Genomic DNA, 1,153,433 nt, shown 5'->3' with positions numbered 1-1,153,433 from the left:
AAGCTTTCAACGCACATAGCTAAATGTCCATCCAGGAAGTTTCCTGGGATGAAAAGGTCCGGAGCAATAGTTCTCAACCTGTGGGGCCACGACCCCTTTAGGGGTTGACCGGCCCTGTCACAGGGGTTGCAGATAAGATAATCTGCATTATCAGATATTTACATTACGACTCATAACAGTAGCAAAATTACAGTTCCGAAGTAGCAATGAAATGATGTTATGGTTGGGGGTCAGCAGGACATGAGGAGCTATGTTAAAGGGTCGCAGGGTTAGGAAGGTTGAGAACCGCTGCTCTAGAGGCTTGCCCTCATCAGGGAAGTTCACTGTTCAGTCTCTACCCTAGGAGGAGAACAGTGGGATGGAGGTTAAGTTCGGACCCTGTGAGATCCACCTCCACACCCTAACTTCCCACGTACGTTTTCCTCAGATATGCGGCCCGAGACAAGAGCCGGCTGATCCAACTGGGCATCACCCACGTTGTGAATGTCGCTGCAGGCAAGTTTCAAGTGGACACAGGTGCCAAGTTTTACCGTGGAACACCTCTGGAGTACTATGGCATCGAGGCTGACGACAATCCCTTCTTTGACCTCAGTGTCTACTTTTTGCCTGTTGCTCGATACATCAGAGAAGCCCTCAATACTCCCCGAAGTGAGCTGCTGGGGAAGGGACCGGGCAGGTTGGGGTCAGGGTGGGATGAGCCACTATGCATTTCTCCAGTAGCCCCGATGGGTAGGGAGTCCACGGCACCAACCCCATCAGGGACCCTCCCACTCTAGGGAGCAGATGGCTATTATCATTTGATGAGTATATCACGGAAACCAACAATTGCAGATATAACTGAGATTCAGCGTGGGGGCTGGAGAGAAGGCTCAGTTGGTAGTTTGCTGTGCAAGTGGAAGATCTATGTTCGGTCCCCGGAACCTACATGGAAAAAGCAGGCGTGGTAACATGTGCTTGCTATGGCAGCGTTAGGGAGACACACACACACACACACACTCCGTTATCGTCACTAGTATAACCATACCCTTTAGAAAGAGGCCAGCCCACTAGGCAGAAACCACAAGACCTAGCAAAGACTCAGAGAGGAAATACAGGTAGCTGAAAGGCTCCATGAGCAGGAAGAGAACAGGGCCGAGAGAGAAGAAGAGGGTATTCCCTGTGGTGTAAATCCAAGGGACTCCAGAAGTTTGGGGACCCTCTCCTAGAGCTGCAATGGCTATCAGAGGAAGCCCCTCTGGACCCGAAGGGGCCCAGCTGCCCACCTTAGCCATACGCTAAATTGCTGTGTGACCTTGAGCCTCTGTGGCCCCATGTGACAATGAGGACAGTGTCGGGTTTTCCAGGGTGTTGAGACAGGTGGACAAAAGGGATGGCCAGAGCTGTCCCTTCTTCCCGAAGGTGAGGTGGGTGCAGGCGGCCAATGCTAGGTTTGGTCTTCCTACAGGCCGCGTGCTGGTCCACTGCGCCATGGGGGTAAGCCGATCTGCCACAGTTGTCCTGGCCTTCCTCATGATCTGCGAGAACATGACACTGGTAGACGCTATCCAGACGGTGCAGGCCCACCGAGATATCTGCCCCAACTCAGGCTTTCTCCGACAGCTCCAGGTTCTGGACAACAGGCTGAGGCGGGAATCAGGGCAACTCTGACTTAGGGAACGCCCGAAGCCCTGACCCCTCCATCCAGCGTAGCCCAGCCTGACCTGCCTGGCCTTGGGGATGGCAGTCTCAGCCGTTTCCAGAGACCCTGAGATGTCACCAGCAAGTCAGGGCTCCGCTGAGGCATCCTTCAGCAGGTGGAGTCCCTTGACCCAATATAAAAATTCTTTATGCACAAGAAAATTCAGTCTGTCTCTATAATAAAAAGTTCATCATAATGAAGATGCTTGTGAGATGATGGCTTTATTGTCCCGACGGCCACAAGCCTGGGGATGGCTTGCCAGCTCTGACTCAGCAGCCTGGAGGGGAAAGGAACCTGAGGATCTGACAAGGCCCAAAGAGGAGAGAGCTCAGGGTGGGATCAGTCGGTGATAATGTTCTGGGTTCAAGAGGAGGTTTGGTGCAGTGCTGAGGACCGGCAACTTCTTCCTCGTCCCGTCCCTTTTATACCCTTGCCCAAAGCTAAGGTTGTTCCAAGTGTCACATCCTCTCCAGGCCACCGTCAACATTCACTTCTGGGGGCCAGTGAGACGGCCCATCAAGTAAAAGATTTTGTGGCACCAGCCCCGACAACCTGAGTTCACTCTTCCACCTTATAAGGGTGGAGAGCGAGAACGGACTCCACAAAGGTGTCCTCTGACCTTAGACCACATTCATGCTCTGGCACATACGCACACCCTAACACATCATGCCTACACACAGTAATAGTAAATAAAATAAAGTTTATTTTCAAATAAAGCAAATGAAGGTCTAATGAGACAGCAGGACAGGGAAAGGTTTTTGCTGGCAAGCTGGATTGATGACTTGAGTTCAGTCCCTGGGACCCACATGGCAGACAGAAAGAACCGTCTCCCACAAACTGTCCTCGCTCCTCCACACACTTAGTGTGACATGAATACACTACCCCGGAAAGACAAGTATAATAGCACAAAAGAATGGTCTTAAAAATTAAAGACTGGAGCTAGGCGGCGGCGGCGGCGGCGGCGGCGGACGCCTTTAATCCCAGCACTCGGGAGACAGAGCCAGGTGGATCTCTGTGAGTTCGAGGCCAGCCTGGTCTACAGAGCAAGATCCAGGACAGGCACTAAAGCTACACAGAGAAACCCTGTCTCGGGGAAAAAAAACAATTAAAGCCTCACTGTTGGCGCTGGGGATGTAGTGCAGTGATGAAGCACATGCCCAGCATGTGTACACCTCTGGGTTTGATCCACGGCACCATAAACAATGAAGCAGCAAGGCTAGCCTGGACTACATAGTAAGTTCCAGGCCAGGGGCTGGGGAATGTAGCTCTGTTGGTAGAGTGCTTGCCTAGTGTGGGTGAGTCTTTAGGTTTGCTCCCCAGGGTCTTAGTCAGGGTTTCTGTTGCTGTGAAGAGGCAACTCTCATAAAACATTTAATTGGCGCTGGCTTAGAGTTTTCAGAGGTTTAGTCCATTATTGTCAGGGTGGGAAGCACGGTGGCACTCAGGCGGACATGGTGCTGGAGAGGTGGCTTAGATCTCCACATCTGGATCAGCAGGCAGCAGGAAAAGAAAGTGACTGCGGGCCGGGCTTGAGCATTTGAAATCTCAGAGCCTGCCCCCAGGGACACACTTCCTCCAACAAGGCCACACCTCCTAATAGTGTTACTTATTCAAACCATCATACCCAGCATGACATAAACCGTGTGGGCAGTGTCTCAGCCCTGTAATCCCAGCACTTAGAAGGCAGAGACAGAAGGACCAGAAGTTCAAGGTCATCCCCAGTACATAGTGAGTTTGAGGCCAGGCTGGGCTACACGAGAAAAGGAAGGAGACAGGACAGAAAGTTCCCCTTGGGTTCCTCCCTGGTGAACTGCAGAGCCCAGGCCTGGTTTTGAGGGTGAATTGATTGGTTTTCCTCCTCCTCTCTGGATGCTCCCATTTATCCTACTTCCTCTGACTGACGCTAGAACGTGAAGGCTTCTCCAGGTTCTGTCCTCTTGCCTCCCTGATGCTCCTACTCTTCTGGGTGAGCCTCAGCCCCCACAGCCTCAGGGAACGTCTCCAGGCTAAAGGCCCAGACAGAGATGGCCTAGTTCTCCCTCCTGTGCTCACAACCTTTACATCCCACTAGCCACCTCCATTTGTATATTATTCTTGAACTTCAGACTCAGCAGAACTTTCCATTCATCATCATCCCGTACTGCCTCCCCACCCTCTCTTCTTGCTGGTTCCCTAAACTTTTAGCAGAGTTTCCCAACCATTGTTGCCATGCCTATGACAGGTAGTTGTGCAAAATACCTGAGAGAAGTCACTTAAAGGAAGACATCATTATTATGGTGCACGGTTTCTGAGGGAAGTCATGGTAGCTCCATCTGGGGCAGCAGTAGTGTGAGGCTACTCACACTGTATGACAAGGAGTCAGAGAACTCAGTGTGGTGGTTTGAATGAGAATGGCCCCCATAGGCTCATATGTTTGAATGCTTGGTCCCCATTTAGTGGAACTTTTTGGGAAGGATTAGGAGGTGTGGCCTTGTTGGAGGAGGTGTGTCACTGGGGATGGGTTTTGAGGTTTCAAAAGCCCACATCGGGCCCAGGCCCAGGCTCAGTCTCTTTCTCTCTGCCTCCTGCCTGAAGATCAAGTTGTAAAGCTCTCAGCTACTGCTCCAGCACATGCCTGTCTGCTTCCTGCCCTGATGACCATGGACTAACCCTCTAAAACCATAAGCAAGCAAGCCTCAAGTTAAATGCTTTCTTTTATAAGAACTGCCTTGGTCATGGTGTCTTTACACAGCAACAGAGCAGTGACTATGACATCAGGCTAGATGCAGAGATCTCAGGCTGGAATCAGAAGAAGGTAGAGCAGATGCCTGTCACCCATAACCCATCTCCATGTCCCAAAGGTTCAAAAACCTCCCCAGACAGCACCACCAGCTGGGGACCAAACATTCAAACAGATGAGCCTGGATGGGATATTTCAGACTCAAACCATAAGAGCTGTCATCCTGGACACGGTTCCTCCAATCCCTTCAGGTGCGGCTCTGTGGGTCCATGGGGCATCAGCTGTGGGTTCACATCACGTTACCTGGCCTGTAACAAGGGCCGTGAAAGAGACTGGATCCTGACATGTCTTGGGACTGGATGGCCTCTCTGCCCCAGCTGCACCTGCATGCAATGTCTCCCATCCAGCTCGCCTGACACTCTCCCGCCACATATATAACTCATAAGGCCCCTGAATTCTTCAGAGTCCCCACCAAGACTGCAGAGCCAGCTCTGACTTCTTCTGGGGGGGCTTAAGGAACATTTCCCTTCTCTGCTCCATTCCTGGAGGGTGAGTGCTTCTCCTCTGTGCAAATAAGAACAGGTATCCTGTCCAAGGAAGCACATTTATGGACAGAAGCACTCCTGAGCAATCAGCTGCATGAAAGAGAATGTATCCCTTCCTCCTAAGTGGACAGTGGCCTAAGTCAGGGAACCTGGCAGGATGAAGCTGACCTGGACTGGACCTTAGCTTCCCTTTATTTCATTTGCAGTTCAGAATGTACATAAAAGTGTTCTGGCTTGGTAGGTATGCATTCACACTCCCATTTTACAGATGAGCAAACTGAGGCTCTGAGGAAGACATCAGAATGGGATGTGGGTTCAGGCTTTAGGACAAGCGCTGCCAGCTGACTCTGTCACATCTCTGGGGCACTAAGTCCCAGTTCGAGATGGCTGTTAGCTGCTCCAGTGTACAGGAGGCTTTATATCCTAGCTGGAAAATGGCAGAAAGCTCATGCTGTTGTGCCCAGCGTCATCCCAGAATCTAGGCCAGACCATACATGGCTGCTCCAACTCAGGGGAGAGACAGCTGTTTCCAGTTCAACCCGGAGTTGGTAGGGCCTGGAATTATCCAGATCAAACCCAGTCCTAGGGAGCAGCCCAACCTGCTTACCCCCAATGCCCAGAGGTTCTTCTCCCAACAGACAACTCAGCCCTTGTTGCTATTTCTTGCTCATACACTGTCAGCAACACCCAAAATAGTGGCTCCAGAGGCCAGTCCCAGTCATCCTGGCCTGTGCATGTGGGCAGCCTGCCCCTGCTGCCTAGGCTGGGGTGTCTAGAGGCTGGGACAGAACCTTCTCTTTGGCCTGGAGCTCAGGTTTCAGCAGGGCACATTCTTGGGACTCTGTAGACAGAGTTCAGAATCTGGGGCTGCAGTGGGAAGAGGTAGGGGGAGCCATAAGGATCCAGGTGGCAGAGAAGGCAACCATTTCCCAGTCCCCCGAGGAAACAGGCTGGCCTGGGGAAGGAAAAGGAAGCTGACGGAAGTTTGTTAGGTGAGTATAAGCATGTGACTACACCTCAGCCAATGAGACAGAGTGGAGGTATTGCATAGAACTCCAGAGAAGCCTCTTTCAAAGGAAATGGTGTGTTAGCCAGGCATGGCTGTGCACGCCCTTAATCCCAGCACTTGGGAGGCAGAGGCAGGCAGATCTCTGTGATTTTAAGACCAGCCTGGTCTACATAGTGAGTTCCAGGCCAGCCAGACACACATAGTAAAATCCTATCTTTAAAAAAAAAAAAAAAAAAGAATGGTATGGGGTGGGGAGATGGCTCAGTGGGTAAAGTACTTGTGAAGGCCTGAGAAGTAGAGTTGAGGTCCCCAGCACCCACATAAAAGCCAGGGATGAGGGCCACATCTGTAACCACAGCACAGGAGCATCAAAGACAGGCAGGACCTGGGGACTCTTTGGCCACCCCGCCCACCTAAAACAGTGAGCTCCAGGTTCAGTGAGAGACCTTGAGGGAGAGCAATAGAGAAAGGCCCTCACACACACACACACACACACACACACACACACACACACACACACTAAACACGAAACACAAAAACGTTTGGCTTCCACCTCCCTGGTCCTATATGGAGTGTGAGTGGGATTGTGGAGCTCTGGTCCTGGACAGTCTCTGCCTCCACATTTCCTTTACATGAAAAGAGAAAGAAATATGTTTTTTTTTTAATTCTCTCATACATTATACCCTGACTGGTTTCCCTTCCCTCCACTCCTCTCGGTACCCCCCCCCCGACCTCCCCTCTCCCCCAGATCCACTCCTCCTCTGTTTCCCTTACATCTATCTTTTCTGAAGTGTGTGTTTTGCCTGTGTGTATGGCTGGCCAACACATTTGTGCAGTACCTGCAGATGCCAGGAGGGGGCTCTGGATCCTCCGGAACTGGAGTTACAGACTTGTTAGAGGTCACATGGTAGCTGGGAGCCAACCTTGGGTCCTCTGCAAGACCAGCAACCACTCTTAACCACTGAGCCATCTCTTCATCCCCAAAACTCCCTCTCTTGTTGATACCACCATTTTTGAAGTCTTTGTTACTTCTCATCATCTTCGGTCTTAATTACTGTATGTTCTGATCCACAAGTTGCCCAGAGAGTTTTGAGGCACTCTAATATAAGACATGTCATCGGTAGGGGCTCTTTGCTGAATGGGGAATGCCAGCCTGAGGAGACTTTCTGGGTGGGGGGTGGTGGGAATGAACCAGAGTCAAAGGTCATCGGACATAGAGGGGTATGTGGAGAGACATGGGGAGCAGGAGCCATGAAGCAGCAGGAGTCAGGAATGGAGAAGCGAGAAGAAACCGCTGGGGACAAGAGCACCCACCATCAGAGGCAAGGCACAGAAGAATGAAGTCCCCCATTCAGCCAGAGTCTGGGAAAATGCTGCAGTCTATACCCAAGGACATCAGAGTTGTCACGTAAGTCAGGGAAGCTTCCCAGGAGACAGTCCCATCTCCCATAACAATCTTGGCTTTCTTTTTTTTGGATTATTGGTGGTGGCTTATTTTGAAACAGGATCTCACATATCCCAGGCTGGCCCTGACCCCACTCATGCAGTTCAGGATGACCTTTAACTTCTGATCTTCCTGCCTCTACCTCCCGACTGCTGGGATTACAGATACGCAAGACCACGCCAGACTGACAGGGTTGTGGAGATCATGTCCAGGGCTCCGGAATGGCAGGCAAGAGCTCTATCAACTGAGCTACATCCTCAGCTATACCATGGGAGGTCCCAAAGAGATTCTCCAAGTGCATCTCTGAGGTCACGTGAAGACACCTCATCCGTTTACAGAATTCAGTCAGATTGCAGACAGTGTCTGACAAGGCTGACTGAGTGCCTTGGAGAGACGATTGGTCAGCACATTCAAATTGGAGCCAAGCACTCCTCCTTTCCCCTGTTTATGGGATGAGATCTTACGATGTAGCCCAGGCTGCTCTTAAACTCAAGACCTTTACTCAGCAGCCTCGAGTGGCAGAATTACAGGCATGAACCCCTATGGCCAGCTCCTCTCTTGTTTCTGGTTTTGCCTTGCTTCATTTGTCTTTTGTTACTTATGTTGTGTAGATGTGCATGCCATAGTGCATGTGTGGAGGTCACAGGGTAACTTGTGAGACTGGCTTCTCTCCTTCATCATGGGGGTCCCAGGGACTGAACTCAGACTGAGGAGCCTTAGTGGAAGTATCTTCCCCTGTTGAGCCCTCTCCCTGGTCTGGATTTGGGCTTTTGAGGCAGGCTTTGAGGCAGCAGCTCAAAGAGAGGAAGCTGGCCTTGAACTTGCTATGTAGCTGAGGATAACCTTGAATTCTTTTCTTTTGTTGTTTTCGTTTGTTTTTTTCGAGACAATGTTTCTCTGTGTAGCCCTTGCTGTCCTGGAACTCACTCTGTAGACCGGGCTGGCCTCGAACTCAGTGATCTGCCTGCCTCTGCTTCCCAAGCTGGGATTAAAGGCATGAGCCACCACTGCCTGGCTAACCTTGAACTCTTAATCCTCCTGCCTCCACCTCCCAAGTGCTTTAATTGCAGGTGTGCCCCCAAACCCTGTCTTATTCTTGGTCCAGTTCTGTTCCTTTAGAGAAGCACCAATGTTTCTGGACAAAGATGTTTATTATATTGCTGACTACCCTGACCACCCGACCTGCCTGACCACCCATGTGACCACCTGACCGCCCACACAACATCTGACCACCCACATGACCACCCATGTGACATGATCTCCTGACCATCCACCTGATCACCATCTCCACACCTGAGCTAAGCTGCTATGTGGGGTGATGTAATAGTCATGTTTACATTGCTGTGATAAAATACCCTGACAAAGCAGATTAAGGAAAGAAGGCTGAGTCTTGGCTTACAGAGCCAGAGGGGAGACAGTCCATCATGGTGGGAAGGCACAGAAGTAGGATCCTGAGGCCTACCTGGGAGTCAGGAGGCAGACTGATAACATTTTCATCAGCACACAGGAAGCAGAACAGGGAGTAGGGGCGGGCCTTAAACCTTAAGGTCCTTCTCGAATGGTGTACTTCCTCTAGATGACTCCACCTCCAAAGGTTCCACAGCCTTCCCACCACCAAGTGTTCAAATACATCAGCCTACAGGGTATAGAGATTTGCATAAGAAATGTCCCCCAAAGGGTCTAATTTGAATACTCCGTCTCCAGTTGGTGCTGTTTGGGAAGTCTTAAGTGGTGCAGAAAGAGGACTTTGAAAGTGAAAATCCTTCACCACTTCCAGTTCACTCTGAATTGAGGATGTGATCAACAGCCTTCCTGCTGGCCTGCTGACATGCTTCCCCGCCATGATGGACTCCCAGCCCTTTGGAACTGTAAGCCCAAACAAACTCTTTTTTCTACAAGTTGCCTTGGTCACAGTGTTTACTCACACTAATATGGGGAGACATTTCTCACTTAAACCACAACAGGCTGAAATGGAGCCGTAGGAGCCTGGACACACAAACACTGAGGTTTCTATTCCAATGTCAACCTCCGACCAGCTGCAGAAACCAGCAGATACGAAATCCTATGAACCTTGAGTTCCTCAAGGGTTTGTATAACATTAACTGCACTGTAGGTCGACTGTGAATGTGGTAATAAACAAGCAGGTCCAGGGGTCAGGTGTGGTTGTATACACCTTTAGTCCCAGCACTCAGGAGTCTGAGGCAGGGGGATCTCTGTGAGGCCCAGGCCAGCCAGGAATACATAGTGAGATCCTGTCTCAAGAAACAGAACAAGGGCCGGGCAGTGGTGGCGCACGCCTTTAATCCCAGCACTCGGGAGGCAGAGCCAGGCGGATCTCTGTGAGTTCGAGGCCAGCCCGGGCTACCAAGTGAGTTCCAGGAAAAGGCGCAAAGCTACACAGAGAAACCCTGTCTCGAAAAACAAAAAAAAAACCAAAAAACAAAAAAAAAACAAAACAGAACAAGGGGTTGGGGATTTAGCTCAGCGGTAGAGCACTTGTCTAGCAAGAGCAAGGCCCTGGGTTGGGTCCTCAGCTCTGAAAAAAAAGAAAAAGAAAGAAACAGAGCAAGGGGCTGGAGAGGTGGCTCAGAGGTTAAGAGCACTGGCTGCTTCCAGAAGTTCTGAGTTCAATTCCCAGCAACCACAGGGTGGCTCACAACCATCTATAGTGGGATCTGATGCCCTCCTCTGGCATAAAGGCAGACATGTAGATAGAGCACTGTATACATTAAATAAATCTTTAAAACAAAAAAGCCAAACAAAACAAAAACCAAACAAATAAAACTAAACCAAACAAATGAAAAAGTAGCCCAGAGACTAACACACAGTAGGTGTTGAATAAAAGCTTGGGTTTCTTCCCTTCTTTCTGAGACAATCAGGGCTTGGAAGAAACATCTGTGTATCCAGAAGTTTTCTCCGGTCCTGCAGAATCTTTCCCATCCACGTCCTGTAGCCACTTGGCCCCAAATAAACACACCCAGGCTTATGTTATTTATAAACTATGGCCATGGCAGGCTTCATGCAAGCTATCTCTTATATCTTAAATTAACCCATTTCTGTAAATCTATACTTTGCCACGTGGCTTGAGGCTTACTGGCATTTTTACATCTTGCTTCTCTTGGCAGGGCTGGCAACATCTACTTGCCTCTCCTTTCTCTTCCTGTCTATCTGTTTGGATTTCCTGCCTGCTTCTAAGCTGACTTGCCATAGGCCAAACAGCTTTATTTGTCAACCAATCAGAGCAACACATATTCACAGCATACAGAAAGATATCCACAGCACATCTGTATGTCTATATTCCCTGAGTAGGGATGGGAGGGCTGGCCACACAGAACTCAGCTTTTTCCTGTCACTTCTCAGAACACTGGGGCCCAACAGGATGATCGAGGTTAGCCTGTTTCTAAAAAGTTACTGCCTAGATTTTTCTTTCTTTCTTTCTTTCTTTCTTTCTTTCTTTCTTTCTTTCTTTCTTTCTTTCTTTCTTTCTTTCTTTCTTTCTTTCTTGTTAATGCCAAATGCCGTTTATTGAATGAGGGAGGAGGTCTTAAATACAGGCTTACAGCACAATGGGAGAACCCCAGAGGGCAGAAGTTCTCTACCAATGTTTTACAATCTTGCATCTAAGCTGTTAATGCCCATTATGCAGGATACACAGACAAGGAACTTCCCTTAAGCATTCAGGAGGATGGAACCCAGCAGGGAATTAGCATAGGGAGGATATTAAGGTCAAGGTCAGCAAGCAAGGCAACAGTTACCCAAAACCAGGGCCCTACAGGTCCCCCTTTTACTAAAAAATGAGCTTCTGACTTAGGTTGTGTGGGCCGTCAGCAGGTCGCCTTACCCATCATGGAGACGCCTGCTCAGGCCACACAGGCGCTCTGTCTTAGGTTGGAAATGCGCAAAGCTACACAGAGGAACCCTGTCTCTAAAAACAACAAAAACAACAACAAAATTGTTTTGTTTGTTTGTTTGTTTGTTTGTTTTTCGAGACAGAGTTTCTCTGTGTGGCTCTGGCTGTCCTGGAACTCACTCTGTAGATCTGGCTGGCCTTGAACTCAGAGATCTGCCTGCATCTGCCACCAAAGTGCTGGGATTAAAGGCATGGGCTACCATGCTGGGCTTAAAATTTTTAATAAAAAAATAAAGATTTTATTATTATTTTAAAATTATGTGTATGGATGTTTTGCCTGCATGCCTGTCTGAGCACCACATGCATGCCTGGTGCTCACAGAGGTCAGAAGACTGAGTCAGACTTCCTGGGACTGGAGTTACAAACTGTTGTGAGCCATCACGTGGATACTGGGAATCGAACCCCAGTTCTCTGGGAGAGCAGCCAGTGTTCTCAACTGCTGAGCTAGCCCTCCAGCCCTAATTATTTTTATTTTAAATTATGTGTATTTGTGTGTCTGTCTGTGGGTCTATGAACATGTTTATGGTGCCCAAAGAGACGTAACGTGGCCATCAATCCCCTGGAGCTGGAGTTTGTGAGCCACGGGTGCTGGGAACAAAACTCCCGCCCTCTGGAAGCACAGTATGTACTCTTAACCACCGAGCCATCTCTCCAGCACTATGGATTTATTTTCATATTCTCTTAATTATTTTTATATGATTTATAACTGCTGCCAAGAAGTTTTATATGCAAAGCTAACTGTACTCTCTTAGAGTTTTCTTAAATAGACTGACATTAGGATTCTGTAATGTCAAATGCAGGCCTGCTCTGCAAATCCCCAGTCCTCCAAAGACGAGAGAATATTTGATTTAATGGAAAGGGTTTTATAGTTGCTGTAGACCTGGCTGAACCCAATTCTGGTCTTTAACTTAGAGAAGAGTTAATATCCTTTACAAAAACCTCGATGTTTTCCTTAACTTTGGTATGGTCTGGCAGTATTAGGAGTATTCACACACACAGACACAGACAGACAGACAGACAGACAGACACACACACACACACACACACACATGCATGCATGCACGCACATGCATGCACGCACATGCATGCATGCACACTCCTGAAGACTTATGAGTAAAACCTGGAATGTCTAAGAGGTTTTTTATCCCCTCTTTTCAATTACAACTCAAAAAAAAAAAAAAAAAAAATCCTCGTAAAATCCCTGGGTAAGCAATTGCTTGCTGGCAGGGGGAGGCTCCCCACACTCTGAGAGAGCCCTCTTGGTGCGATTAGGGCAGAAGGACAGTCAGTTCCTTCTGCATCCTCCTCCTTCCCTGTCACCCTGTCCCTTCACACACAATGGGCTCCTTGAGGACCGGGATCCATGCCCACCAGAGAGCAAGTATAGGAAGCCTTCTTTATTCTGAAGCCCAAGTCTCTCCAGCCAAGAACTGGGAAGCTCTGTATTCAGCACAGTATTTAGAAATTATTAAGTGTTTTTTTTTTTTTTTTGTTTTCATTCACTTTCCCCACAAGCACATTTCTTGAGGGTACTACTGGAAACAAAATATAAGACATTCAGTTACATTTCAATTTAAGAAACAAATATTTTAAAACATAAATTTGCCCCAAATATTACATGGAACATAATTATGTGAAAACTGTATTTCCCATCCAGGTGTTGTGGCACATGTATGTAATCTCAACACAGGAATATTAGGAATTCAAGGTCAGCCTCAGTTGTATGAGTTTTGGGCCAGCCTGAGCTACATGAGACTCCCCCCACCCCCAATCCTTGCCCAACTCCATCTGCCCCAACCACATGAACCCCTGTATTTATCAAGTGGTCACTCCTACCTGGAAGTTGTTTTGTTATTATAGTCCCAGAGAGAAGGGAGAAATTCAGTAGAGGGCAACCGATAGACTGCGTCGGCGAGACAGGAGATGGAAATGGATGGATGTGCTGCTCAGCTTCGCACCACCGGAACCAACGCCTGAGACAGCCCACTTCAAAAAAGCAAAGGCTTGTGGTGGCTCACAGAGTCGGACATTTCCACCGTCAGCTGGCATGTTGCTTTGGAGCCTGGGTCTGGGTAGCACATCCTGCTGGCAGCCTGGAGCCAAGGAGCTGATCACCTCATGGCAGCCTGGGAGAGAGAAAGGAAGGGACGAGAGTGCCATTTTTGTTTCCAAAGAAAGCCTCCCAATAACCTAACTTCTTCCCCTTTCTTAAAGTTTCTACTGCCTGCCAACAGTACCATAGGCTATACCAGCCAACAGTACCACAGGCTATGCCTGCCAACAAACAAACAGTACCACAGGCTATACCAGCCAACAGTACCACAGGCTACACCAGCAAACAGTACCACAGGCTATGCCTGCCAACCAACAGTACCACAGGCTGTACCTGCCAACCCTACCACAGGCAGGAGACCAAGATTCCAAAACACAGCCCACTGGCAGACATTTTAGTTCTAAACTTCAACAGTCAATGGTTGAAGGAATACGTAGCGAGACTGGACTCAAAGTGGGTCCATACTCTGCTGGACTAGGGGAGAGGGCAGTCAGCAGAGTGGCTCATGTGTAGTGCCCACTCTTCTCTAAGACACTGCTCCAGACAGAGGTGGGGGTGCCCAGGTGTAGACTGGGGGGAGGGTGGCAGGAAGCTTTGTTCTGTACCTGTTTAGGTTTCTGGAGGAGGCAATTATACAGCCAACACAGGTGAGCAGCACCCAGGCTCAAGGGCCCCCCAGCACCCAGGCGCCTCTTCATCTGACCAAGTGCAATCAGCACTGAGGTATACCAACATCCATCCTGGGCAAGAACAGGAGATTCCAGGAGCTTGATCTTTTAACCAAGAAGGGACTGCCATGCTACCATTTAGTAACTAAAGCATCCTTAATTCCAGCAGCGTGACACAGGACCTTTGAGAAAGGCTAAGAAATAAAAAAAAAAAAATCGATGACTAGCTGTTTTTGTGTATCCCAGTACAGAGAACAGCAGAACAGTGACACAATATATCTTCCTGTCATACTCCCGCCATTCTATGGTATTCTGCAGCTTGTAGGAGGCACTCAGCCACTCCTTGCTGGGCAGGGCCAGGCAGAGCACAGGTAGCAGCTGTGAGGGGCTCCCCGGGTCCTCGGCCAGGCTTGCTGACACCCCTCCCTCCTGAGACTAGCCTCAGGGACAGTTTGAGAACGCGTTAAAAGCCACCAAAGTAGTGAGCTGTTTCCTTAATCCAATTCGAAGGCATTTTATGGCAGATTAGACACACCATCAGAATCAGGGAGCTTTTAGTGCATAATAGTGATACCCTTGGGCCTGGAAGAACTTTGTATTTTTCACTTAAGAACCCTACAAAGTCAACTTAATCAAGCAATCCTTTATACACTACCATCAAAATCATGTCTAGCATCTAACCCATTTCTCCCATCTGACCCTTGCCGCTATCACTCTTAACGAAGGTGACCAGCACCTCTTACCTGGACATTTACAACATCCTCCTCACTGGTCTCCTAGGCCCTGGCTTTAATTTTGCTACATTCCACTCTCCACCCACAAAGCTGGGTGTGGTGGCAGACTCCCGAGGCAAGGCAGGTGGGTCTCAAAGGCCAGGCTGGTCCAACATGGTGAATTCCAGACCAGCCAGGGCTACATAGTGAGACCTTGTCTCAAACAAACATAAAATGCAATTCAGGTCATGCAACCATCCTCCCTAGAATAAAATCCCAACTCTTTTCCGTGGCCTACAAAGCCCTATGAGTTACAGCTCTATGAGTTACCTGCAATCATTTTGCCCATCAGCTGCTCTATTCTATCAGCTGAGTTGGCCTATGAACACATAAACAGTGTGGGAGGCCACTACCACAGGAACTTTAGAACACAGTCTAAGCATCTGCCTATTTCTCTCTCACATCACAGTACAGAAGTAGATGGGCAGTCCAGATAGGTGAGGAGACAAGGCTCCAGAAGCTCAGTCAGGGGCCCAGGTTCCTTCCACCTTTTTCCTCTGCCATCTCTGAGAAGGCTGTCTTCATTTTCTGGGACATGACTTTCCACAGTTGCTGTCTCCTAGGCATGTCCTTGTAAGACTGTTCTCCCTGTGCATTCCACTTATTGACTCAGTTTACCCTTCTATGATGAATTCTGCTTCTTGTTGGTTTCTGACCAAAACAAGATTCATTGCATACTATATGGATGTCCATTCCTTCCTAGCAATTAGCCTTGGGCCATCCTGTTATTTTCCTCCTTCCCAGGCAAATAATTATATTTGTTTGTTTGTTTTGTGTCTATGTGGTGTTGCAGATAGAACTCAGGCCTCAGGACATGCCAGGTAAGGGCTTGGTTGCTGAGCTGCATTTCCAGGCCAAAGCCCCTGAGATTTGACTGGGATTGATTCAAGGTCCTGGGCACAACTCAACTATTATGGGTGGCTAATTCTTATCCCAGAACCAAAATATCCATGGCAGCTTGATATAGTACCACTGTCTGTGTGACAAGTGTTTGCTTTGTCCTATAGGGCTCAAGGGCAATCAGCATATTATATGACAGTTTCATTAGTCTCCCCTTGGTGTCAAGGTGGGCCTCTTCCAAAGCTTTTCCTTTGAGTCTCCTGGCTGTTCTGGGCAGCCCTCACTCACAGAGGAGCCTTTTCGTCACTGGACAGTGAATTCACCTGAGACAGACCCTGACATCCTGTCTTACTGCAAGCTGGAACAGAGACTGGACACAGGCTGGGGCCTCAGGTGTGGGAATGTCAGCTGCATCCCCAGGCTGAGTCCAGACCCAATGGACTGTTCATTTTCAATAGAGATTCCAAAGAGCTAAGGTAATTAACTAGAATCTAGTTAAGCACAGATAGAAAGAATAGCTGTGGTTAGTATGTCATCAAGCCAAGAGCTCTGAATGGATTATGTTGTTTAATCCACAATAAGTGCCTCCCATTATTATTTCCAACCTATGGACTTGGGGATGGCTTGAAGTCAGGACACCAGGACCAGCTTAGAGCTAAGTGGCAGAGGCAGGAATTGAACACATTTTTTTGGGGGGGGGGGGGGGCGGCGTTTCAAGACAGGGTTTCTCTGTGTAGTTTTGGTGCCTGTCCTGGATCTCGCTCTGTAAACCAGGCTGGCCTCGAACTCACAGAGATCCGCCTGGCTCTGCCTCCCGAGTGCTGGGATTAAAATGCACCACCACTGCCCGGCAGAACACATTTTTGTGTGTGTGTGTTTGGAGAGCATGTGCCGTTTATTTCTGTGCTCTCCAGTCTGTGCCACACAAGCTCCCTGTCAAGCCTCATCAATGTCACCGTGGTACACTAACAGGCTGTGAAGAGGAACAGCCATCAAGCCGTAAAATAAACAATCCCTGGCATGAAGACCGAGGTGCTAATGGAGACACAATTGACCGATTTGCTTGAGATCACTGACAGGCTGGAGAGGGACTCAAAAGGCATTGGTCCTCTGGGAGATGGGGGTAGATTAGAAAGGCCCCTGTGTATAGCCCAGGACCTGGACCCCAAGGGCTCAAGTGCCCCTGAACAGAAAGCTCACAGCAGGCATTCCCAGTGTTTTGACAGCCAGGGTGATAAACAGTGGTATCGATTTCAGAGAAACATCCCCGGTCCTTAGGCCTTCTCTCCAAACACATGTCCTCACATAGCTCACCCATCAAAGTCAAGAGTGACAGTTCTACAGCAAATGAGGGCTGGCCAGCCACCAGCTGACTCCCAGGCATGCGCACAGAGAGTGGGCTTTAGGAACTGAGATCAACAGGACTTGGGGAGAAGGGAAGGGCTGTTATTATGTGCAAGGTGTCCTTTTGGGGGAGGGAGATGAAAGGGGGGGTTGTCTTGCACTTGGGCAGAGGGACAAATGGAAGTCCCAAGCCTAGGTTCCTGTCACCACGCTGTTGCGTTCTATTCTCGTGAATCTAGACCAGCCCCGTGGGGCTACTGAGCTCCCGAAACATAACTGTTCTAAATTGAGACGGGCTGTAATACTCAGACGTTTAAAATATACTTCAAAGGATTTCTACAGGGAAAAAAAAACCAGTAGTGCCAAATAATTGCTCCAGTAAATTTTCATTCTGATTACATGTTGAAATGATAATATCTGGGATATATTCTGTAGAATAAAATATCCAAATTAATTTCACCTGTTTCTTTTTACTATTTTTTTTAATGTGGCTCCTAAAAATTGAAAAAACAGAAAACATGGCTCACATTATGTTTCTCTTGGACAGTGCTGCTCTAATGAATCTGAAGTAAAATTGTCTACTGAATATTCCAAGTGCAAAACATGCGAACACATCTATATCAAAATACAAATGAGTAAAAACAATAAAGAGGGAAGGTTATTTCACTGTGTATTTCCTCTTTTTTTTCTTCTTCTTCTTCCCTTTTTTTTTTGGACAGGGTTTCTTTCTATAGGCCTGTTCTGGAATTCGCTCTCTAGACTCGAACTCAGAGATCTGCCTGACTCTGCCTCCTGAGTGCTGGGAATTAGAGGCATGTGCCAGCACATCTGGCTCGCTATGTATCTTCAAAAGGGTTCTTTTGCAAATCTTACGCTTATTTTATTATTGTGTGTGTGTGCATGATATGTGTATGGGGGCACGAATGCCAGATGTACATGAGAAGTCAGGACAGCTTTGTGTAATCCACCTTTATGTCGGTTCTAGAGATCAAACACAGGTCGCCTTGGGTGAGGACCTCTCACTGATCCTTAAGAGAACTTACTCTTCTAAAATGGTTTCCATGAACAAAATGGAATAACCATTGGATAAAGTTGACCAAAATGACTTAAGTGAACCTGAAAATCTTTTTTTTTTCCCCTTTGGTTTTTCGAGAAAGGGTTTCTCTGTGTAGTTTTGCGCCTCTCCTGGAACTCACTTTGTAGACCAGGCTGGCCTCGAACTCACAGAGATCCACCTGCCTCTGCCTCCCGAGTGCTGGGAATAAAGGCATGCGCCACCACCGCCCGGCGAACCTGAAAATCTTAACTCATGTTTTTTGAAAATGTTAATGCATAAAATATTGTCATAAAAATTAAATGATTTAACAGGGCATGGTGGCACATGCCTTTAATCCCAGCACTTGAGAAGCAGAGTCAGGTGGATCTCTGTGAGTTTGAGGCTGGTCTGGTCTGCAGAGAGAGTTCCAGAACACTTGGGGCTAAGTAGAGAGACCTTGTCTCAAAAACAAAACAAAACCAAAAAACAACAACAACAAAACCCCAAACCAAACCAACCAACCAAATAAATAAGTGGTTTATAAGTCTAGTAGTCAATGTAAAGAAAGGTCACTATGGGTTACATTTATTACACCTAGACCCACTGCTTCACATATTAAAGAATATGAGGAGGGGCCAGGGGAGACAGCCCAGTCAATAAAGTGCATATTTCAAAATAATAAGGATCTGAGTTTCATCCCCAGAATCCACACAAAAATGCCAGGTATGGTGCCACACATTTGTAATCACAGCCCTGAGGAGGTGGAGACGGGAGCAGCCCCAGGGCACCATGCCAAGAACAGACCCTGTTGCAAAGGAAACATGGTGTTCCTGGGGATGGCACTGGAGGCTGGCCTCTCTCCTCCATATGAACGTGCACACATGTGCACTAACACCCATAAATATGCACATGACTGTTTGCACACACACACACACACACACACACACACACACACACATTTATTTAAAAAAAAAAAAAAAAGGAGGCTGGGTGTCCTGGTGCACGCCTGTAATCCCACACCTGGGAGACAGGGCAGGCTGATTGAGAGTCAAGGCTACTGTGGGGTATATAGCAAAACTGTCACAAAGTAAGAATGGTGGTGGACAGATGGCTCAGTGGTTAAGTGCACATACTGCATTCTGGAGGACCTGAGTTCAGTTCCCAGCACCAGCCCCTGGCAGCTCACAGCCACCTGTAACTCCAGCTCTAGGGCATCTTACACCCTCTTCTGACCACTGCAGACACCCACACACTTGTGGCATATCCACACACAGAGAGAAACACATATATACCCAAAGAAGTAAAATAAATAAAACCACACACACAAAAAGAATATTATGAGGCCAGGCATTGTAGTGCATGCAAGTAATAGCAGCATTTAAGAGGCTGAGGCAAGAGGGTCAGAAGTTCAAGGCTAGGCTGGGCTACATCATGAAGTTTTATCTCAAAAAACAAACATATATGTATATACGTGCATATATATTATATATATATATATATATATATATATATATATAATATTATTTGTTGGAATTCCAGGCTCATTCTAGGGCATTCCAGAACTATTAGGCAGAGTTAATAAAACAGCACTGTCAGGTTCTGCATATCATCTTGGTACCCAGACTTGACAGGGAGAATCAATTGTCCTTCACTGAGGTACCTCCACAGCTCAAATCCTTCCCACACTGCCTCCAAAGTCAGTGGCAAGACAGCCTATCCACCTTCCCAGAATTCAGACTCTGTCCCCCTTTTGTTCTAAGGACACAGAACAAGAGAAGAGAAAACGCTTCCCTGGCCTGGAAGGTGTGCGTCACAAAGCTAGATAGAGTTACAGGTCATACTTGGCCGGCACTGACAGCTGGATCCAGAGCAACCAAAAGCATCTACAAGTCCCAGGGGCTTATACACTGACAGGCATCAAAATGCACCCTTCTTGATAGAACTTTATTGGCAATGAGAAGTGCTGTGTACCCATCCCTATGACCAAGACAGAATAGCCCAGATCTCCTGAAATTCTTACCATTCAACATTATGATTTTTTTAAATTTATTTTTAGTTATTCTAAAAGATCTGTAAACATCTCTCCCTGCCCCTATAGCTGTGTGTGTGTGTGTGTGTGTGTGTGTGTGTGTGTGTGTGTGTGTGTTATATATGTGTGTGGGGGTATATATGTGGGGGGGTATATATGTGTGTGTATATGTGGGTGGTATATATGTGTGTGGGGGTGTATGTGGGGGGGAACATATGTGTGGGGGGTATATATGTGTGTGTGTGGGGGGGTATATATATGTGTGGGGTATATGTATGTGTGGGTAATATGTGTGTGTGTGTGGAGGGGGTATGAGTGTGTGGGGGGGGGTGTTTGTGTGTTATAGGGACCCTCTAAAAATGCAAACTCAGAATAAGACCTTCTGTTTTGGGGTTCTATAGGCAACTGTATTGGGGAAGGTCAAAAAAAATCTCCCTTGTTTGATAGGTTACTAGGAAAATGGCGTGCATGGTAAAGAGACAGGGGCGAGAAAACCCAGATAGGGAAAAAGGAAAGCTGTGTCTATAGTACACATTGTGAGTCTTGAAATACTGGTGGGTACAGGGACACAAGTCTCCAGAGAGAAAAGCTCTCTGGGGATGGGGCTCAGCCCAAAAATTTTCAAAGAATGGATCAGTCGAGCATCAAACTCAGAGCTGCTCCGTGCTGTGGTTGGTCCCCTCTGCCCCACACATGGCCTTGGGAGAGTGGTACTTCAGAAAAGTAATAGAAGATGGTGGCAAGAAGGGATGTGAAGATGTGGGAATGGACTAGAGGTGCTAGCAGGGTGAAGGGGTTGAAGACCACAGTGGAACCGGCCCAGGAGTTGGACCAAACATCCTACCCTGACTTCTTCAAAGCTAAAACATGGAGGCCTCTGGGCAGCCTATAGAACACAAATTAAATGTTTCACTCTCTTGCAGGGTGGTGGTGGCGCAGCCTTTAATCCCAGCACTTGGGAAGCAGAGGCAGGTGGATCTCTGTGAGTTCGAGGCCAGCCTGAGCTACAGAGTGAGTTCCAGGAAAGGTGCAAAGCTACACAGAGAAACCCTGTCTCGAAAAAAAAAAATGTTTCGCTCTCTCTATCCCAGAAATATGGAAGGCAGGGGAGACTTCCAGAAGAGAGAAGGCCTTCCAGCTGCTGAACTCTGGGCTCTGTGGCAGGGAAACCTCTGTCCCAACCTTGCCTCACTCAGTCCCAGCAAAATTCATCCCTAAGTGTGATCACATTTGGAGATAAGGGCGTTAGTAGACAATGGAACGCAAATGAAATGAGGTCAGAAGGACGGTGTCCTATCTGATAAGATTAGTGCCTTAAGGAGAGATGAGACCGTGCAAGTGATGGTTCCCCTGTTGTCCTTGTACACTGAGAACACAGCAAGAAGGTGGCCATCCACAGGTCAGGAAGACAGGAAGACTACACGTGAGCCTTGCCAAAACCTTGGTCTTGGACTTTTCAGGCTCGACTGTGTGGGAAATCTGTTTCTGTTGCTTAAGCCTCCCGGGTTATGAGTTTTGTTATCACAGCTAGAGTTGACTAGATACACATGGAGGGGAAAAGCAAGATGTCAACAGGAGCTGCTTCCTTCTCAGAGGTTCCAGGGAAGAATCTACTTCCTGGTCTTATTTAGCTTCCGGAAGCTACCTTCCAGCATGGGACCCTTCCAGTCTTCAAAGTCAACGGCAGTAGGTCCACCGTTTTCCCATCATGCCACGCTTTCCACTTCCTCCCTCTCCTATTTGAAGAAACTTTTGAGTACATTGGGCCCACCCGGATGATGAGGCTAACCAGCCTACTTTAAGGTCAGATATGAGTGGTCTTAATTCCTGGACCCTTAATTCTTATTTATTTATTTATTTTTGGTTTTTCGAGACAGGGTTTCTCTGTGTAGCTTTGCGCCTTTCCTGGAACTCACTCTGTAGACCAGGCTGGCCTCGAACTCACAGGGATCCGCCTGCCTCTGCCTCCCGAGTGCTGGAATTAAAGGCGTGGGCCACCACCGCCTGGCCCCTTAATTCTTTTTGCCATGTTACAATGTATTCCTCACAGGTCTCAGGAATCAGGAGGAGGTGGAGGCAGAACATTATTCTGCCCCCTCACATCTTACTTTTGAGCCACCATGAGATTTCAACCCAGAGCACTGGGAAAGGACAGTGTCTACCATCTCTGAAACTGGAGAAAATTGGTAAAAGGGGGGTCCTGAGGGAAAAGAGTTTGCCAATGAAAATCACATGGATTGGAAGGAAGAGCTGGTACTCATGTCAAAAGGACCCCAGCTATTACAAATCCGTAAGAAGCTACCTGAATGCAAGAGCGCTTTCAGAAGCCAGCTGTGTGCACATCCTGGGGGCATCCTCTAGAGGTTGGCATTAGCTGGATACCTCTGGGTTGGGCTCATGGGTTGCCTGGCTCACTCACATCCTGACGACATGCTGTTTGCTTCACCCACATGAGGAGGTATGGGGGTGTCCTCCCATGGCTCCCATTCTGCCGTCAGAGTTAAGCAGAGAATGGTGTTGTACCTAACAGACTCGTCTCTTCGGCTTCTAAAGGATAGCCCAGGTGTCCCCTATAAATGCCACCACTTTTCTAATTAGTCTTCCCAGGATTCCTGGAGTTCTCAATGGAAAATGATGGGGGTTTCCACCCTTCCCCAACCTGCTAGTCTATTCGGAGCATAGTGTTTGGCATTTCGAATGTGTGTGTGTGTGTGTGTGTGTGTGTGTGTGTGTGTGTGTGTGTGTGTGTGTGTTATTGAGACAGGTCTTTCCTTGTATTTCTGGCTGTCCTTAGTCTCACTGTGTAGATCAGGCTGGCTTTGAACTCACAGAGATCCTCTGCCTCTGCCTCTCAAGTACTGGGATTAAAGGTGAGCCATTATGCCTGGCACAGAGCATAGTTTAAAATATGAAGGACTAAAAGAAAGTGGAGAGGCCCACCATTTTTCTAGCTCATCACTTAGGGTCTGTCTAGTGGAGGTGAGAATCATTTCTCTAGCTCATCATTTACGGTCTGTCTAGTGAAGGTGAGACTCATTTCTCTAGCTCATCATTTACAGTCTGTCCAGTGGAGGTGAGAATCATTTCTCTAGCTCATCATTTACGGTCTGTCTAGTGGAGGTGAGACTCAACAGTCCCTCTGTATTCGTTGTTTTTCTCATCACTGCAACCAAATTCCTGAGAAGAAACAACTTAAAGGAAGAGTTTATTGAGGATCACAGTTGGAGGGGATATGGTCCACCAGGGTGAGGAAGGCATGGCAGCTCTGTGGTAGATGGGAAACAGAGTGTGCTCCATCTGAGATAGATACGGATATCCCCCTCAGGACAGCACCACACCCTACCGCTCCCTGCCCAGTGACCCACTTTCTCCAGCTAGGCCCTACCTCTTTGTTTGTTTGTTTGTTTGTTTGTTTGTTTGTTTGTTTGAAACAGTGTTTCTCTGGTAGCCCTGGCTATCCTGGAACTCCATCTGTAGACCAGGTTGGCTTTGAACTCATAGAGATCCGCCTGCCTCTGCCTCCGAGTGCTGGGATTAGTGTGCACCACCACGTCTGGCTAGGCCCTATGTCTTAAGAGTCCCCAATCTCTCAAAACAGTTCTACCAGCCTGTGAGGAGCCTTTCACATCTAAATTGTAACCCGCCTCACAGCCTTCTTTTGGCTTTATGTAACTCTACTACATCTACCATCTTAGATGGGAAGAAATATTTCTTTCATTGATCTATCCTCAATCCATCTATATATCATCTAGCTATCCTAAATGTCTTCAGATATTGATTGGCAGATGGATTCATCACTTGTTTTACATTTATTTATTTGCTCTGTGTGCAGGCCTGCACGGGCGTACCTGTAGATCAGAGGACACCTGCAGGAATGTTTTCTCTTTCCCCGACATGAGTTCATTTGTTTTGAGACACAGTGATGGCTAAGTAGTTCTGGTTGACTTAATCACAGTATAGACCAGGCTGGTGTTGAACTTAGGGCTGTTCGCCTGCCTCCTGGGGTTACAGATGCATGCCACCATACCTGGCTTAGCTATTTGATCCCCCCCCACACACACACACACTGCTGACCCCACATTTTCAGAGGTCTCTCTTGCCAATTCAGCCCTGTCTTAGGCCAGGACCTTGAGTGTCCTGTCAAGCCTCCCTGCAAAGAAGTCTTTTATCTCGATTTTTTTCAATCTTAGCACCTCTGACTCCTTTATTTCTTAGGATAATTACTGAAGCGTCTGGTCAAGACCCTGTTGTTTTGACTCCAGGGAACATTTGGGCCTTGGGGCACTTTCAGATTCTCTTTCCTTTCCGACCCAATAAAAGCTGCATTACTGGGCAGCTTCACAATGGATCAGACTAGCATTAACAATCACGGTCAGTTACAGCAGCCGTGGGTAACCCTGCTAGGTGTAAGAAAGATTTATTGAACAAAGCTGCCCAAGACAGTGCAAGGACCTCATTAACGGAAGGATAGAGGAGACTGGTGGCCTTCTCCCCATCTCCCCCCACACCCACGATGAGTGACAAGGATGAGAAAGAATAGAAAAACCACATGGTAGCTGGGTGGTGGCAGCGGCGGCGGAGGTGGTGGTGGCGGCGGCGCGCCGCACGCCTTTAATCCCAGCACTCGGGAGGCAGAGGCAGGGGGATCTCTGTGAGTTTGAGGCCAGCCTGGTCTACAGAGTGAGTTCCAGGAAAGGCGCAAAGCTACACAGAGAAATCCTGTCTCAAAAAGAAAAAGGAAAAAAAGAAACGAAAAAAGAAAAACCACATCGTTCATGAGAAGTTGTAGCAAGCCCTAATTCTACTAGGAGATTAAGGGTACTGCATGGGTCTCTTCCCCTTGACATTAAAGAGGAGGGCTATCGTGGTGGGACTTCATGAGGCTGGACCAATAGAAGCGGGAGGGCGAGAAAAGAGAGATAGAACACCAACAGCATCTAGAATGTTCTACGTGTCATCACGGCCAGGCACTTGCTAAGTGCTCTCTACACTTTCTCTCCTTCGATGCTCATAATTATATAAGAGGGTAGGCTTGTGACCACTGTCCTCACTGAAGCTGAGAAAGGTTGGGGACTTGGTGGGAGATTTGCAGAAAATAGTATGACAGTGTTTGCCCACCAGGCTGTTTCTCAGGGTTTCATGGATCCCTCTTCATGATGTGGTATCCATCCCATCCATTCCCCCAAGAGATAGCTCTCCAAACGCTCAGAGAAGACTACAGGAGAGTTCTTCATGCTATGGACCCTGAGGCCTCCTATGGACCCCATGCCAGCAAGCAAACCTCCCCCATCCCAGCCATTCTGGGACAGAGCCCATGGCAGGGCCGACAGACACCTGGCTTTATCCAGCCTAAGGAAACAAAGCTGGGGGATTCCCCATCTGTCGCCACCCTGGCGGCCACATGTCCTGTATCTGTGGCTGGGCCAGGGACAAACACGTGGTCCTCCAGGTATGGGACCTGCTTAAGTCAAGGGTTTCGGGTCACACTGGCGAATCATTTTGCAAACAAATGCCACAGGTCTCCTCTCAGACTGGACAGCTTGCAAGGTCAGTGTCAGCAGATCTGACCCTAAAAATAGACCCTCTGAGCCAGTCTGGAGGTTTCGTGTAAGGCTGCTACACACATACGGACCGGTACCTCTTAACCCAGCCGGGCACCCAGGGCACCCAGGTAAGGTCCTTGAATGGGAAGGCTGTTGCCTCTGGGGTTTAGCCAAATGTTCTTTGAGAAAATGGCTGTGGAGATTGGAAACCTCACTTCCGCAGTTTCTGGAGCTGTGGAGAACATCCTTTTCGTATGAAAGGCTTCTCGCTAGCCCAGCATTCTCTGGAGACACCACTGAATTGCTTTCTCTTTCCTTACCTCTAAATCTGAATTTCTGGCGCTGCAACTGTTTCTAGGGGATAACTGAGTGGGTTGCGGTTCTTAGACCCTCTCTGAAACACTGGATGCTCTGTATTGAATTTCATACTCTAGCAAGGTTGTACCTGTGTCCATCCAGCTGGTTAGAGTCAGGGGGCAAGGGAAATAGAGGTACCAGATTCCCTCGGCTCACGTTGTAGGGCAGAGCAAATTACAAACCAGCACTCAAGCCTCGGGTGTCCTGGTGAGCGTAAGCCATCCTCAAAATAAGATACTCCTTACAGATCTCCCACTCTTGAGGGGAACACAGGGCTGGGGTGGAAACACCCCAGTAGAGATGGGGGGGCTGGATGATGGAGAGATAGAGCCACTCAGCTTACACAGCGTGCATGTGAGGCAGGACCGAAGGGGATCTCTCGTGTCTCAGATCCCAGTGCCCTTGTCCTGCGGCCCCAGTCGTCACTGGTGGGCCAAGAGCTGTTGGGACTACCAGGCACTGACTGTTAAGAAGCTGAAAATACTCCAAGAGGGGGACATGAGGGTCGTATGTGAGGAGGTCGCCAGCCCCTGGGGGACCCCGCATGCGCCATGTTCTTTCTGCTGCTTTGACAATTTCCCTGTGGCCCCTGCTTGTTCTCACTGTATGGATCATACGGACAAGCTGGAGGAGTCTGACGTCTACGTACCAGCAGCGGGACTTGAGGGGCTTCTGAGGGAGCACTCTGGGCATGGAGGTGGGAAGAGGGAGGAACTCAGAGGAGAATTAGGGAAGGCCAGGCAGCTCTAAAGCCACCTCAAGGGCAAAGGCAGATCTAGGCTAAGGAGAGAGGAGCAGCAGCAGTCTCTCATCAGTGAGCCAGACGCCATGGCTGAGGATGTCTCAGCCCTGGGGTAACAGTGGAGCTGGAGGAGCACTGGGGCCTGGGTGAGGGTAGACTGTCTGTCTCACCACAGATGAAAGGCAGCGCGGTGTTGTGCGCAGGCCCAAGGCCGGTCACCAGCCACAGAACACTCTGAGGGGTTTCCATGTCCCCAGTACCCCTGGTCCTGGGGTTATAGGCATGCACCTGGTCCCCACAACAGTTTCGAGAGCTTTCCTTTTAAGTACTAACGCATTTCCTCTAGTCCACGTTGTCTCCCTCTTCAGATGAGGGAACCGAGGCACAGTGAGTCACGTGGTTTGCCCTCGGTCACACAGCTCGGGCAGTGGTAGACTGGAGCCCAATGTACCTCAGAGCCTGAAGGTATACCTACCTTGTTCTGGTGCCACGGATGTTCAGGCAGCAACAGGGGCCTCTCGCTTGGCTGTTCTGTTCTGGATGCTACCCAGGGATGTGTGGGCCTGGGAGAACAGCACCAGGGCCTGCGCTAGGGGATGTAACTGCATTTGTCCTCAGCCCGGCTCCAGAGCAGATGACGTTTGACTTCTGTTCTGGTGACCCTGGATGGGTCCTGTGTCTTCCATTTCCACAGTAAAGAGGTGGTGAAGGCTCTTGACAGCCTGGCAAGTCCAGGAGAAATGAACTATCTCGGAAAAGCCTCTCTTGACTTCACACAGGATCTAATGAATCCCACCACCCAAAGGAGGGTGCCGAGGCGAGTTGTGCCTGTATTTCCTTCTGTGACTGGTCCACCATCACCTTCAGCCCTGGCCACATGACTTACTCTCTCTTCCCTTGGTTTAGAACATCACTCACCTCCCTCCTTCATCCACGTCTCTGCTCTGTGGGGTGTTCTTCAAGCTGATGTGGTGGGGCTAAGATGATCTCATTTAATTCCCCGGCCATTATAGTATCCCCATTTCTACGAGGAAGCTGGGCACTAGGTGTATAAAACTCCCAGGCCCGGGAGAACACGCAAGTGGTACAATTCTTCCCAACATCAGGAGGGAGAGGATTCAGTGGCTAAAGTTCTTTTTTTTTTTTTTTTTTTTTTTTTTTTTGGTTTTTTCAAGACAGGGTTTCTCTGTGTAGCTTTGCGCCTTTCCTGGAACTCGCTTTGGAGACCAGGCTGGCCTCGAACTCACAGAGATCCGCCTGCCTCTGCCTCCCAAGTGCTGGGATTAAAGGCGTGCGCCACCACCGCCCGCAGTGGCTAAAGTTCTTGCTCCACAAACAGAAAGCTGAGAGTTCAGATCCCAGCTCCCTGTAATCCCTGCACTAGGGGACAGGAGATCCCTAGGTCAGGCTGGCTAGCTAGACTAGCTGGGATCCACGAACTCTGAGTACAGCAAGAGACCCTGACTCAGAAAATAAAATGGAGAGTGATCAAAGATACCCAGTGTCGACTTTGGGCTGCCACACAGAGGCACACGCACCTGTACCTGAACACGTGTGCCCACACACATGCACACAGACATATCTTTAAAAAAAAAAAAATTGCCAGGCAGTGGTGGTGCACGCCTTTAATCCCAGCACTCGGGAGGCAGAGGCAGGTGGATCTCTGTGAGTTCGGGGCCAGCCTGGTCTACAGAGTTTCAGGACAGCCAAGGCTGCACAGAGAAACACTGTCTCGAGAAAAAAAAAAAAATCAAGCAGTATAGGCTCATCCATGAGCGCATATTCTGAATAGGAATGTGGTCAACTCTGTTGACGTAGTTAGGATGCAAGACTGCTGAGCGAAGTACCCCACTTACTACCTTGGTGTCATCTCTCTTACATTTTCTTTTCTTTTTCCTCCAACATCCCTCCCACCGCCCCACTCCTCCACCCCCACCCACCCACACACCCTGCCCCTCCTCGCCTTTTGGTTGTGAGACAGGATTTCTCTGGGTGGCTCTTGGCTGTTTGGAACTCGCTCTGCAGACCAGGTAGATCCACCTGCCTCTGCCTCCCAATTGCTGGGATTAAAGACGCGCGCCACCATGCCTGGCTGATGTCATTTTTCCTAGTCAGTCTGATTTTTGTTTTCCTTCAGGTTTTAATGTGGTGCACTCATGCCCCATCTAGGTTTTGAGAACAGACATTCCCCGGGAATACAAAGAGTGAGGCCACCCGCGTGCTCATTCCTCGGAGTCTGGCCAGTTCTGGGATTTCTCTGAGGACTTCCGTGGTGGTTTTATGAGAACAGCCTTGGCCCTGGGCCTTGCCAAGGTCCTTAGCCTTCCCAGTGTGGCATTTGAAAGGCAGACCTAGGGAGGAACAGTGGTCCAGACAGGAAGCAGAGAGGGCTCCCAGTGGGAGCCACAGCGCCCGCCCTCCCCCACCCCCTGCCCCCCAGTATGAACCCTCCTTTACCCTTCTCTGGCCGGGGCTCCTTCTGAGGTGACACTCTGTGGGAAATCCTTCTTGAACGTCTGTCACGCTGGGAAACTGCCTGCAGCGTTGCAGCGTTCTCACAGGTCTCAAGAGCAGGCAAAGACCCAGCTCCTCGGGGGTCGGGGACCACAACTGGCCGGGGCAGGCGTCACCAGCATCCTGGACCTCATCTCCCTTGACAGAGTCCCCTCCGTCGTTGGGTAATGTCCATCCCGGCTGGTTCTTTTGTCTGAGAGGGGAGCGGGAAGTGTGGGCCTCCAGCCCCCTCACATCTCCGGGAGGCCCACCTTTGCCCAACCAAGACTGGGAAAATCAATTAGGAGCTCATAAATTACCACCCAAAGCATTGTGAACCATTTGAAGAGTTAATCAAACGAGTTCATGACATCGTCGCCACTGGAGAAGTAATATTAAATTTCCGCTTAAGCGAAGGCTTCTCTGTTTTTTTTTTTTTAATAAAAGGATTTTATATTATTTCACATAATTGCCTCCTGTTAACATACTTGCCAGAATCCAAAAGAAAAAAAATCTGTTACATTTGGATTACGTCTGATACATTAAGAATTAAATTATAGGCAACAGCAACAACAAAAATTCCTGGGTTTTCTTGTCCAAGTTTTAATTTAAAAAAAAAAAAACTCACATATTTTATGTTCTGGTTGGGCTCATTTTTGGTAGATTCAAAATGCATAAAGACTTGAGGCAAATTGAAAATATGTATATACTTATATTTGGACACTCCTGCCAAATCCAACATTCAGCAGTAGGTATTATTCCACTAACAGAGTCATTATGCAACAATGTTCTCACCCACTCCTTACAGAGAACATTCCAGACCCAACTTGTGATGTTGAGGAAGCAATGTGGTTTACATCGCATTTAAATTTGAACTAACTTTCCCCCAGGAATACAAATATCCACAGGTATTTCTGAAGAGAGGGTAGACTTTTCTAAAAACTGCATAAATGTGGGGCGGGGGGAGGTGTGTGATATGTGCACGTGGCCAGAGGCCATGTTGGGTGTCCTGCTTTACCATCCTTTGTCTTAGTCCTTTGAGAAATAGGTTCTCTTACTGAACCTGGAGCTGGAGCTGCAGTCAGCAACCCCGGCAATCCTCCTGCCTCTGCCCCCACAGTGCTGGGGTGACAGGCTCATGCTCAGCTTTGTACATGGCGCCTGGAGATTCAGACTCAAGTTTTTGTTTTGTTTTGTTTTCTGATTTATTTATTTTATGTATATGAGTACTCTATCTGCATGTACAACTTTATGCCAGAAGAGAGCATCAGATCCCACTCTAGATGGTTGTGAGCCACCATGTGTTTGCTGGGAACTGAACTCAGAGCCTCTGGAAGAGCAGCAGTCAGTGCTCTTAACCACTGAGCCATCTCTCCAGGTCCCAGACTCAAATTTTTGCAGCAAAACCAATTCTCTCCAGTCCAGGGGGCAGATTGAAAAAAAAAAAAAATCATAAACTATTCTGTTAGATCAAAAACTTCTATAAGCCAGAGATCTTTGGGGCTCAGCCTAGCCAACGTGTACCCAATCCTCTCTCACGTGACCTGGCTGGCCATGTTCTGTGGTTGATATGAGACACACACGAAAAGCTTTGGCCTAACTTGGAAGGTCAAGTCACAGAGGAAATGGTGCTGCTTCCCAGCTATACCGATGACCCCAGAGTGTCCTTGAGGACACTGGTTCTGACTAACCCCAGATCGGCTGAAGGGAAGTCCCGGGCCCTGGCTCTGCCAGTGGGAGTGGGAGGGACTGCCCTCTGCAGCTGCTGGCAGAAGAGGGAGGAGTTTCCCCAGGGGTGGGAGGTCCTTTTCCCCTGAAGCATCAGAACCACATCCCTGCATGAGGTCTTGGGCTTGCTTACCAGGCTTTGCTTTTCCTAAAGATATTGGGCCATCTGTGGGGCCTCTCCAGACTGGAATCCCCACGGTTCCCCAGGAAGCACAGGGGACTAGAGCAGCCTGACAGAAGGTAGGGCCAGACAGTCCTAAGTAAGGCCTGTAGGATAACGCAGGACTGCTCTAGAGCCCCCAAGAAAGCCGCCACCAGTTTCAGGGCAAGCACCTTCTCCATACCTAACAACCCTAACACAGAACTTGCATGGGATTTGGGGTGATTTTCCCCTCCGTATGCTGAAGTAATGCGTAATGCAGTTATGGCTATGTGCTCCAGAGACTAGGGATTTTTTTTTTTCTTTTTTCTTTTTTGGTTTTTTGAGACAGGGTTTCTCTGTGTAGCTTTGCGTCTTTCCTGGAACTCACTCTGTAGACCAGGCTGGCCTCGAACTCACAGAGATCCGCCTGCCTCTACTTCCTGAGTGCTGGGATTAAAGGTGTACGCCACTACCGCCCTGCAATAATGCATTTATATCATAGACACTATAAAGAATATAGTTACTTAAAAGAAAGGAAAATCAGACATAATTTCAGATCACTACAACAAGCACATAGCCAATGTTTTTTTGTTGTCGTTGCTTTTGTTTTTTGTTTGTTTGTTTGTTTTTCGACACAGGGTTCTGTGTAGCTTTGGAGCCTGTCCTGGAACTCACTCTGTAGACCATGCTGGCCTCGAACTCACTGAGATCCACCTGCATCTGCCTCCCGCATGCTGGGATTAAAGGCATGCGCCACCAGGCCTGGCTAGAGAAAAGATTTTGATCTGATTTCAGAACTGTAAAACTTTAAGCTCGTCGTGGTGGCTGGTACCTGCAATCCCCCGGGACTTGGGAGGCTGGGCAGGAGGACAGCTCAAAGTCCAAGGCATATTTGGTCTACATAGTGGATTTCTAGACCAGGACTACACATTGATGTCCCCTCTCAAAAGCAGAACAAAGTAAAATACTTTCTAAGACTCTGGCGGCTCTACGGCATTTTAGAAAAATATCAGAAAATGGACGGCTAGATGACTCGGTATGTAAAAGCACTTGCTGGCAAGCCTAACAATCTGAGTTTGATTCCCCAGGCCCCACAAGGTAGAAGGAGAGAACAGATCCCTCATGCTGTCCTCTGACAACACATTTTCACACACCCTCACCCCCCCCCACATACACACAAAACAATTTTAAAAAATATATTCCAAACCAGCAAGACGGCTCAACAGGTAAAGATACTTGCTGCCAAGCCTGGGTTCAGTCACCAGAACCAAATGGTGGAAGAAGGGATCCAACTCCCACTCTCTATCCTCTACGCCTGTGCTTTGACACACACCCCCAATAAATAAAATCTTTCAACGATATCAGAAAAATCTGGATTGCATTCCTACATGGAACGGCAGGTCGCTGTCCCATGTCAGGGGGGGGCAACGGCTCTCTAGTGTGCCACGGCCCCCACTATCCCCTAATGTCTCTTCCTTGCCACCAATAATCAAATTAGTGTTTGATCTTTAGTGTCCAGCTACTTCCTTCCACTGTGTTATGTCATCCACTTGTCCCCTTTGTGAAGGAGCCCAGGTTGGCTTCTGTCCCCCTGAGAAGGATGCTCACACAGGCCAAGAAGCCTTCGGAGCTGGCATGTGATTCCTCGGGTCCAAATCTTTAAGTATGAAGCTGTAACTGGAATCTGGAAGCCTGTCTTGACAACCTGCCCAGCTCTCATTATGACATTTAGCCTGTGATTGATACGGTGTGTCATGGAGACCTTGGCAGTTAATCTCTCTGTCGAATCTATGGAAACCAAACAGAAGAGGTTTGCTTCCCCGCCCCCCACACCCCTCCCCTTTTGGCTGTGATCTGGGAAACAGACTCGCCCTGCCTCTAGAAGAACAAGGGATTTGGGAGCTGTGCGGGCAGGGTTTGGGGGTGCACGGGCCGTCTTCAGGGTTTGGAAAGATTACAGGGCTGTGGTTTCTGGACAGCCCCTTGCTTTGGTCTGTTCCCCAGCACCGCGCTGGGGGATAATAGATCCCAGAGCCCCTCTAAGTGCCAAGGCGCTCCGGGTAGACCTCACCACTTCCTCTTCTGTCTGGAAATGCAGCCGAGGTTTTAAATGTAGGGCCCGAGCTGGGGATGGTTCCCGCCACAGCCTAATGAGGAGAAAGAGGCCTCACCACGAGTGAGGCCAGCGTCAGGGATCAAAGGAGGCAGACGGAGTTTCCACAATGCAATGGACTCTAGCATCTCCCTAAAATCGTATCTTCCCGAGTCCCCTGAGTGACAAGCAGGACCCAAAGGAACCTAAATCCACAGTATTTAGGAATATGACGCCTAACTTAGAAATAAGATGAGTGAGTGCCGTGGATGCACTGAGCAGTAGGTCTTTGTGATTAAGGCTGCTGCGGACCTAAAAGGAAAGTTGTAGCTGTGTCTTAGGAGTGTGGGCTGGTTCCTGCAAGAGAAGACTCAGCCAGGCCCTGCGATATCACACTACTGCTCCCCAAACCCCAGCAGGCAGTCCCAAGAGTCAAGTTCAGGCCTCATCAACCACCCCTGGGAGGAGGCACAGTTCACCCTGTGCTCTGCACTTCCTTCCCCCGAACCCAGTAGGGTCACCAGAGCCTCAGTCCTGTAGGTGACCCAAGCCCTTCTTTTCCCAGGCCTGTGTCTGCAGCGGGAGCCAATGACCTGGTCCCCTTTCAGTGAGAAGACAGAAGGCATTTTGGGCACCTTACAACCTTTCTCTCGACTCTTCAGACACATGCCAGCCAGTGATGATGAACTGTCAGCGGGCCAGACTCTGCTGGGATCTTGTTAAAATACAGACTCTCAGGCCCCTGCTGCCAGTATACAATCCGGAATCTGTATTTTCAGCTGGTGCCAGCGACTCTAGTGGAGATGGTCTTCACACCACACTGGCAGGCTCCAGAGCAGGGTCCCCTCTGCCCCACATGGTCCCTACTCTAGGAAGCAGGCCGTTGTAAGGAAGAAGTCACAAAACCTGGCCTCCCCCCATCCCCATGGGCAGACACTGCTAGCTACTGATCTTTTCACACACCTACTGTGTGCATCTGGGAGAATTGAATTGCTGGTGCAATGGTTTTGGTCTTTTCATTGTCCTTTAAAATTTTTATTTTTCTTAAGAGACTAGGGTCTCATTCTCAACTCTTAGATTCTGAAACATCCTCCCAGAATATTTTGGACCATAGGTTTGTGTCACTGTGCCCAGCACTGTCAAAAAATGCATTATAGAGAATTCCAAACACATACAAAGAGAAACAGTAGTGTCCTAGTTAGGATTCCTATTGCTGTGAAGAGATACCATGACCATGGCAACTCTTTTTTTTTTTAAGATTTATTTATTTATTATGTATACAGTGCTCTGTCTGCATGTATGCCTGCAGGCCAGAAGAGGGTGCCAGATCTCATTACAGATGGCTGTGAGCCACCATGGACCACAGCAACTCTTATAAGGAAAACATTTAATCGAGGTGGCTTACAGTTTCAGAGGTTCAGTCCATCATCATCATGGTGAGACGTAGTGGTGTGCAGGCAGACATGGTGCTGGAGAAGTAGCCAAGTGTCCTACATCTTTACTTGCAGGCAACGGGATGTGGTCGTCTGAGATACTGGACGGTATCTTGAGCATATATGAGACCTCAAAGCCCACCCCCACAGTGACACACTTCCTCCAACAAGGCCCCACCTACTCCAACAAGGCCACACCTCCTAACAGTGCCACTCCCTATGAGATTATGGGGGCCAGTTACATTCAGACGATCACAAGTAGCTACTTTGCAACCTTCATCCAAACCCAATCATCATCATTCCTAGCCAGTCCTGTGTCCCACACCTCCATCAATACCCTATTCTCCAACACTGTCTTTTTGCATTTATCCAACTATACTTTTATATGTGCACATACCCCAGCTCATGTGTGACAGTCAGAGAAAAACTCTGGTGTCTACTTCCTTTTTCATGTGGCTCCTGGGAATTGAACTCAGGTCTCCATTCAGGTCTCCAGGCTTAGATGGCAAGCACTTTACCTGCTGAGCCATCTCGCTGGTCCTCCAACTACATTGTTTTGATGCAAATTCTAGGCATTACATCATTGTACCCGTGAATAGTTTATCTTTTTTTTCTCTCTTTTTTCTTTTCTTTTCTTTCTTTCTTTTTTTTTTTTTTTTTTTTTTTTTTAGACAGGGTTTCTTCTCTGTGTAGTCCTGGCTGTCCTGAAATTTGTTCTGTAGACCAGGCTGGCCTTGAACTCAGAGATCTGCCAGCCTATGCCTTCCCAGTACTGGGATTAAACTGTCATCATACCCAGCTTAAAGATTTATTTTGAATTACGCATATGTGTGTATGTGTGTAGAATGTACACATGGGAGCAGGTCCTGGCAATATCTAGAAGAGGAAAACGGATCCCCTTGGAGTTCAAGTTACAGGTGGATGTGAGCCATCTGACATGTGGGTCCTGGGAACTGAACTCAGGTCCTGTGAAGGAGCAGTTCAGGTTCTAAACTGCTGAGCCATCTCTCCAAGCTGTGAACCTGTTTTAAGTATCATTACCATTTAAGTGTTTAATGTGTTTGAATCCCCTGGAGTTATTTTTAGTCCGTCCGTCCAAAATGTCCTTTTCTGAGAAGCACGAGCCTTTCAAACTGTATTCTGTGTAGTCTTTCATCCGGATGTTCTTTGAAGCTCCCAGCCTTTGTAACATTCTTTGATTTCTTCTATCACAACGTCGTCTACACCAGCCTCTCTCTCAGCAGACTGGAGCTGTATGAGCCAAGCATCTTCACCTTATCATTTCTCTCAGAAGGGAAGTGGGGACCATGGCACCTTTTACACAGCTAAGATGACTTAGTGACTCTAAAGGAACTGGAATGACAGCACCTGTCACAAAACAAGAGATATATAAGCATGGTCCTCCCTCAGTACCCACGAAGGAGTGGTTCTATGCCCTCAGGGTACCAGAATCCACAGATGTTCAAGTCCCTCCTATAAAATGGCACAGTTGGGTTGGGAGAGAGCTTGCCTACCATGCACAGAGCCCTGGGTTTGATCCTAAGCACCCTATAAACTGGGCGTGGCGCTACAGGCCTATAATGTCAGTACTATGGAGGGGGAGGGAAAAGATTAGAAATTCAGGATCACTCCTCTATACATAGCAAATCTGAGGTCAGCTTGGGCTACAGGAGACCCTATCTCAAAAGGGGGCGGGACCCAATATTTGCATATGGAGATTTTAAATCATCTCTGGGTTACTGTAACACCTGATACAGTGTATGTAGTGTGTGAACACGGTTGAACTATATCAATTAGGGAGTAATGACAACAGAGGAAGTCTGCGCAGGGTCAGAACAGGCGCCCTGTTCTCATTTGAGTGTTTTGATCCTTGAATCTTTGGGTTTGGAGCTGTGTGGATGAGCAGTTACGGAAGTCCGATTTACTTGTCAAACCAACAAGATTCCTGGGTGACGATGGAAACATTTCTTCCACGTCCCACCAGCAGAGCCTGACACACGGTCCCCAAACAGTTTTCAATCAGCAGACACGGCTGTCTAGCTGGGACATCTCTTTTGACATCTGACAGGACAGAGCAGCAAGAGCCAGACTTCCAGCATGAGAGCCACGAATACAATCTCAACTACCCTAAGATGACTGACGCTCACATTGACAACCTTCCTTCCACCCCAAGGCCGCAGAAGTCCTGCTTCTGTGAACGGCATGCAGAACCAAAACCTCACCTGCTCTAGATTCAGCCATGTGCCTTTTCTGCTGGACAGTCTCTTCCTGAAGATTTTGAGAGCGCCACAGACCTGAGGGAGTCAATGCCTCCCTAATCGGGTTCAAAATGTCCCAAACTAGGCATGTTCCAGTCAGATAAAGAAAGAAGTGGGCGCCTGGGTGGTGGTGGCTCATGCCTTTGATTCCAGAGCTAGGGAGGCAGAGGCAGACAGATCTCTGAGTTCAAGGCCAGCCTGGTCTATAGAAGTTCCAGGACAGCCAGGGCTACACAGACAAACCCTGTCTTCTATAAACCAAAAATAAATAAATAGATAAATAAATAAAACGGGGTGGGGTGGGGGCGTGGACTGACTGCTGAGGGGAATTTCTTAGGCTCAGATCTGCTCTTGGGTCTGCTGTAGATCGGCCTCAGCCCCCAGCCCTTTGCTGTGTGAACACTGGAATGTTGGGGAGTGTCGTTTAACTGTCGCCATGGTCTTCCTCATTTACCTTTGTGGCCTGGGGTGAGCAAGAGGGGGCACAGCAGGGGAGGGACATGCCACCAAACTAAGCTCTGTTCCTCATCACCTCCTATAATCCCACCATTCCCTGCTAACCCCATCCTCACCTCCTACAATCCCACCATTGCCTGCTAACCCCATCCTCACCTCCTACAATCCCACCATTGCCTGCTAACCCCATCCTCACCTCCTACAATCCCACCATTCCCTGCTAACCCTATCCTCATCTCCTATAATCCCACCATTCCCTGCTAACCCCATCCTCACCTCCTATAATCCATTCCCTGCTAACCCCATCCTCACCTCCTACAATCCATTCCCTGCTAAACCCATCTTCACCTCCTACAATCCCATCATTGCCTGCTAACGCCATCCTCACCTCCTACAATCCCACCATTGCCTGCTAACCCCATCCTCACCTCCTATAATGCCCACCGTTCCCTGCTAACCCCATCCTCACCTCCTACAATCCCACCATTGCCTGCTAACGCCATCCTCACCTCCTACAATCCCACCATTCCCTGCTAACCCCATCCTCACCTCCTATAATACCCACCATTGCCTGCTAACTCCATCCTCACCTCCTATAATGCCCACCGTTTCCTGCTAACCCCATCCTCACCTCCTTCTATAATGACCACTGTTCCCTGCTAACCCCATCCTTACACTGAGTACATTGAGTTCCTATAATGCCCACCGTTCCCTGCTAATCTCATCCTCACCTCCTGTAATGCTCACCATTCTCTGCTAACCCCATCCTCACCTCCTTCTATAATGACCACTGTTCCCTGCTAATCTCATCCTCACCTCCTATAATGCTCACCATTCTCTGCTAACCCCATCCTTACCTCCTTCTATAATGACCACTGTTTCATGCTAACTCTATCCTGACCTTCTTTCATGCAGAAAGGAAAGAAAATCCCTTGACTCCAAAATGGCATCCGGAGATACAAAGACAAGCCTCAAGGATGCCTACCCCTCTGCCAAGAGGCTGTCCCTGCAGGAGGAGGAGGAGGGAGAGGTTGAGGACTACTGCACCCCTGGACCCTTCGAGCTGGAGCGCCTCTTCTGGAAGGGCAGCCCCCAGTACACACACGTCAACGAGGTCTGGCCCAGACTCCACATTGGTGATGAGTAAGTTCCAGGCCCAGCCTTACGTCACCCTGGGAAAGGCACAAGGGCTTCCTCAATTACTCTGTACCAACTCCTAGTCACAGGCGTTGTCAGTTGATCTATGAGAAGTATATTAGTTAGGGCTCATCTCCTAACTTTTTACAGAAAACTCAGAAAAAGAGCCTTAAGCAAGGCAGGCTTATTTTTCTCTTATGTACAAGTCCAAAGGAGGGCTAGGTGGGGCAACCATGGTGACTACAGGGGTGCCGAGATGAGAGCTTCTGTGCATTGCTTCACCATCATCTAACGTCCTTCTTCAAGGTTGCTCAGGACCCAGAATCCTCACAGGGATCTGCTATGAACCATAGGATCCAGACAAAAGGAAAGTCAGGAGAAAGGAAGTCAGGAAGGGCAGCTTTCCAAGGAGAAATCTAGCCCAAGACTTGCCCTGCACCTAGCTGCAAGAGAGGCTGGGATATGCAGTCTTCTATTTTACTGACTATTAACAACAGAAGGAATAGGAGTTTGGCACAGGAGTACCCCAAACTATGTGTCTGAACAACAGTAGTCAAAATTGAGGTCACTGCCCCTTTCTAGGTCTTATAGTCAGTTTCCCCACTTCACAAACAACGGAGAAATATCTATGGTAGGTGAGGATGAGAATGGTGGTGATGATGATGATGACGATGACCATCATTAGGGACCACTGTATGGTAGGCACTATGCTTAGAACCCTGCAAACACAACCTCATTTGGCCCATGATAACCCAATGAGAGAGAATCTCTCAAGGTAAGGAACCTGAGTCACAGAGCTGTTTAGTTAGTACCCTCTATCCTGAAATCTTGATGACAGAGAGCTGAAGCTCATGACTTCTACTTTACCCCCCCCCCACTATCATCCTTCTGAACTTCATGCCCTGCCTGTCCTTAGAGCAGATGTGCAGGACCCCTGTGCATGTTACTCTTAATACCCAGCTGGCCACTTACAAACCAGAGGTAAATTATCTAGCATGGGCAATAGCCCTTGTTATATTTTTCCCTTAATCTTTTTTTTTTTTTTAAGCCATGAGAAGTTAGAAAAATTGCATGCCCTTACCTACTAAGTTAAACATGGGGGTTATAAAAGCAAACTATAAACCAAACATGGTGCAGCATGCCTATAATCCTAGTGCTTTTGAGGTACAGACAGGAAGATTAGAAGTTCAAGGTCAACCTTTGCTACATAGTAAATTCAAGGCTAGCCTGGGCTCATCAAACTCTGTCTCAAACAAAACAGAAACAAACAAATGTACAACCTCTCTTTTTCCACTCTTAACAAGTATTAAGACAATATTAATATATTTATGTCAAGTATTATGACAATATTTTCAATATTTATTCATTTATTTTTAATATATGAGTGCTCTGTCAGCATGTATGCCTGCATGCCAGAAGAGGGCATCAGATCCCGTTATAATAGATGGCTGTGAGCCACCATGTGGTTGTTGGGACTTGAACTCGGGACCTCTGGAAGAGCAGCCAGGGCTCTTAACCACTGAGCCACCTCTCCAGCCCCCTTTTAAAAGCATTTTTTTTTGGGTCTTTTTTTTGTTTTTGAGACAGGGTTTCTCTGTGTAGCTTTGCGCCTTTCCTGGAACTCACTCTGTAGCCCAGGCTGGCCTCGAACTCACAGAGATCCTCCTGCCTCTGCCTCCCAAGTGCTGGGATTAAAGGCGTGCGCCACCACCGCCCGGCTTAAAAGCATTTTTATTGTGTGTGTGTGTGTGTGTGTGTGTGTGTGTGTGTATGTGTGTGTGTATGTGTGTGTGTGTGTGTGTGTGTGTGTGTATGTGTGTGTGTATGTGTATGCATGTGAGTACAAGTGCCAGCCACAATGTATGCATGGAGGTCAGAGGATAATTAGCTGAAGTTGGTTCTCTCTCCACCAAGCGGGAACTACGGATTGAACTCAGGCCAAGCAAGCACCTTTACCCACTGAACATCTTGCTAGCCCCCATCGATCAAGTTCATGTGCTATTTCTGCTTTCCATGTGCTTTTTCAAACATAAGGAAACATATACACACACATACGAGGCATCTGCATTTCTTCTCTTCTAAAGATTTATTTTCATTACGTACACATACGTATGCCTGGGGTTGGGGGATGCGTATGAATGCAGGTACCAGCAGAGGCCAGGGTGTCAGAGGCGTCAGATGCCCTGGAGCTGTAGTTATGGGCAGTTAAGTGGCCCAAGGTGGGTGCTGGGAACCACCGGGGTCCTCTTTAAGAGCAGTATGAGCTCTTACCTGCTGAGCCAACTCTGTAGCTCCACAAACGGGTGTTTCATTTTGTTTGTTGAGACAGAGTCTCAGTAGCAGCCTTCAACTCCTGCTTTTCCTGCCTCATCCCATCAAGCATTGGGATCAGAGGCACACACTACCATGTCTGGCTTAAACACTTTCTTCTTAAAAAACAAATCCCACCATGCATGCTGTTCTGCATTTTTAATATTCCACAGTATAACTACGGTACAATTTGTCCAGTCGTTTCCCAGTTGAGAACATTAGGGGGACTCAGGCGAGGGGTGCACAGAACTCAATGTACTGTTCCCTCTTAGAACTCAGCTCTATTGGGATATAATTCATATACCAGAAAACCAAGCCTCCTAAGTCGTACAACTCAGTGATTTTATGATATCTGCAGAGTTGTGCAACCATTACCACTATCTAATTGCAGAACATTTTTATCATCATCTCCAGAGGAAACCAGGATCCATTAAGCAGTCACTCCCCACTCCCCACCTTCCTCAGGCCCCCCGCAGGCACCCGTCTACCTTCTGGTTTTATACCTTGGCCTAGTCTGGACATTGTATGGCAATGGAATCCTACGACCTGGTGGGCTTTTGTAACTGGCTTGTTTTTCCTCTACATACTCTTCACAGTTCATCTACCCTGTGGCATGCACTGATGTTGCACTTGCTTTTCATTCCTACCAAACAACCTCTGTGTTACATCTGTAAGTTCTCCATAAGTCAAATTTAGCTTTCGTCAAAGAGGTGTGCACGCACTTTGACCTCAGCTATCACTTTAGGAAACATAATTCACCGACACAGGAGCGCTAATACATAAGGGTGCAAGCCCAATAACTGTTTATACTAAGACTGACACAGAAAACAATGGAACACTGGGGACACCTTCAGGTCTGGGATTAAGCCAAACTCTATGCAGTCTGCTTAGACCCAATGAAACAGGCCACTCCCATATCTCAGGACCTTCAACATAGCAATTTATTTCTCAGTGTTACAGTCCACTCTGATTCCACATTTCCTGCTCCATGGTCAATGGAGTCCAGGCTCCAGACTGACAAGGCAACCCCCATGGGGGACTGCTGGGATATTTTTCTCTCTTGCAGCAGAGCGAAAAGAAAGGCACGGTTAAATGGTGACCTGACTTACCCATGATGCATGCCATGGGTTTTGTTTGTTTGTCTATAGGGTACTCTCATGTAGCTGAGGCTGCTTTCCCAACTCCTAATCTTCCTACCTCTGCTCCCAAGTGCTGAGATTACAGCCATGCACCCCCAGACCCAGCTGACCCATGACCAAGCAAGTCCATGTCAAAGCCTCCTGGTGACAGGGTCAGAAAAGCAGAACCCACCCCTGACGAGGGAGAACAAACATTCTAAATGACGGTACAACTTACCATGGCCCCCTGGGAGGGTGTGGTGGCTTTTGGACAGGGCCTTTTACCTCTCTGGACCTATGTCCTCACTTTTAAAATAGTTGCTGAGAAACTTCAAAGCCAAAAGAAAGCATTTTGGAAACAGTAAAGAGACAGACAAATGCAAATGTCACTGTCACTGTTGTTAGGGAAACACAGGTGAAGGCCAGCCTGTGGAAGGCTGGGTGCCAGGTAAGGGTGGCTCTCACAGAAGCATCGAGAGTGTCTGAGAATGGACACACTCTGCTTAAGAGGGTGTGCCAGACAATGGCACCTGCCCACAAGCTTCCTTGGCCTTTGATTATAACCCTGCTTCTTTCAATCAAGAAAATGTCAGCCTTTTCAATTCAATTAAACTCTGCGCGCGCGCGCACACACACACACACACACACACACACACACACACACACACCTACCTTACACTCAGAGGCCAGGCAGCTCCAAGGTCAGTTGTGTGACCTAAGCACAGCAGGGGCCGGAATCAGCTCAACCTCGTGCTTGACTCTGATCCTGGGTTCAGGGTGTGACACCCACTAATCAAGGTTCACAGACTTCAAAGGGCCATGGATTTCATGGCAGTACAACCAAGCGAGACTATAAACCCAGCTGCAGGATGACAGGAATGCCTGAATTTCTTGGCCTCTCTGGAGGTATTGCCCAACGCCCGAAGCTGGCCCCACGGGCTTTAACGCCTACACTTTCATTTAATATTTACATTGAGGACGAGTTTTTCTTTTATCCATAAAGCCCTTAAGATTTCTGAAAGCCAGGCACCAGATTCTGGAGGACAGTTTGGAAGGCAATCCAGACACAGGAGTAAGGACAGATGGGTGGATGTTCTGGGCCACCAAGACCACCCACCATCTATTGCTGGAGCCTAGGCCAGTGACTCTTGGGAGTGGCCAGATTTATCCCCAAGAATTATCTCTATTCTTTCTCCTCCAGGCCTTCTTTACAGAAACCAGCAGGTAGTTGAGCTCTTGGGCCACAATGTGTGGTTTCTGTAGGACTTTGGCGGGGCTATCAAGTTCTCTGAGGTTCAATTTCTTCATCTACATGATTTAGGTTTTAATATGTTAAGACATATCGGAGCTTATTGCAATGCCTAGTACACTCAAGTATGAACTATTACAGACGAGACGGTTTCTAGAAATTTGACAGAATGTGAAAAAAAAAGCACAGGTTAAAGCATGAGTTTTTGTGGTGAGGGGTCTTCTTGCCCTGAGGACAGCCTGGAGACAAACCAATCCATATTCAGCCTAAGGCATGAGGAGGAAATGCCTGTGAATCTGTGGGTTTCGGGATTTCTAAACATGTGCTCAGTCCCAGGTTGTCCCAATGGGTTCAGCCCCATTGGGATGTCTAAAAACCCCAAGTCCCCATGATGTATCAGCCCCACAGGTCTGCTGGGTTAGTAGAGGATTGAGGCACAGTACAACAGGCCACCTTGTGGATGTCCCCCTGGGGAACTCTTCCTCAGTCACCGCCCATTCCCCATAACTTGCTAGGGAACTAAGTCTGCCCCAGTGGGAAGCACAGGCTTCTAGAAAGTGACGCAAAGGCCCCCATTTGATATCCAGGGCACAGAGTTCAAATCCTCACTGTGTGTGGCCACTAAATGTCTGGCCTTTAGCAAAACATGCTATTGTTCTGGGACTTTGTTTCTTTATTTATTAAATAAAGGATGACTTCAAAGGTCCCTGTCTGGCTGTAACATACAGTTCTTCTAAAACGTCCTATTTAATAAATTAGGCTTTATTAGGTTCAAGCACATACTTGTGTTATTATTCTTAAGTCATTTAAATTAGATTCAAATTAGGTTAACCAAGTGTTGCCCTCCAGAGAGGCAGGGACTAGGAGATAAGAATAATTCATAGCCTCTTATCAATCAGCAGTCCCTAAATGGGTGCTTGAAGAACTGCTTGAGCATGCTTGAAAAGCACCACGAGTCTGTAATTTAAATATTCTCACTTTAAATCTCCTTCACATCTTTCATTTGCTTAGCAAAACCTTTCTTTCTTTTCCCTCACCACCCAGTCAGTGAGAAGGGCACTATCTTACTACCGTGAAGGGACTGAACAGTCCTAGGCAGAGCAGCCTTTGATAACGCGGGCCTGAGAGCAAGTAACTGAGAACTCTCCCTTTCCCCAGCGGTATCCCTGCGCTCTTAAACTATGCTGCCCTTTAGATGTCTGGGGCCTGAGGCAACTCCCTACCTTTATTAACTGTAGCTACCTCCAAGGCCTCCCTTCAGAGGGCCAGCAACAGCCCAAAACTCTTCCCAAAGAGCCAGGTCCCCCACAGGCAAGTGCCTGTCTGTGCCCAGCTCCCCAGCATGCAGCAGCCTATGGCCTGGGATCTCCATCCTGTCCTTTCTGGTTCCTTTGCTCCCAACCAGCTAGCCATCTCAAAAGCCAGAGGCATCTATTCCCTAGGCCTACAGATGGGGAGCCTAGAAAGGGAGAAGGGAGTCTCCCATTGATGTGTCTGGACAGCTGTGACCCTCTTGCACACACACACACACACACACACACACACACACACACACACACTCACAATTATTGTGGCCCCAAAGCACCAAGCAAAGCTGACATTGGCCTGCTACTCCAAGGTGAGGCGTGGCCAGGGCAGGATGCAGCAAAAAATATGCCAGCATTAACAATTTGCAGGGTGGGTATTTCCCAAAGGAACCAGAAAACCCGGACTTCGAACCTTCAACTATTGCAAGTGGACACGAGTCATGGGCAAGGTAGCCAGAGAGAGATGGCCGAGGCCCTGGCCAGGCCCTCTCCTGTTAGCCAAAGCTTTCTTAGGCAAGGTTCAAACAGTGTGAAAGGCTTTGATGGCACGATAAGCCAAGGGTCTAGTTTAATTACTAATACATGGGGTTCAAACACGGCTCCAGCACTTCATTGTTGGGGGATGAAGAATAGAGAATAAAACAGCATGGGAAATGTTTCTGGGGCTGTTGTTTTGTTTTTGAGACAGGGTTTCTCTATGTAACCCTGTCTGTCCTGGAACTCATTTGTAGACCAGGCTGGCCTTGAACTCACAGAGATCCGCCCGCCTCTGTCTCCTGAGTGCTGGGATTAAAGGGGTGCGCCACTACACCCAGCTGAGGTTTCTATTTTCTAACATAGTGTCTTGTTGTGTAGCCTTTCCTCCTGCCTCACCATCCTCCTGCCTCACCATCCTGAGTGCTAGGAAATGACAGGTCGGCCTCACCATGGTCAGTGGGAGGAGATTTCTAACAGGAATTAAAAATCCACCCCATGTCTCTGTAATAATCAGTCTCTCCTGAGTACTAAGGAAATAATATCAGTAAAGTCATAGTACACATTTACATAGTAAATGATTATGGGTGCTCATTGCCGAATTAACAAAACACAGACCAAAAGGAAAAAAGAAATCCGAATTCCCTGTTACGGCATTATCCGAAGATAAAGATTTTGATGTGCAATTTCCCATTGCTCCCCCACTGAATTTCTTGAATCTGGCAAAGACACTTGAGCACAGCTCAGCTCAATTTCACAAGTCCCGTAGAGAAAGCGTTATCTGTGTAATTGGGTCTATGCAGCCAGCCAACAAAAGGAAGGCCCCCCGAGGCTTCAGTTTAGAACAGCATTCTCAACCTTCCTAACGTTGGGACCCTTTAACAGCTCCTCATGTTGTGCTGACCCCCAACCATAACATTATTTTGTTGCTGCTTCATAACTAATTTTGCTACTCTCATGAACTGTAACTTAAATATCCTTTTTTTCCCATGGTCTTAGGCCACGCCCACCGTGAAAGGTTCATTCAGCCAGCCCCCAAAGGGGTGGTAACCCAAAGGCTGAGAACCAACAGTTTAGAGGTTTTAGGTCATGTAGCAGTTTAAGTGTTGCCCTGAATGGCCTCAGCGTACCCAAGAACCAGCGGGCCAGTGAGCGGGTGGGCTTCATTTTCTTTCGCACCCAGTGACCTAATGAGGCAGAAGCATGGGAAAATTACGGGCTGCTCCAAAGTCCACCCCAGAGGGCGCACATAGCCCGACTCCACGGGAGGACAATGGCATCAAGGCCATGTCCAGGAGTGACACCACCGCCACTACAGTGTTCCTGACAACAGATAAAAGATTTGGCAGGTTGCATGGCACAGACCATAAGCCAATAGGCCCTCGAGACCACACACACACAGGCTGACCTCTACAGACACGGGAATGGGAAGCAGCCTTGCCTCCAGGGGACTGTCCTCGATGCCCAGTACAGAACGCTGAGCCACGAAAGAAGGTGACGGATGGTCTGCCTGGACCTGTGGACCTCTGCACAAGAGCTTGTGGGGAAATGGTCTTGGCTGCCAGGGGATGTGGGTGGGGATCAGGACACCGAAGTCTCAGAGTGTGTGATCCAAGGAGATGTTCTAGTGTGCTTGTTTTCTTTGCTTTCTTTCTTTCTTTTCATTTTTATTTATCTATTTATTTTTCTATTATCAGCTTGATACAGTATAAATTCTTATCCTAATAGTGAAATGTTTCACTGTAGCTTGCCCAGTAATTGAGTAAAACCAAAATTTATTCTAAGCCACAGTCAACTTAGGGTCCCCCCTGCTATATAGCCTCCCTGGTTCTGTGGGTTGCAGTCTGATTGTTCTTTGCTTTATATCTAGAATCCACTTATGAGTGAGTACATATCATATTTGTCCTTCTGGGTTTGGGTTACCTCACTCAGGATGATATTTTCTAGTTCCATCCATTTGCCTGCAAATTTCATGATGTCATTGTTTTTCTCTGCTGAGTAGTACACCATTGTGTATATGTACCACATTTCCTTAATCCATTCTTCAGTTGACGGGCATCTAGGTTGTTTCCAGGTTCTGGCTATTACAAATAGTGCTGCTGTGAACATAGTTGAGCATGTATCTTTGTGGTATGATTGAGTATTCCTTGGGTATATGCCGAAGAGTGGTATGACTGGGTCTTGAGGTAGATCGATTCCTAATTTTCTGAGAAACCGCCATACTGATTTCCACAGTGGTTGTACAAGTTTGCATTCCCACCAACAGTGGAAGAGTGTTCCCTTTGCTCTGCATCCTCTCCAACATAGACTGTCATTAGTGTTTTTGATCATAGCTATTCTGACAGGTGTAAGGTAGTATCTCAGAGTCATTTTGATTTGCATTTCTCTGCTGATTAAGGATGTTGAGCATTTCCTTAAATGCCTTTCAGCCATTTGAGATTCTTCTTTTGAGAATTCTCTGTTTAGCTCTTTAGCCCATTTTTTAATTGGATTGTTCAGTATTTTGATGTCTAGTTTCTTTTCTTTTCTTTCTTTCTTTCTTTCTTTTTTTTTGTTTTTGTTTTGTTTTGTTTTGTTTTGTTTTGTTTTTCGAGACAGGGTTTCTCTGTGTTGCTTTGCACCTTTCCTGGAACTCACTCTGTAGTCCAGGTTGGCCTCGAACTCACAGAGATCCACCTGCCTCTGCCTCCCGAGTGCTGTGATTAAAGGTGTGTGCCACCACTGCCCGGCCTGATGTCTAGTTTCTTGAGTTCTTTATATATTTTGGAGATCAGTCCTCTGCCAGATGTGGGGCTGGTGAAGGTCTTTTCCCATTTTGTAGGCTGTCTTTTGGTCTTATTAACCATGTCTTTTGCCCTACAAAAGCTTCCCAGTTTCAAGAGGTCCCATTTATTTATTTATATGTTTATTTTATTTATTTAAAATTTTTTAAAGATTTATTTATTTATTATGTATACAGTGTTCTGTCCGCATGTACACCTGCAGGCCAGAAGAGGGCACCAGATCTCATTACAGATGGTTGTGAGTTACCATGTGGTTGCTGGAAATTGAACTCAGGACCGCTGGAAGAACAGTCAGTGCTCTTAACCTCTGAGCCATCTCTCCAGCCCCAAAAATTGTTTTGTTTTTGTTTTTCGAGACAGGGTTTCTCTGTGTAGCTTTGTGCCTTTCCTGGATCTCGCTCTGTAGACCAGGCTGGCCTTGAACTCAAAGATCCACCTGCCTCTGCCTCCCAAGTGCTAGAATTAAAGGCGTGCGCCACCACCGCCCGGTGAGGTCCCATTATTAATTGTTGTGCTCAGGGTCTGTGCTGCCTTTGCTTTCTTTTTGTTTTTGCGTTGTTTTGTTTTGAGATAAGGGCTCTCTCTATTCTGTAGCTCTGCCTGTCTTGGAACTCACTCTGTAGACCAGGCTGGCCTAGAACTCAGAGATCCACCTGCTTCTGCCTCCTGAGTGCTGGGATTAAAGGCATGCGCCACCACCGCCCAGCCTGGCTTGCTGTCTGTTGCTGTGAAACTGTAATGACCAAAGCACCATGGAGAGGAAAGGGTTTAGCTGGCTCACAGGTGACAGCCCGTCATCAGAAGACACCAAGGCAGGAAGCCAGGGAAGAGAAGCAGACACCACAGAGGAGTACTGCTTCACAGACAGCTCAATTATCTGTCTTTTCTTTTTCCTTTCTCTCCTTTTTTTGTTTTGTTTTGTGTTTTTGAGACGGGTTTTGTTAATCCCACTGGTCAAGAATAAGACCACTATTATCACAGTTTAAAGCCAAATTTAAAGCAAGCTTTAATTAAATACTGGCCAGGTGGATGGACTCTCTGGCAAGGTCCAACTCTGGGTTTCCAGAAAATGGCCCTGAGTCACTGTTTGCAGGGGCTTAAAGTATTCCCATCAGGTCCAATCAGGAGCAAGCGAACATCCTGATATATTTTCTGCCTGTGAACTTACCACCCACATGTGATCAAACACATCTGTTGTTGGTTTATTCATTCATTCATTCATTCATTTATTTTCAGTTTTTCAAGACAGGGTTTCTCCTTGTAGTTTTGGTGCATGTCCTGGATCTCGCTCTGTAGACTAGGCTGGCCTTGAACTCACAGAAATCCCCTGGCTCTGCCCCCTGGGTGCTGGGATTAAAGGCGTTCACCACCATCGCCCAGCTATTTTTGTTTGGTTTTGTTTTTTGTTTTTTTTTCAAAGGTTTATTTATTTATTATGTGTACAGTGTTCTGCCTGCATGTTTGCCTACAAGCCAGACCAGGGGCACCAGATCTCATTATAGATGGTTGTGAGCCACCATGTGGTTGCTGGGAATTGAACTCAGGACCTCCGGAAGAGCAGTCATTGCTCTTAACCTCTTGGGCCATCTCTCCAGCCTCTTGCCAGCTTTTCTAAAATTATCCAGTCTATCTTTTGCCTCTGGGTTTTTATCTTTCTCTATTTCTTTCTTTCCTTCTTATTTCATGTCTGGCTGTGTGGCTGCCCCCCTGGCATCCTCCTCCTCCTCCTCTTGCTTCTCAATCTTTCCTCCCATATTTCTTCTATTTATTCTCTCTGCCTGCCAGCCCTGCCTATCCTTTCTTGTCCTACATATGGCCGTTCAGCTCTTTATTAGACCAATCAGGTGTTTTAGACAGGCAAAGTAACACAGCTTCACAGAGTTAAACAAATCCAACATAAAAGAACACAACACATCTTTGCATCATTAAACAAACGTAGCATACCTTTAATTGATATTCTACAACACAAATCCAGTGCAGATGGTTCACACAAACTTGTTTAGGGGAGTGAAAACATGTGACTTGTTATCTCCCATAAACAATATCCTCCAACATTTCAGAAACTATCTGTCCTTGGGCAAGGGCCTTGCAGATCAGAGGTATTTTTGTTTTATGGATCTCTTAGGCATAGTAATTAAAACTTAGAATGTAACTTAAGCTCTCATAGTTTTTCTGTGTATCCCTGGCTGTCCTGGAACTCACTCTATAGACCAGGTTGGCCTCGAACTTAAGAGATCCGCCTGCCTCTGCTGGGATTAAAGGTGTGCACCACCACTGCCCGGCTCAATTACCTTCCTTATACAGCCCAGGCCTACCTGATTAGGGATAGTACCTCCCACAGTGAGCCAGGCCCTCCTACATCAATTAAGAAAATGTCTCACAGACATGGCCACAGGCCAATCTGGCCTGGTCAGTTCTTCATGTGAAGTTCCCTCTTACCGAGTGGCTCTAGGTTTGTGTCAAGTTGACAGCTGAAGTGGATTGAAGGAGTTTGAAACAAGCCTGCAGGGGCCGACCCTAGAGGGACTGGCTGGATGCTGGACCGGGGATGAGAAGGAAGGGAAGGCTCTGACTGAGGAAACCTGGCCATGGGAGAAGAGTTTACTTCTTCAGTCTCTCAACTGCAGTGAGAATCCAGAGCTTGGCCAGGGGGTTGCAGGGAGGGAATTAAGGAGACTTTAGTCAAATGAGGGATTGATGATGCTCTCAGAATAAACTGCACAGACCAGGGATAGAGGTGCTTGCCAGTAATCCCAGCAGTCAGGAGGTTAAGGCAGGAAGGTCACAGGTTCAAGCCCCACCTGAGCTACATATAGAGACCCTGTCAATAACAACTAAATGGAGCAAACCACATGAGTCTAACAGGCCATGTGTGACAAAATGTTCCACCTCATTCCTAAGGCAAGTTAATGAAAAGGACACCCATTATTCGCCTGGTGTCTTAATTAGGATTTCTAGGAACATGTATCTCTGGCTCATTCTTTCTTTCATTTCTAGGAAGACTGTAATTGAATGAGCAGGCCAGTTACAAACATGGCCTCCTCATTCAATCACATCTTCACCAGCTTCCTGTTTTCCATGGTTTCCTTCACTGCCTAAGCCTGGCTGTCGTGAATCTCAATCTGTAGACCAGGCTGGCCTCAAACTCAGAGATCCGCCTACCTCTGCCTCCTGATTAAAGGTGTGCACCACCACACCTGGACCTAAACTGTTCTTTAATTCCATTTTACAAGTTGGAAGCTTAGCTGGGTGGGTCTTGTCCTGAGGTAACCACTCCATTTATTCCATTTCTTAATCTGTTTATCTCCTCAAACACAGCATTTAGTTCTATTCCACTTTTTGGTACCCCGTTTCTCCTCAATCTGTATGTTTTCTATTTTTCCTTGTTCAGCTGCTCCTTATCATTATAGATACTCGTAAGAGTAAACACTAATAACCACATGACAGAGTCCATACTAGGCTGATTTGAGATCTCCTCTGCCAATGCAATTAATCCAAAACTCTTCAATTTAGCCTCAGGCAGACCTTTTGCACAAGGGCAGAAAGCAGCCACACTCTTTGCCAAAACATCACAAGAACAGTCTCTCGACCATATACTAATATTCTTCTCCTCTGAAATCTCTTGAGCCAGGTCCCGACAGTTTAAATCACCCTCGGTACCACTGTCTTCCATTTTCCTGGTAGGGTGGCCCATTACACCCCACTTAAAGTGTTCAACTGCTTTTCTAATCCAAAGTCCCAAAGTCCATATTCCTTCAAACATAACCATGGTCAGGCCCAGCACAGCAATACCTTACTCCTGGTACCAACTTCTGTCTTAGTTAGGGTTTCTATTGCTGTGAAGAGATACCATGACCACGGCAACTCTTCTAAAGGAAAACATTTAATTGGGGCTGGCTTACAGTTTCAGAGGTTTAGTCCATGATCATCGTGGTGGGAAGCATGGCAGTGTGCAGGCAGACAGGGTGCTGGAGAAAGAGCTGAGTTCTACACCTTGATCCGAAGGCAGCAGGGAAAGAATGTGCGCCCTGAGCCTGGGCTTGACCATCTGAAGCCTCAAAGCCCGCCCCCACAGTGACACACTTCCTCCAACAAGACCATACTTCCTCATTGTACCACTCCCTGTGGGCCAAGCATTCAAGCACATAAGTCTACCTATGGGGGCCATTCCTATTCAAACCACCATGCCTACGAAATTCACAAATAATAAAAATTAGAACGTAGGAGAGAGTTGAGATGACTCAGTGGTTCACAGCATTTGTTGCTCTTCCTGAGGACCCAGGTTTGAGTCCCAGCGACTGCCGGGTATCACACGACTGTCTTTAATTCCCCTTATGGTGATCCAAAGCCCTCTTCTGGCCTCTTCAGGCACCATGAATGCTTTAGTGCACTGACACACATTCATGCAAAACATCCATACGCATACAAACATATACAATTAAAATTTCTTTCTTTTAAATGGACTGTAAATCTGAGCCAGGTTTTCTTAAGGGCCACTTAGGAATGAGTAATGGACGCAGCTTTCCTAATTATTATTAGTGTGTGTGTGTGTGTGTGTGTGTGTGTGTGTGTGTGTGTGTGTATGTATTCTGTGTGTACGTGTGTGTGCGTATGTGTATGCTGTGTGTGCGTGTGTGTGTATGTATTCTGTGTGTACGTGTGTGTGTGCATATGTGTATGCTGTGTATGCGTGTGCGTGTGCGTGTGCGTGTGCGTGTGTGTGTGTGTGTGTGTGTGTGTGTGGTGAAGGGTATGTGAGGCACATGGACAGCCCAAATGTACAGAGGACAACTCTGTGGAGTCAGTTCTCTCCTTCCACCTTTACGTGGGTTCTCGCGATGCAACTCAGCTGGTCAAGCTTGCATGGCAATTGCCTTTACCCACCGAACCATCTCACCAAATCTCAGACATAATTTAAATTGTCCACTCCCCTGGCCTAACAATTCTACTTTTAAAAGTCTCTTGCATGAGGCAGTGGTGGTGCACACCTTTAATCCCAGCACTTGGGAGGCAGAGGCAGGCAGATCTCTGAGTTCAAGGCCAGCCTGGTCTACAGAGCCAGTTCCAGGACAGCTGGGGCTTTACAGAGAAACTCTGTCTCAAAAAAACCAAACAAATAAAGTCTCTTGCAACAACATAATCAGATGTGCAAAAAAAGTCCTGGCCAAAATGACAGCGGGATGCATGCAGCTACTGAAGGCCATGACGTGCCATCTGATGCTCAAGGTACACTGCCAATATCAAAGGTTTTGAACTGTATGTACAGGTGTCCTTCAGAGACACCTCTGGCTCCAACTACCACAATAAATATCGAAATAAAGCAAGCCTTTTGAATTCTTTGGTCTCCCAGCACATGTGAACTCCTTACAATATTCCATATTAGGTATGTCCAGCCCTTTTTTGCTTGCTTGTTTGTTTGTTTTTGTGGGGCCAGGGTTTCTGTGTAATAGCCCTGGTTGTCCTGGAACTTGCTTTGTAAACCAGGCTGGCATCAAACTCACAGAGATTCACCTGCCTCTGTCTCCTGAGTGCTGGGATTAAAGATGTGCACCACCACTGCCTGGCTCCACACAACCCCCTTTTAGAACATTTTAAATTTGCTTTTATTTACTGTGTATGGTGTTTTGCCTGCATGTACATCTGTGTACATGTGTGTAGTGCCCTCAGGGACCAGAAGAGGGTGCCAAATCCTCTGGAACTGGAGTTACAGGTAGGTATGAGCTGCCGTGTAGGTGGTGGGACCTGAACCCAGGTCCTCTGGAAAAGCACCAATGCCCTTAACCACTGAGCCATCCCTCCAGCTCCATTGTTCAGCCATTTGAACTGAAACTCAACAGTGTCATCTACAGAGTTCATGCTTGAGAACTGTGCAATCAAATTACAAACAAACTCATGTTTTAAGTCAACCAGTGATTTTGTGTTGGACCTCCATAGCTGTCCCTGGTCATATGCAGCTCTGGGTTGGGCGCATCTACTAGTCTATATTAAGAAATGGCATTATATAGGACAATGTACATCTTTCAGCTAATTTTAGCTTAAAAAAATTCTACCTGTCATCTGAGCTGTTGGGAGAATGGCATTGATAGATTTAGCTTGCTGTGGGATTGCCATATGTCTCAAACTGTTAAAAAAAAAAATGTAGCCTCTGTGCTAGGAGAAGAGCTCAGTGGTAGATAGAGCTTGGCTTCTTGCTGGAGGCCTTGGGTTCAATCCCCAGCACCATACACACACACACACACACACACACACACACACAAATGTGCACACTCAAGCACATAAGCACACATACATGCACATGTATACACACTATGCACAAACACACACACATACACACAGACACATGCACGCACATGCACGCACACACACACACACACACACACACACACACATATATATATATGATCTTTGAAGGACAATACAACAAGGTATGGCCGCGTGGTGGTAGCATATACCTTTAATCCCAGCAATCAGGCGGCAGGGGCAGCCTGGTCTACAAACCAAGTTCCAGGATAGCTAGGGCTACACAGAGAAACCCTGTCTTGAAAAAAAAAAAAAAGTAAATAAATAAATAAAAATTAATATAAAACAAAGTATGAATCAGGCCCAACTGTGCAGGCCTGCAATCCCAGATACTCAAGAGACTGAAGCAGAAGGTCACAAATTCAAGAACTGCCTGGGACACAGAGCTAGTTTAAGGCCAGGTTGGGCAACTTAATGAGAGCCTGTCTTAAAATAAAAAGTGGAAAGAAGGCCACGGATGCAGCTCAGAGATAAAGCACACATCCAGCATGTGCAAGGCCTTAGGTTTCATCTCCACTACTGCAAATGAAAATAAAATAAGAGGTATGCTGTACGGTATTACTTCAAAAGCGTGTCTTTATAAAACAAAAATAAAAACAACCCTATGCACAGACAAACAGCTGGAAGGGGCTGGAGAGATGGCTCAGTGGTTAGGAGCAGAGGTCCTGGGTTCAATTCCCGGCAATCACATGGTGGCTCAGAACCCACTATGGTGGGGACCTGATGCCCTCTTCTGGTATAAAGTTGTACATGCAGACAGAGCACTCATACACAAAATAAATAAATCTTTTTTTAAAAAAAAGTAAAGGAAAAACAACTACAAGATCTTACATCAAAATACTAATAATATAATCTTTATCTTTAGCGGGTAGAAAGACTGGTGAATTTTTGTGGGGTTTTATTTTCCACATTCTTGCTGGGCATGTTATTTCTGGAAGGAGCTGACATGCGGTTTTGATTTTTTTTTTTTAAACACATTACTTAGAACTAGAATTTTAAAACATATCCAGACATTGAGGCCCCTTTATCATCTAAATTATTTTGCGTGTGCATGTTCATATGTGTGCACCTGCATGCTCTATGTATGTGTGCATGTGTGGGAGGGTAAAAAGTACTCTTGTGTGCACATGTGTAGGCCATAGGCAGATAGCAAATGACCTTCTCCATCTGCTCCACTTTATTTTTTTGAGACAAGGTCTCTCACTGAACCTAGTGCCCATCAATTCAGTTAGACTAGCAAGCCGGCAAACCGCAGGGATCCTGCCTCTGCCTCCCCAATGCTGAGATTGGAAGCACACCACTGAACCTAGCTTTGGTGTGGGTGCTGGGGATCATGTCTTCCTGGCAAGCACTGTACTAACTGAGACACTCCCTCAGTCCCTCATCGTCCAGACTCTCGAAGTAAATTCCTCAATCTGTTTGTTGTTGGTTCCCCAAAGTCTTTTCCCATGATCAGAGGCAGGCCCAGAAGACAGACACACATGGTCTTCTCCCTCTGTGTCATCTCAAAACATCCCGGGGTTTCTTAGTTCCTTTCCCACATAACCTATCTGAGCCAATTATGTATCTGGCCCACAAATTTAAAACAAAACAAAACAAAACAAAAACAAAAACACAGTGCCAGACGTGACCCTCCATCCACACTCCCATTTCAGTAACTGCTTGTTGCTGGGTCCTAATGGCTCCCTCTGGTGAGGGAGTGAGAAGGGGCGGAGTCAACGGCACAGACCACCGGGAGTCAGGTAAAATGCAAACAGCAGACTGTTTATTCAGCAGTGGGAAGAGCCTTATAGACCCTTCTCCCAGCACCCAGGCTGCGTCCCAACCCGGTGACATTGCGTGTTCGCCCCTCATTGGCTAGGCACGATCAGGACCTCTGACAGCACCTGTTGCTAGGCCCTCAGGCAGGCCCAGGTTGGCTCATCTCTTGCCTCACAGGCCTTATCTTCCTACAACTGCTGAGCTGGGTAGGCAGGTAGTGTCCAATCTAGGAAACACTAGCTTTTATTTGCAGATTTCCCAATCTGCTGTGGGTGCTCTTTCAAGGTCTCAAGCTGACTCTCAGCTGAGAGAACCCCCCAGAGTGGTGTATGAGGACATCACGCACCCACCCACCCACCCACCCACCCCCCACCCGCTCCCAGCTCAATCAGATAGAGCCCTGAGAACTACCTGATGGACCTCAGAGGCTAAGATGGACCCAATGCTCTCATGAGCCCTTTTCTTCCCAGACACAACCAAAGCCAGCTGGGTGGGATGAGTGGAGCCGTATCACTCAGTGTGTGCCATCTCCCCTTGATTCTTGACCCCCAAAGCCGCGAAGGGCAAACTGCAACTTATTCAAAACTGCCCTCGGATTCTGTGGAGACTCTGTGGCTGAACCCAGAATGAAGTGTTTCTGGGGGTGGCGGTGGGGGTGAGGGGCGTTAGAGCTTCCTGTCAAGGACAGTTAATTTTAATTTTTCCACTGAACTCAACCTCAAAGTGAGGCTGATTGCCCCTCAGCAGGACGGGCTGTGTTAGTGGAGGCTTTAATTGAGTGCAGATCTGTGCCCCCAAAGGCTAACCTTTGTTGTATACATATTTTGGGACAAGAGGGAAAAAATGAAAAACAGGCCTTTTGAAGGAAAATGATGAAAGTGGAATGTGTTCTATATCCAGGATGCCAGCACCAAGGGCCAGCGGCAGGGAGCTCCATGGGACCCCAACTCCCCACCCAGCACCCCCCCACACACACTCCTGCTCATTTTTGAGACAGGATCTCACTGTGCAGACCTAGCTGATCTGGAACTCACTATTGAGACCAGGCCGGCCTCAAAATCACAAAGGTCCACCTGCTTCTGTAGTGTGCCACCAAACTGGGTCCCCACTCTTCTGCTTGCTTCAGGCCTCACTCTAGTTTAGGCTGGCCTGGCACTTGTAACAATCCCCCTGTCTCAGTCTCCCGAGTGCTGGGATTGAAGACACGAGCTAGCACACCCGGTGTCACACACAAACAGCAGCTCCAATAGGGCTCTTTGAAAAACCTTTCCACGGGCCCAACACCTGTGCTCAAACCTTTCCCAAACACTGACTACCGAGATGCCTCTCATGGGGAACAAGGGCACTAAGGAGGGATGGAGGCACATTGGCAGAGGACTCGGCACGTTTCTGACGCGAGGCTCCTCCTGGCCCAGGCTGTCGGTCCTTACTTGTGTCCAATATGGTTACTTCTGCCACACCATTTTGTCAGTGGTTTTGCTATGTGTGATGGCTAATCTCGGTTGTGAACGTGACACACCAGGGAAGAAGAACTCTCAACTGAGGCATTAGCCTGGCTTATGGGAATGTCTGAGGCGGTATTTTTCTGATTGCCAATTGATGGGGAGAGTGGGGGGTGGGGTGGGAATACAACCCACTGTGGTGGTACTGGGTCTAGGCAGATGGGCTACATAAGAAAGGTAGTTGATTGTGAGCCTGGGGCTCCCCGTGGTCTCTGCCTCAGTTCCTGCCTCAGATTCCTGTCTTAAGCTCTTGCTTCCCTCGATGATGGACTGTAACCTGTAAACTCAAATAAAGCCTGTCCTCACCAGGCTGCTTTTGATAACAGTATCTATCACAGCAACAGAACAACTCGGAACAGCCTGGGTCTTCACAGGAAGCATACCACTCCTCTGGTGCTCTAATGTAAAGGTCTGAAATCTCGTTACCCTTCCCTGAGCGACAGCTGGTCTTTGTGCCAGTGAAGGACATGTCTTCTTATAGCCAAACTACTGCTCTCTTCAAACACGGACTAAAGCCCCCAATACCAAAGCCTATATTCCCTCCAAATCTTCCTCCCCTCCCCCATCATACACTCTGGTCTCCCCTCCCCTCCCCCATCACACACTCTGGTCCCCCCCTCCTCTCCCTCCCCCATCACACACTCTGGTCCCCTCCTCCCCTCCCCCATCACACACTCTGGTCCCCTCCTCCCCTCCCCCATCACACACTCTGGTCCCCTCCTCCCCTCCCCCATCACACACTCTGGTCCCCTCCTCCTCTCCCCTCCCCCATCATACACTCTGATTCCCTCCTCCTCTCCCCATTCCCACACTGCTGAGACATCAGTGCAGACCAAGCTTCCTTCCTCTCTTGATTATACAACAGCAGACCTTTCTTGCTTCTGCTTTTCATCCCCCTCCAATCCATCTTGACACATCAACTAGTCTGATCTTTAAACAAGGCTCACCCCTTTCTTAAACCATCTATGGCCAGACTAATATCCAAACCCCTCTTCTCGGTGGCCCAGGGCCCACCCCGCCCCCACCCTGCCCATTCATTCCTTCCCATTCCTTCAGCCTGGATGAAACATTGTTGCCCCAGTCTGTTTCCGGCCTTACTCCAATGCCACCTACCCACAGAAGTCTGCCAAGCACCCTTCCAAATGTAGTCTCATGGCCGTGCTGTATCGTGTCATGTGGCCTTAGTGTCTCTACAGCTCCTGTTGTTCATTTGTTATCGGCACACCGAAGAATCTCCATCATTACTTGGGGATAAATGAACGAGAGTACAGAAGTCACGAAGGTTTCCTTCATCACCCTCAGCCTCCACACCTTAGGTTGTGGTTATTTCCTTGACGTGGCCTGCCTCGACTCCCTCTTCCTCTCCACATTAATTGTTGACCCTTGTAGTAAATAAATGCCCACCCTTGTAGTAGGTCCCCCCGCCCCGCCCCCCAAACACTCCCTCTAGGAATAATTGCTTGCTCTGATACTCTAGCCAATGGCCTTTTTGTCTAGCTCTGTCTAACTACCTCAAAGCAACCTTATTTTTGTTCCTAGAAATTCTTCTGCTGAAAATCAAGACTCGGACCTGGAGAAAAGTAGGTCCTTGAAACAGGGCAAGCCCAGCTAGGCAAAGGGTTCAACAAAGCGTTAAGTCCCTATCCATAGCGTCCTCCAACCCTGCCAGCATCCATTCAAGAATTTTATCCAACCCTAACGAAATCCTCCCACAGAATCACCGGCTTGAAGCCGTTTTCCCCAGCTATGACCCCCAAACCCATAAATGTTTGGAGGCTTCAGAGTAGAGGCCTCTTTTAAAGGGTCTCCTGGGGCTCTGTGAAGCAGACCCAGACGAAGAGGTTATTTCAGTTGCCTCTGGGGAGATCTGGCAGGTTCAGCCCCAGGACCTGCAGGATCAGGTGAATGATCCAAAGTGAAAGAAAGGGCAAATGCCCAGCCCGCGCCTACTCCTGGGGATTGCTTTCTCATCCTTGGAAAAAACCAAACTATGCCCAGCGGCCTGGGGCTCAGGAAGAGAGGCGCTTTGGGTCTTTGCTTGTAATCGCCTTGCACTGGGAAGGCCCAGGGTCCTGCGAAGAAAGCCGTGCACCCCCCGAAGCACACGGCGTCCACCGACTGCCCCTTCTCCCTGCCCCAGGGCCACAGCGCTGGACCGCTACGGGCTGCAGAAGGCGGGCTTCACGCACGTGCTGAACGCCGCGCACGGCCGCTGGAACGTGGACACCGGGCCAGACTACTACCGCGACATGGCCATCGAGTACCACGGCGTCGAGGCCGACGACGTGCCCACCTTCGACCTCAGCGTCTTCTTCCACTCGGCTGCCGCCTTCATCGACTCCGCTCTCCGAGACGACCACAGTAAGAGACACTCTCCTCCCTGACCTGACAAGCCCCTCCCCCCGCCGAGGCCCCGCCCCCAGGCATAGAGCACGCCCCCAGGGCGAGACCCCGCCCCCGCCCGGCCAAGGTCCACTCGCACCCCGCACCCCCAACTCCCGGGAAAGGCCCTGCCCCTCTACTGTAGGCCTCGCCCCAGGAAGAAGCCTCCCTCCAGCCAGCCCGGTCCTGCCCCCAGGGTGGCAAGCAGGATCTACAAGCCGGGAAGCGTTTCTCAAACCTGGGGTGCAGGGCATTGTCGCCGGGGATTGGCTGAGCTAACCGCCGCCACTACTTCTGTTGCTTGTGGGGTTCTGGGCTTGATAGCCACTGTCGGGAAAGGAAAGGGGGAGGTTGACAAGGCAGGGCTTCTGGTCAGAGTCTTGGTCACCGAGGGAACGGCCATCCTTGAAAAGGCCTAGGTGGTCTAGGAGTCCTCGACGCTGAGAACTGCAGCCAGAAAGCTAATCACGCTTGGGCCCAAACTTGACTAGAGCCAAAGGCTTCAATGCCGGAAAACTTCTAAGGAGCTGGCTTGCTTGAGCACCCATGAACAGACTTGAAATACTTCTGCTAACTACGCAAACCCACAGACTGCCCCCTAAGGCACACCCCTTTTGAAAGCTGAGGGCCCTGTATAAACTATAGTAGAGGATCTGGGTGTTGCACCCACAGTGTCCCAATTTCCCAATGTCACTTACCCATCTTCTAAAGTCAAAGGACTAGTCCTTGCCCTTTAAATGCAGTTTTGGCTGCTCGAACGCAGCAAAGCTACAGGTCTATTTTGGAGAGCAGGGCGCAGTCTGGGCTTGCACCATGGGTAAGACAGTACGCAGTTACTGCCGCCCCGGATGCCCTTCAGCACATTCCGCAGAGGCCAAAGGGACATCACCTTCCTAGTGGGCGCTCTGACTTCAGCCTCATGTGTCACACTCCTAAGGGAGTCATCACATAACTCAGGGTATCCAGTTACTGAAAAGAAGCCTTTCTTGCCAGAAGAGGTTGGGATTACAAGGCTCACTGACCGACTGACCTCCTTCAGGAACTTGCAACCTGGGTCTAGGCCTAGGCCGAGTCTGCCAGACAGTGGACCTTGATGGCACCATTGGCTCCAGGGCCAGCCACAGAATTTGTCATCATTTTGGATCAGAAGACGCTATGCATTGAAAAACACCCACGGGGTCAAAGTGCTTAAATTAGAGGGATGTATCATTTCTGACCTGTCCTTTTATGATTCTATTTACGGATGTCTTTTGTATTTGGTACATTCTGAGTTTCCACACAGGATCACAAAAGCAACTGGACTCTAATTCATCACCACGAGGTAAAATTCACCTCGTGGTATTTGAAGTTAACTGAAAACATATTGGTGGTGGTGTGCTGTGGGGGGGCGGGTGACGTTGTACAGCAATCCAGTCCTTCAGTATCTGTTCCATGTGCTCGGCTGCCATTTTTATGTCTTAGAACTCCCTCCTTAATGGAAGGAGCCTGGCAGGCCTGGGAGAAGACAAGGCCAGATTCAGCTTCTCATCACAAAACTCAGTAATGATGTGATTCCTCCAGTGATGAAAACATTTACCTTGAGCAGCTATAATGAGGAGCAGCGGCGGCGGAATCCATAAAGCTCTTGGCATAGAACCTGGAGCGCAGGAGGCCCACGGACGCACTTGATAGAGAGAGGCTGTGCACGGCGAAGCATGTAACCACGCCAGCATGTGCGCCTCATCATCGTAAAGTTTCCGATCCTAAAAAGAAAAGAGAAAGAGAGAGAGAGAGAGAAAAAAAAAAAAAAAGACATTCCGACTTTGAACTTGTATGATGCACTCACATGAAAGCTTGTTTTAGGATCCCAGCACACGGTTTGAGAAGCTGCCCTCACTGCCAAATTGGGAAAAGATTTGGGCTCCGGAGTGAGATGTTTCAAGGGCTGATGGGCGGATCACAACATCAGCCGGAAAGCATCACCCTGGTGTTAGACCGGGTGCACCCAGTAAAGGGCGGGTCAAGAGGAAAGAGTATATACAGACGTCAGAGCGTGCACAGGAGACGGATGGGTGAAGTGTGGTCATAAACAAGCTGCCTGGAGTTAGAGGGCAGATAACCCCTCTGGGGATGGGAGATTGGGCTCCATTCTTAATGACCTTTGAATTTTGCACGTCTAAAGACTTTCCCAAGCCAGGGCCTGAAATGCCAGCCCCTTCAGAACCAAGCGTCCTATGAATGAATGGCGCTGGATGTCTTGGGCAGTGGGATGGAGGTATGGGGTGTCTCCTTAGAAGGAGGCAGCTGCTCTTCAGCCCCCACCTGTGTTTCTTGTGAGACTCGACACCAGTGTGGCAGAACTTCTGACTTTTTCAGGGAAAACCTCCGATCTGGATTTTACTTCGCGCCGCTCACATTTTAAGTGCTGGCAGAAGGTGAACAAAAGTGTCTTGATCATCCGCTTGTCGTCTGTGTCCCGAGTGGTCCAAGTAACAAAAGAGAATGCTAATTAGCTCAGCTCCAGCATTACCACAGACTGTAGAAGAAGTGGATGACAGGTATCTGGCCTGCCTGCCACATGCAGGGGGTGGCCTAACAGTGTCCAGTCATGCACTGGAAAGCCAAGGGACACAGTGGTGGCATTTCCCAGCCAGACGTGGTCGCATGTTCCCTATTATGCTCCTGATGTAAGAGGTGTTGATGGACAGTCCTTTCTTTTTCTCCCTCTTGCCTTTCTTGCCCTCTGTTGGCAAGTCTCAGCCCCAAACACATCAGCTGTGCCCTACCCCTCACTGCCAATTATGTTCACACTTCTGTTATTTTGTTAATTTGATCCTATTTTTCGTGATGCTGGGGATTGAACCCAGGGCCCTGCATCTGCTGTGTGGTTTTCCTTTTGCTTTTTCATGTGTCATTTTGTTTGTTGGACACAGAGTCTTGTTACATAGCCCAGGCTATCCTGGAATTTAGGATCCTCCTGCCTCAGTTTGGGATTACAGGCTTATACCACTGTACCTGGTTTCCTGATTTCTTTCTTTTTCTTTTCTTTTCTTTTTTTTTTTTTTGGTTTTTCAAGACAGAGTTTCTTCATGTAGTTTTGGCACCTGTCTTGGATCTCGCTCTGTAGACCAGGCGGGCCTCGAACTCACAGAGATCTACCTGGCTCTGCCTCCCGAATTCTGGGATTAAAGGCATGCGCCACTACCCGACAAACATGTGTAGACCAAGCTGGATTCGTACTTGTGATCCTCCCACCTCCACCTCCTTCAGCAAATCCTTCTGGCATGAGCCACCACAACCAGCTGTACCTGGTTTCTTTTTTAATATTATCTTTTGAAGTGGTGTGGAGCTATACCCACAGCCTGTCACCAGCCTCTGGGGTCCACTCTTCCCCCCATTCTATACCAATTTGACCTTCCAAAAGAACTAGGAAACGGGCTGGAGAGATGGCTCAGCAGTTAAGAGCACTGGCTGCTCTCCCAGAGGACCCAGGTTTAATTCCAGCACCCTCATGGCAGCTCACAACTGTCTGTAACTTTAGTCCCCGGGGATCTGACACCTTCACACCAATGCACATAAAATAAATTTGAAACAAACAAACACACAAACAAAAAAACAAACAAACAAACTAGGAAACCTGCATCATGGTGGATAGATGGGAGTGGTAACTCAGTCCACTGTCCTGCCTGGTAGCTGAGAAAACAAACCCTGAGAAACCAGGTGCTGTGCCCAGGGTCACAGAACTCATCAGAGGCAGCACCCAGTTAGCAGGAAGGAGCCCTTCCCTCAACCCAGCCCCACAGAAGACTCTTGTCCTTAATGTGAGTATCTCTTTGGTGACTGTGTTATTTAAGAGATGTCACAGACGTGGAGGTAAGCCAGCTGGCTATAGGATTTGACACACATGAACTCATCCTGCTTCCCTGGGGGAAAAAAACTGACAAGACATTGCCACGGAGCCTGGTGTGGATGCTCATGGGGCACTCGGAAGCATCTAGTTTGATGAAATCTCCTAAGAAAGGCCAGATGTCACCTGCTCCGAAGATCGGGTTTCAGCATCACAGCTGGCTGGCCCATCACTCACTCTCAGTCTTAAACAGGCCACAGCCTACATCTGAAGCCATCACAGGTTCTATGACAGGGACTGCAGATGTTGCTGGGTAGGACACCATTTACTTAGACTTGGGGTGGATCTCCAGCATTTCTCGGCGGGGAAAAAGTATCCCTGAAATCCCAGCACTCAAGAGGCACAGGCAGACGGAGCTATGTGAGTTTGCGGTCAGCCTGGTCTACACAGCAAGCTCCAGGCCAGCCAGAGCTACATTGCGAGACCCTGTGATAAACAGTTGAAAAATAAAACCCAGGCTGGGAAGACAGCTCAGCTGGTATAGTGTGTGTCAAGAAAAGCACGAGGCTCTCGGTTCATGTGAGACCCCATGTGAAAAGACAAATAAGCAAACAAGCAAAAAACCAGATGTGCTGATGTGCCCTTGCAGTATCAGGGCTGGGGACACGGAGACAGGCTCATCCCTGGGGTCTGTAGCCAGCCTAGCCTATGGGGCAAGGTCCAAGCCAGTGAGAGACCTTGTCACAAAAAGTAAGGTGGGCAGGGCCTGAGGAACAACATCTGAGGCAAACCTTTGGTCTCCATTCGCACTCATGCACGTGCGCATGCTACAGACCAAGTGGGTATGATTACAGAGTTGAAATCATCTTTCTAGCAGGCGATGTCCAGATTGTCCTCAAGTGTTATACGGTCCCCTTCCTTTCTGCTGGACTCACACCTTGTCCTCATTCTCTGAGGCTCGCTATATCCCCACATCAGTCTTGGATGGAGCAGGAAGTCTTTCTCCCTGTACAGGTCTCTGAGGATGGCAGCTTCCAAGGCAGTGAGTGGGGAGCAGGCAAGGGCAGTCCCTAAAAAACAAGGAAGGGGGTGCTGATGAGGGTACACATTAGGCCTGGGCAGCAGGTAGGGTTTGTGGGTCACAGGCTTGGCAGTTATGTGTTCCTAAACATTTTATCATCATCATCGTCATCATCATCATCATCATCATCACCGTCAATCATCATTGTGTGTCGGTGATGTGTGCACAGGGGTGCACATCTGTAGAGGTCAGAGGACAGCTTGCAGGAGATGGTTCTCTCCTTCTACCCAGTGGGTTCTGGGGACAGCACTCAGCAGTTTACCCAGGGAACCATGTCACTGCACTGGCTCCTGACACACCTCATTTCAGTGACAGAAGCTCACCTCTTGGTCACCACTGAAAACAAGCAATTGGATGTGGCAGGGATTTTTTTTTTTTTCTTGAGATAAGGTTTTACTCTGTAAACCAAGCTGGCCTCAGATCTTGGATTCATGAGAATCTTGACGCCCCAGCCTTATAGGTATGAGCGAGATACATTAGAAATTCCGAATTTAGAGTTTCTCCTCAAAATGACAGCATTTCCTCTTCTGGCAAACATTTGGTCGAAGCCAGCACTTTTCAGACATAGACTGCGACCTATCGGTGGGTCATAAAATCAACATCATGGATGTGCCCTTGTTTCTTTTCTTTTAAATTGGATAGATGAGAAAGAGTAGAGGATAACAGCACACGTTGCATGTAGCTGCGGTACATATTATTGGCAAAACTTTTATCCGGTGCGTACACACCGGCAGCAGCTCTGGTGTCCCTACTGCCTGGGCTTGGAGCGTGGCCTGCCATTCACTGGCTGTGACTGGGACAAGCCACTTCTCTGCACACCCTTCAGTGACCTCATGTGTAGAACGGCAATGATAATTTGATGGAAGCCACTGGGCAGTTGTGAGAATTGACCGTAAGGAAATACGTGAAGTGCAGGGCCACTAGGCATATTTGTGCACACTTGTGACCCTAGCACTCCGAGGGAGCTGAGGTGGGAAGATTGAGAGTCCAAGGCCAGGCGTCAGTGATGTAGCAGGACCCCATCTCAAAAGCACATAAACAAAACGAACAACCCATCAAGTACCCAGAATACCCAGGGCGAGCGAGGTCACCTAGGAGTCAGCTCTGAATTGAACTAGAAAACATTGGTACCAATAGCACTCCCTGCCTCGGGACCCTGCTAGGGCCGGTGTCACAGTCATAGAGCCTCCTGGTTTCTTGAAGTTCAGGCAAGGACTGGGAACAGGCTTCCCTCACTGCCCCAGTTTTCCTCCACCAAACTGGGGCCTCAACGGTGGTACTTGGCAGAGCCCCAGAGCCAAGAGGGTACAGAACCCTGAGGGGCTGGGGACAGGAAAGTGGTGGGGCCCAGGGGCACCTGAGACCTCCAGAGAACAACCTGGTCTTACCCTGGGGAAGTTGGCCTCCCTTTCCGGGCTGACGGCACTAATGAGAACCACATTTGGTTCCAAGAGCTCCAGCCAGAGCTGAGCACCCCTTCATTCCTTCCCAACCGCACCACCCCCCCTAATTTTTTTCCCCACTCCACCTCTTCACCTTCCTTCCCTGTTTCCTCTCTGTCTTCCCTCTACAGACTTCAGACTCCTCCAAAAGCTTTCATCTGCTGCACATGTTTAGTTATGACAGGAGAGGAAGAAACACATTAGCTATCAGCAGAGCTGGCCGGGAGCCAGGCAGCCAGGAGTGTTCCATCTAGCAGAGGTAGATGTTCATCCGCTTGGATGTTCATGCTGGATGAGAGTGTGGACCAGTGCCCTCTACACGGCAGAGCCGCAAAGCGGGCAGCTTCCCGCCCTCCTCGCTGGCTGGGGTAGACAGAGAGAGGCACTAGTTGTGATGAATTGGAGGACACTTCTGTGCCAGGCCCCCCTGTGGTCCTTGAAACTGGTCACGGGGCGCGCAGGTCTTCCTATCCCAGGTGGAGCGAAACAGGAAAACTGGGGTGCCTACTGTGCAGAGGTTCTTGTGTTTCTTACGTTGTCCTGGCTTCTGGACTTTGTCGTTGTCCCATGAGGAAGGGAGGGCTTAAAAGGACAGAGAGCCACGTCCACGCAGAAGCTGTCCACAGGTAGCTTCCTGTTTCATCTCTCCAGGCATCAGGCGGAGAGGCAGGAAGACACACAGCACAGTACTGCGGTCACGCAGCTCCAGACACCCCAACCAGTTGAACCTCAGCAGAGTATCCTATGGGCCCCAGGAGACAGCCACCACTGAGGGAGACCAAAGGGCCAAACCTCAGAGCACAGTGGCACACACTGAGGGCCTCGAACACGTTTTGCATTAAGCAGCTTCTTGTGGCGTCAGCCTTGTGGGTGACCTCTGGAGAGGCATTTCACTTCCTGAACGTGTTCTCCAGCTGTGAAGCAGGGACAATGATATCCTAGGAGGTTTAAATCAAAGCTGAAATGAGACCGGGCCAGTGGGTGTCCCGGGTGGGCTCTAGAGCGCCGCCAAGTGGAGACCGGCGGGACCGGGCCGCTTGTGCATCGTGGCTGTGGATATGGGTGATACTCCCCTGAACAGCATACGTTTCAGAACATTTCATACTCATAAAAATCAGTGGAGAGTTCACTTTCTGTTTATAGGTAATATCTATCAAAGCTCACTCCGTTGAAAATAAGAATTGAGAAATTTCAAATATTCAATAAAAAAAGTATGGGCCGGGCGGTGGTGGCGCACGCCTTTAATCCCAGCACTCGGGAGGCAGAGCCAGGTGGATCTCTGTGAGTTCGAGGCCAGCCTGGGCTACCAAGTGAGTTCCAGGAAAGGCGCAAAGCTACACAGAGAAACCCTGTCTCGAGAAAAAAAAAAGTATGGATTGGGGATCTCTGGCGTCCTGTAAATTGAGCATTCTCATACTTGTAAATCCCAGCACTGAAGGCAGAAGAAGCAGGAGGATTAGAAGTTCAAGGCCAGCCGGGCGGTGGCCCACACCTTTAGTTCCAACACTCAGCCAGGCAGACCTTTGTGAGTTTGAGGCCAGCCTGGTCTACAGAGCGAGATCCAGGACAGGCACCAAAACTACACAGAGAAGCTCTGTCTCGAGAAAAAAAAAAAAAAAAAAAAAAAAAAAAAAAGTTCAAGGCCATTCTCAGCTATGTAGGGAGTTCAAGACCAGTCTGGGGCCCATGAAACCTTGTCTTAGAAACAAAAACAAACCCACCGGGAGCCTTGCACTTTGAATGGCTCCTTTGTCACGATTCTGTAGTTCTACCGGTCACAGTTCTTATACTTGGCATTTGAAAATTGTGGTTCACCGAAGTCCGTGAGCCTTTCAAGTGCCCTGCCTTCCACTGTACATCACTGATCCAAGTTTGCTCACCTCACCAGCCCCACCTTTTTTTATTGCTCTTTTTTATTGGCCTGTTTGGTTGGTTATGGAGAAAGGGTCACTATATAGTTTGGCTGACCTGGAGCTAGCTCACTATGTAGCCCAGGCTGGCCTTGAACTCGCAGTAACCCTTCTGCCTCTGCCTCCCATGTGCTGGAATTAGAGGTAGGCAACACCATGCCTGCCCCACAACACCCATCCGAATGGGAGACTCTTGAGGAATTAGGAAACTCAGCATCGTGGTACAGACAGAGATTTAGAATTCTGACTCCTGCCTGAAAGCTTGCATTTTTTTTTTTTTTTTTTTTTTTTTGGTTTTTCTAGACAGGGTTTCTCTGTGTAGCTTTGCACCTTTCCTGGAACTCACTTGGTAGCCCAGGCTGGCCTCGAACTCACAGAGATCTGCCTGCCTCTGCCTCCCGAGTGCTGGGATTAAAGGCGTGCGCCACCACAGCCCGGCGAAAGCTTGCATTTTTATCTCCGACAACACACGCATCACAATTTCTTTGAAATGACAGACTGCCTTGGTTTACTTTTTTTTATTTCCAGATAGGTAGGCTTAAGTGGCCTGGATAACTATGTAGACCAAGCTGTCCTCAAATTCACAGTAGTCCCTCTGTCTCTGCCTTCTGAGTGCTGGGCCACCACAGGCATATGCCACCACAATTGGGCCTCACACATTCACTTTTTTGTTTGTTTTCGAGACAGGGTTTCTCTGTGTAGTTTTGGTGCCTGTCCTGGATCTCGCTCTGTAGACCAGGCTGGCCTTGAACTCACAGAGATCCACCTGGCTCTGCCTCCCGAGTGCTGGGATTAAAGGTGTGCGCCACCTTGCTTTTCCTCGAGCAAGCCAATGTTTGTCGTTTGCATTTAGCATGCTTTGTATGTATGTCTCATAGAACATTAAGAAGTGTACCCCGGGCCTGAAATTGGATAAGACTTCATTTTCAGCCAGGTGGTGGTGGCGCACACCTTTAGTCCCAGCACACAGGAGGCAGAGGCAGGCAGATCTCTGTGAGTTCGAGGCCAGCCTGGTCTACAAAGCGAGTTCCAGGAAAGGCGCAAAGCTACACAGAGAAACCCTGTCTCAAAAACAACAACAACAACAACAACAAAAAAAGACTTCATTTTCACTGTTGCATTGAGGAAGGCTGTTCTCCGGAATTGTCTGCCCCCTCCCCGGTGTGTGGTGGTGGAGAGGGCAGTGATGATTGCCATAGTTGTTGCCTGTGACATCATTCACACTAAGGCACCACTGCCTTCGTGAATGTCACAAGGACAAAGTCACCATGTGTGTTAACACAGTCAAAAGAGTCAATGTAGACAGGTACTATTAGCAGGGTATGAGGATGCATGCCTGTAATCTCTGAATCCTGGAGGTGGAGGCAGGAGGACCAGGTGATTGAAAAATATCCTGAGGTACATGGTGGATTCAAGGCCAGCCTGGGATACATAAGGCCCGTCTAAAACCACACCAAACCACACCACAAAACCCTCCAGAACTAGTGTGGAGACAGGGCTTCGTTAATGTTAGTTTTGGGGATAGTACAGTGAAACTACTTTCACTGTTTAGCTGGGCGGAGGTAGCACACGCCTTCAATCCCAGCACTCAGGAGGCAGACAGCAGGTGCAGGTGGATCTCTGTGAGTTCAAGACCAGCCTGGTCTACGATCGAATTCCAGGACAGCCAGAGCTGTTACACAGAGAAACTCTGTCTCAAAAAACCAAAACCAGAGCCAGGCGGATCTCTGTGAGTTCGAGGCCAGCCTGGGCTACCAAGTGAGTTCCAGGAAAGGCTCCAAAGCTACACAGAGAAACCTTGTCTCGAAAAACCAAAAACCAAAAACAAACAAACAAAAAAAATCAAAACCAACCAACCAACCAAACAAACAAACAAAAGACCCCAAGCGACTTTCACTGTTTAAAAGCCTGATGGGCCATGTGCCTTTTTCCTGCATCGATTTTACTCACTGCTCATCTGATTCTGCCCCTCCACTTGACAGTTAAGGAAATTAAGGCTTAGGAGGCTGAGCGGTTCTCTCATTTGTCACCCAGTTGGCAGTTAGTAGCAGAAGGAAGTCTGGGTCTCATGTCTGTAAGTCAGCAGGCTCCCTTGTGTCCTGAATCCAGACCTCACAAAGGATCTTGTTCGAGCTCTGGCACATTCATAGTCAAAGCCAGCAGTGTTCCATAGGTGCAGAAGGCAGGCACACCTTTGTCCTGCACGGCCAGTCCAAAGACAGGATGGCCATTCCAGGGTCATCCTAGGGGGGGTCATCCTGTTGGTTAGCGGCGGCGGCGGCGCTCGTGGCTGACTACTGGATGCTGTGGTGGCGGAAGAATCACGAACCATGGTTACCTTTCTAGAGCTTTATTGGGAGACAGGGAGAGGGAGGAGAGGGAGAGGGAGAGGGGGAGGGGGAGGGGGAGGGGGAGGGGGAGGGGGAGAGAGAGAGAGAGAGAGAGAGAGAGAATACGGAAGGAGAGAGTGTGGAAAGAGAGAGGGCACGCCCACTTTTTAGGCTGGGACACCCTCGCAGGCTGGTGACGTAATTTAAGGACAGAATCCTCACACATCCTAGGTGTGGAGTGCACTCTATTTAAATTGTTTAATCCCGGCACTTGAGGGACTAGGGCAGAAGAATATTGAGTTTGAAACCATCCTGGGTTACACAGGAAAACTCTGTCCCCCCGCCCCCCCCAAAAAATAGTTAAAATAGTAGCTTGCAAGGGCCAGGGGTCTAGCTCAGTGGAATGATGGGTGCCGAGCACATTCAAGGCCCTGTATATGATCCCTAGCATCAAAAAAGAAAGAAGGCATACGTTTTGGAAATAATTTTTGCTGGGGATGTAGGTTGAGCTTGTGTATTATGTGTAAGGTCTTGGGTTTTCTTCCCAGCATGGTGACAGCTGGGGTGGGAGGGCGGGGAGGGTTAAGAAAAAAGAAAAGAGAACTATTCATAACTGATATATAGAGATCTCCAATGTAAACTGTTAAACGAAATAGCAAGCTAGAGAAAAGGTCTTTGAAAGTCTGGAGTGTAGTTCAGTGCTTGTCTGGGAGGCATAAAGCCCTGGTTTCCACCCACAGTAGAAGAGACGAGAAGGGAGGGAGGGAGGGAGGGAGGGAAGGAGGGATTTGGGGGGAGAATCTAAAGCTTGTGGGTTTGGGAGTCAAGAAGGAAGAGTGAGTCGGCTCTTCGAGGCAGAGTTTTCTCTAGAAGAACAGATGGGGGAAAGGGGGACCTGTTGCTCAGGAGTCAAGGAACCCTGTGGGAGGGGGTTTCTCATCAGTCTCCTGGGGTACGCTTTGACATTTGAACCCTGCTGAACACGACTGACTAAACATTCAAACAGACAAAAGCTTCCAGGAGGCTTGGTGCGGTCTCCTCTGCCCGAGCAATGGTTGTAATGTTCCCCAATCCTATCACACACCAGTCAGCAGACAGGTCTATTGGACACAAACTGCCTTCCCACCCCCACCCACCGTGAAAGAGACGAGTGACTGTGTCCCCACTTTGCGGGTGGGGAGCTGTGGCCCAACCCGAACGGTGGGCCACAGGGAGAGTGAATGTGGGTTCAGGAGCCTCACCCCCATTCACTCTGGCTTTCCTGTCCCCCTCCACCTGCAGGTAAGATCCTGGTTCACTGTGCCATGGGCCGAAGCCGGTCGGCGACCCTGGTCCTGGCCTACCTGATGATCCACAAGAACATGACCTTGGTGGACGCCATCCAACAGGTGGCTAAGAACCGCTGTGTCCTGCCCAACCGGGGCTTCCTGAAGCAGCTCCGAGAGCTGGACAAGCAGCTGGTGAAGCAGCGGCGACAGGCTGGGCAAGGGGACAGCGAGCTGGGGAGGTAGGGGCCCGCCCCAGGGAGGATCGGGGACCCTGGCGCCCAGAGCGGAGGAAGGCTGACGGGTGTCTGCTCCGAGGCTTTGTCGGTCATGGAGATGGGGCAGTGAAATTAAAAGGCTGGGTACAGGGAGGATGCCCAGCTGTCTCCTCCAAGTCTAGTTCTCCATCTCACGGTGGGCCAGGCCGGCTGCAGGGGGACCTGGGTTCCGATGAGTACCACTGTGGTCCCCTGTCCTTTACGCTGGAAGCAGAGAGGTTTTTTTTGTTTTTTGTTTTTTTGTTGTTTTTTTTTTTGTTTTTTTAAAAATGTGTGGGCATTGTGTTGTGATTAAATGTATGGCTCTGAAAGAAAAAAAAATCACATTCTTATAAAAAAATAACTTAAAATAGAACTTGATTTTTTAACCACAGAAAACTGCCTGACAAGCTGTGTCACAAGACGGCCTTTACCACTTACGAGGAGCCTCAGAGCATCCATGTTTCTTTGTCCATGGTTTTGTGTGTGTGAGTATGTGTGTGTGTGTGTGTGTGTGTGTGTGTGTGTGTGTGTGTGTGTAAGGGGTGGCATGGAGTCCCTTCCTTACATCACAGCCAGAGTCGTCACCATCCAAATAAGCTGTGGTCAATTTGGACAAGGAAGAGTGTAACCTCACAATTTGGGAGAAAGAGAGACACATGAGACACTTAATTTGAGGGGACCTGAACGCCTCTTTCCTTTTAGCTCCAGGAAGGGCACAATGGTGGTTCATTCTCACTCACAGCCTGAATTACTTGCAAATGTCTGGTTTGCATGGAACTGGAGGGCAGGGCAGCCAGGTGAGCGCAGGTGTGAGCTGGCCTCTCTTGAGAGTGGAGTCACTACCACGAAGGCCATTCTTCACTCAAGGAAACAGCAGCAGCACAGCAGTGTGGTGACTTCCAGAAGCGGGAGCCCGGAAAAGATGGAACCGAGAGAGAGGCTTGCTGAGAGAGACCAGCGGTGGAGTACCACCAATGATGGTGTCCTGGAGAGAGCAGAGAGGGCCTGAGGCCTTGGGGGAACGGCGGGAAGGAGGCCATGCTTCCTTCCAGTGTGAACTAGAGGGTCCAAGAGGATGCTCTCGCTGGAGGGATGCTGAAGTCCAGGGAAGCTGGGTAAATGTCACTGTGACATCCGGGGGAGCTGTCTTGCTTTCGTGCCACTTGTAGTTTGGGATCTTGTGGTTAGGCTGGTCTCCTGGGACTCTCCCGAGAATGCTCTGGGTGTCACCTTTGTCCAGGAGGAGGCTGGGTCCTTATCTTAACATAGGCATGGGAGATTACCTCAAGACTCCCTTACAGTTACAATATTGGCCTTGTAATAAAACAAACAAACAAAAAACCCAAAACATTGCTGAAAAGTTGAAACCAAACACACACACATAGTCACCTGGTCTTGCCAGGCGGCAAGCCTGAAGTGGAGATGATGCTAAGCTGAGATGCCTGGCTGGATGAACCCCAAGTCATGACTGTGAGGGAAAGCACACCGGAGTAGCACACCTACCAAGGACAGACTCGCTTGAGGACTCAATTTGGTGTCCTGGGAGCCACAGGCTCTTGGGAGAGGGACCTGGGGTCAGAGTAGTCTCTACGTGGGCTTTTCATCAGAGCATCCTGATGACCCCTTCTGAACTCAGTTCTCTGTTAGTCTTAGCCATTCAGTGTCCAGACAAGTCAGTATTTCTATTTTCACGATGCACTTGCGTTGTGAACTCATATGCAGGAGACGTAGGACGTACATAGTTCCATTGAGGTTTTCTTAAGCCACTGACCCTGTACTTCCTCTCTGTGGAGTACCCCATACCCCACCTCTCTGTGGAGTAGAGTCCTGTTGAAGCAAAGAACCTAATGTTGCATGCCTGGACTCTTCCTGGTGACTCCTGGGACTTAGAGGTAAGAGAAAGGAGGAACAGAAATGTTAGCAACAGTGTTTAAAGACTTCATAAGCAATGTTTGCACTCAGTTAAATAGCATTATTGAGACTTAGCACATTCCCAAACCCGGGTTAAGGGGCCAAATTAACACATGCAGATGGCACTAAAATGCAGTGTGGGACATGGGAGAAGAGGTAACCGGTGGAGAAGCCCACTCTGGATGAGTTAGTGTGGTGTTGGGAAAGAATATGCCTCCAAGTGTGCAGTGAAACAGAGAGGAACCGGTCAAGGCCGTTTCTTATCACAAAAAGTGTGCCTCAACCCAAACGGGGTTGGCAAGCAGCACAGATAGCCAAGGTGGACTCCATCTTTTATCCTTAATGCAAGTGGGAGCTTGGCTTCCTCGCTGGCTGAGGTTCAGCCTCATAGTCTACCCTGGACTGGCTAATTTGGAAAGAGGAAAATGTTTAAGTTCCAGGAATGTAATAAGTTTTACAAGGTAAAGGAGATGAAAAGATCTGAATAAAAGTTTTACAAGGTGGGGTAGGTAACTCAGGGAATATTGGCTCTTGGTGGGCTAGCCACCTTTGATAGAAAAAAAAAACAAAACAAAACAAACCCCGTTTCTCACAGGGAAACCTTTATTGAACGGAAGAGGGTCTTGGGACAGCAGCTCACTGTGTAGCCCAGGTTGGTTTTGAATTCATGACCTCAGCTGGAGAGTTGGCTCAGCGGTTAAGAGCACCCAGGTTTGATTCCTAGCACCCACATGGTGGCTCACAACTGTCTGTAACTCCAGTTCCAGGGCATCCGATGGCTCTTCTGGCTTCCATGAGCACCAAGCACATATACACAGTACAGGAAAAACACATTGAAAGAAAGAAAGAAAGAAAGAAAGAAAGAAAGAAAGAAAGAAAGAAAGAAAGAAAGAAAGAAAGAAAGAAAGAAAGAAAGAAAGATTCCAAAAAGAACCCACCGTCCTCTCTCCCAGCAGGAGGGGGAATCTCACCGAGGACACAAGAGGAGCTTGTCCTTGGAGGGCACCTTCCAAAGGGGTAGGAGATTCTAGAATTTTGATTTGGAACGCTGATGACTGCAGGGAAATACAATTCTGGGAGTCTTCTGTCATCACACTGGATGAGATAAAGAGGAAGAAAAGATGCCCCCGAGCCCAGGGCTTGCAGAACAGTTCTGGGTGGAGGAGGAAGATGCAGGAAAACCATCCCAGAAAGCGATGGCAGGAGCCTGCTCCATGGCAGATCCCCGACGCTAACGGCTGGGCAAGGCTTGCTCGCGATAAAGGAACCTGCATCCACAGAGCCGATTTGACATCATCAGGTGATCGATCATCCGCTGGGCCTTCACATCAGAGGTGACAAATCTGGGCCTTTTCAGACTAGTGTTTCCGAAAGCTGATTCAGCCATCCGGGTATATTGCAGCTTAAAATTTCCGGCTGAGTTGGGGGCAATTAACTTTTTGTTTTTTCTACCTCCTGACCAACGGGTGTGGGTTATGTAGGAGGACCGTTGACAAGTGCTGAGTCATCATTTCTCATGTTGGCAAGCAGGGCCTGTAGACCTGAGCTACTTAAGTGAAGCTGGCATCAGATGACCACTCTTACAAAGCAAACGCTGTTGGTCTTAAAGATGTGGGCAATGAGCAGATGGATACCAACCTAAGCGCAGTTGTATTGTTATGATGGATCTAAGCCATATCCCAGGATTTGTGGGGTGGCTTTTCCAGTGAGGCCCCAGCCAACTCAGCTGGACAGTTCTTTCCCAACACAGCCTGTTTCCTTAGGGGATATTTGGACTCTGCTGTTCTGAGGTGTGGGTGTGGAACAGTGATTAGGAACTGATCCATAAAGCTCCTTTGGACTGTGAAGCGAGAGAGCATTGGGACCCAGACTTCCTACAACCCAAAGGTATGTTAACAGGCTATACTCAAAGGGAAAGGGGGTGTCTGGGCCCCCAGACTCTAAACAAAAGAAGGCACTAAATTAGCACATAAATGTTTCAAAGAGGGGCTTGGAGGGTGTCTCTGTGGGGTTCCTAGACAGGGACAACAGCTTCCTGTCAGATGTGTGGTCCACTGCCCTGCCGGGACCCTCAGCCACTCCTAACCTGCTCTTGAGACTGGTTCAGACAAACTGCACACAATCACCTGCTTCTCAGAAGATAGTATGTTTTCCTTCCCCATGAATTACATTCTGTACCCCGCTTTGCTTTACCAGCCCGTGCAGGAGGGTCTCCTTACAAGCACTCACGCCTTCCCCATCTACTTCAGCTATTATCAGCTATTATCAGCTATTATCAGCTCCTTGGCAGAAGCTGAAGGCTCGAAGGTAAAGTGTGGATGCCAACCCCAGCATACACCCTAGCCAGACCCCAGCGGGCTTCCTCTGTTGGGGTGGCCTTTTGTTCTGGCATGTATGGACTGTCCCACCTGGTTGAGCCCCAGTTATGGTTTGTGTCAGTGATGTGCAGAGTTGTGAGCTCCTGTGCACAGACGATGCCTTGAAAACTCCGTGGGCCAGTCACACAGAGGTGCCAAGCCATCAAATATTTTAACTCGCAGTCAAAACTTTCTCTGAATGCCACGAAATGTGTATAAACATTCACTTTTGGGTGTGTGTGTGTGTGTTAAACTATAAACACTATAAGGGAACATCCAGCCATTCACAAGTGAGTGAAACTTTCACACTTTTTAAAAGAAATGAACTTTGAAATATACCACCCCCAACTGGGTGTTTGTGACAGCAGTCTTTGAAAAAAAGCAGCTTGCTAGTGTGGTGCCAGGCCCTCAGGGGTTTCTGCAGATGGTACAAGTGAGGCAACTGGACATCCTTGTGGGAGCTTTGGGCAAATGAAGATCAAAGTCAAAAGAAAAAAACAAACTCACTTTATTTTAAAGACAAGAATTGGCATACAGAAGGTATGCACTAGCATAAAGTAAACTTTCATGAAAAGCATTAAAATCCATTATAAATTAATTTATTAAATAGGTATTTGGTATATGTGATGGTTTTATTAGATATTACTCTTATTTATTGCCAACCCCTCCCCCAAAGTCAAAACAAATCAGAAAAATCCCCTAACTCCAATTTACACTAAATAATTTATTTCCCCAATGTGTATGTGTTCCGAGATGTGATACAGGATAACAGTTCAGCTGGCCATTCTCCATCAATCATAATATGACAGGACACAAGAGGCTAAAAATGGCTCATCATAATTTATTTTATGTTAAAATGTACAGCTTTTTTTGTTTTTTCTTTCTTTTTTGAAGGAACTGACTAAAAAGAGGACAGATAAATACGCGAGTGCTGTTGGCTCCTATTTTATACAAGGTTACACCTCTGCTTGGCCCTCACTGTCACCTCGATAGGTACAAAGGCTACAAAAGGAAGCAATATAAACAGACACAAATAACTTTTCTGCTTTTTTACATGCGATTTGTAAGCTTAGTTTGAGCTATTCACAAGCTACTTTTCTATTTTTCCTTAAAAAATAACTCCAATATTTTATAAAGATAGAAAAATCTACAGATGGAATGAAAATGTAAAGTTAGAGGCATTTCCATAAAATAGCAACTTTACACCAAATTCACTATTTTTTTTTTAAATCCTGCCAAGTATTTGGACATATATGAAATGCTTCAAAACCTGACAGATAAACACTGAGATATGCTTCATTCAATAAACAGAAGTGTGCATTTATAAAACAGAAAGCTGCCTTTCCCCAAAGGAACCTGCCACCAAAATGGAAAAGGGTCTCAACTTTACAGCCAACGTTTAGCAATAAACCCCCTTGACTAACCAGATGGGGTAGCTCTGATAGCTCTTTACAGTTTTATAATTAACAAAAATAGAGTTGTTTTTTTTTTTTTTAAACCCTCAAATTAGGGTACCCTAATCAAGGCAAAAAACTTAAGAAATGGCTTACCGTTAGCACAACACTTGTACAGTACTACAAAATGCACTGTCACTAACAAAGACATTAGCGGCATGCTGAAGTGTCACCTTAAACAAAATATACAGTAATTGAAATGCTAAAGGCATTTACATGGAGTGGACAAGGAAGGAAAAAGCTCCGGGTTCAATATTAAAACAGGTGATCTGGGGCGGGGCTTGTATCCACACTGTTTGACGGAAGCAGGCCCAAAGAGTGCCTGCCGCCGAGCTGTAGTCCTAGGGAGGCCTTCCTTTGCAGAGAATTTTATATAAAAGTAACAGAAACCAAGGTACCAAAAAGGAAAAAAGAAAAACAACTTGTATAAGGCTTTCTGCTGCATACAGCTTTTTTTTTTTTTTTTTTTTTTTTAAATAAATGGTGCCAGCAATGTTTTTGCATTCACACCAATGCTGGTTTTGAAATCGTACTCTTCAAAGGTATTTGTGCAGATCAATCCAACAGTGCGGCCCAGGGGGGTCTGTGGGCTGCCGGGCTTGCCTACCTTCTCATGTAGGACCCATTGAGAGACTGTTTGGACATGCCTGTGTTCATGTAGCCGTGGTGTCCGGGGGCCGTGTACATCATGTTACTGTGGGGTGGGGTCTGCATTGGCTGCTGGGCGTACGCCTGGGTTCCCATCATGCCCATCTGCATCTGCATAGGGTACTGGGGCGTTTGATTCATGTAGCCATGGTTGCTGTGGTAGCCGCTGTTCATCATTGGCTGGGACATGCTGTACCCGTTCATGGCGTTGAGAGTGTTCATGTTCATGTTCACAGAGTTGACATTGTAGGCTGGCGCTGGCATCAAGTTTACACTCATGTTCATGCCCCTCTGCATCGTCAAAGTCCGTGTGGGACCCTGCATGGCTACAGTCTGGGAACGCCCATAGATCTGTGACTGATGGGGGGCAGCGGCTGGTGACAGAGATGCCGACTTGGTTCTCATGGAGACGTGGCCCTTGCTGGCAATCTGAGTCTGCAGTCTTTGGCTGTGGGAGATGCCAATGTTCGAAGCAGCCATGTTCCGCTGCAAGAGAGGTGGCGGCAGATTCATGGGAGGAGGAGTCAGGTTAGGGGGCGGGGTCATGGTCGCTTGTGCTTGGGATCCCCCAGGGACGGAGTGTGGAGACTGAGAAAGCTGAACAAGCCCTGTGTTACTTAGTGGTGTGGACAAAGAGGCACTGTTTGCATAGGAGGTCACAGCAGCGGAATGGCTGTAAGGCAATGAATGGTCAATAAGTGTGTTAGTTAACTGCTGTAGTTTGGCAAGGCTGAAGGTGGCAGATGGCTGTGGGTAGTGCCCAGCCCCAAAGTCACTCTGACCCATTCGCTCATATAAGCCAATGTTGGCATTGCTGGTCTCAGGGATGTCGGCCAGCTGCATGGGTGGGGTGAAGTTGGCGGCCATGCTGCACTGAGCTAGCTGCTGGCTGCTGCTGGGAGGCCTCTCCACCACACAGCCTTGGGGGGACTTGACACTGCAGGTCGGAGGGGAGCTGATACTGGTCTGCTGCAGCATGCTGCAGCTCCCGCTGATGTTGGACATCTGCTGGGTGACGGCACAGCTGCTCTGTGTCAGATTGCTAGAGGTGAGGCCGCTGTAGGGACAGCTGTTCTGGGAAGAGCTGTTCCCGCAGATGCTGCCTCCCATGGTTGAGTCGTAGCTGCTCGGGTTTTCGTAGTTCTCAGTTGTGCTCTCGATGCTGCCCAGGTCACTAAAGCCACTGTCAACGACTTGCTGTGAGTGGTCGGAGACTGACGGCACGTCCATCATCGGACTGGTCTCCATGCTCTGCAGAGGCGGCACTGTGATAGCAGTCTGGTCGGGACTGATTTGGGCATAGCTGTTCTCTAGGGCGGGGACGTTGGGGCTGTTGACAGAACGGACTGACTGGCCAGGATGGGAATGGACGGACGAAATCGGGCTGTGGTCTGACTGTTGGCATTCGTCCAGAGTGGCGGCAATTTGAGGACTTTGGTCTGTATGTGTATAGTTCTGCAGGCTTCTACAGGCCTCTTGTGTCTCGGCACAATCCTGAAAGGTGTCGTCGTGTTCCCCGTTTTCTTGGGTCAAAGACTGGACAGCCTGGGCGGTCTCCGAGTCAATTTCCACAGGGGCTGTGCCTCCCTCTTTGAGCTCAGCATCGACGCCATCACTGTTCTTCTGGTCCTGCTTCTGTGTCTGCTCTTCTGAGGGCTCCTCATCAGATTCAGGCGCAGTTCCAGTGTCCCCAGCAAGCTCCTTCGGCTCACTGTCACACGCAACGGCAAGGTCAACGCCGCAGTCCATCAGGACCTCCGGGCTGGAGTGACTCGGCTGAGCACTAAGGTCTAAAAAAGCTTCCTGGCTCTCTAGCGCATCCTTGAAGGCTTCTTTGGGGAGGTCACCCCTCTCCACGTCGGCGGACTCCATGTGGCTGTCATCCTCGTCATCTGCGTCATGGTCCTCATTGTGGGATGGCTCTTCCTCCTCTTCCTCCTCCTCCTCGTGATCATCCAAATGCACGGGGTCTTCCTTCTCCATGGAGATTTCTGGTTCCTCTTTTTCTTTACTTTGAGCACCATCCTGGTCTTTTTCTGCAGTTCCTTCCTCCTCCTCCTCCTCCTCCTCCCGCTCTTCCTCCTCTTCCTCCTCCTCCTCCTCCTCACCTTTGATGGGGTCCTCCTCATCTACCTTTTTACCTGGTGACTTACAGGGACTCACGGGTGCGCCTGTCTCCTCCCTTCTCTTTCCGTCCTGCGGTAGCAGGGCTTCCATGGTCTCCGTCACCTCCCGCTCTGTCCCCACAGGGCTGACCTTGTCGTCTGAGACCTCCTTCTGCTCCCCCACGGTCACCGGGTCGTCTGGCTCCATGGGCGTCTCTGGTGGGGTGTACAGGTTCAGTTTGAACCCTGTCTTCCTCTCCTTGCTTTGCTTCCACTTGGAGAGGCCGCGCTTGGTCCCTTTCGACCAGACTTGTTTGCACTTCAGAGGTTCAGGATTGTCTTTGCTGCCTTCTTTCAAGTTTCCTGCATTATCGTCCACATTGTCTTAATGAGGAGACACAGAGAGAGAAAAGCACAAGTTTTAGAAAGTCTAACCACACACGACACATATCTCTAACTCATTAGCAAGCATGGCTTTCAGTTTCGCACTTGAAGAGTTGATGGGAAAGGCAGTCGAGAACACTGTGGTGTAAACCAAGCTGAGTAACCTAGGCTTGGGAAAGTAAATGACATTCTAGGATGCAAAAGCTGGGAGTTCCACAATACTAAAAAAACAAACCTGAAGCCCAATTTCAACATGGACAAATCTGGAAATGCAGCGGGACAGGAGTAACGCCAGCTTCTAGTCCAATTGTCACTGCACTGGGAAATGAAGGGGATTAACTCGCGGCCCACCGGCGGAAAGGACCTCTTGGTGGACATTTGCTAGATTTAAATGATCTCAGATGACATTACCCCCCCCCAATAATTTTATTTTTATTTTATGTGTGTGGGTGTTTTGCTTGCATGTATGTCTATGCACTAAGTGCATGCCTGGTGCCAGAGGAGGCCAGAAGAGGGCATCAGATCCTCTGGAAAGCAGCCAGTGCTCTAACCACTGAGCCATCTCTCCAGCCCTAGCTATTACTTATTTTGACATAAAAGCATACTTGTATATGAAACAAAGGAGTAACTACACAGAACAGTGCATCTGTAATCATCATTATAAATGTCATTCATGATTTATGAATGACACAACCTACAATATAATCACTGTAGCATTTCAAATACAGGTTGTTTTCTTTTTAATCAGAGATTCTGCCCACAGTATATCTGGGATCAGTTTGCTGTTTAGATGTCAGAGTGACTAAGGGGCTGGAATGGTTGCTGCCCTCTGCCCCCAGCATCTATGGCTGGACAGTGGCTCAGCTCTGGCACCTAAGTGACCTCTGAGACCCCAGCTGCTCTTCTGTGACTGTGGTCATGCATTTTGTTGGTCAGCTGGTCACCATGCCGATGGGCCACCTGGGTCCTAGAATGTTCTAGACGTGCTGAGTCCTGGAGCAGAGCAGAGCTGTGCTCCTGCGGGTTATCACACAGCAAAATCAATAAACTACTTGGTAACAACAACAAATGTCAAGTCTGAATTAGACAATTAGAAATGGGGTGTAATTGAACATTTTGTTGCAATTCCAAAACCTATTCTTCTGCACCTATATGTACATGGAAATATTAATGTTTGTTTATACAAATACAGCAAATATACTTATGAATAAGTATGCACACATAAAATACCCAGGCCGTAACATCTTTAAGAGATTAAGAATCAAATCAAGAATCAGTGGTCAATTTAAAGGGAAAGTTTCATGAAGAGTGACTTTTTTTTTTTTTTTTTTGATTTTTCGAGACAGGGTTTCTCTGTGTAGCTTTGCGCCTTTCCTGGAACTTGCTTTGGAGACCAGGCTGGCCTCGAACTCACAGAGATCCGCCTGCCTCTGCCTCCCAAGTGCTGGGATTAAAGGCGTGCGCCACCACCGCCCGGCAAGAGTGACCTTCTTATTAGAAATACCATTTTAGCTGGATATGGTGGTACCTGGTCTATATAGTGAGTTTCTGGACAGCCTATATAGCTATAAAAAGAGACCCTGTCTCATAAACGAACAAACCAACAAAAAGCAATTTTAGAGAACAAAAATAAACAGTCATGGCTACAGTAGACACCAGCATAGAACAAGTTAGCCAGGTTATGTCAGCTACATCATGAAATGACTGCACATAACTTCCCTACAAGCATCACACTCACTGGCTCAGGACATGCATATGATCCAGGGTGTTTCCGTGGAAGTGTCAATCAAGCTCCAGGCCTTGGCCAGCTTTCTAAGGAAGTGCAGGCCATTTCCCTCCTGTTCACAATGGCAGGTATCGGCCATGTCAATGTCCCTAGACTCTACATCTTTTTTTTTTTTCTTTTCGAGACAGGGTTTCTGTGTGTAGTTTTGGTGCCTGTCCTGGATCTCGGGATCTTGCTCTGTAGACCAGACTGGCCACAATCTCACAGAGATCTGCCTGATCCGTCTCCCGAGTGCTGGGATTAGAGGCGGGCACCACCACCCCCAGAAAAGTTTGTTACTTTTATATGTGAGTATGTGTGTCTAAGTTTGAGGACAATTTGCAGAACTTGGTTTTCTCCTTCCACCGTGTGAGTTTGGGAGATCAAAAATCAGGTTGTCAGGCTTGGTAGCAAGTGCCTTTGCCCTGTTTTATCCTGTGTGCCACTGTTCCTACCAGCTTCTATACGGGTACATCCCTAAATGAGAAACTGAGCTTTCTGAGAATTACCTTCAGGAAAGGAGAGGCCCTGAAGGAGATGTGGTAGAATGACCAGCAAAGGTAAAGCGCACAGAGCAGAGGAGAGAGGCCGTGACAGTTGACTACAGGCTTCTAAGCAGACGGCCGGAAGTGGAAAGGCGGCATTTCCACACTGGGAACGCCTCTCCCTGCAGCTGGTCTCCCATGTAGACAAGAGGGCGGGAAAACGGCTCAGTGGGTAAAGCACTTGCCACACAATCCCGAGGACCGAGTTCAGATCCCCTGAACCCACACGAAGGCCAGGTGGGATACCTTGTGCCTGGAACCTCAGTACTGAGGTGGCAAAGACAGACAGATCCTGGGGGCTCGCTGGGCAAAGGGCTAGCTGAAACAGGTTGGGTTCCAACTAAAAGTGAGATACACCGTCTCAAGAGGGGCGGGGCGGGGCGGGGCTCGCTGTGGTGTGTAAACCTCCGGTCCCAGCACCTGGGAGGCAGAGGAAGGCTGACTCTGAGTTTGAGGCCAGTGTGTCTATGAAGTGAGTTCCAGGTAAGCTGGGGCTACACTGTGGGAGACTGTCTTTAAAAAAGAAAAGGAGGAAATTGAAAAAGGATAAAAAGGAGAACAATAGATATTCACTGAGGAAGTCAAGGAGGCGCTAGCTTATGTTCTTAAAATCAGCTACAGACGGCAACTCCTGCAGTCCAGAGAAAGCAGACGGCCATTCTAGGCCGCAGCAAGGCTTAGGCACAGTCACTTCAGCTCCCCGGCTACAGAGAGGCTGTCCCACAAATCCTTATCCTTCATCTTGGAGTACCTGTGCTAACAGGGCAAGGGATGCTTTCAACAGGGCATCAAAGACAATTCACGGATCTCTGGTACGTTTGTAGATGATGGGGGAAGAGGGTGTCCCGTCAACTTCAAAGGAAAGCCCGTCTTTGGGATTTCTGGGTCACCCCACCTCAGCAAAGCGGATGCTGATGGTGTGGGTCAGTTCAGATGGCTCTGGACATCAAACTCTGCTGAATGGTTAAGATGCACCCTGGTGTACTGAGAAGCTGTTTTCAAGGAAAACAGAACTGCACCCTCACTGCTCACATTGGCAACATATACCCCGATGTCCAAAAATACTAAGTAGAAAGCCACACAGCAGCTTCGAGGAACCTGCACTGTGTTTCTTACTAGTCTTCAAAGGTTTTGAGGATGAGCCAACATCTACAGAGTAAGAGAAATAGTCTAGTTTAGAAACTGTCTAACACAAAACCTCACTAAAAGGGAAGAAAGGTGGGCCGGCATTTCTCAGCTGCACAGGCACACCCTGTGGACAGCAGCGTAAAGCCCATGCAGGCCTTCACTTACTTCTACAAAGGGCAGCATTCTTGAAGAAATGATTGTCTTTTCCTTCCTCTTCCTCTGCCTGCCGTTTCTTCCCCGGCTGATGCTGGAATGCTTTTCTCAGAAGTGGCTTCCTGCCCTCCTCCTCCACCTCGATCTCACAGGTCGGCTCCAGCCGCGGCATCGGCCTCTCCTCGTCTGAGTGCTCAAAGGGTTCATTCAGGACTTCCGTTGTCTCGGAAATGGTCTCGGTGGTTACACTGCTGTTGATCCTTCTGCGTTTACGACCCCTTTTCTTCTTTACTACAAAAGGCCTCTGAAATGAATTCCAAACAATGCACGTAAGTGCTCCTGAGAAATTAACTGGGTGAGGCAATGCGCAGCCAATGTGGACTGATGTGAGAGCCGTACATGGCGGGACTTCGCAATGCCTTTGTACTTTACCTTCCTTTTTGATGTTTAACATCCCTCTTGGGCGCCAAGAACACAGGCAAGTGTTTTCCAAACAAAACACTTGTTTACTCAAGCCGGGGCTCTGAGAGAGAGCATCCTAGCAACTTGACTGCAGATTTTAAAAGCTGAGTACTGCTTTTCTAGTGTGTGTTTTCTAAGTGGCACTTGCCAGCTTCAATATCTGGCTTATCACAGACTGTTTGTATAAACAGTGTTTTTATAAATGCTGCAATAATCAGCTATCAGGTCAATCATCTATTACCTGCTAACTGCTATGGAGATGTCCACTTCATGACAGGCACCATGGGAAATATGGTGGGGCAAGACTAACTTCCTTGTCCCAGAAATGAAAGGGTGCTTGAGGGAACAATTACTCTACTGATTAGAAGACAACAGAGTTAGAGATTGGTGGCTGCTGGGATGTGAGCAATTAATAATTTTATAGACTATTTTGATATGGAAGATCCCCTAAAAAAGTGATAAAATCTTTCTGTCTAAGATAATGGAACAAATGATATCCCACAGTTGCAATGATAAGCTATCTTTCCAAGAAAAGAAGTACCTAATAACACAAAATTCAAATAAAGGAACAGGTAGATCCAATGCTAAGATATGTATCAATGAGCCATGAAATTGATGGGCCTACTCTGTGAGGGGGTTCAGTATGTTTACATGATGCCAGCCTCTGTGTCTGGGTTGTAGCTCACTGCAGCACACTTACCTCTCATGTACAAGGCACTGGGCTCCATTCCCGGCACAGTGAGGGGCAGGGGCACTATCTCCAGATAAGCAGTACCAAAGAATCACTGTATCTTATATTTTTAATTCTTTCAATGTTCTTAAAGAACCATCTAGGCCTATTAATAATTCTAAAATTTAACCACATTAGTAATTTAACATTTGATGTTATTAGTTCCCTCCATCCCCTTACCCTCTCTAAGCAACTAGACTTTGCCCAGATACAAGTGCAGCCAATATAAAGAGTTGGTTCCCTCCAGGTTGAATCTGAGTGGACAGCAGTGGTCCATGTCACGCCTTGGACAATTCTGGCTTTTCATGTTTTTACATTGAGTTCCTCTCATTATACTCATAATACATGAATGCATTCTCTGTATAAGAAATTTAAGTGCTCAGGAGACAGCAGCGCACTTCATGGGATGCTCCCTCTGCTCCCTCCAACTGTGGGGTCAGAAGCAAGGACCCAGGGCAGTGGGACCAGCACACTGCCTGCCCAAGCCTCTGAGGACAGCCGTGGGGATGAGCCTTCGTTGGCACCATGCTATCACCACTTGCCATGGCTCTCCTAATGGTATCTGGTCCTGCTGTATGTCAGAGGCAGAGAATGCAGATGAAGACAGCAGATGTGGGAGAACAATTACCCACAGACAAAAATCAATGCTCCACTGGGCATGAGCTGCTGTGTCTGGGGGAACTACTAATGTGTGCTTGGCCACATGGGAAGCACCAGCAGCAAAGTCAAGGGTATGAAATGCCACACAACTCTGCGAGAATGAGGGACATTAAAGGCTGGAGCGCTGGCTTGGAGTTCTGAGACGAGGCTAGCTCTCTAGTGAGTCATGTGACCTTGTCATGTCTGACCTCCTCGGGCCCTGAAGGGTGGTTATGTACGCACTCTCTGAGGTGTCCTCCTGGTTATCGTGACTGGATTTACTCTTGTCCTGGAGAGCAGCAGGTGGCAGTGACCACCAGACTAGGGGCTAGCATGCTGCTAACGCCAGGAAACACAGCCTCAACTGTAAGAGAAGTGGTTATGACACTGGACCAGAGAGACTGCACACACACAAGCTACATCCACAGAGAGTGAGACAGGTAAAGAACACCGCCAGGATGCGTCAGCTGGACAGAAAACAGCTCAGGGGCTGAAGCTCACCACACACACCTTTCTCTTCATGGAAACTGACTGTGGTTTGGTCAACCGTGGGGGAGACGTCTGAATGTTCTCTTCCTCGTCCTCATCTTCGTCCTCTTCGTCCTCGTCCTCCTCGTCCTCTTCGTCCTCCTCCTCCTCTTCCTCACTACTCTCTTTGGACAGCTCTAACAGCTGTCCTCGCTCCCCGGCCACTGGCCGCCTCTCTGGAGAGTGCAAGTATTTATTTTTCGAGTGTACTTTTGCAGGTGACGGCCTACTGTTAACTCTAGATGACAGGGTCTCTTGCTCCTCCTTTTCCCAGCAGCTGGCTTGTTCTATTAGTCGTTCCGCCTGGGGTGGGGTGGGGGTAAAACGGCAATTGGTGAGAGGGGGGGGTCACACAGCTGGAGCCTCTAGATCAATGGGAAGGGGTCTCTAAGCAAGGTCTGGAGGGGCAGTCAGCTGACGGAGCAAATGGGAGCTGCAGCATCTCAGGACCCTCTGCATCAGACAGGATAACCGAGCTAAGAGGACCGGGTTTCATGGGATATTTAGCAGTATTAATGATGCAGTGAATTGATTCGAGTCCTTTATCACTACATTACATGCTCACTGGAATGGAGCATTCCAAGCAAGTTCATAAACACAAGGAATCGATTGACATGGCAGCAGTGACGCTCAGCACCACATCTGATCTGATTACATGCTGTCAGCGGTGAAAACGCTGCTTTGTGATCAATGACAAATGTCTCATGCTTCATACTCAACTCAATAGAATTACCATGTCTTCTCAGTTGGGATAAATTAGTGCTTTATCATTTCATAAGCTCTGTCTATATAACCAAGCTTTCACAATGATGCTAATGACTTAGCTTAAGCAAGCTACCAGACTGAAGTCACAATTCAGGACGCTAGAGCACATCATTACCTCCTTTTCAGCTTCCCGCTCTTCTTCAGAAACCACGGCATTAGAAATTAAAATGGGGGTCCACCTCAGACTCTCTGGATCAAGTTCATTAGTTCTGGAACAGCTTCTCAGCTTTTCCATGTGGCCCAATATCAACTTTTCCCTTCTAATGATCACAAACCTGTAACACAGCAAGAAAGACAAAGTGAATTAAAACGTCGACAGCTAGCTGGCTGTGGTGGCCCACACCTTTAATCCCAGCACTTGGGAGGCAGAGGCGGGAGGCCAGCCTGGTCTACAGAGTGAGTTTTAGACCAGCCCTGCAGGGTGACATACTGAGATCTTGTCTAAAAAAACAAACACAAACAACTCAGGGTTAGCTGGTACATAGCTGTAATCCCAGCATTCAGGAAGCAGAGGCAGGAGGATCACCATGAGTTTGATGCCTGCCTGGGCTACATCTTGAGAGCCTGTCTTAAAACACAAAGCAGAGCACGTGGGAGCGCCTCACCTCCCCAGAGACCATGGCACACACCTGCCCTCTCTCCGGTCGATCATGTGGAGGTGCTGCAGAGTGGTGGCAATGTCGTGTGGGCACATGCCTGTGGCTCTGCTAATGGCCTTGATGCTGATGTGCCTCTCATGGTGGTGGTAGAGATATTCCAAGATGACGCTTTTCCAGTAGGCCAGGTAGGAGAGACGGCCAAGATCAGAAAGTGGCTTTTCAGGAGACCCTGCTTGGCCCTCTCTTCTAGAAAGCAAATAGCCTAGGGCAGAAGAAGCAAAACTCCAGTCATTCTGAGTGTTTCCAGAGCCAGGTCCAGGAGCCACTAGAAATTGTATAATAATGGCAGGGTGAAAGCATCACACAGGTGAAGTGCATCCTGTCAAGCATGTCGTCTCTTCCAATTACTGTGATGTCACCTCGTCAAATTTCTGCTTGTCAATCTTTATGGTGGCACCACAAGCCAATTCCCACACAGCTGGCGGCAGCAAACATACATGGTGGTGTATGTCACAGAGACTGAAAGCTAAGACTAACGACATGACTTCTGGTGAGTCTCAACACATAAATCTCCTGCAAGCTTGAAATGCTTCCCCATACTCAATGTCAGGCACTCAGGAATCCTGTGGAGGGACCACCCCTGCATTAATGGGCAGGTTGTTTTCCACAGGAGGACCGATGACCCCTCTGACAGCTGGGGTTTAATAAAAGAGAAGGACTTTGGCTAACAGTCTGTATCACTAGTTCCATTTAACCAGCTGTAATCTGAGCTGTTACAGGACTAATAAACATTGTCTTTCAAGTCAATGGTGGCAACTCCCATCTGCTTTGTGAGCTCTGTTTTCGTCCTTTTCATGAAAATTAACTTATAAACCAACCCCAAAACGTTGCGCCTACAAATTACAAATAAAATACACGGAACAAGAAAACCCAAACTTTGAAGCACACTGTTCCATGTGCGCACTGAAAACCCCTGAGCACACGGGAGCTTGAACGACAGGATAGAGGCTCTCTGGCAAAGGAACTCTGAAATGAGAAAACTTCAAGCCCACTTGGAGGAAATGAATGAAAGCTGGCGGCTGTCTCGGTAATTAAGAGCCACTTACGGAGTAAAGCAGAAACGCGGTCTGTCAAGTAATGATGTCTTCTTTGCTCTAATTATTTCAAGAGCCTCACCTTCGTGAACTTCCCGGATTTAAACAAACATCGACCACATACAGTAGGTGGCAGCAATTACCAAACCAGGCCGCTCCACAACCACCCAAATCTTCAGCTCTCTCTTCTTTATCTACATTTCCAAAATGGCTGCACTTGCAAGAATTCTGTTTTAGGTTTTTGTTGTTGTTACAAAGAGAAATCAATGCCTCTGATCCATTTTTCCTGTTTCTCAAAACCCACTGCAAATAATGCAGAAATCCAGAACAAGATATACTACCTCAACAGCATTCTGCATCTTGATGCCTTTACCCTGAATGTCATCATAGAGAATAGAAATAAAATAAACATCGGGTTTCGCCTAAGAGATTTGGAGTAAGTCCTCTGGTCATGTTTACGTGCAAAGCATCTGACTGAATGCAAACAGACACCGGAGCTCACAGTCCAAGCACTGTCGACGCGTCCCTCGCTCCAGCCCGAGCCTTTCTTTCCCAGCAGGGTCAGGAATGCTAACAGAGATGGCTGCTGTGCCGAAGCCAGCCCACATCAACACTGTCAACATGGGGAGCGCTTTGCTGCCAGAACAGCCAAGGAAGCCCAAACCTCAGAACACAGATAATTGGCACATCGATCACCTGTTTTCTAAGTGCTTGCCACATTCTGAGAATTTATTTAGTCAGCTGGGGACCCCAGATCTGTACTCCTGTGCTTGTGTATGGGGGTGTGTGTGACACCATGGAACCATGGATGAGAACTGTCCCCCTTGTCCATGAGATTCTACAATTAAAAGTTTCCTGCAGTGACTGTGGGAGTTCCCAGGCCCTCGTTGGTTCCTGTGAACCCCATTGTTGAAGGTAGAGATGTGATGTGGCCCATGAGAAAGGTCTGTGCACAGCAGAAGGCTGGTGGCGCAGCTCACCCTGCCTGCCTATGCTCCCTACACAGGGCTACCCTCCCCAGGAAGCATGTGTTCTTTGTTCTGTGTGTTCCCACACTCCCAACCTCCCTCCACTTCACCTAGCTGTTCCTGTACTTGCACCAGGTGACTTGGGCCCCTGGGGAGCATGGGAGTATAAGCCTTTCACCACCATGTCAAAAGGCTGTCTCCTTGGACACTTCCGGGAACCCTTGACTATAGCCTATGATTGACACTGCTCCAGGGTAACAAGCTCTAATGTGGGTAACAAGCTCTAATGTGCGGTAGGTACGGAGCCCACTGGTCTTTCTCAGCAAACACCCTCCTGCTTTGCAAGCAAAGGCTGAGAGGAGGCAGGAATATGCAAGCATCTCAGGATGCTGAGGACAAACAACCAGAAACCCACCCTTCAGTCAGAACCCACCACTCGCATTTCAGGGATGACATGTACCAACAGCACACACCACACAAAGCCAAAGCCCCAAGATACCAGCAAGTGTTTCCCCCTCCTCTAGGAATCTAGAGACCCTCAAGGAACTTAAAGCCAGCGGGAAGAAAATGGCACTTCTGCAAAGAGCCATTTGGAAGTCGATAAAATCTCCCCCTGGAGGAGGATGTTCTAATGTTAAACAGAGTCCACCAGGAACAATCAAAATGACCGTGAATAAATTCCTTATTTCTTATTAGTTGAGTGAAATCACATGCAGAATGATAATCTACGCCGTTAAGAAAGGGGTCACGCCTACCAGTTGTGCACTGATTGACAGAAGACAGACTCTACATGTCATCTGCGGCGGCAGCGGGCACTCGCCTGGAAGGGGCTGAACTGCTGGCACTGAACTACCTTCACAACATGGGGTGTCAAGTAAGGGGCTTCTTGCCCCCTCTTGTTCCTTCCTACTTCTTCTTGGCTCTTCAAAGTACAGTAACAATATAGAGCAGACACAATAATTTTTGGTAAGAACATTTGACTTATTAAGTAATTACAGAGATGTGATGGTGTAAGCTCTTAAATTTAACTTACCAAAAAGATTCCAAATAATTGATCTAAGATGCAGGGAAATAAAAAGCACTTATCTTGGAAGCCGGTGTATTGTCCTGAAGCATCTGAAACAAGTACAATACACCCCTGGTGAATAGATTCCCACGGCGTGCTAACACCTCTCCTTAACGCAGGGTACTTTCAATCAGAAACCGCCAACTACCCCGGGAAACCTCCTGCCTCCGATGGAAAACAAAGTGGTGTGTGGAAGGCAAATCCCAGTGCTGCGGTGTGATTAACCACTGGTGAAATAGTCCCCTCAACTCGCCTGTGAGCCAAGGTGCCGGTGAACAGCACTCATGAGTGGGAGCTCTGACACTGAAAACTGAGTGACCCTTACGTACATTAACTGTCCTCACACAGCACAATCGGGCTCTCTCTGCTTGGCTGGAGCTGCTGAACGGGAAAGGTGAGGTCAGAGCGCCATTGTAAGCCTTACATGCTTACTTCAAGAGACGACCCTCTTGAAGGCACAGTGAGCGCTGTGGTGTTTCCGAGCGCAGGGCCCAGTGCAGCCCCACCTCTGTTGAGGATGGCCTCAAGTGACATCTGTCACGTTACCGGCCCTGATCCGAGACCGAAGTGATTAACTAACCGCCTCTAGGGAAGCAGGATAGATCCACTTTCAGGAAGTAACTGTTGAGGTCAAAGTTTGTTCCGCAGACATGAATAAATGAAAATCAACTAGATGCTCAGCATGCAATGCTAACCATCATTTTCTGTGAAAATTCCCTCCTTGTGAACAAGCACTATTCACGATGACCCAGCGGAGCAGGAGTAAACGTGTTCTCAGGCAAGGGTGTGTGTGACAGAGATGAAAGTCAGTCACCAACAGTGTCACCCATCATCTCTGCACACTTCCATCTGTCAGCTGATTCCAAACCATCTGAACTTCCCCAGACACGGAAGTATAAACTTTGGCTAGCTCCTCAAACCCCAACTCCCATCTGTCTGGATTATGTGAATTCCGAGTCTTCAGCTGCTTTTAGGGGAAGATAATCTCCAAGGATTACACCCCTTTCACCAAACACCTGTTTAGTTTAGCAGGCTCCACTGAGAGGCCCCCAGCAGAGGTCAGCCTGGCCTTTGCAGGCCTGGGAACTGACGCCAGGCCATGGGCTTATGGCAACTTAAGAGAGGAGGAAACCCAACGCCTTCAGCCACACAGCCCCTCGGGGGTGGCAGTTCACTGGGCCATGCCGTCTGTTGTTTGTTTCCTGGGCTAGCAGCACTGGCATGGGTGAGGGGCTGCCTATACTCTGTTTAAATTCAGTGCATGAGTCTATGGGCCTATGTAACTATGTAACAACCGGACTAAACACCCAGCAACCACTAGACTAGCAGCTCTTAGCCCCCGCCCCCCAGCTACAAATCTGAATCTCTAGAGGCAGTAGCCCCTGTGCTTTCACTAGGCCCCAAGGGTGACTCAAGGTCAATGTCCTTGAGGACCACTCTGGAGCTGCTAGGGAACAGGCTTGTGAAGTGGGAGAAACACGAGCCACACAATGGGATGGATGAATAAGGCCTGCCAGTTTCTGGCCGTGGAGAACAGAACAGAATGGGTTTTTAAAAGCCCTCCAGGCCACGTGTTAGCCAGAGTCACCGAGTGGCTGATTGCTCCATTCTATGCCTGGGTGTTACTCTACAAGGCGAAGAACTCTGGCTACAACAGGAATTCCAACTTGGAAGGTCCCGAGGGAGGCCGAGGGCACGCATCTCTAACCAGGTCTCCTACCACAGAGATACACTCAAGCAGCCAGGGTTGGTATACTATAAATCAGTGGTTCTAAGACATCTATCTGGCTTGGCTTCAGGACTTTGTATTTTAAACCCTTATTTAAGACTCCAAAGAGCTTTTGTTTATAAAGACTATATCTGTTGGTTTTACTGAGAAGTGACATTTATTAAATTTAAAACAGCAATAAACCTTATGATGTTACTATAATTTTAGATAATAAAAAGTACCTTCCCTGTATTTTCTAAAATATAAACAAAATAGTGAGGCGAAGGCTTGCTTTACATTTTTACATTCTAGTCAGTGTCTACTTTTGTCCTTAATCTGTTTGTTGTGTTTATCACAGGTCATGTCAGATCTGGAAAATTCCACTTTATAGTCATGAATGAAGAGGAGTTAAAGGGGAAAGTGACATACTTATGGCACTGTGGACTGCCTGGATTGTACCTTGAGACTACCTGTATTATATGAAAAGTGAGAACTCTTCCAAGCTGGGCCAGGACCATAGGAACTTCAGACTGTCATCTATGGAACAGACAGAGGCAGCTCACAAGGAAGGAGCCAGGCACTCAGGCTCTGGAGCCAACACTGCAGTGGACGACTTCAGGACCCACCATGTAGCAGCAATGTGACCCACAGACATTGATGTAAGCTCTGCGCAGGCCTGAGTCCTCACTCACACTAGGCCGCTAATAGTCACATTTGTCTCTTCACGTTACTGGAAGCATTACAAGGGTTAATAAAAAGCACACAGATAGTGCTGGCCTTAAAGATGAGCTATTAAGAGTTATTCACCATAATGAATGAGTACAATCTAGAGGCGATCGTTTAGACGATAAAAACCCTAACAGGGGAAATAAAGAAAATGTGGACAGAAAGGAGTCAAATTGCTCTTTGGAGTCTGACAGAGATGAGCCTCCTTCCTGTTCCTCTATTCGCTCGAGACGCCCGAAGACCAGTTACTGTCTTAAGTTTCCCACCACCCAAAATACAAATTTAATTAAAGAGCCCCTCCCCCTTTGGCCTCAGGAATAATCTCCAGAAATTAGTTACTGAAAATTCCCGGCAAACATCGTTTGCACCCCAATTCCTTTCGGCTGTCAAGCACTTAACTTCAATGACTACCCTGAAGAAACAACTAGCCCGTGAAGCCACAAACACAATGATTGCCTCAGGCTTTAGCAGAACCATGAGCTGTCCCCAGACAAATATAACAAAGACTCACATATTCTAGAAGGCTCAAGTGTGTCCTGGGAAATGGCCTGAGCCAGGGAAAGCGAGGGAGTAGAGACAGCATGTCTTTGGGGAAGGTCTGTTGGCTGCCCTGGGTCACATCTCAGGCTGTTTCTTTAAGTCATACTCTTATTCATCTTTTCTCAAAGATGCACTAGCTTCCTGGATACCACTACAGCGCTAAGGTCTTCCTCAGTTACATGGAATGAGGCGACTAGTTTTCCTTACTGAGTATCCCCTACTGCCCAACTACTATTCCAGAGAGGAGTGGTCTTCTTCAAGTTCCTCCCAAAGGGAGGCTTATACTGGAGTCGTGACTTCCTGGTGCCATGTAGTATATGTGTTCAAGCCTACAGACCATGCTGGGGTTTGTCAAAAAGTTTCCATGGTTCCCTGATGGCCGTGGACACTCTTGAAGGCGTTGTCAATCTGCATCAGTACCAAGGGAAGAGGTGTTTAGCCACCCACTCACAGATGGCCAGCAAAGGGTCTCTCCTCTCTCTGCAGTACCTATCACGGAGGGTGCTGCCCATGTGTGACGTACAGCTGAGTTGATGGCCAGGCAGCATCTGCTGCATGAAGCAGCCAGAGACAAATCCCCATGACAAAGCCACATAACGAAGATGAGCCAACACTGTCTTGTAAAAACGCCGTCTTGTAACTGATCACCCAGTGGAATGGGAGGTCTCCCCAGCTCCCTTCCCTGGCCTTTGGTCTAGCTATGGGTCTCATCCATAGTTGGACAGTAGAGTCACTTCCAGGTGTATAAAAAAAACTTCATGTCACTCTCAACTCTTGTTTATCTCAGGACAGCTTGATTTCAGATATTATTAAGTAAAAGTCTTGAGGACTGCCCTTAAGCCAGAATCTTAAAAGGGTACAGCATCAAGCCCCTGCCAAAGGTGGTGGCAGGGTTGTCTAGTGAGAGACTTGAGCAGAAGGTAAAGCACAGCCAGGAAGAGGGCGTGCGGGATGCATTTCATGGGCCTCTTTCAGTTGAACCCAACTGAAGGCCGGTGATCTCCTAGTTTCCCTTTCTGTGGCTGTGACAAAGCACTCTAAACAAAAGCAACTCAGGGAAAGAGGGGTATATATGGCTTGCATTCTAGGAAAAAGTTTATCTGAGGCAAGTCAGGGCGGGAACTGAACCCGAAACCACTGGTGAAATACTGCTAACTGGCTCATTCCGGGCCATGCTCAGCTAGCTTTCTTCTTTTTTTCTTTTCTAAATTTTTTGAGACAGGGTCTCTCCATGTAGTCCTGGCTTTCCTAGAGGTCATTATGTATATGGCTTCGCACTCACAGCGATCCTCCTGCCTTTGCCTCCCAAGTGCTGGGATTAAAGGTGTGTGCCACCATCTGTGGCTGCTAAACTATCTTTCTTATAAAACCTGTGTGGGGGTGGTGCTGCCCACACTGGGCTGGGCCCTCCGACATCAGTCATTGATCACGACAATCCCTCACAGACAGGGCCACAGGCCGAGCTAATCTTTCTTAGATGACTCTGGCTGTGTCACGCTGACAGCTGAAGCTAACTAGGACAGTTTGTTAATGTAAGGTGTGACACTACCAGCTAGATCCTGGTTCAGCGGATGAGATAACTTTTATTTTCCTGAGATGATCAATCACGAAATGAATCCAATCTCTAATATCCTTGTTAGGGAAATAAGGCCCTGGGATACAGGACAAAATGGTGTAGAATGAGAGACGAACACTCTGCCAACATCACGTGACCAAACTAAAATCATTTCAAGATTTTTAAAATGTTTAGAATTGAAAAAAAGTAAAATGTTGACATAAACGTATTTTGCGAGTAACCGAACTGCTCACACAGCCAACCACCTTTCCCAAACATCAGTCAAGCGGATCTGTCCCTCGAGGCATTTTTTGGGAGATGGTAGAGTACTAGGAGCCGCAGCTTTTGACAGGATGGGAAATGCCGCTTTTAAGTTCTGCAGGTCAAAGTGCTTGCTGACAACCTGAGCTGAACCCCTGGTCCCCACGTAGTAGGAGAGAACTGCCTTCCACAAACTGCCCTCTGACTCCACATAGGCACCAAGACAAAGGCATGCACACACACCCCCCCCCATACAGTAAATGCAACAATGTTATTTTAAATTCTAAAATATCTTAGGAGGAGCAAAAGTTTATAAAAAACAAATGTTAAGAAGTAATCTAACATTTCAAACTTATTTACTTAGAAAAAAAATTTATCACACTAGAGACTGAAGAAATATTTTATATATATATGTGTGTGTGTGTATGTTTATCATCAAAACAGGATCCTAAATTGCTGTTCTCCACCCACCTGGGATTGCTACCCAAACAGAAACCTAAACAAAATTGTCACAAGTAAGTACAAAATCCTGACGAGCCTTTCCTACTGAACAGCTACAGGATTTCCAATCCTCCACTGAGCTCTCACACTTGGTGTGAATACTGTCACACTGTCAGCAAATGGCTGTGTGCACCTACAACACAACACCCACGACACCATCTTGGTGCCGAGATATCACAACTGAATTGACCTATAAATACCACCACTAAAAGCAAAGGTGGGCTTCCTTCTGGCCACTTTTATAGGCCTAAAGCTCTATAGGGGCAGCTGAGCTAGTTGAGTTCAGTCCCTAAGCATCTCAGGTGCTGCCACTGTTTCTGAATCAGGCTCAGGAGCCAGCCTGGTGGCACAGCCTGTACATCCTAGCAATTGAGGAAGTTATGGAAGGAGGATTGAAAGCTCAAGGCCAGCCTGGGCAATTTATTGATATCAATAGTAAAAAGGGGTGGGGTGGGGTGGGGATGTAGTTCAGTGGAGAGTGGTTACCTAGCATGTGCAAAGCTAGGTTCAGCGCCCAACACCACAAAAACAAAACCCAGGTTCTAGAAGACAAGGCAGCTGGAAGTTAGAAGTGTAACTCCATTTCTTTTTCTCCATCCACATTCCTCTCTTTCATGACCTCCAAATACACTCTGTGTGTGCGCGTGTGTGTACACACACCAGCACCCAGATGTGGAAACTGAGCTTTCACTTGGCAAACACAGACTGTATACGATGCTGCTTCGGGAGAAGTGGGAGAACAAATCTCTTTCCATTTTCCCTTTGTTTTCAAACAAAGTACATCTCAAGAAGGAGTTGTCAGCCTTTGAGACAACTTGCTAAAATCCAAGCCCAGCCTTCTGAGACCTGACCGATGAACAGTTTAAGGTGGAAGGCTCAGGAACATCCTTGGTGTGCCCAGGTCAGCTAAGCAAATCCTTCCACCCCTCCCTCAGTTACCTCTCAATGCTTCGAACGTAGTTTGAGGCACAAAGCTGCTGGCAATACACAGCTGTGTCAGGGTTATGGCTCGGCCCACTACTGATGTGGGAGTGTATGCTGGGTGTGAGAACCAGGGTAGAGTGGGACATGCAGTTAAGTGACTGGCTGACTTGCCAGGGCTTTGGTCATGGAGAGAGATTTAAGTTTAGTCTGGCTGTGTTAGATGTATCAGTGGGAAAAACAAGAACATATGCAATATCACACTAGGAGGGTTTTCAGTTACATGTATAGCTGAAGCAATAACAAGGATTTATTATTATTATTATTATTATTATTATTATTATTATTATTATTATTATTTCTTTTGAGACAAGGTATCACTATGTGGCTCTAGCTGGCCTGGAACTTGCTTTGTAGACCAGATTGGCCTCCATCTTACAGAGATCCACCTGTCTCCATCTCCCAAGTGTGAGGATCTATTTTTTAAAGACAGGATCTTGCTATGGAACAGTCTCAGCCTTCGGTGCACTGGCATTAGTGTGTGCCTCTGTGCCCAGCCCATTACTGGCAGTATTAAAAGACATCGGTGACTCATCTTTGAGCCTGCAGACAGTACGTTTGTCTGAGTCCTTTGAATGAGACACAATTCTGTCTGCTGCTCAGATTGATGCCAACGCTGGAAGCAGCTAGAGTTGAGTAACAGCAGTATCATAACAACATATTAATATGAGCACAGCATCAGCCACAGTATCATAATTATCATTCCCATGAGTCTTTATATTGTGTAGTCACTGTTAATCCCCAAGTCTCCAACTTTCAGAGTACCGGAATGTACCGTGAAGGCTTCGGTGGTTGAGTATCTGAGTGCACACACATTAGGCACCGTTCTGGTTACACTGCCCGACTCTGCTCTCCATATTTAACTAGAGACAAAGCTCAGCGAGTTTAATTTGTTCACTACCAGGCAACTGTTAAATCCAAGAGCCACAAACCATGTAAACAACAAGAACTCAAACACATGGTAATGGCTACAGCTGAAGTTTCATTACTGAAAACTCAACTCAATGCTACACTGTCAACGATCACATGGCAATCACCATTTACAAGTCAAAGGGCAGTGACAATCTCAGGAGGGTATGTATGCCAAGGTGGGAGTGTGTGATTATGGACGAGGACACTGAACTGTAAATTATGTAACTGTCTCTTGTAATTACCCTGCTGCAGAACAGAAACAAACTTCCCATGCAATCTGCAGAGAAATGGAGACTGAGACACGCAATCACCGTTTCCTTGGCTTTAACCGGTTAGCAGCTATTTAATTATGTCTGATGAGGTCAAAGCAAGTTAATTTATGAAAACTTGGCAGGAAGGTATTTCAAAGACAATTCTCTGAAAAGCTCCCAGTCGTACTGAAACCCGGTGACTTCTCTTCAGGAAAGAGCTATCTAAACGGTTAGCATTCTAAATGATGTTTAAAACAAACCCACAAGTGCCATCCCTCTTCTCTCTTCACTAAAAACACTTGTTATGGTCTGTAAGCTTTTAACCAGAGACAAGTGAAAAGCTGCAGGGTGGAAGGCAGGCTGGCAGAGTCCTCTGATGAACCTTCTGCTATGGTAGGAAAACCATTACTAACTTCCTTGACTTCATGGAGAAAGATCCAGCAGTGGGGCAAAGCACAGAGCAGGACTTTAGACTGAAGAACACAAGGCCATCTTCTGTGTGTGAGCATGTGTGTGTGTGAGCACACACGCGTGCACAGATACAAGCTACAGGCCAACTCTGGGTGTGCTCTCACCCAGCTCAGCTTCATTTTGGCAACTGAACCCTTTTTTTCCCATTTTCTCTTCTGTAAGCACCATCTACTAAATGCCCAGATTTCACAAGTGCACTTGACCCGGGATCCTAGGAGGAGGAAGGGCATTCCTTACTCACTCTGGCAGTGTGTGCCAGGAGTACATGTGTTACGTTTGGATATTAAGAAACAGAAAGTGAACAGAGCACCAATCCTAAGGCTGTAATGTCTCTTCATTTCTCTGGCCTCAGGTATGGAGTTTCCCTCCAGCCCAGCCCGCTGTACAAACATTTCTTTATTATCATTTCAATTTTAAAGTTGTTTTTATTATTTCTTATGCTTTGCCTACATGTAGTGTCTGTGCACTTTGTGAGTGCCCAGTGCCTATGGAGGCGAAAGAGGGAGGATGGATGCCCTGGAACTGGAGTCACAGATGGCTGTGAGCCACATGTGGGTTCTGGGAACCAAGCCCCAGTCCTGTGGGAGAGGAGCCATCTCTCAGGCCCCCATATAAATATTTCTTGTCTCAATATCCCATGTCATCACTCTTCACCCTTCAATTATATTCAAGGGCAGAAGCAGAAGTTACGGAAGAAGGCCATCTCTTCTAAGAAACTTGAGCCCTGAGGATCTGAGCCCAGTGATGTTTGGTACACCCCCTTCACGCTTATACAAACAGCTGTGCAAAGGCTGACAGGAAGCAGGCGCCAAGCACCAAGCACTTACACACTTAACACTTCTTATGTAAAGCAGTAAAGGTGAAAAACTATCTCTCTTTACAACACCCCTGATGTAATACCACCATAAATATAAAAGGCTGTCCAATTTTAAGAGTCACAGCCATCAAACAGATGCTATAGGGCGTGTGACCTCCCACATTAAAACAATGGTTTAAGACAAAACATGCCCCCACAAACACAGAAAAGTACACACAATGTACAACTTAGTGGATTACCGCATGACAACTGTCCTTGGAACTATCACCTAGGACCATGACATAGAATTTGCTGATCACCACCAAGAAACCTTGTTTGTCCCAAGCAATCTCCCCTCCTCTCTCTCTCATAAGTAACCACTATCAGGTCTTTTTCTGGCAATCCCTGATAGGTTATTATTATTCCTACTAATAGATTTATTTATTTTATGAAGAGTTTGCTTGCATGGAAGTCTGTGCACCACATGCATGCCTGGTGCCCAGAGGCCAGAGGGGGGCTCTGGATCCCCTGGAACTGGAGTTATAAATGGTTGCGAGCCACCATGTGGGAGCTGGGAATTGAACCTGTGTCCTCTGGAAAAGAAGCCAGTGCTATTAACCACGGAGGCATCTCTCTAGCCCCTATTATTATTATTGTTATACTTTCACCACCAAAATATCCAGGTGCTAATACAGTTTTGTCTATTAAGAAAAAACTTAATTTCTTTTCATGTGTGGACCTCTCCTTCTACTCCCTCCCCCCCATCTCTTCTTGATCTTGGGGCTCCCCTAGTGGCACACTTGTTACTGCTCAGTGTGTTCTACGCCATTTCCTCCAAAGCAGCAGCAGCAGTTTGATTCTGTCTGTCTGCCCCTCTTTTTGCGGTTTGCAGCTACTGACATTCACCGTGTGGACCCACCCATGAACTCATGGAAGGAGACTGCACAAGCTACTACATTTTTTCCTTGTGACTACTTGGTCACCTATTGGTACAGCTCACAGAAGAAAGGCATTCATTTACCAGTTTCAGGACAATGGCCTGGTTCTTCTCATTGTTCAGATTAGTTTTCAGTCTCATTATTACTTCTGAATTTGACATGTCTCAGTCTATTATAATAATCATCTTTATTAACATACTTATTGCCAAGGAGGCTTTTCAAGGTAACTCCTGAGTTCTTCTAATATGATCCAAATAATTTTTACTTCCTTACTTCCCAGAATAACAGGGACATTTTTTTTTTTTTTTTTTTTTTGACCCATAGGTTAGCTCTGGGTGTCTTCCTTGATCTCTCTTCTACCTCACTTTTTTTGAGACAGGGACTCGCGGAATCTGGAGCTCACCTGTTTGGCTAGGCTGCCTGGCCAGTGGGCTCCAGGCATCTACCCCTCTCTCCTTGCAACTCACTTCTGCCAGCCCCGAGGTTATAGTGTGGAATACTGCACTGGGCTTTCATGGGGATGCTAGACAAGTAAGCTCAGGACCTCATGCTTGTACATCAGGCACTGTAAGCAAAGGGCCATCTCCGCAGCCCAGAACACTTTTCCACACAAAGATTCTACCTAGTTCCTAGATCCACCTGCATTATATTTTCTCACAATTTTAGAAACATTATTTTTGGTTCCTTCAACAGCATAGCTATGCTGCATATTTGTTTCAATATGGACAAGTGGCTATATAAATAAAGCAATTTTTAAAATACTCTCAATTACTTTTATGCACTTTAAAAAACAGTAAAACACTTTGTTGAAGAAAGGTTCTAATGTTAATTCAAAGCAAGACTCAAATAATTATAAAAAATAAGTTTTTATATTGTTAAAAACAATACAAAACTATAAAAAATTATATTTTATGATATTAGCATAAAACTATGTTAAACACAAATTTAGTATGTCAATATTATCCCTAACTGTATTTCTCTAACACAATTCTAAGCAAATAAAGAAAAACTTTTCTCCCAAAACAAGTATTTTTTTCTTTTAAAAGTGGCAAGCAAGAAAAACTTTTGGCCATCTGAAGATATCTGTGTTATTCAGAACTGTCCTGAAGGGGTAAGCATCCCTTTATAGGAAAATGTTTTTGCTTTTAATTATTTATTTTTTATGTAAAGCTGACTGCTTCTCTTATAAGCTGGAAAATACATTTAAGGGTAACAGTCACCTTGGAACCAAAACTAGGCAGAGCACTAATTTCAACCAATAAAAACAAAGTCTTGCTGATAGCAGCGAACGCCTTTGATCCTGTATTTCTGAGTTTGAGGCCAGCTTGGCCTACAGAACAAGTTCCAGGACAACCAGGGCTACACAGAGAAACCCTGCCTTTAAAAAAAAAAAGAACAAAGCCTTGTATGATCTTGTTCTAACAGTGGAAAAACTGCCTTACAAATAAATACTTGAGCTGGGCCAGTGAAAGAGAGTTGGAAGCATTTCCCACTGCAGAGCCCCGTGCGTAACCCCTCACACCCAGTACTTCAGGGATGAGAAATGAACCCTACGCATGTCTGTAGAAGGAGGGACAAAGATGTACATGTGACAAGACAAAGACAGTCACAAAGCTCAGATCAAGAACTGATTTCGTCAGAAGCTAGCTGGGTGTACCTGCGAGGTGCTACCATCGATCCAAAGGAGGGTCGGGCATTCTGTTATTCCCTTAACAGATCTTTACTGCATGCCCACTGTGTGACAAGCACTGTGCTTAGGGCTGGGTATTCAACACTGAACAAATTCCTGTCCTCAGGACACCACTGCCAAGGCTCCACTCAACTGCCCCTGACCGGGCTGTTGCTCACTTGTTATCCGAATGCAATTTGTCCAGTCGTGGGTTCCAACGTGACTCACTGAAAATGCCTACTGCTTAGCAATCCGAACAAAGATCTGACAACAAAACCCACCTGCATGCCAAAACCTGAAAAATTCCAAGCTCTGTAAAGCAAAAAGTAGCTTTCAGAAAAAAATGAGACTGCAGACCGTATGTTTCATATTTACAATGTTTTCATTGAAGCAATGAATACAAACTATTCTATACAAACTATTTATTTGCTCTCATTTATGACAAACTTAGTTTCTTTGAAAAAAGATACATAAATAAATCACTGGCTGCACCGCCTCATGCAACGCATTTCAATGCATTCAGTAACAGTCAACTGCTGAATAAATCACCACAAACTCAATTTTCAGCCTTGATGTTATCTTTATCATACTAAAATACATCACACACCACCTCCATGTACTAAAACATTAGTGGCAAAGGCTTTTAGTGAAACATATTACAATGAGAAAATAAGGAAAAACAGTCATTTTCTTTCTTATATTACAAACCAGCATCTATTAAAATGTCATCATTACACTTGATTACACAGATCAGAACAAATCTTCCAGGGACCTGAAACCCAATGACAGCGGAGGGCCTAGGATCTTCCAAGTGTCACGGGAGATGTCCCTATCTCAGAGCCGGAAGGACCAGAGCACCTCTGGACAAGGACATCTTATTTTGCTTTAATGATTGCCTTGACGGCCCTGGCCAGGGAGGGCAGCTGCAGGGAAAAGGAGCAGTGAGCACTTGCTTGACAGTTTCTGAGGACTAACACTGGAGTTTCCTTCCAAAATAAATGCGACAAGAAACGTACTGTCTGATAAGAGAAAAGGAAGGGGAAGATAAGAGCCCCTTCAACCGACTGAGTGTACATGTGACTTCGGTCACCCGGCCCCGGCAGTGGGGAATGACAATCCTTTCTCTCTCTAAGGAGAGCCTGTGTTCCCACAGAAGCCCCAGACCTCAGAGGGCAGGCTGGTCAGCTTCCCCGGGAAGAGATGTGCCCCTAAGAATCACACGAAAGAAAAGAGTGAGCTGATCAAGTTCTTCTTGCAGTAATTCAGTAATCATTTGCTGCAGATAATAAAGGGCCAGTGAGTGCAGGGCTCTTCTGGAAAGCTTTCTTTTGGTGAGAGACAATGACAAAACCCAACACATATACATAATATCTATCAAAAGACTTTCTTTCTGCTCAGCTGAAAGCTTTTTTTTTTTTTATCTTTTAAAAATGGTTAGTGCCACTTTAAAAAACGTAACTATTAAAACAAAACTGCCGTAAGCAGCACATGTGAACTCCACAGGACCATCATTCATTCAGTCCACTAACACTGCGCAGGACCATCATTCATTCAGTTCACTAACACTGCGCAGGACCATCATTCATTCAGTTCACTCACACTGCGCAGGACCATCATTCATTCAGTTCACTCACACTGCGCAGAGGATGTTTGCAGCCATGTAACATCACCCTTAGAGTCAGCCATTCTCCCTTCTAAACACACCCTGAAATATCTGGCCTCCCAGGCTCAGATGGCTGGGGTGACATACCTTCTTGGAAGTCTACCCACGAGAGAATAAGACCACGACCTATCATGTACTATGCCAAATCTATCTGGCTCTCAGGGTAAAGAGATAAGGTCACCAGGACAAGATGACAAGTATTGGAATTCTGGTCACCTCAACTATTTCTTACCACAGGGATCCATTCTTGAGTCATTGATGAAAAAGTGACTAAGTCATCCACATACGCAAGCTGCCCAGAAACCCTCACTGGAGAAGTGTGGTGTCTCAGCACAGCCCAGTACAGCTAGGAACAGCTTCTAACAACATGCGCACACTTGTCCTTTGAGACAGGCGAGTGGATCTGCACAGCCCTGTTACAACAGACTGCCCATGGGACTCAAATCTTCCTCCTCCTCCTCCTCTTCTTCTTTTTAAATTTTTATTTACTTTTATGTTATGTGCATTGGTGTTTTGCCTGCAGGTCAGATCTTTGAGTTACAGACAGTTGTTAGCTGCCATGTGGGTGCTGGGATTTGAACCCAGTTCCTTTGGGAGAGCAGTCAGTGCCCTTAACCACTGAGCCATCTTTCCAGCCCCTAATTTTTTTTTTAAGATTTTCTTTTCTTTTTTTCTTTTTCTTTTTAAGATTTATTTATTTATTATGTATACAATGTTCTGTCTGCTCATATCCCTTCAGGCACTAGATCTCATTACAGATGGTTGTGAGCCACCATGTGGTTGCTGGGAATTGAACTCAGGACCTCTGGAAGAGCAGCCAGTGCTCTTAACCTCTGAGCCATCTCTTTAGCCCCAAACCCTACTTCTTACAAGAGACAAGCCAACATTAAACTTTATTTGAAAAATAAAATCAGTTATTAGAAGATTGAAATCGGGCTTGGGGATTTAGCTCAGTGGTAGAGTGCTTGCCTAGCAAGCGCAAGGCCCTGGGTTCGGTCCTCAGCTCCAGCGGGTGGGAGGAAGAAGACTGAAATCATTTGAGATTTCTGACTAAAAGCATTTTTAAGTTTTACGTTAATTGTGGAGGCTCTTAAGAAAAACAGCAGCCTACTCTTTTTGCTTGTTTGAGAGGGTCTCAGTGTGCGGCCTAGCTTTCCTGGAACTTTATGTATAGACCAGGCTGGCCTCGAACTCAACGACCTTCTTGCCTCTGTCTTCTGAGTACTGGGATTAAAGACATGTGCCACCAGGCCTGGCAAGCAGCCTGGTTTTTTTTCTTTTTGTTCCCTTAATTTTTATTTTATGTGTATGGGTGTTTGGCCCCCATGTATGCCTGTTCACCACGTGCCTGATGCCCAAGGAGGCCAAAAGAGGGTATTGAATGTCCTGGAATTGGGGGTACAGAAACTTGTGAGAGACTATGTAGGTGCTGGGAACTGGACCTGGGTCCTCTGGAAGAACAGCCTGTGCTCATAACCACTGGTCCATCTCTGCCACCCTGAAGCAGACATTTTTAAAGGAATATATATAATGTGTGTGTGTGTATGATGTATATATAAGTTTTTTCCTATAAAAAATATTTTTGGTCTTTAGAGACAGGGTTTCTCTGTGTAACTAGCCTTGGCTGTCCTGGAACTCACTTTGTAGACCAGGCTGGTATCAAACTCATAGAGATCTACCTGCCTCTGCCTCCTGAGTGCTGGAACTAAAGGTGTGCGCCACCACTGCTAGAGCCCTCGTAAGAAGCAGGCGGATCTCTGTGAGTTCGAGGCCAGTCTGGTCTATAGAGTGAGTATCAGGACAGGCACCAAAACTACAGAGAGATTCTGTCTTGAAAGACACCCCCTTAAAATAACTTCATCACCCTCATCATTGTGGATGTGTATGTCAGCCGACTTAGTACTGGAGTACACCCGGAGGTCCGAAGGTACCTGTCAGCAATCAGTTCCCCTCTCACCCTTAGGTCATCAGGGTCATCCAGCAAGCCCTTTCACCTACGGAGCTAGCTATCTTGACAACCCTAGAATCTACAATTCCAGTTAGCAGCTTTTCAGGGTGGTAGCTAAGGAAGTATAATTAATTTCACTGAACGTCTTTTATGATTTTGTAATAAAAATTGCATTTGGATATTAGTTTTGTTTTCATTTCAATCATTTTTATCAGCATTGCCTAACACGTATGTCCACACACACACACACACACACACACACACACACACACACACAAGTCCCAGTGTCCCAGTCTTACAGTTTAAAAATGAAAACCATGGGGGCTGGAGAGATGGCTCAGAGGTTAAGAGCATCAGGAAGCTCTTCCAGAGGTCCTGAGTTCAATTACCGACAACCACATGGTGGCTCCCAACCATCTGTAATGAGATCTGGCGCCCTCTTCTGTCATGCAGGCATACATGCAAACATAACACTGTATATATAATAAATAAATTAAATCTTAAAAAAAAGAAAAATTGAAAACTACACCCACATTGCTCCCAGCTCTGGAAGGCCAAGCGTTCTGAACCAGTTCTCCCTGCTCTCTGCTCTGTTTTTTTGAGACAGGGTCTCATTTTGTAGTCCAAGCTGGCGTAGAACCCATAGCAATTGTCCTGCCTCAGTTTGGAATTACAGATGTTAGCCATCATTCTGGAGTAAATCCACTTATTTTTAGAATTTTACTTTGTGTGTCCTCTGTGTGTGTGTGTGTGTGTGTGTGTGTGTGTGTGTGTGTGTGTGCGCGGGGGCTGGGTGGTGGGTGGTGGGTGGTACACCTTTTTGGACTCAGATCTCTCCTTCTGCCATGGATTCCATCCAGGCGACCAAACTCAGGTTGTCAGTCTTGCACATTACATACTTTTACCCACTAAGCCCCTCGCCAGCCCCGAACTCATTTCTTTTCTTTCTGTCTAAGTCACAGTCCTCCGAGTACACCACTTTCCCTTTCCTTTTGGGACACTGAAGGTCTATGACAGGTTTCTTGATGTCTCTGTGCTCCCCAAGCCACTCTGCTCACAGTCTCCTGTGGGCTCTGACCGCACACTACACAACACGCTGCATATACAGCCGCCGCTGGCTGACAAGTCCACACGGACACTGGCAAGGGCGTCCTCACTTCAGTCGCTGGTACTCGGGTACTCAGTGGAGCGCACATCAGTATCCCAATCATTGAGGCCTGAGACAGGTGAAGGCCGGGAGCCAAGCATGGCTCAGGCCTTTAAGAATGATAACTTTACCTCCAAGGGCCCAAGTTCAGTTGCCAAGACCCGTGTAGAGTAGTAGCTCGCAACCTCCGGTAACACCAGCTCCAGGGGACCTCAAGTCTCTGACCTCCGAGGGAACCCGTATTTACAAGCACACACACATACATGCAATCAAAATAAAATACATCTTAAGGTCCCTGGCCTCCATGTTCGCTAGGTATGTGATGTTTATGCACCTATATGTACACATAGACTCGTGTGCGAACACATAGCAAAAAACTAGAAATAACCTATATACGCATACGGATAGATGACTAAACCACATACATACACACAATGTGCATCAAGAGAATTTTTATATCAAGTAATCAATTTAAAGACTAATACATGAAAAAGAACAAAATTCAAAAGGCTATAGTGTGATATGTTTCATGTTAAAAAAATAATAAAAAAATGAGAAAACATACACCTACGTGTTTGTCTGTACAGACAGACAGGCCAGGAGGGACAAACTAGAAATGAAGACGGCTGGTAACCTACAGGAAAGGAAAAGGTCAGGCAATGGGTGGAAGGTCAAGGGAGTGGGGGGACGTCACTCTTAATACAACTTTCATATGCTGTTAACTTAAAAACAAAACCAAAAACCCACCATGCACGGAGAAAAACCCTCTAACTGGAAAACGAAAGACAGAAACCTAACCATTTCTTGGTGTGTGCACACGAGCTGGAGGCTGCTGCTGAGCATCTCCCTCTACCAAGCTCTACCTTTTAAACATTTTATTATTTATTATTCTTATGGGTTTGGGTATTTTGTCTGTGTGCATATCTGTGTGCCATGGAAGTGCCTGGTGCCCACAGAAGCCAGAAGAGGGCAGCAGATCCCCATGGAACTGGAATCACAAACAGTTGTGGGGCACCATGGGGGGACCCGGGAACTGAACTCAGGTCTTCTCTAAGAGCAGCCAGTGCTCTTGACTGCCAAGCCAGCTCTCCAGTCCCTGGGAAACTTTTTTAAGATAAGAATCATAAACAGAGTTGGGCACGGTGGTACACACCTGCCACCCTTGCACTCAGAAGGTGGGAAGGAGGATCAGAAGTCAAGGTTATGTGAGGCCCTGCCTCCAAACACCAAATTAAAAAAAAAATTCTCATAAATGAAACCAAGAAACAGGTACTTAGGTACTCTCAAGGCGTCTTCTTACCAGACACTAATTACACGGTGGTGTGGCAGGTACCACCCGAACTTCGTGACAGGGAAGTAATTTTCATGCACTGGGGACACACCTTAGTGTCCTGGTAGTTCTCCCCTAAAGCTTACCACCCACATCCAATAATGATGGAACATCAGAGAAGCCCCAATAGAAAGACAGGCGCTATACAGAATGTGTCTTGTGTACTTCACAGTATCCCAGGACCTAACTTTAAAACAGACACGCAGATACCATTCCAGATCTCGGGAAATTGAGGAGACTAAATGCGGTAAGAGATAAGGACCATATGGAACATGGAAACCGACACTGGGGTATTCCCTGCTAGAAAAGACAGAGGAAAAGCCGGCAAGACAAAATCAGAATCTAGCGTGTGCGGCAGGACAGTGCAGAGCCAACAGGAATATCTTGACTTTGATAGTCTGTGGGGGCCTGGAGAAGAACGTCTTCGAAGGACTAACACACGCAGCTCCCCCTCACCACAGTCCAGGAGACACACGTGGGTGAAACACTGAGAATACAAGAGCGGACACAATGAACGCCAAAGCCCAGGGGATCCAGGTAAAGAACATATGGAAATTCTGGGCACAATTTCCTAACTTTCCTGTCGAGGCTGAAATTTCTTTCAAAATAAAGAGGGAAACAATAAGGAAGGCATTGCTGGGCAGCTGGAACCGCAGGAACAGGCCAGGGCTCAGGAAGGAACATTCTAGCACCCCAGTGCCTAGCTGTTCCCCGTGGGAAGAGCAGCTATTTTCCTTGTCCGTGGGCGGCCAAGAGTGCCAGAAGTTTTGTGGGAAGTGGGCTTCTCTGAAGTCTTGACATGTCTGGTGAGGGTGGAGAGTTGTCTGCGTGTGTGTAGGAGGGCTTTAAAGTTTTTTTGACTCAAGGGGAAGAAATTTCAGAATCCAGGAGAAAAGGATGTGGAATCAACTTCAGCTCGTGTCTATCACTCTCCCCTGCAAGAAGTGAGATGTGAGGCTGTCCTGAAGCCCATGAGTTAGTTTGTGAGCAGGATGGGCATGGTACCTTTCAGTTACTCTGGCCAAGTTGTGCAAACAGCTTCTGGGAAACCTCACCTTAAAAAACCCCAGGTAGACCGAACTAGGCCTTCTGAATGTGGGTGACAGTTATGTGGCTTGATGTGTTTGTGGGGCCCCTGGCAGTGGGACCAGGACTTATCCCGGGTACATGAACTGGCTTTTTAGAGCCCATTCCCTATGGTGGGACACTTTGCTCTTTCTTGACACAGGGAAGGTCTTGGTCCTGCCCCAACTTGGTATGCCAGCCTGTGTTGACTCCCCAAAGGAGGCCTTACTCCCCCACAAGGAGTGGATGGGGAGGGTGAGGGGGAGGTGGGGGGGGGACAGGAAGGAGGGGGAACTGTGGTTGGTATGTAAAATGAAAAAAAATTTAAATAAAAAAAAATCCCAAGTAGGCTTCCCCAGAAGAAAGAGACAACTTTTTCTAAGATCAGCATTTGCTCCTGTGAACAACTTTCCTTACTCTACTGGACACCACCACCAAAGCCTTGTGCCTTCAGTTCTTCATACACACATCCTATATTGGACCATATCCACAGTCCAAGGGCAGATGGGCAGCCATAACCTCCTCTCTGCCTATATGTTGGCTAAATTACAATCATTATTGACAAGGACTTCCCTACTTTATAGTTTATCTGACTTAATGAAAATGCAACCTTGATCCAAAGATCCCAGGCTCATACAATGGAACCCAACCATCAAGAGTTCCTTTTAACTAAACAGATCATATTTTAGAAACCTTCCAACCTCTGTTTATCTTTCTTACCCAGAACACAGAATTATGAGGCAAAATTGATGAGAGGTCATATGCTCCGCCCCCCCCTCCCCGCCTTCCGTAAAAGACTAGATCTACATAGTTCTGGAAAGATATTTATCTGTGGTTATTTTAAGTGACTCCCAAGGAGATGCTATCAATTTTTTCAACAGCATACTCTGTCTTCTTTAAAATGGTCAGCCAAGGGACTCTTCTGGTTTTAAATTGAATTTTTATTGGGCTTTCTTACACCAGTTCCCATTTTCTTTTGAGTACTGTGAAACTCTGAGAGAACATCACCAGTGCCCTTTGGACCACTCCCCAGTCCCATCCCTTTCGGAGCCAATAGGGATGGATTCTAGGGCCTGTGCTTATTAAGCACAAGCTCTACCACTGAGCCACATCCCCAGTCCTCCCTCCCAACAACACTCCCAACAACACTCACACTGCGTAATCACTCCAGTGGAGAAACAATGCCAATCATTCTACAATACTGTCAGGACTACTGAGTCTAGTCACATCCAGTGGGTAGCATTCATCACATCACCCTAAACATCCCAGAGAAGGTTCTATTGTGTTCTGTATTTCACGCCTGAAATTACAGTGTGGGGACTGGGGGATAGCAGTGCACGCTTCTAATATCAGCACTCGGGAGGTGGAGGCAGGCATCTCTGGGAGTTCAAGGCCAGCCTGGGAGGCATAGTGAATTCCAGGCCAGCCAGAACTATAACATGAGACGTTGTCTCAAAGGAAAGAAAGTTCAAGTCACCTTGTTTTTCATGTCTTGCACTGAACTTTTAAATAGTTTAAAATAAAGATTTAGCACTTAAAGGGAATGTCTGTTACCTGGGTTGTTCATTTGCATAGAAGGCTGCGAGGCCAGATTATGCTGTACCGTGCTAAACACACGATGACCGTATTTAGAGCTTGACTTTTTACCTGGTGGTACCAGTTCCTGTAGAATTTAAGTATCACTTTAGAGATCTTCATATCACTTTGGGGTTTCCCTTCCTATCAACAAAACCATCTAATACAGACTGCTATGGGAACTATCCCACGAGGTCATGATGACTGGGAGGCATGACACTGGTGACAACCACAGAAGTGGAATAAAGCTCAAGTATGCTTGTCCAGTGTATGGCTGAGAAGGTCCGAGACAGACCTCAAGAAGACGGCATTAAAGAGAAGAGGTTCTCGAAAAAGAAAGGTTCTTGAGTTCTTACCAAATGAGCATGGTTTTGAATAGGCGGAGTAGGAGAGAGGAAGCGGCCACGACAGGAAAGGGGGATGCAGACAAAGGACGGAGAGATGGTGTCATGCTCAAGGTGCTTAAGAAAAAGCTTCAAAGGCAGCCTGGAGCTGGATGCTGGAGAGTCCCTTTATTCTACAGGCACAAGAACACTGTCCCAAGTTTTAGCCCTGCACAGCTGTGATGCATACCAGAGAGCAGAACTGTAGAGGAGCACCTCCTGGATGGCGACTACCAAACACTCCAGCACAAGACAGGCAGAAATAACTGTGGCAGGGCGCCACTGTCTTCAGTTGTGTGCCCGCTGGTCTACACCAGGTGCTAAAGGCACACGGATGGCCCTGGTCAAATCCAGAGGGGCCCCAAAAGATGACATGAACGCACAAGTAGCAGGCAAGGGGATGACGAGGGAGAGGGAGAGATGGTGGAAGAAGGAGCCATCAGAGTGCATTATATATATGCATGAAAGCGTCAAAGTTTGATTAAAAAAAAAAGGAAAAAGAAGTTAATTATAGCTAGAACTCTGCAGGGTAAAAATAGTGAGCCAGTAAGGCAGCATTCCTTGGCATAATTAGTCTACTGGATAACTAGGCCAGAAGAAGAGTAAGACTAGGAAAATAAATTAATGACTAGAAACGTTATCTGAAAGTATAAAAATAATCAACCCAAAATATTTCTTTTTCAAAAATTTTATCTTTCTGTGCCAGTAAATTATACAAATCAGTCCAAAATTATTAGGTTATTTTATCTGCAGACTTCAACATTTCAGTATCTAATGATACAGATTTAGAGTCAACATACTTTCTTATGGACCCTTGTAGCATATTTACATTGAGGGTCTTGTATTTCCTGTGTATATACTCCAAATTTCTTTATCCAGCTACCAATGAGAGGAACTACAATCTCTGCATCAACATGCACAGGGCTCTAAGTGACAGATTCTCATATAGCTGGAGGCCACCATCATCATAGGACACCCGACTCGCATGTTACTATCTCTAGATAATTGGAATCAACTCTCCAAATGTAGTCTCAGCCTTCCTTACATTTATTTCATCCAATATCATGTAAGCAAGAAAGAAAAAAAAAAAAAGACCCATTAAAAAAATAACATAACCAGTGCATTATTGTGAGCACCCAAAGAGGCTCAGCAGATACAAGTACAGGGAAAACAAGCATTTCTTGGGGAACTTTCTGATACAAACACTAATAACTTTTGTAACAGTAAAGGGAAAGGAACGGAGTCGGAGCTTTCCTTCAGGTGGGGAGGCTGGCTCTCTAGTGGTGATACCCCTGGTCTCCTTTGCTCCACACCGATTACTTGACAAAATTTTAGAAAGCTAAAAGTCCTTGTAACTAACGATCCCTCATGCTTAAATCACAAATGATGACCTATTTGGTGCCGCTGAGCACAGGCATCACAGAATGGAACACACGTCTACCAGTTCACTTCAGGCGATGGCTTTCTGAGCCAGTGGCACTGTGGGAAGAGCTATTGGTTCCCTAGAGTGTAACAACTGGGTGCCAGGGAAAGTTTCACTTGAGGAAGATCTTCTAACTCATGTAAATACAAACAGAAGACCCATTATCCATTGACAAACAACAACAACAACACAGCAGTTTAAATAAAGCTTTATGTGTTACTGTTTCCTGTAACAGCCATCAGCTATTATGAAAATAAATAAAGTACTCCACTTACTGAAATCAATGAGAAACCGTCCATACCCTTGCCTTTGGTGCTGGGGCATGATCATTATGCAGGAGACATTATACTTCTGCTGGCAAAGCTTTTCCTGAGAGAAAGAGAAACAGATCAAGTATGTCAAAGCTCTGCTGCAGTGGGCAATTCCCTGCACCTGCCACTGTCCTTGTAAAACTGTCCACCGAGGTGAAACAGTGGCTGAGGTCAGGACCAACCAGAGTAATCCTACTGTGCTCATCCAACTATCAACGGACAACAAACCGTCCACGCTGGCCATGCTTCTCAGGCGTATCTTTAGTCTACCAAGTCAGGACCATAAAATACAAATAACCAATCTAGGAAATATGAACGGAGTGAGACCACAGCGACAGTCCGGAATGACTGCTCTCCTTGCTCACCCAGCTCGAGAGATGGAGAAACACTAGGCAGAGTCGCCCAGTGGAGGAGGCTAGGATTTGGCGGGCAGCCCCGCTAAATGATAATCTACAACTCTGTAACGGCAATCTGTCTTCTGCCTTGGAGCAAATGCCCCAGTGAAACGGAAATAGTAGACGTGCGAGTGGATGTGCGCAAATGCATTTCTCCTGTGAATAGAAGGCAAAGTGAAAAGCTACAGAAATAATTAATCTGCATCTCAAACCAGGAAAATCAAACAACAAAGACAACCAGAAACCCCAAAGCCTCTGAACAACAGGGAGACCAAAACACTACCAACAGTCTAAAGCCAGGAGGGAGCTAGGGAAAGAGACAGCGCTAGGAATTAAAGAATTCGACATTTTCACAGACTGTAGCATCAGGGTAGCAATATTTTATTCACAGTACACAGACGCCACGAAAACCTACACAGAGAAGATCTGGAAAAGGCTTCTAAGGCTGTGAGTGCTCTGGCCAAATATAAACCATAAATGAGGCTGACCACAAATAGAACCACATCAGAGAATTACTTTAGAACCCCCAGATCTTTAACGAACTGGCTTCAAAGACCACAGGAAACGACTGTAGAAAAAAGTCTAAAGGGCAGAATTAAAGATTTCGTTGTGAAAGAAGATGAACCCCCAGCTTTTGTGTATTTGTAGCTGTCTGTGGCATCTCTAAAATATGAAGAGGAAGTAACAATGTCCGTGCGTTTTCTCTAGAAGACAAATTGCCCATCACTGAATGTGTACGCCAATGGCAAAGGCTCAAATAATTAATTTTACTGTGCAAAGTAAGATAAATGGGTCACTCTATCTAAAAAGAGATGTACTCTAGGCAAAGAGGATTTATATCCTTGATGCCGTTCCTTTTTCTGGCCAGAACTGTCCCCACCTCGGATGGCTTATTGAAATGTAATCCAATGGCCATCGCCCTTTCTTATAGATGTTCCTGGGCTGGGAAGAGCGCCCAGCGGATAAGGTGCCTGCTGTACCGGCGTGGGCCTTCCACAAGCATGAGCCTTAACCACATCATAATAATAAGAAAGCTGGGCGTGGTGGCGCAGCCTTTAATTCCTAGCATTTAGGAGGCAGAGACAGGTGGATCTCTGTGAGTTCCAGGGCTACAAAAAGAAACCTGTTTTGAGATAGGGCCTCAAAACAAACAAACCAACAAATAAAAACAAAAACAAAGAAAAAAGAAAGAAAAAGTCAGGCAGAGCGATTCACACTCATAATCCCAGGGAGGATCTCTGGAGCTTGTTGACGAGCACACTAGCCTAATTAGTAGTCCCAGGTCAGTGAACACACACACACACACACACACACACACACACACACACACACACACGTGACTGCTACTAAACTCTAGTCTGTACACTACAAGTGTGCCTCCTTGGCTCCAGTCTGAAGATGCATTAATATTTGCAGAAAACCTGCCAAGGTTGTCTTGGATACTCTGTGGCTGTTCTTGAATGGTTTTGATAACAACCTCTGAAATTCTGTTTAGTATGTAGCCTACAGGGCCAAAGGTTTCCACATTGCCATTTATATGTTAGAATATAGTTTAATTTGCACTTCTAGTACTAATGTGGTTACTTCTTAGATCGTTTTTTATTCTTCTGTCAAAAGTATTTGTATTTCATAATTGTAAGAAATGACCACAGTGGCTACCACAGTAGAGAGAAAAAGTTGAGCTTGTTCTGGTAAAATATCTGGGCACCCAGGAAGTCAGGCAGGGGATCAAGACTCTAAGAGTCCCTACCAATTGTTCCTGTTCCTGTCCAGGGGCCAAAGCAGGTTCACGATGAGGATAATTAAAAGACAGACAATCACAACCAAGGCATCATTAAACCCCATGTTTGAATTTACACACATTTAAAGAAATTACTCTCTAACTGGAAGGATAGTATGAGAACTACTATTAAAAGTACTTTTTGGAGAAAAATATCATCACAAGCCTCTAAAAAAACATTGTCTTTTTTTTTTTTTTTTTTTTTTTTTAATTATGTGGCTTTGCTACTGTAGCATTCTGAGTTAACTCTGGCCACTTTGGATGTAGAAGGTGCAGAGCTTTAAGCAATGTGTATACAGGAACACTGAGGCAGCATCTCATGAGCACTGGTCCTTCCTCCTGTTCAGTTCCGGGACTGTTTCACAGATTTAAAGTAGCCAGGCTGCAGAGTTCATATATACTGTACATCCCTCTCATTTCTTTCTTCTTTTTGGGGGTGGTGGTAAGTGGACATGGAGGGCTAGAGAGTGGGAACAGAGTCCCACAAACTTGTGATCCTCCTGCCTCAGCCTTCTGAGTGTTAAGATGAGAAGCATGTGCCACTACACGAGGCAGATGTTCCATCTTCTTATCACTTGTGAAAACATCCCTTCTATGGAGTGTTTCATGAACATTACAGAAAAGCAGATCCAATGAAAGTCACTCATCTGCTGGGCCTTCTCTGTTTATGTAACCATTTTCTTAGGCGCACACCTAAAGAAAAGTTGAACACCTGGCAAACACTTGCAAAATCAGTTCTTTTTTAATTCGTGTGAGTTATCAACATCAGCTTCTGAGAAGAAAAATTTGAAGGAAGAGCTCAAATCAGGTGAAAAAAATAAGCCATTGGTCCTGAGTATGCAGATCTTTCTTCTCCAGGCTGACTGCTAAAGACAGGTAGGTCTCCTCTGGCGAGGCTGCTCTAGAAGTGAAAATTGCAGCATGCAGCATGAGAGCCGATGGTATCAAACCAGTCACCTATCGCTTGAACCATCAATGGCCAGTGTTGTTTTTATTTTTAAACTATGTCGGTGTGTGCATGTGGACAACTTCTGGGAGTCAGCTCTCTCCTACCACATGGGGCCTGGCCTTTCTTCACTGAGCCATCTCAGAAGCCCCACAAACACCAGTTCTAACACACTGGCTATTGTTGACCACTGAGGGAAGGAAATGAGTCAGAGACTGAGGTCGTAAACGCTACATCACAGAAACCCTCATGTTGACACCACTTAAAAGGAGGAACAAGCTTAACATGTGGAAATCGAGGCTGCTAGGCAGTCTACAAGATGGCACTGAGACGTCCATCACCCGGACACCGTCAGCGTGGCACATGGTGCTGGTGTCCTCTACACACTGCCTAGGCACCTTTCCTGTTGTTTTCTTTTTGTCTTTTCAAACGAGCTCTAAACAAAAAGCTGAGGCTTTCAGAAACATGAGCCACTTACTCAAATTATCATCATAAAAAAGCCCTGTTCAGAGAACTGGGCTCCACTCAAACCATCTGAGGAAGCAAAGGAAGGTCGTGCTGGCGCGTGTTTTACCTTAGAGAAGTATCCAACCAGATGGCACCCTTTCTCATCATTTTTTGTAAGGACATAAAAAAGGAACGGCTCGACATCATAATACAACGTTTTGTGGTCCAGGAAGAGCTTGGCTAACAAGCAAAGGTTCTGGCAATAAATTTTGCTCATATTCCCATCAACCTAGCAAAAGAAAAACAGACAACATTATTTAACATAAAAATACCACTAGGATATAAACTTGTTTCTTCTGTATATAATTTTAAAAAGTATATAATTTTATTTCTAAATCCTAACCTGTAAGATTAAAATACTCCATCAAAGACAGCAGTAAACAGAAAAGAGCTATTACTTGGAAAATCAGAATTCCACGTTTCTTCTTGTTAAGGTAAATTCAAGACAGCTAAAGTCTCCTTAAGCTTGTTCAAGAAACAGCAATGCTAGCAAAAAAGTCATTTCCACTTGCAGTCTATCGAGTTAAAATTTGTCAGGCATGCCCTCTTATTTTTAAAGTGAAGCCAAATAAATCTGAATTGAAGAAACAAATAAAAAATTTTATCATGTATGTTAAACTTCTGTTATTTTCAAATAAAAATAAAATAAATGAGCTGCATTATTCTGGTCCTTCAAAAGTGTGGATTAACAGCAAAGGCCTCCATTTGGTTTTATCCCAACTATCATTTTAAATATGATTGGGGAAGATAAAATCTCTGTGTTGGGAATACTTACAGAGAGAGTGAGATGAATCTCAACCTACAGTAAGTGCCATGATTACAGTCTACTTCTCTTCAAAATAAAAGACTCAAGCTGTGACACTGACAGCTCCCGACAGGAGCTGGGCACAGATGCCAATTTCTTTGATCAAATGTAGTGACTTGCTAAAACAGGGAGCCAACCAGACCCTGCATCCTTCTTCGGGGAGATGGGCCTTTGCTAACCTGAGCTCTTTAACAATGAACTTGACCATTCTCCAGTCTCCTGTGGACCATACAGGTTCTCACACTGCACAAATTATTTTTAGATTTCATATAACTATTTCCCTGGTATAGAACCTCAGTCCCACACATAGCAACATAATCAAATATAGGCAATGGGCACTGAGGATACAATTCTCTCTTTAATTAAAGGAAGTTTTGATATATTTGGCAGTATGGTCCTTTTGGAAATGGTGCTGTATTATATATAAAAAAGATGGAGATGTGTATCTGTATATCAGAAACGGAAATGAAATGCTGAAACAAACTCTGATCAAATGAAAATAAATAAAAGGAACAGACACAGAAGAGACTCACAAAATCCCCAGTAATCTGTGATTATTATTTACTTGTTTTTAAGTCACAGAAAATATTGAATAGTTTTTCCTGTAACTGATATATTCAATCAAGATGCTAGAAGAGGGCTTTAGGACTTATTTCACACCCTTAAGTGTATAAATAAACTACAAACCCACTTTCATCTCTGTGCTGTCCAAACACATGCCTAACAAGATGGATTATCTTGCCCCAAGAAGACCTCTTGATGTATTAGAGCTCCCACCACGGGCTTACTCAGGCTGACTTATTTAATAATTACCCAAGGCAAACAATGCCATTCGCCGTCTGGGAAAAAAGGAACAGCATTTCAAGTTTCTTTTAGTTAGAAGGCATCCAAGGCATCAGGGAAGGAGGGAAGGGCCAAGCTGACACTCCTCAAAGTGTCATGAGGCCATGAGACCAGCTCTGTACCTCCTCACTGGGGCTGGCAGAGCGGCACCCTAACATTAACACTACCAAGTAGGGTAACCTCTACTTGGCTTTCCCTCACATCAGGGAGCCTCACTAGGAACAATTTCTCCCACTTCTGCTCAGGGATGTGTGGCTATGACGGGAGGCATTCTGGTTGTCACCAGTGGATGGAGTGGGGCACCTGGGGGTTAGATGGCAGGATGTAACCACCTTCCAATGTACACTATAGTCCCTATAAAACGTATTATTCAGCTCTAAATGGCAGCAGTGCTCAGGCTGAGAAGCCTATGCTTGGCCTTTAGTGAGAACTAACAGGGCAACCTCACAAAGAATTCCCTTGCCCTTCAAACTTGCTGGAAAGAGCAGGAAAGGGCTTTAAATTAAAAAAAAAAAAACAAAAAACAAAACAAAACAAAACAAAAAAAAAACCATGTACCACAGCCAAAGTTTCCTGACCAGTCTTGAGAAAAAAACAAAAAACTGTGACCCTAAGCATGTCTGCGAGGGCTCTTAGTTCACATGAGAAACTCACGATCTTCGCTTTGTTACCGATGGCTGAGAAACACTGCAGGCCAGAGGAAAAAGCAACTGTAGAGCAGTTGATAGACTGCAGCCTGAGCATTCCAGAGGCCCCTACAGTACAGTGGTTTTCAGAAAGAGGCCAGCACGTCTGCTGTAGGAGGAAGGCTTGATCTGAGAACCCGGAATGTAGCACAGTCCTCCGGGATGGGCCACAGGGACGACAACAGAGCAAGGCGACAGAAGTGTCTCACTGGAGGGAAGTGAACAGTCCCAAGAAAAGAAAGCTTGATGTGCTCAACATATAACTGACCCAGCTAAACTAGATCCCCGAGATTGACAGGAGAAGCCCGGTTAAACACTGAAAATGAAGACTTTCTCTGCTAAGTCAATTCTGAAAACACAAACTGTCTTCAAGAAACCTACAATGGCAGACATGTGACCATGAGGGATTCTTGGGAAGAGCAGAGTTCTCTGGGACTGGGGAGAATCCTCACATCTGCTGGGATCTCACCCAAAGGATTTATCCACCCTGGTAGAACAGGATGGAAACACAGGTGTCTGTGTACTAAGCAGGTACATACAGCCGCTCAATTCCCAGGAAGACTGAGTAGCTGCCAGACGCTGGCTAGAGCTGCTAAACAAAGCTCATTTCTCCTGCCAAAGAATGTGCAATTTACAAAGAACCAAGGAGATCATAAATTCACTGGTGGATATATTTGTGTAGACCGGGATTGGGAAAAGACAAAAAAGTCAATGTGATGAAGCAGGAATTCTCCATCGGTCTAAAAGGTGGCTTAACGTGGTTAAATATTCCAAAACATGGAGCTATTTTTAAAAAGTGTGAATTTCAATGCCAAAACTGAACACATACTGCACTGTCTACACACAAACCACCCAAGTACACATTTAATAATTAAGAATAGTAGGGTTCAAAAGGATGCTTTTGTTCACATATGCTTACCTCAAATACTGAAAGGTCTTTTCTTCGGTAAATTTCATTCGCTGGAGGATGAAACCATCCACACTTTTTTGAGTGTCTTAGCAAAATATTTTTACTCTTCATATATTTAAGACAGAATTCACACAGGTAAAGCTTTGGTAATCTGTTTAAAAATCAAAGAATCTATCAGAATGATCACACTGTTCAAGGCAGAAAAGCTAAACGTTCAGTTCTCTCTAAGACAATGCAGCTATAAAATCTTTTGAAACTACTTTACAAAAAAAAGGGAAAAGCAGCTAAGTATGGTTGTGGACGCTGTTAACACCAGCAGCTGGAAGTCTCTATGAACCTGAGGCCAGCCTGATCTACATATCTAGTCCAGGCCAGCCTGAGCTACATAGTGAGACCCTGTCTCTCAAGAAAAAAAAAAGAAAGGGGGGGGGGGAGGCCAGTAATAAAGACATATAAAGACCTTAAAACATTTTTAATAAAATTTGTAATGTGATCTGACTCTACTTTGTAATCAATTAGCTAATTATTTAGAATAGTCCTATAGAAAGAAGGATTCTCAGACCTGGAGCCACCACCCCTTTAAAAAAAAAAAAAATTCGGAATGCCATCCTTCAGGGTGACCAAAGATATTTTTTTGAAGTTCAGATTTGAAGTCGTATTTCCAATAGTGTTAATGCATAGTGCTGTACCTATAACAATCTTTTATTTATAAGTGAACTTACTATTTTAAAAATCATCTGGATACCTATGAGGCAGAGGTCCTAAAATGTGGCTTCTATATCTGCTTCTGGATGAGAAAGCTGAAGTTTATCGTGTATGTGTGTGTGTGTGTGTATGTATAATATAGTTTATCACATATAATCTGAAGTAGTCAGTGCAGGGCTGACAGTGAAAAGCCCATATTTGTTTTCCACCAATTCCACTGCAGTTTTAAATTTTAAATTAGAAAGTGTTGTGGGTTTCATTTTTGTCTGCATTATTATATTCTTTAATCTGTACTCAATGATGCAGAAATTACAAACCACGTACTCTTTTTTTTAAAAGATATATTTATTTAATGCATACAGTGTTCTGCCTGCATGTCATGCCTACACACCAGATCTCATCATAGATGGTTGTGAGCCACCATGTGATTGGTGGGAATTGAACTCAGGACCTCTGGAGGAGCTGCCAGTGCTCTTAACCTCTGTCTGGGCCATCTTTCTAGCCCAGACCACGCATGCTCTACCCTTCTGAAACTAATAGTACTTTTACATAGCAGTAAGAGAGGGATGATGTGCTCACTCACATACAGACATGTACTTCAGTGATCTGGCCATTCAATCTTTCCAGACAAAGCCAATCAGAGAGCCTCTAGGTCAGGCTGCTTTCAGCTGTACATACATATTATGCAGATATGTAAATGATGCATACACATTTATGTACAGATGTGGTATCTAGTGACACATGACAATATATAGGCATTAGGTGGACCAAGTCCTCACTCTGTAGATTCCGTACTGACCTTGTCATCACTTCAGGAAATCTTAGCTGAGCTGTTCTTCCATTGAGAATTATGATTTTCTTTTTTTATTTTCCTTTTTTTTTTTTTTTTTTTCCAAGACAGGGTTTCTCTGTGTAGCTTTGCGCCTTTCCTAGAACTCACTTGGTAGCCCAGGTTGGCCTCGAACTCATAGAGATCCGCCTGCCTCTGCCTCCCAAGTGCTGGGATTAAAGATATGCACCACCACTGCCCAGCGATTTTCTGTTTTTATTAAAAGATTTTTTTGAGATGTAATTTCACTTGGTTGTCTAGGCTGGCAAGGGTAAAATGCCATGTGCCTTGATGTGGGTAACAAAAATGTTGGGGAATATGGTTGCCAAAACGTTCTCATAGTTAATCTCAGTTCAAGAAAAATGAGAAACTCTGATGGCATTATTTTCTCTTATTTTTTAATAAGTTGGCCAGAAATGGTTTTAAGTAATTTGGGGAAGGGTCTCCTAAAGTTATCTGCCACCCACTACTTCCTCCTATTTTTTCTATTATGCTAAATTTCTGGGGGAAAAAAACTTGAAAATAAAATGTGAGGAATTAGAAATAAAATTTACATCCTTAACTAGAAGAAAGCAAGTAGGGGAGGAAGTCTAGCAAGTACGATTAAATGGCTATTGTTTTTTCTGATTTGGTTTCATAAAAAAACAGCATTTGTCCTACTAACCAAATAAAACCAGCATGGCCTAGGAATTCAAAGAGAAACGTACAAGCTGTGGTTCCTAACGCTGAAGGAATACGCACGAATGTACAAAAACAAGCCAGCAAAAGTAAGCACGTGGCAGCAAACACTTTCAACTGACTACCAAAATTAATGTTGGTTATAGTTATTCATTCATTATTTCTGGAGACAAGTTTTCATGGCCATCAACTCAATATGCAAGGCCAAAGATGACCCTGACCTTCTGATCCTTCCGCCTCCACCTCCCAGGGGCTGGAGTTACAGGTACACACCACGACCTGTTTATATGGGACTAGGAGATAGAACCCGGGCCTCCTGCACACTAGGCAAGCACTTCCCCCACTGAGTGACGTCCTCAGACCTCAGGTTTACTCTCAAAATCATCCCTGCTTTAGAATCCAGTGTCTTCCTTGGTTCCCAGGGCCTCCAGGCTTGGTCCGTACCTTGCATATTCCTGTGGGTAAGGCGAGGAGTACCAGGTCTGGATTTCATATTTTCCAAACTCTATCACTGAAGGGTACCGACCACAGTCTTCCACTCCACTTTCACACTCTATTTTCTGATGAACAACAACAACAAGTACAATCAAGGTAAAACACAAGTACCAAGAAGAGAGCGTATTTCATTTACATGTTTTTTCATTTGAGGCTATTCAATCATATTGTTGACCTTAATTATTAATTTTCATGTCGTTAAAACAGGAAATATTAAGCATTTGTTTACATAATGCATAGGCATGCAAAATAATACCCTAACAAATATGTCAAAGATGGGTAATAAATGTGACGCAAGTACATCCCAAAGTCTATACAACCGGGTATCACAACAGACTGCAACGCATTCAAGTGACATAACAAGATGACGCGGCCACTACTAAGCCACTCGCAGTCCCCTGCTCCTATAGGAAGTTACATTTAAGCACCAGGGAGTTATCATCTATGCCGGGAAGTGGCGGAGTCCTGTTATCTCCCCTCCTCCCATGAAGTAAGCTACACAAGCCCCCGTAATCACTGTGGTAGCCTCAGTGTCTAGGATAGTACCTGATGTATGAAAAGAAATGTTTCTTGAACCCAAAACCTCAGCTTTGGGGCTGGTGAGATGGCTTGGCAGGTAAGGCATTTGCCGCCAAGGCTGATAAGCTGAATCTCATTTTTGGAACCCACATGAAGGAAGAAAGAGAATTAATTCTTGTAAACTGTCCTCTGACCTCTACACCTCCGCCATGGCACCGGTATGTGCCTCCCCTCCGCCCCTGCCCCCAAAGAGATTAATGTAATTTTAAAAATGAGCTTTGCCATGCTGTAAAGAAAGGGCCTTGAGTTAGCGCCGTCTGTCAGATAGCAACTTCTGTCCCTCACCCCCAGCCCGCACACAAAGGACGGTAACAAAGAGGGGAACCTGGCGTCGGCTTTAGCTGAAGAAGAGCAAACACCAAGGTCTGCCGAGGGCAGGATAAGGAATGAAAAGACACACTCGTTTCTGAGATCAAACCCCCAGAAGTCTTTAGCCTGACAGGACGCTGCTAAAAACAAAGCTAGAAGCCCACTGTGGACAATGTGACCTCCTTAAAGGGCAGAGGCAGGGCGGGACCCAACAGTAACGGCCACACACGACTGTCTCCTGACAGTCAAAAACAGCAATTACTTGTAAATATGTCTAAGAAGTCTATAGCCTTACTCTTGCATGTCTGCTGACAGTAACTGAAGTTGAGCTGACATGTTAAGTGGAACCATTTAGAGAAATTACTAGACAGTAAAAATAAAGACGACTTCGATTGATTATAAAACACAACATTTCACTCATCAATGCCAAAAAGTTAAAAACTGACGCGTTTTCATATGGCTGGCCATCTGCGTCAGACGAAGTATGGGTGAATTAGAAAGTGATGTGCTTTTTGGTTACAATTTGAAATTGTTATTTTACAAGTGTGGGGAAAAATTATCAGAAACTTCTTTAAAGCTACATCTTATTCTTTGTGTCTGAGTGAGCATTGAGTGTGCACGTATATGCCACGCTTCTGTGTAGGTCAGAGGACAACTTTCTGGAGCTGGCTCTCTCTCCCACCACGGGTTTAGGGATTGAACTTGGGTTGTCAGGTTTGCAGAGCCAAGTGCTTTTGCCCACTGAGCCATCTTGCTATCGCTACCACTATTTTTATTATTACTGAGACTGGGTCTCTCTGTATTATCCTAGTTGTCCTGGAAATTGCTTTGTAAACCAGGCTGGCATAAACTCACAGAGATCAGTCTGCTTCTGCCTCCCAAATGCTGAGATTAAAGGCGTGTGCCACCATGCCCAGCTAATTATTACTATATCTGTATATAGCACTACTCTGGTCTATTCTGTGAGACCAGTTGAGTCTTTTTTCTATATTGAAAATAGATAATTCTACAGTTATTGCTACAGTTAAAAAGATGGGCATAAACATTAAAAGAACCATGAAGGATATTGAGGGGATACTCTACAGCCTCAAGGTAATGATTGGAAGTTGTACAACTCTGGTTACTGCTACGTGGGATCTAGGCCTTACCTCCCAAGACAGTTCCTGGGCCTGCTTAAAAACGTCCAGATCCTCTTCAGTCACGACATCCTTGTTTCCGAAAACATTTACATCTGTACTTTCTTGTTTGATGCTTATTTTAATTTCAGTATCTGTCATTTAAAACCAGCAGAAAGTGTATTCACTGATTTGAAGCATGGGTGGCCGGTGTACATTAGCAAAATGGTACCGAATTAGCACAGTGGGCAATCAGGGATCTTTCTCCATTGAGCTGTATAATCTCGTACAGCTAAGCATGGCTCACAGATCCAACAGTAATTCTTTCCCTACTACAACTAAATTTTCAATTGAACATACATCACTGTCATCTTTTTATAATACATACGAGGGAAAGTAGGAATAATACAAGCAAAACATATTTTTCAACCAAGATTAGAAGTTATGTCTAGTTACAGCATTCTCATCATTAGTTTTGAGCTCATAAAATCTACCAATTTTTCCAAACAGCATATTTTGGCTTTTTGTTGTATAAAGGGTAACAAATGTAATGGGCCAATTTGTTCAATGAAATTTTGAAATCGGTTTTCTCCCTAAGGTGGATGGATACACACGCAAACACACTCAACCCCAATGCACACTTCACAGAATCACAGATCAGGCTCTGTGGAGACGGAAGCAGGATGAACTTCGTCATGAGAAAGCAATGGAGCAGAGAGAGAGGCAGGGCTGAAACACCTGGCTGCGGGCACTGCCAGCATACGCAGGGGCACTGGCTACAGAGGCGGCACGGGAGAACATGGCGGAAGCTGGACAGTGGCTGTTCATGCGGACTACAAAGCCAGAAGCAAGCTACGGAGGCATCTGGGGGCAGGAGTGCCTAGTGCCACTACGAATGGAAATAAATAAACAGTAGAAGGCCGGAGAGCATTAGTTGGAAGAACAACATTTTGGAGGTCTAGTCGGCATTAGGAAAAGGTCAAAGTCTCACTGCACGTGTGTGAAAGTGGAGAGGACAGAGAAACAGTAGAGCCTAGGTCACAGACAGGAGTTGATTTCTTGGTTCTCTCGGGGTTGGGGGAAGGGTGGGGCGCGGGTTTGGCTGGAGCCTCCACCTTTTGCTTACCATCATCCTGATCAGGGTTAATCCTTCCGTCTGCCAAGCTCCCCTTCCCTGGTGACGGGGTCCCCATCTGAGGGGTCACTTTATATTTTAATCTGCCTAGTATCCTGTGCTTTTTAAGAAAAGTTGTTCGCTTGAAGTGAGCAATGGCTTTAAAAATATGTCCTCTAGTCATCCCCCAGCTAGAGGAGGAGCGAGCAAGAAACCTGCTCCTAACGTCTCTTTTTCCAAAGAAACGGGCTTTAGCTTTTGCCGTGGAAGAGAATTCAGTTTTACGACGCATGCGTTTGGGTGCTGCATAACTCGGGTGTCCCTTTTTGCGAGACTGTCCCTGAGTGGCATAGATATGAGAAAGTCCATCAAAGAGTGCCTTCAGCTGGCTGTTGTTAGTAAGACTGCTAAAGGAGGGCTCACTGGACAGGCTGGAAGAACTCTGGGGAGAGGTAGAAGAGGAACTGCTGGACTTTTGTGAACTGGGGCTCTGACCAGAGATGGGGGTTGGGGGTGGAAGTGAAGAAGGTGGAGGTTTTAACTTTTGTGTGGTACCTGTGGCCAACACATGAGAAGTGCATGACTGTTTCTGAGAGACCTTTTTCCTTGGACGATAGTGCTTTGAAAAGTCTATTATTTCACCTCGTGATCTGCGACCATCAGGTGATGGTGTAAAAAACTTAGTAAGGCCATCAATGAGCCCTTTGGTTTTCTTGTTAACTTTAAGTGTAGAGGCAGAAATGTAGGTGGAGGTGGTGGTGATTTTGGTGGTGGCACCAGGCCGAGTGGGGTCTGTAACAGCCAATCTGCTGCTTGAGTCCTTCCCAGACGCAGCATGACCAGATGGAGGTGTGGTACAGACTTTAGTCTTTTGACCCCTACCAGGTGACCCCCTTCCTGTGAATGCATTCATGGATCCTTCATCACTGGTTACAGACCTAGGCAAAAATTTAGAGAATAGTATCAGCATTAAGCAATAGAATTATAAAGTTATCTAATAACAAATCTATAGAAACTAGATGCATAGTCAATGTACTTGAACTTAAAATTAATTGCAACCTCAAGAATGTTTTTTTTGTGTGTGTGTGTACCACCACCTACATGTTTCTTGGCTGGAAAAGATAACAGAACCTACTTCGTGTGTGATGACCCCCAGGGCCCACTCAACAGGTACTAGGAGAATCCATGTGGACCCAAGCGTAGTACAAGGAAGAAAACACCCAATGATTTCATTACAATTAGACAAAAAAATAAGTCATCCCCAGTGTTGTTATAAGTAATAATGATTTCTTAGAATGTCCTTTAAGAAGTATTAGAGGAAGTAGGTCAGATGTGTGATCCAGAGTAAAAGTATATACTTATTTATAGTTAGAAACAATTTTTCACTTAGTCTGGAAACTTACAGAAGCAGAATTTGGGTGTGTTTATAAATTTGTACTAAAAATAAAAAGAAAGGATCCTCTTCTAGCAGTTTGTGCTCGGGATGATAAAACAGCCAATAATACTCTCCTAGGAGAGAAGACAATTACAGCATAAAATATTGCTGAAAAAAAGGACAATTGCAAAAAACAAAAACAAAAACTGAAGAAATGATTAAAGAGAAGCCGCGGCAGGTCAGACATGACATGGGGGTCTGGCGGAGAAGCAGCACATTTACCATGGTCATTATCAGACACTTGGCATCAAGACCTCTGCCTCCTACTTTGACTGACATTTCGCTTCGTGTGATGGTGTGGTCTGGCCATACTGCTGTAGGAGGCCACTCCACAAACACAGCTGCCTACATGAATGGCAGCTGACTGCCTGCACCTCAGGCCAAGACTTGGGAAGCTCCCCATGTTGCAGGAGGAATTTATACACTAGAAACATTTGCATATGAGTATGGCAGTGCTGAGGCTCACAGTTACCAATTTAGCTGAAAGCTAATGGAGAAATGGAAGCCTGAGAATGGTATGATAACAAATTACCAAAAGACCTTAAATAATTACAAATAGAACACATTTTCGTGCCTATATTGTACACAAAGATTTAATGAACCAATTTCTGTAAGGTTCATCTGAGGTGGCTCAGTTGCCAGGATCTTTGCCCGGTACCACTATTTCAGCCAAATCAGATGAACGCAGGAGATCTCTGGTGTCACTACAAGACACAGTGAGGGTTACGAACAAACAAGTTATCCAGGCTGGAATGTCTGCATTAAAATGCTGCATCTGGACTGGAGCTAGAATAGACCGCCCAGAAAAGACAATATGCTTATAAAGCATGTAAAAGAAAATCTCCCTAGACTATCTTAAAAATTCCTGAGCTCAAAGGACAATTTTGGACAAACATAAAGTTAGGATTGGTGCCAGGTGCAATTTTCAGCTGTGTCCTTTGTTTAAAAAGTTTATATCCTAATTTTCATTTTATAATTGGACCCTGAGGATATGGTCCCATTTCAAGAACAATGCCTACACAGGACAAATGAAAAAACACAATTTCTACTTTAAATGATATGAAAATGAAGATTTTATTCATAAATATTTTATATTTGTTTCTAGGAAGCAACAACTAAAAATCCATTTAAAATGTCTAGCCTACCAGTTAAAGGGCTTTCATTAATTTCATAGAAAGTTCTAGAAAGGAGCCTGCACTTTCTACTTTTCCTTTGGTGGACAGTGCGGAAGCACTTCTCAGAGCACACAATGCAGTGAACTACTTCAGGTGACAAAAGGTGGGCGGGGGACCTGCTCATGTACAAAGCACAAGGCCCCTGTCCTTAAGCCCCCAAGACAGCCCTGGCTGTCCTAGAACTCCCTCTGTAGTCCAGGCTGGCCTCGAACTCAGAGATCCATCTGCCTCTGTCTCCCAAGTGCTGGGATTAAAGGGGTGTGTCACCACACTCAGCCCTGTCTATGTGTTTCTTAATACTACAGGTCGTCAAATCTATACTCTATGTGTTAAACACACATTCACTTAATCCTTTCTCAGCTAGGCTTTAATGGCAATTACACAACAAAAGAAGTTGGAAACGAGGCTATCAGAGGAGAACTGTGGTTTACTGCAAAATACTGTATCTGTATTTCTGCACATAGCTGCACCTGCCAAAAGGACCTGTCTAACTCTATAGGGACAAACAGTCATTTATAGGTTTCTCAGAAGCTACTATTTTGGGAAAGAAATCATAAAAAGTGGTGATATTACATTGGCATCAGAAGGGATTGTTATCTATTACTCTCTGTTTTAAGAAGCTCCTGTGAAAATATTTATAAAACTGAGCTGTTTTAATGCTCAACCAATAAAAGGGCTGAGGAAGTTTGCAGTTCTTACAACACTTCCATTTTGCTGCTTGAAATATGTCACTCGGTATCATAGCTACTGCCAAGAGAAGACCCCAAAATACCAACTGTAATTAAAAAATGTTATTTTGGGGGGAAAATCCCACAGCTTATGCAAAAGGAAAATATTCCTCATTGAGTTTAGAAAAATTATGCTAAAAAAAAATCTAACAAAATTCAAGGGGATTACAATTACCTACATTTTTTAAAGCACAACATATAAGATTTCTTTTAATAAGATCTCAACCTACAACAATCGTTGCTTTAATTTATTTTTCGGTCGTCCAATGGGTTTTGCATATCGTCGTTTTATTTGTGCGGCTTTCTCATGGAGTAGTTTTCTTCCCTTTTTCTTTGGTCTGCAGACTTGGCAAATCCACATCCCTGAATTAATATATATATGAAAAGACATTTTAATGTTTCACTTAAGGAGAAGGTATTAAATATAAACCTGCAGCTGTAGTAACCTGACCAAGGGTGCCTGTATGCAGAACTTTCCGTGGACAGGGGGTCACTCTGTTGTTCTCTTCAGAAAGCCATTGCTAAGGGTCAAAGGCCCCTGGTGAAGGGAGAGCAGAGCTGGCCCTAGCTATCGCCCATGGCACTCAGCCTCCCACCACCCCACAGTCACCCTGGAAACTGTGTGTGTGTGTGTGTGTGTGTGTGTGTGTGTGTGTGTGTGTGTGTGTGTGTGCACGGATCTATGCCATGTATACACACCTAAGAAGGCCAAAGAAGCATTGGATCCCCTGGAACTAGAGTTACAGGCAGTTGTAAGCTGCCTGGTCCTCTGGAAAAGCAGCAAGGTTCTTAACCATGGAGCTATCTCTCCAGCCCAAATCTTTTATTCCTTTCTTATTATCACTTGGGAAGGAAAATTTTCAAGTCAATCAGACTTCTGAACTTGTATAGGGAAAAAAGACGTTTGGTTTGTTTATCAATTGCTTTTGGAAATTTCAAACATTGAAAATGATGAGTTTAAATATTTTAAAATTAAAACAACAACTTTAAGTTCTCTGGCATGATAATAATTGAAAAATTATATGTCTGGCCTATGGTAATTGGTCAATTGAAAAAACAGAAGCTGTGACTATTATAGACAAGTTTAGTCTATCAAAAAGTCCCAATTCCAATCAGTGGGAAGTAAGCACGGGACTTAGTCCACTATCCGGAAGGAGAAGAACTACTTCCTCGTCTTCACAAGAATGGTTCACTCGTTTCCTTTCCCTCTTCATTAGATGAGGCCTCAAGTGACCTAGGATGGCCTTGAACTCTAGAGCCTCCTGCCTCAGTCTCCCAAGTGTTGGGATAACAGGTGTAAGCCACCACAAGCACTTACAAAAAGTTTATACACTAACTAAAAAAAAAAAAAGGTTTTTTTAAAAAATGATCCAATGCATACATAGCTCCCTAGTAAAATATAATTTCCATGGGGGTAGGGAAGGATAGAACCATAAAAACCTAGGCAAAGAATACTCTGTGAAAAAACAAAATGTTGCAGATATCAGGAATCTAAATCTGGTTAATATTTATGTAAAACTGAAGCTGTAAGTACTTGAACCTGAACAGAAATAAATGATTCAAGTATAAAACAGGTACTTCACAAATGATAATATAGTCAATAACCAAAAAAAGTTCAGTGTCTCCTTAATGAAAAGGGAAAAACTATCACAATTTTTTGCTTACTATCAAATTGATTTAAAATATTAACTAAGACTAGTTTTATCAAATCTAAGATAGTACTAGTCATAAGACGAAAATCATTTTAAAGATGTTAGAACGTAAAAAAGTATGTCTCAGCCTCAGTGAATCTACTGGTGTTGAGTGTCATGAATATAATTCCTCACACTGGTGGTCAGCGTAAAAACTGACAGCCTTTCAAGTAAGTGGCCTCTAATTAGACGACTCCTCTCTACGAATTCATCTTCAGGAGTGAGGGAAACACTTGCAACATTAAGTATCTACCGTAGAGAATTGGTTAATTAAATCAATTATGGTTCATTTATATATGAGGTTGCAAAATCAAGTACCTCCAGGAAGCGCCGTGACGGCAAATGACTAACGCAAATTAGAACACGTGACAACAGGGAGCGTGAGAGGGTGGCAGACCAAAGCATGCATGCCCCGCCGAGACAACTCAAGACCAAAAGTTCAAAAATATCGTGCCGACAAAGCTCCTCCATGGCCCAGAAGCAGGTTGGAACCCCTGCTCTATATTATGGTGCTGAGCATGACTCTTCTAAAATCATGTTTAGGAGAGCAAGCAATGATATGAGGATGCTTACAATCTGTTACTAAGAAGGAGAAATCGCAAAAAGTTACATACGCATGTGCAGCAGCACGCTCCTTTGGAAAGGGAGTGTAGAGGCAGGGAAAGCATTGGCAATTATTTTTTTCTCTGTTCCTCTTATGCTTGTTATTTTCTATACCTTTCACAATGTCAATGTATATACAGTATAATAAAAAGGCAAGGTCATTTTTATCATTTTTAAATGCTTAACATATTGCAGACTGTGAGGAGGGCAGGGGAAGGCTGGGCATGGCTGACTTACACAAAACAGAGAAGGACGCTCCAAATTAAACCAGATGCAAGAAAATTCACATGGTCATGCTTTGAACCATCAACCAATAGCCGAAGCCTGGTGACGGCCCCCTGTTGAAGTACTCTCAAGCACGAGAACTCACTTCCTTTACTGGAGAATACAGTGATGTGAAGTCTTACTAACTAGGGAGCTGTTGCAGGGGAAGAGAGTCCTCCCAGGTCTGAATTAGAATGTTACACATGTCATCCCAAACCAAATAATTTTATAATACTCTTCTATTCACAACCTGCAAGAATGTGGGTGTGAGGAGGGGGAACTCCTAGACATCAAAATAAGGTTAATAAATAAGTAAGAAACTATTTTGTTTGTTTCACAGTGCTGGGAATTGAATTAGAACCTCAAACATGCTAGGCCAGCGCTCTACCACTGAGTTACATTCCCAGCCCTACATTTTTAATATGGTTTAAAAGTTCACCTTTTGGCATTCTGGAAAGTGGTGGGTCACAGCACTCCATATGGAATCCTCTATCACAGGAATCACAAAAAAGCATATTATCCTGTAATATAACATATTAGAGACTAATTGAGACCAAGACCAACTATAGAACACCAACATCCTCAAGTTACCAGGTTAGCAGTAAAATGTAATGAAGGAGCACCAATTTCCCGGGTGTGGTGTACCATTCCCATGGTTTAAACACGTAACCATTCTGTCAGAGGAAAGCCTGAGCGCCAGGATCTCTCCCCCCTGTGCTGGGACGTGGACAGCATAGTCACTGCATTTTTGCCCTGGCCCCGACATGCGCTGGGACGTGGAAAGCATACTCACTGCATTTTTGCCCTGGACCCGACATGCGCTGCATGTCTTGCACTCGATGCACTGCCACCTCAAGGCCTTCACATTGGCGGTTAATTCAGGACAAAATTTCAAACAGGATGGGTGTCCTGCAATAAAAAGCATATTACTCTATGTCAATAGTGTCTCAGTTTTTGGTTTAAAAAAAAAAGGGTTTTTTTAATTAAAAAAATTTATTTATTCTTATTTTTAAAAATTTCCTTTATTCACTGTCCACTGGTGCCAACCAGTGAGCCTTAGGAACTTGAGACAAAATAGGTCAGAGACTTTGAGCTCTACAAGAGACTTCTCTTCTCTCTCTCATGTCTGTCTTCTTCCCCTGCCTATACAGAACGATTGTGTGAATCTGTTCCGGGAGAAAGCTGGACATGTATCCCAGTTCCAACCATCAGTCTTACCGGACTTGAAGACTGCATATGTGTTCTGTTAGCATTCCTGCCCTGTCATCTCCCCCAGCCACCGTGTGCCCACAGCTCTTGAGTACGCTACACAGTATACTGCTCTCTGTGTGATGAAATCACACATTAACAAAAGATGGCTAAAGGAAAAGCGAGCTGAGCTTAGTGTGGTGGTACACACCTGTGGTAACAGAACGCAGGAGTCTGACTTGTACAAAGCAAGATCCTGTCTTAACAAAGACCTGGGGCTGTTTGAGAAGCCACAGCTCCAAGCGGCTTAACTAATTCACTCATCTAATGCTACATAAAGAACACTTACTACCGAGGCAGACCCAGAACATCCCACTGCCACCCAGGTCCTGAAAGGTAGGGACCAAGCATGGAATTTGTGAGTTGAAGAAGACAGAAGAAGATAGAGTAGGCTGAGAAGCCACCTTCAGCAGGCTCCCTCATTCTTCTAGAGCAGTGTGCTTTCCACACAACTTGGGGTACTTTTTACCCAGCAACGTTCTACATGGCCAGTCTGCAGAATCCCCAGCGGAAGGAGACCAGGGTTCCATGAGTGAGAGAGGAGAGTGTGAGCTGAGCCTCTGGAAAGCGGCTCCACTTAAAAACTAATGGCTTTTTATCACCCAACCCCAAGGAGATATCCAAACTTGATTATTATTTCTTTTTTAAAAATCTGCTCTTTAAAGAGTAAGAGCATTAGCAAATCCCATGTGAGAGAACTTATAACCAAGCTGCACAAGGAAATCTGAGGGGTAATAAAAAAAGCAGATTCTGTAATTTCCAAACTGTTTTATAATTTCCTGACTTTGGCAGCTTCATTGTTTAAATATGTATTTTGGGTTCCTGCCAAGAAGGTTCTCCTCCCTAAAGCTTAACAGGTGCTTTCATAAAACTCCACTCACCAGGAGATCTGGCTTTTTGAAGAAAAACATTCAATATCAATCATCAATACCATTAATAAAAGTTCACAATTCCCTACTCTTAAAAAAAAAGTCAAAACATCTGTATTTAAGATGTTGAGAAAATCACATGTTGCCAAATGATTATAACCCCAGGCTGGGAGAGACACCCAGGCAGATACAGTTAACCTCTGGCATGGTCTTCACCAAGAGCTTCCCAATGAAATGAACAGGAGAAGAAGGGTTAAATATAGAAAAGTGACATTGATCACCTCTCCCTGCTCAGGACCAGCAAATAAAGACAGCTCACTTGTTTACCTTGAAGAGTATGCCCAGAACAGAGAGGCAGGAAGCTACTTTGATCAGCTCACCCCCTCATGCTGAGGGACTAAAAACTCAACTTTTAAAGAACAGCAATTTAAATTCCACCCTTAAAATGGATCCTATCAGCTTAAAAATATACCATTTACTCCTTCCCTCCTCTTTATTACTTCCTGTAAGTCATACATCACCAGCACATATGACCTCAATTTCATGCACTGAATTTTTCCTCTACATTAGAATCTCCTTTTGCGCTTTGTAGCTTAGTCTTCAGTAACTAAGGTAATTCATATCATATTACAGCTTACTATTTATTCCTATAGATATCATACAATAGAGACTTTTAATAATTTTGCATTTTCAAAAGTAATAGATTCTGGCCATTTTCGATCAAAAGCATGGAACATTTTTCCTCTTAATGCTTTCTTCCACTTTAAGCAATAGTATCTCAAACTACTACTATTTAAGCTGTCCTATCCAATTCCAAAACCCTCAGCCCATCTTTCTTTTAGGAAGCAATCTTCCCTTTATTTAGCTTAAGAGAATTGGCTATAGATCCTTCCAGTTCTACATTTCTATGGTTCTGTAAAAGACGCTGAGCAATGAAGAGACATTTCCATTTTCCTTGCTCACATTAACTTTAAAATAAAAGATTGTAACTGAGTCTTGATGTATTGCTGTACGATCTACAGCAATGATGCTAGGACTCGATGGTATTGAGAATGTAATCCCTTACCTCCTACTGAGCCATTCCACAGACTTAGCGGTCCTCTAAAATCCTTGTTCTCTCTGCTGAGAGAATTCATGACGGGTTGTCTTTCTGGAAACGGTTTTACTACTTTGGTTTGCAATGTATCAGAGAACCATGTTAAGTCTTCATTCATTTATTCGTTGTTATATAAGCACATAAGTATTCATAGTTTATAATAACTTTTTCTAGTAAAATTGAAGGAAAATGGTTTAAAATTAGGAGCCACAAACCAGGAGGAAATGCTTGAGAAGAAAAACCACATGAAGTAAATACAACAATGACTCTGAGAGACATCTATCCCCCAATCCCCACACCACGTAGAGAAAGCAACTCTACAGGCCTGGGCACAACTAAGGGACAGACTTCGTGAGTGGAAAAGAAGAGATGTTGGGAGCACGCAACAATCTCCACTTGTCACAGCAGCCTCTAAAAATGCAGGAAGGAAAGCCAGAAACAAATACTGAGGTTGGCCTCTGGCAGCTGGGAAGGGGATTCACCTGCCAGCAAGGCATGGGCTTACCAAACAACTAACTGACTCCTACCACAACCAATGGACTAGGGTATGGACCTTCTCTCCCTAGTTTCTCTAGAAAGCAGCCAACCCTTCTGACAACTTGACTGTACTCTGTTGAGTCCTACAACAGAGTTCTGTCCTATAGCTGTAAAATATTAAATATGCTGTTTCAAACCACTAAACTGTTGCAATCTGTTACAGCGCCAATAGAGAAATAAATACATACTTACATACATAAATACATACATGGCTGGGGATGTAGCACCATAACAGAGCACTACCTAGCATGCACGAGGCTCTGGATTCAATGAGGGTGGGAGGGAAGGAGGGAAGAACAGAGGAAGGAAAGGCTAACAGTCAGAGAGCAGCCCCTGAGAGCAGTTACTCAGCCATCAGCAAGTGTGCACGCCCTTCCTTCAGTTGACATCTAACAAGCATTAGAAACAGAGAGAAGAAGATGGATGTGAGTCCTACCTTTTGGGTCATGTTATATAGCATTAATGCACTCCAGAAGCAGAGACAGGTGAACTGAAAGTTCAAGACCAGCCTGGGCTACAGGGCAAAACCTGACTTAAAAAAACCAAAGTTCAGAGACATAGCTCAATGAGACAATGCTTACACCAAGCATGCTCAAGTTTGGTCCCCAGCACCACAAACACTAACAACAAATCTTAGCAAAGAAATACCTTTCTAAGCTGGATGGTGGTGGTGCACGCCTTTAATCCCGTCACTCGGGAGGCAGAGGCAGGTGGATCTCTGTGAGTTTGAGGCCAGCCTGGTCTACAAAGCGAGATCCAGGACAGGCACCAAAACAACACAGAGAAACTGTCGTGAAAAACAAAAAAACAAAAACAAACAAACAAACAAACAAAAAAACCAAAACCAAACAAATAAAAAACCCCAAAACCTTCCTGCTCTTGGAGCAACCGGCATCCTACGTATGGGCACACAGTCAGTTACTGAAAAAGAAAACATCCACTGTCCTATTCTCACACATCAAAGGATCACCAAAACCACTTTGATTCTATGTCCTAACCAAAATCCTGCATGCTAAACAGATCCACATTTCTCCATCAGACACAGAGATTTGCTGCTATAATATCCTAGAGCTCATCTTGACGTAACTTTGCATCAGTTATTCCAATGCAGCCTAAGTGACCTGTGTAGCTTCTAAATCTGACCACAGAATTTTCTCTGTCCACCATAAAGTCTTAGGAAAAATGTAATTCTTTCATATAGGCCACAAAACCCTTCCAAACTGGACCTCTGTTAACTCTATTCCATACCACTGAATCCTTTGTATTCTGCACTAATACTCATCAGATCTTCTCTCCCAAGTACATGGAGCTCTTCTCTACCTCTGTGCACGCCCCCTTCTCCCTTCCAGCCTGCCCTCCTCTGACCCCGCCTTCTACTCCCACTCTTGTGAAGGAACCCCTTCTCTTTTCTCACAGTGACTTCTTGGATTACCCAGGAGCCACACGTGTGTTGGTTCTTGACAGCATCAGCAGGGAACCAGGCTTCTGATGTTGTGATGCTCAGCCTCACCTGAGGTCCAAAGCAATGGAGCCAGCTGACTGTAGACTAAAACCCCCAAACTACGATCCCAAATCAACTTCTGACTCGTCAATTTCTTATTCAGATTGTCTGGTGACAGTAAACAAAACTCTAACAGCATGTACCCAACAAGAAGATTTCTGCTTCTTGCCTCTCACTGTGGATGGCTCACTGCTGCAGCGACTTCTGGAGAGTAGGGCTCCCCTTCTTCCCCCTCCTCTTCCTATTTACTCTTCCTTTGAGGTGAGGCTCTCATTCCTCTTCTTTCTATGTATTCCTCTTGGAATTTCCTTCTAGTCAAGACTCTCCTTTCCAACCCAATGATCCAATCTGTGTCTAGTCAGTGTGAAACTAGATGACTAACAAACTGCTCCCTGAGGCATTTATACATAACATCCCTAAGAAACCAGTGCTTTGGAAAAAAAAAGAAGCCTGGAGAGCAAAGACCGCACCTCACCAGCTCCCCCAGCACCAAGTCTTTCAGGACTGACACGGGGGTAAAGAGGAACTCAGGGTGGGCGCCAGAGCTCCTGAGTGTGGGCTGCTACTCTACCCATAGCTCTCACTCCTGTTCTGCGGAGGGGTTCTCCCCCTCTCCCAGCTGCACCACAGCAGCCTCTCCTGCCTCCTGTTTCAATGAGCTCCCACTTAGTACGATGCTGTAATTTTGAACTGTACACTTATCTTAGATTTGCTAATTTGAAAACACACATGCACACAACTCATCTGTAAGTAAGATTTAACCACCCGGCAATCTGAGCAGCAGACACAAAATTTCATTTGGTATAATATCTAATACTTATGTGAAGCTAATTAAAGATAATTTGGCCTTAATGAGGCAAGGAGAATATAACAGTGTTAATTTCAAAGTAGGCTGATCCATGAAAGTCAAGTAAAATCACTCCCCAGCCTCAGCATTTCCTCAGACCTGAGGACTGTCTCACAGTTCCCAAATTCCTGAGTGGCTAGGATAAGCCCCTGATGTGTGTCACACCGCTGACCATCTTCACAGGACCATTTACTACCCTCATGGTGGTCCTGTTATTCTTCACATTGTACAGAAAGAGAAAAGTACAGTTATAGCCAGCAGGGAAGAGAAACGGGGCCCAGGGCTGGGGACACCACATTTGGGGCACCTCTATGCACCTCACCTCACCTCACATTTTAACTTGACTACATATGAACTTGAGCACTTTTTTTAAAAAAGGACTTCTGGCAGGGGGAGAAGTAAGAAAGAGTTCTGGTCATTTGTAATTCAGTCATCTTAGAAATGGAGAAAAGGCCAATGAGCTGACTTCAGGGTGGAAGCAGAAGGAACCAGTTACACTCCTGTCTCTGAAGCTCAGCACAGTGCAGTCTTCCCCACACAAACGGTGCTGCAGAGAGAGGTGACTGAAAGCACTGAGCACATATGGGAAACACATTGAATAATCATCTTCCTTATGGCTGCATCTGGACTTCCTTTTTCTGGTTTTATACTGCTCATGGACATTTTTCTTTTTTAACAAAAATATCTTATGTGCAGAATCCCTTTGATCCTTATAAACAGTCCCAACTCCATCCTGGAACCAATAGGTCCTTCTGAGTATGAGAAGGCAGCCATCTCCACAAGGTCAACTGGAGGACCAAGTGTTTTAGTCCCACTGGAGCTGCAGGACTGGACTGGACCAGCATGGCTCCCACCAGGACAGGGCCCTGCAGAAGCATGAGGTCCATCATCTGTTTTCATCATAAATAACCAGGTGTCAAGACATAGCTTAAAACACAAGGACTCCAGTACCTCCTAGAATTTGGCACATTTTATTTTGATGCTTCAATTTTAAGAGGAAAAAAAGAACATAGGCTGCTTGCCTAATTGACCAGAATACGTGTCTACACAGTATTTCACAACAGGGATCTTCTCCCAGTCACTGAAGTAGTCGAATGCAAGGCGCTACACTCACAGAAGATGAAGTGAACTGCCACACAGCAGCAGTGCTCCACTTTAGAGTCTGGAGAGGCACCTCCAGGCATCGTCTGTGCTCTCCAGACAGACACAATGCCCTAGGGCTTAGATTTCTGCCAGTGACAGAAGTAGACATGATCCTGGGACAGAAACCCTCAACCCATTCTGCACTTGTTAGAAAACAAAGGGTACTTTTGAGGACACAAAAGGAACCAATGCACCAAACAGCCCTAGCCCGACCCTAGGAAGTATGAATGGAAAAGTACGAAGCTTCGGCGGAGAAAAAGACATTTCAGCAACTTCAGTGCAGAGGGGGTCAGACCTCCCTCTGGCGGGTCTTCAATCTGGAAAACCAGGGGAAGTTGATTCTATCAGAAAGTCTGAGATTGAGACCTTATGAGGAAGGCCTTGAAGTTTTGATAAAATCCTGGATTCCTTAGCAACTCAGCAGGGCTGAGTGTGTCACTAGCGGCAAGGAATACATAAAGAGAGCTTCTCTTCCCACATTTCAATACCTCCACAACCTGTCTAGGTGCCCAGATAAAGAGATGCTAAGGAAAATGAAACGATGGAGAACATTTTTAAAAGTAAGCTTAAACTCCACAGCTAAACACCAGATAGGTGAATACCATAAACTTGATCAGGCAGTGACAAACAAACAAGAATAATTCATCTGAAATGAGCCAATGAGAAGACCTACAAGCTAGGTAAAGTCAGAACTGATGAGTGGGGCACTCCCTCGCCAGCACAGCGGGGAGATCATAGGGTTGAAGTGTATTACACGGAACACACAGATAATGTTTCTGGGCTCTCGTCACTATCCATGACACCACAGCCAAGTCAGAGAATGTTAGTGAATCTGTAAAGTCCATCAAGAAGGCTGTCAGAGTACATTCTTCAGGTAGGGTTTGAAATGTCTGCCGAACCACAAATGGCCTATCAAGTTAAATCTCTGCATTATGAGTAAGAATCATTTCACAACATTAACATTCCTCAGTATGGAATATTTCCTCTATCCAACCATCAAGCAGCTGTCCAAAGTGGTGCTAACATTTTAAAGTATTTACAGCAATCAAGAATGACAACAGGAAGTGTTGGGAAGCGTTACAATGGGTGGCTCATTTATGGTCTACAGCTCGTGTGGACTACGCACTTGGCTGTTTAGTTCTTTACGTCTAGAGGTAAGTGCCATCATTTCTAGTGAGGGCAGCACCTCACGGAATGACTAGGTGACTGGATGGAAGGAAAGGGTCTAGGCTGGGGCTGGCTCTGCGTAAGAGCATGGTACAGGTTCTCCAGGGCTGGTTTTGCTTCCAGTGAGAGGGATTGAACCTAGGATCTTAGGCAACTGCTTTACCATGGAAATAAAATTCCAGCTGTTAGTTATAAATTTGAAAATAAAATTTTTGAGGAGGAAAAATGTTTCAGTACCTGGGAGAAAAACAAGAGTCCAGCGCGGAAACATTACCTTTTAAAAACCCTGGACTGGGGACGTAACTCAGTAGTAGTGTTTGCTTAGCATGTATAAGGCCTTCAGGTTGACCCCCAAAAAACATTAACAAAAAAAGGGTGCATGGGGGGACCTAGTATCATCATTTTATGTGTAGGGAAGTGTGTGTATGCGAATGTAACCTGGGTGACTTCTATGTACTGAATCAAAAAGACTATCCAGTTAAAAAAAATTAAAGCATAAATACTATAAAGCCTTTCTAGTTTTGAATATAAAACTGGAGGCATAATCTTAAACTCTACGGTAAGAACACAGAAGAGACACCTCCCTCCGGAGCATTTGGGGCAGTGTAACTGGTTCACAGCTGCCCAAGGTTCTTCCGCAGCTCCTCCACTCCTTCCCATACCAAGCACCCGCATCTACCTTGTTCCAAACAACCCCAATCTCCCTTGCATCTTAGGATTTTATGGTTCCTGTCCCTTCTATTCAGTCACACAGAGCTGAGCTGAAATACTGCATTTCACCAGTAGGTGTCACAGCCTGAAACACTACAGACTTCAGAGTCTGAGATTCTGGAAAACAGAAGCGACTCTGTATTTAGCTTAACTCTCTGCTGTGAGCTAGGCATGATAATGGTTGGACTTGGGAAGGTGAGTTCTGAGACCGACTGAGATCAGGATTTAGGAGTGTGGCCCAGGGAACATACTGAGATTCCAACATTTCTAAAAGCTCAGATGTGGCACATACTACTCCTGAAACCTCAGCAAGTACAGCGAGTTTGAAGCCAGCCTGGGCTACATGAAGAGACATCTCAAAAAACAGACAAAAACCAAAATCTCTACTATGATTTCACTTATGACACTGAAGTCTCCACACTGAATTATCCATATAGGTTTTTTTTTTTTTTTTTTTTTTTCCGAGACAGGGTTTCTCTGTGTAGCTTTGTGCCTTTCCTAGAACTCACTTGGTAGCCCAGGCTGGCCTCGAACTCACAGAGATCCGCCTGCCTCTGCCTCCCGAGTGCTGGGATTAAAGGTGTGCGCCACCACCGCCCGGCTCCATATAGGTTTGAAACTGGAACTTGGTTACAAATATTATTGAACAGTATTGTGTAAGCGTAACATATGTTGTACTGATACATTCCTATTTCACCCTTGACCTGTATAACATTCTTACATTTAAAGACTATTCCATCAGCAAATGATTTCTCTAAGTGACGAAGAATACCGTGTGGTTTGCTAGAGATTTATCTTTAGAGCACGAAGCTCTAACAGTGGAGTCAGTGGAGAAGGCACACCATCCCTGGACTCACCGCTGCTGCCACAGTCTGCACAGGACAGGAGCTCTTCCGGTTTCTTCTCACGATTGGACTCCTTAGTCCCCAGACAGAAGCTACAGATTGGAATGGGATCGGCACGGGGCTGTGAGGAATTCAAAAAATACACATATATTGTTAGCCCTCCTTTAAAACTTAAATAACTAAATTAAAAGCTTCTGACAATATTTCTTAAGGAAACCCTGATAAATTAAGTATTCAAATCAACACTTTCTAATAAAAAAATCATCATAAATTATTTGGTAGCAAAGCAGTATCTAAATACCTTTAAATGTAGCTATTAGATCCAGAAGTAACTTTTAGGAATTCAGTGACACCTAATACTTTGAAATATCATAGAGCCTTCAGAATGAACATTAAGGATTCATCTGCGATCCCAAGTGTTCCCATAATCTGTATGCCTATAATAAACTGATTCATCTATTCAGCATTAAAGACCATGGATATCATGCAGTTAATTAAGTGAGGTTATTTAACTAAACGTTATCAAGTGTCCTAATTATTCACCTATTAAACACTAGACATGAAATGTATGTTTCAGATGGCACATGAACAGAGAATAAGCAGGAACTGAAATTCTGTTGGACTGGAGAAGATCAAAAGGCTATTAACAAGGCCTCTCTGGCACCAAGGGCTTCAAAGAAAAGCAGGGCACACAAAGGAGATAAACCCTCCGTCTCTGGCATTCACACTTTATAAAAGAAACAACAAAACATTTGTCTACCCCCTGGCACCCTTTAACTCTCTATGGCAATGGCTTTTAACAATGTGTAAATCTACATACATTCTGTGTCTCCTGTTCACTACTGCCAGCAGGGCCGGCATTTCTATCCATATGAATGCAGTTGACTGTGCCTGCAGATCTGGTTACATTATCTTCAACAGCCAAAACTGTACAAAAACTAAAATGTTATTGCACATTCCAAGCCTTCACACGTGTTGTCTGCTGGCTCTCTGAATGTTACTACGGAGTCTTTATCCTGAGTCTCGTGAATCAAAAATTCAGGGCAAGAAAATTCAACATAATCACAAATGTTTTTATATGTAAATCACAAACAAGATTGTGTTAGATCTAATTCTCTAAGTCTACAGCAGCACAGAATGAACCTCATTTGGGCAACTACTCAATCCCAAATGCCTAATACATAGCTTGGTTCACAGTAGGCACTCAAAATATGTTTGCTGGTTGAATAAATAAGCAACTGCCAGTTAAAAAGAAAAATCAACCACTTCTTTAAGATAATATTTTGAATGGTTATAATGAGTCATCAAATGTCTTGGTTCCCTCTAACAACATGCCATGAAAGTCAAGAACTCATCTTATGGCCAAGAATTCACAAACTTGTTTAATATGACTGGGACTCTCATCTTACAATATGAGTGTTCATTATCCTGCCCTTATTTTCAGCTTAATTTGTTCTATTAATATGTACATGCTTTACTTTCGGAGGTAGCTTTACAAATGAATTTTTGTAGCTCTGTTAAAAAGGCACAGTGTGAAACATTCTGTACTAGGAAAACCAAAAAAAGACAAGCTACAACAAATTGGTCACTGACTCTAGCCACAGTTTTTGAAATGCCAGATAATCAGCACTGCATAATTATGGATCCATAGTTATTACTTGCAACTGCTCAGCTGCAGTACCTAGGGAACACTTTTGTTCCTTTAAATAGCAATTAAAAGAACAATCTGGTTTTAAAGTGACAACATTCCCCTGATAGATTCTGGCTAAAGCACAGTCTTTGTACTAATGGGATTCTTGCTTTCATTTGACAGAACAATGTTCAAGCCACTGCCGCCACCCTTGCAGTGATAAATAATTTACAGAATGTCACATATCATTCATGCAATGAAATAAATCCAAATCTGCAGCTCCATTTCTCTTTCCCAGGTGAATTTTTAGCTGAAAGGGAGACATGGCCACCAGCCAGCATTCATGCTCATTTTTCGTTTTTAACTAAAGGTAACACAAAGGACAAAGGTTGCTAGTAGTTCACGGCCAGAAAGACTGATGCCCCGCACCCTGCCCAATAATAGAAGCAGAGATGCTATCACTTCACGCCACATCCAAGTGAACCCCGCCATGCTGACGTATGCTCACAACCATTTATTTTAAGGATAACTATCTCACAATACTCTATAAAACCACCGCATTATACAGAAATGTCTGCCCTGCTGAATTATTGATAACTCAAAGCACTTTTTGCTAACCTCAGTGTAGCCGAGTCTAATTAACTTTAAAAAATTGTCACTTGTATGAAATGAAACTTTTACAGTAATGCTTGTAAATGGGTCACAGAATTATTTTTATTCATTATTCTCAGACTACATATAAACTGTTTTTTTTTTTTTTAAATAATCCCTTAAAGTAAAATGGATTGCCGTCAAAAAGAGGTCTAGGTAAATAGCAATTTGATTCCATACAGATCTACTAAAGACAAATGGTGTTTAAGAAGTTTGAAAACAGAAGCCCAAGTTGATCATAGTGGCATCATACACCTGTAACCCTAGCACTCTGGAATCGGAGGCAGGACTGAAATGATTTCAAGGCTAGGTAGTCTGAGTTTGAAGGCCAGCCTGTACCACACAGTGAAATACTCGTAACACTCCCCTCAAAAGAAAAACAAGGGGCTGGAGAGTTGGCTCAGGGGTTAGGAGCACTGCCTGCTCTTCCAGAGGTCCTGAGTTCAATTCCCAGCAACCACATGGTGGCTCACAACCATCTATAATGAGATCTGGTGCCCTCTTCTGACCTGCAGGCAGAACACTGTATACATAATAAACAAATAAAATCTTAAAAAAAAAAAAAAGAAAAAGAAAAAAAGAAAAAAAAAGCAAAACACCCAACCTTATTTGAAAATTCGGAATTCCTTTCTTTGACATCTGGGGTGGGGTGGGGGGTGGGGGAGCAACATAGCCATCTTGGTGGGTAAACTGAAGCCTGACAGCCTGAGTTCAATACTGGGAACCCACATTAATAGATACGAGGGGAAAACTAACTCAAGAATTGTTCTCTTCTGACCTCTAGCATGCGTGCATGCATGCACACACAATGCAGTAATCAATGAAATAAATATTTGAAATTAAAAAGCAAAAGAAAAGCCAGGCAGTGGTGGCGCACACCTTTCATCCCAGCACTTGGGAGGCAGAGGCAGGTGAATCTCTGTGAGTTCGAGGCTAGCCTGGTCTACAAAGCCAGTTCCAGGACAGCCAGGCCTATTACACAGAGAAACTCTGTCTCGAAAAAGAAAAGAAAAAAAAAAGAAATCTCATAAAGGCATCCAGCTTGTTGGTCACATTTTCTAGTGTCTGGTAATGCCAGAGTAGTAGGAAACCTGAGGACAACACCGGGGAAGATGTGAGGATGGAAAGGAGCCGACTGCCCTGTGAGCACCTCTCCAGCCTGCCGCAGCCCCGGCGGAGTAATGGCCTGGAGGCAGTGGGGAAGCCAGAGGCCACTTCCACTGCTACCTCACTTACTCACCTTGACCAGGCAAGATATATGGCATTATCCCCACTGTAAGGAGGAAACTGAGGGTCTCGGGGATGGGGGGGGGGGGGCCTTCTCTAAACTTGCATAGGTTCAAGTGGAGATCTGGATTGATACACAAGTCCGTGTTGTGTCCCCAGGGCCCATTTCTTAACATCACTACCTCCCTCCACTCCTCTCTCAGAAAACCAGAGGCCAAAAATTGATCTTCCCACCAGGAACAACACACTTTTTAAGGTGTTCATCATCTCTTCCAGCACCAATAGCATGTTTTAAAGTACTTAAAAGGATGCCACTATAATGCTATATTGTTACTAATCACACCGGGACAGGTACGAAGGGAAACCTGGCAGACAATCCTTTAACAAATACGGGGCTAGCACCACGTGCCTCCAAGTGTTTCCATAAAGCGCACAGCACTGCCCATCTCACTCTTAATGAATCTATCAGGAAGAGAAACAATCAGGCAAATTAAAATTGAAGAATTCTTTATAAAACAACTTCTCTCGACTCTTCAAAGAATGGCAGTCACGTGAGATATAAAGCTCATGGAAATTAAATATAATCCATGACCCTTGGTTACATTGTTGATTTAAAAACATTTATTGACGCATGTATGTGTGACATGTGTGGGCCCAGTGTTTTCAGAAGCTGGAAGAGGGTGTGGGTCCCCTGTAACTACAGTTACGGAAAGGTTGTGAGCCATCACATGACTGCTGGGTGCCAAACCTGAGCCCTCCACAGTGCTCTTAACGACAAGCCATCATTCGTCCAGCACCTTGAATTCTCGAGTCGCCATAAATAATTTTACTGGTATAATTAGAGGCATATGTACTAAATATCAGGTACTATACGTAAGTACACACGAATTTCTTAAGTGGACATACGATCATGTTGGGCCATGGCCAACAATGACAGTTCTCGAGAGATGTGAGCAAATACTTATAAGACTTATGGTATCTTAGTTGGGGTCATCATTGTAGATTAGTGGGAGTTTCCTTTACACCAGGTTTCTACCTGACCCCAAAATGCCCGCCTCCAATCAAGACTTCTCTTTCATAATAGGTATCCTGAACTGGCCATCTCCTGTAATCAGATTAGTGACTATCCCAGTTGTCATCAGAAAGCCTTTATCCAGTGACTGATGGAAACAGATGCAGAGACCCACAGCCAAGCACTGGGCTGAGCTCAGGGAATCCTGGGGAAGAGCAGGAGGAAGGTCAAAGTCATCACAAGGGAACCCACAGAAACAACTAACCTGGGCTCATAGGAGCTCACAGACTCTGGACTGACAGCTAGAGAGCCTGAATGGGCTCTACATATGTGTAGAGGCCCTGTACATATGTGTGACAGTTGTGTGGCTTGATCTCCTTGTGGGACTCTTAGTGGTAGAGCAGGGTCTGTCCCTAACACTTCAACTGGCTTCCAAGAACCTAGTCCTCATGCTGGATTGCCTTGCCCAGGCTTAACACAAGGGGAGGAGCTTAGTCTTAGCTTAACTGGATATGCCATGCTTTGTTGACACCCATGGGAGGCCTGCCCCTTTCTGAATAGAAACAGAGGAGTGGATTTGGGAGTAGGGGGTGGGAGAAGGGAGGAAAGAGGGGGAAACTGTGTTCTGGACATAAAATAAAAGAATTACTTTAACTAATAATAATGAAAAAGAAGTGCTGTGGTACATCTGTAACTCTCAAATGATCCTGAAAACACCACCACACCTAAGTATGCTATGGTGGTTATACAGCAGAATGCCCAGAGGCAGCCATAGAAATGAAATGCATGCAGGCATTCCACATCATTCCTTCAAATTTCTGCCATTTCCAACTTTTCAAGCAAAAGTATGGGGGCGGGGGGAGAGGCATTCCTCTGCTCTCAAAAGAAGTCCAGAACAAATTATTATCAGCTGGATTATAAGCATACATGGAGTCCTCCATCCAATCACCAATTCACAGGAAATACAGATGACAGGTGAACATACAGGGAAAGGAGACGAGATGTCAGCACCACGGTCACAGTGGACAAATGACCCACTTTCTTCAAAATTCAATTAAAAGGGAGGCAGAGGAACAGGTGAGCAAGATGTAGAGCTCAGGAGAGTGAAAGGAAAAGCAGGGAACTGTAATGTGTACGTTCCATGTAGGTTAGACTGTCCTTACATTATGGAGCTCAGACTGGCCCCAAACTCACTACCCTCCTGCCTCAGCCTCCTGAGTGTTATAGCTGCAGGTATGTGTCACTATGTCTGACCTTAAAAGGCCTTTCTCTTGATCATGATTTTAAGTGTAAAAAGAAAAAAAATTATAAATAAGCTGGGCATGTTAGTGCATGACTTTAATTCCAGCACTAGGGAGACAGAGGCAGTCGAATCTCTGTGAGTTCGAGGCCAGCCTGGTCTATACAGTGAGTTCTAGGACAGCCAATGCTGCACAGAGAGAATCCGCCTCATAAACAAACAAAAATTATGAAGGAACTGGGGCTGTTTATCCTTAAACATTGGGAAGTGGCAAGATGGGTATTTTCATGCAGGTGGAAGGGTTAGATTTTATCCTCATGGTTCCAGCATACAAAGTACAGACCAACAGAAGCAGAATAGAAAAGTGCTATCTCGCAGAAAGACCTACAATCGCTGCCCCTGTCATGAACACTCTTCTGAAAAGTACGGTTCAACAGGGAACCCATGGGCTGGGGAGACAGCCACTCAATGGGAAAGCTGCTTGCTGTACAAGGTGAGGGCCTCAGCCTGAATCCCTAGAACCCATGTAAACCAAGACGCTGTCTGTCGGTCCGATGGTAAGAGGGGAGGTGGGAACAGGAGAGTTCCTGAAACCTCGTGGGCCGCTGGCCTGACATACACAGCTAACATAGCCCGTGTGGGTCAGTGAGATGGCTCAGCGGGTTAAAAAAAAAAAAAAAAGTACTCCATGCCAAGCTTGACAAGCTGAGTTCAATCCCAGAAAGCCACATGGTAGACAGAACTAACAACTCCCACAAGTTGTTCCCTAACCTCCATACACACATCCCGGCAAATAATTATGCGCGCACACACACACACACACACACACACACACACACACACACACACACACACACGAAGCTAATGACTCACATCTAAGGCTGTCCTCTGACTACCACATGAAGTCTGTGGCATGAGCACACCGCATGCACATGTACATATACACACAAAGATAAATGTACACACAACCATGCGTGTAACATAAAATTTACCAGTTTAACAAACTTTAAAGGTGCCTTCAGTGGCAACATTCATAATCTCGTGGACACATCATTACCACCCATTTGTACGATACTTTCCATCTTCCCTAAATGCTAATCTACACACCCAGTAAACACTAACTAACTCCCTTTGCTCTCTCCTGGGCTCGGGTAATGAACATTTCCTTTCTATCCCTAGACAGCTGCATGTTCTCGGTACCTCACACAAATGAGGTCACACAGATTCCATGGAAGCACTTTTGAGGGACAAGAGCTGCCTGTCATGAGAAGAGGCGTCCACGTCAGGACATAACAGTAAACAGAACCATCACACTCAAGCTGGGCATCTAGGTCTCCTCAAGCTTCTTTCCAGATCCAGCGTCTCCATGGCTCTACGGATAACTAACTGCTATGGCCCTTCTCTGTTCTAATATTTTATTGAGAATATCGCATCCAAGGCATTTGAGTCTTTAGATCCTCTGATCTAAAAATAAAAGAGCTCTTTTCTGAGGAAACATTCTTTCAGTACATGCAATGTGCATACGAGAAGCTTTCTCTTCAGTCACGATGACTTTTGTTCCTGCCCTGACGGAAACTACGTATTTGTTACTCTTGTTAGTCTAAGGTATCAGACAAAAATAAATGCAAATTTATACACTAGGACAGAGCCAGAGGTATCCAGGCTTGCATCCTCTTCCTGACAATGACAAACGAGAGTGTGTGTGTGCACGTGCATGTGCACAAATGCACATGCAGGGGTGAGGAGGGGTGTTACAAGCTACTTCTTCAGCCTATGTACACAAGCAGGGACATGTGGCGGGGGCACTCTTTCTGTATCCCTATGGATCTGAACCTTCTCTGATGTCCTTGGAACTACTGGAACACAAGCTTGGTGAGCCCAGTTTGACAAATGGAGCAGTCCCACACTCTCCATTTGTGTGGGACTGCTCAGACTTGTATGATGGAAATGACTGAGACTTCAACATATTCCTGGAGCCTAGAGTTTCATCACCTGTGAAAGTATACAATGGCCAGGTGGTGGTGGTGGTGCACGCCTTTAATCCCAGCACAGATCTCTGTGAGTTCAAGGCCAGCCTGGACTACGGAGTGAGTTCCAGGCTCCAAAGCTATCCAGAGAAACCCTGGGGGGGGGGGGGGCGGGGGGGGCGGAGTATACAATGTACTCATCTTGTCCAGGGTGGCTGAAAGTTCAAATGTGACTGAGTGTGGAAAGTATTTAAGTCTGACTCAAGTATCTCTTAATTATTGCCCAATTCACTCTAGTTATAAAGACTTAACAGCTTCAAGTCCTTAACAAATGTTAGCACAAATATGTTGTTATGGAATTTTAAATTATTCTATGAAAGAAACGGATTCTCTCAGTCCCTGTGATGAATATTAATTTTACAGGATTTCTTTTAAAAGAACCACCTGAGCAGCAGCCACAGGAACAAGGCAGAGAGCATGGCAACCAAAAGCAGAGGGTTTGAGCAATGTAATAAAGGAAGAGAAAAAATGTCAGCCGAAGAAAACAAATACAAGGAATAGAGAACCAAATTCAAAATCTTAAATAAAACAAACAAACAAACAAACAACTTAAACCAAGCATGAATATAAATTCATGACCACTACATGGAGAACAATTTATTGTAGAAAATGTCTATATTTAAGCCCAGATGATTCAACTGATTCTCAAAAATCTCACCCCGTTCATCAAAGACTCTTCCTCGGTACTTTTATCCATGTTCTTTGCTCAGACTGTGCTGCAATCTGAAGTCTGGCTCTTGTTTCTGCTCACCACTGCTTTGCCCAAGTGTATCTGGTACTAACCCAGCAGGCCTGGAGCTCCCAGGCTGTTTCCCACCTCCCCCGCCGGTCACATGGAAATTATTACACAAGGATTCTGGCCACACGATTCCAAGCCCTCCCTGACATGTTGTCCTATGTATCATTTGGAGTTTGGTTTAGGCATCCCATCATCTCTAAAATTATTCACTGGTCTGGTCTAGAACTGTCCACACCTTGATTGCTTTGCTTCTGAGCACTGGTCTCTATGCAGTGACGGATCATCAGGCTGATTTATTTTGCTTCTATTACTCAACCTTGAGTGTCTTCATGAGAGGAATGGCACTCATTGATGAAGCCCCAGCCACAGAATAGATTTTAGTGAAGCAATGAATGAACAAATCCGTGAGACTGTTCCTTTAATTCAACAAGTCTCAAAATACTGATCACTACCATTTATTTTCATGTATCTATATCTCTATATATCTTTAATGACTAAAAACACTTCAAGTAAGGCAACCATCAGCGGTAAGGTGAGTTCATCACTTCTTGAATCATCCTACTCTGACACATAAGTTATGTTTGCCATATACTTCACTGGGCATAATCTGACAAGACATGACCAAAGGTTGCAAAACCACCCAGAGGAAAGTTATCATAAATATTAACTTTTAGGGCTTATCCAGAAATATCCACTACAATTTTATATATTATCACTTTGGATACAAAGCGGGAGGTGGTATTGCAGAGACCCAGAGAGAGTGGGAAGGGAGAACCTAGGTTGAATATGATCAAACACATTGCATACATGCATGAAATTATTAAAGAATAAATGAAAACATAAAATAAATATATAATAATACACATGAATTTATGAAACCAGGGCTGGTTGCCAGGATCTACTAGTATCTAGTATCTAGAGGTGGGTAGCCTCTACCCACCACCTTTCCTTCTCAAAAAAGAGAAGGAAAAGAGGAAAAATAAAGAAGCCGAGTGAGCTGGAAGCCCAGTGATAGCAGCACACTGTAAGAAGAGTGTAATCTGTTCATCTTTTTCTGTTTTTGAGGCCCCATCTCATAATAGGCTGGTGTCTTGATCTCCCTATGCAGTTGAGACTGGCCTTGAACTCCTGATCCTTCTGCCTCTGAGAGCTGGGATCATATCTACCTCTCTACTTATCTGCCTATCTGCCACCCATCCATCCATCCATCCATCCATCCATCCATCCATCCATCCATCCATCCATTGAGACAGGGTTTCATTGGGTAGCCCTGGCTGGCCTGGAACTCAGGGATACGACAGCCTCTGCCTCCCAAGTACCAGAACTAAAATACCCCACCATGACTGGTTCAATCTGTTTTAAAAGAAAGTACTTTATATACATTGGTACTTTATGACAGATAATGTGCTATTGTCCGGAACTTTGTAACAGACAGTACAGTGACATCACAGGTTGAAAATGCTCTTGTTGTTTAGAGTAACTCACTAACATCCTTTGCTCCCACTCCAGTACTCAATGTGACATTTATCTAATAAAGAACTGAACTTCATTTCTTGCCACTTAGCCACTTACTCAACTGATGTCTGCTATAATGGATCAGGCCTAGTCCTAATTAGGACACAGATCATGCACACTCGGGATTTTCCTTTACAGCAATCAGCTTAACGTGGTCTTTGGGAACACACAAAGCCTAAAAGTCAGGACTTCCTGTGATGATCTAAAGCATCTTCTTTCTTCTGAGCTTATCACGGTGCCATGGGTCAGTAACTGTGGTCAGTACAGCCACTGCTCAGCAAGCAGGTTTGGAGCCCAGCACCCACCAAAGCAGCAGGGTCTACTTCAGATCCTTCTGGGCAGTACAGGACAACATGCTCAGAGCCATTTTCTCTGTGTTCACATACCCTTTTGTTAAAGTCTTTTAAGTCTTTCCTTGCAATTCATAAGTTTGGACTTGAGAAGATGCTAAGTAATTTTTTTCCAGAAGGTAATTGGAGATACACTTACTACAAGATGTTACACAGGCAACAATTTTATCTTAATTTTACTCCTGCTCTATGGATCTCCACTGTCTCACCTCTCCTGCTCATTATGCTCCTTGGTGGGTAATTGGTTCTGTGAGGGAACAGTGTAGCATCTCCACCAGCTCTGCGAATTGGGCTTCTTTATCACTCTGAGCGTAAGGATTTATGTTGGTAATGTGTGGAGATCTTGAACGTGATGGTTGTATTTTAGCTCCTTGTCACAGTGATGAATGGTATCAGTATTTAAAAGTTACAGTTAAAAAAAGCCGAATAAAACAAATATTTAAAGTATTTCTGCATATGTGCATAAAATATTACCATCTTTTCTTTCATTTAAAAGCAAACCCCTATCAATGACCACATACTACAGGGAAATAAATGCCCACGATCAAAGGAGGCTTCAGAAGTAAAAAACAATAAAAGCTCAGCCACAGAGGAAGGAGAAGTGAGGGACACTCTCAGAACATCAGCCCGCTTACCCATTGTGTGGAGCTAATTGAAATGCTCACACTGTATCCTGGAGTCTAGAACTTGTTCTAATTAGGCAGGTGTGCCATTTAGAAGCATGCTGATTAAGGAGAGTGATTCTACTGGAAGAAAACAAATCTAATCCTGCACACTGAGCTTAACAAAACCCTCCACTGCTAGATGAAGCCGACACATGAAAAAAATGACAACGAAATAATTAGTTTCCCCAGGGCCTTCAGTTTCTTATCTGGACAGGGCCTTGGCTTTTAAGATTGCATCTGAACAGCTCTCTTCCACCCCTGCCATTAGAAACTGCAGACATTGCATTTATCTTCCTAAGAGGGATCAAAGTCTGATTCAACACAGCTGGAAATCCGACATACGGTTACAGGAAGACTGTTGAGGATTTACAAACTGTTCATGTTGGCAAGCACGTCACAATATTAGAACTATAAACTCCACATTATATTATATTAGCACTATAAACTTGAGATTTATAAAAATAGAATGTTCAAATCAACTTACATTCAGGTATCACAATTCTTTAGTTTTTCCTTTACAAAAAAAAAAAAAAAAATTGAGTACCTCCCAAGTGATTCCCAGCTTCGGTGTTTAAAGAGTGTTGGCAAAGGTGAGTCCAGGCTTTAAAACCACTATTTCTTTAAGGCTCAGAAACTGTCAGGAGGTGGGACTGGGGAGTGCCACCTGCCATGTCAGCGTTAGGAGCAGCTCCAAGAGTTTGAGCCTAGTCTGGGCTGCAGAGGGAGAGGCAATCTCAAGACAAACAAAACCAAACCAACAAGAAGACAGGGTTCTAGAGAACTCCTGTCTTAAAGATGGCACAAGGGACTGGGGGTGGGATGGGGGTGTTTGTAGTAAAGCACCTATGTGCACAAATGTGACTCCCAGCACCCACATAAAAATGAACTGGGTTATGGTGGCTTTTGCTTGGAAACCTAGGGCTGCGGAAATGGAGACGATCCTTGGAGTGTACTGGTCAGCCAGTCTAGCCTAATTGGTGAGCGCCAAACTAATGAAAGACTGTTTCAAAAGAAGTAGACAGCATTTCTGTGGATGACAGCTAAGGTTATCCTCTGGCACCCACACGCACATGTACCTGCACACATCACACATACACACACACACACACACACACACACACACACACACACACACACACACACCCCTGAGTAAAATATGGCATTAAAAAAACCAACACTGGCACTAACTTCTGAAAATTATTCCTAAGTAAAACTAGAGCACAGCAGCAATGGCTAACTTAAAAAGAGGCATGTGATGGAGTTGACTGTCCGCAGAGAAAAGGACAGCTTCTGCACATCCACTTTAGACCCGGTTCTCAACCTTGCCGTGGCATGATGGGAGCTAAATGCAGACATCTCCATACCAAAGAGAACCGTGCACCAACTGCTATGAGACACAGGCAATGCAGCTGTACCCAATAAATAACACCCAAAGCTGGGAACAAAATGCAGAGGGGAGGCAGGCCGGCCACTAACAGTCTAGAAAAGCCACACATTAGACCTCTTCCTTTCTCCATTCCCTTCCCCTTCCCCTTCTTCCCCTTCCCTTCCCTCCTTTTCTTTTTCTTTCTTTCCTTTTTCTATTTTGGGACAGAGTTTCTCTGTGTAGCCCTGGCTGTCCTGGAACTCCCTCTGTAGACCAGGCTGGCCTCGAACTCCCAAGCACTAAGACTAAAAGCATGTGTCACCACGCCTGGCTTTACACATATTTCTCTAACACCATCCTTAACAGAACTTCACATGCTGAGATCTGTGAAGTCAGTGAGACACTATACACAACTCAGGGTGTTACTACTATTACTTAGCACCCAAAGTATACTCGGCCAGAGTGTTATTGGTACTCTCAGGGCTTGTCCTCACAGAAGCAGTCAGCAGTGTGATTCTATCACCACACTTAATTCTCAGTTGTCCTCTGGGCACACAAGCCATCCATGGACAGTATTTCCCAGCCCCTGCCTGCTCTGCATTTGTTTTCCTCGCTTCCTCTGCCCTTTCAATTACAGTATTCATAAGCAGGGAGGCAAGAGAGTTGCTTGGATAATTACTATCCAAATGTCAAGAGCTCGGATCTATCTTGCCGTGTATGCAGCAACTCCATCCCCTAGGTCTCTGTTGTGGTAGAAGTTCCAGATGCACTAATGCTTTGGGCCAGGCATTACTCTGGGACCAGAGCATCACTGCCAGAGGTGGAGAGCCATACAAGCCCCTCATGCTCCCTAGGAAGCTACAGCAGGGCTAGGAAGAAACAGCTTCCCCATCAGGTCAGGAGGTTTCCAAACTTAATTTCCTGGAAGTTTTAAGTGTACACAAGGCCACTACAACAATACAATAGGAAGAAAAATAAGGAAAAATTTTGATACATTAAATCAATGCTTAGTACACTCTGCCTCCCCATGGATTACAGGAGGGCCACATGCCCACCAGGCCACATAATCACATCTAAGTGTACAGGCTAGTGGCACTCAGGATATTCATACTGTTGTACACATACACACACACACACAAAGGTGCATTTTACATATAATGAAATGGCTGCATCAATGAAGGTTCAAAACCCATCCCTCATCAAAATACAGAACTCTGAAACTTCTAGAAGTTCTGCTTCTCGCCCTGCTTTCCTACTCCTCTTTGATAGCAGCCACTACTTTTATTTTAATAATTTATTTAAATTTATTTTATGTGCATTGGTGTGAAGGTGTCAGACCTCCTGGACCTGTAGTTACAGACAGTTGTGAGTTGCCATGTGGTTGCTGGGAATTGAACCCAGGTCCTCTGGAAGAGCAGTCAGTGCTCTTAACTGCTGAGCCATACCTCCAGCCTCTAGCAGCCACTACTTTTCATCTCTATTACAATAAATTAATTTTATTGCTCACTTATTTTGTATAATGGAGCCTGGCAGTGTGAGTTGCTCTGTTTAGGGTTCCTGTCATGGTCCATGTTTTTGAGATTCTCACAGTATATTGTTTTTATCAGTCACTATTCTATTACTGAATAGCATTTACTGTAAATAAAGGGTTACTGAATCTGCCTCATTGCAAAGGCAGAGTCAGGCCCACATAAGCTACTTGTTCCCACCAAAGGTGACTGGCATTCGTTTTTAGTTATAGCTAAACTAAAACTGTTAAGAACATCCTTTCTTAAAATTATCTTTTTAAAAAACTACCTAGACAAGGTGTCACTATGTAGCTCAGGCTGACCTAGAAGTCATAATCCTCCTGCTTCAGTTTCCTGAGTGCTGGAGATTACAGGCATGTGTGTTTTTATACAAGTACTTTTGTAGTCCTGTGAAAGTACATTTTAATTTCTGCAGATTAAATATCTCAGACTGGTACTTCTAGGTTACAGGATAGATTAATGTTTAAAAACACCAGAAATGTCTCACTAGACTAAATGAGAAGGGGGCGGGGGATGGAAAAATACATGGTAGGAGGAGATATTACCACAGAATTTGAAAATACTATAACAAAAGGAAATATAGATAGTTTTATGTTTAAAAATGAGCTTAGACTGGGTGGTGGTGGCAAACACCTTTAATTCCAGAACTTGGGAGGCAGAGGCAGGCTAATCTCCGAGTTTGAGGCCAGTCTGGTCTACAGGACAGCCAGGGCTACACAGAGAAGCCCTCTCAAAAGGTAGTTAAACAAACACATTAATAAATAGCTTAGGTGAAATGGGTAATTGCATCTATAAACCAAAATTACTTAAGCAAAAGAAAATCTGACTGTCGAGCTGGGGCTCTGGCTCAGTAGGTAGCCTGCCGGCCTGCATGTACAAAGCACAACGCAGACATGGTGACGCACCCCAGGAATCCTAGCACTCAAAGGGCAGAAGCAGGAGGGTCCCAAGTTCCAAGTGTTTTCCAATGCTTCCAACCAAGATGCCAAGCCTAAAATATCTACCATTTTCCCAGCATGTATGCCTTGCCGTAAGAATTCTTTACTGGGTACATCCTCCCCATGTGTACTGTATGTATATGAAGAGTATAATAACATACAGGATATACTTTCTTAATAATTTATTGAATTTGAATTTTTGAAGTAGTACCACTGATCAATTTTTTTACTTTATATTCAGTTTGCAAGAATAAAACCAGTTTGTGGTGGTGGTGTTTTTTAAAGTCTAGAAACATTTTTAATTTAATTTTGTGTGTTTGGTGGGATATGGGGTAAGGTCACAGAACTGTGTTAATGAGCTTACCAATATCTAAGAAAAAAAGCTGAGTAAAATTGTTCTAGGATGATTTTTACTCTATCCATGAGGTGGAGAAAGACTGTATTATGACACCATAGAAGTCCTCCAACACAATAGAGATGAGTATTTACATGTTTAGGTCTTTAGATTATTTCAACCATTTATTGATTTTTTTAACATAATGCATATTTTGTTCACATTTCCCAAATTTATGTGTGTGTGCAGGTATGAATGCATGATTTGTGGAAATGCTGGGAACTGAACTAAAGACCTTGTACATGCTTATAATAAGTACGTGCTCTACCACTAAGTTACACTCCCTAGCCTATTACCCCATGCATTTTCCTGCTATCTGATGCTTGATGTTACTGTATATATTGAGGGGTGAATATGATAGAAACATTTATATATATGATTACCAAAGAATTACAATTAATTAAATTGTTATGAACATTGACTTGGGGTGCATATGGAAGTGAGAGAACAACTTTTTAGAGGCAGTTGTCTCTTCCCACGTTTACAGTCTCCTGGGACTGAACTCAGGTCACCACCTTCAAATGGCAAACTTTTCCCCTCCTTAGCTACCTTGCCAGCCTAGCGTCCTGGTTTCTGAGTGATCGTTGCTACTGTGTAGAAATATGACTGATGATGTTTCTTGCAGTCTTTGTTTCCTGTCAACTTGCTAACTCTTCTCTGGCTTTAGTAACCTTTCTTAAGTACAACTTCAGATTTCCATATGGGTCTTCTTGTAGCTTTGGTCCTTTCTCCCTGGACTGTGGTGAGGAAGTATAAGCAGAACAAACCATCTCCTCTTCAAGGTGCTTTGGGTCATGATGTTTTATTCCAGCAAGAGTGACCCTAACTAGGACACGTGCCTTTCTTTCTTCCTTCCCCACTCCCTCTTTCCTTCTAATCACCTGCCCTGTGTCTGTTTCGGGACTCTGGTTAACAAATGACCATCATCTCCAGATTATTAAGATGAGGTTGGGGATAGTTGGGGACATATAATAGAGCAATGTTTCTCAGATTTTACTATGTGAACCTGAATTTGTGTAAACGGTAGACTCTGATTCAGTGCTTCTAAGGTAAAGCTGAAACCCTGCGTTCTAAACAAGTTCCCAGGTAGTATCGGTACAGCTGGTCTGTGACCCACACATCTGAATACTAAGAATATAGATAATTTAAAAATAGCTGGGGCGGGGGTGTGAGGTGGGGGTGCACGCCTTTAATCCCAGCACTCAGGAGGCGGAGGCAGGAGGATCTCTGTGAGTTTGAGGCCAGCCTGGTCTACATCAAAAGATCCAGGACAGTCAGAGATGGTACACAGAGATCCACTGTCTCGAAAAAAGAAAAGAAAAAAAGAGAAAAAAAGAAAAAAAGAGAAAAAAGGAAAAGAAAAAAAATAAAAGCTGAGGAGACAGCTTAGTAAATGCTCGACACACAAGCATGAGGACCCAAGTTTGATCCTCAGCACCCATGTAAGAGGCTGGGTGTGGAGGCACATGTCTGCAATCCCAGTCAGTACTGGGGAGGTAGAAAGGGAACTCTTGCCTTGTAGGTCTGGGCAGCATAGATGAACATATGAGCTCTAGGTTCAGTACGAGACTCTGACACACAAAAATAAAGTAGACAGTGACTAAGAAAGACACCCAAAGTTGATTCCTAGCCTTCACACATGTGCACGTGTACACACACACACACACACACACACACACACACACACACACACACTACCCAAGCCATGCATAGATTCACACCCCTGTAATCCCAACATCTGGCAGGTAGAGGCAGAAGGATCATCAGGAGTTCAAGTTCATCCTCAGTCACATAGGAACTTTGAGGCCAACCTGGGGTACCCAAGACCCTAACCCACGGGAGGGAGAAAGGGGGAGCTGGGGGGAGAACAAAACAATTAAGGGCTAGGCCAGAATGAGATGGTCTCAACGCCTCTCAAAGCCTAAATCTACATGTCCCAAAATAACCAATACTCAACTTTGAGACATGCTTTACCATTTCAGTTATAAAGCCCCCAGTGCTCAAGAGACACGGGGTGCAAAGAAGGTAGCAGCCAGAGCATGGGCAGATCTGCAGCCACTGCACCCATGACCTCACTGCAGCCGTGGCTATCTGCACAGGCTGGCTCCCTCAGTAACACACCACGGTGGGAGGGGACATGGGGCCCTCACCGCTGTTGGAGGAGGGAGTGTCGCTTTTCTCAGTGGTATAGCCTTTTCTCCAGTTATTTCTCTCCAACCTGGGGTAGGGCAAGGAGCTCTGACCGAATCAGTAGGCTACACACTGTAGGGCACGAGAGTAGGAGAGACACTTGCTGACCAGAAGGGGACCTGGGTGGCAGTGAAAACTACTATAATTACATAAATGTACGAAACTGCCGAGCAATAAATATTTTTTTTTAAAGATTTATTTATTACATATACAGCATATATGACTGAAGGCCAGAAGAGGGCACCAGATCTCATTACAGATGGCTGTGAGCCACCATGTGGTTGCTGGGAATTGAACTCAGGACCTCTGGAAGAGCAGTCAGTGCTCTTAACCTCTGAGCCATCTCTCCAGCCCCCGCAATAAATATTTTAAAGGAATACAAACTATGCGTCAAGGTCAGGTGACCACTCAGTACATACTAAGATGCCACAAGTGGGTACTGTAGTCTCCATTCTCCAGACAAGGGGAATGAAACTAACTTTCTCAAAACAGTCAGGCTCTAAGCAACTGAGCTACCATCTCTTGAGGCCTCGAGTTCAGTATTAAGCACAGCTGGCCATGGGTATTTGCGGGGATTGGCTCTAGGATCTCCTTCAAACAAAAACCTGTGGATGCTCAAGTCCCTGATGCAGGAGGATGTGCTACACAATGTGCATAGTAGTGAATTATGTAAGTTATCTATCTCTACGGAGTTGGGGATTTAGCTCAGTGGTAGAGCGCTTGCCTAACAAGCGCAAGGCCCTGGGTTTGGTCCTCAGCTCCAGGGGAAAAAAAAAAGAAAAAGAAAAAAAAAAAGAAGACTCACATCACTCACTTACCATGATCTAGATTTCCCTCAGTGTAAACAATTGTATTTCAACACTGTGCCTAGCACAATATGCACCCAGTAGGAGCTCAATAAAATCTTTATTTAAAAAAAAAAGTTATCTATCTCTAAATTACTTCCAATACCTAACAGTAAAAACACTGTGACTGGGAAAAATGGCGGGGGATGGGGGTTCTGTACATAGTCAGTTCAGATGCAATGTCCCTCCCCCACCCCAACTTTTCTATCTGTAGTTGGTAAGATTGGAGCTGTGGGATCTACAGATACAAAGAACCAACTGCATTGTTGGTAATGAATGTCATCGTTTCTCAAGTTGACACACCAGGAGGCATTGTTTAAAGGCCTTCTTTGCTAGCTCCTGTAAAGCCCAGCTTAGACAAATAAATAGAGCAGTGTAACCGATCGGTTAAGGTCAGGGTCGGGAAGAATTTAAACTAGTATTTGACAAGTCAGACAATCTACTCTTGCATAATCTAGACTGACTCTGCTTGTAGAGGCTATTAGAATGATGACGATGTTTCAAACCTCTTGGCTTTATTTGTTAACTAAGGTGTGACAGAGTGGAACTGATTGCTTTTGAAGTTTTTCTAAGACTGACCTTGGTTACAATATGAATTCCAGCACACTTGGCTTGGAAGCAACGATTTATGCTTTTTAGAGATCAAGCTAAACATACATTTCTCAGTCAAAAAGCCCTGTAGAGTAATCCAATCTGAGCAGGGGCACTTTAACCCACAGCCAAATAAAAAGCATGATTGCCTTTTTCCACACACAAATACCATTCTAGGTTTAGGCCAATTAATCATGAATATAACTTTTCAGACATTACATAATTTCACATAGACTTGCTTCTAGTGCCTGCCAAAGAAAACAGCAATTTGTATCACTAGGAATAAATCTACACTTGACCAGAAATAAAAGTTACAAACCGAAAGAGCAAAACTCTGGCCACCTCTTTCACGCCACCCTCCTCTATGATGTCGCTAATAATTTTACTTTTTAAAAAACCAACATTAGTGAAACAGCTTAGAACGACATATGCTGTTAAATCACATGAATAAGGTGAAAATGAGGTAAATTCAAATAGTTTTTGTGTCCACAAGAAGAGTGGCAGTCTCAAAGATATGAGGGATGATACCAGGAATCAGGAAAAATCAAGTCAAACATAATGAACAGGACACCTGGGCTCTCCAGAGTCTCAGCGCCTCTGTCTCTGTCAGCCTCTCTCTTCCCTCCCTCTCCCTCAGCACTGATGTACTAAATCATATTCCTGTATTTTTAAGTGTCTTTAATTTTTTTTTTTTTTTTTTAATTTTTGAGGCAGGGTCTCATATCTCAGGCTGGCCTCAAACTCACTATGTAGCTAAAACTGTTGTTGAATTCTGGATCCTTTGGTCTCCACCTCCTCCTATCTCTACCTCCCGAGGGCTGGAATCAGGTATGTGCCCTCATGCCCAGTTTATTTATTACTATTTTTTCAAGATTTCATTTTCTTATCTAAAAATCACTCATTGGGGCCAGAAAGAGACGGCTTAGCAGTTAAGAGTGTACACTCATCTTATAGAAAACCCAGGATTGATTCCCAGCACTTGGGTTGGTGGGCTCACAATTGCCTACAACTACAGCTCCAGGGGAATCTGTTGCCCTCTTCTGGCCACTGTGGGTACTGAGAAACACATGTAAAGCATGCACTCACACACACGTATACACACATTAAAAAATAATTTATTTTTTAAATAAAACATTTAACTGATATATATCTGGTAAATAAAAAGTAACTGATTTGAAATTAATTCACCAATATCTACATTTAACGTTTTCAAATACAAATAACCAACACAAACCTATTAAATTATTTTAATAAGGAACTAATCAGCCTGGATTGCCTTCAGCAAAAATATGCAACAGGATATTTATAAGCAATAAAAACAAGAAACAAATGCAATACACCATTTGAAATAATGGCTGAAGCTATATGAGATTTCAAAGGAGGTATGTATAGACTTACAGCATACTTGTTTGCAGTTCCATTCCAGTTATTTTTAGGGTTCCCCCCTTTACATTATCCTTTTAAAAACAAAATAAATTTCTCTTCCACTTACTTAAAATTGGTTCTATGAATGCCTTCTTTTGAATTTTTCCCCAAGGAAAATATATTACCACCACCACCACCACCCTCACCCCCCAAAAGTATGCAAGTGCCCATGCATACATATGGCATTCCTGTGCTTTTCCAAACACCAAACCACTAACATCAGACTGGCGTATCAGGGAGAAACAAGTGGCACAGTGCTTCGCTCCTTTTGGGCAAACCTAGCCTCGTAGACAAGCGCTTTGTTCAAATTTAGTTTGTGTTTTGCATTTGAATATTCTTTTTTTTTCCATTTTCTAAAAAAGGTACATTATAATTTTAGGTGTTTTTCCTACATTATAACACCACGGAGGTTTGTGTATACATGTATATATAAATATGTGCACACATATTAAGAATAATGAATGTGGAGGGGCATGCTTTGTTCTCACCTCCCTCAATAATAATAATATCTAATGTTTATTGTACATCCACTATACGGCAATTATTGCATTAGAAGCTTAAACTGTTTCAAAAATCCAATGCAGTCGATGTTGCTATAGCCTCAGTCTTTCTGAGGAGACAGTGGGGGGGGGGGGTGCCACAGGGAGGTTAGGCCCACAGGCATGGCTGCAAGTAAAAATGAACAGGAGCCAGAGAGGTTTAGGGTGCGCACTATATTTAACTGATCAACAAGAATCATTCTGGAAGTGGGAAGCAGTATATCAGGGGAAGGAACTAAAGAGTGTGGAGCCTTTGACTGCCGGAAGATTTGGAGGCCATCAGTTCTCTGCTTGATCAGTAGAGGGCTTAAGAAAATGATGGTGTATTGGGAAGGCTCACGCTGGCTGTGGAGAGGGAAGGAGGCAGTCTGAGCAGATGACAGGGATGAGAGGATTCATGGCCTGCTAGTGGCAGCCGTGTGCACAGGCAGACAGGGAAATCCGGTGAAGAGGGGAAGAGAAGCCACTTGGAAGGGGAAGAGCTGAGGAAGGGCGTAAGAAGAGGTCATGTGGTAGTTCTATGAACTGAAGAGAAGGCAAGCCGAAGGCAAAGAATAGGAGGCCTGGACCCAGAAGTGATGGAGCTTGGAGGACTTCCGGAGGATTCCTAAAGACTGATTTTATCCGTGGCAAGTCTGTATTGTTGAGGGGGGCAGTCACTCAGAAAAGTATTCTAAATTCAACAGTGCTCAGAAAAAGTGCCGTGACAGGAAGCTCTCTTGTGACTCACTCTGCCAGCACAGATAATTGCTTAGCAATTACTGGTCATGTTCGTCATAGAGACTGTAGACATGTTTACACTGTGGGGATCTATGTCTTGAAACTTCTATTAGTATTTAGATAGACTCTAAGCAAAGTTCTCTACCCAAGCCATCCGAATAAAAATGAGAATTTTCCAAAGAAAACTTACTATGGCCTCCATTAAGGCACAGTTATCTTCCATTAGGATGCACATATGAATAATTTATCCTCACCTGGAATGGTTAACACATGGACTGTCCTGAAGACACACACAGCTAGTTTTCTTAACAGGCCAGATCATAGAAATTCCTAACAGCTTTTCTCATTTAGAAAGGGGAATCAAACACCAACATTTACAAGGAAAGCCAACTTCAGCAGTTTATTGATTTAGCTTTAGGAGTATTTCACAACTGAGTCCTTTTTAACTGCATACAACCAGGAGCATGTGTCTAATCGATACTGAACATCCACCTTGCAGTTGGGGCTCATGAATTAATCAACATCTGCTCCAACTCAAAACCATCAGGCAAAAATCAGCACTGACCTACATCTCTTTGAACATTATAAAACCTGACTGAAACAATGTTACTATCTGTAACAACAAGAAAGTCAAATCCACCCACAAGGGCCAAAACTGGGAGTGTCTACATGTGAGCTATGCATGTCTATGTTACCTCTCTCGACTATAATCTGGCACTAGGGTCCTTACCGATGATATGTCCTGTATGGCTGGACATATGTCCTCTATGATTATACATCATATAATGTATAAACCAAGGACGGGGGTTAGCACAAGCCACACCAAACTTGAGTGTGAGGAGAATGTGGCTACCCAACATCTAAGCAACGGTCAATGATTAGGCCCAATGACCACTTCCTCAGGAAAAAATAGTGGGTAAGCAGAGGTCTGTCCATGAGAGCTGCAAACTGTTTAAGAAGGTTGTTATTTCTAGTTATGGTCACAAGAGTGTGATTACAGACACTTTGAGGAGAAGAGCCTGTTTGTTCTCCCTGGTGTGAGCAACTCACTGACTCAGTCAGGCTCTGAAGCCAGCAGCCAAGCGGCAGTGGCATGGATCCAGCGGTTCCTGGAGGAGAACAGATGGGCAGCCATTCTAAAAAAGGGCTCCCTGATGTCACCAGCAATGAGACATGAGGGCTCGATAAATACATCACCCTCCTCAGGTAGCACATGTAAGAAACAGTTCACAGTATATATAAGGAGATATTTTTCTTACTGGGTAGCAGACTACAGCAGACAATGCTATGCTTTGGTGTCCCTATTAATCCCCCCTCCTTCTCCCTCTCCCCCACCTCCCAATGAGGCATATCCAAGGCTCCCCATCAACTCTATCAAAAGACTATGTTTTTAAAAACACACACTTATCTTGGTTATAGAACGTTTATATTTCTTCTATGTAACAGAACTTATTCAAAGACTCTAAACGATCATTGACCCACAGCATGGTAAAGGAACTAAAAGGCACAGAATCTGGAATCAGACTCACTGGTTAGATTCTGAACTCTGTACTTCCAGTTGTGTGAACTTGGCCAAGGGTTTGACTACTTTAGCTTTTTGATTCCACATCTATAAAATGTAACAATCACTGGGATGAGACCTGAATCATACACACACACACACACACACACACACACACACACACACACACACACCCATCCCCCCCATGTGTGTATGCATATGCCCCCACATCATACATGAAAACAGAATCCCACACACTACATATATGCTTAAGACATGCATAGCTTTTAGCAACTACTCAAGATACGTCAGGAAAAAGAGAGTGGAAAAATAAGAACATATGACTTATGCTTTGCAGAGTTCACAAATTACACACAAACCATAGACACAATTAAAAAACCCAAGACAACATAATCCCACAATCATATTTCTTGCATTTTTTCAACACAACAGTCTGTGGAAAGTTGGCAAGTTACATGGGAAATGGTCAGTTCCTATACTCCTTAGAAACCAAAGTTATGGGGCTCAGATGGTGGAGTACTTGGCAAGCACGCTCGATGTCCTGAGTTCCATCCTCACAGCAGCACAAAAGTGGGCAAGGTGGCACATCTGTAAAATCCAGTGTTGGGGATGTAGAGGCTAAAGGATCAGAAGTTCGAGGTCGTGCTTGGTTACACAGTGAGTGAGAGTGAGAGGCCAGGGGTAACTGAGATCTTGTCTAAAAAAAGAGAAAGAAAGAGGCCAGCAAGACGCTTAGCAGTTTAAGGCCAGTCTCTGCTCCAGAGTAAGCCCAATGCTAGCCTGGGCTACATCTGACACACCACTTCTCTCCTAAAAAATTAATTCAAAACAAAACAAAACAACAAAAACAAAAGAAAAAACAAACAAACAAAAACAAAAGAAAAAACCTGAGCCAACCCCAAATCTCCAGACCCTCTCCACCATGCACTCAAAAACCTGTACTACAGTATGGAAATTTAAATCTAGAATTACCATGTCCACTTCCACTAAGTCTATGCAAATCAAAACTGAGGTAGGTTAAACACAAATCTGTTACATATCTGCCCACAACCCCAATCTCCACAATGAACTTCAACAGGCATCTTGTACGGTGCACCTTCTTCTTTCCTTTCTTTTTGTTGTTGTTGCTATTGTTTATTTGGTTGGTTTTTTGAGACAGGGTTTCTCTGTGTAGCCCAGGCTGTCCTGGAACTCACTCTGTGGACCAGGCTGGCCTCGAACTCAGAGATCTGCCTGCCTCTGCCTCCCAAGTGCTGGGATTAAAAGCATGCACTATCACTGCCTGGCTTAATAGGCATTATTTTCAAAGTATCTTAAAATAATTAAGAAAAGGTAACAACATTTAAGGAAAGTTTGGTCTGTGAAATGCAGATATTTTTAAAAATAATATAACCTGTCACTGATTGATTATCAAAACATTCTTTGATTTTTAAAAATCTTCCTGGACATACACCTTATCTCCTCTTATTTCTTGCCTAGTTCACAAATTTCTTCTTTCCAAGTCCCCCCAGCTTTCATGGCCTGTGTGTCTCCACTGCGTTAGTGAGGGCTGCCTGAACCTAGGGCTATCTGCTGAGTGAACGCAATCTCTCAGTGGCTGCACCGCTGAGGTGAGTCCTTCCCTTTTCCACCCGTGAGCAAATGTTGATGGGCCCAGAATGTGCAGGTAGGACTGTCCCAAGCCCCAGCTCTTAGTCCCTTCCACATCCTCTTCTGAGATGTTCCCCGAGCCTGAAGGGGGATGTAGACATCCCATTTAGCACCGAGCATTTAACAGCACTGACTGATTTTTAAGACCTAAATGTTATCATTATCACAAAGAAAAGTATCATTTATTTGTGCTTATCTCTTTGCCCGAGTAGGTTAAAATGCAGGTGAGAATTAAGCCAAGGATGTATTAGTAATGAGATGTTATCTAGTGTGAATTCTTTTGTACACACTGCTTACAGAATGTCTATGTATAAAATAGCACCTTACCATGAGCCACACATATTTCTATTAATTACCTATAGCAGGTTTGTTGTTTGAGACAGGGTCTCTCTACATAGTCCAAGCTGCCCTGGAATTTACAATGTAAACCAGGCTGGCTCGAACTCACAGAGATCCACCTCCCTCCGGAGTGCTGGGATTAAAGGCGTGTGATGCCATGCCCAGCCCCCATACCAGGTTATTAATCACAACTGCAAACAATTTGCTCCATTGACAGTTCCTTGGTTTTGTTTTGACTTGATCGCTTCACAGATAATTAGACTGTGGAATCAATCTGGATTACGCTGGACCGTATCCTATACATGATGATACTTACCCTGGCAGCATTCAGTCAATGCATAATAATACTGACATTCAAGAATATTTTAAATACTTTATGTTAACTGAAAAATATTTATTAGAAGATTTCACTGTATGGAAAAGCATATGCAACCCAGGGTAGAAATGGGATGTTTCAAAATAGAGTGCCTGGAAACACGAGCCAGAACACAGGCCAGCCAGTATATATAAATATTTTTTTGGTAGGCACTTAAGATAGATCAGATATTTTGATTAGAAAACTAAAGACCCAGCATGGGTAGAAGAAACTAATTTCATTTAAATGGCTACTTTCTTACTTATTAAAAGGAAAATAATCTCTGGTAAATCAAGGCATAATGTCATGAAAGATATGTAAGTGCTGAGGCCCAAACCACTACCGCCAAGTATCTGCAGCATCTCCCAGGCTAGAGCACAAAGAACTTAGCAAATCGTCATGTAAATTAATGATCACTAAACAACCCCAGACAAGAAACAGTCTGAGTGTCATTGTCAGCTCGAAGTTCTAGCTCATAACAACAGTAAGACATATTCAGTGGGGAAACAAAAGTTCTTGGCTACAAGCTCTACTCACCATCTTGTCCTCATCAAAGTCATCTGAACAGACATTAATCCGGGTTGTTTTACTATTGTCTAAAAGCTGAAGAATGTACATGTCATAAATACTTACTGGCTTCATTTCTTAATTTTTCAGGAAAGGGTTATAAAACCTCTAATGTTTTTAAAGTCATGTAAAAACTAAATCTCTTTTCTGAAAAAGTTACAGTCACACAGCAAATGATGTCAATAAGCTAAGATACAGGACCCGGTGGGGTAGCACACGCCTTTCATCCTAGCACTTGGGAGGCAGAGGCAGGAGGATATCTGTGAGTTCCAGACCAGCATTGATATACACAGTAAGCTCCAGAACAGTCAGGGATATATAGAAGTTGTCTCCAAAAACAAAACAAAAGAAAAAAGCTATTAAAAAATTAATTTTAAGGTACAGACTAAAAAACAAACAAACCAACCAACCAACCACAACAACACAACACAAAACAAAACCCAGTTATAACATGGGGGCACATGCCTGTAATTTGCACATGGAGCAAACCAGAGTGCCCTGAGCTCAAGGCCAACCTGATCTCATGGGGAGACCCTGGCTTACAGCAACAGCAAAAGCAATAACGGCAGTTATTACAATTCTCAGTAGACTTTGCTTATTTGTTTTTCATCTGCACTTCCATTGGGGGCAGGTATGCTGAAAAGTGAAGTAACAGTGGCATAGTGTTGACTGTCATGACTCCACTGCCTTGCACTTACTGAATATACTTCACTCTTACCTCAGCTGACCCTGAGGATAAGGACTACAAAATAAAGAAACTGGATACATAGCTAACTTGACTAAAAGTCACTGTTTCATGGGAGAGCCTCTGGTGTATACTGAGAAAGAAACCTAAATGATACATTCATTTAGTAAAGAAACTCTGTCCCGTTCCACAAGCTCCACATACACAGCAAGTTCCATGCCCCAGTGAGATCATCACCATCACCATCACCACCATCACCATCATCATCTCATCATCAGGTGGCACTTTGGGCTGGTCTTTCTTTTTTTTAAAATATATATATATATTTATTTATTTATTTGTTATGTATACAGTGTTTTGCCGTGAAGAGGGCACCAGATCTCATTATAGATGGTTGTGAGCCACCATTGGGCTGGTCTTAAAGGGTGGGCATGCATTGCTCCAAAACAAAACCAGATCATGAGCAGAGAAACAGAACTAAGACAGGGCCTGGGTTGGGTTATTAAAAATCAGCCATGGGCTGGAGAGGTGGCTCTGCAGTTAAGAACACTTGCTGGGTTTGGTTCCTAGTACCAACATGGTGACTAATGACAATCTGTAATTCCAATTCTTAGGACCCTCTTCTGGCCTCCATGGGCATTGCATGTATGTACATGGTACATTTACAAGCATATATGCAGGCAAAACAGTGATACACATAAATTAAAAGTAAATAAATCTTTAAAAGTCAGTCAGTCCATCAGACATGCTGACACATGCCAATAATTCCAGCACTTGGGAGGTGGAGGAAGGGTTGCTTCCCTGGTTCCTGTAAGGCTTGTAGGTCTGCTCCCTACTACTGGCAGAATAGGATACTTCAAATAAGCAGTTTGCATTTTCTGCTATAGACAATGTAGGTACAAGAATTGGATTTTAAAGCCGGGCAGTGGTGGCTCACGCCTTTAATCCCAGCACTCGGGAGGCCAGCCTGGTCTACAGAATGAGATCCAGGCCAGGCACTAAAACTACACAGAGAAACCCTGTTTCGAAAAATTAAAAAAAAAAAAAAAAAAAAAAAATTAAAAAAAAAGAAAGAAAAAAGAAGAATTGGGTTTTACTAGTCTAAAATCTAATGTCTATTTAATTTCGAAATCTAATTCAACAATTGTTCACTGAATATCCGAACATACACATCAATACACATAGTATAGTAGGTTCTTCTTTGTGTCTCATAGGATCTTTCATCATGCCTTCTACCTATCAAAATTGTGATTGTCAGGCCAGAACCAGGGTTATGACTTGCCCACCCCAATATCCAACCCTATCTATGATCTGATGGAGCATGTGAAGGGATGGAGCACGTAAAGGGGCCAGTCCTGCAGACCAAAAGCTACAGGATCTCCATGACACAAGACAACAGCAGGATATCCAAGAGGAGTCCCAGTGAGGGCCCAGCATCGATAGTGTAGCAGAAACCAGAGGCCTCAAACCAGACCAATGACTTTGCAATGAACACTTGCAAGTAAAGATATAGGGATAAAAGAGTTTACTGCGTGACTTACTATGTCACACTACAGTTTCCATGATGAAATTTTTCCCTTTTCTTTCTTTCTTTTTTTTTCCTCATAAATTTTATTTTATTTTAGAGGGGGGATTGCAAGGTCAGAAGGCAGATATGAAGGGTTGGGAAATAAACGAGATCGAGATGCATGATGTGAAAGACACAAAGAAAGAATAAAAAAGTTTTTTAAAATTGTGGTTGTGATTATCTGCTTATACTTGCTGCCTGGCTCCCTTTCCCTCCACCAGTGGGGGCTCTAAGCGCAGCCACACAAACTGCCTGTTCTGCCTACTGCTCGAGCGCCTGACCACTCTACATGCAATACAGAGAGCCTCAGATTCATCCTTTGTTGTTGTTTTTCAAGACAGGGTTTGTTTTGGTGCCTGTCCTGGACCTCACTCTGTAGACCAGGCTGGCCTCGAACTCACAGAGATCCGCCTGCCTCTGCCTCCCAAGTGTTGGGATTAAAGGCGTGTGCCACCCCACCCGGCATGGATTCATTCTTTCTAGGCATTGCACTAAGCAGAATGATACCTCAAGTTGACACTGGTACCCTGTAATGAGTATTGTATTGATTTTTTTTTTTTAAAAAAAAAAAAGCTTTAAAATCGCAGGAAAAGGAAATGATCTTGTTCAGACATCTTCTAACACATCAGCCTGTGTAGAGGTTTCTACCTCGTATTAATTTGCTTTTAAAACAAACATTCCTCTGACAAAACCTGTGTTTGTCTGTGAGGAAAAACGTGAACAGAAGTGACACAAGGCTTCACAAAATGCTTTATTACCCACCAGCCACTTTGATTACCACTGTCCTTTTGGGCTTATGGGAAAGAAATATTACTATAAAGAAAGACTAAGCAAGCCTCTTTAATGGTGCTGGGTAGAGACTGGGGGATACAGCAGAGGGAGAGGGAGTGTGGACTACTACAGTAGAAAAAGTCTTCATTTTAGTTTGGCCATGGAGTCTAAAAGATCTCTTCAACTATCCCATAAATTCCAATATTAGACCTTTGAGCTTTCAGATGTTAAGAAATAGTTTATTCCCCAAAGGGCAGTTAGAAGGAAGTTGAAAGAAAGAAGAAGTTCAATAGAGCAAACTGGCCGATTCCACCATCTGAGCTCATCACAGAGCAGTAAGCAGTCTGTAACTGGCCTGTGGAGAGATAAAAGTGCTTCTCTTGGCTGGAAGGCACAAAATCAAGCTGTCCCTTTTCTCTGAACAAAAGAATATCCGGTCAACATATTAGGAAGCAAGCCACAAAACTTTCAAGTCTTAAAAGCTCCATGCTTAAGAAACGAGCCAGAGACAGATCTCATTTGGCAGGTAGAGTGCTTGCCTAGCATGCCTGAGGCCCTGGGCTGGATCCCAGTACTGCCTAGTCCATCACTCAGGAGGTAGGAGAGATTCAGTTTAAGGTTGAAGTTGAAGTTGAAGGTTGTCTTTGGTCTGTCTGGGTTACTGAAAACTGTCCAGAAACAATCCATAGGCTTAGAAAGCTAGCTCAGTGGGTAAGGCACTTGCTGCTGAGGCTGACAAGCTGAGTTTGCTCTGCAGAGCACACACTGCAGGAGAACCGAGTCTCTCTCAGTGCATATGCCCTCCACATGCACGCTACTGCATGCAAATGCTCCCGCATTCTACCCCATAAACAATCATAAAAATAATTCTCAGCCGGGCAGTGGTGGCGCACGCCTTTAATCCCAGCACTCGGGAGGCAAAGGCAGGCGGATCTCTGTGAGTTCGAGGCCAGCCTGGTCTCCAAAGCGAGTTCCAGGAAAGGCACAAAGCTACACAGAGAAACCCTGTCTCGAAAAACCATTAAAAAAAAAAAAAAATTCTCAAAGAATAAAAATACATTTTCAAGACATTTACTTGAAAAGGAAGAAACTATTTTTTTAAAATAAATAATGTTTTGAGGTGGGTCTGCTGCCCAAGGCCCCAAATCCAAGCCATTATGAGGCTAAGGCTGACCTGCAGAATAAGGCCAGCCTGGGCAGTTTAGCAAGAACCTGTTGAAAAGGGAAAAGTTAAAAGGGCAGCTCAGTGGTAGAGCATTGATTGACCTAGCGCATATAGGTCCTATCCACCATCCTTAGTATGTATGACAAAACCCCAAAACAACAACAGATGCTGTGGTGACAAAGTTGACATTTTTAAAACCCAACAATGAATAGTAAAGGAACATTCAACCAAGATAGTTCTTTGCAAGAGTGATGCCCCCTCCTCACAGGCCGAACTCTTCAATATTCACAGGGCTTGTAATATGGCTTTTAGTCATTTCATTCTTTGAATCTGCCGAAGACAGCTCTCATTTGGGTGCATCCCTGCCATGTATGTTTATAAGGGTACCTTGCCATTAACCTCTAACCCAAATAGTCATCAAACTGGCAGCCTAGACTGCTATCTGGAAGCCAACGGCTTAGAAGGAAGTTAAAAACAAACCCAAACCAAAAACCCTGAACCAAATGAGATCTACTATGACCATTTTATTTATAGTTTTGACAGAAGTATTCCAGGAAATCTATCTACAGCAATAAATTCAAAGAAGCAGCAAGTATCAGGCCCTGTGCACAGAGCCACAGTAGAGTTTATCCTAAGTACAAGCTCCTAGCATGTACTCTCTTCTCTCCTCTCCACGTGAGTACTAATTTTTGTTCATCTCAGTACTAACTCCACCTTCTAGTTATTCAAGACCAACCCTGGAACCTTTAGGTGTCCTAACATTTGCGCCAAGTCTGTCACAGTACTGGTCACCTGCACTTCCACACACACACACAGCACCTGGCCTTTACTCACCATCCCACGACTCTATGCTGCTGTGTCACCTCCGCTGGGTTCACAGCAGTCCTCCCCAGCTGCCTCCTAGGTGCCACCTTATAGCTCATTCTGAACACAGCAGCTGAAACATTTATTAAAAGTTCTGAGTCTTTCCCTAAGATGAGTGAGGCTCTGCGTTCAATTCCCAAAACAACTCCACTGGGGGGTGGGGTAGAATCAGTCAAATCATGTTTTACCTGTGCTCAAAACCCTGCAGAAGACCCTCCCCCGCCCTCAGCATCAGCAAGAGCCTTATGATGGCTCCTGAGACTGGAACACCTGGGCTGGAGTCTCCGCCATCATCTCCTCCTCCATCTCCTCCTCCCCGCTCTCTGCTCTGACTCCAAGCCACATACCCAGCCTCCAATATTTCCAAAGGATCACGGAACTCGCTCTGTCAGGGTCCTTGCGCTTGCTATTCCCAACATCCAGAATGACACACTCACTTCCTTTTGAAGTTGGATTAAATGGCATTTAATCAAACTACTTAAAATAGAAATGCTGTCTTCCCGCCCCCATCACTCCATACCTGTCTTCCACTGCTTTTCCACAGCAGTTATTGCCAGCTGATATATGGTATAATTACTTGTTATTATCCGTCTCTTCTCATTTGAATGAAAGTGAATTTCATGAGGGCAAAGATTTATGTGTTTTGTTCTTTGATCAGTTCACCAGTGTCTGGAACAGCGCCTGACACACAAGAGGCACTCAGGAAATAGTGGTAGGTACACAAGTAACAATGAATGCCAGACTTCTTCCCACTCCTTTTCACCACTGTTTTATTTGTCTGTCTGTCACCTGTCTGTCTCTTTGGTTGGGTTTTAAGCAGGCATAGTGTATCCAGACCTAGATAACCCTACTTTCAATAGAATTATGTGCTCATGACTTACCAATAAAGTTGCCTTGCATTTATTTCTCAAAGACCTATTTTAAATATTGCTTTTACGTTTTCCTATCTGACTCTGCACCCAACATGTAAACAAGAGCTTAAGAAACCATTTACAGGCAAGGCATGGTGGCACGTGCCTGTAGCCCCCAGTGTAGCTTGGGCTACAGAACAACCTAAAAGCATGCGCGGGTACCTAGCAATACCCTGCCTAAAAACACAATTTTTTTTTTTTAAAAAAAAAAAAAAAAAGCAAGAAAGAAACCAACCTAACAGGGCTAGGATGAAGCTCATGGGTAGTATGTTTGCCTGCAAAGTTTAAATCCCTGAGTTTCATTCCCAGCACCAAAAGGAGAAAAGAAACAAAAAAACCCTCACACCAATTTAACTTCTAGTTAAACAGTAGACAATTTAAATCTTTCCAGTGACCAGGTTTGTTGGGCCCCAGTTTCTTCTGCCAGTATGCATCTGAGCTCGGGGTTTGCTAACTCTAAGACATTCCCAGAGACTTTTTTGTGTGGCAGCTTAAATGAGATGTCTCAGACAGTTGAATACTTGTTCCCCATTTGGTGGCTATTTGAGAGGACTAGAAGGTGTGGCCTTCTTAGAGGACCTGTGTCACTAGAGCGGGCTTTGAGGTTCCAGAAGATTTAAGCCATTTAAGTGTGCCTTCTATCTGTATATCAAGGTGCAAGCTCTCAGCTGCTGCTCCAGATCAACCTTCTGCAAGTTTCCATCCACGGTGTTTATCTCGGTGATAGAAAAGTAACTAACACGTCTGTGTTACTACTTAAAACAAGTAACTTTCAACTGGTTCAATTTTTAGTTTAAAAAAAAAAAAAGCATACATGGGTTAGGGATTTAGCTCAGTGGTAGAGTGGGGGGAGAGGAGAGAGAGAGAGAGAGAGAGAGAGAGAGAGAGAGAGAGAGAGAGAGAGAGAGAGAGAGAGAGAACAACAAACATACATGCCAGGAAGTGCTGGCCCACACCTTTAATACTAGCTCTCAGGAGGCAGAGGCCGAGGCAGGAGGATCACTATGACTTCGAGGCTTGCCTGGTCTACAGAGTGAGTTCCAGGACAGCCAGGACTACACAGAGAAACCCTGTCTACACAGAGAAACCCTGTCGGGGGTCGGGGCAGGGGGAATGGCACGGACGACGACAACCAAAACCCAACAGCAGCAAAAACCCAAGAAAGGACTACTATGGCCAGACTGGGGAGATGGCTCAGTAGCTAAGAGCCTGGCTGCACTGCCTGTGGACCTGAGTTGGATTCCTAGAACACACGTGGCAGGCAGCTCACAACCATCTGTAACTCTGGTTCCAGGGAACCTGACACCCTCTTCTTCTGGCCTCCATGACAGCTGCACACACGTAGTGTACGAACAAGCACACAGGCAAAACACCCACACATATAAAATAAAATAAATCTTTTCAGAAAAGAAATACTATACTTGAAAGCATAAGTTTAAGACAGTGAGATTTCTCTCCTACAATACATCAAAATGAAAGTATGGCTACGAAAATAAAGGGTTTGTTGATGGTCCACCCCCAATTCTGCATATACAACATCCTGCGGTTCACTATTAGCTAAAAAAGATTTCCATGAAGACATGAAATAAATGTTTAAGAAGTTACACATGCTCGCTCTCTCTCTCTCTCCTCTCTCTCTCTCTCTCTCTCTCTCTCTCTCTCTCTCTCTCTCTCTCTCTCTCTCTCTCTCCTCTATGTAAATTAAGAACAAAAGTCATGTCAAACATGTAATCTCAGCACTTGAGAAGCTGAGGCAGTAGGACTTCTTCAAGTTCTATCTAGAAAATCTGGGCTAGAGAGCAAGACTAACATTCTCTCCCCCGAAGACCCCTCAAGTCACAATAGAATCAGAATATCTACTAGCTTGAAAGACATCATGAAGAGAAGTCTCAACTCCTGATTTAGGCCATCGAAATTGAGATCTTAAACAGGGAAATACATTCAATAAAGTCTGTTGTGTCATTTGTAAATTGTGACCTGCTAAAATGCTTTCATAAATAAAATGCTTGTGTATATAGATATATAGATATATAGATATCAATCCCTCTGTCTCCCCCCTCCCTCAGAAGGTTAGCTGAGACTGGTTGGATAAAGGGCACAGAAGACATTTCCTAAATTCTTCGTAACAGCAATTCTGCAGGTGCCACCCCCCACTAGTGCTCTATCAACTTTAACCTCTAGAACTGGGAGGTGGTTCAGTGAGTGCTTAAGATCAGGACTTCTCTTCCAGAGGACATAGGGTGGTTCCCAGGACCCAACCACACAGGGAAGCTCATAACTGTCAGCTTCGAGCAATCTGATGCCTCTGTGGGCATCTGCACTCAAGGGGGGCATACATTCACACACAGATGCATACACATAAATAAAATAAGAAACAGGTTAATTTTTAAAATGTGGGCTTCTATTGCTCACATTTCTCTATTTTATTTTAAAGAATTATATATATTTAAATCTCTGGTCTGAAACAATGCTCTGTACATTGAAACATCTTTACATTGAAACACACCTTAAAACATTAGCTGTATTCTACACTTGCTTCAGACAACCCATACAACCCCAAGTTACTTTAAGGAAGACTGAGTGCGACACAGCTCCAGACCCTAATAACATGAACGTGCTGGTCTTCAATGAAAAGGTTGCCGACCTATCTATCAGTAGGAGTCGGCTTCGCTTCCTGTCCTCATCTCTGCCCTCCCACTCAATGCCCATTGCCAGCTACAGCACACATGTTCAAGACAGCTGGAGAGGGAGATCAGGCTCTGTGGCCGATGGCACTCAGAGGTCCGACCTAAGACCCACACCTCATTAGCACTTCACTCTAAGCAACAGGCTGCCACAGAAATCAACTCTGGCTTAAGCGATTTGTTTACAAGTGAAACAAACCAGGGCAAGCTGACAAGGGCCTTCAAAAGCTCCCAGTGAATTGTCAACAGCACCCAGGAGCCAGCAGTGAGGAGTGAGGAACCTGCTGGACGGGTTTCTGGGGTGAGAACATGAGGCACACCCACCTCTAACACATCAGGTATTAACACACATTCACTGAAGGCAAAAACAATTTAAAGGAACATGCAGACAGTCCCCTCAGTGATACCCGTTACTCCAGGGTTAGACTAGCCTCCATAAACACATAAAAAGGAGAAAGGGACAACTTGTTCTCAGAAACTGCAAGGCTAGACATCCTATACTCCAAAAATATCTATTACAGAGACCCAAGTACATTAGCAATCCATTCGGTACAAAGACATAATGAAGGAAATTAAAAATCCAAGGTTAATTAAGCTTTAAAATATATGAATCTTTTCTGTTTAAACAACAATTCATGCACATCATGAATCAATCCTTTTGGCTCTACTGTCTAAGTGCTCGAATTAGAGGCATACACATCCATATGATGTGTGGCTTGTATGAATAACTTCATTACCAGAATTTTGGATTTCAAACAATCCAAATAATCTTTCATTTTAGAATATACAACAACAAGCAAAGCCCCCTGGAATGTCCCCTTTTAAAACTAAAATGGGTGTGGGTGTTTTTGTCTGCATGTATGTCTGTGTGTTATGGGCACGCCTGGTGCCCATTGTTGGCCAGCAATGGGCATCCGATCCCCTGGACTGGATTAGATCATGGTGAGTTACCATGTGGGTGCTGGGAATTGAACCTGGATCCTCAGGAGAAGCCATCTCTCCAGCCTGCTGAATATCCTTTCATGCCCGGGTCTGAGGTTAATTGGATTAACCCAGCTTGAGTGGAACAGAAAAGGAAAACGGAGAAAAACTGGCTATGTTTCAAATTATGTCAAATCACTTTTTTGAGGGACAAAAGGAACCTTGAGAACAGAGAAGAGAAAGCACCATTGGATCACCTGACCAACAGCTGTAGAGAATACATTATCCTCTTACTGTGGGTAAGAACTAGGAAGATCTAGCCCACAATGCTTATGAGCTGTTTAAAATATAAGATCAGCAAATGTTTAATTAAAAAAAATAAACAAACAGGCTTAGTAGGGTGTGTCTACAGAAGCAGAAGGATGCCAAGTTTGATAGCAGCCTGGGATACAGAGTGAGTTTCAAGTCAGCATAGAGAACAATAATAATAATAATAGTAATAATAATAATAATAGAAAAATCAATCTATCCAAGCATGATACTCTCTAGGTTTTGTGTGCAGGAAATATGGAGGTATTCATGTTCTCCTGTTTGTTGTTAACCATTTCAAAAGTTAAAAATGCACTTAAGCATATGTTCATAAAAGCACCAGAGAGCCAATGAGACAGGCTGAATCCCTATCAGTCAAAGACTTCAGAATAATAAGCCTAACATTCGGTCATTCTGATTTAAAGTTATTTTGACCCAGGAGGGAAAAGTTAAGTAAAAATTCACTGGCCCTCTGGGGTCCAAGATGATGGAATCACCAATACGCCCATCCTTGAGGAAGCTGGATTACACCTGGCAGAAAGTGAGGTAAATTAGCTGTTCTGCTCATGAGCCTGGCTTTCAGATTTAAGCAGAAGGCAGAAACACCATCTAGACTTCAAGCTAATTCCACAAGCACTTAAAACACAGCATCCTGAACACAACCAAGGACAAGGAGAGATAAGTTATGGATTAATAGTGAAACAAAGGGTTAGAATTAACAGAGAGAACAGCTACTGAGCCAGACGGACAGAAACCATGCACTGTATTTAGAGAGAGAAAACCTGCGCATGGACGTGGGCTGAGGCTGCTTCTTGCGCTCAAGTCCTTTGGTTTGATGCCAAGTACCACAAAAGGCAACAAAGCAGCAGCAGACTGTGACAAACTGAAACATCCAAACCCTATGACCAATTATACAACTTAAGTCAGGAACTCTATCTTAGTTTAATGGACGATAACGAAGTTTTAGTAAACGCCAATAGAGAAGGACTTATTTAAGGACAGTTTGGAGAAGACTGGTTTAGAGGCATAGAATACAAAGTGTGAAACCCCACCACATTTTTAACAGGACATCCAAAAAGGAGAGTTAGGCAAAGAACAAGAAAATAAAAAATAATAGCTGAGGGAATGAATCAATTTTCACCCAGAGCTCTAGCAGAATAAATTAAAATTAGTAAGTAAAAATAAGAAATCCATATTTTTAAAGTATTCAGAAAACAGGCAACTGTTACAACTGAAGTCAAGACAATGAAGGAGTATCTTTAATGTGTTCAAAGAAAATAACCAAAATAACCTTCAAGAACGAAGGTGAGGGGGGCAGTGGTGGTGTGCAACTGTTAGCAATCCCAGCTACACAGGAAGCGATGGCGGGGTCCCCTGCTAAAGGACAGCAGTGGCAGCATGGTGGGGCTCTACTCAAGAGGTGGGCTAGAGACCCAGCTGAGTCACAGGATGCTTGGGCCCTGGGCTCTATATTCTAGCCCAACACACCAGAATGTGGAATAAAACAAAAATTAATTTCTTTTTTGGTTTTTCAAGACAAGGTTTCCCCGTATGAGAGCGCTGGCTGATCTGGAACTCTTTGTAGACCAGGCGGGCCTTGAACTCAGGAGATCAGCCTGCCTCTGCCTCCAAGTGCTGGGATTAAAGGTGTGCGCCACCATGCATGGCAAAAATACTTTCATCAGCAAGCCTGCATACAATGAAAGCCTCCTCCTCCTCCTCCTCCTTCAAGCATCCTCCAAGCACCTTGACTACAGCAATGTGCATGTGCTAAGCAGTTAGCAAATGCTGGCAGGACACTCTGATGGTAGATTTACCCAGACTGTCAGAAACCATCAGAACAAGAGCAGGAGCTTGTGGGTTTTGCTGTTCCATCTCCTGCACTTAAACAGTGCCTGTCTTACGTGGAGGCCTAAGAGAAAACATGAAACGAGTTCACGCGATCAACAGTTTTCCCGAAACTAGAGGCAGTAATCACAAATTAAATGCTCAAAAGTACAGTTAACTGGGAATTAAGAACTTCCCCAAAATATACTTCACAGGAATGAAGACATGTTTATTGTTATAGCAATGAAGAAAAAAAAGTAGCTTGTACCTTTCTATCTCTGGAAGGCCCACACACACCCTGCTCTGTTCACAGGTAAGGGCTGCCACTTTGCAAGCACACTCATCTCCATGGTCATGGCACACTGTTGCCTTACCCACAATGCCCTTCTCTCCCTTCCAGTTCTCCAGATCAAACCAAAGTTGTTTCTTGAGGAAAGGCTATCTCAACACTTGTCACCCGGTTAATTTTCTTCTCTTCTACTCAGATAGTACAAATGCCTTCCACAGAAGACAGCGGTGTGTCGGCACACCTCGTCCATGCTCTGGTCCACCTCACTACATAATGGACAAGAGACATTCTTACTATCTTAAGAACTACTCATAGTGAGGATCCAAAACTGTTTGCTAAGTTTAGGAAAAATAAATAATGACGAACTATCCGACAGGAGAAGATTGAAAAGAAATCAACTAGAGGCGATGGTAGGATCCTGATTGGACCTTGAGGCTACAGATGAAAGATAAATAGAAAGAAGGGCCTTGGGAGACGGCTCAGCAGTCAAAGGGCTTGCTGCTAAGTCTGCTGTGCAGATTCACTCTCTGGAACTGCCATGGGAGAGAAAGAGAATTGATGCCCACAAGCTGTACTCTGACTTCCACGTGTGCATCACCGTGTATGTATTCATATACAAACAAAAAATGTTCATTTAAAATAATAATAATAATAATAATAATAATAATAGAGCTGTGATTTAGTGAATAGTATCATACCAGAAACTTTTCCAGTAATGTTTTAGCATTTATACTAAAGTTTATATAAGAGTTAACATTAGTAAAAGGTTTAAAAGGATGTGCATGAACACTATGTTTTACTTGGAGACAGACCAGGAGGGTCAAGACCACCCTTAGACTGAGTGTGGAGTCAGCCTGTGTCAAAAACAAAAAACAAAGCTGGGCGGTGGTGGCGCACGCCTTTAATCCCAGCACTCAGGAGGCAGAGCCAGGCGGATCTCTGTGAGTTCGAGGCCAGCCTGGGCTACCAAGTGAGTTCCAGGAAAGGCGCAAAGCTACACAGAGAAACCCTGTCTTGAAAAACCAAAAAACCAAAACCAAAAAACCAAAAAAATAAAAATTATAAACACAATGCTATTTTTGGAACTTCCTAATAATTTAAAATTATTTCAAAGATGTTTTCTTTTAAAATATTTATTTGAAGGTGTTGTAGAATATTATTTTAAGATGTGTTACATTTGTTTATGCTGTGTTACATTTGTTTATGCTGTGGAACATTTGTTTAATGATACAAAGACGTGTTGCATTCTTTTATGTTGCATTTGTTTAACTCTGTAAAGCTGTGTTACTTTGCCTATCAAAAACACCTGATCGGTCTAATAAAGAGCTGAACAGCCAATAGCAAGGCAGGAGAAAGGATAGATGGGGCTGGCAGGCAGAGAGAATAAATAGCAGGAGCAAGAGAACAAGGAGAGGAGGACATCAAGGGTCAGCCACCCAGCTACACAGCCAGCAATGGAGTAAGATAGAAAGATATACAGAAATAGTAAAAGGTAAAAGTACATAAGCAAAAGATAGATGGGATAATTTAAGTTAAGGAAAGTTCGCTAGAAATAAGCCAAGCTAAGGCCCAACATTCGTAATAAAGAATAAGCCTATGTATATTTATTTGGGAACTGAGTGGCGGGCCCCGAAAGAGTAAAGAGCCAAAGAGTAAAAAATAACCAACAACATGAAGACTTGAATTATTATGTCTAGTTGCAGAAACATCACAACAAAATGTTCATTTTGATACTAAGTTTTCAGGTACTATTAACAAATCAACCATGGAAAAGAGCAAATGAATTATTACCACATCTATACTTTGAAATTTTACCATGAATGAATGAATTCCTATACAAATACGTCAAGTATAATTAAGAAAAAGCCAAGTAAATAACTTCTGTGAGAAATAAAAACTAATGTAATAAGCCTGCAAACACTTCTACAGCCAGTGCAATCAATAAAGACAGCTGACTTCCAGCCACCACTGTGAGCAAGCTCTCTGAGTAACACAGACACAGTGAAACCAAACTGTATACAAAGTACTGCATAATACCACAGACCAGGGGAAACAAACATGGGGTCAGCTTCAAATGGGAATGCTGGTGGCAGGAGAGATGGTTCAGCAGTTCAGAGCACCTGCTGCTTATGCACAGGACCTAGGTTCCAGTCCCAGCACTCACACTGGGATCACAACTATCTGTAGAACCAGTTCCAGGGATCCAATGCACTCTTTTGGCCTCTGCTGGTACCAGACATGCACATGAAACACGTAATACTTATGGGCAAAATACACATATAAAATAAAAATAAATGTGAATTGTCATAAGGCATCACTTAAAATATTTAGGACTACAGATATAATTGAAAGCAACAAGGCTCTGTATGAAGTTATCATTAAGACACTATGGTATCTCAAAGTCATTTTAATGGTAACATTCATGGAAAATGTAGGTTTTAATTAAGTCACAAGCAGAGTGAATTCTACAGCACTTTCAGGAACACTGGGACAGTACAAATGAGTAGCAATATCAGACATGTGACCCAAGCAGATCCACCAGTACAGGCAACCTTTTAAACATGTTTCAATTTAAGACAGACCAGACAATTGTTTATCTAAGTACTAATGATAAAGGAAGGACATAAGCTTTAATGCTGTAGATAGTCCTTGCCTTACTGGGGATTACAATGAAAGAGTACAATGGAGAAGCCAATGGAGACTGAAGCTCATCAGTTACACTCGCAGAGGGGTGGAAGGAGGGGGTGCGGTGTGGAGGAACACTTGTCACAAGCCAGACGTTCAGGCAGTAAGGAACACACAGTGCTAGAGTCGCAGGGGAGGAGGAAGCACACACACTCACTCCTCAGGCCACACACACCACGGTGGGCAAACACAGGTGCTGACGTGGGTGCTCTGAACCACAGGCTCTCTTGAGCTATACACATCTAAGATATTCTGTCATTAACATTAGTCCACAGATAAACATACACTTTGCCAAAGTAAGAGCATGTGTAATGAAAACCCAAGTTTTAAAAGATGTTTTCTTTGCTTTTAAGGAAACATAAAAGTTGTCTTTGAAAACAAAGCAGAGTGTGGCTCCCCGAAACCCCCCAAACCACCTGTACAGTGTGTACACTGGAACCCTATTCCAACTACACAGACCCTTCAAACTGTTCAATTAACCAAGAGTGAAATGAACTAAATTATTGAACCAGTTGCTTCAGAAAGTCACCAATTTTGGCTGAGGTCCCCAATCCATAAGACCCAAAAAATTTCCATGGGAAATAAATTGCTTTTAACCTCTACAATAAATAAGAATCTAATGTGATAAATACTAAGCTAACTAAATCTAAATTAGCTCTAAGCATCTCATATTGAAAAATTATGTTGAAAGCTACCCACATAATTCTCCAATTTAAAAAGAATTCATTTAAATAATAAATAAGGTTAAACTTTATTTCTCATTCCATGAGAACAGCATCTATTTTTGTCACAGGACTTTTAATTTCTGAATTAACTAATTACACTTTGAAACATCAATAAAACACTATATCACACTGTGTGGACAAATAATGCTCATTCTAGGCCTGAGGACAGACAAGTAGAGTGTCCTGGCTGTGGATGGGATGTTCAAAGTATACTGGCACTCGGTGGGCTATCTGGTGCTAAGCACTAGTTTGCTGGAGGTCAGCTTGCTTCCTATTTTCTAGAAACCTAACGTGATTTGGATGTGGATTTTAAGAATGTCCCTCAGGGCCTTCTGTGTTGGAAGACTGCTCCCTAGCTTGTCGACACTACAAAGTCATGGGCTTTAAAAGGTAGGCCATACTGGGCATGCTGACTGTGGGACAGACTCACATTGTTCTCCGGAACTCCAGTTTCTCTCCCTCTTGAACAAGCTCCAACAGTGTTACCATCACTATTATTAGAGGCTCTCACCAGAGGCTAAACACCTCATTGCTTGATTTTGACTTCGGCCTCCAAACTGTGAGCTAACTGAACTTTTCTTTCCAGTCACAGCATTGCATTACAGTAACAGAAAGCACACTGACACAACGGCCTCCGGCATCCACGCTTTCTTACATCACATTTGCTCTCCCCAGAAGGCTAATCTCTACACAGTTATTGATGGAGAATTGGATGAAGGTGCTTCCCCTACAAGGTCCAAGTATAACTCAATCCTTATAAGGTTCAGAAGCAATTAACACAGGATGGATTTTAAACTAATCTCTAAGGAAAGACATGTAGAGTTACCTAACTACATATCAGGCATGCTGAATAGCTCTTTACACTAAACCTCTCCCACTTTTCAATCCCCAAATTCAAGTAATACTTGCTTGACACGTATTTACTTCCAAGATTATCTTAACTACCACTGATGGTTAGACTCATTTTTCCTCCCTCAATTGACTGAACAACCTAATCTATAGCAGCAAGGACACTCTACTCTCAGATACCAACAAATGCTCTAGCTGCTGGCTCCCCTGGGGCTGTCAAAACTGGGTCAGAGAGTGCTTACCAAGCAGTAGGAGCAATCTGCTCCATCACAGGGTCAGTGAGGACAAGACTAAATCCACATGGGCCATTAACGGAACTTGACTGTAATGAAACAGTTCCACAGAATAAGAAATGGAGGGGAGTGTCCAATATGTGTACAGAACACAGGACCATGGACCATCCCTTCCTTTGTACCGGTGACTACACAAAAATCAGCTACTGTGACCCGATTACTGGCTGCATTACCAGCTGTTCCTAGCGATGTTCAAGAGAAAGGGAAAGACAGGAAGAAGCAAAATGCTCACGCAATAAATACCACTTGCAACAGACTAAAGAAATGTTCAGCATTGAAGCACAGAATCTGCTTTATCAAACTCATTGTATCCTCTCTGATCCAGATCATGAGCTGAGCTCAGTCATTCTAGAAAGTGTATCAAAATATTTTTTTAAAAGAGAGATAACTTGAAATGGAGAGACAAATTGAAATCTTAAAATATTCTCAAGTAATAATTCAAAATCATGGTGAGAAGAAAGACAGCATGCTTGCAATAAAAACAGCAAGGAACTATAAAAGCAGTACATGTAATAACACCAAATGCCTGTGAAGACAGTCAAAGACAGTATTTGCTGATATGCTCATATGATATGATATGATATGATATGATATGATATGATATATGATATATGATATGCTCATAGGGCTGGTGATCCATATGGTTCAATAGTAGAGGAAGCACATGAAAACCCTGGGTTTGATGTGCAAGACCACAAAAAATGATCGCTAAATGAGTCACTCATTAAAAACTGGGCGTGGTGTTGTGCATGCCTGTGCTCTCAGCACCAGGAGGCTGAAGCACGAGTTCTAGGCCTGCTTGGGCCATCAGAGTGAAAGCCTGTCTCAATACACAGCAACAATAAATGTTTGCTGGAGGTATCAGCTCAGTGGTGGCTTACAGACATGAAACCTGGTATTTGATCTCCAGCACGTCAACAGTACAAGTGTATACACACACACACACACACACACACACACACACACACACACACACACATTTAAGGAAGAAAAATCACATGTGACATCCGCTTGTGCTAATAAAAGGGATCTTGAAAATGGCAAAGGTGACCTAGACTAAACAAACATGTCAGCTCAAGCTCAAGGAAGAAATGGAAAAGCCCACAGCTTCTGTCTGGGTGCCCCACATCTCCAAAAAACATGAGCGAGATTCCAGTTTTGTGGATGCTCAAGTTCACAGGCCTAGACAAACTTCCTCTCAAACCCAAGCAGACCGAAGGGAGGCTAGATCTGTAGTCCATCACATGAGAAAAGTTAGAAAGGGAGAGATGCCAGGAGTAAATATAGATAAAACCTCCATTTTTTTTTTTAAGGAGGGCTAGCTAAATGGCTCAGTGGGTTAAAAATAAACAGAAAATTAAAAAAGGAAGAAAAAGTAGAGGAAGAAATTTTTTTTAATTAAGATTAAAAAAAAATACTGTGCTTGCTTCAGCAAAACTTTAAATGGCTCATACTACTCAGAAGTGATAAGCAAGCTTTGGAAAGCAAAATGTTGTCACTAAGCCTCCAAAATTAAGCTCACTTCTTCTGATAAAACCATAGGCAAGAGGAGGACAGAGTGGGGAGATGACAAAGCCCCATGTGGTACCCTACACTTGTAATCTTAGCACTCAGCAGGCAGGCAACAGGATCATGGGTTAAAGGCTGATGATGGATGGATGGATGGATGGATGGATGGATGGATGGATGGATGGATGGACACACAGAGAGACAGACAGATAGACAGACAGACAGGACTGGTTAATTGGTTGGTTGGTTGGTTGGTTGGTTGGTTGGTTGGTTGGTTGGTTGGCTGGCTAGTTCTTTTCATGCTGTAATTACAAAAAAATAAATTGATTTACAGACGACTGGATTCACTAGTTAGAAAACTACAGCACATCAGAGCAGACTGATAACAGAGCGACAACGACAGTAAGAGGTCTTCCTGTGCCACATCCTACTCTGCATGTGTGGCCTCAAGGAAGCAGAAGCCAGGCTGCACATACTTGGAGAGCGCCCTTCAAAAAGCTCTAGGAGTGGAATGAGGTGGAGCTCAGAGCTGGGCACTGCAGGGCGTAGAAACACTACAACTCTCTAAAAATGTCCTGTGAAACAAGGGTTAACAGCCAGAGTGTGCCATTCCGTGTTCACAAAAAGCTTAGGGCAGGAAACAGGCTTGCTGTAGCATCAAAGCAAGCCAGAACATCCTTCGCCACAGCACACATTTCTCATCTAGAGAGCCAATATCCAAGCAGAACCAAGAGTGAAGGAAACGTCTCGCACAACTGAGGGGCAGTGGGGAGGGGCAGGAAGCTAGAGCACCAACTAGGAAGAGTATCCAGGGAGGTGCATGAGTCTAGTTAGCACAATGCTAACCAAAGTCTGAGTCCTCCCACCTGCTATCCATGAGGAGCTGGGGAGGGAACAATGCTATGTAACTGAGGGGTGTGAATGAGAATTTCTAGAAAGGAGCTGTGTCTGCAAAGACTGATTGATAAGAACTACAGTAGTGTGGAGATTGGAATGTTGCAGATCCAGAGACCGCTTTATCTTGAGCTAGTTCTAGCCCTCCAGAACAGCCAGCCATTCCTTGTCCACCCTTGTTTCTGAACTAACATCTGTGACTAATAGATAAAAGCCTTTTGGAATCTATTAACTTAGCAGACCACTCACTAGTTTCCACCAACCCAAGCTAAGAATATCTTCAGATGGCATCCTGGCCTATAGAAAAGCTTCCCCCATCCTGCTGTAACCACCTCTCTGATGTACTCACCAATTTACTTTAAACTTGTCCCCTCTTTTTTTAAACTTTCTTTGTTCTGTAAAACTGTAAAAATCCACAAAACTTGCTTCCATGTTGCAACATGGAATTTGGGGTACCTACACCTGTGTTCCCAGGCTATGGTCACTCAAAATGGCTCCAGAATAAACTATCTTTTATTCCCTTTAAGGTGAGAGCTGCGGCTTTTACGTCACCAGGGGAAAGCTCTAAAGCTGACAGGAAAATGGACCTGGTGATTAATAAGGCCAGGTGCCATCTCCTACCACTGCTTTTCAGTCGTCCTCTGTCCCCACTGTTTACTGTCCTTCCAGACTCTTCACATAAAGATTTGTATATACTGTGATTAAGAAACTTTAAACCAGGATGGGCGGTGGTGGCACCCGCCTTTAATCCCAGCACTCAGGAGGCAGAGGCTGGCGGATCTGAATTTGAAGCTACTCTGTTCCAAGACAGCCAGGGCTACACAGTAGAAACCCTGTCTCGAAAAACCAAAACCCTAAAACCAAACCAGAAAGGAAGGGAGGGAGGAGGGAGGGAGGGAGGGAGGGAGGGAGGGAGGGAGGAGGGGAGGGGAAGGAAGAGAGGGAAGGGAGGGGAGGGAGGGAAAGGGGGGGCAGACTTTGGAATTAGGGGTGATTCACAGTTTGAGGAAAAAGACAAAACTTGAGCCCACCACAGCAAGATGTGGACGTAAAGGCAAACATGAACTTATATGTACATACATGTGTGCATATACATTTGTATATATGAAAAAGAAAACTAAGAACTTATAAACTACAAGAGCATCTAAGCTAGAAAAGAAGGAAAGATAATATGAGGCCTGCAAGAAACTGCCATTTTTATAGGTCAAAAATAGTCAATTATCAGCAAGCTTACAAAGTTCAGATAAATAACTAGGGCAGTATTTCATATTGAGGAAGCCATCGCGAAGCAAACGACGCAGTGTGCCTCCCCTGGAGAGTACCAGAAGAAACAAGTCTCAGACTCAATTCCAAAGATACACTGTGCCACACAGGGCAGTCAAAGTAGGAAGTGGAGATGTGCCCAGAGAAGGGGGATGCCCTCCAAGAGATTTCCATACAGGATGGTCCTGAAGACTCTTTCCAAAATGTTCTGTAAGATCTTGCCCACTAAATTAAAGCACGGTCTGGTGAGTTGGGTTAGTTTAGTCTGTCGTAATAGAGAAGATAGGGTAGATGTGAACTGGGTCTGTCCTGAAAGAAGACAAGACAAGACAAATTCAGGAAGGCAAAGAAGTATCTCCAGTCCACCCTCTGCAGAACCCAGAGATGTGCCTTGCTCACAGCAGATCCCAAAGAAAGTCTGCAAGCAGGAATAACGAGTCCTGTAATCAACTGTGTTGTACGATGGGAACATCTGCAGGGGAAACCTCAGGTGAGAGAGGGGCTTCCCCAGGCTGGGACCAGTGGGCACCAGTCCACAGGGACTCCAGAGCTGGAGACAAGGAGCTCAGCTCGAAGCGGCTGGGTGATACCAGGTCAGGAACCGTGGGCTGTGAAGACGGGAGCTCAGGCTTACCACGCTGGGATGGTTCACAGTTAAAGTACAGCTCAAAGATGAGGTGGAAGGCCAACCTCAGGGAACTGGGAACGGCAAGGGAGTGAGGGGGCTGCAGGAGAGCGGGGAGGTCACTACCCTGACCTTTTTATTCTCCTCCATTTTCTTCCCCCTTTTCCCTGTCTTCTCCACCCTGATTAGAGGCAGAACCAAGAGAACTATCATGGTTAGACTAAATGGGAACACGTTTGAAATATCATATCCAGGCAAAAATATATATAAATAAATTCGGAGTTGAAGCTGCTGTTGCTTCGTCTTTTCTGTTTCTTAGACCAGGTTTTGCTACATTTCACTCTTAATGGATTATAACCCACGCCAAAAAAAAAAAAAATGCCTCGTTAGTTTTATTAAAACCAACCTTTCACCATAGTTCTCTACCACAATCCTGTTAGATAACATCAACATGGCATTCTCTCTATAATGGAACCACCCCTCAGCTCCAACGTGAGGGCAACAGCAGGGTATGTGTAAAAAGAGCTGAGGTGTGGGACTGTGGCATTTCAAGGAGTGGGGAGCAGTGATCCACCCAGGGTGCAGGCAGTATGAGAGGACTGTCTGGAGAGGACTTAAAAATAGTAACAAGGAAGAGTCTGCTTTTTATTATTATCCTGCACCTGCAATTCTAAACAATTATGACTCTGCCTGCTGGGGCTGACAGCTCCAGTATGAGACGGTGTGTCCTGGTCCATCGTTATTGCTCAGGGTCTTATTAAACACTTTTAACACTCACTGTAACCGGAAGCAGAGGCTTCGGGGGACTAGGTTAAATAGAGAAATGGGGGTCTACTCCGGGCAGCCTGATTCCCAAGTCTGCATGTTTATCCTGCAAGTTACAACCTCTCAAAGAAAATAAGCAGAAGGCAGGAGTGGCCCTGGGTCAGCTGAGCTAAAGTCACCAGCCGAGCTGGGATGTCGTCTTCCATTAGCCTACTTTCTTACCTTCTCCATCAGTCAATCAACACCTGACTGCCTCTAGCTCTGAGAACATCCTTTTACATTACTAATTTAAGGCCTATTTCTTGACAGTTTCCCTAGAGTGCAGGCAGGTTAACTCTGTCACACAGACAGTCACTGTGGCCCGAGGCCATCATCTCTCACAGCGGACAGGCACTGTGAAAAGGCACCTCATGAAAACAGTCTGGATTCCTTGGTGTTCATTTTAATGGTACGGACATCTTTGTCTTCATGTACTGTCAAAATTCCCACAATGGAACGTTTATTTTTCTTAATTGCTTTAATTTTAGGCTAGATTTCCTTTTTACTGGAAGCCATCATATTGAGAAAATGCAGAATGTAACTGAGAAATACACTCCTTCATTTGCTAATATTTTAACTGTATAAATCTCATTTCTTCTCCCCAGTGTCTCCATGTAGTAAATAGAATTTTAAGTCACAACCTCAAACTCCAGTGAGGACAGAATTCCTCTAATAATACGTAACTCTCAGACTACAAACAGAAAGCCTGGCTATGAGGTACTCGGAGACTAGAGTAAAGACATTTCCTTTTATCAAATCCCCACTTATTAACAAAATAAAATTACCCCCACAAAGTGAAAGCCTGAAACAAACACACACTGGGTAGGAGTAGAAGAGGCACAGTCCTACATTGCTCTGTTCCCCTTGAGATGCCAAAGCTGTCTAGGCCTGAGTTTTCCAAGGTAGGTGCTGGCATAACTCGAGTCAGATAGCAAGGCGGTCAGTAAGCAATGGATGTCCAGAGTAAGGCAGGAGAGCCAGAAGTCTAGACCCTAGTATGGAGATCTTGATTAACACCCCCTCCCCCGCCCCCCAGCATGAGCAGGACCAGGCTTCAGGGGTCAAAGGCTGTGGCTCAGTGGGAAAAGGTACCTGCCAACAAACCCAGGGATCCACACAGAAGAGAGAGAACCTGGGCAGGTGTGGTGGTGTATGAAAGCCTTAAAGAGCAGTGCATGGGAGGCAAAGGCAGGCGGATCTCTGAGAGTTCCAGGCCAGCCAGAGCTACATGGGAAGACCCTGTCTTTAAAGAGAGGGCGAGAGACCTCTGACAAGCTGTTCTCTGACCTCTGAATGTGCACACACAAAATAATGAAATGTAATTTCAAAAAGTTCTTAAAGGGGGTCAGAGATTGACAAGGCTCTAAGTGTGCGGTTCTTGAACAGGCAAAACGCCCAGTTGTGAAGAGGTCCCCCAGGAGCAGAGGCCCACAGTTCTACAGTAAGTCACTGAACTGTGTCAAGAGTCAGTGAGCTTCCAATGAGACCATGGTCCTAACTGATACTCTGATTTCAACAGAAACGTAGTCTTGACATGCACGCTCTTTGGTTACTTCCTGCGCAGTAATTACAGCTAGCAGAGTGACTCTCCAGTGGAGCTGGCAGTGGGCCACTTTCACGCTCTCTAGTACACAGTGCACCATTAAAAGCTGTACCCTCCTCACTTCCTTGGATGCCAGGTTCACTAACAGGTCTGTCTGCCTTCTATGTATGTGCTAACCATCCAAACTAAGTGTCCCCGCGCCTAGAAGAAAGGCCTCCGCAGTATTAAAACAACAATGCACTGATCTCCTGAGCCAAGCACCAGTGTCGTTAGCTGGGCTAGCATGAGTCTGTAACTTAGCAAGAGAAAAACAGACTGAAATCTGACAAAGCTAAGACTCGGCCAGTCTTTATGATGTATTGGTTTTCTAGTGACACAGTGAGTTTAAAAACAAAACCCTGACTGGGGCTGGAGAGAAGGCTCAGCTGTTAAGAGCACTCATTGCTCTTCCAGAGGACCCAGGTTCAATTCCCACATGGTGGCTATCAACCACCTGAAACTTCAGTTCCAGGGATTCCAACACCCTTTTCTGCCCTCTCAAGCACCGCATTCACAACGTATGTGGTGCACATACACACGGGCAAGCGAAACCCTTGTACACATAAAATAAGGAGAAAATAAAACAACCACTCCTCAGCTTGCAGTTCTAAAGGGCAGACATCCAGGCAGCTTCTGCGGTCTCCCTCCTGATGTCTCAGCCACAGTCAAGGCGAGGGCCAGCTAATCTCTTATCTGGAAGCTCCTGGGAAGAATGCACACTTCTGGGTTTGTTTGGGTTGTTGGCAGTTGCAGGGTTGGGGACTTCATTTCTTCATGGGCTGTCAGCTGGAGGCCACATGCCATTTCTAGAAGCTGCTCCTGTTCTACCTTCACAGACAGTAACAATTTATTGAGCTGTGTTCTACTCAAGCAGTTCCACGGCTGCAAGTTCAAGGCCAGTCTGGGCTCCAGACCAGACGCTGTCATAAAAGCAAAATGGGCTGGGGGTGGGACTATGGGTACCTGTGTGTTCACCTTAATCCCCTGGGAAAATCTCCCCTTTGCCAAGCAAGGTAATAACCACAGGCATGGTAACAACATATCCACAGCTTCTACCCATACTCAAGGAAGAGGCATTGTACAAACGAAAGTTCTTTAGGGCTCAGTCTGAGGCTTCTGCCAAGCACAGCAAACCATAGCAAATCCAGCCCGGTGATGACTGCTACCCTGCCTGGGAGAGCTCCCAAAGACCCCACCCCACCCCCCCACACCACATGCACCATCACGGCAGTTGTTTTAAAGCAATCGAGATAGTCCCTTCACCCCTCCCCACATCCCAGGGCTACAGTTTTCCCTTCCTCCTTCTCCTGAACTTGAAACTTATCAATGCGTTTCTCATAGTCCCAGAAATCGAGTTTCCTCAAAAATAGTAAAAAGCATAAAATAAACATTTACCTAATTATCTACTTGACATGAGACATTATGTTAAGTATCGTGAAAGACAGACATACTTATCTCCTTTCAAAAGGGCGGATAAATAGTGCAAGACAAAGCTAAGATAATATATAATAATTATTAATGCCACACAGTATTCATTTAGAAAGCAAATAATTAATCAACACTCATACTCAACTGTACAGGTTTTTAGTACAGGTCTCACAGCTGGAATAGGCCTACAGAGAGCCACAGCTAACAGTAGACCTCCAGACCACAGCTGCTGGTTTTGAGCTCTCGGGGTGTCAGATGTACATACAATGCTGACGTATAAAAAGAAAAACCATACAAGAACACATCAAGGTGGGTAGCTTATCTGTGGCATTACAGGAGACCTTCAACTGTGTTTATTGATTTTTACATCCTCTCCTTTGTCTCAGTTAGGGTTTCTATGCTGCGATAAAACACCACGACCACAGGGAACTTGAGGAGGAAAAGGTTTTTTCATCTTACACTTCTGGGTAACACCACTGAGGGAAGTCAGGCGGGAACCAAAGCAGAAGTCATGGAGGAACACTGATTACTAGCTGGCTGGCTTGCTTTCTTTATACAACCCAAGGCCAACAGCCCAGGGGTGGCACCCGCAGTCCATTGATCAAGCATTAATCAAGATAATACCCCACAGACCAGCCTACAGGCTTATCTCATAGAGGCATTTTCTCAAGTAAGAGTCCCTCTCCCCAGATAGGTCTTCATTTGTGTCCAGTTGACCAGAAAACAACTAGTACATCATTTTCTCCAAATAAATTTGGGCAACTCAGGGTTCTTGACCCAACCAATTTTTCCTTTTACGCCCAAATTTCCTGTCCACAGTCTCATGCTCTAGAAAACACAGATTGTTTTAACGCACAGAGAGTTTGGACATGGCGTGTGTGTGTGTGTGTGTGTGTGTGTGTGTGTGTGTGTGTGTGTGTCTATGTGTGTGTGTGTATTTTATATCTCAGAGAGCCTCCTGAACAAAGAAGCAAACTTGTTCATAGCAATAAGTACTGCTGCAAGACAGCAGAGTTCAAACTAATAAAGCTATGAAAGGAGGCTGGCCGGGCAGGCTGTGCACAGAAAAGGCACGAGAGCGGAAGTGGTGGTGGGCAGGTGGAGGAAGGACAGACACAAGGACAGGGTAACCAGAGTGTCTAGCCCTCTAGTGCTTCCTTTGGTATCCTGATATCCAAGAAGGTCCCAGTCTCAATCCAGTGATTTTCCACTCTTTTCAACCAAATGAGCCCATCTGAAGTTACATTTAAAGCTTAAAATATTAAATACTTCCAAAAAATAAAAACAACTTTTTAAAGAGATTTTCTAAAACACAATTTCTTAATGTAGTCTTCCCCCACCCCAAGTTCTTCAAACCCCAGTGTCCAGCCAAGCTGGTGGGCATCTGTGAGCCACCCCATCCCAGCACTCCCATAGAACGAACAATCCCAGGCAGAAAGGATTTGCCCATTAGCTACACTATCTCCACCAAGACAGCAGCCTTATTAAATTACAACTGTTTGAACAAGGTCAAGCCCTTGGAGTTTAATTCAAAGTGTTTCCAGGTATAATGCTGTCAGGTCAACTTAAACAAGCCAACAGAGGCTTAGAGCATGATTAAATATTAAAACGGAATCTTTCACATCTGTTTTTACCCAAGGATGGAATTACTGTACATCACTTCAACCAGCTCATTAATACACTGCACACACATCTTGCCTCAAAGGTTACAAGAATATCAACACTTCAGAGGCCTGCAGTGATACTGCCCACACAGCCAGGGTGAGGTCACTGCATACTTTATTGGACGTCAGTATTTCTTTACAAAATGTGAGAGATAATCAGTTAGACATAGACACAGTTTAAATTAAAGGAAGAAAATCTCCATAAAGATAAACCAGTTGCTTCTGATCTGAACCTTCTAATCACTCACTCAGTTGGCTTTGATAGGTAACTTGATAGCACACATTGAGCAAACATTTTGATTCAATCTAATTACTTTATAAAATAGAGGGTTGTCACATTCATAGCCAGCCACAGAACTCTCATTCCTCAACTTGGAAAAGAATAAATTAGGCATGATGGGAGGTAGGGGATACACATCTTTAATTCTGGCACCAAGTAGGCAACAGGCAGATCCCTGTGAGTTCGAGGCCACACTAGTCTACATAGTGAGTTCCAGACACACAACAAAATGAGACCCTATCTCAAAAAACAAAGGCAAACAAACAAATGGGAAAAGCAAAAGTACAAAATACAAGAGGTCTACCTAAACATTTCAGAGCATGAGCACTTACGACACTCAGGATATACCCTACAACTGGCCTGGGGGAAGGCAGTTCAAGGTCTGTTGCCTTTATAAACCCCGTATCAGAGAACCATGTCTAACAGACATCTAAAAGCACTCAGCACATTTCCCCATGTTCAACACCCCCCCACACACACACACACACACTCATCCTTACAGTGCAGGGGTGACAGTGTGAAACAATTTCCCAACACTGTCTGTGCTGGTGACTGTGATAGCTGCCATTTGGGGCTCCCGCACATACTTCTATCTAGCCCTCTCCTCTTCTGGTACAGCTATCTACCCATCTTTCATCTGGGAGCCCCCACTGCTTGCTGACAGCTGTACAGCCTTCACACCTTTGCCACTTGGGTGAATGCATCCTTCAAACCACAGTCCCCATGCCTCTATTGATGGTGGCTGGTGTCAGGGTGCACCTGCCTGAGCGCACCTGCCTGAGCAAGTTCTTTCCATAGGCCTGTTGTGCGAGAAGGGTCTTGGGGCTTGAGCTGCTCTTCTGGCAGGATAAGTGGCAGTCAGTTTCCATGCTCAAGGGCAGAACCAAATGCAAAAGGTGCTGCAGCACAGAGGAAGCAAGCACAAGAGGCAGAGATGCAGTTTGCACATTTATCTCTGAGCAATGAATACTGACCAAAACAAAGCCATCTCGACTGCGTTGGGAACGTTAGCTGTATTTAGATATGTCTGCCATGAGTTAATGTGTAAACTGTCTATGTTTAAATATTAGCAATAAAACAATTAAAACAACACCTACTCTGACCCAAAGTAGAGCTTCATTCACGCTTTCTCTTAAGAATCCACTGGTCGGCTGGGCGGTGGTGGCGCACGCCTTTAATCCCAGCATTTGGGAGGCCGAGGAAGTGGGTCTCTGAGTTTGACACCAGCCTGGTCTATAGAGTGAGTTCTAGGACAGCCTGGGCTACAGAGAAACCCTGTCTCGAAAGAACAAAAAGAATCTGACTGGTCTCTTTTCTCAAGTTCTTCAAAACCTGGGCACTACACAGCACAGCTGGTAGATTTACACCTTTTACTGTTTCTTACTGTTTAGTGTACCGAATGAGTCAGTTTTCATAATCTGATTGCTGCATATGAAAGCAAATCAAGCTAAAATCACACACTTTAAATTCCTTCACTATAGACTAGGCTAAGGCTGACAAATTCCAGCTCTAACAAGCAGCCACAGACAATAATGCTAGTACTAATAATACTTGTAGAATTTGCTTCATTTTTTGCAATACTGCTTTTTATTAGAGTCTCACTGTATAGCTGTGGCTGGCATTAAACTCTCCATGTAGACCAGGCTAGCCTCAAACTCACCTGCTTCTGCCTCTCAAGTGATGAGATTAAAGAAAGTTATGGCCACCATGTCTGGATGGTTTTCTTTATCTTAAAAAATGATCTCTAGCCGGGCGGTGGTGGCGCATGCCTTTAATCCCAGCACTCGGGAGGCAGTGGCAGGAGGATCTCTGTGAGTTCAAGGCCAGCCTGGGCTACAGAGTGAGTTCCAGGAAAGGCACAAAGCTACACAGAGAAACCCTATCTCGAAACCCCCCACCCCCGCCGCCAAAAAAAGATTTCTATGTATTTGTATATGGGTGTGTATGTAAATGTATGCCATGTCCCGTGAAACTGGAGTTAAAGGCAGTTATAAGCAGCCTGACATAGGTGCTAGGAACTGAACTGGGGTCCTCTGGAGTAGCAGTAAGTGCTCTTAACCACTGAGCCATCTCTCCAAAAGAGATGGTCACTTATTTAGAATTATACTTTACACCCAAAACAGGATAATTGCACTTTCAAGACCAAAAGTGGTATTTTAAAAACAACAACTTCACCCTCAACTTAAGCAATCCCAGACTAAGGTAAAAACATCCAAGAATCATTTGTTGCTGGACACAGTAGTACATGCCTGTCATCCAACCAGCACTTGAGAGGTGGATTTCTAAACACTCATTTAGGATGAAGATATTGTTTTTCATAGAAAGAGCAATTGCTCCCATAGATTCTTTCCTTGGATTTATTAACTTCATAAAGGACTTGGGAGGTAGAAAATCAAAGGTCCAGCTTTTTCAAACTTTAAGATACATCTATATTTGAAAATGGTGGCTAGGAGCAGAGACATGCCCTGTGCTTTCTTTCTTCTTTTTCTCAGGGCATAGCCCAGCACTCAACAGCAGTCCTGTGGAGAGATGGATCCAGGAGTTCTAAGCCCACCACCAACCCTGTGAGGACAAGACAGTCAAAATGCCCACTTTCCCAGCTGCACACTGTACTGCTCACCTTATCCACTGTAAGTGCAGGCTCACTGAGGTGATATTGAAAGGGAGGAGGAGGGGACGGTGTTTAAAAGCAAACAAACAGGTCAGGCGTGGTGACTCAGGCAGGCAGATCTCTGTGATCTCCAAACCAGCCTGGTCCACATAGCAAGTTCCAGGCCAGCTAGGGCTACATGGTGAAAATCTTATCTCTAAAAACGAACAGGGGTAGGGAACCTGGAAAGATGGCTCGGTAGTTAATAAGAGCATCATTTCTCTTGCAGAGAACCTGAGTTTGTGTCCCAGCTCCCATGTCAGAAGGGCACAACCACCTGTATTTCCAGTCCAGAGGACCTGACACCATCTTCAGAATTCTGTGGGCACCTGCATTCACACATGCGCATACCCACAGAGAAACATACAAGCTCCAAGCAATCAAACCCACTTGTATAAAATCAGCCAGAGAAAGAGGCAGGTTGGACATTTCATTATTTTTACTATGATTGAAAATCCCTAAATTAATATGACAAAAATAAGTACAACTGAATTTCTGTTAATTTCCTGTGGGGGGCTTCAAGTTCTCAGAAACAAAATTGTCTCTATACTTTGAATTGTTAGAGTAAAACACAGCAGGTCCCTATGTACAGGTTCCCAGTACTTATGTTCTGATGACTACATTTTTAATAGAATATATGTGTTTAAGGAAAGCCAAAATTTACTGACCAAAATTTAAAGGCATGATACAAACTGAAAACATTTAAATCAAGTCCATCTTGGATAAAGTCCATTGCTTAATTAAGGCACAAAACACAGAGGCTGGAGAGATGGTTCAGTAGTTAAGAGAACTGCCTGTTCTTTCAGAGGACCCGGGTTCAATTCCCAGCACCCACATGGCAACTCATAACTGTCTGTGACTCCAAAATCTGACATCCTCACACAGACATACATGCAGGCAGAATACCAACACACATATAATAAAAATAAACAATTTTTTTAAAAGACACTAAATAGATGATGATCCCCCCCCCGCCTTTTTTTTTTTTTAATTTGCAGAATAAAAAGAACATGTGTGTTGCAAGAAGGTAGTGAGAGGAAGGGGTGGAGGGAAGGGAAAGATCTTCTGGTAGTGACAACGCAGGTAAAAGCAACTAACCATAATGGGACGAGAGGCAGGGGCAGAGCCTGCCGCCCTGGGCAGGTCACCTGCAACCAGAGGCCTCTGGACCTAGACCACTATTCTAGATGCACTGGTGATTCCCAGACAGAAAACAGCACTTCCCTGGGGTTCTGCCTCTGCTTGTCTGGGCAGAAAAGGATTCAGGGAAGCTAGTTTAGGCTCAAGACTGTAAGAAATGCTTTTCAGTACACTTAAGAATGTGGCACTCTGAAACTTTAAAGCATTAAATCTAAACACCAGTAGTTAATAAAACAGCAAGCAGTTTGTTTAACAGAAAACAGAATTCCAATATAGCCGTCTTCTACCACACATGCAAACATACAGTTGAATGATATAATCAAGTAGGGTAAACCATACTAAATGTAAAGTCAATAAATCCTTTTTAGATGGTTGACCCCCACACACACACACCAAAGAAAAGACTAAAAGGAACGTAACAAGGAAATTAATCATCATGGTACTCTGCCTCAATACTGATCTCCAGTGGAATAATTTGGACATCAGTACAGTTTACTGCAAAGAAGAGTTGAAGCTGCACAGTTAAAAGAAATGGGATTCATTAAACAACCTCTCAAAAGGATCATTTCCTCTAATTACTGCTTTTGTAACACAAGACAAAGACAGCCCAATGTAGGTCCGGAAAAATCTACAGCTAGCTGCCAAAATCTTGCCAGATACGACTAGACAAGGAGCATTTTTTGGAAGTACGACCAGTAAAAAGTCCTGTTACCTCTTTCTAAAGGGCTCTCTACTCTTCCCACAGTCACAAGGAATATGGGTTAGATCTTAGGACAGGGCTGTGAGCTGAGAGACGAAGAAAAAGGCCAAACCAAGCTGGGTACTCCAGGAGCTCACAGTACTGGGGTGTGGCCAGGGATGGTACAAAGTAGTGCCTTGCCATGCTTCCAGACAAGGGTTCCAGCCAGGGATGTATGTATGACACTGTGGGAGAAGAAAGCAGCTGGCTGGCTGGCTGGCTGGCTGGCTGGAAAATCTTCATGTCTGAGCTGTCTTGAGAGGAAGAGAAGTATTTTTAAAAAAAAGACAAGAAGGAAAGGATAACATTCCATCTTGCAAGCACAACTATGTGAAAGAGACCCAGGCCAAAGCATCAGCTTGGTACTGTGACAAAGCCTTGAACAGAGGAGAGAGTGGACTATGACTGAATTACTATTTCAACTACAAAGACATACTTAGAGCAAAAAGGTAACTCATGAAGCCACATATGGTGGCACTAACCTGTAATCACAGCTGGGGCGGGGGCCGAGGGGGGAAGAGAAGCAAGAAAACTTTGAGTTTGAACCCACCCAAGGTACAAAGGACAGAGCTTGCCCCAACACGCGCGCACACACACACACACACACACACACACACACACGCACACGCACACGCACACGCACACGCAGAAATGGGTAAGAAGAGGAAGTTACTATCAATTTAGAACAAACAGGGATGGAGAAATTGCTGCTGTTCTTGCAGAAGACCCAGATTTAGTTCACAGCACCCATATAGCAGCTCACAATCTCCTGTTAACTACACTGGTTCCTATGTCCTCTTCTGGCCTCCACAGGAACTGCACGTATGTAGTGCAGTTACACACAGGCAAACACTCATACACATAAAATTAAATCTTTATTAAGAAAAGACTGAATAGACATTTCTCCAAAAGTATTTAAACATGTATGCACTATCATTAGCCTTGGAAAATGCAAAGAAGAACTGTAAACAAATACAAACTCATATATAAATATAAATATGAAAATAAATACAACTAGGCACAATAATGCAAGCCTAGAAACCAAGCACTTGAGAAGCTGAGGCAAGAAGAAAGGCTAAGAGTTCAAGGCCAGCTTGGGCTAAAGTCCTATCTCTGCATAAATGTATGCATATGGAATCAGAAAGTATTAAGAGGAGACCAGCGTACGCAGAAACTGCAATGCCTGTGGATTTGTTGTGGAGTAGATGTGGAGCTGCTGTGAAATTTAAATGCGGTGTTGGAGACTAAATCCAGGGATCTGTGAGTACTGCACAAGCACTCTACCAATAAGTTACAGTTCCAGCATGGTAGACTTTATTTTACAATTCTATCACAGTAAACAAACAAATAAACCAAAAACTAACAATGTCAAAAGAACTACAATTAAAGACCATGGGTTTCCAGCTAATTCCTGAGAGGTCCCTAATGCCAAAATGAGGGCACAATCTTTATTATTAGTTGTCTACTAAGGTAGCAAATTTACAGCGCTCAGGTTATTGTGAAATTCCAAATTTCACAGCTAACACAGCAATTGCTAGTAAGTTGTCAACTTAAAATCTGCAGGGCATAAAACAGGTGAAAGCAGAGTAAACGACAAAAGCCAGCGTCCATGTACTGCTGCTGAGACCGACTCTGCCATCATTACAGGGCTCAGGAACTTACCAGAACTACCAATTCCTAGTCAGGCTTTTAAAAAGAAAACATTATCCTATGTAAAAACAGCCAAACTTTTGGGTATTAAAAACTCCAATCTAGTCCATATATAAACTAACTTTGATATTGGCCAATGTGGAGTCCCTTCTCTGAAGCCAGCAGTGAGGAAAAGGACCCGATCACTCCTTAAGGCCCAGCCCTCCAAGGTAACTACCTTCTTCCTCCTGCTGAAACCCACATGCCTGTTCTACCTCATGAGCGCACCCGTGGCTGGACCTCCAAGGCTGCCTGGCACAGGTAACTGTGTTCTTCTGGCTCAGCTCTTGACCTTCCCTTCGGCTCCTATACCCACAACCTCCTCCTGGTAGGGTCCTATACCTGGCAGGCAGCCAGCTGGCCTCTGTGCTGACCACCCAGCCCATAGGAAATGGCAAGCATTATCGCTGCCCTCTTTACACATTGCCCATCCACACTGCCGCTTTCAGGGGAGAGGAAGACACCACTCTTGGTATTCACATCTCCAGACCCACCTCACTCTCTTAAAATCCTTTCTGGAAATTCCATTCTAATCTCAGGGCATCACCTAACTGATAATTAACCCCACAGCTCAGTAAACTGTAATCTACCTCTTGCATCCACACTCTTTTCTTAAGGCCCCTCTGAATGAAGGGGGCGTGGGTAGAGAGGAGGAAACTCCCCCAAATAATGATGCTCTTCTAAAGTTACATGCATGGAATCCACTTCTAGGCTTCTCTTAACCAGGCTGGGCTATGTGGTGAGCAGAGCAATAGCTTCTATCCACATCCGGCCACTTCCTGGGAAGTCCTGCGACAAACAAGTGCTTCTAGAATGTCTTCTCAGATTGGGTGGCTTTGTAGCGCCTGCCTGCTATCTGCAGGTTGGGACCTGGGCCAAGATTTGAGACAACAGGAAAATGCACTTTAACATCCTGTCACACACTTCTTCTAGTGAAAGGGCAGAAAACGAAAAATAACTAGGACAATGTCATGCTAAAGCCCAAACAGAGCTCCTGGGTGAGCAGACACTAAAGGAACCTTTGCCAAGTCTAAGACTCCACAGAGGGGCAGTCTCACTGAAATCCAACTCTCCTAAATGTATGTCCGAGTCATCGTCCAGTCAAACAGTATCAATCCTGTTGACCCAAGCTGTGGGTCGGCAGGCGGTGTCACCACACAATGGTTTGAACAGCGGTAGTTCAAGGTGTTAGTGTGCACAAGCACGTAAAGGGAAGCCGAGTTTACCCGCATTCACACTTGGGCGTGCTATCAGGACAGAGATCCTGACCATTTCAGTAACTCCACGGACACTATCGACTGTCCTAACACCGTCCAGACTCAAAGGCCAGGATGAACCTCCACAGCTTCACTCAGCCCGCCTCGAGGGCGCCGGCTTCCTCAACAGAAGGCAGATGCTGCCACTGCTCCCCAGCGAGCACTCAGTGACTGTCCAGAGACAGTCCCTCGCTTCCTCCTTAAAGAACTCCAAACACGCACCAGATACCACTGGCGATGATAAACAAGGCCATTTCTGTCAGTTCACATTATATGCCAATAGTGTGCGACTGTCAGTCACAGTCAACAGAAAGGAAAGCTCCAGAGGGCTGAACTCACTCATGCAAGGCTGATGACAAAGATGGCAGGAAATTCTTTAATTTTTTAATGTCAAATCATGTTGTCTATGTTTGAATTTGCAAATTGCTGCCTATTAAAATATCCATTTACTAAAATGACAAATACATGCTGTGACACTTATGAAATTGTTATTTTTAAAGCATCACAGACATAAATGAATAACCCCTTGTACCATTTAGGGAAGAACAAACAAGATCTGATCATTTACAGTAATGGCAAAACAAAACAAAACAAAGCACGCGAGAGCTGCCACATTTCCCTGCCCGACTCCTCGGGTCAGCTCAGCTCAGCAGGGCACCTGCAGAGCCCAAACCAGGAGGCAGGAAGTGGAGGCTTCTTGCCGTGGGCAGCACTGGAGTGGCAACACCAGCTAGACCGGGCACCGATGCCCAGGGAAAGAGCAGCAGTTCCAGACTGTACACAGCATGGGGAACGGCTCACAGCTCTCCACACAGAGCTCACCCACAGCCCTCTCCACTAGCCACTCCCTCGGGAAACCTTCCCGGTCAGGTTCGCCTCTTCACAATCGGCTCAGTTCTACACTTTTGTTGAACAGCTTCAGTTCAAGGATGACCTTTGAAAGAGAGGTGGCTGTTTGCACAGGCCGCAAGGCAGAGACAGAAAACAAAGAAAGTTTGTGGCGCAGACGTAATCCTGAAATCTGAGCATTTATATGCAGAAGTACAAAACAAGCAAGCGAGCACCTGGTGCCGAGTCTCTTTAAGGCTGGCTTTGAACATGCATCATAACGCCCTTACAAAGTAAGTGCGGAGTGACCGCATCTTTTAAATGGCAGTACAAAAATATATGGTAGCACGAAGATTAAACCTGAACAAGTGACTCAGCACCTATTTTCTCAGCTCCTCGCCATCTGGCCCTAACCCACCTCCGTCAACTGTATGCTCTACAGCTTCCATACAACACTGGTTCCCTACAGCAGCCCTTACCCTCCTTTGTGCCGCTGAGCAGCAGGGAATCCACCTTCCCTCTTTTTGGGTCCCTCCTTAGAAATCACACATTCAGGCCGGCCAGTGGTGGCACACACCTTTAATCGCAGCCCTCGGGAGGCAGAGGCAGGTGGATCTCTGTGAGTTCGAGGCCAGCCTGGTCTACAGAGTAAGTTCCAGGACAGCCAGGGCTACACAGAGAAACCTTGTCTCAAAAAACCAAAACCCAAACAAACAAGCAAACACACAAAAAGAAATCACACATTCAGACTCTGCCTTTCCTCCAGTGACCACGCAAAGGACATCTTCCATCTTGGTCAGAAGCTCCCCTGAACCCCTGGCAGACGCAGTCCTTCCTCTGCCTCCCACAGCCCTGGGGGCACTCAGCACAGCCTTTTAAAACAGTGGTCTTTGATTGCAGATTCATCTCCCGTCCAGACCGGCAGCCTGGTCCTGACCAGGGCTGCCTCTGTCTGGCGCATCCAGAGTCAGCTGGCTCTTCCCCGTTAGGGCTTGACTCCGCCTAAACACCAGCACTGGGTAATTAATGTGCCTCGATTCCCCATTTTTGTCCACCATAAGCCAACCTTATTCCCAACAGTGGAAGGCCACCCGACCAGCTCTGCTCCAGGGAAATAAGGATTAGCCCTAGCTCTCAAGTCTGCTCCTCCCTAATTCTGGAAGTCCGTGCTCAGTTCTCTATCACCTAAACCTCCAGTTACTTAACTTCTCAATGGAGCTGAAAATTCTCTTGACTGAGCCTGGCATCTAGGCCTTTAAAGTTCGCAGGGGTAGCTACATATCGAGTCTAGCTGCCAACGCAGACAAATGGCTCGGATGACACGGGCACCCAGGCAACTCTTCTCTTCTAGCGGAAATCTATTTTCACATTTTCATTATGTAATTATTGAATATATTTTCACTATAAAGAAAAATATAAATATAGACAATGCAGATGAAGTCAAGCCTCCACTGACACCTCCTCAGTCTCATCCCATCTCCTCCTTCCATTTTATCAGCGTATTTAATTTCACCTTTCATCAAATCAAGATCTCATCACTTACCATGTATACTATCTTTACTCAAACCAAAAAAAAAAAAAAAGAGCTTCGACTACATGCCACCAATTGTTAGGTACTGTGATTTCTCTCATTTCTAAAAAGCTTGCTTTAGAGCGAGTCCATGAAATGTGATCATCTGAGAAACAGCCTTTTCTTTCAAAGATGACTAGATTGCCAAGGGAAGGTACTCTGTACATCTCTTCCTCCTTGTGAAACTCTAGTGTCTGGTGCTTGCCCAGCTACCCCTGGCTTCCTTTCCAGACATTCCTGAGACTTCTCTCTATCACATGACTGGAGAACCCCCACCAAGAGGTGAGGTACAGTCTCCACCTCCATTAGACCTTCCAGCCCCCTGGGCTGGCTCACCTGTTCCTCCTGCACCCCCCTTTGCTCTGCCGAGGAGCTTTCACTCTGTGTGCCTCTCTGTGTGACACTGGGAATATTCTTTTCCAACATGATCTAACAGAATCTGAATGAATTTATGTATACATACATAATACATATGGCATCTATAAAATATGATACATTTAGAACTACATCTAGTTTTCAGAATTTTACTTTGCATAAATGTGACTGTTTTATAATTTTCCCCCCACTAACAATGTATGAGAGTCTCCACATAAAGTTCTCTTGCAAGGATCTATACTACAGTCTTTCTAGGAGCTGCTAACATTCCACATGGTGGCTGCACGGCCATTTATTTCATCATCCCAGGACTTTACCATTCATTTGTGCTAGAATGAGCAAAATTATCAAATCAGGCTCTTCAAAATAAAATATGTGATTTTATTTACACAGCTACTTCTACACTGCCTGAGAAGGTCTGAACAATTTACATCCTGACTCTATAGAAGAGTAATCATTTCTCACTCGGTATTGCCAAGAAGTATTATTCCTTTTAATTTCTGCCTATCTGATGGCAAAGAAAACAACCGATCAATTTAATGTATGATCCCCATCACTAAAAAGATAAACATCTCTTGGTAATTATTGGCTATTCTTCTTTGCCACAAAATGCCTCTTTATCTGTTTTACCCATTCAAATAGTTATTCTTCTTTGCACAAGGTTCTTTACATCTTCCATATTTACCCTCTGTCTTTTTTGGGGGGAGGGGCTGTTATTTTGTTTTGTTTTGTTTGCTTTTCAAGACAGGGTTTTTCCATGCAGCTTTTGGAGCCTATCCTGGAACTCTCTCTGTAGATCAGGCTGGCCTCGAACTCACAGAGATCCGCCTGCCTCTGCCTCCCAAGTGCTGGAATTAAAGGTGTGTCACCACCGCCCGGCCTACCTTTTGTCTTTTATGCAGTCTATTGTCTCCTAGGCTATTGTTTGTCTTTATCTGGTGCTGTCTTTAGTGATACACATTTCAAATCTTCAAGTAAATTTACTCATCTATACCCAAGATGATTTCCATATAAGTAGTATTATTTCCTTCTGATATCCAATCTATTCTTTACAAACTCTTCAGGGATCTGGTCAGGCAAAGCTTTGCACACGATTATCCTGATCCCATCTCTGAAAGAACAAGCACTGGAAGGCACTGTGCTGGCCAGGCTTGCAGCACCATTTCAGGAAAGTGTTGGTTTCATTTCCCTTCTAAAAGTCTTGGGCAAAAGCCTGATCCATCCCATATTACTCAGATGTACCAATCTGGTCTGGTCTGCCTAACACTAGTTCAAGATCGGAGACTAAAAAACATCCACAGGAAAAGGCAGGACTTTAGCAGCCACAGCTAAATCCCCAAGCCAGCAGCATCCTGGTACCCATCAGAGCATACATACTAACTCATTCTCTCCTGTGGTACCCGTCAGAGCATACATACTAACTCATTCTCTCCTGTCTCATATTTAGATGTAATGCATGCCCTTCAGAACTGCCCCCCCCCACCTGCTAAAGGTAAACTCAGGGCACTGGGGAGCTCTGAGGAGTAGATCCTGGTGTGATGGGCCCCGCTACCTTGCTCCCCTCCCTTCCTCGCTCCCTGTCTGTCTATCTGGTAAGGATGGGTCAGAAACTGGTAGACTGGTCCCTCTGGTATACATTTAAGATTTAGCAAAGAAGAAAACTCTTAATATACAAGCAAGCCAGCAGCACAGAGCCGGAAGGGCTAAGTGAGCCCATCATCTGTGGCTTTCCCTTGAATACGAGCTCCCAGTGTAGCGCCAACTCTATCAGTGAGTTTATGCTCTTTTCTTGGGGGAGGGGCAGGGGGTTCCTGTAAGATTTAGGAAGGAAAATTTTTAAAACAAAAATCCTCACAACTTAAATTCAAGCTATAATTTTTTAATATTATAGTTCACTTACTTTCTATACAGTTATGGAATATTTACACACACACACACACACACACACACACACACACACACACACACACCAAACATACTTATATACACATTAAATAAACCTGACTGTTGAAGCCAAATAGCATTTTTAAGTACTCCTACTTATCTAATGGAGTGGGTGAAGGTTCCATGTCTGTGTATTTTTATTTCTAGGTTCCCAGGGTCTTGGGAAAGTCTTTTTTCCTGGGAACAGTGATGACTAAGAGGCCTGCTCAGAAAGAAGCAGGATTCAACAGAGCTTCTCACAGCACACATCTAGTAAAATCCCACCCCCATTTCAGCCTGACACAAAGTCATCTTGATGTCAGAGCTGATACAAACAGCCCTTCCCTGTATTACCACAGCCCTGCGAGGCACTGAGGCCAAATTCTAGTAAGAATCTCGACTAAGAAGCTACTTGGCATTCTGTGCTCTAGAAGGCATACCCATGCCCACCAACGGCTCCCTCAAGATTTCCCATCAAGATCCGAAACATGTAGTTCCATCTAAATTATGCTCACCTCTGAGTCTCTCATGACATTTAATCTAAATTTTTATTGGTAGTGGGGAGAGTAGGTCTTGCCGCAGGAAGCTTCAAACTCAAAATTCTCCTGCCTCCTCCCAAGTAAATGGATTACAGACATATGCCAGCATGCTGGGTTAGTAGTAATTTATATTGTATTTAGAAATATTTAGAAGATATCATTTAAATATTATCTTTGGAAATAGTTCTTGCGTTCTCAAAGCTTACTTCAACATATTTAAGTTTGATAAACTTGTACTTTTGTGTGTGTGTGTGTGCGCGCGCGCGCGCACGCGCGCGCGCAGGTATACAGAGGCTAGATGTCAACCTCAGATGTCATTTGTAAGTGCAATCCACATTATTTTGTTGAGACGCACTCCCTCAATTGACCAGAAACTCAACATTAAGCTAAGTCGGTTGACCAGAAGGCCCCAGGGATCTGCCTCTCTAGCGCTAGGGTTACAAGTGTTTACACCAGACCTGGCTTTTTTAATGGGTTCTGGTGTCAAACAAACTCAGGTCCGTAAGTTTGCCAGGCAAGCACTTCATGAAATGAACCATCTCCCCAGCTCAACTTGCATCTTTTTACAAGAAGTTCCTGTATCTCATAGAAATATTATTACTATTCATACTTAAACAGCTTCAACTTTCAACACACCCCCTCAAAAACAATAAAAAAAAAAACGAAAAACCTGAGAGCCTCAAGACATCCTTATTCTAGATCTGTGCTGTCCACTAGCCACGAAATTAACACATTATTTTAAAGAAAACTAAACCACCAATTTCTTGGGTTCACGAGTCATTACACGTTGGTGGCTACTAAACTGGGCAATGAAGAGAGAACATCGGCATCATCACAGAGTTCCTTTGAACAGCTCTCTTCTAGATGCAGCATAAATAAATCTTGAGAAAGACTTCTTACTTGCAGCCACTATCAGATCATCAAAGTATCATAATTAATTTTTAAACTGTTCGTTTAATTAAAACAATAGAAACACTCTTGCTGATGAGAAGAGCTTTTAGAATTATATATGTCTCCCTACAACGAAAAATTTGAGCACAGCTCAAGTCCATTCATCTTTGGACTGCCACAATTAATATGCTACACAGAGGGCAATGCATTCTTGGAGTTGCATGAATCCTCTCTTCTGACAGATAAAATGTCTAGCTAATGGTCATTAAGAAAACTAATCTTTACTAATCTTTATATAATTCTTAATGTATTGGACTAAGCATAATATGCAAACTCCTAGAAAAATGTGGACCTCTGGATTTTAGTGTGCATATAAGCCAAAATATGTAGCTCTTCTAAGATTAGAGAATTTGATACTAAGCAAAAAGTGGCCAAGAATACATAACTTGAGAATATAGGGGCTGGAAAGATGGCTCAGTGGTCAGACTGTTTGATTCCCAGTGCCCAAATGGTTAACAACCATCTGTTAACTCAGTTCCAGGGGATCTGACACCAGGCATGCATGTGGTACACAGACATACATGCAAAACACTCACATAAAATAAATAATATTTTTAAAAGATAATATAAAGTAGAATAAGGCAAAAAAAAAAAAAAAACCCTATGTGGGTTGTTGTCTCTGTCTCTCTTATCCGTTATACCCAATTCTTGAACAGATAATACACCAATAAGAAAGTTAGAGATTTGATGCTGACCAGATGGCTTAGCAGGTAAAGGTGCCACCAAGCAAGACTACCACCTGAGTTGGTACCCAGACTAACATGGTGGAAGGAAAGATCTACTTCTCACGTTGCTCTGCAACCTCCGTGTGGACCCACACACATACACACAAAATAAACAAATGTAGTAACATTTTGTTAAAAGAAAAAAGTCTGGATGGGTGTAGTGGCACACACCTTTAATCTCAGCACTCAAGAAACAGAGACAGGAGGATCTCTGTGAGTTCCAGGCCAGTCTGGTCTACAGAGTGAGTTCCAGGCCAGCCAGGATTACAGAGTGAAGCCCCGTCTGATAAACCAAACAAACACACAAGAAGGCTCATATACTTTTTATAGACTTCTAGAAACACCAAGACTCACTAAAACAGGGCACAAAGGTCCCAGGGCAGTAAAGCTTCAGCACCTACATATAACCTTCCCTCTTCATAGTGAAGTAATGAAAGCTAGTAAACAGCAGAGGACGACTTTTTTTTTTTTTTTTTTTTTTTTTTAAGATTTATTTACTTGTTATGTATACAGAAGAGGGCGCCAGATCTCATTACAAATGGTTGTGAGCTACCATGTGGTTGCTGGGAATTGAACTCAGGACCTCTGGAAAAGCAGTCAGTGCTCTTAACCTCTGAGCCATCTCTCCAGCCCGCAGAGGACGACTTTTACAAAACAGAGTTAGCTAGTGCCAGGCGGACAGGTAACCCTGGGCCGAAGAAAGAATGGTCTCATTCTGCAGTTCACGGAGGCATGTGTGATACTCCCATTGGGCTGGGCACAGCATCGCACCATAAATATTTGAAACCCCAAGGTCATGCACTGCTTCTCACTGGGGTGTGCTCCACCTGAAGGCCTGTCACGAGGGCTTACGTCCCTCTGCTGGATCCCGAGACCACCGACTTCCGTTAAGGAGAGGTCAAAGGAAATGCATCCCTAAAATACTGCCAGAAGGGCAGGGAGATCCTGGGCAGTCAGGACTTGGGATCTCGGTGATGTCAACGTTATCACTCGGCCCTATCCCCCTTCACATCAGCTCTCCGTCCTAAAGCTGATAATCTTTTGTACTTGACACTATTGTCTTTGAACAGCTGTTTGTCATCCTGAAACTAAACTGCTTTTTACTTCGAAAGCATCCAAACTCTACGACACAACAAGAAACAATCTATCAGGGCTTAGGGGCCTAATTAAGGTGGCAACCCTGGAGACGTAACACAGACCTTTACCAGGAGCTCAGATCCTGACCTTGATTAGAGAGAAACACAAATGGAGGAGCGTTCACTGCCTTCCATTTTACACATGCATCCTTTTATCCCGCTGCCCACTGTTAGTAATTTCTTTGTAAACTCGCAAGAACTCAAGGGAAAGCACTGCCTGCCTCGCTCTCCCAGGACCCTATAACACAATATAAGAAGTACATTCTCACATGCACGCCATCATCCACTTATATTTTCTTTAGCTGATCTTAAGAAAGAAAACCCATATGGTCACCAAGAGTGCACTATAGGCATATTACTGAATCTGATGTGGAGTTCTTAAAATTCAGAAAAATGTGAACCAGGAAAGCATTAATGTCAGCCCTTAGAAAAGATGCCTAGAAGGCAAAACAAAATGTTTTAGCTAGTATTTACAGGTCTCTTAAATACTAAAGAATTTCTTTACTCTGGCATTAGGTACAAAATTAAACTTTTAAACAAAGATAATTTTTAAAAGTAAGCAATCTCACAACATGTTTATCTAACAGGATTGGGGCATGCTGGTCAGAGCATCTCCCCTGACATGCCTCAAAACCCACAAATGACTAACTATGAAATAGGCCTGGAAATATTGGCTCATGTAGGAAAAGTCTCTAACAAAGAAAGGTTTCTTCTAAGTTGCATTAATATTCACAGAGGAACAACTCATTACAGATGCATGGTTCTAGTCTCATACCAAGTAATACCTTTGCTAATAGGAGAATATATCTGAATGTCACACTTCTTTTTCACAAAACTTAATTACAAGAGGCTAGAATTGAGAAGCACAGACCCGAGTTTCAGAGTTATCAGATAAGAGAACAATGACATTAATGTCAGACATTAGCCGAAAAGGCAAACGTGCACGGGACACTTTTAGGATGAGGTTCAGGAGAAGAGGTCGTGAGACAGACTAAACTTAACAATACAAAGAGAAAAAAGAAATTTTAAAAAGGAGGAATCTGAGCAGGGGGTTAGGGAACACAGGGGTGATCCTCAAGAAGGGGCAAGGGGCCCTGCAGCCCGGAAAGACACAGTCAGTACAGGCCTCAGCTATCTCCCCATCCTGTGTCACCCACCAAAGACCAAGTGCACGGCTGCCCTAAGCTCAATCGGAAGTCAGCCTGATTTGGAAGAGTCTCTGGTGTCTGAAATGCCACAGCCACGTGAGTGTTAGCTGGGAGCACCTTTGCAACAGGGTCTAACATGTCGATTTTACATCGGATAACACACAACTGAAAACAGTGTGATGAGCCCATGGCTGTAGCTTTCTAACACTCAGGAGCTAAGACAGAAAGATCATGTGTCCCATCCGAAGCCCGTGGGCTATGCAGCTAAGCCACCTTTAAAAAGTCCAAACAAACAAAAGAGTGTCTGTGAATGAGATTAGATTCCAGTATTTTGACAGGGTAAGGATTAGACGGTGGTGCATGAAGGCATGGGGTGTGCAGGCTCTGGGCATCAGCTCGCTACATAATCATCTCAGTTGGGCCACAATATCCCCACGGCAGAGGTGGGAGAAAAAAAAATCAACTAGGGGCAACTCTGATGTCTATAAGCCTCAAATCTTGGAAAAATAATTTCCTCTAGTGAGATTCAAACTATAAAACTGATAAGGAATGTCAACACTACACAATCATTAGGTTAGGTTTACCCCTAACTACGAGAGGCACGGTGTGCCGTGCTTGAAGCTCCAGCATTCCACCCTTGGTACACATCCAGGAGAAAGGAAAGCATGTGTTCCCACAGAAGTCTGTACATAAGGAGCAGCAGTCCACATCTGCAATCCGAACGAACGCTCAGGAGGCTGAGGCGAAGGATCACAAGTTTGAAGATGGCCTGGGCTACAGTGAGTCCCTAGCTGTACACAATATTCACAGCAGCATTGTTCATAAAAGCTGAAACCTTTTAAGCAGTGAATGAATAAATAAAATGTGGGATCGTCACACAATGAAAAGGAATGAAGTACGGATCCATGCTACAATCCAGATGAACTTGAAAACATTATGCTTAGTGAAAGAAGCCAGTCACAAAAGGCCAGTTACTACATGACTCTCTTCATGTTAAATGTCTATAATAAGCAAATCCATAGAGACACAAAGTAGATTAGCGGTTGCCAGGGGCTGAGGGAAGCAGGGAATGGGCAGTGACTGCTAATGAGTGTGGGGTTTCACTCTGGGGTAATCAAAGTGTTCTGGAATTAGATACTGGTGATGGTTACATGACTTTGTGGGTACACTGAACCACTGAGTTGAACACTAAGGGCATAAATTCATGATGTGAATTATACTGCAGTAACAACAATGAAAATATATAGTAGCAAATCCACAGGCGTGCAGAAAGCCTTGCAGGGTGAGGGTGGGGTGGGGGTTGCACACAATGTCCAGAGGGCGCTGGTCCTTCCTTGGCAGAGGACTAGGAACACAAGTGGGATCCCATTAGAAAGAGTCCTGTGAGCCGCATGCATCTCAGGCTGCTGACAAGGAGAACAGAGTACCTGACCTTGGGAACACAGTCCTCAGACTCTTTTCAGAATCTCATGTGCACTAAGCAACTCCCAGAGTTCTGCTTCTGGTTTTCTCCCCTGTGCACTTATTTCTCAGAGCAAAAGGTTTATCTACAATTTGGCCTTTTTTTTTTTTTTTTTTTTAAATCACACCGGGGTTGTTCCAGCCTTTAAAGATAACTCCTTCTATATTTTAAGGACATGGAGAGCCTTAGGAAAACAGGGCCACCTTGAAGAAGGCTAGAACTTGGTAACTACACCAAGATAATGCTGTCTAGTTCCAACTAAGGTTCATTTTGAATGACACAAACTCGTTCCCACCACCTATGGCCTTTTAAACCAGAGGCTGAAAAGCCAGATTCTTGACACAGATCCACCCGCCAAGCCCCACCCTCATGCCAGGGATGCCACGTGACTCAGCTCAAGTCAATGGAATACAAACAGAAGGCTCTGGGGAGGGTTTCATTTCCTAAGAGAGCTTGGGCTGTTACCCCTGGACCTTCCCACCTCCCCTACCGGAAGAGAAAGGCAGAGCCTGCACGTGAAGAAGCTATGTTGTGAGACGTGCATGATGGGGTGGGACGACCATCCACTAAAGACAGTGAAGTAGGAAGATGCAGAGATACTGGATCTCAGAGGGATGACACAGTGGGCAGTTGGCTCTGACCGCAGTGGGCCCTCCCCACAACTGCTGGTTCCAAGAGACAGACAGAGTCCCTATGTGTCTAATAACCCACTTAAGTCCTATCTGAGTTGAGTACATCCCTAACTAAAACATCTGGCAGGCTTCCTGAACGGGACAAGCCCTTCAACAGATGTGCCGCTCTGTATAACTAGGTAAAGACCAGGGAGGGTTCACACGGTGAGACACACATTTGACTTCAAGAAACCAAACCCAAGAGTGATGGCACACACCTACAACCCCAGCATCCAGGTAAAGGTACTTGCTGCCAAGTCTGATGCCAAGTTCAATCTCCAGATCCGACTCCTGCAAGCTGTTGTCTGTGCTGTGGCCCTCAGTGTGCACACACGCATACACACGGGAAATAAGTAAGTAAGTAAATAAATAAATAAAGGTGAAGGAAATTAAACCAAACCAAAAAAATTTTTTTCAAGTTTAAGCTAGTAAGGTTGATTGCATATAAAACTGCATTTTTATTTTTTTTTTTTTTGGTTTTTCGAGACAGGGTTTCTCTGTGTAGCTTTGCGCCTTTTCCTGGAACTCACTTGGTAGCCCAGGCTGGCCTCGAACTCACAGAGATCCGCCTGGCTCTGCCTCCCAAGTGCTGGGATTAAAGGCGTGCGCCACCACCGCCCGGCTAAAACTGCATTTTTAAGTTACTGGCTAAGACTCTCTCTCCTCTCTTCTCCTTTGCAGCCATCATCCCTCAACCTACACAAGTTAATGTCTATACTTGAATAGATCCTCGTCATATCTATTCAGTACCATAGGCCTGGGCTCTCTCTGAGATAAGAGATACATTAGCACTATGCCTTCTATCTCTTTCCCAAGGTCAGCATTGTGGTGAGGAGACTCGAAAAAAGATCTTCCCTCTCCTGCCCAAAGCCTGCCCTACAACACTGAACAAGTTTCTTTAGTGGACATAACTCAGACAACATATGGCAAAGTAGTTCAGTCTACTCTCTAACTCCCCATCCTCCTGCCTCAGTCTCCTGAGGGCTGAGATTACAGGCATGTACCACAGCTGGGTCACCACTCTATGAGTCGTGCAGTTTCACTTCCCATCACGCTTCCCCTGCACTGAGTCATGCACACTCTGGTCAAATACTCATGCATCCTGGACCATGCCTCCTTTCCTCGGACCTTCCTATGTCCTCTACCTAGAATGCCTTACCCATGTTACCTTTCTCTGTAAAACTTTCAAAAACCAAATTCTCCTTCCTTTGCACTACAAAGGGTTCTGTACAACATTAACATCAGTTGCATACATGAGTCTCAATGGTTGATCACTGCATAATATAATTTGTTATACAGGTACTCAGTAAACCTGTTGCATGTAATCAAAAGCCTTACACACACACACACACACACACACACACACAGCAAGCATTCTACCACTCCACTGATCTGTCTTCCATTTTAATACTAAATGAATAGATATGAGCTTTTGATGTGTCACTGAGTGAATAAGATAACCCCATTCCTCTCTGAGATTCTTTTTTGTTTTGTTTTGTTTTTTGGTTTCTCTGTGTAGTTTTGGTTAACTGTCCTGGATCTCGCTCTGTAGCCCAGGCTGGCCTCAAACTCACAGAGATCCACCTGGCTCTACCTCCCAAGTGCTGGGATCAAAGGCGTGCGCCACCGCCACCTGGTAGCTCTGAGATTCTTAAAAAAAGGAATGCCTGCTGTATACCACCTACCACAGACAAATCTGAGGTGCCCAATGATCACTGTAGCTCCTTACAAAAATATTTCTGCCAGGAGGAAGTGGCACACACCTTTAATCCCAGCACTTGGATCCAGAGGCAGGTGGACTCTGTGAGTTTGAGGCCAGCCTGGTCTACAGAGTGAGTTCCAGGACTACACAGCGGGACCCTGTCTGGAAAAGCAAAAACAAAACAAACAAACAAATGTTTCTATTGAGCGATGATTTGATGTCATCCCTTTCTAAAGGACAGAACACGAGAAGAATCTGGCCAAGCAGTCATAAAAAGATCAAATTGAATTCTAAAGGGTAATCTAAATAAACAGAAAGGGGTAATAAAGACCCCCAGAAATAGATTACATAATGCTTTATTAACTTTAAATTTTCTCAATGTTAATGAGAAAGGAGCAACAGCTGCAGAGAGACATTGGATAACAGAAAAAAACTACAGAATTCAATCAGCCTGTATACTTTATAGATGTGCTGACCTCAGAATGGAAACCAGGATATGTGTTATGTTGGAAACAAGGTTTTGCTTTTGTTTCCACAGAAGAAGAAAAACTATAGATACTATTAAATTTGATAAAGGTTCGATTTGAATGAGAGACCTCTTAATTAGAAGAGGTGATAGTTCATCAACCAGTGTGATCATTCAATTTAAACTAACTTATACGACAAACAAATGCTTTTCATAACTTGCCAAAAGGGAACCTCCCCAAAGTTAGGGTTGGGGAAGGGTTTTGTTTTTGTCTTTCAGGAGAATGAAGGCTAAGGAATCTGAAGAACACTGGACAAATGAGATATCTCAATAAAAAGGACAAATCATCCAGGAGAAATGTCCCAAGAAAGAGCGTAAATTGACCTATTGGTATATCACATATCTAACAGGATAAAATTTTCATAAAATTTCCTAAATGTTTGTTTCTGCTATTACCTACAGACACATAATGCAAATGGTCTTTATGTAGTCCCAGTTCAATTAAAAATTAAAGCTGGATTTGGAGTTGGAGTGTGGCTCTCTCCTTCTCTAAACCCAAGCATGCTTGTTAATTAAAGGAAAATGAAAAATCTGTGTCAAGTCAGAAGAGCCACTGATTTGAGACAGAAGAAAAACCAAAATTAAGGGACTATTCTATTGCTATTACCCTCATGATCTTTTGGTTTTTATTCTTTAAAACTTTTCTTAGGGTAGGAATTTTATATCAAAATTTATAAGATTAATATATATACTTTAAAATTTGTCATGACATTAACGGTCATATAGAGTACAAACTAATTCTATAAAAAAAGCTTCATCTAGCTTCTTGTACATGATTTTGGGTTTGAGCCTCTATCAGTTTTCTGCATGTGAAACCATGTGAACCATGACCACCATGCCTAATGCAATTTCTGAAATCTCCAAAAAGATGATGGGATCCCACAATAACGATTCCACATACACTGTGATAACACCACCAAGCTGACAAACACCACCCAAAGATCGGCTTTGAACTACAAACTGCTCAGGACAATTTCAAGACGGCTAGCTGAGATGATCCAGCCTCACAGACTCCTACAGCCAAGACTTCAGACAAGCCCTGGATTTTCCCATTATGCAGAGACTGGACAACAAATAATACAGCTACCTCTCCTGGGACTTGACAATTAACCCAAAATTTTTCTTTTCAGGATCCCCTAAAGATGCCTTCACACACACACACACCCACAGCAGGAAGTAAATTTAAGAACATGACGCCCACATTCCCAAGAGGTGGGGTAGGTGGTTTTTGGTTGATCAATGAGTTATGGATATTTGCCATTGTATTGGTGGTTGATTACAAGTTGTTTGTTACTGGTAATGGTCAGGAAAAAAGCTAAACAAAGGAGATTAGAATCAGGGTTCTTGTTTGAAAAAAACAAAAAGAAAAAGAGAATAAAGATATGTTTTTTTTTTTTTAAAAAAAAAAGGTAGATTATTGAATCTACTTTTAAAAAGCAACTACTAGTCTTGGATTGGATTTTTGTATATTGTATACAAATCATGTTTATTGATACAAAGTTGAGATTATTTTTGTTGGAACATACTATACATACATTTCTACTCTTGTTCAAGGTATTGTACCTATACATCTCATTTAACAATGTAATGCAAATTTCTAGTTCTTGAAAGGTACTATTACAACTAATTAGAATACAAAGAAATGCAGGTTGTAGTTAGTCATTACAATCAAACTTGTAGTCATGTTAGGTATGCTTTCAAGGTCAAACATCTTTTAGATAGTCATCAAACACTTCAGAGATCTGCAGAATATGGCATTTAAGATGTTTTAATAACATAGACTTTTTTTTAATGACATTGAGACATGTCTGCTCCTGGAAGCACCAATCTACTTCAGAGAAGATAATAAGCACTGAAGAAACTCCATATGGAGTTTACTTTCTTTGTGGCAAAAGTTAGTCACTAGACAAGAAAATGCCCTTGCCTCAACTGCTGACAGTATGCTGTCCAAATGGGACAAGCAGGACACAAAAGAAAAGACTGCCGATCCTTGCAAAGACAAGGTAGGAAAGACCTTCAGAAAAATCCTGCTTCACAGAAATGTCTGTCAGATATGCTAGGCCTGTAGGCCAAAGATGGATGCCCTAACGTTGCAGAGGAACCTTGGGTGACTGTCCAGGCAGCCAGCTGTTAGTCATTTCTCACATTTTTTGGAAGTCACTTGCCTTCACTTCTTGTTTACTTAGGTAATATTATTTCCTTCTTGGGTCTCTGAGGGAGCTGAAAAATAGTTAGTTATAGTTATAGTTTTTCATGTTAACAAATTCAGAAAAGAAACTCACTAAAGAGATGTAAAGTGCGTAAGTTTGAAAGACCCCAAAAGATAGTTTAGGGTTGGTAATACAAGTTAGGATAGAAAGTGAATTAGATACAACATTTTGGACTCACCAAAATAGAATAGATAATGGAGTATTTTCTCTAAATTTATCAAATGTTTATGGACTGACATTGTTAATGTAATTCTTGACTGTATATGTTGTATACAGTTATTGTAATTATTGTATATAGTTTTTCTTATATTAGTTATAACCTTCTTTTACTATTTTAAACAAAAAAAGGAAATGTGGTGATAATTTGTTGTACTCTAATTAAGCTTGCCTGAAGATCAGAGGACAGAACTAGCCACAGAATTAGCCGTAGAGTTCAGGCAGTCTGGATCTCTGTGAGTTCAAGGCCACCCTAGACTACATGAGATTCATCCAGTCTAAAAGAACAGAGCCAGGCAGTGGTTGACACACACCTTTAATCCCAGCACTGTGATCTCATGTCTTTGCTACCAGTATTTGGAAAGCACACACACCATTAAGCCCATCACTAGGAAGGATGAGACAGGAAGTGATATGGCTGGGTGGAGAAAGGCACATAAGGTTTGAGCAAAAGAACCTGGGATCCTTTCAGCTGAGGACTCAGAGGCATTCAGTCTGAGGATTTGTGGAGACAGGATCTTCTCTTTTTGGCTGAGGAGCTGGCAGGGTGAGAAGTGGCTGTGGCTTGTTTCCTCTGATCTTTCAACATTCATCCCACTATCTGGGTCTGGGTTTTTATTATAAGACTATTTAGGATTATTGCAAATTTTACTTAGAGGGTTTTATTAGCATTTAAGACTTGGTTTCAATACATGTTTTTCTGACTTGTTTAAATTTTTCTTTTTACTGTACCACCATGTTTTATTTTTCTAATTGGTATAGCCCTTTAATAGGAAGTAAGGAGCAGAGTGGGAGGAAAGACCGCCAGTATTACCACTCATTGGTGATTATACAGGATTAGAATCCAAAATAAATTGCCCCTATATCAGAGAAAAGAAAAAGGAAACAATTCTCTCTGCTTCAAGTTCTCCGCTTCCTGACCTGACAACAGGAACTGTAGAAGCTACCATCTTCCTTCCTCCTCAGCATCTAGAATGTTTACAAATTAATTATTCATTCTAGACATAGGGCTTATCTGTTCTTGCATCTTAATTATTTTTGAGGCTTTGAAAAAGATTAGCTTATTAAACATATTTTAATAACCCGAGCAACCTAAAGCCATTTTGGAGATGCATGCACAGCATAATCACCACCCACAGCAGCTGAAAATAAGCAGAGGCACCTCCTGCAGCACCAGAAAGCACAGGAAGCCTTGGCTAAAATCACAGGGCTTCTGAATTTTGGAAGTATCAGTCTCATTTTTCCCCCCTTCAAGTTATTCCAATACATTTACACAAACTTTTTGGAATTAACTGAGATTTTTCACTCATTTTTCCCCCCTGAGTGGGTAGGGAGGTGTTAAAACAGGGTTTCATTCAGGCCAAGCTGGCCTCAAACTCTTTATGTAGCTGAGACTGGCCTTGAACTCCTGGTCCTCCTGCCTCTATCTTCCAAATCTCCAGATGATAGGTATGGATAACCACATCCAGATATTTTTTGGTTTTGTTGGGACAGGGTCTAGCTTTGTATAGCCCTACGTGGCCTAGAACTGGCTAAGTAGACCAGATTGGCCTTGAACTTGAAGGTAGGTAGGGGTGTGTGTGTGTGTGTGTGTGTGTGTGTGTGTGTGTGTGTGTGTTTGTGTGTGTGAATACAGTATGTACACTGTGTTCATGCAGGTATGCACACCTCTTCATACACACTAAGCCAGAGAGGGGTGTAAGGCATCCTCTCCTATCACTCGCTGCCTTACTTCTTTGAGGCAGGGCTCTCCCCGGATTACATTCTTTCTTCTAGGCTGGCAGTCATCAAGTCTTCCCTCATCTGAGGTTACAGGCACACTTGCAGAGCAGGTCGGCTTGTTATATGGGTGCTAGAAACCAAACTCCAATCCTTACACACAGGCTGAAGGTGCTTTACCCACTGAGCCATCTCATAGCTCCCAAGCTTAAACGTTTTGTTTTTAAAGTCATCTTTTGTCACACACTGCCCTCACCGTAACAAAAATTTCATTTCTTTGCTATTTTGTTCCCAGAAACGTCTCGTGCTTCGCTTAATTTGCCTTGGAATAAAAGGTCTACCTAAATGCATAACTATTCTTTATAATTAATAAAGCAGCTAACCCCTAAAAATAAATGTTTTCCAGGGCCGAAGAGACAGATCAGCAATTAAGAGCATATACCACTCTTGTTCAGTTCCCAGCACAGACATCTGGCAGCTTACAACCACCTGTATGCAACTCCAGCTCCAGGGAGATCTGATATCCCTAGTCTCCATGGATACCTGCACTCAAATGCACATAACCACACATAATATACATTCCCATAATTTTTAAAAGTAAGTATTTTTTTAAAAAAGTTTTCCCTTGGTACCTGAGATGCCTTATGAAGAAGGCTACAAAAACTAACAAAAGCAGCTAGGGATGCCCCTCATCTGGCAATCACTTAGTATGCCTCAAGCCAGGGTTTGACTCCCCCATTAGTTGGGTGTGGTAACACAAGCCTAATAATCCTAGCACTCAAGAGGTGGAGACAGAAGGATCAGGAGTTCAAAATCATCCTTGGAGGCATAAGGATTTCAAGACATCCTTGGAGTACATAAAACCTCAAAAAACAATCAAGCAACCAAGGGCAACGGGGAAATGAAGGGAGAGGAGATAGGGTCTCAGGAAGGCTTACCCTTCTCTGAAGATCTACAGGGAGTTACAGTTAATGGTTACAAGAAGACAAACATTTTTTTCCAGTATCAAATAGTAAGTTGCTTCAGCTTCTATAAGAAACCCTACCTAAAACCACTGGTTCACAAAAACAAACAAATACATGAAAGTAGAAGAGAGATTATTAGCTGGGAATTATTATATGCATGTATAATGGAAATGTCAAAGTCCATTATTATGCATAATTAACACATGCTAATTAAGAACTTTTTTTGTTGTTTTTTTGTTGTTTTTGTTTTGTTTTGTTTTTTTTGTTTTTTGAGACAGGGTTTCTCTGTGTAGCTTTGCGCCTTTCCTGGAACTCGCTTTGGAGACCAGGCTGGCCTCGAACTCACAAAGATCCGCCTGCCTCTGCCTCCCGAGTGCTGGGATTAAAGGCGTGCGCCACCACCGCCCGGGCTAATTAAGAACTTCTAATGAAGGGCTAGTGGGATGGCTCACTGGCTGCTCTTCCAGAGGACCCAGGTTTGGTTCCCAGCACCCATATAGTCATCTGTAGCCCCAGCTCCAGGGGATCTAGCACCCTCTTCTAGCCTCTGCAGTTACCAGACATACACAAACATAGATTCTCGAAATATACCCATGCACATATACATAAAAATAATTTTTAAAAATTAGTAAGAAAAGAAAAATTAGTATTAGCTTTGGAAGCAAGTCTATGTGAAAATGATTGGTTAACAAGAAGGAAGCTACACGTACGTAACAGAGCATGTGTGCTCAAAGAACAGCAAGCTGAAGCCCAATTTTCTATCACCATGATTTAAGGAGGGAAGCAGTGCTCATTTACATATTCTAAGCTTTTCTTAGTGGGCAATTTTGACATGAAACTACCAGGGTAAATATTTGTTCCTTTTTTGGTTTATAAATTTCATGATGGTAAAATTCTGTATATAGAGCCACTAATTAAAAAGGAGTCTATTTGCCTTGTAAGATGTTTGAGGCTGTGTGTTTATTCTACATGAATAAAATGGTACACACAAGAAAGGAATGGGAATTAGAGATTTGAACTTGGTTGGTTTGGTTTAACAAGTTGCTCTTGGGAATGAAAGATTTCATCTGTCAAATCTAAGTGAGGCCTTTCAGAGGACCATCTGCGTGAAGACACAGCAGTACAGTCAGAATTACCATGTTTTGACCCCAAAAATGAAAAGAAGACACATGACCAAGAAACAGCAAGTCAAACGTCTGAGGAGTGTATTTTAGGGTCACTTTACAGCACCATGAAGGTCCTCTCCCTGCTCCGGGCTGTTTGATTTGCGACCCTGGGAACTAGCCAAACAAACCTAATGACCACCCAGCTGTGCTCTTTACTTCTGTACTGACCTGGAATCCACAGCTTGGGTCTGAATTGGCTCCTTACAACAGCAGCACCAAGCTCTTGCAAGTTTCCTTGGTGGTGCTTTACTTTACACAAGCTCTCACTGTATAGGCCAGGATGGCCTCAAACTCTCAATCCTACTACACTTCAGCCTCCTGAGAGATCGGATTATAGATGTGTGTCATCATATCTAGCTTGTGTTATATTTATTTATCCAACATTTACCTCTATGAAATAAGTACTGCCATTTCCAATTTAACATACAACATTTTAAATAACTGCAAAAACTTTAACTCATATCTACAGGACGTACAGCACCCAAAAACGAAGAAGGTTAATAGCAACTATGTGCTTCAGGAGCTAATGTTGTCTCCAAATTGGTTTATCAGTAACAAACCAACCACTCTGGTGGAAGTGCTGGTAAGAGGGGAGGGAGGCTGTGTACATTTGACAGGCAGGTGGTATATACGGGAAATCTCTGGAAATCTAATAAATTTGTAATGAACTTGAAAACTACTCTAAACAAACAAGACTGACTTGAAGTCATGCACACACATACTACATCTTGATCAGAGAAGTAACGTCAAAGACAAGCAACATCGCTAACTCTACCCTACCAGACACTCTTTACTTGCTGATTACAAAACCAACATGGAGGGTGACTATGAAGATGGCTGAGAAAAATCACTGAGGACAACACAGGACAGCCAACAGCAGTCACCCAGCTAAGCTGTCATTTGCTTCCTTTGGACTACAGAATATCATGACAACAGAGATTTCTTCTACAATAACCCTGTATGAGGCTTCTAATCTTTGAAGGCAACTTGAAGAAACATATTTTAGGCCCTGGGATATAACTCACTTGGTAGAATGTTGCCTAGCCTGTATGAAACTTTGGGTTTGTTTGATACTCAGTACCCCACAAACAAGGCTTAGTAGTACATGCTGTAAATCCATGACACTGAGTTTAAGGTCAAACCCTATCTCAAAAATATTAAAAGTTTTATTTAGGGCCGGGCGGTGGTGGCGCACGCCTTTAATCCCAGCACTTGGGAGGCAGAGGCAGGCAGATCTCTGTGAGTTCGAGGCCAGCCTGGTCTACAGAGTGAGATCCAGGACAGGCGCAAAACTTTTGGTCTCAAAAAACCAAAAGTTTTATTTAGGGAAACTTGAAACATTAAAAAGGAAAAAAAAAGTTGCAAGACTATTATGACAGTCACCCATGTCCTAACTTTTCACTTCTTCTGTCCCTCCCTCCATTTGAGATTAAGGTGCAAAGACTGTTACCTTAATTAACCCCACTTACTAAACAAGGTCATACACCAATTAGTTGCCCAGCCCCAAACAGCCCTGAAAACATACATACAAGTAACATTATATAGACCTAAAAGGTTATATTCGGGTTGTTATATAACAACCACTGATGAAGAGAGGCCATTTGAAAGAGAGTGGAGGAGGGCTTATGAGAAGGTTCAGAGGGAGGAAAGGGAAGGGACAAACGCTGGAATTAAAATACAATCTCAAAAATTAACAAACGAAAATGAAAGTTTAAAAAAGTCTTCATATCCAAAATGGATCATAAAGCTTGGGGCATCTAATATCCATTCCATGAATGGAATACATTAATTTTCCAAATTTGCAATTTCCCCAATACAGAGTTGAGTGAGTACTTGCTGTATGTGAACTGCATAGTGTTCAGGAGTGTTCAGACTCACTAGTTTTTTGTTTTGGTGGGGGGTTTGGACTGTTTGGATAGATCCCACCAGCTCAGTTTTAGACTCTGGAGCATTTCCAACATTGACTCTTCAGATAAGGATGCTCAATCTGTACTACTGTTTATATATAGCCCCCAGCCCCAATCTCCTATTTTATTTAGCTGTCATGCCTCTCTATGATTTTAAAAATACAAACCCAGTCATCTTGTCCCCCAATCTTACTTAACTTGCTACTGTACTCCCATTCCACTCTGGTATGGCCACATCAGCTCCTTCTCACTTCCTCAGACACACTGACTAAGCCCTTCCCACTTGGACCCTGGAAACCTCCCAAATCCTCCTCAAGGAGGACTCACCCTGGGGCTTTCCAGTACATGAAGAAAGCCACACATTCTGATCACTATTGATTTCCTTCATGTCACCTATCACATCCTGAATGTGAAGTCTATGAAATCACATGGTCCAGAGTGGAGGAAAGAATTATTATAGGTAGGAGGCAGGGAGTGGAAATGGTCACTCAAACGGCTTCATTATGAAGGATCCATGCGGGCAAGTGTAGTCCGTGAGCTCCCTTCTGCTGTGGGATGTATGGCAAATGTGTTGCTGATTAATAAATAAAACACTGATTGGCTGTTGGCTAGGCAGGAAGTATAGGCGGGGCAAGGAGGAGAATAAAGCTGGGAAGTGGAAGGCTGAGTCAGAGAGACACTGCCAGCCGCCACGATGAGAAACAGCATATGAAGATGCCGGTAAGCCACGAGCCATGTGGCAAGGCATAGATTAAAGGAAATGGATTAATTTAAGCTATAAGAACAGTTAGCAAGAAGCCTGCCACGGCCATACAGTTTGAAAGCAATATAAGTCTCTGTGTTTACTTGGTCGGGTCTGAGCGGCTGTGGGACTGGCAGGTGAGAGAGATTTGCCCTGACTGTGGGCCAGGCAGGAAAACTCTAGCTACACCCTTCTCCACAGGTCAGGACAGTACGGCCACACATCAAGTTTACCATTCACCCTCAAGTAAGATGCCAAGATTACTAAGAGCAGGTTTATTAGTGTGCTAGAATAAAGGGTTTCAGAATGCTGGGAAAGAGGTCCTCAATCCTAAAGAGAAAACCTGGAGTTACACAGATAGGCCAGATCTGGTCAGAAAACACAACTGGACGCTGATCTCTGTGGCCTTGACTGCCTCCAGGACTCAACTTCCTCTTAGGTCAGTGGGGATCATGCCTACCCACCGCCCACTTTGGCTCATCTGAGAGGACAGGATGTCCTAACAAAGTCAGTGGGTGGCAGTTATTTTAGAAAGAAAGGACAACAACAGGCTCCTGAGATGTGAGGGAGGAAGCGAATCAGGCACACAGATAAACATCGGGAACTTCTCCTCTATGTCACTAACCCAAGCGACAAGTCCAGACTGTGCTCCCTTCCCATTCTCTATCGGCTAGTGTGGACTCTGAGAGCAGTTCACAATATGCAAGTGGCACATTCGTAGTCTTTAAAGAGAACACAGTGCTGCTTTTGGGGGGCACAGATAGGTGCTCCACCATTACAGCAGTTGCAACACAGGCTACATGGCCAGCTGTGGGAATTCTGCACAAGCACTGGCTTAGCACATGACCCAGCAGGCTCTTCCAACCCTGAGATCTGCAGCTACTTTAAAAACTGAATTAAGTGCTCACTTCAGCAGCACATATACTAAAATTGGATACAGAGGTTAGCATGGCCCCTGAACAAGGAGGACACATAAATTCGTGAAGCGCTCCATATTTGGGGGCCCAGTGCAAGGCCGTGAGTTGAGACAGGTATGACCACGCTTCGCAGGGGTGCTATGGAGCTCACCCACGAGGACTACATGGAGGGCATCTTAGAGCTAGAGGCCAAGAAGAAAGCCAACCTGCAGTGCTATGCCTAGGAACACCTCTAGTCTACCCGCTGGTCTGTGGGCTGATAGGAAAAGGTGTTTTCTGTTTCTTGGGGGTGAGGGGACTGAATTAAATTGGGGCTGGAAAGATGGCTCTCAGTAGTTTAAGAGCACTTGCTGCTCTTGCAGAGGACCCGAGTTCGGTTCCCAGCATCCACCTGAAGGCAAAGAACTACCTGTAATACCAGCTTCAGGAGATGAAATACATGAACATTCTCTTCCTACCTCCTTGGGCATCAGGTACACATGTGGTTTTATATGTATGTGTGTGTGTGTGTGTGTGTGTGTGTGTGTGTGTGTGTGTGCGTGCGCGCGCAAAACAGTCATACACACACAATAAAATGAAACTTTAAAAATTGAATTAAATATGTCTTAAGCACCCACAAAGCGTATTGGCAGACAGTGTGGACAACAGATTTTGTATTAAGGATCAGATGGAGTTTCTAGTGCCAAGGAACTTATAATCAGCCTAGAATGTCATGGTCCACTAAACTGGGGTCACAAACTGGACCAATGAACAAGATAGACGATAAGAGAAAATACTGAACATGATGCTACAGCAGCTCAGAGGAAGAGAAAATACTGGAGGCTCAGGGACTCCCAAAGACAGGCTACCACGCTCTGCTAGGACATGAAGGCCTGCCTGAGACCTGTGGCCCTAGCTGACGTTAGTGTCAGTGTCTCCAGAACAGTGAGTTTGGTGTGGGCCATGCACTGGCACCTGCAGGACAGCTTAATGACACACAGCTCAGGTTCCAGAACATGGGGTTACCTGCAAACACAGCACAGCAAGGGAAAGAATACAGAAGCTTCTCTGGGTGAAGGGAAAGGCAGTCCTTAGAAGGGGCAAAGGGAGGACTGAGCACAGAAGAGAGCCTCCACGAGTGGAAGGGGACACTAGTGGGAGATGATCACACTGAAGTCCACTTGTTCTGTACGTTCAAAGGCTGAACTTTCACCCTCAAGTTCAGAACAAGGGCTTTGAGGGCTGGGGAACGTAGTAGCTCGGGGTAGGATGGTTGCCTAGCACGCATGCATGGTGCTTTGGTTCCGTTCCCGGCCAGAGAGAAAAAGAAATTCACAGAAAAGAAATAGCAACTGAAACTGCCTTTTTCAACAAACAACTGATCTTAAGCAAAATGAACACTATCAAATGGATCCATTTAAAATTGGCTGTTATCAGATGGGGAGACACACCACCACGTCTCAGAAGATCCTGTTTTCACTCATCCTAATTAAGACATGGAGAAGACAAATTGAAACATTATCCAACTCTAACATGCAAACCAAAGTCTGCTCTTGGGAATTTCAATTTTAGACCTCATGTTAAAAATCTCTGTACATTAACTCTGACAGCATATCAGAAAACATGACATATGTCTCCTGATCACCCTAAATACAACCTCCAAAAACCATCCAAGTTTGACAAGAACGTGTCTGGCTGTTTCTAAATAAGCCAGCAAATAACACAACAACTTGTATTCATACAAGAGAGGTGGCCAAAAAGTCCTTTTCTTCGTGGGGGAGGGGGCTTAAGTGGCAAAATAATCAGACACGTGGGAATGTAAGGGCAGGCTGTGAAAGGAACTAAAAATATATATGGTATGTTGCTAGCCTTATAGATCAGGTCTCTCAGATGGGGTAAAAGGACCAGGAGTTTCAGGAGTTCAAGGTCAGAATGGGTTACTGAAAACATACCTCCAAAAACAGGAAAAATTACATTTAAAATAGAAAATAGTTATAAAATGCCAGAGTAATTTTTGCACAACCCAGAATGCTCATTGGCTACATGTATTCTTTGACTGTAATTGTGCAAAGAACACGAGTATAGATAAGTCTGGAAGGGAATAAGCAAAACTAAAGTATGTGGTGGTAAGAAAAACAGCTGGTGGGATTCTAGACAGTGTTTGACACATCAGAGCTTCGGGAAAGGCTCGGTGGGTAAGCGTATTTGTCCTCCAAGCAGAAGATAGGAGCTTTACCCATGGAAAGCCAGGCATGGCTATGCTAGTGTGTGGCTGTCATCTCAGTTCCTACAGGAAGATGGAAGGTGGAGATGGGACACTACCCAGAAGCTTGCTGGCTAGCAAACCTGGTGTACAAAGCAGTTCACAGCAAGAGACTCTGTCTCAAACAAGGTGGAAGGTGAGGACCAACACCTGAGGTTGTCTCTGACACACGTGCGCACGCGCACACACACTCACTTCTTGTATGTTATACTGTTTCCACCGTGAGTAAGATTAGCATGGACATAGATTCTGAAGCCCTGAAGGAGAGCTTAGTTTGATTCTAACAATGTGGACAAGAAGGAAGTCTGATGTTCACTTCACACAGCAGCAGAGAAGTAAGAAGTGTAAGCCTTGGACTCTGAGAGCCCTGGACTCCATATGCTCAGCCCTAATTAGCATGAGATACTGGACAACCACTGAGCCACCTAGGGAGATGTTTTCTTGCCTTTAAGGCAGAGCTAGTAAGACCTACCTCAAAGTTATGAGAATACAATAAAAAAGCATATGCAAGAGACCAAGTCCACTGCCCAGAAGAATGTGTGCTTCATAAATACGTGCAGACGGGATCATGACTAGCAGATACATCTGAAGGAAAGAAAAGGTGGACTTCCAATCCAAGGCACAATCCTAGGGCAGAAGAAATGACCCAACTGGATAGATGAATGTTCTCTTCAAACACCATGGAGTGGTTTCTCTCTGACAACAACCAGGCCACCCCATTTTCTATGGTCACCTATACTACATTCTAAAGACCCAAACAGATCAATTCCAGAAAAATTCTCCTAGAAGGGCAGTCAAGCATACAATTTCAGTAGTAGTAGTAGTAGTAGTAGTAGTAGTAGTAGTAGTAGTAGTAGCAGCAGCAATAATAATAATAATAATAATAATAATAATAAACATTATCCCCTTACTTTAAAAGTGAGGTTTCCCAGGCAGTAGGAGGCTGAGGCAGGAGCATCTCTAGTTTGAGGCCAGACTGTTATAAGGCAAGACCTTGTTTCAAAGGGGAAGAAGGAAGGAGGAGGGAAAGGAAAAGGAAGAGGAAAAACAGCAGCAGCAGCAGCAGCAGCAGCAGAAGCAGAAGCATCAGCAGCCTCCTGAAATAGCTTTCAGACTGAGCAGACTCCAGATAAAAGTGACAGACTGCAAGCAAAACAACCCTAAAGCCCAAAGTTCTACAGCTAGAATTTGCAAACAGATGGTAACAGTAAGGCAAGCTTTGAGTTCTAGAATAGTTGATAATAAACTCAAAATAAAAACAATTCCGTTATTCCACCATGATCTTCGACAAACTGCCATAAAGTTAGGATGCTTCTGGCGTCAAATATCATGAAAGTGTATTGTCATCAACTTACTACATTAGGTAAGAAGGTAATTTTCTAGGACTTGGCAAAAAAATAAATCAATTTTAATTATTCAATATAACTGAAGAAAAGTTAATTTTTTTTCTGTTGTTCATTCCCTCCCATGAGAACACAAAACTGTGTCAGAAGGGTTAGACGCTTTCAACATTGCTTTGTTGGATACCTGGATTACAATGACCACCCGTTAAGACAGTCTTTGTGTTCCTCAAATACCCAAAACAAGCCACCCCAGCAGCTGCTCACTGACCAACTGGTCTGCAGACTTCGGTGGACAACAAAAGGCTACCTTAATTCAGTAAGATAATCGGCACGCATTTCCCCACCACCCAAAGTATTACCATCTGCAAGACGGCAGAGCCAAGTGCCTATAAAACAACTGGCAATGTGCAGACATGTCCTCATGTCCCTTGTGTCAACCAAACTTCCCTTAGCAACAGCTAAAAAGAAGTTGAACTTTAAAAAAAAAAAAAAAAAAAAAACCTCAAGATACCATGATCCAAGAACTTGTTAGTAAGTTATTTTGAGTGCCACTGAGGTTTACAGGCCAGATGGGAGATATGTTTTATTCAATTGAGTCTTGTATGGGGATAACAAAACTCAAGGCAGACACGATCTGGATCTTGTTATTGTTCAAGGGCCTTCCTTCCAAGTAACAGCAGGAACTCAGTACGTGCGTGTGCATGTGTGTGCATGTGTGAGTGAGTGAGTGAGTGAGTGAGTGAGTGAGTGAGTGAGTATGTGTGTCCACAAGAACAACTTCAAAGCAAGAGGCCAGTAACAATGTAGGCTGCAACATGGCATCTCTACACCCAGACACCACTCAGCTAAACATAGTCAGTCTATCCAGAGTAACCAAAATTACCCAACAATGACAATACTTCAATGCAGAAGAAAACTGAGAAGGCAGCACTACAAACTGAGTTCAGTACAGAAATATCTTTCCTAACATTCCACTTAGACCTGATGAAATCTGTCCCAAAGTGTGAGATTTCGTCACTGAATGAAATGTTGCTTCCTCTTCAGTTTTCCTTCATACTGTCCAATTAAGTCAAGGAGAGAACTCTCAGTCTGGTATTAGGATGGCTTGAACACCTCTTTACTGCTTGCTAATCTTTGAGAGCAGGCTTTAGACTCAGAGTCTTGGCAGACAATACTCAATTATAATTCAATAAACTATTTTAAATAATAACATTTACAATTACCTTCTATTTATGGCAAAGAACGCTACTTATAAAAAGAATATAGGGGGCTGGAGAGATGGCTCAGCGGTTAAGAGCACTGGCTGCTCTTCCAGAGGTCCTGAGTTCAATTTCCAGCAACCACATGGTGGCTCACAACCATCTGTAATGAGATCTGGTGCCCTCTTCTTCTGGTGTGTAGGGATGACAGAACACTGTATATATAATAAATAAATAAATCTTTAAAAAAAAAAGAATATAGACTCATTTTTTGTAGGTAAAGACAGTGAGGCAATTTAATTTTTATTACGTGTGTGTGTGTGTGTGTGTGTGTGTGTGTGTGTGTGCGCGCGTGTAGGGTGGAAGATAACTTGCAGGGGTCAGTTCTGCCCTTCTCATATCATGTGAATTCCAGGTACTAAATTCTTCCTCAAGCTTGGTAGCAAGTGCCTTTTTACCTGCTGAGCAGTACCACTGGCCCCAGTATCTTTTACTAGGCTCACTGGTTACTCACATTTCTGCCTCTTATCATATATTCACACCCATATTATATTCACACCCATTCTTTATTCATGTTGTAATGTTTGCTGAGCCACCAGAAAGTACACTTCAAACATCCCAACACTTCAGCATGAAACACTTTAGGAGGCATCTCCTAAAATGCCATCAGCACACTGAAGAGCATTACCATTACAGCCATCACCTTCCCTTAGTATCTGGTCCAAGTTCACATGGACACAATATCACCCATATATATGCATGGCTCAGGGATTAAGGATGCATTTGAAAGCTACTCCAGGTCAGTCACCATTGCACATGTGGAGTAGCTTACAAATGCTTGTAACTCTAGCTCTACAGCATCCTATGCCTTTGGTCTTTGTAGGCCCCTATATACACATACATACACACAATTAAAATCAAATAAATTTAGCCCTGCATGCTGGCACATCCCTTTAATCCCAGCAGAGATTGATCTCCTTGAGCAAGGCCAGCCTGGTCTACACAGAGTTCCAGGCCATACAGGGCTATATAGTAAGACACTGTCCCAAAAACTTAAATAATTAAAATAAAATTTATGAAGCTAAAGACATTAGAAAAATGGAGGGGGGGGACCGAAGAAGAGGAAGTAGAAGGTCTGACTTATAATAAGAAAAAAAAAACCCAAACCTAGGAATTACTTTAGTAGCACTCGTTAAAAGCATGCCAGTACACACTACCCACATAGCCACACTCTCAGACTCCGACCACAAGGATGATGGCAATGGCTAGCTGCCTAAAATACAGGGCAAGACGACACCATGTGTGGGGTTTGCTTCAAAACAAGGCAGTAAGAGCAGAAAATGAAGCCGCCGTGTCGGGAGCCAGTTTTTATCCTTGACAATGGGCAACACTGCTCTTGACGTTTACTCAAGACTAAAAACTTCTTACAAGAAGACACTAATTGAAAACATAAAATGGAAAGCTATCCCCTGTATTCAACATTAGACTTGTTCTCATAAAAGATGTCATTCAATCACTGAAATTAGCATTAAGATCTCTTGGGGCTATGGGGGAAATAAAACAGTACTAAAGGAGGATCATGGTTTACCAGGTAATAAAACACACTCTGAAGCTACAGTAGCTGGAACTCTGTGGTACAGGTGCATGCACTGACAACTCAAGGAACTGAAACACGAAGTCTAAAAATAAACTCAAACACACACGCCTAGTTTATGATAAAGACGGAATTTCATACACAGAAGAATAAAGAGATCACTCGACGAACGGGACAGCTGGGCTGCCATCTGAAAAGATAATAAAGTAAAATTGGATTCCTACCTCATTCCTTAGAGTAAAGTAAACTCCAGATGGATCAAAAGCTCAATCATAAAAAGTGAAAACAGAAAAACATTGGAAGAAAATAAGTGGAATTTGTTTTTCTTGTTATCTTGTAAAACAGGCCAATGCACAAAATGAAGCTTAGAAGCCATAAAGAGATGTGATTGCTCTTCAGAAGAGAAATAAAACTAAACTTAAACTATATATGCCCTCTCACTTGGCCACTGAACTTAGGGATGCATCCTACAGATGTGTGAAGTGTTCATTAATATTCACATAAAGGACAGAAAAAAGCATCAACCCACTAGAGTATATTATTAAAAAGAACATACATTGCTCTATATGATTTATCTGGCCTCTAATATCACATGCTCCATTAAACACACAAAAAAGTCCCCCCCCCTTTTGGAAAACCATGGGCGTACAGAGTATCTTTGTGAAATCAGATAAGATACTGTTAATATTGCTTGTCTCTGGGGAGAATGACTAGCTGTCTAAGACAAAGATGGCTTACTTCTTAGTATCCATCTATCCATTAGTTACTAATAGTTAGTGGGGTTTTTTGGTCTTGGTTTTTTGGAGACAGGGTTTCTCTGTGTAGCCCTGGCTGTCCTGGAACTCGCTCCTTAGACCAGGCTGGCCTCGAACTCACAGAGCTCCATCTGCCTCTGCCCCGAGTGCTGAGATTAAAGGTGTGCGCCACAGGCACCCGGCTTCTGTTAGTGGTTCTGAAATGCATCATTTGATGAGCAGGTTGTGTGTTGTGAAGGGAAGGAAGAAAACTCAAGGTTTCATGCTAAGGAAGCACTGCCTCTAAGCTATTTATATTCAGCCCCTCAAAATAAAAATTTGAAGCACCAATTTCTTAAAAAAAAAAAAAATTAAAAAGAGCTGGGTATGGTGTTGTACACCTGTGATCCCAGGTACCTTAGGAGGTACAGGAGGACCTGGAATTCTAGGTCAGTCTCAGCTCTATGAAGGCAGCCTGGACAGCATTAAACTCTGTCTCCAAATAATTAATAAAGGGAAAAAAATCAATGAAAATGCTGAACTTTGTTAGACATACCAATTGTAACAAGCAAATTGTTTTGAATTATAAGCACCGAATTATTAACTTTCTAAATTCAGATTTCTTTCTCCGTGTGTGTGTGTGTGTGTGTGTGTGTGTGTGTGTGTGTGTGTGTGTGTAGGGGGTGATACCAGAGAATGGACCCAGGGATCTGTGCATGTTTGGCAAGTACTCAATCACTCGACTATATACTCAGATCTTTTTCATTTTAAGACAGAGTCTCAGAGGCTACCGAGATGGTTTACTTTTTAAGAACACTCTTTCAGAGTCCAATTTCCAGGCATCCTCAATGTGTGGCTTACAATCACCCCTAACTATAAGCCTCCTTGGGAAGCCAACACATCTGGTTCCTGTGCATACCTGTACACATGTGCACACACGCACAAATAACTAAAACAAACCCCTTTTTTTTAAGGGGAGGGTGTCTCATAAGTGTCCCAGGCTGGCCTTGAACTTGATACCCCTGCCTCAGCCTCCTAAGTAGCTGAGACCACATGGCCCAACTATAACTCAGTTTTTTTAAGATTTATTTTGTGTGTACTAGTGTTTCGCCTGCATGTGTGGATGTGTACTGCATGCATGTCTGGTGCCTGCAGAGGTCAGAAGAGAGCTCCAGGACTCCCCCCTCCCCCAAACTGGAGTTACCCAGTAGGTATAAGAAACCTAAGCCTGGTCCTCCACAAAAGCAACAAGTACTTTTAACCTCTGAGCCATCTCTCCACCCCACTAGAACTCAGATATTTAAAAGAGGATTTTGAAGCCAATAAGGCCCAGCTTATTGGGTCTTTTATTTTTATTTTAACAAGGTTTCATTTAGCCCAGGCTAGCCTTAAACCCATTTTATAGCAGCAACTAACCTTGAATTCCCATTTTCCTGACTCTACTTCCCTCTACACAGTATTACAACCACAGAAATTTGGAGCCAGGAGCCAGGAGCCAAGTGACAAAGAAAGTGACGCCTGGTCTCCATCTGCCCAGGCCTCAGCTCTCTACACCTTTGTTTAGTGTGCCCACCAATCCACAGATCCCTCATGTGGAAGTCTGCGTTGGCACATGAGAAAATCCTAAACACAGACAGGAAAGATGGCTCAGCACTTAAGAGCACTTGCTGCTCTTGTGGAAAACCCAACTTCAGGTCCCAGCACCCACATCCAGAGGCTCACAACTGCTGGTAACTCTAGCTGGAGGGATCTGATAAGGAGATGGTTCAACAGTTACAGACACATGCTGCTCTTGCAGAGGCCCTGGGCTCAGTTCCTAGCACCCACAAACATCTGTAATTCCAGTTCCATTGATCTGATACTCTCTTTTGGCCTGTATGGGCACGCACGTTGTATACTTAGATATGCAAGCAGACCATTAATATACATAAAATTAAAAATAAAATAAATTAAAAAGATGGCTCAGCAGATAAAAAGTGCTTGCCATGTAAACCTGATGACCTGAGTTTGATCCCCAGAACCCACAGAAGAGGACTGACCCCTAAAAGTTGTACTCTGACCTCTACATATGTGATGTAGCATGTATGTACCTACACTCACATACATGTATCATCCACATGCATGATATTAATACATAAAAATTTTTAAAATTTCCATCACTCTGAAGATGATGGTCACCATACCAATCACTTGAGAAGGAATCGCAGCTTTGTGTGCGTCTTGACATGTTTCAACGGGCTCTTTTGATTACCATTTGAATGTGGTTTCTTTCTGTAACTCCCAGAGGACCTAGCACAGTGCTTTTCACATATGTGAACAGACATGTGCTGACTTGACTCCAATGAAGAGGCAGAGGCAGAATGCGGTGAGCAAATGGACTACAGGCAGCCTGAGTACCAAGATGCAGGCACCAGCTCCGTACCGCCCATGGGGAAGTCACCCCTTCCTTTGGCCTGTTTGTTTCCCTGTAAGATTTACCTACTAGCAGCTCTCATGGACACTCAAGGTTCACATAGAATTATTTTGTAAACTTTCTGGTTTGTTTGCTTGGTTTTGTTTTGTTTTGTTTTGTTTTGAGACAGTACTCCCTCAGCAGATCAGGCTAGCCTGGAATTTAGAAAGCTGCCTGCCTCTGCCTTCCCAGTGCTGGGATTAAAGGCATATGTCACCACTCCTGGCTTTGTTTGCAATGCTGAAAATGTTACAATGTGTTTAAATGAATATCTTCTTGAATAGTTTCTATGATCTTCAAATATAATGTGAAGTACTAAACACACATTTGATAAGCACAAACACAGTGTTTTCAACCATGCCTGTTTGCTCTCATTGAATGTCATACACTAGGTAGGGAATTTAAAATGGTCCCACACACAAATAATGGACTTTAGGAGGACTGGGAATTTTTAATACACGAGTATTAAAAAAAACAAAACAAAACACTAAAAACTGATGCATTCAGTCATAACTATTTATTTCATTTTGCTCTAAATTTTTGAAATGCTTGCAGAATACATCCAATTTGCACCTGATCAGTGTTCTCCAAACTGCCTGCAGGCTTGTGTTCATACATTAGCAAGATTTATTGCTAACCAACACACCATGCAAAATTGAAATCAAGATACTACACAATTTTCCAATACAGAGGTGATTTTATAAGTTGGCATAAACGCTTTTGGGGGATGTAATTATTGGTATCGAGTTGTATTTCAGTAGCCAGTGGAAACTGAGATAAGCTGGAAGGCTTCGGAAGGTCAGAGCTCATCAGCTATTAAGATCACAGCTTTATCAGCTCTGGAAGGCACGCTGATAGGCTGATAACTAAATAGTTGTTAGTGTTCAACGGGAACTGGCGAAGCTGCAGCTGCATTGTGAAGGAAAGGGAGACTACAGCCCCACCCTGCCACCCCACTTTATTTGCTCTTTACGTCTTGAATTTTTCCCAAGAACAAAAAAAGAAACATAGACACCTCTGTGGTTTCTTTTCAGGGTCCTTAACTAAAAGCTTAAGGTTGAAATAACGGACGTAAAATGCTTCAGCTATTGCTTAGTCTCTAAAATGTCACCAAAAGCTAGGCAGTGCTGGTGCACACCTTTGATCCCAGCGCTCTGGAGGCAAAGGCAGGTGGATCTCTGTGAGTTGGAGGCCAGCCTGATCTACATACCTGGTCTATACAGGGAGTTCCAGGCTAGTCAGAGCCAACAGTGAGACACTGTCTCAAAAATATTATTAAACTGTTTACCTGCTGAGACAGCTCAGGTGGTAAAGCACTTCTTTGAACACCTGAGTTTGATCCCTGGATTTCACCATGCAGAGAACCAAGCTGTTCTTGGATTTCTGTGCATGCCACACCTACACACACGCACAATAATAAAAACTTTTAATTTTTAAAAATAGTTTTCATATGTACTTGTTTATTGGGGAATGTGAGGTGTGTGTGTGGGGTGAGAGGGCCTGGAGGAGTCGGTCTTTCCTACCCTGTGAGCTCTTGGGACTGAACTCCAGTCCAGGGGCTGGGTGGCAAGTGCCTTTACCTACTGAGACTTATCACTGGGCTCTTTTATCTATTTTATTTTAATGTGCTCTGTGGGCATTTAGCTGATAGCTGAAAGATCTTTCTCTACAACTTTAAGTGTATTTCTGAAAAAAACATCTGAATCCGCTGGGTGGCAGTTGCACACGCCTTTAATCTCAGCACAGAGGGATCTCTGTGAGTTCGAGGCCAGCCTGGTCTACAGACTGAGATCCAGGACAGGCACCAAAACTACACAGAGAAAGTGGGGGGGTGGGGGGCGGTGTGGATCAGATTTTATGTCACAAGTCTTTAACATGAGCACTCAGGACACTAAGGCATGAAGACTACAAGTTCAAGGCTAGCTTGGGCCAGAGAACCTATCTCCAAAAACAAAAACTGTTTGAAATACCCAAACTCCACTCTTCAATGCTGTGCTCTGGGGTGGGATGTGGCTCAGTCAGGTAGGTGAGGATCTGAGTTCTGAAGCAGAATATATAGCACAAGTGTTTTCTCAGAGTGTCAAATGCTAAGACAGGAGGAATATGAGTTCAAGGCCAGCCTGAGCTACGCTGCAGGTTCCTGGCTGCCCTAAGATTCAGAGTCAGACATGCCTCAAATCCTAGTCCAACACTCCCCCCGAAATTTTCTAAATTTCACTGGTAAATCCATTTGTTGTTAGTAAAGGGACACCAACACGCAGGGGGGAAGACAGCCCTTGCTTGCACCCTTAGAAATCACTCAGGGGGCTGGAGAGATGGCTCAAAGGTTAAGAACACTGGCTGTTCTTCCAGAGGTCCTGAGTTCAATTCCCAGCAACCACATGGTGGCTCACAACCATCTGTAATGAGATCTGGCTCCCTCTCCTGATCTTCAGGGACACATGCAGGCAGAACACTGTACACATAATAAATAAATAAATCTTTAAAAAAAAAAAAAAGAAAAGAAATCACTCAGGAACACAGCTTCAGTCCAGAACTCAAGACAACCCGACTCTAACCCGCAGCCAGTATAACTCCTAAACAATGATCCATTCTTCTCTAGACAGATTCTGACCACAGCATAAAACCTGAGTTTGGTAAAAACCACTGAACAGCAAGCCGGCAACACGATGGCCACCCCCACAACCTCCACACTTCCTAACGCCCAGAATTCTGTCCTCTCTGTCAACATGGTAACCTTGCAGATAGGAATAGGTCTTAATACTTGGTTTGGGTTTTTAACTTTAAAGGGGATGGTCTTTATTTATTTACTGTTTTGTTTTGAGACAGGGTCTCACTACAGAGCCCATGCTGAAGCAATCCTCTCGCCTTGGCCTCCTGACTGCTGGAATTATAGCCATGCCCCACCACTCCCAGCTGGGGACTCTGATGGGAAAAGGTTAACCAGTATTAACCAGATGAACCCACCCGAATGCCACGCCTCCTTTAAAACCAAGCACCTATCAGAGATGCTGAACGGCTGGTCTTGCCGACAGAGGAAGGGGGCCGGCCAGCGCGCTCTGCGGCTGTCATCCGCTCCCATAACAGAACCATGTCAGACTTCCTAACCGCAGACGGTAGGCTGCAACACTTGAAATGCCAAGCTTATGTGATCAAAGCCGAGATGGGAAATGAATGCATACTGAGCGAAAGGTTATTCACATGGTCTCAAGCCTGCACTGAGTACTTACTAATCACAAAAGGAAAGGGGTACTCCTACAAAGAAAGATCTAGAAGCTGAAAATGCACCTCTGTGGTACAGTGCTTATATAGCATTCAAGGAGCCCTGGGTTCAAAGCCCCAGTGAAATTATCAACTCAAGATATCCTACAAGACAACTCTTCAAAACTGGCAGTGTCTCCTGAAATAGTGGAAAAGCTGTCCTCTACTAAAAGTCATAATGACCAAAGGCAACTTATAAACTTTGCTGATTCCTGGGTCCTAAATCAAGTCATAAATAACATTAAGGCTCCTTTTAGAAAATATGGACTATTGAGTAAACACTCTGGCTTCCCTGTTGAAGTTTTTACCTGAGTGACAGCATTGAGCTACACAGGAAGATTTTATCCCTAACTACATGTTTAAGGATTAACTGAATACTGACTGCTGTTTATTTTCCAATAGTTCATCCAAACTTAACCTCTGTTTGGGTTTTTGTTGTTATTGTTGTTTTGTTTTGTTTTGAAAAAGGATCTCTATGAAGCCCCAGCTATCCTGAAATTTGCATATAGACCAGGCTGGCCTCTGCCTCCCAACTGCTGAGATTAAAGGCTTTAGCCACCAAGCTAGGCTCAAAAACTATATATATATATATATATACACTCATTTATTCATTCTCTCTTTCTCTCTAGAAGAGAAAAGAATAAATAGGGTGCAGTATTAACAGTTGGTGAATCCATGTGAAAAAAAATGTGGCATTTATTAAACCACTCTTTCAACTTTAATCAGACAGCACAATTTTTCAAATTACAAAGGTAAGGGGGAGGGAAAGTGTGCCCTGGCTCCCTCACTGTCCCGCTTTTTCCCAGGTCCCTCACATCCTGCCCAGGATGCGACGAACAGGCCTTCAAATGGTCTCCACAGGCACGTAGTAGTTGCTGCGGTCTGATGATTCAAACTCAACAGCTGGAACCTGGGTTTTGTCATGAGAGAGAGACATGTAACATTAAAATACCACAGAAACAGTCAAACACCACCAAAATCATCTTCCCTGGCATTGCTACTGGTCCGTATAGTCTTCTCCTCGCCCATTCTCTTGTTCCACATTACCTTTGCACTGTTTTGAACTTCATCCTGCCCATCTATAACTGGAGAGGGTCACCAGCATGGCAGGAAACTAGACAAAAAGCAGGACTGGTCACACCACAGAAACCATGCTGCCTCTGGCTGGCGGCCCACATCGCTGAGAACATCACAGGCAGCCCAGACCCAGGCTCACCTCCTTCTCATGGGCCTCACTGCACTCCATATGGCAGCTTTCTGACATCAAAGAAGGTGGAAGAAATTATCTCCATTCGCCAGCCTGAACCCACTCCTTCCCCTGAAGTGTGGAAGTCTATGATGTCTCAATTCTCTCTTCCGCAATCCCTTTTTTCCTGCATGCTAAGCCTGAACAATGCTTAACAAGAGCAACAACACCAGGAGTGAGCGACTGGACGCAAGGGAAGCAAGGAGACAAGCAACAGACCTCCCTGATGAGGTCTACAAAGCTCCCTGATGTTGCATGTCTACCAGAGTAACACCAAGGAATAAAAACTGAACTTGTAAATGAAATTAAGTTGCTCTTTTGAACTGCCGGTCTAGCTAGACAGGAAAAGGCCCAGCATGGTTTCTATGAGTGCCTATGCTGTTTTTAATAGCGAGGACACAGTCAAGCCAAAACAAACATCTGTTAACCAGTCAAGTTTGTTAATGAAACAATATTGCAGCCGCTTTATCAAAGATCAAAAGTGGAGCAAATTAGAAAAAGGATGTATGAACAAAGCTGGTTTCTGAAAAATAGTGGCTGAAGAATTTTAAACCCACTTGTCAAATTAACACAAATCCTTTCTGGATTCCCTCCGAGCACTGATTAGGGTTTACTCTTCACCTCTGTGGAGACCAGCCTCAGTTTAACCTGGCGTCATTTATGCTAGCACTTCCTCTGTCTCGTTCTGCAGACTTTAAAAAACACAACCTCTCATAAACAAAATAAAAATGTACAGTGTGCACCACATTATAGTGTACTAATTATGATGTTTACTTTTATAAAAAATAAAAAAATAAAAATAAATAAAAAACACCTAAAATACGCAGTTTTCCACCTCTGGCAACTTCTCAGCAAAGTGGTCCAAGCCCGAGCAGAAGTATCAGGGCACTGCACCACCAGCCCTCTTCCGCTAGCGCATGCGCACTAACTTCTGTCACCACCTGAGAGCAGCAAGAGCGCCCACATGCAAATAAAAACACACTTTTCTCATGGCCCTGCTAACAAAATGTCATCAGCAAATTACATGGCTGACTCATTTGCTAACTCTAATTTGGTAAGCTAATTGCTGTTTATGTGAAACATTAATAGACGGGAGAGATGAAAGTACTGAGAAGATTCAGATTCAGATTGTAAATCTTGGTGACTGGAAAACAATTTGACCAGATCTACTGTAGTTTAATGTTCAAAGGCCAAGAAAAATCAAGTAGAGAAACACAACAAAATCCTGAATGTTACAACCAAAATCGTCTCCTCAATGATAGAACAATCACATCTCCTCTGTGTTGGGAATGACATACAAAGATAAAATAGACAAAAAAGAACACAGACTTCCATTTTGAGAACATTTAAAGTGTATCGTCTGTTAAAGTCTGAAGAGAAAACAAAAATAAAATCTTTGCCGTTCAAGATAAAATCAGAATAAACCAGCAAACAACACATAACTGTTAAATAACTTCAAAGCTAAAAATACTGACTTTCTTGGTACTAAAAGTATCACAGAGTAAGAATGTGGCTCAGTAGTGGAGTATTTGCCTAATGAGCATAAGATCTTGCATTCTATTCCCAGCAACACACACACACACACACACACACACACACCAGCTGTTATAAGTCATGTAGGTACAGGGAATACATGCATAAATTCCCCAAGGCTGGTGCTCATTCAGGATGGGATTAGTGTTGTGGGAAAGGTATCAAAAGCATCAAACACACCGGACATCTAAAGAGTTACAAAGAATGTTTACCACACCCTTAACAGTCAAACCTTTGCCACGCTGCCACTGCTCTACCTGAAGTCTACCTCATGAGAAGCCTAGACAAGTTCTAGCTTGATAACAGCTCCAAAGTAGAATACTCTGTCATGCTTCAAGTGCAACAGAAAGAGCCAGTCACTCATTTCAGCTTCCACTTGACCTGACCGACTAGTTGGAGACAGGCCGAGAGCTCTCTCCACAGAGCAGGGACTGGTACTACCTGCTTGCAAAGGCAGCCCTGGAGCACTGTGCTCTTCTGAAGAACGTCTGAAGCTTAATTACAGGAACAACGTGAACCACAAGCTTCCTTCCCTGACCTTGGAACTGTGAGCATTTGATCCATCGGATCTTTCACACTGTAACAGGTTTCATCACTCTAAAATCGACTCTTATCCATGCCAATGCCAAAAATCAGAGGATTGTGAAGACCATATTTTATGACATTTAAGGCTTTATCCAACATTCAGATGAACAGCTAAAGACTCTGAAAACAAGAAGTCTTCTCTACAAAGGACATCAACTCTAATTAAAGTCATCGGAAGGGGACACTAGGACTCTGTAACTACACAAGCTTTAAAAAAAAAAAAAAAAAGAAAAGAAAAGAAAAAGATACAGAGTTGCTTCACACTATAAACAAGCCCCCTAGGGCTCAGACGCTTCCGGAAGCCTGCTATACCATGAACCAATATGGACTAGTGAAAGATCCTTCACAAAGTACCAACTGGAAAAGTCCCAGAGACAAGATGAGGAGCGTCTACTGTAGGACAGGCATAAAGTGACTAGAAAAAACAGCAAAGAAAATCTAAAACGGGAAAATCTAAAAATAAGATTCTCTCATGTGTGGTCTGATGAAAGACTCTGATGTAGGATGCAAATGTGTCTCAGCATAGGAATCCTTCATACTGAAAACACTACCCTGCCCAGAACTCAAAAAACACCTCTGGGGGGAGGGGAGGAGATGACAGTACATGTACATAATCTTAGCACGTGGGAGGCTGAGGCAGGAGAATTTAGCTAGCCAGGGCTACGTGTTTGAGACTAGCCTATATCTGATAACGATATTAAAAATAATGAAATAGAGAGAGAAGGCAGGAACAAATAAGCAACTAAACTAACTATCAAGACCATCACAATCGTGTTTGTCTCTAAGATCCTGTGCTCTTACAAAACCTTTTCCCATTGACAATCTCAGTGCTCATGTAACTACATTCTAACAATTCTTTCATTTCTCCTAAAGAAAAAATTCAAAAGCATGATTGGAAGCACCCCTACTTTACAGTGCACTAGAAACATACCAAGATTCGACATTCAATAAATTTTAGGATGGTAGTCTCAATAAAGTGAAATACTAAAGAATCTGCTTAAAATTGGACTAAACTGATTTTATAAAAATGTTAAAGCCCCTATGTGCAAATGGAATCTTACTGCTATAAAGTGTGATAGCTGAAGTCTCTCTTAGAATATTTGACTTTCCAAAGTCCTCATAATCTGACCTAATTGAGCTTTACCACTTTTAATGAGAAACACTAATACTATCCTTTAGGAGTTCCCTTGCTGAGTCCAAGATAAAGTTTTATCTTCAGCAGTTTAATTCATCTCCATATCGCCTCACCAGAGAAAGCTTCTTAAATAAATACAAAGGATTTCGTGGTAAGAAGTGAGAATGGTAATACCCGATCTGATCTGAATCCTAGACCATACGAAGTCCTGCAATGCCGTCCAGGGAGGAGCCTCTAGTTTAACTTCTATTGTGCTCCAGCCACGGTCGTGCACAGGGGTGGTGAGCATGGTAAATCTGAGGAGGCACACACAGACTCACTACTTTTCCCGCTGCTGCATCTCAACTTCACTAATATTATAAATTGTATCTGCTTGGGAAAAATACAATAAGCTCGTCATAACTACCAAATTTCAAACCCTGGGAGTCTACTTGTTGGGGGAAACTGCTTCTGACTGACTGAAGAACTGTAAGAGAGACATCCACTGCTCATGAGGAGCCCCAGTGCTGACTTGGAGACTGCCCAGAACAAATGAGCTCTGGACTCAAGACTATCTGGATGGAATCTCGGCTTGACTGTTCACCTGCTCTACTGACCTTGGACAAATTGCTTAAGCGTTGCACCTCAGTTTTTCATCTGGCAAAGCAGAACAATACTCTGCCTCCCTCCCAGTAACTATGAGTCAAGAGGTAAGTGTGAACTACTCGGAAGAGGCCAGCATTTATACTTATAAAACATTAGCTGTTATTTTTATGTTCTCTTTTACAATGACATTCAATGACTCAAAAGCAATCACAGTAGCAGCTTCTTTGAAAGACATTATTTCAAACTATAGTTAAGATTGCACCATCTTGGAACAGTTTCCAATCCTATCCTAAGTTCTGCCAAGCACGATGTTCACCTGAAATTCCAGCTCCTAGGGAGGCTAAGACAGGAGGGTCAAAACTTCAAAGCCAACCAGGGCAACTGAGTGAAACAGTATCTCGATATGTTACAAAACTGGGGACAGGGAGGAAAATGGTTTAGTGGGTAAAGTACTCACACCACACAAAGACAAGGATCTGAGTTCAGATCCCCAGCACTCACGTACGAGGCTGGGAGCAGTGGATGGACATCTGTAACCCTAGCTCTGAGCCAGTGGAGAAAGGAGGATCCCTGGAGCTCTCTGGACAACCCATGTAGCCAAATCAGTGAGCTCTAGGTTCAGGGAGAGATCCTGTCTCAAAAATTTTACAGTGGAGAGCAACAGAGGAAGGTATTCAACATTTACAAAAAAGAAAGCCAGGTGGTGGTGCACACCTTTAATCCCAGCACTCAGGAGGCAGAAGCAGGCAGATCTCTGCAAGTTCAAGGCCAGCCAGGACTGTATAGTAAGACCCTGTCTCAAAAAAAAAAAAAGACTTTGAGGCCTCTCTGTGGTAACTAGTGAGTTCCAAGACAGTCTGGGCTACACACATAACGAGCCCCACCTAAAAAATAAGAAAATATATATATATAACCATTTGAGGCTAGATAGATAGCTCAGTGATAAAATACCACCAAAAATGTATTATGATTACTTGATACAATTAATCCCCAGACTTCATCAATTAAATATCCAGAGCACATTTTCTCGGCTTTCCTTGTTAAATAATGATGCTAACCAGACAGTTTAAGGATCTATATCCTAGAGAGAGCAGCAATTGCATGCTAAGCAAGAAGCCACTCTGGTCTCAATTCTAGACACTTCACACATGAATTTCCCTTTAGACTAAAAATAGTTCTGTACCGATGATGCCTGAAGAAAAATGATAAAGTGAGCAAGAAATGGTGAGCAAGGTTGCAGAGAAGGAGAGGCGCTATGGAGAATCTGCCCTGACTCCTCCAGCACAAGGAAAAATGCCTCTGGGAGAAACAATTATTCTTGAAGACACTACACAGGCCACAGTGCGTGAACTTAGACCCATATACCTGGTAATTAGAAAACTTGCATGGCTGAGAGTAAAGAACAAAGATAACCAAACTTATGAAGAAATGGCTCTCGGGAACTTTATGACACATATGTTCACACACACACACACACACACACACACACACACACACACACATATATATGTGTGTGTATATGTGTGTATATATATATGCTTTTACTAAAATATTTACAGAGCTGGGCATTGTGGCTCTCACACCCAGTAGTGGCTCACATCTTTAACCTCAGCACTCAGAAGCAAAAACAGGCAGGTCTCTGTTTGAGGCCAGTCTGGTCTACATATACAGTTCCAGAACAGCCAGAGCTACATAGTGAAATACTGTCTCTAAATAAATAATAACAATAAATAAAAAATTTTAAATGTTTTAAGGAGAAACAGAAGTGCCTAAATGACTGTGTTCAGGAATTTAAATTAGTCAATTTTCTGTAATTTTTAAAATAAAGTTATTAGGAAGAAAATTTCACAGTTTACTTCATTTTTTGATACAAATACAACCACCATCAATGGATAAATAAATGTTGTGGAAGACCAAGAAGGCACAAATCCAGTTAAGAAATCCATTCTAGACTTCAGATACCGGTGCACAGACCTGGTCTTACTCAGCTTCTAGAGCTGGGCCCCTCACCAGCTAAGCACAAAGTGGAATAGGGCCTACATCATGGGTTTTTCGTACCCAAAGAACAGAAGCAAACCAGCGTCTCTCACACTGAAGTCCCAGGAGCTGAGCCAGAATCCAGGGCCTCATCATCTCCCAGAGCCCAGGAATCAACCATTTCTCAACATGCAGTTCACAGGCACCATTACTTCCTACTAACAATGGTTAATGTCGTTTTTAAACTTTTTAAATAAAAATGGTTAATGTGATCAATGACTATACTTAGCCAAAAGACAGTAAAGGAATGCAAAAACTGGAGGGGCTTGATTTACAAACAATCTGCCATTCTACTTCAGTTTGACTTTGGAAGATTAATTCAGTACACCTGAAACAAAACCAAGAAAATCATACCCAACTGAAGGCTCAAAATCTTGGCAGCAACAGAATTCGGCTGTGTACTTATAATGCCATCAAAATAACACAAAGCATTGGGCCAGCGAGATGGCTCACGAGTAAAGGTGCTTGCTACCATCCCTACCAACCTGAGCTTGATCAACAGGGCCTACAGAGTGGAAGGAGAAAACTGACTCCTGCAACTGTCCCGGACCTCCTCCACATGCACACCGCGACTTGTGGGCACGCACGCGTGCACGCACACACACACAAACATAAATAGATAAATAAATGCAAATTAACCTTTTTTTTTTTAACAAAGACACCAAACAAGACAAAATAAACATTCGCCTACACCCACTGACCACTTGACAATAAATGGCTTTAAATTGAAGCTGTAGGGATTCAGGTCACATAATACCTCCCAAAACGCAAAGGTTATCAATTTTAAAATAGGTATGGAGGTTTTTCTTCTCTACAAATAAGGGAAGGGAAACCCCACAATTTCCTTTCTCAGGCTTCAGGAAGGTGGATTAAAGTTTATCTAGCAATTACAGCACAAAACAAGTCACGTGAGTATTATATTAACTCCTAACTACTAAGGAAGCCCTCAATACGTCATAAAATGACGTAAAGAATCATGCTGTGAAACACCCTAACATAAAATACAGAAGCCAGCTTCAAGGCAGAAACAACTAATCTCCTGCAACTCCATTCACAACTTTCATCCACAGCAGTGGTTCTCAACCTTCCTAAAGCTGCGACCTTTAATATAGTTCCTTATATTAAATTAATGGTGTGGTGACGCCCAACCGTAACATTATTTTCACTGCTACTTCCCAACTGTAATTTTGCTACCATTATGAATTGTAGTATAAATATTTCTGGAGACAGAGGTTTGTCAAATGGGTCACGACCCACAGGTTGAGGACCACTTGTCCACATGAAGTGTACATGGAACAACCTAAATGGAAGTGTAAGTTAAGTTAAGACATCAGTATTTCCACTCACCTGGTCTTTCTCGTGGGGTAGAAGGCTGACGGGCGGGAGTGAGGATGGAAAAGCATTGGGGTACTGGGGCGCCCCTTTGCCATCTGAGCTCCCATAATTGACCCTGTACTGTGGTCCTTCCTTCAGTAACCTCCCATTGTTCACAGCACGCTTGGCCCCTAGTCGCAGCCTCTGCTGAAAGGCTGGGTGGTTGATGGTGCCTGTGAGATCACTCTGATTTCTGAGATACTTCTCGATGTTCTTCAAGGAGGAGCCATTTGGCTCCTCAAGGCCTTCGATTGCTCTCTTTAGAAGTCTGTTCCAATCCACATTGCGTAGATCGCTGCACGGTCCTTTGGAGCCCTTGGCTGACTTGGGGAAAGTGACTGGTTTAACTGATGAGAACCGCCCAGGGTTGTCTGGGTCCTTATACGAAGCAAGGCCTTTGTTGGTGACTTTGAGAACGGAGCCATCCTGAACACTGAGCTCCAGCTGCTCGGAGACTGTCTTCTTATCCAGGCCGTGGGACGTGCTGACGGCATGGCAGATTCGCTCTTCCGAGGGCCGCTGCTTTTGCTTTTTGATTTTCTGCACCGCTTCAAGAATCCACTCTGTGTAAAGTGGGTTTGCGAGTTTTACCATGGTTGACAAATGGCTTCTCCAACACAGACGTTACCCATAGAGGTTCTCCTTGTACTTAACACAACCTGCACATTCGAAAGTCACAATTCAACAAACAGGCAGAGGATCCCAGCCCATGCCAAGCAACATCTTAGAGACAACCATCCTTAAGTGACGAAGAGGATAGCCAGGCAATGTTGACAGTTGTCTTAGTTCACCAATGGGAAAGACAGCACTCTTCAAGTGAAAGACATCTTTAGGAAATCAAGACCTTAGAGGACAAAAAAAGGAGAGAAAAGGCTCTTAATACCGGAACTTCTAATAATAATAAGATTCTTCAGTATTACTTTTTTCAGATGCAAAATAACACACAGGCAGGCAGTACTGTGCAACCCAGCCAGGGATGACACTGTCCAACCAGATACTGGTCACAATCTACAGAGGAGTTTTTAAAGGATTTTCTGTACTTACATGCAACAACTTAAAGAGCATTTAAGAGACTGCATCTAAGTTATATAAATAATGCAATCCATGAACCCAGGAGAGGGCTTGGCAGGTAAAGGCACCTGCCCCAGCACTGACAACCTGAGTTCGTTCAATCCCTGGGACCCACAAAGTGAAAGGAAAGCCCTGACTCTCCAAAGTTGTCCTCTGACCTCCATGTACATGTTGTGGTATGTGCTGCCCCTCGTTCCTTAAAGCACAAAATAAACCATTAAAATGTGGGAAAATGTCTATCACAAATATCTACAAAGTTGAATACAAGCCAGGAATGATAATGTATGTCTTTGATTCCAACACCCAGAAGGCAGAGGCAGGCAAATCGCTATGAGTTTGAAGACAGCCTCGTCTACACAGACAGTCCCAAGCCAGCCAATAGCTACATAGTGAAACTGTCTCAAAAGAAACAAAAACTTAAGAAAAAATACAATAATCTTGAGTTGAGCCAAGTAAGGTATTTCCCAAGACTCACACCTAAGAAAATTCCCTGCCCAGCTATTTGTAGGGAATCAAGACACTTTGATGCTCTGCTCTGTGTAGCATCTGTGTGGGAGACCTTCTGCTGCACAGGTTAGCCAGGTGAAACTAATACAGTAACATAACCCTTCACCTTTAAATAATGCAGTGTTCTAGTTATCTTAACACCTGTTCCAGCTCATTCTACACCTCAACAGAAAGAAAATCCCCACAAATCTGACTCCATCTGGCCAGGGCAGCAGAGCTCTCACAGACTTCTGCTCTCCAATCTGGCAGTGAGTACAATCCTGGCCTTGGAACTGGAGTAGACCTCCTGCTCTCAGGTAACATCTAAATCTTCAACCTTTCTATCAAGTTGACAGTGTGTCCAAAAAAAACCATCATTTTGCTAGGTGAGATGTGATGGCACAAGTCTGCGATCCTAGCATTTGAAAGAGGTGGCAGGAAGGCCTGTCTCAGCTCCGTAAAACTGTCTTCTTGTCCAAACAACCAACCAAGAAACAAGACATGTGATTGTCTACACAACTGTAAAAGTAAAAGGCTCAAAGATATAACAATCAATAGCACACATTGCTCAAGGGCCATTATTTCAGACGCCCAGCCCAACTGTTCTCACCTGCTTCAGCTAGTTCTGCACCCTAGCTCTATTAAAGCCTAATGAAGTACCAAGTGAAGTGACCCCAAGCCTTGAGTCACTTTCCTACTGACCCATGGGGACAAGTTCCAAGTCCCCCAATAGAGGCCTGGAACAGAGATACTGCACCTGGTATATATTTATTACTGTTTAGTTGTTTATTTCCCTGCACCTATATACAAACAATAAACTTTAATTTACAAATCAGGTACAATACTCATTAACAACAATTAAATTAAATTTAAAAAAAAAAAAAACAAGGTAGGTGGCAGTGGTGCACGCCTTTAATCCCAGCACTCGGGAGGCAGAGCCAGGTGGATCTCTATGTTTGAGGCCAGCCTGGTCTACAGAGTGAGATCCAGGACAGGCACCAAAACTACATGGAGAAAGTCTCGGGGGGGGGGGGGGGGGGGGGACACCCTAATATACTACAATAAAGTTTTTTTTTCTAGATTTATTTATTTATTTAATGTGCACTAGTGTTTTGCCTGTATATATTCTGTGTGAGGACATCAGATCCCCTGGAACTGGAGTTACAAGCAGCTGTGAGCTGCCATGTGGATGCTAGAAATTGAACCTGGGTCCTCTGGAAGACCAGTCAGTGTTCTTAACCACTAAACCATCTCTCTAGCCCCTAATAAAGGTTATTTTAAAAGTTATAAAGAAGTTTCCATGCAATACTTATAACTGACGATAACAGAAACCATAGCTAAGGGGGGATGATTAGACATCACCTCCAGGATTGTTCAGGATCCATTGCATATGGCACTTAACATTCAGCCAGAGATCTATTATAATATATGTCTACTAAATTCAGTGTCTACAGACTTTGAACAGGGTCTCATGAAACACAAAATTAATTAAAGTTTTTATCGTTGGTCATTTAGGTATATACCTAACAAGAGAAATTTCAAACTCTTTAGATACTGAAGGATGTAACATTTGCACACAGACACTGCCGTTGCTGCAAAATTGGCCTGCTCAACTCCTGACCCAACGGCCTGAAAAAGGATTCCCTACAGAATGGTACAGACGGTTCCCTATGTTTCCCTTCTAAGATTTAGAAACCTGGAGCTGATGAGACCTTAGAGGTCATCCAGACCAACTTTCAGTTGCCCAGTAACAGATCTTTATCCAATATCACTAACAGGCCACCAAAACTTCACTTAAATACTCGCTGTGGTTGAAAATCCATCACCTTTGGAGGCAACCGCAACCATAATAATTTCTTGCTCACCAGGAACAAGCCTCCACCTCCCTGGGATCTCAACACACTAGTCCCAGGAACAATCCCAAGGCATTTTACTATTTCTTCAATATGGCGAGCCTTCAAATATTTGAAAGTAAGAATCTCAAAAAACTACCAATAGCCGGGGATCCAGGGGATCTGACACCTTCACACAGACATGCAGGCAAAACACCAATGCATATAAAAGATGAAATTGAAAAAGAGTTAATTTAAAATTAAAACCGTTTAAAGAAACCAAAAACACTACCAACCCACCCCTCCTCTACCTCTAAGCCCGCCCTTAAACCCGGCATCCTAGCTCCTTCACCCCCTTACATAGCCCAGGTCTCTAAGCACAGCTGCCTGAGGCTGCTCACTACTTCTGCTAACGTCTACCTTAAAAGCCCACAGTCCAGGGGTTCTTCAGTTAAAAGTGCAACCCAAAATTACAGGAACTCCTCCCTTATTAGTCCTGTCATACTGGCTGGCCGTGCTGAGCACGCACCCCAACCAAATGCCCAGCTCTTTTTTCAAAGATGCTGTCAAACCAAACCTTTCCAGACCTCCTTACAGAAATTGAAATGCTATTTTTTTTTAATTCTTATAGTTCTTTTTGGTGTTTATTTTTAACACAAGGTCTTGCTAGCTCTGGCTAGTTTGACACTCACTGTGTAGTCCAAGCTAATCTTGAACTCACTCAAAACCTTCTGCCTCAGCTTCCCAAATGCTGAGTTTACAGGTGTACACCACCACCCCTGGCTTTTTAAATGCTGGAATTCAAAGTTGTTCTAAACTACCTTCTAACCTGCCGAAGACTGCCTGAGCTTGACTCTGTCATCTGCAAATCTAGTACACACTCCATCTTGTGCCGTTACATAAATCACTGACAGACGCTAGACCTAGAGCACTGTGCTTAGGGATCAAACTGTTTACTCGCCATGCATAGCCACACAGGAAGCAAGAAGCATCCCTGGTCAATGTGTACAGCAGGAAACATCTTTCCAAAGTGAAATGGTCTGGAGAAGAATTTCATTAGAAGACATTTCACTGTGTCCAAGGAATAGTTCATCTTGCATCATTTATTCAGGAGGAATCACAACTAATTTGATTTGACCCTACAAACACACCTATAGGAAGCAGATGAGAAGATGTCATGGAGAGTGTCCAGCAACACAAAGTTGCTTTTAGGCATATTAGATACATAAGCAAAAGAATATTCAGTAAAGTAAAATATATTTCTCAAGTAATACACACCCAAAATATACATTCCTGACAGGCTTTTACCACAATCAGTATCCACACCAAAAAAATAACCATCCACATCCAATAAACACATTTCAGCAATACTGACACTTTATATCTTAAAAGTGTAATTAAATAGGGGAAAATACCAGAATTGGAACTCCAAATGTTTTAACAGTCTATGACAAATAAATAAATAAATAAATAATAAATAAATAAATAAATAAATAAATAAATAAATAAATAAAAATAAAATGAAGACTGTCCAGGTCTTAAGGCAAATCTGCAAATCTGCACCCCCTTCCCCCCCCCAAAAAAAAAAGAAAGAAAAAAGAAAAAAAGAAAGAAAGTAAGTAAATGTTTATTTGGGCATAAGGACATCCCTTAAGTCAGCAACCATCTCACAGCTCATCTCTCATAAAACCCCTCTCCAAAAACAGCCACAGTGAGCTACCAGTGAGCATTTGGTGATATGGTCACTCGGCTCAAACCACTGAAGAATACTTGCAAATATGAAATCCACAGTAGGAAACAGAAGTCCTGGGAAAGTGCTTAAAGAAGTACATTTTGGCCAGATGGTGGTGGCGCAAACCTTTAATCCCAGCACTTAGGAGGCAGAGCCAGGCGGATCTCTAAGTTCGAGGCCAGCCTGGTCTATAGAGCAAGTTCTAGGACAGACTCCAAAGCTACACAGAGAAACCCTATCTTGAAAAACAACAACAAAAGTACATTTTACTTTTAAAAAAAAAAAAAAAACTGACTCTTCTCCAAATTCCTTTTCACAGAGTATCTGCATTTGCAGTAGGATTACATTGTGGGCTGGGGAGAGGGCTCAGCGGGTGCTTGCCACCATGTCTAGCCACCCTAGTTCCATCTTAAGGCCACACAGAAGTAGAAGGACAGAACTAACTGGCTCTTGAAAGCTGTCCTCTGTGGCACACAGCCACACAAACAAGAATAAAGAAAACTAAAGTTTTAAGTTCAGAATCATGAACGGTCAGAGGTCCTGCTAATCTCCAAGTCACTTTAATTCTGGTGGATGTGAACCCAGTCTCCAAATCTAAAAGTAGGTTTGTGCCGGGTGGTTGTTGAGCACGCCTTTAATCTCAGCTCTAGGGAGGCAGAGCCAGGTGGATCTCTGTGAGTTCAAGGCCAACCTGGGCTACAGAGTGAGTTCCAGGAAAGGAGCAAAGCTACACTGAGAAACTCTGTCTTGAAAAAAAAAAAAAAGTAGGTTTGTGGCAGCCCCTTAAAAGAGAGTCCTATTAGCACTTGGGAGGCAGAGGCAGGCAGATCTCTATGAGTTCAAGCCAACCTGATCTACAAAGTGAGTTCCAGGACAGCCAGGGCTGTTATACAGAGAAACACTGTCCCCAAAAAACAAAAGAAAAAGAAAAGAATCCTATCATGAAATGAACACATGGCGGGCAAACATACCACTTCAGCGGTGAGAGCATCAGGTACAAACGACTCAACAAGGGACTCTTCTTTCCCTGAATATCAGCACTAGCTATGTGTCCAAAGGCACCGACATACTTGTAAATTATTGTGGTCAGCGTTCCCTGAGAGAAAGACACACCAGTTCCACAAAGCCTCAGGTGAGGGCACAGTGATCATTTTCCCTTCAAAGACCAAGAGACAAAAAGAGAAATCCTAAAGACCTGTATCCTAGTCTTAAACAAAACAACCAGACAACCTTAAGCCTCCTCTCTCCTCCCCGGTCACCAGCACAAACCCCTCTCCTCCACTGAATCTCAAAATTAGCTGTCACCTGACACCAACCAACAGTTAGTTAGGCAGGAGCAGATGCAACTCAGCAGCTCTCCGCTACAAGTGTTTTAAAAAGTATATACAGCTAGGAAGAGGACCGATCAGAAATCTCTAACCTGTGGCCAGTCCTCAGCTAGCATATTATCTACTGTGTACATTATCAACTGCAAAGTTTTTAATCCCGGCTGCTCTGTCTCCGCCACCCCACTGGTCCCACCCTAAATTGGCACAAGTAAGAATACACTGAAAACCAATTTCATTTTGGCCTAAGTTGTATCAAACTAAATAGACAAATCTATAGGGAAAATGCATAATTCATTGAAAAGCCACATAAAAATTATTCCCCCCCCCTCCCCCGACTCAAAATTACCCACACCACCTCTCTTTTGCAGAGTCCTAGTACTTGCTGGATGTGGACAGGACATTCAGTCACAACAAAAACCCTAAAATCATTATTCTCTTTCCTTTTTTTTCTATTAAAAACTTAAAAGTTGCCGGGCAGTGGTGTCATATGTTTTTAGTCCCAGCATGAAAGACGTATGACACCAGAAGCAGAGCCAGGCGAATCTCTGAGTTTGAGGCCAGCTGGTCTATAAAGCAAGATTCAGGACAGGCAACAAAACTACACAGAGAAACCCTGTCTCAAAAAAACAAACAAACAAAAACAAAAACAAAACAAGCAAACAAAAAACCCTAAAAGTTAAAGTAAAAGGCTGCCAAAAGGTAGTAAGTCATCCCAAATTAATTCAGAAGACTCATACCACATCAAATTAATCCTTCTATTTTCTATGGTTACGAAGCATTTTATCTCTAGCTAAAATATATCAGCAAATGACAAGACTGGAATCTGCAGCCTTATAACCCTCTTTACAGCGTTCATTCCAAGTTATTCAACACAGATCTAAGGAAATGCTTGGTCCAACTCTGAGCTTTGAGTCTCACCGCACTCCATAAATCTCAAAACTACCCAGAAATGTCAGAGGCAGCACAAGGAGAGTCCAGATATCCCTCTCCTAGGCCTCCTCCAAGCCGGCAGCAAAGCCTGTGTTGTTTTAAAATTAGTGTCACAACATTCGAGCCATGAGATTCCAGATGTGCCAAAAACAATGGAAGAAAAACAAAAGGTTAATAATAGAGTTTATTCTCTTATCATCCTGGGTTTGACTTGCTAATTTTAGCTCTCTTACTTTTATAAGCCCCAGGATTTTTTTTTTCAAAGTATATAAACTGAGTGAGCATCATCACATGCTAACAATATCTTCCACAATACAGCACAAGCTGCTCATGGAAGAAACCTTCACTTCTTTCCTCCATTACCACCCACCACACCCAAGCAGCACAAGGCTTAAAATAGTCTCCTTGGTTTATAACCATCTACTGTCTGACATCAGACATTATCCACATGGAGTTGTTGGCACCTTACAAGTCCTGAAAACATCTATTTCCCTGAACATCTGCTTGAGTCCCATACATGTAAACTGGGAGATGAGGTTATGGTACCAGTTAAAGAACAATGAATATGCAGTGACCCGACATCCCTGCCCTACACCCAGTCTTATGGCAAGTGCTATGGGAAAGGTGAAGCACAGCAGACCAGAACATGCAGGAATCAACTAAGAAGTAACCAAGTACTGCTTGGTAAGTCCTCAAAAAGCTAAACAGAATTACCATGATCCCACAGGTCCACTTCATGCTAGATCCCTGAAAAACCTGAGAACAGCTTCTCCAACCAATACAAACAAAAACATGTTCTTAACTGCACTGTTCACAAGACCCAAAGGTACAAAGAGTCCAAACATCCACTTATAGCAGAACGGATAAAATGCGGTGAAATAGTTCCATGATTATTCAACCACAAAAAAGAAAAATTAAGGACTGATATATACTACTACATATGGATAAACACTGAAACACATTACACTGTAAAAGAAACTAGACACAGAAGGTCAGATATCCTATAACTACATTTTTATAAAACATTCATATTAGATGGGTGGTGGGTGGCACATACCTTTAATCCCAGTACTCAGGAGGTAGAGGCAGGCTGATCTCTGTGAGTTTGAGGCCAGCCTGGTCTACAGAGTGAGTTCCAGGACAGCCAGAGCTACACAAAGAGAAACCCTGTCTCAAAAAAATAAAATAAAATAAAATAAAAATAAAATATTTATCACTAGGATTTATCATTTGCCAAGCGTTCAAGGCCAGCCTGGGCTACACAATGAGTTTCAGGCTAGCCTGAGATACAGACTGAGACCTTACCTCAAAAATGATAATAACATGGTGGCATAGCCTTTAATCCCAGCACTCGGGAGGCAGAGCCAGGCGGATCTCTGTGAGTTCAAGGCCAGCCTGGACTACCAAGTGAGATCCAGGAAAGGTGCAAAGCTACACAGAGAAACCCTGTCTTAAAATTTATATATATATATATATATATATATATATATATATATATATATATATATATATAATAACATGAATTATATGCATTTTAACTTCACAAATTACTAAAGAATGTTTTTAAAAACTAAAACAAAGCCAGGCATAGTGATACACGCTGTTGATTCCAGCACTTGGGAGAGGCAGAAGCAGGAGGATCTCTGTTAGTTCAAGGCCAGCCTGGTCTACATAGTGAGTTCCAGGACAGCCAGAACTATAGAATGAGACCCTGTCTCAAAAGAGAAAAAAAAAAAACACTCAAAGAACTAGGGACTAGGGACTGGGGAATGTAGCTCCATTGGCAGAGGTGCCTGCTTACTATGCACAAAGCCTTGGGTTCAATTCCCAGCACTACATAAAGCCAGGCTTGCTAGCACAAACTTGTAACCTCAGCACTCAGAGACAGGAAAATCAAAAGTTCAAGGTCATCCTTGGCTACATGAGTTTGAAGTCAACTTGCTGGATCCCAAGATGGGACACCCTCCCACGCAGGGTGCTTCAGTTGTACCTGGAGAGATGAGGCTGAGAGCCTGACACAGTACAGCACGCCCGTACTCAAACCCAGAGTCCAGGGAGCCAGCACGGACCACACAGCAAGAGCGTCTCAAGAGGAAAATAAGTACAACAATACAGAACTTAGATACCTGCCAAATCAAATCCTTCATGGATCAGTGCAATCAACATCCAACACCCCAACAAACCCCACACATCTGTGTGGCTGGACACTTTCAGCTTTCTACCCATTTTGAAATTTATGTGCATTCTGTATTATGCTCATATGGCACTGACCAATTATACAATTCTTAGGAGCTGTCTTGGTTACTTTTTAATTGCTATAATTAAAACATCATGACCTAGGCAATTTTTTTTTTTTTTTTTTTTTTTTTTTGGTGCCTGTCCTAGATCTCGCTCTGTAGATCAGGCTGGCCTCGAACTCAGAGAGATCCGCCTGGCTCTGCCTCACAGTGCTAGGACTAAAGGCGTGTGCGACCTAGGCAATTTATATAAGAAAGCATTTAAGCCGGCCACAAGGGTACACACCTTTAATCCCAGCACTTGGGAGTCAGAGGCAGACAGATCTCTATAAATTTGAGGGCAGCCTGGTCTACATAGAGAGTTCCAGGACAGCCAGAGCTACACTGTGAAACCTTGCTCTCCTACCCCCAACCCCCTGCCCAAAAAAAAAAAAAAGAAAGAAAGAAAGAAAAAAAGAAAAAAAGCAAGCAAGCATTTAGTTTGGGACTCATGGTTCTAAAGGGTTAGAGTCCATGGCCATCATGGTGGAGAACATGACACTGGAGCAGTAGCTGAAAGGGATTAGAGTCCATGGCCATCACGGAGGACAGCATGACTCTGGAGCAGTAGCTGAAAGGGATTAGAGTCCATGGCCATCATGGAGGACAGCATGACTCTGGAGCAGTAGCTGAAAGGGATTAGAGTCCATGGCCATCATGGAGGATAGCATGACTCTGGAGCAGTAGCTGAAAGCTTACATCCTTCTCAGCAAACAGTAGGCAGAGAAGGCTAATGCGACTGCCCCCAGTGACACCCTGCCTCCAATAAGGCCACACCTCGGAATCCTTCCCATGGGGAACCACACATTCAGAAGTATGAGCCTATGGGATCCATTCTCATTCACTACCACAGGACCAGGACTGATGGTTGATTCATCTCCACATGCTTAACTTTCTGGGGCTACTACTGGATCAAAAGAGGGACACAATGCCTGTTGGAGGTTGGTTGGTTTGGTTTGGTTTTTTTTTTTTGAGACACGGTCTGATACTATAGCCTAGGCTGTCAAGGAACTCACTATAAAGCCCAGGCTGGCCCTGAATTCATGGTGTGGTGGCTGACACCTATAATCCCAGCATTTGGGAGGATGACACAAGAGGAGCATCTCAAGTTCAAGGCCAGCCTGGACTACATAGGAACTGGGATCCTCATGTAGGTAGTCAAGAGGATCTCAGGCTGAGTCCAGTTGAGCTACATAGCAAAAACAAAACAAACTGGGGAGAGGGGGAGAAGACAAGAGAAAGAGAAAGGTAGCTATGAGTAAATGTGGCAGTGACATCTGAATGTGACCTATGAAATAGGTAAGGAAGGAACACATGTGCATCTATGCAGGGACAACACACACACACACACACACACACACACACACACACACACACACACACACAAAGCCAAAGCAAGCAGTATTTCATCCCTCCAAACACCGATCTAGTGTAGATTGAATGTACAAGTCCAAGGCAACAACAAGTCCAAAAGCAGGCACTCAATGCATGCTAGCCGGCTGAATTTCTAATTCCGTCTTTTTAGAGGAATACTAAGTTCTTTCCCACTACTCATTAACAGCGAGTTTTCAATTCATAAGTTAATAATGTTTTCCAAGGATTTCTAAGAGGCTAAATCACCATGAAAATTATCATTTCAACTAATACATATTATATGAATTGTAAGTTTAAGTTTTCATGTCATGCTCTCCTAGTTGACAATACCCTTGTTATGTCATTAAACTATAATTGTGTAAATCTGCTTCAACAAACAATAACTGAACCATCAATAAACTATTACGGCTTCCGTAATCCCTAGCAAAGATTAGTTTCAACATCATCATCATAAATTAGTAGGGACAGGCCCCAAATCTCCTGGTTGAAGCCATGAATTAGGTTTGCACAGTCATTCCTGCACTTAAGTGCCCAATGGTTTCAGTCTCTAAAATTTAATCACACTGTTAGGAACATCACAGGAAATCTGATCCCTTGTAAAAGGGAGGATTTGAGGCAAGATGAAAAGTCATCACAAGTCGGCAGGCCTTTGAAGCCAGCACTGATTAGTAATTATGATAACTAAGCATTCCACTTAAAAAATAATCAACTACATTTAGAGTGTTTCTAGCATTTACATTTTTCTATTCAATCCTAAATTTCTCTCTAATTGCAAGTCAGCTTTACTCAGTTTTTAATGACAGAGAGCAATGAATTAAGAAATCATTTGCTGGGTGTTATGCAAGACTGTAATCCCAACGTTGGGGAGGTGGAAGGTGAAGGAACAGTTCAAGGCTAGCCTGAGATAACATGAGATCCTGTCTCTAAAAAAAGAAGTAATCTGAACTGTAAAGATAATTCTTAAGGCTGAGGAGACCAGGTATAGCACTTGTCCCACGCCCCAGAAACCACAAAAAAGAGAGGTGGGAGCAGTGGCCCAGTTGGCCAGACCAGCCCTTATCAGTGAGCTCTCTGCATTCAATTACGAGACCAAGTCTCAATACATAAGGCAGAGGGTAACAGAGGAGAACAGCACACCCACTGTCACCTCCAGGCCTGCCAATTATAAACACATGTGCACCCACATACATGCACACACTAAAATAAAAGGGCTGTTCTGAAAAGGCAGGTCACTCCAGGACACTGGGCTGGTTCCTTTAGGACAGACACCCCACATACCTAGATAACAAATGACAGTCCCTTTAAAACTCAAAACAGCTCAGGAGGTAAGGGTGCTTGTCACCTCAATTGGATCCTAATAACCCACATGGTGGAGGAGAGAACAGATTCCCACAGCATGTCCAGCACAGATACAGAGAGAGAGAGAGAGAGAGAGAGAGAGAGAGAGAGAGAGAGAGAGAGAGAGAGAAATAATTTTTTTTCCTCTGTCCTGGAACTCGCTTTGTAGACCAGGCTGGCCTCCAACTCACTGAGATCTGCCTGCCTCTGCCTCACAAGTCCTGGGATTAAAGGGTGCACCACTACTGGCCGGCAGAAAATACCTGACCATGGTAATATACATACACCCTCTGACCCAGCACTTAGGCAGATAGATGTCTCTGAATTACAGGCCAGTAAAGGGTAAACAATGAGACCATGTATTGAAAAAATAAATAAATAAATAAAAAACAAATGTCAAGAGATCTATAAATCTACTTTTGAAAGTGAACACATGCCAGGTATGATGATATATACCCACCGGGAACGTACTTGGGTCCTCCTGCCTCAGCTTCTGAAGCTGGGATCAGTATGCCTGTCTCTAACTCATCCAGGAGCCACATAAAGCCTACTGGCTACTCTGACATACAAAGATGTACTTTATCCAAGTTCACAATATACAGCTCTATGTGCCTTAGTTAGGACATGTTACCCTCAGAGTATGAAGTCGGGAGTCAGGCACGATGGTACATTCCTATAAGTTGGTTGGGACTGAGGGTATAAGTCAGTGACAGAATACTTACTTGGCATGTAAGAGGCTCTGAGACAGATGCTCACCACCACCCAAACCAAAATTAAATACAAGGTAAGGAAGGAAATCTCTTTGGTTATAAAGTTTTTAAAAATAGGCTTCAGAAATCTTATTCGACAAGTTGGTGTGACTTAAAAAGAAATGTATTAGAAGCGGGACATAGTAGCATGCACCTTTAGACCCAACACTCAGACCATAGGCAGGAGCATAGGTAGGTGGATCTGAGTTCGAGGATAGCCTGGTCTACAGAGTGAGCTCCAGGACAACCAAGGTTATACAGAGAAACCTTGCCTCAAAGTTTTAAAAAAAGAAGTACATTAGAGAGTTTGCAGTCCTGTTTCCACTTTGCTAGCTACCTAAACTGTGGGATACTGGGCATGTTAGTAAATCAATTTACGTCTCAGGTTCTCAAGTGTAAAAATGAGAATACAAGCCTGTTTTACACAACTATTAAGAGGAATCACTGAGATAACAGATATGAAAGAAGCAAGGACGGTAGCAAAGCCGTAGCAGGAGCACAATAAAACGCTAGCTCGTAAAAGGGAAAAGGGTAATACAGTCAGCTGGAGGCCTGTAAAACCTAATCTGGCTGCACTTCTGTCTACATGGCCATGTCTCCTAAGAGACTGGAGAAGGTAGCACCTGGCCCTTAGCTGTGGCTGCAGACGAGTCAAGACAGAGGACAGAAAAAGGTGAAGAAAAAGCCAGCGTAGATTTGCAGTGGCCGAGGCTGGGGTCAGGAAGAGTGGATTTTACTCACATCGTACAAAAGTCAGTAAAGCTTTCAGGAGATAACACTCCACAGAAGAACAACTTTTGACCTCAGGGTGGGAAATAGTCTTTAAAATAAGACACAAAAAAGGCACTACCCATAAAGAAAAAAACCAATAAATCTGACTCCATTAAGATTAAGAACTTCAGTTCACTGAAAGACGTCATAAAGACTGAAAAGGAAAGCCATACCATAGAAAAGGTATTGTGACACACACACTGGACAAAGGACTTGTATTCACCGTAAAGAAAGAACTTCCAGGTCAAGGTGGTGGCAAAGGGTAAAGGTACTTGCCATCAAACCCGCTAAGCTGGACCTGAGTTCCATCCAGGGACTTAGACTGTGGAAGGAGAGAACTGACTCCCAAAATTGTCCCTTGACCTTCCCACATGAATCACAGTGCATGAACCCACATGGCATGCATACACCCCCATACACACATACACAAAGTAAATAAATGTAAACAAACTGTTAAAGAACAACATTAAAAAAAATCTCTAAGTAGTAAGAAAAGACTCAGTTCTAAAAGTTCCAAAGTAAAAGAGGGGATGGAGTGGAAATTTTACAAATGAGGAAAGCCAAAGATACTAATACATGAGAAGCTACTCAACCTGCTTACTACTCAAAATCTAGACTGCATAAAATTTTAAAATCTAAGCTGGGCAGTGGTGGTGCACACCTTTAATCCCAGCACTCAGGAGGCAGAGGCAGGCTGATGTCTGTGAGTTTGAGACCAGCCTGGGCTACACAGAGAAACCCTATCTCAAAAAAACAAAACAAAACAAAAATTAAATTAAAAGCTAACAAGACTAGGAGTTGGAAAGGACAGAGAAGCAACGGGAATATATTGCCCTGCCTATAGAGCACAATTCCACTCTTGTGATTAAACCTTAAAGAAACTTACACATGCCAGGTGGTGGTGGCGCACGCCTTCAATCCCAGCACTCGGGAGGCAGAGGCAGGCAGATCTCTGTGAGTTCCAGGCTAGCCTGGTCTACAGAGTGAGATCCAGGACAGGCACCAAAACAACACAGAGAAACCCTGTCTTGAAAAAACCAAAAAGAAAAAGAAAGGAAAAAAGAAAGGAAGGAAGGAAGGAAGGAAGGAAGGAAGGAAGAAACTTACACACGTGCACCATGTGCCATGTAGGGATGCTCCAAGCAACTCTGTTCGCTATTGCCCCAAACCAGAAACAACACTCAGCAACAATGGAATAGAGGATATGAATATCCCTCAGGGGTTGGGGATTTAGCTCAGTGGTAGAGCGCTTGCCTAGCAATCTCAAGGCCCTGGGTTCGATCCTCAGCTCCAAAAAAAAAAAAAGAAAAAAATTATGTCCCTCTGCCCTATTTCTAGTCTACAAGCAGAATCACTATGAGCGACACGTTCTTACTTCCCTAACCAATTGCCTTCTCTAGATACAATGCAACTGTGCCTGTGCATGTGGAAATCAAAGGTGGAATACTCACAGAACTAGCTTGGAAACTACAAGCCAGACCCTCTGTTAAGTCTTTTCTAACAACAGGAAGTGAAATGTCCAAGGAAAGTGCAGTGAGAAGGCTCAGCGGGTAAAGGTACTTGTTGGCAAGCCTGACAGCCTGAATTTGACGGCCTGGAACCCACGTGGTGAAGAAAACCAACCCCCTCCAAAGATGCAGCAGTCCAAGAGCGTGTGAGCGTGCACACACCCACATATACACTACACTCACAGACACACACACACAAAATAAACATTAAAAACATCAAGTTTCTGATGCACATTAAAATAACTTGTCAAGCCAAGTGATGATGGCAAATGCCTTTAATCCCAGCACTCAGGGCCAGCCTGGTCTACAGAGTTCCAGGAGAGCCAGAGCTATTACACAGAACCCTGTCTCAAAAAGCCAAATAATAATAATAACTTATCAAACTTCCTCCACCCATTCACCTCTTATGTCTGACAGCTTCCACTTGTATGCACAAGCAGTCCATTAGCCCATAAGACAAACTATAATCACCAAGCATCCACCCAGAGGCGCAGATGCAGGCAAAAGGCAAAAGTTCAGCTGACCATGTGATCTAAATTTAAGTTAAAACTTTCTTTCCTTATTTATTGATTTGCTTATTTAAACACAGGGTCTTACCTACCCAGGCTTACCTCAAAAGCCAAAGTTGACCTTGAGGTTACAGGTTCCTTACCCATTCTTTCTTAAAAACAAAACAGCTCAAATTCATTTTGGTACATGTGTAATTAATTTATAATAAGGAAGCAATCAAACATTTTATTTCAGAGTTACATCAGAAAATTTAGGGTATACTAGCATGAGAGGAAGGATGTACTTTCTAAAAATACAATTTATTAAGGCAGCACAGCTCTGAAAGCATGAGGACCTGAGTTCAAATCCCCAGTACCCATGTAAAGAGTTGAGCATGGTTTAGATTGCCTGTAATCCCAGCAATGGAGGGTGGAGACAGGCAGCCTCCAGAAACTCACTGGCACATCGCCAGCCTACAAAAATGGCCAGTTTCCAGTTCAGTAAGAGACCCTATATCAAGGCAAGGCTAGAGGAAGGGATAGTGAGGGATGGTGAAGACACTCTGTCCTACCTGTCCTCTGAACGTGTGCACACTTGTATGCACCACATGCACAAAATGTGCATGCCTACATTTGAGTTGTGTGGATACACTGTTTGTTGGACTACAAAGAACACTATGCCAACACAACTAAGTTCCATTTGCTACTTCTACCTCTTGACATACAGTTCCACATGTAAACTCTCTTTACCTGGAATTTCCTGGTACCCCCACCCCAAGTGCTCTTGATTCACTGGTTCTTCTCCTGTTTCTGACATCTGTATTTCTTTACCACTGACTCTTCCTAACTTGTACTACACTCACATGTCAACACTCTCTCCCGACGGCAGGTGTTAAAAATCCTCCATGGCGCAGAGAAGGTCATTAACCTACCCTTCTTCTGCACTTACCCTGCCAGCTTCCATCACTCCCTGAGCCCCGCCCAAACCAAAGTGCTACCAAATTCAAAATTACCAAATGTCCTTGCCCAAGGTAGCAAGCCTCCAGGTCTCTTCCTAGGACACTCTGTGCTTTCCCTGTTCCTACCACACCTTCAAGACTTGGCTCAAGTTTACTCCAGGCAACCCCAGCCTATCAAATGAGAGTTTCCAAAACACCTTTCTTGGCTCAGTGAAGACTGAGGGCACAGTCCATCAAATTATACCCACCCAGACCTTTTGCCCAGTCCTGCCCACGTTCTTCACAGCCGCAGACTTTCCCTAATCCTCTGAATCACCTGTCCTGATGAGATACTACTAATATGTTTTTGCAAATTAAAAGCAGCCTCTCTCCCATACCCCCCCCCCATTATAAAGTTTTTTCTGGTACCTTAACATCACCTTTTAGAAAGTCTCCCAAGCTTAACTATCCCACCCTTCCATTTCCTTAATGTTTCATTTACCATCAAGCCAGCAAACCTCTATCCTATCCCAACATGAGGATTCAGCCTGATTCTTCTTCCTGATCACAGCACCTATACCTGCCTCAGGAGCCAAGACCCGCCCTCCGAGTCCAACACCACTCAGCAATGCTCTCTCAACTCCACATCCACCACACCCAAATTCATCCTTAGAGTGTTCCCAATTAACTGCAACCTCGCCGGTCTGCGTGCAGCACTTCACCAGACCTCACATAACCCGCGGTCTCCTTCCCACACCACCAAGATCTCGTCCCTCCCTACTCCCCCTTCTACACCTGCTTCTACACCTCCAGTTTCCCATGCCATCTTCCATTCTCCAATCCTGCCCACGCCCTCGTCCGACCCCTCCACCCATCCTACCAGTTCACTCCCGCACAGAAATCCCCTCCCGGCCCCCTCCTTCCGAGTCCTCAGCCCCGCCCTACCTGGCTTTTGCCACGCCCTCCCGCTCGCGAGCCCCGCCCCTGGCCCCGGAGGCTCGGCCAGGGGCGGAGCCTGTTCCTCCTCCCCCTCCGTCTCCCCCGCCCCCTACCGTCACGCTCAGGGGCAGCCTGACCCCGAGCGGCCCCGCGGTGACCCTCGCGCAGAGGCCTGTGGGAGGGGCGTCGCGAGTCCGCGGCAACCCCCCCGCCGGTCCCCCGCCCGCCCAGTCTCCTCCCCCTGGGAACGCGCGGGGTGGGTGACAGACCTGGCCGCGCGCCGCCGCCACCACCACCACCACCGCGCCTGCCGGGGGCGCTGCCGCTGCCTGAGGAAGAACCCGCGGCTGCCGCCTGGAGGAGGTGCCGTCGCCCCCGCCACCGCTGCCGCCGCCGCCAGGGGTAGGAGCTACGCCGCCGCCATTTTGTGTCCCCCTGTTGTTGTCGTTGACATGAATCCGACATGACACTGATTACAGCCCAATGGAGTCTCATTAAACCCGAGCCGCGGCCCCGCCCCGGCGCCGTTCCATTGGACGAGACCACCCAGACTTCAGGCCAGCCGTTGGCCTACAGGTCTGTCCGTCACCCGCTCACTAGACACTCTGCCCCCCATTGGGGCAAGTTCCTGCCGGTCATCTCGCCTCCACATAGACACACCTCTCGACCCATCCTCCTCCCCCCCCCACCTCCGGCGCCACCCCGAGGGAGGGTCGACTGCCAGTACCAATCAACAGACCGCGGGGCCCGCCTCTTCCGGGCACCTATTGGCCCAGCCCTTTTTCTCTCTCACAGACACCGCGCCACCTCTACTTCCACCTACCCGCCCCCCTCTGCCTCTGGAAATGGATTGGATGGAGGCGCAGCAGAGGCGCTTGGCCTTATTGGCTGTACACCACGCCAATCAGAAGCCTTTTTTCCCTCTCCCCTCCCCCACTCAACCCCAAAGCCCCTAGCCCGCAGCTAAAGTTTGTGTGAGAGCTGATCGCTGGCGGCGGCCGCAGCATTTAGGGGTGGGCGCAGGCGGGCGCGCGCGGGCGGGCACGCGAAGTTAAAATTCGAGGTTCTCAGTCGCCAGCTCCCGCCGAGGAGCGCGCGGACGGGCGCGCCGCCCGGAGCGTTCCATCCCGCCCCCTCCTCCACCCTCTCTCCTGTCCCGTCCCGGGCGACTACTCGCCCGCCCCCTGGCTCGCATCCTACCCCCCCCCCACATACCCCCTACCCTGCCAGCCCCAGGCCGGGTGCAGGCGGAACGATCTCGCTGCAGCCTCTTCGCCATCCCATGCGGAGGGGGTGCAAGCCCCCTGCCCGCCGGGCGTGCACCCCCGGCTCCGCACTCGCCCGTGTCTGCAAGCACGTGCACCTTTCGCCGCTGCCTCCGGCCACCCCGGTCCCCGGCTAACCTCGCCCGCAGCCCGGCCAATCGCTTGCTGCCCTTTGTTGCTGCAGCCCGGGTCTCCCCGCTGCCTTCCTCAGCCTCCGCCTCGTCCTTTGCCAGCCGCCCGGGTCCGCAGCGCCGCGCTCCCCCCGCCCGGGACCCACCGCCGCCGCCTCCTTCTCCTCCTCCGCCTCCTCCTCCTCGGCTCCGGGCTGCAGCGCACAGAGCCCGAGGCAGCGCCGCCCAGCCCCGCTCCCCCCGCGCCGCCCGCTAGCCCGCCTGGCCCGGCCGGGGGCGCAGCCCGGACCCCGCCCGCCCCAGTCTCCGCCCCGGGGGTACCTGCCTCCGCCCCGGGGGGCTCCGCTCACAGCCCTCGGGGGAGGGCGGGGATACCGGTGTCCTCGAGAGGATGGGGACGCCTGGGCCGTTTTGGGGCGGGGAGTGTGTCCGCCAGGTCTGGGACTGAGGTGCGGTCTTCTCAAACGCGCCCCCCTCCCGCCGCCGTGGACCCCAAACTTCGTCCTTCTCCCGGGCTTCGTACCCTCGGGCGACCGCGGCAGTTTTGGGGTGGGGGATGCCTCAGGAGCTGTGTCTACCCTGATCGGGAGGAAGAGGGAGCAGTGACATTCAGCGACTGCGGACAGGCATCCTCGGGTGGGAGTGGGGATGTCAGACTCCGGCTGGAGAGGAAAGCTGCCCCTCAGGATGCCCTCTCCCGGCCTGCGAGGGGCTGGCGAGCTCGGAGCTGCGTTCTGGGTGCTTCCTGGACTGTGCAGCTGGATGGCAGAGGGGCAGGGGGTTGGGCGAGGGGGGGGGAACCGCTGGGGGGCCCCTTTCCTCGTCTCTACCCTGCGCTGCAAGGAAGGCTAATGGTGAAGTTTGGTTTTCCAGGCTTCCCCTGGGCCCCCGGAGTTCCTGAGGCCCATACGAGGGAGGCTGGGGGATCCTCTGGCCGCCCAGGCAAGGCTACTCTAAAACTGCCCACACGCCTCGCAGCGCCCTCCGGACTCTGAAAAAAAAAAAAAAAAAAAAAACGTCCCTGGCTCTTCCCAGAGTTGGGTGGGATGCTGGTAAGGGATACTTAAGAGTATGAGAAAGGTAGGCTTGAGAAAAGGCTCCTACACACTTTGAACACTGTTCCCCTTCCCAGGCCACTGGGGAGACTGGACACCTATGGCCCTGAGAAAGCCAAGTTTCCCGCGTGCTGGCCTGGGTGGAAAAACCACCTGTTGCCTGAAGTTCTGTCCTTGAATCAGGATGTTCTTGGGGGCCCTGGTAAGGAGATGTAGGATGTCAAGGAGTAGGAATTCCAGTTTCTCTGCCCTGACTGACTCACATCTCCATACCACTGACAACCACGGCAGCAGAGTCTTCCACTCCCCATTAGAAACTACTGAACAACTATGTAGGTACTTTGTTAGAACAGCTTATCTCGGTTCTTATCTCAGACACAGCAGGCAGCAGCAGCCCTGTCACATGCAGGCCTTAATACACAAAGGCTGCTCTGGTGGAGGAGCTTCCCCTGCTTCTGTGCTTCTTGCCAGCAAGGTGAGGAAGAAGCCAAGACAAAGGGCACCGGAGTTGAATCAAAGATAAAACCAGAGAGAGGGGGAGCAGAAGAGTTGTAACAGTACACTCAGAACTGTCACCAGATCCATTATAAACCTCTTTTATAGGTGTTTTATTACTGGGTTGTTAGTTTTTAAAACACAAACCTCTTTAGATTAAATCTGGGCACTCTCAGGTTCAGCCCAGGGAAACAAGACACAAGGCAAGCTCAGACACTGATTGGCTCGGCTATTTTTGAGTTACATTACTGATAAAGCAAACCCCGGGTTGAGTTTTGCAAGTCGCTCCCTGGCTGTTTCATTGAGGATCTTTAATAATTTGCTCAAGGAGAGTTTTTACAATCCATTAGTTCATAACTCAGTCTAGTTCATTTACATTATTTCAAAGAGAGGTCATTTACAAAGTGTGCTTTTCTTTTTTCTTTAATAATGCAACTGCTGGGAATTTTATTCTCCAAGAAGTTACAAAGTAAATTTAAGGATGCTGGTAGAGTCTTTAGTCTTTCTGTTTTGCTTTGTTGTTTTTCTGATAGTCTGCCCAGATGCACTTTAAGTTACATCTTGATCCCTTGGGATGACATTTATTTACTTTTTGAGACAGGACAAGGTCTTGCTCTGTAGACCAGTCGGCCTCAAACTCACAGCAGTCCTCCTACCCAGTCTCCCAAGTGATAGAATTACAGATAGTGAACCACCACACCCAGCCCTGGACCACATTTTATCTAAAGCAATAAAATAAACCATGTGTTAAATACAAGGTTTAAAACTCCAGATCTCTATACTCAAACCACGTATGTTAAAAGATGCAACTAAAACCAGTAAAAGTCCACATTTGAGAAGCTTTCATTCCCACCGCCACCCAAAAAAGAAGTCCTAATGAAGGCTTAGAGTTGTGACAGTGCTGGGGATGGACTGCAGGGCCTTGCACTCACTGTGCACAATAATTTCCAGAGCATCACAGCAAACAGGCTCTTTAAAGAAATGGGCTGGGGGAGGCAGGGGCAGATGGGTCTCTGTGAGACCAGCCTAGTCTACAGCAAGTTCTAGGACAGCTAAGGCTACACAAAGAAGCCCTCTCAAAAGAAGAAAGAAATGGGCTGGGGGGGGGGGGGCTCATCAGTAGAGAACTTGTTTAAAGCTCTGGGTTCAAGCCTCAGCCACTCCAAGAGCAAGAGAGAGGGGGTGAAAAAAATAGGTCAATGTTTGCCTAGATTTGTGCTCAGGAGCTAGCAAACTTAGAAAACAGAAATATATTTTAATTTCTGTTCCTAAGAAAATTCTCCAGTGGGTGTGGCAAGGGAATCCAGCTTTCCCACTGATCTTCCCCTGGAGGGTTACTTGTCCTTTGACAAATCTGCCTCTTCAGATAAGTGGGACTGAGAGGATAACAGAGAAGCAGCCAGAGATATTTAGTGCTTACTCTTAAACCTCTTTCTTATCTGTGGTATCTCAAGTTTCTGCTGAGAGAAATAGCTCAATTAACAAGTTCACCTAGGAACAGCTAGAATTGAAAAGTAAGCATGGTACGCATTCTGCAAGATTAGGAACCAAGCAGCTTGTCTCACCCATCCCCCACCACCCTAAAACAGCTACCCTCCGCCAGAACTACTGACAGCTATTTGTGCTGTTCAGTGCAGGCTACAGATCACTGGAATCAGAATGATCTGGGATGACTCCCAGATAGCATCCTTTGCCCAACCCAGGTTCTGATTCAGTAGCTCTGGAATGGGCTCCCAAATCTAGTTAGCTCCAGACTTGTCTTGAAATTCTCAATCTTTGAGAACTGCTAGCCTAAGCTGAATTTTCCCCCCTCAACAAAAACAATTCCATGAATGTCTTAGCCAGAATCAGGACTGGGATGATTCCGTGTTGTGACCTGTGTGTCCTTGAGGCTTAACAAGGACATGCACAGTTGGTGGGGAGGGAGCCTAAGGGGACCACAAGGTTTTCATCTCTGGGGCTTGTTTACTGCTCTGAGACAAGTCAGACAGCTAGATAGGTACCACAGACACAGTCACCCTGATGTGGAGGAAACTGGGGGAGGAAGCAGCAGGAAGAGACCCTGTACTTGTCTGTCCAGGCCCAGCCCATGATGAGTTCTATGTTCCTTCAGTTAAGCCCTTAAAAAGCATTAGTCGGCCGGGCGGTGGTGGCGCACGCCTTTAATCCCAGCACTCGGGAGGCAGAGCCAGGCGGATCTCTGTGAGTTCGAGGCCAGCCTGGACTACCAAGTGAGTTCCAGGAAAGGCGCAAAGCTACACAGAGAAACCCTGTCTCGAAAGACCAAAAAAAAAAAAAAAAAAGGCATTAGTCTATACCACCACCCTTCCAGCTACCAAATGGTATCCTCTCGTGAGGCTAATTGGAAATGGGTGCCCACAGGGTTACAATGTCTGATTTCAATGGTCACAGGCAGAAGAGGCGATCAGTCAATCATTAAACTATTTAATAAAGATCAGTCAGTCATTATTTAGTAAACTCTGAAAGGTACAGCCCAAGTTACTTCAGATGATATCATACCATACTTCATGTGCCTTCCTGCTTTTTGGTTGATTGGTTGGTTGGTTTTAGTTTTTTTAAGGCAGGCTAGCCTAGAACTCTGTGCATCTCCCTCTAGCTGACCTCTAAATTCGAATGTCTCTTCCTGCCTCAGCCCCAGGTTCTGGAGTCATAAACTTGCCTTACCACACCTAAAAAAGCTTTCATACTTTTTCCATGCGTTCTGGATCAAGTCCGAAACCAAGGCCTGCCAATGAGACAATGGAGGACTCTACCCAACACACCTCTGCGAGTGACCGGCTCCCTTGTTCCCTATGCAGGGTCCTCACTCCCCACCTCATCTGACAGAGACCTTGAAGGATTCTTCCACGTCTAGGCTGAGCCGCTGCTTCCTCTGTCAAGTTTTCCTGGCCTATCCCTGCTCTATAGTGAGTTAGTGTTTATTGAAGGGCCAAATAAATAAAAGCACTTACCCAGTCCTGTGGACAGTTTTCCTAATTCGTCTTCCTACTGTACGGACCACCAGCCTGCTCATGTGCCTGACTGCTCTCACCTACAGAGGTGTCCAGCCTGCTCATGTGCCTGACTACCTTCACCCTACAGAGGTGTCCTCCTGAAGCACCAGTCACAGCTGTGATTCATCTGAGGAGTGTGTCACGCCCAACCTTTGCCCTAGGTCTCACCTAAGGCTAATTCAATTAGAGTATCTGGGGGTAGAGTCAGTTATTCCATCAGTTTTTTGTTTGGTTTTTTTTTTGGCTGTGTGTGTGTGTGTGTGTGTGTGTGTGTGTGTGTGTGTGTGTGTGTTTTGGGGGGTTTTTTGTTTTGCTTTTGTCTTTTTCAAGGCAGTTTCTCTGTGTAGCCTTGGCTGTCCTGTAACTTGCTCTGTAGACCAGGCTGGCCTGTAACTCCCAATTTGACAGCCCCTGCCTCCCAAGAATTAAAGGCGTTCACCAGCACTACTGGCAGGGGGAAGGAGGTTTATTAGGGGGAGGTGGGACTGGAAAGATGATCTCAGCAGTTAAAAGAACTTGCTGTTCTTGCCGAGGACCCACGTTCATTTTCTAGTATCCATGTCAGGCATAGCCACCTTGAACTCCAGTTCCAAAGAATCCAACTCTCTCTTCTGGCCTCTGTCGGTACCTGTGTTCATGTGATGTATATACATATATATACCACATAAAACTGTTTTAGTGTAAATAAGACTGGGCCTCACATAACCCAGGCTGGCCTCAAATTTGCTGCATTCAGTCTAACTTCTGAACCTTCTCCTGTCACCTCTTAAGTGCTGTGATTGCAGGTGTGCACCCCCATGCCACGTGTATTTGGTACTGGGGGAATGAACTCAGGGTTTCAGACTTGCTAGGCAAGTACTCTACCAAACTAAGCCCCCACTCCACATCAGCATCTCTTCAAAACATCCTGTGCAGTCAGGTTGGAAAATACTGACCCTGCAAGACAGGAAGATGTCTCTGCATCTAGTGAAATTCTGAGGGGAGGAGGGTGCAGGGATACTGTGGAACTGACTAATGGTTGCTGAAGAGAAGTTGTTAGGCATGCTTTTGTTTTCATTAAGACTCAAAGGTGAGAAGGCCTTTACCTGTCTAAAAAGTCTCCCCAGTTTCTAGCATCTAGAAAAGACACTACCAAAGGTATCTATCAAGACACTGATTTAGTATGTCTTCCCAATGTTGTGTCTATTTAAGGAAGTGTCAAACTATATACCTCAAGTAGCCTTGAACTCATGACTTACCCTGCATCCATCTGTCTTTTTTTTTTTTTTTTTTTGGAGTTGAGGATCGAACCCAGGGCCTTGTGCTAGCTATGCAAGCGTTCTACCACTGAGCTAAATCCCCAACCCCTCCATCTGTCTTACAAGTGCTGAGTTTTACCAAGTTGTCCAGGCAGGAATTGAGTTTGTGATCCTGTAGCTTCAGTTTCCCAAGTAGCTAGTAGTACTGACTGTGTTGCCAGGTCCCATCTATAAGGATATTTATTTAGGGAGGAAAGGTCTCATGTAGCTGAGACTGACCTCTAACTCTGCTATATAGCCAAGGATAATCTTGAACTTCTGATCCTCTGTCACAGAATGCTGAGATTGGTGGGTGGCAGGCCTGTGCCACCCTAGTTTATGCTAGTTATGGAACCTGGGGCTTGGTACATACTGGGTAAGCACCCTGCTAACTTTACTACATCCTAGTCTCCCTCTCTCCATCCCTCCCTCCTTCCTTTCTCTCCTTTTTTCTTATTTTGTTTTTCATTTCCAAGTCAGCAGAATCATCTCTCTTAGAGTCAGGCTACAAGATCAGAATCTATTTAGGAATCACAGGGCTAAAGGTAATGAAATGTATATCAAGCTCAAACTAGCCAGTAGTCTACAATCCGGTGTGCTTGTCGAATTGAAAATGTCAACACAGAAGGAACATGTCCAGGGGTCAGTAGCAAAGGAATGTGAAGAACACTAAATTAAGAGTAGAACAGAAGCTAGCGCCTGCCTTTGGTCCCAGCACTCTGAAGGCAGGTGCAAGTGGATCTCTGTGAGTTCGAGGCTAGCCTGGTCTATGTAGTGAGTAGACAGCCAGAGCTACATAGAGAGACCCTATCTTTTTTTAATTTTTCCAGACAGGGTTTCTCTGTATAAGTCTTAGCTGGCCTGGATCTCGCTTTGTAGACCAGGCTGGCCTCAAACTCACTGAGATCCTCCTGCTTCTGCCTCCCAAGTGCTGGGATTAAAGGTGTGCACCACCACTGCCCGGCCCTATCTCATTTTTAACCCTCTTTGCCACCAACTAACTTATATTCTTGAACAAACTGTTGAGTAACTTTGGTTTTTACTTATTTGTGTGTGTGTGTGTGTGTGTGTTTTTCTATGTGTGTGTGTTCACTTTTAAAATTTATTATTTTTATTTTAATTTAAAACCTTTTAAATTATTTACTTATTTTTTTGTATGAGTCTTTTGCCTGCATTTATGTATGTTCACCTGTGGAGATCAGAAGGCATTGGATCCCTGGATGGAGTTTGGGATGGTTGTGACCCATTATGTGTATACTGGAACTGAATCCAAGTCCTCTGCAAAAGCAAGAAGTACTCTTTCTCTGTAGCTTTCAAGCCTGTCCCAGAACTCACTCTGTAGACCAGGCTGGCCTCGAGATCCACCTGCCTCTGCCTCATGAGTGCTGGGATTAAAGGTGTGCACCACCGCCACCCGGCACAAGAAGTACTAAACACTAAGCTATCTCCCCAAATTTAATTTTTTAAATTTTATTATTTCTTTCTTTTATTATTTCTTTCCTTTCTTCCTTCCTTCCTTTCCTTCCTTCCTTCCTTCCTTTGTACTTCCTTCTTTCTTTTGTTTCCAAGACAGGGTTTCTCTGTATAGTCCTGGCTGTTCTGGAACTTACTCTGTAGACAGACTGGCCTCAAACTCAGAGATCCGCCTGCCTCTACCTCCCAAGTGCTAGGATTAAAAGTGTGCACCACCACTGCCTGGCTAGTCAATGTTTTTAAACACCTAACGTGTTAGCAGCTGACCAACGGTTGTGTTCTAGTCATATATGCAAGGCACATGCCTATAACTTGGGAGGCAGAGGCAGGACAATCAATATGTGTGCCTCTGTGGGTACCTGCATGCATGTACTCATGCTCTCACACACAAATAAAAATATTTTTATTTTTTACCCCAGGACAGTCAGGGCTATGCAGAGAAACCCTGTCTTGAAAAAAAAAAAAAAGACTAATAAACACATACAACTTAGAATAGGTAGTTTTAGAAGTATTACTTTACAGTACTTAAAAATGCATTCAAACATTCATATATTCAGTGAACACTTACATAAAACATTGTATAGGAAACCTTCAAGCTTATCAGGTTTGCTGTCCAGTATTTATTTGAAAAATAGCTTAGATTTTTATTTTACCAACCAAGCTGGCTGGTGGTGGTGGTTCCCTCATAGAATTCCAACAGCACAAGGCTGAAATGCTATCAGGCAAAGCGGATGACAGTTCAAGACAATCCGGGTGAGTTCAGGCCAACCTTCACTAAGAAAAAGATCCTCGATGGAGTTTCCATTCTTTCCTTTGGGTGTGGTATTGGGGATTGAACCTAGGACCTCTATCAGCTGAGCTCTATCTCCACTCCCTGCAGAATTCCGTGTCTAAGCTTGTTAAATGAAGCTGAAGTATGTCTTCCTACAAGCAATCTCTTGCTTCTACTATCAAGAGAATTGTCAAGTTAGCAGCATGGCTCAACAATCTCATCCTATTGGCCTTCCTTGGGATGGAACTTGAAAGGTGAACTTCCAACCTGAAGTTCAGTGCTGAACTTGCTGAATTGAATGATGCTTGCTTGGCTGCATGGGTATTGTGTGGCTGGGAAGGAAAGCTTAGAGCCCATGTCCGCAATTATGTTGAGAAAATAGGATACTTCCAGATAGAGTGATTAGGATACATGCAAATTGTCTGAGAAGGCCGGCCTCTAACTCAACAGCTGTGTGTAGACAACAGAATAGTAGAACGTTTAGTAGATTTTATACGTAAAGAACTTGTAAAAATCAATTATTTTGTTTCTTAGTGTTTTCAGATTGGTGCTTATACTGTAGCACAGTCTGGCCTCCAACACAAGACACTCTTTTTGCCTCAAGCTTCCGAGTTTTGGGATTACAAGCATGAGCTACTAACAACCCCAGTTTCAAGAACTTTCTTGATTAAGTTTATTCATTTATCTAGCAAATACTTATAAAGCATGTACCATATGCTAGGAACTGCGCTAATCTGAGGGTATATTGCTGTTCACATAAGACTTACTGCCTCACAGAAAATGAGTTTTGTTTTTTTTTAAGATTTATTTGTATTTTTTATGCATGAATGTTTTGTCTAAATTTGTGTAATGTACTGAATTCATGCCTGGTCCCGGCAGAGGCCAGAAGAGGGCACTCAATTCCCTGAAACTGGAACTACAGATAGTTGTGAGCCACCATGTGGGTACCAGGAACTAAACCCAGATCCTCTGCAAAAGCAGCAAGTGCTCCTAACCACTGCTCCACCTCTCCAGCCCTAAATTATTGTTATTATTATTTTTTGCTTTGCCTTTGTTTGTTTTTGAGACAGAATTCTTTCTCTATGTAGCCCTGACTGTCCTAGAACATGCTCTATAGACCAGGCTAGCTTGCAACTCAGAGATCCATCTGCCTCTGCCTCCCAAGTGCTGGGATTAAGGGCGTGCGCCATCACCACCCAGTTATTGTTATTGGTTATAAAGATATGTTTTTTTAATTATGTTTATGTGTGTGAGAGTATGTGCATAAAAGTACAGGTGTTTGTGAAGGCCAGAAGAGGGCATCTGATCTCCAGCTGGAGTTATAGTTGGGTGTGAGCCTCCCATTTTAATGCTGGGAATTGAACTCTGGTCTTCCATAAGAGCAATACACGCCTTTAATCCCAGCACTCTGGAGGCAGAGCCAGGCAGATCTCTGTGAGTTCAAGGCCAGCCTGGGCTACCAAGTGAGTTCCAAGAAAGGCTCAAAGCTACACAGGGAAACCCTGTCTCCAAAACCAAACACAAAAACAAAAACAAAAAAAAGAGCAATACACAACACACTCTTAACCACTGAGCCATTTCTCCAGCTCGCAGGGTTTTTTATTTTCATTTTTTCAGTGGTACTGGGAATTGAAAGTAGGACCTCATAACATGCTAGGCAAGTATCTTACTATTGAACTATGTTCCAAGCCCTTTTTTACTCTTTATTTTTATTTCTTATTATTGTTGTCATATTTACTTTTTGTTTTTGAGACAAGGTCTCAAAATGAGACAAGGTCTATGCTGGCCTTGAACTCACTCTGACATTTTGATCCTTTTGCCTCAGCACCCCAAGTAACTGGGATTATAGTTTTTGTACCACCAGGCCTGGTTAAGACTCATGCCTATCATCTCAGCACTTGATAGGCAGTAGATCTCTGAATTTGAGACTAGCCTGGTCTACATATTGAGTTCCAGGCCAGCTAGAGCTACTCAGCAAGACCTTTTCTGAAATTTTATATATATATCTGCCTGGCTCTGCCTCCCGAGTGCTGGGATTAAAGGCGTGTATTGCTCTTATGGAAGACCAGAGTTCAATTCCCAGCATTAAAATGGGAGGCTCACACCCAACTATAACTCCAGCTGGAGATCAGATGCCCTCTTCTGGCCTTCACAAACACCTGTACTTTCATGCACATACTCTCACACACATAAACATAATTAAAAAAAACATATCTTTATAACCAATAACAATAACTGGGTGGTGATGATATATATGTTGGGCCTGAGAATATTGCTCAGCCACTAAAGGCTAAAGCTCATAACCAAAAGGACAAAAATATCTAAATGTTATATATAATATATATATGCTTATTGCTATTTTTCTCCTATGGTATAAATGTATACTGTGGTCATCTCACCTTTTCCCTTTGAGATCCAGAGCAACACATCTTGAACAGCTCCTGTCTATTCCAGTTATTCTAGTCCCCCTTCTGGAGTTTGCTGCCTATTAGTCTGCTTCGTGTGCCTCACCTTGGTGGGTGATAGGACTTGGTGAACCTAGTAATTGGAACTGAGATCATATGCCATATATACAGTGATTGTCCTTAGTAAAGGGTCTGTAATAATACCTGCTTTGCTTCCTGAATCAGTACTGACAACTTGAACTCAATACCAAATCCAGATTACCTGTAGCCTGTAGTGTGGTATCCCCAATTCTTCTCTGTACACCCTCATGTATCAAAGCTTTCCTTTTCATTAGAGGTCAGGACATGGGATCAATTCCTACTGGTGATGAAAATCAGAAGTGGTGCATCTTATCTCTGGAGTCAAGAGTTTAAAAACCAGGGTGCGGTAACACACACACACACACACACACACACACACACACACACACACACACCTATAATCCCAGCACTTGGAAGACTGAAACAGGAGGGTTGTAAAGAAGCCAGGCCAGGCTGGTTACACAGTGAGAAAAAGTGGGGCTGGGAAGATGTCTCCATGGATAAGAGCGCTTACTATGCAAGCATGAGGATCTACACCCTTGGGCAAACAGTTGGCATGGCAGTAGGCACCTGACCCACAGCACGGTGGGAGTGGAGACAGGAGGATCCCTGGGCCTGCTAGCCACCAGCCTGGCTCCTGGTCCAATGAGAGCAATAGAAAAGACACTCAACATCCTCCTCTGGTCTCCGAGGGCACACGCTGCACACACCTGTGCATACGCCACACACATATACACTTCCGTGATATCGCACAGACTCACACAAATAAGAAAGAACTAGAGTCATTCTCCATTCCCTCTTTACCTTCAGTAACATCTCAGAAACCAGAGGCTCCCCAGGATGAGCCACAAGTTGGCCTAACTCTGTTTAGACTGGACTCCTGAGCAATGGATACAGGTGATTCCTTCCCCAGCTCTGACCTGCTGAGAGACTAAACTTCGATGCATCCAACTAAATGATAATGAAGTTTATCTAATGCAACATGTAGTGTTGTTCAACATATCCCTAAATGCAGGGCTTCACAAAACAAACATCGCCCCCCTACCCCACTTTGTTGTTGTTGTTGTTGTTGTTTTTTTTTTTTTTGGTTTTTCAAGACAGGATTTCTCTGTGTAGCTTTGTGCCTTTCCTGGAACTCACTTGGTAGCCCAGGCTGGCCTCGAACTCAGAGATCCACCTGGCTCTGCCTCCCGAGTGCTGGGATTAAAGGCGTGCGCCACCACCGCCCGGCTGTTGTTTTTTTGGATACAGGGTTTCTCAGTGTAACAAACCTTGGATGTCCTGGATCTCACTTTGTAAAACAGGCTGGCCTTGAATTTACAGACATTTACCAGCCTCTGCCATCCCGTGTGCTGGGATTAAAGGTGTGTACTACCTCCCAGGTCATAAAGACACATTTTTGTCCTGCCATCTGCCCTGTGAGGAAGCTGAATTCAGTGTCATCTTGATCTCAGACTTCCAATCACCTAGAAAGCAAAAGACTTACATTTCTATCTTTACAAACGGCAGTAGCAGTGTTTTTTTTCCAGGCTGGTCTCAGACCAGCCTCAGCCTCCTGATATGCCATTCTGTTCAGCCTAGTCCCATGCATTTTGTCCTGGCACCACAAAATGAACTACCACAGAAACTGGCTTACTAACTAACCTCACAATAATGTGTTTGCTCCTCACTGTAAATGAAGTTTTCGGAAATGTGGATGGTGCTTGGGAATAGGACTGCATCTCAAGGGAATGGGAAAGAAATTCTGCCTTGATCTGTTCAAAACTCTCTTGGCAGCTTCTTGGTCTAGTCTGGGAGCTCTAAGGAATGGCTAATGACCTAGGAGCTGATTTACACCATGGCTAAGAGAAGCACAATTTATTCTTGTCAATTAAAGGAGTTGGGGGAATGACGTTGGCATGGTATTGTGCAATTCTGTGGCTCCACTCAAAACCTCTGAGGACAAACAGTGTGAGAACTTGGGCTGCTGAAGTGGACTCCAGGAGCACGTTTGCTGAACATGGCTTTAAAGTGTCTGGTCTAACAATGTTGTTAATAATAGCTAACACTCATGGAGTGCTTACAAAGCTAAGTGATTTCCCTGAACTGGCTCATTTGATCCTGGCGACAATCTAGTTTAAATACTGCTATTAGCCCCTGTTTTACAGACAAGGAAACTGTGACCCTGAGCTGCTGAGTACTTGGTGGGAGGTCAGGATTCCCAGGCAGGCTCTTCACTGTTACATTCTGTTTGCCCCCCCTCCCCCAAGAGGCTGAACTACTGCACGACCAGGCCTGAAGCCATTCCTCCATAAGGGTGGCCTTCCCTGGTGTTTAGGAGTCCAGACCTGCACTGCTGGAGCAGCATTATTGACAGCTACATTATTGACAGCTACATGATCTCACTACACCACAGGCCATCAGTGGAAGAGGAAACTCCCCAGGAAAACACAAAGATGGGCGGCCAGGGAAGGTGAGGTGACACTAGGGATAAAAGGAAGGAGTCCTGACACTTAATGGATGACAGTAACCAAGACTGCCATAGGCCAGGCCGTGGATAGGCCTATGACAGACAGACACCAATGCATGCACACGCACCAACTGCACGGACTGTCCTTGGCCTTGCACTTAATAGAAGAATGAGTTCACACAGAGGGTGGAGTGAGCAAGGACAGGACTGCTGTACCCTGGGCAGTGGCAGCTGCTGGAGTAGGGCCTCCTCTGAGGCAACAGCAAAGTACCTTGCCTGCCATGCACCCTCCCCCGTCATCCATTGCCATCCCCAGCCACCAAGCAGCCCATGCTCTCTCTGTGCCTTTGTCGTTCTCTATTCCACAGTGCCAGCTAAGTCACTCAGCTGTCACAATGAGGCCTTGAGCTGCAGGATACAAAATAACTCCTGGGAGACCTCCCGAGACCAGAGGCTGGAAGGCTGAAGGCCTGTCTTTCTGGTGCCCAGAGAGCACCAGCTGCATCTCCCAAGTTGCTAAATTAGCAGAACTGTTGTTTTTCTTTTAATTTTTGTGTGAATTCAAGAATAGGTGGCGGATGTCTTGGCAGCATGTGAATGAGACCCTTACTGAAAGAATTCACCTAGCTAAAGGACGGCTGTCAGGCACCCAAAACTCCCAAGGAAAGCAGGCTTTGCTCCAGCCTCCTGCTCACCCTCCCAGGCAGGAATCAGCCTCCCTTCCCCGGATACCTCACCAAGCAAGGGCCTGCAGAGGAGGCAGGGAAGGCAAGGCCAAAGGTTCTACAAACCGATAGACTTGCTTCTGGCAAGGCTCCTAGTTTGCAGGCCGACATTATCACCAGCCTGGCTCAGAAAACGGACTGTGGAGCAGAAGAGTCACTCCAAGGATGGTGACCCAGACCTCTGTTACTCTTGTAGAAGGAATACAAAGATGGGGTGCATATGGGTGGCTTTTGTTTAAACATCACTTTCAACCCTCCTTGATGCTCCATACAGAGCACCCAGGGCTCTCAAGGGCAGTGTGCCAGGTGAAAACCTGGGAGCTTCAGCACCCTTCGGGGCTTCGCTGCTGACTTTGTTTGCAGGAGCCTGTGTCTGTGAGACAAGCTATGAGCGGAAGAAGTGACATGTTTGTTTGTGAGACAGGGTTTCAGATAGCCCAAGCAAGCCTTGAACTTGCTATGTTGCTTAGGATAACCATGATCCTCCTGCCTCAATCTTCCAAGTGCTAGGATTACAGGTATATGCCTGTGTGTGTGTGTGTGTGTGTGTGTGTGTGTGTGTGTGTGTGTACAGGAGCTCAAGAGTGCTTGCTCATGCATGTTACCATGACACGTAGGGGTCAAGGGACAATGCATGGCTTGATTTTTGCCTACCATTTGGGTCCCAAGATCTAACTGGGATCACTAGGCTTGGAGGGTGGCAAGCATCTTTACTTGCTGAGCCATCTGGCTAGCCCATATGTTACATTTTTTAGCAGTATTTTGTTTTTTGATTTTTCATATATATCCCAGATATGGTTGAGCACACCTGTAGTCCCAGCTGCTGTGAGGCTGAGGCAAGATGATCACTTGAGTATAGAAGTTCAAGGCCAATCTGGGTAACATATAATAGACCCTGCCCCCTCTCAAAATAAATCATTAAATTCAGCTGAACACAGTACAACGTGAACAGGTTCTCAAAAGGAGTAAAACCTAATACACATACAAAGTGTTGCAATCACTAGGTATTGAATACGTAGTAATCGTGAGTCCTTTTCTCCTTTCTAGATTAATAAAATAAAAATATTGTCAGCCGGGCGGTGGTGGCGCACGCCTTTAATCCCAGCACTCGGGAGGCAGAGGCAGGCGGATCTCTGTGAGTTCGAGGCCAGCCTGGTCTACAGAGCGAGTTCCAGGAAAGGCGCAAAGCTACACAGAGAAACCCTGTCTCGAAAAACAAAAACAAAACAAAACAAAAAAAAATATTGTCAATCCTTTTTTAAAAAACATATCTTCAGAAATGAGTATAATTGAATTACAAACTCTACTATCAGTTGTTTTTGTTTGTTTGTTTGTTTGGTTGGTTGGTTGGTTGGTTGGTTTTTCAAGACAGGGTTTCTCTGTGTAGTTTTGGAGCCTCTCCTGGCTCTTGCTCTGTAGCCCAGGCTGGCCTCTGAACTCACAGAGATCCGCCTGGCTCTGCCTCCTGAGTGCTGGGATTAAAGGCCGGCACCACCACTGCCCAGCTAGTATGTCTTTTTAAAGTGTCTTTTGACTTGAGAGATGGCTCAGTGAGTTCATTGGTTGTTCTTCCACAGGACCTGGGTTCAATTCCCAACACCCAGCTCACACCAGTTCCAGGGCTTCTGACACCCTCCTACAGACATACTTGTAGGCAAAACACTGATGAACATAAAATAAAAATAAATTATATTTAAAATGTATTTTGATATAGAGGCCAGCTGTAAAGCCTATGCTGTACTTGAACTCACTGTCCTTCTGCCTCAATCTGCTGAGTGCTGCTACTATAAACCTGTACCACCCACCTGACTGACACATTTACATTTTCAAAGCTGTGGTCAATTCGTCCAGCACTGAGGTGGTTCCAATACTCCGCACTCAGAGATGGAAGCCAGCCAGTTGCCACGGCTTCCTCTACGCAATCAGCCTTTGGTTCTCGGCCGCAGGGAAGAGCTGTCCCATCAAAAGTCAATTTGCATTCCTTTGACTAAGAGTCTGGGTGTTCCTTTTCATATGTTTAAAAGCCATTTGTATTTCCTTTTCATTGAACTCTGTACTTAAGTACCCTTGGCCTTTATTCCTAACGTTTTTCATTTTGTTTTAACCTCAACTGAGTCATTCAGTGAACAAATACGAAGATGTTTCTCCTGTTTATCATTGGTCTTCTGACTTTATTTTTTTATTTGCCATTGATTTTTTGTTTTTGGTTTGTTTGTTTGTTTGTTTTCACTTTGTAGCTCCTGTCCTGTAACTCACTCTGTAGACCAGGCTGGCATCAAACTCACAGATCCGCCTGCTTCTGCCTCCCAAGGGCTGGGATTAAAGGCTTGTGCCACCACTGCCCGGCTGCCATTAATTTTTTAAAATGTATTTTATTATTATTTTTGTTTTGGGATAGCGCCTTTCTCTGTAGCCCTGCCTGGCTGTCCTGGAATTCACTATATTGACCAGGCTGGTCCCAAAACTCAGAGGTCCCCCTGCCTCTGCCTCCCGAGTGCTGGAATTAAAGTTTGCATACCTCCATGACCACCTTATTATTACCTTTTTTGAGACAATGCTGACTGGTCTAGAACTCTATGTTGTTGATCACAGAGATCCACCTGCCTATGCTGGGATTAAAGTTACTTGGCTGCCATTTTGGGGGAAAGGGGGTGTGAAGGTAACACAGACCCCATCTTAGGTTAGGACCACCATCTTAGACCACCTGCTGTACTCAGTTCCAGGAAGGACCTCAGGAATGTGCCATGACAACTCGAACGGATACAGGAAAACGGATACAGGGCAGTATGCTCCTGCAGACATTGTGTCTGCGGTTTATGGCCCTTGAAGATCTCTAGATAATCCTGCTGAGCGGCCCAGATAATCCTGCCCAACAAGTTGTGGTTCCCCGCCAAAAAGTCCAACCCAATAGTTTCAAACGTGGTTTCGCGCCGCCGAAAGTCTAGACCAATAGTTTTTAAAAAATCACCTTGCCACATATCCCTTCTACCCAATCCCAAATTGCCAAAGCATGTAATTCCCGGCTTGCAGTTTTTCTCTATAAAAACTCTCTACCCCTGGGCCTGCAGCCACTGCCACATTTCTCACCATCTGCCTGGTGGTGGCCCAGGTTAGAACCTGACAATAAAAGGACCCTTATGTACTTGCATTGGAAACCTGCTCCTTGGTGGTCTCTGCGGGTTTTTTTGTGAAATGGTACAACAGGGGCATTTCAACACAGGGTTTTTCTATGTAACAGCTCTGGCCATCCATCCTAGAACTCAATTTGTGACTAGGCTGGCCTCGAACTCACAGAGATACACCTGCCTCTGCCTCTCAAGTACTGGGATTAAAGGGCTACGGTTAGGGTTTTTTTAATCAAAGAAAATTTAGGTCGGGTATGGTGGCTCGTGTCTATAATAATAGCACTTGCAAAGTAGAAGTAGGAAGGTCAAGAGGGCAAGGTCAGGGACTGGAGAAATGGCTCACAGTTAATATCAGTATTGCTTCTGCCAAGGACCCAGAGTTCAGTTCCTAGAACCCCCTCCCAGGTGGCTCAAAACCACCAGGAGCTCCAGACATCTGACGCCACTGACCTCCTAAGGCACCTGCCCACACGTACATACTCATCTAGATACACAGAGACACATAATTTAAAGATACAAATAAATTCAAGGTCAGGTAAGGTTAGCTAGCAAGTTTGATGCCAGTCTGGTCAGTGAATGACCCTGTCCCCCCAAATAAAGCAAGAAAGAAAATTAAAAAATTAAATTAAAAATACATACTGCCTGGGTGTGGGTTAATTGCCATTTCTGTTGCTATGTATGACAAACTGCACTGTTGAAGTCCATTGATTCATCATTTCCTCTGAGCTCCTTCCTGGGAGGCCAGGGCCGTGGTTATCCAGTTCACCACCTGAACCCTATGGAGGCAGTGAAGAGATCCCTTTCGGGGCTCTCACTCTGCTTAAGTGGCAGCACTGGGGAGCGCCTCAGAAAGCTGCACTGCACACACCGAGAAAGAAAGCTGGCTGGGTCTCTACCAGCTTTGTTCAGCGGTGACAAAACGGAGAGAAAATTCTCAAGCCCTTACTCCAGCTCAGGGCAGCAGTCTTGGCAGCCAAGGACAGATAAATAGAGGCAGGTTCATCCCAACCTCTGCCCACAGATAAATCGACTTCCCAGCCCCAGACTCATCAATGTCCCTGCAGGGTCACACTCACTGAGTTCCAGCGTCCCCTGGCCCGGAGCTGCTCCAGAAGCCTCTTGTCTTCCAAGGGGACTCGGGAGGAAAATGAAGGTTCTTTTTCTGACAGGAAAGAACAGGACGGCCCAGACTGTGTTATGCAAATGTTAATCCAAGGACCCTACACCTGGAGGAACCAAGGGGGAGAAAAAAAAAGGTGGAGAGGAATCCCAAGGTTATCTGAAGCTCTAACCCTGGGGCAGGCCAACTGAGCTCCTGGGCCGCCCCCTTCCTATGTGGTCCGTCCCTACCCTTCACCCCACCCCCACTCGTATGCTGCCTGGGGCGCATATATTGCTCATTGGCCGTGGACAAATTTGGGCAGAAGTACAAAGTGAACTTTGTTACCTCAGACTGATTTCATTTTGGCGCTTGGCCATAGGTGTCATCATCTAAGACTAAGACGCACATTCTAAAAGCTAAGACCATCCATGTGTCTGTCACTCAGGATCTCTAAGAGCAAGGGACACAGGTATGGGACAAGGAGGGTGGTATTCAGGCAGTGACTACTGCTTTTCTTGCCTGACTAGCCCTCTCCCCAGAGTCCGAGCGAGTGAGTCACTCTAACCTGTCACTCCATCAAGGTCACCTTCAGCCACTTTATGGGTTTTAGGAGACCCTGACTCAAAAACAAACAAACAAAAACAAAACAGTAAAACCAAAGGCCTTTTTAATTTTCTATCCAAAGAATGCCTGTGATATAGGACATAGGGCAGTTGCGAAAGCACTTAGACCACCTATCCACTCCTTAGCAAGCCTCCCACTGCTGTGTTGTCCCACAGTCCCTATATCGCCCTCCGCCATGTGTAATGAACTAATTGAGAGCAATTTGAAGACTTTTACCCCCCAAATAGGTCCATCTTCCACTAACATTAGGGACAGCCTCTTAAATGATCATATAGTTATCAAATTCAGAAAACTTAACATTGTTAAATTGCTGTCATCTAACCTGGAATTCATATTCAAACATCACCCATTGTCCCAATGAAGGCTTTTATAGCCTTTCCTTTCCTAGACCAGGAGCAACCCTAGATCTGCTGTTGCATTTGACTGTCTTAATCTCTTCCAGCTCAGGAGAATGCCTCAGCCTTTCCCGAGGACTGATGTTTGTAGGAATTTCACAGCTGATTTGCAGAATCCCTTCTTTTGGATCTGCGCAGTGTTGCCTCAGATAAGGTTCAGGGTGTTTAGGTTTTGTTGTTGTCTCTTCCTGCGACCCCAGGGGCAACCAGGACTCTGGCCCCTCTGTCCCTCCCTATCTGCTCGCATTCATTTTCTGTCCTGTTTCCTTTTAATAAGTTACTTTTGCTGTTGTAATTATGAAAAAGCACTTGTTCCAGTGACACACACCTTTAATCCCAACACACAGGAGGCAGAGGCAGGCGAATCTCTGAGTTCAAGGCCAGCCGGGTCTACAGAGCGGGTTCTAGGACAGCCAGAGCTACACAGAGAAACCCTCTCAAAAAATAAAAATGAGAAGGGGCCCCAAAATAGCTTGACCACACAGCAGCCATAACAGACTTCGGGGCCTAGACACAGCTTCTGTGACAGGCTTACTGGCAGGTAACACCCAGATCCAGGAAAAGCCTTAAGCTGATACCACCCAGGGCTCTAACCAGGGGTGAGGAAGTACCTGACATCCCCAACATTCCAACCATTAGATAAGGTAGCCAGATGTCCTTGAGTCTAGCACACACCTATTTTTTGTTTTATAGATACCCCTAGACAATTGTCAGCCAATCAGAGTCCTGGACCCTGAAATCCCCTGACCCCAACCTCTGCTGTGATAAAAACTCTGCCCCACCTGAGTTCAGGGCTCTCTGCTCTCACAGCTGTGTCAGACAGACAGAGGGACCAAGCTCTGGAGCTTGAAATAAAGGCTCTTTGATTTTACATACGGGATTTGGTATCCGTGGTGGTCTTTTGGGGGTCACCACGATCTGGGCATAACAAGAGACAGAGAGAGAGACAGAGAGAGAGAGAGACAGACAGACAGAGAGAGGAAAGGGAAGGAAGAAAGGAAGGAAAGAAGGAAGGAAGGAAGGAAGGATACGTGTTCCATAAAAATTACCATTTTCATTTTTGTTGGTTTTGAGAAAGGGTCTCACTGTGTAGCTCTGGCTGTCTGGAACTCACTATGTAGACCAGGCTGGCCTTAATTAAAGATGTGTGCCACCATACCCAACCTGGGTTGGTTTTTAAATATGCCTTTATTTACAACTGATAGTGCTTAAGAATATATGATTTCCTAATTCAAAAGTGGGAATATGACAGCATTAGAGACAAGATGCTGTGGAAAAACTAGTCCCACTATGTGGAATACAGCAACACCCAGGCGGCCCTCAAATCAGTCTTACCATCCACAAAATAGTACCTACTTCATTGTGTGTATGTGTGTGTGTGTGTGTGTGTGTGTGTCTGTGTGTGTGTGTGTCTGTGTGTCTGTGTATTTGTGTGTTTTGAGACAAGGTCCCAAGTAGCTCAGGCTGGGCTCAAATGATATATAGCTGAGGATAGCTTTAAACTCTCTAAAGTGTTTGAGATTACAAGTGTGTACCACCATCCCCAGTGTCGTTTGGTGCTAGAGATGGAAACCATAGCTTCCTGAACGCTAGGTCAAGAATTCTACCAACTTAGCTACATCCCTAGCCTTACGGTGTTAATTTCTGGGGGTGTGTACATGTGTCTATATGTGGATATATGTCTATTTGGGTGCACTGTATATGCTAGCGTGTGTGTGTGTGTGTGTGTGTGTGTGTGTGTGTGTGTGTGTGTGTGCTTTTAAGTCCAGTGTCCTTCCTCAGGGGCCATCCACCTGGCTTTTGTGTTTGAGACAGGGCCTCTCATCTGCACGGAGCTCACTCCATAAGCTCTGCTAGGATCCGCCATCTCCTCCACACCACTCTCATTACGAGCTAAGTCCCTGAATCAGGTTGGGTTCTGGGCATCAAACTCCTTCTGCTTGCAAAGCAAGCACTTTCCAGACTAAGCTTTCTCCTCAGCACCCACAACATTAATCAATTAGACTACGAAAGGGTGCTTGCCACTGGTGACCTGACTGCTGACTAAATCCACTTAAAGGTGGGAGGAGAGAACCAATTCCATAAAATCGTCCTCTGACTGCCACATGTGCACTGTGGCATGCATGCCACCAATAATAATAATAATCCTAAGAGGAGGGAGAGGGAAGGGTCTCCACCAAGACTGTTGGGAGCATTCACAGAACATGAGAACACCCCCACACACACCTCCCCACACTCCCAGCCAGCCCCCGTACTCCAGGGGAGGGAAACCTTAGTTTATTGAAGATTCTCTGAAGGTGGCCCAGGGAGCTATGGCTCCCTAGGGAGAACTTGTGACTGTTTCTTTCTTCAGAATTAAGAAAGTACAGCACTTCTCTTGGACAGATCTGCAGCTACCTCACATGCTAAGCACTGGATTTCTGTGCTGTTTCTCTTCCTTCCAAATAACCGTGTAAAACTTGGAGGCCGGGGGTGGCATGCCTTTAACCCCAGCACTTAGGAGGCAGAGGCAGGATTTTGCTTGGTTTTTGAAACAGGTTTCATACTGTAGCCCAGATTGGCCTATAATTCATGAAGTAGCCAAGGCTGGTCTTGAACTCCTGATCTTTCTGTCTCTTTCCTCTTTGCCTGTTTTAAAAAAAAATTTTTTTTCTCAAAGGAAAAATATCTTCATAGAATAATCATCAAAAGACAAAACAAACCAGGTATAAGGGCACAGGCCTTTAATCCCAGCACTTGGGAGGCAGAAGTAGGCAGATCTCTGAGTTCAAGGCCAGTCTGGTCTACATAGTGAGTTCCATGTCAGCCAGTGCTATACACAGAGACTCTGCTTCAAAACAAGTCAAAATAGATGAACAAATAATGGGAAGAAAGGCCCAAACCACAAATAAATATGAGAAAGGTGTTCAACTTAGCTGGGAATGGACAAATGCAAATCCAAACCACAAAGCTATTTCAAGCTTGATTAAGAAGCTGTACACTGATGGTGGTATGAGCAGGACTTCCTCTCTGAACAGTTTAGTGACAGCTCCGACCGAACCTTTGAAGATGCGAATGTCCCACAGTCCAGCAATGTCTCACATCAAGAAATTCTCCCCCGGGCGTGGTGGCCTGCACCCTTAATCTCAGCAGTCAGTAGATCTCTGTTAGGTCAAAGCCAGCCTGGTCTACAGATCGAGTTCCAGGACAGCCAGGACTACACAGAGAAACCGTATCAAAAAACCAAGACAAAAAAGAAAGAAAGAAAGGAAGAAAGAAAGAAAGAAAGAAAGAAAGAAAGAAAGAAAGAAAGGAAGGAAGGAAGGAAGGAAGGAAAGAAGGAAGGAAGGAAGGAAGGAAGGAAGGAAGGAATTCTCCAAGGAACAAACACAAAACTTTCCGGGAGGCTGTGGTGCTGCTCCGAGTATGTGCTTAGCATGCATGAAGCCCTGGGTTTGATCCCCGGCGTAGGAAACATGATATTTGACTAGTTTTTTTTTTTGTTTTTTTTATTAACCCACCCTTGTTTATTATATTAAAATCAGGCAATGGTCTGACAATAAGAAGGCTGCTTACAGAATGCTGTGTTCAGTTTGATTTATGAGAAGCTAAACCGTAGAACAAAGAACTGAGACTGCTGGGAACATCAGCTGCTTTTCAGACAAGAGAATGGCTGCTTCAACAGGTGATGTTTCACATATAAGAACAGACCAGGAAAACCCCTCTGCAACACAGTGAATTGCCTTTATTCTGGTGAGCACCCACAGTTCAGCATTTAGTGGTGTTTGTTTTGTTTTTTTGAGACAGGATCTCACCATGTAGCTCTGGCTGGCCTGGAACTATGAAAACCAAGTTGGCTTCAGACTCAGAGATCCACCAGCCTCTGCTTCTGCAATGCTGGAATTAAAAGCAAGTACTACCACAGCTAGCAACATTTTGGTTGTTTTGAGATACATTTTCCTTTTTTTTTTTTTTTTTTTTTTTTTTTTGAGACAGGGTTTCTCAGTGTAGCTTTGTGACTTTCCTGGATCTTGCTCTGTAGACCAGGCTGGCCTCGAACTCACAAAGATCTGCCTGGCTCTGCCTCCCGAGTGCTGGGATTAAAGGCGTGCGCTGCCACCACCCGGCTAAGTTTTCCTTGATAGCTCAAACTGGCTTACTGCTATGTAGCTCAGGCAGGCTTCGAACTCATGATGATCCTGCTGCCTCAGTCTCCTGAAAGCTGGGATCACAGCTATAAGCTACCACACCTGCCAAAATAATATTACTAATAAGAATGGAAGTTAGGCATGGTGACTCATGTCTGTGGTCCCAGCTCCTGGAAGGCAGAAGCAAGGATATAGCTACAAGTTGAAGGCCAGCCTAGGCTAAACAGGAGATGTTTGGTTGGAACCTCCGGTTTGCCCCTGCACGATGCGGAATGTCCCATTCCTATCTCTCTCTTCCAAATGCCACTGGCTCAGAGAGTCTCTAAACAAAGGAAAAGCGCCCAGAAGCCCAGTTCCACATTCTTGGCAGCTACTGCAGCCTCCTCCCCTAAGGTGTCGGCTTTTGACCGTACTTGGGCACAAACCCAGCTTGTGGTGACATGTCATCACCCCTCTCCTACAACCTATAAAGTCTCCCTGCTTTCGTTTGTGGGTGCGACTTGTGCAGCCTCGATCTCTGGGACTGGAGAACTGCCCCGGGAGTTGCTTTGCTCAAATAAACTTGTTGTTATACTTTTTCAATTTGGCTTGATCTGCCTTACTGTGTCAGCAAAGAAACCTAGGATATCCAGGGCTACACAGAGAAACCCTGTCTCAAATATACCCCCCCCAAAGAAAAGGCTAAGAATCAAAACCATGTTATCCTATACCATGTCATAGAGGGTATTTATGATGGGGCATCTACATGAAGTTTAAGATGTCAGACAGTGTTGCATCTTGTTTAGACACACACTTTGTATTGTAAAAGCACAAATCCATCAGGGCATGGTAAATTTCAAATGTAAGACAATAACTACCTCTTGTGTGCAGGCTTGGGTAGGATGGATTACACTGTCATACTTTGTCTCTAAAAACTTGATCCAGGCTAAGGATGTAGCTCAGTTGATACGGTGCCTAGCAGACAGGAAACTCTGTTCTGTTTCAGGCAATGCACAAACCAGGCTTGGTGGCACAAGCCTGTAATCTTACTACTTGGGAGGTGGAGACAGGCAGATCATTTTCATGGTTGAATAATATTCCAACAAGATGATATTACCATTTGTCTATCTGTGCTTCTCTTGGTGGCTGTCTGGATTCTTTCCCCTTTGGGGCCATTATGAATAATGCTGCCCTGACAATGTTGTGTGACAGCAGTTCCTGGGGAGATGTGCACAAAGATCTCCTCACCCCAGATAGGTGTGACCAAAGTCCAACTTAGTCATTGTCATTGTCAAATTCAAGGTCATTGTCAGCTACACAGCAAGTTCCAGGCCAGCCTGGGATACATAAGACCCTGTCTCAACAACGAAAATTGGCCTGGTGGAGTGGTGCATGTCTTTAATCCCAGCACTCAGGAGGTAGAAGCAGGTGACAGACAGACAGACAGATAGATCAAACAAATCTGGAAAGAGCTGCGGAGGAGGAAGTGGCAGCGCGGATGGATCCATTCTCGTGTTCTACTGTATGAGTTACCTTGAAATACTTGACTAATAACTAAAAGAAAACTGTCCTAAACTGAGAAAGAGGAGTCATCTGCTCATTTTTTTTTTTTTTTTTTCAGAGCTGAGGACCGAACCCAGGGCCTTGTGCTTGTATCTCTGCTCATTCTTGAGTCACTACAGGATACTGAGTGCCAGTGGGAGGCAGGGTCCCCGCACACATCTACTCTGCTTGTCTCAGTTAGGGCAGTTAGGGTTTCTATTGCTGTGAAGAGACACCATGACCATGGCAACTCTTATAAAGGAAAACATTTAACTGGGGCTGGCTTACAGTTCAGAGGTTTAGTCCATTGGAAGCATGGTGGCAGACATGGTTCTGGAGAAGGAGCCAAGAGTTCTCCATCCAAATCAGCAGGGAGAAACACTGGGCCTGGCTTGAGCATCTGAAACTTCAAAGTCTGCCCCCAGTGACACACTTCCTCCAACAAGGCCACACCTCCTATTATGAGCCTATGGGGGCCATTTTCATTCATACCATCACACTGCTAAAAACAGTATCTGTGTTATTGAACAGGACAGATTATGTCTTATGATAAAGCACTTTCATTTTTGGGGATGTAAGTAGCAGAAACATACACAAAAGACCTCAAAAAACTTCTCTGGAGCAAGTGCCTGCATTATAAAACCATCCATCTTGGAAGGAAGCTCTTTAAGACACTGACTGTTCTAAGGAGGGGGAGACATTCTGTCCTCAGGGAATGAACAACTCAAAGGCATCAGGAAGTCCATGAAACTGACCAGTCACTAGGTCCCTCCCTCCCCCAGCTTATATAATTGATAGGCCCACTGAGAGTCACTCTCAGACAAGCTGAGCTGTCTGGAAAGGATGCTCTCCAACCTGTTGAGCTGCTTGTAGGCTGTGCAGTATGCTCCAGGCTCCCAGCTTTGATGAGTTGTCACCATTCTGGGGTGGGCTTTGGTGATGCAGCTGTCTGAATTGTTTCTGCTCCTGTAAGTAACCTCTAACCCATCCTCTAGTAAGTAACCTCAGTAGAACTCATTGGGTCAACAATTTGACTTCAGTGGCGTCCTTATTTTGGTCTGTTATCTGTTCCCTATCTGGGGTGAGGAGACATTTGTGCACATCTCCCCAGGATCCATGTCACACCACACTGTCAGGACAGCATTATTCATAAATTCCCAAAGGAGACAGAATCTAGACATCCACCAAGAGAAGCACAGATTGACAAATGGCAATGTAATCTCGTTGGAGTATTATTTAGCCATGAAAATGAACTGATTACACTACATAGAGTGCCTCTGGTAGATGTTGAAATAAACAAACAGGTCGTGTGGCAGCTGCACCTCTGGCTTGGAGGGTGCACTTTGTGTCTGTCTGCTCTTGCTCTCTTTACGACTTAAAAACAAGCAGACAGAAAAAACAGACAGTTAAAAACTGGCACAATAAAGTGCACTGGTTTTATTTATTTTAGCCAGAGTTTTACTGTGTAGCCCTGGCTAGTCTGGAGCTCACTGTGTAGATCAGGCTGCCCTTAAACTTACAACAATCCCCTTCCCCCTGCCTCCCAAGTTCTGGGATTACCTGTACAGTCCACCACCCATAGGTTAGCAAAGGGATCTGAGGTATGGGATATATGGTTGGCTTGTGGAAGAACAAAGGTCGCTATTGGGAGAGGTTACAAGGAAAAGTCTTCTGGGAAGCAAAACTGTGGATTTCTTTTTCTCTTTTTCTTTTTGAGACCAGGTCTTGCGTAACCTAGGCTGGCCCCAAACTCATTGCTTAGCTAAGACTGACCTTGAACTCCTAATTCTCCTGTTCCCGCCTCCTAAGTGCAGGGATTGCAGGTACACATCCTAAAGTGCACTCTGTGACTCTTCCCAGAGCTTCCTCCTTACAGAGCTCTCTCTCACTTGTGTGCTGTGCTCTGTGACTCCAGCACAGTCCTCTCTGCCAAAGGAGTCTGCTTCCTGTGCTGTCCAGATAAACCCTGTGTAGATGGCACAGGTCAGTTCTAAAATATAAACAGAGCAGAGTATTGTGGCCCACGCCTTTAATCCCAGCACCCAGCACTCAGGAAGAAGCAGGCAAATCTCTTGAGTCAGAGGCCAGCCTGGTCTACATAGCAACTTCCTGGCCAGCCAAGGCTACATAGTAAGAATTTGTCTCAAAACAAATAAATAGACAATTAGAATGTTTATTTAACTATCTGATGCTGTTTTCTGAATTTGATTTAGGTTTTTTTTTTTTTTTTTTTTTGGTTTTTCGAGACAGGGTTTCTCTGTGTAGCTTTGCGCCTTTTCCTGGAACTCACTTGGTAGCCCAGGCTGGCCTCGAACTCACAGAGATCCACCTGGCTCTGCCTCCCGAGTGCTGGGATTAAAGGCGTGCGCCACCACCGCCCGGCTGATTTAGTTTTTTTTTAATTGTAAGGGAGGGAGGGAGAGAGAGAGAGAGAGAGAGAGAGAGAGAGAGAGAGAGAGAGAGGGAGATGGTTGTGTTTGTGTGTGTATGCATTCATGCCAATACTGGAGCTCAGAAGACAAACTTGTGAGTCCATTCTCTCCTTCCACCATGTGAATCCCGGGGATTGAACTCAGGCCATCATCCTAGACAGCAGGTACCTTTACTCACTGAGCCAAGCCCAAGGACACTCTTTTTATACCAAACACAGCATGGAGCTGTGGTGAATGACTGTGCTATGAGCCTTATGCATAAGATTTGTAGCTGGGCGGTAGTGGCGCCTTTAATCCCAGCACTCGGGAGGCAGAGCCAGGCGGATCTCCGTGAGTTGGAGGCCAGCCTGGGCTACTGAGTTAGTTCCAGAAAAGGTGCAAAGCTACACAGAGAAACTCTGTCTGGAAAAAAGATTTGTGTGCACAGTGTTCCTATTTCCCTGGAGAATGCTGTGTCATCCAAAGCTTGTTTACCTGCTTGAGGGCCAGGCAGACTCTCTTCTCAAGCAGCACATCATTTCATCATCATGCGGCCCTGCACTGGGCTAACACTCGTCTTTCCATCACAGACATCCATGTGGAGTGGGCGGTCACTGGTGTTTTGGCCACTTTTCTTGCTGCCTGATGACGTTGACCTTGTTGTACTTGTTTCCTGTGCTTGTTGGCCAGTTGTTTACCTTCCTTGAGGAAATCTGTCTAAATCCACCTTTGCTCCCTGTCTTAGTCGGGGTGTCTATTGCTGTGAAGAGACACCATGACCACCCCAACTCTTTTTTCTTTCAAGACAGACAGGGTTTCTCTGTGTAGTCCTGGCTGTCCTAGAACTTGCTGTAGACCAGGCTGGCCTCGAACTCACAGAAATCTACCTGCCTGCCTCCCGAGTGCTGGGATTAAAGGCGTGCACCACTACTACCAGGCTCCACAGCAACTCTTATAAAGGAAAACATTTCATCAGGGTGGCTGGCTTACTGTTCAGAGGTTCAGTCCCTTATCATCATGGTGGGAAGCAAGGCAGCATGCAGGCAGACATGGTAAGCTGAGAGTTCGCACATCTGGACTTAGAGGCAACAGAAAGTGCTCTGTCTCACTGGGCCTGGCTTGAGCATATATAAGACCTCAGAGTCCACCTCCCCAGGGACACACTTCCTCCAACAAGAGCACACCTACTCCAACAAGGCCACACCTCCTAATAGTGCCACGCCCTTTGGGAACCATTTTCTTCCCAAACACCACACTCCTAATTTAAATTAGTTTAGTGTTTTATTTTGTTTTTGTTAGACTGGGTGTCTCTGTCTCACTGTGCAGCCCAGGCTGGCCTTGAACTTACAGAAATCCATTTCCCTCTGCCTCCTCAGTGCTAGGATTAAAGACATACACCATCATACCTCTTGCTTACTTACCTTAAAAAAAAATTTTTTAAGGGGCTGGAGAAATGGCTCAGCAACTAAGACACTGGCTGCTCTTCCAGAGGAAGAACAGCCCCGTGGGGATGCCTCACAGTCCTCTGTAACTTCAGTTTCACACCCTCTTCTGGCCTCTGAGCAGCCAGCCCCCTGGTGCACTGGCATCCATGGAGGGAAAATACCACATACATTTGAAGAATGGTTTTTATTTTTATTTTTTTTTATTTTTTTTTTCCGGTTTTTCGAGGCAGGGTTTCTCTGTGTAGTTTTGCGCCTTTCCTGGAACTCACTTGGTAGCCCAGGCTGGCCTCGAACTCACAGAGATACGCCTGGCTCTGCCTCCCGAGTGCTGGGATTAAAGGCGTGCGCCACCACCACCCGGCGAAGAATGGTTTTTAAAATCACATTTATTTATTCATTTTATTTCTTTATCCAGTTATTGTGCATGTATAAGTATGTGTGTGATCAAAGTGTGACATGGCGTGTGTGTGTGTGTGTGTGTGTGTGTGTGTGTGTGTGTGTGTGTGTAGGTCAGAAGGCAGCTTTCACAAGTAAGTTCTCTCCTACCATGTGGTTCCTGGGGTAGAACTCTGGTCTTCAGACTTGGCAGCAGGTACCTTCACTCACCATATTGCCAGCCCACTCATCTTTCTATGCTGTTTTGTGGTTCTTGTGTTCTCTGCCTCATTCCCTCCCTCCTTCCTCCCTTCTCCTGCCTCCCTCCCTCCCTCTTGTTTTGAGGCAGGGCCTCACTACATATCTGAGGCTAACCTTGAACATATGGCCTTCCTGCAAAGGCTTTCAGTGTTCTAACGTCACGGGTACATCACCTCGCCTACTTCTTTCGTTAGTTTGATTCCTAAATTTGTCCTTTTGCCTGTTTCTGTTTTACAGGGTCTTTTGATCCTCCCCCACACCCCCCCTCCAGACAGGGTTTCTCTGTGTAGCTTTGTGCCTTTCCTGGAACTCAACTCTGTGGCCCAAGGTGGCCTCCAACTCACAGAGATCCGCCTGCCTCTGCCTCCTGAGTGCTGGATTAAAGGTGTGCACCACCACCGCCCGGCCTTTTTGATCCTATTTTAAACTGAATTTTTTTCAAGGCACTCTACCACTGATCTAGATCCACAGCCCTTTCAGGTTTATTTGTATTTTCTAGTACCTTTGGTTATGGAAGCTAGGGCCTCACATAAGGTCTCCACCGTAACTTAGGTCAGCCTAAACTCACAGCCTTTCTCCTGCCTCAGCTCCTCTAGTTCGGGGCTCATTATAGGCATGAATCACTACATTAGGTTTATTGGGAGGTCCTTTCTTTTTTAAATTAATTAATTAACTAATACTTCATTAGTTAATTATTTTTATTTATTATTATTATTTTGTTTTGTTTTTCTTTTTTTTTAAACTGCAAATTGGAGTCCTTGTAAGATGGTATCCCAAAAGCAAATGGAACTTGAGTTTATAAATTTATAATTTTCAAAGCCAATCGAAATGTATATAACTAGCCGGGCAGTGGTGGCGCACGCCTTTAATCCCAGCACTCGGGAGGCAGAGCCAGGTGGATCTCTGTGAGTTCGAGGCCAGCCTGGGCTACCAAGTGAGTTCCAGGAAAGGCGCAAAGCTACACAGAGAAACCCTGTCTCGAAAAACCAAAAAAAAAAAAAAAAAAAAAAAAAAAAAAAAAAAAGAAATGTATATAACTATTGAATTAAATTTATCATGCCCAATAGAATGAAAAATTAATTAACTGTGGTAGCTACTTTTGCTGCCAGGGTCTCCACTGTGCTAGCTGTAGTAAGCAATTATGAAATGGTAATCCCAGAAACAGTAGCAGCGGTGTCTGCCATTGCTATAACAGCAACACCGGCAGCAGCAATGTCAAATTCTCTTCTGGAGTGTGTGGACATCCACTGGCATGGATACAATTCCAACAAAATTAATTTTTAAATTAATTAATTAATACTTCATTCATTCATTCATTCATTTTATTTATTATTATTTTGTTTTGTTTTGTTTTCTAAGACAAGGTTTCTCTATATAACAGTCCTGGCTTGTAGTGGAACTTGCTCTGTAGACCAAGCTGGCCTTGAACTCACAAAGATCCACCTGCCTCTGCCTCCGGAATGCTGGTATTAAAGGCATGCGCCACCACACTTGTCTTATTTGTATAATTGTTTTATGTGTATGCATACATTGCCCTTGGATGCCAAAAGAAGGTATTGGATCACCTGGGAGCTGGAGTTACAGGCAGTTGTGAGCTGCCTGATTTTGGTGCTGGGAACCAAACCTAGGTTCCCCGGGGCAGCAGCAAGTACCCCTAACCACTGAGCTGTCCCTTCAGACACTCTTGGGAGGTTCTTGAGGACTAAGTTGCTCTCTGGTTATGTGTTTGTTCAGATTCTTCTATTTATGCTTTTGTTTTGTTGAGAGAGACTCTCTCAGGCTTGCCTCAAACTCTCCAAACAGCTGAGGCTGAACTTGAACTCCTGATGCTCAGGCCTCTACCTTCCAAGTACTGGGATTACAGACAGAAGCTTCCAGACCAAGCTCTTTATTGGTCTCTGTTCTTTCTTTCTAAGATTTAGTCTTCTGTGTGCATTCTTGTCTGAGTGTGGGCATGTGTTCATGAATACAGTGCCCTCTGAGGCCAGAAGAGAGGACTGCATTCCTGGAGCTGGAGCTAAAGGAAATAGTGAGCTGCCCCATACTGGTGCTGGGAACTGACCTTGGGTTCTGTGGAAGAGCACTATGTGCTCTTAACTACTAAGTCGTCTTACCCACCCTTTTACTGGTTTCACTTTTTTCTAAAGATCTGTTTATTTTCATATGTCTGAGCGTTTTGCCTGTCTGTATGTATGTGCACTATATATTCGTGTCTGGCACCCACAGAGGCCAGAAGAGGGCACCAGATGCCCTAGGACTGTAGTAAAACAGGTGCATGCATATGAACCATGTGGTGCTGGAAACTGACCCTGAGTCTTCTGCATTCCTGAGCCCAAGTTCAAGTCCTCTGCAAGAGCACTGAGTGCTCCATCTCTTCAGCCCCTTACTGGGTTACTAATTTGACACTTTTCATCTTTTTTATCTAGGCCCTTACTGCATGCATTTTCCCCCGGCACCCCTCTTATTGCATTCCAGGCTTTGGGGCTTGTTGGATTTTTACTTTATTCATCTTAAAGTGTTTTCCAATTTCCCTGGTGACATCCTTGACCCCCTGGCTGTATAATTTCCACATACTTCTGATTTCCTTCTGCTATAGAGCACAACATTCATTTCATTGTGATCAGAGGCAGAATGTATGATTTCAGTCCTTTTAAATATATTGAAAACCTCTTTATGGCTCAATGTAGGCCACATCCTGCAGAACATCCCACATACACTGGAGAGGTAAGAGTATCCTGTTTTTGTGAGAGTATCCAGTAGGTGCCTATTATTTGCTATATAATTTTTTGAGAGAGTGAGAGATAGAAACAGACAAACAGAGGGTCTCATCAGCCCAAGGTGTCCTCAAACTCCCAATCCTCCTGTCTCAGTGTCCCGAGTGCCAAGGTGTCAGGTGCTCAGCACACCTAGCTGATCTGAGTGTTGAACTCCAGCCTTTTGTGGATCTTCGGTATTGTCACTCTTGCCACCAAAGAGCAGAGGACTCTTGTATAATATTAGAGGGACCAGCCTGAATATTACACATCCCAGGGGCTCAGGAGAGAGAAGTACGAACGGCGAGGACTATTTTCAAGAAAAGAGAATCTCAGCACACCAAGCTCTGTAGTCCATTCACTCTAATTCACCACTCAGTCTCTAGCTCTACAGTTATATATCCAAACAATCACAGTCCTCCCCTCCAGCCAAGTCACCAGGCCTGAATTCCTGTGTGGTCATAAAGGCAGGTAAGAGTTTCCTCAGGCAGTGATTGTCAGGCTTCCAGGGTCAAATGGAGGGGTGATAAGAATCACGTAGAGGGGCAGTAATTGTTAATTATCATTTGCAACCCAAAAGGGAAGTGACTAATGAATTAACTAAAGGCTAAATTCAGGTAATATCTAAGAAGAGGGATCTTATGTGTTCAACTATAATCTTAAACGTGATTGGTAGAAAATGTTAAGAATCTATAAGTTGCTAGGTCAATGGGAGAAAATAAAACTGCCTTCTTTTTTCCTGTGGCTCCTATCTGTCCAAGCTATCTGTCATTTTTCTGCAGGGTGGGGGAAAGTCGCTAGGCAACCTGTGTCCAGCTAGATGCCTCTGGTGATAGTTAAAGGGAGATCTGGAACTAGAGGTAAGATTTGGGAAAGGAGGAAATTAAGCTTAATTGCCACATCCGCCAGGCCTTCTCAAACAGGTAGCCTGGATGCTTAAGTCTGTTCTTAGAGAGTACGGAAGTATCTCTGATAAGGTACTTTACTCCACCTGGGGATGGACCTGGCCGGATGTTGCCAATGATGATAATTACAGGGAGGCTTGAACTGGGGTTCTGGCTGTGCATAGCTGTCAGCGCACAAGGTTATCTAAATATTCCTTTAGTAGAGGGGAAATGGTGCCCAATAAATGATGGAAAAGCTACAATAGCACACAAGAAACTCATAGCAGAAATGGCTGATAATCAAAAGCCAAATATCACCAAGGCTCCTTGAGCCTCAGCTTGACCTCTGGCTTCTTCCAGGTATTAGCTTTGTCATAAATCAGCCGAAATCCTACTGTGTATATTTTTGTGGCTTGTAGCAGAGGACTAGCTGGGTAGTGGTGGCATACACTTTCTTAAACATAATTTCTATGTTGGTGCTTTGGGAAATTTACATCATGCACCCCAATTCCACTCATCATCTCTCAATCCCCCATATCTGCCCCTCAGCCCTGCATAACTCCTCTAAAAGAAAATTAAAAAAAAAATCAAACCAAACCAAAACAAGCAAGCAAGTAAGCAAGCAGCAACAAGAAAACCCTCTTCACTCTCCACCTTCCCCACTTCTCCAACACCTGGTGGCACTGGGAGTCCTGGTGCGCCACACAGTAGACCCCTTGGTCCAATCAGCTTCACTTGCAAGTGTTCATTGCCATGAGTCCTTGGTCTGGTTCAAGGCCTCTGGTTTCTGGCACACTGGACCCTCACCAAATAGGATGGGCCAACCTAAGGCCCGGCTGTGGACCTAGGTGGTAGCTAAGCTGCTGGTCAGTCTGGACCACTGGGTGGTGGTACACACCTTTAATCCCAGAACTCAGGAGGCAGAGGCAGGAGGATCTCTGAGTTTGGGGCCAGCCTGGTCTACAGAGCGAGTTCCAGGAAAGTCAGGGCTACACAGGGCTGTCTCAAATATCACCCCCGCCCCCCCCAAAAAAAGATGACTTGGACCTCTGGCTAGAGTGTTGGGTTCTCTATTTCTCCTTTTACTCCTTTTCAGTTCATGGACTATGGAGCTCTGTCTTGGGTGTTCATATGACTATAGTTGTCCCTGGGTAGCCATGGGAGACTAGTTCTGGTACCCTTCTCATTCTCAAACCCAAGATGCCTGAGTCCTTTACATAAAATGGTATGGTATATGTATAAACCCATGCACATCCTCCTCCCTGTATTCTTTCTTTCCTCCCTCCTCCTCTCCCTCCCCTTTTCCCTCTTTCTTTTCCAAACAGGGTCTTACTATGTAGCTCTGGTTGGCTTCAAACTCACGGGGATCCATCTGCCTCTACCTCATGAGTGCTGGCATTAAAGGTGCGTCATCACATCCAGCTTCTGTCTCCACTCCCACCCCCTTCCTTCCTTATATCTTTTCTTGAGACAGAGTCTCATGTAGTCCAAACTTCTTAAACTCCTGTAAAATCTGGGATGACCTGAACGTTCTGATCCTTCTGCCTGTATCTTCAGAGGCATGATGGGGAATGAGTCCAGAGCTTCATGCATGCTGTGAAAGCTTCAGGCATGCAATGAGCTGCTTCCTTCTCTACTTGGTTTATTTATCTATCCAGAAACTCTCAGCTAGGCAGTGGTGGCACACACATCTTTAATCCCAGCACTCAGGAGGCAGAGGCAGGTGGATCTCTGTGAGTTCGAGGCCAGTTTGGTCTACAGAGCGAGTTCCAGGACAGGCAGGGCTACACAGAGAAACCCTGTCTCAGAAAAAAAAAAAATTAAAAAAAGAAAGAAACTCTAAAATGGTTTTATTAGAGTTTAAAAGAAAAAGGAAACAACAGAAACAGCATCTGCCTGGAGGAAAGAAGGGAAGCCTTGCTGTTTAAGTTATTAGTTTGGGTGTCAGCCACGGGGCCCCAGGGTGGAGTGGAGTGTCTTTGTTTCTTTTAGACGTGGTTTCACTCTATCTGGCCAGCGACATTTTCCTGCCTCAGCCTAGTGCTGAGGTATAAGGTATCCCTGGGTTCTCCTGTATACTGTAAGTTACTCTATCACTCTAACACACAGCAGAATAGAAACTCCATGCTGATTGTAGTATATTGTATTACTTAGGGGACCTTGACTGTTTCTAACTGTGTGTTTGTGTTTAGGTAATTGCACATATGTAGGTGTCTGTGGAGGCTGGAAGAAGGTCTTGGATCCCTTGGAGCTGGAGTCGTAGGGAGTTGTGAGTCACCTGATCTGAGAGCTAGGGGCAGAACTCAGTCCTCTACAAGAACAGTACATGCTCTTAACCACTGGGCCATCTCTCCATGCCCCAGAAACAATGATTTTTAAAAGTCTGCAGCTGTTCAGTACAGAGGCAATTTCCCTCAGACAGTCAATGCATGCTGGTTGAAGCCGTAGATGCAGAATCTACAGATATGGAGGTTGACAGCATTTATAATGATTAGCTTTCTTGTTATACTGAAAACTATAGTTATAAAATCTTCATTCCTTCTAGTAGCTCTTTCACTTATGAAGTCTACGTTGGTGCTTAGGTAGGCATTCTGCTCTCTCGCTCTCTCTCTCTCTCTCTCTCTCTCTCTCTCTCTCTCTCTCTCTCTCCTTCGAGACAGGGTTTCTCTATGTTGCCCTGGCTGTCCTGGAACTCACTCTGTAGACCAGGTTGTTCTCGAACTCACAGAGATCCACCTGCCTCTGCCTGCTGAGTGCTGGGATTAAAGGCGTGTGCCACCACCGCCCGGCCATTTCTGCTCTTTTGGCTACAGTTTACATTGGTATGTCTTTTTATTTCCTTTTGCCTATTTGTGCCTTTGGTCCTTGTATAGCTATCGTATAGTCCCACTTAATTACTTATTATGTATTTGTGTTTGTTTATGGGGCTGATAAGATAGAGTGTAGTGTTGCCCAGGGTGGCCTTGAACTTCCTGTGTACCTAGTGCTGGTCTTATACTCCTGATTCTCCTGCTTGAGCTTTCCAAGTGCTGGAATTATGGGCATGCAATACCATGCTCAGCTCTCGAATGCCTTCGTTGTTGAAAACCAAACTTGTACCAATAGACTGGCAGTCCCTCTCCACTTACTGAAACTCTGTAGCAGCAAGAGAGCACAGTTCTTTTCCCTCTGTATTTTCCTACCGTGAACATTCTGTGTGATCAGTTGAGGGTTTGTACCAGCCCGCTTACGCTTAAACAGAGCAGGCTGTCTCTCCATAGGACCCATCTCAGAGACACCAGCCTTCTGCCTCTTCATCCCGCTATCCACTTCCCAATTCTTTCTCCATCCCCTTATTTTTTCCTCCTCTTCCTTCTCCCTCTTCTTCCCTCTTCCTACATCTGCTCTAGTGATGTAATATGACCTAGTGGATGGGCTAAGGTTTGGGCACCAAGAACATCAGAGTATGAATCTCAAATGGCAGTTTGCTAACCTGTAAAATGGTTTTGTTTTGTTTTGAAATGGGGTTGAAATGGGGGTCTCACGTAGCCCAGGCTGGTCACAGACTTGTTATGTGTAGCCAAGGGTGATCTTAGACTTCTGATCCTTTTGCCTTCACCTCGCAAGTACTGAGATTACAAGTGTGTGCTACCACACCTGTCAAACACCACACACTTAATCCCAGAACTCAGTAGGCTGAGGCAGGAGGATTACTGCAAGTTTGAGGCCAGGTTGGGTTACAGAACAAGACCTGCCTCAAACAAAACAAACCCAGGCTGGAGATGTAGAGTGTTTGCCTGGAGTTCAGGAAACCTTGGTTTGATTGACCTCAAACACCACATAAGCTAGATGTGATGTTTCATGCCTGTAACCCTGGCGGCAGACAGGGGAGGCAGGGGCTGCAGAGATGCTCAGCTGTTCAGAGCAAGTGGTGCTCTTGCAGAGGACCCAAGTTCAGTTCCCAGCACCCACACTGTGGCTCACAACCATCCCTAACTCCAGTTCCAGGGGATCTGGCCCCCTCTTCTGACCTCTGCAGGCACACATGTGCTACACATACGTACATGCAGGCAAAACACTCATACACATAAAATAAATAATAAATGCGTGAAAAATTTAGAGAAAAAATAAGCAAAACCAAAAATAAGACAAAACAGAAAAATGGAGGCTTATGCCTGTAATTCCAGAATTTGAGAAACTGAGGCAGAAGGACTGTTGTGAGTTCCAGGCCAACTTGGGCTACATAGTGAGTTCTGAGCCAGCCTGAATTCCAACACAAGATATCTCACTAAAAGAGTGGAGAGTGGCTCTAATGTTAGGATCATTTTTCCAGGGACCTGGGTTTTGTTCCCATCCCACATGGAGCTCACAACCACCTTCTGGCCTCCTCATAGGCATGAGGTGGTACACAGACATGCATGCAGGCAGAACACCCAGACACATACAATAAAAATTAAAAAGAAATTATTTAAAAAACATCCAAACCCAAAAGAGAAAGAAAGGAAGGAAAGGAAAATATACGAGGATAATGTGAACAAAACAGGGAAAAGTTTACTGAAATGGACTTCCTATTACTTCAGCGTAATCTAAAGTAAAACATTCTATCCCTGTTCGTACAGAAAAGGCCGCTCTCACTTGTCCTTAGTCATAGAAGCAAGTGTAATAACATGCTTCGTTATGCCTGCAATCCTGGCACCTGAAAAGCTGTGGCAGGAGGATTCCCATGAGTGTGAGGCCAGCCTGCGACACTGTGGAACTCTGCCTCTGTATAACTAGAGACTATATCACTAGTCCATGTAAACAGAAGGCAGCTTCATGGTGACTCCCCTACGATGCTTCCTGCTCAGCATCCTTCCTGTCCAGCACAATGGACTCTCTGCTCTCCCATGTCCTCTTCCTAAGGGCTGAAATGCTGTATTCTTTGGAAAATGATGTTCCTGGTTTTCACTTAGGGTTACTTTCTCTGGGGCCAACTCAAGACGGCCCAGTCAGAGACTCTGGTGTTCAGGTGCACCCTCTGCTCTGCTCAGGGCCTGGCTTGGAGTTGCTCCTACGTCATTGAATCCCCTTGGTGCCCACCCCAGGAGGAGGCCACCTACCTGTGAATTTAAGACATTAGGAATTATAATTTATGAATCTAATTATGCAGAAAGACAAGGATGATGACCCAGTGAATAGGAAACAAGATTATTCTATATCATATGACTCTTTCTTTCTTTTTTTTTAAAAAAAGATTTATTTATTTATTATATATACAGTGTTCGGCCTACATGAATGCCGGCAGGCCGTAAAAGAGCACCAGATCTCATTACGGATGGTTGTGAGCCACCATGTGGTGGCTGGGAATTGAACTCATGACCTCTGGAAGAGCAGCTGATGCTCTTAACCACTGAGCCATCTCTCCACCCCCATATAAGTGTTCAATTAGCCCAGGATTAATGTTTTATGCTATGGAACCCGAAGTGTGTCTAAATATGCTAGCAGAAACCCTTCCTGTAGAATATACTTCATAATTACATCACTGCTGCTGATGCTTAATTTCCATTTTACACAAGTTTGTGGAGAACTTCACAACTGCTTAGCTGCCATAGAGCATTCTTTTGGCAGGTAAATGGCTGAGTTGGATGAGAAACCTCTATAAAGGAAGGGAAGCTTGTTAAGTCACTTTATTTAGATGGAGAAAGGATTTAGGGTCTGGGTTTTGGAGAGGGTACACACACTTTCATGTCCAGCTACTTCCCATAGGTATAGACAGCTGGTCTGTGAGGAGACATGGGGCAGTGGGCCTTCGATCCCACGGAGAAGCACTGTTGACATCTGGGAAGTACTCGTCTGGGATGCTGAGGTCAGAATGACCAGGCCACGGAGGCCAGCAGTATGTTCATGTTCAACGTGCCTAAGGAGTCAAGGCCTGTGCCATTTCCTCCTAGCTCCCTGGCCTCTCACAATAGTTCACCTCTCAAATGAGGTGTCCACAGTGCCAGCACACCTGGGTATCAAGGCCAAACATCCTCCAGGTGCCCACATTTGTGGTCCTGTAAGATCTGAATAGATGAATACTTGAGACCCTTGCCTGAAATCAGATTGTCTGGCCAGTTTGAGTGGCTGGTAACCTTACCTGTGTCCCTCAAATTGACAAGTGATTGTAGCAAATAAGGCAGTCTTGGAGGGCTGGAGAGATGGCTAAGTGGTTAATGACATGGGCTGCTCTTCCAGAGAACCCAAGTTCAGGTTCTAGCACCCATATATAGCGCTCACAAACATCTGTAACTCCAGTTCCAGGGCACACAGCACCCTCTTCTGGACTCTTTGGGTACTGCATGTATGGTATACAGACATCCACGCAGGCAAAACACCTGTGGTAGTTTGAATGAGCATGGTCTCCATAGGTTCATATATTTGAGTGCTTGGTCCTCAGTTGGTAGAACTGTTTGACAAGGATTAGGAGGCGTGGCCTTTTTGGAGAAGATGTGTCACTGGGATGGGCTTTGAAATTTCAAAAGCCTACGCTATTGCTGGTTAGCTCTTGCTGCCCCCAACTCTTATATCAGGATGTAAAGCTCCAGCACCATGCCTGCTTACTTGCTGCCATGATCTCGGCCATGATGATCATGGACTTTAACTATCTGGAACTGTGAGCCCCCAAATTAAATATTTTCTTTCATAAGTTGCCTTGGTCATAGTGTCCTGTCATGGCAATAGAAAAGGAACTAGGTCAACACCCATACATGGAAAATTAAATAAATCATTCTGAAGAACACACTCATAAGGACCTGTGTGAATTCTAATACCACACACACAGAAGTTTATAATCCAGGCTGGGAATGAGACCCAGTTGGTAAATTGCCTAACATGGATGAAGTCCTGGGTTCGATTCCCAGAACCATACAACCTGATATGGTAGTGTACATCTGTAATCCCCTCACTCTGAAGTTGGAGGCCTGAAAACCAGAGTTTGATGTTATTCTTGGCTCATAGTGAGTTCCAGATCAGCTTGGGATATAAAAGACCCTGTGTCTGTGTGTGTGTGTGTCTGTATGTGTGTATGTGTGTGTGGTTTTGTTTGTTTGTTTTTGTTTTTTTAAATCTTGCCAGTCTTTTCCTTTAAAACTAAATTTTCACTTATGTGTGTGTATGTATGCTTGCTTGTCTGCTTATGTGTATTTTTATGTGTGTGTATGTGTACCTACTTGTCTGTATATGTACCACATATGTGCACTGCCCTAGGAGGTCAGAAGAGGGTGCTGGACCCCCTGGAATTGGAATTACAGGTTGTTGTGGGCCATTTGATATGGGTGCTTGAAACCAAACTCAGGTCCTCTGCAAGAACAGCAAATGCTCTTGATCACTGAGTCATCTCTCCAGGTCCACTAGTCCCTATTTTTGCTTTGTTTTGTTTTTTGAGACAGGGTTTCTCTGTGTAACTCTGGCCATCCTGGAACTTGCCATGTAGACCAGGCTGGCCTCGAGCTCACAGAGACCTGCTTCCTTTTGCCTCCAGAGTGCTGGGATTAAAGGCTGGGCCACCAGGGCCTGGCTTACCAGTCACTGTTTAGAAGACGGAAGTGTGAAAACTTCCAGACTCTGAAAGAGTAGTCAGGCGTTTCTGTCTAGCTGCAGAGGTCAGAGATACAGCACTGTGCTGCCTCTCTGGGTCTCTGATGTTGGGGGAAGGGGAGGAAGAAGCCTCTTGACAGCTTTGGCTTACTCTGTCCTTTGGAACTCTGTTGTTGCGTGAGGACAGCAGCTCAGTGGCTGCCGGGGTGGCAGTGGCTTGGCCCGGGTCACACAGTTAGAATTCTGATGGAGAAGGGGTCACCCTGCTGTTGGCCCAGGGCAACCTCTGCTTTCCTCACACTCCAGACATTCAAGCTGTGGGTTCCAGGTGGCTGCAGGTTTCCTGTGAGGGGGGACCCTCTCCTCGGTCCAGCTCACCGACCTGGAATGCCACTGCTGTCCTGCAGCAGATCTGCAAGCTACCCTCCCCCAGTAGCCTTACCTCCGCTCTCAGCCTTAAGTATCCACAGCACGTTTTGTGCCTTTCCGCAAGAGTGACAGGAGAGGCCCAGCTGGCTTGTGTTGCCTTCCATCCCGGATCCTCCCAGGGTACTAAGTATGGTTTTGGTTTCTGAGAAATTATATCATTCTTTGCTGGATTTCTTTTTTCCCCCTTCCTCCCCGCTTCCTATCTTCCTCCTCCTCCTCCTCCTCCTCCTCCTCCTCCTCCTCCTCCTCCTCCTTTTTGACAGATTTTCACTATGTAGATGGTCTGGAACTCTCTATGTAGACCAGGGTGGCCTCGAACTCACGGAAACCCTCCTATCTCTGCCTCTCTAGTGCTGGGCTGTAGAGGGTGTGCCACACATTCAGAGATCTGCTTTCATATTGCTTCCTGCTTTGACTCTTTGTGCGGTGTTGGGGGTGGGGGTGGGTCTCCAATATCTCAGACGTGCCTAGAACTTGCTATATAGATGAGGATGACCTTGAACTTCTGACCCTCTTGATCCCACCCCCAGTGCTGGGATTGCAGACCTGCACTGCCATTCCCGGGGCTGTAGGGTGCTGAGGATGGAGCCAGGGCCTCATGCATGCTAAGCACGCACTACCAATGGGCTACATCTCTAGCCCCTCTCTCTCGGTTTGAATCACTGAACAAACGATTATGGAGTACTTCTCAAATCTTGGGTCCTGGACTAGAAACCAGGGAGGTGCACAAAACACAGCCTCAGATGCCAAGAAGGCCACAGTTGCTAGTGACTGAGGTGGGTAAGCTGGGTCCATGGCGACTACTGAGGGGCAGCCGGCGTGTTTCAAGTGGGGAGGCCTTCCCAGTAGGTGCCTCTCAGCTGAATCCGGTGAGTGCTGGGCGCACCCTCTGCCTGGACAGACAGCCTGCTGCTTTAGGACCAGATCTGCCGGGTGCCCTCCAGGCCTGTGCCCTCTCTGGAGATATCACCTCTCGGCTTTCAGGATGCTGCCCTCCTGCTCATCCTGGCAGTGGGGAGTCTCAGGTATTTGTGGTTGTGTGCCAGGGACTTTCTCCTGAATAAGCTAGAAGGCAGCTGGTACACTTTTGTCCCTTTTCACAACTGGAGAGTCTGCCCTTCCGTGTTCTCTCCCACTCAGAGGTGTCTTTGTGACAGGCTCAACCACACTGCTTTATTGTGTTTCTCCGTTCATAGGTAGCTGTGGCTACCGTGCTGTACCAGAGAGTACATTGCTTCTCAGGGACAGCATGACAATGACATGGACATGCTGTGTGCTGAGTTCTGATTGGCTGGTTAGTTTGCAGTTGTCTGCATGCAGTGAGCTCTGGAAGGATCTGGTGTTGTCTGTACCATCCTTTCAGCTCTCTGCTTCCTGGTCAGTGTTAGAAATCTGGGTTTGGTTCTCTTGGGTGTAGTCAGAGCTGTGCCACGCCTGCTGACCAATGAGTTCAAAGTGGTAGGCGGCCCTCTGTACCCACAGGCTTCTGCACCCAAAGATTCAACCAGCTTTAGAGGAAAAACATATTGAAGCCAAAATCGCATCTTTATTAACCATATTTGGATTTATCTTTTCGTTGCTATTACCTAAACAATGTAGTACAGCTGTTTACGTAGAATTAATCTAAAAATGACCTAGGGTTGGAGAGATGCCTCAGCTGGCCAAGGCACTTGTCCCCAAGCTGACAACCTGAGTTTGATCCCCAGAACCCACATAGTTGAAGGAGAGAACCGACTCCTGCACGTGGTCTTCTGATTTCCACAAAGATGTGCACATAAATATGTAAAATAAATAAAGGTACATTTCTAAACCATCTAAAGCGTACAGGAAGATGCACACAGATTCTAGGCAGTGACTATTTTATATGAGGATTTTGGTGTCCACAGGAATCCTGGAATCAGTCCCCCACTGTCACCGAGGGACAACTGAAGTGTACGTGTCTGTGCTGAAGCGTTTCAGTGTGCTAGCAAGAAGCTTCCAAGGACTCTCCCTTTGTCATGGCGACTGGCTGTGAGCAGATGACAGCTGCTCCCCCAGTCTGGGCCCCATAATGACGAGACGCGTCACAGCAGCCAACTCAGATACACGGAGTCTGAGTGAGAAGTCACCCTGTAGTCAGAAGTCACTGGGGTTGGACTGCTGTCTCCCCGCCACGCCTGACCCCTCCTGCAACGAAGCTCTCTTTAGAGCCTTTTACATTTCAAGTTCCCATGGGGAGACTCGACTGGATAGCTGTTTCCAGAACTTTGTAAACGTGCCTGGAAGCGATAGATTTCTCTTCTAACAATGGTTGAAACTAAAGGCACACCCTCCCCTCTCTGTTAGCACAGACCTAACCTGTGAGGTCCATACTTACTGAGTCGGTCAGCTAGGCTTATTTAAGGAGCCATCTTTCCTGTTGTTCGCTTTCCCTGCCAGCTGCTCAGGCTATGGCAGTGTGTCGGCACATGGACATGCTCCACTTGCCTCCAGATGTGGTGGCCACTTGGGCTCTTTGTCTCTGTGGCTGGTGATTTGTTGATGTTGCCCCCTCTGACCTTTCATTTGTTTTCATCTCTCTGCCAACCTGTCACCTGAGTTCCAAGGGAGAAGCGCTCTGGTGGCCATAGCCCCCCTCTCCCGCTTCAGGTCAGAAAGAGAACACGGTGGTCCACCCATCACACAGATGCTGAGGGACCAGGCCCATGCCCTTTCCCTGCCTGGGCAGGGCCCACCTTCAAAGCTTGTCCAAGTGTCTCTCCCTCTCCCCATGAAGCCTGTTCTTACTCCAAGATTTAACACTACAGCCAGCTCCCCCTCATATTCTAGAACGTTCTCCATCTCCCATGACCTGCTCTTTCCTCCAGCATGCCCATCTCCTTAGAATGAGCCATACCGTTTATTAACTGATTTCACTTTTTTCTTGGTTTTGTTTTCTTTTGACACAGGATTTTCTTACAGCTTAGGTTAGCCTCAAACTCCTAATGTAACCAAGAATGACCTTGGACTTCTGATCCCCTTGCTTCCACCTGCGCAGTGCAGTGGTGAGCTCTGGAGCGCCGCTGGCCTGACCCAGGCTTTGTGCTTCCAACCGAGTCATGCCGCCAGCCCTTACTTCACTTTGCCACTCGAACAAGAACAGGACAAACCCAGGAAATGCCTGTTTCCCACGTGATCACAACAGGGGCTGGGACAAAAGAGAAGGTTGATGAAACGCTTGCTTGGTGGTGGGGCAGGCGCAGGGAGAGAGTGGTGTTGACTGCTGCCCCACATTCCCGGATGCCCATGCTGTGCCTGACTCTTCTGCTTTTCTGTCAGGGCAGCTTCCCTTCCTCAGCCTTGGCAAAGTCGGCAATGAGCTCACAGTGAGTACCTGCTGGGTTCTATGTGGACAGAGGCCAGAAAGGACACATGTCATGGTGAGGAAGAGCGGGCTCAGTGGCCACTGCATTCTCGAGTGGACAAGGACACGTTCTACCCTCCCTGAAGATTCCAGAGCCGTGGACTGTCATGAAAGTTTCTGATAGTCTCTGGTGGCTCTGGTCTTGTTCTGAACATTGGAGACAAGGCATCCGTTTGTCTTTTACAAGAAAGCACACACAGTTGACAAGCACACAGATTTTAATATGACTTTTCCTTTGTTTGAGACAGGGTCTCACTATGTAGCCCTGGTTGGCCTAGATCTCACTATATAGACCAGGCTGTCCTGGAACTCACTATGTAGACCAGGCTGTCCTAGAACTTGCTATATAGACCAGGCAGGCCTAGAACTCACTCTGTAGACCAGGCTGTCCTAGAACTTGCTATATAGATTAGGCTGGCCTAGAACTCAATCTATAGATTAGACTAGCTTCAAACTCACAGAGTTTTGCCTGCTTCTGTTTCCACAGTGCTGGAATTAAAGGTGTTTACCCTTATGCCTGGACTGGCACATAGACATTTCAAATAAAAGCGTGTGTGTGTGTGTGTGTGTGTGTGTGTGTGTGTGTGTGTGTGTGTGTGTCTGTCTGTGTCTGTCTGTCTGTGTGAGCATGCTCATGCATATGTGTGTACCACAGCAAGCACGGAGGGGTCAGAGGACAATTTATAGGAGTCAGTTCCCTCCTTCTCCCTTTTGGTTCCTGGGGATTGTACTCAGGTTATCAGGCTTGCCTGTAAGCACCTTTACCTACTGAGGCATGTTGCTGGCCTGTACACAGATGTTGGCTTGGGCCTCATGTATGCAAGGTTAACATTCTACCATTGAGCTGCACGGCAGTTGAGTACCCTGTCCCGTTAAAGCCAAATACTACTGTGCCTCCTCTATTTCCCTCTGGATTGGGCTCTAACATACACACAGGGTATGCCACACAGTCTTCGTGCTGGGCATCTGTCCTGTTTTGTTATTGTTTCCTGTGTGTTATGTTCTGGCATTGATTAACTAGTCAGAGATTGTGTTTTATATTTCAATTTTTATTCTCTCTAAGCTCAAAATTCATGCTCTAGCAATGCTAGTCACTTGTTGAATCTGTTACAAAGAAAAGAAAGCTATTTTTCTTTAGTATTAAAAAGTTAGCAGTCAGTAGACTTCTAAATTCAATTGAAAACTATGCTATTTCTAAGTCTAGATAATTTTTGCAATTACTTGCAAGTTTTAAAATAATAATTTGGTCCCATTTATACAGTTGGTTAAACACTTCCAGCCTGTCAGTCTGCATTTCTAGCTATGACAGTCTGTTGCCTTTCAAACTATTCCAGTTGTGCAGCAGAGTCTCCCAATCATTCAAGCACCTTTTGTAAGTCTAACAAATTAACATTCAGACATGGTAAACCTAATTTCTCTTACACGTTTCACGTGTTTATAAACTTAGAAAGATATTTATTGAAAATCACACATCTGAATCAATTACTTGACTCTGGGTTTTGATGCACAAACTTACAGAAAAATTGGAAGTACTATCCATGGACTGGTCATGGCTCAGTGCTTGCCTAGAATGTGTGGAGCCTTGGATTCGGTCCCCAGCAACAAATAAACTGGACACAGTGTAGCATGCCCTTAACCCCAGTGAGATGTAGAAGCAGGAGGATCAGAATTTCAAGGTCATCCTTGGCTACAAAGAGTGCTTTTGAGGCTAGCCTAGCCTACATGAGGACCTGTCTCCAATAAAGAAAAAAGTACAAATACAAAGATATTTTTATCTGACAGTAGTTACTGACCAGTGCTCACCCATTTCTGGATCTTTCTCTGTGTGTTCCCTATACACAGGGACATTATCTACACAACCACAACACAACCTTTCAGACTGGGCAGCATACTGATGTGTTGATACCATCTGACTCCCGGGCTCCATCCACATTGTGCCATGGCCCTAACAGTGTCCCTTACAGCACACAGATCTGGCTCAAAATCACCAGCTGCGTCCATCATCAGGTTTCTTTTATTCTCCATGTGGAATAGTTTTTCATCCCCATGTGGAATAGTTTTTCATCCCCATGTCTTTGATATTTTTGAAATATTAATTAGAATAATTAATACTTTACAACCTATTATTTTGGAGCATATTCCTTTATGATTAGACTCAAGTTATATATCTCAGCAAGATACAAAATTACTGTTACTTCTCCCCATACTCTTGGTTTTCTTCTGATTTTCTCCTTTTGGTGGTACCCGGGATAAGGTGTGCTTTTCTGGCTCGTGGTTTTAGCTAACGGTCACTTGTCCTGTTGTTTTGGGCCTGTGGTGGCCGAGCGCATCATGGCTGGAGCACAAGGTAGAGAAGGCAAACTCACTGCATGGCAGCGGGAAACAGAGAGACGAAGAGCAAGCAGGGTCACAGCACCCCTTTAAGGGTACATCCACCAGTGACAGAACGTCTTTCCACTGAGCCCTGCCCTTTAAAAGTGCCCACTAGGCCGGGCGGTGGTGGCGCACGTCTTTAATCCCAGCACTCGGGAGGCAGAGCCAGGCGGATCTCTGTGAGTTCGAGGCCAGCCTGGGCTACCAAGTGAGTCCCAGGAAAGGTGCAAAGCTACATAGAGAAACCCTGTCTCGGAAAAAAAAAAAAAAAAAAAAAGTGCCCACTACCACTCAGTAGCACTGAGTCTTCAACACATGGGCCTTTGGAGGACACTCCAAATCACAGCAGTCACCTAATAACTTTCAGGGTGATAGGCAAGGAAAGAGATAAGGAGAGATGGAGGACAAACCTAACTGCATATTTAAGAGAAGTCACAGGCCTAAGATGTACAACGGGCAGATTCTTTGAACCATCATATTTTAGGGGATATTCGATCACACTGTGAATCCCAAGTTAACATTTTTGTTAATTAAATAAAATTAACCTTGTGTCAGGAGGCTGAGTTAGCAACTAGGTTCAGAAAGTAATCATAGGACATCAGAGGGCATCTGGAAGAGATAGAGAGATGCACCAGAAGTAGTAGGGAGGGATCTGGAATGGTGCAGCTTTTTTCATTTTGGAGGAGCAGAAGGACAGGTTTTTAGGGAGACGCCAGCAAGGAGAGAAGGTCAGCTAGTTGCTACTCAGCCTCTCTGAGCTGGCAGGTTTTCACCCCAGCCTTTGAGTCTCAAGTCTTATTTATAAACAGAATGATAGAGATTTAGTTAAAGCTAATGTTAGTGGTGCCTAGGGGAACAGAATTCCTGCCAGGCTGCAGCCTCAGTGGCCAGGCCACTGCCAGAGAAGCAGGTTGGTAACTGTGGAGTCACAATTGCTGGCTGAAATTGTGGGGGGCCCAAAACAGCTGGACCACCCAGACCCAGGAAAAGCCCTAAGCTGACCCCACCCAGGGAGGGCCAGCATCTAAGGGGAAGTACCTGACATTCTAAACATTCCAACTGTTAGATAAGAGCACCTGATGCCCCTGAGCCTAGCACACACTTATTTCCCTTTTACCAAGATACCCCTAGGCACATGTCCCCCAGTCAGGGTCCTAAACCCCGGAAGTCCCCTCACCCCAACCTCTGCTATGATAAAAACCCGGTGGGTTTTTTTAGACAGACATAGAGTCCAAGCTTCGAAGATAAAACAACAATCATAAATACTTAATGTACCAAGTACATACAAATAGCTCAACAACAATATGAAAACACAGTGTGGGGGCTGGAGAGATGCTCAGTGGTTGAGAGCATTGGTTGCTCTTCCCGGGGACCCGGGTTCAATTCTCAGAACCCCCAGCTCACAACTGTCTGTAACTCCAGTTCCAGGGGAAATGACACCCTCACACTTATATGCAGGAAAACACCAATGCACATTTTAAAAAAAGAAAGAAAAAACATCAGTGCTTTGGGTTTGCTTGCTTGTTTTCTTCCTTCCTTTTTATGTCTTTCTTTGAGACAGGGTTTCTCTATGTATTCCAGCCTGGCTTTGAACTCACAGAGATCCTCCTGCCTCTGCCTCCTGAGTGCTGGGATTAAAGGTCGTATCACTAAGCCCAGCTTGGATCTTCTTTTAAGTATTTCTGAGTTTAGGGCTGGAGAGATGGCTCAGATGTTAATAGCACTTGCTGCTCTTCCAGAGGACCTGGGTTCAGTTCTTACCACACATGGCAGACAGCTCACAATTGTCCATAACTCTAGCTCCAGGGAATCTGGTGCTCTCTTCTAGCCTCCACAAGCCCCACCCCCACTTAGACAAATAAAAATAAATCTTACATATTGACTTCATGTGTTTTATTTGTTGTTTTTGTTTGTTTGTTTGTTTTGTTATGTATATGGTGTTGGGGGTTGGGATTAGTTTTGTCAACTTGACAGGATCTAGAATGGCCTAAGAGACAAGCCTGTTTTTCTTTTTTCTTTTTGGTTTTTTGAGACAGGGTTTCTCTGTGTAGCTTTGGAGCCTGTTGTGGGACTCACTCTGTAGCCCAGGCTGGCCTTGAACTCACAGAGATCCACCTGCCTCTGCCTCCCGAGTGCTGGAACTAAAGGCGTGCTCCACCACTGCCCAGCCAAAACAAGGGATTATCTTGAGCAGGCTAACTGAGGTGGGAAGGCTAACCCCCACAACTGGCAGCGCCACTCCCTAAACTGCACATGAGCAGACAGAGCTGAGAGTGGGGTTCAATTGCTTCCTTCTTCGTCTTGACTAGGGATGAAATGTGACAAGATCCTGCTTTCCCACCATTATGGACTGCACCCTGGCACTGTGAGCCAAAACACGCCCTTCCCCTCTTAAGTTGGTTTGTCAGGGTATTTCATCGTAGCAACAGGAAGAGGATCAAACCTAGAGCTTTGTGCTGGGTGAGCTATACTGCAGCTTGAGTATCTCAAGCTGGTACAAATCAGCATCAAGCATGCTGGGCTGCCTGGAGATGTAGCTCACCACTGATAGAGTACTGGGGTGCCATGAGGAGGGCCCTGGGTCTCATTTTCAACACTGCAGGAGGAATCAAGCATGGTGGTGTGTTGGTTTGAATGAGAATGGCCCCATTGGCTCACATATTTGAATGCTTGGTCCCCATTTGGTGGAACTGTTGGGAAAGGGTTGGGATGTGTGGCCTTGTTGGAGGAGGTGTGTGTGGTTGGTCTTTGAAGTTTCAAAAGTACATGCTGTGGTGGTTTGAAAGAGAATCACACCGCCCCCCCAAAGGGGATGGCACTATTAGGTGTGGTTTTTTGTTGTAGCAGGTGTGGTCCTGTTGGAGGAAGTGTGTCCCTGTGGGGGTGGGCTTTGAGGTCTCCTTAGGTCAAGCTACACTCAGTGTGACACAGAGTTGCTTCTGCTGCCTGTGCATCACGATGTAGAACTCTCAGCTCCTTCTCCAGCAACATGTCTCCCTGCATGCTGCCATGTCCTGCCATGATGATAATGATGACTAAACTGTAAGCCATCCCCAATTAAATGTTTCCCTTCTAAGAGTTGCTGTGGTCATGGTGTCTCTTCACGGCAATAGAAACCCTAACTAAGACAGTCAGTGCCCTTCCCATTGACTAAGAAGTCAATTTCATCTCTGCCTCGTTCTGTCTCATGCTTGTGGTTCAGAAGGCCACTGTGCCATGCTCCCTGCCATGATGGTTGCGGACTCACTCTCTGAAACTGTACATTTCCATTAAACACTTTCCTTTGTAAGTTGCCTTGGTCATGGTGTTCTGTTGTGGTGATAGAAAAGGAACTGAGACAGAAGTTGGTACCAGCCACTGCATCATTGCTGAGACAGGGCTCATCAGGCTGGTCTTGTTGTTGTTGTTGTTTGTTTTGTTTTGTTTTTGGAGACAGTGTTTCTCTGTGTAGTTTTGGTGCCTGTCCTGGACTTCACTCTGTAGACCAGGCTGGCCTTGAACCAGGCTGGCCTCCCGAGTGCTGGGATCAAAGGCGTGGGCCACCACCGCCTGCCGTTGTTTTTGTTTTTTTGCAGGAATGTGGAAGACTTGGGCACTTTGGACTAGGAAAGGTTGGATGCTGTAAGTGGGGTTTAATGGGCCATCTCGTGGGAGCTTGGTAGACAGTGGTGCTGAGAGCAATGTGGACTGTGGAGCTTGAGAGGTTGAGAGGGAAACAATATCAGCAACTGGGATAGAGGTCATTCTTGGAACAGTTTGGCAAAGAATGTGGCTGCTTTTTACCCTTGCCCTAAGAATCTGTCTGGGGCCAAATGTTGGACTAAATTTTGTTGGAAGAGGAGATTTGAAGATGGTCTAATATTGACTCTGTCATGTGTAATTAGTGATCCGTCTTATGCAGGTCAACAATGAAAAAGAGCAAGTGGAGCAAAAGAAATGTACAGCTGGAGCACCAGGAAACTTAATGTCAGTGCCAAGGCTTGTGCTGAAAGAGATGAGGAGAAATAGAGTAACGAGACTGGTGTCCTAGGGGTTGGTCCCCACCCGGCTAATCCTGCAAAGGAAAAGGCCCAAGGAATCATCTCCATAAAGAGCAGCAATAAAGCAAAGCTTATGCAGATGTAAGTTAAGCAGAGTTCCAGATCCCTTGCCAAGCAGGCAGCAGAACTTGAAAGCATCAGCCTCGTGGTTTGGGAGTCCTGAAGGATACAGGAGTAAAGGTTTTGGAATCTTCCTCTGTAGTGAAGGCAAAGGAAAGCCCTGTTGGAGGAGGGTCATTGAGGGTGAGTTTTGAGATTTCAAAAGCCCACACCATCATTCCCAGTTATCTCTGTGCCTCCTGCCTGTGGATCAGATGGGTGCTCTCAGCTACTGCTCCAGGGCCATAGCTGCCTGCCTGCTGCTGTGCTCCCTGCCATGATGGCCGGGGACTCACCCTTTGATACTCTAAGCACCAATAAACTCTTTTTTCTACAATTTGCCTTGGTCATAGCGTCTCTTCACAGCAGTAGAAAAACAACAGAGATGGTGGTGCACCCCTGTGATCCCAACACCTGTGATCAGAAGTTCAAGGTCCTCCTGAGCTGTGTAGAGAGAAGCTAGCCTGGGATACGAGAGACAGTGTCCCAAAAACCACCATAATCACAACATCCCCTCACAACACACACAACGTACCTTTCACTAGGGGAGTTCTTACATTCTTTCACTACTTTTTGGAATTATTTTTTCATATTCTTTTTGACACTGCTATATTGCCCAGGCTGGCCTAGAACTCTCAGTCCCCCTACCTCAGCCTTCCAAGCGATCGTCATTGGCTTCCTGGAGATAACGAGCCTCCTAGAGACAAGGTATGGTATTCTTGCTAATGAGCTTAGCTGTCTTCAAAAATACAGCACATACAGAACTTGTGCAAGCATGTCCTGGCTACTCAGGAGATAAGGCAGAAGGACCAGCTGAGTCCATTCGCTCAGGACCAATCTAGGCCGCTGAGGAGACGGCTCCCTAGAGAAAGTGCTTCCTGTGCAGCCTTAAGGACCTGACTGGAGATTCCCCAGTAACCATAGGAAAAGCTGCTGTGGCAATATGTGTAGATGTAATTCCAGTGCAGGTAGTGGAGACAAGAGCCGGGGACTCAGCCACTCTAGCCAGCTGTTGACCTCCAGATTCAGTGAGAGACCTTGTCTCAACAACAACAACAACAACAACAAGTTGGAAGGACAGTCAGAGAGACAGCTCAGTGGGTAAAGGCACTCGTTGCCGAGCCTAACAGTCCAACATGGTAGAAGGAATGAACACGGAAGATGTCTTCTGATCTCCACAGGTGTGTCATGGCATCCAGGTGAGCACAGGGGATAAGGACAGTCACACACAAAATTAGTAAACAAAAAAATGTAAAAAAGATAAAATAGGTGGTGAGCGCAGAATACACCTGATGTTGACCTCCAGTCTCTACAAGCACACACACATGAGCACACATACATGTGGAGAACACATACACAAACACCAGCCTAGACAATATAACAGACAAAACTGAAACCTTAGGGCATAGACATGTAGCTCAGTTGGTAGCATACTAGCCGGACATGCTAGCCTGGGTTCAGTCACCAGCACCGAAAAAACAAGCAAAGAAAAACCCAGAGGGCAGAGAGCAGGACAGATTCTCACTGGCTGACGGCAATGTCTTCCCAATGATGCGTTCAGGACTATATTCTGGGTAGTGTGAAATCAGCTATCACTGGCATATTTACAACACAGAAACCTATGGATACTGCCAGCTGTGATCCCCCCGCCCGCCCCCAGAATGGGGCTTGTAAACCATAGCAACACCACTGCCGTGAGCTCTGTTTACAGTTGTGCATCAGTGACTTCATAACCCAAAAAGGGAATGAGCATTCAGCAAGCCAGGGACTCTGCTAACCCCACCCACAGAAGCCTTCAACCCTCTGTCCCTTGTTTGGACACTACATTTCTTAGGCTGTTAAGATATGTAACCCCAACTCTGAAGTCTTGAATTTGATGGACTCCTGCATTTTTCCAGGACCACACAGCACTTAGAGCTAGAGAAAGCAAATCTGACTGAGTGTAGGTCCTCTCTCCCAGCTTTGTCCAGCTTTGTCCAGCTCAGTCGCAACCCCAAAGCTCACGCTATGACCCCATTTCTAACCTCAATCTACATCCTAGCACCGGGGCTATGCCACTAACCAACTAGTTAACTAACTAGTTAACTTCATTTTTCTACAGGGTCTCAGGAACTCACTCTGTAGCTGAAGATGACCTTGAACTTCTGATCTTCCTGCCTAGTTTCCCACGTATTGGATTACAGGTATGCAAAACCATTCAAGGGTTGTGTTGTACTGTAGGTCAAACTCAGGGCTTCCTGAATGCCAGGCAAATGCTCTACCAGCTGAGCCACATACCCAGATCATTTTATTTTTATTTCATATCGATGTATAGACATCGATATGAAATATTTATTTATATTTCCTATGTATACTTTATGATGTAGTTTTGGCGTGTGCCCATCCTGGCCTCCAGCTCTAGACTCACGTGAATTCCTGTTTCAGCCTCCCAAGCAATTGAGACTACATGCATTCACCACCACGCCTGGCCACTTCTGTCTCCTTGTTCTTGGTCTAGACAGGATTCCTTTTGCAGACAGGTCCCCTGGCCTCACAGCCTGGGGTACAGACAACCCCTCCCTGTTTGCATGGCTCCCAGAGCTGGGTGAGTCCTCACAGCCAGTTCTCACAACACTTGGCACCAGTGTGTGGACAAAGAACACACACTGTTGAGCCTGGTGGTTCAGGCCATAAAACTGCAGGCCAAGTTGTTAAACCCAGATCCAGGTAGACAGCTGAAGGGGGCCAAGGTTGCCCCGCATCTGCGCTCTGGCAGCTTTCCCTAGCTGTGGAGGCCTTGGTGTGGCCTTTCTCTTCAGGAGGCAAGGCCAGTATAATTTATTGGGCCATAATTGTTGAAAGGAAAAGCCCTTTAGACTCTTCATTCATGCCAAAAACACTTCTTTATTGGGCATTTTCAGTGTTCTCAGCCTGGTGCTATGAAGGGGAGGTGGGTCGTGTCTGTGCATGTGTGTGTTTAGAAGAGAGGGGCACAAAAAAGAGCCAGGCCTGGCTCTTCCATAGCTTGTGAGCTAAGCCACAACGGAAAGCAGAATGCATAAACACCAGAGAAGTAGCAGAAACAATCCAGGTGTGCTGGTGCATGCCTGTGGTCTCAGCACTCGGGAGGGGGAGGAAGAGGGCTAGCCTCAGCTATAAGAGTGGACTTGAGACCAGCTTGGGCTCCATAACACCCTGTTTCAAAAAGCCACGGCAATAATAATAATGATTGTAAGGATTCTGTCCTTAATTACGTCACCATCCTGTAACGGGGCATCCCAGCCTAAAAGGCGGGTGGGACCTCTGTGCGCCCCCCTTCTCTTTCTGATCTCTCCTTCCCTCTGTCCTCTCTCTCCCTCTCTCTCTCTCTCTCCTCTCTCTCCCAATAAAGCTCTAAAAGGGTAACTATGGCTTGTGATTCTTCCGACCAGCACTCTCCTCCTCCGACATTGCTGCTGTGGGTGGCGGCCAGCCACAAGCAGCGCGCCTGTTTAACCAACAATGATAAACAGAAAAAACTGGAACCAATATTTAAAAATCAGGTAATTTTATTTAAAAATTAGCTAGCATAATGGTACATGTCTGAGATCCTTGCACTTGTGAGGCTGAGGCAGGAGAATTAGTATGAGTTTGAGGCTGGCCAGGGTGAATAGCAAGACCCTGTCCTGCTCTGTGTGTGTGTATGTGTGTGTGTGTGTGTGTGTGTGTGTGTGTGTGTGTGTGCCAAAGAACAACCTTGGTGAATGAAAAATAAATTAAAAGGACATGACTGCTCCTAGGTATGGTGGAGGAGAAAGTTTATTGTAGATGAAAGGGAGAGCATAGCCAGAGGCAGAGACATCTGGGAGAGTCCAGAGGGGACATGACCATGAGCTGGGCCATGTGAGGAGGAGGGAGGAGACCAGGAGACCAAGAGGGAAAAAGGGAAAAGGGGTGAAAAAAAAAAAAAAAAAAAAGGTAAAAGAACCAGTGTAGCCAGAACTGGTGGCTGACTGGATGCAGGTCTGAGGGACACCTGCGGCTGGCCAGTGTTGGAGAGTCTGCAGGTGATGATTTGAACCCTGCTGGGACATTGTTCTTTTTTTTCTTTTTTTTTTTTTTTTTTGGAGCTGAGGACCAAACCCAGGGCCTTGAGCTTGCTAGGCAAGCACTCTACCCAAGCTAAATTCCCAACCCCAACAGACTAGGGACAGAAGGTAGAGTTAAGGAGTTTACAGGAAACTTTTATCTTGGGCATACACCCCTAGTCCTGGTAGTTGGGAGAAGGGAGTCCCAAGACCAGGAGAGAGAGGGAGGGAGAGGGAAGGAAGGAGGGAGGGAGGGAGGGAGGGAGGGAGGGAGGGAGAGAAGAGAGAGAGAGAGAGAGAGAGAGAGAGAGAGAGAGAGAGAGAGAGAGAGAGAGAGAGATCCCACTCTCAGGAATATGTAGACTACACAAACAGGCTGTTGATTGACAGTCCTTATCTGCAATTCATTTGAATGGCAAGAGGTGGATCCAAGTCACTGCCCCGAAGCTTATAGGCATTCTTCAAGTTTATAAAAAGAGATAAAAGTTTTAGACATGTTAGCATTATCAGTGTTTGTAATCTGTACTGAAATCCATGGTAGAAAAGGCAGTATACCTGTGCCTCTGAGTCATCGTCTTTCATGTCACACCCTTTGAGTTTGGGAACCCCAAAAATGATTCTGGGTTAAAAGAATCCGTGAGTTTATCTCCTTTCTGAGTCTGGTAGCAAGGTAAACTGTTTTTCTCAGCTGGTGATCTAGTACCTCCAGGAAGTGAGGCCTGAGGTCTGATTTTTACATATGCAGAGGAGGCAGCTGCTGCTGTGAAGCTGACAAAGCTACAGTCAGTCAATAGCATCAGAGATCTGAGAATAAATTATCGCAGGAAGTGTAATCCAAAATGGCCTGTACATAATACAACCACAAGAGACCCACTACCTAGACGGTTGCCCTAGGCTCCCATGGACTCCAGGGCTTCAATGGAGGCTGCAGTTGGAGGTCTTCTGGCCATCATAAAGACAGCATTTAATCTTCAGTGGCCACACAGCAGCATTGGACTTCAGATGCCAGACCCAGAAGTTCTGATTTAGTCCTTGGGGGACTGCCCATACTGTGACCAGGCAGAGCAGGGCAGTCACCCCAACAGGGTCCACAGCTTGGGCAGAGCCCCAGCAGCAAGTGATACACGGGGCAGTTTTTCCCACTGCCTAGCTTACCACAATTCAGGTGGAGTGATTGGGATCCATCTATCTTCAAGGAGACCTTGGGGTTCCTGCGAGGATCTGGGATCTCTGTCTACCATGGGAAGCTTTTTCATTAAACACTTTTTATTTATTTATTTATTTATTTATTTATTTATTTATTTATTTATTTATGCTTTTTTGAGACATGGTTTCTCTGTGTAGCTTTGCGCCTTTCCTGGAACTCGCTCTGTAGCCCAGGCAAACTCACAGAGATCCGCCTGCCTCTGCCTCCCAAGTGCTGGGATTAAAGGCGTGCGCCACCACCGCCTGGCTCATTAAACAGTTTAAATGCCATGTTCAGCAGATCTCTGAGGAGTTTGAGGACCTCAGAGTTAAGTATACTTGAGTTAGTTACTTGCTTTAGGCTTAACCTTGAAAACACATCCAGGAGTCAAAATAAAGCTTGTTGCTAAATGAATCACATAACACTTGGCAAGTTAGTGGCGTTTATAAGATTAGGATCTTACAGCTTTATCCCTCTTAAGTTTGAGACTTAAAAATTTGAGTTGAAGATTTAATTGAAGATCCTTTAGCATAAAAATAAAACATCAACCTGTAAATACAGAAAACTTTAAACCATAAATGCAGTCCATACAGAGACTGGGAAATTTCCTGATCTTTTTATGGAATTATAGAATATTACATACCATTATAGAATATTACAGTATTTTTTGTATGACTTAGTTTATCCAAACAGCTAAAGTTTAACAAATGGAGTAAAGATAAAGAAGCTAGACAAATATTACTGTGAACCTGAGTAAATCTCAGGAATTTATAAATCTTATTCATCAGATATATCTAGAAGCCTGGTGTTGAACAGTTAGTAGATAGACACACATCTTTAAGTCATTTTTTGTTAACTGAATAGACCTTTATAACTTCAGGAATTTATCATTGTTATGAATTATGCACGGGAACCCCGAGGGTATCCTGCCTGTGGAGGGAAACATGTTGGCATGCTGGGAAGATGCAGTGGCGGGCTGGCGGTGGACCCATGCCATGCAGACATGATGGTGGGCGGCAGGTGGACATTTACAACCCAGAAGCCGCATCTGTGCAGAAATGGTTTGTTATAATAGAGAGACAAAGAGAAGATAGGAAAGGAGAGAGAGAGAGAGAGAGGAAGAGAGAAGGGGGGGTGCACACCTCACGGGAGGAAGAGCGGAAGGGAGAGAGGAAGGGGAGGAATTTTCCTTAAAATGAGGTTTTTAACGTCAGGATGCAGGGCGGCACCAAGGGGCGGGATTTCAAGGGGCGGGTCAGAATATTCACATCATGATATAAAATTCCATCCTAATCCAAAATATTTTGGAGACCTGCTGTTGTCTCCTTAGTCTAAAAGGAGATACAGTGATTTCAGAGAGCTCAGTAGGACTGGAAAGCTTTATAGCTACTTGTAGGGAGAGGGCCTGGAGAGTTTCAGCCGGTTTGATTCCGGAGTGGCAGCACCAGGCTTTAATCTGCCTTTTGTGAGTGCTCCCTTTTGTGTCTGGTACCTTCCGTTTGAAACATGTAGATCTTGGGTGTTTCCTAAGGGTGCAAATCATGTGCAGAACTTGGCTGGGGGGGAGCGGGCAAACCGAGAGTCTCCTAACAGAATTCGCATTGGCATCGCCTCTTTGGGGAGCTCAGACAAGAGGTGCTGGTATACGGAATTGACTCGTGAAAGGTGTGCTGTATCACAATAAAAAGGCCCTTTGCTAAGCAACAGTGAGTCAGTTCACCAGAGGCTGCAGCTGGAAAAGTCTAAAAACCATCCTTAGAGTGCTCTGTGTCTTCTTTCCACGGACCCGTGTGAACCCACCCCTGACAACAGCTACTGTCTTAGTGGCTTACACTGTGTGTTCATCTTAAGATGGTGGTCGGGCTGGAGAGATGGCTCAGAGGTTAAGACTTGCTGCTCTCCCAGAGGTTCTGAGTTCAATTCCTAGCACCCACATGGTGGCTCACAACCATCTGTAATGATATCTGGCACCCTCTTCTGTATACATAATAAATAAATAAATCTTTAAAAAAAAAAAAAGATGGTGGTGAAGTCACATGGCATGTACCCTTTAACCTTAGTCAAGATGGCTGCCAACCATGTGGTTGGTATTTATTTATTTATTTATTTATTTATTTATTTATTTATTTATTTGAGACAGGGTTTCTCTGTGTAGCTTTGCGCCTTTCCTGGAACTCACTTGGTAGCCCAGGCTGGCCTTGAACTCACAGAGATCCGCCTGGCTCTGCCGAGTGCTGGGATTAAAGGCGTGCGCCACCACCACCCGGCGTGGTTGGTATTTAAAAATATCTTTTTTTTTAAAAGTAGATCTATCTATATATCTATATATCTATGTATCTATCTATCTATCTATCTATCTATCTATCTATCTATCTATTTTTTTTTGAGACAGGGTTTCTCTGTGTAACAGCCCAGGCTGTTCTGGAACTCAGTTTGTAAACCAGGCTGGCCTCGAACTCACAGAGATCCACCAGCCTCTGCCTCCCGAGTGCTGAGATTAAAGGTATGTGTCACCACCACCCGGCTTGTTATGGATTTTACAGATTTTTTTAAAACCATACCCAATGAATTTACAAATCATGAGATAGCATTTACAATATAGTCTTCGGAGAATTTTGAGAGCGAGAGCAGAGTGAAGAGAAATTGTAGAGGTAAAGGTTTTGAAGAGTGGGAAATAGAGAAACCTTAGAGATAAGAGACGTTAGAAGTGTAGAGCAAGTTTAGACATAAGATTTGGGGGTCATCTGTGCAGTGGCAGAAGCTGTTAGCATTTGAGAAAATTTGAAAATTGAGTGTGACAGTCTTTGGCCGTTGCTCTGTACTGAGGCTGAGCAACGGTTTGTAGTCTGCGGAGGGGAGACAGGGTTAAAAATGGAAGTCCACTGGAGGGGACTTCTGTCCGCTCTCAGGGAACTGAGAGCGAGCAGGGAGAGGCCCAGATGGGCTGGGGCTAGAGAAGCGCCAGGAGGAGCCCCCCCCCCCCCCCCAGGAGGAGAGGCCTGGGAGGGTTTAAGGAAGAGATGGAGTAGCGTCTCCAAGGTGGGGGGAGGAAGCTTTAGGAGGGCTTGAGAGCAGAAGCTGCAGGACTGGCGGCCAGAGCAGAGAGGTCCTGGAGCGGACTGCAGGCTCCTGGGGGATGGGGGGGGGGGGGGGGGGAGAGAAAGTAGCTGAGGTGGATAGAGTCGTTAGGACAATAACTCCCAGCCAGGGAGTCCCCAAGCAGAACGGGAAACTCGTCAAAGAGAAATCTGTTCCAAATCAGCGTGGAAAGGTGTCCCTTGTCCTTGTGATCGGGCCCAGTGGGTTCCGGAGGGGCTTCCTGCACCCCAGTTCGGTTTGTGTAGACGGGCTTCCTGCACCCCAGTTCGGTTTGTGTAGACGGGCTTCCTGCACCCCAGTTCGGTTTGTGTAGAGGGGCTTCCTGCACCCCAGTTCGGTTTGTGTAGAGGGGCTTCCTGCACCCCAGTTCGGTTTGTGTAGAGGGGCTTCCTGCACCCCAGTTCGGTTTGTGTAGTAATAGGAGATGAAGCGGGCAGCTCTGGTCACACTTATCCAGTGGAGAGAGAGGAGAGAGCCGGGAAAGGGAGACAGTCTTCAGTAGTGACACCCAGATGTGTGTATCAGGCCAGAGCTGAAAAATAAGATGGGTGCCCAGGCGGGTGCCTTGGAGGGTGTAGAAGGCCCTAGGAGAGAGAAAAATACTGTGGCGGACAAGGAAAGGAATGGTCAGAGCCAGGCGGTGGTGACGCACGCCTTTAATCCCAGCACGTGGGAGGCAGAGGCAGGCGGATCTCTGTGAGTTCAAGGCCAGCCTGGTCTACAAAGTGAGTTCCAGGACAGGAGCCAAAGCTACACAGAGAAACCCTGTCTCAAAAAAACCAAAAACCAAAAACCAAAAAAAGAAAGAAAAAAAAAAGGGGGGAATGGTCTGAGCCAATGGGGCAGGGAGAGAAGTAGCTGAGAAGGTGGACGTTAGAATTTAGGGTCAAATTTGATGGATGGCAGGAGCCGGCAGAAACAAATGACCCATACATACCTTAAGAGATACGCAGAACTGCAGATCTGCAGCTTGGTTCACAGAGGCCGAGTTCCTTGGAAGTGAACTCAAATATGTCAATCCCAAGGTTTCAGTACCAGATGAGTGAGAAAAAGAAATAAAAAAAGGACATGACTGCTCCTAGGTATGGTGGAGGAGAAGGTTTATTGTAGATAAAAGGGGGAGCAGAGCCAGAGGCAGAGACATCTGGGAGAGTCCAGAGTGGACATGACCAGCAGACTGAGCTGGGCCATGTGAGGAGGGGAGAGGGGAGAGCCAGGAGACCGGGAGACCAAGAGGTCAAAAGGGAAAAGGTAAAAAGGTAAAGGAACCAGTGTAGTCCAGATGTCTGGATTATACAGGGAAGGGCCTCTGGGTGAAGGGCAGCCCAGCCCCAGGGCTGGAGAGTTCAGGGTAGAGGGTCTACCTGTAACAGGTAGGGACTAAGGGGTGCTGGGAACCAGGCAGTCAGGGTCCTCTTTGATATGTGTGGTGGTTTGAATGAAAATGGCCCCCATAGGCCTATAGGGACGGGCACTATGAGGAGGTGTGGCCTTGTTGGAGTGGGCGTGTTGTTGTTGGAGGAAGTGGTCACTAGTGGGTGGGCTTTCAGGTTTCAGAAGCTCAGCCAGGTCTGTGGTATTCACGTCCCGCTGCCTGTGGATCCAGATGTAGAACTCTCAGCTCCTCCACCGTCTGCCTGCACGCTGCCATGCTTCCCACCATCTGAACTGTAAGCCAGCCCCAATTAAAGTTTTTCTTTTCAGAGTTGCCATGGTCATGGTGTCTCTTCACAGCAATAGAAACCCTAAATAAGACAATATGTTAACAGGCATCTCAGGCGTTTGTTCAGGTTTGAGACCTAACACTTGTGTGCTGTTCCCTGGAGTCATCCACCTTGTTTTGAGATAGGCCTGGGGGACCACCAGGCTAGGCGGACTGGCTAGTGAGTCCTAAGAATTTCCTGTCTCTTCCTCCACATCCCTAGGATTACAAGCACCTGCCGCCAGTCCAGACTTTTTATCTGGGTGCTGGGGTAAAACTCCAGTCCTGGTGCTTGTATGGTAAGTATTTGACTGGGTTACCTTGTCAGCCCCAATACCCTGTCTTTAAAGACCCACCAATAACAAGAGTGAAATGCAATCCAATCCAGAATTGCAGTTCTTCTCAGAGGCAGGCGATCTGGCTGTGACAGCGTGTTTGGATTCCTGCAGTGAGAAGCGAGTCGGAGGGCAGTGGCGGTCCCTTGGCTGATGGCTGTGCGCTTTGTTCACAGCCGTGGGGCTCACAAACTCCAGTCCTTCCACTCCGTTTCCTCCTTGGCTTCCATCCGTATTTGATTTGAGTCCTTGTCAACAGCAGCCTTCCTGAACAATCCAGGTGTGGGGAACGTGAGAGGATGGCCGGGAAATGGATCACCAGCTGGAGGCCGACTGTTCTTAGACCGGCTTTCACACTCAGGAGGGAACGTCCCCTGACTGTGCTGCCACAGCCAACTCTCAGTGTCTCATTTGTTCACGTGGAGGATGGTGTTTACTCCTCCATCCCCTAGGGCCTGGTCCGGCTGAAGCAGTCACTCACCAGCAGTTAGCAGGCCATCTTAACCTGCATTGCAAAGCTGTGCGTGGAGTAGGAATAACCGAGCAGCACCGCAGGGTTTCTCTGTACTGGCCCTTTATTTGGCCTCAGTGGGCAGTGGGGCTTTTCAGCTGGCAACCCTAACAGTCTTCTGTGTGTGTGAATGCCTGAGGACTGAGGCCAGAGGAGGACATGGCCCGCTCTGTCACTCTCCATGTATTCCCTTGAGGCAGAGTCTCTCAGTGGATGTAGGCAGGTGGTAGAAAGCCCCAATATTCTCCTTTCTGCACCCCTGACCTGGTGTTGGGTCATAGGTAGGTGCAGTGGAGCCTGGCCTGTTGGTTTTAAGGCTTATTTCTCCTTTTCTTTGTGTATATGAGTGTTGGGGCTATGTGCATGGGAGCACAGTTGTCTGCAGAGGACAGAGACCTCAACAACTCCTATGTGGATACTGGGAATAGAACCTGGATACTCTGCAAGAGCAATACACACTCTTGACTTCTGAGCCAGCTTTTCAACCTCAGCCCTTGACTTCTACATGGGTGCTGGGGATTTGAACTCAGGTCCTCAGCTTGTACAGCAGTTGCTCTTACCCACTGAGCCTCTCTCCAGGACCCCCACCCCCACCCCCAGCATCGTTTTCTAAAATCAGGTGGTCAGATAGGCAAGATAACAGTTTGGGTAGTATTAGGTTCTGCATGCCACTGATTTAGCCAACACTTAACGGATGAAAGAAAACAACTCTCACAGTGGACAAATACGGCCTGGCAGACAATAATACTTAGCTCTCAGCCACGTGAGGAACCTGGCAAAGGGTTGTACTCTGTTTCTGCATCTGTCTTTTGTAACATGCAGCCTTTGTTCCTATACAAATGCCCTCTCTCTGAAGCTAACCTAACTCCTCCAGGACAAGGAGTGTGGACATCAGTGTTGGTGGACTCCCAGACCACTTGTCCACTTACTGGTTTAGAAAAATGGCGGAGGCCCAGATAGATGGGCAGAGGACATGGCCCTACACTGAGGATCTGCACATGGGCACACACGTGCCGTCTCCACCTGTTTTCTTACTGGGTGGCCGTGAGAGGGTGGGTCCTTAGACGATGGGACCAGCTTCAGCTGAGACGTGCCTGACTATAGAACTTCGTGTGAGGTTGATTATGCATTAGGAAGTTTAATCCCAGCTCTCAGGAGGCAGAGGCAGGTGGATCTCTGTGAGTTCCAAGCCAGCTTGGTGTACAGAGGGAGTTCCAGGACAGCCAGGGCTACACAGAGAAACCCTGCCTTGAAACAATAATAACAACAACAACAAACCCCAAAACAAAACAAAACAAAAAAACAAAAGAGGAAGGGGTTATTTTGATGTACGTTTTTTGAGGTTTCAGTCCACGGTCTTTGGCTCCACTGGATCCGGGGCCATGGCAAGCCTGCACATTATAGCATGCACACCATGGAGGGAGAGGTCTGTGGAGCGAGTGGCAGGCTGTTGAGCTCACAGCAGATGGGAGGCACAGGGGCAAGAGTGGAAGAACACGTGTCCTCACCATGACCTGCTTCCTCTGTCTAGGCTTTACCTCCTAAAGTTCCCAGAACCTCCAAAACAGTCCATTCGCTGGGGACACAGGAGTCTGTGGGGAGACAGTTCATGTTCAAATCATAGATTACTGAGTGGAACTGACTGATCCCGAACCAGAGTTCCAGAAACAGAGACATCAGCGCTCCTCTACGCCAGGAGTTTAGAGGAAGAATGAAGCCATTTGCTGGCCATTCGACAAGGCTGAGAAGTCGCCAACAACCAAGACTTGTGCTGTTTGCCAGGACCTTGCTGTTAGAAAACTCACTATATAAGGGGTATGTGAGTGTGTCCCCCCACCCCTGTGTACTAACTAGATCACAACTGATTTCTTTTTTTTTTTTTTCTGGATTTTATTTATTTATTTTATGTGTATGAGTGCTCTCTCTGCATGTGCACCTTTATGGTGGAAGAGGGCATCAGATCCCACTATAGATGGTTGTGAGCCACCATGTGGTTGCTGGGAATTGAACTCAGGACCTCTGGAAGAGCAGCCAGTGCTCTCAACCACTGAGCCATCTCTCCAGCCCCTTGATTTCTTTCTAGTCACGAAGAAAACAAGAAACAGACCCCCTCCTTCCAGTACTCTTCCAGTACAGATGCCGAGCATGGGACTGGGCTGTGTGCAGTGAAGTCTACACGTACACAAAGCTCTAGTTCTAGACTGGGCAAGTGGCATGCACGCACGTGAGTGGCACGCACGTGTGACAGTGCTTGGGTGGAGACAGGAGGAACAGGAGTGCAAGACCTTCTTTACTGCACAGTGACCATGAGTCCAGCCTGGCCTGCATAATAGCCTTTCTCAAGAAACAGACTCTGTGTGAGGCCTAGTGTTATGCCAGTGAGCAGGTGGAGACAGCACCCACAGCCTCCTTCTCCTCCCAGGATAAGCCCATGGTTTTCCAGAGCGTGGTGGTTCGAATAAGAATTGGCCCCATAGGCTCATATATTCGAATGCTTAGGGAGTGGCACTATTTGAAAGGATTAGGAGGTGTGGCCTTGTTAGAGGAAGTCTGTCTATGGGGGTGAGGGTGAGGTGTGGGGGATTTAGGGTTTCAAAAGTCAAAGGTAGTCCCAGATAGTCCCTTCCTGCTGCCTGTGGATCCAGATATAGAACTCTCAGTTCCTTCTCCAGCACCATGTCTGACTGCACACTGCCATGTTTCCCGCCATGATGATAATGGACTAAACCTCTGAACTGTAAGCCAGCCCCAATTAAATGCTTTGCTTTGTAAGGGTTGTCGTGATCACGGTGTCTCTTCACAGCCATAGAACAGTGACCGAGACACTGAGTGTCTGAAAGCCAGTCTCTACGGAGCATGGGGAGGCTCCTGAGGTGCCCATGGGGAGGTGAGATTGTCACCCACCCACATCCCAAGAGTCTGTGACATCGGCTCCATGAAGACAAAGCCTGGGAGGCCCGGGTGCTCTGAGCATGTGAGCAACTCAGAGAGTGTGTGTGGATGAAGGGATGCGATGGGACAGTGGGTCAGAGGGGCGGCTATGGAGTTACAACACCCAACACAACCGTATTTTAAAGCCAGACTCGGTGGCTCATGCTTGCAATCCAGTACTAGGTGACTGAGGCAGGAGGATTGCTTGTGACTTCCAGGCCAACCTGGGCTACAGAGTGAGACTTGGCATCACACACACACATAACACACACACACACACACACACACACACACACACACACACAGAGAGAGAGAGAGAGAGAAAGAGAGAGAGAGAGATAGATTGATCTTAATAGAAGATTTATTTTTTGGTTTTTTGAGACAGAGTTTCTCTGTGTAGCTCTGGCTGTCCTGTCTGTAGCCCAGGCTGGCCTCGAACTCAGAGAGATCCACCCGCCTCTGCCTCCTGAGTGCTGGGATTAAAGATTGTGTGCCACCCACCACCTGGCTTAAAAAAAAATTCATATCTAAATGAGTTTTATCTTCCAAAGAATTCACCTTGTATATATATATATACAATATATATATATATATACAATATATATATATATATATATATATATAAAATTCTAATATGCTTTATGGTTTCAAAATTCTTTCATAAAAATCACATTTAAATTTTGTATATTTATTTGTTTTTTGAGACTGGTCTCACTGGATATAGTTCTGGCTGGTCTAGAACTCACAATGTTCACCAGGGTGGTTTTGAACTCCAAAGATATGCCTAACTCTGAATCCTAGGTTCTGGGATTAAGTATGCACTACCTCCTGGCCTGTTTTTTTTTTTTTTTTTTTTTTTTGGTTTTTCGAGACAGGGTTTCTCTGTGTAGCTTTGCGCCTTTCCTGGGACTCACTTGGTAGCCCAAGCTGGCCTCGAACTCACAGAGATCCACCTGGCTCTGCCTCCCGAGTGCTGGGATTAAAGGTGTGCGCCACCACCGCCCGGCTTTCCTGGCCTGTTTTTATTTTAGTGTGTGTGTGTGTGTGTACTACAGCAGGTCAGAGGACAGCTTGTGGGACGGCCTCTTCCTCCTTCCGTAGGCACCAGGCATGCATACGCTACACAGACATACATGCAGCCAAAACATCCAGACACATAAAATAAAATAAATTAAAATAAGGTAGAGAGGGGCTGGGGAGATGGCTCAGCGGTACCAGAGTGCGGTCAGTTCAATTGCTAGGACCCTGAGGAGCCACTCACAAGTCCGGTAACTCCAGCTCTGTAGATCTGAAGTCCTCTTTTGTGTCTGAGGGCATGCACACTTACATTTATTTACTCACACACAGAAACATAAACAGATGCTAAACTTTAAGATAAACAGAATCTTGGGGCTGGAGAGATGGTTGAGCTGTTAAGAGCACTGGCTGCTCTCCCAGAGGTCCTGGGTTTCATTCCCAGCTCCCAGGTGGCTCACAACCATCTGTGACTCCAGTTCCAGGGATCCGACACCCTCTTCTGACCTCTGCAGGCACCAGGCACACACACGTGGTGCCCACACAAGCATGCTGGCACACACCTGTACCCATAACTTTAAGACTAAAATACGAAAAAGTGGAAAGCAACAGAAGACACCTGATGTTGACCTCTGGTCTCCACGTGCACACACACTATTTTCCAGATTCTTTTTAGGCATCCCTCCCTTTGTTGCTTTATGGTTACACTTCTTCTTTGATCTAAACACAATTTTCTTATTCAGATGACTTACCATATTCATCAAACTCTTTTTTCCCCCCAAGATGCTTGTGGTGACCCACAGAGGCTTCCTAGTGAACCTTACTCGGAGTCCGAGAATCGGAGCTTGCTTTACCCAGCAGGGCTGCATAAGGGGATGATTTGAACATGGGTGTGGTTACCAGGTGTTTGGAAGGGTCTACACTTGGCTGTGCGGTGTGCTTTGATCTAGCAAGGGGGAGGTCTTTTGTCTTTCCCCTTGGCATATTATCTAAAGACCTTTTGAATAAAGCTTTGGGCGGCTGGGTATTGACCCAGGACTATCCTGTGTCTCTGTCTTTCTTATCGTCTCTTCCTATCTTTCTAATATTTCCTCATTCCTCTCTCTTCCACCCAAGAACCCTTCAAGAGGTGAGAGCAGGTTGGGACTGGACTCCGGCAGACTCACATAGATGCTTATTTGTACCAAGCTTTTTTGTAGGCCTCCAGCTCACAAATAACAACAAAGAAACTTCTTATCAACTATGAAAGCCTGGCCTAAAGCTGCAGCTTGTTCTTGACTAGCTCTTATAATTTAAATTAACCCATTTTTATTAATCTGTGCCCTGCCACATGGCTCATGGCTGTTTCCTCTCCTCTTGCACATTTGGCTTGCTCTGCATCTCCTTGCCTCTGCCATACTTCTTCCAGAGTCCTCTCTGTCTCCAGAAATCCTGCCTAACCTCTTCCTGCCTAGTTATTGGCCATTCAGCTCTTTATTAAACCAATCAAAAGGGGCCTTGGTGCCAGGCAGTGGTGGCACATGCCTTTGATCCCAGCACTCGGGAGTCTGAGGCAGGCGGATCTCTGTGAGTTTGAGGCCAGCCTGGTCTACAGAGCGAGATTCAGGACAGGCTCTAAAGCTACACAGAGAAACCTTGTCTCGAAAAAACCAAAATAAATAAATAAATAAATAAATAAATAAATAAATAAATAAATAAATAAAAAAGGTGAGGCGGGATCCTTGGCAAAGACACATCTTTGCAGTGTAAACAAAGATTCTGCAACACTTATTGCTGGGTGTGGTGGTGCAAGCTTTTAATGCCAGCCTTTGGGAGGCCGAGGCCAGTGAAGCTCTGTGAGTTTGAGGCCAGTCTAGTCTATAGAGTGAGTGAGTTAGTGAGTTCAAGGACAGCCAGGACTACATAGAGTCCCTGTCTCAAAAAGAAAAACAAAACAAAACAAAACCCAAGATATTTATTAACTGATGATGGCATTGAGCATCTTCGACAGCTAGACTGAGTATCCATCATAGGGAACTGAAATCAGCGAGCTCTCATGGAACAATTGTTACAGCACTCCATGTAAACAGCCTTTCTGAATCTCTACGGTTTGAATAGCAGTTGCCTAGTAGAGGGGTCAAACAATGTCCTAGGGCACACACTGTGGAGAGGTTGGTTTGAATCCAGGTCAGAATTGATAGTTCATCAGTTAAACCTTCTGATATTTCCTGAGGTAGAATGTAGTATTTCTGAACATGGTATTCTGTCCTATCCAGGGACTGTGACTTACACAGCAGCCTGTTGGTAAGCGTGGGAGACTGGAGACACTGATGAGCAGTTTACAGTATTTGCTACGCTTGCAAAGGACCAGAGTTTGATTCCCAGCACCTACCTGATGGCTCATAACCATCTGTAACTCCAGTTCCCATTCATTGCCCTTGTCTGACCTCTACAGGCACTAGACACACACACACACACACACACACACACACACACACACACACACACACACGGTACACATACATAAATGTAGGCAAAATACCTATATTCATTGAAATTAATTTTTTCTTGAGATGGTCTGTTTATCCCTAGCTGACCTGGAACTCACTCTGTAGACCAGGCTGGCTTTGAACTCAGAGATCCACCTGCCTCTGCCTTCAGAGAATATATCTTTAAATAATAATTTTAAAACCTGGGTCATCTGGGCTGGAGAGATGGCTCTGAGGTTAAGAGCACCAACTGTTCTTCCAAAGGACCCAGGTTCAATTCCCAGCACCTACATGGCAGCTTACAACTGTCTGTAACTCCAATTCCAGGGGATCTGACACCCTCACACAGACATACACGCAGGCAAAACACTAATGCTCATTGAATAAAAAAAAGAAAACCCTGGGTCATCAAGAGAGATGGCTCAGTGGGTAAAGGAGCCTGTTGCCTAGCCTGACCTGAGTTCGACCTCCGGATCAGACATGGTAGAAGAGAAAATGGATTCTTGTAAGTTGTCTTTTGACCTCCACAAGTAGGCCATGGCACAGATACATATCCTCTCTAGCAAATGAATAAATAAATCATTTGGAAGATTATTTTTATTTTATATGCATGAGTGCTTGCCTACATGTATGTCCCTACACCATGTGTGCACCTGGTGCCTGAGGAGGCTTAGAAAAGGCATCAGATCTCCTGGAGCTGCGGTTACAGATGATTGTGAGATACTGTGCAGGTGCTGGGAACCAAGCGCAGGTCCTCCACAAGAGCAGACACTGCTGCAGTTCCTAAACCATCTCTCCTGTCCCAATTAATAAAATAAAGTAAAATGAGCCAGGCATGGTAGTGCACGCCTTTAATCTCAGCACTCGGGAGGCAGAGACAGGCGGATCTCTTGAGTTCAAGGCCAGCCTGGTCTACAGAGTGTGAGTTCCAGGACAGCCCAGGGCTACACAGAGAAACCCTGTCTCAGAAAAAAATAAATAAAATAAAATAAAATGTAAAATGAAGCTGAGTGTGGTGGTGCACACCTCTAATCCTAGTACTCAGGAGGCAGAGGTAGGTAGATTTCATTGAGTTCTAGATTAGCCAGGGATACACAGTAAGAGCCTATCTCAAAAACAAAGCAAAGTTGGGCAGTGGTGGCACATGCCTAGACTGGTCTGCAGAGCGAGATCCAGGACAGCCAGAGCTACACAGAGAAACCCTGTCTCCAAAAACAAAACAAAGCAAAAACGTAAAGCTGTTCCTTTTGTTCATTTGAAACAAGGTCATATGTAGCCTTGAACTCATGTAGTAGATGACCTTGAACTCCTTGATCCTTCTCCCTCTTCCAAGTGCTGGGATTAAGGTGTGTACCACCACATCCAGTCTAAGTGATGCTGGGGATTAAACCTAGGGCTTTGTGCATGCCGGCATTCCAGCAATCTGGCCATATCCTGAGTGTGTGTGTGTGTGTGTGTGTGTGTGTGTGTGTGTGTGTGTGTGTGTATACAAAGAGCACATTTATTTTATTTTATTTTTTTTCGAGACAGGGTTTCTCTGTGTTGTTTTGGTGCCTGTCCTGGATCTCGCTGTGTAGACCAGGCTGGCCTCGAACTCAGACTTCCGCCTGGCTTTGCCTCCCGAGGGCTGGGATTAAAGGCATGCACCACCACCGCACGGCAAGAGCCCATTTATATTAATACAGATCAATGGTGTCCCTCTGCTCTAAACTTACTAGTTTCCATTTGCTCACTGGGGATATGACAGCTCTCCCTCTCCCCATCGTCTGGGTGTGTAACCCAAACTAGCCTCCAACTTGAGGCTCCTGCTGTGGTCACAGGTGTGTGCCACCACAGCAGACCTCTGGTCTACTTTCCAGGGTCACTTGACTTTGGTTTTTTTTTGCAGGTTGCAGATGGCCACCTGCAGAGTATCTTCACATACTTGCTGTGTCCTGGTTCTGCCTCTCAAAGGTGGTTGGGTATTCCCCTTGGGATCTCAGAATGCTGCCCCAGCCCTCAGCAGGGCTCTGCTTGCTCAAGGGCTCTGAGAAAGACTAGCGAGCTGTTTCAGGGTGAGGTCGGACTGTTCTTTGCAGCTGGAGGGCTGCAGCTCCCCTTCCTTTCTGACTGTTGGCCTGGCCCTCTCTCAGCTACTGCCGTTTCCTGTACCCCTTGTCACATGGCCCCCAGGCACTGATCCCGTCCGTGCTACCTTAGGTCCTTCTTGATCTTCCAATCCCTCTGATTTCTCCTCCCTCCTCTGCTGCTTCCAGCTAGACAAAGCCCTCTGCTTTTATAGGCTCTTGGGACTAAACCAAGGCTCCCCAGAGTCCAGTGGACTCTTATTTTAGGGTCTGACTCCCTCAATGTATCTACAGTGTTCTTGCTGCCATGTTACATGTCACAGGCTACAGGGATTAGGGCCAGGCATCTCTGTGGAACTATTAAGCCTTTCAAAGCTCTTATTTCTCTATCTTCTATCCACGACAGTCCAGCATCACCCTTCCTTTTAAAGGAGAGTAGGATTCAGTCTTGTCTTTTTGGAGAAAATAAATTACAGACACCATTACACCCCAAACTTACATGAACATTGCACTTTCAGCTTACACCCATAAACCGTAGTGCTGGGATCAGGCTCAGTTAAATTCACCTGGTGGATTTAAGACTTGAGACGGCTGCATTTTGACACACCATTAAGTGGCACTTGCCTGGAAAGCTGGCGTTGTCTGTCTGTTCCTGAACTCATGTAGTAGAAGATGACCTTGAACTCCTGACCAGACAGCACAGAAACGGGATGACATGGATAGAGCAGGGAACAGTGGTCTGGTGATTACTGGGAGGTCCTCAGGGGAAGCCACTGAGGCTTGGAAGTCCTTTGGCTATTGGAGCTACTTTACAGAATTTCAGTGTTACCTAGCAAAGGTAAATATACATATATATATTTACATTTGATAAAAATATATATTTATTAATACGGAGTCCTTCACAAATTAGCGTCATCCTCGCACAGGGACCATGCTATTCTTCTCTGTCTCATTCATCTTGGTATGTGTGCTGCTGATAGTTTTAAAAGCCATAGACTCAACCCCTCCGCCACATGGATATAACGTCCATGGCTATGTAAGCCAGGCTGGTTTCTGCACCAAGCTGAGGGCTCTGAAGACACATGACGGCCACATACTTAGATTTCTCAACTGCTCTTTAAAAAAACAACAACTTTTTTTTTTTTTTAAATTTAATGTGTATGAGTGTTTTACCTGCAAGTATGTCTGTGTGCCAATTATGGGTATTGCCCATGGAGGCTGGAAGAGGGCATAGGATCTCCTGGGCCTGGAGTTACAGACAGTTGTGAGCTGCCATCTGGCTGCTGGGAATTGAATTTGAGTCCTCTGGAAGAGCAGCCAGTGCTCTTAAGCCTTAGGATAAAATGCAGAACTAAATATTCTGACTTGGTCAAAGAGTGGTGGTACACGCCTTTAATGCCAGCACTCGGGAGGCAGAGGCAGGCAGATCTGAGGCTGAGGCCAGCCTGGTCTACAGAGTGAGTTCCAGGACAGACAGGGCTACACAGGGAAACCTGGCTATGAGAAAAAAAATGGAAAAGCTATAGTCACAACTGGCCTGCACTGACTGAAACTCATGCTGGACACAACATCTCTAGAAACAGAAAGGACAACCTACATATGGGAGAAAATAGTCTTAGTCATCGTATGGAACTTACTGAAAATACAACTTAATAGTCAGATAAATGACTCACTTACAGAATCAGAAAAGGATCTGAAAACACATCAGGCCGAGTGGTAACATACAGAGCTGAAGCATGTGAAGAGACACCCAAATCAATAGTCATTAGGGAAATCAAGGAAAACTACAGGGCGAGACCACTTCATAGCCACTGTGATGGGTGTTAAGATGTAGAAGAACAAGTGTCGGTGGGTGAGGATGTGGCCAAGTGGGAACCTTGTGTTGCTATTAAGAATCCCAAGGGGTGCAGCCGCTCCAGAAAACAGTTCTCGGGCTCCTTAACATGTCCACCACAACTACCCAAGCCCTGCAACCGCACGGTGCTCTGGCTTGTCTTGTTCACCTGCTGGAGGCTGGGTCCCCAGTGAGGCAGCATAGATGTGGAATTCCTCATCAAAAAGCCAACAGTGCTGTGTGCTTGTGACCCCAGTGCTGGGGAGGCAGGGTCGGGCAGATCCCGAGAGCCTGGGCCATTCAAGTTCCAGGCCAAGAAGAAATCCTGCCTCACAACACAAGGTGGGCGCTGCCTGGAGGACACCTGGGCCTGACTTCTGGCCTCTTACAAGCACATGCTTGCCCCTGAATCTACATGCACACCCTCACCCATGGCTCCTTCGGCGGGCTGGCTGTCACTGTGAGGACAGGCCGGAATGAGTGTCGGATTAAAAGCGTGCAAAAGCTGGGAGTGTAACACACTTCTGTAAGTATAAAAATATGCTTTGGGTTTTGGAAACAGGCTTTTGTGAAGTAGCGCAGGCTGGCCCTGAGCTGGTGATTACCCATCTCAGCTTCCCGGGTGCTAGGATTATAGCTATCACAGCCAGAGGGAATGGGGAGCTCTGCAGTTGTGTGGGAAAGTTTTTGTGGTTCCTTAAAAAGGTTACATATGACCAGGAGTGGTGAGGCAGAGGCAGGTGGATCTCTGTGAGTTAGAGGCCAGCCTGGTCTACAGAGCGAGTTCCAGGCCAGATAGAACTACATAAGTCCCTGTCTCAAAAGCAAAAAGTTTAGACATGGTCTAGCAATTCCACTCCTACATGTCACCCTGAAAGAAAGGAAAACACAAACCAAAAAAGAATGCTTACTGGTCTCTTATAATGTGTGTGTGTGTGTGTGTGTGTGTGTGTGTGTGTGTGTGTGTATGTATGTATGTATATGCACACACATATTTATAATGTACTATATTTCTTTCCCTCATCCCATCAATAAAATCATATAGGGTCTAGTACTAAATAACAGTTTCTTCCTTAGTTTTATTGAGCGTAAGCCAAGACAGAAAAGATTCTTATATGGTAATTTATTTGTATCAAATTACAGAGTACCATCAGTAAGCACAAGGCTATGATTCGAATAACATGATGCAAATATTGGGGGAAATCAGTTGTCCTAAGTCCATCATATGTCTGAAGTACACTGAAGAGCTTATGTATTGGAATAATTTGGTATGATAAACATTTCTGTACCTTATTTGACCAGTTATCAGGTAAATTTATATATATATTTATATATATATATGACGTGTGTGCATATGCACTTCCAAATTAAATATATTCATATAAAAAGCTCAAGAATGATGTTAGCATTATTTTCTTTAAAAAGTCTATTATATTAAATTGCACCTGTATTTAAAGCAGAAATGTAAAAAAAAAAAAAAAAAAAAAACCAAAAAAACTGATCCATTTACTAAATACCGATGAATTTACAAACAATCAAAAATGAAATAAAAGTTTCTATTGAAATGTTGTGTTCCTGTTTGACATTTAAGAGGCACTAACAAACTATGGAAAGAAACATTTTCCCCCAGATTTCGGAGACTAAAGGAGCAGTACCGAGCCCTCTAAATGAACGAGAATCATGGTTGGCAGAGACAGCAGAGGAGGTTACTCTTTCCCAGGCAGGAACGCTCAGGACGTGGTCAGCGCAGCTTGTACCGCCCAGCCTGAGTTTTCCTTCTCCCTTCAGTGGAAGTCTGGCTTCTCGGGAAAGGTGCAGCCAGTTCTCCTAATGATCACACTTGCTGCATAGTGGCCAGCGCGGATGCATTCGGTCAGCGGCTTGTCATAGACCAGTTGAGAGAGAAACCCTAGAACAGACAAATGTAACAGCATTAGGAACATCAAGAGCTCAACTGTCACCCAGGGACTCTGTTTCACCGTGAAGGTTAATCTTGACTGTCAACTTGATGGACCGAGATGCGCCCAGCGGACTAGGAGAGTCCGTCTGGACTGCCCATAGGCACGCCGGTGACCACGGGAGTGAGACGTGCCCACTTCGGGTGGTGGGGGGCAGCACCCAGGTAGCTGGGGCCTGAGTGGGGTGAGAAGGGGGGAGGAAGCAGGCAGTGCAGACAGTCTCGGCTTCCGGGCGGTCATCTGTGAACTGCTTTGCTCTACTGCAGCCTCCGAAGGTGAGAGAGGCAAACCCTCCCGTCCTGGTGTTTGTCAGGCATTTAGTCAGAGGACTGAAGTAAGGACACACCACGCACAGTGCTTCTCACTCAGAGGGAAGGGTTAAGGCAAGCTCTGAGAGGCGCATTTCTTGGGGTCTTGGCTGATAAAGTTACAGTTCAACTCCCTCCCCTTCCTTGGGGATCCCTTCTTCACTGGAACCCCCAGTACAGTGCGGTTTCAAGAGATTCCAAATGGTGTCAGGCAGGGCGGTGCGCTCCTGCAGACTCGCACTCGGGAGGCAGAGGCAGGAGCAGCAGGGTTTAGTCATCCTAGGTTCCCAAGGGAACTCAAGGCTTGCCTGAGCTATGTGAGAGTCTGCTTCAAAAACCAACAGAATCAGAGAGAGAGAGAGAGAGAGAGAGAGAGAGAGAGAGAGAACGAGAACACACCTGTTGGTCAGACAGTCACATAAAGATAACATAGGGCAGGCATGGTGGTGCATGCCTTTAATCCCAGCACTCAGGAGGCAGAGGCAGGCAGATCTCTGTGAGTTCGAGGCCAGCCTAGTATACATAGAAAGTTCCAGGACAGTAGGACTGTTACACAGAAAAACCCTGTTTTGAAAAACCAAAAAAGATAACATTGCCGGGCGGTGGTGGCGCACGCCTTTAATCCCAGCACTCGGGAGGCAGAGACAGGTGGATCTTTATGAGTTCGAGGCCAGCCTGGTCTACAAAGGGAGTTCCAGGAAAGGCGCAAAGCTACACAGAGAAACCCTGTCTCGAAAAAAACCCCCAAAAAGATAACATAGAAACAGCATTGAAGACGGTTTCTCACCAAATTGGAATAAAAGGAGCCAGGGTTATTCTCCTTTTAGAAACAGATGAACTAAAGACAAATTATATGAAACCAAGTTCTTCAAATATTTTACATTAGCCACAAAGGGCTTAAGAAAGGGAGGAACAAAGGAGGACTCGAAAATGACTCTAGTTTACTGTGCATGGCTAAGAGGTCACACACAAGGTGCGACAACCCAGACCTGTCCAGAGTGTCACGGGGTTGAGAGGATGGAATGGGGAGTATGAGGAGGCCGAAACAAATACATTTCTAGACAGACTGACCAGACAGACAGACAGTCAGAGAAGGCCAGTATAAATCCGTGAGAAGCAGTGAGGTTACTATGGACTTGGCACATGAGAAGGGATAATTAAGAAACACAATGAACACCTTAAGTCACAGATCTGCCACATCAGGTGAACTGGACACTTCCCTGAGAGAGACAGGTTGTCAGAGGTCACTTAGCCTGACCAGCCTTGTGGCTACTGTAAGTAAAAGCCATGGTGGGGGTGGGGCACCTGTGATCCCGGCAAAGGCAGGCAGCTCTGAGCTCCACGACAGCTAGGACTACACAGCAAGACCCTGTCGCAGAAAGAGCTTCTTATAGAGAAGACCCCAGATCACTCTTGTCTGGATAAGCCCACGTCCACCTCAGGTGTACCACGGTCCCCAAAGAGGCAGGTGGTTCTGTGTGAGTTTGAGGCTAGCCTGGTCTACATAGAGAATTCCAGACAGCCAGAGCTGCACAGTGAGACCCCGTCTCATCTCTTCCCTCTACAAAAAGTTGGGAATGTCCATCTGGTGGGTTGAGGCAGGAACACTGCTAAGCACTCTATGGTATCGATAATGCCAAAGAGTAGAATTCCTAGTCCATTTTGGCATGGCAGGGTAGCCCAACCTTTAATTCTAGCACTTGAGAGCTTCAGGCAAGAAGATTAGGAGTTCAAGGTCATCCTCAGCCACTCAGTGAAGTTTGAGGCCAGCCTGGGTAACAGGAGACTATGCTTCAAAAACCAAAACAGTAACACAAGCAAAAACCCTGCACATATGCAGAAATGCATCTCTCTAAGAACCCCATGGAATCTAGAAAACTGTTACTAGAGCTACCGAGTTCAGTAAGGCTGGAAGATACCAGCTGAGAAAATCAACCGAAGGGCCACACCAGCGCATACACACATGCACACAGGCAGCATCTACAGCTGATAGCGAACAGTTAAAAGTAACGTTCAAATGCTCTTTACTCATAGTACCAAACTTGTGAAATACCTGGGAATATGTCTGAGAAAGTCATGTAAGACCAGCCGCTGCAATGGAACAGAAATGACAAGGCCACACGAAGGGACAGAAAATAAAGCCGGGTGATGGGGAGAGTGGGCGCTAGCAGGCCAAGGCCTGCTGCCGTCAGCTCTGCAGAACCTGCCACCCACTCAGGGCAGCCCCCATCAAGAGCTGACAGGAAGCCGGTGAAACTCGGCTTTATGTAAGTCCAGCTACCAGGGAGGCTGAGGCAGGAGGCCTGTCTGGGCATCATCAGAAGACCCTGTCTCAAAACTCAGAAACAGAATTAAAAAGAAAGGAAACGGGTGAAGGCCTGGGGTGCAGCTCCGTGGTAGAGCACTTTCTAGCCCGTGAGAGGCTCTCCGTTCAGTCCTCACTACCACAAAAACAAAAACCAACCAACCAACCAAACCCAAAGCAAAACAAAAAGCAAGACTATGTACGGCAGCTGAGAAATGACAGGAGAAAATCTGTGAGCTTGGGTCTGCCACTGTGATAACCCCTGATCCTAAGTACAGGCTTTTAGAAAAGTCACAATAACTGGGATTTCATCAAACTCACTTTTTACCTCAGTAACAAGAAACAACTCAATTAAAAAAAAAAAAAAAAAAAAAAGGCCAGCCAAGAGAAACACGTGCCAAATACAGATGCCGAATGCAGCAGTGCCACTGTGGTCACTAAAATGACATAAAATGACAAAGAGTGAGACTGCCCGGATGCAGCCTTGGAGAGGGTTTGCACCCTCCCAAGCCGCAGGCATACCGACTTAGGGAATGTAAAGGAGACTTTACTGATCACTGCCGCCGGAGTTTGATGTGTGTGAGGGAACGTGTGCCACAGTGGGTGAGTGGTTCAGGTCTCTCCTTGCACCTTTACAAGAGTTCCAGGAACTGAATTCGGTTGTTAGGTTTGCCAGCACATGCCTGTACCCAGTGAGCCATCCAACTGGCCCCTGGGAATGTAAACTGACAAGACCACTTTGGAAAACGATTTATCAGTGTTTTAAAAAGTTAAGTTTGGGGCTGGAGAGATGGCTCAGTCATTAAGAACACAGGCTACTCTGGCAGAAGACTGGAGTTCCATTCCCAGCACCCACATGTCAACTTGCAATAGTTTGTAACTCCAGTTCCAGGGAATCCAAGCCCTCTTCTGGCCTCCTAGGGCACCAGGACACATGTGGTGCACAGACATACATGCAGGCAAGCACTCATACATATAAAATAAAATTAAACCTCATTATAAAAAGTTAAATTAACCGACTCTATGACTCAGTCATTTTATTTCTAGCTATTTACCCAATGTAAATGAACGCAGACATGTACAGACTTGTAAATGAACTTTCCCTTACTGTGAAGGTTCCCAAGTGGAGGCCATCCAAATGGATGAGATGGGCAGGAAAGAGGGGTTGAGGAAGGGCATGGGAATGGTTGAGACGCTCATAGGACGGGCACAGCATACTTCAAGGTTTATAAAACTGCACTTAAGAATGTGTATTTTATTGTATGTCAATTACACTACAATCAAACAATTATACTATAATAAAGCCATAAAAACATAAAAGAAAGGAAGGAAGGAAGGAAGGAAGGAAGGAAGAAAGTGTAGTTACAAGTAAGATAGGAAAAACCAGAAAAACCTGTGCTACTATCCTCAGGGGCACCTGAGCGGTTGCTGTGCTCAAACGCTCAGGACTGAGGATAATGAGGAACTGTTCTGTGGGCGACTTCCGGCCTTCCCTGAGGTCCTGGGCAGCGTAGGGAGCAGGGTGGAGTTGAAGGTTAATTTGAAGCTGTGGTACAATGACCTGTAGAGATCATTACACCAGATTTATGTGCCCCCCCCACCCCCCACTCCAAGGCCCAGAAAACGCTCTGTATTTGATAAAGAAAGTTTGTCCAATTACAGAAGAGAATTAATTTGGTTAATAGGATGATGTCTTTGGAAGAATGTGAACTCATTCTCTCAAGAGTATTTTTTATCACAGAGATTTCAGGTAACAGGCGAAGGTCTGTATAAGCTTTCTGCCAAACTATGAGACTGAAACGTTCGGCCCACACAGAGAACGGAGCCGACTCCAGATTCAGAGTGGGATCGGCTTACAATGGAAACACGTCTATTAGAAGCCTTATAAGCAACATCTGTTTTCCTCATTCCTCCTGCTATGATCTTTGTGAGAAAAGCTCATGTGATGGAATGTTCTGTGAGGCTAAGTGCCGGCACCCTCCTTCTAAGAGAAGAATAGGCTCTAAAGATTCAGTTGCTTTGACAAGGAAAACCTGGATGCTGACAAAAGCTAAGACCTCTGGCCCCAGGAGAGTATCAGCTTTTCAATAATCTATTTTTAAAAACCAGCAAAGATGAATTACAGATATTACATAATCAATTATAAGTGGGACCTTCAAAAAAATCATCTTTATTAGTCTTAAAGACCATAAAGTTATTTAATGTATATGCTAATAAAGAAAGATAAAGAATCCCTTTATAACGTGAGTGAATGAACAGCTTAAGTTCTCCCTAACACGGTCTCACTGTGCAGCCCTGGCTGGTCTGTAGCCCAGGCTGGCCTCCATTCACAGTGATCCACCTGCCTCTGCCTCCCCAGTGCTGGGGTTAAAGGTGTGTGCCACCACTCCTGGCTTCTAAGATACTTTTGTACCTTGAAAAGGATATGTAACATAAAATTGACTATTTTAACAATATTTATTTATTTTATGTTTATTTATTTAGTGTGGAGGTAGATGATTCGTGTCGTGGCAGGTATGTGGAGGTCAGAGGCCAATTTGCTGGCGTCAGTTCTCTCCTTCCACCAAGTAGGACTGGGGTATTGAACTCGTGTCTTTGGTCACATTAAGCCACCCTGCCAGCCTCATTAGCTCATTTCTGCTTCTTCATTTTTTAAAAGTTATTTTAAGATTTATTGTTTTTATGTGTATGAGTATTTTACCTGCACGTATGTCTGTGTACCATGTGCCTGGTGCCCTTGGAGGCCAGAAAAGGGAGTCAGATCCTGACGCTGGAGTCACAGATGGTTGTGAACCGCCATGTCAGTGCTGGGAATCAAACTCGGGTCCTCCTCAAGTGTATACAGTGCTCTTAACCACCGAGCCATCACTGCGTGCCGGCTCCATCACGGTTAACCGCATGCATCACAGCTTGCTCATTCATTTACCTACAGGCTGAAGAGCATCTTGGTTGCTTCTGAGTCTTGTCATTTATAAGTAAAACTGCTATAAACATTTGTGTACAGGTTTTTGTGCAGACATAAGTTTTCAACTCATTTGGGCAGCCAAGGAACACAATTGCTGGATCATATGGCGAGCATATGTTTAGTGTGTAAGGAACTGCCAGACTAGTTCCCAAGTGGCCACCCTAGTTTTCCTCTCACCAGCCGTGAGTCAGATTCTGGTGCTGCACATCCATGGCATGTGTGCCATACATACAAATTCAAGATGCTGGTGCAATGAGAGGAATAAGGATTTCCTCTGTTTGGAGACAACATCTCATGTAGCCCAGGTTGGCCCCAAGTTCACTATATAGCTGAGATAGCCTTCGACTCCTGGTCCTCCAGTCTCCACCTCCCGGGGGCTTGGATTATAGGTGCCTGCCACCTCATCTAGCTGGTTTTTCCATTATTTTTTTTTTATTTTCTATTTTATTTTATTTATTTATTTATTTTTTTTGGTTTTTCGAGACAGGGTTTCTTTGTGTAGCTTTGCGCCTTTCCTGGGACTCACTTGGTAGCCCAGGCTGGCCTCGAACTCACAGAGATCCGCCTGGCTCTGCCTCCCGAGTGCTGGGATTAAAGGCGTGCGCCACCACCGCCCGGCTTATTTTTATTTTTTTATTTTGATCCAGGTAGAGTGGTGCATGCTTGTGATCCTAGTCCCTAGGAGGCTGAGGCAGGGAGAAGGTCCAGTTCCAGGCTAGCTTAGAAGACATAGTGAGACCATGTCTCACCAACCACAACCAAACAACCCCCCACTGCGTTTACTTAAAAAGAAACCCTCTCCAAACAGAAGCGACCGGAGGGCTTCTGTATTATACCCAGCCCAGCTATTCCTCAACTGTCTCGGCAGCCTCTCTGGTGCATGCTCGCTCTCTCCAGAAAGCCACAGCACCCAGCCCAGCTCTGCAGCTCTTCACGGTGGCTTCGGTTTCAGTTCTCTGGACAGGTACAACGATCTAATTAATCATTTGCTTTTCAGACTGCCTTTGTCCCTGGCCTCACTCCAGCTTGTTCACTGAAGTTATCGATGCTTTTTATATGTAAGTAGTATCAAACTTCACACTGTATGGTAGTGACAAGTTAATTACATAGTTATTAAGAGATAATGTGGGAGTAGTAACACAAGTTATCATGTAATTACCTTTGTTCTTAAAGGCATTACCATGCAATTAAAGCAAACCTGATACGATATTTTAGCAAGCAGTAGTATGGAACCCTTTCCTGTCTACATGTATGCGCACACACACTGCTCTCTGTCATCTCTCGGTCAACTTAGTTTTCAGGTCTTTATTTTCTTTTTTAAAATGACATCCACCTTGTAGAAGCTGGGTGTGGCAGCTACTGTTTCCTAGTGGGTCCAGGCTAGTCTGGGCCACTGAGTGAGACCCTGCCTCTATCTATCTGTCTGTCTGTCTACCTACCTACCTACCTACTTACTTACTTACCTACTTATCTACCTACCTACCTATCATTCATCTATCTCTGTATGAATGACAGGCTCTCTCTATAGTCCTGGCTGTCCTGGAACTTGCTATGTAGACCAGGCTGGCCTTGAACTCACAGAGAACCACCCAGTTCTGGTGCTAAAACTAAAGGTGTGAACCACCACGCCTGGGGACCCTGTCTTAAAAACAAACAAACAAACAAACAAACAACCCTCCAAAAGAAGCAATGCAAAGATGCCTGCCCTGTGGTGTCAGCTTTGGTGTTTTCTTAAACACCCACTTGCTTACCTTCTCACTGTCTGTACCCCAGACACCAGGTCCAAGCTGCCCCATGGCAGGTGAGGCTGCTAACTCACAGGCTCTAATTCTGGAAAGGCTGCATATATGAATATCTAGGTACTGAGCTAGATACCAAAGAATTCAAAGATGGATAATTGAGGGTTGGTCTTAGATTTTCTACTTCAGGAGAAAAAAAAAATCTGTGTATTTGGAGACATCAAGAAATGCTTCCTGGAGAAGGTGCCATGAGCAGGGTCTTGGTGGGTGCTCTAAGAGATGGACATTATACCCAGAAGAAAGAGAAGGGAGTGTTAGAGAAAGGACCTTTTGGAGAACAGTAATAGGTCAGCTGTATTGAGGACATGACAAGAAACGCAGCGTGGAGAGCAGATGTTACAGATCTCCAGGGATGTGATACGGATCTCAGAGAGCCAGACAGCTGAGCTTCGGTTAGAGCAGTCTGCTCAGGTCTTTCTGGCAGAAGGAGAGTTTGAACTTACTAGGAGAGGGAATGTTACCAGCGAGATTTAGCAGGAGGCCCCTACAGCATTCCAGGATGCTGTCCCAAGCACTGTGCTTGGAGCAGCGGCTCGTATTGCATAAGCCCCACCACAGACTGACTGTGAGTTTGAGTGTCACACTTCAATTGTGCAAAGTATTTAAGCCTGGAAGGGGAGCAGTAAAGATGGAACTTGCAGCTAAGGTGAGGGGAAGGGACAGGAACAGAAGGTCACAGAGTTCTTTTAGACCATTGTAAGACCATGGACTTTTTGTGTCACTCCAACATGAAGCCACTGCAGATAGAACCACAAGACAAAAATAACTGAACTTCCTCTTAAAATGATTATTTTGGCTATGAGAAAATGGGATGGAGTATAAGAAAGAGAGGACATGGAGGTCAGTGAGGAAGCTTCAGTGAGTGGAAAACATATTGCTGGGAACACTTGAAAACCATAGAGATGAGGACAAGGCTACACATGAAGTATGCAAATACATCTGTCTATAGAGCCTACCCACCTGCTGGTTTTAAGGAAACTTGCTTCATACCCAGCATCACCGAGGGAGGTCAGCTGAAATGTTCTGTACACGCCAATCAACTTAATTATCTACTGGACCAAGGAATGGCATCTGAGCCACCAAGAGTAAAAACTTATGATCCTTCTAGCATCTCATGATAGCAGTCTAAGAACTAAAATGATAAGCTGGTGCTCTTCCATGCTCTTCCAGAAGCCAGAACGGATGCAAAGTCATCTAGGAGGCGGGCTGTGAGACCGGAAGCAGACATGTAAGCAGCCCAATAGCTTTATCTAATGAAGACATGGTCACCACTACCTGCTGCTGACCCAGATCTACAGTCACCCTCTGGCTCCACCCAGTGAAGACCTCCAGTTCTGGTTCTTGTAAGAGGTGACAGTTATAACAGATAATGCTCTCTGTGGGCCACGCATCATGCTTTGTCAACATTTCATTTGACTTTCAGAAAAATGCAAACAAGGTAGATCATCATCTTTATTTCTAAAGTTGAGGAAAATGGGGCTTAATGGTGTTAAACTATATTTCCATAGACTCTTGTTTTTGCTTGTTTGTACTATGATAACTGAATACCTGACATGATTATTGATAAAGAATAGCCATTGGGTTTAATAGGGGAATCCTGGATCAAGCTGCTGCCATCTGGTTGGGTGAGGGCCTTCTCTTATTTCATGTGGAGGAAGGTGGGAAGGAGAATCACAGCTTGGTTGAAACCTCTTTTAAAGACACTATTAGTATTATTTTTAGGCCCTGGGGATTGAACACAGGACCGGATGCAGCTTGACAAGCACTGTACTACTGAGCTACAACTATAGCCCTGAAGCCTCTTTAATCCCATTCATGGACTAATCAGCCCATGAAGGCCCTACCTCTTAATGCCATCATCCTGGCAACACTTGAATTTTGGAGGGGACATTTCATATTGGAACACTTTCCAAGTTAGTTAATGATGGGGCTGAAAAATCAAACATGTATTGAGTTTTTTGTTTTTAAACTATATTTTTTCTCTTATTTATTTATTTATTTATTTATTTATTTATTTATTTATTATCAGCTTGATACAGTATAAATTCTTATCCTAATAGTGAGATGTTTCACTGAGGCTTGCCCAGTAATTGAGTAAAACCAAAACTTATTATAAGCCACAGTCATCCTAGGGTCCCCCCTGCTATGTAGCCTCCCTGGATCTGTGGGTTGCAGTCTGATTGTCCTTTGCTTTATATCTAGAATCCACTTATAAGTGAGTACTTACCATGTTTTTTTTAAACACGAATGGATGTTTTGTCTGCATGTATGTATGTCTGCACCACATGCATGCCTAGTGCCCTTGGAGGCTAGAAGAGGTCATAGCATCCTCTGGACGTGGGGTTATAGACAGTTGTGAGCACCATGTGGGTGCTGGGAATTGAATCTGGATTCTCAGGAGAGCGGCAAGTGCTCCTAACCACTGGGTCATCTCTCCAGCCTTCAGCTATTGTCTTCATGTCTAGGTTATAGAATCTTTATGATTATGAGCTTCCTTACTTCCTCAAAATTCCTTGCCTTGAAATGGGCTTCTGTTACTTTGCCAGCTGGTCGGGAAGGGTACCCTGAAGCTAACACGTGACGGCCGGCCCTACTGCACTTTGCCCTCTGCATGTTCTTAGTGCTCACGGCTTCCTATTCGGCCGCCTTTCTCTACAAAGCAGAGTAAGTTTCGGTATTACAGGGATTCTGAAATGCACACCTAAAAATCTGAATCATAAATATGTGCCATTCCTTTTTCCTCTCATTAAACACTTTAATATAGAAGACGAGATCTAAATACAATGGTCAAAAGCCAATTTCCTCGTCTACCTCCTGACAGAAGAGCATGAGTCCTGGTGGCCCCTTCAATGTAACAAAATCTCACAACATGCTGCTTCAAGGCTTAAAGATTTAACCTCGGTCAGTGTCTGGCTTGGAATTGCATGTACAAATAAACTCAAACATGGCACCAGTTCCAAGTCGAAGAACCCACAGCCTCCTCCGGGATCTTTTTGACAGAAAGTCTGTTACTGCAGACTTGAGAACTGGCTGTGCCCTAGATCTCATAATCTTCACCACTCAGGTAGGAGGAGGAGGAGGAGGAGGAGGAGTAGAAGAGGAGGAGGAGGAGGAGGAGGAGGAGGAGGAGGCAGTGTAAGACGTCCACTCTAAACACGAATAAATTATTGTAGACACGAGGAGACGCATTAAATGGTCAAATTTAGTTTATGTTCATTGTTCTAAGTGAGTGAATGTCGCTCCTCCCCACCCCACTGTGATGTTTTTCTAGCTGTTTGCAAGATGGCAGGTGAGTGTTTACACAAAAGCCTTTCACGAGGCTCGAGGCTGATGCAGTTCCTTTGCTCTGGCTCAGCTCTGGTTTGATGTGCATTAACCTTAATCATTAAGATTGCAATGAAAAGGCCCCAGAGATGGCTCACAGGGGTAAGCACTTGCCACTCAAGCCTGATGACCTGAGTTTAATCCCTGGACCCCACATAAAAGTGGAGGGAGAGAACTGACTCCATAAAGCTGTGTTATGACTTCTACATGTACACTGTGGTGCACATGCGTACAAACACAAACACACACACACACACACACACACACACACACACACACACACACACACACACACACACGACTGCAGTGAAAAGCAAACAGAAAAATCTTAGAATCTTCTTTAGTGGAAGTATTCAGCCAAGTGGGATAGTTCCAGGTCAGCCTGGGCTACACAATGAGACTGCTGTCTCAAAACAAAAAAAACCCTCACAAAACCCAGAAACAAGTCCCCCCAGTTCCAAACAAACAAACAAAAAAAGAAATGCATTTAGAAACAAAACAAGGTATAGACATTTTTACAGACCTGGTCACGGTGCAGGACAAAACTTGAGCATCCTAAAGATGCTAGCATACTTCTTCTGCCTTACCAGTCCCTTAATGTTGACTTCTCAGGAAAATCATGTACAGCTCTGTGTCTGCACTGGCTTTGGCTCTGATGGGCCTAACTACCACAACGAGAAAAACTCTAAGAACTTGTAGTCATTACATTCAGGCATTTAACAAGTCACAACCTTGGGGTCCTGTTCTACCTGAAGATGCTGTTCAAAGTTCCTAGTTATTATTAGTAGGAGAAACTTTTAATAAAAGCCAATTAGCTACAGAACCCCCCAGTGGTTAACTGATTGTAGGGGCTAAATTTCTGCTACTTCTAATTATCCTCTGATGGCTTTCCATGGTGTCTCAGAACCACGACAGATGACAATGAAAAACTGCATTGAAATCCACCCACCCTGACACTGTGCTAAGCGCCAGCTTTTCCCTCTCCAAGTAAAATCAATACTCTGTTTGAGTCAACACGTTTACAGCTTTATTAGGATGTCTTGCTTGTTCTGTAACAGCTACTGGAAGCTGTGGTAACAAATCGACTCAACTCAGTTAAACCTAGAGAGCTGGGTAAGAGGCCCATCGATAAGGTTGTTATAAAAATAAACTGCAGGAGATCAGAGAGCAGGAGCAAACAGCCTGGTAAATGTCAATATTTCCCCTCATGGAGGAGGCCAGCAACAGTGAGATCATGGGCACAGTCCTTTTCCTCCCCTTAACGATGCTTCTTGTTTCAACTGGATAACACGTTTCTACTTCTTGTGCACAGCTTCTCTGAATGGAATTTTTACTAATTCCCCTGTGGATCTGGAACAGGAAGTTGATAGAAATACTCACAATTTTTCATATTCAGATTCTTTCTTTAGAGAAATACTCCGGTCTTAAACTGACTTTATTAAATGACCTTAAGTCATTTGGAATACTTGTGACAATACAGTATTTCTCATCTTCTTTTTACTAATGAAACTACACTGTCAGCATCTACATTTTGCAATTTCAATAGAACGTTCATTCTTGAAATAGTTTCCATGAGACTGATGTTGTGCCTTCAAAATGAGGCCCTGGGCGTTCTTGCACTTCCTAATGGCAAACACCGTTGGCTTTAGTGGAAGTATATGGGCAGTGTCTGTTTCCTATTAGGAGCAAGCTTGCATGGCGGGTATGGCTTTAGCAAACCAGGACTCAGATCCTCTCACAGAGATGTTCACAGGTTGCTTAAGGAACTAACATCTGGCAGGAAATTCCTACTTCCATTTGGCTAGCTCAGACCATCCAGATGTGAAAGTAATGGTTTCCTTGGACTGAGAAGAGCTCAGATGTAAACTTTCCTATTTTCTATGCAGTCTACTCAGTAAAATTATGTTCTGTCTTCATACCGACTTCAACACAACTACCAACTAGTTATGAATTCATGCAACATATCCATATATTAGAGAACAAAATTTTTAAGGAAAAAGAAATCAACAAACATTGAGTGTTCAATTAACTTAAAAAGCTACTGTGTCTGCTAAGGTTAGGTCTGGCACAGCAGGTATTTATACAATGAAAACAAAAGTTTAACTGTGTGTTGGTGCAAGGGCTGACCTGTACAGAAGTCAAGGAGAGCAGAGGTTCCCTTGTGATAGGCTAACCTAACACAGGCTCTCATCATAGAGTGTGTAACTGAGAAGTAAGGATATAATATACAGACACATGGTCTTTGCTCCAGCTACACTGAGAAGTAAGGATATAATAATATACAGACACATGGTCTTTGCTCCAGCTAACCTGAGAAGGATATAATATACAGACACATGGTCTTTGTTCCAGCTACACTGAGAAGTAAGGATATAATATACAAACACATGGTCTTTGCTCCAGCTACACTGAAAAGTAAGGATATAATATACAGATACATGGTCTTTGCTCCAGCTATAATGAGAAGTAAGGATATAATATACAGACACATGGTCTTTGCTCCAGCTATGGGAATGACTTCAGTGTCTATGCTTTTGTCTAAGCAGAGACCCCTTGACGCTTTTTTCTTCTTTGTTGTGGCTGTAAATGGAAACCTGTTTATTCTATTATCTGTTGTATAGGATGTTTGAATTAAAACCACATCCAGGGTATTAGGGATGTAAGTGCTTGCCTAGCATGAATGAAGCCCTGGGTTTGATCCTTGTACCCCATAAATTGGGTAGGTGGTGCACCTGTAATCCCAGTACTGGAGAAGTGGAGGCAGGAAGTTCAGGAGTTCAAGTTCCTTCTTGGCTACATAGTGAGTTTAAGGATGGCCTGGGCTACACGAAATCCCCACTCAAAAAGAAGAGGAGGAAGAAGAAGGAGGAGAAACAGCCACCAGGGCTGAGGTATAGATCCGTGGTGGAGGCAAACCCATGGTTATTGGCATAAGAACTCATTATATCACTATTTATACATATTGGTGACTTACACTTGACAACTTCTCATAGCAAGTTGATCTTAGATATTTAAAAGTACTAACTGACAGACACATTTTTAATTTGCCATTTTATGAGCCAGAAATAAAAACACGTAGTTCTAAACTTTACAAACGTTAATGTTGGCAGAGCATGGTGGTGCTCACCTTAAATCCCAGCACTTGGGAGGTAGAGGTAGGTAGATCTTTGTGAGTTTCAAGTAGCGGGGATACATAGTAAGATTGTCTCAAAAAAAAAAAAGTTAACTGGATAATTAAGTGAAACATAAACCAAGGGTCTGTGTTTATAGCCCAGGTTAGAGTACTCATACATCTCACATATCTGAAGTGAGAAAAGTTTCTAATTTGGTAATTATATGCTATTTATATGTAGGGGGAGTGGATTCAGACCTCTGCTGGTATTTTATTATGTGTATATGTGTTTCCATGCACATTCGTGTAGGGATCGGAAGAGACCAGAAAGGGCATCAGAGCCCCTGGAACTGGAGTTAGAGGCAGTTATGAGCCTCCTCTATGGGTGCTGGAATCCAACTTTGGTCCTCTTTGAGAGCAGGACACGCTCTTACTGCCATGAGAGATTCTCTGTGTAGTCCTGGCTGTCCTGGAACTTGATCTGTAGCCCAGGCTGGCCTCAAACTCACAGAAATCTGCCTGCCTCTGCCTCCTGAGTGTTGGCATTAAAGGTGTGTGCCACCACCACCTAGCTGTTAAGATATCTCTCAGGTCCATAAAATTATTAACATACCTAATGAACAATGGATAATTTAACTCCCCCACAGCAAAAAGGACAAAATTTAAAACTGAATACAGGGTAGGGGAGACCCCCTCCTAATAAAATGGAATACGTTTATCTTTATGAAAACTTATTAATTTGTCTCTATCTATACTCGTACAGACTGATTTAAGAACTCTGTTATTAAGCGGGGGATATGGCATAATGTTTAAAAGCACTTTCTGTACAAGCATGAGGACCAGGGTTCATATCCCCAGAACCCCCTAATTCAGGGTGTTTGTGGCAGTTTACCTGTAATTCCAGCCTCAGAAGGTAGAAATTAGAGGCCCGTAGTGCATCTGGCTAGCAAGACTTGCTCTGGTTTTGACTGAGAAACTGCCACAAAGGATAAGACAGAAGAGTGAAGAGGGAAGATCAGTCTTGGGCACACACACACCCCACATACATATACACAAGAAGAGAAGGATGGAAGGACAGAAGTTAGGAAAGAAAGACAAAACCTCAAAGCAATGCGATGAAAGACAATACTACAACCCTCTGTTGTGGGTTGGGGACGCAGAAAGCTCTGGGCTCGATCCCTAGTGTCATGAACTGGGTGGGTGGGCACATGCCTGGAGTCTTGGCACCTTGTGGCCAAAGGAAGAAGATCAAAAGCTCAAAGTCACCCTCAGCTACACAGGGACTCTGAGGAGAACCTGTGCTACACAAGGCTCTATTTTTTAAAATGATTTATTTTTATTTTATGTGCATTGGTGTTTGTCTGCATGTATGTCTGTGTGAGGGTGTAGGATCCCCTGGAACTGGAGTTACAGACAGTGGTAAGCTGCCATGTGGGTGCTGGGAACTGAACCTGGGTCCTCCAAAAGAACAGCCAGTGCTCTTAAGTGCTGAGCCATCTCTCTAGGCCATGAGGCTCTATTTTTAAAAAGAGAAAAACAAAACCAACCAATGAAACAACAAAAAACTGTTCTATCAGAGGCTGGTAGGCTTCAGGACAGTCTTTAGAAAAGCATGATGGTTTTCTCTCCTGACAGAATGGGAGGTGTGATGTGACCTGGTAAGAGAGGAAGCAGTAGAGTAACTTGTGGGCTACACTTCGGGTTTAAACATTGGTTTTGACAGTGATGCTAGACACATTACTTAATCTCATCACACTTGACGGCTGAGGGAACTGTCCAGCAGAGATCAGACCAGTTTCCAACTTAGGTTTATCTAAATAAATGGATTTTTTGTTTCCGCTCACTAAGTTATGGAGGTAATTATGCATCAGAACCTAACAATTGATCAAGCAGATTATGGCAAATTTGACTAGATCCATGTGATAGCAGCTGGGATATCCACTTCAAGATTCAAACTAGTTCCACTTGGTTAACTGATACTCCAAGTCAGGACACTAACAGACATACATTTTGTCATGTCATAACTGTAAGAAAATGAACCTTAGTCACTTTAGTTACGAAGTTACCTCGGGTCATCTGGCACTAAATAAAGTCTTTTCCTATTGTCATCATTTTCTTGGAGTAAACATCTCTTCATTGTCTTCAAATCCAGGAAAACTAAGGCTCACAAAATTTGAACTTTGGTGTTTGTGGTGGTTTGAACGAGAATGGCCCCCACAGGCTCATAGATTTGAATGCTTGGTCATCAGGGAGTGGCACTACTTGAGAGAAATTAGGAAGAGTGGCCTTGTGGGAGGAAGTGTGTCACTGGGGGTGGGCTTTGGGGATTCAAAATCTCCAGCCAGACCCAGTGTCTCTTTCTTTCTGCTGCCTGTGGATCTGGATGTAGAAGTCTCTGCTACCTCTGCAGCACCACATCTGCCTGCATGTCACCACGCTTCCCACCAATGGACTAAACCTCCGAAACTGTAAGCAAGCCTCTATGAAATGCTTTCCTTTAAGACAGTTGCTGTGGTCATAGTGTGTCTTCACAGCAATAAAACCCTAACTAAGACAGTGTACGATGCCCTTACATGATAATGGTTCATACCATTTTAGTCTTAAAAAATTCCCACCAGTGCGGGGTGGTGGCGCACGCCTTTAATCCCAGCACTCAGGAGGCAGAGGCAGGTGGATCTCTGTGAGTTCAAGGCCAGCCAAGGCTGTTACACAGAGAAACCCTGTCTCGAAAAGGAAAGAAGAGAAAAAAAAAATCCCACCAGATCAAGTCCTTTGAATTCCATTTTTTTTTAACAGTTGCTTCTAGATGGAAACCGTGTAGGATATTAGATCTTTGAGAAAAAAAATTGTCTATGTAAAAATGTCAAACTTCAATCTAAAATTACTCTGCATTTTGTATAAATCAAAGTAATATTCATTCCTCTCTCTCTCTCTCTCTCTCTCTCTCTCTCTCTCTCTCTCTCTCTCTCTCTCTCTTCCTGCCTCTTCACTCGTCAATGCTGGGAAAGGATAATCTTGACTTTTTTAAATTACTAAAGACCCAAGTTAATGCTCAAGTAGTCACAGGCCAGGTTCTTGAAGTTTGGTACTCTGGTTAAAGATTATCTTCTTTCACTGGGTATGTGACAATCACAAGGTGTGAATATCTCTTTGTTCCCCTGCATGAAGTTGGTCTAATGTCTATGGTGACTTCCATATTCCTAACGACCAAGTCAATTCCATACTTCATTGGATACTTTAAAAAAAATTTTCCCTTAATCAATCAATCAATCAATCAATCAATCAATCAATCAATGGTGCATGCCTTTAATCCCAGCACTCGGGAGGCAGAGGCAGGAGGATCTCTGTGAGTTCGAGGCCAGCCTGGGCTACAGAGTGAGTTCCAGGAAAGGCGCAAAGCTACACAGAGAAACCCTGTCTCGAAAAAACAAAACCAAAAAACAAAAAAAAAAACCCCAAAAAACAACAAACAACAACAACAACAACAACAACAACAACAAAAACAACTACCAATCAAAACAATACCCTACTACAGCAGAAAGACAGGAAGGGCGGCATCACTACAAAATGGCTGTTCTGCAGTGGGTAGCTGTCCTACAGGCCACCTTCAAGTAAGTCCCTAGGAGGCAGTGGTCACATAAAGGTTTTGATCTCTGAGTGCAACCGTGTGGGAAACAACTGAATGCCCATCACATCACTTTCTAGCTGTGTGAGGAGAGAAGCAAAGGAAGGTGGCGGCGCACCAAAACCACTGAGAGGAATTTAATTTTTCCTCTCCTGGGACTTTTTGCACAGGTCCATACATGTGCATAACGTATTCTGATCATTCACTCTCCCACCCACTCAGACCCTTCTCACTCTTGCTAACGCCCTCCCTCCTCCCAGCCGGCCTCCCTCTACTTCTGTGGTTTTCTTTTCTTTTCTTTGGTGGGGGAGGGCCCACTAAGTTTAATGAGGGCTGCTTTCATGAGTAAGACTTAATTAAGGTAGATACAGAGCAGGAGCAACTGAGCAGCGGCTCCAGGACTGAAAAACCTCAGGATTGTGCATCATGTCTTTGTATAAAACCAAGAAGCAGAAATCCAGGAGGGAGGACACAGGCTGGCGAGACAGCACCTCTGGCTAAGGTGCTTGGCATCCAAGCCAGCGAACTGAGTACAGTCCCCAGGGAAAGTGACTCCGCCTGCCCTGAGCCAACGCACTGGGTCTGGAAACATTTTGAAAAAATCAAAGTATTTTCTAAATACGAATTAGACAATGGAATTTTATTAGATGAAAAACAGAATAGTTATTTGCACTGTGGTCGCGAAGTGGCCTTAAGAGTTTTATATATATATATATATATATATATATATATATATATATATATATATATACATATATTTTGGTTTTTCGAGACAGGGTTTCGCTGTGTAGCTTTTGAGCCTGTCCTGGAACTCCCTCTGTAGCCCAGGCTGGCCTCGAGCTCACAGAGATCCACGTGCACTGTGGCAGTTTTTTTTTTACATATTGTAGGCACTCTTTGAGGTAATACATTCCCTCAGTTAAACCTATGAAGAGAATTTTGAGAATCAAAAGTACTCAGAGGTAGCACAGATTTTTAACTCTCAAAACACAATGCTCTAAACTGGGTGGTGGTGGCATACACCTTTAATCCCAGGACTCGGGAGGCAGAGGTAGATGGATCTCTGTGAGTTCGAGGTCAGCCTGGGCTACAGAGTGAGTTCCACAACAGCCAGGGTTATACAGGGAAACCCGGTCTCGAAAAACCAAAAACTAAAACCAAACCCCAAAACAAACAAACAAACAAACCAAACCAACCAGCAAAAACAATGTTATAAACTAGATGGCTCTTGGCCTTTCTTTGCATCATTCTGTACCCCTAGGAATGTTGATTCTTGAGAGAGGCCCCTAGGCTTTTATCTGAGGGCTACCCAGACAGCATCTGTCACAGGCGTACTCCCTTTCTGTCTGAAGATGATCTGTAGGTTTGGTCCACGCACAGTTCCCACAGAACATATGACTAAATCCTAGTAGATTAACACAGGCTGGTATCGATGCCCAATGCAAACATATTGCTTAGGTCCCCTTTCATATCATTTGTTATGATTTTTCTTCTCAGTTTCATTTACTGGGACTTTCACTGGGAACAATGACAGCACTTGTCACAAAATGTTCTCAGTGTTTCCATTTGTTCCTATGGCAGTGACAAAAAGGGTTCCAAATGAAAAGGCAGACCCGCTGTGACAAAGCACAGCAGGACAACAAGGCAATGTCTCCTGACCTGGGAAATTAGGAAATCACAGTTAGAGATTACAGAATTTCTCTGTTTCAAAAGGTACAGTCCTGACACTTGGCTTTTGAGGGAGGACGTAAAAGGAGTGATTTCATCACTGAGAAATAAAAGTGCAAAGGTTACAAAGCATTCAAGGTCTCCAAACAGAACAAGGAGGTGTGCTTGTCAAGGCCGAAGGGATCTGGTACACACACTAAACCTTGGAGACGGAACTGTGAATTTAATCCGTGTACACCGGGGTACTCACTTACAAATTATAGATGAGAGTCCATGATGTAAGTGCGTATCTCTTAACTGGCTAAATGAACCACGTGGCAGTTTGGTACTGATTTATTTAATTAGCACAAGGTAGCTAGAGTGATACTTTAGCAAAAACCTCAAAATTTACAAAAAGAAAATTATTGTACTTCAGAGAGTTAAATCACCACCATAGTTTGTAGACTGAAATACAGATATGCAAAGTCACACAAGACAGAAATACTCTTAGGCCAGCAAAACTTGAAAATAACAGGATGAATATATTATCTGTCTAAAGATAGAATACGTCAATCAGAAAGGAGATATGTTAATCAGGCAATGAGGCAAAGAGAAAGAAGCTATTTAGTAATGTAAAAGTTGCCACTGCCTCTCCATTATGTCCAAGATGGGAGTTTAACAGCTGGCTTACTGCTAATCCCAGGAGGAAGGCTCTTGCTGATACGGAGATGGGAACCTGGGGTTTCAAACAATTGGTTTATCTATTTATTTTCACAATGTAAAGACATTTCTGTTTTAGGATAGATTGGTTAGGTAGCTTATCTAGGTGCAATTAAACAGCTGTTTTATACAGCCCTGTTTGGACTTCATGATTACCAAGGAGGTTTATGATCTGGCTTTGCCTATCTCCTACTGCAACCCATTCTACTGCTCTGTAAGAAGCTCCTGCGCAGAGTCCCCACGCAGCCCTTCCGTTCCACACTTTCCATTTCATTCTTTGCTGCAACAAACTTACCTGGAGTCTTCAGCATCCTATCAGACAATAAAAGGCCCTCTTCAGTAAATGAAGTCATTTTATTCAGCTTCTCTTCAGCAAGCCAGTGCTTGTTAGGAAGGCTGGCCTGTGGCTCTTGGCATTAATGAGATCTCTCTCAAACCTGTTTCCAGAAGTATCCAGTGCAGTGACTGGATTGTCAGAGGTTTGGAACCCGACCCTGTGACTGTACAGCACTAGACAATGGGGCATGCTCCTCACTTTCTCTTGCCTTGCTTCTCTTATTAGTAAACCAGGGTTAAAATTGCAGGAGGACTGCAAATTTGAAGCCAGCTTGAGTTACATAGTAAGTTCAAGTCCAGCCTGAGTTACAAAAACACAAGGTCTAGGGGCCAGTGAGATAGATCAGTGGGTAAAAGCGTCTGGTGTCAAGCCCAATAACCTGAGTTTGACCCCCAAAACTCATGTGGTGGAAGGAATCCCAGCTCCTGCAAGCTGCCCGGTGACTTCCACATGCGTACCAAGACATGTGGTTGCCCAGACACATACATACAAACAAGAAAATAAGGAAATGTAAACAACCAACAGTACGGTCAGCTTTGGTGTGGTAGAGTGCTATTTAGTGCTATTTAGTTGACACAAGGCCTTGGAGTTGGAGTCCCAGCCCTTCACAAAATACAGCCCCCGCCACAATCTAGTTAAGATAGAATATAAAGGTTATCTACTGTTACTATTATAAAGTGTGACTCACACACACAGAATGTGCTAACTATATGAATATTCCACTGATAACTGACACTAGGGTGTTATCTCATTTTATGACCTAGTGTTTTAACACTGGGAACTCATCAGAGCAGGACTTTTGTTTTTAAACACAGAGTTATCCAGAAGCCCTGCTGGCCTTGAACTCACTATGTAGTCAAGAGACCTTGATCTTTTGAACTCCTGAGCCTCCTGCTTCTACCTACCTCCGATGTGTTGGGATGATAGGCATGCATAGCCGCTATTTTATATGGTGGTAAGGGCTGAACACGCATGCAAAGTGACTGCTCTACCAACTGGGCTATATCCCAAGCCCCAGAGCAGGTTTATAGTAAGAAAAATGGCTACTAATTCTAGGATTACCAATGACATATATTTAATTTCAGCCTGCCTTCTAGTCCCCCCACACGTTATGTATTTTATTTGTTTATATATGCACCGCCTGTGTGAAGATGTGCTCCAACATATGAGGAAGTTGGATGCCCTGGAGTTGGAGTTCCAGACTGGGCAGCTGTGAGCAGAGTAACATGGGTGCTGGAAACTGAACTCAGACCCCCTGGAAGAGCAACAAGTAGCCTTAATTATTGGGCCATCTCTTCAGCCCCTTATCTTGGTTTCTTTTATACAGGGCTTCACTCTGTAGCCCAGGTTAGCCCTGGACTTGCAGAGCTCCTGACTCAGGCTCCTGAGTGCTGAGTTATAGATGGGTATATAACTTACATACATATATATATATATATATATATATATATATATATATATATATACCCACCTCACTTTCTCTATTTGTATTTCAGCAATGTGTTATGGAATCCAGCGCCAGGAGTCTGGTTCTGTCAGAAATGGGATATGTTGAGAAAGCTGTTCTTATTCACAGGGGGTCAACAGAATGTAGCCTCTGGGGGGAACTGGGGAGGCTGTTTTCAGTTTAGCTGGAAAACTACAGAACAGTTGTTATTATTATTATTTTAAAGTATTACCTTTTGAAAAAGTAAAGCCTGTATATAATTTATAAAACCCAGCCTACCCACTCTCTGGCCCATCGTTAAAAATGTCTCTGTAGGAAGGCTCCGTTGGTATGCTGCTCGCACAAGGCCCTCTGTTAGACTCCTGGCAACACATAAAACCCGCATGGTGGCCCACACCTGTAATCTCATTACTCAGGAGGCAGAGGCAGGGGAATCAGTAGTTCAAACTACCAAGTAAGTTCAAGGCTTATCTGGGATATTTGAGACCATTTCAAAACAAACCAACCAGAACCCCTAAAGACTTCTTTCCTTTATATTTACCTAACAGTACCCCCAGAATAAACATGCCAAGGATATAAGAAAGGCTTAAGGACTAGTAAGATGATTCAGTGGGTAAAGGTGCTTGCTCCTAAGCCAGAGGATCTGAGTTTGAGCACTGTAACCCTGTAAAATATGCTGGAATGAGAACTAATTCCCACAAGTTGTCCTCTGACTTCTATACATACTCTGTGGCCTGTGTATGCCCACTTCCCATGATAAACAAACAAACAAACAAACAAACAAACAAATAAATGTCAAAAAAATACAAGCTGGGCAGTGGTGGCGCATGCCTTTGATCCCAGCACTTGGGAGGCAGAGGCAGGCAGATCTCTGCGTTCGAGGCCAGCCCGGGCTACAGAGTAAGTTCCAGGATAGCCAAGGCTACACAGAGAAACCCTGTCTCAAAAACAAACAAAACCAAAGCACTAAGGGAAAAACAAACAAAAGCACACTAAAACACCGGGCTTTAAATCCAACGGAAGCGCCAACTTTCCCGGTGCTGCTCATTCATCACTCAGCACAGTCTGAATGCTCCAGCTGGTTCCTAAGAAAAGCTCCTCCCCTCAGGTCTCTCGATTCTCATTAAGCACTGGTGACGCTGCATGCAGCAGGCTATCTGTGGTGTACCCTGTTGTTGCAGGGCTAGGAAGCCCAGAACATCAGGGCCAGATGTAGTAATTAGGTCACCCTCGTATCTGTGACAGCCTCATTATACTTCCCACTAAATGTCAAATAAATAGAATACGTATCACCTTGAAGAGTTAAAGTACTTGAAAATCTGCACACAAGATACAACTATTCAGGCTTCTGGACTAAAATTCCTGGTTTAACTAATTTCCAATCAGAAAATCACTACGGTTTCCTTAATGTATTATGCAGTAAGGCTTAATTCTGAATAAAATATTTTTAGCTTACAAAGATTTACAGCTCTGAAGAATATGGAATAAGAAAATTAGCTGTAGATTACTCTAATATTATCACTGATGAAGCCTTTCAGTGCAAAGAAACCCAAACCAAGCATGAAATGGGATATTGTCTACTGTTCGCACTTTGCCAAAGACTACAGGGGTCAGTGAGATACCTCAGAAGGAGCTTCCTGCTAAGCCTGATGATACTAGCTGGTCCTTGGCACTTAGGTTTGGAAAGCAGAACTGACTTCCAAAGGTTGTCCTCGACCTTCACTTGCACACAGTGGCACATGTGTTTGTGTAAGTGCAACATATATCCACACATAATAAACGTTATAAGAAAGAATAATGATAAAAGCTCACTGCATCAAAGAAAAGAGAAAATGAGGTATGGGTACCTGTTTATACCCTAAAGACTGGATATAAGAAATTTCAGAGAAAGAAAAATGAAACACTTTCATTGGTAAAAAGATTATTAAAGTGAAATAATACTTTCAAAGAAATGCTACATTACAAGCATCCACAGATTTAGCATTTCCCATGATTCACATCACCCTTCAGTAGAAGGTGGTAACAGTCATCCCCACTGTCCTTCAAACTGTTTTTAGTCTTGTCTCATTTACCAGGAGAGACTCCTGTGGGCTGGCACGCAGGCTCTAAAGCTTTCTAGAGACATAGCCTGGCTTAACTACCCTGAACTTAGAGTAATTTAGAATTCAAAACCGACCTGTTCTGATCTCACTTTTGAGTATTTACTCCCCAAATGATTTCATCCGTATCAAATTTGCTCCTTTGTTTTATTTGTTTTTCGAGACAGGATTTCTCTGTGTAGCCCTAGCTGTCCTGGAACTGTTTAACTCAGAGATTCTCCTGCCTCTGCCTCCTGAGTGCTGGGATTAAAGGCCTGCACCACCACACCCGGCTCAAATTTGTTCCTTCTTACTGAGCCTGAATTAATAAAATTAGTAACCCTTCCTAAGTAACACGCACGCACGCACGCACGCACGCACGCACGCACTATCAGCCACAGAGGCCTGATGGACGATCTACTCTACCTGCTGTGACTTGTTTATGCACTGTTCTGACACAACTACTCTGATGATCTTTGCCAAACACATAGCCTTCCTGTAGTAAAATCTCCTTGTAATACAAAGATGGCAGCAGATGGAAGAAGCACCAGGAGTCAGTTACTTAAAAAAAAGAAACAAAAGGTTGTGAAATCAGTAAGTTTTGGCTTTTGGCTGGAGACCAGGGTTAGGATGTTTGACTTATGAGTAAACATGGAATAAGCGAATCTGTACCTCCAACAAATGCATCTCCGGCTCCATTGGTGTCAACGATTTCTTTCTGGTTTTGATCCAAGACAGCAAAAGCAGTGACGTCATTTTCTGTAATGAAAGTAGAAGAAAGGCAGACTAACTTCTCTTTGTAATGCTCAGTACATAATAAGATTACCCGGCAAAGCTTGACACTCCTGGAGTTTCGGCTACTCAGAGAAATTAGCCTGTATTCTGTACCGGCGGCCTTGGGAACCAAGGTGCAAAGCAACACTTCCTGTAATTTTCAACATTAAGATGGAGTGTGTGTCTTACTAAAGCCGCACCCAGATAGTTCATGTTCCTGGGAGCGACTGGAAATGGTAGCAGCACTCTTTCTTTGGACAGTTCAAGTGACTGAACAGAAACTGTGAGCTAAAGGAAGTAAGTGGACTAGATCATGAGCCCTAGTAATCTTCAAGCTTGCTTGGGTTGCTGGCAGTGAAATAAATCTTGGATCCACTGAAAGAGCTTCACATTTTAAAATGTAAATAATCAGTCTTGAGTACCTTTCTACAGAAAAATCACAATGGCACACTTCATGTCCATGTCAAGGATTACTGCTTTTATAGTTGGTTTATTACAGATCACCTAATCTAGTCATCTTCTGCCAACTGTCCAGCAGCTAACACAGAATGCACAGGCAGAACAGTGGGAACAGTATGGTCAAGAGGAAGGCTTGCCCTTCTCCCTACAGAGGAACCTCATCCAGGACTCTAAGCTTGGCCCATGACAGCTGTGGAGTACTTTGATGAAATCTGGCCAGGAAGACATCTGCAAATAATTGCATAGTGTTTCCTTATTGGACTTATTGAACTTCTGAAGTCACAAATTTGCATCCTATGGAGACAGACTTAGCTAATGACTTGCAAACTTCAATCTCACCTCAGAGCAAAGAGGAAGTAGGAGATCTTAAAACCTTAAGAGAGATCTTACTGAGAAAAGGTCTTAAGAATTAAGGTGTGTGCCTGCTTTGCACATGTGTGCCGGTGTGTAGCATATGAGTGCAATCCCAGCACTCAGGGAGGAAAGGCAGAAGCTAGTATTAGGAGTTGGAGGCCAGCGTGGCCTATAACGAGATCCTTCCTTTTGTTGTTACCAGGACAGGGCCAGACTTTACAGACTGGCCAAGTGGCAGTGCTTCCTTCCTGAATATCTCATCCTCCAAGGTCTGGGATTACAGGTGTGCATTTCCATTCCAGCTCAAAGAGAGATTTAACACAAGAGACACAGATATGTTGAAGCAAAAATGATCCTCCTGAGTGAGTGTGGTAAAGTATGCTGTAGTCACAGGGCTGCAGAGATTAAAGGTAGGAGGATCTTGGGTCGGAGGCCAGTCTAGGCTACGAAGTGAGACTTTTTCTCATAAAACTAACCAGTGAAATTGATCTTCTCAGAAATGCTGATATTCAACAGGACTCGAGTCCTGAGCTAGTCAGTGAGCATGTTGTCAAGCGGCTCCAGCCTGTGGCCTCATGGACTTCATATGTCCCAGCACAGCTAGCACAGTGACCCAGCACATTTGCAGAGGACAAGGTCGTACTGCAGTGACAAAAGACTGGACGACCCTGGATGTTAAAAACCTGGAATCCAATTCTAACGGACACTGGTAAGATAACTCATGAACGTAATCTTAGCACTTGGAATGCTGAGTCAGGAGGATCCCAGAGGCCAGCCTGGGCCAGCCTGGGCTATACCAATGAGTTTAAGATCAGCTGGGCTACACAGTAAAACCTTGTTTCAAAAACAAACCAAAAATTTGAAGCAACTAAACTTTGCACACTTTGTAACTCTAGAGCCTACATGGCCGTTAACAGGATTGTAATTAATTGGATGTTATGGTATAAATATAGAGGTTTGTGTTTCTAGGGAGCATGCAGTACATACAGTTGCACAGGCAGAGAAAAATAAAAGAGATGCAAGCAGACTTTATTAGAAATAATTGGGAAAGGGCTGCAGTCTGATTTAAGAAAAGGTCTATACCATAAATATTTATAGAGAAATCTGGCTTTATTACTTTCAAGTACAAGACACATTCTCCAGGGAATGAACAACAAACATAGAACAAACTGACACTGACTAAGGAGAGTGAGGGACGTTAATGACAGTTACTGTTAACAACGGGGTTACATTAGTAATAATAAGACATGTCCGTAAAATACTTTGGGTAATAACTGTAGAAAATCGGGGGCTAGGGAGAGGGCTCAGCTGGTAGAGGGTTTGTCTGGCAAACAGGAGGCCTGAGTTTGATCTCTGAAACCCATAAAAAGCCAGCACTCCTACTGGGAGCAAGCTGATGGGCCAGGGGGCAAAACCAGGAGAGATCCTGTAGTCACAAGATGGAAGGGGAGAAATAACTCCTCAGAGTTGTCCTCAGACCTCTACACGTGTACACCGCCCCTCACCCACTGAGAAACACAGAAAACACAAAACCTAAAAAACAAAACAGAGCTGGCAGTGGTGGCACACGTCTTTAATCCTGGCACCTGGGAGGCAGAGGCAGGTGGATCTCTGTGAGTTCCAGCGCAAACAAGACTACAATACTGAGACCCAGTCTCAACCCTCCCCGTACACACATAAACAACAAACCAACAAACTAAATCAAACAAACAAAAACCCACACAAAAACAATGTGTGTGTGGGGGAAGGGATCAGAGGCCCCACCCAGTCTCTGAAGAGCTATAGGTAGTCGTGGTTCCTGGAGAGTGGGGGACTCATTTTCTGCAGCGGCGTACAGCTGCTGGCAAGTTACCATGCTCTCGTGATACCCTACCCTCATGATCATGCAAACAATCCTAATTAAATTCAGCCAGGAACAAAACACAACAAAAAATGCACAACAAAACAAGATAAAACAAAAAGAAATACTCCCCCTCCCCTAGAAAGGGTCTCATTGTGTAGCCATGGCTGCCCTGGAACTCACTATGTAGGTCTGGCTAGCATTGATTCTCCTGCCTCTGCCTCCTAATCCTGGGATTAAAGGTGTGTATGTAGCAGGACAGGAGGTAAGAAATACCTTCTGATATTTTCTCATAGGCTGCCACTAGGTTGATTATAGTTACTTTTAAGTGGTCAAAACCAAAATAAGTATCTCTACTTCTCAATCTCTCTCTCTCTCTCTCTCTCTCTCTCTCTCTCTCTCTCTCTCTCTCTCTCTCTCTCTCTCTCTCTCTCACACACACACACACACACACACACACACACACACACACACGAAGTGGAAGATGGTTCCCCAGGAAAACCACCTAAGGTGGATTCCTAACCTCCACAGGCACACACATATACATTCACATATGCATAAAACAACTAAACACACAAAAAAATTTCTCCCAAACACAGAGTGGGCCAGCAAGATGTTTTCGATGTTACAGGAGCTTGCCACCAAGCCTGATGACCTGAGTTCCCTGTGTCTTGCAGAATGGATGGAGAAAGCTGACTCCTACAAGTTGTTTTCTGACCTCCACACATGAGCCATTCTCTATGTTCTGATCAAATACTTCTATCTAAGAGCTTGCAAAGCCAGGCATGATGGCGCATGCCTTTGACCCGAGTACTTGGGAGGCAGAGGCAGGTGGATCGCTGTGTGTTTGAGGTCAGCCTAGTGTATATAGCTAGCTCCAGGACAGCCCAGGTTGCATAGTGAGATTGTCACAAACAAATAAACAAAGGAGCTTACAAGGACTAGGCTGAGAGGATAGTGGTATGTGGTGTGAGGTTGAGAAGTTGGGATTGACTGCAAATGTTCATAGAGTATCTTTTTTTAGTAATAAAAATGTTCACAATTGGTTAATGTAATGATTGCACAACTGTCAACATAAGAACAACTCTTAGAATATATACTTGAAATGAGTGAGTTGTGTGATATGTGATGTCTTACTGGAGGTATTAAAAAGATATCATAATATCCAGGCTACTCTGAACACATGAAGCTCTTTCTAAACTACTAAAGAGAGGATGCCTTTATATTGTACTATTGCATTATAGTCAATTGTATGGACACACGATCACTTATTTCCCGGTCCTTCACTGATGGACTTGCAGGCTATTTTAAATCTCTCTTTATCACACACAATGCTGCAAAGCATTCAAGCTTTTATCTTTAACACCACTTGAATTTAATTATTATATTTAATAGCCAAGTCAATGGTATCATTCCTACTTTACCCAGGGAACTGACACAAATAAACCAAGTTGTTATACTAATAGCATGAAATGTGCCTTAACGAATAGGGAAGAAACAAGGAGGCAGGAAATGCTTCTTCTCACTAGGACGCACACATCAGGATATGAGCAAAGACACCCTGCTCAGACTGCCCTAATAAACAGGGTAATGAAACAGATGACAAACTCTTCTAATAATAGAGATTTATAGAACAATCCTAATTAACAAGGACTTTGGGGAATGAGGAGCTCTGAGTTAATTTAATTTTCTGGTTAACTAAAGAAAAAGCAGAAAGTCTTTTTGGTTGGAAATTTTTCTAAATGTATTAACATAATATATTAATATTCCATGACATCCCTGCTTTAATTAATTTATGGAACTCAATGAAAATTTTCTTTGAGAATAGAAGCTCTTACAGCACATTTGAATGTCATTATCTTGAACATCAATTCTTCCCGTAGTTCTCAAGGTATAAGTCTTTCCTGAGAAGCAGGCTGAGTAGAATGGTGGGAATGTTGGTCTAAAACCAACTGTGATTTATGTTTGGTTTGGACTCAGCTCCTTTATTTAATACAAAGGATTATTTAATTAAAAGACTGTCTCATGTCTGGGGCTGTACTAGAGACTGAACACGGACATGTCAATGGTGCGGACCAAACTCTGGCTTTTATGGGGCCCACATGCTATCAGGGCAGGCGCTAACTATTCAAGTAACAAAAGAAAGAATAAGACATCTACTGAGTTATGTCTCAGAAACAGTAAAACAGTGCATCAAGAGCAGCATGACAGAGCAGGAAAGTTAAGATGTGTGGTCTGAGTTTAGCTGAGGAAATGCTGTTTTCGTGATAAGGAGGAAGGGCTGAAGTGCAGAGGCTGTGGGCCAGCAACAGCCCAGCTTGATGGGCTAGCTGTGTTAAACGTAAGGCAGGCTCTGTACCTGGAGTACAGTGAGTACAAATGCTTGTTTTGGTTTGTTTCTTTTGAGACAGGGTTTCTCTGTGTAATTCTGGCTGTCCTGGAACTCACTCTGTAGACCAGGCTGGTCTTGAACTCACAGAGATCTGCCTGCCTCTCCCTCCCGAGAGCTGGGATTAAAGGCATGCACTACCAGAGCCTGGCCCAAATGTCTGTTTTTATTGTTGCTTTTTTTTTTTTTAAATTTGTTTTTGAAGCTCAAGGACAATTTTACTAGAATTTGAAAGAAACACCCAATGGTAGGCAACCTGGGGGTCTTAAAAGCTGCCTGAGAGTAGAGCGAAGGGAAAAGAGCCATCCCATTTTAAGCTGGGATGGGGGCCAGACACATGGCTGACAAGCAGCCATGGCAAGAAGAAAGATCATGGATGCCCCAAATCTTGGGAAAACCAGCCAGGTGTGGTGACACGTGCCTTTAATCCCAGTACTTGGGAGGCAGAGACAGGAGGATCTCTTAGTTCAAGGCCAGCCTGGTCTACAGAGTGAGTTTCAGGACAGCCAGGGCTACAGACAGAAAAAAATCTTGGGGAAACCCAAACTGTTAAGGGAAGTATACTTAGAAAAGAATAAATTACATTTTTCTCAATAATTCAGAAAAGTGGGCAGACTTACAAAACCTCATGTCTGTGGATGGAAGCTACTGCCTTTTCTTTTTTTCCCCCTTGAGCCAGGTTCTTGCTATATAGCCCAGGCTGGCCTGGAACTTACAGGGATTAGCTACTAATCCCCACCCCAAAACTATGAAAGTTTGGTAAAAGATACCTATTTTCTATAGTCATTGTATATATTACATGTTTATGTGATGAAGCACTGTAAAGAAAAAAATCTAACATATCCTTTTATAAGGTAGGAGCTTACTTTCTTCAATCAGGCAACAAATACTTAGTGAACAATAGCTGAACGCTCTTTATACTCTGCTAGGTTCTTTGGAGGAGATGTGACACAGGAGAAATATTCAGATTTGATCCACCTCCTCAGACTGCTTAAAAGCATGCAAGGAGACCGGGGCTGTGTGAGAATCTTTGAACTACCACACCACCGAACACCCACTGTAACTGCTACAGGAGCTCACAGGGAGGAAAGGAACAAGATGTGTCCAGCTAACTCACACGGTTTCATGGAGAAGAGACTCAATCGAATTTTGAACTCTTCATTCTGTGGATAACGAAGAGAGGAAAAGAAGTTGTGCATGCTTAAGGGGGATGGATAGAGCAGTGGATTTCTGTCCTGTAAGACAGCTAGAGTCTGGCAATTTCTAGAGACTTTGAAAGTCAAGTTTGGATTTGATGCACTGGATGATGGGAGGCAACTATGGTCTCTAGAGTGAAATCACGTTGCACTAAGTGCCGTATACCCCACCTCATGCCATGTCCATGGCGGTCCCACAAGTTGAGTGCTGTTAGCTGACTTTATAAACAAACACACCGAGGCTCACAGGTTGTCAGCTGCCTAGGGGCTTATGGGAAAGGCAGCTCTCAGGGACAGAATGAACGAGAAAGAAGTGGAGACTCGATTTCAGGTCACTACTTAAGCAATACTGCTGCCATTTGTGGGATTACTACAACAGGTTTTGATGAAGCATTATACAGCAGTTAATTGAAAGTGAAATTCCCCCAACCCTGATCCTGATAACTAAGCTGGACTAAATTGCTAAAACTCCATAGATAAGAAAAGATGAGTCAGGCTGTGCAGGACCACAAGTCATTCAGCTTTGTCTTCACTCTCTCTGCTCTCCAATTTCTTCAGGGTTAGAAACAAGACAACTGGGGCTGGCAAGATGGCTCAGTGGATAAAGGTCATCGCTGCCAAGCCTGATGACGTGAATTCTACCCCCGAATCCATATGGTAGAATGTGGTAGAAGCAGAGAACAAACTCCCACAAGTTCTCATTGCTCTCTGAGTTCCACACACACCGTGTATACCAAAAAATAGTAAATAAAATGTTTTTATTTTTAAAAACATTTCAAGGTGTTTTTTTAATTGGTGTATGTGTGTGTGTGTGTGTGTGTGTGTGTGTGTGTGTGTGTCTGCACACACATGCACATGCACACACTATATCAGTATGTATAAAGCACTAAGAGGAAAAACTGGCACATACTAAGCACACAAAGTCCCTTTGAAATACATGAAAAGAATCACTTGTCTTAAATTGAGACATAGAGACATAGGGGATCCAGGTCTCACCTAAAATTGCTGTTTCTAAGCCAGACATGGAAATGCACAGCCGTAATCCTAGCAACTCAGGAGACTGGGGCAGAGGATTTCAAGTTTAAGGTTACATTGTGGGGGCTCTTTCTCAAAGAACTAAGGAATAAACAAAGCAAATTCCAGCTTAACCTTGCAGATTATTTAACTATATATTATTGTTTGTAGCAAATTCTCTGTTCACGTTTTCTTCTCATTAATGTGGATTTTCAGTGCTGGATGTAGGCAGGTAAGAGAGCAAATAGGTTAATTAGAATATGAAATAGTTTCGCAAGGGCTAGGGATGTAGTTTAGTGGTTGGGCATGTGGGAGGCACTAGGTCTTTTATTTGTTTGTTTTTCAAGACAGAGTTTCTCTGTGTAGTCCTGGCTGTCCTGGAATGCACTCTGTAGACCAGGCTGGCCTCTAACTCACATAGATCCATCTGCCTCTGCCTCTGGCTCTGGAGTGCTGGGACTAAAGGCATGTGCCACCATGCTCAGCTAAGGCCCTGGGTCTTATCCCTACTTACTACAGCTTAAAAAAGAAGTTTTCACTGGACAGTGGTGGCATATGCCTTTAATCCCAGCACGCGGGACGCAGAGACAGGTGGAACTGAGTTCAAGGCCAGCTTGGGCTACAGAGTGAGTTCCAGAACAGGTTCCAAAGCTACAGAGAAACCCTGTCTGGAAAAAAACAAAAAACAAAAACAAGAAGTTTGCAGTAGAAATGATTAAAGCACCACCACCACAACAGTGAGAGCTGGAATTAGTGCTCTCAAATCTTATTCTTCTTTGTGTTTGGTGTGCATTTCTTTAAAAACATTTATTTATTTGTGTGTATGTGCCTCTGGGTGAGTTTATGGATACTGCATGCATACAGATGCCAATAGAGGGCAGAAAAAGGTGTTGGACTTTGGAACTGGAGTTAAGGATGTTGTGAGCCTCCACGTGGCTGCTGGGACCAAGCGTGGGGTCCTCTGAAGAGGAGTCAGTGCTCTTAACTGCAGAGCCATCTCTCCAGCACCATGTAGTCTTTGTTTCCTTAAGACAAAACCTGAAAGCTGGGCAGTGGTGGTACACGCCTTTAGCCCCAGCACTTGGAAGGTAAGGGAAGGCAGATCTCTGTGAGTTCGAGGCCTGCCTGGTCTACAGAGTGAGTTCTAGGACAGTCAGGGCTGTTATATAGAGAAATCCTGTCTTGAAAACATCAAATAAAAAAAAAAAAAGAAAAATTTTGATACTTTTAATATTAAGGTTTATTAAATGAACCAAATCACTTTAAACTTACTATGCACCAGCTGAGTTCAACTTGCTTTTTCTTTTTCTTTTTTTTGGTTTTTGGTTTTTTTTGAGACAGGGTTTCTCTGTCTAACACCACTGGCTGTCCTGGACCTCTCTCTGTAGAACTCACGGAGATCCCCTTGCCTCTGCCTCCCTAGTGCTGCGATTAAAGACTTGTGCCACTACCGCCCGACTTCTCTCCGTTTTTATATGAATTGCACTGCACTGTCTTATCCATAAGAAACTGTTTCCTCTACTAGCTTAGCTCATAGGTTGCTTAACTTTGATGTTCCCAATCTTCATTTAATCAGCTGGAGGAATAGGCACAACATTTGGCTGCCTACGAAAGAAAAGGTAAGTATCTCCCTGGTGATTCCTGGCATCCAGAGCTCTGCCTAGCATGCATACTGTATGATTACAGATACTAAGTAGGTATTTGCTGAAAGAACACAGGGCTTTTTCTTGAGCACACATCTGACGGCTTTATTCCCTTTCAGTGGTTCTCTACAGGTTTTCTGTTGTTGCTGCTGCTTGTCTCTTTTTGTCTCTGGTTTGAGAGAGGTCTTGTTAGGTGGCCTTGCTGCCCTCCAACTCACAATCTCCCTGTGAAGGCTTAGTGCTGGGATGATTGGAAGCAGAGGCATTAGTGCTTCTCTCTTGAAGGAGGCATTACCGCAGGACGTGAATTCAGCCTACTGTTCAAATTTCATCTCTTGCCTTTCCCTAGCCCTGTGGCTGCTCCTTGGTCACACCTGTGATTTCCCTAAACATGTCACGTATACACATCAAATATATTGTTTGGTAGTCTCTTCTCTTCATTCCAAATTCCAGGTGGTGCATATTCTCTTGCCTGTAAGTCTCTAATCTCCAGGCAGTATCAATTCCTTCCTTTTATGCAATCATTTGTAACCTTCAGATACATCTGTGAAAGCATGGATTGTATTATTTCCAAGTATTTTTTTTCCGAATAAAATCTAAGCTCCTGTAGGTAGGGAATCAGGACTTAATCTTATCCTCAGAACCAAATTCTGTATCTACTATGAAGTAGGTGCTCAATTTACATTTTTTAGAATGTTCGTTCTTGCTAGAATTTAAGCTCCTAGAGCCTGGGGTCTGTGTTTCACTTTTGATTATTTCCTAGAATCTAGTATACTGTGAACATTTTTCTGAATGATCTTGAATATGTGGTACATCACTATAGTACACTTCTCTAGTTTAGTTTAACAAATCAAGTAATCTAAAGTGTCAGTTCTATCTTTACTATTTTGCTAGCTTAAATCTCTCTCTCTCTCTCTCTCTCTCTCTCTCTCTCTCTCTCTCTCTCTCTCTCTCTCTCTCTCTCTCTCTCTCTCTGAGTCTCATGTAGCCAAGGATGACTCTGAACTCCTGATTGTCTCGCCCACATCGCCCATGTGCAGAGATTATAGATGTGCACCACCAGGTCTGGATTTATGCAGTGCTGGGAATCAAACCCAGCACTGTGCACATGCTAGGAAAGCATCTCTGCTGAGCTACATCTCAACCCTTGAAATTGTTATTTTTTATTTGTACTGAGGAATGACTGAAAGATGTAATTGTTACAAGGATGCTGCCTTGATATTTCTATCCCACAAACGAGCAGTAATGACTGCTTTACAACCTCTGCTGAGAAGCAAATCACCATTTCCTACTTGCCCTCCACTCAGCTCTCGAAAATGAGCAATACTTGATTTGGGAATTTTGAAACAGAAGACCCTGTGATGAAGGAAAGCCAGTCTGGACACTCTTAACTCAGCTCCCACACCACCCAGAGAAAGGCCTGCTGCTCTGAGACACTAGGCTCCTCTTTCTAGGATGCATGCCATGCTCTCTTATTTCTATTTATGAGCTTTGACAAACTACTACATATGTGGTTGGAGTTTATGAGAACAAAGGCTACAGAAACTGCTTCTTTGTTCCTGTCACTGAAGGTGTTGCTCATTTTTTCTTCATTTTTTTTCTTTGTTTTTTGAGCCATATGTAGCTCAGGCTTAGTATAGAATTTGATAATATAGTTGAGAATGACCTTGAACTCCTGATCTTCCTGCCTCTACCTCTCAAAAGCTCGGATTATGAGCATGTATTCAACATCATTTTTCATTTTATTAAAACAATTTTTTTTTTGGAGTTAGGCTCTCTTATGGTCCAGAATAGTTCTGAACTTGCTATGTAGTCAAGAATGACTTTGAGTTTCTGATTCTCTTTCCTACACTTATGAAGTGCTGGGATTACAAACCATCATACTCACCTGATTTTCAAATTAAAAAAAATATTTTTTAATTGTGTGTGTTTGTGTGTGAGCATGTGTATGTGAGTGCAAGTACCCGTGCAAATCAGGGGTGTCAAAATCCTTAAGGAGGACTGGAGAGATGGCTTGATGGTTGAGAGCACTGGCTGCTCTTTCAGAGGACCCAGGTTTGATTCCCAGAACCCACATGGCAGTTCACAACTGTCAGTTCCAGGGGATCTGACACTTTCACACAGACACACATGCAGGCAAAACCCAATGCACATTAAATAAATAAATAAATAAAAATGTAAACAAACCCTTAAGGAGTTGGAGGTACTAGGACAAATTTGTGTCCTCTGCAAGAGCAGTAAGTACTCTTAAGCACTGAGCCATCTCTTCAGTCCTAATTTTGAAAAAAAAATTTTTTTCTGGACAGTCTTGCTAGGTATGTGTTCACACTGCCTCAAATATGTGATCCTCCTGCCTCAGCATCCTGAGTGATATGATTAGATATGTATTCCACAATGTCTGTTCTCTTGCTGTTGTTTTAAATGGTTACAACTAAAGTCCCCTCCCCCAACATCTTTTTATACTGAGGCTTAATTTATATACTGCAAAATGCATAAATCTCTTTCTCTTTTTTTCTTTTTTAGGTAGTATCTTGCTATGTACCCTAGTTGGTCTGAAACCTCACTATGTAGCCCAGGCTGGCCTTGAATTCACAGAAATCCTTTTGCCTCAGCCTCCTAAGAGCTAAGATTATAGTCATGTCCCACTACACTGGACTAAAAAAATATAGACATTGTAAATGAACACTCTAGCTCTTGTCAGATACATACACTTGTGTAGTCTATCTGCACATCAAGATCTAGAGCCATGTTGCCTAGTGCAGCAGCTGCTAACTACTAAATGATTTGGGTGCATTAGGGCCGCAAGTGCTCGGGAGCCACAGGTGGCTGCTTGGCTGTCACACTGGCAGGTATGGAATATACCTCACTGCAGAAAGGTCTATGGCCAATGTAACAAATATTTTTACCACTCTGAAAATTTCTCTGTGTCCTTTCAGAGCCAACTCCCATTCAAACAAAAAGAAAAACCAAAAAGCCACCTTTCTAAGTTCTGTCCCCATGGAGCCAGGAGGATGGCTCTGTGGGTAAATCAGTCGCTGCACAATCTTTTTTTTTGGTTTTTCGAGACAGGGTTTCTCTGTGTAGTTTTGGTGCCTGTCCTGGAACTCACTCTGTACACCAGGTTGGCCTCGAACTCACAGAGATCCACCTTCTGCCTCCTGAGTGCTGGGATTGAAGGCATGTGCCACCACCGCCCGGTGCTGCACAATCTTGAGGGTCTGAATTTGGGTCTCCAGAATCAACGTAAGGCTGGACACAGGAGCACAGGTTTCATCCTTCCTCCCTTCCTTCCTGTGTGCAGAGCATGATGTATAGATACATCATGGTGCTCATGTGGAAGTCAGAGTTCAAGTCTGTACAGTGGGTCCTTTGAACCACCTTTACCCTTTAACCACCTTTACACAGGTAATGTCATCAATTGCCTTTACTTGCTGAACCATCTCATTGACCTAATAGCATGAGATGGGAAGTGGAAAGAGCAGACTCTCTAGAAGACACCTGCTTTAAACAAGGTAGGAGGTAAGGATCAACATAAACACACACAAGAGAGATTGAAAACAAAACCTGCAACACACAAAACAAATCAGTGCTTGTCCTAAATTCGAGTAAATGCACTCATCTTTCTTTATATCTGGCTTCTGACCTAGGCTCACTTTTAGCACATTTTTGAAATTCCTTCATGTTGCTATGAATAGCACTCACCCATTTCTATTAATTGTGCAGTGGTGTGCTGCAGCCTTCTCATATGGCTGACTCTGCATGTATAAAATGTTCCTCAAATCTAAGTGAGGTGCAGGTATAGCAGCTCATGCCTGTAATCCTGGGACTCAAGATGCTAGGGAAGGAGGATTGCTAGGAGATATAGACTGAGTCTGAGGCCAGCCTTGGTTATTGAAAAAGACCCTATGTTAAATAATAATAATAATAATAATAATAATAATAATAATAATAATAATACAACAAACACTCCTGATTTCACCAAACCGAGTGATGCCACCCTTGGCAGCATGGAATCACGTATGGTAGGATTGTTTATACCAATGGCACAACTGCTCCAGATCTAGGATCTCTTTCTGGTCAGGATCAAAACACCCCATCCACAGTGGGGTGGGGAAGTACCCCATCCACAGTGATAGAAGCAGAGAGAAGAGTAGGTTTGTAGCACTAGAACTCATTTGTAAGAAAGGGCAGGAGAAGCTAGTTATTATTCATTAGAAAAAAAATCTAGCCATATAACACCCATTTATGTTTTCTCCTGGCATAAAACTTAACAAAAAGGGTCAGTTTTCCAAGCCAGAGTAGGGTATCTTTTCTGGAATCTCTCATGTGATATTTCTTCATCTCACTCAAGATGTAATCAAGAATGTTACAGAACAGGGACATCCTCCTCTAGGAGAGCATGGGTACCCCTGGACAATGGACCCCCCATTAAGCCGGGGGTGGAGGTGCACACCTATTATCCCAGTACCTGGAGACTGAGGCAGGAGGACTGACATGAAGTTGAAGACCACTTGGGCTCCCTGGTGACTTCAGGGTGAGAGCTCATCTCACAAACCAAAAACCACAAAGAGAACAACGTCACTCCCTAATTCGGGCTTTTCAGTGTCTCCCAGGAGGTTAAGACGAACAACAGAACCCTATTAAAAGATGATGACCTGCGTAGAAGCTGGTATTTGTTATCCAGTGCTGTTCCAATTGCTGGCAATTCCTGCAAGAACTGGATTACTCCAGCTTGGTGCTTCTGTATCCCTCCTCAAACATCATTCACTCTTTGGCCAGTGGGTAAAAGAACTTGCCACCAGGACTGAAGACCTAAGTTTGACCCTCAGGATCCTCGTGGTGGAAGAAGAAAACTGACTCCTGCAATTCGTCCTCTGACCTCCACATGCACACCACCCGCATGCCCCCAATTAAAAAAATACCAAAAACCAAACCAAAACCAAACAACCAAACAACAACAACAAAAAAACAATGGGAAGTTTTAAATTCCTACTGCTCTTCTTCTTCTTCTTCTTTTTTTTTTTTTCCTCCGAGACAGGGTTTCTCTGTGTAGCTTTGGTGCCTGTCCTGGATCTTGCTCTGTAGCCCAGGCTGGCCTCGAACTCACAGAGATCCACCTGTCTCTGCGTCCCCACGTGCTGGGATTAAAGGCGTGCGCCACCACTGCCCAGCCCCTACTGCTCTTCTTAAGCCACAGTTATTTCTTCAAGAAACCAGAAGCCATTAGGTGCCAATCCTTTAGTTTGCTAGTTATACCAAACTACTGATGTTCTATCAAATGATACAAGAATCAGTATCTTTATTTCTGAGCTGGAGGAAGATGGGAGACAGTTTTAGGAACACTGTCATCGAGCTTCAGAGCACACTATTTATATTCTAGTCTATGCAAATGGCACTGCTAGATGTGGCCTGTTCACAAACCACAACACTATTTATACTTCTTTAGATGACCCAGAAACCATATATAAACTGGCTGGGCTATCACGGTTAGTATTGTAAGGCTCTTGTCCTTAATTGTGTGGTATGAAGTCTTGTCACTGCTTATATCTAGACAGAAAAAAAATTGTGTCATGCTAGTCAATTCTTAGGAAAAACAAAGTAGTGCAAAAAAAAAAATCATTTTTGGTGTACTAAGGAGCTCACCCAGGAGTACCCCAAATAACAAAGGGGCGCTTCCCAGTACAGGAATCAGTCTGTTCCTCTCTCTCTGTTTCCTTCTCTCCCCATTTTGGGGGACAGGTCTCACTATTTAGCCCACACTATCCTTACACTTGAGGCCTCTCTTGCCACAGCCTCCTAATATGTACACACATGCCTACACTATCTGGCCCTGCTTTATTCATCTGCTGTTTTTGTTTGTTTGTTTGTTTTTCAAGACAGGGTTTCTCTGTGTAATAGCCCTGGCTGTCCTGGAACTCGCTCTGTAGCCCAGGCTAGCCTCGAACTCACAGAGATCCGCGTGCCTCTGCCTCCAGAGTTCTGGGATTAAAGCCACCACCGCCAGGCTTGTTTATCTGTTTTAACACTTGTAGGCAGTATGAGTAAATGCTCCGTGTGAGCTGTAAATCACAATATAAGTGTTAGCCATTATATCCCACTTACCCATAGCAGCTGCTCACCAGAAGCTGGTTAGGTGAGTCTGAGCGTCTAAAGGGGGAGGCCCACATTTCTAGACAGCGGTGGCACACCCTTCATACTGTGGAAGTGAGGGGAGCATGCTCTGTGCATCAGGGGCTTTCTGCCTCAAGGTTAAGACAGAGAGGTCCTTAGAACTTCAGGGTAGTCATGGACACTAGCCTTTATACCCTCTTTGTTTTTTTTATTTTTATTTTTTATTTATTTATTTATTTTAATTTTCCAGAGCTGAGGACCGAACCCAGGGCCTTGTGCTTGCTAGGCAAGTACTCTACCACTGAGCTAAATCTCCAACCCTGCCTTTACACTTTCTAAAGCATATGTTGGATTGAAAAAGTAGAACATGTGGACCTTAATCTAGCACATTCTAAAATTATTATGAAGTCTCTGTAGATATCAGATAACTCTTTTTTTGGTTATATACTTAAAAATTTAGCAGAACAAAATGAGAATAATTTAAACATAGCAAGAAGCCTAGTATACTAGGTACCTAATAAATGTTGATTGACAGAATTTAAGAGATTTAAAAAATAGGTATCAAGATTTTTTTCCTTGATAACATAATATTCATATCCTTAAAAAGTTTTAACATAGGGGGTGGAGAGAAGAGGGTGTAGGATGTCTTGGAGCTGGAGTTACAAATGGTTGTGAACTGCCCAACTATAGATACCCACAGAGGTTTCCTAGTGAGAACTTACTCAGGGTCCGAGAATCTGAGCTTGCTTTACCCAGCAGGGCTGCATAAGGGGATGATTTGACCACGGGCGTGGTTACTAGGTGTTTGGAAGGATCTACACTTGGCTGTGCCATGTGCTTTGATCTAGCAAGGGGGAGGTCTTTTGCCCCACCCCTTGGCATTGTTATAAAAAGTCCTTTTGAAGAGGCAGAGGGGCCCTTGAATTTTGATACAGGTCCTTCCGAAGCTATCCTGTGTTTCTGTCTTTCTTCTCTTCACTATCTTTCTATCTAAAAGTTTCTTATTCCTCTCTCCTCCTCATAGGAACCCTTTTAAATGGTGGGAGCTGGTCTCCCACACCCAACATTGGTGCTTAGAACTAAACTGGAGTCCTCTACAAAAGCAGTGTGTGTTTATAAATGCTGAGCCACCTCTCCAGACCATATATATATATATATGTATATGTGTGTGTATGCATGTATGTATGTATAATTTTTTGTGGCCGTGGGGGGGGGGCGGCAAAGTCTCACTTTGTAGTCCCAGCTGGCCTCATTCTCAAAGATCCTCCTGCCTCTGCCTCTCCAGTGCTAGGATTAAAGGTGTGCGCCACCATGTCCAGCTAATTTCTATATTCTTAAGGCTATTCTTTCAGATGGTAAATCACCAAGTAGATTCTGCACAGTGCATAAGGCATTTTAATTTAGTGATGGTCTATGAAGATAAAACAGTAATGTGGGTAGAGATCAGTGTTGCGCTCAAGATAAGAAAGCTTTGTGGAAATCAGTTGCTAATTGTACTTTGATAATTAAATACACAAACCTATGATCCTTTTAGGCTCACCTAATTAGTATTAAACAAGTTTACTTAATTACAGCTGTAAATTAAATGCATAGGGTTTGCCTCATCTCAAAATAATTACATGCGCATTGTAATGTGAATTATGGAACATTAATTTGAACTTTATCGATTATTCCTTAAACAGAGACTGGGGCTCATTAGGACAAAGCTATTATCATAGCAGTTTTGACAAATACCTCCAAAAAAGATTCTTGAATAATATCTGCACAGAAGGTCTTCAAAGGAGAGGTATATATATACTTGAGTCTCAATCGGTAGAGCACACTCATTTATTACAAAGTCCAGCCCTGAAAAATGTTCTTGCTGAGGCACTCAGTTTAGAGGCATGTAAACGTTTATGTACACATGTGTATATGCAGAGCTATGTGTATAACACCATCTATGTCTTCTTTCTTCACATGGCTAGCACTTTTCAGTTCATAGAAGAAGCTGTGATTACATTTTTAAAAGATTCTTTAATATTAAGAAACTACAGGTCAAACTACTCTACCAAGCCAGTTCTTAGCATTGTTTGGAAGAGGGAAGTGATAGATCATCATATTGGTAAAATATGCTATGTTTATTATAGCCAAGGAAAAGAGGACTGGGGGCAGACTCCTACACTTTTTACTCTGTGGATGATTAACTGTGATAGCTCTACTCCTTCGTCTAAAAAGAGACAGAAAGGAAGAAAGAAGAGAACCTTAAGTTGTCAATGTAGTTTAGTTGGTATGCTTGCCTTGCACGTGCAGAGCTTTAGTCCCCAGCACGCTATCATGTCTGTGAGGTAGGGCACACTTGTAATCAATCCCAGCACCCAGGAGGCAAAGGCAGGAGGGGCAGGAGTTCAAGGTCATCTTCAGCTATATGCTGAGTTTGAGGCCAGCCTAGGCTACATGAGATGCTGTTTCAAAATACATAAATTAAAATAAAAATCAAGACTGTTGATTAATTAGGAACAGCCTCGTTCAAATGAGGCTCACCCAATATACAATTTAATATATTTTAATTTGGTGGAGGGAGGGAGGGGGAGCTGTAAACACAAAATAAAATATTTAAAATAAACTTTATGAGCAAGCCTTAGACTACTTCCTTAGGTATAAAATAGATGTAAGGAAAATCGAGATTTTCATGCTTAAAATACATGAAGTTCAGACAAGCCTCTGGCCTTAGATGTTTTAAATGCACCCACTGTTTCTCAGGCCTCCCTTTGTTAGAAGACAACGCCCACTGGCCACACTGGTGACAGTTTATACTGTTTCCCTGCATCTTCTTGGCTAGTTCACGGAGACAGCCCTTGGCTGGGGACTGCAACACCAGCATCGCTGCTTAGGAGCAGGGCTTTTTCCAGCTTTGGGAGCAACAGCGGAGGTCTGAGCAGACAGGGCAAGGCTTGCTTCTGCATTTGGCATTTCTAACTGACCACCATAGCTTTTTTCCTCCGTATATTTGTAATTTTCTCCATTTTCTCTTTAAATACTGCCTGAAGGGGAGACCGCAGCATAATAAACCTGTTTTAATTCAGCCTAATTTTGGCTTAAAGCAAACATCTAATTACTTGTGATGAATCCTGAAGAGCATAACCTATGCTCTTGTTTAGTGGCTCTATGCTTGAATCTAACTAGTGGCTTCCCTCAGCTGTCTCTGCCTTTCAGCCTTCCTTTTCCCTGTGTTAGCTTAATCCTCAAAGCAGCTGAAGAATCATAAAACACCATTCTTCTACTACACAAGATATCTGTATTGTGCAACTCACATTTGAAGGGGTTTATATTATTAGCCTTGAATAATGTGCTCAAGTTCAGATTAAACTCAGACTACTCTGTAATAAATGACAAGATGCATGAGAGCACTGTAATCCAGGCAACCGTAATTATACAATTATTGATGAAGTTCCTGTTGATAAACAATGCAAACATTAGGAAATACTATTTTGCAATTAAATGGTGAAGAAAGCTGTTTATTGCCTTCCATCCCATCCTCTTAATAAGACTGGAGTTGCAGATGTTCATGTATGTTGCATTGATGTTAAATGGTGCATGATAGTCTAGGTGGTTCCCATAACCTTGCTTTGTCTACTACGAACTGACTCAATTGATATGATAATAGAGAAAAGAGCGGGGGCTGAGCTGGCACCATTTGCATAGCCTTGAAATTTGCCATTATTGGACAGCCAAGTGTTCCTAAAAGTTCTTGTTCAGTTGTCACTGACAACAATGAGCTAGACAAACAATATTTTGAAATGAACACACAGGTGGGAACATCACTTACTGAAGCTTTTATCTTATCAAACAAGGTACTCATCAGCACATTTATAAAGCTAACAATTGGGAATTTTGTGATTTCTTTGGGGTTCAACTGCTATTAGAGCGAGTATAAAGAGAGCAGCAATTATTCAGAAGTTACAGAGATGCAGCACTGGCAGCTTTGACACGGATGTAACAGAAAACACCTCTCTTTCACAAAACTTACATTTTCATTTCTTATGAAATATACCATATTTCAGGTTAAGAAAAAATAAAATCATCAATATTATCTGATAATTTAATTTATTCATGGAAAAAAGAAGGCACCTAAGAAACACAACACAGGGCTGGGAGGCAGCTCAGTGAGTAAAACACTTGCTGTAGAAGCATGAGGACCTGAGTTTGGATCCCCAGAGTCCATGCAAAGAGCTGGGTGCGCCTGTGGCCCCAGCACAGGTGGAGGTGGTGGGGTGGAGGTAGGGGGGTGGAGTTGGGGATGGGAAACAGAGATAGGCAGATTGCCACAGCTCCCAGCCAGCTAGCTAGGCGAGACAATCCGTGAGTCTATCAAGAGAACCTGTCTCAAAGGGTAAAACAGAAGAAGATCCGAGAAGACACCCAACTTCAATGTGTAGTCTCTATCCTCCTACCATGTACATACACCACATACTCAACCCCTCCACCCACATACAAAAACCATAATAAAAATCAATAAAAAAGAAAGCCCATATATGGTGGGAATTGCTCTGATGCACGTCAAAATGGGGGTACCACCAACACTGCAGAAAAACTGCAAAAATCCACTTAACAGTAACAGGAGAACTAGCAGAAAAATACCACAAATATAAAGGAGAACTAGAAATCTTAGCATTTACAATTTATAGGCATGGATGAGAACAACAAAAAAAAAGTGGTAGTACATGTACCTAGAGGGGAGTGAGCAATTAACAAGTTTAGTAGAGCTGGGCGGTGGTGGCACATGCCTTTAATCCCAGCACTCGGGAGGCCAGCCTGGTCTACAGAGTGAGATCCAGGACAGGCACCAAAACTACACAGAGAAACCCTGTCTCGAAAAAACAAACAAACAAACAAAGTTTAGTAGAATAATTAAATGGGATTAACAGTTTTGAACAAAAAATTTTGGAAAAGCTGATAGAGAAACTTTCATCCTTATGAAGATACAATATAAAACAAGAATCACAAGTGAGATGGATGCCCTGTACCACCTGCAGACCAGTATTTAAATATTTGGCTCCCTGAAGAGGAAAGCCCCATATGACTAGTTGGTTAAGACACAGGCTATGCTGGTTGTGGTAGTGCATGGCTATGATCCCAATACTCAGGAATTTAAGGCAGAAGGATTGCTGGGAGTTTATGGTTAGTCTGGGCTAAAGAGACTTGGAGGCCAGCCTGAGCTATAAATTGTGATGCCCCGTCTCAGAAGTGGGGTGAGGGCCTGTTGAATGAGAACATAAAATAATTTAGAGAAGTGGCAGGTGAAAGAAACTGTATAAACATAGGGTTAATGTGTTCAAAGGCACCACAGTCCTTTGTTATTGTTGATGTTTTGACGGGGGTCTCTCTATGTAGACCAGGCTGGCCTTGAACTCACATAGACTCACCAGCCTCTGCCTCCAGAGTGCTCAAATGAAAGGTGCGAACCATCACGTCAGGTTTACGATTGGTTTTTAAAACATTTCCTTAGCTCTTCGCATTTTGTTTTTAGTTGGTTTAAAAGGCATATTAAATTAAGACTTTTCATTTTAAAGTCCAGTTTTATTATAGGAAGAGTAGAATCAAAACCTGAAGAAAAATGGGGCTATTGTATATTATATTCTTTGTCTCTCTCCTGGGCCTGTCCCTGTGAGAGGGCTGTAATCTGCTTATAAGGACTTTATTTTCTCTCCAACCACTGTCACACTGGGTCACAAGACTTCCGTCAGCTAGTGAATTGTGAGTGTCGGGGTACAAGACTGTTCTAACAACTGTTTAACTAAGATACGTCTAAGCAAGGTCCGAATAGGAGCTGCCCTGCCATGTCAGTCTCAGAAGGGAAAGACGACGATGCAGTGCCTCAGTTGACTTGTGGCAGACAGGAATGGAAGAGACCAGCGGCTATGTAAGTGGTGGAGACTTCAAGGGATGCCAGGCAACTTTAGCCTAGTTTGATTAACAAAGGTAGCACTGAGGAAAAATTTATCTTATTATTATTGAGTATATTGTGTATGATGTGTGTGGGTGTGTGTTGGGGGACATGTACCAGGGCTTACATGTAGAGCCTAGAGGGTAACTCTGTAGAGCTGGTTCTCTCCGTTCACCTTTATATGGGTTCCAGGGACCAAACTCAGGCCATCAGGTGTGGTTGTCTGAATGAGAATGACCCTGTTAGTGGAGCTGTTTGGGAAGGATCAGGAGGTGTAGCTATATTAGAGGAGGGATGTCACTTTGAGGTTGCAAAGGCCCTGGCCAGTCTCAGTCTCTTTATCTCTGCCTTCTATTTGTGGATTAAGATGTGAGCTCTCACTGTTCCTGCTGCCAAACCTTTGCTTCACCATCATGGACTCTACCGCTCTGAAGCCATAGGCCCCAAATTAAATGCTTTTTTTTTTTTTTTAAATTAACTGCCTTGGTCATGGTGTTTTATCACAGCAGTAGAAAAGGAACTAAGGCTTGCACAACAAGTGCTTTACCTGCTGAGGCATCCCTGGCCTGAAAAAAAAGTTTAATCCTAAAATAATTCCTAATTCCTGATTCTAAGCAGAAAGCACAGAGTAACTGTGTACTTGAATCTGAAGATGTCTTTAACTTACTTGATCTGAAAAACAGTCTCATAGCAAATATCCAAGAGAAACCCTTAAAGAATATTAGGATGGAGTCAAGTGAGGTGACACTCATGTATGCCAGCTTGTGTGAGATGGATGCCAAAGGATTAGGAGTTCAAGGTTATTCTTGGCTACATATCTTTAACCTCTACCTCAAAGCAACCCAGAAAGAAAAAAAATTGATATGATTTTAAGTAGGTTCTAGACCCTTTACAACAGTGGTGGTGTATGAGATTCAGAACAGCTGTTGATTATCAAGAATACTTGGACAGGACATACTTTTTAGGGCTGAGGATGTTATTCAGTTGGTAGAGCACACCTACCTACCATGCACAAAGCCCTCAGTTCAATCCCAGCACTGTACAAAACTGGATGCGGTAATACAATTATAACCCTAGCCCTTGGGAGATAAAGGCAGAAGGATCGGAAGCTTAAGGTCATCTTCTATACAGCAAGTTTGAGGCCAGCCTGGGCTACACAACACTTGCCATCCTCCCAAAATATATATACTTAAAAAAATGTAGGCTAGGGGTGCAGTTCAGTGGTAGAGCACTTAGTTCCTTGGCATGTGCAAGGCCATGGGTACCACCCTCAGCATCACAAAACAAGCAAGCAAACAAACCTGCTTGAAGGCTTAACGAAAGAATGGAGAATTACTAGACTAGGATACAGAGGCTATACCTAGGGAGGTGGATTTAGTGTTTTATGGTTTGAGGAGAGTTTGGAACTTAGAACCTTCCCAATAACCCCAGTACAACAACTCCTCATCTGAAGCTGGGAACCTAAAGAATTAAGGGTGGTGAACAAGAAGCAGGAATACCATGGCAAAAGACTGCTTATGACTCTCCAACCTTGAGAGTTCCCAAACCCAAATTAAGAAGACTTCAATGTACAAGTGTTCCCTTGCAAATATGAATTGTCCTAGGTTTCAAGTTATTCTTCCAAACAACTGTACAAATAAAACATCTTAAACATGACCAAAAAAAATAGAGTGGTATGGGAAGCAAGCAGATAACTAAAACCAGCAGAGATTACACAAGAGAAATTAACCTAAAGCTGCTGCGGATAATGAATCCACCAAACAAACTTGAAAGAACACACTTACTGGCCAAGAATGAAAAACAAAACAAGAACAGTCAGAGGTTGTCAAGAGCACAGGATCCTCTATGCAGATGGCTCAGGGATGGTTCCCAGCACCCACACGCTGAGTCAACTGACCTGTCTGTGACTCCAGTTCCTAGGGATCTGAAGCCCTCTTCTGGTCTCATGGGCACTGTGCACATATGGTGCACAGACATATGCAGAGACACACATACACATAAAATAAAATATATATTAAAAGTAGAATGAAAATTGAAGTAGGGGACACGTTAGGTAGGCTTAACAGAGGCTTAGAAAATGAGAGAAGAAGACAGATTAGCAGAAAGTAGAGTCAAGTGCATCTTACCACGTATCCCTAAGATAGAGTCTACAAGGTTCCCAGAAGCTGATATCAGCTAGCTGACACATTTTATGAAGGATGATTTCTGCCCAACAGAAAAGCTTCTAACTGGGCACTAAAAACTGAAACGAATGGGTCACTAGGTTCTCAGTGTTTTAGCAAAGATTCCTGGATTGAGCTAGAGATGAGAAAGATGGTCCCTAAACCATTTCCAACTTTAAAGCTCTAGGATTTTATGTGGATTCAGAGAGTGAACAGCGAGAAAAATTAAACTGAAGTGTCTCAGGAGAAAAAGTTTGGAAGAACATGGAGTGATCCTAGATTTATAAAATTATGTAATATGTATGCAAGTAAGAAAGATGTCTGGAAGGAGAATCACTAAATTGTTAACACTCGTTCTCTCGGGAGGGATGTGAGCTATTTTGTAGAAGGACCTGTGTTGAGGAGACCAGTAACCATGAGATCAGCACAGCGCAGTGACAGCAGGGCAGCAGAGGAGCGTGGGTTGCTCCAGCGTTTGGCCTCAGTTCCTGTAATACTTTACAGAATTACTGGGGACCTAAAAAACTGTAATTATTGATACTTGTCATATTAGATCTTAGCTGGGTATGGTGGCTCACAACTATAATTCCAACAGTTGAGAGGCCCAAGAGAGAAGTTCAGGTAATTGAAGGTCAGCTTGAGCTATGGGGAAGACCTTGGTCTCAAACACCAAACCACCACCACCACCACCACCACCACCACCACCACCCACCACCACCATCACCACCACCACCACCACCCACCACCACCACCCACCACCACATAAACCATCCTCATAAAAATCTTATTGTATTAGAAATTCAACTGGATAACTTAAAACTACTAATATATCCATTTTAATCTGTTTTTCTAAAAGAAGACCATACTTTTCAAACAATATTATTCAGAAGTGTAGAATTTACATTTTTTCTTTGTGTATGTATATGTCCATGTGTGTTCATGTGTGGACTGTATGTGCATACATGTGTATTAACAGAGCTCAACAGTCAACATCCAGTATCTTCTTCAATTGCTTTCCACCTTATTCTTTTGAGACTGAGTCCCTCATTAAACCTTGCCAGTTTGGCTAGACTAGCTAGTCAGCAAGCTCAGGAATCCTCTGGACTCAGCATCTACTGCTAGGATTCCAGATAGTTAATGCTGGGCCTACTTTGTTATATGGGTGCTGAACAACTAATGCAGGTCTTCATACTTTGATGGCAAGCACTTACTGACTAAGTCATTTCCTCAGCCTAGGACTTACACTTTTGCTAATCTCTTTAATGTCTGGTTTGAGGGAAGACAGCTAGAATCTCTTATCTTTAATATACAATTTGTTAAACTATCATGTAGTATGTATTCTTTGGAAAATGCTACTGCATTCACACACACACACACACACACACACACACACACACACACACCCCTGTTGCTTTATGGGTATCTGAGTCATATGCTAGGATGGTGGTCCTGCTTATCTGGACAAGCTGTAATTCCTAGGAAAGTGTTAGATCTGACATGCTTACAGCTAGTGGAATAGGCCAGAAGGAAACTCATTTTCCTATAACTCAGAAAAGGAAGATCCCCAACAACTCAGCTATGAAGAACATGTGTATGAGTGTGTGTGGTATGCACAAGCATGTGTGTGATATGAACGTATGCATGGGTGCATGTGCATATGGAAGCCAAAGGTTGATGTTGGGTATCTTCCTTGATGGCTCCCCATGGTATTTATCGAGGCAGGGTCTCTTACTGAACACAGAGTGCTCTAATTCCCGATAGTCAAGCAAGCCAGCTTGTTTGGGAGACTCCCATCTGTCTCCCGAGTGCTCAGATTACAGGCTACACCTGCCAGGCTTTTATGCAGACTCCAGTCTCACGTCACCCAAGGTGGAGTTTACTTGTGCTCCTTCTGCCCCATCTTCTCAAGATGGTGGCAGAGGTTTGTGCTACAAGCTCAGTTTTCTGTTTTAAAGACATGTTCTTTCCCTCTTCTTCTTTATTCCCACACTATGCACCATACTCCCAATTTAGCTTCTCGCCACATCTTCTCACAAGACTTTCATAATCAAGTGCTTCCTGGCCAAGAAACAAAAGCAAATCTTCCTATTCCTCAATGGATTCGGATGAAAACTGGTAATAAAATCAGGTACAACTCTAAAAGAAGACACTGGAGAACGAAGCTGGGTCATAAGGATTCACGCAATGGCAAGACTGAGCGTTTACACTGAGTCATCCATAAATCCTACCAGATGGAGTTCGACATTTTTAACCTGGAGACCTGGTCATGTTTAAACTGGGGGTGTGGTTTGTCCAGTAATAAAATGTAGAACCTTTCAAAACAAACCAACCAACAAACAAACAACCCCCAAAAGACCTTAGCCCAGCAATCCTCTTGCCTCAGCCTCCTAAGTACTAGGATTACAGGCATGAACCATCCCACACCACCCGTTTTTACTTACTCTAGGCAGATAAAATTATCATTGGATTAATCCTTGTAAGAATAACAGGCCTAGGTTGATTATTCCAATCTGTAATTGCGTTTCCACTTTGTTGGAAGCAGAAGTAAAGTTTGTTGATATAAGGGGACTTAATAAAGCAGACAGGCTGATCTCAACATTAAAATGCTGATATATGTAGACTTGAGAATTCTTGTGCTAAGCTTGGCATCTGGCCTTTTTGTAGAAGCAGCCCCTCTCCCCACCTCCAAAAGGACAAAGGTTCAAACCCATACTATCCCATGAAAGGCATGATTTAACCCGTTTTAACAGAAAGGTAATTAGGCTTCCACTGGGCTGAGAATATTTGAAGACTTAAAAGAACAGTCTTAAGTGTTGAAGAGAACCGGGCATTATGGTACACACCCATGTTCTCAGCATTCTAAAGACAGACCATAAGATTTATGGCCTTTCCTCCAAATACTTCTTTTAATATGATGGGGGTTCTTAAGTTATAGTCTGCGGGCCAAACCTGACTAGCTGCCAATTTTGTAAAGTTTTACTGGAACATAGGCACATCTATTTGTTTACACATTGTTAAATATGGTTATTTCTACACTATAGAGGCAGAGATAAACCTTTATGCAGAGGTCATGAGTCCTACAAAACAGAACATATTTACTGCTCGACCCTTTATAGAATTTGCTGTCTTAATACAGACAGGTACCTATTAGAATCGAAAGACCCATCGGAGGCTTTCCTCACAGTTGGTTCATTTGATAGCTGAGTAAAACGCGCCTCACACGATTGAAAATGCAGTCCATGGAGTGCAGAGAAGACAGGAGGAGGCCTCCCAGCACACGGCCTTCCCTTTGCTGTTTCCTAGCACACTCATCACAGACAAGAACACCCCGCCTAAAGCAAGAGTCCCGCCGAGTCTCTTAAAAGTCACATATGGTCTTGGCACAGAAATTGTTTTTTCAACACCTGGGTAACCAGGCTGTGGCGGTCCCAGGAGGGCAGCAGTGCCCTCAGCGTCAGCTCTAGCCAACCCCTGAGGAGTTAGATCTGAGAAAGAGCCACTTTCAAGGCCCTGCCTCATTAGTCCCTGCTGCCACCAATCTAGCTCAGAGAAAATTGATCCTCCCCCCATGCCTGCTGCACCAAGGCCAGCCTTGGGTGAAAAGGTTTTGTTCATGGAGGATTTGCTAATTAAGTCATCACCGTATAAGGAAACCCCAGAGCTTCCGCCAGTACTAGTCCATGTTACTTTGGGGTAGCTAAATTTGTACCACTGCATTAAAAGGAGGTTCTCTAAGAGAACTGGCAAGTGTTTTAAAAACACGAAAATAAGATATGGAAAATACGTCGTATTTACCACCTGACCCTGACACAATTATTCTTGCTACTTTGATTATAATGGCAGGCTTCTTTTAATGCTCTGACTCATTTATACTTATTGAATCACAAAACAAATGAACCCATTATGTTGGTTTAGTTTCCATTTAAAACAGGACATAAAGAAATATCAAGCTGCTGCATCAACCTCTAGCCTCTGCAATGCAACTCAGGGCCTTGAGCATGCTAGCAAAAGTTCTACTGATGAGCTACATCTCTAGTCTCTAGTCCCTGTAGCATCCTCTTGAATAATGGCATCACATAAATAATATTTTACTTATAGTCTACTAATATATTTATTTTAAGATAAAAGTTATTTCTTTTACTAGTATCTACACCAAGGCATGACTGACTTACACTAAACTGTATATAACCAAAGTATGCAGTTTGGAAAATTTGAATATGTATAAATCCACGAAGTCATCACTTCCAGAAGCTTCCAAGTGTTTCTTCATTTTTGAGGGAAAGGTCTCATATAGGCCGGGCTGGCCTTATACTCAGTATGTACCCTAAGATCACCTTGATCTCATGATCCTGTGGCCTCTACCTGCCCTGGGATTACAGAGAGATTACAGGTGTGTCTGCTATACCTGGTTCCATGTGCTTTTTACTTTGTGAATGTTCTTAGTACTAAGTAAGGTCTTCTCCAAGATAGCCACTCAGACCTGCAGAATCAACACTTGACTTGGCTCTGTAATCTCCCACCCTCACCCGCTAATGATTTGGGCAAAACTGCTGTACCCAGGGGGCTTTGTCCCCACAAATGGACATTAACTTGACAACAGAGGTTACTTTCTAAGACACTTTCTGAGCTACAGAGTCACTGGACAAACAGCAATAGCTTTAAGCATTCTGGTAAGTACCGTCTTTTGGGAAGGCTGACAGGCCCATCATATATAAATGCATAATTACAGTCTTCATGCATTTCTCAATGACTGGTCATTTTTCAAACAGCAGTATTTTTAACCAAATGAAAGAGGAATTAATTTGATTATTTAGATTCAGGCTTTTGGAATATTTACAGCAATTCAGGTTCTTTTTGTAATGCAATCCATATTTGAAGGCTTTTCTTCTGAACACTCACCTGAGTGTTCTTTACTATATTTACTATTATTACATGTGTGCATGGTGTGTCTGTGTGTGTTGGGGGTTGGGTGCCACAATGCTGATGATGGAAGTCAGGGAACAACTTTGTGGAGTTGCTTCTCTCCTGTCTTTACGTGGGTTCCTGGTATTGAACTCAGGCCACCAGGCTTGAGTATATGATTTATATATGATATATAATATGAAGATGCTAGAAAAAAAGCAAGAAACATAAGAAATACACATGGTTTTTCTGCAAAAGGTTGGTGGAAACAAGAAAGGAAGAACAGGAAAATTGGGAGGTGAAATTCAGCAGGACAGACAACACACACACATGTTCTATCTCTTCCCTCTTTCTCTCTTTTTTTTTTTTTTTTTTTTTTTTTTTTTTTTTATTTATTTATTATATATACAGTGTTCTGCCTACATACATGCTTGCAGGCCAGAAGAGGGCACCAGATCTCATTACAGATGGTTGTGAGCCACCATGTGGTTGCTGGGAATTGAACTCAGGACCTCTGGAAGAACAGCCAGTGCTCTTAACCTCTGAGCCATCTCTCCAGCCCCCCTCTTTCTCTCATACATACCATCTTAGTTAGGTTTTTCTTGCTGTGAAGAGACACCATGACCACGGCAACTCTTATTCTTATAAAGAAAACATTTAATTGAGGTGGCTTGCTTACAGTTTCAGAGGTTGAGTCCATCATCATTATGATGAGGAGCATGGCAGCATGCAGGCAGATGTGGTGCTGGGATAATAGTGGAGAGTCCCACATCTTGCAGGCAACAGGAAGTCGACTGACTGTCACACCAAGGGAAGCTTGAACAAAAGAAACCTTAAAGCCCACCCCCACAGTGACACACTTCCTCCAACAAAGCCACACCTAATAGTGCCACTCCTTTTGGAGGCCATTTTATTTTTCACCATCGCTGCCGCCACCTCCACCCCCCCCCCCCACACACAGTGACACTTCTGTTAGTGTATCTTTGTGAATGGTTCTTGAGGGGTTTGAGGCTTAGCTCGGTAGAGCATGTGCTTACCACGTGTAAAAGCCTTGAGTTCAATTCAAACACCAAACCCAAACCAAATAACCAAAAATCACAGGAGAAAGCCCTTTGTGACAGTAGAATTCCACTCAATAAAGTATAAGGGATAATAAAAATAAATCACCATTTAACCAATAACACAGAAGTAATGATTATTATGGCAAGAATAACCAAAAGAAAGATATCAAACTGGAAAGTCTCTCTTCATGAGCAATTTACTCATTAGTATAAGAAAAATACTAACTACAACTTTCAACAAGTAAAGTGAATCAGAGTTAACACTGTCATTAAGGAGTCTACATGTTGTCACATATCACTGGTATGGGGCATTGAGATGGGCATAACACTACTTTTGTGATATCCTTGCCAAAAATGTGTAACTTGAATTTCATCATGAGAAAAACCATCAGTCAAGCACAAACTGAGAGTTTCTTCAAAATAGCTGGGGAGCACTCTTCAAAAATGTCATAATGGGGCTGGAGAAATCGCCAGCAGTTAAAAGCACTTCTTGCTCTTCCAGAGGACCTGGGTTCAGTTCCTAGCACCCACATCAGGTGACTCACAACCACCTGTAACTCCAGCTCCAGGGGATCTGATACCCTCTTCTGGCTTCCATAGGAACCTGTACACAGGAGGCTTACACTCACACAGACACACACATGCATATCAATAAAAAAAATCTAAAAAGGAAGTAAAAATGATGGGAGACAAATACTGAAGAACGACTCTAGTGTGTAAGACATTAAGAGGACATGCCTACCTACCAGGTGCAGGATAGGAGGCTGGAACGTGTCTTGACCAGAACTGAGTAGTAGTAGGATAGCTAGAATATCCAAATGAGGACTGTAGCTTCATTAACAGCAATAACTCAATATTAATTCCCTGGTTTTAAAATGATTTGAATTCAGTTTCTAAGTTGGCAAAATTGTACGTAAGTACCCATTTTCTAGTTTTGAGCACTGTACTATGGCTCCATACAGTGCTAGGGAGGGCCAGAGAGATGGCTAAGCAGGTAAAAGCACTTGCTACGCAAACTTGATGCCTGAGGTCCGTCACTGGAACCCACATGGGATGGAGAGAACGGACCCCTGAAAGTTGTCCTTGGACTCCACAAAGGTACCGTGGCATGGGTGTGTCTATGTGCACAACTGTTTAAAAAGGTAAATAGAAAAATGTACTTTTTTTTTTTTTTTTTTTTTTTTTTACAGATTTTTGGTGCAAAATGTTTACAACAAAAATTTTAAAATCCTCGTTGTAATAAATATCCTTGCAAGAGGCTGGGGCTCTAGAGCTTAGAGGCAACAGGACCTGGATGGCATTCGGGAAGTCCTGGGTTAGATCCTTAACACCACACACACACACACACACACACACACACACACACACACACACACAAATCTCCCCAAACAACTTATCTTAAATTATTATAGGATTAATTCTGGTAAGTAAAGTTCCCAAGTCAAACAACATGCCTATTTTAAGGATTTTCACTTGTATTTTTCAAGTTTTGTTTTTTTCAAATTTCTAAGATGCAACAGATGATAATAAGGCTGTTTCTAGTTTGTATTTTTATTTGTTTTTTGGCTTTGCTGGGTATTGAACCCAGGACCTCATGCATGTCAGGTGAGCATTCTACTATTTCTAGTTCTTATTTGTATCAAAATACCATCATATTCCAGTTGAAATCCTCATTTTTTTGTTTGTTTTTCCATACAGTGTCTCATGTAGCCCATATTGGCCTCAAACTCACTAGGCAGCCAGGTCTGCCTGGAACTCCTGAGCCATCTGCTCTCACCTCCCCAGAGCTGGAATTACATATATAGGCTTTGTGCCACCATGGCGGTATGCACATGCGTTCGTGCGTGTGTGCGTGCGTGCGTGCGTGCGTGCGTGCGTGCGTGTGTGTGTGTGTGTGTGTGTGTGTGTGTGTGTGTGTGTTGAGACAGGGTGAGACTTATTGTGAAGCCCTGACTGGCCTGGAAGTCATGAAGTAGTCTGGCTACGCTCCTGCCTTCTGAATGATGGAATTACAGGTATGAAACACTACATTGAGATCATCTTGCCTCTGCCAAGTGCTGGAATTATAGGTGTGTGCCGCCATGACTGGTGCTGGAGACTGAACTCAAGGCTTCGTGCTAGGCAGGAACTCTACTAGCTGAGCTACATCCTGGCCCTGCATTACTCTAAAAGTACTAATATATTGTCTCTCTGATCAGCAGTGTGACATGAACTCCCACTTGCACTATTTCTATAGCACAGTTTGGGGTAAAATACCCATGATATTCAAAAATACCACTGTATATTTTATCTGTCATATGTAAATAAAAATCTTTGAGAAAGAGACATATATTTTAGCATGTGTATATTTCTTCCTCTTCTTTATTCAACTGAACAACTATGCCTTCTTTCTGGATCTCTAATCTAACTTAAATAACTTTTTCTTTTTCTTTTTTTGGTTTTTGAACCACTAAACCAAGAGGTAGACACTCAAAATCATGATTAGTACAATTTACCAAGAGAAAAGTCATCACCCCAACAGTAAATAGGCATTTCTATTTTCCTATTAGGTAAGCACAGAGTTACCATGAGGAAAAGCTAGCTATGCTTAGAAGCTGAATTGAGACTCCCTAATACACAGTAACATACATAGACCAAGTTGCCGATGGACCTCAGAACAAATGTCTCGATTGTCAATGGTGAAAAATAAGGCCATGCTTTATAGATAAGTTAACAAGTAGCAAGCTGAGTTGGGCTCTTATTGTCACCTGCCAAGGAAATCTAATGACCCCATTATGGTATGCTTCATATGCTCAAATAAGCAGACACCCAAAGGCTTACAGTAGTCAACTGTCAATTAAAAAAAAAAAATATGATTTAGGGCTTGAGAGATGGCTAGCACTTAAGAGCACTGGCTGCTTTTCCAGAGGACCCAGGTTTGGTTCCCAGCATCCACATGCAGGCTTACAGTATCTGTAACTCCAGCTCCAGAGGACCCAACATTATCTTTTGGCCTCTGCAGACATTACAAGCATGTGGTGCACAGATATACATTCAGACAAAAACCCATGCACATAAAATAAAAATAAGATCTCAAAAAGAAACTGAATTAAAAAAACATAATTTCCCCATTTCCCCCAACATACATAAAATCTAGTAAGATAAATTTGACTATACAAAATAATGTTATGATAGAAACTGAGAAACACTAAGTCTATTTCCAAACCTATCTTGATTTCCCCATGTGCTGAGTTCCAAAAGTTCCTAGAGTTAAGGCTGAAGATCTTCAATATTTACGGATTTGTTATGAAGGCTTAAGGTTTAAATGCTTAACAGACCTCAGACTAGCTGACTGCAAACACTGTGATTTGATCATAACAAACAGCAAAGTTGATCCTTCACAGCAACCTTGTAATGATCTCTAATTTATGGTAGAAATAAAATGGCAAATCCAATCTCATAGCACAGACCGCCAAGGCCACAGTTTATGTTTCAGAAGCCACTGGACGTTGAGACGCAGCAGCAGCAGCACAGACAGACAAAGGAACCCTCTGAAGGGTCCATGCAACCTCCAGGGCCTTTGTTCTCTAGGTTTCCAGCCACTGTTCTTCCTTAAGACGAATAAGCTGGACAAGTCTGAACAACATCCAGAAGGAACAATGCACTTTAAAACACTTCCTTCATGAAAATGAGGGCCGCAGAAGGGACAGTGTTTTACAGAGAATTCAGTGGAGAAGATGTGCCCTGGGGAGTGGGACTATTTCTTTAATGTTGAGTCCATCTGTGGCCATCTGGGGTGGGAGTTCCAGGGTGAGGTGGTACATTTCCTCCGTGCAACTCTGAGTGAGGAGAGTCAGGGTAGGGGTGGTTATTTCTGAGGACAGAAACAAGGGATCGTGCAGCAGGTGACGGGAGAGTTCAAAGCAGGGAGAAAAAGAAAGGTGAAGAAGGAGGAAGTCTCCATCTTTACCACGGGCTAAGGAGGGATGAGGGGATGACCAAGATGGCAGTCACATTTCTCTTGTCCCTTCTCACACATAGTTTAGTGATGGTGCACAGGGCCTGAAAACTCTCAGGGGGCAGGCAGAATGCCCATTACCCTTGCTTCCCTTCCAGGCCGTTTGCTATCTCAAGTCTTCACATACTAAGGGCTGTCACTCTTACCCGGGAATTTTGACGCCCCTGGATTCACAAAGTGGGGTGAGGGTGTAGTGTGTGTACACACTCTGCTCTGGAGAGAACGGGAACCTGCCTGATCTACAGGTTATAAGGTTTGTAGGCTAGCACGAACATCAGGCACACAAGGAAAGAAGTTTCTAAAGTGAACACAGCCATAACACGGAAAACATATCCATCTGTGACTGGACCAGTCTTCAGCCATCACAGGACAGCAGCAGAAACCATTGGGATGCAGAGGAGCTACAACACAACCCAGCAATCAGCCCGCCTCAGACCAGTTCCAATACTGGGAAACTTGGAAAGGAGCCTCTCTAATTCTTCATTGTAGTTGGCTCTTTTTGGTTGTTTGAGACAGGGTTTTGTTTGTTTGTTTGTTTGTAGCCCTGGCTTTCCTTTGCTGTGTAGACCAGGCCTCAAACTCACAGAGATCCACCTGCCTCTGCCTCCCGAGTGCTGGGATTAAGGGTGTGCGCCACCACTGCCCAGTTTCTTTGTCTTCCTAAAACAAACAAACAAACAACAACACCCCCCAAACCCACCAGTGGATTTTCGAATCAAACTCAGGTTGTTGGGTGGGACAGCAAGTGCTCTTATCCAGTGACCCTCTCACAGCTCCTTCGCCTTGTTTTACAAAAACGAACTTCCTTCATTCCTTCTTCTCAGTTTTTAAAATTCTTATCTTTTGGTAATGATTTTACTTCAAAACCTTTTCTGTTTTTTCATTTTTATTCTCATTTACCTAATTTTGCTTACACATCTTAAAATCTGTCTTCTGATTGGACTTGTCCTTTGCTCTTCCCCCTCTATCTATCCCTGCTTTGTTTAGCCAGGCTTCATTTTTCCTGGCCTACTCCTTTATTTAACTTTTAGTTATTACTTTCACCTTTCTTAATTCTCCGTTCACAGTCTGCAGATTTTGGCCACTTCTCTTTTCCGACTCTTGGTAGTAGCTGCCCCCAGCGACTTGCTCTCCTTCTACTTTTAGGTGTCTTTGGGTGTTGTTTCTGTTACTGTTACTTGTTTTCTCCTGTGAGTAGTAATGGGTCCTGAGCGCACGAAAAGACTGCTCACTAAAGAGACTCACTCACATTGGACCAGAATCGTTCCGCTCCAGCAGAAGCAAACCCCAGAAGTTCCCAACACTTCAGAAAACAAAACCCAAAGATGGAATGGTTGAAATGTGATCCCTCTTCCACCCCCAAAAAGAAATAAAACCAAACAAAATCCTCTGGACATGACTAATAGAAAGAGCTCAAACCTATGAATCTGTGATCTAGAAGAGTGTCCTAGTCAGCTTTAACTGTTAACTTGACACAGCCTAGAGTCATCTGGGAGCAGACTGGCTTGTGGACATGTCTGTGGGGGATTTTCTCGATTGTTAGTTGATGTCATAGGGTCTGACCCATCTAGGCAGATGGTCCTGATGTATAAAGAAGTTAGCTAAGAATGACCCTGACAGAAAGCCAGCAACCAGGGGTTCTCCATGGTTTCTGCTTCAAGTTCCTGCCCTGACTTCCTTCAATGATGTACTGTGACCTGAAGGCTGAAATAAACCTTCTCCTCCCCTAAGCTGCTTTTGGTCAAAGTGTTTTTATCACAGAAATAGAATAAAACAACAAAGAGATGGCCAAGATACAGAATATAAAGGCAGAGAAAACTATTCAGTGGAATACAGAGAAGATTCTAAATGGGGTTGGGTGGGGTCGGGTGGCTGGGTAGTGAAGTATACTGAAGAAGCATTGAGGACCACAATCTTAGTACTTGGTCAGATGAAAATTACTCTGCCACAATTATTATATACCAGGAAAATTCCAGCCAAATCCTATTGAGAAACCATCATGTTCTCACCAGAATGGCTCAAATTAAAAAGATAAACAGTAACAAGTGCTAGCAAAGAACCATTAGAGTGCTATATACTGGTGAGAGTGGAAACTGGTACAATTCTTTGCAAATTTGGGACTGAAAGATGAAAATCTTCAATACCATAATGGTTACAAGACCCTATGTGTTTGTTAAATCCCCAGGATGACATTACAAAGAATGAATTTTATTTATTGAAAAAAGTTAACCAGAATATAAAAGGAAACCAAGATAGGCTATACATTGTAGCCAATGGCAGTACCTGTACTACAAATGAATATTGTAGCCATAGGAATGTGGATGGAATAAAGCAGCAGCTTAAGTGACTCCAGATGACAGACACTTATGTGCATCTGGCTCTTTCAAGGGTATGAGGGGCAACAACTTTATGATGGGACAAGTAAAAAATGCATTTCAGAATCTAAGGCAAGAGGGAAATACATAAATCAGAAAAGGGCAAAGGCTGGAATGAGCCTTGCACACACGAACAGCTTATTATAATGCATATGCATTTTCTTAACTAGGGTGTAAGGCGGCAAGGCCAGTCATCCTGTTTCCAACCCTTTTGGAACTGAGGCTACTGGTGAATATGGGGCACCTCCTTGTTAGATGAGCGTTGGGATCCAAACACCTACAGCAGGTGTTTGTAACTGTTAAGCCATCGTTCTGAGCCCTATAATCTGCATTTTTTTTATTGTGTGCTTTCTGAGTTTTATGCTTACTACGATTACAATAATACAGACTCTTCATTATAGAGTGATGGAGAGCACTTAGTGTTTTCGTAGAACATGGAAACTGAGGGATGAAGTAGTAAGTTTATTTAAGGACTCAGGAGGATGACAAGTAACCTTAACACCTCCATTTACCTGTAATGAAATAACATAGGACATTGTTAGATGTATCTCAAAGGTGGAAATAATTCAATCTGTAGTTTGTCCAAAAGGGTCAATGAGTTCTAGATAGTTTTTCCTATCTTCATACATTTTAACAATTATTTTATGTATATGGGTGTTTTGCTTACATGTATGTCTGCATACTACATGTGTGCCTGGTACCCAAGAGGCCAGTAGAGGGCATCAGATCCCCTAAAACTGGAGTTAGAGATGGTTGTGAGATGTTTTCTGGGGGATGGGAATTGAACATGGGTCTTCTGATAGAGTTTATGTTCTTAAGGGAGTGCTATCTCTCCAGGCCCCTTGATACTTTACATTTTATTTTTAAAATATTTTTATTTATGTGCCTGTGTGAATGTATGCTATATGCCACTGAGGGCACTGGATTCCTTGGAGCTGGGGTTACAGGTGACTATCCAACGTGGATGCTGGAAACTGAGCTAGGGTCCTCTGGAAGAGCAGCACATACTCTTACTGACTGAGCCATCTCTCCAGTCCCTAGTCCTTGATACTTTTTGATTGAGTAAAGAAAACGAGGAATGTATCAAGGCCTGACTTATTGAAGAAGATGTTTGGCTATTCTGTTTCCATCATTCCACAGAATCATAAAACCTGGCCATTTAGTCATTTCTTTAACTGAATGATTCTCAAAGTGAGATATGAGAATAGACAGCACAGCTATATCACCTAAGGGAAAATTTTCTAGAAATATAGCTTTCCTCCAGATCCTTCTACTGGCATTCCTCACACAACTCCCCGAGGATGCCTATTCTAATGTGGCTCATAGTGGGACTGTCAGAGTGGGGAAGACACTTTAAAAAAAAGGGAGGTCTACACTTACTCAAAATTTACTAGATGATTTGCATACGACAGCACCGGCCTTTCAGTTATAAGTCTCTATGAGAAAAAGTGGTTCCAAAGATCATATCTCAAAAGAGAGAGGTCTCTAGAACGAAATGCCAAGGGAATTGATTTTTGTTAACATTGTTGCTAAATGCCTTAAACTTAACAGTGTGATCATTTGAAAGTACTCTGCAGTGTGAGGTTTAAGGCACACCGAGTCCTAATTAGTGTTTTAATAAGTGTGTTAGCACTGTCTTGTACCATTCTGGAATGTCACTTATGGTAAATTAAGGGACACTTTCCCTCCCTATCTTCCATTAGTATTTTAGTGCTGGGAGGTGGGAAAAGGCTGATCCATATTCAATAGGAAAGGAGGGAAAACAATAACAAATTGGCATCTCTTCTGTGAATTGCCCCACAGGCCAAGCATTTTTATGTTCTTAATCATTATTAAATGACTTAACATGACACCCAGAGCCTGGCGAATGATTGCATCCCGACATGAGAACGAATTACAAATGAAATGAAAGATCAAGCTGTATTAGAGGACTGCCTCTGGGAAATGAAAATCTTTAATTCTCTTTTATTATTGACATTTATTTGGCTGCCATGAATAACAACACAGCAAAGAGATTCAGCTACGCTTGTGCACCGAATAGCTTATCCCAGGGCTCAGAACTGCATTAACATTTATCATGTTTGCTTTTGTCGCTGACACCACTGAACAGATTCTCTATCCATCTTGAATTTATCATGCATCGCAATATACTGCATCCTCTAAGTTCATTTTCATACGGCAAGAACAGCAAGATTAGCTAGTGTCTTGCCTCAAATAAATTCCTGATTATAAGCATTCTTAAGGGTGGTTTAATAGATTCAATAAAGCGTAAAGTAAGTTCAGAAAAAAAAATTCAGTTACAAGATAGGGAGGCTAAATTGCAGTCTGGAGAAAATTATGCAAATTGACAGTGAGGAAGACACTTGTATGATACGTGTTTCTGGCTACAGGAAGACTTAAAAAGAATGTCTTCACAAGGAGTAACCCAAAGGCTTCTAATGAATCTGGAAGTAGCATTCCATTTCCTGTAAGAAGCCTGCATGGTTTAAGACAGGAATGGGTCCACACACTGTAAGAAGACAGTGATCTCATCTGTGTCATGCAGAGATGTTCTTTCATGGGTTATTTCTTTTCTCACGAAAATTAACAGCATGTCTTTTCCTGTCACAGCAATGAAGGATTGCGCATTACCTGGTGCCTTTACTTACATGATCTTCCCTATTTTTTAAACCCCTCCTAGAATTCAAGGTTTAGTACTGATATTTCTCTATTTGGGAAAGTCACTTAACAAGGGTGGAATATGTTTGAAAAAAACAAACAAACATTTTTTAGTTTTTCAATAGTTTTCAGCATTGAAAATGTCAAATATATACATGAACAGGTATAACGGCACCATAATTCCCCCTGTATCCAGTGCCCAACTTCAACAGTCAACAATCAACTTCTGACCAGTTCATGGATTTCACTTAATTTTTCCATCCACTGACTTCTTTTAAAGCAAATCTTTTGTCTTTTGACAAGTCTACAACAAGAAGGTTAAGTAAATTATTTCTTGTGTCTCTCTTTACGCAAATCGGTCAATAATTTCATCAGTGACTCTTTCCAGGTTTTATATATTTACTTTGTTAAAAAGGTACTTCAGGGGCTGGAGAGATGGCTCAGCAGTTAAGAGCACTGACTGCTCATTCAGGGGACCCAGTTTCAATTCCCAGCACCCACGCGGCAGCTCACTACTGTCCGTAACTATATTTACTTTGTTAAAAAGGTACTTCAGGGGCTGGAGAGATGGCTCAGCAGTTAAGAGCACTGACTGTTCATTCAGGAGACCCAGTTTCAATTCCCAGCACCCACGTGGCAGCTCACTACTGTCTGTAACTCCAAGATCTGACACCCTCACACAGACATACATGCAGTCAAAACACCAATGCATATCAAAGGAAATAATTATTTTTTTAAAAAGTCACTTCAGTAGATGTGGTGGTACACACTTACAATCTCAGCACTTGAAAGGCTGAGACAAGAGAACTGCTCCAAGTTTGAGCCCAGCCTGGGTACACAGAGATGACAAGGAGAGACTGGGCTAGTGAATGAGAAACTGTATCAAAAACTCACACACAAAAAATTACTTTCAGTAGGATGCCTTTCTTCAAGCTTTGTTGGTTTTTTTTTTTTAAAGATTTATTTATTTATTATGCATACAGTGTTCTCTCTACACGTATCCCTGAAGGCCAGAAGAGGGCGCCAGATCTCATTGCAGATGGTTGTGAGCCACTAAGTGGTTGCTGGGAATTGAACTTAGGACCTCTGGAAGAGCAGTCAGTGCTCTTAACCTCTGAGCCATCTCTCCAGCACCGCTTTGTTGATCTTTTATAAGTCAACATTATCCACAAATGAGAAGCATAATTATACTTTATATTTAGAATACATTCAACATTTTATGTATATTAATTTTATTTTGTAGATCTTTAAAGATTATGTTATATTCAGTGTTCAGCTGAGTACTGAAAAAACACATTGGTAATAATCATATTACTGCTTATAAAAATCATTAACTAACTGCTTAGATTTAAGATGAAACATTCAGACAGAATTAAAAGACTTATATTTAGCTTGAATAGTAGCTAAAATATAGCCTCATACTGAAAGATCTTAATTATTTTAACCAATAATGTTTGTTTATTAGATGAAATTCCTATTTAATATCTATGACTGCTATAAAAACAGACATGAGATTTTTTCCTTCTTGAAAGAAAATCTGAAGTTATAATCAGCAACCTGGCTCTTTGGGAAAGCTGAGGCAGGAGGATTACAAATTCAAGGTCAGTCTGGGCTACACAGGTACTGAAGGTCAGGGAGGGGTATTTAGTGAGACATTCTCTTAAGCTAAAAGGTTATATAAAATAAAATGGCTGGGGATATAACTCAACAGTGGAGCACTTGCTTAGCATGCATAAAGCCCTAGATAAGATTCTCAGTGTTGGGCTGGGTATGAGTCAGAGGTGGGTGAATCTCTGTGAGGTAGAGGCCAGCTTGGTGTACAGAGTGAGTTCCAAGATAGCCAAGAATACATAGAGAGACTGCTTCAAAAAATGAAAATAAAAATAAATCCCTAGTATTGCAAAAACAAAACAAATCAACAACGACAAGGGAAAAAAAGACAGAAGAGGAAACATTTCTGGATTTTACTTACTCATAATCGAATAAATGCATTTTATTTTGATGCAAGTGTTTATATGTAAAATGTATTGTTTTTGAAAAGAAAGTATTTCTGGACTAAGAAAATTCCCCCAAACTTCAAAAGTAAACAAGCTACATCAATTGACTTTTCATAAATTATAATCTTGAAAGGAAAATTATTCCACAGGGGTTGAGGGAGGATTATCAAAGTCAAGCTGTACGAAGGACATGGGAGACAGAACACAGAATGTTGTCACGACTGATCTCTTTAACACCACATTAGCACACAGCTCCACGTACCTGTAGCCACGATAGTGTCATCTCTCCCTTGCGTGAAGATCACGGTCCGCTGCCTCTTGGAGTTCACCTTTGGAAGAGCCTGTGCCTTTCTGGCTACTTCTTTAATGTCTTTAGTCTATTAAGAAGAGGGAAAAAGTCACAATCAGTAGAGGAAGGGAAAATTTTCTTACCATGTTAACACTTTTGCTTCTGTTGAGGATCGACCAGGGAACATTTGAAAAGAAATTTTAACCACACAGAGAACAGCACATGAACTCCTGGGGAGCCCATCATGAGTCTGCCCAAACTTCACATTTATGATGGATCTTATTTCATCTTCACCTTCAATACCTGCCGCCATGCATTTTATTTCAAAGCAAATCTCAGGTGCTTCATTATTTAATTTATAAATGTGTAAATATGTTATCTCTGAAAGATAATGACTAACACACCACACACATAAGCATGAAATACTTTAAAACATTTTGCCTGACTTATGAAAGGACCCAGGTTCAGTACCCAGAACAAAAACAAACCCAAACTTCTTAAATCTCCTGCTACTCAGCACAGTGTTTTTGGGTGGGGACGTTGCCAGTTGGTCAAGTCGACTGCCTGGCCAGCACAAAGCCCCAGAAGTTCCCACCACAAGAAAAAAGTCCTTATCACCAGCAAGTGATTATCAAGTCAAATTTCAAATTTAAGAGTGTTTTAAAGACTTATTCATCGTTTTTGAGGCAGAGTGTTCCTGTGCGGCCCAGGCTGGCCTGAAGCTACCTGTATCTCCCTCTACAGGCTGGAATTACAAGTGGGAGCCATTATGCCCAAGTGAAGTGAGTTTTTCTTTCCTAAAATTTTTTTTTGTTATTTTAAATGTTTACCGAATATGATTACAGCTGGGGTTACCCAGAGAAATCCTGTCTCAAAACAAACAAACAGCCAGGCAGTGGTGGCTCATGCCTTTAATCCCAGCACTTGGGAGGCAGAGGCAGGCGGATCTCTGTGAGTTTGAGGCCAGCCTGGGCTACAGAGTGAGTTCCAGGACAGGCTAATCAGAGCAGTTACTACCTGCTACATCATACTTTTCCATCTATCTCGACCCTTGTACTGTAATAAAGTTGTTATTCCCATTCTCAGACAAGAAAAAAAAAGCTACATAGAGAAACCCTGTCTCAAAAAACAAAAACAAAACAAACAAAAGATAACAAACAAACAAACAATACCCAACCAAAAACAAGCTATTTCTCAAAACCTTAATGCTATTTTTCTTCTTCCTGCCTCCCTTCTCTCTCAAGGCAGGGTCCCTCCATGTAGCCCTGGATGTCCTGTAACTTACTATGTAGACCAGGCTGGCCTCCAACTCACAGAGATCCGCCTGCCACTGCCTGCCAAGTGCCGGGATTAAAGGCATGCGCCACCACGCCTGGCTCTGATGCTGTTTTTCATATTATACAGATATAAAACTTTATATGGTAAACACTTTAACTTGAAATACAAGATTATGGAGCCAGGTGTAGAGACCCACACTTTATAATACTAGCACCCTGGAAGTTGAGGCAGGACAGTAAGTTCAATGCCAGCTTGGACTATCTAAGAGAGACAGAGAAGAAGGAAGAAGAAGGAAGAAAGACAAAAGGAAAGAAAGGAAGAAAGATGAAATAAAAAAAAGAGGCATTAGTTTTAAAAGTCACATTTTCAACCATTTTATTATCAATTAATTGTGTGCTTTTGAGACAGGGTTTCATATACCTAGGGTGGCCTCAAAGTCTCTATATAGCCGAAGTGGGGTTTGAACTCCTGTTCTCCCGCCTTCACCTCTCAGGTGATTGCTCGGATTGCAGGCCTAGATTACTCGCCCAGTTTATGTGGTGCTGGAATGGAACCCATGGCCTCACTCATTCTAAGCAAACTCTATACTGACTGAGCTACACCCCTTGTTCATCTTTCCGGCCGTCTTAGAGAAAATCCAGGACTTTCACTGGATGCACTTCTAATGCTGGCCATGGATCGGACATTTCAGGCAGTTGGCTTTATCACTGTGCAAAGTTTCACACGTTTAAGGAGAAAGAGACACAAGCCAAAGGAGAAATGTTTAACTCTCTAAATGTAGGATATATAGGAAGAAAAAAAAATGACATAAAAAAGAGGGAGACTTAGTAAGCAAAGCAGGAGTCGTAAGAGCTTACAACAGTTACAGACAACACAAAAACATTGATATGTCAGAAAGTCTGACAGCCAGGCATGGTGGCATGCCTTTAATCGCAGCGCTTGGGAAGTGGAGGCAGGATAATGAGTCTGAAACTAGCCTGGGATAGCTGCTCTTTGTTGCTTATTTTAAAAGAGAAGAAGCCTGATCTCTGATAAGAAAGTAAGTACTGACGGGCGGCACTGGAGAGATATGACGTACAACGGAGGCCCTGCTGGCTCATTCATGGCCACCAGAATGGGCACATGGCGCTAATCAGAGCAGTTACTACCTGCTACATCATACTTTCCCATCTATCTTGACCCTTGTACTGTAATAAAGTTGTTATTCCCATTCTCAGACAAGAAAAAGAAAGAAAGAAAGAAAGAAAGAAAGAGAGAGAGAAAGAAAGAGAAAAATAAAGAAATTCCTTAAATTTTTGGAGATAGACTATTAGAAATTATTAATAACAGCTAAAAAGACCCCAAATGCCATATACTAACAATCAATGTTTTCATTCTGTTAAATAATGCACATTTCACTAGAATGACTCATCTATATTAAGCCAATCTCCTTAGTACAAATGTATTTTACTACTAAAGGATTTCTATGATTACATATAGTTCATATTTAATAAAGGGCAGAGGTATACTGAGAACAGTCTTATGCACTAGATATGTTTTGTAAAAATCAATTAGGAATACTTATTTATTTTATTTTGTGTGCATGTGGCAGTCAGAGAACAACTTGAAGGAGTCGGTTCTCTCCTACCATGCAGGCTGTGGGCATTAGGCTCAGGCTGGCGGGTTTGGCAGAAATTGGTAGTAATGCCCACTGAGTTACCTTGCTTCGTTTTTTTTTTCATTTTTTGAGTTGAGTTTCCTGCTACACTGCCCAAAGTGGTCTAAACTCCTAGATCTGAGTTATCCTCTTATTTCAGCCTCCAGAGTAGCTGAGACTCCAGGTACATGCCACTGGACACAAGCAAAAAAAAAAAAAAAAAAAAAAATTAACAAACGAAGTTTTCAAAATGGTATAAAGAATAATTTTTCAGAACTTATTTATTTTTATTTTATGTGCATTGGTGTTTTGCCTGTATGTGTGTCTGTGTGAGGATATCAGATCTTGGAGTTACAAACAGTTGTGAGGTGCCATGTGGGTGTTGGGAATTGAACCCAAGTCCTCTGGAGGAGCAGTCAGTGCTCTTAACCCCTGTGTCATCTCTCCAGCCCTGGAAGAATAAATCAATGGTAAGAGTCCATGATTTCCTTTTACCAGCTCTTTGGGAAGACACGGTTTACTGTCAGAGTTTGGTAATTTAATAAAAGAAACTTAAGTCTCAAATTTAATCTCATAAAAGTGGCAATTCAAGATTGAAATAAACTTTTCAAATACAAGCCAGAAACTTTTCTAGATTTATGCAAGCTTTATTTTGATTGTCTCCACATCCACAGTTCACATCAAATCTTTTTATTGTTCACTCCAGGATCACTGTTAGTATGTACCTAATCCAAGTATCTCTCTATGTATTCAGGAGCAACTGCTTGCTTGTAAGAAATGCTTTCATGTAGTGTAAATCCTTTCTCAAAACCTCAGTTTTTATCTTCACAACACTATAGGTTGTAAGTACACAGTATTGCCCCTCTTCATCTCCTTAGGTCCTTCTCCCTCACACATAGGATCTCCCTAACAGAAAGATGCAATTACGAACACTTCAGAATATAGCAAACCTAGACTTACTGATAACCTTGAACAGGTTCATAAACATCTCTAAGACTCTATTTACTGACAAAACCCAAGGAAATACTCTACTAAAAGATATTGGAGCTGGGGGTGTAACTCAGTGGTAGAGTGCATGTTTGGCATGCACAAAGTCCTGGGTTCAAATCTCCCTTTATGATACTTACCAGAAAAGAAAAAAAACAGTAATTTTATAGTGGAGAGAACTGATAAACATTGCCTTAACTAATAATCAATTGATACTAAAATTCCTGGACAAAAGAGGATATTGCTATAGTCCCCAAAACTCTCCTCTACATTATTTTCCACTGTAATGGGAAGGAGTAAGTTACAAAGGGTAAACTGATCAATACCACCTTAGCCCAGTGATCAAGGTTAACATCACCAGCAATAAGACTTTGTGACATCATTTAACCTCCCTGATATGATACTCTGAGAAGAGCACATCACTTCTGTGGTTTTCCTGTTAAAAATGTACAACGTCAACCCACTCAACACCAGACACACTCTAATAGAGAGAGGAACATTCTACAGAATGAAAGACCAGGACTTCTCAAGTATCGAGGAAGGACTGAAAAACTCTCATGGACTGGAAGCTGCTAACAATCCATGATACAAATGTAATGTGGGATCCCATGTTAGATTCCGGAACATGAAAAGAAAAAAAGCAGCCTGAGGCAGCTAAGGGTGCTTGTTGCCAAGCCTAATGAACTCAATCTTCTGAACCCACAAGGTAGAGGAAAAGAAATAACTTCCCAAAGTTGTTCTCTGAAGTCTCTATGCACGTATGGATACTCCACACAAATCTAAGGAAAACAAGAGAAATCACTAGCAAGATCAGAAAATCTATCCCGTTTTTGTTTTGCACTGGGTGTATGTTAATTTTCTGATTTTGGCCATTAAACTTTGGTTATTTAAGATGTTAACAGAAGCCGAGCAGTGGTGGTGCATGCCTTTAATCCCAGCACTCAGGAAGCAGAGGTAGGTGGATCTCTGTGAGTTCAAGGTCAGCCTGGGCTACAGAGTAAGTTCCAGGAAAGGCACAAAGTTACACAGAGGAAACCCTGTCTTGAACCCCCCTCCCCCCAAAAAAGATGTTAATATTAGGGCTGGAGAGATGGCTCAGTGGTTAAGAGCACTGGCTATTCTCCCAGAGGACCTGGGTTAAATTCCCAGCAACCACATGGCAGCTCATAACTTAACTGTTCCAGGGTACTGACACACTCTCACAGATATACACGCAGGCAAAACACCAATGCACATACATTAAAAAAAAAAAAGATATTAACAGTAGGGGAAGGAAGGTGAAATGTTATGTGGGGATTCTGTTCTGTTTTTGCAAATTTCTTTATTTTTTAAAAATTATTTATTTATTATATGTACAGTGTAATGTCTGCATGTATCCTTGCAGGCCAGAAGAGGGCACCAGATTTCATTACAGAGGGTTGTGAGCCACCATGTGGTTGCTGGGAATTGAACTCAGGACCTCTGGAAGAACAGCCAGTGTTCTTAACCGCTGGGCCATCTGTCCAGCCCTGTTTTTGCAAATTTTTAAAAACTAAAGTTATTTTACCATGAAAAGGTGAAGTTAGGCATGGTGGTGTATATCTTAATTCTAGCACTATGGAAAACATGGCAGAAGGGCCCTGAGTTTGAGGACAGCCAGGGCTACACAGCACGACCTTATCTTAAAAAAAATTAAAAATAGCTGCTGTCCCATGACCACTCCTATAATCTTAGGATACAGGAGGGTGAGCAAGGAGGACCTTCACGAATTCTTGGTCAGTTGGGATCCATAGTGAATGTAAGGCTAGCCTCAACTATCGGGAATGTGATCCTGTTTCAAAAAAGAGAGAAGGCAGGGCTGGAGAGTTGGCCCAGGGGTCTGGCAGAGAACTCAGGTTTGGTTTCCAACAGCAGCATGGAGCTGCGCACAACTGCCTGTACCTCCAGTTCTAGGCGACCCAAAGCCCTCTCGGCCTCTGCAGGCAGTAGGGATACATGTGGTGCACTAAGATCCATACAGGCAAAGCACCATACACTTAAAATAAAAATAAACAAAAAACAAAGACAGAAATGTTGTGGAGATGAAAGCAGATAAGCAAAGTTGAAAGAGCTTACTGTATTTATTGTATGCTAATGCAATACTAATTTTATTCTTCTTAATGACTCTCATTTTAATTCTGCCTAAAACTTTCAATTCCATAAGATCCTCCAATAATCCCTAGGAAGGGCCTCAAAAATACCGAGTACTGAAAACTCATGTACTCTATTCAGGAGGAAAAAGATAACGAGGGGGTGGGGGCAAGAGACAAAAGTTCACAGAGTGGAGTTATGACGCATTACAGGGCTCTAAAGTGAGTAATCTCTAATTTTAATTTCCTCTATCTTATTGGCCATGTATATGTCTCTAAAATATTCACCTGGCCTTTTCTACCCTAAGCAGTAGGTCTATTAGTACATTTCATCTTGCAGATGAAGAAACTGACTCACAGACATGAAGTATGTTGACTGAGGTTATTAACACAAGCACTGCAATCAGGATGACTGTCCCCAGATCTGCCTCTAGGAATCACAGTGTCCACAACCACCACTTCCAGGCTACCCATGGACTATGTTGCTTCTATGAACCCTGGGATGTGCTTTTTGCTATTATCACAGAAGTATAGACTGCTCTTCCTCAGCCATTTTTCTGCACATTCACAAGTTAATCCTGATCTTTATTTAAATGTGCTTTTTTTTAGTTGTATTTTACACCATAAACTCCAATGTTTAAATGTTTAGACATTCCCCCATTCTTCAAGGCCATTCTGAAGTTCAACTTTTCTTCCAATATGCTAGAACATGACAGAGAAAAATGTGGTTTGTAATAAAGAATACCAGACTGGGAGAGTTAAGCTCTGGTTATACTGGCAGTATACATGAGCTGTGTGAACTGGAACAGGTCATATGGCCTGGATTTCATCTGTTGAACTGAGTATCTACCTCTCAAGGTTTCGGGAAGTATTAAATGTATCAGTGACATATTGGAAAAGATTATACAGACTGAAGCATTTTATTAAATGCAAAACTGGTTTTATCAGCACTGGTTAGTGTAGTATTATCTTCCAAATTAAAGACTCTATTTTCTTGGACCAGCAAAATGGTTTGGTGGGTAAAGATGCTTGCTGCTAAGTCAGATGACCTAGGTTTGATACTTGGGGCCTAAATGGTGGAAGGAGAGACCAGATTTCCCCAAGCTGTCCTTCGAACGTCATACCTGCACGGCAGTATGTGCCACCCAATAAACGAGTGAACAATTCCTCTTTGTAAAGAACACATTTTCTTCACTCCGTTTTCACCGAGCAGGTGACACAGATGTTCGAACACCTTGTCCCAATCTGTCCCGGCTGTGGCGTTCCCACACACCGCTCACTGAACTAAACTGTTTTCTGTTTTGTCTTCTAAACAGAATCTTTGTAAGATTATGGCGTTCAATCTCCAGTCAGGTCTCAGGATGCCCTCCTCACTCAACCCAACCCAGAGACAATGTCTTGTGGGGTGCATAGTCCATCCTGTTCTTTCTGTTGGGAGGTCTTTGTACTTGTTTCCTCTGTTTGAAATGTGTCTCCTTGTTTGACTGCTTAACTACCCCCGCCCCCACCACTGCTAGACAGCTGTTTGTCAAATTTTAGCTTCCTTTTCCTTCCTTAAACATCTGATTATTATTGGGAGGGGCTCAGAAGACAGTCCTGAAGAACTGGTTCTTTCCTTCCACCTTTTCCTGGGTTCTGAGGAATTGAACCCTGGACTTGTCAGGTCATTTCTTTTTCTTCCCTTTTTTTCTTTTTTGGTCTGTAGGTGGCATCAAGCATATCAAAAGTGCTCAGTAAATACTTTTAATAAAACACTGAATGAACGCCATTAGAAAACTACATGGTGTGTTTTTCCTAATCTGTTTTTAAAACTGTCCTCTTTGGGGCCCAGACCCCTCAGAAAGCATGGGCATATTCTCCTAGCTAGGAGGACCTGACTTACAACTTATTTTTCAGAAACTGTGATGGTTCACTGCAATCCTAAAATTTGTAAAGAACACAGGAACCTAAGAATCATCTTAGAGATTTCTTTGGGAACCATTACTTCCTGAACATGTTTTGTAGATTTCTCCTCAGTGCTGATTAATGAAACGTTTTGAGATACTGTATATGTTCGGTATCTGCACCATCTAATAAAGTAGTCATCATTCATACAGGCAATAGAGGTCTAGAAATGTGTGTAGGCCAACAGAGGCTGCATTTTATTGTTTGAGACAGAATTTCACTATGTTGTATAGACTAGTCTCAAACCTATGGGCTCAAGCAATCCTCCTGCCTCAACATTCAGGGTAGTTGGTACTACCTAATTTTTTTAAATTGAAATTTAAAATAAATTTTATTTAATATTAAACAATCTTAATTTGAGCAGCCATGTATGGCTATTGGATCACACAATTCTGTACTTTGGTCGTTGAGTGTTATAAGATGATCGAGTCCTCACTGGTCAGAGAGAGACTGTAATTCTAAGATGTTCTGGGTTGTAAGGGGCTGAGGGAAGAAGGAAAGGGAGTGAGATCACCTTGTTCCCTCAATGGATAGAGTATTCTACTGTAGACATCTACAAGAAAAGGAACATTTTTTCTTGAAGTAATGTTGAATAAATGACTCAATAGGTTTGAATTCCTTTCAGAATTTGGTACATATTCGGTCTGCAGAGACAACAGAAGTAACAGAGAATAACTAAATCTAGGTATTTTCTTCATTTTATTTAATTTACATCAATTTATGACAGTTTTTAAAAGGCTCCATAATGAAGCATGCTTTTAAGTACCTTGTTTTTATTTAGGTTCTAAAAATGCAAACCTTTAACTAAGTTCAGCTCAAGATAAGGAAGATTGAACAACACATTGCACTTGGAGCTGTTTTTCCAGAATAACAAAGGCTTCACAGAACTCTTTACTAAGAATTGTCATTTTAAATTCTTAGCAGGGCTGTCATTTAAATCGGGCACTATGCAATTTTCTATCCCCTATACAGAAAGAGTCTACCTTGTGCTCTGCCTAGCTCCAGCTTTTATCTCCTTCTCCAGTGCCCTCCTGAGCTGCTGCTTCTCACTAAAAAAAAAAAAAATGCCCATTCATTTTAAAGATTAAAGATGTTTTTGAAAAAATAAAGATTATCTAGAATTTGCAGAGAAACCCACTAGGGCGCCATAAACAATGCTGCTGAGGGTCTTTCCTGATGAATAAACACAGGTTATTTTTAGAGGCATCGGGCTGGTCTGTCAGCAGTCAGATCACTGATGGCAACACTCAGTGGTTTTGAGAAAGGATTGGGATTAATAACAGAAAATAAGGGAGGGCTGGGAGGGGTGCTGGTAGGAAGGAAAGATGCTTACCATCCCTTCCTTTCTTTCAATTACTCTACCTCTTTTTTTTTTTTTTTTTTTTTTTTAGCTTGGCTCCAAATTTAGAGCCAATATTAAAGTTGGGAGTGATAACATACAGATTTTTGTCTAGTTTCTTATACTAGACTTGAGAACATCAGAACACTTCCATAGACAGAAAACTGTAAAAGATAAAGTGATTTACACTTGTTTTATTCAAGAGTACTACACTGGACACCTATGCTTTCCTATTTTTCTCTAATGACATTACAAAATCATGGGATTTCTCAGACGGCATTCCCCACCTGGACTGTATTTTTATTAACAATGCTGACTTAAGGCTAGTCTATATATGGCTTCTATGTATTCTGCAATGCTTCTAATGATTTTTGGGAATCCATGCTGGGACCAGACACTATGCGGTTTATCGACTCTAACATACCACTGTCAACATCACTGGCAGAGCTGTTTTGGTATGTCAGGAGGTAATAGGGGATGTGATTATGATAATCATCACTTTGCTTATATGCTCTAATCCATTATGGCAGACATATGACAAAGGGAAACAATTTCTAAATCAGAAACTAGGAACTAATGAAAGGTTAATACAGTGCTGGTTAGCAGGAAATAAAGAACGCAGTTTGTTGTTAAGATTGAATATAAACCAGGTAGCTGCAGAGCAAAGAGCTCAAGGAAAGAATAAAATCTGTACTAGGCTTTACTGAAGCAAACAAATCATCACACATGCACTACAGAACTGAGATAGTTTGTATAAGCATGTTAAATGTCTAAGTATCTGTGAATATAATCACAGAACCCAAATAGCTTTGTTTAATGATAACACAGCTAACTGACAGGGACAAATTTATATTCTAAAACCTCTTATCTATGAAGCATTTGATTTGTAATATTTGAGAATATTAGCTTTTAGTATAAAAACTCAGCATAGTAAAACTTTATTTGTAATTTGAGATAGGGTATCACTATGCAGCCCGGCTGGCTTTGAACTCACAGAGACCAGCTTGCCTCTGACTCTAGAGTATAGGGATTAAAGGAGTGCACCTAGCCATGCTTGTCACTCAAACTTTAAAAATGACTGAAAACATATACATATATTTTCACAATAAAACAGTTGTTTTAAGTGTGTGTGTGTGTGTACATGAGTGCTATCTCTCTAGCCCAACATAAGATAACAAAAGCAAACTTCTAAGAAGTCAACTATGATGTAATTTCCTTATGCTTTCAAATGATCTTGAGAGAATTCTTAGAGACATGCTTATTTTCTTTAAGAAGAGGAGGTGTTTCTGGTTCTATACGTTCTATGACACAGATACTATGCATGTGGATTATTTTGTTCCTTAATGATGGATCTGCTTTTAGTAATTTAAATAAGTTGTATCACAGACTCAACTTTCTGTAAGGGGCTTAAAGCTTACTAGTATTCTTCAGTCAATGCTCACAGCTTCTGTACGTGGTAGACAATACTGAGTATGCAAATCAGGGCAGAGGTCCTGAATCTTAGCTCCAGTCACATTAAATTTCTAAAGTTACATGGGTGAGATGGCTCGGCTGGTAAAGGTGCTTGCCGCCAAGCTGGATGACCAGAGTTCAATCCCCAGTCCCACAGGGTGGAAGGACAGAACTGACTCCAGCAAGTTCTCCTTAGAGTTCACACACATGCTGTGGCAGGCATGTGCCCTCCTACTAAATAAATAAAGATAATTTTAAAGTTACTGTAGTTATGTAATATTGCAAGTTGATGTATGAAACAGAACATCTAACATAGTTCTGGCTCAATATCAGCCATAAAAGACTCATAAACTCAAGTTAATTATCTGTCAATTAACCTGGGTTCATACTGAAGTTAGTGTTTTCTAACAGTCAATTAGAAGATAGATATTACACAGACAACAACATGGTCTTGACTGTAGCTTAATTTTGCCAACAACAACCACATGGAGTTCTGAATCTTGACAAGATCACCCTTCTATTAGGAAAATAGAATCAAGACCAATTATCAATTATTTTTTTTCAGAAAAATAAAACACAGTCTATGCCATTTTTAAAAAGACGAGAATGAAACAGGTTTCAAACAGGAAGTTCATAAGCAGGATTTAAATTAATCAGTCCCTAACAACTGTTAAGTACAACCTTCGGAAATTAATTTGCATAATGATAATCTGCATGTGATAGGGTTGAACTTATTTAAGTGACATTATAGCTCACTACTCTGTCTCGCTCCACCACTGCTTCAGCACTGAATTCTTCTGAAATGTAATGCAGCTAATGAGGTATCTTTTTAACCGAGCAAACTGACAGGCCCCATATCTGCAGAGGCAGCTTGAAACTGTGCCCAACCTCTCGGCTTCCCAAGAGGCTTTTCAAAATTCAATAAATAACATCTGTAGGCGATGTTGGGTGCAGACCTAGCAGAGTGCGTCATAACACTGTGCTGGCAGAACAAAGAAACCATGACGACTGCCAAGTTTCCATGGCAACTGCAGCGAGGCTCTGAGAGTATAATAGCACATCAATCACTGTCCAAAAGAACTTCATTATCAGCTAGAAAAAACCTTTAGGATCTGTTTAGTGTGCAATTGTGGGTTAACTCACCTCAAAGCCTTGCTCTCTAGCAAAAGTGGCAGCTTCCTGAAAAAAAAAAAAAAAAAGAACAGTTAATTATAAAGTGCTAGATAATGAAGAAATAATTCATTGTGAAACTCATTCAGTCTTCTTTTTACACAATTATCTCAATATACTTACATAGATTAATTTTTATTTTTGCTCTAAAAATATTTCCTTTTTGTCTTGGCATGAAAAACAATGGGCCAGATGATGTCAACACACTTCACAAGTCAGAATACAGAAGATGCAGTGTGTGTTTTTACAGTAGCTGCCACAGTGAGTTCAGGTGTTCTGACCTCAGCAAAGAAAGACAATCATTTGATACCCAAGAACCATGCTGGTAGTTATATTCTTAATTAAAACAGTACCTCTCAGAAAGCTCTTCTGGAGACAAGAATGCCTGCTCCTAGAGGTACAGATACTGAAAAAAATAATTTATAGAGACAGGGATCACAAGTGGTTGTTAAAGTCATCAGATGGAAGGATGTCAGGGGACTGGTTCTTCACACGGACTCAAAGCAGCACAGATTACATGCTGGTCACAGGGAGCAAAGAGTAACTTTAGGATGGAAGGGAACAAGTTGTCATCACTTTAACCCTGTGATCAATTCTTCCGTTAACATCACTTGTAGTGGGATCACCAAACATTCTGTGCATTTTGTTTTGATGCAGAATGGAGTTCACGGTGTCAACCAATTAACAAATTAATCAAAACTTTAGTTCAGTAATTTGTACTCACAAGAAAAAGAGAGGAACAAATTAAAGGAGACAGTGATAAGGACAATGAACAAATCTGTAACATGGGACATTTATAGGGCAACTAGTTTGGTCTCTTTAACTAAAGTTAACCTCAGATAAACTGGGGAGGGAAATGAACAGACCCAATGCATGGACCTTAACTGGGTCTTATTTTAAACAGACCAGCTGCGAAAGACACTTTAACAAATGTAAATTGAAAATTAGAAAACATGAGGAATCACTAGCTTGAAATTAGGAATGATCAGTGCGATAATGAAAATGTCTTTAACTTCTAGTGCTGGACCCCAAAGTATTTAAGGATAAAATGTCACAAAATTTGTAACTTGGAATACTTTTGGGGGCAAAAAACAAAGGGAAGCCAATTTGACAAAATACTGACAACTGTGTAATCTAGATGTATGTGGTATGTGGGCGCAATATTTCCACTCTATATAACCCCTAGCCCGTTTTAAGACAAGGTCTTGCTACGTAGTACCGGCTGGCCAGGAACTGTTAGGCATGTAAGACTAGCTACAAACTCATACAGCTCCACCCGCTTCTGCTTCCCAAGTGCTGGGATTAAAGGTTCGGGCCACTACATCTGGCTTTTGTCTAAGAAGAAGAGGCTACAAAAGTTAACTCTTAAAAATGTTTAAAAATTTTAATACACAAAATTCTTCTAGCTTTTAAATATTTTATGGGCACAATTTAATGAACATAAATGATATAGTCTAATGCTTTTCTAACAGGCTACCGAAAGACAAAACAGAGCAAACCCCTGAAAACCAAAAACCGACCCACATCAATGTAACCAAATCTTTATGCTTTTACTATTTAGCTTGTGCATACATTTTAATTTTAGGAATGATAGAAAAATGGAGGCAATGTTACTTTTCATTTCTACTTCCCTCTTGAAAGTGAAAAAAAATTGCAGACAACTGTCAAGAGTCTCTACATCTTAACTTACATTCCTCCAAAATTATCTTTGCCAAGAGATATTAATAGAAGGATGGGATTTGAGCCCAAGTAGTGAGCAGATCCAACTCAACCCGAACGACGGCTGCACCAAACCATGTAAGGCAGAAAGTACAGTCAGTGCCTTTAAAATAAAAGTGGAGAGCTCCTCCATGTTGAGGGAAATACTAATGAGGAAGTACATGCATGTACTTACGATCCACTACGCTAAAAACAGATTTAGAGAACCCATAATTTTGAGGGCGTGGAAAGGTCAGAACGCATGATTAAGGTTGAAGAGTCAGGTTAACAGGGATTCTTAAGCTGAGTACACAACTCAGTTCATTCCTAGAGAAACATCAGGATGACCAGTGAGCCCCAGCTGACAGCGATAATGACGACAGGCACAACACATGCAAACCCTTGGCTACCCTCTTTTCAATTTACAAACAATAGAACCTTTATACTTCACATAGTTAATAACATTTGTTGGCTGAGATATCAAGGCAAAGGATAAGGTTGAAAAGACATTAATACAGTGTTTTCTAAGCTGTCATAATTAACTACATGAATTTTTAGATGAATAATGCAACTGAATAGCTCTGCTGAGAACTACCACTATACTTATTATTTTAGTTTTATTTGTTTTATGTATATGAGTGTTTGGCCTGCATGTAAGTATGTGTACCATGTGCATGGCTGATGCCTGCAGAGGTCAGGAGAGGACATCAGATGCCCTGGAACTGGAGTTACCAATGGCTGTGAGCTACCGTGTGTGGGTCCTGGGAAGCATACCTGAATCCTTTATGAGAACAACAAGTATTCTTAACCAGCGAGCCCTCTCCTCAGCCCCTACGGACTACTTTTCAAGCTCAGCCTGGGCAGCAGTGGGTTCCAGGACAGAGGGTGGGGGTGAGGGAGCTTCAGGGTCATTAGAAGGAATGTGAAGAGTTACAACTGCATATGACAGAAAGGCTGAAAGTCCATACGCAGTTAAACCAAGAGAAGGACAGTGCTGGCGCTTGAACCTGGGGCCTCAAGTTGCTAGGTAAGTGCCATATCACCAAGTTAAATCCCAAACCTGTTTTATTATTTGTATGGAATAGGCTCTTAGATACTTGAGGCTGGACTTGAACTCTCTAATCCTCCTGTCTCTGAATGCTGAGATTACAGATGTGTGTCACCAGGCCTGGCTTTATAATGCCAGTTTTTCACAGGTATTAATAAATTAACTGTAACTTGGTATATATGTGTATTTTTTTCTTTTAGACAGGGGCTTCCTATGTAACCTAAGTATGTAGTCTAAGCTGGCTTTGAACTGTCTCTCTTCCTGCTTCCATCTCTCAAATGTTAGGATTTTAGGCTTGTGCCACCATGCTTAGCTTCAAATCATTATTTTTAAAGGAAGGCATGCCTGAGGACATTTTCACATATGTAAACAGTTCCAAGCACCAACACATTTCTGGCTGAGGAAGGACATACTTAGGAAAAGCCAACTCAATTTTCTATCTTAGTGCCTCTTCACACAGGTTTGCTGAGCAGTGCCCTATCACCAGAACAGCCAAGTCCTTGTTCTGTGCCTTAAAATGATCTTCTCGTCTGGCTTCCTCTCACCTTCCTTTGATCTTGGACTGGTGCCCGAAGTCACACCATTAGAGAAGGCAGCTGTCTCACGTCACCGTGGACTGTCACCGCTAACCTCCGATCTGAAGGTGTTTGTGGATACCATGATGGAACAGCATTTATTTTCCCCCCTCAGCAAAACAAACACGACAACACAGGGGAACAGTTTGACCCAGCGAGCATTTTAAGTGGAATTTTTGCTCTCAGATTCCCTGCATGAAAGAGCAGAAAGCAAAGGCAGCGAGTCAGAAAACAGGGGAGAAAGAATGAGCATAGATGGTGGGCAGACAAGTGAGGCGGACTCCGAATATCAGGAGTAATTCCAAGAGAGCGGATCCCACTAAATTGGAAAGGACTTGCTAGTGCCATTGCGGGAAAAGTGAGAAAAGAAAACAAGCAAGTCCCCATCTGTGCTGCCCCAGGGCGCCTCGTACGGAGTCTCACAAATCTAATGAAGCAGTCAGGTTAAAATCCAACCACAGAGTGGCTGTGACATGTGGAGAACAGCCAGGGTTAGAACAGAGAAGCAGGGCGGTTCCTAATGCAGGTGATTATCCATGTGATAATCATTATATTTACAGGCTTTCCATTTCAGATCTGACATAAGAAATCACAAAGGAGGAGGGATTAGGGAGATACACAACCGACTTGGGAGGCTCTCCTGCTCCCCCGAGAGTGGAGCACTTCCATTCATGCATGGCAAGCAACACAAGCAAAACTAAACAGGCCCGGGAAGACTGTTCTCATCAGCCTGCACCTCACATGGACGCTTCTTTCCATTTTTGACAACATTCACTCACCATCATGCCTTTTCAGAGACAGGTCACAGTTTCAGAATCCTTCCATTGTTGAATATGCTAAAATACAGCATTTTTTGTTTACAATGAATGAAACTCATATGATATGCCTTTTGCAGTAACTGAGTCATTTTTTCCTGCCTGGAATGAGTGTCGTCAATAAAATGATACATGATTAAAGTCTTACTCATGTCTATACCACACCACTTAGGCGTCACAGTGGGCCTGCTGCTTCACCAGGCTAAAAGTGTGCTGATCAGAAGGTGCCAGATATGGATTTTGAAATGGGGTTTTAAAAACAAAGCTGGAATTTATAGTTAATGAAACTGGGATGATTACATTAAGAGCCTTTTAAAAGGGATTAGCAAGCTATTACTTAAAAAGTACAATCCTCAGATTACCCAGAAAAAGAGAAAAGCAAGGGGATGTTCATGTGCACAAAAGACAACTGTTTCTTTTATAATCAACTGATGAAAAAACTTATTTTGTCTAATGCACACAAGTTTTTTACTTAAATTAAGCAGAATTAATGAAATTGATATAACTAAAACTACTATGTTTATGCTCATTTCAATCATTTGTAACTAGTTATTATAGAAATATAATTTCTGAATATTGGCCTGGAGTCATTAGAATTTTCCAAACTCAGTTATTAATTATAGGAAGGTTTTCTTTCTACATAGATGAGTATGACTATTAACCCACAATACTGCCATATCTCCTAACTTTGACAACCCCCCCACTTTCTGTGTTGTACTTCAAGACAATGGACCCAAGTTAAAGCGCTCATCTGCTTGTTAATGTCCTGCATCTCAGACATGAGGGGTCCCGGGTCTAGGCTGGAGCATCAAGGGGGAGATTCAGGTTAAGAGCGCAGACCACAGTCCACTCATCTCAAACACCCTGCTTTGCTGTTCCAAGCGAGGAGACAGGAGAAGATTCAAGGGTTTGGTAGTGTGGCTCTCACTGGCAATCTCCATGGTCTATACCCTAGTCCTGGAGTTAGAGCACAGGAAGATACCAAGGAGAATAGGGCACAGACCAATGCTTCTTTTCACATTGTCTATCTTGCTATCAGAAAAATATTTACTCCTAAACATAGATTTAGACTAAGAGCATCTGTTAGGATAGAGGGCTCCAGCTGTTACAGATCTTAAAATGATGAGATGAAAACATGACACTCTAAGTCCTAAAGAGTGTGAAATGGATGAAGCTAAGGCATGATGGCATCTCGTTTGTTTTTCTCTCTAACTAGAATGTATATATAAATTCTTCTCTATACAACAGAAAATTCAGACCTCTCTCTATATTCTGTTCTTTTTGGATGGCTTTCATTGCAGTAATAGCCTACATGGGAAGAGTATAGGGCTTAAAGGAAAAGACATGAAGTTCCAGTTTTAAAGCTGATGGAGCAAGTCACTCAGAGTATTAGTTTATTTATTAACTAAATTTTGTTCATTTGGGGTTAAAATCAATTTTATTTTAATAAAAATGGAAACTCTTCACATAAAACTATAAAGTCATTTTGCCTACTGAATGCAAACTCTTGGATAATTTTTAAAAAGTAGAAGATCCGGAATACACTGAATCACCTATCTTACCTGAAAAATCATGTGTTGTAGCAGCCTCTACAATGGCTTGGTGATCTCTGACTGGTACTCAGATCCTTGGACAATCTTCCCTGGAGTGTGGGCTATACCTAGTTAACCTGCTTCTAATAAATGACCAAAGTGTTTTGTTCATTCTCCTTAGCCCACTCTTTCTACCTTACTCTGCTAACTCGCTAAGCTGCCATATTTGAAGTCCCCTCATGGTGAGGAAAATGGCCAACATGCAGTTAGCATCTACGTCTTGACAGCAGACAGTTCAGCAAGGGGACCAGAACCTGGGGTAATTCTAATTAGTCCTATGACAGCCCCTTAATCAGAGGGGCCAAAACTTCAAAGTAGTGTGGTCAGAAGATCAATCATTGAGTAAGAAAGTTTAGACACATGTTTTTAAAACACTTGGATAGCTCAGTATGGTTAACCATTGCTTTCTAGCTGAGAAATACCCTGTACAAAGAATTTTTTCTTTTAAATTTCCATGTCATATGTTATTCTAGGCTATGGTACTCTTATTGAGGCTACAGTAAGATTTTTAAGTAGTGCTGGAATATCCAGGTGAGAAAAATATTGAGTTAAAGTCTAATACTACTGTGAGGTCTGCAACAGCTGTGGCAGCGATATACCTCCAAGTCATACTGAAATTGAATGACAAAGAAATACCTGTTGTTCTCCTCTTTTTCACATTACATACGTCAGAATATAAAGACATGTTGTTTAAACTTCTAAATGCTTTCTTATGCTGTTTGTCAGAGTATGAACTACCTTTTCTTCATGCTATCCATAAAATTATTTATACATTTTCATATGAGATTGCATTAGTGCTAACACTTCAAAAATTTTATTATTACCAATGAGGAAAAGTTTTAATTTATAAGAAAATGAAGGCTGGAAAATTGTTAAGTAACATTTGAACCTGGGAACTGCTCTTAAAAAGAAATTTCATTCACAAAAAAGGCTGAACTGGCTTTTCCAAGGAATATAATCTATAACTTTTTGGAGATTTCCAACCTGTGCTCTGACATTTATTACCATATGCTTCCTGTCTGCAGAATGCTGAATAGAAATATTATTTAACATTTATTGAGTGCCAGAAACTCTGTGGGCCAATGTGTAACTATAAAGACAGACATGGCCTCTGTCCAATAGGTATATAATAAAAGTTAGATAGTCAGTATATAAATTATGCCTCTATTAATGAAACTAAAAAAATATTTAAGAGACAGAACACAAGCCAAAGAATGGGGCTTAGTTTGTGAGACTTAACCCTTCCACAGAATGGTCTATTAACTAGATGATTGCAACGCTTTAGGAGGAAGAACAGTGAGTTTTTACCTTTAAACACACTTAATGGTGGTAACTAAAGGAAAAGTGAGGTAAATAGGAGCTTCACCACAACTGAAGACTGATTATCTACACAGAGTGGTTGTTAGAACAATGTAAGTTTTTACTCAGTGTAAGTGGTGGTGTGTGTGTGTGGTAAACGTACTTGTTAGAGTGGGTATGTGTACATGCGCATGCATGAGTGTAGAGGCCACAGTTTGTGTTGGGTGTCTTTCCTTGATCACTCTCCCTACTAATTTTTTGAGACATAGGCAGTCTTTCAGGAAACTTGAAGCTCATTCATTTGGTTAAGGGGACTAACTAGAGGACCTGGGTTCAGTTTATGCTCATGACTGTCTATAACTCCAGTCCTGGGGGTCTGGACACTCTCTTCTGGTCTTTGCAGGAACCAGGCTCATACACGGTGCTCATATATATGTGCAGGCAAACATTCGTACACACAAAATAAAGATAAACAAATCTTTAAAAAGAATGAGGAGAGGAAAGCCTATGGAAAAACCTCATGAGGTATTTTATTTCATTTCATAGGACAGTATGAGCTTCAGCATAAAGGCTTATGTCATTTATTTACTCAACAAATGCCAACCTTTTCCTTTGTCTGAAGACCTAAAAAGAAGAGTGGCTTTCATTTTACAGACAGAAATTTAAAGGTTTGAAAAGATTAAAGTGTGCCTGAGAACACAGAGCTATTAAGTATTAAAGATGGCATCTAGATTTGTGGCTGATAAACTTACTAGTGTGAATGCAGGTAGACACGTGTGTGCATGATGTATGGGTGTGAGTGTGGGTGTGAATGCCGTGTGTGTGTGTGTGTGTGTGTGTGTGTGTGTGTGTGTGTGTGTAAGTCAAACATAGCTTCTGAGATAATCTAATGGGTGAAAATGGGAATTTACTGATGTCTGAGAATTTCCTATTTTTCACCCTTTCCTAGAAAACCTCTTCCTTGGCTGTTCATTGCATATCTTTTTTCCTTTCTTTTGTTTCTATGCTTTTCTGCATTTGCTTAATGTCCTAATGAAAAGTAACTCAGCTCTCAACCTTTTAATCCTGTCCCCGATTCCACTGAGTGAGGTGGGCATGGGTGGGAGGTGGATTTCTCATATTCCCTTTATTTGATATCATTGCCAGATATCCTGCTGTACTTTCTGAGTCCTTCTGACAAGGTCCAAATTCTGCCACATCCAATCTATCCCTGCAAGACCCATGCTTCCAATCCTCCTGCCTCACACCTTGGTCATTCTTGCAAGTATGAGTGTTATAGTCTACCACCTAGTCTCTAGTACTAGTCTCACCTAGTCAGAATGCATCTTTGTACACAACCGTAAAAGCTGGCTTTTGCACAAAAATTTTCTGGTCAGATTTTTATATGTATGTATCGTATGTACCATGTGCCAGTCAAACTAGAATGCTTGATAGTCTCTGAACATGCCCCAGGCTTTTTTTTTCTTTTTTTTGCCTCCATGCTGCCTGGCACATGTAGGCACTAAATGAATTAGAATACCTTCAACTGCTCTTGTCAAGCTCCTACCCATCCCTCCAGGGTTAGTTCAGCCATCTTTCTCTTAACGGAAAGCCTTCCTGAATTGTTCATGAGTGGCTTCCTGCAATGCACAAGGATTTTGCTAGAGCTGTAAAAGGCTTCTCGAACTGGCAATTATAGAAACATAGTTATTTGTATAGATAGCTTATCTTTCTTATTGGACTATAATTTCTTCGTGTAGAAACTTTTTTCCTGTTTGCATAAAACAGGTAATAAACCCCTGTTGACTTTCCAAATGATAAGGGAAAAGCAAAGAAGAAAAGACAAGCCTCTAAGTACTGCCCACATGACATCGCCCTGATTTCTTGTGGGTCACACTTTATTATCATTGCTTTTCAAAGACAGGGCCTTGCTATGTAGCTCAGGCTAGCCTAGAATTGATCTTCATTCTATCTTTGCCTTCCAAGTCATAGGCTTACAAGTTTTATTTCTTTCTAAATAAATAAACAAATCAGTTTCTTTAGAACACATAGTATGAAACAGGAAAATGTGCATTAGAATGAGTTAAGCTGACAAATCGAATGTCTTTGCTAAAAAAGTAAAAGGCCATTCAATTGCTGTGTTGATATGTTTCTATAACCTGTGTTTCCTGCCATACCTACAGGTTTCCTGCTCTGGAAAGCCACTCTAAGGCATTAAGGTATCTGTTTTCCTTCCAAGTATAAAATCAGGGGAATAGATTTTCCCATAAGAATGTTGAACTCTGAATTTTCATTATTGTAATAACATTTTCAAGGTTGAATGCAGGCTAGACATTTTTGGCATACAGTGAATATCAAGAACAGCATAGCAGAATAAAGATAAAGGTTTGTTACAGAAAAGTAGGAAAAAAAAAAAAAACTGAGCTTGGTGTGTTAGTGTGAATGAGAATGGTCCCCACAGGCTCATATGTTTGAATGCTTAGTCCCTAGTTAGTGAAATAGTTCTGGAAGGATTGGGAGGTGTGGCTTTGTTGGAGAAGGTGTGTCACTGAGGGTGGGCTTTGAGGCTTGAAAAGCTTGAGCTAGGCCACTTAGTCTAGTTCTCTCTACCTCCTGCTCTTGGATAACATGTAAGCTCTCAGCTACTGCTCCAGCCTGCCTGCCTGCCTGCCTGCCACCATACTTCCTGCCATGATCATCATGGACTCACCCTCTGAAACTATAAGCAAGGCCCCAGTTAAATGTCTTCCTTTATAATTTGCCTTTATCATGATGTCTCTTCACAACAATAGAACAGTGACTAAGACAAGATGCTTTTACTCTGTGTATGTGTGAATGCATGTGTGGAGGCCATAGGTCAACATCACATTTCTTCTCTTGTTCTACAGATAGAGTCTTTCAATAAACTAGATCCTCAGATTCAGCTGGATGGGCTGGCCAGCCAGCTCCAGGGGTCCTCCTTATTCTGCCTCCCAGCATTGGCGTAATAAGAATTTGCTGTTATGCTTGGCTTTTTTTTTTTTTTTTTTTTTTTTTTGGTTTTTCGAGACAGGGTTTCTCTGTGTAGCTTTGCGCCTTTCCTGGAACTCACTTGGTAGCCCAGGCTGGCCTCGAACTCACAGAGATCCGCCTGCCTCTGCCTCCCGAGTGCTGGGATTAAAGGTGTGAGCCACCACCGCCTGGCTATATGCTTGGCTTTTTAAAAACAAGATTTTATTTATTTATTTTATGTGTATGAGTGCTCTCTCTGCATGTGCACCTTTATGGTGGAAGAGGGCACCAGATCTCACTATAGATGGTTGTGAGCCACCAGGTGGTTGCTGGGAATTGAACTCAGAACCTCTGGAAGAGCAGCCAGTGCTCTCAACCACTGTAGTCCACGCTGGCCTTGAACTCACAGAGATCCGCCTGGCTCTGCCCCCCGAGTGCTGGGATTAAAGGCGTGCGCCACCACTGCCCAGCTAAATTAAATTCTTTCTTTCTTTCTTTTTTTTTTTTTTTTAGGATTTAATTATTTATTATGTATACAGTATTCTGCCTGCATGTGTCCCTGGCAGGCCAGAAGAGGGCACCACATCTCATTACAGGTGGTTGTGAGCCACCATATGGTTGCTGGGAATTGAACTCAGGACCTCTGGAAGAACAGTCAGTGCTCTTAACCATTGAGCCATCTCTCCAGCCCTAAGCTTGGCTTTTTAAATCCGGTCTTGAACTCAGCTCTTCATGCTTATGCAGCAAACACTTTACTGACTGAGGCATCTTCCTAGCTCTATGGTGAAGACTGAGTTATCCAAAATTACCCATTGCTAATTACCCATTGCTAATCAACAACTGACAGTAACCTACATTTCTTATTTTGAAAAGACGGCAAAGAAAGGAGCTGCAACAAAGTAAAGATATATTATTGAAATGAAAATGATAAAGCAAGGCTAGTAATGCAGCTTAGTGGTCAGACACTAGTCTAGAAAACGATGAACCACAGAGGTGAATGAACACCAAGCCTCAAGATCTGTTCTGTCTAGGGCTTTCAGAAACATTCTAAATTACTGAGTGTTCCTAAAGAAAACTTCCTGTGCAATTATGGAATGAAATATGAATTCTCATTAATATCAACAAAACTAAATACATCACATTTATAAGATTTAATGAATGTGTTATACTTAGAGCTAGTGGGGAACATTTGATGAGTACCTCTTATGTGATCACTGTGACAGTGTTAGACCTTAGGCATGTAGAAAATCTCTTGGTTATGATGATTAGGATAGATTATTTTGTTGTTGTTCTTTGTGGTAAAAATAAAAGAAAGTAGCAATAACTACCTTCCATTTTCAAGAATTTTAGTAATGGACAAGCATATAAAACACCATTTATTTTTGGTTATATGACACTGATAGGTTCCTTTGATTAAATAAAAATAAGGCAAAGAAAATAAAGATGGGAAGTAGAAGTAAAGGTATAGTATTTTGTGATTAAATTAAAAGGAAAGAACAAAAGGAAGAACTGAATTTTCTCTCAGTCTAGATGGTCAGTAAAGTTACTAGTGCATCGGAGAAAGACAGACATCTAAATAAGTAAGACATGTATGTTGGTTCCACATGAAAGGGAAGAGAGAAAATATGATAAACACAAACCATTTTAAATAATGAGCATAAAAATACAAAATTTCAGATATAAACAATGAGTTTCAGATGAAAGTCTTTTCTAACTCTAAAATTCAGTGATCATAAAATGGATTTTTTTGGGGGGGGGGGCGGCTTTCATAGTCATAGACAGTTAAGGAGGATCCCCTAAGGGAAAGTCTAGAGATTAAGAAATTTAAACCCTGGTATCTGTAAAAGGTAAAGTCAGATTTTAAAAGATGGCAGGAAAAGACTTGTTACATCTTTCTAGAAATCAAAATACAAGAAACCTTTCTCTTCATTCACGGATACTTGAAACAAGCTCTTGCCAAGAAAAATAAACTGTAAAGTATGTACGTTGGAAAATATGAATCATCACTGGTCTTCAAACTTACATTTAATAATTAGGTTGCAGTTTCAAACAACGTGCTGACTCCCATGAGGCTTAAACACAAGTTCAATAAGAATTTTAACTTTACAGATGGCATTTAGATGTGGTCAGGAGCAGAAACAAGAGCCATGTGGTGGAGGAAGACTGAAGGTGAAGGGAAATGGAGGAGAAACTAGAGACAAGGAGGCTGGAAGGTAATGGAGAAGAGGGAGGGATCCAGGAACAGGCGGACAGTGAACACCGTGGCAGCGCTTCTGTGACTAAAGGCAGTAGGCAAGTGCTCATAAATTTTATATCATGCATTTCTTATTTGATGGGATTCCCAATTAATGCTACAATAAAAGATGAGGCACCTGTCATTTAAGAGGCAGAAGTTATTTCAGGAGAACTTTGTGCCAGTTCTCAAGGAATTTTCGAACATATGGAACTTGGCACCACATGACTGCAAGTTACAATTTGCCCTTTATTCTACAATCAATTTGGATTTTATTTAACTGTCTTTTAAAAGTTTTATTCCATCTTAATTTTAATCATATCCATTAATCTAAGAAATAGAACTGCAAGTGGGGTCTTATTACATACATTGTTACACGTCCTAATAGCCAGGCTCATGCATTTTTCCTGATAGGAACTCTTTAAAAATCACCAGGATCACAGGCAGCAATCTTCAGTTGCTGAAATCTGTATGTTGCTTACTTAGCTGTTAGGGGGACAGGCATGCAAACACCTGGACTTTCCAGGCAAACGCTAAGGACAGGGTGCTGCTCCAGAACCACGGCTATGCTAGAGCACCAAACAGGCTGTACTCTAAGACTGGGATTTGGTTCCCCATGACAGACTTCTTCTGAATTTTTACTTTGACTCAGCACCCTGCCTCCCAGGGCTTTAGAACTATCCTTTAAATAATTTAGAGTCCCACAGATCAATGTCCATTTTTTTTTCTCCACGTTACTACTACTTAGCAATTTTCTTGGAGGGCTCTTGGGTACAGACATGGAAGAACAAAAAAGGGAGAGGTCTATTCAGAGGGGCTGACGGAAAATACCTAAAATGAGAAGCTACTCAAGTGTCCAGCTGTGACCAAGATGCTCTTGTCTTAGGAGGTAGCTGATCCCCTGAATGTTAAGAGCTGACATGGCTTAACGTGGAAGCCTTAGTATGGGTAGAATATAGAGGGAAAGCGGACAATAATTCACTCAATGCTCCATGTAATACCTTTGGTGGGGAGAGGGAGAAAGTGCCCTCAAATAGGGCAGTTTCTTAATTAATTTAGGAGGAAGAATTTCAAATCATGTTTCATTTGAGGAAAGTAAAATTAAAGTAACTTTTTAGGACAAATATGGAATTAAGAACCAAGATATATCTATGGAAAGTCAGTCAGGAATAGCTTGTTGAAACAAAGATTTCTGTGTTTGGGAGAAAAATATCAAAAGCATAAAGCAAATGTATTAGAGGATGCTAAGAGAATCAAGGGACTAGGGTTCATGGGTCATCAAAAAGAAGCATCGTTTGTTTCCCTAGGCTTGAGAAGGTTCTCATGTCTGAAAATATCAGGCAGAACATAGCACAGGGCTACCTTACTATCTCTTAGATGGTGCTAATTCTTTTTTTGTTTTTTTTTTTGTTTTTTTTTTTTTGTTTTTTCGAGACAGGGTTTCTCTGTGTAGCTTTGCGCCTTTTCCTGGAACTCACTTGGTAGCCCAGGCTGACCTCAAACTCACAGAGATCCGCCTGTCTCTGCCTCCCGAGTGCTGGGATTAAAGGTGTGCGCCACCACCGCCCGGTTGGTGCTAATTCTTGATGGTCTTCTTGGGAAATTTCTGACTCTAGGGAAAACTGCTAGAAGGCATGGATGCAGGCAGCAAAGAGAGAGCTGGGGAAGCTGCTAAGTCAATCAGTTAATTTTTACACACACTTCTTAGGAAATTATACAACAGTACTCACCAAAGCAGTGAGCATGATATGCTTCAAGGATCACAACAGCAACCATAGTAATTGGTCACTTTATTCCCTGTGTGTGTGTGCGCGCGCGCGCACACACACACACACACACACACACACACACACACACACACACATGCCCACAGGCCCAAAAGCACATTCTTTTTTTTTCCCTGGATCTTGTTCTGTAGACCAGGCTGGCCTCGAACACACAGAGATCTGCCTGGCTCTGCCTCCCAAGTACTGGGATTAAAGGTGTGTGCCACTGCCGCCCAGCCAGCACATTTCTTAGTTTCATTAAAAATACCTTATGTCCTGAAATAAAACTAAGGATATTTACAAAATAGCAATTTGGAACTCAGACTCCAGAAAGCTGTTGGAGGGCATCTTCCAGTGACTAGAACACAGCATTTACTTTGGTGACCCGTCCATTTGCTGATCAAGCACCTACAGCGTATGATGAGGCGACACAGCAGAACAGTAATTAAGTAGAGATTAAGGCGGATCAAGCTGGTTTGGTGGTAGGGTCGAACAAGGACTATCTGAGAATGATGTTTAAGTGAAGACCTAAAGAATAAATGTGTTAGGTGAGTCACTGAATAACAGGGCAGAAAGTCAGGACAGAGGGCAGAGCATGTACAAAGGATCTCAGGAGACATGAGAAAGAGGCACAGAGGCTGGAGAAGGGCCAGTGCAAAGACAGTGTTAAGGACATTGAATTTTGTTCCACATGAAAAACAAGACAAAAATTAGAAAACTAAAATAAAATAAATACCTATAATACAACACAATCAAAGAAAAAATGCTCAATGAATGTAAAGCAAAGACAGAAACCATTTACTTTGCCCTTGACCTAGTTTACAAGGACCATTTTAAAGTCACGGAGTAGAAAATATAATGTAAGTGTACTTGACACAAAAGACACCCATTCAATTTCTTGCCAAAGCAGGCATTTATTGAAAGCATATGTACTATATTAAAAAGGATCCTAAAGTTTTATGTGCCAGATTTGATAAGAGATCTAATTTATATTCTGGCATTTAGCTGGAAGCCTAGATTTGCGATGCAGTAACACAATAAGAAGTTGATTTTCCCTGTTCTTTAATAGGTAAGTCACATCTACATGAACATTAACAATCCCAACTAGCACAAGCTGGTCCACAATGTAAAATAAAAAGGTTAGAGGTCAAGGACAAGGGGACCATCAACTAAAGGAAACCAGACAAACTGTTAATCAATGAGAATGTGTTTGCAAGCACTGTGTTGTAGTCAAGTCCTTGAACTCACACTTATATCAATGGTTTTCTAGTAAGTGTTGTTAATGCCCTAGTTCTGTATTAACTGCTCCATGTATATAGTAAAGAAGGGGATAAAAGGAGGCTCTTAGTCTTTTAAAAATGCCCTAGGCCTTATTTATTGAAAAGCACTTACTAAGCTTCAATGTATCAGGCAATGGACCATAAAGAATATGCAGCATTCCCTTATACTTCCCTGTAACAATACTTTCAACCATTGGCATTGGTGTTTGCCAATCTCACTTTTCTACTAGGGTGCTCATCATCACATCAAGAGAAGTGCCAGGCTCACAGCAGGATTTAAATATTCATCTAACTAAGAAATGTTTTGGGGGAACCTAAGGAAAGTGGGGGTATTGTACACGGGCTCAAAAGCACTAGACAGAAATAGGTAAGCACATTACAACCTCACATGTAAGTTTCTCTTAAGCTAGAACATCACTAAAGGTAAAGTTCTAAGGGAATTCATTAGGTACAACCACAAGAAAAATTCAGGAGTCAGATAAGAGGGAAACATAATTTGTCACTAATCCTTAGGTGACCGCTTCTTTTTTTCATTTAGTTTTCCTTTTTTTTTCTCTCTCTCTCTTTTTTCTTTTTTTTGAGACAGGGTTTATCTGTGTAGCTTTGATGCCTTTCTTGGAACTCATTCTGTAGCCCATGCTGGCCTTGAACTCACAGAGATCCACCTGCCTCTGCTGAGTGCTGGGATTAAAGGCATGTGCCACCACCGCCCAGCTTTCATTTAGGTTTTTAAGAGCAAATTTTACGTGGATTACAGGACACAAAACCACAAGAGGCAAAGAACAAAGTCATCTATTTATAAGAAATTCAGTGGGACATGTTCTTCTGGGTCTCATGTGTACACATTCTCCATTCTAGGTAACTGAGATGGCATAATATATATCATGCTTTCCTGTAAATTGTGAATATTCATCAATTCAAAAAATCCCAAATGATCTGAGAATTCTGATAATCAGGAATACACTATACTAACAGAATCAAAATCATTCTTCCACCCCAACCTCTTCTCTCACTCATCTTATTCTGACCTAGAACTTATTTTGCAGCTTAAGTCAACTTTAAACTCACGGCATAGCAATCCTCTTGCTTCAGCCTCCCAGGTACTGGGACGATAGTCCTATGTCACCAAATCTGTCTCAATCTACTTTTCTTTTAAAGGACTTCTTTGTTTTCTGTGTATGGGTGTTTGCCTGCATGTATGTTGTGTACCACATGTGTGCAGTATCTGTGGGGGACAGAAAAGATGCCCTGGGAATGGAGTTACAGGTGGTTGTGAGCCACCATGTGGATGCTGGGAATTCAACCGGAATCTTCTGGAGAGCAGTCAGGGCTCTTAACCACCGAGTCATCTTTCCAGCTCCTCAATAGGTTCTTATGTAATGCATTCCAACATATTTTGAATCTTTCAAAGAGAGTCAAACTTATTCTCCTAAAGGCATCTCTAAAAGTTAGTTCAGTATTTATATTTTTACTTTTATACCCTAAGTATCATTGGGGTATTAAGAGAAGAAGCATCTCTGGTAGACCTGAATTGGCAAACATACAGATAACTACTTAGTCTACTTACAAATCTGGGCACACTCAGAAGTCTTGATGATTTCTTCATTTTTACATTCTAGAAATGACTTCAGCCAAAGCTTTCCAACCAATAATACTTTCCTTTAATGAACAGTATTGCTACCGAAGACATGGATATTTTTTGGGTTTTGTTTTAGTGGAAGGAGTCTTTGTACACTGTGGGGTAATAACATTTTTTTTTTTATTATTTAACTTAGAATGTGATTATGACAAATATTCTGAACAGGATCATGAGCTCTTTTAAGATAGTATAATCCATACTCTAAACATATCCCGTTAATTTTCTTTTTCTTTTGTGAGAGACTAACAATAAAGCAAGCATGCTAATAGATAGTTTTTGACTTTGGTAATCTGCACAACAGTATAGAGAACCATAGTTTGGCTTCTATCTAAGGGAAGTTTTCCACTATGTGTGAAATACTGGTTGCTATGCTTTTTCTACTAATACCGTAACTTGGAAGGATGTATGTCTTCTAGCCACAACTCTAAAAGTTATACATATAAATGCATATGTAAATTACTGTTCAATAAGTTTTGAAAGGGCAAAATGCTTGCTAGTGTTGTCAGCTTTTACTGCTGTTCCCCATGTTACATGTTACTTTACAGCAACATTGAGAAGTGGCTGCTGACCACTGCAGAGAATTCCACCTGTTGCTAGGCTGAAACACTGCTGCTAGTACGATTATATCCTTCTCAAGAAAGAACAGGAAATAGTGACCCATCATCTAGGATATCTAGCAAACTAGGACTTAAATGACTAACTTTTGTAAACGAACAAATGGTTACATTGGAACCCCCATGAAAGCCACAATTAGTGATTATTAAATAAGATAGTGGCCACAGCTATAACATACAAGACAAACACAACTAAATGCAAATTACAAGATTCCATATACAAGTATGGTGGTTTGGATTAGAATATCCCCATAGGCTCTGGCACTGAAATAGTAATCCCCCAAGCAGTGGTACTGTCTGGTGATGCTTAGTGTGGTCTTCTGGAAGAAGTATGCAACTGGGGTCAGGCTTTGAGGCTTCAAGATCATATACTATTGCCATTTTCTTCTCTGCTTCCTGCTTTTGGTCCTAGATGTGAGCTTCCTGCTGTTCTAGCTGCCACACTTCTCTACAGTGATGTTGATGGACTGTTATTCCTCTGGAACCATGAGCCCAAATAAACCCTTCACTTTATAAGTTGCCTTGGTCATGGCGTTTTATCACAAGAAGAGAAAAATTAACTAATAATACAAGAAGTACCAAAACTAAAGTCAAAAGACAAACTGAGAGATAAAAGTTTACAAATCAACAAAGGATTAATTTTTTTAAATAAAGTGAAAACAAAAAGGCAATATCAAAACAGTAGAAACCGCCCCCCAAATGATTCAAAACAAAAATAAACATGGACAAAGAAGAAATTGACAGAAGAGAAGAACACAAATGCCCTTTCAAAAAACAAAAACAAACAACCTTGAAGAAATTCAACATTAAACCTAGAAACACAAAATTTAAAAACTAAATGTTATTTTAAAATGTTCAAAACCTGAACAGGTGCCTAACTAGGAGCACAATTCTGTGTGTGGTACATGTGCACATGTTCATGTGTGCAAACAGTTGCAGAGGCCAAAGGTCAGTCTTGGGTGTCTTCCTCAATTGCTCTCCACTTTGTTACACTTATTGATGTATGTGTGGGTGTGTGAATGCATACGTGTGTAAACCGCAGGACAACTGTGCAGGTCAGAGAACAACTTATGTGAGTTGGCTCTTTCTACCATGTGGGTCCTCAGGGATCTCAATTCAAAGTTAGGTCATGAGATTTAGACACAAGCACCTCTACCAGCTGAGTCCCCTCTTCAGCCCCCACCTTATCTTTTTGAGAAAGCATCTCTTCACTGGACTTAGAGCACACCAACTTGGCTAGCAAGCTGGCTAGCCCAAGAGCTCTTTCTGTCCCTGCCTCCCCAGTTCTGGGATGACAGGTGCAGTCCACTATGCCTAGCTTTTTTATATTGGTGCTGGGGATCCAAACATAGGTCTTCATGCTTGTGTGGCAAGTATTTTTCTAAATGAGCTATCTCCATGGCCCCAGGAGTGTTTTGTTAAAATGTTTCTGGGAGGCACTTTTGTAAAACTCATTTATAAATTTTCATTTCCTAAGAAGAGGCAGTTCAAGTATAGAGATTGAGAGCATATGGAAATATTTATATAAAAGCACATAAGATAGACTTACTATAGTGCTATTCACAGTTAGGAAAACCACCCAAAGCCCTAAGCGGGGGAACAAACCATAGTGGATTCATATAACAATATTTAGTATTGAGGTTACAGGTACTTGCTAATGTACCTTGCTAATAACAACTCTCATAAAAACTTTTCAAGGACAACGCTATTACAATAACATTGACAGTTTGTTCTGTTTTGGTGCTGTGTGGATATAGAAGTATCCACATTGTTTATGTAATACAGTTATGTGGGTTTTCAATTACAACTGGAACGAAGCGATAACCACAAGTGTTATATAATCAACTTATGCTTTGTCAGTAGTAGCCAAAAACAAAAACAAACAAAAAAACAAACGCCCATTTAGCTCCATAAATTTACTAATCTGAGTGGGAGGCCCCAACTTTCCCATTCCAGGTTTCAGTCAAGTGTATAACAAAGTGAAGGAATAAAGTACAGCATAATTGTTCTTAATAGTGTTAATAAAGAATCAAAAATAAACTTTTTTTTGAGGGGTTGTTAGATGTTGTAGGATGTGCCTGTAAACTCAGCAGGCTGAGGCAGGAGGCTGGACAGAGGTTCAAGTCCAGTCTGGGCTACCATGAGAATCTGTCTCAATCTCAAAACCCCAGTCCCTACCAAAAATGATATTTAAAAATTTTAATTAGTAGTTACAGAAACAATAAGGGTAGAGTGGCCAGCAGTCCAAATTGGAATGGATTTTGGTTTATATATAGCCAGGAAAGTCACGTACTAACATTTCCCTAATACGCCACAGTACTTGCACTGCTTCCCATAAGAGCCAAGAAGCCTCAGTAAATGGGGTATGCTTCTATGTATCCTTGAGATCTGACATCCTATCCAGCTACATACTCTACTAATTCAAGAGACTGATCATAGAAATCTGAAGTCCCCAGGCTTAAATTGTGCAGAGAAATAATGGTCCTACACGAAAACTAATAGCATGCTTTCAGCTGTGCTTAGCACCCTTCTCTCCCCAAATTCTAAAACAAACTCTTGTATTTTTCAGGTTCACTTTCTCTTTAGAGATAGTATTGAATGAAGGAACTCTTTCTTTAGAGAGAATAGGAAACAAAACAAAACAAACTAAGATTGGCTAAAGATCAAACAGTTAAGACTAAGAAAATGTTTCCATAAATACTATATATACTCCCACCAAATTTTTGAAGTAGCACTGATCTTTTTATTTAGTTTAATATACAGAGTTCTGCTGGTCAGCTCTACTAGAGTTATTCTTTTAGCTCAGTGGCAAAGAGCTACACATAATCTAGTACGGGAGGCTTGAAATACACTCCTGCCAACTGCCTTTTTTTTTTTTTTTCTTTTGCTTTCAAAGCTTTCCGATCAATGATAAGCTATCTGAAGGGTATGGAATAGAAGTTTGTATATGCAGTCCTTGTAGAAAGTAAGTGGAGCTCATATGGTGTATTGCTGTTCTCTATTTTAGAACTAGCACGGGAACCACGTGATATGTTCATTGCTATGGTAACTACATTTCAGTGGGGAGCAGGAGAGCAAACAGGCATGTAAAACATGTATAAGTTGTCAATATGTAAGTAATTGCTGCCCTGGAGCTGCAGTAACTTAAATTTCATTGATGCATGACTTCTTAGAATAAAATCTACCTTCTATTTTTTTCAATGATGTTGTTAATAAGCCTCCACTCCCTGTAATGCTTTCTCTATTCAAAACAAAACAAAACAAAACAAAAAACCAACCAAATTATTAGTCTTTTATTCCACTACTTCAGTGGTGGCTTCTACCCTATTACTATTGCTACTGACTAAAGGGATAAAGAGCCTCGGCCCCGGTCAGTAGGAAATATGCCGTATGTTCTCTTCTGTGAGGGCTTGAGATGTTACAAGAAGGGAAGTCAATGATTCCATACTAGAGTTATCTCAATAGTCAGGTGTTCTGGTGGGAAGAACCAAAAAACAAACAAACAAACCAAAAGTCAAACAAGATCCTACTAAGACTTTATTGTGCTGAATTTCTTTTCCATCAAGCTCTGGCTATCCAGCATCTTACTGACATATCTCTACCAGTGCCGACTTAACTTTAAATCCTCCATATGATGTTGCTTATGAAAGAAACCTTGACAAATTTCTCTTGCTTTCTTGCTTGCTCCCTTTTTATTCCCACTTCTGGCCTATGGATGGTTACCTGACACCAACGACAAATTCGCAGGGATGATGAACTTTTACTTTCCTGACTTTTGCCACAGCGTCTTGCCACATAGCCCAGGCTGGCCTGGAACTTACCCCTGTAGTTCAGACTGCCCTTGAAATGATCCCTGATGGTCTTGTGAATGCTGCCATTACATGTGTACATCATATTGTGTGGCTAACACAATTTTTTTTTATAAGTTAAAACGCAGGGGCTGGAGAGATGGCTCAGAGGTTAAGAACACAGATCATCAGGAAGACCTGAGTTTGGCTCCCAGCATCCATGTGAGGTGGCTCACAACTCTTAAGTCCTTCTCCATGGGGATACAGTCCCATGTCCTCCAAGTGTACCTACACTCATGTGTACTTTCTGACACATATATACATAGCTAAGAAATAGTAAGAATTAAATCTTTAAACATTTAAATTTTATTACCAAATTTCATACTATCTTAAACTTGTGGCCACATATGAATTGCACAGTGGTTATATTTCAAATAAGGTAAATCAGTATATACACAAAATTATATTTTATATCATAAATACCATGAGGTTCTTTTTTTTTTATTTTTGAGACAGGGTTTCTCTGTGTAGCCTTGGCTGTCCTGAAGCTCTCTTTGTAGACCAGGCTGCTGGCCTTGAACTCACATAGATCCACCTGCTTCTGCTTCCTAAGTGCCGGATTAAAGGCGTGTGCCACCATGCTTGGCACTCTGAGGTTCTTTTATGAGACTAGATTCTATACTGTATTATAGGAAACAGATACTGTGGTGGTAAAGCAAACATTAGTATCAGAATGGATTACTGGGGGGGGGAATCCACTATTCATATTAGTAGGTACTATTAATTGACATGAAAAGTCTTTCACTGTATAACTTCCTAGTTTAGAAAATATGCTATCATTTTATTGGAATCTAAAGGAGAATCAACTAATGGAGGCTATATTGACAGTCATCATACCTTATACATTCAACTATTTATGGAGAAAGTAAAAAGAAAAAGACTATAAATTTGTATTTGTGTACTAAAAAGAAACTTATACTCTTGGATGTTTCAGCAACAGGAATATTTTCTTCAAACTCACTGGTTCAGTGGCACCATATGGAGCCTGCTGATCTTCAGATACCAAGAATGCCTCCAAGATACATTTCATTCTAGTGTGTTAAAGCTTTCTACCCTGCAGCTGTCATTATAACTATATAATTCATGCCCTACTATAAAAATGCAAATCATATGGCTTACTCTGCTATAGACACAGAAGTGATTTTTAATGGTGTCTGTATTTCTGAGACATTTCAACTCTCTGTTATAAGTATCCCATACAAGGAAAGCGTCTCCATTCCCTCCATGGCCCAGACTAGCCTCCAACTCACAGATTCTCTTGCCTCTGCCTCCCAAGGGCTGGGATTAAAGTCATGTACCACCACACCTGGTCCATTAATCTCTTTTCAAATTTAACTCCTGCTGTAGGGTTAAGGAAAGGACTGGAAAAGAGGACAAGAGATAAAAACACACGAAAGTGTTAAAAACAGAACATCATATAGTGATAGGAACTTCTGTTACATAAACAATATAGGTTAATCATGGAAATATAGTAACAAAGAAGGCAAGATTTAGGAGTCTTTATAGCATACTTTATCATATTAATAAAGTTGTTAAAGAGAAGCACAACTTAGCAATATATTGTATAAGGATATACATGAATACACACATGCATATATATGTATCTGTATCTTAAGGAGGTGTGTGTGTGTGTGTGTGTGTGTGTGTGTGTGTGTGTGTGGTGTGTGTGCATGCGCGCACATGCACACGTGCAAAGGAAATGAAAACACAGAAGTCAGAATGGCATCAGTTCAGCGGAGAATTGGCAAGAGCTTTAAATAACAGAGGCAGAAATATGTGCTTTGTAATGTACATATGCTACACATATTCTTTGAAATATATTAAATATTTCAGAATAAAAGAAAAAAGGAAAAGAGAAAAAAAAGAAGGAAGTACATCAATGCATAATTACTCTTTCATGGTCAGAACATCACAGACCCCATTTTACCACAAGAAACAATAAACCACACAGTGCACGCAGCTATCACGGGAAATCTCCTTTGTTTTTGATATAAAAGCATATGCAGGACTGGGAGGTAGCTCAGCTGGCAGAGTGTTTGCCTAGCATGCATGAAGCCCTGGGTTCCATCTCCAACATTGCATAAACCAGGATTGATGGCACACCCCTGTGTTCAAGGTTATCTATCCTTGGCTACATAGTGACTTTGAGGCCAGCGTGAAATATGTGAGACCTATTCTCAAATAACAAAGACAAGACAAGAAAAACCAAATGCAAGGAAGCAAAAAATCCACTATTTTCCCATTGAGGTTCTTTAGACAGTTTGTGTAGATAACGTTTTTAGCTTGTACGTCAAATATATGCAAACGGTAAATAGCACTAACTGCAATTCTAGTACCTTTTATTCCAGAAACAGAGGTAGGATTTGTGTTGTAAGAAAATAAAAATGGTAAGGCCAGAAGCAGGGGGATGTCTGTAAGTACTAGACCAGCCAGAGTCACATGCTGAGAACTTGTCTCAAGAAAAGAAAAAACAAAACAAAACAAAACTAACGGTGAGGTTGGCCTTGACAGTATATGCCTGCCTGGCCAGCACCCAGGAAGCCGAGGCAAGAGGGATTATGAGTTGGAAGCTAGTCTGTGCTATATAGTCAGACCTGTCACAAACAAACAACCCCCAACTAAACCAACTAAACCAACCAAACCAAACTAAAAAAAAAAACAAAACACAAAATTAGAGATGCTCAGACGGCTTAGAATTGACAGCATTTTGTGTTTTTAAAAATTGTATCTAATATCTCCCAAGTTTTCATAATTTTTTCTTCCTCCTCCCCCTCCGCCACGGCCACCACCATATTTACTTCTTACCAATCAATTCTACACTCACAAAATAGCTTTCGGTTTGTGGATTGTTTCTGTCATCTTAAATGGTATAATTAAGTCAGTCAGGCATGGTGGTTCACACCTACAATCCTGGCACTGGAGAGACTGATGCAAGAGGACTGCTGTGAGTAGTCTGTGCTGTGGAGCAGAACTATGGCTCAGTCCCACTCCCCAAAGTGGCGTACATCAGAATATAAACATTTGCTTACGTCTGACTCTTGTTCGACCCAGTACTCCCGAATTTAAATTAGGAGGTCTGTAAAGTATGTTTTAAAATTTTATTTTAAAATTATAAATACATGTGTGTAGGTATGTGCACCTGAGTGCAGGCGCCCACAGGGGCTGGAAGAAGGTGTTGAGTTTCCTAGAGCTGGAATTACAGCTGGAGTTATAGGTGGCTGTGATCCTCCAGATATGGGTGCTGGGAGGAGAACTTGGGTCCTCTTTAAGAGCAGTACACACTCTTAACTGTTGAGCCATCTCTCCAGTCTCATGAGTCCATCTTTTATTTTATTTTTATTTTTTTGTTTTGTTTAGTGTTTCGGATACAAGGTCTGGTTATGCAGCTCTGGCTGGCCTGGACTTCACTATGTAGTACAGAATTAACTTCAAATTCACAATCCCCTGCTTCAGCTTTCTCAGTGCTAGGATCATAGGTATGTATCAACATGCCTAGCAATACTGAATGCATACCCCATAATATGCAGAAGAATTATCATGGTGATGGACATTGTTTTCTGCTGTAAGTCTTCTGGTTGCAGTCTTTTTGTGAATGCAGGTTTGTCATTTTGTGGCTGGACCGATCATTATCTTAAGTGTCTTTAGCAAACAAAACAACTGTACCGAGGTATTAATTTATAGAAAAGATTAACCTTCCTTTAGTGTGAAGTATTTGTGTGAGAAATGTCCAAACCTCACCATAATCTGTCTTAGAATATTCCCATGACCCCCTAAAGATACCTGATGGCCACTGACAATCAAATCCCCCTTTGCTCCTAGTATACTATTTCAACTGTGACAAGCATGCAAAGCCTTGTGATTTAATGAACTTACTAAAAATAAAAGTGAAATCACAACGTAAAAAACAAAGAAACAAGATGTTTTCAAATCTAAACTAACACTGATTGTGGGGGCTTATGAAAATAACTTTTTAAGGTTTGTCCACTATTGTTACCTAACTTCCAAATCTTTACTTCCAATTTAAAAAATGTTTTTTTTTCCCAAGTGGAAAGGCCCTGGGACAAAAGGTGGTGAAGCACTTGCTGTGAGCTTGAGTCGCTGGTTCCATCTCGGCACCTATGTAAAAAGTTGGCTGTGGTTACGCTCACCTGTAATTTTAGCACTGGTGAGTGGAGACACATGGACCCCCCCAGGTGAGAGTCCCTGTTCACGATTTAATCAAGAAGTACGTGGCATATTTCACAGTTAACTGGGAATTAACAGGATCAGTTGGGGAAAAACAAGGCCTCCTACCCACTAAATGAACTCGGAAATATGTGTATGTTTTATGTATGAATCTGTACACGAAGTACGTACATTTACAGAGTAAATGGCATAAAATCAGAATGAATATGATCTGAAAATGTTTCTGCCTGTAGTTTAAATGCAGGGATCTCTGTTTAGTATTGGTTATGGTGTAGGAGAAAAATTATGTATAACCGTATTTCTTTACACAGCCTAGGATGTCATGTAACGCTTAATCTCACTTTTTTCCTTATCAGTTTTACTTCCATAGTGATGTCTGTTGATGGAAAGAAGTCTTTAACTTTAGGGGCTGATGAATGGCTCAGCTAGTAAAGACGTGTTGGGAAAGTAAAGGCTTGCTATGCAAGCTGGTGATCTGGGTTTGATCCCTGGAACTCTAATGGAGAGAACTGACCTCCACCCACATGCCAGGATGTTCAGGTGTGTTTATGCGTGCACATAAATGCCTAATAACAATACAATTTTAAAAAATCAACTCTTTAATTTTAGTTTTCTTGATTGTTCACATTTTCTGCTAATAGGCATATCTTCCTACGAGTTTGCAAGACTTTATTGTTTCACACTGATGTATAATTCATACCAAACTAAGTTTTGCATATTATGTAAGGTAAGGGTGAAGTTTTCCCATGTGAATGTCCAACTGTATCTTTCTCTTACCCAGAAGAACCTGATCAGACAGGCCTTGCTGAGTTCCTCCACCTAGTTCATTACCATCAAAGCCTATCCTTTACGTCCAACACATTTCTACATAGATATAAATACACCAAGTTATTTCTACATGAGGAAGTCTACACACACAAACACACACACACACACACACACACACACACACACACACACACACACACACAGGGTCCCTAGAGTGTTCAGTGGTTGAACATAAGGTGATTCCTAGAGGGTGTTGTGACCTCTGCATTTCTTTATCCATATTCTTCACAATAAGCTGGTAAATATGTGTCCCTGAGTTCTATGAGTTGTTCCAGCAAATTAACTGAAACCAAAGTGGAGGTTGGAGAAACCCAAATTATGGTTAGTAGGTCAGGGGCAAATGTAAATTAACCCTGGCTTTGTGACTAAAAAGGGATTAGCAACAATTTGGGGACTGGGATGAGGGGTCTTGGGGACTTAGCCTGTGACCTGTGCTGTATCCAGGAAGCTTGTTAGAACAGAACTGAATTATGGCACTCAAGCACGAACTGTCACACTTGGCCTCTTCTCGTAAAGATGTATTTACTTATTTTATGTGTACAGGTATTTTTCTGTGCCTGTATGTCCATGTCCCATGTGCATGTCTGGTGTGCAGGAAGGCCAGAAGAGGGTGTACACCCGGGATTAGAGTTACACACAGTGTGAGCCACCATGTGGGTACAATAAACCAGGTCCTCTGCAAGAGTCACCACTGCTTTTAACCACTGAACTCTCTCTCCATGTGGACCCTCATGCTCACAAGGCAAGCACGTTCCTCACTGAGCCATCCCTCAGCACCCTGCCTCTTTCTTCTTTATCAAAAAGCATTTCACCACTTTGATCAGACTGGACTTGAACTTCTGGGCAGAGACCCTTTTGCCCAGTCTTCCTACCGGCACACATCACTGTGCTTAGCTCAGAAACTGAAATGAATTACGCAGCAAGATGGCTACAGTGGGTAACGTGCCTGCTGCCAAGCATACCACCTGACCTTTGGTAGGAGAGAAGCGACCCAAAAAAGCTCTCTGGGGCTAGAGAGAAGGCTCATTGAAGAGCATGGACCACTTTGGAAGAGGACCTAAGTTTGCTTTCCAGCATGAATGCTGGGCTCCAGATCTGACACCATCTTTTTGCCTCCTCAGGTTGTACATACACACTTAAAAATAAAACTAAATCCGAACAAAAAAAGGTCTTAGGCTGGGCGGTAGTGGCGCACGCCTTTAATCCCAGCACTCAGGAGGTAGAGGCAGGTGGATCTCTGTGAGTTCCAGGCCAGCCCGGTCTACAGAGTGAATTCTAGGACAGTCAGGGCTGTTATACAGAGAAACTCTGTCTCAAAAATTCCAAAAAACCAACAAAGAAAAAGTTCTCCTCTGACCTCCACACACGCATGGTGTCATGTTTGTGTGTGCATACACATAGACACACAAAATAAATACATGTTTAAAAAACTAAAAGGACATAAATTAATCAAAAAATACCAGAACTAGTAGGTCTATAGTTCCTAGCTGATTGCTGGACTGTCTCACTCCTTGCTACCTCAAACCAGTCTTCATGAGTTCTGCTCCCCTCTAGCCTATTACACACAATGTAGTGATGTCACAGTACATTTCTACTGTGGCCAGTTCTACTTTAAAAACTCCCAACATCATATAACTACTGCAAGACCAAGGGAAAAGCGAGCAATTAAGAGGCTATGACATTAAAACAGGCAAGTGACAATGGCACCATAACTAGAGGGAAGCAGTGGAGATGGCGAGGATGTGATTTTTGGTAGTGCATCATGCATAGCTCAACGATGGGGATATGGTCTGAGAAATGTGTCCTTAGGTGATTATGGCACAGTGTGGGCATTGCAGAGTGTACTTACACAAACCTGAAGGCACAGGCCAATCACTCGATGCAATCAACAGACACAGTAAGAAGCTGAGGCTGTAGCTCAGAGGTAAAGTGCTTGCCTAGCATGCAAGAGGCCCTGGGTTTAATTCCCAGCACCACAAAAGAAAAAAAAAAGAGATGCAGTAAATATAAGATACATAAAACTGCTGCTGCATAACACAGTCATGTTTTATAATAAATTTTAATAAGTAGATGCACAATCTAAAGTCATTATTATAGTACAGTAAATATATAAGCCAGTGACATAACCATGAAAATATAGACTAGACAGAAGAAAACTGCTATACTTCTGAATGACTAGCGGGTTTATTTACACAAGTATCTCTGCACCCAAGTGAGTAAGTGTTTCGCTACATTACGAGGGCTGTGTGGTCTCCAGATGATAAGGACTGTCAGTTTCCCTCTAGTCTCAGAGGACTATTACTGAACAAAACATAGGTAAGCAGTGCCTGCCTATTTATAGTAGAACTGTCCTCTGGGCACAGCATGACAATTGCTGTCTTAAATCAGAGCGCTGTGGTCACCCATAGGAGATCCCCCAGGAGACTGGGCCTATAAACGTTGCCTCAGAGCAGGAGGGGAGAAGGGTCATTAGACGCTCACCAGAGATTCCAGCCATCACTCTCTTCTGCTTCCTTCAGCTGCAGGGTCACACTGCAGGTGCTAGAGTACAGAGTGGAAGGCTGACCAGCATGGGGACTACAGCGAAGCACCCATGCTGAGGTGGAGCCTTTCACCATGCACCTGCCTCCCAGTCACTCAGCCTCCTCTGAGTGCTCCCAACACACACGCTAGTTCACCAAACCTGACTTGTATGGAACCATTCCTTTGGTCTGGAGTGCCCTATCTGGGCTAAGTGTTTCTTTGCACCTTTCCCAGAAGAGTAAAGCAGTAACACTATGAGAGTCAAAAATTATGGTTCTGATTTCCGTTAATATATGGCAGTGATTAACAGAGTCCCCTGACTGCAAGAATGCTATATGTCTATCTTTGCCATAAAATGGCCATACAACATCTGGAAATGCAGCAAGGCATCATAAACTTCAAGATGCTCAAAGATTCCCCCAGCAGAGAAATGTATTAAAAATGCATCAAAGACCTGAATACAAGACCTGAAACCCTGACACTGTGGAGAAAAACATAGGCAAAACACTTGAAGATATAGGTATAGGCAGGGGATTTCTGAAAAATGCTTCAATAGCATAGAAAATAATTTCAGGAACTGACAAATGGGTTTACATGAAATAAAAAAGCTTCCAGACCAGTGAGAGGGCTTAGTGGGTAAAGGCACTTGATGCCAAGCCTGACAACCTGAGTTCAGACCCTGGGACCCACATGAAAAGAATCAAGTCCCACAAGTTGTCCTCTGACCTCAAAACACATGCTACAGCACACACACACACACACACACACACACACACACACACACACGCACGCACACACACACACACACACACACACACACACAAACACACACCACACAAATGTGATAAAATATTTTCAAATGCTAACACACAGCGAAATAAATAATTATCAGATTGTGGAGACAGCCTACTGAATAGGGAAAAAAAACTTTCTCAACTATATATCAGAGAATTAATATCTGGATACTAGAAAATAGGCTAATGAATTAAGGTGTGGTAGTATATGCTTGTAATCCCAGTACTTGGGAGGTGGATGTAGGAAAATCAGGATTCAAAGTAAACATAGCAAGTTTGAAGTCACGCTGGGATATATGAGATCTTGTCTCAAAACAACAACAGAAAAATACAAATAGTCAATAAAATTTTGAAAAAGAATCTAACATTCTTAACAGTCAGGAAAGCGCGAATTAAAACTGCTTTGGGATTCCATCTCACCATCAAGACAACAGACAACAATGCTCGTAAGGATGCAAAGAATGAGGAGCCATATACTGTGCTGTTGGAAAGGGTAAAGGTGCTGTGGAAGCCAGGGTGGAGGTTCCTCATAACGATAACAGAACTACCAGATGCTGCTCCTGGGCGCATACCTGAAGGATTCAAATTTACCATAGCATAGAGATATATGCACATACAGCTAAGAAATGGAACCTTCCAAATGTCTACCAACATATGAATGGATAAATAAGCCAGACTCAAAATGGAATACTGCATACTTTCTCTCACACGAGGAATCTAGATTTACATATACCTGTGTTTGTCTGTGTGTGTATGTGTACAAGTCATGAACTAGAAAGCGAGGAAGCCCATTTGAGAGGAGGAAGAGATCTTAAGGATGGAGGTCAGAGGACAACTCTGGATTCCTGGGATTGACTCAGGCTAAAGGCTTCCTTCCACACTAAGTGTTTCTTATCTGAAGGCCTGACACAGTCTTACTCTGCAGTGCATACCACATAACTATTTATTCTTGCGTCCAGCTATTCTGTCTGTGCGTGGCGCCTTCTTTATCCTTCCCAGCACCTCTACCATAACATTTCCAGCACGCACATTCATCATATAAGATGTGAAGTTAAGTCTTCACATGTGAATTTCAGATATGAAACAAACAATGTTTTTGTACAAGAATACCTCAAATATTTTGTGTCTTGTCTGGAATTCAAATTTAAATGGACCCCTGTACTTCTGTTTGCTAAATCTGGTAACCTCATTATCCAGCAATTTCCCACTTTTCCAAATTTCCATTTTAATTATATTTAGAATCATAGAGATTAACATTTAATTATCCTCTTCTGTAGGATTTTTGTTTTGTTGCTCTGTTTTAAGCACTTAAATACTTACTAGATGGATTCAAATATTAGAATTACAATGAAGACTTATTTACAAAGATTTTCTTACCCAGCTGTATGTGTAAAACTGAAAAGCAGAAACAGTAAAATGTTTAGCAACAGAAGACTTGAAAAGATTGAGTGAAACAGTTAAGAACATTGCAACATAAACATAGACTCACTGATCGATGCATCTGAACTTGGATCCACACAGATGCCCACACTCCCACAGCCAACAATACACATTGGAGAAAAGATAGCATCTTCAACAAACAGTGCTGGTCAAAGTGGAGAGCTACATGTAGAAGAATGAAACCAGATTCTTATTTCTCACTCTGCAAAAGACTCAACTCCAAAGATCAAGGACTTTGATGTGATAACATAAGATGTGATACCCGAATCTGATATAAGAGAAACCAGAGAATATGCTTGAACTAACTCATTGGCACAGGAAAGGACTTCTTGACTAGGACCCTGGTAGCACTGGCATGAAGACCAGAAATTAATGAACGGGATGTTGTGAAATGATGAAGCTTCGGTACAACAAAGGACACACCATCATTTGAGTGAGGAGGCAGCCTACGGAATGGACAAAGCCTTTGCTAGCTATACATCTGTCAAAGTTGTAGAAAATATAAAGAACAAGAATACACTAAACATCAAGAAAATCAACCCAATTAAAAAGTGGGGTATGGAACTAACCAGAGCATTTTTAAAAGATAAAATATGAATGACTGAGAAACATTCTTTTAAAAGTTCAATATCCTTAACCATCGGGAAAATGCAAATTTAAACTACTTTGAGATTTCATCTTACCCCAGTTGGAATAGTGAAGGTAAAGAAAACATGAAAAATGCTGGTGTGAATGTGGGAAAAGAGAGGCACTTATTTACTGATGGTATGAGTGCAAAATGGTGCAGAAACTATGGAAATCAGTGTAGAAGTTCCTTAAAGAGCTAGACATAGATCTATCACATGATCCAGATACACTATTCTTGGATATATACCCAAAGGACTCCATATCCTACTATAGAGATATCTGCTCATCCGCTTTCATTGTTGCTCTTTTCACAACAGGAAATAGAAGCAGCCTAGATGTACATCAATTAATGAGTAGATAATGAAAATGTGGTAATTTACACAATGGAGTATTATCCAGTTATTAAGAAAAACAAAATTATGACATTTTCAGGTAAACAGATGGAACTAAAAACAATCATTCTGAGTGATGTAACCCAGACCCAGAAAGACAAACATCACATATTTTCCCTCATTGTAGAAGTTAGCTTTGAATCTTCAGATATGTATATGTATTTCATTTAGAACATCCACAGAGGACAGAAAATTTGCTAAGGCTCATGGGGTAGGGAGGATGGACTTTCGAGGGTAGGGAGACAAAAGGCAGTAGTATAAAGGGTTAAAGGAGGAATAATGGAATTGTAGGGTAAACTGTGGGAAGGGGAGGGCACAGTAGAGGAGGGAATACAGAGAGTGATAAGTAACTGGAAGACTTTTCAAAACAAGTTGAAGGGAAGCTACTGCTGTATAAGCTTCCTAATACACACACACAAGAAGAAATGAAATGGAGTTAGTACCCCAAACAGACACTATAGGCTAACACATAAAAAGCCCAGTGCCAGGAAAAGGTTACCTCTTTTGGAGTTATTGGCCAGTGAGGTTCCCCAGACCCCCAAATTACTACAGGTTATTGTCAAAGCTATTGGTTATCCTACAGAACCTGATGGTAAGACCCTGTTGCTGAAGATACCATGAATTTGAACATGAACATGTTTATCTCATGACACCATGAATTTGAGCATGAATATTCACACAACATGTTGAAATCTAGATGGTACTGTTGTAGAATATTATTATTATTATTATTATTATTATTTTTCCCGTTTTTTGAGACAGGGTTTCTCTGTGTAGCTTTATGCCTTTCCTGGAACTCACTCTGTAGCCCAGGCTGGACTCGAACTCTTAGAGATCCGCCTGTCTCTGCCTCCTGAGTGCTGGGATTAAAGGCGTGCGCCACCACCGTCCGGCTGCAGAATATTATTTTAAGGTGTGTTACTTGTTTATGCTCTGGAACATTTGTTTAATGATGCAAAGATGTGTTTGATTAAATAAAATTCACCTGCAGTCAGGAGGCTGAGTCAGCAACTAGCTGACAGGAAGTGGGAGGAGCCAGGTGGAGATGGTTTTGAAGGAGGGGCAGGAGCCGCGGGGGGTGGGGGGGGTAGGGTGTTTTTTGGAGGATATGAGCAAGGAGAGGAGGTGAGCTACTTGCTATTCAGTGTCTCTGAAGACTTTAACCTTTGAATCTTGAGTTCTTTAGAGGGACAGATGTTCAGTTACGTTCCCTTCGTAGCTTTGAAAGAGTTGAAGCCTGAGAGAACAGAATTCCCTTCAGCTAAGGCCCTTGCTGCCTAACTGCTACTGGTAACAGCCATGGCTTAAAAGGCAGCAACAAATAAAAGGACAACATAGTACTGATCTGGAAGCTTCATCCCCATCGAGTAGGTTTCATAGTGACAAAAGTTGCTATGCATGCTACTGGAGGAGAAAAGTAATCTATATTACCCATCTGTAAACTATAATGACTGGCCTGGCAAGACACAGTAACCAGCACAATACTAGCCCATCATGGAGTACCCAACCAATTGGAGTTAAGTCCAGCTCCATTAGAGGGAACCCATACCTGGAGAGATTATTGGGCCAACGTCCTATGGCTAGACAGGTCAGAGCCTAGGGGAGAACTTATTCTTCTGCCAAATGAACACAGTATTAAACCTACTTCTAATGAGTTACTGTTACATTCCTATATTAATGTATCTCTCAACCCTCATCAGAGAAGCTTCTATTTGCAGTAGATGATGACTAACAGAGACCTATAACTAGACAAGGTGCAAAGAATAGGAGACTGTGGAATGCTAGTCCTAAATAGGACATCTGTATCACATCCTATCCTCCCAAGGCTCAGGGATCATTTACAAGAGGGAGTGGAAAGAGTATAGGAAGCAGAGGCAGTGGATGACTATAAGGAAATAGTGCTTTTTGGACACAACAGGGCATACATAAACTCACAGCAGTTATGACAGCATCTGTAAGACGTGTTCGAGTTCAGGCCAGGCTAAATCCTATCATGGAGAAGGGAGTTGAGCATGAAGTCCTATCTCTGGCCAAGGAGTTACTGGTGACTGATAGCTGCTGGTAGGGGGAAGGCAGTTTTTTCCTAAGAGCATGGTCTCTGGGAAGTCTATGACACTTCAGTGGAAGGCACAAGTTCAAGAAGATGTTGACTCCTTCCTGAGGATTTCTGGTGCCATGAAAGCTCCAAGGGAGGGAAGCAACCACGAGTCCTACCCAGCTACGAACCACAACAAAAACCATTGTGGCAAGATAAAACAATGCAATAATGTCAAGCATAACTTGGTGGCAACCAACAGCTCTATAATTGCTTTAATCAATAAAAGAGAAATGTCTGGTACTGGAAACCTAGCCAACTACCTAGGGCTGAATACAGGCATCTTAAAGAATTCCTCCATTATTTAACACAACAAAAAAGATTCTGGAGAGATAGCTCAGAGGTGAAGTCCACTGGCTACTCTTCCAGAGGACCTGGGCTAGATTCCCAGCACCCCCATGGTGGCTCACAAACCACCTGAAGCTCTAGTTCCAAGGGTTCTGACACCCTCCTCTGGCCTCCCTGGGTACCAGGAACAGAAGTGATACATAGACACACAGCAAAACATTTATACATATTTAAAAAGAAAAAAACAAAACTGAGTTAATACAAGTTTGAGAGTAACTATAGAAAGAGAGATGAGACTATTTCTAACAAAGGTTTGCCTCTAACCAGGCAATGTCCCAACTGTAAATAACACATCAAAATCACATTTTAAAAGTCAACCCAATCTTATAAACCTCACTTCTTCCACTTGCTAGTTAAAAAATAAGAAGAACTGTCGTTCAGCTGTGATACTGTTGTTCAGTAAGTGTATCTTTTTGACTATTTGTGGTCACCTGGGTGTTCTTCGCAATGAGCACAAGTTCCTCTAATTTATTCTGCAATATTTCTTGTGGCCCATTTCTAAGTTCCACATAACACGAGAGATAAACTCTGACTTGAGTATAACAGATGTGAAGTCTGATTACCAAGGAGAAAAATGCAATTCACCCCTGACAGCATTTCCCACCTGGAAAGTGGTAGGACATAGATGGTCACTTTTGTATTAATGTCACACTCAGAGAAAGAAAGCCTGTTTTACAGGAGAGAGATGGCCCGGCGTTAAGAGCACTAACTGATGTTCCAGAGGAGCCGGGTTTAATTCCCAGGCTGTCTGGAGTCTGATCCCGCCAGGATAAAAAAATAAATAAATAAAAAGAAAGTCTGTTTTTATGTTATGCAGGGAATTATTTTTCACAAATTATCAATCTAAATTGGATTTATTTATCAAATTAAGACTACCCAGCCAGGCAGTGGTGGTGAACACCTTTAATCCCAGCACTTGGGAAGCAGAGGCAGGTGGAGCTCTGTGACTTTGAGGCCAGCCTGGTCTACAGAGTGAGTTCCAGGACAACTAGAGCTACACAGAAAAATCCTGTCTTGAACACCCCTCCTCAAAAGAATACCCTCTTACTTTTAATAAATGAGTACTAATACCTACAAATTAATAAACAACTTCAAATTTAATATTAACTTTTATTCAGGTTAATGAGTGAAAACATATGTTGCTTCTCAAAATGAATTACTCATTGAAGGTGGTATTCGAGAGGCTTCAGTAGAAGGCTCATGTATTCTAGACCAGCCTGGGCTGCATAGCAAGGTCCTGCTTCAATATAAATAAAACTAGTAGTATTTTAATGCTCAGACAATGGCAGTAGAAAGATGGTATCTATCTGGCTTTGAAAACAGCCAATAAAAACCCTAAAGGAAGTTATATTTCCAAATGAAAATTTAAACATCCTTCTAAGGACAAAGAATTAGAAACAAAAAGAGAATTCACTGTGCCCAAGAGACATGTTCAGCACTGTAAAACAAAGAAATGAAATCGAATATAGGAACAACTGGTAAATCTGGAAGTCTTCTGTTTCTTCTATTTGCACTGTAGGGGTAGAGCACACTAGTTACTAAAACCAGACTCTCTACTTAGGATATAGGGTGTCATGAAATGAGGTTCCTAAAATCATTAACATTTTCTGGCCCCACTAAGCCTGATTTGAGCTCAGTATTGTGTTTATAATTGTATTTACAATACAGAGCTCAAATCACAGTGAAGACTACTATTTGATAGGGAATGGGATAAGTAAGTGACTCTCTTCTAGAGGACATTGGATCCCCTGGAGTGGGAGTTGCAGGAGGTCAGGAACTGCCTGATCTAAGCCCTCTGAAAGAGCAGCAAGCACTTAACTGTTCAGCCATGTTTACGTTCCCAGCACTGCTAACATTCTGAAGTGTGTCTGAGTGCCTTGTGTGTAGTACAGACTATGAACTTAATAAACTGTGGTCAGAATAATTATGTACAATCAGTAAATAAATGTAACTCATATGAGTGTATACACACACATACACACACACACACACACACACATACACACACGAATGTACAAGATAACTAGTGGCTCATACTTGAAATTCCAACAGGAGGCAGGAGGATTTCTGTGGGTTGGAGGCCAAGTTGGTGAAGGAGGTGGTTTGGATGAGAATGGACCCCATAGTCCATGTTTGAATACTTGGTCACCAGTTGGTGGAACTGCTTGGAAAGGATTAGGAGGTGTGATCTTCTTGGAGAGAGTGTCACTGGGGGTGGGATTTGAGATTAAGACTCACACTATTCCCAGCAAGCACCAGTAGCTGCTCCAGGGGCCTGTCGTCTACTGCCTCTGCTCTGCCATCTTGGATTCTGACCGTTAAGAACCATAAGCCTCAAATAAATTCTTCCTTCTATAAGTTGCCTTGGTCCTGGTGTTTTATCACAGCAACAGAAAAGTAATTAACAAAGTAGATGTGATGAGTTCTATGACAACCTGGGCTAAAGTGTGAGGTCCCCATCTCAAGAAACAAACAAGTACATACCCATTCACAGACTTAAACACAAGAACACAATTAAAAATAAATCTTAAAACTCACTAAAACAAAGACACCCTGATCTCTACAAATGACTAATAAGGAAAAGAATTAGACTTTCATTAAATTTTGAGAGCAAAGAAAATGAAGCAATAGTTTTAAAACAGCCGAGGAGAGAAAATAAGAGGCAAGGATTTCATATTCAGCAAAACTGAGATCCAAGCATTAAGGTTACAAATTGTAAACAATGTGGGAGAACTCAAGAAATTTTGTTCTCAAGATCCTTTCCCAAGGAAAGCACATAAGCTTTAGAAAGTCAAATAAACAGAACACACATCAGTACAGCATTGATGTCAGGCTTGGTGACTGGCACAAACCTAGAATCCCATTTTTTTTCTGTGGGGGGAGCTGAGACAGGAGGATTTCAAGGCCTGCTTGGACTACAGAGTGAGTCAACATAGGCGACCAAGTGAGACTTCACTCAAGAAGCAAACAGAGAGCTCTGGATATAGCTCAGTGGTGGAAAACCTGGGGTCAAAAGCTAACACTTGTTGTATGTTCAGGACCCTCCCTGAACTTGTCTCATTCATCTCTTCAATTAGCTGTTGCTGAGTTGGGTCCATCATAATAAAACAGTTATTGCAGGAAACTGCTTTTCTGACTCTGTAAGACACCCTAGCAAATTCCTGAGAGTGAGAGGCTCTTGGAATCTTTGAATTTGTTGCTGTTTTAGTTAGAAACATAGTTGGACTGGGGAACCTCCAAAGTTAAGCTGGAATCTTTAGTAGGGGCAGTCCTATGGAGGACTAAGCTTTTAAACCTGTGTCTACTATCATGACAAAACACCGTGACCAAGGCAACTCACGAAGAAAGCATTAATCTGACACCTCACAGTCCCAGAAGGTTAGAGCCCATGACTATCATTGTGAGGGACCGTGGGGGCAAGAAGACATGGCTCTGGAGCAATAGCTGAGACTTACATCAGCTCCACAAAGCACCAGACAGACAGAGAGAAAGAAAGTTAACTGGGAATGGCATGTGCTTTTTGAGACTTCACCTCCACCCCTAGTGTCACACCCCCTGCACCAAGGCCACACCCTAATCCTTCCCAATTAGTTCCACCAACTTGGGACCAAGTATTCAAGTACATGAGCCCATGGTGGGCATTCTCAGTCAAAGCACCACATCTGTAGAGTTTTATACCACCTCTAGTTAGTTATTACCAGAACTGAACTACAGTCTACCCAGCTAGGACAGAAACAAAACTCAGGGAAAGTGTGATAAGTAATGATCAAGAAAAACCAAGGGAGTGAGGCTGTGTCTTAGTTATATAGCACTTATCTAGCATGTGCAAGGGAGGCCCCTGGTAAAAGCGGGGGGTGGGGGGGGGGAAGAAAAGCACACAGATACACTTTGCACATACTATTACCTAACAACGCAGTGTAGAGGACCAGGAAAGTATTGTGTCCATTTCTTAATTTTCAAAATGGCAGAAATGAATATTTTCCCATTTGTTCTATACCTATAGATAACCTCACTATTCTGAAGTAACTTTAGGATATCATCAAATTCAAGAATCCACCAAAGGCCTATCTAATGTATATCTATTTTATGAAAGAAAAAGGGGGGCATAAATTTGTAGTGAATAAATATCCAAAGCTTAGAGATTAAACATAATTTTGTTACATAGAATATATAAAACTGTCAATATAAGAATTGGTATTTTACTATCTAAATTATTTTAAGGGTTTCATTACAGTCTAAAGTAGTTATACGTTTAGACAGAGTTCCATTCTTAGAACCAACAGGGAAAGAAATGAACCAATTCCCAAAAGTTGTATTTTAACCCTCACATGCATACCTTGGTGTGTACACACACACACACACACACACACACACACACACACACACAATTTAAAGACAAAACACAAAAGCAAAATACCATTGATATAAAAAGGAGTAATGTTAGCATCTTAAATACTTTTTAGATCAAAAGTAGTGACTAAATGACCTCATATTTATAAAAACAAGTGTTTTTAAAATTTGAAAAGGTTTAAAATCTCCCGAAAAAGGAAAAGCAAACTCATGCATCCCTTAAATGTTTACTAATCCTTACTCCTTTACTGGATAGTGGGAATATAGTGAAGCTTGAAAGCCAGTGTTATGGACGAACATAGTCCAGTGCAATAGAAACAGAAGACCCAGTAACTATAATTAAAGTAGTTGTAAAACAGCATAAGCATTAGAATGTCACACAGAACAGAATCACAGTCAAAACTGACTCAACAGTGGGTGTGGAGGCAGGAGGAGGACTCCTGCCAGGTAGAGCTGAGAGGGTTAGGATGAGGCCAGGGAGATTGGCACGTGAAATGTAGGTCAGAAAACAGAACAGTGATTCTTTTTCATATTCATGCAATGGTTTAATAAAATAAGCAAGGAAGAGATGAATGAGTCTTTAAAGTTTATGCCCTAAAGAATGATCACTTTTTATCTCTTGCATTCTTTTTACTGTATTATAGAAATGAATTCATTGGGAAGGACAGAAAATTAGTCTTAATTCAGTTTAATTTCATAACAGCAACCAATATTTGGGAAATAAAGTGACACTTTTACCATTCTAATGAATTCAATGTGACGGTTATGCTTTATAAGCAGTTGATAACCAAACATTCAAACGACCTCACAAGAGGAGCTAGGAGTGTAGCTTTGACAGAGCGCTTGTCTAGGATCCTCCAGGCCCCAGCTTTGATCTCCAGCATTGCGAAACCAAACCAAAGCAAACCAGAAACAGGCTTTCTATTTGCATTACTGCTGAAGAGGGAAAACACATACAATTCATTTGGAGAGGAATTTGGCACTCTCTAACAAAACTATGCATGTGCTGTTCCTTTGACTCACTATTCTCATCTCTAAGAATTTTCCCTGAAGAAGTACCTTTAATAGTATAAAAATACAGACAAACACAGTTATTTAGTGAGAGACTCTTTTTGTTTTTTCTGTGAAATTCTGGGTATACCTTAAGTGCTCACATGTAAGAAAGTGACTGGATCAACTATAATGCGTTCACACAATGGGGAACCATTTGGCTATAAAATACAAGAGATATGAGGAAAGGATCTTCAGGACATTCTTGTTAAAACAACAAACCACAACAACCAGGTACAAAGAGGATGTACAGTGTGTAGCCTTCTATGAAACAAAGAAAAACATGAATATGAGCAAGAAATTACTGAGATTAAGAAACAAGTTTAGAGTTGGGGATGTAGCTCAGCAGAGATAGAATGCTTGCCCAGTAGTCAATCCCTAGCACCACACAAACTGGTGGATAGAGGCAGGAGGGTAAGGAGTTCAAGGTTGTCTTCAGCTACAGGGTGAATTTGGGGCCAGCTTGGGCTATGTGAGAGACAATCAATCAATGCAAAGCAGGTTTGAACTTTGAGAGAATGCGGGAAGAGGTAAGTGATGTTTCTGAATAAACCCTTCGCATTCATGATGTTCTGAACCATAGAAATAGCTTACACACTAAAACCTAAATGTAGTTAGGAATAAAAAAGAAATAATTCAAGTAACCAAAACATTATTTTGACAATATATTCCAAGGTAAACAACAGCAACAAAACCTCAAACAAACAAAACTAAGAAAATTTGCACAGAAACACTGAGCTGGTCTTCTTACTTGGCAGGCAGGATGCCTCTGACTCAAGATTCCTCACAAGGCTCCCACAAAGGCACAGGCTGTGCTGTGGTCATCTCATGCCTGAGGGAACACTCATATGGCTGTCTAAGCCCTCAAGACCTTGGCTACAGACCAAAGACATAAATTCTTTGTCCTATGGGTCTCCCCACAGAACTACTCAGATCATGGGAGCTTGCCTTTTCCAGAGCAAGAGCTCTAAGAGAGATAGCAAGAGGGAGTGAAACAGGCAGAAATGAAAATATTTTGCAATATTATTTTGGAGATGAGTATCATCCCATTTGTCACATTCCAACTGTTGAAGAGGGGACTACGAACCAGCACAAAAACCTGGAGGCAGGTCACTAAGGGTTATTTTTGAGACTGCTTACCATGGTGTGCCCATGTTCTATCCACATGAAAATGCACTTACCCTTTCTCAAGAATGGTTTCAACTTTGAAAGAATTGTATGTGAATTTTAGTTTGAACAATGAGGTTTTACTATTGCCTCATGGGTTTCAACATACACAGACATAAATAGACAGGAGAAGTAGATATAGTTACATTTACTTCCACTTTTTAAAAATATATTTTAAACTATCTTTTAAGATTATTTATTTTATTAGTGTCCTGTGAGAGTGTTGGATCCTCTGAAACCAGAGAGTTACAGACAGTTGTGAGCTGCCGTGTGGGTGCTGGCAATTGAACCCGGGTCCTCTGGAAGAGCAGCCAGTGCTCTTAACCACTGAGCCATCTCTCCAGCCCCTAGTTCCACTTTTTATTTGAGGTAAGGTCTCACAATACTGCCCAGGCTAACCCAAATGCCTAGTTTTGAACACAATCTTCTTGCCTTAGCTGCCTGAATAGCTAGGTATGCACCACTGTGCCCAGCCAGAAAGAACAACTTTGCAATAGAGATAAATTAGTTCAATATCTCTCTAATCAAGTGATCAAAGCTGATATGGTCAGAGATGAGACAATAAAAACCTTGACACAATGCACAAAAAGACACAGCAGCATTCCTGCGATGTTCTTATTAAGCACTGCAGTAAACCCCACCTTGAAGGGCATTCTACACGGTGACAATAAACATATCCAAGATTGTCATCGCCATAGAGGAAAGAGACTGAAGAGCTGCTGCAGCTTAAAGAGACCAAGGGGACAACGGACAGCCAAAGGTACTGCGTATTCTGGACTGGGTTTGGACTGGAAAAAACACTATACGGGTTTCCCACATGAGAACATTTTACATGACCATAGCAAAAGCATTAAACTAAAAATTTTATGTCCATAAACTATCAACTGTCCTATACAATATATTTAAATTCTGCCAATAATCTCCCTAATGTCTACGACTTCAGCTTCTCTGCTCTCATTTTTTGTGCTTTGAAGGACAGAGAAAAACCCAGGAGCAAAATGAAAAATCAGAATTGCCAAACTGAGGTCCAGTGCTCTTTCTACCGTGACATGTCAAATTTCTGTTTATAGAATATATTGATTTTATTAAACAACTTAACAGAATAATTTAACAAATGTGCTAAATAAGAACTTGAAGTATCAACCTACAATTTTATAGCATGTCATCATCTACTAATGACAGAATGGTCACTTACAAATTTATAACACAGAAACTGAAACAATAAAATAGGTGAAAAGATTAAGTGAAATATTATTGTATATCACAAAAGCACTGCTGCATAAATATGATTTCCATGACAAGTCAGACCACTTGAAATTCTGTGTTTTTACCCATAACAGAGAGAAAAGGAACGATTTTGAAAGAGCTCCTCAGTACAGAGTCAATGGAGTTGCTAGGAAGAGAGAAACAAAAAGAAAAGGGGGCATTTTAATAATTATAAAGGTGAACTAGAGAAAAGGAGAAGGAGGAGGAAGAAGGAAGGGTCAGAGAGAGGCAAAGCTGAGAGCTAACTGGTCCCTCCTCATTTGGAACTGTCCCCACGGCATCTCTGGGACAGGCCACTGTGTTTGTTAGCGTGCTCATCTTAATAAGCTAAACATGTAAGAAAAACTCGAAGAGTTATTAATTAGAAGCTAAGCCACAGTCATGTGATACTATAGTTCTGTGCTAACTGAAATTTCATTTTCGCCACCAGAAAAGCAAAATGCGTCAAAATTTTACAAATCTCCGTAAGACTCCCATTTTCTTTGGCTGGACTTATAGATTTGTTAGCATCAGAGGCTCCCCTCAGGAGGAGTGTGGAACTTTCTGTGAGCAGGCTTGGAAAGGTAACTTCTATCCATCTTTAGATACAGCTCCATTCCTCACTGAAGTTGAGAGCAGTCTGGTAAAAGGAAGGAAATTTCCTCTATGGTTAGAATATGCATCTAGGCAATGGCCTTGAGTTCCTGCAAATGCCTGGAGACCATATACCTTAAAGAATGAGACTAGACAAAAAGATGTATAAATAAAATACTCCTGAGTATAAAATATACATTGGCTTGATAGAGTTTCTATCAAGTTAATAATTATAACTTTACAGAGGGCCAGAAAATTCTGACCAAAAGACAGTACTTGAATATACAAACTTGCGTGTGTGTGTGTGTGTGTGTGTGTGTGTGTAGGTGGAGGAGAACCTGGGTGCTGTTCCTTAGGAATGCTGCTCACCTTTCCTTTTGGAGACAGGATATCTCATTGGGCCTGGAACGGACCAATCAGGTAAGGCTGCCTGGCCAGTGAGCTCCAGGAAACAGGCTGTCTCCCTCCCCAGTGCAGGGGTTCCATGCTACCATGCCTAGTGTTTGTATCCGTTCTGAGCATCACCCAGGTCCTTGTGCTTACGAGGTTTTCTGACTCAGTTATCCTCCCATTCCACTGACAGATTGTTTTTGTTTTGTTTTGTATATACAAGCGATAGCAAAGGATTTTTATGGAGTATAAAAATTGAAAAAAATTACTTCAAATATCTGTAACAAGATGTTATGGTTTAAAGAACAACTGCTTCAAAATGTAAAAGTTTAGCAGTGCAACAAACAGAAACCACTGAAGCCTGTGCCTGCTCCCAGCATCACATGAGACAAAAAGGAGGAGGGGCTCATGCATTCCCACTTGGTTTCATAGAAAGATGATTAGAAGCTGAGTCAAAAAGACTGATATGAGCCCATGGCAAGCCTGGGCTATCACGATGCCCTTTCTTTTCTTTTCTTTTTTTAAAATAAAACCTTTATTTACTTTTATTTTTTAGTTTTTATTTTTGGTTCTTTCGAGACAGAATTTCTCTGTGTAGCTTTGGATCCTTGTCCTGGAACTCACTCTTTAGACCAAACTGGCTTCAAACTCACAGAGATCCACCTGCCTCTGCCTCCCAAGTGCTGGGATTAAAGGCGTGTGCCACCACTGCCCCGCATGATGCCCTTTCTTAAAGCTGTCATTTAGGTTTAGAAGATATGGATCAAACACCTAAATCCAATTTTGCTTTTTTCAAAATGTTCTGATGTATCAAAAAGCACTTGTCTACTTGGTTGTTACAGCCTCATCACTACTCAAATATGACTCAGCAACTTCTCAGTAACTGAACAGCAACACCAACAAACCACGGAATTTTCTCCACTGTTTTGTAATTCACTTATTGCTAAACAAGAGAGAGAGAGAGAGAGAGAGAGAGAGAGAGAGAGAGAGAGAGAGAGAGAACAGGTAGAGAAGGAAAGGAGGGGGAGTGGGAGGGAGAGGGAGAGAGCTGGATCAGTTAGGCGTGGTAGTGAACACCTGTAATACTAGACTGTGAATGCTGGGGCTGGAGCAGCTCCAGTTCAAGGGCAGCTAGGCTATGGAGTGAAACCCTGTCTTAACAACAAGTTAAATGACCACGTAGAAGAGATAGTATTCTCAGCTTTCCTGCTCTATACTTTATGAAGTCAATAGGTTTAACACAGATTCTCTGTAAAGAAATGGTAATGCAGGAAAATTACCAGAGGAGGATTGATGAAGCAGAGCTATAGAATATCTTTATAAAATGAAATCATCTGTCAGAGTCAAAAAAGGGGAGGCTAATAAGCAATGTATTATTCTTAGTACAAATGAAATAATTCAATGGAGCTCTTCTGCCCAATTTCAAGCTGTATTTTACTATCTTAAATATCTTACAGTGCACTGTAAAGGTGATGTGATGCTTCACCATGGAATGGAGTGGTAACTCTTGACAGAATAGTCATTATCAGGAGATAATTGACCTTATTTGAGAGCTAAGCATCCTGAGGCAAAGTTGAGTGTACTTAATCCTGGCAGGTTAATTATCTAGTGATTAGGGAACCTTAAAAGGTATTACTCTTAAGAACCATTTTCAAAATGACTCTATTCAAAAACTTATTAATTTAATAATAATGAAAAACAAGAACAATCAAGTTCTTTAATCATGTACAAGTAGACAATGACTACAAAGCAGCTAGCATGAGCTGGCATCAATAGATATCATTTATAATTATCTACATGCAGAATGCCCTCCTTTATTAAGTTGATTACATGTGAATTTAGTGAAAAAATGATAGCGCTGAAGGGAACTGTTTAAACTTTGAAGATGTTAAAAATAAATTTAAAAAATAATATTTAAAGGGTTTTTATACTAGAGAAGTTTCAAAATTACTTTAGTCAATATAACTTATGAAGCTAGGCAGTTCATCTAAAAGTAGAAAATACAATGTAACAGGGTTACCAAAGATTTTGTTTATTTAATTATTCATTCATTTACTTTTTGCTTATTTTTTAAGACAAGGTCTTGATCTACAGCTTAAGCTGGCCTTGAACTCATGGCAATCCTCCTGTCTCAGCCTCATGAGACATCACAATGGCTTACTAAATATTTTTAATTGAGGGAAGAGAAACATATCTCTGCGCATTTCTGAATCTCAGAGAAAAGGGTGCAGGACAGACAAGTGTGGACTATTTGCCTAGAACATGTAGGACACTGTTTGAACCCCGGTAAAAAGCTAGTGGGAAGTGTCTTGGGGAAGACACAGAAAGAGAAAGGTTATTCAACTTAGGAAAACAATGAACTTCTAAGACATGCTATAGTGGACAAACTTGGGAAACAGTATGGGAAATAAGAGACGTCAGATAATTATTAAATGAAGCTAATTGTATGAGGTACTTAGGATGTGCAAACTCATAATGCCATGTAAAAAAGTGACTACAAGGGCTGGGAAGACAGAAAAGGGTGGAGTTATTATTTAACATGCATAGAGCTTCTGCTTGGGATGAAGGAAAAGTTCTGCAAATGGATTGTGGGACGGGTTTTGTAGTACTGCAGATACAACACCAGCAAACTGCACGCTTGAAAATGGTTGGAATATTAGCTTTGTTCCTTCCTGCTCCTTCTGTGGTGTTGTTCAGACAGGCAGTCATGTAGCCCAGGCTGACCTTGAACTGCTGATCTTGCCTCTTCCTCCCAAGTAGCCAGAGTACAGGCCTGTGAGGTTTCTGTAGACAGGCAAGCACTCTACCAACCAAGTTGCATTCCAAGTCCCTTTTAAGTATTTCTTACCTCAATACAATAAGAAAGTAAATCTCATTACTTAGTAACTTACTTTGTCTACGTTGGTGGTTCTCAACCTGTGGGTCACGACCCCTCTGTAACCCTCTATCTCTAAAAATATTTTCATTACACTTCTTAACAGTAACAAAATTACAGTTATGAAGTAGCAACAAAATAATTTTATGGTTGGGAGTCATCACCACATGAAGTAGCAATGAAATAATTTTATGGTTGGGGGTCACCACTGTATTAAAGGGTGGCAGCTTCGGGAAGGGGGAGAATGCTGTAAGCAGGAGGTGGGGCGATTGCTAAGTGTATGTCTTTTACTTGTTTCATGGGGATCACTGATTACTGTCTGTGAAGGGATAATGTTGGTGGACGAGTTGGTTTTTATTTATCATTTTTAAAATTTGCTTATTTAAGTGTATGGGTGTTTTGCCTGCATGTATATCTGAAGGGGTATATGATCCTCTGGAACAGGAGATGTAGACAGGTGTGAGCCACCCCGCGGGTGCTAGGAATTGAACCTGGGTCCTCTGGAAGAGCAGCCGGCACTCTTAACTGCTGCGCCACACTCCAGTCCCTGAGTTTCATTTATCATCTTGAGAGGAAGGTTAGTTGCGTGGTCCAGGCCAGTCTGGTACTTGCAGTCCTCTTGCCTCTGCCTCCTAAGCGCTTCAGTCGGCAGTCATGCACTGCTGTGCCCAGCTTGCCGAAGCACTCTATTTTTAACTTAGACTACTGGAAAATCACTGGTGCTAGTGTTCAAACCTTTCCAGAATAGGAAAGTGAAAACCAAGTAGAAAATAAAAGCTAAGGAAGTTTGATGTTAGCTGAGTGTCGACATTTTAGAAATCAAATATTAAGCAGATCTTTTTGGGGGTTAAAGTTAGGGAGGGAAAAGAGGAAAGAAAAATAAGTATGTAAATTTATACACATACATATATATTTCTTGTGAAATATATTTTACATTGCAGTCATCTTTACAACAAAAATGCCTGTTTTCTTTAAGAACTGAAGATAATTTATTATTATTACTAAAGTATTCAAGGAGAACAATGGGTAATATGTTCAAAAGATAAAACATTAATCTACTTGCTCTTTGTAATCAAATATAGTATTTTTATTATCCTTATTAAATTGTAACACCTTAGCCGATATTTCTAGCCCATTAACATTTAAAACATCTGATTCTGATGTTGTAAGAATTTAGCAGAATCACTATATGGGGTAGATATTAGAATGAACAATTTTTTTTAGAAGTACTTTGACCTTGAAGAATCCTTGTGGAAAACTGAATGTTTCCTGTGATCTGTAGAATTGTTTTGCTGGGAGGGCTTTGTAGCCATCCCATGACTTTGGTCACCAGATGCTTCAGGCACACCATAGGCTCTTGTATCATTGTGTATTGCACACAATACATAATAAAGGACCAAAGTCATGGAAGCATTCGATGCTCTCCTTCAGTAAGACATGTAAATTATGATTAGGGACCATGGTATGAGGAAATACTTTGTGTAACTTTCAATAAACATGCCTTTGTACAGCTGTTCGGGGGTTCGGTCAGTCAGAAGAGGCTGTATGTTCCTGCTGCTACATAGGCCTTACAATTTCATCTTGGGAGTGCCTTCTTTCTTCAACCGACCAGTGATACACAGTGCACCCTGACATTCCGACATCCAATTTACTTGGCTATCATTTAAGGTGTTGCATTATTTGACTTTGTATCATATGCAAATGCAGCTTCCTCCAATCATAGTTTAAAGTGCAGGATAAACACTACACACCGACTAGGAATCTGTTTATTTATAAGAAGACCTTTAGTGTCTCCTTCAATAAAATACCACACATCTAGTCATCCTGTAGACATCTCTATTCCATAACCCACATCATGACAGATCATACAAGGTGATCCTGTTGGTTACTGGTTTACCATAATAGGCCTCGCTACATAAACATCTATTGGAATAAATGAAAATGAATAGGATTCATTAAAAAAAAAGAAAAGAAAAAGTTGTCCACATGACATGCAGCCATGTAGCAGCTTACAGTTTTGTCTTCTAGGTATGAAAATATTATTTAATAATCTATACTAAGAACTAATACAATGTTACTAGCTTATAGAATCAATGTTTAAAAAATTATAGTCAACTATGTGTAAGATAAAACTTACCATTTTAAGTACTTAATTCAGTGTTATTAGGCATATTCATAGTTCTGTGTAACCATCACCACTGTCCATGCCCACCCATGGCCACTGGAAGCCACTGTTCTACAGTTTGTGAATTTACTTACCACCCCTCCCCCACCTTTGGTGTTGGGTTTGAATGCAGGGCACTGCCCATATTAAACAAGTACTCTACCCTCAGCTGTACCCCCAAGCCTACAAAGTGGAGTTCTTATAGAAAAATCTAATAGTTGTTTGGTATGTCCAGTGTTTAAGCTTTATAGAAGGACTTCAAGATTTGTTCATTGAGCATATATATGGAAGTTTCTTTTCTTTGAGTTTGAATAATATTCCATTCTATGTATATTTGAAATTTTATTCATTAAAAATTCATTTTGCCAGGTCTGGAGAGATGGTTCAATGGTTAAGAGCACTGGCTGTTCTTGCAGAGGACCTCAGTTTGATTCCTAGCACTCACACAGTGGCTCACAGCTGCATTTAACTCCTGTTCTAGGGGATCTAACACCCTTTTCTGACCTCTGCAGGGACCAGGCACCCTTGTGATGAACGGATATACATGCAAAGCAAAACATTCATCCACTTAAAATAAATAAAGATACAAGTTAAAAAAATTTGTCTTGCCTTTCGCTCTGGTGATTGTGAACAACAATGCTATAAGCATAGGGAATTCCCACCATTAGTTTTTGGGACAGACTAATAAGTAGAATGGGGGGTATGTAATAACAATCATATAATCAATTTTTTTTTCGGCAATCTACTAAACTATTTTCCACAGCATTTATATTACTTTACATTCAGACCAGCAATACACAAGGGTTCCAGTTTCTTTTCTTTCTTTTTTTTTTTTTGTTTTTTTTTGAGACAGGGTTTCTCTGTGTAGCTTTGCGCCTTTCCTGGAACTCACTTGGTAGCCCAGGCTGGCCTCGAACTCACAGAGATCCGCCTGGCTCTGCCTCCTGAGTGCTGGGATTAAAGGCGTGCGCCACCACCGCCCGGCTCCAGTTTCTTTATCACTCTAATGGGTGTGAAGCAGTGTCTAATTTTAGGTCCATGTGTTTATTGACCATTTGTATAGTTCTTTTTGGAGAACTATTTACTTAAGTCCTTTGACCATTGTGTGTGCCCATCTACACATAGATGTATGATGTGCGTATTAAGACAGTCTCCCTGTACACAGCCCAGGCTGGCCTCAGCTTCTGATCCTCTGCTTCAACTTCCAGAGTGATGAAATGGCACCATGCCCAGTGTCTTTGGCCATTTTTAATTTGCTTGTTGGTTTTCTTCTTGTCATTGAGTTATACATTTGGATAGTAATCCGTTATTAAGCATGATTAATAAATATTGTCTCCCCTTGTATGGGTGTTCTTCCACACTCCAGAGCCTTTTCTTTGAAGGAAAAACCATGGGTGGGTGGGGGGTTAGTCACAGTCTCTTTTTGTAGCCCAGGCTAGCCTTAGACATATTGTCCTCCTGCATCTGTGTCCTCAGTGATGTGTTACAGGTATGGTCTGCCATTTCTAGCCATAAAAGTACTTAACTTTTGATAATTCCAAGTAACCTTTTAGGTTTTGACTGCTGCTGTGCTTTACACACTTGCTTTGTAAAGTGAAGACCATTTTGATCTCACCAACATTTTCTATAAACATAGTCACTTTGGGGATTATTCTTTTTCTGTTCCCCGAGGTCTCTTCTCTGTCACACTTCTGGCATCAATCGATGATTGATGCCTTTACACGTAACTGTAGTCCTTGAAAATTTTCATTTATATATTTGATTGCTTATTTATTTATGGTGTGTGCACACCAGGCTGCACACATGGAGATCAGAGGATAACTCTTGGAAGTTGTCAGTTCTCTCCTTCTACCTTGTGGCTTTTGGGCATCACTTCAGGTTTGGTGGCAAGCACTTGTACCCATGGAGTCATCTCCCCTCCTGCTTCTATAAAAGAGTTGTTTGTGTGATCTAAGTTTTTTCAAAGGCTCCATCTTCATTCTCTTCCTAACTAAGGTCACCTGTGACTATCTACCCACTTGCAAATCTAAATTAATTGCATTTAATTCTCTCAATCTACTCCTCAAGCCTCACTCTTTTGAATCATACATATCTTTTACACAGTGCTTATAGTTTGTCTTCCTAGAGGCTTCATGTACTGCCAGTCTAATCTTCCCAGACTATAAAGGGTGAATGTCAATGTCCTCACAGTCACTCTCAGAATGCTATCCTGGTGACATACTGCTCTATGTTATTTAAAGGGATAAAACAGCACATCTCCTACTCACTTCATTGACCTTTTAGGAAACAATATGAGGGATAAAGAGTTGACTCAGTGGTCAAGAGCACTGGCTGCTCTTCTGAGGACCTGTGTTTATTTCCCAGCACCCGCATGGCAGCTCACAACCTTCTACAACTCCAATTCCAGGGATCCAAGTCCCTCTTCTGGTCTCCACAGGCACCAGGAACACATATGGTACACACTCATATATAGAGGTAAAAATCCTCACATACATAAAATCGGAATAAAAATTAAAAACCCCATTGTATAAACATACATACATACACATACACACACACACACACACACACACACACACACACACACACACACACACACTGCAGCCATGTAAAGAAAAGGCAGGTTTTAGTCAAATGAGACTCCAGCAGCTATCTGTAAGTTTTCAAGTCTTTCATGTCTATTTCTTGTCATTGTCTTAATATTCTTGTTTGGATAGGAGATGTCCCCCAAAGGCTCATTTGTTTAGATGTTTGATCTCTTTGGAGGAACCTTCAGGAGGCGAGACTGAGCTGGAGGAACTGGGCCCTGAGGTCTATAACCTGGCCTATTTCCTGTTCTGCTTCTTAATCTCTGGAGACATGTGGAGTCCTGCTTACACGTTCCCATTGCCATAAGCTCTGCCATATCCCCTTGCCATGACAGACTTGGTCTATTGCCCAGCTGAAATACAGCCTCCTCTCTTACGTTGTTTCCTATCTGGCATTTAGTTGCAGCATAATGAACGAAACGAATGTAGTTAATGTGTAAAGAAGGTAACGTTTCCTTTCAATGGTGCTGGCCTTTGTATGCTCACACATTTGACATTCTTTCTTTTTTTTTTTTAAAGATTTATTTATTTATTTTACATATATAGTGTTCTGTCTGCATGTATGCCTGCACACTTGGAGAGGGCACCAGATCTGATTATATGTGGTTGCTGGGGATTGAACTCAGGACCTCTGGAAGAGCAGCCAGTGCTCTTAACCTGTGAGCCACCACTCCAGCCCTTGATATTCTTTCTACAGACCAATCCTTCAGTCTTCACTCAGGTGAAATCCCAGGTCAGATTTTTAAGTTTCTTTAGGCAGACTGCACATTTAACTTACTGACATATAAGAATCAATTAATATATTCAAATATTAGGACCAGAGGATTAGAATCAGAATTGATTTCCAGGGTGACCAATGGAAACATCATTTTACACATAAAACTTCCAACATTCATAAACGTTCACTGGTATGGCTAACATCACGTGAAGGCTCAGTCAAAGCCTTCTCTATTCTATTTTTAAAGTTTCCCTTGACTTTTAATGGGCAAAAATACATCACTTGTTAAAAGAAGAATAGTTCAAGTGAACAATCTCAGTAATAAGTCAAATAAAAATTACAGTATCAAATTTACTCATAATTTATTAAGTTTAAATAGATTCAGACAGAAGGTTTTACAAATGAGAAAAGTTTTTTTTAAAAAGCTTTAGTTGTGGTCATAGTTACAGGTCACATAGGCATTTGCAGAAGTGTAGGAGCCTAGAGTAAGAAGAGTGAATTTTACTATATGTAAATTAAATCCCAATGATTTAATCTTTTAGAAATTTATTTTTTACTAAGAAGTTAGTCCGCAGGAAATACAGAAAATACAGTGGTAGAGAAATCCACGTTGAGTGACTCTTGTATAATTCACAAGGTCACTGACACCAAATTTAGGGTTTTACTTATGCACTCCTACACACACACAGCCCAGAAACAGAAGGATTACTTTTCTGTTTTGTTGTTTAGAGACAGGCTCTGCCTACCTTTGCCTCCTGAATGTTGGGATTAATTTAAAGGCATGCAATACCACACCTGGCTCTAGTTGACTTTTGTTTCTTGTTTTTTTTTTTTAAAGCAACTCACCGTCTCATTTCCAAAGAGGATGTCAACATAAGGCATGACTTTCATCAAGGACTCCTTGAAGAACTGGCTAATGAACGGGGCCGACAGATTCAGAGTGAAGATCCTGTTGTTCTCAGCAGCATAGTGGGCCACTTTCAATACTGACTCCGGGGAGACTGTAAGAAAAAAGCCCTGGACAAAGAAAAAAGAAGAGAAAATCAGAGCTGGCACCTCCACACTTAGTCTAAGTGAGAACAAAAGGAATCTATACAAAGTATCAAAGCCTGTACAAATTTAATTATAAAGTCTGAGGCAGAAAGTGGCTGTATTTAACTAGAAAAAAGTTTATCATGTGAGTACTATATGCTTGATACATGCCGTTTCTAAAAAGAAGAAACATTATTTTGTATTAGATTACATATGTGCACTCCCAAAAAATTCTTGGAACCTATGAAACGAAAATACTTAAGAAGATAACAAGTACATCTGAATTTGAGAAATACAAATGTAGGCTGATCAAACCCTTCTAGCTTCTTATAAACTGTTACATCCTGCCAGTGATTTAACAATAATGTTTATAAAGATCATAGCTTACTTATTATCTTAAAAAACATTGCCGGGCAGTGGTGGCTCATGCCTTTAATCCCAGCACTCGGGAGACAGAGCCAGGCGGATCTCTGTGAGTTCAAGGCCAGCCTGGTCTACAGAGCAAGATCTAAGATAGGCATCAAAACTACACAGAGGGGGTTGGGGATTTAGCTCAGTGGTAGAGCGCCTGCCTAGCAAGCACAAGGCCCTGGGTTCAATCCTCAGCCCAAAAGAAAAAAAAAAAAAAGAAAAAAACTACACAGAGAAACCCCGTCTCGAAAAAAACAAAAACCAAAACCAAACAAACAAAAACATCATAACTGAATTTATTTCATTTTATTTTAAAGCTTTGAGACAGTGTTCCCTATGTCAACCAGCTGGCCTGGGCAGTTCTAGGAGTCTGGAGATTATAAGCAGGTGTCATAATATCTGGATTTTTAAAATTAACTTTTAGGGAGAGCAAGGAAAGAGATACCATGATAAATGAAGACATCATGGGAATAGGGAGAAGCAGAGTGCTACAGAAGTTTCCAGGAATCCACAAGGATGACCCCACCATAGACTACTGACAATGTTTGAGAGAAAGGCCAAACTGGCCTACTCTGGTGATCGGATGGCTGAACACCCTAACTATCATCATAGAACCCTCTTTCAGTGACTGATGGAAGCAGATGCAGAGATCTACAGCCGGGTCCCAGGCGGAGCTCCAGGAGTCCAATCGATGAGAGAGAGGAGGGGTTCTATGAGCAAGGGACATTGAGACCATGATGGGAAAAAGTACAGAGCCAACTAGCCAAACTTGTGGAAACGCATGAACTGTGGACCAATAGCTGAGGAGCCCCCATAGTACTGGACTAGGCCCTCTGGATAGGCGAGTTGTTTAGCTTAAACTGTTTAGTGGATCCCTAGGCAGTGGGACTGGGACCTGTCCCTAGTGCATGAGCTGGCTTTTTGGAGACTATTGCCTATGGTGAGATACTTTGCACAGCCTTGGCACAGGGAGGAAGGGCTTGGACTTGCCTCAACTGAATGTGTACCAGGCTCTGCAGACTCCCCATGGGAGACCTTGCCTTGGTGGAGGTGGGAATGGGGGTGGGTTGGGTTGGGGGAGAAGGCTGGGGAGCAGGAGGAGGGAGGACAGGGGAATTTGTGGTTGGTATGTAAAATGAATAGAAAATCTCTTAATAAAACAAAACAAAACAAAAAATCCTAACTTTTAGTTAGAATTTTCAAATAATAAGAAAATAATCCAAAACTACAAAGGAAAATTTTTTTAAATTAGTTTCATGCCAGGAAAGCTATATTTTAAAACAGTGCTTGTCTATATGTCTCAGGATAAAAATCTTCATAGCTTCTATTAACGCCTTCTAGATAGAAGCACAGGAAAAGACGTGGGTAAAGCTGAGGGAGAGTGGTAAGGAAGGTGGAGGCAAGCAAAGAAAGTGAAGCAGTGTTAGTTAGCATGGAGTGCGTCAAAGGAAAGGCCTGGAGTGGAGGACAGGATGTATCTGGACAGCAACATGGGAGTGGAGTGAGGATGGAGTGTGGGTAATGAGTTTTCCTCACAAGAAAGGAATATGACTAGAGAAAAATGCAAGAAAGGTTAACTGAATAGCAATAATTTACCAACAACTAGCAGCACCCTGCATTTGGCTATGTAAAAGGAAGCCACACTGGAGTTCTAAGTATGGGGCCTATAGACTGTTTAAGATGTAAAAGGCAAAGAGTAGACTTCTAAGATGATATTTAAATAATTAAAAAAAAATCTGGCCTTGTTATTAAATAGAAAACTCCAGAATAAGACCAGGGTCACATTGTGAATAGACTATTCAGTTGTGGCCATACTACTCAAAATCTCTATAAAAAAGTTTGACTCATGAGAAATGTGTTAGAAGAAGGTTGTGGTTCTGATTACCAAGGAAGGGAATATGGACCAATAAGAGAAGAGAATAAAGAAAGACAGAAAAGGAGAGAACAAAGGAAGGTTATTACGGAGAGAACGGCCGAGACACGTGACCAGGAATTTCAAGAGGGTTCTTATGTGTTCAGGGTTACGGGGAGGCAGAGACAGAGGCACTGGGCAGACACACACTGATGAGTGGAAAAAGGCACTTGGTGTGAGAGTAAACTACAGAGTGGTTGAAGGACTGCGGAGACCGAGGGTACGAAATATGAATCAATCATCTGAAATTTACTGATTAGTTCTGGTGTCCCAGAAACCGGACTAAAACCTTACAAACTGGCAATCATTATGAAACCTATGGAGTACATACTGTTTGTTGCTCTCACTTTAGAAAGAAGTCTGAAATCAAAACAGAGAACTATCTTACAGGTTATATAGCTTACATGTGATGAGCCTGGATTAAAATGATTCCTAATAGGACAAAGATTTTCTTTTGATGAAAGAGTGGAGATGAGAGGATAGTTCTTTTTGGAGGTCTGTTTGAGACAGGGTCTGCCATGCAGCTCAGGCTGGACTTGAACTCTGGATGCTGTAGTCTCCTCTTCTCAAGGGGTGGATAACAGGCATGAGGCATCATGTCTAGCTTCAGAGGCCAGTTCTTAAGGATAGTCATATTTTGAGCATTTCTGCTTTGTTTCCTCTTTTTATTTTCTCTTCTTCCTTTTTTTTTTTTTTTTTTGGGAGACAGGTTTCTCTGTGTAAGAGCCCTGGCTGTCCTGGAACTCACTCTGTAGACCAGGCTAGCCTCTAACTCACAGAGATCAGCCTGCCTCTGCCTCCAGTGTTGGGATTAAAAGTGTGCACCATCACTGCCCAGCATGAACATTTCTGCTTTTCAAAGACAACAATCAGGTGAAGAAATAGAAGGAGAACTAAGGGAGGAGAACTAAGGGAGGATAATTAGAGCACAGAATCAGAGGATTTCTCTTGTGTCATATTGAAACTAGTCACTTGAAACTAGACAGAAAGAAGAAGAAATAATGACAATATGCAGGAAATGTCTTCAAAAGTTGTGAAAAGGTCCAAGCACACCTCTATTTTCAGTACTTGTTAGGCTGAGACTGGAAGATTGCATGGTTCAAAGCTAGCCTAGGCAATATAAATAAGACCCTGTCCATCTCAACAAACAGACCAAAGTTGCAAAATGTTATAAAGTATCGACTTGTAATTGAAGGTCTAATCACTTACATCATATGATCATACAGAAGCGGGGAGAGAGAGAGAAAAAAAATTCCACTACTTTAAGTTGAACATAATATTCTAAAGGAATAAACTTTGTGGTTGTGGTCATTTGAATAAGGATCTATCTTTAAAGGGGGTTTACTGCCCTTATGCATTCTGAAAAATTAAGAGAGACTTTTAAGTTGTAATTGTATTGGGGCTCAGAACACAGAATACCAACATAGGGTACCTTGGATGTAGGAGAAAACTGCAGAAGATACTTCTGTGTAAGCATTCCCATTTTACATAAAAGTTGGCTACAGGACCATTCCAGGGTCCTGCCCCATTCCTGGAGGACAAGAAGAATCTGGAAAGACAAGGTCTACTGGATGCTATTCTCTCACGTGTCGTTTATTACAATTAGATATTACATCATATCCCCTTTGCCCAATCTTGATTCTTTAAAAAAAATTATTTCTTCAGAATTTTGCATGAAATTGTTTTCCCTAAGCTGTGAGACTTCACTTCTAAATGCTCCTGTGTCACATGAAATTGTCAAATAGATTCATTGTGTTTTTCTCTTGTGTCATATGAGTGTCAGCCACGACCCTAGCAATGGCAATCTATCACAAATGATGTTTCTTAACATAATAACACAATGTTTTCTCATTTAGAAACCCCATGCTGAGCTGGGCAGTGATGGCACACACCTTTAATCTCAGCACTCAGGAGCCAGAGGCAGGAAGATCTCTGTGAGTTTGAGGCCAGCTTGGTCTACAGAGTGAGTTCTAGGACAGCCAGGATAACACAGAGAAACTCTGTCTTGAAAAACCAAAAAAATATTTGAAACTCCATGCCACTAATTCTTTAATTATTCTAAAGGTAATGTTTTAACATTTAAAAAATGTTTTCATCCTTTTTTTCTTTAGATGCACGTCACTTGGACACTATGAGCATCTGAGCTGTATTCTTTGTCATTTCTGTCACTAAGAGAACCAAATGGAGCACTTTCTATGGCATCTGTCTCTGTGGCAGTGGGTATGAACTTGCTGTTTTGGTCTTTTATTTAATGAGAAGAGTATAAAGCTCCCCCCCCTACTTTTCTCCAAACTGTTACAGCACGAAATAGAAACCTCCCAGAGCTAGCACTCTGCCAGCTGTGGATTAACCACAGACAGCCACAGGATGGTCTATATAAATAGTAACCTGGTCAAATAATTAGGCTTCTCACCAACTTCAGACTGAAAATTTGATCTGTATTCAAATACATATGATTGTAATTTAAGTCACAGAATAGTATGCCTCTAGAGTCTAAATTTGGCCTGATTCCAAATCTATGTATGCTGTATGTGTTTTACTTTAAAATATAACATAATAGTATTATAATATGGATAGTATATATATTTGATTTTTTTAATTTCATAAAGAAAAGGTAAAAACATTAGCTTTTAAATAAGTAGGAAATGTACAATTTAATTCTATTTTAAAATATTCTCTTACTTTGTAAAGTAAATATTCAGAATTTAAACAAGTTGGGATTTGTGCTCTGTTAGATTGCAAAGACTGTTAAAATGCATGCCAACCATAACTTTTCTTCCCAGATTTATAACCTTTGCTAAGGCGCGTGTTCCAGCCTACAGCATGACCCAGAATAAAAACAGTACTGCTACAAAAAGAATTGTTTTGTTCACGTCAGATTTGTAATAAAAATAAGCCAAAAGTCTATATGTCTATGCTTTAGAAAAACACTCTATATATCTGGCAAAGTCTTGGGATTTGTAGTTAGGGATGTCTGTTTACACAGTTTGCTCTACATGTCTCTCCCTGCAAACAACCCCAAACAGAGTATATTCTCTTACAGGTTGAAAAACACTAATAAGGTGGAAAATGAAGGGGTTATCTTTATTCATCACAGTGGAAAACAAAACAAAACACAGGAAGATAGGAGTGAAAGACTAGGTAAAACCCAAAGACTATTTTAGCAAAGCTTGACTTAATGCCTGGAAATCTTAACCACCCTAAGGGATTTGTCAGGGTATTTTAAATATAGTAAAACTTAGAAATATATGAAGAGAAGGGGAAACAATTTTTTTCTCTTTACTAGTGTTTATTTTAATTCAGAGTCATTATTTGAGGTTCTTTTTAAATGTCTTTACCTAAGAATGTAAGCTTTTAATTATATCCATTAACAGATATCTGAGGTATGAGGTGTGTGTGTGTGTGTGTGTGTGTGTGTGTGTGTGTGTGTACACAGACACCTAAGTAAGTATAAGTTTTTATTGATTCAAAAGAAAAAAGAACAGGTGGGGTGCTGGCACATGCGTGCAGTCCCAGCACCTAAGAGGCTGAAGCAGGAGGTTCAGCACAAATCCATTTGCTTCACAGAAACTTCAAGGCCAGCCTGTGCTAAACAAGAGCTTTTCAGAAATGAAGCATAGATGTATGCTGTGGGATGTCTTTCTCTATGCTATGAATATGGTTTGTTACTATTGGTTAATAAAGAAGCTGCTCTGGCCTATAGTAAGACAGGTTATAGCCAGGCGGGAACTCCAACTAAAGATACAGGGAAAAGGAAGATGGAGTCAGAGATGGGGTGGGGCAAGATGTAATGAAACACAGGTAAAGCCAGGAGACACGTGGCGATCCATAGATGAATAGAAATGGGTTAACTTAAGGTGAAAGAGCTAGCTAGCAAGAAGCCTGAGCCATAGACCCAACAGTTTGTAATTGCTAAAAGCCTCTGTGTGTTTATTTGGGACCAAGTGACGGAGGGACACAGGAAAACTTCCAGCTACAGAAATATATGGAGTGATCATGACTGTAACTAAATGGTGAGTATACTATGACAAACTAGGCTGGGAAAGGAGGCCTTTGTCTGTGTTAACATAAAATACCCTAATCAAGGTACTCTAAACATGGTAGAAATAAACAGTATCATTTTATAGTGTCAGGCATAAAATGTATGTGGGGGTAGTTGTGTGGGTCAGCATCCTTCTGCAGCTCACACAGAAATAACTTGCAAGCTGAATGGTAAGAACTTATAATTTAGGGTCCTCCTGCCCCCATTGTCGACAATTACATAGTCATATGAATTCTCGGTTGATTAAAAGTTTTAAAAATATATAGAAAATCTATAAAAAAGTAAATACCATACTTTTGAAATATGAAATTACTTCCAAGTCCAGAACTAAAGAAATGATTTGCTTTAGAAATATTAAAATCCTCACTCATCTCGCTCTAATCCCAGGAGGAGGGGAAATAAACCAAAGACTGGGAAAGGTGACAAAGGGTTCATTGTAAAGAACCTGGAAAATAGCTGGGCAAGGAGCACTGTTGTGAGTCTGAGACCACTCTAGGCTACATAGTTACTTTTAGGCCAGTCTGAGGCTTGTCTCCCAAAAAAGATACCCATAGTAAAGTCCTACATAGACACAGGCTCTTCTCTAACAATTAAAGAAACAATACTCAATGTTCAAGATGGTGAAAGGTGGAGCAGAGACTAAACTCAAGGCCTAACACATTAGGCCAGCGTTCTATCACTGAGCAGTGGTCCCAGCAAACACACATCAATATTGCTGAAGAGAGTAGCTGACAGTCATTAAGAATAATCGGCAAATACACACAAGGAATACTAATCCATACTCGCTGACTCAATAAGTCTTCTGACAATCTACTTATGGGCTGGATCTGAAATACCTCCCCATAGGCTCGTATGTTTGTACATGTCACTTCCTGTGGTGGTGCTATTTTTCAGACACGGGGCCTACCTGGCTGATATAGGTCATTAGGGACAGGCATTTGAAAGGTACACCTTCTGAGTTGTGGCCTGTGTTCTCTGCTTGCAGGCCTATGAATAGTCAAACCAAACCAAACCAACCAAACAAAAAACAAAACGAAATAAAAAAACCCCAACAACCTACCAGCCTGGTCTACAGATTGAGTTCCAGGATAGCCAGAGCTGTTACAGAGAAACCAAAACCAACTAACCAGCCAATCAACCAAACACTCTGCCTCTGTTAAAAAAAAAAAAAAAAAAAAAAGCCAAAACAAACCCCCAAGAAACAAACCACCGTTAGCTAGGTGATTTGATGTTAAAATAAAATATATTACTAAATTTTTTTTTTTTTTTTTTTTTTGGTTTTTCGAGACAGGGTTTCTCTGTGTAGCTTTGCGCCTTTCCTGGAACTCACTTGGTAGCCCAGGCTGGCCTCGAACTCACATATTACTAAATTTTTAAATTTAAATTTTAACTTTTAATTTTTTTAAATGTTGCTATTATATTTAAATTATATATGTAGTTTTAAAAATCTCTAGAGAAGAGTGATATTGTAGGGAATATTTTGAAGATACAACAAAAGATGAAAACTAAGTAGTAAAGAAAAAATTACTATGGTACACACTCGTTCAATAAGACATAAGACAAAAGCAGTGTATGAACTACTAGTGTGATTGGAAACTACACTGTATCAACAGTAAAATAAAGAAATGATGAAAAGGGAATGCATGAAGAGTAGAAATGGTAAAACCTAGGTATGGAAATTTACATATTGCTAACAATTTATTTTAAAAAATGGTGATATTAAAAATTGGTGATAATTACATTTGAGATTAAAAACTTTAAAAATAGAATTATTTTGTTTTAGTGAAATAAATACACAATCAAAAGATATTTATAAATACTGAGAATTTTAATTCAATAAACAGGAGTTAAGAGCAGATAAATGGTTGAGGATAAATCTACATTTCTTCTTGCTTAAGGCTCAAAAAGGAAAAAGCTACGTGTGTGATTAGCAACTTTAGTTAATATATGCCACTATTTACAGAAACAGAAGGGAACAAAAAAAAATGTATGCTTAAAAAAAGAAAAGGAAAAAGAACAACGGAGTCACAGGAAGCCTGGACTAGCACTACGGAGGGAAGAACTCAGATGCCAGATGCCTGTCTCAAGATGCTCCACTGTTGTCTGTTTTGAAGAATACAATTAGCTTGTTTTCCGTGCTGTAACTCAGGTGCCATAGGAACATCAGTTGGAGAACACAGCTGTGAGAACGAATAAATTAGAAGTCAAAAATAACAAATCTAACACCCAGAGAACAGTGAGTTTTTTTCCTCTTAGTAGATCCTACATGTTTTGTGAATCTCCCAGACAGAATAAAATAAATTTCCTTGTAGGCGTGGGAGAGATCAAACACAAATTATGACAAACCATAGTTCATTGCTGCTGTAAGGAGAATACTGGCTTTGACAACCACTAAGATAATATATAAGCCATTTACAATTATGATATTATGATATGCAATATTTCATAGGAATGACAGCACCAGAACTGCTAACAGAGAGTCACAACAAACACACCAGTGAATGCTGTGACGTCTGCCACCATGGACCAAATGCAATGTGTCAAAGGAACAGAAGAGAACAATTACCCTCCATCTTTCTGTCTCTGCAGCCTGTAGAAAGCATGAATGTCACCACCTATTCCTCATATATCTGAGTCTTTTCAAGGATTAAAATACCAGCAACTTTAAGTATACCATGTCTACCATGAATGAAGAAGCAATTTTCTTTTGTCACATGTAAGTCCCTCAAATACAAACACATGAACGACCAACCAACCCAAACAAAGATATAAAGCAAGAGGCAGAAAGGTGTCATCAAAGGAATATGGATCACATGTGAGGGCAACATATGTGAGTATTTACCCTTGTTTTGCTGAAAAGAAGAAAGTATGAGATATCCTAGAAGTCTATTTGAGGGGGAAATAGAAGGAGAATACACAGCAAACTGAAACACACTTTGTATGTGTAATATGAACACACAAATACACACACAAACACACACTCACCACCCCCCCCCCCCCACAAAACAAGGCCACAGAGACTAGGGAGATGGCTCAGCACCTAAGAGGATGTGCTGCTCTTGCAGTGGACATGAGTTCAGTTCCCAGCACCTACATTGGGCATCTGTAACATCAGTTCCAGGGGATCGAACTACTGGTCTCTGCAGGCATCTGCATTTATGTGCACCCAAACATACAAATATTCTTCCATTTTTTTTCCCCCAGAGCTGAGGACCGAACCCAGGGCCTTGCGCTTGCTAGGCAAGCGCTCTACCACTGAGCTAAATCCCCAACCCCTCAAATTTTTATATAACAACAGTCAAACAGTTTTCAGGAATACACACAAGTGAAAGCTAGCCATCAACACATTGAATGACTGTGGTCTTGAAGTTAGTATTAGGGTTCAGGAATGGTATAAAAAATTAACTGGAGAACACTGAATTTTCTTCCTCTTAGTAGGTCCTACATGGTTTTTTTTTTTTTTTTTTTTTTTTTTTTTTCGAGACAGGGTTTCTCTGTGTAACTTTGCGCCTTTCCTGGAACTCACTTGGTAGCCCAGGCTGGCCTCGAACTCACAGAGATCTGCCTGGCTCTGCCTCCCGACTGCTGGGATTAAAGGCGTGCACCACCAGCACCCGGCTTCCAGTTTAACATCTTAAGACCTTCTTATTCTCATCTTTAGGTTGTAATAATAAAACTCCAAGGCTGTAAGAATTAAATCAGAGTATAACACAGTGCAGGATATTAGAGTATGAATTTAAGCATATTTACACTGTATTAATATATTACCATAGAAATACCAAGTATTAAGAGGTGCCCCTCCCTTAGGAATGACAAGTTCTTTTTACAGCCTTTAGTTAAAATGCTAAACAAAAATGTGCTCTTTAACTTAGATCCTTTGAAATATAAATACATAAAACAAAATCCATCATTCCCTTTCCAAAAGCTCTCTATGCCTCTTCTCTCTCCTTGATTTAATCATCCCATGTCCTGCTGACAGATTAATCACCCTAATCATTCTTCCTTTCCTAGTAAATTAAATCCAAATGCCTCACACCCAGTACTCAAAACTCTCCACAATAGCACTCCAGCTCACATAGTAAACCAGCTGTAACCTCCATGTTTCCATAACATGTGTCCGGACTTCAATCATACAAAATGATTTGTCTCTCCCAAAATAAATCTTCAGAGTCTTTCCACTGTTGCATTTGAAATGTCCATTACCTTGACCTGTTACAACTGTAGTACCACTGCCCGGGCAGTACGGAAAAAAAAAAAAAAAATCAACTTTCGTCCACCCCAAAGAGATCTACTCATTCCTCTCTGAACTTCCAAAATAGGCAATATGAGTTGAATAACTGACCTTATTTACTTAATAACATACGGAACTCACATTTGTCTTACCGCCCTTAGCGGCGAGGGCACATCCGTTTTGTTTCCTGTAACGCAAGGCACAGTGCAACTGAGTTTTTTGAGACTTTACATGAATTCCTCTGTCACTGAAATGCTATTTTGAAAACAATGAAAATTGAAGACTGATGTATTTTTACATGCTTAAGAAGAATATATTCATTTCAGAGTTAGGCAATTTCCTTCTAGTTCATAGGCTCTGAAACTTCCTCAGTTCACAAAACCTTTACAGTTTGTTATTTTTTCACGGTATCCTAGCAAATGCCTAACAGTTCGTTTTGTAGCAAGTAGGTCCAAACAAGTTAATGAGTACCATCTTTACAATTTGATGTAAGTCTTAGAAAAAAATTACATATTAATTGAAAAAGAAGGAAAATTACTCTACGTCCCCACAGTATATTAGACTAGGATATGTGAGCTTGCAGGGGCCTTGCTCAATTCTTCCAGCCTTTCATTCCAACCAAACACTGCCATTCTCCATCCTGCTGCAGAGATTTCAGAAAGTACTGCCTTTAAATAAACCACATCAACCTTTCCCAAAGTATGATATCATCCCAGAGGAATGCAGTACAATCTGATGTTGAAACTGATGCAAAGTATCCTGGAGCAATGTTGGGGGTTTTCTGTAGTACTTAGGGGTATCTCTGTGTACAGTTTGGGAACTTTAAAGTTATTCAAAGAAAATACCTTAACATAAACTATTTTTATTTGAAAAAGCTGAATCCATTCATGGTCACAGTTCAGAGCATTCAGGAAAGGAAAGATTTTTCTCTGCATGAAACAGCACAAGTAAACTTGTACATTAGGGTGGCATTCTGGAGAGCACTTTGTGAAGAGGTGGACCCTGAGAAGTAGATGGCAGGCAGATGTCTAGAAGGTGAAGTACAATGAAAACACTTGACTGGGCTGAGACAACCCAACAACTTTAGCAAAGCTGATACTTCACAAGTCTTAACTTATCTTAGCAATCTCTCTCCACTAACTAAAATGTTCCACATAAATGAGCTCTTTACCTCCCTAAAATTCGTAAATGATAATCAGACAGTAGGCATTGTTCTACTTTTCAATATAATCTCCAATGGTCCACACTGATGAAACTCTTAGAATCATGCAATGGGGCGTCCAGTTAACCTAAAAGTCTATGCCTGCTGACACCCTCTCATGTTTTGGTGATGCTGTATTTACGCTACAGAGTCTGTTCTTCATTTTCCATTTGACCATAAAAAGGGATTTTTTTTGCAAAGGGCTCAATAAATATTTAGTTTTGCAGGCTTCATGACTCCAGTTGAACCCGCTCTCCTGTTAGTCCAGCAGAAAGGTAGCAATCTGCAATACTTACAATAACAAGTGTGCTTGAGTCACAATAAAATTTTATTCACAATAACAGCAAGTCATTCTTGTTGAAAACAACTTAGATAAAAATTATGTTGAAGATAAATTTCTACAGGAAATTCACTAGGCTAGGGAAATAAGAGTGTGTACCTTCCTTTTTGTAGTAAAGAACATTTAAAACATTGAAAATTAAAAGTTATAGAGATGGCTCAGGGGATAAGAGGCCTTGTTGCCCTTGCAGAGAGACCGTGGGGGTTCACTTCCGAGCACCCACTCAGCAGCTAAGAACCATCTGTAACTCAGTTCCAGAAGATGTGAAGCCTATTTCTGGCCTCCACATGTATTGCATGTATGTGATGCACAAACATACACACAGGAAAAATACTCCTATATAAAATGAAAATAAACACATTTTAAAAATGGATAATTAAAGACACACACACACACACACACACACACACACACACACACACACACACACAGAGAGAGAGAGAGAGAGAGAGAGAGAGAGAGAGAGAGAGAGAGAGAGAGAGAGAGAGTTTTCCATTTTCCAACATCTTATTTTGAAGTGAGAACAGTTATTTTTGGAGTCTAGCACTGAATCTACATAGACCCTTACCACTGAGCATAACAAACACTTCACCTTTCTCTTCAGTCTGTGTGCTCGCTGGAGACTGGACCCTGTATCTGCTGAGCGACATCTCCTGGACTTGCTTGTTTCCTCCTGCTGCACCCCCCCTTCAGTCCTCTACCTCATTCCATGCTTAACTTCACTGAAAACAGAGCTGCTGAACTGGATGTGGTGGTGCAAGTCTAGAATCCAGGCAGCTAGATCAGAAGTTCAAGGCTATCCTCAGGTTAACACAGCAAGTCTGAGGGCAGCCTGGGCAACGTGAGACCTAATCTCAAACAAAAGCAAAAGCAAAAACAAAACAACTTTAAAGTGGACCTTCTAGTGCTTCCACAAATAGACAGGGCCATTATTCACTTCTTCTTCACTCAGAGTGGATAGTTTTCTATAATGGAGTAAGAAAAAAACCTGTCAAGTGGTATAAAGTACTAACAATTTTTCTTTTCTTTCTTTCTTTTCTTTGAAAAAAAAAAATCAAGAGCTAGACACTTCTTTATAACCCCAGAATTCAGGAGGCTAGGTAAGAAAACTGTAAGCTTGAAAGTGACCTCAGCTCAAGTGTGAGACACTGTTTCAAATGAAAGACTCAACACCGTGGTATAAATTTAGGGTTCCCAAACCATGTCAATGTGGACTAGATTTAAAACATAAGGTGCCAGCACTAGATGTATAGCCCAGAGGTAGAGCCACTCCTAACACATATAAGGCCCTAGGCCCTATCTGCGCCCCAAGTACTGCCCCTACTACCTTTGGCTGCCAAGGGGTTACACCTCTTTTAGTTCCAGCTCTGGCTTATTTTATGGCAAATTACTGCACTAAACACCTTTTATGCCCGCCAAGCCGGCTGCGCTGGCTGACCGGCCACAGAGCCCCAGGGAGCCACCTGTCTCGACCTCCCCAGGGCTGGCCTAATGAGCTTGTTGTCACCACGTCCAGCGATTTTCTGTGGGCTCTGGGGCTTAAAGCAGGTTCTCAATGCTTGAGAATAAGAACTCTAATGACAGAGCTGCTCCGTAGCGTCTTCTTTGTTCTCTTTTTATTTAAAAGTAAAACTTGCTGAGTATAGCCCCCTAAAATATTTCATTTTTTTAAAATATATAGTATTTGGGCAAGGTAGTTCAAGTCTGTAATTCCAGCACCCAGGAGGCCGAGTTAGAAGGACTGATGCAAATTGAAAATAATCCCGCTCTAAATAGCCGGTTCTAGGCCAGGCAGAGTCATATAGCAATACCCTGTCTCAAAACAAAACAAGCAAATTTAAAAAAAAATCCCGACACATAACAAAGGGGTATGTGACCTAGTCCCCATCCCCCTTTAAAAAAAAAAAACAGGTTAGAAACTTCAATACTTAAATTCTGTTCTGCTAGCTACTATACAACAAGAGATCTATTCAATATTCATGAACCTCAGTTTTTGTTTATATTTTATTTTATTTTATTTAACCTCTGGGTTAGAGGACCCCCAAAACTTACATTTCAAATTTTCTAAAGTTCAGTTCAGTTTTAAATGAAATGAGGTCTTGAAGAAATGCAAGTGATTCATTTGTATAAGTGATTCATACAACATAACTTATTTTCATAGTCTAATACAATCATTACCCATAGTTTTATCATACTACAAAGAAATCCTATTTCTCCACTCACAAAATGCTATCCCCCAAGGGCTGAGAGTACAGCTCAGTGGTGGAGCACTTGCCCAGCATGTACAGCTTAGCACAGTAAAAACAAAAAAGAACAAAACCATAATAAGACAACAATAACAATAATTTTGCCCTGCCCTCCACAACCACCTTATCTTCTTTCTGCTTCAATGGATGCAGCTATTCTGGATATTTCAATAAATGGCAGAAATAATGTGATCTGTGTCTTCTCTCACTTTACACGAGGAGTCAGAGGTTCATTCACAGATAACATGGATCAGGACTTTCTTCTTCTTTATTAGTATTATTTTTTTGACAGACAATATGCTATTTGTATGACTATATCACAATGTGTGGTGATATTGTGTTCCTCAAAATATTGTGCACCCTAATAAACTTATCTGGGGTCAGAGAACAGAACAGCCACTAGATATAGAGGCCAGAAAATGGTGGCACACACGCCTTTAATCCTATCACTTGGGAGGCAGAGAGCCATAGGGATCTCTGTGAGTTTAAAGCCATACTGGAAACAGCCAGGCATGGTGACTCACGCCTTTAATCCCAGGAAGTGAGCCTTTAATCCCAGGAAGTGATGGCAGAAAGCAGAAAGGTATATAAGGCGTGAAAACCAGAACAAGGCAGGTTAAGCTTTTAGGCTTTGAGCAGCACAGTTCAGCTGAGATTCATTCTGGATGAGGACTCAGAAGCTTCCAGTCTGAGGAAACAGGATCAGCTGAAGAATTGGTGAGGTGAGGAAGCTGTGGCTTGTTCTGCTTCTCTGACCTTCCAGCATTCACCCCAATAACTGGCATTAGGTTTGTTTTTATTAATAAGATCTTTTAAGATTTGTGCTACAACAATGTATTTCTGCTTACGAACACGTAGGCTGTTTCCATGGCTGATTAAAAAACATTTTTAGAAGCAATAAATAATATAAAAGATGTGCTTTTGAAAAAGGTTTGAGATTCTGAGGAGGGCGTCCCTTTAACCTACAAAGGGACAAATCTCAATGAGCCAGAAAAGAAGTGAAACTAATTCAAAGTTTGGTTCCTAGAACACTAATTAATTTGAGATTTTAATAGAAAATGTAAAATCGCAAAGTTCTACATGTGATGAGAAAGAATAAACTCTTAAGTAACAGAGGCAGGCATGGCCACTATACAGGAGACTGAGAAAGCAGGACTGGGGAACATTTATAGAGTAAGAAAGACCCTGTCTCAGAAAAACGAAGAGATGTAAAGAGAGAACACAAATGACCTGACCAGTACCTACAGTGGAATCGTTATTTTATTGAGGTGATCTTAAGTAGTTTTACTTACTAAAACACAAAATAGTGACTTATCTCCACTTACAACTCTATAGGTTTAAAAAAAAATTTTTTTTTTGGTGTGTGTGTGTGGTGTGTACATGACTGCATGTACATGTATGAGCTCACATATGTTTCAGCATGCTTACGGAGGTCAGAGGACAACTGTGGTAGTTAGTCTCAACTTCTATTACGGGTTCTGGGGACAGAGCTCATGTTGTCAGGCTTGGTGGCTCCATGTCTGTTTAAAATCTGGGTTTAAAAATGGTCAAAGTGCAACTATTTTTCTAGATAATTGCTGTAGCTCTTTGAAGTTTGCCCTTTTTTTGTTTTTATGAAAGTATCACATTATAAATGGAAAACAACTAAGCTGAAAGCTATTGTTTTATTATTGTGAGTAGCCAGTGTTTTTATTTTTGGTAGAAGCCAGATTTCATACCACTTTCTGGAATATAGGAAAGAGCAAGACTGTCAGCAAATGGACCTATTTTGACCCTGACATTTTCCTCTTAGGTGCTGCCAGACTGTCAAAAAGAGAGGGAGTTCTTAGACATGAATAATTTCTTTATTGTTGATTGCGACTGGATTAGTCCCAACCCTCTCACTACAGAAGCAAAGAAAGTCAGCAGGGTATACACAGCTCTTGACATTCGATAGGAAACCTATCAAACAGCTTTTCACTTCATGACACTGAAGTTTTGGAGGCCAATTAAATATTATTTCAGAAAACATTTTCTAGATATTATCTTATAGACATTGCTAAATTATATGATTTGACGTCATTTTTAAAATGTGAAATGTGGCCAAATGGATTTTTAACAGTGATACACAAGAGCAGTTCTCAAACTTGTGTGGCAGGACTCAGCAACCTGCATTTCCATAGTCCTGTAGGTGATTTTACAGAAAGCAACTGGTTTAAAAAAAAAAATCAGACAAATTCATCCATTTTCCATGACTATTATTGTATTTTTCATGAAGATGACAGGAAAAAAATCAACCTGGTTGCAGCAGAGGACACAGCGGTGTCAGAGTAGCTGCTTGTTCTAAATCTCTAGTATTATCTGGATTCAAAATGAGACTTAGTTTCCTTGCAACTATGGCATTGGCCCAACCACAGTAGTTTCCCGGGCATGGCTTAGGTTTCCAAATCAATTCCCATTAAAACAGTGATCTGTAGCTAAAAATGCTTGATAAATCGACCCTGTCATTTTGTATGTCATATTAAAGCTCAGAACAGTTAATCACGTGTGCTAGGTTATATAACTAACTGTTTAAGGAGGTACTGGAATGCCAATCCACTGACTGTTCACTTGTTTACACACAGACCCTGCCATCATTCCACAATCAATGACACTCCTCGGGGGGAAAATGATCATGGAAGATATAACTCAGCAACTCTGAAAGCCATGCAGCCAGGGTAGGATGAAGTAGATACCTGCTTCATGGTTCGTTAAATATGGAATTTATAGAGAAACTCAAATGATCTTGTCCAACACCTATTAATAACAGATAATCTGGGGCTGTACTTTCGAGAGACTTCTGATTTGCTGTGTAGCCCACATTGCTTACTGTACTTTAGGTTTTAAGATTGATCAATTGATTTCTCATGGCTTCTTGATTAGTGATACACTCTTACGATTTATAATTCTAAAGTAAAGAGTTTTATATTATTGTCCTATAACACTTAAGTAACACTTCCTCAAAGAATTGTAGGCAACACTAAAAGGTCCCCCATTTTAATTGCAGTGCCCTCAGAGTCCAGCAGAGACTACTCACTGAATACTTTTTTTTAAAGGTAGGATCTTAGTATGTAGCTCTGGCTGACATAACTCTATATGTAGACCAGGTTGGCCTTGAACTTACAGAGACCTGCTTGCCTCTGCCTTTTGAGTGTTGGGAATAAAGGCGTGTGCTACCATGCCCAGCAATCACTAAATACTTTTTTAAAAATAAGTCTTTTCAGAGTAAAATGGGAGAAAAAATAGTGCATAAAGTTAAAAAAAATTAAGATTAATTTGAGGGAATCCAGATAATTGGAGCAATGGCTACCACCTAATTCATTCATCAACCAAAAAAAAAAAAAAAAAAAAGGACAAGGACCATAAATTTTATGCACAAAAATACCCTTTCAGAACAACCACAACAACAAAACCACCAAAAGCAAATGAGTAAAAACCTCCAGTAAATCCCAGAGTCAGAGATCTGTAGCTCTTCCACCCACAGAGCACTACACCTTCTATTACCAAAGGCCCTGTTACGTTTCGGGACAAGGTGGGAATGCTGTAACTGAACAGAGAATAAGAGCTGGGCAGGAGGGAGACAGTGTGGGGAGATCCATATATCCATCCATCAACCACCCATCCACAAAGCAACAGATGAAACCAACCAAAAGAAGGACTGGAGAGTAAAAGCCCCATCTTCAATGACCTTCCTGTCTCACTACTGAACATTAGGGAGTGGGGGAAGGGAGAATAAAAGAGAGAAAAATGGGGGCAAACAAGTAAAGATTAACCCAAGGAAGTTAAATTTCATTAATTTTTTTTCAAGAACAGCAATGCCATGTCAATTTATAGGGACTGATAAATTAAAAAATACAATGAATAAAATGACACCAACACCATTGTTATTTATTATGAAATTTTTAGAAAACCACATGGATTCTAGGATAAAAAGCAGATTAACTACAAAGGTTTAAGGAGAAGGGGGAGAAAGTTACACTTCTCAAAAGGGAGTTAAGGTTAAAATATCTTAGAACAATGGTTTCAAGACTCCAAAGGAGATAAATTTCTTCCTAGAACTCCATATGAATAGCTGGAAATATTAGACAGGCTAAGTTTCAGAGACTTTCTCCTTTTATTCTTTTTCAGAAAGCTGGGAGAAAAAAAAGAGGAATGTAAGCTACCAAAAAAGCATTTAAGTGAGGAGAATATGTGGGAGTCCTGGAATAAAATATTTAGCACAGACTTGACATGAAGGGAATGTAGGAATGTGAGAAAGAAGAGTCCTAGGTCAATGCTTAGAGCAGAAAAATGAACGGCCTCAAAAGCAAGGTCTTCAAGACAAACACATGACAAGCAAATCAAACAAAAACTGCTAGTGGCAAGCTTAGTGGGTGATAGACAATTATTACAAGGCATAAAATAATTTAGACCTATGAGAAGATTCATATATTTAAGTAAGTAGCCATGAGCACAGAGGAGCTAAGGAAACAGGGAGATGAGGGACTTAAAAGCTCTAAAAGAAAGAAAGTCACAACTTAGCTCCCAAAGGATGAATACATACAAAGGTATAGTAGTCTTTATGAATAAATTTAATTTAAATATTCTATTGGAGAATTAGTGAGGGGCAGAGTCCAGGATGTGTATATGCAGGAGGGCTAAATGTCCATCTTTTACAGTAAGCAGTAAGTAGAAGAAATGGATGGGCTGGGACACTTTTAAAACTATAGAGGTAATTAAATGAAAAACCAGCAAATTTATTAATAGAAAATGGGTCGGAATATATTCCCTTTTCCTTTGTAAACACTTAAGCACAAAATGAGTTAACTATGTACATATGTAATTTAAATTTTAACTTAATAAATTTTTAAGAATTAAAATAACCATAAATAATTCCTTTTCATAATTCAATGCAGTAAATGAAAACTTAATGTGCTACATCTCTCTCTTATTTAATGAACACATTATAATAAGAATTTTAAGTATTGCATATCATATGAACTACATTGCAAATACTTTTGCTGAATTAACTAACCAAAGATTGTCACCGGTAAATAAAAAGATAAGCGTGTGGCATCTATTCAATCTTCTCAATTCCAACCTCACTGAAAATGAAGGAAAACATGGTAGGTACATAAAATGATATTTTAAGATTTCTCATGACCTTTCTAAGATCTTGAAAAATAATGAATTTTTGACCTGTGACATACATACTTTGGGCATAAATTATCACATATTTTTTGAGAATTTCAAATTGAATCAAGATCATATTTTACATATACTAGATATTCACACTTTCCATCAATTAGATTCACCTTATAGAGGATGAATGCACAAGAAAAATTAGAGAATAAAAATTCACAATTTGACTATCTCCATACTAAATATTTTCCAAAAAGAACAAACAATGGCCAGGCATGGTGCGATTCTCCTTTCATCCCAGCACTCAGGAGGCAGGCAGGTCTCTTTGATTTTGAGACCAGCCTGGTCTACATAGTGAGTTCCAGGACAGCCAGGGCTACACAGAGAGACTCCATTTCCCCCTCCCCTCAAAGGATGCTGAACACATGGTAAGAAATAGTAAGTTTACATAATTTCTTCAAGATAGTCATTATAAAGGAGAAATAGCAACCTTATGGTAGAGAACGTTGAAAATATCACTTTTGCTTTTTACTTTTGCTTGTAAACATACCTGTGCACTTGGTGAGGGTGGAGGTCAGAGGACCACCTTTGGAAGTTGGCGCTTTCCTTCCACCTGTTGGCACGGTCTCTCCTATTATGCTGTTGTTCTGCATGTTCTAGGCTAGCTCACCCACATTCCCCCTTCTCCACCTCCCATGTCCCCACAGGAGTGCTGGGATTACAGATGCCTGCTAGGACACTGAGCTTTTTACTTGGGTCTCAGGGACAGACTAGGGTCCCTAGGAAGAACCATCTTCCCAGCCCATTGTTCTTTTTTATTTCCTTTTATTTTCTCAAGACAAGAAGGAAACCTGTTTTTCCTGCCTCTGCTTCTGGGGAGCTGGGCTTCTAAGCACATGTCACCATGCCTAGATAAATATCTTATACTCAAAGTTGTACCATTAGATAAGGGCAGAAACAGATATATACTGCCTCTAAGAGACATGAAGGACTACCATTGGTGTTTCACACAAAGTGCTCAATGTAATTTAACCATGTAGATACATAAGGCCAACTTAAAGAACATCCTAACAAAATAAAGGGCTGTATTTCTCTAAAACAAAGTTACAAAAGACAACACTGAGCCGGGTGGTGGTGGCACACACCTTTAATCCCAGCACTCGAGAGGCAGAGGCAGGTGGATCTCTGTGAGTTCAAGGCCAGCCTGGTCTACAAAGCAAAGCAAGTTCCAGGACAGGCTCCAAAGCTACACAGAGAAACCCTGTCTCGAAAACAAAACAAAACAAAAAAGACAACACGGAAACATCTTCTTGAATCTCTTCTACCAGGAGAAATCCAAAACAAAGCAAAATGACAGCAAAACCCCAATTTACTGTAACTATGGAAATAACCATTAAAGCTTATATTACAGTCCAAAATGCTGAAATAATTGTGGCAGTGTATTCTGGGAGAACACATATTATACAAGAAATACAGTGTCCCTAATACCTGCTAGATAAAAAGCGCAAATGTAAAGGAAAAAGAAATTGCATTTTTAACTACACCTTTCTTCTGTATAATTAAATTTGTGGTTGTTGTTAAATCCCTGGCAAAATTTTGTGGGTACACATACCTCTACACCATCGTTAGTTATATAATACACGCCATATGTTAAACCTACCCTGGTTAGTACATAGGTATTTTTACACAATGACATTGATAAAATCAACACTGTAGCAAAAGCACAAAGTTCTTATTCCTTTAGCATTTTTATCTAATTTGAAAAATCTTTTCTTCATTTAAAAAAATTTCCATTATTCTCCCTTATTGAAATTAGGATGTCACCCATTTGCAAATTGTGAAGAAGAATTTTAAAATTCTTTTATTTATTTCTTGACAATTCCATAAGTGACGCTCCCCAACGTATTTCCTTTCCAACAAGAGAAGGCATTTTAAAGAATATAGATTCAGATTCATATTTGGATTCAGTTTCAGAAACATGAGGTTAAATGCTTGAATGTTTTCAAAACATTCACAAGTATGAATTACAATGGCTGCTGGGAACTGAATTCTTTTTGGACTCATTCAGCACATTTACTGTGTTGAATTCTTAAAAATAAAAATTTACGTTAAATATAAATATATCAAAAAAGTTCATATATACAAATACACATGTAAATATACTATATGTATCTGAAGTCCTGTCAAATCTTTAAGCCATTATTCGAGTTGGAAATGAAGCTCCCATTCTCATTTTTCTACACTCTGACCAGAAGACATTGCTCTCCTATGTTTATCCAAATCTGATGACTTTCTTTGGGCAGTATTCTCTTCATACATTTCACATAAATTCTCTGCTAAATACATTCATTTCTATCTTGAAGTGAACCCTACCTTTTTACACTACAGATCTCGGTGTGTGGAAAGAGTGTTAAGCATGTGTGAAGTAGTCTAGATGAAATTTCTTTGAGTAAAAAATGTGTTAGATACCTTGCCTGTGAGTCAGACTGCTACACTACCAGCTGCCCCATGGCTGACCAAGTAAGATGATAGTAATGATACCACACTATTAGCTACAATCTTGACATGTCATCATGTGCTAGGTGCTCTCCTCAGTCTTCCATTATATTAACTCAACTAAAACCCAAACCCTGTGGACAGGGTGCTAAGGGCACTGCCACAGAGACAGGACAACTGGCTTCTCTAAGACCACAGGCTTTAAGATGGTGTCAGGGTTTCAGCCTGGCCAGTCTCACTAGAGAACATCTAGGAAGGGCTGTTCTTGATCCGACCCTGCACTGGGAAGGAATCTGATGAGCAAAGCTACAAATGCAACCCCAGGCAGATAGACAGCTTTTCTACCCCCGCCATGTTTGTTTGTTTCTCTCTCTCTCTCTCTCTCTCTCTCTCTCTCTCTCTCTCTCTCTCTCTCTCTCTCTCTCTCCTCCCTCCCTCCCTCCCTCCCTCCTTCCTTTTATTTTTTTAAAGCATGATCTCACTTTGTTGCCCACATTGGCCTCAAACTGGCAGCAATTCTCCTGCTGCAGCCTCCAGAGTGCTGAGATTACAGCAGGAGCCACCATGCCTGGCTCAATCAACTGTTTTTAATGGGTTAAAAGTTAAGTTTTTACTCGCATTAAGAAATGAAATGAAAGAAAAATCTTACTTAGATACCTCTGTTTCCTGCATTTGAAATTTAGAAAATTGATTTTAAGAGCAGGGAAAAATCTATGCTTATCTACATGAGTAAGATTCTATGAAAACCCACAAAAGTTATAAAAAGCACATTTAATGTTATTAATTTACTATTGCTTTATTTTAAAAATGTGTCTCTCCCCATAACCAAATGCACAGAAAATAAATAAAATATTTGAACTCCCTTAGCTATTTACCTATATTTACCAATAAATTGCAAAATATATTGCATGTTTTATGCAACATGCATGCACCTTGCATACGTGGACCTTTACCCATCTATTCAATGCACATCTACAAAAACTAAGGTCATTTCCCTAAATAAATACAAATTGCTATAGCAATGCTTTATCATACAATACATGGTTCAAATGAAAATTTTTTTCAATCATCTCAAAAATGTCCTCTGCAGTAGTCTCTTCTGTTTAAAGATTTTGGACATAGTTCAAGTCAAGAGCCTAGTATTACCCTTGCTTGTCAAGCTTCTTTACCCTCCTCTGTCTTTCACAAGAGTGGCATTCCCAAGGGTCCAGGCCATTTTCTTGTGGGAAATACCCAAGAGTACAGACTTGTCTGATGCTTTTGGTAAGATTAGATTCACGATAAATATTTTAAGAAAGAATGAAGATGGACAATACTTGCTACTTCTCATTGCATGCTATTTGGATTCACATTAAGTCTTTATTAGAACACTACATTGAGTCATTTATTGACTACAGTTTACTCATATCTTCTTTGGAAAAAAATTACAATTAGCTATTATAGGTACCATTAGCTGAAAATGATTTTTTGAAGAAGTACTTATTTTATTTTTAATCATGTGTGTATGCCTGTTTGTGGATATGTGCACACGCCTGCCAGTGTCCACAAGTGCCAGAAGAGGATGTTGGATCCCCAGACTCGAAGTTAAAGGCAGTTGTGAACTGTGCATGCGGGTGCTGGGAACTGAACTTGGCCATTCACAGCCATCTACAAGTCCAGTACCAGGAGGTCTGATGCCCTCTTCTGGCCTCTGCAGATGTCATCACATATGGATTCACAGACATGTGTAGGCCAAACACCCACACACATCAGATAAAAATTAATAAAACACCCCAACCAAACAAATGCTGTATAAAAAGTAGTTTCACTATTTTTAGGGAAAAACGTCTGCATGTGTTAGTATACACAAAGTTAAAAAATTACTTTTGATCCTCAACTGGTTGAATCTGTGGATCTAGACAGCCAATTTGATTTGTATTTGACTAAATCTGTCAACCATCTTTTGTAAAGTGAAACATCAATCAACCCGAGGGAAAAAAAATCTTCTAATCATTTCCTTTAATTAATCATAACAGGCTTATTAGAATATCAATGACTCAAAGGCTTTAGTTTTTATAATGCTATGATAATTAGTGTTCAGAAGATCTTTTTATGAATACAGGAACTCTTCAAAATCCACAAAAACAAATTATGGTTGAGAAGTTTCTTTAAATAAGGAGTTAACTTAGAAAAAATTCAGTAGCAACTATGAAAACAAAGCACAATTTTTAAGTGATAAGCATAATACATAGTACACACAGATCTGTAAAACATGAATTGTTCTCAAAATATAAGAAATTCCCAGTATTAAGGGCATAGCATGTACCTACAGGATTATACTTGGAATTTCTAATTCTCACCATAATCCTGGGAAGTAGTTTTATAGACAAGCTAAGAACCTGAATGGTTGAAGAACCCTTCTGAGACAAACTTTTGGGGACTCAAATTGGCATGATGAGAACCTAAACTGACATATATCCTTATTGCAGGAATACTCTGGCTTTTAAGGAAATAAGTGTTGACTGAGAGAATATAATACATTTCTATTCGTAGTTTAAAGATTTATTGAAAGTGATACATGTTTAATACATATATTGTTAACTGACACATTCAAAACTGATGTTGCTTGTTAGTTTCTAGGTTATTTATTCAGTTCCATTATTTATCACAGTACTGATATTATGATGACCTCATTATTGCAAATTTAAAAAGAATTAATGTCTAGTAAATGAATTCCTTATATCTTGTATGTCTTTAAGAGGGTCTTGGCTACTGTCAACCCCCTGAATTTTCAAGAGCATCTAAGAATTAGCTTCTCAATATACCACTTATTAGGTTTTTAATTAGAACTGCACTGAGTCTACAGATTAATTTGAAAGCTGACAAATTTGAGTCATTATAATATTGAGGCTTCTAATCAAGAGCTATCTTAAAAATTCATCTCTATTTCAGTTTCCACTTATCTCAATTATGTTTATGATTTCCTGTGCAGAAGTCTCGTTCAGTTTATTAGATTAAGTTCTAGATATTAGATATAAAGCCCAAAATCAACAAAATTTTCTAGACAGTGGGGAATAAAAAATTTTAGTTTTAATAAATAATATCAAAGTGTTTTCCAAAGTATGTAAGAGTTATTACTTCTAATATTGGACAGCATTTAAAATTTTTATCAACTAATTGTTATAAATGGTATTTCACTGCTGATTTCATTTGCATTTGTCTGATAGAACAGAACAGCTCTTCATTAGTTTAATAGATATTATCTTCTAATGTATAATTTCTGGTGTTGTCTTGGGACTAATTATATTCTGTGTTCTCTTTTTCATACTGACTTCTGGGACTTTTTTTTTAAAATGTCTTATGGACAGTAATTCTTTCCTGTTATTTGTGTTATACTCATTTCTACCCAGTGGCACGGCTTCTGATCATTGAAGGGCATCTTCTGTCGTACAATTAATTAGTCTGTGCCATTATACCTTTTGCATGTAACTCAAGAAATATTACCCAAAGTTACATACACTTAATCTTAGCCAAAAGAGTGAGAAGTAACTCTGAAGTTATATTTTAGATGCTCTATTATTCTGATTTTCAATTAGTTCAATAATCATCTTAAAAATGACTTTTGTGTATATACTGTGCTACAATTTGTAGATGGTTTATCCCTATAGGGTTTATGTGTTGGAGGTTTGGAGCTTAACTTGGGGGGCAGTGTATATAGCTAAGCAGTGAGGCCTAGAGGAAAGTTGTTAGATATTTGAGCAACTGAAGAGATTACAGCAGTTCTTTTGGGAAACTAAATAATTTTTTAGGTTGTAAATGGAAGGATCTGTGAAGCTGTGGTACTGTTCCTGTCTAAAACACCTGATGGTCTAATAAAAAAATGATGGCCAATAGCAAGGCAGGAGAAAGGATAGGTGGGGCTGGCAGGCAGAGAAGATAAATAGAAGGAGAGTCTGGGGGAAGACAGGAAGAAGGAGTGAGAGAGGAAGGAGGAGGACTTCAGGGGCCATCCATCCAGCTACAGAGCCAGACACAGAGTAAGCAGGAAAGAAAAGGTATACAGGAATAGAGAAAGATAAAATTCCAGAGGCCAAAGATAGATGGGATAATTTTAAGTTAAGAAAAGCCGGCTCACACACCTTTAATCCCAGCACTCGGGAGGCAGAGCCAGGAGGATCTCTGTGAGTTCAAGACCAGCCTGGTCTACAGAGTGAGATCCAGGACAGGTACCAAAGCAACACAGAGAAACCCTGTCATGAAAAAAAAAATGCTTCTTTTATTGTTCAATATAGTAGCTATTAACCATAAGTAGCTATTGAACACTTGATACATGGCGACCACAGAGAAACAATTTGATTTTTTTTTTCACAAAAGCACAAAATGCAACCTAAAGCAAAAGCAGAAATCTACCTGGCTATGAGTTTGAGACTAGTCTGGGTTACAAAGTGTGAGCCTATCTAAAAAAAACCCAAAAACCCAAAACCCAAACCTTGAGCCAAAAATAAAAATAGCAATGTAACGAGTAAAGACAAGTCTTTTCCTGAGGAAGGCAGAGTAAGATTCTCAAAAGAGACCTAAGGTCCATCCTTGTCCCTTCCTAAGGGCCTTTTAACAGTACTAGATACAATGCATCTTCCACTCCCCCAATCAGGATCACTGGCCACAAGAGACCCTTGATTAGAAACAGTACTGAATTGGAAAGGACAGCTTAAAGGAAAGGTATAGTTGTACTTTAATAGTGTAATAAAATACAAAATGCTTAGAGGAGGAAACTGCTGATTATTGTAGTGAGAACTAATGAGGAATTGTGGTATGCAGGTGAAATTCAGGATACCTTGGTGTGATCATAGGCTGATACTAAAGAGATATGTGATCTCTTTTCTGTTTGTGTACAAGCTCTCCATCATTTTACCCACATCCCCAGCTCTCTATAGAATTTTGTGAACATGATGGTTGCCAGAATAGAAATGGACCAAAAATATCAACTACAATAAAGAATTAACATCTTATGTTTATTGTGATAATACAATTCAAAGGCCACTTAATATATTACTTAAGTACAAAAGAATATTGAAAATTAACATTTTATTCAGTTTCCCTAAAAAAATTTTAAACAGAAAGACATGAATTATAGATGAGTCACTCATAACCCCACTTTCTATAGAGAAAATTAACAGATTTAATGTTAATTATTAACCACAATAAAAAGGACAATATTCCATATATCCTCACTTTATTATGAAATCATTTGTAGAATTTCCAAGAAAATATTATTGTAGAGTAGTGAACGTGGAAATCACAAAGTTTCATCTAATGTTTTGGGGATTCTAGGTATTAATGACTGGCCAATCTAGAACATGAAGTCAAAGTCAGGAAAAATGTTCTGAAGATATAAATAAAACAGATTTGATGAATATATTCTTGGCTCTCATTACTATCAATTCAAGACAGATGCTTAAAAATGTAAGCATACTGTTTCCTACAGTATCAAGTAGTCTGGTAACTCACAGCTTCGATATAGACTCACAATAATTATAGAGTGTTTAAAGATTGTTCAGAAGACAACGAAGCCAGCGAAAGCATTCACAAACTGTGTTTCAATGACACCTGACATCACTGTTCTTTCTTTTGGTTATTCACCTCTGGTGTCAAAGTGTAATAGATAAGATACTTGGGAAAGAGATTATATTGCTGAATCAAGAACCTCTGCTTGTAAAAGGGACATGTTTGGTTTTATTTCATTCTATAATCTCTAAAATGAGTACTTTAAAATTCATAGATTGTAGTAATACAACTATGCATGTTTACTCATTCATCAGATTAATGTTCTTGGAATGATTAATAATTTCATAAATTTATCTACATTTGTTAAAGTGGACTGAAGATTTTACTTATTGCATGTAAACACTATGAAATCACCAATGGCTCAGGTAACAGATATTAAATGAAGATATGACATTTCAGCTAATGAAGCAAAGCCATTTATCTTGAAACATTCATGCTACAGAAAGAGAAACCTTTAAAAGTGGCCTTAAGTTTGCAAAAATCAGCAACTTTAATCTATCCACATTCTTCTGACCTTTACACTCAACCTCAAAAAAATGTTCAGCAACATAAATTCGATCTCCAAAGGCTGCTGCAGATCTCATTTTCTGCTGTTTTTCCATTAGGTATTTATGGGACTTGCTAGTGTTACAAGGGACTAGTAAAACGCCAAAGTAATCCTGCAGTTCCTGTGTATGAATTCAGCTTTTCCCTTTGAGATGATAACTTTTTCCCCATTGCCAAGCCTTTTCAGATTTGAGTAGAAAACTAAGACCAAAGGTGTCATGTTCTTTTGCTAGAGGTAGGCTGGGGGAGTTAGGGACTGTGGACAGAGACAAAGAAAATGAACTGGGCTTGGCTGTTCAAGAATTGAAACAAAGTAATTTTTTTAAGCCATTAAGGTAGCTTGTTACACATTTGCACTAATTGAAACCACAGAATGCTTTTATATGAGATAGAAAAGGAACCCAGAGAGTTTTAAAGTTTGAGGGTCTCAGCTGTGTGCATACCTTCTCTTAACGGCACAGGAAAGCAGCTGCTTCCATTTATGAACTGTATTGAACACATGTGCTCCAGTGTACCCATGACATAACGCGGAACACTATACTTTCAAACAAGCTTGCCAAGTGGGGGGAGGGGACACAAATATGTTAGCGGGACAGAAGTTTTTGTAAAATGTTAGTTCAGAAAAGAACTTTGTTTCCACTGGTGTGCTCCATAATTCATTATTAAATAGATGAATAAGGCAATCAGTGAACTTGAAATCAACTCATTTATTATAAATGTGGCTTAAGTCTAAATATAAATTAAATCTGAGACAAAAACACATATTAAATTAGTCAGTAACACTTATATCTTATCTATTATGGAAGAAGTGTTATATTAGCTATGGGACACTAGACTATGAGAACAAATCTTCCCACAGTTTATGTAAAACCAGACCAAATTATTCCCATTTGTCCCTTCTGAGTTAATGGAAGTTTCATCCTTTACTCATTTCTTTTCTCTCATGAGCTACTTCCAATCCAGCACCTAGTTCTAAGGCATGTATTTGTAAATGATACCCAGAACCTGGTTGCTTCTCCTTACCTCTACTGCCATTGCTCAGGTCCATAATAACCTTTCCTGGACTGTTGCAACAATCTCCAAATTCACTCCCTATTATTAATCTGTGCCCTACTCAGTTGTCTGTCCACATATAAGGCACAGGAACACTAATGTGCAAACCCTTCTTGATGACTTTTAATCTCACTAGGAGTGAAACACACACACACACACACACACACACACACACTCACTTCAATGGTCTACAAAGTCTTATTTAATATTTCCCTCAACTCTTTGTGTCTCTGATTACAATTATATCATCCTACTGCTCATTCTCTCTAGTTGTAGTAACCTCCATGTTGTTTTTGAGCATGCTCTCAAGCTCTTGACACAGTGGCTGCATGCTATTTATTCATGCCTATATTGTTGTTCTCCCTACTATGTGTATGATTTATTCCTTGAGATTTTAATTTAGGCATCATTTTCTTGAGTAATATATTTTTGTATCTGAGACTGAAACATTCTTTCTCTAGGCCTGAGCATTTTTTTTTCTGTTTAATTTTTCTCTATAGTTTCTATACCTATCTGGAATACTATGTATTTTAAGGCAATATTTCTGAAAAAAATAAATACCTTGAAGGCGACAGTTTCTATTTGTTTTGCTAAGAGAAATATTTTAGTAGCTAGTGAAGTTCCAAACACATATTAGCCCGTTATTGAGCTACTCATGCAAAACGTTTAGCTTCAAGCACAATTTTAGAAGGAGACAGAAGTTCAACAGACGCCTTACCTGTATCGTGAGTATAAAAAAAGGACTAAAGGTTTGTACCATGGTCTTTCATGGTACGAGAGCAACAAGCACACAGTAGAGTTAATTCACTGTCTTCTTATCGAACATTATTTATAGACTCTTAGTAAACCATACATAGCCACGTGTCCTAACTGGGATGAACATTCTCAGAGGACAGACTTTGCACCACGGCAATCAGTGGTAAAGAAGAAAACAGGATGCGGGAATGCCAGTAACAACCACAACGGATTTGTGTTTGGTCCGTGACTACTGGCGAAAAAGAAGTACCCGTGGAGAGTACTCAGCCCTCAGACTGTTAGTGAAGCTCGTCAATGGCAGGTAGACTTTGCTATCTAAAAAACACATTCCAAGATAGAAATCTCAAGACTTTTACTTTCCTCTGTTGACTAAACAAGCTGGATGGCACTGTCTTGGAATTCTAAAAGAGGGCATTGAGACCTGCACAAATCCACGATTCCCTGACTCACAGAGAAGTCAAACTTCTGGTTTATTCTAAATTGTATTTAAGAGCCACCTTTCTCCTATGTGCATCTTTAAGTTAATCAATATTAGGTCCTTCTGCAGCTTATCTTCCTCATTCGCAGAAACTCATGTCTGGAAAGGGAACTGAATGTGTGATAAGCTACACATCTCAACAAAAACATGTCACTTTTGATCCTAGACAGCTGACTAGACTCACAACTCAAGACCAGAGCAAATATGAGTTGAAATAGGGATGCTGGGGGCTGGAGAGATGGCTCAGTGGTTAAGAGCACTGGCTGTTCTTGCAGAGGACCTGAGTTCAATTCCCAGCAACCACATGGTGGCTCACAACCATCTGTAATGAGATCTGACACCTTCTTCTGGCATACAGGCAGAACACTGTAGACATAATAAATAAATCTTAAAAAAAAAAAAACAACTAAAAAGAAATAGAGATGCTGAATGTGTGATTGCCACAAGCTGCTCATTCAGTTCTTTCTGAAGCTGGATGAGTTCACTGTGACTACACTGTAAGACACTAACATAAAAATATCTAGATTTTAAAAATGAAATAGGAAAAGTTTATTACTTCCAGAAACTCTAGTAGTAAGTTCTAGAAGAAAATTTAATTATGAATTAAATGTTTTCCTTTCTTTTCCCTTTCTCTACTCCTGTAGACCGATCTACAGGAGTAGAGAAGTTCTTGGATATACTCTTAAGACCAGCTTTAGCTCTCCTAGGAGGATAGGGATGAAGTAATATTTTCTTGACATTCTATAAACTCTCTCTTAATTTTTCCATGTTACTAAGTGTTTCTATACTCTGTATATTCAATAGCTCAGAGGCTCTTGTAATTAAAAAAGTCTATGAATGATATCACAACACTATCCAAAACAGTTTTCTATATTTGCTGCTGCTGAGGATTTTGTGCTCTGGTATAAAAAACAAAATAACAAACAAAAAGGAAATACAAAAAGGGATTAGACTTCACAAAACCTGCAAGGAATTTGTGTAAGATTTAAAACAGACATATGCTTTTAAAGTCAAGAACTTTCAAATGCAACAGTTAATCCACATAATAATTCAACAACCAACACAGACTCAAAGTTCTAACAGATACCATATGTAACCTGTAATAAAACCTGAGTTAAGATATTTCAGGCAACAGTGTAATTTCATTTTCCATTTTAAATACCCATTTATTTTTAGTTAACAGGCTATAATACAGCACATGAAAAAGCTGTCATTGTATAATAAAACTCTAGAACAGATAAGATATTTTATTATTTGTTAGATTTGGGGGGTAGCATTGCGAAATGGTCTTTCCAAGTTTCAGTGTTTTTATATATTGCACACGCATACTGAAGTCACTATTAATTGTATAGTCTGGTACCCATTTAAGAGGAATCTATTTAGGAAGCAGATGGGACAGCCAGAGAGCTATCCTTAGCCCATGAAATACATGCGTTCTAAATGATCAGTTATACTGAATACCTACTATGTGTAAAACTACATTCAGTGTAAAGGCAATACATGAAAGTTATTCATGGTAAATAAAAACAGAACTAGTGTCACAAAAGGGAAAGGTCAGACATCTAAACCATTTCAAGCCACAGTGAACTAATTAATTGAAACGTAACTAATACTGTCAGGGCCTTTTCCTGACAAAAATAATCAAAGCCTTTGTTCTCACCATTATGGCTTCACTGGGCTATGGAAGCCACCAGACGAGGATGGCAAGAAGAGAGAACAGAATCTGTGAGGAGATAAGAAAAGATTCGAAATGGTACAGAAAGAAATACACTTATTTACTTATTTAATTGCTAATATTTTTGAGACAAAGGAACAAGTATCGAGTAGCTGAATTGGGAGAAGCTGGGAACTTGAAGGGCACCATTAAGGGAAATGTCATTTTCTATTTCTGGTTTCTCAAGTTTCTAGTTTTTTTACTCTAAGGAGTTACTCTTAAGTACGCCTTAATCACAGAACCGTCCTATAAATTTAAAGACAGAAAGCTGGCAAGCCTCGGCAGTAGTATTTCAGTATTACAATAGTGTCTTTTATTAGAAACCCAGAACTTCACATCCATTCATCTGCTAGACAGAACTTCCTGGCTAACAGTCCACTGTGATGACATAATTTCTGACAAAGGCATTCTCAGTAAAAAGGAGATTACCAGGACAGATCATTACAGTTTTCCTTTAAATATTTTCTCAAGCTGTTTGTAATTCAGGGAAAGGAACATTTTATTTGCACATCCACATCAGGTCCTGTCATCTCAGAGTACCAAAAGGACAAAGCAGAAATAAAAACTTCGGAGATTCCATATCTGTTAGGGACCAAAATCCTTTGTCTCTGCAGTATCTGAACTGTACATGGTAGGCAACAGGGTAAAATCTGGCAGAGACATTAAACCATTTGCCCTGAACATAAAATCATAACGACATTTTCAGAACTTAGTGTCCTTCAATCAGAATCTCCCCTCTAGTAGCACTCTAAAAATAGCCAATGAACATCTGAAAACTATAAGTATTTTATATTTTGTAACTTTTAAATACAACAGTATTATTTGAGTTTGGATAGGAAAAAATGAACCCACAAATTGGATTATCCATTAATGTGTGAAATTTCACAAAAAGAGAATAGCAGACTTTTAAGCACAACAAATAACACAAGTTCCCCCCAACACATAACATAAAAGGGAGGGTCTGTGTGTCTCTCTCTGTGGATTATTATTGCATAGTTTGTAAGAGTATTTTTTGGTTTAGAATGGTATAAAACAAGGAATTTTTGTTTTTGTATTAAAAAAACTACTTTATCTGGGATGAGCTTGGAGAATGTTGAATGAAATGTGCTTAATGACAGGTTTTCTTGCAGGTTTTCCTTTGGAGTGGAGGAGCAGTTAGACAGACAGAAACAAGCCTGCAAATCCAAGTCCCTTTCTAATTTGAAATTTGAAAAGAAAATAGAGCGGTACCTGTTGAAGAAGTGAGCTTAACTATGTCAAAAACATTCTTAGTGGAATTTAAAAAGAGTGATCATACACAGGCAGGAGTAAAGAGGTAGTTGTATAATTACCTTTTCTTTTTCTTTTTATTATTATTTTTATTATTATTTTATGTGCATTGGTGTGAGGATCAGATCTCCAGGAACTGGAGTTACAGACAGGTATGAGCTGCCATGTGGGTGCTGGGAATTGAACCCGGGTCTTCTGGAAGAATAGTCAGTGCCCTTAACCACTGAGCCATCTCTCTAGCTCCTACCTTTTCTTTTTCAAGGCACCCAGAGGGAAAATAACAACAAAGGTTGATAAGGCAATCAAGCTAGGAGGGGGAAAGCTTCATTTTAGCAGTGAAAATGTTTATCTCCTCACTACAGAGAACTGATTTCTTTTTCTCTGTTAGTACTAATATTTCCCAAACTGTGCTAGTCCGACTCATGTCCCTTGAAATAAAACAAGACGGTTCATAAATAAGGGTTCTGTCCCAGAGTGAAGAAAAGAGACATGTTCAATTTTGGTTCATCCTTGTACTTCCCAACTGGTTGGAAATAAAAATTTGTCATGGACTATAATTTAGGGAAAAAAAAATTAATGTGTCACCATATGTTAAGGAGGGGGAGGAAGAGAGGGAGGACATATGTATTCAAATAAAACTATTTTGATTACTGTTTTCGGTTTGCTTCTTTGTTGTTGACGCAGAGTCTCATTTATCACAGGCTAGACTGCAGCCCACTACGTGGTTAAGAACAGTCCTACATTTCCTAAGACCTGTATCTGAGTTTCTGCCTCAATTTCTCTTTGTCATGGGCCCTTCTTTACAGACACTTTGCACTAGCGCCCTACCAGGCATCTTCCAACAGACTCCCTAGGCCGTTCTCTATGAAGTGCTTACGGCCACTTCCTGTATGTTTGTTGACAATGCCCCGCATTCTTCCTTTGCCTCCTTAGAAGGCTCCGAGAAGCAGTGACTTCCACTACTACGGCAGGACTGGTATCCCAGCACATGGTGAGGCCCACTAATGATTTGTTGCTGGCACACAAATGGAACTGCTTAAGTTCAGAAGTGAAGACTGAGGTGAAATTTGATGTAACTACAAACTACATACAGGTGTGAAATCTGGAAGGCGGCTTCTCTGGCAGGATCTAAGATATGGTCAAAGAGAAGTAAGGGAATCATCTAGAGAACACACGGGGTATTAGGTTGAAGTCTGTTTCAAATTTGAATATGTTTAGAAGATGCAAAGAACAGATTTCTGTGTCGTGTCTTTTCATTGGTGCTTTAAAGGAGGGTCTCACCATACCGGTCTGGAGGGCTATTGTTGACTACAATGGTCTCGATCTTGTGGTGACTTCCTTGCTGTGCTTCCTGTGTCTTGTAATAACAAAACATCTTAGAACTACTTATCTAATTTAGATGAGGGGGTATTTGTGAAAAAAAAAAAAAGGGGGGGACTTTTTAACAGTTTCATGAATGAAGCTAACTCTGGAGTAATTCAAATTTGGAGCTTCCAATCATACTGTTAACAAACCACGTCACTTCTTAGATAACTGTTCTCTCTCTAAGGCATTTCTGAACAAGGAATAGGCAGACATAGTTTACTCAATTTAATTTAACAATAAATAATCAAGCATTCTCAGGAGGGGAGGTACCTGAATCAAGCACTCTAACTGGAACTATGGCACAGACAGCTCTGAGAACAAGGGACACAGCTTTTAAGAAGGAATAAAGAAATGGTCAGGGGCTGGAGATGCCTCAGCAGTGAAGAGCACTGACGGCTTTTCAGAGGACCTGTGTTCAATTCCCAGCGTCCACTTGCAGGCTCATCATCTATCACCTGGTACTCCAGTTCCAGGGATTCCAATGCCCTCTTCTGGCCTCTTCAATCACTGCAAGGATGTGGTATACTTACAAACATGTAGGTAAAACACTCATAAATGTAAAATAAAATAAATGAATCAATGATTTCCAGAAGTAAGCACACACAGTGCAGTAAAAGATTTTTATCTTATTAATTTGGAAGCATTGCTTTAAAGACATGGCTGATCTTTATTAGACCTTTTTTCTTCTAATGTGCTAGAGAAAGGTCCATTCACTGTGAAAGGAACCCAAAATATGACATATGTTAGCTATAAGAAAATACTGAGCCGGGCGGTGGTGGCGCACGCCTTTAATCCCAGCACTCGGGAGGCAGAGCCAGGCGGATCTCTGTGAGTTCGAGGCCAGCATGGGCTACCAAGTGAGTCCCAGGAAAGGCGCAAAGCTACACAGAGAAACCCTGTCTCGAAAAACCAAAAAAAAAAAAAAAAAAAAAAATACTGAGATTACTACAGTTCTCTTAAATTAAAAACTCTACCTTTCAAGTTTTTTTTTAAAAAATAATTACTTAATAACGTTTAAATTCAAGTCTCCAAACTGTCATTACTGTCCAAATTCAGTATGGCTTCTATCAGGATTGCCTATAAGTTTAAGATAAACAACTCTTAAGACATAAAACCAAAAATTTAATTAGTTCTTTAAAAGTGTGTTAATTAAAATATGAATAGCCAGTGAATTACAAGTTTATAAATTGTTACGTTTTATAAAAACGACCAATGAAATGGTCGTGTTAACTCCTTTTTAAAAATATATATATATAAAACTTTATAGGTTAGAAGAAGCAAGAGAAGAGGGAAGGAAATAATCCTAAAACGATGAAGTAATTTTTAAAAGCAAAAATCACTCAAAGACTACTAATAACTCCAAGTGAAATGTCATATAAAAGCTTTAATTGCCTTAAATTTGTGAAAAGCTGCCCAGGAGATCAACAAATTCACATCAATGAACTGCATTATACTAATAAGAGACCCCTGGCTTCAAGCCAAGGAGGACAAACAAAACGAACCATTCTCACATGGCTGCAAATTATCCCAAAGGAAGGGGAGAGACAGAGTCAAAGTGGCATGTTTGCATGACGGGAAAAAGATCAAATACTGATCAGTCCAAGCGGAGGTAACTGCAGACATTGTTAGGAGATGGGAGGGGAAGGCTTAGCCTTTCTGAAATGCCAGCTTGTGTCTTAAATCTGAGCAAATTAGACACTGGCTAGTTGGAAGTAAAGTAAAAAAAAAATTCAATAAAATATCTGAATGGAAGCAGGTGTTCCTTGGACCTTTAAGAAATGATCTTTTATCATATACCTGTATATTAAACTATGGTTTGCTCAAATAAGCAGAACATGAAATTACTACCAAATAGGAACACTTTAAAACTTATATCTTACTGAGTGAGTATAAAGTATGAAGCTTCCAAAAATTATACTAATTCTTATTATAACCAAAGCTTTCATTTCCTTTTCTTCAAAATTATTACCAATAATAATAGTCTATAATTTTAGGGATTAAAGTAACACCAAAGCTGAAATGCCTCAATAGTCTATGGCAAGAGGCAAATTAGAGATTTGTCTAGTTCATTCACAATCAATTTTAGAAATATTTTTATTTATTAGCAGTAATTGATTGGGTATATAAATGTGCCACAGTGCATCAATGGAGTCAGAGGAGGGCTCTGTGGTGTCAGTTCCCGTCCACCTCTGTGTGGGTTTGAGGGACTGAACTCAGGTTGTCAGGCATGCCACAATAAGTCACAATATAACTTCACTCATAACACCAACTCCCTATGAGCAGAATAGGTAAACATTCACCTACGACTTTCCATTGAAGATCACTTCTGAAAACAACTTAATGTTTATTGTTACTATTTCTGTACCTAAATGAAGTTTCTTATTCATGAATTTCCTGACATACATCAAGGATCGTTTTTATATCTGTTTATAAATTCATGATTTTATAATGTCAAAATACAAAAAAGCTTGCATAATGAGTTTCATTTCTTCCTTTTCCACTCATATGTGTTGATTAGCCACTGACTTCAAAGTTCTGTGACAAAGAACAAACACTGAGAACTCTGAAGGCACCATGGCAAAGCTTACTACCATCATCAACGTGGCCAACAGAAGCTGTAGATTCGAAGAATCGAGTGCCTGTGTTCACATTTAAGGACATAATCCAAATTCTGATAAAATACAATGTCACTTGGGAAAGTCAAAACTCATTCATCTAAAAAATACCATTCATGGTTTCTTGTTAACAAAGTCTCTTTCTGTTAGTGCAAATTTACTGAACTATTATTTTCTCAAGGTCAACTATATCTTTCTTCTTAATTTTTTAACCATCACATCTGTACTCTTGTCCATTAAGGGCAAGCACAATAGGAAAATGAAATGTTTAATCACTATAATGGATTTTGTTCTTTTAAATTCTCTCTTCCTATACAGACTTTAAGAAATAGGTTTACTATTATGTTTTTTAATAAGTATGTATGTCTGTGTGAGTGGATACTCACAGAGGCAAGAGGAGGGCATTGTATCCTCTGGAGCAATAGTAACAAGGAGTTAGCTGGGAGCCTGAGGCATGTTTTGGGAACTGTTGTTGGTTTGTTTTTTACTCTTTTTCTCTTTTAGGGGGCCCACCACCCAGCTCCCAGATAAATCACACATGGAGGCTTATTCTTATAAATGCATGGCTTTAGCTGGGCTTATTTCTAGCCAGCTTTCCTTAACTTAAATTAGCTTTCTCTATTCCTGTATACCTTTTCTTTCCTTCTTACTGCATGTCTGGTTATGTAGGTGGGTGGCTGAGTGGCTGGCCCCTGAAGTCCTCCTCCTTCCTTTGGCTATTTCTCTCTTAATGTTCTTGATTTCTCCTTAAATATATTCTCTCTGCTTGCCAGCCCCATCTATCTGCCTTTCTTCTGCCTTGCCATTGGCCATTCAGTTATTAGACCATCAGGTGTTTCAGACAGGTACAGTAACACAGCTTCACAGAGTTAAACAAATGTAACATAAACAAAAGTAACAGACCTTAAAACAATATTCTACAACAGGGAATCAAATTTGGGTTCTCTGCAAGAGCACCAACGGCTCTTAACCTCTGAGCTATCTCTCCAGTCCCCTAAGTTCTGAGCTATCTCTACCAAAAAGAAAAAGAAAAAGGAAGAGAGAGAGGGCGGGGGAGGGAGGGAAAGGGAGGGAGGGAGGGAGGGAGGGAGGGAGAGAGGGAGAGAGGAGAGAGAGAGAGAGAGAGAGAGAGAGAGAGAGAGAGAGAGAGAGAGAGAGAAGGCATAGGAGTGGCCCCCTGGCTCATTAGGTGGTCTGTAACTAAGAATGAGGACCTGAGTTCCATACCTGGGCCCACATGGTGGAAGGAGGGAATTACACCCTACAAACTGTCTTATGACTTCCAGAACAGTGCCATTGCATATGCATGGCCCCCTTCAAATAAGTAAAAAAATTAAAAATATTTTAGAAGTGTAAACAAATAATCATTACTGTAATCATTATTTTTCATACTGAGCTAACTATTCTGACATTCACTTCTTTACAATGAATTAATTACATCCATTTATACGAATTCTGCCCCTATTCAATTAAGGAATGTTAATTTATGCCAGTACTACCGAATTTTAATTCTAATACATTTCTGACAAAAGGAATGAAATACCTAAATAGTCATTTCCGTAGACTGCTACATATTAGCCTCCCCACCCACCGCCCTTACTGAGCTGTTGACAAAAATGGATCAGGTCATCTGATGAAAATGAATGACAAACCTGGACGTCACCTCAGAAAAAGGCTTCATTTGTAACTTTTTAGTCATATTTCAAAGAACAGAAATGACACTCATCTTTCATTGTTAGCAATTGTCACTGTACCCATAACCATTTGATGGAAGCTATCAGTGCTCCCCAGCAGAGAAGGCTTAGCAAAGGGGCACACCGGAACTCTGCTCTTATTGTCTCTGTGGGGGAAGTGGAAAAGTAAACACACTACTCTGCATGTCCATATCTGGTGTGCAGACAACTTTACTGTCTAAAATAAACAATAAAGTAATACTTAGGTTTTTAGGAAGGAAATCACTAAAATGCCACCAGGATGCAATACGTTTTGCTCTCTCTCTAAACGAAGAAATTTGTGCTCATCACTCATTGGTTAAGTGTTACACACAGGAAACAATGAAAATGAAAACGATCAGAAAGACTATCAATTGACTTTTTTCACAAAATGCATGTAAAAATTCATTTAGCTCTGTAAAAAGTAAATAGTAGAGTCACAATTCTTACAAATTTTAGAAACGCAACAAGAGAAAGGAGGTCTAGTTGTTATCCCTTTGACATTTTCCTAACAATTAGAAGTGAAAGAGTAAGAAATAAAGCAATTTCTATATATCAATGGAGAGTACCAACCTAACAGATATGACAAAAAGTTATATGAAAAAAGCACAATTAATCTAATGCACTTTAATTCCAAATATTTGTGCTTGGTGGGATAAAACTGTAGCTGTTCCTTTCCATTCAACTGTTCTTGCCATGTTCCACAGAAAGGCCATTAAGATGTCTTGCTCATTGAAAGATACCCATACAGAGAAACTTTACAAAATTTCAACAGAAAGCAACATAACTTTTAACTTCAATACACAAAAAGACACTGAAAAAGTAGTTCACTGTTCATTATCTAATTACATAACATTTCAAACACTTTGGTTGCTCCTCTTAGCAGAGAAGCAAGACGTTTGGATTTAGTCTGTGTATTGCTTTAAATCTTTCAACAAGCAATATTTATTAACTATCTTACCAAAGAACAGCCAAAAGGGCAAAATTCTTCCCCTTAAAGGGCTTCCTACAGGGGAAAGAGGATGTAGTACACAACACTCCTCTCCCACTGTGGAAGCGGGACTGTACTGACTGTAACACCAGACATGGTGCTTCGGACTGCAAGTACAGTCACATCAACTGAGTAGAAGGGACTTATTGGAGGCTATGCTTTCGATCATTATTCAACAGTTGTTGGACACTCAGGTATTGTGCAAGGCCATGAAAAAGCAGGAAGAAATTAAAACAACAGAAATGTTCAGGAGCCATACAGTGCTATCATTGCCACCACGTTTCCATCAGTCACCACATACATTACTGCCTTCAGTATTGTCTGATCACCTACAGCACAGCACTCTGGAAGATCAGTTTTATTCTGCCTCAACCACCCAAGTGGTGGGAGATGAAGGGCATGTCCTCATCTACAAAGGGAGTTGAGGTTAGCCTTGATACACAAGACCTTGTCTCAAAACAGTAACAACCCTAAACCCAAACTGGAAGACTCTCTAAAATCTTTTGCAATATATCTCTCTCTGGAGAAGTGCACATTCATTCCTTGAAGGAATATACTTTTACCCTGCAACAAAACTTTATCCTTGCTTTGCCTCATCTCTGAATTCTTTCTAGTGATAGCAAGAGCTTGGAGACACTGAGTAGAAGGGTCACTCAGTTCTCTCTATGGCTAAGATCTCAGCCTTTACCACTGGCAACATCATGAAGGTATTTTTCAGATATAATTACAGGACCTCATCAGCTTATTTCTAGTAACAGAGTAATTTGGATAATCTGGAAACATTCAACTGAACTTTCCTTGAGAACGAGAAATCCAGTTTGTGGAGGGTAGCTTCTGGCTAGATTTAGAGTTCAAGTTTACCAGTGCTCTACCTCTGACCTGTTCTGGGTGACTGTTTCTTGAGCTGCTTAGCCAGTCTCCATAAGGATACAGGTCATGAAATGAATCTTTCTGTTTCTCCCCCAACCCTCTCCATCCACCTTTAGGCTAGTTCAGCAAATGAGCCCCAGGCATGCACCTGATTCTGTCTCAGGTCTGGGATTAAAAATGCACACCATCATGCCTGGCTTTTTTACGTAGATTTTGAGGATCACATCAAGGTCCTCATACTTGCTTGGCAAACACTTCACTAAGCTATCTTTCTACCCTATAGCACACACTCTAGGGGAAATGATTCTCTAAGGGTGTATAAATTATTCATTGAGCATTTACTATGTGCCAGAGCACTTAATTAAGTACTTCTGCACACTTTTTATTGATTTGTTAATTATCTTTTGAAGTAAGTGCTCTCATGATTTCCACTTTAGAGAGGAGAAATCTAAGGTGGGAAACACACTGCAGTAGAATATCAACCACAATTTAAGAATTATCTCAGTTTATCACTCTGGTTATCAGGGGGTAGTCCATAACCAAGGAAACCAGAACATGTCATCTTGACATTGGGTTATTTTTGAGTTGAAAAGAAATAAGTAACAGCAAACAGAAGAAGTTCTCATTTTTCTTCTGTCGAAAAGCAGGGCATACATTTCCCTTTCAAAAAGGAAATTTGTCCTTATAAGAATGTCTTCCTCTTGGGCTAATGATGTAGCTAGGTGGTGGAGCACCTCTATAGCATCCTCAAGACGCAAGACTTTGGATTATTCTCAGCAAAGGGGAGAAAAGACTTCATTTTCACTACTGGGAAGAGAATTACCTTATCAATCAACCCTTACACACCCACGTGTTTCCTAGCAAACCACCCAGTCTGTGATTAGCAACCCCCCAACAAAAGCCCCAACCTTTTTGTCCAGTTTCCCTATATTTATCTACCTATAGTCTCTCCTCCAAACTCTACACCTTATTGTTTAAATGGTATAAAGACCTCTGAGTCTAACTTCCTCTTTGGGGAGTTCATTTCTTTTCTGAGGCCAATTCTGCACATGAACCCACTTAATTTTTTTCTTAGTTTAACTAACAAATCCCAATTAATGAACCTAAGGTCTATAGAGAAGGTTTCCCTCTCTTATGATAGTAGCTTTATCCCCCCTATGGGGAAAGAGGTCATGAAGGGATTTTTAAGTAAATATGGCAAATAGCACAATTACAAATTTAACAATCAGCATGTATACAGCATGTATAATTTTTTGTGTGCGTAAGATACTGGGGATTGAACCTAGGGCATTGCACATGCTAAATACACATTACTAGTGAGCCATACAATCAGTGAAATATTTGATAGAAATCATCATTTTTGTTATTTTTGGTGCAAGTAACCTAACTCATGATCGAAATTTATGTGCTTTACTATTGAACTACAACCCATTCTTTGGCAGGAATTATTAGTCAAGTGTAAAGTGAGAGCAAATTTGAGTTGCTGGTTGGCACAGAGTTGGGGTGGGGCAGGTGGGAAGGTAGAACTCCATGGTGCTATAAATACTAACTACATATGGCCTAGCTATTCTAGTACTTGGGAGGCTGAGACAAATGATCATAAGGTTAAGGCCAGCCTTTATGCCTCAGAAAAATACAACTAAGATATGACAAAATAATTAAAAAGAAAGTAAAATCACCAAGAAAGCTTGCTGAAAATCACTGAATTGCACAGAATAAATAGAAATGATGAAGTCACTAATTCACATGTCTTTCAAACTATGTCCAAACTCAAAATGTAATAAGATGCTGAAGACTAGTTGGGGATATTTGTTTACTAATTTCCTTTGTCTATGGACCTGGAAATCACTAGCATAAGAAAGAACATTCACAACTTACAGCCTTATACCCCACTACTTCTTAAAAGGACTTTATGGCTCCCCACCACTTGGAATACAGAGTTTACATCCCAAGGCGTGGGATGTAAGGTCCTTCTGATCCCACATACTTTACTGCCCTCATCCCCTAGCATTTCCCACATGCAGCCTTCCTTAGTAGAACAACTGGATCTGCTGGCAAGGTTGATAAGTTCTCTTTGAAAAATGGATGACTTACATAGAATTTTCAAAGCTATGCATTTTAGTTCCCTCTTGGAAAATCAAACAAATATTAGCATTTTAAAAAGTGGGACTGTCTGGAAGGGTTCCTGAGAAAGTGCCACGGAATGGTCCTCCCTCCCCTGAGAAGGTCAAGTAGTTTGAATGAGCAGTAGATAAATGACCGGTCTTAAGTCAGCAATAAAAAAGTTAAGGTCATTTTAAAGAACACACCATTCATTCAGTATTCTCTGGCTGAATTTATTCCTAATTTGTGTATTAGGTTTTGGCTAACAAGCTGGTTTTTTTCCCAACTATTTAAATGTAATAAAAACATTTAAGCTGTATACTTAATTTTAATCACTTAATCTAATTCACTATTGAAATCAGCCTTATCAAAATTGTGGAGCCATATTCATCTGTATATGTGTATTTAAGTAGCCCCATTTGAAAGGCAGATTCATGACAGAGGTTCAGTGTGTGAATTGGAATTCCTGAGAGAAGAGAGCAGTTATAACTCTTTCATTTATACTTGACGGTTTCCATTAGTCTTTCCTAGAATTCTCAGTAAACAATTACTGGCACTCACTTTATGATTTAGGTAAGGCTCAGCAGTCACTTCCTCTAAACAAGGAAACCAAGGTTGAGAGAGGTTAAATGGCTCAGAGCAGAACAGAGATGGAACTAGCTATAGAGCTGTGGGCTCTCAGGAACTAATTCACCCTCCTGCAAACAGGTGTAAAGGCACTATAATGTGATGCTATAGAAATTACAAGTCACGTCTTCCCCACTGCAGCCACTGTGAGCACTCTATAAACACAGGTAGGAATTACTGCTACTACACCACACACTGACTTCATTAAATAAAAATTATGTAATAATTGCTATATAGCTTACATTAGAGACTCACTTTAGAAACAAATAAGAAACACAGCTATTGATTATGAAATTCAGATATATATTTTTAAATTTAAAAAATATATTCACTTATTCCTTTATTTATGTGTGTGTATTTGTGAGTGTGGGTGCCATAGAGCACATGTGGAGGTCAAAGGGCAACTTGTGGGGAGTCAGTTCTCTTCTTTCACCATTACATGGGTTGAGAGATCAAACTCAGGCTTGGTAGCAAGCACTCTTAGCTGCCGGGCCAGCTTGCTGGCTCCTGATTTAGATGTATTAATGACATTTATAATTGTTATCAACACACCAATCACTAAAACCTCAAAATGTGTCATGTTAGGAGCAGCTGATTTAAGGCATTTGTTTCTTTTGTTTTTGTTTAGCAGAGACTGCATGTAACACCTGTACAGTTATCTCTGAACCAGAACAAAAACAAAAAGTTAAACCATATAGGCCATTAGTAAATAGTCTAAGTAATCCAACTTTAGCCATGTGTGTTTGTGTGTTACACACATGTGAGTATGCAAATATGAGCTGTGAATGCACATGCAGAGGTCAGAGCAGGACAGGGGATGTCTTCTATTGCTCTCTTCCTTACTGACTAAAGACAGGGTCTCTTACTGAACTGGAGCGATATATATTGTTCTGGCTATGCCGACTGGCCAACAAGCTCTTGGGATCTGCCTTTCTCCACTCCCCAGTGCTGAGGTTACAGGCACTCTTACCCCCTCAACCATTTCTGCAGTCCCTGTAATGAATTCTTTAGGAAAATAGTGAAGAGCCTTTTTGTAATGTTGTACTTACATTTGTTTTTCTAACTTAGTCATTATGAAACTATAAAAATAGTTTTCATCACAGTATTTATTCTGTCTTCCTTCTTTTCTAACCTGAATATATGTGCCACTATAATCAGATGTTGTGAAAATTATTATATTGTCACAGGAAATGGATTTTGTGACTCCTGGTGGGAAATAAAGCAAGCAGACAAATGAACCATTACGGGAAAAAAGCCCTATCTTTTCTAAAAAGCAATGGATCAAGATATTAATGATCATCACCTCTGAACTCACTGCTGGAAGCTGAGAAAGAAGAATTTAAATCGCTTATCACTGGAATAAAAAGGAATGGCTTCTTTAAAAGACCAAGCCCACTTTTCCTCAATATAAATTATGTATTTATCTAGTCAACGGAAAAAGATGTAAGCAGAAGGAAAGGCTGCCTTAGAGCATACTCCCCAACCCTACTACAAAATAGTGGATATTCTTGTCAGTTTTTTCAATGAACTCTTCAAAATACTTGAGAAAATAAGAAACACTTCACTCACAACAGAAAAGTCTACTGAACAACTTAAAGACATTCACTCTTAAACAGAGTTCAAATTAGTTAAAAGACCAGGATCAAATAGGAGATACATGACTCTACAAAGTCCAAAGATGTATTCATCATAAAACAGACAATACTGCTCCATTCAAAACACAAAACCTAGGGCCCTTATGAAATGAGACAATTTCTTTTACATTCACTGTAGGTACTGAACTTTCTACCTAATGACTGCTTGTACTTAGCTTCATTAAGTGTTAAGCATTCGTGGAATAACATGGGAAATTAAGTAGTATTTGTACAAGGAATTAATTTCTGTGGCAAAATGCATTTTCAGACAAATGACTAAATTACAAATAGACTGAGCATTTTGCTCATTTGGGGACACATTGCACAGTGTGGGAAATGGCTCATGAAGTTCAATGGAGTTAATCAACTTACAAGCAGGTCAGCTACATATCCATGAAATGAAGAGGCAGGTCATAGAACTGGTGACCTATAAAGTTCTGGTATTGATTCTTCCTCACTTGCTTATCAACATGTAAGTTTCATTGTAAATAGAATAATGTGTTTACCCAAAGGGGACCTCAATGCAGTGAATAAGCTAATTCTACCACAGTATTGGATGAAAACAGAAAATAAAAGCTGAGGAACTGGTTCAGTGGGCAGAGCACATGCCAAACAAATGTGATGACCAGAGTCTGGGTGCCCAGCACAACGTAAATGCCAGGCAGGTGTAGGGGCCTGCCTGGAATCCAACCCTCGGGAAGGGAAGATGGAGGAATCCTTGGAGCAAGCTGGTGAGTGAGCCAAGCCAAATCAACAAGCTCTGAATTTGGTGAGAGACCCTGCTTCAATATATAAGTTAGAAAGTAATTGAGAAAGACGCCCAGCATCAACCTCTGGCCTTCATATGAGCACCTGTGCATACACATGCATGCATACCACACATGTAATGAAGAAAACAGAAGAAATAAAATAATAATGACATCATTTTTACATGAGATACTTCTTCAAGATGTTGAGACTGCTCTCATCCTCTACATTTATGTATATCAACCTTATGCTCCCAAATGTTAATCTCTTTGCATAGTTTGTTCTTTGATGCACCAACTGCTTTAAGTAATGTAAGAGTTCTGAAGGGGTAGGAGCTCAGCTTCCTAGCAGAGTGCTTGTATGGTACAATAAATACCTGAGTTTGAGAAAAATGTCTAATTAGGCTTTGGCTCACTCTTAAATTGATTACGATCATTATTGTATTGAACTGAATGAGTTCATCCTAAATTTGGACACTTAGCCCTTATCATTTTATAAATCTATCCTCCCATTCTGTGGATGGCATTGCACTTTGTTATTTCCTTCTGATGAAAACAAGTTTCATTGGATGTACTGCTTATTTAATTTTGGTCTGGCTGCCTATCCTTTGGTGACAATAAAAAAAAAAAAATCAATGCCAAGACGAATCTGGTAGATTTCCTGCTATGTTTTCTTGTAGTTTCATGGTTTCTGATTGTATCTGGAATTTGAGCTGGTTTTTGTATATATTGAAAGACAAAAACCCATTATCTAAGGGAAGAATTCCATCTCTCCTTTGCTTACTGACATTCAGTTTAGATACAATATAATTTATTTATCACTTCATCAAGTAATAGACAGTTGATTATTTAGACTTTTGGGCTAGTCTGAATAAAGCTGCTACAAACATTCAGGTATAAATTTTTGTGTATAGGTTTTTATTTCTTGTTGGTATCTACCTACAAGTAGATTTGCTGGGTCATACGTAAGGATGTGCGGTCATTTACATATTAGAAACTGCCAGTACTACCACCAACACTATACAGGGGTGTCAATTTGTTTTTGTCCTCACTAATACTTGTCACTATCCAAGTTTTATTATAGCTATTCTAGGGGGTATGAAGTAGAACCTTATGGTTTTTAATTTGTATGACTTTCATGCAAATATGTAGAACTTTTTCAAGTGCTTATTTTGATGGGTGCTAGGGATGGAACCTAGTACCTTACATACTTAAGGATGTATCCTTTGCACCTAAATCTCTCTTTTTGTGTATATTTTTCATAAAGTAGAGGTAAAATCTTAAGTTTCAAAGCTAAAACTATTACAGCAAGGCAACGACAGTTATCTTATTATAAGAATATAGCTGAGGGGACACACATTGACTAAGTACTCACCTCTTTAATTTACTTTGCAATGAATCTTATTCTTCCTAGAAAATTAGTAGTTCAATAAAGAGAATGTTTTCTTCATCTTTGTACCTATCACAGTGCTTCATAAGACGCACACAGTAAAGAGATTCAGTGAGGGCTCATATTAGCACAGATTATATAGAGGGTACCGATTTCATTCAATGATGTTTCTGTTTTTTTTAAACACAAAGTCTCACTATGCATGTAGCCTTGGCTAATTTAGAACTCTTGAGGTAGATGAGACTGGCCTCAAACTCACAAGAATCCACTTGCCTCTGTCTATGGAGTGCTGGTATTAAAGGCTTGCATCACCCAATTCAATCCGCTTGTGGAAAATGATAATATTCACGTTATACCCTGAATTAATGGGGCTATTACAAAACTTATTATTCCCTAAACTTATATTACTTTTCTGAGTCCTTTTTCATGTCTAGCTAGTCCAATTTTTATTTTTTTTAAAAAAGAGCAGTGTGTGTGTGTGTGTGTGTGTGTGTGTGTGTGTGTGTGTGTGTGTGCGCATGTATGTATGTGTGTGTATGAGGTTTCACTGTAACTCTGTCTAATCTTGAACTTGCTATGCACTTGAAGAAGTTCTTGAACTCCTGTCTCTGTCTCTCGAGTCCTAGGTTACAGGTATGTGCCACCACAACTGACTAGAAAAATCCAAGTTTTACAAGATGAATATCTATAATAAAAAATCATCTATGACTATGCATGGTAGTTTGCATACTTTAAATAATACAAATAACTAGATCTTATTAAAACCAAAACAACCAATTGACTAATGGTGAAACAAACAGTGATAGTGAAGTCTATGTTGCTGTCCATTATAAGAGGCAGCATTGGGACATAACCTTATTCTTGTCAATCTACAGTGTAGGCCATAAATAGGAGCTCTGGTGCTAGAGGACCCGAGGTCCGGTTCAAATTGCTTATTTATGAGTCTGATAAAGCTGAACCACTGATTTAACCTGAATTTTGGTTTCCAGATTTTTCAAATGGATAAAAATCCTCAGAAGGGTACTGAGGGGACTAAATATGCAATAGGTAAGGATATAGTAAGCATGTATGGAAAACAGCTACTATTGTTCAAGGATGCATATATTCACAATGTCCAATGTAGATTCAATTTTCAAGTAAAATAATGCTTTAAACGACACTAAGCCACTGGAATTAATCCAAGAGCCTTAATAGGGTGGGGAACTAAGAGAAAGAGTAAGAATTGTGAGACTAGGAAAAAAAGACCGATTTGTAGATCTATAATATATATTTACAATAAATTAACTAAACAGCACCCAACAAGCTCACTCACTGATTATTAAGACATCTTGTTCTAAGAAAATTATTTCTATAAGTTAACAGAAATTCTATGACCTATTAACATGAACTGCTGATACCAAACACAGGTGCTTATGGGAAATTACCCATGTCTATCTTGCAATTACATCAGAGTGGCTAGTGTAGCAAATCTGTTATTATTTCAGATTGGGACAATTATTTGAACATTAAAACAAACATGAAATGGTATAATGTTACAGATTTCTTGTGATACTTCAGTATTGCCTGGCTTACTGTACGTAACAACTCTACAAACTTGAACACAGACTTGCTGATTTAAGTAGACATTTTCAATATGAAGGTGAACTTTTTTTTTGAAAGCCAAGACAGATTATAATCCATTAATATATCTTTCAACAAAAAAGATGAAATCTTCTACTGGTTGGGCTGATAAACTCTTTCGTGTCAAAACTAAGCTTCTTTATCATGATAACCTGGAATAATGGCCAGCTGCTCCAGGCACTTTATCTACTTTACAGATGAAAAAGCAGTTCTACTTTCATGGAATTAGATTAATGCTATAACAGGAAATATTTCTGGGGCTGAACTTGCTTCATGCCTTCAAAGCTGCCTGTAAATTTAAAGTACTTCCTGAACTCAAAAGATAAGACGGGGGAAGGAAAAAGAAAAACAGTACAGTGACCCCTTTACTGAAGGAAAATATTGCTTTCTGAAGACGCTGCTGAAAGCTACTTGCAGAGGGCATTATGCTTGGGAAAGCCCAGGGCGAGTCTGTCTCGGCCGAACATGGGGATTCTGGGCATATATCACACAGCTGTTATAAATCTGTTCTTTCTAAAACCCCTTTTGATAAACTTCTCTAAGTTTTCCTGGTGAAAGCTGAAGCAATAACTTTCCCAGTACATACAAAGTTGCCATTATTTTACATATGACATTTTCTAACAGATTACAATTTGGAAAGATGTTGAACATACACTCTAAAATAAAAATTTAGTTCAAAATGTGAATCAAAGGAAGCAAATACCATCAACAGCTTATTAGGCAGTATAATGTAACATAAAAAAATGAGGAATTATCCAGAATATATCAAAAGTGTTCAAAATAGTGATCATGATTCTACATATAATACACTAAGATGATCTGTAAAAGAAACATTTAGTGGGAAAATAATACTGACTACATGTATATATAGCAACATGGTCATGTTAAATCGAAAACAAATACAAGAAAACAACATCCCCAAAGAGGATAACAGGAGAAAGAGACCCACTATGAAAATGAGAAGGAAAAAACAAGGGTGGCACAACAGTTTTCATACACCCATTGCTTGCAATGTGCTCATCATTCCAGGGTAGAAAGAACAGATTCAATGTATGCACCCCAGCAGACACTGAATACTAGGCCCCATGCTAGCTGTCAGCAGTAATGGGTTTCTTAGAAGTCTTTCCTCCTCACTAGCTAGCATTCTAAGAGAGAGTATGTACTGAGGCGAGGGCAGTGTACACTTACCTGGGCAGGGCTTGGAAGGGAACATCGACAATAGCTCATGGAGGAGCAGGATAGACTGTTTTAGAGGTCTAGTCAGAAGAAGATCATCAAGAGAAGAAAAGAGTTGGAAACTGATAGCTACGAATGAATCATTTCTTAGAAAATCTGTTCGAGGGCATTTAGTAAGACAGAGAGGGAACAGTGAAGATCCTAGAGTAGCGGAAGAAAGCCATAAGGCATTAAGAATTTTGGGTACCACAACAGGAATTCTGCAGTGTACTCCATGGCAGCCATAAAGGGGGATGTAAAAAAAGAGTGTATTTTGCTAAAACTGTATCTGTAAAAGGTCACTCCAGGGCTGGGGGTTTAGCTTAGCGAAAAAACAAGTGTCTACACCAGCAACCAACATGGGCTTGATTCCTAGCAGCACAAAACAAAAAAAAGGAACAAACAACCCAAAAGATGATCTGAGGGACTCCATGGAAAAGGGCTGAGGAAGGCTAAAAAGTAAAAGGAAGGAGATGAGTTAATGCAAGGAAAAAGATGAATGTAACAGAGTAGTTTTTGATAAAAGAAGAAGAAATAAGATTACAGAACATACTTTAAAAATACAATCTTACTCTTCCCCTATAATCAGATTAGTGACTACCCTAACTGTCATCATAGAACCTACATCCAGTAACTGATGGAAGCAGATGCAGAGACCCACAACCAGGCCCTGGGCTGAGCTCCTAGACTTCAGTTGAAGAGAGGGAGGAGGGATCACAGGAGCAAGTGAGGTCAAGATCATGATGGAAAAACCACAGAGACAGCTGACCTGAGCTGGTGGGAGCTCATGGACAGCTGGGGAACATGCATGGGACCGAACTAGGCCCTCTGAATGTGGGTGACAGTTACGTGGCTAGATCTGTTTGAGGAGCCCCTGGCAGTGGGACCAGGACTATTTCCAGGTGCATGAAATGGCTTTTTGGAACACATTCCCTAGGGTGGGACACCTTGCTCAGCCTTGACACAGGGAGGAGGGGCTTGGTCCTGCCTCAACTTAGTATGCCAGACTTTGTTGACGCCCCAAGGGAGGCCTCACCCTCTCTGAGTGGTGATGGGGAGTGGGATGAGGGGGAGATGGGAGGAGTAGGAGAAAGGGAGGGAGGGGGAACTGAGACTGGTATGTAAAACAAAACAAAACAAAAATACTTTTTAAAAAAAAAATAAATAAATTTAAAAAAATATAATCTTCCTGAAAGAAAAGGACAGAGTTTAGCCAGAGAACCTCAGGCAAAAGCTATGGTGTTTCACAGACATACTGGAGATATATGGGAAAAAAGGACAGACCTTCCATATTAGTGGTTCTCAATCTGTGGGTCACAACCCCTGGGGTCATCAAACAACCCTTTCACCAGGGTCTCATATCAGATACTTACATTACGATTCATAACAGTAGCAAAATTACACTTATGAAGTAGCAATGAAAATAATTTTATGGTTGGAGGTCACCACAACATGAGGAATTGTATTAAAGGGTTGCAGCGTTAGAAAGGTTGAGAACCACTGCTCTATACCAAAGCTTCCATTTGCATCGAATGTAGTTATAGGTATTAATTTCATAGACAAGAAAAGAGGTACACACTACAGAGTTAAATGTCTGTCATCACCTTGTGAATGTTACCTACAGCCACAAATCTGGATGGGACAACTAGGAAAAAAATGTGTAAATACAAAATAAATCAGAAAATAACTGTCAAATTATACAAAAATTTAAGTTTATTGGCCCAAAATTTTCCTAGAATAGTTTACTAGGTAAAGATTGCCTCTCATCTCCAATGTTGCTGACTTTTTGCCTTTGTATTTCTTTATTTCATTAATCTTACCTGTACTGTGCCAATTTTATTCATTAGGTTTTAGGTTATAATTCTTGTTTTCTATTATGTCTGTTTTTGTTTTTTTAATTTACCAACTCCTACCTTTAAAAAAAAATTAGTGGGTTCCTTAAGAAATACTACATGCAAAATAGTAGTTCTTTTCTAACTAGTGTGTCCTAAGTTTCATTGCTTATTTAGCTAATTAAGTTTTAAATAGAGATTTAATAAGCTCCAGTTCCAGAAGATTTCCTCCATGTTTTTTTTCTGACAACTTTCTATTTTTAAAGTTTTATGTTTAAGGTATGCTTCATTTGACTTTCAATTTTGAAGTTTAGGACAAGGAACATTATTTATTTATTTATTTTTATGGTTCTTCAAGACAGAGTTTCTCTGTGTAGCTTTGGAGCCTGTCTTGGAACTCACTCTGTAGATCAGGCTGGCCTTGAACTCACAGAAATCCGCCTGCCTCTGCCTCCCGAGTGCTGGGATTAAAGGCGAGCGCCACCAGGCCCGGTGTAAGGTACATTATTTTTAAACCTACTAATAGAGAATTACTGTGGCAAAAACTTAAAAAAGATCCCTTCTCTTGAAACTACAACCTTTTCTTGACTTGTATCTATAAGCCTTACAATATACAACTTATATCTACCTCATAGTAATACAAACTTAATTCCATTGATACAGAAATATTCCTACATAGCCTATTCCTGCCCCCTGCGTGATATACACACAAAAGTATGAATACATGTTATAAAGTCAGCAATATATTTATATTTATCACTACATAGAAAGGCATGCATACATCTACACTGATCATTATGTAAACTTTTTGATTTATCATTCTAGTTCTCTCATTTCTTCTTCACGTATTTAGGTTATCATGTGGCATTATTTTCTCCCCTTCTCTCCCCGCTTTCCTCCTTTTCTTCTTTTTGTTGCTGGGGATTGAATCCAGGACCTTCCGCATGTTAAGAAGTGCTCTACAACTGAACTACATTCCCAGCCCAAGCACTATTTTCTTATTCCAATATAGTTTTGTGCTATTGTTATATAGATTTAATTCTAAAGTCATAGAGCTGACAAAACAATCATACACAGTTATATGTATGAATTTGATTTTAAAGAAAAGTGTATTCCTTTGTAATTACACAAGTACCTTTATTCATGCTCTTTCTTTGTGAAAACTGTCTATTGCCACTGAATTTTGATATGAAGAACTATAAGACAAATTCTGATTCGCTGATCTAGAAAACTATTTTGTTTCAATATTTTTATTTTTATGTAATCAAAGTCCATTAGTCATTTTAATCAGTGATGAAGCATCCTTTAGAACCACACCTCTCAATCTCTTCTCATCATTTCAAGCATCACATGGCTGCTGCTAGCATTCTTCTTCCTGTAGTCAAACTCAAACTACACAGACAGATGGTCATTCCTGCCTCTGGATTCACTACAGAAGCTATTATCTTCAAGTCAACCACCAAGGTAACTTCCAATGTGTTTTACTCAGCCAAACACAAACACTTCTTTTCTACTATGCCATGTTTCTCTTAGTAAAAACTCAAGTTAATACCTAATTCCTAATCAATGTCCCTGTAATTAATAATCGGTCTTACTTTAGTTTAAGACATCCAGGCTAGATTAATGTACCCAGCACAGTTTTCATCACATTCCCTTGTCTACACAAAAACCTTTAAGAAAGAGTACTTCATTACTTTAGTGATCAAACCAATTTGAATTTTACCACCATCTGCTACTCTTGCATCAATCAATTTGACAAGTCAACAATTTTCTTAAAATACCCAGCAACTGTAAGCACCAGTAAATACTTATTACATGAACTACTTAAGTGATTGAAACACCAGACTTAACATAATTGAAGAAAAAACCATCTATAATGTCTAGATTATGATAACATTCACATTCCTATCCTTAAACTACTGTACAACCAATGTTAGTTTCCCATGCCTGATGATACTGTTGCTGGTTTTACTCTTGGATGAGCCACATTCTAGCCTCCTGCTGTTACTGAGAAATGCATTAAAGTCGGTCACATGGTTTTCCTCATGTCAACAAATGATGGCTCAATTAGGCAGATAAGTATCTAAAGCCCTCAACAGAATCTTCAGTCCATTCTTAGCAGTTTAGAAAAGCACTTTGGTTAGCATTAGAGCTAGGGAAAGGAACACTTGTAATTCTTTAAGCATTCAATTAAATTTTTAAATTCAAGACTGGCTATTGAATGTTTCCAAACACAAACAGTGTGGAAGTAGATGTTCATCATGAATGAGCACTCTAAAATCTGGTGTGTATGTAAATTTCTTAATGAAATGAGATTATGACATTCTGATGCACTGTTTGCAGTATAAACACTTATGGATGATCCATTTTGGTAATTTTGTCATCAACAGATGATTCTATGTTGGGTTGCTAATTAATGGGCAGTGTTTGCTTGCACACAGCCAAAAGAATTTCTAACTAAAGATACTCAGAGCTATTGCTGAGCCACCTTGTGAAGTAATGTGCTACACATAACGAAAGGAGACCTCACAAATCCAAGTACAAAGGAGAAATAAAAGGAATACAAAATTTCCAGAGCAGCAAATGCTCAAATACTCAGCCTCCAGTCTATGTAATTTCTGAACTATCTTTTCCCATCCCACCCTATGAAACTGGGAATAACAAGAGAGGTGGAGATTAGGGTTGGAAATTAGGCTTAACAGCAGAGGGCTGGCCTAGAATACATGTGAGTTTAGGTTCAATCCTCCCCTCACAGGCCTCCCTCCCCCGGAAAGGTTTTGAAGAATGACAGTACCAGCCCCAGGAAGTGGCAAAGCTATTTTAAAATATATGTAGGAGTTTATTGTGTAGTTTGCTGGTAGAACATTTGCCTAGCATAGGTGAGACCATAGGTTCCACTCCCAGCATTTAAAAAAGTATACAATCACCCAACATACAGTACTTTAAAATCACTTAAAATAAAAGCAAACTTGAAGAGACCCATAGAATGATCCAATTAATGAATAATCCAGACACTGTATATAATCCCAAGATATAAAAATAAACTGAATTATAACACTCTTATGGAATTCACGAAGACAGATCATGAACTCTTAATATTTCTGTATAGCTTAAACTGCAACTGATGGATTAAAATGTAAACCGTCCGCTTCTGCCACCAACCATTTTGGGCAAAGGATAAATCACTAACCTAAGTTTCAGTAATACTAATAGCAGTGCTGAAGTATCCAAAGGGGGAAAGTCTACAACCATTTAGCAATGTTGCCAATCCTTCTCACTCAACCTCATGTTCTTTCTTAAAAACCAAACAAAACAAAGCACACACATAGAGAAATATGGATTCCAATCTGAGTTGGCAAACTACTCCTGAGCATGGGGCTTGCTCTACAGTGTGGTTGATATACCCAATGTCACTCCATTGGAGAAATGGATTTTCCCTCTCCCAGTAGCTACTTAAGTGTATGTGGGAGGGGGTGGCAGGGGTAGAGGCACTGTGTTCACTTCCCTTCCTTCATGCTGCGTTGGGGCCACAGTCTCTAAGTCATATGTGCATCAATCCTGTATCTGGAGAATGTTGTTCAACCATCTCTGGGTGTTAGAACTTCTGCATAGATTCCTGAGCCTTGAGGGGAAGGGTGTGGGGAGGCATCCCATTTAGGGCTGATGGCTTCAAAGTTTCTCACTATCTACACACTGGTATTAAATAGTTCTTGATTTTCAGGGCTGGAGAGATAGCTCAGGTTAAGAGCACTGGCTGTCCTTCCAGAGGACCTGGGTTCAATTCCCAGTTCCCACACGGCAGCTCACAACTGACTATAACTCCAGTTCCAGGGGATCCGACACCCTCACACAGACACACAGGCAGGCAAAACATCAATTCACATTAAATAAATAAATAGCTCTTGGTTTTCTTAATTCCCTTCTCATGAAACTCTTTTTGGCTTAAAATCCATTAATTATCCCACCTTGACTAAAAGACCCAATGAATAAACTGACTTTCCTCCTTCACCTATCCGATTACACACATAAAAACGATGAAAAGACAGTGTCAGCAGAGTGGTAGAAAACGCTGCTTTTGTCTGAAGCGAGCACTAACTACCTTTTCCATACAGAAAGGTGTCCAGAATTAGAAACATGGGATGGTTTCCTGAAAGTTACAGCATCACTGTATGAAACGGTCATGGTGTGTTGAGTGCAAGATCATGCAAAGAGCCTGTTCTCCAGCCATGTGACCTTTTAGAGGCTATATCCTCTGATGATTTTTCCTGAACGTTATCATGACTGCAATATCATGTGGGCCCATCCCTCAAACCTACTAAATTCTCCATGTTTGCCAGGCAACTTCAGACATCTGTGGTAAGCAAAACACCTTTCTTTCCCATGAATGGTTAAAATGACCTCATAAATCCTTTTTTCTCTGCTGGGCCTGGAAGTTTATACTGGTAATCCCATTGAGTTTGATGCCAGCTGAAGTTCAAGCCTGGCCCAGGCTATTTTAACTTAAAAAAAAGTAAACCAAACCAAACATTTATACAGATAATTCAGATTTAATCTGTCCACACGTAGGCATCTATTTTAGTTGCTTACAATTTCAGGTCTCCCATCACACCAGTATTATTTTTTATTAGGGTATTCTTAAAACTATACCAAATGCTTTCTGGAATCACTACTACAAAAGATTTCATAAATACAGTGCTGCATTGTGTAAAAGCTCTACCATATATTCTTCTATGACTGGTCTTTCAAGAAGTTTCCAATATTTTGCAGTTGCTGATAATGAATGCTACAATGAATTACTCAGGCAGATTTACTTTCAAATGTCATAAGGAAAAATTTTTTGAATATATGCTATTACTTATGTCTAGAGACTTTTACATTTATACTCATAAGTAATTGGGCAGAGATGTTGTACAAGGATGCTTAATGACATGAGTAAACATTCATCAAACAGAAGAAATAATACCATATGAAATATTAGACAGAATGAGATCAATTACATGAAAATACAGAGATACCTACCACGAAACAAATATGTGTGATAAACATTCTGGTTAATTTCAACATTTTATGTATTCTCTGTTTCGCAAAAAAACAACAACAATCAAACAAACAGGCAAAAACAATCCATTTGCAAACAAGGAAGACTTCTATTTTTGGCAATACAGCTGTTTGGATGCTCTGACACAGCTTTGTTTCTCCAAACGAGAACTGAAGAGGTACAGTGAAAGGAAAACAAAAAGACTCTTCCAAATATATTGCTGGGTAACATATTTTATTCAGAAGGTAAACAAAGTAAAACTGGAAAGGCATGCAGTAAGGAAACACGCTCAAACCTTTCAACTGAATTTAGTTTTCACAGTCACACATAAACTGACAGCGGACAGCTAGGGACAGCTTACTCATCTTTTCCAACCAAATTCAGTGACTTCACATTGGTAGCCTGCAATCAGCCATAATGTGAAGCTGGAACACTTGATAAATTAAGACTCAAACTCTTACTGCACATTTTAAGAATTTACCATCAAAACTCTAAGCCCACAGTTCAGGAGATATGTTCCAGGTGAATCCAGATGAAGTTGCCTCCACTTAAGATACCTTCATTTTGGGTCCACAGAAACATGGGACAAGAAGAGACTACACATGCTTAGTGTGAGAATAAAACAGAATTAAGTCCATCCTACAGACATGAGCAAAGGGGACTAATCAGTTATAACCTTCATGTTTGGTAGAGATAAAATACCTTCTCTGAAAATTTAACCACAAGTCTACTCCCATGGAAGTTTATGAATCTGGAACTTACATTACATATGAAACGCACAAAATTTTATGCCCAGAATTTATTGGCATATGTCCCTAAGCTGATGGCATCCCTGGGTTTTTTAGAAGATTCAAATACAAATGCCTTCTCTTTGGATATACATCTTTATCTCAGCCTCTGAAGTTACAACAACTAATGAATACAACACATAGGAAAATAAGGCAGCTGGAATAAATGTGAGCAGAAACAACAGCACAATAAGAACTGGAAGGCTCTAAATATTAAGCTAGTTTCAATTTAGGAAATAAATTTAATTAATTTAAGGAACTAAAACAGAGGCTTTAAAAATAGGAACTGGGAATTTAGCAAGACAAAACCAAAAAACCATTTTGATAGGAATGAAAACAACAGATATAAAAACTCAATGGACAGGCAAAAAAAAAAAAAAAAAAAAAAAGAAGAGAAATTGCTGAAGACAAAATTACAACAATGGAAAATAGATAAAAAGAAATTGTTCAGAACATAACAAAAATGGCAAATGGAAGCTAAGAAACGTGGTAAAACAATTAGAGATACGTAAGTAAGTAAGCTATATATGTATTAAAAAGCACTGTGCAATAGTCCTAACACTCAGGATAAGGTCATATTTGGGATGAAGGGACACACAGGATAATGAATGGTACAGAGAGATTAAAAGATATTGATAATACTTATATTTCAGTGATAGTGCTGAGTGGTTCAGGATGGGCCAGAATCTCAATTCTTCTGTGCCAGTCTCTGAACTGTGTGCTATCATGCTTAGTTGAGTATCACCTTACATGTCCTCTGTATGTTTATTTAAACTAAGGTACCAACATTTCTGAAATCTAAAGTCAAGACTTTACATGTTTAGAATGTCCATCAGTTTGGATTTGTCTGATATTTTCCTCAAACATGAGGTTGAACATTAAAGTAGTCAAATTTCTGCATCTTCACTCAACATTTCTCATTAGTGACTTTCACCTTCCTAACTTGGCTGACATAATTGTTTAATAGGTTTCTCTTGAAACAGTAAAGTTGGTATTTTTCCTGCTATTAACCTGGAGGAAAGATGTAAGTCAAAGTCACTTCAGATTCTGAAGGAGAATAGAAGATACACAATTTGTTATTTTGTTTATCTGTTTATATCAACGGGAACTTGCATTTATTTTATTATTTGAATTGGTCAAATGCTATATGGTTTATTCACATTATTCAAGCTGTTTCCTGTTAATTTGTATATCGTTCCTGGCAGGCTGTGATATCTTTCATTTTTAGCAATTATTCCCTTTCTTCTAGATACTAAAAGAAACTCCATGCTTCTGTTGTATTTTTCTTAGCAGAATCCCAAAGTCAATTATTCTTTTGAGTAGCACTAGACCCTTTTTGGGATAATGGAGTTTATGAAACTAGACCTGAGTACTGGATTGTTTGTTACCACTGGAGAATCACTGCTACTAGGGCCTCCTAAGGAGACATGGCTAGGCAATATACGAATATACACTAACCCATGACCAGGCACTTCTGTAAGTTTTTCTATGTTCACCTATCTTTACACACTAACTGAAGCATTGGTTCATATCCTATGCTTCATCCTAGCTAATCCAGTAATGCATATATCTGTGATATGCAGTCCACCTTTTTGACAGCAAGAAACTTAGCTTTCACCATCCATCATCCATTTACTTCTTTGGTTAGCCCCAGGACACATCCAGAGCAGGTTTAAGAATTACTAACTCCTGGGGCTGGAGAGATGGCTCGGGGGTTAAGAGAACTGACTGCTCTTCGAGAGGACCCGGGTTCAAGTCCCAGTACCCACATGTCAGCTCACAACTGTCTGTAAGTCTAGGATTCAACACCCTCACACAGACATACACACAGGCAAAACACAATAAAGTAAAAACTTAAAAAAAAAAGAATTACTAACTCCTAACTCAATGAGAAATGAGTTTACTAACTAGAATAGTGTTTATACACTCTTCCCTTTTCTGCTAGCATTGCTGTAGTCCAAACACCATTTTTCAGTTACTTAGGGCAGCTCCTTTTCTGCCACTCTTGAGTGAGACTATGTCACACATTTGCAATATAATTAGATATGTTCAACACCATCTGTAGGCTATCCAGAGATGCACACATCAAATCTCAGTTCCTTGTGATGCTACAGTTCCACAGCTCTAGGAACCCCAAAAACGTGTCTACTTATGTAGCACTATACAGAACAGTACTGTCACTCCAACAGCTGCCCTTTGTAGTCAAACACTTTCCATCATTTGTCATTTCAATATCTGAAATGAATACAAAAGTAAAAGACAATGACTCTCTGATGAGTCAAACTTAAAACTACAGAAAGATATATCTTACACAGTAGGATGAGCAAAATTACTGCTTAAAAAAGTAATTACCATTTAGGGTTTACAATCTATAAATGTATCGTCCTAGACCAAAAGACAAGTGTCTAAGTTCCTTAGTTAGCTGTTCTTCAGTGCTATTCCATACCATGCAAGATAACTTAGATGCTGTTCATGAGCAGCAGAGTTGGGACCACAGCACCATACAACTAGTTTTTGCGGCTACTTTTTCCAAGGCAAAAATACACAAATTTTGCTTTAGGAAAACTGGGATTAAATGATTATTGTTTTCTAGAGGGAATATTAAAAACAAAACTGTACTATGGTGACAAAACACAGGCAGCTACCTTAGACAACCACTCAACGTGGTTCTATCACTTGGTGGTCATTAGTCCCTAACAGACACGTTATGATAGCAGCAGCCCACTTGCACAGATCTAGAGCACTCAGTGTCAGAAGGATAGTTCCTCAGCTACAGTGACAGAGAGAGAAAAGGAAGAGCATTCACGTTGCCTACTTATACTACCTTCCAGATTCCTATCATAAATCACCAGAGGACACAGTTGTCATTTTATTTACATTTAGGAGTGTGTTAAGTTTATGAGCTTCCCATGAAATTTCAGAGTCATGTCTCAAAGGCAGAGTCATTTGGGTAACATGATTAACTATGTGCATCTAAGAGGTATAATCCTGCTGCAAGTATCATAATCAGCTGAGGACTTTTAAGTTTTTAGCTTCTCCCCCTGGTGGTAGTATCTAGGCTGGTATCTATTTAAAAAACAAAAACAAAATAAACCGGATGATATCTTAAGGTTTACAGCTACTACATTCAATTATTGGTATGCAATTTTGGGATAAAGTAGATTTAAATGAAAGAGAAGCAAATCTCAAAACTCTTCTAATGGAAGCATTCACCTCCTATAGTTCTCTCCCTCTCTTCTTTCTCTTTCTCTCTTTCTCTCTTTTTTTTTCCACAATGCAATTACACCCATTACATCATTGTAAATTACATGCTGGGGTTATCTCAGTAGGTATCTGCCAAATGTAAAACTTACAGAAGGTCTTCAATGTAATAATGATGTTTTATCATTTTAATTACAAACTCTTTAAAAAACTCCCTAAAGTGTACCAATTGGGGTGGTCTAAATTAACAATATCTTGGTAGCCCAAGGGTAGCAAAAATAGATTGAACTACCAAATTTCATCATCCTTACAGCAGCTGTCTTCCTGCCTCTAGGAAGCTGAGTATTTAACAAAGCAGACAGCTTGGCATTGGCGTCTGGTTAGCAGCGTGTGCATTGTCAGACAGAATGAGCTTGGCTCTTCTGTTCCAGGGTTGGATTAGAAACCTGGAGAGCAGTGCTACCGTGGAACTTTACTCTCCAGGCTTCTCAGAAGTAAATACGGTCTGAATCTTCCTCTGCTGTTGCACCTGAAAGACTGATTGATGATTTCTTAGTAATGTGCTTTATCAAATGCTAGAAAATTTAAATAAAGGATTTCTAATACAATATTACAAAGGTTGAAATGTGCCAATTTAAAAATCACTATGGTTAAGCATAATATGTATCAAAACTATTTCTTGCAACGGAGTGTTTTGAATTATGTTGGACCTAAAAAATTAAAAAATTTTTAGAGGGGGAAAATGGTCATTTTAGAGCATACAAATACAATATTATATTCGTAAATATTAAATTTAACAGATTTTTTTATGAACTCACATGAAGCATACTAGAAATAAAATACTGCCTTATAAGAATAATATTATTTTACTGCAGGATCCAAAACATTAAATTATGAAAGGGTTACTCTCATTACCTTTCACCAGAAATTTCTTTGTAAATTTATTACAAATGATTGTGCTTATTGGCAGAGTTCAAAATCAGTAGAGTCCACGCAAACAATCTACTTCAATGAGAAGTACATTCTTTTACTCTATCAAATCCATTGGAGGTAATCAGACTGGATGTTTTATTCAACAGGGCTGAAGAAAATTGTTCTACAATAGGTTAATTCAAAATGGCAGCATAGAAAATGCATCTGTCAGTGGGGATCAAATTACAGGGCAAGCTCCTCTCAATGCTTGGAAAAACAAGTCTGCAGTTCTACAGATTATGTGCCTGTGTGTGTTTAAAGGGGTGGGAAAGGAGCTAAATATCTGAGCTAACCTCCAATTAAAGTCAATCATAAAAACAGCCAATTTAATGAGTGCGGATTTCTTTGGGTAATTATAACACCAACCACTTTTTTCTCTTTTAAATCTGTAATTCTGCCTTCTTGTTATTGCTTGCTTTGTCATTAATCGCCTCAGGACCTTGATTTCCTAGCAACAGACTGCCACCAAACATTTGGCTCCTGTTCAACATTTTCTTTGTGAGAAATGGCACTGCTGTTGCCGCCTGGGCTGCTGCATCTAGACTGGCTGTGTAAGTGCTCTAATAATGTATTCCACTGAAAAAAAATCACATGATACTGGGTGCGATGACTGAGCTCAGTTAATTACTGAGCTGGGAAGTTTATCTACAATCTAAAAGCTGTGCTGGGGGAGGGGCTCCAGGACCAAAAACATGCATTCCTTCCATTACTAATAATCCAAAGAAGGGGAGAATTTACAAAGAAATATTTTATTTTGAGGTACATAAGTTTATTGAAGATTAGACACAAAAGGCCAATATCCTTAAAATGTTGCTTGATGATTTCTTTCTCTACAAAATAGCCCTAAACACACAAAAGAATCACAGAACAGTTTGCAGCAATTTAAGAAAGCAAATTAACCTATGTATCTGTCAGCTGTGTCTTTTCTACTTAAGGCAAAATCATTTGTATATGTAAATATGTTATAGGAAATGGTAAGAGGTTTTCATTCACAGCATGAATAGTACATACCGAGAACACAGAACATCAAAATATTGTGTTTTGGTATATTGTACACGTAAGTAAATATTTAATAGCCCTTAAGAAGAATAAAAGATGCTTATCGTTATTTGTAAAATGATTCAAGTGGGACTGAAAAAAATCAGGCCTCATGATTAGAAACCCTGTGATAAGGTAACATAATGTGCTGTTATTTTTTGTTTTTTACCGGGTAGATTTATTAAGATTTTTCATGCCTTAGAAATACTACCACCCCCAGTAATGATAGTTATGGAAATTAACATGGCATGTCAGCTATGGTTCACTGAAGCCTGGCTTTATAAGACTGGCATGTTTCAGGACTGCTGTCAGGATATGATAATTTAATATACCCAAGAGTGCACTAAGTATTATGGAAGCATCTGTGAAACTAATAAGCCAGTGGACATACTGATTCTTACCAATGTCTACATACTGTGTAACAAACTTCCAACAAAGTACAGTCTCAATTCAGCTCATCTGAAGAAGTGAAAATATTAGAGTATCCTTTAAAAACATCACAGTCACTACTCTGGACAGACCGAAATAAGATGAAATTGGGGAAACTCAATAGAGGAGCACTAAGCATTCAAGTCATTGATTATACGCAGACGTCAAAATATGTGCATGGTCTTAAAAAAATAAATGAATTAAGGACATTTGATTTTAACGAATCTGCTTATTGCTGACAATAAAGCCACATCATTTCACTAGTAAGTCTGATCCCACACTTTAATATACTTTTACACAAATTAATTATTGGATGACTTAATAAAAGAAATACACACACACACACCCATCAGTTTTAGAAATAAAACTCAAAATTCAGAAAACACTGGTAATTACTACACAACCACATCAAAATACCAGTTGATTTTTACAGGTAAAAATACTTTAAAGTTTATATTCAGTTTATTACAAATTTCAAATTAAAGACACATTAAATGTAGAAGCCATGCAAATGAGAAAAACGTATGTTCGAGGGCTTAAATTGTGTACTATTTGGTGTTTGTGAACTCCATTTTATGTATGTCACTCTGGAAAAGCCAAATTAAAGAACATTGGTGCGTTATTCTCTTTGATATTTAATTGCTATTTCTGACATACCAATTAAATATAACAAAAAAAGGGCTAAATTCTTCACAGAATCAGTTAAACAGAAGTAAATACTCTAAGAGTTGAAGTCACTTAATGAATACTGAGGACAGCACAGGTGAGCAGGCTGGGGAGGGTGGGTGGAGTGTGGTGCCCGGGATGAAGGTGCACAGAAAAGGGAGTTGCAGAGAAAAGCAACCCACTTGGCACACAACACCATCAGAAGCGCCGCATTAGAGTCTGACCCAAGACAAGAGAAGCTGAAGTTGGAAAAGTAGCACTGTCTTTCAGACATCCTCAATAATTTAGAATTTGCTAATTTTTTAGTGAGAACAGAACAATGTTAGGGAAAAGGCGATTAGATCTAAGAGTCTAGAGCTATAAGGATCTGTAAGCACAGAAGCCGAACAAGGTGCACTCAAGAGCTCAAAAGCAAAAGGTATCTATCTACACAGATGGGAAACTCAAGTTCTTACGAGAAGGACCAAGAGGGAGTATATACATACATGTTTATAAAAACATGCCTTCCATGGTAAGGGCTGGAAGAGAGAGGGCTGTTCACATTGTTCTATCCTGCTTTACCAAATATAATCAACAACAACAATACTCCATTTATCACATTTTTCACAAATCAGAGAAAAAATGAACTGATTCTAAAGCACGCATTATATATAGAAGATATAACTTAGAATAAAAGCTTAAAGGATCTTCTCTGAAAGACCTGCAGTAGAGAAATAGGCAAGAACAAAGGACCAAAACATTCTCATCACTTCCATTGTATCTATCAACCAACAAAGACAAACACTCACCAGTTGTCTGACTAGGAATGATGGAATTATTTGTAGTATGACACTTAGATGCTACTGAAACTATAATGAGAGAGCAAGCAAGCAGAAGATGAAATCAGAAGCATGCTAATGGACACCATATTTCTTTCAGTGATGATATAAATGTTCTAAAATTAGATTACAGTGATGGTAGCAGAATTCTATAAATACACTAACATCCATTGAATTGAGTATATTAAATGGGCGAATACAATGGTACATAGATACTTCAATAAAGCTGTTAAAATTGATTGAATTCCATTTGTCTGGAGGACAGAGACAACAGAAGTTATTGATTAAATCATATTGAACTATAAGAATTTTATAATATGCTCAGTAAATATGGTGGAATACATCCTGCCAATATTCAGTGCTATTTTTTTTGTTCAAGTTATATACATTTTCAAAGAGAGACAATTCTTCCATAAAAATATACACTGTTGTCATGTGTGTACATTTTCTCTCTTGATCGTATTTATTATACAGATTTAGTAAATAGTTGGTTTTTTTCAAGCTATTGCTTGTTGCACTGAAATACTGAAAGTGAATAGAAGCAAAAGTATCTGAGTCGATGATTTACTAATGTGTAACTGAGTGTACACATATGCTTATTTTCTTACAAATGAGACCACTACACAGCATGATTTCCAACCTCACATGAAATTCTAAACCCTCATTATAATGCTATTATGTTCAGATTCTAAGCTTTTACAACCAAGACTACCTTACTTCTTTTAAATAGGTAAAAAGATCATTCTGTTAATTGAATATTGACATTGATATTAGCAAAGATTTCCTTTCCTTTGGGGTACACAGTTTTACTTTTGATAGCTGTCAAAAATAATAGTTAAGAAAAATCACAGGCATACAAATTTTATCGAACTTAAAAATCTGTATCTATTAAAGAGACCACAATGTATTTCTCTAAGAAAACGATATGGACAGAATTGAACTTGCTGAGGGACTGTAGCTGTAGCTCAGTTGGTGGTGTTGGCCTTGTATGCATGAAGCCTTACGTTTGGGTCCCGGCATGTCATAAATTGCTCAAGCCTGCAATGCCAGCAGGTGGGAGGTAGAGGCAGAAGGATCCAAAGTTCAAGGTCACACTCAGTGGAAAAAAAAGATTTAACTTGCTGAAAATATCTAAAGAAAGTATGAAAATTAAAAAATGATAGCTGTTTGTGATGGTATATGCCTATAATACCAGCATTGAATAGGCTGAGACTGGAGAGTTGCTGCAAGTTTGAGGGAACCTGGACTACACAGTGAGACCTTGTGATTAAGATATGTGACTAAGAAGAGAAATACTTAACCCCCCCCCCACCCCAGCACACATTATTTACTATGTTACATTCATTTTACACTTCGTAGTTTGGGCCATTACTTACAGAGATGCCAATTTGACATATAAATTTCTAAACCTCTGAATGGCAGGGATTCATTTGTACTGTCAGGTACACACTTACATCAAAAGCTCTAGATGAAACAAAAAAAAAACCCCATTTATTTAATTTCATTGTTTACCTATTAATTTACTTTTTAGGATAAAAAGTTTTATCAAACTTGAAAACCTGTATCTATTAAAGTGTTGCTGGAGAATTTCTCTCTAGCTCCCGCCACCAAGTCCCGCCAGTCCCAGAGCCCACTTATAAAATAAACACACAGACTCTTACATTATTTAAACTGCTTGGCCATTAGCTCAGGCCTATCATTGTCTAGCTCTTACTCTTATATTTAGCCCATTTCTATTAATCTTTACTTTGCCACGTGGCTCATGGCTTACCGGTACTTTACATCTTCCTTGTCCTGGCGGCAGCTCCAGGCAGTCTCTCCCTTCCCTTCCTGTTCCCTCAATTCTCTTCTCTGTTAGTCCCGCCTATACTTCCTGTCTGGCTATTGGCCAATCAGAGTTTATTTACATATAGTGATATCCCAACAACTTAGAATTCTGTTCACATGGGACACAATTGCTCCTGGCTGCACCAATTTGATCCCGAGAGAATGTTGGGCTTCTAAGACATTTCCATTTGGAAGTTTGTCTTCGTGGCACAAAATGGCCTACTGGGCAAAGAACTGCCCTTGCCTCGATGGCTGACAGTACGAATGCAATGCTGTTCTTTCTGGACAAGTGGGACACAAAGAAAGCGACCACTGTACTCTGCCAAGACCGGGTAAGATGGTCTTTCAGAATTCCTGCTTCGGAAAATGGTCTGTCAGATACTTTAGGCCTGTAGCCAATTTCAATTCACCAACAATGCTGAGAAACATTAGGTGACTGTCCAGGCTGCCAGCTGTCTTGGTCTACTCTTGCAAGATTCCCAAAAGTTGCTTGTATCCATCTACTATTTCTCAGGTACCATTATATTCCTTCTCAGGTCTTTGACGGGATTGAAGACTAGCAGTTATAGTTACAACTTAGTAGATAGAACATATTAAGTATTAGATTCAGGTTCTTTAGGATAGGACACCTTTTGGAATGATCTTTGTAACATGCCATTTACCTATGCTCTATACTTCTCTGGATTTTATTATGTGTTTCTTGCTTGATATTGTTTGCATTGGTTGTAGTTCCATCTTATCTAGGTCATTATCCCTCATTATTCCTGGACAATATTTGATAACCATTCCTTTGTATATAGTCTTGTATTAGGTTAGAACTTTCTTATTTAGACAAAAAGGGGGAGATGTAGTGGGTAGCCATTCCAGCTTTGATCTGGAAGTTCCAACCCCCATTGAGACTTCAGCAACTGTCACGCCTACAAGGCGGGGCCAAGGGAGGAGCCTGGAGACTAGAGAGCTGGATCGGCAGGCTCACGCTCGGTTCAGGGACCCTGGACGGGAGAGGTGGACCAAGCAGAGCTCCAGAGAACACTGCTGGACTGCAATATACCTTCCCCAGACCCCGCAACCTACCTATCCCTTAATTTGTAAGTTACGCCATTAAATAAATCTCCTTTTAACTACGTGGAGTGGCCTTAATAATTTCACCAATATTAAAGAGATAAAATTCTGTATCTATTTAGGATAAAAAGTAAATGAATGGATAAATGCAATGTTGCCTAGGCTGGCCTCTTGAAACCCTGAGCTCAGATGCTCTTCTGTCTTATTTGCACTCTTTTTTTTTTTTTTCCTTTCGGTTTCTCTGTGTAGCTATGGCTGTCCGGGAACTCTGTAGACCAGACTGGCCTCAAACTCAGAGATCCACCTGCCTCTGCCCCCCAAGTGCACTAGCACTGCCACCACGATGATCAGTTTGCTTTCTATTGCTGTGATAAAGAACATGACCAAAAAAGCAACTTGAGGAGGAGGACAGGGTTTATCTGGGTTACCACTGAGGGAAGTTAGGGTGGGAACTCAAGCAGAAACCTAGAGCAGAAACTGAAGCAAAGACCGTGGGAACAATTCTACTTCCTGACCTTACTCTCCATTGCTCATTCAGCTTGTTTGTTATACAGCCCAGGAGCCCCTGCTCACGGCTAGAACTGGCCAGAGTAGGCTGGACCCTTCCAAATCAATCATTAATCAAAACTGTTCCACTGACAGCCATCAGGCCAATCTGATGGGAAATTCCCTCCTACTAGATTATTTTAGCTTGTGTCAGGTTGACAAAAAAATTAATCAGCACATCGCAGACTCCAGAGGCCAAGAATTACACACACATACATTTATACCTGACTTATTCTTCTAATTTTTTTATATGTAGTACACCTTAAGGTCACCTGCAAGGACATTTTTCAGATAAAGGCTTAAAAAAACAAGTTAAACCCTAATAAGGTCAAAGAACAGTATAGAATAGAACATTCAAAAAACTAGAGTGAAATAATCAGAAATAAATCTTTACAGAAAACATTAATTTGACCAAGACAATGGAAATTTTTAACACATAAAAGTTCAAAACCTGCTATTTGGGATGAAAGGTCAAGTGTAGTTCAACTGTCCCACCTCTTTAATAATCTCAGATGAATATTACAAAGATTAATTACTAAATTTCAAGAGGCACTTTGGATTCTTCTTAAATATTTTATAGAGAAGCATGACCTATTATTTAATCAATTATCATTCACAGGATATCTTAAATTTTTTAAAAAAGATCCATTAGTTCACCTTCCCTGCCACAGGATATTATTATGAGTTTAGTCTTCAAAAGATGGTATTAAAAACCTTTTCTATGGTCTAAGAAGGTTAAAGCAATGAAGTCAAGTAAGAGTCTGTAAGTTAGTAAAGCTGTGCTAGATTTTGAAGAGAAAGGAAGCAAATCTCAACATATATTAAGTAATATTTGTTATTTTTCTTTTTACATTTTTCCGTTTCTCTTAATTAAAAAGACAGATCCATTTGCTTTCACAGCTACTGCTCCCAAATCTTTCATAACAGAACGAATACCAGGGAACACATTTTAAACTGGAACATAATCAAGATGATGGCTATGTTCATAATCATGCATCAGTTTAAATGCATCTTTCAGGACATACTGCCAAAAGATAAGTCTTTATAAAAGCAATTGTCCATTTCATTTCACATTCATTCTAAATTTTTACCCAATGTTGGCAGACCAAATCACTGACAAACAATTTTAAATATGTAATTCCTTAGACTAAATTTCTTACAATTTATCATGCCATCTCAGTCAGTTTAAGGACTTTGGTTAATGCTTCTGGATTACTAATAAAGTTATTTAATCACATTTGGTGATATTCCACTTGCTTACCATGTTCTAGGACCTGGGATTTATACCCATCATTATGCCCTGACTGACATGGGGTGGGAGTAGCTCCCTGTAGGTTGTGCCACTTCTGGGCTGGTGGCATTGGGTGATGTAAGAAAGCAGGCTGAGCAAGCTGTGAAGAACAAGCCTGGAAGCAGCATCAGTTTCTGTCTGCAGGTTCCTGCCCCGGCTTCCCTCAGTGATGGACTTAGAAGGTGTAAGTTAAAACAAATTCTCTCCTCCCCAAGTTGATTTTGGTCATGGTGTTTTATTACAGCAATACAAACCCTAAATATAAGATAGTACTAAAAGCTTTTGCTAAACAAATTTCTTAAATATTTTTTTGGGATAAGGTGGAGGGATGACCCTGTCTCCTGTATCCCAGATTGCCTCAAACTCACTATGTACTCAAGGATGACCTTGACTTTCTGATACTCTTGACTCTACCTGTAAGTTGAGCACAACTATGTCTGTGCTGAGAGACAAACATTCTACCTCCTAAATGCTGGAATTAAAGGTGTAAGCCATCATCATTTGGCCATAAATATCTTTTTAATAGCAAAGATTTTCTTTAAAAAAAACAACAAGCTTGGAGATGGTGGTGCATATCTTTAATCCCAGGACTCAAGAGGCAGAGACAGGCAGACCTCTGAGTTCAAGGCCAGACTGGTCTACAGAGCGAGTTCCAGGACAGCCACGGTGATTACATAGACCAAAAACCAACCAACCAACCTACGAACCAACCAACCAACCAACCAACCAAACAAACAAACAACCATCAGCCTACTCATTTACAGGTGTCAATATGGTGTCCAGTCTAGTCTTGAACTTGTAAATTCTTCCTTCAGCCTTGGAGTACCTGAATTATAAATACCCACTACTGTCCCTAAAGTATAAAATTCTCTCCACAATAAAGCTAAGCTTGAGATATGGTGAATTCTTTTTTTATTAAAAATTATTTGATTTTATGTGTATGTATGAATGTTTTACCTGCATGTACAAATGCATGTTATGCTCTTGGAGGCAACAAATCCCAGTGAAAGATAGCTGTGAGTCACTATATAGGGGCTGGGAACTAAACCTGAGTCCTAAAGAAGAACAAGCGTCTCCCCGGCCCCAGTTTCACACACACACACACACACACACACACACACACATTTACATCCCTTCCACAGTTTCCCTTCCCTCTTCTTCTTACAGTCCCATCTGCCCTGTTCCCACACCACAATCCACTCTTCCTTCATTTTTGTTTAGGAAAGAACAGGTCTCCCATGAGTATCAACAGAACATGGCATATCAAGTTGCAGTAAGACTAAGCACCTCTCCATGGACTGAGGCTGGGCAAGGTGACCCAGTATGAGGAATATGGTCCCAAAAATCAGCAAAGTAGTTGGAGACAGATCATGTTCCCACTCTTTGGAGTCCCACAAGAGGACCAAGCTATACAACTGTAACATATATGCAGAGTGCCTAGATCAGCTCATGCAGAAACCCTGGTTATTGCTCCAGTCTCTGTGAGCCCCTGTGAGCCCAGGTTAGTTGATTCTGTGAGTTTTCTTGTGCTGTCCTTTGACCCCTCTGGCTCCTACAGTCCTTTCTCCCATCTTCTCCAGGATTCCAGAACTCTGCCTCCTATTTGGCTATGGGTCTGCATCTGATGTGTCTTTAAGTGCTGAGACATCTCTCTAGTCCTCTGATTAGTTCTTTATAGTGTATTTTAAACTTGGAAACATCTCTAGAAAAATAATTTATTAGAAATAATACATAGATTTAGATATAAAACCATACTCTACTGACAGCGGAATTAAAGCAATAAAAATATCACAAAATTATTACATTAGTAATTATGCATATATGAATGATAATATTTTAGTAAAGAGCTCTCAGATTTATTTTGAAATTATAAAGGAATTTTACAGGATCTAGAGTATTTTGGCAGTGTTTCAGAGATCAAAACATCAATACAAACCAAAGGCTATTTTTTTTTTCTTTAATTTAATTTAATTTTATTTTACAATACAATTCAGTTCTACATATCAGCCACGGATTCCCTTGTTCTCCCCCCTCCCACCCCCTCCCTTTTCCCCCAGCTTACCCCCCATTCCCACCTCCTCCAGGGCAAAGCCTCCCCCGAGGACTGAGATCAACCTGGTAGACTCAGTCCAGGCAGGTCCAGTCCCCTCCTCCCAGGCCGAGCCAAGCAACCCTGTATAAGCCCCAGGTTTCAAACAGCCAACTCATGCAATGGGCACAGGACCCGGTCCCACTGCCTGGATGCCTCCCAAACAGATCAAGCCAATCGACTATCTCACCCATTCAGAGGGCCTGATCCAGTTGGGGGCCCCTCAGCCATTGGTTCATAGTTCATGTGTTTCCATTCGTTTGGCTATTTGTCCCTGTGCTTTATCCAACCTTGGCCTCAACAATTCTTGCTCATATAAACCCTCCTCTTTCTCACTAATTGGACTCCCAGAGCTCCACCCGGGGCCTGGCCATGGATCTCTACATCCAGTTCCCTCAGTCATTGGATGGGCCAAAGGCTATTTTTTGTCACAAATTTTGAGGTCTGTTTCCATCAGAGGATTTTGCCTAATATATGTATTAATGGTGTTTTTATAATTTTCTGACACTCTTACATGTAAAGGATAAAGGAAAGATAATTGGGGAAAAGGACAAGGAAAGAATCAATAGAAAACTAATTTGTAGTTGAAGATGAACACCATGTTCCAGGAAAAGTCAGTACAGAATGAGCAAAGAGATAAAACATGATTCAGTTATTACAGGTCAAATCCAAAGAAAAAATTATTTAGGTAATCTTGCAGGACAAGAAAAATCGGATCTCTATTTCCAATACAGAAAAACAGAATGGATTTACACTCACATCTGAAGCAATTATGACAATGGGAAAAATGAATTTAGCAGCAGTGATCAACCATTAGACAGTAATGAAAGAAGATAAAGTAAGGCAACCCATAACTATTTACATTTACTCTGTGAGGAGAGGCTGTCTGTGCAATGCATGAAGGGAAAGGATGCAGTGTCCATTCATGGGAGAATCACTTGGAGATGAATAGAACACATGTGTCTGGAATTCTGTCAGAATTTCCCTTTGAGTCTTTAGGGCAAATTTCTAAAGAGGGAGAACCCAACAACAATGACAATAACCACCATGCTAAAAGAATAACAAAACAATGAAGTAGTAGAATTAGTAGACAAGGTATAAAACAGCTGTAATGATTGCAAGTTCAAAGCTGGTCTCAGTTATGTAGGGATTCAGTGTCTCAAACAAAATGGAAAAAGGTTCAGAGATGAAAACTATGTTAAAGAGAATCAAAGCACCACCACTACCACCACCACCACCACCACCACCACCACCACCACCACCACCACCACCAAAACAAAACAACAACAAAAAAAAAAACAAGGAACAACCAAATATCCCCAACTTCTATCTTAGTTAGGATTTCTATTGCTGTGAAGAGATACCATAACCTTGGCAACTCTTGTAAAGTAAAACATTTAATTGGGTGGCTTACAGTTTCAGAGGTTTACTCCATTATCATCATGGCTAGACATGGAGATGAGCAGGAAGACATGGTGCTGGAGAAGAAGCTAAGAGTTCTACATCTTGATCCAGAGGCAACAGGAAGTAAACTATGTCACTGGGTGTGGTTACAGCATAAGAGACTTCAAAGACCACCCAACAGTGACACACTTCCTCTAACAAGGCCATACCTACTCCAACAAAGCCACATCTCCTAATAGTGCCATTCCCTATGAGCTTATGAGGGTCAGTTACATTCAAACTATCACAAACCCCAAGCTCAACCAACCAAACCAGATTGGAGAAAAAACAGTAGGCACTTTGAGGCACCAGAGAAGTTACAGTTCACAAACCAGGGTATCAGAGGCTTCATAGAGAAATCTGGAATTATGAAGAGAGCCCTTGTGGATGATCCTCAGGTGTTCTGGGAACTGAACCTATATCCTTATGTATGTAAAGCAATGTGCTCTAACAATCACCTATACCTCTAGCCCTATAAGCTTTCTTTCTTTCTTTTTTAAAAATTATTTATGTATTTGAGTGCTTTGTCTGTGTGTAGTCTATACAACAACAGAAGAGAGTATCTGAACTTTTGGGACTATAGTAATAGATGGTTGTGAGCCATGTGGCTGCTGGGAATTGAACTCAGGACCTCTGGAAGAGCAGCTGGTACTTGTAACTGCCTACCCATCTCTAGAGCCCCACAAGTTTTCTTAATGATGTATTCACTGGTACTTTAAAATGGAATGTTTTCTATTGTGGCATCTTGTCTCATGATCATAAGATGGTAAGAAACTTCCCCTGTCTTGTTTCTATCATAGGTACCATCTGGTCATCACAATACAAAAAGCTGTCTTCAGATGTTACCAAATGTCCTTAAGGGACAAAACTGCCACTGGTCAAGAACCAATGTCATAAATAAGTACTATTCTGGACTGACCTAAAAAAATCCTAAGAGTAAAATTCCAAAGCACAGTACTTGTTACAAATAACTTTAGCCCAGAATAAACCTTGAGAAGGGAGGGGGGGTGTTTCCACTATAGATAGATAACAATTATTAGGCAAATATGAAACTGACAAATAAAACTACTATTAAGGAGGGATAAAGTAAGCACTCAAAGTACCCTAGAAATGAGATATGTGTTAAAGTTAACTGAGAATGTCATGAAAATTATTTGACTATATTTTTTATCAATGGTTCTCAACCATCCTAATGCTGTGACCCTTCAATACAGTTCCTCATGTTGTGGTGACCCACAACCATAAAATTATTTTTGTTGCTACTTCATAACTGCAATTTTGCTACTATCATGAATTAAAATGTAAATATCTGATATGCAGGTCGAGAACCCATGCTTTGTATGTTCTAAAAGTTAAGCAAAGACAGGCAATAAGTACAAATCTCAACTCAGTTTTCAGATGTGAAAATACCACTGAGAATTAAAATACACCAAACAAATGAATGAGAGTTTAGATACCACAGAAGAAAACACTATTGAACTAGGAGGTACCATACAACAAAGTAGTTAAAATAAAAGCCAAAGAGAAAAAAGAATTTAAAGAAAGAAGGAATGGCAGTGAACTATGAAACACTGTCCAATGTTTGAAGGTAGGTTAAAAAAAAGTCTGAAGAACCAATGGCTGAAAAAACCACAGACATGATACAAAATCTAATGCTGGAGCTCAAGAACGTTAAGCAAACTTCAAGCCAAGACACATGAAGGATAAACTAGGATGCCATCATAAAACCACTCAAAACCAGGAATAAATGAAAACTATCAGGAGTAAGGGGAGGTGGGAGATGCTGAATGAGGAGCAACCAAGCAAAGATAACAGATGTCTCATCAAGAATAAGTCAAGGAAGAAGAGAGTGCGCAGCGGCTTTCATGAAATCAAAGAAAAATAAATTTGGCAAGTCAAAACTATGGGTGGTAAAAATACTATCCACAGCTAAACATAAAACAAAGATGTTTTCAAACCTGAAAGTTAAAAGCATTTATGACCAAGACGTCCAAATAACAAATAACGAGAATTGTCAAAGAATGCCCTCTGAGTCTGAAGGAAAATGATGCCAGATGGACCCGACTCTAAGAAAAGAGAATGAAGAACAATGGAACGGCAATTACATGACTAAATGCATGCTTTATTACTCATTATTTGTTTTTTTTTTGTTTTGTTTTTTTTTCTTTTTTTTCTTTTCTTTTTTTTTTTTTTTTAAAGATTTATTTATTTATTATGTATACAGTGTTCTGTCTGCAGGTATCCCTGCAGGCCAGAAGAGGGCACCAGATCTCATTATAGATGGTTGTGAACCACTATGTGGTTGCTGGGAATTGAACTCAGGACCTTTGGAAGAGCAAGCAGTTCTCTTAACCTCTGAGCCATCTCTCCAGCCCTTGTTTTTTTTTTTTTCAAGACAGGGTTTCTCTGTGTAGCTTTGGTGCCTGTCCTGGAACTCACTCTGTAGACCAGCCTGGCCTCGAACTCACAGAGATCCGCCTGCTTCTACCTCCCAGGTACTGATATTAAAGGCGTGCGCCACCACTGCCTAAGAAATGCCCTTTAGAAGAGTGTCAAAAGTGAAAGAGAAGAAAGGCATACCATGATACTATTAATCAAATCAAAGAGGTGGAGCTAAGAGCTGTCTTAGGAGATAAGAATGTCTGCTGTTCCCAGTACCACGTCAGTGGTTCCCGGACTTGTGTAACTAACTCTGCCTGACCCTAAGGCCTTTCCTGGACTCCATGGAACCCAAAAACATACAGCACATGCTCAAACAGGTACTCATCTATGCATGTACATAAAAAATAAATAATTCTTTTAAAAAATAGTGAACTGGCTAGATTAACAATAGACAATAGATTCCAGGGCAAAGTATATTACTAAAGATAAACAATGCACAATAATAAATGGATCAGAAACTCAACTCTACATTTTAAGTATCTATTGAATGTCCCTTAAGAAGTACAGCATTCTGGGTATATGAAAAGAGTCTTCAAACTGGGCATGGTGCACACACTTATAATCTCCACTATGGAGGCAGGAGATCAGGAGTGCAAGGTCAGCCTCAGCTGTACAGAAAGTTAGAGGGCTATGTAAAAACAAAAACGGTAGCTGGGTATTGGGGCTCCCAGCTGTAATTCCAGTACTTGGGAGACTGAACTAAGATTACCTTGAGTTCAAGGCTAATCCAGGCTATACAGTGAATTTCGGGCCACCTTGTGTCACAAAGTAAGACAATATGAAAAGCAAGTGAGTAAGGTGGGAGCGAGGGGAAGAGAGAGAGAGAATACAAATAAATATCCTCTTTAGAGAAATAAATCGATATATGAACAGATAGGTTTGCCTGGCAATACAAAGGTCTTGCAAACATACAGAGTAACACTAAGAGTGAATAGCTACAATCAGATTGAGCAGCAATCCACTTTGATAGTTCTTTTGGTTAAATATAACATACAGAGCTTAAAAGTAATCAAAATTGTATTACTCTGACCAGAATCAATGCCTGTATTACTTATATTAAACTATACTTTTGTATAACTAGTACCTTAACTTTTATTCACCAAGTTTATCTAGACGTGTTATGTATGCTATATAATCATTAAAAGAATGACTTGTTAGGCCAGACAGATGGCTCAGCAGGAAAAGGTGCTTGCCACCAAATCTGACAACCTGAGTTGGATGCCAGGAACAAACAGTGGAAGGGGAGAACGGATTCCAGCAAGTTGTCTTCTAAGCCCCAAGCAGGCTCTGTGGCAGTCATGTGCACATGCACACACAAACACATTCCACCCCTCAATACAAACAAATATATAATTGGAGAGGCTCAGAATATCATTTTAAAAACAAAAGTAATGAGTTGTTTACATGTTGGGTCTTCAATCCTTCTGCAACAGTCCCACCATTCGCTAAAGGTTAACTAGATCCAGTCCACTGTATAATCATTATGCTGCTCGTACACTCATCAAATCATTATGCTTCCAAGGAGGTGCATATTCTACTTGATACTACTTGATACATTGAATTCTATTATGAGACTCTGAAATACAGAGAACTGTAATTTACAGGTTAAAATATTTTACAATAGAACACACTTCCAGTTTAATAGTCAAATAATACACATATATTATGCTAAATTTTAGGTGGCATACTATTTGAAAACCATAATTTTATACACCAAAAGACTGGAAATAGCAGTTAAATGATACACTGGCATGATGCATACTTATAGTCCAAGCACTTGGGAGGCCAAGTTAGAAAGATCCTAAGAGTTTGCAGACAGCCTGGGCTACCTAGTGAGATCCTGTAGCAAACAAATAAAAATAACCACACTACAAAAACACACTGTTGAAACCTTAAAGGAAAATTAAGTCATTTTAAGAAATGGAATAAAATGAAATAATTAAGGTAGACAATCTTGAACTCTAGAAATGGCTTTTCACATGTTTGCTGAAGACCTAGTATGACTTTCCATTATGTAACCCCAATGTAAGCATTTATGTGACAGTTATAAAGGGATAGGAACCGCTATACAGAGAAATCAATAACAATATTGTAAAGCCTACAGCAGCGCACATAAACATGCTGTAGGAGACTTCAACACTAGACTGAAGTAAATAATTATATTTTCAATAAGCATACATCTACAGGGTAATCGATTTCATACATGCCCTACCAGCTGTTTCACACAACTCAGACAGTAGAATGGCAGCAGCTGTTTGATCAACACTGTGTATGACATGAGATCTTGCTACTTAGTAACAGGTTTGAGAGGCCATGTTACAGTCATGGAACAGCAAGGTAATCGTGGGGTGGTTAACTCAAGAGAATCTTTAGTGTACGTCTACCTTAGAAGTTAATTCTTAACCAATTATTTTTATGTCAGAGAACTTAAATTATATGCTGCCCTATTTCCAAATTTAAGAGATTTGTCACAATCAGTGTTTCTGAAATATTAAATTAAAAGGTGTCATGCTAATTACTATGGAATAAATAGCAATTATGATACTTTTTAGGCAAATAAGCTCAAACTGTTAGTAGTGCTTATATCAAATACTTATATTACTACTGTTTTCTACAATGTTTATATCATTAATGGTAAGTTGCTAAAAAATATGTTTGTAAAACTATTTCAAAAGATCTCATGAAACTGATTTAATAGAATTCTGTGCGACTGAGAAGTTATTTATACTATCTCTAAAGCAGTAGACTTGAAGGTGGTTAACACACAGCACATAGCCATAAAGATTATTTCTATTGTGGGATAGTGAATTGAGCACATGCTTGCCAGAGGTACATCATCTTGTTACGTTTTGAGCAGGTCCAGCGGACAGCTATCGTCTATCATGTGACTATGGCCCCAAATGTGAAGTAGCACTTACGGCTATGTAGTACACTCTGGCCTTCTCCACCAGCATCCAGTTCTTCTCCAGATCAAGATGCTTTTCCTTTTTGTAACAATTGGCAGCAGCAAGGTTAGCAACAAGGGACCTAAAAACCCAAGAAGTAGGAAATATGTTTTACTTATAAAGATTAAAAAACTAGCCAGTCATTTTATATAGAAATGAACAAACTCTTCAAAAGCTGGTATTGTAGATGGTGAAGACAGGGAGGTGTGTGATGCCTTTAGGACAAGAGACAAGGTAACCAGCCTAAGCACTACCTAAAATTCTAAGGCTGGTATATGAGTTTCTTTTTAACTCCAAAATAAGGTTTATTTTTTTTATATTATATATTAATACAAGTTTTATATATTAATACAGTTCAAAATGCAGTTAAGAAATAGGCTACTAGGTCATTCTGAAATAGGAAATCTATATAAACCAAAATTTCATTTTTATGGTAGAAAAATATCTTTATAAAAATATGACCAACAGACTATAATTGACTATTTAATTTAATGCTTTAAGAGTCCAATATGGGATTAATTTCATAAAATGTACATATAAACGTAGATCATATTTACTGTGAGGAATAAATTTGCAACTATTACATTTTAAGGACTGGAATCAATTAGAACCAAGTCCTGTAGCTAAAAACTCCTGGACAGGGTTATTTTATAGGCGGAAAATTTAAACAGCATACTAAATTTAAAATCTGGTTTTAAGTGCCACTGAAATTACTTAGTTTTAACCCAACAATTAAATTTAACGAAATAAAAAATTATTTACATTTCACATAATTATAAATCTTTCTTCATTCAGACCTAAGATTTATAAAGTTAGTTGGCATTTTTTTTAATCTATTAAAAAAGTTAAAACGGCAACAATTATGGCTTTTAGAAAAATGACCTCATCATTTGGGACTTTGGAGATACTTAGTTCCTCTATCTACAAGAAAAGTTTCTCTTCCAAAACAATTTTCCATTCATCCATGTTAATTTATTCCTGAATGACACATCTGTTTATATTAAAACAAAAGTAGGAAAATATGAGGAATCTCAAGAATACACTCAAATACAAACCACAAACATAAAGCATCAGTACCATTCCTTTTGTCTGGTGCCAGGGACTGAACCCACTGCTCACATATAAAACAACCTAATCATGACGTAGGGATTTTTCATTAAAACACTTTCATGTTATCTTTTATTTTAATCACAAAACTATATTGAGTTTTAAGTTTTACTTACCAGAAGCTGCCTAAAAGAAAAATCTACCCATTCTGCCACACTCCAGCATTTGTATTATGAATTAGAGTCCCCTGCTCCCTCTGACCATTTCAGAGTTCTCACATCTTTTTTCTTAAATTCCAGACTAGGTCTCATGTATCCCAGGCTGAATTTGAATGCACGATGTAGCAGAGGATGGGGTTGAACAACTTCTTCTTCTTCTTTTTTTTTTTCCCCGGTTTTTCGAGACAGGGTTTCTCTGTGTAGTTTTGGTGCCTGTCCTGGAACTCACTCTGTAGCCCAGGCTGGCCTTGAACTCACAGAGATCTGCCTGGCTCTGCCTCCGGGGTACTGGGATTAAAGGCATGTGCCACCACTGCCCGGCAGCACTGAACTTCTTATCCTTCTGTCTACCTCCTGGGTGCTAGGATTACAGACATGGGCTGCCACATCCTGTTTATGCAGTGCTGGGCATGGAACCCAAGGATATGTGCACACCAGTACAATGCTCTACCAACTGTGCTCCATTCCCAGCCCCACTCCCATGAATAATGTGGGTCACCAAGGCCATAACAGTGGTGGACAAATTGAGTTTCTGACATCTGTAGGACCTAATAATCGTTCTTTAAAGTAGCAACTTAGTATATAAAGACAACTTAGCAATTTTATTCTAGTCTTTGTGATGTCAGAAGAAAAATTTGATCCATTTGTCATTAATGGGAAAACCACACTTGAAGAATAAAATTTCTTATAGGAAAACTGTAAGAGGCAAAGCTCCAACAAGTACATTTGGATAGTGGATAGCTGAATATATAGAGACCTTAGTTTGAATAATGAATAATTTAATTGAGATCTGAAAACTATCAAGTTCTCCTATTCACAAACAAACAAAAAAAACACATTAAAAGAAAGGTCTGAAAATTACTTTTGTTCCCTAATTATTCTTGAAAGTTCTGTGTTAGATATTTTATGACTATTGCCCACACTGATTGTCAGCACCCTGAATTGTGTCAGGTCCTAATATGATTCTGCTGGAGACAAGCCGAAAACCAAAATAAAGAAGGTCAGAAAGGGGATTGTCTTACCATTCTTTCTATTTGCTATGATTAACACCACAAACAAGAACAACTCGGGGAAAAAAGGGTTTATATCGATTACACTTCCGGGTCACCATCCATCACTGAGAGAAGGCAAGACAGGAGCTCAAGAGGTTTGGAACCTGGAGGCAGGAGCTGATACAGAGACCATGGAGGAACACTGCTTACAAGCTTGCTTCTCATGGATTGCTTTGCTAGCTTTCTACATAACTCAGGACCACCTGCCTGGGGGTGGTACTGCCCACAGTGGGCTGGGTTCCCACACATCAATCATTAATCAAGAAAATGCCCCATGGACAGGCCTATAGGTTCATTTGGCGGAAGCATTTTCTCAGTTTAAGTTTCCTTTTGACCAAATGACTCTAGCTTACGTTAACTTGGTAAAAAACTTTACCAGCAAAGGGATGGACCAGGATTGAAAAACAGCACAAAGAATGGAGGACAAATTACGTATTTCTGAGTATAGAGAACAAAGTCAGGCATGGTACACCTATAATCTTGACACTGTGGGAGGCAGAAGAAAAGGACAGATTTAAGTTTGATACTGGTTAAGTCTATTAAGCAAATTCCAGGCCAGCCAGGGCTGTGTCTACAGACCCTGTCTCAAAAATCAGACAAACCAAACCATGTACAAAGAATGCAAAATGTGTAGTGGGTCAAAATTTAAAGGAGGTAAATTCTGAGGATTTTATAAAACCCTAACAAAGACAGTGATTTTGATTTTCCCATGCAAAGGAGAAAGAAGGCCCTACTAATGTGGTGCTAATAATATTAGAAATGTATGTGAATACCTGCACAGCTATAAAACAATAAGTAAATAAAACCAATGCATGGGAGGCCCTGAGAGATATATCAGACATTCATATGAAGAAGAATTTTCTAAGTAAAGTTGGCAGACAGGAGGGCTGGGACTAACAACACCAACCACCAGCTCTATGAACTTTTCTACTTAGTGGCCCAGGCTGGGGGACTTTCCCGCTAGGGACTAGGCTCATATGCTTGTGGGGTGTGTTTGGATCTTTCTGCTACATATCCAAGATTTTGAAAAGGGTTTGAAAGCAGCTCACTGCAAGATGTAAAATGAAGAGCTACTCATTTTAGTCCTTTCCCTGTCTAACTGGAAAAGCGACAGCAGGGAGCCCTCATCCCGTGGCACGCACCATCTGTGCCTCTCTGATTTGTCTTAATATAGCATATTTGACTGTGGAAAATGTCATGTTTAGTCACTCTACAGCCCTGTGACCTGCTCTGGTTGCTTGACCCCTGTTTCTTTTCCTGAGTGTCTTTTGTTTTCTGTTGATTTCAAGAACAGTAGTGCCAATGACCGTCTGTTGTAGAGCGACCCCAGGGGCTCACATTGCTGTGGTGTGGTGCCACTTGGCTATCTGAACAATAAAGACTTCTGAAATGTAATAAAAATGTGTGTGTGTGTGTGTCTTCCTCCACCACCACTCCCATCTCCACACTCCACATGCAGGATCCAATTGTGTAGCTCATCCTGGATAGCAAACTCGTGATTTTCCTGTTTTGGCCTCTTAAATGCTGCAATTGTACAGGCATGAACTATGACTTGGCTTATGACTTGGCTTGGTTGCTGACTGAATGGTGCACTGTCAAGACTGCTGGTGTTTAACATCGGTTAAACATTAAGCTATGTGGCACACATGCTTCTATAAGCAGATTTTGATACTCTGTTATCAGGTTATGCTGACAGGATAATTCTTTCTTTTCTAACGCAAGTTCAGCAAATTACAAGATGTAAATCCCGTCCACCCCCCCCCAAAAAAAACCCATTTTCTTTCCCTAAGTCTAATTATACAAGGTAGAGACTATATTAGACAGTCTCAAGCTTTCACTGCAATATCCCTTATGAATTTAAAAGAAGGTCTAACAAAAACAAACTTAAGAACACAAAAGGCAGGCCTGTGAGGTGGCCCAGTAGCTAAAGGAGCTTGTCTGACGATGCACACCTGGTGACCAAGCTCAATCCTGGGAAGCCATATAAAGGCAGTAGGAGAGAAACAGCTTCACCAAGCTATCCTCTGGTTCCTACCTGTGTGCCATGGTACGCACACACACCATATGAACACATCACCACAACACATAAATAAATACAAGAAATTTTATTCAACAATAAAAAACAAAAGGGAAGATGGGCCTGAAGGCTCACTCCTGGTGGAAAGACTGCTAAGAGTTTGAGGACAGCCTGGCCTACAGCGTAAGATGCTGTCTCAAATAAAGTAAAGCTAAAAATAAATAAAATAATTACATGGTTGACAATGACTAAGATTTAAAAAAAAAAGTCCAACAAGTGCTGCTATGGATGCAGGGAAAGCAGAATAATTATTCAATGTTGGGTGTACAACGTGGTGCAGCTGCTGTGGGAATTCTTCAAAGATTAAATTCCTAAACAATGTGCCAGGCTGGGCGGTGGTGGTGCACACCTTTAATTCCAGCACTTGGGAGGCAGAGGCAGGTGGATCTCTGAGGTCAAGGCCAGCCTGGTCTACATAGTAAGTTCCACAATGGCCAGGGCTACACAGAGAAACCCTGTCTCGAAAAACTATTAAAAAACAAAACAAAACAAACAAAAAACATGTGTAAGATTTCACCTGCATCTATAACAACAAAACAGAATACAAGAAGTTTTGAGGCAGAAATTGTGTGTTGGGGAAATAGGGGAGTAGATTTTATCAAACCATATTGTACACATGTATGACATTCTCAAATAATAAAAAAATTAAACACAATAAGGTAAAAAATAACACAAAGAAGAAGAGTTTACTGAATATTAGAAATGATTATCAATGTGAAGTTTATTTCAAACTGTAATTCAGGTTTTGTCAATGTTTACATGGCTCTGAGGAGAGGGTGTTCCTGGTTGATAATGACTTACCTGTTGCCACCAGTGATGCATGCAGCGCAGGTTCCAGTTGGCTGCTCATTCTGCTCGTAGTAATGAGCATCCACATGTGCTTCAGCAGCTTTACTCTTCAGGATCTCCCCAAATTTATCTATCCCAATGCATCCAAAGAATGTTGCTGCTTTGTGTGGCTCCTGAATCATCCACTGAAAAGCAAGAACATAAATGACTGAATGGGTCAGAAACAGTACATATAATGCAGGACTCTTCTATGGATGCTGGCCTGCAAGGCATGCTCTGTGATGACGATGAACGGAACTTCAACACTGCACTACCGCTTAGGATAAGAACCGTGACAAAACAGTCATACGCATCTTACTCTACTTCATGAGGAATAGATGTAGAGAGTTTAGTGGGTAGACACAGAAAACAGTACATTAGAATTCAGAAGCTCAAGTTATACAGACTTTAAATCAAATGCTGGCAATAAAATAAAAATAAAAATAAAAATGCTGGAAAATAAAGTTAAGTGCCAATAAAATGAGCTAGCATAGCATTTTCATGGAAAAAATACATAATTCACTTTGAAGACTGTTTTGATAAAATGTTTGCCCCTGATTAATTGTGGTATTAATAACATATCACTTGATCTTTCAACCTTTTTTTCCCTTAAATTTTTTTTGTTGTTACACAGGTCTCACATTGTAGCTCAGGCTGGCCTAGAACTTACTGTAGAACATAGGCTAACCTAAAACTCATAGCAATGCTCCTGTCTCAGCCTCTTTAATTCTGGGATTGTAGATATGAGCTACCCTCTTGGCATCACTTAATCTGTCTACAGTTTATTTCTCTCACCTGTAAAATGGGAAAATGATAAAAACATGCTTTATAAGGTAGCTTTAAATAACATAGGTTAATACATATGTAAAACTGAGCATAGTACCCATGATACAATAAGCAATACCTATCAGCTGTTATAGTCAATATTTTATACTTCTTGAAATAATTCATCCATAAATTATGCTAAAGCATACTCATGCTTAATACCATTAAAATGATAAATGTCAAAAATTATGGCTGAGCATGGTGGTTTATGCCTGAAATTCCAGTACCTGGGAGATAGAGGCAGGAGAATCAAGAGTTAAATGTCCAGTCTTGGCTACTTTGCAAATTTGTATGAGGTCCTATGAGACTCTTACTCCCCACTCCAAACACAAAGAAAAGTGTTCAGTTCTGGATTGAGGGTGGACTTCTGAGCTTTCATCACAGAAGCTACTTTTTGAAGTAGATGGCAATTAATTAAGTCAACAGATATAGAATAAGATATTGTGGAATACACAGCTCAAAATGAGCCATCTATACCATAGCCACTATCTCACGGCCCAGGGCTGACTGAGGTTGAAAGGGCAGAGAATCTCCACAGTGGAACAACATTTACATGAGATGAGAGGACTGTTGCACACAAACACTCACTGTGGCTATTACTGGGTGAATAAGACGAGCAGGAGCTGAAACCTGCCAAAATCACAGAACTGATGAGGGAGGGGCTCATGAAGCCCTATCCCTATTTGAGGACGCATTGGCAATTGATTGCTGCTGGAGTTGGAAAAGTCAGCATTCTTTAGAAATGCTGGTTCTGAGAGGCTACTCATGCTTTGGCAGATAGATGGTCCTATACTTTTGCTCATACAGACGCAAGTGAGAGAGAGAGAGAGAGAGAGAGAGAGAGAGAGAGAGAGAGAGAGAGAGAGAGAGAGAGCGCACACATGAAGTGAGAGAGTGAGCACAAAAAGTAGTAGTGAGCTAGGGAGGGATGGGAGGATTTGATGCAAAAACATTTATGCATGTATGAATATTAAATTTTTTAAAGATAGAAATGTTAAAATTCTAACTACAAATATCTCATCATGTCATTAAAGTGATTCTTGTAAACTTAAGTATTTTTGTTGTAAATGAGTCATCATGGATTTCTTTCAATATGCATGGTTTTCACTGATTTGAACTCTTTAAATTAGCTCAAGTCCCCAAGGCTTCTCATCTTTTATTAGTGATTCTAAAGAGATCATCTCTCTTTGTTCCAAATATAGTTGTTAAAATTCTCTGTATATTAAGTTAAAGGGGGGGGGGGCTGGAGAGATGGTTTAGTGGTTAAGAACACTTGCTAAAAGCCCAGGTTCAATTCTCAACACCCATATTGCAGCTCACAACTGCCTATAGTTCTAGTTCCAATGTACCCAATGACTTCTTCTGACCTCCATGGGTATTTACATGCTTATTTGCATAAAGGCAAAAACACTCATACAGATAAAATGCAAATAAAATTTTAAAATAAAAAAGCACCAACATAGATTTTGATAAATACATTTTCAATAATGAGTACAAAAATGTATATATAAATACATAATTACATATATACACACATACATTTGAGGGGCAAAGGAATGAGGACATAAACAAAGATAAAGAAAGCTACAGAAGTGACATAAGCTAACTGCCTGATGACAAGGAGTCCTATTTCAAGAGATTTAGCCTTAAAATGCACATACAACGCTACAGATGTAAGCATTTATATTTTATCTAAAATGAAATAAAGTTACAAACAACAAAGTCTATGTACAGAGGACTTGTTGAATAAACTGGATGAACCTGTTTGACAGAAACCCCAAACCACACACAAAAACAAGGAAGGGTTTAGAGAATGGTCCACCTAAGTAATTCTAGCATTGGGAGGTAGAGGCTCCAGTTGGGCCTTGGGAGGCCATCTTGGGATACAGAATGAGTTCAAAGCTGGTCTGAATTCAACAAGAAAACCCAATCTCAAAAAAACTAAGGTCTAGCTAGGAATGTGGCTTAGTGGTAAGCACTTGCAGGGCCTTGTATAAAGCCAAATGTTTCAATCTCCTGCATAGCAACAAAAGCATCCATGTGTGTAGACTATTCTCTAGGATATCTCTGAAACTAAAAAAGTTCTAAGAGAAAGAAAACTTAGAAGTAAAAATATCCTGGGAAAGCTTCCAGACACAGAATTTGTCAATGTTTTCTAAGGAATTATAACAAAACAAGTCAAATAAAGCAAAAGTAAATAACTATGACTACAACAAACTTGAGACCTACTGAATAGCAAAAGGAATAATCAATAAAGTAAAAGGGCAATTGTACATTTGATGAGAGGTTAATATCAAGAATACCTAAGAAACTTCTACAACACCACAATGAAACAAATAACCTGACAGAAATATGGCCAAAGTTGTTGAGCATTTGTGTTTCTAATCACCCAAATGGCCAATAAGCACATGAAGATGCTCAACAGCACTAATCATCTGGGAAAGAAAAAATCAAAAGCACAATCAAATGTTATTTAATACTGATCTTGAATGCCACTATGAAGAGTAGAAAATAAGGGCTGGGGGGAAGGTGAGGGGGGCGGGAGGGGGGAGAACAAGGGAATCTGTGGCTGATATGTAGAACTGAATTGTATTGCAAAATAAAAATTTAAAAAAAAAGTGTTGTTGGGGATGTGGAGAAATTACCCTTGTGCCACGGCAACTAGAACACAAAACCAGAAAGGTGCAAGTACAGAAGTCTCTGATACTAGGCAACAGGCAGGGCAAGCCTGTGACCTCTGACAGAAAGGAGATAAGAGGACCCTGATGGGCCCTGACATCATATGCCCTGGTTGAGGGAACGAGAAGCCTGGCACTCCCACTGAAATTAGTGCATACCAATAAGCTCTGAAAGAAATGCAGGGGAAAAAATTGTGAAAAATTAAACAGTAAGCTAAAATTTATAGTGACTCTTAAAATTCTGGCTACATATTTGATGTGGGCGGGGAGGGGCTTGGTCTTGCCTCAACTGAATGTACCAGGCTTTGTTGACTCCCCATGGGAGGTCTTACCCTTTTGGAGGAGTGGATGGGGGGTTGGACAAGGGAGGGTGTGTATGTAGGGGGGAACAGGAGAAGGAATGGGATGGAAAACTCTGGTTGGTATGTAAATTGAAAAAAATTTTAAATAAATAATAAAAAAATTCTGGCTACATGTAACCTGTGCATGTTTCAGCAATATAAGAAATAAGAATTCTACATAAATGCTCTCAAATAAAAATCATGAAAGTAAGCATGGTGGTACATGTCTGTAATCCCAGCACTTGATTAGAGGCAGGGAGATTGGGAGTTTAAGGTCATCTTTGGCTGCATAGTGGCCTTTGGCAGCAGAGTCTCTAGAGGTACTAGAGCAGTGGTTCTCAAGCTGTGGGTCACAACCCATTTGGGGTTCAAAAAACCCTTTCATAGGGGTCACATATCAGATATCCTGCATATAAGATATTACAATACAATTTGTAACAGTAGCAAAATTATACTTATGAAGTAGCAACGAAAATGATTTTATGGTTGGGGGTCACCACAACACAAGGAACTGTATTCAAGAGTGGCAACTTTAGGAAAGTTGAGAACCGCTGTGATAAAAGGACACAGAATGTGGAAGATTAATTTCTCTAACTATGTAGCTTTTGGGAGGCTATCATCTACACTGAGTGGGACTTTTCAGTGACACTTCCAGAAGTAACCCTCACCCTGCTCTTGCAAGTAAGCCCCATAAACTCATTGGTTTATCAAAGTGTACTTTGATGGAATCATTACTTTGATCTGTCATTGGTATTCTATCTGGGTGAACAGAAGTTTATGTCTCTCAAGGAAGGTGGCAAAATAATGACACATAATTTGAATGCAATCTCAACCAACACCTCAATAGGATACATAAGGGAATTAAAGGGCTGATTCCATAATCAATGAAATATGGAAAAGGAGCTAGACAGGCAAAAGCTAGGAAGTGTATCACTCTAAGATATCAATGCTGCTAAAGACTAAATTACTCTTCAGTTATAAAATGTACGATCTTGTGGATACTATAAAAATCAGAAATGCCTAACTAGTCATTATTGGTATAAATACCTGAATTAGTTTAATTCAACTTAAATATGAATAGAAACAGCAAAATATTCCTAGAAAACACCCAGGCGAGGCATTAATTACAATGAAGGGTGCTGGGGGGTGTCTTTCTGTATGCTGTGAATATATGTTGTTCCCATTGGTTAATAAATAAGCTGTTTTGGCCTATGACAAGGCAGCTTAGAGGCAGGTATGAAATCCAAGGAGAGAGACAGGAAAGAGAAAGGTGGAGTGGGAGAGATGTCAGACTGCCATCCTAGGAACAACATGTAATAGGATCCAGGTAAAGTCATGGAACACATGGTGATACATAGTTTAATAGTTGTGAGTTGAGTTAAACTATAAGAGCTAGCTTATTAGGAGCCATGCACAACAGCAGGAAGCACTGCCTCCTTCGGGGCTTATAGCCCAAGATCACAGGTGGAGCAAATACCACTACAGAAGGGATTAGAAAAAGTTTCCAAAGATATATGACATCATCAATTGTCTGTAAAAGGTATGCTTGAATTTTTGGAACTGACAAAAATGGACTTCAAAGAAAGGCATATAGGATAGCACACAGTATGTCTTATGAATATTATTATGGTGTTCCCAGAACAAAAGAAATCCCATTCATTAAGTAGTTAGTTCCAACCAAAAATACTAATTTTTCTAAGTGAGTATGTCTTGGGCACTACAAACTCCCACAGCCTCAGACCCAGACTGATCATCAGCACATTCACTCATTACCTAACCTTGACCTTTTGCATATTGCCTTTTAATATGCAAACAGAAATTGCAAATAAATTTGTCTCTTTGCAAAGTACCTGTGAAGTCACTGAAAGCAATAGGGCAGTCTAACCCGAAAAGGGAAAGATCTGGAGGAGTGGTTATTGTGTATGACAGATGTCATTGAGCTGCCCTTGAAAAACTAAACCATCCTGTGGAAGGGGCCTTGTTAGTGCAGCACTTGAATGTGAGTCTCACAAAACATCGAGGGGACTTGGTGTGAGTTTGCTGCAGGATCACAGGGGGCCTACAAACGCACAGCTTGGGAAACAAGAGCACATGCTAGCCAGAACTAATAAAAAAGATAACCAAAGGAATATCAGAAGTGTAATAACAGAGCAACTCTATAGGCAGGAAAAATCTAGTGGGAAATATAGGCCTAGGCTGGATAATTAAATGTCACTTTACAAAGTGTAAGCACAGTCTGCAGGTGTGATAAAGCACATGGAAGTTTCTCCGCAAATGAGTGAGATTATAACAGCCGATGACTATTAATGCAAGGAATCAGACAGAGTAAATTTACACCCGAATTTAAATAGTTGCTGAATAATTGGCATATTAAGCTACACACTAAGAGTCTTTAACAACATATTCAAAGATTTCTATTAATATTAACTTCACCTTTCAGATGAATTCTCTCTTCACCCAACTGCAATGTTTAGGACAATATAACTGCCAGCAATGCCTGAGAGCCATCACGTTTGAGATAATGCCATATGCTTTAATTTCAGTCATAATTAAATCATGAAGAATGACACCTAGACACTAAACTAATTGAAAGATAAGCCAGAGACAGGAAATTTCATGACAGAAAAACCAGGGAGGCACTCCAGGAAAACTTAAAAGCACAGCTGAAAAGAACATGGAATGTCAAAACTGGGAAATAACAATAAGCACCCATCAAATGAAGAACAGCAACTGAAAATAAGAGCGGGGGGGGGGGGGAGCTCAGCAGGTGGAGTCTTCTTAAACATGTCAACAGACCACAGCGTTCACCCTGTGTATGGGAAGTGTGTAACCATCCTGACCATCCAACTCCAGGACGTTTTCAACGCCTCGAAAACAAGTCTGTACCCACTGACCTTGTCTCAAACCCTACCCTCTAGAGGTACTACAACCAACTACAAAAGTTATTCCCCTGCCTTCAGCTTTGTTTTTCCCCAATCTACTCCATTTTGACGGAGCTTCCTACGATGTCCTCTCCTCAACAGAGCATGACCTCTAACCCATGCAGCTTTGTGACAGAACCATTCCTTAAGCAGCACTCCCAGGTCACCTTCAGCACTCCATTCGGCTGCCCTCCCAACTCTTCCTACTTTCCAATTTAGAACTCCCTCTGCCTGCCTCCCTCCTTCCCTCCCTCCCTCCCCTTTTCTCTCCTCCTACCCTCTCATATCTCTTGTATCCCAGGTTGGCCTGGAACTCCCTGTGTAACCAAAAATGACTGGAGTAGTAGATCCTTCACTTCCCAAGTTCTGAGATGACGCATGCGTACAACTCCACAGTGTATGTAGTACTGAGCTGCATTCTTAACCTTCATATCTCATTTTCAGAAGTAAATTCTGTCCAACCTCTATACTGTATGCTGATGTTAGATACTGCCACAGCAGATTCATTATTACCATAAATTAGTTTTAGTTAATTATATTTTCCGGCTTAACACACTTTCTTGGCTTAGTTGAAAGACCTATCGTTTGCATTTCCAAATCTAAATGACTGTCTGGTACTTTCTGGGTAGTTAACAATCAACAAATAGTAAGTGAATGAACAGGAAAGATGGGGTTATTGCTTCAGAAAGCATTTAGCTTAAGAATATACAGAAACCACAGACAAACATACCCTACTGCTTATCATATGAGATATGCATGCAAACAAGTGGCTGATCAAGACCCAGGAGATATGAGCAGCTCAGAGTTGACACACAGTGGCCTGAGTCACAACAGGGCATTCTATGACATGGCACTGGCACGGTAAGTATTTTAAGATGAAGGAATTTGAGAAACAATGGCAGGAAAGAAATTTTTATCTTTCTCTCAAGCGTCCTTCTGACAAGAAGAACCTAACACCCATGTCTCTGAAGATGAGGGACACTGAGAGGAACAGAGATGCCTTGTCAACTTTTTTTGATTTGTTAATTTTTGTTCAAACTCCTTTGTCCTTTTATCATCTTCCAACAACGTTTAACTTTTCACCAAACATTGTATAAAAACAGTCACATTTGTCAATAACTGCTTCATCAGCCATCATTTCCTCTCTGCCATATAATTACTTACATTGAATAAATCCCTTTGTTAACGTGTTTTGTTAGAGGCCTCAAGTAGAATGTAGAAAGCAGGAAGGAAAGCGCCTGCGGTCTCAATGGTACTGAAGAATCAGGGCACACAGGTTTTTAAAGGAAAAAGGAAGAGATAGGAGAAACAGTGGGGAGAGGTTGACAGAGGACGGTGGAACAAAAAAAATCTAAATTACTTTTAAATACAAAACTGTAAACCATAAAGATTCATTCTTATACTAAAAATATTGAATTTCTTCTAAATAAACAGTAGTGGGGCTGGTTAAATGGCACACTGTGTGAAGTTAATTCAGCAGGTTAAAGGAGGTACTTACTGTTCAAGTCTTGTGCTTAATTCCCAGAACCTTAGTAGAAACCTACTGAAAGTTAGTCTCTGACCTTCCTCTGCACATCATGGCAAGGGCACATTCAAAGACCCATAAGCAAATAATCACATGCATGTTCACAAATGTGCATACATGTGCATGCAGACGCGTGCGCGAGTGCGCATACACATACTACACACACACACACACACACACACACACACGAGTATTTCTATTTCTTTTTTAAAAACAGTTTTGTTTTGTTTTCTACAGAACACAAAGTATATGAATGTGCTATATCTGGAGATATTATCAATACTACAACTACTTTATAGGGTTCAGTAAAGAATCCAGCAATAGAAATCAATAGAATAAATTTTATTCATTATTTTAATTACTACTGTTTTAGTCCTACTATTAGTATCATTAACACCACTGTTATTTACTATTCTGTGTGTGCATGGTGTGCTTGTGTGTTTGTACGTACACACGTGTGGAAGTCAGAGGCCAACTCTGGGCATTCAGTTATCTCCTATCTTTCTGTGGGTTCTGAGAATTGAACTCATGTCATTAGACTTACATGGTAAATGCTGTTACCCACTGAGTTATTTCTTACCCAGACACTCTGGCATTTTTCAGAAGAGGATTTACAGACTGCATATAATTACTAAGAGGGACCAGGCCATAGGCACAAGTAGTATGGAGACAGAGGGAACATGCATATAACACAGAAACAGTAGGAAGGATGCTTTTTTTCCTGTTCAAACAAAACAAACAAGGTTACAGGACTGCAAAATATTAACAAGGAAAATAATTTTACTGGAAGATATTTAATTGCATTTAAAAACACTGCTGTAATTTTGCTACTGTTACGAATCATAACATAAATATCTGTTTTCCAATGGTCTTAGGTGACTCCTGTGAAAGGTTGTTTGACCCACAGAAGGGTTGAGACCCACAGACCCGCTGATAACATCGTGAGGCTGGGGAGATGGTAGTTAGAAGCATGTACTGCTCTTCCAGGACACAGGTTAGGTTCCTAGCACCCACATTAGGCAGCTCACAACCACATTTAACTCAAGTCCATGGGATTTGACACCACTGGCCTCTGCAGCCACCTACACTCATGTGCACATACCCCACCTACACATAATCAAAAATAATAAGAGGTGAAAAGATTTACATGATTTGAAGAGAAGAAGGGGAGGAAGAATTATAGGAGACAAGACGGGTCTAGGACACCAAGAGAACATGGCCCACAGAAATAACTAAGCAGGGCTCATAGAAGCTCCCAGAGACTGAATGTCCACGTTAGGTACTCTGCAAACATGTTATGGTTGTTTAGCTTTGTATTCTTGTGGGACTCCCAACAACGAGAGTAGGGATTGCCTCTCACTTTTGCCTGTGCTTGGAACCCTTTTCCTCCTACTGGACTGCCTCCCTCATTCAGCCTGGATATGATGGTATGTACCTAGTCTTATTGTAAGTTGTTATGCTGTGTTCGGTTGACATCCTGGGAGGCCTGATCTTTTCTGAAGGAAACAGAGGAGAAGTGGATCTAGGGAAGAGGAGAGGTGGGAGTAGGGAGACTGGGAAGAGTGGAGGGAGGGGAAAGTGCAGTCTGAATGTAATGTATGAGAGAAGAATAAAAAATAAAAATTATAAATCCTTTTGAAAAGGAAAGCACCGTGGAAGAGTGCTATCAGACACAGAGGTACAACGGGCTTAGGAAGAAGTAATTGTCTGACTTTGTACAGGTAACTCGCTCTCTAGCCATCACTGTCCTTAACCATATGCACTAGGAAATTACAATGATGATCTAGAGATCTACCACAGCTACACAAAATGCAGAAAGACATACTTTACAAAAGATAAATCACCATAAAATCTCATGATGGCAAACTGAAACTATGTTGGTAAGGAGAGGAGACGGAGAAACCTTTAGAGAAAAACAAGTGGTCTTTTGAAGTAAAGACATCACTAAGATGCATCTGCCCAGAAATCCTACAAAATCCAAGGAAGCAGGTAACTAGCAACCCAGGAGCAAGAAATACACCGAGACACATCCTTCTCCTTTACTATTTCTAGCATGCTTTATAAAAAGCAAAACCCCCAAGGCAGTAAACATTTGCTCATCAACACCTATCAGCAGCAACATCAGAAACATGAGGCAAAGGTCAAGTCAAAGTTTATTGACGATGATGAACTATGACAGCCTCTATTAAATTACCCCTTCCTTCAAGGTGCATGTGATCAAAGCAGCAAAAGATATTTTCACTCAGTCACATAACAAGCTATTTGTTGAGATTGAAACATCTGGTCAATATCTCCTAACACTGCAATTTCATGCACAGTTAGCATTAGGGCACATTTCTCCTCTTCTTACAGGGTCCATAAGAGTGGCACATATGGCTGATCATTTCATTCAAAAAGGATTCAATTCGAGGCATTACACACAATCGCCTGTGCTTTATGGTGTTTTAAGCCGACCTGCCATCGTTTTCCATCATCATTGCTGACTGCTGCTCTCTTCTACTATAAAAGCCTGTAAATATGACAGAGCACTTAAGACTTAACGGCTTTCCTGAACTGGAGTTAGAAAGCATTTATGACAAGGAAATGTATAGTGCCAAGTCATTTTTTATTATCAAGAACACCTAATACATTAAAGTATTAACCATTTTATTTAGCAAATATCTAGTACAGATTAGTAAAGTAATATTTTTGAATACTGTGTGTGTATAGTATGTATGTGTGAACATGAGTGGTGTATGGTTGTGCTTTCTGCACGTGTACACATGTGGAGGCTAGAACTTGATGGAGTGCATTCCTCTATTACTCTTCACGTTATTTTTTGAGACAGGGTCTCTCGCTGATCCTGAGCTTGCCATTTCAGCTAAAACAGCAAGTGAGCTGCAGGGATTCATTTGTTTCCAGACCTCCAGTCTCCACTGGGTTAAAGAAGCATGCTGCCTAGCTTTTATGTAGATGCTGGGGATCCAAACTCAGGTCCTGATGCTTCTGTAGCAAGCAGTTTATCCACTGAACCATCTCCCCAGTGACAGAAACCAATCCAAACATTTGACTTTGGGCACAGTATATTTATGATGGTATTCTTGAATATAACTGTCAAGTATAATAAATAATAACAAAACAGTATTGTAGAAATTTAAGTTGATTTGAGGGCTGACGAGATGGCTCAGAGTGTAAAGGTACTTAGCACCAAGTCTGATGATGTGAGTTTAATCCCTGGAATCCACAATAGGGAGAAACAAAGTCCTACAAGATGCCCTCTGACTTCATATGAGGCATGGCACAAATGTGCCCACACATAGAAATGAGAAAAAAAAAATTTAAAAATTAATTTTAGTAGGAGTGTTCAGAACATTTTAAGTTGATAAAGAATAATCCTATACTAGAAAGAATCAGGATGCCACAATTTTATCAATCACATATGCTGAAAATTTTCCATTTGAAATTCATGCATTTGTTGCCATGGTAACATAGTCCTTTCTTGAACACTTACAGTAGCAAACCTGAACTCACACCGTGGATTTCTCTTTTGCTTCCCTTCCTTTGGGATTATAGCTTCAAGGGATAACTGGGGTGGAAATGGGGCACATGCAAAGCTTCAGTTTCACATTTCCTTTGACACGTTTCCTCACAGCATGACTGTGTAAGGAGAGCTATTTTCAAAAATTTAGGGATTTGTCTCTCTAGCCAATAATAATAGAGGGAGATTTGAATGAACAAATATTCTTGTGATGAGTGTCACTCATGACCATTTGACTATAGTAATATGAAATGACTAGTGAAGAAAAGAGATTAGCAAAAACACAAGGTTGAACTGGCATCCAAGTTACAGAGAATGTCCTGGACTGTAATTCTGCATGCAATGTAAATATTTTGTTTGTTCATTTGTTGATTAATTTAGTCAGTCAAGTCAATCTGATGACATTTATAGGATGTGTTCTAGGGTTAGGCACAGTATTGTTATAGGAACACACACTACAAAGTGACTTTCTTATGTCATGGAGATTCTAAATACCAGAAAAAGCAAAGAAACAAGCAAACAAACAGACAAAAGCCAGGCTTAGTGAGGCATGCTTGGTGGCCACACCACTTAGGAGGCTGAGGCACAGCACTGCTGAGAATCCAAGGCCAGCCTGGCTCACACAACCTTACCTTATCTCACAGCATAACCAAAGGGCCTGAGAAATGGCTCAGCAGGTAAAGCAGCTGTCAGCTAATGAGGACCTGAGTTTAATCCCTGAGACCCAAACAGGAAAAAATTCATTCCTCCAAGTTAGCCTCTGACTGCCACACGTGTACCATGACATACGAGTAACCACCCTCCCCAACACACAAATCAATGTAAAACAAACAAAACAAAACACAAACTCTATCAATCACAAAAATGGGTAAAAACTACCAAGTTTTTAGGAAAACTAACAGCTAAGGATGATGCAGGAATGGGGCCAAGAAAGGTAAGAAAGTCATAAAATATGTAAATATGTAGACAGGAGAATCAGAATGAGTTTAAGGAAGTTCCTGAACCAAGAGATGGTGTCCCTCTTTCTTCAAACTCAGATAGGACTTTCGCATTAAAATAACTGAACAGCAGCACAGGCAATAAAAGACAAAACTGAACTGGAAAAAACAAAGGGGTTCTAGATTATGTGGGCCTTGTTGTTATAGCATGCTGTGGATATCGCTCTGCATAAATAAACACTGATTGGCCAGTAGCCAGACAGGAAGTATAGGCAGGACTAACAGAGAGGAGAATTGAGGGAACAGGAAGTCAGGGAGAGAGACACTGCCTGCTGCTGCCATGACAAGCAACATGTGAAGATGCCAGTAAGCCACGAGCCACATGGCAAGGTGTAGATTTATAGAAATGGGTTAATTTAAGATATAAGAACAGTTAGCAAGAAGCCTGCCATGGCCATACAGTTTGTAAATAATACAAGCATCTGTGCGTTTATTTTATATGTGGGCTGTCGGACTGCCGGGGCTTGGCGGGACCCGGAGAGAAAACTCTCCAGCTACAATAGTAAGCATATCAATTTTAGTCAGACTGTAATAGGATGCCAGTGAATGATTTTAAAGAACATCAACTTATTAAATGTACACAAGGATTTCTTTTGCTATTTCATGTAATAAGATCATACAGGAAGGGAGGGTGTTAGTCACAGTGCACATTTAGTTCAATGGAAAAGCCTCTGAGCTTTACCTTTAAACTGTTCCTAGATTTCAACTGCTTTCCGTAAATTCTACTCGGGCTATCCATCCATCCTACTCTACCTTGTTAACAGGATCACAACAATTTCCTAACCTCCTTGCTATCACCTCTAGGTACATACAGATATCCCCATCCTTTAAAAACATGAGAGCATGCCATTCATCTGCTCAAAACTCTACAATGCTGCCCATTCATCAAGAGACAAAGTCCACAGAAGCCTAGAAAAGGCTCTTCTAGAGCTCAAAGCCAATGGGACTGCCTCTTAGCCTTAGCTCCTTCACCTAACAATAATATTTGGGTCCAACTACATTGAACTTTGCATTGCAAGGATTCTAAAGCTTGGCAAGTATGCTCTCCTTCAGCAAGTATTGGCCCTTTACTAGATAGGGTCAGTGGATACTGTGCATGTCTTTACTTACTCATCTTTAAACTCTTTATTCGGATCAAACCTCCTCAACGAGTTATGCTGTAAAATGTTTCCTTTAATTAAATATTCTCATGTTCTTCTTGTCCTTATTCCTTATCATTTTTTAATTAACGCCTCCAAGGGATAGCTCAGCAGTTAAGTGTGACTGATAGAAAGTCATAAGGACAGGAGTTTGGATCCTAGCACCCAGCGAGCTGGCTGTCCTGAGAATGGTGGTTAACTCCAGCTCTGAGGGATTCAACACCTTCTTCTATGTACACAGACAGACAAATAAATAAATCAACGAGTGAATTTTTCTTTTTTTTGCATTTATTGGTATGTGTTCGTACAGTGTCACTGCAAAGATGTGGAAGTTAGAGGACAACCTGTCCGATCCTTCCCTCTCCCTGGCTCTTATCACCGTCTATTCTACTTATGTTTACAACCATTATATTATCTTTCCCCTAACAAAAATATTAGGTTCATTAAATCAGGAACTTGTTTTTATTTACTAGTGTATCTTAGCTTTCAGGACAGAGAAAATGAACATTATTTGATGAACAATGTTGCTTAAAACATTAAAAATGAGAAATTATGAATGGTATAACAGATAACAAAATTTTATTTGATAACAACTATCACTGCTGCTAAAATAAGATTTTATAACATGAAAACAAAATATGATAACTATCAGATGTTTATATTATTTAACATTGCATCGTATTACCCCATTTTTTAAACAGCAATTAGAACCTATGTAGTTCTCTAAAGTAAGGAAAGTAGTAAACTATCAAAAGGGTAAAAGCAGAATATCACAATCACCTAGAGACGCAAAAAATGTAAAAGCATAAATGATGTGGATAATTATAAGAAATAATTCAATCATCGTTGTAAACCCTGGGAAATACCTTATTTTAGTTAAATTTATTTATTTATTAAACTTACGTGTATGTGTGCATCACAGGCATACAGAACTGTGAAGGTGAGAGCTGGAATTATAGACTGCTGTGAGGGGCCACGTGGGGGCAGGGAACTGAACCCTGGTCATCTGCAAGAGCAGCGTCTGTCTTTAAGCTCTGAGACTCCTTCTGGCTTCTACCATGAAATATTTGGATAGAAAACAGTTTATCTTCCTCCCTCCCCCTCATCTGACAGGTTAGCACATAGCCCTTGACCTTCAAATCATTTTGCCTCCATTCTCCAGTTTCAGGGATAGAAAGAAAGGACACTACCAAACCTGATTTGTCATATTTAGACAGGTGAATGGAATCATTTAAGCATAAAATAAAAGGGTATTTAATATTTGGGTCATAGACTAAAATGTTATTTGGCAAAATGTTGATGAATATTGGTACTAAAAGACTAGATAAGTACACGAGTTTCAGAACACTATTTTATTTCTGTGTATGTTTGAAATTTCTTGCAATAAAAAGTTAGAGAGTAAGAATACAGGATGAAAATCGTGATGTAAGATAAAAAGCCAAACATTCATCCCCAAACATTATTATTTTAAGAATGTTGCTGTGTCTGGTAGAGCATTACCTTTAATCCCAGCACTCAGGAGGCAGAGGCAGAGGCAGAGGCAGACAGATCTCTGCGAGTTTGAGGCCAGCCTGGTCTACATAGTACGTTTCAATCAGGGCTACAGACTCAGAGCCTTTCAAAAAGTTATTTCACCCCCAAAGACAGCCTATAAATTAGAGTGTGATATAAGGAACACATCAGCATGGCTCTCAGCTCTCTCGGAAGCCTCCTTTGTAAAAAGTGAATTCTGAAAAGGATAAGTAATAATGAGGGTGGGGAAGAGGGATTTTTCTTAAACTACATATTACACTACACTATTTAACAAATGTAATTGAAACAGTTTAAATAAAGTTTCCCCTGTGATATTTTTACCAAAAATGTAACGTGAAATAAAACAGGAACAAAAGAACAAATGCAGAAATATGGTGAATTCTGCTATTTATTCCAATAACTTTAAGATAGAAAGACTTTCTAACTATGACATGAACATAAAATACTATAAAGGAAGACACTATTGTCCTTGATTTAGACTTAAGACCATTATTTTTAAAAAAGTGTTTATAGGGATATATGTGTGTGCATGCATGCATGCATATATCTGTAGTACTGAACCATTCTCAAAGGGAAGAAAATGACTTGGAACTAGTTGTCATAGGATGGTAACTATTGGTGGAGTGATGTCCACAAATATAGACAATGATACATATGCTCTCAATATGAGTACAAAACACAAATACTTAAAACACCGAGAAGGCTGGACATAAGGAGTGAGTCCGCAGCATTTAGCAAACATAAAAGCTATTTTCATGAGTTCCTGACTCTGTATTGAGGATGCTACTGTTAAAAGAGATTTAAAATGAAGATGCCATAGTCTTTCAAGAAGTTCCCAGTGACCACTCTCAAAGGTGCTGCTGAGATGTTTACACTATACAACATTGCACCTCCACTCCAAATGGTGACTACACTTTGAGCTGGACTGTCCTTGGAAGTAAATAGTATCATCATATTGCAAGTACGGAATCGATGGTTATGTGAACCAAAAAGACAGTTATCAAAGGCTAGTCTACACCTCTACAGAGGCCATGCTTTAGTCTGTCACTATGTATTGTTGCAAAACATTCATTTTTACAAACAGGAAATGGTACCAACACTGTGACAGTAAACATCTGTATTCTTATCATGAGGCAATAGGCATGAGGGAAACCTTGATGGGTTTACCCTTAGTGAAGAAGACACGGGAACAAAGATATCAACAGTGCGACAACTGAAGAGGGGCAAATGAAAATGACTAGAAAACTTTTTTCCTTCTTAAAATGTCTTTAAAAGACTCCACTTTCATACGAGGAAAGGCAGAATGGTGATATAAATGACAGGAGATGGCAATTCATCCTTTTAAAATAAAGACAACTAGAAATAGCTTCGTGCTTTTTATTTTATTTGGCTATTGTTTGGTTTGAATGCAATTGGCCCCCATAATCTCATAGGGAGTAGCACTATTAGGAGGTGTGGCTTTGTTGGAGTGAGTATGGACTTGCTGGAGGAAGTGTTGTCACTGTGAGGCAGGCTCTGAGGTTTCCTATACTCAGGATACCACCCAGTGTCTCAGTGGACTTCCTGTTGCCTACAAGCCAAGATGGAGCCAGCACCACATCTGCCTGCATGCCGCCATGCTTGCTGCCAACCCAATGATAACGGACTGCACCTCTGAAACTGTAAGCGAGCCACCTCCAATTAGATGTTCTTTTTATATGAATCGCCGTGGTCATGGTGTCTCTTCACAGCAACAAAACCCCAACTAAGACAGTTTAAAGACACAGTCACATGTAGTCCATGCTGGCATTGAAAACACCATGTAGTCAAAGATGACTTTGAACTTCAGGTCTTCCTGTCTCTACTTGCCAAGGGCTAAGAATACAAGTGTGCCCCAGGGATAAGTGAATGCTAGAAATGCTGTAACAATGAGGCCCTGTAATTTGGTCTTTAAACATAAATTAAAACACATGGGACTCTTTAAAATTTTTCCATTACAGCTGGGCGGTGGTAGAGCACACCTTGAATCCCAGCACTCAGGAGGCAGAGCCAGGTGGGTCTTTTTGAGTTGAAGGCCACCTTGATCTACAGAGTGAGATCCAGGACAGGCACCAAAACTACACAGAGAAACCCTGTCTTGAATAACAAAACAAACAAACAAACAAAAACAAAAAACAAATAAACAAAAACCCCAAATTTTCCATTACATTTACTTACTTGTCTATTGCATACACGTGTGGGGATTAATGCATGCCATTGCACATGTGTGGAGGTCAGAGAAATGAGATCTCTCCTACCTACTATGTAAGTCCCAGAGATCAAACTCAGGTTATCAAGCTCCATAGCAGGTGCTTAAAACTGCTGAGGTATCTTGCCAGCTCATGAAGTTTTTTTAGTGTGAAAAAAATAAAAATAAAAAATAAAATAGATTTATGTGCAGAAATTCGAAGGAAAACTTGATACCTTAGTTACAGCATCTCAAAATCAAAACATTACTAGGAATCCAACATGGAGCCAGACACTTGATCTAGTAATGTCTATTAAGAGCATATTATATCTAAGACATATCTGTGAAGGAATAAGCATGAATAAAGCCTTGACAGGATTACAGTTTAGAGAAAGAAGTATAAAACAAAAATACCAAGAGCACTACAACAGAGGCATAAAGAAAAGATTCTGAAAACAGCATTGAGTTATAGAAGTGTCAAAGAGAAAATGATAGATATGCTGATTCTTAAAGAACAAAGATTTCTACCAGTTCACAAAAAAGAAAAGCACACTAAGGTAAATTACATGCGGAGAACTTTATGTTTCAAACCACACAGGAACACTTTGGTCACGGCTTACATAGGCAATCAGTAAACATGCGGTCCTTAAGAGCATATTTTGTGAAGGACTGGTGCATGACACCAAGAAGCAGGCGGAGATCTGGGGGTTACACGACAATTCTGTATTTCCGAAGGATAACTTACAACAATGCACAGAATTCTGAAACAACATGGGGAAACAATTCTGCAGGTCTCTCACAGTTCTGCAGCACTTGTAAGCAACTCTGGCCTGGACTGTCTTAAGATGCAAGTATAGCAAGAAGGCCTAAAAGATGAAGACAGTATCTTCATTATGAGCGGAGGTTGGGATACTTTCAAAATATTCTGATAAGGAGGCTTGAGGGTGGGCATATCCAGAGTCAGGATTCCTCCATTGTAAGCACACTCTACAAGCACAGCTTCTGCCTAGACTCACCTCCATGGTGCCCCTGGTGCTGGCAGAGCCAAGGTGACCCAGTGGGACAGATGATGAAGTTGTACCCACTTAAAAAAAAAAATCCTAATTTGTCACCTTGCAAAATGCAGGGTAAAATCCAAGTTACTTCACTTAATGAGAGAGAAGGACAAGGCAGGGCAAAGGGAGACAATTCCAGTCAAGTTGGCATTACAGAAAAGAACCCAATCATAATGGAGCTCAGGAAGTCAGTAAACAGGGGGTAAAAATTTCGGAGGCAGAACTGACAAGTTCTGGGACTGAGTAAGTGAGACAGGGGAAGTGCAGGTTGAGTCTAGCTTTAATTTCTCTAACTAGATGTCTGATGGATAATTTAAGAGCAAGAGCAGTACGCTATGAAAAATCCAGAGAAAGCAGAGATGAGTTCAAATACATAAAATTATAAGGGTACTCATGCGGATACAACTACTAGAACCCTGGAAAGGTTGTAGACCCAGACAAAAGTCAGAGGGGGAAAAAAAACCTAACCAACCCACAGGCTAAAAGTGAATTTCAAAGAGGGTCTGTAGAGCAGGCTGATGACTTGTCCGGAGAATCAATCCATGGACAACACCACTTCAACAATACTGAGATGTTATTTGCATTTTCTCAATATGGAAGCATTGACTTTCATAGCACAAACTCATGCTGGTGTTAAAGAAAGAATAAAGGTGACTGAATAAAGTCCTATGACTACTCATTTGATTCTTCACAACCATGTACTCTTTTAAGACATTCATTTTGTAAGAGGCAGTAAAATTCATAGAGGTTTATTAAACATTGACCCTCAAATGCACATTCAGAGTGGAAAATGGTAAGTACAAAGGAAATGCAACAGCCTCCTAAGGAAAACCACTTGTGAGGTTGAGTTTCTACAGAAGTAGCTGCTTTTTCATGGAAAAGTATTTCTACTTGAAATAATGACTGGCAGACAAATGATAGTTATTCAGACTTAGACATTTGGCAGACATTTTCTTGGAAAAGAAAAAAGTAAGCCTGTCACTTAAAAAAAATACTGTCAAGGTTTATTGCTAATAATAAAATTTGAGCTTTCATTTGAAAATTATAATCATGTAAAAGCCACATCTACCACAATGAGATTCTCAATACTTAAAGACTATTTTCTTGAGATTGGTACTGGTATTGAAAAATGACATATTTTACAACGGTACCAAGATATGCATAATTTAATGAGTAAAAAAAACTACAAATGACCAATGTATTATAGTAAGAAAAAAATCACATACACATAAAACTAAACTATATGTATTAGATACACATAGATAAATAAATTTAAGTTTTTCTGAGCTATGGTTTATACAATCATTTATTTAAAGTCAATAGTTCAACAGTGTTTCAAACAGCCAGAGCTGTGCAAGAATCACATCAATTTTAGATGTTACAAATACTGCAACACCTGCAAAAACAATACAAATATGAGTTGGTTCCATAATTAGCCTATTACAAACAGTGTTGCTATAACATGTGCAGGCAGGGGCAAAATCAGTTTTCTTCAATAATGTGTCACTGGGTATATCAAACATATTCCTGGGCTGTCCTCATGCTCAGTAGCCCATCAATACAAAATGGACTCAAATTTTCTCTGTGTTTTGTTGTTTGTTTAAGGTTTGGTGGTTTTAAGGTTTGTTTTGTTATGTTTTGAGAAAGACAAAGAATATAAAGTGGGTGCTTCGAGAAAGAGGAGTATTTGGGAGAAGAAAGATAATTCAAAGTCTATTATATGAAAACTAAAAAGATTTTAAATTGTATACATTTTTTTTACTTTCATTTTTCTTAAATGTATTCATAGTAGACTGCTAGATAGCTTGGCAACTCTATGTCCAAACACTCAAGCTACACCTTGTAATAAACATTCTTACCAGCAATGTATGAATGCATCCATTTCTGAATAAGGTTTTTAAAATTGCTATCATTGTGACAATTGTGGTGATATTTTACTTGTGCTTTAATAAATAAAGCTTGCCCGGAGATCTGAGGAAAAAGGTCAGCCATTATAAGTAAACAAAGAAGTCAGGCAGTGGTAAGGTAGCACAGGTCCTTAATCCTATCACTTAGCAGGCAGGATCTCTGTGTGTTCAAGGCCACACTGGAAACAGAGCCAGGTGTGGTGGCATACAACTTAATTCCAACACTAGTTAACCAAAGAGGTCTGAAGGTCTGTACAGACAGATAGGAAGTGACAGAGCTGGGCAAGAAGAGGAAGTGATGTAGCTGGGCTAAGACAGCCAATGAGAAAACAGAAAAGAAAAGGCATATACACGTGAGTATATAGGAAGAAGCTCTTTTTGGAAGCTGCAGAGTTGGTGAGGTGAGGTTAGTTTGTGGTTTGTCCTATTCCTCTGATCTTTCTATCAGGCTTTAACCCAAATTTCTGTTTTTGTGTTTTTTATTTAATAAGACCATTTAGAAATTCATCTACAGATAATAGCCGTTATAAACAGGTACACAAAGCTACCAAACCATGGCTGATTTCAGTTCCCTTGATAGCCAGTGATGGAGCCCATCCTTCCATGAACTCACTGGTATATCTTCTTAGAAAGAAGAATCTATCGAGAGCCTTTGGCTATTTTAAAATTGAGTTGTCTTTTCATTGAGTTTTAATAAGTCTCTATATATTCAAGAAAAAAGATAGGACAGAGAACATTTAAAATTTAAGTTGTCCTTTTACTGGGTGGGGGGTGTGCTGTTGGCTGAACTCAGGGCTTCCTGGATACTAGGCAGACTCTCTAACATACAACTACAACTACCAGATGGAAGCAATCCTTTCAAGCACAAAACTTTACATTTTTTTCTTTTATTGTTTTTATCATTACATCTAATTTTTTGTTGTTGGCAAACTCAAGCTATTCCAAATATCTTCTGAGAGTTAAGTCTTTCACCTACTTTGAGTTAACTGTACATGTGACTTAAGGACCTAATTTCACAGACAGTTGTCCCAGGACCTTTAGAAGAAAAGACTATTTTCTTCTATATGGTACCTGTTATGGTACCATGTCAAATGTAACATGTCTCCCACAGGTTTATTACCTTGAACACTACACCCTCAACTAGCGGTACTGCTCTGGAAGATTGTGGACTCTGTCTTACATAGAACTGGGCTACAAAATGCAGGCCACACCAATTCTTTAAGGTAGGAGCTACTGGCACAGCTTCCTACTATGCTAAAATCTGATAAGTGTTAGCCCCAAGTCCCCACCACTCCAGACTAAGCTGCTCACAATGCCCTTCTTGCCACGATGGACTGACATCCACTGGAACTCTGACTCAGAGTAAGTTCTTAGTCCTTTGTTTCTATCATGTATTTTGTGAAAGTGAAAAGAACAGTAAATAATATAAAACTTTTGTCAAAAGTTTGTCTGCCATAAGTAAGGTAACCCATTTCTGGACTTGTAGATTGAATCATTGGTCTGAATGTCTATCGTAATGCCCATACCACAATGTATTTGTTAGTATTGGTCGATAAATCAGGAAAAGGGAGTCTTATCAACTGTCCTTTTCAAGATGGTTTTGGCTGTATTGCACCTCTTGGTATCCATATGAATTTTAAGAGCAGCAGGCCAAACTATTTTGACAGAAAGATGATTTGAAAGAATTACCATAATAAAAAAGTCAACCTTTTAAAACATGAACAAATAATGTCTTTCTATTTAAAATCATCTGATTTCTTTCAATAATGTTTCAGTTTTATAGGACATAAATTTTACATTTCTCTTGGTAAAATTATTAGTAAGTACTTTCTTCCTTTTGAGACTGTTTTAATGAAGTTCACTTATGACATATTTTTTTCTTTTGACTGATACTCTTGTAAATTCAATTGATTTTTACTATTCTTGGTGAGGAACTTGACAACTAGATGAATTTACTTATTCATTCTGGTAACTTTTAGTGGAATAAGTTTACTTAGCACACAAATGTTTCCCCAATCTATATACTTTCATTTATCCAGGTAAAGTGATGGTGAGAAGATTTTAGGTAAATTCATAATTGTGCAACCACCACCACCACAATCAATTTGAAGCAATTTCTCACTCTAAAGAGAAAGCCTGTATGCTTTAACAGTTAGTTATTCCTCGGCTTTCCATCTCTCCTAATGCTGGGCAGCTTTTTCCAACATGTAAACATGACATATAATAAATGCTCCTCTACAAATTCCAGAGTTCTAATAGTACATATTGTAAGTGATTTCATTTTAATGTACCATCAAGTGTTACTTTAAAAAGGAAACAACACGATAAAAAACTATTAATACCATTTATCATTTAATAGTATTGGCAAAACTATCCTGAGGCTAACACTTTAACATATATCCCCTTAATATAAATCACAGACTATGTTGAAGTCAACCTATTCCACAATCATCTAAGTGCTAATCACACATATTCTAAATTCATCTCAATCATAAGATACTGGGACAATTGTGTATCAAAAGAAATTATAGAAATCCCTCCATAAAAGTTCAAAGATGTCCTTTGGTAAATTTTGGAATTCTACCTCAAAAATATTAAACTATGAAATACATAACAAGAAAATAATTTAGTCAAAATTTAGAATATTTCAGCTAGTTATGGTTTCCTAAGAAATAATAACTGTTAGCTAGGAAATTAAGTTAGAAAATTAACAATCTATATCACACATTGGTTCAGAAATGTTCAGATATTTATGGAAGTTGATATATTCTTTGATTAAATGAGTTGAAAATTTTGACTTGAGTTCTAACACATCATTTAGTGCTAAAATGAACCTAATTTTATAATAAAGCTAAACAGAAGTGGGGAAAGAAATATTCTTACTGTCTTAATCTTGGTGGAAAAACATTTGAGTTTTTTGAAGTAACTATAATACTACTAGTGATTATAGGTTTTAGTCATAGGATAGAAGGCTCCCCTCTATTCCCAGTTGTGCAGAGAAATTTTTTGAGGACTGGATGGTAAATTTAGTCAAATTTTTTTTCTGATCCTATTATAGTGTACACATGATTTTGGTGAGTTCGGGTGGAGTAAATCTACTATCTGTTGTGTTATTCTGCCAAAAAGAGCGAGCCTCACATTCCATCAGTCTCGAAAAGTGAAAACAGACATTTGCTGAATGGCAGTAAACTATGAAATATTTACCTGATACTTTTCAAACAACTCTACTTAACTATCAATTAAAAACAACATTGTAATTCATGCCTAAACAAAGTACTGCATCCCACATATTCACTCTATAAGGGACTTCCAGTCTTCTAGCTTTTAGGAGCACTGAACAGCATATTAACAGAATGCCTAGAAAATATTTTAAGCTGAAAAATCAGCATCAAAGAGCATCACAATGCAAAAACGTGGCACCAAAACACAACAACAAAAAACCATTTCTTTATGATAGCTGAAACAGGCAATCAGAGCACGTCACCAGTTTTTGAACATAGAAGTAAAACAACTAAAGTTTTCTGTTGCTTTGAATGTTTGTAAATCACTGCAAAAAAATGAGTGTTGGATCTACAGCTAAATGTAAATTAGTAAGTGAATTCACAAAATGAGAACTATACACACACACACACACACACACACACACACACACACTCACACCATGGCCTTTGACAAAATTCTAAGCAAGGGTTTGTAAGCATTTCAGAAAAGGGAAAAAATAAAACAAACAAACACCTTTAGTTTGAGTGGATTTATGGAACTCCTAAAGTCCATTCCAACCAATAGTCCATGAACAACAGTTTAAAATTGCCAGGTGGGGCAGGGAGTATACCTCAATAGCACAAGAGTTAGCTAACATGTTTGGAACCCTGAATTCATACACTTCCATCCATAATAACCAAATACACAGAAACAGAAAACTGACTAGCGGATGTCAAGTGGGAAGGGAAAAGAGAATGGGGAAAGATCTCCTCACAGGCATGCAATTTTCTGTTGGATTGTTCAAAGAGTCATGCAATGACAAAGAAGGGATGCCCTCCCCGCCATGTATAGTTCATAATGATGTATTTCATGTAATAAATTTTATGTAAATTAAACAATATATAAAAGAAAGCCAACACTGCTTTTATCCTAAGTGGCAAACACCACATACTATCCAGAAGAGTTTAAAGAGAGGAACAAAACAAACTTTGATAAGATTTTCAGCACTCACTGTAGGAGACCCAGACTGGCTGTTGGAAATACAAAGGAAAAGTGTTCTTTTAATAACATAAGTGAGTAAACTGGAACAAGGGAGAAAAGAATGTCATAGTAGGGTTGTTGAAAGTGGTGATGCCGAGACAGATTTTTACATGACTTCTGGGGAGACTAAGAAGAGGATGTCACAAATCACACCTGTGGCACTCCGGCTACATAACAGAACCCAATGGAAAAAGCTGGGATCCTTTTGGAAGACATTATAAGACCACAAAAAATGTGACGGCCTTGGGTGAAGATTTAAGGAGGAGGAAGAGAAACCAAGGAAAAGTTGCAAGAGCAGGGATTGCCAGTCATGGAAAAGGATCAAGATGAACTAGGAAAGGAGGAAACCCCAGAGGGAGAGGTCTCACAGAAGATACCCATGAAGAAGAGGTTTCCATACGGTAGTGGGGCCCACACTGATGCCACACACACATTAACTGAGGGAAGAGGGAAAGTGGTTCAGGAGATTTGGTATCTGAAAGGTCATAGGTGGTTCCAGCCAGCGAGTTTCAGTGAAGGGATGAGAGCATTAGACAAGAGATAAGGAAGAGTGGATCACATTTTCAAGAAGTTCAGCTAAAAGGGAAAGAAGAGCATAAGATGATGTAGGAGAGGCGTTTTCTTTTTTTTTTTGGTGATTTTGGAGCATATTTATAGAGGGAGAGAGCATAAGTTGAGAGAACTTTTAAAGCATAAGAAAAAATATAGATGATGGTTCAGATGACAAGGAATATATCTATTCCTGAAACACTAGATAGTAGCAAGACAGTCCAAGCGTGAACATAACTAAGTATGACTATATACTAATACTAGTATATGTGTTAATGACTCAGTGATTACTAAGAGAAATTGACAGGTTGTCTCCTATGAAAAGAACAGAATCTGAGCAGGAATAAATTATCACAGCAAATTCTAAAGAAAATAAGCGAGGAGGCTCATGCTAAGGTTTGAAAAATGACTCTTAAAGGCATATGTGTCAAAAGCTTGATCTCTGGCATCTGGCCCTGTTTCGAGGGGGCAGAAACTTTAAAAGGTAAGACCTGGAGGAAGGGCCACTAGGAAGGCCTACCTCTGTCTCTAAGTGTCCCAGCCTTTCCTCCTTGCCTTCTCGCCCTGTATTCTGACCATGAGACACTGTGTGACCAGACAATAGACAGAAACCTGTAAAACCAGGATGCTAATTTTTCCTCCTTTTGATTATCTCGGGAATTTCATAACCCAAAAAGAAGGCTGAAGGCTGATTCAAAATGGAAAACATTGTTTTGCTTCTGTAATACACAATATGACAGTATGCAAGGCAGCTAGAGGATTTAAATAGTTTCCTATCTCGTATCACGAGAAAATGTTTAGGTATTTATCTATGTGTATATGAAGAGGTTTCCATTACACAAGTATATCCCTGATCAAGGAACCATGCTTTTGTATAAAGTATTACCTACATGTTTGAAACATTCAACTATTTTTCTGAGCACAAACTTCTTTATGTAATCTCTGTATGTACCTGTGACAACAGACCTTGAAATGAATGAACTGTAGTTTCAAACTAGGTACAGATAATTTTAAATAAACTGCTATCACATTATACTATTACAAGTCTATATTAATGCACAAATAAGGACTCTTCCTTAAATGTTCCACAATCACAGACAGAGTAACTTGAAATAAGAACTTATGGATGCTGGGTGTGCTAGTGCACACCTTTAATCCCAGTACTCATGAGGCAAAGGCAGGGGATCTCCGTGAGCCCAGCCTGGTCTACAAAGTGAGTTTCAGGACAGTCAGGGCTGTTACACTGAGAAACCCTGTCTTGAAAAAACAAAACAAACAAACAAAAACCCCAACAATTTACAGATAGGAAGCAATTACATAGCAGTTAATAAAAATAATCCCTAATTTTAGACCCATTGTGAGATTAAAAACAGATTTAGTTTTTGAACTTTTCAATTATAAATACATTGTGAATTAAGCCCAATATTTTACCTTGCATTACAATGTCAACTATTGAGGAAAATGTCCCACAATAATTTCTCTGATTCGTAGTTAATTGTCAACTTGACCAAATTTAGATTCACTTTGGAAATAGGTCTCTGTGTGTGCCTGTGGTGGATGTGGGAAGAAGCACTCAGTTTGGGCAGCAGTATTCCTTGGGTGAGGTTCTGGTCTTTTTAGTCAAGAAAGGAAGCAGAGCAGAAGCAGGCATCCATGGCTCTGTGTGTGAGCGCATTGGATTGCGGCTGTGGTGTGAGAGCAGCTTCGAGCTCCTGCTGCCGTGAGCCCTGAACTGTGAGCTAGAGTAACCCTTTCCCCTGGAGTTGATTCTGTCAGAGCGTTTACCACAGCAACAGGAAAGGGAACTAAAGACAGCTAAGTGGATGCTTCCTTTAACAAGATTATTTTTATCAGAATCATGACAATTAACTCTATCTGTTTCACCACTAGACGTCCCGTCTCTGCCTGTGTGCTTCAGTTTTACATGCCAGGATAGAAAGGATATGAACATGCAAATGTCATAGAGAATATGTATGGGTTTATGCCCAATGCTAGTAATTAATGCTTTCTAGTTATTTTATCTCTGTAAGGTAGCAGGCGTGGAAAGAAATGCAGATTTACAAAGAAATATAAGTTTCAAACTGCAGTATCAAGTCAGAAACCATGAGGGGTTTGCTATTTAACCCTATTTGTACTCGATGAGGTTAAGCCAGCCACACTGTGTTTCTGTCATGAACTCATACCTCTATTCCCACTGACAGAAGAACATATGAATTCTAGATCAGAGACAAAGACAATTCATTATTCACGGCACAACCAGAACCAAAAGGAATTATCTTTGGGATAGTTCCCTGAGCTCAAATTCCAATGGGGCAATGCAGCAAGAGATGGATGTTACTAGGATACACTGGGGACACCATTTTGTTTAACTCTTTGTGGGTCGGCCACCCAGCTCCCAAACAAATAAACAGACTTATTAAGCTGGCCTTAGCTTGGCTTGTTTCTAGCCAGCTTATCTAACTTAAATTATCCCATTTCTCTTTAACTACGTTTTGCCTCTGGACTTTTTACCTTTCTTTATTCTATATATCTTTCTTTCCTTTTTACTCCATGGCTGGCTGTGTGGCTATGTGGCAGGCCCCTGGCATCCTCCTCTCCTTCTCCTTTTCATATTCCTCCCTCTTCTCTTGAGTTTAGATTTCTCCTACTGTTTATTCTCTCTGCCTGGCAGCCCTGCCTATCCCTCTCCTGACTAGCTATTGGATGTTCAGCTATTCATTAGACCAATCAAGTGTTTTAGGCAGGCAAAGTAACACAGCTTTATAGCGCTAAATAAATGCAACATAAAAGAATGCAACACATCTTTGCGTCATTAAACAAATGTTCCACAGCATAAACAAATGTAACACATCTTAAAATAATATTCCACAACAGATCCTCAAACCAGAGAGCTCAATCTTCTGCTGTGCTCCATTCTACTCCAAAGAAATGGATGACTCATTCCTCTAACATGGGTGTGGTAGGGTATTTGTATTACCCTGCATGTCTCCAGGCAGGGAGATGTCATTAACATTACTATCCTGGGATTTCTCCTTATACAAACCCAAGCATTGTACATCCCAGGTATTTTTTAATTTGCATGTTTATTTTTTAAAGACAGGATCTTACTATGTAGCCTTAGCTGGCCTTGAACTCACTATGAAGATCAGGCTGGCCTTGAACTTACAGGCCACCTTCCTCTGCCTCCCAGGGGCTGAGGCTAAAAGCCTGGGCAAACACTGTTGACAAAAGTACAACCTAGGCTGGCTTCAAACTCATCCTTCTCCTACAGACACCTCTTCAGCATACTGCGCCTGCATGTGCCACCAAAACCAGCTGTAAATGGCTTTGTTCAGAGGTTCTAGACTTCAGAGGAGCATGAGAAACCCATTAACTAACTACACACAGTCAATTTCCCACTTCTAAATTGGAAGAAGACACATACTGAACTACTACAAGGTTTAGATGTAATGTGCCTGAGAGTATAACTAGCACAGAGAAAAGCTACTGAGACAACTTTATCAGTGGAATAAGCTTATTAGAGATGTATTGATCAGAATTGGTTTCGGTTCACCTGGTACAAAACAGGAAACACCATTAAGTACACCATACCAACCATCCTAGCAAATAATGTTTCTTATAGAACAGCCCAATCTACTGTACAAACAAGGTGAAGACCAATGATTATGATTAATCATTTTTCATAGTTACTTTCAAGCTCTACAGTACACCCTCATAGTAAAAGAGGTTATCTAGACAAGAGATAGCTCAGCAGTTAAAAGTACTTGCTGCTCTAGGACATAAGTTAGGTTACCAGCACCAAGGCAGAGCAGCTCACAACTGCCTATAACTCCTGTTAACAACAAATACATTTTAAAAATTATTTATTCTTATTTTACATGTATGAATGTTTTGCCAGTGTGTAAGTCTGTGTACCACATGCATGTCTGGTGTTCAAGGAGATCATTGGAGACCTTTAGGAATCATCATCTGGGTGCTGGAAATGGAACCTGGGTCCCTTGCAGGAGCAACAAGTACCCTCAACCATCAAGCCATCTCTCTAGCCTTTGACAATACCTAAAATAGAGAGAAAAATCTGAGTTTTAAGTAGAGTTAAAATTAGAAAGGAATAGGGGCACAACTCTGTGGTAGAGTATTGCATAGCATGTAAGAGAGGCCCTAGATTTGATCCCAGCACCACTAAATATATAAATAATGAAAGAAAGAAGATATCAAAATATAAGACCCCAATTGCCCAACTGCCAACTGAACACAGATAGTAGGGTTATAATAAATTACAATAAAGAATGTGGTGGTCCTAAATGAGATAGGAAACTAAAGCTGGGTTCTTTTCAATCCCTCTAATGATAGTACTGGTCTATCTTTTAACAGCTGAGTCATCTCTCCAACCTCAGTATGTGTTCCTATACAATCTTTCTAAGCTCTATCAGTGAATCTTCTCAACTCATATGATGCATAGTCTAAATTTCTAGAAATATGCCAACCATTAAAGAGGAAAAAAGGCATCTGAATCAAACACAATGCCAAAGGAGCTTTTAACAAAACAAAATTAAATATTAGTCTATGTAATATTAAGTCAATTCATGATTGCATAGGGTTAGATATGTATTTTCTAGATTATCTAATACGGCTTTCTTCTGTCCACTTAGTCACTATTCGTCAGGTATCAGAGAAGCTTTAAAAAGCCAAACAATAAATTCTCTCTTAAGAATTCCAAGAAGCAATCTAAGGAGAGAGTAAATGCTCTTCCTAGCAGGTAGTTTGCATACTAAGAATACAGTTAATCTCAGCTGGCATGGCAGGGCCTGGCCATAATCACAGCCGTGAGGAGGCTGAAGCAAGAGCTTCCTGAGATAGGGGCTAGCCTGGGATCTACAGAGATCCTGTTTCAAAACAACAGCAGCAATGATTCCAATGTCAACCAAGAAGCTAAGTTCGAACCCTTACGTTTATCACAACATATAAGCCATAATCTAGGGTAAATAAAAGGTTAAAACACTAAATCAACATAACCAAGTCCATTACTCATCTACTTGGACTTAATGAACCGTAATGCATATGGCTCCAAGAAGAGTAACAACAAATACTGAGTCAAGCTGTGATTTCATTTAAGAGTTAACTGATTTTTCCTTTTGGATTCAATGTTTTCATGACATAGACAATAAAAAAACATATTTAGAAAATTTAGAACTATGAAAACCTTTGGGAATCAGACAAAAATAGCCATGTAACAGGTACAAAGTTTAAAACACTTGCCCTAGATTGTTTAGGTGCTCTGAGGGGGAGAATTGAGTAGATCTTCTGGATCACATTCATGAGCTCTCATGATGCCTGATGGCCACTTGTTATGACTATTTCTGTTCTCATGTTTACAAAGTTTTAATAAGATATACCAGTAGACATATTCATTAAAGTAACCATGAAGGAGTTGAAGTTACCACAATTTCCCGAGCACTATTACAGAGAATATATTCATAGTCACTGTTTTAGCATCTATTCTATAATGTCATACACAATTATCAAAGAATTTAAGAGTGAAGGAAATATTTGATAGGTATGTTTCTATACCTAATGATCCATTAATCCATTCATCTATGTATCTACCTATGTATCTACTTGCCTACCTACCTACCTACCTACCAACCACCTGCCTGTCTGCCTGTACATAGGTAGGGTTCTGTGTCTCAGGCTGGACTTGGACTTGCTTTGCATTTGAGGAGGACACTGATGCTACTATTTCCACTTCTGCAGTACTGGGACTACATTCATCCCCACAATGCCCAACTTAGATCTGGGTTTTAAGACTGGGTCTGCCTATGCAACAAGTTTTGCTTCAAAGTCCCAATCCTCTTTTCTCTACTACCTCCTTGGGTGGTAGGATTATAAGCATGCAGTACCATGCTTAGTTTTAAGGAGTACAGGAGACAGAAACCAGGCTCTTTAGTATGTTGGGAAAGTACTGTTCATCTGAACCAAAGCCCTATGCCAATTTATTTTATTTATGATGAAAGTTTATGGAGATATGTAACTTTCCTGGCAAAAACATTTATAGGCATACTGAAATATTCCCGGGATTGTCAATGAAGCTATCTATGTGAAATCAGGACAACAAAGGACTCACAATGCTGGTAAGATAAAAATGATTGTCATGCACCTGTCAAGAACTTCTTCCCAATGCTAAACTCTCATCTATTCTCATATGCAACTGCTGTTCAACAGCAACAATCCAGTGGGCTTTTTGTTTGTTTGTCTTTCTATGGGTGTGGTTGTTTGACAGGGTCTCACTTTGTTAGCCTTGGCTGGCTTGGTACTTGGCTATGGAGACCAGACTGGCCTTTAAACTCACGGAGCTCCAGCTGCCTCTTGCCACAACATCCAGCATGAAACTCTTTCTTTTTTTTTTTTTTTTTTTTTTTGGTTTTTCGAGACAGGGTTTCTCTGTGTAGCTTTGCGCCTTTCCTGGAACTCACTTGGTAGCCCAGGCTGGCCTCGAACTCACAGAGATCCACCTGGCTCTGCCTCCCGAGTGCTGGGATTAAAGGTGTGCGCCACCACCGCCCGGCTCATGAAACTCTTTCTTAATAAGAAAGGGTTTAGACATTTTTAAAGCTAATTTCTACCCTAGGACTTTTTTTTTTTTTTTTTTTTTGGTTTTTTTGGTTTTTCGAGACAGGGTTTCTCTGTGTAGCTTTGCGCCTTTCCTGGAACTCGCTTTGGAGACCAGGCTAGCCTCGAACTCACTGAGATCCGCCTGGCTCTGCCTCCCGAGTGCTGGGATTAAAGGCGTGCGCCACCACCGCCCGGCTAGGACTTTTTTGTAGAAAAATATACTTTCTACTGGCAGATTCCACTGGCAGCTTCTGGGAGCAGAAGCAGAGACCCACAGGCAAACATAAGGTTGAGAGAGAGAGAGACCAAACTGGAGACCTCCTTCAGGTCCCTTCCCTTGGAGCTTGGAGAAGATGGAGAGGAATAAATTTAGGAGCCAGAGGGGTCAAGGATACCAGAGAACATGGCCCACAGACTTCATCTAAGCAGCACCACAAAGAGACTAAAAAAGCAATAACTGAGCCTGCATGAGTCTGGGTCAGGTCTTCTGCATACATGTTGTTAAGGCTATTAGCATGGTGTTTTTGTGGGTGTAGGGGTGATGACTCTTTCCTGTGCTCTTTTCCTCCTACCCAGTTGCCTCATCCAGCCTTTAAATGAGGGCATATGCCTAGTCTTATTGTATCTTGTTATGCAGTGTTTGGTGGACAGTGCCAGGAGGCTTGTTCTTTTCTGAAGGGAAATGGAGAAGAGTCAATCTGGGGGAGAGAAAAGGGGAGGAGTGGAGAGAGGAGAAACTGCAGTTGGGATGTCTAGAAAACAAAAAAACTAAATAAATAACCAAAAAAAAAAAAAACCCAAACCAAAAATATTTCATCACCAAAGAACACTGCACATTATCATATAAGCTGAATATTTAAAAATTAAGATTGTTTTCTCCTTATTGACATTAACAAAATCTTAAACATTGCATTTAAACTGTTTTAGTGTTGTCTTTCCAGTTTTAAGAGATTTTTATTTCATAAACATAACAAAATGTAAGAATTTTACTCAAAATAGATGAGTGAAAATTTAGAATGCTCTGCATTCATTTTCATCAGTTTTCAGATCTTGAACCAACCCTGAATTCCTGGGAAAAATAACATTCCAGCATTATGTATGTATGTATTTATTTTCATATAGTGATTAATTTGTTTTGTTAGTATTTTACTGCCTATTTTTCTACCCTATATTTAGGATAAATTGGGTTATAGCTCCCTGTTTTCTTCCTGACAGATTTGGTCTGATTCGGGTAACATGGTGTTACCCAGTTTCTTAAAATGTGTTGAGATATATAGCCCCTTTTCTTATATTTGAAACACTTTCAAACTAATTCTAAACTAATAAATTAAAAAGAATGAAGGCTATCTTTGTTATGGTTATTTAAAACTGTAAAATCCAAGATCACAAGTAGACTTTTAAATAGTAATAAAGCAATAGAAGAGAAATATCAATCAGGGCTGGAAAGATAACAGAGTGGCTGCTCTTCCAGAGGACCCAGGTTAATTCCTAGCACCCATGTGGTAACTACCAACTCCAGTCCCAGGGGATCTTACACCCTTTTCTGGGCCCTGTGAACACTGCACAAGGTGGTGCACAGACATATATCCAGGAAAAAACCCATATACACAAAAAGATGTAAAAAGTAGCAAAAAAAAAATAATTAAATGATTGTTTTATACATAGTTCTCCAAGTTAGATAACTTTACAAAAAAAAACCATTGGAGCTATAATATCACTAAGATAAAAATCCAATATTCCTGAAATGATAAATGACTGTTTTGTACATAGCATGAGAATAAGGATATAAACATGAGATTCTCAGTGATCAAGTAGTAGAAACAAGCAAAGCAATCAGAGTTGAGCCCGTCTGTGTTTTTTCCCACAATCAAAACCTTAGTTAAAAATAAACTGAGGTTCAAATAAAAAATTTCCATGGACTACCCTATTCCTTGGTTGTAAATCAGATGAGACAAACTTCTCGTTTTCATATATATCAATATTTTTAGTAAATACATATTATTTAGTAAATAGATATTTATGTGTACACATATTTTACTTAACTTTTACTTTATTGATTGGAATACTATATCCTCACACCATGTAGTCTTGAACTAAGTCTAAAATCCTCCAGCATCAGCCTCAGGAATGCTGGGATTATAATGAAAGATGCATTTGAGATTCAAAGCTACAATAAGATTTAAATAAAAGGGGAGAAAATGATAGATTATAAAAAGAACCCAAGGATAGATGAGAAAGCTTAATAAATACTAGAAAAAATACTGAAGTAAGCTAGTCATTAAATAAAATAGATAAATTCCTAGGTATAAACTACAGAAAGTAAATCAGGAAAAGAATAGGTAATCTAAAACACTAGGGAGGAGAATGAATCTGTAATAAAAGAGCATCAACAAAGAAAATCCTGAAACAAATAAGTTCATTATTACATTACAAAAAATGTTTACAGAAAAATAAAAAATGTCCAGAAGCTGTTTCAAATATTAGAAAAGGGAATACATCTCAACACATTTATAAAGCCATTGTCACTATGCTGCCAGAATCAGACAAAAGAATCATTAAGGATAAGAAGGAACAATAGACCAATTTAAGCTATATATAGTATAGAAAAAAACTTCAATAAAATATTAAAAAATAAATTCAGAAATACATAAAAATAATTAAGGCATGCTGAAGTGGAATTTATCCCAGGCATTCAAGGTTTCCTTAAGCTCTGAAAATCGGGGGCCAGGGAGAAGGTTCAGCAATCAGGAGCACTGGCTGCCCTTTTAGAGGACCTGGGTTAAAACTGAAGCTCCCACATGGTGGTTCGCAACCTTCTGTAATTCTAGTTTGAGGGACTCTGACGCTTCTTCTAGCCTCCCCAGGGATCAGAAACACAGGTCATATATGCAGGCAAAACTCCATTCCCATAAAATAATAAATAAAAAGAACTGAAAATCAATTAATGCAACACACCACATCAATAAAAAAAAAGGAAAAAACATACACATGTATACAAGCACACATGATCAGGTGTAGAAAAACTCTCTGATCAAATACAAAATTGTTTCAGGATAAAAACACTCTAAATACTAGGAACAGAAGGAAATATCCTCAATCTGACTAACATTTATAAAAACTAGAATCATCATCATACTGAATTAGTGAGCTAAATGCTTTATGAAAAACAAAGTAAAAGGGTCTGTTCATCCCACTTAGTCAGCATTATAACTAAATTCTACAACAATAACAAAAAAAACACATCAAAAGATTTCTATACTGGGAAGTTTTGAGTCATAGGTAACACGGTTTTACATGTAGGAACACATGAAGAATCCTCTAAAAAATTCTGAACAACTGCAAAATATAATCAATAATTTTTAAAATACATCCATCTCAATTCAATAGAAATGAACAATCTGAACATAATTAAGACACAAAGCCAAGTGTAGAAAGACATGCAGAAATCCTATTACTTGGGAAGCTGAGGAAGGACATGGAGTTCAAAGTCAGACTTGGTTATACAGTCAATTAAAGGCCAACCTAGGCTATTTGAGAATCAACCTAAACAACAGCAGCAGCAGCAGCAGCAGTAACTACAACATTTGGGGTGGGGGTGGGGTCACAAAATAAGCAAACAGAAAACAAAGAATGAAAATAAAAAAGGAAATAACAAAACAGAGGAAAGAAAACATTCTATTTACAACAGCTCCAATATGAAAGTAGTTAGGAATAAATTCTCTTGAAAGTAGAACAGTTACCCTCTATAAATCATAAAATATTGCTGGAATAAATTCAAGCTTGTCTAAAAACGGAAAAATCCCCACATTCACAGTTCAGAAGACTGTTAAAATAACACTATTTGAAGCTGGGAGCTGTGGTGCATTTACTCGAAATCCCCGGGATTATAGATACAGACCCCTTAGTGTAAGATAAAGAGATTCCCTCTCAAAACCAAACAAACAAAAAATAAACATATCATAACAATAAAAATGATAACAGTCCTACCCACAATCATCTAATTGACTCAATACAATTCCTACAAAAGCCCAAATATACTCAACTCATTGTATAAATTAGCAAGGTGATTCTAAAACTCATTTATAATTGCAAAGGACTCAGAATAAGGAAGGCCAGGGAACAATGCAGGAATGGAGTGATAGCTATGGTGTATGGGGCTTCATGTTTTTCTACATATATGTAACCATTCATAGGTGTCTACACCTGCGTGCAAGTCCTTGTGCACACAAGTGTAAAGGCCAGAGGTGTAAATGCTCCACATTATTTTTTGAGAACCTGGAACTCGGCTTGACTAAAAGCCCAAGGGATACATCTTGTCTATCCCTCCACAGCTGGGATTATGTCACCTGGCTTTCCTGCTTTTATGTCAATGCTGAGGACCGAACTCAGGTACCTGTGCTTCCACAGTAAGGACTTTACTGACTAACCCATCTCCTCAGCCTTCGGATTTTTTTTGGAGTTGATAAAAATTCTATAAAATTCGTGATGGTCCTGGTAGTAAATGCCACGGAATTACAACTTTTGAATGGAATAACAGTATAAAATGTGAGCTCTGCATGTATTAAGCCAATTTCTTAAAATTTAGGATGCAAGCAAAATTAAAGACTGTTTCATTTTGTTCAGGTAAGGAAGAATCACTAAAAGGTACTAGGGAGTAACGTCACTCAGTGCTAAGTATATGTTTTATCATTTTTGTCATTAAAAATTTGAAAATATACACACAGCAGCAACTGAGTCAAACATGCTGGTCATGAATTACATATTTCTGAACTATGGGAAGAGATAAACAATTCTCAAAGTAAGTTTTAAGGAACTGCAGCCAAGCAAACACAGACAACAGCAAAGAACTGTTACTTATATGAGGAGGAATCTATAAGTGATAACACACAGTGACTGGGACATCCAGATATATTAGAGAACTTGTAAAAGACCAATGTGATCAGAAAAAAAAAAACTCATACAAGAACAGAAAGTAAGAAAGATAAAAACTATAAAAGTCATTTAATGTATACAATACAGTACACCAGTATACCAGCAGTGGGATAAGAACTGTCAAACTAAAATCTAAATGTGTGGGAAACCTAAGACATTAACATTGCTTATATATCTATCAAATAGTATCAAGGATAAGCACTTCAATTGTGTGTAATACCATAGCACTATAAAATAAATGTGAATTGTATTCACTGAGGCTAGCCATAAAATTTCAATTTGAATAAGTGACATTGTGCTGGCTAATTTTTAAGTCAGCTTGACACAGGTTAAAGGCATTTGGGAAGAGGGAACCTCAATTGAGACAAATGCCACCATCAGACTGGCCTATAGGCAAACATGTGGTGCACTTTCTTGATTGATGATTGATGTAGGAGGGCCCTGCTCACTATGGGCAGTGCCACTTCTGGGCTCGTCACCCTGGATGCTGTAAGAAAGCAGGCTGAGCAAGTCATAAAAGCAAGCCAGTAAGCAGCACTCCTTCACGGCCTCTGCTTCAGTTCTCGCCTGCAGGTTCCTGCCTTGAGTTCCTGCCCTGAGGTCCTTCAATGAAGTACCTGAGTTGTAACCTGCAACAAAACATTTCCTCCTTAAGTTGCTTATGGTCATGAATTGTATCACAGCAATGAAAACCCTAACTAATACAGAAATAAAGATAACTAGCTGTATAATGAACTGAATTAATACTACAGTGATTAGGAAATTTCTTATGGAAATACTTTGGCCTGGGACTCAATATGCAGAAGCGGCTGACCTCAAACTTACATAGACCTCAGTGCTACTGCCTCTTGAGGGCTGGGATTAAAGGCTTGTGCCACTACTCTGACGTCCTTTTTTTTTTTTTTTTTTTTAAAGAAGTATTTCTAAGTTGATGTTTCAATGTTGTAAATAATTGTACTATTCAATATCTAGGGAAACAGGCAATAGTACTGGTTAAATAAGTATGCTCTGCATGAATCTGACAGGCATTTTAAGCATTCAAATGTTAGATTAGAAATGAACAACAAAGCCGGGCGGTGGTGGCGCACGCCTTTAATCCCAGCACTCGGGAGGCAGAGCCAGGCGGATCTCTGTGAGTTCAAGGCCAGCCTGGACTACCAAGTGAGTTCCAGGAAAGGCGCAAAGCTACACAGAGAAACCCTGTCTCGAAAAACCAAAAAAAAAAAAAAAAAAAAAAAAAAAAAGAAATGAACAACAAGCTATACAGGTATCTGTGACAGTATGAAAGTAGACTGAGTGAAAACCAAGTCTCTGACAAGTAGGGGCTCCTCAACTTGCCAGCAGTGCCTGCCAGTTTCACATGTGTTCTTTACTGAATTTCTGTTTCTGTTTTTATTGCTTTGTTGACTGTATTCTGATTCCCTAACTGTCAATCTTTATGCATAGATAATATATACACACTGAGAAGCATGCATCTCACGTCTTCCAGAATTATTTTCATTCTCTTAATCAAAGCAAATACTACATATGCCTTGTTTTTTAAATGATTATTTTCTAACAGTTTTGAGTAGTAACACTCAAAGCTTCCAAACTGAAAAGCATAATGTATCAAATCAAACCTGGTTTGGGGTGTGTCTGTGTGCATGCGTGTGAAAAATATTTCATGTAGTCCAGGCTTACTTCAAACTTGCTATGCACTCAAGATGACCTTGAAAGATTTTATTTTTTAATATTTTTACTATGTTTATTTATGTGTGTGTGTGTGTGTGTGTGTGTGTGTGTGTAAGTGTGTACATGCCAGGATGCATGTGGGAAGCCAAAGGACAACTTGCAAGAGCCTATTCTCCCTTACCAAGTGGGTCCTGGGAATCATACTCAGGTTGTCAGGCCTGGCAGCAAGTACCTTTAGATCCTGAGCAATCTGGCTCAACCCAACCTTGAATTTCTTATCTCCCTATTTCCATCTCCCTAGTGTTGGGATTATAGGTGTATATCCTGACACCCATGTTTACTTGATGCTAGGGATGGAACCCAGACATTAACCATGTTAGGCAAGCATCTAGCAAATGAGCTATGTTCCCAGCAATAGGAAATATTTACTTAAGTCACAATATACAGAAACTGGAGAGTCATAGCACTTTATCTTTCTAAGGTTATACAGAAATATAAGGAAGTGGCTGAGTTTTCCCTCATATAACAGAAACAGTGGAAAATATAGACACATGTACATGATTTCCTAGATTTTTGGATTGCTGTTCTTTGAGATCAGGTTTGTCCTGAACTCCCTCTGCAGCTGAGGATGACCCTCAACTTCTGATCACCTGCTACCACCACCCACACATTGGGATTCCAGGCATGTGCCATCATGCTCAGTGATTTTTATGTCAAATGAATATAAATCAATAGCCCTTTTAAATCAACATAAAAATAATTTATAGATCCAACACATTACTAGCAATTCAAATACTTGAGCTATCCAATATATGAGAAAAAAAGGGCCCTTCAAAATGGAAAAGAATTTCATCAGCTGATTTAAAAATCACAGTGGAATAAAGAGTGGCACAGGGAAGCCTACTTCTGTCCTGTGGCTTCATTCAGTGCAGCAGTATTACAAAGGGAAGAGTAAGTCAGTGCTGAGATAATAAAGAGGCCTCTTCCTTAATAGATCACTTGGTCAGGAAAAGAACTCACTTGCAAAATCTGTGAAAGTAACTTATCTTTTAGGGGAATAAAATGAATGCCATTGATCTTGAACCCAGGGAGTGTTTCTTCTACCAATTATAAATACATCTCTGTGGAATGTCATGGAATAGGTTGGGTGGTCTCACATGCTGAGTAATGTGTTTGTACATTTAGGATTTAAGGTTTACTCTTAAATTTCATACCCAGAGAGACAAATTCAGTAGGCCATTAACTTGTCCTTTCCTTGGTCATCTTGTGCATCTATGAAATGAGTCCAGCTTGTTATGGGGTTATTACACAAGAAGCACCCAAGACTTGAAAGAATAGGTCTGTCAGAGGTGACAGTTCACTAAGAAGGCAATACTCAAAATGAGATGAAGGAAATTCACACAAATCAGTTAGGGAAGGGAGAGAATGGTATAGGCAGACATGACTAAAATTTGTTAGTGAGTTTCTACTAGTAGTGAGGAATTCTGAAGAAATGAGTATCTGCAAGTAAGTACATAAAGTGAGTTAATGTTGGAATAAAATAATTTTACTTCTGTTTGTAATTCTAGAATTCAGATTGGGGATTTACTCAGTGGTAAAATGCTTGCCTAGTAAATGCAAGGTCCTGGGTTCAATTCACATGACCACTGGGTTTGGTGGGGCATAAGTATATTCGTCTATGAAGAGGTTGAAACAGGAAAACAGTTCACAGAATGCATTTTCATCCAACCAATTTTCTTTTTTAAAGGCCTTACTTTGTAAAAGAGAGTATCATAGAATTATCCTGCCAAGAAGAATTAAATATGACATAAAATATATGAATACATATGACTATTGAATCACCAAATAATATTTTCATATCCACAAGAATTCCAAATACAGTGCAGAGGTTCCAGAACGGTCTTTACTCAATTTGTGCTGGTGATTATATACTTCATATCTACAGTCCACCATAACAGTCTGGGAAATTGGATTTGTTTCAGTACTAACTACAGATCTATAGAAAACTCATCAAACTTCATACACATTCTTATTTGTGTATGTATACAGTTCCATGATATTTTAATCTCTGTAGAGTCACCCATTCCCTCTCCCAATTCTCCCCAACCATGGTCTATTTGGAAGACTCTATGAAAGAAAAACCAAACAACTCCCCCAACATTTTAGAAGTATTATGCAGTTGGGATCATAAGGCATGTAACCTTGAGGTTTGCCTTTTCTTCACTCCATGTTCTTCTGCTTGAAGATTCATGGACATTGTCTGTACCGGGCTTTCATCTTTACAAAGGGCAGCAGTTATAGACTGTATAGATGTAGCACACTTTGTTATTCACCTGTTGCAGTTTTTCTGGATTGTTTCCAGTGTGTGCAGACATTACAAATAAAGATGACAAATATTTGTATAACAGGTTTTTACTTGAACATAAATTTCAACTTCTATAGTAAATATCCAGGGACATAATTGCCGAGTAACATGGAAAACGTTTTTTATAAGAAACAAAATGCTTTCCAGAGGGATACTATCATTTTATATTCACAGCATCAATGTACGAGAGGGATTCTACATTCTCTCCAGCATTTACTATAATAAACAAGAAGGGTTTTTGAGATAGGTCAACACTCTATAGCCCAGGTTGGCCTGGAACTTACTATGTAATCTAAGTAACTCAAATCCATGGCAATCATTCCTCCTCAGACTCCTGAGTACTGGTATTATAGGCATGACTGACCTCACAAGGATTTGCTTGTAAGTAAATTTTTATTCTGAATATTTTTAATATGCATGCAGCAGTATCTCACTATAGTTTTAATTTGTACATCTGTAACTGTTGATGGCTGAAATGTGTTGAATGGCACAAGCCATCTTATATATCTTTCATCAGTGAACGTTTTAAAAACATCTGAAAATGGAATATATATTATCTCTAAGAATACACCTTTTTTATTTAAAATGTAACATAGTATGGCAACAGGAATAAATATGTAAGAAGCTAATGCAGTAAGAAGTGCTCAGTATAAAAACTTTAATTGACAAAGAAGATGTCATTATAAAGATTATTTAATCAAAGCAATTTCTTATGACAACCAGAAAGGTACAAAATTCAGTGGCATAAATAGCATTGTCAATACCCCGCTCATATGCTATGGACAGCAGAACTGTTCTTCCTAGGCTGCTGCAGCTACTATGCACATCCTAACACTAGGACAGCGAACAGGCCACTGGAGACTTGTAAACAACCAAAAAGAGAAAATAAACTCAACTCTACCACATTAGAAGCAAACTAACCCTAAAGTCATCCCTGCTGGACAAGCATAAGGACCTGAGTGTGGATTCTCTGTACCCATACAGACATGCGAGTAATATGTCAAGTGGAAGGAGTGGGAAGACAGGAGGGTCCCTGGACCTCACAGAACAGACAGCCTAGCTTATCAGTGAGCTGCTAGGTTCCGCAGAAATAGAAACAACTCTAAAGTTATCCTTTGACCTCCACATGAGGCAATGGCACACACAGTCCCTATCTCTTTCTCTGTGTCTCCCTCTCTCTCTCTAACACACACACAGTTGGGGAAACACATAGCTGGGACAGTCACAGGTTGCTTTGCTAAACTGACACAGTGTCATACTACCTTCTAAATATCCATGTTTATAGCCACAGACTTAACTAGAGAAACCTTACCAGAGAATAGCAGTGAATGCACAGGCTTAGGTTGTCTGAAGTGAGTGTTGAGAACAAATGATGGTTGAGGGCTCAGTCATAATTTATACCACCCACATTAAGGCTCAGGGACCATGACATTCAGTGGCACTGGAAGATCAAAGCTATGAGACCAAGTGACCATGTTCTGAAATGATGCACTATAATACATCTCCCCCCTTATAGGTGATTATCTCAGGTATAGAGGCATGGCAACAAAACTGAGTGATACAAATCTAAGACTACTTTTCAAAAAATAGTCGTTTGGTTTTAATGAAATTAATCATACAATTCCAGGTTGATTCAGAAATCGCACTCCCAGTGAAATGGAACTTTATGTTAACACAAAGATGCATAAACAAATGTTTACAGCAGCTTTATCCTTAATTGCTCCAAATTGGAAACAATCCAAATCCTCCTCTAGAGTGGATGGAGACACAGTATAGTATAATATACATCATGAGAATGGAAAAGCACTCAGCTGTAAAACCAAACAAATCAAATCTTTGTCTACTAACACAACAATATGCTTGAATATAAGATACATTTATATCACAGGAAGGAAGCTATATCCAAACACTATGAATGCATGATTCCAAGTCCGGTGTGGGTCAGGAACTCAGACTAGAGAGACCTGAGCTGGCATGTTCTGGAGGAGGAAATAATGACAACAGGCCAATGAAAGTAAGAATTTGGTCTATAATCACTCACCGTCACGGCAGACTAAAAGTGAACCTGGAGGAAGTTCCCGTTCAATCCCTCTCGCATCTCGGCCCACCCCTCAGGCAGTGACATACTGCTCAGGGTCAAGTGTACCTGAGCAGAGGGAGGGGTTGTGGTTCTGCCAACCGACTACACAACAAAAGAAGACTCCTGTCATCTTATGGACCTGAGAGTCTGGCCAAGTCGGGGAAGTTTAAAATTTTTGAGAAAAAAAATATCTCCAAGCTTCCTTCACCCTCTGTCCATGGGTAAGGTCTTAAGAAAGGTATGCAAGGAAGGTATTGCCAAAGACTCCAGAGAAACAGGCATTCAGTTGACCTTGCCAGTGCTTGGAACTCTGACGTGTGTAAAAGCACGGCTGACTGACTTTCGCTTTCTTTAGAGACTGTGAGGACCTTGCACTGAGCCTTTGCCTGAAGCCTCCCAGGTGAAACTTCTGAAATGCCTATGATGAGGCCTGAAAGGGGGGGGGGGGAAATCACACAGATTTTTGACCCAAAAACCCAGAAATATAAGGGGCTGTGGTGATGGCTCAGTTGGCAAAGTTTTTGCTGTGTGTCTTACTTAGGGGTTTCTATTGTGATAGGCTTGATGTACACGACTTGCTCAGGTTGCCTTCTTTTCTTATATACCCCAGGACCACCTGCCTGGGGATGGAACCACCCACAATGGGCTGGTTCCTCTCACATCAATCACTAGCTAAGAAAATGCCCACAGGCTTGCATAGGGGCAAATCGTATGGAGGCATTTTTTGATTGGTTCCCTCTTCTCAGATAACTCCAGCTTTTGTCAAGTTGACATATAAACACAACACCAACAACTAGAACATTGTGTCAGTGTGAGAACCTGAACCTGTCTAAATTTGCTGGGCATGGTAGTGGGAATTTGTAATACTAATGCTGGGAAGGCAGAAATAAGCAGATGCCTGAAGCCTACCACCCAGCTAACCAGCCTAGCTGAATTAAGGAGACTGAATCAATGAGAGATCCAGTTTGAAACAAAACAAAAGTGCCAGCTCTTGCCGGGCGGTGGTGGCGCACGCCTTTAATCCCAGCACTCGGGAGGCAGAGCCAGGCGGATCTCTGTGAGTTCGAGGCCGTCCTGGGCTACCAAGTGAGTTCCAGAAAAGGCGCAAAGCTACACAGAGAAACCCTGTCTTGAAGAAAAAAAAAAAAGTGCCAGCTCTTAAGGAATAATACTCAAGGTTGTCTCCTGGTTTCCATATACACTTGTATACATGTTAATGCAAACAGACAAGGACAGACAGAGACACAGACAGACAGAAACATACACATACACTATGAAACACTAGAGACAGCAAAATCATATGAATAGAAAACTATGAGGGATAGATTACATTTCACCCAGAACCTAACAAGAAAATTCCTGTTACAAATTTTAGAATGCTTACAAATTCTAGACAAGATAAGAAGGCTCCTGTGTCTAAGGAAAAAATAATTACTTAGGGAAAAGTACAAAAACATCAGTCTATTTGCAACAGCTCACCAGCATCACCACAGCCCCTTATATTTCTCATTTTTGGGGTCAAAAATCATCCAAAGTTCTATGTGGGGACATGACATGTCTCAGATGCATGGTATGTGCTGTGGGTTTGTTGGCAGGTGAGAAACACAGAACTTGGGAGATTCACCTATTTTTTTTTTTTTTTTTTGAGACAGGGTTTCTCTGTGTAGCTTTGCGCCTTTCCTGGAACTCACTTGGTAGCCCAGGCTGGCCTCGAACTCACAGAGATCCGCCTGGCTCTGCTTCCCGAGTGCTGGGATTAAAGGCGTGTGCCACCACCGCCCAGCCGAGATTCACCTATTTTATAGCAACTAAGCTTGCTCCTTCTCCAGGGAGAGATATTGCAGCCTCATGACTCATTTACCACCTGCTTACATAATCCTGAGAAATGTCCTGGAAAGGAAAGCAGTTATAACCTTACACCCTAGCAATCAAGTGAGAAGGACTATCAACAGAAGTTAGTATGATACAGTATAGGAAAAACTTGACAGTGACAGAATTATTTTATATGTAATCCTTATAGTGATTGCATGAAGTATGCATCCATCATGACCAGCAAACGTGTATACCAAAAATAATGTAAAATTTCATTAATTAACTATTATTTAAAAATGGAAATTAAAAACACTATAAACCAAAATTAACCAGACAAAGGTCTAGGCATCTCAATGAACCATATGGTTAGAACAGGCACTCAATATAGACAGAATAGGCATTCTAAAGCTGTGGAGCTTCGCACTGGCTTTTATACTTTGACTATCAAATATATTTTCATGTAGTATTCAAACAGTAAATCAGTACTCACAACGACTAAATCTTTGGTTTTGACAAGTTTTTGAAAGGAAAATAGACCAAATTTACGAAACACAATAGATTAAAATAGAATAGTCAATTGTGGGGGCTGAGTTCTCAAAAACACAGTAACGTCGGCAGGCAACTTTTCACTGTCTTGACTACCAATATTTACTCAAACGGGATACATCCTCAAGAGTATTAGATTGCTATTGTTCATTTTTCTCCTAGTGACCAGTGATCTGAACACTTATTTTAGTAAGAAGTTTTTAATAGAATGGAACATCTGGTTTCTGTTATATGAGAGACAGGAAAATTCTTCCTCTGACTAGATTATTAATGCTTATGCTGCTGATGGCATTATACTCTTCACTCATGGTCCTACACTAGCTCTCTAAAGTGCATCATATCCCCTGATGTAATACATTTTTTCTGTTACTGTACAGAACTGTAGATACCATAATTTTAATGTGACATGCTGGTATGTCTTTTTTTAAAACCACAAATGCATTTCTTACTCTCAATAACAAATTTAAATTTCCTTTATATTCCCAGATCACCAGGCATTTTTCTTTTAGAACAGCTGAAAAAAATAATTTTTTGACTTGTCATCTCATTTTTAATAGACCATTACACAACTAACTTAGAATGTAGAGCTGAGAAAAAACTTGCTTTTGTAATATTCTTTCTATTAAAACAATCTGAGCTCGAGAAACATTGGGAGCTACAACTTTTTAAGAGAGATAGAAATTAGTTCAACATCAACATCTGAGTTGACCATTACTTTAACAGGTCAATTTTCACTTTAAAGTCCTCAAAATGACATATATTCTTTATTTTGTATCTGATACCACTGAACTCCCTACTGCTATGAAGACAAACAATACGTCCCATAAGTCAGTCAATTTCTCTACCTTCAGCTTTTGTGGCTGCGCAATATACTACTCATTATGAAAAGATCCCAACAAAACAGACAAATCACATCACTACTGATGAGTGTCTTCAATTAGGTCTTCAATTCCTTTCCCTAGCCTGACTCTAAGAAGACTACATATGGTTAAGCTACTGATATTCTTTAGTTTCTACCATACACAAACCATGATTTTTTTAAATGTTGAAAATACCTCCATTAATAATTATAATAGCCTCAAAGGAGAACAGATGGTAATAAATTCCTGAGCAGATCATGAAGCTGCTCATAAATTTATCTTTTTAGAGTCTACCCAACAATGTAAAGTCCCATGTACTGTACCAATACTGGTGATGGAAACAGTCTGAGTGAAGCCTGAACTAAAAGATAAACAATGTTAGCATCTTCATAGCTACATGTACCTCTTAACCAATGCTTACTATTGGTAAAAGTAAAGAAAATGTTTGTCTAATTCTTAACTTCAATTAGAACATCCCAAAACATTATAATGTATGATAATGGCAGTTAAGTTGAGACATTCTTCCAGGTAAAGCAAGTGTACAACTATTATTATGAATGAATATTTCTTGTTTAGATGCAGGGAATCAAATGTAGTACTCACCTGACAGGCTAGTATTCTCTCACAGAATTGTATGCCACACTCTTGAGTGGAGGTTTTTTGTTTTTGTTTTTGTTTTTGTTTTTAACATCTAAACAATCCTATACTGAACTGTCCTTCCTTGCACATTCACAATTAACCCAACTAAGTTACTGTGCAGCATTAGCATTAATGATGGTAAGACATTCTGCCTCTAAATATTTGAAAATTTTTAAAATATTAGCATTAGCTCACAGTTTTCTTTCAATTTCATACATTCTTGTTTCCTTTTGCAGTCATGATACCAATGAGACAAGCTTCATACACGCGCGCACACACACACACGCGCACACGCCTTAGATGCTTTGTCCTAAAGCTCCAAAGTAGATTACAGAATGGTTTGGACTTAGTTTGGAATCATCCACTTACATGACCTGGGGCATTTTCCCAGTGCAGCTCAGGGCTAACAGTCCTATAGTAGAAAGGACACTTTTTCACAACCTGCTGCAGTTCTCATAGAGGCATCAGTCCATTATGAGTGAGTTTTTAGAATGAAGTGGGGTAATTTGTTGCTCCTAGAAAACAGCCTGCTCTACCTAATCATTTCATTTCACAGAGAAAAGTGTAAATATAAATGATTAATATGATATTATTTTTTATGGATCATGCTGATAAAGAGCACACTGAATATTCTTTGAATTGCTAAAGACTCATGGAAACAACATGATTATTTATCTCTAAAGAAATAAAACTACAAGATTATAAAGACAGACTTTCACAGATGAAAAATAATACATACCAAGTCACTGAACCATCTATATAAACCATTTAAGTGCATGACAATAGGAGATACATTAAATCATCATTAGATTCTTAAACTACTGAAAAGAATCAGATCTGTTTTGATATGAAACAATATTCAAAACATATTATTCATCTGGGGGGAAAGTGGCCAAACTGTAAATAAATAATGCTAATAAATATAAAGAATAATAGACAATCCATCACTTTTAAAGACTATTTTTGGAAAGTTATGTAAGAAACTTATTAAAGGGTACTAGCAGTTTAAATGAGAATGTCCGCCATGGACACCAAAATCATGTACTCTAATCCTCTGGAACTGTAGGCCCAAATAAACTTTTCTATAAGTTGTCTGGGCCAAGGTGTTTAATCACAGAACAGAAAAGTAACTAACACTGGGACTCACATCTAATAGAAAAGTAACTAACACAGAGCTTACATCTAATAGAAAAGTAACTAACACTGGGACTCACATCTAATAGAAAAGTAACTAACACAGGGCTTACATCTAATAGAAAAGTAACTAACACAAAGCTCACATCTAATAGAAAAGTAACTAATACAAGGGTTCACATCTAATAGAAAAGTAACTAGTACAAGGGTTCACATCTAATAGAAAAGTAACTAACACAGGGCTCACATCTAATAGAAAAGTAACTAACACAGGACTCACATCTAATAGAAAAGTAACTAACACAGGGCTCACATCTAATAGAAAAGTAACTAACACAGGACTCACATCTAATAGAAAAGTAACTAACACAGGGTTCACATCTAATAGAAAAGTAACTAACACAGGGCTCACATCTAATAGAAAAGTAACTAACACAGGGGCTCAAATCTAACGAAAGGTAAATAAAGTTGTTATAGGAATTTTGAAAATTGTGAATTTCTCTTTATACACATTATTAGTCACCTGTCATTGTAAAACACTCTGGTTCAAAACAAGACACATGGTTTTTGTGGTATAACAATCTGCTGGTGACTCAGTGGAACAGTTATAGTTTAACTTACTTCTCTAGGCCAGTAAGCTGGCACGGACTCCAACTACCTACAAGTTTAACTGCAGCTGGTTCATTCATGTTCCCTGGCATGTTGTTGTTGATTACTAGTGGACGGCTCTACTCTTCCACCCAAGGATCTCTTCACAGGCTGAATGAGAGCCCTTGTGACATATGAGCTGATTTCTTCATTACCCATGTTCCAAAATAACAATGTGAGAACAACAATGGCTTCCAGCAATAGCACACAATCTTTGCTACACATTTTCCTTGCTAGGAGTCATAAAGCCTATCCAGTATTCATGAACTGTAGTCTCCATCTTATAAAAAGACACATCAGAGAACTTATTTTAAATGTTCACAATACATTTTAGAATACATAAATAAAAGTTTTATAAAATTAGATTCAAAGATTCTGTAGAATTTTATTTTTTTTTACTTGTTTTAGAGATGAGTATTTGTACAGAGCATGTTAAAGAATAGCAGATCTTTATTTATAAATTGACAACATACACCTCTATCTAAGATCAACCTTTATGGACATCTAAAATGAAACCATGCTATGTGATCTGGAAAATGAAACACATAGCACTATGATACCAGAATACTGTGATTCTTTCAAAGTAAGTAGAGCATCAATTTAAGGAATAACAAATTACTTTGTTTCATAATGTTTCTTTTCTTTTTTAATTTTTTTGGTTTTGGTTTTTTAAAACAGAGTCTCACCCTTAGACCAGGCAGGTCTGAACTCACTGTGTGGTTGAGGCCAGACTCAAACTCGAAATTATTTTCCTGCATCAGCCTCAGAGATGGTGAGATAATAAGAGTGAGCCACAATTCCTGGGTAAAATAACTCCAAGATGACCAACTTAGAGCTGCGTTAAGACTAGCTTCCTCAAGTTCAATTCAAAATGCATCACAAATAAACATATAAAAAAACTGTAGAACTTAAACTACAAACTAATGATGACGGTGAAGATGAAATCTAACATCTTTTATAACAGTGTGTCCATGAACCATATGAGAACTACAATTACACAGAATTTATGTCTTCACTTCACTTTACAATATACACAAAAAAAAGAAAGAAAAAGAAAACTAATGCACAAAAAAGGCAAGAAAATGGCACAAAGTCATATGCAGCATGTAAGATATTTCCTAAACACCTCAAAAGACATGGTTATCAGAACTAGGCATAAAAAGCCGAAGACTCCTGTGCTCAGTTCGTGTTCCATGTTTGAAATATTACTCATACATTATTTTCCAGATGTTGAATTTGGTAAACTATATGACACAGCCTTCTTGTAAAACACAAAGCAAAATGTCTTCCTTAAAAACACATTTAAAATACAAGACATTATGTAATCTCAAACTCACATATAATACAAAATCGAATAACAGATAATTCTGAGTGTGAAGTTGAAGTCACCGTCAACTCCTTAGATGGCATGTTGAATAAACTGTACAAGAGCCCAACAGCAAAATGTATTCTCTACCTAGAGGGATGCTTCTTTCAAAGCCAGAGGGTCTCTGTGAGTATGAGGCCATCCTAGACTGTGGAGGGAGTTCCAGACCAGTCAAGGCTACAGAGAGAGAAGCTATCACAATAGCAACAACAAAAATAATAATTTTTTTTTAAATGAAGACTTTAAGGTTAAGGCAGGCAGAGTGGTATATGATTCTGAGTCTCGGTTACTTAGGAAATGGAGGCACAAGTGTCATGCGAGCCCAAGTGTTTGGGGCCAGTTTAGCAATACATTAAAAACCCTGTGTCTAAAAAACATAATAATTAAATGCAGTAAGTGAGTAGAACTAAGAACTGGAAATTAGATGTTTCCTTCTGAATTCTACACCTTTGGTGCTTTGCTTGTTACAAATTATTATGTGAGCATTGTAAAAACTGAATAAAGAAAATGGCTGTACCAAAAGTAAGGTTGAGGAACATAACACAAGCCATAGAATCAAAACTTAACACTAAGAGTATCATGTAGATTACTTCTATATACTGACTAGATTGCTTTAAATGTTCATGGAGTATGCTTGACAAAGTTCACTAATTCATAATCTTTGAGAACTCTGAGGCCTTTACTGGGTCCAAATGGGCTTGACCCAGGGACCAACGAATCAGACAATCAAGTCACAAAAGCCAACCTGAGACAATGGCTGCCAAGTTCATTATCTCATTTGTTGAGAAATAAAGATGCAGATAAGGAAGAACTGAGCAAAACAAAAAAGCAGAATAAGGAAAATTAAAGAAATGCAAGAAATCTGGGAAAAGTGAGAGGGACTCTTCAGAGTATAAGAGATCACAAGATAGGGAAAAACTGGTCAGCTACATGTCTAGAGGCTTTTAATAAGATTTAGGCAGAAACTGGACAAAGACTGAGATAGTCTCTATTGAGAGTGGTTGCTTCTCTGGGCATATTGTAGAATGAGTCAAATGGGGTCCACATGCTCTGTGCATCGTTCCCTGGAACAACCTAGCAGATGATCACATGCTGTTTTTGCACTCACCACTCATTTAGAAGGGTGGCTATGCATTCAAGCCCCCTTGCCCAGTTTTATTTGTTCTGTTACCTGCTGATCATAGCTCCTTGGTTAATCTTGGCCAGGGTAGTAGTAACAACCTTGGCTGGCGTCCTGCTGGGTGTTAGCAAAACTATGACCAGTCTATAGTTTTATCATGGGCCTTTTCCATTATGGCCTATGAGGAGCTAACTATTTCATTTAGGAGGCTAAAGTTTTGGAATAGTCTCTTGCATAATACCCAAGAGACCAAACCAAAGTAGATTGCAGTCATGCATGTTACCGCAAGGCAATCTAATAGGACTATGAAATGGGCTAGTTTCCAAAACCTGGGAGGTAGATGCCAGAAGATTCCAGCCACTTGAGTCAGTACAATAAGAAGGCTTCTCTGCCTTAACCCTTAAGGAATGTCAATTTGAAACAAGCAATCTTCTCCTGTTGCCTGTTTTCCTCCGCACTTCTGTCTATAACAACAGCCTTTCCTGATGAGCAAACCAAACAATACTTACTATATTTATAGAATAAAACTTTTCTTGATTGTTGAATTGCAAATATGGCTGTCCTATGCTGAAACACCATGACCAAAACCAACTTGGGAGAAAGGGGTTTATTTGGTTTATTCTTCCACACAGCTGTCCATCACTGAAGGAAATCAGGACAGACACTCAAACAGAGCAGGAACCTGGAGGCAGGTGCTGATTGATACAGAGGCCACCAAGGGTTACTGCTTCCTGGCTTGCTTCTCATGGCTTGCTCATCCTGCTTTCTTATAGAACCCAGGACCACCAGCCCAGGGATGGCACCACCCCCAAAGGTCTGGGCCCTCCCCCATTGATCACTAATTAAGAAAATGCTCTACAGGTTTGCATACAGCCTGACTTTGTGGAGGCATTTCCTCAATTAAGGTTTCCTCCTCTCAGATGACTATAGTTTGTGTCAAGTTGACATAAAACTAGCTAGCATAATAGCCTATCAAGACCTTGAAATTTAAGTAAGGTATCATGGCATGTGTCAACCACTTGGGAGGCTACGGGATATAAGCCCAAGTTTCAGGATAGCCATTTGTAGTTGTCTAAATGAGAATGGTCACCATAGGCACATCTGAATATGTGGTCCCCATTGGTGGAACTGTTTGGGAAGGATTAGGAAGTATGGTCTAGTTGGTGGTGTGCCACCAGGCAGCACTGAGGCTTCAAAAATCCTCCCATCATCCCTAGAGACTCTCTGTTTCCTGTCAATGGTTAGGATGTAAGAGTTCAGCATGCTTGCCTGCTGCCATGCTCCATGCCATGATGGTGGTCAACTCCTGCCCTACTGGACTTGGATAAGCCAATTAAATGCTTCCTTCTGTAAGTTTCCTTGGTTATGATGTTCTATCACAACACTAGAAAAGTAACTAAGATGCCAGGGCAACAGGCAAGACTGTGTATTAGAAATAAACAACAAGACAAACCAAGTCTGTAAGCTCAGTTTATTGAAATCCTACCTTTTGATCATGTAGTTCTGTTGTTTCTGGTGTTTGAATTTTGAGAAAGGCTTTTGCTACACAGTAAGGCTAGCTGTGAAAGGCAAGCTTCCTATTTTTGACAACATGCCTGGGGCTTTCTATGATGCTTGCTTAGCTTAATTGCTGATTAGAAAATATAAGAAATGTAACAAAAACTACTGAATACATACCCTGGAATTAAGACTGTATTACAGAAGATAAACACTAAACTGCTTTACATTAAATTACTAGGGATTATTACCTCCTTATAAAATTATTGGTTTTGTTTTACACAAAGAAATTTAATAATTTGGAGGACATTAGATTTAAAAATAATCTGTATGTAAGCCTATATGAAGTGTGTAAAATACAAAAGCTACATTTTTGTATGAAAAATACCCTATACACACAGGAATAGATTTATTTATTTATTTTTTAATTTAAGCAGTAACTATCAATGAATAATAATATATATTCCAACAGTAACAGATACCAGTGTACTTCCATGGCAATGTCTAAAACAGGTTATAATTAAGCAAATAAACTATTTGACAGTTTGGGAAAGGATTAGAGTTTTTGAACTTTGTAATGCTCAAATAATTATGATGGAACTTTAAAGCTTACTTTACTATTTTAGATTTTTTGAGAGAATTTTTTGAGATGAATAGTTAAAAACAAAGGCTGGGATATTGTGTTCATTAACAGACTATCACTACTTCAACAGGCTTTCGGCTAAGATCAAACATCATGTCATGTCTATTCTTATCAGTTTAACACACACATCATCATCAAACTGCCAGGCTTACAATTCAATCAAGACACTGCCAGGTACACTTTTCCTATGCAATGACACCACCTAAAATTTACTGAACTCTTATGCTGTTCATAATTGTGTCATTCAATTCTAACAACACACCATGTGAAGTCAGAAACTATGTAAAACAATTGAAAGTTTGTGAGATTGACCCCCCCCCAAAAAAAAGTGGTGATGTCATTAGAGGACATCTAGGCATTGTTTAGAATAGTCTTCACTGGGTTATGGGATTCTATGAAATCTACATCCTTGATTATTATTGAGCTACATTACACTCTGTATGCTTTTCAGTACTAAAAACAATCATTTGGGTCTCCACATCGGCATATAAATTTTGATTAACTGAAAGGATGTTTGAAACCATTCCCTTTCTGTCTCATTAGAAAACAAACAGGCTTCAAAGGAAAAACAATAAAATAAAATCAGTTAAAACCAAAACAAACACAATGGAATTGGACAAATAAACAGAATGGACAGAGCCCAAGAGAAGGTACAAGACTCTGAGACCCACTTGTTTATACATTCAGGAAGCCATACTGTGTAGGCAGATGCCCTGGAGTAGAGGAGTGCAGCCCTGTGCATGCTGCCACGGTCTCTGTGAGTTTGTGTGTGCTTTGATCATTTTAATTCAGAGGGCCTTGTTTTCTTGGTGCCCTCCACCCCCTCTGGCTCTTACACTCTTTCTGCCTCCTTTTCTGCTGTGTTCCCTGGACCTGAGTGAAGGGATTTGGAAAAACTGCCATGAGGTGCTGAAAGGAAAGTATACTCTTTTCTGTTTGGGTGAAATGTTTTGTAAGTATCTGTTAAGTCTTTTTGGTTTCTAACATAAGTTAGCTCCAACAATTCTCTGTTTAATTACTGTCTGAATTACCTGTCTATTGAAGTCACCCACTTATCGGTGTGTGAGGGTTAATATGGACTAAGCTATAGTGGTGTTTCTTTACTGAGTTTGGGTGCCCTTATGTTTGGTGCATATATGTTAAGAATTGCAATGTCCTCTTGTTGGATTTTTCCTTTGAAGACTATGACGTTCTCTTCTGATTAGTTTTGGTTTAAAGTCTACTTTGTCAGATATTGAAATAACTACACCAGCTCACTTTTTGGGTCCATTTGTGTGTAATTCTTTTAATCTCAGATGATGTCTATCCTTGATGGTAAGGGATATCTCTTGGATGCAATAGAAAGAAGGATATTGTTTTTGAATCCATTCTGTCTGTGTCTTTTTATTGGGAAATTGGATCATTGGTGTTGACAGAGATAAATGAGCAGTATTTGTTTATTCCTGTTTTTTGTTGTGGGGTGTGTGTGTGTGTGTGTGTGTGTGTGTGTGCGCGCGACGGTTGTTTGTCTTTTGATTTGCTGGTATGGGATTATGTATTCTCTGTGTTTTTTTAGGTGGGGTTAACCTCTTTGGGTTGGAGTTTTCCTTCAAGCTGGATTGGCAGATAGATAATGCTTAAATTTTATTTTATCATGGAATGTCTTATTTTCTCCATCTATTGTGATTGATAGTTTTGCTGGGTATAGCAGTCTAGACTGGCATCTTTGTCCTCTTAAGAGTCTGTAGAACATTGTCCAGGCTCTTCCTGGCTTTTTGAGTCCCCATTGAGAAGTTAGGCGTTATTCCAATTGGTCTGACTTCATGTGACTTGGTCTCTTTCCCTTGTAGACTTTAATATTCTTTGTTTGTTTGTTTTCAAGACAGGGTTTCTCTGTGTTGTTTTGGTGCCTGTCCTAGATCTTGCTCTGTAGAACAGGCTGGCCTCGAACTCACAGAGATCTGCCTGGCCCTGTCTCCCGAGTGCTGGGATTAAAGGCGTGTGCCACCACCGCCCGTCAATGTTCTTTCTTTATTGTGGACATTTAGTGTTTTGATTATTATGTGCTGAGGGTACTTTCTTTCCTGGCCCAGTCTATTTGTAAGCTTCTTGTACCTTAATAGGCATGCCCTTCTTTAGGTTAGGGAAATTTTCCTCTGTGATTTTATTGAAAATATTTTCTGTACCTTTTACCTGGGTTTCTTCTCCTTCCTCTATTCCTATTGTTCCTATCTTTAGGCTTTACATAGTATCCTTGATTTCCTGTATGTTTTCTGCCAGGAGAGAGGAAGATCTGTAGTTAGCCTATCCGATTTCCTGGCTGCAGTGACCTGCAGATTCCCAGGGATTGACAGTTAGAGTTGGGGTCTGGGATAAAGCAATGAGCTGTGGGGGAGGGAGGTTAGGAGAGAAAGACAAGTGAGGTCCACTAGAGGTGGGTGCTGAGAAGGAATGGCGGATGAGCAGGTGGTCCTCTGCAGAGCTAAGGGATGAGACTAGGGAACTGGATTTGGAGGAGAGGAACACTAGGTGTAGAACTTCAGCTTTTCTTTAAAAACAGGGCAGGCAACAAGTGCTGCACAAATGAGTTGGCAAAGACTATCCCTGTTCAATCACTAACAAATGAGACTTGTTAGAAAAAAATGAGTTAAATGTTCTTTTTAAATAAGTAAAGTTTGGTTTCTGTGTTGTCGTTTTCTCTTTAAAGCTTCTGAATTCAAATTCCAAAATAGAATGACAAGGATTAAGATCCACTGTTGACAAAAGGGTGTCACTTATAGTACTTCTTTCTTATTAAAGCTTTCTGCTTCGCACTGAGGCAACAGGGATACAAACTGAAATAGTATTCACATTTAATGTAACATGTTGGGGCGCAACCACAGAAAGGCTCACAAAAGGCAGATGTGTGCCTTTCTGTAAGTGGATAACTGAGAAATGTAGTTTTATACTACACAACTTTAGAATAAAAGCACAGCTGCTGAGACAGACTCAAATGTGTCTTCAGTAATCGTGGTAAAACAGCCTGGGGGGGAAAGCATGCAAGTTTTTAAAAGGCAAGCAGGAATTAAAAAATAAACTGGGGGAAATGGAGAAAAAAGGAGATGAAATGGTAGAGTTATTTTAGATTAAATCTGATACAAAGTAACAGCATTTACAAACAAAAATCTGAGAGAGGACAACAGTTTTCATGACTTTAATTACTAAAATCTAACAACCCAATTCCACAAGGAAAAGGTCACTGAAAAAAGGAGTGTCACTTCACACTGAGCAGTTTACAACCACAAGGAGAACTCACAATTGGAACAGTCACTTGTATAGTTAGTAGGACACATGCTACTGAAAACTCATGACTCCTTGATTTGGCATTGACAGGCACCTCCTCCTTCCTGACAGGATCTGACAGGGCTGTGTTGTATCACCATCTGCCACATCCTGCTCTGATATTTATAAATACAGTTGTGCTACTGACGCGTCTAACAACTGCTCCAGGTGTAAGGCATTAGAACAGAGAATTCTCTTTGATCACTCCAATGTCATTTTTTCTTTTAAAATGTAAGTAGTCTAGACTGGCTGCAGATTCCCAGAGATGTGTCTCATAAAAAAATTTAAAAAAAAAGTCAACAATCAGAAGTATTTTCACTTCTGAATGCAGTTACTCAAAGGGAAAGGCTTAACAACTTGAAATATCAGTGCTATGAATTTTAGTTCAATGTCTCTATTTTATTCAAACATAACTTTGAAAACACAGTTTTTAGACACTTAGTGCATATAGGGTTTAGAAAAATTTAAAGTTCTCAAAACTGGAACAAACATTGGATGATAATCTGTATTAAAACAATAGGCAGTTCTCTCGAAATTAAATTAAGACAAAATAGTCTTAATTAAAAGTAAAAGTAAAAATTTTACTACAGATTAAGCATAAAATTGGAAGCTTACCTGAGAGATAAGAAACTGGAAGATCAAAAAATTTAGGCAGTATAAAACCAAGTCACATCGTTTCTCAACCTTTTGGCTAAGGTGTATAAGGTTAAGCCAGAAATCATTAAGACAGGCTTAAATGTACAATAGTTCATGAAGAGACCAACCTAAGTGTTTAATCTTATGTGAAGAAAATTCAGGTCCACCACTGGCAGTTGTAAATATGTGATTATGAAATAAAAGCTATAATTAGGAACATAGTGTTCATTTCTGCTACTAAAGAAAAACTGTGGAGAGAGAGCCATTTGATAGGATCTTATTCACATTTTGTAGTTTTGACGAAATGATTTCCATTATAGAAAAAGACAGAAGTATAATTTTACCCAAAGATCTTTGCCTAATTAGGATGGAAATTTTTACTACATTTAGAAAATGGTAGCTACTGAAATAACATAAAAATTCTTATTCTTCACTACTGAATACTCATAAAAATCCACATAGCCTCTATATTGAAACTTAACAGAGAGGACCAATTTCAGTGATTATATGCAGATTATATTATAATTCACAAAGAATAAGAACAGTTTAAAAATATTTAATGAATACCCAAATGCACACAAAAATAACACCTAAAAAAAGTCAAAGAAATCAATTCATATGAAGTTTGTGTGATAACAGAAATACCTTAGGATCAACGATCGGGCAAAAGGTACCAAAGCATGAAGGCATATCACTGAAACCTAAAACATGGAAGAAAAGAACAAAGCTGGGCAGAATAGGTCAGGTTGTTATCCCAGCATGTGGGAGGCTGGGGCTAGGGGGATCGACCCAAGTTCAAGGCCAACTAGGGTACCAGGTGAGGGCCTGTTTCAAAAAGGAAAGAAAAGGGCAGAGAGGGGAGTCAGAGGATCAGTGACTCAGTGGTAGAACGCCTGTCAAGGCTGGGCTCCTAAATTTGGTCTACAGTACCACAGAAGCAAAATGAAACAGATCCTCATTAGAATTCATAGAGATCAGAAGGAATGGGCTGACATATAACAAAAGGTGTTACAACTGAATTCCTTTGAGGGTATTTGTAGAGACTGAGCCTAAAGATTTTCATTTCACCTATTCATGTTTATAAGCATACCGAGGCACAAAATATTACTATGAGTTAGACATTTTATTTTGAATGCTTGCATCATTTTATGTCAACATAATCATTTAAGGAAAATTTATTTACATACACCCAAAGAAAACTCTAGTAGAAAGTAAACATCCTCCAAAAAAGCAGACACTAGAAAAGTTTGTTATTAACAGACCAGCCAGGCATGGTGGTTCACGACTAGTTAATCCTAGCACTCAGGAATCAGAGGTTGACAGATCTGAGTTTGAGGCCAGCCTGGTCTACCCAAGTGAGTTCCAGGCCATCCAGGGCTGTGAGGCCTTGTCTCAGAACAAACAAATAAACACAAAGCAAAAACCCCACAACAAACCACAAAAAAGGATAGTAACAACAGAAATTGTTAAGAGGTCCTTCAAGCTACAATGAAAGGATACTTAACAGCAGCCAGAACCCATATTAATAATAGAGGGCCTTGGTAAAGGCAATTACATAAGCAGATAAAAATTCCAACATTACGGAACATGTGGAACACAACAGCTCACAAATGTATTGGTGTATAGTTGGAAAAGGAGGAGTGCTGAGGTAGGGTCTTGGTATATATTCCAGGCTGATCCTGAACCCATGATACATCTGCCTCAACCTCCTGAGTGCTGATCTGAATTTTAGAATACATTACAGGCTGCTGTAAGAACCTGGAGCAATTCTTCCACTGAACGTCAGTCCTTCCTCCCTCCGCACTGCCCCTCTCCTCAGGCTCTGGGGAATCACAGTATCCCAGTCCATTCTTGTGCAGGGCTGATGGCTTGGTTCCCACAACTGAATGAGAACATGTGGTCTTTGTCTTTGTGTCTGGCTTGTTTCACTTAACCTAATGCTGCTTCAAAATCACAGGGTTTCTTTCTTTTTAGAAATGAATGGTACTCCATTGTGTAAATATATCCATATCCCCTGAAGGATATTTGGTTTTATTCCATATTCTGCCTATGGTGCTGTGATAAACACAAGTGTGTAAAGGTCTTCCTAGTACAACTTCATCTCACTGTAATTCCTTTTATATTTATAAATGACTTAAAGGGGAATTTAGGAGAGAATCATTACTAAACTATATTAATTAATCATCACAAAGTTATATATTGTATGGGCAGACAATATATGAAGATGGAATCATTAACAGTAACTAAAACAAGAGGATAAGTTGGAGATGTAAAGGAAAAGTGTTTGTATACTACATATTCAAGTTAGGTTGTTATAAGTTTACAAGGTTAATTCTAACTAAATGACACAGGAAAAGAAAAGGAAGAAGGGAGACAAAATAATAAACTACCACAATTCAACTACATGTAAGCACTGTCACTGTAAGACAAAAATTGAAAAAATGGTACTTGTAAATGACTAAATTTTTTTGGTATCCCCTCCATCCCTGCCAATTTACATCTATTACAAATGGCATCCAGCTTGACCTGACTGTAACCATCTTGAGCAGTGACCACTATGCTACCCCTGAGTAACTCTGGTATGCTTTCCCAGCATAGTATAAATAAACCAAATAATTTGATTGGTGTGTAGTTTTATGACTGGACCCTGGTGCCATCAAAGCCAAGAATGTGCCGACATCTTTGAAATTATCTTGACATAAACCAGATATTTTCCCACTGAGATAAAGTAATTTTGTCCTGCCTGCTCCGTAAGCCACCTTCCTCTAACCTAAGTCACAGGGGAATTTCGCTGACTTCATTGCCCATGGGTCTGTACGTAAGTCCCTAGCAGCATGACAGCACGCTGTACTCTGCTTCTACATGTCTGTCTGTCTTTCCTCCCACAGTACCATGTGTCTGGTTCTCATATGCTGGGACTGGAAGTATATTGAAGCACTAATCTCCAACAATACAGAAACTGACTGTATATGAAGATAAGCCTTTAACAAGGTAGTTAAGTTAATGAGGCTATTATGGGCCCTAATGCACTCTGACATTAGTACCTACAGAGAGACACAGAACATAAGCATGTACAGTGACAGCCCAATGAGCAAGCAGCAACAATAGTGGCCACCTGCGGGACAAAAGAGTCCTGAACTAGTGTGCAGAACTATGATGAAATAAGCTTACTTAAAAAAAGAAATCCCCATTGTTTAAGCTACCTTGCCTCTTATACTGTTGACAGCCCTAGCAGAACAGTATACAACATACTTAGAAATACATTATTCTATATTGACTTCTTCGTTACTTAAATGTTACTGTTAGTAAGACAAAAAATATAGGACCAGTTAGTATTGGCAATAAGTAATAATGGCATAAAATAAACAAATGTGAGAAAATATTACAATATTTGCAATGCTTCTTTTGTTAAAATACATATAGCTACTTTTTTAATATCATTTAACAATTTGATAAAAACTTTACACACCGTATTATATATCCTCAAAATATATAATTGAAAATGTTTTAAGAGTGCAACTGCAGTTAGAGATTTTAGTATTAGCCTATTATGACAATAAATAAAACATCCTCTTTTTAAAAAAAAACGGTGATGGAAGATTATTTAAGATTTTATTTATTCGTGAGCAGACATATAAGAGAGATTAGTTTGCACCTCTATGGAAATAATATTTGCTAGAAAAAAATCCTACTAAGTGATTCTATACATTTTGAACTCAAGGCACAGAACATCCACTTTGTGTCTAAATGCTTGTTTCATTAATCCATGTGTTTACCAGTCATGAACTTTGCATTTACAGATCTATCATATAGTTACTGTAGAGACTTGTATCTGTTTAAAGTGTTGAGCATAAATGATGAATACTCACAAAATGAGACATCTACCTCATCCAGCTCCCCAAATGCTCTCTTCAGAGAACACTGGAGAAGGAGGAAGAAGTGGAATGCCTTCTCCCACTCATGATAGCAGTTCCACACTTGAACTCACAACAGTGTGATTACCTGCAGAATATACATGAACGTGACCTAGCCAGTCAAGACTCCATTGAGGAAGAGGGAAAGATTCAAAAGGGGTGGCCCCTCCATGAGGGAGGAAAAAATGACACTAAGGAATTAGTATGGAAGAGAAGCAAATCAGTGGGGGCAGAAAAAACAGGGTAATGAGGGGTGACGGTGATCAAATCACATTATACGCATGTATGAAAATGCCATAATCAAATCCATTATTCTAATATAAACTAATAAGAAACTTTTAAAATGAATTACCTATGACCAAAATGTCTATCAATTTAGAACACTCTGAAGTACACTGGCTGTTGTGTAAACTAAAATTTCATCCTCAAAAAATAATGGTATTTTTTTAAAGCACAGAGTTCATTAGAATTTATGGTGTCAAAATCAGAATTGAAACAAAGTTTTAGTAAAGGGGCTAATAAAATTCTATTGAATTTCAGTGCACTTTCCTGGGGAAAAAAATTTAATATATAGGTTTGAAGCACTTTTATTACATAAAAATGAAGCCAATATTTTTGTTGTATGAGTTTCTGCCAGCTTCTTTATAGCCTGCTCAAATATCATCAAGCACTCCTAGAAAAACTGAAGGCAAATTTCTGCTACAACATGGTTCTTTTCTTTATAATGCTTAGTGTTTTGTCAACAGACACATTGTTTTTATCTCAAATTATTAACTCTACTGATATAAGGTCTTGATGTGTAATCCATGCTAACTGGCCTCGAACTTGTAATCCTTCTGCTTCAGCCTCTGAATTTTTATTGTATCTAACAACTGGTATTTCTAGGTCCATGTCCATAGCCAATGATATTTATATTTTTGCTAATCTTTTGGGAGCTTGGGATTGAACCCAAGCCTTGCATATACTAGACAAACACTGTCCTATTAAGCCATTAAGGCATAATCCAAGACAAAAGGCACTCTTTTGGGGTCCTATCCATGAGGACCATTTTCTGTGTCTTTCAAGTTGAAAATTGTATTAAATGTCATTTGAAAAAGCTGAATGGAAAAATATATATTTAATGTTCAAATTAAATTCATTATTTAAAAAAACTGGCAAATAAAAAACATCACACACTGAAACTGGGTGATCTGGTGAATTGGGACTGGCTAATATTGGTATGTGAAAATATTTTTTTATGGAAGCATTAACATCCTAGGTAAGAAAAATCACACTTCCTTTTCACATGTTCTCTGCAGGGAGGGCAGAGACATAGAATGTTGCTTTTTGATAAATAAAAAGTATAGGAAGGGTTTGGAGAGATGGCTCAGCAGTAGCTACTCTTCCAGAGGACCTGAGTTTGGTTCCCAGAAACCACAGTGGGTGGGCTCTGAGGGCAGCGGCAAGTGCACAGATAGATATGAAAAGAAATAAATCTTTAGCTGAATGTGGTGGTGTACACCTTTAAAACAGTATTTACAAAGTAAAGGCGTGTAGGCAGATCTCTCTGAGTTCCAGGACAGTTGGGGCCACACAGTGAGACCTTATGTCAAAAAACAAACAAAAGTACAGTAACAAAGAAGTGTACAGAAACTGACAAAGTTTGAGTTTGTATTGTCTGTCAAATAGACATGAGTCTAGATTTATATGTGAGCAATACATCAACAAATATGGGTTTATATATAATTGTGGCTTCATTAAAACCTTCAGTATGGTTAGATAAATCAAAAGAGCTTTAGGAACATTTTCTTGACATGATTTCTCACATCACTTTGAAGTATAACAATATGACTACTGGTACTATCAGACAGAACTGTAAGCAAGTCAACATTCCTTATCAAGAATGTTTCCATCTCTCTGGCGTCTGAAAGAGAGGCTTTACAGAGCACAGACTGCCTGAAGAAACATTCCCTCGGTTGTCCCATGGGCCATTAGAGTAAAAACTTCTGGTTCATGAATGTGACATGAGGTTGTAAATGCCTGTAGAATGATTAAGCTAACTCACTATTTTAAATAAGCATCAGTGCATTTTGAACACACTGCTGTCTGAGAAGTACCTGTCATTTGCTTTCACAACCCTTCTGGTACCTTGGCTAATTGGTGGTTCCTTTTGTTATACTGTTCCCCTATTTTGCTGGTTTCCCTCCCAAATCCAGTTAGGTGTGAGCTACCATGAAAACACCATAGTCACCGAAGCCTTGTTTTTGGTAATGTTTGGACTTTGGTTTTGTTGAAACTGTCATGTTTATTTTTTACAATTTAAACTTGTACATAAAATGACCACAGTATTAAAAACAATTAACTATCAATACGAAGTCCATAATTTAGTGACAAACACTAACTTTCTCTTATACTAGCCTTGACTTCTAGAAAGATTTAAGCTCAACTTAAGTTTTCTCATTTATTCAACCCATGGGATATAACCAATACTGTATCAGGATTGAACAATCTAAGACTACAGATATTTTTAAGACTATATTTTATGAGGAGACAGGTATCTTAGGTCATTGTTTACTACCTAACATGACTAACACAGATAGCAGACACTCTACAAATAGCCACTGAATACTAGAAACAGTTTTTGTTATCAGTATTTGCTGGAAAACCTGACAAATTTCCTAGAACAAGGTCCATGTAAACCCAGCTTTTGAAGCTTATCCTAACCTCAATGAAAATGTACTTAGTTCACTAATCAGAAAAAAAGGAAAGGTAGCCAGAAACATTAGAAAAGTAAAAAGACAACGATATTCAACTCAACTGAAAGATTCAAGGAAGAAGCTAGCATTTCTAATCTGGAAGCATTCTTTATGAACAAAACATTTAAGTTTTGTAAGATAAAGAAAGTTCTTTGTTTTACTTTATTTTAATTTGATGTGCATAAAAACTAAAACAAACAAACAAACCAACCTGTATGTATGTGTGCGAAGTGAGCACAGCATCCACAAAAGAGTGTTAGATGCCTTGCAAGTGGTTGTGAGCTGCCGTGTGGGTGCTGGAAATTGAACCTGGGTCCTCTGGAAAAGTAGCTAGTGCTCTGAACCATGGAACCATCTCCCTCACCCCCAGATTAAGAAAATTCTTAAAGATGTAAGTTAATGTGTTTAGCTCCAGTACTTTTTAAACTATCACTTAAAAGTAGTATAATCCTTTTTTTTTTTTTTTCCTTTCTTTTTTGGAGACAGGATCTCACTATGTATCTCTGGCTGTCCCAGAACTCTCTCTGTAGACCAGGTTGGCCTCAAACCCACAGAAATCCACCTCCTCTGCCTCCCAAGTACTAGGATTAAAAGTGTGCCCAGTTAAAAGTAGTATAATCCTAAAATTCATTAAGCAGTTTAATTCTCACAATTTCCATCCACTCTAGGACTTCATCTTACCTACAGATAGAGGTATCTATCTCCCACCCTCAAAGCTGAATAAATTGTTCATAGCTTTAAAGTCACTCAAGTAGCACAAACAACAAACAAACAAACAAACAAAGCCCTTCAACTTAAATCCACTTCTAATGTATTCCCAAGCTCCCAAGAACAAGCTCCCACCCCAATGCCCTAGTTTTCAAGACAGAGTTTATCTGTACAAACTTAGTTGTTCTGGAATTTCACTATGAAGACTAACCTAACCTCAGACTCAGAGATCCACCTGCCTCTGTCTCCAGAGCGCTGGGATTAAAGGCATGGACCACTACAGCCCAAGCCCACATTCTTGACCTGCACATGTTATGTCATTATTGAATAAATGTGTTGAAATCTTTTATAATTTATCAATTGTGATAAATTATCCATGAAACAAAATATACTCTTTTAATCACTTTATAACTGTGCTTTTACTTAGCAATGAGTTATATTCTGAGACATGTCATGAGGCATTTCCTTGTTATAAGAATATCACAGGGTACATCCACACAAACTAAGAAGGGTAAAAAGTTGGTAGACGATACAATCTCATGACTGTAGTATCTGAGGCCCCTAAATGCCCTAAACACTGCTATGAAACACATAACTGCATACAGGTCATTAGCATTAAGTACATTTATGTATTTTGTGCCAATGACACTGCCATCCATCTTCAGAATACTTTTCCTCTTGCAAAAAAGAAACTCCGTAAGAATTAAACAACAACTCCCCATTTGTCCTCCTCCCATTTTACTTTCTCTATGAATCAGATTACAGCAGAAACCACAAATAAGGAGACAAAGTGTGTGTGACAGTGTGACTGTTTATTTTACTGAACACAATAGAAGCTCTCTAGGCACCTTTTACAAGAACACTGATCCACTTATTCAGGGTCCACCTGCAGGACATTATCTACCTCTAGTTACCTCCCTAAAGGTCTCATTTCCACATGCCATTACATGGGAGAATTAGTGCTTCAAACTATGAGTATTAGGAGGACATAAACAAATCAGCATATGCAGAAATGGAACACCTGGGTCATGTGGTTAATATCAGCTTTAATTCACTGAAGAACAAGCATCCCAGTAGTGATACCATAAACATTCTCCTCCCCAGGACAAAGGGTGTCCAATTTCCCAGATCCTTGCTAATGAATTTTATTTTCCTTATTTCATTTGTTTGTTTGGATAGTGGACTTCTTAGTGGGTATAAAGTAGGCAATATAAATGATAAAAGAACAAAAAGAAAAGTCTTTGAATAGATACTAGTAGAGTTTGGGAAGATATGAAATATTAAAGGGTCTGAGGAAGTAAGAGAACTTAATGTTAGTGTTCAGTTAACAGTTTCCAAAATCTAGGAAGTAAAAGAATAAAAAGAATCAGAGAGGTGAGGAAGATCTCTGCCATGGCCACAAGAATCTCATCTCCTGTACTCTCTGCTGAAATTCATAGTAGAGCTCTAAGCCTCAGTCTTTATAAGAAATTCAGTGAAATGAGGTCATGAGAGTGTGACATAATTAATAGAAGCAGTATTAAAGAACAAATACCAGAGATTTCTTGCTCTAAAAATACAGAGGAAAAGACAATTAGAGGACATCATAGAGGGCAGTGGTCTACAAGAGAGGAAGGAAGGTCAGTACCTTGACCATGGTCTTAAGAGCCTTCAGAAATCTGAGAAAAAAAATTCTGTTATTTAATCTATTCGATCAGTTTATTTTGTCATGGTTGCCAGAACAAATTAATATAATATCCAAAATCAAAATGTAAGTCATTCTTTTGTGTATGTGACTTTGGGGACAGAGCCCAGGGCCTTGTGCATGCTAGCAAGTACTCTACCACTGAGCTATATAGCCCAAGGCTTTTTTCCATGTATTTAATTTTAAAAAACAAATCATACTTTATTTTGTGTATGGTGTGCATTGTGTATATGTGGAAGCCAATGGAAATTTTCAGGAAAAGATTATTTCATTCCATCATATGAATCCTGGGGACAGAATTCAGATTGTCAGGCTTGGAGGAAAGTGCCTCTCAACCATCTCATTGGACCTAAAAAAAGAGTCTGGAGAATCTTGTGTTGTAGCCCTAACTGGCTTTGAACGTCTGCTTTTCCTGCTTCTGCCTCCTGAGTGCCGATATTACAAGAATGGGCCACCATGCAAGTGCAACACCGTTTTTAGAATTTTAAAAAGTTTTCAAATACTAAACCAGAGGTATCCCAAATTACTTTAAAATTTTAAGACAATAGTTTTGCCATGTTTCCCAGGCCAGCCTCAAATTCACGATACAGCCAAGGCATGCCTTGAACTTGGGATCCTTCTGTTATGACTCCTGAGCAGCTGATATGATGGGCCTGAGCTGCTACACTGGATTTTACTTCTTTTGTCATTTTATCCCAAATTCATTAGAGCTCAATCAGAATCAAACAGCAGAAGTAAGTTGACAAAGATCTTCATAAGCCATTTCAAAATAACCATCTCAAATATTAATATTTGTAGCTTTAACTATTATAACCTTTGAACTTTAGATGTAGGTAGAGTAATTCAATTGTACATTTAAATCAAGTCAGAGTTAATAAAAAGGAAAGAAAGGAGGGAAAAAAAAGAGGAAACTCGCTGGATTTTATTTCTCATTTCTCCATTCCTTCAAGTGAACTAGAACTCAAAGAGAAAGCAATCACCAACCAACAAACAAGAATGCCCCTAGACAATAAAAACCAAACTATGATTACAGAGTAAGATATTAAGGTAACTTTCAAATTGTAGTGATTAGCTTTTTCATATCCTTCTAAATTGGAGCTTGAAAATTAATATTAACTTTTTTTTGTTTTTAAGATTTTTTTTAATGTGAGTGCTCTATCTTCATGTACATATTATTCCAGAAGATGGCATTAGATCCCACTATAAATGGTTGTGTGCCATCATGTGGTTGCTGGGAACTGAACTCAGGATCTTTGGAAGAGCAGTCAGGGCTCTTAACCTTTGAGCCATCTATCCAGCCGCTAACATTAACTCTTAACATTAGATTAGCTGTTGAATCAAACAATATTTCAAAAATTTGTTTATTCCAATACTACTGAGCGAATGAATGCCTTGGATAGTTCTAAAGTATATAGATTCATATGCAAATAAAAATACATGTGTAATAAGTACATGAAACACATGCTTAGATATTGACATTTAAATGGTTAGAAAGATAAATATATTTGGTCAGTAGTGGTGGTTCATGCCTTTAATCTCAGCACTCAAGAGGCTAAGGGAGGCGGATCTCTAAATCTGAAGCCACTATGGCCTATAGGGTGATTTCTAGGCCTGTCAGACCTACACAGTAAGGCTCTATCACAATATAAAAAATGAAACAAAACATACAAAAGGATACATATATTTATATCCATGTACTTATATAATGAAGAACGTTAATATATTGTAGCAATATCGTTTCTACACATCCCATAAAATGAAAAATCCATAAGGTTTTGTTTTGTTTGGAAATGGTTACACTGTTTCCCAGGCTGGCCTCACATTTATGATCCTCCTGAATCAGCCTATAAAATACCTGAGATTACAGGTGCATGCAATCACCTCTATAAAATGAAAACTTTCTAAATTACATTAGTGGCATACACTTGTAATTCCAGTGCTCCAGAGGCAAAAGCAAGTAGATTGCCAGAAGTTTTAGGCCCTCCTAGTCCAAATAGTGAGTTCTAGGCCAGACAAGTCTGTACAGGGATTGAACTGAGGACAGAGAGATGAATGGGGCAAAGTAGTTGATATTATAAGCAAAATCAGATACAATTAACAAACAAGAAAAACATTTCACTTATAAAATAAAAATTATGGTTATCCGTGAAATAAGTTCTCCAAACCAATAAGATATAAAAAAAATAAAAGCAATAAATAAATATACTGAATTCTTTCTAAGCTTATCAAAGAAAGAATTAAAATTATTTTTATTAGATGTGTTTTTAAGGACTCAAGTGAAAATGAACAAAAGTGTTTTATAACATTAAAAGTAAATGGGAAAAATTATGTAATACAACCAAAAGTTTAGAATCATTTTGAAACATTTTTATTTTAATTTTTAATATAATTAACCAACCTGAGCCACTTTAATTGAATTCTGGGTAGAGCCACCAGCATGATATTCAACTTTGAATTTTTTTACAAGTTCATCAAACCTACAAGGAAATCACAGGAGAAGGTAAATTAGCATATGCCAGTTTTCACAAACTGTAAATTCTAATTAAAATATAATTAGTAGAATCCTAAAATCATTTATTTGCATTCAAAAAATGAATTAAATTTCTTCTGTAAACACATAACATTAAGAATCTAAAATATGTACTATGTAAACTAAGCCATTATACTAAATAGACCATAAAATAAAATTAACAGATTTGCCAAATGAAGGTCACATATGGCAAATTGGCTATTCAAAGCTAGAATCCTGCTGGATGGGATGGTGTATGTCTGTATTCCCAGGAGATAAAGACAGGAAGTCAGAATCTAAGGTTACTCAGGTGACATAGCAAGATCAAGGGCAGTCTGAACTACAGGAGACCCTGTCTCAAAAAGCAAAACAAAACATAACCAAAAACCCAACAGACTTCTAATTTGAGAATTATATAAAACTTAAAAAATGAGTATTTTCCCCTTATTCACACGAGGATTTTCTACAGGATAAAAAAAAAAAAAGTCCTTGCAATCATTATGAAAGACCTAAAAATTATATCTTTACAATTCAAAATAGACAAGGAAGCAGGTGTTCACTTCTCATTTCACATCTTACTGAATTTCAAAAACTATGTTTTATATAACAGTAACATTACTGAAAATTAGAACAGAATTTCAAAGGTGCAACACAATAATATTGGATAGGTAGTAAAGGAAGACACAGTAAAATAAGTGCTGTATTTGTAAAACTATTTCCACCTTAAGCTCAGTATTAAATTTGAAAGCTTTATCTGTCATACAAAAACTCTTCTAAGAACAATGTAAAGATTCCTGGACTACCCAGGACTAAGTAATGTGCTCAGGTTGTTCTCTCTACTTCTTTCTGTCCCTCGGTCTTCCTATTTCCCCTTCCACTCCCTCCCGCCTTCCTTCTTTTCTCCTAACAGCTTTAAGATAGAAGTAATAGGCTGGGAAGACAGCTCAGTGGCAGAGAGCTTGCTAGGCACATGGGAGACCCTAAGGCCAATGGCTACACTGCAAACAAAACAAAGAAACAAAGAACTTACATCACACACACATACATCCACAGGCCACCAATTCACTCACTTAATGTACCACCCAATTGTGTGGATTATATTCACTTTTGTGCAATTGTCGCCATGACCAACTTCAGAACAAAAAGTCAATACTCTTCAAAACCAAATCTCTCCAGCACCTCACATTCCACCTTCAATAACTATTAATGCATATTTTGTCTATATTTTCCCCCATTCTGGACAATTGGTATACAAATGACATTATATAACACATGGGTTTTGGTAATTAGACTCTTTCACAAACAGGACTTTCAAGGCTTTCGGTGGTTTGAATAAGAATGACTCCCACAGGTACATTCATTTGAATGCTTAGGAAGTGGCACTATTTGAAAGGATTAGGAGGTGATGCCTTGTTGGAGTGGGTGTTACTGGGTGTAGGCTTTGGAGTTTCAAAAGCCCAAGTCAGAACTAGTGAGTGGCTCTTCCTCTCTTTGTGCTGTCTGCAGATCTGGATGTGGAACTCTAATCTTCTCCAGCACCATGTCCATCTGTATGGCTGCCAGGCTCCCTGTCATGAAAATAATGGACTAAACCCCCCAAACTGTAAGCCAGACCCAATTAAATGTTTTCCTTTATAACAGTTGCCACAGTCATGGTGTCTCTTCACAGCAACAGAACACTGATTAGGACAAGGCTAATAATACCTGTGGTAGGCATTTATTTTACCACATTCATTTATGAATATATGTGTTAATGGATACGCCAAGTGCTTCTATCTTTTTTTCCTACTATGAATGCATATATAAGTTTTATGGACACATCCTCCTTGTTGTTCAGTGTGTGTATTGCTCTTGAATCAAATGTTTTCTTCCACATTTTACTTTGTAAGGAACTCTTATCAACAACTTTCCTAGGAAAACTTGATTGTCTAATTATGTGGAAAGAGCAAGAACAGAAGAGCAGTTTTCATCAATTTACTAATGGGGAAACTTCTCAAAGACGATGACTAGTTGGACAGGCACTAGCACAATAAAAAAGGGTATCAGTAAATAAGAAAACAATGAAAAAGCAGATCATAAAAATGACATAAAATATTAAACACAAATGAAAAGATCTGCTCAGATGGCCTAACAGCCACCAATTAGAAATTTCAGAATAAGAGGCCAGCAATAACGAAGGAAAATTAGTTAGTTTTCAAACAAGAAGAAAAACACAATTCAGACTTCTCTAAACCCTATCTAGTCTTACCAGAGAATAAAGATATGAATATATACTTATTTAAAATTAAAAAAATTTATCCTAAAAAAAGAGCTTAAAAATAAATAAAAGATTATCTGAAAAGGAAAAAGAAACTAACACCAAATTTCTTATAAAATAAAAGATGTTAAAAGACAATGGAAATGTGGCCAGGCGGTGGTGGCGCACGCCTTTAATCCCAGCACTCGGGAGGCAGAGCCAGGAGGATCTCTGTGAGTTCGAGGCCAGCCTGGGCTACCAAGTGAGTTCCAGGAAAGGCGCAAAGCTACACAGAGAAACCCTGTCTCGAAAAACAAAAAAACAAAAACAAAAAAACAAAAACAAAAAAAACAAAAAAAAAGACAATGGAAATGTATATTTTATGCTACAGAGGGGGTGGGGGAAGGATCAAAAACTACAATTCAATATCCACACAAGTAACTATTTATTAGCTTCCAGAAAACAGAGATACATAGAATGAATAATCTGCCAGGCTGTGGTGGCACACGCCTTTAATCCCAGTACTCGGGAGGCAGAGGCAGGCAAATCTTTGTGAATTCAAGGCCACCCTGATCTACAGAGTGAGTTCCAGGACAGCCAGAGCTACACAGAGAAACTCTTGTCTTGAAAAACTAAGAAAAAAAAATGAATAATCTGATACATATTAAAAAATGAAGTTTTCATACACAGAAATAAAAACAAATGAAAAATGTAACATTAATTAAAAATTAAGAAAAATTTAATATTGATCAACTCTACCTTTATCACAAATAAACAAAAGCATTAAGAGACAGACAAATGTACAATAAAAATAAGAAAAAAAAGATAAATGTTGAAAAGCAATGAATCAAATACATATAAAGAGATTTCTCTAGAAAACAGTTGAGTGTATGAATTATACTCACCATTAACAAAGAGGTAAAAATTTTGAGAACTGACAGAAATCTCTCAGAAAGTAATTTGACAATATACACCCAAAATCAATCTCTCCTCCCACCCTGCTCTCTACACACACACATGCATGCACGCGCACACACACACACACACACACACACACATACACACACACCACTCCATGTAAAAAGCTGTTTATCCTACCATGATATGCAATAAGGAATATAAAAAAACAAATACCCCAAATCCAAGAAATGAGTCAGGAGAATAAAATACATTCTGTACAACTATAATTATCTGCCTGCTGCACTATTACAAGACAGAACTATAAGCTATGGCTTATTACTAGCTGACTATATTAAGCAAATATATAAAAAGAGTTGGGCACGGTGGCACATCTTTTGACCTTAGCATTCAGGAAGCAGTGTCAGAAGATCTCTGAATTCCAGGCCTCCCAAGGATATGCAAAAATAAAAAGGGTAGGAAACCTGTTGTTGTTTGTTTTTGCTCTTTTAGGCGGCCTGCTACCCAGCTCCCAAATAAATCATACATGGAGGCTTATTCTTAATTATAAATGTCTGGCCTTAGCTTGGCTTATTGCTAACCAGCTTTACTTAACTTAAATTATCCTGTCTAGCTTTTGCCTTTGGGCTTTTACCTTTCTCTACTTCTGTAGACTTTCCATTATTTCTTACTCTGTGGCTTACTTTGTAGCTGGGTGGCTGGCTCCTGATGTCCTCCTCCTTCTCTGGATACTTCTTCCTCCCAGATTTTTCCTTCTATATATTCTCTCTGCCTGCCAGCCCGCCTATCTTCTCTCCTGCCTTGCTATTGGCTGTTCAGGTTCAGTTCTTTATTAGACCATCAGGTGTTTTAGACAGGCACAGTAACAGAGCTTCACAGAGTTAAACAAATGCAACATAAACAAAAGTAATACACTTAAAATAATATTCTACAACAGAAACCAAAGTAAAAAGAACAAAAAAGGCAAAGCATGAACATTTGTTGGTATAAAATATCAATATAATCTGGGATGGTTTATATTTATCATTCAATATAATTATCAGAATACTTCACTCAACATGACTAAAATTTCTTATTTACAATTAATGGAAAATAATTGGGAAGAAAAATATTAACAGTTATGGTACATCTTTTATATAAACAATTTCTGTATTCCATAATTTCATCATAGATACATTTAAAACTTTTATATAAGAATACTTTGATTCACGTCACTGGATTCAACTCAGAATTTCTTAAGGAGTAACATAATGTAAAAAATACATCAAGTCCTTCTAAAGTTGTTTTTGTAGTTTGTTGATGTTTGAGATAAGGTCTCACTGTGTAGCCCTGGTTAGCCTGGAACCGGCTTTGTAGACCAGGCTGGCCTGGAACTACCTACCTCTGTCACCCAAGGTTAAGATTAAGAGAAGTGAGACCCACACCCTACCTTCTATCTAAAGCAGTTTTAATATGAGCTTGATAGTATATGTAGAACTTAAATTCTAATTAATGCTTTCCACTCTCACATCACAAAATTCTTCCTAAATAATAATGCCCAGGCAATTAACAGTTATCTATAAACCCACTTTGCTCTGGAGGAAAACAAGTACAATACAAGGAAGAAGAGAGGCCTTGAAGATCAATGAGATATATGGTAAGCAAGGCTGAAATTAAACCCAGGCTGTTTAGTAAGAAATAGCCTGAGACTTGACACCAAATAAAAGTGATAATACATACATGAAAAGTTAGCAAGTGAAATGTTCTAATATGGAAAAAATGCATTCTAGAACAAAGACAGCACTGACTTCGCGGTAAAACAAGAGTGGAGCTGATGGATCACCAGCAGTCTGCCATCATCTGCAAAGAGCTAACCGTGGGACAGCTGGGCAGATACTACGGGACCGAGTCAATACAGACATTTCATTCAGAATGAAGGCCCTTTTGGCATTGAAATCAAGGCACAGGAACTGATGGAAATAAATGCAGGAAAATGTATCACAGAGAAATTCACCTTTTCAACAGCATTATAATTATTACTACTATTCAAGTTTATGTGAAGGTCAGTGACTCAACAATTTAATAGAAGAGAATCAGTGCTACAGCAAGACAGTAACTAACGTTTGCCTGCTCTCATTAAAATACTCATTTTATAAGATTTCTAGTTTCCATTTCAAAAGTTAGTAAATAATTTTTTCAATGAGTTTTGAGATGTTCTATTTGACAAAAGAAATCCACAGAATTAAAAAATATACACTTTGTGATATATCAAATTAAGTTAGAAAAGTTGGCACTGAAGAATAAAGAATATCACCCAAAACATAAAGAAAGACACGTGCATAAAAACAAGAATGGGGGCTAGAGAGATGGCTCAGTGATTAAGATTATTGTCTGGTCCCCCAGATGACCCAGGTTTGGTTTCCAGTACCCACATAGTCTCCTCACAACCATCTGTAGCTCTAGTTCCAGGAGATCGGACAGCCTCTTTACAGCCTGTATGGGCAACAGGTATGCACAATGCACTTCTCTACATACAAACAAAGCACACATACACACAAAGTTAAAATACAAAAACAACAGCCATTAATAATTGCCAGGAATATAATGCTGGAGAGGTGGAGGCAGCTCAAAGCACTTGCCAGCAAGACTGACCATCTGAGTTTGATCCGTGAAAGCTAAGACATAAGGAGAGAACCAACTCCTAAAAGTCATCATTTGAACTCCACACTTCAGTGTACTAGTGCGCACACAAAAATGAGAAAATTAAATTTTAATAAAAAAGAACAGTATATTGGGGGAGTTGTTTATAATAAATATTCACTAAAACTTAGAAAAGCCATCATGGGACTCTCAATTCCACAATTTTGATTTATGTGTAATGACAACAACTGAAAATAAGTCTTGCAAGCTGAGTGGTGGTGGCTCAAGCCTTTAATCCCAGCACTCGGGAGGCAGAGGCAGGCGGGTCTATCTGTGAGTTTCAAGGCCAGCCTGGTCTACAAAGAGAGTTTCAGGAAAGCCAGGGCTGTTACACAGAGAAACCCTGTCTCAAAACAAGGAAGAAGGAAAGAAGGAAAGGAGGAAGGGAGGGAGGGAGCAAAATAGGTCTTGCTCCTATAATCTGACAGTGAACATGCTTTGATACATTTATAAGGTTAAAAGAAAATTTTTGAAGTTTGGGTATTTTTGAAGTTCGAGTATTTTGAATTTTTATTCTTTACTTAATTTCTCTTTTTGTTTTTCATGACAGGGTTTCTCTATAGCTTTAGAGCCTGTCCTGGAACTTGCTCAGTAGACCAGGGTGTCCTCGAACTCAGAGACCTGCCTGTCTCTGCCTCCCAAGTGCTGAGATTAAAGATGTGCGGCACCAATGCCCAGCTTGTTTTTGTTTTGTTTTGTTTGTTTTGTTTTCCCCCAAAGACAGAGTTTCCCTGTGTAGCCCTAGCTGTTCTGAACTGTTGATCTATAGACCAGGCTGGCCTCAAACTCAAGAGATCCATGTGCCTCTGCCTCCCAACTGTTGGGATTAAAGGTGTGCACCACCATACCTGGCTATACTTTACTTAATTTTAAGACACGGCTTCCAAAATATCTTCCTTAGTTCTTTTAGCCACCTAATGATGCAAACTATAGCAAGTCAAGTGTAAATCATACTAAGAAGCTTTAGGAACATCAACTTTCTTTTCTGATATTCCTGAATAACAACAATAACAAATCCATAATTGAGCATGATATAGACTCCACATTACACAAAATTAATTCCTAAGAAGCACCCTGCTCCCCTCTCCCACTTCCTTCCATACCTTTCTATGCCGATAATAAAACCCAGGCCCTGATCAGCCAATCAAATGATAAGGAAATAAAGCTACCAACATCATGAGTCCTAGGAAAATCCACATGGAAACTATAATATGACACATTTTTTTCAGTAGAGCTATGAAAAAACTGAAAATATTAAGCACTGAAAATATTAATAACTGACAAAGATGCAACACATGTAGAAGGGACGCACTGCTGATGGAAAACTCAAAAGGCTCAGCAGTGTTTGGTGAGTCCTATTATAATCAGGCATCTCAGCAGTTGCTATAATCTTATTGTTTCCAAAAACAAATTAAAAAATAAACTAATTGATTTGTCCATAGGAGGGAAACTGTAATACAATAAAAATAAATGAACAAGTGGTGTCTTCAACATGGATTACTCTCAAAAAACACTGTAAGCTATGTGAAAGAAGCCAGACATAACAGCAAACAGAAAATCATTCCTTTTTTCTTTCATTCTGGATAAAACAACAGGGGTTGAAATCAACTGCCATAGATGAGGGGTTCTGAAAAGAAACTAACTACAAAGAAAGATGTGTTTAAAATGAAATATTTTCAATTTTGTTGATGGTTACAAAGTATAAATATCCAAATTTAAAATTTTACACATATAGAGTTAATTTTTTGTATGTAAACTACACTTCAATATATACTGATGAACTGGACTTTGAAAGGCACTAAAATCATTATCACTATTCCAATTTTCCATGTGAACTAATAAACTGAAGTTTTCCTGGCTTATCCTTTATTACTGACTTCTGAAATCCCTTCAGTGTATGTAGAAAGGCTGAAAAACCTTAAAACCACCAGGCAGAAATTCGCCAAGCTTGGCATTTTTCATGTTACCCTTTCTCAACAGAGAATTAAATGCATAGCTTTTCTAAACTCTGGGCTGCAGACATTTTGGACTTCTGTCATTTATAACACACCAAAGTAGAAATTACTAAGAAGATGAAGTGTGTTCCTCTGAGATCACCTAAATGCTTTGGTTCAAAGGGATATGTCCAACTCCAACTCAATACATTGATGGAACAGAAGGAGAAAATCCAGCAATGAGAACTCTGATTCTGAACAGAACATGATTTCCCATAGTTGACAAGTTTCTAATTAGGATGGATCAGTGATGATGCACTAGAAAGGGGACCTGCCTTACGTTGTCCCCCAACCTCCCATCCAAAACACACGTCTGGGGCTAGTAGCAGATTTATTCATTTAACAGATGAGCATGTTTATTCTTGACATTTCCCATTACCTTCATTTTCAGTCTCTAAAACTCTCCAAATGTTCACTTTAAAAAGCAGTAAGAATACTGGAATATGATACTGTTCTCAAAATGGTCTCATACTCACTATGCAGCTCCCCTGCCCCATTTTACTCAACATCAGGCTATAAATTAAAACAGTAGAAGACAAGGTTTGTGCTAGTTGGAGTCACAAGACAGAAGAAAGATGCAGAGAAAATTGGCAGTGAGGTTTCCAGTAAAGACTTTAATTTTTGTTTGTGTTTGTTTTGTATTAGGTTTTTTTTTTTTTTTCTTGAGACAAGTTCTCACTATGTAGCTCTAACTAGAACTCAGAGATCCACCTGCCTCTGCCTCCTGAGAGTACTGGGATTAAGGATATGTACCACCACACCTGGCTTTAATTAATGCTTAATTAATAAATTTCCTACTTATGTGATATGAAGCAACTTCTACTTGAAATGCAGGATACCATGATTATAACCTACAATATACCACCAATTATGCTCAATGGGAGAAATAAGACAAGAATTGTGACAGGAAAATACACAGACTCAGGCTACACAAGTTCTACTACTTCTAACGGCAACTGCTTTCCATTTTCACCGAAACTAGAGATGCTGTGTTATGCCAAAGTAGGGGAAGAAAAATTCTGGTGTGGGGCGGAGAAGGGGCACACATGCACACTCAGCACACATCTGAAGAAAAAAGGGCCTCACATTGTGTTAACTAACAGCATAGAAGCAAACATCAATAATTTAAAACAATTCAGGAAGGTAAGACATATGAGGAGGGATAAGACACTTAATTAAAATCTTCACAGGAAAAATCAAAGATGTTAGCTTCCCTGAGAAAGCATTCGTAACTGCCAAATTGGGATTTTCAATTTTCTTTCCTAAACTTCTCATCTAAACAAATAATAAATTTAAAACATCAGTAATTCCAAACAGATTATACTTATTAAGACCAAATGTTAATAGAATAACACAGAGGAGGGAAATCCATAAGCAAATTGTAAGATTCAAAGCTTTGAAATCTTTTACCGCAAGTGTTCAATGAGGTTGAAAAAAAAAAAATTCACTCAAATGTCAGTCTGATAAAAGCCAAAAGAACATTCCCCACATGTGCTTATATTTAAGTATATTTGAAAAAGATGGAAAAAGTAACCATCGTTCAAAGCCAAAGTTAAACTATTAGTTCATGAGGATTGTAATTCAGAGGTATTTCTCTACCAACAAACTTTATTTTGTTTGATAGGAAGTTGGTTTTAAGCACGTGCTGCTTAGATAAGCCCTTATTCAATTCTAAAATGTTTAAATGTCTAATTATTCCCATTTATAACTCTGAAGATGAAGTTTTTTTAGCATATAAGATAATCAAATATATTGGTGAAAAAGCACTTCCAAATATAGATGATTAAAATGATTATTCCTAAATTCACATAAATGGCATGTGCATTAGGTTTCAACCGATCATAAAAACATACAGCTGAATTCCACTAAACCCATTTACAATTTTCATTAAACAGTAAATTGTCTGACATTTAGTTTTAAGCCATGCAAGGGACAGAAAAATACTGTAGGAAAGTGATCCCCAAAATGACATGTGAAGTCTCCTGGTAAGCCTAAATGACATCCTATCCATGGGTAACTCCAAAACACAAATTATACACTACTCATTCTACTCATCCTTCTTTATTGGCTTGCTTTCCACTCTGTTTTTTTTTATCAAAACCCACAGTTTATGTGGGGCAGAGTTTCTCCAATCACAGACAAGTTCTAGAAATATATGCAATGGATATGGAAATAGTTGAGCAACAGCTAATCATTTTTCTCTGTCAAACTTTAAAAACAAATCACCCATCAGAAACACTCAGGCAGGCATTTAAATCCCCATCAAATATAACATACTGAATTTCCGATTCCAGGTAACAAATAATGTGTCACAGTCAACATTCCTGCTGACAACAACCAGAAAAGCCAAATAAATATGAAGTCATATAAATAAAGTTAGCAAAGAGGCATGTTGATACATTTCCATGGAGATAAGAACTACTCCAAGAACAGGCTCAAACCCGCAGTGATCTTTCACACCTGCACACATTTGTAGCCGGTAATAGGAAGTTAAAGAGAAACAATCTGACATTTATCAAACTTCAAATAGTTGGTTTGTCCAGTAACACATCTGCTGAATTCTGAAGGTGAATGGCAAACTAAGGAGGCAAACAAAAATCACTTCAAAAATAAATAGTTCTCTTGGGTGACCCCTCACAAAACAGAAGACAGGCCAGGAAAAGAGGAAGTGAACCATATGGGCAAGAATGAGCAGCGGAGTGGACGATCAGAACTGTAACTGGAGATCCTTCAGCTTGCACCTTCTGCATAGTGTTCTCCCTTTTCTTGAGGTTGGTGGGGGAAGGCAGTGTGAGGGTTTGACCACCTTAGTAAAATCATAGATTAAGCAAGGTCAACATTTTTCTCTAGGGAAGGGGGAGACCATATGTCAACGTGGGTTACATCTAGACAATTAATGGGCCCCAAATCCACTGGTCTCACTTGAAAGTTCCCCAAGTTCAAGCTCCTGGAATAGAGACGAACAAGGTAGACTGCACTGTGAAACCTGAAAATCTAGTTTGACATAGCTTAATCCTGGATTTTATTACAGTATTCAGTCTTCCTCCCATCTCCACACTAGAGTCTTAGAGAGAAGAGGGGCATCTGACAGAAGCTAGAGCCTGAAGACCCAACAGCTTTATACAAATACTGTCTGGTCAACAACTACAAGTTACAATGAGAGGAGAGGAAAAAGGAAGACTTGGAGAAACGCACTCAGAAAAATGTAAAACTATATAGAAACCTATGAAAGTGTAACACAAGTACTGACATTAGTGTTCCCTGAAAGCTAGGTAAAAAGAAGGCGCTGAAAAGAAACACTGCAGAGCAGCTGGTCCAGCACTAAAAGGGAGAGGGAGAAGAGCAGGAAAAAAAGAAGTCACCACAGAAAACCAAATGGAATGCTTCTAAGCAACGCAGACCACATCGGGACTTCAAATTCCTTCCCCTAAGCAAGCAGCATGGGGACAGCAGTGTGTTCAGACACGCCATTTCACTCTCTCCCTTTATTACCTTGAATATGCTCAACACTCATTAGATTTCATCAGCTATCTTTACAATTGTGAAGGTAAAACAGAGTTTGCCCACTTCACAGAGAATTTTCAAGTAGAGAACATCTTTGAAAAAAGAACTGACTGACATCTTTAATATTTTTAAGTTCAAACTTCTGGATATTTTAAAAGATACTGGATGCAAAATATTCTCAATCCTTACTGTATGAATAATGGAGAACAAAAGCTGGTAAAGAATTAACTAAATGTTAAAAACTACACAAAATATGAATTGCACAGCAATGTAAATTCAAGACCACATACAAAAGACAATACTATTTTTATATTACTGTTAACAGAATTAACATTCTGATATTACCTTTTAAGAGAAAAAAATTATGAAAATTTATCAGTGTATTATCCTATGCATGCCCTGGCAGCAAAAGACATTGAAAAACCAATATGAAATGTGTTTAGATACTCAGAAGATATCTTCTTTCATCTTCTGAATACTACAAGCAAAGATGCCAATAAAGAAAACCACAAGTTTGCTGAAGTTAAAACATCTGGGGAGCAGCTTAAGATATTCATTCTAAAGAGCTCTATATTAAAGAACAGCCTGAAGGGTGATGATAAATCTTCTCTAAAACGGGAAGTGTGTTTTGAATCCCACTGAATATAAACAGGCTTTTTTCCCCCTTAAAGGGGAGGGTACTATAATTAAGACACAAAGTGCCTTAGAGGAAAGTATTCCATGAAAGGAAACTTTAAAAATAAAGCCTAAAGCTCAATATGAGAAAAGAATGAGAATGTAACATCTTTACAGAAACATCAGGAGGAACTAGAAGGTAAACAAAGATCCTTTAGTAATGGTTAGAACACTGAGGGAGAGCTCCATGGGTGCCTTCTTCTTCTGCTTCTGCACTTTCCAAGGGATTACAAACATTCATGTGTGAAAGACTTTCCCAGCAATGAATCTTCATTTGAAAATAATACACACTCAGAAGGCTATCAGGAATAAAAAGGTTAATTATGTTCATCAAAACAAATGACAAGGACTAGTAAGATAACTCAGCAGGTAAAGGTGTTTGCCGCCAAACCTCACAACCTAAGTCCAATTCCCAGAACCCACATGGTAGTAGGAGGGAATAGACTTCTGCCTGAAGGCTGTCCTCTGACCTCCACAAACATAGACACAGATGCACAAACACACCCACACACACATACACACACACACACACACACACACACACACACACACACACAGGGGTGGACAGATGTAAGTAAAACTAATAGTAAATATAGGTCTCTCAACACAATCTATAATAAATTCTATATATCGGCTTTGAAAATGTCTTTTCAAATAGCCATTGCTAAGTACTAGCATAATCAAGAATCATAATATTTACACTAAGAACATTCATCTAAGAAGGCATCATAGAATGGATTTCTGAAATCTGCATTGTAGCATGTGGCTGCTGTATAAGCAGCACTTCAAATCCAACATTAGACAGAAACTCTGACCTCAGCAGAGGATGGACTTAAAGCAAGGAGGTTCCCTTTGTCTTGTATGAAGGTCTAAAGAAAGACTGCTGAGGCTTCAATCAGAGCACAACTTATCTACTACAAATGTCAGAGCGCATGAATAACAATTCTTGTTTGAACTTTTGAAAAAAAAAATGGAATGTTTACTGAGCACCTGATATTACTATTGATTATAGTGGTTGCTGGCAAATGACTTTACCATAAGTTTTGTACACAACACTGTTTGGTTACAATTTAGAACTAATTGCAAATGAACAAATGATGGGTTGGAGAGGTGGATGAGTGGTTAAGAGCACTTACTCCTATAGAGGACCTGGGTTTGATTCCCAGAACCCACATGGCGGCTCGGCACTGTAACTCCAGTCTCAGGGAATCTGGAGCCCACTTCTGACCATCATGGGACCCAGGCACTAGTGTGGTGCACATGCATACATGCAGATAAAACACCAAACACATAAGAAAACAAAATAAATAAATCTTTAAAAAGTTTAAGAAGCTGGGCAGTGGTGGTACATGCCTTTAATCCCAGCACTCGGGAGGCAGAGGCAGGCAGATCTCTGTGAGTTCAAGGCCAGCCTGGTCTCCAAAGCGAGTTCCAGGAAAGGTGCAAAGCTACACAGAGAAACTCTGTCTCGAAAAACCAAAATAAATAAATAAATAAATAAAAAGTTTAAGAAGTGATATAAAAATGTGCAGCAAAAGCTAATTTTCAAGGTCATCTAATTTTCAATAACAGGAGCAAAAGAAACTTGTCATTTTTAGAAAAATCTGAGTTTTGACTAGGAGATCAAAATATTTCAGTAAACAAACTAGTATGCAGTATATATGTGAAATGGATTAAATTTTATGACTCTTCAAGAACAAATTCAAAAAACCAACTTGTAGAATCTTTTCTTCCTGAGAGTACCCCGAACTCACAAGTGAGGCTACTCTGCGCAGAGCACTCAGACCACTGGGACAAGGGGTGCTCCTTTCATTGGTCTCCATTTCATTCCCTTGAGACAGAGTCTCCCACTGTACCTGGAACAGGCTGTCTCATCCCTGCCCCGCCAATGGCCTTGAAGCTACAGGTGTTCCTGACACCACACTGAGTTTTTGATGCTCCTAATGTTTTTATCGCCACCAGCTCTAATTTACCTCAATAAACTTCATCTCAGATTATAACTAATGTTTTCTCAACTGTTTTTGAAAACAGTCATGTCTACAGACGCTCCACAAAGACTTTTAGTTGAAACTAATGGATTCTTCAGTCATTTCAAACTCGGCCTCCTTCCTAGAAGAAGTGACCAATGTCAGTGGCATCTGTTGATGATTCATACAAACTTTTAGAAAGGACCTGTGAAGGGAGCCCTGAGAAAGCAGAGACAGGACTGCAAGTTGAAGAACACCCTGGTCTATTAGAGAGCTCCAGTAAGGAGGTGGGGGTGGGGGGAGGAAGAGGAGAGAGAGGAGGACAGGGGAGGGAGGAATGAAACAAATGAAAACCCAAAAGCAGCCGAAGAAAACCACATGAAATTACCTTCTTTGATTGACTCCTGAGTTGAGCTCAGTGTTCTCAATTCTTCAAGTGACTATTGTCATCAAAGGCTACAATCCCTAAACAAATTTAATTTTCTAAATAAATTTCTTGGCTGACACAATAAAATAGAATTCGATTAATTTGCCATTAGTAAATGGCTATTGCTTGGCTAATGAGCCATTCATAAGCAAACTTTGTGTGTGGTCACATTTTCACTTTGTGTGTCTATGTGCCTGTATGTCTGTTGTGGTAAATTCTTGGATACTGTGTTTAAAATTTGTAGGAGAAACGCCTTCTTGTGAATTTGGAATACTTCAGGTTCTTAGTCTGATCATGGCAGTAAGTACATAATTCTTCTAGTAGACTGTGGGAAAACCACCCCATATGATTAACCCATGGTCCACTGTCCCTTAAAACAAGGAGTTTCCTTTTCTTGTTTTGACATGGTAGGCATAGAGCACTAACTTTGAGCTGGAGCTGTGGCTCAGCCTTTAAGAGCACCAGCTGCTCTTCCAGGTGATGAGTTGGATCCCCAGCACCCAGAGGGTATGTCATAAATGGCTATAACTCCAGTCCTAGGGGATCCAACACCATCTTCTGGCTTCCAGAAGGGGCAAAGGCATTCATCCAGGAAAAAAATACCCATACACACAATAAAATTTAAGTAAAAACACTGTTACAGAACAATCATACATGTGAAACACAAACACTGTTGACTAGAACTGCCTCAATGAGATATGCAGTGTGCCAAGCTGCAATGTGAGGTAATAATGAGGATGTCACATAAAATCTCTGTTGTAAGTACTCTACTTGGGCACAGTGGTGAGAAAGTAGTTACAGACAAAGCATTAAGAAGCAGGTCTGTCTCTTAAAATCTTTACCAATTGGTGCTGAAGTTTGACTTTCAAATATCATTCACTGATGCTATTTAAACTATTTAAAAAACAGAAGAAAGGTCATATAGATCAAATGGAATGACAAATTTGGTCCCATGCCTTAATTTGTCAATCTCTTTGGCTAAATTGCTTTTCGACTTCAACTTAGGTCACTCTTCCGCAATAAACAAGTAAAATGTTTGTTTTATCTGTTTGATAAAGAGGGTAATGATTGAACATACTGAATATAACTGTCAGCAGATTCTGTCGTGTGAATCAAATTATTTGTTTTAAAATCAAATTGTTCTTATGAACAAATAATTCTGCTTTGGACTAAGAGATGGTTAACTATTTAAGAGTATATACAGCCAAGACTGATGATCAGTTCAACCACAGAGACACATACATACATACAATGAAACTTTCACTTAAAAAAGCCCTAAACAAAAACTATTCTGTTTTAGAGCTGGAGAGTTAGGTGAGCACTTGTTGCTCCAGGTTCAGTTTCCAGTACCCACTACACTGGAGTTTACAACTCCAGTTCTAATGCCCTCTCCTGTCCTACTCAGACACCAGGAGCACATGAGGCAAATACACATATATTCAGGCAAAACATATCATAAAATAAAAGTAAAATATAAATAAAAAATTCGAAGTTGTTTTGATATAATGATTATACTCATGCAATGTACTATCCTAGGCATTTGTAGCAGATAATAAAACATAAAACACAATTTACACCTTTTACTACCTATTAGTGTAAGAATCATAACAAAAATAAAAGTAATAATGAAAGTTTGTTTTGAATTAATAAGCTTGAATAATGGTAGTTTAGTTACACAAACATAATATAAAAAGTATTAGACTTTTACAAAACTAGGCACTTCAGAAATTTACTATGCATAATTAACTCAAACAGTTCCCCCACAAATATAATAAAATATATAATTCTGCAAGGGGCATTTCCTGAGTTTTGTGTTAGTTACTTTTCTATTGATATAAAAAATACCATGAACAAGGGAACTTATAAAAGAATGTGTTTACTTGGGCAGCAGGAACAGTTGAGAACTAATGTCTCAAATCACAAGTAGAAGGTACAGAGTGCATAATTTTCCAATGTATAGTTACAAGCTAATCTTTAATAAGACATGTTTACATTTTATCTAGAATTTTTGGAGGTGGATTAATCTATGCTGTGTTTCTCTTATCACAACAACCTTCTTTACACATATAAATAATTCCTAGATCAAAAGGGACTTCTATTTTTGATAATATAAATTTAAACTTCAGAGGTTATAATGATTTATAAACTCAGAGTTTATGAGGGTGCTCATTTTCTGCATCCTTCTCAATATTATGTATTACTGAAATTTAAGGAACCTGCTAATAAAACAAGTTCAACTTCTTAGGCAAGGATGAACAGTCTTATAACCTGTCACGCATCTCATCAATTCATCATCTATTCACAACATTTATACTTGTCATATGTAAATGTTTTCAATCTCCACTACCATGTAAACTAGAAACAGTGGTATATGGCTTTAATCCCAGCACTCAGGAGGCCAAATTTAAAGGTCATTGTAGGCCATACACTGAGTTCCAGTCTCAAACAAACAAACAAGGGACTGAAGAGACGGCTCAGCAGATGAGAGTTCTAGCTGCTCTTGCAAAGGAGCAGGGTTTGATTCCATCGCCCACATGGCAGTTCACAACCATTTATAACTCCAATTACAGAGGATCCAATGCCTCCAAAGACAGACCTACATACAGACGAAACACCCATACACATAAAATAATAATTAAAATTAAAACAAACAACAACAACAAAACCTAATCAAACTACAATGAGACAACCCCTTACCCACCAGTATGGCTCATGTTTTTCATGTTTTTGTGATAACGAGTATTGAACCTAGGGTCTCGTATATCATGTTAAGTGTTTTTACCTCTAAGCTACAGCTACAGCCCTGGATCAGATTTTGAAAACAGTGAAACAAGTGGAAAGTTCCTGTGAATTTAACATTTCAGAAAACTAAAATTGTAAGCTTCTTTAAAATTTAAGACACGTATACCTATCTTGCAGTACACATGAGCCACATAAGAAGGCTCACATGCCAACATTATTTCTAACACAGTAAACCTCGAAACAACCTGAACATCCATCAAGGAAATGGAAGCCAAAGTGAGATGGATTCCCAAAATGCACATGGACCGGAAGGACAAAAGACCAAAGCACTGCTCTGTGCGGCAGTGCACCACCATTCTCACGATACGCCAAAGAAGCCCGAGACTGAGAAGTGCACGCTACACGGTTCTAAGTGTTAGACTTCTAAGACAGCAAAGGTGGTAAAAAGGAAGGTGGGAGATGCTTTGGGGGAACAAGAGGGGACCAGGTGCTTCCGGTCTGCTTGGCAAGTTCTATTTCTAGGACTGGCGGCAGTTACACAGGTATGTCTACTCAGAGGTAATTCCTTCAGCACACACTTAAGGTTTGTATACTCTTCTACGTGTTGTTGTATTTAGTCATAAAAAGTTAATAAGAAGAGTGTATATTGAATGGTGACAAGTGCTTTCCTAGCACCTATGAAAACAATCATAAAAATTCTCCAGAAGCCTATTAATACAGTCTAGGACCAACAAGAAAAAAGATAAACTACTAGATAAGTTAAATAGGAGGACTTTAACCTAAAGCATCAATAACTATTTGAAGTGCTTAACTGTGAGTTACTAGGAAGCTCCACATGGAATCCTGGAATGACAGAAGTCTCCACTGGAAGAAAAGCTTGTAAAGGGTCAGAATTCACTGAAGAAGCTATGCATCAGCCACCAAAAGCAGCAGAGTTCACTGGCTCCACTCTTCTGGACTCCCTGTGCAGACAGACACCCTCCAGAAGTATGTGGATATGCTAATTTGAACAATTCTTTCATTCTGAAATAAAACCACTGTAGTCTCTTAATATATGTTTATATTCCATTTATACTGTGATTAATCTATAAATTATGGCCTTTGTGTATAGAAAATTATTAAAGTATTTGGGTTATTAATCCTACAATCACCAACCACTAATATTTTTGTTGCTAATTATTTCTCAGTTGATTCTTTGTGTGGTGCGTGATGTGTGTGATATGCATTTCCGGCCTACATACTGAGACCAGAGGAGAACTTTCTAGAGATGGTTCTCTCCTTGTACCACTTCAGGGTTCTAGGGATTAAACTCTGGTCACTAGGCTTGCATAGCAAGCACCCTTACTCCTTTCTCTGCTGACAAATCTCACTGACCCCTCAGTTGATATTTATTTTACAAAACTATAATCAATTTACTTGTAAATAATATTTCCCTTCATTAGCATTTTTGGATCTTACCCATTTTTATCTGAGTTTCATTATAACTTAGGTCTTTAAAAAACCAACCTGTTCACTGAGCTAAGAATATAAAAGCAGTAATGGGGGGAAGAGAGAAACTGTTTACGAGACTTCTACAATAATTCAAATGATGAAGGCGGCACAAAAGGAGAAGAGGGGTAGGTCAGGTGACTTTAGTGGTAGAGATAGTAGAAGTGAATAGACTTTAGGATGTATTTATCAGTGGGGCCAGTAAGATTACCTGAAGGACTAAACATGGCTGATGCAAGAAATAAAAATAGTCTATGAGAGTGCCTGTCTATGTGTCTGTGCTATATGAATGTGAGTGTACAAATGCACACAGAAACTTGGGATGACTTCCTCTATTGCTCTCTATCTTATTGCCTTGAGACAGTCTCTCACTGAACTGGAAGTTCACCTTTTCATTTAAGCTGGCTGATCAGCAAGCTGCTGGGATCTATCTGCCTGTATCCACTCTCCAGTGCTAGGATTACAGGCACTGTATATAATCCACACATCGCTTTTGAGGGCAGATGCTATGGATTCAAACCCGGATGCTCAACTCATGTTTACACAGTTAGTATTCGCATCTACTGAGCCACCTCAGCAGCCCAAGAATGATTTTAAGGTGTTTATCCTACAGCTAAACAGGAATGTTGATGGGCAATAGGTAAAATAAAGAACCCTGCAGGTAGAACTGGTTGGAAGGCATGATTTAGGAGTTCAATTTTGGAGGCTGTGGATTTAGGATATCAAAAGCACAGACACTGAATGCTAAAAGAACAGGCCAACTGATGTCTCAAACATGAACGACTTTCTACTGCCATGATTAAGGACACAGAATCCTCCCATAGCATACACTCTACTGCAAAGGCTTCCCTCATACATTTAAAAAAAGATAGCATTCTCTGGAAGAAAACTGGCTATACACTGATAGCCACAAGTATGGAGAAACAAAGTGTAACCTCCTCTAAAGTAGAGCCAAAAGGCCCAATTTCTCCTACAGAACATTTCAGCATCCATGAAGTGAACACAGGATGAGGATTCTTAGTACAGCAGTCATAGTATAGACAGTTCTATGTCAAGTTAGTCAGTCTGAAGAAAACAGAGAAGAGTGATGTCACAATTCCTGGCTCTAGAGCTGCAGTCATTCTGTGCCTCAGAGGGACAGTCAGGTTGACTCCAGAAAAAATCGTTCCAATTTAAACATCTAAATTGTAAGACCTCAAGGTTCTTTAATTTCCAGTATAACATACTTTGCTTTGCTCCATGCTACTTTCTGCAATAAACATCAGTAGGAACAAAACCTGTGCAGATGGGAAAACTGAAGTGTGTAGTCAGTGTGACATACATACTATAAAGGGATTCAAAATTAGAATCTCCATCTCCCACATCCCTGCTACCTACTCCTCAAAGAATCTACCTAATAAAAAGCTACCAAAGTATAGTAAATATGAAGTGATAAAAGTATTTTTTTACAAATGTGATTTGAATATACTTCAATAATCACAATATGGACAATTACCATCGACCACTGTTGAATACTGTATGAATGAAATAATTCCATAGAGCTTATGCTGGCTTTCTACTTGTCTACAACTAAAAAAAAATCCATACAATGCTTTGTAGAAAATGCTTTCTTTTCATTCTGCATGACATCAGAGCTACTATTTTTTTGTTTTTATCAGCTGAAGACAATAATGAGCAAAATGCTTCTATATCCTTTGGTATATATTTTGCATATGGCCAATAAAATGTATTACAAAACATTTTCCATTTTAAGCTTGTTATTTGGCAGAAAATCTCCCACAGAGCTTAACTTATTATTATTATTTGCTGCAGACTCTTCCTAAAAGCAAGAGCAGCCCGTTTTCTCCAGATGACTCATTAACTAAAGGCACAGCAGAATGAAGTGTTCCAACTTGAAATACCAACAGCTAAATATAACCTTCCACACAACATTAGAAAACTCAGTCTCTCTTAGTCTGAGAGCCATCATGAAGGGTCACCCTCACAAAGCACACGCAGCTCCTGGTGTAATCAGCAACAATAAGGGAAAAACACTGGGCCTCTGTGGAGGTTTCTTTAAAAAGAATTCGGAAAAAAAAATGCAAAATCTTCACAAATCATTAAAACAAACAAACAAAAATGATGGCATTCTTTCTCTCTCACCCCTAAGTTAAAATACTAATGTCTTCTGTAAAAGCACTTATCAATGTATTAACTTGTCAAAAATACCAAAATTTATAAAGCCATCCAAAGTGTAAACTGGAAAACCTTTCAGCCATTACAAGTGAGACACAGTCACAACTAGCTCATTGGAAGTTACCCCAGAGAAGAATAGTGAAATACTTAGTAAATCTTACAAAAATATTAAATTATTTTTCTAGATGCGTATCTTGAATATAAAATGCAGCATCCAGAACTGACAATCAGAAGTACTGGCAGTGTTTCAAGTGAGTGGTAAGAAAGGAGAGAAGCGACTGACAAGGTGAAGGTGACAGCGAGACAGAGGAGAACTTCGGACAGCCTGCCTCCTTGGGTCTCAGCACCCCTGAGGCCCAACCAAGCCGCTATTCTTGTGTGAGTGCAGTCTGGACACATGACTGAATCCTTGTTTAGCCAGGATTGCTCTAGTTAGACTTCCTGTCTTGATAGCATGAACCCTAAACACATGGAAAATATTACTCTGAGAAAGAATGAACTGGTTTTCCATATGGTTACAGGAAGACATGGATTTTCAGGTATACTATGACATCATACACTTCATCTTTCCCTGTCTGCAAAGGAGAATTATTTATGCCCACTGTGGGTACACTGTGTCTACTGCTTTTGCAGAGGACATAAGTTCAGTTCCCAGAACCCACATCAGGCAGCTCACAACCTCCTGTAACTACAGCTCCAAATGATCTTCTGGCTTCCAACGGACACCAGGACACATATGCTCATACCTGCACACAGAGACACACACATACATATGTTTAAATTAAAATAAAATCTAAGAAAAAAATAGGAGTGGAGGCAGTCATCCAAAAAATTCAGTGTCTGACATAAAGTATTTCTAAATCAAATAAACTTGTAAATGCAAACAATTTTTTAAGTTTTATACAAAATACATTTATATAACATGTGAATTTATAGTAGTAAATATTTTTCTTGTCTACTAAGTCAATTCATTTGCCATTTACATAAATAATAATAATAATAATAATAATAATAATAATACAACACAATGTCTACCTAGCTGTATTTCTTTTGGGCAACCCATTAAATACAGATTTCCTTGAACTCTAGCTTGACCCTTCCCACCTCAATTTATTCTGAATGGTCATATCCACTCATTCCCACATATATGTGTTGATGATTCATAAATAATGCCAACTGATATTTCCATTAAGCCTTAAGACAAAGAGCCATCTACTTGAGACCTCATCTTTCTAATACCCATATATATGACCATGAAAAATTGCTGGCCCTCGGTTTCTCACCTGAAAAACTTATGATAATAATAACAGCTACTTCTGTGACTGTTTTTGTGACTATTACATTTGTAATACTGGCAAATCACTTGCTACCATGAATTACATGGTAGATCTGAACTCTACAGTTTACCTGCCACTGCCTTCACTGACCCATACTGTCACTCTTGGAGAAATTAACTTAACCATCACTGACTACCTGAATGTATAGTTTCTTTCTGCAGACCCAGTTTGAGGCCAGCAAGATCATGAGAAAATAGAAACAGGAAGCTCAGAAGCTGTTTAAACTCAAGAGAGTCAACATACAGGACAAGTCCTACAATCTCTATTTTGTTTCCTCCTGGGAACCAGAATGTGCCAGGGGCATTGGCCTTTCAGTGAAGTCCTGGCAATTAAAGCAGGTTCAGTGGCCACAGTTGGCCAAATTGTTTAAAGAACACACTTCCATAAAAATCTAGGAGACTATTTAGGAAGTAATTTACAAAAGCATGTATGTCAAGCATATTAAATACTTACTTAAAAGTCTTACATAAGGTTCTATACATCATCATTAATACAGCTTAATTCGAATTGACACATTCACACTACCCATCGTATTGTAACCTCAGAATCATTTCTCTCATTGTCTTTGTCCATAGTATTTTCACAACAGGTATCAAAAGTGTTCTAAGACTACAAATAAGAGCCCCAAGAACTTAAAATAACCTGGTCTACTCTTCACCTCACTAAGCTCAAGCCAGAGCAAATCAGAACTTACCACTATTCCCCAGAGCAAAGCCTATAACTTCTCTATATTGTTTTGTTTCTTGTTTTTCTCCAATAAATACTCAACAATTTATCATGGCTAAAAGACTACATTGTCTACTGGTGATTTTCAGACACTGAATGAAAAATGGTGCTAACAAATATCTCATTTTATACCAAAAAAGTCATTTAATAATATTATACTAGAAGATAGCAATGAATAATTTTTCACCATAAAGGTTCAGTACAAATAATGAATGAAATAAAAATGAAAATATAACATTTATACACACATTTTCTGGGAATGTCATCTGTTCTCATCATTATACTGTGTCAATAGTTCTAAATGCCATAGACAGCTTTAAAAGCAGCAAAACAATTTCTTTATTAAGGTGGTTACATTCAACAAAGGAATAAAAACTAAATCTTATAACTCTTAAAAGCTTAAGGGAATTATTACATTTTATGGCTATTCATAACATTTTAGTACATTCTAAATGATCCAACTACAGTGTCTTTTCATAAGTACTTTGGTATCACCATGCAATTTTAATCCATATGCTTAAGCCCCTTTCACAGTTTATAGGAACAAAGCAGGTTTGATTCACAAACAATGCCCTGCAGTCAAACATGCTCATGAGGTATTAATTTACAACTTCATCTGTGATCAGTTAAACTGCATGTGAAATCTTAAACATCCTTAAAAAGCTCACCACAAATAGTTCAATAAGAGATTTTTGGGTAACATTACTTTAACAAAAAACATGTAAGATTAAATTCTATTATAAAATAAAACCAAATGCCACTTACTTTTGAGGATCACTCACTAACAAATCTTTTAAACTGTCACCTTTAGCATCTAAAATATTAATTAAAAATGTTAGCACTAGTATCAAAAACACGTGCTTTAGAAGATTTGGCAACAGAAGTCATGAATAAAAAGAAAAGCAACTTTGTAAAGAAAATACATATACCTCAACAAATCAAATGCTTTTTGAATCGGTCCAAGAAGCCAGGTATGCTAAAACGTCAGGACAACACAAATCAAACCAAAACAAAAGATTAAAATTACCAACCCTATCAAACAAAATGTCAGGTCCACATGAGTTACAGACAAAAACAGAAATAATGGAATGGCATGATAAAAGTTTCCAATTTAGCTTGTTTTACCAAAAACAACAGTTGCTAATGTTTCAAAACTTGCATTTTTGATCTTCATATTTATGTAAATTGAACCTTACAATGTTTGTTTATTGAGGACTTTTTCTGGCTAACAGTACCAATAATTATTTAGATTGTTGTCCTAACTCAGAGGAATTCTTTCGCCTACTAAAAAGCCCAGTGCTGGAGGATAGAGGGCTCCATGTTATCCTAAGGCTTAATCTTATCCTCACAGACGTAAGTTTCTTCCTTCACATGATGCCTTTGTTCTAACAGTTTCAGAATAGCCACATTAGTTAAAAGTGTGACTTTACTTACTGTCTAAAAATTAGAAGAAAGAATGTCTTCTTCTTTCTTGTGCTTCTTCCCCCTACACAGCCCCAAAATGTTCTCAATGAATTTCATCAAGTCTATTGGCCAGTCACTATTCAAGAGCTTACAATAGGAAGAAAATAGTCACAATTGTTATGTTTTAATACAGATTTAGTACCGTAAGGAAAAGAACCACACAGTAGCTCAAAAGGACAAGACTATCTGATGCAGGAAAACTAAGGCAGCCAATCAACGTCATCAAACGTAAAACACCAAATCAACACTATCCTACAACTACAAATGACCATCAACCAGCTATTATTTTCTTTACCTGCTGCAAATGAATATCACACATACTTTTCACAACTCTTAATATGCTAATTAGGAATACCTGAATCTGTATAGGAACATAATTTCCAAATGACAGAGGAAAAATAAAAGCTGCTATTTAGACCTGGGCAGATTAAACCAAAGGAACTCAATACACACACAGATTTTTTGATTGTTCCTAAATCCTCACTAGAACTACTCTCAACATTAAATGTAACAGCAAAGAAAATAACTGCAACACAGGACAGTGGAAAGCAGAGAACAGCTTTGATTAATTCATGAGAGTCAAGAATGTTGAGTTCTACGTGCGAGTAGAAAAGCCTGGAAGAAATCTGGAATGCAAACAAACGTACACTGTCATCCCACCCCAAAGAAGCATGCAGGTAGCATTGGGATCTTTAAGTACAGAGTGATGCTATAAACAGAGACACACACCTTGAACCCCAGAGCAGAGGAGGCAAAAGCAGGCAAATATGAGCTCCAGGATAACCAAGGCTGCATAGAGAGAGACTCTGACTCAAAAACTAAACAGAGGAGCAGAACAGAGTGAAGGTGCACCATCCATCAAAGTTTAAGAAGCAGCTAAACCCTCAGACTCCCCTCTAACATCGTGCACAAGATGGTCTGTTTCTGTCATCCAGGCAGACTGCAGTGCCATTTTCTACAGAAGATAAACAGAGAACAGAAGGATGCTATGGTAGCAGAAAGGCTAATACAAACTTGGCAAACTAAACTCAGACTTCCAATTTTATTCTCTTTCTTGGATCCTAGAAGGCAAGAAACAATATCTCCCTAGAACCAATGCAATCTAAGAAACAACCAAACATCAACATCATGAAACACCACCAAATATTTAACAGTGACTCAGCTGACAAGTCCATCCCATGCAAATTACTATCATTTAATGTCCCACTATTTAACAGAGAGATCAAGATCACCATACTTTGAATGAAACTGCTGAGGAGAAAACTAAATTTAAAAAAAAAAAAAAAGAAAGTAATGGAAACTTGAAGAAAAATAAAATATACTATGGAACAAATAAGAAAAAAAAAACGGTATTCTCAGAGAAATGAAGATAAATACTGCATTCATAGGACAAGAACCAATTCTATTTTAAAATTAAGAAAAAAAATTTAATCTTTTATGACTTTCTCTCTCTGTGAATTGTTTGAAAATATTTTTATTATATTATTGTGTGTGTGCATGAGTGTGTGAACACATATACCATGGCTCATATGTAGAGGTCAGAAGACAAGTTGTGGGAGTAAATTCTCTCTTCTACTATGTGAGACCTGCACAACCAACCCAGGTCATAAGCTTGGAAGCATGGACTTTACATGCTGAGCCATTTCACCAGCCCATACATATTATGTATGTATTCATACATAATATGAAAGTAATAATAATTTTAAAAATCCCTCAAAAGGTAGAAAAGATAGCATAGATTATTTTGAGTTTAAAATAAAAAAACTAGCCGGGCGGTGGTGGCGCACGCCTTTAATCCCAGCATTCGGGAGGCAGAGCCAGGCGGATCCCTGTGAGTTCGAGGCCAGCCTGGGCTACCAAGTGAGTTCCAGGAAAGGCTCAAAGCTACACAGAGAAACCCTGTCTCGAAAAACCAAAACAAAACAAAACAAAACAAAACAAAACAAAACAAAACAAACAAACTAAACCAAGATGCCCAAGTATTAAAAAGAGGTGGCTCAGTGCTAAAGAGTACTTGCTGCTCTCTCAGAGGGACAGAGTACAGTTCCCACCACCCACAACCACCCAAAAGTCTAGCTCTATGGGACCAACAAAGGTATCTACTACTTAATATTAGTGACACTATAAAACAAAAGTGGGGAAATTACAACTATAAATATTGGAAATCTGGCCGGGCAGCAGTGGTGCACACCTTTAATCCCAGCACTCGGGAGGCAGAGGCCGGTGGATCTCTGTGAGTTCGAGGCCGGCCTGGTCTACAGAGCAAGATCCAAGACAGGCACCAAAACTACACAGAGAAACCCTGTCTCAAAAAACCAAAAAATAAAATAAAATAAAATAAAATGGAAATCTGGAGGAAAATGAAATAGTGTTTAAAGTTTGTATTATTGCATTGCTTAAAAAAAAAGGAAGAAAGAAAGAGAAAGAAAGAAAGAAAGAAAGAAAGAAAGAAAGAAAGAAAGAAAGAAGAAAAACGTGTAAGATATGTAGGTACATTTTAGTTATAATGAGATCAGATTTAAGTGAGCCAGGGGGCTACATAGCAGGTATCCTATCTCCAAACCAACACACACACACACACACACACACACACACACACACACACACTCTACATAGCAGGTATCCTATCTCCAAACCAACACACACACACACACCCTAAAAGATTTTTTTAATGGAAAAAAACTAACAAATTCGGCAGCACAAATTTCTGCCTATCTTTGTCCAGTATTGACTAGCAAAGCATATAAACTATAACAAAAGTCGTAAGACATAATTACCAACTTTAATCATGCACTCATGATACATAACAAATAAATATACTTCTATTTCAAACAATTGGAAAATAAATATTTTATCAAGTACATATAAAACATTAGAAAGAGTAATCACCTACTAAAGTAAGAAGGAAAAAAAAAAACCAAAGAACAAGCACCACACAGAACTTGCTTTCTAAATAAAATGTAAAAATAAAATTTTAAAAAGAAAACAAATAGATAACTTCTAAATGAAGGTACCATGGTGAAACACCATGCTATATTTTCTAACCTGAAAAAAAAAAAAAAAACCATGAAAAGGAAGGGACAGAGAATCAATTTTTTCTTTCAAAAGCTAGTATTTTAAAACAATTCCTAGGGGATAGAGAGGTAGCTCTGTGATGGAAAACACTAGCTTCTTGTACAGAGGACTTGCATTTGGTTTCTAGCATCCATGTCCTATGGCCATAACTTCAGCTCTAAGGGGATCCAATGCCTCTGGCCTGCACTCACCTTCACATATTCACACATACACACACACACACACACACACACACACACACACACACACACACACCAAACAAACAAACAAAGAAAACACTGTGGCTGGAGAGATTGCTCAGCAGTTAGGACAACTGACTGATCTTCCAGAGGATCAGCGTTCAATTCCCAGAACCTACATGGCAGTTCACAACCATCTGTAACTCCTGTTCCAGAGGACTCAATGCCCTCTTCTGACCTCTAAGGGCACCAAAAAAGTACATGGTACACAGACATAAATGCAGGCAAAACACTATATGTGTAAAACAAATAACAAACAAATAAAGAAAACCTTAAAACAACTCCCAAATAATTCATGGATTCAAAAAGTGATGAGATTAGCACACTTAGAAATCAATGAATTAAAAAAAAAAGAAATGAATGAATAAAAAAGCATGGCACAAAACATAGATAACATAACAAAGTGCCTTGATAAAAACAGGAAGTCTTAGTAGGGCATGATGATACAGGACTTTAATTCCAGCATTTGAGAAGGGGAGGCAGGCAGATCATGGTGAGTTTGGGGCCAACCTGGTGTGCAAAACAAATTCAATGTCAGGGCTACACATGAGATCCTATCCCCGCACACTCCCCATTAAAAAAAAAATCAAAAAATGAAGAGAAGAATGAAGTAAGAGGAGGAAGAGGAAGAAGCTGCTTCTGTGCTAAGTGATAGTCTGAGAAAATGAAAAAAGATATAGTAGAGTGAGCTGAAAGTTCATATTAAGATATCAGAAATGGGAAAGTTAAAAAAAAAGAAACAGAGTAAGAGAAGATTAACTCAAAGTAAACGAATTTAGTCATCATCCTGAACAAGCCTGGAAGCATTAGTCCCTGAAGCTCCAAGAGAGACACACAGTCCTGCTGACCTCACGACTGCAGCCAACGAAACCTGGAGCAGAGTAACATGCACCTTCCAACCCACCTGGGAAGATGGCAAGTTTGAGGAAAGCTTGGGCAACTTAGTTTCCTCTGCCAAAGAGTGGGGTTGGGGAGAAAACCTAGAGCAGAGAACTAGCTCTGTGAAAAACTGTATCACACTTCTTAACTAGGAAGCTGTGCAATCATAAAAAGATAGAGCTTTAAAGCTGCAGAAGTTGTGGGAATTTGTTATGGCTGCAACAGAAAACGAATACATTCTCCCTTGCTGTAACAGCTATGTGCTGCCCCCCCCCCCTAGTATTTACATCTCAAGCTACTGCTCCTAGAGACCAGAATGGTATAAGCATCCTATGTCATCATCTCCAACCTACAGAACGAGCCACCACAGAGCTTCCCAGGATGTAGGATCCTCATCTCTAACCCTTTGATCTCTTGCTCCATTACATGTCATACAGCTGCCAACTCTACACTTAAAATAGGCAACAACTTTGCTCAAGTCTCCAAAAGCCAGTGCAGTGGTATATTTGAACCAGCTCAAGCAGTCTTTGCCAGGGTGTTAATTGCTGTGGTATTGAAGAATGTTCCCATGTTAACAAAGCTTTGGCTTTGATGTTGACCAAAATTAGAGGTTCAGAGGACTCATGTGTTGCTTAATGATGGGGATGCATTCAGAAAAATGTATAAGGAGATTCTGTCATTGTGTAACACTAGAGTGTGCTTATACAATCCAGAAGGAATGGCCTGCTACAAATCTAGGTGCATGGAATGGCTATTTGCTCCCAGATTATAATCATGTGTTACATGCTACGGTATTGAATATTGTAGGCAACTATAACACAACTGTAGGTATTCATAGAAAAAGTACATTAAATATGCAAAACGAAAGACAAAAATGGTGCATTGGACATCATGGAGCATGCAACATTGGAAGTTGCTCTGGGTGAGACGGTGGATGAGTGGTGAGTGAATATAAATGTGCTTCAGTACTACTGAACACAGTGCACTAAATTTACAGGAACTTTATTTTCATTTTTAATTGTGTGTGTGTGTGTGTGTGTGTGTGTGTGTGTGTGTTCAAGTGTGGAAATGCAAATATCACAGTACAAAGATGGAGATCGGAAGATAACTTGCAGTATGTAATTCTCTCCTTCCACTATGTGTGTCCCTGTAATTGAATTTAGGTCACCAGGTTTTGTGGCAACAGCCTTTACCACCCAATGAGCCACTGTTCCAGCCTATTCTTTCAATAACATTTAGCTTACTATCAACTTTCATACTTAATTTTCTTGCTTCTTTGTAATAACTTAAAACACAAAATATGCTGTATTGTTCTACACAAAATGTTTTATTTTCTTTTGTCTTTATTTAATAAGCATTTTCTTATTTTAAATTTCTTTTCAAATTTAGTTTAAAAATGTGAGATGGGGATGAAGCACAATTTTCAGAGTGCTTTCACAAGACCCCAGGTTGAATCCCCAGAAGACCTAAACCAGATACAGTAGTGCATGCCCATAAAGCCAGCATTAATAAAGCTGAGGCAGGAGGATCAGAAGTTCAAGGTCATCCCCAGCCACATAGAAAGTTCAAGACCAGCCTGGGATATCTAGTTTAAAAAAAAAAAAAAAAAGGAAAGTAAAGAAAAGAAAGTTCTAACAAACACACATTAGTCTAAGTCAACAGAGAATCAAGGTCACAAGCATCACTGATTCCCACCTGGGACAAGAAGCAAAGGGCTTTTTTTTTCCCTTGGTGACAAAGCATATGTCTGAGTCTGCTAAGCATCCTAACTGAAGCTCTTCAGGATGTGCCCATGGTAATTTGCTGGCTTTTCTTCACCATACATTTGGTAATAAACAGATAATAAACCAGGATACTCCTCTCAATTAATAAAAATCTTTCAATATTCTGGTCTATTTTCCTGTTTTCTAAGGTCCTTGTTCAGGCCTACAAAGGCTTCTGTTAAACCCTTTGCAGTAACCTTTTGTTGTTGTTGTTGGGAGAAGGGGTCCTTCTTTTTCTTCACTTGCAATTTCTTTGTTTCTCACCTCTTGAACTATGCACTCACTAGACAGCAGGTCCTTTCCAGCGCCATTACAATCTTATGTGTCTCCGTCGTAATACCCATGGCCTGTCACAGCTAAAACATTGATATGTGGCATAAAACTAAATGGAGCTTGCCCCAGATAGATAGATAGATAGATAGATAGATAGATAGATAGATAGATAGATAGACAGACAGACAGACATATAGATAGAGAAGGAAAGAAGGAAGGAAGGAAAGAAGCAAGCAAGAAGCAAGCTTTTACTTGGGTGCTTGATGAGAAAGACCTATAACATACAAGTCTTAAAGAATATGATCAAAGCTACAACCCTTCAAAATGCCTATACATTAAAATGTTTGTACACAATTTTACAGAAAGTTTAAGGAGAATAGGAACTCTATGTTACAAGTGAATTCTCTGATCACAGGTGGTAACATAGTCTGTTGAAGTACAAGGTGGTTACTAGGGACCAAACCCCTGTCAAATGGATGGGGAGACATGTGTGAAGCTATACTACTTGATGTAGTTATCTCAGGTTTGATGAAAATGCCAGAGACTTAATACCTCTATCTTGGTTGACGAGAGCTGAACTGGAAAAGACAGATACAGAGCTAAGTAAGATGATATAAGTGACAGTTGGGAACTTTCTGGTAACATACTTCCCACAGCTGAGCTGCAGTTCTCACTGAAGAGGAACTGGGCTATACACCTCCAAGTCTGTCACATTAACTCAAGAAACTTGTTATGTGCATAAAGAAAAACAAAAACAAACAAAACTTGGTCTAGCATGTACAATATACATACACTCATGCACAGACACACACATACACACACACACCTGCACGCACACACACACTGATCTCTTCTACTTTAACCCTTATTTTTCCTTCTCTTCTCTTTTGCAGTGTTGGGAATCAAACCCAGTGTCTTGCACATACTAGGGAAGCGTGCTGTGGCTGAGCCTCAACTACCTTTTCTTCTATTGTTTTTGTCTCAGTAGATCAGTGTGCATGTTTATGGCAAAAGTCCAAGCATCCAAAGCAGAGAGGATGAACACAGTAAAAAGCCTGCAAGAGGGACACTATAGACCACAGGCAGGCTAAGGCACACCCACTTGAAAGAACAAGCCTATGGATCAAAGGTTTTTGGTAAATTGAGAACCAGATTGTAAGTAAAATAAGCAGGAACATGAAAACAACTGACAAAATAATCCAATAGCCCAAATTGATGTAAGAAGACTGTACATCAAACCAACAGGACCCAAATACATAAGACTTGTAACTTATCTATCACAAAAAGAGCAGTAAAATATCACCACTAGAGAGATCGTAAAATTCGATGTTTACAAAGCTACAGAAATGAGTGAAAACATCCTTGTATCTCCTACAGGGAAAATTAATTTTACATGTAACATTCAGCAAAGCAAAAAATATTAGCAACACTTCCCTTTTATGCAAATAACTACTTATATTTTGACTTAGTCACAGTAAAGACAGTAAACAAATCATCTCCACATCATAACATAAGTATATTCAGAATAATTAAGGTTTCTCAATATGTTAAATCCCTGCAAATAACTCAGTATCAATGAATTCATAGTGCAGTTGGTTTCCATTCAGAAAACTAGTGTTTATTTGCTTGACATATCAATGGGAAGTTCAAGCTAATATGAAAATGTAGAGTGCTTTCTTATACCAAATAATAACTTTGGTATACTGCTAGAAAAAAACTATACATTTAAAACAAAACTTGTCTTAAAATATACAAAAATAAAAATTGAAACAGATATGCTTTGAATTTCAAAGCATAAAAACACAAATGGATTAAATGCTTAATCAATAGTGTTAGAGCTAAAATTTCCAACACTTAATTATTGCCAAACACTAACTAAGGTCTATTCTGTTTCCAGGCCTCCTTAAATAACTGCCAATTTAGAGGTATCAAAACTCCTACAAGTTGTGATTAAGATAAATAAATGCTACATTAAGGAAGTCTCTATTTCTATGGAGGTTCAGTTCAATCTCTTCCTTAATATAACGTGAGCAGTCCCCTGTTCCTATGTCCATCACTGCTGAACAGAAGACTACACTGTTATCCCTGTTCCTGTTCCATGCATGCCATGGGCCTTGTTCCCTAAAACACTCCAGTTTTTCTACACTAAAAATTGGTCTTGAGAAATAACGGTTCTGTAGCAGATCTCTGCCTTTAGGAACTGTTTAGCAGAGCAGTTACATTCTACACGACTGTTGTCACGATCACTCTCATGGACACTATCTCACTGAAAGGGCCTTAGGCAGTGGCAAGCTTGATCATCAGAATCTATATGTTGCTATAACCTTTAAACCCTCAGGCCCATGCGCCTTTCTGGGTGACCCTCCAACCCTTTCTTTTAACATCAGAATCTTACTATCTGGCCCAGGAAGCTTTGCATCCACGAGCCTTCTCAGCCTCCAGAAACCTGGGATTCCACACATGCATCACTAAACTCAGTAAAAACCTGTTAATGACACCCAGATCGAGGCCAGCATTTCATCAATTTCCTTAGAACTCTTTCAGGAAGTTCACAAAGTTAAAATGATTTGTCTTTTACAATTTTTTTTAATTTAAAATTTTTATTTTACTTTATGTGCATGAATGTTTTGCCTGCAGGTATGCATGTGCACCATGTGTGTGCCTGGTGCCCAAAGAGGCCTGAAAAAGACCTTGTATCCCCTGAACCAGAGGTATGGATAGCTGTGAGCTACAATGTGGGTACTGGGAATTGAACTCTGTTCCTCTGAAAGAACAAAAAGTGCTCTTAACCATTGAACTTTCTCTCTAGCCTCCCAATTTGATTTTTTTTAACAAGTATATAGTAAAAGCTTTTTGGAGTCTAAATAATGTGTGATGACATCACTCAAATGGTGAATGGGAATGAATGCTGTGTGCTCTTAAGTCTGGAGGTGGGGTTTGTTTTCTTTTACAGCTTTTAAGATAACAGACCAGGAGTATGATTGTGTGTGTTTTCATGTATGAATACAGGTTGTTCTCAGTACATCTACGCTACATTCTTTTGAAAGCTTTTATTGAGATGTAGCTCACTAAAGCTGTATTTCACTCATATACTTCAACAAAAACCTGTCACAGATTAAAATGAGAAGCAGATGAGAATCCAGCTGTCCTCTATGAAGTCAGACATTAAAGAAATCTGCACAAGTATTAAAACAATACTATTCTTTTTATAAGTTTTCATGAATACATGCTTATGCTAACATACAGTGAGATTATTGCAGTTATCTTCAAGTGTACCAACTATTGTGACTATCTCCTTTTAATTTTTTTTAAAATTTTTTTTATATTTATTTTATATGCATTGGTATTTTGCCATGGGTGTTGGGTCCTCTGGAACCAGAATCACAGACAGCTCTGAGCTGCCATGTGGTTGCTGGGAGTTCAACCCGGGTCCTCTGGAAGAGTCGTCAGTGCTCCTAACCGCTGAGCCACCTCTTCCGCCCCTCATTTAATTTCTGATGGAAGAGGTAATACCTCATTAATTTAAAGCCAGGCGTACTACTTTTCATGTGTTTAACCGTTTTTGTCTTTAAAATGGTCCCTATTACTGATTAAATCAATTTTCACTTTTAACATTTAAAACATTTTTTTTTACTTTAAATTACTAGAGAATGATATAGCTCCTTATTAGCACTTCATAAGTATAGTTTCTTACCTTTATAACACAACAATCTTAAAAATAAATTATAACTAGAATATATACCACCAGAATAATGAACAATAAAGTGAGGATCCATGTCTGGTTATACCTTTCTTTGGTCTTATGTGGTACTATTTGTGTCTACAAAATAGCTGGGAAAAATTAGTGAAATAACAATGTTTCTACTGACACTTCGTGATTTTCGAATGAGTGACACAAATATAACACAGCTCATAACTAACTAAACAGTGTTATAAGTTGAACAATGAGTTACTAGTCCACAGTCTGAAAGAAAATACTTTGTTTTACTCCATCACTATCAAGAGTTTCATTATGTTGTTAGATACTGAAATTGTGTATTACTAAATCTATAACACTGAAACACTTTAAAGGCCATCATGGAAGCGATTAATACTATATACCAGTTAACCTAAATGGATGAAAAAAGCCTAACATTCAGTGGGAAAAAAATCATGATAAATATAAGCAATATAATAAAGACAAATGGTAAGTGAAAAATTAATGTTACAGTTAAAATACATTTCTGAATACTGTACAGAGCAATGAAACACTTTAATTAAGAAACAAGTTTAAGCAATACTTAATCATTCATTTCTCTCCCTTGCTGCCAACTTATATTCTTCAAACACATAAAATGGTTTATATTATTTCCCCAAACAATAAAATCATTTATCATAATTTCACTATATTTATTGCTAGTCTTTAAAGATAATTTATATTTCCCAACATAGATTAATTACAAAACCCCTGCAGAAACTTATGCATTTCAGCATACAAATGAAGGTAAGTCATGAACAGGACAGGATAGATCAACTGTCTTCTCAAGCAGTGAAAACAGTGATCAATAAATTAAATTCTATTTTAAAATTGACCATTATAAATTTACATTTGTGATATTCAGAGTACATAAATTAATGTGAGATATATAACAAGGGCTTATAAAATCTTAATGTGCCTGACCCATTATATGACATCTGAAATGCCAGGTATAGATGAGCTGTTTTCTGCATTATCTTATTTTTTCATAACAATAACTGTAGCAACGGAGTATAGCCCTAATATTGTCAATGAGGACAAGATCTGAGAACAGTCATAGTTAGTTGTAACCGAGATGAGATTAAAACAAAGTATTTCTAGTGAGGGAAAACTGGAGAAATGAATATAGTTTAAGATGGGTTTCTTAAAGAATTGAGTGCAATTTTCCAACCATATTATCTCTCTCTCTCATTTGATGTGTATGGTATTTTGCCTGGTATGTATGTCTTTGTACACTTGCTTTCTGGGTCTCTCTGAGATAAGGAATAGGTGTCAGATATCCTGGAACTGGAGTTACAAATTACTGTAGGCCACCATGTGGGTGCTGGGAATTGAACCCAGGTCCTATGGAAGAATAGCCAGTTGCTCTTAACTGCTGAATCATCTCTCTCTCCAGCCCTCTAACCATTCTTTATTCCCCTAACAATATTCAAATTTGCTTGACAGACTCTAACACTCTGTTATATTACTATTATTTATAATTTTTAGAAACAAAATTTTTCTGTAGACAAGGCTGAACATGGACTCCAGATCCTTCTGCCTCAAATAACCGAGTGCTGGGATTCCAAGCATGTGCCACTATGTCTGGTTCACCAAATCATTTTGGATCAGTTAAGCTCCCAACACAAATTCCATCTTTAATTGTGGGAATAGGCCTTGAACCCAAGCCAATCCTAGCAGGCCTACTATGACACACAACCACACTAAATTTGGAGCCACTAGGCCAGAAACAAACAAACAAACAACAAAAAGCCAGAATATAAACCCATTGGCTGATGGCAGGCAGCCTTTTTGCAAACTGAACCAACACCAAGGAAAACAAACCAGTGGTTGAAATGACTCTAAATAACACTGTTTAACCCCTTGAGTTAAGGAAGCTTCACCTATACCAGGGTCTTTTTACTAAATTCCCATTTGTTTAACAACTTTGAGCTATGGTCTTTGTCACTTGCACAAGACACCCACTGATAAAATGTTAATGGGATAAATCATCTCCAGAAATTAAAACATTTAATCTTTCTGAATCTAGAATCTAAAATAAAAGGCAGAAACAGGGAATGACATTCTATATTCAAGAAGATGAATGGAATTATGGACTGACCAAGGATAAAGTGACACGTATATTAACACATAAAATTCCATATGACTAAATCCTTTCAAAATCTGCTTGAAATGACTCTAAATAGAAATATATTTTACATAGTCTTTAACTTAAAAATTACAAAAGAATTGTGACTTTTACAATACAGTTTATTTAGGAGACAAACTGCTTTAAAACACAAAGATCAGTGAAAATTTTCAAAACCATCACTGAAGGAGAAAAAAAATAGAAAACTGCGATATTATCTTGAAATACACTCAATAAAAGACAATTCACTTTAGCTATTAAAGCTATTCAGCTGCCTGCCTTTGAAACAGCAGTGTAAGCTGATGGCGCCACCTAGTGTCCTGCACTAGCCACTGACTCCATCTTCAAATACCTTTCCTGGCTGAAGAACACAGGCTGGTCTCCTTCCATTGTTGCTTTGTCTTCAATACTTTTTCCAAAAGCCATTTGATTCGAATTGAGCTCTGCATATGAATAGCATTCAAGTCTCTTTCATTCATACCTTTATCAACAACTGTCCAGTGAGTTTAGGAGTAACTATCTTACTTCATTTTTGAAAGATTTCTCTTTTTAAATTTTTGTTTAGATTTCTTTATTTTATGTTCCTATATGTATGTCGGTCTGCATGAGTTCCTTGGGAGGTCAGGAGAGGGTGTGGATCCCCAGGAGCTAGTACAGACAGTTGTGAGTTGCCTGACTTGGGTGTTAGAAACAAACTCTGGTCCTCTTCTGTAAGAGCAGGGGACTAACCCATGTAGTGCACGTACATATATCCAGTGAAAACAGCCAAAGAAAAATAAACTCGATCTTTTAAAAAGTTCTGGCCTTCGGGGGCTAAGGAGATGGCTCAGCTGGAAAAGTGGCTGCTGTGTAAGCATGATGACCTGAAATGAATTCAGATCCCCAAAACCTGTGTGAAAACAGGCCGGAAGCTTGCAATGATCTCTGCGGATGAGACCACAGGAGACAGCCAGCCACTTGTTTACCCAAATCAGTGAGCTCAAGGTTCAATAAGAGAGCCTGTCTCAGCCGGGCAGTGGTGGCGCACGCCTTTAATCCCAGTACTCGGGAGGCAGAGCCAGGCGGATCTCTGTGAGTTCGAGGCCAGCCTGGGCTACCAAGTGAGTTCCAGGAAAGGCGCAAAGCTATACAGAGAAACCCTGTCTCAAAAAACCAAAAAAAAAAAAAAAAGAGAGAGAGCCTGTCTCAAAAGGAAAAATCAGGTAGGAAGTAACTGAAGAAGTTGCCCAGCAGTGTTGGGGTGTGGAGACAACTGGATTCTACCTGCTTGCTGGCCAGTCAATCTACCTAAAACAGTGAGCTCCCATTCAGTGAAGGACTCTGTCTTAAAAAAAAAAAAAAAGGTGGAGGGTCAGGAAGATGGCTTAGCGGGCAAAAGCACTAACTAGCCAGGGAAGTGTGATGACCTGAGATCAGTCCTCCATGAAAAGCCATATGCCACAGTATACATCTTAATCTCAGCACTCCTACCTACCTACCTACCAACCTACCTACCTACACACACACACACACACACACACACACACACACAGAGAGAGAGAGAGAGAGAGAGAGAGAGAGAGAGAGAGAGAGAGAGAGAGAGAGAGAAACTTAAATATCGACCTTTAGAGACTGAAAAGAGGTTTCAACCAATATGAGCACTTGCTGCTCTTCCAGAGAGGATGCCAATTCATTTCTGAGCACCCTCATCAGGTGGAGTAGGCCAGTCTGTAACTCCAGCTCTAGGAGACTGGACACCTCTATCCTCTGCAGCTGCCACACTCAAGTGATATGTACACACACATCTACACAATAAAAACAAAGCTTTAAAAATACTGACTTCTGGCTTCCGCATGCACATATATGGGCAAGCATGAATCCGTGCAAGAGTGTGTGTGTGTGTGTGTGTATGTGTGTGTATATGTGTGTGTGTATGCGTGTATGCACACACAAAAGTATTATAGCCATGTATATAACACGTAGTTAATACAACTTTCATGAGACAGCTCACAACTGAAATTCTAAATGTGAGGTCATTCAGCTATATGTTATAGAAAAAGTAGCAATTTTGTAAAAATACACACAAGAATATTATAATTTTTGTATTTCTTATAATGGAAAAATAAGAAAGCCTCTAAGAACCTATTAAGAGGAAACTGGAGAGTAATTCATAGCTCCAGAGAAAAGAAATTACCAAAATTTGTATAACAAAAAATGACAGGAAGAACTTTTAAGCCTCTGTCATAATGGCTCATCACATGCTCAGCACAATGAAACAAAATTCATGGTAGGGGCCGGGCGGTGGTGGCGCACGCCTTTAATCCCAGCACTCGGGAGGCAGAGCCAGGCGGATCTCTGTGAGTTCGAGGCCAGCCTGGGCTACCAAGTGAGCTCCAGGAAAGGCGCAAAGCTACACAGAGAAACCCTGTCTCAAAAAAACAAAAAAACAAAAAAACAAAAAAAAAAATTCATGGTAGGGGTGTAAAAAAAAAAATCACATCGAGAAATTACAGAATGCCAGGGACTGAAGGGATGACTCAGTTACAATCACTAGCCACTCTTCCAGAGGACCCAGGTTTGACTCCCAACACTGGCAGCTCAGAAACATCTGTAACTCCAGCTCCAGGATACCTGACTCACCAGGAGTGCACACTGTACACAGACATTCATGGAGGGAAAATATTCATGTATATAAAATTAAATTAAATTTAAAAGAATTACAAAATAGTAAGGGGAGAAGATTTTAAGAGTTCAAAGGAAAATAGTTCTCACAGAAAGAATGGAAATCATTATGGCATCACAGTTCTCACAAGAAAGACTGGCTACCAAAGGAAGACAGTCTTCCGACGTTGAGAGAACTATTTCATTCACAAATGTCATACCCAAATGAAATACCAATCTAATGTGAAGGCAATATAAAGACTTTTGCCAGGAGGAAGGTTGAGATATCATTTTTTTTTTATTATGTATACAGCATGTATGACTGCAGGCCAGAAGAGGGCACCAGATCTCATTACAGATGGTTGTGAGCCACCATGTGGTTGCTGGGAATTGAACTCAGGACCTCTAGAAGAGCAGTCAGTGCTCTTAACCTCTGAGCCATCTCTCCAGCCCTTTCAGGAGGAAGGTTGAAACAGGATCTCTTAGCCCAGGCTGGCCTTGACATCTATATGTAGCCAAGGGTAATCCTGAATTCCAGTTCCTCTCGCCTCTACTTCTGATGCAGGAATTAACTAAAGAGAATGAATAAATAAAAAAATAATGAGTAAGCAAATTATTCAACAAAAAGAAGTTATGAAATCAGCTGGAAACAAACAAACGAAGTTTGGCTAAAGCAGAGCAAAAGAGTAAAAGATATGTCTAGAAGAAAAGTCATTCCTAAGGTTCTGGACATCAGGACAGTTAAAAATTAAATGAATGTGAAGTGCCCGAGAAACTTGTTAACATACCAAGGGGAGGCATAAGCATATACCTGGCAGGTTAAGAGGAATCATTTAAATCTGGAAAATGATGAAAAAGATTACAGCGTATTTTAAAACATAAAACTGTAGCAAAGCAACAACTTAATACTGTTCTAAGTGGCAGCTTCAGAAAACAAGAAGGGCAAAGGCTCACTCACTGTATTGTAAACTTTTTTGCACCATTAAGTTTTTTTTTTTCAGTTGTAAACATTGGTCATATTAAGAGAGCTCTTAGCATTATCAAGTTTGATGATACTGAAATTAATAGAAAATGAAAAATGTGGGGCAGGAAACACAACTAATAAACCATGAAATATGTTTCTTTGTATTATTTGGAATCAAATAGTAATCAATTTAGAAAGAAAGAAAAATAGTGGTTAAAGCCAGGGAAAGATTAGGGAAAGGGGAGATAGAGAGAGGTATGAACCAGTCTCATTTAACCACAGAACAGAGAAAGCCAGAAATAGCAAAAATAGAAAAAAAAAAAATCCAGAACAACTCTTTTATGCCCCCTCCAAAACTGTAATGTCTTATTAGTACTTAGATTGAATAATAATCACTTTTGCCCATAGCACTCCACAACACAATAAACAGCAGCGGTATGCTTTCAATTTTTTAGTAAGAAATCTTAGTTTATAAGGGCTGATATGTGAATTACTAGATATTATGATTCTTCATTTTTCCCTGCTAATAATAAGCTTCAAATTTTGATTACTTCTAAATCTGTTGTATTAAGTCTAAAACCGATTAATGATGTACTGTATCCTGCTAAGTAGAATTAAATTAGTGTATAATTGATTAGTATATAATTGAGGCAGTTGTAGATTTATCAACTTTAATTAGGAGAGCTTATTACAGATAATTTATACTATAATATAAGAGAAAATAGACAAAGGAGTTCATCAAAACCTCAAATTAAGATCAGAAACATAAAATTAAAGCTTAGAAAGGACTATATGTTAATATCAAGTCCTATGAAATTAAATCATTTTAGTCTAAATCCTTTTAGAGGAGAAAATTGATTATTAACCTTTAGCCTAGAGTTTTCAGGTAATTACACTATTTATGGAAATATAGGTGATGCTAACTTATGCAGAAGTGTATATACCTTTGTTTACCTACAACATAAACCCAAAAGAGCATGAACAAATTTACTTTTAATATTTCTCATAAGTCCTTTAGAAGGTATTCACAGGTGGGAGAGATGGATCAGCAGTGCTTACAACAGAAGCCTTGACTCCAGTTCAATCCCTGCAGCTATTAAATTCAGTGCAACTTGTACTGTAAATAAGCTAGTAAATAAAGGTGGGGGATGACTCCACAAAGTCATCTTCTGACCTGTACACACATGCCCTAACACACACACACACACACACACACACACACACACACACACACACACATATTCTCACAGATTATTATTATTATTTAAAAGGCAAAATACTGTAACTCTAATTCTAAAAATAAAAATCTACTACTAGGCAAGTGAAGAAAAAGCATTCGAGAAACAGAAGATGTGCCTACAATCCTCTGAATACTCTCGTGGGTGGTGTAACTACAGCCCAGAAAGTTCTACACATAAATTGCTAACTCCCCTGAGTTTAAAACCATGGTAATTAGGTTCATTATCTCACATGCTAATGACACAGAGATAATAAGTTTGCAGTGAATAATTCATATAACCAGCTCTCACAGTTATGCTCGTTGCTAATAGTTTATTTACAGTACAAGTTGCACTGAATTTAATAGTTTAATTTTATTGCCTAGATAAACAGGAATCATTTAGTGTGGAAATCTAATTTACTATCAGTAAGTGATAATCTTAAGAATATATTGGTCTGTATATTTATCTAATCTTTGCTCATTCATTAACAGTTATAATGTCAAACTATCATACCAAAGTCTGGAGAAAGATAAAGGTTTCTGAATTAAATTTTAAAATTATGCTGGATTAATGTCAAATTACAAGCTGCTTCAGTAGCTGATATTTTTTAAATAAGTAATAGCATTCTGCTAATTTTGAAAAGTACTTAAGGACAACTTTGGAATTTTGAATATTAAAGTACAAAAGAATCACTTAGGTTCCTCATATAGTTATTAAATAGAAAATTGTACCCAGTTTTGTAATGGATTTTAATGTCAGAATTGCTGCATTTACATTAACAAACAAAAGACATAGTAGTTTTAATGTCTCTGAAAATGAATTTTACCAGGTGGCAGTGGCGCATGCCTTTAATCCCAGCACTCAGGAGACAGAGCCAGGGGGATCTCTGTGAGTTCGAGGCCAGCCTGGTCTGCAGAGTGAAATCCAGGACAGGCACCAAAACTACACAGAGAAACCCTGTCTCGAAAAACCAAAAAGAAAATGAGTTTCTTAGTTGCAATAACTCATTTCATAGTTTACATAAATTGTGAAAAATTTTATGCTAATGTGTTCCTGAACTGCGGTGACTTACAAGTTCGCTAAATCAAATAGCTAAAACTTGTATATAATCTTTGATACAGAGATCTCTTCTAAATTAATTTTGTTTACAAACTAAAACTGCTCTCACATAAAGACTGTATCAATGAAGAGGGGTTAGACAGGCTTGAGTAACATTCATCCAGGAAGAACTTGGATCCCTCAGCAGCTTCCCCCAGTAGGTCATCTGAGGACTCAACTTTGTCTTCTCACTTCAGGACCCAAGATGATGGAGCAATCACACCCTCAAACTCTGCCAGTCATCACAGCAGATGGAGAGAATGTTCTGGATGATCTCCTTCCTACTAGTAATAAAATGCTATGGCATATGATGGACAGGGGGTTAATATTTGAAAAAATAAAGAATTCAAAAAATTAAACACCAAAAAACCCCAAATCATACAGGTAATAAATGGGCCAACAAACTAAACAGATAATTCTCAAAAGAAGTAAAGATAGCCAATAAATAAATTAAAAATGTTCAACATCCTTTGTCACCAGGGAAATACAAATCAAAAGTCATTAAGATTCCATCTTACTTCAGTAAGAATGACTATCATTAACAAATTAAGGAGGAGTGGGGTTAACACACTGATGGTGAGACTATGAATTACTACAGTCACTACTGAGGTCAGTATGGAGGTACCTCAAAGAAGTCCTAGGATCTGGCTATTCTACTCCTGGGTACATGCCAAAAGGAACCCAAGTCAGCATACCCCAGAGATAACTGCACATCAGCGTTTACTGCAACACTATTCACAATAAGACAAGGCAGGAAATCAGCCTAGATGACTCTCAGTAGATGGGTGGACAAAGACAAGACGGTGTATATATGCACGGTAGAGTTTCACTCTTGGCAGGGAAATGGATAGAAATAGACATTGTCATGCTCAGTGAAATAAGCCAGATTCAGAAAGAATCTCTTATACATATAATTTAATTTTTTTAAAGTAAGAATGTGTATGTGTGTGGCATGTAAGTAGAAGGGAAACTAATTAACGCTGGGCCTGTGGCACAAGCCTGCCATTCCTCATAAGAAACTGAGGCAGGAAGAATGTAAACTTAAAATCCTGCCTGAGCTACAGCGAGTTTAAGGCTAGTCTTAGCAACTTAGTGATAACACCACCTCAAACAGGAAGCACAAAGAGGGCTGAGGATACAGATCAATAGTTAAGTATTCACCTAGCCTGTATAAGGCCTTCGGTGCATTCTCTAATGCTGCTAAATAACTACAAATGTACATGAATATATTAATTAAGGGGCTCTTGGAAAGGAGATAAAAAGAAAGGACATGCAAATATAAAGGTGTCATAGTGAAACAATCTGGAAAACATTTAAACATGAGCATTTCAAAATTAGGCTGGTACGAAAACAAAGAACTGCATAGAATCATTCTTTTTTACAGTAAAGCCTCATGGCCAACTCTACAAAGCCTCATGGGTAAAATGTAATAAACTCTGTGATTAAAGTGAAAGGAAATTCAATAGTAATTCTTAAAATATTATGATCAGAGACTGTAATCACATTATTCTTTTGTTCAAATCTGTCTTTTATACGTGTTTTTATAGTTTTTATCTAACAGCTTTTAAATAGTAGCTGGTAAACTTATCCTAAGTATTTTATCTTCTCTTTTTCACTTTGTAAATAAGGTTTTCAAGTATTCAGAAACATAATGTTTACTTTGTACATGTATCTTTGATGAATTTGTATGTTACTTGTAGTTCTGATTCTGTAAAGTTTTCAAACACATGATTGTATCACCTGCAGTTTCATTTCTATTTATTTCACCAAACCTCATTGCATTTAACCTCTAGCAATGTTAAGTATTTGTGTAAACTATACAACTGTACTTAACTGCTGACCTTAGGAATAATGTATCGAGTGTTTCCTCGTAAGAGAGATACCAGCTTTAGGACTGAGGCTGGTAAATAATCAAGCAAACGAATGAATGCGTTTGGTATGTGGTGGAAGCATCGTGCCCACACATATAGAGACCAGAGCAGGAAGTATGTAGCCAGAAGAGGAAGTGAGGTTTCTTCCTCTACAGCTTTGTCCTATTGCCTTGGGACAGTCTCTCAAGGAACCTGAAGCTTACAGTTTGGGTCAGTTGGGGTTCTGGGACACACAGCCATGTTTGCTTTTTATGTGGGTGCTGTGAGGACCCAACTCAGGTCCTCAAGCGTGCAAGGCAAGAGTTCACCCACTGAATAATCTCCTCAGTTAAATGTATTTTATCATACTAAGAAACAGCTTGTAAGCCTGGAGGTGGTGGCACACACCTTTAATCCCAGCACTTGGGAGGCAGAGGCTAGCGGATCTCTGTGAGTTCGAGGCCAGTCTGGTCTACAGAGCAAGTTCCAGGACAGCCAGGGCTACACAGAGAAACCCTGTTCCAAAAACAAAACAAAAAAGTCTCTTTATCTCCTACCTAGTCTCTCAAAAGTTGTTTCAATCAGAATAGGTGTTAAACTTTTATCAGAACCATTTTCAACAGCTATGAAGATGACCATTTGATTTCCCCCCTTGGGTCTATTAACAAAGCAAATTAAGCTAAAAGATTTCTATTACTGAGCCATTTTTGAACTTGTTATAATATCCACATGGTCACAGTATATTATTTTCTTAATGTGACATCAATCTTTAGCTAACATCTTATCAAAGATTTAATTTACTATTCGCAAATTATGTTAATCTGAAACTTGTTTAGTGCTATCATTACCAAAGTTAGGGTAAAAATGATACACGTAATACACACAAACGATGAAAGCAGCTTTCCAGGAGCCGTGCAGATGCTAGGCAAGCCCGAATCCACTGAGCTAAATCCCCAGCACAATCTCCTTTAACTCATGTCAGACCTAGGTGGTCCTGAAGCAGAACAGCATTAAGATATGGTAATTAGACAGCTCAACAGATCATTAAGGATTGAAGACCTCGACATCCTTTCATTTTCACCGCCATCAATGTTTTGGCTTTATCTGGAACAATTCTGAGAAATGTTACAAAACAGTGCCCCTAATTACAAACACCCATCAAACTGGAAATACCAAGAAACAAGAGAGAAAATTTTCTAGGACCTTTCATCAAAACTCCTCTATCTCACCAGTCATATATCAATTACGGGTCAAATAGGAGCCTACCTATGTCTAAAACATGACTAGAAAGGAAAATGAGATCATTTATGATTGGTCTAGACTGAGAATTTACTCAAGTCACATGAAAGTGGAATAGGTGCTCACACACACACACACACACACACACTTTTTAAAAAAAGACTACCACAAGGACACAGTAATGAATGGGTTTTTTTGGTTAAGCTTTTTATTAAGGAAATTAGATAGCTAATCTTGACATTAATTATATATTTTTAGTTATGACATATACTTGATTATAGAGCAAAGCTAGATGTGGTAGTTAGGTCCATTACAGCTCTTTCATTCCACAAGACAGGCAAATAGCATAATGGCTGAAAGCCTAGGTTTTAAAGTGAGATTGACCAAAGTTTAAATATCCACCACTTACTTATATGATCTTGGTCAATATATCCCCTCCTGAAACGCTAGATAGTAGCATTTTTTAACTCATGCTGCTATAGGAAGTAAATGTAATAATGAAGGCAAAATGCTTGCCATTTAATATAAGCTTTGTAGGAAGTAGTAAATAAATATTAATATTATTAGCCTTTAACATATTTAAATTCTAAGGATTAAAATTTTGTGATAAGTGTAACATTTAGGTTTTCAAATGAAAAAAAATATTAACTCTATCCTCCCAGCTTTGATTTATAAAATATACTGAGGATGGCTTGGCATAATTAGGGAGCTGTCACTCCCTAATTCTCCTGTCTTTTTCACAGGTTACAATTTAATGTTTCCAATATTCCATTAGGTTTACAACTGCAAACCAAATGTTACAAACCCAAATTCCTTCCCTCAAACCATGCTGCTTTTCCTTCTGAAGCTAGAAGCATCAGTTTCTGTCTACACAAATGTCAAAATCTCCCTTCATGGGCTGGGGAGATGACTCAGCGGTTAAAAGCACTGACTGCTTTTCCAGAGGACCCAGGTTCAATTCCCAGCACCCACATGGCAGCTCACACGTGTCTGTAATGCCAAAATCTGACACCCTCACACTGACATATATGCAGGCAAAACATCAATGCACATAAAATAAAAAATAACACATTTGAAAATAGAAAAAACAAGTTTTGTTTCTTTAAAAAACAAAACAAAACCTCCCTTCATACACTCTCATCAGTAATCCCATCAATTCCAATGCTGAAATTTGCTGTGGTGCTGATGTTTCTAGTTGGTTTTGCTGGGTTTTTTTTCCCCTTTTCTTTTTAGAGACAGGTTTCACTTTGTAGCCTAAGCTAGCCTAGAACTCACTATTCTTAGCCCATGTTAGCGTCCAACTCTTGGCAATTCTCCTGTCTCACTGTGTGTGCACTGTCTCCACTAAACTGAATGTATTTCAATCCATCCACTCTGGTCTAGAGTTGCTACCAATACTATTTCAGTATAAGATGTACATTACTATATCTGTGTGTCTTATGAAAAATCTTCCAAACTAGTTCAATAGTCTCCACCCTCAACTATGCTTCAAACTGTATTCTACTGGCTATCAGTTCATAAAATACAGATTAAGTATGTTTGCTGCTTTAAAACGTCCCATAGGTCCCAACCACCTCTCATAAAAACACAACACTTTTAGTTTCTGTGTCCAACCTGTATGTTTAGCTTCTCTTCCTCACTCCATGGAATACAATGTATTTTAACCACCTATACAGTTCATTCTTCTTCAAACACCTAGCCACACAGGCATCTCCGTATTCACAATACCCCTCTACTTAGACTACCAGAATACTCTTTGGTTCATATCGGTCCCCTTACAACCAATAATTATTAATCGTCCTTCAAAATCCACCTCAATAATCTGACACCTTCTGTATCTCTCATACGTGAAGGAAAATGTACTGCTCTTATAAAACATTATACATAATTCTGTAGCAGTAGTCATCACATCCTCTGAACACTCTTTAGTATTGCTCATCTACAATACCAGATACTGAAAACGTTCAGGGTTATGTTTTTCCCTTTTGGGTATACCTCTTCTCTTCTGGTATAAACATGACATGATCAAATAAGGAGACAGTGGCACAACAGAATTCAGAGGAGCAGTGATGGAGGGAAGGAATGGGGAAGAGGAAGAAAGATACATGAGCAAACATAATCTGCTCGATATTCTTTATTAAAATGGTTAAAGTAAGAGTAAGACCCTATATTTTTTCCTTCTTTCTTTGTTGTTGTTGTTTCAAGACAAGGTTTCCCGGTGAAGCTCTGGCTGCCCTGAAATTCACTCTGTAGACCATGCTGGTCTCAAACTCATAGATCCGCCTGCCTTCTGAGTGCTGGGATTAAAGACATGCACCACCACCACCCAGCAAACCCATATATTTTCTGCTAGCATGCAAAAATAAAAGTTAAGACAGTAAGAAAAGCTAAATCATTACCCTGTCCCTACAAAAAACAAAGTTAATATGTAAATGTTTTAATGCAGTCATCATTTTAGCCATTACATGGCAAAGGACCCTACTCCTAATAAGAGCAGCAAAAATGAAGGAGAAGTCACACAAATATCATCTATGGCATAGTTCACTTTATTGGAAGACATGGAAAATAAATAGAGAAGAAAAGAACAGCAAAGAGAAATATGAGCTGAAAAATTGGCTCTTGGGGCTGGAGAGATGGCTCAGAGGTTAAAAACACTGGCTGTTCTTCCAAAGGGTCTGAGTTCAATTCCCAGCAACCACATGGTGACTCACAACCATCTATAATGAGATCTAGTGCCCTTTTCTGGCATGCAGGGATGCATGCAGGTAGAATACTAGATACATAATAAATAAGTCCTTAAAAAAATGACTCTTGCCGGGCGGTGGTGGCACATGCCTTTAATCCCAGCACTCGGGAGGCAGAGGCAGGCGGATCTTTGTGAGTTCAAGGCCAGCCTGGTCTACAAAGCAAGATCCAGGAAAGGCGCAAAGCTACACAGAGAAACCCTGTCTCGAAAAACCAAAAAAAAAAAAAAAAAAAAAAGACTCTTATGAACCTGGGTTCACTTCCCAGTACCACAACTGTCTATAACTCCAGTTCCAGGCAATCTGATGCCCTCTTCTGACCTCTACGTGTACCAGACACACAGGTGATGCACAGACGCACATGCAAACAAAACACTTATACATAAAATGAAATAAATAAGTCTTTAAAAAGCACAAAATGTGTGATCCTGTTTATCCTTCTCTTCTCTCCGAATTCTCTATTACCAACCTTTCTCTTCAAATAGTCAATGAACAAAAAGTGTACTCCTTCCAGGATAATGAAAACAAAAATCAAAACAAGAAAATAGAAAAATTATCAGCTTTATTGACCAGTAAAAATTAGCTAAACCAAATTGCCTTTTAAAATTATAGTAAAAAGTTATTTTCAACAATTTACCCAAACATATACCATTAGAACTGTAAAGGACATATAGCTCGACTAGTCATAAATCGTTGATTTACCAACATTTCTAACAAGAATCAATAACCTGGTCAATACTAAAAATCTCTGAGAAAGTGATTTATTCACATTACTTTGATTCCAAAAATTCCAGTGACATAATCCTTTTAAGCCATCTATACAAAACAATTTTGGGAGCAGGGATGTTTCTCCAGGGTGGAGTCCTTGCCTGGCCCATACAAGGTCCCAAGCACTACAAATAATAATATTCATAGAGTTCAAAAAAGTAGAAGATTTAAAAGTACATGATACTCATTGTCATTATGTAAATTTCAACTAAAGGGAAAAGTTAAATGATTTCCTTATTACCATAATAGTTACCATAATTATTCAGTTATAGTATAATGAATATATGCAAGTCTTCCACTGTATGCACAGCATGGTGTTGATGAGGGAAACAATGCATGAAGTTTACATTATTCTAGAAAAGACAGATGAAGACTCCAAAACTATGACAAAGGGCTTGTTTTTTAAAGGCAATACATTAAAACAAGTTCAAATGAAGCATTACAGTAGTTCCTCACTTCAGTGGCACATATAAAGATTATAGTCATATCATCGCTATTCAAAAACAAAGATAAGGAATTTGCTGACTTAAACTGAAATGTAAGATTTAAAGAAAGCTTGATTTCATACATCCTAATAAATTAGAAGACACAGATAACAACGGTTCTGGTAACTACTTCCAATGGCACCTACATTTATGTTTTACTCTCATGTCCAGACACAAATATACAATGATGTGGGCATCCAAATGTTTACGGCATGGCTGGGAAGATGGTTCAGTGAGTAACAGTGCTTGCTGCACAAGCAGGAGAAGCCGTAGTCTGAATCCCCAGCATCTATGTAAAGGGCCAGGTGTAACTATGCCCAGACCTGTAATCCCAGAGCTTGAGGGAAGGGAGGACAGACACAGAAGGATCACTGCGGCTTCCTGGCTGGCAGCCTAGTTCCAGGTTCAATGAGAAATAATGCATTGTGGAATAAGATGGTGAGTGACGGAAAACATTAGATGTTCTCCTCTGTCCTCTGCACATGTGCATGAGGTGTGGGCAAACACGGTGGATGCACACACATACACCATAATTATAAAATGTTAAAAACGTATTTCCATTCCCTCTCTCCCTCCTTCCCTTCCCCTGAGACTAGTCCACCTGCTTTACCCTCCCAAGCACAGGCTTACAGATATGCACCACCATGCCTGATTTGAAACCATCCCCTGGGGCCAGGCTATCTAAGTTCAATGAGAAGTGTATTCATCAGGTAGCCATTTGACCAATGGTCATTCAACTGGTGCATCTCTGTAATTATTGTACTACATAGCTATGTTGTTCCTAACATATAAGTACGTTTACAAAAGTTATCTTTCTTCTTCATAAAATTAAGGAACTCACTGGTGACCGAGCCTAATTTTCTAATCAGACATGATGGCTCACACCTCGAATGGAAAAATGAGGGTTACTACAAAGTCCAAGCCAGCCTGGGCTACATAATAAGAACCTGACTATTAGGTAGGTAGACAGACAGACAGATAAACACACACACACAGAGAGACAGACACACAGATGAACAGACTAAAACAAAAAAAAGTTAATTTTCTCTCTTTGGGGAAATAATCAAGAATACATAAAATAGTTTCCTTTAACTTGTAAATAACTGTAATTCCAGGGGGGCAGTAATATTTATTTGAAAATACAAAGAAAATCTGAAACATAAGTTTTGGTCATATATATCTCCTTTCATAAATAATTTCATTTTAAGCAAAGAAGCTGCAATTAACAGGATTTTGTGCTGAATTAAATTATTTTTACTTAATAGTATTAGAAGTTTCTCGATGGGCGAACAGGCTGCTCAGCAGGTAGAGACACTTGCCTGAGCACCTGAGTTTGATCCCAGGACCCATAACTGAAGGAAAGAACCAACAACTTCTACAGGTTGCTCTGACTTTCACATACCTGCTATGGTACACATGCCTACACATATATACATACAAAATGAATACATCTAACTTTAAAAAAAATTAAAGGAAGTTTCTCTAGCTGAGCATGGTGGTCAATACCAGTAATCTCAGCACTTGGGAGGTAGAGGTCAGAGGGTTATGAGTCCAAGGCCATCTTCAGCTATATAGCAAGTTTAAAACCAGCCAGGCCTACATGAGACAATAAAAGACAAAAACAAGGAGGAGGGGCAGGGCTGGCTGGGGAGATGGCTCAGTGGCTGAGAGCTTTGGCTGCTCTTGCAGAGGACGCAGGTTTTACTCCCAGCACCCATACAGCAGCAAACAGCCTTCTGTAACTCCAGTGCCAGGGGAGCCAATGCCCTTTTCTGGTCTCCATAGGCACCGGGCAAGTATGTGGTGCAGTCATATACGCAGGCAAAACACCCATACACAGAAAAATCTCTTTTAAAAGAGAGGAAAAGGGGGAGTTGTTTCTCGGGCCTGGCATAGAGCTCAGTGCTAGAGTCTGGTGGTTTAACCTCCAGCACCTGAAAACCAGTTTCTCTGGGCAGTATTCGCCCACGATGCCCGCACTTGAGAGCATGAAGCAAGAAGGTAAGAGAGTCTATGGCCAACCTGGGCTTCACAATGAGACTATGGATGTCTATGTACACACGCACACACATACCACACACACACACACACACGCACGCACGCACGCACGCACGCACGCACGAGCACACGCACGCACGCACACATACACAGCCTGCTTAAGTTTGCTTCCACTGTCAAAAGAAAGTATCAGAAACACTGTTTTAAACAAAAAGGTTCTCTAACATGTAAACTACAACCCTTACTGTTTAACACAGAAATGAATTCAAGCTTATGATATTTGAATACTTCCTTCTACAGAATTCATTTATGCCCTCCAAATAGTATGTCTAAATAATTCTAGCTCCTCCACACTTTAAGATTACACATTTATTAATCATGTCATAGATAAAACAGGTGAAACAGCACCATCTGGTGGCTATCACCTTTGTTTTAATATAATTTCCCACATTGACCTTATGAATATTTCTTTAAAAACCAAAACTGTGCAACAGGAGGAAACGATAAATATTACAAATGAACAATGAAATGTAATCAAGTTAGCAAACAAAACTATACTTGGAAATTGAATCAGGACTGTGGCATTGTTTTAACTACTGAGAAGTTAACCACTATTATAATGCCATTAAGACTAAAAATCACCTCAGAACTTAGCCTGTGGTCTTCAATACATTTTAAATACCAATTTTAATATAAAAATTGAATTTATACAATTGAATGACAAAAATGAAATATGAGCAATTCTTTTCACAAAATACAGAAGAATCTATTACTTGTTTGGTTTAAGTCTTATATGAATATATTTACAAATTATATATAAATTATACTTATAAATATATTTATATATTGTGTTATATATATTTATATGTGTAAAGTATGCCTAAATAAGGCACTGAATGTTTTAAGGGTTGAGCTCAAGCTTCACTCACAAGAAAAGCTTTCTAAATACTTGCAGAGTGCTGGATAAACGGCCAGAACACAAATCAGGTCATGAACTAAAATAAACATGCACCACCTAAAGAAAGGAATATAAGGGTACTGTAAACAAAACAAAAATTAGATCAGTTACTAAATTTGATAAATTTTATATCTGCTTTTTAAAGGTAATAAGAAAACAGGGCCAAAACACTAATGGTAAACCAAGCCAAATATATTCCCTGGACTTATTTTATTTTACTGTATAAATGTGTGTATGCTCTATGTGGGTGTGCACAGGTGTGTAAACACTCATATCTTCACCCCACTTCCACCAGTGCTGGGTTACAGGTGCATGCTGCCTGGCTTTCACATGGGTTGGGGATCCAAACTCAGGTCCCCATACTGGCACAGTGGGTCCCCATGCTGGGACAGTGGGTCCCCATGCTGGCACAGTGGGTCCCCATGCTGACACAGTGGGTCCCCAGGCTGGCACAGTGGGTCCCCAGGCTGACACAGTGGGTCCCCAGGCTGGCACAGTGGGTTCCCATGCTGACACAGTGGGTCCCCATGCTGACACAGTGGGTCCCCATGCTGGCACAGTGGGTCCCCATGCTGACACAGTGGGTCCCCATGCTGGCACAGTGGGTCCTCATGATGGCACTCTACTCACTGAGCCATCGCCACAGACCGCTAGTTATACTTTTAATTATCTAAAATTACGTATTTCCAGCAAGTATTGGTTTTAATCAAATATACTATAGTTGTTCTATTTTCTACTGAGAACCTTCCAGAATTTTCTCTTTAATTTTTCCTTTTCTAACGTGAAATAATTAAACATCTCAATTTGTATAAAAAATGTATTTTAAGTTTTTTTAAAAAAATCTGATCCCTGACTTTTACCTTAACACAAAACATTAAAATAAACCCCATATCTGTTCCTTGTACTAAAATGTGAAAAAATTCAATAGAATACTTTTTTTTTTTTTGCAAAAGAACATGTCATTAGTAAGTCGAAACTTTAAAGCAAAAGAAACAGTGTTGATTAAATAAACACATTATAGCAAATCTAAGACCAAAACTTAGAGGGGAAGAAAGGATGATACCTGCTCTATGAACCTGAGAGAAGACACAAGTAAAAAGCAAACTGACTTACTGGAAGAATCAAAAAAAAAAAAAGGAAGGGAGGGAGGGAGGGAGGGAGGGAGGGAGGGAGACAGGGAGGATTTCTCTGTGTAACAGTCTTGGCTGTCCTGGAACTCACTCTGTAGACCAGGCTGGCCTCAAACTCACAGAGATTCGCCTACCACTGGGTATTAAAGGCACCCCCACCACCTGGCCATGTAAGTCTAATTTAAAAAGATGGCTACCACACAGAGAATCTGGATTATGTTCTCTTTGATATTCGTAACTGAAGAAAAACATCAGATTGCAAAAGCTGTTGAGTTATGCCAAAATGTATATTTTAAAGGTATCTTGACTTGAGCTCTGGGAGTCCAATTGGCGAGAAAGAGGGTTTATATGAGCGATAATTGTTGAGACCAGGGTTGGATGAAGCACAGGGACAAATAGCCAAATGAATGGAAACACATGAACTATGAACAAATGGCTGAGGGGCCCCCAACTGGATCAGGCCCTCTGAGTGGGTGAGACAGTTGATTGGCTTGATCTGTTTGAGAGGCATCCAGGCAGTGGGACTGGGTCCTGTGCTCAGTGCATGAGTTGGCTGTTTGAAACCTGGGGCTTATACAGGGTCGCCTGGCTCAGTCTGGGAGGAGGGGACTGGACCTGCCTGGACTGAGTCTGCCAGGTTGATCTCAGTCCTCAGGGGAGGCTTTGCCCTGGAGGAGATGGGAATAGGGGGTGGGCTGGGGGAAAGGGGAGGGGGGCGGGAGGGGGGAGAACAAGGGAATCCGTGGTTGATATGTAGAATTAAATTATATTGTAAAATAAAATAAATTAAGTAAAATCCTAGCTCATTGGCATTTCCTCCCTGGGTCCACAGGCATGCTGTCTTGGCCACTGCTGGTATGGTACTGGAAAATACTGAGAAAATCAAGCCCTACAGATGCTGACTTCTGGGGCCACAACAAGGAAGACTCACTAGAATTAAATCACCTTGCAATAAGGCCCTTCCAATGATACGCCTTGCCCTACACCACGTAACTATTTCAGTCAGTTTCTCTGTGTCTTGTGTTAGGATCTGAATGAATCTCCAAAAATCACAGCACACGTGCATGCATACATAACATCAAATATGAACTCAGGTGGAACAGAACCAAAGGACGGAACATGAGCAAAGTCTGTTTAAACAAAACGAGAAGACTGGCAATGGAGCAAATTAAGAAGCAGCTTCACGAGGAGAATGAGTACACAGTGACATAATCATAGGAAACCTGACAGAATACACATAAATGAAAATGCATATATGTCCAAAACTGTTGAAACTCGTGGGTAGGATGCCATTTAAACTGTTTTTAAGGCTGGGCCTGGTGGTATACGACTTTAATCCCAGCACTCTGTGAGTTTGAGGCTAGCCTGGTCTACATTGCAAGTTCCAGGCAGCCAGAGCTACATAATGAAGTCTTGTCTCAAACAACAACAAATAATTTTTAAGACTACAAAGCAATACTCCACACTATTTAGAGATTTGTAATATTTTATTAAGATCGGTGGGCAGAATTGGTTTTTATTCTCTATACTTATTTGAAAGTCAATTCACAATGAAAATAAGCACTTTAGGGAGGATGTTTTTGAGTATTTTGGATAGTCTCTCTTCTGTTCTGGTCAAACAAGGCTTTCAGAGACTCAGAAACAAGATAAATAAGGTATATTTAGATCAAGCACACCCAGTGGTGGGAAGAACATGCCAGTCTATGAAAGGAGAGACCTAGATTCCTCTAGTCCATGCACTATTATATCCAGCAGGGTGACCCTGAGCAGCTCAGTAATTTCGACCAGACTCAATTTATCACCAAATAAAGCAATGTAATTACAAATCCTTTAGGTGCCTAGAGTCCACAGTATGAAATACAGTTTCCATCTTTAATCCAATGCCTGATCCTTTGTAAACATGCAAAGTTTATACAAAATACAAAACAATACTGAAGTTCTAGTCTCAAAGAGGTCTCAATGCTGACATAAGCAGTCTTTTAGTCTTATAAAGAGGATATAGACAGTATCTTACTGAGAAGGTTGACTAGCATACATAATTCAGTTTTAATTTTGCAGATTTCTCTTTGGGGTGTATGATGGGATTACATGGTTATCATCCTAATGTTCAATTTTGTCACTACGGCTTCTTCTCAAATCTTAGCATGCACCAAAATCATCTGCAGGGTTGTTTTTTTTTAAGAAATTTTTTTTATTCATTTTACATACCAATCACAGATCACCCTCTTCCCTCCTCCTGCCCCTCCAGCCTTCCCTCCCCCAACCCACCCTTGATTCCCTCCTACAAGAAGGTAAAGCCTCCCATGGGGAGTCAGCAGAACCTGGTACATTCAGTAGAGGCAGGCCCAAGCCCCTCCCCTCTGCCTCAATGCTGTGGGAGGTGTCCCACTATAGGTAGTGGGCTCCAAAAAGCCCTGCAAGGGTTCTTAAAACAGATTTCTGGGTCCCACCCTCAGCGTGTCAGAACAGGAGCAGGCTGAATGATTGGCTACCATTCTAACAAGTTACAGATAGTACTAATTCTAGTAGTCAAAGAACCACAAATCTGAAAATCTCTGCTCTATGCTTTAAAAAAACCTGATGAGTCCTTTCTAAAACTAGCCCTTGGGCCACGCCCTCACAGCCCAGCAGGCGGAAGAATCCTATGCTCATTAGCAGATAAATTTCCTCACTACCAACCATCATTCCAGGCTATCTTCAGTAATAAGCCATCAAGTCAGTTTGGTGCTATCACCACTTTCTTACCCCTGATGTTTCCTCTTAGTAACTTCCTACTTCTAAACCTGCTCCTCAGCGCTAAGCCCCCCATTTCTCTTTACTATATTCAGACCTAAACCCAGCTTTATACTTTTTACTTTTCTCTTGTTGCAACAGTCCCAGAATAATGTCATTTTTTACTGCTTTTTTAAAAAGATTTATTTTTATTTTGTGTGTATGAGTGTTTTGTCTGCATAAGTATGTATCCTGTGTGTGCATCTGCATCTGGTGCATGCAGAGGCCAGCAGAGGGCTCAGGATCCCCTGGAATGGAATTGCAGGCAGTTGGATTTCCCATTCAAGCAGCTTTTACAACCTATGCTTTAATTTTGAGTTACTCTTCCACACCCTTTATCAGAATAATGTTCGTGCATAAATGTGTCATGGTAATCCATTGCTGAAAGCAGCCAAGACGTTGAAAGCAACCTTAAACAACCAATACCCCATAACGAATGAAGGCAGCATGCAGATACAGGTTGGTAATGTGTGTGGTTCCGAGTGCTGTTCTGAGTCCACTAGGGTCAGTAAGTCTTCCCTTGTGACACTTGATCAAGTTTCTGTAAAGAATCCTCATCTCTTTTTCCCACCCACCTCATGTTTTCTGTGTTGTTCAATAAATACCGAACAAAGTCCTTTTTCAGGGTCAGACAGAAGACACTAGCAGAGAATACAAATTTGAGCTCACTCTTGGTCAAGCTAATCCAAAAGAAAGTTGCTTTATTTTCACTTCTTAACATGCTATCAATATACCCTAGGACTACAAATGCATACATGCACATGTATACACATCTATACATTTGTGTGTATATGGTTATGTAAAGAGTGAAATTATGTGCTAGAGATGCTTTATAATTCACTCTCCTTCTCAGCCTCACTATCAAACTGCTACACAAGTGTTACATCACTGAGCAACACCCAAGCTCTTAGTTACTGCAGTTCACAGGGTTAAATTATCATCAGAATCTTTATTATTTTCTGCGACCTTTACTACAGAAACATCAGAATTATATTAAATTGTCTGAACAAATCTACCTATAAATGCAGACAAATATACTATATATCATACCCTTTGGATTATTCTTTAAAATCTATCATTTTTCTAAAATTCCCACAAATGATAGAACATAATTTTCTTAAAATTTAACTTTCATTTCAAGTCATAGTTATTAAAAAATCCATAGGCATTGAAGAGCTCAAGCAACAAAATCCAATGGACAAAACTCTGCAGCGTACTCAGCATAACTGAATACACCACACATTGTGAGAAACTCAGTCTAATACAGGAGACTCCCAGAAAAATTACAGCACAGTAGAAGCAAGCTTATCAGGGCTGAACGGGAGCTTTCAGACAAAAATAGCTACATTTTCAGTTACAAAAAAGAAAAGTTGGCAAAGCGCAGAGGAAAGCTGACCCAGGACTATCGCTAGAGAAGAAGGCAAGGTCCCAATTAGCAACAACCTACAAACCATGCCTGATACTGACGATACAGAACCACTGAAGTGTTTTGTAGGGTTTGTTTGTCTCAGGCCAGCATCAAGCTCCAGACAATCCTGCCTTGGCCTCACAAGTGCTAGGTTACACCATGATTCACCACATCCAGCTCTTAAGGTATCTTAATATTCTAGTCAAGTGTGGACCAATAAACGTTTTAGAGAAGTGGACAATTAGGAGGGGGAAGTACAAAGTACAGAGAACGTTACTGAATAAGCAGTATGAACAGACAATCCTAGGTCCTACTGCAACATTTCAGAAGAGAAAAATGAAAGAATGAAGAATGGATAGAGTTGGAGACATTCTGCACGTCACTTATTCATTAAAACATACACTGAGGCAGGCATGCTGGTTCACACCTTTAGTCTCAGCTCAGGGGAGGCAGAGGCAGTTAGTTTAAGGGCAATCTGGTCTAGTTACAAAGTTCCAGGCCTGCCAGTGAGATCAAGTCATCAATAAGTAAATAGGCAAGCATAAAAACAAGAATATACTCAGCTCCTAGAATACACTTGGCAAACTGCCAATCCCCAAAGTTACAAAGACAAAAGTAACTAACTACCTTTGGCTGGTTCCTAATCTAGAGACAGAAGAAAACAGAGTTACAGGCCAACCTAGTGCTTCAAATGTAAAATCCAACCAGATTAGAAACCAGTCAAGAAACCGTCTGAGCTGGGTGTGGCGCAGCATGCCTTTGATTCTAGCTAGCACTGTAGAGGAGAGGTAATGAGTTCTAGGTCAGCCAGGGCTACATAGTGTCTCAGAAAACAAAGTTTTCAAGAAAAAAAAAAAATCTGAAACTCGAAACTAAAGAAGAAATTACAAACCCCAAAGGAATCACTAAGACACTGTAACAGGCCAAATGCAAATGGTGAACACAAGAACTAGTCAGACAGCTGACAAGTTTCTTGAGGATAAGAGTACAAAGCTAAGGATGGTGGAGGAGATTTACAACAGCTCTCCAGGCAGGAATGGCTCCAACAGTGCCCTTGAAAGGCATGCCTGTGAGGCCCCCATTAAGGGAGGAAACACTACTACTGCTTCAAAGAGGTCACCACAAGAAGAGAACACAGTATAAGTCACTGGGTAATCTATCTCACAAGCGCTCTATCAACCTGTATTCAAACTAAAAATTCATGACCAGAAAATAAAGAACAGCACTCCTTTACTAGAAGGGAAAATTCAAAGTTCCAATGTTTTCCTAGCGCGCATACTGGGAAACTGAGGAGTTAGGTAGGACAGCAAAGGCACTGAACACAGAGAGACAGGGGTGATAAAGCACTCCCCTAGCACGTGTGGGGCACCAAGGGAAAAGAAAATCCCGGTTAATTATGATTTTCACGCCACAGGAGAGTCGTGACTAAAATTGAAAGAATGGTACTCAATATTGTCTTTACCTGAAAATAGGCAGAAATGTGAGGAACATTTTCATTACAATAATGAAAATGGGAAGGATTAAGTTAGGCATTAAACAATACCTGGTGACTCCTTGTAAAAAAAATCAATCACTTTATACTGTTAAGTATTTCAAGGCTAGAGAAAAGATTCAGGAGATAAAGCACATGCTGTTGAAGGATGAGGACATGAGTTTAGATGCCCACAAGCTAGGTAAATGTCAAGTGGGTGTGGTGGCCCACCTGCGATTCCATCACTCACCATGCCCTGTCTTATAAGGATTATATATCCTGAGGATTAAGTGTAGGTGTCTACCAACTGAGGCAAATCCCCAGCCCAAATAACTATTTTCTTTGCAAGCAAGTGATTTAGAAAAGAACATGTGATATAGAGGCCAATCACACTAAAAAATCTGTTTGAGTAATTTTTAAAAAGAAACACTTTCTTATTGTCAATAAATACTCCCAACTACAGCTTACCTCTGGAACAGCAATAGCTATTTGTAACCATTAAGGGTTAGCAGCCTAACGGAACCCTAGGGTTGATAAACTCAAAATCATACGCATCTAGGACTCTGTGAGTCACTTGCAAGCAAAAGTTTCATAAGAGTAGTATATAAATCTCACAACTTTTTTAAACTGAAATATTTTGAACATGTTTTCCCTCCCCCAGTTTCTCCTAGATCCTTCTCACTTCCACCTCACAACCCACTCAATTTTCTCTTTCAAAAACAAAAAACAAAAAAGCAAAAGACCAATAAGAGAAAAAAGTGCCAAAACAAAACAAAATGAAACAAAAAGCCCATGACAATACTGCTGAATTTATTTTGTGTTGACCAACTACTCCTGGGCATGGGGCCTGCCCTGTAGTGTGGATGATACACCCACTCCATTGGAGAACTGACTTCCCCTTTGCCAGAGGGTATCAATTGCAGATAGCTTCTTGGTTCGGGGTGAGAGCCTCTGTCTACTTCCCTCCCAGGGATGGGACCCTGGCTGGCTTGAACCTGTGCAGGTCCTGTGCATGCTGCCACCATCTCTTGAGTTTGTATGCGCATCAGTCCTGTTGTGTCTGGAAGACACTGTTTGCTTGGAGTTCATCCATCACCTTTGGTTCTTACCGTCTTCCCATCTCCTCTTCAGAACAGATCCCGGAGGGTTCGTGAAAACATTCTATTTATTATTAAGTGCTCCAAAATTTCTCACTCTCTGCATATTGTCCAGTTGTGAATCTCTGTGTAAATTCCCATCTACTGCAGAAGGAAGTTCTCTGATAGGGGTCCAGCCAATCTCATGACTTTTGAGAATTTAAGTACCTAAAAGGTTTATGCTCTCATACACTAAACACACACACACACACACACACACACACACACACACACACACACGCCCTTGAACAGGCTAGGTAAGCACTCAAAACCACTGAGCTACATCCAAAGCCCAGAACAACATATTAAAAAAAAAAAAATTCTGATTAGAGAAACCTAAAACTCGTTTTTTAAAAAGCTGTAACCCAAAAGAGCAGTTACAGTAACTGTGTAAACTTGATTACCAACACGAAGAGGTTGCTAAAATTAGAAGTACTTATAAACAAAATTGATTCAAATGTTGTGGAAAAATAAAGATTTTTGCTCTCTGCTAAGAAAGTATAAAGAGAGCAATGTTTAAATATGCAAAGTGAAGGATTTACATTACTTGTGATATTTAGGCAATATTTTAAATTTCTTATTAAAACAATTTCTAACACTAAACAATTTCAAGAATAATACAAATTAATGCAATATTATGTGCTGTATTGGGAAGTACTTTTGTAATGGTAAACATTAAAAAAACAAAACAACGACAATAGAAGGGGACTTGAGGGATGGCTCCAAGGTCAAAATGTCACATGGAACTGATTAAGTATTAACTAAAACTTCAAGGGAAGGTTCCAATCTAGTATGCATAGTATTTTAATTGCTCTGTTACATTATGGGAAATTATGCTGCAGTCTTTATGGAGTTCCACAGAGGGAGCTAACACCAAAGAATAAAATGATAATATAACAAATTTCCAGTCACGGTCTGCTGGAAGTCACAGATTCCAGTCACTGATATGAGCTTAGATTATCCTCTACAGGTCTATCTCAATGATTAGCTGACTCAAAGTAACACAGACAACATGCATGTGGTAGCATTCCATTTCCAAGAAGACACAAAATATAAATTCATTAACTGCTCTTAGAACTGGTAGTGGTTTTGTTCAGTTTTGTTTTTCAATTAGTTAATAAGATGTCCTTTTAAAAGACATAATCTCTTGATTCTTTGGAGAACAAGTCCACATAACTTAGCTTCAGTCTCAAAAACAAGGCCTCCGAACAGCAGTGTACTCGAAGTTCCCAGGGGAGATGGGTAATGAGTACCTCATGTTTTAAATATGAAGCAAGTGTATACTGATCTCAAGGAAATGTCAGTGTAAGATTTTTAGCACATATATATTTTGAATTTTATTAGAAGCTTAGCAATGTCTATCAGGACACAACACCATTATAAGTTAAACCTATTCTGTTGTCAGAAAAAATTAGGGAAATTAACTGGCTTCTTGGTGGATATGAATTTTTGTTTTGCTTTTTGAGAAAGAGATCATGCTATCAGCCCAGGCTGTTCATAAACTCAGAATCCTCCTGCATCAGCCTCTTGGGGAACTAGAAAGGTTAAAGGTCCAAGGTTCAGGGAAAAGCAATAAACAGACCTGTCTAGGTTAATGTGCACACCTTTAATTCCAGCACCCAGCACTCAGGAGGCAGAGGTAGGAGTTTCTCTGTGAGTTTGAGGCCAGCCTGGTCTACAGAGCAAGTTCTATAGCCAAGGCTATACAAAGAAACCCTGTCTCAGAAAATAAAAAAAGTTAAATTTTTGAAAGAAGTGTATAGGCATGCCTAACTGCTGACCTAACCAGTAAAGGGAGTCGGTGTGTTGTTAGCAATTTGAACCTTCTCCTCTGAGTTTTCAGTGAGGTATCTGATGATACATCTGAGCCTGACAGTTGAGAAATTATTTCAGTTGTTCTGCCTTTTGCATTTAATGTCTTCTTTGTAAAATGGTAATAATTACACTTTATCTTTGGGGTTGGGATGGGGATCTCAGCACTTAAGAGCACTGGCTGAACATATAAGAAGATTCAGTTCCCAGTACCCACATGGCTGCTCCCAACCCTCTCTCTATAACTCCAGTTTTGGGGATTCTAACGCCCTCTACTGGCCTCTTCAGGTATTGCATGCAGATGGTATACACATAAATAGAGGAAAAATTAATATACATAAAAAAATCAAGAAAATCTTCTTTTAAAGGGATTTAATGAAGCTAAAAAGAAACTATGTACACTAAAATATAAATATACCAGGACTAGAGAGATGGCTCAGGGGTTAAGAGGACTGGTTGCTCTTCCAGAGGACCTGGGTTCAATTCCCAGCACCCACATGGCAGCTCACAACTGTCTGTAAGTAAGTACAGTTCCGTGGATCCAACACCCTCACATAGACATACATCCAGACAAAATATCAATGCACATAAAATAAATAAATCTTTAAAAAAAATTTAAGTATACATAAATGCATAAAAGTATGGTTGCAGGTTTGTGTACAAGGTAATATTCATAACACCTTTCTTGGTTTAGAAGTTTATGTAGCCCAGGCTGACCTGGAACACACAATCATCCTGCCTTGGGCTCCTGAGTACTGATAGCCTTTTGCACAGACTTCTACTCTTGGAAAAGCTGTCTCTCAAATAACACCTGGGTTTTGGATTGATGATTTGCCATTATTATCCCTATTTTCCCTTATTTAGTAATCTCTTTAGATATAGCCTCTTAGATTCCACCATTAAATTTATAAGAAAAGTTTGAATCATTTGTGGGATATGCTTAAGACTTAAAAGACCTCATTTGATGCTAGTCTGGGATCCAAAAAGAAGGTACTTGATGAAATCAGCAATTCTAACACAGGTTGAATATTTATCCCCAGAGTAGCAGCTTCATAAGAACCAACTAGTGGGGCTGGAGAGATGGCTCAGATGTTAAGAGCATCGGCTGCTTTTCCAGAGGTCCTGAGTTCAATTCCCAGCAACCATATGGTGGCTCACAACCATCTATAATGAGATCTGGTGCCTTCTTCTGGTGTGCAGGCATACATGCAGACATAACACTGTATACATAATAAATAAATCTTAAAAAAACAAAAACCAAAAAAAAAAAAAAAAAAAAAGAACCAACTAGTGCCCACTGGGTGGTGGTGATGGTGCACACCTCTGATCCAGCACTCGGGAGGCAGAGGCAGATAGATCTCTGTGAGTTCGAAGCCAGCCTGGTCTACAAAGCAAGTTCCAGGCCAGTCTGTTACACAGAGAAACCCTGTCTCCCACCACCCCCCAAAAAAAGAACCAACTAGTAGACACCCAAAGGAGCTTTTCAAAGACCAATTTAAAAAGCAATGTAGCAAAGTTCCCTTGCAAAGATTAAGACTACATAGAAAGACAATTTTAAAATATGATTCTGGGGCCTGCTAGGATGTAGCTCGGCGTTAAGAGTGCTTGCCTGTATCCATGAGGCCAAGTTTGGTCCCCACCACTGGAAACAAACGAACAAACAAAAAAATATACACGAATAAATGTCTCTTACATAAAGGAGACTGGTATCTTAGAGGTTAAATTTCCCGATGGAAACAAGCATAGAATCAAAAAGACTAAGAGAGAAGAAGTCTGACGTGGTCTAGAGGAAGGAGATCTAAGGCAAACAAAGATGCCAATGATGAGGGTCCTGAGTAAGATACTCAAGGTACTCAAGGAAACGAAAAACACAAAACAGGTTCAATATTATTTCACATAAAATAGACACAAAATGTAGAATATAACTCAAATTATGAGTCTGACATTTCATTAAGCATAAACATTTTTTGTATGAATCTGATATAAACCTTTGTATTTTTGCCTTACCTTAAAGGAATTTTAAGTGTCTTCAACTTGGAAGTCATGCATAGTGTGGAAGCCCAAATTACTCAGGGTCAGAGAATCGGAGCTTGCTTTACCCAGCAGGGCTGCATAAGGGGATGATTTGAACATGGGTGTGGTTATCAGGTGTTTGGAAGGGTCTACACTTGGCTGTACGGTGTGCTTTGATCTAGCAAGAGAGAGGTCTTTTGCCTCTCCCCTTTGCATTGTTATAAAAAGCCTTTTGAATACACAGAAAAGGCCGTTGGGTATTGACTCAGGTCCTCCCAAAGCTATCCTGTGTTTCTGTCTTTCTCCTCTTTGCTATCTTTTTACCTAATATTTCTTATCCCTCTCTCCTCCTCATAGTAACCCTGGAAAAAGTGGGAAGTGACCTCCCACAGCATATACAATACTTGGTTGATTTTCTGCAACCCCCTTAGTATTGGTTCTAAAATCACAAATTGGTTCTGTGATACTAATTTAGGTAGCAAGATGTTGTGTTGATTCTTATCAGTTACTAAATCTAATATTAACCTTTTAAAATTACTGTGTAAGGGTATGGAGAGTTAATTTAGCAGATAAGAGCACTTGATGTTTTTGCAAAGGATTAGAGTTTGGTTCGCAGCACCCACATGGCAGCTCATAACCATCTGTAAATCTAGGTCCAGGGAACCTGAGAACCGCTTCTAGCCTCCACAGGGAACATGCACACATATGGTATACATACATATAAATGCTAGCAAAACACTCATACACACAAAATAAAATAATCTTTAAAAATAAATAAAATTACTGTATGTTTAAAGAGCTTTTTGATGTAACCAAAAAACAAACAAAGCATTTTTAATAGGAATCAGGAGACCAGTTTCTGGCTTAGCATTGTCATTAAATGGACATATTAACCTACAACAGATCACTTTATTAATATGACTCTCACCAAATTCATGACAAAATGGGGTATTAGACTTTACCTTAGTATCTGTCTTAAAGAGTCAATCAAATAAATAACTTAGATTTATTTAGTTTATTTATTTATTTATTTATTTATTTATTTATTTATTTATTAAGAGATATTTGATATTTCCTCCTGCTTTGTAGAGTATAGCAAAGTGGAGAAAAAAAATCAGCTATCAAGTTTAATTTCTATAAAGTAGTATGGATAAGCTTTCAGTAATAACTTTACCAACTATTAACTTTTCTTACATGAATCTTCAGGATCACATCTCAATACACTATTCATATTCAAAGCAATATAAAATTTACATATTTATAAAACAAATACATTTGTGTAAAAAAAATGGTTCTTTCTTCTACATTGCAGATCTGTCCAAAAATAAGAAAATAAACTATTCTTAAGTCTCTATTTACAAATGAAGTTAGTATCTTTCATTTTTTTAATAACTTTGCTGAAACATGATAGATATACAAAAACTATACAGTATCTTTGAATGGTGCCTAGTACAATGATATGGCATGGATATAAAATGCAACTCCCCAGCCCCTGGCATTTGTTGAAGGCTTGGTCCTTAATGCAATATTCAAAAATAAGACTTTCAGATCAAGAATGAATCACAGGAGCTCTGTCTTAATCCATGGACTACCTTACTGATAGATTAAGAATTTAAAGGCATTATTGAGGTGATAAAAATAGGAAGATGTGGGGACTCGTTGGAGGTGGTGTGCCTGTAAAATGAATATCTCATTCCTGGCAACTGTCCTTTCTCACTCTCTCCTTTCCTCTCTCTCTGACCTCTCTCCCTCCTTCATACCTCCACCTCCCTCTGAATCTCTGTCTTTGTCTCTCTTGCTGGCTTCCAGAGCAGCTTTACTCTAGCACACCTTTATACTATGTTCTGTCTTGCCACACTCCCACAGGGATGAAGCCAAGCCACCTTGGACTGAAGTCTGAGTCTGTGAGCCAAAATGGACCACTCTCCCTTTAGACTGTTTCTTGGGTGTACTTTTTCATAGATGTGTTATGCTCATACACAGTAACTGGCACAAGCAAGGAAAAAAAACTATTGAACAAATGTGACACTTTTCTTATTTTAAGCTATTCCATTTATAAAACTAAGATTGCAATGAAGTAAAAAAAAAATCCATAGAAAACTAATAACCAATTTCATTATGGAATTATTCACAGAGCCAAGCATGAAGCCCATAGTTTTGGATTAATCACATCACAACTCTACCCGTTCTACTTCCCTAACTTAAAATCATCCCCTAGAGCAGAGTATTTGGTGTGTAGAAACAAGGAAAATCATTCTGCTTAGAGAAACAAATATCACTGCTGACTAATACCTTCCATGTGACAAGTGGGTTTTTCAGGAAGAGGTTGGGGAGAGTGTCCATGAAGTATGAGTGACTGTTTATGAAATGTGATTCATCAGATTTTGGGAACTAAGACAATTTTTAATAGAAAATAGTTATTTCTCATAAAGCAACACCAACTATCAGTATATATTTTTAATAAAAACAGTGATTCCACATAAAGCAATACCGAATATCAGTTACTGATAGCTTATTTGTATACATTGAATCAGGGTACAGTGTAGGTAAGTGAGTAATGTGAAAGTATCCAGTTTTTTTTTAATAATATCATAATGAGTTGATTATTTTGAATATAAGAATCAATAATAGAGGAAGGCGGTATGGTACATACCTTTAATCCCAGCATTCGGGAGGCAGAGACAGGCGAATCTCTGTGAGTTCGAGGCCAGCCTGGGCTACAGAGCAAGTTCCAGGACAGGCTCCAAAGCTACACAGAGAAACCCTGTCTTGAAAAGCAAAAACAAAATAAAACAAAAACAAGAACTAATAATAGTGTTTTATAAGATAATATATGCATCATTGATTAGAAAATTACATTTTGGTATTTTTTTCGTGTATGTACATACATGTACGTGTGTACATATGTGCTTTATATGTGTGTTAGGTGCAAGTGTATGTATACCACAGCAAATATGTGGTGGTCAGAGGACAACCTCGGGTGTTGGTTGTCATGACCCATCTTGTTTTAAGCAGAGTCGCTCTGTGGTTTGCCACTGAGCACAACAATCTGGCTGTCCCACAAGCTTTGGGGAATTCCATCTCCACCTCATGTCTCACCACCAGAGCACTGGACTACAGAGACACAATGTACTTATGTTCCATGTGATCTAGGGATTCACACTTGCCTGGCAAGCTCTCTACTCACTGGGCTGTCTTCTCAGCCATAAAATTTGCTTTATATCTATATTGTAAATTTTTTAAAGCACTAGTCTTAAGCACAAAGAGATTTGGGCTATTCTTTTTAACAGATATAAAAAATTTGTTCATATTTATAGGGCATAGTAAAGTTCAACAATTCAACACATGCACACAATGTGTCATCATCAAATGAGGGTGGTTAGCATTTCTACCTTCTCAGTGAGAATTCTAGCTATTTGAATTTTGAAGACAAAACTGAGATTATTTATAAACATCTTTCATGAAGAGCTGAAGATGAATTTTAATTCAAGATTCTATTCATATTCAATTGGAAGTTTTTGTTAGGACAGAGGTCAAAGAAACTACATGACAGAAAACAGAAAAAGTCACCCAACTGCCAATACTAACCAATAAAGAACAGATAAACTATTCAGATAAAAATACCATACTGTCCAGGATAGCCAGGGATACACAAAGAAACCCTGTCTTAAAAAAAAAAAAAAAAAAGCCATACTAATCAGCAATAAAAAGGGAATTAAATGGCACATGCAACAATAATGATGATCTACCTCAACAACAAACTGAATAGCCAAGCATAGTAGTGCATGGTTATCATGCTCCCACTCAAGGAGCAGAGGCAGGGGGATCGCTGTGAGTTTAGAGCCAGCATGGTAGTATGCAAAGAGAGTTCCAAGCCAGCCAGGGCTACACAGTGAAAGTCTATGCCAAAAGAGGGGGGAAGAAGAAAAAGGTGGCTTTATTAAATAAAAAAAAGTCACACCTATGATTTCCCTTAGTCAAAATTCTAGCATAAGAAATTTAGAAGAACAAAAGCAAAAAACAAAACCCAAAAACCAAAAAAAAAAAAAAAAACAAAAAAAAAAAAAAAAAAAAAACCAAGAAACTCTTAACTATTAAGCCCAGTAATTTAAGGGGAAGTCTTCTGATATCTGAAACTTACTTTGAAATAAATCAACCAAACAATAAATAAATAAAAAAACAAATTAATGAATGGATTGAAGACAAAACATGAAAGTGATGAGTATAACCAAACATAAATCCAGAGGTTGAATATGTGGGTGAATGTACAGTGTATGTTTAATTCTTCTAGCGCTACATTTTTATGTATCCGGTAAAATTAAATGTCAGAAATTATTTTTCATAATAAATTGCAAAAAAAAATCATTAGTCAAGTTCTTAACATGGAGGTGAACTGCACATTGGACAGCTAACAAAGAAACATTAAAACAAACCGAAGAGCAGACAATTCAAATGTTACATAACAAACAAGACATAGTGCCTATGTGCTGTGTATACAGATGGAGACTCAGTTAAGTAAATCAAGAGAGACCTGAGTTAGACATGAAGATAAAATGGCTATAGGGTATTGAGGCTCTCTTCCGTAACCCATAATCCCAGCACCTGCCTGGCAGAGGGTTGCTCTGAGTTCAAAAGTAGCCAGGGCACATAGTGATACTTTGTCATCCAGAGCTACAAAGTGAGAATTTTATAATTAATTAATTAAATGTCTTCAACATTAAAATGTATCTAATATACTAAGAAAATTTCCAAGGAACTTTGGAAAATCAATATAATTATAAATGGGATACAGACTTAATTGATATGCAGAGTAAGTAATATGGTGTGACCTAAGGATATAATTAGAATTAAAGTCCTCCAAGTCTTCCTTTTACAGTACTGATGCTGCCTGTTTATATAATATTCCACATTACCAGCATTTTCTTTACTGAATAATGGGGAAAATAGACTAAAACAAAATAGAACCATATAAAAAGTTTAAAGCTTCCCTCTTTAGACAATCCTGTTCAAAAGACTGACATAAGTTTCAAATTTTCCAAACCGATCATTTGTAACTAAAATACTGACAGTCCTTGTCAGATGGCAATCTTTAAAATACCACCTTCCAGTAGAAAAATGTCAAAGAAAATATCCCAGCATCCCATGGTAAGTAGTCCTCAAAAGTAAAAAAAAAAAAAAAAAAAAAAAAAAAATAGAAGTCTAAAAGATAGATGTACATTAAAAAAAAAATTTCAGGCTTCATGTTTGAAATACTTTATTCTAAACAACAGGCAGGTATTTGCTTTTGTATAAAACTATAAAAGAAATAGAATCATGTATATTCATCTTTAGCAAGTGCTAGCAAAAGCACCAGAATAAAACTACAAAATTAACTATGAATTCCGTGTTTTATCCAGGGAAAGAAAAAGAAATGATGTGTTTCCAAATGTAACGATAATCTGGAAAATCAAATACAATGTGACATATTTCAATGAGTATCACAAACAATTACCCTGGGGTGCATTAATATATATGGGATGATATAGCACAAATTATACAGTGCAAATTACTCTAATCCCACTAAGATTACAGCCATAGTATATGTGTGTGTGTGTGTGTGTGTGTGTACGTATGCAATCTTTAAATCAAGCGGCTTACACACACCTACTTCATAGAGTGAATGATGTGCAACTGAGGTCTAATGAACTTACAATTCCTTGTGCTTGTCTTCAGCCAAGATCTGGTCATTTGGTTTCAGAGAATACCTGCAACACACAACAACACACTGGTCAGACAAACATACAAACACACTTGCCTCAAGACTCATTTGACTGCATGTTCTCCGATCAAACTGGAGGGCACAATCTGTTGAGTTCTATCAAATGAACACTATGACACTGGTGTATGTCTCTGACTCGACTGACAAACATCAGGAATATCCAAGCAGCTGGCTCTTCACTGTTACTAGTCACTTCCTCGGACACCACCCCAGGCGTGAAGGCATCAATGTGACCATGGACTGAAACACAAGGTACCTTTAGTATTCTCTGCAGTGAATCACATGTAACAGCACTCTCTTCTGCAGTTTCAAATTTAACTACTAACTCCAGTGTTAAGGATTTTAAAAGTTGACAGAACATCGTGATTATTCATTAACTACACAGTAAACATTTACCATGTACCAAGCTATGTACTAAAAAAGAATAGCATACGTTTTCATATCCACCCCCACTCCCCTCCAAACACACATATGCACATACATGCTAAGCAAGGGCCCGCTTTTTCCCCTTTCACAATGAGAAAGTGTCTTAGTGTCTCACTAAGCAGCCCAGGCTCGCTTTAAACCTACTGTGTAGCCTAGGTAGACGTTGATCTTGTAGCCCTCTTGTCTCAGCCTCCCAAGAAACCAGGATTATGAGCCTTCACCACCAGGCCCAGCTGAAGGTTTTGGTTGCTAGTAGATGTGAGTGGGGAGTTGGCATATGGGCACATGTGCACGAGTGGACATGCCTGTACACACATATTAAGTGCCCGGGAGGGTGCCAGCTGTCCTCCTCTATTTCTCTCTATCCTATTCCTTTGAGGCACAGACTATCCCTGAACCTGGAGCTGGCGTTTTTCGGCTAGACTGGCAGGCAGCAAGCAAGCCCCAGAGATCCCCCTCTCTCCGGTCCCCACAAGGCTGGCTTTATAAGTGGTCATGAGACTAGAGTCAGCTTGTTATATATGGGTACAGTGATCAAAACACCAGGTCCTCATGTATGCACAGCAAGCACCCCACCACTGAGCGGAAATTTCAGCTCACCTATTCAGTAGCTTGCTGACCACAGACAGGAACCTCACTCCTTTATCTCAGTTTTTCTATCTACAAAATATAGGTTGCTATAAATGTTATAACAGGCATCTTCAATTTGTACTGCTGAAGATAAAAAGACTTTTCTTTTGAGGTTGTCACAGAAACAGACAACAAACCACTTCCAGGTCATCAACTCCACTATTCAAGCCTGTTATGTTTTCTCTATCTCCATAACAAGGAACAGAGGTCTATGTAGAAAAGTAATGTTGATTTCCTTTTTTTTTTTTTTCCTTTCTGTGGGAGACTAGCTCCCACTTTTTTATGACAGGGAACTCTTGAGGAGAGAGGGATAAGAGCATTAGGTGGAAATACTGAGGTAGAAGGATAGAGGGGAGAGAAACAGAAACACAGGATAGCCTTGGGAGGGCCTGGATCATTATCCACTGGCCCCTCCTGGCTCTTCTAAAGGGCTATTTATAGGAATGCCAAGGGGTGGAGCAAATGACCTCCCCCAGCTCAGTCAAGTGTAGACCCTTTCAATCACTTTGTAACCATGCACGTGGTCAAGAAATCCTCTAATGCAGCCCTGCTGGGTAAAGCAGGCTCAGATCTCACTAGGAAACCTTTGTGGGCTCCCACAGCTTTCTCTTTCACAAGTGCTATTATTCACTGGACCTGTTTGTTCTGAATGGACGTGTATTGTATTGCCTGGGATTAAAAAAACAACTCTGAGATTCTAAACAAAGAACAGTCCATAATATTTAGTCCATAAAGAATTCCTGCCTGGCAGTGGTGGCGCACGCCTTTAATCCCAGCACTTGGGAGACAGAGGCAAGCAGATCTCTGTGAGTTCCAAGCCAGCCTGGTCTACAGAGCTAGTTCCACGACAGCCAAGCCTACAGGGAAAAATTCTGTTGGGGGATGGGTGGGGAGAGGTGAGGGGAGGAGGGATTTTTTAAAGCATGACAAACGAGCAGCTGGAGAGATGGCTTAGGGGTTAAGAGAGCTGGCTGTTCTTCCAGGGTTCAATTCCCAGTAATCAAATGATGGACCACAGCCATCTATAATGGGATCTGATGCCCTCTTCTGGAGTGCAGGTGTACAAGCAGATAGAGCACTCATACATAAAATACATTTTAAAAAAATTTAATGCACTACAAACTAACTATAGATCCTTCTGTTACATTATTTCTGTAAAGAATAAAGTTATGTTAGAAATGAGGAACTTGGCCGGATGGTGGTGGCACATGCCTTTAATCCCAGCACTCAGGAGGCACAGCCACGACTGTGAGTCTGTGAGTCCAGGCCAGCCTGGTATACAGAGCAGGATCCAGGACAGGCATCAAAACTACACAGAGAAACCCTGTCCCAAAAAACCAAAAAAAAAAAAAAAGAGGAACTTTGGCTATAATGTTCTATTTTTAGATACCTCCGACAGTAGAAAAGAAATTGACAATTTTCATCTAAAAAGTTTATATCTGTGCTGTGTTTAATAAATAATGTATTACTTTTCAGGGAAAGTCCTATTAAACAAAGTTCAGAGAGTTTCAAAATATAAACCATATAGACTTATTTGTCCCTGGCAACAAACTTCAAACCAGGCTCCTGGCTCTCTCTTCTGTCAACAAGGATTAAGTATCAGAAGACAAGCCCTAAGGGTTGTCTTAGTGACTTCCTGACAAAAGAAACCTAAGAGAGAAAAGGTGTGTTCGGGCTCACATTTGAGGGTATCACTTAGCCTGTCGGGGAAGTCCTGGTGGCAGAGCTAGAGGCTGTTGGCCACATTGTCACCACAGTTAGCAAGCAGGAAACTAGGATTACTAGCACTCAGCTCACTGTCTCACTTTTTTCAGTCTAGGACCGAATCCCATGGAATGGTGTCCGCCACAGTTAAGGTGAGTCTTCCCATCCCAATCAACCTAATCGAGAGAATCTCTCGTGTGTGTGTGTGTGTGTGTGTGTGTGTGTGTGTGTGTGTGTGTGTCCAGGGGCTGTCTCCTAAGTAATTCTAAATTCCGCCAGGCTGATAATTAGTATTAACTGTCACAGGGACAGGAGGGAGCACTTGCCTACAATGACAGAGACACCAGAAGCTCTAATCCCAGTTACTCATGAGGCTGAAAGAGAAGGACGCTTGAAGTGAAGGGTTTAAAACAGCCCTGGCAACATGGTGAGACTCTTAACTCAGGAGAAAAGGGAAGAGAGAGAGAGAATGAGGGGAAGGAGGAGATGGGGGGAGGGGAGAGAGATGAAGCAAGGGAAGTCATTACAGGAGCATGTATATCATCACATTTATTTTAATTGAGAAATAATGTCTGCCTGGAGAGTGGCTGATTGTTTAGGAATGCTTGTTGCTCTGTCCTGAAGGCCTGAGTTTGGCTCCCAGCAACCACGTTGGGCAGCTCACAAATACAGTTACTCCAGTGCCAAGGGATCCAGTGCCACCTTCTACTCGCCTCTTCAGGCATTTCCACACACATCTGCACACGCAGTCAGATGCGCACAGACATATAAACAATAAAAACGAAGTCAGACTCTTTCTATTGTAAGAGCAAATCTGCTAAGTCTGACACAGAAATCCAGCTTTGCCAGAGAGGTTGGAAATCAAACGTCCTCCTTAAAATGGGTATTTTTTAATAAATGTTTATTCATAATTGTTTATAACAATTCATCCAGAAAAACCATTTAACATAGCTATACTGAAATTAACAACATCAACTCTTCCTCAACCCTCTGTGAAATGTTCAGGCAAACGTGATGCCTCTGAGAAAAAGACCAATAATGGGTATAATCCAGCTACTTAGGAACCCCTTTTCAGAGAGTGTCAGTTACTTTCCTCACTGCTGCGACAAAAATACCTGTCCAAAACAACCTTCAGAAGGAAGGCTTTACTTGACTCACAATTTGAGGAAGTCCATAGTGTTGAGGATAGCATGGCCGTAGGAATGTGAGGCTGCTGGTCACATTGCATCCACAGACAGGAAGCAGAGAGTGGCAAATGCTTATGCCCAGCTAGCTTTCTCCTTTTTATGTGGTACAGGTCCTCAGACCATGGAATGCTACCACATTCAAGATGGGACATCTCGCCTCAATTAACCTAATTTAGCTAATCCCTCATAACCCAGATGAATACAAGCGATCACACCTAACTTGCATGAAGTCCTAGGTTTGATGCCCAGCATTGGGGGATGGGGAGGAGAAGGCAAGAGCCTTAAGAGCTTTTCCAAGTATACCTCCCCGAATGCCATGTCTCTATGACAGTAATCAGCTAGCCTGGTGGTTTCTGAGTTTTGCTTTCAGTAATACTGAAGAGCTTAATCAAATAATCAGCTGGTGTGTGATTTTTATGATAGTGTTTAAATAACAACACTGTTGAAAATTCTATTACAATCCAATAAACAATGGGAACAGACTGCTCGGGCAGGACAAGTGCACAGGGAAAGAAGTCAAGTCTGCACACCTGTAATCTTAGCACTAAGGAGGCAGAAGCAGGTCTAAGTGTGCAAACTTAGCAAAACTGTCTCAGAAAAAGTTCTGAAGGGGAGGTTAAGAACACTTGCCTAGAGTTGGCAAAACCCTGGGCTCAGCCCCAGTACCACACATACACACAGCAATCCCGAACACTACTTCATTGCAGCAATGAGTATTATTTAATCCACAAAAGATTAAACCAACTGAATCAAAGTTTTAGAAATAGTTTCACCACCTCACTTAAAAGATTTATTTCTGGTCATTTTATTTAATTATTTATACTTTACTACATTTGTATAGCTTTACTACATGAGGACTATAATGTAATGACTAGGTGATTCTTTAGAATTAAATTTACATATATATTTTTATTGCAGAAACAGGGTGATCAATATTTATGAAACATGTTAATACATAAAATGAATTACATAAGGATAAAATCTAAGGAGGAAAAGCACAGCACAATTTAATAGGCAAAGGAATACAAAGCTTTAAGAAGGAAAAAGTTTGTGTATTTTTGTAAATGATTATTGGTATATAAAATCACTGGTAATTAGGACTCACTAAAAAAAGTGATCCATCAGTTTTATTTGGTTATAAAATCATAAATATTAATATGTATAAAAGCATCTGTTTATTAAATCTCGTTTATGGACTATAAACATTGAAAAATCTTAAGTGGCAAGTCATGTGACACATCATACAAGAGGCATTTAGTCAATGCTACTTTCCTTCTTTGTCCAGCTGAATAAGAGAGAAATAACAAACTCATTTCTTGCCTTTTAGGACCGCACAATTCAGCAAGCAAACAAAATTTAAGGAGTATGGCAGAGAACAGCGGCAGTGGCATGAAAGGAAATACGGTTTCCTCCATCTAAGAATGGAAAAAAGGCAGTTTTATCTGTTCCTCTACTGTCTCTTCCTTCCGCTTCTCATCTCCGCTTTGCTCCTTCCTCACAAACAGCCTGAACCTGAAAGGATCCAAAAGGGACTGGAAGAAAAAACCCACACTAGACAAGCAGCAGGCAGAAGACAGCCTGACTTTGATGAAACCGCTCAAAGGTAAAGCTTGGCCTCCTGAGTCACACGGGTCCTCACCAGTGGACGGGGAATACTGCTCTTGGCAGTTGTCATCCCATCTCAAGCTTTACAGCAAGCAGTACCTCTCCCATGTTCCTTTCTCCGACCTGTCTCCACCTGTTCCTAACTAGGTAATATCTCTAGCAAATCTTAAAACTTTCTCTTCCCTCATCTTGCCTGACTTTGCTTAATTTTATCTTTCTTCACTTACTTGACACTTCCACACTGCTTCCTAGGAGGCTGTCTAATAACGTGTTCTGTCTGTAGTTTATATAAAAACGCAAGACTCAAAAATGTCCTCAATTCTGACACCAACTCCAAACTTGGAAGGTTCCTAAAGCCATGTTTAGGCTCAATAATTTACTAGAAGCACTCATGAAATTCACTGAAAGCTATCATGTTCAAATTCTGAAATAAAATAGAAGGCTAGAGGTTAAAATAAGCCACAAGAGAAAATATATAGGACAGGTCTGAGAGAATTCCAAATCTGAAACTTCCACTGTCTCCTCCCCATGGAGTTGGGATATTTTACTCTCACGATCCACACGTAACAATGTGGCATGGTGGGTGTTGAGGAGTTTCGGAGTGTAGAGGCTTTATTGAGGCATCTTTTACATGGCATGATGCTCTGTTCATGTAACTGAACTCAAGTCACCTGGACAGTAAGAAGGCCCTAAGCCTCCACACTAAATGACACTAACGGGTGTGGCCTGTCCCTTCACTAAAGAAACGCACGCGCGCGCGCGCGCGCACGCGCGCGCACACACACACACACACACACACACACACACATCTGTCAAGTAAATGATGTAAATGACTACCCAGAGGGAAGAAGGCAGATCTCAGTTGGGTCAGGCCAAACAGCTTACTCCTCCTCTGTCTATGTGCATGTCTACTTACTTACAAATGTCTAGCAATACACTGGTGCCTATCCATCTGTATTTGTGAGCTATATTTTTCTCTGAAATACCAACTTCACCCAGTTGTATTATACCCAAGATCAAAATAATTATTATTCCTGCTGCCCAAAAGAATATTCTAACTTTTAAGACTAGAGTACTCTTTGGTTTACGAATCACAGAGGAAATCTTAGAAGAGTAGTGACTTGCTTGCCTAGGCAAATTAGAGACATTTCAAAGCTCAAACTCAAAATTCTTTTTTCTGTTGTTTTTGGTTTTGGTTTTGGTTTTCGAGACAGGGTTTTTCTGTGTAGTTTTGGTGCCTGTCTTGAATCTCCCTCTGTAGACCAGGCTGGCCTTGAACTCACAGAGATCCGCCTGGCTCTGCCTCATGAGTGCTGGGATTAAAGGCATGCACCACCACTGCCCAGCTCAAATATCTTACAGTCATTTACAAACAGGAAAAAACTTCACAAAATATGTTTGAATAGACATAAAAAAAAGAGTATACACCTGTAACTACGATTTTACAACCTAAAATCACTCTCTTAAATTCATTTTGAAAGTAAACAAAGTATAAATTATAAATATGAATAAAAGGTAGAGATGTTACCAAGACTATAAACTGTATTTAGTCTCTGAATATTCCGTTTCATTGTTGTTTGTTGGGACGTTAGCCCCTTAGACTGGTGCTACAACCCATGCTACATGTGGTCTACCACTGAACCACACCCCAAAACCCTCAGTGTTCTGGAGGGTGGTGGTGGTTTCAGTAGTCCTGCTGTATAACTCAGGCTGACCTGGAACTTGCTGCGTACTCATTTTGCCTTTGCCTCCCAAGTGCTGATTTATAGGCTATGTGCCACACCTAATTTCCCTCAGTTTTCTTTATTATTCATTTATGTATGTATGTGTATACATACAGAGGGTGTGTGTGTGTGTGTGTATACAGGTGTAAACATGCTATGCACACACAAGGGCTGGAATCAGAGGACAACTTATGAGATTCAGTTTTCTTTCTAGGGTAGATTTCTGGGCTCAAACTCAGGCTGTAAGGCCTACAGCCCAAGAACTTTTCCATCTGAGCCATCTCCCCTGCCTAGCCCTCAGTGTTTCAAATGAATAAACCTGAAAGGAGAAATCCACATGAGTAGAATCCATAACTCAGCTTCCCACCATGTTTTTCCAAGAATGACTCAAAGCACAACTTGTTCTCTGTATGTTGCCAAACAAAATGATTTAGAAAAGTATCTTGTCAGGTGTGGTGGAACACACCTTAAATCTCAACACTAGGGAGTCAGAGGCAGGCAGATCTCTGTGAGGTGTAAGGCCACCCTGGTTTACATAGGGAGACTCTGTCTCAAAAATTAAAAAAGAAAAACAAACAAACAAAAAACCCACAAAGGAATCTCTAAACATTTTTGAGATTGAAACACAAATACACTCCGTAAAACCAGACACAACAAAATGGTACATTAGTATTTCTCAACACTTTTCCCCTACTTTAACTTATCAAAAAGAAAATGGGATGTATATCAACAAGCAGAGGGTGAGAAAATGAGGCTTAGGGAAAGACCCTCTTATCTTGCCTCTAAAACACATGAAGAAAACCGTCTATCTGAGAATAAAAGTAAAAAATCTGAATTAGGCTTGATTCTTATAGTAGCTAATTTTTGTTTTTGTTTTTGTTTTTCAAGACAGGGTTTCTCTGTGCAGTTTTGGTGCCTGTCCTGGATCTCACTTTGTAGACCAGGCTGGCCTCGAACTCACAGAGCTCCACCTGGCTCTGCCTCCAGAATGCTGAGATTAAAGGCGTGCGCCACCGCCACCCGGCCTACAGTAGCTAATTTTTAAACTGAGCAAAGTTACTTAATTTCTCTAAAACTATCCATGTCATATGGTTGCTACCCAATTCAAAAAGTACCCATCGTATATAATAAATATACAGCCCTCCACTTTGTGGAAGGCTTCCACCTCTGCAAAAACAGTAATTCAGATAGCTCAAGGGGAGGCAGTTTAAAGTGTATATCACTTTTATAAATCTCTTTAAAGACTGGAACACCATTTTTGTTTACACATGTTCTTTCTCTGATAACTAGTATGGCATAAAAATTAAGACCTGAAAGGGTGAAGTCCAAAGAGCCCACGTGAGGTGCCATGTCCATTCTCATGCTGATGATGACAAAATACAACTGTGTGTACAACAGAACAATTTAAACACTTCTATAAACAATAAGATTACACCAAAGAACTGTACAAGTAAAATTTCTTTTAAAACAAACAAACAAAAATCCCAAACAATAAAGCTAATAAATTTCTTTAAAAACAACAGCAATGATACTTTGTTGGAAACATGTAGTTCCAACAAAGCCCAGGTATCTGCAGACAATCACGTAGACAGACAGTATGGGCATATGGGTACAGCATGGTATTAAACAGTAACCAGTCAGGATTGATGAAATAGTTTTTTAACTTCTCCTTAGCAAAACAGATATGAAATAAAACTAAATCAGAGACTCTGAAAGAAAGGTGTTCAATTAGATTTTAAGACTGAGTATATAAAACAGAAATATAGTCTTCATTCATGATCTTACCTCTTTCATTTTGTTTTTAAACAGTTACTCAGTTATTTTTCACTGCTGGGCTCTTGGCCACACTGACAAACGAGCCCATTCTCTAGGACACCTCCCTTTTCTTTTCTAACATGGTCTGTTCTAGCTTCTCTTCTCACCACTCTACTGTGACTTACCTAGCTGAGGTCACCATTGGCAATCTATTATTAAATACAAAGAACTCTGTTAGACCTTATTTCACTATACATCTCTGACGGGTCTGATATAAATGTCAAGCTCTTGTCATGAACTCACACACTTGAGATTTCGTTCCCATCTCCTGCTAATAAGCTCAGTTTTTCTCCTGAGTCTACTTTCTATAATTACTTTTAGTGGGTCTTGTTTTTAGAGGACATTCACTTACATTTTTGAAGGTGGATTTGGAAAACAAAAACATGACAGAACACTTCACAAGCCAAATTATACAATAAAATAGGCAATAATGGCACAGGTATCTGCAGCAAAAGCAATCCACGTATACTAACAATGACAGCAAAGTTATAGCAGTGAGCAGATAAACGACATTCATAAGTAAATAGGCCAAAAGAAAAACTTTTAACTAAGGCTAATAATTGTATAGACTCAGCTCATTGTAACTCCAGTAATATGAACTACTATGAAAGACAGTCTAAGACTGATGAGATAATCAAAATCTCCGAGGGGAAAGCGGGTAGACACAAGACAGCTCAGCAGATAAAGACACTTGCCACCAAGTCTGTGGACCCAAGTTCAATGCCAGGAGCCTACATGGCCAAAGGAGAGAATCAACTCCTGAAAGCTGTACAAGCCCATTCTTTTTTTTTTTTTTTTTTAAAGGATAGGCCTAGAAGCCTTGGATTCTAAATTTTACTCCTATATCTTTTTTTTAAAGATTTATTTATTATGTATACAGTGTTCTGCCTGCATGTACACCTTTATGTAAGAAGAGAGCACAAGATCTCATTACAGATAGTTGTGAGCCTCGATGTGGTTGCTGGGAATTGAGCCATCTCTCCAGCCCCTGTACATGCCCATTCTACCTCTCCCTCCGTCCCTCTCTCTCTCTCTCTCTCTCTCTCTCTCCTTCCCCCTTACTCCACACTAAATATTTCCTAAAATCTATGAGCTAGGCATGGTGACACATGCCTGTAATCTCAGCATTCAGAAAGCTAAGGCAGAAGGATCACTAATTGAGGCCAGGCTCTAACTGAGATCTAGTCTCAACCAAAACAACATGTTGATGAATAACCATTTCATAACAACAACCGAAAGAAATGAGATCTTGAGAAACGTTCCCTTTTACAAATGCAGATATACAAATAAGACATCTCCTCCTTTACTGAGGAAGTCTCAGTAGTTTCACACACATGCACATGATTACATGCTAAGTCAATGCTGTGATATCACACTTCTGGAGTGAATTTTGAAAAACTGCATGTAACAAATTCTAAATTTCTAAAATTCTTTATGTAATTTAATTCCAGTGCCAGAAATGATATGGAGATGAATAGAAAGCACACTGAATTATAAGAAAAATAATGCTAAAAGTTTTAAATAAGGGGTAATAGTTCTCTGTAGTCATGCTCAAGTCAGTGCCTGCTTGGTCCTGCTCAGCTTTATCTCCATCTCTGATAACAGTCTAAATACATATTCCTACATTCCCTGCAAAGTGAGTAAGCTTCAGACTATCAGCAAAATATGTCTAAGACCCGTGCATTGTGCACACCGTGGAGAGGCACTTCCTGAGGGAGTGGGTGGAGAGCATGGTGAATAAAACACCACCTGCTCCTCGTAAAGCTAAACCAGAAGAAAATGCCAAGGAAGGAAAAGCAGATAATTAGAAGGCGGAGAAAAACAGAAAGATGAGCTGTCAAGCGGGAGAGGGAAATGACCAATTAAACTCCCATTTTCTTTCTTTCTTTTCTCATACTTTTCCTTTTGTTGAAAATAGATTCTTTTCACATATTGATGACCATTTTCAAAATTTCACTAAGTGTACTAAATCTTCAAATGAAAATTTACAAAGTGTTTTGACTTTTCTGGAAAGCCATGAATACATAAACGTGCAAATACCTTCTACCATTTCCAGATCCACCTGGAGCAAGAACGTCACACATTTTAAAAATCAAACAGCAGAGGTAGTTTTGAAATTGACATCCATTAGACAAGGCAAAACACCTGGTTTTCCCGACAGAAGCAGTAGGAACATAAGAGTCTATGAAGAGAGGATGGCACATGGCTGGGCGGATAAGGGCATTTGCCAAGAAACTACACACTTGATCAATCCCAAAGACACACAGGGTGGAAACAGAACCTACTCCGCAAGTTGTCCTCTGACCTCCATGCACATTCCATGGCATGTATAAGAAGAGACACACACAATAAATAAATAGACTTTTTTAATTTAATTTTTTTTTTTTTTTGGAGGCAGGGTTTCTCTGTGTAGCCATCATGGAACTCTGTAGACCAGGCTAGCCCCAAACTCAGAGCTCCATCTGTCCCTGCCTCCTGAGGGGTTCTTTTTTTTTGTTTTGTTTTGTTTTTTTAAATCCGGGCTATGGGCTGTGTCTCAGTGGTAGAGCACTTGCCTGCCATGTGTGAGGCTTCTAGGTTCAATGCCCATTAGTGCAAAAACTAAAGGCTATTATCTTCAATGGTCCAGTCTCTAATAGTTTTACTCTGTGATGTTTTGTAATACTGGAGACGTCTCTGCATCAGCAAGTGTCTTTCAATTGCTCAGCGTGCTCTCCAGACTTAAAACCCTGAGATTTTAATCTTTAGCACTGTGCTTTGGTAAACTTTTAGACTTCAGGATTTTAGCCTGAGAACTTTGATCACTAGACATGGTGTCGCTCACCTTTGATCCCACCACTCGGGAGGCAGAGGCAGGCAGACAGATTTCTATGAGTTGGAGGCCAGCCTGGTCTACACAGTGAATTCTAGGCCAGTCAAGGCTATATGAGAGAAGTCAAGTCTCAAGAAAGAACTTTGATCTTTTAGGACTTCAGGGATTCTTTTGTGACTACAATCAGTACTACTAAAATAAACCTCACAGAAAATGTACACTCATGAAGAGAAAAATACAATTCTGTAATAAAACCTACACTGCCATCTGGGGGTGTGGCTTGGTTGAGAACATGCACAAAGACCTCAGTTTGATTCCTAGCACTGAACAAACCAAACATGGTGGTGTGCGTCTGTAACCACAGCACTCAGGAGGCTGATGTAGGAAGACACCAGGAGTTTGAGGTCAACCTGTGCTATGAAGCAAGTTTGAAGTCAGCCTGGGCTATGGAGCAATTTCTACTTCACTCTGGGGCAGAGCTAAGCCCCTGCCTTAGAAAAGAAAACAATTAACTGAGACAGGGAGAAAGGCATAGTTACAACAAAAATCCAAGCACTACAGAAGCCATATCACCACAAGCTCAAGGCCAATCTAGTCAATATAACAGATTGCAGGACAGCCAGGACTATATACCAAGACTTTATCAGAAAGAAAGACAGACAGACAGGAAGAAAGACAATACAAGACAGGGCAGGGTCTGGAGATACACCTTAATGGTAGAGCCTTTATCTAGTGTGTGTGAGACTTATACTGGCAGTCTTAGAACCAAACAATTATATGTATACAATCTCACTTGACATCCATGATTTTTTTCACACTCAAGCTGACCACATATCCATTTATAATGTATGTTTATTTATACGAATTATTCATTTATAAATAATTTGTACTGATTGTGTAAAATTTACAATCAACTTTAGAATTAAACACCATATTTCATGTATGCTTTCTCTGCCTACCAACTTCCCAGTCAAAAAGATTTAGATCTCTGAGAAAATATACATTTCTTCAACTAGTCTAACTAAGACAGGGTATTTTCACTTCTAATGATGTCACTTTCTTCCAATCACCATTCCATTAGCTCTCTCCTTCCTCCTTTGTGACTTTTATCTACTAAACCGACCTTATATAATCCTTCCCTTCCCCATCCTATTAATACATTCTCTTCCGTTACTCTCCATATTAGACCACTGCTCATGTGCAGGTGTGTACATATTCCGTATTTCCCCCATACCCACACTGTCTCTTCTGTATGCCACAGAAGATCTTTCTGGTAGCATGTTTCTTATCACAAATAAGCCTATTAGTTTTCAGTTCTGATATTTTGCCAAATTGGATAATCTAACCTAATTAACTTAATTCTGTTTTTATTTTCAATTAAAGATCCTTATTTTGTTCTCTGTAGTTCAGAGGAAAAACTACATTTATAATAAGAAAATAAACTGAGGATATTTCAGAAAATTGTATGGTAAGTATGTAAATATTCCATTTTTCCCTATTCATATTTCTAAACTACAACAATGCTGATTATATTCTGAAAACAGATCAACTCTAGGCAAACTAGCAACTTTCCAATTCAAGAACTGAAGTACTGGGCTTAGGAAAATTGCTCAGTGAGTAAACCTGAATTCAGATGCCCAGCACCCACAAAGAAGCCAAGCACAAAGGCGCATATCTGTATCAACAGCATAGGGAGGTAGAGGGGTGGGTTCTAGGGACTTACTGGCCAACACACCTACATAAAATGAAGTGCCAGGTTCAGTGAAAGCCTGTTTCAAAAAATAAGTGGAGAACAATAAAGAAGACACCCAACATGAACTCTGGCCTTCCACACATACACACACAAAATAGATTTTGATACTTGAAAGGTTTTGAAAACCTAGTCAAGAAGAAAATCAAGCTTTTCTTTCAAAAAGTAGATCAATGCAAATTAATACAATAATTAAAACTAAAATGAACAAGTTTTGAAGCAGTTACACATTTTCCTAACCTACATTCTATTTATATCTGGATGAAAAGGAATGGAGCAATATGCTGGCTAGTTTTCGTCAACTTGACACAAACTTGAGTCACCTGGGGTGAGGGGCCTCTCTTAAGGAAGTGTCTCCATCAGAGACAGACAGAGACAGAGACAGAGACAGAATTCAGAAGACAAATTGGAAGAGTGGGTTTCCTTTTATCATCTAGGGTCCAGGGACTGAACTCATGATGTCAGGCCTGGTGACAAATGCCATTACCTGATAAGCCATCTACTGACCCTGGTTTGGCTTTTTAGCTATAAAACCTTTTAATCAAATCTGTGGTTCACAACCTGTGGGTTTCAACCCATTTGGGGGTCTCATATCAGATATCCTGTGTATCAGATATTTACATTATGATTCATAACAATAGCAAAATTACAGTTATAAAATAGCAATGAAATCATTATGTGGTTGGGGGTCATCACAACATGAGAAATTGTATTAAAGGGTCGCAGCCTTAGAAGGTTGAGAACCAGCCGGGCGGTGGTGGCGCACGCCTTTAATCCCAGCACTCGGGAGGCAGAGCCAGGAGGATCTCTGTGAGTTCGAGGCCAGCCTGGGCTACCAAGTGAGTTCCAGGAAAGGCGCAAAGCTACACAGAGAAACCCTGTCTCAAAAAACCAAAAAAAAAAAAAGAAGGTTGAGAACCACTGCTCTAAATACCAGATGCCAGACCCTTATAAGAATTGCTCCTATCCTGTGGGTTGCCTTGATTGTGTGTGTGTGTGTGTGTGTGTGTGTGTGTGTGTGTGTGTGTGCGCGCAGTGTGAACCCAGAGCCTTATACATGCTAGGCAAGCACTCTACCATCCAACTACAACCCAGATCTCAATTTCTGGATAGTGTCCTCTGATGTTGAAAAGTTTCCTATTTTCATAAGGTCCATCTTATTTTTTCTCGTATTGCTTGTTCTTTTACTAACATTGAATTTAATAATCTAGGGCTAAATCGAAGACAGAGATTTACTCCTGTTTCTAAGATTTTTATAGCTTTAGTTCTTAAGTTTAGGTTTTTGTTCCCTATTGAGTTAACTTTCGTATAGAGTGTGAAGTAAGGTCTCAGTATTAGTCTCCAGCATGTGGAAATGCAGCTGTATCAGCACCAGTTTGTGTGGCTTCTTTTTGTTTTCAGACATTGTCTCACACAACTCAGGCTAATCTCAAACCTATTGTGTTTGCCTCAAACGTGAATGGTCCTCCTGACTCTGTCTTCTGAATACTGGAATTATTGCCACCATACCTACTATATGATAAATTTTAACTGAAAAAAGTACTAGGAATGAACAAAATATATCCTCCCCATCTCCCCCACCCACACACACACAAAAAAAAAACCCTGTGGTGAACTGTGAATTACTCAAATAACAGTGAACTAATATATTTCAATTTCCTGAGTTTTCCTCCAACTAAAGGTGTTATATGGTAAATTCTATTCTACAGTGTTTTTGTTATTAGTAGTCTTTTTGCATTTATCTATTCATTTCTTGATTGTGTGTATTATGTGTGCATGCATGTGCAAGTGCACATGCCACACATGCGTGTGTGGAGGTCAGAGTACAATTTACAGGAATTAGTTTTCTCCTTCCACCAAGTAGGTACCTGGGATCAAACTCGGGTTGTCAGCCTGGGCAGGGAGTATATCTTTACCCACTGACCCAACCTACCAGCCCAATTCCACAGTTTAGTCAGTTCTCTCTTCAGGGATGTTAAGATGCTATATACATGAAGTATTTCATACTTACTTATCCAGGAAATCTTTGTCTACTACAGCAGAAATGTCAAGAAGAGGATTTCCCATTCCAAATAGCACATTTTCACTAAAAAAGAAAAAGAAAAAAGAAATTAGAAAACACAAATATGAAAATGAATATAACTTCACTTGAACATAAGCCTAACATCCTAGTTTAATTAAACCTCTGATTTGCCAATTAGCTGTAGAACAGTATTTTAGAGGTAGCACAAAGCTATTTAGAAAAAAAAGATTTTTGGGCTAGTGAGATGGCTCAGTGGTGAAGAACAAGTCTTGCTCATGCAAAGGAATTGGACTCAGTTCCCAGCATCCACACAGTGGCTCACAACCATCTGTAACAACACTTCCGGAGTATTCACTTGCTGAGTACCCAACATCCTCTACTGGCCTCTATAGGCACAGTATGCATAAGGTGTACACACATCCACGCAGGCAAAATATCAAGACTCTTAACTGTGAAAATGTTCCCACCAAACTGGCCTGTGGACAAGCCCATGGAACATTTTCTTAGCACATTCTCTTGAGTAATGATTGATGTGGGAGGGCCCGGCTCACTGTGGGCACTGCCACCCCTGAGCTGGTAGTTCTGAGTGCTCTTTTCAAGAAAGCAAGCTGAGCAAGCCATGAGAAGCAAGCCAGTAAGGAGCACTCCTCCATGGCCTCTCATGAGTTCCTGACCCAAGTTCCTTCAGTGATGGACTGTGATCATGATATGTGAGATAAAATAAACCCTTTCCTCCCCAAGTTGCTTGTGGTCATGGTGTTTTATCACAGCTATAGAAACACTAATTCATGTGACATCCAACATAAAAAAAAAAAATGCTATATAAATAAGCATTTATTCGCTGGGCGGTGGTGGCACATGCCTTTAATCCCAGCACTTGGGAGGCAGAGACAAGAGGATCTCTTTGAGTTCGAGGCCAGCCTGGTCTACAGAGCAAGTTCCAGGACAGGCTCCAAAGCTACACAGAGAAACCCTGTCTCAAACCACCCCTCCCCCCCAAAAAAAGCATTTATTCTTGTTTTCTATCAAATATAACAAAATAGTCTTGTCTAACCCAGAAACTATGGCTGACCCACACTGCAGTTAAAGATGTGTATGACTATCCTAGGATCACACACCTAACTTTTAAATAAAAGTACCTATTTAAGAGAAAAGCAATCCTGATAGGTAAAACATGATATACTAGCACTTGAACAGGGAGATCTCTATGAGTTCAAGTCTGCCTGATCTACAAAGAGAGTTCTCTATGTGGCCAGTGCTATACAGTGAGACCCTCTCTCTCTCTCTCTCTTCATCTATATATAAGCAAAGATAATTGCATTGTAACTATTCAAGTGTAGAGATACACACTAATATATAAATTCAGCCTATATATTCCACTTAGAAATATACTTTAAATATTAAGTATAATATATACATGTATATATATTATACTTATATATAAATATATATATACTACACTTATATAAAAGTTTTATATTTAAGAACATGGAAAGTGTGAAATGATTTGGGGAAAGATATGCCATAAAATCACTAGTCATAGGAAACATGACTTGTGGTTGCTATATTACTATCAGATAAAGTACACTTTAAAATATGGAGATCTACAGATAAGGGATACCAGATATTTCATAAAAGTTAACAGTTTATTTCATCAAGAAACATAACAATACAAAGTATATATGCACCAAATAAAATAGCTCAAAACACTTGGCAGGGCAGAAAAAAAAACACAATTTCTCCAACTCCTATAGTACCAAGGAGCCCAAGACCTTGCATATATACTAAGTATGGGCTCTATCACTGAGCTATGTCCCAGCTCTAAACACACAATCTTAGTTGGTTTTAACACCTCTCTTTCAGCAGTTGACAAAACAGCCAGGCACAAACATAAGTAAGAATTCCACAATCAGAAATGCACCCTAGAGAAACAAAAGATGAACTACACACACACACAGACCCCTACACTTAAATGTTCATGTTCATAATGAAGCAGGATAGAAAGGCAGGGGAAATTGAGGGTATGCAGAGGAAAGGGAGCCTCTCACCCTAGAATCCAGTTAAAGCTTCCTACCAGCAGAGAAGCAAGAATTCCACAGCACAAATACTAACTAAATCACTAACCATTCAAGACTCTTCTCCTACCCCTGCTGCAAGTATGAAATTTCCTAGGAATCTCATCAGAAACTGTATTTACAGGGGAAGGAAATTACCACACTCATTGTGCAACCCTAGTGGCTCCTGGGTGCTTTAACCTTATCAGACTGTAATTCCATCCAAGGCATCTGTGGGGCCATCTCACTTATCTCACTTATCAAAAGAGGGCTAGGAGGGAATGTTTCTTAACAGCCTTTTGAGGTATAACTTGAAAGCCATGAAAACGGTATACTAGCTGTGTATACCCTCCATGTAATCTTGCCTCTCCATTTAGAAGCCATACCTACAATTGGGTATCTTACTTTCCCCTACTATCCTTCAGGAAGCATATACCCACACTTGAGTATGACTTGCTTTTTCTTCTGAGTGCCTCTCTTTCTCTTAACCTTCACTTTTAAGTTTATATTAAAAATGTCTTTATTAGGCTCCAACTAGCCAGTTCTTTTCCACAATGAAGCTACAAATCTCAGTTTGGCCTAAACTGAAGTCCCTAAAAGATTATGGGAACTCCTCAGGAGCTTTGTGTCCCCTGACCACTCACAATAACAGATTTATTTGTAATATTAAAAAAAAGGGGGGGGACCACCGACCCAAATCATCATGGCTAAGTTAATTAAAGCAAGCAATTAATTACAGCAAGCTTTTTTATTTGTGTACACGGGTTGCCTCCACCTAAGGAGAGGTTTGAGAGGTCAGCACTGGATGTGAGGAAGACAAGGCTTTTATAGGGGTAGGGGTTTCCCAAATGGGGGATTCAGTGCGCAAAATAGGCAGGGTTACAGGAGCAGAACATAAGTATAACAAGTTCGTCCCTCCAGAAAAAAAGACAAGGTTGCAAGGTGGGCATAACAAGGTAGTCATCATCAGTAGGGTTGCAAGATGTTACAGCTTTTTGAAACAAAGACATGACTGTCATTCCTGGAATATGCAGAACAGAACCATTTGTAGTTAAGGTTACAGATAGGGCACTGCTCAATCCTTGAGAAAGAGATTTAATTATAAACAGGAATGAACTTAGTTTGTCTTTACTATAAAATGGCTTTTAAGCCTAAGCTGGAGGCAGAGTGGTTCCTCAATGGTCTACTCTGGAGTGAAATATGAGAGAGCATATCAGGAACATATATGGATTTAGGCTACACCAAGTTCCATGTTCCAAATTTTCTGAGGTTTTTATAGTAATAGAACAAAGAAGGCCACAAATGAAATCACTTTTTGTTTTCTGGTGTGAGGGTTTCAAGACAGGGTTTCTCTGTGTGGCCCTGGCTGTTCTGTAGACCAGGCTGGCCTCAAACTCACAGTTCCACCTGCCTCTGTCTCTGGAGTGCTACAATTAAAGGTGTACACCAAGTTGGGCAGTAGTGACGCACGCCTTTAATCCCAGCACTTGGGAGGCGGAGGCAGGTGGATCTCTGTGAGTTTGAGGCCAGCCTGGGCTACAAAGCAAGTTCCAGGAAGGGCTCCAAAGCTACACAGAGAAACCCTGTCTCGGAGAAAAAAAAAAAAAAGAAAGAAAGAAAAAAAAAAAAGGTATACACCACCATCCATGGCAACAATATTTATTTTTAAAAAGGATAAGAGTCGGGCATGGTTACCCACACCTATAATCCCACCACTACCACTTGAGAGGTGAGGCAAGAGGATAAGGAATTCTAGGTCAGCTTTAGCTACACAGGGAGTTTGAGGCCAATATGGTAACAGGCCTGTCATAAATAAAGGGACACTTGTGTCTCTCAATCTGACTATCAGACTATTGAAACAATGGACCCCAAAGAAATGGGAATCTCCCCAGGAATCTCATGTTGGGAGAAGGAAAAGGCTCCAGACAAGAAAGGATATGTCACCCCCAACAGCTCCACAGACCACCTTCCAGATTGAGAGTGAAGAGCAGACACCTTGACTGTTACTATACAGATGTGCAAATCCTTGGCTTTCTGTTTAAACTTGAATCTCACTCCAGGATTCTGATGACAGATATGGGGGCTGGGCTGAATCTCTTTGTTCCTCTTCCCAACACAGCCACATTGAGTAAATCTCCTTTTCCTGCTTTCCATTTTAAGTTTGGCTGTTTTAATTAGCTCTTTGAGAATGGGTGGCCAGACCAGTCAGTCCCCTTGGAGATTATCTTTGACAACAGATTTCTTCTGGAGAATAAGTTTGTGGTTTTACATATCAAAACTGTTTCAGCCAAATGTAGAAGAGGCTATGGAAGCTCATCTCATTCCAGATATAATGTTGGAAGATAGTTACTAGGAAACCTTGATGAGCTGAGTACTCTTCCAACAGCTGGTATATGAGGAGAGCAAAAGATGACCCTAAGAGGCTGAAATCTGAACATACATGTATTTTTTAAGATTTTATTTTATTCTTATTTACACTGTGTGTCCGTGAGTGTGTGTGTGTGTGTGTGTGTGTGTGTGTGTGTGTGTGTGTGTACACTCACGTTCAAGTGCCCACAGAGGCAAGAAAGGGGTGCCAGATCTCCTGGAGCTGGAGTTACAGGCCCAGTGTGAGTGCTGGGAACTGAACTGATCAGTAAGAGCTCTTAACTCCTGAATCATCATCCCTCCAGCCCCTAAACATACACATGTGTTGCAGAAAAAAGTTGCCTAAGTAGAAGGCTGACAGTCAGCTCAGAAGAGGGGTGTGTGCATCTAAAGTATTGCCCACAATGAATGAAGCCACGCTAGAATCTCCTCCCAGGGTCTGGCCTGACTGACAAAGCAACTCCATAAGTGAACATTTGTCTCATTATCTCTTTTGGACAGACTACTGAAGTATGACATGTTTGCTACATTTGTTTGTTTGAGCCAGGGACTTGCTGTGTTGTCTAGGCTGCCCTGTAACTTATGGCCAGGCCTCTGGAGGACAGGGATTTCAGGCATGGACCACACACCCAGCTTAATGTTTTAATAAATATGTTCAGACTGCAAAACTGCCTCATCTTTAAATAATTAGATTCCAGACCTCCAAATCTGAAGAAAATACATATACAGCTCCAAAAGGTGATTCAAACACTGTGCTGCTCAGATTTTGTCAACTCGACACAGCTAGAGTTATCTAGGAAGAAGAACCTCAATTGAGAAAACGCCCCCATCAGATTGCCTGTAGACAAGTTAGTAGGTTATTTTCTTGATTAATGATTGATGTGGAAGGGCCTAGCTCATGGGGGTTGGGGAGCGGCACATCCTGAGCAGGTAGTCCTAGGTTGTATAAGAAAGCAAACTAGGGGGCTGGAGAGATGGCTCAGTAGTTAAGAGCACTGGCTGCTCTTCCAGAGGACCCAGGTTCAATTCCCAGCACCCACATGGCAGCTCACAGCTGTCTGTAACTCCAGTTCCAGGGATCTGACATCCTCACACAGACACACACGCAGGCAAAACACAAATGCACATAAAATAAATAAACTATTTATTTTATTTTATATTTATTTATATTTATTTTATCAAGCTGAACAAGCCTGGAGGAGAGGGCCAACAAGCAGCATTGCTTCATGGCCTCTGCTTGGGTTCCTGCCCCCAGAGTCCTCCCCTGCTTGAGTTCTTGAGCTACCTTCCTTTGATGATGGACTGTGATCTGGAACGGTACGCTGAAATAAACCCTTTCCTCTCCAAGTTGCTTCAGTATCGCCTTTATTACAGCAATAGAAATCAAAGGGAGACACTATTCCTATCTGCCTCTCCCCAGTTCCACAGTAAATCTGAAAAGAAATAACCCTCAAACACTAAACCCAGGCGGCAGGCGGCCCCTGGAAAGGTGAGAAATGTGTTGGTGCTCTTTCAAAGCGCCATTTCAGAGAACTGCTATCTTTTCAGCTTACTGACAGCTCCAATCTCAAGGCCTCCCGTTATTTGACCTGATCTTGAGCTTGCCCTGTGCTAAGAGTTTTCCCCAAGAGTATCTGTCAAAAACAACCAGCTGCAATTGTTTAACATTCCAGCTTCTTGAAGCAGTTGGAACAAACAAGCTAACCAAAAACATAAAAGGAAAAGTGTGAGAAATCAATGTCCACAGAGGGTTTGGGACATCCAGAATGTTCCTGCAATTGCTGTGAGCATGTTCAAGGAAGACAAGTGAAGGCTCAACCACCTCTGCCTAGGCTGCTCAAGCACAAGGAAAGCGTCGGTAGCTGTGAGCGTGGCTGGGTGTTTAGGATGTGCCTCAACAAGCACATGGTATCTCTAAGTAGACTGGGAAACAGTAGCGAGTAGTAACAAGAATGCGCAGAAACTAGAATCCTCAGGCCTTGCTGTTGGAAATGTAAAATGATGCAGCCACATTGGGAAACAGTTTAGTAGCTTCTGAAAGAGGAGGAGGAAGCAATGGAGAAGGAAGAAAACTGGAGAGAGTGGAGGAAGGCTGCTTTCACCTCAACAGGACAAAAAGAAACGGTTTATTCTAAAGCCAAATGGGAGTGATTATGCCCAGGAATAGTTCCCCCAAATACCATGTTCCAACATGGTAACAGTTCCATGAAGTTTTATAATAATAGAACAAAGAAAATCATAAATCATAAAGATACTTTCTGAATACATTGGTAGAAACATCAGAAAAACTGGGAAATCTCAACTATAGGCCTCAGATCTGTTTATACATTCCAAAAGATTTCTCTAATGGTCACAAAAATATTAGGTCACATACAGAGGAAAGTAATAAATGGTTATTAAGTGGTTTAAAGATGGCCCAGGATAATTTGGCTCTGGATTTGGCAACATTCCTTCATTTCCACATCATTAAAGTTCTAATGAGTCAGTCAGCCTTTGTTGTCAGCTTTTTTCCAGGGATTCTTGCTCACAAAGTAACATAAAATTATCCTATGAAGCTGTATCCCTTCCTAGGAGAAACAAACATATGGCAAAACAAAAACTTACACATGGACGCTTACAGTACTATTACTCATAGTAGCCACAGTGAAAATAACCCATATAGCTGGGTAAACAAAATATATTTACACACCAAAAAGTATTCAAACATAAGAAGGAATGAAATACTGATAATCTGATGTGACAAGGATGAACCTACATTACATGACTGTGCTCATGACACATCAGAACAAGAATTCACAGAGGCAAAAAAAAGTAGATTTCACGGTTGCCAAAGGATGGTTGGTGATGTAGAATAGGTGGAAAGTAACTGCTAACAGTTACGATGCTTCATTTTAAATCGATAAAAATGTTTTAAAATTATACTGCAATGATAGTTATTCAACCCTGTAAGTTTAACGGAAGCACTGAACTGTCCAGTTTAAATTTATCTTATGCTATATGAATCATAACTTTAAAATAATTAAAACAAATGGACATAATTTGTATTTATAAAATGCTAAATTAAACAACTGCAGCATGAGGTTTCCACTCAAAATATTATTGAATGAGGCTAGGGAGATGACTCGGTAGTTAAATGCTTGCATGCTACGCAAGCATGAGGACCTGACCTCATAAAAGACTGGCTGGCAAGGTGGCTCAGTTGGTTAAGGCCCTTGCTTCCAAGCCTAACGAGTTCAATATCCAGGACCCCTATGGTAAAGGGACAGAGCCAATTCCCTTGGGATTTCCTCTGACTGCTACATTCTCACCATGGCACATGTGTTTACATACAAACAGGGACACACACAAGCACATAAATGTTTAAGCAGAGGAGGGAAACCACATAAAAGATAGGTGCTGAGACCCACCTTTGGATTCCCAACACTGGGAGACAGAAACATAAGGATCCTGGGGGCTCACTGACCAGTCCAGTCAAAATGGCAAGCTGCAGGTTCAGTAAGGAACCCACTTCAAAAAATAAGATGGAGAGAAATAGAGGAACACACACAGTATCTACCTTTGGTCTCCACGCATGCACATAACACATGCACATGAGCACACACACTCACATGTGCATGCATGAAGACACATACACATTAATGAATGAAATTAAAGAGTTCAAAATCAAATGCAACATTCACCAAAACAGACCACTGTCTAGGCCATAAAGCTAGTCTTTGTAAATATAAAAGGACTGACATGATAAAATAATGAATGAAATTGTAATTCTAGCCTAGGTTACATGGTAAAACCATGTGTCAAAGTAATCATACAGGGGCTGGGCGGCGGTGGCGCACGCCTTTAATACCAGCACTCGGGAGGCAGAGCCAGGCGGATCTCTGAGTTCAAGGCCAGGACAGGCACCAAAACTACATGGAGAAACCCTGTCTCAAAAAACAAAAAAAACAAAAACAAAAAAAAAAAATCATACACACACCAACAAAAAATTGAGGGACTGATGAGATGGTTCAACACGTAAAGATGTGTCGCGTGTGTGATATCAAAGGTTCTGTCTCCAGCACTGAGAGAGAAAGAAAAACAAAAAAAATAAAAACAAAAAACAGTGAATGCAGGATCTATGGTTTTATAGTATATATACTTTGGCATAAAAATTGCAAACTAAGAAGGATAATGTGTGTCCCTTGGCTATACAACCCCTCCATTTATATCCTAATTCAAAATTATCATCATAAACAAAAGTAGGCAAACCCAAGTAACCCTTACTGTACAAGACTCTTTATATGAATTTATAGAATAGGTAAAATTAATCAATGGTAACAGAATTACGCAAGTAGTTGTCTGGGTGGTGAGGGGAACAGGATTAATTGAAAAGGGGTAAAAGGGAACATCTCAAAAGATGTCCTATAGCTAAACCTGAGTGCTGTTTGCACAAGTAATTATACTGTCAATACTCAGCTATACCAGGAATGTAGCTCAATGGTAGAATTATCTTTGGTTGCATATTCTAGAATAATTCATCTCTGACCAGTATTATCTGTTTTGTTTCATTTCCTATTGGGACATTCTTTTCAACCCACAAACATGTTGGTATTTCAACCTCAGGTCCCCCAAATCTTCATTTCCAGCATGTATTTCCAGCTCCTCTATTATATCCCTGCTCTCCTGACAGTAAAACAGTTCTAAGAAATAGTAAATGCTCCACTAAATAGCAAATTCCTCTAAGCTATATAAAACTGGTTTTGTATATTTATTTATTCTGTGTGAATGTGTGTGAGTGTGTGCGCACGCATGCTACTTGTGTGGGGGTCAGAGGACAATTTGCAGGAGTAGGCTCTCTCCTTCCACCATGTGAGCTCCTTTTTACCCCACAACTCAACAATAATAGGGAAGGCGTTATTATTATCTCTGTTTAAAAGACTAGGGAAGAATTCCTAGGAAAAGATTCAGCAAGATTATATAACCTTCCAAAAATCAGACAGCAAATAAATGCTTCTAAACTTTACATAATGTGCTTTCTTGTTCAATATACTACATTGAGACACTCAGAACTCTTTTAATATAAAAATGTTTGGTCAAAGAGAAACACCCAGATGTAGACAAAAAAAACGGGGGGGGGGGAGTTTTTTGTCTATTATTTATGGCCCTATTTCAAATAACATTTCAACAACTAAGAATTGCTATGACAATATGATTATACTGTATACATGAGGTGACCAGATAATTTACTATTCAAATGGAACACTTTCAAGAATAAATAAAAAACTACCAGTAATTATGTGAAGATAATAGGCATCTTCCAGCACTGCTCTGGGCAAACTGGGATTTGTAGTCACCTGGCTTATAAGACAACTTCATTTATGTTTTATTGGAGCATTTTTAAAAAGCAACAACCAGAGATAAAGACATAGCTGCAAGACAAATGCAGCAGGAAAGGGTTAACGTTCGGACAGTCGACTATCACTTGGTTCCAGTTTTATCTCTGACAGTTCTGCTTAATGTAGCGCTTCTCTGGCTGGAATGATTTGCAGTTAGAAAACCTTGTGTGTTTTCTCAAACAAAGATGACCTATTTATAAATATGAGCATTAACAGCTGACAACATGGCACATAAGGAAAAGGTTCCTGCTCAGTTTTCCAAGACAGTTCATAAATGAAATGGTTTCAGTGTGTCTTCAAATCTTATTTGAGCCACCAAGAAACCTCACAACACAGCAGTTTATTTAGTAATCTGAATTTTTAAATTCTTTCAAAGAAAGAGAAGGGAGGGAGGGAGGGAGGTAAGAAGGGAGGGAGGGAGGTAAGAAGGGAGGGAGGGAGGGAGGGAGGGATGGAGGGAGGGAGGGAACCCACAGGTCCTAAAATGAATTTGAAAATTCTGCTGAAATGCTTCAAAGAAACCATCTCAACAAAATTCCATCTTAGCCCTACTTTAGTCTCTATATAATACTCTCCGTCTGAGTGGTTTGGACGATTCTGTTGGATGTACCTCAAAAGTCCTGAGCCTTGAAGAGAAAAACACCCCAGGACCCCACCCACAGCCCACATGAACTTTCCAGTGTGGGCTTAGCCCACAGTGGCCCAGAATGATGATGATGGCGGGCACAGTCATACTCAGAGTCCCAAAATAATCTCAGCCAAACTACCCTGACCATTCAGACTACACAGCACATACCCTCACTGCCCCACACACTGCGTCCCACAAACTTGGTTCCCTAGCACAACTTGGGAGTTGTAAACAACCTCAAACCAGACTGCACACTGAGGTTATGAAGACAAGGCAATGTTCACAGAGAAATTTTTAAAGTGTTACTCAGTAAAAAGTACACAAAGCAGTAGGCAAAGTCTACATTCTATCTTAGACTCTACCCCTAGCTAACAAGGACATATCACTTCAATTGGGAAAGCAGTTCCTGCAGAGAGAAAGAAAAAACTTTAAAATACTAAGTCTCCTAAGCTTAACTAAGGCTTTAACACTGCTATTGGAACAATTAAGAGTATCAAAAGTGTTGGTCTATCAACTATGCTCTATCATGGCCCAGATGAAGACCAGTTAGGGTCTGATACACATAACAAAGGACAACAGTTGTTCTCCAAGGACAATTGGCTTTGTAAGCCATAAATAAATCCTTCATCACTAACAGTGGATAGAATAAAATACAAATTATGAAAATCAGACTACTTTCAGCCAAATCATTCAAGACTTTAAGCTTTAAAAAAAAAGGATTTTGTTTAAAATAATTAGGAAGTCTTAAGAGTTGACTGCTATACTAAAAAGGGCATTTAATGAGGCATTCACCAACTAAGATAGGCTTAAGTGAGATATCTAGAGATCTAGGATTTAGTTCAAGACATGTTTATGTGAACTTGAACAAATTATCTAATTTTTAGTGCCTTCAACTATAATATGAGGCAATTAGATGTTTGTTTCCTGTCTATAAAGTGAAGTTTTAAGCATATCTTTTCTTTTCAGATGACATCATTCCCTAAGGAAATTTTTTTTAAGGCTTTTACGACTAAGACTATATTCCACTTATAAAATGTCTTAAAATTTAAAAGCATTGAACAAATAGTGACACACACCTATCATCTCAGCACTCAGGAGATAAAAGCAAGAGGGTACAGATTTTGAGGCCAGCCTGGGCTATTATAGCAAACTCCAAGCTGGCCTAGTTTACACAGTGAGACCCTGTCTCAAAACATCCAAAACAAAAAACAAAGTTTGAAAGTACATTTCCCAATAACACTGCAGGACACAGGTTAGTAGTGCAGCAATGAGGTATTTCATTAAACAAATGCCCACGGTAGAAAAGAATTAGAAAAGAGCCTCAATTAGATTCTGGTTGTGTCTGGTTTCTAATCCTATATTCTTTGATAGCCATTTCAAAGTCACACATTACTAAATTTAGCAACAATTATTTTAAGTGTGGAGTAAAAGCAAGAACACAAGACATGAGGTCAGATTTTGATAACTTGGGATCACCAGAAAAGGATACTAATAGCTAGCTTTTGGGCTACTGTTAGACTGAGCAGTGAACAGGAACATGCCTAACATCATGGCTGATAAAGTTAAAGACATCACAGAATTACATTAGCTGCAGTCCTCACTGGGGACTTTCAAAACTGTCACAATCTAGTGCCGCTTCACCTTCCACATCCTCCCTGCCTATGCCTGAACCAAGTTACCAGAAAGAGATTCCTACAGATGTCTCACATCTGTATTAATTTTTCAGAAAATTTAAAGTATACTGTTTCTAAAAGGCCATCAAGATCTAGATTCAATTCCTATCTTTGCTACTAATAAGGCACTCAAGCTTTCTTCAATTTAGTTCCTACAACAGTGATTTTTTTTTCAATCCCTGTCACTGTAGCTCAAGACTTTAAACAGACCCCAAAGAAGCAGACAAAACCTTCACTATCACTTATCCATCTTTCCAAAATACATTCAAGGTTGGTGTTAACTTTAAATCAGTCTTGAAAACAACTACTGGATTCCTACATCACAGACACATCTTGCTGCTGCCTGCTAAACAACAGAAGCTTCAGATTTGGACGTTTCTCCAGTGAGGAGTGGCCAGGAAGAAAATGGGCAATTAAAACCACCCAGAGGATATGCTTGTCATACAAAAGGCCCTGAATTCAATTCCCAGAACAACAACAACAAAAAGAATTCACCCAAGAACAGAAGATTCTTTAGAAGGCATTTGGCCAGCACACCTAATTTATCTGTGATGATGGAAATGAGAAGGAATGAGAAGGGGAATTAACTGCTGCCATATAACACTATCCTAATTCATCAAAAAAATGCCATTAATTCTAAAAGGCACATTTATATGACGAAACGTTATTTACCAAAAAGCCCACACGGGTCTCCATATTTCCACACCTAACTTTCTCCTGCATAATGACCAGTACTCTTTGTCCATCTTACTACATAATTGTGTATGTAAGAGAGAAGACAGCAACCAAGCTGCATCCTATCTTACCTGAGGACTAGGTTCTAAGTGAGTACCTAAATCACCACCAAAAAGCCACTAAATTACCAGGGCTTAGGTCCTTTAAAGCTTATAGCCACAACTTTACTTCTCTTTAAATTTGAGCGGGGGGGGGGGGGAGCCTCCCTTTCTTTTGGAAAATAAAGGCCAAGATCTACTTTTAAAAAGGCATTCCAAAACACTGGGTAAATGAGGAAAGTTATCTTTTTTATAAATAGTCAAATTTACATAAACATTCAGTAGAAGCTAAATAAAGTGGGCAAGGCAACTTAGGTATCACCATTGCCAAAAAAAATAAGGAACAGTCAAAATCCTGGATCTGTGATTGGGTGAGTCTGCTTTCATTATATTTCTACATCTCACAAAATTAATTTCAACTCGTGACGCTCAGATAAAAAAGTAGGTAAACATATGGCACCTTCAAGAACCAAAGTACTAATTCCAGTCATAGGCAAATATTTTAGGGACACACAATTTCACAACTTAGGAACAACCTACATGAGAAGTGCCAACTTTGCAGATCTGCTCATGGCCAACCATGAAGTTCTGTCAGAAGGCATGACACACAGGCATGGGCACACACTGTGCATGGCACATTCCCCTGGGGCCAGGGTCATCCCGGGGTGGGTCGATGAGGGCGGGGGGGTAGTGACATTTTCATGAGAAATTCATTACACACATCCACAAACAAGCCTTAGACCCTGGAATCTGAGCAAGGGTCACCTCGAGCAAGTGGCGACAAATAGGGCAGCGCCTTATGCCACAGACCCAAAAACTTCGGAGGACACCAGAAATGCCCTGATTGGTTAAGTGTGAAGAGAACATCCAACGTGACGGGGGCCGGCGGCAAAGGGTAGCTCCAGACCATCCAAGGGAAGGGAAGATAGTTCTCCCGCGAGCAGTGAGCTCACGCCCAGCCGGGACACAGCTGTAGCGGCCGCCCTCCGCTTACCTGGAGGACGTCATGACTTCACCTTCCCGTCCCGCAGCGCAGCGCCCCGCGTCCGATGCTCAGCGTCCACCCCGGTAGCAGCAGGTACCACAGCAACTGCTGCTCCCTAGCTCTGGCACTCAGCGACCGAGAGCGCGTCCTCACACACCCCGCGCGCGGGCGGCCCGGGGCGAGATGGCCCCGCACGCCGATTGGCTGCAGCCGGAGGAGGGCGGACGCCCCGCCCCCGCCAGGCCGCTGCAGCCCCGCCCCCAGCTCTGAGCGCCGAGGCTCGCCGCCCGCGCGGCTCGCTCAGGCTCGCCGCCACGCGGGCTAGCTGACCTGCCAGAGGGCCGGCTAGCGGGCACGGTGGCCATCTTGAGTCCTGGTAACCACCTCCCCGTTGCCCTCCCGGCCCTACAGGGCAACAAGGTTGAGTGCCCGCCTCAAAAATGGCCGCGCCGCTGGCAACCGGGTTCGTAGTCACATGGGCACGCTCTACCTCGGCGAGCTCAGGTCCCTTTAACAGCTCTGGGGAAAGGGACGCTGTCAGGACAAATTGTGGACGTGGTGTAACAGCCTGCAAAACCTCATCTGCAGACGAAAAGCAGCCGCCTGGGAAACCTCAGCGGGGGGAAACTAAAAGCATGGCAACAGCTGCAAGACGCGCTGAATTCCTCCACGCTGCAGCCTCGGGGAATCAGTTGCAGATCCCAAATGTTCTTGAACTTCAGAAACACTTAGGGCAGCTTATCTAATATAAATGTATTCAGGGTTCACTAAACTGTGAATCAGAATCTAGGTGAGTGAGGTTCCGACGTCCGGTATTTTTAGCGTGTACCCAGGTGATCCAGGTATGCACTAAAGTTTTACACCCTGTGATCCAAATTACCCAACGCCCTATTTGTCAAGCACGTCTGATTACCTCGCTTTCCTCAGTACAGGAGCTGTAAAACAAGCATTTAAAGCTACAAGAAAATGATGTTAATGAGCTATGGTGAGTTAAGAAACCGATAATGAACTAATAAAAGCTGCGGGGAAACGGAGAGGGAGTGGTATCGGTAAATGCTTTATGCCCCAAATAGCCTTTGTTTATTCCTTCTTTATTCTCTGTGTGATAATATTTATGTTAGCAGAGGACAGCATAGGGCGGCACTCATTTACTGAGCACATACAATAGTGGTCAATTTCATCGGTTTGAGATATATCAGGAAGAAGTCCAACACCATCAGGCATTAAAATGTGATGGGGAGGGGATGGGCAGAAGGAGCAGCTCAGCTGCAAAGTGTTTGTCTTGAAAGTAGAAGGACCTGAGTTCAGTCTCCAGGGCCCACTTTGCTGAAGGAGCAGAGGGGAAGGGAGGAATGTGGCTCTGCAGGTAAAGCCTGCTACCAAGCCTAGGACCCGATTCAAGTCCCAGGACCCATTTAATGGAGGCAAGACTCGATGTCCATCCTCTGGCCTCCAGATATATACCATAGAGAACGTCTCCACCAACAATTTTTTTTTTTTTTTTTTAATTTTTAAGTGGGTGCTTGCTGCCAGGTGGCTGACCTTCAGATCGCCTTATCTCAAGCAGCAGGACTTTCTGCTAGGCTTCTCCATTCTTCTCCTTTCCAGTTTAAAGATTTACAGCTTGCCTACCTTGAGGTTTTCCTCTTGAACTCTAATAAACTGTCCTTGAGCTTCAAAAAAACCCCACAAAACCAAACGGGGGAGGTGTAGAGGGGTGTGATAGTGTGCTTTGGGGGCTGAAGAGATGTCTCAGTGAAAAGGCACTTGCTGTTTTTCCAGGGCCTGTGTTCAGATCCCAACACCCATATCAGGTGGCTCACAACCACTCCAGCCAGCTCCAGGGAATCTGGACTACCGGGGCACCTACACATATGTGGCATACATTCTCTCTCTCTCTCTCTCTCTCTCTCTCTCTCTCTCTCTCTCTCTCTCTCTCTCTCTCTCTCACACACACACACACACACACACACAAAAATCATTTTTGAAACTGTGATTGAAGGAACCATGAAAAAACAATGTACTTAATTTCAGTGTTAAAATTGAAGCAGTGTGATTTCTCTTGAGGCTCAGAAAAATATATTTAGAGATACTAGTACCTTCAGAAACTTAAACACAAAAATATTACTTCAACAAACTTGCTTAGATGTGATTGTTTTTTCAGAGTCATTGGATAAAGACAAGAAGTATGGAGGCTGAGGAGTGAGCTAGATGGCAGAGCATGTGTACACTAGGTTCAGTCTCAACTCCTCTCAACTGCTCTTCTGTCTACTTTATCTAATCTTGGGTTAGGAGGCTGCTATAACAGCAAACAGACAGCTAACCCCAAGGAGCTGACTGACTCTAGATAGCAGAACAAAGATGTGGACCCACCTACTAATCTTTCCAACAGATGCTCCAGGCCCGGAAATAATAGTAATGCTCTTAAAACGCAGCCAGTCTGTTTTTAGGAGTACAATAAAATTAAAAAGCACTCCAGAATATTTTTAGTGGGATGATAAATGAGCACATTCTATTCTAGAAAGTCTTTGGCAATGTGTATCAGAAATTTCATTTTTGAAGCTATTTATTAAAAAGTAAACCAATATAAACAAATATTTTATATCAATACAAACTTCAGCATTAACAATACCAAAAAATATACTGTGTACTAAGGAAATATTTCAATAACAGATTATAGAGCTATTATGAAATGTTTCCACGGATTTTTTTCAAAGAAATAAGAAAATGCTCAAAGGCATAGTGTAAAATGAAAAATATAAACAAAGATACAGAGTTTTTTTAAATGAATAACATACATACATAGAAAAAAGACTGGGAATAACACACCTAAATACCACCATTGGTTTTCCATGGAAAGAAAAATTACATGAAGATTTTAATATATATATTGTACAGTATATAAATTTTCTAACACCCATTGGTTTTTGTTTATTGTTATTTTGTTTGTTTGTTTTTTATTTATTTATGGGTTGTCCCACACATCCCATGGTGTGCCCATGGAAGTCAAAGGACATCTTTCAAGAGTTAGTTGTCTCCTACCACAGGAGTCCTGGGGATTGGTTCTAGGTTGTCAGATTTGGTAGCCAGCACCTTCACCCACCGAACCATCTCAATGGCCCAAGAGGGTTTTGTTTTGCAAGTTTTTGGTTTGGTTTTGTTTTCTGAGATGGAGTTTCCACTTTGTACCTACTTCCAGCTGTCCTAGAACTCACCATGGTAGCCCAGGCAATCCTGCCACCCTCCCCAAATCCTGAGATTATAAGCATGCACTACACTACCAGGCCCATTTACATACTGGTTTGATAGTCATTTAATGTTTTTGTAAATTATTTTACTTTTAGTTTTTAAAGATTTACTTAATTACATGTATGAGTGTCTGCTACACATTATATGTGTACTACAGGGGTGCAGATCATTTTTTTTATTTGCGATAGAATCTCACTGTATATCTCAAGCTGGCCTTATATTCACAATCCTCTTGCCTCAGCATCCCAAGTACTGGGATTATAGGTCTATGGCACTATGCCTAGTTCTGTGATAGTAATTTTACTTATGATTGTGACTGTTATGTATGTATATGCATATCTGGGCATGAGTGTGGTAAATGGGGATCAGACAGGACTTCATGAATACTAGACAAACACTCTATCACTAAGCTAAATCCCAGTACTTTGTCATCTTAAAATGGCTTAAAAATGAAAAGCATCCCTGCTCTTTTAAAAAATTCTATATTTTTAAGAACATAACTATCCTTATTTTGAGAGTAGCTGGGTTTATTTTGTAACTGTCTCATCTTTTCATGTACATGAACTTTTTAAAGACAGGAATAATAAAAAAAAAATCTATGCTTTTCTTAGTTAATTGCTTGGTCACAATTTCATGATAATTAAAAGTAAAAAAAAAAACAAAAAAAAAACCACTTTGGGGCTTTGCTTGAGTGGCCAGTTGTCACCACAGGGATGTTCCCACATGATACTAAATGTTGAAAAGATCATATTTTTAAAGCAATTTTTATCTTCTTCACAAAAGAAAACATCTTACAACTTGTGTCCCTGAATAAAACGATTTACCACAGGAGGCAGAGGTAAGTGAATCTCTGTGAGTTCAAAGTTACCTAGTCTATATAGTGAATTCCAGGCCAGCCAGAGCTAAAGTGAGACCATGTCTCAAAACAAACAAAGGTATACTATAGTATAAGGTGGTTGTGGGGGTTGGGGGGTGGGGTTTGTTTGGTTTGGTTTAGTTTTTCAAGACAAAGTTTCTCTGTGTAGTTTTGATACCTGTCCTGGAACTTGCTCTGTAGACCAGGCTGGCCTCGAACTCACAGAGATCCACCTGCCTCTGCCTCCCAAGTGCTGGGATTAAAGGCGTGCACCACCACCACCACCACCACCACCACCACCACCACCACCACCACCCAGCCATAGTATAAGATTTAAGGGAAAAAAAACAAACAAACAAACAAAAGATTCTGGTCTGGTTTTGTTTTTTATGATTTATTTTTATTATTTTTTAATGAGATGTATATGTATTGGGGTACAATTATGTACATGTGACTGCAGAGGAGGCCAGAAGAGGGCATATGTCCCAGAGCTGGAATTACAGGCAGTTGTGAGTAAATAACCTGACTCTGGTGCTGAGAACCAATCTAGAGTCCTCTACAGAGCAGAATATGGTCTTAAAATATGGTCTTAACCACTGAGCCACCTTTCCAGCCCCAAGGAGATGGGAATTTTAATTGTGGACTTGCCAAACCTTTCTAACCTTCAACAAATCACTTGACCGTCAGCTTCCTTATCTGAAACACAAAGGAGTTCACTCTATACGACAGATCAGGTACACTTCAGTTCTTCCTAGAGAAAGAACTGTGTACTTGTGTCCAGTACAAGTTGAGTAGTTTCTTTAAAGAACCAACTAATATTAGTTTTAGTTTTAGTTAGAGAAGATCATTCAAATAAACACTGGAATATGTAGCTAGTTCAAGAGACATTACAAGAAATCTACTGTTTCCTTCTGGTTATCTGCATATTCTTAGGTTGTATTTCACTTTAATGTCCCATTTTCAAACAGTCTTTAAATGGAAACTGACAATTTATTGGAGAATTTGAAGTGTACAATAACACTTGAGTGACTAAAGTTTATTTAGTAAAAATTGCTAACAAAACTCTCTCTCAGGCATACACACAAGTGTTTAATTTTCAGTGACCTACAAATGTCTGGTGCTCAATGAAAACTATTTAAAAGTACAGAACGCTGCTTCCCTAGCATTCATTAATATTTATTTAGTGTTGTGCATGCCTTTAATTCTAGCACTAAGGAGGCAAAGGCATGTGGATCTCTGTGAGTTTCAGACCAGCCTTGTCTATGTAGCAAGTTTCAGGCCAATCAGGACTACACAGTGAGACCTTGTCTAATACACATACACATTACACATTTATCCAGTAACGGACACTATATATATTTATGTATATGTATGTGTGTGTGTGTGTGTATATATATATATATATATATATATATATATATATATATATATATATATGCATCATCTCCTTTTCCATGCTAGACCTCAGAGATTCAGCAAGATAAACAATGCTCCTTTTATGGAATTTACATTCAATCTGAAGTGTTGATGAATAACCAAGAAACAGACAAGAACCAAATAATCAAAAGTGTTATATGGGAGGCACAGAGGTCCTTGTGCTCACAGATAAGCACTAGGGGAACCAGAAATGTTAGAAATGTTAAACAGACAGGGTTGTTCCTTCAAAGGAAGGGATGCATAACCTGTTATCCATCCAGAAGACTGGGAGCGGATGTGGTTAATAGCCTGGTGACCTTTGCACTATCTGTGTGGCCAAGACCATACCAGATCCTCCCCTAGCTAGACCCTTATCATCAATCAATGACCCCATCTTTATGGAAGCTGTCACTTGTACTTTACAAAGAGTTTCAACGTAATGTAATCACGTCTTAAGCTTTATTATAGTACATGGGACTGAGTTATCACCAAGAAAGTTTTCATCAAATTTTGCTGTGCTAAAATATGACTAAAATAAACTACTCTGCTCAGACTCCTGATGTTTGAACCAACACTAGCTACTTAGTTGTGTTGAAATGAAGTGCTTTCTTGCCTCTCTCTCTTGGCCTGTCACTCTGCTGGCTGTGGCAGTATCCAGAGAATTACAACCAAGACATCAATGCAGGGATTGCTTTTGCGAAGGGTAGTCAAGGAAGTTCTCTCTCTGCCAACGGAGAACTAAGTTACAAGAGCTAGGTGGGGAAGGCCATTCCACACAAAGCAAACCTAAAGGACAAACTCAACCACCACTCTAAAGGAAAAAAAAAAAAAAAACCAAGGAGAACATCATCTGGCCAGTGCAAGACACAGACCTACGAGACACAATGAGCCTAGGACCTAACAGGAAGCCACTGTCGTTTAGTTTTAAACAAAGGAAAAAATGTAATCTTTCTTTGTTAAAAGATTACCCGGACTTTGTATGTGTGGAACGGAGAAGAAAGTCATGAAAGCAAAGAAGCACGTCAGAAGCTTGGCACAGCAATCCAGGGGACACATGTAAGCAGTCTGAAGCACAAATGCAGGAATGGATATGAGGCAGCTGGACCCAGGAGGCATTTGGAGATAACCAGCAGACCCTGCTAGAAGACCAAGTGTGGAGGGAGGATGGAGCTGCAGCTCACTGATAGAGAAAGTGGGAGCTTGGGAGACTGGAGTTCTCAGAGTCAGAGAGAGATGGAGAAAACACAATTCAATCTCTAGTCTGCCTTGAACCATAATGCTTTCTGTTGTTGTTCTTTTAAGATTTATTTTTTTATGAGTTTTTTGCGCACATGTATGTAAGTGCACTACATGCATGGAGTGCCTGTGGAGGCAAGAGGGCAATAAGAGTCCCTGGAACTGTAGTTACAGCCCATTGTGAGCCACTGTAGGTGCTGGGAACAAAATCAGGTTCGCTACTGAAGCGGCAAGTGCTCTTAACTCCGGAGTCATCTCTCCAGTCCTGTTTTCTGTTTCCTATCAATGAAATAAAAATATGTGACCTGACTTGTGTATGCGGTTTCACAGGGCAATAGCCTCAAGGGGAACAACTCTACTTTGGCATCTTCTAGCAGCCTCAGGTGTACATAAAACCCGTGTCGGCCTTGATTACACTAGACACAACACTGTGTAAGTCACCAAGTACTCTCCCACCAGAACCACGGCAGCCCTGGCAGAAGATGCATTACTGTCACACTTTAAATTTTACAGAGGGAAAACTCTGAAGCTCCAAGTGATCAAATAATCCATCTCAAGTCATACTTCATAGACCCGAAACCCAAGCCACGACAGTCTGACTTCAGAACTGGGGCTAATTACATACACTACAGCACCCAGTATCACTGGAATAAACTCAAGGTGTTCTAGCATGTCTGAGACTTTTATAAATACCCAAGTCTCACACCATTTTATCCACGAGGCACTAATCCAGTCACACACAGCTTTCTATGTAGCTACAGCATCGTACAAAATACTTTCAGAAACTACTTTTCTTAGATTTGTTTTTAACATTTCAACCACAATTTCATTTCTGTCAGAATGACTTTTTTTTCTTAATCAAAAGAAAAAAGCTTTTCTTTCCCACCCTCCAAGAATTTAGAGGCCATCAGTGTAATAGCATTCACATATACTCCCAGCCATGCGGAAGCTGAGGCAAGAGCGCACAAGGTTCAAAGCTAGCCTGTACTACACAGAGTTTGAGGGCAGCCTGGAGTACATAGAAACACACTGTTTTTAAAAAGGGAAGGGGAAGAAAGAGAATAGCAAATTTACTACTACTAATTACTATTAGTAGAAGCTTCTATCTCAGACATTTAGCTTGGACAAATCAATTTAAACATCAGTAAAATTATTTCATACTAAAATTTTATGAGACTCAGAAGTGACCACAAATGTTCATAAAGGTTCCACACTGTTAAAAATTTAAAGATACGGGGTTAGAGGTATGTCCTTTGTCTAACTCCTAATGCTTACCATTTTCCACAGGAGAGTAAAGTCAAGTATGGTCTCTAATATAGAATGCATTTTTTAACGAAAATGTTCTGAAAAATAATCACATTTACCTGGTTGGTTTTGAAATGATGGAACTGAAATCTAAGTCTTCCTTTAGGGGCTGGAGAGATAGTTCAGTACTTAAGAGCACTGGCTAGACTTCCTGAGGACCCATGTTCAAGTTCCAGCACTGACATGGAGGCTCACAACTATTTCTAACTCCAGTCCCACAGGACCCAACAATTTCTTCTGCTTCCTAAATGACCAGGCAAGCACAGACATGCATGTATGCAAAACACCCATACACATTAATAATAACAATAACAACTACCACATAATTTTTAATTTAAAAAATCTTCTGGGTTGGGGATTTAGCTCAGTGGTAGTAGAGCGCTTGGGCCCTGGGTTTGGTCCTCAGCTCCAGAAAAAAAAAACAAAAAAAAAAAAAACAACTTCCTTGGGAGGAATGGCTCAGTGTTTAAAAACACACCAATGTTAGGCAATTCTCAAAGACCTGAAACTACAGCTCCAAAGAATCTGACACCCTCTTCTGGACTCTGAGGGTATCTGCACTGACATGTGCACAAACACACACACACACACACACACACACACACACACACACACACATCAATTTAAAATAAAATAAATCTTTAAAATAAATAAAAAGTATTCCTCGGCCAGACATTGTTACACTTGTGTATAATCCCAGCACATGGGCAGCAGAGACAGGACTGTGAGATCCAAGCCAGCCTGGGCTATGGAAACACACATTGTCTCAAAAACACAAAGTTGACTAATTAATTAAAAGTTACCCTAGAGTGGTAACTTATGCCTATGATCCTAGCACTTGGAAGACTTAGGCAGGAAGGTTGTGAGCCTGAAACACATACTTAGACTCTGTCTCAAAAAAACAAAGGTCGGGCAGTGGTGGCACACACCTTCAATCCCAGCACTCGGGAGGCAGAGCCAGGCGGATCTCTGTGAGTTCGAGGCCAGCCTGGTCTACAAAATGAGTTCCGGGAAAGGCTCCAAAGCTACACAGAGAAACCCTGTCTCGATAAACAATAACAAAAAAATTAATAATCTTTTTTTTTTTTGGGGGGGGGGGACAGGTTTGAAACAGGGTTTCTGTGTGTAGCCCTAGCTGTCCTGAAAGTAACTTTGTAGACCAGGCTAGCCTGGAACTCAAGAGTCCACCTGCCTCTGCCTCTGCCTCTGCGATGGGACTAATGGCATGTGCTACCACGCCTGTCAAAAGTAATCATCTTTCAAAGAATAAGAGAATTAAAATCTTAGATATATATAGATATAGATATATAATATCTATATCTATATCTATATCTATATCTATATATATATATATTTAAATTGTGGATACATACTTCAGTCCCATTCTGAACTTCTGAACCAGACTCTTGAAGCTTAACAAAAACCCTAACTTTGGAATTGGAAAGCATATTCACTATGAATACATTTTACATTGTAGCTACAAATCCTACACACACACATAACAGAAACAGTTTCACAAAGTAATAGTGTACTAATAATCTCTACCCACTTCTTTCCCACTGCCCCTCCTCCAAAGGAAGGTCTCCTCATTAAGGTACATCAGTCTGGCCAGCCTCAAACCCAAGATCTTCTGCCTCAGCCTCCTCAGTACCAAGAATGACAAGGGTTGCCCACCAATATGTTTCTGCTTCTCTTTTATAAAATACTGGTGCTGGGGGATGTCTTTCTGTTGCTGTGAATTTATGTTGTTCCTATTGGTTAATAAATAAGCTGCTGTGGCCTATGACAAGGCAGCTTAGAGGCAGGGGGAAATCCAAGGAGAAAGACAGGAAAGAAAAAGGCAGAGTGGGGGAAACGCCATACTGCCATCCTAGGAGCAACATGTAATGGGATGCAGGTAAAGCCATGGAACGCGTGGCAATATATAGATTAATAGTTATGGGTTGAGTTAAACTATAGGAGGTAGCTAGCAAGAAGCCTGCCATAGTCCCATACAGTTGATAGATAATGTTAAGCCTCTAAATGATTATTTTATAAGCAGCTGAGGGACCTCAGGGCCCGGCAGGACCTGAGAAAACTTATGGCTACACCTGTCCTCATTCCAAAATCTATTTCCCTCATTTTATTTCCTTTTTCCTATGCTTATCAAGCATGATGAAAGTGAAATTTTAGCAGGGCAGTGGTGGCACATGCCTTTAATCCCAGCACTCTGGGAGGCAGAGCCAGGCAGAACTCTGAGTTCAAGGTCAGCCTGGGCTACCAAGTGAGTTTCAGGATAGGTGCAAAGCTATACAGAGAAACCTTGTCTCGAAAAACCAAAAGTGAAATTTTTAAATACTATTTAAAGAAATTTTGCAATCATACTCTTCAAAATAGGCTACCTAGAGAAGGCTGAAGAGATGGTTCAGCAGTCTGTTCTTCCAGAGGACCCAGATTCAATTCCTGGCACCTACATTGTGACTTACAATCATCTGTAACTCCAGTTCCAGGACACTCAATGCTTTCTTCTGGCCTCTGTGTGCACCAATAACCCACAAGAGGTATGCAGACATACATAAAAGCAAAACACTCCATATACATAATTTTTTAATAGGCTACTTGAAATTTCAACATTTTTTATAAAGGTTACTTTTTACTTCTTTTTTGCTTGTTTTGTTTTTGTGATATTTTGAGACAGTGTCTCACTATGTAGCCTAAACGGGCCGGGAAGTCACTATGGTCTCACCAGGCTAGTCTCAATTCATAGAGATCTACCTGCCTCTGCCTCCTGACAGTTAGGATTAAAAGTAGGAACTAGTACTCCTGGCACCATTTGTTTGCGTTTTTTTTTTTTCTTCAATTCTTTGCACTTATTTATTATGTGCACGGCCTCACATGTGCCATGGCACGTGTGTGGAGATCAGAGGACAATGAGTTTCAAGTTGGTGCTCTCTGTCCACCATGTGAGTCCGGGAGAATGAACTCAGGCCATCAGGCACAGTGGCAAGCACCCTGACCTGCTGAGCCATTTCACTAGCCCTGTTTGTTTGTTTTTAAGACAGGTCTTGCTGTGTGTAGCCCAGGTTGATTTCAAAAATGCAATCCTCCTGCCTCAGCTTGCTGAGTGCTGGGGATTCACCAACAAATAAGCTACCACGAGTTTTTTTGTTTGTTTGTTTTTACAATTGCCCATGGCCCAAGGCTACTTGTGGGTTATTTCTAAAGCAAAAGATTTTCATCTCTGATGTTTTGATAGGATTTTAAATTATTAGCAGTATTAACAGATTAGCAGCTTCTTAGAAGATTACTAGTAATTGTTCCCTGTGTAAGATAGGAATATTGGCTAAAGCAAAAGTCTGCTTAATATTTTAATCCTATACATCACTGCTGATTGCTGTTTTAGATCTCAAAATTGTAGAAAATTGATACAAATAGTATAATAAGACACGTTGCAGTTTAAATACTAGTCCCAAAACTTAATGTAATTATAGGCACAATACTTAAACTCTCTGAACCCAAGTTTCTGAATTTTTATCCTGCATCTTAAAGGTTTTATTTTTTTTATTTTTATGTGTGTGTGCGCACTCACATGTATATATATCATGTATTTACAGGTGCCCATGGAGGCTAGAAGAGGCACCTGATACAAGTGCTGGCAACCAAACTAGGGTTCTCTGAAAGAGCAGTAAGCAGTCCTAACTGCAGACTACCTCTCCAGCTTCCATCCTACATTATCTTAATAATTAAAACACTAAAAAGATAACATTCAAACTGTTAGCGTCAAGGAAAAGTGCAAAATCTCTAAAGCAAACAAACTCATCAAAAATTATTCTCTTACCTGGGACATTTTAACTAGAAAGCACAAAGCAAAATTGGTTTTCCCAAGTTAATAACTAGACAATCCAAGCTGCTCAAAATCCAAGCTAAGTGAGTTAAGCCATTGATAAGACATACCATTAAGTGGATCCCACAAGAGAATATTTCCTCTTAGTTGAAAACACTACATGTATGGAGCTGATGAGATGGCTCAGCAGATACAGACATTTACCAAGCATGATAACTGGAGTTCAACCCCCAGGACTCGGGACGTAGGAGAACCAACTCCATCAAGTTGTCTTCTGACATCAACAAACATGAAATATGGCACAGAGGGGCACACGTATTTAAATAAATGTAAAAAACAAAAAAAATTAAGTAAAATAATTTAAATTTCATGTGTAAAAGAAAACTGGAAAGTCAAAAGTTGAAACCTGATTACTAAACACACTGTCAGAGGATTTCTTTAATTAGTGTGTGTACCTACTGGATACAGAATTCACTTTAAGGACTTCTCAACTAGTAGCTTTGTAGTATAATACAGACAGCAAAGAAGGATGAGTCAGAGGCCCTGAGTGTGAGATGAATCCCTACTGTGGAGGAACTCTTGACCTTTCATTTATTTCCTCAGCTAAGGACAGCTTAGATAATGATGTCAGAAGGATCAATAAGAAAATGTAAGCGGAAAGTAATTACCATTTCTTTAAATATGTGGTTTTCATCTTATACAAAATCCAAAGAAAACCAATCCTTCATTTGTTTCAGAGTATATTACAATGGGAAATTAAAAGATGTGGGATCAAATCTCACTTCTGATATTTAATACCTGTTAAGGGAATAAGCTACCTGTGTTTCCCTAGAGAAACAAATTAACCTCTCTGAACTTCAATTCTCACAACAGTGCGAAACAAATATTAAACTCTATCTTTGTAAGGACCTCACCAAGCACTACAATCTGGAGTCTAAAGCATGTCTGATGAGTCTCCAAAAAAACTATATGCAATTCTGAATCACCATTTCCAAGCTTCATCTGGCTCATCCTGAGGTCTGTGATGAGTTTCACAACCAAAGCCAAGATTTACAGGAAATATCAGCTCTAGGAGGGAACGCTTCCCACCGCCCTAGGAATTTGCATTCAGCCATCACCCTCCCCTTCTCCCACTCCCATTCCCACCAGCCTTTCCAAGCAGTCCTTGGGGAGTAAGGCGAAGAATTTAGCAAATTTAGAGAAGCAAGATCATGCCCAAAAAAGGCACATAACTTTTTCCCAGCACCTAGGAAGCAGTGTTAGAGGGATCTCTAAGAATTCAAGGCCAGACTGGTCTACACAACAAGTTACTAGCAAACCAGGACTACACAGTAAGACTCTTGTCTCAAGGAGAAAAAAATTTTTAAAAAGACAAGATTTATGGGCAACACACACACACACACACACACACATACACACACACCATTACAGCCCTCTACATCTGACTTGATATTTACAGGATACCATCAAGTCTTCAGAATGTAGGCACGCTTCACAAAGAACCAAAGTCAGAGGGCTCAGGTGTGGTTTGTGCGTTCCCACCAGTGGAAGAACAGACTCTGTTCACTTAGTACAAACAAAGGCGGAATGCTGAGCTGACAGAGAAAGGAATGCTGAAGCCCAGATCCCTGTTTTCTGAAGCAAATATATCTGTAAGCACAGATATTCATTTCTCTACAAAGCATCCTTAAGCTAGGTGTGGTGGTATACTCCTGAAATCCAGCACTTGGGAGGCTGAGGAAGGATTATCCCTGCAAATCCAAAGCCAACCAGGGCCACATTGAGAGTTCAAGACTCTCCCGGGTTACATGGGAAAAAAACAGATGGAACCTAATGAGATGATGACCAGATTTCAATCCCAGGACCCTACAATAGGACAGAACTGTCTCCACAAGTTATCCTCTGACCTCCACACATGTGCTATGGCATTCAAGCATCCTTATACACACACACAAAATAAACAGATAAATAAATAAACACAAACAAACAAAATAAATGTAAAAATTAATTAAAAAGAGAAAGAAATCTGGGCATGGTGGCACATGCCTTTGATCCCAGCATTTAATCCTCAGAGGCAGGCAGATCTTTGCGAGTTCTAGGCCAGCTTGGTCTACAGAGTGAATTCCAGGCCACCATGGCACTATCCTCTGGTTACACAGTATACTGCATTACACAGCACCCTGGGAATCTAGGACTCTGTCACTGACCTCTGACGCTTACACAGAGAAACCTTGTCTCGAAAAACTAAAAAGAAAAAAAGAGAGAAAGAAAAAGAAAGAAAGAAAAAGAATATCCTTAGGATATTTAAACATAGGGATGAACTCATCCAAAGGCCATCTGATCATACACCCCATCCACCCATTAGAAAAAAGACAAATCAGCCAGGGGGCGGCAGTGGCGCACACCTTTAATCCCAGAACTTTGGAGGCACAGCCAGGTGGATCTCTTTTCCTTTCTGTTATTTAAAATACTATTTTATTCTAAATATTTAGTGCTTACTGGATTTAATAATAAAATTGTGCTTTATTATTACAGCTCAAATCCAAACAGTCCAATTACATACATTTAGACAAAGGTTAAATAAAACAGACAAGTCCAAATGGAATTTGTTAATGTACAGCTTTTTTGTTTTGGTTTTTTTGTGTGTGTGGTTTCTGAGACATGGTTTCTCTGTGTAACAGCCCTGGCTGTCCTGGAACTTGCTCTGTAGACCAGGCTGGCCTCAAACTCGCAGAGATCCGCTGCCTGCTTCTGCCTCCCAGTGCTGGGATTAAAGGTGATTGCCACCAAGCCCAGCGTTAATGCATGCTTTAATGTGCCTTCATATGCTATCTCGCACTAAAATACACTAACCAGTTCATTGTGTGAGAACAAAGACTTAGCCACAAGGCGTCTGCATCACCTTTATGACAGAGCAGCTTAAACTTCAACCTACTAAGAACTAAAACTGATACGATCTCAGCAGCGCTGAGGGAAAACAATTTTGAAAACTGTTTTAGAAAGGACTTAAGACTTCTTCAATCATGGCCATAAGCCAAGATGTTCAAATCTCTAATGTGGTTAACTTCAAAGACAGCACATGAGGACTGTTTATTTGTCAAAGAGATAATTTTCTTGTATTTCAATTAGATGGTTGTTTAGACTAGCTCTGGGGCTCAGGGAATGAAATGTTTGTTTTGCTATATATATCATCAAGCTTAAAGAAATTTGAGAAAACTTTAGAAATCTGTATTAATCCTTTTACAATAATATTGTTTGCAAGTGACCCCTTCTGTGTGAGTTAGTAGAAACTTTTTTTAATTAAAATGTAGTTATAAACTTCTTTAAAAGGCCACTGTGGCACTACCCTCTGGTTGCACTGTATACTGCATTACACAGCACCCTGAGAATTTAGGACCTGTCACTGCCCTTCGCTGCTTTGGGACTCTCTTTACCCTGCAAACACAAACACACACACACACACACACTATCCTGCTAGCCTGGGGAAAGAGCCACCATTTAGATAGGCAACTAAGATAGTCTATGTAAAGTCACTCTTTCAGAAAATCCACTCCTCTACCAAGTAAGCAATTCTAGTGTGTTAAAAAAGGAAACACTAACATGGGGCGTTAATAAAGTTACTGTCTACATAGAAGTAGGTATGTCTGGAGGGAATTTTCCCTGTGGACAAATGCAAGAAAGGACCACCACAGTCAAAAGCTTTTTAGTCTCTAAACAAACCAGAAATTCAATCCAAGAAATGAATTTCTTAGCTATATCACCTTTTAGTATCAGATTGGTTTTGTACACCAGTTCATTCAGTGTAACAAAAAGAGGTAAAACGTCATGGAACCATTAAATATTTTAAGGTTCTATCTATTGTCAAGCAGGTAAGAATTTCAAACTAATACAAAAATCCATTCTATACTGCTGAATGCAAAAATAAATAAATAAACAAACCCTTAAATGCTATTTTTGTTTGTTTATAGGTTCTCACTACAGGCTCACCCTGAGTTTAGTCTCTGGAACCAACATAATACAAAGAACTAATTCCTAAAAGTTGTCTCCTGACCACACACACACACACACACACACACACACACAAAACACCACAAATACGTGGGAGTGGGTGGACAGGGCGAAATTTTTAAAAAATTTAAGAACTAATTCCACATAAAGCACATGTTGTTAAACTGCGTGGAAGGGAGCAGTTAGGAGGGCTTAGGGCTGCTCATCTAGTTGGCTGACTTCAGGCAGCAATGGGTGAAATAAAATACAAATACTGCGCAGGCAATAAAGCATGGTACAAAGTTCAAACACCAGAGGAGCCACGTGCAAACTGGGTGGTAACGTTTTAGAAAGATGACTGGACCTTGACGAATGAAGCTTTCTCTGGATTAACTGATTTGCAGGGCTGTCTTAACAGTGTCTCTATGTGCCACACTATGTAACTTTTTCTCTTGCTAGGAGGATGACACCACGTCACTCTACACTCCACAAGGTACTGGCAGCGTGACTCTTGCTGCTCACTCAAGACTACTTCCTGCTTCTCCACATATATGAACACCACCTCCACTCACTGACTCCCTACACACACACTAGCACCCACCCAGATGGGTGTGGGAGTAAGAATGTACCCAAGGCTGGCCAACTATTTACAAGTGTTCTGTCCTCTTGATGCAATGCTGCCTTTACTGATATGCAATGCCCCCTCTCTCTCATTAGTTTTGGCTTGAAGCTCACTGTATCTAATATAAGGACAGTTATGTCTGCTTATACAGGGCTTCCATTTGCTTGGCAATTTTTTTTCCATCCTTTGATAGTGAGTTTTTTGATATCTTTGCTGGCTAAGTACATTTCTTGAAGACAACATATACTTGGTTCTTGCTTTTTAATCCAGTCCATTAGTCTACATCTTTTTAGTGGTAAGGTGAGGCCATTTACATCTAAAGTTATTATAGAAAGGGTTTTACTATTTCCTATGAATTTTTTTAGTGATGTTCTGTTTTGCTAATTATTGGTATTTCTTTTCTTTCCTCCCACACTACTTTGGAGGTTTTGCCAGGTCTAGCTTGACTATCTGTTCCTTTCATGGAGTGTACACTTCCATGTACTCAGGTGGAGGAAGCCATCTTGTCATCCCACAAATCAAATTTTAAAGAGGTCATCTTTGGCTACATAGTAAGTTCAAGGCTAGCCTTGGCTATAGGAAACAAAAGAATAGCAACTGACTTATAAAAAGTTATTGATCCTTTACCAGTTCAAATACTCCACAGTTGACTATTTTAATGCTCAATAAAGGGCCACCCTCCCTGGAAGCTAGATATATTTTAGAATTCAGAATGTTACAGACTGCAGGAAGGCTGACACAGTGAGTGTGCTAACATAGTTATAAAATGCCCCAGAAGAAACCCATGCAATTTGCCATTTAACAGACACTTTTGACAGGTGCCAAACAAAATACACACATTTGCCTCCCACAGCTACACAGAGCTTCATGTTAGTTTGTTTCACTGTCAAATTGATTCATTTCCAATATGCTGGCCATTTTAATGTCAACTTGACACAACCCTGAGTCAACAGAGAGGGAAGCCTCAATTAAGACAATGTGTCCATAAAATCAGGCTGTAGGCAAGCTTATAGGGCATTTTCTTAAGCAGTGATTATTGGGCAGGGCCCAGCCCATTGTAGGTGGTACCATCCCTGAGCTAATGGTTTGGGGTTCTATAAGAAAGCAGGCTGAGCAAGCCATGGAGAGGAAGCCAGTAAGCAGCACTCTTCCATGGCCTCTAAATCAGCTCCTGCCTCCAGAATCCTACCCTGTTTGAGTTCTTGTCCTGGCTTCCCTCAATGATGAAGAGTGCTGAGAAAGTGTAAATCCCATAAACCGTTCCCTTCCCATGATGTTTCATTACCGCAGCAGGAACCTCAACTAAGACATTCAACTCTAAATTTTTTTTGCCAGTTTCTAGAGCTTTGGGATTTCAAAAATATGGATCAAAAATTATAGCCTACAATAAAGTCATGATAATTATTTTACTATGGTTCAGATATATTTGGTGTCCCAAGAGACGTAATGGTGATATTTGGCCATTCAGCACCTGGCCAGTGAACATCAAATTCTCCAGCTTAAACTCAAGAGTCCTAAGAAATATGTCTGATGGCTAATCTTGGCTGTCAACTTGACTATGTCTGGAGTCAACTAAAACCTAAGCAGCTGGGCAGCCTGTGAAAGGATTTTCTTGACTGGATCATTGAGGTGGGAAGACCTACCAGCAAGCCACACCTTTTGGTGGCAGTCTATACAAAAGGACATGCCTTTTGCCTGTTTGCCTTCACTCTTGCTGGCAAGATGTCTTGTTCCAGAGGCTTCGGGGTGTTAAAACGGACTTTTCCAGGATTCTGACAGGCACTGAAGACTGACAGCTGTCTAGGACTTCCCTGGGACTCCAACACCAGACTGGGACTACTGAGACATCCTCTGGCCTTGTGGACTGAACAACTACCAGACTCTTGGCCTGAAGATCCACTGTTGGACTGCTTGGCCCACAGCCTCTAAGCCACTCTAATAAATCCCTTTTATATTTTTTTCATTCTTTCATTTCTGTTCCTTTATTGAACCCTGACTAATAACTCATGTTCAATATAAAAGTTAGAAAAAAAAATTTTAATTAAAATACACACACACACAAAACCCACCACAATCCAACAACCCCACAATCCTTCTACATAGATGTAACTATTATCATCGTGAATTTTAAAGAGATGATGCTCCTTATGTTGCCCAGGCTAGCCCCCAATTCCTGTGTTCAAGTGATCCTTATGTCTAAGCATTTCAAGTAGCTAGGACTACAGCGCCACACCATAACCCAGGTGATCACAATTCCTTCAATTTTTGACCAAAATTTATAACCAATTTTTCACTTGTTTATACAGGTTAAAATAATTAGAATTAAACATGTCTACGGTCTTAGGAAATTTTTGGTTTTGAGGTTTGGGGTTGTTTTGTTTGTTTTTGTCTTCACCAATTTGAACATACTTTCAACCAGAGGAATTCGACTTTTCTTAAAAGTCTAATACACTCTCATCTCTTCCAATATGGTTTCCTGCCATTCATATCACTTTTTTTTTAACTTCCAATACATATAAATTAGTACCTTTCGATTTATATTCCTATCTTTTAATTTCTCTTGTTCTTTCCTTTCTTTGTTTTGTTTTTCAAGACAAGGTTTCTCTGTGTAGAACTCGCTGGAACTCGCTCTGTAGACCAGGCTGTCCTTGAACTCACAGAGATCCACCTGCCTCTGCCTCCCAAGTGCTGGGATTAAAGGCATGTGCCACCACCTCCCAGCAATTTCTCTTTATTTTTTTAATCTTTTTTTTTAATCTTGTTTGAGACAGTATCTCATTCAGCCCAGAATAATCTGTATAGCTGAGGATGACCATAAACTCTTTTGTTTGGTTATTCTTTGTTTTTTTGAGACAGGGTCTCACTAAGTAGCCTTGGCTGGCCTGAAGCTCACTATGTAGACCAGGCTGGCCTTAAACTCATTGAGCTCCACCTGCCTTGGTTCTAACCCTGCTGGGATTAAAAGCATGCACTGTCACATCCAGGGACCTTAAAACCTTGATAATCCTACTTCTACCCCCAAGTCTCTCTCATACTTCTCTTTCTCAAGCTGGAAAATAACACTGAACCCCCAACCCCATGCATAGCTCTTTGTTACTGAGCTACACCACCCACCACTCCAAGGACTTTGCTCTAATTCACTCATTTTCCCTTCAAATCCATCTGATTGGAGTCTATTTTTCATGTGTGGGTTTAGTTCTAAAAACCCCATCTCTAAATCCATCAATTTCATGTTTACATATTTCTTATTCATAACATCTTGTTTTTCGTTTTGTTGTTGTTGGGGGGGCGGGGGTGTCGAGACAGAGTTTCTCTGTGTAGTTTTGGTGCCTGTCCTGGATCTCACTCTGTAGACCAGTCTGGCCTCAAACTCACAGAGATTCTCCTGGCTCTGCCTCCCGAGGGCTGGGATTAAAGGTGTGAGCTACCACCGCTCAGCAACATCTTGTTTTTTGATGAACACTTCTGTCTCTATAGATCTTTAGACTAGTCATTTTGAAATCATTCTACTATTTCCATTTGATTTCAAGTGACTTTATCTCCTGGTGACTGTATCAATCTTCTGAGGGTCTTCCTTCTTTCTACAATCTCAGACTTTCTCCTTCTTCTCCCAGCAGTTTCAAGGCAGGTCACTGTAGTTAGGGAGCCCATGACCTCCAAGCCCAGTGCTCTTGTACTAGGTGACAGACAGTAGGGAATTTACGGCTCCTGAGGCTGAGCCATCTGGCAGTGGGCTTCTTTCTGTCTGCACTTCAGGTCCACAGCTTTTTAAAGCAACAGTGGAGAGCAGATGAGTTCAGCCTTCTCAGGCAACTACAGCCCAGGTCCTTGTTTCACCCAGGGTATCTGGCTCCAGATTCCCCCGCCAAGTTATTTCCACCAATTCCTGAACCCACATTATAACTGGATACTTCATCCCTTGGAGATGTTTACCTTTTTTTAAATTTTAGGGAGCTTGTTTGATTTTTAAGGGTTCCACAGCATAGACTCCTCTGACGAAACTCACTACATTGCCAAGGCTGGTCCAGAACTTAGTCCTCCTGCCTCAGACTCTCTTGTGCTGTTATGACATGTATATACCACCAAGCCCACCTCTTGTTAAGTATTGCTGTTTTCTTTTCTCTTTAAAATTTACTTGTGGAGAATTTGGAGCTGAGTACGACATCACAAGATAAGCAATACCATGATAATAGCAGCTATTCACCTTTTACTGTTTTAGATTTATTCAACATTTACTATGTTTTATGTCCATTTTCTTAATAGCTAACAATCTCATTAGGTAGATACTCTTCCAAAATCCATTCTACAAGTGAGAAAAGATGCACAAAGCAAGTAAACAGTCTTCCCAAGATAATTAGCTATTAGAACAGGAATCACACCACATCTTGATTCCAGAAACCACGACCTTATTCACTGCCGTCCACCCTAACTGGAGAGCTCTTTAGAGACCTTCCTTTCCTTTGCCTCCCACCCCATTGTGAGCATTTTGCACACAGATGGGATTTTAATCCAAGGAGGAAAACGGAGCTTTGTTCCAGGATGGTGGGGAGCTCATCAGCTCATGCTTAGTGCTATTGAGTCTGGCCTTACGTTTAAAGTCAGAAGCAGTCTTCAACGCCAATCTTTTCCTAGAGCCCTTTCTATTTTCCTTGAGCTCAAGCACCTCCAGGCCTGTCCTCTGATACTCAGGCTAGTCGCACAGTCTGTCTCTCTTTCTCCCTCCATCCTCCCACAACCCAACATTTATTGCATCCAAGTACATAAAGCCCAGAAAAGGATCTTATACAAACTGTCTCTAGAAGAATTTGCTTTCTATTCCTTCATAGTCTAACGCCTTAAAGGATTAAACTGTAAATATAAGTTAAAAGCTTATCATCGCTAGAACTGCCAAACTTGATTTTAGGCTACATTAATAAAAGCATGGGGTTTGATAGGGTTTAGAAGCGAGGAAGGGTACCTATCAGTCCTACTCTGTACAACAGACTTTAGTTGAATAGTTATTATGACCAGACATTGTACAATACACCAGCAGCTTTTTTGGTCTGAACATATTTTCCTCAGTTAATCTTAGCAGACCACTATGAGCACATGCTCATTGTTCTCGTCTTCCACACTGTTTTCTGAAGGGGGGGAAATGTGTTTTGTAAGACATTACTAAAACTCTTCTCTGATCACCTGTCATACTTATACACTTGTTTTTAGGTCCATAGTGCAATTTTAAAACACAGGGTGTGTGGTGATGTACGGGACTGGGGAAAAGAAAAATAGGGGTTTATGAGTGAAATGCTTAGGAAGCAGTATTTGGGGAAAGCTCAGTGTTTGCTGAATAGAAAACTGCTGTCTGTTTCTTTTTAAGTAATACTGAAAGATATGACCCTTAAACAATCTTTTTTCAAGTGTGCACGTACATGTGCTGGTACACGTTTGCATATATGCGGAGGCCAGGAGACAATCTTAGGTGTCATCCTTGGGAATTCAGTCCCCCTCCTTGGACAGAATGTCTCTCATTAGCCTAGAGCTTGCCAATTGGCCTAAGGATCCTGTGTCTCTGCCCTCCCAGTGCTGGGTAGAAGTGCACCACCACACTTGACATGTTTGCATGTGTTCCGGGGATCAAACTCAGACCCTCCTGCTTGCGAGGTAAGTGCCTTCCCCACTGACCCATCCTTCCCCAGACCCTCTGAACACTCTTTAATCATTAATGTCAGAAGGAGTCACAATAACTGGCTCATAGGATTCAATCTTTCCTAATACCAAGTCCACAGTAACAAATATTTGCTCTGATGATTAAGTAGAGTTGTATCTAAAATTGATATGGCAGAGCTTGAAACTGGAGGCACAGGAACTAGCTATTTAAAAGCTAAGAAAAAACTAAGCCAAGGTGAAGTCTACTTCAGAGAAAGGGAGGTTCGCACTGCTCCTAACTGACGCAGGAGCCATGGGAGAGAGTCCAGATCTAGGACAAGAGATGGATTTGCTTGCATGTATGTGACTTTAGAGATCAGCAAATCACTTGGGGACATTCAACAGTTAAAACTAGCTTCTGAAAACTGGGTATCCCAGCACTGGTGAGATGGAGCCAGGAAGACACAAGTTTAAGGTCATCCTTGGTTCCAAATCATGTTCAAGGCCAGCCTGGGCTACACGAGAATACACAGACAGAAATAGCACATAGGAAGATGCCCAACATGAAGCCTAGACACTTATTACTGTCTACTCCAGTCAAGTCAAATGGTCTCATTTTCAATCCCCAACAGCGGACCTGCCTCCAGAATAATTTTCCTATAAAGGCAGATACCTTATTTCATACCTGGTTAATTTCTTATTGTCTTACTAATGCTCAGATTTTACTTTCCCAAATTCTACTTAGTCCCCAGGAGGAGAGTGGCATCTGGATCTTACCTTCTTCTTTCTCTCAATACCCAGTTTTTAGCACCATGCCTAAAATAGCACATACTTGAAAGACAGCCCGAAAGAACAGACTTGGCATGTGTTCAACACTACTTGGAAGGTGTTGTGTCTTCTTAGAGGTGACCGCTGAGGCAATGAACTTGAATAACATTTCCAAAGGAGAGAAAAGAAAATTAAGTAGTCCTTGTACAAATGTCTGCTACTCAATTACTGTTTCTACCTGGAAACATGTTACAGTCTGATTCTTTCTTTGAAACCTTATTAACTGGTATGCCCTAAAAAGCAATCCGTCTAAAAAACAATAAAGAATAAGATAGGAAGATACTCTTGTCAGATGGTCTCCCTAACGCAATCCTCACTCTCAACAATACCGATAATTTTGGCCTGACCATCTCTATCACAGGGAGGCGTCTTCTGTACTGTTAAGATGCCTAGAATATCATTTAATCCATGGGGGAGCATCATGAGGGGACAAAACAAGGAAATCTCTGCTATAGGTTTCAGATGTTGCTGTTTACAAAGGGTCTCACTATATAGCCCTGGTTGACCTGAGACCTACAGAGATCTGCCTGCTTCTGCTTCCAGACTGTTGGGATTAAAGTCATGGACACCATGCTAGCTTTTTGCTTGTTTTAAATGACATTTATTTGTTTGTTTATTGTGTGCACATGCACGAGTGCACACCACATGGGTCCTGGATCTGGACTGACACGGGCTATCAGGCTTGGCAGTAAACACTTTTACCTTCTAAGCCATCTCACCAGCCCTCAGGCAGCATCTTTAAACTTTACTCTCCTTCCCCACTCCACCAAAATTAGCACCAGGTTTTGCCAAATGTTTCTTCTAAGATAAAATTCCCCTAGTTAAAAACACTTCCTAGGCTGGAAGGGTGGCTCAATGGTTAACAGCATATGCTCAGGGCTGGAGAGATGGCTCAGCGGTTAAGATCACTGACCGCATTTCCAGAGGACCCCAGTTCAATTCCCAATACACACAGGGCAGCTCACAACTGTCTGTAACTCCAGTTCCAGAGGATCTGACACTCTCACACAGACATGCAGGCAAAAACACCAATGCACATTAAATAAAAATTTAAAAAAAAAAAAAAAAAAAAAAAAAAAAAGAGCAAGAGCATATGCTCTTCCAGAGGAGCCAAGCTTGGTTCCCAGCACTCACATCAGGTGGCTCCCAATTATCTTTGCCTTCAGCTCTAGGGCATCCAAAGCCCTCTTCTGGCATACAAATGACACACATTCACACAAACATACACATATAAGAATTATTTCTCTAAAGCTAACTGAACTTCTCACAGATTCCCAAATTCCCTGACATCTATAAATAATTTACTTGTTCCCCACTGACTGATTCTATACATTAAATTGTTCTAATAATTTCTTTTTTTTTTTTTTTTTTTTTTTTTTTTTTTGGTTTTTCGAGACAGGGTTTCTCTGTGTAGCTTTGCGCCTTTTCCTGGAACTCACTTGGTAGCCCAGGCCGGCCTCGAACTCACAGAGATCCGCCTGGCTCTGCCTCCCGAGTGCTGGGATTAAAGGCGTGCGCCACCACTGCCCGGCTGTTCTAATAATTTATAAGTCATTTTCCTTAACAGTTAAACAAAATTGGTAGAAATCTCTTAACTGCCAAGCAAATCATACAGTAATTCACTCTAAATGCATTATCATACAGCAATCCTAAAAGGTAAACTAATACAGTATAATAAAAGTAGGAAGTCAATAGCAAAGATCCCTGCATAAAATTACAGAGATTTGTCCCCATAGTCAAAATACCTAATCTTTTAACTTCATCTCTGCACATGGCACTGGATTAGCATTAAGGTGAATTTTATTCATCTAAATTATTTACAAGTTTTAAATAGACATAAACAACAGATATGTGTCTGCTTCCTTTTTGGTTAAATTGAGATAGTAATAGAGATTATCTTATCGGGTTGTTATGGTATTGAGTTAAAACATGTAGAATGCAGAAACAGTGCCTGGCATATATATATTTAAGTGCCAAACATTACCATGGATCATTTTTAAAGACACATAAGCAAACAGAGGCATGCCTTGGATGTTGTATAAACACAGTAGAATCAAATAATAAACTTGTATCCTGATACCCTGGGTTCGTATTTCCCTTTCTTAAACGTTATTTGAACTTCAATATCCTCACCTGTAAAATATGAATAATCTCTGCCTTTCTTTCATAGAGCCTTCTTTATGTCATTACTACAGATTGTAAATATTGTTAAAATGGATCATCGCTATATATAAAGTATTGTTTTTATTAAAAGAAAATCTAAGGAGACAGTTACTATTTACTTAGTGGGGGGGCCACGTGTGAAGGTCAGAGGACAACAGAAGAAAAGGTTCACTCAGTCCACCACGTGGGTCCTGGAGTCTCAACTCAGGTCATCGGACTTGGCAGCCAATGCCTCTAATCTGCTGAGCCATCCCACTGGCACTGATAATCTAAAATTTAAAATAAAACATCCTCAAGGTTTGTTTTTTTTTTTAACGTTCGTGGTATTAGACATGCACAATAACCTCTAAGAAGAGTAGCCGTATTTTAAAGCCACTGGAAAGGATTTGGTCATCACCCATTTCAACCAGGAACGTGATACAGAGCTCCTATCTAACCTTCTCTTTTCAGTTGTGAACAAATTATTCTTTTGAACATGGAGAAGATATGTTGAAATAAATAGGATTTGTCTTGTACAATCAGTGATAGCCCCACAGTTTTAAATCAGTTTGATGCGTCTATTTTTAGATAGAAAAATCGCTGCCTTCCGATGAGCACTTCAAAGGCATCAAAGATTGCACTCTGGACTTATTAGGAAGAAATGCTTTTTAACAAATGGCTTTTTATAAGTGAAAGTTGCAACATCAATTACTTGTGTCAGGTGTTGGGAGAGCACTCTCTCCGCGGCTGCCAAAGAAAAAAAGAAAAACAAACAAAAACTTTCCTAACCATTTAGCCAAAGGTTACCCTCAGCCAAAGCCTCGGAGGTAGATTCCGGTCCCGGGTAGGGGGGGTCTCCAAAGATGATTTCAGAGAGGTGACCAAAAAAAAAAAAAAAAGGTCAAAATGCTCTACCGCAACGCCTTCTGAAAAAATCCCAAGAATTTTATCTTTCACCGGGGTCCAGGAAGCACGGGGCTCGTTCCCGCTACACCCCAGGGAAGGATGCAGCTCCGGACGGGTCCTTTGGGGTCGCGCTAGCGCAGCCCGCGAGGACTCGCACGTGGCGCCAGCGGAAGGCTCGGCCCCCGGGCCAGCTGCTCTGATTGGTCAATGGCTGCCAGGGCCGGGAATGCACCTGAGCATGGTCCAAACCAAGAGGGCAATGAGCAGCCGGCCACGCGGGCAACTCCCCGAGCGGCAGCTCCTGCTTGTTGGCCCCACGAACGCAAACACCATCCAGCTGCGCCAGCCCACGTGGGCCTCGGCTCGCCACAAGGGCCGTCTCCCTCCTCCCCGCGTCGGGCAGCTCTCACCTCAGCGCTTGTGGCGCCTCCACCTTCAGCTTTTTGGGCTTCGGCTCCTCTGCAGCTGCCATCTTCACACTCTCACCCTAGTTTGGCTCTGCCGCGCGTCCCGCCCCTCAGCCCGGTGGCTCCGCCCCCTCGGCTCGTCACCGCCCCCTTTCTCCTAAGCCCCACCCCCTCTTAACTCCGCCCCATCCGCGACTCTAGTCCAAAACCATTGGCTCGACGCGCATCTGATGTCCCGTCCCTCCAGGACCTCGATTACTACGGTAAGGGACCCCAATCGGAGTTAGGCTGCGGGGGAGCGCCTGCGCTCAGGGAGTGCCAACCTCCCTGTTCTTCCAGAGCCTGAGTAATGTGGAAGATTCAGATCCTCAACCTCTGGAGACGCGGTTCCTCTCACTGAACCCCTCTCCGCCCATTTTATCTTTCTAGTCCTGCGGACCTCCTTGGCGTCTCGGAGGCTGCTAGTCAGGCAATCTGTTGGGCACTCCGAGCGCGGGGTCCTCGCGGCTTTCTCGGCTGCTTCAGCTTCGGTCCAGGGAGGACCCGGCACCGAATCACTGACTCGCCCAGGTGTCGGGGTGAGTGTGAGGGCGGGGAGTCCGCGGGCTGGAGACCGCTCAAAAGCCGGGGAGTAGACCGCGTAGCTCGGGTTCGGAACACTAGCCCGGGCTCCAGGAGCGTCCCTGCTGCTGTGGGCCGGGGCCCGGCCTCCCTCCACGCCCGGCCTTCCGGGCTTTCTAGCCGGCTGGGCCGGAAGGGAGCGGTGCACCTGCCACGCAGGGTTCTCGAACCCTGGACCCCAGGCGCGGGAACAAGGTCTTGTCATCTACCGTGAGGTGGAGTACCGACGACTTGAATTCACCAGCCCCCAGGTTTGGTCTTGGAGGGCAGAGCCCCTGATGAACCTAAGAGAACGTCCTGATTTGAGGGTGGCTTCTGGGTGAGCGAGCCGGGGATGGGGAAACGGTGAGGAGGGTGTTGCGGCTTCTCAAGAGATAGGTGACAGCTGTAAACTGAGAAGGTGGCCTGGAGTACGGAAATGTAAAGAGTTTGGGGCCGATTGGCTGTCGTGGATTTGTTTGATCCTGCAGCTTTTAACTTCACGGTTGAGAAGTTGGGTCTGTAAAATCCGGCGTTGTCACAGGAACAGAAGTGGGTTGTTTTTTTTTTTTCTTTTGTTCGTTTGTTTGTTTTGCGGCATTTGGGGTTTTTAACTTGGAAACACATCACACAGAAAAAAGGAATTCATTGCAGCCAAATATACAAATCCCCTTTCTATTGAAAGAAGAAAATGTCCCTTTTCCTTAGAGCAGACAAGTTCTTTCAACTACCTTCCCAGTGATGTTATCTTCTGCTTCTCAGTTTCCTCCTTTAAATTTTTTTTTCGTTTACCTGTTTGTTGTATGTGTGTTTCATGCCACAACACACATGTAGAAGTCAGAGGACAGCTTGTGGGGCTCACTTCTGTCCTTCATGAGGTTCTTGGGAATCAAACTTGAGTCCTTGGGCTTGGCGGCAGACACTCTTTCATGATGAGCTATCTCAATCTCCTTTTTTTTATATACCTACCTGCTATTTCTATCTAAGCACCACACTGCAATGTCTCCTTTCCAACAGCCTACAGAGCTACCACTAAAATTATCTTAACCAAGATCGCCGATGTCCACTTGACCTTAAATCATATAGTCTCGGTGTGGATTAAAAAAAACTACTTCTTGGAGCAGGAGAGATGGCTCACTGGTTAAGAGCGTTAGCTGCAGGACCTAAGTTCAATTTCCAGCCCTCACATAGTGGCTACCAGAGAGCCGACCCTCTGGCCTTCTTGGGTGCTGCACGCGTACAGTGCACAGATATACATGCAGACAAAACACCCATACATATAAAATAAGAATTTAAAGGAAAAAAAAAACCCTACTTGGTGTGAGGCACCAAAATTTGTACCCTTTTTCATGCATGAGACTACAATGTTCTTTTTTTCTAAATGTGTGTGGCAGGGGTTGGGGGATGATGGTAAGGATGCTCAGTAAAGGGCACTTGCTGCTCTTGCAGAAAACCCAAGTTCAGTTCACATCACCCACACTGGACGGCTCACAATAACCTATAACTCCAGAGGATCTGGCCTCTCCAGACACCTGCACTCATGTGGCATATACTCACAAAAATGCATACACACACACCCAAAAAAAATCTAAATTTTAAAAAAATTGGGTTGTGAGCTGCCTGGAATGGGTGCTGGGAACCAAACTCTGGTCCTCTGCAAAAGCAGTGAATGCTTTTAATCCCACTCCCCTGTTTCTGCAATTTAAGGAGATCCACTGCCCTCTCCTGGCCTTCTAGGGCACTGCACTTACATGCACAAACCCACACTTAAATATACATAATACACATAAATTAATGAAAAAAAACTTCTAAAAATGATTTGTAGGGAGTGGTATGACTGGACAAGGAGTAAGGGATTAGAGTTTAAAAAGATCCTCAGTGAGGAAAGGAAAATTGTAAGACATTTTTTGAGATTTATTTTTATTACTTTTAATTGTGTGTATATGGGTGTGTGCACATGAGTGTAGTTAGGATCAGCCTGACATTGGTGGTGCTAGGAATTGAATGTGGGTCTTTTTTTTTTTCCAGGATGGGGTTTCTCTATGTAACCCTGGAATTCTGTAGGCCAGGCTGGCCTTTGCCTCCCGGGTGCTGGGATTAAAGGTGTGCACCATCACAGCCAGCCAGAATCTGAGTGTTCTGTACTTGCTCTTAACCAGTTGAGCCATCTCTCCAACCCAAAGAAAAACACAGCTTGACCTCTTTGTACCATTCTTCTAGAAATACATTACCATACTTTAATTACTGAAAATCTCCCACCACCCTTGCCCCTTCAACTGCATCTTAGTCTCTTTTTAGTTCCACCTCCTTGGCTCATGTGCTACTCAAATACTGTTTCTTATTTCATGTATGTTTTTTACTATGCACATAATTTCTTTGGATATAATTTTTTTATATTTGTAATTCCCATTAACAACCTACCAGTCTCTTTGAAGCACCATACCTATATACAGTGATTGAATAATATACTTATTTGAATCAAATATATTACGAATTGGGTCAAATCATGTATGGCTAGATCTTAGTACATCAGCTTTCATCTTATTTCTACACAGCATACCCAAACTTAAATACATTTTTACTCAAAGCCTGTTCATTTTACTCCGTCTTGTTAACCTTCTAGTCCTGGGGACTAGAGTTACAGACAGCAGTACGCAGTGGTTCTCAACCTGTGAGTTGCGACCCCTTTGGAATCTAAGACCATTGGAAAACACGGATTGTAGCTAGAGTTTTCCTGACTGGCCCACAGTCAGGACAAATCTCTGACACCCGCCAGTCCCACAGCTGCTCAGACCCAACCAAATAAACACAGAGACTTATATTGGTTACAAACTGTATGGCCGTGGCAGGCTTCTTGCTAACTGTTCTTACAGCTTAAATTAATCCATTTCTATAAATCTATACCTTGCCACATGGCTCGTGGCTTACCGGGATCTTCACATGCGGCTTGTAATGGTGGCCTGGCAGTGTCTCCCTCACCCAGCTTCCTGTTCTCTCAATTCTCCTCTCTGTTAGTCCCGCCTATACTTCCTGCCTGGCCACTGACCAATCAGTGATTTATTTATTGACCAATCAGCAACACATTTGACATACAGACCATCCCACAGCAACGGATATTTGCATTATGATTCATAACAGTAGCAAAATTACACTTATGAAGTAGCAATGAAAACAGTTTTATGGTTGAGGGTCAGCACAACATTAGGAACTGTATTAAAGGATGGCAGCATTGGAGGGTTGAGAACCACTGGTTTTAAGGGTGCTGGGAGTCAAACTTTGGTCCTCTGAAAGGGCAGCCAGTGCTCTGAACTTCCAAGCCATCCAGCCCCACTATCACTCATCTTAACTGGTGTCACTTAATTCAGTGCCTTGTTATTCAATTTCCATAGTGTAATTATTGTAATCTTTCTAGAAATGTAAATCAGATTTGCGTGTTTCCTCTCAAAATAAAAAAATAAAATTGGCAGATGACTTTACATTACACTAATAACAACAAACAAGGTTAGCCTTGCCCGTGACCAATGGCTGTTTACATATCCTTACCTTTTATCCCAGGACTTCTTCCACCTTAAGAGTTGCAAAATTTGTTTTGGATTTCTTTCATGTGTTCTCTTTGTACCTCTAAACCGTGAAGATTCCTGCAGCTCACTATATTGCCCCTATCCTAGGTTTTTGTTTTGTTTTGTTTTGTTTTGTTTTTTACTGTATTTGTATTTGCAGCTGAATAATATAAGTTTAGAAATTTTTTGTTCACCCTCATATCCCAGATGCCTAGTATTTAAAATATAGAACAGTTTGTTGAATGGGGGGGAAATGGTCAAGATTCTGGTTAAGAATCAGAGGAACTAAATTCTTTTTGGGCACCATTATTTCGTGTGTGTGTGTGTGTGTGTGTGTGTGTGTGTGTGTGTGTGTGTGTGTTTGAGTATTTGTGCAGGTTTGTGCAACTGCAGAGGTCCCCATTTGTGTGGGACCAGAGATTTAAGTTGAGTGTCTTTCTCTGTGTTTCTCCCCCTTGTTTTCTGAGACAGGGTCTCACTGAACCTGAAGATCACTGACTGGCTAACGGCTAGCCAGAAAGCTCTGAGGATCTGCCTGTCTCCAACACCCTCAACCCGACCCCTACTCCACTGTTAGGGTTACAGAAAGGAACCACCACCTCCTGTTTTTCTATGGGTGCTGGGGATGCAAAGGTTCTCTCACTTACATGGCAGGCACTTTACTGACCTGGCCATCTTCCCCTTCCCCATTCTCTCACTTTAGATGTAGGCCATTCTAGGCCATTAAACTTTGTGCAGAAGGAACATCAAGTGCGGTGAACGACTTTTGTTCCTGTTGCTTGAGAGGCTGAGCCAAGGGATTACTTGAGCCGAATTCAGCAACATAAGACCATATCTAAAAAGAAAAACAGAACACACTTTGTGTTTTAGACACTTGACTTCCAAAGATATCTTAACTATTGTAATTGTATTGCTTGTAAGACCTCAGGATGAATGCACTTTTAGTAAAGAGGATTCATGAAGCAGTTAAGCTGCAATCAAAACTCTGGTAGGAGTGTTTTGTGATTCAAAAGTCACACACACACACATCGGTTATGGTGATCCCTGTGCAGTTTTCTAAGAAAATTCAATAAAATAAGTAACAAAATAACTGCTAAAAGCATAAGTGATAAAGAAATGAGCTAATTTTTGCTGCCCCATGTGATGTTGCTTCATCGTTATATGCATTAGGCAATCGGTCATAATACGGATAGAAAGACTAAGATCTCTTTTCCTATTAGAGAAGTCTAAGATGGGTTTGAAAGCTGAGTGCTGTTGAGTGCTGGAATGTTATGCTTTCTTCTCAGCGCAGAGGATAACCACAGGAAATCCAGTGGTTGGTTTGACAGCACTGTATTTTGAAACCTGAACTGCTGCCAATAAAAACAACTTTGGTGGAAACTTTCTTGGAAAGAATTTTTCACCAGCTTAAGAAAATGGGTGGAAATGTAGCTCTAAAATAAAGAAACTACTCAAGAACAGGAAAGTCTCTTAGAGAGTGTTGTGATAATGCAGTGCCACTGTGTTCCATAGGGCTACTGGTTTGAAATAACCTGTCACCTCTTTTATTTCTACTCTAATCCATTAAACTCTCTCTGCATAAAAACTAGAACATGTTTTGGTTTATATAGTGAAGCTTCAACTTTTCCTCTTAAATCAAGCCAGAACAGCACATTGACTATACTGTCTAGTAGTATCACAACCAGATGTGAGTATTTAAATTACTTCAAATTAGCTGTAAAAGGTAGCACTTTTTGCAATTTACAAATTCCAAGTTTGCAATTTCCAAGCTAGCCTGCACTACGTGGTGAGACCGTCTCAAAAAATAGTTAACATTTCAGTACCTTAGTTGTCTTTGCTACATTTTTGTTGTGTTTCTTTTTTGAGACAGGGTCTCATATATCCTGAAGTGACTTGAATCTACTGTTCATGGTCGAGGCTGGCCTTGAACCCCTGATCTCCCTGCCTCCACTTCTCAAGTGCTGGGATTTACGGGTGTGTGCCACTACCCCCAGCTTCACGTTAGCTACATATCTGGTACTCAGTAGTTACACATATTCAGTGATTACCCTATTGGACAGCACAAATAAAGAACATTTCCTTAGCTGCTGAAAACCTGATTAGCACTGTGTTCAAATATGTGCCTGGTGATTAGCATATAAGAGGCAAGTTAAGAGCAGGAGCTCAGAATTCAACTGTTAAGTTCGGATCTTATATCTGACACTGTGTGGTCTTAGACAATTGACTTCACTTTTCTGCAACATTTGTCATAAAATGAAGATAAAGCGGTTACACAGTTTTGGGTTGTCCCCCTATTGCATAGTTAACAAATATTTTTCTGTTGTTTGTTTCTTTATGTTTTGAAGACATGGTGTCATGTGTCCCATGCAAACATCAAACGTGCTAGTTAACACACATGATAAATACCATGGTCATTTATTCGGCTTTCACATCCTGATCACAGTTAGTGGAGGGAAGTCGGGGCAGAGCTGTGGAGGAAAGCTGCTTAGTGGCTTGCTCAGCTTATCTTCCCCAGAACCCTCTGCTTAGAGGTAGCACCACCCACGGTGGCTGAGTCCTCTTTCATGAGTTGTTAGTGGAGAAAATGGCCAACAGATATGCCCTCAGAACAGTCTGCTGGCGCAGTTTCTCGGTGGAGATCTCCTCTTCCAGATTTCCCTCAGCGGTGTCAAGCTGGCAGAACTACCTGGCACTTACTATGCATAGCATCGATAACTGTCCTGTAGTCCACCAAACTTGCGTTCGTGGAATAAATTATACTTTTTAAAATTTGTTGCTGAATTTAGTTTTCTAGAATTTGAAACTTTTCCATTTGTGTTCTTGGGTGATAATGATCTGCAGCTACTTACATTGCCTTTGTCTGGTTTTTATGTCAGGACAATATGACAAGCATTTTTTTTCATACAATATATTTTGATCATATTCTTTGTCCTCCCCTTACCTAGATTCTCCCCCATCTCTACCTACCCAACTTCATGTTCTCTCTCTCCAAAAAGAAAGAAAGAAAGAAAGAAAGAAAGAAAGAAAGAAAGAAAGAAAGAAAGAAAGAAAGAAAACAAATAAAAATACAGTAAGACAAAACATAACAAAACATAAAGTACACACACAATGGAATCCTTCTTGTGTTGGCCGGCTACGCCTATGCATGGGGTCTGCCCTAGACTGTGCTTGATAAACCCAGCAGTGCTCTATTGGAAAAGAATGATTTTCTCTTTCCTAGCAGGTGTCGGTTGCAAATAGCTCCTTGCTTATGGATGGGACTTGGTGTCTACTTCCCTTTCTGTGCTGTGATTTTTGTCTGGTTGAATTTGTGAGAGTCTTTATGTGGTGTCATAGTGTCTGTGAGTTCATATGTACATCAGCTCTGTTGTGTCTGGAAGATGCTATTTCCTTGGAGTTGTCCACCCCCTTCTGGTTTTTAGAATTTTTCTGCCTTTTCTTCTCCATAGTCCCCTGAGTCTTGAGAGAGGGGAGTGATAAAGACATCCTATTTAGGGCTGAGTACTCCAAAGTCTCTCACTTGCTCGACATTTTCCACTTGTGAATCTGTGTTTATTACCATCTACTACAACTGTGCATTTTCAATGTACAATAAATATAAGCCCCTTTTTCCCTTCACAGAAAATGATCCACAGTCTATTTCTCATCAACTGCTCTGGCGACATATTTCTAGAAAAACACTGGAAGAGCGTGGTGAGCCAGTCTGTCTGTGACTACTTCTTTGAAGCTCAGGAGAAAGCTGCTGATGTTGAAAATGTCCCACCTGTCATTCCAACACCTCACCACTACCTCATTAGTATCTACCGGGAGAAGCTCTTCTTTGTGTCCGTCATACAGACAGAAGTGCCACCTCTCTTTGTCATTGAGTTTCTGCATCGAGTTGCTGACACTTTTCAGGTTTGTATCCATCAAACTGCTGTAACTAAATCACCCAAGATAATTCAAGGAGAGACATGTGCTCAAGTTTGTTACTTAGGTTTTGGATGTGTTCAGTGTGACTTTTCTTTCTAACTAAACATAGTCTCATAAACACTTAGAGTATGCAGTCACACACATTGCTGCTCTGTTCATTGTTTTTTATATGTGTGGCAAACTGTATCATCAGGAAACAAGAGTGTCCTCCATTAGAATTCTCTGGATCATCACAAAGATTTCTTGATCATGAGCTCTTCTATATTTACATTTTTTATTTTCTCTTGTTTTAGTAAATAAACCAAATACTTAAAGCTTTATATGTGTTTGGAGGTGGGTTTATCAGGGCTAATGAAGTTTATAGCTCACATTTCAGTACTTTCTAGCATGCTATATAATAGGAATCAATTCATTATAAATACAGTTAGAAAATATTGAAGAGAAATGTTAGGCCTTCCTTAGAGAATTTTTCATGTCTATGTATTTCTAAGGTCTTAAACCATGGGTTAAGCTACGTTGGTTTATTCTTCAGAACAAAGGGTATTATAAAGAAAAGCAAGCCTTCCTTCATGCTTTCTGTTGTTCAATATTATGAATATTTTGTTAGGACTACTTTGGTGAGTGTTCAGAGGCTGCAATTAAGGATAATGTTGTCATAGTGTATGAGCTCTTGGAAGAAATGCTAGACAACGGATTCCCACTGGCTACTGAATCTAACATTTTGAAAGAACTGATTAAACCACCAACAATTCTACGTTCCGTCGTCAATTCTATAACAGGTATGAAAGATGAAAACACTGCTAGGACCTGATCCATTGAAACTTTATGAGTAGCTCAGTTGGTTCAGACTAATGACAGACTATTAGGGTAGTCTAATTTGGCCAAAATTACAGTTACCAATACTGTTAAAATGAATGCATTTTTCTTTTTTATTCTCTCTCTCTCTCTCTCTCTCTCTCTCTCTCTCTCTCTCTCTCTGTGTGTGTGTGTGTGTGTGTGTGTGTGTGTGTGTACATGTTTATGCACAAATGCATACCTGCATACATGCCATAGCATAGGATGAAGATCAGAGGACAGTTTATGGGAGTTTGGTTCTTCCCTTCTACCATGTGATTCTAGGGATTCAGTCAGGTCCTAAAGCATGGCAGCAAATGCCTTTACCCACTGATCCATCTGGCCGGCCCCCTGTTTCTTTTGAGAGATCAAGCAAGAACATTAACAAAAACAGATATATGAGGTCAGGTGTAGCTCATGTGTGTAATCATAGCACTTAGGACACTTAGGCTCACCAGGGAATTGCTAAGTTCAAAGCCAATCTGTGTTACAGAGTGAGAAATATGTTTCTTTTATTAAAAGAGGCTCAGTCTTGGCATGACAAAGGACTTTTAGGGTTAGGGTATAACTCAATGGTAGAGCATTTGGCTATTACTGGGATCAATGCCCAATATTTCAAAAAAAGAAAAACTAGTAAAATAAGTAGGAAATTTGTTTGTTTGTAGAACTCATGCATAGTAGACTTTCTGCTTTTGTTACAAGCTTCCAATTGGGTTTTATTCTGGACCATTCCTAGAAAGTAAGTGTACTCAGATAATCTTTTGAGGTTTTAAGTCTTCTAGAAAGAGTGGGCTTGGGGGCAAAAGCCTTTAACCTCAGCATTCAGGAGATAAAGTTGAGTGATCTTTGTGTATTCGAGGCCAGCCTGGTCTATACAGTGAGTCCCAGGTCAGCCAGAGCTACATAATGGGACTGTGTCCAAAAGAAAAAAAGAAGTCTTCTGGAGGAAGATTCTTATAGAATGTTACATGCCACTCCAACTACACTGTCCACATTCAGCATCTCTAGTCATCCTTTACCATCAGGGGAAATTACACTCTGGGAAAATAGTTTAAATATCTAAACATTTTAAAGAGCAATTCCATACTTCAAGGGCATTGTAGTGAGGCACCAGAAAACTCTCAAAAATAAAATAAAAACAGCACAAGCTCACAAACTTTTATGAGTGTATATGTATACTATATATATATATATATATATATATATATATATATATATGTATATGTATATTGTATATATTTACACAGATAAAAATCCTAAAATTTGCCAGGCGGTGGTGATGCTGCCTTTAATCCAGCACTCAGGAGGCAGAAGCAAACGGCTCTCTGAGTTTGATCTACAGAGTGATTCCAAGACAGCCAGGGCTATTACACAGAAAAACCCTGTCTCAAAAGACAAAACAACAACAAAAATATTTCTAAAATGTTTACATTGGTTATCTCTAGCTAAGAAAACATCTTGATTTTTGATTTATACATTTTTAGATATGGGTGTGTGTGAATGTGCACGGGTACGTTAGGTGTCCTGCTCTATATACATTTTTAGATGTGTGTGTGTGTGTGTGTGTGTGTGCGCGCGCGCGTGCGTGTAGGGACATTAGGTATCCTGCTCTGTATACATTTTTAGGTGTGTGTGCAAGAGAGAGAGAGAGAGAGAATGTATGCACAGGGACAATTAGGTGTCCTGCTCTATATACATTTTTAGATGTGTGTTTAAGTGTGCACAGGGACATTAGGTATCCTCTATCACTCACCTGATTTCTTCTTTTGAGACAGGGTTTCTCACTGAACCTGAAGCTAGGCTGGTGGCCAAAAAGCCCCAGCCATCCTGTCTCGATCCCCACAGTGCTGGGGATGCAGGGGTGTTTACAGCCATACCCCTCTTTTCATATGGGGCTGCAATCTAGACTCAGGCCCCCATTTTTGCATAGCAAGCACTTTTATCATTGAGCCATCTCTCCAACCTACTTCATAGTTTTGAACTTTCAAAAAAAAATGTATTTAATAGGAAAAATCACTAATGTATAATGTAAAACTATAGCATGGGTTGATAAAGTTTAAGAGAATGGTTCAGGCTGAATGTGATAGTGCATACCTGTAATCCCAGCTACTAGGGCAGCTACAGGAGAACAGTTGTGAGTCCATGGCTAGCCTAGAGTACAGAGTGAGAAAATATAATACATCTGGGCTGTAGTTCTTTAGTAGAGGCTTGCTTATTATACTAAGGCCCTGACTCTGTTCCTGGTACCACACATGTACACACATACCAAAGACTGGTTCAATGGATGAAGTCATCTTTCTTGAACTACCAGGTGGCCCTAACATAGGGCCCTGCAGTATCAGTAGATTGTAGAATAAGACAGAAATGAGAGCATTTATGAGGGAAGTGCACATAAAATGGAAGACTGGGTTGTATTCGCCCCTCTTGCAGAAGAAGAGCTTTATGTAATTGAACACTGAAGGGACACTAGGTGAGACTAGGCTCAGTGTGATATGGGAAGCTGAAATGGGAGAATACTTGTTCCCAGGACTAAGCAGAACGTTTAGCTTTTATCAGAAGCAAGTAGGAAACATAAAGATTTCTGAACAGGAAATTAATATGATTAAAGCAGTGTTTTTCTATTATCTTGGAAAGTAACAGGCTGGAAACAGGAACACCAGCAATATATAGACTATACAATGAGTGTCAGCCTTGTTAGCCAAGCTTAGTGACACATGCCTGTAATCCCAGCTCCCAGGAGGCTGATGTGGGAAGATCCCTAGTTCTGAGCCATCCTGGGCTACATACATTCCTTGTTTTTACTGTGTTGCTGTGTAGCCAAAGATGACCTTGAACTTCTAGTCCTCCTGCCTCCACCATCTCACAAGTGCTGAGGTCAAAGTGTGTTTTCTACCATTCAGTGCTGGAGATTGAACACAGGGCTTTATGCATACTAGGCAAGCACTGTGCCTGTTATGTCCCCAACCCTGAAACCATATTTTATGTTTGCTTAAGTTTGGGGTGGTTTTGTGTATGTTTTGTTTTGTTTTTGGCGACAGGGCTCTACTGTGCAGCTCAGGCTGGCTTTGAACTAGTAGTCTTCCTGCCTTAGCCTCCTGAGTGCTGGGATTGTAGGAATGTGCTGCCTCACTTGCGACCTGTTTTTATCAAGACAGTTTTGTTGTATCAATCAAGTCTTGCTGTGGTGTAGCCAACTGGTCCAGAACTCACTATGTAGACCAGGCTGGCCTCAGACTTGCTGCCATCCTCCTACCTCTGCCTCTCAAGTGCTGGGATTATAAAAGAAAGAAAGAGAGAGAGAGGAGAGAGAGAGAGAGGAAGGAAGGAAGGAAGGAAGGAAGGAAGGAAGGAAGGAAGGAAGGAAGGAAGGAAGGAAGGAAACAGAATTAACAAAATAGAAAAAAAGTCGTAGTGCTACTTATGGGGAAAATATTTAAAGAAATATTGCCTAAATGTTAATGGTAGCTGACGTCAGTAGAAAACAGATTTTTTTTTTAATGTTTTATAAACTTACTACCTTTTACTGCTGTTCAGCATGGGTTACTTTTGAATTAAAAATGTAAACTAACCAAAATGTTGAGTAAGTCACAGTAGAAGGGCTTCTGTTGTGATAACCATACATATGCAGTTTGCCAGGAAGCTAGCCAGATATGAATATTAGTCATAATTCAGCCAAAATGATATTCTGAACTTAAGAAAGGTGTTAGTTTTGTTTTGTTTTTGCTATACTGGGGATAAAGCATAGAGCCATGCGCATGCTAGGCAAATGCTGTACTATAGAGCTATATTCCCAATAGTTGCTGATGTTGAAATGGGAATAAGCAATGTTCTTCATCTCGTTACTCCACAGAGGCCAAATTGGCAATATCTTATGTAGAATTCCCCTGAACACCAAAGGCACAGGTTCGGACTGTGTATTCTATGGAGACTTCTTCCCACTAGGTTCTTCAGCAGCCACGCCTCTTTTTCATTGCTGGCAGCAGGACAAGATTCTGTTGTTGAGCCATTGGAATTAGCTTGGGTTACTGCTAATACACAGGAAGCAAAGGAGAAGTGAATGCATCTATCTTGGTCTAACAGGTAGACGGGAGCACGTGGTCTGTCTGTCCTCGTGCATGGACTATGTCTCCGGCAGTTCTAGAGCTTATCCTCAACTGCAGTGAAGGGAGATCCAAATGGAAGGCAGAAGCTAAAGCATCCATTTTCCTTTCTAATAGCTTTTCTGATAACATTACACACATCCACTTTGCTTTCTTTTCTCATTTCTAGGCAGTAGTAATGTTGGGGACACACTCCCCACTGGGCAGCTATCCAACATCCCATGGCGTCGAGCAGGAGTGAAGTACACAAACAATGAGGCCTATTTTGATGTAGTTGAAGAAATAGATGCAATTATAGATAAATCAGGTAATTGTGTTCATGTGGTCCTCTGGGGAAAAAACAATTCATTTGACACTGGTATTTGAATTGAAAACTGAAATCCCCTGGCAGGGTGGTTTTCAGCAGAAAGTCATTCAATTTTCTAATGATTTATAAATCCTTTTATTCCGCCCAAAGGTTACATATAATTATTGTAACCACTGATTGAGATAGTGCCAGGTGTTTGTAAGCCCCTCTTGCAGCTTACTCATCTGATAGGTATTACGTAACTGTGTACTCATGTTCTTCCCTATACTGTGTACAGTGCTTCAGCTAAAGGCTCCTTCTGGTTGCTTTTAACAGAAGAGACAGTGGTGGTAAATACTAGACTCATAAAACGTCTCATCCTAGCCTCACACTTGTACATAAAGCAACTGAGACTGGGAGGACAACATAACCTGTTCAACATGATACTAGTTGATATTTGAGGATGACTTCCTGTGAATAACAGTTATTACCTTGTCTTCTTTCCATTATAACCTTCAGGCATACATAACAATAAATCATGACGCCTGTTCCTTAAAAGGTAGCCTATAGCTTAGTCCATTTCATGAGAAACTTTCATTTTTAAATTCTGTTAAAATAATCAATTTTAAATAAGTACAAGATTGACTCTCTAAAGATTTGATCTTCCTTACTTAGAATTATATTCTAGCCAGTTAGATGTAGCCAGTGAGAAATGCTGTAATAACTAGTGTAATAGATCCTCTGTCCACTAACCTGTTAGAGGTACAAAGCTTTGTAATTCTGACACCCAGAGTATGTTTCCATTACTCCAGATACAGTGAGAGCTCTAGAGAAGACCGATTCCATTAAGGTTATTGTCTTTTTATTTCTTTCTCTAGGATCTACAGTCTTTGCAGAAATTCAGGGCGTCATTGATGCTTGCATTAAGCTCTCTGGAATGCCTGATCTCTCTCTCTCTTTCATGGTAAGTTTTGATCTGCTCTATAGTCCCTTACATGCCTAATACATTTGAAGTGCTAAATGATATGATAATTACTGAGATAAGATTGTATCTGAAATTTTATTTATTTTGTATTTATGTGTATTTGAGTTGGCATGTATTTATCAGGGCACACATGTGGAGATCAGAGGACACCTTCCAGGAATTGATTCTCTCTTTCCACCATGTGGATCCTAGGGATCAAACTCAGGTCCTCAGGCTTAGCAGCAAGCACCTCTACTCATTAAGCCCTGGAGTTTGTATATTAGGTTACAAAAGGCTGTTTGAGAAATATTCCTAGCACAGCTTTCCAGACAGGAGTTGACACGTTGAATATGGCCTTTATGGAAAGATCGAAGGGAGCTTTTTACCTAGAGTGTGTTACAATGGCTCGGAATTTGCTGTCTAGCTTTTGTATCTCCATCGTCACTTTTACCAGATATCTGCTCTGCTTGTGTAAAGGGGCATTAATATTTCGCATCATTTAGATTCAGCATGACACACTGCTAAAACAGCTAGGAGAAACGTGTTCTTGTTCTGTCTGTTACCAGTTTTTCTTGACTTTCTTCAGCCTCAGTTTTCATCCGTGGAATGTAGATAATGCTACTTGCTTTTCTCCCCATAGTTTGTAAACTTCAAGTAAAGTAGTGTATATAAAATATTTGCAAACTTTAGAAGCTTATGAAACTATAAGGTTAATTTTATGTGCTCATAATAAATTTTTACACTGCTTTTACGATTTAGGGAGCATATTAATTTATCATAATATGTAAATATTGTTGTCATACTCTTTATACTCTGTGCATATGGCTTTTTCTTTTCCTGACAGAACCCAAGGCTGCTAGATGATGTCAGCTTCCACCCGTGCATCCGGTTCAAACGTTGGGAATCTGAAAGAGTTTTGTCATTTATTCCTCCAGATGGGAATTTCCGACTCATATCATACCGTGTCAGCTCACAAAAGTAAAGTGATGCATCAGCAAGAATTTGCCAACACAGACAAAGGATTTGAATAGAACTCCCTGCTCTTGTTTCATTTTTACAGTTTAGTTCTTGAGTTTACCATGGCTTACTTAGCCATGGCTCACCTGGAAACCTAGTGAGAACTGGTGATAATGTATACCTAAGACAGACAGTGTTTCTGAACCTCAAAGTGTAGAGTAGTGAGGGAGAGTAGGTTAGAATCTGTAACTAAAAGCAAGCCTTTGGATTATGCATGACCTGGGAAAACCATGAACTTGGTGCCTTAATCCTACTATGATCTGTAAACTAACAACATAGTCATACCCTAAGATATTCCCTCAGCTACCTGCTTCAAGTCTCTGTGCTCCATATTGAGTTTGGGGAAGTATGGGGTGGTTATTTTTAAGACGAGGCCTCATTTGTAACCCAGGCTGGCCTCAAACTCTGGGTCCTCCTGCCTCAGCCTCCTTAGTGCTGGGATTATGTGTGACGACACTCAACTTCCATTGAGTTTTAAACAGTTGAACATTGTCACTTACAGCTAACTTGTCCCTTTAAAATATCAGAAAGCATGTGGGTAACAAAACTGAAACTTTTTCTGAGAAATTATTTCTCCCTCCTCTCTCTCCTCTTCTCCCTCCCTCCTTCCCTCCCTCCCTCCCTCCACCCCAGTTGTTTACACTGTATTTAAACCAGATTTCTGTTTGGGCTTATGTGTCTGTTATCAGCCCATACAGAGCATTGCTGCCCTCAACAACCCCAGTGCCGAGGCTGCATCTACCAGGGCATATGACCCTGTGGCACGGTTACAAACAGCATGAAGCACATACTACATCTGCAGCTGTCCCATACCTTTCATTGTGTACATTCATACTTTTATATCTTTTTCTCTGTCTTTTTTAGTCTAGTGGCAATACCAGTGTATGTGAAACACAGTATCAGCTTTAAGGAAAACAGTTCTTGTGGCAGATTTGATATAACAATTGGACCGAAACAGAATATGGGAAAAACTATTGAAGGAATCACAGTGACTGTGCACATGCCAAAAGTTGTGCTGAATATGAACCTGACACCAACACAAGGCAGCTATACGTTTGATCCAGTGACCAAGGTACAGCCGCTTCAGATCAAGAGTGAGCAAGGGTTCTGCAATCTGTTCTGTGGCTGGGGGTGGAGGACGCAGTAGTTAGGAAAGCAGTGGCCTGGCCTTGCTTACACAGGCCTCGAGCTAAGGGTTTTCAGAGGACTATGGAAGATGATTTTCTTTCAGCTGCTCTGCTTCCTTAGGTAGGAAAATAATTCAATAGAATAATTGAGTGCTTCATAAATGAGGTGTGTTTTGTTTGAGATGGGAGTCTTACTATGTAGCACAGGCTGGCCTGTAACTCAGAGCCACCTGCCTCTGAGTTCTAAATTAAAAGCATGTGCCACCACACCTAGATGAGAAGGTGTAATTTTGAATAACTTCATAGAGCATTTTTTGGGTGGTGGTTTTTTGGTTTTTGTTTTGTTTTGTCTTGGGGTTTTTTTTTTTTGTTTATTTGGTTGGTTGGTTGGTTGGTTGGTTGGTTGGTTGGTTTTTGGGTTTTTTTGTTTTTTTTGTTTTGTTTTGTTTTTTGTTTTTTGAGACAGGGTCTCTCATTGTAGTCCTGGCTGACCTGGAATTCGCTATGTAAATCATGCTGGCCTGGAACTCAGAGAGATTCGCCTGCCTCTGCCTCCTGAGTGCTGGGATTAAAGGTGTGTACCACCGCACATAGAGCATTAAAAGATCTTCTAACCTTGGGGCTAGAAAGATGGCTCAGTGGCTAAGAACATGCACTACTGTTACAACTCAAATATGGTTCCCAGCAACCACATTGGAGGCACACAACTGCCTGTAACCTCAGCTCCAGGAGATCCCACACCCTATTCTAGCCTCCATGGACTCTGTATTCACATACACAACTCCACATAGACACACATATACATATAAGTAAAATTTAAAAAGAACAGCTAACATCTTAAGAATTCCAGAACCTTCCCAGGGACTGTGTAAGTCTAAGCAGGGGAGTTCCACACCTCCACCCCAGCTGCAGCCGAACTTTCCTCTGCTACTCAATTTCCACACAGGTGATTTATGGTAGTAACATAAGTCAGATGTCTATTCCAGGCTTCTCCTGTTTTCCAAGACACTGCTTCATTTTGTGTAGGAGCTTATAGTCTCTGTTAACCTCTGAACATGTCTTTAACACATGGGTCAGATTTTTTCCTCTTGTCTTTTGAAGGTACTAGCATGGGATGTGGGGAAAATTACTCCACAAAAGCTCCCGAGTCTTAAAGGACTAGTAAATTTACAGTCAGGAGCACCCAAGCCAGAAGAGAATCCAAGCCTCAACATACAGTTCAAGATTCAGCAGCTTGCTATTTCAGGTAAAGATAAGTTTGCTGTGTGTCTAGGGGAAATTGGAATTAGGAGTTTGGAAGAGTTCTGACAGTTCCACCCTAGAAAGAGTAGCAGCTCCAAAGTGCCTACCATGGTGCTGGCCTCCAGGCACCAAGAATTTGGGAGAACAGCTTATTTCACAGTCTTCCATCACACATGCCCCATTCCACCTTCATTTAAGCACCAGAGAAGCAGCCATTTGTGTTCATAGGAAGTAGAATTAGCTAGCTTCACGAGCATTTTTTTCTGGCCACAGAGACATCAGCTATACTCTCCATAGTATGGTGATAGAAAAAGGACATTGTTTCCAAAATGATGAATGGAGCACTGTGCGGTGTCACATCTAGAGTGCAGTGTTCATTGCTAAAGAAGTCTTGCACTATTACTGGGATAGTAACGATTTGTTTCATTTTTTTTTTTGACACAGGTTTAAAGGTGAACCGCTTGGACATGTATGGGGAGAAATACAAGCCATTTAAAGGAGTCAAATATGTCACAAAAGCTGGGAAGTTTCAAGTGAGGACATGAGAAGAGGCCAGAATTCCTCAAGATGTTTGTTTTTCAAGTGTCATTACAGTTTATTACTATTAGGTACCAAGTGGGTGGGAATACATATAAAGCATTTGTGTCAGGCTGCACTGCTAACAAAGTTGCTTAGTATCAATGTAGGGTTCTTAAGGAGCTTTAAGCTAAGGAAAGTTTTCAAAAGACTTAGCTTATTTTCTATCTTTTCACTTGGGAAAAGATTTAGATGATTTCTTCCAAGGGGGCTACCAGCTGAATGCTGCACATTGTACAGTAAAGGCAGAAGGCTACATCGAGCGGTAGCCTCTCTCCAAAAGCCAGTGAACTGGTCTCATCCACCAGCAGGAACTGTCTCAGCCGGGATGTGTCATGTGCAGCCAAGTGTCACACCTTCTGATCTTAGCCATCTCAAATCAGTGTCTGTCCCACGAGAGGAGATTCCCCCACCCCAAGAAGTTTACAGAAAACTGCCTCTTCAAGTGTTTGCCTTACTCAGCTCTTCACTTGTGCCATTAAGCAAGCACTGTAGCAAAGCCACTTCCACATGGCCCGGCAGGGAGCACTGCTGCTCCGTGCTCCATTCTCACTGACTTGGTATTATATTTTTTATAAATAAGATTTTTATGTAAAGCTCAGATTTTGATTTACAAAGACCTTGCTGCAGTAGATATACCATCAGCCATCAGTTCAGCTGCTAGATAGCACAGTCAAAATCATTTGCATCAAAGGGGCAAATACTTTATTAAGAGAATAAAAGGGAACACTACTTCTGCTTTTAGGAAGTTAATGCAGGCACAAGTGTTTGTGCTTTTAAATTAAAGTAGTAAAAGAAGATTAAGCAAAACCTTTGCCATTCTCATGTTTTATTAAAGCTTTATGTAATGTCACTCTAACCTAGTTAGCCTGGAAACCTCCTGCACTGGTCGAGCAAGAGGAGGAAAATACATCTGCTTCACTGCTGTTGTTCTTTCTCCTTCCACGGTTTGATCTTCCTGTGCTTATGTGGTTGGAGTTCCCTGTGCCCTGTATCTGGAGGCGCTCCTCTTCATAGTATGTGTAGCCAAGGCCATTGTGATAGGCACCTTCCCAAACCTCCCACCTTGTCAGAGTGCGACTGCAGCACGCCAGTATCTTTGCTGTACTGTGTACGCAGAAGAACGTTAATACTGAAGGACAGACAGCGTCCTCAGTGATGATTTCTACCAGTCGAGCGTTAGCTTGGAAAATCGGCCTATGACTCATTCCATTCTGCATCATTCGCTTGGAAATCCTTACACAGTGATTTTGCCTCATTAGCTACAAAGAAAATGGAGGAAGGCTGAAAGTTAAGATGTAAGTGCTTGCTCTCCCTATATCATAGTCTTGTGACCGGTGACATTTCCCCTTGCTGCTCTTTAGACTGTTAGCTTTCTTATCCTGTGGCCCATTATTTTCTTTCATCTGTCCCTTACCATGCTATTTATGACTTACGCTCACTCCTTGTTAGAGTGCTCACGATGCAGGAGCACTGTTACTGTTGCCCTCATCTACGAAGAAAGGCCAGTTTTGCAATTTCAAATAGAAATTTCTTGAGTAACCAATCTTAGATTGGCAGCTTTAAGTCAAAATGCAAAATATCTATTCCCTTTGACTAAGATTGGTTATCTAGCTCTAGTTCTAATATCTTGTCTTTTACCTCAAAAACAATCATAACAGTTGAATTTCTTCACAATCCTTCGTCTCACCATCCATACCTAGACTGTCCAACATTCCTCCTGTGCAGTCTTGTCTATCAAAGTGGAACATATACCAAGAGTCCCTCATCTCTAATAATTTCTGCTAAAACAGCCAAGCAGACTATGTTCCTTTACAGTTATTGTATTTATTAATTTGATAGAGCCCAGTCCTGTCCCTAACTCTGGCTATCATGTCAATAAAAATATGAAAGCAACAAACTGGTTTTTTTTTTAAAGTTTGATTGTTGATGGAACATTCTCATATCCAGACTGTTTTAGAGCTGGCTGCACCAGATTGGCATCTTGTGTTATAGTTGCTTGAAGAACATACAAGAGGCCCTTTCCTAAGCAAAGCACATTCATAGCCATTCATTTTTTTAATGTGTCCCCTTTCTGGCCACAGACTAATGGTAAAAGTGATCAAAGCTATCTTCATCACCACTTCCCATATAGATCCAAGATTTTAAAACATGGAGTTCTGGTTAACCCAGCATATTCCCCTTTTCTTTGTTCTTAAGGAACCATAATCTAAGAGCAAATAAAATAGATACTTATTTTCTGCAAGAGGTAGCGCCGCCCCCCCCTTCCCCACTACACACACACACACACACACACACACACATACACACACACATACACACATACACACAGAATTCAGCTGGTGGGTTCATTCCTTAAATGGTACTACAGAGGAAACCTGGGAATACGCTGGTTTTGTTGTCCTTAGAAGCAACTGATTAGAAAAAACAACTACAGTGTTGGCTACACTACTTCCGCAGCCTTGGACACGAGCTACAATCCACTTCTACAGTTGGGAACTTCTTAGTCAACTCAATGATTTAAATTTTATCCTGCAGTATTACTTAACCTCCCCCCATTTCCAGTTCTAGAAAATTAGGCAAAAACATGTTTTTGTTTTAATCAGTGTTTCCTCAAGCAAAGATAGTTTTGCCTCACAGCCCTAGTGGATCCTGACAAAACTGTTCTATACTGGGGTTTGGAACACACAAAAGTGCCCCTCACATTTCACAACTTCAGCTTTTTTAAGGGACAGTTGTGGTCTCCAGTAACAGCTAAAAATCTAAAATGAGAGTTATATCAATCCGGGGTAAACCCACATCTGGCTGCTTTGCCCACTGGTAAATTGTGATTTCTGCTCCTTCTAATGTTTAGTTGCCAAGATTGTCCTTTATCACATAGTCCCTCTTACATAAATACACTATTAATTTCCATTCCTTTATGGATTGAATAAAATTTTTAGTTTTTTTATTAATAAAATCCAGATCCAGAATCTTAGTTTCATTGGCTATTCTTCAAAAATAAAATGAGTCTGACCTAAAGTTGTTAGTAAAATAGCATGTCCATCATTCAGAACGTTATTCATATAAATGTATTTTATTGTTTTAAACAGAACAAAAGAAGAGGCAGAAAATATCTGTATATAATAAATCCTAGCTTATAAATGTAGTTTTGTTAGTGGTTGGCATCTCTAACTCATTCGGGGACTGTTTCCTCTTGTCTCCAATGTAAGCACTGACACTGGAGAGAAGCAGCACACCTGGTGGGTGTGGGAATGTCCCCAGCACGGGAGGAACTTGGAGAGCGAGCAGACGTGACTCTTCATAGTTCCTCTAGGTGATCTTTAAAACAAAAGGTGATCTTTGGCATAGAGTCATACTTTAAAGGCATTGATATGCATTTATATCAGGTAAGCAACTATAAAGATATGCTGAGAGCTTTGAAAATGATCAGCTGAAAGGAAATAGAGGAAGCCTGAGTATACAGGATCAACTGAAGGTGTACACATTCAGTGTTGGGACTGAACACATAGATATGGGAAGAACATCTAGGAAAGGGTCTCACTCCTGTATTCTTCTGGGTCTTGACTTCTGAAATAAGTATTCATGTCCTGGGAAATGCTTGTGGGATAAATACAGAAAAGAGGAAGTCGCTTTCTCTGACTTTGTCAGATAGGAAACATACCTTTCTTGATAATTAGATATCCTACTCATTACTCTTGAATATTTGGGAGAGGATGAAAAAGACTTGGTTGTAATTGGTTAAAAGCAACTAGGAATTATAATAATTTCTATTGTTTTATCCCTAGCAGCACCAGCATCGTAATCTGCAAATGCTAGTCTCCCTGACACAAGAAGTATCTTTCAGACAGGACTGCCTTTCCATCAAGTCTCTTAAGGAGCAAGCCCTGATTTTTAGGACTTAATTTTGAATGGACCTTCCAAAGTTACAAGGAAACCAAGTGTGGCTGGTAGGTGCTAATAGTCTGATGCAGGCAGATTGCTTGAACCCAGAAGTTCAAGACTAGCCTGACAGTATAAAGAGACCCAGTCTCAAAAATTTAAAAAAAAAAAAAAAAAAAAAAAAAAAAGTGGGCTGGGGGACTACAGACAAACACATACCTATGTATCTTTAAAGTCTTGTTTAAGAAGCATTATAGAAGACTGCCAAAGCCTGGATGATTTGGTTAAAAATAAATGCAGCATTTCAGCTCAGAAATAAGAAAAAAAAGGGGGGGGGGGGCTAAGAATGAATGCTAAGGCCTCAGCAGGGACCTCTACTGGCAGTGACAAAGCATAGAAAACCTGGGAGTGGCCCCACTAAGAGGATGGGCAGGATCACACCCCAGCTACTCTGACCCTCTAGTGGCAGAGAGCACCAGTGTGTTTGCTGGTTGGTTACCTTGGCAACCAAGCAAGGCAGGATGTGAGGCAGGAAGTTTCCCTAGCACAGATATTACTCAGGGGCATGGTAAAGACAGAAAGTGATTTCCTCCTGACAATGAAAGTTGGTTTTACATTGTGAGGAACTAGGATTACATGAGGGGAAAGCAGGAAATGAATCCAGGCCACGTAAGCTGGCCCTCCCCAGAAATCACCTTATCCTGCAGCAATGATAAACAGCCCAGGGAAGGTAGGCAGGGTCAGCAGCAACATGAAAAACCCAAAATAACTTTTGGAAGCACAGTTATTAACTGACTTGCCTCAGCTCTACGTCTTGGCCTGAAGAGGAAAAGGGGAGTCGGTGAACCGTAAACAGAGAGGGGAATGCTCCCTGGGGCAGAGCAGGGCTTCCAGCTAGTGTTCACTCTTATTCTGAGCTTATGTAAAATCCATGGGCTAGAGACCCAGTCCACTTCCTGGGTGACTGTGCACAGGAGTAACAGAGTACAGGGTTCATACAGAGACACAGTTCAAAGTGTCCATGACAAGAGTGTAAATGTTTTCTATGTGAAGAAGCCCCCATTCCTTTCTGGTGTGTGAGACCAGGAATTGATTTCTACTCCCGGCAACTCTGAATGGCTTCTGGAACTCATCATTCTCTTCTCTCTAGCAGAGGCTTATGTACCAGCCAGGTTCGGCTAGGCACCTACTGGTACCAGGGAGTCTTTCGGACCCAGCGCAGAGTAAATCCAGCATCTGTTCGAATTTTGATTGAAGCTGCTTCTGCTTCTCGCACAGTCTCCTTCACAGACTGCATGAGGTTCTGGGCATTATGAACCAGCATCTCTGTGGCCTGCAATAAAAAGCACCCCATTACTGTAGTCCCTAATGCAGCACTGCCTTCAAGAAACCGTGAAGCCAGGCATTGACTGCAGTTAGCCCCACCTGCACTGGTGTCCAACCCTTGTTGCGTCACTGGTGGTTTAACTGTATAAACAAAACAACACACCACCGACTGTGCATTGCATCCTTGTATGGATGACATCATGTACTCGATCTTGTTTTCAAAGGTGGTGATCTTTCGGGACTCTTGCTATTTCCTCTACCTGCAACACTTTTCTTCCCAGTAACCCAGGGCTCTCCCTCCAGTGTCCTTCAGATCTTTGCTAAGCAGTCACGTTAGGGGAACCCTTCCTTTTTGTTTATGTTAAATCACACACCACCTAAACTAGCATTCTTCACTTCAGATTATTTTTCTTCATAAAATTGATCATCACTAATTGGTATGCTATATATTCTACCTACATTGTTTTGGGGATGGGTTTTGTTTTACTCATTGGCATTTGTTTTTGGTTTTTTGAGGGGAGGGAGTTGATTTATCTATCTGTACTAAATTTTAAGTTCCATAGGGCAGAGATTTTTGTTACTTTTATTCACTGCTCTCCATTATTAAGGACAAGAGGCATTTAATAAACAACAAATGAAAATAATCAAACCAGCCGGGCGGTAGTGGCACACGCCTTTAATCCCAGCACTCAGAAGGCAGAGGTAAGCGGATCTCTGTGAGTTCAAGGCCAGCCTGGGCTACAGAGTGAGTTCCAGGAAAGGCACAAAGCTACACAGAGAAACCCTGTCTCAAAAAACAAAACAAAATAATAATAATAATTAAAAAACTAAGCAACCAACTACCTTCTAAGTGTATGTACATTAATTTTCCAAACACAAACTCAGAGGACAGGAATGTAGCAAGAAGTCTACTCACAGCCAGACAACTCAATGATTCTTCTAGGGTAGTAATACTATCTTTAAGTCATAGGTCTTTTGAGGACTTAATGAAGACTGTAGAGTTTCCCCAGAAAAATGTGTCACATGAGTGAATGTGTGCATAAACTTCAGAGGGCTCTGAGGAAAGTATCTGTCATCTAAATTCCTAACATCTTGTTGTTATGAAGGCTCATGGGCCCAGAAAGGCTTGGAGCCTTGCCAGCAAAACTCCCAACTGTCAGGTCCTACTCAATACTCCTCATTTATATCCTGTGTTTGTTCCATTCTGCCACACTCTTTCTACCTCTTTTCACTTAATGGAACACACAGAGGCTCACCATGCATTGTTAATTAACTTGATGTGCGTTAGCATGATCGCAGACTGACCCTTCCTTTCCCAGCCTCACCTATCTCTAGGCAGAAGACATCCCACTAAGGAAAGTAACCCAGTACCAAACTCCACTTGAAAGACCTGGAAGTTGGGGATGTTCATAAAGCTCCCATAGTAGGGAGGTGAGAGCTGTTGAAGTAAAATAACTTGGTGTAAGCAGCTGTGGTAACAGGAAGAGTGTCCTCCATGTTCCTCAGTGATGCCCCCTAGCCTCTGTAGAAGTCAGAAGCAGTTGGGCTCCCAAATTATTTGTGAGTTCCCTAACGGGGAAAGATTGTCTCTCTCATTTTAGCTTTTAAAATAATGATGGGTCCTCTGTACACAAGTAACCAAGATGTGCTCTACCATAAGAAAATGGGGAGTGTGGCTCAGAGTAGGGCCCACCAGAGACAAGATAAGAAAGAGTTGCTGCATTCTTAATTCAGAGGTAAGTTTGTCCTAAAGCTAAAATTAAACAGCAAAGAAGCTAGAGAAACGGAACCCAGAGCAGCAGCACATACCTGCTCGGATTCCTCATCACTGATGTTGGTCCGGCCCAGCATGGTAGCCTTCACTGTGGACAGGATTTTGAGCTGGGTGCTTATAGTTGGGATTCGCTCACATACCTACAGAGAAAGTTTCATTTGGTGTTTGTTGGTTGTCTGCCCCAAGTTCCTTGCAAGCAAATATACCCAGCTCCATTCCCAGTCGCTGGCATGCAGAAGTACTCAATAAATGAGCAGCACACATATACTTGTTTTTATCCCTAGGGTCAGTCCTGACCCAATTGGTTCATAGATGGAGGCAGTCAAATTCTACTGGGTTAGAAAATAAACTTCTGGTCTATTTTCTCCAAGTATCCACACACTACCTTGCTGCTGTTGCCTGCCTTTCTTGAGTGCCTCTTCCTCCCAATTCACCCAATCTCTTCTCTGCCTTTTCCCTCACAGTCACACTTCCCACCCAGGTTCTCTCTCTTCTCTTCTCTTCTCTTCCTCTCCCCTTCCCTTCTCCCTCTCTCCCCCTCCCGCTCCCTCCCCCTCCCTCTCCCTCTCTCTCTCACTCCCTCTCCCTCTCTCCCTCCCTCCCTCCCTCCTCTCCTCTCCTCTCTGGTTAAATACACACACACACACACACACACACACACACACACACACACACACACACACACACGAGCCTATTTCCCCAAGTACCTGTAAGAGATTGGTTCTAATCCGCTTATCTGTGCACTGCTTGGCAACCTCCTTGGCCAGCCGAGTCACCTCATCAGAGGCCTTAGCGATGTCCTTGGCACACTGAATAAGTGCCCGCTTGGTACCACTACCCCCTCTTACCAGCCGAGACATCTCCGCCATCAGCAGAGCCATGCGCTTGGCTGCTGCAATGATGTCGTTGCCCTAGAGAGAAGCAAAGATACAGCGTGAGCTCTGCCCATACACTGGCCAAGCTAAGGAAAGAAAAACAGAGGAAGCCTGCTGCTCTAGCAGCCTCTGGAAGGCTAAGGAAACGGGAAAGTACTGTTTGGGGTAATAGAAAGCACTGGAGAGACAGGGCACTTGCCCCAGCACTCAGTGAGAGAAAATAACCTGAATGAAAACAAAGAAGACCCAGAAATTAGTCTGAAAGGGCAACGTGGGCGCCCCAGGCACAGCACTGAACAAGCACTTGAGCGTCTCCAGGTTAATTGTGTCAATAACGTAGGGCCAGAGCCAAGGAGTCGGTCATACAGGCATTTTCATCTCTATACAGGGGAGAAAGCAGTTGAGCTGGCCAGCGAAGAACACAGAGGAGGCTTTCCAGATGCTGAAAGCATCCTCTTATCTTTCTCTTGTAAACAGCAGCCAAGTACTTGAACTACTTCACTAGAACGTTTTATGTGATGATTCTCAGCCTGAGAGAAGAAGGGGGAAATGCATATTTTCCGCATTTTCTACTTTGGTCTCCCTCTACTGCCTCTTGACCTGTCAGTCTGAAAAAGCATACAAAATAGTATTAAAATAAATCATTCCACATTTAAAAAAAAAATTTTTGATTCCACAAATCAATTCTCCAGTCCTATCATCAGCTAAATGAAGCTTCCAATTAAGGAATGTTCACTTAGGAGGATGCTGAGGAAGGAATCAAATAAATAAATAAACCTGAATCAGGCTATAAAAGGAACCCCCTCTCTCAATGGCAGTTTGTCTGAGATTTGGCATTTGGTACACTTAAAATCCTCATGGATCATAATGAGGAAATATTTAAGCAATTTATTTTATGTCCTTAACAACCTAAAATTACAGCAACTTCAGTGTGTAAAACTAACTGAATGGCCAAGCCCCACTCATTTGTCCCCTCATGCTTCTCAGTTTCTACACAGTGCAGTGAGACACACACAAACCATGCCACTCGGTGCTCTGCAAGAGCTCCACAGGCACAGGAAGTGGCTCATCATTGATGTTGGAAGGTACATGTCACAGGAAATCAACCGAGGCTAGAAAGAACACAGGTTTGGGAGGTCATGAGGACAGGCATGTGTTAGTTGAAGCCCTCTGGGCAAACTTGCAGTGTAGACCTGAGATAATTTAGGATTCCATGACTTTGGTTAGAAGACAGCACAGTGCCAGGGTTAGTTTTTACCCACCATCTTCAGACTCTTGCAACATGCCATCTTTACATAGGAAAAACAAACAAGGTGATCCCTTCTACACCTGAACTCTCCAAGTTAATGTTAGTTCAGTACCCAAGGCTCTGTCACCTAGCTGATGGCCCTCAGCTTTCCTTGTGGCCACTTCCGACCCTTCTGAGACACCTGGAAAAGCAGTAAAGCCCCTTCCTTCCCTGTGGGCTCCCACAAAGGCTGGCATCTGTCACAGCCAGGTGCAGGGCAGCAAGCAGTCCCCAGAGACTCTGCCATTTAAGGCTGCTTTTGCCCTGATCAGCTCTGCCTGAGCCATCAGTGAGAGGTCAGTGGGAGCCAAGCAAAGCTCGGTGGTCAAGCTAGGGGAACTTTAGTGGTCCCCAATGGTTCCTGACCTAGAAGTCACTGAGAGATGCATCTACAGCTTCCCAAGGAATTTATAATTCCAACAATGGCCACAAAAATGGGAAGAAAATGAATCCTTTGAAAAGTGACCCCATTTCTCTTCCCTAAACATAAATGCGGTTCATTTGGATATTAGCAAACCTATCAAACTTGTGAAGCCAGCCCTAAGAACAAGGTGCAGACAGACAGTTGCCCGCCCGGCTCAGACTCACAGGACCCGCACAGATAATGAGTGATGCAGGGTGTCAAGGCTGCACATGGCCGGATGCATTTGGAGCAGCCCCCAACTGGGGGTACCGATCAGTACCTTACTAGACCACTTGGTAGCTTCCCGATGCAAGGACTGAGCCGCGGCCAGAATGGGCTGGTTGACCGGCTGATTAGATGGCATTAACAGCAGCTCAGGTTCGTAATCGTCTTCCATGTCAGAGGGAAAAGGGAACCCAACAGCATCAGCCGCCTCTGCCTCAGCTACAACTCCTATACCCACCTGAGCGGCTGGGATACCCGGCTTTGTCGATGGCGGGAAGGGTGAAAAATAGGGATAGTGTTAGTAAGAACAACAGGACTTGGGAAACGGAGCTTCAGCTAGTTTAGTAACCAAAGCTTGCCTGGAATGGGAAAGAAAATGGCATGCTCTCCAGGAACCAGGTGAACCAAGGTTCAAAGACAGGAACTCAGCCTCCAGCCTAAGTCACCTTGAGAGAAGGAAAGAAATTTGCTCTAGCGAAAGGTTTCCAGAGAAGGCAATATATGCTTGTTGCTGAAGTTAAACCTGACCAGAATCACGTCTGGGGAATCAAACAACCCAGTAGTCATTACCTTTCAAAGAAATCCAGAGGGGAAAAGTAAACACAGCCATATGCGCTGTTTGTAAAGGAAAACTGAGCATCCTCCTAAATCAGATACTCACTATTCCATCATCCTAGAACATGCAGCTCTGCAGCTGTTACTGTTTCCTTTAGGAATTACAAGTCCCAGACTAGAAATGGTATGTCAAAAGTAACAGCAAACCAGGAAACAGACAAGAAAATCAACATAATGGTGCATGAAGAGGATTTACCAAATACACTACAACTGCTCAGCTAGCTATAAGGAGCCTCGAGAAGACACCTCCTCTAGTTCCTACGATGAAAAACCTACATTTCAGCCTCTTTCTCCGTAAAAAGATCTTCAAAGACAAAGCTTCCACAATATCTTACTGTGGCAATTGAAAGCACCGCCTTCTGGATACAACCTAAATCTCTCTTTTGTTGAAAATAGCTTCTCACTCAGCCCAAACTCAACTTACTAGTTCACAGATCAGGTAACACACAGACTTGGCAACCAAATGAGGCTAAGCTCTGAGGAGCCCTCATATGAACCCAAAATGGGTGCTTATGAAAGAACAGGACCAAGAGGGGAAGAACATGAATTTTATATCAAAGGTGAGAATTGGAAGGGCTTGGGAAGATACAGAGAACAGGAGCTAAGAACAAGCTGGAATGGAAAGAAAAGGAATTGCTCTAATTTATGTAAAGACTGAGGAACACAGGTTTACACCAGAAAGTGTTCACATGGAATTCTAGTCAGTTTTATTTAAATGTGTGTTCTTATGGAATTTTATCGAAAGTTCCTAAAAGTCTAATTCCTACCAGTGCATTTCTGTAGTCCCAGGACTTCAGAGGCAGAGATAGAGACAGAAGACCATGCTGGAGACCAGTGAGTCATGAGACTGTCTCAAGAAATAGAAACACTTTTAAATATTAAAAATAGAAATCCTTGGGCTGGAAAGACAGCTCAGTGGTTGAGAGCATTGACTAGTCTTCTCCAGGACCTGGATTCAGTTCCCAGCACCCCCATGATAGTTCACAACCATCTGTAACTACAGCTCCAGGGGACCTGACACCCTCTCCTGGCTCTCATGGGCACTGCACACATGTGGTATACAGACACAGATGCAGGCAAAACACCCGTAGGCATGAAATAAAAATAATTCTTTAAAAAACAAGAACAAAAATAAAAAATTCTTATCCTAAATACAAAACCCATCTCCAAAAAGTGGCAATGAAGTTGGAGAAGGCCAGTGAGGGGTTTAGGTACCACCAGTCCTTTCTCCTAAACTGTCTCAACCAAAGACTCACCCCCATTCCTTGGAAGAAAAGAGCACTTTGCTGTTGCTAAGGTTCAGAGTGACAAGCTGCACAAAGACAGACGGACAGATACAAACACATATTCCTACCCCTTTCATACATAGCTCAAAAGCCAGTGAAGTCATGAAATCAGACCTTCTGGCCTGGACTTCTGAACACACTGAGCAGAGTGGGGTAAATGCTGCCTGACCCTCTGAAGTTCCACCTTTACAGTCCACATGTACTTTTGTGTTCTTCAAAATAAATGTGGGTTACTATAATTAAATTTATATTTTCTTTGAGGAAAATCAACACTATTGCCACTCTCTCCCATTCTCCATGCACAGTAGAATTTGTGCTACATGATCCTAGGGGTGTTAGAGAGACACCATCATAAATAATTCCACGGGTCAGGTCCAACACTAACAAGGTTTCCACTTCTGGGAACCTGGGCTCCCAGCTAACAGTTCTAACACTGGATTAAAAACCAAGGTCAATTTCTCAGCCTGGAGGGGGTGGGCCAACCAGTTCCCTCACAAAGTGTATTCAGTTGAGGATTTAAAACTAAGGAATATAGTGGGAACGAAGGGCTGGAGTTCGGGATGCATTAGAAAACAGTTTAGAGCTAAGAACCACATCTCACTGCTAAATGAGCAAAAGGCTTTCACTCTAAGCAAGAAAAACTACCACTCATTTGCAGCACTCAGGGAAACAGGCAGGAGAGGGAGGCAGGACTGCAGTCACATCCAGATTCTCACCCACACCATTAATACTTAGACTTTCAAATTAGCTGAATTGAAGCTAACCTGGAGCTGTCTTGAGTAAAGAGGGAGGGACGGAAAGATTCTGAGCAAGGACAAAAACACGCTGCTTCTGAGACACCAGTCTACCTGCTTCTTAATGCAAGAATTGAAAGAAAGGCATAGATTTCATCTAGCAAAGCCCACATAAGATACTTTCCCACCTGAGGTTTTGCCTGTTAGTAACGGAGCATCGGAAAACATTCAATAATCCAAGAAAGATAAAGTTTCTAAAAAGACCCCAAATGTCAAGAGTCAGAGCTGACGCTAACAGAAAAAGAAGGAGAAACCCTTCTTTAGCCACGGACGTCCCAGCTTTCACTTTTGCCCAAGGAGAGGCAAACCATCAAATACTACAGACTTCTCACTGAATCCCTAGTGAAAAGAACACACTGCCTGAAACACAGGCTGTAAGCAAGAAGGAAGGTGACCCCAGACAGACTTCTTCCTGGGCTGTGGCTACGGTTCTCCATCCTTCCTGGGAAGACTCCCGTGCTTGATGAGGAACGTCTCAGAGCTTACCTTGCTAGACCACTTCCGAGCTTCATCATGGAGCTGCCTAGCAGCCATCATCATGGGCTGGTTAATCACCTCCCCAGCTTTCTGCTCAGGGAACTCTTCATCCTTCTCTTCTGGTGGTGGGGGCCTGGGTGGAGGGACTTCACCCTCAGGCAGAGGTGGTTTAGGAGGAGCAAGCTCATCAGTTAGCTACAAGTGTAAAAAAGCAGGCTTATGTCAGTATAAGCCCTAGGAGCCACTACCAAAAACCAATCTAAAAAAATCTGCCCACACTGACTCCATGTAAGACCACCCACACCCAGCCATGAGGCCCATCTGTGTAATCTCAATAAAAAACATTTTTTCTTCTCTACAAGAAACTCACAGCTGTGTGTTGGTCATCTCCCACAGGAGGCATAGATAGCATTACCACATCAACAATTCCAAAGCCAATCCCCATAGTAGATGGAAGGCCTGGCTCTGGATCTGGATCTGGTTGTCAAAGGGCAAATGGGAGGCAATAACCTCTCATTGGAGCTTCAGATTCTGCATCTGCCACGTGATCTCTACATCCCTAATTCTAAATGCCATGACTCAAAGGAGCCACTTACCAGGAACATCACTCTCCTGTGGCTCTTACCATCAAAAGCCTCACTGGAAAGTGTAAAGAAATGTTGAAAACTGGGAAACCATTAACCTTACCTATGTGTAGTAACCCAGTTTTGTCCTTAACCAACCTAACATCTTTTACTGACATTAAATAAGAAAACATAGCCGGGTGGGTGGTGGTGGTGGCGGCAGCAGCACATGCCTTTAATCTCAGCACTCGGGAGGCAGAGACAGTAGGATCTCTGTGAGTTCGAGGCCAGCCTGGTCTACAGAGTGAGATCCAGGACAGCAAGGGCTACACAGAGAAACCTTGTCTTGAAAAACCAAAAAATAGGGGTTGGGGATTTAGCTCAATGTTAGAGCATTTGTCTAGCAAGCGCAAAGCACTGGGTTCAGTCCTCAGCTCCAAAAAAAAAAAAAAAAACAAAACCCAAAAGATTAAAAAAAAGTAAAGAAAACATACCGAAGGACTAAAGGAAGTAAATACAATTGTCTCGATGTGCTATTCCCAAATCAGCATATTTCTAAACTGTTAGCTGGAGTAAATATCTGCATATGATCATTACTATTTCTGTTTCTAGGATATTACTCAACTAGCTTATTCTTAAAGCATGGAAAATTATATTCGTGGTACTTAGTGGGAAAGAGTTACAAAAGGATTTGAGGGCCTAGAGGGATGGCTCAGCAGTTAAGAACACTTGTTGCTCCTCCAGAAGATATGGGTTCAAATTCCCAGCACCCACAAGGCAGCTCACAGCCATCTCTAACTCTGGATCCAGGGGCTCTGGGGCCACCTCTGGGCTCTGAGCACTACACATGCAAGCAGTGCACAGCACCCGCACATATAAAATAAAAAATTGTTTAAAAATTTGAATTCTTCTTGGTCTGGGGAGATAGTAGAGCACTTGCCACGCAAGCATGGAGACCCCAGTTTGATCCCTAGCACCCAAGTAAAAAACTCAGTATTGGCCTGAGTGGTGGCACACACCTTTAATCCCAACACTGAGGAAGCAGATCTCTGTGAGATCTCGAGGCCAGCCTGGTCTAATAGTGAGTTCCAGAACAACCAAGGCTGTGTAAAGAAACCTTGTCTCAAAAAACCAAAACCAAACCCCCAAACAGCGACTGGGCATGGTGGTGTGTGCTTGTAACTCCAGCCCTGAAGAGGCGGAGACAAGCAAATCCTGACTCATTGGCCAGCCAGCAAGCCCTCTCCATCCCAGTGAGAGGTCTTGGCTCCAAAATGAAGGTGGGTAGCTCCTGACAGACAACACCTGAAGGTGCCCTCCACAAGCACATGCACAAATTGCATATGCCCCTGAACACACACACACACACACACACACACAATTTAATATGTTTAAAATCAAGTATTAATTTTGTTACTAAAAAGAGAGAAAGGCAAGAACCTAACAAGAGTCAAATACTGCAATCCCCCTCTTAGCAAAATCCTCACCACCAAATGTCCACACTCTTCTACAGCTCATCCCTCATCATCTATCACAACTGCACTTACCTGCTCCCTTCTCACCCTGTCACACAGGCTAGCGTCACGTTAAGGACATATGAAGTGCTGGGTTATGATGCCACGCAACTCAGGAATGAAAATCAAGGTCTGTCTCTAATTAACCACACAAAAGCTACACGAGCCACCTGGACCTGGAGCAGGTAAAAGCAGATCTGCCTCTCGCACAGACTCAACCCCTGGCTGCTCAATTCCTCCCATCTCTGAGCTTACTTACTCGGAGCTGTTCAAGGTCTGGTGGAGGAGGCGGGAAGTCAGGCTCCTGAGGCTGGAAGGCTTCTCTGACCTTGGCCACGGCTCCCAGGATCCGATATCCTGAATCCAGGAAGCTCTTTTGCAGGCCTAAAAAGAACACACTCTCACTTTCAGCTGGCCAGGTCAGGGCCCAAGGCACTGCCCGTCCAGCAGAAGAACTGGTTCCCATTAACGAGGCTGGATGTGAAGCTGCCAGTGGGAATCATGGGCAGGGACAAGGGAAGTAGGGCAGGTCAGAGGCCCTGAGGAAGTAGCCCAAGGCAGTTGTTCCTACAGGGGTGAGGATGCCTTCTGATGGTACAACCCAAGTGCTTGGGAGAATCCTGGGTGTGAGCTAGGCTCAAGTGGTACCCATCACTTCTCTTATGATGAAGTATGGTCATGAGACAGGTCTGCTGAGTGCAGAGTCACTGAGTGGAGATGTCAGCTCCAGATTGGGTTTGTAGCTCCCTAGAGTACATCTCACCTTTCTATGTCTGTGCTCTAGTTGGCATTCAGTGTGTTAGTCCTTATCTTGATCTGCTAAAATATTTAGAAATTCCAATGAAAAGATCAAATGCACCCACAGTGATGGTGGACTGGGAATCTGAGGGAGACTCTGCCTAGGTCAGTAGTGAGTCAGGCAGCCTAGATTCTCACGGATGAGATGGGAAATGTTGGTTTCCAAAGGGGAAGGAATAGACATGATTGGAACCACACGAGCAGCTGCAATTATGATCTCCTCTAGTGATACTGAAACCAGCATCTAAATGGAGCTGAAGGAAACTCAAATTCTTTCATGTAGGGCTAAGAAACCCGAGTTAGTTTAGGCACTCTAGATCTGACAAAAACAAGATTCTCTACAGAGAGGTCATTGTATGTAAGAAGAGAAGTCATACCAACTTCATGAACTAAATGGTCGGCAGGTGGGTAGCTAGTTTGTTGTGGTTTGTTTTTTTTTTTAAGTTTTTTTTTTTTTTTTTTTTTTTTTTAAAGTTTCCAAACTAATGACTGTGAACTGGGCTAGGAAGCCAGACAATGTGAAGAAAGCGGAGAGATACCGATCCAGACATCAACAAGCCTGGCAATACTACACAAAACTGAACAGAAGGAAAGATTAATACAACATTCTCAAACTAAATGTCTACAATTTTTTTCCTTTGGTTTTTTTTGAGACATAGTCTCATTCTATAACCCTGCCTGCCCTCGAACTGGCTAAATAGCCCAGACTGGCCTGAAACTCAGTCATCCTCCTGCCTCAGCATCCTGGGTGCTGCGATTAGAGGAGAAAGCACCACACCAGGCATTGTCCATACTTTTGCTCCCAGGTTTTGTATGGGTGGTTGTGGATGCCTACTCCTTTCCCATCTCTGCCGAGTTAGCCTTGCAGGTAGGATGAAAGACGCCATGCACGGCTGCTTACCAGGGTCAGAGATGTTTCCAGCCACTGCCTTGGCATCCATCACCATTGGGGAGATGGTCTTGCTCAATTCATCAGAGGCAGCTTTCACAGCCTCGCGGAACTTCGGGTCCTCAGAGTTCTCTACCTCCCTCTTAGCAACCAGCAGGATCCGGTTGGCCCGACGAGCAATGCTGGTTGCTCCAGCTACCAGCATCTGAGGCTGAATATTGGCCATGGCTACCTTACACTTGTCCAGGTCTTTCTTAATTGCTTCTTCAGAAGCATCCAACAGAGATTTGGTATCAATAGCCTCGTCCACCAGCCCTGTCAAGAAAACAGAAATGGAACTGAGTTTGGTTTTAAAAGAACAAAGACTCTACAACACTGTTGTCTGTTTGCCTCTCATGAGAAAGTACAACACTCAGAATTCTCTTCTCAGTTCTAAGCCCTCCCTACAAAATTGAAAGCTTTCAAGTGAATAAAATAGCTTAAAAACCAGAAGTGCAAGCACAGCCCAGAAGGTCATTTAGACTCGGGATTTATACTGACCGTGGTCACTGGCCCCCTCTGATATCCACCACAGACAACCAGAGCCGCAAAGACATCAGGAGGGAGCAAGGACTGCGTCTGAATCCTTCACTACAGCATCAGCCCAGCATCTGCTAATGACATGCTCTCCTCCCGTCTCCCTCTCCGGCCATCTGCTGATTGCTGGCAGCTTGGAGCGCCTAGGACGAGCTGCACGGAGGACTCCGTAACCCTAACAGCCTGCGTCTCGTTTCTTTTACCTCTCTAGACACTTCGGGAGCTCCGCTTTCACCTCTGGCTACTACAAACCCCTGACAGCAGGTTCTACAGGGCAGCAACGAGCCCACACTCCTCATTTCTGCCCTCTGTCCTATCTACCCCTCCACAGACACCGGGGAAGATTCGGGGGTTCTTCTTCAGTCGCACAGACACGGTTGTCTCCCTTTTTTTGGAACTATGTAGTTGATAAGTTGGAGGAAACTCTGAGACAGGCTGGGTTAAATGGTCGCTATTGTGGTTCCATGAAATGTGATCGCTCTGAAGATGACAGTGCCACTCACTGTACCCTCCCAGCCGCTGAAACCAAACTCTAGCTGGGACTGGGCAAAGACGCTATTCAAAGGGAAGATAGGACCTGTAACAGTGAACATCACACCGGAGGGCAGCAGTAAAATAAAGGAGACTCGACAGTCTCTCTTCTAGCACAGCAGCAAAGCCTGAATGAGAAGCCGCCACTGCTCCGCAGCCTGATCAGGGCCAAGCACACTGTCGAGCACCTGACCGTCTCTTTATCCAATTACAGTTGATAGAACTGGTCCTGTTTGAGGTCCTCAGAACGCACGCATCAGACCAAACAAACTTTGCAAAATTCTACCTGTCATCTTTTCCACGTTATCAATCCACTGATTCTTCATGGTCTCAAAATGTTCATAAGCGGCTTGATTTCCGGGGTTCCTCAGTAAGATTCGAGCAGCAGAGATGACCTGTCAATGACAAAGCAATCTTCACATACCAGGGCACAAGCACATTCCAAAAACAAATCCCCACGAAAGCTTTTCCCCATTTTACCTATAGATGGCACCAGAAAACCAAAATTGGCAAGCCTCTTTAGGCTGAACACATTAAGTTTGGTGCCACAAACAGACCCCAGAGTGGGCCCTTCACACAAAGGCTTTGGGGTCACAGCCTGGTTTGAAGAAAAAAAAATAAGGTGTCAAAGTAAATGAACATTCATTTAATATTTCAGAACAATACAATAAAGCTGACATATTAAAGAGTTGATGTCTTTATATCAACCCTTTCATCTTAAAAAGAACCAAAAAGAAACTAAAAATTTAGTCAGGCAAGGTAGTTCAATCCTGCAGTCTCAGCACCTGGGGGCCTGAGGCAGGAGGTTTGGTTTGGTTTGGTTTGGTTTTGTTTTGTTTTGTTTTGTTTTGTTTTGGGAGACAGAGTGCCCTGGCTGTCCTGGAACTCACTTTGTAGACCAGGCTGGCCTGGAACTCACAGAGATCCTCATGCCTCTGCCTCCGAGTACTGGGATTAAAAGTATGTGCCACCACCGCCCAGCTTGAGGCAGGAATAAAGCTGAAAAACAGCCTGGGCAAAACAGTGTTTTTAACAATAAAAAAATTTTTTTTAATAAAATAAAAAAAAAATCAACCAAATGTATATTGCCTATAATCTCAGCAACTCGGGAGGTGAAAGCAGGCAGAAAGATTTCAAATTTAATGCTAACCTGGACTATCGACATAGCAAGACCCATATCTCAAAAATAAGAGAAAAGGTTGGCATGGTAGGCATGCCTTTAATCCTATCACTGGGGAGACAGGCAAAGAGATCTCTGTGAGTTCAAGACCAATCTGGTAAATTCTAGGCCAGCAGGGCTTCATAATAAAACCCTGTCTATAAAATAAAATATTAGCATGAAATAAAACATTAATCAGAACTGGTTTTTGAATAATGATTAAAACACCTATTCACAATTAACAAAAAATTACTCAAATTTTATTTAGAATAGTATTAACTAAAACACCTGTTGAGCTAACAAACTGCTTTCACACTCATTACACAACTGAAAATTTACATCAACCTCATGAAGGGTGGGGCAGATTAACACCTTCACTTCCAAGATGCAAAAATCAAGATGCTCTAGAGCATCTTATGAGTGACAGTGTTTGGGAAAGATGTACTGAGTAGCTGGTAATTCACAGTCCATGCAAGTATGTTTTTATTCCTCAAAACAGTGCATTATGAAGGAATAACTTCATGGAGTGAGAACGTTAGAATGCATTTGAGTCCAGATCTGTCTCTACAGCCTTCGTTCTTTCCAAGACTGGAGTGTTGAGTCTAGTTTTCCGGGTTGTTTTTGTTTTGGAAGCACAAGGACAATTGTATTAGAGTTTAAAAGGAAAACCACAGGGTGGGCAAGCTGTGAAATCAGCAGCTGCCTGAGGAGATGAACTAGGAGAAAAGGGAAAAAGGCATTTAAACTGGCATGGGGGCAGACAGGTGGCTCAACAAGCGGCCACATGGCAGGGAGGGACACTTGAGAGGAAAAGTAAGAAGTCCAAAATACTGGAGGAAGTTCAGGAAAGCATGTTAGGGGAGATGGGGGAGCCCACGTGCTCAGGAAAGCCTGTTAGGGGAGAGGGAGAAAGAAATAAAGGAAGGGTCAGTGTCTCTGAACACTTCAGAAAAGCAGGAAGACTTACTTGCCCATATGGCTACAGTCCTTAAACTTCTGTACTTCTGGGGTTTTTGTTTTGTTTTTTAAATCTCAGTTTTATACTGAAATTGTTTTGTCTAGTGTTTTATGGAAGGATTTTGTTGTTGTTGTTTTAAAGTAAGAATGTTCAGATCTTATAAAAATTCCTAAAAAGGATGGATGCAGATTTCAAAGTTGGCTGCCCTCTCATCAATTTAATTTAATTCTATCCAATAAGCACAGTGGGTGAATGCCTGTCGCCCCATCATTCAAGGCACTGATGTGAGTTCAAGGCCAGCCTGGCCTTCACAAACAAGATCTGGTTTTGGTTTTTTTTTTTGTTTGGTTTTTTGTTTGTTTGTTTGTTTGTTTGTTTGTTTGTTTTTTAAAGTTAAATGAACATGACTTCTCCAAATGGGCTGGGGCATATAGCTCAGTGGTGATGTGAGTTCCAAGCAGGGGGAAGAGGTAGGGGAGGGAGACAGAAAAACTCTAAAGTCTTAACAGGCAATACAGACACACATGGACCATTTCCCTCTCCTCCCAGAGAACTTCCCACAAAAGTGAGAACGACAGCTTTATAAAGCCTAGCAGAATCTCTATACATTATAGACACTTAATAAATGTAATGGATTTTACTATATATTAAGAGGAGAAGGGGGAATCAACCCTGCACAAACATTACACTAAATGATGCTGAGCAGCTGATCTTTTTAAGAAAGCTAGGTGGGCCGGGCGGTGGTGGCGCACGCCTTTAATCCCAGCACTCGGGAGGCAGAACCAGGCGGATCTCTGTGAGTTCGAGGCCAGCCTTGACTACAAAGTGAGTTCTAGGAAAGGTGCAAAGCTACACAGAGAAACCCTGTCTCGAAAAACCAAAAAAAAAAAAAAAAAAAAAGAAAGAAAGAAAAGAGAGCTAGGTGGGCATGCTACTGCACACCTATAATTCTATCATTAAATAGTTTTAGTCCAGCCTGGGACTTACTAGAACTTTAATTCTATCCAATTTGTTTTCTCTCATTTCCAAATCTTCTTCTGTTCTCAAACTTCCTGGCTATACTTTGGTCACATAATTAATTACATACCTTAGTTATGCAATTAGGTAGAAGAGGAAAACTAGCAATAGAAACAGCTATCTTTCTCAGTCTCCTCAAAGAGATGCTTAATTACCTAAGTGTGATAGCAGAGGGGCTGCTTTCCTGCCTGGCTTTGCTCTCAAAATGATACTGACCACTACTTAAAACTGCAAACAATGCAAAAATATAGAAAGGTCCAAGTCCTCTATAATCCTAGAGTTTGACCCAATGAATATGTAAATATGGATATGGGTATGTGTGTATGGTGTGTGTATATATGATGTACATGCACATGCTAGCATTTGTGAGTGCGGAGGTCAGAGGACAACCTTGGTGTTGGTCCTCACCTTCCGACTTGTTGGAGACATTGGTCTCTTTGTTGTTCCTGACCGTGTATGCCAGACTCAGTGGCCTGTGAGTTCCCAGGGATTCTCCTTGTCTCCACCCACCATCTTGCCTTAGGAGCACTGTATTACAGACATACCCTACCATGACTGGCTTTTACATGAGTTCTGGGGATCCAGACTCAAGTCCACATAATCATGTGACAAGCACTTTCCCAGCGGAGCTACTTGCCTAGCTCCGTATACATGTCTTTGAGATTTATTTTTATTATGTCTAAGTATGTGTAGGTGTGTATGTCGCATGTGGGTTTGTGCGCAAGTGCAGGTGCCCATGAAGGTCAGAGGCATGAGATCTCCAGGAGATGGAACTACATGCTGCTGTGAGCCAAATGACATGGGCGCTGGGAAGCAAACTGGGGTCCTCTGGAAGAGCCTTAAGATGGCTCCTAACTGCTGAGCCATCTCTCCAAGCCCCTCTGCGTACTTTTTTAAAGTGTGATCCTAACAAAGCAGCTATAATTAATTTCATCTGGTAAATACTATATGATGGTACTGAGATGAAGAGTGAGAAAAGTGTAACCTGGGGAGTGAGTTCCCGGGCTGTCTTCACTGACGCCTGAATGCCTTCCACCGTTGATTTATTGGCAGTACCAACAGCAGCCGCCTTCTCCGCTGTGGCTCCAAGCCTTCCTGAATGGTTTTCAAAGTTGGCTGCCCTCTCATCAAAGACCTGGAGAAAAAAAATAAAGACATCAAGGAAATGTATCTCAATGCAATACATCAGGAAGTCTGAGAAAAGACGTTTTTCATCTGATTCTGCAACTGCTCAAAAATTTGAGATGACATCAAGTCTTATTACTAAACAATAGTGAAATGCCAAACCTTGACATTTATACATTTCCTCAGAGGTTCAGTCTTAAGCATCATGGACACACACAGAGACACGTCCCTGAATCTTTGTTCAAGCTTACTTACCACGAGCAAGCAGGATACACACAGAATTATACACTTTGCAATGAGTTCACAGAATAGTGAAGACTAAATTTTCTCATTCCCCAAAGGTTTTTGCTCTTAGTTTGATGAAGACAGACAAACCCACTCCAGGCTCTACTGGAGGCAGCTGGGTGCATTACAAGCCCCTGAGTATCCACAAAGAGTCCTCACCTAGCTCCAGCCTCCCCCCATGTATCCCATTACCATTAATGTTGTAAAAACTCTGCCCTTGACCTCAGTGGGAAAATGATAGCTGATGCTCACACGAGACTAACGCAAGGGCAAGGATAGGTGATATTATTAGTGCCAAACGCAAACCCATCTACTCAACTGTTCAGTTGGGTCTCTGAATCTTAAAGAGTTAACTTTCCTTCCCTTGCGGGTCTCAGGAGAGGCTGAACATCAAAGAAACTATTTAACTTAAAGGGACAAAAGGCTTCCTATTTTCTTGGGTGACATTAGGATCGATGAGTGGAAAAGAAGGTCTACCAAACAGCACTGAGCATGCCAGGAGCCCGGCAGAACACCTCTCTTTTACACCCCACCGAGGGTACTACTTCTGTACTTGGTACCCACTCTGACTCAAGTCAGACAATCTCTGAAGGTCTCCAGCTGGACAGCAAGTCCCATTCTCATACCAGTGTTCTACATTCAGCAACTGCGGTCTCAGCCTGTCCTGACCTCCTGTTCTGATTCAGCTTCCTGGGTTCCTATTAGGTAAGGATCACACTCTCAGACCAAGAGTTGGTCCAGTCCTGTTCTCCTGGCCTCACAAGGTATCCTACCCTCGCCGACCCCCACACTATAGATTTACGGGTCTGCTGCCTACTTTGGTGGACATTTCAAGCCCAGGCTGTATCTGTTCTCCCTTCAACTGATGCATTAGATTGCTTTTCTCTGAGCTCAGTCAAAATTTACTGACTGCCTACTATTTGCCCAGTCTTAAGGTAGGTACTGAAAAGATTAAAAATGGAGAAAATAATGATGTGTACCTAAAGGGGTTCACAACCTAGCAGGAAGCCCAGCAACAGGCATTTGTAATAAGGTGTGTCACAATGTGAAATAGCAGAGCCACACAGCAATCCTATGGGAGTAAAAGGAAAGGTACTTAATCTGTCCACAAAGCAAAAGGACACAGAGGAACCAGGCAGAAAAGAAGCCAGAGGTCATAAGGTAGAGAGAAGAAACAAAGACACAGAGGGCCGAGGATGCAAGACGTCACACACAAGTAGCTAGTGCAGGAACGTGAGGTAAGAGACAGCAACCTGTAAGAAACCAACACGAGAAGAACAGAAGAGCCAGACCACAGGGGCCTGGGGACACAGCTCATTGGTAGAGAGCTTGCTAGCATGCATGAGGTCCTGAGTTGGACTCCCAGGGTCCCACAAGCCAGGTGTTAGGGCCCAATCTATGGGTGCAGCACTGAGGAAGGTCAGGAGCTCAAGGCCATCCTCAGCCTCCTAACAAGATCAAGGTCAGCCTGGGGTACATGAACAACAAACAAACATGTAAACAAAGCCACAGCACAAAGCTCCAGCTTTGTCCTGATGCCCACTGAATGGCTTAACCAGGAGAAGCACAAGGCTGGAGGAACTTTCCCTCTTCCCCAGTTCGGTGGTGGCTTAACGAATGATTCAAAGACAACAGAGCTAGGCAACCACCCAGGGGGCGAAGACCAAGAATCAGAATTTAAACTGTGGCAACACGATAGAAAGGATCCAAAATTATTGGTGATATAAAATTAATATGCCTGAGTCATCCATCGGTGTGAAGGACTAGGGAAAGGCTACTGGAAACGGTTTCGAACAGGAACAGCACATGCATCTAGAACACATATGAAGCAACTAGAACCTGGGTCCTAGACGGACAAGACAAGCAGAGAGTTGGGTCTAGGGGTCTGAGATGTAGAGGGCTGGAATGGAAAAGTAGCAAATCGCCCTAGCATTAGAGGACTATGAACTGAACCATCTCCTAACCTAGGCCAGAAAGAGAGTTTGCTAAGAAGTAAGATCGCAACATTGACCCAAAATTATTACATCTTGGATGGCCCTCCAACTTTTCCTCTGTGCCTAATTGATGGCTAGGAAAGACCTTGTCTCAAAAAACAAAACCAATACAACCCACTGAGTAGTTACATACTGAAGATCCAAGCAACACCCACTTACAAACCAGGCCTTTGGGGGGTCTTTCTTCCTGAAGAGTTAGCTTACCAGCACATCACTAGCCCACTGTTCACTGTAATGACTCTGGATTCACTCTGGAGGAGGGAGGAGTCACTGGAAGGGTTTGCACAGAATTACTACATCAAGTGAGTTTAAAGGAGTGTCCTGACTCGGGCTGAGTCTAAAATGCCCTATTCAGAAAGTTGTGGCTGGAGTGACCCTCATCCCTCATTTCTTTCTGCCTGGAGTGATACCTTCCCTTGAGAAAAACACCAAGAAAACCATAGAGAAGCCAGCTTTTACCTTTTGGATCAATGCCAAAGATACTTCCTCTCATGTCAGGCTCCTTGCTATGGGATGAAAAGCAATGCCACTTGCTCTAATCCAACGATCAGATATGCTGCAGCTAGCGCTCACAGACAGACATGACTGGTACTCCTGGGGGAAGATGTCCCGCGTTTGCCCTTCCATCTTTCCTCCACAAGCGACCCATGTCCTTCAAATACCCACCTCTTCCCGATTGGGTGCGTCAGGAGGAGCTGTGGCCGCCACCGCCAACAGCTTGATGGGAGTTGTGGTATCGCTGAAAACATCGGACACCTCTTGAGTCATAGCTTCCTGCATCTGAGCTTTAAGATCCTTAAAAAGATTGTTTACACATGAAACTGACAGCAACATCCAGAAGGCATAGCTGCTCACTTCACCGACACATTCATTCCGTCTTTCATTCACTTTCAAAACTAGTTCTTGAATATCAAATACGTACGAAGCACAGAGCTAGCACATTCTAGTTAGGAATTCTGTCCTCTAAGACATTAGTGCCTAGTCAAGGGGCACACATGGCTCCTTTCCTGGTAGAAACCATGAAATGACAGCGAGAACCACAGGGCTGACCCCCAAGGAGGCTCTAAGGAGAACTGGAGTTCCTCACTGTCCCCAGTTCTAGCCAGGCCTGGTGATGACTTTATTAACTGTTTGGAAAACACAGTACCAAATTTCTAAATAGTTTACTACCTCAAAAGAAATTTAAAAAAATAATAATAATAAGGTTTCTAAAAGAAAATCAATAGCCTCCAGGTACGTGCATATAATCATTGCACTCAGAAGGTCGTGCTATGAAGATTGCCAAGAGTTCAAGGCCAGCCTGGGCTACAGTGAGACACTCTATCTAAAAAAATAAATAAATAAATACTGACTAAATATCAGTGAAATGATATGTGCACAGAGCAAAATCATGAAAGCTCTCATAATTAAGCGAAATTTAGAAAAAAACGTTAGTTGCTGCCACTTGGCTTATTCCTAATAAGCTCTGATCTCCTTATACATTTGGTCACGTTGCTTTAATTTTCCCTAAACCCAAGAATCTCAAGTCTCAGGCTGTGGTGGGGCAGCTCAGTCAGTGAGGTGCTTGCCTTGCACAGGAGAACCTGCATTTGATCTCCAAACCCCACACGAAAAAATGCTGGCACTGGAGAGGTGTGGACAGGCAGATCCCTGGGGTCCTGGCTGCCCAGCCTACTCTCTCGGCAAGCTCCGGAACAATGAGATGCCCTGTCTCAGAAAATAAGGGTAGATGGTGCCTGACATCTGGGTGGTCCTCTGACTTCCACACGCATGTGCACGCTGTACAAAAGTCTCTTCTCTTCACTGTTCCTTTAGACTCACAGACATCAAAGAATAGACCGAGGTCTACCTTTAAGGAGTCTTGGAGCTGGGAAGCAAGTGCTCTCGCCTGAGGACTCTCCCCTTCCCCTCGGGCAGCCAGGTCAGCCAGCTGGGCTGTTAGCTGATCTACACGGTCACACTTGGCAAGAAGATCTTGGCGATAGGGTCCCATCATGACATTGGCCAGCCGATGCCCTTCAGCCACAAGTCCACGGATGGCGGCCTGACCTAAACCAAGAGGGAAACACGTTAAGTTCACACAGACGCAGGGAAGGAGCTGTGGTGTCACTCCAGATTCTTTTAAATAGCATTTAAGAGGAGTACAGGATTCTCCGACAAACTGTAAAAGTATAAAGAGAACAAACCATACATTAACTTTCCAGAAGTGGGGGAAGTGCTGGGATTGGACCCAGGGCCTCATGCATATCTAATACTGACCGACACCCGAAGCTTGACTTGTATTCCTTCCTCCTTTTCTTTACAATGAGCAGTGCTCACTTAACTAAATATCTTTCTGACTACCAGCCCAGCACACACGAGTCTTAGGGTTTGTCCCTAGCACTATAAAAACAACAAAACCAAAAAATCACCTAAAAATATAGGCTACAATTTAATAAACATAACTATCTTACTGTCTGTTAAGTATTACAATAGTATTCATTGTTTACATCATTCTGATAAGAACTCCTCAGAAATAAATTAATAGAAAAAACTCCTAACAACCCAATTGCCGCCCAGTGGGTACAAACGCTTTAACACACTGAGCACAGAACAGAGGGCTGTGTGCTTCACTCCTACACCAGCTTATGCATCTGCCCATCCTCTAGCCCCTCACTGGCACTAGACATCAAAAATTCACACACTCAACTTACCCAGGGAACGGGGGAAAGGAGAGGGTGTTTTTCAGCCTCAGCAGATGTGCTAGGCAATCATAAAATAAAATCATATAACTCTATTTCTAGGTCTTCTTAAAAATCAAACTTTTAGATTATAATATTTTCAACATTCAGGCCTGATGGCATACGCTTTTAATCCCAGCACTCGGGAGGCAGAGGCAGGTAGATCTCTGTGAGTTCACGGTCAACCTGGTCTACATAGTGAGTTCCAGGACAGCTAAAACTAGAGCTACATAGAGACCCTGTCTCAAAAAAAAAAAAAAAAAAAAAAAGACTCAATTTCTACAGGATGCTGTAAGGACATCAAATACCTTTTATTGTCATTTTTCAAAAACTATATTTAACTGGGTACTTGGTTATAAAAGAGACTATAAAAGAGAAATACTATGGAATGAAAACATACATAGGACTGGTAGTAATCAGTTCAAAGTTTCCATTATGAAGCTCTTTCTGTTTGTCCACAGCAAAATCATTTACTCTCTAATACTTGGTTAAATAATAGAGATTTTCCTGGCTGCATCTGGAGATGCACTAAAAAGTACCTTCCCAGTGGCTCAAGACTCTTCAGCACCTTCTTACTGACCATAAGGGACGCGTGGCAGTGGCCCACACAGTTACCCTGAGACCAGCCCTTACCGACTCCACGGTCATCTACGGTAGGATTATCAATCCAGCGCTGTGCTTGTTCAATCTTGCCCTCGAGGTGGACAGCTGCCTTGGCAGGTCTGCTGTTGGCCACAGCCCTGTTGGTTTTGGTCTGCAGGTTCTGCAAGGCCGTGGCCACCTGCTTAGCCAATGCTCGAGCCTCTGGGGAGTCTCCTTTCCCCCTACAGAAATAAATAAAAACGACCATCCAGTTATAATTTACATTGTAGACACAATTATGTTGAGATAATTTAACTGTTAATAACATGTTAATGGGAAAGAAAATTGCTAACGATTATTAAATTGACTTGAAATGAATGTTTATTTAGCCCTTAAATATAATTGAAATTCACATTATTTTCTCCTAGTTTGAGTCAGTCTACACAATTATACAACTACAAGGTTATGTTAGCTAGCCTAATCACTCACTACTAGATTGCCTGCACTCTCAATCTGCCACATATAAAAACACAAGATCCAGCCGGGTAGTTGGCACCTTTAATCCCAGCACTCGGGAGGCAAAGGCAGGCAGATCTCTGAGTTCAAGGACAGCCTGGTCTACAGAACTCCAGGACAGCCAGGGCTACACAGAGAAACCCTGTATCAAAAAAACAAAAACAAACAACATCAAAAACACCACAAGTTCCCTGTGGAACTAGGTGTGCCTAGACAGCCATGTTCATAGTAGAAACAGTACTAGTAATAGTAATAACACAACTAGTAATAATGCTGTATCTGAGCCCTAATTTTTCCAGGTCTGCTACAAGTTCTTCCCTTACATCATTGAATACAACAATCCTATGGGGTGAAGAACAGTGTTAGCTAACACACAAACCTGACACACAAAGGTGAGTGAGATCCCATTATTTAATTTGGTGGAGTCTGGGTTCAGATTTGGCCCTCAGAGTGCTCTCTTTTAAACAACCACCTGTTCTAGCTTATGTCAGTGACCTGTAACTCCTATTCTCTGCCAAAACTGATTGAACTGGCTGGTTTTCCACTCAAAGACACACCTGCAGTCACAAATGACATTTAATTAGACTCTAGTGTTTCTCCCAGTATAGGGCAAATCAAAGTTATCTAGGATTCTATTTTTAGATACTGATTGATAAATCAGTCATCCAAAAAGACGCTGATAAATTATATCTAGGTCCATATTTTAAACAAAATTTTCAAGTAATCCTTGAAACACACTTCAAAAACATTTTCAAAGTGAACCAGTGGTGGCTCTGGAGCTAGAAAGTCACATTAAGCCTGGGGCGTGGTTAGTAAGACCAAAGGAAGAGCCCCACTAAAATGCACAGAGAAAGTAAAGCAAACATACAGGACCCACCGGAGCTAAGATACTAAAGGGGGACATGGGAGCTTCTAGCTACTACTAGAGTCGGCCACAGTTCAAGCTGGGGTTCCATTAGATGCCTCTACATATTTTCAATCCAGTTCCTTGCCGCCAAAGAATCTAAACAAGTGTAGCCACACAGAAATTTAAAAAAAAAAAAAAAAAAAAAACACATCATGTGCACTCAGAAGGCAGAGGCAGGAGGATCTCCGTGAGTTCAAGGCCAGCCTGGTCTACAGAGCAAGTTCCAGGACAGGCTCCAAAGCTACACAGAGAAACCCTCTCTCAAAACAAACAAAAAAAAGAATATAAACTGACCCAAAAGAACTAATTCCAAAGATGTGATTCTAACCATTATGAAAACAAAAAGGTAGGACTGGAGAGATGGTTCAGTGGTTACAAGCACTGGCTGCTCTTTCAGAGGACCCAGGTTCCATTCCCAGCACAACCATCTGTGACAGCTCCAGTTCCAGATTCAACACCCTCTTCTGGCCTCTGCAAGCACCAGGCATGCATGTGGTACACAGACATACAGACAGACAAAACACCCATGAAACATAAAGTAACAATTTAAGAAAGAAAGAAAATACAAAGAATCTGGTTAATTTTATATCTAGAGACTACTCAGTCACAGAAATACCTTCACCTGCCTCATCTATAAATATGAAAGTATCAACCCATCTGCCAGAACGACTAATTGTAAAAACTTCTTATTTTCTCTAGCCTCCCCTCTTACAAAGCTAGACAAAGAAGGGGTTTGCTGTGGTTTTCACATGACTAGTGCTCCGGCAGCTTATGTGCACGTCTGTTCATGTTACAATGATAACTATGACGACTGCATTAGCGGCCACACATGAAGGTCTACTGTCATCATCGCTACCAGGAGCTATCTGGGGGTCATCTGAAAACTAGTCACGAGTATCTACCTCTGCAATGGAGTGTGCCAGGTCCTAGGAATTCACTCTGCCTTTTTGCTTTCTTAGGCAGCCGTGGCCTCTTTGTCAGGATTCTAATGAATCTCTTACTTTGGGAAGATAAAAATAGGCATTTTCTCACAGAAGAACAGAAATAGAACCTATAAGTTAGATGGAAGAAGTGGAATATGACTTTGGTTATCCTTAGAGAACGGTGCTGCAGGACTACGGCACAAAAGACAGCCATTTCTTCTCCGCCATCACTCCCTTCTTTAACAGTCCCAGAGGCTCTGGCAGGGGAGTGTAGCCACTGTGCTCTACCCGTGACCAAGATCAGTTCTCCTCTAGCGATCAGAGAAGACCATCCTCTAGGACAAAGCAATTATTCTGGAGACACACATGGAGCAGAGAGGGAGGACAAGGGTACTCAACTCAGACCACCCTCCTCACATCCTACTGGAATGTAGAGCATTCCAGGATAGGGTGCTGATTTGGTTTGGTTTGGCTTGGTTTGGCTTGGTTTCTTCAGATAGGGTCTCATATAGCCCAGGCTGGCCTCAGATTCATGATGGAGCCACAGAGGACCTTGAAATTCTGATCCTCCTGCCTCTACCTCCCAATTTCTAGGATTATAGACATCTTCTACCATGCCTTGTTTTATGCCATGCCGGCAATCAAACCCAGAGCCCTGCACAAGAACTCTACCAACTGAGCTATCTTCCCCAGCCCATGGTGCTGTTTTGTTGTTTTAAAGACAGCAATGTGTTTGTCAGAACAAAAGAACAACTCTTTTCTATATAATCAAAGTAGGTATGATGAAAGCCTTTAAGAGAGGAAGCTGTGGCAAGGATGTTATTATAGGAACAATCATCCAGGAAATGTAATTTAAGAATCCTTTATATAATTGCTACTCAAGAAATCACACTGCTGGGGAAGGGAGAGAGTATGCCTCCTGTCTTGCTCACACATTCACACAGGAGTCTTTTCATAGCTAACTACAACAATGATTTTCCTCATGTCTAGGACAGACCTGCAACAAACATAATATAGCAAGGAAATTCCTACTTTAGAAACACTGAAAATAGAACTCAAAAAACAAATTCTCAGCGGGCTAAATGTTCTCATTTAAAACTATGATCAGCAATAAATTATTAAAGTTCAGTTACACCACTGATACACAGAGGCAACATCTGACCTTGCCATGTCACAAACTATTTAGCCTCTGGGGATCCCACATTCATTTGCCATACATTATGAGGAAGGGTCCAAGGATCTACATTTTGGGGATTATATATGCATTTAAGTTATGGGGAGTCAACTCTACATGCTCCTAAAGCAGAAGAGAGAGAAAGTGTGTGGGAGGTGAGATAGAGAGATACTAACGTGGGACTAAGAATTTAAATACATACTGTCTTCGTAAATCTCCCAGTTTAGAGGTCAGAGCAGCTATCTCTCCAAGGGAGCGCAGGATGTCATCTCTCTCCTTAGGGTCGTCACATAACTCTGCAATCTTCCGAGCTTCAGCTAGAGCCCCTCGAATCTGTTCTTCTCCTTCAGGTCCACCATTTGGATCTGCAAGCCAATTCTACACACCAGAGTGGACAATGTCATCTACTCATGAACCACATTCAAACTTACAAATCACCAGAAAAAGCTCTAGTCACACGGCATAATGGCCATCGTTTTTTGTTTTGGGGGGGTTTTTTTTTGTTTTGTTTTTTTGTTTTTTTTTTTGGTTTTTCGAAACAGGGTTTCTCTGTGTAGCTTTGCGCCTCTCCTAGAACTCACTTGGTAGCCCAGGCTGGCCTCGAATTCACAGAGATCCTCCTGGCTCTGCCTCCCAAGTGCTGAGATTAAAGGCGTGTGCCACCACCACCTGGCCTAGCCATCGTTTTTTAAGCAGTAATTCTAATTGTTTTATACAGGTTCTTAGCTCAGGTGAAATCAAATCACTCCATCTTTTCTTTTCTGTGTACCATCATGTCATATCCCCCACCACCCCAAATATTGGGGATCAAACCCAGCCATACACTCCTACCACTGAGCTATGCTACCAGCCCTGTTGATTTTCATTAAAATTACTCTTTGGCTTGACTAACATGCACAAGGCCCTGAGTTTGATACCCAAACAGAAAGAACAAAGATACACAACAACAAAAAGGAATAAAGTATCTTCATAAGCTTTATCCCATCTTTAAATTAATCAGACTTTTTTGGGTTTTTTTGTTTATTTGGGATTTTTTGTTTGTTTGTTTGTTTGTTTGTTGAGACAGGGTTTCTCTGTGTAGTTTTGGAGCCTGTCCTGGATTAATCAGACTTTTTTCCCCAAGTTTTCAAGCATTTGTTTTTGTGAAATGCTTTAAAGGTGTTTTATATAGAGTAGAATCCTAAATTTGAATACCACTATGACCTAATAGAGTAGTGAATTCTAAGACAGGAAACAGTTTCCAAATCTACGATTCTGTCATATTCAGAGATCCTTTTACTAGTTGAAGTACTGAAAATTGAGACCTTTAATTCAAAATGTAGACAAACCTGAGTCTACAACTATGATGGTAGAGGTGTTACCACTGGAAACTGCTGGGAATCAGTCATCACTAAGGAGCATCCATTATCTACCCACAGCACAGGACAGCAAAGGGCAGCGTAGGAAAGAGAAGCGGGCTGTTTAGAAACCCTCCTCACCTGGGCAGCATCAATCTTCTTTGCAATACTCTGCTTTGAGTTTGTCATGGCTTCCAGCTTTCGAGCTGCATTTTCTACTTTCGCAGTGAGCACGTCGAGACCCTGAGACACCTGCTGGGCCTTCTGCATGGCCACTGGTGAGGCTCCTTGTCCTCTACTCAGAATGACAGACACAGTCATTACATCCTCTCAGACACGTAATAACAAATATTCCTTTACCCAGAACATGTCATTTTTATTAATGTATGTGTCTTTCTCATTTCCCCAGTAAGCTCAGACAGCACAAGAAAACTGAACAAAGGAAAAACATCCACACCACCCACTTTCTCTTTTGCTTTCAAAAACACATGCTTTTATTCTGTTTTGTATTTTTGAGATCAAGTCTTATGTAGCTAGCTTGGAACACTTCATCTTCCAGATTCTTCTTCCCAAGGGCTAGAATTATAAGCAGGCACCACCATGTCCAACTCATCATTACTGTTAGGGAACTATTTAAATGACTTGGGAGCCAGGCTTGCAAATTTTGATGATCATTATTCTTGACTATATATCTATATAGAGATATATAGACATAAAACCAAACATAAACTTCAGTAGGAAATTTTGCTGGAGCTCTCACTGTTATAGAGGGCTTTGTTACTATAGAAATGTGTGTTTTTAAAATGAGTAGCCAATTAACTTGTCTTGTTCATGGGGAGTCACACGCACTTTGGAATTATTTCAGAACATAGTGTATATAGTATGAGAGAATATACCACAGTGAAATCAAGTAGACCTGCATCTCTAAATCCTGACCTTTTGACCCTGTGGGATTTTTGTTCTAATGTTTAGAACAAAATGTCTTAGGCTTTAGAATGTGTTTGGTTTGGGGGGTTTTCTTGTTTTTGAAACCAGCTCTGCCTATGTAGCACAGGCTAGACATCACTATTTGGACCAGGCTGGCCTCAAACTCCCAAGTGCTGAAATTAAGGGGGTGTGCCACACCCCTAGCAGCTTCTCTTTCTTATTTATAAAACTAAAATAACATAAAATGAAGGTAAGTAACAATACAGTATTCGCCCTGCTAATTTAACAAAGTAACTTCAAGTATCAGAATAACATACTTTAACAGGAAATGCCTTATTAGTACAGTGTTAGACAGCATTAAGGGTTTGACCCCAGCACTGGGAAGGGGGAAAAGGGACTGTAAAGATAATATACATCAGAGCTGAGGTATGGCTCATAGTTGTAGACAGCTTGCCTAAATCTGTGAGCTCCCGAGTTCAATTCCCAGTTTGTGGGAGCCCACAGAGGTTTCCTAGTAAGATCTGAGCTTGCTTTACCAGCAAGGTTGCACAAGAGGATGACTGGACCACAGGCCTGGCTACCAAGTGTTTGGAAGGGTCTATCTAGCAAGGGGTGGGTCTTTTGCCTCATCGCTTGGCATTGTTATAAAAAGCCCTTTTGAATAAAATTCTGGGCAACCATGTCTCTCCAGTCCTTTTTGGTATTTTCTTTTCCTAAAAGCAGTTTCCTTGGGACTTTTATTCCACAACCTTCTGGACAATCACCTTTTTTTTTTTTGTAATTCTTTTTTTTTTTTTTTAAATTTTGCAATACAATTCAGTTCTACATTATCAGCCATGGATTCCCTTGTTCTCCCCCCTCCCGCCCCCCTCACCTTTCCCCTAGCCCACCCCCTATTCCCACCTCCTCCAGGGCAAAGCCTCCCCCGCGGACTGAGATCAACCTGGTAGACTCAGTCCAGGCAGGTCCAGTCCCCTCCTCCCAGGCCGAGCCAAGCAACCCTGCATAGGCCCCAGGTTTCAAACAGCCAACTCATGCAATGAGCACAGGACCCGGTCCCACTGCCTGGATGCCTCCCAAACAGATCAAGCCAATCAACTGTCTCACCTATTCAGAGGGCCTGATCCAGTTGGGGGCCCCTCAGCCATTGGTTCATAGTTCATGTGTTTCCATTCGTTTGGCTATTTGTCCCTGTGCTTTATCCAACCTTGGTCTCAACAATTCTTGCTCATATAAACCCTACAGAGCCAGTAACTATCCCTGATGTTACTGTGATAAAGCACACATTCAAAGCGAGATGTCACTAAGAAGATGTGTGAATGTATGTATGTTTGTATATCTGTATGTACATGTGTATGTATGTATGTATGGGACTTGGGGTTACTTTGGTTTTGGTGACACAGATGTCAGAATACTAGAAAGAACAGAAGGGTCAGTGAAGAGGCTACAGAAGTCATGTGCCAGGCATCCCCAGAATGTCATATGCACAGTTTTCCTTCATCTCCTTTGACTCTCACAGAGAGGAAACCAAAGTTCATATAAAAAGATCCATCTTCCCAGCTGCCCCTGAGCAGGGACCAAACACCCATTGCCAAGGACATCTGGTTGTATTTTGCTGTTCACAATAATCTTTTAAAATTATGCCTAAAATTGTTCTTCAAAATGAAGACGGAATAAATCTGAAATCAGCTTTGAAAAAAAAAAAATTCTGGGCAAGGTTACTAGGGAAGGACTGCCATAAGATGCTGCTGTAACTGAAAGTGCCTCTGTGGCTGAGAACTAAAGTTTCAGAGACATGTGTCTGAACTAGAATTGTTAATTGCAAAAAGTTTTTGGTTGTGGGTTTCTTCATATTTGGAAGACTGGTACCAGAATTCATTTTTTGAACTTTTCAGACTTAAGAAATGAAATAGAATGGAATGATTCCATTGCAATGGGACAATTTTGACTTACCTACTTATATAGACTCTATTAACTGTGGTGATTCACAAAATGTTTTGTGTTAAAAATAGAACTGTTCAGGTGGTGCAGGCACATGCCTTTAATCCCAGTACTCAGGAGGCAGAGGCAGGCGGATCTCTGTGAGTTCAAGGCCAGCCTGAGCTACCAAGTGAGTTCCAGGAAAGGCGCAAAGCTACACAAAGAAACCCTGTCTCGGGGGTGGGGGGGAGACAGTTCTTTAAAAAAAAAATAGAATTGTTTATGGGACTGGTTGTGTTTGTTTTTTTTTACTTAGGCTCAAAATACAGTTTAAAAAATTATAAAGAAAAGGGGGAGTTAATATTCCTCAGTCTATTTAACTTAATTAAAAAAAATTTTCTTGTCCCTTGAGTAGACTGATGTTAACTTGTGTCAATGTACTCTATGTTTTATATAGTTCTATTAAGAAATTGCTTTTGGATGTTTGCTAAAGTTTTTAAAGTGTTAATGGTTATACTGAGAGTATTGCTTTTGAATGTAGGTTTGTAGGAATTATAATTGTGTTAGAGTTGTTATGTTAACCTATCGATATTGATGCACCATGGTTTGATGAAGTTAAGGAAGTATTTAAATTTGATGCGAATGCATCACAAGTTTATCCTATGTTTTGTTACCAAGAAATGCAAATGACTCTATTAAGAGATTGCTTAAAAGTGTATTTTTGCTAAAGTTTTTAAATTTTAATGGTTCTATTAAGAGTTTGCTTTTGGATGTAAGTTTAAGAGAATTTTAATTATGTATAGTAATATTTATGTTAGAATTATGTTAACCTGTTTATGTTTGGTGAAGCTAAGGGAGTCTTTAAGTTTGATGCAGTTGCATCCGGAGTTTGATTTATTTGATGCAGTTGCATAAGGACTTTATTGATTTAAAAAAGGGCCTGGTGCAGCTAAGATTTCTATAGATATCTCAGACTCATTCAAAATGGACATTCCATCTTTATTATCCTCTACTCCTTCCCTGAAAGATGTGGCAGCTATGAGGATTGCTGTGGTTGTTACAGCTACTTGCAATCTCTTCATGGGGAGTTTAATATTTTAAAATATTAAGTAGAGGGTCCTGTGGGAGCCCACAGAGGTCTCCTAGTGAGATCTGAGCTTGCTTTATCAGCAAGAATGCACAAGAGGATGACTGGACCATGGGCCTGGGTACCAGGTGTTTGGAAGGGTCTACACTTGGTTGTATCTAGCAAGGGGGAAGTCTTTTGCCTCGCCCCTTGACATTGTTATAAAAAGCCCTTTTGAATAAAGTTCTGGGGCAGTAGATAAGGATCCAGGCCCTCCCAAGGCTATCCTGTATTTCTGTCTTTTTCTCTCTCCTCTATCCTTCTATCTGAATCTTTTATCTCTCACTCCTCAAGAGTACCTTGGGGTAAAAGGTGGGGGTGTGTCCCCCATACCAGATCAAGTGGCAAGGGGGGGTAGCAAAAAGGAAAGGAAAAAAAATGAGAAAGAAAAAATATACTTGAAAACACTCTGAGAATACGAGTTTATAAACTACTAATGTAACAAAACTATCGTCGCTATTATGATGAACCTAACAATCTTTTCTTTGGGAAAAGGGGGTGTTCAAGACAGCTCTCTGTGTAACAGCTCTACTTGTCCTGGAACTTGCTTTGTAGACCAAGCTGGCCTCGAACTCACAGAGATCTGCCTGCCTCTGCCTCCTGAATGCTGGAACTAAAGGCATACACCACCACTAGGCTGATAGCTTTCATTTAGAAGCAAGTCTGACATGGGGGTTTCTGAGACAAAGGGCTAGTGAAAAATGTGCACTGTGGCATATTTCCTGACTTCTCTCTTAATTTTCTTTCTTTTTTATTTATTTTTTTATGTGCTTTGGTATTTTACCTGCATGTATGTCTGTGTGAGGGTGCCAGATCCTCAGGAACTGGGGTTACAGACAATTGTAAACTGCCATGTGGGTGCTGGGAATGAACCCAGGTCCTCTGGAAGAACAGCCAGTGTTCTTAACTGCTGACCCATCTCTCCAACCTCCCAACAATAATATTAATGTGTACCTTCCATTACTATGTAACATGTTAGTACTGCAAAACAAAAAGAGCACACTGTTTCCTATGAAGTCTTTAAGAACTGATATATTTCCTTGTCTCAGAAACGGTATTCTACTAATGCGAAAAAAAATGATGAGACTGAATAGAGACCATTCCTTTAACAGACTTTCTAGGCCACAAAGTAAGACTTGCCATCCTTTTTCCAAACTCAGATTATTTTAATCCACCTAGGCTAATAAAACCAGTCATAGGTGTGACAATTTTATCATTTTAAAGAATGACATGATTCATCCTAATCTGAGCTTCTAAAATGAATCTATTACCTATCTTCAAACGAAATTTTTTCGAGATGCCTTTATTCTTACTTCATGTGTATGGGTGTTTGGTCTGCATGTCTGCCTATGCACCATGTGCATGCAGTGCCTGCAGAGGCCAGAAGAGGGCATCGAATCCTCTGGAACTGGAGCTACAGACAGTTGTATGCTACTGCATAGGTGCTAAGAACTGAACCCAGGTCCTCTCAAAGAGCAGCCAGTGCTCTTATCCATTGAGCCATCTCTCCAGTCCCATGTCTATCTTTTTCTGCGTGTATGTGTACATATGCACGTTTGTGTCCACGTGTATATGCCAGGGTATGGGTGTTGTTTCTCAGTTGTCATTCGCTTTGTTTTATGACACAGGGTTTCTCACTGGTCTAGAACTTGCTGATTAGGCTAGGCTGGCTGGGGCTCCAGGAACATGCCTGTCTCTACCTCATTGGCAATGAGATTGTAGACCCAGAATGCTATGAGGTCCGACGTTTTTACGTAGCTTCTAAGGCGCTTCACACTTGTTTGGCAAGTACTTTACTGACTGAGTGATCTGCTCAACCCCTCTGCCCTCCTTTTAAAAGTCCATCTCTACTAACACTGTAGGTAATGAGCTCCATAAATGTACTGCCAAGTGTATACATAAGCCTTTACCTCACTTGAGGCCTTCCCACAACCTGACAAGAAAATAGAAGACTGAGGGAATACTGCCCATGGTTTCTTTTATCTCTTTCAAATATAGCAATTAGTCATGAGGAATACTTCTGATATATGGATCTAACTGTGAAAAGGTAAGACTATGTATGGGCCGAATTCAAACTAAAAAGTTTTGAGTTCTACACAGGTAAAAATGTATTCTTAAAACCTAGAAGCCTATTAGTGAAGAAAGAGTTACTGTGCTCCCGCCATTAAAATGATAAAACAGCTGGGTACATGTCAGAAAAACACAATGGGAAGAGAGGTCTTTCTAGTCTTTTATCATGAAAGGATAACACAGGCTCCAGTGTGGAGTGGGGGCATAGTTACTGATCTCTGGTCTAGCCTTTTCTCCTAACAGATTAGTGGTCTCTCCCATACAACCGCCTCATTCTTTTGCTTATATTCACAACTGTGTTTTTGAGAATTCCAAGTGAAAACTGCCTGCCACCCTGTGAAAGGGCTGCAGACCAAAGAGCCAGCAATGAAAAATCAGAAGAGCCCAGAACCTTGTCAAACTGCACTGGCATTTTTCCAAATGGGAACAAGACTTCTTTTTGTCCTTTCTGCAAAGTTCCTGCCATGCTTCTGACAGGGAAGTCTGCTTCTCAACAGGAGCCAGGCTCAGTGAGAGCCATGAGACCACATCTAAGCTGTTCCCTCCCGCTTCAAATACACCTCTGGAGGGGCTTCTATATCTACAATGCCACAAAAAGAGTGCCTGGTATTGTACACATATCTGCATTGTTTTTAAGTGGAAATGAATGGTTTCATAGGAATAAAAATTTCATTCTGCTCCAAAAGCAGTGCTTTTACAATCCTCAGTTAGATGAGTACTTTGGACCAAGTACAATGGTATGGAGCATGTTGAGGTTCGTTTCTGTGCTGTTATATATGGTATGCATATGTATATGTGTATCTGAATGATCAAGAAGTTTCAGGACATTCTCGAAGCTAAATTAAACTTCATCTACACTAGGCCTCTCAGCACAATTCAGTCTTCTCAATGTCTCTAATATACTCATTAACTGCATAGATGAATTTTTTTTAAATCTTTATTCATCTGAGTTTTATTTCAATAGCAAACTAAGTATAATTATTTGGGAGTAGGGGAATTCTAAAAACCAAGACTGGAGAAGGGTAAAAAGAAGGTTATAAAATTACAAGGGCCTGTGAGGTGGCCCAGACAATATAGGTGTGTACACAGAAATAATAAAATATTAACAGTTTTAAAAATAAATTTTTAACACACAATGAAAAAACACTATCGCATGTGGCTCAGGCTGGCCTTCACTTCAATAGGCAGCTGAGGACGACACTGAACTCTGACCTTCCTGCCTCCAGCTCCTGAGTTCTAGGATCCGAAGCATACCGTCCTTGCCTGGTTGATGGGTGCTACTATCTGAGATTCATGCATCCTAAACAAGCATTCTACCAAGTGAGATATATCTCCAGCCCTGTTGTTACTCTCTGATGTCTCTTTCTACCCATCCATCTTTTATAAAAGAGAACTAATTTGGTCAGACTTCAACTCCTGCCGCTTATTCTTCATAAAACCCTAGCTAAAAACTTTAAAAAAAAAAAAAAATCAACAACAAAATGAACTCTAACTTTACTAGTCTTTGAATATTTTGCAGTTCTGTTATCAGCAAAAGACAATTCAGTCAAATTGGCAGGCCTTCCATCCTGAAGCACCCCACCAGGAGTGAGTTATTCACGGCTGGTTTGGGAAAAGCAGAGGGACCTTACCTGGCTCGGAGGTCAGCCACCTGGTCAGTCATCTGCCCTAGCATTTTGCAGGTTCCCAGGATCTCCCTGCGTTCCTTGCCTGCACAGAGTTCACCAACTTTTCCAGCTTCGTCTAAGATCTGCCTGATGGCCTGCTCCCCGGCGTCCCCTAGAGTAGTGAGATATTCAGTATCTACACTGTAGGCACATCAATTATTCAGAGAGGTTACTTTACAATCATTTCATTCATGAAGGAATGGCTGATTTGAACAGACAGCTGATAGAAGGCCTTCTGTCTGACAGCTAACAGGCATGGAGTGCCTCCCAACCATGAGGTGAGGTTTTCACCACAGGCTCTGCTGAAAAAGGCATTTGGCACTGTATCTGCTCAGAGATATCAGGTGGATGACATAAGAATGAGGATGATGCCACCTCCAACTTCCATTAGGCTTGTCACACTTGTTCAAACAATCCAAAACGGAATAAATATTAAATCAGAAAATCCAAGCTCAATAACATACTTTGGTCTTATCTTTATATAGCCAACTTCATTTTACAATTCTTATAGACATCACTGTACAATCTGCTTAACTAAGTACTTTGCTGACATCAATGGTAGTATGCAAAATTGTATCAAAAAAGAGCTTTTATTCAGAATAATTACCTTTCTGATTCAGGGGATGGGTGAGCCAGGCATCTTTCGAAGAATGCCAGCTTAGATTTGTTTATTCGTTCATGATGAGAGGTGATAAAGGCCTGTGCCTTTATACCAGGAATGTTTCGGTTACTAGGAACTCTGATGGGATGTTATAGTTACCTCAGGATACTGAGGTTAGAAGGATTCACTCCTTTCCTTCATTTGTTCAAATTTTAGCTGTTTATTGTTCAGAAAAGAAGAACTGCAGGGTTACCTGGGGAGGCACTGGGGTCCCGGAGCCAACCTTTGGCCTGGTTCAATTTGGAGTCTATGGATGCCAGCGCTCTCTTCATGGCTTCGGTGTCCTTTGGAAGGGAAACCCCACAGTTACCTGTCTGTTTTGCATCCAGGTCTCTCGGTTTTTACAGAGAGGTAGTTACCGCACTAACACACAACAGCTAAGGCAGGCCTACAACAACCTTACAGTGATCTCATCACACCACAATGCCCGGGTCTGTCAAAATGCAACACCTTGCATGCAAATCTCCAGTGGAGTCTATTCCGCCTCCTGTGTCTCCACGGCTAAAACTTAAAAAACTGCTCAAGCCAAGAAATGTCTAAAGTCTTCAGCAGGAAAAAGCCCCGTTGCCTCATGCTTCACTATCAGCCTTTCCTCTAGTCCACAGCCATCAGCTGAAGCCTTGCCAGAGCCCTCCTGCTTCAGACAAGCCTCATTAGTATGTGGTGCCAAGCACGGTTCTTTTATTTCTTGTTTTGAAATGCGCGCGCGCGCGCGCGCACACACACACACTGGATGATGTCTCATTATATATAATTAATTTTTAAAAAAACCTTGGAATTACTTGTTGGAAAAATAAATAGAAGGTGTTAATGTAACCATTTTGTTTTAGTTCTCCAAATAAACCACTAAAAGTTTTATAAGAAAAGCATACTGCTGGCCTTCCCTGCTATCACTGACTTAGACCACTTGCCATCCCTAATACGTGGATCTCAATGTGTTGCTTATAACCAGGATTCATGATGATAAGCATAAAACCAACAAGAATCAATCTCCCAGGATATATATAGCTAGGAAACAGTCAACAAAGAGAATTGGGGGGGGGGGGGTTTCATAGCTCTGGCTGGTCAGAACTTACTATGTCGACCAGGCTGGCCTTGAACTCATAGAAATTTCGCAATTAAAGGTATTTGCCACCACTCCCAGCTCAATCAATTCTTAATACGTGAAAATGCAAAAAAACAATATAACAAATATCCTTGTGCTAATCTTTAGAATTGGTAGGTTGGTACACTGTCTCTCTGTCTCTGTCTCCTCACCCCGTCTGTCCCTGTCTGTCTCTCTCAGGTATAACTGTGTAGCCCTACCTTCCCTGGAACTCATTATGTCGACCAGACTGGCCTCACAACCATTTGCCGGCCTCTGTTTCTGCCTCACAAATTCTGGGATTACAGGTGTGTGCCGCGGGCCCCAGCATGGCCACCTCTTAAGTCTCCTCTTAACATCTTAAAAAAACAGCCCATCTCCTTTTTGCACTAGAGGACTGACACTCAGAGAGTCAACTCATCAAAGCATAATGTTAACCTCTAAAATTCTAAGCCATGCCCCTATCCCTAAGCTTTCTTCAGTTTCCAATCCTACAGCTGTTGTACATCAAGCTTCCACAAGGAGGCAGCAAGCACAGCCCTAGTTCCAAGTCAAAGAGCCACCACTAACACAAAGAACAGGCAACAGTCACAGGTTTAAAACGAGCGGCAGCTGGACCCCCAGCGTTTCTAAAATACCTACTCAAACGACAGACTCTCCACTTTAGGATTCCCTTCTTTCCCGTCTAGAAAAATAGAAAAAGGTCTCCCATTCTAACTATTCTCAGCCACAGCAACAAAAAGGTGAACTAAGCTATGGGGATGGGTAGGGGGTGTAGTAAAAAGTTACCAAGCTACATGGAATTATGGTAGCTACTAGGATAAGGCAGCATCATGAAGATCTAGTCCATTTATAACTAGTAAAACAGGAGAGGAGTATCTTTAGGTGAGTTGCTAGTAATGTTTAAATCTGTTTCTTTCTTCTACTTTGTTGTACGTTAATTTATACAGCAAACCTTGCCCCTGGAAGTAACACAGAGGCTGAATTCCAAATAAGAAAGGCCCAAACAGATATCTTTTTAAGAGTCTCGGGTATCTCCTAACCTCAAAGAACTAACTGGACAGCTTTCAGTATTTCACTAAGTTATAAGATTTAACAAGTTGTCTAGGTGTGGATTTGTTTATTTCTCTTGGGAAATAATGTGCATACCTTGGAAAAGAGGAATAATTGTGTCCATGTAAAATGTAAAATTGTTAATAAACATTTCTGCAATACTTTTTTTGTTGTTGTTGTTGTTTTGTTTTTGGTTTTTCGAGACAGGGTTTCTCTGTGTGGTTCTGGCTGTTCTAGAACTTGCTCTGTAGACCAGGCTGGCCTCAAACTCACAGAGATCCACCTGCCTCCGCCTCCTGAGTGCTAGGGATCAAAAGGTGTGCACCACCACCACCTGGCAGTGATATTTTTATTTTGGGGTGGGAAAACCCATGGACATATATCTACATTTCAAAATCTAAATTCCAAAGAAAATGATATCTTTTCAAAAAGTCAGACTTGTTTTAGCACTAACCTAGCAGTAAAGGCTGCTGGTTAGGACGGCTAACTTTAATTGAATTTCCTGCATGGTAAATTCTATATCAGCCATTTTTTCCCTTCAATTACTTCATTGAATCTCAGGTTTAAATATCATTTTGTAAGAAGCAAGGAATCACTCTTAGGACCATTTGATCTTAAGTTTGTTGACATCAACCTCTTATTTTATATCACACGAAACTCGTTTTTGTTGTTGTTGTTGTTATTGTTGTTTTGCTTTTTGTTTTTCCAAAAGAGTTGCCAAAAATGCCACAAACCTTCTGCAGCAGTCAGCGAATGTCCACCTTGTCAGTACGAGCCCCAGTTACTGCTTCTCACAAGCGAAGCTCCAGAATCAAACTCATAATCTGCACTAACATAAATGACTGCTTTATTCCCCAATAGCCCGAAATGGTTGGAAGCCCAATGGGAAAACAAGCTTGGCTCTATTCAGCATCCTCGAAAATCGCTCCTTTTTCTCTAATAAGCTCAAATGGCCCCTTCACTGTGAAGAAAGAATATGATTCTCAGGAAGAGAGTAATTTTCTTCTGAGCAGATCTGACAACGCCAGGAAATTAAAATTAGCAGATGCTCGTTTTGCCTGCACTGAGCCAATGGCAAACGTGGAATGGAGCGGCAATGTTTTTTAACGTATATGAGTGTTTGCCTTCATGTATGTTTGTGCACTATGCGCATGCCCAGTGCCCTGTGGAGGCCAGAAGAGGGCATCAGATGCCCTGGAGCCGCAGACAGTTGTGAGCTACCATGTGGGTGCTGGGAATTGAACCCGGGTCCTCTGAAGAGCAGCCAGTGCTCTTATCTCTAAGCAGTCTCTCCAGCCCTGAAGCTGCACTTTCTTTTTTTTTTTTTTTTTTTTTTTAAGATTTATTTATTATGTATACAGTGTTCTGCCTGCATGTATCCTTGCAGGCTGGAAGAAGGCACCAGATCTCATTACAGATGGCTGTGAGCCACCATGTGGTTGCTGGGAATTGAACTCAGGACCCCTGGAAGAACAGCCAGGACTCTTAACCTCTGAGCCATCTCTCCAGCCCCCCTGAAGCTGCACTTTCAAAACTGGGGATTTCAGTTAGTTTCTAGGTTGGTTTTTGTTGTTGTTGCTATTGTTGTTTTGTTTATTTTTTGTGTGTATGTGTTGGGTGAAAGTATGCCACAGCAGACGTGTAAAGGTCAGAGGACAATTCACTGGAGTCAATTCTCTCGGACAGTGTGGGTTCCAGGGATCAAACTTAGATCATCAGACTAGTCACAGGTGCCTTTACCCTCTGAGTCACTCTCTACCCCTCTAGTTTAAAGCATGTGATCTAGACAGTCCTAAAGATTTATAACAGTCATGTAAAAGACCTCCTTGAATTCTTTTTGGAGCACAGCAGCTAATAAGCCTATCAAAAAACAAAGTCTTTATAGGGACATATATTTTTGTTGCTAAAGAATCCCACATGTATTTTTTAAAGGGCAGAGTTTATGATGAAATCAACGAATCCTGTGATGAGTAACGTAAGTGCATGAGCAGCAGACATGATAGAAACAGATGCCCTGGCATTATGACTAGAAGTCAGTGTGAAGATACATATGTATGAGTGGGTGTATATAATATATATATATGATAAAAATAATCAGTGTGGAGATATACATGTATGAGTGTGTATATAATATATATATGATAAAATAATCAGTGTGAAGATATACATGTATGAGTGTGTGTATATAATATATATATGATAAAAATAATCAGTGTGAAGATATACATGTATGAGTGTGTGTATATAATATATATGATAAAATAATCAGTGTGAAGATATACATGTATGAGTGTATGTATATAATATATATATGATAAAATAATCAGTGTGGAGATATACATGTATGAGTGTGTGTATATAATACATATATATATGATAAAAATAATCAGTGTTAAGATATACATGTATGAGTGTGTGTATATAATATATATATGATAAAAATAATCAGTGTGAAGATATACATGTATGAGTGTGTGTATATAATATATATGATGAAAATCATCACAATCTGTGGTCAACCATACTGTATACTACAGAGCATTTTGTTAAGCCCTGCCAAGTAAGTGTAAGCGTACAGAGTAGAGGAGAAAACATTGCACCTTTACTCTTCTCCATAAAAATTCAAATTTGGGAAAAGAAAAAAGCCAACACCAATTTCTCTTGTGGTTGTTGTTGTTGTAGCTTGGGGTATTTGTTTATTTTCTTTTTGTTTTGTTGAGACAATGGCTAACAAGTAGCCTGGGGTAGACTGGAACTCACTGTGTAGACCAGGCTGGCCTCAAACTTAAGGTCCTCTTACCTTTGCCTACTGAACGCTTGGAATTACAATTACAATTACAAAATTGGGGCCACCATGCCAGGCCCCAAATTATTTTTAATTTGTGTGTGAATATGTGGTGTGTGTGTGTGTGTGTGTGTGTGTGTGTGTGTGTGTGTTACTCAAAATCAAAACTTCAGTGTCCCAGCAGTCTCTCCCACACAGCCATGGTGGAAGGAAATCCACAACAAAGCACAACAGCCCTCTGTGTGTGCCTTCCTAAGAACATGTTCAGGCCTCAGAATACCTGTCATTGATATCCAGAGTAACGACAGTTAGAAAAGTGGAGCTCAGCACTCTGAAGGCAGAGGCAGGAGGATCTCTGTGAGTTCAAGGCCAACCTGTCTAAATAGCAAGTTCCAGGACAGCCAGGACTATATAGAGAGACCCAGTCTCAAAAAAAAATAATAATAATAAAATAAATTTAAAATGGAAGGGAGAGTCCTACAATGCTAGTATTTTTAAGTCAAAATTTTTAAACACGGAAACTATTGCCCAGCCTTTTCTTTCTTCTGCTAATACTTATATCCCCATTCCACTTTTTTTCTGATCTCATTTCTAAGGCACCATGCCAATGTTTTGAACAAAGACATTGCCAGGAAGAATAGACTGACCAATGAGAAAGTCACCTTGTCCTAAGACTTCAGACAGTTACCTGCTCCAGCCTGGGTTTCTCCCCTTTGATAAAAGCTTCACAACTCTAACAACTATGCCCGCTGCGAGCACACTCACAGATGGGCCAGCTAAAGATAACCTACATCAGATGGGAAACACCTTTAGCATTTGAGGATTTTCCTCGAGAGGTGAGTAAAACACCATAGATGCCTGAGTTAAACTACTGAGCCAAACTCCTATAGATAAATTTCTTACTGTACTGACGGCTAAAACAAAACTTGAGAACACTCAAAAAGAAATGTTTTGTGCTTATATACAACCTGATCTGTTTATAGCAATCAAAATGAAACTCAACCCTGAAGTCCCAATGGTCTGAAGTAAGGGTGTTACAGGATAGTACAATCTAACCAGCATTTCCTTCTGTGGTAAAGAGTAGAGAGAGCTTAAGTCGAAGACATCCTAGTTAGTCACTGCTGTCTGTCCCCAGCCTAGACCCCAGCAGGAGACTCACCACCATAACCAACTGTGAATCACAGTGCCTGAGGACTCCACGTGAAAAGCTACCTCTGTAAGGCTCAAAAAATCTTAGCAAGGAAATGCTTGGTTTTCTCTCCACTCCCAACATGTATCAAGATACAAGTAACATCAATAATATTTTAAAGATTAAGTGTAGCGTTCTTAATTTGCAGAGTGGAGTAAGAGTGGTATTTAACTCAAGTTCCTTTGATCATAATGTGGTCCCAGGAAAAAATGCTGGCTTCACTTCAGCGATCACTGTACGATGACTGTTGAGTCAAGGGACAGCTTTTACTTCCAATAGAAATGAAATGTTTAAAGTTACTACTAAATGTGTGAATCTGCGAGTTGAATGGAGGTATAACAGGTCCACTATTCATTGCCTCGGCAAACTCTGGACTTACTCAGAAGACGTATCTTTACCAAGCATGTGTTCCACTTACTTTCTTCCCCCACTTTTCTAGAGGAGCCTTCGCTTTCCAGAAGAGCACTGCACCAATGGGAAGGCGTGAAACAAGTGTGGGGAGACAACGTTAATTACTTCGAGGGAGGGCGGGAGGGGGCCAAAGACACTACGCATTGAGCAGAATGGGAACCTGGTGGCAACAGACAGACTCCAGATCTGGTGAATTTACTGCTCACCGTTCAGGAAAGAGGGATTCGGAATCCTACTTAAAAAAAAAAAAAAAAAAAAAGCCAATCCCCTAGTCACCACTGTCCATTTTCAGGGTGAATTTTCTTTTTCTAAATATTCTTTTAACCACTAAAGAGTTTACACATAGGGTTTAATAGAGGTAAAGCAGGAAGGTGACAGGGCTGGCAGTGACTTGTCATGTGCATCTTTTTATTCCATTTTCATTTCTGAGCCAAGGAATCATATGACAAAAGCAGGCAGATAAAAATATTCCTTTTGTTCATTCTAATGCCACGTATTTGGCCGAACAAACTTAATTTATTCTCACTCTTGATGAAGTTAGTTTTGCATCATCCTAAGTAGCCAGCTTCCTTCAGAGCAACATGACTATGGGCCGGCCACAAGACAGCGGGTGAGGGAACCAGGTCGACCGCCCTTGTCCATCCTGCCCAAGTCCATAATCCTAGTACTGAAAACCCACTAAACTCATTTGGGTTTTGCTTGCTTGTTTTTTAAGAAGCATTTCTGGATGGCAGTTGCACAAAACAAACCCAATAACATGTATTCACTAAATGGCAGATTATTTTTCCCTCCAACTCGGAGAAACATTACGATTAAATGCCTGTTCTTCCTTACTAGCTTCATCTGCTAGAAGCAAAGGGAAGAGATTTGGTTAGGGGAACATGAAATCGTTGAATTACAGCTGACTCGCAGCCTAGGCAACAGAACATGCAGGAAGCCTGGTTAACTCAAGGTAAGAAAAAAAAATTAAAAATCACTATTCTTTACCTCTTGTCCTCTTTGACTTTGGTCGTGTAAGCAGGACAGCTCTCTAGCCTATTCACTTTCACTACAGGTGAAACCTCAAGAATGCATCTCCAAAAGCAAAATGTCAAGGCCTACAAAGATGGCTGCTAGGAGAAGCACCTAGCTGGCATCGCCTCAAGTCTTCTTTCCCAAAAGCTGGATCCACAGGTAACTAACCCAGCTACCTAGGGAAATGTGCCCTTCAAATGAGGTCATTGGGATAGAATAGGCAAAAAAAAATGTTCTCCGGGGCCTTCTCAAAGAGAAAAAAGCACCTACCGAATACAGAAACCCTGATATGCCACAGCCATCTTTTCTGTTTTGTCCCGCCCACCCAAAAAATACCAATTCAGTAAGAGCCAAAGTCAGTCTGCGCAACACAGCCCAGAATTCCACACTAAATCATTTCCTGACACATACCCGAGCACAGTGTTACACACCGGCACACAAAATAAGACACAGCACAAGGAAACCTCACAGACATGCTTTTTCTCTTTTTAAGCAAAAATGAAACTGAAGGGCAAGGGAAAGCTTACCTTCTAAGCTCGAGAAAAAGAATAAAACAAACAAGAGAACAACAACAGAAAAAAGATGCACAAAGAAGTCATTGGGAAGTGAAAGTTATCAAGCAAAAGCAAAATTAAATCAAATATCAGAGACTTAAGATGATTTTATCATAAAAACCTAAAATACAATTTTTGAACCAGTTAAAAGAACATACTGTCAATGAGGAGACACCTCTGTAAATAATCTATAGTTAAAAATAAACTACTTGACTATGCATGGCTAAACTAGCTTTCTGAGCAGCGGGAGGGAGGACTAGCCATTGATGTTCAGCCCCAAATGTGACCTTACCTTACATGGTCCTGAAGAAAACAGCTCTAAGAACTACTCAATGGAAGCCAAATTATAAAGTCACTTTGTCTGTTAACAACCAGCTGGGGGACCTTGGTGACAGCATTTGGGTCATACATGGGAAAGCCAGACCCTGGAGGTGGGGCGTCCCCCCACTGCCTGCATCCTGGGCTTCTCTAAGGCAAGTATAAAGCAAAATGGCTTGGCTTCCCCAGACCTGGAAGCTTTGCCATTGCATAGGAATAAGTAGACCAGAGTGTCAACAACTCCAAACAACTACCCACAGGCTCTAAAAGGAATCCACATCAATGGACTCCCCTTGGAGTCTATGGGGAGTTTCTACAGAAGGCAAAGGGATCTGTAAACTAGACAGCAAATTAAGAAGACCAATATTTTAATTAACAGAATGATCAAGCAATACATCTAAAAGTCCTGAGAGCTTCCTCTGCACACTCCTCTTAATCAAAGGTTGACAAAGGACAAGTCTTCCATCAAGTGCATAATTATAGGCATATTCTCTGTCTTTCTCAAGTCACCTGGCAACAAGCACCGCATAAAAAATGATGATCCCACCTAAGGAAGTATGGTATCCCAAGTCCTCTACCAGCTCAACCTGGTAAGAAATAAGCCTAAAGGAGGCTGCACACCTCAGCCTTCTACCAAAAGTCATCCTATATACCTATATAGTCCACCTCGGAACAGAGGAAATACATAAAGGTGACAAGGAGCTCATAAAACAAATGAGCAAGAAACTGTTTCCACAATAACTGTGTATTCTTAGGCATCCACAGTTACAAGATAAAAATTAAGACAGATGGCAATCAAAATCTCCCAGGAGTGCAGAATTTGAATTTTTTATTATTATTTCTCCTCAAGTAAGACCTACCTTGCTGGCCCAGGCATCTTCATCCCAAGAAGTGAGTTGTAATACACGAATGATCTCATTAATTTCAGCACTCATTTTTTCTACAGTAAAATTTCGATTTTTCAAAGCTTCTTCTATTCCTTGGTTTTTTGAGTTTTTGGTTGTAACAAAAATCTTCATAGCTATAAAAATAAACAAAAGATCAGAATTTGGTCTTTTAAAAAATGATGTGGAGGTCAGAGGTAGGGGGTGGGGGTCAGTTCTCTTCTTCCACCATCTGTGTGGGTCGTAGACAGTCTGAACCATCTCGTCAGCCTGAAATTTAATCTTGTTGCTTAGCAATGTTCACAGGTGGTGTTTCACACTTTGAACATGTATTTTGATCTTCTAATGTCTTAAAAAGAACATATAGGGCTGGAGAGATGGCTCAGCCGTTAAAGGCTAGGCTCACAACCAAAAATAAAAAGAACATATAAAACAAACACTGCAAATCTGCACATCAAGTTCCAGCATCAGCAACTTTCATTGTAAAGTGAATTCAAGGTGTAAAGAGAGCGTCACCATGTCATTAGGGAACTAACTTAACACACACAGTTGATCTACAGTCACAAAGTACTTAATGTCTTTCTCGGTCATTATCATCCTGACACACCATGACCTCTAGCCACTGCAAATCTGCTGGGGCAGGATAAAAACACCAATAAAACAGTGAGTGGCCTGCTGCCCCCATACCACGGTAGGCCCCAAAGAAGTCAGTATATCTTCCAGGAGTTCTCTCGATGTGCATCAGTGTCTCCTCTGTCTTTCTTCCTTCTTTTCTTTCTTTCCTTCTTGTCTTTAAGATTTATTTTTTTTAATCAGGCCATTGGTGGCACATATCTTAATCTCAGCATTCAGTAGGCAGAGACAAGCAGATCTCTGCGAGTTCAAGACCAACCTGGTCTACAGAGTGAGTTCCAGGACAACTAGGGCTACATAAAAGATAAACCTTCTATCAAAAAACAACCCCCCAAAAAAAATTTTTTTAATTAAAAAAGAATTTTTTTATTTACGTGTATGAACGTGTGATTGTATGCCAAGTGCATACAGGTGCCCACAGAGCCCAGAAGGCACTGGAGCCCCTGGAACTGAAGGTACTGGAGGATGACAATGACATGTTTCAGAGAAATTTAAATCCAGCTATCTTCTGAGAAGTAAACTAAATAACCCACAACCTGTCTATGTCAGAGGCAGAAACAATGAGGTACTGGCACATACTGACACTTAGTAAGTGCAAGTTCCTTTTGGCAATTAAGAAAGCAGAAAGCAAAAGAACATTTGAAATGGTGACTATAAGGTTCTCAGCCTTCGTCTGCTGTCCACATCTTACATGAACACTCAGTCACATCTCATCTTCACCCTGTGTAAAGGATATGTACCCAAGCAGCAGAGGGGAATGGCCATCTGAGTTAGAACACTCAACTCCCCTCACCCTATAATCAAAGCAGGAAGTACCTGAAATGAGAACGGGAAGGAGCTCTTTGACAGTGTTCATTGAGTTCACCAGCATCACCCGGTGTTCCTGGTGAGTCAGCTCCTGCTGTCTCTCATCAATCATTTTGGCCATCTTAGTCATCCCTGGGGCACAAAGAAGAGATTATGCAGGACGAGTGGTGAAACGAACCAGGATCTGGCCTTTTCGGCCCAAATCCACCATGACTGACTCACTACAAAAAGCCAACCCCATTTAAAGACAGACACTGTAACAATACTACCATTCTATGTAATGTTGTACTTTCAGTAAAGGTAATTTATTAAAGGAAAATTCTAACTGTAATCATCATGTTCATATTGTGTGCTGTATACAGGTTTCGTATTGTGTATCTGGCTATTGCGCTGAGCGATGCGAGAATCTCGGAGAGAATTCTAACAACAGTGAGTTGGTTTGGACAGGGTATGTTTTGTTTTTGGTTTTTAGACGTTCGTTCATTTTGTATATTGGGAGAATAGATGTGTGCCATGGTGCACCTATAGACAGAGGTCAGAGGTTAACTTGGGGGAGTTGCTTCTCTCCTACCACGTGAGTTCTGGGGATGGAACTCAGGCCTTCAGGCTTGGCAGCACACCCCTGTATCTGCTGAGCCCTGTGTTTTATTCTTACCTTGGTAATATTTTTCGAATTTTTCAAGTTGATCCAAAATAAGCATATACTACTCTTAAAATTAGAAACAAAATAAAAATATTATAGAAAGTACAGCGGTGGCAGCTTTTTGAGCATCTGGTGTTTTGGAATTAATCTGCTAGCACTTTGTTTACCTTCATTATTATTCAAAAGTCCTATGTGATTTTTAAATTTAATTCGTTTATTTATAGGTCTGTGTATGTGAGGACACACACGTGTGCCACAGTACAGGTGTAGAGGTCAGAGGACAATCTGCAGGGGTCAGTTCTCTCCTTCTACCGTGTGGCTCCTGGGGATGGAACTCAGGTCGGCAGGCTCGGCTCCAAGTGCTTTTATCAGCTAAGCCATCTCACTGGCTAGCAAAATGATTTTGGTTTTAAGCATTGATTTTCAAATTTCCCCTAGGATTTCTTTTTTTGTTCTGTTTTGTTTTTCGAGACAGGGTTTCTCTGTGTAGTTTTGGTGCCTGTCCTGGATCTCGCTCTGTAGCCCAGGCTGGCCTCGAACTCACAGAGCTCCGCCTGGCTCTGCCTCCCGAGTGCTGGGATTAAAGGCGTGCGCCACCGCCGCCCGGCCCCCTGGGATTTCTTAGTCAGTTTCACAGACCATCAAGACCAAGGAGAGGCAGAAGGTGGGTTGCCTCTGCTTCACACAGAGTACTTTATTTTTGTTAGGTTTCACATAAAGTTACATGAGAAAAACAGGCCTTTTTTCCAGTGTTATGAGAATGAAAATACAGGTCTTGGCTAGGAGTATGCCCTAGTGGTAGAGCAATGGCCTAGCATGCACTAAACCTCAGTTAATGTCTAACACTCCCAAATACACCCTAGCCATCCCCTACCACACCTCTACAACCATTAAAAAAAAATTTTTAAAAAAAAAATTCCAGGTGATCTTCAGTAACAACTCAGAAAATGTGGTAAGCTCAAAGACCCACTACACGGGACCCTTAGAAAGATATTGTTAAATAAACATCAACATTTCAATTAAAAAATAATTCACAGAGCAATAAACATCAAGTTAAACGCCTATTATTCTTTTCATTAATCTTATTCATATTTTATGGACTCTTGAGGTCATGTTATATCTATAAGATCAAATGCTGGCATCTGGATATTTTGAATATCCAATACTCAGATGGCTAAATAATCATTTCAAATGAGATTTAACCACAACAGCTCTTCTCTCCTTTGAGGTCTGATTACATTTTTGCAGCCTTGGGCTAGGGCATAAGTCCATAATAGTAGGCAGCTAATTAGCAAGCTAAGAAGTCCTGAAGAGCTACATGCCAGCTGGCAGGCAGTGAAGGAATGCTGTGGAAGGTGGAATGGGGAGGCCAGGACTGAGGACGGCCTTCAGCATTACAGAAACAGAAAAGCATTTCCTACATTTCCCCATCAGCATTCACAAGTCTGGTTTAATGTTTCTGACAGTGCTGGGACTTGTAGAAAGTAGGTAAGAGATCTGAGGGACAGCAACATCTCCTCAGTGGAAAGCTACTATCAGCTCTGTCCACAGAGAAGCCCAATGCAGCATCCCCTATTTTCTGCAAGGAAGAGAAGAGTAGCCTTTCCTCTTGAGTCAAAAGTCAGTCCATAAAGACTTTTAATATAAAAGATGGTTTTGGCTCACCTGGCCCAAGATTCTTTGTGTAAGTGACCAAATCTTCCATAGTCTCCACTACCTCTGCCACTGTAAGATATTCCAAAATTCCTTTGCAAACTCTAATAATTTTACGAACCTGAAAAAAAATATACATAGAGACTGAGTCAAACTAGTGAACAGTACATAGGAAATGGCATTAGAGATATGCAGCTTTTTAATATTTTAGCATTCTAAAAAACATTCAGGGATTCCATTATTATCTTTTTGTTTTTGTTTTTCGAGACAGAGTTTCTTTGTGTAGCCCCGGCTACCCTGAAACTTGCTTTGTAAACCAGGTTGGTCTTGAACTCGCAGAGATTCGCCAAGTGCTGACCCACCTCCATTATTATCTTTAAAATTAGGCTTCAGGAGCTGGAGTGACAACAAAGTGGTCAAGAACATGTGGTGCTCTCCCAGAGGACCCTGGTCAGGTGGCTCACAGCGTCCTCTAACTCCAGCCCGAGGGATATGACACCCTCTTCTGATTTTCATGGGCACCCACAAACAATCTAAAACGAGGCTTTTGTCTAAGAGAGGTCTTTTGGGGCCTCCGATTACCTACCTCAGCCTCATCAAAGGTAAGAAGTAGGTCTGACGTGCCAGAAAGGATTCCCCTAGACCCATCAATGAGGTAATCCCGCGCAGGAACTGAGTATGGGTCAGCCTGAAGCATCTGGGCTGCCTGAACAAGCTTGGTGCAAGCATTCTCGACCCTAGAAGGAAGAAAATAGGTTAAACTCTTAGCAAAAGCCAATATATGCAAATACAGAAAATGTATACACGTGAATTTCTGGGTTTTTCCCCTATATGGTACATAGCCAAGGCCAATTTATAACAGGGCATGGTCTTTTAAATTTTAAAACTTGGAGCTAATGTCAGCACACATGTTCATTCACTCAATGCACTAGGCTTGTGAATAAATTGTTCTTCTTTCTTTCTTTCTTTCTTTCTTTTTTTTCCCCCGAGACAAGGATTCTGTGTGAAACAGTCCTGGCTGTCCTGGAAGTCACTCTGTGGAGATCCACCTGCCTCCCGAGTGCTGGGATTAAAGGCGTGCGCCACCACCGCCCAGCGTTCTTTGTTAGAGTACATTTGGCACCTTTAGGTGGTTCCATCTCCATAACTCCTTTGCTGGAATTCTTTCATTTCCTTACTCCTCCCCATCCCACAACAGACATTACATAAAGAACTGAAAGACACTGTGGTAGTGTCAGATCTAACATCTGGAAATGAAGCACCCAAGTATTATGTAGTGATTTTTTTGAGACAGGGTCTCACTATGTGGCCCCAGTTAGCCTGGAATTTACTATGTAGACCAGATTCACCTTGAACTCAAAGATCCATCTGCCTCTGCCTTCAAGTGCTGGGTTTTAAAGCATGTGACATGCCCAGCATATAGTAAGACTTAATAATCAGACAATACAAAGGAACTGGAAAAAAGAACAAAGTAATACACAATTCTTTTTTACTCATCTTGTTAAGTGGATTTGGGCCATTTGAAAAACTCTATAAAACTATGTTGTTAATTAAAAGATCAATGGCCTTAGTAACTGAAACAATAATTAGCAGTCTAATACTAATATAGTTTAATATAGACCACTAAGTCAACCAAGGATTTGGTGGTGGAAGTGGGGAGTACTCATTCAACAGAGAAACTCAAAATGCATAAATCAAGTATATTCCTTGACCTTACTTACTAAAATATATTCATTTATTGAACTAGTCATTCAGAGAAAAGAATGAATGGATTATCTCTTCTAATCTCATTTCAATAGACCTACTGTTTTCACTGAGTAACTTAGAGAGATAAGGAACAAATTATTTAACAAAAAATAATTTTCCAATATTATACATTCTCATTTGAAAAAACTAAAAAACATCATATGCAAAAAGAATCCTATTCAAAGCATCGTTTTGTGGATCAAATGAAATACAAAAATTTCCACAAGTATAAAGCAACATTACATTGTTGTGGGCTTTGAAAGAAAATGGTCCCCAAAGGGAGGGGCACTATTAGGGGGTGTGGACTTGTTGGAGGAAGTGTGTCACTAGGGAGCGGGCTTTGAGGTCTTTTTCTCAAGATTCACTCAGTGTGGCAGCCAGTCAAATTCCTGTTGCCTCTGAATCAAGATAGATGTAGGACTCTCAGCTCCAGCACCACATCTGCCTGCATGCCACCATGCTCCTCATCCTGATGATAATGGACTGAACCTCTGAAACTGTAAACAAGCCACCTCAATTAAATGTTTTGATTTAAAAGAGTTGCCACGGTCATGGTGTCTCTTCACAGCAATAAAACTCTAAGACAATTGTTAATAGGAAGAGAATTAAACGAATAAAGAGAATTTCGACTATATAAAAGAAGTGGGCTATGAAAAACATAAAAAGCACTACTACAAATGCAAAACCCATACTTTACTAAGTTAAGGCATAAACACTGGTACCATAAGGCCATCATACCTGAAAATACCAGTGAGAAACCAAGACCTGCTTTGCAAGCCCACCCCACCTCAATCCCCTCCCCACCCACCCACCCCCATCCCCAGCTTTTGTATTCTTTTCTTTGAGACAGGCTCTCACTATGTACTCCAGGCTAGCCTTGAACCCACTGTGTGGCCCTGGTTGGTTTTGAACTTGTACTCGTCCAGCCTCCAACTTGTAAGTAGTGCCGGGATTACAGGCACACAGCACCATACCTGGTCTGGTGCACAGGCCAGGAGCTGAAGAGATGGCTCAGCAGTCAAGAGCACTTGCTACTCCCGAAGAAGACCCCAGCTCAGCTCCCAGCACTCACACAGGTAGCTCACAACTGCCCATACCTCCCCTCCAAGGGCACCAGGCACACACGTGGTGCACATACATGCAGACAATTAAAGTAAATTAATTTGCTGGGCAGTGGTGGCGCACGCCTTTAATCCCAGAATCTGAGAGACAGAGGCAGGTGGATCTCTCTGAGATTGAGGCCAGCCTGGTCTACAGAGTGAATTCCAAGACAGCCAGGGCTGCACAGGAAAACCCTGTCTCAAAAAAACAAAAATAAATAAATAAAACTAAAAATAATTTTAAAGATACATAAAGAACTACTCATTCTTTTATGTAGCTACATAATAATTCTCAATTTATTAGCCTACTACAATGAACTGCCTTGGAAACTCATGATTCTACCCTATATGGGTGTATCTGCTAAATGTGTAGTCAAAAGTACGGGTACTGTAATTTTAATATGCTGCCATAGTGCCATCTGCAGAAGTTAATGAACTCACATTTTCACCACAATGGATAAGAGGGAAGAAATAGTATTTACAAGGTCAGCAATAAACAAGTAAATGTAAAAAATAAAATTAAAATAAATTAAAACTTTAAAATTTAAAAAAAGAAAACTACACTAAGAAAATCACAGTGAAGTTGCTTCAAACCCATTATAACACTTTTTTTTTTTAAAGACACCAGCCAAAGAAAAATAGCACTTTTACATTCAGAAGAATAACAGTGGACGTCTCTCTGATAACAATATAAGCCAGAAGACAAGGAAGCAGTATCTTAGAACTACTAAAACCCAAGGTCTTTATAACACTGGCCTAGCATGCAGAAAAACCCTGGATGTAATTCCTAGCACTACCAAGAAGAAATGTGGATCTAATAGCTATCTCCAGTGACCATGAACTTGGAAATCAAAGGCAGCATGCCTCCTGAGACATGCAGAAGTTGACGGTGTTCAGCAACAGCAGATGCACCATAACAAAACTAGGGAAGCCCTTGGGTAAGAAGGAAATGGCCCCAGATGAAATCTGATTAGAATTCAGACAATGTGACACACAGGTAAACACAATGTTTCATTTTCTTAAACATCTGTAAAAGGTAACTGAAAAAAGAAGTAACTTCAAGTCTTAAAAACTTAAGCCTAGCTGGGCAGTGAAGGTGCACACCTTTAATACCAGCACACGGGAGGCAGAGCCAGGCAGATCTCTGTGAGCTCTGGGCCAACCTGGTCTACAGAGCCAGCACCAAAACTACACAGAGAAACCCTGTCTTGAAAAAAACTTAAGCCTGAAAGCTGGGCATGGTAGTACACATTCAAAACCTCAGCACTAGGGAAGCTGAGGCAGAAAGATCTTGAATGTGAGATCAGCCTTGCTGGACCCAATCTGGCCCACCAGACAGGCAATAAGGTCTGGCTCTATCAATGAGTATAAACGTGAAATTTGCATCAAAATACATTTAAGATATAAATATATAATACACACGTATGTAGTATACATTATGGGAGAAAATGCATACTTTCTAATTTATTAAATTTACAACTTTAAATTATTTGTTTATTTATGGTTTTTCAAGACAATCTCTCTGCATAGCCTTGGCTGTCCTGGAACTGGCTCTGTAGTAGACCAGGCTGTCCTCGAACTCACAGAGATCAGCCTGCCTCTGCCTCCCCAGTGCTGGGATTAAGGGATTAAAGGCATTTGCCATCACCGCCCAGCATCAACTTTAAAATATTTCAATGAGGGGCTGGGGAGCTGACTCAGTTGGTAAAGTACTTTACCATTCAAGCATGCATGAGCATGTAAGTTCGGATCCCTATAACCCATTTAAAGGCCAGGCACAGTGGTGTATGTCTCTAACCCCAGCACTGGGGAAGGAGACCTCACTGGCCAGACAACCTAACAGAATCAGTTAGCGCCAGGCCAAGCAGGAAAGAACCTTCTCAAAATAAATAAATAAATAAATAGATAAATAAATAAATAAATAAAGTTTGCTGGATGTGGTAGCATACAACTTTAATCCCTGCCCAGTCTATCTGGCAAATCCCAGACAAGCCAGCCAGAGCTACATACTAAAGACCCTGTGTCAAAATTAATTAATTTAGGTGGATAGGCTGGAGACGGCTGAGGTTTTAAAAGTCCTTACTGCCAAACTAGGACCCACTCGGTAGAAGGAGAACCAACCCTCCAAAGTTGTCCTCTGATCTCCACATGTGTGCCTCGGCACTCATTCCCACACACAAAAATAAATGAAAGGGTTAAGTCTTAAATAAAATATTTAAATGAGAAGTCAAAAACTTTGAAGAGAATGCTTTCATAAGTACTATAGGAATAGCCAATCATTCATTGAAGACCACTAACTCAAGACTGTTTACATGGCCCTTTCCTCTGTCTCATGTACTTGTCTTCCTCCTTCTTAATTGATTTGACACCACCACCCCCCCACCACCACCCCCCACCACCATCACCACCCCCCACCACCATCACCACCACACCATACCACCACCCACCATCCCACCACCACCCTCACCACCCCCACCACCCCCACCAGCACCACCACCACCACCTCCACCAGCACCACCACCTCCACCATCACCACCACCTCCACACCACCCCACCATCACCACCCCCCACCACCATCACCACCACACCATACCACCACCCACCACCCCACCACCACCCTCACCACCACCCCCACCACCCCCACCAGCACCACCACCACCTCCACCAGCACCACCACCTCCACCATCACCACCACCTCCACACCACCACCACCCACCACCATCCCCACCATCACCATCACCAACACCAACTCCAACGACCATCCCACCACCATCACCACCATCACCACCACCCCACCACCACCATGCCAACCACCATCACCACCACCCCACCACCATGCCCACCACCACCACCACCATGCCCACCCTCACTACCACCACCCCACCACCATCACCACCCCACCACCTCACCCCACCCCCACACTCCCACCCACCACCACCACCCCCTACCACCATCATACCACCATTACCACCACCATCACCATCCCGGTCTTGTGCTCCATTTTAAATGTCTCTTCCTTCAGGTAATCGTCCCTTGTCTCTCAAATCTACAGGTGTCTTATGTTCCCATGGAATTGACCATACTTTCTCGGTTTTCTCTCAGAATACTGTAAATCAGCCCGGCAAAATAAAAACCTCATTTGCCTTAACAATTAATGTACTCACAGAGTATCAACACCTGACAAATAATAAATGCTCAGTAATGATTTGATGAGTACATTTTTACCAAAGAAAACATAGTCATTTGAGCCAGAAAAATCATTAACTAGTCATTTATTTTGCATTTTTGAGAGAGTTTTACTATGTAGTCCATGCTAGCCCTGACCCTGCTGTAGCCAAGGCTGGCCTTGAACTCATGATTCTCCAGTCTCAGCCTCCCCTTTGATGGAACTGCAGGCATTCGTGATCACCATGCCTAGCAAGAAATCATTAACTAGTCCCAAACTTGATTTCACTTCCAGGGAACTTGGTCCTTGATGAAGTTACGGAAAATAAACACAAGCATCGCAGTTCCTGAGCTACATCCAATCAGAGAACCAGTTACTGGATGTGATTTTCAACTTAAAAAAAAAAAAAAAGAAGAATTTTGAAATGCTAGGACTAACTTATGGAGAGAAAATCTGACAGGATGGGAAATATAATGGAAAAGGTTTGCCAAGAATCAAATTGATTCTCCACTAATGGTTCTCTTGTGGGATAAAATGATAGGCAGAATAGACACTGCATCATTTTTTTACTACAATAAGATATCTGGTCAGTACATTAAAATTTAATGGCATTCATAAAAGCCAAACAAATCCCACTATGATTACCAGCAATCAGAAACAGGAGGAGCCCATCAGGTCAATAGAAAATGTGATTTTTATTTAAGCACTCTATCTGCCTGGACTCTTGAAGTGATCTTCTACTTTGAAATAGAAAACTAAATTCTAGGGACTGACTAGGAATAGGATCAGTTTTCAAATAATCTTATATCCTGACTACGTCCTAATAATATTCACTTAGATAACTTAATCAACTAGTGCAAGTTGTGGCTTCTTGCCTTGGAGCCTTCAGCCTCAAGGACCAATGTTGGGAAATATTATTTTAAAGTGTGTTACTTTTGTTTATGTTGCATTTGTTTAACTCTGTGAAGCTGTGTCACTGTGCTTGTCTAAAACACCTGATGGTCTAATAAAGAAATGAACGGCCAATAGGGAGGCGGGAGAAAGGACAGGTGGGGCTGGCAGGCAGAGAGAATATATAGAGGGAGAAATCTGGAAAGGTCAATCGAGGAGGAGCCAGAGAAGAAAGAGGACAACAGGTGCCAGCCACCCAGCTACACCACCAGCAAGATTTACAGAAGTAAGAGAATGGGATAAGCCCAGAGGCAAAAGGTAGGTGAGATAAGTTAAGGAAAGCTGGCAAGAAACAAGCCAAGCTAAGGCCGGGCATTCATAATTAGGAATAAGCATCTATGTAAGATTTATTTGGCAGCTGGGTGGCGGGCCCCCAAAGAAAGAGAAAAAACAACTAACAACAGACCAATGTTTGTGATTTAGATCAAACGGACCAATGACAATTTCATGGAATTCTTAGCATGTAAAATAATGTAAAAGAAGGTTCCAAGTTTCTTAGTTCTTGGTGATTTTTAGTATCACCAATTGAGATGTTTAAGCTTAAGCTGTTTGCTTTGTTTTTTTTTTTTCCAATGAATGCTAAGTATCAAACACGAATGTTATCATACACGCTACCACTCAGTTCTATTAATAAAAATGATTCTCGCCGGGCGGTGGTGGCGCACGCCTTTAATCCCAGCACTCGGGAGGCAGAGCCAGGCGGATCTCTGTGAGTTCGAGGCCAGCCTGGACTACCAAGTGAGTCCCAGGAAAGGCGCAAAGCTACACAGAGAAACCCTGTCTCAAAAAAACCAAAAAAAAAAAAAAAAAATGATTCTCTTCACAGTATCTCTTTGAGTTCTTTTTCAAGTAGATCATTCTCTCTATTCTCCAGAGGGCTGGGATTAAAGGAGTGTAGCACAAGGCCTGTCTTCAAACTATATTTTAAAACAACAGAAATAGACTCACTCATGTGTAGCATCCCAACAATAGCTAATATGCCTTGCATCCTGGAGTTGCCATTTTGAAAGGTCAGAGATCCACAGCCATTAGTCATCTAGAAACCTGAGTGAAGGCCACAGGCACAGTAGCAGTTTTTAGAAGGGAGTAGAGAACACAGAGTACAAAAAGAGACACACTTTAATCTAATTCAAGTAGTAAGTGTACAGCCCCAACTCACCCTATCATATGCTCCACGATAATGCTGAAACATGTTGTTCCAACCCTGAGCTCTAATTGTAAGATCTTACAGTCCTCATACATAAAATCCATAAAGTATTCCTTTCCCTGTCCCAACTCTTATGTATGACACAATACAAAGCAGCTTCCTCATTCTTTTAAGATTTATTTTAATGATGTATATATGTGCATGTGGGTATGTATGGAGTCAAATCCCCTGGAACAGGAGCTGTAGGTGACTATGAGATGTCTGACACACTATTGAAACTGACTCGGGTCCTCTGGAAGAGAAGTACACACTCTTAACCTCTCAGCCAGTTCCCCAGCCCCCTTCTCATTCTTAGCAAGGCCAAGCTGCATGTGTACACCCAAAATGAAAATTTTGTCAATTAAACCACCATAAAGCTAAGAGGTAAGGTTGTTGACTTTTTTTTAAATTCATTTTTGAGTATGTGTCTGCACCTATATGAGTGAATGCTGCATGTATATAAGTACCTGCAGAGACCAGAAGCAGGTGTCATAGCTCTTAGAGCTGGAGTTACAGGCAGTTGTGAGCCACCTAACATTGATGCTGAGAACTGAATTTGGGTCCTCTGGAAGAGCAGTAAGCACACTGAAAACTATCAAAACTCTTTTTTAAAGCAACAGCAAATGAACCCTTCTTTGACAGAGTATTTGCATTAAAACAAGAAAGCTAAATCTCTCTCTCTCTCTCTCTCAAACACACACACATACACACACACACACACACTTCTTTTATTGCAGATGAGATCAGCTAAGATTGCAGCCAGTTTTGGCTTCCCCCAAGAGATAACACAAGAGGAAAAGGAATGCTGGGAATAGGACTATTCTAAGCATTCCAGCCATCCAGGCTGTGTGTCCAAGTGTTGGGAAACAGCTCATTTGAAATCATGTGAGTCATACCTTTGAATCCTTAACATGTCATGTTTTCTCTCCCACTCTCTCTCTCCTACCTCCAGCCCTTTGCAAATCCAGCATCAGGGCACAGAGAAGAGATGTTAAACCTTGCAAGGTTCCATGAAGAACTCTGTGACCCTCAAGTCATGGACTCTTACAGTCCTTTCTCAAGTCAGGGTTGGAGTAGAGTCAGGCTGAACATACAAGCAAGTGTGTTTTACAAGTACCGGTAGTTTTCAAATGTATGCTGATGCTGTGATGTAAAAATTATTTTTAAATATTACTAAACTCATATTATCTTCTTGTTCTAATACATTCTTTTAATTAGCAGTTAAAGTCTCATTATTTGAAGGTCCTTTTGATGGAAAAAAAGTTGATAGTCACTATTCTACAGCATAATGTAATCAATAATGTAGGAATTTAAATGCCCCCACACAAAATGTAATGGGACAAATACAATGAGGGAATACTTTCACTTACAAAAACAACTACCAATAACTGTCATGTGGATTTAAAAAAAGTCTGGAGTCATTCGGCTAACATCACAGCAGTAATTCTAAAAAAGGTAATAAATAACACATCACTAACAGAAGCTAGCAGAACCACACACTTTAAACACAGCACAACAGCATCACTTCCAAATATATAAAGCTAACACCTATAACTAAGTAGGAAATTAGTGTAGGAGATTTTAACATATTTTAATCAAAAACTAACAGTTCCAACAGACAAATAGTAAGTAAGGCTATGAGTTGGACCCCCAATACCACAAAAAGAAAAAAAATAATAAGCATAGAAAGAAACTGAATAATTAATCAAGACTTCTCCCCAGGACAGTAGACACAAAGAGCTTTAGACATGTTTTACCAAACTTTCAACAGTGAATAGTCTTTATCTTATGCACACTGTTGAAAGAATGAGGGAAAAAAAGCTTATTTTATGAAAATAAAATAACCTTGATATAAAGCTGGACAAGAACAGATCAAGAAAATTATCGAGCAAGGTTGTTCATGAACGAAGAATCGAAGACCTTTAAAATATCAGCCACTTAGGACCAGGAAGAGGGCTCAGCTGGTCAAGGTACTTGCCACTAAGCCTGGAACCCACTTGGTAGAAGGAGAGAACCGATTCTTGCAAGGTATCCTCTGACCTCCATACCCACACCCACACTGAAATAAACGTAACAAAAAACATTTAAACACAAGATAATTAAATCAGGAATGATGGCTCACACACATTATCCCAGCACTCAGAACTGAAGCAGGAACAAGGGGAGACAGGCAGTCTGAGGTCAGCCAGGACTACATGGTGAGATTCTGTCTGAGATGGAAGGGCGGGAGCACACCACCCTAATTCAATTCAGCATTGCTGTTTGGCGAGACGATCTCACCATGTGGCCTATGTAGCTCAGGATAGCTTCAAACTAGCAACTGTCCTGCCTCGAGCCCCCTGAATGTGCCACAACCCAAACGATGCTTTTTAAAATCACAAGCAAACATACTTTATCCTTAAAAAAATAAATAAATAAAGAGCCGGGCAGTGCTGGTGCAGGCCTTTAATCCCAGCACTCAGGAGGCAGAGGCAGGTGGATCTCTGTGAGTTGGAGGCCAGCCTGATCTACAAAGTGAGTTCCAGGACAGCCAGGGCTACATAGAAAAAAAGAAAAAAAAAAAAGTAAGGATAGTTCACTATCAGAAAATGTACATTCATGTAGCAGGCCAGAGACCATCATAATACAGTAAAGGATAAAAATCGTGATTCCTCAATGGATACTGAAAAAAACATTAAATATAAAAATAAGCTGTCATGGGTTCTTCGTGTGTTTTAAAGTCATAGAGGCTAGAGGTATAATTCAGCAGAAGAATGACTGACTATTACATCGTAAGTCCCTGGGTTTGATCCCCAGCACAACAAAATAAGTCTTACCATGCACAGAAAATATAAACTGAAGGAGAAAAATAGCTGTCATGCATTAAAATAATTGGGATTATTTGAAGAAATCAATAAAAAAAAAAAATTTAGAGACTACAGCAGGAAGCTAACCATCACCAAACCCCACCTCACCTTTCCAGACATTTTACATCTTCTACTCACAAAGAGGGAGACCATGTGTTAGCACGCACCTTACAGTCAGACAGCCCTGGGTTAGGACCCTCTCCCACTCCTGCGCTGAGCTACTTTCAACAAGTTCCTGAGCTTGAGTCTGGGCTGCCTCATAAACAAAATGAAGTAGATTAAATAACAACCAGTTCATACACGAATCTGAGAAATGGAGCTGTTTCACGGGGTTCCTTTGGTTCTGCTATGTGAAGAACAATAAAGATTTTAAACAATTCCAGAAAAAACAAACATACAAACTTTAAACTTTGAGAATGAATTTCTTAATCTGCGACTAGACCTATATTGGAAAAGTCAAGGTAATAATTAAAGGAATACGTGTACCTGATTGTTTTTGGTGTTTCTATTTGCTTTATTTGTTTAATTTATTCCATGTGTATATGCATGCATGAGTGTGTGAGTGTGTGAGTTTGTGTGTGTGTGAGTGAGTGAGTGAGAGAGAGAGAGAGAGAGAGAGAGAGAGAGAGAGAAGCCAGAAGTTATCATGTGAGTGTCTTCCTCAACCATACTCAACTCCTACCCAGCCAGCAGGCCACCCAGACTCTCCGGTCTCTACCTCCTGCCCCCCAGTGTTGGGATTACAGGTGCATACCACTATACCCAACCCTTTAGGTAGGTGCTGAGGATCCCAACTCAGTTCCTGATGCTCACACAGCAGGTACTTTCCCCAATGAGTCATCCCCCTAACCCTGATTTTCCAGGGAAACGCTGAGGCAGTCAACAATCTCAATAGAAGATGAGTCACTTAGTCGGTAGTATTTGTGATCCTTCGGTCCTTAAAAGGTTAGTGCTTCGACTCTTTACAGTTTGAGAATTACAGGACAGAGAAGCCAGGAGACGGAGAGTGCAATACAGCACGTGCTGTGCAGCCTTGACAGCCTGAGCTGTAGCCTTGGCGCCCACTAGAAGAGCCAGTGGAGGTGGCAGCTTACATGTATCTGAAGAATCACCCCAAAGCTCACAAGAGCAGCAGCAGGTCATAAACAAAGGAGACCCTGCCTCAGTAAGGCAGAGGAAACCAAGACCTCAAACTGTCCTCTGACCTCACACCCACTATACCATATACTAACCACATGCACACAAATAATAAACAAGAATTAAGATAGCGAAATACATCACAAGTTATATCCGTGCTTTTTTCTTTTTTCTTTTTTTGAAACACTTAGGAAAAGAATAAATCGTAATCTTTTAAAAGTGGTGCACAACTTTAATCCCTGAACTCGGGAAGTAGGGGCAAGTGAATTTAAATGTAAAGCTAGCCTGGCCTACACAGCTACATAGCAAGTTCTAAGACAGCCAGGGCTATACAGTAAGACCCTGTCTCTCAGAACAAAACAAGGGTACTGTCCAAGGGTGGGTCACCCTAGCTCTGGAATGTCAGACAGTAAAATAAACATACCCTTGGAAACTATGAAATCTGCAATAAGTAATGGTGTGATCTTGAGTGAGTCAGTTTGTCAAAGATTAGTCATTTTACCTATAAAATGGGTTTATTACTGGTGGTATGTACCTGCAACCTCAGGATCAGGATTTTAGGCCAGCTTCGGCTACATATCCAACTCCAAGTTAACCTAGTCCACATGAGACCCCATCTCAAAAGTGAGAGCTAATTTTAAATGGGCAGAATATCAACATTGGTATTCTCAAAATTACATGATAATATATGCATATACATCCCAGTAAATATATGTGAGCTTCCGGGCCCTCTGAGATCTTTTCAATCTTTTGATTATTCTGTAGACAATGGAAACACAACACATGCCTAATGTTTTATTTGCTCACTTCTCAATCATCTGGGATAAAGTAAACCAAAGATTTAACCCATGTCTACCTCTTTAGAACTTGTCTACAAATTAAATAGGACAACTCTGTTACTACTGAGAAGACTGAAAGCTTCACAAATTATTTTTAAGGGAGTCAGTCCAAAACAGCAGTACACAGCTATGTTTAACACAGCAAGTCCAAAGGGGAGCTATTTAAAATGAGAGCCGCTTGCTCTGGGTCAAAAATGCAGTGAGGCAGCTGGCAAACATGACCTCACAGAACTTGAACATCCAGCTGAAGAGACAAAAGTCTTCTTATAATAGTAATGGAAAGGACCACAAAAATCTCAAGTTTAAAAACAAACCCTGAAACATCAGAAGCACACAGTAGCCGCAGGCAAACAAGTGGCAATGACTACCACAATAAAAAAAAATAATTCTAAAGAAATCAATGAGTCTGCGCACTTTAATCAACAAGTGGGTTTAAAAATACAAATTACAAGACAATTTTGTTTGGGTTCTCAAGATCAAAAGAAAAGAAAATCTAAATATAAGTGCTGGTAATATAAAACAAAACACTCTTTACCTTGGGCCAAAAAGACCTAAACTAGATCTAAGTATGTTTTAATCACTTTAAAATGTATTCTTTGTACATTAATACAAACTATGTTAAAAAGTTAGAGGTAGGTGCCAAAATTATGCCAGCTGATAGAGTTTAAGGATGAAAACAAGGTGCTTCTCGGAGGAAACATGATGAATGTATGGAGCACAGAGCACTCTCTCACACAGCTTGTTTTATTCAGCAGGCCTAGACATCCCAGTATGTTTCAAAGACAATCCAAGCTGGAAAATCAATCCAAGCTTTGACAGTTACCAACATGCTGTTCGGAGCAGCAATGAGGCAGAAGGTGATACTTCCCAGTCCCAGTGCGGCAGCATTTGCCTGCCAGCAGAAAATGTGCACTCTGCTCCCTTCAGGGAGTTCATACACAAGACCACTGTGATGCCCGAGAACACTGGAGTTCATACACAGACCACAGTGATGCCCCAAGAACACTGGAGTTCATACACAGACCACTGTGATGCCCTGAGAACACTGGGGCACTAAGCGGCCTTAGACAAGGCCCAGGACTGACTTCCTTCTGTTTCTGTTCTACTGCAGAAATAGGAGTGAACTTCCTACTTTGGAGGCAGAGGCAGGTGGATCTCCATGAGCTTGAGGCCAGTCTGGTCTACAAAACGAGTTCCAGGACAGCCAGAGCTACACCGTAAAACAGTGTCTCAAAAAACAAAAAAGAAAAAACAAAAAACAAAAAAAAGAGCCAGGCGGTGGTGGCGCACGCCTTTAATCCCAGCACTCGGGAGGCAGAGGCAGGCGGATCTCTGTGAGTTCGAGGCCAGCCTGGTCTACAGAGTGAGTTCCAGGAAAGGCGCAAAGCTACACAGAGAAACCCTGTCTCGAAAAACCAAAAAAAAAAAAAAAAAAAAAAAACACACAACAATGATGTTCTACTGTATTCTACAAAGGCATTTTTTCCCCAAGGTGTGCTGGCTGGTCTTATGTCAACTTGACACGTAAAATGAGTTATGTGAAAGAAGGGAAAATCAATTGAGAAGCGCTTCCATAAGATCCAGCTGTAAGGCATTTTTTTAATTAGTGATCAATGGGGGATGACACCACCCATTCTGAGTGGAGCTGTCCCTGGGTGGTGGTCCTGGATTCTATTAGAAAGCAGGCTGAGGAAGCCGTGGATAGTAAGCCAGTAAGCAGCACCTCTCCATGGCCTCTGCACCAGCTCCTGCCTCCAGGTTCCTGCCCTGTTTATCTGTCCTGACTTCCTTAGGCGTGTGATGTGGAAGTGTAAGCTGAATAGACCCTTTCCTCCCCAACTTGCTTTTTGGTCATGGTGTTTTCTTGCAGCAACAGAAACCCTAACTAAAACATAAGGCAGATTTTATAAACATTTCTCACCTATAAAGAATCAGCATGAGCCGGGCGGTGGTGGCACACGCCTTTAATCCCAGCACTTGGGAGGCAGAGGCAGGAGGATCTCTGTGAGTTCGAGGCCAGCCTGGGCTACAAAGTGAGTTCCAGGAAAGGCGCAAAACTACACAGAGAAACCCTGTCTCGAAAAACCAAAAAAAAAAAAAAAAAAAAAGAATCAGCGTGAAGCAAGTCCATACTGACAAAAAGTGAATCTGGCCAGTTTGACACACAACTTATTCTCCTTCATTTTAGCACTGACACCTAGTATCCACTCTAAATCAGGCTATGAATCTTGCTGAAAACCCACTTTCATGCTGTCGTCCTGTGGCTCAAAAACTGCAAAGCTTCTTCTTCTCTGCCAGCTCTAAATTCCCCAGCCATGCTTTCAAGGACCACCATCCCTGGGCCCAACCCTCCTCACTAGACTTCTTCCTGCCACCTCCACCGTTACCAGTCTTCTTCTCACGGGCCTCCACGACACACCCACCACTTAGTACATCCAGAGTAATCTGCCTTCTCCACCTCTATTCTCCCAAGTCTCGGGTCGTACATGACACCTCCTTCTACTACGCATGCCTACACTGGCAGTTCTTTTTATGAAGTCCATTTGTATCACAGCTCCTGAACTTGAGAGTTTTCAAAATATCTCCACTTTCTGTTTCTCTTTGACACACAGGGGGAAATAAAAACCTGTAATCCAACTACTTGTTCAGGAAGCGGAGGAAGAAGAATCTTGAATTCAAAGCCAGAAGAGCTTCATGTGAGACTGCTCCCATGTGTGTGTCTGGAACTATGTGCAATTCCCAGGTATAAAGGCTGTAAGTCCACTCATTCCTCTTCCAGTAAAGGAATCGTATAAAAATCAAAATAGTGAATTACACTTCAGTGAAAGTACAAGAAAAACAACAACAAAAACAGTAAGTAGTGATGAGAGGGATGTGTGACTGAATTCACTTTCTGCTTCCCAACCACACCTGCTCCTACCTCCTGGAGTTTCATATTTGTTTTGATTTTACGTATATGGGTGTTCTGTCTGTACATTGTCTGTGCACTTTACACATAACGCTGCCTGGTGCCTTCGGGAGCCAAAAGAGTCTCTAATGCCCTAGAACTGGAGTTACAGGTGGTTGTAACACATGTGTGTTACATGTGGATGCTGGGAATGAAATCCAGGTCCTTTAGAAGAGCAGCCAGGGGGCTGGAGTGATGGCTCAGTGGTTAAGAGCACCAACTGCGGGGCTGGAGAGATGGCTCAGAGGTTAAGAGCACTGACTGCTCTTCCAGAGGTCCTGAGTTCAATTCCCAGCAACCACATGGTGGCTCACAGCCATCTGTGATGAGATCTGGTGCCCTCTTCTGGCCTGCAGTCATACATGCTGTATACACAATAAATAAATAAATCTTAAAAAAAAAAAAAAAAAAAAATTAAAAAAAAAAAAGAGCACCAACTGCTTTACCAGAGGACCAGGGTTCAATTCCCAACACCCACATGGCAGCTCACAACTGTCTGTAACTCCAAGATCTGACACACTCACACAGACATACATGCAGGTAAAATACCAATGCACATAAAATAAAAAGATAAATAAATTAAAAAAGAAGAAGAAGAAGAGCAGCCAGTGCTCTTACCTGCTAAGCCATCTCTCTAGCCCTCAATATTTTTTTAAGTACAGTTATTGGTAAACTTTGTGGGGTTTTTTTTACTACTAAACTACTTATAATATCTTTCACAGAGGATTTCTCACTGTATCCTGGTAAGAACTGCTATTTTCTGTAGCAAAGAGCATGCTAGACAAACAGAAGGCAATCAATAATTAACCAATGAGTGTGTCTAAACCATTAATCAATCAGTTACATATAAATATTAATTAGTGCTCAGCTGCTGCTGATGATTGATGAAAATAAAAAATGTAACATGAACGAAAGAGCTGTCACACCTGCTGACAGTTTCTAAAGGACAACTGACTTCTCAAGAGGTGAGTCTAATACTTTAGCAGCACACCACGGCTGCGGCCCTCCCAAAGTTTATGAGGCCCAAGACGACTCCTACGGCAGCCATACAGCCTTGCGCAGCAGTGTGGCTGTGATTCCAACCTTGGGTAAACTTGGTGAACGGTGAGCTTATTTTCTAATGTGGTCAGAGGCCAGGGAACTTGTTCCACCCACAAGAAAGACTTGCTGTGTCATGCAAATCTTGTTCCGTACGAAAACGTCTTTGTTTTGGGGGTTTGCTCTGGTTTTGTTTTTTTCTGAAACAGGGTCTCACTATGTAGCCCTGGCTGTGCCAGAACTCGCTATATAGACCAGACTGACCCCGAACTCATAAATATCTGCCTGCCTCTGCCTCCTGAATGCTGAGATTAAGTATGTTTGCCACCACACCCTGTCTTTAAATGGTTCTTTTACAAAAAGGAATACCCTGAGCACTGCAAGTCCCTCAATGCCAAATACAATTTGAACCCAGGTTGAGTATTCCCTATCTAAAATGCTTGAGATCAAAAATAGTTCTTCTCTTAAGAGTTTTTTTTTTAGGGAGGGAATCTTTTTTTTTTTAAACTGGAAAGTGTTCAACCTGTGTGTCACTTTTAACTAATATTAAACTCACTTTGCAATATTCCCTGTCACATAAGCCAGTGATTTGATCTTGAGACTTACTCCAAACCCTGAAATGGCATATCATCCCCTGAAAGCTCTTTAAATACAGACGAGATGGTTCGAGTAGGAACCTACCCCTGGCCGAGAATCTTTGTCTTCTGCTGCCTTGGCATCCTCACATTCCAGAAAGTGAAGCTAAGAGTAAACTTCTAAACTTAGTCCCTTCCTTGTGCTGCCTAAGAAGCAGTCACCATTCAGATCCACACACCGCAGACTACAAAGGAAGCTTAGGTCAGTAATGCCCTGGAAACATCCAAACACCAACCAAATAGCCCCAAAGAATGTCCTACTCAACAATCCCAAGGATGTAATTAATTGCTTCCATCTGTTTCCCTCTGTCCCTTCCTCTTCAAGCCAAGACATCTATTTTCTGCTTCCTTACATCCTAAAGAAAAGCAAGAAAAATATAATCATACTGTTTTAAATTTTAGTGTATTTTCTTGCCTCCAGAGTTGACAATGACATTCATCTTGTTTGGGCTTTAAGCTACAATAAAATCTCAGTGTAGCTAATTAAGTGATACACTTTTTTTTTTTTTTTTTGATTTTTCGAGACAGGGTTTCTCTGTGTAGCTTTGCGCCTTTCCTGGGGCTCACTTGGTAGCCCAGGCTGGCCTCGAACTCACAGAGATCCGCCTGGCTCTGCCTCCCGAGTGCTGGGATTAAAGGCGTGCGCCACCACTGCCCGGCAAGTGATACACTTTTTAAATAAACTGCTCAGTACTTTTCAGTTGATCATACAAACACACTGGCTTTTCTCATGTTCTCATGGAGAACAAGGGTTTGGCCTCCTGGTACAATAAAGGTTCAAACCTCCGGGCTTCAGCCTCTGATTCTTACAGGAGTAACTGTTTCACTGAAATATATACAACGATGACTTTCTAATTCTATCCTTCCTTCCATATTTATTAATTCACAGTCTCCTCATCAAATAGGGCTATGGAGCTACTCTGAAAAAAAGTTTATACAAGAACAGCAGGAGAAAAGGGTCATCCATGAAAAAAAAAAACAAAAATGGGGGGAGTCTCTTTTCTTTAGGATTTATTTTATTTTTGACCTCCACAGACACATGAACACATGTGCATGAAGACAGACAGACAGACACACACACACACACACACACACACACACACACACACACACACACCAGAAGTAGCTCTTGGAATCAATTTACTTTTTCTGACCAGAGTATTATTCTATTTAGTAACAAATGCTTTAGTTACTCACTTAATAAATGCTGGTGGCATGTCTCTCTTCAAAATCTGGTCCTCGGTGGTCTGAACTGTCTCTTTTCCGACCTACAAGAGGAAGACATGAGTCAAGCCTAAGTTCTCAGACTGTCAGTACATTGCACTTACGCGTGTCTCAAACATACTTTAACATGATGACTCCAGGTATGGCAGCATACACCTGCAATCCCATCACTCAAGAGGCTGAGGCAAGACTGTTACCAGTTTAAGGCCAGCCTAGACAGACAGTACTAGTCAAAACAACACCACCACAACAAAAAGCCCTCCATAATCTACATCATAATTCTTGGATTTTCAATTATTAAGATCCATCAAACCAGGCGTGGTGGCACACAGCTATAACCCCAATACTTAGGAGATGGATACAGAAGGATCAGGAATTCAGGGTCATCCTTATCCACATAGTGAGTACAAAGCCAGCCTAGGATGCATGAGAACTTGTCTCAAAGGGGGGAAAAAAGGATTGTTCCCATGACATGTTTTCACAATATAATTAGAAAACAATATGAAGTTACCACATCTCTAGAGTATCTTGGGGGCATCACTAAAAATAGCGAGAGAATGGAGAACCTGTTGAAAACACACATGCATATGCTACACTGGAGAAACATCTCTAAAGGGTAACATAAAGATACAACTTAAGCAGACTGAAGTGAACACACAAAATATATGCACACAAATATACATGGGGAGGGAGAGGGGAGAGGAGAGACTGGAAGAAATATCTGATGATATTCTGACTCTGACACTAGAAATCAAACAAGAAAACATGCAACTTTGATAGTGTGTGTGTGTGTGTGTGTGTGTGTGCGTGTAAACCTGAAAATAACATGCTTTTCCATAATTAAAGAACAACTTGATGCCGGGTGGTGGTGGCGCACGCCTTTAATCCCAGCACTCGGGAGGCAGAGGCAGGTGGATCTCTGTGAGTTCGAGGCCAGCCTGGTCTACAGAGTGAGATCGAGGACAGGCACCAAAACTACACAGAGAAACCCTGTCTCGAAAAACCAAAAAAAAAAAAAAAAACCCTTAAAAAAGAATAATATACACTTTTGAATGCCAACAATGTAATAGACAGTTCCACACTCTGCAAGTAGCAATGTAAACTTGCACATTCTCTTTTGGCATTTGCTTCTGTATCTTATGAAACATAAAAATTGTCCCAACTAAGAACTCCAAATTAAGAGACTAGACCTTACAAGCAGTTATCACCAAATGTGATAATTACAATATTCACAAAAGTATTCACTATGATGTTATTCTTAACAGCCAGATCCTTTTAAAATAACTTACCGAACAGAAACAGTTAAGCAAATTAAGACACACCCTAATTTGGAGGGAGGCCAATACGGTTATAGACTCGGTGTTGCGGGAAAATACTTCTGACCTCCTGCTTCACTTAAAGGAACCACGGCTAGGTACGGGGCTCACACCTGTCATCTCAGCCGTCAGGAAGCCAAGGCAGGCGGTGACAAGTGCATACCCTGGGCTACGGAGTGAGCTCCAGGCCAATCTAAAAATCACAAAACAGGTCTGCAGCTGAGGCTCAGTGTTAAAGCACTGGGCTGGTGCATACGAGGTCTCGGGTTCAATTCCCAGCTCAGAAAAAAAGCAATTCAACATTTTTTAAATATAATTTTTAAGTTGTTAATTCCAAGAGGCAAACAATGTGCCCAGCATAAATCTACTTAGGTATGCTCAGTAACAAAGTTAAACCACATTACAGTACAGAAATGTGAAATTTCTTAAGCCCCCATTAAGGAGCATCTTAATCTTACTTAGCCATTTAACTTTTGAGTTTAAAGAAAAAAGTGAAGCTCGGCAGTGGTGGCGCACTCCTTTAATTCTAGCACTCGGGAGGCAGAGGCAGGCGGATCTCTGTGAGTTCGAGGCCAGCCTGGTCTACAGAGTGAGTTTCAGAACAGTCAGGACTACACAGAGAAACCCTGTCTAGAGGGGGGAAAAAAAAAAAAAGCTGAAAAAAGTGAGCAAGAAAAATCCCTAAATGCACAATAAATCAGCTAAAGAAAAAGCTACAATAAACTATTCTTAGGGAATACAAGTCATGCATAAATTACTGAAGACAAGGTTTTTTTTTTTCTCTATCAAGTTAATAGCTCAGAAAAAGCATCACACAGTCCTGTGTAAGAGCCAGCGCTTCTGTAGACAATAGACTGTCTGTAGCATAATAAAAGCCTTTCAAATCGGCAGCTGGTTTTAGAGTTTCTCAGATCAAATATGACAGACTATTTCCAGATGTGTTGTTCACTCTGTTTGCCAGCTGAAAACAGCCATTCAAAAAGCTGGGGGCCACCATTCCAGGAAGTAAAAGACAAAGTTCAAGCATGACGTCACTGGTTCATACTCAGTATAACGGGAGTTGAAGGAATACTCAGTGGTGACACATGGAGAGTCCTTCAATGTATGCGCAGGGGGCAGAGGGACGGAGAAACGGACTATGGAAGAGGGAGGAGAAAATCACACGTCAGACACTGCTCCAGGTACTGAAGATGAAGCAGACAGTAGATTTCCTGCCTCTGTGGAACTTACATTCTAGTAGGGTCAGACAGACAGCCACAAATAAATAGGCTGAGGATGTGCCTCGGTTGGTAGAGAGCCTGCCTTGCATGCTGGAAGCCCTGGGTTTGATCTTCAGCACAGCATAACCCAGGAGTGCTGGGATACTCCAGACACAGATAAACATGGTACATAGATATACACACACAGGCAAAACACTCGCACACATAAAATAAAATTTTAAAAATAAATAAAAGCAGACAAAACAGTTTGTTCTAAAGAAATAATACTAGAGCTGAGACTTTGAAGTTAATCTCATGCTGAAGATCTGGGCCATGCTACTCGGAGACCGGAGTAGGAAGACGCCACCCTGAATACCCTACTGAGACCCTGTGTCAAACACATAAACCTGTTCTACCTAGTCTCCTTCTTGTCTGTTCTGTTGTATTTTCATTTAAAAAACATGGGTACTATAGAAACTGGCTGCATGGTCACGGGGAGACTGGAGGAAATGTATTTCCTGTCATCTCTTGCTTGGTGGCTTCAGATCTCAAAGTTTTGTCTTTGGTTTGCCTAGAAAGGCTTTATCAGTTGTTCACAGATCAGGAGACATCATTATGGCCCATTCTACCCTTGGAAATTGGCTTCTTTGGAAGCCCTGGACTTTATGATACTTATTTAACAGAACACTGAACTGTCGAGAAGCAGAACAGAGGATGACAGCCCTGCAGTAGACCTTGTAGGTCAAGGCAGCCTAACTCTGTCTTCTCTAGATCATTTCCTTAGCTGCCGCCAGTCCAGCCGGTCTTTCTGATTCCGTAAACCATGTACAAACACATCTGACTGAACCCTTGCCTGGGCTCATTTTTCTGGTTGAGCTATGTGATCCTTTTCTTCTCCACCTCAATGCTAAGTTCCAGGTCTAGCTCTTTCTTTTTTTTTTTTTTTTTTTTTTTTTTTTGTTTGTTTGTTTGTTTTTTAGCTCTTTCTTTTGTAAAGAGATCATTTGGTAAAGACATAAAAAAGGTTGATGAGTAACTTAAGAATGAGATAATAGGAAGAGTTGGGAGACAAGCTCAGCTTTCGAAGATTTATGTTCAGTGTTTATAAGTCCAGTTTTAGAAGGTTTAAGATTCCCCACAGGTCAGTGATGTATCTCACACCTCTACAGCTCACCAAAACACCTGGCCTGCTAAGCCGAAGGCTGATACATGACAGAATATGCTACCTCGTTTATTGTTCCATATTAGCTAATAAAAGTCTGTGACCTCAGTTAACTTATTGAATTACTTTTCCTTTAATTGCTTCTTCCACCACTATGACCTAAGTCCCTTCAGGGGCTGGAGAGATGGTTCAGTGATTAAGGGCACTGTCTGCTCATCCAAAGGACCTAAGTTCACATTCCAGCATCCTTGTCAACAATTTCACAACCACCTGTGACTCCAGCTCCAGAGGATCCAATTCCCTCCTGGCCTCTTGCTGAGACACACACACACGCACGCACGCACGCACGCACGCACGCACCACCACCACCATCATCATCATAATAATAAAATAAAGATCTTTTAATTAAAGTGTTAAAAATGTAGCAGTAAAGTTGGTAATGAACTCTAATAATTTATTAGTAATGAAAATATTAAGGTAAACGAATTATTTCTGGACTACAATATAATTAACCAAATATTTCATGATAAATTAAAGCAATACTATTGTAATTATAATATATGAAAGCAAATAAACAGAAATTTTCTACTAAAAAAAAAATTCAGGGGCTTGAGAGATATCTCAACAGTTAAGTTAAATTTGCTGTTCTTCCAGAGGATCTGAGTTCAATTCCCAGTACCCATATCAGGTGGCTCACAAGTACTTGTAACTCCAGCTCCAGGTGTCTCCAACACCCCTGGCCTCTGTGTACACCTACATTTGTGCACTTACCCATACACAGACACATATACACAATTAAAAATCATTACTAAAAGGTAAACGCAGGGAAAATATTAACAAATAGTTCTTACATGAAGTTCTGAGCAAGTTGTCTGGTCACTATTCTAAAATAACACTTTCAGAATTATCTAACTTTATAGTGAATGCTCGTTTTCCCTACCAAATTTCGATAGATTTGTCCACTGCTAGCCACTGTTCTTAAGACCTGATTTACAATCAATCCAATGATCAGATGCTCTCTGCCAACTATGTGTCACCTAGGTGGTAGAAGAGAAAAGGGAACGACACATCCTTGGCCATATAAACTGAACTAGTGGTATGAATGAGAAACAGGCCTGGGAGCAGCTTCAGGGGACTTGGCAGGAAGCCTGGTTTCTTCTGAAAGCTCTTAAAGGAAGTTGTTCTGTAATTTAAATATCTTTTGTTCAATATGTGACTTTCCGCTCAAGAATTCTACATACGGAGGCTTTTGTCTTCTGCTATTGTTATTATTACTCTTTTCATCACAACCTACTCAAGTTCAGAAATGTAGCATGATTGGTTTCCTTCCAGGAAAAAAAAAAGGGGGGAGGGGTGGCTGACCAAGTCACTACCTAGACTGAAAAATATGTTAATACAAATGTCTCCCTTAGCTCCAGTAAATATAAGAAAATGGTTATGAAAAAACACAGCAGAGAGGATTCTTCATATTACCAATTTGTATAGTGTAAGTGGTAACTACAGTAGTTTACAAAAGGTGGTAAGGTGGCAGCCATGGTGGTCGTACTCTTTAATGAGGCAGGAGGACTGTGAGGTAAGAATCCAGCCTGTGCTACACAGTGAGACAATGTCGTACTCTTTAATGAGGCAGGAGGACTGTGAGGTAAGAATCCAGCCTGTGCTACACAGTGAAACAATGTCGTACTCTTTAATGAGGCAGGAGGACTGTGAGGTAAGAATCCAGCCTGTGCTACACAGTGAGACAATGTCGTACTCTTTAATGAGGCAGGAGGACTGTGAGGTAAGAATCCAGCCTGTGCTACACAGTGAGACTATGTTTAGACAAGTTTCCTCCCTCCCTCCCTCCCTCCCTTTTTTTCCTTCCTCCCTCCCTTCCTTCCTTTTAATACAAGGTCTCACCATGTAGCTCTGGCTGGCCTAGAACTCACTATAACAATTAGGATGACCTTGGTATCACAGAGATTCCGCCCCCCCCCCCCAGACTCTACCTCTGGAGTGCTGGAATTAAGGGTGTGCACCACCATACTCAGCTAGACAATAGGATCTTAATGTAAGCCTTTACATTGCCACAACCCACAAGGCCAATCATTCATGACCAACCAATCACAATCAACCAGCAGCATGTGGCTGGAGATAAGACTGCAGATGAAAAGATGCATCTACATGACACTTACTCTATAGAGCAAGAGTAGAGGATAGGAAAGAAATCTAGGGTGAAGCTCTTGTTCCTGGCTCAAGAGTCCAAGTCAACAGGAACAGAGAGAAAGCCAGAGCTTGGAGGGAAAGGACTATTCAGATGGCACTGTTTACCTGGGCTCGAGAAGGGATTTGAAAGTAACAGTGAGGTGTCTCTAGAAGCCACAAGGAAATAAATGAAGAGCCAACAACACTAACAGATAACAGTTAGTACAGATAGGTGTGGGACTCATACCTGTCATCCCAGAACTCACAAGGCCAGAGAACTACCTGTTGCATGTGAGGCTAGTATGAGTCTCAGAGAAAGACTCAGTCTCAGAAAAAACTGTTAAAGGCCGTGGGCAAGCAATATTTGGATCTATCCGTCCTTCCTACTGTGAGATGCTCACCAGAGTCTGAAACTATGGGAGAATTTTCACATTAACAAGTAATTCTGATCTCTCGGCTTCCTTGAGAATTAGAAAAATCTGACTATGTTAAGTCATATTTCCACAAGACAATAAACTAGAGATGGTGATAACTTGTCAGGGCCTATACTGTTCTACAACAGTCCTCCTAACTCCTTAGTGTCCCATAGTTGACCTGTTTCACTCATTAACTACTGTTGTGTTGTGTCCGCTAACTTTAACAAACAAGATTCAATTTTAATCAGTACAGTGCATTAGGCTAGCTCCCTAATTGCATGAACTTTACCTAAAATGCCTATTGCACTAGTCATGAAACATTCTATTGTCCCCCAATTACGTATCTATGCACATGAAAAAAGTTAGACTGGAGAAAGGCACATCATGGAAAGCAGTTTCTTTTATTTTCTTGTGAATCCTTTTCTGTACATTCCAGATTTGAGGAGAGGGGAGATGGGGGAGTATGCATTGCCATGATGGCACACGCCTATAATCTCAGCACTCGGAGGTTAGGACAAGAGGATCGTAGTCTAAGGCTAGCCTGGAATACAAAGAGAGTTCAAGGCTACATAGAGAGTGTGAAGCCAGCATGGCACACATGGTGATACTTTGTCTTAAAAAAACAAAACAGAAAATAAATGCATACTTTACCAACAATATCCCTTACCACGTAACAATTTATAAAATATGAGAAACCATTAGTGTTGAAAGTTTCCACTTCTAACAAATTTCAATAAACTAATGTATATGTGCACAAATAAGACCAGGCATGTGAGTCAAATGGCAGGTGAACAATGTTAACCGCAAGTTCTAATGTCAAACAAGCTCATGCAACGCCATAGTTTCCTGGCGCTCAAGCTAGGCTGCCTTGGCAGCAGCTGTTCCTTCTAACCAACAACTGAGTCTGCGTGCATCAATTAAGGGTAGATAATGTTAGCAGAGCAGCTTGGCTCACCAGAACCCTCTCTTACAAACACTGTGAATAGGCTTCCACGGTGCAAAGGCTTCCACGCGCACATACTCCGTCCTCTCTCTCAACTCAAAATTCTTCCATCGGCTTTACAACCACTTCCAGCTGTCTTCTGGACAGCCCCCAAGTTAACAGGAAAATAGGCCACAAGTACAGGCCAGTATCTTCCTCAGCACCCATTTTCTTCCCAATTCCCTCAGAGAAACACAAGCTAGGCCCCCTCCACTTCATGGACTGGGAACTGTAGGGTGAAAAGGTATAGCAGTCTATTCCAGATACCTCATTTTACAGAGGAAGCTCTGGGGCCGGAGACGTAGTCTGGTGACAGAGTACCTGCCTAGCATGTGCAAGGTTCTGCCTTCAACCTCCAGGAGAAAGAAAAGAGGGAGGCAGGCAGGGAGGGAGGAGAGGGGAACAATGTTAGCAAAGTTTATTTCTTTTCTTTTGTTTTGTTTTTTCTTTTCTTTTTTTTTTTTTTTGTTTTTTCAAGACAGGGTTTCTCTGTGTAGTTTTGGTGCCTGTCCTGGATCTCACTCTGTAGAGAACTCACAGAGATCCGCCTGCCTCTGCCTCCTGAGTGCTGGGATTAAAGGTGTGCGCCACACCGCCTGGCTTATTTCTCTTAAGAAAGTTAAGAGGCCCGCAAATACTAAAGTGGTGTTCATGCTGATTTCAAACATACCTAAGTGAATTCTAGATCTCCAACTCCCAGGTTTAGTCCTACCTCTAATGATGATAAACCAAGCACTAACTATAGGAAAATAAAAAGAATGGTTTCTTGTTTGTTTGAGGGTTTGGTATTAAAAAGATTACTTAAAAGGAAAACTCAGTAGGATCCCAAATGGTTGTGATTAAGTAACCATTGCATATTCATAAATACTGAGGAAGTAGGAAAGATCTTTGGATGACCTGAATGTAATCTTTAATAAATGTTTCAAGTAGGGTGCAAATTCCTTAGGGAAGTTGTGACTTCAGGTCTAAGAATGGTTTGTCCCTCACAGCCATGACACACAGTGACTGCCACAGACTAAGAGCTCAGAAACCAGCTGCTCACTGAAATAGGAAAAAAGATTAAAGCAAGTAGCCATGCCTGTTAGTATTTAACTATTAACTTCATGTCTGCCCACACTCTTATTTAATTCCTCCACTCCTCCTAATTTTTGTACAACTAAGAAAACCTTTATTTTCACTTCTTCTTCAATATACCTAGAAACTAACATTCTATACCTGTATTTAGATGACCAGATAGGATATGCCACTAAAAATAAATGAAAATAAAAAACCTAAATACAGCTGGGAGTGGTGGCACACGCCTTTAATCCCAGCACTCAAGAGGCAGAGGCAGCTGATCTCTGTGAGTTCGAGGCCAGCCTGGTCTACAGAGCAAGATCCAGGACAGCCAGGGACCCACAGAGAAACCCTGTCTATGAAAAAAAGAAAGAAAGGAAGGAAGGAAGGGGGGCGGAGGAGGGAGGGAGGGAGGGGGGGGGAGAGAGAAAGAGAGAGACGGGGGGGGGGGGGGGGGGGGGGGGCTAAATATGGCTGAAAGAAATTAGGTTGCCATCACCACCGCTGTGTCTTATGCATAGTTAAGGAAGAGAAATAATATGCGTGAATGTGCCCTTAGTGCCTAATGCCTCAAAACAGCCCAGAAGCCCACCAAAATCAAGTCTTCAGCTTCCTCATTGCTACCCTCTAATCAAACCTGCTTTTCTCAAAGGATTCTTCCACAAAAATTTAAAACATGCAGATTTTTTTCTGCTTTAATAGCAAGAATCACAAACACATTTTTCCTTAACAGTTTCAGTTCACAAATATGCAAGATTTAAATGACATTGTAGTCTTTGTAGATAAGCCTAGACCTGTAACCACTACCACCAAAACATTTTTTTCTGTGTGGAAAAACAACTCCCAACAGCCATTGCAAGTGAATTTTGGAAACACAATCCATTTCCATGTTAGGAAGGCTCCATCCTACCCTCCATCCCGGAAAGTAATGCGGAGCAGCAAAAGGGTCTGGCTTTGGAGTGTGGCTGTCCCTGCATTTTCTAGCTCTGCGTCCTCAGCTTGTCCTTCAGCCTCAGTCTCCTTATCAATAAATGGGAAAAGTGAACTCGCTCTGGGGCTATGTGAGGTAAAGCACACATAAAACACCAGAACAGGCCTGGTGGGTAACAGATGCCACTGTTCGGTTCCTGTGTCTCTCTTTCCACCCATGCTGTACTCACTGGCCATTTCAGGGGTTTTTCCTTAAGCGTGTGTGTGTGTGTGTGTGTGTGTGTGTGTGTGTGTGTGTGTGTGTGTGCGCGTGCGCGCGCAGGAGCTTATGCAATTTGTGCATGTGCGTGTTTCTTTCCTTTTTATCCGATTGCTTGGTTTTGGTTTTTTGTTGTTGTTTTGGTTTGGTTTTTGACTTGACAGGGTCTTGCAATGTAGCTCTGGCTGATCTAGAACTGGCTGTGTTGGCCAGGCTAGCATCAAATTTATGGCTTGTTTTCTCCCTCAACCTCTTTACTGCTAGGGTTCCAGGCACACATGCACGCACAAAAATATAAATAAATAAATTTAACACAGCACATGCTTTAAGTCTGGACCTCTTATTACTTCATTAAATCCTTATAACAGCTATAGAGGGTGGATACCACATATTTTCACATTTTACAGTGGAGGGGGATAACTGATTTGCCTAAAATGTTATTCAGATTGTGTTCATCTAAGTAGATCATGCTCTAATCCTAACTGGAAGAAGCCCCAGCAGACTAGAAGCTGCTGTCTATTATTCTATCTCTTTAAGAGACAAAATGGGTTCCAACGATGTTTGATGCTTCCTGAAGTTATTTTTCATAATACTACAATCCTAGGAAAATCTATGGCATGGCAGGAACAGGAAAACTTGAAGTTGACAATGAGTAAATAGGATATAGGATCAGGATAAAATTTGTCTTAGTCAGTGTTCTATTGCTGTGAAGTGACACCATGACCATGGCAACTCCTATAAAGGAAAACATTTAATGGGGGTGGCTTATGGTTCCTAGGTTTAGTCAACTGTCACCATGGCAGCAGCATGCAGGCAGACATGGTGCTGGGGAAGGAGCCGAGAGTCCTACATCTTGATCCACATGCAGCAGGAAGTGAACTGAACCAGGCGTAGCTTGAGCATAGGAGACCTCAAAGCCCACCCCCACAGTGGCACACTACCTCCAACAAAGCCACACCTCCTAAGAGTGCCCCTCCTTATAGGCTTATGGGGGCCAATTACATTCAAACTACAGCACAGTCTGACTGACAACTGCCCTGGTCTCTCTCCTATCAGCCGCAAGGTTTCCACAGGCAAGATCCATCAGGCTCATTTGGGTTTGGTCTCCTTAACTGTTATTCACTTAGGAAACGGCAAGTGAGTAGAGGCTAAGGCTCCCTGGCATCCACGTAAAAGCTGGTAGCAGCAGCATATGTCTTACAGAGACAGGAGGTATCCCAGGGTTACCCTGGCCAACCAATCTAGTCAGTCAGTGAGCTCCAGATTTAGCAAAAAGATCCTGCACCCAAAATTAAGGTGTTGAGCTACTAAGAAAGACACCCAACATCAACTTCCGGCCTCTACCTGCATGCCAGGTGTACACCACAGCCCCCTCTCTCTCCTGGTGCCAAAATCTAAAATAGTAACCCAGGGGAAAAGTCTTTAAATGTCTTTATTAATGCTAAGAGCCATTCTGCTTGCTAATTGGAGATTATTCAGAGTCCTTTTACAATACAATAATTGAATCTGGCTCCGGGCCATAATCAACACTCTGACCCATTAAATCAGGGCCAAATGCAACATTTCACCATTTCTTTGTTAGTGGACAAACAGCACTCAAGCTTCAATTTTTCTCACAAGCAGCCAGAACTCAAAATTCTCTTCTGTAAAATACAGGAATCAAATGACAAGACTGCCAATTAGAATGCTTGAAAAAGCGATTTTCAGGATAGCTACACTAAATAAACTTCCAAAGCTGTACCTCTGAAAGCTTTTCTTCTAAGTGTTTTGTTTTAACCAAGGCAGGTGGGGGAGGGCAGGGGACACACATACCAAATGTACCAAACAACATGTAGTGGTCAGAAGACGACTCAGAGGCGTTGATTCTCTTCTTCCACCTTAACGTGGGTTCTGGGGATTGAACTCAGATTATCAGGCTTGCACAGCAAGCCCTTCGACCCACAACAAATGTAAACACAATTCAGGGTGACTCCATACGGGCTGAGCACAGACTCGGTTGTAAACATGCCGAAAAGTGAAATAAGGGAACAGCACTGCCCCTCCAGACCAAACGACAAGAGGTACTGATAGGAAAAAAAGCTGCAAGCCACCAGAACAATACTGTTTGGGTTTGTGCCTTCTGCAGAGTGCATTTCATCCTAGCTCTGATATAGCACTGGGTTAGCCAAGAGAAGACTTATGGGAATATCAAGCTTGTTTCCTTCGCTTACAGTACAAAATATCAATACTACACTCTAGATATTGAACACTTACTTGTCAAAGATAACTGAACCTATTAAGATATTCCAACCTTACTATCTCAGACGACTATTCCCTGCTGGGCAAAATGAAGACTGATTTAGGCAGAACTGAGAGAACACTCCATTAGTTTGTTGTTGTTTTTTTTTTGTGTGTGTGTGTGTGTGCTTTTTTGGGGGGTTAAGTATTAGTGAGCTGAAGAGATGGCTCAGCCATTAAGAGCTCTGGCTGCTCTTTCAGAGGACCCAGGTTCAATATCAGCACCCACAGGGCAGCTCACAACCATCTGTGATTCCATGCACTTCCAGGGACGCTGACACCTCTTCTGGCCTCCCCAGGCACAATGCATACACATAGTACACAAACACACATGCAAAGTCTCAATACTGTCTAGACTTCATGGAGGGGGCACAGGGTAGGATCAGCACTAGATTCTGATTTTGGTTTCTCCTCTGCCAGAGGAATGTGCTTTATACACACTGTTGATTATGTCTGAGAATACATTTTCTCATTCTTAAAATGAAGCCATTGCATTAGACCCTCTCTGAGTCTATTTACAAGTCTCTAAACCTACTTTGTAGTTTGGTAAGATTTTTGTTTTTTTAAAGGGGACGATAGCAAATATTTTAGGCTTCGTAGACATATGATGTCACAATTTTTCAACTATCATTTTTAAGTGTGAAAGCAGCCATACAGAATCTGTAAATTAACAGGCATGGGTATATTCCAAATTTGTTTTTTCTTATGGACACTGAAATTTAAATTTTTTATCATTTCATATGTCATAAAACATTCTTTTTATGTTTTTTCCAAAAGATTAAAACTGAAAATAATGAACCCAGGTGGTGGTAGCACACGCCTTTAATCCCAGCACTTGAGAGGCAGAAGCAGACGGATCTCTGTGAGTTTGAGGCCAGCCTGGGCTACAGAGCAAGTGCCAGGACAGGTTCCAAAGCTGCACAGAGAAACCCTGTCTCAGGGAAAAAGAAAAAAGAAAAGAATGAGCTGGAGTTGCACATCTGTAATAGTTGCACCCAGGAAGCTGAGGCAGGAGGACTGCCTAGTGTTCAAAGTTAGCCAAAAATGTAAATATTAGTCTCAGCTCCTAGACAATAGAAATTTGACGGAGGTTAGTTCATTGAACCCCATTTTCAATTGAGAAATAAGTTAAGAAAGGGATTACAGTATGATAGTTCTCAACAGTTAGAAAAAAGAAATGTAGGGGTGGGAAGATGGCTAAGAGGTTAAGAGCCCTTGTTCTGCGGTTAATTCCCAGCACCCACACCGTGGCTCATAACAGTCTCTAACTCCAGTTCCAGGGGATCTGACACCCTCTTCTGACGTCCCTGGGTACCAGACATGCATGTGGTACACTTCATCAGGCAAAACACTCATATACATTTAAAAAAACGAAGAAACTTAAAAAAAATTATTTTATATTACGTTAGAAGACACGATGGAGGAAGTTTAGCAGATTTCTCAGCAGGAAGATGTTGAGATTAGTATTACACTTAAGAAAGATTTACTTGGCAACAATGAGTAGAGAGAGAGGTAAAGAGCCAATTAGCCTAATATAGGCTTTGAGGATAGAAAAGAAAAAAAATAAAAACAAAACCAGGAAGATCGGCCAAATGTCATTGAAAAAGAGGAAAAAATGAAGTTTATTTCATTGCTAAGCACGAGTTTAAAGGGTCCATTTCAAGGCAAGAAATATGAGGAAAGAGATATTTTTTTCTCCTTCCTGGAGGAGCATGACTCAGGAGACAGAGGAATCTGCCTTTGGATGGTCGCTGAAAAACAACCCAGTCTTCTGAACGCGTCAAGTACAGTGTAACGCCAAAATGGTGGTCTGGAGATGCAACAGACATTTTAGAGATGATGTGTATTGACTCACAGCTTCTTCACATAGGAGACATCACCGATTAGGAAATAGCATTTATCATGTATACAATGATACATCATTGCCCTCAGTATTATTAAATCACTCTGCTGGAATGACTTGGAATTTTTATATGTATGTTCTTGCTCTGATGGGGAGAACAGAAAAAAAGAGAGAGGAGAGAAAAAGAACAGTGAAGTGCTGAAAATGCAACCAGCTGAATTAAAGTATTAATATCCCACTCAATTCGGAATACTAGATGTCTTCTAGAACTCAAAGCTGGATGCTGGGTTAGGGGCCAGAAGAGGGGTGGGTGGAAACACATGAACGGTGTAATTCTAACTTGTAAGATAGTTTGATATGAACCAGAGCCAAGTCTTACGGAAACATGCAAAGATTAATTTCAACAGAGTGGTTGAAGAACTGCATGGAGCGGCATGTGTGCTGGCCCCATCCTAAGGAGAGGAAGTGGGCCAGGCTGTGGGAGTGCTAGAAGCAAAAGGGTGGGGAAAATACCGGACTATCTTTCTGACTTCACAATGACATGTGATCACTGTGAGCATAAAATATGAATAACGTTAAGAGAGAAAATTGCTCTGTTTTTTGAGACAGTCTCATTCTGTAGTTCAGGCTGGATTCAAACTCCTCCTGTTTCCATGTACCTGGTATTGAGATTCTAGGCATGAGCCACCACACCTGGGTTGAAAAAAATTAATTTGTATTACATTTATTTATTTTGTATGTATGTGTGAACACATGCACAGTCAGAGGATAACTTCTGGGAGTCAGTTCTCTCCTTCCACCATGAGGGACTCGGGGGAATGAAACTCAGGTTGTCAGGTTTGGTAGCGCCTTTACCTACTGACCGCCACACCAGCTCCAGAAAAAATTTTCACCTTGAAATCCTACTACTCAGTCCTCCCACATTTTATATAGACTCTTCACATACAACATAACATAAAATGGATTAGCCTAAACATACTACCCTATTACTTTTTGCTTAGCATCTTACCAGCACAGATTTGAGTTTAGAATACACAGTGCCGTGATTAAAAAACACTATCAACTTCATAGTCAAGTAGCTCTTAATTTGTAGACTCATCCTTCGAGCTCATGATAAATGTAATGAGTCAGATACAGCAATCGATGATAATAAGAAAGTAGAGCCATTATAAGATATACTGTAATACAAGTTGTATGAGTATGATTTCTCTTCTTACTCTGAATATCTTATATTGAACTATATACTCACCCTCTGTGTGATAATATATAACTGCTGGTTCACTTTGGTTGACCATAGGTTTTTGCTTTTGTTCTTTTTAGATAGAGACTTGCTAGGTAGCTCAGGCTGGCCTGGAACTGAAACCTATACGTCATGAGTGCTAGATTTACAAGCATGCACCACTGTGCCCACTTCTGCCACGGGGAACTGAAACCTCAGAAAATTCAAACTTCAGATGAGAACTTCTGGAGTCCCTTGTGACAGTGACATAATTCATTGATTTTGACCTCAATGGAATAATTCTCAATCATTTTTTATCTTTGCTATTTCAGACAATATAGCAAAGAATGATACTGATGCATCATTTTATGTGTGTGCAAATCTATTACTGGCCTACTTCCTAGAATCATAACATACCTAGAACTGGAGATTAGACAATGGTGGGATTTCGAGCTGAGATCCAAGGCTTGCTAAGGTGATACTGGTAATGGCATGGGAGATGAATTGGTGATCAGCTAAGCAGAGAGAAGAGTTCAGAAAGAAAAAGGGAGCAAATTTAAGAGGCAGTCTTTTTATTACCTTTGGATTCATATTATTCTCCATTTCAGAAACAAATTGGGCTGGAGAGATGGCTCAGAGGTAAAGAGCACTTGCTGCTATTATAGAGGACCCTGGTTTGGCTCTCAACAACCATCTGTAATTCTAGTTCCAGGGGTTCTGATGCCCGCTGGCCATGGAGGGGAGATGTAGTAGTGAATGACTATGATTCTAGCACTTGGGAGGCAGAGGTAGGAGGATCAGGAGTTTGAGGCCATAGAGTCCTTGATTACATAGTGAGCCTCAGAAAAACTAAACACACAGGCACACACACTTGGAATCTGTAAAACAAATACGTTAGCTCCTCCTGTTTTTGAGACAAGATATTCCCATAGAGTCTAGGCTCTACTCAATTCACTGTTTAGCCCTGGTTGGCCTTGAACTTGTATGTGCCTAGCTAACAAATGAATTTTAAGAATTATTAACTTATTTGTCCTAGTAAAACACTATGTGGTTTTTACAGGTAAGGGAACCACAGCTAACAGGATTTGAATAATTTGTCCATGTTCCTCTCTTGATTTTGGGTTGTGTATGTCTTATGGCTATTAAAAAAATAACGCTGCTATTTCATCATCATTTTAATGCCTTAAGAAACCTGGACTCTGTCCCTGGTGGGTATAAGGTTCTGATGGACTTGGGCTAGGACGAGCCTCTATCTAATGCTGGAGAGTACACATGGAATCAAAAGTAGGCCAAAGGCTGTTTTTCCAGAATGTGGTGGGAAGATAAGCAAGGAAGTTTGTTTTCCTTTAGAGGCTGTTTTTGAATTGGGAGGGGCTTTGCCTGAGAAAATGGGAGACTCTTGAGAGTGACTATAGAGCTAAGGGTATAAACGTGTAGTTAGGAGTAGGGAAGGGTCAGCAACGAGACTACTAAAGGAGATCAGGCCTGCTAGGGAAGGAACTTCCTTGTCATACACACTAGTCACAAAAAAGGAAAGAAAAACTGATTTATGAGTATGAAAACAGCCACTTACTTTAAAACTTAAAAGGTAAAAGGATTAGGGTTAAAATGGCTCTTCTCACTCTGAGTTCCAACTACTCGGTTCTTGCCATCCTCAGAGGAAGCCAAGAACACAGGAAACAGTGTCTTAGGAGATCTTTTGAAGAATTTAGATACATGTTCAATCAGATCTACATTCCCTTTTATACAAATCGTGACTTGTCACGTGTCTTAGTCCAATATTTCTATCATCACATTTTGTAGAATACTTATCAGTACTACAGAACTCCCTTTCCTTTCAAAACTATTTACTATTGTTGCTGTTTTACTATTACTTGAGAGTGTGCACCTGCCTGTGTGTGCATGCAGTGGCTGGAGGACAACTTTGTGGAACTGGCTCTCTTCTCCCATGTTTACATGGGCTCTGATGATTGAACTCAGGCTGTCAGCCTTGCTTGGCAATCTACTTACTCACTGAGCCATCTAACTGGCCCATTTTCTCTTTTTAACAGTTACAGAATACAGTACTCCCTCTTCTTCCAGGAGAGATCTGTTCTGAAACCTTTGGTGGATGCTTGAAACCATAGTTAGTACCGAACTATATACATATACGTTTGGTAGAGTGCTTGCCTAGAATGCACATAAAACCCGGCGGTGGTGGCGCATGCTTTTAATCCCAGCACTCAGGAGGCACAGGCAGGTGGATCTCTGAGTTCAAGGCCAGCCTGCTCTACAGAGTGAGTTATAGGACAGAAAAACAAACAAAAAGAATGCATAATAAAGCCCTGGATTCAATCCACAGCATGGCAAAAAATTTAAAGACGCAATATTGCATGATTCCAAAGGCACCAAAAGTAATCAAATTCACTAAGACAAAAAGTAATGGTATGTACCAGTAGCTGGGAAGGAGAGATGTGGTTTCATGGGAAAGGCATGTTATGGTAATGGTTGTATAACAATGTGAATGCACTTAATATCACAAAACTGTATACGTAAAAATGGTAAAGTATTAAGCATATTTTACCACCACCACAACAAAAATACTCTAAGAACCAAAAAAATGGGGTTAAAGAGATGGCTCAGGAGGCTTAGTAAAGTAGTTGCCACAGAAGCATGAAAAGCTGAACTTGGATCCCAGCACCCACATAAAAAAGCTGGGTGTGGCCGCACACCCCTGTAAACAGAGGAGGACCCCTGGAGGCTGCTGTCAAGCCATCTTAACTAAATCATGAAGCTCCAGGTTCCCTGAAAGATCATGTCTCCAAAGGTTAAAGTGGGGAGTCACTGAAGAAGTCACCTCACACCAACCATTGGCTACCACAAGAACACAAACACATGCACACACACACACAGAGGCAGGCGGTGGGGAGAACCACAAATTTCTACACTCTCAAAACAAAATATTATCCGGACACTTCACGTTTTAAAAGTACCTTGTATTTTCAACTATAGTATTACATTCTGGAAGTTTCTGTACTCTGAGATGCTTTTGATTAAAAAAGCATCAGTTTTAGTATTAAAGTATGATTAAGGAAAAAGTATCAAAACTGGAGCACCTAACTGCTCTGCAGAGGTCTCAAAGGTTTGCTTCCCAGAAGCCACAGGGCAGCTCACAACCATCTGTAACTACTGTTCCACGTGACCCAACACCCTCTTCTGGCCTTCATAGGCACCAGGCACATGTGTGGTGTACAAACATCTATAAAGGCAAAACACTCATACACATAAAGTATTTTTGGTTGTGAGTCTGGCCTTTAATGGCTGAGCCATCTCTCTAGCCCACATAAAATAATATAAATAAATCATTTTTTAGAAGACTTGGAAGTTTCTTTTAAGTCTAGAAAACCATTAAAAGACTAGAAATGATGTATGTAACTTCTAAACTGGTAGCTGCTGTCTCCTGAATCACATTAGAAGCCTGTTACTCTTAAAGTTGAGAGGGACTCTGAAGGAAATTCTATCCTCTTTTCTTTTTTTTTTTTTTTTTTTTTTTTGGTTTTTCGAGACAGGGTTTCTCTGTGTAGCTTTGCGCCTTTCCTGAAACTCACTTGGTAGCCAAGGCTGGCCTCGAACTCACAGAGATCCGCCTGCCTCTGCCTCCCGAGTGCTGGCATTAAAGGCGTGCGCCACCACCGCCTGGTCTATCCTCTTTTCAAAGAACAAGAACTACAAAGCTATAGTATAGTATAGTGTAGTGTAGTGTAGTGTAGTGTAGTGTAGTATAGTATAGTGTAGTGTAATGTAGTATAGTATAGTATAGTGTAGTGTAGTGTAGTGTAGTATAGTACAGTTTAGTGTAGTGTAATGTAGTATAGTATAGTGTAGTGTAGTATAGTATAGTGTAGTATAGTGTAGTGTAGTGTAGTATAGTGTAGTATAGTGTAGTGTAGTGTAGTATAGTATAGTATAGTATAGTATGCAGCACAGTAGGTGTTCACCAGTGCCTGTGCCAGACACTGATGAATTCTGCTTTTCATAAACGCAGATTGAGCTCTATCTGGAGGCTGATTCCATCTTATTATTTCACTGGGGGGCCTGGCTACCCCTTCAGTTGTGGTTTGTTACTAAAATTTATTTATTGTTCCTTATGCATATGCATCTGTGTGGATGTATACCGTGTGTGCAGGCACCCACAGAGGCCAGAAGGGCCATTGGTTCTCCTAGAGCTGGAGTCACGGGTACTTGTGAGCTGCCTAATGTCGGTTCTGGGGACTAAACATGCGTCCTCTAGAAAAGCAAGAAATGCTCTTAACTGCTAAGCTACTTCTCCAGCCACAGTTATTTATTTATTTAGAAAATAAGATGACCCAGAATATGGTGGCACCTACCTGTAATCCTAGTACTTGAGACACACAAGCAGGAAGAGTACAAAGCCATCCTAGACTACATGATATGCTTAAAATTGGCTTGGGCCACAGAAGACCCTGGTTGGTTTTTTTTTGTTTTTTTTTTGGGGGGGGGGTTGTTTTTTGTTTTTCTTGGTTTTTTTCAAGACAGGGTTTCTCCGTGTAGTTTTGGTGCCTGTCCTGGATCTCCCTCTGTAGACCAGGCTGGCCTCGAACTCACAGAGATCTGCCTGCCTCTGCCTCTGCCTCTGCCTCCCAAGTGCTGAAATTAAAGGTGTGCGCCACCACCGCCCGGTTTAGAAAACCCTGTCTTAAAAAGAATGTAAGAAAGGGGCTGGACAGATGGCTCAGAGGTTGAGAACACATATTGTTCTTGTAGAGGACCCAACTTGGATTCCTAGTACTCAACATCTAGTAGCACACAACCAGCTCCAGAGCACCAGCACTCAAGTGCAACCACACACACACACATACACACACACAAGCATAATTAAATAAATCATTTTTAAATGAGTGAGAGGGAGAGAAGGGAAGGAGAAAAGAAGGAAGAAAGATAGGACAAGGAGTACTTAGGCTAACAGCTCAAATCCTAAACTCCTGCCTTAAATTGGGAGTGGAATGGGACACTTTTTCCTTGCTATTATTGCCAATCAAAAGACAGCAATTAAAATTTTAAGCCAGGCCCATTCTTTTTTTTTTTTTTTTTTGGTTTTTCGAGACAGGGTTTCTCTGTGTAGCTTTGCGCCTTTCCTGGAACTCACTTGGTAGCCCAGGCTGGCCTCGAACTCACAGAGATCCGCCTGGCTCTGCCTCCCGAGTGCTGGCATTAAAGGCGTGCGCCACCACCGCCTGGCTGCCAGGCCCATTCTTATAATTTCAGCTACTTGAGAGACTAAAAGGATTATTTGAAGTTAGGAATTTGAGACCAGCCTAGGCAACATAGCAAAACCTTATCTCAAAAAGAGAGGGAAGGAGAGGGGAAAGGGGGGGGGGGGGAACAGATGGTTAGTATAATGGGTATAGTTCAGTGGTATAGCATTTGCTTAGCAGGTATAAAGCCCTGGGTCTAAACCCCATCTACCTGCCTCCAAAAAGAAAAAAAAGAAAAAGAAATAGAGAAACTGGAAATCAAAGGTTCAGCTACCTAAAGCTGTGATATTTTCCCCACAGTTGGTAAAACTGTATATTCCACAACATATGGAATTCTACTGAAAGCTTTCATTGGCATTTTGCCTTGTTGAATAAAAGCTAGAGCTATGCTCAGGCATTTTTTAAAAAATCAGTCTTTTCACTAGATTAACATTTAAAATGTGCCTTAAAATCATGCGAAAGAATATTAGTGATAAAATCTAATACATACTGCGCTCTTAACAATGTGTCAATAATAGTTCTAAACATTTTTATGAACTCATATAATACAATACTGTGAGGAACAGATTATCTCTACCTTTATTTTACAAAAGAGGATCATGTAAACTAGGAACTAAATAATTTCCTCAACGGCACCTAGCATCAACTAGCCAATGGTGGGGTTTTGTCAGGGGGATTAAGGCTCATTTTACTTTTCATTATGTGTACATTTGGGGGCGGGGGATGAATGTCAGTGGAGTCCAGAGGACAGTGGCAGGTCCCTAGAGCTGGAGTCACAGGGTTTTGAGCTGTCGACATGGGTGCTGGGAACCAAATAACGGTCCTTGGCAAGAGCAGAAGACAGCCACTGAGCCGTCTCTCCAGCCCCAATGGTGGGTTTTAACCCCAAGGTGTTTAAGTCTTACCCACTAGACTCTGCTATCCTTCTTCCCCCAAGATCATTACTATGATTCTACACTGATTTACCTCAGATCTATATCTAAAGTCTGATTGGGGTGTTTGCTGTTTGTTAACTTGTACTCTATAGATGTATTCTACCAAGGCTGGCTATTCTGTTCATTTGAAAGGATCAAAATTCATAGAGAAATCCAAATCCATGTCTTTTTTTTTTTTTATTTATACTTACATATTCTCTATAAACCTATGGTGGGCCAAGGCAGGATTATCTCCATATGCACACTAGGATTGTGCCTGGAATTTACTCAACATGAATTGGATGGCTGCAGTGCATGCAATGATGTACATATCTTAAATATCCTAGCATTGCTCACAATACCCAATAATGTAACCGCTACAGTTTAGTAAATAATGTAATGTTAATATTTGGGAAGAATTATATAATGGAAGTTTAAGTGGTGTTGGTATAGATTTTTTTTTTTTGTACAATCGATTAGCCCACTTTTACATCTTTATTTTATTGAGACCAAGTCTTACGTAGCACTGGATAGCCTGGAACTCTCCATGTAGACCAGGCTGGCCTTGATCTTAGAGATCCTTCGGTCTCTGCCTCCAGAGAATGGAATGAAAGATATGCACCACCACACCCAGCTTCCCCTTACCCTTTATTTTAACTGTATAAATAAAAACATATTTTCCACCTGGCAAACAATGAGTATTCTAGGGTGGAGACAGAAAGAAGGCTAAAAACATTGGGAAGGTAGATAATAGAGGCTCATCAACTTCCAACTCTAACAGGCATGTCATTTTTCTTGCCTCACAGAAAGCTTACTTGTGGGAATAATTTATGCTTAGTTCCAAAGAAGGAATGGCTTTAACCTGGATGGTGGCCAGCTGTGCCAAGAACTGCAGCAAATTCAGCTTTCCTCTTGAAAGTCACTCAACTGGAAATTTTATCAGTGGGAAGTTCTCTAAGGGCCAATGACTCTATTCTCTGCACCCCAGTGAGTCTCTAAACACTGTTAGTTCTCATTTTCAGCTCTGACTCTGCACACACATACGCAGCCCACACTCACACCAACCCAAGGGAAGCCTTACTTCTCATAGAAGTAACAACAAATTTTTTGGAATCAAAAGTTCAAAATCTGTATCCAATATAATATAACATCATTTATTAGTTCTTTTCTCTTTGTGGTCACACAGGCATTTGGAATAGAATGGCACTGACATTTGAGGACAGGACAAGAGAACTATCAAGCCTTCCAATAGAAACAAGAGACCGAAAGCTATCCTCATCATGAAATAACCCAACACAACTCCAGAAATACCAAATACCAAAGAACACCACACTTAAGGAGGGACTACTAAGTCCTTGTCCTCAAGAAACCACAATCTAAAGGGAGATACACTCAAGGGAAGTGGGGAAGCAAGGGAAGAAAAACTTCAATAAATCAATCATCCAGGACTGATGGCCCAGCATCCGAAGGTCAAAATTTACAGTTTTACCAAGGGAAAGAAGCCAATGCACTTTTCATTTCCTATGTCTGTCAAGGTCTCCTTGCACTCAGTACCCTACCATCTATATATCATCTCTGCATGTAATGCACACGTTTAAACAAATGTCATCAATGAGTCTTTGGCAGCATGTCTTGAAAAGAATGTCAATACAGAAGGTCTCTTAAGATCCAGCTGCTAATTCTGAAGTTATTTAATTGTACACTTACTGGAAGAGCAGATAGGTAACTATAGCATAACTTCCTATACAGCATTTGGAAGATAAAGTCTCAAGGGTGTTCTAAGTGATTGGGTCTCCACTCGTTTCTTTGGATTTTTTTTTTTTTTGATTTTTTATTTTTAAGACATAGTCTCACTATGTAGCTATGGCTGATTTGGAACCTTCTGTGTAGACCAGGCCTGCCTTTGCCTCGCATGTGCTAGAATTAAAGGTGTACATCACTACAGCCAGCTTTCACTACAAATTTATTAGCAGGACGGTGCAGTAGAGGCAGTTCTTGTTTTCTTTTACACTTTTAAGTTAATGGTAAAAAATTATAAAAATAGGGTACAAGCATATATCATACATTACCCATATTTAGAATAACACAGATGATCTGGGATAGAGAAAAGGTAACCAAGAGTGAGTGGAAAACAACCAAAGCTGGGCGGTGGGGCCACAACGCCTTTAATCCCAGCACTCTGGACGCAAAGGCAGGTGGATCTCTGTGAGTTCAAGGCCAGCCTGGTCTAGACTATTACACAGAGGAAACCCTGTCTTTAAAAAAAAAAAAAAAAAAACAAGTTCAGAAAGCCTGAAAAACAGTAAGAAACATGGAGAAATGTATAGATGGGCTAAATTTTCCATAGTGAAAATATAATTTGTGAACCAGGAATGGTGGTGCATTCCTATGATTCTAGTATTCAGGGTGGCAGAGCCATGAGGATTTTGAGTTAGGGGACAGCCTGTGTTACATAGTAAAATATTGTCTCCAATATTCTACTGAAACAAGGAAAGTTTTAGCTAAGTGTCCTGGCTTATGACTGTGCTCCCAGAACTCAGGAGGGTTATCAGTTGAAGGTCATCATGAGACTAGCCCAAGCTATAAGAGACTGAAACAGGAAAAGAGATGAGATCTTGAGTTCAAGGCCAGCCTGGACTACAGAGCCAGTGCAAGGAAGCTCAAACCACAAAACAAAAACAATGTTTAAAAAAGGCGAGGGGGGAAGGGGGGGCACAACACCCAAGGAGAAATGTGTTTTCTTCTAGTCCTACCCATAACACCTACAAGAAGGCTTAAGGTTAGAAAAGGGTTAGATTTACCCGAGAGGAACCATTACCTGACTGAACACAGAGCTTCATTCTAAAAACACAAGATCAGCTTCTCTCTGATAAGTCGCACTTAAAGACTGCTACTTCTTTTGGTAGCACCCAAATGCTGGTTTTAGCTCCTGAAATGCCGAGAGAAATTGGTATATTAAAGGAAGGACTTCTCTTTAAAAGCTTTCATTTGTCCTGTATGATGACAGGCTTGTTGAGATCTTGAAATACACAATACTGAATCATGAGTTGAGATAAAGTGTGTTTACTATACACACACACAGAGAGACCTATGACAACATAAGGTTTAATGAAAAGGTTGGACTTGAATCGGCCAGAAAGCAAAGCAGCAGCCGATCAACTCGAAACCTTTGTCTTGCCATATGGTTCAAGGAAATACAGCTCTTTAACGCGGAATCCATGACTCATAGCATGAGGCTGCACTATAACCAGTGGGGCTCCAAATAATAGAGGAACACCTGGTCTAAATCGTTAAATTTTTTAAAGGCACTCCCAAAAAGAGAATGCAAAATCCCCTGCCTCTTCCAGATAGGAGGCAGAGTCTTGAGCTATGAATTTAGTAAGTGGCCTGCATAGTTGAGATGACTCCTAAACAGAGAAACCACAACTCAAAATAGCCTGAACACTTTTGTTATCTCACACAATGGGCAGTCTGCCATCCACTCCTCCCTACGTGCATATTTGACCTGTGTTAGCCAGAGCCATTATAAATTTGTGACGCTTCAAATCTGGCTATACCAGATGTTTGAAAGCTAGGGACCAAAAGTATCAACTGTACATTGATTCCTAACGTTGTACACATTAAAATGAATGCTATGCAGATTCATTTAAATTTTAAAGATTTGTACTGTAAGTCTATGACCAGAACAAACACAGCCCTCCCTAAAAGCTTCTGGGGAAGACAACCACCGAAGATGAGTATCACACCAGAGCACACACATGATCCACTATACTGCAGTACATAGATAACGTGGATATTCCATCTGCCCTTCCCTAAAGGTGCAGCACATCACCAGGAACCTGGCAAAAGACTTGTATTTTTTTAACGTGTGTACTTCATTTTTTATTTATCTGACAGTTGAGGTGGGGAGTGAATATGGCAGTCAAAAACATAGCTTGTAGGAATCAGTTCTCTCCTTCCACCATGTAGGTTCCAGGGATCAAACTTGTCAGCTTTGGCAACAAGCACCTTTACTTGCTAAGCCATCCTGCTGGCCCTGAGCTTTTAAATGATTGCCCTCTCAGTATACGTATGTATGTGTATATGCATGTATATGTATACGTACACACACACACATTTATACATGTATAAATGATCAATGGTAAACAAATGTAAACAAATACATAAAATAAACAGGCTGCTTTATTTTTATTTATTTTTAGACTTATTTTATATGTATGAGTTTTCAACTACATGTATGCATGTGTGGTACATGTGTGCCTGGTACTCATGGAGGTCAGATTCCTGGAACTGGAGTTATGAATGACTGACAGCCACCATGTGAACCAAACCCAAGTCCTTTCTGAGTGCAACAAGTGCTCTTAACCATTGAGCCATCTCTATGGGCCCTAGGCTGCTTTATTTTTAAGCAAACAGACAAAATGTGTTGTATTAATACCCAAGTGAACCCTATCTCTATAAAGGTAGGGTTTATGGCCACCCTTTCTTCATTAATAATGGGGGTGGAGAGGGCCAAGGCAAAGCTTGCTGTGTCTATTTAGAATTATATCAATGCTATTTACATAACAACTAACTTCCTACTTTGTAGACAGATATAAACAAACATTTAAGATGGGGTTCCATTAAAATTACAAGATAGTTGCAGAAATATACACAATTTCCAGAAATCTTCTGTTCTCTCAGATACATGAGTGTTAATGCTATTAGAATAAAGTTCACATCTGTCCCATTCTTAAGTCTCTTTTGATCTGGGACAAAGTTTTTCCAAATGAAACTTCATGATCTTCCAAAGAATATACAAATTTATTTCAAATACTACCTAGTTCTAATAGGCCCCAAGCTAAGCAATCAGATATATGACTTTTTTCAAGGCTGACCTGCACCTGTTCTTGGTTTCTTGAGAAAGAAAGGGGAGGGAAGAAAGGGAAGTGAGAGACAGGCTGTGAGACTGGGGCGTGGCTATACACAGCACCCCACATCCCATCACTGTCTATACAAACCCGTCATGAAGGCCACGCCAGAGCCAGACTCCACAGACACTGTGTCCAGGCCCAGGACAAATGGAAACTTGTGACTAACAGCATTCTTGTTGCTTCTGGTTCTAGGTGGAACTTCCCCACTGATACTTAACAACTCTGATCTAAGCATTTAAGCAACAGTGGAGTGATAAATCCAAAGGATCGGAGCTGGAGAGATGGCTCAGAGGTTAAGAGCACTGGCTGCTCTTCCAGAGGTCATGAATTCAATTCCCAGCAACCACATGGTGGCTCACAACCATCTGTAATGAGACCTGGTGCCCTCTTCTGGTGTTCAGGTACGTGCAAGCAAGCAGAACATTGTGTATAGATAATAAATAAATAAATCTTTAAAAAAAAAAAAAATCCAAAGGATCTGGAGTAAGAGAGCAAGGGCCTGGGTCCAGGCTACTAGGTGTAGGGAAGCTACTTGATTTCTCTAAACGTCAGTTCCTGTTTCTATAAAACAAGGACCTCACAACATCTACCCACAGGACCGTTACAGGATCACCAACACGAGGGTCTTTCACAGGCACTACAGAGATGGATCAGTGGGTAAAGTGCTGTCTGCGTAAGCATGACGAACTGGTCTCAGATCCCCGCCATCCACCGACAAAGCTGTGCACTCATGGGTCCATCTGTAACCCCAGCACTAGAGAGTGAAGACAGGTACATGTGCTGGGCTCAACAGCGAGCCAGCCTAGCTGAACCTGTAAGGTGCAGGTCAGTGAGAGACTCTGTCTCAAGAAATAAGGTGGAAAAGCAGTTGAGAAAGGCATGCCAACCTCAACCTCTGGCCTCTCCACACATGCACACACAGGAAAGAGCACGACACATATGCAAGCAGGCTTAGGCTGGTGCACACGCGCGCACACACACACACACACACACACACACACACACACATACACACAAAAGAAAAAACACAAAGTATTTCATGAAGTATAAATGGTTATACAAACATCCTTATTTACTTTATTAACTGTTCTGTTTCATTTTTTAAAATTAGGAAATATACAAAAACATATTAAGAAAGGGCTCACCCACAGGCCTGTCACTCAGATGTTGTTACTCCCTGAACTGAGATAAATCTAATACCAACCAAAAGAAACTAAGACGAAACTAAGTTCAGAGGTTAATACAGATAACAGCAAGGGACAAAATTAATTACTGATTTCTTTTTTAAAGAACAAAGCAGACTTTCCCATCTATCAGCTTAAAGTGAAGACAATGCTACTATTTATCCCAGGACTGCTCCCAGGAACTTATGATATATGAGTAAGGCACATAAAAGTCAAGGCCACAAAAAACTCCCAAAATAAATATTTCATGAGTCTGAGGAACAGTTACAGCACATGACCACAGAAGCAAAGGGAGACGAAGTATCAGAAGCCCCATTAATAAAACTGACGTGACTGTAATGGTCACATCAAAGATGGACAGCTCGCCGTAAGCCACTTCTGTGAGAGAAGAGAAAGAAGAATTTATACACGGTGCTGTAAGACGGGCAGCCTGGGCTTCTGACTTTTCCACACTGTTTATCCCATCCTTCTTAGAACCTGTCCTTCCTTTTCAGTCCCGATCCCCACCCTCCCCTTCTCTACCTCCTCTCCTTTGCTTCACTAATGCACTCAATTTGCTTTTTGTGTTTGAAATGGCTTCCATACAATGGACTATTATTTAACAACCAAAAAAAAAAAGAAGAAGAAGAAAGTTCTGAGACATACCACACTATGGATGCACCTTGAAAAGAACTATGCAAAGTGAAAGGGAGCCGGACATAAAAGCCACATGCTGTATGATTCCATTTACATGAACTGTCCAGAAAAAGTAAATGCAGAAGCTGGGAGAGCAAAGGGGTCATGGAGGTAAAAATATAAAGGAGAGAGTCCTGCAAATGGGGTGTGGTTTCTTTCTGAGTAGTCCAAATTGTTCTAAAAGAGGACAAATGGGAATGTGGGGGACAAGAAATGGTTATATGGGAAATATGAATATGATCAAATATACACACATAGGAAATATAACGAAAACCCATAATTATGTGTAACATATGCTAATAAAAATCTTAAATAAATCATTCTAAAATTAGATTGTAGCAACAGTTGTACAACAATATTACAAAAAGCAATTAATTGTATAACTTAAATAGGTGAACTGTATAGTATGGGAATGGTATCTCAATAATACTGTTCAAAAACATGGTCTTATTTAGGATCCTGGGCAGAAAAGAAGACATAGCCAGGTATGGTAGTGTATATCAGAATCACAACAGCTGGAAGGCAAAGGCAGAAGATCACAAGTTCAAGTCCAACCAGGGATACACAGAAGCTCAAAGTCATCTAGAGCTCCACAGTGAATCCTTGTCTCAATCAATCAATCAATCGATTTTTTTTAGGTGGACCATGGGAGATAAATAACTCCACAGTTAAAGCACTTGCTGCACAAGTGAGAGATCAGTAATTCACCACAGAACCCATATAAATGATAGGTGGGTGTGGCAGCCTGCCTGTAACTTCAGCATTGGAGAGCAAGAGACAGGTACTCCTCCGAGAAGCATGCTGGCTAGAAACTAGCCATATCAGTGGGCTCTGGGTTCGAAAGACCCTGTTTCAATGAATAAGGTGCAAGAACAATTGAGGATGATTCCCAACATCAATCTTGGATTTCCAAATGCAAAGCCACATATACCCACACAGTGTAACCACACACATGAAACATGCATACACACACACATACACACACAAAATAGTCAAAGAAAAACATCTTTTTAAAATTTCCAGCCAACCTCCTCCTTAAGTTTGGAATAAAAATAACAACTCAGGGGCTGGAGAGATGGCTCAGGAATTAAGAGCACTGGCTGCTTTTCTAGAGGACCCAAATTCGAGTCCCAGCACCCACATGGCAGCTCAAAACTGTCAGCAACTCCAGTTCCAGGGAATTTAACTCCCTCACACATATATGCACATAAAATAAAAATAAATAAATCATTTTTAAAAGAGAGAGAGACCTGTGAACAGGTATTAAAACTACACTGTAGCGGGGCAGTGGAAGTGCACTCCTTTAATCCTATCGATCAGGGAGGCAGAGATGGGCGGATCTCTAAGTTCGAGGCCAGCCAGGCCTACAGAGTAAGTTCCAGGACAGCTAGAGCTACACAGAAAGACCCTGTCTCGAAAAATCAAAAATAAAACCAACTCAGTTGCTAAATACACAGTGACCAAACTACTATGCTTCAGACTACCAGACCTGGGCATGGTGGCACACATCTTTAATTCCAGTTGATATTGGGGAGGGAGAGGCAGGCAGAGCTCTGTGAGTTCCAGGCCAGCCAGACTACATTGTAAAACCTTGTACAAAAAAAAAAAAAAAAAAAAAAAAAAGATACAGGAACTCCAAATCCAAATGAGTCCTGCTCCCCCAAAAGCAATGTGGCACCAGTAAAAAGTCCCTCAACCCACAATAACCAAAAGTTCATTCAAATCAGACATGTAATAAATTGGAATTATTCTGGTCATGACTGACCATGCTGCATGGAGCAACTTCATCATAGTTTTGGTTCTGAACATACAATATGCACATTTTGCACTGTGGCCTTACCTGAAACACCTCCACTCAGATTCGGAACTACCATTAGCTGTGAACTGCAGTGTTTTTACTGTACACAAAAGGTTTTTTACACTTCTAGAAGTATAATGGCTTAATTACAGAAAGCAAAGACTTCTAATATTTTCTTACCACCATTCCCAAGTATGTATCAAATTAGTATGCCTTTAAATTATAGTATATTCAGATGTTTGGTTTTTTAAAATGCCGTCTAAGTTGCTAACAAGTTGCATAAAAAAAGAAAATCATTACATGGAATTTTGGCTTGGAACTAAGAGAGGATTTCCAACAATTTCCAAAATGGCCCTTATACATAGTTCTGCCACTTTGTACTACTATTTATGAGAAGCAGCGTTCTCAGAACTGCTGATTATAAAATCACAATACGCATCAACTCTGAAAAACACTGAAGATGCTCTGTATTGCTGAAGTATTGAGTATTCAGCCAAGATTCAATTTTTACATGTAAATAAATAAGCATAACTATCTCATTACTAGGCAAATTTACTTGCATCTCTAATTTATGATAAAATTCTATTTATACCAAAGAAATGTTTTAAAATAAACTTATGATCTTATTAGCAAATGTTTATTTTATATGCCTATTTGATGTATCTATTTACCTGAGGTTGAATAAAAATTTCTCAGGCCAAAAAGAATCAAGAATAGGAAAAGCTTAAGAAGCTCTGTCTTAGACCACGGAAGATATGCCAAGTAGCTCGAGGAATGCCCATTTCACTCAATATACATTTTATTGACCAAAAGACTAATGTGGCACACATATGTAAATAATCTGAAATTTCCAAAGAGAAACATTTGAATAAGGACATAACCTCCCAAAGTAATTTCTGAGAGACACTCTGATCATATGGATTTTGAATCGTTTGATCAAAACTTAGTTTCATTATTTTATAGAAACAGCATGGGTTTTGCAAGCTCACAGTTCTATGATCCAGTTATCATTATTTTTCTACTACTTTTAAAGTTAAATCCTTTTCCATTTCTGGAGCAGCATTCGAAAGCCTGGGCCTTAATTTCTTCAAGCCCTAGGAGCCTCCTAATTCATCTCTTCACACAGTTCCTCTTCTTTTAACCCTCTATTTACTGGGCTATCTGTGTGTCAACGCTGAGGGCTGGAACTGGGGAGCAGAAAAAAACAAAATGTTCCCACTTAGACTGTGTTTTCCAGACAGGAGTTAGCAACCTGAGATATGTACAGGATCCACACATTTAAGAAAAAACAATTGGGCTTGGAGATGGTGGCGCACACCTTTAACCCCAGCACTCAGGAGGCAGAGGCAGGTGGATCTCTGTGAGTTCCAGGACAGCCAGGGCTACACAGAGAAACCCCGTCCCAAAAAACCAAAAAAAAAAGAAAAGAAAAATAGTTGGCATTAAGAATTCAAAACAGCCGGGCGGTGGTGGCGCACGCCTTTAATCCCAGCACTCGGGAGGCAGAGCCAGGCGGATCTCTGTGAGTTCGAGGCCAGCCTGGACTACCAAGTGAGTCCCAGGAAAGGCGCAAAGCTACACAGAGAAACCCTGTCTCGAAAAACCAAAAAAAAAAAAAAAAAAAGAATTCAAAACAATGGATGGGTCCTCTGGCCTCCCCAGAACCCACATGTTCTTCCTCATATACCATCCTCCCCCTCCCCCTCAATTTCTACATTTTGTGGGATAGGACCTTCTGCTAAACTACCCATATGCCATGCATGCACTGACTTCAAGTCCAGTTTCACTCCAACTTGCCTTCCAACCTGCAATCAAGACAATCTACTTAGTGACTGGAACCTGGTAGTAACTTTGTTTGGGACTGTTTATCAGCCCAATCCTTCCCACTTTCTAATTGAACTTCAAATACCTTTCGTGTTGGGAAGTATGTAACTACATGTAACTTTTTTACATCTTGTATCTGCCCTTGTTTCTCTTCTATGTCTCATGACTATGGCCATCATAACTACCTATGGAACTGCTTTAAAAAAATTATATATATATATAATTATATATATATATGTATATATACACACACACACACACACACACACACACACACACAAACCTTACCCCTGAAGAGCTTTCAGTAAGTCTGGGATGGGAACTGGACATCTTTACATCTAAAAAGCCCCACTGGTGATTCTCACACACACTCTGAGAGCCATTGATTTATTACAATGTTCTTTATACAACACACATTCAATGCTTATTAATTCATGGCATGGAAGCTCATAAATAACTTTTCTCTAAATAGCCTACCCAGCTATCAAGCCCTTGACTACACTAGCTGTGTTCCAAGTGCAACATGTGGTTTTAAGATTCCGCTTCCTCAAGTACTACATGGAGGGACACCATTACCTTGTCTCTTTACATTGTTTCCCATTTGTTGAAAAACCGGAGGCCTGGAATGCAGCCATGTCAGACCACACTACACAAGAATGTACTCTGAGTCTGAGATTAAAATGAGTTACAAAGAGAACAAGAACGAGATAGACAGAACTGAATGGATACATGCTCCTGCTCAACACTTTTTTACTTATCTGTACAGAACAGGAATTTGGTCTGAGGTCCATCCCTCCTCTTCGCCCTTGCCCCCCCCCCCGCCCCCGCCCTCCCCCGCCCCCTCCCCCAGCTTCCTAGCTACCAGTCTCCTGAAATGCCTGACACAGTCCCAGGCCCCTGAAGGCTCAGGAAGGTGTTCAGTGCACTCAAGTCCTGTAATCAGATAAAAACACAAGCCCCACCCGGCTGACAGTAACCTATCAACTGCCCCGACACACCACGGACACAGCTCAGCTCGGAAGCACTATGAACTTTTCCTGAGTTGTTCTCCACGGGCAACAGCGGTCTGAGTCACACCCAGCCTAGAGCAAGTGTGACATGAGCCAGGGGACAGTTAAGGAACTAGTGTCTCTATCTCTTTTCCCATATGAGAAGTGGGCTGCACCCCAGTGGTTACCAACTGTGGGCTACAAAGATCAGCGGAGGGCCCGTGGCCGGCAGGATAGTGTAGACTGAGAAAGGACGCCCCAGCCTTCCCTCTGGCAGGGGCTGCCGATCCCAGATTCCACAGGCCTCTCACAGCAGCTCCATCTTGCTTCCTGCCAGAAGGAGGGACAGAGGAGGAGGAGGAGGCCCCCCGAAACTGGAAAGGCCCCCAGTGGGAGGAAGCCGTTTGACAGCAGGTAAAGCTGGGTGGAAAGCTTCACGGGAAGAGTAAAATGAATGGCTATGGGGTCCGGCAGGAAGAAAAGCAGGACTCCTGGTTATGAATTACTGTATAAAGGTGTTAGAGTGCCGGAGGCGTGAGCGATATGCCCCGGAGGGAAGGAGGCGGCGGCGGAGACGGGAGGAAAAGCCAAGTAGTTGGGGGGAAATGTCAGCGAGCAGGAGTCCTGGGGAGGGCTGGGCAGGTGAGTCTCAGGGGGATAGAAGTATTAGAAAGGTGAGCGGCCGGGTAAAATAAGAATCCTTTGAAGGAAAGGCAGGGAATCCGTAGGAGAACCCACCCACAGGCTGGATAGGAGAGGCCTAAAAAGGAGCTGAGAGCAAGGTAGTCAACGCGAGGGACGTGAGCCTGCCCAGGGGAGGGACCGTCAGACAACCTAACAACTATCACTTCTTGGGAACCCACTACGGGCACACACACACACACGCCAGGCACTTTACAAATAAAAGCTCGCTGACTCTTCACAACACAGCCCCAAGGCAGGATTTCTGATGACTGCCCCCATTTTATAGACGAGGAAACTGAGGCCCCGACAGGCTCGGTGGCTTGCTCAAGGTCACAGCCTAGAGAAATGAGCATTCGGAAACCACAGCACCAGCTCTGGAAAGCCCACCCCGCGCAGAGAGCCACAGGCAAGGCAGCCTACGAATGCAAGCAACTAGGCGGACCGGGACCCTGGGGAGGTCTCCCGGCTGCGCTCCAGTCCCAGGCCCGGCCGCGCTCACCCGGACGAGGTTGCTGACGGCCGCCTGCACGGCGGCCACGGGCGCGGTGAGGTCAGGAATGGCTTTGCCGTCCACCTCGCCTTCCTCGTGCATGATCACCAGGTGCGAGATCTGCTGCGCCACCGGCTCCAGGATGCTCTCGATCGTGCGCGTGTGAAACACCGGCATCGCGGCGGCTAGCGGGGCGGCGAACCGCGGGCGACGGGAAACTGGGATCGGCGGGGCCGGGAGCCGGCAGGGAGAGACGGACTCGGAGCGGCTACTGGAGTCCGGGCTTCCCTCGGCGTAACCAGCCCCACGGGCGCCCCGCCCTCTCACGTCGCCGCGCCCAATGGCCACGCCGCTCAGGCCCCGACTGCGGCTCCGATTGGCCCTCCTTCGAGAAGCCCCGCCCTCCAGGGCCGCCCCGCCAAAGTCCCGCCCCGCCCCCATTCCCAAGGGAGGGGCCTGGGATCGGGGCCGCGCCGCAGGGATTGCGACCGGATTCCCGAACCCTCTCGCGGGGCGCTCCTTATAAGGGCATGGTGGGAGCGGAGCGTGCGGCCGCCGCCGGCCGGCCCCGCCCCTCGGGGCCGCCTCCCGCCTCCGAGTGGCGGAGCTCCGCCCCTCCGCAGGATCACCTCAGCGGGGCGGGATCTCCTCACCTCAGGCGGTGCTGGAGTCTGGGGGGACCCCGCTACCCTCACGTCTCCCCGCCGCCCGGACACTCAACTTTCCCTTCACGAGAACGCAGTCAAAACCCTCTTCTGTCTCCTCCCCGGAATTCAGGAGAAGGTAGAAGATCCAGACACCAAAAATACACCAAGAAACGGGGGTACCCCTTGATGGACACGGCGGACTCCCAGGGCCCCCAGGCTGTCACAGTCCTTTGGTGTGGGGCACTTTCTAGACCTCTGCGTACGCGTTCGCTTGCAAGTATATATATTTTCTAAAATAAATGAGAACGTTTTCTTAGAACTAGAGATCTCATGGAAATTACCTGGTAATCCTTCACTTTGGAGAAGTAGAGGTCTACCTCGTTCTGTTTTAGTGGCTGTGGTGGTCCCTCCCTGCAGATCAACTAAGATCTGGTTCTGTTGGTAAAGTGTTTGCCCGGCCTATGCAAAGCCCTAGGTTTGAGTCCCAGCACTACATAAAATCAGACGTGATAGCGCAGCCTGTATACCAGCACTAGGGAGGTGGATTAGGTGTTCAAGATCATCCTCAGCAAGAGAGCAAGTTTGAGGCCAGCCTGGACTATCTGAGACCCTGAGTGGGAGGGGGAGTTGGGGGGGTGTTCTTTTTTGGATTATGATGAGCATCTGTCTGTAGTTCGAGCAGCACCCCAGAGGTTGGGATAGGAGGATCATTTGAGGAAGGAGTTACAGGCCAGTCTGGACAACATGACCAGCAAGACCCCCATCTCAAAAAGTGAAAAAAAAAAAAAAGGTGAAAATGCAAAATTGTGTGCATTTTACAAGTTGATAAATAGGGCCAAATTGCCCAACCCCTTCACCACATTTAAGACATCTGCCTGTCTTCCTAACCTCAAATTCTCTTGCCTAAGCTTCCTCATTCTGAGGGAAAACACAGCCTTCAAATAAAAGATCCTCAAGTCAAAGAAAACTGTTTCTCAGGATCTCACATTTTGCAGAAGACCAGGCTATGTGTTGTCTTGCCCACAGCTTGTCTTTTAAAGCTATTTTTGTCTAGCCGTGTATGCCCCGGTCTCTGCTGCGTCTGTTGCCAAGCCTTGAACTTTCTCTTGAGGCGGGGATGAGTTCAGTCGGTAGAGAGTACTTGTCTACCACACACAAAGCTTTGGGTCAATCCCTAGCATCACATAAACAGGGCATGGTGTGGTAGTGCACACCTATAATCTCAGCACCCAGGAGACACAAACAAGAGAATCAGAAGTTCAAGGTCTTCCTCAGCTAGCTTCCAAGTTTGATGCCAGTCTGAGCTACATGATGAGCCCTGCCTCAAAAACAAAACAAGCCCGGTGGTGGCAGCACAGGCCTTTGATCCCAGTACTCCAGAGGCAGAGGCAGGAGGATCTCTGTGAATTCAAGGCCAGCCTGGGCTACAGAGTGAGATCCAGGACAGTCAGGACTGCTTCATAGAGAAACCCTGTCTCGAAAAATCAGGGGAAAAAAAAAAAAAAAAAAAAAACCTACCTTAATAAGAAACTTGAGAAAGTATATAAGAACACACAGAGGCTCATCCACACTTGAAGAGGCTCTGTCTCCAACTGAAACAAGTCCATTCTGGACGGAAGGGAGCTCATGTCTACTTGCCTTCTGATAAGAACTCCCTGGACCATGCAACTTCAGACCTCTTACTGTGGAGTCTCTAAACTCATTGTGTTTTACTTATTAATGACCTATCTCCTGGCCAGAGGGACAGTGTTGTAGCATATTATTTTAAGGTGTGTTACTTTTGTTTATGCTCTGGAACATTTGTTTAATGACGGAAAGATGTGTTTGATTAAAAAAAAATTCACCTGCAGTCAGGAGGCTGAGTCAGCAACTAGCTGACAGGAAGTGGGAGGAGCCAGGTAGAGAAGGGTTTTTAAGGAGGACCGAGGAGGAGCCGCACAGGGGCTTTTTGGAGAAGGAGAGGAGGTGAGGTATTTGCTATTCAGCCTCTCTGAACAGCAGAATTCCACCTTAACCTTTGAATCCTGAGTTCTTTAGAGGGACAGAGGTTTAGTAAAGTTCCCTTCATAGCTTTGCAAGAGTTGGAGCCTGAGGGAACAGAATTCACTCTGCCTACAGCCCTTGAGGCCTAACTGCTTCTGGTAGAGGTGGAATTGCTGATTCGGACAGCCACGGCCTAAAAGGCAGCAACAATTAAATAAAAGGATAGCTTTGGGGCAACTACAAATCTTCCCAGAACTTGGGGGCTCCTGCATTTCACTAACTTACAATTCTGCTAGCTGCTAGGAAGAATTCAAGGCAGGCATTTCCCATTTCCCATAAGCCTCCTTCCTTCAGCCCACAGCAAAGGAGTGATCTTCAAGGGTATGAAAACATCTGCTGAGACACACTCAATTTACCCGCATTGAATCCGTCCTATGACGTGCTGTGGCATCGCTACCATTTGGGAACAGCTACGATTGTGCTTCATCCCTAGACACTGGACCTTAACCAAGGAAGGGCAGACAGCAATGATGACTGGGCCAAATCAGGGAAAGGAGGCTGGGCAGGGCCAAGGGACGAGCAAGCCAGCAGCTGAAAACCTAACCAAGACGGGTGACAGAAGGCTCAGCTGTCCCATTAGAATTCTTTTCTATATGACAGACTAGAAGATAAAATTTAAAATAAAGACAGCAAGCACCAACATGAAGTGCTTCTGAGTGCACCTGTGCACTGCACTGTTTGCATGCCCAATAATCATGCTGAGTCAGGTAGCTGTTACTGGGCCTGACCATTACTGACTTTAAGCAAGTCAATAGCTCCCCAGAAATACCCTTTCCTTATAGAAGTTCATCAGAACTGATGTAAAGGGGCTGGGGAGATGACCAAATGATTAGGATCAACTGGCTGCTCTTCCAGAGGACCCAGCAGCCTCCTGGCAGCTCAATGTCATCCATAACTCCAGCTCCAGGAGCTCCAATATCTACTTCTGCTTTCTGAAGTCATTGCATGCTAGTAGTGCACAGACATACATGCAGACAAAACGCTCATCTGTGTAAAACAATAAAATAAAAAGACACCAATATAAAAATGTTTGTCAAGTCCTACAACACGCTGCAATGGTTTGAATGACAATGCCCTCCCCATAGGCTCATATATATTCCCCAGTTGGTGGAACTGTTTGGGAAGGTGTCTTAGGGTTTCTATGGCTTCAACAAAACACCATGACCAAAAAGGCAAGTTGGAGAGGAAGGGGTTTATTTGGCTTACACTTCAGCCTTGCTATGGATCACGGAAGGAAGTCAGGACAGGAATTCAAACAGGGCAGGATCCCAGAGGCAGGAGCTGATGCAGAGGCCATGGAGGGGATCTGCTTACTGGCTTGCTTTCCATGGCTTGCTCAGCCCACCTTCTTATAGAACCCAAGACCAGAAGCCCAGGGATAGCACCACCCACTATGGGCTGGGCACTAGTTGAGAAAATGCCTTAGAGCTGGATCTCACTGAAGCATTTCCACAATTGAGATGCCTTCCTCTGATGACTCTAACGTGTGTCAAGTTGACACACACAGCCACTCAGTACAGAAGGATTAGGGGATGTTGGAGAAGGTGTGTCACTAGGGGTGGGCTTTGAGGCTCAAAAGTCTGTGCTATTCCCAGTTAGTGCTCGCTCATGCTCTCCTGCGCTCTTGCGTTCTCTCTGTCCCTCCCCCATCTCTCTCTCTCTCTCTCTCTCTCTCTCTCTCTCTCTCTCTCTCTCTCTCTCTCTCACACACACACACACACACACACACACACACACACACACACACACACACGCTCGTGGACCAGATGTAAGCTCTGGCTACTGCGGTGGGATGCCATGCCTACATGCTGCCATGCTCCCCACCATGATGATCATGAATCAACCCTCTGGAACCATGGGCCCCCAAATTAAATGCTTTTTTTTAATATATATAAATTACTTAGGCCACAGTGTTTTGTCACAGAAGTAGAAAAGTAACTGAGACAGATGGCAAAGGTATTTTCTTTGCGTGTTGCTCTGTATAAGGAACAGTAATATGTGGGTAATAAAACTGTACGTATTTTTCTTTTTAAAATAATTAATTTATCTGGGCGGTGGTGGCGCATGTCTTTAATCCCAGCACTCAGGAGGCAGAGACAGGCAGAGCTCTGTGAGTTCGAGGCCAGCCTGGTCTACAGAGTGAGATCCAGGACAGGCACCAAAACTACACAGAGAAACCCTGTCTTGAAAGAAAAGACCAAAAAAAAAAAAATTAATTTCTGTTGCATTTATTTATGTATGTGTATGGTGGGAGAACTGACACATAAATTTATTCTTGCCACAGCACACATTTGAAAGTCAGAGAACAGCCTAGTTAAGTCAGTTCTCTCCTTTACCATGTGGATCCCAGGACTGAACTCAGGTCATCAGCTTTGGTGAAAGGCGCCTTTACCGGCTGAGCCATCTTGCTAGCCAGTATACATTTTTTTCTATGAACTCTACTGTTCCCCAACACTTTGCTGATGGAATACTTATGCACAGTTCAATGTATTCCTTTATTCTACATATTTCCTGCAAGTCTGCAGGAAAATTCAGAGGCTTGACTATGTATATTCTTACCTGTAACATATCCCTGCCTCCAATTTTGTTATACAAATTACTCATTACTGGCCATATTAACTTCCTAAGATACCACTTTCCGAAGTCCTTCGCTCCCCTTCATTTCCATCAGTGTCCACTGCTGTTCTCCCCACGTTCACGTGCACCCTCTAACATCTTTCTTGATACTTGTTAATACATGCTATCACCAATGCCTTCCAGAGTCTGGGCCCAGACCAACCTTACTACCTTCTGCTTCCCAAACTAGACCTAATACAGATAGGTTAAACAGCACAAAGGACAAAAATTCAGACTCACTGGTGTTCCAACTACAAGCCTAGCTTCATAGTCTAACCAAGGTAAAGATCTCATTTCTTCTCTCTGAAGTAAAAATGAGACAATGCCACAACCTTCATAGACTTTACATGAGAATCAGTGAAATAATTTACGGAAAGAGTCCAGGAGGGCAGAGGATGTTTCTCAGTTGGCAGGGTGCTTGCCTAACATACATGATTTCCTGAGTTTGACCTAGAGTACCACATAAATCAAGTATGGTGGCCCATGCCTATAATCCCAGAACTTGGAGATGGCAAGAGGAGGATTAGAAGTTCAAAGTCATCTTCTACAGCATAGTTAGTTCAAGGCCAGCCTGGGCTACATGAGACCCTGTCTGAAAACAAACAATAAAGGGTCCAGGAAAACTTCAGGAAAAGAGAGCTGTTATTATTACTGGAGCAATCACAAAGAACCATATTCACAGAATCCAAAAATTCCTGGTAGAGTTTCACTTTAAGAGTTTTGCCCTGACTTTTCCACCTAAAGTTTTATGCGCACACACACACACACACACACACACATATATATATATATATATATATATATATATATATATATATAAAATTTTGTGAATTATGGTAGGCAAAATTCTAAGATATCTTCCATCCCCAAGAATAAAGCAGAATTTTCCTTTGCTAGTCTGAGAGACTATATGATGTTGCTCAAATTCCAGGTAGGAGATCACCATCCACCTCTGGATAAGAATCTGTGGGGCAGCGGAATGAATAATGTTTGGTTAGGCAGGCCTGAGAGCACATTCCAGAATGAGCAAGTCTGAAGGAGGGCCATATTCCAGGTCAGTGCTTAAGTTAGTCAGACTCAAGTGAATGTTCATGCCACTCCAAGATAAAGATGTGAAAGTAGATTTCCACAAGATTATAACTTTCAGATGTCAAGGACTGTGTTGCAGCTGCTCCTAATTGTGGCTAGCTCAACTTACCCTTTACTGTATAATTTGTCTAAAGACCACTAATGACAGGGAACACTGTAAGATACGTTAAATTTTATAATTTTTAAGTTATAAATAATTAGGAAAGTTTTTGGTGGCAACAATTACATTCCATACTGCTCTATAGCACCGAAAATCTTTTCTTTGAAGTCCATAGCAATTCTGAGGTATGTGGAAAACAGGAAGTGTAACTCTTTTGTATGCAGGTTGAGAAATTGAGATATAGCAACTATCAACTGTGAATACAGTTTGTGAAAATTCTGGTCAAGACTAGAGTTCTATATTTAGCCAAGACATTCAGTGTCTCTCTGAGTTTTTATGCTTAGCTTGTGATTAGATTTTGTCCTGTTATATGTCAACTATGTGTCTAAGACTTTACTTAGATGCTTCCAATATAACACTCCAATATAGTTTGTACACAAATGAGTCACCATACAATTGAACACACACACATGCATACATACTGACTGCATTTCCCACCTTACCTCAGATGAACCTCCTTTTTCTATCTAGACCACCCCACGTTGCCACATATCCCCACACAGTGGCTTGGTTAGCAACTCTTCTTTCCTCTCCCCAATGCTAACACATACAGTAAGCCCTGCCCTCCATCCCCACCCCAAACCACAAACTTCCTCTATCACTTTGAAAAAAAACAATGTGGCTTTTTCTTTTCTTGACCATTTTTTTTAATTCTATGTGCATTTAAGTCATTTTCAATCTTATACATGTGACAATTGTCACACCTTTTCATTATACTTCAGTCTTATTTTTTTAAGATTTATTTTTATTATTGTATGTATGTATCTATGTGTGGCTTTGTGCATATGAGTGACCATGTCATTCAGAAGAGGCAGTTAGATCCCCTGGAGCTGAAGTTACAGGAGGTTGTGAGCTGCTGGACTTGGGTGTTGGGAATCAAACCGTCGTCTTCTGAAAGAGGAGTACATGCTTTTCCCTCTGAGTAATCTCTAGCCTCTGCACTGCAGTCTTGTGGATTGCAGGAGAAAACTATAAAGAAGGCTATTAACATCATGTAAAAATCCAGTTCCTAGGACCAACTGCTGTTGACATTTTAGTATATTCTTTTAATCCTTTTTCTGTTCATATGTATGTGTGTGCTCAAATTTTCATCTCATATTTTCTCACTGGGATGATTTATATACCATCAAATCTAACCCTTAAAAGTATAATGTTCAGTTTTCATTCCTGCTGTCTTCATCTTAACATTACTATATCAAGAACATATGTCCATAATGTTGAATAGTTTTTAAAATATTGTATTTTTAGACAGGGTCTCATGTAAACCAGGTTGGCCACAACATCAATTTATAGTTGAGGATGATCTTGAACTTAACTTCTGCTTCTACCTCTCAAGTGCTGGAATTACAGGAATGCACCAACACGCTTAACTCAAAAACTTGAATTATATATAATATATATTAGATATCTGTATATCTAATATATGTATATATAAAATATTGATTATACATATAACATTCAAAGTATATAAAAATAATTTATATCTTCCTACTGTTGGACATTTGATTTGTCTCTAAATTTTTACTATTCCAAATAATACTCTTAAAAATATTTGTAAATTTGGATGGGAGAGATGGCTTAATGGTTAAGAGCACTGGCTGCTCTTGCAGAAAACCTGGGTTCAATTCCCAGCACCCATTGGTGGCTCACAACTATCTGTAAATCCAGTTCCAGGAGATCTGATGCCCTTTTCTGACTTTCACATGAATCAGGCACACATGTGGTGTACACACACACACACACACACACACACACACACACACACACACACATATATGCAGGCAAAATACTCATACACATTAAAAAATTTTAATTATAAGATTTCTTTTTAAAGGCTTTGAAGTGTTATTTAACACATTATTATTGTGAGAAAGACAAACTGGCTGTCTACTCAGTATAAATTCTCTCTTTGATCTTTATCTTATGGAATCCAATATTGTTTAGAGATATATTAGTTATCTACTTCTGAGTATAAATCAGTCCTAAACAAGAATCCTTTACAGCTGTCATGGCTTCCGTAGTTCAGGAATTTGCAAGTGGACTGACTGACTTGTTCTCAGAGCCTGTCATGAGACTGCAGTAAGATAGTACCCCTCCACAGCAGGGGTTGTCACCAAAGACAGGAACACAGGTCCAAACCACACCAGCAACTTCCTGGGCTCCTTTCAGAGAGCTCCACCTAGGCAAAACTGAGATTTGTGGCTTTGACAGAAAAAATAATTTCAGAGCAAGGCAAATACAAAGCAAAATCTGCAAAGTGAGTTCCAGGACAGCCAAAACTACACAGAGAAACCCTGTCTTGAAAAACCAACAAATGAATGAATAAATAAATAAATAAATAAATAAATAAATAAATGAGTAAGTAAGTAAATACATACATACATACATAGGGGTGCTCCAAGAGAGAGCAAAGCACATCTAATAGAACAGTGTGGACTTCTTTAGGAGTCGCAGTAATGTTTCCTTACAGTGGGTATATATGGAATTTTGGGAGGCACTCTAGTTACATCTTGAACAGCTGATAATAAAGCACTCCTTTCTTTCTAAAAGATTTTTTAAATTATGTGTATGTGTGTTTGTCTATGTGAGGGTATACCCATCAGGTGCATGCAGGTGTTCTTGGCAGCTGGATAGCTTCAGATCCCCTGTAACTAGAGTTATAGGTGGTTGTGAGCCTCCTGATGTGGGTAAGTTGAGCCCAGGTCGTCTGCAAGAGTAATAAGAGCTATTGAGCCAGCAGGGCGGTAGTGGCACACACCTTTAATCCCAGCACTCGGGAGGCAGAGGCAGGCAGATCTCTGTGAGTTCGAGGCCAGCCTGGGCTACAGAGTGAGTTCCAGGAAAGGCTCAAAGATACACAGAGAGACCCTGTCTTGGAAAAAAAAAAAAAAAAAAAAAAAGCTATTGAGCTATCTCACCAACATCCCCCACACCACCTTTTCTTTAGAGTCAAGGTCTCACTATGTCCCAGCTGGTCTGGAACTTGCTGTGTAGAACAAGGTGGCCTTGAACACACAGCACACAGAGATCTTACTGCTTCTGCTTCCTACGTGCTGGGATTAAAGACATGCACTGTAGTTTGGATTTTTTTTTTGGCTTTTTTTTTTTTAACCCTTTGCGGGCCTGCCACCCAGCTCCCAAATTAATACACAGAGACGTATTCTTACCTATGAATGCCCTGCCTTAGCTTGGCTTGTTTCTAGATAGCTTTTCTAACTTAAATTATCCCATTTCCCTTTAACTACATTTTGCCTCTAGGCTTTTTACCTCTCTTTATTCTATATATCTTGCTTTCCTTCTTACCCCATGGCTGGCTGGATGGATGGATGGATGGATGGATGGTCCTTGGCATCCTCCCCCCTCCCTCGAGCCTAGATTTTCCCTCCTATTTATTCTCTCTGCCCGCAGCTCCACCTGTTTCTCTCTCCTGCCTAGCTATTGGCCATTCAGCTCTTTATTAGACCAATCAGGTGGCTTAGGTAGGCAAAGTGACACAGCTTTACTGAGTTAAACAAATGCAACATAAAAGAATGCAACACATCTTTGCATCATTAAGCAAATATTCCACAGTGTAAATGAATGTAACACATCTTAAACTAATATTCCACAACAATGCACCACTATACCTGGCCCAAAATATTTATTCTTATTCTATGTGTATATATATTTTGTATACATTTATGTATTGCAGCATGTGCATGCATGCCTGGTGCCTTCAGAGGCCAGAAGGATCCCCTGGAACTAGAGTGACTGATGTTTGTGAGCCACCATGTAGGTGCTGGGAACTGAACCCAGATCCTCGAAAGAGAAGCAAACACTCTTATCTCTAATCCATCTCTCTAGCTCCTCTTTTTAACATTGCCAAGGGGTATAATTCATAAATATGTTAAAAGTTAAGGAATTTGTCTTAGTAAACAAAGTTGGAAGGTGGATTTATGAGGGGCATCATTTAGGTCTAGGGAAGATGAGTGGTATGAATATAAATTTATACATCATTTTAACTCTAAGAAAGCATGTCCTAATTGTTGGTCATTGGGAATACATCATTCAGCCCTAAGCACAATTTGTTTATTGTGTTGGACAAGACTTCTTTTGAAAACTATGCATCAATTCTGTGGGCCAGTTGGTCCTTGTCAGTGGAGTCTGAAGTGTTTGGCCTTTCTCAGCAGTGAAAGCAGATCAAGGCCCTCTCTCCCTTGTTGCTATAACTGCTACTCTTTCCACCCTGCCCCAGAGTAATCTCCAGAGCTTCTCCACTTACATGACTCATACCTGGCCCGAGGAAACTAGGAGAGCTGGAAGCTTGAACAAATGGAAACTTTCTCTATTTCTTTTTTTTTTTTAAATTTACTTTTAACCAGGTGTTGGTGGCATACACCTTTAATCCCAGCACCTGGGAGGCAGAGGCAGGTGGATCTCTGAGCTTGAGGACAGCCTGGTCTACAGAGAGATTTCCAGTACAGTGAGGACTACATAAAAGAAACCCTGTGTCACCCCCCCCAAAAAAAAATTATTTTTATTATTTTAAATTATGTGTAAGTATGTGTACATGAGCACTGGTATGCACAGAGGCTCTGGCCTGGAGCCAGAGATACAAGCAGTCATGAACTACTTCATATGGTTGCTGGGGATTGAACTCGGGTCTTCTGAAGGGGCAGTATGTGCTCTTAATCAGTGGCCCATCTCTCCAGCCCCTACTCTCTATATTTCTATATGGTCTCTCCACATAGCCTGAAGCACAGGCACTTGCAACAGCCTGGTTTACTTTTGTATTTTCTTTTTTTTTTAATATTTATTTATTTATTTTTGGTTTTTTGAGACAGCGTTTCTCAATATAACCCTGGCCGTCCTGGGATTCACTCTGTAGACCAGGCTGGCCTCAGACTCACAGAGATCTGCCTGTCTCTGCCTCCCAAGTACTGGGGTTAAAAGCATGTCCTACTACTGCCGGGCAAAAAGCCTGGTTTATTATATGGGGCTCAGAACTCCAAAAACACATCTCCCTGTAGATCAGGAGCTAGTCAGAAAATACTTTCCAGAAAAGTATTACAAGCCTAAGTCATACATAGTTCTGCCCCAGATTCCAGAAGAGGAAACATAGACCCCACTCCTTAATGGAAAAGTATTAATTTCACATCATAAGAAGAATATTTTGAAAATACAACCTGTAGAAGGAGGGAAATATGCTTAAAAGGGGGAGCAGGGTAGACCCATACCTAGCTCTAATGAGTGAATTAATGTGTCTAAACATGCCTCTAGATATCCACTCAAATTTTCTTTATTCTCCAGAACTTGGCAAACTATACTAAATTACTCAGGCTTCTCTGCAAGTAGGGTAGCAGGGTGCCAAATTTTGCCCAGTTAAGCTAAGACCAAAACTAAGCAAAGCTTTAGCTCTCCTAGCACAGGTATTGCTGCTTCCTGACGCACAAGTGTTCTCTTTCAGGTGTTCTCTTTCTCTTCAGTGTCTGGTGTTAGAATGGAGAGCATCTCCATTTAGCATTTGTGATGGAATGCCTAGGGTTTAGAGAAACACCACAAGGAACTTAAACTTGAAGGCTGAGAGTGGGGGGAAGGATATATTTTTTCATCTGCTGGGGCAGAAGGCATGGGGGCAGGCAGTGGGACTGAGAAGTTTATGAAAACAAAACATAACCACACATATACACTAACAAATGAATAAACAAAATCAAAATGGCAACCAATGCTGACAAAAATTGATCCTCTGAGTCATGTGTTATCACATATTTAGCCAAAATTTAATTTTTATGTAAAAATGAACAAGTATATCCATCTCATTAGCATATAAATTTGCTTTCAACTTTAATAAATGGTAAGTTTTTATGTATATCAGAGCACTGTCTTTTTAGATTTATGTAAACTTGACACAAACTAGAGTCATTTGGGGAATGAACCTCAACTGAAAAAGTATGCCCACCGAACTGACCTGCAGACAAGCCTCTGGAGGATTTTCTTGACTGATGATTGATGTGTGAGGGGCCAGCCCACTCACTGTAAGCACTGCCACTCCTGGGCTAGTGGTCCTGGTGCTATAAGAAAGTAGATGAGCAAGCCATGAGAAACAATCCAGTAAACAGTGTTCCTCCATGGCCTCGGCTTCAGTTCCTGCCTTCAGGTTCCTGCCTTGAGTTCCTGCCCTGATTTCCTTCAGTGAAGGACTGTGATGTTGAAGTATAAGCAAAATAAGACCTTTCCTCCCCAAGTTACTAATGGTCATGGTATTTTATCACAGCAATGCAAACCCCAACTGAGACAGTCTTAAAGTACATTTATTTATTATCAGTAAATGTTTGTATCTGTATACCTATTTTAATATACCTGTGTACTGGGTGTAAAGGGGTCTCAAATAGAAAAAATTTATGAAGCCCTGAATATATGCATAGATACATACATTAGAGATGAGAGATGGGGAGGCAAGTGAGTCCTCTTATCTGTGGTAATACTTTCAGCTGTTTTAGTTACTCAGTCAATTACAGTCCTAAGGTATTAAGTAGGAAATTCCAGAAATAATTTACAAGTTTGAAGCTGTGTGCTCTTCTGAGTAGAATGATAAAATCTTGTATCTTCTGCTCCTCCTGCAATATGACTCATCCCTTTGTCCACTGTATCCACACTGTAAATGATATCCATCCATTAGTCACTTAGTCATCTCAGTTATCAACAATCACATTGTTTGTGTTCAAATAACCTTTATTTTATTTAACACACAAAAGTAGTCATATTGGTAATTCAGATATACCAAAGAGAACTGTGATGTACTACCTGTGGAAAGGTATAAGTTCCTGACTTAACAAGAAAAGAAAAAAATCGATATACTGAGGTTGCTAAATAAACAGTAAGAACTAATCTTTGACCAGTGAAATTATGAAAAAGGAAAAAAAATTTATGCTAGTTTTACTATCACACTCCAGACTGCAAATGTTAAAAGTGTGTAAGTGCTTGCCTTAGTTAGGGTTTCTATTTCTGTGAAGAGACTCCATGACCACGGCAATTCTTATAAAGGAAAACATTTAATTAGTGCTGGCTTACAGTTTCAGAGGTTTAGTCCATTATCTTCATGGCAGCATGCAGGCAGACATGGTGCTAGAGGAGGAGCTGAGAGTCTTACATCAGGATCCGCAGGCAGCAGAAACAACTCTATGTCACATTGGGCGTGGCTTGAGCATAGGAGACTCAAAACCCACCCCCACAGTGACACACTTCCTCCAACAAGGCCATACCTACTCCAACAAAGCCACACCTCCTAACAGTGCCACTCCCTATGGGCCATTTTCTTTCAGACTACCACAATGCTTAATAAAGATGGAAAACTCATCACATTTGTGCATGGAGAACATGAACAATGTGTTCCAGTTGATGGTGACCAGAAAGCATTGTGCCTGTATGAAGATTTCAGCCAGGGATCTCCTGAAATGAATGATTCTTCTGTAGTGATGGTATCCAAGTGGTACAGATACATGGATTCAGGAATAGATTGGATGGGAAATAATTTTTTTAACTTTTTTAAAGGGTACATGTGCTAATGGATAAACTGCTGCCACATTTCTAGAAGTTGAAGAAGTTGATTAAGAGAAGGGATAACACCCAAAGCAAGACGTCAGCTGTGGTGAGATCACTCCTCTGGAAGATGCCCAGTAGTGCCCACATTTAGGTGCAAAGGGGGCACCAGGTCACAGAGCATGGAAAGGCAGATCAACTCTGGTACTTTGTGGTAGTGCTGTGCCACAAATGATTACGTGAAGAGTCATGTGTGCCAGTGAAGAACCCACACACACCCAAATACAGACAAACCAGTGAAGAACCCACACACACCCAAATACAGACAAACCAGTGAAGAACCCACACACACCCAAATACAGACAAACCAGTGAAGAACCCACACACACCCAAATACAGACAAACTAAAATCACATCAGAGAGCGAATGTGTTCACATAGCTTTTATTACAGCATATTGATTATTCCATCTTATTATTAGTAATTATTAATCTCTTAACTGTGCCTAATTTACAGGTTACATTTTTTGATGGATATGTATATACTTTATTTTTAAAAATCATATTAGATGTAAGATTCAGTGGTGTGAAGCCTCCAACTGAGCATCTGAAAACATCCCCTGTAGATAAAAAAAAAAAAAAAAAAAAAGACTCATAAAATAAGGATTTGGCACAGAGGATTATGGAGACAGGTTAGTACTGTATGTTTGCAAGCTGGTGACCCAGGAAGTCACTAGTTCCAACCTGAAGGCCAGCAGGCCAAAGCCAAGGAAGAATTGATATTTCAATTCAAGTCTGAAAACAGGGGAAACAAAAAAAGGCCACTTTGGAAGCTGGCAGGAGGGACTAATTCATTACCCTTTTTGTTACAGTCAGGTCTCTGATTAGCTGAATTGAAGCTCAATGCGAATTAGGGAGGGCAATCTTTATGGAATCTAGCAATTTATATGTTAGTCTAAACCAAGATCATCTTCACAGAAACAACTAGAACGTCTGACCAAATGTCTGAGGTACCCCACAATCCAGCCTAATTGACACAAAATTAACCAGCTCACCAAGTAAATAATTCTTTCCTACGGTTTCAAACAGTTTGATCTGATTTCTTTTTTCATGTGCAAGCAAAAGAGACTTCAGTGATAATATTTACTGCTTTAGAAATATACATGTATATATCTTTTTACATATTTATTTATTAGATCCTTTGAAAATTATAAACTCTTACTTGCATAACTAACATTTTTCATAAAAAAAAAATAATAATGTGAATCCCCCAAAGTACCTAAGGGACCCAAAGGATTACTTAGACTATGCTTTGACAGCTACATTCATGACAGAGTTCCTTGTCCCTCACACCACAGGCAACACTCACCCCTTACTTTAACTTTGTAGCATCACACCCATCTTTTGTAACACAATCCTTAGTGAAGAACCCATTTGAGATCAGTTCAGACTAGACTGCATGCAACCCTTTCCAACTCAGTAATAACATGTGACTCATAAAGACCTCCTGTTGTTTCAAACTTGGGACAAAAGGACCTAGGTGTCTATTTTACATATCAAAGCAGACCTGGCCTCCAGGTTCTCCCAGCATCCCTCAGTCCTGTTTCAGGGTATGGCTGGCATACCCGCCCTCTATCCTGAACTCTCCAGTCCAGGGCTGGGCTGCCCTTCCCCCAGAGGCTCTTCCTATATAATCCAGACATTTTAGTTACCCACTCTTTTTGTACCTTTGGCCTCCTGGCTGCTGCACCTGGTTCCTCTCTCTCCACCTCTCTCTCTTCCCCTCCACTGACATGGCCCAGCTTAGTCTGGTCATGTCCACTCTGGACTCTGCCGGATGGCTCTGTCTCTCCCTCTACCTACGCTCTCCCTTTTACCTACAATAAACTTTCTCCTCCACCATACCTAGTAGCAGTCACGTCCTTTCCTTTCCTTTCTCTTTTCTTTTTTTCATTCATCTGCCAGGAGAGTGGCTTAAACGATTTCCCACCCCAAGGAATTGTGAACCAAGCTGCTAATCTCCTAAGGTGTGTACAGATCATTTGCCTCTGCTGGCTTTTGCCACCCACCAAACTTGATTCCAGAGTCCACCTCTTCAGCCATTTCTTCCCTCCATCTTCTCTAACCATCCATCCCTCCTTGACTACTCAGTAAGTGTCCTCCCTCCCTACACCCTTTTGGGCCACCCGCCACATGGGCATCTCCCTCCCTCTGCCCTCTCTGGCTGCCCGCCACATGGGCATCTCCCTACTGTGCCCTCTCTGGCTGCCCACCACGTGGGCAATTCTCCTTACTAGGACGCTTCCTCCTCTCCGGCTGTTTTCTCCTCTACCTGCTCTAACCACTTGTCTCTCCCCCTTCTACTGGGTAAATGTCACCACAGAGCTCCCTGCCTTGTTGACTTTTACTACAAAAGCAACACCGGTGTGCCAGGAAGCTTCTTCTCATCCTTCCCAGCCCCCAACACATTGAAGGGGATGTCTCTCCCTTGTGATTTGGAACGTTTCTCTCTGACAGGTCTCTCTTATTACCATGGCATGTATCCCCTCTGCTCCCTCACGGCTCCTCAGCTCCTTCCTGGAACTGCCTGTTGGGATTCTGCTGTACTCCAGCTGCGTGACCGTACATGTGCAGTTCAGGAGCTAGACAAGGGGTCTTGTGTCTTACATCATCAGTGTGCACTGGTGATTATGTATGCGCAGCACGCAATCTGTCCAGGTGTGGCATAGCTCCGTAAGCCCACCTGCACCTCAGACCCCATCCCCTCTCTCTGTTCTTTCTTCCCCCCATCTTTCTCTCTCTCTCTGCACATGCTTCTTCCCCAGGCCTGGTTCTCTTGTCCCCCCACCTCCTCCTAATAGAGCTCTGATACTGATACTGGGGTTTGTCATGGTCGTGACCTTTCTACGTAGTAACCGGTGCTGGTAACCAGTGCCACTTATCATTCTTACACTGCCTGTATGCTCCTGGGTCTGCAACCTTTCCTTGTCCCCTCCCCCTCTAAGCTGTGTGCTCTAGCTCTCCTTGTGCCCCCCTTGTGCCCCCCTTGGCCTGTACATTTCAAGTCTCCTTGCCTCCCTCTAGGAGCTGCCCACTAAGTCCTATAGCTTCTCTGTGCCCTCTTGGCTTCTACGATATTGGAACCCTCCTCAGGTGGAGTTCCTGCTTGTTCCCCCTTGTCCCTTATGGCTACACTGTTCTCTCTCTCTTAGGTTCCTAACCTTCCCTACGATGGAGTTCTTTTCACAACCTTGCCTCCTTTTCTCCTTGGGCTGAATTCCTTTCTTAGACTCAGAGATTTTCTTAAAGCCTCACTGTCCTACTGTAAACGGCTTGACCTCAGCATAGCTTGATGGCCAAAGACAACACACTTGAGGCTCTGTGATTGCTCTGGGCTTTGCTCTCAAGAAGTCGTTTAGGACTATCGTGTGAACACTCTTTATCTCAGGATTTGTAAATTCGTTGGTTCTGGTTAAAGAATCTATAAAACTCATAACAAATGGCATATAATTAAAACCTATACATAGGAATGTTAATTTTCTACAACATCTTATATATGTGACTCAACTCTTATCTAGAATATACTGTGTATATAACTGTTAGGGTCCTGGAGAAGTCCCACAAAGCACTACCATCCATGTATGCAATCAACAAGAGCGTTTGTTATAGCAGCATGCTGGGGCCATCCATCCTACACAAAGGCAAAATGGTGATGACACTAAGAGGGATGTGTGGGTTCCTTTTAAGCACAGCTAAGGGGAGTTTCAGGGACGGTTAGATCATCTCAGATATGATTGGCTTACTCAAGTGACAGTCATATCAGTGCATTCTAATTGGTTAGGGCTAGCAAGTGCTAGTTAAGGTTAGAGTTTTCCGTTTTGGGGCAGGCCTGGACAAATTCCAGGCTCTGTCCTTATTTGGTTAATACCTTGAGCTATTGATTGTGGGGGCTGGCTCAGGCCTGGTGCATGCTATCTCCCTCTTCCTTGCTGTTAGGGCCATTGAAGATTGATTATCCATTGTTTGTGGCTTGCTTAGAAACTGCTTGCTCAGTCTCAGGAAGCTGAAATTGAGGCCTGATCTCTGACAGAAGACTAAGCAGCCTGTTATGGTGTCTGCTTGGTCCTCTCAATAACTTATATTCAACACTTGTTTAGGAAAACATGTTTTAAATAGCAACCATGTGACTCTTCCATCTTGGCTGATGACCTTCAATATGTAAGTAGCCACATGACTAGCAGCCATCTTTACTAAAACTTCTTAGTCCTACTGAGCTTAGTTTATCATTATATCTCTTTTAATAGACTAAGGAAGCAACAAGAAGTCTCCAAAATATTTTGGATTAGTGTGGATTTTTGTATACTGATAAAAACTTAAGGTTATACTCTCTACAACATACTATATATGTGATTCAGCTCTGGTTTACAATATACTCTGTATGGTGATAAAATTTTAAGGTTATAAAGATTTATTCAGATTAACAAAAGCTAACTTAGAGATTTATAGCTAAGTACTTATGTCTTTCCTATCTGTTCAACACCAAGCTTCTAGAAACAACATATGCTTGATAAATAAGGTATATTTGATAATCAAGATTTATAAATTCCTAAGATCTACTCAGGTTTACAGTAATATTTGTCTCAATTCTCTGTCTTTGCTCACTTTAAGCTTTAGCGATTTGGATAAAATAAGCCATACAAAAACCTGAATATTCTATAATGGTACACTATAAAAGGATCAGAAAAGTTGCCAGTCTCTCTATGATTAAAAGTTTTATTTTGTCTGGGCAGTGGTGGTGCACACCTTTAATCCCAGCACTCAGGAGGCAGAGGCAGAAGGATCTCTGTGAGTTTGAGGCCAGTCTGGTCTAGACAGCGAGTTCCAGGACAGCTGAGGCTACACAGAGAAACTCTGTCTTGAAAAATCAAAAAAAAAAAGTTTTATTTTGTACAGAGAGAAACCTTATCTCAAAAAGTCACACACAAAAATAAATAAATATATAAAACAAATAAAATTTTAAAAAGTTTTACTTTCATGCTAAAGGAGTTTCAATTCAAAAATTGTTATTTTTAAGGCTCAAACATAACAAGGATAAAGCTAATAAAATCCTTATCTTATAAAGCTACTAACTTATTGTAGACTGGTAAAGATGATTAAGACATCCAAGTTAAATGATAAAATCCTTTTTTTTTTTTTTTTTTTTTTGAGGCAGTTTCTCTGTGTAATAGCCCTGGCTGTACTGGTACTCAATTTGTAGACCAGGTTGGGCTTGAACACCACAGAAATCCACCTGCCTCTGCCTCCCAAGTGCTGGGATTAAAGGCATGCACCACCATGCCCAGCTCTGATCAAATCCTTTAATGTGTTTAGAATTATATTTGTAGTCATGCTAAGTACTAGTGTAATTAATTACAGAAATTAGCTTTATTTAGTCTCCTGTATGTATTTTCAAAGTTAAGCTTAAGCAAGTAACTGAATCAGGTATGCTTAATAATTAGATGGTCCTCAAACTCTTCAGAGATCTACTGACTATAACATTTAATAATAATAATAATAAACACTTTGTGATAGAGAGCTATATCAGATTCTGACATTACCTCTAATCTCCAAAAATGATGATGGGCACAGAAGAGACTCCACCTGGAGCCTGTTTTAAGTGTGGCAAAGCCAGCCACTGGGTAAACTGCCTTTCACCTCACCTGCCACCAGTTCTCTGTCCAAACAGTGGACAGGAAGGACCCTGGAGACTGCTCACCAGCAGGCTGCCCAAAGGAGATACTTATCCCAATAATACCTGAACCAACTTCTAAAACACCTGTCCCCTCTGCTTGCTCTCGCCCCTAGGTATAGACACGGTAGACGTGGTCCATCGCTTCTCAAAGGTCCTTACAGCCCTAACATCATCTCCCTTAGCTGATGCTCCCACCTCCCTGTCACACCATCTCTTGTTTCATACCTTAACCTCTGCATATCAGCGATTGAATAACACTGCCTAGTCACCTTGGAGAATGTTGGCTGCGTGTCTCTCCTGGGTCAGACTCACAACCACCATTTGTGGCCTCACCCATTGTCTTACTAAATTCTCTCACCTTGCTGCTCGTATATTGCTCTAAGGCAAATGTCGCCGCCACCCCTTAGCTCTCCCACATCTCTCTCTTCAGTATCACAGACTGCTTTTAACTCCTCAGGAACGCACTTTATGGGCACACTGGATTCCTCAGACTATAATAATACCCTGACCCTGAGCACTCCCATCCAGCCCCTATGTCCAAATGTCTACAGCCCCTCATTCCTCTGCAGCACTCAAGTTTATCACTGCCTACCGCCTGGAGGGTCTGGGACTTGTGCTCGCTCTGGTGTTCTTTTTTTCCGAAACTAGGAGTGGTACTGGTGAAGAACCCTTGCCCGTTCCCCTCACAAGGTTTATAGCAGCACGGCATGAGATATGAGCAGTTCAAATCCTATGCTTTCCAGCAGTCCTGGTATGTATAGCCGCTGGTGTTGCCACTGGAGCGGCGGGGCCGGCTACTTCTCTAGCTATTTACCACCAGTTTTCCTCTGAGTTCATTCGGGATCTCCAACAGGTGGCTCAGACCATCCTCACCCTCCAGGGCCAAACAGACTCGCTGGCCGCTGTGGTACTACAAAATCCGGTAAGATTAGATAGATCCATGAGCAGCAGAGAGGTGGCCTTTGCCTCTTCTTCAGGGAGAAACGTTGCTTTTATGTCAATTAGTACGGAACAATAAAAGATAAGATCTGAGAGCTCCGTATGGCTTTCAAAAGAATGTAAGAACGCCTACGGTCAATGGGTTGTTGACAATCCAATATGGAATTGGATGTTTCTTAACCCCCTTTCTCCATTTCCTAATCCTACTGATTGCACCCTGCCTTATAAACTTCTTGTCTAGATTTCTTCAAGAGCAGATCTGAAAGATTTCTAACCAGACTTTTAATAAGTTGCTATTACAGGATTATCAGCCCCTAATTATGGGACCAGCGGTTTATGCCCTGATGGTGAGGAACAAGCTTGCCCCCCAGACGTTGCCCCCATACAACAGGAAGTAGTTTAAATGATAGTATCCCCTCTTTCCTGACCTCTGATTGTTTCTTAACAATAAACAAAAAAGGGAAGATGTAGAGTAAAACGTCTGAGCTCACTTCCGGGTTGTGAACCCCACCACCACCACCACTACCAATCCTTGAGCTCGAAACCCCACTAGTCCCTGGGCTCACCCCAAGCTCAGGACTTGAAATCCCACCAATCCCCAAGTTGGAAATCTTCACCCTAGAGAACTCTACCCCAAGAGAACTTAGATAAACCTACCTTCCACCCAGTTCTCTGTTGCTTCTTACCGGAGAAGAGGCAGCCATCTTCTTGTGTCTTTCCCAACAAACTCTTGTGTGAGGTTTGTTGTGTGGTGTGACTTTGTGGTATTCCTTGGCTCTGGACTGCCAGGATACCTTTCCCTTCAGAGCTGCAACACTCGCATTGGGTAAATCTTTCCCCTCAGAGCTACAACCCTTATATTGGAGAATCTTTCCCCTAAGAGCTATAACACTTACAGTGACCACACATTTGTCATTTGTCACACACACACACACACACACACACACACACACACACAAATATTTAAAAAAATCGTAGTACTTTTAGCTGCAAACAGCACAAAATAGTAATTTTACTTTCAATCTTTTGTCTGTTTGTTTTGTTTTGTTTTTTGAGACAGGGTTTCTCTATATAATAGCCCTGACTGTCCTGGAACTCACTTTCATATATATATATATATATATATATATATATATATATATATATAGAGAGAGAGAGAGAGAGAGAGAGAGAGAGAGAGAGAGAGAGACAGAGACAGAGAGAGAGACAGAGAGAGAGAGACAGAGACAGAGACAGACAGACAGAGACAGAGAGACAGAGACAGAGAGAGACAGAGAGACAAAGACAGAGAGACAGACAGACAGAAGTAATTAATAAAAAAGAATACTATAAATAATATATGTGTGGAGTAGTGTAACCTAATAAAGATGAAGTTTCCTTACATTACAGTTGCTCAATCATCAGAGATTCTAGTTCCTACTCTGACAAACTGGCCTTTTTGTCCTCGTGATTGTTGCCTCAAAAAGCCTCTTTGAAGTCTATCGTATTTGGGTGGTATGCCTGTAGTCCTAGCACTCAGGAAGCAAAAGCCAATGGATCTCTGTGAGTTCAAGGCTAGCCTGATCTACATAGAGAGTTTCAGGACAGCCAGGTCTCCATAGAGAGACCCTGGCTTTAAAAAAAATAAATAAATAAGCCCGGGGGGGGGGGGGGGGGGCGGCGGCGGCGGCGGCGGCGGCGGCGGCGGCGGCGGCGCACGCCTTTAATCCCAACACTCAGGAGGCAGAGGCAGGTGGGTCTCTGTGAGTTCGAGGCCAGCCTGGCCTCCAAAGTGAGTTCCAGGAAAGGTGCAAAGCTACACAGAGAAACCCTGTCTCAAAAAAAAAAAAAAAAGAAGTGGGACGTGGAGGGGTTGGTCCTGATTTTGTGTGTGAAGATACTAATGCTAGTTGTGAGGAACGGGTTTGGTCTCCTAGGAGTGGATTTCTTGCTCTCTTTTTCGTCTTTTCTATGTGATTCCCACTGTAATTGCTATCTGCACTATTAAGATGTAGCCACAAGGCCCTCACAAGAGGGCAAGATAGGGCCACCCAATCTTGGATACTCAGCCTCCAAAACTGTGGGCTAAATACATCTCCTTACTTTTTAAAGTACCCAGCCTCAAGTATGTGTTCTAGTAACAGAAAACAGACTAAGACCGAAACCTTATCTTCAAACATGGCCAGTGAGGGCCATGCATAAATATAATATTTGTGTAATTAGTGCCGAGCAAATGGGATAGAAGGAGAGGGATACATTTGAATGCCATCAGAAGGAAAAAGAAATATACCATCGTGTGACTCGAGGCTAACAAAAAAGTCTCATTAGCTGAAACAAATTGTAGTTATTAGGCTGAGAAACTAAGGGGAAAAAACCAAAGGTAGAAAATTTTACACTAAGCTCTGCATTACCTCATTAGCAATCAATTCTCACTGTTTCTGTTTCTTCTATTGCGTCTGTCAACACATACACTCATTTGGGGATATATTTGGGGAAATTCATCTCCCTGGGGGTCTCTTAATTACAGTAATTAACCATCTTCCCCCATTGATTACCAAAAAGCAAGGAATATGACCCAGAACTAGCCAAGCATCATACCCTCCCTCCTTAGTAACAGTCAGCCATTCAAGAGGGCACATGTAACACTAATGAGCCAATCAGAATCCTTCCCTGAAATTCATGTAGGGGTTCTAACAGAGATGAATTTTCTGATGGAAGTGCTAAGCTTGAAAGATTTGAAGTGTTAGAGCCATTTTCCCCAGAAGTTTGTCTGGAGTGAAAAAAATAAAAATAAAAAAAAGCCAAACCACTGAGAGAAGCAGAGCACAGAAGAAAGAAGAAAATATTTAAGTCAGTGTTTGAACCTCTAAATCCAGTTATGATTAAAGCCAGAGCCTGCCCTGAATGAAGCGCTCAAATACAGGAATCAATAAATTCCCTTTGGACCTCTCTAAGCTGGGATTCTGGCATATGTAATTGAAAGATCTCCAGTTAATGCACATTGCTAATCTCAAGCCTAAGAGAATTATACTAGATGGTACATACCTGATTAGGAGAAAGATAAAGGCATCGAAACCACCTCAAGAAGAGGCACATTGCTTCCTGTGATTAACACCCAGGGCGATACCCTCTAGTCTATGATATCCATCTGGGTTGTCTCTGGTTTCCCTTTTGTGAGTGTGCAGTGGTAGGGACTGAACCCAGGGTCTCAAACATGCTAAGCAAGTGCTCTACCACAGAGCTACATCCCCAGCCGACACCTACTTTTTACCTAGGGATCTAGTTTTTAAAATGACGTAGTATATCACTTGGGGTACTATGGATAATTATTTTCTTTTCTAAGGGAGTCCTTGTTTTCTTTCCACTGATCTACATAAACCTTGCTTTACAAAAAGAGGTTTTATTTTATTTTATATTTATAGGAGCTGGAGTTATAGGATGTGTAAGCTGTCTGACATGGGTGCTAGGATCTGAATGACAGTCCTTATCATAGATCCAAGGAGCTCTTAACCACTAGATCATCATCTCTCCAGCTCCTGCAAGTTGTTTTTCTAACAAACTCCTTTTGCATACTCTCTTTTTAATGATTATTATTTATTTTATATATGGGCATTGTGTCTTCATACTACACGTGTGCCTGCCGATGAGGGTATCAAAGACCCTGGAACTGGGGTTTCAGATGATTTTTGAGCCATCATGTGGGTGCTGGGAATTGAATCTGGGTCCTCTACAAGAACAGCAAATGCATTTAACCTCTGAGCCGTCTCTCCAGCCGCCTTTTGCATACTCTTTATGTGCTCAAAAAGTAAACTAACCCTGGAAAGTAGATGAGAGATAATATCAACTGCAGGCCTGCTGTGAAATAATAATTTCACCTGGGTAACACAAATGCCTAAACCGTACTAACCTAGAACTGCAAATTTGGGGCATATATCCACTAATACTAAAACAAATTCTCAATGTCAATTCCTTTGCCAAAAACCACCTCTCAGTGCAACCTGATGGGAAGGCTATCTTTCCATTGTCAGAAACAAGTACCTAATACTACTGTTCTAGCCTCCTCAGGGACCCTCCTGTATCACTGCAGGGGACATCAGGGTGTCTACCCCAGTTCTTCCCACTTTGACCCAATGAGCTAATCATCAGAGTCTGATGTCGAGAAACATGTTATTTTCCCCGTAGCTTTTCTGTCCTATGTGCTGTCATCTTAGACATGAAATCAACTTGTAACAAAATGCCACGTAGGGCACAGAGAAGATTATCTCACAGAACCCAAGGATGGGAGTTGCGGCTCGGTTTTACAAGAAACAGAACAAGGGGCTGGACTCAGCAGTTAAGAGCACTGGCTGCTCTTTCAGAGGAGTGAGAACCCAGGTTTGATTCCCATCACCCACATGTAGGCTCACAGTCACCCATAGCTCCAGTTACAGGAGATCTGATACCTTCTTCTGGCCTTCCCTGGCACCGGGCATGCACGTGGCGCACAAACATACATGTAGGGGAAACACTCATATACACAAAACAAAATAAACAAACCAAAAATAAATAGGAAGTGGTCAAGCACTAAGGCAGATAACTTCTGCTTTGTCATCTTCTGAGGGTTCTTGGCCTCTTGGACGCCTCTTCCGTTTGTCCTCAGTAATTTGGTTTTCTTTACCTTTTCATCTACAGCCTCAGACATGACTGTCCCAGATAACAAGGTTTCTTCCTCATTGTGTGTGGGGGGGGGGGGCAGGGGGAGAGTAGGTTTGAGATCTTCCTCATTTTATTAGTCATGTGTATTAATACACTTCTTATTTATTTTGTACCATCTTTTCTCCCCCTCATTTTTTTTTTAAAGAAAGGATCTCACTACGTAGGTCAAGCTGACCTCAAACTTGAAATCCTCTTGCCTTAGCCTTCTCGAGAGCTGTGATTGCAGACATGTATCACACCAGGCTTGAAATCCTTTTGTTTTGTTTTGTTGTTTCTGAGAAAGGGTCTCTTCTGCAGAGTACACCTGTCTCCAAATATCTGTGTAGCTGAGACTGTCCTGGGACTCCTGATACCCCTGCTCCCATTTCCCAAGTGCTAGATGGTCCTACCACACACAACATGCTTGAAACTATCATGATTCGGATTTCAGAGAGTCCAGACTAACATATCTCACATCAATAGATTCTAAATATATTCTAAATTACTCACTCTTAAAAAGTGGAGGAATCAGGTGTGGTGGCACATATCTTCAATCTAAGCACTTGAGGGGGTAGGTGCAGGTGGAGCTCTGTGAATTAAAAGCTAGAGCTGGATAAAGAGACCTTGTCTCAAAAAAAAAAAAAAAAAAAAAAAAAAGAAGAAGAAGAAGGTTGAGCCAGATGCAGACATGGTTGTTTATGCCTACAACCCAGGAGCTGGCTTAGGTAGGAGGACTGCTGTGAGTTCAAGGGCAGCCTGAGCTACAGAGTGAGTTCAAGACCAGCCTGAGCTACAGAGTGAGACCTTTTCTCAAAAAAGAAAATATATTTAAAGCGCAGCAGCCCAGCACGATGACTGCGTAGTCTCCCCAAAAATAAAATGTTCACCCCTGTAGTACCTCTTTCTGTCCTCAGAGTTTTCATAAAACAAATGCAAACAAAACAAAATACTCCAAAGACAGACAACAATTTATAGATATAAATAGCCTAAATCCAAAGGAAAGAACAGGTTCTCATTCAAGATGACTAAAAATTACACCCAATTTAAATTAACACTTTTTTGTTTTGTTTTGTTTTTTTATTTCAAGACAAGGTTTCTCTGCGTAACAGCCCTGGCTGTCCTGGAACTTGCTCTGTAGACCAGGCTGGCCTCCAGCTCTCAGGAGATCCGCCTGACTCTGCCTCCTGAGTGCTGAGATTAAAGGTGTGCACCACCACGCCTGCCCTCACATTTTTTTAAATATAAAACAACCATGTGGTAATTTGAATGTAATTGGCCCCATAATCTCGTAGGGAGCGCCACTATTGGAGGTGTGGCTATGTTGGGATGGGTATGGCCTTGTTAGAGGAAATGTGTCACTGTGGGGACAGGCTTTGAGGTTTCCTATGCTCAGGATACTGCCCAGTGTCTCAGACGACTTCCTGTTGCCTGCAAGGTGTAGGACTCTCAGCCCCTTCCTTCAGCACCACATCTGCCCTGCCATGATGATAATGGACTGAACCTCTGAAACTGTAAGCGAGCATCTTCAATTAAATGTTTTCTTTATAAGGTTTGCCATGGTCATGGGGTCTCTTCACTTCAACAGAAACTCTAACTAAGACAAACTGTATTTGATTTTTTTTATCTGAATTTGTATTCAAATTTTCTCCCAAGGATAAAGGATCAATACTTAAGCATATATTTGCATAATTTAAAAACGACGACTTTCTCATAGAAGAGAACAGTCTACTTTCAACATGTACCCAAAACTTCACTTGTTTTTTCAAAGAGGATTTATTTTATTTTTAAAGTTTTAATCATGTATATGTGTGTTAGTTTGGGGTAGGGTGGGTATGTGCATAAGATTGCAGTCACTCAGAGGCTGGAGATACCCCTGGAACTGGAATTATAGGCAATTGTGAGCCGACCTGAATGCTGGGAAAAGAACTCAAGTCCTCTGCAGGAGCAGTACATACTCTTAGCCTCTGAGCTATCTCCCCCTTGCCCAAAACTTCACTTCTTAGCAGACAGGAACTACTTGTAACTTTTAATGACAATTTACTCTACTTTTACAAACTCAAGGTCCCAACAACCCATTTCTCAGACATTGTTTCAATCCTAAGAACAATAATGCCTTTTACTAATTCCTACTTTACTGAGTGGGAAACTAATTTTAGAGAATCAGGAAGCTTATCCAAAGTTACTCCACTAAGCTTAAAATGAAATTAGCTCACAAACTCATGTCTTCCCGATGCTTTCAGAAATCCTACCAAAAGCCCAAGATCCTAATGATGATAGAGGAAGGTTATGTCTCGTCCTGGGTGATGGTGACTGGAGGCCATGCTCAGCAGGGATACTGGGGTGGTTGAGCTCCTTTCTCCATGCAGTCTCAGGACATCTACGTCCTACATGGCTTTTCTATATCATTTCTCTGTGTAATCTCCCAACTATCATGACCAAATGTCTTAACTGGCAGCTTCTGAGCTGTTCAAAGGTGGAAAAGCCAAAATTGTCAGGTAAAACTTAGTAATAAAGTAATACAGTATCCTTCCTCTCTATTCTGTTGGTAAAAACACAACAAAGCAAAAACATGGAAATGTTTAAGCATATGAAAATATATAAATAAGATCTCATGTACCCAATCCCCTAGCTTCAGAAATTTGTGTGGCATTTTAGAACTCATTATAACTCAGTGACGACGTGCTCAAGGCCCTGACTTGATACCAAACACTTCAAGAAAATACGAAGTGCGATGATTAGTCATTTTAAAAATGAGTCACAGGATCAGAGACTATGTGGGAGAGGGATTACACAAAAGCATGAATAACAGGAGAAATATCAGCCATGGAGGCCATTTTTGGAAATGAGCTACCACACTTCAGAGCTAATTTACCTGTCTCTGGCCAGAAATATGTGTTAAATAATATCTCTATTCATTCTTTCCTCCATCCAGCCATTTATTTCAGTACAAGGGATTGATCCTAGGTCCTTGTACCTGTACATGAGCTATAGTCCCAAGCCCAGGAAATAGTCTTTACAAGCTAAGTATGAGCCAAATAAAATAATTCAAGGCTTTTACATTTTGTTTTAATTTGGGGTTTTTATTTTACATGTTGTTGTTTAAGACTGGGTCTAAACTAAGCCTTAGCACTCCCTTTATTGAACTCTATACTCTCCCTTAGACCAAGAAAGTTCTTCACTTCCTAATACGCTGTTTTTTCTTTCTCCTCCTCCTCCTCCTCCTTTTTGATTTTGTTTTTGTTTTGTGAAACAAGGCTTTTCTGTGTAGTCCTGGCTGCCCTAGAACTAGCTAGACCAGGCTAGCCTCAACTGACAGAGATCAGTCTGCCTCTGCTTCTGCCTCTGCATCCTGAGTGCTGGAATTAAAGGCGTGTGCCACCACTGCCTGGCCCTAAAACAGGGTCTTGTTGTGTGGCCCTGGTTGTCCTAGAATTGGCTGTGGACCAGGCTAGCCTTGAATTTCCAATAATTCTCTTCCCTCTGCTTCCCACCACTTCCCATGTGCTGTGATTACAGGTGTGGGCCACCTTGCACAGCCTGAAAGTGTTTTTAGAGACACACTTACAGCCAGGCATTGTAGCACCCACCTGTAATCCCAGCACCTTCCACATGGAGGAAGAAGGATCCAAAGTTCAAAACTCCCCTCACCTATGTGGTGAGTCCCATACCAGTCCGGACTGCATGGGACCCTGTCAAAACAAACAAAAAGGACAGAAATGTGCCTTTAATCCCAGCATTGAGGAGGCAGAGGCAGATCTCTGTGAGTTCAAGACCAGACTGGTCTACAGAGAGAGCCTCGGGCTAGCCAGGGCTATATAGCGAATCAAGAGAGAGGCACTATTATCTCTCCTTTTTATCAGACCAACGTTTAACTTTAAAGTTGTTTCTTGTATGGGGCAGGAGGGGTTTCTTTGTTTAAATAGAATTATGCTCTTTGTTTCCAGATTGTAATCGAATTCCTGAGCTCTAACAAGTCCTGGCCTGAACACAAGGGACCTTACCCCAGGTACTCAGGTACCTTACACAGCACTGCACCTAATTTGTTGAGGTTTTTAAAACTCTATTTCCTCATTATAACCTTGTCACATCTGATTACCTGCCCTCATTTATGAAAGTGTTCTTGATGATATTTTTTAGTTCTTAAAGTAGTGGCGACAATAATCAAATGGATATTGAATGTGTACCTTCACTATCAAATTTTAGCAGCTCATCCAGATATAATTTACATGCCATAAAATCACACATATGAAATAGCCTGTACTTCCTCTACTTTATGGTCAGTGACTCTGCTTATGTTTACAGAAGTTTTGCTACTATCATTACATTCATTTTTAGAATATTCCATAACCCGGAAAAACAACTCCTACACTACTCATGTCCCGTTCTGCCACACCCAGTTCTAGACACCACCTGCTCTTTCTCTCTCCGGAGATTTGACTATTTGAGTTTCCGTCTTCTGATTTCACCTACCAAGTACTGGGACAAGAGGCGTTTGTCACCAGGTCTAAGTTATGTAAACCTGGGATTCAAATCAGGGCTCCGTGCAAGCTAGGAAAGAACTCCATCAGCTAGGCTGTATCCCCAGCCCTACATTTTCTCTCTTTACATCCTTGCTTATTCTGGATAGTTATTTTATTTTGTTTGGTTTTTTGAGACAGGGTTTCTCTGTGTAGCTTTGGAGCCTTTCCTGGAACTCGCTTTGTAGCCCAGGCTGGCCTCCAACTCACAGAGATCTGCCTGTCTCTGCCTCCCGAGTGCTGGGATCAAAGGCGTGCGCCACCACCGCCCAACACTATTTGTGCTTTTTTACTTCGCAAATATTTTCAGAGTTCGTCCATGTTACAGCATGTATGTACCTGTACTTCATTTGTTTTGTATCTGGATGGGTCACATTTTCTCTATCATTCCCCAGGTAGTGGACATGGATCCGTTTCTAGCTCTTGGGTCTTATGAGTAATGTTGCTATGGACATTCATGTTTTTACATGGACACATGTTTTCCATTCACAGGTCCATGGATGGATGAAAAAGCCACAGATTGTTTTCTAATGAGTAAATGTTATCTTTCTGACACACAATAAATTATAAATAACTATTATATGAGGATGAAGATTAGAGAAGTCAGTAGGGTTGTACTCAAAATGTAAATAGAAAGGGATTCAAGAGTGTAAGCGTATCTGCATGGTTTCCATCCCTCCACGGGGTGTCTGCCTTAGGCAGCTGATTTCACTTTGGATTTCAGCTTCCTTGTCTATATGGTGGAGAAAAATATAATTACCTCATCAGGTTGTTGTAAGAATTGAAACAGATAGCTCTAAACTCAGTGTCAACTACATTGCAAATGTTCATTGGTTATTAGTAATTATTTTAAATAATTTCTATGCTGCTGTGTTTTCATATGTGTGCATTGCTTTTCAAAATCTTACTACTTCAGCGTTATGAGTGCCAAAATTCTAGGCAAGTTCAGCTCAATGCATTCTTCCATTATCAAATACTGCCTTAGACTGAAAGACCCCATTTTGAACCTGCTTCCTGGTCGTCTGTTTTAGATTGATGGGAAATAGACTGAAGACTTGAATTGTGCTTTCGTAATTTTTTCAACTTTACAAATCAAAAGGAAGAATTTACTGAGCATACAAATTCATGAAATAGAAGCTGTGGAGGTTGTAGCTAGAGTTTTCTTGCCTGGCCCACGGTCAGGGCAAATCTCTCTCACCTGCCAGTCCCACAGCCTCAGACCCAATCAAGTAAACACAGAGACTTATATTGGTTACAAACTGTATGGCCGTGGCAGGCTTCTTGCTAACTGTTCTTACAGCTTAAATTAATCCATTTCCATTCATCTATACCTTGCCACATGGCTGGTGGCTTACCGGCATCTTCACATCCTGTTTCTCATCGTGGCGGCTGGCAGTGTCTCTCTGACTCAGCCTTCCACTTCCCAGCTTTATTCTCCTCCTTGCCCCGCCTATACTTCCTGCCTAGCCAACGGCCAATCAGTGTTTTATTGATTAATCAGCAACACATTTGCCATACATCCCACAGCAGGAGGTGGCACACGGGCAATGTGCCTGCTGCACAACCATAAGGACTGAGTTTGGATCCTCAGCACTCACCTAAAAGTCTGGCATGCCTGTAACCATACTCAGGAAGCAGAAACAGCAAATCCCTGGGACTCACTGGCTAGTCAGTCTAGCCAAAATAGGAGCTGAGTTCAGTAAGAGATGCTGTCTCAAAAAATAAAGTGGAGGATCAGTGGGATGGCTCAGCAGGTAAAGGTGCTTGCCACCAAGCATGATGACCTGAGTTCTATCCCTAGGAGCTATGCGGTAGAGGAGAGGATGGATTCCTGCAAGTTGTCATCTTACCTCCACACATGCATGGTGCGTACTCACGGACGCATCCATTCACACACTAAATAAATAAATAGATGGCCAAGATAGAGGAAGATACCTGACATTGCCTTTGGCCTACACACACACACACACACACACACACACACACACACACACAATACACATGCATACACACATGAAGTAGTGGTAGCATGCTTATGAAAATTGATCCTGGGGTATACAGACAGACAGTCCCTGATTTATAGTAATTTGATGTATGGTTTGTCTGTTTTTCACTTTAGAGTGATGTGAGAGTAGTCAGTGCTCAGTAGAAAGCACACTTTGAGTTTGGATCTTTTCCTGGACTAGGCATGTAAGATAGGGTACTGTTTTGTGTTGTTAGCCCATCGGCAGGGAACCACAGCTATCCGTCAACCACACCACCATGAAGGAACCATCTATAATGTACCATGTTGCTAATCAATAGTGCTTGTTCAGTTAAGTGTACTAAGCGTACCTTTGGCTTTTTGTATCCTCAATTTATGATGAGTTTATCAGGATGTAACACCATCATAAATTAAGGAGCATCTGTAGTAATATTAAAATTTATAATCTAGAAACTGTGACCTCTCCCACTCTTCATTCCATGTAGGGACCCAAATTCAGGGCCTTATACAGACTATAAGTGCTCTACCACTGAGCTATACCTGCAGCCCAAAGAATTACTTATGCATTTCTATTGATCTTTGAAGCAAAACAATTCTAATTTTCTTCTTGACCTTTAATTCTTCTTGTTTTAGTACAAAATCATCTGTTAATCTCACATTTTACCAAAGATTTTGTAAAACCCTTCCTCCTTATAGCTTTTTGGTGATCCATTTGAATTCTTTGTCTATGCAATTCTTAATTATATAATTTATCTGATGGCTCTCATCTTAAATAATGATATTTATCTAATAAGGCTTGTTCTGTTCATAAGACTTGAGAACAAATTTGATTAAGAGGAAACGGCAGAGATGCTGGTTAAAATGTATCTAAGAGCCGTTTTCAACCTGGTTGCCATAATAAAACACCATAGATTGGGTATCTTAAACAATAGGAGTTGGGGCTGGAGAGATGACTCTGGTTAAAAGCACTTGCTGCTCTTCCAGAGGACCTGGATTTGATTCTCAGCACCCAAATGGTGGCTCACGACCATTTGTAACTGCAGCTCCTAGGGAATCCAATATCCTCTTCTGACCTCTTTGAGCACCAGGCATGGACATAGTGCATATACATACATGAGGGCAAAGCATTCAGACACATAAATAAATGTAAAAAAAGTTTAGGGGGCTGAAGAGATGGCTCAGTGGTTAAGAGCACCACCTGTTCTTACAGAGGTCCTGAGTTCAATTCCCAGCAACCACATGGTGGCTCACAACCATCTACAATGAGATCTGGTGCCCTTTTCTGGCCTGCAGGAACACATGCAGGCAAATACTGTTTACACAATAAATAAATAAATAAATAAATAAATAAATAAATAAATAAATAATTTTTTTTTAAAAAAAAAGTTTAATCAATAGGAATTACTTTTCAAAATTCTAGAGTCTTAGAAGCCCAGTGGAAAGATACTGGTGGATTTTGTTCCTGGGTCTCCTTCCCAGGTTTCATAAGTCTTTCTTTTCCCTATAACCTTACATGGGGCATTAGTGACAAAAACTAAGTTCTGTTCTCTTTTCTTCTTTTCTTTTTCTTTCTTCCCTTCCCTTTCTTTTTTTAATATGTGTGAATTTCTTTGTGTGTGAGTACACATGTACATGTGTGCATATGAGTGTTAAGGCCAGACAGAGGACAACTTCAGATATTACTCGTCAGGCCTGTCTATACCAGGCTTTTTCTTTTGGGCCACCAACCAGCTCCTAAATCATGACATGGAGACTTACTATTAGTTATGAATACTCGGCCTTAGCTTAGGCTTGTTTCTTGCTAGTTGTTATAACTTAACCTATTTGTCTTTATCTACCTTTTGCCTCTGGGCTTTTTACCTTTCTTTCTTTCTTTCTTTCTTTCTTTCTTTCTTTCTTTCTTTCTTTCTTTCTTTCTTTCTTTCTGTATATCTTTCTTTCCTGCTGTCTCCATGGCTGGCTGGCTGGCAGCTGCCTGGATTCTGGCCCCAGGCATGTTCCCTTCTTTCTCCCTCATTCTCTTCATGTTCTTCTCTCTCTCTAGATTCCTCCTCCTATTTATTCTCTCTGCCCTCCAGCCCTTCCTATCCCTCTCCTGCCTAGCTATTGGCCTTTCAGCTTTTTTATTAGACCAATCAGATGCCTTAGGCAGGCAAGATGAAACAAATGTAACATATCTTTAAGTTATTTAACAAAGACAGGAGAAACAAATGTAACACACCTTCACATAGTTAAAGTAATATTCCACAGCATAAAGAAAATGTAACACGCAGGGCGGTGGTGGCGCATGCCTTTAATCCCAGCACTCGGGAGGCAGAGGCAGGTGGATCTTTGTGAGGCCAGCCTGGTCTACAGAGCAAGATCCAAGAAAAGGCGCAAAGCTACACAGAGAAACCCTGTCTTGAAAAACCAAAAAAAATAAATAAAAAAGAAAAAGGAAATGTAACACATCTTTGCCTAGTTAAGATACTATTCCACAACACCTGTCCACCTTTTTTTTTTGGTTTTTCGAGACAGGGTTTCTCTGTGTAGCTTTGCGCCTTTCCTGGGACTCACTTGGTAGCCCAGGCTGGCCTTGAACTCACAGAGATCCGCCTGGCTCTGCCTCCCGAGTGCTGGGATTAAAGGCGTGCGCCACCACTGCCCAGCGACCTTTTTTATTTGGTTGGTTGAGCCAGGTATTATCACCGGCCTGGAACTATCCAAATAGGCTCGGCTGGCCCCCAAAATCTAACTATTCTTTCCCAGCACTGGGTTGGGATCACAAGTGTGTGCCACCATGCCTTGGTGGATTTTTTGTTTGTTTGTTCTGTTTTTGTTTTTCCATGTACATTCTGCGGGCTCAAACTCAGGTCCTATGCTTACAAGCCAAACAATTTGCTGACAGAGGTATCTCCTTTGCTCTGTCCTCTTCTTCCTCAACTTCCTTCTCCTCTTCCTATTCTTCCTCCTCCTTTCCCTCTTCCTCCTCCTCTGACACAAATCTCATCTTGAGAGCCCTACCTTTATGATCTCATCTAAATCGTATCACCACACAAAGGCCCTAACTCAGAATATTTTCATATCGAGGACTAGGACTTCATAGGGTGAAGCATTTAATCTAGAGAATCTCTGTACCACAAATTTTCATTCCACTTACGAAAGTTCATATGGGCTAATTGTAATGATAAGAAAGGAAGGAAGGAAGGAAGGAAGGAAGGAAGGAAGGAAGGAAGGAAGGAAGGAAGGAAGATGAAGTGGGCACTTTCAGGCCCTGCAAAGGTGTGCCACTAAGCAAACCCGCCACGTGCAACAGAGTCAGTGTAAGAGGTTTATAGGGGAGATGGGAGGGGGAGCGTGAAAGGGTGAAAGGCCGTGCCAGAGTGAGGACATGAGAGAGGCAGGCAGGCAGACAGACAGACAGACGGAACAGGGAAGAGCCAAGAGGAAGAAGAGAAGCAAGAGAGATAAGAAGAGGCAAGAGAAGTGAGGAGCAAGAGACCGGAGCGTGAACTGTGCCTGGCGGGCACTTCTAAGGGGTGCGCATGGCGCACAGCTGATGGCGGAAAGGGCCCTGGCGACGGGTGATGACATCACAGCCTTGGCAGCAGAGGCAGGCTGCTGCCGCCGCAGTGGGAACTAACGCTAACCAGTTTTTTTTTTCTTCAAGCCGTTCACACCTTAGCACAACCTACTTTAACAGTCACGTTTTCTTCAAACCCCTGGTATAAAGATGGTTGGCTCACACCAATGTTCTGATAGTATCGGAGGACCTAAAAAAGGATGAAAAATTAGTGATGTTAGAAAGATGATTTAGAACACAGTGCATGCATAACACTCTTTAGATCACGTACTTTTGTAGCAGCTCTATGAGATAGGCACTATTTTTTCACTTAAAAAGGAAAATGTTTTAAAAGTCCATTAGCTTACACAAGGTTACTCAACAGATTATGTGTGGAGAGCTGGTATTTTAACCCAAATTTATTTGGGTGTCATTCTTCAGGTACAGTCCACTTTTTTTCTTTTGAGACATGATCTCTCACTGGCCCAGAGCTCACCAAGAGAGGGGAAACACTAGTGAAACTCTGGGATTAGGAGGGAATGGAGAGGGCAGGCTACATGTCAAGACCAAACCGTCCTCTCCAGGACTGTTGTCCCAGCGCTTGCCCCAGGTAACTGGGCTGTGCACAGTGCTGCTCCCTCCCTGGTGCTGCTGGCTGAGGAAAAGAGCTACTGTGCTGGAGCAGGTCACGACTCCAGCGATGCTGCTGGCTGGCCCACACACTCCAACAAGACTTCCTTATTTGGACAATTCTTTCCTATCCTATTTGAGCAGGGAGACTGAAATCTCTCATTTAAGAGAAGCATGATGTCTTGACCTACATCAGAAAGGACATTGGAAAACACCAAAACAGAAGCATATTCTAAAAAAAAAATCAAGTCTCTTTCTGACAATTTCCTTCAAGGGGAAAGTGGTCAGGGCAAAGAGTAAGAGACATCCATGAACTCCCTTCTTTAACCACAGAGGCTGTTTGAATCTTGGTCAAAACAAATTTTAAAACCTTTTGCTGGAGGGAGAAAATATATAGAAGCCAAGCACAGTATAGTACAGGTTTGTAACCCCAGCATCCCTAAGCAGAGGCAGTGAGATGGAGGAAACCAAGGCATACGGCAAACCTTTGTTTCAAAAAAGAAAATCAGGCTTGGGAACTGAGCTTAGAAGTAGGAATTCAGACCCTAACAACACAGAAAAGAAAACAGACATTTTGTTTATTGATTGATTGTTTATCTTTAGGTTTTAGTTTTTTCTTTTTTCTTTTCTTTTTTTTGTTTTTTGTTTGTTTCTTTCTTTCTTGTTTTTTTCAAGACAGAATCTCATTATGTACCTCTGGCTGTCCTAGAACTCACTATGTAGACCAGGGTGGCCTCAAACTCACAGAGCTCTACCTGCCTCTGCCTCCCAAGTGCTGGGATTTAAAGACCCGTGACACTGCTCTGGGCTATCTTTAGAGTTTTCTGTTTTATTTTATGTATCTGGGTATTTTGCCTGCACGTATGCCTGATGCCCACAGAGCTCAGAAAAGGGGTCAAATCCTCTGGAACTGGACTTATGGATGGTTGTGAGCCACCACACAGGTGCTAGGAATTGAATATAGGCCCCCTAGAAAAATGGCCGATGCTCCTAATTGCTGAGCCGTCTCTCCAGCCCCTATTATTTGTTTCTTTGTTTATTTATGAATCTCATTCTGTACCCCATGCTGGCCTCAAACTCAAAGCAACCTTCTTGTCTCAGGCTTCTAAGTGCTGGGATTACTACATAGGCCACTATACTCAGCTAAACTATATATTTTAAAACTACTGATGGTATTGAAACTGAGAGAGAGTCTAAGTGGCAGGAGAATGTATGTTCTCAAATACAGGTTATTCTTGTTTCTAACACTATGTGAAATTATGCTTGCTTTTGAAAAGATGGGACACAGAAAGTATTTGCAGAGTGGACTAGTGAGGCTAACCTGTGTGTCCACTCTTGGAACTGTGTCCAGCAGCAGCACGTTACAGTGATGTGAAGAGGCTGTGTGCCGGCTTGATTACCCATGACCCCTACCTACAGTTGCAGGGTAGAAGCAGGAGGTTCATGAGTTATAGGCCAGCCTTGGAGACACGGTAAGTCTCAGTCACTCTGGGCTCCACATGTCTGAAGCTACTTCCTAATGGTCCCATTGGAATACAGATCATAGAAAAGCTCAACATCTTCTGGGATGTTCATAAAACCCTAACTATGCCTTGTTTTAGCCCAATTCTGCTTTCAACATCCTGACTCTGGGTAATAATGGATTAAATCAGCTAAACAGCTTTTGTAAACATCCTCACACACACAAAAAAAATGCCTTTTTGTTTGTTTTTGAGTCAGGGTCTCAAGGAGCCCATGCTGGCCTCAAATTCTCCGTGTACACAAGCATAACCTTGAATTTCTGATCCTCTCGCCTACACCTTTTGAATACTGTAGATATAGGTGTGCACCACCATGCCCGGTTTTATGCAGCACTAGGGACTGAATTCAGAGCTATGCACATGCTGGACAAGCATTCTACCAACTGAGCCGCACCCTTAGTCTCAAAGATACTTAAAGAAAAAAATCATAACACATGCTTCCCCTTTAAAGGTCCTAATATCTAAATTCTTCATGTAGGTAGAAGGATAGAGTTGATGGAACAGATTTTCCACATCCCCCAGCTTGCATAAAGGTTGGACTGCCTTCTCTAATCAGTGAACCCGGAGACGCTGCATTATCTTGGCAGGAATATTGTAAACTCAAGATGGAGTTTGGTTTTCTTCTGCATTAATCTGCAGCTAATGCCAGTGAACATTATCCTTGTTTAATTACATTTACTAACCATCTGACACAACTTCCCCTGGGAAGAAGTTTATCCGACTCTGACTCATGCTTTACAGCATGTTGGATTTGAGGAAATGGATAATGTACGCCCCGCTGGCTTTGGAATTTTAAACAGAAACCCACATGCTGCTGAGTCTCCGGCTTACTCCCAAATATGGGAGAATGTGTGCCCCAGCCACAGTTGTGGGAGACATGCTCAGTATGACAAAAGGCAAAACCCACAGTGTGTACAGAGTGCCAGGCAGTGAGGGGCAGAGCCAGCAGCCACTTAAAGGAGAAGAAACAACCACAAGAAAGGAGAGGGAGACTGACAGTCTAAAGGACCACATCATTTTTCTGGAGTTACCCAGATGATGTCATGCAAGTGATCTATTTACTGAAAGTAAAGCACAGTCCCAGCATCAGAAACTACAGCGGGGCCAGCCTTTACAAAGCTCACACAGCAATGCTCATAGATACAGCATGTCAGAACCAGAGATGAGATGAGCCTTGTCCTGATGGCCGGGCCACCCAGATCATGTAAGAAGCCCTGTATGCCCTAGCATTCTCTGAAAGAGGGAGCTGTCCTGGGATAGCAGCCCTGAATCCCAGAGCAGAAGAATATTGCTCTCAGCTGATGGCTCACTGTCCATGAACCCCACCCCCTAATACGAATCTCTCTCCTGCCCACAAGCATCACACACACTCTACCTTCCAAACGCTGCCATAAAAATATTTGTTTTTAAAATATGTGTCTGGCCCAATGGTGGTGGCACATGCCTTTAATCGCAGCACTTGGGAGGCAGATCTCTGTGAGTTCAAGACCAACCTGGTCTACAAAGCAAATTCCAGGATAGGCTCCAAAGCTACACAGAGAAACCCTGTCTCAAAAAAACAAACAAACAAAAAAAGTGTCCATTGAAAAGCAAACAATATAGGACTGTAACAACAGTTCTCTTTTGAAACATTTTTTTTGCATATGACAGTGTTTTAAAGAACTTCATGTACACCAGCTTGTTCAGACTTTACAGAGCCCCTGTGATGAAGTAGGTATGTTATCACTGACCCTATTTATAGGTGAGGGAAGTAAACTCATACAAGTGCAGTTTCCACACACAGGGAGAACATAGCAAGGCTGGGACTTCAAGGCGAGGGGCAACTCTCCAAAGACTGTGCGCTTCTTCGTTACGTATGCTCCCTGAGAGAGTACAAGACAGAGATGCCAACGTAATGACATGGCGGGCGTGCGGGAGGCATGGGCGGGTAGGACCAAGGTGCCCTGGTGGGTGAGGGAGACACACTATGCAGACGCAAGGGGGCCTGGCACAGTGGAAAGTCACTCATATCATGCAGACAGAGCATCCACGTGGAGAGTTTATTATGAGAGAGAGAGAGAGAGAGAGAGAGAGAGAGAGAGAGAGAGAGAGGAAAGAGAAAGGGAGGGAAAGAAGGAAAGCAGAGGTGAGCACACGTCTTGGCGAGAAAGTGAGGAAGGGGAAGAGGAAGAAGAAGGGAGGGGTTTTTCCTCAAAGGAGGCTTTACATCAGGACGCAGGGCGGGTCCCCAAGGGGCAGACCAGAATGCCAACAACCAATCCCATTCACAGCTCTAAGTTGAACACTGGATTTGTGCTTCCAAATGCTGATTGTTTTTCTACTTCTGATTCTATCGTGGATTTTTTCCCCCCTTTTGGTGGTGGACAACTGCATAAAATGTATTCAATACGGGAAATGTAAAATTTAACGTGAAACTGCAAAGCTTCTGTTTTGAATGTCAATTCTTTTTCTTTCCCTTCATTGTTTCATTTAGAGACAGACAGGGTCTTACTGTGCAGTCCCAACTGGACTGGAACTCTGTCGATCAGCCTTTTAACTCCTCTGCCTCCTGAGTGCTGGGATTCAAGGCATGCTCCTCCAGCAGCTCAAATGCCAATTCTAACTGTATGTAGGTCCAATAAGTTGTTTAGACTTTGGGTTTCGCCAATTTTGGTGGGTGATGTTTTATTTATTTGCAAGGTTCCCTTTTTATATGATAAAATTTATTTAAAAAAAAAAAAAAAAAACTCTAGCTGGGGGAACTACACTTAATTGAGTCCAGCTCAGCTGTCTTGAGAGTCTTGGGAGTCTTGCTGGATGTGTCTTTCAACCACACAGTAGGCACCCAATAAATTCTCTCCAGTGGTTTTGTCTCAGACAATTCTCCTATGATTCATAGCCTCAGCTCCCATGTAGATATTGATGAGCTGTGAGTTCTTTCCCCACGCCGGATCGTGTTGGGACAAAATGAAGAACCACCCGCTTCAACAATGTAGTTGTGGCATTTCCTCACTCTGGAGAACACTGATGCTACCGACCGCCATCCCAAGATGGCCGCATAAATCCCTTGCTGTATTGTTTAGATCTCTTCCTCTCTCTTGCTGCTGATGAGGAGATGAGGAGAGAAACTTTGAGGACACAGGTCATCACAGTATGCAAGAGCTCTGGGAGTCTAGCAGGTGGAGATACTGCAATCGGACCTCTATGTAGTGGCTCTTCTGGAGCGCCCAGCATCTCCTGGCGTCTGAGCGAGTCTAGCCTCCTGAGGTTGGAGCATCACTAACAACTAACACAGCAACTTTGAGAGCAGTGGTATTTCCCTGCTTGGTCGTGAGATGTAGCTGAGCAAGCAGAGCATATGTTTGACACGTGAAGGCATGCCGGGCCAGGTGCTCATCTGGGTCCAGGGAACCTGTCTCTCCTCCTGCCTCTCACTACACATCCACACATCCACACACACTTCCTCTCAAAACAAATTTTAAAATGATAAATGTTATGTTAGATACATGTATACTGTTATAATTTAAAGAAAGGATACTAAGCCAAGTTAAATATTCTATGCTCTATCCTTATTCCTACATCTATATATTCCTCTGCATTTTGCTTTGCATTCTCAAGCACCAAAACACACATTATTTCCTCTGGTCCCCTCAACTTGCGTAAGTTGTTATTAGTCTTCTTAAGCACAATTACTAATTTTTTTCTTTTGCTAACTTTTTGTTGAAATATAATATATATTATATATTCCCTGCTTACATCCAGGAAATTGTCCTAATCATCAGTACACAAAAATATCTGTAAAATTTTGAAGGCAAGTTGGGCATAGTGGTGCACGCCTTTAATCCCAGCACTCAGGAGGAAGACAGGTAGATCTCTGTGAATTCAAGGCCAGCCTGGTCTACATATTGAGTTCCAACACAGTCAGAGCTACACAATAGAGAAAACCTGTCTTAAAAAAAAAAAAAAAAAAAAAGGTGGGCAGTGGTGGCGCACGCCTTTAATCCCAGCACTCAGGAGGCAGGTGAATCTATGTGAGTTTGAGGCCAGCCTGGTCTACAGAGTGCCAGGATAGCCAAGGCTGCACAGAAAAACCTTGTCTCCAAAAAACAAAAACAAAAAAATTTCAAAGGCAAACACTTTGTATTCATGAACACAACATATAAATGAACAGACAGGGCACCCGAAAATTAAGAGTACCCCCAAACTTTACTTTTGACCACTTCTAGCCTCTGATCTCCCGAGGCTAATCCTTACCTGTAGATTAACAGTATAATTCATTTTTGCCTGTTTTCAACTCAGAAGTATTCTTTGTGTGCTGTGATAACCATTCATGCTGTATGTGGGTTATTTATTTATACGGCTGTGGAGTACTCCATTGTGTGAATTCACCACAATTAAAAAATGTCTATGTGCTGTTTGTTGGTAGACAGTTGAATTGTTTCTGCTTTTTAACTATTATAAATAGAGCCATTCTAGACATGTAATTGCTTATCACAGTGTATGTATATATTCAGCCTTGATAGGTATCACCAGTTTTCCAAAGTGGTCCTGCCAACTCCCACTCCCACTACAAATGTGTGCAGTCTACCTGTTCCATACCTCACTGATACTCAGTGTCACTTTTGCAGTATCCTTTCTGAAAGTATATAGTATAGCCTACTGTGTATCAATTCACCATCCCTACTTATTGATGAGCTGAGCACCCTTTCATATAGTTATTAGCCATTTGGATGTTCTAAGGATGCTTAAAAATTATTTTTCTGCTGCTACAGCAATACGTACTAAGCTAGGTATACTGGTATATCCCTGTAATTCCAGCACTTGACAGGGAGGCAAGAATATTAGGAGTTCAAGGACAGCCTCAGACATATAGAGTTTTGTGGCCAACCTTGGCTACAAGAATCCCTGTCCAATGCTCCCACCTCCCCCCAAAATACGTCATAATATATGTATACATGGTGATACATGCCTGTAGTATCAGCTACTTAGGAGCTGAAGTAGGAGAATGACCTGAGCCCAGGAGTTTAAGACCGACCTACACAACGTAGTGAGACCCTATCTTAAAAAATATATGATGCATACTAGTGATCTGGTAAAGTGGGACGAATCATAGTAGCTTTGCACCATGCCAAGGTAGCTAAACGAGAATTGCATTTCATTTGTTTGTTTGTTTTTCAGAATTCCCTCCTCTGTGTGCTTCTGGGATAAGGCTAGCCACTACCAAACCTGTATGAGGTTGGGAAGGTACGTGTGAAGCAGCTACAACTTTGGTCAGAGGTTGACAGGTGAGGTACTGTCACAACTCAGGGTCTCAGGTCCACTTTGTCACCATGAAACAGTAGCCAGGTGCATGGCTCCTTGTAGCTGGAGAATTTTTCTCCAGCTCCCACCGCCAAGTCCCGCCAGTCCCGGAGCCCACTTATAAAATAAACACACAGACTCTTACATTATTTAAACTGCTCAGGCCTATCATTGTCTAGCTCTCACTCTTATTATATTTAGCCCATTTTTATTAATCTTTATTTTGCCATGTGGCTCGTGGCTTACCGGTACTTTACATCTTCCTTGTCTTGGCGGTGGCTCCAGTCCGTCTCCCTTCCTTCCTCCTTCCTCAATTCTCCTCTCCTCTCTCCTTGTCCCGCCTATACTTCCTGCCTGGTCACTGGCCAATCAGTGCTTTATTTATATAGAGCGATATCCACAGCACTTGCCTTTTTTTTTCTTTTTCAAAAAGGAAGGTTTTAACTTCAACATAGTAATATTACATATAACAAAATAATTATCGAGTAAGAATTATAGTTACAATATAAAAGAAGATATCTATCTTATATTTGTGAGTTTAAGGTTTTATATCTAACTTATCTTTTATCATAACTAAGGAAAATTGTAAGTATCTAGTCTTTAACCACATCAAAGACCTCAGAAGGATATAATACTACCTGAGAAATGAGAGAAGGATGCAAGCAACTTTCGGGAGTCTTGTAGGGTAGACAGAGACAGCTGACAGCCTGGACAGTCATTTTCTCAGGTACCATTATATTCCTTCTCAGGTCTTTGATGGGATTGAAGACTAGCAGTTATAGTTACAACTTAGTAGATAGACCATATTAAGTATTAGATTCAGGTTCTTTAGGATAGGACAACTTTTGGAACGATCTTTGTAACATGCCATTTACCTATGCTCTATACTTCTCTGGATTTTAGTATGTGTTCTTGCTTGATATTGTTTGCATTGGTTGTAGTTCCATCTTTTTTTTTTTTTTTTTTTTTTGGTTTTTTCGAGACAGGGTTTCTCTGTGTAGTTTTGCGCCTTTCCTGGAACTCACTTGGTAGCCCAGGCTGGCCTCGAACTTACAGAGATCCGCCTGGCTCTGCCTCCCGAGTGCTGGGATTAAAGGCGTGCGCCACCACCGCCCGGCTGTAGTTCCATCTTATCTAGGTCATTATCCCTCATTATTCCTGGACAATATTTGATAATCATTCCTTTGTATATAGTCTTGTATTAGATTAGAACTTTCTTATTTAGACAAAAAGGGGGAGATGTAGTGGGTAGCCATTCCAGCTTTGATCTGGAAGTTCCAACCCCCATTGAGACTTCGGCAACTGTCACACCTACAAGGCGGGGCCAAGGGAGGTGCCTGGAGACCCGAGATCTGGATGGGCCAGGGCTCGCTATGGTCCAGGACCCTGGACGGTGGAGGTGGGCCAAGCAGAGCTCCAGAGAACACCACTGGACTGCGATACACCTTCCCCAGACCCCTCGACCTACCTACCCCTTAATTTGTAAGTTACGCCATTAAATAAATCTCCTTTTAACTACGTGGAGTGGCCTTAATAATTTCACCAATAGCTCCTCTAGCACCTACCAGATCCTTCAGATGTTTCGACTCCTGAGCCAGCTGTGTGTCTAGCTCCTTTAAGAAGGACTCAGAAATGTCTGCAAGCTACCACATCACTGAAACAGGAGATTTTAGAGACAGCGGGAGCCTGGTGTCTGCCACACTTCACAACAGAAGTGGAAGCAGCAGTTCATACAGACTGTTTAACCTGCACCCACAATTGCCTAAGGTCAAACCCTTAGATGAACCTCTAACTCTGCGCTGTTCCCGGGAGTTCTGTTTCCTGATCAAACCCCACTAATATCAAGCATTAAGAAGAAAGCCAGGCCGGGCGGTGGTGGCGCACGCCTTTAAACCCAGCACTCGGGAGGCAGAGGCAGGCGGATCTCTGTGAGTTCGAGGCCAGCCTGGACTACCAAGTGAGTTCCAGGAAAGGCGCAAAGCTACACAGAGAAACCCTGTCTCGAAAAACCAAAAAAAAAAAAAAAAAAAAAAAAAAAAAAAAAAAAAAAAAAGAAAAGAAAAGAAAAAAGAAAACCAGATGAGTGCGGGGGCTTTTACCAGTAAACCCAGCCCTGGGGAGTCTGAGGCAGGAGGTTGCCAAAAGGTGGTGGCCAGACTGGATTACATGCAGACACTAGACAATCTGAACTACAAACTGACAACTTGTCTTAAAAGAAAGACGGGGCTGGAAAGATGGCTCGGTCCTTATAAGTGTGTCCTGCTCTTGCAGAGGACCCGAGCTCAGGTGCCATTTTAAGTGGCTCACGGCCGTCTATAACTCCGGGCTTCATGGGGTTCTGATGCCTCTAGCTACTGTGGCCACATACATTTGTGTGCACATATCCACACACAGATTCACATACATACACACAATTAAAAATAATACAAATTAATACTTTTTTAAGAAAGAAGAAGGAAGGGTGGAAGAAGACAAAAAGACAAAATAATGGTTTTCTGTAACCCCTCCCCCAACAAGGACCACTGTCAGTCTCTTGGCATGTATTCCTTTTTTTTTTTCTTACTTTTTTAAGTTATTATTTTATGCGGGGCAGTGGTGGCGCACACCTTTAATCCCAGGACTCAGGAGGCAGAGGAAGGTGGATCTCTGTGAGTTCGAGGCCAGCCTGGGCTACAGAGTGAGTTCCTGGATAGGCTCCAAAGCTACACAGAGAAACCCTGTCTCAAAAAAAAAAAAAGTTATTATTTTATTTTATGCATATGGGTGTTTTGCCTGTGCACCACGTGTGTGCCTGGTGCCTTGGAGGCCAGAAAAGGGCAATGGATTACCCAGAACTGGAGTTCCAGACAATTGTGAGTCACCATGTGGGTGCTGGAAAGCAAGCCTGGGTCCTCTGGAAGAGTGGCCAGTGCTCTTAACCACTGGCCTAGCCATCTCCACTTAGCGTGTATTCTTCCTGCCCAAGGCAGGCTAAGTGGCTGCGGAAGGCCAGCCTCCCTGCCAGCTGCTTGTTACTTTCTCTCAGCCTCAGAATCCCCAGTGATCCTTTCCTCCTCTGGCCTTTCCGTTTTCAGCTCTGCAGCACGTAAAAACAGCTTTTCTGATTTTTTGTTCTGCTTTGCTTTTTCTTTTCTGCTTTTCTTTCTTTCTTTCTTCCTTCCTTCCTTCCTCCCTCCCTCCGTTCTCTCTCTCTCTCTCTCTCTCTCTCTCTCTCTCTCTCTCTCTCTCTCTTTCTTTCTATTTTGATTTTTTTGAGACAGGGTTTCTCTGTGTAGTTTTGGTGCCTGTCCTGGAACTTACTCTGTAGACCAGACTGGCTCAAACTCACAGAGATCCTCCTGCCTCTGCCTCCCAAGTGCTGGGATTAAAGGTGTGCACCACCACCGCCCGGCGACTTTCTTTCTTTTTTTATACAGGGTCTTATGTAGCCCAGGCTGGCCTCCAACTCGCCAAGTAGCAAAGGACGTTTTTACCTCCCAAGTGCTGAAATTACAGGTATATAGCAGCACAGCCATCTCAAATCAGCCTTTCCATATGCATTTTCCTGGGCCTTCTACAGCTTCCCTATTTTGATCTACACTCATTTGCAGAAATTTCATTTTCTTATACCTCTTCAGGTTAAAAACCAAAAAAAAAAAAAAAAACCTACAACAAAACAAACAAACAAACAAAAACCTTTTAAACCAGATTCATGCTGTGTCATTATGGTTAGAGCACTCACTACAAAAGTGATAACCACCAGGGGGCCAGAGCCAGGCCTGAGGCCCTCCCTATTCAGGGAACACAGGAGCCTGTGAGTTAGAACTGTACTCCTTTGATTTCAGAATTACTATCTCAAGGCTGCTGTTACTGCTTCTTCTTCTTCTTCTTCTTCTTCTTCTTCTTCTTCTTCTTCTTCTTCTTCTTCTTCTTCTTCTTCTCCTCCTCCTCCTCCTCCTCCTCCTCCTCCTCCTCCTCCTCTTCCTCCTCTTCCTCCTCCTCTACTCCTTCTCCTTCTCTTCCTTCTCCTTCTCCTCCTTCTCTTTCTTTTAAATATAAGTCCTCTCAAGAGTAGGTATATACTCCACAGAATGAATGATCTCCCAGATAAAATGATAAGCGATATGGTATGATAAATGCTTTGGTAGAACCAGATATTGTGATGCACATCAGTAATCCCAGTACGTGGGAGACTCAGGCAGGAAGATCCTAAGTTTGAGGTCAGTCTGAGCTCTGGAGCAAGACCTTATCTTGAAACAAAAATAAAAAGATTTGATAGAGGATGAGGCAGAGAGTATGGCCAGGGAGACGAGAAGCCAGAGACAAACTTTGCCTACTCTGTAGTTTAGCTGAGTTTTCTGGATACTGAGAGGTAGGTATTTTTTCTTTGTTCATTTGTCTTGAGACAGAGTCTCACCATATAGCCCTGGCTGGCCTGGAACTCATAGAGATCTGTGTGTCTCTACCTCTCAAGTGCCAGAATTAAATGTGTGTGCCACCATACCCATGCTGGACAATTGAGTTTTGTAAGAACAAGAGTTAATAGGATATTTCTGTTGAACCCAAGTCTTGAGCTTGACTCTATCCTCCTTTGGAAAGTGGACATACACTAGGAGAGCAGATTTGCTTCCTTCAAGAGAAGAAAACTGCAGAGGAGTGACTGAGGGCCGAGTGTAATTTAGAAACTAGTTGTGACGAAAAGTTGGTGCTACACGTCTTCCGTACTTGTCAGTTCTGCCTGGCTGCCTTCTCGAAGAGGAACAAAAAGTAGATGTTTTATTTGGGGTTTGGGGTGGTTTTTTTTTTTGTTTTTTTTTTTTTTTTTTTTTTTTTTGCTTTGTTTTCTTTTCTCTTCCAGTGGCTGCAGACACTGGTGGCCTATTTTTGATCAGCTCCTGTCACTGTCCCTCAGTGAAGGGGACAGTTGGCCCACAGGTTGACTGATGAGCTTGAGCTCCAGGCTGGCAGAGAGGCCACAGCTCAAAGCACTGGGGCACCCAGGGGTAACATTATCCTGCCAGAGCTGAACAAGGAACTGAGTGTTTAGAATAACTTCAAGAAAGTCGTGGGCGTTTCCTCTGTCAGGGAAACAAGAAACCACAGTGAGATAATGGATAGCTATATTCAGGTCACAGATTATCAGCTGCCACTACTGCTTCCTGTTCGGAATTCAACGAAGCGTCTTTCTAGTCACTGAGCCCTGTGGACACCGTGAGCATGAGTGCCTTGGAGCTTCAGGGTTCTTCTTGGGGATCTGACATAACCCAGAGCTGGAAAATGGTTTTTACAGGAGTCAGTTCTTGTTTCTTGTTTGCTTGGCTTTTGTTTCTGTAGGTCAAGCGGGACTGAGACTCTGTGTAGCAAGGATGACCTTGAACGTCTGCTCTTCTGCATCCACCTCTTGAGTGCTAAGATTACAGGTGTGCACCACCATGCCCAGTTCCTGCAAAGTTAGGGACAGAACTGAAGACTTGGTACAAGCAAATGTCCCACCAGCAGAACCACATCCCCGAGCCCAGAATCTTGTTCTTGCTAGAGAAGATGGTGGACCAATAGCAAGGATTAATTTCACTAAGCTCACGGTATTTGTCAGGCTCTTGAGCTAAGAGATTTTTCATGCATTATCTCATTTGATTCTTAAAACCACCTTAAGAGAAAGTAATGCCCAGTGGTCAGTTACAATGCTAAGACTGGGAACCAGAGCAGGACCTTTCTCTCCCTCCCTCCCTCTCTCCCTCCCTGCTTCCCTCCCCCCTCCCTTTCTTCTTTCCTTCTTCCCCCTTCTTCCCCAGTTTCTCTCTCTTTTTCGTTCTAGTTTACACACATGTAACCTCTATCCAGAGCAAGGTTGGACATTTCCATCACTCCTCAGAGTTCTGTCATATCCCTTTCCAGCAAATATTTGCTGTTCCGATCCCCAAAAGTACCAATGTTTCTGTTTCTGTCCTCAAAGGTTGGTTTCTAGCTAGTCTTGCACTTCAGACCAGTGGAGCTGTGTTCTTGTGTCCGGCTTGATTTGTTCCACAAAGTCTACGTGAGATGTGTTCACACTGTTGTATGTACCAGCACACTGCTCTGTTTTTAATACTGAGTTGCATTCCATTTTGTGAATTTATCTGGCCTCTTGTTGGTGAATTTGAATCTCCTCCCCCCAGTTTTAGGCTATTTTGAATAACACTGCCATGAACATTCTTCTTGGTTAGGGATATTTAACTTTTTATTAACTACTGCGCTGCCAAAGCAGTGGGGGCCATTCCGTACTCCCAGGAACCCCAGACAAGAATTCTAGTTCTTCCACATTCTCCCCAACACTAGTTACCATTCTATTCATCTCAACCATTAGAGTGAGTGTGAGAACTGGATCTGTCTGATGCCAAAACCTACGCAGCATTATAAAACCCTGAGATGGAGCTCCTGCTGTATCCATGGCGCTCTGTCATGGATAGGAACGAGAAAACAGAGACACACTCCTGGCAGAAAGAATAGAAAGGGCTCCTTAAGACAGCTGGGGGCCAAGAAGCCTGCCTCCTCTATCATTTCTTGATTGGGTGCAACATGCCATTTTCTAGGAAAAGCACTGTTGGAGAAAGCTCTCTTGTGGCTTTCTGGTACAAAGGCATGCCGAGTGTGTGGCCAGTGTGGTTAGAGTCAGCCCTGTTCTTTCCAACGGCTTGAAGTGGTTCAGGCCAGAACATCAAAGGGCCATCGGTCTGTCCTGGGAGGCACTGTGATCCAAAGCATAAAAGCCTGACTCCATTCCAGCTTGGCCCTCCCCCTACGTCACTGGGCTGCTCTCTCTCCGCTTTCTTGCTTTTCAGTGCTTGCCTGTATTGTCTCACATGGATCCCTCTCCAGGTTCAAAACCGTGTCTAGGGTGCCTGCTTCCCGAGCAGACCTTCTCCCCGGCCCCCTTTTGGCCATGCTGGCCACTTTAGTATCCAAGAGCAGGATAACCTCTTTCACTCCATATTGTTATAAAAGGTGTCCCCACAGAAGTTATTCTCCCCAGGAATACCCTCCTCGCAAACCAACCTGGCAGACTCCTCGTCCCTCAAAACTCAGCTCAAGTAATACCTTTGCTGTGAAACCTTCTCTCGGTGCCCTGTCATTCTGCTGAAAGATGGATAAACCAGTGTTACACACCTCCTCAGTCTACACTGTTTTCTCGCCACACCGTGAGTTTACAGCGTGCATGTCAGGTGTGCAGCAGATTCAGTAAACACCTATTGAATGAATGTGTGATTGAATGAATAAAGGAAGGAATCTTAAATGAAAATGAAATATGGAAACATAAAAATTAAACCACTACCATCCCTCGAATTAAAAATATATACATGTACATATTCTACGAAGTAGCCAAGTGTTGCTTTCCCTTTTTTTCTTTTTCTGTTTGTGATGCACACCAGAAGGGCTGGATTTTCCCTTCCTATTAACTCTCCTGAGAACTCTTAAAGAGTCTCCTATTATTAATGTGCGTATATGTGCACATGTATGGAAATCATCGAACAACTTTGTGAGCTGGATCTTTCCTTCCAATTTCCTGTGGATTCCAAGCGTCAAAGGCAGGTGGCCGGGCTTGCATGTAAGCACTTTACCTGCTGAGCCAGCTTGCTGGCCCAAAAAAGGGTTGTCATTGGAGACAGGTTCTTACACTATAGCTCAAACTGGCCTGGAAGTTATTGTAGCCCCGATAGACCTAGAACTCACTGCGCAATCCTCCTGCCTTAGACTCCTACGTATAAGTCATTCATCTTTTTTTTTTTCTTTTTTTTTTTTCGGTTTTTTGAGACAGGGTTTCTCTGTGTAGCTTTGCGCCTTTCCTGAAACTCACTTGGTAGTCCAGGCTGGCCTCGAACTCACAGAGATCCGCCTGGCTCTGCCTCCCGAGTGCTGGGATTAAAGGCGTGCGCCACCACCGCCTGGCAAGTCATTCATCTTAATTACAAAAGTGTAACACATAGGCACTGTAACCAATTTAGACAGTACAGAATATATAAATAAAAAGGTAAATACTTCCTATATGAGTATATAAATATGTATGTAACTATTTAAAAGAAAAATAATACTGTGCTATGTGGTTTGTGTTCTGTACACTGCTTTTTTTATTTAGCTATATACACTCATTATGTATACACACACCCTTCTTTGTAATGGCCACACAGTATTACATTGAATGGTGCACTATAACATAGATGTTTCCCTAAGCCTGTGCTAATATAGCCTATTCTTTCATAAACACAGAGCCCCCAAAAGAAAAATTTCAGTGACAATTGGGGACTTGAGATGACAGGTTCATCACAGGATGCTATGGATCCCAGAAAAGACACAAACTAGACAGCCTGTTTGACAGCACGTGTACCTCCAAGGACAAAACTGAAAGGCATAAGTGCCCCCTAGAGAAATCCAGCACCCTTCTTCCCACCAGGACTCACATTTCATTGGCTAGGACATAGAGAGATCCAGGATCCCCAGAAGTCGTATCTGGAAATATAAACTGAATGTAGCAAACCGTTTGCTTTACATGAACAAATTGTTTTTGCAGAAACAGGAAATTTCTCTCATATTTTAAGTCCAAAAATAGAAGAAATATGCTGGATGCACAGGGATTTGGGGAATTTGGCTAACGTCGTGAAGTGACTTTTATGTGCGTATTGGATCTGACAGTCTCAACATGAGCTATTATGCCCTTCTCAGAAAGCCTTTTAGTGAGAATCAAGACTGTTCGCACAGTAATAGAAAGGGAAGAAAATGCTTGTAAATATGACTGTTCTCAAAGGTTCGGGGAACAGGTCATTTGCATACGGAGGAAAGGTTAGAAAGGGCTTGCTCACTCTGACCTTCCTCTTCAGGCTGGCTTTCTGGTTTCTGCCCACTGGGCCTGCTGGCTTCCAGCCTGGCCCATTTGGTTCTCCTCAGAGCTTGCACACCTGCCTTTGTCTGGATGGTGTTTTCTCCCTCCCTGACCCCCCAACTTCCTACACTTTTATTCCTTCCATACTTTCATCCTCAGCATAATGGAAGCTGTCCCCGAATATCCAGTGTAAACTTCCTCTGTCTATATTCTGTGACTATCCTACCTCCTTTAAAATTTGCCTTTAGAGCCGTTACCATAATTACAATCACACGTTGATTTGTGTGATTACTGACTGAAGTGATGATGCCACCCACTAGGAAGCATGTCTCTTTCTTCATGGCTCAATTCCTAAGGCCTTATAAATGTCAGACATGAAATAGATATCCATTAAATATTTACTAAGCAAATGTTTTTAAGGGGTGATCTCTGTCAAAACTGTAAATGCATTATTGTGTGACTCAATTATCCAGATTAAACAATCTGTCCTGCAAAAAAAAAGTGCACACTTGTACTAAGATGTCTCCGCAAGTATATTGGTTAATGCAATATCTGTATTAGCGGAGGCCTAGAAAATGCCCATGGTGTGGTACATTAGTCAATGAAATGCTATGTAATCATTAAAAATAATGACATATATAGTGATATGAAAATGTGGAAGGAGAGATTAAAGGACAGAGCTTGAAGAATTTTTAGATCAGTGAAATGACTGTATACTATAATAGCAAATATATGTCATGACAGATATGTTGGCTTATGCTGTTAATCCCAGCATTCAGGAAGCTGAGGCTTAGAGAATCAGGAGTTCAAGGCCATCCTTGGCTACATGAAACCTTATCTGAAGAAAGGTAAAAACAAAATCTATGAAATGTGCAACACCAATAGTGACCCCTAATGCAGACTATGCATTTGAGGTGATAATACTGTGATTCTGAAGCATCATTTATAACAATTATCAATTATAATAAATATGTCACTTCAGTTAGGGGTATTGATAATGAAGGAAGCTATGCCTAGAGTAGGTGGGAAGTATATGAGGGAAAGTAGCTTTGGAAGTACAGAAGAATGGGGGGTCTCATACATGCTAGGCGACTGTTCTAAGTTACATGACCGGCCTTATTTTTACTTAAAAGGCATGTATTATTAATGGAAGGGCATGCGTGCCATGGCACAAATGTGGAGTTGGTTTTCTCTTTCCTTCTCCCCCCTCCCACCCCGCCCACAGACAGGGTTTCTCAGTGAAACAGTCCTGGCTGTCCTGGAACTCACTCTGTAGCCCAGGCTGGCCTCGAACTCACAGAGATCCGCCTGCCTCTGCCTCCTGAGTGCTGGGATTAAAGGCGTGTGCCACCACCGCCCAGCTCTCTTTCCATTTTTACATGGGATCCCAGAATTGAACTTGGGTCCCCAGGCTTGATCAACAAGCACTACCCACTGACCCATCTCAACAACCCGCTTTTTACTTTTTTGTTTTGAAAAGGTGTCTCACTAAGTCATCCAGACTTGCTTTAAACTTCCAATCCTCCTGTTTCTGCCACCCAGGTACCAGGCATTACAGGCCTGCACCACCAGGTGTGGTTTGAAATTCCTGTACATGCAACTCAATTTTGTTCTGAACCTCAAGCGGCTTTCAAACCATGTCTAAAAAGGCCTACGAGCCACATGTAAGATTCTAATGATTCATTTTACATTGATATGCTTCCTGAATTTCTTGTACATGTTACTTTTTTAAAAAGATTTATTTATTTATTGTATATACAGTGTTCTGTCTGCATGTATGCCTGCAGGCCAGAAGAGGGCACCAGATCTCATTACAGATGGTTGTGAGCCACCGTGTGGTTGCTGGGACTTGAATTCAGGACCTCTGAAAGAACAGCTAGTGCTCTTAACTTCTGAGCCATCTCTCCAGCCCTAAGTACATGTTACTTTCATAATTAAAAACTCCTAAATGAGCTGGGGTTATTTCTCAGGAATACAATTGTCAAGCATGCATGATGTCCTGGGTCTAATTCTCAGGATCAAGGAAGGGGGGAGAAAGAGAGAGAGAGAAAGAGAGAGAGAGAGAGAGAGAGAGAGAGAGAGAGAGAGAAGGAGGGAGGGAGGGAGGGAGGGAGAGAGAAGAAGAAGAAGGAGGAGGGGGAGGAGGAGGACGAGGAGGAGGAGGAGGAGGACGAGGAGGAAGAGGAGGACGAGGAGGAGGAGGAGGAGGACGACGACGAGGAGGAGGAGGAGGAGGAGGAGGAGGAGGAGGAGGAGGACGAGGAGGAGGAGGACGAGGAGGAGGAGGACGAGGAGGAGGAGGACGAGGAGGAGGAGGACGAGGAGGAGGAGGACGAGGAGGAGGAGGAGGAGGACGAGGACGAGGAGGACTAGGAGGAGGAAGAAGAAGGAGGGAAGAAAGGAGGAAGATTTAAGAGCCAGACATGATTGCTGTCTTAGTTACTTTTCCGTTGTTATGATAAACATCCAGACAATAGACTCTTCGGGAAGAAAGGGTTTGTTTGGCTCACAGTTCTAGGACACAGTTCATCATGGGGAGTCAAGTCAGCAGGGACTTGAGGGAGCTGCTCACAGTCAGGAAGCAGAGAACAATGAACAAATTGCTCAGTTCACCTTCTCCATTTATGCAGTCCAGGATTTCATCCCAGGAAAGGGTTCCACCCGAAGGGTAGGTCTTCCTACCTCAGTTCTGGTCATTCCACACAAGTATGGCCAGAAGCCCCTCTCTCAGGTGACTCTAGGTCTCATCAGGCTGACATTTGAGATTAACCATCACAGTAGCATATGCCTATAACTCCAGTACTTGAAAGGCTAAGGCAGGAGGATTGTGAGTTCAAGGGCAGCCTGAGATACCACAGAAAGACCCTGTCTCAAACAAACAAAAACAAAAAACAAGAAACACTAAAGATCAAGAAGAAAGGAAAAAATCCAGGCATGGTGCCACATACCTTTAGCCCCCAGCACTTGAGAGGCAGAGGCAGGAAGGTGGATCTCTGAGTTTAAGGCCAGCCTGGTCTACATTATTCCAGGACAGCCAAGGCTACATAGTGAGACCCTGTAGAGAAAGGAGGAGGAGAAGAAGAAGAAGAACAGGAAGAGGAGGAGAAGGAAGAGGAGGAGGAAGAAGGGGAGGAGGAGAAGAAGGAGGAAGAGGAGGAGAAGGAGGAGGAGGAGGAGGACGGACAAAATACTCTGTTTACAGTCCATTCCATATATTGAAAAACATACACAGAAACACGCTATTCTATAACATGCTCATAGCTCCCTGGCCAACAATAACACTGTACACGCCTTCGCCTAGACACCTGGAGGCTGACTTCCTCACCCACACGGTCTCTGTGCCACCCTAAGAAGCTCGAAGCATTGTGTGATGGTTTTTGTGGCCCTTGGAAATATGTATTCAAATTGTACATAGCTGCCACTTACTCCAGTCGCTGAGGAAATCTTGAAAGCCCCTGCTGTTGACTGTGTGAAACTTAAAAAAAAAAAAAAATTACATGTACTGGTTTGGGAGGAGGCATGCCACAGAAGAGGTGCAGAAGTCAGAGGGGAACTTAGAGGAGTTATTCCCCTCCTTCCACCCTGTGGATTCTGGGACCCAAGTCAGGTCATCAGGCTTGGCAACAACAACCTTTTCCCACCGGGCCATTTTGCCTTCTCTTGTGTGGAATTTTTGTTTAGTTGGTTGGTTTTGGAGTTTGTGTTTGTTTGAGATAGGATATCTATGTAGTCTTGGCTGTCTGAAATTCACTCTATAGACCAGGCTGGCCTCCCAAGTGCAGGGATCAAAAGCATGTATCACCACGGGCCTGCTCATGTGAATTTTTTTTTAAAAAAATAACTTATTTAACTTTATTTTACGTGCATTGGTGCAAAGGTGTCAGATCCCCGGAACTGGAGTTACAGACAGTTGTAAGCTGCCATGTGGGTGCTAGGAATTGAACCTGGGGTCCTCTGGAAGAGCAGCCAGTACTCTTAACCGCTCAGCCATCTCTCCAGCCCCTCATGTGAAATTTTTGAAGATAATTTCCCCCTCTGCTACAGAGACACAAAGACACACATTTCTTTCCTTCCTTCCTTCCTTCCTTCCTTCCTTCCTTCCTTCCTTCTTTCCTCCTTCCTTCCTTCCTTCCTTCCTTCCTTCCTTCCTTCCTTCCTTCTTTCTTTACACACAGAAATCCTGTCTCAGGAAAGTGGTACTTTGTGGGAGGAAAGACAGCATGGTGTAGCAACAAGATATCTGACCTGGGGATGCTGCAAAGATTTATTTCTTAATATGGGTGGTTTGCCCTGTAATAATGAATTAAGCTATACATTTGATTTAAGTAGTCTTCTGTCTTATTTTCCAATAAACAAGTCTAGATCGGGAAGATCGTTCAGTCGTTACAGTGTTTGCTGTACGAACCATGAGGTCTCTCGTAGAACATGAAAAGCCAGGCTTGCTGATGTGCACTTGGACTCCTAGTGCTGAATAGGCAGAGGCAGAATACTCTTGGGACTCCCTGGCTAGCCAGCCTACCCTAGTCCGTAATCCCAGGCGCTAATGAGAGACTGTCTCAGAAACAGTGGTAGAAGTGATGTTGAGGAGGGATACCTGCAATTGGCCTCTGGTCTGTGTGGTTGGCCTCCAGCCTCTGCACACACATGCACACACAAAATAGTACTCAGGGTCTCCAGGGTGTCTTGATCAATGGTAGAATGCTTGCCCAGCATGTATGGGGTATTAAGTTTGATCCCTAGTACCTAGGGGACAACGATTCACATACATGATTCACATACATACACTTACCTTTTACTTTTCTACTACTATCTGATAGCAAGATCAAAATTTGTTTTTCAGATAAATCCAGTTTGTTCCTCAGTCAAAGCAAGCCCAATTCCTAGACATGCTCTGCTTTCTAAAGATGTTATTTATTTATTTATTTATTATTACCACTGCACCTTTTTTCTTTTTTGTCCATCAGTAAAAAATGGCCACCCTCCTGTTAGATCTAAACCCATGACCAGGGCCTGTGGAGTCAACTTTCTAGGGCTAATTTAGGCGCATGAGCAGAGGGAGGCATAATTTCCGGAACTTTGGAATCTCTTTCATGTACCTAAGAGGTTCAGAGCAATACTAAGGAAAAGGAAGGAATGGAAAGAGGGAGACAAAGGGAGGGAGGGAGGGAGGGAGGGAGGGAGGGAGGGAGGGAGGGAAAGGGGACAGACAGACAAGACAATCTGGGGAAGAAGTTACTATCCACATTATTCCCAAACTGGATAACCTTAGGGTCCTAAAACGTTACACCCTAGTGCTCTTTGGCCACATAAAACTATGTTCAAGACTCGGCAAACTCTAGGCTGGGAAACAGGAAAAAGAACAGCGTGCTCTGCAGCTCAGAGGTTCCGTTTGCAAGGATGAAAGAGATGGCAATGTTGGAAGAGGTTGGGGTGAGGGGGCAAAGCAAGCTGCGGACAAACTGCTTTACTTGAAATGACTAAGACCTCTGCCTTGGTGACATGGGACTTGACAGACCTAGAAGGATCTGTTTTCCCAACAACTTGATGCTAGCTTTGCTCAAGGCACTAGCCCCGGCAGCAGCTGCACTAAGCCATGGGCTCCCGTGTGTTATTTTTATCTCAAAAGCTCCCTGGGACTCACTTGGTCACCAGTATGTTGAGGTTTGGAGGCCTAAATCCTATTGCGTACCCCACAGACGTAAATGTCACATGAACAGTGAAGATGTGTTTTTATTAAAGGGCCGATGAAGACTCCTGCACCCTCAGAACGAGGTTCTTCACTAAAAGCTGGATCAGAGAACTCAGCCTCGGCCAGGTGGCCTCAGCAAGAATTCCTGCCCCAACTTTTTCCTTCTGAGAGTTCACAACCCACTTATCGGCGTGGAGGAAGATGGCTGGCCAGCAGCTCATGGGGTCAGGAAGCAGCAGGAAAGAAAGGAACCCTCAATTTCTAACAGTAAAGCGTTTCTCTCAATGCTCTTGCCCCTCAGGACCACTTTCAGAACAATTTCTTGAACCCCAAGCGTGGCATACACAACTTTGAGTTAAACTAATCTCCTCTTCAAGTTTCTTTCCACCCAGGGTTCTCCTCCAAGTGCCCACAGGCCATTCCACGACCTCCTCTCCTTTTCCCGCCAGCCTGTGGGCACCTTCCAGGCCACTGTCACATTTCACCACCAGTCCAGCAGAGGCCGCCAGAGTGACGCAGATGAAGCCAGCTGTGGGAGCCCCTGAGAAAGACCCAGGGTTGGCAGAACCCAAACTTCAGGGGTTCTCAGTCCAAGTGTCTAGCTAGGCCAGGCACAAGGGGTCTCCTCTTTGGAGTCCCCCCTTGCCCTTTTCAAAGAAGAAAACAAGACCAGACTAATATCATTGCATTAAAAAAACATACATGTTTACTGCTTAACGTTTAAGGCTCTGGATACAAGGTTACTAAAATCGGGTGAGTGAGATGACTTGGGGGGGCAGGGGATGGTGATGGTCACCAAACCTGGTGGCCTCAATTTGACCCCCAGGGACCCACATAGTAGAAAGAGAAAACTGGTTCCTACAAATTGTCCTGTGACCTCTACACATGTACCTATACACCACACACACACACACACACACACACACACACACACACACACACACACATACACACACACACATAAATAAATGGACAAAAACTATTAAAGTTGTCACGTATTTTAATTGTTATCACTTAGTAAATTAAAGTCGTGACACAAAGACACACTATACCTGCATAGTCACATATGTACCTGGGTGTCTCTCCCTATGTTGTATTATAACAAAGTGGGACAACTTACAGACTATATGAAATTGATGTAAATTTGTAACAAAATAGTGCTGATAACAGGACCAAATTTAGGATGCGTCTCTGTGATTCAGACTTGACCTCATTCATATACGGTCACATTATGCCCGTATATGATCATTAAATGGCCCTCCTAGTGACTTCCTCAATCTGCAGTACCACATCTTACGGCCCAGGCCACTGTGAGATAGTATATCAACTGTAGAAAGAGGAACGGGATTCAAAAGTTAGCTGTCATAGTGAAAAAATACTGTTTTATTTGCATTTTTTTTTTTTTTTTTTGCCTGTTTGTTTGGGTTGGATTTTGTTTTGTTGTTTGGTTTGGTTTGGTTTTTCGAGACAGAGTTTCTTTGTGTAGCTTTGGAGCCTGTCCTGGATCTCACTCTGTAGCCCAGGCTGGCCTCAAAGTCACAGAGATTTGCCTGCCTCTGCCTCCTGAGTGCTGGGATTAAAGGCGTGCGCCACCACCGCCCGGGTGGATTTTGTTTCTCAACATTCTTGCCGTATGGTACAGATTGGTCTCAAACTCCTGGACCTCAGTGGTTCTCTCACCTCAATCTCCAGAGTATCTGGACTATAGGTATCCACCATTATGCCAGACTTGGAAAGTGCTCTTAGCTACTTAAAGAATATGGATCAAGGGCCGGAGAGATGGCTCAGTAATTAAGAACACTTGGGGTTCTTCCACAGGACCCTATTTCAGGTGCCAGCAGCCCTTGCTCCAGAGGCACCTGCGCTCACATGCACATACCCCGCCCCCCTCCACATGCATGCACAATTAAAAATAATAATAAAAGCTGGGTGCCGGTGGCACACACCTTTGATCCCAGCACTTGGGATGCAGAGGCAGGAGGATCTCTGTGACTTCAATGCCTGCCTGGTCTAGGCTACACAAAGGGGAGAAAAAGGCAATAAAATCTTCTTCTTTTTTTTTTTTTTTTTTTTTTTTTTTTGCATCAGGTTAGGGAGAGGGAGGGAGGCCGCCCTATCCTGGGGCTGCTCTCTGCACAAGCCTCCGTCACAAAAGTGGCCCCCTTCCTCTTAGGTCCCAGAGCCTTTTCCTGTGTTTGTATTTGTTTCGTCAGAACAGGAAGTCTTCCTGGAAATCCTCCAGGGAGACACTGGCCTGAAGCATGCACTCCACCCACCCTACCTCAATTCTGGGCCAAAACAACAGGAAGTTATCTTCCCCAGAGCCCAAGGGTCCTGCCCTTAGGTTGAGCATCAGCCCTGGGCCTGCCTCCCTTGAAGAGAAAGAACTTCTTAGAGTAGAAAACAACAATGCGAAAGAAATGGGTTTGGTCTTTGTTTTGTTTTGTAAAGATGCTCTGAACTATATAGCTGTGGATGGCCTGGAACCCAAGAGACCCAACAGCCTCTACCTCCCAAGTGCTGGATAAGGCACATGCCACCCTGCCCAGCCAAGTTAAATGAAGAATCCAAATACACTGGACATAAGATATCCACTTCTTTCTGAGTTATACAGTTACCTTCTGAACTTCAGCACTGGATATAAGATTATATCCAGTTTTTAAGGGATATATAAAAACTGCAGGAGTACAAAGGAGACAATAACCTTAAGAGGCTGGGATGGGACAGGGTTAAGAGCACTTGTGTTACTGCAGAAGACCCGGGCTCGGCTGCCATCAGCTACCTGGTGACTCACAACCATTCAGATGATTTGATGTTCTGAATTCCATAAGCACCAGACACACACGTTGCACACACATATGGACAGGCTAAACACTCATACCAATAAAATAAATAAGTCTGAAAAAATTTAAAAACACTTGTAAGAAAACAACAATAACGTATTTATTCCCACGGTGTTGTTCTTTATGTCCCTTCTTTTCACCTGGTGCCTGAAAGCTGAGGACTGTTAACTCCCCAACCAGATATACAGGTTCTACTCAGCAGCCCAGGTACCCAGCCTTTCCCTACCTGTTCAACTATCGGTATTTTTATCTCATTGAGTCAGCACAGGAGAGGACATGGCTAGAGTTCAGCTGAGGTATTAATTGTGTTCAGTATGGTAGGAAAGCCAAGTTGTAGATTCAGATACGCTCAAGGGTCCATGAAATACAGGCTAGACATAACTCAGGGCCAGAGCACTCGCCTGGCATGCGTCAGACTTTGGGTTCCATCCCTAGTGCCCCAAGGAAATGAAACAAAAAGAGTCCATAAGTCTTTTCTAAATGCTTCTGGAGAAACATCTAATGCAGGTTCATAATCTTATATCCAGTGCTGAAGTTCAGAAGGTAACTGTATAACTCAGAATAAAGTGGATATCTTACGTCCAGTGTATTTGGATTCTTCATTTAACCTTCTTCCTTGAATATCCATATATTTGCTGTAGGAGAATGTGTTTGATTACAGGGCCTGCCCCCACTCCGCTGGGTGCTACGGAATAAATAGCACATTCATACCATTACCTAATTAAGATCTGGAAAAAAAACCTAAATTCCAAATACATCTGAGCACAAAGGCTTTTAATACTGAATTGTAAACTATAAATTCTTCTTCCAGACTTTTAACCTGTCTCCAAAACATTAAAGGCTCTGAAAGCGTTGTTGCAGGCAGGGACCGACCTCACATAGCATTCCCCCAGACAATTAGCACAAAGCCCGTTGTTCCATTTGCCGCTTGTTAATATATAACAGAAGTCCTGTGTAAATTTTTATGTTGCTGTGATCAAATATCTTAGCAAAACAGTCTAAGGGAGAAGTAGGCTAACTTGGCTTCAGAGGTTTCAGCCCACCACAGGAAGAGCGTGGCAGGGCGCAACAGCACACTTCCTAATGATCAGAGATCAGTGCTCAAGGCTTTCCCATCTGCCCCATTTTATTTCATCAAGGCCTGCAGCACTTAAGTCAGTGCCACCCATATGCAGAGCAGGTCTTTCCTGCATAATAAACCCTCTGGAAACACTTGCACAGGGGTGAATTCACTAATTTCCTGGTAGCTTTTTAGTCCAATCAAATCGACAATCAAAACTGACCACCACAAGCCGACTCATTGTCAACATGCGAGCATGTCTCCCTAAAACCCTAGCATCCTACCTCTTGTTCCGCAGAAGACTTATGTTTACCTCACAAGAAACTTAGTTTCTTTCCAAGATCTCACATAGTCTGAACCCTTCCAGCACTGCTCAAAGGCCTGGTCCAAAGACGGGAGGCAAACTCTTAATTGTGAGCTCTGTAAAACAGAGAGTAACAGCCGGGCGGTGGTGGCTGCTTTAATCCCAGCGCTTGGGAGGCAGAGCCAGGAGGATCTCTGTGAGTTCAAGGCCAGCCTGGTCTACAGAGTGAGTTCCAGGACAGGCTCCAAAGCTACACAGAGAAACCCTGTCTCAAAAAACAAAACAAAACAAACAAACAAAAAGTAACATGTACTCCCATGATACAGTGGCACAGAGTGAGCTTTGCTCTTCCAAACAGGAAGGATGGGGCAATAGAAAGGAAGGATGACCTAAAGCATTGAATGCTACAGCTCCATGTCCAGCCACCAGACCACATGGTGGTATGATTTCAGCTCCTAAGGACTTGGACAGTCCTACCCCTCAGGCCTTCTTGGCTGGAGCCTACATGGCTTCCCTCTTGAGCTTGCTCCTCTCTCTGCTTGCAGCTTAAACTCAGGGTGGAAGCTTCAATGACCCTGCGACTCTTCCGTTCTTCATATCTCCATCCATGTGGATGATAGGTCTGCTGACTCCTTGGACCGTTGTTCTAGCAGTATCTGAATGCCAGGATGGTTGAACGTGAGGGAGATTTCTCTAGACAGCCCTTTGGAAGCAAGATTCTTCAGTGCTGGTTCTCAAAATAAAGTTTTTCTAATGAATTAAAACCTTTTCACCCTTAGCCTGAGAATATAGCTCACTTGGTAGAATACATATCTAGCTTTTGGGAAGCTAACAAAGTCTATTGAGTTTCAGCCCCTCGATAACCTTTTCCCAGGGTCTGTGGAAGAATCTAACAACCAGCTGAGGAATCTAAACTTAATGATATCTAATGAATCTATGCTCATGAAACTCTTTAGTCCATTTACTTGATTCTTCTGAGTCAGTTCTCTCTCACACAGCTCTTTTGTGCTCTCATACTTACCTCCTCTCTTGCCTGATTTCTCTCTACAATTTTCTGCTGTTCTTTTTAAGTTCTACTTTAATTCTCCCATCTAGTTCTATCTTAATCTAGTTCTTTCTCATCTCCATCTTTCCCATCTTGTCCTACCCCATCTAGCTCTTCCTCATCTTCCATCTCATTCTTCTAGTTCCTCCATCTAGTCCACCCAAGTCTCTGAGGTTTTCAGTTAGAGACCCATACACAGCAGCCATGCTCTGGCCAAGGCAGGTCGCACAGACTTGAATTCTTACAGGGTCAAAAGGAAGGGCAATATGATCCACACAAAGAGCAGTAATAGTCAGCCATCATCTGCAACCCAAAAGGGAAGTGGCTAATGAGGAAATGAATCAACTAAAGGCTAAATTCGGTTAACAGATCAGAAAAAAGGGGATATATGCGCTCAAACTATATTCTTAGAAGTGGTTAGGTAAAATGTTAGGATTCTATAAGTCGCTGAGCGAAAATAAAACTGCCTTTTATTCTTCTGGAGCCATATCTCTCTCACTTAACTTGGCTGCCCGTTTTCTGGCAGGGCAAGGGCAAGTGTAGCTAGGCAGCCTGTGTCACATTGATGTACCTGGTATGTAAAAACCCCTTTAGTTGTGAGTTAATTGTTAAAGAGAGATCTAGAGCTAGAGATAACACTTGGAACGGGGAAAGTTAAGCTTAATTAGCACATCCGCCTGACTATCTCTAACAGATAGTCTGGATGTTATCTTGGGTTTGTTCTTAGAAAGTCTAGGAAGTATCGCAGATAAGATACTTTCATTCAGAGAAGGTCCTGGCCGGATGTTGCTAATGACAATGATTACAGAAAGGCCTGAAGTTAGAGGTCTGGCTGTGTGACTGCTGTTAGCAGAGTTGGAAGATGTTATCTAAATACTTTAATTGTATAGGGGAAATTGTGCCCAATGAATGCCCAAACACACTGTTCTAGGAATGGAAAAGCTACAATAGCACATGAGAAATTCATTGCCGGAAACGGCTAATATTCAAAAGCCAGTATCACCAAGACTCCTTAAGACTTGGCTTTATCCTCTAGAAAAGTTCTTAACTCTTCTAGGTAATAGCTTTTACCATAGTCAGCTGAATAACTACTTCATATTTCTGCGTCTTGTAGCAGAAAGCCCTGGATATGATCTCCAGGACTGCCATAAAACAGGATATGGCATATACTTGTAATCCCATCACTTGGAAGATGGCAGCAAAAAGATCAGAAGTTCAAGATCATCTTGAGTACAGAGTGAGTTCAAGGCCAATATGGGTTACACAAGACGCACTCTTGAACCTGAGATGAGTGAAGTCTAGCCAATTCCAGAAATACATATAAGGCTTCTTTCCTATTATTCCTGGACATAAGCATCTTTTTAATGGTCCTGATGTCTTCAACAACCACACCCTCCTTTCCACAACTTTCAAAGCGCTCCTTTGCTGGTCATATTACACATTTGAAAAACCCAGCTCTGCTTCTTGTTCACCATTATCACTGTAAGTTTGGCTGGACACAGCCAGCAGTGTCCATGATGCAGTGATGCAGCCTAAATGCTGTGCTGCATTGAAATGTCCTTCATCAGTTGGATTAGCCCATTACTGTTCAATTCAGGTTCACGCAACATCTTAGGTCATGGATAAAAGGTAGCCAAGTTCTTTGACACAAAATAACACAGATGGCCATGAATCCAATTTCAATAAAGTCCTCCATCTCATTGGAAACTTCCTGAAGAGTCTCTACCATTCAGTATGAGAATTCTGATCCCCTGAGCTCCCATAAGAATCACTCATTAAAAAGAAAACAAAAAGAAAATATGAAAAAAAAAGAACCACCCATTAAAGCCAGGCTAGTGTCCCATGCTTATAGTCCAAATTCAATTCTCAGGAGGTAGAGGCAGGAGGATCACTGAATTGAGACCAGTCTGGGCTAGAGGGTGAGTTTAACACCAGCTTGGGCTACTAAGTGGGACAATGTCTCAAAACAAGACAACACAAATATGGAACTGTCCATTGAACCCTGATGTAGCACTCTAAGGGTTTTTTTTAGCCCATATCTCAAAACTTTTCTAAATCCATCCTCCTAACCAATCACAAAGGCTTAGAAACTACATGTTAGATAGTCACAGCAACTACCCTACTTCTCTGGTACTGGTTTTCTATATTACATAGACTTTTTTGTTTTGTTTTGTTTTGTTTTGTTTTGTTTTGTTTTGGTTTTTGTTTTGGTTTTGGTTTTTTTTTTTTTTTTTTTTTTTTTTGGTTTTTTGAGACAGGGTTTCTCTGTGTAGCTTTGCGCCTCTCCTAGAACTAACTTGGTAGCCCAGGCTGGCCTCGAACTCACAGAGATCCGCCTGGCTCTGCCTCCCGAGTGCTGGGATTAAAGGCGTGCGCCACCACCGCCCAGCCTACATAGACTTTTTATCACAGCGAAAAACTCTTGAGAGAAATCATTTAAGGGGGAATATATTTATTTTGTCTTGCAGCTTCCGTCCATCATAGTATGGAGAACAGAGCAGAGCAACTCACCACTACAGCCAGGAAGCCGAGAGGAAACCCCAGGCTTTCTCCTCGCCTCCTGGTGTGGTATCCAGAAGCTCGGTCTATGGGATGGGGCCACTTATATTCAAGGTTAGCCTCATCTCCCATAGTCAACCATTTCTGAAAATACATCATGGACAAACCCAGAGATGGGCTTTACCAATTCTTAAGTGTTTCTCATCCCAATCAAGTTGTTAACCAAAATTAATCATCACAATTCTCATGGGGGCACTTTGGGAAATAGGATATTTAGAAGAATTTAGCTAACAGTGAGTTTTCAGATGTAAGGAAATGTATGGGTCTTCCTAAGAGTGCTAAGATTTTATGTACAAGGGTCAGTTTATCTCTGTTCTCAGGGTTAGGACTATGGGCAACATGGGAAATTCTAATGGGGATGACTGAGTCAAGGTGTAGCTAGAGTTTTCCTGCCTGGCCCACGGTCAGGGCAAATCTCTCTCACCTGCCAGTCCCACAGCCTCAGACCCAGCCAAGTAAACACAGAGACTTATATTGGTTACAAACTGTATGGCCGTGGTAGGCTTCTTGCTAACTGTTCTTACAGCTTAAATTAATCCATTTCTATTAATCTATACCTTGCCCCGTGGCTCGTGGCTTACCGGCATCTTCACATGCTGTTTGTCATCATGGCGGCTGGCAGTGTCTCTCTGACTCAGCCTTCCACTTCCCAGCTTTATTCTCCTCCTTGTCCCGCCTATACTTCCTGCCTAGCCAATGGCCAATCAGTGTTTTATTTATTGACTAATCAACAACACATTTGCCATACAGAACATCCCACAGCATGCTAAGATTTTATGTACAAGGGTCAGTTTATCTCTGTTCTCAGGGTTAGGACTATGGGCAAGATGGGAAACTCTAATGGGGATGACTGAGTCAAGGTGTTTATAGCTCTCATCATCTGGGAATAGGAGAGCAACCCATTGAACTACACAATCAGAACGAACTAGTAACTGGAAGTCAAATCAGAGACCCACACAGGAACCAGTTAAAAATTGACTCTAAGACCTGAAACCCAAAGATCAGCAGGATTTGAAGCACTCAGGAATTCAAATGCTTAGTAACAAAGAATCCCTGAAATGAAGGCAACCTTTTGCCTGGTCATGTGTATCTGCATATCCAATAGAGGCCTGCACCCATTCTGAGGTCACAGGTAAAGAGACAAGTGAGAGCTTCTGGCATGTCAAACCAACAAACAAGGTGCTGGGGTGACCTAGTGTTCTCTCTTGACCTAGGCAAAGGTAACATGTTACAATATAACATGAAGAGACTTGTTAGAAGACAATTAGAGGCATTGAGCTTTTTTGTTTGTTTTTTGAGACAGAGTTTCTCTGTGTTGTCCTGGAACTCAATTTTGTAGACCAGGCTGGCCTCAAACTCACAGAGACACGCCTACTTCTGCCTCCCAAGAGCTGGGATTAAAGGAATGTGCTGCCACCTCCCAGCCAGCATTGAGCATTTTGAACATATTGTTTTGTTTTGTTTTGCTTTGTTTTGTTTTTCGAGACAGGGTTTCTCTGTGTAGCTTTGGCCCCTTTCCTGGAACTCTGTAGCCCAGGATGGCCTCGAACTCACAGAGATCCTCCTGCCTCTGCCTCTTGAGTGCTGGGATTAAAAGCATGCACTACCACCGCCCAGTGAACATATCTCTTGAGTCTCTGGTCTCCTAGCTTCTGGATGTTATAATTGTTTGAAATTACTCGCCGACCAAAAATGTCAGGCTTGGATGCCATATCCCAGTTTTCAGGACATGTACGTGAAGAGGTGGCTTACTTGATTAATACCCCTTTATGGCCATGGGCCTGTTAGATGGCAAGGGACCCTTCAGAGTTATCTCTGGATGATTCTAGGGTAATTTGTTGTTTCCTTTGAGCTCCTCAGGCTGGTACTTAGAAGCATCAGGAACATACTGGCAAGGATGGGTGGAGTCTGTACCAAACTTTGCTGTCTTTGGCTACCTCACTGGGTCTGCCCTTTGTAACTTACTCTCTGTCTCACGTTTTCTCAGCCTTGACACCTTAATTTTGAGCTCAGTCATTCTTTGCTATATGTAGTAATGCTTGGCATTTATAGGGTGTTAGTTACCCCCTAGAGGCCAGTAGCATACTCACAGCTCTGACAACCCAAATTTACCACCCCAATTGAAAATCACCATTCTATCCAAGTAGGAAGGCCACACAGTAAACTGGGCATGTGTCTAAACAGAGTCCTGGCTCTGTCCTGGACTGGCTGTGCTCAGTCATTTGTGCTATTTTTTTTTATATAACCCTGAACTATTTCCTGCTAAATGTTACTAACTTCCCTGAGGCCCAATTTCCCAACTCACAGCAAAAAAGAAAATAAGAGTCCCAGAGCCTGTGAAAAGATCGTAGTGCTTGGCACCTGCCCATTCTAGTACCTGTGGGTTATTATTAATCCTTGTCCCCTAGAGCTCTACACTTGCTGTGAAGGTGACTACAAACTGCCCTTTAACTAGCTTATAAAATACTTTGTGAGTCGACCTTGCCACACTAGCTTTATTTCTCTGCTCCAAACTTGACACTCCGGTACTGTTGACTGCTTGCAATTTCAGGGGAACGGCCAACTTTTTTTATGGCTCCTGTGGTCTCTGAACGCATTATGTTGTTCCCTTCATCTGGAACTCTCTTCCTGTCCCCTGACTAACTCTTCCACACCCTCTAAGTCTCAGATTGGACATCATCAGGTCCAGGACAGTTTTCCCTCCCCAGGTCTGGACCGAAGGACCACTTCGTTAGTCCCCTGTGTCTGCACTTCCCGTCATCACTCGAGGTCATTGCCTGGTTATGTCTGAATCATTCACCCTACGAATTTTGATCTGTGAGGTAAAGGATGCGATCTTGCACAATATCGAGTCTCCAAAACTAAACACAGTGTCGGACATCCATCAGAGACTACGTAATATTTGTCAGATCCATGCTGGAGTTTCCAAATGGTTTTTAGCACTAATATGGAAAGAGACTTTTCCTCTCCCCCCCCCCCCCCCCCGTGGATAGCCATATACTAGCCTTTCCATTTGTACAGAGAGATATTACTTACAAGTGCAGCATTTCGCTTATCAAACAGTTTATAGAGTGGGCTTTTCCCCACTCCTCAGCTACTTGGCTTCTCTTCTGAAAGCAGCTCTGCTACCTGTTCTCACTCATACAACTTTCTAGAGATGGGCCAACTGCCCGTTTTTATTTATTTTCTTTATTTTTTAACTTTTACTTCTTGGCACAGGCTGAGGACACTGCCCTAGGGATGCTGTGGTCTGCAAATGCTCACTCTATCCCTCACTACCTTGAGAAATCAGAAGGAAGGCAGACCGAGCTTCAGGCCCCCTCCGCCCTCTTCAATAAGAGGAAGGAACTTTAGGCTTAGTCATTTCCCACTGGGTTGGGCTCTACCTGGGAGTCTTAGTCACCACACAGGTGCCCAGGAGGGAGAGGTGCTACCTAAATGACACATTGCTTGTCCAGGAAGGAGATGAAGCCCTGGGGGTAAGATGTTGGGGGTTCCAGGGACCATTCCAAGGCATGCTATGTGGATTTTGGAGTCCCAGGCCAAGAAGTAAAACCTCAGAATAGAAAAATGAAGAGTCCAAGTTTCCTTCTCCTTTCTTCCTGCTTCCCTTTCTTCCCTTCCTGGAGAACCAGACACCTCTTAGTTTGCATCTCCCAGTACCTCAGTGAACTAATTTACTTAAGTACCCTAAGGGGACTTGAGTAAAATCTCTGCTGGTTCTGGACTATTAGATATATGTTGTTTCTCCTCTTCTCTTTCTTAGCTGAGAATCAAGTCTAGGGTGTAAGCAGCGCCATTGAGAGTGCTGAATCTCAGGACAGTGTCGACTGTTGACCAAACCTTTTAGCTACGCCAGGGACTTCCTGGAGCTGGCCGGAACAGCCCAACCCTGCGATGAGCTGGACTTTAAGCTGAGGATTTCCCTTCTGCTTGACCTTCATGACCCTCCCAGCAACCATTTTCACTTCCATTGATCTGTACTAACTGAGATAGGCTGAATAATGTCCCCTCAAAGATGTCTGTGTCCTAAGCCCTGAACCGTACGAACACATTGCATTGCGCTGCAAACGGGACTTCACAATACTAAAAGTACTAGGAGGGGGCATTATTCCAGGTTATCTAAGTGAACACAATGCAATCACCAGTGTCCTTCTAAAGGAAAACAGCAGGACTAGAACGGATGAAGAGGGTGTCAATAAAATCAGAGATTAGAGTAAGATAAGCCAGGGAATACAGGCAGCTTCTGGAAGCCAGCAAAAGCAAAGAAACTGATCCTTCTTAAACCCTTTCTTTAACTCTTTTGACACATTTTTGACTATTAACCTTAGAAATATAAAGTAATACATCTCTCTGTGTGTGTGTGTGTGTGTGTGTGTGTGTGTGTGTGTTTGTGTGTGTGTGTGTGTGTGTGTGTTTAAAGCAGTGAGCTTAGGGTATGGATTTCTTTGAGAGCATCAGTCAGCCTACCATAGCAAAAACGTGAAATCAATGTGGATGTTGGTATCAGGAGTAGGGTGTTAATGCAAAAATACCTTTAAAAAAACAGGGGCTGGAGAGATGGTTCAGCAGTTAAGAGCACTGGCTGCTCTTCCAGAGGACCCAGGTTCAATTCCCATCACGCACATGGCAGCTCACAACTGTCTTTGACTCCAGGACCCAACACCTTCACACAGACATACATGCAGGCAAGATACCAACGCACACAAAATAAAAATAAATGAATTTTAAAATAAGTAAAAAAGCAAATAGGAGGTCTGGAGAGATGGCTCGGTGGCTAAGATGGTCATCAGTTGGCCGTTCTTCCAAAGGACCCTGGTTCAAATCCCAGCACCCGCATGGCAGCTCACAACTGTCTGTAATCCAGTTCCAGGAGATCTGGCACCCTCACACAGACATATAAGCAGGCAGGACTCAGTTCCAAGCACTCACATTGGACAGCTTACAACAACCTATAACACTGGTTCTAAGGGGTCCAATACCCTCCTTCTAACCTCTAAGGACACTTGCATGTACATGGTATACATACATAGACACACAAACACAATACGTACATATATACATACATACATACATACATACATAAATCTCTTTTTTAAAAAAACTAAATAGCAGTATACACAATAAATGGGGAGTTTTTAAGGGGTAGAATACAAAAACACTTGCAAGGTGTTAAAAATTCTACTGTGAGAAATTGAAAAGAAGTGATTACAGAGGAGAAAACTATATCATTTGGAACTATTAAAATTATTATTACCACTGTTATTACTGTCTCTCTTTGTGCATGAGAGAAGGGACAGGATGTATGGGGTCAGAGAGGACAACATTTGGGACTCAGTGTCTCTTTTGTTTCTCCAACTGTGCTGCTTACTAGCTTCCAGGAGATTATTGTACCTCTGCCTCCCGCCTCACTCTCACTGGGATTATAGAAGTACACTGCCACCACCATATGCAGCTTTTTATGTGGGTTGCAGGGATCAAACTCAGATTACTCAGGTTTTGTTGCAAGTACTTTTACCCTTTGAGCCAGCACACACACACACACACACACACACACACACACACACATACACACACATACACACACACCCTTTTTTGGTTTGTTGTTATTTGAAACAGTCTCAATGTAGCCCAGACTAGCCTCAAACTAGATATGTAGCCAAGGATGACCTCAAACTTCTGATCCTCCTGCCTCTACCCCTAGAGTACTGAGATTATAGGCATGTACCACCTGATAAAATTTATGCAGTGCTGGGGATTAAATCCTTCATTCGGGCTAGACAAGCATCCTACCAACTTAGATACATCCTCATTCCAAGAAACTTATAATGTCTTGGGCAATATCCAAACCATGACAAACAGAATATGAGTACGGGTAGGGACATTGAAAATGGTTCTGGTTAGGGCTTATAAGAAAATGAGAAACGGTTTATTGGAAGCTGTAACAGGGGGATAAAGAGTTCCGTTAAAGAGCTGAATTGTGTCCTACAGTTATATGGAAAATAGAAGTTATAAGTGATGAAGAAGAGATGGTGGGGGCGGCAAGCTAAGATGTGTTGGATAGTTTTGGTTGGTATCTTAGAAGAATCATAGGGCCAGTGTGTTTAATCAAATAAAGGGATCTTTGAAAAGATGAGGCCCTGTCTAATGGACCTCCTCAGTCATCTCAACAACGGGATTTTTTTTTTTTTTTTTTGGAAATCCATGATGACGTCTCTTATCTAATGAAGTTAATGCATATGTCATATGAATGATCTATAATATTTGTTTGAACATTATCCCTGTATCTATTATGCTGCCTTTAAATTCAGGAGCCTCCTGCATAAACCTCCTGAGTGATGGATTACAAGCATGCCTCACCACACCCAATCTCATAAGATTCTTTTTTGTTGATTCTTTCGGAATTTTACATCATACACCCCAAAATCACACTCATTTGCTAATCTTCCCATGCCTACACCCAACCCTTATGACCCCCCCGAAAAAAAATTAAAATAAAAAAATCTAATTTGTGTCAAACTCTCAGTGGCCTGCCTCTTAAGTAGAACTGAGTCGCTCCCCTCCTGCACCCCCAGCAGAAGCAGTCATTGATTGTGGAGACCTACTTAAGAGTTCTCTTAGATGGCTTCCTGTTTAGGCTGTTACATTTTTGAGGGGGAGGCGGGGGTGGTGGGGGTTGTCACAAAAGCCTTCCATGTCCCTCTTCCTCAGCTGTGCCTCTGAGTCATCGATATCACTGCAAAAGTAGCTTCCTTGCTCTTTATAATCACCGGAAGCACGGACCATGGGCTTTCACGTGTTTTCTGCCCCCAGCACAGACCATGAAACCGGCCCCCAGCTGCGGTAGGACCAGCGACCTAGACAACGCCCACAGAGACAGCCCAGCCACGGATACCAAACTGGCCCCTGGTGGCCGCGCAGGCCACTCACACCAATATGGCCTGCAGGGCAGCACAGTCCACGGACATCAGCATGGCTTCAGGCGGCAGCCCAGACCGTGGGCATCGCGTGGCTTTCGGTGGTAACGGGCCACAGGCATCGACACCGATTCTGGATGCCGCAGGACCTCGGCCCCAGACACGGCCCTTGGCAGCAATACAGATCTGGATATCACCATGGGCTCAGATGGCAGTGCAGGCCACTCTCGTCAGCCTGGTCCTCGCAGCTGTCACGTCTCCAGGTCTGCCCCAGTCCAAAAGGCACACGCAGCTCCACTCCTCTCCCTACTCACCACCACATACTTGCTCATCGTAGTGGTGGCCTGCGTGCCTGCTGTGCGCCCCAAATGCAAGGCAACCTTCTCCTAAGAGCCTTAAGAATGTAATGTCTACGTAACAAGTTCCAGAACAACCTACTGTATGTCTAATGTCAGCAGAGATACCAGCAGCTTGGACGAAGAGGAACAAAAGAAGAAAAATGTTTCCCAGCATTTGGGAAGAGGTTCATTGAAGGCAAGCCTGGGAAAGATAGTAAGACCCTTTCTAAAAAAAAAAAAAAAAAAAAAAAGCCGGGGGTGGGGGGTGGGGGAGAAAGGAAGGCTGTCGGATTCCTGTTGGTAGCAGGACACAGTCTGGTAAATTTATTCTGCACAGTGGGTGCTGTGGCGCTCACTGTGCTCTCGGCTACTCCAAGGCTGAGTGAGACAAGCTCTAGCTTGAGACCAAGAGCTTCTCACTTCCGACCTTGCGAACTAAAGGAGATTTCCCAGGTGGATCTGTAAATTCTTAGGACTGGTGGCTTCCTTTTACCTCCATTTTATCCTTTTTTGAATGGGAATGTCTGATACTACCCTATATCTGTTCCTGAGAGCGGATGTTTTTTTCTTGAGTTTCACTGGTTTACTTGTAGAAAGGAAGTATGCCCTAGAATGGGTTATGCCCAAACATCTCACCCACATCTTAGATTATTTATATCATGAAATGATGAGATTTAAATGAGAATTTTGGACTTGAATCGATGTCATGGGTGAGCTTTTAGAGGATGTGGAGGTAGGGCAAACATATTATAACAAGAGACAAATGTGAATCTTTGGAGGTTAAAGGTCAAAGTGTGGTATGACCCCCCCCAATGCTGTCTGTCCCAGTGGTTCTCAACGTGTGGGTCTTCACCCCTTTGGGTTGAACGACCCTTTTACAGTTGTTGCCTAAGACCATCGGAAAACACTGGTAGATATATTATGATTTATAACAGTATGAAGTAGCAATGAAAATAATTTTGTGGTAGGGGATCACCACAACATGAGGAACTGCCTTAAAGGGTTGCAGCTTTAGGGAGGTTGAGATCATTAGGAGGTTGATTACCCTGGAATTTGTGACTATGTTCATTTATGCGCTAAAGGGAACTAAAAGATGTGATTAAGCTTTTTCTTCCTTTTTTCTCTTTCATGTTTATTTATATGTGGTGTGTGTGCATGCATGTGTTCGTGCACGCCTGCATGTGTGTGTGAGAGAGTTTACATGTGTGTGGGTGCAAATGTGCATGTGAGTGTGCATGCACGAGTATTCACGCCCGTAGAGGCCCAAAGTCTTGCTCGATTGCCTTCCACTTTTTCATTAAGGCAGGATCTCTCCGTTGATCCAAGAGCTCACCTGTACGTCTATTCCGGCTAGCCATTTTGCTCTGGTGAGCTCTGGAATTCCATATATGCAGGCTACCACACCCATCTGGCATTTACATGGATTCTACGGATGCAAACTCCAATCCTCACATTTAATGACAAGCACTGTAACCACAAAGCTGTCTCCCCAAACCCAAGGACTTAAGGCTAGAGGTATTATTTTAGAAATCCGAGTGAAGCCAATGTAGTTACAACGCCTGCGTGGACCGTTGTAAAGAGGAATGAAAACAAGGTGTGGTGGCCAATGCCCATAACCTGAGGACGCAAGAGGAAGACACAGAGTCCTACACTCCTCGGGCTACATCAGAGCTACACGGTGAGACCCTGTCTCAAAAAAAAAAAAAAAAAAGAGGCAATGAAAAGTCAGAGTGAGAGAGTGAGAAAGCCGTAACAACGGAGGCAAAGATCCGTGATGCTGGGTCATAAGCCAAGAAATTAGACCTACTTCTAGAAGCTGGAAAAGGGAAATGAAATAGATTCTCCCCCAAGAACTCCTGGAAGGAACCCAACACCATTGTCCAGCTAAAATTTTTGACCTTGAGAATTATAAAACAAGACATTTGAGTTATTTGAAGTGACTGAGTTTATAGTGATGTGTCACAGTAGCAAAATAAAATTAATATACTTTGGGGGGTGGTTCCAGACAGAGTTTTCTCTGTGTAGCCCTGACTGTCCTGGAACTCACTCTGTAGACCAGGCTGGCCTTGAATTCACAGAGATCTGTCTGCCTCTGCCTCCTGACTGCTGGGATTAAAGGCGTGCGCCACCACAGCCTGGCCTAAAAACTTCTTCCCTTCCTTTATTAAGCTCCATACCATACTCACACCTGAGATCTTTCCAACTTTTCTTTTATTTAATGTTTAGGGTTTTTGATTAAGGTTTATTTCTATTTTTTTAATTACGTGTATGTCAGTGTGTGGGTTTGTGACATATGAGTGCCAGTGCCTGTGGAATCCAGAAGAGGTGTCACAGTCCCTGGAGCTGGAGTTACAGGCAGTTGTGAGCCTCGAAATGTGGGGTCTGGGAACTGAACTTGGGACTTCTGTTAGAGAAGTACATGCTCTTAGCTGCTGGTCCGGTCTCTCCAGCTCCAATGTTTAGGTTTTCAAGAGTTTATCTATTGTTTGTAGCTTGTGGGAGCAGGTAGTGTGAATTCATGGAGGTTGGAAGACAATTTGTGAGAGTCAGGTTCTCTCCTTCCACCACGTGTGTCCCAGGGATTAACCAGGTAACCTAGCTTAGATTGGTTGCCTTTTACCCACTTTTACCCACTGAACCACCTCACTAACCCCCTCCCACCTTTCTCTCTCTCCTGGATCTCCCAAAGGAGAATCTGCACCTAGCCTCTCCCATAACCTCCATCAATTGTTTCCTTGGTGTTCTTGTACCGACTCCTGTTCCCAGACCTACTCACGTCTGTCTCTCCCTTTAGCTGATGATTCTAAACCCTATACATTAAAATCACATGGCAGAAATTTTGAAAAATGTTCAAGCTCCAGCTCATACCTAATTAAGTTAGACTTTCTTGAGGTGTACCTTAATTTAGGTGATGTTTAAAAGCTCCCACAGTGAGTCTTTTTTGTTTTGTGATTTTGATGACACATAGTTTTACCAGTTAGCTCAAGCTGGCTTTAAACTCATAGTCCTTCAGTCTTAGCCTGAGTGCTGGGATCAAAGGTGTGTGGCTTCGTACCCAGCTTCCTCTTCCTCTGGTAATTATTCTCCTGCTCCTCCTCCTCTTCCTGCTCCTCCTCCTCCTTTTTCTTCTCCTTTTCCTGCCTCCTTCTTCCCCTATTCTTCTTTATATTTGTTTATTTTATATGTTTTTTACTGGAATGTATGTCTATATCGAATGCATGTCCTATGGAGGTCAAAAGGGAGCATTGGATCTCCTAGAAATGGTTATAGCTGATTGTGAGCTGCCATGTGGGTGCTGAGAACGGAACCTAGGTCTTCTGCCAGAGCACCAAGAGCTCTTAACCACTGAGACATTTCTACAGTCTCTCTAGCAATTCTAATGTGCATCCAACATTGAGAACACGTACCAACCTGTTGCTCTGTGGTTATCTGATATTAACATGACAGAGGTTCATCTAGACTACTCTGAACAGAGATGCCCAGGACTCAGGTTCAAGAGTCTAATTCAGTCCAGGTGATGCAGGCTCAGGCTCCTGCTCTTCCAACACACTCCCCAGAGATTCAGATCAGTTGACATGTGGAACACTGAGAGACATTTCCACAGCCCTTCCATCTGCATCTGATCCCCCACACCACCACATTTTATTCTCAATTCTTTTCTTTTCTTTTTTTTTTTTTTTTGGTTTTTCCAGACAGGCTTTCTCTGTGTAGCCCTGACTGTCCTGGAACTCACTTTGTAGATCAGGCTGGCCTCAAACTCACAGAGATCTGCCTACCTCTGCCTCCCGAGTGCTGGGATTAAAGGCATGTGCCACCACAACCCGGCTTTTATTCTCAACTTTTTATGAATATCTGAATTACCTAGGGAAGTTAACTAAAAATATGGTTGCCCAGATACCAATCCAGTTTCTTTTTTTAATTTTTAAGATTTTTGTGTATATGGGTAGTTTGCTTGCATATATGTCCATGCACCATGTGTGTACAGTGCCCAAAAAGACCAGGAAAGGGTGTTGGGTCCCTGGAACTGGAGTTACAGATGGCTGTTAGCCATGTAGATGCTGGGATTTGAACCTGGCTCCTCTTGGAGGAGGTGTCAGTGTTCTTAACCACTGCACCATCTCTGTAGCCCACTAGTCCAGTTTTTTTTAAATAAATACATTTTTTATTAAATTTATTCATTTAATTTACATCCCAACCACAATTTCCTTCCTCCCCCCCCCCCCCACTCCTCCTCTGTTTCTGTTCAGAAAGAGGCGGGTCTCCCATGGGTGTCAACAAATCAGGGCACATCAAGTTAAGGTAGGACTAAGCTCCTCCCCTTGTAGTAGGGCTGGACAAGACAATCTAGTAGGAGGAATGGAAGCCAGCCAAAGCGTTAGGCAAAGGCCTCACTCCCACTCCTAGGGGTCCCACAAGTAGACCAAGCTACACAACTGTCATGCTTATGTAGAGGGCCTAGGTCGGTCCCATGCAGGCTCCCTAGCTGTAGGTTCCGAGTCTGTGAGCTCCTATGAGCCCAGGTTAATTGTTTCTGTGGGTTCCCTTATGATGACTTTGACCAGGATCCTTCCTCCCTCTCCTCCCCAGGATTCCCTGAGCTCAGCCCAGTGCTTGGCTGTGGGTCTCTGCATCTGTTTCCATCAGTCATTGGATGAAGGCCCTCTGATGACAATTGGGATAGTCACCAATCTGATTACAGGAGATGACCAGTTCAGTTTTTTAAAAACCGAGTTATATTTAACAAGCTTCCCAGGTGATACATCAATGCTCAGCTTTTTTTTTTTTTAGTAAGATCAGGTGAGCTTGCTAAGTAGTTGGGATACATACCAAAGTTTGAGAATTAGTGTCTAGAATAGTGGTTCTCAAACTTGACAGAGAGACAAAATTTCACTCAGGATTGTTAAACTGTTGGATTGCTGAACCCCACCTCTAGAGTTTATAGCTTAAGAGCTCTATGGTGGGTCTGAGAACTTGTACCGCTAAGTGCCAGATGAGACAAAACTTCCTGATTTGAGGATCATATTTGAAGAACTGATGCTTTATTTTTATTTTTATTTATTTATTTAGTGTGTGGGAGGGATCTCACTATGTAGCCCTGGCTAGCCTGTGACTCTCCACGTAGACCAGAGAACTTACAGAAAGCCACCTGCCTCTGCTTCTTGAGTCCTGGGATTAAAGGCATGCACCACCACACTTGTCTTTTATTTATTTATTTATTTTTGAGCATATCCCATGTAACTTGAGCTGGCCTTGAACTTCATATATCGCCAATGACCTTGAGCTAATCCTCTTGCCTTTTACCTTCAAAGTTTCAAGACTGTAGGCATGCACTACCATGCCTGGCTAGATCTATGCTTTAGATCACCGTTAGTCAAAATGTCTCCATTCCATTGTTTCTCCTGTATTTCTCAGCCGTGAGAGACACTAATCATGGAGAGAAGGCTCAAAGACGTATTCAAGGTCTTGGCTCAGAGAGACTTTGAGAGAAAGACTTTTGATGCCGTTTCTGTGGGGCATTCTAGGATACTTTTGATAGCTTTCTGGGGCCAGGAATGGCAACGGAGAGCAAGAATGACATGACCAGTAATAGTTGATTCCACATGGCCAGCTCCAGTGGGACTCAAAAACTTAGACCTTTCTAGGTAGAATCTCTTAGTCTTTGATGGTGAAGGGTGTGTAGGAATGGGAAACAAGATAAAAATCTGGGGTTAGGGCCAATACTCATCACGGAAACAGTTAAGGGGAAAAAAAATTCGAGTTGTAGCTGTTATTCATTAAGTGGCACTGTTTACCGTGAAAGAAAAGCCACAAGGTACAACAAAAACCACTATAAGAGTTTATTAAGGGAAGGGAATAGAAGGGGGTGCTTAGGCCTATGAAAAGATCGTGCAGGAAGAGGGGGAGGGATAAGTGGAACCTGCTTTTATAGATCCCTCCCCTCCCCCACACAAACACATATGTACTTATGGGCTTACGTAGCTGTGCCACTCATGCACATAGATTACGTGATCACACTGCACACGGATTGCAGGTTGCATAGGACATAAGGCCCTGGGATGACTAAGCATCTTGCCAGCAAATGCAGGGTCATGTAGCTGGGGGAGTGGCTAGGAATTCTAACAGTAGCTACAAAGTTCTGCTTTCCCAGCTTATACTTGCTCTAGAAAGAAAGTATTAAAGGAACCATGATGTAAGGATAAGAAGAGCCTGCTGAGAGACGTAATTTTATACAAAGGGGAGGTAAAAATTCTGGGGCAACTGGCAGACTACAGAAAGGAAGGATTTGGAGACTGGGATGAGAAGACACTAGCTACATAGTCCTCCTAAAAGCTGCATTTCCATAGCCTGCACGCTAGAATTTGCTTATCTAATGAGTGCATGTGCTCTGCGAAAACACCATAACTTCTCAGTTTTAGGAACTCACAAGGCAACCAAACCCAACATCTGCTGACTTCTTTATACACACCAGAGACTCATCCACTAATTTCCTGACAGTGCATCTCAGCACAGGAGGTTTTGAAGAATTTCCTGGAGTTAGAACCCCAGTCACTGGGCTGAACAAACCCGGGTTATGTCAGAGGCAAGCATAGACCCTACAGGCTTGGATAGCATCAAGGTTCGGTGATCACGGTGATGGGGAAGTCTCCCATCAGGTGGACAGTCAGAGATCATTAACCATGTGAGCTTTCCTGAGATGCTGGTGGCCCCAATTCCACCACCTACTTAGATATTACTTCAGGGAAATCACGTACAGTGGAGCCTCGGTTTCTCACTTGAAAAATAATAAGTGACCTTATCTGTCTAAAGTCAGGATTCTAAACCAATGACAGTGGTCCTCCTCCAGCTCTGAGTCAGCATCATCTGCTGCATCTCCACAAATCTCCTCCATTGGTGCTCTGCCTCCCTCCCCCTCACGCCCCATAGTCATGATTCACACACTCACAGTTCCCTTGAGGCTAATTGAAATAGTTCCCAAACTGGTTTTGCTGGTTCTTAGTCTCATCTAGGCCTAATAATCATTATCAACTTTTTCACACTGCTCTTTGATGAGCTACCTGTCACAATAAAGTCCAAATTCCTTCATGTAGCAGAGAGTCCTCGAGGCCCTACACGTTCATTCCTTCAGCCAAACCTTTCCAGTGCAGTCCAGACCTAGCCACCAAACGGCTTGCCCTTCACTGAGTCCTCCACTGTTCCTTCTTCACTTTTGTACTGAAAGGACCAAGCAGATGCCATAACAGGCTGCTCAGTCTTCTCTCAGAGATCAGGCCTCAATTTCAGTTTCCTGAGACTTGAGCAAGCAGTTTCTGGGAGGGCCATGAACAAAAGACATAGTCCTTGCAGTAGCTCCCTTTCTGCACGTACTCTGACTGCTCAAAGTTCAGCCAGATGTTTACTGTCTGGGGCCCCTCACCAACTTAGAGTTATGTGCATGATGTGCTAGGCCAGCCAACCCCCAATGGCAGCTCAAGGACAGAGCCTGGACCACTGAGCCAGCCCCCACAGTCAGTACGTGCTTGGCTGGCCAGCCCCCATGGTGGCTCAAGGACAAAGCCTGGGACTTGTGCTGGACTGCCCCCAAAGTGATAATTATAACCACCAACCAGTAAATTCAAAGGTTACATACCCTCACCCAATTAAAAGAGAACAGAGATAAAAATAAACCAATCCGAGTTGCACCCATGCAAACCCCCCCCCCAACCCCCCTGAAGGGCTTGTGGTTTTTGCCTTTAAAAAGCTAGCCACACAAAGAAAGAGCAACTCCTCCCTGCCTCACTGTATTGGGTGTAGGAATGAGTTCCCCGTCTAGACTTGTATCTATACAATAAACCTTGCTGTTGCATTCTGGACATCCAAGGTCTTCGGTGGTCTCTTTGGGGTCACAATCTGGGCATAACAGTACGTGATGCTCCCTCTGCTCAGGACGCCATCTCTCCTTCCTGGGTTTGTCCTTTAGAGTTCCACTCCAGGCGACCTCCTCCACTTTGTTCTCTGAGCCCCCCACACCCGTCTTGCATGTCTTCCTTAACGTTTTCTCTTCACTTGTTACTCTGGTTCTCTCACTTGATCTTTAGCTCAGTGAGGCTACAGCAGAGTGCCAGGCTCTTGACCAACCCTGAGTAAGTGTTAGGTGAATGAATAAAAGATAAAACAATGGATCAAAAAACCTCGAGTCCCCAACAAGATCCCAAACTTCATAACCTGGGATAAGAATGCCTGTCTCTTAGCAGAATTTTATTGTTGCTTTGAGAAGAGGTTCTATGGTTTTTAGGTGGGTCTTGTATAGTGAAGGGTGCCTAGAACTCTTGATTCTCTTGGCTTTGCCCCAGGAATACTGAAATTATAGGTGTGTGTGTCATCGTGCCTAGCTTTTTTAACCATACAGAGAGAGAGAGAGAGAAAGAGAGAGAGAGAGAAAGAGAGAGAGCCCATACTTCTTGGATTAGTAAGACATTAAAGTTAATGAGTTATTTTAGATCTTACTGGGTGGTTATGCAGAACAAGGGCGCACACACACACACACATACACACACACACACACACACACACACACACACACACACACACGAACACGCGCACGCAGTGAGGGTAGGGTGGGGTAGGGAGTGGGAAGAAAGCAAACAGAAAGGCTGGGTTGGGAATGGCACCAGAAAGAAATTTCACCACGTTTCCTTTGAAATGCAAATCATACTGTCTCATGTGTAGATATTTACAAGAACTGTCACATACTTTATCGATGATGCCTCAATTCTGAAAGGTAAATTGAATGAGTGTTATTATTAACTGTGCTGCTGTACCAATACTGCTTGGAAAGAGTTCCCATTTGTTTGTTTGTTTTGTTTTTTGAGACAAGGTCTCTCTACATAGCCCTGGCTGTCCTGGAACTCATTATGTAAACCAGGCTATCCTCAGACTCACAGAGATCTGTCTGCTTCTGCCTCCCAAGTGCTAGAACCAAAGGTGTTTGACACTAACCCAGCTTGGAGAGATTTCTTATGCCAAAGGGAAAAGCTGGTAATAAAGTAATTAAAGAAAAAAGATAGAAATTTATGTATAGAACATGACCACAATTATTCATTCATTAGTTTTTTGTTTGTTTGTTTGTTTGTTTGTTTTTTGAGATAGAGTTTCTCTATGTAACAGCCCTGGCTGTCCTAGAACTTGCTTTGTAGACCAGACTGGCCTCAAACTCACAGAGATCTGCCTGCTTCTGTCTCCAAGTGCTGGGATTCACTACCACACATGGCCCAGAATACAATTAGTTTTAAAAAGGTAGCATATACAACAGAATGTATTTATTCAATAAATATTAGATGTCTGTCATATTCAGTGACTTCATGGAGTAAGTAATTTGGTGGGAGAAAAGTACGCACATTAATCAACTGATGATGTAGCAAATGAGGAGTTGCAGTAGTGACTAGTGCATCAGATAGGGAGACATGGCAAAGGAAGACTGTGGTCACAGAGAAAGAGGTCTTATGTAGACACAGGCAGCCTAGAAAAGACTTAACTGAAAAAATAATCTTGGATGCTAGGCAGTGGTGTTGCATGTCTTTAATCCCAGCACTTGGGAGGCAGGGGCAGATGGATCTCTGAGTTCAAGGTCAGTCTGGTCTACAGAGCAAGTTCAAGGATAGCCAGGGATACACAGAGAAACCCTGTCTCATAGAACAAAACAAAACAAAACAACAACAACAACAACCTGGGAAGTATGAAGAAGAACCTAAGAAGGTCAGGAAGAAAGTCCCAGAAAGAAGAAACACCAAGTGTAAGGGCCCTTGGTAGCAGAGGGCTTGCTAATGAGAGAGCAGCTGAGTCAGGTGAGAAGGGGACACTTAGGAGCTGAGGGAGGGCACTAAGTCACCAAGTAGAGAGCTATTAAGAGCAAAAGTCCTCAAGCAAGTTCACACTTCAGTTGTTTCCTCTGTTTAAATGAGCACCGGACCGGAGTCTGGTGTGGGAGTGGGGAGAGGAAAGATGCCGTCAGTGGCGGGAACTGGATGGGAAGCTGTGACGGTCTGCTAGGCAAGAGCTAAGAGCAGCTTGGCGGTGGCAGAGATGGAGAGAAACACATCACCGGGCTCCTAGAGTGTTTGTGAAGTCCTGGCTTTGACCTCCAGCACCACATAAACTAGGCATGATGCCGCATGCCTATAATCCCAGCACTTGGGAGATAGAAGCAAGAGAGCTTTCGATTGTACAGTGACTTCGTGAGGCCCTGTCTTTAAAAAAAAACTTCAAGAGATGTTGGGCAAATCTCTAAGATTTTGTAATAGATGGGATCGAAGGGTCGAGAAGATAGGAAGGAGCAGAGAGAAAGCTGACGTGCAAGACTTCCGGCTTGCACAGTTGCGTGGCTGTGGTACTGTCATTCCAGAGACCAATGGAAGAAAATGAGGTTGGAACCGAGAACAATGAAAGCTGATTTTGAGGTGGCTATGAGCTACAGTCAACCAGCATGCTAAATAGGCAATAGAAAGAAAATAAGGGACTGTCATTTAGAAGTCTGGCTGGAGACAAGCATTTGTGAGTCATCTCTTGGTGGTGATTTAAGCCTGAGCATGAGTAAGATTTCTTTAGAGAAAGTTTAGGGTAGGAACAAGAAAGGATTTAATATCAGCCTCTGGGAAGCCGAATATTCGAAGTCAAGGAGAGGAGATTAAACTAAAAAGGAAACCCCAAAGCCAGAGATGTTGAAAAGGACCGAATACTATGAGACTATTTCACTTGCATAGTTCTTTTTACAACTGGGTAGGAATTCTTAGTTAAGAAAAAATAAGGGCCAACAAGATGGTTCAGTAGGTTTAAAAGGTCCTTGTTGGCAAGACTGGCAGCCCGAGTTCAATCCCTCGTAACTACGTGGTAGAAGAAGAGAACTGACTACCACACCCTTGTCCTCTGACACCCCCCGTGTATACTGTGACAGGCACACACACACACACACACACACACACACACACACACACACACACACGCGCGCGCGCGCGCGCGCGCGCATGTGCAAACGCACAAAGAAAGGTACAGCACCTTAACCTTAATTAGCTTTCTAGACTTTGGAAAAAAAAAAAAGTAGTACCTGAAAGCCAGATGTGATGTCCAAAAGGTTTAACTAGCAGGCCTTCCCAGGACCAACATTTTGGCAGGCTCCTAGAGGACGGAGACGAGGAACCACTTGAGGAGGTCTTAAGACAGAACTGCTGCATTTAGTCTGAAGGGGATGGTGTGTTACAGAGCATCAGCCCTCATGAGAACCATCACCAAGCCAGATGGTGGTGGCACACCCTGTAATCCCAGCACTTGAGGGGCAGAGGCAGGCGGATCTCTGTGAGTTTGAGGCCAGCCTAGTTCAGTCAGGGCTACACAGAGAAACCCTGTCTTCAAAAAGAAAAGAAAAAAGAACCTTCACCGCTGGGTCCCGCCAGCTCCTTCATCTACCAGCTGCTTCCTCTGCTTTTGCCATTTAGAGTCTTGGCTCTGTCACTACAGACTAGCTGTCATTTCTTGAGGACATCTTGTCTTTTCATGCCTCCACAGTCTTCCCTGGGCTTAGAATGTCTTTTTCTTCTTTATCTGGCAAATTGTGTGCATCTTTTTTTTTTTTTTTTTTTTTTTTTTTGTGGTTTTTCGAGACAGGGTTTCTCTGTGTAGCTTTGCGCCTTTCCTGGAACTCGCTTTGGAGACCAGGCTGGCCTTGAACTCACAGAGATCCGCCTGGCTCTGCCTCCCGAGTGCTGGGATTAAAGGCGTGCGCCACCACCGCCCGGCATCTTTTTTTTTATTTGTTTGTTTTTTGTTTTTTGTTTTTTGTTTTTTTCGAGACAGGGTTTCTCTGTGTAGTTTTGCGCCTTTCCTGGAACTCACTTGGTAGTCCAGGCTGGCCTTGAACTCACAGAGATCCGCCTGGCTCTGCCTCCCGAGTGCTGGGTTTAAAGGTGTGCGCCACCACCGCCCGGCTTTTGTGCATCTTTAAAGACCTAAGTGAAATATTCTCTCTTCTGTAAATCTTCCTTGACTCCCAAAGCAGAATAAAGAGCTCCATTATTGTATTTTTGTGCATTTTATATATACTTTTATTGTAATTATCATCTCATTAGATTGTGGTCATGGTTCTGTTTCCTTTCCACAGTTTTTAGCTCCTGAACCACAAGGTCTGGCTCGTCTGCTCTTATATCCCCAGCATCTAAGAATTCTTGGCACATGTGTACATAAAAAAGAAAGAGAGAGAGACTGGGGAGGTGGCTCCTCAGTTAGGAATTGCTTTTGCAGGGGACCCAGGTTTGGTTTCCAGCATGCACATGGCAGCCCACAACCGTCTGTGACTTCAGTTCCAGGAAAATGACATCCTCTTCTAGGCTCCATGGGTACTTCATTGCACATGGTAGACTTACATGTATTCAGGCAAAAGAGTCACACACATAAAATAAAAGTAAATATTTTTCTTTAAAATAAAAAATACATCTTTAAGGCTGGGCGGTGGTGGCACTCGCCTTTAATCCCAGCACTTGGGAGGCAGAGGCAGGCAGATCTCTGTGAGTTCGAGACCAGCCTGGTCTACAGAGCGAGATCCAGGACAGGCACCAAAACTACACAGAGAAATCCTGTCTCAGAAAAAAAAAAAAAAAAATACATCTTTAAAAAGAAAGACCTAGTACTTGGGAGGCAGAAGCAAAAAGCTCCTAAGTTGAAAGCCAGTTTGAGCTACACGGTGAGTTCCAAGGCAGCCTCACCCACATAGGCAGACACTGTCTCAAAAAAGAACAGGGCGTGGGGGAGAAGAAGGAAGAAGGAGAGAAAAAGAAGGAAGGAGGAAGGGAAGGAGAAAGGGAAGGAAGAAGGAAGGAATGTGGTTGCTTAATCTCAACGTGACTGCAAGGGTTTCTCCCAATGTGTTATTTAAAACATAGCAGCAGTATTGAGACACTACAGGATGGATGGAACTTGAAAGCATGATGCTAACTGAAAGAGGCATGATTGTGTTTTATATAATTCCATTTATCTGAAGTACCTAGAACGGGCAAACCCACAGAGACAGAAAGTAGGTAAGAGGCTGCCTAGGGCTGAAGACCTCGGAAGAGAAAAGAAGCAATTGCTCATTGGTTCAAGTTTTCTTTGTGAGGTCATGACAATGTCCAAAATTGATTGTGATGTTGCTCGACTCTGTAAATATATTAAAAAAACCATCCAGTTGGGTACTGTAAACGGATGAGTTGTATAGTATATGAACTATATCTCAAGAGAGCTGGCATTTTAAACATTCGTCAGCAGCTCTTCACACTGTCTGATTCAGGGGAGAGCTCAGATGTTTCCTGCTAGGGAGGGAGGTGGATTCAACCAGAATGAGTGTGCAGAGGTGTGGCTGGCAAGGGGTGCTGGCTTGGGAAAGACACAGCATGGGAATGAAGTTGAGTCCTGATCATTGAATTGGCCACAGAATATTTCAAAAGGAAGAATTCTGGTGAAAACGGAAACCACCTCAGTGAAACCAGATTTCAGCAGAAAAGGCTAAGGTTGCTTGATCAGGGTGAGGCTGTTCTTTAAAACGGTGGCTCAGAGTCCTCTCCTTCCCTTGGGCCTGTGGACTCGGCAGCCAGCTGCCTGAGTTCTAAGCCTGACTCTGCGTTTGCAGATGCGTTTGTCCTGTGCGGGCTTCTCAGTGTCTCTGTGCCTCTGCTTTTCCTACTGTAGAGGAGGGCTACAAATAGTACAGTACCCGCTTCCTGGACTGAGGGAAAGAACTGAATCAGAATCTAGAGCCCCCAAACAGTTGTTGGGGAGGCAGCTGGGTCTTCAGGTCAAGACAGCTGAGGGGAGAGTGGTGACTGAGAAACAGTCTGCCCTGTTAGCGGCCTCATTGCTCAATCTGCCAGTGGGGCTCATACTTCCTGTTTTCAGTGTCTGGAAGCCCTGATGCTGCTGGGGCTGCTCAAGTTTGAACAAGATCCTTCTTGGCCCCAGGGGAAGAAATGAAGCAGCTGAATGGCAACTTAGCCTGGGCTGGGCCCCTTAGCTTCTAATCAGGTCCTTTCTTTCCCAGCAAATCTCTGCTCCCAGGAAGGATTAAACCCTGAGATATTTACTTAGCTTTGTGAAAGCTGGTGGTTGGGCGCTTTACTTAGGTGCCCCCTCCCCCCACAGGTGTGTGTGTGTGTGTGTGTGTGTGTGTGTGTGTGTGTGTGTGTATTTGTACAGGCACAAATGTGCCACCGCACTGGACTGAAGTCAAGAGTCATTTCTCTCTTTTTACCATGTGGGTTCTGGGGCTCAAACTCAGGTTGTCAGGCTTAGCAGCAAGCCCCTTCCTCCGGTGAGCTTTCTCACTGGCCCTGTTATCTCCTTTACGGTGGAGGAAACATGGGCAGAGGGACAGAGAGGCTAATGATCTTTTCCAAACCACACAGCTAGTGTTAAAAGCCAGGATTCTAGTTCAGGCCACCTGATTGCAAAACCCAGGCTGAACCACAGCTGTGCTGTGTGGAAAAATGTGCTTGGTTATGGGATTAAAAGTTCAGGGGTCCGTAGAACACCCAGGAGACTTTGTATCCTCAAAACTCCACTCAGAAAACTGGCTGTTCATGCAGAGAACTCATTCATGGCCTTGAATTTCCTGGGCCCTTCATGGATTCTGACCAATTGTTGCCTCAGGTTCTTAGTCAGTGGTGCATATCAAAAACACCTCATGAGTTTTCCCAAGATCACAGACCTGGCACCAGCCCTGACCTGAATCATAGGTAGGGCATAGGTGTGTAGATATATTTAAAAGTTTCTCAGGTGACTCTAATAAGAAACATTGCCAAAACTCACAAGCGTGACTTGGAAATTCCAATATTTTAGCATCTAATTATATCTTCCAGCCTGCCTTCTATGTATACCTCAGTTCTTCAGAATCTGGTGTTTGATTCCAATTATGTGGTTCCCCCCTACTAGGACATCATCCAGCTTTAATTCTGAGTTCCCTGATCTTCCACATAGCAATGAGTGGCATTAACATGCAAAACACAGCACTAGCCCCACATGCAGATGATGGGAAATTTTATTTTTTTTCCCTGAATGTCACCTATGGAGGGGGGTGCTATGGGCCAGCAGTTTCCACATGAGCAAATGTCACTGGCTAAGGTCAGCCCAAGGATTTGAGGGGGGGAGCAGAGTAAAGAGAATGTGGCACAGCCAGTCCTAAAGAGGATCACTGTGAGTGGGGCCTCACTGAGCAGGCCAACAATCTAATCTTGAGGCAGAAGCAGGAGGATTACATGTCTGCCTGGGCTGCAGAGTGAGTTTAAGGGCTGCCTTGTAACTTAGTAAGATCTTACTTCAAAATAATAAAATAAAATAAAATAAGAAGGTAGCTAGGGCCTAAGATGTAGGATTTAATCTTCAGTACCAAAATTAAAAATAAATAAATATAAACAAACAAATAAATAAATAAATAAATAAGGACAACTGTATACAGTTCTAAAAGAGGCACACTGCTGGATGTGGTGGCGCATGCCTTTAATCTCTGGACTCAGTGGGCGGAGACAGGCCTGGTCTACATACTGAGTTCCAAGCCAGCCAGAGCTATGCAGTGAATCCCCATCCCAAAAATAAATAAATAATAAATAAATAAATAATAATAAAAGAGGCACACCGCACAACGGCTGAGGAAGCAATCGTGAGATGCAGCTCAGCCCACATACCACTCACCAAGCCATAGCTTGTTTCGTCACTTTGGGGGCTATGACGGTCAGCCCGAGACCTCTCCCAAGCTTGCCTTCCCAGGCCATTAAATGCAGATATGCTCCATCAACACGGAGAACTCAACACCAGCCCCCACACACCATGGAAAATTACGTTTGCTTTTTCTGGAATATCAGATTCACAATGGCTTGGTGTTTGGTTGTTTTCTTCTTATCGTTTGCTTGTTTTTTTTTTTTTTTTTTTTGTTTTTTTTTTTTTTTTCCGAGACAGGGTTTCTCTGTGTAGCCCTGGCTGTCCTGAACTCAGTCTGTAGACCAGGCTGGCCTCGAACTCAAAATATCCACCTGCCTTTGAGTCCTAAGATTAAAGGTTTATCTTATTGTTGCTGTTATTGTTTTAAGTTAAACTGTACTCTGTAGCTAGGTTGTCTTCAAACTCACTTCAATCCTCCTGCCTCAGTCTCTCCCAGGCATGAGACATTATACCCACTCACACTGATATTTTCATCTTGGTTTTTTTTTTTTTTTGTAAGATTTACTTTTAATTTTGTGTATGTGTCTATGGATGCTGGTGCTTACAGAGGCCAGAGGAATTACAAGCGGTTGTCAGACACCTGAAGTGGGGGCAGGGAAGCAACCTCCAGTTCTCTGCAGGAACAGATGCACAAGTACTCTCAACCTCGTGGCCATATCTTCAGTACTCACACTGCTATTTTGTTTGCATCAGCTTTTTCTTTTCTTTCTTTGTGGATTTTTTTTTTCCTTTTAGACAATGTCTTGCTATGTAGCCTAGCTGACCTTGAAATCATTATGTAGTCTAGGCTGACCTTGAGTTCACATCAATCTCTATTATCTTTCAGGTTTACTGAAGGCATGGACTACCACACTGGCTTGGACCAACAGTTTTCCCTCATCCAAGCATTCTTGTCCAGAAGAGCCTAAGCATGTCCCAAATGATGCTAAGATGCACATCACCTTCTTTATTCCTTCTTCTGCTGCCCCCCCCCACTTCCCTTACAAAGAACCACGGAGGAACCAGAATCTTCAGAAAAATCACATTTTATTGATCACCTTTATTCAGAATTATAAAAATAGATATAAATAAAATAGCAGAACATAATTATTAAATATTAAGTACATAAGAGTGGTCCTTACCCCACCCAGTGAGGATTGCATGACCAGGCTAATAAGTAAAAAAGATAACTGGCCAAGAAGTGGACATCTATGTAAAAAGTGAAACAGACATTTAGTGCTGGTCACGGGTCACGCCCGAGAATGATACATTCACGTGGAGCATCACATGGAAGACTGAGAGGTCCCAGCATCACAGTCCAGAGTTTAGGGAAATGCCTAGACTTGCGTTAGACACAGGAATACACCAGCTTTTGCTCAGGCTTACGCCCACAGCCTGTGCACAGTGAACAAACATACACACATGTGTATTTGCTGGTCCATTCGTGGAATGCTAGAGCCATTCCCTCAAGCCGTTAGTGTCTCTACCCCTCAAACTACTGTTCTCACACTGGACAAGCCCCTCACAACACTTCAGCTGTTACACTTCCTAATTGGGAAATCATTTCTTTCCCAACAGCAGACCTCATGAATGACCCGTTAGGGGAACCAACTCTCCCCCTACACTTGCACAGGAGACGTTTTTACAACTGTAGATGGGCTTTAGTCCAGGAAAACACAACTGCTGATCAATATCATCCTGAGTCAGGACCAACTTTCCACCCTGGTCAGGGGGTCTGGGTGGCCAGCACCCAGGCCTGTGTCTGAGGGTAAAACTGTTGGCACTTACCCTGCTGGGCAGCACAAGCAAACAGTACGGAGTCTGTCCTTCTCAACTCTTCCCTACATTTGATAGAGAGGACCCTGCTGCAGAGGTGACGGGCAACATGGAAGGGAGTGGTCCATCTGTTTCTCTCCTCCGCTACCTGGTGGCCATCAGAAGGCTAGGCCATTCTTTTCTCCAATGTGGGCTTGGATCCAGTTCAGGAAGTAGGAGACCCTCGTGTAGACACCTGGCTTGTTTTTCATTGCACATCCACGGCCCCAGCTCACAATCCCACTCAGAGTTGGGCGGCCATTGACGTCACAGACGAGAGGTCCTCCAGAGTCTCCCTGGGAAGCCAAAGAAAAGAGGTGAGTTCTGGGAGACACGAGGAAAGGGCCACCACCACTCAGCCACGCCTAAGATAACAGGGAGAGGTCACTTGAATCAGAGACCTTGGCAACTCCTTGTTTTACAACCTATGGAGTGTAAAACATCTACCCAGCATCTGCCGGCCACTGTTCAACCCCCTTTCCCAGACCCTGCCATTCCTCACCTTGGAACACCGCATGCTCAGTCTCAGTTTTGTTCTTTCAACTGAAACATGCTTCTCTTTTCCCTCCGTCTCTTTTTTTTTTTTTTTTTTTTTGTTTGTTTTGTTTTGTTTTGTTTTTGAGACAGGGTTTCTCTGTGTTGTTTTGGTACCTGTCCTGAATCTCACTCTGCAGACCAGGCTGGCCTCAAATTCACAGAGATCCACCTGGCTCTGCCTCCCAAGTGCTGGGATTAAAGGCGTGTGCCACCACCGCCCGGCTTCCTTCCATCTCTCCATTTACCACGTCATATTCTCTTTAAGGGTTCTCCTCTCTTTCCTAATGCCTGATCTTTTGTAATTCCCAGTGAACAGATCCTGAACAATGAATTAGAGAATCATATTGATCTCACTTGTTCTTAGCCAAAGGCCCAGGAGTGATGTGAATAGTATTTATCTGTTTTGTTGGTGCTGTTTGTTTCTGTTTTGGAGACTGAGACAGCATCTCATGATCCTATGTATTCCAGGCTAGCTTTGGACTCACTATGTAGCTGAAGACATTGTTTCTGTTTTGGAGACTGAGACAGCATCTCATGATCCTATGTATTCCAGGCTAGCTTTGGACTCACTATGTAGCTGAAGACATTGTTTCTGTTTTGGAGACTGAGACAGCGTCTCATGATCCTATGTATTCCAGGCTAGCTTTGGACTCACTATGTAGCTGAAGAAGCAACTTGGGAACTTCTGATGCCGATCCCCTCAAGAGCTAATGCTGTAGGTGTGGGTCATTCCACCCAGTGCTGGGGATTGGATCCAGGGCTTCATTCATGCTGGGTAAGCACCCCACCAACTAAGCTATGCCTCCAGACTGTTGGTTTTTGTTATGGTCTCCATTCCCTGACTGGAGGATTGAACTCAGGACTTTGAGAATACTAAGCAAGTGCTGTACCACTGAGCGAGGCACCCATTCGTTTTTGTTGTTGTCTTTTTTTTTTTAATTTCTCCTTATTTTTACTTGAGAAAGGGTTTTGCTATGTAGCACAGATCTTGAATTCTCACTATGTAGCTTAGGCTGGCCTTGAACTCATGATCCTTCCCTCTCAGCTTCCAAAGTGCTAGGAATGCTGAGGTTATAGGTGTGTTCCATCATGCTTGGCTTTTTTTTTTTAATGGTCTTTGTCTTTTAGTCTAAAGTGTGTAGCACAGGCTCACGCCAATTGTTTGAAGCTGTAAGGATTGGCATAAGCTTCCAAAGATCTAAGTCCTTGATTCTTAGGATGCTGGCTGGAAAGAAACTCCACAGAGCTGTCAGATCAAATCCAAGAGCTGTGGGGAGCTTGGGGGTGGTGAAAAGGGATGCTTGGGAGTCTCACCTGGCAGGTGTCTGTTTCCCACTGTGGGTCAGCAGCACACAGCATTTTATAAGTGATTTCTGAGCCATAGTAGTGGGGCTGCATACACTGTTCATGGGAAATAAGCTTCACAACAGACATTTTCAGGTTCTTTGGGTAGAGATAGTCAGCTGGATAGAGGAAATAAATGTTTGTGTTACGATGTGTCTATGAATGAGACTCTCTCCAAAGATGAAGATAAAAAATACATCCCATGTATGGAAACCCCTTATTTTTTTTTTATTCTAATCTAGCCTTTACTCCACCCATAACTGTTCATCCCATTTGACTTGGTTGCCCATTGCTTCCGACTCTATCCCTGGACCTACTGTGCTCCCATCCCTGTCTCCACAGTGTTCCTGTGGTAGTCTGCTACATCTGCTTCTGGACCATAACACGCCCCCAGCTTCAACTGTCACTTACAGTCATGCTCGTTTCCGAAGCCAGTGATCTCACAGTCTGAACCAAACTGGGCATCACCAAACCTTGGGGGCAGGCAAATGGTCTGTATGGACCTGGATGGCTGTGCACAGTGGCCTGTGCTGGTACGTATCTTCAGCAATGCTGGAGAAAAGAAAGGTCAAAGGGAAAATATTATCACCTACCAGGTCATGTGGTCATCATCTCTCCCCTCCAAAAGCTACAGCACTGATCTATAATCAGGGCACTAGAGTCAGAGGGTATCCAAGAGCGGCTGCTGGTATCTTGTTGCCCAGAAGCCTCCCCTGCCACATTCGCCAAATGCTTTATTTCAGCTGATGACGAATATTCAGGCAGCCAGAGCTACCATGTACAGCTGAACAGGTTGTTTCCTGCTGAGGGAGCTGAGCTGAAATCCAGCCAAGGATTTCTATATTCTGATATAGACAGAAGCATCCACCCTCCTCCACACAAACAGGGCATTCCCAGCCTACACCATATGCCAACAGGGTTCTTTCCACTCAGAAGAGGCTACCTGTTGGGGAAACTCAAGGTCTCTACAGAGGAGTACTACACCCCTCGGTTGCTCGTGTATTTCACTCTGAACTCTCCCCACCCGTTGTCATCCAAAGCCGGAACCTCAAGTCCCCCCAACAATTTCTGTCACTACTTTGGACTTTTGTTGGACCCCTCTTTTGCTGGCTATCACCTTTCCAGTAACGAAGTTTTCTGCTCACCAATATCATTGTGGTGGGCCAGGCTGTCAGCACGGTAGCCCTTATGCAAGATGAGCTGCTCCACCTCAAACTTCATCTCTCCAGGATTATAGGAGTTCCGCCTTGACTGGCCCAGGTAGACGACATAGTCTTCTTTCTTTGGGTTATTACTGTGAGAAACGAGACACGTCAGCATGCTCTCATGAATCCCTGTTACTTCCTCCTCTCCATCACAGAGACCTCAGAGTGCTATGTGTACCTAAGGCCACAAGCTGCATCAAGAGAGGCTTGGTGGGAGACTTCCACTGGAGGGAGAAAGAGACATGTGTGGGATGGGAAGGAAGGGTCAGAGAGAAGAGACAAAGGGATGTACTTACATGAAGCAATGCGTGGCGCTGGCCACCCAGCAAGGACTGATGAGGCTGCCACCACAAATGAAGGTGGGAGGGCTTTCTCCCCGGTTCTTCCTGTAGATAGCTGCAAACCAGGGCTGGTTCTCAACAACAGTGAATTCTCCCCCAACGATCTTGAAGCGGGGCCTTAGAGCCTTCTGGCCACACTGGAACCCTTGTTGATCTGGAGAAGAAGAGGGCCTTTTGTCTAGAAAAGAAAGAGGCACATGTTTTGGGGAGAAGCAAAGGGCAAAGACTCCCACTGAGGCAGACCTCACGTCTCATCCCTCCGGTAGTGGCAGAAGGGGCCATATGAGTTTGTCTCTTTCCACCCCAACATCACATGAGCAGCCAGTGATACTCACTAACAGAGCAGTCAGGCACCATGCATTCGTGGACAAACTGCTTTAGGCCAATCTGCACATAGCACCAGGGTCGCCTCTGGTTGTCAGGGTTCCTGGTAACATGAAGGGACAGGAATGTCATTCCAACCCCAAATGCCTTCTCTATATCCTCCCTTCCAGGGAATGCTCAACCAGATACCTGGATTCTTGTGCCATTATACCAGGGGCTGGTAGTATAGGTTTCTAAGAGGCCACAGGGTCTGGGGGAGCGTTTTGTTTAGTTTTATTTTAATGTGCATGGGCGTTTCCTGTATTTATGTCTGTGCATGCCTGGTGCCCGTCAAGGCCAGAGGAGGGTATCAGATCCTCTGGAACTGGAGTTACACACTGTTGTGAGCTGCCATGTGGATGCTGGGAATCGAACCTAGGTCCTCTGGAAGCCACCTCTCCAGCCCCCACAGGAAGGACTCTTGGTATTCGTCTCCACCTACCTGCAGTAATTGTGTTTCCCCAGGCCTAGGCTGAGAGCGTCAGGTCTGTGGGCGTGGTAGGCTTTCTGAAGGACAGTAGGGGAGTTCCAGGCCAGACAGGGCCGGCCTTTGGTGTCACTGTTGGCCTTGCCCCGGTAAGACTGACCATTTCCATGATAGCAGGTTTTTGACGTATCTACAAATGATTTGAGGATTACAGAATATTAGAAAAAGGAGGAAGTTTGGACAGGTATTTCAGAGGTCACATGGTTTCAGACCCAGCAGGTAGCACGAGGAAGAACCTCCTTCCCATTTGTGTAGCCATTGCTTTATGAGACTCCATGTTCCTAACTCCTAACTTCGGCCTGTTTGTTGTTGTTGTTGTTGTTTATTTTATGTGCATAGGTGTTTTTCCTACGTGCGTATCCGTGCACCACGTGCATAACCGGAAGAGGCCAGATGAGGGCATTGGGTGCCTGGGACTGGAGTTGCAGATGGTTGTGACCCACCACGTAGGTGTTAAGAATTGAACTACAGGCCATCTGGGAGAGCAGCCAGTGTTCTTAATCATGGAGCCATCTCTCTAGCTGCGCCTCACCCACTTTTTGAGACACGGTCTTGAGACCTTGTAGCCCAGGCTAGGCCTAATCTTACTATCCTGCTTCTGTCTCCCAAGTGCTGGGCTTACAGACCTACACCACCAGGCCCAGCTTCTGCCTGCTTCTGCATCCCACCCATCTTTCCCTGTTCTGAAATCTCCGGGCCTCCCCTCCTTCCCAGTGAAGAGTTCAAATTCCCATACCTATCTCACAGTGCTCCCCTTGGAATTTCTTCGGGCAGCTGCATCGGCGAATGTTGGAGAAATACTTGTAGGACACACACACTCCTCCGTTCTGACAGCCACAGTTTGCTAGCAAATGCAAAAGTGGGGTAAACAAGGGTCAAGGGGGAGCCAGCCTCCCAGCAGGGACAGGGAGGGTTTGCCTCCTATGGTTTTCCAAGATGTCTGTGAAGTCAACTATTGTGCAAGGCGGGAGATACTCACATTCATCAGAAGCTCCAACTGCATGGAGACCCTGCAAGAGATGAAGGTGGGGGGTCACCAGAGGTGACATACTCTAGGGACAAGCAGGCCCCAACTCAAAATCCATTCTCCCCTCCAGTGGTATTCATTCTCTCTCTCTCTCTCTCTCTCATCCTCTCCCTACCCCACCCCTGTCTCTCTCTCCCCTTTCTGTTTATTTCTGGCCAGTTCTCCAAACGAAGGCCCTGGGTTTCCAGCATCCAGACATGGACTGCCTCAAGCAAACCTCACACATACCAGGTGCCCTTGGGCTAAGGTAGTCCCAGGGACTTCTTCCTCCCTTGCCATATAGTGCAAACCTCTTTGGTGCTCAAGCCCTCCACTGACACCTTGTCCTATTTCCCTGGCGTCTGGACCTGCTATGGACGCCTACGGACTCCAGCTCCCTGTCCAGCCCCTCTTTTCCCCTGATGCTGCTTAGGGGTCCCGCAAGCCCCTTCCTGAGAAAACCACTCACTTCAGAGTCGTTCACCACCAAGGCGCAGAGGAGCAGGCATGCCAGCCAGACTTTCATGGTAGCGAGGCTGGGCTCTAGACAGCAAGCAGTTCTGCAAAGGAAGGAGAAGTCAGGGCAAGAAGCAGAGCAGCTTGAAGGTGGCAGTGTTACTGCAGTTCAAGGGAAGAAGCTCCAGGTCCCATGCGAGGCGCAAGCCAGTAGTGACCAAGCAACCCAGGCTCCGCAGTCTCTCCCCTCTGCGGGCTCTGGACCCGCACGCACAGCAGCATGGACCCACACGCGAAGGGCTGGAGTGGTGACCTCGCTCACAGTCCGGCCGGCTAAGGTAGGGGGAAGGGAGGTGTGCGGGAGCCCTGGCTGCCTCATCCCGCCAGGCTTGCTTCAGACCAACAGCACTCACCGGTGACTGCAACGGAAGGAAGGGCGCCGGCAGACAGGCAAGGACAGGATTGATGACTGACCCAGCGCTCTGACGCTCCAGGCTCAGCTCCGCGCCGCTTGCCCTTTATTAAGGCCCGCCCGAGCTCTGGCCCCGCCCATCTCGATGGAGAGCGGCACGCCCTCCCTTTTCCTTTCCCTACATCCTCCCGCCACTGGACCGCGCTTGCTTCCCCGACTTTGTAGGGGGTCACAGGATCCCCAGAGGAGCGAACTAACGCAGTCTGGACCGAGGGATCCAAAAGGCGTGTACATTCTTCCCTTCTTTCGTTGACCTAGCGTGGCCCCAGTGCAGCGTGGAGAGGGCGCTCCAGACGCCAGCTCTCGGATCTCAATCCTCTTCCCTAGTGGCTCAATCAGTTCTTCTCCCACCTGTCCATCTTTGACTCTTACCTGCCTAGGACACTTATTCAGATGTCTCATGGAGGGGTATAACTTGCAGTTCTTATACGGCAAAAACAAAGGCTCCCATATGTCAAATCCTGGGTCCCCAAATGTCGCTAACACAACCAGTGAATCAGAAGACAAAACGGCTTTGTAATCATAAGGGAGTATAATAGTGTCATCAGCAGGGGAAAGGCAAGGTCAGATTTTATTCAGATTTCTTCTTCCTTTAAGGCCAGTCTTTGAAAGATGGTTTTAGAAATCACAATGGCGCATGCCTTTAATCCAGACACTAGGGAGGTAGAGGCAGGCAGATCTCTGTGAGTTCGAGGCCAGCCTGGTCTAGAGTTCCAGGGCAGCCAGAGCTGCACAGAGAAACCCTGTCTCTGAAAACAAAAAATCAAAAACAAAAACAAACCTGATAATGAACAATCCATTTATTTGTGTGGGAAAGAATACAGTCAATATAGACTGTACAACAGGACTGAGTGTGTATCTCAGTGGTACTGTGTTTACCCCCTCAACCACGAAAACAAATAAACAATCACGGGGTGTATGTGGGGGGGTGGGGGACACGACTCTTACTAATGTGAACAGTAAACTGTAAACGTATAGAAAAAGCAGCAGGGTAGTCAGCCCTTGTTAATGTGGGCCATAAACTGTGGAACAGTGGGAGTGTCCGCTCTCCCCTTGTAGTGGAGGAGCTGTGGGTCAGGAGGACAAGATGAAAGGAATGCTTATTTTTCACTCAATGCTATTTCTTTCACACTGTTTTTAAAACTTTAAACACATCCCTGTATCAGCCATTCCAAAAAGATAATTGCACATTTTAAATGCATTTGTATTCAGCATTCTGTGTTAGCATAGGGCATTATTATATGAAGATAAAAACCATTGTTGATCAAACAAGATAGGCTTCCAGAAAGACAGGTCATGTGTAAATGACTCCTGCATCTTGAGGACAAAGCCGCATACACGCATGCACGCACGCACGTACGCACGTATGCGCTCACGCACATGTGCACACACCCCTCAGGCACAGTTGGAAGTGCACAGGAAGGATTCCAAGGTTCAGTCACCTTCACTTCTGCCCTGGTATCAGAGACAAGGACTTGTGGCCATTGTGATGCTCCTTTTGTGGAAGAGAGGGAGCAAGTCCTCATAATTCATCAGGGCCCACGCCTTGCTTTATTTCCCTGAGCCTAAGCCTGTTGGGTTTTACTACCTTGCACATGGAACCTTGGGAAAGAGCACCAGGAGTTGGAAGGGGGAGGATGCTTTACTACACCCGAGTCAGAGGTCCCAGGATGCCAGCCACTGGATGGGGAAGCGCACATTAACTATCCAGCTTTGGGTAGGCAGGTGACCATCCTTCTTCAGAATCTGTTTTCCTGGGCAGACGAGCTGCCAGCAGCCCATAGGACCACTGAGTCAGAGATTCCATAGGCTCCAAAAGGTAACTTGCTACTTCCTTTAGAAGACTGTGGTCAGTTTTGTTTAGATTTCAGAAGCCATTAATTGTAAATAAGCATGTTCAAAATGTAAACAGAGATGTTACAGCCTTGAGGACTTACCCCGAAACTCTAGTTTTATACTAGGAAATTCCCAGCAGGCTATCGTGATTCACGTTGCTCCCCCAACAGTTCTCATGACTCCGAATTACTTGGCTGGAGGCTGTCATGCTGATTCTTTGAGAGCAGGGTGACCTCATTTCCTCTTGGACAAACAGAGACCGTTATGAGGTGGGACAGGCCCTTGCTCCTTCCTCTGCCACATCCTCACCTGGACAAACAACCCCAGGGCCTCCGACTCTTCAATTCTTCCCAGAACTGCCATCCTCCGGCTAAGCTTCAGACTCTGACATCTTTGATTACTTTGGGTGCAGTCTGTGCTATACTTTCAGTTCTTTGGGGGCAAAGAACACATGTTATGTATCCACCTCTCTCTCATCATTTGCTACATGTCGTAACCACAGAGGTGCTTTCTTGTGAATGCAGAACAGAATAGGAACAGAGGGCTTTGGGGTGTCCCGAAAGTTCGGTGTCTCTCTCTGCATGTATTATACTACACATTCATGACTAACTCCAGGACACCAATAAAGCACAGGCGTTTCATTAAGGAAAGAGATTAAAGCTCTTCCTCTTGCAGTCTTTTAACCAAGAGTGAGTCCAGACTTGAATTCTCTACTGCACGATCTCTCTGTCTTGTGCCCTGTCTGTTGCGTGAGTCTGAATCTGTGCCTGCCTGAAGGCTGTCTTGTGAATTTGTTTGTCCCCAGATCTGTGTGTGTCTATCCTTATGTGTGTCTGTCTGTCGTGTGAGCTGTGTGTGTGACCGGTGGGAGTGGTGTCTGTCTGTTCTGGGTGTACTGTATGTGTCTCTCTGTGTGAGTGGTGCTCGTGTGTCTCTAACAAAGGGCTTTGCTTTGTATTTATTGAACAGCATAGAAAGCATTACTTTGGGGCGGGGGGATGAGATCATTTACAGAAATCTTTAACACAGTTTTACAAGGGATTAATACACCAGCTCCAACTGATCCCAACAAACATCATTGTTTTTCAATCAATATCCATAAATAGTTGCTCTCAACCTTTATGGTAGATTTTTAGGAAGTTGCTTTCAATTTTAGTATTTGCTGCTTTCAAGAAATGATTCATATGCATTATCTGGGTCAGGGCATGGAAGAGTATATAACTAAGTTCACGGCTGTGAACTAGGTTGTAAAAGTTATCTGCGTGGGAAATCCAAGACGAATAAATTTGATTGTTATATTGTTCTGTCTCTCTCTGTGTCTGTCTGTCTCTCTCTCTCTCCAGAGTAAATAGTATAGGCTTACATCCTTTTTTGTCTAGTAGTTCTGTCTTGTGCTTAAAGACATTTTCAGATAAATCATTCTCTGTCCGGATCAGAACTGCCCTGTGACAAACACTGGAATTGTTATTCTCACTCTGCAGATAAGGAAAATATGGCAAAAAGATAACACATAGTTGATGGGCGATGAGGGCAGTACTAGGATCCAGGTACTCTCTCCCATGCTCCTGTGCTGTGTGTCCCCCTGTCCAGAAAGAGGCAGGATTCTGTGAAAAGAAGAGCCAGGTAATTAAAATGTTCAGGTAGGTGGTATGAAACATTCCAGCTCAGGTGTTTGTCTCAAGCCTTTCCATTTATTCTGGAGACCTCCTTCCAGAAACACTATTTTTTATTTTTATTTTTTATTAGGATGCCCAAACTATAATGCAAATTACTTGCTAGTCTGAATTCCAGGAACTTCCTTTGTGGTCTAAACTGAAGTTTCTGTTGGGAACGAGAAATAAGGAAGTAAATGCATATGGTTTCATTATTTTCTTGATTCCAAGAGGGAAGTCTCCAACACTGGCCTTTGTATCTCAGTAGTCTAGACCTCCTGAATCAGATGAGGCAACACAGACTAATGGAGGAGCTCTTCTGTAGCCCTGGTTTTAAAAGAGTGGGCAGATGCAGGTTACAGGTGTACAGTGAGCAGAGTGTCTAAACCTAGCCTGGCTTCTCACAGCCAGGAAAATGAGCCCTGAAAGCTTTTGTTTGGGTTTGGGTTTTTTGTTTGTTTTGTGTTTTTGGTCTGTTTGGGTTTTGTTGTTGTTATTGTTTTGTTTTTTTGTGACAGGTTCTCTTTACGTAGTCCTCGATGTCCCGGAACTTACTATGTAGACCAGACTGGCCTTGGACTCAGAGATCCGATTAAAGGCCTGTGTGAAAGGTCTGATAAGCGGGGCTGGTGGCAGTGCTGGTTACCGGCCAAAAGGTCACGGTCACGACAGAACCCAGTATTGGTTTTAGAACTTTATTAGGAGGAAGAGGGGTGGGGAAGGACCAGGCCTGGGAAAGAGCACGTGCAGAGGGCAGACAGAGAAAGATGGGGGGTGGGGCAGAGCAGAGAGAGGGTGCGGTCTGCATCTGGCTTTTTAAGGGCTCTCTGGACAGAGTTGCCAGTGTACACTGATGACCTAAGACACAAGACCTTTTGCTTAACTCCTGAACTGCGCATGTGCAGTCATGTAGCTGGAGTGAGGGCAGAATTCTAACACTGTGCCCAACCGTCTGTCCAACAGTTGGTGTAGGATTTTGAGACAGGGTCTTAGGTTCCTCAAACTCACTCTGGTCTGCACTTCCAAGTGCTGGGATTTGCAAGCCTGTCCTACCACGCCCAGCCCTGAAAGGCTATTTTCTGACTAGCTGGGTCCAGAAGGAAGTTCATGTTGAGTCATGGGATATATTCCTGGGTTGCTATACTAAGAACATTCAGCATGGCACTGCAGTGGGATGATCTTTACACAAGTCCCTTAACTCTCTGGATTTCAGTTCTCCCATCTGCGAAATGAACAGCATTGGTCCCACCTGCACCGATTCTGCCGATCGGATGAAGTCATGCCTATGTGTGAAAGTGTTTTTCATTCTTTCATTCATTCAGTATTTATGCCGGGGCTACTATGTGCCAACATAGTTCCAGGTGCTGGAAATGGAATGGTAAATTTCGTAAATGGTAATTCCTATCCAGAGTGCTTCCCTTCTTTCCTTGTCTATTTTGGCCCAGAAGACCAGGTCATACTAGAGTCCATCTCAGGAATCCAGCTAAGTGGGGATGCTGTGTCCTTGGACCACAGTTCCTAGCAACTGGGCAGCTGGGAAAGACAGCTGCATGTGCTGCTCACCCCCTCACCCCTGACTCCCACTCACCCCCCTCATCTGTGACTCTGTGGAGTGTGGAACATTCCTTTTAACCTCCCTCTTTACATATTGGCAAACAGACCCCTCAGCAGTTTGGGGGAAAGGCCATAGAACTGGTCATATAGCATCCTTGAGTCTGAGGACCACCCCCTTCTTCTTACTGTGTGTTTAGTGGTAAAGGTGAAGCTGGTTGTGTCTAGGCCTGTAACATGATAGGGGAGGTGGTGGAGCTACTGAGTCCCTAACGGCCTGTGGAAAGGGGTGGAGGGAAGCCACATATTTGCTTCCTTACTCATGGAAAGCAAAGCACTCAGGGGCTGAACCCTGAGGTTACACGATGTCGTCAATAACACAGAGAAGCACAGGTCAACTTGGTTCGTCCATATTCAGTCTATGACTCTCTAAACTTTCCTGCCCTTTTGGGTCTCTGATCTGATTTTTAGTTTTACCCAGGCCAATCATCTCTGACTTCAGCATGAACATCTTGAGCCTTGGCCAAATTTCTTTTGTCCCTAATTCAAACACAGAAAGTCAGAAATGTATTACCCTAAAAGACTATTGGGGGCTGGAGTGATAGTTCAGTAGTTAAGAGCACGTGTTGCTCTTGGATAGGACCTGGCTTCAATTTCCCAGCATCCACCTGGTGATTCACAACTACCCATAGCTCCAGTTCCAGGAGATCCAATGCCCTCTTCTGACCTCCAAGAGCACCAAGCATGCTGATGCTTATACATACATTTGGATGAAATACTCACACATAAAATAAAGTAATAAATCTAATAAAAAATTTTTTTAAAGGGTATTGGTTATAACTTTCCAAACCTCCTGGATTCTGAGTCTGTCTCCAAGAAAAGTCTCTGCATGGAACTCAGGTTACCATATTGGGTGGCAATGGATGCATAAGGGGAAGCTGAGGGCATACCCTGGAAAACGGGCTGAAAGAGGAAATGAGAAACTGCTGGGCTTGCTGAAAACTGTCAAGAAGGCTTTTTTTGTTGTTGTTTTTTTGTTTTTTTTGTTTTTGGAGATAGGGTTTCTCTGTGTTGCCTTGGCTGTCCTGGAACTGGCTCTGTAGACCAGGCTAGCCTTGAACTCATAGAGATCCACCTGCTTCAGCTTCCCAAGTGCTGGGATTAAAGGTGTGCACACCACTGCCAGACAAAGTTAATCGTATTTAGGGAAATAAGTAGAAATATTTAGCTATGGGAAAAGCAAGATAACACCGTAGCCTGTATGATGTATGCTTTCATGGCTCTCTCACACTAGGTTCTGGGTGCTCTTATTTACTTAAGGTAAATGCAAGCGTCTCCTTTCCATTATACGGACAGGCAAGCATCAGCTAATAGAAGGAAGTGAATCATCAGAGGTCATTCACTGAAAATGAGATTTTGAGGAACCTCATGACACATTTCCACCTTCCTATTCTGAATCCTCACCTCCTTCCTTCCTTCACATCCACCCTCAGTGCCTGTCTCTCCTCTCCACCTATAGAAAATGCTCCATTCCCCCCGAGAAGTGCCAGAGATCAACCAGATGAGCCTCTGAGGAAGGTTTGGAAGAATGTATAGACACCTGTGTGAACACACACACACACACACACACATACACACATACACACATACACACATACACACACACGCCATGGCAGGGACCCAGAGAGACAGTAGCACAGTTGGGAGGAACAGGATATGGACAATTGCGTGCCCAGAATGTTCCGCCTTTACTCTGGGTAAATGATTGTGGCAAAAACAAAAGAAAACAAAAAGAGGCTTGCTTTCTTCAGGGGTTTATCATCTCTCCCTTGTTAAAGGGTGATAACAAGGACTGGTACGGTGGCCCACAGAGTTCAACACCAACCTGGACAACATTCTAAGAAAATTAAAATTTTAAAAATAGCTAATAACTATTTTTTGTTTGTTTTTTTGAGACAGGGTTTCTCTGTGTAGCTTTGGAGCCTGTCCTAGATCTCACTCTGTAGACCAGGCTGGCTTTGAACTCACAGAGAATTGCTTGGCTCTGCCTCCCGAGTGCTGGGATTAAAGTGTGCGCCACCACCACCCGGCTGCTAATAACTATTTTTTTTTGTTTGTTTGTTTGTTTTTTTCGAGACAAGGTTTCTCTGTGTAGCTTTGCGCCTTTCCTGGAACTCACTTGGTAGCCCAGGCTGGCCTCGAACTCACAGAGATCCGCCTGACTCTGCCTCCCAAGTGCTGGGATTAAAGGCGTGCGCCACCACCGCCCGGCTAATAACTATTTTTATTGTATGGTATTTTCTTTTAAAATTTTAACCATGGTCTTTAAAGAAAGTACTATTAATGTGACCATTTTATAGTTAATAAAGCCAAGAAACACAAGTTAGAACAAGTTCCCCAAGGCCGGTGCCCCCATCCAGACCTGGCTGATTACAGGGCTTGGGAAACCTTCTGAGACAGGATCCTATTCAATCACTAAGGGCGGGTGTTTGTCCTTAGATGGGGGAATGTCCTGCTTTGTGTTGTTGTTTGTATTTCTTTGGCTTGTATAGCCCAGTGTAACCTTGAACTTGTTATGTGGCTGAGGACGGTTTTGAACTCCTGATTCTCCTACATCTACCTCCCCAAGTGCTGGAATTGCAGGTGTGCACCAGCATGTCTAGCCCATGCGAATTTTATTTCTAACTCATGATGGCACCCAGGAAAGTTTCAGCTATCCAAGCCCCTTCTGTTTGGTTCCTACCTATCAGCTCGAGCCAGACTTTTATTTGATGAAAAATATTCTTCCTTTTATCTGATATAGCCAGCCACAGTCCAGTCAGAAGGGTGATCGCTGCGTCTTGTGCCGTACTTATATATCTGTGCACATTCCTGTGAGCACCTACAATCTTCCTTTTTCACAAACTCTATTTACCCATGTTTACGTGTGAGGACACTGACGGACTTCTGCATAGAGAAATACCAATAGCATCTATTTGCTGAGCATTCTTTTTGTCTAACAGGCCTGAGACTAAGTTCTACATGCATGACTCAGTCCTCAGTGAGGAAGACACAGTGTCGTCTCCACTCCATGGCTAATGAAAGTAAGGCTCTGAGAGGCTGACTAACGGGTTCCAGGTCCTACAGTGACTGTCTCGCAGGCCAGACGCAGGTTTCTTGCCAGAGAGCCTGCGAGTATGTTGGTGCTTTGTTTTTGCAGAGCTAAGTATGGAACCCAGGGGTTTGTGGATGGCAGGCAAGACAGCTGTACCACTGAGCAATATATAGCTCTGACCCTCAAAGCCCATGCTGATAATTACTGTGATTGTGTTGTCTTTTTAGTCCTGCCTCTAAGCAAAAAAAGCTGTCTTTTGGGGTAGGTGCCTGGGTAACCAAAATAATAAATGCCTATCAATATTATGTTTACGTGTCTTGTTTGCTGATGAAAATGACTTGGCCTGAAAGTCTAAAGACCATAGATTTTCAGTTTAGTCTCCTTGAAAATTCTAATTCTTTAGATAGACTCCTAGGTATCTTGACTTTTAGTGTGCTTCTTTGGGGATTCTTATTACCAAAAAAAAAAAAAAATCCTAGAAAAATATTTCCCCAATATGCCAATGCATATCTAGGAGATTTTAGTTTATTTTTATTGGTTTATCAACCCCCCCCCCACTCCACCCCTAGAATGCCTAATTAAACCGTAAGCTTTGTATCTAGGGGCATTTCGACTCAAGCCCCACCCTTTGAGACAGAGGCCACCTAAGTGGGGAAGGCCAGAGCTGCCCAGCAGACACATGAGCAGAGCTTTCCATACAGATGAATCAAGGAAGGGGATGTACGCTTAGGAGCCCGTGCCAACCAAGCCACCCTGAGGCGGCATTTCTAAAAATCTATTCTCATAAAGTTAATTGCTTCAGTACTTTTGTTCCTGTACTTTTTTTTAAAAAAGATTCCAAGTGATTGTTTCATTTTGTAAAACGTGCCAAGTGGATGGCTCAATGGACTTTTCTGTGGAAAAACTGAAATAAAAATGCTTTCAGAATCAAAGAAACCCTCAGAGTCATAGCAATGGAGTACGCATTCAACAAGTGAAGGCACTTGCTGCCAGTCCTAACGACCTAAGACTGATCCCCAGGACCCACGTGGTAGAGAAGAGAGTCCTCTTTTGTCCTCTGAGCTCCAGATTCATGTCATGACACTCACGTGCCCCTTCCCATTAAATTAACTAATTAAAATGTAAGAAAAAGAAAGCACTGCAGTGGATGAGAAATTGACTCCTCCATGACCTCAGGAAAACTGGAGAAAGGAAGTGTAAGTCAGAACAATGCAGACCTGGGGAGTCCTATAGTTACGGGTACCGCTCTTCGTGTCCAATTTCTACATCGTTTCTATACTAGATATCTTCTCCACTCCTTAAGGTCAGATCTTATTTACTTTGTTTTAACTTCCAGACTGATATCTGATGTTGGTGGTGGCTGGTTGAGTAGTTGGTTAGGACAGATCACCTAACCCAGGCTCGCGTCAAACTCACTCCATAGCCTAAGATGACCTTTAGTTTCTGACCCTCCTGCCTTTACCTCCTGAGTTCTGGGGTTACATGCCTGTGCCATCATGCCAAATTTTGTTTTCTTTAATTTCTTTCTTTCCTTTTTTTCTGAGAAAGGGTCTGTCAGTATAACCCTGGCTGTCCTGGAACTCGTTATGAAGATCAGGCTGGCCTCCAACTCATAGATACATCTACCTCTACCTCCCAAGTGCTGGAATTAAAGACTTGCACCACCACGCCTGGCCCTTAATATTTATTTTTATTATTTTTTACTGTGTGTATGTTTGCACGCATGCGAGCAGGTGAGCACAGGAGGTGTGGCAAGAAAATAAGAGGTGTTGGATCCTTCTGGAGTTGGAGTTAGAGTTGGTTGTGAGCCACCCAGTGTGGGTGCTGGAAGCTGACCTCGGGTCCTCTGGAAAAGCAGTATGTGCTCCTAACAACTAAAGCCAAGTGTCCAGCCCCAATTTTAAATTTTTTTAATAAATAATAATAAATAATTTTAAATTTAAAAAAATTTAAGTAAAAAAATCAAATAAGTTATTCATTTATAGTGTGTGCATGCCACAGTGTACATGTGGAGGTCAAAGGGTGATTTTTTTTCTTTTTTAGAAATCACCTCTCTCCTTCTACCCAAGGATTGAGCTTGGACCATCAGGCTGGACAGCAAACTGCCTTTAGTGACGGAAGGAGCCATTTCACTGACCCCTGCTTTGGTTTGTTTGCTTGCTTGTTTTGAGGACAGGATCTCTTCATGGAATGTGGAGCTCATTGATTGGCTACATGGCTGGCCAGCCAGCTCCGTCTCACACACACACACACACACACACACACACACACACACACACACACCGCAACTCTCCTTGCACTGGGGTTACAGACCCGCACTGTAAAACCTGACATGTTTTCTTTTCTCTTTTTTTAACCTGAGTGCTGGGGATCCAAACACAAGCTTGTACTCAGCACTTTGCCCAGCTCCATGCAGTTTGGGGGGGTTAGTTGTTTGGTTTTGGGGATCAGCTTCTACTGACTTAGCTGTATTGCCAGGCCCAGATTCTAGGGTCTTTTGGGTTCACCTGACTTGCACTGCACCTTTGCTGCCCCCAACAACTACCTCCAGCAGAAATAAACCTAAGAGCTTCTGGAATGAGGGAGAAGGCAACCGTGACTTCATCTGCTCCATGATGTAGCATGCTGGAGGTGTGGGCAGTCTGTACATGTCAGTCAGCATGTTCTATTTGTGAAGAAATTCTACAGCCTAACTTCTAAGAATAAAATAACAAAACTTACCAGGCAGTGGTGGCGCACGCCTTTGATCCCAGCACTCGGGAGGCAGAGCCAGGCGGATCTCTGTGAGTTCGAGGCCAGCCTGGGCTACAAAGTGAGTTCTAGGAAAGGCGCAAAGCTACACAGAGAAACCCTGTCTCGAAAAAACAAAAAAACAAAAAAACAAACAAACAAACAAAAAAAACCAAAAAAACAAAAAAAACAAAACTTGACTCGAACTTTCTGTTTTGTTTAATGAACAAGTACATAAAGCCTGATGGTACAGATTACACTCTAAGGGCCCACAGAGGAACAAGACAAGATCACTGTTCCCAAAATGTTCAAATCTGGGCCTGGGGACGTAGCTCATGTGGTGAAACCTTTTGTTCTATCCCAGATACTACATAAACCAAACTGAAGTTCAAGGTCATTTTCAACCACTTACTGAGTTGGGGCCAGCCTGGGATACATGAGACCCTATCTCAATAGAAAAAAAATGTTAAAACCTAGTTTTGGGGCCAGCCTGGGATACATGAGACCCTATCTCAATATAAAAAAAAATGCTAAAACCTAGTTTTTGGGCCAGCCTGGGATACATAAGACCCTATCTCAATATAAAAAAAAATGCTAAAACCTAGTTTTGGGGCCAGCCTGGGATACATGAGACCCTATCTCAATAGAAAAAAAAAATGCTGAAACCTAGTTAAGATGAACAAACTTACAGGAAATAATTTAAAAACAATTGAGGAAGGTGAGGACCATTTAAAAAGAAAATAAGTTTTGTCGAGGACATGGAGAAGATGGAACGCTCCTGAACTATTATTAGGATTCAGAAAATTAGATCTAGCAATGTGATCCCAAAGTCCAACAAGTCTGAAAAGTCTGGAGGAGATAATTGTACAGCCATGTTCACAGCATGGTTCTTTATGACGGCCATGTGTGGAAGTGACCGTTGATGAAAGGTCCATGAACAGAAGTGTGGGTAAACAAAATCATAGAGAGTCAGGACTAATAGGATTTTTATTCCATCTCAAAACAGAAAGAAGTACGTCCTGTCACACATGCTACAAAGTGGACACATCCTGAAGTTTTTTGTTTTTTGGGTTTTTGTTTGTTTGTTTGGGGTTTTTGTTTGTTTGTTTGGGGTTTTTGTTTGTTTTGTTTTTCTGGTTTTTCGAGACAGAGTTTCTCTGTGTAGCTTTGGAGCCTGTCCTGGAACTCACTCTGTAGCCCAGGCTGGCCTCAAACTCACAAAGATCTTCCTGCCTCTGCTTTCTGAGTGCTGGGATTAAAGACCACCACCACCCAGCTTCCTGAAGATTTTATAATAAATGAAACAAGCCAGTCACAAAAAGGCAAATACCTCAAGATTCCAGCTATAAATGATACCTAGAATAGACAAGGTCAGAGACAAAGCAGGCGTGGTTTGCAGAGGCTAAGGGAGTGGGAAATGGCGAGTTTCTATGTATAGAGCTTCAGCTTTGCAAAAGGAAAAGGTTTTAGGTAACACTTGCTGCCCAAAAAAAGGAATGTACTTAACACTACTACTGAACTGTGTATTTATGAGTAGTTAAAAATCTAGGCGTGAGGCTGGGCAGTGGTGGCACATGCCTTTAATCCTTGTTTAGGGAAAAAGAAAAAAAAATCTAGGCGTGATTGTAAAGCTGAGGCCAATCTGGATGTGAGTTTGAGACCAGCTTGGCCACAAAGCAAGACTGCCTAGGAATGAAGGACAAAACAATTAAGATGACAAATAATTCCCTATGTGTGTTTGCTTGTTTGTTTTGAAACAAGGGTTCCCTTGTATAGTTGAGGCTGACCTTGGATTCGAGGTCCTCCTGTCCCTAACTCTAGAGAGTTGGGATTACAAAGTATGAACCACCACACCTAGTACTATGTGTATTTTTTAGCCATAATTTTTATAAACTATTAATCACTATCAGCTATAGATGTAGTAAAATTTAAAGAAATAAGACACTAAAGTTAGAGATTTCTTGGACATGAACAAATCTTTTTTTTTTTTTTTTAAATTCTTCTTCTTTGTTTTTCGAGACAGGGTTTCTCTGTGTAGTCTGGCTGTCCTGGAACTCACTCTGTAGACCAGGCTGGCCTCGAACTCACAGAGATCCTCCTGCCTCTGCCTCCCGAGTGCTGGGATTAAAGGTGTACACCACCGCCCATGTTGCACACTTAAAAGGTACATTGGGTTGGAATTGGTAGTGGGCAGGGACTTCTGGAAGAAAGGCGCCAGGAATAATCAACCATTTGACATGCAATGGAGAATAAATCTTGGATGTGTTTAACTGTGGTGTTTGTGTGTGCGTGCTCGCTCGCTCGTAAACAGTGAGAAGTCTGGCCTGATTAAGGAAGGTTTATACTGGGGAGTAACAAAAACTAAATATAAGTAGACGGGGTGAGGTCAGATTAAAAACAGTCTTAAAAAAAAAAAACCAACACAGGGGCTTGGCATGTGACTCTGGTGGAGCACTTGTCTCGTGTGTATAAGACCCTAAATTTATCTTCTATTCCACAAAACCTTCTAAGGAAAACCAGGTAAAAGTTGGAATTGTAGGAAGGCATGTGAGTGTCTGACCAAGGTCGTGTATGCTTTTTAATAATACTGAAGAGCCACACTTGTCTCAGCTGACGTATTAGGAAGAAAAAGAATGGCCTGGCTGTGAGCTGGGACAGAAGAAACTGGGAAGCAGTGTAACTGCAGGGCTGGGTGTAATGGAAGTGATCGTTGAGATAACAGGGTCCGTGGGAAAGGAAGAGTGTAGGGAAGGGGCGGAGCTTGTCTGCTGTCCTCTTTCCTGTACTTAGGAGCTCTTGCTTCTTCCAGACTTAGAAAGCCATGTTTTGATTTAAAGCCTTGAGTATTTCCTTTAAAAGGCTGTATCATGAAGTCTATTTCCTGTGGGTTAGAACACGGATACCTAGGGATAGACAGCCTCAGTACCCATCTCAGCATCACTAGTCAAGGATAAAGGCTGAATACAGGCTGAAGCGTTCTCTGAAGGAAGGGGTGACTGTCTTGGTGAAAGCTGCGGTTCTAGAGGAAGGGAGCGCCATTCTCAGCTTGGCAGATGATTCTATTTGTGAACCTAGCTGAGTCACTTCCCTTCATTTTCCTTTTTGTGCAATGCAGAAATAGTTTTTTCCACCTGCTTTTGCAGAAAACCGAGGTGGATTTAAAGACAGAGTAATTGACACCTTACACTTTATCTTTTTTTGAGATGGTGGAGGTGAGCCTCAGATAGTGCTCAGCAAGTTCTCTACCAGCGTGCTACACAGTCCACCAATAAGCAAAGGGCTAAAGCCTGGGCTGGAGTGAAGCCCAAAATGTATGAAGCCCCTGGGGTCATAGGTTTGATGTGTCCATGGAAGACCAGTTGACATACCCTTCTCTTGACATCAGAAACCCACAGAGAAGATGTAAGCATTAAACAATATAAACAAAGATTGCTCCAGAGAGCCTAGGTTCTGGGAATATGAATGGAGAATTCTGACCAAAATTCCAGGTCTCCAAGTTCCCCTTGAGGAGTCATGAGGATCATGCAGGAGGTGAATCACCACACCCAGCGTCCATCCATCCTGAAGACCTAAGCCGCCAACTATGAGTCTTGGCAAAGGAAGGGGCTAGAGAGAAGCCTGATTCAAACAGCTTAGGGGCAGTGCCAAAGGAATATGACATGTTCCCCTGGGTTCTGATAGGACTCAGAAATAATTTTGTCCAAGGCTCTGGATGCCATTCCAGTTCTGAGGTCAGTGGTAGGTCAGAGCCAGAGATGGTCCCCATGGAATTAGCACCATTGCTTCTAGTCTGGAAAAAAATATGTGGAAAAAAAAGGAAGCTCAGAGAGTTGTTGGCCTAAATAAATTGACTGTATCTTTCCCAAAGTCCTACTATATATAACTAAAGGGCAGAGAGTGTGATGGTTCCTCTTGGTTGTCAACTCAACTACATCTGGAGTTAACTAAATTCCAAATATGAAGGGCACACCAGTGAGGTATTTTTGCTTAATTTGAAATAGGAAGATCCACTTCTAATCTGGATCTTGAGGAGGAGAACACATACACCTTTAATCTGGGCCACATTTTTTACTGGATGCTTATATGCAGACATGGAAAAAGAAAGCTTTGCTCTTTGCCTGCTTGCTTTTGCCTTGCTAGCTAATCCACTCCTTCACTGGCATTAGAGCCTACTTTTTTGGGATTCCGTCATCTACTGAAGATCAGCTGAGACATCCAGCCTTGTGGACTGAGCAACTTCTGGATTCTTGGACCGTCTGTTCATAGCCAGCCATTGTTAGATTAGCTGGGCCACAGCCTGTAAGTCATTCTAATAAGCCCCACGTGTGTGTGTGTGTGTGTGTGTGTGTGTGTGTGTGTGTGTGTGTATTGATTCATTCTATAAATTCTGTTACTCTGGAGAACCCTGACTAATACAGAAAGGTAGGCTGCTCTTCAGAACCTGGAAAACAGACCAAAGGATGCCAGAGAAAAGCATGTTGGTGCTTGTGTGTCAAGGTGGTTTCAATGCCACAGGGAGTTCTCAGAGCTGGGAGAGTCCAGTGGGGTCCCCAGAAAGAGAAGCAGACCCCAGAATTCTCTAAAACACTTAGACTTCTGGTGCACTATGTTCTAAAAAGCTGATACATACATTAGAAGGGCAGTGTTTTTGAGATGTAGCTGGTTCAAACTCATTATGTAGTTGAGGAAGCCCTTGAACTTCTGACCTTCCTGCTTCAGACCTCCCCAGTGATTGGATTGCATGTATATATTACCATGTCCTGTGCCTCAGTCACTGTTCTATTGCTGTGAAGAGACACCATGACCACGACAACTCTTATAAGAGAAAGCATTTAAAAGCTTACAGTTTCAGGGGCTTGGTCCATCATCAACACGGTGGGAAGCGTGGCTGCTACCATAGCAGGCAGACATGGTGATGGAGAAGTAGCTGAGATCTACATCCCAATCCAAAGGCAGAGAGAAAGAGACTGGGCTTGGTGTGGGTTTTTGAAACCTCGAAGTCCATCCCAACTGACACACTTCCTCCAACAAGACCACACCTCCTAATCCTTCAAATCCTTTCAAATAGTGCCACTGCCTAATAACTAAGCATTCAAATATATGAGCCTATGGAGGTCATTCTTTTTTTTCTTCTGATTTTGTCTGTTGGTATTTTTCCCTTTTCTTGAAAATAAATTCTTTTTTCATATACTATATCCTGATTTCATTTTCCCCTCACTCTACTCCCAGTTCCTTCCCACTTCCCCTCCCATCCAGATCCACTCCTTTTCCATCTCTCATTAGAAAAATACAGGCTTTCTGGGTGGTTGATGGCGCAGAGATCTCTCTGAGTTTGAGGCCAGCCAGGTCTTGAAAAACAAAAGAGAGAAGGAAAAGATAACAACAAAACATAAAATATAATAAGATAAAACAAAAACCATCACATCAGAGTTTCGAAAGGCAAACCAACAGAAGTAAAAGGGCCCCAAGAGCAGGCACAAGAGTCAGAGGCCCACTTATTCACACACTCACGAGTCCCATAAAAATACTAACCTGAAAGCTGTGATATATACACAGAGGACCTGGTGCAGACCCCTGCAGGCCCTGTGCTTGCTGCTTCAGTCTCTGTGAGTTCATATGAGCTTTGCTCAGCTGATTTAGAGGGCCTTGTTCTCCTGGTGTCCTCCATTCCCTCTGGCTCTTACACTCTTTCTGCCTCCTCATTTTTGGAGGTTCCCTGCTGTGGGATGTTCTGTATGGCAAATGTGTTGCTAATTAGTCAATAAATAAAACACTGATTGGCCATTGGCTAGGCAGGAAGTGTAGGCGGGACAAGGAGGAGAATAAAGCTGGGAAGTGGAAGGCTGAGTCAGAGAGACACTGCCAGCCGCCACGATGACAAACAGCATGTGAAGACGCCGGTAAGCCATGAGCCATGTGGCAAGGTATAGATTTATAGAAATGGATTAATTTAAGCTGTAAGAAAAGTTAGCAAGAAGCCTGCCACAGCCATACAGTTTGTAAGCAATATAAGTCTCTGTGTTTACTTGGTCGGGTCTGAGCGGCTGTGGGACTGGCAGGTGAGAGAGATTTGTCCTGACTGTGGGCCAAGCAGGAAAACTCTAGCTACAGTTCCCCAAGTTCTGAGGGGAGGGATTTGATGGAGACATCCCATTTAGAGCTGTGTGTTCCAAGGCCTCTCTCTGTGTGCAATGTCTGGCAGTGGGTCTCTGTATTTGTTCCCAGCTGCTGCAAGAAGAAGCTTCTCTGATGATGGCTGAACAAGGCACCAATTTGTAAGTATATCAGAATACCATTAGGAATCATTTTATTGTTACTTTTTTTTTTTTTTTTTTTTTTTTTTTTAGACCAGTAGTATTTTGTTTTACCCTAGGTCTCTGGGCTATCTAGTCTCCGGTTCTTGGTAACCCAAGTAGTGTTGGATATGGGTTCCCTCTTGTAGTGGGGGCCTTAAGTAACATCAGACATTGGTTGGATACTCTCCTAAGCTTTGTGCCACCACTGCCCTAGCATATTTTGCAGGCAGGACACCATTATAGGTAAAGGGTTTGTGACTGGCTTGGTGTTTACATTTCTGTTTTGGTAGCCTGCAGAGTAACTTCCCACACTGAAGACACTAGAATGTAGGGGTGAAGGTTTTGTGTGGGCACCAGCTCTCCATGTTCAGTGAGTTGTGTGGGTGTTGTTCTCAGCAATGGGGCCTTGCTGTCAGTTTGTGGAGAGCAGCCTACTGTCTTGGCACAGCCTAGATTGTTTGGGGATTTCCATGGGACCTCTTTGGCTCAACTGGATGTAACCCAGTACCAGAAGTTTTGTTTGTTGACAAGAGATGGCCAGTTGGGACTCTGTCTCCCCCATTATTTGGAGACTTAATTAGTATTGCCTTCATATATTTTAGGAAGTTTCCACTCACTAGGTTTCCATGCCATCCCTCCAATGCCCCTCAATTCTAGTTGTCTCTCTCTGCCTTCCCTCCCTCAACCTTGTTTCTCCTCCCCCTCCCCACCTGATCCTCCTAATCCCACCCACCTGCCCCTAGTACACCCATAAAATCTATTTTATGGGGACCATTCTTTGGTTGTTGTTGTTGTTTTTCTTTTGGTTTTTCGAGACAGGGTTTCTCTGTGTAGCTTTGGTGCCTGTCTTGGATCTCGCTCTATAGACCAGGCTGGCCTCGAACTCACAGAGATCCGCCTAGCTCTGCCTCCCGAGTGCTGGGGTTAAAGGCATGCCCCACCGCTGCCCAGCAGGGCCATTCTTATTCAAACTACCACACCTTGTTCATGCAGTTTTGAGAACGACACCCAGGGCCTTCATATGCTAGCTAAGTGTTTCACCAACTGAGGTCTATCCCTAACTGTAGAAGGGCCATTGTTTTTAAGTGGTGGGGAGGGGGCAGATGGCTTAGTCAGTACCTGTAATCATAATGACCTGAATTTGGATCCTTAGCACACACATGAAAAGCAGGGCATGGAGTGGACATCTCTAATCCCAGACTGAGAGGGAGTGGAAATCCAGCAGATTCACCAGCTAGCCTAGACCAGTGGATGAGCTCCAGGTTCAGTGAGAGACCCCCGTCTCAAAGTGTAAGGTGGAGAGCAGTGAAGGAAGGCACCTGAAATAGAACTCCGGCCTCCACATGCACCCCACTCTTGTGCATTTGTACACATACCTGTATATGCAGTCACGTGAACATGTATATAGCACACATCCATATATATGGAGGAAAGTAAGTGTTCGTGAGAAGACACTGGAGTCTTGTTACATCACTGGTGGAATTGTATAACGATGCAACTACCATGGAAAGCAGTTTTAAGACCCTCAAAAAGCTAACCCTAGAATTACCACATGATGGGACATTCCTGCTTCTAGGTATCCACCCCAAAAAACTGAAACCAGGGACTCGAACAGACATTTGTTTGCCAACATTCATGACAGCGTTATTCCCAATAGTCAAAAAGCGGAAGCAACCAAAGTATCTATTGACAGATGAAGGGCTAGGCAAAATGTGACACATGCATGCATGCATGGAATATTATTTCACCTTATAAAGGAAAATGTACATATGTTACAGTACAAATGGCTTTCAAAAGCATTGTCCGAAGGGATATAAACCAGACATGTGACACATGAGTCTGCTCGTATGAGATACCTTGAATAAACAATGTATGGTCAGTAGAATGGTGCTGCAGCAGGGTGTGGGCAAGAGACTATTATTTGTGAGTAGAGACCTTCTATTTTCCATGATGAAAAAGTTCTCTAACTATATAACGGTGATAATTGCTTGTATTTCATGTCAAATGAAGTGTACATTCATTTCTGTACATTTGTTTATTTCATGCATGAGGGACAATCTTATGCACAATATGCATGAGGGTCCTGGTGATTAAATACAGGTGAGCAGGCTTGTCAGCAAGTGCATTAACCACTGAGCAATCTCACTGTGTATATTTAAAATAGTTTAAACTGGGTGGTGGTGGTGGTGGCGGCGGCGGCGGCGGCGGCGGCGGCGGCGGCGGCGCACGCCTTTAATCCCAGAACTCTGGATGCAGAAGCAGGTGGATCTCTGAGTTTAAGGCCAGCCTGGTCTACAGAGCGAGTTCCAGGATAGCTAAGGCTACATAGAGAAACCCTGTCTGGAAAACAACAACAACAACAAAGTCTAAGGGGTCAGTGAGACGGTTCAGCAGGCAGAGGCACTTGCTACCGTGCCCGAGTTTGATCCCCACGACCCACATGATAGAAAGAGGAAGCTGACTCCCACAGGTTATCCTCTGGTCTCCTGCACACATGCATGGTGACGTGTCACCCTACAAAATAATTAATTTTAAAATGTGATAACATTTTCAAAATGGTTTAAAAGTTAAAAAAAATTTTTTTAGATGGTCTCACAGTGCAATCCATGCTGGCCCCTAATTCACCAACCTCATGGCTTAGTTTTCTAAGTGCTGAGCCACCTCACTTGGCTAAAGAGAAACTTTATGTTGTTCTTCTCTACCACTATAGAATAGACAGACAACGATAATTTAAATTATATATTACTTTACCATCAAAAACAAAACAAAACAAAAAAGCCCGCAACATGGGTATCTACCAGGCTCTGAGAATGAGACTTAAGGATCTAGGACATGAGAAAGCATCAGCAAAGACTCAAAGAAGTGTGACTTGAGATGGAGACAGAGAAACCTGTCCAGAGCAAAGGGATAAAGTATGAGGTCAGAGATAAAAGACAAAGAAGTTGACAGGAAGCTCTGTTAAGAGATGAGGCTGAGGGGCTGTCTAGATGGCCCAGTGGGTAAGGGTACTTGTCTCCAAGTATAATTATGTGAATGTGATCCCCAGGCCCCACGTAGTGGGAGAAGAAAAGTGACTATTTTGAGGTGTCCTCTGACCCCCCAAACAGAGGCTGTGATGTGCTACTCAGTGGCAGAGCGCTTGCCTAACAAGACTGAGTCCCAGAGTTCAAACGGAAGCACAGCAAAATGAAATCAAATAACTTTAGTTTTCAGTCATTTTCTTTGTGCAGACACAATGCGAAGAAGGCCTGCGTGTGTAATCAAACCCCACACGGTGCTGTGGAGTTCCAGAGCTCTGCTTTATAGAGAGGAGAAATCAAGAGCTGACAGAGGTTGAGCAACTTGACCACGGTGGCACAGCCAGCGAGAGGTGACTGGGAATTTGAATCCAACTCTTTCTGACAATTAGTTGATTGACTGACTGATTTAGAGGCAGGATCTCACGAGTGCTGGGCTAGCCTGGAACTTGCTGTGTCGCTGAGGCTGTTCTGGAATTCCTGAGCCTCCTGTCTCTCCCTTCAAAGTGCTGGGATTGCAGGCACGTCACAGGACACCCCGTTTACAAGGTGCGGGGATGGTTGGTGCTGGGCATCCTTGCCAGGCCACACTCTACCGACCAAGCTACACCCCCAGTTCTCCTTCTGACTCCAACGCAGCTCTCCTGGGCTTTCATGAGGAAACAGAATGAGGCGGCAGGAAGAGCAGCCAGGGCCTGGATCTTTTTCCACCGAGCTTCCTGGACAAGCAGGGTGGCACACACCTGTGACTCTAGCATGCGGGCAACACAGGCAGGAGGATTGCTGCGAGTGTGAGACTAGTCTGGAAGCCTGGTTACAGAGTGAGATCCTGAAACAACTCCTCCCCCTCCCCCATCTGTGTGTGCAAGCAAGAATGCACACACACACAACTCTCTCTAAATAAATGTATAAAAAAAAAATAAATAAATAAAGAGGGATAAGACTGAGGGGCTGGAGATGTAGCTTGGTTGGCAGAGTTCATGCCCAGCAATCAGGAAACCCAGAGTTCAACCACCGACACCTCCTAAAATGGACATCGTAACATATACCAACACCCCAGCATGTGGGAAATGAGGCAAGGTGATCAGAAATTAAAGCCCCTCTCAGCTACATACAGAGTCTAAGGCCAGCCTGTCCAGAGTGCCTGCTTTAAAAACCAAAGGAACTAAGGGGGACTGTGGAAAAAAGAAAAGGCGTGGGGATTGGCAGGCTGCCTTACACGGGTATTTTCTTAAGCAGGCACATGAATTTCCATGTTTGACCCTCAAAGGCCACGTGATGGGGCACTTCTAGGATCTTAAGTCACTCCACTGTGGTCAGCCCACACTTGCTTTCGGAGGCTTCCTGTCTTCCTTTAAAGCTGACAGACACCGCAGTGAGTCAGCCCTACCAATGCCTGACTCATTTTTGACCTAAATTTGATGATCAAACCCAATACCCCAGAATTCGGCATTATGGCTCAAGACTTGTGGTGGGACTATGGTTGGGCTGTGTGTAGCTAGAGTTTTCCTGCCTGGCCCACGGTCAGGACAAATCTCTCTCACCTGCCAGTCCCACAGCCACTCAGACCCGACCAAGTAAACACAGAGACTTATATTGGTTACAAACTGTATGGCCATGGCAGGCTTCTTGCTAACTGTTCTTACAGCTTAAATTAATCCATTTCCATTAATCTATACCTTGCCACATGGCTCGTGGCTTACCGGCATCTTTACATGCTGTTTGTCATCGTGGCGGCTGGCAGTGTCTCTCTGACTCAGCCTTCCACTTCCCAGCTTTATTCTCCTCCTTGTCCCGCCTACACTTCCTGCCTAGCCAATGGCCAATCAGTGTTTTATTTATTGACTAATTAGCAACACATTTGCCATACAGAACATCCCACAGCACTCCCTCCCCCCCTTTTTTTTTTTCAAAAAGGAAGGTTTTAACCTTAATAAAGTAAAATTACATATAATTTGGGAATTTGGGCGTAGCTTCTCTTACTACTTCCTGCTGGAGGGGGGGCGCTGTATCTTATGGGGACACAAAGAAAATTTTAGGATCATGGAGTAGTCCGTGAGGCTGTATCATCTGAGCCAGATGCCTTCAAACCATTCTAGATGTTGGATCATCCGGGCCATGGTGTCATCAGAGACCTTTCCGGGGGTCTTGGCTGGTCAAACCTGATGTATCTTAATCTGGAACAAATCCATAGCCTTTGGCTTTCTGTGGGAACAAAAGCAGAGACTCTTTTCCAAAGCAACATATCCTTATATCCAAATTTTGAAGTCAAAGTACCTTTAAAATATACATTTTGGCATAACTCAACAGCTTTTACAATCAAATGTTTTTCTGCAGTTAAAAATCCCAAAGACAACACAATCCAGATTCTCTGTGTAATATTCATCTTTACGTGGCTTACTTTTTATATTAATTTTACTGTCTCTTTAAAGACTTTATTTTTTAAAACTATGTATTTGTTTCTATAACTCTATATATCACCTTTTTTTGTCTCTTTCAAGCCTACGTATATTTTACACACATTATAAACTATTACATCTGAATCTGTCTTATTGTGAATCTATTGCTTTAAACTGCAGCAGCTGTGGCTGCTGGCTCTGCCCACCTCAGCTTCCCAACATGGTGGTGGTAGTTTACCACCAGCTCTGGGAGCTATCGTGGGTCTATGCTTTTATCCAAGCAGCGTGTAGCCCAGAAACCTCCTTTTTTGTTTTGTATTAGCAAAGGCTAAATCCACCATGCAGCTTAATGTGCCACTTGCAGAGGCCTCATTCCCGCCATACTGCAGGTCGAGCGAACACGCTAGGAACCCACAAGTAGCTCAAACCGGCAGCTGCCGCTCATTTGAGAGAGACGATTAGGAAGCTGTTTTTAGCTCCATTTTAGAATCTTTTTCTCAGTTTTTAGGTGGAAACTCTTGCCACCACGTTGGACGCCATTTGTAGCTAGAGTTTTTCTGCCTGGCCCACGGTCAGGACAAATCTCTCTCAGCTGTGTGTGTGTGTGTGTGTGTGTGTGTGTGTGTGTGTGTGTGTGTGTGCATGCTTGCTTGCACACACAGATGGGGGAGGGAGAGGAGTTGTTTCAGGATTTCACTCTGTAGCCAGGCTTCCAGACTAGTCTCACACTCGCAGCAATCCTCCTGCCTGTGTTGCCCGCATGCTAGAGTCACAGGTGTGTGCCACCCTGCTTGTCCAGGAAGCTCGGTGGAAAAAGATCCAGGCCCTGGCTGCTCTTCCTGCCGCCTCATTCTGTTTCCTCATGAAAGCCCAGGAGAGCTGCGTTGGAGTCAGAAGGAGAACTGGGGGTGTAGCTTGGTCGGTAGAGTGTGGCCTGGCAAGGATGCCCAGCACCAACCATCCCCACACCTTGTAAACGGGGTGTCCTGTGATGTGCCTGCAATCCCAGCACTTTGAAGGGAGAGACAGGAGGCTCAGGAATTCCAGAACAGCCTCAGCGACACAGCAAGTTCCAGGCTAGCCCAGCACTCGTGAGATCCTGCCTCTAAATCAGTCAGTCAATCAACTAATTGTCAGAAAGAGTTGGATTCAAATTCCCAGTCACCTCTCGCTGGCTGTGCCACCGTGGTCAAGTTGCTCAACCTCTGTCAGCTCTTGATTTCTCCTCTCTATAAAGCAGAGCTCTGGAACTCCACAGCACCGTGTGGGGTTTGATTACACACGCAGGCCTTCTTCGCATTGTGTCTGCACAAAGAAAATGACTGAAAACTAAAGTTATTTGATTTCATTTTGCTGTGCTTCCGTTTGAACTCTGGGACTCAATCTTGGTAGGCAAGCGCTCTGCCACTGAGTTATTGTCCCAATCTAGTTAAGTTTATTTTTTTTAAGATTTATTTTATTTTTCAACTATGCATGCTGTGTGTGGTCTGACGGGGGTATGAGTTCAGGTACCCATGGAGTCCAGAAGAGGATGTCCGATCCTCTGGAGCTAGAGTTACAGGTAAGCCACCTGATGTGGGTGCTGGGAATGGAACTCACCAGAGCAGTATAAGCTCTTTGCTGCTGAGCCATCTCTCCAGCCCCAGCATTATGATTATTACAAATTGAGTATCCCTTGTCTGAAATGATTGAGATCAGAAGTGTTTGGAACTTTGGGATTGGGAGGTATAGCTTAGTTGGTAGAGGGCTTGCCTGGCATGCATGAGGCCAAATTTAATCCCTAGCATGTTAGTGCATGCCTACAATCCCTGAGCCCTGGGAGGTAGAAGATCAAGAGTTCAAGGTCATCCCTTGATGCATAGCTCATTTAAGTCCATAGGCAAATCTCTGAGTTTGAGGCCAGTTTGGTCTACAGAGCAAGTTCCAGGATAGCCAAAGCTACACAGAGAAACCCTGTCTCAAAAAACTTAAATAAAGAAATAAATAATGTCTGTATACCCACACGTGTTATTTTGGGGATGGGACCCAAGTCTAAATACATTTTTTTTTTGAGGCAGAGTTTCATTATGTAGTCCTGGATGTCCTGGAACTCCCTGTGTAAACTAGGTGGGCCTGAGACTCACAAAGATCTGTCTGCCTGTCAAATGCTGTGACTAAAGGCATGGGCCACTATGCCTGGCTACTTTTATGTTTCATATGTATTTTATTCACAAAATCCTGGAGGAAAACTATGCAATGTTTTTTATGTATCTGTGTTTTGAGTGTGACCCTGACTCCTATACCACTCCATTTACCACCAGAAATTTTGAATCCATTCTGCATTCTCTGGTTTACTAATTGAGTAACTTTTTTTTACAATAAGTTTTATTATCACTTGTAGAATGAGGGTGATTATATAGAGCTTTAAACAGTAAGTGAAATTATATGTGGAAATGCTCTATAGCTGGACAATGGATGTACTTTAGTTAGCAGAGAGCTTGCCTGTCATGCAGGAATCCCTGTGGTTCAATCCCCAGCTCAACATACAAATAAACGTGATTGGGGCTGGAGGGATGGTTCAGTGGTTAAGAGCACGCATTGTTCTTCCAGAGGTCCTGAGTTCAATTCCCAGCACCCACATGGTGGCTCAGAACCTCTAAAATGGGATCTGATGCCCACTTCTGGCATGCATGTGTCCGGGAAGACAGAGCACTCATATACATAAATAAATAAATAAATAAATAAATAAATCCAAAAAAATAAATAAATAAGCATGATGATGCATGTCTGTAATCCCAGCACTTAGGAGGTAGCGGCTGGAGGGTCAGAAGTTCAAGGGCATCTTTGGCTACACGGTGAGTATGAGTTTGAGGCCAGCCTGGTTATATACATGTATCCCTGTCTCTAAATAAACAAATGAAGGAAAGAAACAAGCCAAAATCAGTGAAAGGTTCTGAGTTTAGAGTTCAAAGGGGCACTGGGGCAGATTTTTCTTTGTGGTCAAGGGGTCTATGAGAAGAGTTATTGATGCCATTGGCTGACAGTAGGATGGTAGATACTCTGAGGAAAGGCCAGGCCCACATAACGGAGTGGCAGTCTCTTAGTACAGCATTCACAGGAAGTGGGGAGCGGAGAAGAGGTTGAAATCTTTCTGGTTTGGGCCCTTGGTTGGTCATTGCTATAGGTCAGCAGGGAGCGGTGAGTTAAAGAAGAGCACATAATGGAGAAATAACGTCTCTCCTGGCTGGCCATTGCTGGGGCTCGATCAGGTTAGGAAGACAAGAATCTGGAGAAATGAGTTACTTTAACTCTGGAAATCAAATTGCTGTAGTTTCTGTAACTGTCACAATCCAACAGAAATGGAGGCACTTTACAAAATGGTGCCACTCTGGCTAACACTGAGTAGAACAGACTCAGCATCAGAAACTAGGCTGTACCTGGGTTAACTAGACCCAGGCTAAGTCAAGAGGGGAAGGGAGGCTGGGACGGCCCCAGCAATGGTGGTCAAACTCGAGGCTGGGGGTAGAGTTGGAGTTTTGACTGAGAACAGAGGATTATCGGGAAAGAGCTCACACAGGGGGTTAGATCAGGTTTTGCTTTGGGGTAGAAATTCAAGCTGAGCTGCGGCACTGTCTGAGCCCTGAGGCAATATAGCAGTTTCATGCAGTGACTCAGAAGCAGCTGTCTTTCTGCAGTTAGGGCCTAATCCACTCATCTTGGTTAGAAGAAAAGAAGAACATGGAATTTAACACACGTTAAGGGGTTTTCAAAGAGGAGTTCCACTACCTCCTCTTCTTCTTTATTCCCTTCCCCCATCCTAGGCGGTAACTCAGTCAAATTGACTTTCAGCATCCTACAGATCTGGTCCTTATAGTTTTGATCATCCCCCCAGCATTCATCAACCATCATCCATCTATTCATCCAAGAAATATTTGTTAAGTGCTTAGGCACTCTTGTTATATCTGGTACTTTGTCAGGCTCTGAGAATTCAGCAATGTAAGAGAGAGTATTGTTTATCCCTCATGGAGCTTCCATCCATATTGATATGTATTTGTGGGAGTAATGATAAATTTTCAAATCAGTTTAAGAGAAAAAATGGTAAAATTAGGCCATGTATGGTGTTACATGCCTGTAATCTCTGCATTAGGCAGAGGGAAACAGGAGAATCAGGAGTTCAAGATCATCCTTGACCACAGAGAGAATCCAAGCTAGCCTAGTTGATTAAAAAACAAACAACAAAAAACAGCCAGGCGGTGGTGGCACATGCCTTTAATCCTAGCACTCGGGAAGCAGAGGCAGGCAGATCTCTGAGTTTGAGGCCAGCCTGGTTTACAGAGCAAAGTTCCAGGACAGCCAGAACTACACAGAGAAACCCTGTCTTGAAAAACCAAAAAGAAAAAAAAGCAAAGCAAAACAAAAACCAGTAACATGAAAAAAGTAGAAAATTATTTCTTTTCTTTTCAAAATTATTTTTAAATCCCTTAACATTCTGGGACAGCTGAGCATACCTGTAAGCCCTGCACTCGGGTGGCTGAGCCAGGAGGATATAGAGTTTAAGGCAAACATGAGTCCCTGAAGAAAAAAGAGAAAGGAAAAAAGAAAATGTATTTCTGTGTATACGTTGGGTATGAGTCAGACGTCAAGACCTGCATTTAACAGTGGCATGTGTAGATTTAACAGCATGATCACAAAGCAGTCTGAGACCCTGAGACTAGAGAAATAGGAAGAATTGATCAACGTCTTTTGGAATAATAGGACTAGCTGTCCTGTGGGACGCAGAACAGAAAAGACAATATTGGGAAGAGACAGTGGGACTCATGGTCTTCTAGAGGAGCCTGTGCATAAATCTGAGCCCTCCATGCATGCACTAGAGTAGTGGAACAGGCAGTATGGAGGGGACCAGGGGAGAGAGCGTGGCAAAACGGAGGGCTCTTATTTTGTCTACCATGGCAACTTCTCAACTCTTATTTATTGCCAAGTGGAATTGAACCCAGGGTCTTAAACATGCCAGGCAAATTCTCTAACCTTGAGCTAATATCCCTGACCCTTTTTATTTTTAACCATCGGGTCTTCTTACGTTGCCCCGGCTGGACTTGCAACCATTCTGCTTCAGCTTCCTGAGTGCTGACATGAGAAGCCGGCACCACCAGGCCTGCATCTTCTAGAGTGTTCCAGATGCGGTTGATGGTTTCCTCTGGCCTTTGGAGCCCACTCTTCACTACGGCATAACTAGCTGAATGGTCTTCTTTCTCCCCTTACCAGTCAATGGCGGATGAAGCTTTTTTGTGGGTTTTTTCTTGGTGGTGGTGGTGGTGGAGGTGGGGGTGGTTTGTGTGTGTGTGTGTGTGTGTGTGTGTGTGTGTGGACAATTTGTAGGAGTCAGAGCTCTCCTTCTACAGTGTGGGTCCTGGGAACCAAACTCAGGCTGCCAAGCTTGGTGGAAAGTGCCTTAACCACTGAACCATCTCGCCAGCCCAAAACCTGGATTTTTTTTTTTTTTAATTAAAACTTCCTAGTTGAAAAGTGTTCATGTCATCCAGGCATGGTTTCACATGCCTTTTATCCTAGCATTTGGGAGGCTAAGGCAAAAGGATTGTAAGGTATCCAAGCAAGCCTGGACTACATAGTGAGTTCTATGACAGCCTGAGATACACATTGGGAGACCCTCTTTCAAAAACACAAACAAAATTGCACATCAGCAAAACAGTTTGCATGGGCCATCAGCTTTGGGATTCTGATCTAAACAAAAACGGTTTTTTTCTTTTGTTTTTTGTTTATTGTTGTTGTTTTCGAGACAGGATTTCTCCGTGTAGTTTTGGCGCCTGTCGTGGATCTCGCTCTGTAGACCAGGCTGGCCTCGAACTCACAGAGATCCGCCTGGCTCTGCCTCCCGAGTGCTGGGATTAAAGGCGTGCGCCACCATTGCCCGGTGCTGTAAGTTGTCTTTCTTACAGCACCGCCCCCACTCTGGAAGAGGAACATGTGTACCACGTGTACCACGAATGAGGGGACCGAGAGAAGAGCTCAGCAGCGAAGCTGTCTGCCAGAATGGCGGCGGTTCCTAGCTAGGACCCCTGCTGCAGGCTTCTTCCAATCAATACAGCCTCAGCAACCACCATGCCTACCTGAGTAAGTCATACGAAGTCCCTTGGGAAATCTCAGGCACAATGACCCACATGGAGGCACCCAAGCAGCTGCATGCCAAACTGGTTCCGTAGCCACCGTGATGCGCCCGGGCCAGCTGTGTCTTCAGAATCACACTTTCCTGGTACACATGCCAGCACCCCCACCGAGGTCACAACAGCTGCCGTCCTACACGCTGTTGGAAAAGCTTACCTGGCCTCTTGGTACAAAAGAAGGACCCAAGAGTGCAAGGCAAAGGAGCTGGTAGAAGGAGCAACCATCTCCCTTCTCTGGCGCCTCTAGCCAACCCAGCTTTCTAGGTAGTCAGGCAATTCACCACGCAAGTGCTGACAGGAGGCATGGTCATCCCAGAACTGCAAAAAAGAAAGGCAGACAAGACCCTGGAGGGTGCAAGGCTGCACCTGGCTGGGATGCCCAGACAGGCCTGTGGGTGACAGGCAACACATGATGCCTAAGCCCGGTCTCCAACAGGGTTTGCAAAGCTTGTGCTATTTTCGGCTCCTTTATCATCACTGCGGGCAAACTGGGCTGGAGGAGTCTGATTAAAAGGGAAAGAACCGGTTCAGTAGAGCTGGGGTGTGGAGCAGCATCCCTTGAGTGGGCATGGCAGCACCAAGAAGAAGCTGCCTGGGTCAAGGCTGCTGGGTCCAAGACTGGATTGGGATTTCGGCACTTGCTTCAGAGCATCTTGTCAGACACACACACACACACACACACACACACACACACACAGACACAGACACACACACACACACATCAAAGAGGAGACTTTAGGTTCAGGGTCCAGAGGCTATAATTCCTGCACCAGGATTAATCATGTCAATAATAATACCTTATTACAAATGTGCTTTTTAACTATACAGGGTACCTTCATAGACATTATCTCATTTGGTCCTTGTTGCAGCCTTATGAGGCAGGCAGTTATTATTCATCCATCTGGAAAAAAACGAAGGACCTTAGTCTCACCAAAGACTGGCCAAAGGTCACAGTCTTAAAATGCGGTAAGCACGGGGCCTGAACGGACGGACCTAGATCTGCTCATCTAGAGATCTTTGCAGGAAGGTGGGAACTCAGGAAGAAGAGCAGGCCTGCTGTCTGCTGGTGACCCAAGCAATCCGGAGTGTCAGGAGATGACGTCCTTCAGAGCGGAACCCATCACGGCCTGTTGGTGGTCTGCTCTGGCATTTCAGGGTCAGCACAGCATGCCTGTCTCCTCTCTTGGTTGATGGGTAGGAAGGGTTTTTCTCTTCTCCTCATGCCTCCCCTCTGAGTCAGCTCTCTGGCATTGCCCTGGCATGTCCCGGGCCCCACGCCCAGGCAGTGAGAAGGTGCTGGCAGATTGCCCGGGGAATGATGCCGTCTTAACTCAAGCCAAATCTTAATTACGACCCCCTTCCCAGAAGCATCCCAACAATAGCTGCATTGGGAGTTGTGACTTGTAGGCACGAGGTTAGCCTTCGCTACCTCTCAGACTTCCTTCTACAGACGTCCCTGGGTACAGACATGCCTCGACCACACAGCTGCACCCCAAGAGGGGATGGAGAGATCAAATTCATTTTATAGAAGTTGGCTGAACCAGGCTCCTACCTCAGGGTTCTGCTTGGGTTTCTGGTCACATCCAAATAGCTAGGGAGGGAGTTGCTTTTGGACAGAAAGAGAGGAAAGCCAGCCAAGACTCCAGCCCAAAGCTGCCTCAGCTGTTTCTGGGGTTCTGACTCAGAAGCGCTTCTCAGGAATGTTGAGCACATGGCCCTCAGAGTCCCTTGTCCAAGCTCAGAAGAATGACCAGCTAAGCAGGGGGAGATTTAACCCTTCTCTGTCTCCTCTGAGAATACCCTTGCAGAGAAACCACCATGGAGTGAGTTGAAGGTTCATCTTGGAAGTCCCCACAAGGAAGGAAGAAAGGAAGGAAGGAAGGAAGGAAGGAAGGAAGTGCCTTTCAGACCCCAGAGATCTGTCCCTAATAATGATTATAGCAACCAATCTTTGTTTAGAAAACGGCAGTCTGTCTCCTTCCATCTTGTCTCCCCAGCTCTGTTCTAAGTCCCTTTACCTCATGCTCGGGATGAAAGAGTGTGCCTCAGAGACACACACATTTGATAAATACATTGGTTGACAGACGATCTGAGGGGAGAGAGAAAAGAGGGGGACATGGGGCTTGGAATGTAGCTCGGCAGCAGCACACTTGCCTTGCATGTATGTGGCCCTGGGCTCAGAGCCCAGCATTGCAATAAGGAATAATAATGAATCAAAAGAGAAAGAAAAAGGAAGAAACCAGTGAGAAGACAGTCGGACTGGGCTACACCCCAAACATCTAGAAAATGTGTGCTTCCTTTCCCAAGCAAATCACCCAAGCCACTTGAAGAAAAGCGAGCAGATAAGCTGCATTGAGGTGGCTTGGTGCATTCTCATCGCCAGTGTCCATTACAACCCCAGATCCTCCAACTTGCCAGGAGACCCTGGGAATCCTTTCACCTCAGAACAGCATATGGGCTGTGCTGATTCCCTGACTGTGGGCAAATTCTTCTCATTGTCTCTGGATTTTATTTTATGTCCCTCAAGCCCGATGTCCCATAAAATAATTTACAGTGAAATAAGACCCAGTGAAAACCAACTCTGGGCCAAAAATCACGTCAGCAGCTTATCACACAGTATAGTAATTAGAGGGTTGCCTGTACTCTGCTGAGTCCTAAGAGCTGGGGGAGGGTGCCAAGAGAGTTTGGATCGTTCCCGAGCTAGTGTCAGAGTCTAGCACACTGCATGGTACAGTGAATGTGTCAGGAGATCCTTAAAAGAGACTTGTGAGGGCTGGAGAGATGGCTCAGCAGTTAAGAGCACTGACTGCTCTTCCAGGGGACCTGGGTTCAATTCCCAGCACCCACATGGCAGCTCACAACTTTCTGTAATTCCAGGATCCAGCATCCTCACACAGACATACATATAGGCAAAACACAAATACATTTTTTTTAAAAAATTAAAGAGAGAGAGAGACAGATAGACAGACAGACAGACAGAGACTTGTGAATTTTGCATGACAGAGAGACAACTAGAAGCCTCCAGAACACTCCTGCTGCCACTGGCAATGTTGGTCCTGCAGCCTCTTCCCGATGCAAGAATCTGAGTGGAAGAGATTGAAGCTGGAGCTGGGCGGTGGTGGTGCACGCCCTTAATCCCAGCACTCGGGAGGCAGAGGCAGGCGGATCTCTGTGAGTTCGAGGCCAACCTGGGCTACATAGTGAGTTCCATGAAAGGTGCCAAAGCTACACAGAGAAACCCTGTCTTGGGAAAGAGAGAGAGAGAGAGAGAGAGAGAGAGAGAGAGAGAGAGAGAGAGAGAGAGAGAGAGAAATTGAAGCTGGAGACATCATCTATAGACTATCTGGGCACTGGATTCTAGGAGAGGTTTGGTGAGTAATTCTTCAGGCCCGCTGGCTCTCTAAAATCAGGCATAAGGCGGCCTCTAGTGGACAACAGAGTCACCATGCTTTCAGAAAGGAGCCCTCTGTGGAGGCAGGGGCTCTATGTTACCCAGTCTTGGACCAAGGATACAGAACAGTCAAATCATACCACCAGCAAGATAAGGGGGCCCTATTGGAACAACAGGCCATCCATTCAACAGATCAATTATTCAGAGGCTTGCATCTTGTACAGTACACCGTGCTCTGCTGAAAGCTATGAGGCCAGAGAGAGACGGAAGAGTGAGACAAGGGCTTTGCCCTTAAGGGACCCTGGGATCACAGTGAGAGAGCAAAAAACATTTTTTTTTCCAGTCTTTGTTTGTTTGAGACAGGAACTTGCTAAGTAAACCATGCTGGTCTGAAACTCCCAGCAATCCTCCTGCCTCAGTCTTCCAAGCGCTGGAATAAAAGGTAGAGCCACCACATCTGGCCTCAAAAAACAAACAAACAAACAAACAAAAACCGAGAGCAGTTTTTTTTTAATTTTTATTTATTTTTTATTTTATGTAAATTGGTGTTTTGCCAGTATGTCTGTGTGAGGGTGTCAGACCTTGGAGTCACCGACAATGGTGAGCCGTCATGTAGGTGCTGGGAATTGAACCCGGCGCTTCTGGAAGAACAGCATGTACTCCTAACTGCTGAGCCATCTCTCCAGCGCCCCCCCCCCCCTTCCCCGCCAGAGCAGTTTTTAAGTAAGCCAGCAAACCAGGCACTGTGGGTCACTTTGCATTCTTAGCACCTGAGAAGCTGAGGCAGGAGGATCAAGAGTTTAAGGTTTCCCTCAGCTGTATGCCAAATCCAGTCTCAACAACAATAAAATGAGCTCATTATCAGGGGCCAACTATTTCAAAGGCTGAGTTTAGAAAAATCAAGAATGGGGCTGGAGAGATGGCTCAGAGGTTAAGAGCACTGCTTGCTCTTCCAAAGGTCCTGAGTTCAGTTCCCAGCAACCACATGGTGGCTCACAACCATCTATAATGTGATCTGGCGCCCTCTTCTGGCCTGCAGGGATATGTGCAGACAGAACACTGTATACATAATAAATAAATAAATCTTTAAAAAAAAAAAAAAAAAAATCAAGAATGCTTTCTGTGCTTTTGGGGGTGTTTTGTTTGCTTGTATTTTTGTCTGGTTTTGTTTGTTTGTTTGTTTTGGGGTTTTTTGTTTTGTTTTTTTAGGCAGGGCCTCAGTAACATAGGTTGGCCTCAAACTTGCCATTGCTTTGTAGCTGAGGCTGGCCTCAAACACTTCGCCCTCCCGCTTCAGTTTTCTACGTGTTGTGACTGCAGACATGGACCACCAGCTTACCTGTGCCTTAGGCTTGTCATCCTCCAAACGGGGATCATAAAACTCCATTTGTCAGGCTGCTATAAAGACTAAGACAGTATTTAAGAAAAAAGTAAATACATATATACAGACACCAACTCCAATGAAAATAATGAAAAACTGCTAACAACAACAACAACAACAACAACAACAACAACAAAATACCACAAACAACTAAATAAAAAGCCTCTACTCCAGGTCATCAAGATGGCTCAGCAGGAAAGGTGCTTGCTACCTTGCTACACAACCTGATGATCTGAGTCCAATCCCTAGAACCAATGTAAAGATGGAAGGAGAGAATCAACCCCATAGAAGTTGTACTGTGACCTCCACGTACACACCATGGCACACACAGGCCCCCTCACTATTAATAAAACTTAAAATACTTCATTGAAAATACAATTAGCTGGGTATGGTGACTCACATCTGTATTCTTGGCTCTTGGGAGAATTGCCTCAAGTTCAAGGCCAGCCTAAACTACAGAGTGAGACCCTGTCTCAAACAAACAAACAACAAACAAAAAGAAAAAGAAAAAGAAATGAAAAGGAAGGAAGGGAATTTAAAACAGTAATATTTTTTCAGTTAAAAAAAAAACCTTTTATTTTATATGTATGGGTGTTTTACCTGCATGCATGGCTGTGTACCATGAGTGTGCCTGATGCCAGAAGAGAGTGTTGGATCCCTTGGATCTTGAATTAGAGACAACTGAGAGCCACCATGTGGGTGCTGGGAATTAAACCCAGGTCCTCCGGAAGAGCAGCAAGTTTTTTTTTTTTTTTCTTTCCTCATGACAGGGTTTCTCTGTGTAGCCCCGGCTGTCCTGGAACTCACTCTGTAGACCAGGCTGGCCTCGAACTCACAGAGATCCGCCTGGCTCTGCCTCCTGAGTGCCAGATTAAAGGCGTGTGCCACCACTGCCAGCTAGAAAGCTTATTTTAAAAATAAAAAGTGCACACTAATAGGGCTATCAGAAAAAGCATTCATCTACAAATACTATCATTATTAAGTTTTTATGACCACTCTATAATGAAATTTAAAAAATTGTTGAGACAAGGTCTCACATAGCCCAGACAGGCCTTGAACTCACTATCTAGCCTAAAATAACTTTTTTCTTTTTTTAAATGTTTTTATTTTTTGAGACAGGGTTTCCCTGTGTAGCAGTCCAGCTGTCCTGGAACTCACTTTGTAGACCAGACTGTCCTCGAACTCACAGAGATCCTCCTGTCTCTGTCTCCCAAGTGCTAGGATTAAAGGCATGAGCTGGACCCACATGGTGGAGAGAACATAGGCTCAAAAGTTGCCCTCTGGCCTCTTTATGCCCACATACAACAAATACAAAATAAATGTAATTAAAAATTTAAAATTCGGGGCTGGAGAGATGGCTCAGAGGTTAAGAGCACCGACTGCTCTTCCAGAGGTCCTGAGTTCAATTTCCAGCAACCACATGGTGGCTCACAACCATCTGTAATGAGATCTGGTGCCCTCTTCTGGCCTGCAGGCATACATGCAGACAGAACACTGTATACATAATAAATAAATAAAATCTTTAAAAAAAAAAATTTAAAATTCAAGAGTAGATTTTAAGTAATCTCACCACAAAAAGAAAATAAATAAGCATGTGAAGTAATATATATGCTAACTTAGTCATTCTAAAATATATACATATTTCACAATAACATACATGTGATAAAATGTGTAATATTACTTGTCAATAAAATAAATTACTAATTTTTTTGGTCACTTTTTAGATAGGGCCTCACTATATAGCCCTGGCTAGGATGGAACTCACTAGGTAAAACCAGCTGGCCTCAGACTTACAGAGGTCCACCTGCCTCTGCCTTCCAAGTGCTGGGATCAAAGGGGTGCACTATGATGCCCAACCAAGACGTTAGTTTTTAGAAAATTATATGAGGTATCATTGTTATCCCTCTTTTGCAGGTGAGAAAACTGCAAGTAAGTTATAAAACTAGCAGGCTCCTGGGGTAGTCAGAGGCATCCAGGAATTGTCTTCAGTGTGTGTGTGTGTGTGTGTGTGTGTGTGTGTGTGTGTGTGTGTGTGTGACTGTAGACTGAACCCAGAGCCTCATACATGCTAGACTAGTATTCTATGTGTTCGTTATAGCTGTTCTGTTTTTGTTGTTGTTGCTTGCTTTTTGTTTTGAGACAGGTCTCACTAAGTTGCCCTGACTGGCCTTGAACACATGCTGTAGCCCAGGGAAGTCTTGAGCTTCAGATTCTTCTGCTTTTGTCTCCTGAGTAGCGAGGACCATAGGCCTGCACCACCAGGCCTTGGCCATCGTGTATAATGCCTCTGAATTCGATTAATTTGGATTCAGTGCTTGTTGAATTTGAGTGGATACAGGATATTCAAGTGGAAATGTCTGATAGGCAATATGGTGGTCCAGGCCTGGAATCTAGGTGCCTCAGGACCTTCCTTGGAGTCTGGAAAATTAGATCCTGCTCCTTTCTGCCTTGCCCATGAGCCTGCCAGTAGCCAGATACCATTTACATCTAGCTAGTCTCTAGCTCTGTGACTCTGACCTCCCTGCTCTGTAGTTCATCTGACTATCCAGGTTCCCAAGCATTTGCCAGGCCTCAGTGTTTCAGCACCTGACTCACACTGGCTTTTCTACTGGCAACGTTCCCTCAACTCCACCTCTAACAGCTAAACAGCCCTCTTTGCCTTCCACCTCTTCCTCCTTCAAGTCTTTTCTGTTTGTCCCAAGTTACTCGCCTTTAAAAGTCCTAAGTGTTTCGCCTTCATATTTAGCCTAGGCGTTATCAGTCTCTTGCCACACCCCAGGTACTAGGGTTAAACACTAACAGATACTGCCCTCGTGAGTCCTCTGTGACTACAGAGACAGGTATAAAGTTGTCCCTGAGACAAGTACTTTGAAGAAGTGCTGGATGGTACTTTGGAGGCTGACACTGTAGAGATTTGACCTTGTCAAAGGTCAGGACCCTAGCTGCTGCTTGGAGAAAGCAAGGCTTGAGCCGAGCTCTCTACCTGGAAGACAAGCAGAGGGGGTGGTGTGGATAGAAACATTGTAGACATTTTTCAAAGACCCAGAGGTCACCTGCGGTTCCTCTTTTCTTGTATCCTGTTTGTTATAATTTTCTTCCTGCTTCCGGTAAGTAAATTTTCTTTAGGGGAGAGTCTACTTCTGAGCCATCTTTCTGTTTCCTATAGCAGTTAGAGTTTAAAGCTTAACAAAAGCAGGGAGACAATTGTCAGTGGACTTGAGGGGACATTGTCTATCAATTCAGAGACCTTTAGCTTATCACTCCAGGAACCTCTGGAGCACCGCCATATTCTGTACCCACATCTACCACTCTCTTGTGGTGACCAAGTTGACAGCATCATTTCTGGCTTCAGGCCTAGATTTATGTCTGTCCTTGGTGAAGAAATCTTCTCACGTTGTGCTGGGGTTTCAGGTCTCATGTGTGGGTGATGAGCAGTCTGCCCTGTGGACTCCCCATGAGCTTCAGAATTTGGGGCTCAGAAGGAACACAAGGCAGGTTGTAAAAGGGCAGTGGAGTTTAATTAGGGCCTGGAGGGCCTTTTTCCCCTCTCTTCTCTCTTGTCACTCTACATCAGAGTCTTCTTTCTACCCCTCAAATATACTGACAGCTTTTAAAAATACTTATTTGTGTGTATGTGTGTGCACGCGCGTGCCTGAGTTTATATGCAATGTGTGCATTGGGAGGCCAGAGCACGCTGAACTCGCAGAACTAGAGTTAAAGGCAGTTGTGAGCTACCATTGTAGGTGCTGGAACCGAACCCAGGTCCCTAATGCTGTAAGTTGGTTTTATTTTCTTGGCAGTAGAACTGAGTCTGAAATTACATTTCTTGGTTCACTGCCTTCCTATAAAAATGTAAACTCTACAAGGGCAGGGGTTTTGCTGGATTGTTCTTTTCTGTGTTCCAAGTGACAAGAGCAAAGGAGAGTGTTCGGTCAAATGGATGGGTGGATGGAGGGAGGATGGGTGGGTGAGTGGGTAGAGGATGGGTGGATGGATGGATGGAGGGAGGATGGGTGGGTGAGTGGGTGGAGGATGGGTGGGTGAGTGGATGGATGGATGGAGGGAGGATGGGTGGGTGAGTGGGTGGAGGATGGGTGGATGGATGGATAGAGGATGGGTGGGTGAGTGGGTGGAGGATGGGTGGATGGAGGATGGATGGGTGAGTGGGTAGAGGATGGGTGGATGGATGGATGGAGGATGGGTGGGTGAGTGGGTAGAGGATGGGTGGATGAATGGATGGAGGATGGGTGGGTGAGTGGATGGATGGATGGAGGATGGGTGGGTGAGTGGGTAGAGGATGGGTGGATGAATGGATGGAGGATGGGTGGGTGAGTGGGTGGATGGATAGATGGGTGGATGAGTGAGTGGGTGGGTGGATGGATGGAGGATGGGTGGGTGGGTGGGTGGATGGATGGATGGTGGGTGGGTGGGTGGATGGATAGATGGGTGGATGGATGGAGGATGGGTGAGTGGATGGGTAGGTGGATGGTTGGATGGATTCACCCTCTGAGTAAGTACCTTCATTGAAACTAAGTCCATATTGAGTTTCAGGTTTCAATCTACATCCCATGGATTCACCTGAGTTGCTCTCCAGGTCCATACCTTCACCATTTGCTGACAGACAACTAAAAACTCTCTACTGACTGGCTTCTACTGGTTTTATCTCAGTTGTCTCTCCTAGTGGCTACCTGCTCGTGGGCAACCTACCCCACCTCTGTAGGCTTCAGTTTCCTTGTCTGTGAAATGAAGTGGAAAGCTTCTGTACTCACAGGGTAGTGCTGAGGTACGCAGAAATGGTAGAGATAGGTAGAATGCTTAGTGAACGTGCCTCGTAAGAACAACCTCTCTCTGAAAGGTTTAGATAGACTCAGAGTCTAGAGCAGCGGTTCTCAACCTGTGGGTCGTGATCCCTTTGGGGGTCGAAAATCAGATATCCTGCATATCAGATATTTGCATTACGACTCTTAACAGTAGCAAAATTACAGTTATGAAGCAGCAGGGAGATAATGTTATGGTTGGAGGTCACCACAGCCTGAGGAGTTATATTAAAGGGCCGCAGCATTAGGAAGGTTGAGAACCACTGCTGTAAGGAATGGCTCATCACCCTTCCCATAGTTTTGCAGCTGCTCCTGTTCTGGTACCTTCTTCCTGTGTGCCTCACATCCAACCACCAGGGGGCTGCACATGCCACTTTTCCTGCCTGGCGGGCGGGGCTGGCTAGTGCTGGCTGTGGTTGGCTGCTCAGCACCTTTCTTTTGCTGCTAATGAGGTTCTACTACCTCTCCACTGTGCTCCACCTTTTCACTCAAATATCTTCTCCTCACCCCACCCCCGTCATTCATTCATTTCAAAATATTTAATGAGTGCCTACTCAATGCCAGCTACTGTAGGTGTTGAGCTTTTAATGGGGAAGATTAGACACTTCCTGCTTTCAATGAAGACCTCATCTAGAAGAGGGGATAAGAAGCAGAGGACCTTGGGGAGAAGAAGAACAGGTGTAAGCGACACCTTGCCCTCTTGGCTAGAAAATGGGAGGGAACTCCTTCTTATTTCGTCCTGGGGATGAACTCAGGGCTTTGCACACACTAAGCAAGTGATCTCCTCGCCTCAGAAACCTCAGCTTCTCACATTGCACGTGCTTACGACTCACCAAATTTCTGAGCTCAACTCTTCAACCCAGTGCCCGAGACTCTACTCCACACTTCCTCACATCCATGCTTCAGCTCCCGCCCCAAGCAGCCTCAGCCTCTCCCTCAAAGATCTCAGTCCTTGCTGGGTGTAGCAGTGCACACCTTGAGTTCGAGGCCAGCCTGGTCTACAGAGCAAGTTCCAGGACAGCCAGGGTTACACAGAGAAACCCTGTCTCGAAACAACAAACAACAAACAAACAAAAATCCAAAATAAAACAAAACAAAAAACCCAACAACTCAGTCCCCTTTACCCAAATCTGGCACCCAACCCCTTATCTATCAAATATATCAGGCTCTTCCTTAAAGAAATTCTGCAGTCATCAGTTTCATTGTTTCTTAGGCCCCTTTCAGCTGTTCGTAGAGGGATGGGGAAATCCTCTCACCCACAACAGTGACTTGGATGGGAGCACTCTCACTTCCTGTCACCTGTGGAGCTCACTAGCCTTCCTGGTGTGGCCTCCAGGAGCAAGGACGTCCCTTACTCCAAAGTTTGGGATTGTTTTGTGTTCTTATTTTTACTTACGCTTTCCTGTCCAAATCCTCACATCGTGTCTGTAGTTTCAAATGGTCCACCACTGATAACTGAGAGTTCCTTGAAGAGGGCTCAGGCATGATCTTATCTCTCCTTCTCTGAAACTCTTACAGAATAGGAACAGCTCAGGGAAGCTACTGGTCCAGCAGATTCTAAACTTTTTTTTTGGCCATGAATTACACACACGGGCTTGAAAGATGGTTCAACTGCTAACAGAACCAGCTGCTCTTCCAGAAGACTGGAGATGGACTCAGAGCTTGGCACACACTGGGGGGCAGAGGCAGGCAGATCCTCAGTTTGAGGCTAGCTCATTCTGACCTACAGAAGGAGCTCTAGGAGAGCCAGGGCTACACAGAGAAACCCTCTCAAAAAATAAAAACGAAACAAAACAACAACAATAATAATAAATAGAATTGCACACTACGAATGTATTTACACACATGCACATAGCTGTATATATATGCATAAGTGTGAGTCTATGATGTATGTTAGTAGTTGGAACATGGCCATGTAATCCCTAGGATTTAGGGTAGTATGGACTGAGCTCCCTGCATACTATGGCTACAAAACTGAATTGATTCTCCAGCATTGATTTTACAGCATCCCCCAACAAGTGAGTAACTATGCTTTGTTTTTAATGGCATCATCTCCCTTGCATTTTTTCCCCTTTTCTGAGGCAGTATAGCCCTGGCTGGCGTAGAATCCACTACGTGGACCAGGCTGTTCTCAATCTAGCTACCATCCTGAGATTACAGGTGTGTGACACCACACCTGGATCTCCTTTCCATTAAAAACCTCATTTCCAACTAACTGCCTTATTTTCCCTAGATTGGAAGAGTATTTTCACATGCTCTAAAATCACATTTCAAAATTAGGGAGGGAAGTCTCTGTCATTCGGGGTGGCGGGGAGGGGGGAACAATCTGTAATTTTCAGTGGCTTTGAGAGGAAAGATCAGAACAAGGGAGGGATACCGCCCAGTGGGGTACCTCTGGTGATTATCAAGGCATCAATTTCCTGTGTTATTCACGTTCCGGGAGCTCTAAGCACTGCCTGAGTGCTGGCGCTGCCCAGGGGACTGGCTAGGACCAGAACAGCACAGCCTGTGGACCCCATGAGGTTGCCATAGATACTGATGCGCAGGGAGCGAGTGAGCTCGTTATTATTTGTATGCGTCGTCCCTCTAATTGCTGTGGGGTAGCTGGAGGTTGTGTGGGTGCTGCAGCAGTGGGGATCAAGGAGGGTTTGTGCGAGGGTGTGTTTGTATGAGCACATAGAAGTGTCTAGAGTCTCTACACTGCCACAGTGCACACAGCAAAGTCTGTTGTACTGGGAAAATTAGTGAGGGAGGGGAGAAAGAAGCAAGGTAAAGACGTAAAGGGAAAGGAACAGAATGGACGCCTCCGACGGTGTAACTCATAAATCTCCACTCTGGTAGGATGTTCATTAACTAAAAGGCAGCGACAAGCACATAGTAGGTAGCTGATGAACATTTCTTGAAAAACAAATGGGTAGCTCTAGTTACACAGCAGTATGAGTCATTTCCAAGATTTCACCCTATATTTTCCTACGTCATTTTCCATTTCACCTAGAGATGCACAGCGCTTTATACTGTTATCCTGAAGCATCCAGTGTGGACCCCTCACCGGTGGCGCGCTGACAAACCGTGACAGCAGTCACACAGGACAGGGCAGGTTATAGCTCTGCTTTTCCTTTGTCCCCTGGGGTGTCCCGAAGAGATCCCATCTTATACCTACTTTGTGCTTGCTGTGACCTCTCTCCTCGGTCCCCCTTACATTAATGAACATGCAGTTTCAAGTATCAGCGTCTGGAGGTCAGGAACCAGTCGCCTTGAGCACTCAGGAAGGGCACATTGATGAAAAACTGATATGCAGCCTCCATTTCTGGAGCACAGCTAGCAGCCGCCTCTGCCTCACTGGTAGACAATAAAAACTGAAGACGTACTGGCATCCCCAGTTTTACAACCTCCTGACCCTACCAACCCATGCTGGGACTTGGGACCTGTTACTTTGAGGTAGGAAGTGGCCCTGTCCCCTACACTTAACTTCCTGTTGCCATGTGGAGGGGTGGAGTACACTGCTCTGTCACCTCAACCCTTTCCTTGGTTCTTCTCATGCTTTCTTCTTGGACCCCTCTCCCTCCTATTCTCCAGTCACCCCTTTCTGGGCAGTCTGTTTTGCTCCCTGGGTTCTGGAGTAAGGAAAGAAGGGAAGACTTCCCTGAACACTTTGCTCTTCCCACCCTCCAGGGGGAAGCTTGGGAGGCCAGGATACCTCTCAGCTGCCTCCCCTGGCAGCACCAGCCTGCTGACAGTGGAGACTGGATTCCCAGTGGGCATCCTGCTGTAATCAAGTTTGAGAGGCAGCAGTTGGCTGAGCTCCATTCTGCCCAGTTGGGAATGGCCCCCGACTTGGGGTACAGCTGCCGGGGCACATCGGAAGCTTGCCCAGCCTGTTTCTCCTCCAGAGGCTGTCACTTGACTATGTCCCATGAACTTGTAATGCCGAAGACAGAAGGGTGGTGGTGGTAACTCCTGCCATTCCATAAACATAGAAGGGGTGGCCTGGAGCTGAGTATCCAGTGGTTCCGTTGGAGCACACAGTTTAGTGGGAAGACAAAAGCCAAGTAAGAGCTGCCAACACTGTTTTAATTAGGTATTGAGGCTCATTCTAAGGACTTGATGTGATTTAACCCAGTATATGTCCACAGCCCTAGGAAGTAGACTGTATTCTTATTCCCATTTCTCAAATAAGGTAACGGGAGGCTCAGAAATATTGCATGAATTGCCTAAGGTCAACGAGTTGTCCAGAAATCGAGCTAGGTTGTACGACCCAAGAGTTCTCGATAATGTGTGCTAGCACTCATATCTGAAAATGTGTCATTACGAAATGTGATAAAGTGCCAGAAAAGTACAGGATGCCCCACAAGAAAATGAGTATGCTTTCATCTTCTTTTGCTTTTAGCCACCAATGTACAAAGCCTTTTTAAAAAAAAAAAAAAAGACAGTCTCACTTTTATCTTTCATTACTGACCTAGGAGAGAACATTTATCTTTAAGATTGGAATGTGGGAAAGCATCACAGAGCCGGCAAGACAGCCCTGTGAAAGGCTACTCAGGCACTACATCCCCCATGGCGAGGAGAACCAACTCCTCCAATTGTCATCTGACCTCCACACGTGCGCTGTGGCACCCACAGTGCCACACACATACACGTACGAAATAAATAAATGGAAAGAAAGAAAAGAGAAAGAAAGAAAAGCAGACTAACATCTTGCCCCCTGGCCTGGTTTCCCTGATTAAACCCTGGCTGAAGGGTTTTTGTTTTGTTTTTCTAATGATGCCCTTGATTCTTGCACCAGTCTAGAATGTCTGCACCCTGAGGGAAGGCTGCTAGCAGCAGGCTCTGCACAGTCTGGGGACGTCTCCCGAGTGTACAGTCTCACACAAGATCTCTGACCTTGGCATTTTCTCGGTTCAGGCAGCAGGCTTGGGACCCACGTGTCGGGGCCTCTCCCCAGACCTCGGTGGTCCAGACCCTACACCACTCAAAGAACACTTTCGCACACTCGTTCCTGAGCTCTTGCAGGGTCCTCCCGGGAAGAGCCCAGGGGGCACGAACCTTTCAATTCGGTCGGTCCAAGTGGGTGGCCGGGAGACGGGACCCCTGGTTCCCAGCCCCTTGGCGCAGAGGACCCGGTTCGGGCGGCTCCCGGGGCGGGGCGGGGCCGGCGGCGGAAGGCCCCTCCCAGGGGGCGGGGCGGAGGCCGGCGGGGTTGGGGGCGGGGCCGGCGGGCGGGCGCGGGGGTGTCCCTCCCTCCCTCGCTCTCTCCGGTAAAGTCTCGCGGTGCTGCCGGGCTCAGCCCCGTCTCCTCCTCTTGCTCCCTCGGCCGGGCGGCGGTGACTGTGCACCGACGTCGGCGCGGGCTGCACCGCCGCGTCCGCCCGCCCGCCCGCCCGCCAGTATGGCCACCACCGCCACCTGCACCCGCTTCACCGACGACTACCAGCTTTTCGAGGAGCTCGGCAAGTACGGCCCACCCGCCTCACGCGGCGGCCCCCCACCCTAGCCCAGGCACCCGGGCGCTATGCGGCTTCTCGCCCCGCCCCCCCGGCCCTGCACCGGCCGCTGCAGCGCCCCCTCGACCCGCCCCACCCCCAGCTTTTCCCGCGTGCTGCCTCGGGGCGCCTCGGCCCTGGGTTCCCTGTCCCGCAGCCCCCTCCGCGCCCTGCAGCAGCTGCCGGGCTGCTGCACCCGGCGCTGCCGCGGGAACTGCAGCCCCGGGACTGCTCCCGGGCGCCTTCCAGCCCCGCCCCTCCCGCACCCTTCAGACGCTCCCCTCCTTCGTCCCCGCCTGCCAACTGCCCCCTCCCCACCCGGCTCCCGATTCTACTCTGCACCGGGTCCCCAGTTCCCACGCACCTGGTTCTCGGGACCCTCCCCAGCCCTGCCGCTCCAGCCCCGCTGCGGTGCTCGGGTGTGGGGAGATGTTTAGTGCCGGGCCCCGCCCCCCCGCTAGTGCCGATTCCAGGATCCCAGCCTCGCTGCTGGGCAGTGCTGCGGCACCCCCGGCCCCTCCCCCCACCCCTGCAGTGGTCCCGGGAGCCGTGCGCCGCAGCCGCAGCATCCCCCTCCCCTCCGCACTGAACTGGTCGCCGCCGCCGCTGCCGCCGCAGCCCCGGTCCCCGCCACCCCCACCCGCGGTGCGGAGCCTGGCCACTGCAACCCCCGCTCTGCCCGCCCCCCCTAGATATTTCCAGAGCCCGAGATCGCAGCCCATTTGACGGGTCACGTAGAGGAAAATAGCATGGGGAAGGGGAGTTACTGCTGTCAGACTCAGAACTCCTCTGTTACCCTGTTGTCCGCTGAGCCGGGAGTGGGTTTAAGCCAGTTTAGCGGGTCTTGGATCTCACTTTGTCCCAGGCTTAAGGGAAATTTCTCAGGAAATCATACCTTCTGTTCAATCTCCCCTTCCCCTATTCTCAGTTATTTCTGCTGAGAGAAAGAACAAGGTCTCCCAGTTCCCCTGCTCTCCCGGTTGCCTTTGCTGGGACTGCAAGGCTATCAGTGAGAAGCAGCAGGTGTGTATTCGAAGCATCGCCCACCAGCTCCTGGTGGACAGTCTGAGGTTGGGGCTGTTGCGTTGCCCTGGAACTTGATGACATGGTGGGAGCCAGGTGGTACTCCACCCACATCTGTTTAGTGCCGTGGGGTGGCGTTATCATTGTGTTAGCCGTTGGTTGTCACTACCAGTCTGGTGGTGGGAGCATCATCGCTGCCCTCATCTGAAGTCTATCTGTGTCACTTTGGTTGGCTCCGTGTTCCAGTTCTTTCCCCTTCTCCCTTCAGGGGTGCCTTCTCAGTCGTCCGAAGGTGTGTGAAGAAAACATCGACGCAGGAATATGCAGCAAAAATCATCAATACTAAGAAGTTGTCAGCCCGTGGTGAGTGTTCCCTATCTGGCCCTCACCTTGAGGATCCTTCCAGAGATGTGACTTCTGCAGATGCCCTAGGAGTTGGGGGAGTATGTGTTTTAGCACTTGGAGATTAGTTGGAATTTCGAGGTGGGTGGATTTTGAAGCCAGACAAGGAGGTGTGAGGGAATTGGAAATGCTCAGGGAGGAGGAAAAAAAAAAAAAAACGGAGTAAGTGATGATGCGGATGGCTGCTGGAGTGGTCCCCAAAGGGTTGAGGAAGTTCAGGTTCTCAGTGGTGAATCGGTGGTAGGTGGTATGGAATGAAAAGCTCTTAATGTAGGGTTCTTGGAGCGCCTCTCTTGAGGGCAGTGATGGCCACTGCAGGCTGGTCCTAGGCCTTGTGCCCCCGTGGTGACTTAGGATGGAATGCAGTAAATGAGCAGTTCTGATGAATCCAGTCTCCCCTGCCCACCAGGCGGCGGAACAGACTCCCAAGGGAAGGGAATCTGTAAACATCAGGGGAGGCTGCTACTGGCGAGGGCTTCTGGGGAACAGATCCTGCCAGATGAACTTGATTGCTTTTTTTGATCAAATTACGAAGTTGGTGGTGAAGCAGCAGATGTAGTCTGCCCTGAGCAGAGGGTGATGCTGCCTCCATGGTCCAGAAACCCCAGCGGTCTGGTAGGCGCAGAGCCGCAGTGCCTCAGTGTGTGTGAGGAGCCTGGCGTGTGAGAGTCTCCTGAGTACCCAGGACTGGGAAGCCAGGGCCCGTCTTTAGCACTTCGAATGTACAGCTCTGAAGCTGGTGTTGGGTGCTCGCCAAGCTTACCTCATCTGATAGGTGTAGACCCAGCAGTGTGTGAAGTGTGAGGTGACTGGTTAATACAGAGGTCAGGTCCTGGAGAGCTTCAGGGTGCAGCACGGGAACAAAGGTTACACGATGCAGGGGAAGGAGTTAGGGCTGGGCCGTAGGATGCCCATAAACATATGAGGAGCCAGGACAGATGCCCCGGGGAAGATGTGGTCTTTGGCCAATAATGACGTGACTATCACTAGGGCAAGATAATAGATGTCCCAAGCACCCAGAAGCTCTGAAATTCCACAGAGATGACAGTGGGCTTCTGTTGTGTTGGTAGCTGTTCTGGGACCTGTTCCACGGGGCTGTCTGCCTCCTGGCCTGGGTGTCTCTCCCTGTTCCTATTACCAAGGCTTGTTTTGTTGTCTCCCACCCGGCCCCGTTTCCTGTCTCTTGCTGTTCTTGTACATTGGCTGTAAAGTTGACTTGTTTATTTTCTTTCCATCGGGTACCTTGAGTCCAAGGCAGTGGTTGTCATAGAGATATGTGGGTGGTCAGATGCCCTCCTCCTGTGGGATGGGGGGGACAACAGTAGTCGGGTTCTCTGGCAGCCATGCTCTGACTAAGAATGGAAGGTGCAGGCAGGAGTGAGTTGAAGATGGGTATCTCCCTGTGCCCACACAGCCTAGCCCTGCTGTATCAGAAGTGGGGCTGATATCTGGTGTCTCCAGGCGATGAGCAGTGGTTTGCTGTGCTTATTACCGGTGTCCTCTGGTCCAGGAGTCGGGTAGCTGAAAATTAGGGGTCTGAAGACAGTGGGTTATGGTGACTTTCGTTTCCTGCTGCTTCCGCACCCACCCAAACTTCCTAAGCTGTGGGATCGCGTCCTTTTCCTCCCTTGTCTCCTTTCTACCTTATCTTTCTAAACTGGTATCTTGGTGTTCTTCTTTCCCTGCCTGAACTGGATGAGATTTAATTTCTCGGCTTTTCTTTTCAACTTGAGAATTCTTGAATAAGATCGTGTGTATCGGGCAACAACACCCCCACTCAGGAGATGGTTATGCCAAGACTGAGGCTTTGCCTTGTGTACCAGGTTAACTTTGGGACAGAGGCTGTGGCGGCTGGTGGATGTGCTCAGACGCCAAAAAGAGGGGTCAGGAATGTAGAGGTGCCATTGCTATTTGGAGGTGGGAGCGTGGGAGGGTGTGCTCTTCTTAGAGATGGTATGCTGGTCTGTGGGTGTTGCCACAGGGGTTGGGTCAAGGTCCACACTGGGCTGGTACCCATGGGGTTCGGGAGTGAAAACATGGCTTCCTTGTGGCCTCTCAGTTTACGCTGTATATTTTATAAAGGTGCTGTAGCTGGGGCTGGGTTTCACTCGCTGCTGTCTGTCTGTCTAGGGCTCCGCAGGTGTTGGATTTCTGTGTTTGGGAATGTCATTGCCCACTAGGGTCACCTATGTGAAGGTCTGAAGAGGCTTTGCTGTGTTAGCTGGGATTCCTTGATGACTTGCTTCCTTCCTGGTTGGGGTTTTCTTCTTTCTTTTGCAAGAGAAGAAAGGGTAAAGGGCCGCTTTTCCTTGTTGTCCATAGTGAGGCGGCCCGAGAGAGAGAGAGAGAGAGAGAGAGAGAGAGAGAGAGAGAGAGAGAGAGAATGAGAAATTAGTCCTCTGGGGTGTCAAATCTGGATAAGAAGCTTTTTTGTGGGCTGTGCTTTCTTGCCATTGTGGCCTCTGAAGCCAGCCTTGGTGGCCGAGCCAGGTAGGATGCTCATACAGGTGTGCGTTGAGCATTGTTTTGTTTTCTTATCTGCAGGCCTGTCCACATGGGTACTGAAAGTCATGTAACACCATTGTTTCTGCGTCATTGCAGTGATAGGTAGGAAGTTGGGACTCTTACAGGAACCCGTGGTTCTAAGCTTAGCTCTACTAGGCTGAAGGAGGCATTTAAAATAGCCTTGGATTCAGGATCTAGTGGGCCAGGTGATGGCAATGATAAATCGTTATTTTAAGATTTAAGAGCACCCCCCCCCCCAAAGAGCCTGAGCCCTTATGTCTTTTTTTTATTTTTAAATCTTCATATTCCCTTCTTATCTTTATTCATATGCATACAGATTTTCACCTCGTGGAGTATAACATTTCATATCCTGCTCTCTTTGCTCATACCCAAAGCAGTTTTTCCCAGATTGCTGTGGTTGAAGGGCAAATGGTCCTTTCTGATTTCTATGTAGCTTAGGGTTTATCCTTGGAGCATCATAAGAAACCTCTGCATCTGGATTATTTATCTGGATTCCAGATCCTTCGACTGAAATGGATACTGGAGTAATGCCCTTGGCCTTACGGGAGATGCTACCAGAAGCAGTGTTATGAAATCTGTTACAGCATTTGCTATATTTATTTATTTATCTGTCTGTCTGGATGTTCCATGTGAAGACATTTTCTGTTGAAACTATGTATAAGAAAAGCCATCCTCTTCTTGAGGACCTGGGAGGTGAGGGGAAACACCTTTTCTTTCTCTTTGATTTTATGTCGGCAGGCCCTAGCAGAGCACCTGATACACACTGAGCATATGCATATAAAATGAATTAAGAGGGTTAGATAACCAGTCGAGGTTGCTTTTTGGTTTTGGCTCCCGGGAGAGTCAGGTTGCTGGAGCCCTTGGAGCCTGGTGCTGGCTTGGGTCTCCCCTTTTTGACCCAGGGAGCCAGGCTGCTCTGGAGAAGAGAGATGAGGATAAAGACTTGTGCTTGGGGCATACAGCAGTGTAGCTTAGGACTCCTCCGTCCTTGTCTTAGTGGCCTTAGAGGACCACTTCTGGGACTTCCTAAGTAGCAACTTTCAGCTTCAGTGCCAGTGAAGTTCACTTTTGAGTCCTGGTTCAAATGGCAGCTTCCTGGCTTCTGACCACAGAAATGCGGCTCTAAGAGGGCTGGGGTGTCACCCCAGGGTCTGCATTTTTAACACATGCTTCTGGTACTCCATGGGCCACTTTTTAAGAAATCAGTAGAGGGCTGGGGAGATGGCCCAGTGGTTAAGAGCACTGCCTGCTTTTCCAGAAGACCCAGGTTCAGTTCCCAGCAACCACATGGCAGCTCACAACTGTCTGTAACTCCAGTTCCAGGGAATCCCGGCACCCTTACATACATACAGGCCAAACACCAATGCACATTTAAAAAAAAAAAAATCAGTAGATCCTGGTCGAGGTGACACACACTGTTATTCCCAGTACTCTAGAGACTGAGACAGGATGATTGCCACAAGTTTAAGGCCCGTCTGGGATACACAGTAAGACCCTGTCTCAAACAAAAAAGACAAACCCACAAAACAGCAGCAGCAGCAGCAGCAGCAGCAGCAGCAGCAGCAGCACCAGCAATCATGCTTGCTGTCTCCTGGGATTCACCAGGCACACCTTAGCCCAGCCAGGCGGTGTCTCAGGTGGTCTCTGCTGTCATGCGGCCATCTGTGTGCATGAGCCGATCTGTGATTGGGGCCTCATTCGGTGTCAACTGTTTGGGGTGTCACTTTTTGTCTGAGTCTATGGCAGGCTGGGTGGCTGATGTTGTGGTATGTTGGCCACCAGAAGGGTAAAGGCTGTCCCTTTCTGGGTCCAGCTGGCCCTGGGGACTGAAATGGGATCCCCTTGAATGATGCCAGCTGAAAGTCCCCACCCCCTTGGTGTTGGCCTGAGTAGCCTCCATGACATTTGTGTCCCTGTAGTGTCTCCAAGTAAGACTCTCCTGTTAAGGAGCTGGGGAAGTGAGGGGGCAAGAAGTCAGGGTGACGCCACAAGGGAGGGGAGTGTCTGCTGGAAGGGACTCTGCTGCAGGGGAGCTGCGGGACTTGAGGACAGAGTTTAAGGAGGGGCTGTGTGAAAACAAACTTTTCACCTGAGGATAAAATAGGCTGGTTTCTAGAAACCAAAGAAATGGTACCCTGCGTATATGTGACTGATGTGACTGAACTCCTCCGACTTCTTCCCTGCCGTGCACGAGGGAACAGGGTGGAGGTCCCTCCTCTGTGCCAAGGCTTCTACTTGGCTCCTTTCATTCTGACAGTCATGATGAGAGATGTGGAACTTAGTTACACAGAACACAGAACAAGGACCTGTCACCTTGTCCTACCCACTGTCCCAGAAGGAACTGGGGTGCTGTTTTGGGTGGGGATGGAGGTTAAAATGTGTCCCGTTCTGTAGAAGACCCTGATTTTCTTCGGCTGTTTGCTGTCCTGTCCTTGTCAGAAGCTGTGCTGAAACCTTCGGGGTGACTGACCGGCCCCGTTCTTTGCGGAGGCTGGAGACAGGGAAGGGGAGGGCTTGCTATGAGCAGCCCCCACCCCCTATCTCTGTGCTTGCTGCTTTCTGAACAGCTTTGGCGGGTGGACAAGGGCTGATCCCATGGGTGCCAAAAGGCTGGTGACAGGAAGAGATGGGTACTTTGCACCTCTTGAGTGCCTCTGTAGAGGTCCTTTGTCACCTGCACATAGCCAGACAGATGTATCCTTGTGGAAACCAGGACAGAAAAGGTTTGTTCTGGGCTTTAGACATATACACAGTTTTGTTGATGCTCTGACCCCGGTGTCTCCATACAGTATGGTCTTCGAATCCCCTTCAGCTGTCTCTTCTCTCCCCTACCCGACTCCATCTTTCTTCTTTCTTTCTAAGACAAGTCTCATGTAGCCTAAGTGGGCCTCGAACTTACTGTGCCTCTGAGGATGACCTTGAGCTCCTGATCTTCCTGCCTCCACCTCCCAAGTGCTAGGGTTATATCCTGTCAAACACAGGTTCTCGTCCTTTGTTGTGATGAGTTGAGGTGTCATCCCTTGGCTCCCCATCTCACACCCCTCTAAGCCCAACAGAACAAATCTCTCCTTATTGCCTCAGTCTTCTGTACCCACATTTTTTTGGGGGGGGACTCTGGGGGGCATTTCTAGCCACTCCCCACACACATACATCATTCCCACTTCCTGGGCCCTATCACCATCAGCAGCAGCAGATTCCCATCTGCTCCCCTCTTTTCTCCTCCCTCTCTTTCCCCTCCCCCTCCCTTGCTGCTGCCCTGGGAGGAGCTATTTTTAGGGGCTGCTTCCTGGGATGTTTTACTTGGGGCTGGTTACCATGAAGGAAATGTCACCAAAACAGTGGGCAAAGGCTAGGGGCACCCATTGTGGGCATGGAGCTGACCCCGTTTGGGTCCTTAAAAGTAGCCAGAGGTCCATAGTTGCCTTCTTGGGGCTTGCTAGCGACCCCATGGGGATTTTCTCCGTCAAAGCTGGTTTGGAGCTTGAACTTTAGGGCACAGTCTTGGCCCCTCTTGTCTTTCTCCTCTTAGTTAGCCTTTTCTTGTCTTGAGATCCAGAGGCCACGGTGAGGCTCAGGACTTTGTCTGATTGGAACTGTTCAAGTTAGAGTTGAAGGCAGGGTATTTGTATGTGTGCTGCGTAAGTGACAGAACCTCATGGGCCTATTTCAGGGCCTGTGCCCCTGTATTCACAACCACTAGCAAGTTCCAGGTATTTGGTTGTGAGGGAACTAGACTTTGTGTTTACTCCGTAGATGGGTGTTGCTTCTAAGTGGAGATTCTTTGCACCTTCAAAGAGGAAGGGCCCTGGCATCGTGGTGTCAGGGGCAGGTCAGTGGGATTGTGGCTTGGGAGTCTTACTCAGGGTTGAGGCTGTTTGTAAGCAGCAGGGGAAGGTGGATTGTGACCCATGCTGTCCTTGTTACTGCTCCTCAGGGGATGCCCGAGGAATCAGAGCAGGGTTTCGGCTGTTTGTGAAGGGCAGGTGGGGGCACTCAGTGAGGCCACCTCCGTTCTCTGTCACAAATCAGTGGGGCTGCTGGGGCCTTCTCACACTGTTGAGGTCACAGACTCAGATTTTCAGAATACCCTTTGAAAAGGGAAAGATGTCGTTGAGATTGGAACTCAGGAAGAGTCCTTATAGCCACACTGTAACCGTGTGTCCTTTCCGACTTACAGAGGGTTGTATGGTGTTGTGTTTGTTTCTGAGACAGGGTTTCTCTGTGTAGCCCTGGCTGTCCCGGAACTCACTCTGTAGACCAGGCTGGCCTCGAACTCAGAGGGTTGCGTGTTTATGTGACAACAGAACTCTTACCTGAAGCTAGGACTGGCTTTTGTGGTTTTAGAGAAATGTTGCTAAGTCAGTGTGCAGGTCGTTGGCAGGGCCACAGGGAATCAATGGCTAGTGCGCCCTGTCCTGCAATCCTTGAGAAGTGAAGGCAGATGTATTGGAAGTAGGCTTCCCTTGTGCTGGAAGGAAGAGGCAGTTGTGGGGTTCTTTGTACCCCTCGCTGTATGCTGTGGCAGCGGCCTACCATCTGGTAACTCATTTCTGCCTCTCTTGTTCTATCTGGTCACCCCTTGCTGCCCTGCCTGTGAAACCGTGGTGTCCTAGACCAAGTCCTGAAGCACCTGGGCAGAAGGAGGAGAGGTGGCCTTTCCAGTGATCCTTGTTTCCCAGGGCCTGGCTCTGCCCGAGCTAGGCCGTTGGGGGAAGCCCAGGCGGGGCCAGGAGGGCTGGAACAGGCTCCTAATAAGGCTGCTTCTGCTTTCTGATCCTGATGCCACCTCTGCTGTTAAGGGGGAAAGCCTTGCCAGAGGGCTGTCTGTGGTTGTAGCTAGGCTGAAGGCCTGCAGGGTGGGTCTCCATGGCAATAGCACACTGGCGGGCAGGAAGTGGCCCTGTGCAAAGCGGGAAGTGGCTGTTGTCAGACAGGAAGGGGGGGCTGGGCTGTGTGGTGGGAAGAGCCCTATAGAAAGGTGGGTGAGAGGAGGGTCAGCTAGGGAAGGTCCAGGTTACTCCAGAGTAGACGTTGTAAAAAGGGAGGAGATGGCTTGTGGCGAGGGTGCCTGCTGGTTTGTCCTTTCCTTGAGATGCCAAGCCTAGGCCTATCCCCATGGAGCAGGCAAACTCAATGACTTCACCCCTTTTAGTGTTGAGGGTGCTGCGTCCAAGAAGGGTGCGCTACAAATCATCTTCTCTTCCTGCTCGTGTAGAACACCTTTTTTTTTTTCCTCATCAGTCCTGAGGAGACTGTAAAACAGGAGGTCTGGGGAGAAAGAGATGGGACGTAGCCACTGGAGAGGCCAGGCCGTGCGTGGTTTAGAGTGTGGCAGGCAGAAACCACATGGCTCGCTGAACAGAGAGCTTCGAGATGGCAGGATGCCAGCTCCAGCCAGATTGAGGAAGAGGAGGCATCCTGTGGTCAAGCACTCCCTGGGGTCTCTCTCTCTCTCTCTCTCTCTCTCTCTTTCTCTCCCTCCCCCCACCCCCTCTTGTTTGCCTTCATCTGCAGGCTGTGGACCTGCACGGGCTTCACCTCCGGATGGCAAAGGAGGATCTCATGGGAACCCTAAGAATAAGTCAAAGGGTTCAGTTGGTGGGTTTCGGGTTCAGTGTCTGCCCAAGTAGAGGGGGGAGCAGGTCCCTGTCTCTTGTTATCGTCAGCAAATGTGTCTGAGTACATGATGTGGGGAGATGGCTCTGTAAAGGGCTCGCTCTGCAGGTGTTAGGACGGGAGTTCGTATCTTCGGGAACTCAGGTCAATGCTGAGTTGGGGTGGTGGCCCACCTGTAATTCTAGCTCAGAAGATGGAGATAGGGGATCCCCAGGGCAAGCTGGCTAGCAAGACTATGGGCCAGATATGGGAAGAGCAAACCTACAAGCTTTGGAAGATTTAATCCATAGATTCTACCTTAGCAAATAAAAAGTGATCCGCGGGCAGTGGTGGTGTATGCATTTAATCCCAGCACTCAGGAGGCAGAGGCAGGCGGATCTCTTGAGTTCGGGCCAACCTGGTCTACAGAGCGAGTTCTAGGACAGCCAGAGATACACAGAGATATCCTGTCTCAAAACAAACAAACAAAAAAGTGACTTAATCTCAGACCTTCATATGCTTGTTCACACATACCCATACACATGCAAACACACACACACACACACACACACACACACACACACACACACACAGGAAAAATACAAAGGGGGCAGAGAAAAGAAAAGCTTTGGGTATATGCCAGTACAAGAGACCTTGTCCTCTTTACCACCAGCCCCCTTGAAAAGAGGCTCTTGCTGTGTGCCAGACCTTGTTCTAAGTACACTGCCATATTGCCTCGTTTAAATTTTAGCCATTGCTGTTTCTGTTCTAGAGGTATGAAGCTACAGACTGGGGTTGTGGCTCAGTTGGTAGAGTGCATACTTAGCATGCACTAGGTGCTAGATCAGATCCCGGGCACATAAGGGAGGTGTGGTCATACCTATAATGCCAGTACCTAAGAGGCAGGAGCAAGGGGATCAGAAGTTCAAGGACAGTTTTGGTTACATACCAAGTTCAAGTGCAACCTGCCTCACCAAAAATAAATAAATAAATGGCTGGATGGATGGGGCTGGAGAGATGGCTCAGAGGTTAAGAGCACTGACTGCTTTCCCGAGGACCCGGGCTCAATTCCCAGCACCCCCATGGCAGCTCACAACTGTCTGTAACTCCAGTTTCAGGGGACCTGACACCCATGACAAAACACCAATGCATATAAAATAACAATAAATTTTAAAAAAGATTTAAAAATACATGGATGGGTGGATGATGCTCCTCCCAAAGGTGAGTGACTGGCTCGCTTACCTCCTTGGGGTCTTAATGAAACGTCATCTTCTTGCTGAGGTGCCTCCTGTATACTTTCTTCCTTCTCTGCTCTGTTTTCTGCGTAGCACTTACTTTAGCGGCTACTATCCTGACCCATAGCATGGCGACTCCGTGAGGGTAGGGATTTCTGAGCACTTGGTTCATTGTTTTTCAGCATTCAGGGCAGTGTCTCTCAGGGTGAAGACCTCAAGGAATATTTTCAGAAGGCATGAATGAGGCTCAGGCGCATTTAGTAACTTGGTGGAGTGGCAACCCTTCCAAAACCAATGTGTTAATTGCTCTACCTTGTGGCTTAGACTCAGGCCAAAGACCAGAGCACGGCTCTGGGGTTCCAAGAAGATGTGAGCCTTGCCAGGAGACTGAGGCTTGGCTTCCTGGAGTCAGGCTTGAACTAAGTGGTAAGAGGAGTCCTCTGGACCTTGGGCAAGCCCCTTCAGGGAGCTTCGAGACTTGTCTCCTCTCTCTGCTCTGAGTCACTGGTAAAGCCGGTGCCCGTCCTTATTTTTAGTGCTGTCTGTTGGGAGGCTGTCACCATTAGCCAGTAAGAGACTTAAGAGAGGAGATAAACATTAATCTTCGGGGCCTTCCCTCAGCCGCCACCTCCACACTGCAAGATGCTCTTCTCCCACACCTGCCCCAAGAGCTGTGGGTCAAGGGTGGTGAGGTGGGTGGTCAGAGATGGGGTGGGTGGGTCTGCCACTGGCACAGCTGCCTTGCTTGATGCCTTGGTCTCAAGACCAGGGCTGGGAGAGAAATGTGGGTTTTCCCTGTCAGATGGCCAGATATGGGAAGAGCAAGCCTATCACCCCCATCAAACAGGTTTATTGCTGCCTTCTGGACTGTTTCTGTTGGGGGAAGTCTCCAGCCACATGTTGTGTCTGGACCAAGGGATACCAGGAAATGTTGGGAATTGGGAATTATCCAGGGTTCTCCTGGCTAAATCCTGGTCATGGCCGTGCTGAACCTGAAGATGGGAAGAAAGGCCTGACCCAGATCTTGGGCAGCTGGGATGGATTAGCTGGGTAGCAGGAACTAATCTCAGCCTGTCCCCACCGCTTTTCACAAAGCTGAGCTGTTGCTAGAGGGAAGGTTTAGGACAGAGCTAAGGATGATTGGAAAACAATGTAAGGGGATTCCTGCTAGTCTCCCATTGTTACATTATCTCAGAATAACAGGCCAGCATTTGATTCTTTTCCTCCTGTTGAACCTTGAGTTATTCAGTGTCTCTGGACCTTAGTTTTACCATGTATACAGTTGGAGTAATCAGGCTGGGCATGGTAGCACATACCTTTGATCCCAGCACCCGGGAGGCAGAGACAGGCCAGTCTCTGAGTTCCAGGCCAGCCTGGTCTACAGAATGAGTTCCAAGACAGCCAGGGTTACACAGAGAAACTTTGCCTCAAAAAACCAAAAATAAATAAATAAAAAGGGAGTACTCCCTACCTGGTAGGACCATTGAAGTGGTTATAGGACACTTTAAAGAGATACTCCTGTTCAGAGTGGAGGTAAGATGGGGAGAAACCCCTCTCACTTGGTAGATGTAGCAGGTATGAGTTCAGTCCCCAGCGCCGCAGAAGCCATACATGGTAGTGCACAACAATTATAATCCTAGCACTTGAGGGGCACAAGAATTAGGGGCTCAAGGTCATCATCTACATAGTGAGTTTGGGGTTAGCCTGGGCTACATAAGGCTCTGCCTCAAAAAACAGTTGTAGAGGGATTTCTTATCTTCAAGAGTTGGATTGGATTGGATTTTGTTCCCCCAAACCTGGGAGTCTTCAGTTGATACTCTCACTTTTTTCCATTCTGTCATGGCATAGCAGTGGAGGGAGCGGCCTGAGCCACATTGCCTTCATCAGCTTTCTGACTGTGGTACTTTGGGCGGTGACTCTCTCTTTTTAAGTCTCTGTTTCCTTATTGATGTGGTAGAACAAAACAGATCCCTGCTTTACAGAGTTTCTGTTAGGATGAACTGTTGAGAATCCCTGACTCTGCATGGCATGTAGTAAAGCTTAGTAAGCGGGAGTTATTACTGCTGCTGTTACTGCTGCTTCTTACTGAGCCCTGTTTATATAAAGACCTCCAGCAAGTACAACTTCGAATCCTGAACCCTCTTGGAAGAGCTTATGGCCAAAAGATAGCAGCTGTGATGCATGATGTGAGAAGTCTGAGAAATGCAGTGGGAGAAGGAGGAGATGGTTCTAAGAGAAGAAATCACACCCTCCCAGGAAGAGTGGGGAAGGCCTTGCGCAAGTGTGGCTCTGGCCAAATTCTAGCAGGTAGCGATAGGAGGCCGAGCAGGGAGACTTGTAGGCCTCCCTGCTCGGAGCATCTCTCTGCTTCCTGGCGCCCTGCCTTCTTGTGGAAGGAGTCGGCCTACCCAGCTCACCTGGATCTGAAGACTCAACAGATTCTGGTCATTTTCTCAAAACAGTAGTCTTAAGGCCTGAGTGTGGAGAAGCCAAATCCCACAGCAGCGGGTAGCCAAGAAGAGAAGCAAGATTTGTGTCCTACTTTCTCTTTCTGTAAAATGGGCATCATAGTTGTGCCAATCTCTTACGGTTGTGTTAGGGGTAAAAGATGATGTGTCTCACTTGCATAGTGAACCTTTAATCAGGTCCAGCTGTTACTGCTATTGTCTTATTCTAAAATATGTTCCTTACATTTATTTGTGTGTGTGCACACATGCATGTATATGTGCATGACATAGCATTCGTGTGTGATTGTGGATGAGAGACTAACTGCAGGAGTTGGTTCTCTCCCTCTGCTGTGTGGGTTCCAGGGATCCAACTCAGGTCATCAAACTTGGCGGCAAGAGCTCTCCCCCACTGAGGCATTTCACAGACCCTTTAATTGGTGTTGTTTTAATTCATCATTACCTCGGTCACCCACATCATCATCGTCAGCATCACTATGTTTCAAGGTTGCTATAAGGACCAACCACATAAGAGAGTTCACATAGAACTTCTAGCACAGTGACTGCTGTGTGTCAGACTCAGTTTACCTTAGCTTAGTCTTCCTGTGCCCTTGGTTTGGCTTTCCAGTTGCAGTTACCAGTGGTCAACTGTGATCCAAATTTCTGGAAGATTCCAGAAATAAGCAATTAATAAATTTTAAATTGCATGTTGTCTGAGTAACACGATAAAATTTCTTGCCATCCTGCTCCATCCCACTCAGGACATGACTCATCCACAGATCCACACAGCATAAGCTACTTGTCCGTTAGTCACTTAGTAACCTTCTTGCTTATCAGATTATCAACTGTTACAATGCCCCAATGCCCCCCTCCCCATTTGAGACGGGGTTCCTTCAACTACTTCTGTCTCTGCCTCTGCAGTATTGGGATTACAGGTGTTCACCAGCACCTGTTTGGGTTATGATTTTTGTTTGTTTATTTTTTTTTAATGCTAAGACTTGAACCCAGGACCTAGCTAGTACTTGCTAGGACAAGTTCTGTATCAATGAACTATATCCCCCAGTCCTTGGGTTTTGACTCTCAGTATGTAGCCTAGGCTGGCCTTGAACTGGTACCCTTCTTGCCTCTACTTCCTGAGCACAGGATTAGACATGGGCCACCATACCTGCCTTTGCTGGGCTTTTATGTAGTGTTCGGTACTATGTGGAATTTCAGGCACATCAGCTGAGGGTCTTGAAATACCCAAACCTCCCCCCAGATGAAGGAAATCTGTTGTTACTCGGAACAAGAACTCACTATATAGACCAGGCTGGCCTTGAACTCAGACATCGCCCTGCCTCTGTCTCCCGAGTGCTGAGACATTCACACACCCCCACACCCCAAATTCTTAACACCCTAGCTCAATGAATATCTGTTGTAGAGAATGGAGACCAAGGTTTAGCTAAAGACCTAGATTTAAATTCTGGTGTGCTGCTCACTGGTTTAAGGTGTTTAACCTCTCCACTCCCGTTTCCTCATCAGGAAGAGGTCATCACTAAACTGTCTCCAGATTTGCTATGACTTGGTATGTTAACTTAGCAAATTGCCAAAAATGCCTGGTTGGTGCCTAAGAATTAAAGGAATATGAATAGCCAGGTAACTAGACCTAGGACGGACGGCTAATGACTTTTGTTTTCTTTCTCCTCCTTTCAGATCATCAGAAACTAGAGCGGGAAGCCCGGATATGCCGACTTCTGAAACATCCAAACATTGGTGAGTGTCCAGCAGTCTTGGAGTGTTTCGTAGAAGGCAGGGAGAACAGAGGTTGGCTGTGTGTGTGTGTGTGTGTGTGTGTGTGTGTGTGTGTGTGTGTGAATGTGTGTGTGTGTGTGTGTGTGTGTGTGTGGAGTCACCTCTGGGCATGGACCTTCACCTGGTGTCTTCTTGCCTGAGGAGGAGGATGGAGGGATTCTGTGTGTCAGCATTTTAGGGCTCTCTTGTTTGGAGACCTGAGTGTCTCCTTGGCTGTGGTACCGTCTCAGGGCTGGGATGTGAGCCTTTTGAATATGTTTGAGACTCTTTTCTCCTTCTGCCTTTGGGCTGCCATCCAGAGTTCTCAGTGTGTGAGGTTCCGGGCTCACCACTCTGCCAGAGTCCCTCTCCAGAGGCCGTCCGTGGCCGTCATGAAAGGCTCAGGATTTTGTCCCTGAGCCTCAAAGAGTTTTGTCTCTGTTGCGGTGTCCCGCACACTCTAGGGGTTTCCATGGTACTCCTGTTTGTTCCCCAGAGCCAGGAGAGCAAACTGCCTGTCTGCCTGCCTGGCCTCTCTGGAGAAGGAACGGTAAGAGATGAGGAAGGAGAAAAACTTGAGAGGATCTCTCCCCGCTCCCACCCTGCCTGGGGTACAAGAGGACATTGTTGGTTGTTCTAAAGCCTGAGGAGGCTCGCCTGCCATAGCCCACTCTGGCTCAGTTTTACATTGTTCAGCTGAAATAGTCCTTGCCAAAAGCGTTGGCCCTGATCTGCAGCTCCTTACACAGGGGCAGAAACTGGGTTGGCTGCAGCGTTGACTTGAGGCAGGGAGCATCTCCTAGGTTTTCCTGAAATCCCTGAGTCATCACAAAAGATAACACGTGTTCTCCTCAGGCATGGCCTAAATATCAAGGCTCCCACAGTGCCCCGGGACACTGCCTTCTTAGCTCTCGGAGGCTAGGCCTGAGAGGTGACTTGCTGAAGAGGCTTCATGCTGCCTCCCGAGCTAGCCAGTCTCTGGCTTGCCAGATCTCAGGGATCCGAGTGAGCTTTTATGTGGAGGAGCTGAAGTCAAGCTCCAGCCCGCTGGGAGAGGCGCAGCGCTGAGGTAACCGGAACTCGAAACATGCAGGGCTTTATAGATCACAATCAGCAACTTGGATTACACCAGAAGCTGATTGGCATGACCAGTGCTCTGCTCCACCGGGTACAGTGTGCCATACCACCAGCGCCCCTTAGCCAGGAGTCTTGGCCTTAGAGCTGCTGTAGTTCCTGAGTAGCCTCCAAGGTTAGGCTTTTACCCAGAAAATACAGTGGATACCAGTATGTCGCCGCGGATAGCAGAGGGCATCAGAGAAACACCTAGAACAGTAGTCACAAGAAGAGGCTGTTTTGTTTGGCTAGTTCAGTGATATAAAAGTTTTCGTATTGCTGGCTAGTATTTAAAAATGAGATTTCACCGGGCCGTGGTGGTGCACACCTTTAATCCCAGCACTTGAGGGGCAGAGGCAGGCGGATCTCTCTGTGAGTTAGAGGCCAGCCTGGTCTACAGAGTGAGTTCCAGGACAGCCAGAGTGACATGAACCCTGTCTTGAAAAACCAAAAAATAAAGTAAAATAAAAATGAGATTTCACATTTTGAAAAAAAAAATTGCATTTCTCTGCCTTTTGAACCAAAAGACTTGGCTCTGAAGCTACTATCTCCTGCCCCACCATTGAGAGAGGTAGCACACACCTTTAATCCCAGTTCTTAGGAGGCAGAGGCAAGCAGATCTCTATCAATTTGAGGCCAGGGTGGCATAGATCCATTGCCGGGGGGTGGGGGTGGGGGGTTGGGGGAAACATTTTGAGTTCTAGGCCTGTGGAGCTATATAAGTAATAGGATCCTGTCTCAAGGCCAAACAAAGCTACCTACTAGCTCAGGCAGTGACTTTCCTTTGTGTTTCTTATGATCAGCTTAGATAGCAATGATGAATCGGGTAGAGGAGGCTGACTTTTGCTTCATCTGTGACATGATGGGGTTGACCATGAAAAGGTGAGGGTATAATAACAGTTGAGAAATCAGCAAGAAGGGGCAAAAGTAGGGGCCTAACCTAAAATGTCCAGCCTTTCTTTTATTATTTATAGAAATAAGTATATATAGTCTGTGACCTCCTAGACTTCCTGTGGTTTGGTACCCCTCTCCTTTTCTACACTTTGCTTAGAATAAAGGCAGAGGGATGGACCCTACATTTCCATGTGTCTTCACTATTGGTAAGCTGTAAAACTCAGGAAAAGCAAGCATGGTATAGTCACTTTGATATCAGATTGCCAAAAACTGCCTTCATTTTTTATGGCTCTTTGTGTGCCCTGAGGGATGTATTGGTCTGAGGACCAATTCCAGGGTTAAGGGTAGGCAGAGAGAAGGGCAAGCCAGGAAGGACTGTGTTCTGAGAGCATTGTCTGGCTGGACTCTCTGGCTTTTGGTGGGAACCAGGACTCCTGGAGATGTGGCTGAGTTCTGGGTCCAGGAGGCAAGGGTTGCCATGGATCCAAACCTGGCTTGTGGCTAGAGAGGAGACAGATTGTGCCCTTAATTCACTGTTCCTCTCTCTACTGCTGTGTCCTTTAAAGCTGTGGCCCTTTTGGTTCTGGCCTTTTAAACTCCATCCCAAAGGGTGACAAGAAGCTGACTACCCGATAACCTCGCACAATTGGAAAAGCTGAGAGCAGAGATCAGATCTTCAAGCGCTGGCTGTTGTCAGACTTGGTAGCACTGAAATTCATGAGTATTTGGTGCAAAGAGCCAGGCAATCCCAGTTTTTCCCCTAGTACATATTCTGTGCTGAGTTAAGACTATCAGAAGAGTGAACCCTAATGTAATCTGTGGGTTTTGGGTAACGATGTGTCATTGTAGGTCCATCAGCGATAACAAATCCTGGTGTGGGATGTTCAGTGTGGACAATCTGTGCATGGGAGTCGGGGGTATATGAACCTTCTGTTCAGTTTTGCTGTGAACTCAACACTGTTATAAAAAAAAATAGAGTTAATTAAAAACAAGCGAACACAATGCCTGTTGGGTGTAAGCTACACTGCTGAACTCAGCGTGCTGGGAGAGTGGCTAGCTGTGGGGAGTTAAGCAGAGAAGCTGGCTAGTGCTGATAGTCTGAAGTCTGAATGGAGTGCGTGCTACCTCTGATCTGCTTGCTCCCTGCTCTGAATCCCTCTAATGAATAGACGCTGTCTTCTCTCGTGCTGAGCTGCTCCAGCAGTTTCGATCACAGCCCAGCGTTTGTGGTTTAAAGCAGCACTTCTCAAACTTTTATGTGCTTATGCGTCAGCCAGGGATCGTGTCAAAATTCAGGTCCTGATTCAGTAGGTCTAGGGGGAGGAGCTGAGATTTCTCCTAGCTTCAAGGTCTCCAGGTGATGTTCATGCTTTGGTCTGTAGTCCATCCCTGACTTTGTCAGGTTTACTGGGTTTGGATTCCTGAGTTCCTATTTAGAAGCTATGACCCTAACAAATTATTTAACCCATATGTGCCTGCCTGCTTTGTCCTTTGCATCCATTCATGGAGTTGGCAGAGGGAGAGCACAGACATGCAAGTAGAGATTCTGAATCCCCGCTCCCCCACCCCTGCCCCAGCTCAGCTGTTAAATTATTCAAGCCTGGCTGCAGTAAACCTTGGGCCCAGGACCCATTCAGCTGATAGTAAATGTAGCAAGAGCAATTGCAAAGAAAAAAAGAAACTTGAGTTGTGACTGACCTTGTCCTAAATCTTCCCCCATGTTGGGAGGGCCAGACCTGTCACAGCTGGCCTTTGGGGCACAGACGTAGTTCTGTCTGAGATCCCTGTAGTAACAGCCCTATTCCCACTGTGTTACTAAGAACATTTGAAAAGCATACCTCATTTTCTTTTTAAATTTATGTGTGTGCATGCATGCATGGGCAGGATGTGAATACAGGTGTCCTCAAGAAACTTGAGGCATTGGATCCCCTGGAGATGGAGTGTATAGGCAGTTGTGAGCTGCCCAGTGTGGATGTGAGAGCCAAACCCAGGTCCTCTGCAAGAGAAGTATGCACTCTTAACTCCTGAGCCATCTTTCTAGCCCCAGTTAGAGACATTTTTTGTTTGTTGGTTGGTTTGTTTTTGTTTGTTTGTTTTGTTTTGTTTTTCAAGACAGGATTTCTCTGTGTTTCAGCTCTGGCTGTCCTGGAACTCACTTTGTAGACTAGGCTGGCTTCACCAAGATCCATCCTCCTGCCTCTGCCTCCCGAGTGCTGGGACTAAAGGTGTGCACGCCACCACTGCCCAGCCCAGTTGTAGATATTTTTAACTAAGATACTTTTTCAGTGTTTTGTTGTTATTGTTTTGAGAAAACTTTGGTGTTTCTTCTCTGGCATATAGGCTCACAACTGCCTATACACTCCATCTCCAGGGGATCCAATGCCTCAAGTTTCTTGAGGACACCTGTATTCACATCCTGCCCATGCATGCATGCACACACATAAATTTAAAAAGAAAATGAGGTATGCTTTTCAAATGTTCTTAATAACACAGTGGGAATAGGGCTGTTGTTGGCTGTTTTTGAAGAATTGGAAATAGCCACTCAGAGAATTTGGGTTGTAGATTTCTTGGTCCATGAGAGTGTAAAATGCTGAGTAAAACTTATGAGATCTGTCCCTTTTCCCACTGATTTTAGTTATTAGTAATTGGGTTTATTGCTGAAGTGTAGTCATGATTGTTTCTTCTCCCAGGTCGTCCTGACTGGAGTCTTGGTCTGTGTGTCTTGTGATGACTGTGAAATGGCCTGCACATCAGCTGGCTTTGTTCCATGTGTCCTTAGTCTCATTTATGTGACTAGTTACGTATTTGTGTAACTGCTAGTTAAAGCCTGTTCTCTTCTCTGTAATGGCAGGCCCTGGCTCCTTCTCTTCACAGCCATAGTGCAACACTGTCTGCTTCATGGTAGCCTCCTAATGAATACGTTAAACCAATTGGAATGGCCAGAGCTGGCAGGGACAGAGTGGAGCTCCTTTACTTACCTAAGAGGATGGACACAATGATTCATTGTCATTCTGTGATGTTAGTTTGCCAAGTCAGTTACTTCGAGTTCTGCTGTGTAGTGTGACTTTGAACTGTTTTCTTTTGGAGCCCGTTTCTTCTCCCTTCAGGTAGGGATGTCATAAGGAGTCGTCTGACAGGGTTACAGTGAGAATGCAGTAAGATAAATACTGTCATAAAATACTTCACGTGGGCCGGGAATGCAGCTCAGATGGTACAGTGCTTGCTAGGCATGTACAAGACCCTGGGTTCAGTCCCCTGCACCGCATAAACCAGGTGCATGCCTCTAGTCCCAGCACTCAGGAGGGGGAGAAAGATCAGAAGTTCAAGGTTATCTCTCAGCTACATAGTGAGCTCAAGACTTGCCTTGGTTACATAGACACTGTCTCAAAAAAAGTAGCCCAGTGATTGGCACATAGGAATAGCTTAATTAAATTTTAGTCATTTTAATTTTAATCATCAAGAATCAACTGTGCTTAACATGGCACAGTTACTTTTCTCTTCCTTGTCCTTGGTTTCCTGTTAATTTTCTTTATCAATTAAAAAGAAAAAAGATAGAAGTCTCATTCAGAGCCCCCTTGTCTTGGCATGCTGGGTGTCTTGTTTAGCGCTTACAGCAGAACCTTTGGGGCTGGGTGGCCAGGAAGGATTAGTTTTCTGCTCCTCTGCTAATCCCCACCCACCTGCACGCTGTGTGTGGCCTTCCTGGAGAAGGGCAAAGGCCTGGTGTCTGCGCCTTTGGCCCGGTTCTCAGGCCTGCAGTGCTGCGGGGCTGGGCGGTGCAGTGTTGGGAGGAGGTTGTCCAGGTGAGTTCAACCTCAGGGCTCAAGGCCAAGCCCAGCAGGCCGGGACACCTGGGCTCCCTTGGGAGTGGTTGTTAGCATCCTACGTACTGTCCTGGTAGCTCAGCGTCTCCATGCTGTCTGTCAGCTCCCTAATGAAGCTGATCTTTGGCTTCTGGGACAGCTGATTTCCAGGGGATTATTTGTATTACACACTTTAATGCTTTTTAATAGCAAATTTTTAATTAAATGGAAAGTCCTTTTGGAAGCAAGGGAGCAGCCACAGCAGGACTCAGGATGAGGCACTGGCTGAGACCAGAGAAGTGAAATGGGGGGTGGGGGGTGGAGTGGGGTTGGGTAGCTTGCCTGGGCCTGGGTTAGGTGAGTGAGAGGGCAGCAGGGGACCTAACTGTGGTTCCTTCCACCCTAAAAGCCCTCCCCTGTCATCTGGCAGGCCTCTGAGTCCCCAAGTGAGGAGAAAGGGAGCAGTGGTTGATCAGTACCTTGTGGTACCTGGGTTTTGCTTTCTGGCTGATTTTGCTTCTTCAGTCACAGGGACATAGGAAGTGCAGCCTTTAGGAGATAGATGCTTTGGCACTGGAGCGGGCAGCAGCGTGGACCTGCCAAGGAAGCGACACCATGATTGTTTTCTGCCCAGCACTTTCCAAACTGTTGCTCTGGTGTCATTCCTGAAATGCTCTGGAAGGTATTCCTGTGACTGCTAAGGCTTGGAGCAGAGGTCAAAGACATGACGGGAGCCCTTTGACATCAAAGGCTCCCTATAGGAAGAGTCTGGGTGAGGGAGGGACAAGAACATCCACGCAGGCAGCCAGAGCAAGTTCTGTTTGCATTAGAGTGATGCTCAGGGGTTGGCATCTAACCCAGGGGTGGCTGCGTAGGCGGAAGCTAGAGAGGAACCTCAGGAGACATCAGGTTGGTCTTCTGCCCAAGAGCTTTGGAGGCAGGCATCGAGAAGGAATTGTGCTCGCCAGCCATTCTTTGCACTTGGTGAACTGCCCGCGCTACCTGCTGCCCCCCTCCCCCCTCCCCCTCCCCCCTCCCCCCTCTCCCTCTCCCCCCCCCCCCCCTCTCTCTCTCTCTCTCTCTCTCTCCCTCTCTCCCTCCCTCCCTCCCTCCCTCTCTCCCTCTCTCGGACCCATCTATGGTACTGTTGTAGGACATTGTGAGCACTCTCTCCTTGGCTCTGCTGCCTGGTGTGTGGGCTGGCCCCCGTTTCTTAGAGGCTATAGTTGAGGGGACTAGCTTTTGGAGTCCGAGACCCAGTTAGTAATTATTTAACCTTTGCCGAGAAATCTGAAGTCTGAGCCCCTGTGGTTTTCTCTAAATGGAAGTAGCAGTCATCTCAGGGTAGTGTAATAAACTCCTTGAACACTCTGTCCCTCCTAAATGCCATCACCTAGCCTAGGATCTGGCATACTGTATTGCTCAAAAGAAGCCTGTAGTAGTATATGACATAACTCTACCCCAAGGCTGGCACATAGTATACATTCAATAAATAGTTATTTGTGAGTGGGCATGTTGGTACATGCCTGTCGTCCTAGTATTTCGGACAACAGGGTAGGACTGCCACAAGTTTCAGGCCAACTAGGCTACATAGCAAGACCCTGTCTCAAAAATAAATAAGGGCTGAGCGTAGCAGCTTATCACCCCCTTAATTCCAAAACTGAGAAGGTAGGCAGATCTCAGTTAGTTTGAGGCCAGTCTAGTCTAACATCATGAGTTCTAGGCCAGTCAGGGCTATATAGTGAGGCTCTGTCTCAAAAATAAAGGAGGGAGAGAGGAACAGAAGACATGGCTTAGTAGGTAGAGTGTTTGCCCAACATGATTAAAGTCCCGAATCCCCCAGCACCACATGAATTAGGTATGGTGGCATATATCTTTAATTCTAGCATTTGAGAGGTAGAGGCAGAAGGATCAGGAGTTGGAGGTCATCCTTAACTGCATATTGAGTCTGAGGCTATATATACAGACTCCATCTCAAAACAGTCATTGTGTTCGTTGGAGTGTGTGTGTGTGTGTGGTGTGTGTGTGTGTCCTGTTCCACATGCCTTTCTGATGGGTTCTCCCTTTTCCAAAACCCTTTCATCCTCCTGCTTCTGTGTGTCCCTCTGGAAGAGCTCCTGGGCCTTTCTGTCTTGTCGATGTCTATTCCTGTGCCGTGTCTTAGGTCCACTTTCTGACCCTAGCCCCTCTAGGGAGGGTCTGGCCTTTCTCCCTCTGACTGATTGAGCCATGAAGCTTCTGTCTCTGTCTGTCTGTCTCTCTCGCTGTGGCTGTGTACTCCTGGCCTGGGGGTAGTAAGCACACTGCCACTTTTTCTCTACAGCATCTTCAAAAGCAAGCCCTGTGTGGCTGACAAGATGGGGCTGGGTGGGGTTGCTACAGAGAATAGGATTTCTGAGTTCCTTTCTGCTAATCTCTGTTCCCATCTCCTCTCTTACAGTGCGTCTCCATGACAGTATTTCTGAAGAAGGGTTTCACTACCTCGTGTTTGACCTGTAAGTGCCACTTTCTGAGGGTATGGGGACCTTTCTCTCCAGCTGGCTGGAGCTTGGGAAAGGCTAAACTGGGTCTTTGGCCTCTGCTGAGGGTTCCTCTCCATTGCTTGAGGAAAAGGACTCATGAAGTTTGTCGGGGGGATGAGTGTGCTTGCCCAAAGCCGCTCCCGCCTCGGAGTTCTCCTTGTTCGCTCACTGTCTCCTAGAGCGTGAGCCCCAGGATGGCCTTGTTCTCTCCTTCCTTTCTGTGCATAGCTTCTTTCTTGTTTCTTGGTGTGTTTTCCTTATTGGAGAAATAAAATAATGACTCTTGGCAGTCCTTAAAAATTCTGGGAAGTTGGAGGTAGTTTCCATGACTGGTGAGCTGTGTTCCATTGGTCTCTCTTTCACTCTGGCTGCTCTGTAGTCGTGAGCATGGCTCTTTACCTCCTGGAAAGCCCTGTCCCATGTTGTCAGCGGTTGAGTTTCTGTGTCTGTGGTCTCGATATCCTTCGACTTCAGCAGTACGTCTGCCCCTGCACTGCCGTGTGGTCATGTTCATATTGGTCTTGTGTAAAGCGGTGACTCTTGTGGGAGTTAGAATATTTTTCTTAGATCCCTATATCACTTTCTGAGCGGTAGGGATTCTGTTAGGTTATGGAAACAGAGCTGTCGAGAAGGAGGGGAGAGTGACTGGACGTGTTCTGGGCTCCCCAAGTGCGCAGGGAGTTGGGGTGGCTCTAAAAGCGGTTTTTTGTTTTGCTTTGTTTTGTTTTTTTGTATGACTCTGTTGCCTGTCGGATGCCAGAGTTGCCCAGTGAACCCTGCCGCCTCTGACCCTTTCTCCTGTCGATTACAGTGTTACCGGAGGGGAGTTGTTTGAAGACATCGTGGCCAGAGAGTACTACAGTGAGGCCGATGCCAGGTGAGAGAGGTTGGGGGCTTTGACTGGAACCCTTGGGGTTCAGGACTGAAATAAGTCCTGGCTGCTTTTTTAGCGGGGGGCGGAGGAAAGGGGTGGGTAGCATTGTGTTTTATTTGGACAGTCTTTGGACTCTTGTCTGGACTAGGGTTTGTAAAATTGTGGTAGGGCTGCATTCTGTGCATAGTATTAGAGGTTAAAATTCAGCACCCCCAGATTAGTTTCTTTCGAAGCCTCTTCCTGGTCTCCTTGATCCTGTTACCCCGGAAATACCTTTTTTTTTTTTTTTTTTTTTTTTTTTTTTTTTTTTTTTTTGCGTTATTATGCACTCACAAGCAAGCCCCCTGGTCCACTCTGCACCTCTTCTTTCTTGTGTGTACAAGGTCTTGACATAGGGAACTGGGGATTGGAGGTAGAGAAAGCATATTTGTCCTGAAGGGTATGAAACCGGAAAGCTTCCCTGGGAGCTTTCAGCCTATGTCACCTGGTCACTTCACCACCATGACCAGCGTGGGTCCCAGGGCTCAGCCCCCAACTTTCCGTCAAAGCCGGTGACTCTCGCGTGTGACACAGCACGGTCCGGAGCCGTTTGGGCTCCCTTGTCCACCTTAGCTCTTCCCCTTTACAGCCTGATTTTTGTTATCCTGCCTACAGCTTATCTGCTTATGTGGTGGCCCAGACTGCCTCTAGAGAGTGGGGGAGTGCCGCTTCCTCACGAATTTCTCAACCCTGAACAGCCGATGTTTGCTGATCAACTTCAGATGCCTCAGCCTGGGGAAAAATTCTCAAGTGGAGAGATGAATTCCAGTGCCAGCAGGGGAGGACCAGGCTGTGGGTGGGAGGAGGCTGTGATAGCTCAGGGAGCTGGGGGTGGGGGCCGCTGTACCAGTGGGCTTGGCCTGGCTCTGCCGGGACACTTCACACTTTTGCCATTTTTGGCCAGAAGGCTCTCCCTGCTAGCCGGGCTCTGTTCTAATTATACATTTCTGTGGAGACTCGCCTCTGCAGCTCAGTCTTAAGGTTCCTTTGGCACGCTGTTGGGCTCTATGCTGTGGAGGCCCTGAGCCTCAGTGTCTGGGTCTGACAGCATCCCTTGGCCCTTTGGCTCTCTTAGGCGTCTCAGTACCAGATTTCAGAGAAGCAGATCCTAAGTGCAGGCCCCTCAGGCCAGCGTGTCTGCATGTTCTGCAGGTCGGCCCTGCACACCTGGCGGAGGCTGGTGACTGCACACACTCCAGCCTTCTTCAGCCTCAGTGGTACTGACCTTTAGCACAGATAGTTGTTTTGTAGTGACAGTCTCTCCTGTGCCTGAACAGAACTTAGAAGCATCTGAGCAGTCGATAACCCCCTTTCCAAGTTGTGCCAGCCAGAATTATTTCCAGAAGTTGCCAAATGTCCCTTGGAGGGCACGCTCACCCCCACTTGGGAACTACTGCTCTAGAGGACTCACACCTGCTGCCAGGGATTTGACTACAAGGCTGGCAGGGGAGTTCGCAAGGTGGACCGTCGGCTCTAAGAAACAGCAGCTGAATGTGATTGGAGCCAGATTGTCTTTTCCTGTGCAGAATCGTCAGAAATGCTTTGCAGACCCTATTTAGAGCCCTCCTAAATACATTATTTCTGAAAGGAATCTATGTGCTTGTCTTATCTCCCTGCTAGATGAGAAACTTTAGGACAGTTAATATCTTGGTAGTACAAGAAAACACCTTAAGAGTCACTCAGTAAAGGTTTGGATAGGTGAAGGCATGCACCATGCACCCATCCTTGTACTCTTCCCAAGGCAGCATAAAGTTCTTCCCTAAGGAAAAAGTTTACTTAGGAAAGAGAAGGAAGGGGGTTGGATGGTCTCACCTTTCGTAGGAATATTTAGTATCTTTCAATGTCCAGAGAACAAATTAGTTGTTTTGGACCTTTGCAGTCAAAATAAGCCATGGTAGGCCTCAATTCCAGTCTCTGGAAAACTCACATAACCTTACCTGGGCCTCAGTTTCCCTTCCTGTGAAGTAAGTGTTGATGAGGAGAAAAGAGAACTCTTACATGGTGGCATGCTTCCATATTGCCAGCAGTCATGAGGCTGAGGTGGAAGGATCATGGATTCAAGGCCAGTCTGGGTCACATGGCAGGTCGCAGGTCAGCTTATACTACATAGTAGGAAGACTCTCCCTCAAAATAGGAAAAGGAAAGGAAGAAAGAGAAAAAGGAAGCTTTAGACACTGTTGGTATTGTAAATTAGTATAGCCATTTTTGGAAAACAGTATGGATGTTTCTCAGAAAAACTAAAAATAGAGCTACCATATGATCCAGCAATCCCACTACTGGGTAAATACCCAACAGAATTAAAATCAGTATGTTAAAGAAATAAATGTCTGTACGCCCACGTCCATCGCAGCAATATTCACAATAGCCAAGATATGGAAACAACCTAAATGTCCATCAGCAGATGAATGGATTAAAAACGGGTAGTGTACACTATTGAGCCTTTAGAAGGCCAGGAGATTCTGTCATTTATGGCAAGGTAGGGAACCTGGAAGATGTTGGGCTGAGACAAGCCAGGCATAGGAAGACGAATGCTGTGTGATCTTTCTTATATGTGGAATCTAAAAATGATGATCTCAGAGAGGTAAAGGAGAAGGGTGGCTAGCAGGAGCTGGGGTGGGCGAGGAGAGTTGCTGGCCAGGTAGGAGAATGGGTTCCCACATCTGACTGTACAGTAGGTGACTGGAGTTAGTCATTTGGTTGCTTTGGTTTTTTGAGACAGGGTTTCTCTGTGTAGCCCTGGCTGGCCTCGAACTCAGAGACTCCTGAGTGCTGACGTTAAAGGCACGCGCACCACCTATTCCTGGCAGTGTTTTAAAATGTATAAAAAAGGATTTTAAATGTTCTCACTAGAAAGAATAAATATCTGAGGTGATATATATGGTGGTGTACATTGTGTCAGAATATCACATTGTCCTTCAGAAGTAGACAGCGACTTTTCGATTAGAAACTAAGTAAAAACAGGTGGACAGTATTCAAGGCGCAGGGGTCTAGCTTAGTGTTCAGCGCGTGATCCCCACAGGTGGTCTTTGATGAGGTGGTTTAGCTCTGCACTGATATTTCTTGTGCTGCTTTTTCAGCCACTGTATACATCAGATTCTGGAGAGCGTTAATCACATCCACCAGCATGACATTGTCCACAGGGACCTGAAGGTACTTAACAACCAGGCTGACTTCCTTTGCTTCCTGCTTGTGACTTGTTGGCGCCACCTGGTGCTAGCTAGTGGTACTGTGTGAGCCCAGAGTAGGCGCCCTCTGGGCTCCAGGGAGGGCGCCTCACGAGGTTCTCCTTGTTCCTTCTGCAGCCTGAGAACTTGCTGCTGGCGAGTAAATGCAAGGGTGCCGCGGTCAAGCTAGCCGATTTTGGCCTCGCCATCGAAGTGCAGGGGGAGCAGCAGGCTTGGTTTGGTAAGGGTGACCCCGTCTTCCGGGAATTCAGCCTCCGCCCTTCCTCCTTTTCCTGATCTGCCTTCCTCTTTCAGAGCTAGAAGTCAGGCCTTTAATGGGCCTGGCCTTTTCAGACAGTGGAGGAGGGTGGGAGGGCACCACGTCCCTCCTGGCCCTCGTGAGTCAGTGCAGCAGCGACTCTGGCTGCTGTCAGCAGTGCGTTCTCGCTGCCTCTGGGGAGGTGCAGGAGTTCCTGGTGGGCGCAAGTACAGACCCCTGATTTAGATTCCGGGCACTCCAAGAAGTCCAGTCTGTCATCGTTTGCAGCCTGAGTGCTGAGAGCGGATAGAGTAAGAGCAACAGGCATTAGAAGGGCTGAAATTACAGGTGCGGGCTGACTGAGAGAGGAAGTAGGCTCAGTGTGGCTCTGCCTTCTCTTCTGCTGCAGGTTTTGCTGGCACCCCAGGTTACTTGTCCCCTGAGGTCTTGAGGAAAGATCCCTATGGAAAACCTGTGGATATCTGGGCCTGCGGTAAGCCCATTGCACACACTCAGCTTTTTGGTGTTATGGGCCCCTGGCTTCCTTCCTGTGATGACAAAAAGAGGCATTACCATTCCTTCTGGGTTCCACAAGTGCCTGCTGTGTGTGAAGTCATGGTGTCTGATCTCGTTCCCTGGGGAGGGCTGTTCCCATCATGCCCTCCCCCCCCCCAAGTGAATTCCGGGGTTATGTTGCACCCTTCTTGGAGAAGGATTTGCCCCCGACCTAGAGGATAGCTTGCACCTCAGAGAGGTCTCTGACAGGGCTTGGTGACGTGAGGAGTGAGGCGCAGCGGGAGGCACTAGTGGCACAGTGTTATTGGCTGGCATCCACCTCTAACTGGCCTGACCTTACCTTTCTGGGTGGTTCTGAGCCCTGCATGGCCTTTCTTGGTTCCTCAGGGGTAAGTGACTGACCCCAGTGACCTGTGTGTTCTGTCTCGCAGGGGTCATCCTGTATATCCTCCTGGTGGGCTACCCTCCCTTCTGGGATGAGGATCAGCACAAGCTGTATCAGCAGATCAAAGCTGGAGCCTACGATGTAAGGATGGGTTTTCTGAGAGCTGAGCAGGCACTCCCGGAAGGACAGATTCCCTGCCTCTAAGGGTCTGTCCAAGGGAATGGTGTTATTGTCATTTGATATCAGGGTGTCAGGGGACGACTTTGAGGACCCAAGGATGGGCATACAGGACTCAATTCTTGCCACCTTATGTACAGAGAATAGATTAAAAGAAAAATCCTCCTTGTTAATTATAAAATCAAAGAACCCATTGACGCCCCTTTGGTCTGTTTTTGCAAAGAACAGAGAAGCTGCATGGTGTGTTAGTTCACACAGGGAGAGTTCCAGAGCCTTCCTCTACCACTTTGGTACCTCGGGCACATTGCAAAGCCTGTTTTCTCCGTAGTAGAAAGCTAAAGTTGAAGCAGAAAGTGTCGGACTCCCCTCCCTTCCTTCACCGATCTGATCCGTTGGCATTCTAACCATTATTGGTCTGTCTTCCTTTCCAAGTCTATAAGTTGACACAGATCCTGGGCTAGTCCCGGGACTTCTCCAACTCTTGAGTACCGCAGAGTGTCCCGATGATAGAAGTTGGGATGAAGACTGCCTGTGTTTCAGGGTAGAAGGCTCACAGATTTCCTGTCTCCTTTCCCCTGCTCCTGCTCCTTAGTTCCCGTCACCAGAGTGGGACACGGTGACTCCTGAAGCTAAGAACTTGATCAACCAGATGCTGACCATAAACCCAGCAAAGCGCATCACCGCTGACCAGGCTCTCAAGCACCCGTGGGTCTGTGTAAGTGTCTTTGCCCCAGTCTTGGGGAGTGGAGGTGGCGGCCCTTATGTACCCCTTTACCCTCCTTGCACAAGGGTTCAGAAGGGCAGGGAGATGAGTGCAGTCCAAGGTCAGTAAATGTCATCGGGGGACTTGGGAGGCAAAAAGATAGGTCTTTACTTGTGAGGCTGTAATTTGGTTCTGTTCTTGAATTAGAGCAAGTGGTTGATATAAAACAGTTGGTGCCCAATGTGAAGAAGTCCCAGACTGAGGATGTACTTGGGCCTCAGCTCTGACCAGGACACAGTGAATAAACAGAAGAGGCTTTTGAACTATTGAAGCTTAGTTGTGAAGCTCTTGAGCCGAGTTCCTAGGAACTCTTACTAGGCTGTCAGTGTAGGCTGATACACTGTTTAGTTCATCCGTTCTTTCTTTCTTCCTTCCTTTCTTTCTTTCTTTCTTTCTTTCTTTCTTTCTAGGCTGTCAGTGTAGGTTGATACACTGTTTTTTTTTTTTTTCTTTCTTTTTTTTTTGTTTTGTTTTGTTTTGGTTTTTGGTTTTTCAAAACAGGGTTTCTCTGTGTAATTTTGGAGCCTGTCCTGGATCTCGCTGTGTAGACCAGGCTGGCCTCGAACTCACAGAGATCCACCTGCCTCTGCCTCATGAGTACTGGGATTAAAGGCGTGCGCCACCACCGCCTGGCTGAAGCATAGAGTTTTAAAGAGAGTATGGTACTTGCATTTAATGTTGCTTTGGAAGCTGTGTAGTAAATGGGACTGATGAGCAAGAGGCTGGAGGCAGAGACAAGACGCTGTCACAACTGTCTGAGCAAGGCCAGGTGAGGTCTTAGCCGAGGGTAGAGATGGAGGAGGGGTGGGTGCCATCAATGCAAGAGAATGTAAAGGATTTAGCATCTGGGCTTGAGTGAAGGAGAGGGCAAGTGATGGGCAGTGCTGGGTTTAACTGGTCAGTGAGCGGTGGTTGTGCAGTTCATGGACCCAGAGGAACTAGATTCTGAGAAAAGATGATTTAATTTTGTAGGCAGTAAGAGTGGTGTTAAAGAGTCACCAGCCGAGGCACCTGGTGGGCAATAAGAATTATGGCTGTGTGGTCTAGGGTGTGGTTTAGTGGTAGAATGCTTTCTTGGCGTACATGAAAACCTGGGTTCCATCACCGCACCGAAAGAGAGCGTGGAATGTGGAAGAGAGGGGGCTGGAGAGAGTGGAAGTGAGAAGTTGGAAACGTGGCCTGCTGTTTGTGTGTAGGGGATGTTGAGGTTTTGGAAACATGAAATTGTTCTTGTATTGAGCTCTGTTGCTTCAGTCAGAGAAGAGACGGCCACTAACTGCCAGTGTTCAAGGACAGGGAGTGCTACATGAGTCATTCAAGGAGATTGAGAATAAGACCGTCTCCAATCAGAGAAGATACAGAAACTAAGAAACAGGTGGGGCTTAGAGCAGCAGCAGCCAGATGCTGGAAGGCCCTGAGAAAGACAGGAAAGAGTCCCCAGCTCTGGCCAATCAGAGACCATGGTTTTGTAATTTCATAGAGATAGTGGAAAACAATAGGGAGATACCTGTTTGTCTCCAGATAAGTGAGGCTGAGACATCTGGGAAGCCAGGTAGTGAAGAAGCAAATAACCAGTATTCCTTAGTGGAAGAAGATGGGTCAGGAAGTTTTGTTCGTTTGTGTTTTCCTTTGTCATATAAATGTGCATTGTTAATCGTGATAAGTACACATGGACTATTCACTATATGATGCACTGTTACACACACACAATCTACTCTTTTTCTTCCCAGCCCCTAAGAATCACTATTTTTACTTGTCTTTACTTTCAAATTTATGTTTTTGTTTTTTTGTTTGTTTGTTTGTTTGTTTGTTTTTTCAAGACAGGGTTTCTCTGTGTAGCTTTGGAGCCTGTCCTGGATCTCACTCTATAGACCAGGCTGGCCTCGAACTCACAGAGGTCCGCCTGCCTCTGCCTCCCGAGTACTGAGATTAAAGGCGTGAGCCACCACCTCCTTGCTCGGGTTTACTAAAAAAAAAAAAAAAAAAAAAAAAAAAAAAAAAGATTTATTAATTTGTACATGTTTATTTTGCCTGCATGTATGTGTGTGCACTATGTGCATACTAGTGCTCATGATGGTTGTGAACTACCATGTGGGTGCTGGGTCCTTTGCAAGAACTGCAGGTGCTCTTAACTGATGAGCCATCCTCCTGCCCCTAATTTGTTTTTTTTTTTTAAACTTCCATCTATGAGAGAGAGAGAGAGAGAGAGAGAGAGAGAGAGAGAGAGAGAGAGAGAGAGAGAGCGCACATAATAAGTAACGCGCGCGTGTGTGTGTTTCCCATAATATAATGTCCTCCAATTCCAGTGTTTTTTGTTTTTGTTTTTGTTTTTAATGGAAGCTTGAATATAATGAATTAGAAAAGAATCTAATACTGACTGAAGAAGGACAGGTTTGGAGAGCAAAGGGGGAAAGGGATTCTTGGGCCCGCCGGGTCAGCGGTCCAGCATAAGGACGGACACAACTGGGAGAGGGGAAAATCAGTTTGGGAATGGAGACTTAGCAGATGCAGGGTGTGCACAAGTCGTCTCTTATTTCTCTTGGAGAATCTTATAAAAAGGAATGGGGAAAAGGTAGAGAAGGTGAAGAGAACTGCTTTGGGATCCAGGAAGGGAAGCAGATCAGCGGCAAAGGCAGGGACTGTGGGTGGTGGACACTTTAGGCCAGAGACCCTGCCATTTATTTTCAACCTGGCTGACTGTGATCACAATCGTAAAGAGTGAGGACCAGCTCATTTGAGGCACTCAAGAATCACAGAAGCACTGTATGTTGGAAGTCATTTTTGTGGGACCCACCACTTACAATCCTGTAGTTCTCTCTAGCCCCCAGGGACATTACTATATATCATAGTATTACATAATAAACGATGCTTACATTATGACCCTGAGGCATCAAAGAAATGCAGACTATGTCTGGTGGGCTCAGTTTAAGGAGACAAGTATGTTAACAGCAAATACATTGAAGGAAAAAAAACTCTTCCAAAATGATGAAAAAAGAACCGAGCATTATGGTGCTCACCTATAATGCCAGTGCTTGAGAGGCAAGGGCAAAGGATCTTGAATTCAAGGCCAGCCTAGGGGTACAACATCAAGACCCTGTCTCAGAAAAATAAAGAATTTCTGCTTCAAGGTAATTCTTAGCTTTCAGAACACGGTTTCTTTCAAGAACTTGTGGGATGTGTAAGGGATTCTCGAAAGGCACCCTGTAGAGCAGGGGCCCGACTCTCCCTGTGCAGAGTCTGGACTGTAGCGGATACTCAGTAAAGAGTTGATGAGGAAGCCACTGAACCAGGACCCCGTCATGCCAGTTGCCTTTGAAAAGCTTGGTTGGTGTCCTCATCCAGCATCAATTTTTGGTGGTTTTCTTGTCCTTAACATGACCTTGAGTTGTGGGTAGCATTTCTGTTCTAAAGGCTTCTTCTCATCTGTGACCTCATTTGATAAGCACTGTGGTAGCAGAGTGTGTGACCATATCCTGGTACAGCCATCAGTGCTGAGGTGATGGGGGACTGAGGTGAGCGGCAGAGGGTCTGTGATGGGGATCTCACGGGCCTGTCTGTTTGGCTTCCAGCAACGATCGACAGTAGCATCCATGATGCATCGCCAAGAGACCGTGGAATGCTTGCGCAAATTCAACGCCCGGAGAAAACTGAAGGTGAGCCTTGCTTCTGGATCCCTGGCCTCTCAAAATTGGGCCTTTTGACAGTGTCCCTCCTGCCTGGTCTCAGAGTGAAGCCTCCCCCTCCCCCCATTGGAGCTGAGCTGTGAAGGTTGTTCATGTTGGGGGCACCAGAGAACGCATGTTCTTGGGCTTTGAGCGAGAGTTGCCTTTGCCTGGGGCCAGGCCCCCCGCTTCTGAAGTCCCTTCGGACTTAGAGGATTCTCTTCTTTCCCCAGGGTGCCATCCTCACAACCATGCTCGTCTCCAGGAACTTTTCAGGTATGTGTTCCCAGTTGTGCCCTGTAATTCCGCCGAGGTGAGTGGGACAAGGATGGAATTTGGCCAGTCCAGGCAGCACAGGTGTCCGGCAGCACCCTGCGCAGGATGAACAAGGATCCTGTTTTGAGGGCGGCGGCTGCTGGATTCTTTTACCCACTTTCTTCCAATGTGGAGGGAAGGGCTTTTCTGAGGCACCAGTTTATGAAATCTGTTTCTTCGGTCCAGAGTAGCCTGCCAGCTTCCCATGTGTTTGTAGTTCTCCGAAGACTCTACAGTGCTTTGAGGTTTTAGCCAGTCTTGGGTGTTGGAGAATGCACTTGGAGGAAAGAGAAAGATGAGATACAGTGTATCTTCTCAGTTGCACCCACCTAAGGGCATCTCTTACTTCATCGTGCCTAATAGAAAATTACTCCAGATGTTTAAACCTCTCACATTGACTGAGGCTTACAATAGCCTTTTGACACCACCTATGAAAGTGAAGAGAGACCAGTGTTGGGGAGGCCAAGGGACTCACTTAATTTGCATGAGGAGTTGGGAGAGTTGGTCAGTCATATGTAAATCACACTTGACATTTCTTTTTAAGATGCAAGACATTCCAGTCCCCTCCACCCCATTCTCACCCTCACCTTCATCGTTTGCCCTCAGTGGGGAGCACAGTGGCTTTTCTGTGAGGAAAAGATTAATGTCAAGACTTAACTGAAGACAGAGAGGTCTCTCCCCAGCTTGCTTTTGCCCTTGGTTTTTCCCTTCCTCTAACCCCCAGCCTTGCTGTTTTGGTTCAAGACCCCCTTTCTCATCCTTCTAACAAGACTCCTTCCCTTGCTTACCTCCTGCACCGCCATGGAGAGGGGCTTGTGAGGGGGTGCCCGCCACCCACCAGTTACAGTAGGTGGCCATTCTGGGCAGGGCCTGTGTCTTTGAGTTCAGGTCCCACTAAACCTGATCTGGGTCCCTGGAGAGCTTTGGCTTGGAGGAGGCTTCAGGCAGGAGGGCTAGGGTTCCATAAACGCTTGCCCGTGGACCACAGGGTTCCAGGCTGTCAGGACCCGATGACCCTGGTTTGGAGGTGTATTCCTATGTTGAGTGCACACTAGAAGGTCACGGTCTCCTCCGGGAAGGGAACAGGAGCGTGTGGCTTGTTGCCTCCCACAGAGATAGAGTTGTAGCCCCCCCACAGTGCTCCTTATCCTGTAAGTACTTTCAGCTTTAGTGTCTTGATTTAAGAGCCTTCGTAGAGGACACTCAAGGGCATTGCTGTGCCGCCCATAGAGTGCTGATATTTCCTCTCTCCTCTGAGTCAAAGGAAGGTGAAGACAGACTGCTGCCTCTTGTGTACTCAGGCCAGTCAGAAGCAAGTGCCCTGGCCTGTGGTCTTGGGCTGCATGGCAGCCGCCCCCTCCATTTCACGAAATAGTGTCCTGGTTTCAGGCAGTCAGGTTCTGTTGGGAAAGAGCATTGACTCATCCTTCAAGAGCCCTCTGGTCTTTGAGATCACTTTATCCTCGCTCAGAAGGGACTGCAAAAACAAAACGATGCCGCAGGCATTCCATGGTGGCTTCCTCTGCCCCGAATTCGGGACAGACGAGGACAGAGCCACAGATGCGTCTGCAGAAAGAGACTTCCACGGGTGTAAGGAAGGATAGTCACCCATTTCTTTAGGCACAAGCTAGACTCTTTGCCCAGCTGATCCATGGGGTACAATAGTAGTCGGACAGATGTTGACGTCTAACTTGGACGGCCTTGGTTTGTTTCTGGGGCTCCTTCCTTGGGCATCTTCATCCTCAGCGCACAGTGAAATGCAGACTGAGAAAAGCTACCTCTCCTTGCTGACTCCTTACAGGGAGGAAGATCTGTGTCTGAGGGAGATGCTGGGGCTTATCCATGAAGGTAGCTGCCCAAGGGCCGTGTGGGAGCCTTCCATGCCCCAGTCCCTCTCTGTTACTTGGAGTGTGGTGAGGGACATGCTCTGTGCTCCAGGCACTCTAGTAACAGGCTCGTTTAAACCAGAGCTTGGTTTCCTCAGAAAAGGTACCTGCCTCCCACCAGGTCAGGCTTTTACCCTTGGACTCTTAACTTGAAGTGACCGTGGGACAAGCAGTGGAGCCATTGCCATGAAGTAGAGGCATGGTATTCAGCCTGTCCAAGCCTCACAGGCCCCCAGACTGCCGTAGGGCTGGCTGCTCCTGCCTCCTCAGTCTGCCCCCTGGTGCCTCCTCTACCCCAGCTCGGCTGGCTTGGCCATGCCACCCGGGCCTTGCTGTGCGTGGGCAGCCAGCGATTTCTACGCCTCATGCTGGGGCATGCTCGCTGCTGACTGGCCCCCGTGGCTTTGCGGCAGCTCTGTGCACTGAGAGACTGTATCCCCTCAGTTGGCAGGCAGAGCTCCGCCCCCGCCTCGCCTGCCGCGAGCGCCGCCGGCCTGGCCGGGCAAGGTACGTGGCATGAGTCCTCCCTGACCGCCTGCCTTGGCTCCCTGCCACCCCAACAGTAGGGCCAGCATGCCAGGCCCACTCACCAGGGAGGCGAGTCCCATGCTTGCGGGCTGAGATGGGCATGCCATACGGACCACCTAACTTGGCATCTGCAAGCACATTGATGTTATGAAGGCCCCTAACCAGCCGTGCATGCTGGGCGCTTGCCAACTCTCAGGAGGCCATAGCCTGGGGACTTGGAGTTGGGCAGTAGGAGCCTTTCCTCCAGATGGCCAAAGGGCTTGACCAGCAAGTAACCCTGGGCATGGCCTGGAGCTGTCTAGTGCTAAGACTAGGCTCTTGCAGCACAATTTAAGACCCCTTAAGAGAAAAACCTCAAAATTGTGAAGCCTGGAGTTTCCAGACTTCCTGGTCTAAAAGGCTGTGGAGTACAGACTCCTCGGGTCAGCCATCCCTTGACTTGACTCTTAGCCCCGTCATATAGTGAGCAAATCATGTCAGCTCTCCAGCCCCCAATTCCCTCATCTCTGTAATGGTAATAGCAAGTAACACAGAGATACTTAGGAACATGTATGTTGTAGGTTCTCAACTGACTATACAGGACCACCAGCCACCTGGGAGTTCATAAAACAAAATCCTGATGCCAAGGTTCCACACCAGACAAAACAGAATTCTTAGTGGATGGGATAAGTATAAGTGTTTTTTAAAGTGTCCATGGGATTCCAGCAGGCATACTGAGTTGAGAACCAGTATGTGACAATAGGTGGTCAGGCTTACTGCTCTAAACACATTAAACAGCCATCCACCTGCCCAAATACAGCATGACGGGAGTTGGGATAAAGGCCAGTGTTTGGAGAAGCAGAATGTTGTGTTGAAGCTATGTTCTTTCTCTCACTGGAGAAAGATGGAGCATAGCTCCGTAGGAATGGCCACCTGAAGAACAGAGGACAGCGGCAATAGTCACAGTGATGGTCATGATCGATGGTTCTTACATGCCAGGCACTCTGCTATTTTTTGGCATGGTTCTGTTGTATCCCCACCACTGCCCTGTGACCTAGGGGCTGTTTCATCCCATTTATTTTGTAAATAAAGCGTTGGAGACTCAAAGTGGTTAAATGACCCACTCGTGGGTCAGTCACAAAACACAGTGAGCAAGTGGTTAGAGCCAAGATAGAAATCCAGAGCAGTCCAGATGAATCGGAGAGTTGGGCTGATTCTATATCCCTGTGCCTCCCAGAGCTCTCCCGCCCTGTTGTCTGCTGCCTTCCTATGACGTGTGGCCTTCTGGTCACCATCTGCCTGGTGAGGGTCATTAGCCTTGAACATAACCCTATGGCTGGCTGGAATCTGTTTGGCAGCCCATAGTTCTAGCCAGTTCTTGTGCTCATGGATCCAGAGAATGGGAAAGGGTGATGGCTAGAACCCAGTTACCTGGTGAGGTCCTGCCCAGTGAAGGCTTCAGCCCCTTGGCAAAACCCTCCTGTAGGTGGTCCTGGTTTCTGTGTCTGTGACTGTCTGTCCTCATGTCTGGTCTCCTTCGTGAACTGTGGCATTATTTTCTTGAGAAAACTCCGGAGATGTCTTGCATCCTTCCATCGAGAGGACTTCCATGGTGTCTAGAAATGGAGCCCTCAACTGTTTCACGTTGGCACTCTGTTTCCAGGCCTGGGTAGACGCTGTCGAGGACAGGACTCCCAGTGCCCCAGGAAACTCTAGTACCGAATGTGGTTTCTCTTCCTAAGCACAGGGTGTCTGCTTCCACTGAGCCCTCATCCATGGCAAAGAAGTCCTAGAGTGCCATGGCTCTGAAACCCTCGAGAGGCCCTTCCTGCAAAGGAGCTACTGGAATGCCTTTTTTCAGGAGCTGTGGGGGCTCCTGGCCCCTTGTTAGCTCAGCAGTTTCTCGAAGATCTGGCGGCCAGGTTGAAGAGAGGATGTGATGCCCAGACATGACTTGCCTCTTTGTTTTCACAGCTGCCAAAAGCCTATTGAACAAGAAGTCAGATGGCGGCGTCAAGGTAGGCACTTCTCCAGTCCTCTGACCCCAGACTGGCTTCTCTCCAGCGGTGGCTGAGGGATTCTAGGCATCTGGTTCTCCCTTTCCCTAGGAACTTTGTCCTTGCTGTTTGGTTTTAAGCCTTTGTGCTCGAAACAGCAGGTTCCACTGGCCTGCGAGGGAAGAGGGATGGGCTTCCTGCCCTTACGTAGATGGGAAGACACTGGGGGAATGATCCCAGAGTCTGACTTCTCTACACCAGCCTCATCTCCAGCGCTGAACTCTAGGGTCCTGAGTTGTTCGGGCCATTTGGTTAATCTTGTCCCTTTTGCACAACCTCCTTTACTCAAAACAAACCAGTGTTCCGTAGTAACTCAGGCAGGCTACCTACCGTCCTGGGAACCTGAAGCCATGACTACCTCTCTGGTGTTTTCCTGTAAACCACTTTCAGATCCCAGGTCAGATGCCACTGACTGAGAGTCTCAAGCTTCTCTAAGTGAAGGGACAGTGGTGTGTCACAGCTCATTTCCATCTGGTAAAGGGGTTTTTCCTGTGTGAGTCAGGGAACGAGAGGGCCCGGAGTAGTGACTTGGCTAAGGTGAAGAGACGCGGCTGCAGATGCACACAGGCTACAGGGTGCAAAGATACGTGGAGGCAGTGAGTGTCCTGGGGCTGGGATACTGGGTAGGAGTTCATCCTGTCTTGAGACCCACCAGCTGACACATTAGAGACTTTCAGACCAAGAAATTAACTAAACCTTAACCTCTCACGAAAGCATAAACCGGGTCTTTTCCCTGGAGCGTCTGCCCACCGTGTAGCTGTGTACGTGTGCCCCTTCCCCTCCCCTGCTCCTTTCTTGTTCTCTCGTCCGCTGCATGTTCGCTTCTGTGTCTTCTTTCTGCCACTGGGAGGGGAGCTCAGGTGCCACTCACACCTGCTCATGTGAGCTGTGGCTTAGGGGTAGCCCCGGTTCTCGGCATGAACAAGAGGAGCAAGCCAAACAGGAGAGAGGCTCTTAGCAAGGTGGCCCAGGCCAGAATCTCTGGGAACAAGCTTAGGGGGCAGAGGAAGATGAGCCCGCTTAGTGTGTAAGGTGTGGGGCTGGAGACAGGAGAACAGCTTTCTTTTTTTCCACAGTCACACTTGAGTGCATTTTCTTTACAACGAGACAGGGTTACTTCTATAATCTAAAAACAAAGTGCATGTGTATGAGTTGTCATACATGTTGATGTTTTTGTCCCACTAGAACACAAGATACATGGTCGAAAGATATATGGTGGCAATACTGTTATTCTGGTACTTGGGAGGCTGAAATATAATTATAGTGAGAGTGAGGCCAGCTTGAGATAACATAAAAACCTTATCTCAAACAAATTGTTTTCCAGGCAGTGGTGGCGCACACCTTTAATCCCAGCACTTGGGAGGCAGAGCCAGGCGGATCTCTGTGAGTTGGAGGCCAGCCCGGGCTACAGAGTGAGTTCCAGGACAGGCACCAAAACAACACAGAGAAACCCTGTCTCGAAAAAAAAAACAACAAAAATGTAATAGAGAAAGGGAATGAGAAGGGAGAAAAAGCAGTCACAATGATGACTAGTGCTGCAGGGTGGGGCTTTATAGCTTCATGGTAGAGAACGGCAAGGCCCTGGGGTTTATTCCTTGGCACTGCAGGAACCAAAACAGCCACATTAATCCAACTGAGCAATAGAATTGAAAGTTTGTATGTTAGACTATGGAAAATGCTATATGCCTGAATAGAGATGATAAGAAAGATTTGAAGGGTTAGGGGTACCCTTCATATTCATGAGGCCCTGGGTTCAGTCCCTATAACAAGGAAAATGGATATGTCTGAGTGCACGTGGGTGAATGGAAGAGGTGTCAGGATGTCTTATAATCTGGAGATAAAGGTTCAGAGTAAAAGATGATCAGAAATATCAAGGGAAAGAGTTCAGAATTATTGACCAGTAGGATGGCACAGATTGTAACTAATCAGAATAGAGGTTACCCGAAGTCATGGTCTAGCTAGCCCACAACCCAGGGAATACCTGCTGTTAGAGGTGTGCCCAGAAAGGCTCGCACTGGGTGTGGTTGGTTTTAGAAGAATCTATGGGCTGGGCATTGGGGTGCATTCTTGTAAACTTTGCTCTGTGGAGACAGTAATAGGAAGGTCAGAAGTTCAAGTATAGCCTGTGCCACATAGCACAACACTGTTCCCCCACCCCACCACCCAAAAAAGGAAAGAGAATTAGCTGGGCATAGTGGTGGGCACTTTTCATCTCAGTACTCAGAGGCAGAGGCAGGAGATCCAGGACAGGGCTACACAGAGAAACTCTGTCTCAAAACAAAAACAAACAAAAGAGGCAGAGGCTAGTAGATCTCCGTGAGTTCAAAGCTAGCTTACCTACATAGTGAATTCTGAGCCAGCCAGGGCTGTGGAGAGACCTTGTCTCAAAAAAAAAAAAAAAAAAAAGGAAAAAAATTTATCAAACAATGTCAAGGTTTCCAGCCTTGACTATTGAACAAAGTAGTTATGAATAAAATGTCTGTTGAGGTAGGAGGAGTTTTGTTTTGATCCTGTTGAGATTAAGGGACAGGTGGCTGATGGAGATGTTTTTAGTGGCTCTGGGAACCACATGGTACAACCCAGGGATGAGTCCATCCTTAGCCTTGAACTCTTGATTCTCCTGCCTCTCCCTCCCAAGTGCTGGGATTATAGGTACATGCCATCATGTCCATCTTTGTGAACTGAGTTTCTGACAGAATCAAAACGTTGGAGATAATAGTTTCAAAGGTGACTCTAGTATAACCATATAACATCAGCCTAAGAAGATAATTATATACAGATTCCAGAGCCGGGGTGTATCTCAGTGGTAGAGCACTTCCTTAGCATATACGAGGTTCAGTGTTTGCTTCTCTGCACACAAAAAGACACACCAACCGGAAATACTGATTTGGGCTAGAGAGATGGCTCAGCAGTTAATAGCTCTTGCTGCTCTTGCAGAGGACTCACAACTGTCTGTAACTCCATTTCCAGAGGACTCAATGACCTTTTCTGGCCCCTGTGGGCACTGCATACACATGGCACACAGACATACACAAAGGCAACATACCTATATACATACAATAGGAATAAATCGATCTTTTTTCTTAAAGGTTTATTATGTATACAGTGTTCTGCCTGCAGGCCAGAAGAGGCACCAGATCTTATTATAGGTGGTTGTGAGTCACCATGTAGGTGCTAGAAATTGATCTCAGAACCTCTGGAAGAGCAGCCAGTGTTCTTAACCTCTGAACCATCTCTCCAGCTCCCATAAATAAATCTTTTTAAAATCAGTTTCAGAATGTAGCCTGGAAGTTAGCTCTTTTTATTTGTTTGTTTTGACACAGGTTTTCTCTGAGTTGCCCTGGCTGTCCTAGAACTTGTTCTACAGACCAGGCTGGCCTTGAACTCACAGAGATCCGCCTGCCTCCGCCTCCCAAGTGTTGGGATTAAAGATGTGTGCCATCACTGCCTAGCTAGTCTGTAATTTAGATTCTAGAGGCTTTGAGTGGGAGACAGAATGAACTATTGAATTTTGATGTATTCTTTCCCCCATAAGTCTAAAGCATGTGAAAACTTAAGGACATAATAAAAGGGGAAAATGGGAGTCGTGTTACTAAGGCGAAGGAAATGGAAAAGGAACAGGTGCTGGAGGAGTGCACAGCGGTGCTAGACCCTGCTGGGGTGCTGAGGAGGAGGCTGCACAGAACTGCTGGGTAAATGGAAATGTGTGGAGAACCTGGTCCTGTCGGATGTCTGACTCCGATATAAACTTGGTAAACGAGTTTAATGCTATGCTTTTTTTTTTTTTTCTGCTGAGAAAAAGGTTTCGTTCACTATTGTGATGGGGTAAGAGGTCAAGAAGTAAGTGTTTAAAAAAGGGATGACCAGAGTAAACAGACCGACCAACCGCTGTTGAGAATATAGGTCAGCCATATTGACCTATATTGCCTGGTGCCCAGTCCTTAGCACTGGCAGGTGGCAGGAGACGCGGGCGACACCGCAGGTAGTCTAGGAAAACATTCACAGTAGGTGTGGTGACAGGGGATCCTTTTATTAGAGAGTTTAACAAATAGAACCCCAGAAAGGTCATCTGAGAAGATCCATTGATCATCTGAAGATAAGAAAGGATCGGGATGGCAACTTTTAGCCTTATTACTATCAATGAAATACAGATTGGACAATGAGCCTGATCTGCAGCCAGGTCTACACAGAGAACATGTACGTGTGTGTGTGTGTGTGTGTGTGTGTGTGTGTGTGTGTGTGTGTGTGCGCGTACGCGCGCGCGCATGCGCGCGCGCTGTTATTCTGAAGTTCGAGATGGTAGTAAAAACCAGTGTCAAAGCCACACAGATGTTCCTACCTTTGCTTCTGGGCATTTTCTTCTAAGAAATCTCCTAGAGAAGTACAAAATAGGAAAAACTAAAAGCAGAAAGATGTTTTATATGACATTATGTGCAAAGATTCAAAAGCCAGCTGGAGGTAAATGATTAAATAATAATGAGAAATCCATGGACTAGGCCGTTAGAAAGTTATCATCTTGGGCTGGAGAGCTGGTGCAGAAGTTAGGAGCACTTGCTGCTCTTGCCGAACTTTAGTCCCCAGCACCCACCTCTGCTGCCCTAGAGCAGCCCATAACTCCGCTCCAGGGGAGCTCCTCCTCTGGCCTCTTCAGCAGATGTGGAACTAGAGTAGCCAGTTAAGAATTGTCATGTTGGTACTGGGAATTGAACCCAGGTCCTCTACAAAGCATCAAGTCATCTGTTTAGGCATCTCTCCAACCCCTAAGATGTACTTTTTTAAAATACCACAGAACTGTAGATTCTTAGTCTACATACAATATGGAGACAGAAAAGCAACAAAAGAAAACGCACTGAAGTATTTAATCCTAGCTTCACTAAGTGATGGGAAATCTGGTAACGTCGGGGTTCTAAACATTTTTCTGTTATTGTGGTTTTTCTCTACTTCCCAAACGTTTTACCTGGACCATGCATTAATATTAACCAGCAAATCAAATTATTCTCTAATAAAAACAAAACTAGTGGACAAATTTGTGCATGCTGTGCTCAGAGCACCTGGAGGCAGGAGGGTCAGCAGCATAGTGAGTTCAAGGCCTCAAAGGTAAATCATTTTTAAATTCACAATACTAATTTTACCTGGGCGGCGGTGGTGGCACACGCCTTTAATCCCAGCACTCGGGAAGCAGAGGCAAAAGGATCTCTGTGAGTTTGAGGCCAGCCTGTTCTACAGAGTGAGTTCCAGGACAGCCAGGGCTACACAGGAAACCCTGTCTCAAGAAGAAAAAAAAAAAAGGCACCAAAAACAACAAAACTTCTAATTTTAAACTTCTGTATAACTTGTAGCTTATAATAATATTTTAATTGCATATGAAAAACTATAAGAGCAATAGGGATTTGGGCAAAATTCACTCAATTTCCCCTTTATTTTTCAAATTGTTTATAATGCAATTGTCTTTTTTATTCAGTAACATATAAATGGTCAGTTGTGTGATTGGAAGAAAAGGCAAGACGACAAAATGTGGGACATGTGACTTTTGTAAGCCTGCAAAGTCACCCAGAAGGTCTGAGCTTTCAGTGTTCAGATTCTTCTAGAGTCCATCTTCCCTTTCCAATGCTCTGTTCCCTGATTTCTTCTGCTGACTGTTCACAGAAAGACACCATTCCCTTGTCCGATGTTTCTGCAGGATGTTGGAGACAGCCAGCGTTGGTTTGAGTGGGTACTGTGTCCCATGTTTGTGAGACGGAGAACTTGAGGTTCTGTTTAGGCTTCTTTGACGTTCCCGACCCAGGGTCTGTGGGAAAGCGAGCTCTTTTCTTTTAAGACAGTTTCTCCACTGGAACGCCACTCTAGACCAGGCCAGCCTCAAACTCACAGAGATCCTCCTGCCTCTGCCTCCTGGGTGCTGGGATCACTACCACCTTGCTGAGCTCCGCTTCTGAAGGAGGGACTGAGGGGACCGCAAACACTCAAATTTTTTGAGGCCTCTGGGCAGCTTGGCATTCTTCTGCTGGTTTTAAGGCCCGAGTGGCCATCCAGGTGTTTTTGTTTTTGTTATTAAATAAAAAGAAGAAAAAGCAAAGGTTACAATTAAGTACCTTTTGAGCAATTGCTTTGAGTCTGAAAAAGAGGCCTGAACCCTTCAATTGTGTAAAATTTCAAATTTATGTACAGTTTTCAAATAGAAGTCAGACATGGTCTGTTAAAAGGGATCTGGCATTTAAACAGTGGTGCGGTGTTCTGGTTGAGAAGAGAAGCCCAGCTGTGTGTGGCTGAGGGCAAAGCCCTGAAAAGATGGACAGAGAAACTGAACGGCACGGGCACTGGGAAACAGTCTCGGAGGAGAAAGGATGATTGGTTTGCCTGTAGGACTGTTCAGGACAAGCAGAACGTCCAGGAGAAAAGCTGGGAACACATTTCCCAGGAGGTAGAAGCAGCCGCTGAGAGGTTTCCTTCTGAATGCGTGGTTCAGGTAAAATGGCTGCAGTGGCCTTGTACCACCAGCCACCGAAAATCCCCAGAAGCAAGATCAGGCCTGGACTGATTGCCTGGCCCCCTCTCAGAGTTGACATTCGAGACGAGCTCCGCTTTAGCTTGGGGGAAAGCCACCTTCAGCAAACCTGGTCAGCCCCGCGCACATTGATCTAATGTCAACTATCAGGCTTTTGTTAAGACACTCTGGAACTTACAAAGGCAGGTAAGACAATGGCCTCTCCTTCAGAGCATCAGTAGTAGCTAAGCGTAGTGACTCACTCTGGAATCCCAGTACTTGGGAGACTGAGGCTAGAGGAAGGCCACAAGTTCAAGGCCAGAGAGTGTGCCACAGTGAGAACCTGTCCCAAGGGGGGAAAAAATCACGAGAAAAGGACCAAGTATGAATACTACTTGGGTAAAAGGATAAGATAGTTAAGTAGGAGATAAGTACTATGTGGATATCTAGATAGATGATGATGATAGATCCATATGTAAGGTGACTCTCTCCTTTTGAGGGATATGCAAGCTGCGCATGGTAACACACGTAGTAGGTGAAGGCAGGAGGGTCAGGAGTTCAAATGAATTCTTCTTGACTGTATGGCTTTGTCAAAGGCAGCCTGAACTCCTTGAAACCCTGCTCTAAAACAACCAAAAGGCTTATACAAGTCCAGTGTGGTGGCACGTATCTGTGATCCAACTACTTAAGAGACTCGGGCAGGGGATTGCAAGTTCAGGGCCAGCCTAGACTATATAGCAAGACCCTGTCTCAAAGCAGAATGAAAGACTAATGAAAAGGTAAACCTACCATGGGCTTTTCTTCTCCTTTAATGCATACCCAAATTATGGACAAATTTATTTTTAATGTTTTGCATATAAATTATGCATAGTAATGGGTTTCATTATGACATTTTCATACATGTACACATACTCCCACATACCCCATCATCCTCTGAAATATTCTTTTAAATATTAGTAGCCTCCTTCTAGAAAACATCTCTTAAAGAAGAGTGTTGGTCCCGAGGGGACAAAAACCATTTCTCAGATATGTTTATTATGCCCAAAACAACCCTCAGTAAGTGGGATTGGATGTCGTTAAGTGAATGTACAAAAGTCAAGCAACAGACTTATTCCAGGGGGAGTTCTGTCTCCCAGTGAGCTAATTATAAAAGCCGTAATTACCCTTAACCTCGTAGTCTACGCTGGTGTATTGTCAGCGTGCTGTTTGCTCTTAATTTGATGCTCTTATTTCACACAGAACCTGAGGTCTGAGCATCCAGTGGAAGTTAAGGAGTTAGTTTCGGCTTTCAGCACTCTCCTGGCTTCCATCTCTGTCTTTTTGATCACTGTACTCCTAATCACCAGCTCCCCTGGGCATCTATTGCTAGTAATTACAAAAAGCAATAGAACATGCAAGTCTTTTAAACTAGCCTGCCTATACTGACAAGGAATAGAGTGTCAAAATTTAAACGTGAGGTAGAGTCCACCGTCTATCCAAACAGCAGTCACAGCTTCATTGAGGTCCGAGTTCAGGAGTCACATAAGCTCTTGTTATTTCTCTGGTAGCTCCTCACATTTCAGACAGACCTAGCTGTAAAGAATGTGAGCACCCCTGTTAGCATGCTGGTCTAATCAACCCAAACCTGTGATTTTGCAGCAGTCAAATGTTACTGAACAAGACAGACTTCTCAGGGTACACTAAATTTCCTGTGTTTGTGAACCCGACAGAGTTCTTCTCCAGGGGCTGGAGGAGTGTATGTGCCTGTGCTCTGTGTACTGTTTTAACCCCTCCGGTGCCGGACTCTGGGGTTCCTCCTCCTCCCCTTCCTCCTCTGTTCCCCTCCTGCAGAGCCCAGGCTGGCGCACTAACCTGCAGCGTCTCTGTACTTCTCTTCTTACCTCCTCTCTCCCCTTCTCTTTCCCTTTTGCTGTGGTGTGTCCAGAAAAGGAAGTCGAGTTCCAGCGTGCACCTAATGGTGAGCCTTGCCTGCCCACCCATCTGCCCACTCCATGCTGCTTGTGCCCGCCTGCCAGCCATGCAGACCATTCTGCCATGTGCGTGTGCGTCACTCATCCTCACTGCATGTCTGTGCTGTGTGGGCAGGTGTGGCCTGTCCTGCCAGGCGGGGGCCATTGCCCAAGGTCACCCAGTGGCCTTAAAAATGAGCATTGGAAGGTGTGGTTATGGCACTCCTTGCTATGGAGGTTGGGTAGCCTCCAACCGTCCAAGGCAGGGAGTAAAGCCAGGAGGGGTTTCGGGAAAAGACAGCAAGCACAGGGAGAGACCCCTCTTACCGTCACTCAGGAAATAAGGCCTGTTCTCCAGGCATGAGCAGCTGCTTCCTAGGGGCCTGACGTTCATTCAGTAGGCAGCCATGTAATGAGAAAAGCTAATGGTTGGTTCCTGCCTCTACACCTTGTTCTGGGAAAATCCCATTTTCCTGCTAGGGTTGTAGTCTGCCCACCCAGCCCTCGGGGAACAGCTACACTGAAAGACTGTAGTAAATGCATCTCTTCTCATGGGACACAGGGCACCTAGGGGACACAGCAGCCTTGTCACTGTGAAACTGTCCATTAGAACCAGAGGTGTGGCCACTTGGGTGTTCACTCAGCCCTCTGCAGATAAGGCATGTCTTACCACGGAGTGCTCATCCTCATCCACTGCAGAGGTCTTAATGTCAGCTGGGCTTTGCAGGCTGGGCACCCTTCTCCAGTCAGCCCCAACCAGGAAATCAGCATCAGTAGCTGAGCTAAGAGAGCACTGCCCTCTGCTGTCTCAGGGTAGAACACAAGAGAGCAATTGCTGTGATTTTTTTTTCCCCCCATTTTGGACCACAAGGGCTCTTCTCCAGCTTACAGATTTCAATATCATCTTGTAGTACTTGATGTTTACTCAAGATTCCATGCCTAGCTCCGAGTTTGAGGCCATCTCAGCCACTAGTTGGAGTGATACAGCTTTAGATCTGGTCCATGAGGCCTTTGGGCAAGATGGAAGAGTCTGGATGCAGTCTGAGTGTGTACTAGGAGAGAAGAAATGCGTTCTGGCTATCAGCGTATCTTCACTTAGGCTCTGAGTAGAGGCACGTTTGTCTCCGTGCCTATTGGAGAACTCAGGTGGCCAAGCGAGGCCTCCTTTGTGTCTGTGACCCCACTGGGCCCCAGTGAGACTGACTGGAAGAGGCAGGGTGCATTGCTGTGGTTCCCTGCACTGGAGACTGGCCTGTCCTCCCTCCCCAGCCTCTCCACACTCCTTCTTGACTGTGGCACTCGACAGCATTCTAAAAGGCAAGGACATATCCCTGGTGGTCGCAGTCACCACTAGGGATACTGGCTTGCTGGGCAGCTTGTTCTTTCCTGGGACTGCGTACTGGGACTACACCCACAGGCACCACTGAGATTTGCCTGCCCTTCCTCACAGCTCTGCCCTCACTTCCAACTGATGAAGGCCAAAAGAGATTTTATCAGGTGGAAGGTGAAGATCGCAGTCCTGTCCCCTGAGATCTGTGGCTCCATTTTCTACTCAGAGTTGAATTCCACCCGCTTCCTCTCTGGACACCACCTCCTAGGCCAGGCACTCCTGCTCGTTCCTTCCTGCTCCTCATACCAGGCTTCCGGCTGGTGTTTTAAGGGGGAAAGAAAGTGCAGGTGCCGGGTAGGGGCCACCGGGGAACCAGAGTTCTCAGCTGTACCCTGCTCAGTCACCATCCCTCCACCTGTAATGTGGGAAGGAAATCCTGAACGTCTTTGGGTCTGGTGTGACTGTCGTGACGCCGGCACCTGGAGTAACCAGAGCTTTCTGGAGAGGTGCCTTAAAACAAGTCTTTGGCTAGTCCTACAGTGAGGGTGCCTCCAGAGCTAGGTCTCTGGGACTCCCCAAATTCTCCCTTTCTCAAACCATCTCTCTAACCATTGTTCCCATGTGCATAGTGTTCCAGTGGCCACCCCAGGCCTGGCACCCCTGGGCCAGACCAGGGGACAAGGGAGGTCCGGGAGTCAAACCTGAGCATCGTTGGTGACTCTGGAGGAACTAAACCATCTGTTTTCTTGTCTCAGCCACAGAGCAACAACAAAAACAGTCTCGTAAGCCCAGCCCAAGAGCCCGCGCCCTTGCAGACGGCCATGGTACCTCTGACTACGGCTTCTCCGCCTCTCACCCTGGCTGCCTCCTGCCCCTTTCCCACTTCCTCTTCTTGCCTTCCCTCCCTGGGACGCCTCAGCTTTTGTCATTTTTTTTTTTTTTTGATTTCCATAAAGCAGACTGCTCTGTGTGCTGCCCCGCAGGCCCCTCCCCTTCATTCTCCTGCTTGGCAATGCTCCATCCTGCATGGCGGAACCACTGCTCCTGCACCTTTTGCTGTTGGGGAAGGAGTGAGCAGGGCTGTCAGCTAGGCCTCCCGCCCCCAAACTGGCACCCTCAGTGGGTCTGCTGTGGGGGCCAGGGAGGTAGGTGAATTGTTTTCAAAAGCAAAGAGTAGGAGCTCTCTTGGTACCTGATCATTAGTTCTTGGAGGCCTCCCTCTCCTTTGCAGAGTCAAGAACAGGGAAGAGGACTGGGGTTCCCCAAAGTGGCTCTGGTCCCGGAGAGCGCCTCTGTTCAGTTCTGTCCGGGTTCTTCAGTGGGTACTGTGTATATCACCGAGCTCTCCGGTGCTGGTGTAGGGTAGCTGGCTGCTGAGCTAGCACAGAGCACACTGGGAAGAGAGGGACAGACAGACAGACGATCGTGCCTGCCATGCCGTCCACTTCCTGTGGACCCTCTTGCCACCTGGTGTGATGCCATAGGGTCATCTAGGGAAGGCAGAAGGCGGGTGAGGTGGGCACCTCCCTGAGCTTAGCTTGCCAAAGGGACATCCTAGGTCTTTCCGGGGGACTTTCTGCTTTCCCTGTGTCCCCGTCTTCTGTACACCCCTTGATGAACACTGTTGGCAGGGCCTGACCTGTGCTCTGAATCCCACAGCTCCTCTTGTGTATTTGCCCCGTGGGGCTCCCATCTAGGAAGAACTCTCAGACCCAGCGAGATCCAAGTGCAGAGGCCCCTGTCCTCTCAGCTTCCTGAGAGCCCTGCCTCTTCTGTGCTTCTCTTTCCCAGCCAGGACCGTCAACTCAATCCTGGGTTTCCTACCTCTCGGACCCTAGTTGAGCCAGTATATTTTGTCTTACAGGGATGGCTGGTGGGCAGGCCTCAGTGGTCATCATAGGGTCTCTAAGGGTACTGTGTGAGGGTTTGGGGATCCTTCAGGGAAGAGCTCAAGTCCCCAAATCCGGAGGGTAACTTTTATCTTCTCTCACAGGAACCACAAACCACCGTGGTGCACAATGCTACAGATGGGATCAAGGTGAGTGGGTGGGTGGTCCCAGGTCTGCCCTGCTCGCTCTCCCAGCAGGAAACAAGAGACTGAGTCACTGGGCTCCGAGAGATCTGTGGATGTTATCTACAGGTTGCACCCCAAGGTAGAGATGTTTGTGGAGTCCAGTTTAGAGGTAATAACGGGCCTGTTGGTTGCTCCATTCTGAGGAATGGTAAAGCTTTTGACCATTCCTGAGCCTAGGCTTTAGGATCAGATTGAGCTGGTGTGACTCTTGGCTTCAGAGCTATGAGCCGGTCACTTAACCATTCTGTACCACAGCTTTCTTATGCAAGCTCAGGATAGTGATAGTAAACTCCACGAGTTAAGTTTAGTGAGGGAGCTGGAGAGATGGTGCAGCGGTGAAGAGCACTGGCTGTTCTTCCAGGGGACCCGGGTTCAGTTCCCAGCACCCACATGGCAGCTCACAGCTGTCTGTAACTCCAGTTCCAGGGTACCTGACATCCTTATGTAGGCAAAACACCAATGCACATAAGGAAATAATAATAAAAGTATAGTGAATATTTAAAAAAAAAAATTAGTGAGAGCCGGGCGGTGGTGGCGCACGCCTTTAACCCCAGCACTCGGGAGGCAGAGGCAGGCGGATCTCTGTGAGTTGGAGGCCAGCCTGGGCTACAGAGTGAGTTCCAGGAAAGGTGCAAAGCTACACTGAGAAACCCTGTCTCGAAAAACAAAAACAAACAAAAACCCAGCTGCACATGGTGGCACACCTGTAGTCCCAACATGTACAACATGTAGGGGGTAGAAACGGGACATCCCAGACAATCTGATGAAAGTTCTGAGTTCAGCCAGAGACCTTGCCTCAGTGAGTAAAGTGGAGAGCAGTTGAAGATAACAAACGTGTCAGTCTCTGGCCTCCATATATGCACGCACACCATAAGTCAGCTCACACCCCTACACACGTGCACACCATACACACACACTCTCCAAATGGGGGAAAATATAACTAGACCTTACAGTATATGGAGCATATACAGACCTGCTGTATAGAGAGGACAAAACAAATTTCCATGGGGGGGTGGGGACCCGGTGGATAACATACCAGTAATCAAATAAGATAAAAATCTAATAGTGATGAGTGCTCAGAAGAAAGTGGTACAAAGTAAAGAGAGTGAACAGGGCCTTTAATTAAGTGGTCGGGGAATGGCCTCTCAGGAGGGGCTATCTGAGCTAGAAATGAAACATCAGTGGGAGGGAGGCAGACAGGCAGGCTGCCAGGCAGAGGACTTGGCCTGGGTAATGTAGTTGCTTGGACAGATGGTAGCTCACTGTGTATCTGCAGAGAAGTAAGACCCTGAATCTGTGTTAAAGGCAGAATGCTGTATTTGGTTTTGGATTGACCGATGGGGATGTAAGAGAGAGAGGATGATGCAGGATGAGCTAAGCTGTAGCGTGAGTGATTAGGTGGTGCCTTGTCCTGGTGTGAGAGCCTGGGAAGGACATCGGGACCTGAAGAGTTTCTGATCGAGGAGCAAAGGATGAAGCAGGAGCTGCTCGCTGCGCTCCTCTGGGCACCTCGTGCAGGAGCCCTCTTGTTCCTCTTCCTCCAAGCAGGAGGACTGACCCTAGGCGTGTTCTCTTTGGCCCGCAGGGCTCCACAGAGAGCTGCAACACCACTACAGAAGATGAAGACCTCAAAGGTAGGTGCTGGCCCTTGGAGGGGAAGGGACCCCAACTGTGACCCAGGCACTTCAGCCTTGGTGGGCCATCTGTCTTTTCTGTCCCCGGAACTGGAATGGGTGCCTCCTTACACTATAGGAAGGCTTGGCCTAAAAGCTACTTTCCATGCACTGAGATAGGAGGTCCCTGTCTGGTGTTAGTGACCAAGCAAAAAGGGCTTCTTTTTTTTTTTTTTTTTTTTTTCACCAAAGTCTAGACTAGCCAGATTTGGTGTTTGTTGAGACAGCTGTTCCTGTTGTTAACAATGGAGCATCCCAGAGCAGGGGCATCTGCAGAAATTGGTCCTGGCTTTCCCAAGAACAAGATAAAGTCTTAGGGTTTGGAACTTTGAGTTTTTAAATGAGGACAAAGGGTTGTGGTACAAGTCAGTGGTAGAACACTTGCCTGGCCCAGCACCTCTCCCCTCAAAAAAGAAAAACAAAACAACAACAACAACAACAAAAAAAAAAAAAACAAAAACCAAGGACGGTCCCAGGATGACTGGGATGAGTTGGCCACTCTGGTCCTGCGTTCTGGCCAGGAGTGATAGAATTAGAACTGATCTGGTGTCTGAAGCTACATTCAGCTGTCTTTGTCGGCCTGTGATGACCGCTACCCGAAACTTGAGCCTGGCCACAGTGCCAGGAGCTGTAAGGAACATGGCGACCAGACCAGTGGGAATCTATTCCCGCTCTTTGGGTTGGCCTCTTGGAAGTTGTGCCTTTGCTTTCAATAAGTGGCCATCAGAAAAGGTAGGACGTAGGGCAGCACCATGTCCTAGGGAGCCAGAAACCTTGAAGCATATACATAGAAGTTAGCACACTGCCGCGCGTGAGGTCAGATCAGTTCGACGCGGACAGAGTAAGAGGCACCGTCCCTGCTGGCCTCGTGGCCTCGTGGCCTTGTGGCCTGGCCCCTCCTGAACGCCTTCTGGGAGCAGGGGTTGTACAGGCTGTTTTAAGGCTCCTTTGGAAGCTGCAAGCCTAGGTCTACGCGCCTTCGCAGTGTTCCCAGCTGGGAGGCCTCTCTGGCAGAGGCAGCCGAGTGGGATGTGGTCCAGCGTCCACAGCAGCCCCAGGCATCACCTTGCCCCGGCTCTGCAGTGCCTGTGGCGTGGGTCCTGTCCGGCTTGCTCGCTCACCTGCCTTATTCTGTTTGTTTTGGCTGCTCTGCCTTGCCCTGCCCTGCCCTGGCTGGCTAGCTGCCCCGCTCCGCACTGGGAATGGCAGCTTGGTGCCCGAAGGACGGAGCCCCCGGGACAGAACAGCCCCCTCTGCAGGCATGCAGCCCCAGTCTTCTCTCTGCTCCTCAGCCAGTAAGTGTGAGGGAGGCACAGTCTGGCTTCCAACTCCCTGGCTCTTCCTGAAGCCCCTCAGGGATTTCCCCAAAAGCTAGTCAGCCTAGCCCAGCTACCTGTTAGTCAGTTTTAGGGGCATGGTGTCTGCCAAGGGCGGGGGCCTGCTGGAGGCCTAGTCCCCAGCAGGCCTGAGTTTGGAGCCCAGAGAAGAGAAGAGTGGGTGGGAAACACGGTGTGGACGTGGGGAGTAGAAAGCCACTGGGATGTGTAGCAGGCCTTGCTTTGGCAACAGCTAAGAAAAACCATGGGAAGTCGGGTCCGTGAGGGCGGGAGTAAGGGCAGTGGCGCATTGCAACAGCCTAGGAATTGTCTTGGGGTTTAGCATTTCCTGAGGCTCAGCCGTATTAAGAGCATGGGCTCTGAATGAGTGAGACAGACGTGATTTTGGATCTGAGCTAAGTGTGATGCTACACAATTATAATTTTAGCACTCAGGAGGCTGTGGCTGAAGCCAAAGGATCTCCATTGAGTTCAAGGCCAGTCTAGCTACACAGTGAGACCCTGTCTCATAAGGAAACATAAATTCCAGCTATGCTACCTTCAGAAGTCTGTGAGGTGTCTGAGCTTCCTCTACCTTCAGTTTCCCTATCTGCTAAGTGGGGGTTGGTGAGGGGGTCCCCACTTCAACCGCAGTAGTAGCTGGCAGGGTTCCTGAGACTCATGTTTATGTCTGTAGTTCTGTGTTAAAGGACGCCTCTCTTGGTTTCTTTGCCCCACAGTGTATCCTTATAGAGTTTCTAAATTCAGTCTTCTTCACCCACAGGACCCTAGTCAGGTCCTCCAGATAAACTTGATGGAACTCAGGGGCAAGTGTTGTGTGGACACACCTGCTGGCTTCTCCGGAGAGAGACTAGAGCTCTGGGCTCCCCGGAAACCCTCTGCTCGTTCACTCAGGGCTGCCCCTCTCTCAGCGGTCTGTGGAGGTCCCCCCTGGCTGCACCGTTAGCTATGCTCTTCCCTCCCAGACCCTCTCCTTGGCTGTGCTGGCCCAGCTACGCTGTGCTGGAACTCTTCTAATGCTCACGTTTGTCTGTCTTGCAGCCTCTTGCGCCTGTGAGGAAAGGCTTGTGGCCTGGACCAGCCTGAGGCTCCAGTTACAGTCAGGGTTAGCCTGAACTCAGTCCAAGCTCGCCCTTACGCTAGAGACACCCCCAGCTAATAGTGGCTCTGTCTGTAAGTGAGCTACCCCCGAGAGCAGGGTGTCACCATGTGCCCCCTGGGTAGGGAAGGAGGGCACCAAACTTCCTGCCTCTCAGTCTTGTCTTGGTTGTCGCATCCTGGCGTGAGGACTGGTATAGGTTTCTAGTTTTTCTGAAGCTTATCCAAGGGCAGTGTAGTGTGAGAGGCTGTCAGAGGTTTTCACAGTCCCGAGATCCTTTATCCCAGAAAAGCCCCCTGGAAGAGATGAGTGGTATAAAGAGAACCAAGCAGTTGCCATAGCACTCTGTTCATCCTTTGGGAACTTCATCTCTAGCTTGAGTTTGCTCTCAGGCAGGTATCCAGGACTAAGTTCTGGACCACTGAATAAGGGCTACAAGTGGGGTAGTAACTGCGACCTGACTGAGGCCCTTCTGGTGAGAGACAGGGAACAGCCGTCCCTAGCGTTGCCGCTTCTCAGAGAGTCGAGGCTTGCTAAGGATGGAATACACAGACTCTGACTAGAGGGTTTATGACACATCACAGGCGCCTCAGCTGTTAAAAACAAGATGTTGTCTGCAGCATGGTTGTTGATGGAGACGTGGCAAAGGCCACAGATCCATAACCGCTGGATGGGCTTAGAAAGGAGGTAGTCCTTGGTTCTGCAGATGCCGGAAGGGATGGGGTGAAAGGTGGGCTTACTCCTCCTGCGCAGGGCCTTAAGAGACAGGAGGAGGATGTCTTTGATCACAAGGGTTCCCTGAAGGACTGAGGAGGGCTCTCCTGTCCCTTGGGAAGTTGCCCAGTGAGTAAATTGGTGGATTTTTCCCCCTAACAGTTCGAAAACAGGAGATCATTAAGATCACAGAACAACTGATCGAAGCCATCAACAATGGGGACTTTGAGGCCTACACGTGAGTAAAGACTTGTTGCCTTGAGATGCTGTCTCCCAAGTCCACCTCTGTTTCCCAAAAAGTGTCTGTAGTCCTGGGGAAAGGGCAGGCTGGACCGTAAGCCATGTCTGAGTCAAACCCTAAACCCGTAGGCTAGGACCCCTTCCAGGTAGATTCCCCACAGCTGAGCCTGCCCTATTACCCTGACCTGAGTAAGGAGCAGGACCGCTGAGCGGCTCTGAGCAAACCCCGAGGAGTGTTGGCAGGTGTAGCCAACAGCGAACCTTCTACGGGACAGACAGCTGATGAAGAAGGCATCCAGTTCCCATAGAGGCCTGACGGGCTGTGTTTTTGCCCCCTACCCCACCCCTGGCCCTCTCTTCTGCAGGAAGATTTGTGACCCGGGCCTCACTTCCTTTGAGCCAGAAGCCCTTGGTAACCTCGTGGAGGGGATGGATTTCCATAAGTTTTACTTTGAGAATCGTGAGTGGGTTCGTGCTGCTGATATACTCCTGCCTGCCCCTCTTCCCCACCTCTGTCCCTGCCTACCCCTTTACCCTAGTTGCCTGCCTCTACCTTCTCTGACCTTCCTGCTGCATCCTGCTCTGTGTGCCCGCCTCCTTGTGCCCTGCTGGCTTTTCACGAGCACTGCTCCAAAGACAGCGCCTGTTCATTGACATCTGTATCAAGGCACTGTTGATCATCCACACCTTTAGGGCCACTGTACTCCCTTAAGCACGGCTCTCCAAGACGGTCTCAGCAAGTAATAATGAAAGGTCTGTGTCTGCAGGCTTCACAGTAAAGGAACTTAAAAACAGGATAAGATTGTGTAAGCAAGTAACAGCGCTAACCGTGATTTGTGAGGTCAGAAATTGTGGCTAGGCTACCCTGGACATCGAGGGAGCCAAGCTCTGGATCGGGGAGATTTACTGTCTGAATCGTTCCCGGAAGTCCCACAATTGAATCATCGCACGCTGCTCGTCTCTTTCTCTACTTTCCGAGACCCGGATTTTTCCCTCCTCTTGTCCACTTTATCCTAGGCTCTGTTAGTCTACCCTGAGTGACACACTGTAACTGTTTTCCTCACCGACTCTCCACGTCTTAGCTGCCTGTAATCCCTTAGCTATCCGAGTCATTTTTAGTAGCCAGAAGCACTGTTTATATTAGTTCTAAGGAGGTCTCTTGCAGCCTCTGTAGCATGGGAATGAACTAAAGCGAGCGGAATGGAGCCTCACCATATGTACGGCATAGGCTGATAATGGTAGTCCAGCGCTCTTTGCTTTTCCAAACCCAGGGAACCCTGGGAGCTAGGGGGAGAGCCGAAACTAGGTACTTTGGCGATTTTCAACTTGGAGGCGCCTTTTCGTTTTAAGTCACAAAATGATTTTGAATGTATTGTTTTCATGACTTTTTTTTCTCTCCAGCCTTAGGTAGGGGCAAAATAAGCTTAGAAAAACCACAGGCTTTTATTGGAGACACATGGGCCTGAGTTTAAATATTTGATTTGAGTCTTTTTCCTTCTTATAGTGAAGAAAATAATAGCAGTGAGCAAATACATCTCTTGCGTGTAAAGCCTCAGCACAATACCTAATGAAAAGAGTAGCTGCTGTTACTGTTACCCGTATTTCTCTCCCTTTTGGATGAAACTAATGTAATGGGAGAGCTTGGCTTCTGGGGGAGGGGGCGAGTGGGAGCACTTGGGGATTCTAGGAAACTAATATAATGGGGGAGCTTGGCCTCTGGGGGGATGTGGGGGCACTTGGGGATTCTAGGAAGGGCTGCTGGAGCTAGAGTCAAGAAGGTGCAGCCCGGCAGGAATGTGTGAGTACCCAAGCCTTACGCCCACTGCCTCCCCTGCCCTGCCCTGCCCCCTGCAGTCCTGTCCAAGAACAGCAAGCCCATTCATACCACCATCCTAAACCCGCACGTCCACGTGATCGGGGAGGACGCCGCTTGCATCGCCTATATCCGGCTCACCCAGTACATCGATGGGCAGGGTCGGCCGCGCACCAGCCAGTCGGAGGAGACCCGGGTGTGGCATCGTCGTGATGGCAAGTGGCTCAATGTCCACTATCACTGCTCAGGGGCCCCTGCCGCACCGCTGCAGTGAGCTCAGCCACAGGTGCGCCTGCTGGGGAGAGGGCCTGGGACAGACGGGGTCAGGGGAGGAAGAGAAGGGTCAGTGGGAAGTGGCACTCTGGGAGGAGGTAGGGGCCGCCTCAGAGGGGTGCCAAAGACTGGGCGGCGGCGGCGTTTTGACAGACTCCAAACTTGGTGCATGCGGGCTTCCCCTTATCAGAAGAGGGAGAAAGTGGTACCTACCTCCATTCCACAATGAATTAATCGTGAGTGTCCGGTAAGACACTATACATAAAGCACTTAGTATGTAAAATACTCAGATGGGAGGCAGGGCTGTGTCTAAACACCAGCTTCTCCTCCCGTTCTTTGCTTGTTCAAGCGGACTTAGCCATGTGTGTAGTGGACTGGAATCCTGGGGATTTTATCTGTATTCCTATTGTCCTCCTCTGTACTGTTACCACCTCATGTTCTGTTTTAACAGGGGCATTAGGAGATTCCAGCTGGAGGATGAACCTTCGCAGCCAGTGACTCTGGAGGGCCTGAGTGACAGCGGCAGTCCTGTTCGTTTGAGGTTTAAAACAATTAAATTACAAAGCGGCAGCAGCCAATGCACGCCCCTGCATGCAGCCCTCCCGCCCGCCCTCCCTGTCTGTCTCTGCTGTACCGAGGTGTTTTTTACATTTAAGAAAAAAAGATTGTTTAAAAAAAAATGGAATTCATACCGTGATGCGTTTTAAAACAACTGATAGCCCTTGGGCTTGCAAGAAGGCAGGAGTTTGTGTGACGCTCATCCAGGCATGAACAGTGGGCTCACCCACCAGCTTTGAAGAGGTGAGCTTGGCCTCAGGCCCCCGTGGACTCAGGGGGACCAGGCAAGGACTCTTGACGGCGCTTTGGGAGCCATGGTGTGGTTGCAACCCCAGAGGTGGCCTGATTACCCCAGGTCTGGAAGTGACTTCTTCAGAACATGCATTGACACCTAGAATGAGATGAAGAAAATGTCGTGGCTCTCAGACCTACTTGGGAGAGAATGCAGCGCTCCCAGCCTGCCTGCTGGGGAGGCAGCTGAGAAGCAGAGGCCTAGGACTGAAGGCCTGGACTTTGCTGTGCTGTTCCAGTTAATGTAGACAGAAAGAATTGGTGCTGCACAAGTGTGTCCGCTGTGAAGCCGATGAGAAGCCTCGTGTTAGTCCGACATGCACTTACTCACCCATGTCTTCAGGATGCACAGCGCACGTGGGCCCTGATACGGAGGCCCGGTTTCTGCAGATGGGAAGGGGGAGGGGGTTGCTACTGTGCTTCCTGTTGGTTTTCCTAACTTAGCAAGGAGAGATCCAGACCTTGGCCAGGGCTCCTTTTGCCACTTTTGGCAGTCTGTTTCCGTGCTGATCTGGGCCATCTTTGTCTTGCATTTTCATGGTGGTCCCCATGCTGACCCTCATCTGGGCCTGGGCCCTCTGCCAAGTGCCCCTGTGGGATGGGAGGAGTGAGGCAGTGGGCTAAGAGTTGGTGGTTGTTTCTATGCATTCTGGCTGCCCTCTGGGCTGCCCCCCTTCTTCCCATGCTGCACGTCCATCTCTTTCCCTGTGTTTGAGATTGAACTGACTGCTTGGGTGAGGAGTGTCCTCTTTAAAGAGGCCTCTTTACTGACCAACTGAAGGATAGACTTAATGCTGGACAATCTGCATGGGCATCACCCCTTCACCTGCATGTACCCAAAAAAGGGGTCCAGAGCCAAGGCTTCTACATTCATTGCCCTGTGCTCAAGGAGTTCCATTCCAGGAAGAAAAGATCTGTACCCTGAGCAGATAACAGAGAAGAGAATGGAGGAGCAGTTGGCTTGGTCTTGGTTCCCCCGATCAAACAACTGCATAGTATCTGAATTGGGGGTGTGGGGGGTGTAGATTTCAGCTCCCTGGATGACCTTCAGGAGGCACAGGAGCTGGGAAAAGACAACTACAGGCTGTGGAACCAGCTGAGAAGAGAGCAAGTTCATGGGTGCTGGTGCTTGAATTTAGCCAGGCTCCTCAAGCATCTTCTGCATGCCTCAGACCCTGGACCCTAGTCCCTTCCTGCCCTGCAGCCTGCAGCGCCAGCCCACAGATACCTTCACCACAGGTTTTGGTTTTGCTGGCTTGAAGACAACAAATGGTCTTAGAGCTCATTGAGACCCATAGCTTCATATGGCTGCTCCAGCCCCACTTCTTAGCGTTCTTACTCCACTTCGGGGGCTAATGTCAGCATCTATAGACTATTAATAGACTATTTAAAAACAAAAAACAAACCACCTTTTAAACAGGAAATGGAAGGCATTTGATGCAGAACTTTTGCATGATGACTTAGAAATAATTTAAAAATTAGTGTTTGTTCTGAATGTTGGTAGTCCCTTCATAGCTTTGTTACAATGAAACCTTGAAGATATTTAATAAAATAACCTTTAAACAGTCCATTGTGTTATTGCTGTTGGAGGCTCGGGGCCAGGGGCTTGCGTGCCAGGGCTTCACGAGGAGACAAACATCTTTTCCCATTCCCTTGGGGCGGGGAGAAAACTTAGTATAAACTCAGCCTGGGCGGCTGAGTCTGGGGCGCCTGGGAGGAAGTGGGCTCTTAAGTGGCGGCCTGGTGGCCCCGCCCCGGTGGGAGGTGGCCCCGCCCTCGGTGCTCGGGCTCCCTCCCCCTCCGCGGGGCTGAGTGGACGGGCCTGGGCCCTGGGCCCGCCCCGACGCTCCGCAGACTGTGCCACCCGGCGTGGAGGAGGGGGTCCGCTCGGTAGGCCGCGCGCGAGGCCGGAGGTGCCGGAGGTGCCGGAGGTGCCGGAGGCTGCGGCCCGGCTGGGCGCTGCGGAGGGCCGTTGGCTTCCCCCTCCCGCCCGACCCCGGTCGCGCGGCGGCCACGCTCGGAGAGCGCGCGGACCCGAGCGCGGGCGCCGCGAGCCGCAGCGCGCCGCCTCCCCCTGGTGGAAGCGGTAGTTGGGCCCGGCTGCGGCGGAGCGTTCGCTCGGAGATGGCGGAGTCGCCGCGACGCGGCCCGAGGCCCCGCGAGCTGGGAAGCCGGGCGGCCCCGGGACGCGGCGGGGCCCGGGGACAGCGGGGACGCCGCCCCCTCCAGAGGGTGAGCCATCCTTGAGAGCAAGCTCCGGTCCACGGTCGCCCTCCGTTTTCCCCATCAGACTTCCCGGGAGTGTCGCCACCGTAACCACCCGCGGGGTCGTGCTGGGCGGCCCCTCATCCGGCCCTGTGCGCCCCTTGCCTGGCGTCCCAGCCGCTGGCCTCCTCCCAGTCGCCTCCTTCGGGTCACTCCGCCTGGGCCACTACCGGCCTCTTTCAGCCGGTGCCTGCCTGGATGTCAACTCTCGGCCGCGCCCCTGCCCCTTCCCTCCGGCTTCCCCACCTGTGGGCGCCTCGTTTCTTTGCTGAGCGCCTGGCTCCCGCAGGAGGTCCCTCTGCCGTCTAGGCCGGGTCCCCAGTCGGTGTGCCATCTCCCCACAGCTGCAGCTCTGCCGGCTCCCCAGTGGCGGGCCCACACCTCCAGTCCTCCTCCCTGACCCTGTATTTGCTGTCCACTTTGGATGACGACCCTTGGTTTTCTCCTTCCTCGGAAACTTTCCACTGCCACACACACATGTTCCTCCTCCAGTGTTAGTCATTCCACTGCCCCCCCCCAAAGTTCTCACATGACCCCCTCCCTAAATCGTACTGCTTCCTCTAGGTATGAAGCTAAAATGCGGTTTGTTACAACACGAGAACTTGACAGGCCTGACCTTTGAATCCCAGTTCCTCCACGGACGGAGCTTTGTGATAGTGGGTAAGTTACTAAACTTCTCTGGGCCTGAAATTGTGTGTGTGTGTGTGTGTGTGTGTGTGTGTGTGTGTGTGTGTGTGAAATGGAACTAATACTAGTTATGTGCATTTTTCCTACCTCTTAGAACTGGTACAGTTCTAAATCAAGTGCTTCTTGATTTACGTCCTGATAAACCTTTAAAATACCCTGAATTAAAAATGCGTAGAGTACACCTAACCTACTAACCACAGTAGCTTATCAGTGCCCTTTGCTGTGTGATGTAAGTTGCTCAACATTGTGGTTGTGTGGCAGAGGAGGAACATACACTGTCTAGCATTACAAGAAGAGCTTTGTTTGGAAGTCCACTACCTTAGGAAAGGGTCAGAGTTCCAGGGCCTGGGGCTGTAACTCCAGGCAGAGTACTGGCCTAGCCTGCGCGAGGCCACGTATTCCATCGCCGGCACCAAAAACCACACCACAAAACGATTTGAAGAACGCTTTATACTAGACGTTTATCGTTTGCACATTGTAAGAAGTGGAACCGTTTTAAATCTGGGTCTGTCTGCATGTGCAAAGCCCTCAGAAGAATGCCTGACAAGTAGTAAGCATTGACTAGAGCTGTTATTAACACGGGTGATACATGTGAAGTACAGCGTGCTCTCAGTGAGCTCCCACTACTCCTCTCCTAAAGTTGTCTCTGTTAGAATTCAGCTGTTCCTGCCAGACAGTGGCGGCGCACACCTTTTGTCCCAGCACTCGGGAGGCAGAGGCAGGAGGATCTCTGAGTTTGAGGCCAGCCTGGGCTACAGAGCGAGTTCCAGGACAACTAGGGTTACGCAGAAAAACTCTGTTTGGGGGGCAGGAGGGGGGGGCGGGATTCAGCTCCTCCCATGATCTACACCTCTCCTCCTACTGTCTCTTCCTCCCCTGCCGTTGAATTTAGATGCACGGTATGCATGGGCTTCTCTACTAAACTAGGACTCCAGCCCCATCAGTTTTGTTCCGTCTCCCAGCTCTCTATGGCAATTAGTTTTACCCAGGCCAAAGCAGAACTCTAAATAAATCATCGTAAATCATCTATCTGTCTGGATTCTGAAGGACCTTGTCTCCACCTGTCACCACTGAGGTGTGTGCACTGGGATGGGTGCTAGACGGATTGCCCGCTCTTAACCTCACTGTGAGTGGCTAAGATACAAAGGGACGGAAAACTTGCGGCAGTCTGTATGAGAAAAAGAGGCTGTCAAGTTTGAGCTCCTTAAAACTGTTTTCGGATCATCTGCCCCGATTCGCTGTCTGTAGCTGGACCCCATCCCTCATGTCCTCCAGGCTAGCTCAGGGATGCGCCTGTGCGCTTCTGGAGTGAGGACGTGGTAACAACACCTTGGTTAATTCAGGAAGGAGGGGTAGAAATGGATAGGGAGAGAGTCTGGAATCCGCTTTCTGGCTCTTCTTAGGTACTGGTGACTTTTTATCTTTTCTCCTGATTCTGGCATGGGTGAAGTGAAGGGTAATTTTTTACAAGTGGTGTCAAGGAGAGTCTCCCCAGTTCTGGACTCAGAAACTCTCACCGTTTCTCAAGTTCCTCCACCACAGTGTCCTCATGACTGCTAGTTCGTTAGTACCGTTGGGTGTGATAATGGGTGTGATTGATGTAGAAGATTAAGACTCATGAGTTTTCTCCTATCTGATGTTTCATTGGATCATGAGACTTCTGAGACATGCTGCCTATTCCTTATAGAGAGCCCACCAGAGCCTCTGCTCATTGGCAAACTGCTCAGTCTCTGGATGGGAATTCCTTTCAGAGTAGACCTCTGTTCACCCTCTTGGCTGTTTGGTCTCTGTGGATAGGCTCTTTCATAACTTGAGTTGCTGCTGCAGCTTGAGCAGAAGGGAATTTGGACATTCATTTGGGTGTTCTAAGAAAGAGGACGAGCTATGAAGCCAAGGTATGGGATTCAGCTTGTATCTGTCTATACAACAAAGCATCTGGGCCGGGGAGATGACTCAGTGGGTGAGATGCTTGCTGGGTCTGGATTCCCAGGACCCGTGAAAAGCCGGGTATGTGACGGTACACATCCCCAACGTGGGGACGTGAAAGCAGGCAGATCCGGGAGTTTGCTAGCAAGCATTCAAATGGGAACAGAGAGCTCCAGGGTCAGTGAGAGACTGTCTCAAACATATGAGAGCAGTACACACACGCACACACAGGTGTCCAGGCATGCGCATGCATAGAAGAGATCATCTAGTGAGCATGGGGTAAGAGATGGATAAGGAGAATGGTTAGTGGTAGACTTTCAAAGGAAGAAGTAACCCACTGATTTCTGTTTTACAGAGTGTGGGGCCGCCATGCTTGTGGACTTTGCTGATTTCTGATGTGAAAGCCTCCACCAGAGCTGAGGAAGCTCAAGTCTCAGCCTAAGGCATGGGCCAGGGGGCCATGGTGACCTGAGACCAGTGGGTTCTGTCCATTGCAGCCTGTTGTTCCTCTGCCTCCCTATCCTAGATTGAAAGGGTTTGTGTCCATCTCATCAAGGAACTGACCCTAAGAGAATCCCTTTCCCGTATTTTTCTCTTCTTCTGCCCTACCGAGACCATTCCAGCCCACAGAGCTCCTACCTCCCATCTCCTGAGGTGGTCCCCGTCGCTTCCTCATTTTCCCTCGCCATGCTCCAGCTGTGGAAGGTGGTACGCCCTGCTCGGCAGCTGGAACTGCACCGCCTCATACTGCTGCTGATAGGTTTCAGTCTTGTCTCCATGGGATTCCTGGCTTACTATGTGTCCACCAGCCCCAAGGCCAAGGAACCCTTGCCTCTGCCCTTGGGAGACTGTAGCAGTGGGGCAGCTGGCCCTGGCCTTGCACGGCCACCAGTCCCACCTCGACCCCCTAGGCCTCCAGAAACCACCCGAACGGAACCTGTGGTCCTCGTGTTTGTGGAGAGTGCATACTCACAATTGGGCCAGGAAATTGTGGCCATTTTGGAGTCCAGTCGTTTTCGTTATAGCACTGAACTAGCACCTGGCCGAGGGGATATGCCCACACTGACTGATCATACCCATGGCCGCTATGTCTTGTTCATCTATGAGAACCTTCTGAAGTATGTCAACTTGGATTCCTGGAGTCGAGAACTGCTGGACCGGTACTGTGTGGAGTATGGTGTAGGCATCATTGGCTTCTTCCGAGCCCATGAGCATAGCCTATTGAGTGCCCAGCTTAAGGGCTTTCCCCTTTTTCTATACTCAAATTTGGGGCTCCGGGACTACCAAGTGAATCCTTCAGCCCCTCTACTACATCTCACCCGCCCCAGCCGCTTGGAGCCGGGCCCACTGCCTGGTGACGACTGGACCATCTTCCAGTCCAATCACAGTACCTATGAGCCCGTGCTCCTGGCCAGCCATCGGCCAGCTGAGCTCCCTGTACCAGGACCGGTGCTTCGGCGGGCCCGGCTCCCCACTGTGGTCCAGGACTTGGGACTTCATGATGGCATTCAGCGGGTGCTGTTTGGACACGGCCTTTCTTTCTGGCTTCATAAACTTGTTTTTGTTGATGCTGTGGCATACCTCACTGGGAAGCGCCTCTGCCTGGACCTTGACCGCTACATCTTAGTGGACATCGATGACATCTTTGTGGGCAAAGAAGGTACTCGCATGAAGGTGGCTGATGTTGAGGTCAGTTTTTCTTTTCCTCATATGTTTCATTTTGCTAGAAAATTGACACGCTCTGGCTGTCAGATTCTCTGCTTTGATTCTGAGCTGGTCATAGATAGAGTCTCTGCCTTTTATAGTTGGAAAGAAAGCTACTTACTATCTATTTTCGCTCCGTCTGTTGTCTCCCGATTTGAACTTTCTCTACGATTCTTTCCAGGCTCTGTTGACCACCCAGAACAAACTCAGGACCTTAGTTCCCAACTTCACCTTCAACCTGGGCTTCTCGGGCAAGTTCTACCACACTGGTGAGCTCACTTCCTGTTCTGACCAACTTCAGCTTGATCTGTCTCTTAGTATTGACGCTGGGCACACAGGTTGGAGAAAGGGACAGAGTTTAGGGACAGTGCAGGGATGAGCTTGTGACAGACTTGGGTTGGCATGAGTGGCTGGAGAATACACTGTCAGTGGGCCCTGGGCGGGGTCAGTAATTACAAACCCAAGGACAGTCAGCGTGTGCTGACAGGGACCGAGGAGGAGGACGCAGGGGACGACATGCTGCTGAAGCACCGTCAGGAGTTCTGGTGGTTCCCTCACATGTGGAGCCACATGCAGCCACACCTCTTCCACAACCGCTCTGTGCTGGCTGACCAGATGAGACTCAACAGGCAGTTCGCTCTGGTGAGCCTTCTGACTCTCCTTCCCAGACGTTCTCCCAGAGAGAACCCTTCCTTGTTAGCCCTCCCTCCCTAATGGATACCCTTTCCTACCCTTTCCAGTTTCCTTTCTGTGGAGGCATCCCCACCCTCTTTACCCTCTACTGAGAGTCTATGCCATTCCCAGGAGCATGGGATTCCTACTGATCTGGGATATGCTGTGGCCCCCCACCACTCGGGCGTGTACCCCATCCACACGCAGCTCTATGAGGCCTGGAAATCTGTATGGGGCATCCAGGTGACCAGCACTGAGGAGTATCCCCATCTCCGCCCTGCCCGCTACCGCCGTGGTTTCATTCACAATGGCATCATGGTGAGGGATTCCCACTATAAATTTCAATCAAACTTTGAAATTTAGACAGCCTTTAACTGGCATTGACTTGTGACTTGTCAACTGCCAGCCCAAGGCATCCACAAAATAGGGGATAAAAATCATGATAATGCAGATAGTAAATTTTGTTACTATAACTTCAAACTGGGCCTCTATAAACTCAGGGAATCCCAGCGCCTCCTGACTCTGGTCCGTATGTGCTCTCTCCATCTTAGCATTCAGATCTCATCTATCCCTGTACTTTCTTCTCCTCTCAGGTGCTCCCCCGGCAAACATGTGGCCTCTTCACCCACACGATCTTCTACAATGAGTATCCTGGAGGTTCTCGTGAACTAGATCGGAGCATCCGAGGCGGAGAGCTCTTTCTGACAGTGCTGCTTAATCCGGTGAGGTGCCCAAAGGGACCCAGAAGACTAGAGAGCCAAAGTGTTCTCACACCAGTGCCTTTGCTCACCAGAGCTGATTCTGAGATGGGGTGGCTGAGTCTCACGGCAGGCATCCTCTTGTAGATCAGCGTCTTTATGACCCATCTGTCAAACTACGGAAACGACCGTCTGGGCCTGTACACCTTTGAGAGCCTGGTGCGCTTCCTCCAGTGCTGGACACGACTGCGCCTGCAGACCCTCCCTCCTGTCCCTCTTGCACGAAAGTACTTTGAACTTTTTCCTCAGGAGCGAAACCCCCTTTGGCAGGTAAGGATGGAGCTCAGGCTGACAGAGATCTGATGGGGGTCAAGGGTTACGAGGTGAGTCCTCATCAGACCCGTGGCCTAACCTTCAGAATCCCTGTGATGACAAGAGGCACAAAGATATCTGGTCCAAGGAGAAAACCTGTGATCGTCTCCCCAAGTTCCTCATTGTGGGACCGCAGAAGACAGGTAAATTGTCCAGTCGGTCTCTCCTCGGCTGCCTTCTCTACCCACTTCTAATTAACCAAGTCGCTTGCGAAAAGGATTCAGTTTTTAAAAAATTGAATTTATTTAGTGTGCTTGTGTGCATGTGTGTACACATGTGCAGGAAAACTTAAGGCATCAGTTATTTCCACCATGTTTTGGTGGGTTTTTTTGTTTTGTTGTTTTGTTTTGTTTTTTGTTTGTTTTTCAAGACAAGGTTTCTCTGTGCAGCTTTGGCGCCTTTCCTGGAACTCACTCCATAGTCCAGGCTGGCCTCGAACTCACAGAGATCCGCCTGGCTCTGCTTCCCAAGTGCTGGGATTAAAGGCAAGTGCCACCACCGCCCGGCTTCACCATATTTTGTTTTGTTTTTTTGAGATAGGGTCTCACTGTGTAGACTCATTCTGTAGACCAGGCTGGCCTCAAATCCACCTGCCTCTGCCTTCCGAGTGCTGGGATTAAAGGCGGTGCCATAGTATTTTTTAAAATTGCATTTATTTAGTGTGTGTGTATGTGTGTGTGTCTACACATACATGTACAGAATGAGGGAGTCAGTTTTCTCCTTGCACCATGTGATCCTGGGGATCAAACTCAGGTTGTCATACTCAGTGGCAAGTATCTAATCCACAGAGTTACCGCCACAGCCCTGAGACAGGAATATTTCCCCTTAATCCTAGCTATATAGCATAATTATTTATAGAAAACAGGGCATAGTGGCTCACCTGTAACCCTAGCACTTGGGAGGCAAAGACAGGGGATTACATTGAACTTAAAGCCAGTTTGGGCTACATACTGAGTTCCAGGCTAGCCTGGAATACAGAAAGAAGACCCTGTTTCAAAAACTCAGAATACTGTACTACTAATAAAGAGCCATCCATGTGTGCATGCTTTGCAGGGGTAGTATAGTGACAATTTTGTTTTCCTTTCAGTGTTTTGAGAGTTGAACCCAGGGCCTTGCACATGCTACCACTGTACTGTTCAGCTAATCGCCAGCTCCCATAGGTGGAATTTTTGTTTATTTGTTCAGTCTTTTGAGACAGGGTCTCATGTCACCCAGGCCAATCTTGAGTCCCCTGATCTCTTTGCTTCAATTTTCCAAGTGCTGAGATTACATGTGTAAGCCACCATACCTGGCTCCGTCTGTAGAGTGTACAAGAAAAAATAGGGCTGGAATGTTTGCTGAGCATGCACAAAGCCCTAGGTTTCAGCCCCAGCATATAGCCAGTGTGGTGGAACAGGCAGGATCAGAAATTCAAGGCCATCCTTGGCTATAAGACAAGTTTGAGGCCAGCCTGGGCTGCATAAGACCCTGTCTCAGAAATCTATAAAATAGCCAGATGTGGTTGTCCAGGCTTGTAATTCCAGCTGTTTGGGAGGCAGAGGCAGCTTCAGTGCCTGCCAGCTACAGAATGTCTTCAAGGAAGCCTGGGCAATTAGTAAGACCTAATCTCAAAATAAGGAAAGCCAAAGGTCTGGGGCTCCAGCTCAGTGGAAGAGTCTGCCCCACGTGTGAATCCCTCGACAGTCCTGAGCACCAGGGAAGGGGAGGGAGCTACATGCGATTCGGATACAGTGCAGGGCCAAAGCCACTGTTTTTAACCCATTCCTGGGCCTCTCTCAGGGTTTCCTTCTCTCATTTTACTTTGGCAGAGGGAGTTTTATTACCCACAAGTGAGTATTTTCTTACTTCCTTCAAACTCGGGCTATTCAGCCCGCTGCTTTCCTGGAACAGGCTGGTCCTTGTCTTCCACACAGGCACCACCGCTATTCACTTCTTCCTGAGCCTGCACCCAGCTGTGACAAGCAGCTTTCCGAGCCCAAGCACCTTTGAGGAGATTCAGTTCTTCAGTGGCCCTAATTACCACAAGGGTATTGACTGGTGAGACTGGGCCCCCGAGTGTCTCTCAGAGCAGCAGTGCCTTCTCCAGACATAACCCACTCCGGCTTCTGCCAGTACACAAACATCTAGGCCTGCCACTGAAACGTTTCTTCTTTCTGTGCTACTCTGTAGGTACATGGACTTCTTCCCTGTTCCTTCCAATGCCAGCACTGACTTCCTCTTTGAAAAAAGTGCCACCTACTTTGACTCAGAGGTTGTACCGCGGCGGGGGGCTGCCCTTTTACCAAGAGCCAAGATCATCACTGTGCTCACCAACCCTGCTGACAGGGCCTACTCCTGGTACCAGGTTTGCTGAAGCTGGGGACCACTAGGCCTTAAGGGAAAGGTGGAGAAGGTAGTAACTGCCGGAGATACAGAAAGGAGGGAGGGTAGGGAAACTAAACTAGTCCCTTAGGGAGGAGTGGCTATGCTATTGTCACCAGACAGGAATATGGCCGGAATAATACTGTCCCATCACCAGCCCTAGCCCTTCCTATCCTTGGTTCTGCAGCACCAGCGAGCACATGGAGACCCGGTTGCTTTGAACTATACGTTCTACCAAGTGATTTCCGCCTCCTCTCAGGCCCCCCTGGTACTTCGGTCCTTGCAGAACCGTTGTCTTGTTCCTGGCTACTATTCTACCCATCTGCAGCGCTGGCTGACTTACTATCCTTCTGGACAGGTACGGTCTCCCAAGAGCAGAGCCTTTGTTAGGGTCCCCTCCCTTCAGCCCAGTCTTAGGAATCTAGAGGGAACCACACCCCTGTCCCTTCAGTTGCTGATTGTGGATGGGCAGGAGCTTCGTATCAACCCAGCAGCCTCCATGGAGATCATCCAGAAGTTCTTGGGTATCACCCCCTTTCTGAACTACACGAGGACCCTCAGGTGGGAGAGCATGGTCTAAGGGAAAGAAGGTTTTGTGGGGAAGGGGGGTCGTTTGGAAGAGACATATCTCCTTATGGGCTGGGAGGGGTAGGGTACATTTGTGGGGCTTGAATTTTTCTTCTCCTCGACACCTAATGGTCTGTTCCTTTGAGCAGGTTTGATGAAGATAAAGGATTCTGGTGCCAGGGACTTGAAGGTGGTAAGACTCGCTGTCTGGGGAAAAGCAAAGGCCGGAGATACCCAGACATGGACCTGGAGGTCAGTGAAGCCGGGGACGAGGTTGCCGCCGCTGCACCTCCAGGGCCTGGCCCTGCTGCGCTCCTCACTGTTTGTCTCTCCTTTCACTTTTCTCCCCTCAGTCTCGCCTTTTCCTTACCAACTTTTTCCGGAACCATAATTTGGAACTATCAAAGCTGCTGAGCCGGCTTGGACAGCCATCCCCCTTGTGGCTTCGGGAAGAATTGCAGCATTCCACTGTGGGCTGATGCCCCCGCCTTCCCATACCAGCAAAAAGCCTGCTGCTTCACTGAGGGGCAAGCCTTACTTAGAGCAGGGCCCACAAGGGGGATTAGCGTGGCCTGGCCCGTTACCCCTCTACCTCAGTGGCCCTCCCAGGACTGGAATGGCTGAAAAGGGCATCCATCCCTTTCCCATAGTTTTGGGGCCTAAATAAGGGGGCTTCCCTTGGTACCCTGTATCATGGTACTAGGTACCTTTGACCTATGAACCTGGGAGGTGAGGAAGAGAGGGTCCAAGGAGGGGGTAGAAGAATGTATTAATTCAGTGATTTCCCTCTTCATCCCTAGCAGTTTATCTGTCTATGCCTACCCATGAGAGGGCCCCTTTGCTACGGCCCCTTGAATCAGACAGTGGGATCTACCTGTGGCCTGGCCTCCCTAGTGTCATTCACATTGAATGGGGATGAGGTCGGACAGTTGCTCATAGAGCTGAATATGAGCCCCAGCTGTGGGCCAGAAATGTCCTTAATAAACATCCTTATTTTTCTCTTTTGTCTACTTCACTGCAGTGAGAACCACCCAGAATATAGCAGGTATCAACTGCCTTTCCACAGCTCTTCTACACAAGGAAGAAGGGAAAGACCCAGAGAATAGAGTAAAAAAGGACTTTATATATTTATAAATGCCAAATAAATACCAGAGGCCACCCAACGCCCTCTCCCAGACAAGGCTGTCTCCCCCAGCCCTAAGCTTCTAAGGTCTGAGACATCTTGGCCCCAAGCTACAGCCCAAGAGCAGCTGCCAGTCTGGGCTACCAGGGAATTGAGTGGGGATGATCTGTCCAGCCAAGAGTCACTCCCTCCGTGTGAGGGGCCCCCATAGCCACAGGCCTGCGTCCCTATATAGGGCCCTAGAGGGGCCAGACTCAGGGGGAGAAGGTGGTTATCTCGAGAGAGACCCGCTGCCACAGCTCCTTGGTCTGTTTGCTGCGCTTGAGGTTCTGCAGGATGTCGTTGAACTGCATCATGCCCATGGGGGTCAGGCAGAAGGCGCTGCGGGCACTGCGGATCGCATTCACAAAGTCGTCGTAGTCGGCAGGGGTCAGATGAATTAAGCGGTGATGGATGTACTGGAGGGTGGGTTGGAGGGGAGTCTTGGCACAAAGCGCACACAACTGGGGCCCACCTCCCTTAACATGCTAAGGGCTCTGGTCCTCCTGCCCAGGAGGTGCTCCACCTTGCTGCATATTTCCTAAGTTATCACCTGCATGTATGCCTGCTGACAGCGCTGCACCAGCTGGTGGAAGGCCGGGGCCCGAAGATGGTTGTGGGCATGAATGGGGTTCAGCCGCTGCAGCGTCTCCATGACGATCTCCTGCAGCACAAACGGGCTCAGCACCCCCTTGGCTGCCCCCACACAGAACTGGTGCACGTAGTTCACTCCTGGGGGGCAGGGGGAGGGGCATGAGACGGGGGTGGCCACCTCTGCCCTAGGGACCCGCTTATATATCTCAGCTCTGGCCTGACAGAGAGCCTCCCTCCACCCCAGGAGCTGAGGTAACCTTCCGCCCCCCGCGCTTGCACACATACCCGACCAAGGCCTCAACTCTTGAGCAAGAGCTAGGAAGGAGGTCTGGGATAGGAGGGTAGGGAATCAGGTCGGGGGACAATGGTCCTGGGGAGGGGAGGTGTTACCCAGCTTTGCTGCCAGCCCCAGCAACCATTTGACATCATCTGTGTAGGGGGGGGAGCGGGAGAAGTTGTTGGGGTGATCGTTGTGTGCCCGGCGACCCAGCATCTCCAGTGCCAGCATCCCTAGGAAACACAGATGGGCACACAATCGGGTATCTCCTCCACCTTTTACCCCAGCTTGGTACCTGACCCACAGTAAAATTCAGAGCCAGTGGAGGAAGTCCACTGAAGAGCCCCTCACGTAGCTGTAGGTAGGAGTACAGAAGGGGCTTCTCACCAACACGGTAAGCAGCATGCAGGTGGTGCAGGCTGTGTGGACTGACTGGCTGGCTGTGTGTCTCCTCCTCGGGTGGTGGAAAACCTCCGCTTACCAGGGGGCTGGGCTGCGTGGTCAGAGCAGGCAGTGAGGCACCCTGGATGGCTGGAAATGTGGGTGCTGGGTGGACACTGCTCACTGAGGGTAGATCGAGAGACGTGTGAGAGAAGATGTGCAGAAAAGATTCCCCCCACCTCCCATGTCCTGTGCACCTCCCCTCCATTCACCTGCTCCCTGTCCCAGAAACTCACAGGCCACACTGGTTGGCAGTGGGAGCCCTGGCTCTGTGTGGTAGGGATGGACTGTGATGGGAGCCATAGAAGGGACAGGGAAAGATACAGCAGTGGCAGCAAGTGAGGGAGGAGTCACTGAGTAGGGGTATTGAGCCCCCAGGAATGCAGGATGCACACCCTATACGATGGGGAAAAGAGCAGATAGCAAGTTATGTTGGTGACAAGTGCGCATTCCTACATTCTTGATTGCCCTTGGTCTCCCATTGACCCGTCATCTCACCAGGACTCCTGGACAGCCCTAGTGAACTCCCAAAGTACTCTACTCCAACCCCTATGAACTCCTGGTGTTCTCCCACATGCCCCACACCGCCAGGAAAAGACGAGTCTCACCTGTGGGTATGCAGAGCTGGGCACAGGGAAGACGGCAGGCCGGGGCATATGAGGCATAGGGTGGGCAGGGTGAGCTGGGTGAGTGAGGTACTGAGGGCTGCAGGGCAGGTGGGGCTGTAGAGCAGTGTAGGGGTGCAGGCCAGGGGAATGACCGTGCCCCAGTCCTGGACCTGGATATAAACTGGATCCCACTGAGATGACTGGGACCACTGTGGCTGCTGCTGTCACTGCTGCTGCAGCCACTGTGACAGGTTCAGTCCCTGGGGCACCCCTGCCCTCAGGCAGCCCCCGCCCAGCCTCCCCAGCAGCCCTCATCCCACTGCCGCTACAGCTTGTAGCCCCTTCACGGGCTGTGGATGGGCCGCCTGCCGTCTGTTCATAGAGCCAAAACCACTGGTGAGCAACCTCAAACAGCACTTCAGGGTATACACCCCCACCCTTGGCCGCCTCTTCCACCGCCATGCAGGCCTTCTCCAACATGAGGTTATCCTGGAAAGGAACACAGAGCCTTACCCAGGAATGATGGCTAGTTGGGGGGGGGGGGGGGGCATCGGAAATCAGGGCCAGTGCTCACAGGATCAGCAGGGAGTGCTTCACACAGACACCGCACAAATAACCTGCCGCTCAGAGCTCATCATTTCTCTAAGGCCACCCTCAGGGGTCATCCTGGTCCCTAAGGGTAAGCCACTATTTCCTTGTGTATGTAATGTAATGTAAAACCCTAGCTTTAGGATTATAACAGGATAAATATCATAGAAAGCAACACATAATATATGAATATAAAGGATGAATGTGAAAATGTGAATTCATATTATTGAATATCCCTAATTTGAAAATTGGAAACACTAAAATCAGAAACATTTTGAATACTAACATGATACCTCAAGTGGAAAATACGACTTTCATGCACAAACAGGGCTAGAGAGTGTAATTCAGTTGCTTGCCTAGTCTGTATGAGGCCCTGGGTTCAATTCCCCATAAATACTAATACATACACTGGAGAGAAAGAGGGCGAGAGAAACACAAGATTATCTCTAGGCTATGTGTGTAATTAATACACAAAATATGAAATTCATAATTAGATTTGGGTTCTATCCCCAAGATAGCTCATATTTAGGAAAATATTCTGAAACCTGAAATCCAAAACACTTCTAATCCTGAACCTAACAGATACTCAACCTATAATATGTGAAATGTTACAATGAGAGAAAAATTAGATGCTTCATAAACTCTTAAATACGGGGAAATCAAGAGGGCCCCTAGACCCCATACTAATATTATTATTATTATAATAGCATGTCCCAGCTACTCAGAAGGCTGAAGCAGAAGTAAGTTCAAGCCCATCCTAAGCGACTTAGGCCTCTTGGAAGGAAGGAAGGAAGGAAGGAAGGAAGGAAGGAAGGAAGGAAGGAGGAAGGAAGGAAGGAAGGAAGGAAGGAAGGAAGGAAGGAAGGAAGGAAGGAGGAAGGAAGGAAGGAGGAAGGAAGGAAGGAAGGAAGGGCGGGCCACAAGACAGCTTGTAGGTAAAGACACTTGCTGCCAAGCCTGACAACTTGAGTCTGATTCCTCAGGCCCACAAGGTGTAAGAAAAGAAACTACAAGCTGTCTGGCCTCCACACATACCTACTGTGGCACATACCCCACCCCATCATATACACACACACACAAACTTTTTAGGAGGAGAAGTGCTGCCCTGAAGTTCCCCGTGCACAGACAGCTGAGAGCAGAGGTACCTGTTCCTTGCACTGCACCAGGGCTCGCTGAATTTCATTGGGGTTCAGCGCATGGGCATGAGGCAGGCAGCTTAGAGCCAGCTCGGCCGCTGCCCTCACCATGTTGGAGTCTCGTGCCCGTGATGCTCTGTCAGCCAGTGATGCAACCTCAGGGGGCGTCAGATGCCCATCCCAGCATTCCACCAGAATAGTCAGGGCTGCACTGCCAATCTCCATTGCCTGCCCTTTAGGGAAAAGAAAAGGAGCAAAGTGGGCACCCCTGGAGGTCTGGGGATGATATCTGTCATCAGATCAGCAATGTCACAAAGACAAGACCCTTCCTTCCAATCCACCTCCATCCTGTATGCAAATCAGGACACTGGATTACTTACCTGTAATCCAGGATACATGGGAAGAATAGGTACGGGAGAGCCAGTTAGGAGAAACAAAGTTGTGCAGGCCAAGGGCATAAAGCCCAATCTCAAAGGCGCAAAGGTGCAGGTTGCGGTGAGGACCCTGATGGCCTCCTGAGGAAGATGGGTGAGTGAAAATGGAGGTGCTGCTGTTGCCCCCTGCCTTGATCAGAACTGTCTTCGCCAATTCGAAGTAGAAGTGTGCAGCTGCCTCTGATGGCTGATTGGGTACGTGGGGGGCATGACTCTCAGGGCGGCGGCCCTTGTAACACCTGAAGGAGCAATGGGGTATTGACAGGGTTGGAGTTTCTTCAAAATCGTGTCCAAGGAGGTTAGGAGAGACCTGGGTAAGTAAGGCTGTTAGGGACAACAGCTAGGTCACACTAGGAGTTGGTTTTGAGGATGGGCTAGATTAGAGAGCTGGGCATTCCTCCCTACTGACCTGCCAACTTCAACCGTCTTTGCCCGGGCCCCTCCACTGGCACTAGCCCGGCGGCTTCCACTGGAGGATGAGGAGCCCAGGGAGTCTGAGGAAGAGCTGCTAATGCTGTCACTATCTTGTCCTCGACCCCAGGAAGTAGGGGCCCAGCCCCCTCGAAGCGGCCTTCGGCTTAGGGTGGGAGAGCTGTCCGACGTAGTTTCAGGGGCACTGCTGTCAATGCTGGCCATGCCTAGTACCCCAAAACAAGCCAGTGTCGGGAATCAGGAGTACCTGAAGTCAGTCTCCAGCCTTCACCACTAGCCTACGCTCCGTGCCATCCCATAGGTTCTCCTACCTGTGTGCTTCTTTTTGGGCCGCCCTGGGGAGCCCCAACCTCGACCATTATAGCCTCCACGACTGCCAAGAGCCAGGCGGCTAGGAACCTTCCCCTCCGGCCGTGGAGTCAAAGCTGCCTCAGGTGGGAGACCCTCACAGGGGGAATGTGGGGAGTTTTCTGAATGAGGAAATAGGATACTGGGATGAGGAAAGGGCACAACATGACTGTACCACTCACCCCCTGCCCAGTGCCCCCACCTCACCAGGCACATTCTTCTCTGTGAAGCCCTCAGTGGGACCTGGCCCAGCCCCTGTCACATTCCCTGGCTGAGCAGGCCCTGCAGAGCTTGAAGTCAGAGGTTGCAGGGCCCCGGGCGCAGCGGGGGCCCCATGCTTTGAAGGAGATCTCTGGTTGGCCGTGGCTGGACGGCTAGATGAGTAGAAAGAACTCAGTGTCTGTGGCTTATGTGTCTGGCTTTCTCGGTCCAAGAGTTTGTCTAAGATCTGGAGGAGAGACAAGCAGTAACATGACGTCCTTTATTTCCTGAATTCTGTTACCTTCCTGTCTCCTTGAAGCAGCCCAGTGCTACCTCCTCAGGTAGTCTTCCCCAGTTGTAACTACAGGATAACCTCCCCGCTTACATGTCTCGGAATCTTCCATAACACTTACCTGAGGACTGAATATACTGATATTCAATAAATATTGAAATAAATGAATGATTGACTTTATGCTCTCTGCTTCTCTTCTTCCACCTCATGCCCAAGCATACCTATAAGAACCATTGGTCTCTTGTTCTTTATGAGAAGTCTCCAAGATTCTCTACTTACCTCCTACAGGCAAACCAGTACTTTGGTCATTGTACTGGCAACTTCTGAGAAAGAGAGTGACAGTTTGCTCACTTGCTGCCTGGCAAACACCCAGTACCTCAGTCCCTTACCTTCTTGAGCTTGGCCTGGTCATCCTTGTAAGTGATCATGAGTGCTAAGGCCAGGTCGCCCTTTTCCCGGCGTGTGCCTTCACAGAGGAGGGGATGTTCCGCCTCGCTCACTGTTGTCTTCATGCCTGTGAGGAGGTACTCTTGGGGGTTAGGAGTGGTCATAGCTCCAAAGACAGCAGAAGCACATAAGCCAGTTCCAGCCACCAGCTCATGAGAAAAAGGTCCCCAGCTTATCATATACAGCCTTAGCTCTGTCCGCTTTCCAAGACTTTTGTAACCTGTTCTACTCTACTGGAATTAAAGGTGTGCAGCACCACACCCAGGCACATCCAACTTTTTGTTTGCTTGCTTGCTTGCTTTTTTGAGGCAAGATTTCATGTAGCTCAGGCTGGCCTCAAACTTGCTATGTAGGCAAGGATGAAAAACTCCTGATCTTCCTGCCACTACCTCCCAAGTACTGGGATTGCAGGCATAACCATCGTATTTGGTATTAGAGCTGAGGCCATTCCTGATAATTTCCTGTCTACAACTTCCTGATCTTTTAACCTACTTTACCTAATCTGTCACCTCCCTGAGACCTTTCTTTTGATTTTTATTTTGCTGCGCTTTAAACACCCACCATATGTAGCACATATTTAAATTTTATTTATTTTTATTTATGTGTTTGGCTTACATGTATGTATGTATGTACCATGTACTTGCAGTGCCCATGGAAGCCAGAAGAGAGGGCATTTTATCCCTTGGAAAATGGAATTACAGATGGTTGTGAGCCATCATGTGGGTGCTGAGAACTGGACCCTGGGTCCTTTGGAAAAGCAGCAGGTGCTCGTAACTGCTGAGCCAGCTCTCCAGCCCCTGCTCTAAGTTCCTGACTGTGTCATAGCACTAAGTAGATGGTCCACACATGTACTCCTGACTTTCCCATCACAACCCCTCAAGCTCTGAGCCAGGCTTTGCTCAAGGACATGTTCAAGACAAGACACTTACCCAAGGCAGCAACTGCCGCTTCAAATCCCAGCTCCTCATCTCCAGGCATCTCGTTATTCCAGTTGCGACTTGGGGGCCGGGAACCCGTGGGAGAAACCACTAGATGAAAATGGGTTAAGTCAGGCAAACAAAAGTATCACAGGAAAGAATGCAAAGAAATCCAAGACCCTCATCATCCAAGACCTACCCATGAAGCTGCCTGATGGGTCCTAAAGATGACTCAGCCAGAGTCTTACAGTTCTTGGGTTTCCTTTAAAAAAAACAAACAACTACCCTTCTCCCCACAAGTCCTCCACTTACTGTAGGGCAGATACTATACCTGGAGCACAGAGGACATCAAAGATGAAACTGGCCAACATGAGGGGCAGCACAGGCCGGTAGTCACAGAGCGTGCCCTCCCGGAGTTCTTCTGCCCGGCACCGCATGGTACTCATTTCACTGGGACCCAGAGGGATCTTCTTGAGCAGAGCAGCCACCTCAGATTCCTGATATGCCAGCTTTACCTGAGAGTACAGGAAGGAACTCAGACCACCTGTACCTCAATGGAGATGAAGAAGTGACATGATCAAGGACAAGACTCAGATGGAACGTCTGACCTCCAAGGCCTTGGTGGAAGCAGGGGGCCGCTGGAGCTCCAAGGCAAACATGCCAACTCGGAAGGCCAGGTTGTGGTGCTCTGGGCGCTCACTGAGCACTGTCAACAGGAAAGCTGCTTTGGTGAGGGTGTTGGTGGCCACCCAGGTCTGACGGCTTGTGGATACCTTGTTTTTCTTGCCCTAAATGGAAGTGCAAAGAGTTGGACAAATGAGTCTGATTCACCTCAGTGGAGGTAGAAGGAGGCTCTCCTTTGGGGTGGGAACAGGATCAGGGATAAGTGGAGCCAGGAAAGTAGAGGAAGGAGGTCTCTCTCACCTTGGCAGGGGGCGGCTCTACCTTGAGGTCAGGTGGGTTGGCTAGCAGGTCCTGGGCAAGCTCCACGGTGAGGCGGGAGGCCTCACTGCTGTAGCCATGGGCATGCAGGGCCTCAGCACAGGCAAATAACACCTACAGAACATAGGACCAAAAGATCAAAGGCCTTCCCTTGGAGAACATCACACTTGACTATGAGGCACATATTCCTAAAGCACTGGCCCATGCTGATCCTGGGCAGACCACACGAGTTCAGTCTGGTCACAGACACAACCAACATTCAAGATTATGTGATACCAAGTAAGAAAGGGCAAAAGGGGGGCAAACGGATAGGCTGGCTTGTACGGACTTGGAACAGAGGATCACTGCTACTCTCATCTGTGGTAGGGGGTCATCTCAGGTACAGTAGGCTAGGGGAGCCAGCAGAGGCTGTGGGAGCTCAAAGAGAGACTTCTCAGAAGACAAGGGCTGTTTTATTTTATCTGAGCCAGGGTCTCCCTATGTAGCTCAAGCTGGCCTCCAACTGGAAATTCTCCTGCGTCAACCTCCCAAGCGCTAAAATCACAGGCATCTGCTACCACACCTGGCAAGGAGGGGATTCTGAGTTCATCAACCTATGTCCCTATCTCTCAGAATTTTAAGGTCTCTAAGACCTGAAAAAAGAACAAGAGCTAACCAAGCCTGGTGAGAAGAGAATTCCAGGCAGAAAGGCCAATTTGTACCTAAGTATGTAGGCAAGAGGGAGCGTGGTAAGCTCCAGGACTAAGTGACCGGCACAGAGGATGAAAGACAAAGTCAACACTGGAGAAACTGGCCAAGGTCAGACAGAGTGGAGCCCCACAGGTCATGCCCAGGACCTTCGGCTTTATTCTAGGGCAGCAGCCACCACTGAAGACTTAGTAGTACACAGACACAGTATCTGAGAAGTGTCCAGAAAGCCTCAACGTGGGAGCAGTAGAGAGGACACACTGCAGACCAGGAGGCCGATTAGGATACTCTGCAGAACGTCAACAGGCATGCTAATGATCTTGATCCTTCCAACTAGAGCCACTGCAAAGGAACACTCACCCTCCCCCTCTTCTCCAGTCCCCTCACCTCCATTCGGCTCTCCTGTTCCAGCGGCTTCAACCCAGCAAACAGGTCGTGCTCCTCCCCAGCCCCGCCCTCGGCCTTCTCCTCCTCGCCTCCAGCCCCATCCTGAGCATTCAGGTAATACGCTTGGTAGTCATCCTCCTCCTCTCCAACTGCAGGAGCCGCTTCTTTAGTTTTGTGGAGCCCACTGCCACTGTCGTCTGTGGAAGGGAGGTCATCTCGGCTACAGACCTCCCCGGGCAGCAGGCTAGGGCGGCCAGCAGAGGCTGTGGGAGGTTCAGGTCCTTCTGAGAAGTACACACCAGCATCTTCCTCATAAGTATCTGGGGGCTCGGGCAGGAAGGTGGAAGGTCCTCGGGAGCCAACCGAAGGACAGGGAGGAGGACTCTCAGGAAATCCACCAAAGGTGCTGGCCTCTGCACCCAGGGCCAGGCTGCTGTCGTCCAGGCTCATCTCTGCCAGGTCTGGTTCCAGGGAGCTGTCTTCACTGCTTAGCCGTCGTTTGCTCCCACTGCCTGCCGAGCTCTTGCCCCCACTGCCAGGCCCACCCAGGACCTTGGCTTTGCCCCCACCTGCACCCATCTTATGCAGAGTCTTATCTCCTCCTTCAGTAGAGAGGCGGCGGGGACCCCGCTGTGAGGAGACCCCCTCACCCAGTCCTTTGCGCTTGGCCCCAGGTTCCTTGGGCCTCACAGCTGGCTCAGTAGGAAGAGGTCGGGGTCGGGACTCTTCCAGGCCCCCAGATCGAGAGCCTCCTGGCCTAGCAGGCAGAGCCCGGGCCCAGCACAGGGCTAGCTTCCGGTCAGTGCCACTGTAGGTGACACCGGGAAGGGGGTAGGCCTCTTCCCAGTTAAAGTAGCAGGCCTCCACTGCTGGCCGGAAGCCAGGGAAGAGCCTCTCCAGGGCCTTCTTGTGCTGTCCCCGCTTGACGTTCTCGATCACCTTCAGCTGCCACTGACGCAGCTGAGCGCACAGCTCCCGGCGGCTGTGGAAACAAAGGGCAGGAGGCCACTCTAGGGGGACAAGCAGTTGCTGAGAGTGGGAAGGAGGAAATAAAATAGGAATGCACCCTCAAAGGCATAGAGAAGGGGCACAGAGGGGAGGGCCCGGAGGGAAAGAAGAAAGCCTGTCAGAAACAGGACTCACAAATGCCGGCAACACCAGTGCTCGGCACTTCCCATCCCCCATGAGAGAAATCCCCACACTCGAGGAGGATACCAGTGTTCAGGCTGGCCTGGGCTGGCCTTGTCAGGATGTGGGCATCCTGGGAAGACTCACCGCTGAGGGCTGAGGGCAGGGTCCAGCACAGCCAGCCTCCATAGTGTGACCATCTCATCACACATACTTGCACATGCGTGGGCTGCTACCTCTGACTGCCCATTGCTACGGCCTGTGTGACCACTGGCACTGCTGTGTGAGGCTGAGGTGCGCACACTGTACCACCAGCCTGTTATCTGGAGACCAAGAGAACTGTGAGGTGTACCATAGCTCAGGAAATCCAAGAAGCCCCTCCCCTCCCCCAAGTTCCTGTCAGAAAAAGGAGACTACTACGACGACGACGACGAGAGGGAAAGAAGGAACTACCACGCAGCTCCCGTCCTGAGGTGTTACCTGTTCATAGGTGAGGCACTGGTCAGTGAGGATCTCTAGCAGAGGAGCAGCATTGCTGTCCCTCCGCTTGAACATCTCTCGAACAATGCTAAGCAGGTTCCAGACACCCTCGGGTTCTCGGCCCCTCAGAGGGCGCAACAGACATGCCCATTCAGCAGCGGCAGGAGGTTCCGTGGAAGACAGATACATAGAGTTTACATCACTGTAGAAGGAACAGAGAACATGAGGAGGAGGTAGGGCTGAATGAAGGGGGTTAAAACAGAGTAGGGCTTTGATCTAGAGGGAATCCTGACCCAGAATACAGAGTGGAGGAGAAAGGACACCTGAGACAAAATCTTGACCTTTCTGTGCATCTGCATCAGTACGACCAGCCAAAGGAGGAGAAAAAAGGACCTGACTCCGCCCAGACAGAAACCCACTCTGACTGCCTGAGGTCATCATCACTCATGATTCATCACTGGTACCTGTGTGCTGGGTACCATGCCAATGGAGGGATGAGATGCATTAATAGAGCAAAGCTCTATCAGAGGGAGGCCCGAGGACCTCCTACTCAGCACAGATTTAGTGTGCAGAGGTCCAATTTACCTGAAGACCACGGGAGAGGGGCCACAGAACTTGTGCAACGTCTTCTTTATGTTGTCAGTGAGTGTTGACTCATCCAAATACCAAGTGCTCTGCTCTGAAGCTGAGGGCCCTGCTGTAGGGTCTGGGAATGACAGGTGATCAGTCACCTATTGATAAGCACTCGTTCCCCCGACAACAAGGAGCCCTCAGTAAGGGCTGCTCTGTCCTAGCTGCTTGCTAGCTTGCTTGTCCAGCACGCTCACCTGGAGCTCCACAGACTGTGTTGATGGCTGTTGACTGGGAAGAAAGGAGTTCGTCTAGGAGACGCTGAGCTGTGGGGAGTATCTGAGGGGAAAGGTACAAAGGTAGAGAGAACAAGGCACAGGTGACTCCAAGGAGGCCAAACCTAACAGGACGGCTGACGCAAAGGCTGAAAGGCAGCAGTGGGAAGATGTGCCCACCTCACCCACCTGCTGAGGGAGCTCACTGATAAGGTACTGAGCGAATTTCTGAAGCTGGTCCCTCTGTAACCGAGACAGGGACTCTGAGACGGGAGCCCGCAGACAGACTGCAGAAGCCTGGAGGAGCGAAGAGAAATAGGGCCACCTGAGAAAAGGTTTTGGAGCTGGAGCTGAAGAGAGGTGGGCAAAGGGGAGGTAAAGGGGCTCACATTATGGCCAGGCATGCAGCAGAGAAGGGGGGAAATGGAGCGTAGGATAGGGCCAGGATAAATTGGGAGGGCCTCACGTTGTGAATGCGGAAGAGACAGAGTGCCACGACATGGGTGCACCATTTGGCCCCAGCCCCACAGGTACAGCTACAGGAGGTGACCCGGCAGCGGTCAAACATCACAGCCACATTGTAGGCCCCTTTGGGAGGGACCATCTGCGGTGGCACCACTGTAGCACTCAGATGGAACCCTACGGAGAAATAAGGGCATGGTCAGAGTCTCTGCTCTCAACCCTGGCCCCATACTTATTTATATACAGTAATTCTTGTTTTGGTTGTTTGGTTGGTTTTTTGAGACAGGGTCTCTATGTAGCTGTCCAAGAACTAAGTGGCTGTCCTCAAACTCACTATAGAGACCAGGCTGGCCTCAAATTCAGAGATCCATCTGCCTCTGCTTCCTGAGTACTGGGATTAAAGCACGTGCAACCGTGGTCAGCCACAAAGGTTCTCAATCTTTAACCCCAGTGATGAGAGGAACAAGGTTACCACAGGGCATGATGGAACCCTTACCTATCTGCAGTGGATCTTTCACAGCCCTCATGCGGAACAGCTGATCCCCTCGCTGGAACTCATCCGCACTGCCATTGGCTAGGCATGAATACAGACTGGGGGAAGAAGAGGACATGGCCACAACCCAGCAAATAACCTTCCCCAGACACTGTTCCAGGCAACTCTCTCTATTCGCACGCCTTAGGGGGAAATCCCAGGCACTCCCCCTTCCCTTATCTTCCTCTTAGCAGTTCCAGCTACAGTATCTCTTTGTCCTGCAGAAAGCCCAGCGGCCAGTATGAGATAGCAGAACTTCATTGCCCAGTATCAGTTCTCTGGACTCACCGAATGTCCTCTTCATTTTCAGGGAAGCTCCAAAAAGCAATTCGGAGTTGGAGTTGTTCAGGCACTGGAGGATAAACTTTTTCCACCACTTCAAATGGGATGTGAAATGCTACCTGCTTTGCTGACAACTCCACCAATGGGATTACCAATCCATCTTTCAAAACAAAGATTGGGATGGTGGAAGAGAAAGGATCATAATTATCTTGCCATAATTACTTGGTACCAGCACCACACCCTGGGTACCTGTGCACACACACCCTCTTCTTAGAAATATATATTTTGAAGGCTTTCTGGTTTTTGTTTTTATGTTCTTTTTATTGTTGCTTTTCGAGATAAGGTTTCTCTGTGTGGTCCTGGCTGTCCTGGAACTTGTTCTGGAACAGCCTGGCCTCAAACTCAGAGATCCACCTGCCTCTGCCTCCCGAGTGCTGGGAGGTATATGTTACCACACCCTGTATTTTTAAGTTTAATTTTATTTGTTTGTTTGTTTATTTATTTATTTATTTATTTATTTATTTATTTATTTATTTTAGAAACAGGGTTTCTCTGTATAGCTTTGCATCTTTCCTGGAACTCACTCTGTAGCCCAGGCTGGCCACGAACTCACAGAGATCCGCCTGCCTCTGCTCCCCCAGTGCTGAGATTAAAGGCGTGTGCCACCACCACCTGGCCTAAATTTTATTTTTTTTATTGTGTGTCTGGATGTGGGCTTGTGCATGTGTGTGTAGGAGCCCATGGAGACCAAAGGAACCCCTGGGGCTGGAATTACCGATGGTTATGAGCCATCCCACATGGGTGCTGAAAACTGAATGAAGGTCCTATGGAAGAGCAGCAAGCACTCTTATTAGCCTCTGAGCCATCTCTCCAACCCACCCGCTTCTTGTCAGGATATAATAACCCTTAAAACTCCTTCTGAGAGAGGGCAGCTGGGCAGTCTCCAGCCACAGTCAGCTGGCCACCTCAAGCACAGAACAGTAGATAGCAGGGAGATTCTAGGAAACTCCTGGCCAGATAGGTGTGTTCTAGGACTCTTGGCAGGTAATCTACCCACAGGCCTCAGCACCAAATTTCCCACACTCTCCACTTACATTCACACTACATTGTACTGTGTCTTTCATTCACCTCTGATTGCCTTTTTACTTGTCCCCTTTCTCTAAATGACTGCAGGCCCCCGTCTAAGGAGGGAAGATGAGCCAGAACTCAGGATAATTATTCAGGGATCTCAGGAAGCAGAAGTGTCTACAGGGCTAAAGACTGACTTCCCATCCTGGAAGCCAGGAGAGATAGTTATCCCAGGGCAGCCAGCTGCTGCTCCTGAAATCACCTGGAGCAGGTGGAGTCAGCACTCGGTTTTTCTACACCGTTTTAACAAAAAGCAGCAACGGCATAGCGGACTGCAATCTTACAGCAAACAGCTGTACTTGAAGGCTGATAGAAGAAGAAGAAGAAGAAGAAGAAGAAGAAGAAGAAGAAGAAGAAGAAGAAGAAGAAGAAGAAAATCACAGAACAGAAGAGAATCTTTCAAAAACAACAGCAAGCCTTTTTTGAGTTAAGCAACTGAAGGTGGCTGAGGAGGGCATGGGGTAGAAATGGTGTATTCAGGCCAGGTCTGGAAGGCTGTGACAGGAGGGTCAAGACCTGCCTAGACTGTACAGCCAGGTCCTATCTCAGGAGGAAGGCAGGGAGGGAGGGAGGGAAGAAAAGGGGAAGATCTTGACTTATGCAGGAGGGTATCAATATCTGAAAATCTTCACTACTATGCTTTCAATGACTCCCCCCAAAGTGAGAGAACTTGAAGGCCCCCCCCATAATCCACACTCTCAAACATGAAAGAAGCAAGGGGCTCACAAAAGATTCACATTGAAGCTGAGTGTGGCCTGTGTGTGTATGTGTGCATACACACGCAGACAAGTGGTGTCTCTCCAACTGATGCTGAGTGCTACCACTCCTAAAAAGTGGCACAGGCAAATTTCTCTCCATCCTAAAGGGGCTCCTACAGAAGAGCTTGCAGAACAGGTCTTTCAGAATGGCCTGGCTAGAACACATAAATTAATCCTTTCAACTACTGAAGAAAGCCAGCTTCCACCAAGGCCCAGGACAAAAACTGCCTTGGGCAGAGCAAGGGAAGGATGTGATGATCCCTGAGCCTGTGAGGTTTCTCTTAGCTTCACTTCTCTCTATTCCCTCTACCAAAGCACAATTCTTCACAGCACTAATCTCCAGCTTCACTGGAAGACCAAGAATGAATGAAACACAAAAGAAAGGTGCTTCATGAGGAAAGCCCCAAGATAACTGCTCCCCCTCCTGCCCGGACCTCAGCTATGGAAGTCCACGGCTCCCACCCTCCGGCCCCAGCCTTGGCTTCTGACAGATGCCAGGAGCAAATATCTGGTTTAACCCTATGAATTATGACATCTCCTCTCACAGGCAAGATCACTTCCACTTTCCTCTTGGTAGAATCCTTTCCTAGGGCAGCTTATGAGCAAAGATCAACATCCTGGGAGCAGAGCAACCATGCACCATCTCACAGAGTGACACACTTCAAGTGGTAACTTTTTCACCATCCACACCTAACCACATTCTTTTCGGGCTACTTCTGGTTTACTAAAGGCCAAATTCCGTTAAACATTCTTAAAACAGAGAAAGGGTATTCTCCCATATTCGCTCTCTAAGGCGTAAAGGAATAACAAAAGATCTTTCTGGCCAACCCAGGATGTTCTCTGCCACAACACAAGCTTGCGTGAGCGCGCGCGAATGAGCGCGCGCGGGATCTCTCTCTCTCTCTCTCTCTCTCTCTCTCTCTCTCTCTCTCTCTCTCTCTCTCTCCCCCCTCCCTCCCTCCATCTCGCCTCGCTCCCTCTTCTTTCTCCTCTCTCTTCCCACCCCTTTCTCTCTCCTCTGTCTGCTGTGAAGATGCCACCCTAGCCCTGGAAGGCCAGAAAAACGAGTCCTGAAGTCTGCTCTAAGCTTGGGACAGCTCCCGCTCCGGACAGCTCCCTAGCAAGGCCTAAGCGGGGTTTGCCTGCTCCCCTCCCCCTCGCAGCCTTCCCCGCTCATCCTCACCTCGCATTCTGGTACCGCCACTGCCACCTCCGCCACCGCCTCCAGTGGGGGAATTGGGCCCCGCTGACTGTTTGCGCCATCCTCGCCAGTTCTGGCAAAGGCTCTCGGCCTCGGAGATGAACGAACAGAGTGAATCCTCCTCAAAGCGGTCGGAATCCTCGAACGAGAAGCGCTCGCCGTCCTCCCACTCCGCGAACATCAGCTCCATGGGGCCCGCACCCCCCGGGGCCGGGTCTCCCCCCGCGGATCCGGGGCCTGGGCCGCCGGCCGGGGACTGAGGGGAGGCCCGGGGCCTGAGGGGCGAGCCGGGGCTGGGGGTGGCCGGGGCGCTCAGGGCGGCCGTGCCGGGCGAGGATCTCAGGCCTGGGAGGGACACCGGGCCGGGCCTCACCCAACAGCGAGGTGAGAGCGGGGATTGTGGCCAGTCTGCGAGACTCGAGGCCGGGACGAAGCGCTGGGCGGCCAGGGCCTCTAGGCGGCTGCGGCACCGCCTCCCCCATCAGCTGATCCGAACTTCCGGCCGCGCCGGCCATCACCACTTCCGCCCTCGCGTGCTCCGGGACTGGACCGCGTACGGGCGGGTGTAGAGGACACGTGTGTGCATTGCCTGCTCTTTTCTCTAGTCCACCTGCACACACAGCTCCCAAATGTATAAGAAACAACTACAGATTCCAGCAGTTACTTGGTGCCCATAATGTCCCCAAGGAAGAAACTGCTGCCGTTCACGTCGAGAATCGCAGGCTGTCAGTGGACAGTGCAAATGACCATTGGATAGGTTATTGTCAGCCTCGGGATAGGCCCTGAAGCCGCATCGCCTTCTGGGAGTTGTAGTCCAGAGCCTATAATCCGGCCACTTCTATATAGGAGTCTAAGGGGGAGCGCCAGGAAAGAAAACATGCCCTATTCCTCCATATGGCCTTTGAATCTAAGGATTTGTAATCTGCGTGTGTGCGTGCGCGCGCGATGTAGACCTTTTATCAGTCTAGAGAAGCTCATGGATGCCCTCCACTGCCTGTTTATGAATTACACATTAATTAGGTTTAAATACAAATATCAAGACTTTAATTTTAAAAAAAAACTTGCAATAGTACTGTTTATTTTATTTTATTTTTTTGTTTGAGACAGGGTTTCTCTGTATAGCTTTGGAGCCTTTCCTGGAACTCACTCTCTAGCCCAGGCTGGCCTCGAATTTACAGAGATCTGCCTGCCTCTGCCTCCCGGTGCTGGGATCAAAGGTGTGCGACACCACCGCGCGGCAGTACTGTTTATTTGTACAGCAATCGCCAAGAGCGGGCAGAGTATTTAATTAATTGATAATGTTTACCTAGTATTTACAAGGCCCTGGGTTCTATGCCCACCCACCACCCACTGAAAACATTATTTCATATAGACACTAATGCTACTGTCACTTGTTTCCTGTAACCCTGATTGAAATGCTAAATTTCAGCTGTGATTAGATATATTTCTCTTCATCCCAGCTCTTAGAATTCTTACACTACTGGGACTCTACTGACCCTAGGCTGACTCCTTAATCTAAAACACTCAAAAACTGAATTTCTTCATATTACTAAAAGACGCAGCTTGCAGAACCAAGCAGTTGTAGTGAAATACACGATTACAGAAAAATGTAGCTACTGAGGGACAAGGAGGAAAGACCCCTTGTTACCTTAGTAATTATCACACCAGACCAGGGAGAACTCCTCTGATTTCTATACCACGTTTAATGCTATCAGCTAGAAAAGGTTAACTTGATTATGCCTGAAGAGGCAGAACATACATAAAATCCTACACAATTATTCCAACTATCAGGGAACAGTAAATACCTTCAGCAAGCAGCAGACAATGTAAGAAAAAAACAACAGAAATTTACAATGCTGTTTACAAAGGTCTACTGAACCTTAGTTCTACCATTTGGGAGAATTAAGTGGAAAGACACTGGGATAATGGGATAGATGATAATCAGCTCTGCCTGTTTAATAGAAGAAAATAGTTCCAGAGAGGGAGTGTGTGTGAAAGATTTTACCCTCCAATTTCTTGCTGTAGTCAGGTAAATATTAACAAGATTATAATATAGTACTGCTTATTTATACATTAAGCAATACTGGGGTATTATAATTGGTAATGTTTGCTTTGGGGGGGGTTGTCTGTTTTGTTTTTTGCAGGTTTTTTTTTTTTGTTTTGTTTTGTTTTGTTTTTCGAGACAGGGTTTCTCTGTGTAGCTTTGAGCCTTTCCTGGAACTCGCTTTGTAGACCAGGCTGGCCTCGAACTCAAAGAGATCCGCCTGCCTCTGCCTCCCGAGTGCTGGGATTAAAGGCATGTGCTGTAACACCGCTCAGCTGTTTGTTTGTTTGTTTGTAGACAGGGTTTCTCTGTAGCTTTGAAGCATGTCCTGGAATTCGCTCTGTAGACCAGGCTGGCCTGGAACTCACAGAGATCCATCCACCTGCCTCTGCCTCCCGAGTGCTGGGATCAAAGGTGTGTGCCACCACCACCCGGCATACTGTATGCAGAGCTTTTTTTTCCATCAGCTGAATTCAGTGCATACTTCAAGAATAGTTTGTCCAAAGTACTTGCTGAAGAAAGTGCATAAACTGATGGTGCAGAGGTTCTGTAGATGTATTTTGACTTGTAAAATTAAGAATAGTTTTTAGGGCCGGGCGGTGGTGGCGCACGCCTTTAATCCTAGCACTCGGGAGGCAGAGCCAGGTGGATCTCCGTGAGTTCGAGGCCAGCCTGGGCTACCAAGTGAGTTCCAGGAAAGGCGCAAAGCTACACAGAGAAACCCTGTCTCGAAAAACAAAAACAAAAACAAAAAAAAAAGAATAGTTTTTAGGGCTGGAGAGATGGCTCAGTGGTTAAGAGCACTGACTACTCTTCCAGAGGTCCTGAGTTCAATTCCCAGCAACCACATGGTGGCTCACAACCATCTGTAATGAGATCTGGTGCCCTCTTCTGGCTTGCAAGAACACATGCAGACAGAATATTGTATACGTAATAAATAAATAAACCTTTAAAAAAAAAAAAGAATAGTTTTTAGGGGCTAGAGAGGTGGCTCAATATTTAAGGGTGCTTGCTACTTTTGCAGAGGACTGGCGTTGAGTTTCATACAACCATGCTAGGTACCTCAGCTGCCTATAACTGCCTCCAGGGTATCAGACATCCTGTTTTGGTCCCTTCAAGTGCACTTACAGACAGATACACACAATAAAAAACTTGTGTGGTGATACATGCCTTTTATCCCAGTCCTTAGGCAGACAGGCAGATCTCTGCGTAAGATCATAAAGAACCTGTCTGAAAAAAACAAAAAGACAAATCATATTTAAAAAGTTGCTTTAACAGGCCGGGCTATGGTGGCATATGCCTTTAATCTCAGCACTTGGGAGGCAGAGGCAGGTAGATCTCAATGAATTTGAGCCCGGCCTGGTCTACAAAGCAAGTTCCAGGACAGCCAGGACTGTTACACAGAGAAAACCTGTCTCAAAACAAAACAAAACATGAGTTGCTTTAGGAAATGCAAACATGCCGGGCAGTGGTGGCGTTTGACTTTTAAAAAAAAGCTTTTAAAGAAAAGCACAAAGCTACACAGAAAAACCCTGTCTCGAAAAACCAAAAAAAAAAAAAAAAACAAAAAAAACAAAAAAAACAAAAAAACAAAAAAACAAAGCTCTGCATACAGAAGGACTTCACCATCCCTTATATATCTAAAAGCAAAAGCATTAAATGGTGTAAATGACTTGAAAGGCAACAAAAGACATCTGTACTTGTTCATCAAGAGCATATTTGGGCCAGGCAGTGGTGGAGTACACCATTAATCCCAGCACTTAGGAGGCAGAGGCAGGCAAATCTCTGAGTTGTTCAAAGCCAGCCTGGTCTACAGAGAGAGTTCCAGGACAGCCAGGGCTACACAGAGAAACCCTGTCTCAAAAAAAAACAAAAGCAAAAACAAAAACCAACAAAAAAGAAAGACAGACAAAGAGCATATCAGGAAGCAAAGAACTCCCAGGGTCTAGAGGAGAGTATAGGGCTCCGGAAAGGGCGTGCTAAAGGTTAGCCCAGCGGTTTGGGCGTGTCTAATGCGGGGAAAGGCCAAGAGGTTCATCTTCGGGATGGGGGTGGAGTGTGAGGAGGGAATATCTCACCAGAAGAAATGGCCAATTTCTTTTTTAGAGGGTTTTATTACAAGACAGCATCCAGAACGTGATTCATTCACAAGAGCAAAATTAAGTGTTTTGTCTCATTTTGCACCTTCAAAAATGCATGGTAGTTCAAATGCAAACATCCCTAACATGCTTCGGTCTAGCGTTCAGAAATGATAGTTCATTGAAAATGTCTCTCCGTTTTCAGGTGAGGTGAGATTTGTTGGGAAATCTCTGTAACAACCTGGTCATTTTGTGAGGAGGTAAACTCTCAGACTGTTCTGGAATCTCCTGGATTGATCTCATCTTTCCAGCTTCCTGAAAACACAATATAAGATAAAAATAATAACAAAAAAAAAAAATAATAACAGTTCTTCAGTTTACTATGGCCTAGACCCATAATGTTTATAATACTCCAAACCCCAAGAGACCCTGCCTCAAAGATAAAGTTGAAGAGGAATGGAGGAAAATTCCAGATGATGTCCTCGAGCCACCACACAGCACTGGTTCCCATACATATGGTCCTGCATGTTACAACATGCATGCACTTACACACACACACACCTGAAAGAACAAAGAAACAAAAGGGGGGGGCTGCAGAGATGGCTCAGTGATTAAGAGCACTGACTGCTCTTCCAGAGGTCCTGAGTTCAATTCCCAGCAACCACATGGTGGCTCACAACCGTCTGTAATGAGATATCTGGTGCCCTCTTCTGGCCTGCAGTCATACACGCTGTATACATAATGAATAAATAAATCTTTAAAAAACAAACAAAAAAAAGGGGGGGGGACTTTTAGAAGAATTTAAAGGGAGTTGGGACCTACAAATGACTGTATCACCTGAGTCTGCTATTCTGGCTATCAAGTTAGTTTAAGGAAACTAAAGCTTTTCTCACTTTGGCAAGGGTGAGATGAATCAGAGGCTCTTTCCATAACTTAGCACACGGCAGTGCCAACCATTCATTTGTATTTCCCTTTCTCTTCCCAAGAAGGCACCCCTAGGAGCCAGCTGTCACCTGAGCCCTGGAGGAACAATCGAAGAAGTCCTGGATCTCTTTTCTGCACGCCTCGTCGCGGAATTCATTCTGCTTCCAACAAGCCATCATCATCGACATCTCCGTGATACAGGTCGCCTCTGGAAGGGAAGAACTGAAGGACCTTCAGTCACCGGCCGACCTTACACCTCTCCCGCGCGCCTACCCAGCCGCCCCCCGCTCCGAGTGCTCACCGCCCTTCTCTCGGCGTCTGTTCCCGACGCGGTTCGCTAGGATGAGAGGCTTGTTGGGTTTCAGGACAGGCTTCCCCGGGTTCCCAAACCGCGCCAGGCGGCCGCGCAAGCTGGGCGTCGCCATTTTGCCCAGCGTTCCCAGTAGGCTCCGCGGCGCTGTGCGTGACCCCTCTTGACCCTTACGCACTTGGCGTGCGGCCCACGGAGAGCTGGGCGTGCACTTTCCTTGGCCTCACATCCCGCGGTTCGAACCCCGGCGGGCCCACGTTAGGATGCTAGGTTGTGCGCCGCCCCGGGCCGTCCCTTTGCGGGCTCCGGCAGCAGGCAGGACGTATGGGCTCCGGGTCGGAGGCTGCCACTTGCTCGTGTGTGTGTGTGTGTGTGTGGTCTGTGTGTGGGTGCCACGGGAGTGCTGTGTCGGCGGAGACCAAGGGAAGGCGTCGGGTCCCCCGGAGTTGGTTTTACTAATTGTAACAACTGCTGTGTAGATGCTGCTTACTCATTTGAAACGACCGCACCACAGGGTGAGGGTTATAACATTTATGGGTAGCATTATATATATAACATTTAACATTCTTACATTCACTTATATCGTTCCTATTTATAGACTTGGACCTACAGTTGTGGTTGATTTGTCAGACTTAATGACTCTTAGCTGTTTACAAAACCGAGTCCAAAGACGTGCCAAAGATCCCCAAAATGAACTCCCAAGACATTTCTGCTAATGGAAGTGGAACCCAACAATCATGTAGTTTATATGATGTTTATTTTATTGCAAGATGTACCTGTATGGGTACATTCGTATTGAAATTGTTTACCACGGTGCTCGGAATGCTCCCTGGATAACCTACACAGATGGCTTTTCTTCCCGAGGCTCAGTTCACATCAGAGTTTTCCCTGTCCCCACTCTCTACCAGCACCAATCACAGTCTGAATTTATTGTTACCTATTTCCACCAACATAGCTCCATGGTTAAGAGTGCTTCCAGCTCTTTTTTTTTTTTTTTTTTTTAAAGATTTATTAATTTATTATGCATACAGTATTCTGCCTGCATGTGTCCCTGCAGGCCAGAAGAGGGCACCAGATCTCATTACAGATGGTTCTGAGCCACCATGTGGTTGCTGGGAATTGAACTCAGGACCTCTGGAAGAACAGTCGGTGTTCTTAACCACTGAGCCATCTCTCATAGAGGACTCAAGAGTTTGGTTCCCAGCATCCACTTGGCAAGGCTCACCACCATCTGATGTGCAGGGGATGCCCTCTTCTGGCCTCCATGGGCAACACATGTGAGTTTGAAGCCAGCCTGGACTACAGAGTTCCAGGACAGGCACCAAAGCTACACAGAGAAACCCTGTCCCAAAAAACAAAAACAAAAATTTTTAAAATATCTTTAAAAATTTTTATTTAAGCCAGGTGGCGGTGGCGCATGCCTTTAATCCCAGCACTCGGGAGGCAGAACCAGGTGGATCTCTGTGAGTTCAAGGCCAACCTGGTCTACAGAGCGAGATCCAGGACAGGCACCAAATGTACACAGAGAAACCCTGTCTCGAAAAACCAAAAAAAAATAAATAAATAAATAAATTATTTAAAACGAGAGGAACCTTTGTGTATCTTGTTCATTGCTGAATCCCAGTAAATAGTAGTTATGCCAAATGTGGCATATGCCTGTAATCCAAGCACTTGGGAAGCTAAGGCAGGAGGCAGATTATGAGTTTGAAGCCAGCCTACATTACATGAGTACCAGGCAAGCCAGGGCCACATAACATGACCCTGCCTCAAAAAAAAAAAAAAAAAGAAAAGAAAAGAAAAGGAGAAAATGAAAGAATGAAACAAAAAAAATGTTAAATGAATAAACGTTTACCATTATTTTTTACCATCCCCCACCCCCAAAAGTAAGCAAATAGAGGCCAGCAAAATAGCTCAGTGGGTGAATAAAGGTGCTGCCACTAAGCCTGATGACATGCATTCAGTCCCTGGGACCACATGGTAGAAAGAAAACTGACTCTTGCAGATTGTCTTCTGGCATACACATGTACAGGAAGAACAAGCTACCATACACGTCCACATAATAAACAAATGTAATGAAAAGAAAAAGTCATCGGGTAAAGACACTATGTAGAAAGTAGTTTATTGTAGAAGATGAAACCGGAGAGGATAACAGATGGTAGTAACCCTCACCATCAGCCTTGCGTTCTACCCCACATTCTCCTATCGGAAACGTCTACCACTAGTGCCCAGGACCTGCAGCAAACAGTTGGTGCTGTAGACAGTGTAGCTGAGCCCCAAGCCAGGAAAAAAAAAAAATGCTTTCTCCACATGGAAAGTAAAGCTTTTTCCTTGGTAAGTACTATGTGGTTACTCACAGTTCTTCCCATTTGGAAATGTAGCACCTGATTTGCCCTGGTCTTTTATGATTATCTACATAATGGTAGGGATAAAGAGGCTGGGAAGCACCAAGCAAAAAGCGAGTCTGGTTGTCCAGCAACAACCATTTCTGAACAACTGGCTCACTTTGTGCACAGGAGGAGTGTTCATGGACAGGAGCCGGCATTTTGCATAACCATCACTCACCTTTCTTGTTGCTCATAGGACGTCTCAAGTTCTAATCTAGATTTGCACTTGTATAGTAGTTACTTTGCTGTAGGAATCAGCATCTATCATCCATCCATCCATCTATCCGTCCGTCCATCCTTTCATCTATTGAGACAGAGTCTCACTATATCGCTGTGACTGGCCTGGAACACTAAATAGACCTAGTCTCAAACTCACAGAGATCCACTTGCTTCTGCCTCCCAAAGTACTGGAATGCTGAAACTAAAGTGTGTGCAACCATGCCCATCTATACTATGAAAGTTTTTTGTTGTTGTTGTTGTTGTTTGAGTCACAGGCTTGCTATTGTAGCCCAGGCTTGCCTAGCACTCACGGACCCACCTACCTCTGATACACTTTTTAAAACATCTTTCTCTCTTGTTCTCTGTAAGAGACCAAATGGGTTAGATAATTTTCATGCTACTATGAAGGCATTTTTAACTAAATAAAATAAAGGTCTGGGAATATAACTCAGAGACAGAGCCAGGGCACATGCTTAGCATGCACAGGGCCTTGGGATCCATCTCAGCAACACACACCATGAAGAAAAAAACTTTAGAAATGTAATTCCAACCTGTGCTAAAGCTTTTCTTGGTCACAGCCTTAGATATCACAATATTAATATGCAGCCTGCTTGCTGAAGCATCTGACATGCGTATGTATCTATCAGGATAGATATGGATTCACAGAGATCTATAGTTTACAATCAGATACCGATAAGTCATGAGATTTCTTTAGTGATAATTCACTAACACAATAAGCATAGCTCTAAGGTCCAAGGCATTCTTTCTTATTATTCCAGAAAACATTTGTCTCCTGGTCAAGCTACAGCAGGAGACAGTTGGTCTGCATCTCCAAATCTAAAGTTTTTGGTGCTGTCGATATATATGGGTATTTTACCTGCATGAAAGTCTGTGTAGCATATTTGCGCCTGGTGCCCATAGAGGCCAGAAGAGGGATCGCATCCCCCTGGAACTGAAGTTACAGACAGTTGTGAGCTGCTATGTGTGTGCTAGGAATCAAAGTTGGGCCCTCTGGAAGAGCAGCCAGTGCTCTCCAGCCCCAAATCTAAAGTTTTTATTTAGCTAGCCACTTACAGTGGCTTAAATCCCTTGCCTTCTTCAATCTCTTTGAATTGGGGGCCTTGGGATGGCTTCATAAAAGAAAAAAAAAATCTCAGTACTAGGGTTGTAGCTATAACTCGGTTGGTAGAGTGCTTGCTTCCCCAGAACCACAAAAAACAAAGACTCAGCACCATAAAGTTATCTGGAAGAATGTGAGTAATGGATTGAATGGGTCTTTCCAGCCCTCTGACAGGGCAATATATTGAACTGACATTAGTGTCTTATTAGAACAGTTACTTAATCTGTTCATGAGAGAAGGAATTCCAAATATTCCCTAAACAAGAAAACCAAGCAGTAAGAATGATGGAAATGTTCGTCAGTCTTCCCAATGTTTGTTCGAAATAGCCTAAAGCCAGAAAGAGCCACTTAAAATTTTAAAAAAAAATTTTTTGATTCTAAAGACAGTACAAATATTTCTTAAAGTAACTTGAAGAGCTGGGCATAGTGTTGTATACCTACAGCCCCAGCTACTTAAGAGGCTGAGGCTGGCATTATGACTTAGGCCCAGGAGTTGGCAGCTAGCATGGGCCATGTAGTGAGACCTATCTCAAAAGGAAAAAAAAAAGCAGAAAAAAGAACAGCCCCTACCCCGCCTCCATCCCCCTTTTGCTTCTCCACCAGTGTAACAGCTGATAAGAAAAGCAAGATGAGGAACAGACACTACTGAAAAAGGTACTAAAGGACAGACGATTTAGATCATAGCCTGACCCATCCTGTCCACATTTGAAATGATGAAATGGCTACAGACATCCTTGAGTCAAATGGGTGCTTCTGGCTTCTGCCTCTCCTTAAGGAGAAGCTCTATCACCATAGGTTGAGACACTGGCTCCATAGCATTCAGGTACAGTGGAGAGGGCTAAGGGCACTTGCCTAGCATTCTCAAAACCTCAGGTTCTATCCCCAGTACAGGGCAGGAGAATCAATGAATACATCAAGGTAGACAATATTCACTCAGGGTTGCAGTGGAGGTGCCTTAGGTGCCATGGTAAAACAGTTTCCATATGTCTTCCAAGCTAAAGGCTCTCGCAAGGGCAGTTAGAGATTTTTATTCCTTCTCATGAAGATCTGATGTACATAATCCCAAAACTTGCTCTGCTGTGTTTCATTGTTGTGGATCATGGCAGTGAGTGCTTCCCCCTGATAGAGACCTTGCCAATAATCTTGTAGCCACATTTCCTTCCAGCTGAAACGACAAAACAGGGGGGCACAGTGAATCAGGGAACCACAGCGGTAACAGGCTCTGCCCTTGAGTGGTTGCACAGACATCAAAAGCAGGCCTGGGTGGTGATAACACACACCTTTCATCCCAGCACTTAGGAGGCAGGGGCAGGGGGATATCTGAGTTCAAGGCCAGCTTGGTGTACAGAGAGAGTTCCAGGACAGTCAGGACTACACAGAGAAACCTTGTCTCAAAAAACAAACAAATTTAAGCCGGACGAGGCTCAGCTGTGAAGGAAAGGAGATGGAGTAAAACTCACACTAGCCCAAGAGACAGGAAGTAGGTCATAAACATAAAGACATCATAGTCCACCCAAGAAACTAACATTGCTCATGTGCCTCTAGCTCCCAAATGTGGAGGGAATACAAAGGTCTCAGGAGGATTCAGAGCATGTAAGTAGTTAGTATTCTAGAGCAAGGAAGCAGTGAGGGGCCTTTAGAGAGTTTTAACCTTCACTGTTACTTAAAAACACAAATAAAGATGCAATGAGATCTGTAGATCTCATGTGTAGAAAGGCACAATCTAAATTTAGTTTTGTCAGGGGAACGGTGGTCTCAAATAGCCCAGGATCACTCAAACTCACTGCACATGGCCAACTATGACCTTATATTCCTGATCCTCCTGCCTCTGTCTCTTTGGCATTAGAATCACAAGTATGCACTACCACCCCTGGCTATTTCCTTAATAGCTTAATTTTCTTCAAGTAAATCATAATGTATGTATGTATTCAGCATAAACTGCTAAGACTCTTAGGGAAAGCTTCCGCCATGAGGCCCCTACTGTACCAGCAGCATATGAAAGCGGCCCTCTGCCGCCGTCCACTGTTGGAGTCTTCCTCTGTGAGGCACTCTAGTAAGCCCTCTCCAGATCGATTGTGGAGCTTGCTGCAGGTGGCTTCAACAGTCCCCAATGCAGGTATATTCTGCTTCCTACTCACTTTGCCCCACACTGACTGCCAATGTTAATTATCCGACTACTGAAAGCATTCCTTCAGTTCTGTCTAGAGTAAACAAATCAGGATATGATCCAAATTGGCATAGAAAAGGGAGAGCTGGGGATGTCGATCAACGGTAGAGCGCTTGCTTAGCATACTCAAGGCCCTGACTTCATCACATATAAAGAAGGTCTAAGTGCTTTTCATGGTATGGTGGCTCACTCCATAATCTCAGCACTTGGGAGGCCGACACAGGAGAATCACCACAAGTTTGAGATCAGTCCAGGTTACAGAGCGACTCTAGTATGCTGGGCTGATTACTGAGGTGGGGTAGTCCTTTACTGGGCTGAGGTGTGACTGGGTGGAAAAGTACTCTCACAAGGCCCTGGGCTTAATCTCGGGCACAGCCAAAATCCATCTTTGTATTCCCCACCTCCGCATCAAAGGCACTCAGTTGAGGTGATGATCCTCAGGTTGGCAATTAGGCTGTTCATAGCCCGGCCCCAGGTTCTCCATCACCTCCCCACACAGCACTAAGATTACAGGTGTATCCGCCACACCCAGATCCCCAACTACTCCCGACATCTTATAGTAAAGTGAGCCTGTACTGTCTTCTCCAGTCCCCTACACACTAAGAAAGCAAGTAGTCTGAAGTGACAGCGCAGGGCATCCCAGCACCCCTACCTGTCATTCTCAGGGATCTCTTCCACTTTGCCAAAGCCAGGGGTAGGCATTGGGCAGTTCATGTGTGAGGGCTGGGCAATACGAGGCTCGGGGACAGGAATGTCCCCAGGAGAGGACGCATGTGCTTTCTCGGCTTCCAGCCGAGCCAGTTCATGGTCACAGACGAAACACTCAAAGCCATTGAGGTAGTTAGGCAGCATGGGGTCATTCACTCCCCACTCCCTGTGCTCCAGGCTATCCAGAAGAAACTGGTTGGTGATGCCCCCTGGTTGCTTGTACGCCAGGTATTTCATATATTCTTCATCATTCTTGTCCAGAAAGTCAATAAACTCTGCCAGCTTTTGAGGGGACTCAAAGTCATCAATTAGGATGATGGAGTGGTTATTGGGCATCCAGTCCCTCACAGAGGGTGAGCCACGATACACAGGCACAGCACCCAGATGCATGGGGCGCCACAGTTTTTCTGTCATGTAATCATTGCAGATGGCATTTTCCAGGGCCAAGTGGAACTTATAGCGCGACAGAAAGGTCAAGAGTTCTGGATCCTCGGTGGTGGCCGTGGCTGTGTCCTGTAACCGCATGGTGGGCAGCTCGCGGTTCTGAAGGCACTTGCCATAGGAATCCACCTAAGCGAGGCAGAGCACGGCGGTCAGCAGGGTTGCGGTGTTCGCCCGGCCCATCCCCTCCCCGCCACGCCGCTCTCTCACCCACCGGGATGTAGCGCATGAGCTCGCGTACGTAGCGGTCCCGGTCCGCGGGCACATCGCAGTGGGACTGCAAGTAGAGCAACGGCGCGTACCCGCGACGACGCCACTCGGCGCGTTCCCGGAGCGGAGGCGCAGGCCGGCGCAAATAGGCGGCCCCGGGCAGCCACTGCAGCGGCAGGGGGTAGTCCGAGTGGCGGCTGAAGGTGGCTGTGAGGTTGAAGAGGCGGATGCCGGGGCCGTGGCTTAGCAGGAAGTTGTTGAGCGGCGATTCCTCGTGCAGGAGCGCCCAGCTCTGGTGCGCCAGGCGCGGCAGGGGGGCGTCGGCTGCACGGAAGTCCGTGCCATAGAAGAGCAGTGCGCGCGTCCGCGGGTCGGCGCGCGCCCGCCGGTCCCGGGACGCCACGCACGCGCCCCGAGTGCATTCTATGCGCTCCGAGTCTCCCGGGAAGTGTGGAAACAGGCCTGGGCTCCACCACAGCAGCACCGGTAGGTCCGCCGTATCCGTGCTCCCCGGCGGCTGGGACTCTAGCCCGCGCGCCACCCCCACTGCGCCTAGCGCAGCTGGCGGCCGGAAAACCGCGCCGTCCCACGGCTCCGCCCATTCTGCCTCCCCACCCGCCTTTCCCGAAGTCCCGGCCCCGGAGCTGCTGGCCGCACATACACTTAGCAGCCCCAGAGCGGCCAGCACCGTTTCGGTGCAGCGAGCAGCCATGTCCACAGCCGACCCACTCGGACAGGAAGAAACCCCACCCTGCAGCGAGTGGAGAGCGGACCAGGTCCTACGCCACAGGGGCACGCGGCGCATGCGCGGCTCCTAGCCGCAGGCGGGCTGGGAGAGGTCGCAAATAAATAAAAGGACACTGGTTACATCTTATTTTATTTCTTTACAAATTAAAGATGCATTGAAAAATAAACCAATGAAAAGAAATGAAAAGTCCAGAGCAGGGGCATCCCGGGCTGGGAGCAGGCAAGCCTGACCACCATCAATCCTAGCCCTTGTCCTGCCCCAGCCAATTGGAGTTCAAAGATAACGGTCAGCCACTCAGTCAATACCAAAGCCCGGTAAAGTCCTGGCACAGGAAGACAGGGAGGGCTCCAGCTATCTCTGCCTCTCCCCAACAACGCCCGGCTTAAGCTGTATTTCTGGTGGGAGCTGAGTGGGATGTGGGCTGGCTCTGTGAGGTATTGCAAGTTGACCATCAGGCTCTCTACAGAACCATTCAGTATTGGGGCTTCTCCGGCTGGAAAGGAAGCTGCTACCTCCCCAAGGTGTTAATGCTTTGCATTCAGTCCCCAGGCTCATTCATCTCTAGCTATGTGCTTCTGTCCACGAAGTGCTCACCAATCATAGCAGGGGAGAGCGAGCACGCACAATGGGAAGTAGAGAGACTAGTCATCCATCCTCAGTAACTACGATTTTGTTACTGACCACCAGGCCCCCAAAGGACCAACTACTTTACTCTCTACCACTTACAGTCTGTACCCCAGCTCTTGTGCACCTGTATATTTTATCCCTAATATAGGAAGTTGTTGATGACACGGAGCTGAATTTGCCACCTCCTGTAATAGCCCTGGGATTCCCACTCCTTCTTGCCTGCCCCCTTCTTCTTGGAGGCTGGTCCAAAGGGACGCCCAGAGTCTCGCTGCCTCCAAACCCCCAACACCGGATCATATACAGTGAACTGATAAACTACATTCATTACAACAGGATTAGCAGGAGAGAGGGTAGAGGAAGGGACCAGGGCACCTTCCATCAGCAGGACATGACAGAGTGGTAGGATATTTGAGCCCAGAAAGAAGGTGTCTCCTTATATCTTGCCCTCCCCCCCTAAAGAGACTGAGGTCAGCTTACATGACTCATAAGACAGGGAACTGTCCAAATTTTCTCTGCCATCCTGGGGTACTTTCTGGAAGCTGGCCTGGGACCCTATACCATTTACCCACTTGCTTTAGCTCAGTAGCTGCCGAATCTCCTTGTGCATATGACAGAGAAAGTCCACATAGGATGCACCTCCACTTAGGCTCTTGTCTTCCACCAGGAAGTGCTTGAACAGCATCTCCAACTTGTCTTCCTGTTTCACCACGATAAGCTACAGCCAGAAGGCAGGTTGTGAGGAAAGGCCAATGGTAACAAAGCACTTAGACTCTACCTCCCCATGCTCCTCCTTGCTGACTTGACAAGGTAAAAAACCTAGGAATCAGGTCAGTTGCTGTGCTGGGGATGTGGCTTAGTGAGTGTCTGCCTGGCATATAGGAGGCCCAGGGTTCAATATCCAGCACCACCACCACCACCACCACCAAACATACAAGATCTGTGTTACCTTCATGTACCGCATTCTCTGTGCCCGTAAGCTATCGATGAGGCCTCGAACCTTCTTGGATAGTGGATTATCCAGAACTGGCAGAACACTCTGGAACAAAAATTCATTCATTACTCTGATAAAGTACTTTTAAGTCCATCAAGAGGGAGCAATCCAGATTTCAGCAATCCTGAAAAAGCTTGCCCCAAGTGTTCTCTGATATGTAAAGGGACCAGCATAATGACTTCACTGACCCCCAGTCAAATCGCCAAAGTGTTCTTCCATACCCATTATCATCCTTGACACCCTGTTCTCACCAAGCCACTGGTGATCTGACTGAAGGAGGCGACGTTGAACAGGCTCTGGACAACACCTTGTTGGACGCTTGCCCCCACCCAGACAAAGAGGTTGAGCCCGTTTTCCAGCAAATATATATCGCCACTGCTTAAACGCTCTTCAGACGCTCGAACTGCTGGTGGTTCAGTGGTACTGTCCAGGGGAGACTTTGTCTAGACGAAAAGGAAAAAAGTCACCAAGAACTGCAAGACACTCCTTTACACACACATAAACTCAGAAGTTAAGTCTCTAGATAGTAATGCAAAATGTACATAAAAACAAATTCCTTACTGTCGGCAATAAAGTAATCCCACCCCCTCCTTCTTAGAGGCCCTGTCCTCAGCACACTGTCTCACACTCCAGTCCTCAATCGCACCAGTGGTAGGAGCCGAGGGTAGAAGAAGACATTGGTCTCAGCTACATCCATGGAGGAAACCAGCTGTCGGACATAGGCACGGTCATCAGTAGTGACCTCGGCTCCAGGCTGCAGAACATCACTCTTCAACACACAGTTCAGGTAAACTGGGAGCAGCTTCATACACTCAGGAAGGATCAGCTGAGGAATTTATGGAAATAAAGTCAATGGCCATGGGAAATTCCTCTAAAATGCAAACTTGTGTTGAAACAACCCCTCTGTTAGCATCCTTGCCCGACCTGTCCTGCAGAAGAAGGGCTGGCACAGTTCTTTCTGTAACAGGCCAGGATCTGGGCACACTGGGTGATGAGAGTGTCTCGGACAGTCTTCACAGGGCTATTCAGAACACCCCGATACGCTGTACGGGAGGGAGAGACAGCCGTCATTGGTCAGTGTCCTCTCTCAGGCATCTTCCCATCATCACACCTCCCCAGGAGTGCTGAGCTGTTGGCCATCCTGGACCTTTCTCTCACCCCGTCCCACCCTGCCCTGCTTCTACCCTCACCAAACTTGGCCATGTAGTTGATGAGCGTGTCAGTCTCACAGTTTCGATACAGATCAGCCAACTGGGTGCAGCAGTTTAGGGCCAGGTTGTGGATGCGGAGCCGACGCTGCCCTGCACAGCTGGTATAAAGCAGGGCACACTAGGGGAAGGGAGAAAGGGGGAACTCACACCCCTCCCTCACAATTCCACCCACCCCTTATCTTCCCAGTGAATGCCTCCAGCACCTTCACCCCCCCCCCCAACTCCTGTCTCCCGCCTGCCACCTGCAGGAGGGCTCCACTCTCTTCATTGAGGCGATCATCATGCTTGAATTCCACAGTCACTGTCTTGTCCTCATCCAGTCCAGCCAACTCCACATCTGTTGTGTTGCTCATGTAGAAAGCGCCAAAGAAATCTACTGCACGGATACCTGAGGCCACAGGGACGGGTCAGGGCTAAAGGTAAGACGTGTGCCTCAAACAGACTTAGCCTCAACCAGAACTCACCAGTGCTTGTCCGAACCCGCATCACAGCATCAAAGCCAACCACCTTCTGCACATCCCGCCGCAGGTCACTCAAGAACCGTTCCTGGTCATTCTCCACCTGCAGCCCAGGCCAGAGTCCCATCACTGACCACACAGCTCACCCTGCAGCCGGTCTCCCTGCCTCCCTCCCACTCTACAAGCCTGCTGCATCACAGCAGCAGTCAAAGGAAGGACGACAGTGACAATGAAGCTTTTATGGACTCGTGACATATCAAGTAGCACACAGAGTATTTTTATATATAATGGTTTAATTCTGTAGACAAGTCCTAATTAGTAAAGTCTACCTTGAAGAGGAAAGGACAGAAGAGGAGTAATTAAGTGATGTCCTATGCCAGTTAGTGAGGGGGCTTCAATATCAACCCGGGACTGACTTGAAGAGCCGTGCAACTAACCACTGTACTCTGGGCTCAACTTCACGCACCACTGATAAGTCAGTAGGTAAAGAGCCACTCCACACATAAGCAGATACTTCCACACCCAGAATTCTATACCTGAAAGCAGGCGTATTTGTAGACAGAGCCTCCAGTGAGCTGGGGAACAACAGAGAGTGTGGCCACATCTACATATTGGTTAGGGAAGAGGAAGAGGTCCACACAGCAGCCTTGGGCCACACAGTCTTTGGCCAGAGTCTGATAGGTACCTGTCTGAGGCTGGAACAGAGTCTGGAGGGGAACAGAAGACATGTCCTATGTAAATTGAGAAACTCACACTTTCACGACTTCAGACCCACTACCACCTTGTAATTCCAGCAGTAGGAGAAAATTGCAAGGAAAAGGAAGAGGTGCAAGGTGTGTTCAGGCACGCCTATAATCCCAGCACACAGGAAGCAGAGACAAGAAGATCACTACAAGTATCAGGCCAGCCTGGGCTACATAGTGAGTTCCAGACCAGCCTAGGCTACATGGATAGACCAAATCTCAAAAAAGCAAAAATGAAAGAAAAGGTCAAGTCCATCAAGAATCTTGTGAGCGGGTTGACAGTCACAGATGTAGTCCCAGTTCACCTGGCTAATGTGGAAGAGTTGACACTGGAAAGTTACCACCTTCCTCTGTAACGGGAGGCCCCTCCCCCCTCAAGTCCCACACCTTCTCCTTGTCTGTGTTGATCAACTTCCTGTCATCTCTATTCTTCAGCTTCCCTGGGGCCTCTGCAATGGGCAAGGATGTGTGGAACACAAACAGCTTTCCTGCACACTCTGCAGCCTAGGGAAAAACAGAAAATTACTCGTCTGTTCCTCTCTCTATTCATCCATATTCCCTCATCATTTTCTTTGTCATTTATTAGGCACTAACTGTGAAACGGGCTGGCTTGCTGGACAGCTATCAATCACTAAGGCTGTTTTCCAGTAAACAGCATGGCCAGAGGAAAGCAAGAGAGGGCTGCTAGGAACTCCTGCCTTACCTTCAGAGCTTCCATCCCAGCCTGGATAACTGGGGCAAATACGGTCTCTGTCTCTCTTGTATCAGCAAACATTTCTGGGATCTGATCCAATAAGCTGAAAAGACAGATGATGGCAGACAACCCAAATTGCCACCCAGCTTTTAGCTACCTCTATTTTCAATTCCTGGGATAAACAGTTATCTGGCTCCCAGACTGAAAACTCCCGGACCACATCCTTGTCCATCTACTAACAACCCGCCCACTCTCTCTCATCTCTATCCCCTGGCTCTTACCTGGTGATAACTGCCCGGGACTCATTGACATTGACCAGGAAGCCATCCAGCAGTGGCACAAACATGTCAGCCACATCAGATACAACCATCATCTGTGGCTGAGCCAAGGAGCTCTTCACATTGTAGAAGTGGAGCACTTTATTGTAGGTGACAAAGCCAACTCGGATTGCTGACTCTTCTGCTCCACCCTCCCTGTGGAAGGTGACACTGTTACCCAGACTGGCCACCTTCTTCAGCACCCACGATTTCATGACCTGTTCCACTTGCTCGGTCAAGCCAGACCCCCACCATTAACCAAGAAAAGCAGCACTTCCTCAACTCTCACCTAGGCAGGTAGTCTAAGAGTGACTTGAGCTCCTCACAGAGGAGCCGAACAAGACCAGTCCTGATGGCGTTGTAGGAGACATCAATCATAAAGATGAAGGCAGGAGGACTGGGGAACTTATTGTTCTGTAGAGGAAGGAAATGGTGAAGGCACAGGAGAATAGTAAGCATCCAGGAGACTAGAGGGCAATGCAATGGGCATCAAAGGGGACCATGCCAGGGTAAGGGAAACAGGAGCGGCTATTCGGGCTGTCTCACAATCCTCCACCCACTGCTCCTCTCCCATTACCTTCCCTCACCTTGCAGTAATCTACAGTGGCCAAGAATTCATAAGAGCCCAGGGACAACTCAGGACGGTCATAAGCATCCACACGTTTGCCGGTATGATCCAGATGTTGAAAATACTGGGGGGGAACTGTAGGGAGGATGCAGTGTGTTACTCGAATGTTCACCCTCAATCGTAGTATGCCAATTCCTAGCTGAGCCCCTTCCCATCATCTCAGTATCCCATATGTCCTCACGTGTGCCCTACTTCCCCATCGATCTACCTAGAGAGAATAACGAAGAGGCAAGCCTTCCCCACAAAGCTCAGCCTCCACAGCATACCATCATTGATACAGCTGCAAAAGGAGCACTGGAAGCGCCTCCCTCCCTCGATGAACGTCATGAGAGGGCACATGTATGCTTTGCAGCGATTACAGCGCAGAGGACCAGATTCGCCATGGTCCACAACATACGGTGAAGCCTAAGGAACAAAGGGCAGGGGTTCAGATGGAGGGACGCTACAGTGGGCAGACACGGCAACACAGAACACAGACTGGAGGGACAGGCAGCACGGCTCAGACACTCTGTCGGGGAGGGAATACAGTGAAAGAGAACGAGGACAATGGTAACGGTACTGCTCACTGGAGAAACTCCAGTTCTCTCTTTTCATTTCCTCTCCCAGAATGCATTTCTTCCTAAAAATGAAGAGGGCCTGTGAAACTGGCCATAGCAAGCCAGGGACTGCCATGGGTGTATGAGGAGAAAGGCAAAAATTATACAGGATTTCTACTCCTGTCTAGAGATGACTTCTGCTTCTTTCCCTGCATATCTATGATGCTTCTCCCCCATCACTTGCAAGAGAATTCTGGGATACCTACTGCTGTCCCGGGAAGACGTCACCTTCCAAATACAAAAAGCATCTAACCATCCTCACAAGCATCCAGAATGAAAGTGAGAAAGCAGATATACCCTGAGCCTTGAGGTCCCAGTTCTAGAGAACTCTCAAGTACCTAAGTGATACTTCTTTGGTTTGTTTTTTCGTGACAGGGTTTCTCTGTGTAGCCCTAGCTATCCTGGAACTTGCTTGTAGACCAGGCTAGCCTAGAACTCACAGAGATCCCCGGCCTCTGCCTTCTGAGTGCTGGGATTGAAGGCGTGAGCCACCATGTCCAGCCACGTGTTACTTCTCAACACCTAAATAAACAGCTAATTTTTAAAAATGCTTTCGCCAGGCATAGTGGCTGCCTACTCTTAATTCTAGTGCTCAGGAGGCAGAGGCAGGCAGGTTTCTGAGTTTGAGGCCAGCCTGGTCAACAGGGTGAGTTCCAGGAGCAGGTGTACAGAGAAGCCTTGTCTTGATATTAGGCCCCGCCACCAAAAAAACCCACTGCTTTCAGGTACTGAATTGGCAGATGGGGGCCCAAGCCAGGCGAGGAATGTTGGATACAACAGTACCTTCTCTTTTATATGCCTTCTTAAGAGCCCTACCCATCTCAAGTCAATGCACCGTCATCAGCCAGAGATTTGACCACACAATGGGTTCCTACATCCAGCTGTCTTGCCTGTAGAAGTTAGGTTGGGCCTACCTATTTTGTTTTATTTTAAGACAGAGTGTCACTATATGGCCCCGAGTAGCTTTAAATCCTTCTGAATACCATGCCTGCTCCTTGTTTGTTTTGAGATGCGGCCTACTGTGTAGCCAGGCCAGGCTGGAACTCCATGGCCTCCTGTTTCAGTTTCCTGAGTGTTACAATTACAGGTAGGAGCCTCCACACCCAGCTGGCTCTGGTTCTTTTCATTTGTTCCTCCTATGAACCCTTGTCTCACAAAGTCATGGATTTGGCTTTTGCTTTCATTCTTCCCACTGCTACCAAGTTTGGGCCCTGAGAGTACCAAAGATACTGTCCCCTCCTTCCCAACCAAGATGGCTTCCATGCCAGTCAGAACCCCATCTAGAAAGAAGCCTCACCCCTCCATTTCTTCCAGGGTACTCTAGCCTCCCCCGAGACTTACCTCCTCGGGGGGCAGCCTTGCCAGTGGCTTGATGACGGCCGCCAGAGGCACCTGAGCCTGCTTAGCCATGTCAGAGGTGCAAGGGACATTATAAGATGTGCATCGGATGTACCGGGGACTTGCATTCCCTGAGAAAGCACAAGATTGTAGTCACAGCCCAGAAGCCTTCTGGATACCAGCTCTCTGCTGGAGAGTCACCCCACCTCCACAAATGTTAAGAGTTGGCAGTAGCTTTTAGCCCCCTGAAGGGCTGAGGGAGGAAGTGGGATGGGGCGGGGAAACTGCTCTCTGGTTAAAGACCAATAAAAGCATGATCCATGGCTGATAGCCTTAGAGAATTAGCTGCCATAGGGAAACAGATGTTAAAGTTTGTCTCACCTTGGTCTTTCACCAGGAAGTTGGTAGTGACTAAGGGTGGCACCTGTCCCCGTACACCAGTAACAAATGGCTCTGAACCCCGGTTATTCCTATCATCTTCAATAACCTGAATCTGTCGGAGAAAAGTGAAGTGAGCGACATGATCAAAGAAAAAGAAGTCTGGGGACAAAGGCAGGCCAGACCGTAGAACAAGAACAAAGGATTGCCAAAAACACCTCATGCACCAGGCATGCTTTCCTTTGGAGTTCGTATCAAACGCTACGAGGCTGACCTTCCTCTTGGCAGCAGTGAGCAGGAGGTGCTGGGTGGGCGAGAATGGCTTTCTGATAAACACCCCCTGACCTCCAGGCACTGGTGAGGCACTTTTATTCCTCCCACTCCAGGAAAGCTTCAACTCTGACCCCAAATCATAAAACATGATTGGATTCCATTCTCCATTCCCAAACTTTCCCCTCCCTCCTCTCCAGGAGACACACTGAGCCAGAGCAAGGAGAACAGAAGACAGAAACCCACGTAGAAATGAATCTACCTGGAATGGCTCTAAACTCAATGAAATTAACAAGGAACGGGAGGAGGAGAGAATTAAACAGCCAGAAATGATCAGGGAAGGAAGCAAATGCTGCCTTCCTTTTGGGTGAGCGTTGATGGGGCCATAGAGGAGAGGACAAATGTCCAAGCCTTATGGCCCAGTCCTCAAACCTCTACTTGGAACAAGACATTGAGGAGAACAAACACAAAAAGGATATGCAAAGCTGGTAATCAGACCCTTGTTCAGGCTGGTGACCTTTGGTCAGTTACTTCAAGAGGAGTTTGAGAAAACCAGAAAAAGTAAAGGGCAAATAAGACTGTATCCCACAGCAGAAAGAACTGAAGCTTGGAGATACACCAGAGTCTAAGACTCTCCAGATGAGAAGGTGGCCCACACTCTCCCAAAACAAGCAAGCTCTTCCCTTGTAAGAAATGCCATGAACCTGGACGTTCATAGCCACCCACTGGAACATTTCTCCTCACCTCAAATGGGAAGGATCTGCTGCTTGACTGTCTGGTTCCACCACATGCCACACACAAGCTCCTGGAGGAGCCAGCAGGACCAAAACCAAAGCTTAACATGCCACCAGACCCACCCTCAGAGCCTGACCATCCACCATCTCATACTCAAGGCACTGCTAACAGCTTGCTTTCTCTCCCATACATGGTGACTTGGGGGCATGCATATCCTTCAGCTTATAAAAGCAAGGATCTAGAAGGGCTCAAGGAGGAGAATGGAGAAGGATGGCCATGGGAGATGAGGTGAAGTCACAGGCATGCGTGAGTGGCACTAACACAGGTGACAAGCACATACTCCCACCCCTGCACTTACTGGACTAGGAATGGCATCAGGGTCTATTCTGTGCCTGGTTTTCTGCTGAGGAGGCAGCTCATTAAGTTGCTTTTAGTGTTTTAATAATAAAGGCAGCAGGGGTACACAGGGAGGGAGACAAAAGAACAAGAGGCAGATGTTACTTCTCTATCTAACCCTGGTGAATCAGACATGAAGAGCTGGAGCCCAGCTCAGACTGCTGAAGTCAGGGACCCAGTAGATCTGGAATTCCAAGTCTCTCTAGCCCAACACAGAGGCCTAACAAGGAGGCCTCAGTGACTCAGACTACCATGGAGCAAGATAAGCTCAGGTGGAGCAAGCAGGAGGCAAGCAGGACTCTTTAAGGAGGCCCTAATGGGAAAAACCTTGAGGAACAGGAAGTTCCCCAGCAGGTCAAAGAACTCTCATGCTGGAAGATGCTTTGGCTGTCCAGCTAAACTCTCCTTCCCACCATGGAAGAGAGAAGGGGGTGGGGGGAGGGGCTGTCACTTAACTAACAGGCTTCCTAACTGTGGTAGTTCCCCAAAGGCAGAGGGAGGAGAACGGAATGGAATATGACAATGGCTAAGTATGAAGAGGGAACCGACATCGATGTCACAGACAGGATATAAAGCGGGCCCATGTGAAGACCTACTCTAGCCATGTCTGATAAGGAAGGGCTGAGGAGTCCAGTGCCTCTGGGGGAGAGCAGCTTCCTCAATGGAGTGTACATGCACACTGCCTTCATACACTATGACTGCTCCCCATCCACACAGCAGGGACCTGGCAATTAACAGTATTGTGGGCATCATCCTACAACACTACTCATATAGGAGCAGAGAGGAACCAGTGCGGCTTTCCTGCTCTGACCACCTAACACCAGAGAGCTCCTACCTGCTCTAGTGGTCAAGAAGAATGATGCCCTACTAGATCTAAGGGAGTGAGACCTGGCCATTACTCCACAGAATGGCAAAGATGACCATGTTATTATTATGTGCAAGAGCAACAGAACATAGGCCTCAACCCAGAGCTGACCAACATGACTGATCACTCTTGGTTCCCCTTTCTCCTATGTATAGCTGAGCATTAAAACTGCACTACAAGACTTCGGGGACTTCATATTCCATTTCAAAAGTTTAGACATCATATCTGAGTTCTACGTCTTCAAGATGATAGTTGAAAAGGGAATGCTATCAGAAAATGTGAGGCAAACATCTCATCTAGGTCAGCCTGCACATCTGGCAGACATGTGTTTCTCCAAGACCACATAAGCACCTACTTACAGGGCTGGGGATGGCATCAGGGTCCAGGCGCTTAGGAGGCAGTGGCTGAGGAGGCCCAGGCTGACTGCCAAAGGTAGACGCTCCAGGGTATGGGCTCTCATAATTAGGTTGAGGGCCTCGGGCTGGTCCAAAGGAACCTGAGAGATAAGGGCACAAGGATGATGAACTCAAAATCCCTTCCCTCTCTCTGCTTAAGGACTCAGGAAAGTAACTGGACTCTTTGAAACAGATTTTGGGGTATACCAGTGCCTGAGGAAGCCACTCAAAGAAAGGCCACACTATCTCCATGAGCTAAGAGACAAAAAGACTGTCTTACAAACCTCACATCCTAGTAATGGTACCCTGAAGCTGTCCATTGAATTTAGTACTTAGCAAGCAGTACCAGGACAAACAAACAAACAGAACACCCAGAACAGCTGAAGCCTCGGCTTCTAGCCAGATGCTGCGGGGAGACTCACCATTTTGCTGCAGCTGATAGCCCGGCTGCTGAGGGGAGTGCATAGGTGGTGGTGGTACTGGGGGCCCAGTCATCTGGGTGCCTGGGGGCAGAGCATGAGCAGGAGGCGAGGACACGTGGTTGGGCTGGTTCACTGGGAGACTCCCAAAGCCCTGTCCAGGCGGGAGTGGACCAGTCATGGAAGGCATCCGAGGACCACCTGAAGCTGGGGATGTGAAGCTGGAAGCCAGTGGTGGGGCAGATCGCAGGGGAGGCTGGACTCCAGGATGACCTTGAGCCTGGCTAAGGGGAGGAGCCTGGCTCTGAGGATAGGAGCCATAGGGACCAGAATTAGGGAAACTTCCTGAGGCTGAGGCCAATGATGTTGGTGGACCTGGGAACAGAAGAGGCAGAGGCGGAGGCCCCAGTCATTCTGCCTCGTTTGGTAAATTCTTTCTCCTCCCACCAAAAAGGCACAAATATGATACGACTGTCGCTGCATTTGGAACTCGAAGGCACAGGAAACCAAAAATATGCCCAGAACCAAAACTTCCAAAAAGTGGATGACAGCATCCTGGTCCCATCACTACTTACCATAGCCCAACCCAGAAGAGGGAGGGGCTTGGGACGCAGCACCACTGATCTGCATTCCGGCAAGCTGTGCGGTCACCTGTGTACTTGTCGGGGGAGGGCCATAGGGCTGAAGCACAGCTGGCTGGCTGAGCACAGGGGCCAGTGGGGACCCAAACTGCTGAGCAGGGAGCCTGTAAAGAGAATGAAAGCAGGTGACCACAGGGTGAGAAGCCTGTTGAAGCTGGCAGAGCGCCACACCACTACAGGAAGCGCCATTGTGTTCTGGCACTGTATGTTCACCCTGAGCTCTCTGATAGCTTTAGACGTGCGTAGTTTTGGCCAAATGACATGCTTTTTTTTTTTAAAGGTTTATCTGTTATTTATACAATGTTCTGTCTGCATGTATGCCTGCAGCCAGAAGAGGGCACCAGACCTCATTACAGATGGTTGTGAGTCACCATGTGTGGGCTGGGAATTGAACTCAGGACCTCTGGAAGCACAGCCAGTGCTCTTAACCTCTGAGCCATCGCTCCAACACCCCACCCCACCCCACCTCCCACCCCCGCAAATGACACTGTTGATAGTCTACACAAGTAAGATTTGTGGCAAAGCTTACTTTCCACTAGGTTCACTCACAAATACCAAGCACCCTGGGGTCAAACACTATTTAGTCTGATTGAGAGGTTATCACCTCCTAAGCCTCAGTCCTATGTGGACAAACTGCCTCAGTTTTGTAACCTACACCTGAGAAGTTGAAAGGTTAGGTACACACGAGCAGACTTCCAGCAAGGGCCTACTCAAGGAACGCTGAGACCAATCAATATAACTTGATTGTTCAACTAAAGCACCTATGACGTCGTCGTCGTCCTGGGACGGTGTGAGAAGAATGGGAGAGAGCAGGAGGCAGTTGGCTGAGACTGGCATTAGGCAACAAAGGGAGGAAGCGGCGTGCTGCTCCAAGGGAAGACCAGAGAAACGGCGCACCAAGTAGCCCATCGGGTCTACTAGCAACGCCTTGTCACTTGAGCAACCACGTCAGACATTCACACAATGACAACGCAGTCAAGTATGACGACTAGTCATGCCAGCATCACTGGAGACCAAGTGTAGGCAGCTGCTCTGATGTCTCAGGAAGACCTTAGGGCAGATCTAGGCAACACAGAAACTCCAGCTGGGACTTGGGATGAATCAAATCTATCAAAACATTGAATTTCTGACTTACACTGTCTTCAAAAATAATTACTTATGAAGTTATTATTTTTTTCTTTTTTTGTCAGATGTAGTGACAAAACTGGGAGGGCAGAGGCAGGCAGATCTCTATGAGTTCGAGGCTAGCCTGTTCTACGAGTGAGTTCCAGGACAGCCAGAGCCACATAATGACACACTATCTCAGTGAGTGCGTGCATGCTCAATTTTTTTTTTCCTGTGAGTATATGCACAACCACGTTTGTGCCAGGCTGAGTGAGCAGTAAGTGTGTGGAGTCTGGAAGACAACTTTCAGATGTCAGTTCTCAACTTCTACCATGTGGAAGCAGTCTTTCTAGTTCCTGCTGCACAGCATACTCCAGGCTGGCTGGCCCTCAAGCTCCTGCCCATTCTCCAGTCTCCACCTCCCATCCACTGTAAGAGCGCTGGGATTACAGATGCACACCATGCATCCGGAACTGCTTATGGGGTCAAACTGAGATTGTCAGGCATTTACCCACTGACCTTCTCCTCCGCCCCTCCCTGCCTTATTTTATCTCTACTAAATAACTAGTACTTTAGGTTTGACCAGCTCTATCTGCTCTTAGTTTAACCAGCCAGTCACTTTTCCTTCAACTGGTAGCTCTTTTATGTGTGTCGTGCTGGGACTTGAACCCAGTGACCTACATATGCTAGGCAAGCAAGTACTGTAATGGTGAACTATGAACCCATATCTAATGCTGCTTTCAACTAGCATTTCTGCTATTGACCCTTACTTCAAGCTCTTTGTTGGGCCCCGCATTATTCTGTGGTCTACAATACTGAACATACTGTTAACCACACAGCACATGCTCAATAAATCTTGTCAGACTAATTATATTGCTCTAGTAGTGTGGATTAATGCTATCAGCTGCCCAGTGTTAATCTGTCAAGAGCTCCCCATACCTATATATAGCATCTATCATTTTCCTATTTAATCTAACCCTATAGCAAAATAATGAGACAGAGGATAGAAAACAAAACCACTGAAAGCATGACAGAACAAGCTAGAACCAAAATCAAAACCTGATTTGCAACTTCCAAGACTTAACATAATACAGCCAATGACATGAGAAAGCAAATCAGAAAGTACAGCACACTACATCCACAAGGCCCTCCATGTGTCTCCATGAGTCCCTCCTCCGTCTCCAGGGGTAACTACTCCTAATTCTCAATTACCATCCCTTGTCTTTACAACAGCAGAGTTCAATTTTGTCAGTTTTTAGCATTTCGTAAACAGGATCAAACTATATATACTCTCTAAATTTTGTGCATTTTTTTATATTTTTATGAAATTTATCTATGATATTCCTGTTCCTCATTAAATGTTACTCCATTAAGCCAGGTGATGGTGGTGCACACATTTAATCCCAGCACTCAGAAGGAAGAGGCAGTTGAAGCTATGTGAGTTTGAGTCCAGCCCCCAGTCTACAGAGCAAATTCCAGGACTGTCAGGAATATACAAAGAAACACTGTCTAAAAAACTAAAAACCAAAAAAGATGTGTGCTGGCATACCCTGCCTGAGTTTTTGTTTGGGACCAGACCTTCCTATGTTGCTCAAACTGGTATCAAATTCTCGGGCTCCGGGAACCCACTGCCTTAGCGTCCCCACCATCTGAGTCTACAGGCATGTGTCACCAGCTAGCTTTGCCTCGATTAGCACAAGTTGTTGTTACTGTTCTTTGTTTGGGTCTCCACTGTGTGGCCCAAGTTGGACTCAAACTTGTGATTCTCCTGACTCAGCCTCCCAAGCACTAGGGCATATCAACACACTAGGCTCATACATTTTTATTATTCTAAAATGTTCCCTTGTGTCCATTTGCCTATTCCCTCCCTGATTACCAATAGTCAACCTGAGCAAAGCAGAGCTCCTCATCCTCTAACAGTGTGCAGAAACTTTTTCTGCAGGTGTAGTCCCAATACACACTTAAAAATCAAAGTCTTGATTCCAAGCACCTCGTGGGAAGATGCGATTCCTTTCTCCAACACCTGCTTCTCAAGACGATAATTTCCACCTAATTAACAGGCAGCCCAGTCACAACGTCAACTTTCTACTCTGACTTCAAGTCTCCTCTTGGTCTCTAGAACTTGAGGCTTTCACTTTCTAACAGCTAATTTTGAGTCTGGGAGGAAAACTTGTTTTAAATTTCTATTTCAGCCCTCTTTTCTAGAGTCCTTCAACAAAAAAAGGCTATAGTAATCTACTCCCAGTTGAAAGTCTTTGATATGCTGGGTAGTGATGGCACCTCATTTAATCCCAGCACTTAGGAGGCAGAGACAGGAGGATCTCTGAGTTTGAGGCCAGCCTGGTCTACAGAATGAGTTCCAGGTCAGCCACGGCTACAGAGAAACCCTGCCTCGGAAAAAAAAAAAAAAAAAAAAAAGGAAGAAAGTCTTTGAGCCAATCCAAGTAGGCAGTTTTCTTCATCTCTCCACTGAGACTCCCTTTTTTAACGATAATGACCTTGCCAAATCCAATGGTCAATTCTCTGCCCTCATCTTCCTGCAACAATGAATAAAGCTGATTGCTGACTTGCTTTCGTTAAACACACTCTCCCCCGACCCACACACACACTATATAGCCTTAGCTGGCCTAGAACTTGCTTTGTAGATCAGGCTAGGCTGGAACTCACAGAGATCCACCTGCCTCTGCCTCCTGACTGCTGGAGTTAAAACTGTGTGCCTCAGCTGGGTGGTGGTGGCGCGGCGGCGGCGGCGGCGGCGGCGGCGGCGGCGGCGGCGGCGCACGCCTTTAATCCCAGCACTGGGGAGGCAGAGGCAGGCAGATCTCTGTGAGCTCGAGGCCAGCCTGGGCTATCAAGTGAGTCCCAGGAAAGGCGCAAAGCTACACAGAGAAACCCTGTCTCGGAAAAAAAAACAAAAAACAAAAAACAAAAAACAAAAAAAAAAAAAAGAAAAACAAAACTGTGTGCCTCAGACACCTGGCCTCTCTTTACTTTATTTAATTTCACTTTATGTGTATGAGTGGTTTTGGCTTTTTTGTTTTGTTTTTTGCATATTATGTATGTGTTGTGGGATATTTGTACACGGTGTGAAAATGTATTGCTTTGACTGGTGCAATAAAAAGCTGAACGGCCAATAGCTAGGCAGGAGGTATAGGCAGGACTTCGCGACAGAGAGAAAACTCTGGCAAGAAGGCAGAGTCACCAGTCGGATGAAGAAAAAGCATGACATGTAGGGGATGAGGTAACAAGCCATGAACCACTTGACAGCATGTAAATGAATAGAAATGGGTTAACTTAAGTTATAAGAGCTAGATAGAAACAAGCTTAAGCTATCAGCCAACCTTTCATAATTAACAAGAAATTTCTCTGTGGATATTTGGGAGCTGGCAGGAGGGACAGAAAAATCTGCTTACATGTATGTGCACCACATATGTCCCTGGTACCCAAAGAGGGCTTGAATACCCTGGAACTGGAGTTATGGATGGTTGTGAGCCCCCATGTGTGTGCTGGGAACTGAAGCCAGGTCCTCTGCCAGAGCAGCAAGAGCTATTAACTGCTGAGCCATCTCTCCAGCCCCCCTGAAACACTCTCTGTAGGCCCATCTCTTACCTCACTATTGAATCTTTTTCAAGGGCTCTACTACTGACTACATCCCAACAGTACATTGACCTCTTGTTCTTCCTCTGTCTACCAAATGAATTTCTACCTCAAGGCCTTTGCATTTGCTGTACCCTCTACCAAAAACACTCTTCCCTCAGATCTCACATGGTTTCCTTCTCCAGTTCACTAAGGTCTCAAATACTTCACAGAGGATTTAAGACAGCTCCAACCTCTTCACAGATTACCCACAGCCTCACCCCATCTTGCATCTTTAGGTCTGTTTGTCTGTCCCTCATCATCTATTGTGTCCCACATTTGCCTTATCTAAGACTTATAATGTATGAATACAAGACACTTGGTAAGTTCCAGAAATGACTTTTTCCTTTTCACATCTACTAACCAGTTATGCTTTCTCAACTAGTACCAGAACCCAAACAACATTCTGACAGACATGACTTCCCTCCTTTAACAGACTCCACGCAGAGAGGTTTATCAGGTTCTCATTATTTATGCAGCGTTCCTTCTGAGTCTTTTCATTTCATAACTGGCATGTACACATTTAACCAATCAGTCCTATGAAGTGCCTGGTCTAGTGAAAAGGATGACACAGACAATCCTGAGCTCCCTCTTCCTGTTCCTCCCCTAACATAGGTTTGTGGGGACTAGAACCACTGTGAAAATGTATGTCTGGTAAAGGGGGAAAAATTCAGGTTCACAGAAAGATAATATGGAAACGAATCCAGGTACTAACATGAGTCCATAATAGGGCTGGACATTAGTAGTACCTGTAACCTAGAAAAAAGAATGCAAGGCTGGCAACATGGCTCAGTGGGTGAAGATATTTGCTGTCAACTAAAGGCTTGAGTTTGGTCCCCAGAACCCACATCCTGGAAGGAGAGAACAATTCCTACAAGTTGTCCTCTGACCCGCCACATGCACCCCATGCCATGCATGCACACACATATCATTCATATATACAAAACAAATAAATGCAATAAATAATAATTAAAAGTAGACGAACAGGATAGAGGGAGGAGAAGAAAGAATCTAAAAGAATGAAAATTAAAAAAAACAGAGCCCCATACATTCCTAATCCACTTTCGAATCACACTGATTGTAGGCTCACCCAGTACATACCTTTGCATCTGAGCTGTGGAGCTTGGCCCATTCTGTATATCCCCTTGACCAAATTGGCCATATGTCGTCTGACCACAGGGGGCCTGCGATGTTGAGGCTGGAGGTGCCCCTGAGGAAGGTGGGGCTCTCGGCACACCTGAGGGTAAAGGACAGAAATTAAATGGTTGGGAAATAACTTTCTCTTCCACCTTGAGGCAGGAATACAAAGCAAGAAGCAATAAAAGAAACTTTCACTGACCCTACACTCCAGCTGCAGAGTGAAAAAGGATGCCATGCACCTCTTACTACAGCAGTATTTGGCATTTGGATGTCAAACAAACAGGCTACTTTCTCCAACTTAGGGTGAAGCTAGGCAGAGCAACACAATGGAGGACCTCCCTCTGATCAACACTCACTCTCCTCTCTCTCTCTCTCTCTCTCTCTCTCTCTCTCTCTCTCTCTCTCTCACACACACACACACACACACACACACACACACACACACACACACGTCTAAGATAGCCTTCAATCTTTCTCAGGAAAACATCTCACTCCACAACTTAGAAACTTGGAGGTACAGAAGATGAGAAGCAAGAATATAATGAATTAGTCTAGAAAAAACTAGGAGTGTGGCCAGTGTGGCGGTGCATGCCTTTAATTGGAACACTTGCAAGGCAGAGGCAGGTGGATCTCTGAGTTTCAAGGCCAGGCTGGTTGACATACTGAGTTCTAGGACAGACAGGGCTACATAGTGAGACCTTGTCTCCAGGAAAAATAAATAAATAAAAAGAAAAAGGAAGGAAAAGAAAAGAAAAAGAAGGAAACTAAGGGGCTGGAGATGTGGTCAGCTGCTTGTCTAGTCTAAAGCCTTGGATCCAACCCCCAGCACCACATAAAACTGCCTGGCGGGGCTTAGAAAGATGGCTTAGTGGGTTAAGACCTGGGTTCTAATTGCAAAGGACCTACATTCCAATCCTAGCACCCACATGGTGGCTCATAACCATCTGTAACTCCAATTCAATTCCAGAGGATCTGACTCCCTCTTCTGACTTCTTAATACACACATGTAAGCAAAACATGCTCACCAGTAAGGAAAACAAAAAAGTCGAAAATAAAGTACTTGGTGGTGCACACCTATAAGCCTGGCTTTTGGGAGTCCAGAGGACCAGAAGTTCAAGAAACCGGGGGTGGGGTGGGGTGGGGTGGGGGTGGGGTGGGTTGTTTGTTTGCTTTGTTTTGTTTTCCAGTGCTGGGTACGGAGTCCAGGGCTTCATGCACGCTAGTGTTCCTCCGCGGAGCTACACCAACCACAAGAAAGGCACTCCCTCCGCAGTAGCTGCTCTGACCCCTTCTTCTTGGTACATTTTATATAGCCTATCATGCTCTTTCACCCACTTCCATGTTCAGTAGCATTCTCACACGTCAGAGACCTGTTTTTTTTCTCCAAGAGTTCTGTCAGGACAGACGGCTTATCCCATTGTTAATGCGGTTACCTACATTCTCACAAAAGCTGGGCTCTGTCCTTTTCTCAGATCAGATCTCCCCTCCAAACTACTCCCATTGAGCTTACCCATACTGCCAGCAAAAAAATACAAGTGATGAGTTACCTGGAAAATCACTTTTGAAATGTTGCTGACCCTCAGGAAAGAGCAGATTCAGAAGCTGAACTTGCTCACTAACCATAACAGAACCAGACAGACTTCCCTTCAATGACAAAGACAACTCCATTCTGATAAGTCAAACCTAACAGAGCAGAAGTGGACTCTGTCCAGTCAAAGTCCCAACCTAGAACAAGGACCTTCTAAAGAACCAAGTTCTAATTTTACCACTTCACTGTTTTTCTACGGTGTGACTAAAATGGTAATATTTCATTTATTTTCAAAACCTATCCATACCTTGCCTGACTGGATTAAATCTACTTTCAAGCCAAGTGTGGTGGCCTAGGCCTTTAATCCCAGCACTTGGGAGGGAGAGGCAGGTGGATCTCTGAGTTTGAGGCCAGCCTGGCTTACAGAGCAAGTTCCAGGACAGCCAGAACTACACATAGAAACTGTCTCAAAAAAATAAAATAAAATAAAATAAAAATAAAAATATATATATATATGTGTGTGTGTGTGTGTTTGTGTATGTGTATTTTTTTATTTATTAGATTTATATATTTTATTTTATATGTCTAAGTGTTTTGCTCACATGCGTCACATGCATGACTGGTGCCTGCAGAGGTCAGAAGAAGGCATTGGATCCCATGAAACTGGAGTTGTGGATGGTAGTGAGCTGCCATGTGGGTGTTGAGAATTGAAGTTGGGTCCTCTACAAGAATAAAAAGTGCTCTTAACCACTAAGCCATCTCTCTAACCCCCATAAAATTATATTTATGTATTTATTGTGTGTGGAGATCAGAAGACAACTTGTTTTCTCCTTCCACCATGGGTCTCGGAGACTGAACTTAGGTCATTATGCTCAGTGGTAAGCACCTTTACCTGCTGAGCTATCTCAAGCCTTTAACCCCACCCACCTTTATTTATTTAGTTTATGATTTTTTTTTTTGTAGGTTCTGGGGATTGAATCTGGGATCTCATACATGTTAGGCAAGCATTTTGTTAATGATTATATCTTCTTTTTCACTTTTTAGTTTTAGACGGACTCCTACTCTGTACCTAAGCTGGACTTGGACTCACTCTGTAGCCCAGGCAGGCCTTGAACCCACAATCCTCCTGCCACAGCCTCCCTCACAGGATCACAGGCCTGTGGAATCTACTCTCTTTTTTTTTTTTTTTTTTTTTGGTTTCTCTGTGTAGCTTTGCGCCTTTCCTGGGACTCACTTGGTAGCCCAGGCTGGCCTCGAACTCACAGAGATCCGCCTGGCTCTGCCTCCCGAGTGCTGGGATTAAAGGCGTGCGCCACCACCGCCCGGCTCAGAATCTACTCTCTTAAAAACAACATAGCGTTTGGCATACTCTAAGTCTTCAGCAAGCCTAACCAAAGAGTCTTCTATTAGTAACTTTACAAGGTCTACCTGGGAACATGCAGAGAACCAGCTATTCTTTTTGGAAAAGTAACATAAACCAAAACTCTAAGGGCTGGGGGCATAGATTCTAATGCAACACCAAGCTTTCTTATTTCACTGATATTATAGAACGTTCAAGGAAAGGAAAATGAGTGACAATAAAAGACCCAGGAGTACTAAAAGTCACACCTACAAATACACTCTTCCACCCAGATCCATTTACAGATAAATGGGCCCCAGAGTCATTATAGTCACAATCAGAAGTCAAATAAGAAGCATTCTCAACACATATGAGGAACAAGTGATTTCAGGGAGACTTGAAGTCCACAGGCAATGGAAGAGCTATGACTACAATCCTTCCAGCTCTTAATAATGCAGCCAGGTGAGGCTGTCCAGGGTGACGTCCACAGAAGTGAGCTGTTATTGAATCTGGAAGACTCATTCCCATTAGCTGTCTTAAGGTGGAAACAGTCACATACGTAAAAACAGGGTGAGACAGACGACTCACGGGGCCTCATTTTCATGTTCTTCAATCACAGGCCTTAAGCAGCTTCATCAGAGCAATACAATCTAACCTGAAGACTGCTCATTTCCTAAAGGAACCTGGAAACATACCTTGGAGAGGTGTCTGCTGATAGCCTGGCACTGGGCCATTGTAGGCCCCATAAGGAGCAGCAGGTACTGCAGGTCCTGGTTGCCCACCATAACTGGACTGATGATACCCTGGGTAGATGGGCTGGCTCTGCCCAAACGGTGGAACAGGTGGAGCTGATTGGTTGACATTCATTATGAGAGCATCCCCGACTTGATCTTACCTATTGGAAGAAGGAAAGAAAGAAATCAGTCAAAACGCTTTCTAAGGAGAGAGCAACTATTCAGGGAAGGAAGGAAGAGACTAAAAGGGATTGACCTTATCAGGCAGTGATCAGTTGAACTGTTTCCACAGGACCACAGGATCACAGTAACTTCCTGCCGCAGCCAGTACCCAGTTACTTTCCTCAAAGCAAGGATTTTGTTACTGTGAACCTCGTGCTGTGTTACTGCCAAGAAGGTCTAAGTTTCAACTGCAGACAGACCGAATGGAACAGAAGAGCAGACATCCTCCAAGGGTAGGATTCTCAGTGTCTGGTCACACAGAGTCCTGGGGCTGCTAACTACAATGATGTTACAAGTAAAGAAAACAATGTTTCCACTTTCCATTCATTCTATCTACCGTCAACTCACACCATAAACACTTGAGTAACTTCAAATGTGCTGGGTTGTTTTAAAAAGTCAAAAATGGGGGGGGGGGCGGGTTGGGGATTTAGCTCAGTGGTAGGCAAGCGCAAGGCCCTAGGTTCGGTCCTCAGCTCCAGAAGAAAAAAAAAAGTCAAAAATGGATCAACTAAAATCCCTCCTGCACAAAAGACAAACTGCAGAGTTGCTGTTTGGGAGAAATGGCATTCTTTGTCTGACCTACAATAATAAAAATGTTACTCTGACCCCAGTCTTTCCATGAAAATAGTGTATTAACCTTGCAAATGAAGCATTAAGATAAAAAAATGTAGCCCAGCAGTGGTGGTACACGACTTTAATCCTAGCACTTGTGAGTTTAAGGCCAGGCTGATATACAGAGAGAGTTGCAGAACAGCCAGAGATACAGCGAGAAACCCTGTCTTGAAAAAAACAAACAAACAAAAGTAGAGAACACCTGAATACCTAGCAAGCAATGTTCCATCACAAAGATCATTCATTTCTTCCCTCAAGCAGAGGACTATGGGTATTCTAAATTCAAAAGCATGTCTGTAATTCGGTTTCTGTTCTAATGTTTGGTAGGTCGCTATCAAAACTATTACAATCTTGCCCAGCAACAGAAGGATGAGTTGGAAGTCCTTTCAAGGGTCATTCCAAGAAGGGGACAGTAGATCTAAACAGCCTTATCATTCTAATTATTCTATAGGCAGAAGGGGCCCAGGAAGAGTGAGAACCTCTCAGGTCTGCAGTAGAACAATGGGCCTCTCTCTTTGCTAGCAAATCCCAAAAGATGAACTGCTGCCGAACTGAAAGTTCGGTAAAGTCAAAGCCATTTTAGGAGCTGTCCTTCCAAACCCTAAACCTTGCACCTGCCACCAACACTTAGCTTGGGAGACGTCCCTGTCCCTTTAACTTCCTGAAGTCAGGAGAGAGAGGGACGGAATACACTTGGAGTCAAACTCCAATCTTGCCTCCATTCAAAGTAGACAGTCGAGGGTGACAACCCAAAGGGGCGGGGTAAGAGTCCTAGAACTCTGAAAGTACCCGAGATGCGGAGGCTTGGGAGCTCCAGGGATCGAGATCAGGAAGCCAAGCCAGCCTCTGGGGCCACGATGAGGGCAGGTTCATGAAGCAGTAAAGACCAAGCTTCTAATGCCCTTCAACATGCCGGGAGGGCGAAGCGAGAGCCGGAACCTGGGCCAGAAGGTGAAGGGAGGGGTCTGGGACCGACCGCCGGTCACGGATGCGGGAGGTGAGGGTCTCTTCCCAGGCCCCGCCCCCAGGCTCCTCCCTTTCCTCTAAAACCGGACCACGATCAGGCCAGAAATACCCTGGCCTCTCCTCAGCATTCCTCCCCACCGCGCAACCTCGCGATGCCACTCCTCACCCGGCTCCAGATCCAGGTTCGACTTCGTTCCTAACGTCAAGGATCCCAGGCTCGACTTCCGGTTCCGAGGGGGCTGGCGTGCCGTCCCCGGAAGTCCCGCCCCATGCTGTAGGGACGGGGGGCCACACCTTCTGCCACGTCGGCCTTAGGCATGCTTCCGGAAACCCGGATGCTGCGCATGCGCCTTTGTCTCTCCCGGTATGGCCGCTGTTTGAGAAGCTCCGCTGAGTTTCATGCTTTTTTTTTTTTTTTTTTCCAGCTATTCCAGACTCTTTATGGTTTTACCAGCTGAGAGGGTGTTGCGATAACTAGGTCAGACTATTTTAGTAACGCTCCCTCTGTCATGCCGTGACACATTAAGGACCTCTAGTCCTGTAGCCACTTCCTGTTAACCTTTCACCCCATTGATTTGCGTCCCTCAGGTAGACCTCAGCCCTGACCTTTGAGCCACGGGTGGTGGAGGCAAGGTACTAGCGCTTGCCATGAGGTTGTGTGCTCATGTGTTCGAGTTTGGGGCCATTAGTTCAATGTTTGGACAACTTCTGCCCCAATTTGTTTATTTACTATAATGAAAGTAATGCCTATCGAACAGCGAATTGAGATGAATTTAGAAACATTTCATAGTCTAGTATAGTGTTCAATAAGGATTAGTTATTAACCATTTTATGCCGTGCCCTTTTTTAACAGGCAAAACTACCAGAATCGAAAGATCTCCCTGCTCTCTCTATTAAGAGAGCTACAATTCTTTCAGTAATCCTAAGACTCTTTAAAGAATAATTGTAACTAATCAATAATTGTTGCCCCCCCCACTCCGGCCAATCAGTTTTTTGAGACAGGATCTCAATATATTGCCAGACTGTCCTGAAACTGGATATGTAACCCAGGGTCACCTTGAATTCGCAATCTTTATACTTCCACCTCTCCAAAGCATGCATTGTAATCCTTTCAGGACTATTTATTCATACAGCTTTAAGCACTTCTTTGAGGCAACTCAGGTCCTAGGTCTCATGAATAGAGTAAGTAAAATGTTTTGCTTTCATATGCAATGGTAGTGCATACTTAGAAAAGAATGGATACTTAAGGTTGCATATGGGTTACTAACCAGGCAGTTGTTTCTGCCCGGTTTGTTGTGTTTAATTTTTATGTATAGGTGTTTTGTCTGAATGTGTATCTGTCCAGAGACCAGAAGAGGGCACTAGATCCCCTGGAACTGGAGTTACACACTGTTACATACAAACCATGTGAATGCTGGTAATGAAACCCAGGTCACCTGTAAGACCGCCAGTATTCTTTGTCACCAGCCCTGTTTCTGTCCAGTTTTAGAGTAGTCAGTGGATCCTGCTATCAATGGTATCAGTATCAGCTGGACTTGTTAGAAATGTAAATTCATTTCTTTCTTCCTTCCTTTCTTCTCTCTCTCTCTCTCTCTCTCTCTCTCTCTCTCTCTCTCTTTTGGGGGGGGGGTGTTGTTTGTTTTCTTTGTTTTGTTTTTGTTTGTTTTGAGACAGAGTTTCTCTGTGTATCCCTGGCTGTCCTGGAACTTGCTTTGTAAACCAGGCTGGCCTTGAACTCAGAGACTGTCTGCCTCTGCCTCCCCAGTGCTGGGATAAAGGTGTGTGCCACCACTGCCCAGCTATTCTCTTTCTCTCCCTTTCTTTTTCTTTCTTTTCTCTCTCTCTCTCTCTCTCTCTCTCTCTCTCTCTCTCTCTCTCTCTCTCTCTCTCTCTCTGTTGGTGGGGGGTCTTACTGCATAGCCCTTCTGGCCTAGAATTCACTGTGTGGACCCAGCTGGCCTTGAACTCACAGAGATCCTTCTACCTATGCCCCCTAGAGTGCTAGAATTAAAGGCATATGCCACCAAACCTAACTAGAAATGTATATTTCTAATCCACCTAGGTGTAGTTCAGTTTTGGAGATGGGGCTCAGCAAACAATGGTCCCTGAGTCCCTGACACTAAGCTTGACAGATGCCTCCCTCCTGGATGATTCTCCTGATGACATTTGTCTAGTTTAATAATTTGCCAAAATGCAACTAACATTTGTTGAGCACCTGCTCAAGCCTGAGTTCACCTTAATTTAGCATTTACATGATTTACCCCATTTATCTTTCATTTCACCATAAGGAAGTAAATATAATCTGTCTTGCTTAAAGTTACACACTCCTAGTAAGAGCTAAGATTCACAAGCTTGAAGACCAAGACTATAAGTTGCATTTTTTAATTTTCTTTTTTAAAATATTTTTTAATTACATGGGCATTAGTGTTTTGCATGCATATATGTCTGTGTGAGGGTGTGGGATCCCCTGGAACTGGAGTTAAAGACAGTTGTGAACTACCATGTGGGTGCTGGGAATTGAACCTGGGTCATCTGGAAGAACAGCTAATGCTCTTAATTGCTGAGCCATCTCTCCAGCCCTGCATTTTAAAATTTTCTGTCTCGCCAGGCGGTGGTGGCGCATGTCTTTAGTCCCAGCACTCGGGAGGCAGAGCCAGTCAGATCTCTGTGAGTTCGAGGCCAGTCTGGTCTACAGAGGGAGATCCAGGACAGGCACCAAAACTACACAGAGAAACCCTGTGTCAACCCCCCCCCAAAATAATAATAATAGTAATACAATGAAAGAAATCAGAAGAGATGTAATTTCAGTAACTCTTATTTCTGTAAAATATTGATAAGTACAATAAAAATAAAAGATTAATTGTTAAAAATAGCTAGCTGGGGCTGGAGAGATGGCTCAGTGGTTAAGAGCACTGACTGCTCTTCCAGAGGACCCCAGTTCAGTTCCCAGTATCCACATGGCAGCTCACAACTGTCTGTAATTCCAGTTCCAGAGGACCCAATATCCATGGCAAAACACCAACGTACATAAAATAAAAATAAATTAATTAAAAAAGTCACAGTCTAATTAAAAAAACTAAGTAAATAAATAAAAATAAGAGACTGGAAAGATGGTTCAGCAGTTAAGAATGCTTGCTGCTCTTGCAAAAGACCTGAATTTGGTTCCTAGGATCTACACTGGAGACTTACAACCCGTAACTCCAAGCTCAGGGCATTTGATACCTTCTTCTCACCTCTAGTCATTGGAACTCACATGAACATACCCACACACAGACACATCATTTTTTTTTTTTAAGATTTATTTATGTATACAGTGTTCTGACTACATGCCAGAAGAGGGCACCAGATGGCTGTGAGCCATCATGTGGTTGCTGGGAATTGAACTCAGGACCTCTGGAAGAGCAGCCAGTGCTCTTAACCACTGAGCCATCTCTCCAGCCCAGACACATAATTTAAAAATAATAAAATAAATATCTGAGTAGTCAATGAAGGGATATCTAGAAGCTTTTTTTTAAACTGATAGTCATAAAATTATACTGATACACAGTAGATTAACAAAAACTCAGATATCGTTCTTCTAACTCTAAATTCTTTTTTTTTTTTTTTTTTTTTTTGATTTTTCGAGACAGGGTTTCTCTGTGTAGTTTTGCGCCTTTCCTGGAACTCACTTGGTAGCCCAGGCTGGCCTCGAACTCACATAAATTCTTATTTTTTTTTTTTTTTTTTTTTAAAGTATGTTTTAGAAGCATTTTTTTTTTTTAAAGATTTATTTATTATGTATACAGTATGCCTGCAGGCCAGAAGAGGGCACCAGATCTCATTACAGATGGTTGTGAGCCACCATGTGGTTGCTGGGAATTGAACTCAGGACCTCTGGAAGAGCAGTCAGTGCTCTTAACCTCTGAGCTATCTCTCCAGCCCCAATTCTTATTTTTATAACTACATCATAACCAAAAGAAATAGCTTTTATCACACCAGCAAAACAGCTATTGCACAAACCTTATGCATTGTTAATCAGTTATAACACGATAATGTTATGTTTTGTAACAGAAAGAAGTTTCATAATGTGGGACACATTTGTGCAATGGAAACAAGTTAGAGATTTAATTAATATCAACAGTTCTTGTCTACACACATATCTCTGTGACCATGTTCCATGGCTGCCCCCCTTTGTATTGTGATAGTAATTTAGTTCAGCAAACATTTACTAACAACCTGAGATACAGAATATAATAAAATGCAACTTGTGACTTGGGAAGTGGAGGCAGGAAGATCAGGAGTTCAGAGTCCAGTCTGGGTTACATGAGACTCTGCCTCAAAAGAAAAACAAAACAAAAACTCAACTTGTGGACTACATCAGCACACATTCCTTGCCTTCAACTTTTTTTTTTTTTTTTTTTTTTAAGATTTATTTATTATGAATAGAGCATGTATGACTGCAGGCCAGAAGAGGGCACCAGATCTCATTACAGATGGTTGTGAGCCACCATGTGGTTGCTGGGAATTGAACTCAGGACCTCTGGAAGAGCAGCCAGTGCTCTTAACCTCTGAGCCATCTCTCCAGCCCGCCTTCAACTTTTTAATGGTCTAGGAGACATATAAAGAATCTACACGGGGTTTGGGGATTTAGCTCAGTGGTAGAGCACTTGCCTAGCAAGCGCAAGGCCCTCGGTTTGGTCCTCAGCTCTGGTTAAAAAAAGAAAAAAAAAAAAAAGAATCTACACGATCCACTGAAAAATGGAAGTGTGCACAAAATACCTATGTCACCCAAAGAAGGATTAATTCTATAGGGGCGAAGCTGGAAGATGGTCAGAAAAGGCTTTAAGGAAGAGGTAGCCAAACAACTGAATCAGAGCTGAGCAAAATTCCTCCACACAGTACCCAGTCCTGTGGTGGATAAGACAGATTTCCATTATGATTAATAGTCATGAAAAACGACAGCACACTTGCATCAGCCCCCTTGAATCACTTACTTTTAGTGACTTGATTTTAGTTGACTTTAAATGTCACTAATTTAAAAATATATTATTGTGTGAGATGTGTGCAAGAGTGTAGACACACTTCTGCCACTGCACAGGTATGAAGGCTAGAGGACAACTTACAGGAGTCGGTTTTCTCCTTCCACTCTGGTTCCAGGGATCAAACTCAGGTTGTCAGGCTTGCACAGGAAGCATTTTTACCCACTGAGCTCTCTCACTGGCACAAAATCATTAATTTTTGAAATCGCACAGCTGAGCAGCGTGTGATCAGTCTCCCGCTAGCCTTGCTATCGAAAACACTCTGATACGGGGGTCATGATAATAACAGTTGTTATTCCCTTTCAGGGACTTGAAGGCTGCATTATTGAAAAAAACTGACTCTTCACTTGGGCCTCTGCAAATGTCTGATGAGTGACAGCTTGATATCAGAGATCCAAACACACGTGTATCCAACGGAGAACTGTGAAAGCTGGGGATACAGCTCAGAGCCCCAGCTTTCTCATACCGTGCACAAAGCCTGATTCAATCCCTCATATCACAGGGGGAAAATGTGAGACTTGTCTTTGTGCAGAGTGCCCATGACCACCATCACATCACCACCAATCACCTTTCCCCAACCTTAGACCAAAAACTGCTGTTTTTCAAATGCTCCAAGGTGCACGTGGAGGTCAGAGGACAACTTTTGGAGTCAGTTTCTTCTTTCCACCATGCCATGTGGGTCCCAGGGATAGAAGTCAGGTCATTGGGGTGGGAGACAATAGCCCCAAAGGCAGCACTTGTTCAGCTGATCTGACAGATTTTTTTTTCCTGTAGAGTAGAAATTTGGAGACTGACCCACCTTGACTTTGCAGTATGGGGCAATTGGTCTTCTGTTGTTCTACTTATCACAGTCTGGACAGGATCTCAGTTTTTTGCTGCATGGCCAGCCTTGCCGTGAGCTTCTGGGTGGAAGTTCTTCTGAGGCCATCCAACTTCTTGGAGGAGATACAGGTTTTTTTTTTTTTTTTGGTTTTTTGAGACAGGGTTTCTCCGTGTAGCTTTGCGCCTTTCCTGGAACTCACTTGGTAGCCCAGGCTGGCCTCGAACTCACAGAGATCCACCTGGCTCTGCCTCCCGAGTGCTGGGATTAAAGGCGTGCGCCACCACCGCCCGGCAGATACAGGTTTTTTAAGACAGGGTTTCTCTGTGTAGCTTTGGTGCCTGTCCTGGATCTTGCTCTGTAAACCAGGCTGGTCTCACTGCCTGGTTCTGCCTCCCAAGTCCTGGGATTAAAGGCATGTGCCATCACCCCCAGCTCATAAAAAGCTTTTATATTAAATGCCATATTCTCAGATCTCTACATGTGTTTGAGGACTGGGAGGAACAAAACCTGATAGATATATTTACAACTTTGAGAGTATATATATATATATATATATATATATATATATATATATATATGAATGATTTAAATCGGAATATACAGGTTTCCCAGTTAGTTACAGCTTAATGATGTTAGCAAGGACAGGGAGGCTCACATTCTTAAGACTGAATAGACTTTGAGTAAGGAGAGACATTCTTCAAGCTGTTGGCAGTGATATCTGAATCTATTACATTTTTAAGACCCAGAAGCTGTAGTTCTGATCTTTGAGTACAGCCAGATTATAATCCTAAATGACTTATATAGAAATAATTATTTCTTAAGCTGTCTCCTGAGAAGGCAAAGAAGAGTGACATGGGAATGATCCCAAGGCTGAATGGGAACAGGAGAAAAGGGGCTTGTGAGTCAGGGTACAGCCCAACTCTGAGAAAAGGAAAAGGGCCCTCTTGGTGGACTCTATGCCAGGATTTCCATCTCTAACTTAGCCCTCCAGCCTGTCCTGGGAACAGGGAGCACAGGACGATGTATTCTCCATAGCTGCTTCAAGCTGAAACAGGGTATAGATGGTCAGGAGCACTCTGGCTAGTTAAAGGTAAGGAGGGAACCCAGGCATGTGGTCATCTGGCCTGGCTGTAGAGGCAGAGAACAATTACGTTTGTCTGGGCTGGGGTCCACATCACATAGACAAGAGTCTCTGCTGACGTCCTCCATAGCAGGGAAAGCGCTGTAGATTGTGGTCCACAACTGCTGCTCTGACTTTTCTGCCAGCCTGCTGAGATATAGACTAGAGACGGGAGTTAAAATGTATGAATTTATTTGGAGCCTTTTGGCCCATGGTCTTAGTGACTGGGAAAGGGAGACCAGGAGGGAGAGAAATATCATCCTCAGGAATAGACAAATGAGGAAAAGTCAAAGTTTTAGATAAATTAGTATTACCCATCAGTACTGAAATCCAAATTGTGGAAAAGCAGGTAATGAGTACCCAAGGAAAATTTAAAATCCTGAGCTTGTGACCCAAAATGTATCAGAATTGTATTAATGTTAAAATCTGAAATTTAAAATCTTAATATAATGATACCACCTGCATGTGGTTCTGCTGATGCCCCGAATGGGAGCACATATGTCTCCGGGCCCCACCCACATGAGTGGCTGCAGGACTGGATTTCTGCCCCGCCCAGACAGCTGGAGCCTGAGAGAGGCAGCTGGAGAAAGCCAGGCCAAGGCTGGAGGACTTTTCCTCAGCCTGTAAAACAATGGCAAAACAATGGGCAGCGGGAGGTGATTCCCTAACCTCCCTCCATACAGGATGGCCTGAGTGCCAGGCGCCCCACTCATTCTGTCCTTAGTAAAGATGGTGGTGAGGTCATATGGCCTGACTGTTTTGACCTTAGTCAAGATGGCAGCTAGACCACGTGGTTGCCTTTATTTAAGATAGCACTGTCTGATCACGTGACCACTCCTATCGACTATGGTGCCTGACCACATGTGTGGGTTTTTTTTTTTTCCCAAAATAAACTGAGCAGATAAGGAACAGATAAATTGAAGCATTTAAAAGTCAGTCAGAAAGAAATATAGATGGCCATATCAATCATACATTTCCATTCTCACATAGGAAATAGACTTTGTGAAAGAAAGATGGAGAAGTAGAAGTGCAGCCAGGCGGGAGAGAGGGCCCCCCCCCCCCAGGCTGCGGCATGGTGCAAGCCAATGATAACAGCACAAGATAGCCAATGGACCATCTTCACAAAGGCTCTGGGCCATGGAATTGTGTGGGCACAAGCGTCTCCATATGCCGTCACACAGGGACAGGGCGGAGGGGCTTAGAGCCCCAAAGACACGTGGTACCAGTGAGCAAAATGAGACAAATCCTCACCTGTGGGAAAATGCCAGAAGGGAAGGCAGGAATCTTACTGATCCAGTAGGGTGAAGAGTCCCTGGCGGTGCCCCAGCCTGAAAAATGGTGGGTGGTACAGGATCCCAGAGCCCAACAGACTGCTGGCAGGCAGCAGAAAGCTGTAGGATTGCCTGGCGACGTTGGGTGCCGATGTTGTGAATTATTGCATGGGGGAACCCCTGAGGTTATCCTGAGCATGCAGGGAAATGTGCTGGTCAGATGCATGCCGTGCAGGCAGCAGTGGCCAGTAATTCACAACCCAGACGCTGCATCCACGTGGAGAGTTTATCATAATAGAGAGATGAAGAGAAAGATAGGAGAGGGAGAGGGAGGAGAGAGAGCAAGGGGGGGCTTGCACACCTTGTGGGAGGAGAAGCAGAGGACAGAGGAAGTGGGGAGTTCTTCCTTAGAATGAGGTTTTTACATCAGGATGCAGGGTGGCGCCAAGGGGTGGGATTTCAAGGCGCAGATCAGAATATTAACATAAACTCTTTTTTTGTTTGTTTGTTTGGTATTTTTTGAGACAGGGTTTCTTTGTGTAGCTTTTGGTGCCTATCCTGGAACTACCTCTGTAGACCAGGCTGGCCTTGAACTCAAAGAGATCCTTCTGCCTCTTTCACAAAAGTCATCCTTTCCATGATTAGCATGCTGTGCAGCGCACACACAGGTTCGGGTTCAATAAACAGTAAGTTCAAACAGCAAAGTGGCACTCTTCCCTGAGGAGTTCATGGAGCAGACTCGGTCATTTCTTGCCGACTCTGGGGTTGAAGCTGCTGCTGCTCTTACTGTGGGCTTTGGGGGAAGGCACGGTGCCTGAAGGATCATACTCAGTTAAAAAACCCAGAGATCTGATACTGAGTCCTGCCTAAAAGGCTTGTGCGGGAGAAGGGAGGACATGGAGGGCAGAAGTTTATACTATAATTAGTTCTAGGAGTAACATAGCTGGGGGGGGGGAGAGAGTGCAGCCGGCAACTATTTTAAGCAAGCTGTGATTGACAGGACATGTGTACCGGACTGTACTGATCCCAGGCCCAAGTTGCCTGCCTATGATGTGTGGTGTAGTGGGGAGGCCTGGGTCGGCAGGAGCAGGACAGACAGACAGGCAGGCCGGACGGGGTACCAGCACCTCAACTTCTCTCTCAGGGACACTGTCCAAACTTTGGGGGCCACAGGCCAAGCTGTGCAATGGGTGCTGAGGAGGAGGTGAAGGTCACATTAGCAGGGGGAGCACCCTGGGGCTTCCGGCTTCAGGGAGGGGCTGAACAGAAGAAACCTTTACAGGTATCTAAGGTAAGGGAGAGCCCCGCAAATGATGTTTCATAGAGAAGGGAACCCAAGGGAACTTGGGAAGAGTCATGTGGCGGCCTTCTGGGCCAGTGGGGGTGGGCAGAGCGGGAGGACGTGAAGAAGAGGTGGTGGGCAGGTAAGCATGCTCAGGTTATAGGGGAGCAGACTCTGACCACAAGTTCCTGGAGAACTATTAGCAAAGCCAATTCTGGTTTCAGGGAGCAGTGCAAAAGGAAAGGCCTGCTTCAGCACTGTGGGAGAAGAGGCTGAGTCTGGTCATCCAGCATTTGCTCCCCTATGCCTGTGAGCTTCTCTACTCCAAACTCCAGGAATGTAGGGAAGGTTCTAATTTCTCTCTGACTAACTGGATATGGGACAAACTAAGGCAGTCTCTCCCAGCCCAGCCCAACCCTGCCCTGCCCTGCCCTGCCCTGCCCTGCCCTGCCCTACCCTGCCCTGCCTTCAATGCTCCTCTTTGCTTAAGTCATATCCATTTTCCTACTAGGCAAAATTAGGTGCTAGACTTGCTGATGAAGTCATTATCCTTTTGGTTTCACCCCACAAACTTCATTTTCTAGGCTGTGAAATGTGGGTAATGATAGCACCAAGTCTGTAAACCATTCTAAGAATTATGTGCAATATTTCATACAATGCAGTGCCTACCGTTCAGTGAGAACTCAATAAATGTGTCACAGTCTCCCAGAATACCTCTAGACAGGCCTCCTTAGTTGCACCCCAGACATCTCCCTATCCTCTTTACCCTACACTACAACAACAACAATAACAACAACAAACCCTCTTACATGGGTCCTTTTTGTTCTTCCATTCCATTCCCACTGGAGCGCTCCATGATCCACAATCTCTTCTTCAACATCTCAGATCCGAAGACGGAGCCAGGCTGGAAGAGCAGGACTCCGAGAGAGGGACCAGCTCTTGGCGATCAATGGAGTTTCCTGCACCAACTTCTCCCATGCCAGTGCCATGACGCTCATTGATGCCTCGGGGCATCAGCTTGTCCTTACCGTGAGGAGGTACGGAGTCCTCCCCTCCTTTTTCTCCAGCCTCCGTCTCTTCCTGCCTGTCTTAGCTCTAGGTCTCTCTCATTGCTCGTCGGGCTTCAGTAACTAACAAGTACCCATTTCTAGTCATTTCTTCTGCTGGAGAATGTTTGTATATACCTCCCAATGGGATGTATCTGCAACTGAGGGATGGGGTGTTGAGCAGGCACTTGAAGGAGTGAGGACTTCAGTCCTTGGCCTGTCTCCTTATCACATCTCCCTCAAAGCCTTCAGATCCCGCTCTTCCTAGCCCACCTATTCCCACCGTACGCCAGTCTCCTCTCTCCGCTGCCTTGCCCCCTTCTTCCCCTCCAGATCCCCTAGTCCCGAAGCCATTAGTCCCTCTTTCAAATCCTGTCATCTTTTCCATCCAGGGTAGCAGAGGAAGGGCCCGTGAGATCTCCGTCTCCAGGGGAGCTTCAGATGCTGTCACCCTTATCTCCCCTGAGTCCTGAGCCCCCAGGTGCTCCTGTCCCCCAGGCTCTTCAGCCTGGCAGCCTTCGTTCACCTCCCGACAGCGAAGCTTACTATGGAGAGACAGACAGTGACGTCGACGGCCCTGCCGCACAGGAGAAGCCCCGCCGAACCCGACGCCGAGGCCCCGCAAGGCCCTTCCTCCCAGGAGCCCCACCTGATGAGGTGTACCTGTCCGACAGCCCTGCAGAACCAGCAGCTGCTCAAACGGGCTCCGTCAGCCAGGGCGACAGCCGCGTGAGCTCCCCGTCCTGGGAGGAAGGAGCTGCTCTCCAGCCACCACCGGCGGAAGCTCTTCTCTTACCCCATGGCCCTCTCCGGCCTGGTCCTCACCTCATCCCGATGGTGGGCCCTGTCCCCCACCCAGTGGGAGAAGATCTTACTACCACCTACACCCAGAAGGCCAAGCAAGCCAGTGAGTGCCTGAATCCTTTTGTTCTCAGTCAGGATCTGGGTCCCGATCTGTGCCTTCGCATCCACACATCCTACCTACCTCATGTTCCCTGGAAACAGTCTTTGGGACAAGTCGAAAAGAGTCATGAAGGAGAGGAGATTGATTTTGCTCAGGGTCCCTTGTTACCTTAGTTAGAACTATTATCTTATATGGCTCAATGACTGGATTCAAACTAAGAACAGACAATAGAGGGGAGTGGGGAGGGACCTGAAGTGTTTGGTGGTGGTGGTTTTGCTAGATGTCATGATGGAGGGAGGAGAAAGGAGATTCCAGGGAGAGAGTACCTGAAAGCAGGCTGAGGCTACAGGGGCTTTTCACAATGTTAATTGTGGGCGCAGTATGAATGCTACTTTTGACACTTGTGAGTTCCTTTGGGATTGCTGGGGACTAACAAGGTGCTAGGGGTAATCCTGAGACTGCTAGAAAGCTGGGAAAGGATCTTTTTTTTTTTTTTTTTTTTTTTTTTTTTTTATCTCAGGCAAGAATGTAGGCCTGGGCAAAAAAGGGCAGGCCCACTTATAGCAGGTTCTTGCGGAATGGGATGCAGTGAAGCTTCTCTCTGTCCTAGGCCTCCCATTCCGCACCCACAGACTTCTTTTTTGCCACTTCTGAAATCTCAGGACCCGCTCTCTCTAGTTATCTTTCCTCTCTTCCACCATTCCGATTCTCCCTTCAAGGAGTTTTATGTCTTCGAATTTGCATAGAGGCTAAAAGTCTGATATCCTAAGGGTTGTCCCATAGCCTCCTACAAAGAAATTCCAGATGCATGTTCAAGATCCCATACTTATCCCCCATTCTCATTTTAACACCCCTCCCTTCCCATCATGCCAGGCAAGATTCTATTTAGTGGCTCAGGCTTATTTTTAGCCAAGCAGACCTCACAATCCAGAGGGGGTGGGGTGAGGGGAAGGGGAGGCAGGTGCCCATGTCTGTCACACCAGGAGTTGTGGGACAGGGAAAGGAGGGAGGGGGACAGGTTCTAAAAACAGCTCAGTGAGCTCATCCAGCTGCCAGCTCTGGGGACAAGACAAAGGGGCTTTAAAAGGCCTTGGGGGTGGCTCCAGCTGGTCCCGCTCCAGCCAACACTGCCTTTCTCGGCATGGAGGCCATCGAGCCCACCATCCGAGGGTCCCTCAGCCAAGCCAGCTGTGACAAAGCCCCAGCTCCTGAGCTCCAAGACCCATTCTATGCAGGTAGGACCCTCTCCCACTCCAGGGGATGCTGGGGGCGAGTGGAGGGCAGTGTCTCAACAGTGGTCTTTGGGAACTGACACACTCTCTTGTCCTCTCTCTTCTGTTGTCGCCTCCCTCATTCTCTCAGGAAAGGGTTGCCACCCCTTTCTGAGAACGGGTTGATGCTAAGCGCACATGGCCAGGGGTTTATGACCGCATGAGCTGTGGGAAGCTCATAGGAAAAGAGTGAGAAGTGGGAGTGCACTATGAATACATGGAGACATGTATGTGCAAATCGAGAAGACACGTAAGAATAAGAACATGTTGTTGTGCGGGAGAAGCTTACACCAGGAAAGCATCATGGTTGCTCACAGTGGGCCTTGGCAGTGTGTTAATTGTGGTTTATTTATCTCACTGTGCTCAGAGTTACCTTATGAAGAGGTAGTCCCTAGCATCCTCATTTCCAGACAAGGAAAGTAAATGGCTGAGGTGAAGTAATTCTCCCAGAACTAACGTCTGACTCGCGTGTCTATTCTCTCGTGCATAGTACTATTCTGTGTTATACACGTGGGGGCCAAAGGAATGAGGCCCTAATTAGAAAGCAGCTTGGTATCTTGAGAGGAAAAGTAGATGGAATGTCAAGAATTTTCCAGGAGGAACTGGGGATCACAGAAAGTATCCATGTCCAGGGCGGGGTCTTAGAGCAGGGCAGCCCGTCCCACTTCCTGGCCCCACCTACTCAGGCCCCACAAGGCATATGAAGTCCTGCCCTGGTTCTTCAGCACACAGACCTTCTCATGCCCACCTGATGGGGTGCTGCTCTTTTGAGTTCTCTACTTGGGAGGCTGGGCAAAGAGGAGGGGAAAGAGCCTCCAAAGCCGTCTACCCCAGAGCCAGCACCAACTTGTGAGAAGGAGATCTTGAAATCCCCTAAAGAGGTAGGAGGTTGCCTTGGAGAGCAGCAAGTGGCTTTTCCTGCAGCTTGGACCCAAGATTATCCCGGGATGTGAGGAGTAGAGGTATGAAGCACAAAGGAGTGTTCTAGCAGTTGAGAAGGCCAAGATCAGTTCTCAAATCCTGTCTACTCTATACCAGAGTCTCCACGGGGAAGACTCTGGGAAGAGCTACCTGGCACATGTAGGTATATAGTTGTATTTGACGACTCTGTGTTGTATGAGGGCATAAGGATATGTGAACTGATAGTGTGTAAGCTGGGACAATTGTGAGTACGAAAAGCACAGCGGAGAAAATGTGCCCAATAGCTGGTTTTCAGGAGACTGACGTTAACATGGTGTGTGTGTGTGTGGGGGGGTATTTCTAGGAGTGTTTATGATGTGAACAACCTGGTGGGTGGAACTGTGAATGAAGAGCTGTGTTAAGAATCTGTGTGTTGGGCTGGGCATGGAGGTGCACACCTTTAATCCCCAGCACTTGGGAGGCAGCAGCAGCTGGGGCTCTGTGAGTTCGAGGCCAACCTGGTCTACATAGGACAGCCAGGGCTATGTAGAGAGACCCTGTCACACAAAAAAAGCAAGTCTGTGTGTCCTGGTTATAGTGGTAATAGGTGTTAGGAGAAAAGTGTTCCTTCTTATCTTTTCTCTCTCTGGGATGGGTCCTGCCTGCCTTAGAATAACACCTCCCCCACTCCACTGCCAGTCAAGAATGGGAGGCAGGTGAAGAATGTGTGGAGTGACTAAGGCTCATCTCCTGGAAAATACAAGTGCCATAGAGGGTACAGAAGAGCTGTGGTGTGGGCCGTGTCCCTGTCCTTGGTTTCACCTTCCCCCCCACCCCCCGCTCTGTCTCTAAGTCAGAGGTAAGAGCTTTGGGGGACGGGATTAGAATAGGCGGTGAAGCCCCCTGACCAATCTACCTCTTGATCTCCTCAGAACTGCAACGTGCAGAAAGCCTCCAAGAGAAGAGCGTGAAGGAGGCCAAAACCAAATGCCGGACCATCGCATCCCTGCTAACAGCGGCCCCCAACCCCCACTCTAAGGGGGTGCTTATGTTTAAGAAACGGCGGCAGAGAGCCAAGAAGTACACTCTAGTGAGTTTCGGGGCTGCAGCTGGAACAGGAACAGAGGAGGAGGACGGCATCCCCCCAACGAGTGAGTCGGAGCTGGACGAAGAGGCTTTCTCGGACGCCCGCAGCCTTACCAATCAGTCTGACTGGGACAGCCCTTATCTGGACATGGAGCTGGCCAGGGCTGGCTCAGGAACAACAGAGAGTCAGAGCTCCGGGCTGGGAGGGCAGTTGAGCGAGGTCTCTGGGCGAGGGGTTCAGCTCTTTGAACAGCAGCGCCAGCGGGCAGCCTCCAGTAGCCAGGAGCTGGCTCAGGTGGGCCCAGCAGCCATGCTAAATGGGCAGGGGCTGCAGTCCCCACCTCGAGCTCAAAGTGCTCCCCCAGAGGCAGCGGTGCTCCCACTCAGCCCTTTGCCGGCCCCTGCAGCCAGCCCTAGCCCCTTCTTCCCGGATGGTGGAGCCCCCAGCCCAGCGCCAAGTATCTTCAACAGGTCAGCGAGGCCTTTCACCCCAGGTTTACAAGGACAAAGGTCAGGTACCACTTCAGTGATTTTCCGGCCCTTAGCCCCTAAGAAGGTAAATGAAGGCCTGAGAGCCACCAGCCCCGCCCCGTCCCCCTTCGCAGCCCCTCTGCAGGGACCCACCCCTCTGCCCAGCTTCACCACGCCGGGCCACACGCCAGTCTCCGGAGCTCCCAGCAGCCCACGCTCCTCCGGTCCTGTAACCGCTACCAGCTCCCTGTACATCCCAGCCCCGAGCCGGCCCGTGACACCAGGAGGCGCCCCAGAGTCTCCCGCTCCTCCTAGCGCGGCTGCCATGACCTCCACCGCTTCCATCTTCTTGTCGGCGCCCCTGAGAAGCTCTGTGCGCCCGGAGGCGCCCGGCCCCGCGGCCCCCGAATCGGCTAGCGCTCGGGAGCAGCGCATCTCTGTACCAGCTGCCCGCACTGGCATCCTGCAGGAGGCCCGGCGTCGGGGCACTCGGAAGCAGATGTTCCGCCCTGGAAAGGAAGAGACGAAGAACTCGCCCAACCCCGAGCTCCTATCGCTGGTGCAGAACCTGGATGAAAAACCTCGGGCGGGTGGTGCGGAATCTGGTCCGGAGGAGGACGCTTTAAGCCTAGGAGCTGAAGCCTGTAACTTCATGCAGCCACTAGGGGGCAGGAGTTACAAGACCTTGTCTCAAGTGACACCGAAAACCCCGCCTCCAATGGCTCCCAAAACCCCACCCCCAACAACTCCTAAGACTCCACCCCCTGTGGCTCCTAAGCCCTCAGCTCGAGGGCTCCTTGATGGGCTAGTGAATGGGTCGACCGCTATGGCGGGAATCCCTGAGCTCCCAAGGCTGCAGGGGAGGGGTGGGGAGCTATTTGCAAAGCGGCAGAGCCGTGCCGACAGGTACGTGGTGGAAGCTACACCAGGCGCTAGCCTTAATCCTGGCCTTCGCCCTAGAAGTCCTTCTCCCACACCCTCACTGCCCCCATCGTGGAAATACTCACCCAACATCCGTGCCCCACCCCCTATTGCTTACAACCCACTCCTCTCACCTTTTTTCCCCCAAGCTGCCCGAACTCTCCCCAGTAAGGCCCAGTCTCAGGGACCTCGGGCGACCCCCAAGCAGGGCATCAAGGCCCTGGATTTCATGCGACATCAGCCGTACCAGCTTAAAACCGCCATGTTCTGTTTTGACGAGGTTCCTTCCACTCCTGGCCCCACGTCAGGGCCTCCCAAAACTGCCCGAGTCCAGGAGATCCGCAGGTTTTCCACTCCAGCACCCCAGCCCACTGCAGAACCCTTGGCTCCCACTGTGCTTGCCCCCAGAGCGGCTACCACATTGGACGAACCAATTTGGAGGGCGGAGCTGGCCTCACCCCCTGTCCCTAACCTAGACCATCCTCAGGAGTCTTCCAGGAGCTTTGCTGCCACCCCCAGCTCCTGTGGTTTCCAAGTAGCCAGGCCCCGGTTCTCAGCCACCAGAACAGGGTTGCAGGCTCACGTGTGGAGGCCTGGGGCAGGGCACCAGTGAACATAGGTCCCAGGACCAAGTAATGGAACTTAGAGTCCCAGAAGTTTCTTCTGCTTTGTCCTACCGGCTTTTTCTCCCCGCGTCGCCTCCTGCCAGAGATAGTGTTCCCCTTCAGTTTCCTCAGCCCCCTGCTGCTGCTTTTTAACCTGTTATCTCTGTTTTGGTATCTTCTCTGTATTTCTCTGCCTGGACCTCTGGCTTCTCCACCCAGAGGTCTCAGGAGGTGTTTTTTTTTTTGTTTTTTTTTTTTTTGTTTTTTGTTTTGCATTTGTGTTTCTCTCTGTGGGCAGCACTTGAGTGTTAGGCAAAAAGCACACAGTAAAATGACCACTGAAATCTCAGGCAAGAAACTCACCACGCTACAAGCAACTAAGGGACTGATTGGTGCTTGAGCCCCTTCACACTCCATATTCCTCGCTCACATATGCGTGTGTGTGTGTGTGTGTGTGTGTGTGTGTGTGTGTGTACCCATGCTTTTGCAAATATGTGTGGTTAGGATCTGCTCTGGAGAGGTATCAGAAAACCATACATGTGCGCTTCTTTTGGGGCAAAGGTTAGAGGGGAGTTCTTTTCCTTCTACCGGAAGGATCAGGTATCTCTCCAGGGAGTCCTGCAGGCAACAAGAGCTTAACTGCAGAAAAACTCCCGAGAGGATTGTCTGTAGCAGGTGCACAGCATCTTGTGATATTAACGAGTCTGATGATTTTCGTGGGTCTGAGTTATACGAGCTAGACCTTTGGATTTCAGGAAGTTAGGAACCAGGGTCCTGTGCTGAGCAAGTCAATATCCAGAAAGTAAAACAGAAAATTTCTTCTGAACTGCCAGAGATAGAAAGGATGGTGAATAGAGACAGAGTGGATGAGGAGAGTGAGGCTAAAATAGGGAGCAGGGCAAGAGGGAGAGAGCAAAGTTGGCCAACAAGAAACCAACTACTTATGAGGGAGCATAAGGGACCGTCTGAACTCAGGAGAATGCATGCATTTGTCAGAGCAAAGGTGTGAGGATGTGTGCCAGATGTTAGAGTTGGCTGTGCTACCTCCTGTGAATCTGACCTTCCTTCCGCTGCTGCAGCTTATCCTGACTACCTAGGAAAGGCAGGGAGATGCTGGCCCAAGTCTCTTTTGTCCCACACCACCCGCAGAAGCCCAGCTTTTGTTCCTGCTCAGCTTTAGTTCCTAATTTCTGATCCCAGAAGTGTAAGGACTCTCCTTCCATGAAGACCACCATCTTGCTTGCGGTTTGACCTGGAAGTGGATCTTTTCCTTTGCAACATTGGGCGCCACAATACTTTGATTTGTGCACAAGAATAAACGTATGCCCACACCCACATCTCCTGTTGCTGTCATCTCTTCCGGTTTTATGCCCGATCCCAGTGGCTTCCTGGTCTTCTCTAACCCATTTGCTGATCTGACTCCTGCTCCTTGTCTTTCTTCCTGCCTTCCCATCCCACCCGCCCTGCTAATGGTCTTGTTTGATCCAAACACCTTCACCACTCCTCTTCGAGTTCCGACCTTGCACTCTCCACCCTGAGCCTCTCCCTCTTCTTCCGAAGTTTATTCTTTGCAGGTGAGGCTCAGTTTGGACAACAGAGTAATTGGGAAGGCAGGCGCTCTTTGCTGTCGACGTTTCCTGGCTCCCAGGAGGAAGCAGCTGTGTTGAACAATGTCTGGGAATCATGTAAAGGGAATGCAATGGCAGGTGTGGGTGTATGGAACAGGGAAGAGAGAGAGAGTGGAGACTGAAATAAGACAATCTGGGGACTGACCAGAGGAATGAGAGAAGGAACGTGTCATTACTGAGCTTACCAGAAGGGGGCAGGTTTGTGCCAACAACCAGATGCTCCCAAGTACAGAGTCTGAGAATTCCAAAAGAAGGGCTGAAACACCACAGGCTAAATAAATAGCATGTCTTCATATACTTTGTTTCAGATACTCGGCTGTAGGAGCTCAGGCTTTGAGTTTTGTTTTATTTTGTTTGACAGGAATGTAGCAGTAATAACAAAGTTACCTTTCACTATTTATGTTTTTTTTTCTCCTGTTTCCTTGGGTTGGGAGGAAATGGACCAAAGGTCTAGACAGTGGCCACCTGCTGTGGTGTGTGGGTAGGACGATCAGCCTCCCCACACACCACATGCATGACAAGAATAGGATGGGAGAAGGGTGTGGTCAGGAAGGATGGGGGACTCCCAGAGGGACCAGTGCATTCTGGAAGCTTCAAAAACCACTTCCTTCGAGGTGTGGGAACAAGGGATGGTCATGGGGGTGGGGGTGAATATGAACAAAGTACAATGATACACGTGTAAAAAATGAACTTTTTATTTTGGGGGAGGGGAACAAGACTTTTCTGTGTAGCCCTGGCTGAGGGCTCCTGAGTACTGGGATTAAAGTCATGCACCACCACGCCCAGGAAACTATTATATGTTTACTAAACTAACTCCACACACACCAAAAAAAAAAAAAAAAAAAAAAGAAAAAAAAAAAAAAGCCAGTTCCTCAGACAGCTATTAAGGTAAGAGGTACAAAAGCAGCTGGTTGCAGAAGATGAGGAAGTGTTCAGGGTATTCCTGCAGCTACTGAGACAGCGGTTCTCAAC

The 1,153,433-nt window shown here is 43.2% G+C and overlaps 14 protein-coding genes, 1 non-coding gene and 1 pseudogene across 45 annotated transcripts in view; 7 read left to right on the top strand and 9 right to left on the bottom strand.

Annotated features, from left to right (window-relative positions):
* Dusp13b (dual specificity phosphatase 13B) overlaps window positions 1-1,878 on the top strand; it is a 6,683-nt gene extending 4,805 nt beyond the window's left edge. For all 3 annotated transcript variants that reach the window (XM_059273851.1, XM_059273849.1, XM_059273852.1), the window contains exons 3-4: window positions 428-648; window positions 1,445-1,878. In XM_059273851.1, coding sequence (XP_059129834.1) covers window positions 428-648; window positions 1,445-1,647 — 424 coding nt within the window. In that variant the 3' untranslated portion in view covers window positions 1,648-1,878. The remainder of the gene's footprint in view (window positions 1-427; window positions 649-1,444) is intronic.
* A 35,360-nt stretch (window positions 1,879-37,238) lies between these two features.
* Window positions 37,239-71,997, top strand: Dusp29 (dual specificity phosphatase 29). Its single transcript, XM_059273848.1, has 4 exons — window positions 37,239-37,304; window positions 38,208-38,435; window positions 59,374-59,594; window positions 71,486-71,997. The coding sequence occupies exons 1-4, from the start codon at window positions 37,273-37,275 to the stop codon at window positions 71,713-71,715; spliced, it is 711 nt and encodes a 236-aa protein (XP_059129831.1). The 5' UTR covers window positions 37,239-37,272; the 3' UTR covers window positions 71,716-71,997.
* Window positions 71,998-77,856: 5,859 nt separating this feature from the next.
* Window positions 77,857-290,753, bottom strand: Kat6b (lysine acetyltransferase 6B). The gene is made up of 18 exons (XM_059273847.1): window positions 290,637-290,753; window positions 283,656-283,741; window positions 246,526-247,396; window positions 141,753-141,861; window positions 132,570-132,685; window positions 132,216-132,297; window positions 129,449-129,581; window positions 126,436-126,818; window positions 124,800-124,921; window positions 122,713-122,828; window positions 120,066-120,207; window positions 116,880-117,041; window positions 113,149-113,242; window positions 87,933-88,164; window positions 87,419-87,578; window positions 86,521-86,841; window positions 84,192-84,483; window positions 77,857-80,588 (listed from the first exon to the last, which is right to left on the bottom strand). The coding sequence occupies exons 3-18, from the start codon at window positions 247,144-247,146 to the stop codon at window positions 78,055-78,057; spliced, it is 5,619 nt and encodes a 1,872-aa protein (XP_059129830.1). The 5' UTR covers window positions 247,147-247,396; window positions 283,656-283,741; window positions 290,637-290,753; the 3' UTR covers window positions 77,857-78,054.
* Window positions 225,216-225,315, top strand: LOC131920248 (U6 spliceosomal RNA; annotated as a pseudogene).
* Window positions 290,754-336,577: 45,824 nt separating the features above from the next.
* Window positions 336,578-336,684, bottom strand: LOC131920259 (U6 spliceosomal RNA). The gene has a single exon (XR_009381599.1). It is a non-coding gene; the product is annotated as a U6 spliceosomal RNA (small nuclear RNA).
* Window positions 336,685-339,002: 2,318 nt separating this feature from the next.
* On the bottom strand, window positions 339,003-747,690 carry Adk (adenosine kinase). Of its 2 annotated transcripts, none has more exons than XM_059273845.1 (11): window positions 747,578-747,690; window positions 707,306-707,380; window positions 691,574-691,627; window positions 621,642-621,720; window positions 552,882-553,054; window positions 547,660-547,768; window positions 468,808-468,978; window positions 416,185-416,220; window positions 404,271-404,385; window positions 363,826-363,912; window positions 339,003-339,437 (listed from the first exon to the last, which is right to left on the bottom strand). In XM_059273845.1, exons 1-11 carry the CDS (start codon window positions 747,637-747,639, stop codon window positions 339,313-339,315), a joined length of 1,086 nt encoding a protein of 361 aa, XP_059129828.1. In that variant the 5' UTR covers window positions 747,640-747,690; the 3' UTR covers window positions 339,003-339,312. The 2 variants fall into 2 exon arrangements, with proteins under 2 accessions (XP_059129828.1, XP_059129829.1); XM_059273846.1 differs by lacking the exon at window positions 747,578-747,690 and adding an exon at window positions 721,182-721,323.
* Window positions 747,691-747,744: 54 nt separating this feature from the next.
* On the top strand, window positions 747,745-766,602 carry Ap3m1 (adaptor related protein complex 3 subunit mu 1). 4 transcript variants are annotated; one of them, XM_059273840.1, is made up of 9 exons: window positions 747,745-747,837; window positions 755,356-755,631; window positions 756,254-756,425; window positions 760,750-760,887; window positions 761,745-761,830; window positions 762,675-762,808; window positions 763,712-763,919; window positions 765,076-765,220; window positions 765,661-766,602. In XM_059273840.1, exons 1-9 carry the CDS (start codon window positions 747,805-747,807, stop codon window positions 765,759-765,761), a joined length of 1,293 nt encoding a protein of 430 aa, XP_059129823.1. In that variant the 5' UTR covers window positions 747,745-747,804; the 3' UTR covers window positions 765,762-766,602. The 4 variants fall into 4 exon arrangements, with proteins under 4 accessions (XP_059129823.1, XP_059129825.1, XP_059129826.1 ...); XM_059273842.1 differs by lacking the exon at window positions 747,745-747,837 and adding an exon at window positions 747,869-748,152; XM_059273843.1 differs by lacking the exon at window positions 747,745-747,837 and adding an exon at window positions 748,258-748,514.
* Window positions 766,603-768,849: 2,247 nt separating this feature from the next.
* On the bottom strand, window positions 768,850-872,365 carry Vcl (vinculin). Of its 2 annotated transcripts, XM_059273838.1 has the most exons (22): window positions 872,098-872,365; window positions 838,493-838,563; window positions 820,291-820,441; window positions 819,717-819,825; window positions 817,418-817,540; window positions 815,945-816,105; window positions 806,870-806,960; window positions 805,980-806,127; window positions 798,447-798,600; window positions 797,171-797,346; window positions 793,500-793,690; window positions 791,996-792,195; window positions 790,813-790,941; window positions 787,728-787,877; window positions 783,895-784,003; window positions 782,514-782,816; window positions 781,074-781,198; window positions 778,747-778,932; window positions 775,621-775,824; window positions 773,482-773,685; window positions 772,810-772,914; window positions 768,850-771,007 (listed from the first exon to the last, which is right to left on the bottom strand). In XM_059273838.1, the coding sequence occupies exons 1-22, from the start codon at window positions 872,263-872,265 to the stop codon at window positions 770,861-770,863; spliced, it is 3,405 nt and encodes a 1,134-aa protein (XP_059129821.1). In that variant the 5' UTR covers window positions 872,266-872,365; the 3' UTR covers window positions 768,850-770,860. The 2 variants fall into 2 exon arrangements, with proteins under 2 accessions (XP_059129821.1, XP_059129822.1); XM_059273839.1 differs by lacking the exon at window positions 775,621-775,824.
* An 88,909-nt stretch (window positions 872,366-961,274) lies between these two features.
* Window positions 961,275-968,292, bottom strand: Plau (plasminogen activator, urokinase). The gene is made up of 11 exons (XM_059274518.1): window positions 968,194-968,292; window positions 967,794-967,884; window positions 967,298-967,328; window positions 967,055-967,162; window positions 966,274-966,448; window positions 965,804-965,895; window positions 965,424-965,646; window positions 965,068-965,216; window positions 964,334-964,474; window positions 963,893-964,041; window positions 961,275-962,337 (listed from the first exon to the last, which is right to left on the bottom strand). Exons 2-11 carry the CDS (start codon window positions 967,848-967,850, stop codon window positions 962,161-962,163), a joined length of 1,302 nt encoding a protein of 433 aa, XP_059130501.1. The 5' UTR covers window positions 967,851-967,884; window positions 968,194-968,292; the 3' UTR covers window positions 961,275-962,160.
* Window positions 968,293-1,011,841: 43,549 nt separating this feature from the next.
* Window positions 1,011,842-1,071,387, top strand: Camk2g (calcium/calmodulin dependent protein kinase II gamma). Of its 18 annotated transcripts, XM_059273820.1 has the most exons (23): window positions 1,011,847-1,012,025; window positions 1,013,346-1,013,440; window positions 1,026,972-1,027,031; window positions 1,035,300-1,035,354; window positions 1,036,193-1,036,258; window positions 1,039,372-1,039,444; window positions 1,039,597-1,039,699; window positions 1,040,127-1,040,210; window positions 1,040,665-1,040,759; window positions 1,041,388-1,041,510; window positions 1,045,128-1,045,211; window positions 1,045,454-1,045,496; window positions 1,047,866-1,047,928; window positions 1,049,903-1,049,946; window positions 1,058,394-1,058,426; window positions 1,060,504-1,060,572; window positions 1,061,742-1,061,786; window positions 1,063,408-1,063,456; window positions 1,064,677-1,064,790; window positions 1,066,807-1,066,882; window positions 1,067,250-1,067,344; window positions 1,068,739-1,068,983; window positions 1,069,422-1,071,387. In XM_059273820.1, the coding sequence occupies exons 1-22, from the start codon at window positions 1,011,961-1,011,963 to the stop codon at window positions 1,068,969-1,068,971; spliced, it is 1,767 nt and encodes a 588-aa protein (XP_059129803.1). In that variant the 5' UTR covers window positions 1,011,847-1,011,960; the 3' UTR covers window positions 1,068,972-1,068,983; window positions 1,069,422-1,071,387. The 18 variants fall into 18 exon arrangements, with proteins under 18 accessions (XP_059129815.1, XP_059129820.1, XP_059129803.1 ...); XM_059273832.1 differs by lacking the exon at window positions 1,069,422-1,071,387 and having other exon boundaries at window positions 1,011,842-1,012,025; window positions 1,067,250-1,067,352; window positions 1,068,739-1,068,903; XM_059273822.1 differs by lacking the exon at window positions 1,047,866-1,047,928.
* Window positions 1,071,388-1,071,900: 513 nt separating this feature from the next.
* On the top strand, window positions 1,071,901-1,082,070 carry Ndst2 (N-deacetylase and N-sulfotransferase 2). The gene is made up of 14 exons (XM_059273819.1): window positions 1,071,901-1,072,051; window positions 1,072,649-1,072,744; window positions 1,075,053-1,076,386; window positions 1,076,583-1,076,670; window positions 1,076,889-1,077,043; window positions 1,077,206-1,077,391; window positions 1,077,667-1,077,795; window positions 1,077,919-1,078,101; window positions 1,078,190-1,078,286; window positions 1,080,057-1,080,180; window positions 1,080,313-1,080,487; window positions 1,080,692-1,081,065; window positions 1,081,221-1,081,323; window positions 1,081,425-1,082,070. The coding sequence occupies exons 3-14, from the start codon at window positions 1,075,385-1,075,387 to the stop codon at window positions 1,081,548-1,081,550; spliced, it is 2,742 nt and encodes a 913-aa protein (XP_059129802.1). The 5' UTR covers window positions 1,071,901-1,072,051; window positions 1,072,649-1,072,744; window positions 1,075,053-1,075,384; the 3' UTR covers window positions 1,081,551-1,082,070.
* A 104-nt stretch (window positions 1,082,071-1,082,174) lies between these two features.
* Zswim8 (zinc finger SWIM-type containing 8) lies at window positions 1,082,175-1,098,282 on the bottom strand. Of its 6 annotated transcripts, none has more exons than XM_059273814.1 (26): window positions 1,097,763-1,098,282; window positions 1,094,700-1,094,853; window positions 1,094,376-1,094,470; window positions 1,093,884-1,094,056; window positions 1,093,607-1,093,714; window positions 1,093,400-1,093,481; window positions 1,093,158-1,093,278; window positions 1,092,573-1,092,774; window positions 1,092,240-1,092,415; window positions 1,090,965-1,091,946; window positions 1,089,894-1,090,004; window positions 1,089,557-1,089,736; window positions 1,089,280-1,089,463; window positions 1,088,961-1,089,059; window positions 1,087,974-1,088,098; window positions 1,087,299-1,087,539; window positions 1,087,055-1,087,213; window positions 1,086,721-1,086,949; window positions 1,086,258-1,086,550; window positions 1,085,887-1,086,110; window positions 1,084,154-1,084,642; window positions 1,083,758-1,083,941; window positions 1,083,492-1,083,668; window positions 1,083,218-1,083,337; window positions 1,082,787-1,082,897; window positions 1,082,175-1,082,652 (listed from the first exon to the last, which is right to left on the bottom strand). In XM_059273814.1, the coding sequence occupies exons 1-26, from the start codon at window positions 1,097,968-1,097,970 to the stop codon at window positions 1,082,192-1,082,194; spliced, it is 5,688 nt and encodes a 1,895-aa protein (XP_059129797.1). In that variant the 5' UTR covers window positions 1,097,971-1,098,282; the 3' UTR covers window positions 1,082,175-1,082,191. The 6 variants fall into 6 exon arrangements, with proteins under 6 accessions (XP_059129797.1, XP_059129796.1, XP_059129798.1 ...); XM_059273813.1 differs by having other exon boundaries at window positions 1,089,873-1,090,004; window positions 1,097,763-1,098,281; XM_059273815.1 differs by having other exon boundaries at window positions 1,083,782-1,083,941; window positions 1,089,873-1,090,004; window positions 1,097,763-1,098,281.
* A 3,636-nt stretch (window positions 1,098,283-1,101,918) lies between these two features.
* Chchd1 (coiled-coil-helix-coiled-coil-helix domain containing 1) lies at window positions 1,101,919-1,103,295 on the bottom strand. Its single transcript, XM_059274517.1, has 3 exons — window positions 1,103,128-1,103,295; window positions 1,102,916-1,103,034; window positions 1,101,919-1,102,217 (listed from the first exon to the last, which is right to left on the bottom strand). Exons 1-3 carry the CDS (start codon window positions 1,103,249-1,103,251, stop codon window positions 1,102,104-1,102,106), a joined length of 357 nt encoding a protein of 118 aa, XP_059130500.1. The 5' UTR covers window positions 1,103,252-1,103,295; the 3' UTR covers window positions 1,101,919-1,102,103.
* Window positions 1,103,296-1,107,870: 4,575 nt separating this feature from the next.
* Fut11 (fucosyltransferase 11) lies at window positions 1,107,871-1,111,222 on the bottom strand. Its single transcript, XM_059273812.1, has 3 exons — window positions 1,110,389-1,111,222; window positions 1,109,678-1,110,303; window positions 1,107,871-1,108,023 (listed from the first exon to the last, which is right to left on the bottom strand). The coding sequence occupies exons 1-3, from the start codon at window positions 1,111,187-1,111,189 to the stop codon at window positions 1,107,876-1,107,878; spliced, it is 1,575 nt and encodes a 524-aa protein (XP_059129795.1). The 5' UTR covers window positions 1,111,190-1,111,222; the 3' UTR covers window positions 1,107,871-1,107,875.
* Window positions 1,111,223-1,111,244: 22 nt separating this feature from the next.
* Sec24c (SEC24 homolog C, COPII coat complex component) lies at window positions 1,111,245-1,134,389 on the bottom strand. Its single transcript, XM_059273811.1, has 24 exons — window positions 1,134,282-1,134,389; window positions 1,132,277-1,132,476; window positions 1,128,676-1,128,811; window positions 1,122,769-1,122,938; window positions 1,122,197-1,122,568; window positions 1,121,739-1,121,875; window positions 1,120,477-1,120,545; window positions 1,119,117-1,119,228; window positions 1,118,739-1,118,866; window positions 1,117,068-1,117,206; window positions 1,116,761-1,116,876; window positions 1,116,463-1,116,587; window positions 1,116,138-1,116,329; window positions 1,115,866-1,115,959; window positions 1,115,550-1,115,666; window positions 1,114,956-1,115,126; window positions 1,114,426-1,114,522; window positions 1,114,204-1,114,349; window positions 1,113,941-1,114,079; window positions 1,113,675-1,113,793; window positions 1,113,397-1,113,576; window positions 1,113,002-1,113,193; window positions 1,112,706-1,112,795; window positions 1,111,245-1,112,474 (listed from the first exon to the last, which is right to left on the bottom strand). Exons 2-24 carry the CDS (start codon window positions 1,132,446-1,132,448, stop codon window positions 1,112,334-1,112,336), a joined length of 3,354 nt encoding a protein of 1,117 aa, XP_059129794.1. The 5' UTR covers window positions 1,132,449-1,132,476; window positions 1,134,282-1,134,389; the 3' UTR covers window positions 1,111,245-1,112,333.
* An 8,932-nt stretch (window positions 1,134,390-1,143,321) lies between these two features.
* Window positions 1,143,322-1,151,061, top strand: Synpo2l (synaptopodin 2 like). 2 transcript variants are annotated; one of them, XM_059273808.1, is made up of 4 exons: window positions 1,143,322-1,143,638; window positions 1,144,515-1,144,666; window positions 1,145,068-1,145,582; window positions 1,148,683-1,151,061. In XM_059273808.1, the coding sequence occupies exons 1-4, from the start codon at window positions 1,143,534-1,143,536 to the stop codon at window positions 1,150,839-1,150,841; spliced, it is 2,931 nt and encodes a 976-aa protein (XP_059129791.1). In that variant the 5' UTR covers window positions 1,143,322-1,143,533; the 3' UTR covers window positions 1,150,842-1,151,061. The 2 variants fall into 2 exon arrangements, with proteins under 2 accessions (XP_059129791.1, XP_059129792.1); XM_059273809.1 differs by lacking the exons at window positions 1,143,322-1,143,638; window positions 1,144,515-1,144,666; window positions 1,145,068-1,145,582 and adding an exon at window positions 1,146,580-1,146,814.
* Window positions 1,151,062-1,153,433: the final 2,372 nt, after the last annotated feature.

This window comes from Peromyscus eremicus, chromosome 9 (assembly GCF_949786415.1).
Source record: "Peromyscus eremicus chromosome 9, PerEre_H2_v1, whole genome shotgun sequence".
Classification (NCBI taxonomy): domain Eukaryota; kingdom Metazoa; phylum Chordata; class Mammalia; order Rodentia; family Cricetidae; genus Peromyscus; species Peromyscus eremicus.
The sequence above is the reverse complement of the archived record's forward strand: the minus strand, read 5'-3'. Positions and strand labels throughout refer to the sequence as shown.

What these genes read in the sequence shown, in the direction of transcription:
- Zswim8 (XM_059273813.1), bottom strand. Translation starts at nt 1,097,970, where the DNA reads ATGGAGCTGATGTTCGCGGAGTGGGAGGACGGCGAGCGCTTCTCGTTC. An exon ending in TGATGTCCTCTGTGCTCCAG is followed by an intron (nt 1,089,060 to 1,089,279) that starts GTATAGTATCTG and finishes ATTTTCATCTAG; the next exon opens with TGGTTTCTCCCACGGGTTCC. An exon ending in GCCCAAAAAGAAGCACACAG is followed by an intron (nt 1,086,950 to 1,087,054) that starts GTAGGAGAACCT and finishes TTGGGGTACTAG; the next exon opens with GCATGGCCAGCATTGACAGC.
- Kat6b (XM_059273847.1), bottom strand. Translation starts at nt 247,146, where the DNA reads ATGGTAAAACTCGCAAACCCACTTTACACAGAGTGGATTCTTGAAGCG. An exon ending in TTCTCATGTGTTGGCCACAG is followed by an intron (nt 124,922 to 126,435) that starts GTACCACACAAA and finishes TTTAAATGACAG; the next exon opens with ATACTGAAATTAAAATAAGC. An exon ending in ACGGTTTCTCATTGATTTCA is followed by an intron (nt 88,165 to 113,148) that starts GTAAGTGGAGTA and finishes CTTCTGCCCTAG; the next exon opens with GCTATTTGCTTTCTAGAAGA.
- Adk (XM_059273845.1), bottom strand. Translation starts at nt 747,639, where the DNA reads ATGGCAGCTGCAGAGGAGCCGAAGCCCAAAAAGCTGAAGGTGGAGGCG. An exon ending in TGCATCACTGGTGGCAACAG is followed by an intron (nt 547,769 to 552,881) that starts GTAAGTCATTAT and finishes TTGGGTTTTTAG; the next exon opens with GTCCCTTGTTGCTAACCTTG. An exon ending in CGGAGATGCATTTGTTGGAG is followed by an intron (nt 339,438 to 363,825) that starts GTACAGATTCGC and finishes TGTCTGTTCTAG; the next exon opens with GGTTTCTCTCTCAACTGGTC.
- Chchd1 (XM_059274517.1), bottom strand. Translation starts at nt 1,103,251, where the DNA reads ATGGCGACGCCCAGCTTGCGCGGCCGCCTGGCGCGGTTTGGGAACCCG. An exon ending in CAGACGCCGAGAGAAGGGCG is followed by an intron (nt 1,103,035 to 1,103,127) that starts GTGAGCACTCGG and finishes CTTCCCTTCCAG; the next exon opens with AGGCGACCTGTATCACGGAG. An exon ending in ATTGTTCCTCCAGGGCTCAG is followed by an intron (nt 1,102,218 to 1,102,915) that starts GTGACAGCTGGC and finishes TTGTGTTTTCAG; the next exon opens with GAAGCTGGAAAGATGAGATC.
- Dusp29 (XM_059273848.1), top strand. Translation starts at nt 37,273, where the DNA reads ATGGTCTTCCTCATTTACCTTTGTGGCCTGGG. An exon ending in ATTTACCTTTGTGGCCTGGG is followed by an intron (nt 37,305 to 38,207) that starts GTGAGCAAGAGG and finishes TCTTTCATGCAG; the next exon opens with AAAGGAAAGAAAATCCCTTG. An exon ending in AGACTCCACATTGGTGATGA is followed by an intron (nt 38,436 to 59,373) that starts GTAAGTTCCAGG and finishes TCCCTGCCCCAG; the next exon opens with GGCCACAGCGCTGGACCGCT.
- Plau (XM_059274518.1), bottom strand. Translation starts at nt 967,850, where the DNA reads ATGAAAGTCTGGCTGGCATGCCTGCTCCTCTGCGCCTTGGTGGTGAAC. An exon ending in AGGGGAGCACTGTGAGATAG is followed by an intron (nt 966,449 to 967,054) that starts GTATGGGAATTT and finishes AATCATTTGTAG; the next exon opens with ATACGTCAAAAACCTGCTAT. An exon ending in CTTCGGAAACGAGCATGACT is followed by an intron (nt 964,042 to 964,333) that starts GTAAGTGACAGT and finishes TCCTCTATCCAG; the next exon opens with CTGACTATCTCTACCCAAAG.
- Fut11 (XM_059273812.1), bottom strand. Translation starts at nt 1,111,189, where the DNA reads ATGCGCCGCGTGCCCCTGTGGCGTAGGACCTGGTCCGCTCTCCACTCG. An exon ending in AGCTCATGCGCTACATCCCG is followed by an intron (nt 1,110,304 to 1,110,388) that starts GTGGGTGAGAGA and finishes TGCCTCGCTTAG; the next exon opens with GTGGATTCCTATGGCAAGTG. An exon ending in GAGATCCCTGAGAATGACAG is followed by an intron (nt 1,108,024 to 1,109,677) that starts GTAGGGGTGCTG and finishes TTGTCGTTTCAG; the next exon opens with CTGGAAGGAAATGTGGCTAC.
- Camk2g (XM_059273820.1), top strand. Translation starts at nt 1,011,961, where the DNA reads ATGGCCACCACCGCCACCTGCACCCGCTTCACCGACGACTACCAGCTT. An exon ending in TTGTCCACAGGGACCTGAAG is followed by an intron (nt 1,039,445 to 1,039,596) that starts GTACTTAACAAC and finishes TTCCTTCTGCAG; the next exon opens with CCTGAGAACTTGCTGCTGGC. An exon ending in GGGGACTTTGAGGCCTACAC is followed by an intron (nt 1,066,883 to 1,067,249) that starts GTGAGTAAAGAC and finishes TCTCTTCTGCAG; the next exon opens with GAAGATTTGTGACCCGGGCC.
- Ndst2 (XM_059273819.1), top strand. Translation starts at nt 1,075,385, where the DNA reads ATGCTCCAGCTGTGGAAGGTGGTACGCCCTGCTCGGCAGCTGGAACTG. An exon ending in TCATTCACAATGGCATCATG is followed by an intron (nt 1,077,392 to 1,077,666) that starts GTGAGGGATTCC and finishes TTCTCCTCTCAG; the next exon opens with GTGCTCCCCCGGCAAACATG. An exon ending in TGACAGTGCTGCTTAATCCG is followed by an intron (nt 1,077,796 to 1,077,918) that starts GTGAGGTGCCCA and finishes ATCCTCTTGTAG; the next exon opens with ATCAGCGTCTTTATGACCCA.
- Vcl (XM_059273838.1), bottom strand. Translation starts at nt 872,265, where the DNA reads ATGCCGGTGTTTCACACGCGCACGATCGAGAGCATCCTGGAGCCGGTG. An exon ending in TAACGTGGAAAAGATGACAG is followed by an intron (nt 782,817 to 783,894) that starts GTAGAATTTTGC and finishes TTTTCTTGACAG; the next exon opens with GGCTGGTGGACGAGGCTATT. An exon ending in CAGACCTTGAACAGCTCCGA is followed by an intron (nt 778,933 to 781,073) that starts GTAAGTAAGCTC and finishes TTACACTTGTAG; the next exon opens with CTAACTGATGAGCTTGCTCC.
- Sec24c (XM_059273811.1), bottom strand. Translation starts at nt 1,132,448, where the DNA reads ATGAATGTCAACCAATCAGCTCCACCTGTTCCACCGTTTGGGCAGAGC. An exon ending in CTATCAGCTGCAGCAAAATG is followed by an intron (nt 1,121,876 to 1,122,196) that starts GTGAGTCTCCCC and finishes CTTATCTCTCAG; the next exon opens with GTTCCTTTGGACCAGCCCGA. An exon ending in CTGGGATGGAAGCTCTGAAG is followed by an intron (nt 1,115,667 to 1,115,865) that starts GTAAGGCAGGAG and finishes GTTTTTCCCTAG; the next exon opens with GCTGCAGAGTGTGCAGGAAA.
- Ap3m1 (XM_059273840.1), top strand. Translation starts at nt 747,805, where the DNA reads ATGTCCCGTCCCTCCAGGACCTCGATTACTACG. An exon ending in CCAGGACCTCGATTACTACG is followed by an intron (nt 747,838 to 755,355) that starts GTAAGGGACCCC and finishes TTCCCTTCACAG; the next exon opens with AAAATGATCCACAGTCTATT. An exon ending in ATCTCTCTCTCTCTTTCATG is followed by an intron (nt 761,831 to 762,674) that starts GTAAGTTTTGAT and finishes TTTTCCTGACAG; the next exon opens with AACCCAAGGCTGCTAGATGA.
- Synpo2l (XM_059273808.1), top strand. Translation starts at nt 1,143,534, where the DNA reads ATGGGTGCTGAGGAGGAGGTGAAGGTCACATTAGCAGGGGGAGCACCC. An exon ending in AACCTTTACAGGTATCTAAG is followed by an intron (nt 1,143,639 to 1,144,514) that starts GTAAGGGAGAGC and finishes TCAACATCTCAG; the next exon opens with ATCCGAAGACGGAGCCAGGC. An exon ending in CTTGTCCTTACCGTGAGGAG is followed by an intron (nt 1,144,667 to 1,145,067) that starts GTACGGAGTCCT and finishes TTTTCCATCCAG; the next exon opens with GGTAGCAGAGGAAGGGCCCG.